Source organism: Dipodomys spectabilis, unplaced genomic scaffold (genome assembly GCF_019054845.1).
Source record: "Dipodomys spectabilis isolate Male_0828 unplaced genomic scaffold, ASM1905484v1 ptg000051l, whole genome shotgun sequence".
NCBI classification, from domain to species: Eukaryota; Metazoa; Chordata; class Mammalia; order Rodentia; family Heteromyidae; genus Dipodomys; species Dipodomys spectabilis.
Window position 1 is genome coordinate 15,627,604 of NW_024870728.1, and position 1,002,397 is coordinate 16,630,000.

General features: G+C 35.8%; 2 protein-coding genes across 4 annotated transcripts; both read right to left on the reverse strand.

Moving 5' to 3' along the window:
- Positions 1-25,085: 25,085 nt before the first annotated feature.
- On the reverse strand, positions 25,086-181,190 carry Vwc2l (von Willebrand factor C domain containing 2 like). 2 transcript variants are annotated; one of them, XM_042679311.1, is made up of 6 exons: positions 181,067-181,190; positions 180,638-180,846; positions 178,167-178,346; positions 177,877-178,025; positions 155,729-155,858; positions 25,086-25,501 (listed from the first exon to the last, which is right to left on the reverse strand). In XM_042679311.1, the coding sequence occupies exons 3-6, from the start codon at positions 178,264-178,266 to the stop codon at positions 25,353-25,355; spliced, it is 528 nt and encodes a 175-aa protein (XP_042535245.1). In that variant the 5' UTR covers positions 178,267-178,346; positions 180,638-180,846; positions 181,067-181,190; the 3' UTR covers positions 25,086-25,352. The 2 variants fall into 2 exon arrangements, with proteins under 2 accessions (XP_042535245.1, XP_042535244.1); XM_042679310.1 differs by lacking the exons at positions 180,638-180,846; positions 181,067-181,190 and having other exon boundaries at positions 177,877-178,332.
- A 914-nt stretch (positions 181,191-182,104) lies between these two features.
- Positions 182,105-957,707, reverse strand: Spag16 (sperm associated antigen 16). 2 transcript variants are annotated; one of them, XM_042679126.1, is made up of 17 exons: positions 957,581-957,649; positions 945,332-945,378; positions 943,762-943,857; positions 938,545-938,663; positions 934,427-934,564; positions 915,018-915,125; positions 909,242-909,359; positions 905,479-905,548; positions 904,635-904,744; positions 898,844-898,897; positions 852,706-852,833; positions 622,741-622,884; positions 578,223-578,408; positions 516,788-516,914; positions 435,631-435,696; positions 408,828-408,954; positions 182,105-182,397 (listed from the first exon to the last, which is right to left on the reverse strand). In XM_042679126.1, exons 1-17 carry the CDS (start codon positions 957,645-957,647, stop codon positions 182,222-182,224), a joined length of 1,881 nt encoding a protein of 626 aa, XP_042535060.1. In that variant the 5' UTR covers positions 957,648-957,649; the 3' UTR covers positions 182,105-182,221. The 2 variants fall into 2 exon arrangements, with proteins under 2 accessions (XP_042535060.1, XP_042535061.1); XM_042679127.1 differs by lacking the exon at positions 898,844-898,897 and having other exon boundaries at positions 957,581-957,707.
- Between the last annotated feature and the right edge of the window lie 44,690 nt (positions 957,708-1,002,397).

Below are 1,002,397 nucleotides of genomic sequence, written 5' to 3' on the forward strand. Positions count from 1 at the left end.
TCCTGTGGGTCTTGCAGAACTAAAGGCTTACATGTGATCTTATCAGTGGCTGGGTAGGAACGAAACTGGCTTTTGATGTCACTCTTCATTTGCTATTTTCTTATACCTACATAACAGCTTCCAAATGAAAATTGTAACTTGTCATAATTATGTGTCCATGTGGAAATGTGGTATTGAACCATCAAGGGTACAAAATGGATTTTTAACTCTTTTTTTTTCCAGGTATGATGCTGAATTTGTACTGATTTCCATGCTTTCAGATCCTACCCCTAGGTGACTAATAGCATTTATATTGAGCTAATAGCCCAAGCCTTCCCTCCCTCCCTCCTTCCCTCTCTTCCTTCTTCCTCCTCCTCTACTTTCTTTTTCTTTCTTTCTTTCCTCCCCCCTCCCTTATTCTCTCCCTCCCTCCCTCCCTCCCTCCCTCCCTCCCTCCCTCCCTCCCTCCCTTCCTCTCTCTCTCCCTCTCTCTCTCCCTCCCTCTCTTCCTCCCTCCCTCCCTCCCTCCCTCTCTCCTTCCTTTCTTCCTTCCTTCCTTCCTTCCTTCCTTCCTTCCTTCCTTCCTTCCTTCCTTCCTTCCTTCCTTCCTTCCTTCCTTCCTTTTCCGTCCTTCCTTCCTTCCACAGGGACTGACTTTGTAGTATAGTCTAACCTTGAACTCTTGATTCTTCTGCCTCAGATTCCCTATTTCTAGGGTTACAGGTATGGGTCACCATGGCTGGCCATCTATTGCTTTTGCCTTCTACTTTTCTTTGGCATCTACTTTGCTTTAGGGAACTTGTGTCTGCTCCTTCCAGTCCTGTATGGTTGACATGAGTTTGTTTCTTCTCTTAGGCTCTTGGTGTCACGTGACCAGGCACGGTAGATGGGAATCTGACATCTGCCTAGGCACACATGTTAGTCCAGGGAGAGACATATAATCATGCAACCTGGATTTATCTTGCTACACATTTTAGAAAAGAGATACTTTATATTTTATTTCTGTTGTTGCTAAACTAGTATACTGCAATTTGACATTCTTTGTTGGATCTTTGTGTTGCTATCTGGGGAGAAACTATTAAAGGAAAGTAGAAAGTAAAAATGGAGTGGTAGAGATGCCTGAGTTTGTACCTGAAGTAGATTTCTGGATTTCAGAACTCTGGGGGACAAAAATTTAGCTTTATTTGGATGGAATGGACTTCTGTTCATAGCCAAAATATTTTGGTCATATTTACTGGTCAGTATTCTATAAAACTTACAAAAAAAGAGAACTGCTAATAGAGTTTCCCCAAATCACACTGAGGAATCAGAGTCCAGCGCACTGTGTTTCTAGCTGAATTCTCTGAAGTACAATCCTCAGGCAGTCATGCCTCCTGAGGTGAGAGGGGCCTAAACATTTCTCACTTTAAAGAGGAAAAATCTGGAAAGGCAGGAGTGTTGTTTCTCTCTTACGTGTCTGAAGGCTAAGCCTTCATCTTCACTTACAACTTAGATTTGAGAAAAACAAACAAAAAACAAGAGCAAGACAAGAGAAACATTTCATCTTCTGCAAGGTTTATTAAGTGATTATTCTGTAGAATGCTCAATATTTTATAGAAGATGTTGCTAGGTTGGTTGATAAGTGAGGCTAGTATATTTGTGAACATTTAGCCTACTTGTAAGTATTGAAATTGAAACTATGTTTTAATTAGGAGGGAAAAACTGCTCTTATGAAAACAATGTTGATAAGTCGAGGCTGTGGCTCCTTCTTTATCTTTTATTTGACTTTGCTGCTTCCTTTCCTTGGTTTGTGTTGACTGTTCCCTCTGTGAAGACTTTTTGCCCGGTGTTAATCATTTGATTATGGAGGTCTGGAGTCACAGGAAAGGGGTCATTTGAGCTGTGATACAAGTAGGCTTCCTTTGCCTCTTTCTTGTGTTCTGGTTATAAATTGTGGACTGAGAATAGAAGTCATACCTTGTGGAAAGCCAGTGCCCTGTTTTTGATTGGCCTCAATTGTTCCCTGGGCAAGCAGGGAACAGCTAAGTACTAGTGGTAGAGGGATGAGTGAAGCTAATTAGCTCAGATGGGAATCGAGCGTAGGACCTTGGCATCATTAGCATCACCTTCTATCCACCTGAGCAAACTAGATGTAGAGTGACAAACGAGGAGCTGGCAGGTCCAGCCTTTATTTTGGCAACAGGTCTCACCCACACCAGTGTCAGATTGCCTTTGCAAAGGGTGGTGCTGAAGCCTATACCGCATTCTGTCATTCCTCAGACCTGCCCTCTCACTCCCCTACAATTAAATATTACCAATAAATTAAAGTCACTTTATGGAAGGGATAAGCTTCACCTTTAAGAAGGTGAATTTTCCTTCTTTATATCTTTTATGTATTAAATGAATACTGTAGGTCTTAAGAGTTGAATGGTCCTCCCTCACGATTTGATGTTGAAGTTCAAACCTCTAGTACTTCAATAGTTGGAGACAGGACCTTTATCATGGTAATCAGGGAGATGTTAATACAATATGGTGAGCATCATTATAGGAATGGAAGATATGGATGCAGGCATGCATAAAGGGGTGATGTCAAGAGATAGGAGGAAGATTGGCAGTCAGCCGCTGAGGGGCATGATCTGAAAGAGTCTTCCTCTCCCAGTCCTCAGAAGGAGCAAGCATTACACACACCTTGATTGTGGACTTCCAGTCCCAAACTGTGAGACAATACATGTTTGGTGCTTAAGCTTCACAGAGTGCTATATACTGTAAGATGGCCCTAGCAACCAGAACTTTGTGTCCTGTAATAAGGACATTTCAATTAATCTGTCTCTTGGAAGCAATTGCTACATTCTCATTTAAATGCCAAAAGCTTGTCCATGGATAAATACATAGATATCTAAAAAGTTTGGATTATAACCCATATGTTTTTACTCTAACTTGAGTCATTTTTTTTCTTCTCTCCAAAACAAATTCAGGAAGCTAAGGGAAAATGATTACATTCCTTAAAGAGAAAAGATATAAAGCATTTTAAAAGAGTACAAACAAAAGATAATGATATAAACACTCATGGACCTGCCATCAAAATATAACAAATGTTAATGTATTACTGCATTTCCTTCAGATGTTTATTTTATCAAAGAAATAAATCAATACTGGTAATTTGCTTATGCTCCTCTAGATCATGTGCTTTCCCTCTCCTAAAAGGCAAATGCTACTATTAATTTGGCTTAGATTCCATTTACATTTCAATATTTTCACTGTATATATATTTATCCATAAATAATATATTTTGTGTGCTCTTTCAAAGCAACATAAATGGTTTAATACTTCTGCCATTCTATAACTTCCTTTCACTTAACGTTTAGAGTGTATCTCCGTGGACATCCCAGAGTAGCTGGCCTACCTTAACTGCTCAAGCATAGCCTGTGGTATTTATTGCTTAGGAAAAGTAAATCTACGTAGTCATGCTGCAATCATAATTGCTGAGAAAAATTATCTTTAAATGAGTATATGTATAATCTGGTTGGCCAGTTACAGGTTGATGCTTTTGCTAAATATTGCCAAACTGATCTTCAGATTGGTTGTGCCTACTTGAGAAGCATGTAAGAATTAGTATTTCCCCACATTCTTCATACTGCCAGACTTTAGGTTTTCTTTTTTGCAATTTGATGTTATTTTAAAATAATGTATATTAGTACTACACTTAGGGATTCTGTCCTCTGAGTTGGCTTTTTTTTACTCACAACTGGCAATTGAATCACTTGAATCATGACTCCAGTCAGGCATTCTTTTCCAGTTAATTGGAGATGGTGTCTCACAGGCTAGAAGCTCAAACTTCTATATTGTATCTCAAACCTCTAGATTTCTGCTTTCTGAGTAGCTAGAATTATAAACATGCTAACAGGCTAGGGATTCTCCTTCTTGTTCCCATTTCTTGGGGTTAATCTTTACAAATGCCATTTTATATGATTATATGCACATATCTATTGAGCCTTTGTGATCCTCTTAGAAGAATATCATCCTTTGAACTGGGCACCTATGAAGTGCCATATAATCATGCCTATCATCCTAGCAACTCAGGAGGCTGAGATCTGAGGATCATGGTTTGAAGCCAGCCTCCACAGGAAACTGTGAGATTCTTATCTCCAATAAACCACCAGAAGTGGTGCTGTGGCTCAAGTGGTAGGCCACCAGCCTTAATCAAAAGAAGCTCAGGGACAACGCCCAGGCTCAGAGTTCAAGCCCCAGGACTGGGGTTAAAAAACAAAAAGAATATATTCCATTGGTCTCACTGTGAATGTTTACAGTCCTGTATAATTCACCATGTCCTAGTGCATTTTTTGTCTTTTACCATCCAGTATGTTTACTTGTAGAATTATAAGCATAATTTAGTTACCACAAATGAGGGAAACAACGCAACCTTTTTATAACACCATGCATTGATATTGAAAGAATACCAGCTCACTAAGTTATACAGATATTTCAAGTAACAAATTTTATTAAGTGGCATAAAAATCACATTCATTAATATAACCACCAATCTTGTAGAACAGTTTTTAAATACCACAAAGCTTTCAAGCTCACTTGATGAGTATAATTTTCCAAAATTTCAATTTTCACTTGAAAGCTTGAGTGTTAGCATTGGCAATAGATATTGTTAGTTGTCAGTTGTTTTCCTTGAAGTGTCAAACTTGTTACAGTTATTTCTGAACAAAATGTTTGCCAAATGCCAAACACTGAAAGTTAGAGTTTTTCTGCCAGTCATTCTTTCTATGTTCCACAGAAGTAATAGTCACTTCACAATTTGAACACCTGAACAATGGCTTTTCCTCAAGACAACTTGAATGCTTCCATATACAGCAGAAAATGCTTTTTTCATGTTTTTCATTTTGTCACCCTGAATATTAAAAAGACATATTCCCAAGGTCAAGATTTAATACAATTAGTAATTCCACTTCCTGAAGGTCATTCTAAGCAAAACTGGCTTTGATGGACTGAGTGAGGTGTGTATGTTTTGTTTTCTGCACGTGAAAACTTCAGAATTCTCTGTGTATGAAATCTCTATGTAAACTCCTGAACTATGATTGCTAAAACTCTGGCAGATCTGTAGACAGCATAAAATCATAACTATAAACGAATCCCAACTGTTTGATAAAGTGCTTACTTGTGAAATCACTCTGGTACCAAGCAAGTTTGCAATTTGTTCTTTTTAATCCACACCCAACAATAGGCCCTTGACCACACTTTCTTAGGATGTTTACAAAGACATGTTTACAACTGTAAAAATGTAGCTCATGCTACTCTCAAGAGCCTTTCTCAAGGGCCTGGGAGCCATTCCTTGGAAACGGAGATGAGAGCATGTGTCCCTGCTTCTATAGAAGGAAAGAACTTTAATTTGGAAAACTTGTAGGAAGAAATCACAGCTAGCTGATCACAATTGTGCCGATCAAATTCTTTTCTTTTTACTTCTTTGTCTCTGTGTGCCAAGGGACTGATCTTCCTACCGTCCTTTGGCTAGGAGTTAACTACTGTTACAATGTCACTGAGAACATGAGTTCCAAGCTGAGCTTTTGTTAAGTCTTTATTTTATTTTTTCCACGTGAATGAACAAAACTGTCAGTAGTGGACTGTCAGCTGGATTCTTCCATTGTGCCTGGCAGCCTTGAGGGTGATCTGTGATTAAAGCAGCCACTTCTTTGGAAGCTGGACACACTGCCTTCAAGGTAGCCTTGCACCAGCAGCACCAAAGGACCATGCCTTTTACTTCAGGAGAAGTTATTCCAGTCACAACCACTCCAGATAGCCTGCACCATTCTTAGAAGACATGACTCCAAGACAAGTCCTGTGCACTCTACATGACTCTACTTACCCTGCAACTATTGTTACCCAGATCAGAGTGGAGTATCCCTCGTGGTTCAGCAGAAAGATTCTGATTGACTTAGTCAGAAAGATTGTGCAATGCATGGCATGCTGGGTATTTTTATTTGGGGGCCCTTATGGGAAGCCTGTGCTTATTTATTTGTTTATTAATTATTTCAGGTACTGGAGTTTGAGGTCAAGGCCTCACACTTACTTGACTTGAATATCCACTGGTCCCTCCAGCCCAGCTTTGTGTTGGTTATTTAGGAGATAGGAGTCTCAGATGTTTTTGCTTGAGCTGTATTTGAACAGTGGTAACTTATATTCTCACCTCCTGAGTTAATTAGTAGTTATAGGTGGGAGTCACTGGTACCTGGATATAATATTTTGTGTTTTATTTTCCTCACAGATGTTATTTATTTATTTACAGATATAAAAATGATTGTATTTTAAAGTAATTTTCAAATATTCTTGACTGGATTTTCTTTAGCCTAGCTATTTTTAATATGTTTGAAATTTCAGTATACAAGCTCATTTTGAGGGATACTTCCTTTCCATGACTTTTGTACCTATGTCTATTTTTTCTTTTCCTTTCTTTCTTTCTTTCTTTCTTTCTTTCTTTCTTTCTTTCTTTCTTTCTTTCTTTCTTTCTTTCTTTCTTTCCTTTCTCTCTTTCTTTCTTTCTCTCTTTCTTTCTTTCTCTCTTTCTTTCTTTCTCTCTTTCTTTCTTTCTCTCTTTCTTTCTTTCTCTCTTTCTTTCTTTCTCTCTTTCTTTCTTTCTTTCTTTTTTTTTTGTCAAACCTGGGGCATGAACTCGGGACCTGGTGCTGTCCCTGAGCTTTTAGCTTAGGCTATTACTCTATCACTTGAGCCACAGCTCTACTTGTGTTTTTTTGTTTGTTTGTTTCTGTCAGTTGTGGGGCTTGAACTCTGGGCTTGGGTGCTGTCCCTCAGTTTTTCAGCTCAAGGTGAGTGCTCTACTACTTGAGCCACAGCTCCACTTCTGGTTTTCTAGTGGTTTATTGGAGATAAAAGTCTCATGGATTTTGCTGCCTGGGCTGGCTTTGAACCGTGATCCTCAGATCTCAGCCTCATGAATAGCTCGGATTACAGGCTTGAGTCACCAGTGCCTACCTGTCTGCAATTTTACAGACCTGATTTTTTTTCCCTTTTCCAAGCCAGTTTTCACATTGATACATCTATGGTTTGTTCCATGACATTGTCTAGTTATGACCCTTGAGTAACCATGATCTGGGGAATTGTCACAGACTTTTCATAATCATGCATGTATGTGCATATATTTGTACATATTAATAGGCTTGTATTTATGAATGCATTTTAAACAATTCTGGAATCTGATTGATCAAGTAACCTCTGCTTACCTATTTATTTTAATTATGGTATATAATGGAGCTCCTTGGTTTATTTATAGTCATTATAATTTCTATTTTTAAAAGTTTTCAAAGGTATAATTAATCAATAGTAAATGGGTGGGCATTATGGAGAAGCCTATGTATTTTGAGTAGAAGTCTTTGGGCCATTTCTTCAGGAACTTCTGTTAAATAAAAATATTAGACCTAACAATAATGTAACAGAAATAGAGGTACTGGATTAATTAATTTAGAGCAGAGACAATTATTCATATTGAGTTCTGTATGGCACTTGTTGCAGTGTTTTGCATATAGTTGACCTTCCATGTCTATTATACTTTTGATATTATGGATATTACTTTTATGCATTTAAATTTTTCCAAATGGCTTGTAGAGAACCTTAAATGTTGCTGCTCCCATGTACATTTTAACCTTTATTGTACTAAGTGATCAAAACTGATTTTTGGTTTCAAATAAAACATATAGGTTGACAGAAATTTAAATTTTTGACTTGGATGTGGAAAGGAAATGTGGTTTTCTAGTAGAATATGATTTCATAGAAAACTAAAACCATTTGAAACATATTCTGAAAAAGTGAGTTTAAGGATGTATAGAGTATTTTGGATATATCCCTTACATGTCAAATGTCCACTGTGAGTGTTTGTTAACCTGAAATAATTTTATCTGATCTTGCAAATTGCTTATGTGATAAGATTTGAGAAAAAAATTGGAATACTACAATGTTCTTACATTCCTTTCCCCCCATTATTACAGTGCTGAATATTTTCTCATGAGAGATTTGGCACTTTATAATTAGTACAGGCTGAACATTCTAAATAAAAAATAACAAATCCAAAATGCTCCAAAATTTAATGCTTTTTGATCGCTAAAAATATCATCCCCAAATGGAAAAATTCCATGCCTGACCACATGTGATGGACTGCAGAACACATATTCACTGAAAATATTAGATTAAGTTTAAGTGATTTAATTGAAACCACTCCTTCTTTAGGAAGAGCAGTCATTCTTTGATATTCATAAGGGGTGATTTCAAATTATTTTAGGGATGCTCAAATCCTTTCTATAAGACAGTTATTTGCATATAACCTACATACGTCCTCCCATACACTTTCTATGTTATCTTTTGATTAACTTTTAATACTGAATATAATGGAAGTGAGGTTGTAATATATTGTTTAAGGACTAATGACATTTTCCTTAAAAGTCAGGACATAATACACAATTTATTTTTTCCTGACTATTCACTATCTTTGTTAAATCCACTGAAGTAGAGCTTAGGGTTAGGAGGTAGAGTGAACTTGCTAATTCCATTGAAGCTGGGACTAGCATCTCCCATTCTACTGTTGTCTCTTACGTTTTGAGGGTAAATAGCACTCCTACTTCTATTTCTTATCATGATTTAAATTTAGCTAATGACTAGTAAGCGAAAGCAGCAGCCTTGGATTTTGTGAGAGTTAAGGAATTTTTAATGATAGGAGTTGTCCATCTGCAACTGAAATGAGTTCCCATGCACAGACTCCTGGCATGTCAATAAAATACCAAAGACATACAATAATATAATGGGAATTGTTTTGAGGGAGATACCATAGCATCTTGACTTTGGGGGGCTTTAACCTTGGCCTCATACTTCCTGTGGAGCCCATCACTAATGCTGTTCCAGTGATGGAAATATCAAACAGTACACGGAAGTTTTTATCCGAGTAAAATTAAAAACCTTCGAAGTTCTATTGATTCTGTGTTCTGTATGCATTAAATTGAAACTAATGGACTGAGAAATGAACATTTCAGTCTGTATAGGTAAGAATTATTTGTGTGAGAAGACATTACTCACAAGCACTTTATCCAGCAATATATGTATCTGTCTACATGGCAGATAGCACCAAAGCATTCTGTTGAATATTTCTTAGAAAACTGAGAATCAATTTTCATTCCGGCCACTAAAATTAGGTTAGGAATCCATCATTAGATACTGGTTCCGTTTCTCCATAGGTGGGCAAGAGTTAATGAATATATTGACTATTTGAGACACTGAGTAAGGAAGACTCTTAGGAAGAAAACATTGAAAAATGCATGGCTATAAAATATTTATGATTTCCTGATCCTAGTCATAGTATATCTCATTTGACTTGTTTCTATAAGTTATTAAGATTATCCTTTTCTAAATTGCACAGGTCTCTAGGCATTTATACACAGTGAGACCAAAGGAGGATACTCTTAGGAGAAGAACATAAAGGTGCAATACCTATGTGCATCACATCATATAAAATAATATTTGCTGAAATGAACTCCAGGAAATGGAAACGAGTTTCATTTCTTTGTTACTGTTTTTGTTTTTCTTTCTGTCTTATTTGTGCCGTGGTTGTTCATTGATCTGTTTGGGGGAGGGTAAAGGAGGCACAGAAATAGTGGGCAAAGGGTGAGCAAATGTAGCAGTGGTACTCACTAGACACTACGTTGAAAATGAACTATACAATTTGTAGGTGGGATGGGAGGGAAAAACTGGTAGAGAGCAAAAGAAGGTTTGACATTGTTCAAAAATAACTATACTCTGACTTATGTAACTGTAACCCCTCTGTATATCACTTTTACAATAACGATAAACATGCTTCAATAGAAAAGGTTATCCCATTCTACAGATGGTTGTTATGTGATCTTTCTTGTTTCTTATGTTTTATTTTTTTTTTTTACTGTTACCTGTGTTCTTAACACATTTCCATTTATTTGATGGATTATTGGCAAGAGAGACTGAAATATCTTCTGGTGACTAATAACTAAATAGGTCTAGTGTTTAACTCACTGTGTTTTCCACAATCTGAATTTTTGTTCTCGTGTACTTTAGGTCTCACTTCAGGTTCAGTGTTTCTATTCCTCAACTTTTGTTTTTTTTCAAGAAACTGCCAAATTCTTATATATTGCTTCCATTAAAGTCAAATCGGTTTACTTTGTTTTATCCCTATGAACATATTGTAGCATCAATTCATATTATTGATTTTTAAAAATACAGCTAGGAAGTGGTGCTGTGACTCAAGTGGTAGAGCGCTCGCCTTGAGCTGAAGAGCTGAGGGACAGCATTCAGGCCCAGAGTTCAAGCCTCATGACTGACAAAAAAATAAAATAAAATAAATAAAAATACAGCTAATCCTGTGGTCTTGATTCTAGTTTGCTGTCACTTTCCTAAATGCATCTTCATGATGTAGCTAGACCCAGAATCCTCTCTCCCAGGGACATATTTGGCTGTATAGCTCCCTTCTTTAGAAACGTGGTGGTTTCCCCATATCTGATGACGGGAGTTTAACTTGTCAAGACTCTCAGGCCCTTTCTGGCTTGGCCTGCATCAACCTGATGAACTTCATCTTTCAGTCTGAGCATGGGTAGTTGTACCTGTCCATGTTCACAAATGGTATACCAGGTTCACATCTGGCATCTTTATTCATTGTTTTTTCTCAGATTCATATGGTTAGCCCTTCCTCATCTCATTCTTACCCCAGAAAACCATCTCTGCAACCTAAAACAGTAAGTGCTGTTTTATACTCCATTGCATCCTTGGCAAAACTCTATATATTGAAATTCTATTGACAGTTTTTATCCTTTCTTCCTTTATGAGATTATAACAATTTTGGAAAAAGAGACTATTTTGCATTCATCTTTGTATCCAGAACTTCAACTCCATTACTCTTCTCGTGGTAAACAATTAAGGATGCTTGCTAAGTCGTATTTGAGTTAAATTAAAAATGCTAGTTTTACATAGATTTTTTTTCTTCCCTTTGAGTTGGAGAAATTAGTAGTTGGATCTTGGAAGAAGAATTTGCTATATCTCCTACATGTTGAAAAGAGGTTTTAGGAGTGAGAGTTGTATTTTATCCCTGGCCATACATGTAAATCAAAACAACATTGAGATTCTATCTCATCCCAGTTAGATTGGCCAAATGCAAGAATTTGGACAATAACAATTGTATGCAGGGCAGAGGGGAGAAAGGAACCCTGCTGCACTGTTGGTGGGAATGTAAAATAATACAACCACTGTGGAAGGTAGTTTGGCAATTCTTCAAAAAACTAAACGTAGAACTTCCCTACAATCAGCCATACCATCCTTGGGTATGTACCTAGAACATTACAAGTCAGGATACAGCAATGACATTTGCACAGCCATGTTGTGCAACCATGGTGTTGCATTATTCAAAATAACCAAGTTATGGAAACAGCCCAGATACCCAGATATCCTACAATAGATGAGTGGATCTAAAGATGTGATACATACACACAATGGAATTTTACTCATTCACTAGAAAGAATAATCTTATATCATTTGCAGAGAATGGGTGGACCTAGAACAGATTATGTTAGGCGAGATAAGCTAAGCGCAGAGTGACAAAGGATGCATGTCTTCTCTCATATGTGGAAGCTAGATCTAAAACACAACTGGACAGGACAACTTACACAGGGAAAGTGAAGGAAGGGGGACATTGTCCAAGAAGTCTTGCACTCATTACCTGAGCTATGGAGTTGTAGCCCTTTGTACAACACCTTAATAATAACTATGATATATTTATATATATGAGTGAGAGTTGTATTAATAATTTCCAGAAGTGGGGGGACAAAGGGTCAACATATGCAGTATTGGTACTCACTAGTCACTGTGTTGAAAATGAACTATACTTGTGGGCAGGGATGAGAGGAAAATCAGGAGGGAACAAAGGAAAGGCTGACATTGTCCAAAAGAAATGTACTCATTACCTGACTTATGAAACACTAAGCCCTCTGTACATTACCTTTATAATAGTAATAAAAATATTTAAATAGTAACAATATCTTCCTAATGGGTATAGATCAAGGTTTCAACTTATATTTTTTAGATACTGACTACCAAGTTCTGGAAATTGGCTGAATTTCCAGAACAGAATGATGATTTCTATTATTCACAATAATATTAAATATAAATATTTGAGGTATTAGCCATAGAAACTTATTACTAATATTTTATGACTGGCAGATTAAGTCATTTATAGTCTCCAAGACGCATTGCAGTTTTGGAATAACTGCCACTTAGAAAAGAACTTCAAGAAAAAAAAATAAAAATACTTTCTCACAGATACCAGATCAGAGTCCCGTGTCCTGATGTTGGATGGAATTACAAAGAGTAGGCCCATCATAAAGCCCTTGCATCATTTATGAAGAAAGCCCAGATGCTTTGTATTAATGTGCTCTCTTGATCACTTTAATAGATTCTTTCACACCACTTAATGAATTCTCTCACATCAGTTTAATAAATTATGTCATCTTGTGTAAGACTACTTGGTCTAAGTACAACCCATATAAAAACCAAACAAACCCAGAAGGTTAACATACAATCAAACACAAAAACATACATCTTACCTATATCTTTTATCTGTGAACCTATGGATTTGAGGGAAAGCACATAAAAATCTTTACAACAATGGTATTATGATCATTTCCACCAGTTAATTTGCCTGGCATTGGTTAAGATGTTTCTTTCAAAACAAAAATGCTGTTCTACCAATCTTTTTATTTGGTGGGTTTAAGTACCAAAATTTGGCGCAGCTAGACCTCTAAAGAAATTATGTTGTGCATATTCTTGAAAATGGGAAAAATGTTGTTGTAGAAAAAAGTAGATTTGACCCAGATGGCTGTTTTTTATTTTCCCAGAGAGACTTATATATCCATCTTGAAATAAGAACATTAAAAAGGAAAGAAAGTCAAAAGATTCAGTTTAATTTTACATTGTAAGGATACCTACAATATTATTATCTCTGTTTATTAATTCATTCAAGAGATATTAATTGCACATGCTCTGTTTGCCAAGGACACTGCTAAGTGCCCCATTGGCTTGTAGTCATATGGACTTGGCCAATTTATATTCCATCAGATTAATGACTTATGGATTCATGAGCTTTTCAAGAAGTCCAGAAAGCAGAGGAAGACTTGGTGAAGAGCCTGGCTTGAGCTGAATGTGAGGCAGCAGCCCCCTATGATGAGAGAGTTGTTGGGCTGAGGAGCAGCCAATAGAGAGGCCTGGGAAGGAATGGTGGGTGAGACTGGCTGAGCTGCTCCAGCAGGCAGCCATGACAGGGCCCACAGCAGCGGCCGGGGGGAGCTTTCTCAGGTCCCTCTCATTTCTAGTGATCCTACCCTGAGAAACTCTTGATTTTACTTCTGAACTCCTGGAGCTCACTCATCAGGAAGACTTGCTTCTTTTTCTAGGCTAGTAGAAGACAATATTGAATTGGAAAAGGACAAAGGGATAAATAATAAGTCCAGCTAGAAGTAGGAAAATATGACAGTGACATACTTTCCGGGGAAAACAAAAACCTAACTTCACCCTGTTCGTCCAACATAGGAGTCCAGTGAATTCCTACATTCATATGGGTTATTAAATCCCCAAAGGTGAAAACATATTTTTTTGCTAAGATTTACTCCCATTTCTTCGTAATCTCTGATCTTTGGATTCCCTTTTTTGTATTAATGTCAATATTATTAATACTCACTTCACCTTGCAAATGAAGGGATGAGCTTCGTCGATGAGACCAAATATCTCTTCTCATAAAGAACAAATGACATAGTGGCACACACTTACAATATCCGCACTTGGAAATTCAGTTTAAGAGCATGAGACTAGCCTTGTATACTTGGCAAGTTTCAAGGCACTTTTGTCTACATAGTGAAACCCTGTCTCAACTTGCCTGTCCCCCAACAAATAACAGGACATGATAATTCCAGCTGCTCTAGAGGCTCAGATCCAGAGGATTACAGGAGGACTAGTTAAGGAGACCACAACTCGAGAAATAAGCTGAAAAACAAACAAAAAACAAATAAATGGGGGCATAATGGTACATATCTGTAATCCAAGCTATGCATGAGATGTATGTAGAAGGACTGAGGTCTGAGGCTATCCAGGATAAAAGATAAGTTTGTACATATGTATGTACACACAAATACACATATACACATATGCACATGTACAAATATATACATATTTCACACATACACACACACACACACACACACACACACACACACACACCCTGGCTCGAGTGGTAAAGTGCTTGCTTAATAAAAACAAAGCCTGATTCAAACTGCAGTACCACCAAGAAGAGAAAAACAATCGATCTCACAAAGTATCCAGTGAAAGATACAAAATCTGAAATACAGAAAACTACATACTGTATAGTACTACTTATATAATTTCAAGCCAAGCTGTGCTGCTGGACGTTTTTCAGCCACCCTTGTTAAAATCAGCATGCTGGTTGATGAGGGTATTGACCTGGAATGGGTAGAGGAGTGTCCCTAGAGTTCTAGTGATTCACACTATATGTATTATTCTGTTATTATCACTCTTGTAATATGTGCATGTTTCTGTGTGCTTAGTGTCATTCAATAAAAAGTTAAAAAATGATCATGTATTCCCATGCTTATTTTAGCATTAGTCACCATAGTTAAGATACAGAAATCAGCTAAATGTCATCCACCGGTAGATGAATAGATCAAGAGAATGTGGTGTCTACCTTCAGTGGGGTATGATTCAGCTGTTAAAGAGCAAGGCAATGCTACAAGATGTGCTAATACAGATGAGCCTGGAGGACTTTATGCCAGGAGAGAGTAGACAGCCACTTAAGACAAATACTGTACGATTCAGTTAACTTAAGATACCTGTAATAGTCTAATTCACACAATCAGAGAATGGAATGGGTGGTATCCTGTGGTGATGGGAAGAGGAAATGGAGAATGACTACATCAATGGACATCATGTTTCCGTTAGCCAAGATGAATAAATTCTGAGTATTTGTTGTACAATATTGTACATAACATCAGAACTACTGTATTGTATGGTAAAAATTTTGTTAAGAGGGTAAATAGATCTCATACAAAGTGTTATTACCACAATAAAATAAAAAAATATACTCACCTGGAATGAACTCTTTCTCTCAAGAAGGAAATCACTTGCCTTTGCAAAAGTGATTCTGGCAGTATCTATGGAGCCATTAAGAAGTGGAGCTTTACAATGATCTACTATATTTGACCTAGCTCAATAGATATAAATCAAGCCTCAAAGCAAACAACTTTGGGCCAGATTATTCAGCGAAATTTCAGTTCTGATGATGCTAAATAGGCAACTGCTCAACTAATCAGTTTAAAAGAATTGTATTTTATTATGTTTATGAAGGGAGGGTGATGGTGTTTCTGATTGCATTTCAGTGCAAGCACGCTGCCTTCCCAATACACCCTTTCATTTCTCTTGAAGGTAGCCAAAGGAATGACATACACTGGTGCTGTAGGACCCACCTCCACTCTGTGGATTTCTATGCTCTGAAATATATCTTGCATGCTAAACACAGAGCATTATTCTGAGTTGACATCATGTTCAGGAGAAATAAGATTTTGTTGACTAGCCTTCCATTTTCTGCAAGTGTAAGTCAATGGATGTGGAATATGAGTAAAGAAGAATGTTCTAGATTTACCCCTCCAAGTGCAAAGAGGAAATGTAGACATGCCTGCTACAGTGGTGGTATGCAGTATCGTTCTGTGCACAGCCCCACTTCAAAGGTTATTTTATGCTTTTTTCCGATGCATCAGGTCAGGACTGCTGCTGTGAGCTTGCCCTTCTGTTAGTTAGAGGACAACGGATCTTTATTGTAATGAACACTGGTTTGTGATGTTCTTTCTACTGAAGGTCAGATTGACTCCTAACTCTAGAGACTTGGAAACCAGTGGTCTGGGTGCTCATAAGAGTTGTTTTGCTGGAGGGAAGGGGGAAGGAAATGGGAGGGGACAGTCCTGTTTCCATATAGGGGTGATACAAGGGCCTTTTCTTTGAATGCATGTATCCAATGCATGCCTTGTACTCAGTAAATTATGAACTACCAGGAACAGATGGGTATCCAAAGCAAATCCAGATAATTAATTTAACATTCCTGAGAGCAGTCTGCTTTTCGATGAAATAAAAAAACACCTCTTCCCCACTCCCCCCCACCAAAAAAAAAAATCTAAACAAGTGATTAATTGCTGAAACCTCCTGGAACTTTTCTGGGATCTCTGGGGAGATGAACACAGTAGCCAGCTCCACTAAGAGGACACAAATGTACTTTATGTAAATAAGTGAAGTAATTTGGTGGTTTGGGGAGCATTCTCCTCCTACTCTGTGTTAAAGCCTTCCTAGACATCTAGATAGTTCTAGAAAGTTCTCTGTTCTTGCTGGAAGGCATACTGCAAGGCGATGTATGATACAGTGAACAGAGCAAGTAATGGAAAAGAAGCCTTTGTGAATGATTTTACAAATGATTGTGTGGCTGCAAAAATTAAAAAAAAAGAAAAAGAAAAGCAGAAAATTCCAAACTAAAGCAAAGCCAACAAAAACCCAACCATATGTGTCTGTTAATAGTCTGCATATTTAATAAGGAATGTTGTTTTCTTTATTAAACACACATTTCTTTGTCACTGCAATGATTTTAGGCTCCACAGCAGCATGTTTTTCATTCTCCTTGGTACCTCTTTTTTGCTCAAGTTCTGCCTCCTTCTGAAATCGATGGACCAAACGAGCAACAAATGATTAGGGATGGGAAATTAAATCTAGGAACAAGCAGAACTAATGAAATGCTTCACAGCAAAGCAAAGGTGGGATCAGAATTATCATAAGCTAAATAAGCCTGACATTGTTAGGAGAAAGAAGAGTGTGCTAGATAGATGGACACATAACAAGTATTTGATCTTATAACACAGCCATCATTCTACCATAATATTTACAGTTTTTATACTTCTATAGACATATAGGTCTTTACTCTTTATACATAGATATGCATACATTCACCTTAGACATTTGCATACTTGCTATTTACAAATTATATATTTTCTATTTATATATCCAATAACCTCAAAAGTTATCTACAACATATCACCTGCCATCTTTTTATTATCTGCTTATGAAGCTGTGACACAGACAGCTTCTTGCCAACTGGCTTCAAGACTGGTCTAGGAGTTCTAAGAGCATGTGTTCATCCTCATATGGTCATTTATGTACATTTTGAGAAAAATCTTTGCTCCAAAAACACATCACTTTCTTGCTGACTAATTTAGTCTTCATCCCCCAACCAAGCTGGTATCAAGTAGGAGTTCAACAGAAGAGGCCAACAATGCAACTGGCATCACAGGAGAACAGCAATGCAAGGGTAGATCACTGCACTGTGATCCCATAGAAAGAAGAGAGAGTGTTCTATTGGTCAGTGATTTGGAATAGAAAAGATTGGACTAATGTCATCATGAGAAATGACTTTCACAATAGAAAGGCAACTTATGATTGTGTTTTGATCTAAACTCCTGGCTTTGTGCCAGGCACAGATTTGCTGATTTGAATGGGGTAGTTATGTCATCTGAGCTGTATCACTGGAAATCCCACCTTACCAATAATGGCAAGAAAGCAGCGAGCACTTATTTTAAAACTCAGCCAAGAAGTTTTGTGTCACAGAAAGCCTTTTCTTCGTGTCAGGGTTGATGCATTGCCTTTGTCCACACATAGAGCACTGCACTTATTGCTCTGTTATTGTAGACTTTCCTTGATGTTTACCCCATCAGACTGCCAGCTTTTTGAGAGGGTTGCAGAGACTGGGTTAGCAACCACAAAACACAGAGAAATCCCAGGGAACTGTTGCATCTGTTTCATCCACATAATCTCCTTTAAAAGCTGTATGTTGTTTTCTACATGAAAGTAGTACCTTCTAGCATTTTTTTTCTCATCATTCCATCATTTTTCTTACCATTCTATAGTGGGTTTTTTTTTTAAACCAGTCTACTTAAACTTGTGAGTGATCACTGAAAATGCTGGAGAATGGTGATTTCTGAAATGAAGGTTGAAGTCTCAGAAAGATATGTGGTTGTAGAGATTTGTCAGCTGGAAGCTGAATGACATGTGTATATGGATACCTATCCCTTGAGGTGGTGGCTACTGAAGGCAGAGACGGACCTTTCAACAAGATTAAAGAGATGCTATTAATTGCTATTGATCATAGGTCAACAAATTAAATTGCATCTGCAACCGAATCTCTGAAAGGTCTAAATGAGAAATGCAGTTAATGGGTCTGGCCGACCCAATGTTGTGATTAATTAAAAAGAAAGCGAAACCAAAACACCAAACAAAGGCAAAAACACATATATAATCGGAAAAGCTTAAGCATCGTAGAGCTCTCAAATTCCAGGGCTTTGCTAAGACCTCACTTGCCATTTGCGCTCAGATAGTCTACGAATAAACAAGCAAATGGAGACTGTCAAAGTGGGAACTTAAATAATTCCTTTCTTTCAGTTTCTACGATCTTGGTGAAGAATAGTCTGGAAAATAAAGCCAATATTTTATATTCTGAAGGACTAAGTATGAAAATGGTGTTGGAAACTAATAAACGGTTTGTATCACAGTATGCAAATAAATTCTGGTATGATATTAATATTTGCAGCAAACTAGTAAAATAATTGCTATCCTTGTCCTTCAAAATATTGATTTTTTTTCTCCAAGGACACTTGGAGCAGTGATATGAGCAGCGATGAACTTTGTTTATTCAAGATGCAGTTATTCAAGCCAAGGTGAGAATAATACGAGCAAATGGAAAAATAATGGACTGCTTGAGACAAACATAATTGAATTTGATCCTAAATATCTGATGTGTTATTACCTACTTCTTCAGCATAATATCCTCAAATGAGATTCTGTGTCACCCCAAGTAAAGCGCAGGTGCCACATTGTTAGCTGTTGTTACTGAAAAGAATGTCCTTCTACTCCCTGGAGCTAGTAGCGTGACTGTTTTAATTCTCCAATCCCCATTTGATCTTCCATGAAGTCCTATTCTCCCAGCTGCTCTGTCCGAGTGTCATATCAGATCATATCCTCTTTATTTTTTTCCTGAGCTTTTATAATTACCTCTATTAGTGTCCCACCCTTTCTCTCTTTGGCTTCTAATTCACCCTTCACTCTGCTGTTAGAATTGTTTCCAAGGAACAAATATGGCCACAGAACCTTGTCATTTGCTGCTAATTAAACCACAATACTGGTCAGAGCCAAGTCCAAGTTTCTTAGCATAATTTCCCAAGTCTTAACCGTTGGGTTTTCTTTCCAGATTCAGTTTTGATTGCATGACTCCATCGCTAGCTTTACACTCTAATCACACCTGACTGCTTGTCACATCCAAACATACTGTTCATTTTTGTTTTACCATATCATTCCCTGGAATATCCATCCAAATCGTACTGATGCTACAAGATCCAAATCCAGTAACCACCATGTCCACATCTCTTCTTTGAAACACCAATCCTAATAATTATGGTAGGTATAAAAGGCCTTCTTATATCCCAAGTCTATTCTAAGCTATCCTATAGATAAAATTTGGTTTAGTAAAATTTTGAACTTTCTGATACAAAAACTGGCATATGATTGTGAGAAAACCACAAAACATTTAAACTTCAACGTTGTGATCAGAAAAATAAGAATACCAGTCCATAATTTCATGGTAATTGTGAGAATGGTTGAACTAATGAATGCAAGTCATTGTGTTGTATAAAGTAGTCAAATTTGTTTGATACATGAAATTAAACTACCAACAAATGGTGCCAAATTTATATCCAAATTTTTCCACAACTCTACCCACTTCACTATGCAAAAAAAGTCTTAAATCAAACTTACTTCTGAAAGTATAGCTTTTTGTAAGCACTTCTACTCAAAGCCAGTTTGTAATGGGTGTAAGGATTATTTGAAGTTTTTAGATTATTTAAAGGACTATGGAATTAAGGTTTCCAAAAATTAAAAAGAAAACCATCATTTCATTACCACCACTAAAAATATTTGAAAGACAAAATATGTTTAAGTTTTTTAAATAATTGAAAAAAACCAACTTAATTTACAAAATTTTTATTTTATGAAAGGTATCATGTCATGCTAACCCAAAGAACTATGCTTTCTAAGTGTGTACATTTGGCCAGGAAGAATCAGGTGTTAATGTTAAACAGGACAGTTAGAGGGCTGATGGAAAATATGTGTCAATTTGCTGACTTAGAGGTAGCATTTGTCTTTCAAAGTCATGAAAAGATCTTTCTTTAAGGCAATAATAATTCCCAACATAATCAAGATTTCATTTTTTGTCTCCCATTTGGGGTGATTTTTCCATGAAACTAAGTCTGAATTGAACTGTAAGCATCCCTTCCAACAGGCACAGATGAAGAGAACTGAAAACAAGGAAAACTGAAATAAAAGAAAGTCTAATCTTATTTTAAGAGAATGTATGGGGAGAATGATGAAACAGGTAACATTGATCAAGTATAAATTGAGATATTGAATTGAAATCCATTTGCCAAACTACTTAAAGGTAATTATTTTTAAAGAAAATATTTTATAGAGGTGTGTGTGTTTGGGGATACCATGATGATGTTTTCTTAGTGACTGCCTGTTTTCTTTCTCTAAAACTGCAAAAAATGATGGCAGTTTGTAATTTTTAAGTGTCACATGCAGTGTGCTTATCTCAAAGGGAAAGAAAATAGTAGTTTGTTTTAAACTGGAGGTAACTTTGCCCACAGAGTAAGTAAGTATTGCAGGTATTGGTACCTGCAATGGCTCTTGCTCTAGGCCTCTTTACTGCCCTCTGGAGGTCAGATGGCTGAAAGCCTCAAGCCTTAAGAGAGTTTAACATGGAACCTTAAAAGAAAAATATTCCCAACGGACATCTTCAAATAACACCAAAAACTCAAAATTCACTTGGAGTTTCTAGCTGAGGTTAGCAGGGCTTGAATCTATACTTTGAATTTAAGAGAATAAAAGCAACGCTGTGGAGGCTTGGATCATACAAGCATACCCCTTGGTACATGACCTTGATAATAAAATTTAAAAAATAAAAAAAAGGAAAAAGCTTAAGAAGTTTGACTATGAGTTGGATATTGGGTAGTATGAAGGAATCAATAATTTTGGTCAGTTTAATAGTACCACAGTGTGGTTTTGTAAGAAAATGCCACATTACTTATGTATGTATGTATTTTTATTTTTTATGTGCAGTTAGTATGGTTGGACCTAGGATATCATACTCTTGCTTTACTTTTCATTCAAAGATTATGCTCTACTATTTGAGTCATACGTTCATTTCTGGCTTTTTTTTGATGGTTAATGGAAAATGAGTGTCTTGGATTTATCTGCCTTTGAACTATGATCCTCATATCTCAGCCTCCTAAGTAGCTAGAAGTATAGGTGTGAAGCAACTGGCGCCTGGTTAGAAAACGCCACTGTTTAGAAAGAGATGACCACTGTAAATTACAGGAGTGAAATGATAAGGATGATGCTTTGTATTTGTTTTAAAGAAAACTTAAAGGGGGAGAAATAAATGAAGCATTCTGACAGATCTGATAATTACTGAATCTTGACAGTGGGCAAATGAAGGACCTTTGTACTATCTTCTTGGTTTTTTTTTGTGAATGTTTGAAAAATTTTAAGATAAGAAATCCCTGCTTTGCCATTTTATGTCCCATGACATTAGGCAAAGTATTTCATCTTGCTATGTTCTGGTTTTTCTCACAGGTGAGCCACAGGCAGTACAAGTATGGACTGAGCAGGATTCTATGCGCTCAGAGCCAAGCACGGAAAATGGCATGCATGAACACTCAATATCATAGATCATCCTTTGAACCGAAGAAGGATCTAGAGTCAGGAAAGACTTTTTTCTCTGCCTGCCATTTACATTTTCACTGTTAGCTTATTTGAGCCTTGTTTCTGATCCCCTCGCTAGCTCTCCCTTGTATTATGAGAAGTGAAAATGCACAAAGGCAAATAGTAGAGCAAAGTGCTTACTTCTTATTGAATACTTCTCATTGAATAACGACACATGTACTTTCAGATGGTAGAAGTCACTGAGAAATAGTCATTGAATAGAGAGTGGGGAGCAGGGAGAAGAAATTGGTGAGGAAAATATACCACAAACAATATTCGCTGGTTAACACACTTTATATTTAACAAAATAATTTTTAATAATATATTCTTTTACACATCAAATATTGTTGCTAGAATCCCCCCTCCCTTTTTTTTTTTTTTTTTTACAGTTTAGTGTTTAGGTTTTTTTTTTTTTCCTCACTAGTTTTCAGGCACACCATTTTTTTTCAAAGATTTTAGAAACTGGATTTTTAACAGGCATTAGCTGACAAACAGGATGTTGATCCCTTTTTTTAAACATAACTGTAGTTAAAGCCGAGAACCAAAGGTGGAGGAAAAAAAATGGATACAGAGGTGACAGTGTGTCTGCAAATAAAGGGTTGAAAGGAAAAACACAACGGATGGGACCACAGCTCCGATGTTCAGAGTTTGGATAGAATTTCTCAATGACCACCACGGTAGAAGAAAGTTGTAAAGTGCCGATCGGTTTATGAGAAATTCTGTCACAGTATAGGTTTACCTCTCCCTAATGGGGCAGAGATATCAAGGCTACAAAGTCTTAAAGAAACAGCTTATAATGAAACTACAACAAACAAACAATAAAAAAAAAAACTAACCAAAACAACAATCAAAATTTCCCTCTTAGGCTGGTACCAGACTGCGTCTCACAGAACCTCTGAAGAGAGTTTCCTGATGGATGTTATATCCTATTCCAGCAGATTCTTGCTGTGACTCTAACTGTGCCAAGACTTTGATGCAAAATTTCTGCACCTCAGCTTTCCCAGCTGCCTTCTCTTTCTATTTTCTAAAAAGGACATAGTAACTCCTTAATAATAGATAAGGTACTATGCTGCATGGCTCTATTAGTGATATTTTCTGAGTTTCAAACCTTATTCCTGTCATTTGTTATTATTATTATTTCTTTCCAAGAGTGTGGATTTTTGAAGTTGGCAATAGGCAACCTAAGGGGCAGAGAAAGCTCTATAATGCGTCTCTGTCTAGACACAGTTCTGAGTGCAGGCATAAATCATGCAGAATTGTTCATGAATGATTCACGACTGTCTCTATGATGTATCCACGGTAGCAAACGGAAAGGCACCAACCTTGTAGCAAATTGGTGTTCAAGGGAAGGCAGCTGGATGCTCTTCCTCGGGATGGCACTGGTGTGGCTATTTGTATCACGACACAAGCACAGTGTGCAAGGAAGTGTCAGGTCCAACCCATCAGCACATTAATTTTGGAAATGACAACTCTTTCTTGATGACAGGAGATGCTTCCAGGGAGGAGAGGCTGGCAAGTTTAAATGAAAACCCAATGTATGAGACCACAGAAACGTGTCCATAGAGCCAATCTTTGAAGTGTTACTTCTTATGGTGGAGGTCCACTGACTGCAATTGCTGTTTGCTCATGACTCAAAGGCCTCAGGGGCTCACCAAAGCCCTTGGGAGGGGCGGGGGTTGTGTATGTGATGGGGGGCAGAGTTTCCCAGTATATCTCCAAGCAAAAACCTTGCTATTGCTTTTTTATTCTTTCTAAGACCATTGCTTCTCAAGACATTTTGCCCCATCCCTTGGGGACATCTGGCAATGTCTGGAGACATTTGGTTGCCACACATGGGCTGAGGGGATGCTATGGGTACAGAGTGGATAGATGACAGAGGTGTTGTTGAGTAGCTTAAAACTGCACAGACTGTCCTCCACCAACAAATGTCACTACTACGAAGGTTGCCATCATACCTTACTCCACAGGAGCCATGGTGAAGCCAGGGTTAGGGTGAGAGCAGAGAAAGGAAGATTGTTGGTCATGAAGACCATCTTGAAGTTTCCTCAAGGACCCGATCTGATCTGCACCAGGGACTTTTGGACAGGAGAGTAGAATGAGCAACTAAGTATACTATGCCATGTGGTCTCAGAATTGCAAATTTTGTACTTAACTTGAGGTGGTATCAGATACCCTGTGTATGTTATTTATTTATGTATTTATGTATTTATTTTTGTTATACTAGCAGCATTACCAGGGCAACCTTGAGACTCTTCAAAGGTTCACTTTAATAGCTCAGTATCTAATATATACATTTAAAAAAAAGTTCAACAAATGGAATTGTATTGTGCAAGACTTCCTCTACCCTAATCTGTAATTTTAAATCAGCACTTGAGGTGGAAAGTGTCCTGAATCTGGAATTGTAGACTTAGGGCTGAGTGGTTGTTACTAGAACATGGCAAACACAGTGTCCCAAACCATAAAAACTTGTTCATGTGTAAGACCGGCTTTCAGCTAAATCTGAACTCAAATTTTGTCAGACACATTCAGAAGGATTCAGAATCACAGTGGAGCTACTCACCCTGGTTCTGGAATTCATAATACCCAGTGACAAAATGGGTTTACAGTGTGTTTACAACCAAACTTAAATCCAGCATTACAAAGTCTGGCAATGAAGGCTACCGAATATAAATACCTGTCTCTTTGGGATTTTTTTTTTTTTGTCAAGCTCATGATGTTCTTTACCTAACTGTTTTGGATTGGCAGTTTCAAAGTTTTGTATATGAAAAGCATGGTTTGTAAGAATCAGATTGTGAGCTCCCACCTCTAAAGCACAAAGTGTCAGTTCCCCACCTTGACTGGCCCAGGGTCGGTCTATGTGTCTGCCCTCATTTCTCAGCTCATAGAATGTGGCATTCACTTCAGGGAATGAATTGGTGGAATGTACTTGTGTTTTCTTGTTCTGGAAGAATCCTTTCCCTTGACATTGCTTTATTAAATCTTTTTTTTTTTGATACAACCCAAGACTTTAATGTGCAGTCAGATCTGGCCCTTTAGACTCTAAAGGTGAAAAGTAAAATACTACAGGGCGGGGAAGAGGGAATGACATGTAGGATGCACAGAAGAGTAAAAATGGAGTCGCTCAGGGGACAGTGAGCTGGCAGGTCAAAGGCATCACCACAGAAGGAGCCTAGGCAAGGCTATTTCTTTCTTTTCATTCCAGAAATCTGGTCATCAAGTCACCACCAAGCATTGGTAATTACAAAAGCGGTTTGGATAGCCATATACTATAGATATTTTATATAGCAAGAGGGAAGGGGAGATATCTCCCCTTGGTAAAATATTCACTGTTGTCAACCCTAAAAGGTTTTGCTGGTGACCCTGTGGTAGCTGGCAGGAATTTGTTTGTTTGTGTTGTGTTCAACATGTGCGGTGTGGATGCCACAGTGTCCTCTCCTAAGAACTCTGTCATTGCTCGGGAATTTGTCCTACACAGTCTGCTTGCCTTGGCATTCGCGCTTTGAGCACTGAGCAGGCTTCCACCAGTCTCCGTTGTGACAGTGACAGATGTTGCATTCGTCCACTTTCACTTCAATGCCAGCCGGAATTATTGTAGTTCCTGCAAAGCAGTTGGGACCTGGAATACACACGCATTGATTAGTTGATTCAATCTGAGAGTCCCCCACTTTTCCCTCCCTGGCCCTTCTCCCCTCAACACAACCCCATCCCACCCACCCCAAGCCACGAATGAGCAGATCAGACCATGCTAAAGAATTGTCTTAGAATCGTCTAGCCATCCTCTCCCAATTGTAACTTTCACCACTGCTGTCTTCTGCACCCAATTCATATTTTCCATGTATATCAGGGACTCTTTTTAGTACATTAAACATGATCTTTAAGTAGCTGTACAGGGGAAATGTCATTTAACAAAGTAATATATGAATACAATGCATCTTGGTCTCATCCCCCTTTGACTCACTCCTTCCCTTCCATTTCTCAGTTTTGTGTTCTATACAATGAATTTTTAAAAATTGATCTTTATTTTATTTTTTTGTCGCTTGTGGGGCTTGAACTCTGGGCCTGGGCACTGTCCCTCACCACTTCAGCTCAAGGCTAGTGCTCTACCACTTGAGCCACAGCACCACTTCTAGCTTTTTCTGCTTATGTGGTGCTGAGGAATCAAACCCAGGGCCTCATGCATGCAAGGCAAGCACTCTACCACTGAGCCACCTTTCCAGCCCCCTACAATGAATTCTTGACTGTATTCTTCCCCTCCTCCCCACTTCATTGTCTTCCCCTTTCCCCTTAGCCCTGCTCCCCCTTGAAAGTTCCCGTTTCTTAGTTTTCTTGGTGCTTATTTTGTTGGGTTTTGACAGCCTTTCTAAACATTTGCATGATTTAAGCTCTCCATGGTGTCTATTATAATTCAGTTAATTCATTGGGAACTGCTTTTCTACCATCTAGCGTGTTTACTTATAGATTTATAGGGATGACAGAGAAAGAAAGAGAGAAAGAGACAGGCAGAGAGAGAGGAAAAGGAGAGCATTTCTGCTTACTGAGTCCATGCACTTTTCTAAAGGTTCTCTGGATTAAGCTTTGCCTGTTTTGTCCTCTGGGTGAAGGCTGCCAGTGTCCTCTGAAACGCACACAGAGGCCTGGCATGCTCTCCAACACATGGCAATCCTAGAGGCTGATCTCCCTTCATGTGGCGAGTGTGGGGCAATGAATTCAACACCTCCCAAGTATAGTTCCTGGAATCCCCAGCTTGTTTCTTGATAACAATGAATAATTCATGACTAGATGATTTATTCATGTCTCCAGATAAGCTTTGTGGGAGGCTCACTTGATTCTTATAAGTAGAGTTCTTTTAATCTGCTAGATTTAAAAAAATTTTTTAAAGACTGACCCAAAAAGTTTCTGGGTGCTGGTAGCTCATGCCTGTACTTCTAGTGAGTCAGGAGACTGAGATCTGATGATTGAGGTTCAAAGTCATCTCAGGCACGATAGTCTGCGAAAAATGTGGAAACTATAGCTCAAGTGGTAGAGTACTAGCCTTGAGCACAAAACTCAAAGATAGTGCCCAGTCCCCGAGTTCAAGCCCCAGAACCAGCACAAAAAAACAAAAACCAAACAATAACAATAGCAACAACAAAGAATGGTCCAAATGGTTGGGTTTTAGAAATGAACAGTAATTTTATTTTACTTTTTCAGGTGTAAAAAACTTTACTGAAATGTCACCTCTTCATTTAAGATGAATGTTTAAAAAACTGACAAATCTTACATTTATACTTCTTGTCTCTCTTTGTCCTTTATCTTAATTTACCTAATCATATATTTTATTTTATCTCTTCCCATAGAGGTTCACCAAAGTTCAGTATTGGTTGATAGTCACTTGCAAGTGCAAATAGAATAAACATTTCTCCCCAAGATACAATGGAGGATAGTAGAGTGGTCCAATTTGCTGCTCTTCAGAATAATTCCATATGAATCTTCAAAGTGCACAACTTGGTAAAGAGAGGGAGCATTATACAGTGTCTACTAATGACTTATTAACCCAGCATTCCTGGCCAGTAAGCATAGGCATTACATGGTAACATGACCACATATGTCAACACTGGTAACCAACTTTCACTTCTTTACTGGTTGATGAGAATTTATGACATTGCCATTACCACCAAATTAATGAAATCAGAGGCTGTTTGTAGTTTAGTTTATCATTGTAGGCTTACTTTGATAAAAACCGAGTTACAACAGACACTTATCAACACAGAATTATTATAAACACTATAGGAGTCCATTATTTCAGAACTCCCAGACACCAACTGTGCATGCATTTATCATGATATTTGTGTTTCCGTATCATCCTGTCACTTACCTTTCTTACACAGTATCTGGGGCATGTGCCTAAGCATGGAAGATCATCAGAAGTATGGGGAATATACTGGGTCAGCTTTGATGATTAAACAGCTGTGGTGAGTTGCCTTCATCTAGGAGAACCTTTCTTGTTCTGACACTACCATGATAAGTTCTTGGCCAAAGTGTCGACTGTTTATGGAAACAATGTTAGTTCCATATATCTGGGGCTTTAAGTCATTGCTTGATAAACTGCATGGTCTTTTTGATTGAAGCTGAGACAATTTAACAGCAAACCATGAATTTATTTGGCACTCAGAGCTGAGGGAGTCTGCTAAGAACTTGGCAAGGAGGCTTTCCCAGAATGCAGCTGGTTCTCCCGTGCTTGTTGTGGACAGATGTGTCTCAGCCTATCCAGTTCCAGACCAAATCGGGTTTTGCTGGTGCCAAGGTAGTTTCAGAAATGTAACAAAATCTGCCTGCCACCTGTCTGCCTGAGGTTAGCTTTGAGGAGAAAAGTGGCTTCCTCATCCACACACCTAACCAAGACTTTTCACCCTAATTCTACTTTTAGTTTTTCCAGATGGGGAAAAAAAAAAAACATTTTTCCCCTCAGTAATCAGTTTGGAATCAAGAAATCTATGAAACAGGGAGAATATTTCCCAGCAAAATGTTGACAGCTTCTTGATAGGATTTGGAAATTTAATAATTTATGTTTGGGTGTGTGTGTGTGTGTGTGTGTGGGTGGGTGCATGCGCGCGCACACGTGCACACATACGTTTCTTGTTCATCTGAGGCTGCAAGTATCTTCAGCACAATAAGAGAAATAAGTTGGGAGGAGTGTATGAGAAGAGCTTTCTTATAAGTCTCTGGGATTGTCTTGAAGGGCAATTTTACTAGCGCTCTGCTTTTCACAGTTGTCCCAGTGTGCATATGTTGGTAGCATGCTATGATGTGTCTATATTTGATTAACCTCTATCCATCATTTCTTGAGAGTCATGTAGAATTTGTTGCACATGCAGCCCAAGAGATATTAATTACGTTGATGTATAGACCACAAGAAAGACCCTTTTGCATGTGCCAAAACTGACCAAATGCACTGCCTTATAAATAACATAGTGAGCTCTCAACTGTCAACCTGCTGACCCAGGAGTATTTTACAGAATGCTTTGTTTGATCTTGTTAACTTCAGTAGTACAGTGGTTTTATTGGTGCACTTCTGAGAATCTCAGGTGTGACTACTGCAAGTCTCAAGTTTGCAGTTAATAGTTTTATCTACTTAGAAGTAATTGAGATAATTGTAAGTGGAATGGTTGGCACTATTTAAGAACTGTTCTGGTTTTAGTCCTTCCTGCTGAATAGGGGTGTCAGTAAATGCTAATTTGCTTTGAGCACAGGAGTGTTCTATGTGTAGAAAATCTACTCTCACGATTTCTTACCATCTTTGTTTAGGTGGGGTGGGAGTTGGTGCTTTTGTCTTGGTCTGTGTGAAGGGGTAAATTGCTTAGAAGCATGAACTGAGAGGCAAAGCCACATATTTTAATGGAGAGGACTTGGAGAAACTCCAGAGGGGAGCAATGAAAATGATGAAGCTGAGGCTGGCTAATAGGACCTCTGAAAAAAAGGTTAAGGGAATTGGAATTATTTAATCTAGAAAGAGAAGATAGGGGAGCAACCCAATAATGCTCAGAGAAGGGAGGCTTAGGACATGACAAATGGCAAGCAACTGTGCACTATTTCTTCTGGGGTCTGGAATAAGAGAAAATGGAAACAACGCATTAATTCTCCTTGAACACATGCATGTGCACCCATACACATGCACACCCATACATTCTTTACAGAAGTAAGAATTGAATATGGTACTTGCCAACCATGTGGTGAGCTATTCTCTTGGAGAGTTTTGAGAAAAACTAATCTATTCTTTAAGGACAGGAACTGAGTATCTGTTCACTTCTTATTATCCAGACCTAATGCTGTATCTGTCAGATATTAAAAACTCAATATATTTGTTTAACAGAATGAAATAGAACGAACTAGCAAGTTATGTGTTGGAAGCAAACTTCTTTACTGTATCTAGAGATCAGACCTTCTCTATGTCAGGCCTACTCCAGATATTGTAGACATAGTAGAAATACTCACTAAAGATGGAAAAACACTATGATTATTGATTAAATACTTTAAGCCGGGACTTCATCTCATTTGGTCTTTGCAATAACCTACAGAGAGGCATTTATTCCTTCCCTCAGGACCTTGAGCTTCACAGATAGAAAATAATAGTCAAAATCACTAGATGTGGTGGCATCACCCCATTATGAATTCAATTCTCTGCAACCTACAGGAGGCTTCTAATTTTGTTAGGCAATGAAGAAGGATTCTTTGGTCAGATCATGGGTTTCTGAACAACACTGAGAAGTTGAGCTAGTTTCTGGTGTTGGGGGTACATAGTGAGGTAAGAGATATGATAGGACGAGAAATAAGTTAGATGTTTTCCATAAGGTTTTATATATTTACCTGCTTTACACTGTACATTCATAGAGCCTCCAGAATTAGTAGTTTATTTATAAGAGAATAGAATCTCCTCTGCATAGGCAGAGGGACTTTGCTTAAGACAGCTACGAACGTCTCACTGGTGTTGGGTGTGGACCATTTGGGAAGCATAATGAAAGTGGCCTATGTGATAATTTAAACTATTGTAAGTTGTGGTTCTATGACTGATTATCTTGTGGCTATAGGCACCTTTTGCAAACTAAGTATAAATAGAGGCACATATGTTCTAGCCTCAGTGAGGATTCATTTATTTAATGCTGTAAAATTGGAAATGCAATATTGTATTGGGAGAAAAGATGGGAAGGCATGGATGCTCGGTGAATAAAATAAGTGTTTCCCCATATACTTCTCTAAGCACCAACTGTAGAATAAAAACTTTTTTTAATAGTCAGAATCACTCAAAGTAAATATTATAAGGAAGAGTAATCCATCAACTATAAAAAAGCAGCATTTCTTGGAAGAGGTGGCAGTGGTGAGCCAGAGGACTCTGTCTTCTCAGTAGTAGCATGTCTTTCTGTCTTTCTGCCTCAACTTCCTTCAGACACTTGCATAGACATTCTAGTGATCAGAAGAAAGGCATCTGGAACAATTTCCTCCAGCTCCAGTAATCCAGAAAATACTAGGAGACTGAACATCTGTATCCCACTTGTGGTTGTAAGAACCAAGCAGATTCACTCAGCCACTGAAGTGTTTTTTAAAATTTCTTGGTAGGTCCTGAAACTTCCCTCCTAAAAGTACATAAAAGCTGTGTGGTTAAACAAATTCATAGTCACTCTGAATATACTTCTTTTAGATTCGTGTTTCCGTGCAATGTTGACTATCATATGAGAGAATTAAGAATTTGTATGTAACCTGAAATAAGTGCTGTACAAGAGAAGTACACAGAGGGTGTTAGCAGAGAACGTGGCCTTGTTCAGCGTGCTGTACAGAGCGGGGAGAATTACTGAGTGTAGTTGGAAATGCAAGTGATTGCAGAGAAAATGGGAAACACCAGTGGGGTTGGAGTAGAGACATGAGCTTAGTGCTGAAGTCGCCGTGCAAACAAATTGTGGTGGTGATATGTTAATTAAAAAGGGCATATTCTTCAGTGCTTTAGAACTTTATAATCACACTTTTATGAATTTAGTAATTTAAAATAATAAGACATGATGACAATATTGATGCCTCCCAAATCAAATATACTACAAGTCAGAGTTTCAAACCTCTATTCCAGCTCCATTTGCTCCCCATTGTCCTACCAGTTACTAAGTATTTATGAGAAGTATTTATGAGTATATGGTTAAGTTAGGGATCAAGACTCTGGGCTTTCTTGGTTGTGTTAAATATTTTGGTTTCCATTTGAACATAATGGGAAGTATTTTATGATGGTATGTGTGTGTGTGTGTGTGTGTGTGTGTGTGTGTGTGTGTGTGTGTGTGTGTGTGTGTGTGTGTGTATTACCGTGGTGTAGACACTGATTTGATAAACTGCCAATTCATTGTATGGTTACTATGACTACTAGTGTGACTGGTCTGCTAAGCACCCACGATAGAATGGAGGTGAGAATCCACCCCAGTGGATACAGGACTTCTGCAAGTGCAGACAAAGATTAGACCCTCACCGGCCCTGGTACTTGGGTATTGATAACTGAAGCATATTTCTTTCCATTTTGCTTTGATGCATTTAAAGTTTCTGCTAAAATGCTGGTGTAATGTTAGATTACTGTCAGCAATTAACATATTGACTTGAATTACTTGATTAGATTAGGGAAAATAAAATCCCTTAGGATTTTAATAAATAATAATTTTAATAAAATCCTACGGGATTTTATTTTTATTGGAAGAAGGAGAAGGAGAAGATAAAGGGCTGGAGTATAGAGGTGATTTCTTGGAAGACCATTGAGTTGGGGTTCCATAGGGGTTTAGGAGGAGAAATCTTTGACTTCAAGTAGCAAAACCTATCCAAGACAATTTAAACAGAAAAGGCACTTATTGAAGAAAGTTCTATCCAGACATTGTCTGGAACAGCCAGACAATGTTAGAGGTAACGGAATTTGACATGGGCTTAGTGAAGACATATTGTGGACACAGAAACTGGTTGGGCCCGTAGGTGTCACTTGCATGAGCTTCTCGATGCTGTTGCTAGGATGCTGTCTTCATGCTACCATTCCTACCAGCTTTGCCAGAATGGAGGCGAGACAGGCCTGGACCTGTGCTTCTAAGTGTCATTGGCTTGTAATTCAGTCAGCTGGAGGTTATGACTGGTAGACAGAACCTAGTCAAGTGCCCCCTAACTACAAGGAAGACTGGAATGTGAATTGCTGGCATTTGTAGCTTTACTAGGAAAGAGGCTTTCTTCATAGACAAGGAATTTTCCCAATCACTGTATACAGGTAATTTATTCATTTCTTAGGCCAAGAGGATAGAATGGGAGGTGGTCAAAGAAGATACAATTCCAAGTGATACTATTTATTCTAAATGTTAGCCACAATCTTATATTCTCCTTTTCCTGAATCTCCAGTTTCTCTTTGGGGAAACTAAGGTGAAATACAGACCCAGTAAATAACACTCATATGCAATTTAGTTAAATTGTCAAATAGTTTAAATAGTTAAATTAGTTAAATAGTTTAAATATTTTTCCATTTTCTTTCCACCTCATTTTCCTTTTCCTGTCTCCCTCCCTCCCTCCCTTCTCTTCCCTCCCTTCCTTCCTTCCTTCCCTTCTTCCTTCCTTCCTTCCTTCCCACCTTCCCTCCTTCCTTCCCTCCTTCCTTCCTTCCTCTTTCTCCATCTTTCTTTGTTTCATTCTTTCTTGCTTGCTTTCTTCTTTCTTGCTTGCTTTTATCTCTCTCTTTCCTTCCTTCCTTCTCTCTTTCTTTCATTCATTCATTCTTTCATTTTTTCTTGTCGAATTCTCCTGTATACCTCAGGTAAACTCTGCACTTATGATTCTCCTCCTTGAGCCTCTAAATGATGGGATGGCAGATGTCAACAGCCACACTGGGTTTTAATTCCTTGTCAAGATGGCTTTATGTATGATTTATTTATCCTCAGATCAACTATTATTTTCTTTATCTGTTTAGCTAAGACTCTAAACATAGAAATATCAAGTGACGTACCCAGTCACAGAGCTAATATGAAACTAAGGTTGTAGATACAGAGCCATTTCTTCATGCTCCATCCTAGGAAGCAATCTTTTGGCACAGAGGAGCTATTTTTTTTGTTTCTTACAAGTTTGTATAGCACCTGGTTGCAGCAGTAATAGTGGTAAAAGTAGTAGTAGTAGTAGTCATAGTTAGTAACTAACCACTAGGATAGCTAAATTACTTGTGTGTGCTTGTGTGTTTGTGTGTGTGTGTGTGTGTGTGTGTGTGTGTGTGTGTGTGTGTATGTGTTTAGGTATATGTAAAAGGATGAATGTTTAAGTATATGAGAGGAAAGGGGAAGGTCTGGCTCCAAAATTCTTATATAGGGTAGAGAAATGGCCCCTCAAAGAGCTACTACAAGTTCTCCACAGTAACCACACAGCAGGATTTTCTTCCCAGGAGGAATTTAGAACTGATTCTAGTCATCACTTTGGAAGGTAGATGGGTTGGCACAAAGACCCTTCAATAGAGGCTCTGTTCTTGTTTCTCATCAACAGCCATGCTCTCTACTTCCTAGAGACTAGGAAAGCCAAGCTGGTCACGACTACTTTATGGGCACTTTAGGATTGTAAATTTGTGTGACATCCCTGAAAAATCTTCTTTCAAACAACAACTTCATGTTGTTTAATATTCCTCTTTGGAGGATTCCAGTCTCTGGGTTTGCTTTGAAAATGTAGTATTGACACTTGTTATCTTTTAGAAATTAGTTCTAAATGATGCTTCTGCTGCACAAATGAGGCAGATTCCTGCTTGTGTAAAGCCATAAACATCCTATATTTAGTTGGCAGAGCTTTGACATCATTGTTTCAGCAAATAGCAGGCTTGCAGGCTTCTGTTCATGATTGAATTGGATTGGATTATGTCCTTCCTTTTAACTGATTTTAATTCTCTGCTTCATGAAGTCTGATAGATGTTACAGTGCTACAGACAAGCAATAGGCTTTCTGACCAGGTATACCATTTTTCAATTATTGAAAATTTTGGAAAAGATGTTTCTAATAAAACAAGTAATTAGAGATGATTGCTGTTAAAAATGGAACTGAACGTTCAGTAACTTCCCAGTGGTGTGTTATGATGGCCTTCCTAGGTCTGGACAGGGAATAGTGATTAGATTCTGATTGTCAGTGTGCCCCCCCCCACCCCCCCGCTTACCCTGGCCCTGTCCCAACTAGAGAACAGAGTGTTTCTCTCTACTGAATTTCAGTCACTCATCCCTACGTTACTTTTGAACCTTTTTTTATTACACCTCAAAACAAAAAGCTTCCTTAGATTAAGGTGGCATGATTCAGGAAGAATTGTTTTCTCTGAGGTTGCCCTGAAGGTGACTGTTAATCATTTTATTTGAAAATTCAATATTGCTGAACTCCCACACAAATTTCAGTCTGAGAGCTCCAGAGACTTTGCTGGCCCTTAAGTATGTGAGATTTATAGCTTGGTGTTCCAATTAAGGAAAATGCAAGCAAGGGCTCAAGCCAGGGGAGGAATGACACGGTCATGCTACAATATAGAGATAAAGGTTGGGCACTCTTTTTCTAATTTCAAGCAAATCAGCAGGCTCTGAGAATCAGGCAAAATTCAGGTTCTACCTTAGTAGGCTGTATCTGTCCACTTTCACCTTTGGTGGATAGTTGGAAATGGCTTGGTTTGAGATCTGCTTAGTGTTTTTTTTGCTTTGAATAATAGAATGCCTTAGTCAAGGTTCCATGCCACAATAAGTATGCCCCACTTTGATAGTACTTTGGATGGACTTTCAGATCATTATCCTATCTCTTCTCAGAATTCCTAAAGGTAACCAGAGTTGATATATTATACCCATTTGACAGATGATGGAGAGACAGAAGTCAGGTGAACTGAGCACAGCCTGGAGTCAGATGGTGCACATTCTCAGTCTTCTCTTGCTATTTGTTGGCTGGGTGAACTCCAGGTCCTCAGTCATATAATAACATTATTACAACCTTTGTGAAGTTTTCAAGGGAAAGTGAATTAGCATATAGAACACATTTAGAACAATGTTTATCATATAGTAAAGCAGAATAAATATTGTAATTTATCATTCTAACTATGGCTGTTACCTGAGTTACAATCTGTACGATTGGGTAAGTTTTAGAATCTAGATCCTTTGATGGTTAATCAAATGTGTTTTTAAAAAAATTCAGACAGAAATGAAGAAATTTATCTTACTTCTGACAGTGATTTTTTTTTGTCAGTTGTGGGGCTTGAACTCCAGGCCTAGGTGCTGTCCCTCAGCTCTTCAACTCAAGGCTAGCACTCTACCACTTGAGCCATAGCCCCACTTCTGGCTTTTTCTGTTTATGTGGTGCTGAGGAATTGAACCCAGGGCCTCATGCATGCGAAGCAAGCACTCTACCACTGAGCCATCTTCCCAGCCTCAGTGATTTAAAAAAAAAAATCAAGTGGTTACATAGCAATAAAGTTGTGTATTTTCCCCAGGCTTGCTTACTGCTCACAAGGAAACCAGAGGAATAAAGAAAATGATTGAATAGTACATCTCCGGGGAGGGTTAGGGGAAGATACATTGACCTGAACCCTCTGCCAACCAAGCAAGTGCCTGAAGATGGATTTCTGAGGCTAATAGTAGGTGCTTCAATTCATTAGAAAGGGCTGAGATATGTAGAAAAAAGCCTAACTTCAAGAGTAAAAGTGGGATTGAAAACTAAATGAAGAAAGAGTAGGCAACATATGAACAATGCATATACACATATACACATACATATATACACATGTATATGTTATATACACATATGTATCGGGTACACATATAAATAATATTTATAAATTGATGTTATAATTATACATATATGTATTATATTAAATTTATAATACATATTTGTAATATAAATATATATGTGTGTGTGCATATATGTGAATATACAGATGAAATATATATTTTCCCTCATGAATCACCCTGTATAGAGTGATTTCTCAATTTTGTCCTTAGTACTTAAAAAGCAAGATGACACGTGACTTCTCACCAATAACAGGAATATTGCATAAGTTTTGGTACCCTCTCCCCACTCCATGGATTTCTCAGCAGCCATTAAAAAGAATGATTTACAACTTACAGCTGACTTGCAGCTGACTTGCGATTTTCATGAGCTATTATTGAATAAAAAAGCAATTATGCAGAGAAGTGTGTGTAATATGATCCTAGTTTAATAAAACAAATGTAGACAAACAAGCTCCCCAGTGTGTGTTTGCACAGGATTAGAGGAGGGTGCAGGGAAAATAACGGAAGTACAAATTCTGCGTTGTTAGCATAGATTATCTTACTAGGGGAAGGAGTTGGTGGTGAGGGAGGAGATGAATAGAATAAAGGAGCTGAAGAACAACTAAATTAAAGAAATCTTCACTAAAGTAAAGCACTGTAACAACTTTATATTTAGCTTAGTGTCCTGTTGTCACTGTACTTGATTTTAGTACACTGCATCTTGTATATACATTTGTCTAATCTGGGGAGGGGAAGGGGAATAACAAACCACTGAAACAAGGACATAGGATGACCCATTGCAACAATGATATCCACAAGACAGTATATTGGAAACAAACTTTTCAACTTTGGGAAGGGGGAGTATGGGAAGTCAGGGAGGGGACGTGGAGGAGGAAAGGGATGGTGGGACAACAACAAGGGAAGAGATTGGGAAGTTATGTACTCACTGCCTCACTCATGTAACTGTAACCCCTCTGTACAGCATCTTTACAATAAAATAAAACAAAAAATCCAATAATCATAATTATGAAAAAGAGAAATCAATCTCAACATAATTTTAAAAATCTATTTGAGTTGTCAGTGGCCCACATCTGTGATCCCAGCTATTCAGGAGGCTGAGATCTGAGGATCACAGTTCAGAGCCAGCCCAGGCAGGAAAGTCTGTGACACTCTTAGCTCTAACCATCAAAAAGCCAGAAGTAGAACTGTGGTTCAAGTGGTAGAGCATAGCTTTGAGGACAAAAGCTCAGAACAGTACTTAGGCCCTGAGTGGGCCCTGACTTGAGGCCCCAAGGCACACAAACACACACACACACACACACACACACACACATACACACACACACCAATGTGTATGCTTAATGATGTATTTATGGGTCCCTTTGGGTCATTAAAATTTGCTATTAAGTTGATAATGAGTCTGGCATATGGTAGAAATGAGAATTCATGGTGAAGACAGTCACCATGAGAGACAGAACAAGTGAGCTTCAACACCAGTTTGCTTGCCTCTGAGTTTTTAGGACTACATTTTCTAATGCAGTAGACAGACACCAGTCTGCTTGCCTCTGAGCTTTTAGGACTACATTTTCTATTGCAATAGACAGACACTAGGTATGTATAGTACTGGAACATCTGAAATATGGACAATCCAAGGTATCATCTGCTGTTAAGTCTATGAAATGAGATTTCACATGTATCTCTTGAACATCAGGGAAAAAAGATGGTAATATGGTTCACTAATATTTTTATATTGATTGCATATTGAATGAAAATTATTTTGGATCTATTGGGTTCAGGAAGCTATTATATTATAATTAACTTTATATTTTCACTTTTTAAACATTGCGAGTAGAAAAACTGGGAGAATGCGATGACAGACTGTCAATTTTTTACATAATTCGATGGAAAGGAATAGTATAAGTTATTGGGAAAAGACTACGTTTCAAATGGGATTTTCTTTTTTTAAAATTCATTTATTGTTATTGCAAAGGTAATATATAGAGGGGTTATGGTTATATAAGTCAGACAAAAAAGTCAGACAAAAAAGGAGGAGGCAACAATGCTCGATAGGAAATGTACTCATTACCTTGCTCACGTAACTGTAACCCTTCTGTACAGTATTTTTACAATAAAAAATGTACAAAAAAGTACATTTCTTTTTTTAACAATATCACCCCTTCCCTTGCTCTCTCTAAATTTCTCCCTCCAATGCCCATCCAGGAGTTGCATAGTTCATTTTCAATATAGAGCCTAGTGAGTATCACTGCTGCATTTGTGCTCCCTCTTTGTTCTACTACTTCTTTGTCCCCTTTCAAAGCAAATGTGGGTCCTTGATCAACTGCCTCAATCTTCCTGGGGATAGCTTTGAAATACAAATTCTCCAGGCCCATCTGATACTAAATCATACACTCTAGGTATGGGGTCCTTCAAATTGTGTGACATTCTAGGTGATTCTGAAATGGGAGCCATTGTGTGAAGATATGGCAGAGTCTGTATAAAAACCATAATATTAATATGGGGAACCAAGAAGATTATATCATCAGTGTCAGTTTTGGAAGAAGCTTCACTCTACACATAGCTTATCCAGAAAAACAATACATTCAGCATCTCCAAGAGCCTGGGCTTTTGGGGAAGGGTCATTTCTGAGGAGAAATTCTGAGCAAGTAAATGGTGGTTAAATGGTTCAATTACTTTCAAGTTTCAGCATCAGACGCTGAGCTGTCATTATTGTGTTTCTTCAATAAGTGTGATTTTTACCTGTATGACAGCCTGCAAATCAAAAAGTCATGTGTGAATGTGACATTTGGAGCCACTCTGGATGGTTTAATGACCCCATTTTTGGAAGAAAAAAACAACAAGTCAGTTATCATTGGAAAGAAAATAGTACATATTTGTCTTTTGGGTTGAAACAGGTTATAAAAAGATTGCATTACTCAGCTTTCCCTTTCACCTAGAAAATAAAATTTCTTTAGCAACAAACTTACTTCTTGCAATTAATTTAGGATTGTCTTTGAAAGCTGCCTAGTTCATAGATGAAAAATTACTTTGTTTTCCATTTCCTCAGAATCCTGTGCTTGAATGAACACACGAGAATGGAACCCATGTCCTTTTGAGGGAGAGTTGGCTTGGTATGTGAATTATGCTTGTCAATAAAGTGCGCATACCGCGCACACACACATGCACACATGAATACACAGCACATTTCATAATGAAGATGAAACAGAAAACTTCATCATGTTCAAAGATACAAAATGCCTTAACCTTTAAAAAGATAAAGAAAAAAAAGATAATGGGTAGATTATTTTGATATGGAAACATATCGCCAAAGATCCAGAGGCCCTGTTGACATTTCCAGGGGTTGAATAGAAATGCATTGTTAGATATGCCCACGGAGAAAATCAGTAACACAGTGGCATTTTCTTTAATGCATTACTAACAGAGCCTGTAACCAGCTCATAACTGTGAATCAAAAATGTTGACAAGACTAGTATAAGTAGGAATTCACAAACTATATGTAATTCATATAGTTAATTTAGTACTTGGAATGATAATTTAAAATTCTTTTTTTAAATAATTTTATCATCAAGGTGCTATACAGAGGGGTTACAGTTGCATGTGAGGTAATGAGTACATTTCTTGCCAAACATTGTTGCTCCCTCCCTTGTTCTTCTCCCACTTTCCCTCCCCTAACTCTCTCCCCCAAAATTGTACAGATCATTTCCAACATAGATAATTTTCAATTCTGCAAACAAACATTAATTACCTGCCATGTACCAGCCATTGTCTAGAAATAGAATGTAGAGGAAACAGATTTTCTTTCTATATGGATGTAGTAAAACTAGATACTGAAAATGAGTAACAATGGGATAAAATTTATAATGAGTAGACTAGAGTCCATGTGCTGAAGGCATTTACTCTAGCCTGGGAGCCCTGAGGATGTGATGTGTCATAATGGGGGATGTCAGGGAGATGAAAAGTCTTAGGCAGAGGAGCCACCCGTGAACAGCTTCTAAGTGCAGGGAAGGCTTCGGGCATTGGGGAGTACTGGTGGCACCATGAAGTAGACTACAGCAAGGGAAACAAAACAAAAGTAGAAACAAGTAGAGGACAATTTGAATGCTTTTAAAAACCCATACCTAGGGTTTTGGGATTGCATGTAAAGGATCAGTCATACCATACCAGATTTAACTGTTAATCTGTAGATCAGCTTCAGTGTGCATCATGAATTGAAGCAGTAATGAGGGCTGTGTTGGTCAAAGTAGACCGATTGAATCAGTACTTGCATGAGTCAAAGATGAGGGGCTGGACAAGGATGGTGGGCAAGGGGAGTGGAAGGAAGGGGATGGATGTAAACAATGATTAGGAGAGAGGATCATTACGACTCTATTCTGTCATGTTAGTGAGGGACAAGGACCGTGGAATAAGGTAGATGCTTCCGATTAGAGCAAATACAGGGAACACTGCTGAAGGAACAGGATGTAGGGAAACGTGGATCATATTAATGTTAGAAATTTTGAGTTGATGAAGGCAGGAATCATCTACGCAGAGGTGAACAGGGGACCAGAAATGATTGAATTGGGCATGGAGAAGTGGGAGTCTGGCAAATGAATGTTCATTGAGGCCAGAAGAGAAGTGAGACTTCTCTGAAGCATCTGGTAGATGGCAAAGAAGAGGACCTAGCACAGCACTATCCCTTAGGATAGTACACAGTACCGAGGTCCTACTTAGATGTCTGAAAAGACAGTCCAAAGAGGAAGGGAAAAATAGCAATAGGAACACATGGCATCAGAGCAGTGAATAAAGAAGGTGTTTTTGGTCTGGTGGAAAGGGTAACTGTAAGAAGCTGGGATGATGACAGAAGTAATGGATCAGTCACGCTCAGTCACGTTGACAAGAGCAATGTCTTTGAGTTTGGAGAAGGCTGAGGAATGGTTGGGAAGTAAGGCTGTAGAAATGAAAACAAGCCAGGAGAAATTATGAAAGAGGGAGAAACATGTTATATGCTGGGTGGGAGAGAATCATGGGGAACTTGAATATGAAATAAGAAGGGACAGGAGGATAATTGGTAATTTCCTTCCTGGAGAAAGGAAATGGGTGTAGAATTCTGTGCTATTAGACCATTGAGATTGTCTTCCCACATCACAGGCAAGAGGAAGCTGAAAGTTTCTGTCTGACAATTTACATTTTCTCTGGGAAGCATGAGGAGTGTGCTTCTGCTGAGAATGGAAAGAAAAGAGGAGACAGGAAAAGGTTGAAACAGTCACTGGGGAGAAAATAAAAGCTAGCTGGGGAGGTAAATGAAATTGTTGGGCAAGGTTGACAGTCCAAGGGAGGAAAGTGACTACAATTTATAGCGGTACCAATTTGATTGCTTGTGTGATCTATCCCCACAGAGCTCAACAATATTGTGGAAGAGTGCTCCAGGCAGATAGTCAGCATTTAATTGCAGTGTAAACTCAGGCAAGACACCTCCTGACAATAGGATTGTTGTATTAAGTGCATTAATGTATATGAAGTGTTGGGAATTATTAGTATATAGTGGATCTCTCCAAGCGTTAGCTTTTATCCCAGCATGGAGTCTGGCAGGCACTTGTAATGGCCAGAACAATGGACTGAGAGATATTAACTAGAGAGTGAATGACAATTACAGACTAAAGGGTTAAACTGAAGAAAAAGAAAAGCGAAGCCATTGATTTTGGAGATCACTACATTGTGTGTATTTATTGGAAGTCTTCCTGGGTATGAATTCCTGGCCACAGATTGTAATATGCTAGTTTTGCTGACAGAATTAAAATGCTAACGGATACGGAATAATATTATCTAAGCTCCTATTCATTTTTTGGCTGTGATACCTAATATATGAGGGATTTATGTTAGAAAGGTATTGTGGGGTTTTTTTTTTGGAAGCAGTTCCTGTGACACTTCATGTTTCTGAAATCTTGTGAAATAGAAAAGTTTTCAAACAGTGAAAAAAAATCTAAGTAGCAATATTAAGGAATCCCCTCAAGTTAAGGCAGTTTTGTTTAAAAGCTGTAAATTTGCCAACTGTTTATATTCTTTTCCTTAAGGTTCACAATGCAATTTAAGCCAGGAAAAAAAAGAAAAACAAAAACAAAAAACTCATCCGTCTGGACCAAGCTTGAACTGCTGCAGAAAAACAGCCTCAAAAACTGAACTTTGAAGGGAACTTTCTGCATTGCTAATGTGTGGAGACGCTCAGAGGTGCTATTTTTTCTCAGAATACATTCTGTATGGTCATTCAGATCATGAATTGGGATCCCAGCCTTGTATCATAAACATCAATGGACTTTAGGCAACATTTGCTTCTAGGTAGTTCAAGGACTGAGTCTTTATATGGTAGAATATTATGGAAGATCCCACTGAGCTCTCTGAAAATAGGAAAACAGTTTCACATGCTAACAAACAAATAAAGTAAAATTATAGAGTAAGGTCTGATAGGAATATAGAATATATAGGGATATAGAAATGTTCCTCTTAATCTTGTCTGGGCAAATGAGTTTTGCTTGACTTTAGAGGGGAGGATGGAAAGTAAAGCAATAGTCAGTTAATCTTCAATGAAAACATTGCCACTCTTACTACTAAGATACCTCCAGATCTTCTGTGTCCCCAGAAATTGCCAATAAACAGATGGCAACTGGATATTTATTTATTACCAGTGTCATTATTGAAGCCCTCTTATATGCCAGAGATTCCAAAACACTGGAGGTAGAGTAATAGTAATAGTAAGACAGATGTTCAGTTTTCAATCTTATTCCCTGCCAGACAGAGGTGAGTACAAAATTAGATAGGATACAGGAGGACAACATAGATGGAACCCAATAAACCTAAAAGAAGCCTTCCTTGAAGGCTTGAAGTGATGTCTTGCTGAGGGGTGAACAGAAAGGATACTGGTTCAGAATCATGGTGGTGGTAGTGAGAATGTGTGAATCAACAACATGAACAAAGTTAGAGTCGGGGTCTCCATGGGAGAAATTCTATGTACGTTTATCTTAGGGTCTCAACAAGATTGTCGAGAACTAAGAAGATGCAGATTCTCTAGTCCTTGTAAGCTTTCCTGAAGGGAGGAATGAGGCTTGGGGAGACACCAAGGGTTTTTATAGTTATATTTATACCTTAACCAAACTACCCCTGCTACTGGGTGAGGTTGCAAGATACCTGGGCTGGTGAGACCACAGGCAGCGATAACCTAAGGGAAATCCTACTAAACTGGAGGCAGGAGAAATAGGGAAGAGAGGACGAGCTGGGGAGACTTAAAATGGATAAACAGAAGTGGAAAATAGAAAATGGATATACAAATGGTTTGAAAGAAACTAAAATGTTACCTGTGTTTCTTGTTTATGTACTGGATAGCAAGTGGCACTTAGTTACACTAAGTATAACAGGAAGGTCCAAGAATCATCACTAGACGTGCTAAGTTAAAAAAAAATCTTTGGCTTCTAATAAATAGCAAGTTATAAGTAGTTGTTGAGTTAAGGTTGAAATCTCAAGGGAAGATAGTCAATCTTTAAGCATCAGGTTAGAAATTTTCAGGATATTGGTCATGAATGATTTTATGATAATGTGTTTTTAGGGAAAAGAGCAAATACTGGGAAGGTGAGTATGGATGAAACTCCAGGGAACTGACCTTTGAGTCACTAGCCAAGGAACAGAGCCGTGAGAAAGGGCTGGAGATAAATGGTTATAGAAACAGGAGTAAGATGCTGTAATGGAAGTGAAAGGAGGAAAAGGCTTTAACAAGGGATAATATGTAGCAAAAAAGATTTGCAAGCATCCATTGAATTTAGCAGGTTCTGGGTGATGTTGACAAAGGCAATTTTTATGTCATTGTGAGGATGAAGCTAGAACTCAATGATTTTAAAAGTGATGTATGGGAAATGATTATAAAAAATTAAAAAGACATTCATGAAGAAGAAAAAACATTGTTCTGATATTTTAAAGACCTCCGACCAATTTCAAGTCCTCTTTGTATTTTAAAGACCTAAAAATTGTGACAGATTTAATAGTGGAATGCTATCTTGGTATGCAGCCTCGGATTTTCCAGGCAAAGCTTTCACAATCGTGAATGCGTTCATTGGGTTATTTGGAAACCATGTGGAAACAAAAATTCTGCTGGAGAGAGGCTATGATTCTTAGATGACAATTATCCAGTATTACAACAGTGTAGTGTCTTTCATGGCTGTCAATGATTATGATTGATGCTGTTTCCATCCAACCTATCACTTCCTATTGATCTTTATTGACTTCCCTTTCCAGCTTAGATTCTGTGGTTCATTAATTCAACCTTTTTCTTGCTGAGTTCCAGTTGTCTAGCAAAACCCCCAAACCTCGATCAATTTAAATGTGTGTCTTCTACTTTGGGGAGCGCCACACACGTATTCCATGTCAGACCACAAAGCATGCTGGGCTTTTCTCCCAGCCAACCTCTCTGAGATACACAGTTGAATCTCAAGAGCTCCTTCTCCCTCTCTCCCTCCCTCCCTCCCTCCCTCCCTCCTTTTCTTCATCTCCCTCTCTCTCTCTCCCTCCCCAAAATGTATACTGGAATTATGTTGTGAGTGCTATATCAATTCCTCTCTCCAAATGTATTTTGGAACTTCAAAGGGCTTTGCTTCTCCTTAATGACATTATTTGCCTTAAAAAAATTTAATAGTTTTGTCCCCTTTAAGAGGTTAAAAAAATCTAAGAGGAAACTATCTTGCTAAATTTTGTTGTAGCTTACTGGGCAAAGAATAGGTTCATAGTCGATGGGTAATGGTACTTCCCAAGAGGAAGAGGAAAAAGAAACAGGTTCAAGAATGAGGAAAGTGACAACAGGTGGGATTTGGGAGTGAGGAGGTCAATTTTAGATATACCAAAATATTTCACTTCTTGGAATGACTGTTAAATTAAAATGAAATTAGAAAATAAAAAAATAGATATGAGATGATGTTTCTGAACTTAAAGGAAGAGCTGAGGTTGAAATAGAAACGTGTTATTTAATTATTTTTATTTATTTAAATATGCTATTTAATTATGTTATTTAATTATTTAACATAAATATTCTCCACCCCCCCCCCCCCCATTGGAACTAGAAGACACTCCCATGGCCAAAATCTGTTGTGAGGAAGCAAAACATCTGGTAGAAACTCCACTGACCTTTAGATACACCCAAGCTTTCATCTGATGCTCATTTTTATTCCAAATGGCACACCATAGCCCTAGGGATTTTATTTTCTGGAGCATTTGAGTAATAAAGAGAATTTGTGCAGCACTTGCATTTCACATGCAGGTTTTCAAGTCAACTGAGTTCTAAACACTGAGTTAGGCATTTAAAAAATTTGCATATCTGCACCAGAAAGTTTATAGAGAGACCCTGAGACCTAAGAAGGCCTTTGATCTAATTCACTGTTTTTGTCTGAGCCTTAGCAGAGACACCCAGCTGGGGCAATAGAAGAAACATTGAGTTGGTTACTGAAGGAATCAAAATGAGAACAAAGAAATGTATCCTATAATTCTACCCAGATCTCAGGTTTTTGTGATATCAGTACACAACTAGGCCAGCTTCTTATTATAGTCTGTTTGTAGCAGTTGAATTGGTAGCTTTCCATCCATGATTCTTTGATGCTATAAGAAATAATGCTGTAAGTAAGCAAAGCTGTTGTATTTATGTCCTTTTTGGAATATTTGCCTTTGGTAGGTTGAATAATGCCCTGTCAAAGAGTTCCATATCTCATGTCCTGGAACTTATGGATATATCACTTTACATGGTGCCAGAGTTTGCACATGTACCTAAGCTAAGAATTTTGTGATGTGGATGTAACCAAGGATTACTCAAGTGAGCCATTGTGATCACAAGAGTTTATAGGAGAAGGAGACAAGAGGTCAGAGTCACTGGTAGGAAAAATGCAAGAGATTGGAGTGGTAACTGTAAAGGATCAAGAGCCAAGTAATTCAGGGAATGCTTAGAAACTAGAAACTGTAAGGAAAAATGTCTCCCTCACCCCTAGTCTTCTGGAATGAATGGAGCAGACTTGTTAACCCTTTCATCTCACATTACTGACCTCTAGAACTGTACCAAAAATAAAATTCTCTTCATTCAAACAATGGGATTTGTGGGTGTTTAACAAGCAATAGGAAGGCAAAACACGGTCCCTTGAATCAACTTGTAGATGATGTTAAGGCAGGTTATGTATAGATAGAAAGTAGAATTTCCCAGTGGATTTTAAGAGGTATATGTGCATTGATCACTAATGCTGTTAGCAGTGCTCTTAAAAAGGTAAGGCTTTGTCCAGCCTAACCATGGCTCAAGATGGTTGCTCCTATTACAAGCACATTTTCACAGAAGCCACTTGACCAATGGACTACATGAACAACTGGGATGATTTGACAGAGACATCTGTGGTTTGCTCTTAGCTGCTTTGTGTCTACTAAAAAATCAAGGATGCTTCATCACACTCAGAATGGTACCTCAATCCACTAGATTTGCTCGAGTTCCCTGCTCAAATTTGAATTTGTAGGCAGACTTTTAGAGTATTTATATCCTGCAGGGAAAACATGGAAATTTATTTATGAATTGTAAGTCCTGGCTTGCACTGTTCATTTGCAGAAATCAAAAAGTACATTGTCTCTGCCAACAGGCAGTTTTTTTTAATGCCCACGCAGATCCTAGACTAGCACAAAACAGGAAAAAATGTGTAAATGTTTTAGGCTTGTAAACTGTAAGCCTTGTGTTGTCAAGCAATAGAAAGAATACCCAGGACCGAGGAGAGATGTAAAGCCATGTGGTCCCAGTCGGACAATAGAGAGGATGGAGTAGCATGGGTGACTTAATTGTTCTGCTAGTTTATTGCTGTTGAAGAATCTCAGGGAGTAAAATATCTATGAGTCAGATGATTTTTGTAGACTTAATGACAAGCCTGAAATAACATTGGCATTGTCTCCAAATTGAGAACACAGAATTCACATTAAGCAGAATTCACATTACCTTGTAGAACATAGTATGAAACCTAAATAAATTTAAAAAAAGAAGAGAACCAGGAGAAGAAATGAAAACTGTCACACCTGCAGTTAAAGGTAAATTTTCATGTGTTTGTGGAGTTAGTCAAGGAGATCTGCCTCAATGTCTACTGTACACTACCCACAGTGCTTCTTTAGGACAAAATGATTTGTTTCCAGCTGTTAGTAGGAGAGAGGTCATACTAAGTAAAAACGGATGAAATCTGTGCAAGGCTATTTGTTTTCCTCTCAACACAAGCACTTAGGGAATGTGATTTTTTCCTACCAGATTTCCATGGAATTTCTGTAATTTCAGGTACCTATGGCATTATGTATTACTGAGATTACTTCAATTATTGCATACTGTCGCCAGGGGATAAAACTAGATGGAATTTTGCTGAGTCTTGTTCTATGATAATAGCAAGTCAGTGTTGTTATGTTGGATCTTCTCTCAAATAACTTGCATGCAGATGCCAGTCTTTTTCATGAGAAAAATTTATTATAGTGTTCTTTTAAGGGGTTTCTTATACCAATGTCAGTAACATAGATATTAACAAGTGTAGTAAAAAGGTCATCTGCAACAATTTCAGTCCAGTAAGTGGCCTTGTTCTATATTGTATAGAGAACTTTCACCAACCTACAGACTGCACCTAGACATACCTATTTGGTACTGTTCTGCTTATATGCCTTGAATCATCCTGAATTTTAAGTTTGATACAAGGATTTAGGAAGGATCTAAACTTTAAAGGTTTTAGAATGGAATCGAATGTGTTCTCTATTGCTTTCCTAGAATTTCCTTAAACGCCCAGCTCATAGTTTGACATATGGTGATATTCTATGTCCCAATTAACAAAAAGCAATCAGATCTTATCACCTGTCTCTTAAGGTCTTTGTGTAATGCGTCCTGTCTCTTTATGATGGAGACTGGTACAGAAAGTGTTTGTGTACATATGTTCATTTCCAGAATATGCTTGGAATACCAGAAATCAGTACATTGCAAAAGACTTCACTAAATAACTGTAGCATTTCTCCCAACAACATTCTGCAAAGTAGATTTTTGCCTCTTGTGTTAAGAAGAACCTCCTTGAAGTTCCTTCGATGACACTTGGCTTTGACATAGAATCATACACACACATGGCAACCGCCAGTAAGAACTTGCTCGTTGAGCCAGGGTTAGGGTTTGCAGCATTCCCTGGTCTTAACATTCACTTAAAATGATTTTTAGGAAAACAAGCTTCAGAATGGAAGAATGACATTCACTTCAAATATGCAAACATCCTGACAGAAATCATGTGGTAAGGATCCCAGGAACCTGAACAATGACTGTGTTTGTTTGTTGTTGAGAATCTGATACTTGCAATAATTGCTTGGCTCTCCTGCGAACATTACACTTCATTTTTATGAAACGAACAATTGCTGGCAATGAGGACAACTGCCGCACAGCCGTGCAATATTACACCTACTGTGGCCATTTCTAGACTAAGACAGTGCTTTTGCATGTTTCCCACTAGGGCTTTATTGAGAAATGCAGGAACGCATTAGAATTCAGGAAAATCTAGGAGGTGTTAAAGAGACAACAAATAAGACCCAGGGAGCATTTGGTGGGAAAGAAATGAGGACAATGATCATGAAGTAATCAAACAGAAGCTTCCTGTATCTTAGTGGCTTTGTACCAAATGTCACAGCAGTTTCCTCTGACTGCTTAGAAAGCCTGGCCTTACAAAGAGACGAAAAATTCCATACTTCCAGGAAATAGAAACCCATTTAGGATGAGTTTACTGGACTGTTTTTTTTTAAAATATTTTTTTTATTATCTTTAAGTAGTTATACAAAGGAGTGACATTCAACCTAAGCAGTTTATGAAAATGTATACTAGACTGTTTGTAAGAGGAACTGATTTTTCTGGAGCTAAACTAGAACCACTCCAACATTTGGGTATATATTATCACCTTTACTCAACTGCAAGAATACAACAATCAACCTCTGGTATGGGATCTAAGATCAAGATCAGAATTCAGTGAGCAGGGTTGGAGTGGGAAGTGATAGAGGATGGATACAGAATTTATTTATTTAGGAAATAGAATGAATTATTTTTGGTGAACATCATTTTTTTCTAGACTCATTGCACAATATTAGAATTAGTTGATATTTAAAGATTGAGTTCTTGCCCTTTCCCCACTTTCTTTTTTTCTTTTTCTTTTATTGTGAAAATACCATATAGAGGGGTTACATTTACATGGGCAAGATAATGTGTACATTTCTTATCAAGCATTGTTGCCTTCTCCTTTGTTTCCCCTTCCTATCCCTTCCCATCTCTCCACCACCCCCACCCCCCACCAAAGTTGTAAAGTTAGTTTTTCGACATAACGACTTGTACATCTCATTGTTGCAATGGGTCCACCTGTATCCCTATTTAAATGATTGGTTTTTTCCCTTCCCCTTCACAAATTATACCAACATCAAATACAGTGAAAGCAGGGGTTATACCATGGGGGAGGGACATACAAAGCAACAAAGAAATCATCTTATAATTATGTTAGAAACAATCACATGAGAGAAAAAAACATTTGAATACTTATCTTGGGGTTCATTTCACCTAACATCAACTTATCTTACCTTTTCTGCTTGTCTCAGACATATACTAGTTATTGCAAATAAGGGAAACCATGGGACCTATGTTTCTTTGGGCCTGGCTTACTTCACTTAATATAATTTTGTCCAAGTCTTTCCATTTCCTAACAAATGGGGAGATGCCATAGAATTCCATTGTGTATATATACCACATTTTCTTGATCCATTCATCTAGTGAGGGGCATCTAGGTTGGTTCCATATCTTAGCTATGGTAAATAATGCTGCAGTAAACATAGTTGTGCTGGTAGCTTTAGTGTGGTCTAGTTTGTGATTATTTGGGTAAATACCCCAAACTGGGATTGCTGGGTCATAGGGGAGCTCTATGTGGAGTCTTTTGAGGAACCTCTATACTGCTTTCCAAAATGGTTGAACAAGTTTACACTCCCACCAACAATGCAGTAAGGTTCCCTTCTGTCCACATCCCCTCCAGCGTCTGTTGTTATTAGAGTTCTTGATTATAGCCATTCTAACTGGGGTGAGGTGGTATCTCAATGTTGTTTTGATTTGCATTTCTTTTATGGCTAGAGAAGTTGAAAGCAATAGTAATCAAAACAGCTTGGTACTGGCACAAGAACAGACCTCAGGACCAATGGAATAGAATTGAAAACCCAGAAATGAACCTAAAGACCTATAGCCATCTAATCTTCAATAAGGGAGCTAAAAAAATAGAATAGAAAAAAGACAGCCTCTTCAGTAAATGGTGCTGGCAAAAATGGTTAACTACTTGTAGAAAACTAAAGCTAGATCCTTATATATCACCCTGTACCAGAATCAACTTCAAATGGATCAAAGACCTTGGGGTCAAAGCAGACACTCTGAAAACATTACAGGATGAAATAGGAGAAACTCTAGGTCTCCTTGGAACAGGCCGAAATTTTCTTAATAGAGACCCAGAAACACAACAAATCAAAGAAATGTTGGACAAATGGGATTGCATGAAATTGTAGAGCTTCTGCATGGCAAAGGACACAGCTAGCAAGATCAATAGAAAGCCCATGGACTGGAAATGATCTTCACTAACCATACAACAGACAATGGTCTCATATCTAAAATATACCTGGAACTCAAAAAATTAAATTCCCCAACAAATCCTCAAAGAAACAACTGCCCAATAAATAAGTGGGCTAAAGACTTAATGAGAAACTTCTCTGAAGAGGAAAGAAGGATGACCAATAGACACTTTCCCCACTTCATAGTGTGATTATGAAAAAAGCAAACATGTCATATTGTAGTATGAAATAGTTGCTTTTGTGGAACCCAGGATATAAACGGGATTTTTTCATTTTCCTAGTACAACAGTGCTGAGAAAGCTTTGTGAAGCCTTGTTTTCTATTTGGTTGAACTCTTAAAACCTTTATATAGTTGCCACTGTGTGTGTGTGTGTGTGTGTGTGTGTGTGTGTGTGTGTGTGTGTGTGTGTCTTTATATTAGGGGGGTCTTGTACATTAGGAAACTCTTCTTATCACTAGCCTTAGATAATTTTGTTATATTCTTCTGTATAATATGCCACACATATTATTTAGATTTAGCATCGCTGTCTCTGATTTCTTTTGTATCTTGAGCAAAATGGCTTTCCTTTTAAAATATTCTCTTCATAATGATCATACTATGATACCGGGCTAAAATTTCTTGTCATTAATCCAAAAGGAAACAGCCACATATCATTTTATATTTTCAAGGCTATTTAAGGCTGATATTAGATCACTGACAAAACTATTAAATATGAACAGGTTGTAGCAATAGCTTTTGAAAGGAAAATGCACATAGATATCAGCACACACCAATGCTCCTAGAGTCCATCATAGATGTTATTCTATCTAGCTAATCTTTGTAAGATACATTGAAAATCAATAGTTCAACTGTCTTGACTGATTTTGGCTATCTTGCTACCTGTTCTTACCTTGTGTAGTTTTCAAAGTTGTAGATGTATCATATACGCTTCTCAGAAGATAACAAATCATTGCTAATGGATGCATTTAACAATGAATTTTGAAGGGTCTGGTCATTTAAAACTCTGTTATCCATAGAAATGAACATAAGGGAATTTAGAGTTTAAGTGGTGTGGAATATACAAAGAATCAAGTAGCATAGTTTGATAAATGTGGGATCCTGGGTTGAAGTCTCAATTTTTCTACTTCCTAGTTGAATGCCTTTGGCTTTGACTCCTCTAATGCTGTAGATTATTTTGTCTGAAAAATAAGTCAATAATGATGGAATAGTGATAATAATGGGATAGTAACAATATTTCTCACCTCATAGAGTTATTGCATGGCATAGAAGAGACCCTGAACCCGAGCATAAATGAGAAATGGATCCATCAATATTTTGTAAGTATTGTCAGCAATTTTTTATGACTATAATAGTGCCTACATTGTAGATAAGAAATTTAAGATGGAACAAAGCAGCTATGAAACTTACCTAAGGACATTTCCAATTCTATGTCTGTTCACCATTATTCAAACAAACGTTGTCTACAAGTGTTGGCCAAAGGCTCTTTGTAAGAACAGAGTCAGGTATCAAGGAGTATCAAACATACCAGTTTAAGGTAGAATATCCAGGGGAAGATGTTCAGAGTAAGGGGCACTTCCTCAATGACCACCAAGGTTAGGGCCATTCATGTCACAGATATTCTGAGGAGTTGGGCTGCATTGACCAATTTGGGTCAGCAGGCCCAACTTATTACCCACCAGTGGATAGAGACTGCTTCCTGAAAGATTTTACAAATTAAGTCTGCTCATAATACTTTATCCTCAGTAATTCTGAGGATAAAAGGTACCTCTACAGGGGCTAGAGGGATAGCTCAGATGGTAAAGCATCAGCCAATGATTGAAAGCATCGGATATAGAGTTTGAGTCCCTATCTCAGACCAAATAAACAAACAAACAAATGAATGAATGAATAAACAAACAAACAGCACGGGGACTCTAATTTACACCTGTGCCATACACTCCCAGATTATTAAGAATACTGAGGACTGGTTAAAGTTGTTCATGTCTGGCATCACGTTCTCTCTCACAAATACAGAGCAAAAGCATTGCAGTTAGAATCCTGGGATCCTAGTCTTGGATTGGTGTCTCAGGTTGGTGAATTTTCTGAATCTTATTTCTCCAATTTTGAACAGGACTAGCAATAGTACTCCCTTATCTTTATCCTCAAAGGGTTGCAGGACAACTATGTAAACAAATAAGTGAGAAACTATTTCTGCCACTCGAAGATCACTACAGTATCTTATTATTTCCATAGTCATGTTACTGGCAAATAATCATACTCTGGGTACATCATAAAGACTTTAGCCTTTCCTTTATATTGAGCAATGCAATGAAAATAAAGGCATTTGGTAGATCTAATCAAACGCCAAAACTTCCTACTGCTAGGTTGGAACCACTTAAGAACTTTATAATCAGAAAGAGCAGTCTGGCTTTGAGAAGCATGTAGGATGCTTTCTGGAATTTTCTTGTTTATTGGAGTCAGCTTAGGGACTTTGCCAACCATCTTCATTTTCCTCTCATAGTCTTTTTCTTCCCTCTCTATTTTTTTTTTGGACAGCATATTAAGATAGTGGATGAGTAATCCATACATTTTCTGGGAGCAAAGACAGTTTGATTTTTCTAGAAAGCGTTGTGAATAAGAGAAATGCTTTTCATTGACTATTATAATTAATAACTATTTTGAAACAACCTTGATTATGAAATATGAAGGGAAGAACTTGATGAAATTGATTAATAAGTCAACTTTGGTTGACTCACTTTTTATGTCATAAAATAGAACTAGTCTTTTTCTATAATTCCTGCTCAATGGAATCACATTCTTATGAAATCAATGCTATTATACTGAGTTTTATATAGTTAAGCCAAATATATTTAAAGGTGAACACTCTCTAGAGAACTGAGGCTTTAAAAATGAAGTAAAGGTCGGCTGGGATGAAAGTTATGTTTGATCACATCTTAATGAAGCCATCTCTATTCAACATTTGTAAAAATCTGGAGAAAGCCTGATACCCAGGCCACTTGTAGTCCCAGCTTCCCAAGAGACTGATGCTGGAGTTTTCTAGAGCCCAGGAACTGGAGGCCAACTTTGTCAATACATAAAACTCTTGTCTCAAAAATTACTTGAATAAATTGAAGGGAATGAGGAGGAATGGAGGGAGACATCTTTTAGTTCTCTAACTCAGAAGACAACTTTTCATATTGATGTAAAAGAAAGGCTTATTTGGTTGCTACTGAGTATTTCCCAAAACAACCTGTATGTATTGAATGAATGCTACATTCTTTTTTGCTGCATTTCATTCTAAGAGCAACTTTAGTTTTTTTTTTCAATGAGAACTATCAGGAAACTTGTATGCACCAAAATGATACTTGTGTGATATGGTGACAATCTAACTGGGAGGCCATGTAATAAAAGTTTACTAAATGAATGAACCTCAAGTTGACATGGCATTTCTAAACAAGACACATTTTAGTAATATGAAGATTTATATAGATATGGCATGAATAAAAGCGTATGAAAATTGCACAGTGGATAGCTGTGCTCACCCCTGAGACAAATCCATTTCTGGAGGAGGAGAGGCAAGAGGGACTAGGAAGGGTGAATGATTGGAAAGGGTATAGTGAGAGGAACACTAGTGAGATGATAAGAAGCAGGAAGCCTGTTTGGACTAGTGCCTGCAGCGACTCTCACTTGCCTACAGCACCACTGTCTGTCACTGTGTGGTGGACACTAGTTAGAATAGCAACTCCACCAGCCTTCACACTAGCATTTATATCTTGCATTAACTGCACATTTGTGAATGATAGGGTCAGTCTGAGCCAGGCAGCAGCAGGAGAAATTTCAGTCCCTTCAACTTTGCTCCCACCCTTGAGTTAAGATCATTGTAGTCTTGTCAGTAGCCACGATTGTTCACTGATGCAAGTTAAAAAAAAAAGGCAACGGGCACTCCCAGTCCCTAGGCAGGCACAACAGCTGGTATGGGCCATCCAGGTACATTTTGGAGGTGTTTATGTAATCTTCTAAGCTAACTGGAAGTTTGGTAGATTGTGTGTAAATGATGGGATGCAAATAGTCTCTGGGGGTCACAGCTTGCTTTCCCAATATTTTACTGCACTGCACACAAAGACGAGCTGAAGATATTGTGTTAATAATCTCGGTGAGGGCCACGTAAAGTGAGGGGAAGCCATTAAACTCAGGCAGACTGTCATCGGCATTACATTCACTCTGGGAGCCAACACTATCCCATAGTAAATGACCTCTTCCACCTGAGCAAAAATAAAACAACCACAGCTGCACTTCAGCAGCTGAACTCCCCGTCTGGTAGATATATATTATTATTCTGCATTAGATCCCACACGTTTACCTTAGGGAAACTGAGAAAGAATAAACAGCACTTACTCTTCTTCAGGAAGAGTAAAATTTGCATAGACTATCAATCTCAGTGATTGCTATGAAAATCTCCATGTTAGTAGTGTAAATGCTACCTGCTTATCACCAAATAAAAAAACCCCAGAGCACTAGTGCTAGCACGGAGCGGAGTTTGGTACACGTTAGTCCTCTCAGTTCTAGTTTTAGAGATGAGAAAATCGTGGTTTATTGGGATTGAGTGATAATACTTAAGACTCTGTGGGATAGTATACCTTCCATTATAAACTAGAAATGAATTCAGTCCTTTATTTAAGGGATGCTTGTTTTGAGCTTTCTTCTATGCCAGGAAGCAGGCTGATCAGTGAATCAAGATCCTATAGAGCAACCAGGCAGGCAGTTATCATGGAGATAGGGTTGGGAACCGTGACTTTAGAGGAAAGATATATATTCCTGGAAGGTTCAGTCCGATATAGAAATAAATAAGAAGAGGACACTGAAAGCATTGTTTTGTTTTTGCTTTCCTATTTGAGTGGTACCAAAATTAACAACAAAATAAGAAATCGAATGGAATAAAGAATATACTATATGAAGAGCCATTTTGAGAGGAGGCTGAGTAGAAGATTTGGACATTTTCCATGCCAGTCCAAGGAATCTTCTTCTACAGCATTGCACCATGTGTACCAAATTATTTCTGGAGTTGTAGGCAGACCACAATTCCCTTCAATAGTTATTATCATGGTTATTACATTAGTTATTAATACTTTACTTATTCTTGCATTAGTTATTACATATTAAATGACAATTATTTATCATCCAGCTAATAAGTTTTAAGAAAAAGGTGCCACCAGGGAATCTTGGAGACAGAGGAAGGAAAAGCTAAATTCAGAGATATGAAGGGAGTAAAAGAAAGTGAAGTAAATGAAGAGAAATCCATTGGCTTGCTGTTGTGTGTTGGCAGAAGATAAGTTTTGCTCTGAACATTTTTTTTGATGAAGAGAAGAACACTTTAAAAGTGTTACAACAATTCACTTCTGGACATTTTCCCAAATGACCACAAGCCAGCCTGCACTAATGCCACTAGCACAACCATGTTCATTGCAGCATTATTTACCATAGCTAAGATGTGGAATCAACCCAGATGCCCCTCAGTGGATGAATGGATTAAGAAAATGTGGTATATATACACAATGGAATGCTATGCTTCCATCAGAAAGAATGACAATGTCCCATTTGTAAGGAAATGCAAAACTTGGAAAAAATATTAGGCAAAGTAAGTCAGACCCACAGAAATACAGGCTACATGGTTTCTCTCATTTGTAATAGCTAGAATATGTCTATAAATGTACAAGTTAATCCATTGGATAGTAAAAGACAAATAATTACACTTGGACATGATCAATTAAACAGCAGTCTAAGCATTTGCACACCGAGAATAAAGGAGGATATTCTTAGGAGAGGATCACAATGGCTTAATAGTTACGTGCATATGTCTATATATATAATGATACTTATCCAAATGAACTCCAAGAAATGAAAACAAGGGTTTTTTATTGTATTATTTGCAGTTATTTCTTTTTTCTTCTTTGGTTTATTCTCTTTGTCACTGTTTTTGATTTCTGCACACTTTGTCTTGAATATAAATAATCTGATTTGGGGAAGGGAAGAGGAATCACAGAAACAGTGGGACAAAGAGTGAACCAATTCAGCATTGATACTCATTAGACACTAAGTTGGAAATGAACTTTACAACTTAGTGGGAGAGGGGTTCAGAGAAGAAAAAGTGGAAGAAAATGAGGGAGGGGGTAAAAATGTTCAAAAAGAAATGTACTCATTACCTTACTTAAGTAACTGTAACCCCTCTGTACACCATCATTTCAATAAAATTTAACTGAAAAAGTAAATAAAAAAGCATTAAAAATAAAAAACTAGGAAGTGGCGCTGTGGCTCAATGGTAGAGCGCTCGACTTGAGCTGAAGAGCTGAGGAATAGCGCCCAGGCCCTGTGTTCAAGCCTCACGACCGACCAAAAAAAAAATAAATAAATAAATAAATAAAAAACTAAAACATAAAAAGGTTTTTAGGGTCATGTATTACGGTGTGACATCCATCCCAGATTTCTCCTGTATTTCTTTTCTTTTTTTGTCCATTGTAGCACTTGAAGTCTGGGCGTGGGTACTCTCCCTTAGCACTTCAGCTCAAGGCTAGTGCTGTACCACTTGAGCCACAGAACCACTTCCAGTTTTCTGGTGGTTAATTGGAGATACAAGTCTCATGGACTTTCCTGCCTGGGCTGGCTTTGAACTGCGATCCTCAGATCTCATTCTCCTGAATAGTGAGGATTACAGGTATGAGCCACCTGTGCCTGGCTTTCCTATCTTTCTTTTCAATGTGTTGTTGACAGATACTAAGCGTTTTAGAAGAAAACTTGTCTTCTATTTACGATGAAATTTCTCAAGGAGAAAATTAATTTCTTTGGGATTCCTCTCATTCAGACGAGGTAAAATTTTCTCGCGTAAATCTTAGAATATACTGTTCATGAGATTTAAAAGGACAGAATTCTGGAAATAAGTGCCTTCTGTCCAAGGGCCGAAGACGTTAGTTATTTACAAGAGTTTTAAATACCAGCTTTCTAATATATGGCTTCCAGATTCAAGGAGAAACCATCCCTCACAGGCAGTATGGCTTATTGATTCTCACCAGGGACACTGGTGTCACACTGCTGGTGTCTGAATCTTACTCCAGAAGTTACTCCCTGAAAAAAACTTCCATGAACTTGTGTCCTCAAATGTAACAGGCTGCTGTCTTCCTACATTATACTGAAGCTTAAGAAAATAATGCACATTAAGATTCTACTACCTGATCAATGAATGTTAAATATTGTTTCTGCTAGTATAATTGATTATCCTCTTCCTGAATTTTAATGCTGTATTTCTGAGATTTACTGTATTTCTGAGATTTATTTATTTATTTTTAAATTTTTGAAAATTATTTTAAGGTAGCCGAATAAATTTCAATCCAACATATCGGTTCATAAGTATAATGCATCTTCTTCAATATCATCCCTTCTACTGTTCTACCCCATCCCTCCCAACTCAACTCATGTCCTCAAGTTAACTGGTTCCATTTTCACCTATGCACAGTGAACATAATGACTAGATTCTGTCACTTTTCCTCTTTCCATTCACTTCTGACACATTTTAAACCCAGTTTCACAATACATGTGGTGTCTTTCACAGACAGGTTCTACTCAGTAATCATTAGAGATCATTCAATATTTACCTAGAACTTCACCAAATAGAGAGAAACATTTCCAGAGTGATACTTGACTCCAATTAGATTTTCTTGGGAAAAAGTTTTCCTAAGAGGGAAGTCCTAAATTTCATGTTGTTCTTTTTATTTTGGTACAACTTTTTAATTGTAAAAATACTGTACAGAGGGGTTACAGTTACATGAGTCAGGTAATGAGTATATTTCCTATGGAGCATTGTTGCCTCCTCCTTTGTTTTTCCCCTACCATCCCTTCTCTCCTCACCTCCACAACTACTCCCCTTCTTCCTCGCCCCCCACTGAAGTTGTAAAGTTCATTTTGAACACAGTGTCTTGTACAACTCATTGTTACAATGGGTCAACTTGAATCCCTATTTAAGCATTTTGTTTTTTCCCTTCTCCTCCCCAAATTAGAGAAGTGTATATACAAGATGCAGGGCACCGGAATCAAATACAGTGAAAACAGGGGTTATACTGTAGGGGAGGAACATACAAAAAAAAAAACAAAAAAAATCACATAGTACATTATAAATACGTTAGAAACATTAGCAAGAAAGAAAAAAATATTTGTATTGTTCTTATAACTAATTTCCTGATGTTTGTGCTTTAAAAATTATTCCAGGCAAAACACAAAAAGAGTCCCATAAGCATTATAACACTTACGATCATATTAATCTTAATTTTAAAAATCATTTTAGAGGTAAAATTTAAACTATCTTAATCAAACTGTATAATACCTTACACTTGCTGATATCAGTGATCCCTATGAACTATAATTTATTTTTCAGTTGGTGTTAGTATATTCATTAAAATGTTAGGAATAAAAAGCTAATACAATCTAATTACAAGTTGCCAACCAAAGAACAGTATGTTACTTGAAAACAGAACACACAGTAAAACCCTCAGCTTAGTGGTGGCTAATATTCAAGGTTAGATTTACTTCCTTATTCACTATCAAAATGTGTGAGTAAGCATGGAAATTGTAAGTTCTTAGCTTAATAGTTGAGATAGGAAGGAGTAAAACACAGAAGCATAACTAAAAAGTTTTTTTTTTGTTATGTTTCCCAATTAGTAGCAAGGTGCATGTAAGGATTTAGCTAGCAATGGAAACTTTACTAATCACAGCATTTCCTCTGCATTTTGATTGAGGCGAACTTTGGAAAAAGAAATGACATTTTCTAAAGGGTTATCAAAATAATCAAAAACGTTGTGATTGGAACAAGCTTAGAGAATAAGTAGTTTCTTTGGGTTATACTGAGTTGCTTCACAACTTCTTTGTAATATTATCACGAATCTGTTACCATTCTCAATCAGCACAGTAGTCCCCAAACAAATCATAGACAGCAGGCTATCCAAGGAGAGCACCCTACACTGCCTTTTGAAAAATGTAATTGATTATATAGTTGCTTAATTCTGTGAGAAGGCATAGCCATAAGTATCACTAGATATCAAGCCAGATATCCATTCATGCAAGGAAGATCTATAAGTGCAATTTAAAAGTGCTCAGTTTGGAAATTATGGTTGCTTTTCCCCAATGATAATTTAATGTGCATTGTGCAAAAAAAAAAAGCAAGACAGACACTTCTTCTTTTAAACAATGGTGACAATTATGCATTTTGACAGAAGTAACCCTGGATTCACCCACTCAACCACTTCTGGCTCCTAAGTAATTTCACATTGACAAACGAGTGTCAAAACTAAGAAAATAGTAACATGTTCTACAAATACCCTTTGGAGAAGGTAGAGAAAAATAGAGATACTATTTTTAAGTAAAATTGCACAATTATGCTACTTTATTAAATATATGTACATGTATATACACATTTACAAGTGTATGAAATATGTATATATAAATACATATAGATGTGTATACATAAATGTACATACCATAGATGTGTATATATAAATATATATACCAAATTATTCTAAAATATACTGACTGACTCTACAAATCTGTTGCATGTTCACCAGTTCACATTGCAATGATCAGTCTATTGAAAGTATTTGCATTCACTTGAATTGTTTTCATCGGCTTCATTAAAGTTTTCATTAGAAGTTTTGCCTGGAGTAATCCTTACCCAAACCACTTAAAGCCATGGCTACTTGCTTATCACATTTTTGTTGGAAAGATTGAGTCAGAGACATTCGTAACATGTCAATGTTCATTTGACCTGCATAAAATACGCTAAGCATCCTACCGATTCTCTGCTCATACAAGAAGGCAATTGTACTCACCTACAGTGTGTAGGAGGAGGCTGTCTATGAATGTGTTTAATCAAATCGATGATTTTGTAGAGAGATAACAGCTTCCAGGTTAGGGAGGTGATTAATCGTTCATGAAGGGCAGTTGTCAGTGAATAGTGTTCTACTCTTTATCTGGTCTGCAATGGTCATGCAGAAGCTAGGGAATTGTTCACTATGTCCACTCATAGTCCAATTCTAATCATACTCATCTATGTCCTCCTGAGCTCTCATGAAGAATGACCACAGGCACACATATGCACCAAAGAGGAGACTGGGGAACGAACAAAGTGCTTGGGCGCATGAAGGAAGAGATGAGGAAGAGCCTGATGATATACATGTGTATTCAGGATCTTGTTCACAATTTTATCCATGAGAATGGCCACTATCAATCTACTTAGGAGCAATTTACTCATCCTTGGTCACTTTGGCCTCATGAATTGGGCTAATGGGGCAAACAATAAATTCATATACCATCTATGGAAAGAAGTGTAAAATAGGTAGCATACATGTATTCTATTTAGTTTCAACAAATTAAAATCATATGTAATGGTGGTCTAGACCAGAATGTTATATGTATGCAATGAAATGACTGAATCAAGTCAATTTATGAAGCCCTAATCTTAAATGCTTATCATGTACTGTTTTTCTCCTATCTATTTTCAACTATATGCTGTCTGAACAACATCTCCCTCTTCCTTCCACTACTATCTTCTAGCAACTACCCTTTTACTCTTTGCTTCCATTATTGCAATAGTTTTAGATCCACATAGAAATAAATAAAAACATACGTATTATTTGTCTTTCTGTACCAGGATTATTATTTAGTATAATGTCTTCTGTGATTATCCATGTTGTTGCAAATGACAGATTAATAATAAAGGCATATTGAAGAATACTTAAATGGGTAGACCTAGAAGATTACTGGGGTATCACTTAGGCTTGGAGGGAGGGAAGGAAACAGGCTAGGAAGGAGGGAGAGAGAGACAGAGACAGAGATATAGAGAGACACAGACAGAGAGATAGAGAGAGGAAGAGAGGAGACTATTCCCATTTTCTCTTAGAAAGAAGGCTGTATTACCTACTTTGTAAAGTAGAACTACTTATTCTGTCATAGCTATGGCATGGAATCAACCTAAGTGTCCACCAGTAAGAGAACAGGTGGAGAAACATGCTATTCTACTCATCATGATGTTATATTTCTCAAAGCATTATGGTATTGTTCGGAAGTACCAAGCATTATGCTGGATGTTAAAAGATATGAAAATATTAGAACTCAGGACCTTCCTTGCCCGAGCCTATAGATTACTGGGAAGGAGTGGAAAGGTGATTTTTACCAATGCAAAGTAGATGGTGGAGGCACCTAACCCAGATTATGGAAGGGTGATGACTAAAGATTTACAAGTATTTTGGAAGACTGGTTCCTGAACTAATCAAAAATGAAAGTAGAGGTCAACTTGGTAGAGTGTATGTGTGCTTGCGTGCATGCACGTGCCTGTGTGTGTGTGTGTGTGTGTGTGTGTGTGTGTGTGTGTGTGAGATTTGGGGAAGATGTTAGGAGAGTGCTAGGCATGAATTTGTAGAACAACAGAATAAAGAGACCAGATTACCAAGCCTTTGGTAAATCCTACTTTGAATCACAACTTGTTTTTTTTTTTTTTTTTTTTTTTTTTTTTAAGTATTAAAGGTTTTTGGAGCATGGAGTGAAGAAGGTAGACATATATTTTTAGGAAACTATCTCTAAAAACAATGAGTGTATATACAAATATGAAAACAGTGCTAACAGTATTTTTTGTAGTACTGACCATCAAATCTAGTGCTTGCACATGGTAAGTAAGCACTCTACTATTTAGCTGCTTCCTCAGTCACTAATATATTACATTTTAGAAGGAAAAGTAAGGAAAGCATAGAATACAAAAATGTGTCTCTTGTTTCTCTCCCCACAAGTCATAAGTATTTGATGCACAATAGGATATAACCAAAGTAGCAAATTTCCCATGGTAGATGAGCTGGTCATGAGTCAAATCTCTGAACTGCATGTAAAATACACCAGCACTATAAGAAGTTTTCGAGCCCATTAAGTTCACTCCACTTTCTTATGCTCATGAGAGGTACAAGAGAATTCTACTAGTCCGAGAACTTTTAAATCCATCCCACCTCACCATTTTCTTTCATGCTAAAGCTGAATTTGAATTACAATGATATTATGATTTACAGATATGTTCATTAAGTGCTGCATGCAATCATTATGTTTGGTGAAAGCAAAATTATGAGATGGTTCATTCAACAATCCAACAAATATTTACCAAACATTTACTATGTGACATGCATTGGGCATTAGACAAAATAGGTCGTTTGGGTCTCACAAGTACAGCATAATGGATAAGAAGAAACTAAAGAGAAATCCTTTCCTCTGTGCCAATGAAAGACATAGAAGGATATTTAAATGGGTATATCTAGCAGGATTGCCCAAGGGGACATTTGGGCTTAGATAGGAAGCCTAAGAGGGACTATATATTCCTACTCCCCTTTAGGAAACATTGTATGTTATCCACTTTTTAAAGTTAGTATCCCATATCTTCTATGGTCAATAGTTCCAAGTGAAGGGCAGCTTCTATATGTGTTTGTGTGTTTTTTTTTTGTAACTTGTTTTGAGATTCTATCACGATTTTATTGACTTCTGCTATAAAACTCTTTGTAATTCATCTAAATGTTGTACAGATATATCAAGTTCAGTGGGGCTGTCAGACTATATTCAATGTTTGAAATTAGGATGACTTACAACACAATTTTAGGAGATACTCTTTGTAGTTTTGAAACAAAAGCTCACGGTTTATGAACAGTCATAGTTATACTTGGTTTACAGTCTTTATGGTAGCAGCGAATTCTGTCCACAGGTGACAAATCTAAGGGTTTTCTTTAGAAAAGTACCATGTAGTATGTGAATTTTGAACTAGGGGAGTGGAGAGATCAATTGAAATAAAAAGCATCTTCATTATATCCACTACTTGTATCAATTAAATGATGGAAAGGAAAGCTTAATAAAGAATTTGGCATGCGATATGCAAAAGATAACTTGAGAAAACATTATTCGGAGCATAGTTAAAAAAATCAAGGATATTGCATTCTCTTTGATTTAAAGCAGAGTATCATTTAAAGAATGTTTCCAGCTTTTGGGACACAAATTTAAATTCTTTCTGAATCACTCTCCGTATTGCTTCTTTGTTCCTTTAAAATGATTCCACTCTACCTATTTTTTTTTTTTTTTTGCAGAATTTTCATTAATGTTGAAACAAAGAGGACTACTCAGACAGTCCAGGATATTAATTTCTTTCTATGGAGGCTCATTTCAAAATGACTAAGGGTTATGGGGTTTTTCTTTTTGTTCTTTCCACTAATAAGAACACCGGTTACAAGAACAGTGCTTAAAAGAGACAAACATTTGTTTGAATCACTACCATCTGATGTTGAGAAATTGTCCTTGACTCGTACTCACAGAGTTTCAGAGTTGGATTTAACACTGCCCATGGTATTGTGTAAACCTCAATTCTTTGAGATGAGGAAATTCAGGCCCAGAGAACAGAACTAGAAACTACACCTTCTTGATGGGTATTTCTAATTGATTGTAACTCTGTTTTTTCCTTTAGGAAACTTTCTCTGGAATATTTCTGACCTTACAGACAGTTTCTGCTACACAGATGCAGAGTCTACTGCTGCTCCTGTGCTCCTGAATGGCGCCCCGCCCCCACCCCATGTGGCCTGTCCTGGTTGTATACACTGTCTGTCCTTCCCACCCATGCATTCTCACTGCTGGCAATGTATTCCTCTCAGTTGGGACGGAAAAGGCTGGAAAGCAACCTCCATGACTCAACCACATATTGGAATTTCAGTTCTTAACTTTTTTTTTTTTGTCAAGGAGCACAGAGACACAATTGACCTGGAAACACAAGAAATAGAATCATTTCTTTCAGCCCTAAATTTTAATTGCAGCACGTGCAATTAAAATGCATAGCACTCAGGAGCATAGCACCTGAATAGTATGCATCGCAGCACAACTGGAGTCAGGATGAGACAGGGCGGCTGGACATCGTGAGTGGCATGTTGGCTATATTTTACTGTCTTGGCTGCGGTATTATCAGTACCTCAGACACTTACCACACATCTCAGAGATAACACGTTGTGAATCGGAGGGTCCAATTTGGCCCTATGTATGTCCCTCCTGTGAACTTTTTCTGGGGCCTGGCCTTGCCTTTGATTTCAGCCACCAATAACTGCAACTGAAGGGAAGCAAGCAGCACTAGCGTTCTGAAGCTATGACCAAGAAAGAAAAAGAGAGAATTGAAAGTGTTTCCATCCGTTTTATTGGCAATGAGTCAAGGAAAACAGTTTAGAAATATTTGTTAGGAGAGGGGCTCAGGAAGTCACAGTTACTGGGAAGGTTTTATGGCTAAGCTCTGCCTGCCGCTATCCATAGATAACCCTAGCAATTTAAATTATAGAAGCCACATAACAAATAATTCAAGGCAAAGTTACAGACATTCCTTAAGAACCTCCTGTTCTTCACTTGGTTGACTACAATCAGAAAAATGTCTGTATTTATTACTAGCCGAATGCTTTAAATCAGAGAATTTGGTGTGAACTTCCTCTTCGGCTGAATTTGCATTTATATGAAGAGCAACCACAAATGTGTATTTGAGAGTTAGATCCTGTCTGCTATTTGTTTTATTTTATTCTTTTTTCAATTATAATTATGAAATCCCTTGGCTTTCCCTTCCCTACTTCTTTTTCCCCATCTATGTCCTGAAAAGGAGTTGATCACTTTAGATTGTTTTGCAAATGAATGTGGAAACAGAATCCACAGAAGTTACATAGGAAGTCAGTGGAAGGCCCAAGGGGCAAGATCTGGGGGGGAAAAAAAACAGCTATACATTGTACTGTTTAATACCAGAAGGTTCTCATAGAGAGCCAGATCCATTACTGCTGTTGGCTTATTCAGTTATTTTGGCTTTATTTTTAAATATTGCTAACACACCTCAGAAAGCAGAAGTGCTTTGACACAAATATACATAAACATGTACTGTCTAATTACTGCTCAAAACCATCCCATGAGGTAGCTTTGCACATTACTGTGTTTCTGGGTTACAAAAGAAACTAGAGCATGGCAAGGTTAAATGGTTTTTCAGGTAATTTGTGAGCAGAGCTGTGAATCAGACACGGTGGTGTAGGCAGAGTTTTGTTCTGCTCACTTGTAGAAGTTGTGGCCTCTCTTGGGTTTTGGTCTCTAAGAGGAGTCCTGACTCTGGGAGTTGCTGTAAGAATCAGAAAGCATCTGGGTTTCGGAGATGAAGTCATATGAGGAATGCAAAAGTCAACTTATTGGGGACCTCCCCTGCTAGCACAAGGTCACTGATCTGGCACCTGTAGCACCAACATGGTATCCCTATCATCTGTTAATACCTCTGGGTGTTCCTATTGAGTCTCAGAAAGCAAAGACTGAGGTGGAAAAATGTTTCAGATTTCGATGTCAAGAGATTTCTACCCATCACCTTTCTACCTGTCCCCCATTCTCAGATGGTTCACGCTATCAAATAGACAAGATTTTCCATTAGCTGGTTCTTTTTTTGTAATATTGACTTAAAAACAGCCATACAATACCATACACATACACACAAACATGGTAGTCATACAAGAATCCTGCAAAATCGCCATGAGCTAAAAAGGGAAGAGACTTTCATCTTGTTTTCTAACTTTGCTACCCAAAGAGAATAGGAAACAAATGTAACGACATTTCAAAAGAATCATAAAAAGGTATGAATTTGGCTGTTCATTTCATGTTTTATGAGAAGGCTAATCAATGAAAATATATGGCCTCTCTTTCTGAGTATGGATTCAATGAAACAAGGTGTTTCTTTAAATGCCACATTTATTAGAAAGTTGCAGTCTTACCTCAATAATATCCGAGTGTGTAAAGCAAGAAATTTATTACCAGCTTTTGAACCAGAGTCTTAAATAATGGTGAAACTAGTCTCAACATTATTACCATAATTATTAGTTGTAGCGACTTCTTGCATATCTGCTATGTACAAGGTGCTATGGACATATTTCACATGGAGTCAGAAGTGAATTATACTGAGCTCTGGTGGCTCACACCTAAACTTTGAACTACTCAGGGGGCTGAGATCTGAAAGATCATGGTTCAAAGCCAACAGGGACAAGAAGTCTATGAGACTCATCTCCAATTAACCAGCAAAAGCCAGAAGTGGAAGTGTGGTAGAATATTAGCTTTTACTAAAATAGGCAAGGCCCTGAATCCAAGCCCCAGCCATAGCAGGCATACACATATGCATGTGTGCACACACAGATACATACTCACACAATGGACATGTCAAATCATGGAGTTGGCTCCTACTGGTCTATGTTACCTACCTCCATGGCTACCTTTGCATTCTATGAACTCAGGCTTCTTTTTGTTTTTCTACACCTACTGAGCCTAGAGAGAAACAGCAAGTATTATGGTATCACTCCTTGAAGATGAAAGTTGAAAAAGATTGTAGATTGTAGAAATAATATAATTAGTAGATGGGTGGAAATACTGTGACTATAATTGAGTCTGTTACTCTAAGTTTTCATTTCCATTTATCTTTTAAATTGTGATAGATACAATAACTACGATCTCGGACCTCTGCCATTCAAGTCTGCTCTGCTCTAATCAGAAAAACAGTCATGTTTTTCCATGGGTTTTCCCTACTCCCAGTGAGGCTCCTGAGAAATGACTTTCGTTATAATGTCCTGTGGGGCCATGGTAGCTCTGACTCTACCTTAAGACAAAGCCAACCACTTCTGCAGAGAGCCCACTTAAGAAATAGCTTTGCTTGACATCTACTGACAGAAGAGTTCACCCTCCCTGAAAAATAGGACACTTAGCTTGTAGAAAAGTTGATTACCTGCAGGATAGACCTAATACTCCAATACAGACATAATCTAAAATTGCTTCTTTTATTTTCACATTTTTCCCCTACTGTGCCAGAACGAATTACCTATTCCTCTATACATTTAGAAACAGGAGAGTCATACTAAGTAAAAAAAAAAAAAATAACTTGATCTAAAACACATTCGTTACTTCCAAGTAGTAATTATTTGGCAGTGTTTCCTCAAATCCTCAGCAGAAAAATCTGTTTTGACTCCCATAGTCCACACACAGTCAGGCTGTGTTTGTATGTCAGAAGTCCTACAGATATTTTTGCTGGCAAGGTAGGACTGATAGCCAGCTTTTCTGCTTGCATTTTTTGGTACTGCTTTGTTTACATTTCATTTGAGGTGAGGTCTCACTCTGTAGCTGAGGCTGACCTTGAACTGTAATCTTCCTGCCTTAGACTCCAAGGTGCTGGGAATATTGGCATGTACCACCATGTCCTACTCTGTTATTTGTATTTTCTTGTTTTCTGTGTGTTTCCACACAGCACAAGGTTTGTAGGGTTCTTGAACAAAAGATCCATGGGGGAGTAGCCAACTCCTTTCGATCTTATTGTGTCTGCAGAGAAGTAGGTACATTGATGCAAAAAACACAGTAAAGTTCACGTAAGGATGCGAATGGAAATATCCTAGACTCAGGATTACAATTACTGTGTGGGTGAAAATATGAAATCACTCCTGTTGTTGACCTAACAATATTTTTCATTTTCTCCCACTCATTCTACTATGATTACCAATGCAGCTAACATACCCACACACAAAGTTAATACGGCTATGTAAGCAGTGGCTTAGAGATTTCAGGGATCCTCTTACAATACTGTTACCAGGTTAATGCTGTGTTGGTATTGAGCTTTACTTACAAGGGCATGCAAATATTATGTGTACCTACAACACTAATTTGCTATGTGGTTGAAACAAGTGTAACCAGGTACCTGTGACACTTATTTTTCAGAGCCTTGCATGTGTTAGGTATGATTTATGGAAATCTGTTTCTATCCCTAGGCCTTTTTGTCATCTCACTAGGATGAAAGCTCCATCTTTTGGTTCCCCAGGTCCTTGTTTCCCAGTGTTCCTCTTTGTAAGTTCCCCAGGAATCCAGGAACCATGAGTCAAGAGTCGGAGGCCGGGTCTGACTATCTGGTCAGCCTCATTAGTACTACGAATGTGTCATTAATGAAGGAGTATCTATCTGCCCTTGCATAGGAGCAGAGATGAAGGAACGTTGTCTGATGCACATTGTACACAAAGGACGAAATGAAGTCCAGAGTTGATATGATTAGAAAATGAAGACTCTGGTATTTTGAACAGTTGAGCTCAAGAGGTAATCTTGACCACCCCGCCCCCTCTCACTTCTGCTTCTGCCGTTAACATTCTCCTCTTATCGAATAATTACTGGCTGTCTTTGATAACTACCTACCACAATGCCATGGGAATGGTGTTGCTGTCACAAGGTCCTCTGTTTTAGCTAAGGAAAGGTGAACTGTGAAGGAGAGAAGGTTTGGCTTGGGCCTCACTTGGCACATATTCATTTGAAAAGTACCTCCGCAAAGGAAATGGAAACCTAAGTGCAGAGCAATTTTCCCCCCACATGGCAAGTTCTCCTCTGAACTGTAATTCTCATGACTCTGAACATTGTTTCTGTTATTTCCGCTGCTGCTGCTATGAGATTCAAAGAAGCTTGTGTGTGTGTGTGTGTGTGTGTGTGCTTAAGATGTTTGGGGGAATTTATGGAATGGTATGATTTTTATGATGAAGGCTCTTGAACTGCCAGTCCTCATCTGACAAAAGATGAGGGATGAAGCTAGCAAATATCTGAGTGTAAACACAGTCGCAGAGATGATGTGACTGTCCCATCGATCTGGGATTTTAAATTAAGGAAAATCCGGTGCTGTTTGCCTTGGATATTATGGCGACACCTGTGTAGAATCAGTGTGATAATGAGAGTGAAACAGAGCTTTCCCTGTGAACCCAGTTTGTAAAGAAACTTTATAATTTATCTAAAACTGCCAAGGGACATATCTCAAACCTGACTATAGCTTTGGTCAAAGTGCTTTTTCAAATTGTCTTGGTGATTTCCTATGCCACTGAAACCAATCACATGTGTTTTCTTTCTTATCTACTTTTGAGAAGAATACATTAAATATAACAGCAATCTATTAGTGATTTGGTTTCAGCCAGTTTTCTTTTTTTCTTTTCTTTTCTGTTGGTCCTGGGGCTTGAACTCAGGGCCTGGGAGCTGTCCCTAAGTTTCTTCCACTCAAGGCTAGCACTCTACCACTTGAGCCACAGTACCATGTACAGCCTTTTCTGGATAGGTTTTGGAGATGAGAATCTCATGGACTTCCTTGCCTAGGCTAGCTTCGAACTGTAATCCTCAAATCTCAGCTTCCTGAGTCGCTAGGATTATAGGCATGAGCTACTGGTTCCAGACCAGGTTTTCTTTTCTTTCTTTTGTTTTTTTTTAAGCCAAAAAATTCTATATCCCACTCCCATTTCAAAATCTAAATCTGCTACCGATCAAGGCAAATAGTTGCCCTCGGTAGCAAATTTATCCTTTGGAAAAGCCATGTACTGTGGTGATGTTTGGTCAGATTCTGGCTTCTGGTGCTGTTTTTGCTCTTATCTAGCTTGTTACCTTATGCAAATTCCTCATTCTCCATTGAATAATTCTCAGTTGAACAATGTCCATAGTATATTTCATTTACGTCTGCCTGATACATTGGCTCTGGCCCTAAGCAATTGCCACTAATGTAGATTACAATAATCACATAGTGGTAACTTTGCATAGTGGATGTGAGTACATTATTGTCTATACTTTCAAGGAGAGACTCTCTATGTTCTTAGTTGTAAAAAAGTAGAAGCCTGGCGCTGGTGGCTCATGCCTATAATCCTAGCTACTCAGGAGGCTGAGATCCGAGGATTGCAGTTCAAAGCTAGTCTGTGAGACTCTCATCACTAATAAACCACCAGAAAACTGGAAGTGGCCCTGTGGCTCAAGTGGTAGAGCACTAGCCTTGAGCTGAAGAGCTGAGGGACAGTGCCCAGGCCCAGAGTTTAAGCCCCATGTCTGACAAAAACAAACAAAAAAGAGTAGAGACTACAAATGGTTGGAGGATAGTGATAGTGCATAGTTGCTGTTCTCTAGGCCTGTTCTTTAGTTTCTCCTCCATTAAACTGATGTTTTGTGGTTGCTGCTGTCATTCTTTGACCTCACGAACATGAGTTTTGACAAACTGCTCTGGTCTTCAATAACTCAGTCTCATGTAGCAAGTGGTTCAAATTTGAGTTCTACTTGCTAAACAGGGTAGAAAAAAAGGTGATATAAATTAAGATTATCCTCTGGTGGGAATTTGAAATAATGGTATATTAAGAATAGTTGAGATAATGAGACCGGGAGTCAGATTGCTGAGGGCTGAGGAGTAATGAGAAGATAAAGACTGGAGCTAGCCGATAAAGAAGGGCGTGGGGTAGTTTGGAGATGGAACAAAAGACATTGGAAACAGAATCTAGAAGAGGTTATTGGGACAGGTGTCTGTGTGCATCTAGAGTCAGAGCAACAGAAGCCATGATCAGGCTGGCCCACCTCATCTAATCCGTCCATCAACTCCTTGTGCTACAGCACAGCTAAGAAGACCCACCCCACTGAGGACATCAGGTTGAGTTGTCTGCAAGTTCCGGTGTTTCCCACCGTTGAAGAGCTCTTTGGCATAATGAGTGATGTTTCTTCAGCCCTGTCAGCAGTTTTGTGACCATCTACTTTCCTGTATGAAATTCCCTCCTGCTTGCAATACCTACAGTGTGTCAGTCTTCCTGACTGAGCTACAGTTGAGAAAAATCAACCAGAAATCCACCATTAGACTTTGACTCCAGATCTAATTGGCTAGAATCGATCACATGTTCACCACAAAATGCAGCCAACTGGAAAAGGTAAATGAAATCACCCCAACAGATTGAAAGCAATTACAATTGGTCCCTTTAGAATGGCAAGTTGTATCTGAACAAAAAGGCAAAGGGCCATTGTTCTGAGGCTGAAGGTCTGGGAGAGTGAAGTACTCAGTCTAGTTTGGAGGATTCTAATGAGAAGCATTTAATTAGGTGGGCTTGGATGTAGTGGTAGAGTACTTGCCTAGTTTGAACAAGGCTCTGTCAACAGCTAGTATCAAAGTAGGAAAGGAGGGAAGGAGAGAGGGGAAAAGAAAAACCACTGCTGGAGAAGTGGAATATGTCATTGACTCAGGTGGCTGGTAGTCATGAAAGTATAAGAAACAGGCTTCACAATCGGGTGGCTAGCCCATTAAAAGAGAAGCACATTTTGTCTCATCTTTTAGGAAATTTTTTGAAATTGGAAGTCTTCAAAAAAGAAATGTCTAGTGCATGATGTGATAATGTCCTTACTAAGGGAATGTAACCACAGATGGAATTCAAACATTAGATAGCAGGCTGTTGGTAGGCATTTGTGTTTTCTTTCCGTGCTGACGTGTATGACTTCATGAGTTCCTAAAACACTTTCAGGGCTGTTACAGGATTAGCCAAGAGAACAAACAGGTTCCCTCTTTGAAACAATGAAGTGAAGTGTATGAACTTTAGTCTCCTCAATCTGTTTTTATGATTCCTCTACCCACAGGGTTGACTTAAGATTACAGACTTTGTGATTTATCATGTGATAGGCATAAACTAGCACTTACTTCAGATTACTGTCCAGGACTTGGTATAGAGAGTAACAATAACTAAATGAGGAGAACTACTCTCTGAAATATAGCAGTTACGAATTTCATCTTCTTGTAACTTACTAGAACAACTTTGATGCTAATATTAACTTATTAGTTAATGTCAAAAAATGATGTTTTTAGAAATATAAAGTGGATAGTAAAGCAGACGTTATTGAAGAGAGGAGAGGAGAGATTCTGGAGAATAATGGAGGAGGCAAATTAAATTTCTAGTTTCTTCTATCTATGACAGGCAGGTAAAGGTAGAATCAAGCCAGGCTAGATCATCTCTATTTTAGGCTTTATGTCCTCATATTGTTTTTGATGACTCCCTTTATATTAAGCTGCAGCTTTGTCATGAAATGCCACTGCTCTTAATTATGTCATCTGTTTTAGACTACCAGAAAGGAGCTACATGATGCCAAAGGAGACGGAGAGATGTTGGCGGGGAGAATCAATCCATTTCCACTCTAGTATCCAGCCAAGTTCTAAATGTTGATGAAGCTCATATATATGTATAAAATGAAGCAGAACGATAGCCAACTCTTTGGGTGGAAAAGAGCTGTTTTCCCAAATATCTAACTTTGTCACCACATTTTTCAATTTGTATCCTGATATTGCAAGGGAAGCTGTTACTGGCTTTCAAAAATACTAAAATTTATCACTTTTCTGTAATATATATGTATTCTCTCTATAAAATATATTCTCTATATATTGAATATATATCCATATGCAGAATAGATATTATACAGATTGAATATATATTCTTATATTGAATATATTTTATATATAAATGTGTAAGAATATATAAGTAATGCATATACTATGTATATATTCTTATATAGTCATATGTAAAATTATTTAATATTGTATATATTTTGTATAGGCAGCACATATACTGTATATATTGTACATGTACTATGTATTGTATATACTTTTACACATATACTACCTGTATTGTATATGTGTTACATATATATTCTTAGAAATGCAATGTATATTCAAGAAATGCAATACTGTAACTATAAAAAATAAAATTATAGCTAACACTTATTGGCTACTTATATGATGGCTATTAGCCTAAGAACTTTACACTTACAAATCCTCTATACTTTTTTTTTTGGCTGTATTCAAATTTAAACTCAGGGCCTCCTGCTTCCTGAAGCAAGTACTCTTCCACTTTTGCCATTCCCCCAGCCCCTCTTTTCACTTTATTTTCTAGTAGCCCAGGCTAGTTTGGACTACAACCCTCATATTCATACACCTTCTTTGTGATTGGGATAACATGCACCTTCCACCACACCCAGCTTAGTTGAAAAGGAATCTCGCTAACTTCTGTCCAGGCTTGTCTTGAACCACTATCATTTCAACCTCTCCCTCCCAAGCAGCTAGCATTATAGGCTATAAGTCACCATGCCCATTCCAAATACATTTAATTCTCATAAGAATAGTACAGTCTTTTCTAAAAATCCATGTTTTATATATGAGAAAGCATGTATAACCGATGCCCAGCTGAAATAGAGTCGTTTAAACTAAAATACAGAAATGGTAAACTTGTGTCTCAAACTTCCTGACTTCGTGTAAACTTTGGTCAGTTTGTACAAATGTACTTGACCTTCATTGTTTTTTAAGATTTCTCTCATCTCCCAAACCTTGGTTTCATTGCTTTTCTTTGAGTCTCAAAAGAATCTTTGCCCTCAAGGTGATTAAGCATCTCACACATCTAGTTTTCCTTGAAGAAAATAGACCAAGGAAGTCCTTTTTCAGTGCAAAAACAAAATAAAAAAGAATTCATGAGAATTAATGAGCTCATTATTTATTTAAAACCTGAGATTTAGAGGAAGTAGGAGATGGAGATGAAGGAGGAGGAGATGAGGGAGAGGGAGAGCAAGAAAGTGCACCCTTTCACCTACCCTCCGCTTTTCTAAACACAAACTACTCAATTGATGGGAAGATCTGTCTTGTACTTGACATTTCTAAAAAGCATAAAGTCAGCTGTAGCACCCTTGGCTCCAAGGCTGTCAGTAGAGGAATAGAATCCTTTTCAGTGTTTCTCTAACCTTTGTTCGAGCCAAGATTGCATGATAACTGTCTACAATATGCTTGATTTGATGGCCAAATAGCCTGATTCTTGTAAATAAGAACAAAAGTAGTCTTTCACTTGGAGAGAGCAGAGCATTAGTGAGAAAACATCAAAGTCAACTAGGACAGAACTGACTTCTCACCCGTGGTCCTAGCTCCTGCCACAATGCCAGTCACGCACTTAGTAAATATTTGCAAAATAAATATACAGTAAGTTAGAATCAAAGTTGGATTAATTATATTTTTCCTTGCTGAAAAAGCCAGGAAGTACTTCTAGTGTATTTCCCTCATTTTTGTACATCAGAAAATCTACGCTTTAGCCCACAGGAAGAGAGAATAAGCCATCAAACTTAGCTGAGATCTAAGATTTCAAGGAAGATATAGAAGTCTTTGGAATAGATTTAGCAGAAGCAGAGCTGGATAGCTTCAAATAACTGAGATATTGTTCTTCCTAGTATTAGGGTGATATTTTGTGTTTGATTTTTTTTTATTGTTTAGTAACTGAGAATAGTATAAATGGATAGAGCCAGAAAACTAGGAGGTTGACAAGACATGTTTATAGCATAAATTTTATGGCTATTAGTTGACAAAGCATATAATGAATTGCTTTGCTTTTAAAAATGACCTATCTGACAAAATATGACTTGGTTTAATATATTTGAAATTTTATTTGTTTTTATTGTCTTGATATAGCTGTGAAAAGGAGTTGCCATTCAACAAATCAGTTTATGAATATAATGCCTCTTGATCAATGTCACCCCTTTCATCATTCCAACAATTTTCTTCTTGAATACGTATTGACTCAAAATAAACTTATGATTATATAAGACATGGAGGCTTTAATTACCCTGTCCAAATTAAACATGCCATTCCTTTCATTATGCTATTCTTCAGAGCTAATGCCAACTCCAGGAAGTAACTATTAGCAATAAAGAAGAATATTTGGCAGGACTTCAGCCTTTTTAATATTGAAACAACAGTTCCATATGAATTTCTTGTTGGCATCGCATCCTCATTTCTTTTCACATATTATGGGAAAAAAATCTCAGTTTCTCAATTTTAAAAAGTGTATATCAAGTCTGCTTAATTACAGGAACTTGCACATTAAAGCACATTAAGAGAGGAAAGAGCAACTAGCAAACAGGAAACTTGTGAAAGGACTGCAAACGATTTGGAAGTCAGAGGCAATGCATTCCCAATGGGCAATGGATCTTGGAGAGCAATACTTGTGCGATCCAGCCACCCTTCCCTCTAGAATGAGAATGCTTACAGGGCTGTGAGCATCCATTTGTGCTATCTCAGAGGTCAGCAATTAGCAGATGAGTGGAAATGAATTGAGAGAAAGGAATGGGGTAAGGGAAATGCCCCTGGGCAACACCACATACCACAAACCCACAAACCACTGCCTTAGAAATACATAGGAGTCTTTATCAAAGGACAAAGCAATTATGAAAGTTATTTCTCTCAGGATGTTTATCTGATTCCTTTCACCTGAAAGTCTACTTACAAAGTCTGAGGATACTTGTTCATATATTGTGTGATGATGTGTATGAATATATTACGTACGCACTCAAGAAACATGATCTTCAAATATTAAAAAAGTAAGCTTCGGGACTTTTTACTCTCACACAAATTTTCCTCATTTCCTCCTTATTGCTTTGTGTATTGTGTTTTAGTATAAATATTTAACGTACCAGAATTTAATAAAAAATAATTTGAAAAGTAGCTTCTCATTCTATGAAGTAGCTATTGTACTCATCTCTGTATACACATGTATTTTTCAGCTCATGATAATTAAGTAGTCTGAATTGTTTTAGAAAAAAATAAGCAAATGCTCCTTTAAAATAAATTATGCCTTTTTAGAGATACTTTTTTTTGTTGGATAAAATATTTAAAGCCAGGTGCTGGTGACTCATGCCTGTAACCCTAGCTACACAGGAGGCTGAGATCTGAGAATCATGGTTTGAAGCTAGTCCAGGCAGTAAAGATTTTGAGACTCCCCAATTAAACACCAAAAAACTGGAAGTGGAGTTATGGTTCAAGTGGTGGATTGCTAGTGTTGTGCAGTAAAGCTCAGGGACAGTACCCATGCCCTGAGTTAAAACCCTGTAGCACGTGCACACACACACACACACACACACACACACAAAATGATATATGTGTGTATACTTAAACAATAACAAGATTGTCTAGCTGTTGTCTGGGTTTTAATAATAAGATAAACAAACTATCATTGATTAAACACAAGAATAAGCCACATTCACATCAGAGCTTTCAGTTAGCTACTTGAGAACTATTAAAATCTAGGCTAACGCAGAGTGACAGGCTATAAGCCTGTCTCTGGGCTGGGCAGCCACTAATATGTTGTAGATTCTGGAGTGCAAAGGAAGTGATGTTTTATGTAATGAAGCTGATGATCTTGGGTGACATCTCATTCTCTCACGTTACCTTCCTGAGCTGGACAATGAGCTACTTTTCTAAAAAGGGAATTGGGCCAGATTTCACTGATGCTAATTTTAGTAAGGGGCCCTTTTATTTATAACAGGTTATAAAAATGACTTTTATTGTTTTTTATTATTTGTAAAAGAACAAATGCTCATTAACTGAAGAGCAAAAAAAAAAATGTGGAAATTAAGAGAGAGAAAAGGAAAATGCAGCAACTGTGAAATTAGTTAAGCTGGGGTTTAAATCTTAGCCCAGTCTTTATTCAGGTTTCTTGGCTTAGATGTTTTTCTACCACACCTAAAGAAACATAGGTCCCATGGTTTCCCTTATTTGCAATAACTAGTATATGTCTGAGACATATACAGAAAAGGTCAGATAAGATAATGTTAGGCAAAATGAACCCCAAGATAAGGACACAAGTGTTTTTTTCTTTCTTGCTATTGTTTCTAATGTATTTGTAAGATGATTATTTTGTTGCTTTATATGTTCTTCTCCCACGGTATAACCCCTGTTTTCACTGTAATTGATGTTGGTATAATTTGGGGAGGGGAAGGGAAAAAACAGATTGTTTAAATAGGGATACAGGTGGACCCATTGCAACAATGAGACATACAAGATGCTATGTCGAAAAACAAACTTTACAACTTTGGCTGGAGGCCAGGGGGGCCGGGGGCTAGGGGGTGTAGTCATGGACATGGGAGGGCAGGAATGGTAGGGAAAAACAAAGGAGGGGACAACAATGCTGATAAGAAATGTACTCATTACCTTGCTCATGTAATAGTAACCCTCCTCTGTACAGCATGCTCACAATAAAAAAACATTAAAAATAGATATTTTCTACTATAAATTGGGTAATAAAATTTAGTAGGGTTTTGAGGATCAAATGAAATGCTGCATAGAAGTTAACTAGTATGTTTCCTAAATCATAGTAGCATTAGAATAAATAGTATAGACTATTTTTGGTGTTAGATGAAAATAGCTCTGATCTGTTATTCCAACATCAAGTATTAACATATTTGTGGCAGTCATGGGGCTTAAACTCAGGGCCTGAGCATTGTCTCTGCACTTCTTTGCTCAAGGCTAGCACTCTATCATTTGAGCCACAGCTCCTCTTCTGGCTTTTTTAGTGTTTAATTGGATATAAGAGTCTTTCATTCCCAGTCTGGTTTCTAACCTAGATTCTCATATCTCAGCCTCCTGAGCTGAGTAACTAGGATTACAAGCATGAGCCAATGGCACTTGACCGAGTGTTAAACTTTTTAATATTTTCATGTAATTCTTTTTCTTCATTTTTTCTAGACTCAGTTATACATTGTGGGGATAATATTGCATATATAGTTTGTATACTTTCCTTTGATAGAATATAGCATCAAAAAGAGCTACTGTTTTTCATCTTTCACATTGGCAATGATGGCAAAAGATAATTTCATACGCTGGCAGGAATGAGAATTATGGACACTGCAGTTCATCATTGGTGAGAGTTATCAGCTGGTATAACCTTTTTGGAAAGCGATTTGGAATATATATTTCAAAACATTAAAAATCTTTTGTCTTTGGACCTGGTAGTTTTACTTCTATATAGCTAGTCACAGGAAATAAGTGAATATATGAACAAAGACTCATGGTCAAGAAAGTTCATTGCAGGGTCATTTATAACAGAGGTTAAAAATCACTACTCTCTACTGTACGGAAACTGCTAAGTAAATTCTGCTGCTGTAAAAACTTTAAAGAATGATAAATAATTAATAAAATGAAAAATTTCTCTAGCTAGGATGTTACATGAGAGGAACAAAATAAAAAATAAAAATAAAATGACAAACTCATTCCGGTTTTATTTTTAAAAAGTAAGCATCAGTGGGGAATGAGCTGGAAAAATACATGTCTGCATTTTTGCAGTGATTATCTCTGGCTGATGGATAATATATGATATTATTTAACATAGTAGTTTGCTTATTTTATTTGAACATGGTCTTAGGTAAGCACAGAAGGTTAATGTGTGTCTGTGTGTGTATGTGTGTGTGCACACGCACACAGTGTGTGAATGTGTATGTGTGAGAGTTGTATCAGCAACCAATACATTTTGTGTTTTTATACTGCTAAATAGACTTACACTTTTAGGACTGTGTTTTAATAGCATTAGAATGCTTTGTTTTGTGGGTGCAATATAATGTACTTAAGCCTTTTTAGTATTGTTTAAAATATGTAGATAGTTGTAATGCATATCTTTTACATAGATAAATCTAACAGTGAACTTGAAAAAAGAAGTACATTTGGTGCATGGATATACCAAGTGGAAATGTGTGTTAAGAAAAAACCATTGGGTAGAAAATGGGACCACTGCAGCAGACTAGTGGAAAGAAAATGTGGCATCTCTAAGGTAGAAGGGAAAGAAATTCCTTTCCCTTCTTTTCCCTTCTTCTTCCCCTTTCCTTTTCTTTCCCCAATGGCACCATGATTTCCAAAAACTTCCAAGTGATTCAAACGTACAGTCCACATTGGAAACCATGCTTTTGTATATTTTCTACTCAGATCTCCATTTTTCTCCGGCTTCAATGACCTAATAATTATTTGTCATACTACCATGTAGTTCTTCTTTAATAGCCTCTAGACCTCTGGAATTGGTAATGCCCTATAGAAAAGGGAACATGGATGTTGAGTAGAGAAAGCCAAATGAAGAAAGTACTTTTAAGAGGAGGTTGTGTTTATCTGTACCAAATGCCAAGTCAAGAAAGATGAGAACAAAGATTCAACTATAGATTGATATAACAAAGATCATGGTAACCCAGACAAAATCATTAGGGGCCATCTGGGTAGTAGTGGGAAATAAAATCTTAAGAATGAAATACAAATGCTATAGAGAAGAGAGAGTGAGGGAAAGAGAACATGATGGGAGAATCAGTGCCTTGGGCAAAGGCAAATGAGGGCTCGTGTACTTTATCTCATAAGTCTTGAAATAACACTAAGAGACAATGATTATTTTCTTGTCACTTTTTGTGCGTGGAAAGGGAGGTTTAGAGAAGGTAGTAATTTGTACAAGGTCATGAAACACACAGTTCTTAGAGCTGAGATCCAATAGAGGTCTACTTGACCACAAAATCTCTTCTTTCTTGAAGGAAAATCTTGTTTAAAGACAGCTATACATAATCTATAGAGATTATGTATATAGAGTAAATGTATTGATAAACCCTGTAAATGAAAGGAAAACTATTTGGAGACTCACTTTGGGAGTCTCTTTGGGAACAACTGTTGCACATACTAACTTTCTTTGTCACTGTCAAAACACCCTGCTCTGTAATAGGCCTCAAACTCCAGAAACACAATTTTGCTTAAGATTCCCTTTGGTCTTGAAGGAGATTTATAGTAGCTCATGGCAAGCTATGTGGTTTAGGACTAGTTGTTGATAATAGAGACCATGAGTGAAGGTAGAGGTTAAAGCTGAACAGCAGCATCATAGCTCATCACTGATCAGCTGATGCTTGTTTTGGTATAGTCACAGGAAGGATATTCTGATGTATATGCAGAGGGTAGGAGGCAGGCTTGATTTGCAGTAATTGCCAATTTCAGTGATGTCAATGTACCAATCATGCTGTTTCAAGTTACCAGAATGAAGTCACTGAATGTGAGTCAGGAAGTTACCATCCAGGCTGTGCATCCCCAATTGGAAAAGTAAAATATCATCTCCGATAGCTTTCAATGGACATTCTTACTCATTGTTAGGGGTGCCACAGACTTCCTCAAATAGCATGAAGATACCACTAGCATAGCACTGTGTTAAAATTCCAAAGACTAGCAGTCAGGCTCTGCCTTAGCCAAAATTAGCCTTGGGCTAATTATTAGTCACCTCCTTCGCTTTCTTTGGAGCAAGATTGGACAACGAGGCAGCTGGCTCTTTAAGACTCTTGAGAGTTGCTGGATGGGCATCCTGCAGGAGTGCAGCAGTCCGCTCACTTCTCCACAGGGATGAAACAATCTTGTAAAGCTGTGCTCTCCTGTGCTTTTGGGTTTCAGACGAAAACTGCAACAGCGTCTTTCCTCAGTAGCTCGCGCATGCTGTTCTCTGTCACCGTGGCCTTTGAGATTTCTCAAAGAACCCAGCGGGGATGTTTGAGGTTGTTCATGTATAATATTCCCAATGAGGCTGTCGACATAATGAAAAGGTGTGTGTTATCCCACCAGCAGCCTCATTTGGAGCATAGCTGGAGCTGCAAATCCATCCTTTCATTTTTTTTTTTTTTTGGCTTTCTCATCGTCTGGTGACCCTTCTATATTATATTAACAAAAGATGGAATGGGCAGGGACACGGAAGGACTTTATGCTTTTTTATGATATGTATATATATAGACATATATATATATTTTACCAGTTTTCTCTTTGGAAAAAAACTAAATTTGCCACAAGAATTAAAACGGTATTTGATCTGTATAAATGCGGCCCTCGCTGATGTATGTAAGTGCACTGGCAGCAAGTCAAGTCTGCACAAAGCCCAAATTGAATCTTCCTTCTGACTACAGCTGTGCATGATATTTTATGCAATTTTTTATGTCGGTCGTAAACGAGGTGGAAACTGTGATTATGCCAATTTGGGAAGAACACGCTGCCACCAAAAAGCGACTGCCTGCGCTCAGACATGTGCATGTATTTACAGGGTCCAGTCCTTTTTCTCATTACTAGACACTCTGCTGTTGACCCAACACAGGATTTCTAGGTAAAGTACTATAGGAACTTAATATCCACTGAGGTTAGATCCAGAAGTGCAAAAAGATGTCATGATTTCCTCTTACTATGCAGCCCATTGGGCAACTGTAGATTCTAGAGCAGAGTTCTATTTAGTTGTAGAAATTGCTATATTCATTACCATTATATTATTTATTTATATCTGCAACTAGATAAAGACTAAAGTCCGTGGAAAGGGGAACTTTCAAACTATGTTTACAACAAGTTGTCTTCATATTAAAATATCATATTTCACAGTTCTACATAAAATCACATCATGGTAGGAGAAAATTATTGCCTTGATATCAGAAATGGATGCTTTTCTGTGCCTCTTGTTTCCATGTAATGCTGTGAAAGTGCATTCAGCCTCTGTGTACAAAGAGGTAGTCTTTGAACAACTTTCACAGGAAAGCTGGAGAGGCAAAAAATTTAAATGTTAAGTAAATGATTACAGAAATGAATAAACCTTTGATACGAACCTTACCAACTGCTAATCCAAATGAACGTGGTATTATAGTCTGAGCTGGAAAAATTGAAGCCATTAACATGAGTTTGTGTATGTGGGCTGAGCTATCAATCTGTTCTCATTGATAAATAAAATCCCAAGCCAAGGATACTGGTTCCACCAACACCGGCTGTCATCCTTAATGACCTCTTTTGGCATCTGACTTTTTTTCCCCTGCTGCTGACTGAGCTGAGAATGACATCTGACCGATTGTGCTATTTGAGGGCTGAGCTCATGCATCTGCAAATTTGTCTTTAGAGATTTCTGCAAGATCAGCTCTTCAGCTCAAGGTGAGAGCTCTACCACTTGAGCCACGGCGCCACTTCTGGTTTTTTGGTGGTTTATTGGAGATGGACTTTCCTGCCTGGGCTGGCTTTGAAATGCGATCCTCAGATCTCAGCCTTCTGAGTAGCTAGGATTACAGGTGTGAGCCACCAGCTCCGGCAAGATTTTAAACAAAGCATGGGCCGTTTCTCACCAAGGATGATGCCGATGATATTTCCATATTACATAGAGGGTTTTGTTCTGTGAGTTGTAAGGCTTTCCTTTAACTTGTAGATTCTTTATTATATAAAGCAAAGAGACAGAGGGCAATATGACTACTAAACAAAACTTAACCCTGAGGACTCCCAAAGTAAAATATAGACTGCCTGGATGAATAAATGCATCCATAACATGCATAGACAATCCTTCTTTGAAAATTAAACGGTAGGTATGGAAGAACATTCTCCATATCGAATGTTTCCGATGGAGTCATGAGTTAACATTTTACATAACTTCATAATCACTACTTGGGACTATTATTTTGATTTGTCAAGCATCATTCAATAATCAATTCCCAAACACATTAGCCTGATATGCATAACCATTGTTGTGGATTTTCTTGATTGGGAAGTCTGATATTTCAAGATAAAGGTCATGACAAAGTGTAGCACATAGAATGACTTGGGAGTTCTTCCTTGACCCAAATAAATGACTTTTTTGACCCAAATAACATTTATCTCTATAATCTTCCCACCAGCACTAGGCTGATTCTTAGCTTTCCCTTGCTTATAGCTGTACCATCATCTTTAATTGTATCAAACTGAACAACCAAGGAACAGATACCCTTTAAAATCGATAGGGCATTCTGCTTTTATCAACTCCTGATAGTCGAATCATCACTAGAGAGAGTCTATGAGCATTCAACCTTGAAAATCACCAGTTTCAGTAAGTCCTGAAAGCAGTGAGCACTGATACCCAGTGATGTTTCAGGAGACACTTCTTAGCACATATTGCACTTAGAAACTGTGGTTTATGTGATTATTTTACTTCTAGCTGTAATTCATCATGCCAACCTTTATACATAAAGTCATAAATGATTTCATTTCCAGTTACATCCACACGTTCATTCTTCTTGTGCTCACTGTTGTATGAGGGAAAGTGCTACTTTTGACAGCTGTTAACTTTAAAACTCTTGGGTGCTGAATTTAATGCATCTACTCTTGAATTTTACATTTTTGAACTGGTAGTACTGATCTTTGGATTGTAGCACAAACCCTGTAATTCATCTGCAGATACCTGTCACATTGACAGAAAAAAATTTTTAAGACAAAGCCCAATGATTTAAAAATGCTAATGATTCCTAGCACACCACATAGTATACGTATCTTGATTGTTCAGTGAAAGGAACAGACAGGCAACCTGCTAGCCTAGCTCTGTATGAGCAGGTGGCAACATGGCTGCTTCCCAGATGATATGTTGTAGAATGAAAATTCATTGTAATGCCTCAAATGTGTCTTATCTGAGGTTATAATAAACAAGTGGACAGTTCATTTGTAAGAGAGAGATGGTTGACAGACAACATGTTTCAAAAGAGAAGCAACAGGTGTTACTGTAGAAAAACATTAGGTTCATGACCTATGCAGAGCACACCCCAGAATATCAGCCATACAGGTACGTATATATGGCCATCATTTCATCTCACTCAGTTCCCTTGCATATTTTTGCTTAAATAATGGATCATTTCATGAGATTATATATCACCCTTGGAGAAATGCATTGTAGTATCTTTTCCAGATGGATGTGTTCATCTGCTTAAACTGTGATAACAAGGTATCCCAGATTGGAAGATTTAAATAAGAGATTTACTTCTCCTTCTGGCTTGCAGGTAGCCATCATGTCTTATATTTCGTATATATGTATATTTCATATATAGCATATATATGTACACAGATTTATATATATAATATGACTTTTTCTTCTTTAAAATCATAGTGCTATTGCATGAGGGGCTCGCTCTGATTTACTTTCCACAGACACTATTTCTAAACATAGTTACATTGGGTGTTAGGCTTTCAGGGAATTTTGTAGACACAATTCAATCCGTGAGTATGTGGTTACAAGTTTTCATTTTTTTTGTCATGTAAACTGATATTTCTATATTGGTTCATTTCTATATTGGTTCATTGGTTATGTTGATGGATAACAGGATTAATATAAGATTCTTACCCTTGAACATCTAACAGTAAAGCTTGTTGGCTTTTTGCTCTTAAGGAACTTACTGTGTAGAAAAAGATGGGCTTTTTAATTAATCCAGGCTAATCTCCCATCTCCAGGTCCATAACCTTAATTGCATTCATAAAGAACCTTTTGTCCTGTTAGTCACAGGTTTAAAGAATTAGGTTGTAAATTTCCCTTCAATGGGGATTGGAGGGCAGGTTGTAAATTTCCCTTCAATGGGGATTGGAGAGGGGAACACTGTTCTGCATACTGGGCTGAGAAGAAGAGATATTCTAAGAGTTATTCATTTATTCAGCGATTATCTGTTGAAGGAATGACTAAGTGCTGATCCATCCTGAGATAGAGAAGGAGGTGATTCCTGCTGACTGGAGGAGCCACTGTACCATGAAGTGAATAGCCTCTCCCTCAGCATTTTAGCTAGATTTTTGAAAGCCCTTCTCAGAACCATAGGTGGTAAAACTCTGAATAAGTTACTTCTCTGAGGTATGGTGGTGAGATAGAAACTCAGAACTATCAAGTACCTGTCTACATTACTTAGAAGGATATATTGAAGGATATGGTCTCCCTCTCTCTCCCTCCCTCCCCATCTGTGTGTGGGGGGGGCAGGAACTTGAAACAATATAGTTTTCCTTCCTCCTTCCCTTCCTCCCTTCCTTCCTTCCTCTCTCCCTCCATCCCTCCCTCCCTCCCTCCCTCCCTTCCTCTCTCCCTCCCTCCCTTCCTCTCTCCCTCCCTCCCTTCCTCTCTCCCTCCCTCCCTCCCTTCCTCCCTCCCTCCCTCCCTTCCTCCCTCCCTCCCTTCCTTCCTTCCTTCCTTTCTTTTTCTTTCTTTCCTTTTTTGGTGCCAGTCCTATGATTTGAACTCAGGGCGTGGGCACTATCCCTGAGTTTCTTTTTCTCAAGAGAACTCTACCACTTGAACCCACAGCTTCACTTCTGGACTTTTCGGAGTCATTTATTAGAAATGGGAGTCTCACAGACTTTCCTTACTGGGCTGGCTTTGAACAGTGATCCTTAGATCCCAGACTCCTAAGTAGCTACGATTCCAGGCATGAGCCACCAGTGCACAGTTAATAACATAGTTTTCTTGAGGACTTTCTAGACCTAACAAAAAGCAAGCTCCAAAAAAGAAGTGCCAGAGAACTTGAACATGTGATAAATATTTAACCCATACTACTTGGATAGGGGAAATAAAGTGTAATTTGTAAACATTTCAGCAGTGCCACTGAGAGTCCACAAGTAGAAACTCAATTGAACATTACAATCTCTAATAGTTAATTTAGCTTACACCTGGATCTCATTAATGACTTACTAGAATTCAAGTTTTTAGAATAAATATGACTTTCTGATTCTGAAGAGAGACAAAATAAAATTATAATAGAACTTTAAGTAAAAAGCAAGGGCCCACAAAATTTAGCCAAGGGCCTTCCACACCAAAATTTTGTATATTTGCTAGTTGTATCAATGGAGACCTTATTTTAATTATTCCTAATTATATTAAGTTCATTTTGGTGTTAACTTTATTCACAATAATAGCTAGCTTTCATTTTAATAAAGCATTCAAGTTTCCTTGTTTTCTTATTTCAAGAAACTTTCCCTAAATTGATAAGAAAATGATTGAATAAAAACTATAAAATCCATAGTCATAAAGAGATGATAGGCCTCATCAGCAGGAAATTTCACCACTATTCTAGAAGGAGCATAAGTGAGCATTAAGGTAGAGAGGTGAAAAATGTTGCTAAAATCAGTCAACAAGAGATGAGAGCCATGCAGAGAAAATACACCTTAAGCAATTTACTTCTGGGAAACACAGGACACAGAAGATGTCATGAGAGGAAGAGGATAATTGAACATGGCTATCTTCAAATCAATTCTATTCATCGTATTACCTCCCCATCAGTTCCATAGTCAAATCTGCAATATTCAGCAATCAGGGCATTACCTTCTAGGAACATTCAATATTAATCATAAATGTTTAAGAAGTAGCAAAGCTTTTCCCTAAAGAAATATATCAAAAGAAAGTCTTGGAGTGTATGCCAAGTATCTTGAGAAATGGAGACTGGCTGAAATGATTAGTGTTCAAGACCAGAAAATAACAAAATATAATTAAGTAGGAATTTTCCAACAAAATATTGCAGCTTGCTAAATTGCTTCATGTTTAAATATGTATGTAATGTCAAGATTTAGAAAGTTCACTTAGTTTAGATATAGTTTTTATGGAACATGATCTCTAGTAAGTCAGAGGAAAGAGAATAAATGAACCAAGAAGGAAAGAAGCCATATAAATTCTCAAACCCAAGCACAGTTGATGGAGTATTACTGAGGAACCCAGCACATAGTGTCATCACCTCCCTGAGATTCCACACCCTGAAAGAGAGTCATGGCAATTGAAGGAAGGAAGGAGGGAAGGAAGGAAGGAAGGAAAAAGGAAGAGAATAAAATAAAGAGCAAATATTGATAAGTTAAAATCCTTTCAGACACCATATTAATTTCTCAAGCAGGTTTTCAAGAAAGCAAAACCAAAAACAAAACCTTCATTAGTAAAATGACAGCCTATTTCATATAAGATCAGAGAACTTCAGAGATTTCTTAGAACTTAAAATAATTTTTTAAAAAAATCTATAGGCAAGTTTATAGCTCTGAGTTCTTATATCAACCAGCAATTTTATGAGACATCTGAAGGTCCTTGAAAAATAGTAGGAAGCTAAACCCCCAATACAGGAGATGGAAATAAATAATTAAAACTAAATCAGAATTAAAGGAATTAGAATCCCAAAAGACCATAGAACAAAGAATTGGTTTTTTGAAAAAATTCACAAAATTGACAGACCCTTAGCAAATCTTATCAGAAAAAAAGAGAACACACCCAAATAAACAAATATAGATGAGAATGAAAATATCACCACAGAAACAACCAAGAATCAGAACATTATAAGGGAATATTTCTCAAAACTTTATCCCAATAAGTTTGAGAATCTAGAAGAAATGAATGATTTTCTAGCAAAAACTGGCATGCCGAAACTAAACCAAGATGAGTTAAACCAACTTAACAGACCCATATCAAGCATCAAAATAGAAACAGCAATAAGAGACCTCCACCCCAGAAAAGCTCAGGACTGGATAGATTTACAGCTGAATTCTACGAAGGCCTTCAAATCAGAAATTACACCAATACTCCTCCAACTCTTCAATGAAATTGAAAGAGCAAGTTCACTACCAAACTCTTTCTACGAAGCTATCATAACCCTCATCCCAAAACCAGGCAGGGACTCATCAAAGAAAGTGAACTATAGAGCTATTTCTTTGATGAACATTGATGGAAAACTTCTCAACAAAATTTTGGCCAATCTACTTCAACAACTCATCAAAAAAAAGCATACACCACGATCAAACAGGATTCAGTTCAGGAATGTGAAGCTGGTTCAATATACGTAAATCAATTAATATAATTCATCACATCAACATGAGCAAGGATAAGAACTACATGATTGTCTCATAGATGCAGAAAAAGCATTTGACAAGATCCAACACCTCTTTATGATGAAGGCTCTGGAAAAACTAGGAATCCATGGAACATTCCTCAATATATAAAAGGCTGTGTACGACAAACCTACAGCCAGCATTATACTCAATGGTGAAAAGATAAAGCCATTACCTCTATACTCAGGAATGAGACAAAGATGTCCACTCTCTCTACTTCTCTTCAATTTAGCATTAGGATGTCTAGCTACAGCAATAAGAGAAGATGCAAACATAAGGGGATCCAAATAGAGAAAGAGGAAAACGCTCCCTCTTGGTAGATGACATGATCTTGTATTGAAACAATCCCATGGACTTCACTCCCAAATTACTCGAACTGATTTAAAACTTTGGCAAAGTACCAGGGTTTTAATTTAACCCTCAAAAATCAATGGCTTTTCTGTATGCCAACAATGAGAAGAGTGCAGCTGAAATCAGGAAAGCAACTCCTTTGGTAATAGACCCACAAAAAATAAAATACCTAGGAGTTAACCTAACTAAAAAAATGAAGGACCTCTATGATGAAAACTTTAAAAACCTAAAAAAGGAAATAAGGCAGAATTTAGGAAGAAAAGCTTCCCAGGCTCCTGGATTGGGAGGATTAATATCGTGAAAATGGCCATACTGCCAAAGGCTATCTACACATTCAATGGAACACTTAACAATATTCCAACCTCTTTCTTCAATGAAATAGAAGCAGCAACCCAAAAATTCATATGGAACAATAAAAGACCCTGAATAGCTAAAACAATCCTTAGCAGAAACAACAGTGCTGGAGAAATATCAATACCAAATTTAAAACTCTACTTTAAAGCCATGGTAATCAAAACAGCTTGGTACTGGCACAAGAACAGACCTGAAGACCAATGGAATAGAGCTGAAGACCCAGAAAGGAACCCACAGACCTATAGGCATCTAATCTTCCATAAGGGAGCTACAAAAAAAGAATGGAAGAAAGACAGCCTCTTCATTGAATGTGGGTGACAAAATTGATTAAACACCTGTAGAAAACTAAAGCTAGATCCTTATCTATCACCCTGCACCAGAATCAACTCCAAATGGATCAAAGACATTGAGGTCAAAGCTGACACTCTGAAAACATTACAGGAAGGAGTAGGAGAAACTCTAGGGCTTCTTGGAACAGGCCAAAATTTCATGAAAAAAGACCCAGAAACACAAGAAATCAAAGAAAGGTTGGGCAAATGGGGTTGCATGAAACTGCAGAGTTTCTGCATGGCAAAAGACATAGATAGCAAGATCAATAGAAAGATTGGGAGAAGTTCTTCACTAGCCATACAATGGGCAAAGGTCTGAAATCTAAAAACCACTTAGAACTCAAAAAACTAAATTCCCCAACAACAAATCCTCAAAGAAACAACCACCCCATCAACAAGTGGGCCAAAGACTAAAAGAAAAACTTCTCTGAAGAGGAAATAGAATGGCCAATAGACACATGAAGAAATGCTCAATCTCTCTAGCCATAAAAGAAATGCAAACTAAAACAACATTGAGATTCCACCTCACTCCAGTTAGAATGGCTATAATCAAGAAGTCTAATAATAACAGATGCTGGAGGGATGTGGCCAGAAGGGAACCTTACTGCATTGTTGGTGGGAGTGTAAACTTGTTCAGCCACTTTGGAAAGCAGTATGGAGGTTCCTCAAAAGACTCCACATAGAGCTCCCCTATGACCCAGCAATCCCACTTTTGGGCATTTACCCAACTGATCACAAACAAGTCTATACTAAAGCTACCAGCACAATTATGTTTATTGCAGCATTATTCTCTAGCTAAGATATGGAACCAACCCAGACACCCCTGAATAGATGAATGGATCAAGAAAATGTGGTATATATACACAATGGAATTCTATTCCTCCATCAGAAAGAATGATATCTCCCTATTTGTTAGGAAATGGAAAGACTTGGAAAAAATTATATTAAGTGAAGTAAGCCAGGCCCAAAGAAACATAGGTCCCATGGTTTCCTTTATTTGTAATAACTAGTGTAAGTCGAGGACAAGCAGAAAAGGTCAAAAGCTATGTACATATGACCATATTTTACAACTTTGGAGGGGAGAAGGGGGTGATGGCAAGGGGAAATAAAGGAGGAGGCAATGCTTGATAAGAAATGTACTCATCTTGCTCATGTAATTGTAACCCCTCTGTGCAGTATTTTCACAATAAAAAAAGAAATGTACTCATTACCTTCCCCATACAGTTGTAACCCCTCTGTATGGTATTTTCACAATTAAAAAAAAAAAAAAAAGATGATGTTAAGTGAAATGAACTCCAAGATAGGGACATAAGTAGTTTTTTTTCTTTCTTGCTATTGTTGTTAATGCATTTAAAATATACTATGTGATTTTTGTTTGTTTGTTTCTCCTGTATGCTCTTCCCCATGGTATAACCCCTGTTTTAATTGTATTTGATGTTGGTGCCCTGCATCTTGTATATACATTTTTCTAATTTGGGGATGAGAAGGCAAATAAAAAAATGCTTAAATTGTAACAATGAGATGTACAAGACACTATGTTGAAAACGAACTTTACAACTTGTGGTGGGGAGGGAGGAATTGGGGAAGTGGGGAGGGATGGGATAGTTGGGGAAAAAGAAAGGAAGAGGTAACAATGCTCGCTTGATAGGAAATGTACTCATTACCTTACTGATGTTACTGTAACCCCTCTGTGTACTATCTTTACAGTAACAAAAACATAATAAATAAATAAATGACAAAAAAAGACTCACAAAAAAATATAAAAATGACCAGGCACTGCTGGGTTATATTTGTAATCCAAGCTATTCAAGAGGCTGAGATCTGGGCATCCTGGATTGAAGTCAGCCCAGGTAGGAAAGTCTGTGAGACTTTTATCTCCAAGTAACTACCAGAAAAGTTAAAAGTAGAGCTGTGGTTCAAGCATTAGATGCTAGCTTTGAGCAAAATAGCTCAGGGGCAGCACCCAGGCCCTGAGTTCAAACTCTGGGAATGGCACACACACACCCCACACAGAAATCTACAACAATATTAGAAGAAAATATGAGGAATTTAATGAGCAAAAAGAAATTAATTTGAACTTTCAAAGACAAAATCATTCTAGCTATGTAGAAAGGGAAAGTGATTGTTGCAAATGGATTTGTTATTACTATAAAAATTACATTATGAAACGTAAGTTTCTATACTCTTATTTAGAATCATTTCATTGACAAAACTTGACAGACTGTGAACTTGCTTAGTGTAAATATGGTCAGCCTTGACAATAAAAACGTAACCATGCAGATTAGGAGAACAGGTAAAGAAGAATGAGTTAAGAAGGAAGAAAGAGGAAAGGATGCCATCTTGATTCTAGTAGTTCAAAAATACAGAGATAATTTCTATAGTTATGGAATAAGAAATAGAATTAACCTCTTCCTTTGAAAATTAAAAATGTAGTTACTCTTTACTTAGATTAATTGTTAGAATTTTGTGGATGCTGTCATACCTAATGAGATTTTTTTTATGTCATATTAAAGAAAAATACAACAAATAAATAAAGGGCAATCTCTTGAGAACCACTCACCAGAAGAGAGGCCAGCTATATGTACCTAGTGGAAATCTGAACTCACTTCTAGTTCACTTCCATCAAGCTCACCAAACAGTAACAAAATTTCACCCATATATGTAGTTTTAACAACTAATGCTTTTTTATAAGTCTCACCATTGTAGATTAAAAAAAAAGTAGCAATGACTCTAGTGTGTCAATATAATATGATAGCCCTGATCTCTATGCCCAATTAGAAATCAGGAACAAGTCCTAGTTCCATCACAGATAGAACAAAAGATGTTGGACAATGCCATCTAGTTTTCTCTAACTTTCTCTGCATCTCGGATCAGACAGCATTCATTATTCCTTTCTAATATTAAAAAGAGCAATACATGTGAAATGATTATCAGTGACTATTAATTTTATTTCTATGATCACTTTATGTATGCAATTGCTCTGACTGATTGATCAACTAGTGGACTTGTTTAACACAGAATCAAAGACTGCAAATACAGTTCAATTTCTAATCACACTCTCTGAGTATGTTCATTTATCTTCTTAAACTTATTTGTAATTTTTTAAACAATGTTAAAAAGGTTTATGGTTTGAGTACTAAGCTACGTTAACTCTTTGGATACAATATAAATGTTAAAAAAATCTTAAGCTACATTTAAATATGGAAAATTAAATATTCTAAATATTTCTAGATATATCTAATTCTGAGAAAAGTCCACAAACTTAAAAGTATGTAATTTTTATTTTAAAAATATCTACCTGCTCCACTATTTATAGCTTCAAAGAAACATACTGTCCTGACCTTGCTTTATAAAATTAAATTTATATTCTATAATCACAAATAGTACATTTTCTTGTAGAACATTTTATAAAAAAATGACAGAATAAAAATTTCAGTAATTGCAATTACTTAGAAAAACTTTTGTTAATTTTAATGTATTTCTTTCTTCCTTCTATGTGCTTAGACATGGACTTGAAAAAAATAGTTAATGTAGTCTTACATTATGTTCTTCACAAAATGTCTGTCTATCATTGTATGTTTTTCAGAAACGTTTATTTTGGTGTCATAATATTTGACAAAATTTATGTTTTGAATTTCATGATTGGCATTTGGATTCTTTCTTCCTCTCTTTTTGGGGAGAGGCAATACTAGAGTTTGAACTCAGAGCTTTGCACTTGTTGGCTTTCATTTAACCACTTAAATCATGCCTCCATTACAGCTTTTTGCTGATTATTGTTGGGTCCAAACATGTGATGATTTTTGAAACTTTTGATACTTATAGCTAAGTTGTTTTCCAGAAAGTTACATTGACTGGTATCCCTAGCATCAGCCAATCTGAATATCTATTTCTAAACACTAGGTATAAAGAATTTAAAAAATCTTTAGTAATAATGCAGTGAAGGCAGATCTCATTTTAATTCTTACTTCCTTGATTATTAGTAAAACTGATCTATTTAGCCATCATATTGTTTGTATGGGCATGCCCTTCTGTCAGTTGTGTTGGTATTTTTGTGTTATCTTACAAATTTATACAAGATTTTCATGTGCATTGCTTTGGAACAGTGACAGTGTTTGCTTTCTATTTTGTTTTTACTCAAATTTAAGCCTTTTTTAAAAAAAAATCATTTAGAGTATGTCCCTCCCCCACGCTATAACCCCTGTTTTCACTGTATTTTATGTTGGTATAATAATTTGGGGAGGGGAATGGAAAAAGCAAAATGTTTAAATAGGGATACAGGTTGATCCATTGCAACAATGAGATGTACAAGACACTTTGTTGAAAAACGAACTTTACAGTTTAGGCGGGGGGGAGGGGCGTTGGTTGGAGGGTGGGGTGTAGTTGTGGAGTTGGGAGGGAAGGGATGGTAGGGAAAAATCAAAGGAGGAGGCAACAATGCTTGATAAGAAATGTGCTCATTACCTTGCTCATGTAATTGTAACCCTCTGTACAGTATTTTCACAATAAAAAACTTATTTAAAAAAAGGGAGAGGACCAAGTTTAAACATATCTTTAGAAAGACTAAAGATGGAAACAAAAATACTATTTTTCAAATTCTTCATTCAGCTGTGCTCTGAGTCTTTCTTATTTGTATTAGGGTAATCATAAGTATAATTTGGCCACATATATTCTTAGGCAATGAAGTAAGATTTGTATATATAAAAATCAGTGTACCTTCTTCCCATTATTTCCTGCTGCAGCCCTTTCTTTTGCAACATCACTGTGAGATCTAGAGGTCAAAAATCATCTCTAAAAGCTATTGTTATAACTTGGAGAATTGATTGTGAAAAAAATTGCCTCTGTAACTTGTGAACAAGGATGGAAGGGGGGAATAGAGAAACAAAGGAAAAGGTGACACTGTTCAAAAAAAAAATTAATGTACTCATTACCTGACTTACAAAATGGTAACCCCTCTGTACAACACATTAATAATCACAACAAAATTATGATTTTTAAATTACCAGAATATATAGCTATGAGAACATTCTTTATCCTTTTATCTGTCCTTCCCTCCCACTATTCTCATGTATTTTCTTTATTTTTTTACTTTAATGATTGATAATGTCATCAAATTTGATAAGAATAATCTACAAAAAGATGGTAATTTTATAAAAGAGCTAAAATTTTCCACTGACATTTTCTGTTATAACTCACAATGCCAATTAATTTCTTAATTTATTAGCAATGTAACAGAAGAAAAGACTTTGAAAACACTGTGCTTTGTGTAGATGTCTTTTAATTATGGCTAATTAAATACTATGGAAGGACCTGATTATACCTTTGAGTATTTCTTGCCTGAAAAAAAAATCAGTGTTTGTAGTCATGAATACAATGAACAAAGGATGATTTCAACAGCTCTTTAAAAAAATTAAAAAGTGCAAAAAAAAAAGAGGACAAATTATAGGGTAGTTCTGGGGGAGTATTCTCTAAATCTGTGTGCATATTCTCCACGGAGGCTTATGTTCCGCTGTTTGTTTTGGTTATTAGGCAGAATCTCAAGTAAATACAAGTAGAAATCATACTGCTTCTAAAATCCATGAGCTGTGCCAATAGGTAAACAGATTCAGGGATGCAAACGGATGCAAAGCTCCCTGAAAGTTAGAAACAGATTTTTCCAGATGGCCGCTGTGCATATGTGGCTGGGGATACCATGGTGGTCAAAACAGGAAAGCAGAGCTCAGTTCTTTCCAATTAATTCAACAGTGTCCTTGAGAATAGAAATTTCACAGGCCCTGTCTGGGGTGAGAGGAGGACACAAGAATTAGTCTTCGTCTCCATCAAGACAACTTTAATGTTACTAATTACGGTTATCTCTGTAAATGTCCAGACTAGTCCAGTTTATGTTGGGATTTTAGGCAAGCAAAAGCAATGAGCTCCAAATTAGGCTTGTTTATCCTCTTTTCATTCTGGAACATCGGGTGAGTTACTTAATCTCTCCACGATAGTTTCCTCCTGTGTAAAATGGGACTCAGCTCCCCAGGCTGCCCAACAGGCTTGTTGTAAAGATAAAGTAATGAATGTTATGAAGTACTTTGCAGTCATGAGGCTCTGGGTTATGCTCCCCAAGATGTGAGAATAGCCAATCATGCCGGTTCACGCTGTGGAACATACCATGTTCTCTTCTAGGAAGAAGATATTACTATTTGTAATGGGCTGTAACGTCTAGCTTTATTCAGGCCCTGCCCCTCTGACAAATCCTTCGATGGTTTGTTAATTCATCTAATGAAAGAATAATTTAGTGGCCTCTGTGTGGTTGCACCAGCTTGGCTAGAAGCTGGTATTTTCTGGACAAGCTGGTTGAATTTCTCAATAAATCTCAGCTCTCTTAACCATCAGACACACATGCCACATCAAGAACTTTTATGCACCCATCACAAGTGAGCAATCAGAGAACTCTCTCTTGTATGGACAGCAATCCGTCCCAGAGTCCTGCATGGTTTTATTCATCTTAGTGAGTGCGTGGGTCAGAAGGAGCTAGTTTCAACATCAGCCCTTCCAACTAGATTAACTCCTGATTTTACTTTCCCTGGTACATCTTGCTTCCACCCTTTTCTGGATGGGCAGGTAGGGGGAGGATGTAAAACTATTCAAAATGAAGAGCAAAGAACATTTTTATCTTCTTATTTTGAAATCTGTATTTTTTTGTTTAGTATATTAATCATCTATCCAACTGGTCTCTTCTGTAACCAGACCTAGCTACAATTTGTATAATGCCTGGATTCCACCTGATTTTAAGGCTAGTCTGATGTATCTTTTTTGTTTGTCAGCATACCATTGTAAGTGGTTTTCTTATAGTTAACAAATTGTGCTTCTGCCTTGCAGAGTAATTTATTCACAAATAGGAACATTTCAAGGCAGTGGCAGGTAGCTGCTGATCTCACAGCCAGCAGATTAAATGCAGACCACGGGCACATGGCGAGAGCACATCAATTAGGAGACAAGAGATACCATGAAAAGCAACATAGTCACACCTTATTAGTCTCATCCCTCAGCCCATGCCTCAGCTGAGGCAAAAACTTTCAACATTTCTGGTTCAACTTTTTCAGTTTTCCTCCAATTTAGTGTATAGCAGAATTACCTAAATTGCTTATTAAGTATGCAGCTTCCAGAGATTTATTCTGGCTTTGCTTATACAACACTGCTATTGTGACTAAGAGTCTGGATTATAAAAATGCATCCTGGGATACTCTTATGTTTTCTACATTTCCAAAACAATTAGTCTGATAAATCTCGGCCCCCAATATAACTTTCCTTGGCTGTAGGCATGTTACCCAAAGACATTCATTATATTTTACTGTGGGCTTTGAATCTATTAATATTGTATTAAAACACTTTGTCCCACACAGGTTTTTTTTATATCTAAGTGAATAAACTTTAACGTATTTTCATGAATCCTTGAAATGACTTTGGGTCTTAGACAGACAGGATTGGCTGCATTCTGATTGGTGTGGCCAGATACACTTTTGGGTTTAATTACTGTGTACCTGTCTATTGCATAACTTAGGTCAGCCTGGAATGAATCCAGAACAGGTCACCTGCAGTCACTGCATCAGATATTGTAAAAAGTTTGACTTGCAGCTATCTTCTAGATAATCTTCCCTCTTCCTTTCTTAGGTTTACTACCTGGGAGATATCATTTCTCTTACCTATCAGGAAGAAATCCAGATCTAAACTCTTGTTCTTGTTCAGGGGGTGCAGCTTTGCCAAAAAGATAATTTTAAGATTGTTTTGGTCTCTGAAGCTAGATGCCTATATGAAGTCAGCCGACTTCTCAATACTAGCAAATGCAAAATGTGGAAGACATTGCCACTCACAAAGTGACTTGCATAATCATAGCTAATATTCATTGAGAACTTGTCAATATGTCAGTTTCAGTGTTGATATTCACTGGAGACTGGATACAGAGGTAACAAGTAAGGAAAGCATTACAGAAAAGTAATAACAATATTTAATAGTTTGGGTTAGTCATTGCTTTGGAATGAATGACCTCATATGTGATTATCTTAAACAAAACAGATTTTGTATATTTGTTCAGAATCTTGCTATCAGGGCTCACTCATCTGGGCGGTCTTTTGCTGGGGACTCATTATAAGGATTCAGAATCAGGAGGTAAGCCAGTAGGAAACGGTGTACGCCACTTCTGGCCAGACTTGCAGCTATCTTCTAGATAATCTTCCCTCTTCCTTTCTTAGGTTGACTACCTGGATTTTCATACTCGAGTGACCTTATGAGACAGTATTGAAACTGGCCGTCTCTGTTAGGCTTCCTCATATAATGACTAAGCATTACATTTCTCCAGACATCTACTAGATCAAGCCACAGGGATTTTGTTTTTGATCTGCTATAGCTCCCAGCATAACATTAACGAATACACAAATGCTACAGCCTTTAACAGAAATTACGACTTGAGCATCATTATGAAAAGCTGGCAGAGCAGGGGAGATCAGCAGTTATTAAACTTCAGATCCTTTGGGGAGAAGATTGGTTATAAATACAAATCCCCAGGTCTAACTTCCAGAGATTCCAATTCATTATAGCTGGGATGGGGCCCAGAGTCAGGCATGCTAATCACCACTCCAGGTGACTGATGTGCGTTTGGGAGAGCACTGATAAAGAGAATGGATTTGCAGAAATGGCAGCTGAGAGGCTGGGGTTAGAAAGGAACAGCAGGTTATATGTTGAGCCAAAGTGTAAGCTGGTGAAATTAAAAGTCACTGACTAAATGGAAAAATTGTCAAGCAAAAGTGCCATATTGCATCCAAGAGTCTTAATACCTGGGTACCTGGGAATGTGTCATATTTTGAATTAAATAATAGCTCAAAGATGAGTCCAAAGATTGGATGATGATGGGAAGAAACCGTTGAATTCATAGAGGCAGGAGCTGATCATTTCAGTATAAACATTTTCAACCGGGAAGCATTTTTAAACTGACATAGTCACACAATTGAAGTAGAACACTTAAGGAAGCGATGACTTTCAGGCCAACACCATTATCAACACCAATTCACCCATCACAGAAGAACAATATGTGGAATGGCGACAGCTTAAAATGAATGATTTTTTTCCCTTTTCAATACACTATCAAATACGAATGTTATAGGCCTCAAGCCAAAAATTATTCTTGGATTGGATCTTTTCCAATGCTCTACATTTATCCAGCGGGGATTCTTAAGTACCAGCTTCTTTAACCTTTGATTGCCTTTTTTGAAGTCTACATTTACTGGGTGCTGGTGGCTCACACCTGTGTTCTTAATAACTCAGGAGGCTAAGGATCTAAGGATCATAGTTTGAAGCCAGCCTGGGCAGAAAAATCCATGAGACTCTTATTGATAATTAATCACCAAAAAGCTAGAAGTGGAGATGTGGATCAAGTGGTAGAATGCCAGTCTGGGGCAGAAAAAGCCAAGCAGTTTTTAACATAAAGCCTCAGTACCAACACTCTTTTACACAGACATACACACACACACAGACACACATGCACACATACACACAGTCTGTGTTTTTCAGTTTAATGGTGGAAAGACTTTCCTATCAAATAAATATTGTCTTTTGGTACCATGTAATTAGCATGATTGGAGAAACATGGGAGCAAGGTATGAAATACACAATGGGCATACAAAGGTACATAAAGATATGCCTTCACTCCTCATTGATTATAGACATATCATGCCTATCCTTAGAAATTATCACCATCACATCTCTACTGAGAATCAAGTTGCCTAGTAAGAAAAGACCTTGATACAAATGTGTTTGTAGAATCAGTGGTTGGTAAAATTCTAGCTTTATTGTTTGAAGAAATACCACTTGGTGTTTGAAGATTTAATTGGTCAGCAACTACAAAGCAGGAATGTGTAAATACATACTTTTCCCTTTTACTTTGCGCTTCCTTTAGGGAATCAGGTGCTTTTGGTAGAGATCTCTTTTCTCTGTATGATGAAATCAAACCCTCAAGTGGATGAAGTAGGGCAATGTGCATGTCCTTACAAATAGCAAATTAATTAAGGGGTCTATCAGTGTTCTGAAAGCTGGAGTTTTTGTGGATTGATAAGTCTGGAAGCCTAAGTATAATTTGTAAAATAACAGCATGGTCTGACAAAGGATACCCAATGTCCTGAGTGAGTTTAAAAATCAATCAGCCCATGGACAGAAAGGTATCTCATGTCATGTGGGAGCATCCTCCTTTTCAAATATAGGCTATTTATCTTGAAAAATATTCAAACCGACAAAATATTATTTTCTATAATTTTCATGATTTGAAAGTAGTCATGAGGATTTCAAAGAGATTATTTTTTTCAAGCATACATCTTTATAGATAAGATGACATAGCTTGAGTGTGAATGTTTTTATGGGCTTGCATTCCTTTAGGAAAGAAAATGGTCTTAGAATTTTCAAAGTGATCAAATACTGTTGTTTTCCGCCCCCAGAAATTGATTCTTATATCCATTTTATGCAATACATGTTGGGGACAGTCTGGTGGAAACATACTAGTCATCCTCAGAGGAGACTGGAACCGAAATCGATGATGTGGTCTGCTGGAGGACTGCACTACTAGACTAGTAGTGGGGCAAGGATCTCACAGTGGTTCCTCAGGGGCGGTCAGCGGGCTGAGCCACACTGCTGTCAAAACATCCTGGGATGCATTTTCCTAACAAATCCTATAAGATTTGTTTTGCCAGATTGTGCCAATAGAGAAAAGCTTGTTGAGAAGTTTCTTTGGCATTGACATGAAACACAAACACACAAACACAAGCACAAAAACTCAAACACTCAAGAAAGTCCCAGTCTTGTCATAAGAATAGATACAGCAAACACTCCCAGAGCTGGCACTTACAGACAGGTTGGCTCAGTGGTGGATAGTGAAATCAGTCATGACTGGCCAACAAAGGGTGGGAAACAGCTTTATTGGACTGATTTTATAATTTCTGCATATCTCTATGACTTGAAAGTGTTAGTGTTTTCTAATATAGAGAGCTTCCAAATCAGACAAATATATAAAGAGCAAAAACAATAAAATTGGTGGAACCAGACAACAACATGAAAGTGTGAGATAGATGTTTATGAAAATGCTTGTTAAATCAAACCACTTTGGAGGCAACCTCTATGAAGGCCATCATGGGGTTATTTTTACTGTGGTAGTAAAAGTAATCCAGCCTTACATGCCTAAGAGTTGTCCTAGATGCAAGCTATATGTCATGGGTAAATGAGAGTTGCAGTATATTTTTCATTTTTTCAAAAAGTTTCTACTTAAGGATGCCCTTGAAAGGAAAAACAAGAAGAAAACACCCAAGACACCAAATTAGAAACTTAAAAAAAAGAACTTAGTGCTATAAAAAACATAGTTGTATAACATTTCAAGGATGAATCTTAAGTACTTTAAAATCTTGAGGCAGGCAACACCTGCCTAGTTCTATTAAACTTTCATTTTGATTTGACTTTAAGAATCTCTAGGAGGCAAGGGTAATGAATGTTGATCTTAAGAGACTTGAAGACTCAAGGATAAGCTGAGAGATTTTCCTTCAAATTAGAAGAACTGTCAGAGACATGAGAAGTTAAAGAACATTGGTTGACTTGGAGGAGAAAGGCCAAAGTCATTTTATGATCCTCTGTTGAGAAACCTTTCAGAGACATGTAGCGTGGGATCTCATTGTTTGGTTTGTTGCAGAAATGCTCTTGGTAGTGTGTTTGTCAGGACTGTCTTAAGTCATTCTGTTGGCCTAATTCTAGCTCTGCATAAGAAAGAGCTTTTTTTTTTCCTAAAAAAATCCAGATGAGAATAATTTGGAGAGTATTGTATTTCACATTTATGAGAATAAATTATAATATTTTATTACACCTAGGACTAGATAAATCATTGCAAGCTTTGTAGGAAGAATGAAAATCTTAGGTAAGTAATTTGCGGTATCTGCTGTTCACGTGGGAATGAAGTTATGCTAAATAAAATCACTCTAGTCTCATCATGTTCTGATGAGGATATGGTAGATGTATTTAGCATAAAAAACAATAACCCTGACAAAGTGGAGTGGTTAGCGCCACTGATTTTTCCCTTTGCAATAGGATTATAGAATCTGGCTTTATAGATTGTTCTTCTGATTGGTAGGAGCTGGGATTACTAGAATAGATCATCATAAAGTTGAAGAATGACAGAATCAGACATGTGTGGCTATGTGGTGAATAAGGCAAGACCTAATTTGGACTCAGGAATATCTACTAGTAGGTGTTAGCTGTGCTTCTTTTGTTTGCTTGTTTATTTGTTTTCTGAACAACATTGCCTTGATCAAGAACCTCTTAGACAACTCTACAATCCTGTTCTATTCTTGAAGTTTAGTGACACTTTGTACTGCCCACCTCAACGTTAGTACCTTAGACAGACAGGTAACCAAAGCCTGACCTCAGACAATTCTTGCCTGGTGCCAGAGTAGGACATCACCTGAACTGAACTATAAACAGAATCTTCCTCAGAAAGTTTTGCCAGAGCTATTAGGATGCTATTTCATTTTTTAAACTATAATTCTTAGGTTGTTAGATATAAAAACAGTGGTCACCTTCATTCACCCTAAGAGAGGGTGAGGGTGAGAACACAACTAAGAATGATTAGAATAAAAGGAACACAGGGAAAGGCAGTGTCCTGTGTGGAAAGTTGAAGGGCCAGAATTGTTGAGCCTCTGGGTATAGCCATACTGAAAGTTATACCTTCCATTAAATTTTTTCAATCATAGAAACCAGTAGTTTTCCCTTTGGGCTTTGTTTTAAAAAGGGTTAGATTTTGTCATTTGCACAAAGATGGACACCTAGTCAAACTGTCTATAGATTAATAGAAATGATACCTATAAAGAAGTCATGGTTATTAATTCCTTGCTTTTCAGAAGCCATAAAGTTCTATCCTGACAGTAGAAGGGTCTTGTTACATCATGATTGGTTTTCTCAGAGAAATTGATCTAACCTAACCTGTGCTAGAATCGTTGAGAACATTTATCACGTTCATCTATGCAAGTATAACTTACATTAGGCATATCTTCTGATAGACTCTAATATTGTTTTTGATTATTTATGTCTTTTTCCTTGAAAAACAATTCTTTCTTGTGGCGCAGTGACATAAGCTTGGTCAGGAAGTTTGCTTCAGTCAGCAACACATGTATGGAGATGGTGAGCTGCCTGAGTGAGCAGAACTTTGCTCTGCCATTCATCTTTTGTTCCCTTCTGCTAAGAAAAATTCATGTCCCAGGGAGCGGCTGCTCCTTCAGCCTTGATCCTAGAATGAAAACAATGATCAGAAGTAGAGCCACAATCACCTTACAGTCAATTTATGATGTGAACAAGAAGCTTGGACTTTTCTCTTGTCCAAGGCTAATATTCATGTTTGTAGGCTCCTGAAATGTGAATTTTGTTATAGCAGCAAAGCCGGTTAAGTATCCACTGATAACATAGGCATACTAAAACTAAAAAAAAAATTACTGAAGTTAGTGATTGCTAGAGCAATGGACATCTCCTTTATATCAATAGTTTCCCTGGTGCATTTATAATATTCATAATACAAAAATTAATTCACACATATTGGAAAGTTCTTTTCCATTCTGAATGTATTATTACTCCCTTTTCTTCTTTGGTGGTCATTTCTGTCTCAAGATCCAGTATTCTGTGTGGACTGGACTGTTGATTTTGTGGGTCTCTTTGATGCATTGATGCTCTAAGCTGACAGCTCTTCACTGGCACTCCCAACAAATGTCACAAGAGAAGGCACTTGTCACAGCAGCAGCTCCTTTGTAGTAGGCCTTTGTGGTCATGGTTGATGGAGTGAAGGGTTCTTTGATAGCTGTTCCCTATTGTCACCCCTCACACTGAGTGTTTCACATCCCTGTCACCAACTCCTTCCTCTGGGGATACTCCTCACCTGTCCTCTTGCTTCTGAAGGTCTCTGTGCAGCGTACTGGGTCACCTGAGTCATGTTGAGCTTTCCAGATACTCTGTTACACAGAACCGTACCCTTTGCTTTTGTCCCTCTTTAATTCGTTTGCCATGTTAATTTCCTGAGACCCGCTGTTATCACGTTCACTTTCATCCCTCGCCTTTGACAGTCCTGGGGCACTGCAGTTATTTTGGGTTGTGCTACTTTCCCTTTTCCATCTTGATCATAGAAACGTGTTAAATAAAAACGAAATAATATTTTAAAAAATCATTTTCTGGATTCCTTCTCCTTCTCCTTCTCCTTCTCCTTCTCCTTCTCCTTCTCCTTCTCCTTCTCCTTCTCCTTCTCCTTCTCCTTCTCCTTCTCCTTCTTCTTCTTCTTCTTCAAATTTTAGCTTTCTCATAATTGGGAGGGAACCAGAAAGTGAGGCTAGAGTACAGGATGAACGAGGGGAGGAATGCTCATCATGTGTCTATTATTGGGGGAGGGACTATGATAACTGAAATGTAGGTATCATTTTTCCAGTTTTACCTATGTAGGAATACAATTCAAGAGCTTACGTGGTTTGGGCAAGGTGATGCACTGGGTTCCAACGTTATCTTCCTTCCATAGAATGTGGTTAAATGAAAAGTGACTCAGGATATTAAAAGAAATCCATGATTTGGGGGTGAGGTACTTCAACTTCACAGTTAACGAAGGAGTTGAGCACCATGTCATTATTCTATCACAACTAGGAATTTAATGTGGTTTTCCAAAGGTCTAAATATTTGACTCTAGAAGCAGAGATATTTCTACAACTCACTTTAATATTCCTACGCACTCTCTCTGGCTCCAAGATTCATTCTTCTCTTGCCTGGTGGAAAATGTGTCTCCTTCTTTACCCCAATTAAACCTATCACTCATTTTTTTTATCATCTAAATATTCCTATTTACTCAGAACAATACACCCGAAACCATCCCACATTTTACTTCACCGTTTTTATTGTTCATACCCGTACTTACAACATGCTCAGTACTCTCCCAATAAAGTAGAAACTTCCACCCTTGTACCAGTGGGTTAGGCCTATAATTCTAGCTACTAGGGGGCTGAGATCTGAGAATCAAGATTTGAAGTCAGCCAAGGAAGACAGACTGCCTGCAGATAGACTCCAATTGGCCAGCAAAAACTTCGAAGCTGAGGTATGGCTCAATGGCAGAGTGTTTGTTGTGTATGGAAAGGTCAATCAAGAGTATGTGATAAGGCCTGGAGTTCAAGCCCCCAATAGTAGAACCTTCAAAAAAATCATTTTTTAATGAACTGCTGCATCACTTGCCCTACATGTATAAAATTTTTAAAATTATTTTATATATTTCAAAATATGTCATTTTAACCATTTTAAAGTATATGATTCAGTGTGTTTTAATACATCAAGCTTATGACACTAACCAACTGCACAATATTTAATCAGCCCTAATAGGAGGCCCAGACCAATTCAGCAGTCATTCCTATCCTCTACTCCAAGTCTCTGGCAACCTGTTTTCCATCTCTACAGATTTACATTTTCTGAATATTTCATAGAAATAAAATCATATACTATATGGGCTTTTTTCATTTGGCTCTTTTTCTTGGCATAATGTTTCCATTCGCTGCAGCTATAGGTTAGGTTTTTAAAGCTTGTAGCGCTTTCTCATTGATTGTAATCCCTCACCGTTCATATTTGTATTGATCTCTTTGTGGCAATCAAGCATTTGAACTTTCTTTCCTTCCTGAGCCTCTTTCCTTCCTTATGGACCTGTAGTTTTTCTTCCATGCACTTATTAAAAGCTTATCATTCTTTTCCTAGCACTTAAATGGTGGTATTTTCCAGCATTTTTTGCTAGAGCCCATTTCTTTTTATAAACTCATTTGATCATTTATGCTTTAAAAGTTTCAATTGTCAAGTTTTAATCAGTCCTAGTAGTAATTATTTATTTGCTTATATGACCAACTCTGCTCCCTTCTCCAAGTCCCTGTAAACACTCTCCACATCTCTGGGCCTTGACCCTCCTCTTCCTCTGCCATCTATATAGTTTTGCATGGTTCTCAGCAGAGTCATCCAGTAAAACAAGAGTCATCCAGTAAAACAGTCAGATGTAGAGTGACACGTGGCTTACACTGGACAACCAAGAGTATTTTCTCTAGTTACCATGTTGTCTAAGTAGTTAAAGCAGACAGATGAGTAAGAAGAATAAAATTGTGCAACCCAGGTGCTAGGCTGCAATAGATACTTTCACAAATGTATCATTGGTCAGTCTGGCTCTTGTCCAAACAAAGTGACTGAAAGGGATGTATCATGTCAGAGCTTAGAAGAGTAAGAGTGGGTGTACTTCTGTTACAATGTTTCTTCACATATGCAGTGCTGGATACTGTCAAATATCCTTGGAGACAATCTACTCTAAGTGATAACATGAACAAAGCATTCTCAACTCCAACATCAGTTGTACAAGAACCAAAGTCATGGTGTTAAGGTTCTGATATTTGGAAGACTTGACTATAATATATCCTCCTATCTTAATAGTCTTAAAACAAACATTTGCATTCTATTTCTTTTCTTAAAAACAAAAAACAAATTGTTTAAATAGGGATACAGGTGGACCCATTGCCACAATGAAATGTACAAGACCTTATGTCAAAAAACGAACTTTACAACTTTGGTGGGAGGACGGGGAAACGGGTAGTGGGGGCAGGAGGGATGGGAAGGGGAAACAAAGGAGGAGGCAACAATGCTTGATAAGAAATGTACTCATTACCTTGCTCCTGTAATTATGACCCCTCTGTACAGTATTTTCACAATAAAAAAAATCTTTTACCAATTCCTAAACATTTTCTAGATAAGGATCATGGAATTCTATTTGTCTGTCACTACCATAGCCTTCTTATGAATTAATCGAACAGAATTATTTCTCTGAGTTCCTGCTGATATGAATATGATCTGCTACTGTACTATGGTCAAAGCTGAGTGGATGTGAGGGATAAATGAGTGAGCCAAAAGCAGCCCTCTGATGAGTAGCCTTGTCTCCAACTCTACTCAACAGAGATTTTCTGTATTGGCTTGTGACGTCTTAATCTGATCAGACTCTTGATCTATGGAAGTTTTAATTTGAGCAATAAGAGACAAAAATACTAATAGCATTACATAAGGATATAGTAAAGTTGATTGAATGAAGGCATTGCTATGAAGCAGCAAAAACTCTAATAAGCAGAATCTGTGAGCTGTGATGAGAGGAAAAGATTTGGCAGGACAGTGTATGTGTATGGATATGTGTGTGTGTGTGTGTGTGTGTGTGTGTGGTATGTATATATATATATATATATGTGTGTGTGTGTGTGTGTGTGTGTGTGTGTCTACTTGTGTTCTAATTTATTTGTGCCCTAATCTCTTCTTATCAGGGTACACATCATATTAGATCTCTCTCTCTACTCTCTCTCTCTCTCTCTCTCTCTCTCTCACACACACACACACACACACACACACACACACACATACACACATACATACATACACACATATACATCACCACATTCAATCAAGGCCCAAGAAAAGCAAAGTCTAAACTATAGCAAATCCCCAGATTAGAGGTCACAGACAGCTATTCTGGAGGAACTGAGTTTTGTTGAAGTAGTCAGAATATCAACAAACTTATAGCTCTCTTCATGAGATCTGACTGTCTGGTTTATGAGGGTTTTTTTTCTGTAATTTTTTCTCTCTTTTACTTGAATGAAGCTGAATGTGACTACTTGTTTGCTTGTGTCCAAAAGATGTCATATTCTATCACCACAACGTGGTCCTCTGCTTGTTGCCCTGCTGGGACCTCCACTCACACAACACTCATCAGCCATACTGGGCTGCTCTGTGCTCCAGGGACTCTTACCATTTCAAGTGTAGCTTTTTGTTTCAAGGAAGAGACCTTCATTAGTTGTGGATTGCTATTCATTCCTCAGCACAGAGCTCTACTGAAACAGCTCTTGGGTGCCTGACACCTTGTCCTCTCCTGTATGTTTGGGATTGCATATTGCAGATGCGTTCTAGTTGTACACTGAGCATGCTACTGTGTTACTGCTAATATATTACACTGTGATAATCATTACTTCTTTTGTCTGCTTCCCCCCTGTAGTGTCATAAGCCTCATAAGGGCAGTAACTATATCTAGCTCAGCAACTGGACCAGGGATTGTCACACAGTAGGTGATTGCCCAGTGATGATTGAATACCTTCAGTTCTTCAAGCCAATACTTGCTGTGTAGAGGTGAATGTAATACTGAGATTATTCAATGTGTTAATTTTCTAGAGAAGCCATAATAAAGTAGTATAGACCAGCTGTCTTTTACAAATGGAAATTTATTGTCTCATAGTTCTGAAAGCTAGAAGATGGAGATCAAGATTTTGGAGGAGTTGGGATTCTTCTAAATTGAGAGGCCTCTTTCTGTGGCTTGCGAGTGGCTTTTTCCTTTGTTTTTACACACTTTGCCTTATGTAGTTATCTATGTCTTAATCTCCTCTTTTTATAATAATAACAGTCATATTAGATCCGGATCCAGCCTAATAATCTCATTTTAACTTAATTATCCCTTTACAGACACTATTATCAAATAGTCACATTCTCAGGAATCAGTCATGAGTACTTCAACTCACAAATTTGCAGATGTTACAATTTAGCACATAAATGAACAAATCTTGTTAGTTCTTTTTTTCCTCCAGAGCTTTGGGTTCTGCTTTACATTATGGCAGAAATCACATTAAAAGCAAAGGCAATGCACTGAAAGCAGACCTAGCAATAGTCTGGAGAAGCTGCATCCAACAGCAAGGGGAAAAAATGAAATACCTCTCAGAGACCCAGTGTGCAGAGTCCAGTGGTCAATGTTCTTAGCTATATTAAGCTTTGCTCTAGTCCTCTGGCAGGCTGGGAAGTAGCTTTTCATTCAGCCTCCCTCTCCTCCACACCCCCAATCAGTGGCAAATTTCTATACATGGATACAGAGGAAAAATAACAACAAATGCACTTCAATGTAGTTCTGGGTAGCACCAGGAAGTAGCAAGATGAATGACAGTCTGCTTGTGGACAAAAAAAATATTTCAAAAGATGGCTACCTGGTTCAGATCAATTTTCACTCCCCTAGCCAGTCTCCTAAGACCTCTTACAACAACAAGCTACTCTAAACAGTGCTGCCTCACTTGCTGGGTGCTAGATGATAAGCAGGGGGCTTAAGGGCTCTTAGCTCAACTTCCTATTCTCCTCAGATTTCTTGCATGCATCTCACTAAGCCACTAAATGTTCAGGGTCCCATGGTAAAATAAAATAACATCTGTGACATTCTTCATCAGGCTGCTGTGATATATAAGCCCATAAAAGGATTCTTGAGTATATAATTACATCTTAGTATAACTATGGCTATGTTCTGTTCACACACATACACACACACACACACACACACATACTCTCTCTCTCACACACACACACACACACACACACATACTCTCTCCCTCTCTCTCTCTCTCTCTCTCTCTCTCTCTCTCTCTCTCTCTCTCTCTCTCTCTCACACACACACACACACACACACACACACACACATTAAAAGACTAAAAAGGAAAAAAAAAGACCAGTTATTATTATTCCAGTTGAAATGACCAAATGAGAAATATACCAGTTAAGGGTCAGGATCTAATCTATTGTGCCTTTAATAATTGTTTTATGTAAGTAAGCCTTTCAGAATTTATTATATTTTTAATACTTATTCATGAAAGTAAAATTTTCCAAGTATTTGTTTCCTTGCAGTTCACTGATTCACTCATTTGGATTGTCAACTCAGGTATTGGAGAGGGAAATATGAAGAAGACATGATTATTGTCTTCAAGGATCTCCCAGAGTAAAGAATTGCATGGGAAGATATATACATATCTATGTGTATATGATCCCAAATTCTGAGTGTAACTGGAGGTATGGCAGAAGCAGTATTAGCATTCAGGTAAAGGCGGGTGTATATATTAGGTGAAGGAGGTAAATGGTAGACTTAGATCTATCAAAATAGTAGAAATCTTTTACCCTTGTATGGCAGATATTGAGCCAGTGAGATGTGTACATCGTTGTCATAGATCATCATTATCATTTGGTCATAGGTTGACCATAGGTTTTGTTTTTTTTGTTTTTTGATGGTCCTGGGGTTTGAACTCAGGGCCTGGAGTGCTATCCCTGAGCCTCTTTGTGCTCAAGGCTAATGCTCTATTACTTGAGCTTAAACACCACTTCCAGCTTTTTCTGGGTAGTTAGAGTGGGTCCAGAAAGTCTGGCTCTAACCTTAGATCTCAGCCTCCTGAGTAGCTAGGATTATAGGGGTGAGCCAACAGCATTAGGCTTTAAGCATAGGTTTTTACTATATTTACTCAGATGGGGAAGTAGAAAGTCTGATGTGACTTGCCTAAGGTCACACAGCTAGATATCAAATTCAGGCTTGTTGCTTTACCATTGCACGGTCTCTTCTCAGCCAACTTCTAGTGAAGATGTGAACTTCTATATGTAAAGAATGTTTGTTCTTCACATCTTAGATTCATGGAGGTCTATCACAATTTTCATGATGGTATGCTTTCATACTATGAAAATATTGATCCTAAAAAAATATAGATGAGCCAGAAAAAGGTGTTTCTTTAAAGTTCATTGGTATGGAAAGTTTGACATTGATAGGAGGCCAATGCCAAGTATTTGTGAGACGGGACTTGCAAAGACTAATTTCAGTTATGGAAAACCTTACACGTTTCATCATGTTGATTCACTTTTCCCCACATCTTATACCTTTCCAAAGGAATAACACGCATGCTTGAAGTAAAATCAAATGCTTAAAATTTCAAAACTCCATGATTTCTGTCTCTTCAGATCTCACCCATAGGTAGACTTCCCAGAAATAGGTTCTCCCTGCCTAAGCTGCCCACTGAGAGACTGTTTTCCATTGGTTAGTTCTATTCACTGCTTGAGTTTTGCCCTGCTGGGTAACAGATGTTGATTTTTATCCTAGGAGAAATCATGTGATCTGAAACAGAATATCTAGGAGAATCACAAGTATCTAGAATTGAAGAACATTTAGTTCATTGCCCTTTGTTTTAAGGCATGCTAATGTGTGGTTGTAAAGTGAGCTGTCCAATGTCAGGCAGTTAGCAAATAGAAAATTGTGGGGCGAAATTCAGACTACTTGACTTTCATTTTCCTGAACTGGGTTGAACACGATGTACCTTGAAATTTGTGTTTAGAATCTCAGGTGGTGTCCTTTAGAAATAATGTCTTTGCAGATGCAATTAGTTAAGATGAGGTCATACTGGATGAGGATGGGGCCTAATCCAATAACTAGTGTCCTTAGAAGAAGAGAGAGAAGCCACAGGAGCATGGCGAGAAGGCCAGGGGAGGAGACGGAAACCGGGACGATGCTTCTAGAAGCCAAGGAACACTGAAGGTCACTGGAAACCACCAGTCGGTAGAAGAGGATGGAAAGATGCTTCTCCTGGACTTCTCAACAACTCAACTATAGACTTCATCCACTTCCTTTCCAGTTAGAGACTACATTTCTGTGGTTTTAAGCCTTTCTGTGTGTGGCATCTTGCTATGGAGGCCCTAAGAAACCAATGCAGCCCTTTATGCTTCACCACAGTTCATCCTTGTTAGTGTAGCGCCTGAAGTATATCATCATTGCCAGAGGATGAATCCTGTGCTCCAATATGGGTGGCATTTCAATCTATACTCCGATCCATCCTCCCTCTTGCACCTGACAAACACACTTACTGCTGTTTTTGTTCCAATTAGCTGGAAGTCACCTTAAATCTCATCACAGGATGCAGTGATCTATTTAAATTCAATGTAAATGTATTGCTTCTTTTTCTCCCCTTTATCAGTCAAGGATAAACACAGAGACATTATTTCCTAGGTGTTGTGGATTTTGAAATCTAGAGCTGATAAAAGTGCATACTTGTTAGAGGTTAGAGGGAGAGCACTTTGTGTTTTGTAGAGATCTAATCTTCAAACAATTAGCAGACTGGCATGTTGAAAATAATTAAACAACTGACTGGTATGTTGCAATGTTCAAAATCCTTTTCTTGGTGGAGAGAAGATATGTTATTCTGATCTTTGCTATGGTGATGGCAGTTGAAAGTCTGACATAGCAAGGGAAAATAGTTGAGCTATTAACTCAGATTACTGAGTATTATGTTACATTCATCTCTCACTCCTCATTTTATTTGCCTTCTTAGAGATGGTAAGAATAACACTTACTTTACACTCAATCTCAAGCCAGACAGAATCACATTTTGTGGAAAACTCAGACTCTGTGACCAGAACTGCTATTTTACACTGAAGCACTTAGGTTCTGTTTCCATGACACATAAACAACCATCCAGTTAGAGGTTCACATTTCAAGTCCCCTCATCCCTGTAATGGAGATTCTGGGAGAGGGAGAGTGTATTGATTTCCAGCCTACCACAGCTTGGGCACTTCTGCTTGTGATCAAAGGAGAGGGGGGGAGAGAGAAAGGAGGGGGGAGGGAGAGGGAGAGGGAGAGAGGGAGAGGGAGAGGGAGAGGGAGAGAGGGGGGAGAGAGTGGAAGGCAAGACCTTGTGCTGTCAGGGGTGGGTGAGAAACTGCATGCAAATAAGTGCAGTGCAGTCTTTTGACACTTCCACCCACCCAGGAACGGACAGATGCTCAGAATCCAGGACAACAGGCCTTCGACAGAACTAGGGCAGAAACACCAAAATTAAACCAGCTACCAACTAAACTAAAATCAATAGTAAATTTAAACATTTTCATTGTTTTTATAGGCATAGATCTTGCTTTATCCCTCTTATTAATTAACTAATTATTATTTGTTGATTAAGATAGAAGGAGAAGGGGAAAAATAATCTTTTCCAAGCTGGTACTAGGGTGGCAAGGTAGGGATTAGTTCACATATATGACAAGATGTTATAAGTAGGGAGGAGCTGAGTAGTAGGAGGAAATGGCTTTGCTTTCCAGTTCCTTTAGGGTTCTTTTGAAGCTCTAATAATGTTAATTATTTTTCTTTCTGTGCTAGAGATAAAACCCATAGTCTTGTATATGCTAGGTAAATGCTTTACCATTTGAGCTATCTATTTTTGAACATGGTATCAAATTTCATCAATTGTGTTAGTGAGCATTGAGGGAAATGAAGATGTATAGCTTACAAACACTACTCTGAGGGATGGAAGAATAGAGGCTACTTTTTGTCTGTAATCTTACTTATTCAGTTTTTGTGATTTTGCATGTTACTTACTTCCACGTAGCTGTATTTACTTTCTTTGTTTTTCTTCTTTCTTTTCTTTTTTACAGTACAAGGATTTGAAACTAGAATCTTACACTAGGTACATTTCTTCACTACTTGAGCCACATCACCAGTCCTGTCCACATAGATTCAGAAAATATTTTTGCTAATATATAATCACTGATGCTGTCTGCCTTTTTGATGTATATGATATAATGAAAGAAATTATTTGCTTTTTATTTGTTTTTGGTTGGTCATGGGCCTTGAACTCTGGACCTGGGTGTTGTCTCTTAGCAATTCAGTACATGGCTAGTGCTTCACCACTTGAGCCACAGGGCCACTTCCAGTTTTGGGGATAAAAGTCTCGTGGACTTTCCTGCCCAGGCTGGCTTTGAACCTCAATCCTCACATCTCAGCCTCCTGAGTAGCTAAGATTACAGGCATGAGCCATAGGTGACCTAGCTGAGTTATTTGCTTTTAGCCATATTTTCCCCCATTTATTAGGTTGTATTTCTTATATCAAGAATTAATTCAACTTATTAATCAAAAATACTTTTTAAAACATTCCAACTCCAGGATCTGGGAGCAGACATCTTGTACAAAGATGGCAATAAAGTTTTTGTTATTTTTATCTTTAAAACTCCAATAAAATAGCTGGATGTGGAAGTTCATGTCTAATGCCTCCACTTCAGCAGTAGGGAGGTAGAGCTGGGAGGCCTGAAAGCTCAAGGTTAGACTAGGCTACATAGTGAGATCCTGTCTCAAAGGGCCTGGAAGGAAGGAGGGAAGGAAAAAAGGAAGGAAAGAAAGAAGGAAGGAAGGAAGGAAAGAAAGAAAGAAGGACGGGAAGGAAAGAGGGAGAAAGGGAGGCAGAGAGGGAGGGAGGGGGAAAAGAAGGAAGAAATGTAGGAAAGAAATAAGAAAGGAAGGAAAGGAGGAAGGAAGGGAGGGAGGGAGAAAGGAGGAAAAGAAGGAAGGAAGAGAGAGTGGGAAGGAAAGGAAGCATAAAGGAAGGAAAATAAAACAAACAATATTACCAATATCATGATATCTTAAAGTTAGTGTTCAAATCAATGGTTTGTTATTTGTCATGAGGTTAGATGACAACAGTACTGTATAGTTTGTGTAAAAGGCAAAAGCCAACATTGTGAGGTATATCAGTTGTCAAATTATGACCTTTGGTGATTTTCAAATATGCTAGGTATCTCTTTGTTGCTCCTTCCTTCCTGCAGCCCAGGGTGCAGGTGTAATGACTCATAATCCAATGGCCTTCTTGGCTCATGAAGTGATGTTAGGAAAGGTAATAACATCTAGTGGAGTGCAAAGGCAGAAGGAGCTTGCATTCCTAGATCTAAGTGCTACACCAGCCCTGAACTGGTTTCCATATTTCTTGAAGGTGGAAGGAACATACATTATTAAATTGAGATGGTTCTTTGTTTTTTTTTGCAGATGGTTCTGAATGCAAAATATCTCTACTTTGTAATTAGCCACTCAGAATGTTTTGAGTCCATCAAGTATTTGTCTATTCTTCTTTCAAAATCATATAAGGCTAGGGCCTTCATTATTTTTTTTGTAGAATCCAAGCAAAACTTTTAAAATATCATCAGCACCAATGACTTTATTTTTTTAGTTTTTCTTAGCTCTATTTATTTATCTCTTTTATTACTGTACAAAATCAAGGCCTAGTCACTATTAAAAAATAAGGTAACTATGTATTTAGAGTTAAATTCTGGCTTTTGTAGAGAAGTAATTATTTTCATTAAGAAACATGTATGTGAATATTTATACCACTTTGATTCATGAAATGGTAAATATTTTAACTTGTTTTACTGTTGTCTAGCTAAAAATTAGAAACTATTAATGCTTTTATAATGCAAAAATGTCCCAAATTTTGATAAATAAAAGATAGCAGACATCAAAAAAAATACTAAAACTTTCAAATGAACACTTTCATTCTATTTAATGTTCATGCTGTTCATTCTATTTCTAGGTTATAGAAAATTCAATTCAGGCAGTCAATCCTTGAACAAAGTGGACCCTTTAACAAGTTTTGTATTTTGATTGCTTCATTCTGGTAGATAGTTTTTTTTTTTAAAAAAGATGAAAATCTGAAGTTTTGCAACCTAAAAATCTCATGTGATGGCTAAGCTTGATTGTCAACTTGATTGGATTGACAAGTGCTTTGGGGCTCTGTATAGCACAGCTGGGTATGTCTGAGAATGTTTCCAGAGAGGATTCACTAAGGAGGGATGACTGTCTCTGAATATACAGCACTATCTCAGAAGCTGGGATTCCAGATGAAACAAAAGGTAGAAAAGGAGAGAGCCTGTTATGTTAGCACAGGCTTTCTCTATCTTCCAGTTGCCAACATGAGTCAAAACAAAACTTTCCTCTTTTTTAAGTTGATAAATGTAAACCTTCTAGCAGCAGAATGCTTTCTAATACACTTTTCTATGATTCTTGAGCACTTCTGCAACACAAAGGTTGAGACAGGCCAGAAGGTAGAATGACATCAGAAGGCCACACTGAGGACCACTCTTGAAATCTCAAGTCCCACTTTGGTGCTTCCTGTCTAATAAGGGTGCCTTGTGGGAGAGGTGTGACATAAACTTCCTACATGTAGGAGGTATAATAGATTGACTTGTGGTTCATGCCTAGGAAAGATAGGGTAGCATTATGATTAGGGATCTGGAATGAATAAGGTTGACTGACCTGGTCAGATCCATGATGGAGCAGCTGCTCAGAAATATGAGCGAAGCTTGATTATTTCTACGGACATAGTTCTGGGCTGCCCAAGAGAGACAAGGCCTATAGAGTCATTTGGAGTCTGGTCCAGGAGTGGTATCTGGATCACTTTTCACTCTTTTGGGAACAACAGTTTGCAAATGTGTAGAGGAGGAAGTCCTGGCTGTAGCATGTACCAAGATGTTCACATCAGAACGGTATATAGCTGCCATGCTGAAGCTCGGGATCATTTGGTAAAATCAGGTTTAGATGAAGTAATGAAGGGGTTGAAATTATGCTCAAGACATGAAGTGCCCAAGGCCTTGTCTGAATTTTCATTTAAGAATGAGGAAAATTAACTCCCACTAAAGAAGTTTAAGGAAGAAGGCAAGAGTCATAAAGAAAACTGCTACATTTGTTCATAATTTATGTTACTCTTGATCAATAAGCTAATTACATGCTTCTGAGCAAAAGTGACCTTTTATAACAGCTGCCGTTTCTTTTACACAGTTTCGCTGGTATTGTAATATTTTTACCTAGAAGTGAATGAAACTCCAAAAAGGAGGAGGACTTTTGCTGCACATTCAACATAACCAAGGGTTAAGAGGCAGACAGCCAGGTTCAAACCCTATCTGTCACACCATTTACCAGCTGTATAATAGTATGTGAGATATTTAATATTTCCAATGATTTGTGTCCTCAGATGTAACATGGCAGTGATAATAATAATAATTACAGGTACCTCCCAATGTTTTGAGAGCTCCTCTGAAAGACACTGTATTCCACATACATTAACTAATTGTTACAATAGTTATGGAAATGGTAATGAAAATAGGCAGGTTTGCTTCCTTTATGGAGGTTATGGTCATAGAAGCAAAGGAGATATCAAGAGGGCATTTTAATATTTGCATCAGCATAATAAGACCCTACTAGTATTGAACCTCTATGTGTTCTTCAAGGTTTTCCTGAAATATGGATGCACACGTTGGCTTCCAGAAGCATGATAAGAAGGGGGAGAGCATAGTGGCTCCTCCATTGCTTCCCAACATTGTCACACTATAGCAATAACTCCATTCACAGGCTCACTGGGGAGTAGGATGTTCACACATTCTATGTTCTGCTTAATTGGGGTTTAATTTTTTTCCTATTGCATACATCTTTTTGAGGCTCTACTTCTTCCAAAGAGCTGGTATTAGTTACAGGTGTCACGTCCGTCGCTTTAGCAACAGAAGATAAATTAATGTTAGTAACCTTTCCCCCTCATGTTCACAACTTTCGATTTAATCTCAGCGTAAGAGCTCATCTCCTTGAGGGTAGGGTTGTAAAGAGGCTTAGATTCTTCAGGGAAGATAATCAATGCCCTTAAAGAACACCTTGGTTCCAGCTACATAATCAATTGCCAAAATAAATGTTTCAAGTTCAGCTTTTCTTCCTTGAGTTCCACACTATTAATAAGTACATGAAATATAAAAGTGCTTCAGAGAGAGAGAGAGAGAGAGAGAGAGAGAGAATGAATCTGAAAAGCAAGGGAAATGTGAGCTTTTCATCCAAATGAATTGAAGCACTGAATAAATCTAATTATGAATGTTAAAAGGCCAGATTTAGGTTTTAATCACTGTTTCTTCACTACTTATTAACTTGCTATTCAGTACCTGCTGTCATACAGCTCTGGATTGGCTAGCATTAGCTCACCAGGTAACTATAAGTAATTTTTTTTTTTAGTTTAAGCTTGTGGTTCATTGAAGCATGAGAGGATGGGCAAATTAGATCCACTTTGTCCAAACAAAATTCTTTTCATTAGTATTTGGCATTGATCTGATCTATAACCCAGTGAGCATTTCTGTAATTACTATGCTATATGGAAATGAGCATTTTGACCAGAATGTTAATATATGTTCTGTATATCTTACTCTGGTATTAAAAACTAGTCAAGCCAGAGGCTTGAATGTGCATAATCTTGTTATGAATATATATCATCGAAATATTGATTTAAATGATACAATATGTGCTTTTGGTACCAAATCAACTCTGCACATCGACTGCCGTGTAGTTTCTTCAATCAAAGACATTAGCTACCAAATAGAGGATTGCTTCCTTCAAGTGTGAGAGTTATTATCACACCAAGAAAAGGAGATTAGGGTTTGATAACTCATGGAAAATGGAGAAATCTCTTGAGACAAGAAAGAGAGAGGCACAAACAGGGTACATGTACTTCCCTGTTCTCTTCTATTTTCACGCATTCTATTATCAACAATACTGTAGCTAGTTTGAGTGTGAGAAGATTAATATTTCTGGAATGGATAATTATTCAACGTCTGCTTTCATGAAAACCAATGTGACCTTGGAAAAGTCCCTTAACTGCTTTGTCTGTTAGTGACTTTTTTTTCTGCAAAGGGGAAGCTTTAAAATTCTCAGCACTTTCAATGCCACATTTGATTTGCAGTTACTTTCAGTTGCCCTGAACTGTGTTTTAATTTTTTTTTCTATCCCAATAATTAAAGATTAGAAGACTCTACTTAATTCGATTTCTAATTTTCTGTTTAGGAACTGGAGCACTTGGTATCAATCTCACATCTCACGTGGCAGGCTGGATGTTTTAGATGTTACTTATTTTATCCATACATCACACTCTGAAGTCCACAGAAGAATTCTCATCATTCTTTCCATTTACCTATGCTTAAGATTATTTTAATCCTATGAGCATATTCTGCAGTATGTGAATTTCCATTTAAAGTGGTGAAACAACCTAAAATCCCCAATCTTCACTTTTCTTTTCTTTTTTTTTTTTTTTTGGTCAGTCATGAGCCTGGGTGCTGTTCCTGCACTCTTCAGCTCAAGGTGAGCACTCTACCTCTTGAGCCACAGCGCCATTTCTGGTTTTCTAATGGTTTATTGGAGATCAGACTCTCATGGACTTTTCTGCCCAGGCTGGCTTTGAACTGTGATCCTCAGATCTCAGCCTCCTGATTAGCTAGGATTACAGGCGTGAGCCCTTGATGCCCAGCTTCCACAGCACAATCTTAATTGAGCACTAGTCTTGAGCAAGAAATTTCAAGGACAGTGCCAATGCCTGCATGCAATCCCCAGGACTTGCCCACACACACCACACACACACACACACACACACACACACACACACACACACACTTGGTTTTACCTTGCTAATGAAGAGGTCCACTATAAAAGGAATATGAGCTTCACTTCAATTACTTTTATTTGCTCTGTATTTTATTTGCCCTGTAGCATTTGAACATGGCATCCCAAGTGCATTGTGAAATAAGGTCTCATTTCTAGTTTCTGGAAGAAATTTCTCAACAGATGCCTTCTCTTCAATACCTCATTGATGTACAACACAGAGAGAATTACCTTGAGGTACTGTCTTGGTCTAATAAACACAGAAAGGCCTTCCTGCTAGCAACATAAAGCTTTCAAAAACAAGGGCTCTGGGGGCCAGGCAAATGCCATGCTTGACAGTTATAAGCAATTTGTCTCCAGTCAGGTTGGAAGGGGACATTTCACCTTCCCTCAAAATCATATAGACCAGCCAGGCGCTGGTTGCTTATGCCTGTAATCCTAGTTACTCAAGAGGCTGAGATCTGAGGATCATGGTTCAAAACCAGCCTGGGCAGGAAAGTCCATGAGACGCTTATCTACAATAAACCACTCAGAAAACCGAAGTAGCGCTGTAGCTTAAGTGGTAGAGCTCTAGCCTTGAGCTGAAGAGCTGAGAGACAGTGCCCAGGCCCAGAGTTCAAGCCCCACAACTGCCAAAAACAACAACAACAACAACAAAAAACATATGGACCAGCCTGAGTAAAGCTGGAGCCAGGGAGCAAATCTCACTGTGTATCTACCTTTGAGAAATGGCTGGATCTGACTCATCCAAACCTAAAAAGATTTTCACCCCTACAGTAGCCTCTGCCCTGAGTTACATCACTGTTATCTCTTGTTTCTCTCAGACACACCATAACTTCATAATAACATCTCTCAAACATAAAATCTATTAACATGTTGTGGAAGACAGTCTGAGGAATGTTATATTTTTATGCCACCTTGTTGGTGAATATTCACTCAATGAATATAGATAATGAACATTTTTCTGATGTACTCAAGTTTAGAATAGTTCTTTTTTTCCCCCAGGATTATTAACAAAGTATCTGCAACTGTGCAATTTATAATGGAAAGAAGTTAATTTTAGTTCATGGATCTAGAGAATAACAATTCAAAGAGTATGTTACTAGGTCTCATGGAGAGTGCAACAAAAAACCTCATAAAAACTCCTCTCATAGTCACTAATTATGTTCGGTCAGAACCACATTAATCCTGTTTTATGACCTAGTCATCGCTCTACAAATCTCCAATACTTCTCAACTCTGTTATATTGAGAAAAACAGTTTCAGTAGGAATTTTCAAGGGCACCAGATATAGTTAAATCCTAGCAGAAAGGAAAGTTCTAAATGACTTTCATGCTTTGGGTGGTATGAGAAAAAACTAGCCCCTATCAATCTCCATCCACTTTCCTCATCATTCTCATAACTTCGGTGAGACATGATCTAGGTCAGAAAAGGTAATCTGTATCTATGGACGCAAGCAAGCCCAACAATCATCTAGATCCTATTAGCTCATGTCTAAGGGAGATGATCGATTATAGTTTCCCTGATTCCATGAGGAAAGAACTTAATCATCACAGGCACTTCTCAAAGATGTCAGGCCAGTCTGACAATTTTGCCCATGAAGAATAGGAGGATCTGTAAGTTTAAAAATGAACAAGATGGCTAAGTCATTATACCTCCGTTCCCAATACTATCTCTTTGGATTGCAATCAGTATTTTTGCAACACTGAAAGGAAAAGAAAAAGAAATATTTTTTTTTTTACTGTTCACATTAAAGCTAGGTTATTTTCCCCTCACTTTATAGAAGATGAGTATGGCTATCAACCAAAGTTAGCACCTCTCCCCACAAAAAGGGAGCACAATCTAGTAGTAAGAAAAAAAAATCATGGTGTCAGAGGACTATGGGTCAATTCCATTAGCAATATGAGCTTGAACAAGTCATTTCGTCTCTCCTGGGCAAGTTTTTCTCATTTGCAATGTGAAGCCAACAAAACCTGCCCTGCCTGCCTCCCAGGAGTGTTGTGGGCATTGAATGGAAGTTTTGTTTAACATGAATTAGGGAGAGACAAAGATACATGTGTGTGGAAACATTACAACAGTTGAAGGGAACATGCTTTTTTATTATTATTCCATAAGTAAGCCATTTATTTTGTTCCATAAAATTTCTTTTTTCAAAACCATCAAGGTCATAGTAGGACACAGTGAAATGGTTCTCAGCAGAGCTTGTGGCAAGAAAGAGACTAGCTTTCTAGTATAACCCATGCGACTTTGGATGGGCTCTTATGTTCCCAGTAACTTGGCCTTCACATATGAATGCAGGAAAACAACATGCTCCTCATAGAGTAATTATGTGGATTAAATGAGTTAACCTATGTTGAATGCTTCACATAGGACCTGGCACATAATACATGCTAGCAGTTTATTATGTCCATTACTAAGGGAGTGTATTAGATGCTGTTTATTTGGGGCTTGATTCTCCCAGGCTCCCTGCTCTGGTCTGCAGTACCTAGCAGGACAGAATTCTTTGGTTCATGATGGGAACAAAGGGTTGCAGGACCCAGTAGTAATCTGTTGTTTCTGGAATATGGTGTCATCACAGTCACTTTTCAAAGACACCAGACCAATCTGACAACTTTATCCATAAATAAGTGGATAATCTATAAGTTTAAAATGAACATATTACTAACTCACTCCACCCTAATTTCTAATAATATCCCCTTATATTAAATCTATGGTGCATCATTGAAAGACTATAAAAACCTTATTTACTCAATATCTGGCACAGGTGATCTCCCATGCTTTCCTCCTTTGTGCTCAATGAGTAAGAAGACTTGGATATTATGGGTTCTCAGGATATATGGAGACTTCATCTTTGGATCTCTGCCTGGGAAAGGACAAATGAAATCCATCTTTATATTTAGGCTCTGACAGGAATAATAACAACCTACCACTGAGAACTGAGGATTTATCTGTTATAGAAGTTAATACAGAATTAATGCATGGGAGATGTTAGGTACATTTCTTGACTTATAGGCACGTGTTAACAATCATTCTCTCATTATTGTCCTTTGGATCATGATGGGACGTGGACTTGCCTTTGTTTTTGTTTTAAGCAGTTTGCTTCATTCCAAATGATTAGCACTCGTAGAGAATTTTTATTTAATATTTGCTTCTACTTGCATAAACTACCAAGTGGTTGGCTTTAAGTTTTACTAAATTGTTTACAAAATATTTTTACTGTAAGGGTGATTGGAGTGGGTGATGGAGGTTAAAATTCGTTATGTGCATGTGTGAAGATGGAACAATGAAGCTAATTGAAATAGTTTTGGGAAGTGGGGAGGGAAGATGAGAGAAAGGGAGTCTGGGAGAAGGGGTGAGACTGATCAGCATGCATTTTATGCTTATGGAGACATGTCAGAATGAAAGGCCCTGTGCAATAAACTGATGGTACTAAAAATGTGAGAAAAGTATTTTAAACAGAAACTTCTAAAAATTAGCTCAAAATGTAATATCCAAGGGGTATTATATTTGTTAGGAGATAAGTAAACACCACATAGATTTCATTCTTGAGACATGTCTTAGAAGTGTAACCCAAGCTGGTCTTGAACACAGACTTCCTTTTTAGGGTATATTTACTACCATGCCCATCTTCACAGAATTTGTGTGTGTGTGTGTGTGTGTGTGTGTGTGTGTGTGTGTGTGTGTGTGTGTGTGTGTGTGTGTGTGTATGTGTGTAGTCTTTCTTTTCCTTTCCTTTTTTTTTTGTGCTAGTCCTAGGGCTTGAACTCGGAGTCTAGGAGCTGCCTCTGAGCTTTCTTTCTTTCTTTCTTTTTTTTTTTCATTCTTTTTTTTTTTTTAAATCAAAGCTGGCATTCTACCACTTAAACCACAGATTCACTTCTGGCTTTTTTGGTGACTAATTGGAGCTAAGAGCAGAGCATTCTTTCCAGGAATGGGTTCAAACCTCAATCCTTACATATTAGCTTCCTGAGTAGTTCCATGATTACAGGCATGAGCCCAGACTGGCACCAGGATCTGCAGATTTTTTTTTGATGTCAAAAATACATCCTTTCTTATTCTAGACTGCTTTGACACCTTTAAGACATAAACATTAAAAATATAACAGGGGCTGGGAAGGTGGCTCAGTGGTAGAGTGCTTGCCTTGCATGCCTGAGGCCCTGGGGTTCGACTCCTCCGCACCACATAAGCAAAAAGAAAAAAAGCCGGAAGTGGCGCTGTGGCTCAAGTGGTAGAGTGCTAGCCTTGAGCTGAAGAGCTGAGGGACAGCGCCCAGGCCCAGAGTTCAGGCGCTACGATCAGACCCCCCCCCCAATACATATATATATATATATATATCAGCCTTTTTTCCCTCAGAAGAACCACACAATGTCTCTATCACGGTTCTCTGCTATTGTCTCCATCCCTATCTTCAGGAATCATAAGGTGTTTCCATCCTGGCAAACTGAGCCCGTCACCTTTTTCCTCTCAGTAGGATTAGTTCAGAAATCTATTTATTCTCAACTCAAGCTAATGTAAGTCACATGAAGCACTTGTTAGATAAAAAGATCTACCCTCCTCTCCCCTACAATCACACACATACATGAGAAAGAAAGCCTGGATCAGCCGGCAGCTATGGTACAATGAAGGGCTCAATTTCCAATCAGGTACCCCTCAGTTTTTCAGGTAGGTGAATGATTTGGTTTAAGGCAATTGGAGCTGAGGTTTCGGTTATTTGTAACCCATTAAATACTCACAAGTGCAACAAGAGAAAAGTAGAAAACTGAAACTGTACAGAGCATATCTATAACAACACAATCTATAGAATGCTATGAAGTATGTTCAACAGCCCAAACTTCCATTCAGTTTTGTCTTTGAAATGTACTAATGAACTTATATACTCACAAAGTATACTCACAGAATATATACTAGCTGTGTGATTTAGTGGAAAGAATATGGGTTTTGAATATGAAATCATGGTACAATAATTTTACTACCATGGGCCAAATGATAAGTAATTTTCAATACTTCACTCTGATTTGTTTAAAGGCTGTGGTGAACATAAAATAAGATTACATGTATAGACTAACAGAGATAGCTGCCCAAAAAATGTCTATTTTACAAAGTTACTTTTCATAAATGCTATGTTTACATCTAAGCTATTCATCCAACAGAGCTATTAACAATTCTGTCCTATCTATTTTTGTCTTAGCCCATTGATTGATTGATTGATTCATGTATTCATTTTTCAATTGCTGGTAGAACTGATTAATGAATAAACTTAATCTTCTGTTTAAATTATATATCATTGTAGATCCAGGAGGGGCAAAGGAAGGACTCCAGACACTCAAGAAGAACATGGGGCTTGGCTTTTTCTTTTTTTCCCAGAAGGTAATTCCAGGCAAACCTAGATAGGGTCATCTCCCTCTGATGGAAACCTTACTGAGACATTCTTAGCAAAAATAAAAATTACTAAGAAACTATATGATAGCCTTGAAAACTCAATTTATGCTCATAGAGAAAGATCCTTTGTAGTAAGGAAGAAGTATGACTTTGAACTTATTTTAATCTAGTCTTGATCTGCCTGCAATGACACAATCATTTTTGTCTGTCTCAACAGGAGGCTTTAAACTGAGGTCCTCTTGTTATTACTTATTTATGCTTTGAGAAGTAAATATGGAGAGTCCTCCAATAGACTTTAGAATTTGCTCTTGAAGCTCCAGAAATGACAGAGGTCAATATGAAACTATTTAGTTCTAAGAGGTAAAAGAACATGCCACAGATGTTTCTATTTGGAATTAGTTTGTTCTTTTACCAGCTGGAGTTTTAAATTTGAAATTATACATGAAATTATACATGAGTGCAGCACTAGGACTTTCAGATAAACAGAGAAAAACCAAGTGGTATGAGGATGAGGAGGAAGAATGGAAGTTATGTATAGGTATTTTGAAATAAACTTTTCCTTAGTTTCCCATCTTCAAGTCATGTTTTCATTTTTTTTTTAACTACTCTCTTTTTTTTCTGCTTCTTTTCTTGGGATAATGTATCAGAAAGCAGTGCAAATATTTATTTGACATGCTAATTCCTGATATTCTACCATCTTCTGCATAACCAGATACTAATGAAAAAGCATTAGATATTTATTAAATTACAAATAAATGAAATCAATCTTAGCAGCTATGCAAAGTGTACATATAGGTTCAAATACTCATCAGCAGGAAAAGCATAAGGACTAATAGGACCTATATGAGGATCAATAAGACCAATAAAGGACCTCTATTGGTTACTTGTGATTAATCTTATTCAATATAGCCACTGTGTCTGAAGTCCCACTTATGTTTTTCCTCTTTCTAGGCGCACTTAGGCAACATTTTCTTGTAATTTTCGTGGAGCATGTGCAATGAAAGTGATTGATTATGCTTATTTGTTTTCTCTTATACTCACATTAAGCCTGGGAGTTTAAGTAAGGAATTGTGTCTTAGTCATTACTGATTTTCTACCAGTAAGCCTAAGATCTGGTACATAGTAGGTATTTAATAAATGACTTTACTGAATGAAGGGAGCTAATAAATACTTGTTAAACTGCTTTAAGCACAAGATATTGGTTATTTTAATTTATTGTGTTTCAAATTATATTCATCCTGACAGCATTGAAAATGTATGGGTGCTGAAAAGGAACTATCATTATTCTACTAAAAATTTTTGGACTGTCTTCTCCCAAGGGGGAAAAATAAATTGTTTTCAAAGTTGACCTTGGACATAATGTTTCCTAAATCTATTAATATGCCATATCTGCTACTCTTCTCTTCTTTTTCTTCTCCTTTTTTGTTTTTAGTAAATTTGGTCATTAATATTCTAAGCACACATTTTTACTTGTAAGAGCACAAGTACTTGCAAAATCAAAAATAACCTTAAGAATCATTTGATTGGCACTCAACACCCAGCAGCATGTAAAAACAAATTAAATCCTATAAAATACTTGTCATAAAACTGTACAAGCAACTATGTTAAAGGAAAACAAACCAATAAGTAGCTAAGGGGTATCACGCAGAATATGTATTTACTTGGGTTGAAATATGGGTTCCTGAGACAGAGCAGAGCTAGGTTGTATTTTTACTTTCCATGAGATTATCTTTTGAACAATTCATTGTCATTTCCTGTCATTGTGTTTTCTTTACTCCAAGTGTAAAATAAAGATTTTTACATCAAAAAATTTCCAAGGTCTCTTTCATCTTGAAAATCCCATTTTTTTTTGCAACATCCAATTCTATTTAGAAGTCATTTGGAAAATTATTCATTGAGTCTACAGTCCAGCTCTCCTCTTAGAAACACACCTGTAATGAGTCTATGCTTATATCCACATTAGCAACTTAATGCTTTGCATATGCTAATGTTTATCTGAGGACTTACAGGGAATATGATTTTATGCTTTGCTTTTTTCTCTTTTAAAAATCAACCACTATTTAAAGGTATCAAACTCACTTCTCCTAATGAAGCTGGCTGTACATTCTTTGGATGCTTGAAGAATGCTGATATGTAAGAGACATCATTTCTGTTTCCATACTTTACAACTATTCTATAAAGAAAAATAACCATGCCATGAGTATTCATTTATACAACCACAATTCTTACTATTCTTTTCTTCTACAGAAATAAAATAGACTTAAAGTTTATATTTTGCATCCATTTAGGAATTGTTAAATAATTGAAATGAATGGAAAAGAGTTTTGGAAGTTTTATAATTTTGTCTGTATCCCTTTTATGGCAGTGTTTGACTTGTAGTTATTCCCAAGGAAATATTGAGATTTTTAAGTGCCATATAGATTTTCTTTTCATCTTCTTATATATAAAGGATGGTGTTATAAAGAGCTCTCGTGGGGGCGGGGGGGGGAGGTATAAATCTAAAGCAGACCAAATTCTCACATAAAGTGGTAATTAACTGAATGAATTACACTGGAGATATTTGGTCATTCTCAAATGTATGATATAATCATTGGTACACTATGTCTGGAGTATTCTTGTGGTTTTATTGCATGTTGTATATTTTTGTCATTGATTAAATTTAGTGGTAAGATTAAATTGCTTTTGTACTAAACTATATTAAATGTCGACTTTTTTAAAACTAAGAGCTGGGTGGTGGTAGCTCACATCTATAATTCTAGTTATTCAGGAGGCTGAGATTTGATGATTTCAGTTTGAAGCTAGCCTGGAAAGACAAATCTGAGAGATCCTCATCTTCGGTTAATCAGATAAAAGCTAAAAGTAGAGGTGTGGTTTGAGTGGTAGATTGTCAGCTTTGAATTAGAAAGCCAAGCCAGAATGAGTTCAAGCTTCATTACATACACAAGCACATGTGCATGCGCGCACACTCATGCACACACACACACACACACACACACACACACATCTTAAACTAAGATCTAAGATTAAGTGAAGAAACTATGAATTTTCATAATATTTAAGCCCAAAAATTACTTGATAACTTTAATGGTGATTAAATTGGCAACTAATGTTGCTACAAAACTGATTTGCTTAACTTTTTGGATAGATTATAAGTCACCTAAGTAATATTATTTCTAAAATGTCCAACATTTTTGTCTTTATGTCAGCAATCCTGTGTATTATTTGATGGCTTGTCAAATGAACCATTTTCTCCCTGGAGCTTCCCCTTGATGTCTGCCTTTCTGGGAACCCATTTTCTTCTGACCACAAATTCTTATTTTCAGTTTTGGCATGAGACTGAGTGATCAACTTAATCACTTTATATTTTTTCCATTTTATCACTTTTGTTCTTGCAATATAAATTTTCATTTCCTGCTGATCCACAGAAAAATCTCTTCTAAAATTTTACTAGTCAGCTAAATCTTTTAAGGTGGTAAATTAAAAAGTGTCTGAATGTCCTTAGCTAGGAACCATAATTAGAAAAAAAACCATTGTTTAATGTGCAATGGAAGTGGATTAAAAAGCTAGATCTATAACTTACTATGTATTTGACACCGAACTTTATATTTTTAATACTGTTTTTCTTTATTTAAATAAAAGATAAGGAAAAACTGGTGAAACATCATAATATGTTACAGTATTATAGAACAGAAATAGCATGTGAATTATCTGGTGTTATGACTAAGACAAGGAAGTATCAAATGTTTATGAAATGGTTATCATTTGGTAGTTGGGGACAGTGAGTATTTTAGAACAGTTACGGATTCTCAGCATTGTTATAACAGAAAATGGCAGAATAAGCTTTATCTCTTAAACAAACAAAGTTGTAATGTTCAAGTAGGATCTTCCACTGGATAAAAAGTCTTCCACCAGACTTTTATCACTTTTAGAAATTATACACGTAAGGGTTTCCAAGTGACTGCATGACAGGCAATGAATGCACTGAAACTAGAGAGAATAAAAATCATGAGGAGCCGGGGCCGGTGGCTCAGGCCTGTAATCCTACTCAGGAGGCTGAGATCTGAGGATCATGGTTCAAAGCCAGCCCCGGCAAGAAAGTCTGTGAGACTTTTATCTCCAATAAACCACGAGAAAACCGGAAGTGGCGCTGTGGCTCAAGTGGTAGAGCGCTCGCCTTGAGCTGAAGAACTGAGGGACCGCGCCCAAGCCCAGAGTTCAAGCCCCACGACTGACCCCCCAAAAGAAACAACCCATGAGGAAGATGTATTATTTTCCATGTTTCTGCCTAGAGAATAGGGTAGGAAAATTAGGCAACTTCCAAAGGTTCATCAGCAGGACTAAGGTTTAAGCTTAGTTAAAAACCTGAAAAACATGAATATGAAATTTATAAGTACTTTGAGTACTTTTAAGTACTTTGTGTTTATAAGACAAAGTAATAGTGGCTTCTTTGGGAGAAAGAGAGAGAGGGAGGGAAAAAGGAAGGCTATAAAGGTGTGTGGAGGGGGGTGGTAGATAGAGGAAGAGTAGAGAAGGAAGAAAAAGAAAAGAAGAGGAGGAAGAAGAGGAGGGGGAGGGGGAGAGGGAAGAAGAGGAGGAAGAGAAGAAAGGAACAAGACAGGTGAGCAGAGCAGAGGAGAGAAGAGGTAATTAGAAGAGAAAATGAGAGGAGAAAAAAGAGGGTGAGGGAAGGGGAGAGGAGAGGAGGGGAAGAGCAAAGGAGAAAAGAGACTCACAGATGGTTTCCTCCGGAGTTTTAAGTTGAGTACTGATCAGAACACCTACCTGAAGAAACTACTCAAGGGGAAGAAAGAACTACCAGGGGTCAGGTCTGGGGAAACTGAAGACCATATTATCACAAATAAAGTATTGAGTATACTATTCAGAAGCTTTTGCTTCAGTTATAAGAAATAAATGCCCTAGACTGAGCAGCGTCCTGATAAAGAACTAATCAAGATTAGAATAAGTAGATAAAACATTAGTTATCTTAAGTATATACCAGGAATACTTTACAAAAGCAAATTCAATCTCTAGAGATAACACAAAACACCATGAACAAATTGGGTATGACTAGCAGGAATTTTCAAAGGTGGGTGATAAAAAAATTTGAAGAAATAGCTGAAAAATTTTCAAGTACGATAGAAAATAGAAATTTACAAATCCAAGAAGCTTAATGAGCTCAGTAAATAAGAAGAAAATTTTTGTAGGCATACACATTGCACAGATCTGAGGATAAAGGCAATAAATCAAAAGTAAGTAACTGAGGAGAAGCAGTTCTCATTAATAGAAATAAAGAGAAGGATGGCATGGCATGTAGATATATTTTTAGGAAAAAGAACATGAAGAAGAAGAAGAAGAAGGACGAGGAAGAGTAGGAGGAGGAGGAGGAAGAGGAGGAGGAGGAGGAGGGGAAGGAGGAGGAGGAGGAGGAGGGGGAGGGTTAGGGAGAGGGGGAAGGGGAAGGTTAGGGGGAGGGTTAGGGGGAGGGGGAGGAGGCGACAGTAGAATAGTTTAATGCCTTCAAAATACTGCAGAAAGAAGGAATGAAAGATTGTATGCTGTTAACTTTTAAATCTTAATTTTTAAATTTTATTTTATTGTAAAGATGCTGTACAGAGGGGTTGTTACATGAGTAAGGCAATGAGCACACTTCTCGTCAAGCATTGTTCCTTCCTCCCTTGTTCTCCCACTATCTCTTTCCTTCCCCCCCACTCCTCCCCACCCCCACCCAGAAGTTGTAAAGTGTATTTCCAATACACTGTCTTGTGGATATCATTGTTGCAATGGGTTATTCTGTGTCCTTGTTACAGTGTTTTGCTATCCCCTCCCCCTCCCCAAATTAGACAAATGTATATACAACATGCAGGGTACCAAAAACAAGTACAATGACAACAGGGTATACACCATGGGGGGAAGAACATACAAAGGAAACAAAAAAATCACATAGTACATTAAAACAACAACAACAACACAGAAAGACCTCCTGTGTCCATATATTGGGATTCATTTCACTTAGCATCATCTTATATAGTCATATGTACATAGCTATGGCTTTTGAACTTTTATGCTCATCTGATAAGGTTATCCTAGACATATACTAATTATTGCAAATAAAGGAAACCATGGGATCTATATTTCTTTGGGTCTGGCTTACTTCACTTTATATAAATATTTTCAAGTCTTTCTATTTCCTAACAAATGAGGCAGTGCCATTCTTTTGGATGGAAGCATAGAATTCCACTCTCTCTGTGTGTGTATATGTGTGTGTGTGTGTGTGTGTGTGTGTGTGTGTGTGTGTGTGTGTGTGTGTGTATCACATTTTCTTAATCCATTCATCTATCTGCCTTTTTAGCTATGGTGAATAATGTGATCTATTTTAGCTATGGTGAATAATGTGATAAACATAGTTGTGCTGGTAGCTTTAGCATGGCCTTGTTTAGGATCATTTGGGTAAATGCCCAGAAGCAGGATTGCTGGGTCATAGGGGAGCTCTATATGAGGAACCTCCAGAGTAGTTGAACAAGTTTACACTCCCACTAACAGTACAATAGCATTCCCTCTGTCCACATCCCCTCCAACATCTGTTGTTATTAGATTTCTTGATTATAGTCATTCTAACTGGGGTAGATGGAATCTCAATATTGTTTTGATTTGCTTTCTTTTATGGCCGAGAAATTGAGCATTTCTTCAATGTGTCCATTGGCCATTCTTATATCCTCTTCAGAGAAGCCTCTCTTTTAAGTCTTTAACCCACTTATTAATGGAACAGTTGTTTCTTTGAGGATTTTTTGTTGGGGGATTTAATTTTTTGAGTTCTAAGAATATTTTAGATATAAGATATTTTAGATATGTTGTATGACTAGTGAAGATCTTCTCCCAATCCATGGGCATTCTATTGTTCTTGCTAGATATGTCCTTTGCCATGCAGAAGCTCTGCAATTTCATGCATTCCCATTTGTCCAACCTTTCTTTGATTTGCTGTGTTTCTGGGTCTTTATTAAGAAAGTTTCAGCCTGTGCCAAGGAGCCTTAGAGTTTCTCCTATCCCTTCCTGTAATGTTTTCAGGGTGTCTGCTTTTACTTCAAGGTATTAGATCCATTTGGAATTGATTCTGGCACAGGGTAATTATAAGGATCTAACTTCAGTTTTCTACTGGTGATTACCCAATTTTGCCAGCACTATTTACTAAAGAGGCTTTCTTCCACCCTATTTTGGCTCCCTTATTGAAGATTAGGTGGCCATAGATCTGTGGGTTCATTTCTGGATCTTCAATTCTATTCTTTTGGTCCTCAGGTCTGTTCCTGTGCCAGTACCAAGCAGTCTTGATTACTATAGCTTTGTAATAGAGTTTGGAGTTTGGTATTGATATTCCTCCAGCACTGGTCAAAAAATTAAAAAAAAAAAACAAAGCAAAAAACTCCCCCATCACTCTTGTTTCCATATCTTAGAGTTCATTCTTTGATAATGCCCCTCAGTAGATGAAAATGTGGTATATATACACAGTGAAATTCTATGTTTCCATCAGAAAGAATGACACTACCCCCATTTGTAAGGAAATGGAAAGACATGGAAAAAACAATTTTAAGAGAAATAAGCCAGACCCAAAGAAACACAGGCTCCACATTTTCCCTTATTTGTAATAAATGTATGTGTAATAAATGTATGTGATCATCCTAGCAGAGGATCACAATAGCTCAATAGTAATGTACATACGATCATACAAAATGATGCTAGTCAAAATGAACTCCAAGATATATTTTTTATGATTCAAATCATATTAAGAATTCATTTATTTTTGAAACAAAATAAAACCAAGTATTGTAAATATAAAATATAATTTTAATAACATGTAAAATTAAAATATGACAATATTATAAAGAGTTTACAGTCAAGTATTATTAACATATTCCAGTAATGTACATGAAATAATATACTATGACTTAAAGGGCAAGTCTGAAAAATTAAAGTTATATGCCATTAAACCCCAACACAACCACTAAAATAACAAAATAAAATTATGCTTAAATAGACAAAATGTGACTAGGTAAATATTCAACTTATCTAAAATAAGGAGAAAAACAGAGACGGGAATGGAAAGTTGTATACAAAAAACATGTGCTATATTTAGACCTACCCCTATATCAAGAATCATACTAAATATAAAAAGATTAAATACTGTTATAAAGCAGAAATAATTAGATTGAATTAAAAAGAGAAACCAATACCTACTATTTATAAGAGAAGGACATTAAATATACAAACACTAATAGATAACAGTAGAATGCTGGATCAACACATCACACAGTAATAGTCATTGGAAGGAAGGTAGAATGAGTAGATCAAGATCAGAATAAAGTAGATATTGGGCAAAATACAAAGTCATGATAAACATTTCATAATTATATCAAGCTCATTTCATAAAATTTATTAATAAATCTCAAATATTTTTGCATTTAATAAAATATTTGAGGTAGCTTAAACAAAGGCTGATAGAAGTACTTTAATAAATGTAGAGGAAAAGGAAATCATACTTATTGCTGATAGGGTTATAAATTAATAAAGTTAATATGGAAGTCAGTGTAGAGGTTTTTCTAAAAAAAAACCCTAAAACTACCACGCGACCCACTTTTACCACTCCTGGGTAGTTATCAAAAGGAGTAAATGGCAGTTTATGATAAACTGCTGTTCAATGCAGCAGTTAGTAGCCAATTGATGAAATCAGCCTAAGTGCTTATCAATGAATGAATAAAGAAAATACCGTATTTACCAGTGAATGAATGGATAAAGAAAATGTGGTATATGAACACAGTGAGCATCATTCAGCCATAAAAAGAATGAAAGCATATCCTTTCCAGGAAAATTATGTAACTGATGACTTTCATGTTTTTTGAAAATCACAAACAAGGTTACAATAAAGCCACCAGAACAATCATATTCATTGCAACACGATTCACCATACCCAAGATATAGAATCAACCCTGATGCCTCTCAATAGAATAATGGATCAAGAAAATGTGCTAAGTGTACACAATGGACTTTTACTCACCCAGTAGAAGACTGAAAAAATTATATTAAGTGAAAGTCAGCTACACAGATAAAGTTAGCATGTTTTCCCTTATTTGTGATAACTAGAATTTTCCTATAAATCAAAGAGCTATAAGGTTGGGTGATAAAGAAGTGGTTACAAATTTATTAACTAAAATATTATGGACTCTAGGAAGAACTTAATGCAATTCCTTAGAAAGACAAAGACAAAATCCATCAAAATAAATGCAAGAAAATGAGTACTTACAGGGTTGGGTCCACAAGGAGAGAGGGAGACAAATGAAAAGGAGAAGGAGGGAGAATGCAGTCAAGAGCTCATTGTATATACTATGAAATTAAGAAAAGTAAGAGAAAGGGTGTGTCAAAGTGGGGTAAGACTGTTGAAAAGAGTGACACTGATCAGGATGCATTGTATTAATAAACTACTTTGTTGAAAAGAGTGACACTGATCAGGATGCATCGTATTAATAAACTACTTTGTTAAACGGTAACTCCTGGATATAACTATTTAAACATAATTTTAAAAATGAAATCCCTATGTGTATGCTAATTCAAAAGTAAAATAAATGAAAAGAATGGTATATGTTGCAATATAAACACATCTTAAAGTAATTATATTGAGTGAAAGAAGCCAAACCCACTGAAAGATTCCATCCATAGTGAGTCCTAGGAATTGGCCAATGAGGTTAGGCCTGCAAAAGCAGAATAAAGGTTGGATGGGACACGACTGGGTAGAGGGAGGTTGGAGGTAAATATGATGCCAGGGCTTGATGGAAGTGTGTGGGGATGAAGGACCAATGCACTGCCTTGATTGTGATGCTAGTTTAAAAGGTGTATGTCAAAAGATGAAGTTGTACATCTTAAAAATGAGCAATTATTTATTTACCTATTGTATCTCAAAAAAAAAGGTGATTTAAATGACTGAAATATAACTTTGGCTGAAAGTCTGGGTTACTTCACTCAGCTTAGAAACATGACTGTTAGGCTTACTGAGTAAATAAAATCAAACATTTTTTTCCATCTTTATGCAGGAATTCCACGTTAAGGATCACAGGCTTCCCTCTTCACAGCTCTTTCCTCCTGTTCTACTCCTTTTCATTGTCACCCTCTCTAGCCTCAGAGAAATCTTCAAACTCAACCAGGCAAGCAGGACAAAGAAAATGTTGCTACCAAGAACCCCTCATCTTAAGTACTCCATCCTGCCTGTATTTCAAATGCTGACAGAAAGTTGGAGCAAGGAGGCTTTCAAGATCTGGACACAACACCGCAGACCATTTTGTCATTTAAGGTTGATGGAAACTAACTGAGCTTAGCCTTCCAGAAGGCAGATGTGTTGCTTTATGGACCTCTCTGCAAAACACATAAAAGTGATGAGTGAAAGGAATAGAGGACTCAGGGTCAATTGGTTGTCTACTCTGACAATCGCAACCATTTATGGCTTCTCTGTGCTGTCATCTTATACCGATAAAGCACATATTAGCAAAATGATTATGCACACAGCACCTTCCTATTTCTTTTTCCCAGCGGCGGGGCATCCACATACAAGTATGTTTCAAGAGAAGTGTCAGAGGCATTGCAAGGATTTTCTGTCACAGCCACAACACTCCCGGAAGGTTTTCCAACCACTACGTGGTAGAGGTAGAATGGGTTAAAACTCTCCTGTGTCCTCATTTGATGTTGCAGTTTCATTCTTTGATTTCTAGAATTAAATATCATCTCCTATAGTCAGTTTATTCTTTCTGCTGATATCCAGGCACATTTTCTGAATTGTCTTCTTACCTTCATAGTAAGTTCAGCTAGTTTTTACCAAATACTTTCAAAGCACATATCTGGTCAATGGTCATTGTTCGCTAGGGGACATACGAATGGGAAAAAGAATGATGAACAAAGATAGTCATAACACAGTTTATATATGTAAATATTGAACTGGGAAACTTGATGAGACTGGTGGGATGATGGTAGATGTGGAGGGAGAAAGTATGATGTAAGGTGACTCTAATCAAGACCTGTTGTACCTATAAATGGACATGTTAAAGTGTAATCTCCTTGTACAACTATTTTAAGATTAAAAAAAAAAACTCATCAGCCCTCTATGCAAAATCTTCTCAGATGAACTGCAAAGCTATTAAACTCACCAGAATGCTGCCCCTCTGACCTACCCCAGTACCCGCCACTGCACACATGCACACATGTGCACATGCACACACATACACAAATACTCTTGTACTTACAATTTTTTTCTAAATTTTTTTTTCTGATAATTGGGAAACTTGAAGTTAAGGAGATAATTAATTGGGAAACGATGTTCAGCTACATGTATTTCCCCAACCTGGAGCATTCTTAAGATTACCAGTGACTAATCATAAAACATAGGCCCAATTTGTTTGCACATAAAGTATTCCACAGCCTGGAAGCCAGAGAGACAGCAGGAAGGCACTGACCCACAGAAGAGAGGACACCTAGGCCAGCTGACTCTCGGATGAGTCGGGGAGCAGGGAATACTGGGAGATGGGCAAGGGCAGGCATGTCTGCTGATAGCCTATGATAAGAGAAATAGCGGAGTTCCGGGAAGATGGCGGAGGAGAAGCTGGAATCTGAACAAGCTCTCGCATAGAAAGCAGTTTTAGAGTTCCAGTGAACAGTCCTAAGCCAGAGAATCACACCAAGTGTGCCATCACAGGACAGAGAGTTAGACAAGAGAGGGGAAGCCAAGACAAGGAGACACATCTGACCGCCTGCCAGCAGCCGCGGCGGGGGCGGCAGGGTCGCAGCGGCTACCGCAGCCGCGGCCATACCTGAGCGCTCACACAGAGAGTCCGGGACGAAGGAGCCAGACGCAGAGGGCGAGAGGATTCTACTCAACACCAGCAAGAACCGACAAGGAGCGGACAACTTCATCCTGCACTTTGCAGACCAGAGACGACCCAGGATCCAAGACTCGGCGTGAGTAGCCCCACTTCCTCACTCCTTCTCAGGGAGCAGAGGAGGGAAGGCCACCCCTCCCCCCCCAGCACCGGTGATCTCCATCTTGGATACCGACAAAGCTCAGAGGAGCTGCTAGCTCCAACTCAGGCCTTGGAATAAAACGAGTCATTTAACAGGTCACAAGAACTTAACGGCGAAGTGACCTGCCAGACTCAGCTCCATCCAGGGAAAAGTCACCCAGCTCAGGCACCAGCCATTGGAGTGGCTTTCCTCACTGGGTAACCAGAGCCAGAGGCTGCCCCTCCCTCTAGCAGCCTCCACAATCAATTGAAAAACAGAAACCCTGAGAATGGCTCCAGGGTGGGCTCTGTGAATTTTTCACAAAATAGCCCCAGGGAAAAGCTACTGTTTGTTGAAAGGCCTCAACTCTACCAGAACCTAGCCTCATCACCCCTCTTTTGTGATTCTCAAAGCAGATCACCCTCCCATTAAACTAACCTGGGAGGGGGATCTCAAAATCTTGGGTAAAGCAGAGCATTTTTCTGCCTGTTCCAACAAACTGACTTAAGAAACCAATCAAGCCACAGGACCTCAAGCTGACCAGAGACTCCAACAAGAGGCTGGTAACAGACAAAAGGGAGATACAGGATTCTTCCCACCCCTCCCAAAAAAAAATCAAAAAAAAAAAAAATCAAAGAACTTTTTTTTTCTTCTTTTCTTTTTTCTTTTTTTTTTTTTTTTTTTTTTTTTGGTACCTTATATATATAAAATTTTTTTTTCCTTTTCTAAAACTTTTATTAATCTTTAATTTTTGCCTTTTTTGAAAAAATAATTGTTTTCCAGTAACTTTTTTTTCCTCTTATAATTTTTATTTTAGGAATACGTGAATGTACGTTTTCCTTTCTTTTCTTGTCTTCTCTCTTTTTATTTCTTTCTTTCTTAATTATCTTTTTGTTTTTTGTCTAGCTCTACTGAACTTCTGATCTTTTTTTTTCTCCCTTTCTTATCCTTTTCACCTTTTCCTTTCTTTTGTTCTTCTGTATGTGCCTTAACTCTTGTCCTGCACATCCTGATAAACCCATAGTTAACTAGTAGACCCTATCCCCCATTGTGTACACACTTAATCCACAAACTTATTACTCAATCCAAAACCTCTGAGACTTAAATTCCTTAATAGCAGTACTACCTCTTTATACCTATGTAATATTTTAAGCATTTTTTAAGTTTTTCACATCTCCTCTATCTCCCTCCTGTTTTCTCATTATATTCACATTCCTCTCTAAATAGATGGTCTTTCAATCTCCATAACTATATTAATTTTTACGTTTCTAATTTTTTTCTGGTCTCTTTTCATTTCCCTTTACCTTTCTTCTTTTTCTCTCCCTCTCTACTTGCATCCTACCCAACCTATTTCCTGCATTGAGATTAGGACATAGTTAACTCTCCCTGTGCCTCCTCACACCAATCTATTCCTAATTTTCACCCACATCTCTCCCTAACCCTAAAAATTTCTGGTTTCCCAAATTCTTCTCTGCGGTTCGAAGCCCATTAACATATAGTTGTTTGATGTTGAATAGATGTATCTGTTGAACTAGATTGTATCTGTAGACTATTGACTGTATAAATGCAAACGTTGGTTGATGGTTGCCTTAAGATAGTGTTCTAGCACAAAACTGGTGCTATTTTCATCTCAAATGGGCAGAGTAAGCCGAAAAAACACAAGAAAAATGGCAAATCCAGGTATCTCAATTCCCAATCTTGATAATCAGGGGTCAGATCAGATAATGAACAATCCAGAGGAGAGTTCCCAAATAGCTCTACAAACACTGGTGGCAAATATGATAAATGAGAAGTTTGACAACTTACAAAGGACTCTGTATGAGCGTGATAGGGAGAGAGAGGAGGCATCCCAAAAGTTTATGCAGGAATATCATAAGCGTGAGGAAGCTACTCAAAAAATGATACAGGATTTGCGTGAACAACTTGAGAATACTCAAAGAGAAAGGGAGGAATGGCGTGAGCAGGCTGAGAACACTCAAAGAGAACTGCAGGAATCCCAGGAACGGGAGGAAAGAGAACTGCAGGAATCCCACAAACGGGAGGAAGCTAATCAAAGAGTAATACAGGAATTGAGAGACCAGGTAGAGAACACACAAAGATCACTAAAGGCATTCATGGAATCCATTAACAAAGAGCTGAAGGAAGTCAGGGAGACCACAAAGGGAATGCTGAATGGAACCCAACAGAAGGAATGGGAGTCCAAAGAAATCATAACCAATCAACTAAGTGATTTGAGAACAAACACTGAACACCAAATTAAGGAAGTAAAGAAATTCATACAAGACCTAAAACAGAGCTTCAACAAAGAACTTGAAGCCATCAAAGCTGACCAATTAGAAGGAAAAGAGATAAAAAACAAAGTAGAGAGTCTTGACAGCAGGTTAGACCATGCAGAAGATCGAATCTCAGGGATTGAAGACAGCCTAGATATTATAGAGAAAGAACATACAACCATCCAAGACAAGTCCAAGAAGTATGATAGATCTATTCAACACCTAGAAGACACCATCAGAAGGCCTAATCTAAGGATAATGGGTGTAGAGGAGCACCTAGAAACAGAAGTTAATGGTCTAGGAAATTTGTTTAACAGGATCCTAGCAGAGAACTTCCCAAACATACAAAAAGATAGGCCTATTCAGATACAAGAAGCTTTTAGAACCCCAAATAGACCAGACCAGAATAGGACATCCCACCGTCACATTATAATCCACACAGGATCAACTCAGACCAAGGAAAAGATCCTTAAAGCTGTCAAGGAGAAAAGGTTAATCACCTATAAAGGGAAACCAATTAGAATCACCTCAGATTTCTCAGCAGAGACAATCAAAGCAAGAAGAGCCTGGAATGATGTATGCCATGCCCTAAAAACAAACAACTATCAACCAAGAATACTGTACCCAGCTAAACTCTCCTTCATAACTGAAGGCCAAATAAAAACCTTCCATAGCAAAGAAAAATTGAAACAATACATCTCCACCAAACCAGCCCTACAAAAGATTCTTAAAGATGTCCTACACATAGAAAACCAACAAGACCGCAACAAAGGCCAAGAAACTGCACCCAAACTGAGAATCCAAGAACCATAGGAAGAACCTAGTTTTCGCAGCCCCCAAGAAGGTGGATAACATGGCAGGAACTCCCAAATACCTCTCAGTCCTATCTCTTAATGTTAACGGACTGAACTCTCCAATTAAGCGACATAGACTGTCTAGTTGGATTAAAAAACAAGACCCTTCTATCTGCTGCCTGCAGGAGTCACATCTTGCCCGTAAAAACAAACACATTTTCAATGTTAAAGGCTGGAACAAAATCTACCAAGCAAACGGCCCCCATAAACAGGCGGGAGTTGCAATCTTAATATCAGATAAAATAGACTTCAAATTAAAATTCGTGAGAAGAGATAAAGAAGGTCGCTACATACTAATTAAAGGATCTCTCCTTCAGGAGGATATTACAATTCTAAATATCTATTCGCCAAACAATGGAGCACCCAAATTTATCAAAGAAACACTACTTTCCCTCAAATCCCATATAGATCCAAAGACATTAATTGTTGGGGATTTTAACACACCACTCTCCCCACTAGATAGATCAACTCGGCAAAAACTCAACAGAGAAACCACAGATCTAAACAGCTGCATAGATCAACTAGACTTAACAGACATCTACCGAACATTTCACCCAGCAGCATCAGAATACACGTTTTTCTCAGCAGCACATGGAACGTTTTCTAAAATAGACCACATTTTAGGCCACAAAGCAAACTTGTCTAAATTCAGAAACATTGAAGTTATACCTTGCATTCTCTCTGACCACAAGGGAATAAAATTAGAACTCAACACCAAAAGCCACCAAAGAAAGTCCAGTATCACATGGAGGCTGAACAACACACTGCTGAATCAAGAGTGGGTCATGGAAGAGATTAGAAAGGAAATTCAAATGTTCATGCTATTCAATAAAAATGAACACACAAATTACCAGCTCCTCTGGGACACAGCAAAGGCAGTACTCAGAGGCAAGTTTATAGCTCTGAGCTCCCATATCAACAAATTGGAGAAATCTGAAACTAGCAATTTAATGACACATCTAAACCTCCTTGAAAAAGAGCAGCAAGATAAACCCCAATCCAGTAGACGGAAAGAAATAATCAAAATTAAATCAGAATTAAATGAATTAGAATCCAAAAAAACTATAGAAAGAATCAACAAAACAAAGAGTTGGTTCTTCGAAAAACTTAACAAAATTGACAGACCCTTAGCAAATCTTATCAGAAAAAGAAGAGAACACACCCAAATTAATAAACTCAGAGATGAAAATGGAAACATCACCACGGAAACAACCAAGATTCAGAACATTATAAGGGAATACTTCTCAAAACTTTATGCTAATAAGTTTGAGAACTTGACAGAAATGGACCTTTTCCTAGCAAATATTGACATGCCAAAACTAAACCAAGATGAGTTAAACCAGCTTAACAGGCCCATATCAAGCATTGAGATAGAAACAGCAATAAGAGACCTCCCAGCTAAGAAAAGTCCAGGACCAGATGGTTTTACAGCGGAATTTTACAAGGCCTTCAAAGCAGAGCTCACACCAATACTCCTCCAACTCTTCAATGAAATTGAAAGAGAAAGCTCACTACCGAACACATTCTATGAAGCCATCATAACCCTCATCCCAAAACCAGACAGGGACTCATCAAAGAAAGAGAACTATAGACCCATTTCTTTGATGAACACTGATGCAAAACTTCTCAACAAAATTTTGGCCAACCGACTTCAACAATTCATCCAAAAAATCATACACCACGATCAAACAGGATTCATTTCAGGGATGCAAAGCTGGTTCAATATACGCAAATCAATTAATATTATTCACCACATCAACAGGAGCAAGAATAAGAACCACATGGTTATCTCAATAGATGCAGAAAAAGCATTCGACAAGATCCAACACCCCTTTATGATGAAGGTTTTGGAAAAATTAGGAATCCATGGAACATTCCTCAATACGATAAAGGCTGTATATGACAAACCTACAGCCAGCATTATACTCAATGGTGAAAAACTAAAGCCATTTCCTCTTAACTCAGGAACAAGACAAGGATGCCCACTCTCTCCACTTCTCTTCAATCTAGTATTAGAATGCCTAGCTACAGCAATAAGACAAGATGCAGACATAAAGGGGATCCAAATAGGGAAAGAAGAAATAAAACTCTCCCTCTTTGCAGATGACATGATCTTGTATTTAAAGAATCCCATAGACTCCACTCCCAAATTACTCAAGCTGATTCAAAACTTCGGCAAAGTAGCAGGTTATAAAATTAACCCCCAAAAATCAATGGCTTTTCTGTATGCCAACAATGAGAAAAGTGTGGCTGAAATTAGGAAAGCAACTCCATTTGTAATAGCCCCACAAAAAATAAAATACCTAGGAATTAACTTAACTAAAGAAGTGAAGGACCTCTATGATGAAAACTTTAAAATCTTGAAAAAGGAAATCAACACAGAACTTAAAAAATGGCAAAACCTCCCATGCTCCTGGATTGGAAAGATTAACATCGTGAAAATGGCAATACTTCCCAAGGCTATCTACAAATTCAACGCAATACCTATCAAAATTCCACCCTCATTCTTCAAGGAAATAGAAGAGGCAATCCAAAAATTCATATGGAACAATAAAAGACCCCGAATAGCAAAAACGCTCCTGAATGGAAAGAACACTGCTGGAGGAATATCAATACCAAACTTCAAACTCTACTATAAAGCCATAGTAATCAAAACAGCTTGGTATTGGCATAAGAACAGACCTCAGGACCAATGGAATAGAATTGAAAACCCAGAAATGAACCCACAGACCTATAGCCATCTAATCTTCGATAAGGGAGCTAAAACAATAGAATGGAAGAAAGACAACCTCTTCAGTAAATGGTGCTGGCAAAATTGGTTAACTACATGTAGAAAACTTAAGCTAGATCCTTATATATCACCCTGCACCAGAATCAACTCCAAATGGATCAAAGACCTTGAACTCAAAGCAGACACTCTGAAAACATTACAGGATGGAATAGGAGAAACCCTAGGTCTCCTTGGCTCAGGCCGAAATTTTCTGAATAGAGACCTGGAAACACAACAAATCAAAGAAAGGTTGGACAAATGGGATTGCATAAAGTTGCAGAGCTTCTGCAGGGCAAATGACATAGCTAGCAAGATCAATAGAAAGCCCACGGATTGGGAGAAGATCTTTACTAGCCATACAACAGACAAGGGTCTCATATCTAAAATATACTTGGAACTCAAAAAATTAAACCCCCCAACAACAAATCCTCAAAGAAACAACTGCCCAATAAATAAGTGGGCGAAAGACTTAAAGAGAAACTTCTCTGAAGAAGAAAGAAGGATGGCCAATAGACACATGAAGAAATGTTCAACATCCCTAGCCATAAAAGAAATGCAAATCAAAACAACATTGAGATATCACCTCACTCCAGTGAGAACGGCAAAAATCAAGAACTCTAACAACAACAGATGCTGGAGGGGATGTGGACAGAAAGGAACCTTACTTCATTGTTGGTGGGAATGTAAACTTGTTCAACCACTTTGGAAAGCAGTATGGAGGTTCCTCAAAAGACTCCACATAGAGCTCCCCTATGACCCAGCAATCCCACTTTTGGGCATTTACCCTAATGTTTACAAACAAGACCACACTAAAGCTACCAGCACAACTATGTTTATTGCAGCATTATTTACCATAGCTAAGATATGGAACCAACCCAGATGCCCCTCAGTAGATGAATGGATCAAGAAAATGTGGTATATATACACAATGGAATTCTATGCCTCCATCAGAAAGAATGACATTGCCCCATTTGTTAGGAAATGGAAAAACTTGGAAAAAATTATATTAAGTGAAGTAAGCCAGGCCCAAAGAAACGTAGGTCCCATGGTTTCCCTTATTTGTAATATCTAGTATATGTATGAGTCAAGCGGAAAAGGTCAGATAATGTGATGTCAGGAAAATGAACCCTTAGATGTGTATTTTAATGTTTTTTTCTTTCATGCATGTGTTTCTAACACATTTATAAGATTATCTCTTTGTTGCTTTGTATGTCCCTCCCCCACAGTATAACCCTTGCTTTCACTATATTTGATGTCAGTATAACTTGTGGAGGAGATAGGGAAAAACCAGTTGTTTAAGGATACAGGTGGACCTGTTGCAACAATGAGAAGTACAAGTTGTCATGTCCAAAACGAACTTTACAATGTTGGTGGGGGGGGGCTGGGGGGAGGGAGGAAGGAGAAGGATTGGGATTAGGGGGGGAGGGGGGAGGCTGGGAAGGGATGTGAAGGATAAACAAAGGAGGAGGCTGCAATGCTTGGTAAGAAATGTACACATTATCCTGCCCATGTAACTGTAACTCCTCTGTACAGTATGTTCACAAATAAAATTAAATTAAATTAAAAACAAAAACAAAAAAAAAAGAAAAAAAAAAAAGAAAAAAAAGAAAATTGTTAAGTTCATTCATGGTAGGGAAGATGAATTGCTGTAGGGGTGAAAGTATGGACAGAGAGAGAAGTCTTTGGTCCTCTTCGGAGATTGTTCACTTCATGGTGTAGCTCCTCTTTTGGCTGATATCTCTGAAACTATCTCTTAGAGGAACCTGACTTAGAATTCTAGATCTGATATTTAGTGACCTCAAAAACAATGTGATCCATCTATATTGTAAAGTGTTTTAGGACGCACAATCTCATATATGAGTCAAAAAATGTTCTCAATCTACATACTCTTGAAAATCACACTAACTTCCTTCCTCTTTCTCTTTGAAAACCAAAGCCTAGTTGTAGTTTGTCATGTGTCTCTGTTTTGAGCAACTTCATCTTTGGAAATGGAAATTCTGTTTTGAAAGTTAAGAAAGGGACATTCTGATAATAAAATTTCATTTTAAAAAAAAAAAAAAAAAAAAAAAAAAGAGAAATAGCTCCCTTCCCAGATGTTTTCTCAATGCCTAGTCTAATGATGATAATTAATCTAACAACTAAGAGTAGAGCCAGCTCTCATTTATTAAGCCCTTATATGTTCTAGGGCATTTCAGGCATTAACATATTTAATCTTTATAATTAGATAAGATATATCATTAAGAATAACTCTGGTTAAAGTGTAGCATTAATTTTGCACTAAAGTGATGTACACATGAATTCTGTTCTTAACAAACAGAAGCCCTTGATGATCATATGAGAAATGAGTCCATAAAATTAAATCTAGACTCACTTTCCCCTGGTAGTTAACCCATTTCTTTTAGCTATTCCTAGATCTTGCTAGGCCTTCTATCAGTTAGCTTAGCGGTATACCAAACCAAACTTAGTATGAGAGCAAACTGAGACCCAGTTCCCTTCCCACCATCCTAGGCATCCAATACTCTCCAGAGGAAAACTTCTGTACAAAATGGAAGGCAAGCAGATTTCAAAAGTTAAAATAATAAACTCAAGGAATCAGATTTCCTTTAGATTCACAGCTCACAGGTGCATATAGGATTTTTATGTATTCATTCCTATGTTTCTTCAAAACCATATATTTATGCTTACGATGTGTTGTGATAATGAGTGGGAATAGAACAGTGAACCCATGTCCTCACAGAGACATCTGAGTGAGGAGACAAGACAGGCAGATTAGAAAGCAGCATGGACTCACGTTTATGTGGCATTGGATATGATGGACAATCTAAGGCAGAGAAAGGAAATAGAGAGTAGGAATTTGGGATGGTAACCCATAGCTCAGAGCATGGCCTGAGAAATAGAGTCAGGTATTGAAAGGCACCTCAGTGGTTCTGAGCTTCTGTTTGGTCTGCTGAAAGCAGGGAGAAAGGCGTAAGTCCCAAGAGTCTCAAGTCAGATGCGTGAGATGGTGACTACTGGGGAAAACAGTAGAAACCTAGCAGGATCCTGCACGAGTCTTAAACCCTTACCAATGACATGAGAACACAGGGGTCAGGACTATTTGGTCTTATCTGTAAGAAACATAATCTGGGAGTCTATGCTTGAGGGAAGTGTCCATTAAAGACTTTTGCTCCAAAAGTTTGTAACTCTGCTGGATGATGGAGGGGAAGGGTGATACTTTTTTTATGGGACCTCCTAGGCTCATCAATCCTGAATGCTTTTTTTTTTTTTTTCTCTGTGACAGCAGCATGATTTATTTGGTATGAGATGGTTTTCATACAGGGACTCCTTACAACCTTTAGGATAGGCGATTTTTGCAATGTGGACTTTTGGACATGTGGCATTGTTGTTTTTGGAGAGATGGTGAAATACCATCTCAATTATCAGTTATACTTGGATGAGTAATAAATTCCATCATAGAAATGTAGAAAGCAGTATAGTAGACTCTCTTTTTGAACATACTGAACAACCTTCCACCCCTTTCTTTTCCTCTCATCTCACTGATTTTGCCATGAAGTATTTATTTATTTATTTGGCCCTGTCCCTGGGGTTTCAACTCAGGGTTTGGGAGATGTCCTTGAGCTTTTACTCAAGGCTGGCACTCCATCACTCAAGTCACAGCTTCATTTCCAGCTTTTTGATAGTCAATTGGCGATAAGTTTCTTCTCAACTTTCCTGACTGAGTTGGCTTCAAACCAATCCTGAATGCTTTTGAAGAGGTTCAGATAGCTTTTGCAATTCTTATGTATATTATGTGGTGGAGACAGAGAGAGAGAGAGAGAGAGAGAGAGAGAGTTTGTGTTTGGTAGGTCAACCCATTTCCATTCATTGCTGAGGGGAATTATGTGTTGGGCACAGCTTGTTCTGGAACTCTAGCCAATGCAAAGCTTACACTGTTGCATGGCAATGCAAATGAACCAGTGACACTTGCTAGCATATCCCCTCAGGTAGAGGTTCACGATAAAGTGAGGTTATATGCCGTTAGTAGGAGAGTGACCTCTTGGTAAGAGATACATGAATGGCCTGGATGTATCTTGAGGGTGGAGGGTGATTACAGACCAGCAGTTAGAAGAAAGAGACCGAGGAATGTTCTTGCCCATTCTATCTTCACTGAGAGCCTCCCAGAGACAGTCAATGGTTTGAGCCTCTCTAGAGAGACGAGATTACGTCTGTGTTCATGAATCTTGGCAAGACCCAATGCTTTGTCTTCTCCCTTCTGTCCTACCCTATCTAATGACTTCTGAAACTATATCCAATTCCCAAAGAAGCTGATTGGTGATCTCTCAACAGCACATTTTCTACCATACACGGTTCATGGAGGTGATTTATTAGCACTCAGTCTTTAGAAGACAGTAATAGTCCATAAAAATAATTGAAAAGAAGCTCCAACATAAGACAGATTAATATAGGGGGATACATTCAACGGTACATCTAGCTACTCTGTTGAAGTCAGGTTTGCTTCAAGCTTGTGTGAATGTTCAAAAGGAGAGGTGTTAGGTGTGCTATGCATTCAGTAGTCTTTTTTTTTTAACCAGGTCTCTTGTGTAGTACATTATAGCACTCTACGGTATTGGAAGGAGAGCATGCAACTTTGCCATGCGTCTATTCTCAAGAGAGAAAGTACATGCTTTGTGGGAGAAATGGACTCAATGTTCCAAACACTTATGGAGAGAAACAGAAACATTTCCTATATATTAAAGGAAACACACTGGAAAATACTACATTTTTTAATTGCATGTATTGATTTTCTATTCTGCATTCCAAGGTAGCCCAGACAATTATAGAAGAGGATATGATTAGTAGAAAATTAAAATGTGACATTCATTTTAATTGTGTCAACAACTGGAAAATAATGCTTTTGAAGTCTAGTTTGCTGATGAATTAAAAGGGAAATCCTGTTGGTCTGTGAGAAGGTAAATGTAAGTATTCCCTTTCATATTCTAGAGGATGTTTTACGAAAGGAGCCAAAAATGATTGTGTGTGGCTCATTAAAATAGCTACTGATTATTACTCTGCTTTGACATCTACTTCATAAGAATATGATAATTCTGACCTTCAGCTGTAGCGTCAATGAAATACAGACTTGAAACCGACTTTCATGGTTACATGCTTTCATCATGAGTGGTTCTGAGGTCCCTGTAGCCAATGGATACATGCTGTGAGGATCGTAGGAAGATTTCATCTTCAGTGTGTTTGCTTTATAACTGTATTACATTTGTGACTAATTGTCCACATGAATGCGAGCAAGGAAATATGAAATTAAGGTGAAAGACTTGGACCCAATTAAGGCTGATTTTTCCAAAACAGTTTCATGAAAAGGTAAATGGATATTCTTAAGTGAATATTTCAGCAATTTGCCTAATAGGTGCATAAAATGGGCAACGAAGCTTCCCAATTGCTTTTAAAAAAGAATTTCATAGTTAAAGGAGTTGAAAAGTCAAGTGGTAGAAATTATTAGTTGGTTAATTAATTTACAGAGTGCAAATTATACCAAGGAGTCACAGTGTAATTTCTAGGAGAGATATGTCATTGAGTATTTAATCACTGAATTATAAAAATTGGGAAAAATTGTATCATTTTGGTTAGGAGGTTTTCTAATTTAAATTATAATTTCCAGTAAGAAGAATGACATGTCTTTACTGTAGGTAATTTAGACAGCATAGGCTAGTTAAAAGAAGAAAATAACATCATCTACTAGACTACTAACCAGTTAGGTAGTATTAACATTTGGAAGTATTTTCTTCTAGTCTTTTTTTCTATACATGTATTTTCTTTTAACAACATAATGTATATATTAACTATGACTATTATATATAATATGTAACATATATATCCATATAATCTCTAGACAACTATTTTCATTATGTAGTATAGATGTGCAATTTACAAGAAGTGAAATGTCCCTAATTATTTTCTGCAATATTGTTTGTAATATGGCCTTTGGATAGTTCATGTTAGAGACGCTATGGAACAATTGTTTCATTCTTAAATATTTAGGTTTCAGTTTTCTCAAGTATTTGCTATTACCTTAGAATGTGCACATTTTCATAATCTCAGCTGGTATTTCCCTTTTAATCAGTTATTAGACAGGTCATAGCTGGACCTGTGGCCACATCACCATCCTTCCCGGAGGATGTATCACCCACATGTTTGTTACACTTCACCTTTTAAACTCAAGCATTATCTCTTCTGAATACATGGAGAAACTAATTCATAAAACCACATGGCTTCCTTTGTGTTTTTTTGGTTTCCCTTTTAGAAATTCTTTGTTTGCTTCACACTTGGGGAAGACCTTCACTATCCTGAGATCAAGTTAATACTTAACATTCTTTTAAAAGTTCCCTTGTGATTTCATCTTTTTTAGTTTTAGACGTTTAATCCAAATATGTAATTATACTACTTTAATATGAAAGGCAGGTAGGTGTTTAATTTCTTCTTTTAAAAAATGATAAACCTTTGTGATATATTTGTATAACAACATTTTCTTTTCTTGTCACTGAAATGAGGACTGGCCTTGAATTCTCACCCAGCTTGCTGGTGCTCCTGGCCAGTGCTCTATTGAGGCGTACCTCCACGATAGCTTTTTGCTAGATAATAAGAGATGGGATCTGCTACTAGAGCTGACTCTTGAACCTCAGTCTCCCAGATCTCATCTTCCTGAGTAGCTTGGAAAACAGACATGAGCCAGGCTACAATGAAATTTTTCCATCAGATATTAAGCCATCACTAATTATATACTGTATTGAATTCACTTTCCTTCCAGTTAGTAGGTCAAGTTCCACAAGCCCACTAAGTGCATGTGTTTTCATGAATTTAAATTACCCATAGGAAACAATTCTTTTGTCAACCTAAAATATACCTCACATAGAAAATGATAGGATTTTCTCCTAATATATTAGTAGAAAAATAGTATCTAAATTTTGGTTTGCTATTTAGAAACCTGGTACGTTTTATTTGATTTTTTTTATAGTTCTTAGTAAACGTTTGTGAATTTTAATGCATAAATAAAATTTATTTCCTTATTTATTTTTTCTGTCATGGGGCTTGAACCCAGATTCTGGATATGCATACATATGTACATATGTATGTATTTATATATATATATATTTGACATTTTCTCCATGGAATTGTATGTTTATATATTCATCAGAAATATGAGAGTGCCTGTTTCACCCAAGAGATGAGTTTTTTTTCTATTTTTAAATTTTATTTTTATATTTAAATAGTACTAATGTACTATGTGATATTTTTTGTTTCTTTGTATGCTCTTCCCCCAATGGTATACCATACCCTGTTGTCACTGTATTTGATTCTGGTGTCCTGTATCTTGTATATACATTTTTCTAATTTGGGGTGGGGAAGGAAAATAACAAAATGCTGAAATAAAGATACAAGATGACCCACTGGAACAATGAGATGTATAAGATACTATGTTGAAAATGAACTTTACAACTTTGCTGGGGGTGGGGTGGGGGTGGAGGGGGTGAAGGGAGGAGTTGGGAAGGTGGGGAGGAAAGGGATGGTAGGGGAAAAACAAAGGAGGGGATAACAATGCTTGATAGGAAATAGACTCATTATCTTACTCATGTGACTGAAATCCTTCTGTACAGTATCTTTACAATAAAATATATATTTAAAAAATGAGGATCTGAGTGTTTTTTTATATCAATCCATGTGAAATGTTAAGTAAAAGTGAGTATCCTCATCTTGGTTTTTAAAAATCAGCATTGAGGGGCTGGGAATGTGGCTTGGTGGTAGAGTGCTTGCCTAGCATGCATGAAGCCCTGGGTTTGATTCCTCAGTACCACATAAACAGAAAAGGCCGGAATTGGTGCTGTGGGTCAAGTGGAAGAGTGTTAGCCTTGAGCACAGAGAGGCTCAGGGATAGTGCCAGTTCAAGACCCATGACTGGCAAAAAATAAAAAATAAAATAAAATAAAAATTAGCATTGATTAGGCGCCCATCTCTTTGTGGAAAGTTTAAAATTTTGTCACTAGTTTTGCTGATTTATATTCACTCTTTTTTTTTTTTTTTTTTTTTTTTTGGGGTCCGGTCATGGGGCCTGAACTCTGGGCCTGGGCATTGTCCCTCAGCTCCTCAGCTCAAGGCTAGCGCTCTACCACTTGAGCCACAGCGCCACTTCCGGCTTTTTTCTTTTTGCTTATGTGGTGCTGAGGCATCGAACCCAGGGCCTCATGCATGCAAGGCAAGTGCTCTACCACTGAGCCACCTTCCCAGCCCCTTATATTCACTCTTTAATGGTATATAGAAATGATAACATGATTTCTCTCATCAATTAATCATGGAAAAACATACTAAGAAAATTCATAATGTTGCAATTTTTTTGCTAATCTATAGGAAATTCCTCTTGCTTAGGAGGCATAATTTTAAAATCTAACATTGGTTTCTGATTGTTAACTTACCATAAAATTCCTTTCCACAGTCTCTGAAAAAACTCATTTTTTCCCTTGTCCTAGCATAAAAATTCCATTGGGATTAAAAATTAAGCTAAAATTATTTAAGACTCATTAATATTATTCAGTGTTCTCAATTTGATTGTCATATATTTTTCTGCAGAAATGTTTACCTAATTCATTGAAGAATGCTGCCTTGGAACATTGGTGATATGCCTTCATAATTATAAGCACAATGACATTTTATAGCTTCATTTTCTGTGTGTAGTTTTTGGTTTGTATCAGTACTATGCTTCATTAAAAATAAACATTTTTCTCTTGTATCTTCTCTGAAAAAGTTTATGTAACATTGAATTTATCTTTCCTTTAAAGGTTTAAGGAAATATTTTAAATTATAAAAGTATAACAGAGTTGTAAAGATTCATTCAATAAAGACTCTTATGAGAGAATAATCAATTTTCGCTTCTTTTTACTTTCTCTTCCGATCCCTAAATAATAGTTAAAAAGTTAGTGTATACTCTTCTGGAACTTCCCAATGAAACATATAAAAATAACATAAAAAGGTTTTAAAGATACTCCAATCTACATATTAATGGCACTAAGTAATATGTCTGTTGGTACATATTTATACTTTGTTAATCTCCACACACAATTCTATTATTTGAATATTTCCTGCTTTAAAGAATTTTGTTGTTTTTCTCCCTTTACCAACTCCTTTCTACTCTGCAAGTTAACTGTTGAATCATTATCATTCTATTCTGTATCCACTTAGTTCTTCTTACATGCACATAAAATTTAATATCTATTTTAAATCATGTGTCTTTTACAATAAATCTATATCACTTTAGGCCTGAAGTATGATTCAAGTGTTGGCTACCAAGAATAAGTTCAATTCCCAGAGTACTGCTTAAAAATAGCAAAGTGGAATATATATTTATATATATATATATATATATATATATTACTCTATTAAATACATAACACTGTCTAGACTACCATGTAATTTTTGCTTAATTTATATAGCAGTAAAAAGATCTACTGTCTTTTTAAGGCTTTAATATATTTCATTGTTTCATTAAAAGATTATTAGGTTTTCTCACAACTTTTTCCTCTCAAATGCAATGAAAATTTTGTACATGAATGTGGGACAAACTATACGAGGTAGAATGTCTAACTTCAAATGGCATGAAAATTTTGATAGAAAGGAATTTCTTAAGTTTGTCCAACACAATTCTTTCTCAACTATTTTCTGAATACTTTTGTCAGTATCAGGTGCCATCAAGCTCAAAATATTATCAATAAAATTTGGTATCTCATTGTTTTACTTTCTATTTCCTTGATCTATTTTGGTAAATGTAAGTTCTAGACATTTAGTTTTTATCTATGAATATATATATATGTACATATATTCATATTGGATTCATTCCCTACAGTGTGTAATTTCTTTTCTTTTCTCATTTCATGAAATTCTTTACATATTAGGTTAGAACATAGTAAACATGTCCTAAGTAACTTTAGAAGGTGTTATATACCTATTAAATTTAATATTAGGTGTAGTAGATCCTATAAATGTAAACTTGTCTCTTACTCTTGACAAATTCTAATTTAGAAAGCCAGAAAAATTATCTTTGTTGTTTGTATATAACTGTCCCCACTTCTTTCCTTTCCCCTTCCTTGCTGCTATTTTAGGAAATCTACTTTCTGATTTATTTGTATCAGCACCAAGTTGGAAAAAAGCAAGGGACACTAAATTAAGTATCTGATATCTGAATACAGTTGCATCAATATGTGTGAAGTTACAAAGGAAATGAAAATTCCCTACTGGGGTTTCCCTTCAGAGTACATTGCTTCCTAGGCAGGAACTCTACTGTTAAGCCATGACTCCAGATCTCTTTACACTGGTTATTTTGAGATGGGTTCTTGCTTCTTTCCACACTCTCCCCACCCCTGTTCTTGGTTCATGCCTAAGCCACGATCTGTATATTTTACACTTCCGATCTGTATGCTATCACTCCTAGCTCTTTCCTGAGATGCAGTACTACAAACTTGTGCCAAGACTGGCCTGGAATCCTGACCCTCCATAGCTCTAGGCATGAGCCAATCGAGCCAGTTCTTCCAATTTTTCATGTTATAACTTTCCCTTCATACTCATGAATGGTGACTCACTAGATTCCCATGGAAGCATAAGATGTATATACATACTGGTTGATGACATAATGTAAAAATGTAGTCATTTGGATGCTCCAATGATCACATATTTTAATATAGCCACATATTTTCTATTCCAGGTAATTGGTATTCAACAAACATAAATTTGTTATAACTTGGAACAAAAATACCTTATATGAACAACTGAAAAATGGAATGAATGACTACAACAAAGCTGAAATTAATGTTAACTCAAATTCAGAAATTAACACATACTCTAGGCTATTAGCTCAGTATATCTATTTACATACATGTGTGCATATATACAATCAGCTTTCAAATACTCAAAATATTTATATGAAACTCTAAATTAGAATGTTTTCTTCAAGTAGCAGCTATGCTAATGAATTTTTTCATATTATAAAAGATTGTAAAGACTGCTCATTATTTCCCACGAAAAAGCCTTGGGCCGAAAGGTCAAAGTAATACAATCTTTGGAAAAGTAAAACAATCTGGAAATGTCATGTTTCTCAGGAAGGCATTTGGATGACCAACTCTTGCAGATGGGTAGAGGAAAGAGAAGTGAATACTTAATAACAATTTTTAAAACAAAAAGATTCCTGTGTTGCTTCCCCAGTCTCTGTGAAATAAAAAAACAATCGTGCTATTTCTTCTTCCAAGATGTGAACACCTTTTTTTAATGTTCCAATATTATTTTGACAGTCTTTCTTGGTGTTGAAATAACTTCAATGAAAAGAAAGTATAATTTGGTGGTTTCACTATATTCATTGATTACTACTTGAAATGCTGCTTTTGGTAATTATTGAGACTAGAAAATGTAAACTTATCTTTCTTCTTATAAATTACATTATTGAAAATAAGGAAGGAGTGTTGTTGTTTGCCATGGGAACAGATTGCCCTGTACTTTCTGCTACTAAAAATGCTTATTTTTAAAGATAATAATTATTTTTTTCATTTCTGTCTCTAGTTTTCTGAGGTAGTGGTGCATATATCATGATGTTTTCTAGTTTTGTTTTATCTTAATCTGAAAGCAAGGGTTTTGATGTTAGCTGAATATTGGGTTTTAATATTAGCTACAGTAGAAGCTATCACTTTAAATTTTCAGTTTATATCTTTAAAGCTTTTTGCTCTTGGTAAATTCAAATTCAGGAAGCCAGGAAAATCAATCTTGGTATGCAAAAGGAAAGTATCTGACAGCCAAGACAATCAACATTTATGCAAACTGAAAAATATTTGCCTGCCAAAAATCATCAACACTTAGGAAGATTTAAGAAAATGTAGAAAATGTCATAAGATTCTTATACAAATGAAAATCTATTGCTTTTATCTTGAATGCACAGGATAGATTTTTTTTATCTGTGTGGCTTTACTTTATTCCAAGAAAATTATAGGCATACTTTAAACAATAGTTTACAATATAATGGGCAAATGTGTCTTCTCAAATGTAATGCAATAGACCTATAACGTGTTGGAAGTTGAAGAAACTGTCCTAGTTATGCTATGTAGTGATAAATATTTATTTTTCCTACAGCTCTTCTATATATGGGTCATCTGTTTCTGTTTCCTTGCCTTGGCTTAGAAAAGAAGAAGATTCAGAGCTAAGCTTATTTTCTTAATAAAATACGATTACTATAAGCAAAGGGGGTTTCAGTAGTTGATATATGCTCTTTTTGGCATTGATTATGCAATTTTGGGGGTCACAAGTACTAAAATAATAGCACTTAATAAAAAAATTATAACACCTCAATGTTATGTTTAGTTGTTTTTCTAGAGCTGGGAGCAAGGCTCAGTGTTAGAGCTGCTGCCTAAGACGCAGAGAGCTAAGTTCAAACCCCAAGGCGAAAATAGAGCCTCACAGTCCTACTTATTTTAATGTAGATTCACTTACTTTGTGTTTTTCTTTTTAAGTTTGCATGGCAATAGCAAGAAAAAAACAGAAGTCATTTTATAGTGCTTCAATGGATAAGAAAATAAACACATTATATATATATATATATATATATAAGAAAATAAGAAAACATATTCAATATACGTTAAATCTAGGACAAATATCTGTGTATCAGGTATACCAATGAGTTGCTCACTAGTTAACTAATTATACTTTTTGTATAAAAATAATCTGATTAGAAAATAATCTTCTAATGGGACGTGTGATAGAGAAAGGAGATAACCTTGTGTGGTATAAAATCGTCACTAGTTTGCAACAGCTGATTTAACATTTAACATAGACAGGAACTCCGAGTTTATTTTGGTCTTTAGTGTAGCATATGCTAGTCTAGATGATTTATCCTAAATATAGGGTTTAGTTGCTCTAAAAGTACGTAGAGTGTGTCCAGATAAGCTTTTAATAAGCATAGTTGTCTTTGCTTTAAAAGTGAGACCACAGTAACCACGGCCATCTCAGGGAAGAAAAGACCCTCAAGGACTTATTTAGATAGTTGCTTATAGAAGAGAAAAAACGGAGTTATCAGTCAAGGAGTTGCCAATCCTATTTTTAAAGATTGATTAGATGCTTGAATTTTTCTTCTTTTTATCCTTGGAGAAAATGAAAAATAACAAGCCTCTTCTACTTTACACTAATGATTCACATACTTTATGACAGTTAGGTCTCCCCTGAGCCTTTTCTTCTCCTGGACGAATTATGCTAACTCCTTCAGCCTATCCTCAAAGGGCCTATTTTTCAACCATTAAATCATCCAATTGTTCTTTCCTGTATCTTTTCCAGTTCCTTCAGAAGCTTTTTTAGAAATATGGAGTCTTAAATTTAATATCATTGCACATATCAGGTAGGTTAGAACTTCAGGAGGATATCTATTTTCAGCCTCTAAATCCGAGAAGACGGTCAGCATGACAGGTCAGTTGGAGAAGAAGAAAAAGAAAAGCCAGATGAGCAATTTAATATTTTAGCTGAATGGATTTATATAATCAGATACAACAAAATTGGTGCCTAGCAAAATGTCAAAAGGGTTAACTATAAGTCTTTGGGAAAGGTACCACACCACAATGTTCAGTTGTTAAAAACTAAAAGCTGCTTGGGTTTTGTTTTAAATTACTTGACTGACCTTCCTTCCTTTCCTTTCTTCCTTTCTTTCTTTCTTCCTTCCTTCCTTCCTTCCCTCCGTCCTTCCTTCCTTTCTCCCTTCCTCCCTTCCTTCCCTCCCTGCTTCCTCCCTCCCTCCCTCCCTTCCTTCCTCCTTTCCTTCCTTCCTTCCTTCCTTGCTTCCCTTCTTTTCTTCCTTCCTTCCTTCCCTCCTTTCTTCCTTCCTTTCCTCCTTCCTTCCTTTTCCTTCTTCATTTCCTTTCCCTTTCCCTTTCCCTTTTCCTTTCCTTTCCTTTCCTTCTTTTCCTTTCTTCATATCCTCCACAAGAGAGCAAGAGAGAGAAATGCAATCACCACAAAAAGATGGTACTGTGTTCTTTCCAATAGCCTCATAAATCAGCAATAAATAATAGGGATCACAACAAAGCCAGCTTACAAGAACTTTAATTCCCTAGATGGAGAGCTGCACAATTCACCCATGGTTGGTTTATTTTCACTTTAAGGCTTCAGATAAAAAATAATAAATCAGTTCTGTTCTCATTGAAAAGCCACAGGCAGATCTTAGAAGGCTCTTACACTGCATGGTGTGCAGTAGTGAAGTATTTTATATTTTGCACTAACCTCTCTTTGAAAGCTAATGCAGTGTGGTCTTACCATTTTTGCAGACAGGACAACATTGTTCTGGTTCATAGACTGGGTTGACACACTCAGGAACTGCGCAGTCTGCTACAACACAGTGAACTTCATTGCTGGGCTCACAGCGACACCATTCACATGGAGAGGGCTAGGAACAAATCTAAAATTAGCCCCTTTTCTCCTATAACTTAATGTTTGCACATTCATATGCTGTCAGAAGACAAAACATTAGTATTTATATTGGTTTTACTGACTTAAGTCCATTTACCATTATATGATCATTCTCTCCCAATGGAAAGCAATCTAGATATTCAATCAAGCCAAGGAAGCTTGCAATGCACAGCTCAGTTTCTGGAAAAAATTACTAACGTACTCACGTTTAAGTTTTCTTACTTCACTGTCCCTACTTTATAGAGAAATGTTTGTACTACTAACATGTCATTGGATGGTTTGGTTTCGAGATGCACTGATGGTTCAAACTTCTATAAAGAAGATGAATGCTGGGCCGTATAAAATAGTTTTTGCCATTTGTCATTCTTTTTTCTTCCCAAGAGAGAGATTACTCAGCAACAAGAAAATGCTAAGTGCACATCCTTATCCTTTATATGAATGCGTTTTCAAGGTAACCTAGAATCTAAATGGAACTTTTTTACATGAATTTCAGAGCAGATTGCATTTGGCATCCCAACATCCAGGTACTGCTTCTTAAAAGATTTAGTGAATACCTTTCATCTTGCCTGCTTGCTTTTATGAGTGAACTAAAATCAATTGACCTAAAAAGCCACTATTTAAGTAAGAGTCAAAGACACTAAAACTGGAACTGAAAAGTGATTAAGAGGAAAAAAAGACAAGAAAGCAGCAAAGAAGATTTGTCATTATAGTATACTTACCAATCAAGAATTGGTTGGGATTTTCCTTTCCTTTTCTTTCTAGAAACTGCCTATACCTTGACTAGTAGAGCAGTGGTCCGCCTGTGATGTTTTTCACTCTATAATTCATACCTCTACTCTGCATCAAACTAAGTTTCAGAATTCTAAAATGAGTACATATAAGACATATACTTCTTAAATCAACAAATTTGTCTCTAGAAAGTTCTGCCTTCAAGTCAATGCCATAGTTCACCTGAAAATTGGATTCATGAAGCCTTGTTTCATTGTTTCCATGGCTACTGTCCATAATCCCTGGCAGCTCTTTAATCTGCCTGAATCTGGCAATTTGGGTTTGGTCGAAGCTCCCTGTCTCACACTATTTCTGGAGTAAAAACCTTTCAATAAAGAATTTTCAAAATTCATTTCATCTTTGCTCTGTGCTTGAAGGATAGTTGGCTTTAATTAGTCTGCAACTTTCGTCTTAATAAGAGAATGAAGCTGTAGACTTGATGATAAAGAATTGTTATTTATTCATGTGATCAATAAGTTTATTCAAAGTGCAGTTAGGCTCTTTATCCTGTGGCAAGTTGTATTTAAGCACTTTAGAGAAATATCTGCCACTATCCCATGGGCTGGAATTCTTCTGAGGTTTTTCCCTCCTAATCTCCATAACTTCACAATGAAAGTCTTGATTCTACAAGGCGTACTATTTGATATTTGATGGAGAAAATTTTGAATAAGGCAAGTGAGTGAGATGGTTTTGCAAACCCCATAGTTCATGTGCAAGATTCCCACGCAAACTGGTCGGGAGGTGTCTCCTTTCCTTAGTGGGTGCAAAGAGGTCTTTTCACATAGCCTTCCTCACCTCAGTGTAGCAAAGATTTCACACGGTACCTATTGCCAATGTGAGAGAAAAATAGAGCTGCTCATATAATTCCTTGTACACTTCCTCTTCCGCAGCTGGGATTGGCTTGCTCTTCCTGCTTGCCTTCTTGCTGAAGAAAGGGCTCAAGAGTTGGGAGGACACAACTCCAGTAGGTTGAATTAAGGTATATCAACTCCTAAAGCGATGCTGAATTTTCAATGTTACATGCTTGCACCAAAGTATCAGAGGTCTTTGAGAAAGATTTGCTGAACTAGATTACTAACACAGGCTGATGAAGAGTACCATTCTAATTTAAGTAAATTTTAGTTACTAAGTGCTAAATATTTGCCTATATTGGATTATTTCTTACCCAAATCCTATAGATTTGTTTTTATCTATATCTCATAGATAAATAGGTTGGCAAGGTCAATACCTTGCACAAGTTTTAGGTACATTAAAGACCAGAGATAGGGTTTAAATTAAGCAACTCTAGTAATGACCCTCTTCCATTCCATAGCATGAAGCACCATTCAACAAATCCTCAAGGAGTATTTAAATTTCCAATGTATTGTACAAGTCTCCACACAGAGCAGGTTGACAGGAGTGACTGTTAATAATGGGGTAATTAATTGAGGATGAGTGTTTCTTGCTAAGAAGGTGAATTTCACTATACTTAGATGTTTAATGCATAAAAATTATCAAGAAATTTTAGGTTTTTTACTTTCTTCTGTATATGTGAGTTAGAATATTGTGGGAGGCCAAAGTTAGATTGCCATATGGCTTGTGTTTTACAAGGCGGTGGCACCATTAAGCTTTGGTGACTGGTGGTAATACTCGCAGGAGTAGGAAAAGTTTACAAAAGATCAAATCAGTAGATATGTTGACACAGTTCAGCCTTGGAATCTTGAGAAGTTCTCTGAGAAAGAGCTAAGATGACAAACTATAATGATAAAAGTATGTCTGAGTTTTAGAAGGGGTTTAAAATCATGAAACACATAACTTAGAGGAATAAAATAAACCCCTAACATGCTATTAGTAGCTTCTAATCATGCCATGAACATGGACTTATTAATAAGTTTTTCCTTTTTAGCCAGATATTTTTATTATTGATCTGCTATTTCCTATTGTGTTTTTATTAAGTTTATTTTTTTTACAAGCAATCATTCTTTATTGCAGTTCATTTTTTCACACCTCAAGCCTACAGCTGCCCATCTGCTCAGGTTCTAAACAATCTAATCCCATCAACCCCACACTAAATCTCTTTATGACTATACAAGCTTGCCAGGCATCTCGGCTTTCATGATCTTCCCAGCTCTTACACCAATTTGACATTCTCCATCTTCCCTACTTTCCTTTTTGAAAAGATACTGCTTAAGTAACATAATCTTACTAGGAGCAAGCTATGTGCTACTTTGGCATTGAGTTCCTTTAAAAATCCTTTCCACTTTACAGTATAAATCTCCCAATAGTTACGTACTTTTGATAAAGCTTTACACCTTGAGTTGGTTACAAATTTTCCTTTATTGGGTTCTTGAATGTGTAAATTAGAGATTAAACTTAGAGACTTCCCATAAAACTAAAGATTAAACAAAGCTCTCAGAGGAACAGAAAATACTGGGGAAAGTAGTTGGGAGGAACAATTTGTATTAGCTTTTATTTAGAAAAGCTTATGAAATTATGTCCTATCTACTGCCCTTGTCACTTAGAGATATGATGTCAGATGACTAACCATATCCTAAAATTTTTTACAAGCAAAATATTTTCCTTAAGAAATCTCAAAGAACACTTGATTTCTAAGCAATCTTTGGAAAACAAAGCTACCCTCAGCACACATATTTTATATAAATTGTATGTAAAAATTGAAATCAATAAGTAGAATATAAAGCTGATATTATGAGGGTTTTTTTTTGCTAAGGCATTTATTAGATGGTTTGAGTACTATGTATGTTATGGAAATGGAACAATATGATAAATCTATTATTATGAAGGCTCAGTGTTTTGAAGTATGTAATATGCAATTTCATTTAAGCACGGATTGTGCTATAATTCTTTTTTAATACGTTTTTTATTATGAAAATACTGTACAGAGGGGATACAATCACATGAGCAAGGTAATGAGTACATTTCTTATCAAGCATTGTTGCCTCCTCCTTTGTTTTTCCCCTACCATCCCTTCCCTCACACCTCAAAAACTACATTCCACCCCCCCAAATTTTAAAGTTTGTTTTTTGACATAGCGTCTTGTACATTTCATTGTTGCAAGGGGTCCACCTGTATCCCTATTTAAACAATTCGTTTTTTTTCCTTCCGCTCTCCAAATTATACCAACATCAAATACAGTGAAAACAGGGATTATACCATGGGGGAAGGACATACAAAGCAACAAAAAAAAAAATCTCATGGTACCTTATACATTAAAAACAATGGCAAGAAAGAAAAAAACATTTGAATACTTATTTTGGGGTTCATTCCCCTAACATCAACTTATCTGACCGTTTCTGCTTGTCTCAGACTTATACTAGTTATTGCAAAGAAGAGAGACCATGGGACCTATGTTTCTTTGGGCCTGGCTTACTTCACTTAATATAATTTTTTCCAAGTCTGATACATACTGACTACTATCCCAGTTGCCATAGAGTAAAAAAGAAGTTTTAAATATTGTTTTTAGGGGGTCTTAAGTTCCTTTTGTGGCATTAGAATGGAGACCTGACCACATGTATCTGACTAAAAATGATTAATTTCCAAAGACTTTTAAACGGAAGTCACAGAAGTCATTATAATTTTGAGAATCCTGCAAACAAAAAAACCATGACCAGTTCATTATGTTTTAATTGGAAAAGTAACTTGGGAGCTAGAAAATTAGGTTACTGGAATAATAATCCCAGAAAAAAAAGGACAAATCTGTTTTGTTTTTGTTTTTTTTTTTGTCATTGTTCATCACTGTGGGAGAAGACATGATTGTGGTTGAATAGAAATTTTGCCACAAGTTAATGAAAAATCCACATTGGTTTTGTATTCTAAAAGCACTGAGATTTCCTCATCATCATATATATATATATATATATATATATATATATATATATGAAGAAACTGGAACTTTGGTCCACATGGCAATATCTAGAAGCATCATTATTATGGGATGGCCATTGATGGTGCTCTGAGAACATTCTGAAGGAATTGATCATTGTAAGAGTTGTGTAGTTGTGGAGATGGGAGGGAAGGGATGGTAGGAGAAAAACAAAGGAGGAGGCAATAATGCTTGATGAGAAATGTACTCATTACCTTGCTCATGTAATGGTCACCCCTCTGTACAGTATTTGCACAATAAAAACCTTATTTAAAAAAAAAAGATTTGTCACACAGATTCAAACCCTAAAGTGACAACAAGCATACTAGTACTCAGATTTTACTGTTTAAAGGTGCTGAGAGTTGTAATAACAATGTTCTTACATAGTCAGGGTTCTAAATTAGGAAAACTTAAAAAAAAACACAAAAAAACCCCACACCACTTCATTTACGTGGCTTTGTTTGGGTCACTGTTCCCTCATGGTGACCAGTAGAGACAAATGACCATTTCCAGTTACATATTGGTTAATGTGGTTTCAACATCAGATGTTTCATTCATTAGCTGTTACTCTTGGTGATACAGCCTTTCTTTGTCTTAGTTTCTTAATGAGTAAGTGATAGTTAAAACAATAAGCAATATCATAGAACTAGTATGAAGCACACAAAATAGGGAAGAAAAAATATTTGTGGGCATATTTTGCTTTTTGTGGGCATAATGGCTTTTTGAAAAATATAAATGGGCAGCATAAGATTTTATTTGAAAATGGTATTTAGTATGTTTTCTCAAATGGAAGGTGATTCTGGAGGTGGTTGCAATAAAATTTTACAGTGCTCGTTAGGAAATGTACTCATTACCTTACTCATGTAACTAAACACCTCTGTACAGTATCTTTACAATTAAAAAAAAGATATATTTTTTACAATACTTAGATAAATGAGAGGATTTTTGACTTAGTATACTTATGCTAGAAACATACCAAAAATAGTAGCTGTCTTAGACAAAAAGTTATGAAGGTTAAACTTGTCATTATAAATCACTCCAAGCAAGAAAGGAAGGAAAAAGGAAGGAAGAAGGATGGAAAGAAGGGGAAAAGGCAGAGAAAAGACAAGAGGGCAACACATGTCTTTTCTTGGCTGTAGCTTTGTTCTTTTTCCAGAAATATCTCCCATGCCTGCTTAGATAATCCTGTCTCTCCATCATCTCTGTCCACCATACACTCATTCCAAAACCACCATGAAATCACTTTATTTATTGTTTACATTTTTCATTTGTTCTTCTCTGCTATCTTCGTGAATTCTAAGCTACTTATAATATTTTGTTCAGTGCCAAATTCTCAAAACGCATCCTATGACCTATATGACGTATATTGCATAATTATTCAATAGCTAAACTAGCCTATCACTTACTGTTGCAACAATCTGTGCTTCCTTATTTGTTAAGCTGTACCAAAGGCAGCTTCATCTGTGTTCGTAATGCACAAAAAAGGATTTTGAGTCAATGAGATGTTTGTATTTTATTTAAACATAATAAAGTGCACTTTTGGGGAAAAGATTTTTGACTGTGAGTCATGAAATAAGGATTTGGGATCCAATATTATGGCAATGAATATAAACTCACTCTCTAAGGGAAATTTTAAATTCATGGTATTCGTCATGCAGATCACAGGTAAGTCAGTTTTCAAATACTCCATTGAGTGGCTTATCTAGCAATAGATGATTGCAGACTTTTATTGAACTAGAAAAATACTGCGTTAACTAAATTTAGAACATGAGTATATACAGAGGAATTGTCAAAGGGGCTGAGAAAAATCTAGTCTCATTTTATAACACGTGTCAAGTTTAATGGTTGCTCATTAAGCACAGAGATTTTAGTATAGTATCAACATTTTTTTCAGGAAAAAAAAAAACCCTGATTTTAAACATGTCTATTTTCCTACAGGATGGGATACAGTACAAAGCCTAACAAAACACAACCTGAATATTCTCAGAAACAAAACTTGATTGGTAGAAAACTCTCTGTGAATATTGTTGAATGCTGAAGGAATGGACACTGAAATGCATGGAATATATTTGAACGGTCAAGTTTTAGCATAGAAATAACATCAATGGCTTCCTTCTGATCCATTGACATTAGGCTTACTGTATTCTGAAGTGATCTTTTTCTTTTCTTTTTTTTTTCTTTTTGTTGGTTGTGGGCTTGAACTCTGGGCCTGAGTGCTGTCCCTGAGCTCTTCAGCTCAAGGCGAGTGCTCTACCATTTGAGCCACAGCACTACTTCCAGTTTTCTGGTGGTTAATTGGAGATACAAGTCTCATGGACTTTCCTGCCTGGGCTGGCTTTGAACAGTGATTCTCAAATCTCAGCTTCCTGAGTAGTTAGGATCTAGCACCTGGCTAGATCCATTTCTTTTGTAAATGTTAAAAATTAGCAAAGAAAATACAGCGCAGTTTGCATGTTCAGAAAGAAAAACCTTTTTAACCAATTATTTAAAATCTGATCTAGACAAACGAAAAAAAAATACTGCTTTATGAAGCACTCTTCTTTTAGAGATAATTTATGGCATATATGTTTTATCACTTTCTGGAACAAATCTCATTACTTCCAAACTGTATGAGAAATATGGGAGATTCTACTTCAAAGTTGCTGATGCCTGTCAGAAATCTCACTGTTCATTTTATTATAAGACATACACTAAAATACAAAGTGCAAGAGTATTTAATATCTCTGGCCACTTCTGTAGCCACAAATTTGTATGCAGTAGACATGATCAAATAATCAACAGATCCAATGGGTTTTAACCAAAATTCACAGCCATCTGAAAACTGACCCATAGCATCACTGATTACAATTCTGCTTGGTCTAACGAGATTGGCATGACCTTTTTCAGTGAGCTGTTCTATTGATTGGAGCATATTTGGAACACTGAGGTTTTGAGTTTTATCAACTTATGGACATAGAGCTGGGACTTCTTTAAAAATATTAATATAGATAAGGCAAATAGGAAAACCTGATACATAGATATCTTTTAATAATCCCCTCACTTCGGTCAACATATGTACATTGTGGTATTATATATATTGTGAATTAAATACTAGTTGTTCTGGCTTATTCTGGAGGAAGTGGGATTTTGAAAATATATTCTGGAATATTCTTTAAGGTGTGTCAAAGAACATTTCTGTTTTGTTAAAACATAAACATTTTAGAGAAATGTTTGCAAAGAGTGCATTCAGCTTTCCCCATGTATTTATATAATAAACTAGATAAGTAATAATTCAGAACTATATACATTTGAAAAATTATGTCTTTTCAGAGTATTTGTAGGATATGTAGTATATGCATCGTAAAGTATACAAACTATACCAAGAGGAACCATATATCTTTCATGCTTTCAACAAATACTAACCTGCAAATTAATATATCTATGAATATGTTTTCATTTTTAAACAGATTTTTTATGAGAATAACTGCTGATACTCTCATAATGGAGGGCTAAGTTATTGGAGTTGATCTTTCTATTTTCCTTTCCATTTAATCTGAGCTAAATTTAAATAGAAGATTGGGAAACAGTTGAGTACCAGTGATAAAATTATTAATTATCCAGCACCAAAACTTCACTCATTCTTGCAATTCATCATTAAGCTTGCAACAGAATAGTAATATTGTATTAATAGTTTGTTTCTCCTAAAAATAGTTTTCCCAAAGTTAAATGTATTTGTCATGTTTTCCAAGGGCATGGTTTTCTTTGATGTAAGAATCCTGCTTATTCTGATAGACTGAAGAAGTATAAAATCAATCTTTTTTCCTGAATGTTTTCATGGACATAATAAAATGCATGAAATAAAATTTCTGAAATTTTAATAGCATCCCAAATAGGTAAGAATATAAGCTTATATACATAATTATACTTTTGTAACTGTATCTATGTACAATATATACTAAGATATATACAATAACATTTTAAGTAGGCAGAATATAATTACTAAGGAAATATTGTGTGTATTTAAGAAAAAAACTATACTTCATTGAGGCTTAGATTTCTCCAAAGTGTAGAGGAAGGCCAGATAAAATATGACACCTGCACTTGTGATATAGTCTAGGAATGCAACAGTTCTTACTCTCTCACTGACAGGATGATTGAAAGCTGGCTTTGGTACATGAATATTCCTTCACAATGGAAATGAACATTTGCAGCAGAACCCATGTGCTTCCATTCTAAGAATTCTCCATGGACCTTATTTTTATGCAACATCAAAGCAGTGAGCCACTGTACAAGTTGAAAACACTCCTGGTTGTACTAAGAAGGAGAGACTGGTCCTCTACATTTAAATAGCCAGTTATCTACACTAGCATTAACAAGTCAAGTGCAGTTAGGAAAGAATACATTTGGTGACACGAGAGTTCTACAGGTGGAAAGAGCCATGTGAGAAACAAACCAGCCCTGTCAGAAGCATTCTGAGGAAGTAGTGCCAGTGGGAGGGCAGTAATTCAGCCTGACAGCATTGCAGGGATGACCCTGAATTCAGAGCCTGTCAGGTTCCAGGAGGTGGAACTTACCAGTGCAGGAAAACCAGATCAATCCAATTATGAGTGGCAATCAGGTTATTTCTTAAGCACTCTTTGACACTCAGTATTTCAGTAAGAAAAACTTTTCTAAAAGTTAAAATTTTATCTCTTTTGGTGTAACACTGCACTTTGATATGCTAAGAAGGAATAATTAAAAACTGATATTGTCAACTTTATAATATTAAACTCTCACATTTCCAACTTTAAGAATGAACAGTAATTTCCTACTGAATTTTATAATTCACTCTCCAATGCTCAGTTCATAACTTGTTTCATTCTACAAACGTAGATTGAGGTGTCTTGTAGGCCCACAAAAGTATATTTTAATTAAAGCAATGACAGTGATTTCTAAAGGAACCTCTCTAGTGTGTAATTTTGGAGCAAGCTGCAAACAAATCAGTGACAAACTTTTAAACTATATATAGAAACTGCTAACTCCTGGTGGATTTTGGTTGCATGATGATTCAGTATAAGCACATTTGCAAGTTAAGTTCTCACTCTTATCTTGAGAAAAACTACTTGATTTACTCAATTGTAATTTAAGATGTCAATAGAACAATAATGCCACAACTTTATCAGTTGTTCCAAGACTAAAAGTGAATGATACAATGTGTGAATGAGTTTGTAATCTATGTGCTTTTGTTTTATGATTATCATCATTATGGCTTTCAAAATAATCAGTACTTCTTACTCTACCCTTTGTCCATTTTGGAGGGCTGTATCATTCTCTAGGGAGTTTATTTCTCACAAATTATTTCACTAAATTACGGTATAATTATTGCTATTATGAATTACTTTGAAATATTTGTATTAGTGAAGAGTGTTGAAAGCTAACTACATCTCCAAAATGTTTGCACTCAAATTGTAGTTTGACAGAAAATAACCTCCCACAATATTTTTAGAATTAGATTCTTGTTTATAGGGATGAAACTTGAATCTTTAATCAGGTTCTTTATGTTTCATGGAGTAACTATAGCTCACAGTTTTTGGTGTCTTGATTTTAGTATCTTTCAGTTTCCATGTAAATGTTCCAGAGTCTCATTAACAAAGAGAAACTTCTCTGTGATTGTCCCTTTTCTCCTTAATGAAGCTTTCTAAATCTCAGCAGTCAAAGGTTTGCTATTTTAGCAGAATTTTATTTTTAATGTTGGGGAGAATTAAAGTTAGAATGAACAATTTAAATTTTTCCCTGTCATATTTAGCAGAGAGCAATAAAATGAGTAGGCAATCAAAATAAATGGGGATACAGAGTGCTGTAGAATTCCTCTCCCTATAAATGAAATGACTTCATTCAGTAACCACCAGAAGTTTCTACAGTGACTGTAGTAGAAGCCTTTGCACTTGTAAGGCTGCAGAAATCATTCACAACTTATATATACTCCTTAAAATTTTTGTACATTATTCATTCATGAGAAAAAATAATTAATAATTGTTGTATTTCTCTTGAAGCATATATTTTACTGTTGTGGGATTCTAAAAAAATAACCCTAAAGTTTGCAAAATTGAACCCAGTTACTCCTGACTGCATTCAGAACATAGTTTATCTGTGTGTTTGTTTTAAATGGATGAGAATGAGCCTTAGATATATTTTATTTTAATTTTTGGCAATGTGATTTAAATTAATGAACCAAAATCTATAAAATGTGAGACAGGAAAATAAGTTATCAGTTATCAAAATGTCACATTTCTGCAAAAAAAGAGATATGGGACTAAAGATGAAATAGATATAATTGAACACCTATTAACCAACATAGACAATGCATTTCTGCTTACGTGGAAATCAAATACTTGCCTCCTGTCTGCAGTGAACTCACTGAAGATGAGAACGTGTCCAGGCATCCCTGGAGTTAGAACTGGCTATGCCTTGATTTGTCAAACTTGACACTCTTCATGACATGAACAAAAGTATAAATTACTCTGATGATCTGTCTTCTCATTTGGAAAGTAGGGATTAAAAAATCTTAGTATTTAATAATTGACAAATACAAATTGTGCACTAGTATTTGTCTTAATTGCCTGGACTCCAGGCTTTGACTCAAGCTCCTGGACTGGCATTCATGCTGCTGGTTGGCCCCATGCTCCCTTCCCACTCTTATCTCACACTCTATGTCCTGTGCTTTGTGCCCTTGGATTGACCTTCATGTTTTTCTGATTAGGCCTTTTCTTTTCTTTTTCATTCGGTTGTGGGCCTTGAACTCTGGGCCTGGGCACCATCCCTGAGCTCTTCAGCTGAAGGCAAGCACTCTACCACTTGAGCCACAGTGCCACTTCCTGTTTTCTGCTGGTTTATTGGAGGTAAGAGTCTCACAGACTTTCCTGACCCTGCTGGCTTTGAACCGTGATCCTCAGATCTCAGCCTCCTGGGGTGTTAGGATTACAGGCGAGAGCCACCCGGGCCTAGCTAAGCCTTTTTTTTTTAACATTTGGCAAAATACATTGAATGTATTAAGATCCCAGACTTCTAGGTTAATTTCCTCAAGCGCTTCAAAAGTAAATTACTTTTTCCTCCACAGGAGTTTCTAGAATAAACATCACAATCCACGTGTTATCAGGGCCATTCGTGTTCTGTGTGTTAGACTAAGAAGGTCAGCTCAATGTCTTCTGTTTTAGTTCAACCAACAAAACCTTCCACTGCTACACATGGAAGAGGCCATCATTTACTAAATCTAACTATGAATTGTGAAAGTTAATGTTTAATAGTGCAAAATGAATTGGGCACTTAAAGAAGAAAATTTCACTTATAAATTAATTTAACACTAAATATGTCTATTATACCACATTAAATTAAACGTATCTTTAAAACATTTTTACCAATCACATAAGAGCAACTAGGACATAAAAAATACACAGTTTAAAATCTATTTAAGATGTTCAGTTAGTGTAAAGTTGTTAAATTATTATCAATGTAAAGAAGAAAGCTATTTTTTTGGAGTAAAGTCTGCAAACAAACATGACTTAGAATGTCTGTTGTAAAATGTATAGAACTCATTGAAATGAAGAAACATATATTTCTTTTTCAAATTTACATGCTTGGAAAGAGAACCCTGAAACAACTCACAAGCAAAACAGGATTTCTGTCTAGCAATGACCCTCTAGAATTTAGGATCTTTAGCAATATAGGTTAAAAAGATTTGATGTAGCACAATCTGGAGGTAGTAGAAAGAGCAGAATAACTTAAGGGTAGAATTTTTCTATAAAGTACTAGACAATAATATATTTTGTGGGTCATATAGATTTTAGAACACCCTAAAAGTCACCAGAGAGAATATTAATGTGCATTGATCCTTTCCAATACGATTTTATTAACAAAGCAGATTACAACCTGAGTTGACATGTGGACTGTAGTGTGTCAATTCTTGTCTTCAACTATTGGTTATATACAACTGGTATTGTGATTATTATCATTATTCTAAGATGTCAAATTTCAATGAAACTCTCTTAATGAATATAGGTTAATAAATTGTATAACTAATGACATGAATGCAATTTTGGAATTTTCAAAAAGATTTATTCAATAAAAGATGAGTGGAAATAAATGCATTTTTCACCGATGGTCCATAAGAGTCAACAGAATTAGACTAGCTGGAATGATTAGCAAGATATTACTTAAATTCTGTTTCAACAAACTTGCTTGAACGTTAAGATGTTAATTGAAGTCTGAGAAAATGTGTTCTACTGTTATATAAACACCTAAAGTCCTAGATTAAAATAACTAACATTTCTGGTAATTCTCTCATTAGATTCCAAGTAGCTTTGCCTATCATATCATTTTGGAGATGGGTGCAGTGAGGCATAAAGTGACACATGTTTAGGACTTGGCTGGTAGGAGAAATGCCTACTTTACAACCCAGTTTTTTACAACTGTTGAGCTCCTGCCTAGCACTGGACTTATTCTGCTATATACTGTTTGTATATACTAAATACATTTCCAAAATGTTTACGTATGCATCAGTTCTCAATGTAAGCATAAAAAGCAAGGGAAGTTCTTATTAATACTCTCTCAATGTGACATTGTTCCTTATAAAACAGCGGAGAAACCTTACAGTACAATTCACATATTCAACTAATCAACATCATCATCACTTCTGAAATGGAAGTGATTTAAACCAGAATGAAAGTGCAAGAGGTCAAGAAATAGGAGTTTTTTGAAACATTTTTAGTTGAAACATTATCTATGTAGCTAAAGATTCTGCTCACTCCATTACTAGATGCCCTTCATTCTGGACACAGTTCCTAAAAAGCCAAAATACATGACCAAAGACAATTAATTTAGGATTTTTTTTGTTACTTCCTAGCATAGTTCTTGAAAAATAAATAAGTAGAATCTAATGTTATATTTTTATTCTACTTAGGCCTAGATTGTTGGCTTAAATTACAGCATCTTTCTTTTTAGACAACGGATTCATTTTTTATCAAAGCTTTTACAAACTTATTCTTGTTACACAAGTTGTATTCAATCTGAATCAAAGATTGATTTTTAGATATGCCAATATCTTATTGTTCTTATCTACTTGTAACTTGGTTGCCACGGTGATAGGTTCTGATATCACATTTCTGTAGACAATGGCCTGAAATAAATCTTTACATCCAACATATTTATTGGAAAAGAAGATACAAATCAGCTCGAATTTTCTTATTAAATCCGAAGACTGTAAAATGCAACAAAAGACCTAAAAAATGTAATATATAAATATTGCTTTTGCAAATAATGAGCTGTATCATTATGGTGCTATCGCCAAGTTTCTGTTAGTCTATTTTTATTATGTCAAAAAATAAGGAGTGGTCAGAAATAAACCCAAGAGATTTTTTACAGAGCTACATTTCTGTGGTCAGCTCTTAAAAGTAGGAAGGACTTAGCCTACATAGATATGTACATGTATGCTTATATTAACATATATGTATATATCATATATGTGCTTTGAGTTTCTAAGAGATAAGGCATGTATGTAAGTGGAACAAACTAAAAAAACACTAGATAGACAATCCCAAGCCCCAAAATAACAATTTTAGTGAGAAGAAGCAATTTATTGTTTTTTTTAATAATATTAAAACCTAAATAAATCACAATTCAAACAAGTAATGTTCATTTATTTATTTTCGTGCCTTTACTGGGGCTAGAATTCAGAGTCTGGGCACTGTCCCTCAGCTTTTTTACTCAGGACAAGTACTTTACCCCTTGAGTCACAGGTACTACTTCCAGCTGGTTTACTGGAGATAAGGACTTTTCTGCCTGGGCTGGCTTTGAACTGAATTCAGGAGTAGCTAGGATTAGAGGATGAACCTCTAGTGCCTGACTTAAAAAATATTTTTCAGTAGTTGTAACTGTACTGTTGATAAGTTTTATTATGATCTTCAAATTTCTGGTATTGCTATTCTTTTTTATAAGAAGTTTTTTATTAATAAGTTTTTTTATTGTAAAAATACTGTACAGAGGGGTTACAATTACTTGAGCAAGGTAATGAGTACATTTCTTATCAAGCATTGTTGCCTCCTCCTTTGTTTCCCCTTCCCATCCTGCCTTCCCATTCCCCATTTCCCCATTTTCTCTTCCCCCCGAAAGTTGTAAAGTTCATTTTTTGACATAACACCTTGTTCGCCTCATTGTTGCTATTCTTTATAAGATATACTTGATGACATTATTTCAATCTCTAGATGATAATATTAAAAGTATACTGAGTTTTGTTCATGGTTACATGGCATATATGGAGAAAAATTAATAGCTATAAACTGTGCACTCTTATACCAAATTAGAATAATGTCATCAAAGAACTTTTAAAGGAGATGTTTTTCCTTTTCACTTAAGTATTTTATTCATTCTTCCCATGATGTAATTAAAACCTTACAAAGATAACTTCATTGTGGTGAGCAATACAGCAGACCAGAGGCAAGAAAATCAACAATGGAGGTTTGTTAGACTAAAATTACTGATGTTAATCAGTAAAGTTGAGACAGTCCAAAAGTACAGATTCTAAAATAAGTGAGGCCCCAATTAAAAGTAGCTATTGTTTAAAGCATCAAGTGCCACTGATCACTTTAAACCCCTTCTTAGCTCTTTGTTGTAATTCTTTCTTGATGGCTGGATAAAGTACAAGTAAAAAATCTACTGATAAGACTTTTCTTGTGCTATCTTCCATAAGATACAGTGCTTGCATAAAAATAAACCGTATAAAAATAAAACAAAACAAAAAACATAGACAGGATTGTTTGTTAAGAAGGTTTAGAATCAGCAATTCATCTGATTTTATAGTAAAGATTTCTGACCAGAAGAACACTTTTGCACTCTTGTTGCTTTTAGCACACACACATGTGTGTGCCTCCCCCACATCAAATGCATATGTGGAGCAGCTGAATTCAAGATTTATGTAAACTATGTTTATCTATAATGTTTGCATTAAGCATGTTGATCTGACTTGTGAACTAAGAGGAAACAGAGAAAGATACTTGCTAATATTGCTGTATTTTGGTGAGTCTAAACAGACAATTTTTAACATATATATATATGTACTTTTAACAAATAAACAATCCAACTTTGTACAGTTGGGGTGCATATGTGGAAGGGAAATTACCATGTCACACTCTTCTCAATTTCACCTGGTGCACAAGGGGAGTCTCAGGAAGAAACTAGCAACAATGGCTGTAAACTGCTGAGGGCTGACCTCGAGTCTGTGGTAGTCACTACCAGTGACAAGCTCCACAAATCTCGGAGTGGCTGCAAATCAAACCAGCCTGCCCAGGTGCACAGGGCATGGGAGCCCAGTCACAAATCTCTGTAGTCATACTTATCATACAAGTATCACCATGAATAGTAGCATCTTCCAATGAGAAGGGCAGCAATAAATATTGGGGAGTGAGTATGAAAAACTTACCCTACGGACTAAATGGCTAGCTAAATATCAATTCTCATAAAAGGTAATGCAAAAGATACATTCCAACTACAAAGGGGCTATATCACCTTTTGGGAGATGACTTTGGAAGGCTTATGTTCATATAATTCTACTCACGTGTTGTAGGAAGTATTAAATATGAAAAGGACTGTTCTCAATTATAAGTGGAATTATTTTTGAAAAGATAATTATTTCTAAAGTATGATCTCTTTCCTAGTCTTGGTGTACTTTTGCAAAGTTAAAAAAAATATGCCCAAGTGAGCATACTTTACTAAGAAAGAGTGTAATGAACTTGAGTTGTTTTTAATAAAATGAATTTCCAATCTCTGAAAGTTCTGTATGTTGAGGCTGAACTGCAGGTCAGCAGCAGCCTTGACTTTTGTCATTTTGTCACTACATGCACAAAGATATTCCTTAACTCTAAGGCAATTTTCATCATCTTCAGTGAAAACCATCCTCAGCCTTTCTACAAAATACTCAATTACTTTTGTTACATAAAATTATGATGCTTTCTAAGACTTTCCTTAGATTGTAGCTTTGAATTGACTGGTGACACTCTACCCTTTGATTGAGAATATGCAAATTTCTGGGATAAATTTGTTTAGAATAAAACACACCCACATACTCAGGATCTACCTCTTTCTCTGTTATTTAAATAAGTATAAATCTCAATCTCTGCCTTGTGTAGATCTCATGCAGTTCCTGTACCTTTCATAGGAGCTGGTAAGGCTATATGAATTGCGTTTGCAAGCTGCTTGCCATTCGACCTCTCATTGAGATTTTCCTCTAGCCTCCACATTCTCTTGTTCCTTCATGAGCAGGTTCTCAGATCCTCAAATATATTCCTCTCCATTTTTTCTTCTTTTCCCAGATTGAAAAACAATCAGACGTTAACTAAATTTCTCAAACATAAGACTCAAAAGTTCTTTCTACACAAAAATTTTTTATAATTGAATGTTATAATATTGGAAATTAATAATGAGAGTACAGATTAAGGACAGGGGTTGGAGATTTTGGCTCCTTGCGATCATACCCATTAAAGAGCAAGTCCATTCCAAACTTCAAGTGGCACCAACATCTTTTATGGATGTCATAATATGGCAAAACATTCTGAGTGTTCAATATTTTTTGTCTTTGATTTGTTCCTCAAGACTTAAGTGTTAAATTAAAAATGTAGGAAGCATTTTATCACAGTGTGAAATCATGTTTAGTTTTTTCAAAGCAACACTAAACACATGTGGAATATGAGAAATTATTTACACTGGCCCTTTCAAATGTAAAAATACATGACCTTATCAATTGTCTTTAGCCATTAGTGGGAAAAAACAACAAGGTCAGTGTCAGTAGGGAAGGACAGATTTTGGACTAACCCAAATCCTGAATTAAGGGCACTGGGTATTGACTGGAGAAACTCACTTCAAAATAAAACTGTGCAAAATCTGAAATGAGAGCTCTTTCAGCTATGTATATTATAACCTTCAGCGAATGACCTAAAACTAAATCAGCACAACTTTTAAAGTATAAAGAAATATCTAAAAATGCTAAATCTAGCAAAGTCAGAATTATAAAAAAAACTGAGCAAAATAAGAAATTATTTTTTCTTTGGAAGAAATATGGAGCCAAAGTAGATAGAACCTACATTTATAATCTACTTCTTTTTGTAGGAAATGCTATTATAATTATTTATACCTTTAATTTCCTAAAATGTAGGTTCCCATGTCATATTTTCCTGGGAATGCATATAAAAAACTCAATAAGAGAACCTGCTGTACATTGACCTTTATCTTAATACAAAATTACTAGAACACTGGAGAATTTAGTTCTCTGAAAGAGTAGAGAGGAATCTGTTTTCAAAGTCTTCACAACCACTACAACCCCCCCCCCCCTCCCCCATCATGTTCCCATCAGGAAACATGTGGTTCAATTTACATTTGGATTTGTTGATGAGAAAAAGTTGAAGTGTGACATAGGTTTTGCAACTATGTGGAGTGGAATGTCACAACTTAAACACTGGGTGGTGATCGCACACTGGGCTGAAGACAGCATGCAGTACCAGCTTTGGCTAGGAAGGGGTAGAGAGAGTAGCAGGTTGGAAATGCAAATTTCATCATCCCGTTAGGTGAGGCCTATGATACTGGGTGGGATGGAATAGCATAATTGGCAAACCAAACCAGTAAAACCAATTAAAAACTTGCTCCTACCCACGAAGGGTCCACTCTGGTAGAAGAAATAGGTGGCTATCTATATTTCTACAGCAGTATCTTCTGTTCCTCCACCATCAATATCCAATACTCTGTTTAATTTGTGCTTGGATACACAATAGTCTTGTCTAAAAATCCTACTAAGTATGACATCTTTCAACCACTGTTTCATTCCTATAATTTTCCAGAATAAAAATATTGAACCAAATATTAAATATTCTCGTCCAGAAATCTTACCTTTCCCATCCACTGGGCACCAAAATTTACAAATTTACCTCACTCTTATTAGGTAGGCATTTTAATCAGATCCAGCCTCTAGATTCCTTGCTCTAGAGATTTCCTTTTTGGAATTTTAATCTCCCCAGACCAATCTCTATTTCTTCTTGGAGAATAGGCTGAACTTTAGCCATGTTGAAGATCAAAGCTTAGCATGGCCAAGTCCCATGAAAATTATATTGGAATTTCAGGGGGATAAAGCTAAGCTTTTGACTGCTTTTTCCCTCTCCCCATTAATTATATCTTCCTTGTAAGCAGGAACTTTGACTTCTGAATATCATGCTTTCCAGTGTCAGTGCATCTACAGTATCTCATATACTAAATGGTCTAACAAATGCTTACTGGATGAATATATTATAAACAAAGAAAATCTCATTTCTAAACCTCCTTAATAATGTATTATGATTGTTGTATGGAAGTTCTATTTCTCTTTTAAAATTACTTACATGTTCATTTCAATTTGGGTTGGAGGGGAACCAAGAAGACAGATTGTGGCTAATATTTATTTAGAGTTATATAGAAAATAGGGACAAGTAAAATGTTTTAAAAGATATTAAAGTTTCAAGCTTTTTAAAATTGAGCTCTCAATATAAAATATAGACAAAGTGCCAGCATTGGTGGCTCATACCTATAGCTCTAGATACTCAGAAGGCTGAGATCTGAAGATTTGTGGTTCAAAGCCGGTCCAAGCAAGAGAGTTAACAAGATTCTTATCCCTAATTAATCACCAGAAAACCAAAAGTGGAGTTGTGGCTCAAAGTGGTAGAGTGCTATCTTGAGTGAAAGAATTCAGGAGCAGCACCTAGGCACTGAGTTCAACTCCATAACTAACAATAACAACTAAATATATGTATATCTGTGTGTATATATATTTATATTTGTGTATAGAATATAGAGTATAGAGAGAGTCCCAAGCGTTAGAATTTACAAACCTGGAAACTTCATATAAATTATATTTCATTAAATATTTCCAACCTGTCTTCCCAAGGGAGCCAATTATTACCGGGGTTATTTCTTAACCATTACGATTGCAAAATTTACGACACAAAATTTAAAATCCTATGGACAAATCTGATGTTTGAATCTAGGTATATCTGACTTAAAAGTCAAGATATTCTGAAAGGTAGGGAGGTAGAAAGGGAGGAATTTGATGGTTTTGAACAAGTTAATTAAACCTTTTTGGTCTTAGTTTCTGACTTTTACAATTTTATCCTAGACTATCGCTAAAGCATTTTACGGCTATTGAAAAAGTGGTATTTTAAATATATAGAGAGATAGATCAATGAATATGTATAAGGATATATATATATATATATATATATATATATACATATCCTATTTGTATACATATATATGTATGCTAAAGGAAGTAGATTATATTAGGGATGTAAAAGGGATTCAAGAATGATCAACTTTTTGTCTACATGTTTGTGCTATTTGATACAATAGCTGTGTCACTGCCTTTATACTGAAATAGGTTTAATAAATATTCTTAACAAACTGTAGCATGTTTAGTGGTGGGTTTACTTAAATCTTTATTATCAGACAATATTTTTCCTTCTTTATCGTATCTTAATTTCCAAGCTACAAATCTTACACACTTTATCTGATAGTCTTTCTTTGCTTAGACTAGATGTTGCTCCTACAATAACCCTATTATATTCCACTGTATATAAATGCATATATATGCATCTATTATAAAAATGCATGTGTGCATACACAAGTGTAGTAGAAAGGAGTCATATGACTTCTAGACATGCTTCTACAAACCATGTTCTGAGTACTTGTATTTTCAGTAACTTGAAAGGAAAAATATCTAATGTCAATGTATATTAAATATTTTGGAGAGTCATTAATTAATATATAATGGGGGCTCGGAAGGTGGCTCAGTGGTAGAGTGTTTGCCTTGCGTGTATGAGGCCCTGGGTTCTATTCTTCAGCACCACATAAACAGAAAAAGCCTGAAGTGGTGCTGTGGCTCAAGTGGCAGAGTACTAGCCTTGAGCTGAAGAGCTGAGGGACAGCACCCAGGCCCTGAGTTCAAGCCCCACGACTGACATACATAAGTATATATATATATATAATATGTATATAATATATATAATATATATAATGGGATTCTCTTTACTATTGTTGTCAATAACAAATAATTTCATTATGCCTTCTAGACTCATATTTCTCAATATGTATAAGAAAAAATTCTAGAATAACATGTCTTAGAAAGTTGATGCAATAATTATGAATAAAATGTCCTTTATATTGATGGGAATCTTGTTAAAATATTTAGGTACTCCTAGGTAAATTAGAACTCACTAGAACTCATGACCTAAGAGCTGAATGAACATAATATTCTGACAGTAATCTTTGATAATCAGTTAAGTCTTGTTTTCATCCATTGACTTGTGGTATTCTCTGTCTCTTGTGGAGAAAGAAGTTGACGTGATGCTAAGAACTGAATATTCTTTCTTCAAACAGCCTTATTTTCTTTCATTTAATTATTCTGGGCATCTTTTCACAGAAGTTGGGCAGATGACATGAGACCCATTTGTGTCAGGACATAGATACATCATTCATCTCAAGGAAAAAAATGTTACATGTAAAGAGGAATATGTGTGCAGGGATGTAGCTCTGTAGCAAAGTACTTGCCTAGTAGGTGTAACACCCTGGGTTCTATCCCCAGTACCAAAAAGAAAAGAAACAAATACAGTTGAAAAAACCCACAAAACAAAAAGAGGACTACGTTTGTTTCTTTATGTGAGACAGGGTCTTCTTAAGTATCCCAGACTGGCCTGGAATTCCTCATGTGGCCCAATTGCAGAGGATGTCCTCATGTATTAATTCATGCCCTTAGGATTCATATTTGACAATTTAATTAAAAGTCATTAGTGGAGTAAAGAGAATCTAGAAAGAAGAAAATATGAACTACAAGTTATTTAGAAACAAGAAAATGGCATAAAAGCCAGTAAATACCAGGTAGGTATTAAAAAGTTATTTTTTACACATTATTAAAAAGTTAAGTTGTCCACGAAGCTTTGCAAACAGTCTGCTTTACGACAAGTAGGCCCGATGCATTTTCTTATTATGAAGATCACTGGTCAGAAGTGTGACTTTGTGGCCCTTTTATTTCCACATGATAAACAAATACTAATTTTTCATGACCATAGATAACTGGTCCCAAATACAGAACAATAGGTCTCAAAAAAACTAATGAAACTTGAAAACTGATTTAAAACAGACACCTACAAACAATCCTTCCCTCAGAAAACATTAGTTTATAATAAATGACTTAATAAAGACATTAATCATGTGACAAAGACTATATATATGTATATATAGCATATATACATACATATGTGCATATCTAATGCACTAATAAATGTACCAATCTACTAAGAATTGATACAAAAAGTTAGAATTCAGTAAGTACAGAGGTAAGTCATACCTTAAATTCCTCCAAGATTTTGTAATTTTTTCCATGATATTCACAAAAGTTCTTCACTTCTTTGCATTCTGGACAGCATCCATTGTGTTCCACTTTAGTACACTTTGGGTGAATTTTAGGGCATTCTGGCTGGTCACAAACAGGTCCATCTAGAGCACAGACACATGGACAGTTGGAATGCCCTGGGAAAAAACGTTCTCCCAACTTGTATACAAAGCCGCTGTCATCCACACACCCTTTCCCTCGATAGTCATCAAAGATCAGATTGTCATTACTGGAGGTCTGGTCACCTTCATCAGCAGGATAGTCTTCATGACTGATGGCAGCAGAGGTGACCAATCCAGGGATGACCAATAGAAGTATGCAAGCTTCATGAATATGAAGAGCCATCCCCCTCCTCAAAGACTTCTGGATGTACTCCTAATATTATATATACTCAGCTCCTTCCATGGGAATACAAGAGGGGTAGGCTGAAAATAAATATTTAAAAATAATTTGACATATGTAGAAAGAGAAATATAGATTCATTTAAGCCCTTGTTTGCTTGGGTTCAATTTAGAGGATACTATATCCTCAAGTAGACTAAATTCATGCAATGGTTTATATTTACTGTGAATTTTTCATAGTTGGCCCTCACAAAATATGCATTAAAATTTTTATTTGTGGAGTTATTTCACAGAGGAACCTTGAACTTGAATTTACCTTTAGATTTTAAAAGGTCTGGCTTTTCCTAACTAGAAGTTTTGCTAAGCTTCAAAGGGTGGTTATAAGTAGCTACTGACAAGCAGTTCCAGAACATTTGGATTTTCATCCTCTTCTTTAAACTGGACTTGTCCAGTGGTAATATATGTGTTAAAACTATCTGTGCCCAAACTCAAGAGATTACTATAAAAAAGTAAATTCTGAAAAAAGGCATAACACCAATCATTGGATGTTTTAATTGAGATGGAGCTAGTATAAATGCTTTCCTACTTTTTATACCCATAAATGAAGAAAGACACTAATCTCAACATGAACTACTCATTTCAGTCAACATGGAAATAAAAATATCTTAAATGTTCTATGGTGAATTAGAGAATGATTTAGAACAAATAATACAAGAGAGCTTCATCTACTCAAACCAGTTTTTAAAGACAATTTTATTTGTATTACTGTCCACATCTCTGTTTTACGCAGGAGGTAAGCGCCTAGTGGGCAGGAAAGATCTATGAATTTTTGCACAGCCAGGCAATTTAGCATTTGTGTCATGTAACTTTGTGTAATGTAAATAATGAGTTCATTATTTCCATATGCTATAATCACCATTTATATTCTTGAAAACATAATTCTTTTGAAGTGCCAAACTATTTGCATTTAGGCAATTGGCACAAAGATGGTAATATGAAAGAATTTATTGAAGTTTCATTAGGTAATAATGAAAGCATTGTCATGCATAGAGTATATACTTTGATAATTGGCTGAAATTAACTCTTATAGGCCTCACCTGTTATTCCTGCTTGGTGTGAAAGTCTTGTTACTGGGGTCTTATTTACATAATAAGAGTAACTAACTCAAACTAAAACTCTTGAGAAACTGTTACTTTAGGGAATAATAGATGAGGAAATATGTTGTAAAATATTTGTGTAGTTAAAATGTTTGTCTGATATTGGCTTCCTGCCAGTATCACTAAGATGGTATATAGGACATCCTCAGATGTATAAATGCCACTCATTGGTTTATTTTCAGAAACAATGACAAACCACATTTTTCTTAGGCTAACATACACAGAAGATAAAATTAAATATGATGAAGGTGACGTTAGGAAACTTCATAAACTATGAGATTGTATTTACATTTTAAGTTAGATATGCAAATTCTAGTAATAGTAAAATGGCAGGCAGTATATTCATGTGTTCTTTTCAGAAAAATCTGATATCAGAACTCCAGTATTCTCTGATATTAGAATTATTTGGGGGTGGGTAAAGATAAAGGAGATAGATTTCTCTTAAAATATGTCAAAAATAATGAGTCATGACAGTCCAAGAAAATGCAAACCTATAATTCTGCTTGAGAGCTGGAAGCTCTATTTGACAAAGCATTTTTTCTTCTAAATTACTGAAGGGGTCACACACATATGAGAAGCTTCTGAAAAAAGCATAAATATATTTAACTAATTAAAGCATGCATTTGTACACCTGTTTTATATTTAGAAAGTTTATCCTGGAAGGAAAGGGACCAATGTGACTCATAATATTCTAGCATCATCTATCAATACATGCGGGCAAGCAACATAAAATACACATATGATTCTGCTTCAAAAGGACACAGAGAGAAAACGATCTCTTTGTAAGCCACAGGTAGGCATAAATGTGTCAGGTTATTATGAATATAAACTTAAAGGTCAAAACGAGGGTGGGATATCTACTTTTTATGAGCATGAAACATTGCTTTAAATGTGAAATACATTTTAAAATCTGCATGGACCAACCAAGATTTTCTTCTTAATATAATAAAGTTCTTAGGCTATTTTAAAAGCCTTCTTTATAGCTGAGCTACTCCAATAAGATTTAAAATACAATTTCAGAAATGAAACCTCAGAGGTATCCAATAACAGGTTTATCAGAAGATTATTTTTTAAATAAGAAAGCACACAACGGTTAAACTGAGGGTCACTTTCAGATAAACTTTCCCTCCCCACCCCATATTGCTACATATGATTTTAAAAGACAGCATCTATTTCTTTGAGAAAGCAAACATAACTCATGTCATAAGAAACACTTACCTATTCACCCTGGAAGTGAATGGTGGAGGTGGCGGGGGTGGGGGGCGGGGGTTGTCACAGACCAATCTGAACTAAAAGGTCAGGTATGTTCTTAAGAAAGCAGTTCCTCTTTAGTCCTCCCAAGAATACATGTTTTCAGGCATGAATTAAAAGCAATCCATTCTCTTTACCTCCCATTTCAAAACACAATCCAGATGCAGTCTCCCACCCTTCCAGAGAGAAACACAGCAAATACACACATAAGAAAAAAAAAATGCTGTGGACCTGTCTTCAGAATTCAAAGCAAGAAGCAACGCTGGTCCCGTAGAAATCCAGAAACCAATAGCAGAATCATGTTGAACTTATTTTTAGCTTTTTTTTTTCCTCTCTTAGATCCTTCTATGAAATTTCCTTGCTGATTGCGCCTCCTCCACACATGGGCTCACTTACAGAAGGTTTGCTACGGCAGTAGAGGTGATTTGGCTAGGCTCTGAGGATCACAGACAGCAACAGCATACTGTAGCTTAAAGCCAGCTCTGCCGCCAATACCATCAGCATCGTCCACAAGATGTTGCTTGGATCCCTTGTTACACCGCAGGAAAAGAGAAAAGAAAGAAATAAAAAAGAAAAAGAAAAAAAACTAACTGTGGGCGCCAAAGGAGAGGAGCAACTTTAGCCGGGCTTCCGCATCACTGAGAGCAGTTTTCAGACTGCTGATGGGTGCTTCTCATTCTGCCGGCAGCCGGGAATTCCTCAGCACCACGGACAGCGCCAACAACTGGCTTCTGAGTCCAGGCTGGTCGAAATCCCGGAGCTGCTGCTATAGCCCAGGCTGGAGTGTTTTTCTAAGCAGTCGCGCTTTATACAGCGGACGCATGCATTAGGAAGAGGAGAAAGCATTCTACGCGAGACGCTGATTTGCATTGAAATTACAATACACTTGAAAATTTTTTTGTAATTATACCTAATGCATCCTTGGATGGGCTGCAGAGATGAAAGTTCCGGAAGAGCCTCACATTTAGATTTAAGCCATCTGCAGTCCTTGATTGTTATTAATAGATAAGCATAATCACTGTCAAAGAATCTGTGGAAATGAATGCTTGCTCCTTTCTCTTTGACCCTTTCGTGGCAGAAAGACTGTCTTCTGTACTACATAATTCAACTTTGAGTCTTCTGCCAGCTTGAATTTGATTTTTAAAAGAGGGGAAAAAAAAGTAGCTGCGTTTTCCTGCAGTTTGTTCTCTAACATTAAAAATCAATCCCCTGTAATTCATCTAGTCTGTCATTAGGCGTCATTGTAAAGCTGTTTCTCCCAAATCCCTAGCAAGGGTGCTCTGTCTCTAAATTCTTATCAGAATGACACAGGAGAAAACAAAAAGAACCCAAACAAACATTAAAAAAAAAAGACCAGACAAATAAAAGAACATAAGTTATTATTATTGTTATGTTTATTGGTAACATTATGAACACTAAAATGAATAACCAAAGCATGTTTTAAAACAAATTTTAAATGTTACCTACTGGCTGTTTAACCAGTCATTTACCGGTTTGGGACTACTCCAGGCATTTTCAAACCTTAAAGGGAATGGGACCTGCTGCTGGCCTTCAGCACCACGATCGGATGGTGCCATCAGAACCTCCAGAGTACAGGTATTTCCCATCGTGGGTAAATGCCACTGTCTGTGCCTCACTCTCGTGGCCCATCAGCTTGTGGATGTGCCCAGATGTAAGATCCAACAAATGGATAATTCCATTGCTGCTTGCCTGAGCCAAAACTCTACCTGAAAGCGGGAGAGAAGAAGAGGGAGAGGCAGGGAGAGACATGGAGGGAGGGAGGAGAGAAACAGGGATGGGGGAAAATGAAGAGAATGAGATGGACCAGGAGGTGGACAGGGAGATGGACAGATTATAAATAGTCATAGTTTATAAGTAATACAACATTCTGTTTTATTTCAGTTGTGATTCAAACTTATTTTTCTTAAATATGAACTACTTTTAATTTGAGTATAATTAAGATCTATCAATGATTAGAATACAAAATTTTAGACTAGGAAAGTAAACCTTAATGCTTTGTCTATTCTGTATGCAGAAGTCCTTAAGCACCCACTATTCTTTGAATATCTGTGACCAATACATCATTTTGAGATGGCTTAAAAGCAATTAAGCCAGGCAAACTTCCTCAAATGCATATGTTGAAAAGTTTTAAAAGGAATGGCTTTTAACTTTTACCTATGGGAAAATGTACTTTTAATCTATGAATATGTCTTACAAAAATTATACTTAAAATTTTGTGTTCTACTTATCATAATTATGCTAAGTCATTGCTTAAAACAGAAACAACATGCATTTATGCTCTCAAAGTTTATAATACTCACAAATCAACACATTTTCTTTGGAGATGAAGTAAAATGAATTTAAATAAATCTTAAAAAGTGAAATTCAAATAAATTTCAAGATGATTGGCTTTATCATAACTTAAAATTCAAGGTATTTTTAAACTAAATTTTTGTTATATGATAGGGCTAGGAGAAGCTAGGAGAAACTGTTCTAGTAATCTTTATGGTATATTGTAAGGGAATAATAATCACTAAATTGAAACAATTCAATTTGTGTTTAGTAGTTCTATTGAAAAAGTCTAGTAGCAAACTATCCAGGACCTTGGAGGCAGAGAAAGCCAATAGACTATGGTTATATGAAATTAGTATTTAAATTACTACAGCATTAGTAGTACACATTGGTTATGTGACCACACTCAGATAGCGTGTGCAACAATAGTGTTTAAAGTTTATCAAACTCTTCTGCATGCTGAAGCTCATATTTGGTGCCTGACACAGACAATCCTGTGCAATTCATAAAACAATTTACTGATAAAAGAGTATTATGAGCGGGGAGCTGGTGGCTCATGTCTGAGATCTGAGGATCGCAGTTCAAAGCCAGCCCGGGCAGGAACGTCCGTGAGACTCTTATCTCCAATAAACCACTAGAAAGTTGGAAGTGGCACAGTGGCTCAAATCGTACAGCACTTGTCTTGAGCTGAGGGACAGCATCCAGCCCAGAGTTCAAGCCCCACGACCCACAGAAAAAAGAAAAATGGAAAAGAGTATTATGTAGGTGAAGACAAAAAAAGCTTGAGAAGACTTAGTATCTTTATCATGATGACAAAGATGAAGATGACAAAGGTAAAGAAGGAGCCAGTATTTAACCACGGCTCCTCAAGCCCGCGCATCCTGGGCTCTCGTCATTCTACTTCTGCATCAAACATGGCGCTTTTAGCAGTGATGCCTTCTCGACAAGCCTAAAAGACAATTTGTCCATTTCATAATAAGAGTTTGAGGATAGTGTCATCGTAAAAGCATCGTGAAATATTAAATTGAAAATTACATCCCACTCAACAACACAAACAAAACAGAAATCCCTAAAACAGAGAGAAGCTTTAAGAATAAAGTTAACCATGATAAATATGGTCTATTTGCAAACCTTTACAACCACTGAGTTTCTTCATCTAGAACAAAGCCTGACACAGCAAAGATCCTTAGGATGGATTAGAGTGTCCAGAGCAGCAGATGTGAATATTTATTATAAACCTTCTTCTACTAAGTCTTTGCTGACAGAGGCATTACATATAGATTTTACATCCAGCCCCACTCTATAGGCAGTCGCTATTTGTAAATTTCCAAAGAATCAAACAAATATGGTTTTTTGGTAGTCTTCATACAATAGCTGAGAAGGTAGTAAGTGAATATTCTTTAAAAAATTTAAACTGAACTATGGTGAATAATGCTTTGATAACATAGTTGTGCTGGTAGCTTTAGTATGGCCTTGCGTGTTTTCATTTGGGTAATGTAATGTGCTCATTGCCTTTACTCATGTAACTGTAACCCCACTGCACAGCATCTTCACAATAAAATTAAAGAATTTAAACTGAAGAAAATCAAACAAAATCAAAGACCATAAAGGGGAAAAGGATTGCTGGGTGCCAGTGGCTTATGCCCATAATCCTGGCTACCCAGGAGGCTGAGATCTGATGATTGCAATTTGAAACCAGCTCAGGCAGAAAGTCCCCAGGAGACTCTTATCTGCAATTAACTAATCAAAAGTTGGAAATGGTGCTGTGGTTCAAAGTGGTAGAACACTAGTAGTGAATGAAACATCTCAGAGACAGGGCCTGGGCAATGTGTTCAAGGCCCACAATTGATGAAAAGGGGGGAAAAAGGATTTAGCTTTAAACCATTATTTTTTTTGAGGAAGTCAAATCTGTAACAATTGTAAGATTCATGATTTATTATTTCTGAGTATATTTAGGATTATATAATTCACCATACATCTGATGTTTCAAATACTTTCCTTTGCTAGAGCAGACATGAAGTTTTCCTATTTTCCTGAATTTTTCAGAAGATGGAAGATTATATGTATACCATAACTAATGCCTAAAATAAGTATAAATACAGGATCATGTTAAATGTGTTTAAAATATATTGGATTATTATGTAGCATATAATGTCTAACATAAACAGTAGTTTGACTGGGAATATGATGTTTAAATCTTTAAAGTTATAAGACTTTCCAACTTATTTAGGTGCCAGGATGTATTCATTGGTAACACTGCATCTAGTTGCTATGAGAGGGAGAGACAGAGAGACAGACAGAGAGAGAAAGAGAATTCAAAGTAACGGCTCCAAAGCCACCAACGAAATCCCATACGCATAGTCTGATTAGTGGCAGTAATCTCTAGACAGTGGAGTTTTTAATGGAAGGATCCTTCTAAATATTCTGGTGATGGGAAATGGACAGTGAGCCACACAAAGTATTGTCATCTCAATGTCACATTCTTAATGATATTTCTATAGAAGATAGGAGGTAAAAATAGAAGATCAGTTGTCCACATCAGAACTTGGTCAGTAGAATGAAAATAAAGTAGAAATAAAATTTCAAATAAACCCAGATGAATTTTTGTGAACTTTTACTAATAATGCTCATGTTAAATCAAATATGCCTCTAAAATACTGAAATGAAAAAATAGATTGTGAGTTATATTTAAATCTATTTGAGGGCTGGGAAGGTGGCTCAGTGGTAGAGTGCTTGCCTTGCATGCATGAGGCCCTCAGCACCACATAAGCAGAAAAAGCCAGAAGTGGTACTATGGCTCAAGTGATAGAGCGCTAGTCTTGAGCTGAAGAGCTGAGGAACAGCGCCCAGGCCCAGAGTTCAGGCCCCATGACTGGCAAAAAAAAAAAAAAAAATCTATTTGAAATACTGTATTAAATGTTTAAAAATGAAAATGATTGTTAGGTGACACGGAATTCTTGCATTAATCGTATGCAATATTATTTTGTAAACAAGAAAAATGATATCAACTTATGAATGTATTCCACAAATGTAGTGTGTTTTGTTAACTAGCATTTTTATTAAAAATAAAAATAGTCAAAATTGATTCATAGATATTTTGATAAAAGGTAAGTTACATTTAAACACCTGTTGTCTAAAAAGCTGACTTATTTCTCTTATTTGTTTACATTCAGGTTATTGAAGTGTTCAAATTTTTTACCAAGTGAGAAGAAAATATATAGTCTGGGGAAAAGATTAATTTAATCTTATCACTGCTGTTTTCATATAAATAGTTCACCATCCATCAATAGTGAGTGATTATGAATCACTCTTCATTTGTATGTCTTTAAAATAATTACTATTTCATTTTACCTATCAAAATTTTATAATATATTCTTATTGAGAAAATCACCATCATTTTGTTGTCCAGTAGATTCAACAAGGATAACATTATTTGCTCTTATTATACTGTATCTGATGAATTTGTTAACTTTTTTGTGTGTAGAAGACAAGAATTCATTTTCCAATCTCTGCTATGAAATGATCCAAGCAGCAAGGCACAGTGGCTCATGTCTACAAACCCAGCTCCTCAGGGGGTGGAAATCATGAACATTGTGATTTAAGGGCAGCCGGAGCATAAAGACAACCCATCCCAACTAAACAAACACCTATATTCCAGGATTCATGGGAGGCATAGATAGGAAGATTGTGGTCCAAAGTCAGACCAGGCAAAATAAAGACCTATCCAAATATTAAAGTAAAAATAGTAAGGGTAGGTGTATGGCTTAAGTGGTAGAACACTTGCTTAGAAAGCACAAGGCCAGATTTCATATTCTAGTACTGCAAAAAAAATAGACAGGGGCTGGGAAGGTGGCTCAGTGGTAGAGTGCTTACCTTGCATACATGAGGCCCTGGGTTCGATTCCTCAGAACCACATAAACAGAAAAAGCCAGAAGTGGTGCTGTGGCTCAAGTGGTAGAGCGTTAGCCTTGAGCTGAAGAGCTCAGGGACAGCACCCAGGCCCAGAGTTCAAGCCCCATGACTGACAAAAAATAAAAAATAAAATAAAATAAATCAGACAAATCCAAGAAAGAAAAAAAAGAAGAAAAAGAAAACTAGTCAATCAACCTTTATAAATTAATTTATTTCTCAAAATTTAGCTCCAAATAAACATATAATTTCCTCAAAACAAGTCTTTATACTGTTTCATTCCTCAATGTTACAAGAAAGTGACAATTCTGCTAAAATCTTGAACAAAACAATCTCAAGTACAATTGCTATGAAAATTCAAATATTTGAGTTTTACTAATATTTACAAATATTTACTGAGTTAAGTTCTCATAGCAACCAAATCACTTGAAGAAGTACCGAATGAGTTAACATTTTATCTGAGTGTACTAATTACTTTGAATAAACTAACATGAATAGGATTTTTTTCATCCTATGCTAATAAAATATGCAAAGAAAATATTCAAATGAAATCAGTGTGTGTGTGTGTGTGTGTGTTTGAGCCAGTACTGAGGCTTGGACTCTGGGCCTGGGAACTGCCCCTTAGCTTTTTCACTCAAAGCTGGCAATCTACCACTTGAACCATAACTCCACTTCCAGGTTTTTCCTGGTTAATTGGAGATAAGAGTCTCATGGACTTTGCTGTCCATGATAGCATACTATGTATTACTGCAGTATTTTATTTTATTTTGTTTTGTTTTATTGGTAGTACTTTTGCAATTCTGCAATATTTTTTAACTCATGAAACAAGAGTTACAGCACAATATATATGAGAAAAATACTATTATGAATATGCTTACAGAAAGTTATGAGGCCGTTTCTTTGTCATCCATGTCTATGAGAATGAGCTAACAGAAAAGCTAGAGCTCCCTTTGCCTTACAATGTCCTTCAACAGACATATGATACACAGAGTCTCTCTTCCAAGATTCCAGATCATGCCAGGATTTGAAAAGCAATATTTATTATGAGGAAAGTCTGACTTTATTTACTGGCTTTTAGTTTCCTTCAGAAATTAAGATTCACATAGAATGGGATATTTCAAACAATCTTTTTGGCCACCACATTATCCAGAAAAATTAACTCTTAGATGTAATTCCTGCATTAATTTTTATAATTGATTTATTTAGTGTTTATTTTGATTTTACTACTTTTTGACTCTCTGAGACTAAGATAGTCATGTTTTGTAGGTCAATGAATTCCTAAATAGATTTAATACAAACATCATACACACTAAAATTTGTACCTAATTGAAAGCTAAAAAACTCATTTTACCTCCCTTTCTATTTCTCCAGCCAAATTTTCTCCTTGGCTTTTATCATTTTCTTTATGAATGCTAATTCTCTGTGTTGCAGATCCAAATTCCATTAGTTTTTCATTTTTATCTCTTTCTCTATCCTCAACCAAGTCTTTCTATCCTTCCTTCCTGTAATCCAGCTGTGTTTCCAGCTATTATGACCCTGTATTAAGATCTATTTTTAGATTTCAAGACCATTGACAAGATTTACCAGATAATCATTCAGTCACAACTTATGTTTAAATTTACCTATGTAGACTCAATGTAGTTTTTAAGTATAGTATGTGCATGTGTGTGGGGGGGAGGAGTTGTGTTTGCATGCATGTGTGTGTACAAGCTACTGCATCTTGAATTTAGGGTCTTGTGTTCTCATTGGCTTTTTTTTTCATTCATGGCTTTCCCTCTACCACTCAAGCCACACCTCTAACTCTGTTTTAAAATTATGATTTTATTGTCTTTGAGTGGTTGTACAAAGGGGTTCTAGTTCAACACGTCAGTTTATGAGTGCAATGCTTCTGATCAATGTCACTACTTCCTGCACTCTCCCCCATCTTTCAACCACACCCATCCCCTCTATTTTCTTAGTGCATTTTCACATAGGTACATTGAACACCGTGACTGGTGTTCACTCATCTTTCCCTCTTCTACTCTAGCTAGTGGAGTTAGAGTCTTATGGACTCCTGTGCCTAGGCTGGTTTCGAGCTTGCTTCTCTAATCCCATCCTCCAGAGTAGTTAGGATTATAGGCTTGAGCCACTGATATACAACCCATTTTCTAATTTTACTACTTCTGACCTGCAATACCCTTAATTTGAACTGAACAACAGCAAGAAAAGCATTTTAGAAACAACAAAGGACCCACATCTCTGACCTGCCCAATGTTATTTTATTTTCAGTTGAAACATCATAGGAGAAATGACTGGTCAAGGCAAGGAAATGTACTCATGGCAGTTGTACTAACTGGCTGAAATCAGATGTTGGCTCCTAATTTAGTGCTCTTTTTGCTTTCTCTTTCGGACAGTGGAGAATATTTCAGCTTTCTGGTATGCCTTTCAAGGCCTCTGTACTACTGTATATATTCTGCATATTCTTTTCTTTTCTTTTCTTTTGTCAGTCACTGGGCTTGAACTCTGGGCTTGGGTGCTGTCCCTGCACTCTTTAGCTCAAAGAGAGCACTCTACTGCTTGAGCCATAGTGCCACTTCCAGTTTTCTGGTGGTTTATTGGAGATAAGAGTCTCACAGACTTTTCTGCCCGGGCTGGCTTTGAACCGATATCCTCAGATCTTAGCCTCCTGAGTAGCTAGGATTACAGGTGTGAGCCATGGACGCCAGGCTGCATTTTCTTACCCAAGCATATTCTTATGCAGACATACTTTTTCCTCATTTTGTTCTCATTCCATTTCCCCTTTTTGCTCCCTCCCTCCCTCCCTCCCTCCCTCCCTTCCTTCCTTCCTTCCTTCCCTCCCTCCCTCCTTCTCCTTCTCCTTCTTTCTTTCTTCTTTCTTTTTTTCTTTCTTCTTTCTTTCTCTTTCTTCTTTCTATTCTTTCTTTCTTTCTTCCTTTCTTTCTTTTTCTTTCTTTCTTTCTCCCTCCCTCCCTCCCTCCCTCCCTCCCTTCCTTCCTTCCTTCTCTCTTTCTTCCTTCTTGACAGTCCTTGAACTCTTTCCTTCCTTCCTCCCATCCTTCTTTCTCTCTTTCTTTCTTCCTTCCTTCCTTCCTTCCTTCTTGACAGTCCTTGAACTCTTTCCTTCCTTCCTTCCTTCCATCCTTCTCTCTCTCTTTCTTTCTTTCTTTCTTCCTTCCTTCCTTCCTTCCTTCTTGGCAGTCCTTGAACTCTTTCTTTCCTTCCTTCCTTCCTTGCCAGCCCTTGAACTCTGGGCCTGGGTGCTGTACATGAGTTCCTTTTGCTCAAAGATAGCACACTACCACTTGAGCCACAGCATCACTTCCAGCTTTTTCTGTGATTAATTTGGATAAGAGTCTCATATACTTTTCTGCCTGGCTGTCTTTGAAACTAAGTCCTCAGATCTCAGCCTTCTGAGTAGCTAGGATTACAGGGATGAGCCACTGGCACCCTCCTTGCTCTCATTTCATAATACATAGTTCATTTTACTACCTAGATTGTCATGTTCCTTATTCCCTCTGGTGGAATGTGTCCAGGTCCCTGGCCATATCTTCCAAACAAAAGTTGATCTATTAAATCCTAGTTTGCAAGTATTTTCTTCATAAATTTGGTACTAGGGAAACCTAAAAGAACGTCCTCTTCTATTTATTACATTCTGTTCACACTCTTCACATGATAATGTCATCATAAACTATTGGTAATCATATGTTTGCTGTATTTTCTCAACTTCTTTTGGTTGGTCAGGGGTCTAGAACTCTGAGACTGGGTACTATCACTCAGCTCTTCAGCTCAAGGTGAGTACTCTTCCGCTTGAGCCACAGCACCACAGCACCACTTCTGGTTTTCTAATGGTTAATTGGAGATAAGAGTCTCACGGACTTTCCTGCCCAGGCTGGCTTTGAACTGCAATCCTCAGATCTCAGCCTCCTGTATAGGTAGAATTACAGGAGTGAGCCACGGATGCCCAGCTTTCTTAACTTTTTAAGCATGCAAGGGCAGTATCAATGGCATTTATATTTGCGTTTCCCATAACGTAGCAGGGAAACTGTTGAAGTCAGTACTCAGTGGGCAACAGTGACAGTTGCCATAACAACTATTATTTCCTTTATTATTTTAAGTAATTGGACAAAAGATATTAAAAAATATATTAATAAATCAGCTCATAAGTAAATGCTTTTTTTTTTTTTTGCCAGTCATGGGGCTTGAACTCAAGGCCTGGACACTCTCCCTGAGCTCTTTTGTTCAAGGCTAGAGCTCTACCACTTAGAGCCACAGCACCATCTCCCGATGCATCTTGATCAATGTTGCCCCACAATTACTTCTTTTAGGACTTGATAACATGCTTTGTTGTTGTTATTGGTAATGGTGCTTGTTTTTGTGTTGGAATTATTTTTTTTGAGGGGGGGTGCTGAAGAAAGGGATGGAGGAAGGGTGAACAAATATGCAATCGTGGCACTCAGTACACACTATGTGGAGAATGATCTGTGTAACTTATGGGCAGGGATAGAAAGGGAAACTGGAGAAAAGTGAAGGAAGGGGTGACATTGCCCAAAAACTGTAATAATCACCTCTTTACATCTTTTTAATGATAACAATAAAATTATAAATTGCAATAGATACTCAGGAGGCTGAGATCCAAGGATTGCGATTCAAAGCCATCCCAGGCAGGAGAGTCCATGAGACTCTTATCTCCAATCAAAACCACTATAAAGCCAGAAGTGGTGCTGTGGCTCAAGAGATAGAGCGCTCACCTTGAGCTGAAGAGCGCAGGGACAGCGCCCAAGCCCAGAGTTCAAGCCCCATGACTGACCAAAAAAAAAACATATACAGGAAATTAATATTTTCCTCTCAACAAATGTAAGGCTATTGTAATATGCACAAATATGTTATTTTCATGTTTTGTTTGTGTTAGATGGTGCTAGCCTATAACCCTGCTTTTTAGAGGAGAAAAGTCTGGCTAGAGTGATTATAACAACTTCTTCAAGGGCATGCGGTTCATGATTAGTGGAAATGGATGGTCCATATGACTCCAGAGCTTATGCTCTTATCCTCTACGTCACGCTCTAATACTGCTGGATGGATTTTTGTGGATTAGTTCAATGTCATCTCTCCACAGTGATTAAGCTTCTCTTACTCAAATGCAACATGACTCAGAGTAAACATCTCTTGAGTGTGCAGCGCCAGATCCCAGCAGAATCCATGTTTGCTCCTAGGAATGCCTTAAAATTAATCTCTATTTAGCAACAACAGTGCTTTTAAACTTTCATCTGTCATTATTCTAATCGTGTTTATTGACTTTCAGAACCTGATTGTACAACTGGCTTCCTGGGAATAAACTCAGGCAACTTGTCTTTATTCTTTTAGTGTTCCAAGAGTGCATTCAGTGTTGCTAGGATTTAATAGTGCCTTGGTGAGCAGGAAAGACACTGCTGCATTTCTCAGGGAAGTGTTTGATATTAATATGTTATAGGAAATACAATTTCTGTTTTGCTCTAAGGGAAATAAATCAAAATATATTATTAATCCAATTCTTATACTTTCAACAATACAAATACCACCTCAGCCTTTTCTAAATAGTGAATAAAGTGAGTTTTTAAATACAACAATCATATTTTAACCACTAATCATCTCTGAAAAGAGAAAGAATTCTTGCTTTGGTGAGATATTTCCATTTGTTTTGGCAAAAAAATGATTTGGCAGTATTAAAGACAATTTTTTCCCAATGGATAAATGAAAAATTATTTAAGGTAAAGTACTGGATCCCAGTTAATGATTTGGTCAATGATATTCTCTCAAGTTCCAAGCACATATCACTAAGTTGAATGGAACATTATTTCTTCTTCTTCTTCCTCTTCCTCCTCCTCCTCCTCCTCCTCTTCCTCTTCCTCTTCCTCTTCCTCTTCCTCTTCCTCTTCCTCTTCCTCTTCCTCTTCCTCTTCCTCTTCTTCTTCTTCTTCTTCTTCTTCTTCTTCTTCTTCTTCTTCTTCTTCTTCTTCTCTTCTCCTCCTCCTTCTTCTCCTCCTCCTCCTCCTCCTCTTCCTCCTCCTCTTCTTCCTCCTCTTCTTCCTCCTATCTCTTCCTCCTCCCCCTCTTCCTCCTCCTCTTCCTTTTTTTTTTTTTTTTTTTTTTTGGTACTGGTCCTGGAGCTTAAACTCAGGGCCTGGTTGTTGTCCCTCTGACTTTTTTGCTCAAGGTTGGTGCTCTACCCCTTTACCCACTGTTCTACTCTGCCTTTTTTTGCTGGTTAACTGGAAATAAGTGTCTCATAGACTTTCCTGCCCAGGCTGGCTTTGAACCATGATCCTCAGATCTCAGTCTCTTGAGTAGCTAGGATTCCAGGGAAGAGCCACCAGTGCTCAGCTGAATGGAACATTTTAAATAAAGCTAGCTTTTAATAAAGAATCACATTCAGTGCTATTTTCCTAAATTATGTAGTTTCTCGGCAGTACTGACCTAAATTATGTCATTTTGTAGTGGAACAATCAGATAAGAAAAGTAGATAATGTTGGTTATGAAATTTACTAAATCTTGTTGACAAGAATCTTTGATTTTTGATTATGTTATTGGACAAACAATTCACAAGAGTAATTAATATATTAAGTTAGGAGTTGAGCTGCCTTGGAGAACTTTTTAATCAATCAATAACATTTCATTCTATGCCTATGTACTAAAAACACATAGCAAATAGATCACAAAATTCTCTTGTGTGTTTGATCATGATAAAATATAATTTGCTAACAATTTTATCAGCCAATATTTAACTAAAACTTTTCATGTTCTAGTCTCATTCTAGATTACACACAAATATCTATATGAAATAAGCTCATATAAGACATAGAAGCAGATTCAAAACTTTCAAGCTAATTATGAATAATGGAAATGTGAATGAAGTACATCATTACATTTCTCATTAGAGTAACTCCAGTAAACTCTTATGATTATTCATGCTTTGATTAAATTTCAAGCAATATGTTCCCTCGAAGAAACAAAAACACTGATTTTATATTTCCTTCAAATTAGTCTCATGTACAGATCACAAGAAATTTGTTTATCACAAATATGCGAGAGTCTAAAACAATTGTGTGTCGTATATGAAATAATATATCAGAAGGGGGAAGACAAGCCTTGATCAATAAGGAAATGATTTTTATACACATCAGAACCAATTTGAAGCAATTCTCTCGATCAATACAGATAGGCAGAAATGCTTCTCAGCATTTATTACCTGTGGAGAGGCTATTGATTAATTGTATTGATTTTTTTGAATGCATGTGGGGAGGCATCTGTTGTTTCTTTAAAAGATGCCTCAAAATGAAAAGTATCAAGAAACTACTTAAGTTTTGAGGATTTGCATTAGTGGCTCAACCTTGGTCATTACTCAGATTTTCAAAAACACCATTGAAGGAGATGTGAAATGTGATTTGGTTCATTCTGCACCCTAGTGCTGATCAATATAATACTTTCAGGAAAAAAAATACCTGGGATTTTAACTTACTTCAGTGCCAGTTACAAATCATAAACTTTTCTAGTATTTTTTTTTTTACTATTTATACTATTATTAAGAATCTAGGGGGTTTTTTTGCTTGTAGGGAATACAGTTTGAACTAAGAACATCTGAAGTAAAAGTGTAAAGCACAAACTATAAAAATACATTTTAAAATTCTCTATGTAGAGCTCAGATACAGAAATGATAACAGAGTCATCAGAGAAAGCTTCAATATCTTACTTTAGAACTTTAGCCAAGCAATGATGGTCATCTTACATAGAATACATGCTATGCTTATATTACACTAAAAGCAGGGAGTTTTTTTTTATTTTATTGTTCTTTCATTTTTAATTTATTTTTATTTTTTATTGTGAAAATACTGTACAGAGGGGTTACAATTACATGGGCAAGATAATGAGTACATTTCTTATCAAGCATTGTAGCCTCCTGCATTGTTTCCCCTTCCCATCCCTTCCTATCCTCCCCCTGCCCCCCCCAATCCTCCCCACTACCCCCTACCCCCCACCCCGGCGCACCAAAGTTGTAAAGTTCATTTTCGACATAACGACTTGTACTTCTCCTTGTTGCAATGGATCCACCTGTATCCCTATTTAAACGATTTGTTTTTCCCCTTCCCCTCCACAAATTAGACCAATTCAAATACAGTGAAAGGAGGTATATTATACTGTGGGGGAGGGACATACAAAGCAACAAAGAAATCATCTTATAAATGCGTTAGAAACAATCGCATGAAAGAAAAAAAACACTTGAATACATATCTTAGGGTTCATTTCCCTAACATCACTTTATCTGACCTTTTCTGCTTGACTCAGACATATACTAGATATTAAAAGCAGGGAGTTTTGAGAATAAAATCTACTATCATTTCAATTTAGTAGAGAATGTTGGTAAGCACAAGAATTTAACTTTGTATGAATGGATTTTCACATAAAGTTTTCTCTAAAGAGGAATTACAATAACATACAAACTAATTTTTTCTCTTTCCCGTGAAATCCACATTTTGTTTAGGAAGTTAGTTCTTTGATAATCCAGATACTCCTAAAGTGTACCAGGTAAATAAACCCAAAAATTAAAATCTGATTTACTAGTGACAGAACTTTGGCCTTAGCATGTGTAATTCTCAAAAGGTTTGTCCCTTATTAGGAAGACATAAATGAATAGATTGTAGAGCAGGTGCTTTCCTACATGAACTGTCTTCTGAATATTACAGAAATCCCTTGTGAAATGCACCTAAAGTCCTAAAAATGTTCTAACTAATTATTGAGGCTATTTAGAATATCAACAGCCACCTGCTTTCATTAAGAAATCCTTTTAGACATGTCTCCTCAATTGGTCCTCACCTATGCAGCTGATCCATATTGGAATAAAATTAATTCAAGGACCCCCATGCACACGAGGTCTCTGAAAACTTAAGAAAAGCTTTAGCTGAGATGACAGGACACTTGAATTTTGGTTCAGTTCTGAGGATCAGCCATGTAGTGTTCAGAGCAAACCACAGAATCAGTGGTCCTGCAAAGGGGAAAGATCTAAAGACTTCTATTTTCTACTAGAACTTTAACTAAAATTTTAATTAACATTGTTTTTCTGAAGTAATAAAAATCACTTTTAGATTCCCCCCATATACTGCTATTTAACACTTACGACTTTAAGACTAAAAAAGTCAGAGTTCTGATATTTTGATATTTTATCTCTTAATGTCAACATTGATGTCATTGTCCTTGAAAGAAATTGTCCTTTCTGAATATGGACATTTGTCTTGGGAAAAATTTTGTGTCAACTTCTGTTCCTTAATGTTAAAATGGTAAATTATTAATAATCACATCGTTATTTTTAGAAGTTAATCCTTTCCTGTTCTATTACAACATTGTCCGAGTGAAAGTAGTGTGCAAAATAAGCACCACTAAATTACTAACCATAGTAGCTAAAAGATGAGGATAGAGTCTAAGTAATGATAGTTAAGATGGATACAATACCTTCCCCCAGAGGAAAACGATGTTGGAATATCAAATGTAAAAGCCTGTTATCAATTCGGGGTAGCTAGATTTATTAGTTTAAATATATCCAAATGTGCTGATCTAAAAGAAATACAAAATACTCTAAAATCATAGAGGGACTAGCCTTAAATTCCAAATCACTCTAAGTCTTTCACAATTTATTTGCTGCAGAAGGCACTGCTAATAGATGTTTACCTTCGAAATGATTGGAAGTAGCTGTCAATAAACATAAACATAAAACATAGAAACACTAACTTCCATTTACTAAAACTTTGTATATTATACTGGTGTGTAATATATTTACAAATACATGGGGGAAAAAACGTTATTTTCATTTTACAGAGAAAGATACAAACCCCTCCAGAGAACTGAGTTAAGAGCTAGAATAAGGATATGAGGCCAAGTTTGTTTTCTCTACCCAATAGCCTGAAACACAAGGGACTAATCTGGCTGCTACATGAAGTATCAAATAAATTCATAATTCTATGAAGGCATCTTCATGGAAATATTTTGGGGTTTGATGACCAAGCTGGCTTTGAACTATCACGATTTAAAGCAATGTGACCAGTTTGTTTCTATTCAGTGTCATTCCATCACCAGTTTTTCTAATCTCTTGACCTGACATACAGCTTTGTCTAACCTCAGATTATGTGCTTTTGTGAACTTTAAGATAAAAAATGCAGCTGGGGAGCTGGGCACTGGTGGTACATACCTATAATCCTAGCTACTCAGGAGGCTGAGATCTGAGGACCATGGTTCAAAGCCAGCTGGGGCAGGAAAGGCCGTGAGGCTCTTATCTCCAATAAACCACTTAGAAAACCAGATGTGACCCTGTGGCTCAAGTGGTAGAGCTCTTGCCTTGAGCTGAAGAGCTCAGGGACAGTGTCCAGGCCCAGAGTTCAAGCCCCATGACTGACCAAAAAAAAAAAAAATCAGTGCAGCTGAACTTCAGCGGCTCTTGCCTTTAATCCTTAGAATTGCATTTCAAAGCCAACCTTCCCAAGGAAGACTCCTATCTCCAATTAACCCTCCCGAAACCTTGAAATGGAGAGCTGTGTCTCAAGTGGTAGATTACCATCTTGAATTAAAAAGTTATAGGACAACTTCCAGACCCTGAGTTCAAGCCCAAGTATCTGCTTCTCACCCTTTATCATCTTCATAACCTTTCAGTAGCATTCTATGTAAATCCACAGGTTTCCCTTCAATTGGCTTTCCCAAATGCCTGATCTCTCCCACAGGAGCACCCGTAGATATTGCTCCATACTGGCTTCCAGCATTTTTTCTCACACATCAAAATGTACAGTACTCTTTGATTTCCTCCCTTGCCTATCAGTTTCATGATCATGGCCAACAGTTTTATAGACTGATGGTCAAATTGGACCATGTTGTTGACTGTTCTGGCTCTTCCTTTGGAGCTGTGTTTCTGGTGATTTTCCTCCTTGGCTCCACAATTGTCCATCCAGTTGGGCCTCAGCACCATGACCAACACTGCCTCCTAGAACCACTGTTACATTCCCTCATCCCATTTCCTTTCCTATTTCATCAGAGAGGGAGATGGAGATATTCTTGTTGTTCCAATTAAATGGTACTGGACTTAAGTGGTACTGCCCCTCGAATTTATAATTATTTTTAGTGACATTTAATTCAGCATTCAGAATATGACTGTTTTTAACCAATTTATGTGCAAAGTGAGTCCAAGATTAAAATGGGAGCTGGGTGGTACAGAAGAATAGTCACTTGTTTGGCTATCCAGGAAGCCAAGTTTAATTTTAGCCTTCAGAGAATTTGAAATCATTATAATTAGATGAGTATTAAAGCCCACAAGTGAAAAGGACTCTCTCTCTCTCTCTTTTTTAAAGCCTACCCCTTCATTTAGCATCAATTCACAACTGGCAGTTCATTCTCCCAAATGCTCTACCACTGAGCATGCATACAGAGTTAGAGCATAATTCAGCTAGAGGAGTTCACAAAACTAGGAAGTAGGCCATTGTTGGTGGTGCAATATAGACCCTGCAATTAACTTGAATACTTAGACATGGAAAAAATATAAAATTCATATTCATGTGGGTAGAGAAAGACTGTAATGTTTTATACATTTTATCTCTGACACCCAGTGGGGTAGCTGGTTTGATGTGTTAAGTGTCATGTCCACAGCACTGGTTTTCCAAACTACTGCTTTGTAATAAGCATTCCTGAGCTTAGGTTCCAAGGTTAATTTGACATGCATGTTAGAAAAGCCAGCAATTATTTATGCTACTTCAAAGTTTTATGTAAGTTCTACTTGTGTCTGCAATAGCTCTGACTTGAACAAGGTCAGTGTTAGGATAGATGTCCTGGGGTATTCTGAAAATCAGATGAACGGAATGTAAGTAGTGGTGTAGTCGCTTATCTTGCCATAACAACTAATGGGTGATTTTGTAAAGATTTCGGGAGAGAATTGTTAGAAAAAAATAGGCTCTAGAATTTCCAATGGGAAAAAATGCAAGGAAGAACTCTTCACATAAGCATGTGATTGTCAACAGTGGCGTGTCTATTAAACTTGCTCTCTTGCCTGAACACTCCTATTACTGTCATCGCTCAGGTTTGTCATACCCACCGCCCTGACAGTACAAACATTCCACTGTGAAATCTGTCAACGAGGCTAGTTGATTTCCTACATCTTCTGACACATGCTGCTCTTTAATATCTGCTTGTCAGAACACCTACAAGAAAGGCACCTGCTTTTGTGCTCAGAGCTGGGGCAAGGATGCGCATCATATATACTGCAGTAGTAAAGCTCCAGCAACCCAGGAAGTCCTTGCCTTTTGGAACTGGGAAAATGTGCTGGAGGATGCTGTTGGCTTATTTTTTTCACTCAGGTTAGATGGCACACATTTTGACAGAACTAGCTATTTTGAAAAGGAAGAAAGGAAGAAAGAAAGGAAGAAAGAAAGAAAGAAAGAAAAGAAAGAAAGAAAGAAAGAAAGAAAGAAAGAAAGAAAGAAAGAAAGAAAGAAAGAAAGAAAGGAAGGAAGGAAGGAAGGAAGGAAGGAAGGAAGGAAGGAAGGAAGGAAGGAAGGAAGGAAGGAAGGAAGGGAAGAAGGAAGGAAGGAAGGAAGATACATTCTGATATGAATCTGCTTTAGTTTGAGATAAAGTTGTTTAGAAATGCGCATTGCATTTTTGTCTACTACAATCAAATGTTGCTGCTGGAGATATATTTTTGGCTTGACTTATCATGATTAAATTCCACTCGTGGGTTATATATGCCTCTGTATTCATCTTAAGTTTGTCTTATCTAAAGAAGAATATTCCCCCTTGGTTCCAAAAAGTGATTGATTTAAGTAATTTCAGTGTGATATACTGAGCAGTCTTTTATTTACCAGAGATGGTTTTCCTGGCACCCCATTGGTAGGTCATTGAGCTTTTATGTTCTCTCTTCTTATCTGCTTCTCTGGAGGCATGTGTTTATGAAAGGCCTAGGGAGCAGGCTATTAATATAGACGATGTTCTCAGAAAAGAATGTGGCTAATTCTGTAGCAAATATAACAGAACTTCTAAAAACCAGTCTGTGTGGTATAGTCACATAATCACCTTGGGAGAATGTGGACTTTATTCTAGAGACTTACCAAAGAATAACTTCTTTGAATTACCCAGCATTCCCACGCTTTCATTCCCCTCTTGAATTTTATTTCAGCATTTGAAATTTAAAAAGTAACACACATTATCACTATAATAATAAAAGTAAACTGCTTGAAATATAAAAATAATGATATCATACACACACTCACATACATAACACATATACACATAGACACACACCTCACCTCAGCTTCTGTTTAACTCTTGTTTGATGAAACAGATTTTAGTAATTTGTTTTGTATAATTTCATAGTTATCATTTGCTCATCAAAAGCGATATACAGTATTCAGGGTTTTATCTTTAACTTATTTATTTTTAACATATCAACATATTTTAACTTATTATTGTTAACTTATTTGACTTATTATTTTTAAACTAATTTTTTTTTTGTCAGTCATGGGGCTTGAACTTTGGGCCTGAGTGCTGTCCGTCAGCTCTTCAGCTCAAGGCTAGCACTCTACCACTTGAGCCACAGTGCCACTTCCAGTTTTCTGGTGGTTTATTGGAGATAAGAGTTTTTCGGCTTTTCCTGCTTGGGCTGGCTTTGAACCACAATCCTCAGATCTCAGCCTCTTGAGTAGTTAGGATTAAGAGGCATGAGCTACCAGCGCCTGGCTAATATATTAACTTTTTAAGTTCAACTTATTCTATTTCCTTTACTAGTATAATGTAGACATAGCTTGACCATTCAATTTGTGAACCTTGAACTTTAATGCCCATGTTTTCTATGGATGCTTTCAAAACCTATAGGAACCTTGGTATTTTATGTGTTCAATGTCACCAAGCCTGGATCTAGTCCTGAGTTTGGACATCTTTTCAGTACTTCTGAATATATACATTCTTTTTGTTCTTGCATCCCCTCAGATATGAATCTCATCAGCGGTAAAAAGATACTAAATATATAAAGAAATTAGCTATAAAGATAATAGTACTGCTTTTCATTAAAAATTAGCCTGTAACTACAAATCATGAAATTATCTTGTATGGTCAACTCTGTTGTTAGACACATGGAAAAGAATCTGCTCTGTGTCAGGTTCCTGGAGGAAAACAGAGTTCTAGTCTCTAAAGTAGAAATAATATGTACATAGTAATCCTAGTTTAGTACAATGTCAAGTTAGCAGGAACTTGATGAAAATTTATTTAAAAATAAACAAATCAATGAATAGAATGTCTACAGTATTATGTTCATGACATCACCAAAGCAGAGAGAGTCAGCAGTTAGGAGTGTCAGCCAATTCCTGCTTCTCAGATGACATAGTGGTTGAGCTAAATCTTTAAAAAAAAAATCAAGGGAAAGTGGAGAACATGTTGGATAAAAGGAAGTGGTATATAAAAAGATACAGATGTGTGAAAAAGCTGGTCTGCTGCTTGGAGATATTTAGTTGGATTTGGAGTACAACATACTCCAGACACAGTATGACGGGCAGGAGCTGTGGGGAAGTTAGGTAGTTATTAAAAGCCACTTGCCTTCTTCATTTTCTATTCTAATGAAACATCCTTATTTTTGTTTCTCAATAGTCTCCGCTAGAACAAAATTTTATGTATTTCAGGCTTTGTTTCTTAGTTACTTGATTTGTTTTTCCTTGACAGTGAAAATGTTCTTTTAAAACAACAAATAAACATATCTTTGTCTCTTTTAGAATATTTCCTTGAGGTAGTTTTTCACCAAAGGCACACATGATATAAAAGCCCAATTTAAATATTAATAAAAATGAGGATAGTGGAAAAAGGAAAACACTAAGGGCAACAAGCAAAATTAACACACAAAATCCATATTGAGTTTCAGATTCAGATCTGCTTGCTGACAGCTGAGTCAAAAAATAAGTTTAAGCCCGGTGCCAGTGGCTCACGCCTGTAATCCTAGCTACTCAGGAGGCTGAGATCTGAGGATCATGGTTCAAAGCCAGCCTGGGCAGGAAAGTCCGTGAAACTCTTATCTCCAATAAACCACCAGAAAAACTGGAAATGGCACTGTAGCTCAAGTGATAGAGTGCTAGTCTTGAGCTGAAGAGCTGAGGGACAGCACCCAGGCCCAGAGTTCAAGCCCCATGACTGACACATAAAAAAGTTTATACTTCTAGTGAAAGTAATGCTAAAAAAATTCTTGCCTTGCATGCATGAGGCCCTGGGTTTGATTCCTCAGCACCACATAAACAGAAAAAGCCGGTAGTAGTGCTGTGGCTCAAGTGATAGAGTGCTAGCCTTGAGCTGAAGAGCTGAGGGAACAGTGCCCAGGCCCAGAGTTCAAGTCCCACAACCGACAAAAAAAATTCTCAGTTGAATCTTTATATAAAAAACAAGATAATTAAAATCATGGACTCTAAACTTAGAATACATCATTGTTGATGTTATGTAAGTTCTCATGGCTTCAGTTTCCTCCTAATGGAGGTTTCATGTGTTTATGTGAGAGATTAGTAGGTGTAATTTGTTTACATAGCACTGATTATGTGCTAGTTTAGCTTACATATATTTCACTCACCAAACCCCCTAATCCTCACAATTATCCCCAAAGCAAGGATTGTTATTTTTTGCTAACAATTTACAAATAAGACCCTGAGAAGTTAAAGAACTCTGACAAGAACAGTTAGCAAATTACAGAGCTAGAATTTGCACCTAGATGATGTTATGCTCATCTAGAATAGACAGCTGAGCCACAGTGTGTGGCAACCATGATTACTTAATATCTAATGTCTCTTCCTGTTTTCAAACAGGGCAGAATATTTTCTAATGGATCTCTCTTGTCAATGGTAAAGAAACATCAATGTTGATGGCATATCTGAAAGGGAAATTGATGTGTTTCAACTGTGGGGAATTTTGGAATTCCAACTTGAGCCAGAGGTAGAACACAGAGAGAAGAATCACTCGATCGCTTGGGCTTTTCTCTCATCTTTCTATAATATGACTTCTTTTAGTTCAATCTTCTATATTGTTGATGGAAGGAACAGCCATCTGCTTTGGAAGTCTGAACGGCAGATGGCATCTTTGAGAACCTATTGCATAAGCTGAAGAAATGAAGAAGTTTTCCTGCCTGGAAAACATGTGGTACCACTGGCACGGAAGGTTACACCTTCTGCCTGGAGAGGGAAGCTGAGCACTGCTCAAGAGGGCATCCAAGATATTTAAGACACTCTTCTATAAGAATGACAAGAAGGAGGAAAGCATTGATATTCATTGTGGGAGGAAAACTGGTCAAAACACTCTGAAACCTGGTGAAAATTCTACTGGAGATGGGAGGCATAGTGATAAGTATATTTTTTATTAATCATCGTATGCAGCTTCTATAACATAATCACAAGATGGTATTTGGAAAAAAATGTGATAACAAGTGCCAAGATAATTTAAGTAGAAAAAGGAAATTGCATACATAAATGAACGTTATTTGGAAAAGGCTGTTGTAACAAATATAGTTTATGCGGTTTCATCTTCATAAAGATCAACGTGACCACTCAAATAATATTTTCTGTGGTCTGATTTGGGGAGAGAAACAGCCTCTTTTATTCCAACATTCTTTTAATTGGTATATATTTGCCTTTAAGTGGAAAAGCTCTAAGATGGTCTTGGACAGACAGGTTAGTAAACTCAAATCAAAAGTAATGATACTATCTTAGAACTCTGAGTCTCGTATCTTAAATATGTATTCATAACCCGTAGGACAAAAGTAATAAGGCAAAGCTGTTGTACCATGAAAGATTATAGAGGGTTTCCATGTGCATTTCTTCTCTTATCTAAACAACTGTGCTCCAATAGCAAAGGTGAGGATTTAAAAATTTTTTATTGTTATTGTAAAGGTGATGTACAGAACAACGAATTTTAAAAAATTTTAATGCGATCATGGCCCTTTCTATCCTCTGTTGAGTTCACACTGGCCTGTGGCTTTATAATCTCCTTTCCACGCCCTTTTTACACTTGTCCCCACCCCTGCTTCTAAATAAGCCTCAATCTCTAGCAGGGATGTTCTTCCCTTCAAGGATCTCTGCCTGGTTATATGCATTTTCTCCATGTTCGAGTCTAAATTTTCCTCCTCTTGACTGTCTCCTTTGATCTCTCAAACTGTGCTCAGAAATCCTTATTCTACTCCTTCACAGTGTCTGTGTCAATTCTTTTCCCATCACTATGACACAAATACCTGACATAAGCAACTTAAGGCAGGAAGAGTTTCTTCTGATTCACAACTTCAGAGGTTTCAGTCCATGGTCAGCTGGCAATGGTGCTCTGGGCCAGAGATACAGAGGACCACCATGGAGGGGGCATGTGGTGAAGCAAAGTGGCTCACCTCACAAGAGACAGGAGCCAGAGACACAGGGGGGTCCAGGGACAAGTTACATCCTTTCATACTCATGCTTCAGTGACCCAATTCCTCCAACAAACCTCACAGCCTAATTGTCCACTCAGCTATAGATGCATCCCTTGATTCATCCTTTGATGAGGCTAGCAACTTTGTGGCTCAAACTTGGCTTTATAGTGCCACCAGATGGACACTAAGACTCCAACTCATGAAAATTTGGTGTTATTTTATGCCCAAGGCATAGTAGTAGCTGAGTCTTTTCCTAGCACAAACAAATCCTTGCAATAATCTTAGTGAGTGCCTGTCTTTACCAACAGACCATGAGCTCAGTGGAATTTGGACCAAGCCACTATGTTTACCTTCTGTACCCAAGGACAAGCGGAGTGTGCTGTGCTGGGTAAGGAGTTTCCTCACTGAGTTGAAGTATACACTGTGGAACTGGACAGTGAGAAGAGTATAGTGAAGTAGAGTGGTACATTTAGGGTGAACAAGACATTAGGCATGGGCAGCTGTGGGTGTAAGTAGTGTGGTGTGTGGTTGGTGCTTCTTTATGAACGGCCTTAGCAATGATCAGAAAGGCCCAAATGAGCCCTTCTATTGCAGGATTTTTCTATATTGACCCATCTTTTCACCACTCTCAGAGCAAAAAGCTTAGTCGCTGGCTGTATAGTGAACAATTATTTGGAGACACAAAGGGACATGGACACGACGCTCTTCATTTAGAAAAGAAGCTGGGATTCAATATGGAAACTTTCAGCGAGTGCAGACCTCTGTCATGTGCTTGATGGAGACTCAACAACTGAGCCATTGTTGCCAAGAGAGAATGGTGCCACCTCTAAGAATCTCTCCATCACTTATATCCTTTCAAGTACACCCTCCTGCATGAGAGCATTTATGTCTGAAGGCTATTACCTGCAATAACAAAATCTCCCTCATGCAGCACCACCTGCCATGAGTTACAAAGGCACTTATTACACTAATATTGAGTCACTGGAAAGGGGCCCACAGAAGCTAAGGTTAGGTCATGAAAAATGTAGGCTCTATTTTGCAACGAATACATTTTGGTTTAGAGATCATGTACATTTTCTACCCAGTGAAGTTATGTTAACAAAAAAGCCATTGTGGAGACATGAATTATGCTTCCATGTCATTTGTAATGGAGTTTACTTCTTAGTCAAACACGAAGCAGGTTAGAGCCATTCTTTATTAATCAGATATCTTTGAGGATTTGATCTTTCTGGTCACTGATATCATTTGTGTGGGTGAGCCATAAATATTATAGTTATTTTCTATTCACCACACTGCCTTGAGTATGGCTGGTTACGGGGTGGGGCTGATATTCTATGATTCTGTTGCTGTAAAACTTGGCTAACAAATCACTGTGATATTTGCTTTTCTTTTTCCAAGTCTAGAGGGAAATAAATTTATGGATCACTTAACCTTTTGCCCAAGGAACAAATCCAAGTCAGTTCTGAATTAATATTGCTCTGAGGATGCAAAGTGAGGCCTGGCTTTCAAAACAAAGTTGAGGGTTAAGCAACACTGTACAACAGCAGCAGCAGAAATGCTTGTCCCTGGCTGGACTTAAATGATGTTTCAAGCCCTGACATATTTGTACCGCCATCTTAATGGAATGCTTTTGTTTTGTTTTGCTTCACTTTGGTTCTCTTGGATGAACTAACCTATTTACTGAGTACTATAAATGGGGGGTCTTCCATGGCCAGAAATATTCCAGTGCCTAGTATTACAGCATTACACAAAGACTTGGAAACTACCCTTCAGCTGGAGACCCTAATATGGCTTTGCCCATCCACTCTGGCTGCACTCAGCATTGAACGTTTTGATGAACACAGCCACAATTTTGTGGCTGGTTTTCATTTCTCCGTTACATTCCGGAGTTTGCCAAATATGCTGCAGCAAATGTGATATTGCAGTTTCCTATTAGAATAATAAAATTTCTTGGGCATTCCAACAATATTTTACTCAAAGTGAAAAATGTTGGCAGAAAAAAGAAAGGCAACTGTCTTTGGGAATTATGCCTCCTCGTGTCGCCCTGTCTATGGTGAGCAGAATTTGCTTACATGGAAAGGCATCATCATTCTTTATGCTTGGAACAACTTAGCCACAAGGAAAGCACCTTTTGAGTTCACTGAGTTACTAAGCATCTGGCTGGGTACAGACACTGTTGGAAGCTTAGCTTTAGTGTATATTTTCATAATAGCAACTGAGAATTTTAAACTATTGAGAAAGCACAAGCTTTCTCCGTTCTTTTGAACTATCCTCTGAATATATACGGGTGTTCTTTGAAATGCATGATAATCAATACTGCTTCTTAGAATCATTTTTATTAGGCATAATAATTTTCTTGAAAAAAGTGTCATTCTGTCTTCTTTTTCAAAGATGAAGGAGAGTTTTATACATGCAAGAGCAGCAAGAATCCTGGTATAATGTGAAGGCAGAATGGAGAGATTAGCCATACCCAATGGATTTCAGTAGCAAACAGGGAACCCTTTCCCCTTATTTACTGAAATTGCCTTAATAAATTCTCCTCTGGAGAGCAAGAACCAATTACACTAATGTAGAAGTGGAAGCAATAATTGACTTTGCATCATGGAAAACATCCACTGGAAATGGCGTTGCAAACGGGGGTGGCTGTGTCTGAATCGCTGCTAGTGTCATTTCCGTTCTGAGATTTCAATTCACAATCACTATGAAGAAAATGCTTTGTGAATTCGGAGGGCCTCTAAGCCATCTCATTCAGAAGATAGACTCTGTTTTAACATTTTTATAGGTTGATTTGTCTCTAAATTAGAAATAAATTAAACAATGTAGATGCCAGTAAATTATCTCTGGAAACTGACTCTAACAGAGTCTTTACTTTTTTTATTAAAAAATAAAATAAAAGAAGCTTGGGTCCCATTCTGTTGCTCGTTTTCTCCATATTAAATTTCGCACTCATTATTAACAGTTCTTGAACAATAAAGCAGAAGCAATCACACAGGACTACATGAAATGTAATTTCAGTAGAGTTCAGTCGAAGTGTTTCTGAAAATTGTTTTAGGCATTTTCTTGCAGATAACTGAAAATGCTTTTCAAACATTAACATTTTGCAAAACCTAAAAATTCATGTGGTCCTCAAAAAGACCTTTTGTTTCTACCCCTACAAACATCAGTAATGGAGGCTGGCTATTTTAAAGGTCATCACTATAGGCTTGGTTTGTCTTAGGGAAGACCACTAAGTGGTCCATAAGTATTTCTGAACAATGACACCAATCTATCCCCTTTCTCCACAATCTCATTATATTGCTCTATCCTTAGCTTCCTTTTTGCTGATAAAAATGAAGGTTTACTTTTTTTTTTTAATTGTGAAAATACCGTACAGAGGGAAGGGATGGGAAGGGGAAACAAAGGAGGAGGCTATGACTTTTTTCATTGGTTTATTTCTTCACACATACCAATAATGATTTGCTCTGGGTCAGTACACTGTGCTTGGAACTCAAATGCACTGTTCTAAAACATAGTGCCAGCCATCTTAAAATTAGAGGATACCCTAATACAATCCTTAAAGTTGGAGCTGTTTCCGGAGTGCTGGGGTTATCCGGGTCAGTATAAATTGTCTAGATTCGGTGTGGTTTCTGAAAAGATTCCCAGAAACAGAAAGTTATTATTAAAGAGTAATACTCTCTCTCTGATGTCAGTCTTCTGAAGACGCTTTGGACTATGGTAGAAATATAGCCATGTAGCAAGCCAATTTATCCCAAGCAGTCCCAAATATAAAATTCATCACATTCTGCTTTTCCTTACAATTAATTTGGGTTAGAGCAGACGAAGTAAGGGGATTCTTCAGGTACTAGTTACATTCTTGCCTGCTATAATTATTCTAGAAATAACAATACCATGTCTATCAAGTAAATTTGTGGAAAAGTTGGTATTTGTTTCAGTTTCCCTGTTGGATATAGCTTAGAATAAATCTTAAATTACAAGGTTAGGAGGGGACAATTCTTATAAGTGAACTTTATACAGATATACAATGCTTGGAGTGGCCTTTGGGAAAACAAAACCACATGGGCTTGGGGATCATACTTCCCAAAGGTTAAGAAGAGCTCTGACATTTACATGCTGTGCAATTTAGTTCTTAAATATTCTCTTCTAGGAAGCTGTAGAAAATAATGCACTGAAAATTGGAGATTCGATGAAACATCTCAAAGAGTATAGCTCAGTCCATACCTTAAACCTGTCCACTTAATGTCCCCTCTCTGTCTTCTTTTCTCTCTGTTACTTCATCTTGGTACCAAGTTGGTTGAGTAGGAAATCCTTACCACTACCCGCGTATAAGATACTTTAAAGCATATATTAAGAAGCAGGTTCAGTCACTGAAGCATTCAGAAATGTATAGATCCGAATGTATAAATGCTTTTCAGTTTTCAAAGGGAATGCAACATGTTTCGGGATGATTCATTAGAGGCAATCTGCTGTCAATGGAATCCAGCCTTGGTGACCAGCAGCAGGTATGGCAGACGGTGGTGTGGTGAGCCAAGGTGCTGGGCACATTGCCATTCCCCAGGTGGAAGAAACATCTACACTAAGTGCCAGTCCCAGCCTGGCAGAATGAGTCGTAGGTTTTTACTAACTGCTGCTGCTCCTTCTATTATACAACTGTCCTTATGGAGAGCAAGAGGAGACATTGCCAAGAAAAAGCTGGAACTTGCCTGCCAGATCTGGGGTGGAGGGCACAGTGTCCCTGGACCTTGTTTAACTATTTGCATCCCTTCGCTCCTCCAATAACAAGGTTTTGGAAAACACTTTGTGAGATCTTGCTGGGTATCTCATCTGCATACATTCTCCTCTCTCCTTCTCTTAATGGAAGCCTTGTTTTGTCATGAGTAGCTTTTGAGGGAGACACTCCGGATGAGCCCCGAATAGTCCAAGCCTATCAAGGTACATAATTATGAGAAGTTGGGCTCTTGCCTGATAAAAGTGAGCAAGAAAGAATTGAACTGCAATTACTATTGGCAGCCTTCCCAACTTAATAAGGGAGCTGGTCTTAGGATGAAGCCAATGGAACAGAAACAGAACTGAGATACCAAAAGCAATTAAGTGTCATCACTGATGATATCATTGGGGCAATGGACCAACTTTTGCCATATTGGACTTCTTAATACAGAAGATAAGACACTTTCTTGCTGTTTTACTGCCTCTACCAGTTTGAGTTGGGGTTCTTGATATTTGAAACCAAACATAACTCCCTAATAGATAGACCTGGGGCATGACTTTCCATCATTGCCATATCACACCACGACAAATTTGGTGGCTTCTAACACACAGATTTGGTGCCTCACAGTTCTGGAGAGCAGAGGTCACAAAAGCCTCAGTAGAGTTGTATTTCCTCTGAAAAGTTCCGGGGAATATTTCATTTTCCTACCTCTTCTGGCTCCTACCAAAGGATTGTTTCCTGACTTATGGTCTTGTATAAAGCTACCTCTGTTTCTGTCATCAGATTTCCTTCGGTCTCTTGCCACCCGCTTACCAAGATTTGGGGGATTAAGCTGGACCCTGATTTAGTCACATCTAAAAAAATTCTTGTTTGCAATGTAAAGTAATATATCCTCAAATTCTGAAGATAAGTTTGTGAGCACCTTTAGGGGAGTATTATTACTTTGCTTTGTAGTCTGGCTTCCTATAATCATGTAATTACATTCATAGTGGGAGGGATCTTTGGGGTTTTCTACCAGTAAGCACTACTATTAAAATTGTCATTCAGTCATGTCATTTACCCAGTATTTATTTATAGAACACCAGATGACAGACAATGGACTAACTACAAAAGTGAATGTGTTTCTTTCACTCTTCTAAAAGGGAAGTGAGTTTAGACTTTCTTTTTTTGGGGAGGGGGAACTCTGGACCTGGGCCTCTGTCCCTCCGATCTTCAGCTCAAGGCTAGCGCTCTACCACTTGAGCCACAGCACCACTTCTGGCTTTTTTCTTTTTGCTTATGTGGTGCTGGGGAATCGAACCCAGGGCGTCAGGCATGCAAAGCAAGTGCTCTACCACTGAGCCACCTTTCCAGCCCTGAGTTTAGACTTTCTAGATAGTGTTGAGGGCTGTGGTATAAGCTATATAAATGCAGGAAGGGACCCTCACTCTAAATTCTGGATTAGGCCACAAGTTGCAAGAAATCTTGTCAATCATAGATATAGAAGCAAATGTGGATATAAAACTAGATTATTATCAAGAAAAAGTTCATTAATTTACAACTTGGTTCTATTATTTTTAACTTAAAATTTTTTCCCCACAGGTTTGGTTTCTTAGGGCAAGACTGTATAATTGAAGAAAACATCCAAGAAGCAGTATATTTAATATCTAATTCACTTCATAATCCATTTTTTCCAGCCAATGTTTACTAAGTTACAAGTTGTTACCAGGCAGTGTGCTGGATCCCAGAGGCAATTCACAGGTAATTAAGATGTCATGGTCTCTTGTACTCTAATTAGATATGACAGGTATACAAATAACTGAAATAAATTTAATGTATCTTATTTAATTCTGGTATGAATGTTTCCATTATTAATTTATATTTTGTTTTACAGCATTGTATCTCACTTCTTCCTTTCCTTATTTTTATTCTTTCCTCTTCATAATCAAAAAAATTAAAATTATGAAAGATCATAAGAAAGCAAAAATATTCAATGCATCTGCTTTTTCTTTTTTTCTAGTGCTAGTCCTGGCCTTGAACTCAGGCGTGGACACTATTCCTGAGCTTCTTTTTGCTCAAGGCTAGAGTTCTACTGCTTGAGCCATAATTCCCCTCCCACGTTTTGTTTGTAGTTTAGTCTAACAGACTTTCCTGCCTGAGCTAGCTTAGAACCATGATCACTAGATCTTTTGCTCCTGAGTAGCTAGGATTGCAGGTATGAGTTACTGGCTCCCAGCTTGCAACTGCTTTATAAGTAGAATATTTTGTAGAATCTAAGATATATTATGAAATAAAACCAATATTTTTTGTGGCACTAAGAAAGACTGAAGGAACACTTGCAATTAAGCAAACCCCCACTAAAATTACAAAACAATTTCTAACTATAGGAATGTTAACATGTGAAGTTGAGGAAAGATATCACACAGCAAAATCTCTCCTTGCAAGGGTAAATATTGTATTTGGTTCAATCACAACTTTAGACATGTGAAAATAAAATCCTACAGACAGTACGTTGTTACCTAGTTTTCAGAGTTTCAGGCTAAGACTTCTAATGGTCAACTGATCAACAACAAGGCCTACCAGGTTCATCTGTGCCTTTCTTTACTACATGAACACAACTTCACAAAGCTAAACACAACATTTCACAAGGAGGGTTGTAGAAGAGTGATTTATCTTGTATACAATGTGTGTATGCATGTGGTTGGGGCTAGGTGTGTCAAATTCTGGGTGTTTGGCCTATATTCATTTATGGGTTCACCGATGAGTTCATATACTTCACACAAAGCTTTAATCTCCAGGAATAAGGAGAATGTGAAAAGCAAGACAAAGGAAGAACAAATAATGAACTGAAAAACACTCTTCACTCCACATAATAAACTAGATTTTGTTAGGTCTCCCCTCCCCCCGCCTCCCATAAGGAGTTTCTAGAAAACAACAACTGCACCTCCAAGAAACACTTACATTTTATGTTTTCTAACATTTTTCCTACTATTTTCTAGGACACCCCAACCTCTATTCTTTATATTATAAAATTGTTTAAACTAGGATTTATTTTATTTTATTTTATTTTTTTTGGTCAGTCGTTAGCTTGAACTTTGGGACCTGGCACTGTCCCTGAGCTCTTCAGCTCAAGGCAAGCACTCTACCACTTGAGTCACAGTGCCACTTCTGGTTTTCTGGTGGTTAAATGGAGATAAGAGTCCCACGAACTTTCTTACCCAGGCTGGCTTTGAACTGTGATCCTCAGATCTCAGCTTCCTGAATAGCTAGGATTCCAGGTGTGAGCCACTGGAGTCCAGCTTAGGATTCTTTTTTAAAATATGGCTTATGGTTTGGAAAGGCCTGCAAGTGACAGAGGAAGTGAAAGGGGCTAGGCTGCTATACTCCCTAATTATTAACACCTATGTGGCTTGCAGACTAGTTCTGTAGATGATTAAGTGCAAGAAGCATGTTCTACCATATGTGTGGTCGGAAACCCAGTATACTAGCATGCACTTGAATACTATGCTGCTTCTAGAGTTGAAAGGCATGCATTTAAAAGCATAGTGTATTGTTCCATAGTGAGCTGAGGACCTACGTGACATTCCATAGTTGAGAGAAATTCATGCAGATCTTGTCTCAAACAGGAAAAGAAAAAAAAACAAAAGACATAGTGTCCTCTCCAAGGAAGAAATTGAGATTTACTGAGGGCTTACTAAGCATCATCTACTGAGTTAAATGATTTTGTTTGTGGTAGCTTAATTAATCAAATGAAGTATGCATCTCCTTTGGCCCATCTTTGGTGCCAAAATCAAATGTTCTATTTCATATAATGATGAGCTGGGTAAATTGCCCTAGTGCAGCTCTGTTTAGGATCCTTGATTATTCAACACATTCAACTCTTGGGACTGCAGGTGCAGGCTGCCTCCCAAGCTTTTGGTACATTTGGAGAAATTTAGTTTTTGATGTTCAGTTTGGCTCCAATCCATCTGATAAGAGTTTATGCTATGAAATATTTTAGAAGAGGAAGCTTGTCAGGCAACAGGAGCTAGAGGAATCAGCTGGTAAGAAATTTAAATGACAAAGACAGATCTATTTTTTATTTTTGCCAAATACCCAGAAAAGTTCTGATTTGTTTCTTACTTTGGTAACCTCATAAGTTTGTGGGCCCGTTTAGTATGAAAGAGGATACTTTTTATTGTAAGAGTAATTCAACGTCAGCCAATGAGCCTTTGAATAACTTTGCTTACCTGAGAATTTGATACACAGATACTCATTCTGCAAAATTTTAGCATGATTTCTAAATACCCTTCCTGGTACATGACTGTCAAGAAGAAAATTTTGTTAGTTTTTAAAATAAAATTGTTATAATAAAGAGACTGTTATATGTTGACTTCAAATCTTTAACAAATGGTTTAGTTCTTTAATACTGATTTTTGGGGTAATGTGATTCTTTCTGATGGAGGCATAGAATTCCATTGTGTATATATACCACATTTTCTTGATCCATTCATCTACTGAGGGGCATCTTGGTTGGTTCCATATCTTAGCTATGGTAAATAATGCTGCAATAAACATAGTTGTGCTGGTAGCTTTAGTATGGTCTTGTTTGTGATCATTTGGGCAAATGCCCAAAAGTGGGATTGCTGGGTCATAGGGGAGCTCTATGTGGAGTCTTTTGAGGAACCTCTATACTGCTTTCCAAAGTGGTTGAACAAGTTTACACTCACACCAACAATGAAGTAAGGTTCCCTTCTGTCCACATCTCCTCCAGCATCTGTTGTTATTAGAGTTCTTGATTATAGTCATTCTAACTGGGATGAGGTGGTATCTCAATCTTGTTTTGATTTGCATTTCTTTTATGACTAGAGAGGTTGAGCATTTCTTCATGTGTCTATTGGCCATCCTTCTTTCCTCTTCAGAGAAGTTTCTCTTTAAATCTTTACCCCACTTATTTACTGGGCAGTTGTTTCTTTGAGGATTTGTTGTTGGGGGATTTAATTTTTTGAGTTCCAGGTATATTTTAGATATTGCCCTATTTGTCAGGAAATGGAAAGACTTGGAAAAAATTATATTAAGTGAAGTAAGCCAGGCCCAAAGAAACGTAGGTCCCATGGTTTCCCTTATTTGCAATAACTAGTAGTATATGTCTGAGATAAGCAGAAAAGGTCAGATAAGTTGATGTTAAGTGAAATGAACTCCAAGATAAGTATTTAAATGTTTTTTCTTTCTTGTGATTGTTTCTAACATATTTATAAGATGATTTCTTTGTCGTTTGTATGTCCCTCCCCCACAGTATAACCCCTGCTTTCATTGTATTTGATGTTGGTATAATTTATGGAGGGGAAGGGAAAAAACAAATAATTTAAATAGGGATACAGGTGGACCCATTGCAACAATGAGATGTACAAGACGTTATGTCGAAAATGAACTTTACAACTTTGGTGGGGGGAGTGGGAGGGGTAGGAGATGGGAAGGGATGGGAAGGGGAAACAAAAGAGGAGGCAACAATGCTTGATAAGAAGTGTACTCTTTACCTTGCCCATGTAATTGTAACCCCTCTATATGGTATTTTCACAATAAAAAAAACTGGTCTTTGGCTAAGCTGGTCTTGTTTTACCATGCTTCACTGCCATTTCTAGTCACTGGCTCTCCTTGTTCTGTTTTAGTATTTTATCTCACTGCATTATAATTTCACTTTCTTTGGGCTCTTGCTTCACTGCCAAGCTCAAGGGCAAAACCAAGTCTGTCTCACTTCCTCCATATCCCTGGAACACTGCTTAGCTTTGGGCCCATAGTAGATGCTAAAAGAATTGTTGCTAAAAGAGTTTCACAATGTTTCAACTACATCTATGATTTATGAAGCCATTACTATGAGAAAGTGAAATTCTTTTCTTTCTGTCATCATTGGCAGGAGATTGAAAAAAAGTATGTGCAGCAAAGGTAGCAAATTTCCCACATCTGATTTTGCAAAAGGCCCCTTCCCCAGTTTGTACTTCCATCAGCGAAGACATCTCTCTGGTGGAGTTGACACACAGTACTATAAAAATAGGCAATCAGGGCATTGTTGTGGGAGCTTTGCATTAAGCTTTCTCTGCCCTTAACCCTACAATTTATAACTCATAGCTGAGCACTCCAAGTCATGAATTGCCTTGAAATACAACTTTAGTTACTTCTCTTTTGAAAGCAAACAATTTCTTCACTTTAATCCTATATGAACACTGTATATGACCTTTTGCAGAGAGGATGATATGCATTATAAGGTTATTAACCATACTATGCAAGGCTCCTGCAATTAGTTTCATTACATTATAGTCACATCTTATGCAATCAGTATCAGTACAAAAGGGAAATGCAGCCCCCACCCATGTTTTTACCTAAAACCTGCTTGACTTTCTTCGTACTGTCCATTAACTATGAGAGGGTGACCTTTTATTAAAGAGATCAATTTGTCCCAATTCCTCAATGTTATTAGTTTATTCTGAGAGGAAGTTTTTGAAGTAATAATTTCTCTTTACTAAGCAAATGTCTATCTGGAAGAATGTTGAATCTTACCAGGATTTCACACCTATGAAAAACATATAATTTTCCTATATTTTTGATAACAAATATTCCAATCTTCTTGTAGTTTGGAAGCTATCTAAAATAGTCGACACAGATTTTTCTTCCCTCTTGAACATCGCTTTGTCATTCCACAGCACCAGTTGCAAATGTAACGTCATTTACTAGAGCATATATTGAATATTTCAATTTCAGTAAATTTTTTATTATTAATTTTAAATCTGGCAGAATAAATAGGGAAACTTGTGGCACTTTTGAGGGAGTGCAGTGAACAGTGAAAAATAGAAGAATGGCTGGAAGTTTCTACTACATGTTGACAGAAGTACGTCTTGTTTTCCTTGCTTTTTATCTAGGATTTATCATATTATAAAGCAATAGAAGCATTAGTAATCTTAATAATAGTAATCTGTATCATAATGCCAATAATCCAAATAATACTATATTATTTTTCTTTAAATTGCAACATTTTTGGGACTAAGGATCTGAAATCCATATAATCTTCTCTGAGTATGTAGATAAATAACACAAAGAAAGCTCTGTGTGCTGATCATGATATCTTCCTTGGCATCCTGAACAAAAACGGACATTTTCTCTCTTTTTGTAAATAACTCTGAGTTATGTTGTAAATAACATTCAGTGGGAAAATGAATTACGTTTACTTTTTCCTTCAAACTTTTGTTGCATTCTTGATTACATACAGCCTAATTTTTTGTTAGGAAAGGAAGTCTGGTCTTAAGTTTAAAGCTTAAATAATAAAGAACAATTAATTACACTGTCATGATGGTTCAAGGGAAGCTGAGATCACTGTTTGTCCCACTGGGCCTCAAAAGGAAATAGATTGCGCTACAGGCGCTTCTATTAGTTCTATTATAGAAATACAAAATAAAATAATGTAGAACTTGGGGCCCTAATGGGCTTTGTTTATGATTCTAAAATTTCATACCCAATTTGTTGGGGATCTCCAATATCTGGTTCTTGTATAAACCTGCTACAGGATATATTGATCATAGTCTAAATAGGAGATACCCAACAAGAGACTTGTGTGAGAATGAAATATATCTCAAAATTAAGAGAAGACAAGAGAAGTTCTCTAATAAAGTGTATGCTTACTGACATATACATCATATACCATATATCATACATCATATATCATATAGCTTTGTTTGCCTGGTACAGCACAGGTGTTCAGGGTGCAATGCAGGCTTGATAAAACACACAGTAGGCCTCACAGGAGCAACAGAGTTTTCCAGAAAAGCACTGATACCAGAGAGCAGCCTCAGCTTCCATCAGACATATGACCCACTGCAGTAAAGATACATCTTTGTCTGTGAATCTGAAAACGACTGCGGCAGGGGAAGATCCTTTAGAGTCCAAGGAGGAATGGGACCATGGCATGAATGGGAGATTACCCATGAGGAAGAGAAACATGAAGCCACAAGTAGGCTTCAACGTGAAAGTTCGGAGTTAAAATGGAAACTATGTTTAAAGTGTGACTTCCTTTTGTTTTTCATTCACTCAGCCTAGTGCTCTTGTTATAGTTTATCACAACATGCGGTGAGAAATAGCAGGTCAGATTTCTCAAGATCACTGAGTCCCTAAGGAAAGCCTGACTCATCTTATCACCGAAAGTTTGTCCTCTGTAGCCAAGCTCTCCCCATTTTCTCCCAACTTCAGCGCTTCTCTAATTTTCTAACTTTGACTTTTTTTTAATTTGTATTTTTTTATTGTGAAAATACTGTACAGAGGGATTACAATTACATGGGCAAGATAATGAGTACATTTCCTATCAAGCATTGTAGCCTCCTCCTTTGTTTCCCCTTCCCATCCTCCCCGCCCCCCCCCCCCCACCAAAGTTGCAAAGTTTGTTTTCCACATAGCGACTTGTATGTCTCATTGTTGCAATGGGTCCACATGTATCCCTATTTAAACGACTTGTTTTTTCCCTTCCCCTCCACAAATTATACCGACATCAAATACAGTGAAAGCAGGGGTTATACTGTGGGGGAGGAACATGCAAGGCAACAAAGAAATAATCTTATAAATGTGTTAGAAACAATCGCATGAAAGAGAAAAAAAACATTTGAATACATATCTTAGGGTTCATTTCCCTAACATCACCTTATCTGACCTTTTTCTGCTTAGCTCAGACGTATACTAGATATTGCAAATAAGGGAAACCATGGGACCTATGTTTCTTTGGGCCTGGCTTATTTCACTTAATATTTTTTCCAAGCTTTTCCATTTCCTAACAGATGGGGCAATGTCATTCTTTCTGATGGAGGCATAGAATTCCATTGTGTATATATACCACATTTTCTTGATCCATTCATCTATTCAGGGGTGTCTGGGTTGGTTCCATATCTTAGCTATAGTAAATAATGCTGCAATAAACATAGTTGTGCTGGTAGCTTTAGTGTGGTCTTGTTTGTGAACATTTGGGTAAATGCCCAAAAGTGGGACTGCTGGGTCATAGGGGAGCTCTATGTGGAGTCTTTTGAGGAACCTCCAAACTACTTTCCAAAGTGGTTGAAAAAGTTTACACTCCCACCAACAATGCAGTATGGTTCCCTTCTGGCCACATCCCCTCCAGCATCTTTTGTTATTAGAGTTCTTGATTTTTGCCATTCTAACTGGGGTGAGGTGGTATCTCAATGTTGTTTTGATTTGCATTTCTTTTATGGCTAGGGATGTTGAGCATTTCTTCATGTGTCTATTCGCCATCCTTCTTTCTTCTTCAGAGAAGTTTCTCTTTAAGTCTTTCGCCTGCTTATTTATTGGACAGTTGTTTCTTTGAGGATTTGTTGTTGGGGGATTTAATTTTTTGAGTTCCAAGTATATTTTAGATATGAGACCCTTGTCCGTTGTATGGCTAGTGAAGATCTTCTCCCAATCTGTGGGCTTTCTATTGATCTTGCTAGCTATGTCCTTTGCCATGCAGAAGCTCTGCAACTTCATGCAATCCCATTTGTCCAACCTTTCTTTGATTTGTTGTGTTTCTGCGTCTCTATTAAGAAAATTTCGGCCTGTGCCAAGGAGACCTAGAGTTTCTCCTATTCCATCCTGTAATGTTTTCAGAGTGTCTGTTTTGACTCCGAGGTCTTTGACTTTGACTTTTTGATCACTAAATATGGTCTCACATTTGAAGTGATAACATAGTGTGTCAAGAGTTCTGTATTTTACCCTTGATGCTTGATACGAGAGATTTTCAAATGTTCTTCACAAACCCAAAACAAACAGAAAATGTCAATTAGGTGAGTTGAAAGATGTGCTAACTAACTTGATTGTGGTGGATATTTCAAGATATTTGTGTGTATCACATCATCATGCCATATACCTTAAGCATATAAAGTTTTGTCAATTGCATCAGAGTAAAGCTGAGGGATAAAGTTTGGTCATGCTGTGGTGAACATTGCAGTTTTGTGATAGGTAGTACAATGTGAGACACATGCTGAGGGAGGGTTTTCAGGAATGGAGGAGGATAGTCAAATAGGAATAGCTGAAAAATTAGTTTTTGGGCTGGGAAGGAGGCTCAGTGGTAGAGCTCTTGCCTTGAATGCATGAAACCCTGGGTTCGATTCCTCAGACCCACATAAACAGAAAAGGCCAGAAGTGGTGCTGTGGCTCAAGTGGTAGGGTGCTAGCCTTGAGCTGAAGAGCTGAGGGACAGCATCCAGGCTGAGTTCAGGCCCCACAACTAGCAAAAATAAATAAATAAATACTTATTTTTCGATGCTGGGTGCTGTTGGCTCATGCCTGTAACCCTAAGCACTCAGGAGGCTGAGATCTGAGGAGCACGGTTCAAAGCCAGTCTGGGCAGGAAAGTCCATGAGATTCTCATCCTCAATAAACCATCTGAAAGCCAGAGTGGTGCTGTGGCTCAAGTGGTAGAGCACTAGCCTTGAGCTGAAGAGCTGAGGGACAGGCTCAGGCCCAGAGTTCAAGTCCCATGACTGACAAAAAAAAAATCTTTTTCTAGATACTACTCTAATGAAAATTGGGCCAAACACTACCAATTCTTTACATAATGCCATCTCAAAATGGAGATGTTTATGGTGGAATTTCAGAAGAAATGGATAAATAGATTAGTCAGGAAACTAGGCAGGTGCTAGTGGCTCAAGCCCTCAAATAACCAGCAAAAAGCAGGACTGGAGGCATGGCTCAAGTAATAGAACACCAGCTTAACAAGTATGAAGCCCTGAGTTAAAACCCACATACTGGCAAAATAAAAACAAACAAACAAACAAAAATTAGAAGACTAGAAGGGAGAAAGGCTGCAAGCGATGAATTATAAGCATTATAAGATGATATGATCAAACAGTAGTTTCAAGGGAATAAAATTTCAAGCACTACAGAGATCAAAAGGGAGCATGAGGGTTTGTCTATTTTCAGATCATTTAATGACCTTGGAAGAAAGTGTCATTACTCAGGTAATGGTAGAATGGTAGAAGTGGTAGAAATGGGTATTTTCGTCTTTAAGCTTTTTAAAAGGTGAAGTGGGCCAGTGGCATGGGGAGATGATGAAGAGGTGAGTGAGTGCTGACACCAGAGCAGAGATCATCTCTTGTGTGAGAGGAGGCAAAACGTGGCACCACCATGGTACTTAGTGCTGGACGCAGAGAAGCAGCTTCCTCCCCTGAAGCAGCCTGGTTAAATAAAACATTCATCTATGATCTGGGTCTCACCTAGTTCCAGTGTTTCTACAACCTGCGATCAGTTGCATTCTGTGATTATGAAGCAGAAAATTCTAGATGACACCGCGCACCCATCCCCCCATGTCTCACCTAGGACAGGAATCACTCAGTGCATCCACACTGGATGTGCTGTTGGTCAGTCGGTGGCTGTCTCTGCTAGCAGATCAGCTGCGGTAGTATTGCAGTTTTGGTGTTCAAATAAGAAAGTAAACAGTAGCTTAGTTTTACACTGCATGAAGAGCCCAAACATGTTATTTTGTATTTTTCTTCATATATAATGTATACAGGGAGACAGCTCTTAGATTGATTGTAAGTTGGAGGTATGTGAATGATAAAGGGCCCTGATGGGTCTGGGGTGTAGGCAACAGCGTGTGACTAACTTGGGGCTCTATTGTGAAATATGAGAAGTAAATCCAGAGGGGAAAATGATCCACATCAATTTTGAGGAAATATGATTCGATTTCTAATAATAAGCAAATTAAGGTGTGGAGAGCTGTCATGGACAGAGATGGGTATTTTAGAATTAAAATTCTTAGACAGATGTGGGTTTCAGCTAATTACAGAGACCTATGGTGTGGTCGTGTGAATTGGCTTCTAATGTCATGAAAGTATAGGGAATCAAAGACCATTTAATTAAGTGGATAAGCTCTGAAATTTGCTCAGGATGATGACAGTATTTAGAAGAAAGTATAACTGCAACAAGTTTCCCTCCTCTAGTTATTAGAGCCCCTAATTTGATGCTCCAGAAATAAGGAGAATGGTACAGTGGCTGTTGATTAAGATGGGATTAAGTGGATGCAAATAGAAGCTTTGTTTCAAGCCAGAGGCATCAAGCTGGTAAAATAAATAATAAAAAACAATAAAGCAAGAAAATAAACAATAACCACACTGGTGAGGATGCAGTTAAGAGGGAACCCTAAGACACTGTTGGTCAGAATGAAAAACTCATTCAACTATTCAGAAAAGTAATGTGGACCTTCCTCAAAAAATTAGCTATAGAACTACCTTACTGTTCAGCTATTCTACCCCTAGGCATTTACCTAACAGAATACAAATCAGGATACAGCAAAGCCACCAGCAAAAATATGTTTATTACAGTGTATTTGCTATAGCCAAGGTATGGAATCAGCCCAGATGCCCCTCAATGGATGAATAGATTAAGAAAATTAGGTATATATACACAATGGAATTTTAATCATCCATTAGAAAGAATGATACCCTATCATTTGTTAGAAAATAGAAAGACCTGAAAAAAATATGTTAAGTGAAGTCAGTCAGGCACAGAGACACAAGGGTCTGTGGAAGCTAGATTTAGCTTATAAGCTTATAATATGTTGAGTGGCATGCAAGTGTATGCAAATCAAGTGTCTACAAATGAAATATGGTGGATTCAAGTGAGTTCCCAAATAGTGTAATTCCTTAGAAAGGCAGAGTGAAATTCAACAAGATACACACCAGGAAGTGGCTACTTGAAAGAAGTAGGGTGGTATCAAGGGGAAAGGGATAGACAAACCAAGATGAGAAAACAGGAAGAATGCAGGAAAGGGAAATAACAAAATGCTGAAATAAGGATATAGGTTGACTCACTGCAAAATGAGATGTACAAGACACTATGTTGAAAATGCACTTTACAAATTGGGGGTGGGAGGGAGGAGTTTAAAAGAAAACTTTTAAAGACAAGAGTTCCTGCATTCTTAAGAGAAGAACAGCATTCAGATGTTTCTTAATCACAGATTCAGAAATCAGAGGGTATGACAGAAAATTTGGCTGAATTATGAAGAGAAGGAAAAACAGGAACAGTAAATATTAGACAAAGTGTTTGAAGTATGAGTGGAAAAGAACATGGGTACCTACACAAATATGATTTTTCTTTAGAGAAAAATGTAGCTTGTGAGGTAAAGAAAAATGCAGTTTAAAAATATGCCCATTATTGGGCACCAGTGGCCCACACCAGTAACCTTAGCTACTCAGGAGGCTGAGATCTGAGAAGCTGAGGATCACAGTTCAACGACAACCTGGGAAGGAAAGTCTGTGAGCCATTTATGTACAACTAACCAGCAAAGTGCCTGAAGTAGAGGTAAAGTCTTAGTCTTGAGTGAAGAAAGTAAGGCAGAGCACCTAGGCCCTGAGTTCAAGCCTTCCCCCCAACCCACACACAATGCCTATGACAGAGGACTGATACAGAACATTTTCATGATCTGCTGATATAAATAAAGTGGAGAGTCAGCATGCTTCACAAAGTCCAAGCAATCATGGGAAAAATTCAGGGCTGAGATCACCATCCTTTGAACTTGCTCCACCATATCCACGAAGACATTTTTACTGTGTATTTACATCATTCTGCCCTTCATCAGATAGGTCAGAGGGTTGCCAGGAAACAGTCTTTTTTTAAAAAAAATGACATTGAAGGAAGAGGTGGAAGTTATTAGAGTTAAAACATTTAGCATTACCACTCAGCAACAGAGTTTTCTGAAGATAAAACAGACTTGGTTGACAATAACTGGATTATAATCAGAAAAGGATGTGTCCTAGTAGAACAAGTGGTAGGGGGATTAAATGTGTGCCAGAGAATTTGTGATGTGTTTGTTATGAAACAACAATAACAAAAAATGTGTTGGGAATAGAGACCTTATTTCTTGACAGGTGTCTGAGGTCAGCCTGTGTTCCCTGAAGAGGTTTCCTCAAATTCAGTGACTTCCTGTCTTCCCATGTTACTGTTCCCTCCAATTATGTGTCATAAAATTCTTTTCTGCCTTTGGCTGTTTACTAAAGAGAATCATAGCAGGGCAAGTCATGAATCTTTATGGTAATTAGCATTAGTGTGATATAGAATTTTAAAATATTTGCTTGAACTCCCCGTCCCCCAAATACACACACAACACACACACACACACACACACACACACACACACACACACACACACACACACACACACACATATGTTGCAACACAGAGAGGAGAGAAGGAGTTATGTTATTTTTAGGTAACCATACATCACTTGCATATGATAATAGACATGTTTGCTGGCATGTGCAGGATTTAAGAAACTTTTAAACTTTCTATTCTTGAAAGACTGGAAGCCACTTAAAAATACTTTTACCATGAACAAAGATGTTCAGCATTTCTTCATATGTCTACTGGAAACTTTTACTTCTGAGAAGTCTCAAAGTCATTAGCCCATTTATTAATAGGGTTGTTGTTTCTTTGAGGGTTTAAATAGGAGGAGCGTCTAAGTATGTTCTGGATATTAGGGCCTTGACTGATGTATAGCTGGTAAAATTTTTCTCCCATTCTGTACAATTTCTTTAAAAATGTTCAACATCTCTGCTCATAAAGACAATGCAAATTAGGACAACACTGCGATTCTGCCTCACCCAAGTTAGAATGGCCATTATCAAGAAAAAAAAAATAATAACAAATGCTAATGAGGATTTGACCAAAAAGGAACTCTATTATATTGTTGGTGGCAACATAAGTTTTTCAACCATTCTGGAAAACAGTATGGATGTTTCTCAAAAAAGCAAACATAGAGCTCCCTATAACCCAACATTTCCACTTCTGGTCAGTTATCCAATAGACAAACAAGGCCACACTAAAGCCACTGCAATAACCATGTTCATTGCAACACTATTTACCATAGTCAAGATAGGAAGTCAGCTCAGATGGCCCTCAATGGACAAATGGATTAAGAGAATGTGCTATATACACATAATGAAACTGTATTTAGCCATCAGAAAGAATGATATTGGACTGTTCATGAAAAATTCTGTACCTTTTGTCTTATATGTAAGTCTATCTGTGTGGGAGAGGGTAAGGAGGAACACAGAAATGGTGGGACGAAAGGTGAACAAATGCAGCAGTGATACTCACTAGTATCTAGTGAGTCTTGCCTTTGTTACCTGCTATTTGTATTTACAGTAGCCTCTGATGGTTACTCCCAAGCAGTCCATTATGCTCTCCCCTACCCAGTTGCCAAAAAGACCCTGGACACCCTTCCTGCCCTGAGCCAGTTATTCCTCCTTCCCTGTCATGGGCCACAACTGGGCTTATACTCCAAATGGAACTTTTCCGGCCCATAGCCAATGTGTGTTCTCCTATGCCATTCATGTTGACTGACCTTGGCACTGTGTCAGTTTTTTGACTGACCTTTCCAAAAGTGTCTTTTAACAGGATAACAGCCCCTTCCCCCCCCCCCCCCCTCTACACACACACCCAGGACACCACCTGGGAATAAGTCAAGGCCATCCTGTCACTACAGGCAACTGGAGACATCACTTACACTGCTCTGCTTTGCCCAGCACAGACCTGGACCCTAAAGACCCCAGCTCCAGGGACTCCTTGATGCCCCCAGGCTAGCAGGAAGTAGCCAGAAGAGCCCAAGACACCCATTGGCTCTGGTATCTTTTAATATCTCTGTTACCTCCTCCTCAGGTTACTGTGATCCTAAAGCAGGAAAAGTCTTACTCTCCCCTCCAGGATGCCAGGAGTCAGGTACCATGCTGTGTCTCCAATACGAGACAGAAAAGGCAATTTCAGGGCTTCAGTAGCCCCTTCTGGGGACCGTTCCCTCCCTGTGTTATTCCTCTCTTGGGCTGCTAACAGCAATGTCTGCCTTAACAGCAATTTTGCCTTTTATTAATTGTGTCTTGCATTTTAGATAACTATTGCCATGAACAAAGGAAGGCTCTTACCAACCAAACTGTCAAGCAGATGCTTCTTGGATGGTATCCGGCTGAGCAACAAAGCAGGGACCCCTGACAACTTTGCCCCTTTACAGCAGGAAGTCGCTCCAGAAGAAACAATCTCCACCCATACCCATAGCCTGGTACCCTATTTTTATTAACCAACAAAGTGGGGAAATGTTAGTATTGTGCCTACCTTTGGTCCCCAGCTCCACCCATACTGAGCTGCCCTGGAGTTCCCACTCTACAGCTGGCCACGCCCTGTCTCTGCCCAGACCCACCTGAGCTCCTACTTACATCACTTCCTGCCCCTGAGACCCTCCTGCTACCTGGATAGGAATAAATGCTATGTGCTCCCTTTTCAGGGAAATATGATCCCTCTAATAAACCTTGTAATAATCTTTTTCGTGTGCCTGCTTGCTTCTGGGTGGTCCCCTGGGTTAGATGTGAAGGATCTTTTCAGACTTTATGCTGAAAATGAATTGTACAACTTATGGATGGGGGTTGGGTGGGAAAAACTGGGAGAAAATGAGGGATGAGGTCACACTGTTCAAAAGAAATGTTCTCATTACCTGACTCATCTAACCATAACCCTTCTTACATCACCTTTACAATAGCATTTCTTTTTAAAAGTGGAAAGGCTTGGAAAAATTGTTTTAAGTGAAGTCAGACACAGAGAAACAAAGGTTGCATGGTTTTCCTCATTTCTGGTAGTTAAAATATGTCCATAAATCTATAAGTAACCCTGCTGGGTGATTATAAATGAATCAACTGAAGTATGGTGGACTCTAGGGAGAGCTCAAATAGTGTAAAGTCTTAGAAAGACAAAGCCAAAGACCAACAAGATAAGCACCAAGAAATGGGAACTTACAAGAAGAGGGTGGGGCTTTCTTCATTTCTTCCCAATGAAGGGAAGAAAGAGGGATAAATGCAGTCAAGAATTCAATGTGTATCCTACAAAATTAAGAATAATGAGGAAAGTGTTGGATTGGAAGGGATGGCTGAGAATGCTGAAGGAAGTGATAATGGTCACGTACCTTATATTCATAAACTGTTTTGTTACAAAAATAATAAAAACAGAGTTCTGGGAAGATGGCGGAGGAGAAGCTGGAGACTAAACAAGCTCTCACATAGAAAACAGTTTTAGTGCTCCAGTGAACAGTCCTAGGCCAGAGAATTTCACCAAGTGTGCCATCACAGTACAGAGAGTTTGGCCAGAATGGGAAAATCCAGCCAAAGAGACAGATCTGAGCACTTGCCAGCAGCCGCGGCTGCAGCTGTGACGGCGGCAGACACAGCGGGTGAGCGGATCCTACTCAACACCAGCAAGGACAAGGAGCAGATTTCTTCATCCTGCAGATCGCAGACCAGAGACGACCCAGGAACCAACACTCAGGCATGAGTAGAACCCTGACATCCTCACTCCTTCTCAGGGAGCAGAGGAGGGAAGGCCACCCCTCCCAACTCTCTCCACTACCGGAGATCTCCATCTTTGATACTGACAAAGGGCCTGCTGAGCTGCTAGCTCCAACTCCAACTTGGAAGAAAACAAAAGAGTCATCTAGCAGGTCACAGGGACCTAACCTGACCTGCCAGACTCAGTTCTATCCAGGGAAAAGTCACCCAGCCCAGGCAGAGAAAACTCCGCCCCTAGAGGAGTGGCTTTCTTCACTGGGTAAACAGAGTCAGAGGCTTCCCCTCCCTACAGCAGCCTAGACAATCAATTGAAATTCAGTAAACATAAACCCTGAGAATGGCTCCAGGCTGGGCTCTGTGAGTGTCTCAGAAGCTAGCCCCTCTGGGAAAAGCTACTGTTTGCTGAAAGGCCTCAACTCTACCCAGAACCTAGCCTCATCACAGCATCTCCAAACTGGAGGAAACAGCCATCTCTCTCTTTTGTGATACTCAAAGCAGATTTCCCTACCACTGAACTAGCCTGGGAGGAGGATCACAAAATCCTGGGTAAAGCAGAGCATTTTTCTGCCTGCCCAAACAAACTGACTTAAGTAACCAATCAAGCAAGCCACAGGAAAACCAAACACCACAAGCAGACCAGAGACTCCACCAAGAGACTGGTTAGGGATGCAAGGGAGATACAGGATCTTCCTATCTCTCTCCAAAAAAAAAATCAAAGAACTCTATTTTTTTGTACCTTTTTAAAAATTTATTTATTTTTTTTTATTTTTTATTTTTTTTTAAATATTGTTTTCTATTATTGTTTTTTTTCTTCCTTGTAAAATTTTTATTTTAGGTGTATATGTGTGTGTGCTTTTCTTTTATCTCTACTGACCTTTTGATCCTTTTTTTTCTTTCTGATTCTTTTCACTTTTTCTTCTTTTTCATTCTTTTTTGCGTGACTTAATTGCTGTTCTGCTCATCCTCAGATATGCCTGTCGTTGATTAATTAGACCTTATCCACCATTGTGTACACATTTAATCCAGAAATTTATTACTCAATTCAAAACTTCTTACACTTAAATTCCTTAATAGCAGTATTACCTCTTATACCCATGTAATATTTTAAACATTTTTTTTAGTTTTTCCGTGTCTCTTTTCTATCCCCCCTCTCATCCCATCCCCATTCTTCTCTGAATATTACTTCTTTAAACTTGCAGCTTTTAAATATTCACTTTTCAATTTTTGTTTTTCCATTTTTTCTTGTCTCTTTTTTTCTTTTTCTTCTTTTTTTCTCTCTCTCTGCTATCATTCTGCCCAATCCATTTCTCTCTTTGAGATTAGGTTAATTTCATTCTCCCTTTACCTTTCCACATCCCTCTAATCCTATTTTTCCCCACATTTCTCCCTAAACCTAATAATTTCTGGTTTGCCAAATTCTTCTTTGCTGTTCTTAGGCCATTAAGACATAGTTGTTTGATGTTGAATAGATTGTATTTGTTGAACTAGACTGTTTCTGCAGACCTTTGACTGTGCAACTACGGACTTTGGTTGATGCTTGCCTTAAATTAGTGTTCTAGCACAAAACTTGTGTTACTTTCATCCCAAATGGGCAGAACAAGCCGGAAAAACACAAGAAAAAATGGCAAGTCTGGGTATCTCAACTCCCACTAATGATAATCAGGGGACAGAACAGATAATGAATAATCCAAAGGAGAGTTCACAAAAAGCTCTACAAACACTACAGGTAAACATGGTAAATGAAAAGAGTGAAAACCTGCAAAGGACTCAGTGTGAGTGTGATAGGGAGTGAGAGGAGGCAAACCAAAGATGAATACAGGAATCTCGTGAGCCTGAGGAAGCTACTCAAAGATTAATACAGGAATTGCATGAGCAGGATGAGAACAGTCAGAGAGAAATACAGGAATTGTGCAAGCAGGCTGAGATCAGTCAAAGAGATAGACAGGAATTAAATGAGCAGGCTAAGAACAGACAAAGAGAAAGTCAGGAATGGCAAGAGCAGGCTGAGAACACTCAAAGAGAACTACAGGAATTACGTGAATGTGAGGAAGCTAAGCAAAGAGTAATACAGGAATTGAGAGAGCGGGATGAGAACAGACAAAGATCAATAGAGGCATTCATGGAATCCATAAACAGAGAGATGAAAGAAGTTCAGGAGACCACAAAGGGAATGCTGAATGGAGCCCAACAGAAGGAATGGGAGCCCAAGGAAACCATAACCAATCAACTAAGTGATTTGAGAATAAACACTGAATACCAAATTAAGGAAGTAAAGAAGTTCATACAAGATCTAAAACAAAGCTCCAACAAAGAATTTGAAGCCATCAAAGCCAACCAATTAGAAGGAAAAGAAATAAAAAACAAAGTAGAAATCTTGACAGTAGGTTAGATCGTGCAAAAGATCCAATCTTGGGGATTAAAGACAGCCTAGATATTATAGAGAAAGAACATACAACTATCCAAAACAAATCCAGAAATATGATAGATCTACTCAATATTTGGAAGACACCATCAGAAGGCCTAATCTGAGGATAATGGGTGTAGAGGAGCATATAGAGACAGAAGTTAATGGTCTAGGAAATTTGTTTAACAGGATCCTAGCAGAGAATTTCCCAAACATGCAAAAATTAGGCCTATTCAGATACAAGAAGCTTTTAGAACTCCAAATACACCAGACTAGAACAGGACATCCCACCATCATAGTATAATCTGCACAGGATCAATTCAGACCAAGGAAGATATCCTTAAAGCTGTCAAGGAGAAAAGATCAATCACCTATAAAGAGAAACCAGTTAGAATCACCTCAGATTTCTCAGCAGAGACAATCAAAGCAAGAAGAGCCTGGAATGATGTATGCCACGCCCTAAAGACAAACAACTATTAACCAAGAATACTGTACCCAGCTAAACCCTAATTCATAACGGAAGGTCAAATAAAAAGAAAAACTGGAACAATGTATCTCCACCGAACCAGCCCTACAAAAGATTCCTAAAGATATCCTACACATAGAAAACCAACTAGACCACAATAAAGGCCAAGAAATCGCACCCAAACTGAGAATCCAAGAACCATAGGAAGAATCTAGTTGCCGCAGCCCCCAAGAAGGTAGACAAAATGGCAGGAACTCCCAAATACCTCTCAGTCTTATCTCTTAACATTAACAGACTTAACTCTCCAATTAAGTGACATAGACTGTCTAGTTGGATTAAAAAGCAAGATCCTTCTATCTGTTGCCTTCAGGAGTCACACCTTGCCCATAAAAATAAACACATTTTGAATGTGAAAGACTGGAACAAAATCTACCAAGCAAACGGCCCCCATAAATAGATGGGAATTGCAATACTAATATCAGATAAAATAGACTTCAAATTAAAATTCGTGAGAAGAGAGTCATACATACTAATTAAAGGATCTCTCCTTCAGGAGGATATTACATTTCTAAATATCTATTTGCCAACCAACGGAGCACCCAAATTTATCCACAAAACACTACTTCCTCTCAAATCTTACATAGATCCAAAGACATTAATTGTTGTGGAGTTTAACACACCACTATCCCCACTAGATAGACTAACTTGGCAAAAACTTAACAGAGAAACCACAAACCTAAACAACTGCATAAATCAACTAGATTTAACAGACATCTACCAAATAATTCACCCAGCAGCATCAGACTACACATTTTTCTCAGCAGCACAGGGAACATTTTCCAAAATAGACCACATTTTAGGTCACAAAGCAAACCTGTTCAAATTCAGAAACATTAAAGCTATAGCTTGCATTCTCTCAGATCACAAGGGAATAAAATTAGAACTCAGCACCAAAAGCCACCAAAGAAAGTCCTGTAACACATGGAGGCTGAACAACACACTGTTGAACCACCAGTGGATCATGGAAGAGATTAGAAATGAAATTCAAATGTTCATGATATTCAACTAAAATTAACCCACAAATTACCAGCTCCTCTGGGACACAGCAAAGGCAGTACTCAGAGGCAAGTTTATAGCTCTGAGTTCCTACATCAACAAATTGGGGAGATCTGAAACTAACAATTTAATGAGACATCTGAGCCTCCTTGAAAAAGAGCAGCAAGTTAAACCCCAATCCAGTAGACTGAAAGAAATAATTAAAATTAAAACAGAATTAAATGAATTAGAATCCAAAAAAAAACATAGAAAGAATCAACAAAACAAAGAGTTGGTTCTTTGAAAAAATTAACAAAATAGACAGACCCTTAGCAAATCTTATCAGAACACACCCAAATAAATAAACTCAGAGATGAGAATGGAAACATCACCACAGAAACAACTAAGATTCAGAACATTATATGCTAATAAGTTTGAGAACTTGGCAGAAATGGACCTTTTCCTAGCAAATATTGACATGCCGAAACTAAACCAAGATGAGTTAAACCATCTTAACAGGCCCTTATCAAGAACTGAAATAGAAACAGCAATAAGAGACCTCCCATCTAGGAAAAGCCCAGGACCAGATGGTTTTACAGCAGAATTCTACAAGGCCTTCAAAGCAGAGCTCACACCAATACTATTCCAACTCTTCAATGAAATTGAAAGAGAAAGTTCACTACCGAACTCATTTTTTGAAGCCATAATAACCATCATCCCCAAACCAGGCAGGGACTCATCAAAGACCCATTTCTTTGATGAACATTGATACAAAACTTCTTGAGAAAATTTTGGCCAATCTACTTCAACAACTAATCAAAAAAAATCATACACCACAATCAAACAGGATTCATTTCAGGGATGTGAAGCTGGTTCAATATATGCAAATCAATTAACATAATTCATCACATCAACAAGGATGTCCACTCTCTCCACTGCTCTTCAATCTAGTATTAGAATGCTTACCTACAGCAATAAGACAAGATGCAAACATAAATGGGATCCAAATAGGGAAAGAAGAAGTAAAACTCTCCTTCTTTGCAGATGACATGATCTTGTATTTAAAGAATCCCATGGACTCCACTCCCAAATTACTTAAGCTGATTCAAAACTTTGGCAAAGTAGCAGGTTATAAAATTAACCCCCCAAAATCAATGGCTTTTCTGTATGCCAACAATGAGAAAAGTGTGGCTGAGATTAGGAAAGAAATTCCATTTCTAATAGCCCCACAAAAAATAAAATACATAGGAATTAACTTAACCAAAGAAGTGAAAGACCTCTATGATGAAAACTTTAAAAACCTGAAAAAAGAAATCAAAACAGAACTTAGAAAGTGGCAAAAACTCCCATGCTCCTGGATTGGAAAGATCAACATCGTGAAAATGGTAATACTTTCCAAGGCTATCTACAAATTCAGTGTGATACTTATCAATATTCCAACCTCATTCTTCAAGGAAATAGAAGAGGCAACCTAAAAATTCATATGGAAAAATAAAAGACCCTGAATAGCAAAAACGATCCTTAACAGAAAGAACACTGCTGGAGGATTATCAATACCAAATTTCAAATTCTACTACAAAGCCATAGTAATCAAAACAGCTTGGTACTGGCACAAGAACAGACCTCAGGACAAATGGAATAGAACTGAAAACGCAGAAATGAACCTACAGACCTATAACCATCTAATCTTCGAAAAGGGAGCTAAAAAAATTTGAATTGAAGAAAGACAGCCTCTTCAGTAAATGGTGCTGGCAAAATTGGTTAACTACTTGTAGAAAACTAAAGCTAGATCCTTAGATAGCACCCTGCACCAGAATCAACTCCAAATGGATCAAAGACCTCGGAGTCAAAGCAGACAATCTGAAAATATTACAGGATGGAATAGAAGAAACCCTAGGTTTTTGGACAGGCCAAAATTTTCTTAATAGAGACCCAGAAACACAACAAATCAAAGAAAGGTTGGACAAATGGGATTGCATGAAGTTGCAGAGCTTCTGCATGGCAAAGGACATAGCTAGCATGATAAATAGAAAGCCCATGGATTGGGAGACGATCTTCACTAGCCACACAATGGACAAGGGTCTCATATCTAAAACATACTTGGAACTCAAAAAATTAAATCCCCCAACAACAAATCTTCAAAGAAACAACTGCCCAATAAATAAGTAGGCTAAAGACTTTCCTCTCTGAAGAGGAAAGAAGGATGGCCAATAGACACATGAAGAAATGTTCAACCTCTCTAGCCATAAAAGAAATGCAAACCAAAACAACATTGAGATACCACCTCACACTAGTTACAATGGCAAAAATCAAGAACTCTAATAACAACAGATGCTGGAGGAGATGTGGACAGAAGGGAACCTTACTGCATTGTTAGTGGGAGTGTAAACTTGTTCAACCACTTTGGAAAGCAGTATAGAGGTTCCTCAAAAGACTCCACATAGAGCTCCCCTATGGCCCAGCAATCCCACTTTTGGGCATTTACCCAAATGATCACAAACAAGACCACACTAAAGCTCCCAGCACAACTATGTTGATTGTAACATTACTTACCATAGCTAAGATATGGAACCAACCCAGATGCCCCTCAGTAGATGAATGGATCAAGAAAATGTGGCATATATACACAATGGAATTCTATGCCTCCATCAGAAAGAATGACATTGCCCCGTTTGTTAGGAAATGGAAAGACTTGGAAAAAAATTATATTAAGTGAAGTAAGCCAGGCCCAAAGAAACATAAGTCCCATGGTTTCCCTTATTTGCAATAACCAGTGTGTCTGAGACAAGCAGAAAAGGTCAGATAAGTTGATGTTAGGGAAATGAACCCCAAAATAAGTATTCAAGTGTTTTTTTTCTTCCATGCAATTGTTTCTAACATATTTATAAGATGATTTCTTTGTTGCTTTGTATGTCCCTCCTCCATAGTATAACCCCTGCTTTCACTATATTTGATGTTGGTATAATTTGTGGAGGGGAAGGGCAAAAACAAATCCTTTAACTAGGGATACAGGTGGATCCATTGCAACAATGAGATGTACAAGTCATTATGTTGAAAAACGAACTTTACAACTTTGGTGGGGGGGGAGGGAGATGGGAAGAGATGGGAAGGGGAAACAAAGGAGGAGGCAACAATGCTTGATAAGAAATGTACTACTTATCTTGCCGATGTAATTGTAACCCCTCTCTATCATATTTTCACACAAAAAACCCCACAAAATCTCAGATACAACAACAACAAAAATAAAAATAAATAAATAAATAAATAAAAAATAATAGTTTTACCTACTTCTTAACCTTTACTATATAAAGGCCTTGCAATGTCACCAGCAAACTTCATTTTCATTTCTTTCTTTCTTTTTTTCTTTGTAGTATTGGGGTTAAAAATCAGGACATTATTGTTGCCACATAGTATGCTTTTCTGTTTTGTTTTGTTTTGGTGGTGGGGCTTGAGCTCTGGGCTTGGACACTTTCCCTCAGCTCTTCCGCTCAAGGTGAGTGCTCTACCACTTGAGTCACAGTGCCATTTCCAGTTTTCTGGTGATTTATTGGAGATAAGAATCTCATGGCCTTTCCTGTCTGGACTGGCTTTGAACCAAGATCCTCAGATCTCAACCTCCTGAGTAGCTAGGATTACAGGTGAGAGCCACTAGCTCCCAGCTGTTTTGTTTCATTTTGTTTTCCCAAATAGAGCCGTGGCCAACCTGAGCCATAATCTTCTTATTTACACTTCTTATGTAGCTGAGATGACAGGTGTGCACAGCTTTTTACTGGTTGAGATGGGATCTTGTGAACACTTTCCTTTGGCTAGATTTGATCTATGATCCTCATGATGTCACCTCTCAAGAAGCTAGGATTACAGGTGTGAACTACCACACCTAGCTGATACCTTTTGTTTTTAATTTTTTTTAATTTAATTTTTTACTTTTGCCAGTCCCAAGGGCTTGGACTCAGGGCCTAGGCATTGTCCCTGAGCTTCTTTTGCTCAAGGCTAGTGCTCTACCACTCGAGCCACTGTACCACTTCTGGCTTTTTCTGTTTATGTGGTACTGAGGAATCAAACCCAGGGCTTCATGCATGCTAGGCAAGCACTATACCACTAAGCCACATTCCCAGCCATGATACATTTTAAAAGCAACAGGATTTTTATTTTCAATTTTCCAAAACAGTTTTCCACTGATTCTCAACAGAAATGATCCCTCTCTAGGTAGAACAAATAACAAACTTGTTGAAAAAGAGCTTGAGGTAATGAACTTCTTTTACCACCTCTGTTTAGTTGGGCTCAGGAGTTTTAAAGCTGTGAGTTTTAATAGTAGAGCGTTTAGTGAAACATGCCACAAAAGTGTGGGTATAGAGCAGTATTCATGAGAACCAATGTGAAATTTTCAACTGTCTCCAACTGTTGAAGTCTTATTTGCAGGTACTTCCATGTCAAGAGCAAAAGTTGTTGGCAGTTATTTCTATGCCTGTCTTTTTGTCTTCACCTTTCCCCATTTGCTCCAGTATTTTCTTTCCACTAGCTGGAAGCTTGTGGAGGGTAAATTCAATTGTGTATTGGTTGATTTTGTGGTAAAAGTAACATATTCAACATATAAACACAACAACACACAAATCTAAATTTAACAAATGTTCATTGAATCACAAGATTTCTTGAGCTTGACATCAGTAGTCTTGTTTTTGGATGGTATGTGTCTGCCGTATATATTTTTTATACTATATATGACCCATAAATATAAATCTCTTTTTATAGTGTGTTAGCTACTTGTTCTCTGAGGAAACTTTAAAATATTTTGTGTCTTAATAATGGTTTGCAGAAGTAGGTCACATGGGAGCTATTCTGCAATGGTGGAAAAGTCTTCTGGCACAAAGTACATGCCTACCGTGTGACATCATCAGAACTTTGGTATATGGGTCTTCTATTTATTTTTTAAAATTTTTATTGTAAAGGTGATAAAGGTGATGTACAGAGGGGTTACAGTTATGTAAGTAAGGTAAGTTATGTAAGTAAGGTAAGGAGTAGTTTTTCTTTTCTTTTCTTTTTTTTTGTCGGTCATGGGTCTGAACTCTGGGCCTGAGCATTGTCCCTGATCTCTTCAGCATAAGGCTAGCACTATACCACTTGAGCCACAGCGCCACTTCCAATTTTCTGGTAGCTAATTGGAGCTAAGGGTCTCATGGACTTTCCTGCCTGGGCTGACTTTGGATCCTCAGATCTCAGCCTCCAGAGTAGGTAGGATTACAGGTATGAGCCACTGGTGCCCAGGTAGGAGTAGAATTTCTTTTTGAACAGTGTTACCCCTTCATTTTTTCCCACTTCCCCCTCTCCCCCTGACCTCCAAGTTGTAAAGTTCATTTCCAACATGGTGTCTAGTATCACTGCTGCATTGGTTCACCCTTTTTCCTACCTCAAATCAGACAAACTTAGGTGTATGGGTCTTTTAAAGTTACTTAACAAATTCCTTTTTATTTTCAGTTGTAAGGATAAATTTATTAGTACTTTATCAAGGCTACTTAGAATTTGATAATGTAATACATCAGGCTGTCACTTTTGGAAAGAAACAGACCTTGAAGAGAATGAAGAACTGGTTTTATATGACAGAATAATAAAGATGTCATCTCTCTCTACAGCCCTGTTTCTGAATGTCTTCTTTTATCACAGCAGGGAAAATTTAATGTATTTCAAAATATTGAAGGTATGGGAAATAGGCTTTGGTCACCTTCATTTTTTTAATATACTTTGAAAAGTCATAATTTTAATCAACTTGGGGAAACTAAGATTTTTTACTTCTTTTTTAAAGATTTTTTTCCCTCAGGTTTAAATATCATCTCATATTATACTAATTAAGAAATAATAATGAAGCAGAGATTTTTCTTCTACTTAAAATTCATAAGAATAGATTCTTCATGCCTTGTTTTAATTTTACTCATTCACTTCATTGGTCATAGGGCTTTAGACCTAGACTGTTAAGATTGCCTTTGGATGGCACCTTCCAATCAGTCAAAATGGTGGTCATTTATTGATGGCTGCTTTGAACAGAAAAGCATAGTTTTGAATATCTTACCAAATGACAGTTACTCAACTAAATAGGACAAAATATTCTTGATATGAACAGTTAAAGCAAGTGCTGATATTCAAGTCCAAATCCATATTTGCTCTTCAAACTCCAAATGTCCAAAACCAAACTCACAATCTTCTCTCATAAACTCATACTTTCTCTTGTATTTCTTTTCTCTTGTTGGAAGCAAGGGCTTCCATTCTACCATTTGGGCTTGAAAATTCCATTAATCTCTCTGTCCTTTCTGCTCTGGTGGCCATATTTCTTATTTGTCTGAATGGTACCTATACAATGGGTCTCCTTATCATTCTTTTTAAATTTTCATTTATCATTAATATATATATTATACGTAATACATAATATATATATTTATCTTTACATACATTAACAATCCTCCACCCCCCCTGGTTTATCCCTTGTTGTCACTGTTTTTTATTTTGGTACCCTGTGTCTTGTATATACATTTAAATGATTTGCGGAAGGGAAGGAGAATAACAAATGGTGAAACAAAGGACAAAGGGTGAACCAGTACAACAGAGATACTCACAAGACACTATGTTGGAAATGAGCCTTACAACTTGCAGGGAGGGAAAGGGGGGAAGGAGAGTGGGAGAAAACAAGGGAAGGGGTAACAATGTTTGATGAGAACTGTACTTATTTATTACCTGGTTTATGTACCTGTAACCCCTCTGACATCACTCTTACAATACAATAAAATAAAAATTTTAAAAAGACAACTGAATAGACAAAGTTAAATTGACATACTTTTCAGCCTTTCTTTCTTTTTTTTTTTTCTTTTTTTTTTTTTTCTTTTTCTTTTTTTTCTTTCTTTTTCAGGTCGTGGGGCCTGAACTCTGGGCCTGGGTGCTGTCCCTCAGCTCTTCAGCTCAAGGCTAGTGCTCTACCACTTGAGCCACAGCGCCACTTCTGGCTTTTTTTCTTTTTGCTTATGTGGTGCTGAGGAATCAAACCCAGGGCCTCATGCATGCAAGGCAAGTACTCTACCACTGAGCCACCTTCCCAGCCCACTTTTCAGCCTTTCTATACCTGCTCTGTATGGTAGATAGCATTAGGTCAAAGTAGTTGCTTCTGTTTCCCTATATTCTGATACTGAACTTGGCTATAAATTTGTTTTGGCTCTTTCAGGTAGGAAAATAATATATTCACATTCTGCTAAGGATTTGCTTTAAACAATGCAATGACCTATTTCATCAATTTCCTATCCTTCTCACTGATTGCACTGAAACAGACAATATCTGAACAGAGCAGGCCCACCCTGATTCTGTGCTTCACGGGACCTAGAGTAGAGCCTTCATTCCTACAATAGAAATTCATGTGAAAAAAAAAGAATAAGATTGTTTCTAAAAGTTTCTGAAATTTTAGGATTATTCATTACCAGAGCAAACAATCCTAACTGATCCTTTCTCCCAGGGGAGAGATCATCAATGTTATCTTTAGTTATTAAAATAAGGCATCTATTACCCATGAACTTAGCTGTACCTAAGAGAGACATGGAATCTTTTAAGAATAACATAAGATAGTTTTCATTAAGTAGAAACTTATATATTGTGAAGTGAACTTTTGTCCAAAAAATTGAAAATAGGTGGAATAAATAACTAAAAGCCTTCGAAGAGGAAGGTTTATTTGGATCTACCTTTTAAAAGATATTCAAGGAGAGGAGCTAAAGAGATATATGGGAAAGTTGTCTGAGATGTACAAAATTTTATGGCCAGAATTTTCAAGACTTTTCAAGTTTTATGCTTAAAGAAAACAGCACGGTATTTGTAGGTTCAACTATCTGTACTAAAATTTTCAAATTAATTCTCCGGTTACCACAAAAAATAAAATACCTGACAGTTAACTAAAGAAGTGAAGGACCTCAACAATGAAAACTTAAAAACCTAAAAAAGAAAATTAAGGCAGAATTTAGGAAATGGAAAACCCTCTCATGCTCCTGGATTGGGAAGATTAACATGTTGAAAGTGGCAATACTGCCAAAGATTATCTACACATTCAATCTAATACCTATCAATATTCCAACCTCTTTCTTCAATGAAATAGAAGAAGTGACCCCAAAATTAATATGGAACAATAAAAGACCCTGAATAGAAAAAGAAAAACAATCCTTAACAGAAGAAAACAGTGCTGGAGGAATATCAATACCAAATTTCAAACTCTAATACAAAGCCATAGTAATCAAAACAGCTTGGTACTGGCACAAGAACAGACCTGAGGACCAATGGAATGGAACTGAAGACCCCAAAATGAACCCACAGACATATAGCCACCTAATCTATAATAAGGGAGCTAAAAAAAAAATAGAATGGAAGAAAGACAGCCTCTTCAGTAAATGGTGCTGGCAAAATTGGTTAAACACCTGTAGAAAACTAAAGCTAGATCCTTATATATCACCCTGCACCAGAATCAACTCCAAATTGATCAAAGACCTCGATGTCAAAGCAGACACCCTGAAAACATTATAGGAAGGAATAGGAGAAACTCTAGGGCTTATTGGCACAGGCCGAAATTTTCTTAATAGAGACCCAGAAACACAGCAAATCAAAGAAAGGTTGGAGAAATGGAAATTGCAGAGCTTCTGCTTGCCAAAGGATACAGCAAGCAAGATCAATAGAAAGCCCATGGATTGGGAGAAGATCTTCACTAGCCATATAACGGACAAAGGTCTCATATCGAAAATATACTTCGAACTCAAAAAACTAAATCCCCCAACAAATCCTCAAAGAAACAATTGCCTGATTAACAAATGGGCTAAAGACTTAAAGAGAGACTTCTCTGAAGAGGAAATAAGAATGGACAATAGGCACATGAAGAAATGCTTAAGTTCTCTAGCCATAAAAGAAATGCAAAGCAAAACAACATTGAGATACCACCTCACCCCAGTTAGAATGGCTATAATCAAGATATCTAACAACAACAGATGCTGGAGGGGATGTGGACAGAAGGGAACCTTACTTCATTGTTGGTGGGAGTGTAAACTTGTTCAGCCACTTTGGAAAGTAGTATGGAGGTTCTTCAAAAGACTCCACATAGAGCTCCCTTATGACCCAGCAATCTCACTTTTGGGCATTTACCCAACTGATCACAAACAAGGCTATACTAAAGCTACCAGCACAACTATGTTTATAGCAGCAGCATTATTCTCTAGCTAAGATATGGAACCAACCCAGATGCCCCTCAATAGATGAATGGATCAAAAAATGTGATATATATATATATATATATATATATATATATATGCTGCTGACAAAACCCACAAACCATACAAAATAAAAACAACTTGGATAAAAATAAAAACATATGTCAACACACTAAAAAATTAAAATATGTCTTTTCTAAGAGTATTTGTAGGGGGGGGTCAAAGTCTGGCTAAGAAGTAATGTTATAGTTGGACTAATAAGTCTAGTTCAATGTCATCTATGAAAATAGACTGAGCTTAGCTACAGAGACAAAAACAAAGACAAAAACAAAACCCAGATAAGCATATTTATCTCTGGCCCCAAATTTTCATTATTTAATAAGTCCACTTATATATAATTTAATTATTGGTACTACAAGTACTTAAACAATAACAAAGTTTCAGCAAGTCAAGATAGTACACAGGTGATTTATCCAGGCTAAAATGTTTTGGATTGTGGGCATGATTAAAGTGATAGAGTACTTGCCTAACATATATGAGGAGACTTTAAGTTCAGACTCCAGTAGCAGCCCCAAAGAAACAAAAATTTTGTGCTGATAGACTAATTTATGTACAAACTGCCAAGGATGAACTTTTGGATAAATGAATTGACAGCTACTTTCTAGCATCCTGTAATTGGCAGGTGAAACACAGTTTAGCAAAATGATAAATGGCGGTAGAATTGTGTTTGAAATGATAATGCTAGAACTTCCAAAATTCACTTCAATCATCTTACAACGTGTTTGTAAAGATGAAACAGATGGAAATTTATATAACACCCAAGCTTTTCAATTTATTTGTAGTGGTGAACATGACCTGTCAACACATGGCAGAATAGATTTTTCTGTTTGTAGTTGTTTAAGAGGTAAAGAAAGGTGCTCAAATATCTAAAATGGTTCTCATCTAGAAAACAATATTCTGACACACTTTCAATGTATAGAGAAATAAAATCCTATTAATTATTATCAATTTAGAATATAGTCATTATTTTCCTGGGAGAGTCATTAAGGAGAAAATAATGATGATCTAAAAATTAGAACTTATTTCATTCAGGACAAACATTCTTTTTGCCTTCTCCAGAGTACAGATACAGTTGTGGTAAGAGCATAAAATTGCTTACCAAGGTCTACTCCAACAAGAGGAGTCAGAGTCAAGAGGAAAAACTTCCTGCATGCTTCAGATCAGAGCACCTGAGACCAATCTACAGTTTGACAGTGCTCATTAGAGAACCAATTGTACACTCAATTCTCTCTCTCTGAGGAACTTTAACCAAGTCAGAGCTTATTAGTGAGGAGTCCATAGTGGCCAAACACATCTCCCACAAATTATGCAAACTAAGCTTTCTTCATTTAAATCTGGTTTTAATAATTTGCCTCGGAATTTTTCTCAGTTAGAGCAAATTGACACTACATTTCCCTTAATACACTTAATGAATTCTTTAATGATATATAGGGCATCCAGCTATGTTCTATTGCTTTGATCACTTATTTCTCTTGGAAACTCCTTTGGATTTAACTCAGGTCTCGTGTTCCTCTGCTATTTCCTCTATTAAAAATGTAAATAGAACCCTGGAGTGACCAATTTGAAAGTTAATAGTTCATCTGCAGTTGATGTGGAACACAGGATAGGCTTGGCCATTGGAATGAAACGTTCTTTATAACACCAAAACCTTACGATCTTTTCATTGTTAACAATATTCTCCCCAGTGCGCTAAAACTGGATTAACATTTTAATATCAGTGTCATGTCTTTTGTTGCTGTTTTGTCTGAGTAAGAAGCTGTTTCCCAAAATACCTAATATGATTTTAAAAGAGTAGACTATTGAGTTATACATGGAAAAGACAGAGTCAGAAGTCAAGGAGAATGCAGTTTTGATCTCCATCCATCACTCTACATATATAAATTTGGGAAGTTAGTCTTTTGGATTATTTGCTCACTTATAAAATGGGAATAGAGTGGCCACCGGTGGCTCACGCCTGTAATCCTAGCTACTCAGGGGGCTGAGATCTGAGAATCACGGTTCAAAGCCAGCATGGGCAAGGAAAGTCCATGAGATTCTTATCTCCAATAAACCACTAGAAAACTGGAAGTGGCGCTGTGGCTCAAGCTGTAGAGCACTCGCCTTGAGCTGAAGAGTTGAGGGACAGCGTTCCCTCAGAGTTCAAGCCCCACCACCGACCAAAAAAAAAAAAAAAGGGAGTAGAAAGGATACATGTAACACAAGTTGCTATGTGTAGATGATCACCATACTTTTCCCTCGAAATGAACCTCTTAACTGAGTACTTTTAGCTTTTCACAAATAAGGTCTATCATTTGGCTGGAAATAGATGAGTGAGAAGGTTAATGCTTTAAGTATAATTGGATTATATTTGAAGTTGAAAAATATAATAATCTTATATTTTATGAAATGTTATAAAATGTATGTTATGAATTTTAAATATTATATATTTTATGTAAGTTTGTATTAAATAATATAATTATAACATTAAAATTTATGTATTTCATAACATTTCATAAAATTATAAAATGTATAATCTTAAAAACATATTTTATAATTTTTACTTTTTAGAGCTAATGTTCCTCTATCCAAAAATATTTCCCAACTTCCAATTTAAAAAATATATTTGGTTATCAATATTTCTTTGATGTATTTAACTTTAACTTTATGACACATTTTGAACAGTGCCTAACACATAATTTATTCTTACTAAATGTTATATATATATATATATAGATAGATAGATAGATATAGACATACAATGTATCTATATATATTACACCTGTATAGTATATATGATCTAACTACCTATCTATCTGTTGTCTCTATCTGAGAGTATATGTGATAAAGATATTAGAGACAAATAGTAGATGCATTTACAGCAGCAATATCGTCTAAGAGGAAAATGATCCTAGAAAGATATGAGATGAAGAGATGTGGGGTATATATACATAACTGTGCTTATATACACAATGCAATTCTATGGCTCCATCACAAAGAATGACATCACCACATCAATAAGGAAATGGAAAGGCTTGAAAAAAAGGTCATATTAAGTGAAGGAAGGCAGACCCAAAGAAACATAGGCTCCACGGTTTCCCTCATGTGTAATATTAGTATGTGTTTAGGGTAGGCCTATTAGAGGATCACAATAGCTCAATAGCTATGTACATATGACCACATAAAATGAAGTCAATTGAAATGAACTCCAAGATATGGAAACAGGAGGATTTTGTTGTTGTTGTTGTTTATAATTGTACTGGATGAAGTTCTTTTTTCTTTCTTTCTTTTCTTCTTTCCTTTGGTTTATCCCTTGTTATCACTACTTTTGATTCTGGTACCCTGTGTAGACATTGATCTGATTTGGGGAAGGGAATAGGAATAACAAGATGGTGGAACAAAGGACAAAGGGCCAAGCAATGCAACAGTGACACTCACAAGACGCTATGTGGGAAATGAACTTCACAACTTGGGGGCAAGGTATGAGGGATGGAGGGAGGGACAGTGGGAGAACAAGGGAGGGGGTAACAGTGTTCCACAAGAAATGCACTCACTATCTTACTTACATACCTGTAACCCCTCTGCACGGCACCTTGATGACAAAATTAATTAAAAAAGAAAATTTATAGTAATATAGTATATATTGTATAGTGTAGTACCATATATATAGTAATTAGTAATTTAGAAAAAGAATATAGTAGTCATATGGGTAATACAAATAAATTTTTATTATAATATATAGTATTATAAAGTAAAATGGAGTCAGGTTCAATGTCTCTGGTCTAATCCTAGCTAAATAAACCAAAAGTTTATGAAACCTAATCTCAACAGGAAAAAGCTGGGTGTCATGTGTGCCCTTGTTATCCCAGGAATGCGTGAGGTGTAAATCAGAAGAGTGTGGTGCAGGCCAGTTGGAGACAAAAGTGAGACTGTATTTGAAAAAGTAAATCAGGTCAGAAAGGGCTGGAAGCACAGCTGGAGGGGTCCAGGGTCTCTCCAGCAAGCACAAAGCTCGAGTGAAGTAGTAGTAGCTAGGGTTAAATTGTTCATAGGTCTCGGCACAGTTCTATAAGAGAACCACGGGTAATATTTATGGTAAATAAGTTGAATTTCTAAAACAATAAAAATATATTATAAAACAATACTAAACAATAAAACAATAAAAATAGAGTACTAAAACAATAAAAATAGATTATATAACCCTTTGGGTTGAAAGGGAAGAAATAGAATTGAGATGAAGTTTCTAGTATATCCAAAAGAATAGAAAACAAAAATTAAAAACTACATTTGGACAGCTTAGCATTTCCTTTGATAATCGCCAATTGTCCTTTACAAAGAGGGCGGAAAAATTATAGAAGGCCTTAGCATCCCTATGAATTCTTACAATTTGATGTAACCCTACTCAGAGATAAGTTTTTCTCCTTTGTTTCCACAATTTCTTCGTTTTCATAATTTCTGACCTTGTTCAAAAAGATATCTTTAATGCAGGGGAAAATGTGTACCTTTTTAAGGAACTTGAATGGGCCAAGATTTTATTGACTGCATATAATTTTTAGATTTCTCATGAACACAATTCAATAGTAGCTGAGAAAGATGCTGCTATATTAATATAAAGTAAAAGAATCAGGTTAGAAATTAGTGTCTTTGACATATTTTATAAGATAATAACTATAATCACAGATTATTTGACCATATAAATACCATGTTGATTTTCACATAGTTAAAGGGGAATTGAGGATGCAGGGGAGGTACAGATATCTTAAAAATCTATAGAAGGTGTCACATCTTTATGCAATTACATCTTTTATTCCTCAGTAGCTCAACTGTTTCTATTAGCATTTGATCTTTGACTGATTGGGTGTTTTGTGATTTATGAAACATAGATCTTAATTTGTAAAAGGAGTATCTGACCTGCTGGCCTCTCTCTTGAATGCATTCATTTACTGAGAGCTTCATCAAGGATGGCCAATGTCTCTTGTATAGACTGATTCAGGCTACTGTATTATTCCACAACTGAAGCTTAAGTTGTAGGTTTGAAAGTGTGACTCTGTTTTTTTTTTTTAAATCCTTGATTATACTTTGAGTATAGAAGTTAGGCTTCAGAAATTTATTATAGAGATCTCTCTAAGCATAGAGCCATCACTGGATTTAGCACATGAAATCAGAGTTGATTTTTTTCATCAGTCATTTCATGTATAATTAGTAGTAAATTGAAGAAATGTCTAATTAATCAGCTTGATTTTCAATCTTATGGTAAAGCTATTTGCCTCTTGCCTGCAGTTTGGTATGAATTTTATGCGATAAAGAAATATTAACAGGTTAAATTAATATATACATCATAACACATCTGTAACAAGGAGATAGAAAAGAATTCTATAGGCTTCTTGAAATAAAAAAAATCAGTGAAGATGCAAATAGTAAGGGTAGTGACTCACATATTAAATACGTTAGAGGATTTATAGTGTAGGGAAAATGAGAAGTGGAGATCCTTGTACATCTCATATAAATAAAAAGGAAGGGCAGAGCAAGTAGATTTACAAGGATTTTAAAAGTATACTTTGAAATGTCAAACAGTCTCAAAAACACAAACTTTAGAAGGCATAAAATACTGTAAGCCAAATATGAAGAAGAAAGGAGAACAAAATGTTAGTCAAGGATTTAGTGTGTATACGCACATGCTGGTATTCCCCCTCCCCCACCACCAAGGACAGTCACGGAAGGACAGTCACATTGATTCTCCATGTGACATACACTAAAAGTTCTGAGCTCTGGAAAACCTTGACAGGAAGTAAAGTTTGGAGAAAGCCCCAGTAAAAGCAAAAAAACTAAGAAGAATGCAGTGAAAAAATTAGGTGACATAGGCATTTCCTTACATTGGGGAACTTTCAAGGGTATTATTTTATAAAAGGAACTCAAACATGATATATCCTTCAAATATATGACAATAACGTAATTGGTGTCCATAGTATGCCCAATCATTAACATTCAAACTTTGAATCTGAAGATAACACTAGGATCCAGGGGAGGTACAGATATCTTAAAAATCTATAGAAGGTGTCACATCTTTATGCAATTGCATCTTTTATTCCTCAGTAGCTCAACTGTTTCTATTAGCATTTGATCCTTGACTGATTGGGTCTATCCAACTAGGATATATGGGATACTTAAAGAGAAGTATGAACTCATTGCTATGCTCTGAATGCTGTGTTACTTTCAAACTCATACATCAATTGTAAGTCCTAACATCATGGTGTTAGAAGATGAAACCTTTGAAAGGTGATGGATCATGGCCATTGGGCTCTTAAGATGAGTTTAGTTCCCAAACAAAAACAGATTTAGAAAGCTTGCTTGCTCCTTTCACTATATAAACACACAACAAGGGCATCTGTTGAGGATAGCAAGTCTGCTGCTGACTTATTTTGAACATTCTGTTTCCAGAACTATGAAAAATAGAATTTTGTTGTGAATGAACTACCCAGTTTATGGTGTTTTATTAGCACTTACAGGGATTCTGCCACCAAAAAGGCCTAAGAACCAATCATGAGCCAGAGCCTGAGCTAAAATAAAACCCATTTCTTTGTGACTTGCTCAATCTGTGATATTGTACTAGTAGCCATAAATGGCCCAATTCTCTTTTCTTCTTCCAATTTTCCTTTTACCTCATATAATTGAGCAACTCCAGATTGAGCTGATAGGAAGACACCTATCTTTCATGGATCCCCTTTGGTGATTTCTTAGAAAACTTGGATTGGAGTGCCTAGGATAAATCCAATGACCTGTATTGCCTTACCCTGGGATTGCATCACTGGATAAAATGTCCTCTTTGGCTTCTGGGCTTCCAGAAGTTCAGTACTGTATTGATATTACATGTTTCCACACATTTCTTAGGGTTCACACCTAAAATGAACCAGGGCTTTCAGTCGACAATATGTAGGATCAAGGAAATACACACCATTGTTTCTATGGGAATAAAGCTCAACACAGTAGAAGTTACACACTAATTCCTGTATCCCTCAAATGACAACAACAACAACAAAAATCTATCACCCACTCAAAATGGTATTCTTTGAAGGCTGCTATTAAGCTTAAGTAGAGAGGAACATTCTAGAAGTGAGAAATACAGTATCTATAATAACATTTCACTGTATGGGCTTGACAATGGAAAAGAAGTGGTAAAAGAAAAAGACAGGAAATGTGGGGAAAGCAATAAAAATTATCTAATTTGAACAGAGAGAAGAAAAGACACCCTCAAAATAATATCAGAGCTGTGGGGCCCTGGGAGACAATATCATAAGGGTCTATTTTATTTGAAATTAGAGTCTTAGAAGTAAAAGGGGAAAAGGGCAGAAAAAAGTATTTGAGAAAAGTGTTTGAGAATAAGAGATTGTAAAGTATTTGGGTGCAATGGATTTTTAGCAAGAACATGTATTTCTCATAAATAAAATCTATAACTATTCTGGTTCTGTATTACTGTGTTATAGCCTACTCCCAAACTGAGAGTCTTAAAAGAGCAACTGTTTTATTCTATGTCATGATTTTGTAGGTCAGAAATTTGGGCTGGGCGATTCTTCAGTCCCACCCATGATCTGGTGCATTTGAAAAGAGGTGAGCCAGCATGCTGTATCCATGTTTTGTTCTCTTGCTGGGGGAAGCTGGCTAGTTGGGCGCAGCTGGTATGAAATATCTACACTTAGTGGGCACATTTCTGCCAACACCTTTCTGCCTAGTTTCCTCATGGCAACTAGGCTTCTTACAAAGCTCAAACATTTCCTCTGACGACCTAGTTGTGGAACTCAAATACTATTTTATTTTACTATTTTACTATTTCATTTTCCTATTAATACTTGTCCAAGCCACCACAAGCCCTCTAAGACCCAGAGAAAGGAATTGGTAGTCTTACTAAATCACTACGAAAATGTACACATTTTGGTCATGTTCTAAAACTTCCAGAGTCTAGGCTCTGCTCACAAATCCCTTTACGTTGTTTCTGTGAGGAAAATACCCTCATCCTTTCTACAGAACCTGTCTCCCCAAAGTCTCATTCCAATCTGGCTCAGTCTCAAGGTTCATAATCTTTGTTTTGTTCTTCAAGTCATGTCATATATGAGAGCTGCTCTTTAGGTTCCATTTCTAGGGTATTACTACTCTCAACGTGATGTCTTTTGAAACAAATTATCTGCCCCTCATACAACCAGCACACAATGGTGGGGTCATCCAGGACAACTCCAATAAACACTCCTGCTTGAACAAGTGAGTGACATAGATGCATGGCAGAGATCCTGAGGTTCTGAAGAGAGTGTGTTTGCAGACCTTTGGGACCTATGCGGGTCTTCTGGATTCTGGGATTATTTCCCCTGAGTGATTCTTTTTTTTCCTAGAGCTTATATTTGCAGTGAAGGGGTTTTCATAGCCTACTTCCTCTACTCAAAAGCTTGAGCTTCAAAGTCCTTTTATGTTTTGTATGGTGTTGACTCTGTCTAATAAAAGCTGATAAATCTCCTTCATGTTGCTTATGTGTCTGTTTTCAAGTTACTTCACTACAGTGGAGAACATCTAGATGAAATCCTCTCTACCCAAAAGTGCACCATACTTTTAGAACACATGGTTTTTGTGCAAAGAGAGGGTCTTCAGCACTCACTTAACCTTCTTAGAGATTCTTTTGTTAACTGAGGAAGTATAAATGGGGGCCTAGGTTGAGTATTTCTGAGATCTTAACAAAGAATCTTAAAGTCACACCTCAATTCACCAAGGTAGCACTTCACCAGCAATGCCCAGCATTTGATATTTGTCATCAAACAATCCTTTGTGTCATGGACATAGAGTGACCCTAGACTTTCTACTAAAAGCCTAAGCAGTTTATTCTTTTTTTTTTTTTTTTGTCGGTCGTGGGGCTTGAACTCTGGGCCTGGGCGCTGTCCCTCAGCTCTTCAGCTCAAGGCGAGCGCTCTACCACTTGAGCTACAGCGCCACTTCCGGTTTTCTGGTGGTTTATTGGAGATAAGAGTCTCACGGTCTCTCCTGCCCGGGCTGGCTTTGAACCGTGATCCTCAGATCTCAGCCTCCTGAGTAGCTAGGATTACAGGCGTGAGCCACCAGCGCCCGGCTTAAGCAGTTTATTCTTTAGTTTATGTGTGATATATCTCACATACTACAGCAGTTAGTAGAAGCTAGACAGCATTTTCAACATTCTGCTCTGAATTTTCCTCAGCTTGATCTTTGAGTTTATTAAACACATTTCTTGTTTAACCTATTACTGGTAGCAACACTACTGTCAAACATTCCTTAGCTACTTAACCAAGTCCACCTCTCTTCATGCTCCAACCAGAGTTAACTCATTTTCTTTCAAATCTGCACCAATAGCTGCCTTAAGGTTGATGGCCATTTTCAAAATGATTCCTGTGTTTTGGGGTTTAGTGTAGTATTGTCTGACCTTTTGGGTACCAAATTTTGTTTTAGTTTTCCATTGCTGTGTTACAAGCTAACCCACAACTTAATAGCTTAAAGTAGCCATTTTAGCCTGCTACTGGTGGCTCATGCCTGTAATCCTAGCTTACTTGAGAGTCTGAGAATTAAAGGATTGCAGTTTGTGTTCAACTGGGCAGAAAAGTCTTAGAGACCTCATCTCAATAGACTCTGGATACAGTGACTTATTGTCATGCTAAGCTCTGTGGGATTCTGAGATAGTGTAGATTATATTTCTGGACAAAGTAGAAAAGTTTGAGACTCTATCCCCATGGAGAGCAGCTTATCTGGAGGTGATTCCAGTGATGATGGGAAGGTAAAAATATTAACAACATAGCTCAGGGAAAAGTCCTAGTGGTAAATGATAGTCTACTCAAGCAACACATAACAAGTAGAAAACAGGGTTGGGGCATGGCTCAGAAGTAAAGCACCATCTTAGCAAGTGTAAGTAACTACCCTGTATCTCTGATTTAATGAATCAGGGATCTAAGATCTATGCTGGACAATTCTCATGTTTCAACCTGAGTAGTGGAGGTTGTCTAGCTGTTTCAATTGGTGACTGAGTGGTGTTGAAGGTAGAGAACAACTTCATTCACAGGTCTCATACTTGATTGAGAATGGCTAGAAAAATGGATTTGGCTGGGAATACAGGCATGTTTTCACATGGCCTCTTTAAAATTGTAGTTTCAGGGCTGCTGGTTCCAATCTTTGTGGTTCCAAACTCCAAAAGCAAGTTTTCCAGTAAACAAGGTAGCAGATGCACAGCATTTAGTCACCTCACCCCAGATAACATTTCACTTCTTTTTCAGTTGTCTATTGAGGTAATCACTGGCCTAATATAGATTCAAGAGGAAGGGACACAAAGCTCACCTTTCAGTGAGAGGAATGCCAAAACATTTGTGACTATGACATAAAGCCATTACAATTCTCCAAAAATTATATAGAAACTTAAACCAAAACTCTTCACACACAATATATATAGAGAAATAACTATTAAACATCTAAAAAAGTGCCCAGAAAATTTTTTTCAAACATAACAGAACACTAAGACATATTTATTGGGATGGCTAGGATTTAAAAGGTTGACAAATCTAAGTATTCCTAAGTATTCAATGTCCATGACATTGAACTGATACCAATCAGTTCTTTAAACACATATAACCCCTATGGCAAAATATTCCATATTCAACTATGGACCAATATATATGTGTGCATATATTCACTAAAAGCTTGTAATATGAATATTCACGGTTGCATTATTTATAATTAGTTAAGCTGGGAACCACTAAAATGGTAGTCAGCAGTATAATGGGAAAAATTAATGCTGGCATGTTCATATGATCGAAACTTGTCTAGCAATAACACTGAGTAGACTACATGCAAAGAAATAGGTGGATCTCTCAGATGTGATACTGAGCACGAATCGGACACAGGATAACTATGCTGTACTTCTAATGTATGTTAGTGACCAGGTTAGTAGTTATCATTGGAGAAGATGGAGAGAAAGTGATCAGGAGTGGGCTTGTTGGGCGTGTCGAGATGCTGATAATGCTTTTTTTCCCCTGAATTTTGAGTGATGATTTTAGTAACTAACAGAACTGTTAGTAACTAAATTTTAGTAACTTAAAGAACTTCACACAACTAAGATTGGTATATTTTTATGTCACTTATAAGCAAGGTGTTTTTAATAGTCTGGAGTAGAAGAAACAAGTTAGCAGGATTGTTTCAGACAAGATTTTGAGTTAAAGCAAACACAAGGAGACAGTAGAAAAGGGAGAGATGAGAGTCTAATGGAAGCTGCTTTAATTGCTTGTCACAAAAACAGACAGAATGGAAATTATCACATCTAAGAAATCAGAAATATTCATAGGGGCTGTTTTGGTGTTCAAGACAGTGACTAGCAGCCTGAATGTCAAGTCCAGGCAAATAGTAAGTCAAAGTCAGCAAAGTCTTCCAGAAAACTGTCACAATCTAACTCTGGAGGAATTGGGTCTCTCAATAAGATTTTAGCCTTGAAAGCATTAGAAAGTCTTGGTTCAGAAAGTTGAACTAGAATACTGCTTTCAGTAGTCAACGGAGGCTAGCAACTTTTAGTTCACTTTCCCATTAGACTTGAAGCTTACTAAGGATAAAGATTAGTGTCCTCCATGACATTCTTACAAAGGAGCAAGTGCCTTGAATATAATAGGCATGCAGTAAAAATGATAAGTGGGTCATCGATGAATAAATACATGTCTTGGAATGAGAAAGAAAAATACCTCATTCATTTCAACTGAAGTACAAGGAGAGGACTTAGTCAACTGTGCATGAAATAAGATCCCAGTTTCAGAACAAAAATGAACTACGTGAGATGAAGAGTAATATTGTCTGGAGCAGGTAGTTCAAGAATGTGTGTGTCTTCTGGTTGATAGGGATCATGTCAGAAGACAGGTTTCCTCTGAAATTTCAAGTCAGTTTTAATGGTACCAGTTCTGAATGTTACTTGACTGTAAGAACAGAGAATTATGCATAGAGAAAGTAAGATATTCAATTCCCATGTTACAAACCACATGTGAATTATGATTTGGATGACACTTTCGATCAGGTCATGTTAAAAAATGTCCAAGGGTAATCTTGACTTCCATTATTTATTAAAAATAAGAGGAACATTTAAATTCGAATATATTGACCTTGCTTCTGGCTAGTACTAAAGAAGGGCATAGAAACATATTCAATAAAGAATATTTTCAAAAGAACCTGTCAAAAGTTCACATTGCAGTAGTAAAAATGATCATTTCTTCATACTTTTCATATCTACAAAATGCTAGGGATTCTATATCCAAACTAAATTATTTTGAATTTTTTTAAAGCTTTAAAAGGAGAGTCAAGTTGAAACTCCACAAGCCAGTTTTTTTATTTCAAATACTTCAAATCTATGATATTCTGATTTTGAAAAGTCAAACAATTGAGAGGACTTTGATTTTATTAAGCGTTATCTACACAAGAAAGTAAGGTTTTGAAGGGTAATTCAAATGCAGAACATCTTCACATATTTCCCCTTTTCAATATATACTGATACTCTCTTGAATATAGATAAGTATTTTCAATAAATGGTGCTTGATGATGAATGTGCTTTTAGCAAAAAGAGATGGGTTAAGAAAAAAAGAAATGCTCTGGTAAAAATGGAAATCCACTGTCATTAAGGTAAGAGAACAAAAAACTCCATTTGTTTTTTACACGTCCATTGGCATATGGTTGAGTTTGAGACTCAGATCTGCATTCTAAGAATGCTCTTTTTGGTATCATTGCTAGGTTCTTCCTGTCCCATTGCTCATTCTCTCTTATTCTGGCCCAGTAAAGCTAGATATTCATTTTTATTAATTATGCTCGGTTGTATTCGGGTTTATTCACTTATTTCAGTTAAGGTTTATTTAAAGTTTGAAAGTTAATTTAGATCACATTCTGGAGGAGAAATTAAATTAACTAAACAGAAAGAACATTTAATTAGCTTTAAACTCTATTACTCCATCATATCTAAGTTTGTTTTAGTTGGCTTAAACATATGTCAGCTCCATAATCCTACAGAAATATTGTATTTACTAACATAGAACTCAAATATTCCATTTGGAAAAATATGTACAAATAATTCAAGATTTCTAGCATTTGGACATGGGTTTTTTTAAAAAAAATTGTAAAGGTGATGTACAGAAAGATTACATTTACATGGTTCAGGTACAGTGATGAGCACATTTTCTTCTGAACAGCCTCACCTCTCCCTCATTTTCTCCTAGTTTTCCCCCTCCCGTTTCCCCTCTCTACAAAGTTGTATAGTTCGTTTCCAATGTATCTGGTAAGTATCACTGCTGAATTGGTTCACCTTTGTCCCACTATTTCTGTGTTGCTCCTTCCCTCCCCAAATCAGATGACAAAGGGTATAGAAATGAAAAACCGTGACAAAAGTGAATAAACCAAAGAAAAAAGGAAAGAAAAAAGAACAGTAAACAGAACAATAAAAAAAATCGTTTACTTCCCTTTTTCTTGGAGTTCATTTCCATAAGCATCATTTTATATGATCAGATGCACATAGCTATTGAGTACTTGGGATGCTCTCCTAAGAATGTCCTCCTTCATTTCCCTGTGTGAACGATGAGACTGCTGTTTAACTAACCATGTCCAGGTGTAATTATTGGTATTTTCCTGTCCTCTGGGTTTACTTGTAGATTTACAGGCACATTATAGATATTACAGATGAAGGAAACCAAGCAGCCCATATTTTTTTGGGTCTGGCTTACTTTGTTAGTATAATTTTTCCAAGTCTTTCTATTTCCTGATGAATGGGGCAATGCCATTCTTTCTGATGGAAGCATGGATGGAATTCCATTGTATAGATACACCACATTTTCTTGATCTATTTGACCACTGAAGGGCATCTTGTTTGGTCCCATATCTTAGCTATGATAAATAATGCTACATTGAACATAGTTGTGCTGGTGGCATTAGTGCAGCCTGGATTGTGGTCATTTGGTAAATGTCTAGGAGTGGGTAAATACCTAAGAGTGGTAAATGCCTAGGGTAAATGCCTATGCTGGGTCATAGGAGAGCTCTATATGTAGTCTTTTGAGGACCTGCCATACTGCTTTCCAGAGTGGTTCAACAAGTTTACATTCCACCAACATTGCAGTAGCGTTCCCTTTTGGCCACATCCCTGCCAGCATCTGTTGTTAGTTTTCTTGATAATGGTCATCTTCACTGGGGTAAGGTGGAATCTCAATGTTGTTTTGATTTGTATTTCTTTTATGGCCAGAGATGTTGAATATCTCTCTTCATGTGTCTATTCTTGTTTCTTTGGCCATTCTTATTTCTTCTTTGGAGAAGTCTCTCTTTATGTCTTTAGCCCATTTGGGGTTGTTTCTCTGGGGATTTGTTGTTTTGGAGGTTTAATTTTTTTTTGAGCTAGTAAAGATCTTCTCCCATTCTATGGGCTTTCTATTTATCTTGCTAGCTATGTCCTTTGCCACAAAGAAACTCCAGTTTGGTGCAGTCTCAATTATATACCCATTCTTGGATTTATTGTGATTCTGGATCTTTACTTAGGAAGTTTCAACCTATGCCAAGGAGCCCTTGCTTTCTCCCTATTCCTTCTTGTATTTTCAGGGTATCTGAACTTACATTGAGGTCTTTGATCCATTTGGAGTTGATTCTGATGCAGGGTGATATATAAGGATCTAACTTCAGTTTTCTGCACATGTATAGCCAATTCTACCAGGACCATTTGTTGAAAAGGCTGTCTTTCTTCTATCTGAGCTTTTTTGGCTTCCTTATCAAAGATTAGGTGACAATAGATCTGCAGGTTCATTTCTGGGTCTTCTGTTCTATTCCATTGGTCCTCAGGCCTATTCTTGTGCCAATACCAGGCTGTTTTTATTACTATGGCTCTGTAATAGCATTTGGCATTTGGAATTGATATTCCTCCAGTGCTGTTCTTCCTGCTAAAGATTGTTTTTGCTATTCAGAGTCTTCTATTACTTCATATCACTTTTTGGATTGCTTCATCTATATCATTAAACAATGTTCTGCGGATTTTGATGGTACTGAATTTTTAGATAGCTTTGGGCACTATTGACATTTTCACACTGTTAATCCTTCCAATCCAAGAGCCTGGGAGGTTTTTCTACTTCCTTAAATATGCTTTAATTTCATTTTTTAGGTTTTTAAATTTTTCATCATAAAGGTCCTTCACATCTTTGATTAATTCCTAGGTTCTTTTTCTTGAGGTTATTACAAAAGTAGTTGCTTTCCTGATTTCAGTCTTGCTCTTCTTATTGTTGGCATTTGGGGGTTAATTTTATACTTTGCTACTTTTGGGCCATGTTTTTCATACACTGGCTTTCAAATTTAAATTTTTATTAATTTCTAAATACTCAATGCAGTCAAATTTAAAACAATATGCTTTACTATATATCACTCATGTAGAAAAATCCAAATAATATAGAATATATAATCAAGAGTTTCCTGACCGCTCTCCTCAAGAAACCTGATTCTCTAGTTTTTGTTTTTAGATTTTTATACTTAACTTTGCAATAGTAGTGCATATATTTATGTCATTCTTGTTTTGGTTTCCTAAGGCAATATCTATTACTTCTTCCATATGAAGAATGATGACATTTTTATCATTCTGTCTACTCATGTTTCATAGTACCCTTTACTTTTAAAACTAAGGTTGCTGTTATACTTTGACATTTTTAAGATAGCTCTTTACAATAACTATAATGTCCCACTTTGTGAAATGAATAGTCTATACTTACTTTCCTTTTCTGCCCTCAACCCTTATTCTCATCATCTTCATATTTTGTATTTGATTAGTTAACATTTTAAATCATCATTGTTGTGGCTAATTTCATTCCCAGTGCTTCAAAGAGTACCCTGAATATTATTCATTGATTGGTTCAAAAAGTTGATGAGGATTTGGGAGTGCCTATATAGTTGTGATATTTTGATTATTGTATTAACATTTCTTTCTTATTTTTATCACCTTATCTTTATGATTATTTATAATATTTGTAACATTCCCCATTTTAAAAGAAAACTTAAAAAAAAGAAAAATTTTAGTTTTGTCACCTAATCTATTGACTCTGTTTTTTGTTTTGAGCAACTCCCTGGCAAGCCCTTAAAGCCTAGAACTTGTCCTCTGGGTTTGTAGATATTTAATCTAGGACATTTCTCCATTGTTATCTTAGGAAGGAATCATTTTTTTCTGGATACAGTATTTTCCTTGTTCTTGGTGAAGAAGAAATGATTCCGTACATTCCTTTGCAAGTTGATATGGAAATAAATGACTTTTCCATGCCCCAAAAGGCGTTGCACTTTGATTTTGCCTTCCTAGAATCTACCATATTTCAGTTAATATATTTGTAACCACTTGCATACCACCTAATATGATTACTTCTGGATTTATAAGCAAATTATCCTTATCACAAGTGAGAGAAACCATGTAACATTTGTTTCTGTGGGTCTGACTCAGCTCACTTAATATATTTTTTCCAGATGTTTCCATTTCTTTAAATGGTACAAAATCATTCTTTGTAATGGATGAGTGAAATTCCATTGTGCATATATACTACATTTTCTTGATTGTCCATTGAGGGATATCTGGACTGATTCCATTCCTTGGCTATAGTGAATAGTGTTGCAATGAACATAATTGTGCTTGTGGCTTTACTGATCCTGAAGATAAATGGCCAGGAAGTAGGTACTAAAATGAGATGTGGTGGGGTCAAAGGGAAAGGGATATATGAATGAAGAGAGGATGGGGAGAACACAGTCAAGAATTCAGTGAATATACTACAAAATTAAGAAAAGTGAGGGAAGGGTCAATAGAGTAAGGATAGGTGAGAATTTTGCAAGGGGTGAAATTGTATTCATAAACTGCTTTGCTAACTGCAATCCTTTGTACAGCTATTAAAGATAATAAAACTTAAAACAATAAAAATAAAAACTTTAAAATATGTGTTTCTCCTGATAATATTTTAAGTTGATAATTTATTTGGCTGGAGATTTATAGAAAGAAATCATTTAGAAGATTTTTATTCCACATAGAGCTCCCCTATGACCCAGCAATCCCACTTTTGGGCATTTACCCAAATGTTTACAAACAAGACCACACTAAAGCTACCAGCACAACTATGTTTATTGCAGCATTATTTACTATAGGTAAGATATGGAACCAACCCAGATGCCCCTCAGTAGATGAATGGATCAAGAAAATGTGGTATATATACACAATGGAATTCTATGCCTCCATCAGAAAGAATGACATTGCCCCATTTGTTAGGAAATGGAAAGGCTTGGAAAAAAATTATATTAAGTGAAGTAAGCCAAGTCCAAAGAAACATAGGTCCCATGGTTTCTCTTATTTGCAATATCTAGTATATGTCTGAGTCAAGCAGAAAAGGTCAGATAAGGTGATGTTAGGGAAATGAACCCTAAGATATGTATTCAAATGTCTTTTTTCTTTCATGGGATTGTTTCTAACATACTTATAAGATTATTTCTTTGTTGCCTTGTATGTCCCTCCCCCACAGTATAACCCATGCTTTCACTGTATTTGATGTTGGTATAATTTGTGGAGGGGAAGGGGAAAAACAAGTCGTTTAAATAGGGATACAGGTGGACCCGAAGTACAATTCATTATGTTGAAAACGAACTTTACAACTTTGGTGGGGGGGGGGGAGGATTGGGGGAGCGGGGGGGGGGGGGGGGGGGGAGAGGTTGGGAAGGTACGGGAAGGGGAAACAAAGGAGGAGGCTACAATGCTTGATAAGAAATGTACTCATTTTCTTGTCCATGTAATTATAACCTCTCTGTACAGTATTTTCACAAAAAAAAAATAAAAATTAAAAAAAAGAAGATTTTTATTCATTCCCCCCACCCCACCCAGACTCTATAGAGTTGGGTGGGAATTTGATTCTAGTTGAATTCATATCACTCTGTCAAAGGTCTTTTTTTTTTATATCTCAAGAACTTTAGAATATCCTCAGTTACAAGTTTCCTTCTGTGCAGATTACTTGATTATTTGTATTTCATGAGTAATTCCACCTCGATGAGTGAGTTTCTCATTCATTGTTTTGGGTTTTTGTTGAGTACTTTGAATCTAAAGATTTCAGGTTGTGAATTGTGGGAAATTTTCTTTATATCATTTATTTGATATCTTTTCTGCCATTGGATTTATTATGTCTAAGACTGTATTTGAATGAACAGTAAACCTCTGGAGGTGGTCCTTGATGAGGACAGGAGAAAGGACAGACAATACACAGCAGACTTGCTAACACAATGGTAGCTGTGTATTTCCTTTCTTACCCTATTTCACACTCTGTTCTATTCCTCTATCATGCTCAAAGTCAATTCATTGCAGTCGACCAGGAAAAACTCAAGTATTAGTATTCATGTTCCTCTTCTTAGAATGTTTTGTGTTCTACATATATTTGGAAACATCGTTTTCAAATTCATTTGTAGTTTTATAAATTATTTAAATAACAAATCTGTATCCCTCTAGGGATTGTGTTAGATGTGATTTTAAAAGCTACTAATATAAAAATGGATAATATTGAGCAAGTAAAAGAGTAAGTGAAATGTTCGACAAAGGATATACAGGTCTATACTTTTCTTCATATACTATGACTGAGGCATAGATTGGGTCAGAAGAATAAGACATATTGATCTTGCTTCAAATGAAGTTAAGGGACAGGGACTTTAACTTTGAAAATGTTCATGAGAAGTGAGTTATATTTCTTATTGTCTTGCATCCTTGTTCTCCTTTTTATTTGCAAGGCATTGGGTGTCAATTTTTATATGACAAATTACCAAAGACATACCAACCTCAGATTTGTCAATTGTGGGATTATTTAGTATCTCACATTATCTGTAGGCCAGAGTCTATCACAGTGTAGATGGATTGTTTGTTCTAATCTGAAGCTTGGGGTTCTCTTCTAAGCTTTGTCAGGTTCTTGCAGCTTACTTTTATAGATCACATGCCAGAGACCACATGGCTAATCCATGCTACATTGTGCTCCCCACCTCTTTCATGTCTTTCACATTTAGACTCAGTCATAGAAGGCTGCTATGATTAGGTCAGCTCCAACTGATAAGTAAAGTTAATTACATCTGCAAAACTTCCATTGACAAGTTGTAGAAGGGAGTGAAAACTCATGATAATCACATATTCTGTCTGCAATAGAAGGGAGGGAAAACAGAAGGGGAATGCCATTGAGATCATTTTGGGAACTCTTCCTACCACCTAGAAACAATGTAAATTTAAAGAGACAGAATGGTGGTATACTGATGAGCTGTCAGTTTCTGTAGTGAGACATCTTTATTGGGAAGTTTATTTCACAGGAAATGACAGATAAGTCAGACAAGAACAAGAACCTATGGGTATGTTATTCTGGTATCTCAGCTTGAGTAGAGTATGTTGGTTTGGCTGGAATGGAGATATTTACATTCTGAAAACACCTTTTATAACAAATTCCCCCATCAAACACTTCCTAGAACAGTTTAACCATATCAAGGAGTGATAAAATACTAACTTAGAGTGAAAAAATTATATTGTTTGATTTGATCAATAAGGAGTTTAGCTAGCCTAAGGTTCTGTTCTTCTAAAACATCTTTTTTTTTGTCGGTCATGGGGCTTGAACTCTGGGCTTGGGTGGTATCCTTCAGCTCTTCAGCTCAAGGCGAGCACTCTACCTTAAAACTAGTCATTTTTTGGTTTACTGTCATATCTTAATCTAAGGTCTTGTTTACTGTAGACTAAGAAATACTAAGGAATAAACACATCAACTAATTTATATCTTCATAGTTCAATCAAATGTTGTGAATTAACCTGGCTTTTTGTTTTTCTGTGATGGAACAATAAATAGACTTTTTTATGGTTTATGGAAATTGTCAAGTCAGTCAGTGATTTTTACTTTTATCTCAGACTTCAGGCAATTCCTGAGCAATGTAATCAACCTCCAAATAGCAAATTAGTGAAAACTACCCCTCTCTGTGCACAAGCAGTCATCATAATTTCATTTTGTTTAGTACATATTGATTTTGTAGTCTTGGAACTTCTGGTGTCAGTTTTTAGATTATTTGAAGTATCAATTTTTTTTTTGTTGTTGGAAGAAACACCATTTCTACATACCAAAGAAATTTCTAAATAGTGTTTGTAAAAATGTTGTATTTGGTATTATCAAATGTCAAAATTCATGGTTCACTTAGCTATTTCAATTGATATTTGTTCAGGGAAGTTATTAAAAGTTAAAATGATACCAATTATTCTTTGGTGTCCATATTTCATTCTGAGCCTGGGGAATTAAGAGAATCATAATCATAAGGTTTTATATTTTTATCATGAGGTTTTAGATAGTTACAGCTTCTTTTATATTTGCCAAACTATTTTAGAAACCTATTACAAATAGAAAATGCTGACAGAAATGAGGGAGCAATGCCTTTTCATTATATTTCTGCCCATATAGATTTTGTTTGAAAGCTTCCATACTTAAGAGTTCCATCTTTTACAGAATGGGTGATAGATGCTTTGGTTTGAGACAACTTGGAGAGACAACTTTCCTGCTCCAGAAAGTCTTATAGGATAGAATGAGCTTCTGTCTTACCACTGTCTTTCATTCTCCCTTGGCTCTATTCAGTTCTCCTCAAGAGCACTTTCCAATAAGACTGCTGGATGCAAATCTCTCGTGAGCACTGGTTAACAGTGTTGCTCAGGGAACCCAAAGGCATGTCCTTGCATTTTTCTCAAAACAATTTTATTTTCCCAGTTTTTCTCAGAAATTGATTTCCATGGGTGCAGTTGGATTTCTCCCACAAACATTTCATTTTAAGGTGTCTACTTTCTAGCCTCCTTCATCTCTCTTCTCTTTCATTTTCTCTCTAATGTTCCAACATACCTGGACTTACAACTTGACATCTCAGTGATGAAAGAAGGGTATATATAAGGCCTTTGTTAAAAGCATTCTTTTATAGGCTTGTGATATTGCATTAGGTTAGGATACAATTCAGGGCAGTGTTGCATTTACTTATATATTCTAGAGAGAGTCAATGGAAGAAAATCCTCCTGAAGGTGTGGATTCAGAAGGAAAGACAAAAATAACACAGAATATGAAATTTCCTTTTCAATATTCTTAGAAGTTATATTTTTTAAATATGTTTTTTATGGTGAAAATACTGTACAGAGGGGTTACAATTACATGAACAAGGTAATGAGTACATTTCTTATCAAGCATTGTTGCCTCCTCCTTTGTTTTTCCCCTACCATCATTTCCCTCCCATCTCCACAACTATAATCCACCGCCATGTAAATTGTAAAGTTCGTTTTTCAACATAGCGTCTTGTACATCTCATTGTTGCAATAGGTCAACCTGTATTTAAACAATTTGTTTTTTTTTTCCTTCCCCTCCCGAAATTAAAACGGGTTATACCATGGGGGACGGACATACAAAGCTCTTTATAATTAGATAAATATTCGGTCTTCTGCTGTAGAAACAAAATTCAAAATGAGTTTTATACATTCAATCAAGTCATGCATGTAAGTACCTTCTAACTTCAATATATGTACATATATATACATATGTACATGTATATGTATATATATGTACATATGTATATAGGTCTTAGCTATGTTTTTACCTCTGTAGGTTGCTGTTTTCTCAGCAGAGAAAATACTATTTGTTTTCATTTGTTTCATTTGTTTGATTCACTCAAGTAGCGCGAATGAAGAATGTTGAAGGTCAAAGTGATTTGCCCCAAACACCAAAGGTGAGCTAATAGAAGCAAGCTAGAAACATACATAAAATATAATGATGATTCTTTAAATACTGGCATCAAAGAATAGTAAACCATGGAACAGTTTTTGAACTTTATTTTCTGCTGTGCTGGATGTGTCATGTCCTACTCTGCGCCCCACCGAGCAGATTTGAGGTGGAGCATTCCTGGCTTCAAAGGCAGCTTTGTTCTGGGGAAGCTCTGCCTTATACAGAAGAGAATGAGACATTTCCTTTGCTTCTGCATCACAGATTTGTTATTGTTCTCTTTGTCACAACGATGAGATGCCATGAAGACACATTCTTTCCCATCTTGGTGTCCTTGGCTAACTTTGCCTCTCTGTGGCTCAGTTTTCTCTTTGATGACATTTTTAGACTAGTTTCCTGAAAGGTCATTTCAAGTTTTAAAGTGTGCCTGTGTGCATATGCCTGAGTGCACATACACACATGCATACACACACACATACACACACACACACACACACACACACACACACACACACACCCCGCACACACAATGAGAAAAGATTTTTAAAGATCTTCCCCCTATTCCTGGAACCTCATATGTAGCCAATTAATGTTAGCTTCTACTATTACAATCATTAATTCCATGGACTAAGGCTTAGATAAAGAGATTATGAGAAAAAAAATCAAGCAAAAGCAGATTTAAAGTGTTACATCATTAAAATAAAGCAGAAAATTATCGACTACACTTTTACATATAAAAGTTGTACTCATTATCTTGCCCATGTAATTGTAACCCCTCTGTACAGTATTTTCACAATAACAAAAAGTTGTACTGTAAATTTTTAAAAATAAATTTAGACACATAACTTGAGATTTTGTACTTAAATACTTTATATCCAATTGAAATACACTTACGTATACTTTCCCATATTTCATATTTTTAGGAAAAATTTTAGGAACTCAGGGGTCCAAAGTAGTAGGACACTACATGATGTCCTTCCACTAAAATTTTCTAGACTCCTAAACATTATTATTTAATCAAGTGCTCACAAACCTCCTTAGAGAGCATGAATTCAGAATGAAACCAGATTTAATCTAGATGAATAACTTCTATTTATTTTTTATTTAGTAACCTGCTCCTATCACAGAGCCTACAGGAACATAGACACATGACATAGATTTAATTGACTGCCAGATCATTTGTTCCATGATCTATTACCCACCCTGCTGATGCTGTAGTATCAGTCAGAAAGTGACTGATTAACCAGATGGGCCATTTGCGAAGTTCCCTGCAGGCCAACAAATCCCAGGCTTTTCAATCAGGAAAGAGAAATCAATTTCACAGAATGGGCATTTGAGAAAAAAAGTCTGTCCTAGATTTTAACTTCTTGCTCTCAGGAAGGTGTGGAATCTTTTACTATCAGTCCTTTAAAAGCCTCATGATCCAAGAGGGGATTCAGAGAAGAATATAAGTTAAAATATGTATGTTAAATGGCTTAATATTGTCAAACGAATAGGGTGGATTGCACTTTAAAAGCATGGCAGCTATATGGATAGTTGAGAAATAAAAAAGACAGAGACTATCATTTTAGTTGAAACTCAGGTTCAAGAAAACACAACCATTTGACCTGCTTCTTACTGTGTCCCAGACACCAACAATGTCACGTGTACCCAAATCTATTCCCTGTGATTTAACATACAATATCATCCTATCCTGACATTTCTTTTTTAAAATTTTTATTAATTTTAAGTAGCTTTACAAAGAAGTTCCCATTCTAGAAAACAGTATATGACAACACTGTCACCCATCGCTCCTAACCCACCCCTCTTCTCACTTTTCTTTTTTTAAAATTGAGATTCGGTGATTATATAAATCTCACATATTTTACAGTATTGTGGAATAGTGAGATTTAGTTAAAGTCACGAACACATTTTAACCTTCACAAGGCAAATTGTCCTTATGATCTATAAAGTTTGTGAATTCTATGAGCTTTGACAATACAATTATTTCTTCCACATCAGGTGAAATTTACATTTCTTTCCTTTTGGTTAATGTAGGCTGTTCCCTCTTTTCCTCTCATTCCTCCCTTCCCATCACTATCTTTGGGTTCTTAGTTCTTTTTTTCTATGTCCAGTGTAGCTGATGGATTCCTCTGTTGTATATTTTCCCGTTTCCCACTGATTCCTCCTAGCTTCCCTCCGGTGCGTGCATACACACCATTGTGGTCAATAACATGGAGTCATTTAGCAATGACATGACAAAATGAGTGGCAATCCTTTGTTTCTTGAGTCCTGTTTACTTTGTCATATCTCCTTGCACTTTGGCTTTAGCATCCACATATCAGAGAGACCATGTACCATTTGTTTCTTGGCTCTGGGCTTACCTCGCTCAAAATAATTTGTTCTAGTTCCATCCATTTCCCTGAAAATGCCAATATTTTGTCCTTTCTAATGTCTGCATGATATTCCATTGTATATAGGTACCACAATTTTTGGATCCACTCCTCAGTAGTGGGGTATCTGGGTTGTTTCCATCTCTTGGCTCTTGTGAATAGTGCTGCAACGAACATGGAGGTATATGTGTCCTTGTATCCTGGTTCCTGTTGCTCAGGGTAGATGCCTAGGAGTGGTATGGCTGGGTCATAGGGAAGTTCTATACTTAGTTTTCCTAGGTATGTCCAGACTACTTTCCAAAGTGGTTGTATTAGTGTACATTCCCACCAGCAATGCAGTAGGGTTCCTCTTTCTTCACATCCCCTCCAGCATTGTCGTTGGCTGAATTTAGGATGTGGACCATTCTGACTGGGGTAAGGTGATATCTCAGGGTTATTTTTATTTGCATTTCCTTTACAACCAGGGATGATGCACATTTCCTCATGTGTTTCTTTGCCATTTTTATCTCTTCTTCTGAGAAGTCTCTCTTTAGTTCCCTTTAGGCCCTTGTTTGATATATTGCTGGTAAGTATTTTTTCTGAATTAGTTGGCTTTCTTTCTAGTTTGGTTGCTATTTCTTTATGTGTGCAGAAACTTTTTATTTTAAGGTAGTCCCATTTGTCGAGTCTCTCTCCAATTTGTTGTGACCCCTGGACTTTGTTCAGAGAGCTCCTGCGTGTGCCTATAAGTTCAAGTGTCACTCTTACTCTGTCCTTCAGTACTTTCAGAATTTCAGGTTTGATGTTAAGGTCTTTAATCCATTTTGAGTTGATGTTAGTGCATGGTGACAGGATGGGGTCCGCTTTTAGTTTTCTGCATGTAGCCGTCCAGATTTCCCATCACCAGTAGTTGAAGAGGCTATGATTCTTCCACTGTATGGCTTTGGCTCCCTTGTCAAATATCAACTGTCTGTATGTATGCGTTATGGGTCCTCTAATCTGTTCCATTGGTCTTCAGGTCTCTTTTTGTGCCAGTACCAAGCTGTCTTTGTTATTATGGCTTCTATGGTAAGGCTTAAAATCCAGTAACGTGATCTCTCCTGCATTTTATTTTATTTTTTGGTCTAGAATAGCTTTGGTTATTCTAGGTTTTTTTGTTCCATATACATTTTTGGACTGTTTTCTCAATTTCAGTAAAGTACGTCATTGGGATTTTAATGGGAATTGCATTGAATTTATGTATCAATTTTGGCAGTATCTGTCCTGACATTTCTTAAAAGAACTATAATGTTTTATTTTTGAGAAACTGAGGCCAAGTAACGCGACCCAAGTCATCCGTGCCCCCATGTCAGCACCAGGATTCAACTCTGGTCTATCTTCCAATAGAAGTTTAATGCTTGATAAATGTTGCTTAACTTATCTGCCTCCTCCTTCATTTTTTGAAGTTTTATTTTTACAAGGATTTTACAAGGAATTTATTTAACCCTAAATAGGTAAACAAAGTATGAATAAACAGCAAGAGAAAGAAACATTTCTTTCCCACATCCCATGCAGGAAGAAATGACCCCGTTCCATCTTTCTGCCAGGGAATGGATTTATTGGTTCTCTAACTAGATTGACCAGGCGCATTAATGCTTCACAGAGTCTGCTTTAATTACAATATACATTACAATGAAAATATATCCTTCCTTTAACTTACAAGCTACAAATATTTACAAAATGCTTTCAAATGTTTAATTTATTCTAGGAAAAGATACTATTTTATTGCTATGTGATATAAAATGTTCCACCTATTTTTTTTCTTCTAGAGACTGTAGTAATACAGACCAGTTGCTTTGACAAGATTTATATTAACACTAGTATATTGAAGTGATGTGATATTTGACCCATAACTCTGTTACTTAGTAGTGTTATTTTACCACTGTGAACTCATCTGTCCTCAGCTTTAAGACAGATTTTTTAATATGCATCCTTACACAGTTATTCCATGAATGTTTGCTTTCTATTTACTCTGCTGGTTAAATATTGCTGAGAAACCAAATTTCTACAAACTTCATGGCTCGGGTATAGTGGTCCTGCTTGTGATGTCAGCTACTCTAAAGGAAGAGATCAAGAGGATCACAGTTTAAGGGTAGCCCAGGCAGAAAGTTAGTAAGACCACATCTTGGTCAAAGCTGAGTGTGTTGGTGCAAATCTAAGATTCTAACTTTGGGAGCGACCTAAGTTGAGGGAGTGCAGTTCAGGTTGGCTTATCCAAAAAAATAACGAATGTGAAAATGTTAGGGATGTGGCATAAATGGTAGAGCATCTCCCTAGCAAACAGTAAGTCTTGAGTTCAATCCTAAGTACTGTCAAAGAAAGAAAAAATGTGTGTGTGTGTGTGTGTGTGTGTGTGTGTGTGTGTATGTGAAAGAGAGAGAGACAGACAGACAGACAGACAGAAAGAGACAGAGAGTGACAGAGAAAGGAAGAGACAGAGAGAAAGAGAAAGGAAGAAAGGGAAAGAGAGAAACTCATAGAAGGCATTTTAATTGAGACTACTTTGGAAATTATACAATATTATAATAAGAGAATTTAATATCTCAATTTCTCTTTTTTCTTTTCATATCAGTATGTTAAAAAGAAAAAATATATCTCATAGCAATGCTATTTTTTGTGGCTAGAATGGAAGGAAGCTGATCAAAGATTGGGAATTGGCTGGATATAATGAGAGGACAAGAGAGATAAGAAGTTGGTGAGCATGCTTTCCAGGTGGAGTAAGAGGAATGCGTGTATGGCAATGTTACAATGAAATTCCCTTTTACAATCAATATATGCAGAACATTCTATTTTAAAAAGAGCAATGCACTTCATGTGGCACAATTGACCCAAGGTCAAAATATTTTGGAAATTAATTATTTGGTCTAAACTGTTCAAGGTAAAAAAAAATCCTTTCAAACAATTTTTTTCACCCTTTATCCTTTTTTTTTTTTTTTGTGAGAATATTGTACAAAGGAGTTACAATTTCATGGGCAAGATAACAAGTACATTTCTTATCAAGCATTGTTGCCTCCTCTTTGTTTCCCCTTCTCATCCCTTCCCATACTCCCCCCACTTCCCCCCACCCGATCCTTCCCCCACCAAAGTTGTAAAGTTTGTTTTTCGATATAACGACTTGTACATCTCATTCTTGCAATGGGTCCACCTGTATCCCTAGTTAAACGATTTGTTTTTGCCCTTCCCCTCCACAAATTATACCAACATCAAATACAGTTGAAAGCAGGGGTTATACTGTGGGGGAGGGACATACAAAGCAACATAGAAATCATGTTATAAATATGTTCAAAACAATTGCATAAAAAAACATTTAAATACTTATCTTGGGGTTCATTCCCCTAACATCAACTTATCTGACCTTTTCTGCTTGACTCAGACATATACTAGTTAAAGTAGTATGGAGGTTCCTCAAAAGACTCCACATAGAGCTCCCCTATGACCCAGCAATCCCACTTTTGGGCATTTATCCAAATAATCACAAACAAGACCATACTCAAACAATTTTTGGTGACATCATTTTTACAGATTAATTTCTTTGACTCTTCAAGGATATTCATTATAATATACATTCTTCTACTCCTACTTAAAAGTTTGGAAAGAATAATGCCTTGGAAGTTAGCTATGTATGACTGGGGGAAAATAGTTTTGTTTCTTAGTATTCAATTTGGTCTCCAGCCCAACCCCACACAATATCACTTGGTAGTCAGTGACCATGTGGGTTTCCAGGTACCTGCTGGATCAACCACACCAGCACACACATCTAACAAGGTCCCCAGTGTCAGACACATTATAGTTTGAGAAACTATTAAGATTCTTTCCATCAAGCCCTCCTTTGTTCTCAGTGTGGGAATGTCTAGAGCACTATAGTACTTATCATGTCCCAGTGTGTGTATGGCTCAATAGCTATATGCATATGATCATATAAAATAGTATTTTATTATATGAACTCCAAGAAAAGGAAAGAAGAGATATTTTTAGCTGCTATTGCTGCTGTTTTTTTTCTTTTCCTTGCATCTTGTGTATTTGGGAGGGTAAGTGGGGCACAGAAAAGATGGAACAGAGAGTGAAGAAATACAACAGTGGTACTCACTAGACACTATGTGGAAAATGAGCTGTACATCTTGTGGGTGGGGACAGGAGGGAAAAACTGGGAGAGAGGGAGGGAAGAGGAGACATGCTCATTATCTCATTAATGTCATTGTAACCCCTCTGTACATCAATTCTGTAATAACAATAAAAAGGATTTCCTTTCTTCCAGCATTATACTTTAAAACAATACATTTGCTTCAGTAGATTTCGAAAGAGGACTGTGAGCTTATGTTAGATTATGACAAGGTATTTGAGAAAAATAAGGTAAACTTAAAAGAAGTATCATGTTCTGTTAATAAGGATTTTCTAGACTTTGGTATTAGGATATTATTTCTTTTATGAAATGATGTGAACAAATAAATGGCTATTGATAATGTGCACACATATGTGTTTTGACAAAATAACCTATAACTGTAATTAAATTAATGACCCATAAAATTGAAGTATGGTTTTTGGAGATGATGAGAAGCAACAAGTAAAGTGAATGGAAGAGGAAAAAGGAGGAATGGAACAGAATTCCAGAGAGGAACTGTTCTCTACTCAAAAATAGTATTTCCTTCACTTTTCACCCCTAAGCTAAGTTCATTACAAATGTCACACAGACATGGCTTGGCAAACAATCATAATGCCACTTGGTTTGGTAATACTATTAGGTAACTGTTTCAACCTAGAAAACTTCACAAAAGTCAGAAGGCTCATGCATTGCTAGGAAGACACTTTAGAAAACAAAGGCCATGGTATAGAATGGTGTTGTTCAGTCCTGGATTTTCATGGACAAGAAATCTTGCATGAACATATTTACCAACTACCTCCTATTGTTGCTTCAAATTAGAGACTCTTGTTAGACCTAATACCCTTTGATTCAGAGGTGACTCCATTTATGTTATTCACTAATATCCAAGCATTCAATACTTTAAACCATACAAATGTGTAACACTTCTTTAGAAGTATACTTTGAAAGAAATATCATGGGGAGGTGAAAGGTTAGGAAGTCCTTGAAAATGAAAATCATAACATCTATGTATTCTTTGAATACAGTAGTGACATTTAAGGTGGCTAAATTAACATTTTAATTTTTCTGAAGCAGCTCAGTGATTCGAGAGGCAAAGTCTTAGGCTATTTTCCGTTTTCCAGCAAACCCCATTGTTTTTTAATGCAAATGTACACTGTGCAATCATTAATTAAAGGTTACTCTATAAGAGATTCTTTTCTAATTTGCTAAAGATCAAACCTTTTAATCATTAGGACAAGCGTGCTGTTTGGTAAATAAAAAATGCTATGGATCAAATACCAAAAATTTCAAGTCTAGAAAATTATTTTTATGTGACTTCTTTACCATAAAGTTAATAATCTTTACTTTTCTTATGAAATTGAAAGTAAAATGTAAACCAATGAGTAAATAAATACTTAATATTTTTACCCCTCATAGTTAATAATGTGATAGGATTTTAAATGTTAAGGAAATAATAATTTTCCATCAACAAGGATGAGAGAATTTTGTTTATTATTTTAGTGTGACTCAATTTGTGAAAATGTGCTTCATTGATCTTTGCAAAAGAACTTTAATTGGAAATGAATATCACAATCTATTTGCCACACCAATAAGTCCAAGTTGCTTCAGTTCATTAAGTACTACACCTGCTACTTAACTTTCCAGGCAGAGGGGAAAAAAAAAACTAAAAATACATTTGGATTTGAATGTTGTGGGAGCTCAAAAAACAGTAGTCTGTGCTATGTATTTTGCTACTGACCTAAGTAGTTATAAAAGGCCCGATTCCTTATTTGGAATAAATATGATCTAATACTTGATATTGATATCCCTTATACAAATACAAATTATTTTCTTCTGTACAAGTTTATAAATGAATACTTAAATATATTTTTTAAAATCTCATAAAATAATATAGCAAAGTTTTTTTAAATACCAAGGCATGCCTTTTTAAATTATTGTTATTATTTTACTGTAAAAATGTCGTGCAGAGGGGTTACAGTTACATGAGTAGGGTAATGAGTACATTTCATAGCGAGCATTGTTACCTCCTCCTTTATTTTCCCCCTACCATCACTTCCTAACCACCTCCTTAACTCCTCCCACCACCCCAATCCCGACATTGTAAAGTTCGTTTTCAATATAGTGTCCTGTACATCTCGTCATCACAATGGGTCAGCCTGAATTCTTATTTAAGCATTCTGCAATATCCCTTCCCCTCCCCAAATTACAAATATATACATACAAGGTGCAGAGAACCAGCATCAAATCCAGTGAAAACAGGGGTTATACCATAGGAGAAGAACATACAATAGAAACAAAAGAATCTCATAGTGTATTGTAGGTACATTAAAAACACTAGCAAGAAAGAAAGAAAAGAAAACTCTTGTGCTCCTGTCTTGGGGTATATTTTGCTTAACATTATCTCATATGGTTGTATGTATATAGCCTTTGACCTACTCTGCTTGTCCTAGACATGCACTAGTCACTGCATACAAGGGAAACTATGGGACCTATATTCCTTTGAGTCTGGCTTACTTCACATAATACGATTTTTTCCAAGTCTTTCCATTTCCTAACAAAAGAGGCAATGTCATTTTTTCTGATGGAGGCATAGAATTCCACTGTGTATGTATATATATATATATATATATATATATATATATATATATATATATATATATTCTTGATCCATTCATCTACTGAAGGGCATCTGGGTTGGTTCCATATCTTAGCTATGGTAAATAATACTGCAATAGACATGGTTGTGCTGGTAGCTTTGGCATGCTCCTGGATTGGGAGGATTAACATTGTGAAAATGGCAATACTTCCAAAAGCTATCTACAAATTCATTGTGATACCTATCAACATTCCAACCTCATTCTTCAATCAAATAGAAGAATCAATCTAAAAATTCATATGGAACAATAAAAGACCCTGAATAGCAAAAACAATCCTTAGTAGATGGAATAATATCAATTCCAAACTTCAAACTCTACTACAAAGCCATAGTAATCAAAACAGCTTGGTACTGGCACAAGAACAGACCTGAGGACCAATGGAATAGGACTGAAGACCCAGAAATGACCCTACAGACCTATAGCCACCTAATCTTTGACAAGGGAGCTAAAGAAACAGTATGGAAGAAAGACAGCCTAAAGAAACAGTATGGAAGAAAGACAGCCTTTGCAGTAAAATGGTGCTGGCAAAATTGGTTAAACACTTGTAGAAAACTAAAGCTAGATCCTTATATAGCACCCTGCACCAGAATCAACTCCAAACGAATCAGACCTTGAACTAAAAACAGACTCTATGGAAACATTAAAGGAAGCAATAGGAGAAACTCTAGGGCTTCTTGGCACAGGTGAAAATTTTCTTAATAGAGACCCAGAAACACAACAAATCAAAAAAAGGTTGGACAAATGGGATTGCATGAAACTGCAGAGTTTCTGCAAGGCAAAGGACATAGCTGGCAAGATCAATAGAAAGCCCACAGACTGGGAGAAGATCTTCACTAGCCATACAACAGACAAAGGTCTCATATCTAAAATATACTTAGAACTCAAAAAACTAAATCCTCCAACAACAAATCCTCAAAGAAACAACTGCCTGATTAACAAATGGGCTAAAGACTTAAAGAGAGACTTCTCTGAAGAGGAAATAAGAATGGCCAATAGACACATGAAGAAATTCCCAATCTCTCTAGCCATAAAAGAAATGCAAATCAAGACAACGCTGAGATTCCACCTCACCCCAGCTAGAATGGCTATAATCAAGAAATCGAGGATGTGGCCAAAAGGGAACCCTACTGCATTGTTGGTGGGAGTGTAAACTTGTTCAACCACTCTGGAAAGCAGTATGGAGGTTCCTCAAAAGACTCAACATATGGGGCTGGGAAGGTGGCTCAGTGGTAGAGCACTTGCCTTGCATGCATGAGGCCCTAGGTTCGATTCCTCAGCAACACATAAGCAAAAAGAAAAAGAAGCCGGAAGTGGCGTTGTGGCTCAAGTGGTAGAGTGCTAGCCTTGAGCTGAAGAGCTGAGGGATAGCGCCCAGGCCCAGTGTTCAGGCCCCATGACCAGACCACCCCCCCCCAACATACAGCTCCCTTATGACCAAGCAATCCCGCTTTTTAAAAAGCAACCAGTAGTACAATGAGATAGGAGAAGGAAAGAACACAGGAGAGCAATACTTTATCAGGATAAAAACAATACAATGGATTCCAACTACTCACCATCAACTGGACCATTACTTCTATCCATACTCAGTAGATCAAACAATGAAGAACAAAATGAGTCTTGTGGCTTACTACAAGGGCTAAGAAAAATTCCTTTGCTTCTGGTTTATTAGAAGAGGGAAAGAAAAAGTTCTTACATCAGTCAATGGCTTGATTTGTAAGGAATCTATACATTTAATCTTGAAACTAAACTAGCTAAGGTCATGGACTGCATCCTAGAAGGTTAGTTCATTCTATCATGGAGCACTTTTATGCAGATTCACTGTTTAATTTCAGAGTTACAGAGAGACATGGCTTAGAAGCAACCCACCCTGTTCCTTCAAGTGGCATTATGTAATTCCTTCAGCTCTTACAGATAAATAGTACTTTCATGGTTTAGAGAGTCAGGGGATTTAATTTTTAGCTATACTTTAATTCTTTTTGGCATGGTCAAAAATTTTTTATTTTAGCTTTCTGTCGCCAAGTTTCCCTTTATCCAAAATATACCCCAACTTTATGTAGAATCAATTCCATGAGAAAATGAAATTTTTGGAAAGCACATTTTGCTATAAATGTTTCTTGGATATATGTTTGCCTTAGGGAAAGGCATGAGAGTTGTATGTGACAAAGTATGCTTTGGCTAGTAATGACATGAGATTTTATGCTAGAATGCGTATTTTGTCTGTTTTTTATTTCTTTTTTTTGTTTTTTTTTTTGATTTTTTTATTGTGATTAAGTGATTACATAAATCTCACAAATTTCACAGTATTGTGGGATAGTGATACTTACCTAAAGTCACAAACACATTCTAACCTTCATGGGACAAATTGTCTTTATCGTGGTCTATATAGTTTATGAATTCAAGCGACGCGCCGGTGGCTCATGCCTGTAATCCTAGTTACTCTGGAGGCTGAGATCTGAGGATCTAGGTTCAAAGTCAGCCCAGGCAGGAAAGTCCATAACACTCTTATCGCCACTAAACAACTCAGAAAATGGAAGTGGCACTGTGGCTCAAGTGATAGAGGGCTAGCCTACAGCTGAAGAGCTGAGGGATAGTGCCCAGCCTCAGAGTTCAAGTCCCACAACCGACGAAAAAACAAAAACAAAAAACAAAAAAGGTTTATGAGTTCTGTGAGCTTTGACAATACAGTTATTTCTTCCACATTGGGTGATATGTACATTTCTTTCCTTTTTCTTAGTGTCAGCTGTTCCCTCTTTCCGGCTCATTCTCTCCTTCCCATCACTGCCATTGAGTTGCTTAGTTTGTTTTGATCAGCTGCTGTTGTATGTTTTCCCCTGTTTCCCTTTGTCTCTGTGTCCTCTTCCTAGTTTCCCTCTTTAAATATAAATTAATCAAAAAGAAATAGTTGTGACTTAATGAGATGAGGGATGAGTGATACACACACACACACACACACACACACACACACAACCCAGAACAACTGAACAACTGGTTTGGCTTTTAGTGTATGGTATCTGCCTTTCATCTAAGTCAGACCACTGGAATTAGAATTTTGGGAGGAAATGTCGATTTATTTAAATTTCTTGAAAAACCTGATTAGGTGATTTTAATGTGTAGCCAAGGATGAGGGTGAGGATCATTGGCAAAGAAGGAGGAGAGAAAGAAAGAAGCAAACAAGCAAGAAAGCAAGACAAGGAAGGAAGGAAGGAGGGAGGGAGGGAGGGAGGGAAGGGAGGAGGGAGGGAGATAAGCACTGATAAGCACTGATATAAATATAGAAATATCACCAAGGTAGGAAAAGGCATGGATAAAACTTACAGTCTATCATCATATAAAATTCGTATTTTCATTAATTCATTAATAAATTAAGAAGGCTTAATTAATAATTATGAATGCACAGATAAAAGCAGCTAACTTATGGTCATAGAAGGCTCTGAAGGAAAACAAAGATTTCACCTCTAAGATAGAAAGGGTGATTTAGGACATTTCCTATCAATGAATTTAAAACTGTATTAAAGTTTCTTATTAATTTAATATTTAAACTGGAAAGAGAGTTCATTTATAACATTTAGTTGACAACCCATAATATTCCCATTTAATTAGCAATTAAGGTTTGAAGAAAATTGTGCCCCAGATTTATTGTGAGGCATATTACCATACCTTTTTATTTATTAAAAACAGTGTTCTAAAATAATTAAGATATATTACAATTGTTTACTATTTGTTATTCCCAGTTTTTACTATGTAAGTGCCTTTAGGTAAATTACAACACTTAAAGCAGTAAGTCAATGTGGCCTAGTAATTAGGCAGAACAGAAGCTACTATCTTAAAGTGTGTACCTTTACAGCAGACTTGGTGTGTATGGATTGAGTTGTGTCTACAAAGGATATTCGCAATTCTGAGTATTAAAATCAACAAAGAATGCTCCATTCATATATCTAAGTGTCTATTTATGTCTTCACAGGTTAAAATAAATATTCGTTCATAGTTTATTAATGACTACTTATGGACTATGCAGAATATCTATCTATTTATCTATGTATCTATGTATCTCTGTATCTATCTATGCATCTATGTATGTATGTATGTATGTATGTATGTATGTATCTATGTATCTATGTATCTATCTATCTACTCTGTGCCAGTCCTGGGGCTTGAACTCAGGTGTGTACTGTTGGTAAGGTTTGTTTTTTGCTCTAGGCTAGCAGTCTACTCTTAAGCTACAATTCCACTTCCGGCTTTTTGTGTAGTTAATTATAGATAAGATCCTCACCATATACTCTGCCAGGCCTGGTTGTTCTGAATTGAGATCCTTAGACTTTAGCCTCTGAGTAGCTAGGATTATAGGCATGAGCCATGGGCAGATTCTAATTATAATTGGTGATCTGAAGACATATTTTTTGTCATTGCTTTATTAATTCCATTGCTGAAATTATTGTACTCATTCTTATACAAGCCTACTTAAGATTAAAGCATTATAGTTATTTTTTTCTGTGGTGACCATGATAATTTCTTATTTTCTGGTAAAGAGCAAAATGGAACACATCAGAAAAGATAAAATACTTTTTACTATAGCACATTTAACTTATTCCAATTTGTACACAATATATTTACTAAAATATCAGTAAGGTCATATGATTCTATAATAGGATTACTGGACTTTTAAAAGAAATATTTATGTTTCCTAAGCCATATACCTTACTTTTCTTTGTTTACTGAATACATGAACTTAACAATAAGTAAGTATACTGAGTCATTGAGAAGTAACAGAACATAAGCTGAAAGCTTGTGAGAATATGGCATGTGGGCCAAAATACAACAAAATTGAAGGATACATGTGAAGTGCAGAAAGACCAGCAAGTCACGGGAGCAGGGTGGAGTTCCTAAACCCAGAGGCAGCAATAAAGGGATGCTATCATTTGAATCTAAAGTGCACCCATAAAGCCTATGTTTTAAAGGCATAGTAGCCAGCCCATGGTACTATGGGGAATAATAGAAACTAGGGCAAAGGGCCAAGAGAAGGAAGTTAGGTATTAGGTCCTGACCTTGATGGAACACTGGGATACTGCTGTCTTTGCTTATTTTCTTCCTGGCTGCCATGAGAAAATCAGATCTGCTCTACTAATGTCATGAAACTGTGCCTTGCTATAGATCCCAAATCAATGGAGCCAAGAGAGTGACAATGCACTCAGACCTTTCACATCATGAGCCAAAATTAAAAAAAAAAAATACCTCCTTATAATACCTGTCTATCTTAGATGTTTTGTCACTATCACCGAAAGCTGACTAGCACAAGAGAGTACTGCAGGGGAAGTGATAAAGGAGGATCGAGACCGAGGCTAATAAAGTGAAAAGTAAAACAGAAGTTGTCAGACAAAGGTGCTTAAGGGTTAGTGAGGCGCTGTTACAGGTCAGATATGCAACGTTCCCAATAGCCTCAGATGCTGAAGATTTGGTGCCAGGTGCTGAGTTTTGGGATGTGATCGGATCATGAGGGCTCTGACTTAATGAACAGATGGATTCATAATATGCTGGCACAATAGGAGAGTTGTGAAAAGGAGGAGGAGGAGGCATGTGACAATTGCTTATAGTGCTTTTTCTCTTATCCATCTTGTTGGGAACTGCACTTTAGGCCCCACTGCCACGATGGATCAAATGAGTGAAAACTGTAAGGCAATATAAATCTTTTCTTTTTTACTTTTTTCTTTTGGTTCTGGAACTGGAGGTTAAACTCGGGGCCTTATTGATGTACTAAGCTTTATTGCTTTGCACTCTACCACTTGAGCCATAGCTTCACTTCTGGTTTTTTTGGTGGCTAATTGGAGATAAGAGTTTCACAGATTTTCTTACCCTGAATGGCTTTCAACCATGAGTCTCAGATCTTCAGTAGCTAGTATGAGAGATGTGAGCCTCCAGAGCCTGGCTAAATCTTTCCTCTTTAATGTTTTACTATCTGGTATTTTGTCACAGCTACAAAAAAAGTAACTAGAATAGGACCAAAGGAAAGAGCATATCAATCAAAGATCAGAAATCATGGTAGCTGTGTCCCATGTGGTCTTGAAAGTAATGTTACATATTGCTCAAATGAAATACATGGGCTTGCATCTCTATATAACTTCATAGCAACAGGGATGACATTGGAGAAACATGCTAAGACATGTGGCTATGAAGCAATGTTCTCTCATTTAATTGAACACTCTGTTAAAAAAGCATTTCCTAGCCAGGGTGCTGATGGCTCACGCTTGTAATCCTAGCTACTCAGAAGGCTGAGATCTGGGTTCAAAGCCAGTCTGGGCAGGAAAGTCCATGAGACCGTTATCTCAAATAAACCACTCAGAAAATCAGAAGCGGTGCTGTGGCTCAAGTGGTAAAGCACTAGCCTTGAGCTGAAGACCTGAAGGACAGTGCTCAAGCCCAAAGTTCAAGCCCCACAACTGACAAAAAAAATAAAATAAAAAATAAAAGCATTTCCTGCAAAATGCTTCACAAAATTAACTTTCGCTATTAACTTACCATTGCAGTCAGCTTCCACAACTGCCTCCATCTGCTTTTACCATTAGGTCTAGCTAGCTTGACTGGTGGTTTATAGTCCTACATTAATTCTTGTTATTATGCTTTGTAATGCCTCCTTCTCCCATAGTCATTTTACTAGGTCTAGGATTTTATTACTTGTATATTTTGCTGATTCCTCACTCTCTTACCCCACACAATCTATAGTGCAGTAATACTTCTGACAGCCTAACTTCATTTGCACTAGCCTGGGAACACCTTCTCTGGTTCTGCTTATATAGAACCAAAATGATTATTATTATTGAAAGGATAACTTAATGATAAGAATGATAATTTGATTATTATTAATTTATGTTGATTCTATATAAATATTAAAACCTAAAATTAGGTAGCCCTTCAAAATCTAAACCCAATGTACCATTTGGATCCTTTCTTCAATTTGCAAAACATGATCTCCAAACATAAGGTGGTTCAGAGATTCCTCAAAAAACTAAACATTGAACTACTGTACAATCTAGTGATACCTTTCTTGAGCATCTACCCAGAATTTTACAAGAAGGATGTAGTAAAGACATTTGCACATCCATGTTCATTGATGCATTATTCATGATAGACAAGATATGGAAACAGCCTAGACACCATACAACAGATGATATTACGCCATTTTTTAGGGAAATGGGTGGACCTACGAGAAAAACTAAGTGAAGTAAATTAGCTAAGTGGAGTAAAGAAGGCTTAGAGTGACAAACATTGTATGGTTCTTCTCATATGTGGAGTTTATATCTAATATACAAACATACACAATAACATATACAGGGCTATCTACATATACACATAAAAAATTAACTAAAGGAAGGTGTACTTAGTTAACAAATTAACTAAAGGCTTTCAGTAATGTAACTCCTTTCAATAATTAACGAACCAGTTAACAAAGTGACTGTTAGGAAGCTGAAACATGTTCCAAGGTGAGGGCATGCAAATGGAGGGAAGAAGGTGAACACATGGAGTCATTGTGAGTGTATGCCATGTAAAAACTGAATTATCTAACTTGAGGGTAAGGAGGGGAGGGTGAGAAATGGGGGAGAATAATACAAGTGGTGACATTGACCACATGTTGTACCTGACTGCTGGAATTGAATCTCTGTATACTTAGTGTAAATAAATTAATTAATTAAAAACAAAATTAAGACAGGAAAGGATTGCTCCATCCTGAACTCATTCTCAAAACTGGATTCTTTCAAGAGCACATTCAAGTCATATGCTCATTTTGGAGGTTGTAGCTTTGGAAGAAAGTGTGAAAATGTAAGATTTTAATAAGACAAAGCAAAACACGCCAACATTTTTGAAAGTGTTCATAATTTACCAAGTTCCTTGTCCTGCTCTTCCGCCTTCCTTTCAGGGTTTATTCTGGTAAGCTCTTTCTCAGAAACTGTCTGCTAGAGCCAGGTTAGTAAACTCAAAGGGTTTTTTTTTGAGGTCTGTAACCTATTCTTCTCTAAGCCTATACCACTTTCAGAACTCTATATGAGACCTAATCAAAATTCAGAGTTACTATGAAGTCTGATTATTAAAGCTTCGAGCATTCTCTTCAAGTAGAGAGGGGGCAGGGGGCCAAGCCTGGTAAATCACGTCTCCCATTAGTGCATAAGTTAAAAATCTTGTTCTGTAACAATGGCTGGGGTTCTTGCATTTGGGAGTAGAATAACAATTCTTCCAAGTGTGTCATATCAATCATAATTGCACTGAAGTACATTTTTCCAGGTGCCACGTTGCTGTGTGCAACAGATGCTTCCAAATTAGTGACAGGTAGTAGTACCTTGTCAGATGCTGATGAATGTGGAATTCTGATCTTACATTCTAAATATTTTTTAAAAGAAGCATGAGTCAAGTGATTAAGAAATATGCCCCAATTATATGAATCAATCACTAACTTCCCTCAAACTCTTCCTAATTGTTTTTGCCAACAGAAGTCTGATTTTGTCCAGATACCTGGGGGCTTTGTGCTTCATGGGAACTGAATGTTGATTACTCTTAATTGATTTTAGTAATTCTGTTTTCTTGGCAATGATTGGTTTTGCAAGGACATGTGATGCTAATGAGTTTGAATCCACCAGGGAGGGTGACTGGAAAAGTTTTTCCCTATGCTACAAAAGGGGACTAAGGCAAAGATTAGCCACTTTTTATCATCTAATCTGTGACTATGCATAAAGCCTGGAAAGAATAGAGCCTGGAAAGTAAAGCCAATAGGAACACAAAGAACCAATTAATTATGGAGCTTCCAACATTTGGTCTACTTATTTTGTGAGTTAATAAATTCCTGCTGTCTCTGTCATTTCTTAAAAATATTACCAATGGTTTATTTGTAAGGTGTGAAGACTGTTCGATAAATACACAAATAAAGTTTTAGCCCTTCCAGGAATCTTAACTTAGACAGACATATCAGAAAAGGGGGAATTACACAAGAATTGTATTCACTTCATCTGGGAGACCCATATTTCAGTCCCACCTTTGATATCATAATATAGTTCACTTCAATAGAGCGTATGTTCACATTATTTGTGTGTTAATGTTAATAATTTGCACTTTGTAGCTGTAAAATGAAGTGGAAAAATCTTTAGGCTGGAAGTCAGAAGACAGGATTCTTGATCCAGGTTGACATAATGGCTTTGTGATCTTGGTCTGCAAACTGAAAAATGGCATCTAGTTTGCATGCCTGCTATATCAAGAGACTACACCTTACTATCTCCAATTATATTATGTCTCCAATTAACAATATCCCCAATTTTTATCTCTAGTGTGGTTCTGACTCTTATCTTCTGGAGCCCCTAAATACATGAATGTTGCATTTAGGAATTAGTACCAAATACTGTATCCTGGGTTTTATTGTTTGTTTGTTTTTTATAAGAATGGCTAAGACTGTGTCAAGATATCAGTTGCTTGTATGTTTTTTAGGTGAGACTAAAGATTTATACCTTATAACACTAACTGCAGATAAAACATCTGAGCTGAAACTCTGAAGAAAGACTTTATTTGTTTATAATTCAAGTCCTTAAATTCTGATTTAATGTTGTAGAAGTTAAAGTGGGCAATTGGTGGCTCATGCCTGTAATCCTAGCTACTCAAGAGACTGAGATCTGAAGATCACGGTTCAAAGCCAGCCCTGGCAGGAAAGTTCATGAGACTCATCTCTAATAAACTGATAGAAAACCGGAAGTGGTGCTGTGGCTCAAGTGGTAGAGCGCACGCCTTTAGCTGAAGAGCACAAGGACAGCGCCCAAGCCCAGAGTTCAAGCCCCACGACCGACAAAAAAAACAAAAGACTCTTATCTCCAAGTAACCACCAGAAAACTGGAAGTAGAGCTGCATACCAAAGTTATAGAGCACTAGCCTTGAGGGGAAAAGCTTAGAGACAGCGCCCATACCTTGAGTTCAAGCCTCATGACCAACAACAACAATAGAAAATATTATAGACATTAAAGTGGGAAATATCCTAATATGAAATTTTTTCTTCAAATCTCAAGGCCCATAAAGGAGGGAGGAAGGATTTGGGTATAGTTATTATTTGTAACTTTCAGCATTGGGTCCTTATAATGAGGTATTAACCGCAACTGGTATGGGGAAAGGTGGTTTGTCTTTGGGCAATGACAGCAACGTAGCCCTAGATGAGCTGGGATGAAACTGCTTTGTGTGGTATCTCTGTCACAGGATACATTTGTTAATGGGATTTCTATTGTGTTGCATTTCCAGTAAACAGTTTTGCTTTACTACAACTCTGCACAGTAGGCTGCCTGCAGAGGCACTCATTAAAGTACTTGGGATTTATTTATAAGCTGCAAAGAAAATCTTTTTTTTTTTTTTTAAAGAAAGAAGTTGAAAAGGGAGCTTGATCACCAAGGTGACCAAAGCTTGTGTAATGTAAGTCTGAAAAAGCTGGTAACACAAAAGACTATAAAATTGATACAATCATCTCTTGTCATCAATACTTCATGGAAAAACAAGAAAGGGCAGATGAATGACATATTTCCAAGTCTCACGTCATTCACCATGATCATTGAATTAGAAGCAAGACATCTGCACTATTTTAAAACATACATTTCCATTTTGAATTAGGTCTGAGATGTAATACTTGGTATATTGGGTATAAAAAGAAAGAAAAAGAAAATAAAAGAAAGAAGGTATTTGTCTCAAATGAATTCTACTATCTCCCCCCAATGAACTCATGGTTAAAATGAAAGTCCTTATGCTTTTATTTCTATGTGATTGCTAACAGCACATTTTTAATTTTTTAAGTTTGAGGTTATGACAATTGAACAAAATAGGATAAAGAGTTGTCTCTAAATTCACTATGATTGGGAACACATACCAGCTGTACATGACTTGAACTGCAGGCCTGGTTTTCAGAACTGTTGTGAACAGGTAGGCAAAGAAGTTGGCATTGGAATCAGTGCACAAAAGAAGGCCATTCAAGATGGCACCTCTCTTATCCTGTTGCTGATGGCTCTATTTCCATAGATACTTGCCTCAAGTAGCTGCTAATTTCTTTCATGCTACTGAGAAACAATGAAAATGCATAAAGGACTAGGTGATGGTAGGATCAGAAATCAGACAGACAATTTTCCATTCTAGTTTTCTCCTATCTCCCAATCCCCTCTGGTTCCTTATACGACCATAGCCAGATAACCCCCAGTTAGGTTTATGCATTCATCTTTACTCTTTCCAAACGCATGGGTTATTCCTCTAGGGTCCTTGAGCAGCCTTACCTTTCATCATGGCACTACTGCGTGCTGAACTGTCACTTTCCTGGGTGCTTAAGGTCTTCCCTCATGTGAACCCACCTGACCTGACTGATTGGTAGAATTCCCACATCATCTCAACATGTATCCTGCTCTAGCTCATACGCTCACTTCTCTGGGTCTGTGTGTACCTCATGCCTTCATCCTGCAGCTCCATTTTATTGGAATTTACACTCTTCGCTGCCACACTTATTCTAACAGTGGTCCTCTGTGAATTCAGTATTCAGGAGGAGACTGGGTGCAGGTGGCAGCTCACATCCATAGGTGAGACAGAGATCAGAGGATCTCATCGCCAGGCCAGCCTGAGCACAAATATTCCCGTGATTCCATCTTAACAGAGAAAGCGGAATGTTGCGGTTCCCGCTTATCGTGGTGGGAAGCATAAATAAGACGATTGTGATCCAGACTGGCGTGGGCAGAAAGTCAAAGTCTACTTTAAAAAATAACCGGAGGATGGGGCTGGGAAGGTGGCTCAGTGGTAGAGCGCTCGCCTTGTATGCATGAGGCCTTGGGTTCGATTCCTCATAAACAGAAAAAGAAAGCCGGAAGTGGTGCTGTGGCTCAAGTGGTAGAGCGCTGGCCTTGAACTGAAGAGCTGGGGAACCAGTGCCCAGGCCCAGAGTTCAAGCCCCACGACCAACAACAACAAATAACCAGAAGGTAAAAAAAGGACAGGTAGAACACTTGCCTCGCAAGTACAAAGCATGAGTTCAAAGCCAATACCCTACGTCTCCCTCAAAAAATGCAAGAAATATCAAATAACTTGCCTATGTTTTTTTTTCTTTCATAGAGTAGAGATACAATTGGGATTCAGACTCACACTGATCATCTCCAGGGTACATTCCTGTTGTTAAAGAAATTCTAAAACGAAAAGTTCAAAATAGGACTTCATGATTTCATTCAAGAATTAGAATCTGAAGATACTGATTAACATCAGTACTTAGTGTAAACTCAGGGCTTCTCAGAGCAATTTTAGAAAACTGCATAAATAAATAGAGCTTGGTATTGATCCTAATTATAATCCACAAGTTTTGGCATTATGCAGCTACAAACCATAATTATATAAACGGAACTAATTTAAGAGAAACATACTTCAAATATGTAAAAATATAATTCATGGGATAGTGATGACTGCTTCTGAGAGAGTATAATTCAAGGAAAAAAATATGATGAAGTACTTACTTTTAGAAATGAAATTAGATAAGCTAACCACATGTTTGCTGATTTTCAAATAACCCATCTATTGCACTAATGGCACAAGGTTAGTTACTAATTCACAGGAACATTGGGACTAACTACAAACTTATCATGTCTAGTTATGAACCCAATGCTTCAAGTAAACAAACCAGTGATATTATTAATTAGAGGATTTAATTTGAATAATTATTCGAGCATAGTGGTATATTTTAAGTTAGAAATAATTTCTTTAAAATACTTAAGAATCAATCTAGTCAGCCTAACAAAAATACACTGTTTAGTAGGATAGATACTGAAGGGAAAAAAGGAAATATTTGAAAAAAGCCCACAAAATCATAAGCTAAAAATAGATTAAGTTCTAGACATTTATGCATGTCTGTTGATATTATCTTGAATTGGTACTTATATTTGGTTTTCATTTCAGAAATTTTATTTTAAAAATAAAACAAAGACACTTGGAGAAGTGTATTGTTAGAAGGAAGAAATCATGCAGATTGCAGATTGCAGAGATCATATGTGAAAAGAAAATACATTAATTACTCATTTGATAAAACATTTTAAACTAGTGAATGTCAGAATCAGAAATATAAAAACACTTTCAAAATAGGTCATTTTATGGAATTATTGTCCTGGGCTATAACTGTACTTTGCAAAAACTTTTAAGTTCATGATTATTATACCCTAAGTTTACTAAAAACAAAATGGAATTTTAAAGACGTTTCCCCAGGTACCTTATGAAAATACTTGAGTAGAATTAACAAGAGTTGAAGCCTTGGGAAAAGTTTGGCAGATGTAAATGAAAGACGTACATGAATATACTTTAAAATTAAGTGAAAAGTGATGTTAACTCCCCCAAAGTCCTTTCAAACATGCACATAATTTGATAGTTAATACAACTATTAGTGGAATCATTGGTGTGTATTGGCTCATTACTAGTTATTATAAGTTTTCTTCTGGGCTAGGAAGTGGCTCAGTGGTAAAGTGCTTGCCTCCTATGCATGAGGCCCTGGGTTCGATTACTCAGCACCATATAAGCAGAAAAAGCTGGGAAGTGGTGCTGTGGCTCAAGTGGTAGAGTGCTAGCCTTGAACTGAAGAGCTGAAGGACAGCGCCCAGACCTAGAGTTCAAGCCCCATGACTGACCAAAAACAAACAAAAATAATAGGATAAGTTGCCCCCTCCCCCTCCCCCTCCCCCTTCCCGTCCCCCTCCCCCTCCCCCTCCCCCTTCCCGTCCTCCTCCTCTTCCTCCTCCATCGTCTTCGTCTTCTTCTTCAACTTCATCTATTTTTGTTGTTGATGATGTTATTGGGGTTAAACTTCAGGGCCTCTTAATCTTGCTTGGTTTTTTTTCACGCATTGCTGGTACTCTACAATTCAAGCCACAATCCCAGTCCAGCTTTTGTGGTTGGCTATTTGGAGATAAGAGTTTCAAGAACTTTTCTGATTGGGCTCATTCCAATCCTCTGATATCAGCTTCTGGAGTAGCTAGGATTACAGGTGTTATCCACTGGTGCTTGGCAGATTTTCATTATTTTCTAATGAAATTTGGATTGGAAGGTCACAATTTCAGTTTCATTAAAGTAAGCATTTGATTTGAACTATTCATCTTAATATATTTTATTTACTTAAATTAAGATTTTTTTTGTACCATAGTCAAGATATTTAAAATTATGTAACAAAAAACAGGTATATTTTTTTTTGTTTGCTTGTTTTCCTTTCAACAAGTAAATTCTTGTTTTTCTGACTCGTAATATAAAACAGCAATACCTTTCACATTCCACTTGACTTTGTCATTGATAACCTTAACTTGAATGTTTTGCTTTGCCAGTAGGATTGGACTCAGTAGAGATGAACTTAGACAATCTGTTTTAGAGAAAGCAGTAAGTGGCAAGACTATCCAGAAATAGAGTATTAATTATATTGTACTATGTAAACCCTTTTTTTCCCCTTAGAACAGCTGTATGATACTTCTGAAAAATAAGTATAAATTATGGTTACACCATACGGTTAGACTGCTGTGAAAGCCAAATAATAGCCCAATGCCTTGGGCTTCACAATCATAAAGCAGTAAAAATAGTTAGTGTAAATGATCAAGTCTCTAGCAGTGAAGTCAGAACAACCCAGCAGGCTGAAGCATGTGGAGGTCAATATGTAGGTTTCTGTCCATGCAAAACAAGCAGTTAAAGGAAGATGAATCTGGACTGTAATGTCTTAAACTTGCATTAAACAAATACATGAAGAACAAGTCTCAAAGTCAGTCTAGGTATACTTAGAGGACATTACAAAATTTACCCAGGATGGAAATTATTCCTCCATAACCATTTGGGTTCAAATCATTCATAGGATCTAATGAGTTATTTTGTCTCTGCGTGAAAGTATATCTGAGTGCAGCAGGTAGCATTACTAAGTATCATTCTCTTATAAAATGAGAGATAATACATCTGTAGAATTTTCTATTGCACCCTAGGAGGGATCTTCTTTTGTTTTTAGTTTGGAAGACTCTGATACATTTTGGGTTTAGGAGACTGGTCCTAACTCTTAAAATATATGATTCACATCATTAAGCGTGATCATTTTTACAGCAAAGGCATGATTCACACACTACAACCTATGTAAAATATTTTTGAATAATTCATATTAAGAGTATGGCAATATTTTTATGCTTACAATTTTTATTTTAAAATTCCCATAGTCAGTATTAATATAAAGTGAAATAAGACTTCATATTTCATTCTTTATAATTAAAAAAGAGGCAACATGATAGTAGTATCTATACTGATTCTAAATATATCGTGTAAACTACTAAGTTTTAATTATCTCAGCCACAAGAAAGTGAAGGTATAATTATTTTTTAGCATTACATTTTGAACTTATCCAATTAAAGGGGAATATTTAGAAGAGTAAATTAAATGATATTGATCAATGGTTTGAGATTATTTAGTAAGGACTTGGTCACTGATTTCTTATTTCTTTCATTGCAATTAAAAAGAATTTAGCTTCAAGCTTATCAAGAAAGCATGTTTATCACAACATTATTCACCATAGCTAAGATAGGGAGCTAACCCAGATGCCACTCAGTAAATGAATGGATCAAGAAAATGTGGTATATATACACAATGGAATTCTATGCCTCCATCAGAAAGAATGACATTGCCCCATTTGTTAGGAAATGGAAAGACTTGGAAAAACTTATATTAAGTGAAGTAAGCCAGGCCCAAAGAAACATAGGTCCCATGGTTTCCCTTATTTGCAATAAGTAGTATATGTCTAGGACAAGTAGAAAAGGTCAAAAGCTATGTACATATGACCTCATAAGCTGTTGCTAAGTGAAAGGAACCCCAAGATAGGAACACAAGTTGTTTTATCTTTCTTGCTGTTATTTTTAATGTATTTATAATGTAACATGTGATTTTTTGTTTCTTTTGTATGTTCTTCCTCCATGGTATAACCCCTATTTTCATTTGATTCCAGTGCCCTGCATCTGTATATACATTTTTCTAATTTGGCGAGGGGAAGGCAAATAACAAAACGCTGAAATAAGGATACAGGTTGACCCATTGTAACAATGAGATGTACAAGACACTATGTTGAAAATGAACTTGACAACTTAGGGGGGCAGGGAGAGGAGTTGGGGAGGTGGGGAGGGAAGGGATGGTAGGGAAAAAACAAAGGAGGAAGTAACAATGTTCGATAGCCAATGTACTCATTACCTTACTCATGTAACTGTAAAAAATTCCCCAAGAATCATTGCTTTCATATGTTGTTTATTGTTGGTTAAGACGCAAAAAGTTGCTTAACAAATATTAATAAGCAAAAGCTGTCTTACTAGAGCATATGGAGTAAGTTTGGGAATCTGTTAAAATCAGTCCTTGTCAATAAGTGAAGTATTAGCTGCATAATGAAGAATGCTGAGACCAATAGTTATCACATGACCTGATCAGCCAGGGAAAGTTCTTCTTACTTCGGCTCTTTTGGTGCCATTCAATGATTTCTCAGAAGATAAAACGGAAAGCAGAGATCATGATCTCAAAAAAAAAAAAAAAAGGATGAACCAGTGAACCTGAGCCTTTCCTCCCCATGTACCTACTGCTGTCTGGCCAGACCAGATACTGCATCCCTTACTCTTCATCCTTGTCAAATGATCACTGGACCTGTTTTCCCCAGATGCTGAGCAGATGGCACCATGCCTATGACTACATCAGGTGTTTACATAAGGACATGACTGTTTGTCTTCAGCAACCTAGGTGGTATCCATACTGTGAGCTAAAATTAACTAAGTATCTATTGGAAGAGTCATTGATTTTGATTGTATTCCAAATGTCCAACCATGTTAGACTTGTCATTGAGTAGTGTATAAACATCTTAGTAAAGAGCTTAAGGTCATCGGCATTGTTGTGTCTTCTTTGGAGGGTGGAAAAATTAATAGACACTAAGCAAGCTGTTTAGAACCAAGTTAGGTTTAAATATACACAAGCAAATATCAGGCCTTCACTAGAGTCACCATAACTAAGTCCATGATTTGCTGCTGATACACCCAAGTTTATTACCTATGGCCATTTGAGGGATAGGAAGTGGACAGTGCAACTCACAAGCTCAAGTGCCCATTGTGAAGCCAGGCTCACCCAAGACTTCAGTTTTCTTTTCAATTTAAGCATTTGAAGGAAATATACATGAAAATTAGGCTTTTTAAATAAACACACACACACACACACATACACACACACACACACACACACACACACACACACTGGTTTTTCAAGTATATCAATTTAATCCACTTCTGAAGGTAATTTTCTACCAAGGTTGATATTTTCATTGAAGTGAACTAATGTGAATACATTTAATTAGGATGATTAGACCAAAAATCAGTGTTTTAAGGTATCAAGACTCAAAAATAACAACAACTTCATCAGCAGATAGGAAATGAAAAGTCTAGCACTCTCTGAAAGCTCACAAATAATTGTGTCAAGGCACACTAGTAAGAAAATACCAGCCTGAGAGGGACAGATCCCCTTTAAGATTTAATCTTTTTGGATTCATTTAAGTTCGGAACATCACTCTTTAAAATGTGAATTTATCAAATACAATCACAAGTCTGTGAACTGTTGGCTTATATTTTATTTCATGATGCCATTCTCATAATGGGATACAGAGAGAGACAGAGAGATCACGATAAATTCTTAGGGAAAAATAAGATAAAAGAAATGAAATTTGAAGAGTAGAATTATTTCTGCTTCCAGGTCTATTCAGTGCTTACACAGATGGAGTTTGGCAATCATTCAAAGCCAGATTCTTAGTGAATATCACCAATAGGAAAGGCTTTCAATGGTAATAACTGACGGTATGAGGCACTGGCATAGCTAAATATACAAGGAAGAAAGACAAATAAGCTTTGAATTCTTGGTGGTACAGTCACATAATTTACATATAATCTTACATCAAAATGAACTAGCAATAAAAAGTATCCTATTCAAAGATTCTTATTTACTAATCACTGAATTTATCATTTGAATCTTAATTCTTAGTGAATTCATGCCAGCATTCCAAAATAATTAGAATACACAGTGTTTCACAATAGTTATATTTCACATGGAAAGAAACATCATTTTTCCTTTAGAGAACATTAATACTTTCTTGGATATTCAGATCATTTTATAAAAAAGTAATTCCAGTGTAAGCAGTCAAGGAACATCAGAACAAGGTACCGTTGCCATTTTACAAAATACGATTTCATTTTGTATAGTATTGAGGTTTGCTATAAATTTTGTAGAAATTACATAGTATTTATATAAATTTTTAGAGAATCCTGGAGATTCTGTGTGTGAGTGTGCACGCGCACACGTATGCATCTGTGTGTGGTTGTATTCTGTGTCTTCAGCAAGTTCTAAGCATACAATACAGTATTCTTAACTACAGTCACATTGCTATTTTGCTATACGTTATATGTTTGGAATCTATTTATCTTGCATAACTGAAATGTTGCACCTCTTCACCAACATTATCTCGTTTCCCCTCCCCTGATCTCTAGCAATCATCATTTTCCTTCTTAGTATGTGTTCCACTGCCTCATATTCCACACACAAGTGAGATCATACATTATTTATGGAATCAGTATCCTGAAGAGATATCTGCATTCCCCTGCTCAGTGCAGTACTATTCACGTCATCCAAGATACAAAGAGTCTAAATGTGCATTGACAGATTACAGAAAATAAAGAGATAAGTCTTGAGGGATGGAGGGAAGAAGGGAGAGCAAGGGAGGGAGAAAGAGGATTGAGCGAGAGAGGCTATTCAACCCTAAGGAAGATTTTCTAGTGGATAATCTCTTTAGTTGCTGCTTATTTATTTGAATTACTGTTTTGACCACATCAATGAATATACACATTTTGAGTTGACAAAGGGTTTTCAATATTCCTGAAAGTCTGCTACCTGCATTCAGTAGTAGAGAAGCCTGAGACAGAGTGTGTGATGCTTGAAATGTATAACCTACTAGTCAGAATCAATAACACATTAGTACAAATACTACACAACTGGGTGCTGAATGTGGTATTTACACCGCGGTGCTGTGCTGGGTGAAGGGGAAAGAATGAAGGAAAACTTAAATTATTAAGCTGAATTTTGGAGAACTAATAAGATTTGTCTAGGCAAAGAAGAGAAACACACACAGTAAAGTACAAAATATGAGCTCTGAAGTGTTTTGTCCCAAGAAATAGTCTTTTTTCAGAACAAATCATCTACCAAGTATCCCCTCCAGAAGAAGAAAGGTCCTCAAAGATTGGGTGGACGCTTCATGAAAGCTCTGCTTAAGGCTGTGTGACACCATTGCTAAGTGTTACTTGGAAGTCTTCTTACAAAGAGCTCTCCAACCAACGGGATAAGTTGTGATCATTAATCAGTGTTTGCAAAACAGCATCTTCGTCAACCTTTCATTGTGCCTTATGTAATACATTACTGATTTTGCTGTCTCATTTGTGCATCAGTAATTTTTTCAAAGTTATAATGTTGATTTCTTAAATGTTTTCTCTCTAAATATATATTTGTTCAATTCAAAGTCGTACAAATAGGCAAAGAGTTGGAATTATCTCAGATGAGGAAGAAACTGCTAAAGTCTTTATCCTCCATACCACAGTGTTATATGTGTACTTAGGCAATTTGCTCATTAAACAGAAACTAATAGAGCAGTAAAAATTCTGCCACTCTCAGCAGAAAGCCTGAGCTTGGAATGTAATCTTTCCCTTCAACTTTGGCTGAAGTGGCTAGTTTTAATTTTAAGCAAAGTTTTAAAAAGTGGTGAGGAATGTGGCCTCCAATTCATTTCAGTTCCCAAACTTAAAGTGTCCTCCTCCATTTCCATTTTGTAAAAGTATGGATGGAAATAACATAGAAGATAGGATTTTTCAAAGTAATTAAAATTTAAAATATGTAATTATTTTGAAATAGCTTAAGTCTTTAAAAGGATTAAAATATGTAAAGGATGATTTGGTGTTAATAAGTGGTAAGTATATATTTAACTAGTATAGTCACTTATTATTATTATTATTGTTGTTGTTGTTGTTATGGCTGTTGTTGTAATTGCCAAATCACAAACTAAGAGAAACCAGCGTTGTCATGGCTTTAAAGAAAACAAGTTCACACAAATAATTATGTCAAATAATTGATGTAAGCTAGGAAAACAAATCATCTAGCTAGGAAATCAGTAAAAAAATGAACATACTAGCAGAAGACTGACGAGTGTGGGAATTATTAGTAATTATTAATAATTGTTTGAGTCATGTACTTTTGTGTCTTTCCCAAACTGCATCTTCTCCTTGGTTCACAAATAAATGTTTGCAAGTGTTGGTTGCTGTTGACTATATACTTCACACTAATCAGTAGCAGATTTAGGTGGTAGCTTCTATCAGTTTTTCATCTGAACCTGCTGTGATTTTTTTCTTGTCTTTTCTCAAGTCATCTGTCAGTCCAAGCTAAAGGCTTGTTTTACTTGTTTAGAAAATCCATTATGTTATGCTACCACCTATAATATATCAAGTTAAAATGCTTGCATGATATCTCACAGTTTTAACATGGAGACTATGAAACATAGAGGCTTTCTCTACTCTTGTTATTACTTCAGATTCTAAGGCAGTCATTTCTATAAAGATCATATAAGGCAGTTTGATAACAGTTTAACCATGCCTGGATGGAGTATATGAGCAGAAACGTAGTGCTATGTGATACAATGCCTCTATTGAGTGACATTCAACAATTAAAGTGGTAAATATCAATTAGAAATTTAAAATATATGCAGATACAAATTACAATATAAAGTTTCCAAAGAGAAATATCAGTAACAACTGTAAATATTATCAATATTATAGCATTATATATTAATATGACATTGTGTTGCAGTGCTGGTGACTGAATAAAGAATCTCAAGTACGACAAGAAAGTGCTCTATCATAGCACTAATTTTCTCGTGTCATCTGAAACGTTTCTCCTTGATTTTTTTGAAACAAGCTAGATACTATGAGAATCACGTATATAGTGCAAATTATTCAGAGTTCAAACTTTAGGCTTATTAAGCTCAATGAAATTCATATAAAACTAAATTTTGATGTTCTTTTTTTCTTTTTCTTTCTTTTTTGTCCCCAAGGATTTTCTTAATAAGATTTCAATACAGTGTTTGAAGTCATTTCCTTTCTACTCACTTGAATATTAGAAGTAACTTTCCAACAATCCTCCAAAAGTATGAACTTTTCTGAGACTAATTATCAAAGTAGGTATAAATAGGAAATTCAAAATTCTTGGTATAACAAAGCACCTACCTATATTCAGATTCATTTTCAAAACACCAGTTATTTCTTCTCTGAAACAAAACAAAGCTCACAGCCTTCAATATTTTTTCCTCTCTATCATTAGCTTTGGAAAAATCTACCTTCCTGTATCCCACGGTCTCAGTTGTTGAAATAATAATGCTTTGCCTATGGATGATATCCAGTCACTGATATTAGAGCAAGCAAAAAATGCAAATGAGCATCATCTTCAAGTGATTTCCTGTTAATATTCATATCTCAACTATTACATTTTCCAGCAAATGTCTATTTATTAATTTAGCAAGAGTTTGCTAGTTTCTTATTGTCTACTAGACATTGTTTGCTATATGCCTTCATAGATCAAGAATAAAGTTTATTTTTTTAAATAAAATGGTTCTTGTATTCATGGAACTTGTATTTTTTTTGAAGAAGATAGCCAACGAATTGGAGTGGGGTTATGGTGATAAGTCTTATAAAAGAAATACAAAAGATGATGTGAAAATAAAGACCTCTGTTAGAGATTACTTTGGGCAAAGTGGTGAGAAAATACCTCCCGGAAGAAGAGTGTTTCATTTAAGGCCTGTAATTTATAGGTCATGACATTCTTCATGAGATTAATGAAGGGTTAAATATTCCAAGCATTTGAGAAAACAAATGAGAAGGATTGAGATAGCAGACAGGTAAGTATTTCTAGAAACAGGAGGGCAACTAATACTGTTGTATTGTAATAAGACCAATAACACGTTTTGATGAGAGACTTAGATATATCACAGAGGCAATTTTGATGAGTTTTATTTTATAATAAATGTAATACGATAAAAGCAGAAGGTATTAAGAGTACTCAACTTTAGGCATATCTCAAAGGAAAATTGAGATTCCCGACATTTATTTCCTTCATTTTGTCAATCAATGTTCCATTACAAACTTTCTGCTATGATTATAAAAAATGCACATAAGAAACTTCATCTTTGGGGCTGGGAAGGTGGCTCAGTGGTAGAGCACTTGCCTTGCATGCCTGAGGCCCTGGGTTCGATTCCCCAGCACCACATAAGCAAAAAGAAAAAAAGCCGGAAGTGGCACTGTGGCTCAAGTGGTAGAGTGCTAGCCTTGAGCTGAAGAGCTGAGGGACAGCGTCCAGGCCCAGAGTTCAGGCCCCATGACTGGACCTCCCCCCGCCCAAAAAAAAAGAAACTTCATCTTCATATTTTAAGTATGTTTGGACTGTGGTGGAAAAGAAAGTTCTGAATTGCAAAATGCTTAAAGACAATGCAAATGGAATTAAGGAGAAGTTAAGATGTGGCCCACATTTAACAGTGCTACCATTTCATGTCAAATGTCAAATCTACGAACTGAGTATTTCTGAGTCCATGGTATTTTACTTAGTGTTCCAAGGGACAGAGAATGAGAACAATCAAGTTCCAATCTCTCTCTCTCTCTCTCTTTCTCTCTCTCTCTCAAGCAAAGTCTGAAATTAAATATATTGAAGAGTGAACTAAACTCTAAATGCATTCTCCCTTCTCTTTTTCAGGTTATATTTCTACAATTAATCCATTCTAGAATCTTGATCAGGACAAAACATTTGCCCTTAAGTCAATGTGTCAGGATAAACTTAATTTTATAGTTCCTGGAGGCTAAGAGTCCCCTCTTGTTTCAGAAGTCATTTTCCAGACTTTGGCTTTCTGCTTCAGTGCTGGAGGTAGGTTCTCCTCTCAGACTTCTGTTTTGCAATTAATTTCTCTGAATGAAAACATTCCTTTGAAATACCTGAGAGAATATATTCTCTAATGGCTACATGATATATACTTTACTAACTTTTTTCTCCAACAAATATAGTGGAATCTGCATACAGTATAATTTTGTGGCACTACAATTAATTTGGTGTGGAGTCAATTAAAAATAACTTTTGAAAATTGAATGAATACTAATACACTGCATTATGTAAAAATACATATCCTTAGGAAAACATAGACCTCTAACTAATAATAAATGTTATTTGTTTAAACAACACACATACACACATACACCCCTGAGTGCACACACACAATTCAGTATAGTCATGCAATAAACAGACATTATGTCCAAAGAGCAAAATGGAAGTCAAATGGGACTGAGCTGGATGACACATTTTTGTACACTAAAAATCTCATTAATAATTTTTATAATGACATTTAAAGTATTTTTCTCCAGGAAGGCTATATTCATTAGTTATTTATTATGATATGCTAATTTAGAATTTCCATATTTAAGCATCAACAAATATATTTCATGGGTATGCTCAAAACACAAATATCCACCATTGTGATTTAAATTTAAAACAGACTTAAGAAACTTTCCAAATTGTTCCCAGAAGGTATTTTCTTGAAAGGCAAAGATGGCTGTATTTACCACAGGACTCTATTTCTTTCTATAAATGAACAATCTGAGGAAGTTTATTAAGTACAAATTTTAGGGACTGGCAATACTATTTTAATGACAAAACATCAAATCTTAGGCACCGAATTAAAGAGTATGTTAAATGCATCACAGCTTCACTCAAAGGGAATACTAGCATTTACATGAAGCATTCTAAATATTACTGCTAAATAGCACAGGAAATAAAGTTCTATATGGTTCTTAAATGCATGGAATGTGTCAGTGCAGAAACTCAGAGGCTAATGGTATATCTAACAGTGCAAATACACAAGAAAGAATAAAAATCCAGTCATACACACAGAAACTCATATGCCTGAACCTGAAGCAAACTTCAGGCTCTTGCTGCCTTTCATTAAATTCATTAAGCAGTGATTTCTCTATTACTTGCCTTTACTGTAAATATAGTGCCATCTGTTTGTTTTTAGTTACACTGGCTCTAGTATGACTCCAGGAGATAAACCCTAAGTCTTGAAAATGGTACGATTTATTCCTACCTCATTTTCTACTAGGATTGCTCTTCCTCTGCTTTCAGTACTCCATTCACTTTCTAAAATTCTGTCCCATATATATTTGTTTCTATAAAGTCTATTGGAAATTCTAGCACACTGCTTTCTCTTTTACTCTGATGCATTGCTTGAATTCATACTATTCTGTGTCCTCACATTCCTTAGTGTCCAGTATAGGCCAAACATCCATGCTATACTAAGGTAGGGACAGGCCATTGCATGCATGCTATATATTAACTAGGAGAAACACAACATAGACTTTACACGTGGAAGTTGTGTGATCAATTACGCAAGGTAGAACTAAGCAAAGTTGGTGTTAAGTTAGTCAGCAGTCTTTACTAACTGGTTCAGATGTGTCAGGATATGATGAGTGAGCTTACTATTTATATTTACAAAATTCCTTCCAGCATGACATTGCAATCTACCTTTAGGTCCATGTCTGTCTTCTCTGTGAAATAACTTCAGGCAAAAATCCTTTGGCTTTTTTCTTAACTCAATTTTCCCATTTAGAAATCATGGAATTCAATGAAAGTATTTAGTATAATTAGTCAATTTTGAACTGTTAAGCAGGATGGCAGTTACTAGCAATTCTTCTAATCATTTTTGACATTTTCTTCTACCATATTAAGGGCTTGAATTTCACATTTCCAAAAGGATAGCAAAGTGCTTGCATATGGAAACTGTGTCAGGTACTTCGTGGTAGCTACCAAAATATTTTGAGCAGTTTTAGTCATGCAAAAGTTCATACAACAAGCATTGAATCTAATTTGCTTTACCAAATCACAGACAATGAAATTACCTTACTGCCCTCCTCATTAACACACACAGAATGAATGGTTCTCATACAGTAGAAAAGTCCAAAGTCATTTAAATAACTTTTATTTCTTTTCTTCTCAGATTTTATTTTGAAATATGGTTAGAAAATTTTAAATTAAAGATGATATTAGTCATGTTGAGAAGATTCTGCTGTTGTTGAGGGGCTGGGAATTGAACTTGAGGTCTTCTGTATTCTAGGCTAGTACATTTCCACAGAGCTAATCTCTCAGCCCCACCAGTAAGTACATTGACACTCTAATGATAATAACTACAGTATTTGTGTGTGTGTGTGTGTGTGTGTGAAAGAGAGAGAGAGAGAGAGAGAGAGAGAGAGAGAGAGAGAGAGAGAGAGAGAGAGAGGGAGGAGGAGACTCCTGAGGCTGGAATTCAGGGCCTGGGTGCTCTCACTGAGCTTTTCCCTGTAAGGCTAGTACTCTACCATTTGGACCACAGCTCCACTTCTGGATTTTTGCCTACTAATAATTAGTGACAAGAGTCTCATGGACTTCCTGCCTGGTATGATTTCAAGCTATGATCTTCAGATTTCCAGTTTCTGAGTAGTTAGGATTACAGGATTACCTTTGGTGCCTGGAGAATAATGACTATAATTTTAATGAGGCCACTCATCAATTGTTGGTAGAAGTTCGGTATAGATACTTCAAACTCAAGAAAGTTTACATAATGTCTCATCAGCAGTCAAGAAATCAATTAAGAAGCTTCCATTTGGGTTTCTGGTTTGTTCCAAGACTCAGTAGACCCTACTAAAAGATTAGGTCATAGGATGATTTTCTTATGAAAAAGAAAGAGAAGATAATTCATCATTTAACCTTATTCAGATTACAAATACATTCCTTTCCATTATTTAATTGTTTAATAGAAATGCATCTAAAATTAGTTGATGCTAATTTGCATTTTGTAGGAAGAAGTAATTTATCTGAGTTTTCTATTGACTGTTTGAAATGATTAAATAGATCTTCTCTAAAAATAAAGTCTACTGGCAATACACCAAGGACTTTAAAACTTCCAAGCAAATCATTTACTTTTCCTAAGAGTCCTATTCTTTTTGTGGCACCATATTCTAAATTCAGTTGGGCTTAATGTATGTTTCAGGCAGGATAAGAAAAATAGCTGTGTTTTTGTTCTAATCTTGTATAGTCCTTTATAACTTCATTTTTCATTCCTATACATTTTTGTCCTTGTTACAAAGACACTAAGAGTAAAATCTTCAACATACATGCTTCTTTGTTTGAGATTCTTGTTTATTCATTTATTTGGTGAGTATTTGTGAATATATTATCAGCTGAGTGCCATACTGTTGGAAACAGGAGGCCATACAGTAGACAGAATGGACTGAGTTCATTCTCCCAATGGCACTTACAATGAGGACAAGGAAAAAAGTCGGCATACAAATAAAAGAAGGCCTGTATCATATTAGATAATGATGGTGCTAAGGAGAAAGGAGAAGAATGGATGAGACAGCAATTAATTGGGAAGGACTGATCCAGATAGAAAGATGAGAAGGACCCCTTGGAAGAGAAAACATACAAATGAGAAGAGGAGCAGCTAAAAGCTAGTAGGGGGAAAAAGCCAATAACCTGAAGAAATGAGTTCAAAATGGATCCTAGACATAAATACATTGTAAAACTATTAACTCTGTGTGTTAAGTCTAACATCATGGGAAATTTAGGTGATCATGGGCTTGGTAATGATCTTAACATGTACATCATCAAATGCACGATGCATAAAAGAAAAATACTGGGGCTGGGAAGGTGGCTCAGTGGTAGAGCGCTTGCCTTGCATGCCCGAGGCCTTGGGTTCGATTCCTCAGCACCACATAAGCAAAAAGAAAAAAGCCAGAAGTGGTGCTGTGGCTCAAGTGGTAGAGCGCTAGCCTTGAGCTGAAGAGCTGAGGGACAGCACCCAGGCCCAGAGTTCAGGCCCCATGACCGGAAAAAAAAAAAAAAAAGAAAAATACTGGTGTACAGGAATTCATTAAAATGAAAATTTCAATTCTGAAAATGACAAATTAAAAGGATAAAAAGAATAACCAGAGTCTGAGGGAAATATGTCTTAAAAGTGTATCTGAAAAGATTTGTATCAAAAATATCCAAAGAACTCTGAAAATATGACAATAAAAAACAAAAGAAGTCAATTTAAAAAGTGGGCAAAAGATATGCCCATGTGTGCCATCAAAGAAGATACACAGATGGCAAATAAACATATGAAAAAGATGTTCAACATCATATGTCATCAGGAAATTGCAAATTAAAGCAATAATAATATACTACTATATAACTATCAGAAAGGCCAGAAGCCATAACAGACAATAGCAAATGCTGTTAGAATTAAGTGCCAATAGGAACCCTCATTATTATTGGAGGGAATGCAAAATGATACTGACATTTTGGAAGGCAAAATGGCAATTCCATATAAAACTAAATATAGTCATACCATAATATGCATGAGTAGTACTTCTTAGTATTTACCCAAAAGAGCTGAACAATTATGTCCACATGAAACCCTACACAAAGATGTTTATGGAAACCATTTTTCATAATTGCTAGAACATGGTAGCAACCAAGATGTCCTTCAATAGGTGAATGTATAATCATATTGTGATCCATTTGTCTAATGGAATATTACTCAGTGATAAAAATATATGAGCTATCAAGCCTGAAAAGCCACAGAAGACTCATGTATTGTTTAATGATAGAAGTCTGTCTTCAAAAGCAACATACTATGTGATTCTATATGGCTTTAGAAAAGGCAAAACACAAAAATATAAAGGGAAGAAAGAAGGGAAGGAAGGAAGGAAAGTAGAAAAGAAGGAAGGAAGGTAGCAATGAAGGAAGCAAGGAAAGATGAAAGGAAGAAAGGCAGAGAGAAAGGAAGAAATACAAAAATATAAAAATATTTAAAAATTTAAAATGTAGAAAAACAAAGAGAAAAATAGAAAAGAACTGAAAATGAGCAGTGGTTGCCAGAAATTCAGGAAGAGGAATGACTAGGTAGAGCACAGAGGAAATTGAGAGCACTGAATCTATCCTGCACAATATATTATAAAGATGGATGCATTTGTGAAAATCATTGAGCTATGTAACAAAAAAAGATTGACTCAGAACCCAAAGTATAGACATCACTTAGTAATATTTCTCTATTCCCCTCATCAATGACAGCAAATATATAACATGAATACAGGGCATCATTGATTGGAAATACTGTGTAGCAGACATGGAGAAATGGGGTAGAGGACATATATGGGAATTCTGTAATTCATATGTAACCCCAAAACTGCTCTACAAATAGTTTGCTGAAAATTTTGAAGTCATTAAAGCACCGTGGTAGCAGCAGGGCATTTTTGCTGAGTGGGTTCACATGCACAGCAGAGAGGGACTCTCTGGACTGCAGAGGAGAGAAAGGTAGAAGAAGATGACATCATCCAAGGAGATGTGGTCATGACAGGTTTCAGAGACTGTGCAGGTGATTCTAATTTATGGCAGGTCTGATGAGAGAAAACTATTGTGCAGTTTTATATGACAAATTTGATCTGATTTCTGCAAGACCAACTTGACTATTGGGGTGTGCCTGGATTTAGAACCTACAGAAGGAGAGTATAAGCAAGAAGAATAAGAGGGGCTTCCATTGTCCAGGAAACCAGGAGCGGTTCTGTAGTATTAATAACCCCGCAATTCAGTTTCTTGTTCATAATTCTGATAGATGTCACATGCCTAATTTTTAAGCAGAGTGCTACTAATTGTGATAAATTTTTTCATAGATATATTTCTCACTGGTTTAATTATATCTAGTAGGTTGGTGAGCTAAATAGTCCCCCAAGTGCATGCAAGTATATATTAGACCAATTACAATACAATTCTTTTTGTAAATGATCAGTTTTAGGAGATGTGGGCCTACATGGTCATGATATTGTTCTTTGCCTTCATTGAACACCACTTATTTTCATCTACCTTCCGCTGTGCAATTTTGAGGTTAAAAATCTTTTGGAGAAGTTGTCCTGAGGGAATTCATCTCAAAATTCCCAAATTAATTCCCTTTCCAGGCTGATGTGGAGATCTCCATATGCTCGTGTTAAGCCTGAAAGAACCTGGATTATCGTTTGTTTGTAGTTCTGCAGCTGTAATGCAATTCTGATCTATTCCACAGCCACTAATGACTCAGCACCTGAGACCTTGAAGTAGAACAGCCAAGGTTATTTTGCAATGTGATGCAATAAAATAAAGCAGGATCTCCCAAAGATGCAGAAGTACCCTGAAACTACAAAGCTGATATAAAAACAAATGTTTCTATCAAGTGCTCAGAACATAAATGATTTCATTGCTTACAGATGCACACATTTACACACGACACTATGCAGAATTTATTGCAAACCTTGCAAACAATACAGAGACAGTAAAGACATAAATTATCAGTAATTAAGATCACTGGAGAGACTAGGAAAGGGGATTATGCTGACTCTAAGATCTGAAATGCAAATGTGAAATTTATTCACGTGTGAGGCCACTGCACCTGTGCCCTCTGTGGGCAAACCATTCCATCAAGAGCAAACTTTTAGTTATGAGACTAGTAAGTCTTGGAGGTCTAATGTACATTAATGGGGTCTATAGTTAAAAATATTCTGAAAAAGTAGATACTAATGGCAACTATATGGGATGATGGGTAGGTTAATTAATTTGATTATGGTTATAATTTCATAATGTGTATGTTTATCAAAATGTACCATGCTGTATTTTTCAAATATATACAATATTATTTGTAGGACAGCCTTCAAAAACCTGAGAAAATTAAAATAATTTGGCATTAAATAACAAAATTTAAGTAAAATAATTTTTAAGAAGCATAATTTAACAACAAAACCACTGCATCACATGCATAGATCATGAATGTTTACGGAAATCAGATAATTTACATAGTGGAATACTAGTCATTAGTCATTTGACTGTCCTTAATTGTACTTTATTTCATCTTTTATTAAGTGTTTTCTAGAGTCACATACTTTTGAAGTGAAGTGAGATCATGGAAATCATATAGTTAAGCTTGTTCCCATTTTATTGATGATGAAATTGAGACTAGCCTTAATATAATATATTGTGAACATTTTAGATACTTTTATGTGACATTTTGACCTGTCCCTCTAAAAATATTTAATGATCATTTTATGAACATTTCAGGAACCTGAAAAGATTATTTGTTCTAGTTTGTTGGGGAACTATTTCTGAGTAACTAAAACGGAGAGATCCCCTTATCAAGAAAAAAAGCCTCCTTTTTTCAATGTACTTGGAACTTTTTATAAAATAAAAAGTTAATAAGTATATACCAACTAAGCTCAATGAAAGGATATGACAGGAAATTCAAGAGACATTTCAGCTATAGCACATTCGTAAATGTTAGAACTCATTTAAGAAACTAAGGTTTCGATTGCTATAGCCTCATTTTTTTCTTTCTTGGTATATCATAATTATTATGGATGCTGAATTACTGATAGCATATTTCAAAAATGGTCAGAAATAGTGGACATTTTAGAAAGATAATAAGTTCATTAGGCTTGAAAAATCTATATAATTAATGTGTAAATTTCTAGTACTTAGACACTAATGTCTAAGAAATAATAAAATTACTTAGAAAGTTTCCTTTATTCATAACAAATAGGCAGATGAACTGCTATCCAACATTTGTTGTTTTTTAAGTATATCAATTATATTGAATATAAATTTTTCATGAAAAGAATTCAGATTATTTAGAATAGTTATAAATATAACAGGATATAATGTACTAAATTTTTATTTTATTTCATTATAATTACTATATGTATACCTATACTTACAATTTGATTTTACTTTTCAATCTATTAGCAAACAGAAAAGAAATATTCAAAAAAATTAAAATTAGCCCTGTAAACTCTATCTATCCAGTTAGCTAGCATTGTCTCCTTTTCACCTATGTCTATTCTATGCTACTATTGGGGTTTGAACGCCAGCCTAGCACTATTGCTTTTTTTTTTAAACAAAACAAAACAAAACTACAGTTGGTATGCTATTCTTTGAGACTCATCTCCATCTCAAGATTTATTGACTAATTGGAGATCAGAATCTCTTGGAATTTACTGCTCAGGTTGGCTTTGACCCTCAATCCTCAGATCTCAACCTCCTGAGAGGTAGAATTATACTTGTAAGCCACCAGTGCCTAGCAGAATTACGTTATGTAAACACAAAAATTATACATATATAAAAGTAAATAAATATGGCAAAGAAGCAACATTCCAAAACATTAACAGTTATTCTGTACCCTCCCACATTCAACGCTTATATACTTTACTCCCTTTTCAAGGTGGATTTTGATTCTCCCATGCTTTTCAAAAGCCAAGTGCTTTGTTTCAGAAGTCTAAGTCCTGAGGGACTTTCAGAGTATATAGACAGTTTTATTTTAAAAGCAAAGCTTTCTTAGCCACCAGACTAGAAAGGAATTCTATCTCAAGGGAGAGGGAGAAAATCTAGCTAAAGGAGTACAGATAGTAGGAACTATGGACAAAAGAGCTTCAAAGCCTAAATAAAACCTAGCCCTCCCTCCCTCCTCTCTCTATCTCTGCCTCTCTCCATCTGTCTTTCTCTCTCTGTGGATGCCAGGCAGAAAATTTATACAAATGCACAATTTATGTATAAGGATATATATAGAGAGAGATTATCTATCTATCTATCTATCTATCTATCTATCTATCTATCTATCTAACTATCTATCTATCTATCTACCTATCTATCTATCTATCTATACTCTGCCCAAATATCTGACTAACAAACTGATTAAATATGCACAAAGCAGGCATCCAGACCTCAGCTATCATTAAAATAATTGAACTGCTATGTGAATTGTTGGTCACTTCAGAGACTATTTATGTAGTTTGATTCCATCAAAGTCACATGACTACTAACACAAAAAGGAAAAAAAAAACACAATTCAGTGTAACTGCACCAATTGTTTAGGAAAATGTACATGACATAATAAAAAATAAATCTCAGTACAAAGATAAAGGGCACCCAGGGAGTGTAGTTGTGGAGATGGGAGGGAAAGGATGGTAGGGGAAAAACAAAGGAGGAGACAACAATGCTTGATAAGAAATGTACTCATTACCTTGCTCTTGTAACTGTAACCCCTCCTCTGTACCCCTCCTCTCACAATAAAAAACTTATTTAAAAAAAAAATATAAAGGACAATGTGATCTGTTTTTAAGAGAAAAAAAAGCCATAGAGTCTTACCCCAAGATGACTCAGATATTGGAACTAATAAGTGAGTGAAAAATAGGCATAATAAGTATGTTTAAAAACATAAGGAAAACTGTGGACATAGAATAAACATCAAGGGTCTCACTGGGCACCAGTGGCTCATGCCTGTAATCATAGCTACTGAGGATGAGCTCTGAGGACTGCGATTCAAAGCCAGCCATGGCAGGAAAGTCCATGAGACTCTTAGCTCCAATTTACCACCAGAAAACTGGAAGTGGCAGTGTGGCTCAAATGATAGAGTGCTAGCCTTGACCTGAAGGGTTCAGGGATAGTCCCCAGGCCCATGACCGACCAAAATAATAATAATAATTAATAATAATAATACCTGAGGAGAACTTTATAATAGAAAAATATTTAATATACTATGAGTTACCTAGGATTAATTGTAGCGAGTACTAGAAGAAAATTAAAAACCTACAAACAAACGGTTGTTATAATCTTGGAGTTACATGTTTGGGAATTCCTAGTACGTAATAAATAAATACTAAACATAGAAAAAAAATATCCTACACATAAGTGGGGACATTTTTAGAAAAATTTTCTGTACATTTAATATCTTACCTGAGAATGTAAACTGTACAATATAAATTTATACATTTGATTTTTTCATTACCATTTATGTCCTAGGCACTCTGGAACATGCTGGGAGATATTTGAATATATCAGACTAAGTTACAGATACTTTCTCTGATTTAGGATCTAACCCCATAAAAAGTACAAGTATCAAATGTGACATTGACTGAAATGCTGAATTTGATTAATTATAAATTGTTTATTTGAACAGACCTGAAATGCCTAGAAATTACCAGTCAAATACTACCTTAACTACATGTTAGAATGTATCACCAGTGTCATTTATAAAATGACAGGATAGTCTTTATTATGTGTGGGGAATGGGTTCTGTTTAAGTTCCAAATAGTTTATTTTTTTAATTTCACAATGTAATACCGTCCACTGTTATAATTCTAATACATACTAATAATCTTTAAAAACTTCTCAACTTTTTTAAGATTTTAATTTCTTTTTGAAATTTTTTTATTGTAAAGGTGATATACACAGTAGTTTCAATTATAGAAGAAAAGTAAAAAGTACATTGTCACTCATTCCCTGGCTCTCTCTCAGTTTTCCCACCCACAAGTTGTATAGCTCATTTTAACATAGTGATCAGTGAGAACCACTGCTGCATTTGATCATGCTTTGTCTCTCAACTTCTGTTCTTCCTCTTACACTCCCAAAGATATATAAATGAACAAAACAGAACAAAAAGAAAAGTAAATAAAGACAGTAAAAAAGAAAATCCTGCCAGGGGCTGTCTGTGGCTCACACCTGTATTCCTACCTATTTAGGAGTCTGAGATCTGAGGATTATGGTTTTAAGCCAGCCAGAGCAGGAATAACTGTAAGACTCTTATCTCCACCAGAAAACTAGACGTGGTACTGTGGCTCAACAGTAGAAGAGCAGTAGCATTGAGTAAAAAAGCTCAGGGACAACGCCCAGGTTCCTCTGATAAACTACTTAGAAAAAGCCGGAAGTGGCACTGTGGCTCAAGTGGTAGAGTGCTAGCCTTTCTTGTGCTCAGAAAGAGTTCAAGCCCCAGGATGGGAAAAGAAAAGAAAAAAAAGGAAGGATGGATGGAAGGAAGGAAGGAAGGAAGGAAGGGAGGGAGGGAGGGAAGGAGGGAGGAAGGGACTGATGGAGGAGAGAAGGAGGGAAAAAGAAAGAAAGAGAAAAATCCTCTTGTTCCTATTTCCTCAAGTTCATCTTGATAAATATTATTTTGTATGATCAGATGCACATAGGCATTGTGCATTTCTGTTTCTCCCCTATGAGTACCCTCCTTTGGTCTCACTGTGTATGAATGCCTAAAGATCTGTATAATTTATTATGTCCTGGTGTATTTTAGATCTAGTTTCCACATATGAGAGGAAACACGAAAGGTTTGTCTTACCTCACTTAACATGATTTGTTCTAGGTCCATCTGTTTAAAAATTCCAACTTAAAAAATGAAAAACAAAGTAGTCCCAAGTTTCTTTCTAAAGGTATCAGTCAACATTGTATTAATTCTTGTCATTATATGGAAGAAACACACTCTGTCTACTTTCTGTAATATAGCTGATTTATCATTGGCAATTAGGGGGAAAAGATATTGAAGACATGCAGGGTCACCCAGGAAATGTAAGGTATATGGAGGGCAGCCATATGCATAAATCTACATAAACCTTAAATCCATGATTTCAGAATGGTGCTGCTTAGTCATAATATTCTTATGCAGTAATTTGGCAAATACAGGACAGCATGCAGGAGCAGATGTTTACAGGTGGCATTGAGGAGCATGAATAATTTATAGCTAGATTGCAGATTCAGTCAATACCAGTTCAAGGACATTGGAGCAGGAGAACTGAAACCAGTTGTAGCAGGAATAGTGTGAGATTTGGAAAGACAAAGTTCAGAGTTTGAAAGTAGTATTTGGAATAGAATCACCTAGGGAGTGTGGCAAAAATAAGGCCACAGATGTATCTAAACATATTTCTTTAGTGTGCAAACAATAAAAGATTATTATGTAAAAAATAGGATTTTAGTGTCATTACTTATTGAAAACCAAGATAATATTGGTATCATAATATTTTTTTCAGATGGGAAAAAATTTTTAGGTTACTTTAATTTTTAATTATGCTCCAAAATGTTTATAACTACAAGACCAATATAATAATTTTCTACCCAGTGTTCTAATCTATAATCATTAGTTTTAAAACTATGTCATGTCTCTACTTTGCTAGGTAACAATTTGCTGTGTATCAGTTTTGCTCTATACGCTTAATTTCCTAATTTCTACATAAACATGAAGGGTAATTTAAAATTCATATGCATAGTCATTTTAAGTCTTCATTTTTTTCCCCTCAGAACTTCAGCTTATCATTGAAGAGGTCCTATGCTGAGTGAGCTGAAAATTCTATTAATTAGTTACACACTAGTAAGTAAAGCTTTAATCCCAATGCCAATTAAATCTATTCATAATTGCATTGGGAGCAGATAAACAATAGGTCGTGTCTCAAATTTTCATATAGATCCTCATCCATTGTAATATATATGTGTGTGTGTGTGTGTGTGTGTGTGTGTGTGTGTGTGTGTGTGTGTGTGGGTGGCTAGATATATATGTTTGTATATGTATATATACATTTATGTCCAAGCTAAATATTTAATAATCTGAGGGTATTCTTTTATTTTTATATGACTATGATATATAAATATATTCTCCATTGCAAAAGGACTTTGAGTGACACAGAATATATATATGTAGAATTATTAAAATTATTTATAAATGTCTGTGAAGCTTTTATATTTGAAGTTCAGAAGCATTATGATGACATTAGATTTTCCTGCCTTTCTTTCAGGAATATGTCTTAGGGACCAAAGCTGACTGAAGATGTGAGAATTTCTAGCATTTGTTTCTATTCTTGGCCTTGTAAAGGAGTCATTTTACTGCAACCCTAGTCAGAAATTGTAAGCATAATGAGGAAATCTTCAGAGAAAGCCTGTGGGCAGAGGGCACACTCTGTGATTTCTTGGGGCCAATCCAAACTCCACATTGTTTGTTATTTTGTACGATGAAATTAAAACTTTTATTTTGCTTAGATTCTTGGGATATATATATATATATATACATATATATATATATATATACACACACACACACACACACATATGTACATGTTGATTGCATATGATTGGTAAACTTTTGGAAGTAATTAAAAATACTGAAGTGTAATATGAACTTTACCTCCCAGACAAGAAGTGAGATGGTACAATATACTTAAATTAGACACATAGAATATTAATCTGAAATTCATTGCTTCTGCTACAGTGTGACTTTTTCATGTGATTATCTATACACTGAAGTTATCACAAAGATTCATTGTAGTCATGATTATATAAGATTAATTAATGATTCTCATTACACAAAATTTCATAAAACCTTAGACTAGGTTCTAAAGATGAACTTTACAACTTTGGTGGGGGTGTTGAGGGGAGGGAAAGTGGGAGAAAAACAAAGGAGAAGGTAAAATGTTCTACAGGAAATATACTCATTACCTTACATAAGTAACTATAACACCACTGTACATCATCTTGACAATAAAATTAAATTAAAAAATAAAGATTGTGCCAAGCGCAGGAGTTTCATGCCTGTAATCCTAGCTACTCAGGAGGCTGAGATCTGAGGATCGTGGTTCAAAGCCAGCCAGGGCAGGAAAAGTCCATAAGATTCTTATCTCCAATAAACCACTAGAAAACCAGAAGTGGTGCTGTGGCTCAAGCGGTAAAGCACTTGCCTTGAGCTGAAGAGTGCAAGGACAGCACCCAAGCCCAGAGTTCAAGCCCCACAACCGACCAAAAAAAACCTTAACTTTATGAATCCTTACTCTAGCAACAAAAACTTATCCACAAACAAACTATAATAGTATCAGAACATTTTGGAAATAAGTGTAGGCCAACTGGTATGTTATGATCAAATTCTCTTTGTTCAGATCTTCAGTTCATCTCAAGGGACTATTGAAAAGATTTTCATTACTTAGTGCAGGATTTTCTTCTCTGATTATGGATACCACTTGAATAATGGTCCTTTGGGTTTTATTTTCCACAATCAAACTGATTAAAACTCATTCATCACATAAAGAGTCAACCATTTAGGACAGTGAGTCAGATTTTCTGGACTTTTCCTCCTATCCTTGGATATAAAAAGTATTTAATTATAATGCCTATATATTTGGATGAAGTCTCAGCTTCTAGCTGAGGAGTTTATTTATTTTGCATTTGAACCCCTAAAATGATCTTTCCAATTATTGATTTACCCAAGTGCTAAGTTTAAAACTTGAGTATTATTAATCAGCAAATTATTCCTGGGGTAAGTTTTATTTTGTCAAACAAAACAATCAGTATAAGGTGCTATTTACCAAAATGGTAATAGCTCATACTTAGCCTCTAATTACAAGGTGGAAAATAATGTGCCGACAAAAATAATCACACATAATATAAGTATTTTAATACAGGGGAACTATGAATTTGAATTATGGTGACTTTGCGAAGTACGAATTGCTATTAGCTTTACACAGTGGGAATTTACTTTGTAATTTTTAGTATGAATCAGATCAGGTATTATGTTTTCATTGTCTCATAGCTAGTAAGTGAAGAGACTTTTATCGAAAAACATAAGAAAACGCTTTCATTTCTTTCTTGGTTGCTATATTTGTATTGTTGGTAGGTTTAGTAATTAGAGTTGAGAGGTTCCTTGCTAATGAAGAGTTAAATATTGTTATAGAAGCAAAATTCAATATAATTTGATAAGACACGGAAGGGAAAAGAAAACAATTCTTTTGAGGAACCTCCATACTGCTTTCCACAGTTGAACAAGTTTACACTCCCAACAACAATGCAGTAGGGTCCCCTTCTTGGTCACATCCCCTCCAGCATCTGTTGTTATTAGAGTTCTTGATTATAGCCATTCTAATTGAAGTGAGGTGGAATCTCAATGTTGTTTTGATTTGCATTTCTTTTATGGCTAGGGATGTTGAGCATTTCTTCATGTGTCTATTGGCCATCCTTCTTTCCTCTTCAGAGAAGTTTCTCTGTAAGTCTTTAGGCCACTTATTTATTGGGCAGTTGTTTGAGGATTTGTTGGTGGTGGATTTAATTTTTTGAGTTCCAAGTATATTTTAGATATGAGATCCTTGTCCGTTGTATGGTTAGTGAAGATCTTCTCCCAACCCGTAGGCTTTCTATTGAACTTGCTAGCTATGTCCTTTGCCATAAAGAAGCTCTGCAACTTCATGCAATCCCATTTGTCCAACCTTTCTTTGATTTGTTGTGTTTCCGGGTCTCTATTAAGAAAATTTCGGCCTGTGCCAAGGAGACCTAGGGCTTCTCCTATTCCATCCTGTAATGTTTTCAGAGTGCCAGCTTTGACTACAAGGCCTTTGATCCATTTGGAGTTGATTCTAGTGCAGGGTAATATATAAGGATCTAGCTTTAGTTGTCTACAGATACTTAACCAATTTTGCCAGCACCATTTACTGAAGAGGCTCTCTTTCTTCCATTTTATTTATTTATTTTTTTGGGGTCTGGTCATGGGGCCTGAACTCTGGGCCTGGGCACTGTCCCTCAGCTCTTCAGCTCAAGGCTAGCACTCTACCAATTGAGCCACAGCACCACTTCTGGCTTTTTTCTTTTTGCTTATGTGGTGCTGAGGAATCAAACCCAGGGCCTCATGCATACAAGGCAAGCACTCTACCACTGAGCCACCTTCCCAGCCCCTTCCATTCTATTTTTTTAAGCTCCTTTACCAAAGATTAGGTGGCTATAGGTCTGTGGGTTCATTTCTGGTTTTCAATTCTATTCCTTTGGTCCTGAGGTTGGTCCTGTTCTTGTGCCAGTACCAAGCTGTTTTGATTAATATGGCTTTGTAGTAGTTTGAAATATGGTATTGATATTCCTCCAGCACTATTCTTTCTGTTAAGGATCGATTTTGCTATTTGTGGTCTTTTATTGTTCCCATACGAATTTTGGAAAGCAGTATGGAGGTTCCTCAAAAGACTCCACATAGCTCCCCTATGACCCAGCAATCCCACTTTTGGCCATTTACCCAAATGATCACAAACAAGACCATACTAAAGCTACCAGTTCAACTGTGTTTATTGCAGCATTATTTACCATAGCTAAGATATGGAACAAACCCAGATGCCCCTCAGTAGATGAATGGATCAAGAAAATGTGATATATATATATATATATATACATATATACATATATATATAATGGAATTCTATGCCTCCATCAGAAAGAATGACATCGCCCCATTTGTTAGGAAATGGGAAGACTTGGAAAAAATTATATTAAGTGAAGTAAGCCAGGCCCAAAGAAACATAGGTCCTATGGTTTCCCTTATTCACAATAACTAGCATATGTCTAGGACAAACAGTAAAGGTCAAAAGCTATGTATGACCAGATAAGATGATGTTAAGCGAAATGATCCCCAAGATAGGGACACAAGTGTTTTTTTCTTTCTTGCTATTGTCCCTATATTTATAATGTACCATTTTTTTGTTTCTTTTTATGTTCCTCCCCCATGGTATAACCATTGTTTTCACTGTATTTGATGTCAGTGCCCTGCATCTTGTAAATACACTTCTCTAGCTTGGGGAGGGGAAGGGAAAAACAAAATGATTAAATAGGGATACAGTTGACCCGTCGTAACAATGAGATGTACAAGATTCTATGTTGTAAAAGGAACTTTACAATTTAAGCAGGGAGGGGAGAGGGGGGAGGAGAGGAGGTGGGAGGGAAGGGATTGAAGAGGAAAAACAAAGGAGGAGGTGGGGGGGGAGGGAGGATGGGAAGGGATGGAAAGGGTAAACAAAGGAGGAGGCTACAATGCTTGATAAGAAATGCTCACTATCTTGCCCATGTAATTGTAACCCCTCTGTACAGTATTTTCACAATAAAAAAAAAGAAAAAGAAAAAGATAAAAAAAACAAAGGAGGAGGTAACAATGCTTGATAGGAAATGTAGTCATTACCTTGCTCATGTAACTGTAACCCCTCTGTACAGTATTTTTACAATAACAAACGTATTAAAAAATTAAAAAAAATTCTATAAAATGCCCTCGATTTTCTTCATGTAGAGAATGAGAATTTGATTGACTAGTGTCAGTCTTCTTTGTAATGAATCACCTCTGCATTTGTCTTTGAATATTTAGCATGAAGTCCATGCCTCCAGGATCTCCTCAAGGTGATCATCCACTCAGAACATCTTTCTTTTCCTTTTTTTTTAAATTTCCTGTGTCAATTTATTTTATTGTATTGTAATTCTTTTCTTTTTCATTTATTGTAAAGATGGTGAGTAGGGAAGTTACAGTTACAAAAGGTAATGAGTGCCTCTCTTTGTAAACATTGTACCCCACGCCCCCACCTTCCTCATTTTCTCCTGCTTGCCACTCCCCACTCACCTACCCATTGAGGTGTAAAGTTCATTTCCAACATAATATCTAGTGAGTATCATCAGCCCTCTTTTTCTAATTGGCTGAGAAACACAGTCTTGGAAATATAGGATTATATAGTAGTAGAATGTTGGTTCCAGTTTCCCTAATACTTTATCTCCTTGCCTCTAGGCAAACAAAACATTTCATATATCAGAAAATTGTTTGCCTGTATCTTTAAAAAAACTCTCTAGGATATCAAATTCTGGACATTCCATCTAATAATCTCTGTTTCTATGCTCTTAACTGATTCTGACCATTTCAATACCATTTTGTTTTTGCCCAGCCTAACTTTTCTCTTACAGAAACTTAAGTCTATTTACTTGTCGTATACTTAGTAAGATAGTTCATATGCCCCATAAAATAATTAATGAAATGGTTATTAACGTATTCCTTCCTTTTTCCAGTTTAAGTAACACAATCTTAAAGCTCTATTATATCAATATATCTATTGATTTTTACAATTGTTTTTATTTGTTACTGGAGTTTCAGATTTGTCAAAGAAATTGAACAAAGATGTTGGAGAGTTCTCTACATGAGTTTATTCCTATTTACTAAAAACTGTATTTTTTGAAAATATAGTCACAAAGAACATTAAGTTAAATAACAAAGCCTTACATACTGACACTAAGATGTGAAAGATGCTTGGGAAATGGGGTGAACACCTCTGGGTAATGCTACCTAACGATGTACTAGTTAGCAGTATTAAAGCCTACAAAGGTAAAGTTAAAGGTTAGGAAATTTCTAATGGCTTCACTTTTTCAGGAGGATGCAATTATCCACGTATCCATGTGCAGCCAAAGTAAAATAAATTGTGTATACCTACTCTTATACATATTTCATAGAAAGAGTGGAGACTGCAGACATAATTTCTAATCTACTCTTGAATATTAAGACAGATATTGGAAGCAAAAGGTTGCCAAATAAAAGTAGTCCATCAGGATATGTATTTTTCATGATTATGAGATTTCTCAGCATACATTTACATTTAATTATGTATGTGCTGTAGAATGTATTCCTCTTTCATATAAAATAAATGTTAGTAGAGGTTATGTAAATTCTAGGTCTCTATTATACATTTTTGATGATGACTAATTTGCATCACGATCTCAAATGATTTTTTTCCTCTCGTACAACTAACCAAATTCTACCAAGAAACCATTATCTGAAATAGATTGCATAAGTAAACGTCCAAAATCCATAGAGAATTTATGAAAGGAAAACATATTTCTTTAAGAGTTCTAGTTTGATCTTCATTCCAAGACATCCTTTCTAAACATTTACTTTGGTGTTTATACATACTGAGTTTGTGTACTTTGAATTGAAATTAGATTGCTTTATAGGGATTCTATATAAAAGCCAGTGTTCATTCATTAACTGCCCTTGCTAATTCATTCTCCACATTGCAGACAGTGGGGAAGGCTAAGGTACGTAGTGATGAATAGAGTACAGACCCTGTCTTCAAAGGGCTTCAGTTGCTTGGAGAACATGTGTTTCAAATTATATTAACTGAAGTAAGCCAGACCCAAAGAAATGCAGAAACGCTCAATAGCTATGTACATATGACCATATAAGATGATGCTAAGAGAAATGAATCCCAAGATATGGACACAAGAGGTTTTTCTTTGTTGTTGTTTTAATGCTGTATGTGATTTTACTTTACTTTTTGGTTCTTCTGTATGTTCTTCTTCCTATGGTATATCCCTGTTGTCACTGCATTTGATTTTGGTAGCCTGCATCTTGTATATTCATTTATCTAATTTGGGGAGAAATAAAACAAAACTCTGAAACAAGGACACAGGATAACCCATTGCAACAATGATACTCACAAGACACTATGTTGGAAATGAACTTTACAACTTGGGGGGAGGAGCGAGTAAGGTGGGGAGGGAAGTAAAATAGGGGAAAAGCAGAGGAGAGGGTAACACTGCTTGATAAGAAATGTACTCATTACCTGACTCATGTAACTGTAACCTCTCTGTACAGCATCTTTACAAGAAAATAAAATTTTATCAAAAGCAAAATTAAAGCAAACTTTGCCTTGGACTTCTTTTTTTTCTCCCCAGTGAACTTTAAAAAAATTATTGTAAAGATGATGTACAGAGGGATTACAGTTACATAAGTCAGGTAATGAGTATGTTTCTTTTTGAACAGTGTCATCCTCTCCTTCATTCTCTCCCAGGTTTTTCCCCTCCCAGCTTCACTCCACCCAAAGTCATAGCGTTCATTTCCAACACAGTGTCTAGGGGGTTCCACTGCTGAATTGGTTCAGCCTTTGTCCCACCATTTCTGTGCTTCCCTTTCCTCTCCTGAAGTCAGATACACAAGACAAAGGGGAGAGAAATAAAAAGTAGCAACCAAAGGGAAGAAACCAAAGGAAAGAACCACAACCAGAACAACAACAACAACAACAACAACAAAACCTCTTGTTTCCATTTCTTGGAACTCATTTTGATAAGCATTATTTTATATGCTCATATTCACATAGCTATTGAGCCCTTGTGATCTTTTCCTAAGAATATCTTCCTTTGGTCTCACTGTGAGTCTTTAGAGCCCTGTTTAATGGATCTCTTAATGGCTTTTGACTTCCTTGGGAGGAATTTACTGTAGAAAGTGAAAAACAAGGACTCAATCTTAGGAAAACAGTTTAGGGCTGCTTTGAGAGCCCCAAACCGGGGGAAGGAGGAGATATCTAAGACCAGTCCAACATGATAAGGCAGAAAGAGCCTTCAGCCATTAGCTGAGGGCCCAGAACAAAGTTTCTGGTGTCACTTCCAGTTATTGTCAAGGTTTTGATGAACCCAAGCTTATGTTACTTCAATAATTAGTGTTTCAACCAATAATAACTGTCCTGACTTAGGGATTTTGAGTGGGACAAACTACAGCCACAAGTCTTCTCTATCCCTGTGAGCAGGGCAGGTTTAGTATTTCTCCCTGGATGTCTAAGGGACCAGCGGAAAAGGCTGGAGTACTGAATGTGTCCTCATGTCCTCCAAACTGAACACAACTCAATGTATCAAATTTCTGTCACAGAATAACACAGATGTTCTAATGAATGTTTATGTTTGTTTTCTCAAAGTAAATTTAAAGTCCTCTTTCACAGGAAAAAAAATTGAGAGAGCTCTCCTAAATATCAAGATGGCATCTATTGCTAAAAGTGGGCATACACTGTTGAGGAGAAATAGAGTTCAAAATAGAAATTTTGTAAATTTTCAGATGATACAGATTTAGAGATCTATTGTGCAAAAATACAATACACTCAATACCGCTAAACTGTATGCTTAAATGGTTAAGATTTCAAATGTTAGGATTTTACAGTGATTTCAATAATATGACTACCATCTTAAAAAAAATCGCCGATTTCGAAATGGAGTTTTACATTGGTTTAGACATGAATGAGAATTTAACAACAGTTTACAAAGAATAAACATCATTCCTCCTAAAAGTATTAGCTGTAGATAGCTTTATCATTAAGAACAATGATATTCCTATCAGGGAAAGTAATCTTTTAGAAAGTTTATTAGCTTTATCAATCAAGTTTTAGTAAGTAAAACATATCAGGAAACAAATTTATGGAATGAGACAAGATAACACAAGAAATTCTAAACTATTTCAACTACTTATTAGTTAATTTATGTAATTTTCATTTAACAATGCCTTGTTCATAGATACTAGATGTTAATTTAATGTAGTTATCAGCATATATAGAATTTATTTTTCTCATTAAAATTTGAATATAGTTTAACTATCTGAACTTGGCACTGCTACTGATAGAATTCATTAACTCTGGAAAATCTAATTCTTACACATTTGAGAAGGTAACAGCAGGCTTGTTTGTAATGATATAAAATAGTGCATGGAAATAATTTCTGAAAAAAGAATAATTTTATATCAAGAGGTTAAAAGGATTAAAAGAACACATTTTTTTGGAAATTGGACAGTCATTGTTTAATAATGGAGAAAGGACCAGGAGCCATGCATTCTGCAGATGTACAGTTAGACATAATTATCTCATTATCATACCTACCCAGATTACAAAATCCTACCATGGTGCATGCAGATTTTAAGAAACATATTTGATTTGCAAACTTGGGATTGTTGTACTTTCTAAAGTAAAAACAAACTATGTGCTGAGCTAACTTAAAAGTCATTAAGTGTAATAAATATCCTTGATATGAATGAGAGTCTAAATGAAAATAGACCTAAAGCACAAGATCTTATAATTAAAATACTTGTTTTGTAATAAATATAATGCTCTAGTTTCTAAATCTATAGCAACAAGCTTACAGAGTGATATTTTGTAGTTTGAATTTGAAACGTAAACCTACTATGATAGCTAATCTACATACATATAACCTAATGTAAGTCTTATCAAACTCTTCCGTCTTCATGTGATAGGCAAATGACTTATCACTTGAGTTATACCCCATCTCCAAATGACCTGTGTGTGTGTGTGTGTGTGTGTGTGTGTGTGTGTGCTGGTTGTGGAGCTTGAACTTAGGGCTTAGCAACTCTCTGAGTTTTTTTGATCAAGGGTAGTGTTCTACCACTTCAGACACAGCTTCCATTCTGGCTTTTGGTGTTCAATTGGAGTCTCACAGACTTTTCTGCCTGAGCTGGCTTTAAACTGTGATTCTCAGTTCTCAGCCTTCTGTGTTGCTAGGATTACAGGCTTGAGACAGCTCCAAATGGCATTTTTTTGTAAAGAAAATTAGATGAAATAGTTTGTTCCCAAGAAGAAATTATCAAATCATATAAATTGAATTAAAGTGTTCCTTTATTTGATTTGGTAGCTTGACAAAAGTTGAATGAACAAAATGTTGGCTCCTATATTTTGCATTTTTATAATTGCATTTTACAATGACAGGAGTGATAAGTACAATTTTTCTCCTCCTTCTTCCTCCTCCTCCTCCCTCCCTCCTCCTCCTCCCTCCCTCCTCCTCCTCCTCCTTCCCTCCTCCTCCTCCTCCTCCTCTTCTTCCTCCTCCCCCTCCCCTCCCCTCCCCCTCCCCTTTCCCTTCCCCCTCCCCCTCCCCCTCCTCCTCCCTCTCCCCTTCCTCCTCCCCCTCCCCCTCCTCCTCCCCCTCCCCCTCCCCCTCCTCGTCCCCCTCCTCTTCCTCCTCCTCCTCCTCTTTTTTGTCCTGGGTCTTACATAGGTTCTCTCCTTGAATTAGTTTGCTCAAGACTAACATTCTACCATTTGAGCCACAGCTCCACTTCTGGCTTTTTTTTTGTCAGTTGTGGGGCTTGAACTCTGGGCCTGATTGTTGTCCCTTAGCTCTTCAGCTCAAGTCTAGGGCTCTACCACTTGAGCTACAGCGCCACTTATGGTTTTCTGGTTGTTAATTGGAGATAAGAGTCTCATGATGTTCCTGCCCAGGCTGGCTTTGAACCATTATCCTCAGATCCCAGCTACCTGAGTAGCAAGGATTACAGGTGTGAGCCACCAGCACCCAGCTCACTTGTGGCATTTTTGATGCTTAATTTGAGATAAGAGTCTCACAGCTTGGTATCACTATCCTCAGATCTTAGTTTCATGAGTAGCTAGGATCAGAAACATAAGCTACCAGAGGTGGGCCAATAAATACAATTTTTTGGGGTGGGGGTCCGGTTGTGGGGCCTGAACTCTGGGCCTGGGCGCTGTCCCTCAGCTCTTCAGCTCAATGCTAGTGCTCTACCACTTGAGCCACAGCGCCACTTCCGGCTTTTTTTCTTTTTGCTTATGTAGTGCTGAGGAATCGAACCCAGGGCCTCAGGCATGCAAGGCAAGCGCTCTACCACTGAGCCACCTTCCCAGCCCCAATAAATATAATTTTTGATGTACTCTTTCTACCTGTTTTCAGGAGGATTATATGCATAAATCAAAGTATAGTAATATGTTGAAGGAAGACCATACTTCTGTTCAGAAATCTAGTTATGTAGGTTTCTAAGAACATCTCATAAAAGCACCTGAAAGGCATATTACGTGAGAGTAGAACATGGATGATGGTATAAATGCTACTTATCTCCTGAGTGAAATACTAACAGCAGCTGATGGTGTTGTTTGTACACAGTTGATCAAACACTGTGACCTCTAGAAAGGTTCCAGGGTACTTTCTCATAAATTGCTTTCATTATGTTTAGAAATATCATCTAATATAAGAACCAGACCTGAATCTAAAACATAAAAATAACAGAAAGAATATACTTGTAAAATGTGAGAACTATTTTTCCCTTTTGCTACAGAATTGGTGGCCTCATAAAGGGCTATGATACTTATGGTTTTTATGAAACAATAGTGTTCTTAAAAATAATAATCCACCTTCCTTTCATGGCAAAGTCCAAGGGTCATAAGAACACATTGTGGCTATGGGAGGAAACAGTCACTCTGGGGAGAATGAGTTCTTTAAGTAAAATAGTAGAGGATTCAAAAATAGATGTTATTCACTTTTTTGGGGTGGAGGTTGGCCATAGGGCTTGAACTCTGGGCCTGGGCGCTGTCCCTCAAATCTTCAGCTCAAGGCTAGCACTCTACCACTTGAGCCACAGTACCACTTCTGGCTTTTTCTGCTTACACATTCTGCTGAGGAATCCAACCCTGAGCCTCATGCATGCAAGACAAGCCCTCTACCACTGAGCCATCTTCCCAGCCTTGTTATTCACTTTTTGTAAGGAAAGTAGCCTAAGTTCTTTGTCACTCAGCTTAGTCATAACCTTAAGAATGTTTGGGTATACAGGCTGAATTCAAGAGAGTCAGTCATTTTAATACAGAGGGAATACCTAAAGCTTCCTAATCTGAGTCTCTGTTCAATCATCACCTTATTTATTGAGTCATGGTGATGAATTCTGGAAAATGGGAAATGAGAGGTTAAAACAACAAAAAAAATATATTTAAAAGCTCTGTTCACACCCAGCTTCCTTGTACTAGCAATTTTGTATAAGCCCCTACACTTTTATAATTTTCATTTGTCAAACTTTAACAGCTTAAATGGTAGCTATCACCTTCTTAGGTGGCACCCAAGAGATAAACGCTCACTAGATGTAGCTGTAATTATTATTGAGCTACAATTACAAGTACTAATTGATCTGGGTTTGCCAGCAGGACACCTGATGGGAATTATTTCCACTATAATACAATCTGGCAGATGGTAAGGCCCTAGTTATCAAAGTTTGAATGAAATGAACACATTTGTGCCCCTATCTTATTTCTGTACTAGCAGATAAAGAACGAAATGTGTATTTTCTTTTTCAGAGTAAAAATCTCCACAATCTCATTTTGATAAATGCTCAAAATTATCTCAAAAAAAGTAGTTTTGGAGCCTGCCACTGGTCATTCACTCTAAAATTCTAGTTATTCAGGAGGTTGAGATGTGAAGATCAAGGTTCAAAGCCAGCTTAGGCAGGAAAGTCCATGAGACTCTTATCTCCAATTAAGGACCAAAAAAAGCCAGAAGTGGAGCTGTGGCTTAAGTGCTAAAGTGCTAGCCTTGAGTACAAAATGTCAGGGACAGCACCTAGGCCCTAAGTTCAAGCCCTAAGACTGGTACAAAAAAACTAAATAAAGGTTAGTTTTGGGGAAAAAAAATAGAAATCTGATTGTAGCATGTGATGAAAGGTTTTGTAGATCGTGCTACTGTGGGAGCAATAGCACATAAAGAAAACAGTTTAATTATACTGTTTGAAATAATGTTCTTGCTATGATCAAAAGCAAATGAAACCAAACATAAATGGCTTAAGCATTGTGATTGATGTCTCTTTGTTGGGAGGCATGAGAATGAAAGAAAAGTGAACCTTTAGTAAGTGTTAAGAAAATGTTGGTAAGATGGTTAGTGTAGTGGAGCAGGGGCCCGGGGCACCTTTTAAAATTCCTTTTGATTCAGTTAAATGCAGGATTCCAAATGAGAGAATGTTGGGGTTAGAGGAGTTATTTTTCTATAATAGAATCTCCTGGTAGTGCTATTTATATACTAGGGAGTCCTGGAAACATTACTTGAACCTCTACGAATCTTGATTTCCTACAATTTTACCACCAGGTTAAATAGAGGATTAAGAAAATGAACTTTTAGCATACATAGTTCGTAATACAAAGAAGGAAGAGTTGTTCAAAACCATCATTCCTTTCATTACTCTACAAATGTACATTTTGAAGTCAGGTTGATAACTGTACCTGTGTGTGTTTTTTTGTGGGGTTTTATTTGCCCATGTTCCTAAGAACAGAAATGGCAGAAGAGAGAAAACCTGGCTGAGATCAATCTTGATACTTCCTTCTCCAGAACTTTCCCAATAGGCTTAGCTCTGATATGGGCAGGGGGACTATGTATGCATGTGTGTGTACATGTGTTTGTGTATGTATGTGTGTATGCTGCATATATTTATCTGCCAATGTCTATGTGTGTGGGGTAGGTATGTTCAAAAACAGTAAAAGGAGGAGGAACTGGTTCTTTTCTTATTAAGTATCTCCATGGTGATAATATGTTGTCTATAGCAGTCTAATGGTACACCTTGGATAAAACAGAAATAATGAGTTAAACATCCTGCTTTTCTGGAGGCTAATTCTTTTAATTCTTTTGCTTTCTATCTACCTGTCTTCTCATACTGTGTTCCTTTTCCTCATGTCTTTTCACCACCACTATCATCATCATCATCATCTCCATCACCACCATTAGCACCACCCACTATCCGTCCTTATCATTACCATCGCCATCATTATCCACATCATAATCCATAATCATCATTAGTCTTCACTAAGTATTGGATTCTACATACAGAAGACTGTAAAAATTAATAAATGATAGGGAAATGGCTCAAGAATAGAGAAAGATCAAAGCTGTGATATTGTACCTCATTATTAATACAAAAATAGTAACAATGACTTTTGTAATTTCCACCTTGATTGAGAAAGAAAATATTGCGTACTTCATACATGTCCAACACCCCCTACCCCACCCCCGAGCCCGAATCTCTGCGTTTCCAAGCAATTACAGGTGTCCTTTTGTTATGTTGCTAGGAATCATTGTGAAGTACAAACTCCAAATTATAAAAATGTTTCCTGGTTTTGTGCTTTGTCTTTAAAGAACCATGGAGTATATGTTTTTGTTTTTGTTTGTTTGTTTGTTTTTGGTTTTGGGGCTTGAACTCTGGGCCAGGGCACTGTTCTTGAGCTCTTCAGCTCAAGGCTAGTGCTCTACCACTTGAGCCACAGCACCACTTCCAGTTTACTGGTGGTTAAGTGGACATAAGAGTCTCACAGTCTTTCTTAGGCTGGCTTTGAACCGCACTCCTCAGATCTCAGCCTCCTGAGTAGCTAGGATTACAGGCGTGAGCCACTGGTGCCCAGGGAGTGCATGTTCCTGTTTGGTTTCTCTCACTGAACAGTTTTGCTAGGTGCACTTTCATGGTCATCACTTGATCCATTGCATTGCATAGCTATTTCTTCCACTATCTATCCACTCTTGTGTTGGTTTTAGATGAGCTCTTTAGTGTTTTTTTCTAAACTAGACATGCTGGGCTTTTTGTAAAATCTACAGAAGCAAAAAATCATATAGCAGATTTGAAACCATGTAAAGCAATCTTCTAAATTTACCAAAGAAATGAAAGTCTTTGACTACATCTGTTAATTTATGTATGTGATTAACAATATTTAGAGGAGTTAAAGATAAACTGCTCTTCAATTGTGTATTCCTTTAGCACTTTTAGAATAGATTGAACAAAAGCAGCACAATCAGAAGCCCTACTGTCTGGTGATTTCATTGATATTTGGATATATTTAATGTGCTTTTTTTTTTTTTTGCAGGTTCTGGGGCTTGAACTCAGGACCTAGGCACTGTCTCTAAGCTTTAGTTGCTCAAGGCTAGAGCTCTACCGCTTGAGTCACAGCTCCACTTCAAACCTTTTTGGGTGGTTAATTGGAGATCAGTCTCACAGACTTTCCTCCTAGGCTGGAAACTGCAATCCTCAGACTCAGCCTCTTTAGTAGCTAGGTTTACAGGCACAAGCCATTGGCTTCTGCTGTAACGTGCATTTCTTGGCAAACCTTACTAATACTAGATATTCTCAGACGTATTTCCTTAGTTATCAATTCTGTGACTGGTTGGACTTTCCACAGTCTCTGATAACTAAATGAAACTACCAATGTTTCTGTTATTAAAGAAGGCATTAAAACTGGAGAATGAAAATAAAACTGAGTCTTACTTCAATTTTGGTGAAATAATGAAACATTTTAAACCAATCTAGACTATACTTGAGGTAAAAGGTGCCATATTCTGAAATAATTCTAGATTGAAAATTTAAATTTGACTTTTTCTACTCCTAGGGAAAAGAATAAATAGCACCTACTGTATGTTTACTTTCTCCTACATCTTCCCTAGTTAAGATTACAAGAGCAAGAAAATATATTTAAAGATTTATGTAACAAAATAGTTATAAGTGTAAGCTAGGGAAGTGTAAAACCATCTTTATGTGATATTAAATGCTCCCTTATTAATCTTAAAAATGTATCAGTTGAATTTTCAAAGATGCATCTTCTACTATTGTACTAATCATTTTATGTATCATTTTGTTATACATTACTTAAATGAAAAATTATATTAATAATGCTTTGCACACTGTCTGTTACAAAAGACATGTTACATGTTACTTCCACTCTTTGAAAAAAATTAACATCATCTTGATTTCTTAAGCCATCTCAATAAACTAGGACAGTCCTAAACTCAAAATGAGAGTAGACAATAATTACCAAAGAAATTTCCCAAAAGTGAAAGGAAAAACTCAATGCTTCTTGAAGAACAAATAAGTGTGTGGTCCTTCTTGTGTCTTCTTTCACTCTTTCTCCTCTAGCAATTCCCCTATTTTGGGGGCTCAATATTAGAATGATAGTACCACTATATGAAGCCTTTTGGCACAGATGATATATTTTTCCTATTTCAATAGAAGAAATTATAATTAAATAGAACTAAGAATTCTACCTAATCTATAACTTTTATATACATAAATACTGGCATTAGTCATATGGTTATAAGAATTCATTCTATAGTCTAGTAAATCTAAAACAATAATAAAACTGAACATCTAAGATAGCTCTTTTATCAATCTAGAAAGCATATCAGAGTATACTGTTGCATTTGTCCTTTTTTCCCATTGTAACCTGGGTTATATTTGTAATGTTTTTGTCACCAAGTATTAGACTTAAAGCTTATCTAATCCTAGACTTACATATTTTCACTTACCATTATTTTGGAACATGGTTCATTATTCCAATCATGTCTAGTCCAGTGACAAAAGACACCAAGAATTATGACAGACAACATTGAAGATTGTAGTCAGCTGAGGTGAGTTTGGATTACTCAACCAACTTTTTGTCAGTCATGGGGCTTGAACTTGGGGCCTGGGTGCTGTCCCTGAGATATTTTTGCTTAAGGCTAGGGCTATACCACTTGAGCCATGGCACCACTTCTGGTTTTCTGGTTGTTAGATGGAGATAAGAGTTTCACAACTTTCTTGCCTGGACTGGCCTTGAATTGCAATTCTCAGATCTCAGCCTCCTAAGTAGCTAGGATTATAGGTGTGAGGCACCAGTGCCTGGCTACATTAGAATTTTTGACTTCTTTAGTTAAGAATTTTGTTTGAACAGGAATTCTCAATAACTCTCTGCCCTAACACTATTAACAGTCAAGATAAAAGGGAGATGATTTGTGTCTGGTCCACCTTTGTTTTTCAAAATATTCTTGTAAACTTGACTCATAACACCTGCCCCATCTGCTATCCCTGTAATTTCCCCCACTTCTTGTCTTTTCATTTATCATCTCTACAACAGTGATCCTCTCTCTCTCTGGGATGTCAAGACACCAAATTAGAACTGGCTTGAACTTTCCTACCTCTATTTGCATCTAGCCTAAGAATGGTGATGTCCTCTAGAAAGTCCTTACATCTACATTTTGCCCTTTCTCTACTATCATGTGCAGGGTTGTATGTTTAAATTCGCTAATAAAAGCAAACTATTGTATTTATAGATATTCAATTATTATGAGATAATTCTAAATTCATAAAAATTTTTCCTAAGTTGACTGCCAAATCTAACACTTAAAAAGTTTAATGTAATAAACCTTTATTATTTCACCAAGAATATATTTGTCTCTTAGTTTCATTGCAAAAATATTAGGCATAGTCAATTAGAACTGCAGTGACCATGGATATTACTGGTTAACTGTGGAACTGGTATAGCCTTCTGATATTTTAGAGCTTACTGGGTTTGTAGGCTAACAACCTTCTAGGGATGCCTCTTCTTCCCTATCATGTTTATTTCTCAATTAGCTACTTCTTTTGGTTAATGTAGAAATTAGCTAGCTGATATAAAAATTATTCAGGATCCAGGTAACAATAATGTCAAACAATGTAATTTAGTGCATACAGTACTCTAATCACCAAGTTTCACAGTTGTAGCATAATTACAACAATAAGGTGGCTGCATATTAAATTTTCATTTTCATTGCTTCATATATTGAGAATTCATGCAAATAATTCAGATTTAGTTATTTTTATTCACTTGCTCCCATGTATTAGGAAATTTTCTGTTTAAATTCATTGTGTATATTTCTGGAAGGCAAGAAGAAAGGAAGGAAAGAAGAAAGAGAGAAAAAGAGAAAGAAAGAAAAATGAAGAAAGAAGGAAGATAGGAAGGAAGGAAGAAGGAAGAGAGAGAGAGAGAAAGAAAGAAAGAAAGAAAGAAAGAAAGAAAGAAAGAAAGAAAGAAAGAAAGAAAGAAAGAAAGAAAGAAAGAAAGGAAAGAAAGAAAGAGAAAGAGAAAGAGGGAGGGAAGGAGGAAAGGAGGGAGGGAGGGAGGGAAGAAAAGAGGGAGGGAGGGAAGGGAGGGAGACAGCTGGACCCATGGATCAAGTGGTAGAGGCAGTAGGGCACTACCCTAAGAAGTGAGTTTGAATACTAGAACAAGGAAAACCAAATTTGTTTGCATCCTTCTTTAGATGAGAAAAGGTAGGAGAATAAGCTTCCTGTCTCTTCATTCTTTCTCAAACCTTAAGCTGTGTCTTCTTGTGAAGATCTCTTTTTTTTTTGGGGGGGGGGGTCCGGTCATGGGACCTGAACTCTGGGCCTGGGCACTGTCCCTCAGCACTTCAGCTCAAGGCTAGTGCTCTACCACTTGAGCCACAGCTCCAATTCCAGCTTTTTTTTCTTTTTGCTTATGTGGTGCTGAGGAATCGAACCCAGGAGCTCATGTATGCAAGGCAAGCGCTCTACCACTGAGCCACCTTCCCAGCCCCATGAAGATCTTATATGGGTTAAGAACCCCTACTCCACCATACCACTCATGACAAGAAATGGTCTTTCAATCACCTTCCTCTTACCACTAAGCTCAGAGCAGGTATTTTTTTTTTCTTCTGTGCTCTTGTAGAAATTTTTGTACTAAGCAAAATCATTCTTTTTGTTGTTGTTGTTGCTGCTGTCGTTGTCTGCTTCTCCTGGTAGACTGCATTATCTTTAAACACAAAGATGTCTTTGCTTATGGTAGTATCCCTTATGCTGACCGCTGTTACTAATAAAGTATTTGTTGAGAGATTGAACATTCCATGGCAGGAATGATCCCATGCAATTGTTTGTAGGCCTTCATCCCACCAGGAAATCTCGCTCCTGTAGGGTGTGCTCAAATAAATACTAGCACATTCATATCTTTTCCCTAATTCCAACATCATGAAAAAGTCAGCCCCTTTCTTGAATTAATCTTTTTCTTTCCGCTTAGTTTTCCTGTTGGATTAGGGTACAAATTATGGGGGTATGTTAGTAGAGACAAGTTGGGTATAAGTCAAATGAGATACCAGTTTTGCCATCAATTTAATTGAGGAGTTTTGAAGAAGTTAACCTCAATTCCTCCACCGCCCCCTTCCCCCCTTTTTTCTGTTTTCAAGCAGATGCCTGATCTCAGAGCCTGAAACCTCCAAGCTCAGCTTTTTGACGACATGGTTGGTGCTCTATCACTTGAGCCATGCCTTTGCCCACCTTTGGCTAGTTAACTAGAGATAAGAATATTGTATTAGTTCCCTGAGTGTCTGAACCTTGATTCTCAAATCTCAGCCTTCTGAGTAGCTAGAATTATAGGCATGAGCCACCTGCACCCAGCCAATCTCCCTTCCCTTTCCTTCCTTATTTTAAATTACTGATAATAATGCTTTGTCTTTATTCTAATATTATTTGTGGATGCTATGAAAACACTATACCACTTGAGCTACCTTTGATGTGCCTGGCCTCAAACTCAGAATCTTTCTCTCAACATCCTGAGTAGCTGGAACTATAACAGTGAGCGCTGCCATGCCTAGTGGCTTTGTCTTGTAGCTTCATAATTAAATGATATTATTGTAAGAGTTCTTGAAAAGGTAAAGACAAGACAGTGCAACTTCAGTGTTCATCAGGACCACTTTTAGTGCAGAACATTTATGACTGGGGCCCCAATTTCTGTGTTTCTGACTCAGGAATTCTGGAGACAGGGTCTGTGAACTTGCTTTTCTCACAAGTTCGCAGGTGGTATTTCAAGGCACTGGCAAAGGATATTGCCAATACATAATGATTAAGCAGTGTTATTTGTTCCTATAATCCAATCCAGTAATGTTCAAATACGTTAGTCACTGCTCTCTTAGCTACGTTCTATTCTTTTGAATCTTTTTTTTTAATTGTAAAGATGACCGACAGAGTCATTACGTAAGTCAGGTCTGAGTACATTTCCTTTTGAACAGTGTCCTCCACTCCTTCAATTCTTACCCGTTTTTTCCCCTCCAGATCCACTGGCTCACCAGGCTGTATAATTTACTTCCAACGTAGTGTCTAGTGTGTATCACTGCTGAATTGGTTCACCCTTTTCTGTGCTTCCCCCTCCCCTCCCTAAGTCAACTTACGTACAAGACAAAAGCTACCAGAATCTAAACCAGCAACAAAAGGAGAAAAACTGAAAAAAAAAAACCAACAAAACAGGAAGTAAAATAAAAAAATTCTCTTGTTCCCATTTCTTGGAGCTCCTTTCAATAAGCAACATTTTATATGATCATATGCACAAGAAAAATTGCAAGAAATGGGATGAAACATTTCCTACCCTCATTTTTAACGTGATAACATGACAAACAATTTGATTGTCTCTGATATAATGGCACTAACATTTTTTAGGATGAAAAATGCTTTTGAGAACATTTTTTTTCAGTGCTATGCACATCAAATCATGAATAAAATCCATGGGTCATAAAATACAGTTGAAATTTGCAGAAAGCTAATGAATTTGAAAAATAATTGATTCACAATGCTACTAAGTTCTTAAGAAAAGTAGGTTTGGGTCATGAATTTAAACAATTTGATACATTAATCTACTTGGCCAACTTTACTAATTGGAATGCATGCTTACAGCAAACTATGTGACAGACTTGGTGAAAGATTATTTCTTTGCCAGGGCATATTCAATATTCAATTATTTCCTTGTTAATAATTTATCCTGCATAATAGAGAAAACACAGTAAATAACCATCTGTCTCAAGAAGCAGCTTTTATATTTACAAACAGTCACAGCACAGAATCTCAGCAGGAGTCTTGCAGAAAGAAAGGGTAGTAGTTACATAGTTACTTGTGTGGGGTAATTTCCTAGACATTCAAGGCAAGAAAGTTTATATTCCTATCTCTAGTCTGTTTAAAACAATGACAACTTGATATTGATTCATCTATAGAAGGAGAAAATAGTGAGATAGGACACATGCATACATATAAACATAGGTGGTATCTATAAGAAATCTATCTTATTAACAACACAAATTCCTAGCTATCCAATGAGAAGTTGGAATTTTCAAAATAGCTACCATTTATAGAAGAAAGGAGAGAGTGAAGAGCAGCGTCTCCAATTGTAGCCAGAGTTAATTAACCAAGGAAAGAAGAGGAACTGTATCATGATACACAAACTTGGACGGTACAATGTCACCATGTTTTCCCTTGGGAGGCCTGTGAATACATATTGCAGTCCTGACTGAAAGAGTTGAAGTGACAGATGTCAGGATATAAGATCTATATAGCTTTGAAAAATAATGAAATAAAGTTTAATAACAGTGACCCTTATTTATTGCTATTTTGTTTGGAAATGTATTTTGGGTAGATCTGGTAGCAAATATTGAAACTGCTTCTGATATTGACTTTAGCTTATTAATTTTGACATTATGAGGTAGCAAATTACTCTGATCATGCTTTACAGTAAGAATATGATACAGAATCTCTCTGAGGTAACCACTTTTATCTGACCACAAACTAATTGAAGATTGTGAAGATCGTTTTAACTCATGGGTAAATAGTAATTCTCACATGGTTATCATATATTGTTGTGCATACTTTCATGTCTTCAAAATACATCCAGATTGTAATCAGATGCTCCCCGCATTTCCCTAGCCACTGTGATCCAGATGCCATCATCTCTAAGCTTTTTGCTCTAGTTCATCTAAAATGTAAGAACATCTATTAGACTTCTGTCTTACAGTCAAACCATAAATGTTGAAAGTAGCTTGCAAGGCTCTACAAGATTGGCCCCCTCTTCCCTGATTTCACGCATAATTCCCTCTTCTCCCCATTTTGCTCACTCTTCCTGTTATGCATCCTGTCTTCTGGCTACATTGAGCTTCCTTGATTCTGGGGAACACTGAGGAATATGGTTCAAATTTAAATATTGTTCCTTATGCCTCACTCTGTATGAATGGCTTACACAGAACCTTATTGGTGAAACTTCCCCCATAAAAAGTAGCAAATTACACCTGCCAGTAACCCACTGTCCCACTTGCCTCAACACCACTTGTCATCCCGTAGTTATTTCCTTATCATTTGACTCTACCCTGTTTCAATTTTGACAGTCTCCAGGAAGGTAAGAAAAAGCTCCATGAGGTCAATGTGGGCTCCACTATTTTACTATTGCATCCTTTCTAAATCTCACCTATACTTGTGCTTCACAACCATTTGTTAAATGAGTAAGTTCTTGCAATGTTCATTTGCTTGCTCTTAACAGGTGATGCATCTTGAAAACTTACTATTTCCCTGAATTTTGAAGGAAATGTTAAGACAAAAGACATCTTCTTACACAGCAATAAACTAAGCTCTGAAGAATGAGTTGTGCAGCTTTTCCTCAGAAATCCCTTAATTTTACAACTTCTTTTTTCTGAATTAACTTTCAAGTTTTTCAGATGGAGTATGTATTACTTATTGAGTGAAAAGTTGCAAAGATCTTTGATGCATATTTAACACAAAAAGTTTGTATTTTGTACATGATTACCAAAATCAACTTGTACATGAATATGAAATTATAAACCTTAATCATAATGACACTTTTTATGATACTGGGGTTCAAAGGCAGAATCTCACACTTGCTAGACAAGCACTATCCTCCTTTAGCCATCTCTCCAGCACTTCTGCTTTCATTTGTTTTTGTTAAGGTTTTAGCTTCCTTCATAATGCTGTCCAGGCTAGCCTAGAACTCAAGACCCTCCTGCCTCCTCATACCAAGTAGTTAGGATTACAATTACAAGCTATTGCAACTGGCCCACTGTTATTGTTTAAAATTTTAAGAAAATTGCTGAGAGACATTGACTTATTAAGCAAAGTGACCAATGTGAAAGAAAAAAAATATGAAATTGGCTTGGTGTTGGGCTAAGAAATGAGATTAATAAATCAGGAGTCTTAACAACTTCAAATTATATTACATGAATAGGAAGATGATAAATCTTAGTTTAAAATTCAAGGCTCCTCATGACTTGGTTCAATGAAAATGCAGTCTCACTACAAATTGGTCTTTAATGTCACATTCTATGTTATATTGCAGGGTTTGTCTTTCTGCAGAACGCTCTAAGTTTTGCTTAATTTTTTTGCTTATTCTGCTCCTGGAGGGAAACCTCCACTTCTCCTTTGAAATTCTTTTCAAAACTTGTTTTCCTTTGGGCAACTTTGTTCAATGCCTTGTCCACTAAGTTTGATTAGGACAGCATATCTTTCAATTTTTATGCATATGTATCTCTTATCCACAATATAGGAGGAGTCATCTTTTACTCATGTTTATATTTCCTGTACATCATTAGGATAAATGTAGCACTTAATAAAAGATATAATTTTAAGAGATATAATTGGAAATAGATATTTTGTTATACTATAGATATCATTTGATGAGAGAAAAGTACTTAAATTTGCACTGGTTTAAATACTGTTTTCAGAACAATTGAATTGCTTTCAAGTTTGCTACTGAATAATTATTTTTTAAGTTAATCAAGAATTCTAGATTGCATTTATTATTCTAACTTTAAACTGTCCTTTTAAAAGAACCTCTCTCTTCTATTTATCATTCATTCGGTTTGTTTATACACTACATATATTCATAAATAATTGTAGAATTTACTACAATAAAATGTTGCAAATGCCTACATGGGAAAATCACTATTCTATGAAAATGAGTCTCATAATCATTATTATAATGGATACTTCAGTGAATACTTCAATTTTAGCACTTTGCTAATGACCCGTGTGTTCCAAGCCTTCCTCAAGAGCTTTCACTTCTTGAGTTAAGACTAAACATAGATTACCTCCCAGAGATAAAGTCCCCCTAGGAGGATCCAAATGATCAAAAATGGCTTGCAATGATGAAAATCTTTTAAGATGCAGACATTCGTGATTATCAAGCGTATCCGGAACATATTTCTTATTAATAAATGAAAGAAAAGACATTTCACTTATCCATCACCACTAAGTGAATGTCTTTTGTATCAAGGAATTAGTTCAACAAATGTCTGAAAAATCACTAATGCAATTCTGAATATCCATCAGACTCATTTAGGTGGTATTTCTTCGTGGTTGATATACAAAACCACCTAAAGACTTTTGTAAAATACAGTCCAAGTACCAAGCCCCCAGGATTACTCTTTTATTAGTATGAGTGATGTCCAGTGTGCATTTTATGAAAGACCTCAGGTAGTTTTAAAGTGATATGGGATACCTCTGGGTAGATAAACCAAAAGCAAATCTCCTGGGAAAAAATGCATATAGCTGGATTAGGCACAAGACTTAACTAAAAATTAGTATTACTGATGTTTTTTTCTAATAATTGCATTAGTGACAATAACTATTCATTGTGGAAAGCAAGTACGTCATGAACGTACAAAAATGTTACAGAAAATCATTTACTTGGACCCCATATTTCACAGATTAGGTGATAAAATTTTCCCTCCTAACATAAAAAATACAGGTTATTATTTGACTTTAAAGGATTATATGAGTTGGTGTGCATCACTAGATTATTTCTGGCTCAGAATATGCCATTTTACCACATAGTGCTAAAGAGCAGTAAGGAAGCTAATGTTTCAATATATCTGGGTATATTTGTTGATGGATGACCATGTCTATTATCTCTGAGAGACAATAAACAATATCATGTTCAGTATCAGTTTTCAATTAAAAATGGGTGGTACAAAGCATACATTATTTTATTTAAAATAATTTTTTAGATTCTTTCCAAATATTTTACTCATTTTTTTTCAAGGAACATTCTATTAACACTAAACAAAGTCTTAAATTGGATTGCCTGATTTATAATACAATCTACATATTATGAATGAAAACACATAGTGTTCCACTAATCAAAAAAAATCACAAGTAAAAGTAAACACAAGTAAAACATACACCAATAAACATATAAATGAAACACTAAAATGGAAGCACCAAAGTTAATATGAATTAAAACTAAATGATCCATTGAAAAGAAATATTTAGTAGGTACTGGTCTCTCCTTTTGAATAGAGGAATAAAAGAGATACAGATAAACCATTACTAATTTCTATGACATACATTCAATATATTTAGCCAGTGTGTGTGGCTTCTTTAGAAAAATAAATATATCTGACATATAATACGATGTATCTTTGTATTTCTTTATGTTCTGCAACAAAGTTAGACTGAAAAGGCAAGTTCTTGGGAAAAAAGTTGCACAAATGCCAAGCTTAAGGAAAAGAAAGTGAAGAAAAACTGTTCTCAATATTAGAAACTCAAGGAAGAAATGAGACAAGTTACAAAAATAATCATTCTATAAAATTGTGCCTAAAAATATTGGTTCCATTGAAACATTAGGAGGGATGTGAAACAAGGTTAGAAGCAAATAGACAATTTTAGATGCCTATTACAGTGCAGTTATTAAAACACTGATAAAGAATAGAACCTGATGAATATTTCAGATGAGAGAGCTCTAAAACATACACCATGTTTTAGCAAGGCTACTCCTCAATGTGAATTCTGCCTAACTGCAACTATTTAAAGCAAAATAAGGAATATACTGGATTTCATAATTTGAAAATTGGGCAGTGTCTTGGTCTTTTTTTGTTGCTTGTAATAGAGATCACAGACTAGATAAGTTTTTTTTTAGTGCTGAGGATTACATTTAGGCCTTTGTAGCACATGCTCTACCATTGAGCTACAGCCTCAGCCAAGACTGAGTAATTTATAGAGAAATAAATGGATTTGTCATGTTTCTGGTGGCTAGGAAGTATAATATTAAAAATCAAAGACTGACGAAGGCCTTCTTGCTACATCATCCCATGGAGAAGATGGTGATCACCTCTCACTAGGCTCCACCTCCCAACGCTGTGCTATTGAGGAATAGATTCTCAACACATGACACAGTAGCATATAGCTTGATACATTCAAACTATAGCAGATGGAGGAACAACTCCAAAAGTTCTGGATGTTATGCCCATGTCTTAGGTAGAGAGATGATATCATTCTCTTTAAACTACACAGAAAAAGGCACAGCAGAAGAATTATTTTCCCCAAAGATAAAAAATATAAAGAGTAGAAAATAAAATATGCCCACAACATGCCATATGAAATCTTTTCCACTGTATTTACTTCTGCTATGCTTTTAAGTAAAAACATCATTGTACATTAAACCACTAATCCTATAAGTGCTTGAAGTTTAATTCCTGCCTGGTACTATCTGAAGCATTAGAGAAAGAAACAAACAGAACCTTCAGCACCCAAAACTCTGTCGGCATAGTTGTCTATGACATGGTTTTCCTTACATGTGGAAGTTAGAATTAGCTTATAAACTTGACGGTGGTATGCAAGTGAATACAAATTCATTAACTGAAATAGGACAGAATAAGGGAAAACTCAAATAGTACAATTCCTTAAAAAAAGCAAAATCTAAGTTGAACAAAATGAACACTAGGAAGTGGGAACTTGAGAGGGGTGGAATGGGGTCAAGGGGCCAGGGGTAGACAAATGAAGCCAACAGGGAGAGAACGCAGTCATAACAAGAAGAGTGAGGGAGGGGTAGGAAGGGGAGGGAGGGGTGAGAATGTTGAAAGAGGTGCTGCACTGGGTATTCAATAAACTGCTTTGTTAAATGACAACTCCTTTGTGCAATTACTTAATTTAAAAATAAAAGAAATATACAAATTGTTATAGGGACACAGGTGGTATGGATGAATCTGTCCTCTGTGAAACAATGGATAATCTTATTGATTCAAAATTACCAAGCTTTAATGAAAATGACATTCGTCCAGCATTCTTTGCTTGCCTTGGGCAAACAGTTGCTTGATAATCTCTAATATCTTTGACTATATCTACTCAGAATCAGAAAACACAGCAAGTTTTCAGATGGGTTTGGGTATGCTGATTTTCTATGTAAGAATTCTTAGCAAAATAGACGTAAGAACATTTGGACCAAAGATGTAGATTTTGAAGGAGGTGTAGACTTTCTTATAAGACAAAAGTTTAAACTTTTCCTGGTAGTAAGATCTAAGTTAAACGTGGCATTAATTACAGTCTGATACTTTTAAATAACTTATACCATGATTTTTGTGTTCTGCTAAACATACTATCTTGATAATAGTGCTTTCACCTACATGGGGAAAATGTTCCTAAAAAATAAACACTTAAAAATAATTATTTAAAAAAGGTTGCTTTTGTTTTTGTTTTTTAGAAAATGAACATCCCTATAGAGGTTAAGTTATCCTTATCTATGTCTAAGTTTATATGCTTTCTTTCTTTTTTTAATTGTGAAAATACTATACAGAGGGGTTACAATTACATGGGCAAGGTAATGAGTACATTTCATATCAAGCATTGTTGCCTCCTCCTTTGTTTCCCCTTCCCATCCCTGCCCTTCCATCCCCTTTCCTCCCCTACTCTCCCTGCCCCTCAACCCCCAGCCAAAGGAGTAAAGTTTGTTTTTCGACATAATGTCTTGTACATCTCATTGCTGCAATGGGTCCACTTGTATCCCTATTTAAACAATTTTTCCCTTCCCCCTCACAAATTATACCAACATCAAATACAGTGAAAACAGGGTGTTATACCGTGGGGAGGGACATACAAAGCAACAAAGAAATCATTTTATAAATATGTTAGAAACAATCACAAGAAAGAAAAAAACATTTGAATCCTTATCTTGGGGTTCATTGCACCTAACATCAACTTATCTGACCATTTCTGTTTGTCTCAGACATATACTAGTTATTGTAAATAAGGGAAACCATAGGACCTATGTTTCTTTGGGCCTGGCTTACTTCACTTAATATAATTTTTTCCAAGTCTTTCCATTTCCTAACAAATGGGGCAATGTCATTCTTTCTGATGGACGCATAGAATTCCATTCAGACCTGAGGACCAATGGAATAGAACTGAAAACCCAGAAATGAACCCATAGACCTACAGCCATCTAATCTTCAATAAGGGAGCTAAAAAAAATAGAATGGAAGAAAGACAGCCTCTTCAGTAAATGGTGCTGGTTAAACTGGTTAATCACTAAATCTAAAGCTAGATCCATATATATATATATATATATATATATATATAAAACCCTGCACCAGAATCAACTCCAAAAGGATCAAAGACCTCAGAGCTATATGCTTTCATTGTCAACTAGCAGCACTAATAGTGTAGTTGGCTTGGCAATAAACAGTTTATTTGAATAATTTATTTTAGTGAGAGAAAACTCATGTAAGTTACAGTAAGCCCATGGAAAGAGGGAAAATTTAAGGATTTAAGGAGTTGTGCAGTGTAATTGCACAACTGTGTGTGGTTAAAACACAAATATTCTATTTGAGAAACTCTGTCTCCACAGCCTGAAGAGCCACAGGCACAGAGCAGGCACTCAATATATTATCTTCATTCCCTTAGTGGCTATGTGTAAGAAACTGTGAGATTAACCCCATTTATATAGCATTTGATATACACTAGATAATTGGGTGAAGCCCTTCACATTGTGCTAGACAATTCATGGTTTTACATAAGCAGAAGAGCAAATTCCAAATGTATAATTTGCTTTACTTTATAAACATCTTTTGTTTTGTTTTTGTAGGTTATTTTTCTGTTTTTGTTTAAAACTCCAGGAACTGGAGTTTGCTAGACTGGTGCACTCTACTGCTTGATGTATACTTGCAACCACAATGGTTTTGTTGTTGTTGTTGTTTTTGCTTGCTTATTTTGCAAATGAATTCTATCAAACTTCTCTTCCAAGACTGACCTCAAACAACCATCCTCTATGTCTCAGCCTTTCTCATTGCTACAATTTACAGATGGGAGTCATCAACTCACTTACTTTATAAAGTTTGATAAATACACTCCATTTTAACTAATAATCAGTACTTCTCAATTTCTCCAAAGATTTGTACCAAAGATTTAAAAAGACTCAAACCAGGAATTAAAAACAGCTTGAGGTTTGCTATTCTAATGTTACCTTAAAATATTGATTTAATATAGGAGACACTTGACATTTCTAAATGCCCAAATTTGTGAATATCCCAATTATATCTAATTACGCTCATAAAATGCAGTAAGTTTAAATTTCACTGATATTTTTGCGTACTTAATTATTCCATAAATATTAGACTAAAATAAAACATAGAGTTATTTTTAATAAGCACTAGAGCTTAATTTTCTCCATGTCTCCATTACCAATGCTCTTAGTTTGAATTTTAATTTCCCAAAGCCATTTTTGACCAAACAATAATACTTTCCAAATCTTAAGCCTTCCAGTAATTATTTTAATTACTCTTGAAGCAGTTCACATGAGACTAGTGGCCATTAGTAGACTACATGTGGATAGAGGTACTAGGGATGAAGGAAATCAAGTTGCTAATGACTGTCTCACCATTACACACCAGGCCCATCGCCTTTTCAAACTCAAAGATGCCAGTTACAAATGCTTGTATCAATCATCTTCATGGTCACTTGTGAAACTGACAATGTTATATTCATATATCTCAAGGATCTATAGTATTTAATAACAAATCAAACTACATTTCTCCTCAAATTATAGTCCAGTAAATACTTCTCTGTGTGACTATGTTGCATTAATCTTTCTAGTTCTTTCAAGATTCTTTGTCAGATGAATGAAGACTAGAATTTTGAACATCTTTTCAGAAGGAAAGGGTGAGTGAACAGAGCAAGGTAAAAACAATTAGATGAAAGACAGTTTCAAGCAAAAGTAGGTCTACAGCTCCTGGTAGTTTCCTATGAATTCTCCCCCAGGTTGGCATGAGCCAATGCTATAATCAGTCTGTGTTTATTCACCTCAAGTAACAATGATCAAGTCTGGCTTTAGGACTTCTGAGGGCCTTAGCCCCTAAATTTTTCTAAGAATATTGCAAGGTCTTCTCTATTTCAACTACAGAAGTGAGTGAAGCCTAGTTTTCTATAGTTCCATTGAAACATGTCCTAGCTGGCCATGGTGTTGCATAATGGTACCCCAAGCTTCTCAGAAGCAGAGACAGGAGAATCACAAATGCTACATCCTAGTGGGCAAACTGAAGGAGACCATACCTTTAAAAACCCAATATGTAGAAAAGGGTGGAGGCATGGTTCAAGTGTTAGAGCAGCTTTTGCCTCATACACATGAAGACCTAGGTTTTTCGGTGCTTAGGATCACCTACAAACACAAAACAAACCAACCAACAAATCAACCTACAAAGAATTCACTATGAGAACAGCTATTAGAATCTACTTCTCGTGGTACACATGGAAGAGATTAGAAAAGTGTGAAGCAATGCTAATATTCTCCTTTATTTTGTTTTGAATATTTTCATAAAACGTTGATGCTAGAATATACAGGTTATTATACTTTAAAATTTTAGTATGTATTTTAAGTACTATACCAAAAGTAATCATCTTAATAGTCAAATGCCTTTAAGGATCTCAATAAACTTTTAGGAGTATAAAATCGTGATGACATGGACAAGCTTGAGCAGCTCTGCCCCAATAGCAATCTCCAAACCATGTCAGCGGTGCTGACAAGAATACTATATGGCCCTCCCAGAGATGCCGCCTGGCCCTTCACCACCTGTGCCAGGCACCGCCCTTGTCCTCATAGCTGCCTGCTACAGTAGCCCCCATCAATCCCATTTGCACACGTAAAACTATTTAAAGCAATGATAAAGTGGGAAGCGAGTTTAGTCTCCCTGGAATTTCTCCAAGTCCTCCATGATTCCTGTTGATTAACCATTCTTAAGAGTGCTGACACGCAGAGTGGTGACATACACTTTCACAAAGGTGACATAAAGTGTTGTAAAGCATTTTTGGATCTGGAAGAAGGGATAATTTGAAAGTAGACAGGTAGGGAACTGACTTTTGGGGCACTGTGGTATTTAAAGTACTAGCATAACAGAGTCAGAGAGGGTCATTTATGTGCTTTTAAGTATGCAGAGCCCTTTCTTTATTTTTACAACTTCTTTTACTTTTTCCTTGTGCTCTCGCACAGGTCAATTAAAATGCAAACAGGAGGTTTGATAAGAGGCAGTCAGGCAAGTGAGGCATCGGATAGCAGTAAAATATGACTGCCTAATGTATGCAGAGTAATAGGAATAATTGGATTTTTAAAGTCTAAGCATTGCATGCTTTACCCTTTATCTCCCATTAAATCGATTGGTGCCTTGCTCTTTTTATATCTAAAATGTTAACCTTTATGAATTTTTAATAACTAAAATTTTGTAACACTTTCATTAAACTATGAGGTTGTGTTAAATCTGCCACTTGGCTTTTATAAATCAATGTTCCTTATCTGAAATAATGGACTTTAATGTCCAATGGAAGTTTGTATTTGTTAATCTATAAAACAATCACTGTAAAAAATGACCTTGTAAGTTAATATTATCATAATCACATCTTATATACCACATGTCCACATAGGATGTCAATATACAATTTTCATTCCCTCTCATTTTCTCCAACCACAGAGAGAATAACTTGCAAACTGTGCTTGATATTTTAAAATGCTCCTAAATGTTTAAGGCTTAATGTGTTCCAAACATTTACAGCTTCAATATGTATGTCTGAATCCTATAATTAATGTAAAATTGTAGAATTGGTTGTGAATTCAATTAGTGCATTTTAAGGCTGCAAAAAAGTCTTTAATTTTGGAAAGTGCATTTGTACTGCAAAGGCTTCCTGTACTCCAGAACTTAGGTTTTAAAAAGTAAAGGACTCCTTCAAGGATTTTGAATGACAGAGCACAGGTGTCATCAAAATTATAGTTCTAACATTTTTTTCATTCACTTTATGAGAGTACTGTTGACACATCCTGCTTATATCTACAATTTCACATATAAGAACAATATGGGTGATTTTCATCTCTGTCAACACTCATTCCTACAACAGGAAAAGGAAAGGCAAAGAATCTTATAAATCGGGACCCTGATCTCCAACACAGCATTAGTTTTTCAATCAGCATTCAAAGGTCCCCCTCCCATCTCTACTGTCCACTTTATTTCTACCTCAATAAAGGCAGTATCTTAAACAGTGCTATCACGTCATCATCAAGATCAAACAACTTCACTGCTTTACTACTTCAGTCTTCTGCATCATCTTCAATCATTTCTCTCTGGTTGCAAAGCTAAGGTTAACCCTTCAATCTCCAACCTTCTTTCATTATTCTATTAATTCGAAGTAAAATTTAGCTAATTTTATTGTTCTGAGACATGAATCTTTAAGTCCAAACTCAAGAACTTCACATACAATTATTTTCATCTGAAATGGCCCCTCTCTAACTTTTTTGCATTGGTATTTATTAGGTCTTTGCCAAACCCACTTCCTCAAGGATGTGAACTTTTCTTGGGAACATAGATGTGGAAAAGTCTTAATGGATTAACATCTACACCGAATCATGACAAAAATGAGACTTATGCAAACACAACAATAATTGAAAACAGCAAGGGGTGAAAGTTATAGTAAAGGCTGACACATAGGAAACAGAAGGCAGGCACAAAGCCTAAAATGAAGTCCACAAATAGAGTCCATATAGGTTCAGCAAACGAATAATAGTTCAATTCTCACAGTACAATGAAGAGGTACAAAGAAATCTCATGCTTATTTGTTTACTTACGTAGTTTCTTCAGTAATTCCACTGTGAAAAAACCAGTAGAGAGATATGATCATAAAAGATGTTAAGTGAAATGAACCCCAAGACAGGGACACAAGTGGTTTTTTCTTTATTGCTATTGTTTTTCTAACATACTTATAAAATGCACTATGTGATTCTTTTATTTCTTTTGTATGTTCTCCCTCCACGGTACATCCCCTGTTTTCACTGTATCTGATTCCGATGTCCTGGATTTTGTATATACATTTTTATAATTTGGGGAGAGGAAGGGATATAAAAAATGCTCAAATAAGGATACATGTTGACCCATTGTAACAGTGAGATGTACAAGACACTATGTTGAAGACCAACTTTACAATTTTGGAGTGGGAGGGAGGAGTTGAGGAGGTTGGGAGGGAAGGGATGGTAGAGAAAAACAAAGAGGAGGTAACAATACTTGATAAGAAATGTACTCATTACCCTACTCATGTAACTGTAGCCCCTCTGTACAGTATTTTTACCATAAAATATATATATGGAAAAAACAGTAAGAAAAGTTCATTGGAAAGCCTGTGGTGAAAAGTTTCCTCCAAGCCTGGGAAGGCAATTTTACAACGAGTAGAAGAATGTGGTTATAAGATCTGCAGTCTCCTCAAGACAAAAGAAAACTAAGCTAGAAAGAAGACAGAATAGGAAGTAGGATGGAAAGATACAGTGACAGAACAGTAGGTCTAAGAATATCTATTTCAATCTTCCAATGGCTTCTCTCAACACACATGCATGTACATACATACATACAATTTACACACACACACACACACACACACACACACACACACACACACACACACACTTCAGGGGACAGTTCTCAATATCTGTAGATACTTTCCATTGTCCCAGTGGCATGGTGATGGTCTTATCAACTGGGTAGAAAACAGGGGTGCTAAGTGGCATTGAACATTGGAATTCACCTTGTCAGTAAATAATGCTGAACTTGAGAACCATGTATAAGTCATGCTTAGCCAGGTCCTGGTGGCTCATGACTGTAATCCTTGGCTACTCAGACAGTTGAGATCTGAGGACTGGATCATGGTTCAAAGTCAGCACAGGTAGAAAAGTATGAGACTCGGATCTCAGCCTCCTAAAAAGCTAAAAGTGGAGGTGTGGATCAAGTGGTAGAGCCCTAGCCTTGAGTGAAAAAAGCCAAGTCAGAGTATGAGATCCTGAGTTTAAGGCAGTTCTGGCACAGAAGCCAAACAAAACAAAACAAAACCTTGTGATTGTTCCTTGGTTGGGGAAAGGATTCTGCCAGCTGGTCTCTAGTCTGAAACTTCAAATAATTTTCCCACAAGAGTGGCTTTGATGGGTTGGGTCAATAGAGTCTATAAAGTCATTATTTCCTCCTAGAAGGGGCAGCTTTGTGTGGGTACTTAATCAAAGAATTCTGGGGTGTGTATTAGTGGATAATTAGTCTGCTTTTAAGACTAATTAAGAATAAAGGTGTTATTACAATGTGTTATTTTCCTAGTCGTGTAAAGGATAGAAAGTGAATGTTAATTAATTCTGAAAGGTAGGAATTGTCTTCACAACTGTGAAATGATCTGAAAACCTGGAAAGGTAAGGGAAAGGTCAACAAGGTCTGCTAACACTAAGGCTGAGCCACTCAGGCAGCAGATAAAGAGAGTTCACAACCACACAAAGAACTCCACAGTACAGTGAAAACATCTTTGCTTAAATTGACAATAATGGTGGCCTATGGAGCACACAAAGGTTAACTTGAGACGTGAAAAGTCTGCTGTGTAGAGCTTTTTATTCCAGTGATCTGGACACAGATGTGTGATGTTTGAAGGATTTTCCTCTCCAGATGCCCTACAATGGACAAATGGACCAAGAAAATGTGGAAGATATATCACATTACATATATATGAAACATGTATATGTATATATTCACACATACACATGTAGCACACATACATAGATACCTATATCGTATTTTCTTCATATATAAATATATGTATATATACATATAAGTGTATATACAATGTATGCTTATACACATATACAGTGGAATTTCACTCATCTATCAGGAAGAATGACATTATGCTACTTGCAGAGGAAAGGACAAATAAATCTGAAAAATATATGTTAAATGAAGTATATCAGGCTCTAAAAGTTAAAGGACAAGAGGTGGGTGAGAAAGTTGAAAGGGGGGGTACTGATCAAGATGCATTGTATTCATAAACTGCTTTGTGAAATAGAAACTCCTTTGTATAAGTACTTAAAGATAATTTTAAAAAGTTCTGTTTGGAGGCTGAGAAATAAAAGCAACAAAACTTCCCAGAAACCATTTGCTTGTAAGAAGCCCATAGGCTGGATTATTTATCTATTATTTTTTGATCATCCACTGGCATTATTTCACTTGATATTCAAAATACCCTAGAAGTTATGAGAATTTTTAAGATCATAGGTACCCAAATGCCAGTTTGTGGACTGATACTAGGCTGGCCATTTAGGAATCACTTGTACCCTGTTATGTGCATCATCATCATCAACAACAACATAAAAAAAGTAGAGCAAATTTTGAACTACTTGATGATTCCCTGATGATTCTACTGTATTGCCCAAATATTGTAGGCAGTTTTGTTTTTGCTTCCTTGTGAAAACTAATTATTCTATGATTAAAATTTTTGAAAGCTAATGTTACAAAAATTAAATATGTACAAGATTAAAAAGTAAAATAAGTTACTTGGAATAACATCTTCAGAGTCATCATCAGCATCAAGACTGATGTAATGAAGCTCATATTGCTGTCTTTGTTCATATAATATTTCTCAATTGTTCTTAAACATTCTCCAACAGTATAGTTTTACACCCATGCTCTTTTATCTGATAAATGTTACAACACACAGGGAGACACATAAGTTTATCTGTTCTAAATTGTGAAGTTTTCAGGTACACATTGTTACAAATAATGATCATTTTACATGTAACTGAATGATGCTTATTTTCTAGGACTAGAATTTATGTTTCAATAGTTATATTATTTCCAAGGTAACCCATTAAAGAAAGATTATCCTAAATTATTTACTAGACTATAGTGGGCAAAATCCAACCGTGTCTCTGAAGAGCTATCTCTTTTATTCTCCCATCCTTCCTTTTATCTTTTCTCTGTCTTCATGTCTTTCCTTCCTTCTTTATTCATTTTTTTGAGGAGTAAACTCTAGAACACATGCATTCTGGGAAAGCACTCTACCAGTGAGCTATATTTCCTAGCCTATCATTGTTCTTGAATAGACTATTAGGATTGCATTGGATGTTACCTTTTGACATCAAGGTTGAAGTTTTCTATATGCCCACTGTTTATTTGTGCTCCTCTCTATGATCTATTTGTCTATCATTCACTTTGTACTTTTCTTATTTACTTACAAGATCTCTTTATATATATATATATATATATATATATATATATTCAGCTTTTTTTCTTTTGTGGCAGTTCTAGGGCTTGAACTCAGGGCCTAGTTGCTGTCTTTTGGTGCTTACAGCTAGTGTCCTCCCACTTTGAGCCATTGTGTAATTTCTAGCTTTTTGGTAGTTAACGGGAGATTAGAGTCACACTGACTTTCCTGTCCAGGCTGGCTTTGAATCATGAGCCTCAGATCTCAGCCTCTTGAATAGCTAGGATTATAGACATGAGCCAATGAGGCTTGGTTCATACCCTGCTTTTCGTAGATTGAGGATTGTCATCTTCCTTATATGCATTCCTTGCTTTTGATTTTATTTTTATGGTAATGTTTAAAATAATTTTCCTTTTATATAAATAAAATAATTTATATTTTTATTCTACTTGTTTTCTAGAATAACCAACAAAAGACAGCTTGAATACTTATCATTACTTTTTCCTGAGTATCTCAAATCTTGATTTACTACATTAAGGTTTTAATAATTCTTTTGGCTGATGACATAAGGTAGGAATTCAAGACTATTATAACCAACATCATTGCCACTAAAGAGAAGCAGTGTACACAAATTATTTACTTCTTCCCTTTTCAAATTATTTGCCATGCTCAGGAAACCACATTTTAATTAGTTAACATCTATTCCAATGAATGCTTATGTAATGTTCTAACTAGATCTGATAAATCATTTTATGATGTCTTCATATCTTTTGAAGAACAAATAGTATTACCTAATATCAAAATTTCCCATAGAGATTTGAAAACATAGTCTTTAATGCATACTGTTTCCAAGATTTCTCTTTCTGTATTGACTGGGAGATGTGAACTTTTGCCTCTTCTCTCCATCACCCTATCACCCTGTCTGAAGTTTCAGTTGACACAAATCAGAGGTGACTCCAGCTGATGAAGTAGGTCAAGAAAACTGTAGAAGGGAGTATTGATTTCAGATGGCAATCTTGTCGAACATCTGGTATTTGTTGTAACAGTAGATTCTCCATTTTTCCTGACAAAGAGGTGAATATGACAGTGAGGTTGGTAGATGTTGGGGGACAAACATTTCAGCTGGTTCAGAGAGTTCCTTGAATTTATACCCCTTTCCAAATATAAACTGGGTGAAATTAGTCAATCATATGATCTTTTGACTGCATATGGCTCAAGTTAAGTAGCTTTAATTTTCATCATTGGTAGAACTGCTCAAGTTTGGAGGCAAAGTTAAGGCAGTATTGCTATCAGTTATACATAATCAATGGTAACAATGCCTGAAACCAAAAATTAGGGGCCTCTAATATTATAAGACCAGGTTAGCTACAAAGATTCTCCTCATTCTTGGTCTCCCAGAGTATTTCATGATTTCGTGGTGTTAAAGGGCGAAGAACAGGGGGTGTCTCATGGCTTGTTTAATGGTTGTTCATGCTTTTGCTTGAACCATTTTCCCAGAATATTTACTAGCTTTTGGTTACTGCACACTAACAAAGTTTAAAATAAATCAGAACCTCATTTGATATTGAGGATCAGGAGACAGTGGTGAGGGAGATAGGAAGCCCCAGGGAAAGACATATTTCTGTCAAGTTGTTCCTATGGGTTTCTGTACATCTAAGCAGGGTCTTTTATTACTCTGCTTGTATTACGGAATTTTAGATGTGCTCCCATGAGGTCACCTCACCCCAGAAGCCTCGTGTTGTGGAATGTACATGGAAGTTGTACGCCTGTAGCTAGCTCTAGACAAAATTGGGGACGTTATCCATAAAACAACTGAAGTCTTTTCTATCAAATGTCTAAGAACCAGACGATTCAGTAAAACACAAAATTGCAAACAATACTGAAATTTTTCTTTTAAATTGGATACTGTCAAATTATCTTCATCACGATATAATTACCTTCATCTTCAATAATAACATCTCTCATGTATAGTAAAATGAGCACTATTTTTCATTTAGCTTGAGTGAACCTTCTTTGTTGACTACATAAAAGAGAATAATTTAGATTGCCAGTACTAAAAATCTGTTTTGATATTCAACACCAATGTCACCTGGTAGGAGGTTAAAAAAATAGAACTTTAGAACATTTTTTTTTGTATCCAGAGAGGTAATTCTCTCAGGTCTGTTTCCCAAGATCATAGTTTTAACACCTTATGTAGATATCAGGGAGCCAAAAACTCCGAGGCTTCCTGGGATGGCACTAGTGGAAAATCAAAAGACAGTAAGCCAGAGTTTCCTCATTTGTTTCTTTTTTTCTGCTTCGAATGTGTTTGACAATGATGCTGGCATGTGTGTGGGTATCCCAAATGCTATTCTTTGCCTCTAGGACCATAAAATCTTGATTAGATTAGCTCACATCCAACCTTCATGTTTTGGAGAAGTGCAATGTCCTTTAGACAGGTTCAGATCCCCTAGATGCCGTAGTCTCATGAACACCTTTGGGAAAACTTGGGCTTCATATCTGATATTAACCACAATCAGATTTCATCTCTTTGCTATCGTATCCAAGAAGATCATTTTTCTTTTGTGCTAACAATCTTTCTTTGAAAGGCCATGAATGGGCTCTTCCCTTCTATTGAAATATTTTTCCCTCTGGATAATTAAAAAATATTTCTATTTTTATTTTCTTAAATATTTTTATTATCTTGAAGTAGTTGTACAAATGTTGCCATTCAACAAAGCAGTTTATGACCACAATGCATCTTGATCTGTGTCATCCCTTCAACGTTTTCCTCCTCCTGCCACATACTCCTTCCCTCAGTTTTCTTAACTTTATGGTATATGCAATGAATTCTTGACTTTATTCTCTCCCTTCCTCCGGTCATTCATCTACCCTTTTCTCCTTGCCCCCCCACCATGCTTGCAAGTACCCATTTCCTGCTGCTTATTTTGTCTACTATTTGATCTCCATAGAGTCTACTATACTTCAGTTCATTCATTTGTAACTGCTTGCATATCACCCAATGTGTTTACTTACCATAAATGAGGGAAAACGTGACCTTTGTTCTTCTGGGTCTGGTTTACTTCACTTAATATAATTTTTTCCAAGTCTTTCTATTTCCTTATAAATAGTACATTATTTCTTTTTATTGTGGATGAATAGAATTCCATCATGTATCTATAACATTTTCTTTATCCATTTGCCCATTGAGGGGCATATCTGAACTGATTCCATATTTTGACTATGATAAATAGTGATTCAATGAATATGATTTTGCCTGTGGCTTTACTGTAACCTATTTGTACACTATTGAATAAAAACCCAAGAGTGGATTGCTGTCATTGGGTAGTTCAATGTTGAGTTTTGTGAGGAACCTCCATACTGCTTTGTAGAGTAGTTGAAGAAGCTTACATTCCCACCAACAGTATGATAGAGTTCCCTTTGGCCATGTCCATACTAGCATTTGTTCATATTAGTTTTTAAGATAATGGCCTTTCTAACTGGGTAGGATAGAGCTCAGAAAATTAAACACTCAAACGTAAACTCTCAAAGGAACAACAACCCAATTATTAAAAAGGTTAATGACTTAAAGAAAGACTTCTCAGAAGAAGAATGACCAATAGACACATGAAGAAATGACATAAAGGAAATGAAAATCAAAAAAACACTGAGATTCCATTTCTGGATAATTTTATCTTCAACCAAAATATAGGTATACCATAAGGCAATGGTTGACTTAATGTCTTTAGGTTATAAATTTTTTAAATTCTTATTTCCTGCACTCCTGCCTTTGTTAGTATGATATCTCTTCCTGAAAACAGATTAAATAAAAATACTTGAAGAAATGTGACAGCTTGATATTTTTATTCAAGTAAGAGTGTGTTCATCTAATTTAATTTGTCTAAAAGTTTATTGCCAGAGAAGATCTCAAGTACTATTCCAGAATTGTGGCTGGAATTGTGACATTAAAATGTAGCCTTTCCTGGTGAAATGACAGAACCAAAATACAGTTTAAGCAACAGGACTTTTGAAGCTACAAAAGCAGATGTTTTTATAGCCATAAAAATTTGCTTCTTCCAGGAGCTTTACACATTGTCACTCTACACTTTTGTATTCTTCCCAATAGCTTTCTTTAGACATATACATTCTAGGAAGTGGAACTGCAGCTCCAAGTGGAAGCTCTGTGACCTTGAGCAAAGACGTTCAGGGGCAAAGCCCAAGCCCTGAGTTCAAGCTTCATGACTGACACAAAGAAAGAAAGAAAGAAAGAAGGAAGGAAGGAAGGAAGGAAGGAAGGAGAGAAAGGAAGGAAGGGGAAGGAAGGAAAGAAGGAAAGAAAGAAAGAAAAGAAAAGAAAAGAAAAAGAAAGAAAGAAGGAAAGAAAGAAAGAACAAAAGAGAGAGAAAGAGAGGGGTGAGGGGATCGAGAGGGGAAGGGATGGGAAGGGTAAACAAAGGAGGAGGCCACAATGCTTGATAAGAAATGTGCTCATTATCTTGCTCATGTAATCATAACCCTATTTTCACAATAAAAAACAAGAAAAGACAGGTTGGTCCATGTTATCACAAACTACAGATTAAGGAATTCAGAATTCAACCGTGCAGAAGCATGGTACATGGAGAAGTTTGTGAGCCTCTAGAAAACTAGAATGGATTAAGTCATAATGTTCCATATTAAAAATTAAGTGAAGTAAGCCAGACCCAAAGAAACATAGGTCCCATGGTTTCCCTTATTTGCAATAACTAGTATATGTCTGAGACAAACAGAAACTGTTAGACAAGTTGATGTTAGGTGAAATAAACCCCAAGATTAGAATTCAAACGTTTTTTTCTTTCTTGCCATTGTTTCCAACATATTTATAAGATGATTTCTTTGTTGCTTTGTATGTACTTCCCCCAGGGTATAAGCCCTGCTTTCACTATATTTGATGTTGATATAATTTGTGGAGGGAAAGAGAAAAAACAAACTGTTTAAATAGGGATACAGGTGGACCCATTACAACAATGAGATGTACAAGACGTTATGTGGAAAAACGAACTTTACAACTTTGGCGGGAGTGGGGGTGGTGGTGGTGGTGATAGGGGGTGTGAGGGTGTGGAGGTGGAGAGAGGAAGGGATGGGAAGGGGAAACAAAGGAGGAGGCAACAATGCTCGTAAGAAACCTACTCACTATCTTGCCCATGTAATTGTAACTCCTCTGTATGATATTTTCACAATAATAATGATAATAATAATAAAGTAAGGAAAGTGAACTGGGTTCAGGTGGCTCATGCCTGCAATCCTAGCTACTAGAGATGGAGTTCTGAGGATTGTAGTTTGAAGCCAGCAAAGGCAGGAAAGTCCATTAGACACATTTCTCCAATAAGCTACTTAGAAAAGGTCAGAAGTGGTGCCGTGGTTCAAGTGGTAGTCTGTTTGCTTTGAGTACAAGAAGCTCAGATACCACGCCTGAGCCCTGAGTTCAAGTTCCAGGACTGGAGGAAAAAAGGAAGGAAAGTACAGTATTTAAAAATGTTCACTAACAGCTATGTTTTAGGAGTTAATTGAAAGTATTACATCAAGAAACTATTTCAGATATATTGAATGCTCTCATGAAGAAACAACATCTCTAGAGCAGAAATTTAATCTATTTAATTGAAGCATCTTTACAATAAAATATAAAAGTATTCACTTTTTAAAATGTAAATTCTATCTATTGTGAAGGTAGTGTACAGAGGAGTTACGTTATTTAAGTAAGGTAATAAGTACATTTCTTTTTGAACAGTGTCATCCCCTCCCTCATCTCTCACAGTTTTTCCCCTCCTCTTTCCCCTCCCCCCAAGTTATATAGTTTGTTTCAACATGGTGTCTAGTGAGTATCACTGCTATATTGGTTTACCCATTGTCCCACATTTCTGTGATTCTCCTTACCCTCCCCAAATCAGACTAAGGGTACAGAAATAAAAAACGCTGACAACAGAAGATAAACCAAAGGAGTAGAAAGAAGGAAAAAAAAGAAGTAGCTACAAACAGTACAATAAAAAAGTCTCTTGTTTCCATTTTTTTGGAGTTCATTTCAATAAGAATCATTTTATATTCACAGCTGCATTCTATAAGGTTTTCAAAGGAGAACTCACTCCAATATTCCTCAAACTCTTCAATGAGATTGAAAGTGAAAGATCTCCACCAAACTCATTCTATGAAGCCAGCATAACCCTCATTCCAAGACCAGATAGAGACTCATCAAAGAAAGAGAACTACAGACCCATCTCTTTGATGAACATCAATGCAAAACCTCTCAATAAAATTCTGGCCAACAGACTTCAACAACTAATAAAAAAAATCATATACTATGATCAAACAGGATTCCTTTCAGAGAAGCAAAGCTGGTTCAATATATCCAAGTCAATTAATGTAATTCAACCTATCAACAGGAGAAAAGACAAGAACCACATGATCATCTCAATAGATGCACTTACACTTTTAAAGTTAATGTGCTGGTTAATAAAGGGTTAAATGGAGATTTAGGGTTATAACAGTAACCTGTATCATGTTTTTTTATTAGTTACAAGTGTCTTAAAATTAATACTACTTTTTTCAGAATGTTATATTTTTTAAACTTGATTTTCATGGGTAATTTTTCTGCTTATATTTTCTGAGATTTGTTAAAGAATTATGACAGTATTTGATTAACTTTTTGCAATTTACTCTTTCTGCTTTCTTTATGATTTAAAGTGAAAGGTAGTCAAATCATGGCATTTTTAAAGTAATAGGCTTTGAGTGAACTGAAAACTGATCTGCACTTTCAGGCTATTTACATGGCAAATGGTTCTAGATTTTCACATACATGTTTGCCTTGGTTCTATATTTTTTAAAAAAATAAATGCTGTGAATTCTGCTATTGTTTGAAGTGAGCAGGAAGTGTTATAAAAGGTTACACATGATCTATGTATGAAATCACAGAGTACAAACCTTTTGGGCCATTTTTAGCAAACAGCCATCTAAAACTTAGTAACAATTTTGAATTAAATATTACTTTTACTGAGCAAAGAAAGGAGAATGGATATGTTTTATATTATAGAAATTGTTTTAGCCATGGTCTTCCATATTTTCATAAGCACTTTATCAATGATAAAGTGGTTACTCAGAGGGGAAAAAAAGAAAAGTTAAAGATGAAGCTGGGCATTGTGATGTATAACTGTAATTCCAGCATTCCTGAGGCTGAAGCATAATGGAAAGTTCAAGGTTAGCTTGAGCTACAAAACAAGATTTCATCTCTAAACACTAAAACCAAAACATGAACCAGAAGAGTCCACAAAGAAACCCAATTTCATATATCTGTCACATAATCTACATGAACAATTATTAAAACAAATAATAGGAGTAAAATTCTAATGCTATAGAAACCTGAAAATGTTTTATGAACAAAGTTGTACTAGCTAGAAGAATTTTATTAATAATGCCAATAATATGTTATTTGAAATGACAGGATTGTTTTAACCTTCCCATTAAATATGAAAGAGGTTTGGAATTAATCTTTATCAGGGTTTAGAGTCCAAATGAATAACATTTTATCTTAAATTGAACTTTATTAGTTTAAAATTCTGTGACTTCTAAATAAGGCTGACGTACTTTAAAATGCTATTCGCGTCCAAATAAGAATATAAATTCAGTAAGGAATTTTCTCGTTTTTTTGTCAGTAAAAACTACATGTTCAAATTTATTCACTGATTTCAAACTTATAACTGAATAATGTTTAATTTAAAATATGTGGCAGAAGTCTAAATGATGATATGAGTCACTATCTGACCTATATTATTCTATAACACTCATTTCTGCTTAGAGATTGAGTGGAATGCTGTTAGTTTAATTGCCCTAAGTTTTTCTAAGTGATGTCTCAAAACTTCATATTGACAGGTAGACCTGTTTTCTGTTAACTATATATCCTAGGTCCATTTAATCCTCTAACAATTATTGTGTTAGATTCATACATTATCATACAAAGCTAACATTGAATTTTCCCCTCAACTTTCTCATCACTTATCTAAAAGAACGTATTGTACAGTCATTTTTCAATCTAATATAAAGCAAGAAAATTATATAGGCTGTGTGGTTTTGATGGATTATGTTGTGTTCTGTGATTTCCTGTTATATTATACCATTCTCTTATACATTATTTTTAGCCTGTCTAAATTAGTGCTCTGTTTTTCATACTTAAATGATAAATCCAATGAAATTAAGAAATGTGTCTCATTTCAAAATGATACACTTTGTTTTATCTAACCCCAAATAATGTAATTAGCCTAATAGTCTCTACATCTTACTTCCTTGATTATTTTCTCTATAATTTCCAAGCATCTACTACATTTTTCTTGGTTTGCATTGTGTCTTTCAGCTGTAATCATGAGAGTATTTTGGGACAGAATGATATATTGCCACATTTTTATTTTGAATTTAATAACAATAGATGTTTCTACATTTTGTTAAGAATTACGTTCGCCTAGGGATATTCTGGGTTCATTTTTGTAGCTTTCTGTCCAGCTCTCTTTCCTCCCTCCCTCCCCCCTTCCTTACTCTTCTTTCTCTCTCTCTCCTTCCCTTCTGTCCCTTTCCTTTCTTCTTTCCCTTCCTTACACTCCCCTCCCCTCCTTTTCTTCTCTTCCTTTCCCTCCCTTCCCCTCCTCTCCCCTCCCATACCTCTCTTTCCTTCCCCTTTTTTCCCTCTCTTCCCCTCTCTTTCTCTCTCCTTCCCTCCTCTTCCCCTCCTTTTCCTCCCCTCCCTTCCTCCTTCTCTTCCCCCTTTCCCTTTCCTCTGCTTTCCTCCATTCTTTTTGTGCCGGGCTTTACCACAGAACCTGAGCACTGTTCCTGAGCAATTTTGCTCAAGGCTAGCCATCTACTATTGAGCCACAACTCCATTTCCAGCTTTTTTTCCCCCTTTGTGCCTAATTGGAAATTAGAGTCTCATGGACTTTCCTGTTTGGTCTGGCTTCAAACTGAGATCCTCAGATCTCAGCCCCCTGAGTAGCTGGGATTATAGGCATGACACAACCTAGTCAACTCTTTTTTAAAAAAATATCTCAATTATTGAGAAGTATTTATTTATTCACATGAAATAGCAATACTGAGCTTCAAGATAACAAGTCAGTTCTTGCTTGAAGAAGAATGTTAAGGATCATAAGATGTCAAGGCCTCATGGGGAGGAAAAGCAGGACTTCAACAAGTTCCTCTGTGCAAACAATCTTCTTTGATTGGATCATCCTCTTTCATCCTTTCTGTTAGATCCACACTTTCCTGCTAATAACCCCCAAACAGGGAGTGTCTCTTGTTTCTCTGTCTTCAGTCCCCTGCTGATCAACAGCTTTCACTGAGAATCTTTATGCTGTTGTCATAGATAGTTGTAATGTATTACAAAATTATTCACCCTCTATGTGTTGTTACAATCTTTCTCCTCTCTCCCTAAATTGTCCCTTAGTTAGATGCATATTACAGGATTAGTCCTATATACAATTATTTATATGAGTACATATATATATATACATGTCCATAAAAATGTATGTCTTCTAGGTCTAGTTTCTGCATATGAGAGAAAACATACAATAACTTGACCTTCAATTCCATCCATTTTTCTGACAAATGATATAATTCCATTTTTCATTATGGCTATATAGCATTCCATAGTATAGCTCTATATATCTATCTTCCACTTATGTAGTATAAATATATGTAATTCATACTATATATTATATACACACCACAGAATATTAAGCTATATCCATATACACAATGCTTTTTACTCATTTAGTTGCTGCTGTAAATGATATTTAATTCCATCATTTAGCTATTGTGAACAGTGCTGAGATAAACAGAAGTAGGTATCCTTTGGTATATTGATTTACTGTCCATTGGATATATGCCCAATAGTGGTAAATTTTTTCAGGAAAGCGATGAATGATGGTACAAAGCCCTCTAGGGAAGCTGTGGTCCTTAGGCACAATCCTGGCTACTTTTCTATTCTGGGCTAAATTGCTGCTATTTAAATACTCAGCATTCAGTAAAGTAATAATTTTGGTGACTTTGAGTTTATAACTTCAGCTTGAATTTTCTTCTCAGAATCAGAACATGCCTAGCTACTTTTTTTTTCTTCAAATCTGCATTGGGTTTTCATCAGAATCTCAAAATTACCAAGTGTAAGTGTGACCTACTGATTTCTGTCCCGATTCTGTCTCTCTCTCCCAGGGTCCTGTGTCTCTAGTCTTTCCCCCATTACCTCAGGCATTTCAACTGTCTCCTCCCGTGCCACTTCATCTATAACCCACCCATCAGCAGGGCTTTCGGTTTTACTTCTGAGTCTGGCATAGAGGCCACTTCCGAAAGATAGAGTCATATAGTCCAGTCCAGCAGGTAAATGGGAAGAACTGATTCTTTCTTCCAAACAGATTAGAAGCAGAGCTTTCACAGTTGAAAGAAAAAGCAAATCAACATAAACAAAACCCCCACCCTCCTAGCAATTTGGTATCTAGCAATCTGATAGTTAGGCCACATTATATATCCAACATATAGATGTACGTGTATACATATATATATGTATACATTTGTAGGTATACAGTACATATATTTGTGTATACACCTTTGTGTGTGTGTGTATGTGTGTGTGTGTATATATATATATATATATATATATATGATTTATTTTTTGCCACCTATTAACCTTGTGATTTTATAAGAGTGGAAACATGGAAACATTCTTCACATGTCAAAGATGAGACTTTTTAAACCAGCAAATCTAGTGTGGTGCTACTAAGATCTAACTCGCTATTGTGTATAAGTCAAGTACTAGTAGAATATACACATATTTGAAAAAAAATTCTGAGGCCATTAGATGCCGATTTAACAATGAGCAAGTTTCTATGGTTACCTTCTTCTGGCTCATTTTTCTGTTTCAAATTTTCCTATTGTCTTAAATACTTAATACTTGTAGTTTAATATAATAGTTTGGGAAATAAAACTGTAGTGTATCTGAATAAGGATGATGACCATAGTTTATAGATAAATGTGTGTTGTAGTGCATATGCTTTTCAATTTGTTTGAAGCATGAAGATAGATTTACTGGTACAGTAGTTGATTTTGGAAACCCAAGGTGTTACTTTAACCTTTAAACAAGCTTGAAGTAAACTTTCAAATATCTCCACCTTGTGGTGACCACTGGAAAAGACAAAAGCCCCTTGAATTACTCTAGAAAGTGCCAAGCTTGTTCATCTTAAGTATTCTATTACTTGTCCATGTCATTTTCTGACACATTTTAGTATTATATGAAGAGTAGCAATCCATAAATCTTAAAGAATGTCAACCTATTTCATTTTACCAATGCAATCATGAGACAATATTTTATTAACATTTATAGTATTCTAGAATATTAACACAAAGTAAAAATGTGGTAGCATAACACTTGTAATCCCATATTTCAGGACAAGAAGATCATGAATTCTAGGTTGGCCTGGGCTACATAATAAAACTGTCTCAAAAAGAAGTTGCTATTTCTTACAGAGATGGCAATGTGACAACGACACTCAAGGCTGAGCATCTTGTCCAGTAGAAGTGACATTTGCACTGGTTCTGCAACATTTCCCTACTTGGACTATTTTATGTATTATTTTTCAAAGCAAGTGTCTTGGAATGGAGAACAATAACTCATGCTACATTTCGAAAAAGGAGCCACCATTTAGAGAGTTTCCTAAATCATCTTTTGAACAATCTTCACACATTTTCATGATAATCTAAAGACAAGGTACTATGGCAGCACTTGCAGGGACAATGAGCTGAATTCAAAAAAAATTTAAGTAACTATCCAAGGTTGCACAGCAGGACAGTCACACGGGATAATTTGTTTTAAAAATTGAGCCACTCTGCCTGAATCCTTGGCAGTGATAGCTCTGAGGAACACTGTCAAATGAGCTTGTGTGTACACCTTCTTCCTCTTTTCCTCTTTCTCTTCCCCTTTTTCTTCTTCCTCTTCCCCTCCTCCTCCCCCTCCCCTTCCCCCTCCCACTCCTCCTCTTCCTCCTCCTATTCCTCCTCTTTTCTTTCACTCTCTCAAACCCACACACATGCAGAGGCTATTACTTTGTAATGAATATTAATAAATTTTAATGAAAGTATTAATTTTCACAAACATCTGAATAGGGCAGCAGCTGCAGAAAAAGGTTTTGGATGCTTTTTACCGCCCAGTGTAGCACTTCTTCCAACTGCTGTGGATACTAGCTGCTAAATTGTTATAGATCAGCTCTCTTAAAAAAGAATATCTTTTGTTAAAAGCCAGTTTGCCAGCTAATGTTTGAGAGTCTATGTGCCTTTCTCAATCGCCATGTAGTCCTTGTAACCAATTGCTGACAGAGACGGAAGTGTAAGACTTGGTGCCTTTGCCTCAAGGCTGGTACCTTTATGTGTCTGATGGTGGACTTGAGCTGATCTTCACCACTGCTTCTCAGCCCGCCTCTCGCTTGATTGGCTTCTCAGGTTTCTCCTAAGAACTCTCTCTACACAAAACTCCCCAATCCCTCCCCAAGGTTACCAAGCTCATTTGCCAGTGGGACATGATGTAAGAAAAGCGTATTGCAGTTTCACAACTTATTTCTAAAAATATATTATGGCAACAGTGTAACATTAATAGATAGGCACCATTTGGCAAATAGAGTGTTTGCTTATCCACAGCTCTCTGTTAACCAGAAAAATAATGTATAAAAGCATTTAAGGAAAACAAATCAGTCCCAAATACCATGCAATATTACAAAAGTAAAAAGCTGAAAAATGATAGGAAGGATTCCACGATACTCCTAAATGCCATTAACAAAACAAACTATAGTGTGTGACAAAGAGTAAAGAACATAGCCTTTGATAGAATGCATTACAAAAGCAGTGCTAAATGTAGTTAAATAAATTGGACAAACAAAATGCTATTTTCTCTTTGAATTTTGCTCCTGGAGATGGCAGAACCAATGTTTAATAGAAGAAACAAATCTCAATTTCTTATAAAGAAATAGAAACTAGAGTATTTTCCTAGTATTATAAAGTTGCTCAGTAGCAAGTTTAACATTATTCACTTCTTTTAGTACAAGCACAGTTTTCTAAAGGTGTCAGAAGAAAAGAAATGTTAGAGAAAGCATAGCACAAGAGAAACTATCCAGATTGTCCTATGCCAACAATTTTTATGCCTTTCTTTGTATTTTATGGCCCTGTCACCAATGTGTACAACATCACTGGACAGGTGTAATTGTTTAGTTTCTTATGAGTCTGTAGTATTTATTCTAATTACCATAAATTCCTACATAGTTGGAAATGGATACTTCCTATTTTCATGGAGTGGCAAACTTGGGGTTAAATTCTTCACATTAGTTTCTTTTGGAGTATTGTTTATTTTCTGACTTACCATTACTTTTTTTTTTCAATTTGTTTCTGTTTTCTCAAATGTACAGTATTCATTTCAAAGGCTTAAGTAAAAAACTACTTTGAAGGATAGCTAGCTAGCCAGTTTTCTTGCATTGTTTGTTTATGTGGTTGATTTTTTTTGTCAATGTGTGTTGTTGGCTCCTTTGTCAAACATCAAGTAGCTGTAGCTGTGTTTATTTATTTATTATTATTATTCATTGGGTTTATTTCTGGGTCTTTTTTTTGTACCATTGGTCTCAGTGTCTGTTTCTATGCTAGTACTCTGTTTTTGTTTCTGTAGATCTGTGGTATACCTGCAGTATAACTTTAAGCATTGTGATACTCCATCATTACTCTTTTTGCTCAGGATAACTTTTCTTATTTTAGATCTTTGCTTCTATATACATTTTAGAATTGCCTTTTCTATTTCTACAAAGAAGGTCGTTAGAATTTTGATGGGGCTAACATTAAATCTGTAGATTACTTTTTTGGGTGGTATAGAAGTTTTCCTAATGTTAATTCTACCAATCCATGAGCATGGGTGATCTTTTCATCTTCTGATGTCTTCAATTTCCAGCTCACAAAACTACATATCACCTGTCCTCACTCATCTAATTCTAAAATGATAATAGAAATCAACACAAGGCATGATGCATGTAAAGGAGAGACTGCTGGGGTCGGGAAGAGAGTATCAGAAGTGAAGAGGCACGAGGATATTGGGGAGTAAAAAGGTACAGAGTACAATGCATACTCATGTGCATGTGCCAAAGATAGCATGTGGAAACCCACCAAATACTGCTTGCAAAAGGAGAGAGGGAGATAGATTAAGGGAACATAATTTAGGGGCTAGCAGAATCCACTATATACAGCTGTGAAATGTCTTACAGTGGAAATTTTCACAATGAAATGCCAAGACTAGTAACGATTCCCAACTTTTAAAAAAATGCAAAAGAAAAACTATTAGAACTGGAACTCAGGTATCATCACATTAAAAGTAGTTTAAGCAATGATCTTCATATTGCTGTTTACATACCCATGAGATCATAAAACCTGTAGCACCTGACTAGAAGGAAACCACTTTCCAATGCCTCAACTTCTACATGAACTCTTCCTTTCCTCATCCTGGTTCACAGCGTCCCTGTTCTTTCTTCCCCTGTTCTTTCTTCTTTCCCATTCCTTTTCCTCAGTAACACATTTCTACTTTACTAAAGAGAAGTGTATTATTGTCTGATTGGCTACACCAACCAACGATTTGAAACAGCATAGCTCCCACTGGAAGAATCTAGAAGCACAAACATTGATAAGAGACACTGAAAAGATAAGATGTTGATAAAAGATATTGACTTCTTCCTCACCAAGCCAAGAATCCCAGGGTCAGAACCCATGTTTCTGCAATGCACTCTCCTATCTATCTACATCACTGTACTTACTGTCCTACAGCTCTGCCTTTCCATGAACCTGTCTAATCCAGAAGAAATGGTCATCTTGAAAATGTAAGTAAATGTATTTATTTGAATTGAGAATTAAGTTAGGCTTTTCAGATAATAATAAGTCTAATTATCTTAATGTATTAATAATGAGGCTTCCTCTTTCACTGTTTACCATAAATTGAATACTCTAACTCTGTAGCTACAGATTTTTTGGCAAACATATGTTTATACTACATTTTATCTTAGTCATCCAAGACTGCTATAACAAAATATCATAGAGTAAGTTTGCATATGAATTATAGAAGATTGTTACTTACATTTCTGGAATCTGAAAGGCTTGAGGGTAAGGGAACCAATACAAGATTGAGTAAAGATCCTCTTTCTTTTTGTAAATTATTATTATTATCTTTAAGTAGTTTTACAACGGAGTTGCCATTTAACAGAGCGATTCATTATGAATATAATATATCTTGATCAATGTCACTACTTTCAACAGTCTCATTTACAAATATTAGCCTTCTTGTTTTCCTGCTCTGCCTTTTCAGAGGGAGAGAGAGGGGAAGAGAGAGGGAACCCTTCAATCTCTTGTTTTAAGGACACTTATCATTATTAGGGGGGCCCATCGTCATGGCCTCATCTAAGCTCAATTAGCTCTCCAAGACAGCACCTGCAAAATTCAGGGCATCTATTGTTGGAGCTTTGCTTTAGTGTGGATCAGCATTATCCCCTAAGACCCATGTGTGAAGGGCTTTGTCATCATTCTGGGAAGTGATGGGCCATCCATCGTGTGCCCAGGGTGAGGATGTCAGGACTTCAGGTCCATTCTGTCCACCTCTTTGCCTCCTGGACACCATGATGTATACTGCCATAGCTACAAGTGACTATGTATTGAAAGTTCTGAGACTTGTGAGCTAAATTGACCTTTCCTCTTGTGAGTAGCGGGTATTGTTACCACAGAGATAGAGAACTATGTAACCTAAGCTTCATAATGTGAATGTGGTAACAAGCATCCAGCCCACAAAAATATACAAATAATAGGCTATAGGTTATATCCCTTTGATCATGCAATTTATGAAATAATTTCAGATACCAGTGTGTGAGGATATATACTACTTCTCAATTTTTTTTCAGGCATGCATGAAGAAAACAATATTCAAATGTTTGCACGTAGCAAACCATTGCATCTTGCAAATCATCTGACACGAGGAATGGAACCTTGTAAAGATCCTATGCTTTTTCGCTTTCCATCTTTTATCACTGGAGATATCTGTGTTGAGGCAGAGGCAGGGGAAAGACTTGGAGAATACAGTAACAAGGCAGTGTGAGACTGTTTAGAGAAGACTTGGTAGCTTTAGCATTTGTCTACGTGCATGAATCAAAGCCAAAAACACAAGGTCGAGGTCAGGCAGTGCTAGATAATGCAAAATAAGACAACTGTCAATAACGTGGGGTAGGACAGTCATTGTACATATTGGCTTGCTCACTGAAAATTCTTCATAGTTCTCTTATTGCCAGCCATAAAATTCTAATTCAAGAAAAACTTGAAGTGGCATTTGCCCATGCTGTCACAGAGCTTCTTGCTAGTGATGTGAGTCAGCAGCAAAGCAGACAGAGTATTGCAGCCCATAGAACTTGCAGATGGCAGGAGCGGCTGATGAAGCAAAACCTAATTGACTAGGAGATGGGGGCAGAGGGCTACGTGAGAAAGAGGAAATGAGACTGCAACACTAAATCTTTGGTCTTTGACATCCCAATCATATAGGAAAGAGAAAGGAGACCCGCCAATCAGAAAGCAATATTCAAGAAAGCTCACTCACCCTACTTAACCCAGAGTCAATTTGTAATGCAGAAGACAGCACAGGATAGCGGAGATGGGCTGTACGGGTGTCTTCTCCTAGCACATCTATGCCATGTGCTCTCTTTTTCCGTCATATTTACTTTCTAATAACCTTTCCTATCACTGTTATTCTGCTCATGGTTTGCTTGAATTCCTCTTTTGGCAGATGTGAAGGCCAATCAAGGTCAACTTTACTTGCCCTAAATTTCCTGTAATATTAGGCACACTGGCTGTGAAGTTAGTGATTAAGTATGTCTTAGTCTTATGTCTTGGTCACTCAAAGAAAACAGTAGTTTTAATACTGTAAAATATAATCTATAGTAGCTCTCATTTTTTTAAATAAAAATAGAAGCACATACTTTAAGTAATTATCTAAATGAATGTATGTGTAAAGGCGTTAACTGCATAATTGAGTTGAGCTTCTAAAGTAAGCTTCTCAAATCTTCTCTCTTCCATGGAGTATTTTTAGTCATTTTATCAAAACTGCATGGAGAAAAATGTAGAAAAGGTGGCTATGCATTCAATACAGAAAACCCACATTTAGCTTTTCTGCATTTGTGATTGTCTGCTAGGAGCCTATATCACTGCAGTCGTAAATTTTTCCCCTAGTTTAAGCCAATATTTTAATATATGTAAAATGCACAGGTAGAGTTTAGGGCTTTCTCCAAACAAGGGAGGGGACACCCTGATTACATGACTAGCATTTAAAGCTGTCAAAATATTCTCGATGACCTGATATTTAACATGAAATGAAAGGTCCTGGAAGAGATCATGATAATCTTCGCAATGATACCAGGAAAAATAATGATATATAAAGTATTCCATGATTTGGGAGGGGTCGTATGGGAACTGGGGGTTTTATAAAACTTTGTTTCATCTCCTGTTTCCAAGAGCCAGTTTTCTCATTATTATTCCACATTGGTAACATTCACTGGTTTGGGGACTAAATGTTTGGTGGCACATGCAAATCTGTTTTTGGATCTAATGGGCAGCATAGATGCTAGTGGCCAGCTCAAAACTTGGAGGGCTCACAGAGAATCATTGCAAAGTACTGAACAAATCTAAGCAACACAAGACAATTATATGAATTGACTTGTTCTGAACGTGAACTAGAAAGAGAGCTAAAAGAGAAAAAGAACACGATTTTTATTGTAAAGATTTGAGCTCTTTCCTGGTCAAGAGATGTTGCTAAGTATAACTTAGCAACTTGTTTTCTTTCTAAATCTCATCTAGCCTTTATAACTTGTAAGAGATGAAGACCACAGAGAAGAGCAACCCCACACTTGAATTATGAAACTAGATGATGACCGATTACATGGATGGAGGGGCTGTTAAAGAAGCACAGTTGCATTAATAGAGATTTTCACAGTTGAAAAAGGAGAGTTCAGTAGAAGAGTAATTCCTAAAATTAGTATTCAGGACCAGAGCAGATAAATATGATAGCAAGGACTTAAAAATAAGAATGAGCACTTACATTTGCAAAGAGTTTGCAGTTTTATAGTCATGGGGAAGAATTCTATGTGGATTAGGGACCAAGGGGAGTCTAGTTTTGAAATATAGGAAATAAATCCAGATACTTAATTTGATCATTTCTTTCAATTCTAACATGTGGAATTTCATTTTTTAAAATACATGGTTTGAAAAAATCATATATGTAGAGATGCCTTTAAATTTTATTTTATTGTAAAGATGCTGTGCAGAGGGGTTACAGGTACATGAGAAAGGTAATGAGTGCATTCCTTGACGAGCATTGTTACCCCTCCTTTGTGTTTTCTCCTACTATCTCTTCCCTCCCCACCTCCCTCACTCCTTCCCCCCGCAAAGTTGCCAAGTTCATTTCCAACCTAGTGTCTTGTGAGTATCATTGCTGCAATGGGTCACCCTGTGTCCCTGTTCCAGCATTTTGTTATTCCCCTCCCCCTCCCCCAACTAGATAAATGTATATACAAGATGCCAGGTACCAAAATCAAGTACAGTGGCAACAGGGGATATTCCATAGAGGGAAAAACATACAAAGGAAATGAAAAAAATCACATAGTACATGAAAAACAAAAGCAGCAATGAAAGACCTCGGCAAATATGTTAAAATAAGCGCATCTAGACTCAAGTTCACTTCTTCTGCATTATGATTGTGTTTATTCTAGGTGCCACAAAGATATATCATGTTTACCAGTATTTTGGGCATGTAGCACATGTTCTCCAAACATGTTGAATACATACCTTTGAGAAAGTACATGGAGCAAAAGCATCCAGGTAGACCTCCACTCCTCCAAGCATATATTTAATGACAGGTCTACTTCATGCTCTATCAGAAATGCCTCTCAAATACGCGCAGATTTTCATCTTTTAACTTTAGTGAACCAGTCTCACCTGGGCAAATAACAAGTTGGCTCTATGAAATACAGATATTTGAGGAGATGAAGAGATGCAAAAGGATGCAGTCACATAGACAGAGGGCCAACACACTCTCACCTGAGCAATTCTTACAACTTTGTTTCATACAGTTTAAAGCGGCATTCTGAATCTGAGTAAAACCTCGGCGTTCAAGGTTGTAAATTCTGTCCTGCTCAACCTGAAATCCTCTTCCATGTGCTTTAATGCACTTGACTGTGATTAGAAAGAACAGCTCCTCAGAAAACACTGTCATGGAGGATAGAGGAGCCTCTTCAAAGTTGCTCTTGGAATGAGGCTATACCAGCCACATAAACCAAGGAGAGATGAGGTTAAGTTTCTTCTAAGTTCTAAATCGAACAACAGGGGCTTTCTGACTAACAGAACAAATGTTAATTGACTTAATTAATTAATTGGTGGGTGATCAATGCTTAATCTTTAGAGTCATAACAAATGTTCAAATAAGTTTGCCAAGATTTTTTATTTTTTTCCTCTTTGGAGTGATTTATAATACTACAATGACTTTGTAAAGCATTGCATACAATATCACTCTCCTTGGTCAAGGTCAAAGAATAATTGAGATGTATTTGAAACAAAGAGATTCTCATGGATTAAACAGGAATACATTGGAACTTTGGTATGGAGGGAGGCAGTACAAGTTGATGCATATATATATTTATGAGGAATCAGTATTTTGATTAATAATACATTCTTTACATACAGTATCTCCAGATACATTTTGAACTGTGGCTTCTCTATGAGTCATCATAATGGCTGTTTGAGTAGACCATTCCCTGTGAGTAGTCACATGGTACAAGATCCAGCAATGAGGGAAGGTGGTCCAGAATGTCTTGATCCATACTGAGAGGTATTATGCTACAGTTTACGCAGGATAGCTTTTTTATAGAAAGAATTTTATAATTTTTATCTCATAGTCATTGAATTTATCAATGCAATTTGTACTTTTTGAACATTGGTGCAGGATATTTCTCCCCTAACAGAACAGAACATATCTCCTGGAAGAGATAAGTTTTGAATACAGAAATGGAAAAAAAATGGCAGCTGATTGTGAAAAATGAGTGAAATGAAAGGATTTGGTGTGTCTTTGGGGCTATTCAAGAGTAGTACTCAGATCCTTCTTTGATTTTCATAGGATTGTATGTCTGTCAATCTAGCCTTTATGCCTTTGTCACCGACTACTTAGACACATTTAGACAAGACTTCCATCATCCAGTCTCCCTTTAGTCTTCAAGTTTTGCCGGCTCTGGGAAAATATCTCAAGCCATTCCAGTTTACCCATAGCTCTTCCACCCTTTGTGATAAAACAATATAGGCGCTTTTATATATCTCTTTAACATATAAGAAAATAACATTTCACAGTTGTAACTCATCTCATTTTCATTCTGTAAATTCCATTTGTGAGAAGAATTCATTCAGGAACATAAATAATAGGTACATTTATTTATACTAATATGTTTTGCTCTTTTTCTTATTTTGTTCCAAATTAGTACTTCTTTTTCCACCCAGCAACTAAGAAATAAGCTTTTGTATAATAATAATAATAATAATTTTTCAGATACATATTTGTGGCAAGAGCTTATGAAATAGATATACCTAAGCTCAGAAAAGTTGTTTTCTTCATTTATCTATAAATGCTAGATCACAATGGTGTGGGCTTAGGAAACAGCATACCTCCAGCCTGATAACTTTGCGAGGCAATTTTAAGCTTCTGTAAATAAGTCTACTACTGTTTCATGCAAATTTACCTTGACAATTTGAGAAGTATGGCAATTAGGGACGTAAATTAGCATCATGTTTCTAAAAGGTCCACCTACTATTCTTTTTTTTTTCTTTTTTACACTGACAGTGCTAAGGATTTGAACTCAGGCCTTGAGCTTGATAGGCTGGTACGGTCCCACAGAGACATGCATCCAGAACCGTACTGGTTGCTATTGAGGTAGGGGCTCATGCAGGAATACACTTAGGCTTCAATTTGTCCATTTTAGGCTCTGTGTTATAAGATAACAGGTATGTGCCCTCAGACCCAGCTGTTAGTTGAAAACTTTTGTGCCTTGAAATTTGACCTTTCCTTTCAGCCTCCCACACAGCTAGAAATATAGGCATGAGCCAATAGTGCCTGGCGCTATATATATATATGTATATATATATATATATATATATATATATATAGTGGTTTATTCCTGTAATCCTCATTATTCAGAAGGCTGAGATCTGAGAGTTAACTACTGAAAAGCTATAAGTGGAACTGTGGCTCAAGAGGTAGAGCACTAGCCTTGAGCCCCGAGTTCAAGCCCCAGCACTTGCACAAATATAATAATATTTTTAATGTGAAAATCTAACTTCACTAAAAGACTTGAAAGAATTATTTCTGCTTCCTTGTTAAATTACTTAAATTGTAGTAAAGTGTACAAAAAATAAAAAGTTATTTCATAGAAGACTTTATACAAAAATCTCAGTGATTCAAAATGCAAAAATCTGAGAGCTTCAGGTTTTCAGTGATAAAAGTGATTTGTTGAATTATATGACAATAATTATGCTTATAAATCTTCCCATGGGATCAGTTGGCCATGTGCTGCCCTTTAGAAGGAGCCTAAACTGCTGAAAGATAGCTGGGAGCTATCAGGCAGCAAGATTTTTTTTATCAAATTATACCCTTTTGTTTTTGGATTTGAAACTGGTTTGGGATTCACCCTTAAGTAATGTATGGGTGGTAGTCAGCTAAGAACTGGCCTTATATTGTACCACAGTTCTTCCTATGAATGTTGCGAGCGGTGAAAATAATGCTTATTTTTTTGCTGTTCTGTAAGGCAAAAGATATAATATAAGGCAAAAAGATATGATGCGTTTCAATTGTATTAATATTAAACTAGTGAAAATTAGCATTATGAGAGACATTGGTTGGGATAAATGGTTGATTTTATTATCAACAAAGCTTGAAAAAGTTTCTGGCAACTTTACATCAATGGGACATAAGTAACTGTTGTTACATTTCAGTATCTGATAATTATATGATCAAATTTCTTTGTGATTAAATCTATTTATTAAACAGGTCAGGAAAACAATATACATTTCTTTCCTCTAGATGAAAGAAACACAGAGATGTTTATCATGTGTCAGTGAAGAGTAAAATATAGCTTATGTATTGCCCGTGATGGGTGGTTCTCCAGCTGTCTCCATATCAGTTCTTTCTTACTGTCCATGAGGATGGTGAAAGCAAACATCTAAGAACGTGTAGTGTAAATAGATGGGTAGTAAATATCATACTTAGATTGGACTTAAAAGAAACCCCCATAGCACAGGCTTGGAATATGGCTTAGTGGCAGAGTGCTTGCCTAGCAAGCATGAAGCCCTGGGTTCAATTCCTCAGTACCACATAAGCAGAGAAAGCCAGAAATGGTACTGTGACTCAAGTGGTAGAGTGCTGTACTTGAGCAAATGAAGCTCAGGGATAGTGCCTAGGCCCTGAGTTCAAGCCCCAGGACTGGCAAAAAAACATATGAGGTAACTTCTATGTCAAATTCCCAAGTGTTGTAAGAGACTAAGAGACATAGTGTTCATGTGTATGGCTTGAACTTACGTTAGCTATGTGTGATGGTTTCTCTGTAATCTCAGACTGGGGTATTTTACTCACGGAGTCTTCAATGAAACCTTCAGTTTTCCAAACATTATTTTGGGGAAAAGACCAGAAAGCTCTTTTTCTTCTAATGAAAAGTCGGGTCTTCAGAGCGGCCAGTTCAAGGTTGAATCACATGAACAACAAGAATATGGCATCTGGGACAGGCTTTGAGCTAAAATAAGAAAGGGTGACAGAGCTCCCTTGCTCCTTGCCCCTCCTCCCCTGCCTCTTCTTCAGCAAGCCTTGCTGTGTAACCAGGCTCAATACAGTGGGGTTCAGTACCACAAACCATCCACAGGGAACACATTCCACTGTCTTTCTAAGCCTGTAAAACCAAACTATGCTCTGCATTTTTCCTTTGTGAACACATCCATGATAGAGTTTAATTTATAAATTAGGTACAGTAAGATATTAATAACTAATAAAATTGAATATAATATACAGGTTGATCCATTGCAACAATGAGATGTACAAGAAGCTATGTCAAAAAACAAACTTTACAATTTAGGTGGGGGGAAGGGGGGATATGAGGTGGGGTGGTGGGGGTTGGGGGGGAGTATAGTTGTGGAGATGGGAGGGAAGGGATGGTAGGGGAAAAACAAAGGAGGAGGCAACAATGCTTGATAAGAAATGTACTCATTACCTTGTTCATGTAATTGGAACTCTGTACAGTATTTTCACAATAAAAAACATTTAAAAAATATACAACAAAAATTTATATAAATGTGGTCTCTCAGAATATTCTCATTTTACTCAACTTAGTTTTTCTTGATTTTTTTTTTTATCCTAGGTCTTTTCTTTGTTAGACCTGGGAACTGTCCTAAGCTTTTTTTTTTTTTTTTTGGGGGGGGGGTCCGGTCGTGGTGCCTGAACTCTGGGCCTGGGTGCTGTCCCTCAGCTTTTCAGCTCAAGGCTAGCGCTCTACCACTTGAGCCACAGCGCCACTTCTAGCTTTTTTCTTTTTGTTTATGTGGTGCTGAGGAATCAAACCCAGGGCCTCATGCATGCCAGGCAAGCGCTCTACCACCGAGCCACCTTCCCAGCCCCTGTCCTAAGCTTTTGTGCTCAAGGTTAGAGCTTTACCACTTTGAGCCACAACTCCACTTCCAGCTTTTTGTGTTTAATTGGAGATGAGAGTATTATAGACTTTCTTGCCCAGGCTGGCTTTGAACATGAACCTCAGATCTCAGTCTCAGTAGGTAGGAGTACAGCCACCAGCACTTGGCTTTCTCTTGATATTAAAAATAAGCACATTATAACCCATGTGGATTGCCAGCAGCACTGGCGTTACCTTTTGAGAACATGACTAAGTAATGTAAGAGTTACTTGAATACAACAAAAACTGAGAAACCACCATATCATCTGATTTTCAAGCTGCTGTGGATTGGCTTATAGCTGGGTCATTGACAGCATACACAGTTGAATGGGCTACTCAATGGAGGATTCATCCCCACGTGTGACTGAACAGCACACTTCTTTAAACCTGTGTATTGTTTGTTTCTGGAATTTTTCATTTAATGCTTAAGATCATGATTGACGTGGGTTAACTGGGATGGCAAGTGAAACTGCGCATGAAGAAAAGACTATACAGTACCAAGAATCTGATGGGTTTTTCTAGAAGAGCATTCATTCACTTTTCTTATTGAAGTGAAAGAAGCCACGATTTTATTCTTCCTGGTGAGCAAGCCTGGAATCTTATTAGCCACCTTTCACTATGTTTCCAACAGAGCAAGCTGAGACCTGCGAAGGGGTGGGCCTAGTGACCCTCTGCACAAGCACTAAGAACCATTTGCTTCCGTTCTGCAGAAGAAAAATAACCCCAGGTGTTTGCCTTTTTTCTTCAACAGACATTCTTCTCTTTGTCCAAAGTTAATTTCTGTGTGACAACAGGGCACAGAAATCCAAGAAGAACATTTAGACCATATAGGAAACAGAAATGGATCTGTTATGGTTAAATATAGGCTCAGATAATGATAAATAGAAAAATATCCAGAAGACATTTAAGAAAAACAGAAAGCAATACAAACAGGATGGACCATTTAGAAAAACAAGTAAGCCTTTAAAAGAGGAGTAATAGTATATGTCTAGAACATGCAAAAAAGGTCAGATAAGATGATGTTAAGTGAAATGAATACCAAGATAGGGACACAAGTGTTTTTTTTTTTTTTTTTCTTGCTTGCTACTGTTTCTAATGTATTTATAAGATACCATGTGATTTTTTTTGTTGCTTTGTATGTCCTTCCCCCACGGTATAACCCCTGTTTTCACTGTATTTGATGTTGGTATAATTTGGGGAGGGGAAGAGAAAAAACAAATTGTTTAGGGATACAGGTTGACCCATTGCAACAATGAGATGTACAAGATGATATGTCAAAAAACAAACTTTACAATTTAGGCTAGGGGGGAGGGCGGGGGCGGGAAGGGGGCTGGAAATGGGAAGGGATGGAAAGGGGAAACAAAGGAGGAGGCAACAATGCTTGATAAGAAATGTACTCATTACCTTGCTCATGTAACTGTAACCCCTCTGTACAGTATTTTCACAATAAAAAACATTTTAAAGAAGAGAAGTAATAACGAAAATAGAAATTACTATCACCCCTGAAAAACACCAGAGCTTAAAGTCATTTTTTATTCCTTCAGAAAATACTGAAGTATTTGCACTATGCTTATCTCTTCAAAACTATGATTTCTTCTCAAGTTCCTTGTAATTGGTGATATGAGAAAAGCCCAATTGGTATGCATAGTAAGGAGTAAGTTAAATTTAAAGCTAGTTGTTGCATTCATTTTATGAAAAACGTAGAGACTGTTTAGTGACATTTAGAAAGAATCTGTGCAATAGAATCTGGTAAAACATGCTATGTACTAGCAATCTTGGTCCTAATACATAATATTAAAGCTTATGTTTCTTGTAAGTCTATACTCTTTCAGCTTACCCATTATGCAACAGTTATTTAAATATAGGAAGTTAAAAACAACAAATAACCAAAAAAGAAAAACCCAAATAACCCCCAAATCCTAACTTTTTGACTCCAAAGTTTGTAGTCATTTTGTCTCATTTAAGAAATACATATGGGGCTGGGAAGGTGGCTAAGTGGTAGAGCGCTTGCCTGGCATGCATGAGGCCCTGGGTTCGATTCCCCAGCACCACATAAGTAAAAAGAAAAAAGCCGGAAGGTGCACTGTGGCTCAAGTGGTAGAGCACTAGCCTTGAGCTGAAGAGCTGAGGTACAGCGCCCAGGCTCAGAGTTCAGGCCCCACGACCGGACCCCCAAAAAAAAAAAGAAAAAGAAAAACATATATCAATGTATATTTCTAACTTTTGTAGCACATTACATTGTACAGAAAACCAAAATTATAAAAAAAAAGACTTGTTTATCTTTCGTTTTTGCTACACAATGCATTTATTAGTAAATGTTAACGCTTTCTATTGGTTATTTGAATCTATTTTAAATTATATAGTCTGGAAAGGGAATCACTATATTTATGAATATTCAATGGACTACTACAGGCAGGTGCATGTATACTTACCTTTAAGCTTAGACTAAACTACACAGATAAAATAAAATGAGCAAACCAATCACCTGTGGTTTCAAAATTATAATAATGAAATGAGCCAACTTCTTATGACTATAGTGGTTATTATCTAATGTAAAATATATCTTGAATCATCGGCTCATTTTCCACTTCTTTTATTATATTTTTTAATCTTCAGAAAAAGATAGTGTAGAGGAAGAGATAATCTGTCAGCTCCTTTTATTCCATGATCAATATAGTGGAAAATATATAGAAAGCTAAAGATCATGGAGCCTCTTAGAGAATAAAAGGCTTTAAATCATTTGTTGTGTTTCCTGTTCTCAATGACTTTGTATGTGCTGGTGTGGGGAGTGCTGGTGGTGAATAGAATTTAACAGGATGCAGGTGTGATGCTTAGGGACCATCCACAATGTTCTTGAAGTCACAGTGATGAAGGGAGCATGGCAGTCAGAGGTATTCAAGCATACCTCAACTAGGTCAGAACCATTTAGACATTTCCTATTGTTTTCATTTTAATGTAAAAATTACAGCCATCTGCTTGACTCCTGTGTAATTGCCTGGACTAAAATATACAATTTTACATCTTGCCAAAGTGACAATGGCAGAGAATTGCAAGATGTTTTGCTCTAAGAGATTTAAACTGGATGTGTAATAAAGGCAGTAAAACTGAGGAATGAAAAGATCTAAAATAAAAAAAAAACCAAACATATGGCACTACAGCCATTTCTTCCCATGATGGTGACTATTAGAATGTCTGTGAATAGAACACATTTTACATATTCCTCCAGTATCTTCCACTTGTTTCTATGGAAGTACTGGTGGTCAGCAGGAGGAAAAACTTCATAGAAGAAAGAATGTGCTTAAAACCTCCTTGTGATCAATAGATAGAGAAACAAGCCCTTTGGAATGTCTGTTGTGTCCTGTGACAGTGTGAGGCCATTATTTGTATTCACAACCTCAGGATAAAATTACACTCACCCCCCTCCTTGTTGCCCACATGGTGGTCACGTGATCTGTCTTAAGCACTACTTGGTATCATTGGTTCCCCTTTACTGCTTCTCTTACTCCTCACGTTAGCCCATATTCCCACTGCTGCTCCTTAATGTTCCCAAACAGTAATTCATCCTTTCTCTAAAATAATTTATAAGAGTAATTGGAAACATAAACTAATGCTATGCAATTTGAATTACAACCAAAACCTCTACTTTTGTGAAGTTCCACATACATCTATTTTGATCCAGTTAGAAATGACTGTTCCTGAGAGAGAAGATGTTTGTAATGAAACCAACACAAAGCCAAAAATGATCCCAGGAAGTTATGACTTAAGTTCAAATAGGTCAAATATCATATTGGATCTAGCATACTATTATTTATAATATTAGAATTTATATATTCAACTGACCTGTTGGTTTCTGTGGAAAGACTTTTTTGCTGTAAGAAAATAAAATCTAGTCCCAGTACAATCAGCAAAGCCCACTTTACAAAAAGCATGCACAATTCATACTTACATAACAATACAATACTTGACTCAAATGTGAGTATCCATTCTTTCTCTTACCTCAGAGTGACTTATTCTTTATTATTACAGTGTATGTTTGTTTCCTGAATTCTCCTTTGTTCTCATTTCACTAGTTGCTCATTTCAAAGGAGGGTCGATGCTAACTCCATAGACAAATTTCATTGTTAATTAAATTATACACTCATATCTATTTAGACCTTATTTAAGTTTATCTGGGTAATAGGTAGTGAATGTGATTTCAGGGATTTTAACAGGACTACATTAATTTGAAGTTCTAGGTAATTTTGGTTGCCCGCTGTTCTCTTATACTGAGATGCTACAGTCATTATTTGTTAACCCTGCAGACCCTTCAGCACATGTGAGCAATGGGACTTAGAACAAAAAAAGAACCCACCCACACTAATTCAAAATGCAGAAAAACTGGGTCAGCTTCACTCTTTCTTCATTATGGGTAGTAGTATATAAACAAATGTGAACACAGACCATGAGGCTGATTCTTAATTTCCCTGTTGAAATACTCTCCAGGAAAAGTACGTGCTGGAGTTTCTGACGGCTCTAAGTTAGTAACATACGGATGTTATGAGATAGGACGGGGATGAAGGATACAGAGAAATACTCATTTATATTTTTTAATATATCCATGCTATTTATCATGAGGACTCCAATAAAATTGAATTTTCTTGAATAATTATTAATATACAGTGGCTTAGTAATTAACATTTGTATCATTCTACCACTAGTTGTATGTTTTACTAAAAGAAATCATTGAGTATAAACTGTTAAATTCTACATACACAAAATAATATTGTCCAATCATAGTGATCATTATGGTTTCAAATTCAATATCTATTCCAATACACTATTCGCATATAGTTGGCAAATACCAGTTCACTTGGGATGCCAATAAACCTAAGGCCTCATGTAAATAACGGTATTCTTCAAGAACGCTTTTGCAGCTGTAGAGCTACCCAGGAAAATTTTAACATATTTAGTCTGTTGGAGGCATTGTCTATCAAGATTCACACATTTTATTTTGCATCTTAGGCTATCTGGTGTCCTCTCTACTGGTGGTATCATCCGCACAAGGAACAGGACGAAGTGTGGACATGAGCAGCATATTGTGGAGAAGGCACTTTGACATCAGGGTGCAGGTCTTCCTGAAAGAGGAGTTGCTCCTCTGGGAAAAGAGATAGCTACAAGCAGATGGTCTTCCCTAACTGAAACCGACAGGTCTACAGGCAGTTGGTTTCTCCTATAAAATAGGCAGTTCATTCCCTGGGGTTTCAGTACAGCAGGGCTTAATTATTCCTGGCATATGCCCATTTCATATGCTTACAATATTATGGCCAAATTAAAAAACAATCATTACACAAACTGGTAATACAAAAGCCAATGGACACAATGCATGCATTAAAACTATTGCCAGAGCATTGGTTCTCAAAGAATGCAGGTTTCATGATTGTAATTTGACAAATGACAAACACTACATAGTATTTCAACAAGCTCCTAGGTACCAAATGAGTTTGTTTTTGTCTTATACACTTAAATTTTGTGTTTCAAGAAGTGGAAAAGTCATTGGAGTTGAGCGATATTTTCAGTACTCAGGTATTATAGTTACAATGTTTAGTTCTAGGCACCCATCTTATTTGTCTTGGTGAAAACTTACCATCATAGAGTGGTTCACCTTATTATGCCAACGAGATGTTCATAGGACAAAATTAAACTTCTACTATATGAAAGTCCTATCACATTTTGATATGTTTTAATTTACATACTACATATGAAACAAATGTATTTTTAGCAGGATTCTCAGACTACAGTGCATAAGAATATCTTTTCAGAAACTGTTCCTTGTTAATGAAAATCTTCAAGATACTTTTGCAAGAAAATTTAGATTTAGATGCTGAGTACCAGAAATTAGAATTATTACTATGCATGATGTACTTTCCATAAAACTGTGTGTTTTATAAAACCAACAGTATTTTTGTCTTATGATATATATATATATATATATATATATAATTTTTTTGTGTGTGGCTCATGTGAAACATTATCATGACTTTATAGAGAGTCAAAGGCAATATACCCTCAATTATTTTAAATTCAGTTTTTGATTCAACTCTATTCACTGAAGACATTTTTTTCTTGTTAGCAAGTTCTGGCTTTGGGATAAAACATACTCATCCAGATGTTCTTTTAGCACAAGAGTGCTGAACCAAGGCCATATTATTTTTTGTTCAACCACCTGGGTATTAGCATCTGTTTCCAATTTTATATATGCAGTTTTCCACATTGATTACCATCACTTTCATTACTTTACAAACTACATAATGTAGCAACCATAAGACTCCAACATTCCAATTTCCTAGATTGGTTTATTACCAGATTGGTTTATTTGAGTGTTTGCAAAAATTTAATATCTCCCTCTAAAGAAAGATAATTCAGTAAAATGGGAACAGTTCATTTAAAAAATATCCCAAGTCAGTCTAATTAAATTTAATGACATTTTAAATAAGATGCTTTGGTTAATAAAAATAAAAACTTGTATTTACTTATAGTCTTTCTTTGTGTATGTTAAATATATAGAGAGACATTTATAAGCTTATATAATATAAAAGTATAAGTATTACAATGACAAGAGGGACACATGGCACATGCTTTCCCTCATATGTGGAGTTAGATCTAATATGTACTGGGATTTGTCAAATTACACAGGATTCTAGATACTCACGTATAGTGAGACCAAAAGAGAATAAGCCATAGGAAAAAATCACGAAGTTGCAACACCCAAGCACCTCTTCATATGTATATAAAATACTATACAAACTGAAACAAGCCCCAAAGATATGGGAACAAAGGACATTTTTTTTATTTTTTTTCTGATGACTGTATATGCTTTACCTTATATATGGTGTACTCATGTGCACATCTTTAGGGTGGAGTGGGCAAAGGGTATAGAATCAGAGGAAAAAGGGTAAAAAGGTGCAGCAGTAGAGTACCCTGGGCATTGATGAAAGTGGGTGGAGATGGGAGGAAGGGAATTGGAGAAAATGAGGGAACAGATGATACTAGGCAGAAGGAAATGTCTTTATTACCTGATGTATGTTAAGGTAACCCCATTGTATATTACCTCAATAAGGTAAATTTAAGTAAATTTGAACAACAATAAAGTAAGTTTAAAAAATTATCCAGTACCTAATAAATGAATGTTAATAAACTCAGACTAACCACAAAAGGTAAAAAAAACTTTATATGCCAATGTTGTAAAATATACATGTAAGTCTGTTTATCATTTTTTCCACTTAAAATTTACATTTGAACATTTTTCAAGAATTAATGCATGTAACATGTTTAATTACAGGAACAGAATTACATTTCTTCATGAGTTAGAAAGGAATCTCTGTTTCCAGGGTGAAGAAGAATTTTACAGAAGTAGCATTTGAGTATTAGAAAACAAATAAATGTATGCCAGAGGAATAAGGATGCAGATCTTGCCTGTAATGTGAGAGGTGGCTGATAAATATACTCATAAAGGATTTGTAAGAAGAAAGTTGTCAGGATCAGATCAGTCTTCTTAAAGACAATGTATATAATAGGTTTACATTTTGCAGTTATTTCTTAAGCAAAATAGAAGGTACTTGGTAATGGTTGATATGTTTCTTTTTTTCCTTTGTCTGCCACATTCCATTCTCATCCATCTGTTCCAACCCAACCCATCACCGCTCAACTTCCTCATTCCATTTTCACACACACACACACACACACACATCGAATAAGGTTGCATTCTTTTACCCTGCCACTCTTCATTCGTTTACCCCCTTCCTTTGACCTTACTCCCTCACACACCTCAAGTTTCAGCTCCCTGGTATCCATATTGAATGACTAACTTACAGTCTACCAAAATGTTCCATATGTCAAGAAAAAGAGGTCACACTGGGTGCTGGTGATTTTTAGCTATAGAGGATGAAATCCGAGGATCCCTGTTTGAAGCCACCCTAGGCAGAAAGGTCCATGAAACTCTTATCTGTAATTAGGCAGCAAAACTCTGGAAGTGGAGCTGTGGCTCCAGTGGTAGAACACTGGCTTTTAGTGAAAATGTCAAACAAGAGTGAGAGGGCCTGGGATCAATCACAAGTGCCAGCCCCACTGCTCAAAAAATGAACAAGAGATTAAAAAAAAAATTGGGATTTGAGCTTGAAACTCATGATGCTCCTCTCTACAGAAAATAAGTTATTATTCCTTCTGATGGAAGCATAGAATTCTATCATATATAATTACCACATTTTCTTGATCCATTCATCCATTGAGGGCATCTGGATTGATTGACTCCATATCTTGGCTGCAAGAACATGGTTGTGCTAGTGGCTTTACTGTGGCCTTGTTTGTTGTCTATTGGATAAATGCTCAGGAGTGGAACTGCTGGATAATATGGGGAGCTCTATGTGTAGTCTTTTGAGGGACCTCCATACTACTTTCCAGATGCTTGAACAAGTTTACATTCCCTCCAACAGTGTACTAGCATTCCCCACCAGCATCTGTTATTGTTAGTTTTCTAATGGCCATTCAAACTGGGATGAGGTGGAATCTCAATGCTGTTATGATTTGCATTTCTTTTATGGCCAGAGATGTTGAGCATCCAGGGGCTTGAACTCAGGGCCTGGCTCCTGTCCCTGAGCCTCTTTGTACTCAAAGCTAGTGCTCTACCAGTTGAGCCACAGAACCACATCTGACTTTTTCTGATTAGTTTATTGGAAATAAGAGTCTCACAGACTTTTTGACCTTGGCTGGCTTCAAACCTTGATCTTCAGATCTCAGCTTCCTGAGTAGCTAGGATTAGAGTCATAAGCCACAAGCACCCAGCTGTCGTTTCTTTGAGAGCTTACTTTTGAGGGTTTAATTTTAGAGCTCTAAGTATATTTTAGATATGATGCCCTTGCCTGATGTATAGCTAGTAAAAATCTTCTTCTCCTGTTCTGCGAACAGTCTATTTATCTTATAGCTATATTCTTTGCCAGGCAGAACCTCTTCAGTTTGATGCAATCCCATTTATACAGTGTTTCTTTGCTTTATTGTGATTCTGGACCTTTACTGGGCCTAGGAGCCCCAGGGTTTTCCCCACCCTTTCCTCTAATGCTTTCATGGCACCTAGCTTTATGTTGAGGTCTTTGATCCATTTAGAGTTGATTCTGGTGCAGCGTGATATATATGAGGCTCTAGTTTCAGTTGTCTGCCTGTGTAACCAATTCTGCCACCACCATTGATTGAAGACGGTGTCTTTCTTCCATCCTGTGTTTCTGGTTCCCTTATCAAATATTAAGTAGATATAGGTATGTGATTTCTGGTTTTTTAAATTCTGTTCCATTGGTCTTCAGGCCTATTCTCGTACTGGTATTAAGCTGTTTTTATTGCTATGGCTTTATAATACAGTTTGAGGTTTGTTATTGATATCCCTCCAGAAGTATTCTTTCTGTTAAGTATTGTTTTTGCTATTAATGATCTTTTATTATTCCACATGAATTCTTGGAAAAATTATATTAAGTGAACTAAGCCAAACCCAAAGAAACCAGGTTGCAAGGTTTTTCTTAATTTTTGGAACTAGAATGTGCTTGTAATTCTACAAGTAACCACATACTGGATTGTAAAAAACAAAAAGTACATTAGGATATGATACATTTTACAGGATTGTACACATGTATACAAGTGAGACTAGAGGAGGACAGTCTCAGGAGAGGATAATAAAGGCTTAATAGCTATGTGCAAGTGATCATATAAAATGGTATTTATTGAAATGAACTCCAAGGAATGGAATCAAGAGGATTTTGTTACCTTGTTATTTGTTTCTTTTTTTCTATATTCCTCCATTGTGGATGTTTTTATTTCCTGTAAATTTTGTATTATATGTAAGTTTATCTGATTTGGGGAAGGTAAAAGGGGATCACAGAAATGGTGGGAAAAGGGTAAAAAATGCAGCAGTGAAACTAGGCACTATGTTGAAAATGAACTGTAAAACTTGTGGGGGCAGTAGGGAAGTAAACTGGGCGAAAGCAAGGGAAGGGATAACATTATTTTAAAACACTGTTTAAAAAACACTGTTTAAAAATATACTCATTACCTGACTTATGTAACTCTAACCCCTCTGTAAATCATCTTCACAATAACAGTAAGAAGATAAGGTTTATGCTTAGGTACAGGATGTTGGCAACAAAAAGCTGGGATCAAAGTGTCTTTCCAAGCATAGTTCTTGAAATAACCTTAATTTTTTTCCATACTTATGAACATTTGTGGAATCTATAATTATAAATAAATGAAGATATTGCAAAATATATCCGCAAATATATCTACAGAAGTACAGATACACAACAATAGAAATGTCGAACAAATCCTAGAGTAAGATTTTAGCACCAGAAATTTTAAAAAGAAATAACTTCAAAGAAGTGAATAACACATTTTTTCCTTTTGCTACAGAATTCTGCTTTAAAAATGTATGTATAAACACATACACACACAAATAATAAATTTCACCTGAGTCTCTCATGGGAGAGTGAACAAGGCTAGGAAGGTTTTAAAAAATGACCATTACTGTACTTTTGTTATTTGAGACACTTGAAGAAAGATTCAGGGGAAGATTGTCTTATTGAGCTCCTAGGGGAAAAGAATATATAACTATACATTCTCTGGAATCAAAGGAAAAGGGAGAGAATCTTTTTGTTAGTTTACCTTCAAAAAATCCACAAAATTGCAGGGTTATTTTACTTCCTTTGTGCATAGAGAGAGCAGCCATTTGCTAAACTAAACCTTTCAAAGACAACATAGTGGGCTACTCAGAAAACTACAACTACAGGTACAGTGAACTGATAAGAGGGGCATATTAAGACCTGTTTGAAGGATTCTTTCATTGTAATCTTTACCATTTCCTAAAGGCTTTCCTGTGCTTTTCAAACCTGGCATTCATCTTTAGCACTGACCATCTAAAGCACCTCTAACTCCAGTAATGATACTATTTCTTAAGAACAACTTCCTGCCTGTTACACTAACTTAAATTTGTCTACTTGGATGTTGTCCATTATACCTGTTCTTCCACACAGGTCTTTGATAAGGAATAGTGGCAAATGTTATATTTGAATACACTGTCATCAACAAAAACCTTTAATAAATTTGAGTATAATCTGCAGAAATCCTAACACACAAATTAAAAAAAAAATGTGAGTGAGATACAAATGAGTGCACTCTAGCACTGTAATATCATCTTAAAAAATATTTTATGATTATTTTTTATATTTTAAATTTTATTTCATTGTAAAGATGCTGTACAGAGAGGTTATGGTTACGTGAGGGAGGTGATGAGTGCAATACTGTGGATCATTGTTACCCCTTCCCTTCCTTGGTGTTGTCCCACTATCCCTTCCCTCCCCTACCTCCCACACTCCTCCCCACCCCACCCCACCACTTGAAGTTGTAAAGGTCATAAAAAATTGTGAATTATAAAAGCTGTAAAGTTCCAATATGCTGTCCTGTGGATGTCATTGTTGCAATGGGTCATCCTGTGTCCTTCTTTCAGTGTTTTGTTATTCCCCTTCCCTTCACCAGATTAGACAAATGTATATACAAGATACAGGGCACCAAAATCAAATACAGTGACAACATGGGATGTACCATTGGGGGAATAACATACAGAGGAAACAAAAAAAAAATCACATAGTACATTTAAAACAATAATAACAGAGACAGACCTCTTGTGTCTTTTACCTTTCTTGGTAGTAGTATGGAAGTAAACTCAGGACCTTGTGTTTGAGCTACATTACTAGTCCCTTTATGTTAGTTCAGTTTTTCAGACATTGCCTCAGGCTAATCTTAAATAGTGAATCTTCTACCTCTGCTTTCCAAGTAGCTGGAGCTATGGGTATATACCACCAAACTTAGCCCCCAAGTCTTTTTTTTTTAGTTATGATATATCATAAGGAAATAACAACATACAAAATGGCCTAAACACCGATGCGTATTGTTTTTCTATCACTCCTCTTAATTAAACACCACTGTCCATGATAGGATATAGTCTCAGCTGCACTTTTACATGAAAGCAAACAGCTATCTCAGGATTCATGAGTTCATTCAAGGCCATCAAATTTCAACAAGGAAAAGGGATTGATTTTGTAACTGACGCTATTGGCAGATTTTTTTTCTGCTTCCTTTTAATGTAAAAAAATTATTTTCTTGCATTTGACTTCATCATACTAAAAGTAGTCTGGAATATGTGAGCTTCCAAAAGCATGAAATGTCTACCACCCCTTCCTGTGACATTGCCTCTTTTTCATTTGGGTCTAGGGAAATCTTTGCATGAGCCCACGGGGTGTACTTCATGGAGAATGGCCAATCAAAGTAACCCAGTCTTCACTGGCTACAAAATGAACATTTCACTGCTGATTAGATATTTTCTCTTTCAATCCTAAACTTGAGCAGAATAGTACCTGGGCTGAAAATGGTTGCAGCCATTTCATCTTGTTGACAATATCTGAGAATAGTGCTCATCAATCCAATTCCTTTCATCTCCAGAATTCCTCAAATCCACTATTTTTGGATACCTCTTTCTTTATTCTTTTTTTATTGTGAGAATACTGTACAGAGGAGTTACAGTTACATGGGCAAGATAACAAGTACATTTCTTATCAAGCAATGTTGCCTCCTCTTTGTTTCCCCTTCCCATCCCTTCCCATACTCCCCCACCTCAGCCCCACCAAAGTTGTAAAGTTTGTTTTTCGACATAACGACTTGTACATCTCATTGTTGCAGTGGGTCCATATGTATCTCTAGTTAAACGATTTGTTTTTGCCCTTCCCCTCCACAAATTATACCGACATCAAATACAGTGAAAGCAGGGGTTATACCATGGGGGAGGGACATACAGGGCAACAAAGAAATCATCTTATAAATATGTTAGAAACAATTGCATGAAAGAAAAAAATTTGAATACTTATTTTGGGGTTCATTCCCCTAACATCAACTTATCTGACCTTTTCTGCTTGTCTCATACATATACTAGTTATTGCAAATAAAGGAAACCATGGGACCTTTGTTTCTTTGGGCCTGGCTTACTTCACTTAATATAACCACTTTCTTTAGTGTAACCTTCTTTTGGATTTTTTTTTAAATGGACAATGCCTTTCTAATCTATCCCTTTTTTAGCTGAATTAGTAGAGTCAGTTTCCATGGATTATTATCAAGAATTACAGCTATATAGTGTGACAGACAACAAGGACTTGGTCTCTTTTCTGCAGAGCTGTGGACAGGAGGTAAGGGACATGAAATACTCCCTACCAACTAAATGAAGTAGTTATTGATTGATAACCTTTGTCCCTAGTAGCAGAAATTATTTATGTAAACTTTGTGTTGTGCAAATACAAGGAAGAATTAAAGATCTTTAGTTATTTTCCTTTCTTTTCCTGTCTACTGCCTAGATGTTGATGCCCATGGTGACTTTTGATGCTTCATGTTGGTATTAGGAGGGAATTAATAATATTGAGACATAGTTAAGTTATACAACTTTTACTCATTTATTACCCTTAAAAACTATCATAATACTTGATACACTGATGTTGGTTGCAAATAAACAGCTCATAGTCAGATTGTTTAAGCAGCTATCTGAAAACTTTCAGTCTATGAGACAAAATAAAATATTTTCTACTATGTAAGAACTTGGGCAATTTGCTACTGCATTTTAATAGTGCTAACTATCAACATTCACCATACGAAAGTAAAATAAAGTTGTAGAAAACATACTCAAATTCTGAACTGCAAAATGTCTATTGAGAACTTTCAGAAGTTAACAAAAAAAAAAGCTTCTGAAAACTTTCTAATAATAACTAAAGACAAAGGAATTCAAAAAGTATTTTCTGGGTAGTCATTAATAAACAAACATTTCCAGATATGCTAGCATTTGTATAAGAGGAATATAGATAACTCAGCAAAGTATAGCAAATAACTTATTCAGAGAAGGGAATGTTAAATAAAAAGGAGAGCTTGGATATTGTAGGCATCCACACACAATCCATTTCTTTGCAAAAAGGCCCATCTTTCACATCTTTGCCAATGTAATTAACGTCTAATCTCATTATGGTGGTGGCCTCAAGTAGATGAGGCCAGATTTGCAAATTAGAATCTTCTTACCTTATCTCATTTCTTGAAAATTGTAATATTCTTGAAAAAAATCTCATGGACTCTTATTTCCAAGACTAAGAAGTCACAAAATCTTGGGATCCTCTCTGGGGGTTGATGGGTATAAGGGCAAGAATAGCCATTCTCTGATCATAGCCATGTTTTAGGAAACCTTATACCCATCTCTGCTCCTCCTTCCAAGTGCTAGAAGTGAGCCTATTAAGGATCTTTGATGCTGTGACCACATCTATAAGGAGTTCTAAGGATGGAAGTGATGGGACATTATAAATTCTAGTAACCTGAGGAAATGGGTAGAATCATATTGTAGCTTATGCTCTAGAAAACTGGTTGTTAGAGTTGGCACAGGTAAACTATTTCAGGTGAACATGGTCTGCAAGCAAATAGATTGCTTCAACATGTGATGCAATCCAAATAACTCTTTCAAACTACAAGATACAATCATGACTTACAGTATGCTTCTTTTATTTCATGCATACAATTGTCCTGAAATTGATCAGTATTGGGATATCCTGAAGATACATAGTCTAAATAGCATACATAAATGGCTTATTCGATAACAATCTTGTTTCTTAACTCAAAGGTTTTTATTAACTTCTCTGAACATTTGTATGTATAAGAGAACAAGGAATCCCAAGGCAAGAGAAACTTGCTAAGCTGTGAAACTTCAAAAGATCCTTTTGGAAGAAGCATTTGATGACCTTCAGAGGTTTAAATAGCTATCTGATTGTCTGCAGGAACAAGCTAATCAGTAGATGTGGCTCTTGAACTTAAGCCAGATATTAAGACAGAAGACATTTTTTAATGACAGGAAAGATTCAAATCAGGAGTGTTACCAACTTGATGTTTCTAAAGTAACAAATGCAGTCACACAATATAAAATGTATCGTGTTTGTATGACTTCATTTGACTTCAGACTCTCTTTACCATTTTTCAAGTCAAAGAAAGACATATTTGATCAACTCACACAGGAGAGACATGCCATTGGCTAGCAAGGTCCTGCTGTGGTGGGCAGACCTCCGAGTAGTTCTTGTGTGTGTGTGTGTGTGTGTGTGTGTGTGTGTGTGTGTGTGTGTGTGTGTGTGTGTGTGTATTACTCTATTGCTGGCAGAAATTATTGCATTTCCCTCACTTTTATTCTCAGAATAATTTACTTGCTCATCACCAAGTTGGCTAGCCTCTAATTCCTTTAAGGATATTCCAGGAAAATGATAACAAATTTAACATTGAATTTTCTGACAAAATTAACAAGTTAGTGAAATGAGGATTTCAATCATCTTAGAAAATTTTTGGTGTTGCATATGCCTTTTAGAAGAGAATATTTAATAGCATACTATGTACTAGACAAAGCAGTTTCTATTCAATAGCTGTCCGTCTCTCTACATTCAGGGGAAGGCAGATTTTTCCCTCTACAAAAATGAAGAGAATATCAATGGGGCTAATCTCTCCAAAGTGCTGAGAGCTCAAAGCAATTGCCTACAGTTGTAGAGGACCCACCCTTATTATCTCTGCAAAAGCAAAATGACCAAAATGCAAAACGCTGCCTGGCTGCTGGGACAAAATTCTCTAAAGGAAGCTAATCTAAACATGTGCCAATGTACTCCTTAGCTTAACACTTTGAATTTTGATTTACTTGCTTAGAATAAAAAGTCAAATTATAGGGGCTGGGAAGGTGGCTCAGTGGTAGAGCGCTTGCCTTGCAAGCAAGAGGCCCTGGGTTCGCTTACTCAGCACCATATAAGCAGAAAAAGCTGGGAAGTGGTGCGTTGGCTCAAGTGGTAGAGCGCTAGCTTTGAGCTGAAGAGCTGAGGGACAGCGCGCAGGCCCAGAGTTCAGGTGCCATGACTGACAAAAAAGAAAGTCAAATAACAAACATGTTCTTTCATGAAACAAAGACCAGGAGTCAAAGTGGCACAAAATTAAATCATAGTATCTTAAATAAATTCATTAGTACAAACATTGAATACTATCATACTCCAGGGATGTAACTCTTGTGATCTAATTATAAATACGTAAAGACTATCAGATAATGAATTTCATGATACGGTATGTTCTTTTCTGGATATTCTATGTCATGTGAAAATGGATGTTTCTGAAAATTGCTAATACAAGAACATGCAGCAGATAAAATCACCACAACTTAATTTTTAAAATGAGACACAGTGTTTGATTTCAGTGCAGTATCCCATGGACATGTCCTCCTGGTGAAGAGCTGCATTTGAGGAAACAGCTGCCTCCGCTGCCTTGTCAGAACTGCTCTCCAGTATCAGCCGCATCCTTGCTAGGGTGGCTGGCGTGAGACCCTGGACAACACCCCACCTCAGGAGGCGTGCTCCTCTTTGCTCTCAGAGGATTCACCAGCATACCTTCAGTCCTCTATTCATTCTGCTGCAGACACACGGAGCTCCTCAACCTCACTGTACTCATGGTCTGTCTCCTCCAATGCTTCTGTCTAGAATGTTCTTTGCATAGATCTGTTCATAACTTGCTTGCTCATGTCCTGAGAGTGCTTTTCTCAGAAGCTTTGCCTATATAACTTACCTGAAATACCATCACCTTGACTGCATACGCTATGCAGGAAACATATTATAATGTGTACATTATATGAATCTGTGGGAGAAATGAATCTGTCTAGAAAGAAAGAAAGAAGGAAAGAAAGAAAGAAGAAAGAAAGAAAGAAAGAAAGACAAAGAAAGAAGAATATAAAAGGACAGAGAAACACAGTTGCTTTCTTTTTCTTCCATTAGAGTGTAAACAATGAGGGCACAGGTTACTGCTATCTTCGTTGTTTATATAGATTTTTTTCACTGATGCTCACAAACACCGTAAGGGGTACAATTATTGTATTATCCTCACTTGACAAGGAGGAAACTTCCAGGCATTGAAATATTAAGAAATCTGCCTATGTTTAGAGAACAAATTTATTTGTAGAATCTGGATTCAAACAGTGCCACACTGGCGGCTATTCTGAAATGTTCTATCGTTTCTATAAAGTGAAAAATATAAACGTAATTAAAATACTATCTTATCAAATATACATAAATATATTACAAGAAAATATAAGTTGATTAACTGATTTGTGTAGTTTCATATAATTTATTTTTATATACTCTTACATATTGTTTTTCAAAAATATATTGATCACTTTGTGTATATATATATTATACCTATACATATATGGGCATATATACATATATATTTATATGTTTATATGGCTTTCTACAGTCATATAAAAGGAATCTGAATATTATTGTGATTTGCAAGCATCAGTACAATATTCTTTTCTTCCTTTCTCAAGGTGGGAACCACTTGAGAAATAGACACTAGATTTTTAGTTATGAACACAAAAACATTAGCAATAATATGATCAGGTTGAATGAAAACAACACAAATTTTCAGCCTCTAACTTGCTCCCTATGCTTCTCATACTGAATCAGTCCCTATTTACCGATTTATTAAAAGAATTGTAATAACTCAGGCCTCTACTGTGAACCAAACAAAAACAACCAATCACGTGCCAGAGAACTGACTCTACAAGGAGAGGGCCACCAGTAGAAGGTATACAAGGGACCTGTTTGATTTCTTCTAAACTCTTCAGATAGAAAACAGCCTTTTCATAGATACAGGTAAAAAAGGTTGGGGACAATCCACTTAAAGTTTTCTATGTCTTTACATTTCTTTATAATAGTACAGTATCATTCTCTTAGATGGATATGTAAAATTCCATTGTGTATATACCACATTTTCCTGGTCTGTTCATTGGTTGAGAGGCATCGGGTTGATTCCATGTCTTTGCTATGGTAAATAATGCTGCAATGAACATGGTTGTGCTGATGGCTTTACTGCAATCCTGGTCTGTGCTTTATTGAATAAATTCTCAGGAATGGAATTGCTGGGTCATAGGCTAGCTCTTTACCAGACCCAGAGAAACACAAGTTGCATGCTTTCCCTCATTTGTGGTAGCTGAGGTGTGCCTACAAATCTATAAGTAAATGCATTGAGTGGTAAGCAAGCAGTTACAAATGAATTAACTGAAGTAAGAGTTCAAATAATATAATTTTTTTTAGAATGACTAAGTCAAAGCTCAACAAAATAAGTACCAGGAAATGGATACTTGCAAAGAAGGGGGAGGTGGAGCCAAAAGGGGAGGGTAAAAGAAATAAGGGCAGAATGGGGAGAATACAGGCAAGAATTCATTGTACATACCAAAGAATTAAAAAAAAATAAAGAAGGGGTGAGTTGAATGGAGGTGAAGATGTTAAAGGCATAACACAGAACAAAATGATTTGTATACATAAATTGCTTTGCAAAAAGGCAAAAACTCAATATATACCCTAAAATAAAGAAAATATATATCCTAAAAATTAAGAAAAGTGGGGAAAGGGGAATTTAGAGGGGTGAGTGAGAAAGTTGAAAGGGGTGACACTGATCAACATGCATTGTATTTGTAAACTGCTTTGTTCAGTGGCAACTACTTTGTACAACTACTTAAAGATCATAAAAACATTAATGTTTTTCAGTCCAATTGGAATGGATAGTCTCTTGGTTCCAGATATAAATGAAGCCATCCAAGATTAAACATTAAACTCCAACTTTCCTCTGGCTTCAGATAAATCAGTCTTATCCTCCCTTTCCTTCCTGACTTCCCAGCAGATTTTGGAAGGCTTTGTGTAAGAACAAACTGTGGATAGCAATCTAGTCAATTATAACAAGAAGTTCAGATTATATCAGATATTCATGATTTCACATCCACATTTATTTTTATGTTTTCCCTCTTTTACATATAGAGACATTTTTAAACTTGTTTGCTCCATATTCAAAATTAATTGTATATTGGATTTAGAAACGTTACACCTGGGAGAAGAGACCTCACAGGTAATTCCTATGCTGGTCTTGCTAGATGTCATGCCAGATTTTTATGTGCATCTACATCTGTCAGGGTTCTGGCATGCCAAAAAAAAAAAAAAAAAAGAAAGAAAGAAAAGAAAAAGCAAAAGTCAAGTCTCACTAAGATGTAGGTTTTAAAGAGACTTAGCAATGAAGAAATACTTTATCAAGGGGCAAAAATCAAAGAATAGTTGAAAATAGATAAATAAATTTGAAGCAGTGGGAAGTTGTTATTGACAGTAACCTTGAAGAGACCTGCAGAGGAAATGACCTATGGGAGTCTGGTTGACAACTGGAGCCCCAGAAGCAGAGGTGCTAACAAGTCCTGCATCTTGGAGCTCTTAGAAGTATGGCCATCACGCCAAAGGACCCAAGCAAGGGGGAGCCAATACTGAGTGCTCCCACCTCTCTCTCCTCTGCTCAGCTCTCCTGTCAGTATGACTCTTGTGGGGACAGTTCCATAGATCAGTGGGCAAGGTGACCTCCTTAGGGAACAAAAGAAGTCAGAAAAGAATGTTGAATACATGATGGAGAAGGAGGGTCACAGGAGAATGAACAGCACAACATCCATGATCAGCTTGTCTATTTATTTATCTGGATACTGAATATAAAATTATGTTCTAGACTCTACTGTGCTTTTTATTTATTTTCACTACAGTATTAGACTGAGTTCTCCATCAGACTAGGACCAATGGAACATATGTGTATGTGTATGCATACATATACATATACATATATAATTATTCAGGAGGACTCATTAGATTGGCATTCATGACTGGAGACTGGATAATCTATCTGTATAACATGCTGGACAGCCAAAGAGACTGGTAGAACCTGGTAAGCATGCAGTTCCAGAAGGAGAAACTTCAGCAGGGGAACAGATGGGCTTCCCCAGTCTGAAGTTAGGGCCTGGAAGCTCCCTGGATTATTCCGTCTGCATCAATTAGCTAAGTAACTGGAGTCTGTTGTCTTAGGCAATTGCAGTAGCAAAAGATGTACTCAGGGGAAAAAAAAGGATCCACTCAGTAAGAATGGGGCTTGTCGGTGCTGGCTAGCTTCTTCCTTTAGCTTCTTTACCATCTCAGTCCCAAGCCTATTCTAAGGTTCTTGGGTCTTTGTTACTGTTACTTGGGATTTAATTGCTGTCCTACATGGCAATCATGTCTTGGAAAAATATATATTAAGTGAAATAATACAACACAAAGAAATGTAAGTTGCATTGTTTCCCTCATTTGTAATCAGAATGTGCCCATCAACCTACACAATGGGGAGTGAAAGACAAAAAATTACATTTAGACATGATAAATTAAGAACTCTATACATTCACATAGTGAGACCAAAGGAAGATATTCTTAAGAGAGGATCACAAGGGCTCAATAGCTATGTGAATATGAACATATAAAATGGTGCTTATCAAAATGAACTCCAAGAAATGGAAACGAGGTTTTTTATTGTACTGATTGTGGTTCTTCCCTCCTCCCCCACCCTTGGTTTCTTTTTTCTTTTTTGGGGGGTCCAGTCGTGGGGCCTGAACTCTGGGCCTAGGCGCTGTCCCTCAGCTCTTCAGCTCAAGGCTAGCACTCTACCACTTGAGCCACAGCGCCACTTCTGGTTTTTTTTTCTGCTTATGTGGTGCTGAGGAATCGAACCCAGGGCCTCATGCATGCAAGGCAAGTGCTCTACCACTGAGCCACCTTCCCAGCCCCCTTGGTTTACTTTTGTCACTATTTTTTATTTCTGAATCCTTTGTCTTGTATATCAGTTTATCTGAGTTGGAGAGGGGAAGGGGAAGCACAGAAGTGGTGGGACAAAGGGTGAACCAATTCAGCAGTGATACTCACCTCACAATATGTTGGAAATGAGCCTTAACTTGAAAGGAGAGGGGTCAGCAGGGAAAAATGGGAGAAAATGGGGAAGGGAGAGACATTACTCAAAAAGAAATGTACTCAATACCTGACTTGCATATCACTGTAACAATATTTTTTAAAAGAAGTACACTAGAAGTTTTGTTCCCCAATGTCCTAGATGTTAATATTTTCAATCTAATCAAATTGACAGTCAAAATTTACTCTCATAACTGCATATCTCCCTTTACCCTCAGGGCACAAATTCCAAAAGAATGGTCAGGTGGCATGAGCTATCAAACTACCCAGAACAGTGTACAGTATATAGCTTATGGCTGTTTATCAAATTTTCCCTTAGGGCTTTTGGACTGTGGGCACCATGTCTAACTGAAATTGTGGAAAGCAAAATGGCAGCTAAGGGAGAGCTACTGTCTGCATTTCATTATGAACATATTTACATTTTAAAGGTCACATGGTACTCTATTGTATGGATTGGGGATTACTGTGTTTCAACAAGTTTATTTTCAAATTATCTTCAGTGATTATCTTTTCATGATTAGTATTCAAAGATGCCCTTTTGACTAATTCTTGTAGATTATTTTATAATTAATATGAATAATTTTCTCTTTATTTTGTCATTAAACACCTAAATGAGATTATTTAGTTTCATCACATAAGAAAGCTAATTGAATTGTAGCAAATCTGGCTTTGTTAACACAAATTCTGCCATTCTTACAGCACAGCAAGAGTTAAATATGATTGAATGACATGATTGTGTTTTTTGTTTACAGTTTTGTGAACACTTTAGTATGTAAGATGTAAGATACTTCCCAAATTATTAGTATTTTTATTTTTAAATATATATTTTTATTGGAAAGATACTGTACAAAGGGTTTACAGTTATATCAGTAGGGTAATGAGTACATTTCTTATCAAGCATTGTTACCCCTTCCTTTGTTTTTCCCCTACTATCCCTTCCCTTTCCACCTCCCCAACTCCTCCCCCACCCACAAGGTTGTACAGTTCATTTTCAACATAGTGTCTTGTACATCTCATTGTTACAATGGGTCAACCTGTATCCTTGTTTCAGCATTTTATTATACCATGGGGGAAGAACATACAAAAGAAACAAAAAAAAATCACATAATACATTATAAGTACATTAAAAACAACAGCGATAAAGATAAAACAATGCAGTAGAGTTCCCCTTTGGCCACATCCCCTGCAGCATCTGTTGCTATTAAATTTCTTGATTATAGCCATTCTAACTGTTCTTTTGATTTGCATTTCTTTTCTGGCTAGAGAAGTTGAGCATTTCTTCATGTGCTACTGGCCATTCTTATGTCCACTTTAGAGAAGTTTCTCTTTAAGTCGTTAGCCACTTATTAATGGGACAGTTGTTTCTTTGAGGATTTGTTGTTGGGGAATTTAATTTTTGGGTTCGAAGTATATTTTAGATATGAGACCCTTGTCTGTTGCATGGCTAGTGAAGATCTTCTCCCAATTCATGGGTTTTCTATTGAGCTTGCTACATCCTTTGCCATACAGAAGCTCTGCAGTTTCAAGCAATCTCATTTGTCCAACTTTTCTGTGATTTGTTGTGTTTCTGGGTCTCTATTAAGAAAATTTCAGCCTGTGCCAAGAAGCCCAAGAGTTTCTTCCTGTAATGTTTTCAAGGTGTCTGCTTTGACTTTGAGGTCTTTGATTTATCTGGAGTTGATTCTGTTACAGGATGATATAGAAGGATCTGGCTTTAGTTTTCTACAGGTGTTTAACACAATTTTGCAGCACCATTTACTGAAGAGGCTGTCTTTCTTCCATTCTATTTTTTTTTAGCTCCCTTATCAAAGATTAAGGTGGCTATAGGTCTGTGAGTTCATTTCTGGGTCTTCAGTTCTATCCCATTTCCAAAATTATTTTCTTTATTATCTTTTCTTTTTAAAAAAGTTGTCAGGATGATGAACAGAGGGGTTACACTTACATAAGTAAAGTAGTGAATACATTTCTTGTCAAACTTGTTACCCCTCCTTCATTTTTCTCCCACTTTTCCACCCCTCCCCCAAGTTGCACAGTTCATTTCCAACATATTGTCTTGTGAATATCACTGTTGCATTGGCTTTCCCTATGCCCTTTGTTTCAACATTTTTTGTCTGTCATGGGGCCTGAACTCTGGCTCTTCAGCTCAAGGCCACTGCTCTATCATTTGAGCCATAGCACCACTTCAGTTTTTTCTGCTTATGTGGTGCTGAGGAATCGAACCCAAGGTCTCATGCATGCAAGGCAAGCACTCTAGCACTGAGCCACCTTCCCAGCCCTGTTTCACCATTTTAATGCTCCATTTCCCTTCCCTTCCCTTCCCTAATTCAGATAAACTATATACATATATACACACACACCCAGGGTACCAAAATCAAATACAGTGACAACAGGAAAAAAAATACAAAAAAGAGAAATCACATAGTACATTGAAACAATAACAAAGAAAAACTTCTTGTGTCCATATCTTGGATTCCATTTCACTTAATATCCTCTTATATGTATATAGCTATTGAGCTATTCTGTTATCTGCTAGGACTATCCTAGACATATATTAAGTATTATAAATGAGGAAAACAATGGAATCTGTGTTTCTTGGGGTCAGGCTTACTTCACTTAATATGACTTTTTCCAAATCATTCTTTCTGATGGAAACATAGAATTCTGTTTGTATATATACCACATTTTCTTGATCCATTAATCTACTAAGGGGCTATTGGGTTATTAGGTACTTATCAACATGATATTCCTAACATTGTGACCAATGTACATATAAAATACATATAATACATATGTAAAAATACATATAAAGCTTTATTTCAAGTAACACTATTTAATAAAGAGAGGGATGCAAATGTTATAAGGAAGGTTGTGCCTAGACAGAAAAAGAAAGATAATAATTTGAAAATACACTACCTAGTTCAATATCCTTGAACTATACATCTATTTTGGCCAATAAAAGGCTACGATAAAAATCATTTTTAGCAGGGTGATGGTGCCTCACACCTGTAATCCTAGCTACTCAGGAGGCTGAGATCTGAGGATCATGGTTCAGGAAAATTCATGAGAATCTTATCTCTTATCTCCAATAAACCACCAGAAAGCCGGAAGTGGCACTGTGGCTCAAGTGGTAGAGCACTTGCCTTGAGCTGAAGAGCTGAGGCAGAGTGCCCAGGCCCAGAGTTCAAGCCCCATGACCGACAAAAATAAAAATAAAAAATAAAAAAATTATTTGTGGGTAATAATGACAGGACTAAGCATCAGAAAGTAATTTTGTAGAATGAATAATATTAAAATTTACATAGTTATACATAGTTTATCTTTATTCTTAAGAGGTATCCAGTCATGTGAGTTTTCTAAGCATTACATTGTCTCAAACTAAACGAGAAAATTGTTAATTACCTTGCATGAATGTAATTACAATTCCTAGCACCCTATCCAAATAGAACAAAACAAAAATAAAGTTCTACAGCTCCTGGCTTTATGTTGCTATTGTTTTGGTTTGTAGTTTATTGGAGATAAACTGGACTTTCCTGTCTGAAATCTCAGCCTTCTGAGTTGCTAGGATTACAGGCATGAGCCACCATTGCCTGGCCAGTTTTTAAGTAAAATGAAATCATGTTCTGTATAGATAAACTGCTGCAGATGTAAATATCTTTAACCCAATCACAAACTTATCTGTCATGCTGGTAACAGTAAAAAATTAAGCACCCCTGATTCTGATTCTTAGCAATGTCAGCATCTCTAAGTAGTACAGAGGAAATTGTCTCTTCCTGTGAAGTTGAAGAGCAGCAAATCTATTAAGCATCTCCTCAACAAATCCAGTGACACTCATAAGTAGTGATACCATGTCAGTTTTTGAAAAAGAAAAACATTGGAAAGGTAGCTATCGTTTATGTAATGGTCCCTTATCATGATGTTCTCAGTTCTTGTTTTTAAAAAGTATGGAGCCGGAAGTGGCGCTGTGGCTCAAGTGGTAGAGCGCTAGCCTTGAGCTGAAGAGCTGAGGGACAGCGCCCAGGCCCAGAGTTCAGGCCCCACGACCGGACCCAAAAAAAAAATAAAAAAAATAAAAAAAATAAAAAGTATGGAAAGCATTTACATTTCTAAATTTCACATGCCTGAATCTGTGACTTAAATTCTACTGTACCGTTAGATAATTTGTAATTTTTTGTGCTTTGATGATCCATAACTAATAGGAAACCCACTAGTTAGTTGTTTTTTTAATTTGACCAAATATGTGAGTTCTCTCTTTTAAGCTTCATGTGATATTCTTTCCTGGTAATATATAATTTATTTGTATTTCAACAAAAATATACTTTAACACTTAAGATTATTAAAATAATTTATTATAATAGTTTTAAGAATAAAGACCAGATTTGGTAACATAGCTTCCCAGACCTTCCATAACCTGGTGGTTATAAAACTTTATTCAGACATCGCAATTATTCTCATGTGATCTAACACCCCAAAAGCACAGATTTCTCTGCTACTGTTCTCTCTGATCTGAATGCTCTTGTCCCCATAATCACTTGATCCATAATTCATTCAGACCGCCACTCAACTATATCAACTCATGGAGAACTCATCTCTGTCTCTCTCAAGAATTAGTCTAGTGCCTTGCTGTTTTCTTAACTTAATTTTTATAAACCTTATCATCACTTTGCTAACATGTTGATTTCATTAGTTATTTATCATCTCCCTTCCACACAATCACATTCCAGCATTATAGGAACCAATTTTAAGTCATTTTATCTATAGTGACCATTATTTTTGGTCAAATAACAATACAGAATGCAAGAGAAGTAGCGATTGTTATTTATTTAAATTGGCAGATACTGAGTGAAGAAGATTACTCTGTATAATATAATCTAGTGCCATCTAGTCAGTTGAAAACTTCTAAAAGTCAGATTCCTCAAGGAAGCAAGAATCCGACTTTCACATTGCCTTCAGATTCATGCTGCAACATCAGCTTTGCCTGCATCTTCTACTCTGCTACTCTGCTATGCAAATTCAAATTAGGCAGCATCCACAGTCTTATGAACATTCCTCTCTCTCTCTCTGTCTCAGTCAGTCTCTCTCCCCCAACACTTTTCTCTTCACAGAAACACACAGATAGACTGTTCTTTATCCAAAATGCTTAGAAACACAGTGCTTGGAATTTCAGATCTTTTTGAACTTTGGAATATTTTATGTATATTCATATGTATATGTAATGAGATATTTTGGAGCAAGGACTCATGTCCATACACACAAACTCATTAATGTTTCATATGTACACTATGCATATAGCCTTTAGGTAATTTCGGTAACATTTTAAATTATTTTGTGCATGAAACAGTTGTGTTGTACAGAGTTTTCTACTTGTGATATCATGTTGTCATTCAAAGCTTTTTAGATGTTGGAGCATTTCAAAGTTCAGGTTTTAAACATTAAGGATTTTCTCTTACTGGCTCTCTTCCTTTGGAGAATTCAGACTGAAAACAAACAATTTCTATGCAATCATTTGATGTAGAAAGCAATGGAACTATCTTGGCTAAGTTAAATTCACCATGTAAAAAAAGGAATATCAGATGGGGGACAAAGGACACATAAATACGAATGAGTTTTTATAGAAAGTTATGAAAAATAAAATTATGGAAAGATTTCCAGGAAAATATGAAGAAATTTTTAATATGGACCAAAATAGAATTTAGGATAAAATGATCAATAAGAAGTTATAGTATGTGATTTTTTTGTTTCTCTTGTATGTTCTTCCCCTATGATATAACCCCTGTTTTCACTGTATTTGATATTGGTGCCCTGCATCTTGTATATACACTTTTCTAATTTGGGGAGGGGAAGGGAAATAACATGCTGAAATAAGGATGCAGGTTGACCCATTGTAACAATGAGATGTACAAGACACTATGTTGAAAACAAACTTTACAACTTGGTGGGGAGAGGAGTTAGGAAGGTTGGGAGGGAAGGGATGGTAAAGGAAAAACAAAGGAGGTAACAATGCTTGATAGGAAATGTACTCATTACCTTACTCATGTAACTGTAACCCCTCTGTACAGTATTTTTACAATAAAAATATATACATAAAAGAAGTTATAGTTGATGCAAGGGAAAAAAAGAACAAGAAGATGCAATGGTGATAAAAAAAGATAGAATTCTTGAACATAGCCTCAAATATATCATATCAAAAACTAACAGAATTTGAGGGAGAAATTTGTGAGCACTTGTTATTGAAGATTTTAATATCCATGTGTTAGAAACTGAGATGTCAACAAGACAAAATTAAGACATTTTATTAATTATTTGAGTAACAATTTGATATGTTAAACAAAAATTTCTGTAAATTGTTTAAACTGACAAGGGATACACATATATCCTTTTTTCTTTTTGATTAAAGATGGAACAGAAGACTTGTTTTCTACATTTTAGAGCACAGAGATCAATTTATCACAGACCATAGTCTCTGATACAATTCCATAAAATTGAAATTTATAAAAAGCTTATAAATATATATCACCCTGCACCAGAATCAACTCCAAATGGATCAAAGACCTCGGAGTCAAAGCAGACACCCTGAAAACATTACAGGATGGAATAGGAGAAACCCTAGGACTCCTTGGCACAGGCCAAAATTTTCTTAATAGAGACTCAGAAACACAACAAATCATAGAAAGGTTGGACAAATGGGATTGCATGAAATTGCAGAGTTTCTGCATGGCAAAGGACATAGCTAGCAAGATTAATAGAAAGCCCACGGATTGGGAGAACATTTTCACTAGCCTTACAACAGACAAGGGTCTCATATCTAAAATATACCTGGAACTCAAAAAATTAAATCCCCCAACAACAAAGCTTCAAAGAAACAACTGCCCAATAAATAAGTGGGCTAAAGACTTAAAGAGAAACTTCTCTGAAGAGGAAGGAAGGATGGCCAATAGACACATGAACCTCTCTAGCCATAAAAGAAATGCAAATCAAAACAACATTGAGATACCACCTCACCCCAGTTAGAATGGCTATAATCAAGAACTTTAATAACAACAGATGCTGGAGGGGATATGGACAGAAGGGAACCTTACTGTATTGTTGGTGGGAGTGTAAACTTGTTCAACCACTTTGGAAAGCAGTATGGAGGTTCTCAAAAGACTCCACATAGAGCTCCCCTATGACCCAGCAACCCCTCTTTTGGGCATTTACCCAAATGATCACAAACAAGGCCACACTAAAGCTACCAGCACGACTATGTTTATTACAGCATTATTTACCATAGCTAAGATATGGAACCAAACCAGATGCCCCTCAGTAGATGAATGGATCAAGAAAATGTGGTATACACACACACACACACACACACACAATGGAATTCTATGCCTCCATCAGAAAGAATGACATTGCCCCATTTGTTAGGAAATGGAAAGACTTGGAAAGAATTATATTAAGTGAAGTAAGCCAGGCCCAAAGAAACTTAGGTCCCATGGTTTCCCTTATTTGCAATAACTAGTATATATCTGAGACAAGCAGAAATGGTCTGATAAGTTGATGTTAGGAAATGAACCCTAAGATATGTATTCAAATGTTTTTTTTTCTTTCAGGTGATTGTTTCTAAAACATTTATAAGATGATTTCTTTTTGCTTTGTATGTCCCTCCCCTACGTTATAACCCCTGCTTGCACTGTATTTGAGGATGGTATAATTTGTGGAGGGGAAGGGGAAAAATAAATCATTTAAATAGGGATACAGGTGGATCCATTGCAACAATGAGATGTACAAGTCGTTATGTGGAAAAATGAACTTTATAACTTTGGTGGGGGGAGGATTTGGTAGGGGGGTGGGAAGGGATGGGAAGGGGAAATAAAGGAGGAGGCTACAATGATTGATAAGAAATGTACTCATTATTTTGCCCATCTAATTGTAACCCCTCTGTGTACAGTATTTTCACAATAAATAAATAAAAATAAAAGCTTATAAAAAACTAGGAAAAAATCAGGTACTAGTGGCTCATGATTATAATCCTATCTACTTGCAAGGCCAAAGTTAGGAAGATCATAGTTCAAGGTCAGCCTGGGCTGAAAAGTTCCTAAGACCTCTTCTCCACTGATCATTGGTCATGGCAGCATATACCTTTGATCCTAGCTAGGTTGGAGGCTGAGATTTTAACTACATGTCAATGGAGAAGACTTGGTGTGATGGTGTCATATCAGCTATACAAGAAAACTAAACTAGACAGGACACAGTCCAGCAACATGCTCACAGGTAATGAGGTCCTATCTCCAAAATAAGCATCACAGAAAGGGATGGAAATGTGAAGCTGTGGGAATGCACCTGCTTAGCAAGCATGAAGTATTGAGTTCCATCCCCAGTACTGCATTCACCCCTCCCCCCACAATACCAGGGACTTGTAAATTCAAATTCAAATTTGATTGAAAAAGAAGATCAGAGGTTAACAGTAATATTAGAACAGTCCAAAATAAACACTATTGTACCAGATCATAAACAATGTTACAACAATGCATTAGAAAGGAAAACTTAACTACTGTCCAACAACCTGAGGTTGATATATGATGGGAATGGTATTTCAGATAAGTGAAGCTATTAAATGCTATTAAATAGCTATTTAATAAATGCTATTTAATATGCTATTAAAAATCTGTCTTCATAGAGTCATACACAATGACTCATTCCTGTAAACCAAACTAATCAGGTGAAGGTATTTAGGGCAACCTTGGGTCATGGATGGCCCACAAACATGTTAATCAGACCCCACCATGTTAATCAAAAGCCAGATATGTTGATATCTGTCTGTGGTCCTCAGTACACAGCAGGAAGCAGGTAGGAGGATCTCCATCTGAGGCAGTCACATGCAAAAGCACAAGATCCTACCCTAAAAACAAAAGCTGGTGACATGGCTAAGGTATAAGGCACTCAGTTCAAACTGAAAAATTACAATCTCACTAGAAATCAAATCGGTCTTTCACTAGATCATTCAATTATTGTTCCCAATGCTTGCTCCTTCTCTGTAAGATGGTAAAGCCTCCTACCAATTATCATAAGCCTTGCCCTAGATGCCTGTGGTCATAATGGTTTTGGCCTTGGCTTATAAATTGTCATGGCCAATGAAACATGAAGCAGACTTAGTACCTATGACATCTAGAAGAATCAAGTGTGGTGGCACAGTCTGATTTATTGTGTTCATTCTTCCTATACTGAACAGACTGCATGTCCCACAGGAGCAGGCCTGAGGATGCAAATTAGATAGATTGAAAATTAGGTCTGGGTCAAAATGAAGAAAGTGCTTCAGGTCTGAGCCACCCTCAAATTTTATTCATTACTGACTAGGAAAGCAATTTGGCACAATGTATGGAAATGAAATAAGGTTCATTTTAGGGCACATTAATTTCACACTAGGGTTCGTATACAGAGAAACCCCCACAGAAGCCCATTACAAGGGTCTGTGTGAGGACAGTAGCAGGCTTTGGGAGAACAGAGGTATTTGTGTATTACAAATGCCATAGATAAGTAGAATGATAAGATAAAGAAAATGTAGCCAAGAGATAGAAAAGATAAAAGCCAACTACTCTTTGTAGAAAGGGCAGTGGGACAGCAGAAGATGAAGGAAATTATGGGGGGCTCTGGGAATAAAGTAAATGTGAAACAAATAGAAACATAAAGCAGCAAAAGCACCCACTGTTAACCAATGAATTTGGATAAAGATAAATAGGTCTTGATGCAGTATGCTACAGGAACAAATCAAATATTATGCCAGGCATAGAGGATTCTCGAAAGAAAAGAATAGTCAAAAGCTCAGTACATCTGGGAAGGTGGCTCAGTGGTAGAGTGCTTGCCTTGCATGCATGAGGTCCTGGGTTCGATTCCTCAGCACCATATAAGCAGAAAAAAAAAGCCAGAAGTGGTGCTGTGGCTCAAGTGGTAGAGCACTAGCCTTGAGCTGAAGAGCTGAGGGACAGCGCCCAGGCCCAGAGTTCAGGCTCCATGACTGGACCACCTCTTCCCCCACCCCCCCAAAAAAAGCTCAGTACATTATTTGCACCAATTTCCCATTAGAAACAGATAGTGTACCCTAATAGGAAGGCCCATCTTTTCTCTCCACCTCCATATAGGGCTACATATTCTTCTTGACACATAGTACTAGAATGACACACACGGCAAGTACACATATAGTTTGTAACAGCCCCAATTCCTACCTGTAGATTCATATATTGACACTATATAGAGAAGCTGACCTATTTCTTTGTTTTCTGAACACAGAAATCAGTACACCAACTAGCCTATAAAAAAGCTGCACTAAATATCATTGTACTAACATAATTTCTACCATTAGGCTGACCAATTATGAGAGGGACTTTTACAATTCTGGGGAAGAAAGCATGATCCGAAGTGCGTAGGTACTGTTTCAAGGTGTTTAAACTCATTATTTCAAAACATTAATGGAGTGTGGATTTTCATAATAGATAGTTGCTTCTTCGCAGTATTTTTATCTGTTGATGACCTTTGAACTGTTTTTATTTATACTTCATATTACAAGTGAGAAAATACAATTATGAACTCTATCAGATTCAGTAAATCATATTTGAATATTGTTTGAAATTCAATTTTAGATAAATGTAACTACAGTTTATCTTAACTACCAACTGTGCAGATTCTATTTCTAAGGTTTGTATGCAATTTGTTCTGGGCTGATTTGTGTTGAGCTAACACTTCCCTTAAAGGATTATCCTATTAAAAAGTATCAGGTGAGCAGATTAAAGATGCTTATGTTCCATTTTGTATATACAGACTATTAAATGGAAGACAAATTTTTGGGCTAATAGACTTTGGACTGTGCAGAATGTGTACACTGTAAATTTTTACTATTACCTTTTAATCTGATAATGAGTGTGTGAGATTAGATAATAATAACATATTCCTCTTAGATTTCCAAACTGTTCCACCCTTTGGAAAAAATATACTTTATTTCTTTCTGTAATTACATTTTTGTTCATTACAATATTTGTAAAAATGTTACTTGCTTATATTTCAAAATGATCCATGATAGCACATACATGTAATTTTCATTGTATATGCAAACATACCAGCATAGCTTACTATATACATTCAGATAATTTATTTTTGAGATGATATTAATATACAAACAGTTATGTTACTCACTTATCCCAAATGCTACATATGTAAACATAGCTTTTTGAATGGTTTTACTTATGTGTGTTGAAAAATAATTTGGTCTTAGCATGCTAATTGTGAATATGCACGTAACTAGGATAAAGGCTTTTGAAATATGTTTGTTGTATAAACACCACATATGTTTTTTATTTCAAATTTACATTATGTAGGCTTGTTCTATTTGCTTATTATTTAAATACAATTGTGCACATAGCTCTATAAACTCCTTCCAAGGAATACTTTGTTTATGTAAGAAACAATTCCAAATACTTTTGATTATCTACACCTACAATGTTAGAATTATAGTTAACTGTAGTACAACTATATTAGAGAATGAAGCTGCAGTTATAACTTTGTTTAAAATGCTACAAGTCTATTTAAGTAGTTTATATCTTCCTGACTCAGTTTTGGTAAGTTAAATGCATCTATAAACATATCTTGATATTACAGTTTATTTAATATTGATTTTCAAAGTGCTCCATTAAGATACTCTGGATTTCAATGATCAAATATTTCTTTTCTCTCTTTTCCTCTCTAACTGGGTATTTTTTATCTCATATATTTTTTTTATCTCGTCTGGGTATTGTTCTTCCTTCTTTTTGGATTATCAATCTTATTTATCTTTTCAAGGTACCATCTTTTTGTTTCATTCTTTGTATAGTTCATTTTTGTCTCTATCTTGCTCAATTTTTCCAATTCATCTTTACAATTTCTTCCCATCTGCTAGTATGGAGTTTTGCCAGTCCTTATTTTCTAGGAGATTTTGGTATATCTTCAGACTATCTATCTGAAACCAATCTTTCTTTCCTTTCTTTTTTTCTTCCTTCCTTCCTTCCTTCCTTTCTTCCTCCTTTCTTTCCTTTCTTTCTTTCCTTTCTTTCTTTCTTTTCTTTCTTTCTTTCTTTCTTTCTTTCTTTCTTTCTTTCTTTCTTTCTTTCTTTCTTTCTTTCTTTCTTTCTTTCTTTCTTTCCTTCTTTCTCTCTCTCTCTCTCTCTCTCTCTCTCTCTCTCTCTCCTTTCTTTCTTTTTTTCTCATAAGGGTGCTCATAGCTACAAATTTCCTTCATATTTCCTTTGCTATATTCAAAATTCTGATAGAATATGTTTTAATTTTCATTATATTCATCCTGATTTCTCTTATTTCATGCAGCCATGTATTGTTTAGTTTCTATACTTTGAAATGTTTGTAGTTTCCTTGGCTGTTAAGGATTGTTTTTTTGGGGGGTGGTTGAGACTAGGACTTGAACTTGGTACCTGCAGTTTTCACTTGTTGGCTAGCTCTCTACCAACTGACGCCCACCCCCAAGCCTTTCTACTGAGTTTTACTATCCCAAATTTTATCATTCGTAGAAGCTAGACCCCATATATATATATATATATATATATATATGCATATATATATGTGCATATATATATGCACACAAATATACTCACATACAAATATATAGGCAATAATTTTAACTGTAGTACTGTTTGAGGATTCAAGGGGAAGGGAGACAGTAAAATAGAATGAAGAAGGGTAAATAATATTGAAATGCAAAGAATTTATGCATGAAGATAACAAATAATTAATGTGATGAACAATAGAAGAATGGCAGAATGAAAAAAGAGAAAAATAGAGCGGAGTGACCAATTAATATATAATATATGCATTGGGGAAACCTTATGTGCAGATAATATATACAAAACAATGAGTGACAGGTAAAGCCGGTCCTCCTGGGGTAGGAACCGATGCAGGGAAGAACGGAGAGGGTAACTGACAACAAATATGATTGAAGTTCTTAATATGCATGTGAGGAAACAGGACAAAGAAAACGGTTTACATTGCCTTAAGAAGGGGGAGTGGAGGGGAAGGAGGGGACTGCACTCATTCAAGTAATATATGCTATAAAAGGCATAAAAATGCTACACCAAACTGAAAAATTAACTTGTGTGTCTGTAACATTCATGCAACTGTAGCTTCAAAAGCTGACTGCATCTACATTATCAATACTGTAATTTGTAAGGTTAATAAGTTATTTGCTGCTTTGATTTAACTAGAGCAGTTCAGAATGTTATTATCTTATATTCTATAAAAAGACTCTAGTCTAGCCATTAATTTACTGTATTAAAATGTTGGGATTTATGCATCTTTTTGTCAAAATTCCTGTGGCTAAAGAGATTGAATGTAAGTTGATATTGGAAAATAACATTTATTCTTGCTGAGCGATACAGCTGCCATTTGAACTTGAGGCTTAATGCTTAAGAAATCTTTATTTTTTTGTACCAAATTTTATTCGTTTGAAATTAAGGAAAAGTAGGAGATCATATTTATATTTTTATATTTAATATTCTTGTTTCAAATAGGGCATCAGTTCATTTAAATTCTACTAATAACATTTTTGCCTCAGGATACCATGTCCTAATTACACTCAACACAGGGGAAATGAAATAAAAATTATTCACAGATTAGGCTGTAAACCAACTGATAAAGCCATTTAATCCAAGCTTACTATTTTACAGATGATAAAGCTAAGAGCAGGAGAATCTGGGTGTCCTGCTCATGTTCACATTACAAGTCACAGACGGACTATAATTTTATTTTGCAGAACTACACCTTACACTCAAGAACGTGCTTTCCTAATACACATGATGTAACCTCTAGATGTCTTTTTACAAATTCAGTCTAGACTTGTAAAAAAGGGGGACTTATGAGTATTGGAGGTCTTAAAGTGTTCTTTCTACAGCTACCATGAGAAGTGCAAGAGGAAGCTTTCATACGTGCCCGTGGCACAGTATACACCAATGCTATTATCTAAGGAGCCAGCCCTTCATACTTATAAAAGAACAAGACTTAGTGATGTGTAGATTTTATGTTTTGAGGCAGAAGTCAGTAACTTTTGTATATACTAAGCCATCACAAATTGTACATTTTATTGCAATTTCAGAATTTATGAACCATCATTATGATTATAATAGAAACATTTTCTAACTGAAATGGCACAGTCACAAACCAATCAGAATGGACATCAGACCTATCAAAAGAAACTCATGGCCATAATTCTTTCTACAACTATGAATATTACACCTGAATTAATATGTCTTTGATTAATATGTCTTTAATTAAAACTTGCAAAGTATTACCAACATTATTGTCATTCTATTCCCAATGCTTCTTTAGATATGTTGCCACTAGATGAAGAAATACTAAGACAAAAAATCACAGAGGAATAAAAGGCTCATTTTCCAGGTACAGTATAAAATTAGTTCCTCTGATACTCTATTTTTTTCTGTACAATGCTTGATTTACAGTAACAAAATGAAATTCAGGTTTTCATAGAATTTTTAAAAATGTGCAAATTTATTAATATAAATATATCATCAAAGCTCTCAAAACTATAAACTGGGGGAAATGAATCCTGATTTACATGTTGTGAAGAGAAATCCAAGTTCCTCAAGCATAGCCTGGCTCATGGGTGGTATGAGTAATTCACGTGTTTATACATAGGAGTACATAATCTGATTTCCTTCAGCTACTGTAGTTCCTTTCTCCCATATCTGAGGAGCCTGTATTTTACTTAAGAACAAAAGTATTTGCAAACACAATAGGACTATTCAAACAGGGAATTAAAAAAATAGAACTATAAAATAATTGAGCTGGGTTACCTTGTCATTTAAAAAATTATATTTCATCCTTTCTTGTTTTATCTTTTTTAAGAATGTGGTAGAATATGGGCCTCCTAAGTTGAATTCTTGAATTCTTCCTAACAAGTTGTAAGTAGAAGGGGCTTCTTCCTATGCTTTAGCGACAAAAGAAGTTGTCTTGTACTTTGTCTTCCTAATTTCAGTTAGCTTTATTTTTAACCATGTCTCAGTTAAATGAAAATACAAGTAAGGGTCTGGGTTCAATCCTGAGCAACACACAAGTGTGTGTGTGTGTGTGTGTGTGTGCACACACACACACACGCACATGTATTCCCTTATTATTTGAAACATATATTGAGTGACTATGTGTCAGGCATTATGTTGAGCATACAGTACTAAAGAACACTTGAATATGAAACACAGAAGGAAGGGCTCTTCAGGGGCTAGAAAGTTAAACTATGGCATGGATTTTCAGTTTTAGCTCCCAGTAGAAACAAACAGCATTTAAGATGCTCCTTGTTCTTAAGATATATCAAACCCTGACAGATAACACTAAGCGGATTCTCTTTTCTGCTTTTTTTCCCCACAGAAAAAGGAACTAATTGACATAGGATTCTGTGTCTCACTCAGCTATGAGTTAAACATCTCCAAGTGGTTGTAAGTAGGATTATTTCAATATTTATAGTTCATTAATCTTTTCTCCTAATAGATGTTATATAGTAATATAAAACCAAATACTATTACTATCCTGAAACTTAGAATAATATAAAATTTATGTCTCTGGTTTTAATCTGCTTCTAAAAAAATTCCAACTGCATGTTTATTAGCTGGATGACTCTGAGATTGGTAATATTATGTGATTCAGTTTCCTTATCAGTCAAAAGGAGATCGAAAAGATGTGCACAGTGGCCTGCAATCCTAGCCACTCAGGAGACTAAGGTCCAGATCATGGATGAAAGCCAGTAGGCTGAAAAGTCCATGGGGCTGTCTGCAAAATAGCCATCAAAAGCAAGATTAGAGATGTTCCTCCAATAGAGCTCCAGCAAATAGCTGCCTAATAAGAATTTTAGGCTTTGTGACTTATATAGTCTCTTGCAAACCCTCAACCTGGTTGTTTGTGGTGAGATGACTACATGTAAATGAACAAATACAGATAATATACAAACAAGTGGGCGAAGCTATGTTCAAACTTCATATATGGAAAATAGGCTGAATTGGTTGTGGTAGTTGGGTAATTTCTTTTTCCCCTTTTTCTCTTTTTTTATTGTCAAGGTGATGTACAGAGGGGTTACAGTTACAGAAGTGAGGTAGTAAGTACATTTCTTGTCAGGCTTGTTACCGCTTCCCTCATTTTTCTCCTACTTACCCCCCCCCCCCATACCCCCCACAAGTTGTACAGATCATTTCCAACATATTGGTTCTCCCTCCTCCCACTCTTGTCCTTGGTCTCACTATTCTGTTGTTCCCCTTCCCATCTCTAATTCAGATAAACGTGTATACAATACAGTAACAACAGGGGATATACCATAAGGGGCAGAACATACAAAAGAAACAAGAAATCGCATAGTACATTAAAAACAACAACAGAGAAAAGCCTCTTGTGTCCATGTTGGGTAATTTCCACTCCACCTATTGTCTTTTTGAATTTCAGAGGTTTTCAACTCTGCTTTGTGGTAGCTCTAAGTACTCCTAGGCCTATGTGAGGTCCTAGGATTTCTTTGCCCAGAATGTTTCATGCCCACCTTTCCCCTGCCTCAAGCTGTACCAGTCCTTTCTCAGCTGGCGACTGATTGATTTCCTGCAAATCTCTAGGGTGCTTTCTGGCTTGCTCCCATCCTTCCTGGGCTCCACATTGCAGACTTGAAACTGCTCCTTTGAACTCCGGACTACCATGCTACTCCCGCTGACTTGATACCTAGAAACTTTTCTTCAGACAGTAATCTGGGGTGGCGATACCCTTCATCGTATCTACATCTCGTCTTTCAGGAATCACTGTGGTTTTAATGACCCAACATTCAGTGTCTAAAACCTGCTGTTTCATTAATATTTGCCTCTTTTTCTCTTGCCTATGTTTTTAGGTATGAAATCAATCCAGGTGGTCCCTGTGACCTGACCTTGGCTGGAGAAAATATCCTTATGGATTTTAAATCTATTTCCTATACAAGAAAATCTGGGCCCACACATGTTTAGAACACCCTCCGAAAATCACTTTACCCAAAAGAAGTAAAAGAGAAAATTCCAAGTTAGGGCTTCTAACTTCTGAATAAGTGCTTTCTCCACTACACTTCACTGTTTCTATCAGAGGGGACTAAAGACAAGGGACCTTTTAAATACAAAGCCATCTAGTGCAGCCTTTATTAACAGAGACTGATCAATTTAATTTGGACCAAGCATTTAGAGTTATCTCATTTTGTCTTGAAAAACTGGGGCAGAGAGAAGTCTGATACATTTCTTATTTTTTCAATCAAGACTTTTTTTTGGCCTTCTCATTTTAGCATATTTATTGCAATTCTGCCTGTGGAGAGTATTTGGGATTTCCTCCAAATGGTGGGAAACTTTGCCCATTTTGATGATGTGCTACTGATAAAGCTTTCTGCTGGAAAGTCCCCATCTGGCTCACACTTCTGCCTCTGCATTTTCAGTGATGTGACTCTTTTACAAATATCCTAGAATCCCCGTTTCCAAAGGAGGGAAACTACTGTTAAACTACATAAACACAGGGAAACGGGGGAGGTGGAAAATGGTATGTATAAATTCTCACCATTCATTTTTATTACTTTCATGATGAGATTTCATTTAACATTTTTCTGAAATAGTTACAAATTTTTGAATGGGAAAACATATGGCATTTTGAGTATGTCAAATGAGAGATGCTATTTTAGATGGTGAATCTTCACAAAAAAATATTGTTTTATAGTAACAGGAGGCTCTCTGTTTAATGAGAAAGGAACATTTATCCCTTCACAAATACAAGGTTATAAAGGAGGAGGCTGCAATGCTTGGTAAGAAATGTATGCATTTTCCTGCCCATGTAATTGTAACCCCTCTGTACAGTATGTTCTCAATTAAAATAAAATAAAAAAAAAAAGAAAAAAGAAAAAAGAAAAAAAGCGTACACAAAATGTTGATGGCAACCCCAGCTCCACAGAAACTGCATTGTTCTGAGGATCGTGCCAACTGGATACCCCATTTTTTTAGGTTAATCTATTGTCCTGTAATAAAGATTGTTAAGAAAATTAAAAAAAAAAAAAAAGAAATCGAAAGACTTGGAAAAAATTATATTAAGTGAAGTAAGCCAGGCCCAAAGAAACATAGGTCCCATGGTTTCCCTTATGTGCAATTACTAATATACGTCTAGGATAACGTTACCAGAAAAGTAGAAAAGGTCAAAAGCTATGCACATATGACCATATAAAATGGTGTTAAGCAAAATGGTCCCAAAGATTAGAGACACGAGAGGGTTTATCTTTGTTTCTGTCATTTTTAATGTACTTATACTGTGTGATTTTTTTGTTTCTTTTGTATGTTTTTGCCCATGGTATAACCCCTGTTTTTACTGCATTTTATTTTGGGGCCCTGCATCTTGTATATACATTTTTTTAGTTTGGGGAAGGAAAAGGAAATAACAAAATGCTGAAATAAGGTTACAGGTTGACCCACTGTAACAATGAGATATTCAAGACACTATGTTGAAAATGAACTTTACAACTTGGGAGGATGGGAGGAAGGAGTTGGGGAGGTGGAGAGGGAAAGAAAAAGGAGGGGTAACAATGTTCGATAGGAAATGTACTCATTACCTTACTCATGTAACTGTAACCCCTCTGTACAGTATCTTTACAATAAAAAATATATTAAAATATAAAAAAAAACAAATACAAGGTTATAAATATATAATAATGTATTCATCTGTAAACACAGATAATCTGTATTTGTCACAAGTAATGTATTTGCAAATAAAACTTTATGCAAATAATGCTATCACACATGTGATTCCTCTTTTAAATGTATAGCACCTACGGCAGCAAGGGAAGAGCAAATCCTACATGGTGATTTATATGTTTTCCAATCTTTTGACTATATATATAAATATACACACACCACAAATATCCTATTTATGTATTAATTCAATCAATCATTCAGGAAGTGGCGCTGTAGCTCAAGTGGTAGAGCACTCGCCTTGAGCTGAAGAGCTGAGGGACAGCGCCCAGGCCCAGAGTTCAAGCCCCACCACCGACAAAAAAAAAAAAAATGACCAATCAATCAATCATTCAATTACATTATGAAAAATAGTGTTGCCTGAGAATGAGGCTTTGGCCTCTGTATATGTTAGACCAGAGATCCACTGGCATTCTTCCTTATGGTGGTGCAAAGCCTTGAGCATTCTACTTGCACACAAGCAGGCTGACTTCCATTTTTCATTCCTAAAAGCAGTAAAAGGACCCCTGAGATCCCTTCACACTCTAGGATAAGCATAGTAGAGGACCATGATAAAAGTTCCTGATTGTACAATACCAGTATGTCTTTGAATCCATGTTAAACACTATAAGACTGTATATCCCAATATTTCTGGGAGAGCAGCTACTCTAGAGAGATTAAACAATTTTCCTGAACTTTAAATAGCACTGAAGATGTGGTTAAACCTAATGGTCTTAATTACAGTAGGCATTTGTTTCCTAAACTTCTGGTTTCCCCTCCAAAAAATTTATCAAAGCTCTATCTAAAAGATGCTATGTGATTAGGCATCTCAATTTTAAAACACAAAGTACCACTACTTAAGACATATGTACAGTGATAAATCTCAAATCAAAATATTTGCTTGTGAGCTTAATAATAATAAGGAAATCTGATGTATTTGCAATTAAAGGTGTGAACATTTCATGTTTTTAATCATCTCCACTTCAGCTTTATGTCTATATTGTGTCAGATTTGCAGCAACAAGAAATCCCCTATTTATAAAAAAATAAGTATCATATATTATACTATATTTTATATGTTATATACAGATGTTTCTAGATATAATTTTTCTCTTGAAGATTACCTCATAATTTCAAGATATTCTTAATTAAATGGTATGGAAATAGGAAATGTTTGTTTCTATGAGGATCATTGAGAATATCTAACAACCAGTATACTTTTTGTAAGAAATACACCAGGCAGAATGCTATCTGTATCATCACGTGAATTATAGAATACTCTGATGTCATCACATGGATGTCTCCAATGACTTTCCTCAGGTTCAAACGCACAAGGGAAACAGCCTTGCTGCACCTTAGCACAGCTATAACAAATCATGTGTTAGTTGTACATCACTGCACAACTAGACTCCATCACAGTTTAATGTGAGGCCTTAATAAGTGTTCAGTACTAACCTATTGCTTTTGGAAATAATTGTATCATATAGGCATGCATTAGCTTACCACTGGGAATAAATATAAACCTCTTAAAATTAAGCTATATTTTGAATTTCCATAGGCTTCATGTTTTTCCTAGTCCAAATATTTTCATGAATTAAATCAGGTATATATTTCTCTTTTAAATACTATGCTCCTGAAAAGGATAATGATTAGAATAGATGTATATAATTATATCCTAATTTCAATTATGTTGTCCTCTATAATTTGCACTCTCATTCTCTCTCGAGATGAACATGATTTCTGGTACTTTCCAGTGTAACTTTCATATTTTTATCAGACCTTGTGCTTGTTTCCTCTAGGTTCTTCAACTTTAGATTGTAACTTTTTAAATTAAGAATAAGTGAGGACTTCTGCACAAAAACAAGTATTTCTCATTACTCAACAAGAAAAGTCTTTGGACAGTAATTTCTCAGACACAGGGGATTAAAATTAAATATCCTGTCATGCGCCCGTGGCTCACGCTTGTAATCCTAGCTACTAAGGAGGCTGAGATCTGAGGATCATGGTTCAAAGCCAGGCGGGGCAGGAAATTCCGTGAAAGCTTATCTCCAATAAACCACTCGAAAACCGGAAGTGGCGCTGTGGCTCAAGTGGTAGAGCGTTTGCCTTGAGCTGAAGAGCTGAGGGACAGTGCCCAGGCCCAGAGTTCAGGCCCCACGACCGACCCAAAAATAAATAAATAAATAAATATCGTGTGCTCCTTGGAGAAATGGACGAAAGATGCAAGGTCAGGCTGAGATTGCACTGCCTCAGGCTGATGGAGGCCTTCACTGGCTGCAGCTCACACTCTTAGTCTTGTGTGTTTACTATTGCTCCTCCTTTGCCTCATCACACTCTTCTTGATATTACTGAATTACCAGGAATACGACAGTCAGGGAGAGGAAAAATACCAAGGATTTTACAGCATATTGACTTGTATGAAAGAAGATAGACCCTGATAATTTATTTGAAACACATTTGTCTGACCGTACAATAACTTTCTGTTAATGACAAGGTCATTATAAAGTCAGTGGAAACATATTTATTAATAAGAGTAAGATATAACTATTTTATTAGTACAGCATTTGAAAATAAACCATATCTTTTATTAGCATAATGAATTGTCAAAAGTTTTACTATTATAAAGTTTAGAACTCAAAAACATGAATACGTACATGCTCGCTCAAAATAGTAAGGGATTTATAGTTGGGATATGTTTATGAAAATCAAGCTCGTGCTCCTTAAGAGCTATGTTCTCAAGGTAGATTTATATGTCAGAAATTAAATTGAAATATTAATATGCTTTCATAGCATAGAAAGAAATTGTTATAGCTGGGATCCTTTAGTATGCACAGCATTTTCATTTTGAACTCCGACAGATCACAAATGTCTTAATGTCAAGAATATTACTTAAAACATTTTACTGTTTATTTTTTAGTGTTTGGTAGTCCAGGCTAACTTTGAACTCACCATCCTCTGTTCTCCACTTACCAGATGCTGGTATTACAGGTGTGTACCATCATGCCTGGAAACTAAAACTATATTTCAAGTGGGCACTGTTTTTAAGGTGGCTCACATACTCCATTATAACAGGAACACAATTTAAAGTTTAAGAAGGCACATTTAACTATTCTCAAGATGACAGTGAGCCTTAAGAAACAAACAACAGTCATCTTATTTCTCAGTATATTTATGCTTTCTGTGTTACAGAATTCATATGGATTGTTTATAAAAGTATTATCTCTTCATGAAAAACGAAGTCAAGCTTTTCTCTTCACTACACCTTTGAACACAATGAAATCTCAAATACTTTGAAATTCTCACAACTTCCAAAAGTTCAAAATTGAATCATCCTAACTAAAGAAAGATATACTGTGCATTTTTTATTTAGCAAAGGCAAGCATCAAAGATGTAAACACAACTATATTTTTAATCTTCTAAATGGACAGTTGGAATCAATGTGGTTTTAACATCGATGGCTACACTAGTCATCACCAGGAAGGACAAAATACTTTTATCTGGTTTGTAATGTTTACATTATTCCAGAAAAATGCTAAACATGATCAAATAATATTAGAAGATTCAGAGTATGCAACTGTAACAATAACATGAACACATATTTCATAAAAATTGTATAGTCTAGGTGATATAGGGCAATTTATTAAATTCATGTGACTAAAATATTCCATTAAAATGTTACTGCCTCACCAACTTTTGTTCTTTCTTATTCTCTGTTACTATTGCTTTAAAAAAATGTCTATTTGCATTGTGATATAAGTAAATTCGAGCAATATGGTTATGGCACCACAGCAATGCTGTGTTATCTATGCTAACACACACATGTCATTAGTTCCTCCTTCAAAGAGATGACAAATGTAATTCTTTCATGATATAAATGTGATATATAACACAGATGAGATTGAACACATTGTAAGTAATGGGATATAAAAAAACAAATTTTTATAGGAATAAATACCATAAAAATCCTAAGGGAAGATAAAACAGTTCCAGAATGAATAACAGTCTTGTTATTTTGGTCCTAAGTTAAATAAAAGGATCCTACCTGTTGAATCAAAGTTCACCTCATTGCTGGGGCTGGGACCAATATCAATGGACACAATGGGTAAGAGCTTCCGAAAGTCCCATAGTTTTATAACCCCACAGGTGTCGCAGGATGCTATTATGTGACCCTATAAAATATAAAAATAGATGTTAAAAATGTGTATTCATCTATAGCACTATACCTCATAACCTACGGAGAAAATATCAGAGTGGAGTTATAAGGTTATAATTTTACAAGGTCAATATTGTAAGTTCACAAACATTAACCTAAGCTAAAAGGTATCATTATACCTTTGTCTTTAATAGCAAAACAAAATATATGGAATCTTGTACTAAATTTTAGTAAACAGTTATTCAGGAAAGCATTTAGAGTATTTTATTGTCTGGGCATACATTTTTTACATCGTGCAAATGATATATGTGACAGTAAGAGAAAGATTTGTCATGGTGAAGAAAATGACAGAGGCCAGGTATAGTTCTCTGCAATGAAATGGCACCTATTGTGGTCTTAGACATATCTCCCAGTGGACATGTTTGGGTCTGTTTTGGTAGCATGGTAGAACAAGAAAGAAGAGATCAGATATAGCAGAGTAGATGGGTTCAGGTGTAACGGACAGGGAAGGGTATTTTCCCAGTCTAGTTGCTGTAACTCAGCCTCAGCATTTTTGAGCTCAAGGGCTGTCTACATTTCCACTTAAGAGAGGCTTATTGAATGTTTGCTTTTTGTCAGGAGCTGAGGATATGCTGATGAGCAAAAGAGGGCTTATGTTCACTGGCCACTCTTACATTTCCACACTTTCTCATCATCTCATCATTTTAATTTATTTGCCAGATGTAATAAGTATCCACAACATGAGTGTCATTGCGAATGTTGGTGATAGATCAATATGCTGCTTTCAAGTTGACATAGAGTTCCCTTTTCAGCTCCAGTGTAGTTAAGCAAATGTCAAAACCAACTTTTCTTCTAGTTTCTTTCTATGTTTTCAGGTGTAAAACTTATTAACATTAACATCATATAATGCTTCATCATTATTACTTTAGGCTAGCTTAATTTATCTCTCATTTCTATCATGACTACCATGGTTTCTGCATAAAACACACATCCTGTGTTCCAGTTCAAGTAGACACTTTGTTTTTCCTAAACATACCAGCAATAGAATGGAGACCATTAGTGTTAAGATTCTGTAACTGCTCTCACTAGCAAAAGAATACAAAAACCTTGTCCTCAATCAAGTAAATGAGATGCTTCATCTTTTTTATGACTTGAAAGGAACATAGAGAACTTGGAATGGTCTCAAATATGTAAACATGTATTTTAAGAATGGGGAGAAATCAGTGAATTTCATCTCAGAAAATGAAAGAGCAGTTTTCAGTATTAGCAGGGAATATTAATGTTATAAATTACGGAAAAAACCCTTTTCCAAATATAGAGGATTTTAATCATCTTCACAAGTCACAAAATGGAACCTTTGTTCAATTATGAGAACAGAGCAGATCAGTTCTCGTCAGAATTCAATTTGTGCATACAACTCTTGCTGAAGGCAAGTTATTGACTCGATGCACTTTTGTCTGGAGTCTGAAGGAAAGACGATTTTCAGGCAAGCATAATTCATCCAACTAAATATTAAACATGGAAGAAATGAAGTAGAAAGGTGTAATTTCACCATTTTTGCTGGGGGAATGTAATATTAAAATAGTTAACATTTTAACACTTAATACTTGAAACTTCCATTGCTGTCAAATTATAAATGTTGTCAATATTAAAATGAATCAGTTTATTAAACGATTTTCATTAATCAGGTATTGTGCTAAATATTTCATTAATAAAAGAATATATAATGACTTATAAATTTTTGCACTAATCTCATTTAGCCAGAATTTTTCATTGCCTTAGAAATTTAGAAGCCATGTATTATTAAAAGTATTCATTATGGTAAAACTGAATAGATAATGGGTAATATAGAAAAATATATTTTTGATAATTGAAATCAAAGAATGATTTAGTTATACTAAGCAGGTTGAGCAGATGTGGAGTCTATGATAATGTTTAAGCATAATAGAGCTCAAGAAATAATTGTTATCCTGGTAGATAATGGTTTCTTGGAACTCATCTAAGAGTTTTGTTTTAGCTCAATCTTTCCATAGCAGTCTTGAGGTAAACATAAATAGTAATTCTTACCCTGATAGTTCTGCATCATTTACTAAAATGAAATGATAAAAAGGATAGGACTAAACATTGAAATTCTGAAGCCAATAACAGGAACATCCACAGACCCTATATCCTAATTCTTCTATCTTGGGCAAACCAGAGGAACATCCATCTACTTCCTTCCATAAAAAGGGAAAAATAGGAAAAAAAACTGACTGTAATGAGAACTCTGAGAGATGAAGAGACATAATAATACTGAATAAAGTATTGAAAGCAACTGGATAGAGAGCTCTCAAATAAATTTACATTGGTCTATATTTAGGTGGTGGTGGTGGTGGTGGTGGTGATGGTGATGGTGTGTGTGTGTGTGTGTGTAGCTGCTAGCTCTGGGGCTTAAACTCAGAGCCTCAGCTTTTGGGCTTAAGGCTTGTGCTCTTACCATTTGAGTCATAGCTGCTTTTTCAAATTTTTGGTAGTTAATTGGAGATGAGAGTTTTACAGACTTTCCTGCTCAAGCTGCCTTTGTACCACAATCCTCAGATCGGAGCCTCTTGAGATGTTAGGGTTTCAGCAATGAGCCACCAGTGCCTGGCTATTTTTAGTTTTTCATGAATTTATTGATTTCTATACAGGTTGCATTAGTTTTCATTACCCCCAGCAGTGCAAGAAGCTTTGTTTTTCTAACAAACTTACTAGTATTTATTGTTTTCTGATGATGATCATTCTGATCGAAGTGAGATGAAGCCTTAATGTGGATTTGATATGCTTTACCTTTATAACCAAATGATGTTTAACACTCCTTCATGTACATATTAGTCTTTTGTATTTCCTCTTCTGATAAATGCTTGTTTAATTAATTTGTCCATTAAATATTTGGATTATTTGTTCTTTTGCTAATCTTTCTAGCTCTATATTCTTTATACAAATTCTTCATTTATTGAGTAGCTGGCAAAAAATTTTCTCCCATTTCCTGGGTTAACTCTTGATTTTCTGGACATTGAATTTTTTGATATGCAATCTCATTTGTCAATCTTTTTTCTTATGTGTTGGGCAATTGGAGTTTTATTCAGAAAATAATTATCTATGCCTATCCATTTATAATATTTTCCTGTAGTCATTTCAATGCCTCAGATCTTACATTGAGGTCTTTGGTTCATTTGGAATGGATTTTTATATACAATGTGTGTGCGGGGGGGGGGGGGGAGATGGAGACGGAGAGAAAGAGAAGCCTCGTTTCAATCTTCTATATGTAGATACATAGATTTCACAGAATCATGTTGAAGAGTGTCTTTTCACCAATGCAGGTTTTCAGTTCTTCATAAAAATCAAATAGCTGTAATGTGTTTTTACTTTATGTATTCTATTATGTTCCAAGATTTTTGTGTCTGTGTTTATGCCAGTTCCATGTTGTTTTGTTACCATAGCTCTGTGATAAAATTCAATGTCTAATAGTGTGATACACCAGCCTTTCTCTTTTTGCTCAGAGTTATTTTTCCCATTTGCAATCTTAGGAATTTTAGGATTTTTTTTGCTATTTCTATAAAGAAATATTGAGATTTTATGAGCATTGCATAAACTGATTTCAATAACATGGCCATTTTCATAATATAAATCCTGTCAATACCAAAAACATGAGCAAGGAAAGCCTTTCTGCATTCCGATATAATCTATTCTTCAAAACTTGATGATTTACTTTAGTTAATGTTAAAAAGAAAACGTAAGTATTATTTTCTTTTTTCTTTTCAGGTATTGAGATTGGAGTTGTTTTCCCTATTTCTTTAGTTTTTTTTCATTTTCGGTGTATTGAAAAAGCAACTTACTTTTATATGTTGATTGTATATTTTATTAGTTGGTTAAGTTCAGCTTTAGGAACTGTAATATTTTTGGGCATCTATTAGAAGTGTAAATACTAATTTAAGTAAGAGTTATCAGCATGCTCATTGCAGCTTTCTTCACAATAGCTGAACAATGCAATCAACTGCAAATGAGTAAATAACAGATGAATAAAGAATCATGATATATATCTGTAACATGGAATATTAGTCATAAAGATAAAATGAATTATGACATTTGCAGAAAAATGAGGAATGGAGATGAGTAGGTTCTGCAAGATAAATATATACACATACACATGTGTATATACAACATATGTATATACAATATGTCAATATATACACATTTATATATGCATGTACATATATATGCTCATATTATACATGTGAATATATATATAAAATTAAACTAATGAAACAAAATTAAACAAAATTAAACTAGACACATTTATAATATTATAACTTTTTAAGAGCAGATAAAAGTATCCTTGTCTTGCCTGAGAACACATTCCCATTATCTAGAATTATATCAAGTCACTAATAAGTAATGGTAGAATGAATTTATCTTTTTGTTTTTGTTGTTCTTGTTGTTGTTGTTGGTCGTGGGGCCTGAACTCTGGGCCTGGGCGCTGTCCTCAGCTCTTAGCTCAAGGCTAGAGCCCTACCACTTGAGCCTCAGTGCCACTTCCGGCTTGTCTCTGCTTATGTGGTGCTGAGGAATCGAACCCAGGGCCTCATGCATGCTAAGCAAGCACTCTACTATTAAGCCAACGTCCCAGCGAATGAATAAATCTTGGCTGACTCTTCCATCAGCTCATACAGAGCACCAATCTATCCACTAGGAACTGTAAGAAATTCTTTTCTCTGAGTGTTGCTAAGTATGAGATATAGTATTGTGAACATGTGGACAAATGTTAGGCTACTGAGTTATATCTCCAGGCCACAGATGAGAAATTCCAACTCAATTCTACAATTACCAGGTTCTACCTGAACCCTGAGAATATTTCAACTGAACGAATGTTGGAGATTAAAATCTTTAGCCAATATTTGGAATCAGATACACAAATCTCAATTTAAAAACAAAAGAAATATAAAAAATATCAGAGCAACATGAGGCCTCTAAATTATCAATTCCTTGGCTTTTCATGGTAGTGACATTGATAAAATTACAAAAATCCGTCAAAACAATAATTGTAAGAATAATCAATAAAGAATAAACAATTGAATAAATTCAAGAGAATATAAAAATATTATATGAACTAAAGAAGACAATATATTAAGGAAAAATTCATTAAAGATAGAAAATTCCTAAAAAAATGGAAAAGATCAAATTAAAATGCTAGAAATGAAGAGCTGTTTGTCAAATTTAAAAAAACATGCCAGCAGAAAGCTTACTAACAGATCAGAGCAAGTAAAAGATAGAATATCAGGTAGAAAACACTTATACAATAGAGAAAAAATAAGAATGCATAAACCCAACACACAACTGTCCAACATTTTTAAGACCAAACTTTTAAATCATGGTTATAGAAGAGAAAGGTATGAGCTATAAGCAAAGGAAATACATTCAGTTAAATAATAGCATTAGGTATTCTTGAAGAGATTATCATCTAGCATAGGAATCTTTTAGAAATTCTTTTAGAAATAACTTTTAGAATAAGTTGTGATAATCATATTCTCCTTGATACAATAAGTACACTGAACAAGGAAAGAATATTAAAAACCTAAATAGATACATGTTAAGTCATATATCAAGATAAATCTATGAGAATAAGAGTGGATCAATATACTGTAAGTAAATAAATTAGTCATCTAGATCTGGATCTAGCAAAGATACTCTTCATCATTGAAGAAGGAATATAAATCTTTCACAATACACAAAAATTAAGGGAATTAATTACCACTAAACCATCTTTTTAGAAGATAGTTAAAGGAAGTCTAAACAGAGAAGAAGAAGATAAACAAAATCATAAAGAATACTGGAAAGAAAATCTCACTGAATGGGTATATAAGCAGACAGATATTAGCAATGAGATAAATATTATAAAATAACACACTGACAGGAACAAATGTGTACTTTTCTATAATTACTTAGTGTATTAATGGTCTCAATTTTCTAATGAAAGAACACAGACTGGCAGATTGTATCAAGAATATAGGACCCAACTGCTTACTTTTTACAAGAAATGCATCTCAATGTCAAATTAAAACACAGGCTTACAGTGAAAGGAAAGACAAGGATTTTCTATTTCCCCAAAGTAAGCAAATGTAGCTACATTTATATCTGAAAAAGTAAACTTCAAAGTGACAAAATGGTCACTTCATAAAAACAAAAGAGAACATTCAATTGGAAGATCATTGTAAATACACACACACACACACACACACACACACACACACACACACACACACACAAACATTTCCACTTTCAATTTCATAGAACAAATACCCTGGACATGAAAGAACATAGATTCTAATATAGTAATAGTAGGGTATAACTTCTATACTCCATTTTCATGAACAGTATGTCATTCAAACAAAAAGAAATCAATGAAAGAACTTCATAATTAAATAATAGTACAGGTTAAGTGGATTTTAGTGTCATCTACAGAATACTTCACACAAAAGCTGTAAAATACTAATTCTTCTCATTGGGCAAAGAAACTTCCTCCAGAGTAGACCAAATGCAAAACATAAAATATTAAATGAAAATATTTTATAGAATAAAAATGAAGTAACATTCCCAAATTCATTCTAAGGAGCCAAAATTCCTATAATATCAAAAACAAAAGAAAAAGAAAAACCTTAGGCCAATTTCGTTGGTGAATGTAAATGCGAAAATCTTCAGTAAAACACACTCCCAAACCAAATTCAGCAACACATTACAATGATCATATGACATGATCAGGTTTTCTTTATGCCTGGAATGTAAGAATGTTTCAACATATGCAAATTGATAAATGTAATACATCATATAAACAGAAGCAGGGATGGAAATCACATCCCTCAGGTCAATAGATAGAGAAAAGGCCTTGGATATCATTCAAAATCCCTTCATGATAAAAGCCCCGAAGAAACAAGGAATAAAAGGTTCATACCTCTGAAAACATTTCCCTAAAACTAAAAACAAGATAATGGTGTCCATTATCCCCACTGTTATTCAGTATTGTGCTTGAACTCTTAGAGCAATTAGGTGAGAGACAGAAACACAAGAAATACAAATGGCAAATGATTAATAAAAGGGACACAAATAGAAAATGAAAGAATCAAATTATCTGTTTGCAGATAACATTATCCTATTTACAAACCCAAAGACTGCACTAGAGGATTCTTAAATCTGATACACACTTTCAGCAAAACAGTGGATACAAAATCAATACATTAAAAAATGCAGGGGCTTATGTATACACCAATTAACTCACTAAAAAAGGGACTCAGGAAAGCAATCCTATTCACAGAAGACTAAAATAAGATAAAATACCTAGGTATAAACATAAATTTGACCCAATATGATGTAGACTTTAACAGTTAAATTTGTAATTCAGTGAATAATGAAATTGATGGATTAAAATTCATGTATTAACAGAATTCATATTGTAAAAATGATCACATTACAAAAAAGCAATATAAAAATGTATTGCAGTCATCATCAAAATTTGAATAACTTTATAGAAATAAAATCAAATCACATGGGAACATCAAAGAACCCAAATAACCAAAGCAATCTTGAGGGGGAGGAAAAAACAAAACCCAGTTCTTGGTATACCACAATACCTGAGATCAGACTACACTATGGAGCTATAGTATGAAATCTGGAATGAGGAGTGCCTTCCTGCCTAGCATGGATGGTGCTCTTGGTTCCATCCTTAGCACTGCAAGCAAAAAAATGAACAAAGCACTTTTAACAGAGAACAAGCAAAATTTAAACAAACCCTGAGATCATACCTATTTTGAAGAATTGACAAAAATGGGATTGTATCAAATTAAAAGGTTCTGCATATAAAATAGTCAACCGAGTGAAGAGACAGCTTATAGAATGGAAGAAAATTCTTATATGTAATATGTATTACATATTGATCTATTATGGATATATGCATATATCTTATGTAAGGCAAACCATTATTTAACTATTAGAATAGTCTTATCAAAGATTATCAATTACACTAATTATAGATATGTAGTCCAGTGATAGAAGAAGAGAAAAAAATTTCTACCCTGTAAACAAAAATGAATTATATATTTGAAACAAAATAGTGAGAACAAAACCTGAAATGATTATCTCTAGGCAGGGAAAAAGACTTAAATTTATTATCATTTCTCTTTGAAAATTTCAGCTTTTCTGAGATTAGTGCATATTAATTTTATAATAAAATATTTTTGAATAAATATTGAAGTAAAAACATTATATATGTTATATATGTCATTTTTATTTCCAATGTTTCTTATGTAAAATGAACAAGAACAGTCATCAACCAAATGGCAGAAGCATTAAGCTGTAGAAACATCAGCTACTTTCCATATGTGGAGGTAATGACCTGTAACTTGGTATTAAGGTATAAATATAACAAAATGTTTAAGCTTATTAAGAGGAAAAAAATCATCATTCCAAACATTTTTAGAACTGATATATTAGCATGTCTTTTAGGAGATGTGCAGGTCTATGCAACATTAAGTAGTAGTTCACTGCACCATTTCCTCAGTAATTCAATGACACAAATAAGGCAATGAAGTTATGAAATTAGAAATGAGAAGGAAAGTAAAATTTGGGAATGCTTAAGTTGCTCGATGATGAAAAGGGAAATATACATACTAATATATATAATATGTATTATAGACACACATATACATACATACATACATGTATATATATACATTTTAGAATGAAATAGATAAAATTGTACTATTTTGGTATGAACTTCTTCCCTGACAATATTTTAGACATTAATTAGTGATTGCATCACCAATTATTCCAATGGAGATAGAGGCAGTACATTTCAAAAATAATTCCATAGAAGGTAATATACATGACACAAAACTATGCAATTACATAAATGACTTCAGATCAATTTGAAGTGGATTTATCTGCTTTATCTCATGAATATTTCATCTTCATTGTTAGACACTAATACTTCCCAGATTCTAGATAGTACAAATTCAGCTTATTCTATATAATGCCCAAAGCCATCTGTTTAGTAAAACACAGTCCAAGGACTCCATCCACAATGATCAAAATTGAGGGCCTATTTTCTTGAATTCTTAAACAAGAAAACATTTCGCATGCCTTGGTAGATGCACTGGGGAATTGAAAGCCATGAAGTGGTTTCAAGTCTTTAGTTCTTAAGAGCATAACTGTAACTGCAGTGGAACACACCAACACCAAGAGAATAGTCAAGAAGTATGTGTGACAGAGAAGTGAGCAAGCAGGTGTTTGAATGTATAATGTAGGACAGTATTGAGAAACAGATAGAAACCATGCACATAAAGGAACAAATATTGAGTTTTATTCTGTCCATTACTTGGACCAGGAGGAAAAGAGATAGTAATCACTTTATTATTCATCATTAAGAGATCAGGCACCTAAAAATCTACAGAGTTAATGGTGGAATTAGGGCAAGAGCTATTTTGTCTACAAATCAAATGCGCAGCTCAGTACTATGGGATGCAAAATGGTTTCTTCCCAGTGGGTAGCACTGGGATGCATTCTCCAAAGGAATACAAAATTCTAGAAATGCACATATAATAGGATTAATAGTATCGGTGACTTAGTGGCATCACCTGTAGAGAGACTGGTGCAGTGTAGAGCAAAAACTCAGAAATGGCCATGGTCTTCCCTGGAAAATATGATTTTTCAATGATGAATTTAACAATTTATAAAAATTGTGATATTTTGGAATTTACTATTGAGGCATGTGAATTTTACATATCATGTAAAAGTGTTTCAGGCAGTTTGAACATAAATATACATATTTAAAGAGAACTTTAGATGGTCAATGGTTTTAGGGCTAAACAGACACTACGGACTACAAAATTATTTATTCCAGATGCTGAAAGGCAAGTAAACATTCCTTGCCTATGGTATTGCAGTCTGCCACAAGTCTAAGCATGAGACAAAGTTCACAAAATTCAGACAAATATGCCTCAACCCACAGAAAATCTATCACTTCACTTACAATATTGAATATATGAGTGAGCAAAACAGATAAAATAAGACACATGAAAGCCTCTGGGGGAGAATTATGCCTTTAAAGTATGTTAAATGTTAAGGAGAGATCACTTTTTCCATTAGGAGAAAGTTTTTAAAGTGCAGACAAGGTGTGTTTGGCTGTAAGAGTGTTGAAATGTACAAGTTCCAGCCAGAAGAATCTTACTAGGAAGGTGAGCTTCAAGTGAAAAGGATTCAAGGAGCATTCAAGAAGAGGGAAGAGTTAAGGTCAAGAGCTCTGGATCAGAAGCAATGAAGTAAGTTGGCCAGCGTAGCTAGACTTCAGAGTCCTTGATTCACAAGAAATTAGGAACAAAACTGAATTGAAACCAACTGGCCTTGTGGCTTTAACTAGATGCAAGAGCCTCAGGTTTGCAGAATAGCTAGAAATTAGATAGTTACAGTTGCTGGGGCAATAAGAAATCAATTAATGATTATAATTATCAAGCTGTTTAACCCAGCTACCCATGGCTCACGTCTCTAATCCTAGCTACTCAAAAAGTTGAGATCTGAAGAGCACAGTTCAAAGCCACCCAGGACAGGAAAGTCTGTGACATTCTTTTCTTCATTTAACCACGAGAAAGCCAGACGTGGAGTTGTGGTTCAAGTGGTAGAATATCAGCCTTGAGAAAACAAAACAAAACAAAAAAATCAGACAACAACAAAGAAAACCCATCAGAAACACTGCCCAGGCCCCAAGTTCAAGCCTTCAAACCCCAGGACTATCACACACACACACAAAGAAAAATACAGATATTTAACATTCCTAAATCTACATCTGTAATTCTCACTTATGCCTTGAACTTCAGGCCTTTACCTCCAATTATCCACAAGACATCTAAAGAACCAGAATGGCAGAGTGCTTAAAGTCAAATGAATCTTTCCTCCAAACTTGATCTTTCAGGTGCAGATCACACTCCTACAACGGCTCAGATATCATACAATCACCAGAGCTTACTTTCGGTATTTCCTTCCAGCTCCTCTATAGTCTTGCTCAGTTAAATTTTGTCCCCATCTGTACCTTGTCTCATTACAGGTCCTCAACATCTCACACAGAAATACTTGTAATTAATTTGCTGCCTTCAATCCTGTGGAGTTCTTTTTTTTCAGACCCTTGTCATAGCCATGGTTCTTAAACAGAGGTGATACTTGCCTCACATGAGATATTTGTCAATGTTTAGAGACATCTCTGTGACCACTGGGGTGAGTACCATTTAGGATTCAGCAGGCTGAGACCCAGCATACTGATAAATGCAATGCACAAAAGATCGCTTCTCCCAACATCAAAACACACCCAGCTCTCCACTAAAGGAGACTAAATGCTCTCTAGACTGCAAACCTGAGCACCTTCTTGCCCTCCATGCACCTGCTTACGATGTCCCCAAACTTCCTCACATGTTTTATTTCTATCCCTCAACTATAGCGTCTCCACTTGTCTTTGCTTGCTCTTCCCTTCCTAGTGATAGGGATATTTATTCACTGATACATGGGTATTAAATAGATTTGCAGCATGGTTCAAATAAAATTGCTAAATTTCTCTTGAAATGCTACTGTTTTATATTTTTTTCTCTTACTCCCCTAGAACCATGCTGCAAAATACATAGCACATTAATTTCTGCATACATGTCTATCTTTTCCTCCTAGGGCTCACATTGTTTAATACATGTAACTAGTGACTAATTTAAATGTAACCATGGCAACCGTGGAACTGAATTTTTTATTTTCATTTAATTTTAATTAGCTGTAATTAAAATTTGCTTGTGTAATTGGCAACTATCCCAAGAGGTATTTTAGATAAAAGACATTTCTATCATTGCAAAAAGTTGTCTTGGACAGTACTGCTCTAGATCATTTGTATTCAATTGGGGGCTTTTACAGCTAGTAAAATATTTGGCTGGGTGAATGAATGAGTGAATCTATATTTCTATTTCTGAGTAATCAAGATAAAATTTCTTCTCCTATGAACTTACTTAAGAATTATGCCAGATATTTAAAAAATCAGATAAGTGATTTTTTATTGTGAAAATACCATACAGAGGGATTACAATTACATGGGCAAGATAATGAGTACATTTCTTATCAAGCATTGTAGCCTCCTCCTTTGTTTCCCCTTCCCATCCCTTCCATTCCACCCCCCCCCCCACCAAAGTTGTGAAGTTCGTTTTTTGACATAACAACTTGTACATCTCATTGTTGCAATGGGTCCACCTGTATTCCTATTTAAACGATTTGTTTTTCCCCTTCCCCTCCACAACTTATACCAACATCAAATACAGTGAAAACAGGGGTTATACCATGGGGAGGGACATACAAAGCAACAAAGAAATCATCTTATAAATATGTTAGAAACAATCTCAAGACAGAAAACAAAAATTGAGTCCTTAAAGCGTTTTGTGACTCTCACGTGAGTTTACTTCATTTCCATACCAATCTTGGCATTACATCAGGTTTTGATTTCTGGGCCTGGTAGTTTTGACTGTTTTCTTTTGATTTGGATGATCACACCACAGCCATCTTTTTATTATGTATTTACATGGGAATGGGCTGTATTTAATCTATTACATAGGAACTTGCTGTATTTAATGTATTTACATGGGATCATGCTAAATTGTCCAAGTAGGGGAATAGAATTTCTTGTATATAAAGAATAAACCAGAGATTTGAAGTGAAAAAAAACCTAAGCTTAATTCTCAATATTAGAAGGAGTAGTGTCAAATTTTTCAGTTTAGACTTTCTCCATAGGTCACTGAAAGATTATACCTATTATAGATATGTTGTTAGGACTGGTTATAAGTTTGGAGATATAAAGACCCTTAGATTTCTGAAAGACTAGACCTTTAAAAAACAAAACACAAGCTTTTACTGGCCTGGAAATCCCCACCCTCCTGCCTACCTCAGTCTCCCAAATGTAGAACATGATGCCCAGTCAGATTATTGACATTTATTTATGTGTTTATTTTTGTGTTGGTCCTGGGGCTTGAATTCAGGACCTGGGTGTTCAGCACCCCAAACAGTTTTCCAAGTGTTTTATTCATATTTTATACTTTTTCTCAGTTTCTAAAAAAAGTAATAATGATTATTGATACAGTCCTGAGAAAGATCATTTTCTAAAATGGTTATTCATATCAAAGTCTTTAAATGATTAGAAAATGAAAATGTGAGAAATTATGACAATTGTCTAAGTTTTCATGTCCAAGAGGACTTGCCCAATAAGGACTCAGAATCAAATCTTCTGCTGTAAAGTTATTTTATTTGATGTTAATTCTATTTTGCTTTGAGGATGTGTAGCCTTCCTAATACGGGGATATTTGATACATACCATCTCACCTGATTTAAACTTTATATTTTATAACAAAAAGAACACATATAATCTTTATTTGAATCACTTATCTTTAGTTATAGCTCTTGACACTCAGAAACAGACATTACAAAGAAATCTACTGCCCATTGCAATGACCTTCTGTCTAAACAACCAAAAATATAAAAACTGACAGATAAGGTGAAACAATGACTTAGAAGCCATTGTATAGACACAAAGGAAAATGATCACCAAGAGATGAGGAACCTAACTCGAGGTGGGCCTAGAAGATGGTTGTGACTTGGCCCTCTCACAGCATAGAGAGAAGTTGCTCAGCAGAGTGCACTTTTTGAACTGAGATGAGGTGAGAATCTGAGGAGACCTGGGCTGCTCTGTCTTGCAGGGCAAAGTGCAGGAGAGGCAAGAGTGGCATGAAGATGACTTTGTAAGTGAGCAGAGAAATCTCTGCCAGTAGTTAGTCAAAGGACCCCTGCTACAGACACACAAAGAAACTGCCTAGATGTCTGGAAAGACCTACCTGAAATGGTGATGGAAAAGTACTGGAAATGTTACCTTGCCCAGAAACCAGACTGAAATCTCTCAAGATTCTTGGTCAATGGGTAAAGTAATACTGAACTATGAGTCTCATTTGACAATATGAGGAAACAATTAGCCTGAGACTGAGCAGTCATTCTGTCTCAGCTAATAAATGTTGAAAGTAGACCTCAATAGTTTTTAAGGACCTGATTGTATCCTAGAACTAAGCTGATTGATATAGGAATACAAAACTATCTGGCATCCAACAAGATTAGCTCAATGGATTTCAGGTATTTGGGTGACATTTCTGTTTTATACATGAGAAAATGGTGGCTGTTTGTAAGTGATAGCTAGGATTTAAACTCAATCTGATTGAGATGTACAAAGATGTTAGGTCAAAAAACAAACTTTACAACTTTGGCGGGGGAGGGGGGGGGTTAGGACTGGGGGGGAGGAAGGGCAGGAGGCGGGGAGCTGGGAAGGGATGGTACGGGGAAACAAAGGAGGAGGTGACAATGCTTGATAAGAAATGTACTTGCCCATGTAATTGTAACCACTCTGTACGGTATTTTCACAATCAAAACAGTCTGATTGAATTCAAATTTATTACATAAAAAGTAGAGTCAGGAATGGATGGATATATAAATCAGACAAAAAAATCTTTAGTCTGAGTTTTTTATTTGATGTTGATGGATGTTATTATTTGATTTGAGCCTAGTGATTTTGGAATTAATAGAAGATGAGGATAGAAATTAGAGATAGCAAGGTAGAAGGAGCGGTGAAGGTAATCAGTGATCTAGTTAAGTCTAGTTAAGTCTAGGTAAAGCTTAGAAGTTTATAATTATTATTGTCACTTCTGTTAAACTCATAAATTATAGGCTCAACGACAACATGTTAATAACTCTTACTCAGGTTCCCTTCCTCTCTCTCTCCCTCCTTCCCTTCTCCCTCTTTCTTTCTTCCTTCCTTTTTTCCTTCCTTCCTTTCTTCCTTTCTTCCTTTCTTTCTTTTCTCTCTCTTTCTTTCTTCCTTTTTACTTCTTTTGTAGTACTAAACTCAGGGCCTTACACATGCTAAGCAGATGCTCTATTTCAGCACCTTTTTCACTTTAGTTAATTTCAGGATAGGATCTTGCATTAATTCCAAGGCTAGTCTGGATTGCAAGCTTCCCTTTTATTTAGTCAGAAGAACAAGCCCAGAAAACCACAGCAGCATTTGTATTGGTTTAGTTGTGGTTCCACTAACTTTTACTCATACTGGCCTCAAATGACAATCTTCTTCTCTGTCCCCAGAGGAGCTAAAGCCACCATGGCCAGCTTAAGAGACTATTTTTTAAATTAATTTTATTGCAAGGTGTTGTACAGCAGGGTTATCGTTGCATAAGAAAAGTTATGATCGTATTTCTCATTGAACAGTGTTACCCCCTCCCTCTTTTCCCTCCATTTTTTCTCCCCTCTCCCCACTAAGTTGTAAAAGTTATTTCCAACATAGTGATTTCTGAGTATCACTGTTGCATTGGTTCACCCTTTGTCCTTTGTCTCACTATTTTTTTTGTTCCCCTTCCTTTCCCAAAATGAGATAAATGTATATACAAGATACCAGGTACCAAAATAAAAAATTGTGACAACAGGGGATAATCCCAAAGGGGAAAAACTGAAAGAAAAAAGAAATAACTTCACACATTAAAAATAAAAAAACCAAACCCTCTTGTTTTGATTAGCTATGTACATAGCTATTGAGCTATTGTGCTCTTCTTTTCTAGGATTATCTGAGACATATACTAATTATTACAAATGAGGGAAACCATGGAACCTATGTTTCTTTGGGTCTGCTTACTTCACTTAATATAATTTTTTTCTGTCTTTCCATTTCCTTAGGAACGGGGCAGTGTCATTTTTTTCTGATGGAGGCATAGAACTTCATTGCATATATACCACGTTTTCTCGATTTGTTCATCTTCTGAGGGGCATCTGGGTTAGTTCCATATCCTGGCTGTGGCAAATAATTCTGCAATAAACATAGTTATGCTGGTAGCTCTGCTGTGGCCTTGTTTGTGATCATTTGGGTAAATGCCTAGGATAGGATTGCTGGATCATAGGGGAGTTCTATGTTTAGTCTTTTGAGGAACCTCCATACTGTTTTCCACAGTGGTTGAATCAGTTTACATTCCCACCAACAGTTGGCCATATCCCCATAAGCATCTATTATTATTTGTTTTGTTGATAATGGCCATTCTAACTGGGGTGAAGTGGAATCTAAATGTAGCTTTGATTTGCATTTCTTTTATTACCAGAGAATCCAGAAACAGCAAACCAAAGAAAGGCTGGATAAATGGGATCACAGTAATCTGCAGAGCTTCTGCATGGCAAAGAATATAGCTAGCAAGATAAACAGAAAGCTCACAGGTTGGGAGATCTTCACTAGCCATACAACAGACAAGGGCTCCCTATAAAAAATATACCTAGAACTCAAAAATTTAAACTCGCTATTAACAAATCCTCAGAGAAACAACCACCTCAATAATAAGTGAGCTAAAGAATTAAAATGAGACTTCTCTGGAGAAGAAATATGTGTAGCCAATAGAAACATTAAGCACATTAAGCAACTATCTTTGAACAAAGCATTTGTGTTACACGTATGTACATTTGCATTAGCTTTTGGTGATCATCTTACTTCTTAAAATGACCCATCATGATGGATGACTCAATCTGAAATTTAAAGAACATTCAAATATATTTAAAGACCAATTTGTCAACTACTAAATTTCTATAAAATTTTGATCCATTTAATCAAGCTGCTGCATCCTTTCCTTTTTCTAGTTCATTCTGTTCTGTGGCACCATTAGTCATTGTTGTGGTGGTGATGGTGACTTGTTATAGGGAGCTGAGAAAGAAATCTATAAAAACTTAAAACAATGGTATAATCCTTTTCTTTTTTTCTCTTTTGGTCAGTGTTGGGGCTTGAACTCTGAGCCTGGGAGCTGTCCCTCAGCACTTCAGCTTAAGGCTAGAGTTCTACCACTTGAGCCATAGAGCCACTTCCAGTTTTCTGGTGGCTAATTGGAGATAAGAGTCTCATGGACTTTCCTACATGGGCTGACTTTGAACCGCCATCCTCAGGTCTCAGCCTCCTGAGTAGCTAGGATTACAGGCATGAGCCACTGGTGCCCAGCTAATCTCTTTTTAAAGAGTTTTGATTTAAAAAAAGAAAAACTTTGATAAAACTTAATCATTCATTAAGTTTTGATCATTGAAGCATTTCCTGTTAGAAGGGCTTAGTGCTAGGTTGTAGAGTAGGATGGGGGAGAAGACATGCTATATGAAAAAAGATAAGATGCTGTCCTAGTACTTACTGAGCAATTTTGGCATCTTTGAGAAGCTAATGTATATACCTTCTAAGCAAGCTAACACTGACTGCTTGTAGTTTTAGATTTTAGAAATATTTATAGATAAAACCAAATAGTATAGGTAAATCTTTAATTCTGCAGATGTAAAAATGGACATTGTGTCTGTTTTGCAAACTCTCCTCATCTCTGGGTGGGCCAATATTCTTAGTCAGCTCCCTCATGCTCTGCTCTTTCCATTACCAAATGGAGAAATGCAGCCTTCCTTTTTGAGGTGTTTGAAATAAATAGCATGTGATATTGCTGGAGCAAGTTTTGCATAAATTTACATAAGAATCTGAATATCACTGGGCCCCCTGAAGAGTAAAAGCTAGCCACAGTTGCTACTGCACTTGAAATTGTATACCACGGATTACAAATTTTGGTGATGCAGGCACTTAAATTCATTAGTCTGTTGTCCTTTATCAAGAAGGAAGTCAGTCCTTTTATATTGTGAAAGGAATGAAGGAGAGAAGACAGGGAATTACAATTGGAAGATCACTAGCTTTTTGTAGCTTCGCAGAGAGGTCAATGAGGGACTTATAAGTCCTGGGCATACATATTAGCAGCTGAAGTAGCAGCAAGTATCAAAATTCTGGATAGATTTATTTCTTTCCTGATTGGTAAAAGATTTGGTTTTTGTTTTCATTCCCTTCATTCTGCGAATGTAACCTTTGACTCCTGTAGGTGTTTATATTGTGGTGGTCTGCAGTGCTGAACTCTGATGGCCAGGACTGAGCCCATCACTCATACTTTTCTGTTTTAATGTATAGGCTGAAAACTATTTCTAAGGGACTATGTCTTATTTTAAGATAAGAATAATTTTTGAATATCTGTGGCTAATTTTAATATTAAGCACCAGCAAAAAGGAGGAGAATCTTTGTGGCACGAAATTGTTTTGGTTCAGTTGGGGCAAAAAACTCAGAAGACAGCAGGTATTTCAATCAGAAACAAAAGTGTTCTGCTTCATTCATACCCCAGCAGCAAGTAAGAAAGTATTTTCCAAAATTCCTTGTTGTTGTATTTATTCATGCATTTCAAAATGGTATCTTCCTATGTAGGACAGGCTGATCTTGAACTCACGCTGTAGCCCTGCCTGTTCTTAATTGGGAATCATCCTGTCTTAGCATACATCCTAGAATGATGGTACTCAACCATTATGCTCAGTGCTTTGCTATTTAGTAAGCAGCAGTATTTCCCAAACTACAGTATCTCCAGGTTTTTGCATGAAAGGAAGAGCATGGTAATGACTCACATTCTGGGATCCAAGACCATGTAAAAGCTGCTTCAGGAAATTCCAGGACAATCTTCAGGGAAATGTAACTGCTAATGCATGTTTCCCACAGAGTCACTCTGTCTATACAAATTCAGTGTTTTCTAGAGGAAGGGCCAGCTCTCCTGTCCTGCTTGTAGTGTGAAATGTTAACTACAGTCACTTGTGAGGGTATAGATTTGCCAGACCCCATTCACCAGAGACACAAACTAAGAGGGTAAGATTACATTAAAGGGGATAATCACAATTTTGTGTAATTATACTTATGAGCAAATTAGCATGACAAATTCTTTTTTCTTTAATTATGTGATTCAGGGACAATGTAGGATGTATTAGATATTCTCAGAAGTAATCTTTTTTTCCTGCATATACTATATTATATATATTGTATATGTTTTTAAATGGCTTTAAATTGTGTCCACTTTTAAGATTGACCACAGGTAATCATAATGAGAATGATGTATGCTTTTATGTTGGTATTTTGACAATTAGAAGAATTTTGTGTTGTGCAGTCTGTTTGACTGAGACTTTGTTATGTTAGCAGGTCATTCACCTAAATGGTCAAATATTCTGAGCAGTGGCATTATCTCTTATAAAACTAATAAACATGTTCTGAACTATTTTTGGCATCTATATCCTCAGAACAATCACAAAGAGACTGCAGATATATTAAATTTCAAACTAATATTTAAAATCAATAGAAAATCTACTTAGTCTTGCCCTAGCACACATTGTCCTAGCCATGCCCACTAAAATATCCTTTGCATTCTGTCCTGCAGTGACTTCTGATATTAATCCATGAATATTTAATGATTAGTTCTTGTAACAAGAATTGTGCAAATATCTATGGGGATTAAATAAACTGAAGGGCTGGGCACAGTGACTCACACCTGTAATCCTTGCTATTCAGTGTGCTGTTATCTGTGGATCCAGTCTGGGCAGAAAAAGTCCTTGAGATACTTATCTCCAATTTGTCACCAAAAAAAAAAAAATAAATAAATAAAGCTGGAAGTCAAGCTGTGGCTTCAGTGGTAGAGCACCAGCCTTGAACAAAATGCTGAATAGACTCCAGCTATTATATCAAAGAAGAATTTACTATATTTTTCATAGACAGAGTTATCATTGTGTATGTAAACATTTTAGGAATCAGAGATAATGTTAGAGGATTATTCTAAAATGTTTTCCACCATACGATGTCTAGCCAATCAGAACTGAAATTACCACCCAGTTATCTATTACCTGCGTAATATTACTCGTGTTTAATCTAATTCTAGTCTATTCCACATGACCCAGTCTTGCTGGTCCTGCATAGCATCAGGAGTCTACTGTGGGAGAAATGTGGACTTTATTGATTGAGTTTTCTTTCTTTTGATTCTGTGAGGGTTCCTTAGGTGAACATTTCTCAGCAAGGTGTAACTCTGCTCTAATGATTACTTTCTACTTTGGTTATTCTTTATGGGTGGCAATCATTCATTTGTTGGCTTATTTACTATCTTTGGTTCTTAAAGGATATAAGGCCATGTTGGCAGGACTTGGGTATTGCTTCTTGGTGAATCCTCAGCTGTGAGTAGTGGTGAGAACTGAGAACTGAGGGAAGTACTAGGGAAAGTACTAGGGGTTTAGGAAAGGAATGCTAAGTAGAAATTCTAGTACTGAACATTTTTCATATGTTAGAAAATTTAAGTTATCCAAAGGATTTATAATATGAAAACAAATGACTAACTATATAATCAGTGAGAAAGTATCAGGAAATATGACATCACCATATTGCTTCTGAATTGTATGTTACTCATCAAAAAAAACGACAAATGTATGAACTCATCTCCGACTGTTGAAGCTAATAAAGTTTAAAATTCAGAAGCAGTGTGACATAGTGTTAAATGTATTTTATTTTTGTAACTCTTTATATATAGCATTAAATTTCTAAGAACCAACTAAGTAGATAAGAGTTACATAAATTTATTCTATGATTTTCTAACTAATTTTTGAATGTCTGGTTATACTAACTTTGTTTCCTTGACCTTTCTTAAAGACTTTTTTTCATCTTCTCCTAGAAATTATTTTATGTAAATTATTAGGGAAAATTATTTCATAAAAGAGTTAATAAAATATTTATAGGATAGGATAAGTTTAAAATATGTGATTAACTTTTAATAGTATGGGAACATTGAAAAACTTCAAATGTAGAAATAGCATGTTACATATCGTTGCCTATTCTGTTGTTGTCTGCAATCTCGTTAGGTGGGGAGAACCTGCTTTGTGGCTTTTCACTACACATTTAAAAGTTTGACTTATGCATCATCTAAGTGCAGTAATGAATAAGAAGTGACATCCAATATCAATATTATTGGCCCAGCTAAATGGTATCTGACATCAAGTTGGATTGCTGGAGAGGTAAACAAATTGAAATTTTTGTAATGCATAAATGCCACCTGACATCATTTGTCCTTCAGATGATCAATGGTTGTATGACCTAAATAATTTGCATTTTTATATAAGATAGCCAGAATTTGAATCTAAGTGCTTTCTATTTGAACAACAATAAAAACAATCATCAATATGGAATTCAGCTTATTTTGATAAAATAGAATTTTTTTTTTCAGGTAGGCAATAGCAGATACTTGTTTCTGGATAATTTAAAGAAAAGATATGGCGAATTAAACAATTTATGTCCAGATATTAGCAACTGAGAAAAAGTGACTTATCAATTTTAGGTCAAATTTAAAACTCCTAGCTACCTAAAAATACACATTATAACCAGATATAAAATAGATGAAATGCTCCTACTGAAACTTAACACTGATCTTAGTAGGATCAACTACACTGCACCTATATAGTTTATCTAGAATAATTATAGATCTGTATTTGTTTTGTTACGGTACAAGATATGTACTGCAGGTTAATGTTTCTGTTAGTTTTCATATGTTGAGCAAACGTATCTTGTAGAATCTAAAATGTATTGGGGAAAAACAAAATAACTGTAATTATGAAATTGCCTCATGATTACAAGGCATGGGACATTATGACAGAAAAGTTTTTTGTTGATCCTAATAATCCTAATAACTAAATATTGAGTAGCTCAGCATCCACAGAGTTTGAAAAGGCATTAACATTGAAATAAGATAAAAATGATACAATGCTTAACGAAATCCTTATGGCTATGTTTGTGCACAACTCTTCATTCAATTATTTATATATTGCTTTATTCAAGTATTACATTTGTAAAATAAGTTATGCCAGACATGTTAAGTGAAACAAAATTCAAAATATATTTTTTCTCCTTTGTTTTTAGTAAATTCCAGAATAAAGGATTTCTGGAAAATGTAAACATGCAGAAATCCCCAAGATATTTGCTAACCATGACTCATGCCTCTCTTTCAGGATGAACAGGATGGTATTTTCTGAGCTAATAAACTAGGCAAAGGAATCAGCTGGAATGAAAGGAAAGAAGGGCTCTCACTGCTAAGATATTTAAATGAGCTATCTTGTAGATATTTAGGCTGAAAAACAAAAATCCTAATGACGATTCTGAGGTTCACACAATCAGCATGTGGAAAAAATTAAATGTGACAGGTTGAATGAAATGAATTAAGAAGAGAATTTTCTACAGGACAATATTCAACATTGAGTCGATTAATATTTAGCAGTCAGTTAACAGATTTTAGCACAGTCAGAGGAGAGGAGGAAAAGTAAGTAGATATTTCTTTTCTTAGCACTTGAGAAAAAAGTTTTAAATGTTTTTTGAAAGGTGAAATGTGAAAGGAATGGAGGAGCAGCCATTGCATCTAACAGCGTGGAAATCATGATAGCTTCAGTAGACGTGATTTCTAGGTTACATTGGATGGATGAGAAGTGAATAGTATAGGAGAAGTCCTGAGCACGTACAAGGAGAGGAAAATGCAGAAGTAGATCTATTAGTGAAAATTCACAGAATTCATATACTAAAACTTTAAAAACAAAACAAACAAATAATCTGAAATCCCATATGATATAGGAAAGAACAAGAACAAGAAATCCTGAAAGTAATCAACAGAAATTGTGAAAAATACAATAATTAAACTATGAAAACTCAATAAAATTGTAAAAGTAAACTGGAATAGACAAAGAAAGCATGGATTATAAAACAGATCTAGAATAGGCTAGTGAGAATGCAAGGTAGTAAACTAACAAATACATATCAAAAGGCGTTAAGGAACATGGGGAATTGAATAGGATGTTTTAATAAATATTTCTAGAGGATTGCTTAGAAGGAATTGATATCACAGCAATATTTTAACAAGTGATGACTGAAATTTTTCTGTGACTGTGGAAAGTCATTCAAATTAAGAAAATTGAGGGGAGTTGGTTTTATTGGAAGGGAGGGGGAGAAGGATGAAAAGAGCTGGCGCTGATTAAGATCCACTGAATTCATAAGCTGACTTGTAGAATGAATGGCAACTCCCTTGTACAGTACTTTCAGATAATAAAAATATACTTAAAAAAGAAATACATGAAATAAAAATGGAATGAATCCAGAATGTAGATACATCACAGAAAAATTAAATATGAAATATCACATATTTACCAAGAATCAGAGAGACTGACACCATTATCTAAAAGATCTACCACCTGATTACAGGGGGGGGGAGTCTTTGTGCAACAATAGTTACAGAAACCAATGGGATATTAGAATGCCAAGAAAATAATGACATTTTCAGATATGTGAAACTAGAGAAAATTTAGTGAGCACTCTCTCTGGATTGAACTACCAGGAGATATTCTTCAGCAAAAAGATGACGCTTATTGAAATGAACTCCAAGAAACAAAAACAAGAGGTTTTTTTTTTAAAAAATTGTACTGTTTGAAGTACGTTATTTTCTTTTTTTTTCCCCTTTTGTCCTTGTTTTTTTATTTCTATGCCCTTTGTATTGTATGTAAATTTATCTGAATTTATCTGATTTGGGGAGAGTAAGAGTAAGAGAGGGTGGACCAAGGGTGAACCAATTCAGCTGTGATACTCATAGATACTATGTTGGAAATGAACTATACAATTTGCGCAGGGGAGGGAAGCAGGGGGTCAGGACAGAAAATATTGGAGGAAATCAGGGAAGGGGTAACACTGTTCAAAAAGAAATGTACTTATTACCTGACTTATGTAACCATAACTCATCTGTACATTACCTTTGCAATAAATTTTTTTTAATTATACAATGAAACCCCCTAACAACATGGAAAAATTCACCGGTAAGCAAAGAAATAGTAAACATAGAAACATATCTAATAAGCACCAATTTAGTTTCCCTGATTAATTCAAGGTACACACAGGAAGATGCTGGATCACTTTTGTTGTAAATGAGAGCCTTGGGATTCCTGGCAGAGATGTGTTCATTTTCTGCTTTCTATGTAAGGCATACACACACACACACCCATAGTTGTTCTTTTTAAAATCTATTCCTTGTCTATTCATACTTTCCTATGAGTTAATGTCATGTTTCTGAATTTTGGTTTTGCTTTATAAGAAGGCCTTAAGTTTAAAAAAAAAAAAAACAGACAAAACATTTTCTGAGTTTCTTAAAATATTTTATTACAGACTACTGAATGAGTAAGTTTCAAAAGGAAACTTACTTGGAAACTTTCTCTATTGGAAGTCTTTACTTCCAATGGAGAAATGAGTCAGAAATTAAGACTCAAGTGCTCTAACTCTACAGACCCAGACATCAAATTCAGCTCGAATAGTTTTTGTTTGTTTGTGTTGTAGGATGATACATAAATGAGGATTGCTGGATTTCTGTGAATCTTGATTTCTAGGTTGACAGCACTGAATTTTTCACTTATGGTTTCAGCTTACAAACATCAAATTGTCAAATCTCCTTGAAATTGCGCCCATGTACACAGCAAATGCAATTTTCACTAGTCACGTAATTGATTCTCTCTTAGAGGCGCCCAACAACTATGAAGTCCAATGCTAGAGGATGGGAGCGCCTGATTGCCACTTGGGCTACCAGTAGTATGAACATTGGCCGTGTGGTAGCCATGTCCCTGTGCCCTGTGGCATTGTGGCTTTCCGACCTTCCTCTATTCTTTTGGAAGCACAGGGCTCAAGTCACATTAAAATGTGGCCGCAAATGTGATGCAGGAATATCAGTCATCATAACAAAGCGCCTTTTTATTAAAACTTGCTGCAAAGAAGAAAGAAGTTAATGGAAAATTTCAATATGGCTTTGTGAGATGGATTTGGCACTGCATTGTAACAGTCCTTTGGAACTAAGGTGGTAAACAAAAACAGGGTACTCACTTTGACATTGGACACCTGGTCCTCATATTCATCATCTTGCCCTTTAAGTATGTATAATGAATACACGTCTCCTTCGATTGCTTGCTTCATAAATCTAATTTAGGTATTTCCATATTTATTAATTTTACTATTTAGAATGTTGAATGGTATGTCTTTTTTTCTGCTATGATATTGCTTACCAAAATAAAATGCCTGACTTACAAAATATTAGTTTACTACATTCCAGTTTCCATTTAATTTTCCCAGAATGTGAGACGCTACAAGCCACTTAATAGAGTTTTAGCATAAATATCCTATATCATATGGGCCCATGGTACCTAAATGTCTCTGTAATTTGCTAGAAATAAAATTTTACTTGGTTGTCTAGACCCAATCCATAATATAATATTTTTCAGCTAATTGGCTCACTACAGTCAATTAAATGGAATATTCTTTACAAAGACAAATCTGTTAAACACGTAATTGTGGTTGAGCCCATTATTAAAATTCTCAGGACTGACAATTACATGAACCCAATTTCAGTTGGGCCATCAGCATTTGCTCAGTAGATATGAGTACTTTCTCGCTTTCTAAAAGAAAAATAATAGAATGATAGTAACAGAATTTTGACTACACTGTCATTTTGAAGTTACATGCAAGCAATCTATCAGATATCTTTTTAAGCTAATTGGCAAAGAGGAATATGGTTTTAGGATTCTTACTCTGTTGGAAAGTTGGAGACAAATTAAAATGTTAGCTATAATTAAACCATGGCATTTGAAGGACTTGAGAGTTCATCTGTCTAGCCAACTCATTTTCCTCTGAGAAGGTACAAACTTAAATCACACTTCCAGGCTGTTCTCTCAGCCTTTTTAAAGATGCCCCTTCGATGTTAGCTTAGCAATACAAAGTAATCTCTTACAGTGTTCACCACTGAAATTATCTTTGCATCTGAGTACCTCTAGCTGCAGACAAAATACTATTGCTACCAGTTTTATGTTATTAAAAAACTCCTTTTAACTGCTTTTTATTCATCTTTTACTCTTTTTTGCTACCTTTGAACAATTTTAGGTTTTTGTTTGTTTGTTTTTGTGATAGTCCTAGGTCTTGAATTCGGGGCCTGGTGATGTCCCTGATAGGCTAGCAGTCTACCAACTTGAGGCACAGCTCCACTTCCAGGTTTTTTGGAGCTTGATTAGATCCAAGTCTCATGGACTTTCCTGCCTGATCTGTCTTTGAACTATGATCTTTAGATCTCAGCTTCATAAAGAGCTAGGATTATAGGCACCTGGATCACTTTAGTTATTTTCAGGATTTTGCATTAAGGTTAATGCACTCTGGTTGTTTGTAGTTGAGCACATCTGTTATCATCATCACGCTGGAGGCAGAGGTTGGAGGATCCAGCCCCAAGTATATAGTAAACCCTCCCTAGAAAGGCAAAGGGCTGGGGATACTGCTCAGTGGGAAAATGCCTTCTTACCAAACCTAAGTCATTTAAAAAGTCCCTATCTCATTTACACTTTGGAAGGTAGAGCTGGACAAAGCTGGAAATGTGTACCAAATATCCTTAAACAAAACAACAAAACAATGTGCAAGTGGATTTCAGTACAGTAGAATTCCTCAACACTCCTGCCTGGAGAGAGAGAGAGAGAGAGAGAGAGAGAGTGTGTGTGTGTGTGTGTGTGTGTGTGTGTGTGTGTTTTCAAATTCTGCAGCCCTTTACTTTCTATGCATTTTTCTCATTGTTTATAATTAACTCCTAAATAGATCCCCCTTTTCAGCTGATTAGGTTAATATTTACCTTTGGAAGCCTGTTTCATATGAAGGACTTTTCATCTATGTCAAGTTATGAGAACTTTGGGGGAGAAAGGAACTCACCCTGGGAGTGAAGGTGGCGTCGTTGATTGAATGCATGTGGCCGTACAACGAATGCTCGCATTTACCCTAGGAAGACAAACCAGATGCAAAATTAAATACGTTCCATGTATCATAGTTAGCAATTATTTTACTAAAGTCTTATTTTTAATGTATTAAAATCAAATCAATAAAATTAACGTATGATCAAGATTAGAAAATCTGAGCCTGTGCCATCAACTGCCATTCAGCATCACATAGGGATGGGCTGCTGAGATGCCTGCATTAGGGTCTGCAGGGCAATTTTGCTGTTTTCAGCATTTGTACCACGAGCAAAGATGCAACCTGCCTACTACCTTGTTTTCAGCACAGCCCTCCTTCCACTATGGGAGTGAGGTTAGGGGCCAGAAGAGTTGATGATTTCTTTTAACTTTTTAATTTTCTTTTGAGATTATAGGACCACAATTAAAGGCCGTGGTTTTCAAAGTTTGGCATTCATATTACTACTTGTACAATACATTGCAGAACACAGATAGTGGTAATTTAAAATACAGAATAGGCATTTGTTTGGCAAAAACCATATTTTACATATTGACATCTTTCACATTCAATAGCTGAAGTCAAAGTTACGTCCAAATACTCTCGAACATCAGTTTCAATGGACACATGACAGCGGGAAACTCCATGTGGAGTCTCACAGTTTGGTACTGTCAACCTATGCAATTAGAAGACCCAAGGAAAATATGCCTGGACAGTTATTTGGAGATACATGTTATGGCCTTTGAGGTTCAGATTTTATTCAACAATATGTTACACACAGTTCTATGAGCTTAAATGTGGACAATGAAAATAAAGAACATCGCCTTACAGGCCTTATGTAGGGGGAGATACATGTTTTGTTAAAAAGATAAAAATGTGTGAGGAGATAAGTGTAATGAAGGAGTTGTCTATTTGGGTTACAGATATTAATTTGGGATTCTGAAAATGGCACCCTAACAGGTGATGCTTTGACAAGCTGAGCATGGAGAAATAGTCTCAGAACTGAGATAATCTCTCTTCTTCCCTCCATCCTACTCAAGTGCAGAGAAGGGCTCTTCTGGGAGTTCTTTTATCTGACCAAAGGAAGCTCTTCCAACAATAAGGTAGTTTCTTTGATTTCCCTCCTGAAATCTTTTTTTTATTAATAAGTTTTTTTATTGTGAAAATACCATACAGAGGGGTCACAATTACATGAGCGAGGTAATGAGTACATTTCTTATCAAGCATTGTTTCCTCCTCCTTAGTTTCTCCTGAGCATCCCTGCTCCCCACATCCCCCTCCCAAAGTTGTAAAGTTCGTTTTTCAACATAACGTTTTGTACATTTCACTGTTGGAATGGTCCACCTATATCCCTATTTAAACAATTTGTTAAGCTCCTATGGCTGGAAGTCTAGGATGCCATCACACCCACTCTGTCCCATGCTGTTGTTGGTTCAGAGCTTCCAATGAGAGCCATTCTCAACATTTGGGACCAATCAAATCTTCAAAATAATTTACTACTCTGAAATTGCCTCCAATTCCTGCTTCCCCTGTCCTCTATGAAGAGGGTATTGAAGCCACACCCACATATTCCTTCATTGAGCTTCATAACTGAATGGCTCAGATCCTGTGCTTTGGCCCATTAATAATTCTGTACACCTTTCCCCCCTCTGTTTATCTTTCTATAGTCAGTTTATGTCAGTGAACCTTCAGAGGGTAGAGGGACAAATTTCCTCACCACTGTAGGCCTTAAGCAAATCATAACCAGAGTGATCCGTTTGGCCTCACTGAACAAGGATTTTAAATAGAGGGCTGGCAAAATCAGACTTATAAGAAGCCACTATAGCTGGAGAGAAGTCCACTGCTGGGGATATTTCCTCAAAAGTCTTCCTCTACTTGTAGCCCTAAATGTTTGGCCATCCACCAGCGGCTTATGCTGGCAATTCTAACTACTCAGGAGACTGAAACCCCGTATCATGATTCAAGATTGGCCCAGGTAGAAAAGCCCTTGCCAGGATAACCAGAAAGAGGTAAGGCTGAAGGCATGGATCAAACGGTAGAGTGGTAGCTGAGGAAGCACGAGGCCCTGAGTTAAAACACCAAGTACAACAAAACATAAAACAAAGTAAGAGAAGTGTCTCCAAAATGAGATAGTAAAGGGAGTTTATCATGTTGTTCCCTCACTGTTATGGGTCACTCATGGCATTTTTCTAAAATAAAGCAAAGTTGGAAAGGTGTATTACTATGCTTTGTTATAGTCCCCACCATTGCCATTTTATTACAGCAAATTAAATTTCAAGTGTCTATTACAGAATTATTGCATACTACTAATCCCTGTTCATAGAAGGCAAGAGTTTCCCCAAACACATTCAAATGTCACCAAAATTTATGCAGCAACACCTTAATATACTCTCAGAATTCATGCTCCCTCCCTTTTGTAAGTCTGGCTCAGTGTCTTAACACTGTTATAATATTAAACCAATTTATGCTGAGAACTTCAAACTATTCAAATTCCCAAAGTAGAAATGAATGACTTACAAAGCCCAACAGACAAAGTATAGATGTTATAATAATTATTTTTTTTTTATCTTAGGGACTTTCATGGTTAATTTTCTTTGGGAATTAAATAGACAGTGATCATATATTATATGTATGTAGCAAGTGTGCATATTTTTACACAGTTTTTAATAGACAAATGTGCCTTAAGATATTTCTTTGCGTTTGCTCTTCTAACTTGAGAATGTCTAAAATATTTGATTAATTGGTAAGGAAAATGTAGTTTTCTGAGTCAAATCCTGAGTGCCAAGTTTTAATTCAAAGGAGAGTCTCTAAGGCACTGTTGAAAAGCCCTGGAAATATGGGGTTATAATGGAAATGCTGACGGACCACATTCATGCTGCTGTAACAAAACCTGACTCGAAGATAAATGTTTTATGAATTAAGAAAAGTTAAAAAAGCTTTTCTATCCAGCTTTGTTCCCCAGATAAAAGTGAATCTACGCTTTTTGAGGTAGAGGGACTATGTGAGCTACTAATATTTCAGCCTGCAAACAGCCTTAATCAAAAGCAATATCCAAACCGAGACATTAAAATTTGGAATATCTTCTCTGATGAATCCTTGTCAAAACTGTTTTCCTTCAAAGGAGTGAAAAAAATGTTAAAGAGGAAAGAGGGTTTCTTCTTAAGCTCGTGTACTGCTTCTGTATTTGCTTCTCTGAGTGGTAAAGGCCATGGTTTCTATCACTAGCTGTGGAATCTGTGCCTCCTATCTGTGTCACCTTAAAACAATTGCTTCATTGTGTACTGTATACAATGATGTAATGCATTTAACCTTTAGCTTTGTTAGGAGAATCACCTGAGTTGGCAATGCATGTGAAATGTTGGTGTACAGCCTCTCACAAACAAAGACCTTAACAAATCTAGGTTTTTCAGTTCAAGGGAAGAGTTAAAGGTAGAGCTGTTAGTTTACATACCACCAATTGTTTCCCTTATAATGTATACACATGACATTATCAGTTGCTCAAACAGTAGCAAAATCAAAGAAAGCAATTTAAAAAAATACCTCCTTCTACCTTCTTCTCTGCCCTTTCCAGTCCCGTCCCACCTCTCTGGGGTAGGACATCCACCTAGCCACCAGATAATGGCAGGAGCCCCCTGACTGTCTATCTGTTCCATTCACCTTACAGCTGTGAGAGAATCAATACAGCCAGAATCAGATCATGCCATGTGTCATGAAAAAAATTACCAATAAACTCGGACTCATTTCCAAGCTCTTTTCAGAGAAGCAAAGGCTCTGTAGTGCTTGGCTTTCTATCTGCCTGACCTTTTACGGTAACACTCCTCTGTTCAACTTGCTGTGCCTCTCGAATATTTTCATGTTACTTCATTGTCAGGGCCTTCCAAGCAAAGAGTACTGACATCTGAATTGAAGGATGATTGAAAACAACCCTTAGAGACCTCCAGAGAGGGTAGGAACATTTGCCCTGGAGGCATGTATGTACAGTTCACAGGTTCAAGCCTAGAGGCCTACACTTCTTCTAGAGATCTGTTTGCATTTGAAAGCAAAGCGAACTCAGAGCAAAGGTTTTTTTCTTATTTTTTAGAATATCTTCTCTCTCTATTCTAACCCTGGAGGAGAATACAATTCCATAGTTTGAGGCTGCCTTTCCAAGACACAACCACTGTACCTGCAGGGTACGCCTGCTTCCCTCCAAGGAGAATAGATAATAATTCTGCTAAATGGTTTGAGCTCCGATTCAGAAACTTCTTGTTCCCTATCAGGATGATACATAAGTAAACACCGATAGCTAGACATAAAGCGGTCACTAGGCCCTCCTGTCCTAGCACAGTCCTAGCACGCTCTTCCCTTTACATTTGCTTTTCTTCACCTTGGATGCGCTTGTGTAAATATACAATATATGTATCCTTGTATCCTTCTCACCATTCTGTTTGTCTCTCCCGTATCTTTTTTTGTTTGTTTGTTTTGGTACTAGGGCCTGAGCACTGTCCCTTAGCTTTTCACCCAATGCTTACATTCTCTCATTTGAGCCACAACTCCATTGATGGTTTTTTGATGATTAAATTGGAGATAAGATTCTCAGGAACCGTCCTGCTTAGGCTGGTTTTGAACCATGATCCTTAGATTTCAGCCTTCTGAGTAAGTAGGATTGCAGCATGAGCCACCAGCTGGGCACCTCTCACACCAATTTTCTTTTTTTTGTTGTTGTTGTCTGTTGAGGGGCCTGAACTCTGTTGTCGAGGGGCCTGAACTCTGGGCCTAGGAGCTGTCCCACAGCACCACGAGGAATCAAACCCAGGGCCTCATGCATGCAAGGCAAGCACTCTACCACTGAGCCACCTTCCCAGCCCTCACACCAATTTTTTGATGGTATGTGAGATCTGATATTTCTGACTTCTCTCTTCCAACTTATCATTTCAGTAGCAGAAAACATTTTATGTAACATTTTTTCCTCTTAAACAGAGCCAGGCCTCATGGCAACTGTATGCATTGATTGAGTTCTGCACAGTGATGTACAGGCCATTACCAAGTCAGTCAGACATGCTCCTGGCCCTGAATATGTATCTCACATAATCCTTAAAATACAATCCTGCACTTCCCCCTCCTTGTAGGCTATAAAAAGAGGGAGCTCAAAATGATGGAGCAAGACAAAATAGAAAGAAATTGAGTTTGTGAACCACAAGGAGAAATGTTCCGATCCGAGCCTTGGAAGGAGACAGCATGAGCTGACAGGAATCAGCAATGCACTGCTACTGTGCCAAATCCCTGAAATTTCAGGGCCCAGCTATTTCCCCAGGTGTTAACACCCAACAAATAGATCACCTTGTTTTTACCCCTTCATATTGCTCATTAGTTGACTAAAACGTACTAAACATGTTCCCTTCTCAATTGTTAGCATCCTGACACGAAATCAAGCCCACCAAGAGAACCTTGTCTAGTTCACTGTGTCAACCTGAAGGCCTGTGATAGCCTTGGGGATTTAAGCAAGGTTAAATGAATATCATAATGAAAATCTGAAAAAATACATAACAAAAGCTTCATTGTGTACACTCATGGTTGGAAAAATAGCTTCAGCTTTTTCCTGGCATTTACATTCACCTTAGTCAGTATGACATGTCTTGAAATCTCTCAGTGTCATTACTGCCAGGCGGTTCCAACCCAGGAAAGTACTTACCCTGGGTTCCTGTGGATTCTGCCAAGACCCACTCAACACTTTCAGCAACCCCAGAAAAACGCTGACACAGCCAGAGGAAGCAGCTTTATACTTAGGATGTACCTGATGCAAAGTGCTTTATAACATCATTAGAAGAACCCTCCAAACAGTTCTTTAATATGGGTATATAACAAGTCTCATTCTAGACCTAGAAAACCAAGAGGTGTTAAGCCATGGTTATGTAGGTTCAAAGTACAGTCTCCTTTTCTAATTCTAAACTCAGCCCTTACTCACTATTGTGATATGAGTGAGGTCATCTCCTAACTTTTACTCATGACCCTCTTCTTTGAGTAGATACACACCTAGGCTCCTGTTGCTGATTTAACCAGGTCACATGATTGGTTCTGCTCTGAGAGATGAGAGTAGAAATGACATGTAAGGCCTTGCTCTTGTTTTCTCCAAGCCCCACTCTTCTAGCCTTTAATTACAGATATAGGGTCCTCCAGGGTTCACTTTTCTCTTTGAAAACAAAACAAAACAAAACAAAACAAAACACAGCACTCAAGTGGTAGTTGTGAGGTCATCCTGGTTCCCTGCATGGGTAAAATGAACAGAGACATTGCCCAAAAATCTATGAAGGAAGCAGATCCTAACAAGAGAGTCATGGGATATTTAGAGGTTGTTCCTATCACACAACTTAGCATAACCTGACCCTCAGGAATCCTATCCATGAAGGTTAAGCATGTCTCCTCTGAATATGAAAAGTTTTGCCAATAGAGCCAGGTGAAAAGTAAAAATAGATGAATAAAGAAATAAATGAACTTGTAAAATTCTTTAAAAAGCATAAAATCTATAAAAATTAGGCTTAAAATAAAGTCATCCAAAAATATTATCCCAAAAATTTTTAAAGAGTTAAAGCATATACATTTCCTCTCATAATATTACTTACTCAATAAATACAATGCTGTTTTGAAAAACTAAACATAAAATATAAATCCCCTTCAACAGCCCCCGGGGGCTACATGCACGTACAAGAATAGAAAATGTCATTTTGATGTCTCAGTGGATTTTTATCTTAGTGACATATAATTTACCTATAGTAAAATGCATATTTCATAGGGAATTCAATGAGTTTTTATATATGGCTATATACATCGGTATAACTGTTATGCAGATTGGTATATGGAATGTTTTCATTATGCCAGAAAAATATCTTCATTCTCTTTTAAGTGAAAACAATCCTAAATTGTTATTAGTTAGATTCTTTTGAGAAAATAAATACAGGACTCTGGCTGTGTAAACAATATTCCAGAAGACTACTTAATGAAATCCTCATCCTATATCTCACATCAACCTCAAATGGAACCACTTTAATTCCCATCTTTTGTATGTGGACTAGTTATGGACTAGTCTGCAAACATGCAGACACTTTTGCTCTCTGTCTCATGTGTCCACATAAGCATCAGACTTTATGAGAGTTAATATACTGTGATAGTGAAGAATGAGATAGTAGAAGCTTCAGAATCACAAGACACTTAGTGTTAATATCTCTTATTTATGTAAATCCTAGGTTATGTACTTTCTACAAGACTTACGGTCTCTGCCATAGGAAATCAGCAATATTTTTGTTAAATTATTGTAAGTAGTTGTACAATGAGTCAGATTATGAGTAAAATGTGTCTTGATAAATGTCACCTGTTTTGCCATTCTCCCTCATCATTCTCAGTTCTATCTATATCTTTTTTTTTTGTGGGGGGGGGGTCCGGTTATGGGGCCTGAACTCTGGGCCTGGGCGCTGTCCCTCAGCAATTCAGCTCAAGGCTAGCGCTCTACCACTTGAGCCACAGCGCCCCTTCTGGCTTTTTTCTTTTTTGCTTATGTGGTGTTGAGGAATCGAACCCAGGGCCTTATGCATGCAAGGCAAGCGCTCTACCACTGAGCCACCTTCCCAGCCCCTCCATCTATATCTTCAGTGTCTTAAATTTCTACTTGTAGTTTAGAAAAATTTGTATAAAATTATCAGCATGATGTTAACATAACTAGAAGATATTAACACTCATATGTTAATTTATCATATTAATATTATAGAAGTAATATATTAATTTCATTTTTCTAATCTAAGTATGTTGGCCACTGAGATTTTTTTAATTTGATTTTATTGTGAAGATGCTATACAGAGGGGTTACAGTTACATGACTAAGGTACATGAGTACATTTCTTGTGGAGAATTGTTACTCCCTTCTTTGTTTTGTACATATAACCATATAAGAGGATGCTAAGCAAAATGAACCTCAAAATACGGACACAAGAAGTTTTTCTTTGTTGTTGTTTTTCACGTACTATGTGATTTTTTTGTTTCTTTTGTATGTTCTTCCCCCTATGGCTTATCACCTCATGTCACTGCATTTGATTTTGGATAGTAGGAAAGTAGAACTTTTTTTTAAGTCACTATTTTCCAAGGAAACGACTCAGTGTTAGCAACAAGCACTAGAACTCCAGACACAGCTATTCAATTAGTAACAGTTCTATAGCCCTGCTTCTAAGCAAGTAATCTGAACTGATTTGAAAGCTACCTAATTAATCAATGACAGTTTATTTCAATGAACATTCATTTAAAAGCTAAACACTGACAGACTGATTTTAAAGTCAGCCAACCAGTGAGAAATTCACTACAATAAACCTGTTTCTAAGGCTGTTATTTACCTTCTTCTCTCTTCACCAGTTGGTAAAAACCACAATCACAACTGAGCTCTCTTTAGACTCACTGCCCTGAGCCCTCTCCTGTCTCTGTCGCCAATGCAATCCAGGTGAACTGTCCATGGAAAAGCTGGATCTCAGGTCAACACGTGAATTTGCTCAAAGACCAGTATGATCTCCCACTCCTAAAGACACAGTTGGCCTTTTAGTTTCAGACATTGAGCATAGACAGTTTTTATCTTTTGACACAATCGAGGGTATGCTATGCGTATTAGGGCTGCCATAACAACATACGGGGGTATTTAACACAATGAAAATACTCTGGGTGGCTTACACAGTGGGAATATCCTTTCTCACAGATCGGTAGGAGAGTTCAAGTTCAAGAGGTCAGCAAGATTAGTTTCATTAAGAATCCTTTCCTCTTGACTTGAAAATGGCTATGGGATCCGTTTAGCTTTGTTCTGCACGTATCTGCGCCACGATCTCTTTCTATTAGGACACCATTCATAAATGATTAGTGATCACCATATTCAAGCAGTCTCAATGTTTTTATAAACCGTGCATTGGACGGCACATTTGAGCACATATCTAAGTAGAGTTCAATACCATACATGCACAAAACACAATAGTTAATAGTTCAGTGTCTACACTGAAACTGGGTTTGAATTTAGGCTTTGTTGTTTTCTATCCTTATAGCACCCTGTCAATTTTTTCATGTGTAAAAATAAGAATAGGATTTAGGATATCTTTCCATTCTGCAGATGTAACCTTTGACTCATGTAGGTGTTTACATGGTGGTGGTCTGCAGTGCTGAGCTCTGATGGCGAGGACTGAGCCCATTACAGTCATCACTTCATAATTGTAGCCGCAGCAATGAACTGGCTCTGGAGTGGTATTTTATAAATATTTTGCATGCATGTATGCACACACACACACACACACACACACACACACACACACACACACACACACACATACACAGTGATCCTAGGGAAGCTATTAACTGAATTTGGTGAATTTATCCTTCCTCAGCATCCTTTTATTCCCCCTACGACCTGAATTGCCTCTCAAGGCATTTCAGGCTGAAAGGTTAATCTCCCATGATTTTGATTTCATAAAACAACCCTCACAGAGCACTCTAGGAAATTCCAATTCATATTGGAATTTCACACTCATTTGACAGTTGCCTAGAAGAATGATTTACACCCTGTGTTCTGTTGCTTATTTCACCCCCTGCCCATAACCATTCCTAGATATCCCAGCAACCCTGCATCACCACACTCAGGTGTCATCTCCCTTGCATATTGTTAGAAAATAACTTCTAATCACAAAATACTTTAGAACTTTCAAAGAAGATATTATGAATATGATGTACAGAAATCAAAAGAAAGTGTATTGTATATACTTATGTCCTGTATCTTTTTATTTCAAATTATTTGACCCAATAGATAATATGGAAGAAAAAAGCCGTTCTCCAAGGGAAAGTAAAGTAACATTTATTTCAGCTTGTGGAAAAACATTACCCTACTCAACACCAACAATTCCCTTGTTTTTCCAGTTTAAACATCAAGGTCAAAAGAAAAATTTTAAATGCTTTCCTAATTGGATAAATTTAACTATTTCAATATAGTGGAGTGATTTAAGAAACATGTAAAAATATTATTTTGTCTGTGAAATCAAAGAACTTCAAACTCACACATTTGTGATTTGTTAAAGAAAAACTTAGCCCATTGCTAATACTGAAATAATTCTATTGGTATATAAATTAGAAACAGTCATCATTAACAGTCCTCCCAGTTTTTGTTACTTCATGTAAATAACTAACCATGTCTGGGAAAGATTGATTACAGCTTTTAAAATGTTCGTTGAATGTACATGTAATTCAGATGAGTTAAATATGCAAATCAACCCTAATTAGCCTCACTTATTAACGTTAGCTTGCCTTGCTTCTCCAAATTTTTTCTCATGGATCTTTTTGAACACATACCAATTTTTTTTATTTCTTTGTTCTACATTGAATTACTGAAAAAAAAAAAACTGTTTCCAGGAGAGAAAGTTAGCATGCAGAGTTCTTCATACCCTTTAGATGCTAGCTCTCAGAAAATAGTCTTCTAGTAGCATGAAAATTATGTAAATGTGTGTTCTGTATATGTATGTATAACTGACTTACATTTGGATAAATGTGTGTATGTGTGCATATATATGAATATTACACATTTGTGTGTATGAATAATGTACATATACATGTATATGCATATCTACATAAATATTATATTCATATATATGTGTGTGTTCCAATCACCTTATGTTAGACTATATTTAATTAGTTCCATTTCATTAGAGAAGTAAGCCCTGGGGAATTTCTTTTGATGAAAGTGAGTCTTTTGTCACAATATGTCCAATATAATGATGGAGCAGAACAGAGTAAAGTGGCAGCACCTAATGAACCAAGGTTTTCTGTAGAAATGTCTTTCTCTTGACAAAATATCTATATTTCCTTGCATGAACAAAACAAAGCTTACTGTGTAAAACTACCAGCCTCATGAATTTCATGTGGGATACATCAAGAAGAAAAAGATGCAGAAGAAAAATATGTGAGGGTTGGAGGGAAGCACTAGTAAAAACAGATATTAAAGTTTAGATTCAATCTCACAGTTTCCTGATAGGCAACGGGTACAAAAGGAACCAGGGAAAATAAACACTAGCTTTTAATATTGTATTCTTTTATCTAACTAAATCTTCTTACTACTGCATCACATAATTCAAGTTTATCAAAATCACAAATTATTTTATATTAATATTGACTTTATTACTTGCTTGAGATTATTGTTAGTTTCAGTAGATTTTTTTCCAGTAAAAAATAAATCCTTTTTTTCTCAGCTTCTAAGAGACTATCTACAATGTTTCAATATAATGAAAACTCATGAAATCTAACAACAAAATTGTAATTGCAAAGCCCAGATACCCTTCAAAGGACAAATGGGTTGGGAAATGTGTTATATATGTATATAAATATATATATACATACATATTACATATTTGTATATGTATACACATACATACATATATACATACACATATATATATATACATATACACAATAGAAATTTTACTCATCTGTTAACAAGAATGATATTTTCGTTCTCCCCCCCTTTTTATTGTCAGTTGTTGGGCTTGAACTCTGGGCCTGGGCACTGTCCCTCAGCTCTCACTTCAAGGCAAACACTACTTCTTGAGCCATAGCACCACTTCCATTTTTCTGGTTGTTTATTTCCTTGTCTGGGCTGGCTTTGAACCATGATCCTCAGATTTCAGTCTCCTGAATAGTTAGGATTATAGGTGTGAGGTACCAGCAGCCAGCATATTCCACCACTTTTTTTTTTTTTTTGCCAGTCCTGGGGCTTGAGCTCTGGGCCTGGGAGCAATTCCTGAGCCTCTTTTCACTCAAGGCTAGCGCTTTAAAACTTGAGCACAGTGCCATTTCTGCCTTTTTCTGATTAATGTATTGGAGGTAAGAGTCTCATGGCTGGCTTTGAACCACAATCCTCATATTTCAGCCTCTTGAGTAGCGAGGATTACAGGCATGAGCCACCAGTGCCTGGTTTATTGTGCCATTTGTAAAGAGATGGATAGACCTGAAAATTTTATGTTAAATAAAGGAACTCATGGCCAGTGAGACAAAGATTGCATGTTTTCTCATATCTGTGGAACTAGATTTAGCTTTTAAACTTATGTGTAAATGCATTGGGTGGTATGCAAAACTATACAGATTTAACTAAAATGTGGTAGATTCAAGGGACAACCCAAATAGTGCAATTTTTCAGAATGGGCAAAGTCAGTTCAAGCTGGTACTCGAGGGGACGGGTTGAGGTCAATGAGAGAAGTTGGGAGGGGGAGGATATGCAGTCAAGAATTCAATGTATGTCCTACAAAACTAAGAAGAATGGGGGAAGGGATGGGGAATGGAGGAATGGGTGAGAATATTAAAAGGGGTGACATTAATCAAGATACATTGTATTCATATACTGCTTTGTTAAATGGCAACTCTTCTGTACTACTACTTAAATAATTAGATTTCTTAAAAAATAATATTAACTGTGCAATTAGAGTACAGACCTCGATTTTCTTATCTTGTATGAATTTGTGTTATATTAAGAGATATGGTTTTATTATAGTACATACATTTCAAACTATGAATATAATAATTGTTTTCCTTTTCTTTTTCTATAATACTTTTTGAGTTTCTAAGGCCAATTATTCTATGCACATATGTATATAAAGAGAGAGAATATAAATAAAAATTGGATAAAACATATATACAAGAAGCAACAAAATCTTTTCTTTCATGCGATTGTCTCTAACATATTAATAAGATGATTTCTTTGTTGCTTTGTATGTCCTTCCCCACGGTATAACCCCTGCTTTCACTGTATTTGATGTTGGTACAATTTGTGGAGAGGAAGAGAAAAAATAAATCGTTTAAATAGGGATACAGGTGGACTCATTGCAACAATGAGATGTACAAGTCGTTATGTCGAAAAAGGAACTTAACTTTGGTGGGGGCGGGAGGGAGGAGACGGGAAGGGATGGGAAGGGGAAACAAAGGAGGAGGCAACAATGCTTGATAAGAAATGTATTCATTATCTTGCCCATGTAATCGTCACCCCTCTGTAGGTATTTTCACTAAAAATAAAAATACTCTCGGTTTTATACCGGCGGGTTTCCTTCACTCACCAAACATTTAATTGAAATACATGAACTTCAAACGTTCTACCAGAGTAACAGAAGGTTGAGGTTGGAAGTTTGCTGTAAACCTGAGATAAATAACGTAATGAGCATTCCAGAGTGAGCATGATAGTCATGTTTGAGGAAAGCGACGCCTTCGTTGAAGGGTCTGGAAACACGGAGAAGGCGAGTCACGATGTGTGTGCTTTTTATACTGCAGCTAAGGAAAGACAGCAGAGGCAAAGCTGTCAGGGAGTGAATTTCATGTTGAGATTCCGGCCCTGCAGGGTCTGCGACACACACGTGTGTCAGCTTTAAACAGGTGACTATTCAGAATGTGCTGAACACGGTCTGTAATATGCTGACACTTACAAGATACTTTTCCCTCCTCCATAAAGCAACAGCCCTGATAATTATGAATTAATCACTTGGCCAACAGGAGAATGCAGAGAGTCGTGCAATCCTGAAATCCTCCTCCACTCCAACCTCAGATGCCTGTCCTCCCACAAACAACCCCGCCCCAAATCTCCTCCAATCATAGCATTGGCTTGAAATCCAGAAAATTCTTATCTCAGTTGAGTCCAAGGGTGAATAGGAAACTACACCGTGTGTGTAGTTTTTCTTTTTTTCTCTTCTTCCTTTCTTTTTTTTGGTCGGTGGTGGGGCCTGAACTCTGGGCCTGGGCGCTGTCCCTCAGCTCCTCAGCTTAAGGCTAGCGCCCTACCACTTGAGCCACAGCACCCCTTCCAGCTCTTTTCAGCTTATGTGGTGCTGAGGAATCGAACCCAGGGCCTCATGCATGCGTGGCAAGCACTCTACCACTGAGCCAACTTCTCAGCCTGGTCGTGTAGTTTCTTAAACACAGTGCCTTTCCTTCCTATCTGTGCACCTGAACTTGACTTGCATCCACTGGTACATACCGAGGGTAGAGTGTATGGGTGAGACAAACACTGGAAAATCATGTGAATATTCCTATTCTGAAAGGGGAGTGAATAAAGGCACTAGCCTATAGTAATTCTGAAAGTGAGCCATACAAATCGTTACAGTCTGTGACTAGGTCTCAGTACCTTGGAATAATTTTTTAGGATTTTCAATTATCTTCTGTCATAAATTACGAAGGAAGTCAACACTCTTAAAGGTAAATGTTTCACTGTACTCTTTACCAATCTTTCTTATTTTTATTTTTATTGCAGAGGTAATATACAGAAGGGTTATAGTTACATTAAGTCAGGTAATGAGCACAACCTTTTGGATGCATAAGAACCAAGTAGAAAATGTATTTAAAATGTATATTTTTATATAAAATGATTCTTATCATATGGGTTTAAAGGGTGAACCAATCCAACAGCAATACCCACAAGACAACATGTTGGAAATGAACTTTATAATTTGAGGGGGTCTGGGGAGGGGAGGGAAAGTGGGAGAGAAACAAGGGAAAGGTTAACAATGTTTGACAGGAAACATACTCACTACCTTACCTATGTAACTGTAGCCCCTCTGTACAATAAAATTAAAATTAAAGAAAAAGAAAAGAAGGAAGATGGGACATTTCACCATTGCTCATTTTGTATTGAGTTCTATTGATAGATAAACCAGAATACTGCAGTGGTGCTTCAATAGTCAATTAGTCATATGCTTTGAATTTTATAACATATTAAAAAAGCTGGTCTGTGTTTGTTTTGGTCATAATAAAAATGATGATCTAAAAAAAGAGGTCACTTGAAAAGAGTTTCTGAATCAGTACTGCACTTAAGGTTCAGTAATACAATTTCTGTTATGTGTCATGAAATTCTAATGTACCGTTTTTGACAATAAGATCTAGCATAGTGGTTCAACAAAATTAATGTCCATACAAGTGAACATACAAGTTAACCTATAAGTACAAATTCTGAGCCAGTTAGTCAATGATGGGCTGGTAAACCTGTTTCTTATAACACCAGCATTTGTAACATTTGCCAAATTACATGGTGTAAATATTCCCTCTATGGAATATTTTAATTTCAAGTTTGCAATTTTGTGTCACTGAATTCAGATTTGGAAAGCGTTGTGCACATTTAGCTCTCAGCCAGCATGAGCCAGTTTCAGTAATACCAGTGCCTGGAGCCCAAGACTGATTTTTTTGAAGAGCTCTAAGGTGAAATGAATACTACTGGTCCATGGAAAACCAAGTAATATGGATACTAATACTAAAATACAAATGCTAGTACTGAAATCCTAGGTTAAATCAACAACATAAGTTTCCTGGTTGAAAGTCAATGTTTTTCGGGGAAGGGGTGCTAGAGATTGAACCCAGGCTTTACTGCTGAGCTATACATCAAACACTGACAGTAATCTTTCAGATGATATATAGATAACACTGAGAAAACTCATACAATAGAGGATAAACATCAGAGAATAATTTTATAGAATACTCATTTATTTTTCCTTTTTTTCTGGATGCTTTGCTGTAATAGTGGCAGAGTTAATTTATTTTAATAGAGAGCCCATGCCTACAGAATTAGCCTTATATAGAATAATTGTGAATTCTGCAGTAGAGCATTAATAACATCATTCTTGCAATATTCTTATTGCTCTGCTGTGCCTTATGTCTGTAGAAAACAAAAGAAACCTACATACATATATGTATATATATATATACAAATATCAGCCTCCTGCAACTCATAAACTAGTATGTGAACTAATATGCATAGAGATATATAACATATAAACACCTGCATTTCCGCTAATACATTCAAAACCAATAGCCTTCATAATCTACTTAATTCAGTGAAATACATACTTAAATGATAAAGGAAGTTTAATTACAAATATGGAAAAACTAAAAATATTCAAAATGGAAAATAATAGCCTTTACATAGCAACAAATTTGAATCTACAACTGATTTCTTCTTAAAAGTATACAAATGCCCATAATTATTTTATTTATCAAGATTGAATCAAGAGTTAGAAGACAAACTATTTATTCCCAAAGATTTATGGGGGAAAATATTGTATCTAAGTGTAAAGTTGCTAAAGAGGCTTCAGCAACTTTAAAAGAAGTTACAATCATATAAGTAGTAACTGCAGACCAGCTATAACCTTTAGGACTGAATAACAAAAAGAAAAGTTGGAAGTATGAAAACTTAAAGACTTAAAGTTCATTTTCAACATAGGGTCTTGTACATGTCATTGTTACAGTGGGTCAACCTGTATCCTTGTTTCAGCATTATGTTATTTCCCTTCCCATCCCCAAATTAGAAAAATGTATATACAAGATGCAGGGCACCAGAATCAAATACAGTGAAAGCAGGTGTTATACCATAGGGGAAGAACACTCTAAAGAAAAAGAAAATAACATAGTTCATTAAAAACAACAATTACAAAGATAAAAACGAACTTTACAACTTCAGGAGAAGGTGGGGAGGAGTTGGAGAGGTTGGGAGGGAAGGAATGGTAGGGAAAAAAATCAAAGAAGTGGGTAACAATGCTAGATAGGAAATGTACTCATTACCTTACTAATGTTACTGTAACCCCTCCATACAGTATCTTTACAATTAAATTTTAAAAAAGAAGAGATAATCCTTAAAGGACATAAAATCACAGATTAATAGCCTGAATTATGGGTCCTTTGTACTAGAAGGCCTAATAAAATATTTAAACTAGTCGGGTGCCCATGGCTCACGCCTGTAATCCTAGCTACCCGGGAGGCTGAGATCTGAGAATCGCGGTTCAAAGCTAGCCCGGGCAGGAACATCCGTGAGACTCTTATCTCCAATAAAACCACTAGAAAACTGGAAGTGGCGCTGTGGCTCAAGCAGTAGAGTGCTTGCCTTGAGCTGAAGAGCACAGGGGCATCGCCCAAGCCCAGAGTTCAAGCCCCACGACCAACAAAAAAAAAATCAAAAAATAATAAATAAAATATTAAAATTAAAATAAAAAAGACTTAGAGCAAGCGATGGAATTCAGATCTCTTAGAATGAGTCTGCTTGGTGAGTGTTAGTGTCTCTTAAGAGGGTGCAGTGAGTTCTGTGCTAGAGTTAACCAAATAAGTAAAACCCCAAATCCTGAAAATGGGTCCACTTGCTGCCATAGGATTCCTGCTGTTGTAAAGAAGAAGCAAGTCACAAAACAAGCACCAGGAATGCTGAGCGGCAGTGGCTCACATCCTAGCTACTCAGGAGACTGAGATCTGAAGATTGCAGTTTAAATCCATCCAGGGCAGGAAAATCCATGAGACTCTTATCTCCAAGAAACCACCAGAAAACAAAGTGGCGCTATGGCTCAGGTGGTAGAGCACTCACCTTGAGCTGAAGAGCTGAGGGACAGCTCCTAGGCCCAGTGTTCAAGCCCCAGGACCGACAGAAAAAAAAAAAATAGCAGCACCAGGAAGCCCACAGAAAATAGACGATTAGATAACAAAGACACCCAGCCTGGCTTGCCTCCTCAATCCTGCCTTCTTCCTCAGCTCCCACTATGGGCAGAGGTCAGCCCGGGATCTATGGAGAATCAGAAATGGGGACTGAAGGCTGTTGCTCCCAGATCCCAGAGCCATGCTTAGAAGGGTAAGTTCGGCACTGTCAAATATGCAATGCGAATAAGTTAAATCCCAAAGCTTAAGCAAAAATGTTTTCAATGGCAAAAGAGACTATACTACCTAAAGTAATAGGAGAAAATTTGTTTTGTTGAAAAATTGCCATTCAGAAAATAGATAAAACACATATATTTTATTAATAAAAAGGAAGAGTCCCATAGAAATATGGACAAATGTTATGAATTGATGGCTCCCATTAGAGAAAATACAAAAGGACAATCAATTTATGAAGAGATATTCAAATTCACTGTGTAGTGCAATGTAAGATAGGGCAGACATCCCCAATTCACTTGCTCATCAGGTCTGAGGAAAATGGGTGCTATTATTTACACATGATAAGTAATGTAAACTGTCCAGATTTATAAAGACAATCTGATCATATCCACTAAAATTAAAAATGAACTCTTCCTTATCCTGGCAATAAATGAATCATCCACATATTTATCTCTGAGTTTGTTTTTACATCATGTGTGAAATAGACATGAACTTTTAGTAGTAGGGTCTGCTCTTATTTGCATTTTACACATAAATATTGACAAAAGGCCTCTAACAAGAATAATTTAGGGGTTTTGCTGGCTTTGGGGCATTTCTCTTCTATATGATTTAGAGGTATTCTTTGATTAGTCATAATCTGCCATAAAACACACTCTGGTCAGGATTTTAATAATGTAAGGAGTATGAGTAGACAGAAGAAGAAAGATGAAAGAAACATGAATTCTCAACCATACAGCAATCTATTTCTGTATAAATGTAGGTATATGTTGTGTACGAATAAAGTAAAAAAGTAAGAAAAACAAAGTATGAAGTGAAAGACTGATACAATGTAGCTAATAAGTTAAAAATTCTAGATTAATGTATATAGTAAGATTGTATTTTAGTAAACCAAATAAACAGCAAAATAGCATATATTATCTACTATGTGCCAGTCATGGTTCTAGCAGCTTTTTAAACACACAGCTGAATACACCACTGTTAATTTATAGTATGTAAGTGAATGCTGCAAACTAATGTGGAGACTGAGAAAAGGCAAATGTTTAATTGTGGGAGTTGCTGTTGCTAGATCACCAAGCTTTCACCTGAATGCTGGACCTGCTTCTAGCCAGATGTATAACCTTCCCTGCTGGGGCAAGTTTTATAAAATCTCTGTACTTCACTTTCTTCATCTGCCAAATAGGACAGTATTACTACTTTTAAATCGTACCCTTTAGAGAAATAATGCATGGTGCTTAGGATTTTTTACATATAATCAGTATGCAATAAACATCAGTGCTGCTGCTGCTGCTGCTGCTGCTGCTGACAATTAGCAAAGAGACACATGAAAGGACTTAACATTGTTGGCACCATAGAATCAAAGTCATGAAAGTAAGAGGGAGGCGTGTGGCTTTCTAAAAAAACGAATGCTTGACTTTTTTCCCACTCTGTTACAAATGAAATCAGTGTAGCCAGGACCTGGATGATCTGCTATCCATTTCAAACTCAGGAAGCAAAAAGGCAAAATCCAGTCTTGTGAGTTTGTTCACCCTATCTGTTCTAAATTGTTTATTCATTCCTTCGGCACATATTCATAAAATGCCTTCAAGGCAATAATGGAAGTCATGTGAACACAACAATCTGTGCTTTTCCTCTGAAAGCAGCCAAAGACTAGTGACGGGGGAGACAAACTCTAATAAAAAATCTTCACAAACTTTCATTATGGTAATCACAAAAACGAAAGTCGGGATATTAGGAACCATATTACACGCGTTCTGGAAGTCAGGCAAAGCTTTGCTGTGAAAATTCTATCTGAGCTGAGATCTGAATGGTGAGATAAATACAGTGTGTAAAGGACATGTGAGGGGACAGTTCAAGCTGGGGTCCCTGCCACGTTGTTCCTTTGATGGCTGGATGGTTGGCTCTGTCTTGTACTTGACTCTGTGTATAGACTAATCTTTTATCCTGCTTGCTATGCTTCAGAGATATTAATAACCAAATATAAAGGACATGCCTCTCTCTAAGGCAATTGAACTAGATCTGATGATCACAGACTATTATCTGACAGTCCTTGCTTTCAAAAGACTTGTTAAGCATCTCTGAGTTTGAGAACTATATATGTTATGCAAGTTATATTGCACATTAAAGTACGTGTTATACGTAAATATAAACATATAAATAAATATGAATATAAATATATTGCTGTTATACACAGTGCTAAATATATTCTGTCACTAGATATGACAGAATATGTAGAATGACATGTATTATATAATGACATATATGTTGAGATCTTTTCCAAAATTGCCCTGTAATACTCCAATCTCGGATAAAATCTTTGATCCTCTTATTATTGTTATTTTCCTTTTTCCTCCTCCTTATCTTCTTCCTCTCCTCTATCTCTGTCTTTACCAGTAAGTCTTCCTTCCTCTCCCATTTACATATCTTCCTCCTTTCTTTCTCCCATTCCAGAAAACTTTCTATCACCTGTTGTACCAAATTTAGTATTAGTGTATAAACAAACCAGTGAGTTATTACTTGTACAACTTATTTCTGTGCATAGATAATGTAATCAATGGAGCACACTTCTTGTTAAAACTAGAAATTCTCTGAAAGTAGTATGAAGAAAGTTTTGGAAGAGCAGACAGACATATAGAGACCAGAAATTTGATCAGGAAGTAGATATTGAAGTGGTAGGGGTCTTAATTTTACCAACAACATTGGCCAAGAACTACTCATGAATTGGAAGTTTAGTGATAACCCTAAATTTGGGATCGTAGATCTGCATGGATTTTCTTAAAGAATCCTGTAGAATGACCAACTTTGAGGAAAACATGATAAGTACAGTTTGTTACATTTCTGAAGATGTTTTTGAACCAGCCAGAGGAGATGCTAAAATGTTAATAGGTAAGAAATTGAGCCCTGATGATAGGTTAAAGTGGGAGAACAAATTTGTAGATTATTAATGTATACATAGTAACTTATACTGTGGTCCTGGATGATAATACTTAAGATCGTTGTAGAAAATGAGTCTAAGCTTGCACTTAAATAAACAGCATCTAAAAGGAAGTCAGAATGCACAAGAACAACAATGATATTTGTTTTGGAACTTTATTATTTCTTTGGAATAAAATTTAAGGCAAATTATTAGAAGAAATTTGATCTAGACAATTATCTATATCTAATTCTCTGATTTGTCTGATCTAGACAAACTATTACATGAAAATGTATAGCTCTCTAGAGTTTTGAATGCATAAGGCACAAGTGCCATATTGATAAAATTTATCAATTTAGAACCACACAATGTTTCTTTAAGAGGCAATCGTCCTTGCATATTGACCCAGAGATAGTACGTTAAATTATTTTTATTATGGTAAGGTCAAAAATCCTTATTTGGTAAAAGTAATTTTTATTTTAACAATTTGTGTTAAAAAAATTTAAAACTTATAGCAATACTTTTAAAGTAATACGAGCATTTAGGATCTTGTGGATACGACACAAAATGACTATAAGAATGAAACAAAGATGTCAGCATAGCATCCTGAGCTCCTCACCCAATATTTATAATTTCCATTCACATTTCGTGGTGTTCATGTTATTAGGACGATGTTTCTAATGTCTACTTTTAAATCAATGTGCCATACCAAGATTAGGTGTATTTTCTTATACTTCCTCCCTCCTGGATTAATAATTGACTTCAATTTCTTCATTTAGTAAATTTTATTTGTACCTACTGCAAATATCTTCTGCCTCTGAAAGCTTCTCTAATCCATTTTTTATCTACTCAGATACATTTATTCATTGCTTTTGCAAGATTGGAATTGACAGAGAAGATAAAGCAAAAGCCAAGACTAGCATAATCCCTGGCCATGCTCCATTAAAGGTTTTTCAGTTAAGTATTTGAGTAGGTATGAATGGAAGATATATAAAACATTTGCATATTTTCTAATGAAGAAATTATTATTCTATAGAATGCTTGATTTGGATATTATTTTGACAGAATTTTGGATTTCAGTGTTTAAAATCTCTATTAATTTTCACAATCTGTATTCTAAAGTAAACTTGGCCTTCCATTTAGTCTTTCTTTCCATTTTCTCTGCCATGTTTAAATATCATTGTTATATTAGCATTGCAAAATGACCTGTATATCTTTCTTTTTTCAGATCTGAAATAGATCAAACACGATTGCCATTTTGTGTCTTCTGAAGGGTGGGAGGATTCATTCACAAAACCATCTGTTTCCAGGGTCTGGTTCTGAGGCTAGATTTACAGCTATTTCTGCTTCTGCCATCCATTTCTTCTTGGTTCTATTCTGGTTATTTACTTCTTCCTTCGATTTTGTTAACTGAGAATCATCTGGAGCATTGTTCTTTGAACAGAGTGAGTACTACTTTGCAGTGGGTTTTGTTTTGCTCTACTGGAACACAGGCAGAGGATAATGCATTTTTCTTCCTGTGATTGGTAGATTTCTCTTTGTTTTTCACTTACGATGGATTTTTAAAGGGCTCTATTATACACTGGAGTGAATACAGTGTTGTGACTACTGGGGATGGATACGGAACACTGTGGAGTAGGCATGGGTTTGCTCTGTATATCTCTGTCTGCAGCTGTATAGTGGACTCTCCTAAACAGGGAATACTAATATGTACAATAATGTTTACAGTAGATCCCATTACATGTGTCCTTGCATTTCCTTCTGAACTACCATTCATATATTTGATGTTTCTTTTTCTCTGAACCTCCACACATTATCTTGTGTCCTGTTTTTCAAACGTGGTTTTCTTGTTTGTTTGTTTGTGCTGATATTGAGGCTTGAATCAAAAAATCCCATGAATTCATTTGGCAGTTTTGCTCAAGGCTGGTGTTATGCCACTTGAGCAACACCTCCCACTTCTGGATTATGCTTTTAATTTAATTTTATTGTAAAGATGCTGTTCAGAGGGAATACAGTTACATGAATAAGTTAATGAGTACATTTCTTGTTGAGAATTGTTACTCTCTCCTTACTTGTTCTCCCACTATCCCTTCCCTCCCCCACCTCCATAACTCCTCCCCATCTCCACCCTGAGGTTGTAAGGTTCATTTCTAATATACTGTCTTGTGGGTATCATTGTTGCAATGGGTCATAGTGTTCTTGTTTCATCATTTTGTTATTTCCCTTCGCCTCCTCAAATTGGACAAATGTATATGAACACAAGAGGATCTTCTTTGCTGTTGTTGTTTTTAATGCACTATGAGATTGTTTTGTTTCCTTTGTATATTCTTCCCCCATGGTATATCTCCTGTTGTCATTGTACTGGATATTGGATATTTTTAAAGGAATTAATTGAAGATAAGAGTGTCTCAGGCTGGCTTCAAATCTTGATCCTTAGATCACAGCCTCCTGAATAGCTAGGATTATAGGTATAAGTCACCTATGCCCAGCTATTTTGTTTACTCTGGCTGTTTCCATTTTCTTCCTTGGCAAAGTTTTTCAGAATTGTTGTCCACATACTGACTCAATTGTGGTACCAAACCTGCTCTTACATAGTTAATATCCTTTCTTTGTTCCTTTTTATATTGCAATTAATTTCTATTTTTATCTTAGCTCTTTATAAGTAAATATAGTGTCTTTTTAGATATTTTGATGCTTATCTTTTAAAAAATGTAGTTTTATAAAATTGTGCAGAAAACCATTTTCCCAGGGATACTCTTTTCTTAAAAAAAAGAAACTTTTAGATGTTCTTCCTATTCATTTTTTCCATGTTTTTTTTAAAAAATATTTCTGGATGAAAAAAGGGTCAAGTTTTTCTAGAATCTTTTTATGTATAGAACCCACAAATTGGATGGCACATAAAATTCCACTAGTGTTGAAATGGCTTATTCTCTTCCTCAAATCTGTGATTGAAGGTTTCTTTCTTCCCCCATTAATTCCTATTCTTGAGAAGAATTAGTTCACTATCTCATGTGACCCTCTCTATCTCTTTATGGTACTTTGGGATAGTTGCCTGTGATTCACAGCAACCATTGTTGCACAATTTTTCCCCATTGCAATCCTTTCCTTTGCTTATTTACACTTGTTCTGGTGACATCCATCAGGAAAATACCCATATATTTTAACCTATATATCCCAGTTACTTTTATAGTTGTAGGGAGCATAGAGAATACTTAACAAATATTGGAAGGAGTGAATTAACACAAACTCAGCATTATGTAATAATTTGTAATAGTTTAGTGTTATTGTGAATGAGAATGTAAAGAAAAAAATAAGACAGAATACACAACTTTATACATAAAGTTTTACTGTTATTTGGTCTTGGTGTGTTGATAAACTTTTCCTACATTATTGTCTTGCTTACATAGGTAGAATAACTTTCACTGCCACTTTGGCTCAAAAAGTGAAGCTTTTATAATCAAAATAAGGAAAACATTTAGGACCTATATTATAAAAGCACCCAAGGCTCTACCACTTCAGACAAACCTGAATGGAGTTAACATACCACATACCAGAGACTGAGAAAGGAAAATGACAAGGGGCTGTTTGAACATTTCACTTTAAGGTAATTGTCTTTCTTTGAATCCATTTGTGACTATTTGATATCTTTTAGTATAGATCCTGAAGACACTGAGTGAACATGGAGTCTGATACGTCATTGATCTAGTTTGTTTTTTCTTTGTTTCTTTGTTTCATTTAACCTTCTGGAGTCAGTGGAGAATAAAGGGCTAATGAAAATATATGTAAATGAATATATAATTTTGAGGCCCTTTACTGATTGGTTGGCCTTTAGAAGTTATCCTAACTAAACACAGTTATCTTGAACGGTGAAGGTTTGAAAAATAGACATGTAACAACCTCCAACATTACACTGAAAGTCATGTGTGCCTCAAACAATATTGAAATGAAATGACTAAAACACAAGCCGAAGAGACACAGTTTCCTGTCAAAGGTTGACTTTGGGTGGTTGTGGAGAGGGCTTGGTTGCATCAGTTAACTTTTTAAGTCACATCATTAAAATGATAGAGTGACTATTCAGCCATAAAGAAAAAAAGGAATCTTGCCATTTGCCTCAACAATAGTAGAACTAGAGATCATTATGTTAAGCAAAGTAAGTCAGGTGTAACATGATAAGTATAGCATGGTTTCATTAATACATGAAATCTAAAAAATTAGCCTCAGAAGTTGGGAGAAGACGGTGGTTGCCAGAGGCTGGAGAGAAGAGTGGGAAAAGAGGGGTTAGAGAGAGTTTGCTCAATGGATGCTAAATTATGATCAAATAGGAGCAAAAGTGTGTAGTGTGTTTTTGTACAATAAGGTCACCATAGATTCAACATTTCAAAAAGCTACAAACTAGAGTTTGGGAAGCTTCCACCATAAAGAGAAAACAAGTTTGACTATATATATATTTATATTTATATATATACACATAGGTATGTATATATATATACATGTATATATATACATGTATGTATATTTACTTTAAACTGATTTAAACATTATATGATGTGTGGGTATGAGAAATTATGTGATATTCCATTAATATGTACACTTATATATTAGTGTATCAATTAAAAGTAAATAAAATAGTAATTTTTTCATAGGAGCAAAAATCTAAAACTTGCATAGTTTGGAGTAATTTAAAATTTTAATCCTGAAAGAAAATACTTTTATTTATTTTTAAATAAGTTTTTTATTGTGAAAATACTGCACAGAGGGGTTACAGTTACATGAGCAAGGTAATAAGAACATTTCTTATCAAGCATTGTTGCCTCTTCCTTTGTTTTTCCCCTACCATCCTTTCCCTCCCACCTCCACAACTACACTTCCCCCCCACCGCACCTAAACTGTAAAGTTCATTTTTCAACATAGCATCTTGTACATCTCGTTGTAATGGGTCACAAGTGGTTTTTTCTTTCTTGCTATTGTTTCTAACATATTTATAAAGTACCATGTGATTTTTTGTTGCTTTCTAAGAACATACTTTTAAAAAGTTAGTATTGGACAAACTTTCAAAAAACAAGAGAGAGAAAATGATGCTTAAGGTAAAAGCAACACAAATCAAAGGCATAAATGAGCACCAATATCTCTCTAGCGACAATGTGAGGAGAAGTGGCGCTGGATGTTGACTCTGAACATGCTTCCTTCATATTAGCAGGTCATTAGATAGATGGCTCATTGGCAAATGCTTTGAATGTCATTATGAAGAATTCACCTTTGATGTAGCATGCAGTATGGTCTCCTGGGAGGTTTATGACCACATGTATGCCACAATAGAAACTTTCTTCTTTGAAGCTTGGATATTCAAGGGAAAGGTCCTTGAGTTAGGAGGAAAGCAATTGAACACAGACACTGGGGAAAAGATGTAAAAGAAAACACAGGCTGTAATTGTAGCCAATAAGGAGGCTGAGATCTGAGAATCATGGTTCAAAGTCAGCCCAGGCAGGAAAAGTCTGTGAGACTCTTATCTCCACATAACCATCAGAAAACCGGAGGTGGCGCTGTGGCTCAAGTGGTAGTATGCTAGCCTTGAGCTGAAGAGCTGAGGGACAGAGCCCAGGCCCAGAGTTTAATCCCATGACCAACCAAAAAGACAAAGAAAAAAGAAAGAAAGAAAGAAAGAAAATGTAAAGGGAACATCTGTAGGATTTAATAAACAATTGAATCTTGTGGAAACTGGACAGGTAGATTCAATGTGTACTTTCCCCTGCCCATGTTGTTGATATGTAACTGTAACCCCTCTGTTCATCACCTTGACAATAAAATTAAGTTAAAAAAAGACAATTGCCTGAAAATCAATGTAATCACTGAGTCAGTTGAGCATACAGAGACCTTTTCAATATCTCTCAGAAGGATTCATGGTCCCTGTCTCTCTTGTTTCTATACTATAGTTAAACCAAGTTTTACATGGCTTCATGCTTCTTTGACTTTATGAATGTTGTCCTAGTGGCCTCTTGGATTTTTCATTCTTATTTTTAAATGGCCTGTTTATACTAAAGACTTGAGTACTGGTTTCATGCAAATCATTTCTTGTAAAGCTTACAAGGTATGAATCATTCCACTCTGGGTTCAGACAGCCTTTTAGTGGGTCCTCTAGAGCAGCACTTGGAGCACTTCATCTGCTTACTTGTCAGGCTCTCCCTCAGTCTAATGTAAGATCACTAAGAAGAGACATTGTTTATTCTCCTTTGTAACCCCCAGGACATAATGCACTCCTTGGCAGTGAGCAGGTACATTATGAGTGGTGAAGAAATTAATAAATGCAAGTATGAAATGACATTGATGTTTGAGGCCTGAGTCATAAGGAGGTAAAGTTGCCATTTGTTGACATAGGAAATCAAAGAATAGGCTAAGAAATAGGGAGTAGAGACCCGTTGATTTCAGTGACAGGTAAACAACTGTCAATGTGAAGATGAAATGAGCAGAGTGATGGCAGCATTACATTATCACCTCCACGATGAGCCAAGCCTGGAATGCGGGCGGATTGTAGAAGGAAGAAAGGAGAGAGACAAGGTGAGGAATGAAGAGGAAAGTCTGCCAACAGGGTGTGTATGGTTTCCTTAATGAATTATAAATAAGACATTTCCACTGATCTAAAGATAGTTAAATATTGTAAATTATGGAAAATAAATTTAAAATGGAGTCTTAAAGTCAAGATGATTTATAACTTATTTGCTGAAGGAAGAAAAGCAAAAAAAAAAAAAAAGGGAGGGTCATGTGAAGGAGTAACAGGTCTAAAAATGCTTTTTTTTTTTTTTTTTAGCTCTTAAACTTTTACTTATGCTCTTGTCCTCAGGTTGAACTGTTGAAGATATAAATGAATAAAATACTTGATGGGATTGGGTCATGGAGATGGAGAGATTGAAAAGTCTCTGGAGAATTAGTGAAAGGAAGAGGAAAATCATAAAGGAGAAGCAAAATGGCAGGAAAGAGAGAGGAAAAAATAAAGGTTAAAAATGAAGAAAAGTAAAGAATAGAAACAAAACATGACTGCATTGCATAAGGGAGCTGGGCTCTAGTAGATCATGCCTGTAATCATAGCTACATTGAAGATCTAAAGGATCTCAGTTTGAAGCCAACTTGGGCAGAAACGTCTATGAATTTCTGTCTCTAAAATAACCAGAAAACAAAACAAAACAAATAAACAACAACCAAAACCAGACTGGAAGTGAGGTTTAAGTGGTAGAGAACAAGCTGAGCAAGAGAGATTCTGAGTACTGACAAAATAACAACAATAGTATCTATAAAAAACTGAGATTACTCATTGAAAACTTTGAGGTATGCATTTAAAATTAATGCTTTATAAGACTAGACTGAACACATCTGAGAAAGGAGGCAGTTAATACATTTAAAGAATGAAATAGCAGCTGGGCACCGGTGGCTCACGCCTGTAATCCTAGCTACTGAGGAGGCTGAGATCTGAGGATCACAGTTCCAAGCCAGCCCAGGCTTCAAGGAAAGTCCATGAGAGTCTTATCTCCAATAAACCACTCAAAAACTGAAAGTGGCACTGTGGCTCAAGCTGTAGAGCATTTGCCTTGAGCTGAAGAGCTGAGGGACAGCGCCCAAGCCCAGAGTTCAAGCCCCACGACCAACCAAAAAAAAAAAATAATAAAATAGATACAATACAACAGACCTAGAAATATGACCTGATGTATTTTTCTAATAATGTGTATTTAACCATAAAGTGGTTTGGGACAAAAGTAGTCTTTAATGGGATCTCAGATCCAATATGCAAGAGAAGAGTTGGTTTAATCTGTGGTGGAAGCTATTCCTCTCCTGAGTTGAGAGCCAAAGGTGAAAAAAAAAAAATCACTGGCATCAGACAGGGGTCAGAACACTAATTATTGATTACTGATATAGCTGAATTGGAGAACATGGATTGAAAACCCTTATCTAAATATTTTCTCTATTGAATCAATCTTACTCACATAGCCATTGGCAAAGCTGAAAATCTGACTTTAATGCCTGGCAATGTATTAAAAATCTGCCTCCTTAACGAGGGAATGGAAAAAAGATTGAACCATAAAGCATAGTTTCTTTCCCTAGCTCACCAATCCAATGATTGCCAATTAGATCCTGCTTTGAAACACTGTGTTTGAAGGGTTCTAGAGGATAAAGTCATTAAGCATTTCCCCATATTTTCCCCTAGGAAGTATAAATTTTCTCTCCTTGGTGAAAAAGTGATAATTCAGAATAAATATTTCTTCCTACTTGAGTCGGAAAAAGTTGAAGAAAATAACAGGGTCACAATAAAAATGAGCAGTTTCTTTCTTAGAAGTTCTAAAGATGAAAAAGAAGGTTGCAGTTAGTTCCACGTGAGAGTTTGGGAATACGCTGGTAGTTATTTGGATGATGTATCCTAAAGCATGTCTGAGTGATGGAGTGGGTAAACCAGCGTGATCATGCTTAAAATTGAAAATGAAAGGTGATGGGTCTAGGAATTAAGGGACATCTTTATGTACATCAAAATTGCTGAGCATAATAGTAGGTCAGTGATTATTACTTGGAAAATGATTTTAAGATATGTAATGCTTGGACCTTCATAGAACAAATACAGTACTACCTGAAAATTCATAATTTAAGGCATTTCAGATTATTCTAATGTGCATAAGCAGAAAAACCACTCAACTGACAAAGGTAAAAGGATGAATATAAAGGATGAGTACAGTACAACCATTATTAAAGGCAGTTTAGAACAGTAAGTTTAAAATATTGAGGCTGTGATGATGAAGGCTTATATCCTAAAGACAAAGGATAATGGTCATAGAAGAAAACAGGGCATATACACACAAAAAAATGGAAGATTACTGAGCAGAAGCAGTGAATAACAGCTTGAAATCAATGGTAGAACTCAACTTGTATTAAAAGTAAACTTATTGCTGGGCGTCTGTGCTCATGCCTGTAATCCTAGCTACTTAGGAGGCTAAGATCTAAGGATCATGGTTCAAAGCCAGCCGGACAGGAAAGTCCATGAAACTCATCTCCAAAATAATAAAACAAAAAAACAAAACAACTGAAGGTTTTATCCAAGTGGAAAAGCACAGCCTTGAAAGAAAATGCCAAGTGAGAGCATGAGGCCCTGAGTTCAAACCCCACTACTGATAGAGTAGCTTTAAAAATGTCCATCTATCAATGTACTGTAGGCCAGGGAGAGTGATAAAAAGGGAAAACAATGGAGAAAGACGTAATCATCTTGTTTTCGAGATGCAACCACATTCTATTTAATGATGAAAAGAAATTTGTTCACAGGAAAACAAGCTTGTGTAGGCCTCATGGGCCTCTTAGAAGAGGAGACAATTACATGGTTAACAGTGGAGTTAGGGATGGAGAGGGAAGAAGTGGAAAAACTTAATCCCAAGAAAATACAATCCAAAAAGGAAGGACAGGTAAAAAGGTCTACCAGATCTAGTGCAGGATGTTATATGGGTATCAGACTCAAGAGCAAGGAACAAGACTCAGGAGCAAAACCAAGGAACAGATCCAAAGCCAAGTAGGAGCCAAGATAGCAAAGCCAATGACGGACAATTAATTAAAACAAAGTCCAGAGTGTGAGATACAACATAGAGCCAGAGGAATATAACCACAAAAGTGTTCCTTGGTGGGTCAGATTTCTTTTTAAAAATAGAGTATGTAGGAATTGAAGTAGAGTAATAGGTATTTGGCAGAGACTAGGGGGAGTATTGGATAGATGAATAGCAATAGATTATAGATAACAAATATGTATTTCAAAAAGGTACAAGAAAAAATTTGAGTGTTTACACCATAAATAATTAGTAAATGAATTTTGAGAGATACAATTTTTCTGGACTTAAATATTATATAATAAAGTATGTCATGGTATTGTAAATATGTAAAATCCTCATTATGTTAAATTTAGTTAATAATTTCAAAAAATAGAGCATGGGTTGTTTCTAACATATTTATAAGGTGATTTTTTTGTTGTTTAGTATGTCCCTGTTTTCACTGAATTTGATATTGGTATAATTTGGGGAGAGGAAGGGAAAAAACAAACTGTTTAAATAGGGATACAGGCAGACCCATTGCAACAATGAAATGTACAAGATGCTATGTCAAAAAAACAAACTTTCAACTCTGGCGGGGGGTGGGGGGTGGGGGGGTGGGGGGGTGGAGATGGGAGGGCAGGGATGGGAAGGGGAAACAAAGGAGGAGGCAACATGCTTGATTAGAAATGTACTCACTACCTTGCTTATGTAATTGGAACCCCTCTGTATGGTATTTTCACAATAAAAAACTTATTAATAAAAAACTAGAGCATGGTAATTGTGTGGTGTTTCATTGTCATTTTTCCAATATGCCCATAATGTGTTTTAATCATATGGAGCCCACTGATAACCTTTCTGAAAAGCCATTTTTTAATTTTTTTATTAACTATAATTTTATTGTAAAGATACTGAGGGGCTACAGTTACATGAGTAAGGTATGAGTACATTTCCTATCGAGCATTACGACCTTTTCAATGGAGCATGTGTACTTTGGTGATATTTTCCCCTTAGTTTCTATTCCTTCCCCATCTCTCTCTGGTTACCTCTTTTTATGTTTTAAATTGTCCCTATGTTTTAGAGAGAAAATATGTTGTCATTCTCAAGTTCCACCCATTTTCCTGTGAATGACATTTTATTTTTCTTTATGACTTGAAGGATTCTCCATATTCCATGTGTATGCATGTATACACACACACACACACACACACACACGCACACACACACACACACACATATGGATATACACATTACATTTTCTTTATTCATTCATCTCTTGGCAACATCTCGGCTATTGTGAATAGTGATTCTATCAACCTGGGTGTATAAATATCTCCATTGTGAGCTGATAGATTCCTTTGGACCTATGACCAAGAATGGTATTATAGGGTCATTTGACAGCTATAGTAGATTATTGAGAAATTTCTATATTTCTATATTGGATGGGTTAATTTATGTTCCACCAGCAGTGTTAAGGGGCTTCTTATCTCCAACATCCATACCAGAATTTGTGGTTGTTTTTATCCTTGATGATATTCATCCTAATTGGGTGAAAAGGAATCTCAAAATTATTTTGACTTGTATTTACTTTCTTCATGCGTTTATTTGTCCTCTGGGCTTGGTTCTATTGAAAATGGTTCAATTGGTTTGCCCACTTTAAGTTGAATCATTACTCTTTTGTTGATTTGCTCATATAATCTGTACATAATAATTCATAATCAAATGAATAAGCTAATAAAATATTTTTCTCAATTTGTAGGTTGTCTCTTTATTCTAATAATTGCTTCTTTTGCTGTGTAGAAGATTTTTTTAGCTTGATGTAATCTCATTTGTCAGTTCTTACTATTCTTTGCTGAGCTGTCTGAGCTGTACTCAAAAATTGCAGTCTTTATATCTTCAGGTATTTTCCTCTAGTCGTTGAAATGTTTCAGGTCTGATATTAAGGCTTTCATTCATTTTTAATTGATTTCTAATATGTTTTCAGATTTCCTGAGTTGTAACGGATGCAGGCTGAGATGGTTAGACTTTGCCTTATGTTCTTCCTTTCCATTTTCTCCTAAGAAAATAGGCCTGCAGATGAAAAAATAAAATGTCTGGGTGTTGAGATGGGCTGACGTTCTTGAAGTTGTGGGAGTGGAAAGCATGTTTCCTATGGCTCGGTGTTTCCTATCCGCACAAACAGAAACCACAGAACTTTGTTATTTTATAATGATGGAGACAAAAAGCCTGGGATAAAGCTGGGGTGTAGAAGGTGCTGTGAGGAGAATGTGTTCTATGTCTTTCTCTTTGTTCCTGGTGTTGGTAGGCAATCCTTGGTACTCTTTGGCTTATAGATGCAGAAGCCCAAGGTCTGCCTCCATCTTCACATGATGTTTTCTCTACATGTCTCTCTCTCTCTCTTTTTTTTTCTTTTACAAAAATAGCAGTCATGTACAATCAGAGCCCACCCTCCTCAATAATATAAGATTGCTTGCAAACACAGTGTTTTCAAGCCATAAACAGATTTGTAGTAGTGAAAATTAAGATTTGAATCAACCATTTTGGATGATAATTTAACCAATGAATGATTGTTTTTAGCTAAAATTTTATTCATGATTTACACAATTAAGAAAGGTTTGATTCTTAGCATGATACTACTTCTTCAAGTATCCCACTTAGAAAGCTAAATATAGACCTCCCCTATGACCCAGCCATACCACTCCTAGGCATCTACCCTGAACAACAGGAACCAGTATACAAGGACACATGCACCTCCACATGCAGCACTGTTCACAATAGCCGTGGTATGGAAACAACCCAGATGCTCCACTACTGATGAGTGGATCCAAAAATTGTGATACCTATATACAATGGAATATTATGCAGCCATTAGAAAGGGCATTTGCAGGGATATGGATGGAACTAGAGCAAATTATTTTGAGTGAGGTAAACCAAGAACAAAGAGACAAATGGTACATAGTATCCCTGATGCTAAAGCCAAAATGCAAGGAGATATGACAAAGTAAACAGGACTCAAGACACAAAGGACAGCCACTCATTTTGTCATATCATTGCTAACTGACTCCATGTTCTTGACCATATATATGGAATATATATGAACACAATGGAGGGAAGCCAGGAGGAGGATACAGAATAAGTGAGAAACAGAACAACATACAAAGAAGGGGCCCATCAGCTGCACTAGACATAGAAGAAAAAGAACTAAGCAACCCAAAGGCAGCGCTGGGAAGGGAGGAATGGGAGGAATGAGAGGGAAAGAGGAAATAGCTTACACTAACCAAAAGGAAAGAAATGTAAACATCACCTGATGTGGAAGAAATCATTGTATTGTCCAAGCTCACAGAATTCACAAACTTTATAGACCATGATAACGACAATTTGCCTTGTGAAGGTTAAAAAGTGTTTGTGACTTTATCACTATCCCACAATACTGTGAAATATGTGAAATTTATGTAATCACCTAATCTCAATTAAAAAAAAAGAAAAGTGAGAGAAGGGATGGGTTAGGAGCGATGGGTGACAGTGTTGTCAGACACTTTGTACTCATATACTGTTTTGTAGAATGGGAACTTCTTTGTACAACCACTTAAAGATAATAATAAAAAATGTTAAAAAGAATAAATTTCATTCTTTCAGTTCTTGAAAAGAAACAGTTTGATATCATATATATGTGCACACACATATATATGCACATTCATTTCTAATGTACGTATCCCTGTGCATTTTGCAGTGCTTTCCAGCTTCATATTTGCAAACATCTGAGATACCAATATTCCCTTTCTTAGACAGTGACTCGCAAAGTTTGGTCCACAGAATACCAGTATCTCTTGAGAATTCAATAGAACTATACCCCAAACTTGTTTGGCTGGCAACTCCAAGGTGAGCCCTCCATGTTAGTTTTTATGAGCTTTCCTATTGCCTCGAGTTTGAGGACCAGGAGTCTCTCGTTAGACAGCAGGGCCTGAACACAGGGGAAGCAGTTGTTTGGCCATTTGGGTTTGTTTGTTTCAGTTGTGGTATGTTGGACTGATGAGCTATGTCTTAAAGAGCTTGATTAAAGAGACTCATTACACTAATCTGCCAAATTTGTCACAAAAGCTTTCATGTGGCTAACATTTTATAAAAGATTTTTCTAGTTCTGAAGAACTTACTTGAAAAGTTATGGAACTAGTATTTCTTCTAACTGATGGTTTTAGTGTTGTCAGTCTTCAGATAATTGCGTTTTCAACAAGTACTTGGCCACATTTGTGCAGTAAACCAGATGAGTTATATATTAAATGATACAATTAATGTTTAAAAATCTTAAATAAATCTTACATCTTCCTTTTAAGAATGAAGAAATAGAAACATCAAAAGATTAAGTAAGTCACCTATAAAACAAAGGTATGAGAGAGAAAAATATAGACACCAAAATCTAATTTGACCATCTGCAAAAGTTCATATTCCTTCAGCTACATGACTTTTGTGCTTCTATTTAGAGATTTAATTAGTGTAAGCTAATTGAGTTGCCTTGTGGAATTCTCTTTTCAAATGTAAAATAAAAACAAAACCTTGAAGCCAAGAATAAGTTGATGGAGCCAATGCTTTTCTCTGATCTGTCTTCTGAGACAATCACCTGCCTCCTCAAGTAAGACAACCAGTGAAAAAGCAGCAAAGACTTACATGCCTGACCACATTGTCTTCTTCTCACTAATAATATTTTGTAAAACAATGGTTTTCCAGTGTGTCCTAGGAATTAGCATTTCAACAGGAATAGACAGATCCCAGATATTTCTTGAAATTTAACATGGTGATTAAATACTTGCATTAATGACTTCTCAGGAATTCTAGTTTTCTAATTGGATTTATTTTTTTTTTAACTATGCATCATAGCCAGGCACCAGTGGCTCACGCCTGTAATCTTAGCTATTCAGGAGGCTGAAATCTGAGGATCGCAGTTCAAAGCCAGCCCGGGCAGGAAAGTCCATGAGACTATCTCCAATAAACCACCAGAAAACCAGAAGTGGCACTGTGGCTCAAGTGGTAGAGTGCTAGCCTTGAGCTGAAGAGCTGAGGGACAGTGCTCAGGCCCAGAATTCAAGCCCCACCACCGACAAAAAACAAACAAACAAAAAACAACTATACATCATAAATTTAAGTCTAGTAAAATCCAATGTTGTAAGCATTGTGAATTCAGAACATGAGAAATTATTTTAACAAAGTGATTTTCATACTGGATTGTGAGGTTATTATTCTCAAGGTCGGGGAAGTATAATTTTCTGAGGATTGGTAACCCTTCTATGGTGCCTGACCTAGCACCAACATCATGCAATTTGATGAATGCATAAAAGAGAAAGCAGGAAGGTAAAACATCCCTTCGGATGGTGCCTTGGAAGGTGGAAAAAGGTAATGTATTTATTTTTCCTCTGTGACTGGCAGATCAGATTGTGATGTTTTTGGTGTTTTTCTATTCCACTATGATGACATTTACTGCTGACTAGACTTAGATGTTCCTTAGGCAGAAATTTAAAGGCAGAGATTGGAGGTGCACTGAAAAATAAAGCACTGGTCCTATAGGACACAGGTGACAACCAAGCCCCATCTTCTTACTATTGGTCTGTTTCTGTGGTACTCTGGGAAGCTGTGCCAAGACCCTGCCCTACCTTACCTTAGTCAGCTGACCTGAGTCAGTAATTGGTTGGTTTCTGTAAATCCAAAAGCCATTTCTGTATGAAAATTATTTTGAGATGGACATCAAATTATATTTGAAAGGTTTTTTTTTTAAAAACATTTGATAGAAAAATGCCTTTAAGTAAAAAGTGAATGTGTATCATGCTAGGGACTCATTTACAACATTGATCAGCTATAAAGAATTTACTAAGGATTATTTTTTTCACAGAAATGTCTCATATTTATAGAAATAACCTCATTGGGCTTAACTCAATCCACTGTGTATAGAGGGGGAAAATCATGCTCTTCTCTGGCCTGTGAGGAAGGAGTAAATAGCAAAAAGAACAATCCTTTATTACTGTACTTTTGGTTCTCGTCAGATTATCTTTGGGGCCTCCCTCATGCTGGTATAGACAGAGGACCATAGAGCCAAGTAAGTAACAAGCTGCCCTCCTAACCCAGGCTCACGAGAGAAAACACAGCCTGAGACAAGGATGGATATGCCAAGGCCTATTTAGAATGTGCAAAAAAAGACTGAGAGAACTCAGGTGAAAAAAGGGAAAGAAGCGAGGCAGGGACAAGGGAGAAATCAGGACGTGCTGTCTTGGCTACAATGAAACAGTAAACCGTCCCACTGTGCATCTCCTTCGCGTGCAGGGTTTCTTTGGATGGGACACTGTGGGGTAATCCCTGGGAAGGAAGAGGAGTTAGCACTTAGTTCAGGTTTGCCTTTTGGAAATCAAAGTCCATCCTTTTTGGGTAAATCATCTAGCTCTTCCAGCAGTTGAAGAATGTTCCTCAAATTGTGAAAGTGATCAGTGGTGTCCCTTAAATATTGATCTTGGGTCGGCAGATCCCAGCCCTACTCTGCTCCCATACCTCTCTCCTCATGGGAGCTGTGTTCATCACCATTGTTTGCATAGCCACCAGTATGCAATGACTGAAACTTCATGTCCAGATCACAGCTCTTTAAATTCAACCTGAGGTCCACCAGATTACAACCCAAAGTGAAGTCATCTTATGTCAACCGAAAGCTCTCTAAAAGGTACGGTAGCTTCGGCTTGCTTATTCCCTCTGCCTAGCTGCAAATGAGTTATTAGTTAATACACCAGTGTGAGTTAAACTCTCACAACCACAATAATCAAAAGGATCAAACACATTTGTTAGAATTTGAAGCCTGTATTATTTTTTAATAACAGCTTGTGCCCATCACACACACACACACATATTCTCTCACACACACACACATACAACTAGAACTAAAAATGATTCAAATTAATTGAGATTTACTAATTTCTACTTTAGGCTAATTTCTTAATTTTGTTTTACTTGCAGGCATGTCCTTGGTTTAATGCTTGACTTTAATTCACAGCTAATTCTCATTTATCAGTATGTTGTTGATCTTATTGGATGAATATTACTGTAAAATACTTAATCCCCAGATAGCTTTTTTCTGTTAACCAGTGTTTCAAAAATAATTCTTCAAGATCAGGTGTTGTGTCTTCAAGTAGCACAGACTAATTTTAATATCAGTCTAAACAAGCTCTAATCAGGAAGATAAATATGCCTCAAAACTCATGCAAAGTATTTCAAATTCAAACAGAAATGATTCTTGGATTACTTATTCTACAGTTTGCACCTTATTTAAAACTTAAATATATATGTATTTTTATAGGTCTGTATTTATATACTCTACTATATAAAATATATATTTAAACATAAAAGATGTTCACATATAAAAATGCACTCAACTATAAATATGTATATGAAACTTATTTTAGTAAGTCATAAATGCCATCTAAGGGGATATGACTGAAAGAGATTGTCTCTTGTTAATCAGCTGTAATCAAGGAAGACATCTTTACTTAAGAAAATTAACAATTACTATTGAAAAAGTCTTAAACTCAAGCACAGTTCTTGAATTTCCAATCTGCTCTTCCTCAGTGCAGACATCAAAATATATTTTTCCCTAAGCATAATACATGAACACATAAAGAGCTACGATGATAGATACTGAGATAAAAATAAATCAATGTATCTTTCTATCCTCATCCTTGCACCACTCTCTACTGGACTTAATGAGTGAATCTGCCTTGAAATTTTGCCTGTCTCAAGGATGTATGTTTTATTTTTCCCCCGAGGGCATGCAGTTTTTCTCTTCATATTTCTATTTTATTTTGTAAGAAAACAGTTTTATTGGTTTATATAACATTCATACAGCAGAGTGTTAAAATCACAAGTGTTTAAACAGACAAGTTTATGCTGAGTGACTTGTACATCATTACTGAACCTAGAAAGCCATTTCCTACCCCTCCCAATCCTTTATCCCCATAAAGGAGCCATTATTTTAATTTTCATTATTCCTGACTAATTTGAATTTTATATAAGTAAGACAATTTTGTACTCTTCTATGCTTAAATTTATGTTTGTAAGAGTCATCTTTGTTAACATTGCACTGAATAAATCAATTTGGGGAAAATTACATCTTCATGAAATTAAATTCTTCCATTGTGTATAACATATTCCCAAAACTATCTATGTTTTTTTTCCCACCAATAATATGTTTAATATTTTAGTAAAGAAAACATCCGCATTCTTTATTGGGCTATTTCTTCAGGATCAATTTTTTTCTACAGTAAGTACTATATTACTTTAGATTAAATTCATTAGTTTTTTGCTACAAGTATATAGAATTATAATACAAATCTGCATATTGAGCTTATATCCAGTAGCTTCTGAAACTAAGGTATCAATATTATCATTAGAATTTTTAACTTTATGGTGAAAAGTTGGAATAGCCTAGCATTTAGTATCTGTTCTCATTCATACCTAAGTTGAGTGGTGCCATAAATATGATGACTTAGAAACACAGCTACATAAAATATTAGAGAAGATAAATACACGGGAGGTTATTTTTGACAAAACTGATTTTCTTCCTTTCTTAGTGTTGAAATATGTTACATTTCAACTTTTAACATCATAGACTGACTTCTTAATTAAAATACACTTTCTGCCAAAGACCAAGATGTGTTTTATTTGGCCTTTTGAGCTTAACTTAGTTTGCTTATTTTTCTAAGGAATATATTTAATATACATTTCTTCATGTATTCATGCACCATTTATAGTGTTTTTCTCCTGAAAAGTGTCTATACAATTTGTTTTCCAATTTATTAATTGTATTCTTTTTTCTTTTGCTATGTAGGTATTTATGAGTTATTTATTCTGGACATTAATCCTTTGTCAACTAAATAGCTACCAGATTTTCTTCCACGTCATGGGTGTCTCTTGGTATTGATAATTATGTTTATCAGTTTTGCTTATATCTGCCACAGTGTTCCTTATTTTTTCTTGCATGTGTTTCTTTAAGATAATTTAAGATAGTTGATATATTTGGAGTTGATTTTTGCAGGGACAAGTAGGCATCTACTATCAGTCTTCTACATGGAGATAACCAGTTTCTCAGCACCATTTGTTGAGAAGCCATCTTTGTGCCAATGTATATTTTTGTTGATTCATCAAAAATCAAACAGCATTGTCTGTACAGTTTAATTTCTAGCTGTTGTATTCTGTTGGTCTTTTGTCTGTTTTGGTTCTACTGACATAATCTTTTTGTCACTATGGCTTTTAGTAAAATGTGAAAACTAATGTTTGATATCTCCAATGTTATCTTTTCTGCTCAAAATTACTTTCAATATTTAGAGGCTTCTATGCTTCTATACGACTTTTAGAATTGATTTTTTCTGTATCTGTAAAGGTTGATGTTGGAATTTTGATGGACCTGACTTTAAGTCTATATATTGCTTTCAGTAATATAGCTTCTTGCACAATATTAATTCTACCAATCCATGAACATAGGAGATAATTCTGTTTTCTTATATCTTTCTCAATTTCTTCCTCAGGATTTTACTGTTTTTATTATAGAGTCTTTCACTTCCTTTGATAAATTTATATTTACATATTTTAGACCTATGTGAATGAAATTGTTTTTCTTATTTTTTTCTTATCATGTTCCTTATTAGTGGATAGAAAGCTATAGAATTTTGTATGTTTTGTATGCTACATTCTCAAAGAGCTTTGTAGATATGGGATTTTTCAAAAGCAAATTAATCTTTTAAATAAAAAATCAAATCCTACATAAATAGGGATACTTAAGAAACCTAGACCTAAATTATACGCTCTGCAAATAGGGATTGTAAATGAATTATCCCAGAAGCCACATTTTGGAAGATGTAATATTGGAGTCTTTATTATACAGTTAGCAGGCTGTAGGCAGCCAGTTGTTACAAAGGCCTGCACCTCCCAAATACACATAAGACAGTTAAGAAACAGGCAAGAGAGGAAAAAAGAACAAAAACAATACCAATACTAGAGACAGGAGATCATGGAGAGACACATGCGGCTTGGCGAAATGGCGGCTGGACTGATGAGGGCCTAAATAAGGTCAGCAATGGGAGTAAGTCCACAGGAAATCCCCAGTCCCAGGCACTGGACAGATTCAGTTACCCTATCAGCCAGTGTCTGCCCTTACCTCCAGGGGTCCGGAAACTCTCATCATCTGGGTGGCAGGTGATGGTTGCGTGAGGGAGGGACTTTCCTTCCCTCAAAATGAAGATGCCAGACCCTGCCATCCACCATGTGGCCAATATGGTGCCGGCCAGACCTGACCTCCTTATTTCAGGAGGACCATGGAAAGTAAATATAAATGATAAAAATGATGAGAAGAGCTGGGTGGCAGTGGCTCACGCCTGTAATCCTACCAACTTAGGAGGCTGAGATCTGAGGGTCGCAGTTCAAAGCCAGTCTGGCCAGAAAAGTCCGTGAGACTGTAATCTCCAATAAAACACCAGAAAATCGGATGTGTCGCTGTGGCTCAGGTGGTAGAGCACTAGCCTTGAGCTGAAGAGCTGAGGAAAGTGCCCAGGCCCAGAGTTCAAGACCCATGACCAACAAAAAACAAAACAAACAAACAATAAACGATGAGAAGAACCATGGGGATAATTAGGATGAAGACATGATAGTAATAATAAATAATGGGACAAGAATGTAAAAGGTATACTGTCTGGAGGAGTTCAGCAGAAGGGAGGGGGGATAGATAGGAAAGAATACTGAGGGGTGAAGAAGATAAATATATAAATATATTTATTTAAATGTACTAATATGTGCCTATATGACTATCATTTTCCTTCTTTCCTTCCTCCTTCCTTGTTTCCTTCCTTCCCTCCCTCACTTCCTCCCTCCTTTCTTCTCTCCTTCCTTTCTTTCTTCCTTCCTTCCCTCTTTCCTTTCTTCCTTCTTTCCTTCCCTCCTTCCTTCCTTCTTTCCTTCTTTTTTTCTTTTCTATACAAATATGTATGAAGACAGTATAACGAGACCTACCAAATACAATCTGAAGAGGGGAGAAAGGACAGAAATATAAAGATGCTGGATGACTTTGTTCAAAGCACACTGTATGTATGTAAGGTATTTTCATAGTAAGACTCTGTGTCATTAAAGTATGCTTTTAAAAACAACATAAGTACTTTGGTTCAAAACATCAGTTTATACTCCTTTATCATCTATGGGCAACAACTTGCTTTAATCATTAAGATAATTATTTAATACTTAAACATTTGTTAGGAAATTCTATATATTAGAAAATCCATTATTTAATTATTTAATATTTAATTATTGAATACTTAAATATTTGTCAGGAAAGTTCATAAATTGGAATTCCATATATCAGAAAATCCATACATCCCATCATTACTGGTTATATTTTGGCATGGTTTTTTAACTTCCCATCAAATAATTCATGGTTTAAAGAAGTCAGTATTATTGATATATCATCAATTAATACTGGTTTGAATACCATGTGAGCTTTTCAATTACACACATACAACAATCCAGTTTTGATTACTTAGAAGAATGCATTTTCTCTTTTTATTGAAAAAGATGTATATCATAAAGATATAGATCTTTGTAGGTATATATCAATATATAATTCTTATATGTAGATATATATGATTGTTACCCAAATAAAACAATCCAGTTTTGATTACTTAGAAGAATATATTTTCATTTTTTAAAAATCTACATCTATGGGCTGGGATGTAGCTCAGTGGCAAAGCGCTTGCCTAGCAAGTGCAACGTCCTGGGTTCGATCCCCAGTACCAAAAAAGAAAAGACAAAAAAATACAGTTAAAAAATCTACATCTATATCTGTAAAGATATAGATCTATAAAGACCTGGGAGCTGTCCATGAGCATTTGTGTTCAAAGCTAGTTCTCTAGTGCTGATGCCACAGCTCCACTTTTGGCTTTTTGTGGATAATTAGAGATAACGGTCCCATAGATTTTCCTTCAAGGACTGGCTTCAATCCATGATCCTAAGATTTAGCCTCCTGATTAGCTAGGACTTATAGGCATGAACCATGAAAAGGATAGTTTTTATAATACATCTAGGATTCATTTTTAAATATTCTAAATATTACACTGCAAGTTCTTTCATTTGTCACCCACATTACTGTTAAACACTTGGATTTCAATCTACAAACACATGTATTACTAAATATGTAGCACTGGTATTGAATAGCAGATTCCCTAATCAGATTTCTAACATTTCTTTTTAGTTAATCTTAAGTGATATGAAATTAGAGAACGATTCCTAACAAATAATAGTTCCAGGTGAGTGAGATTTTAGTGAGTATACCTATTGTGTTTAGCAAGAATATATCTGGTAATGAATTGCTTTATTAGATTTTGAGCCAAAAGAACATTATTTAAAGCACTAGAAATACAGGCTAAAATAGATACATGAAGAAATGCTCAAAATCTCTTGCCATAAAACAAATGCAAATCAAAACAACATTAAGATTCCACTTCACCCCAGTGAGAATGACCATTATCAAGAAAAACAGCACAACTATGTTTATTGCAGCATTATTTACCATAGCTAAGATATGGAACCAACCCAGATGCCCCTCAGTAGATGAATGGATCAAGAAAATGTGGTATATATACACAATGGAATTCTATACCTCCATCAGAAAGAAGGACATTGCCACATTTATTAGGAAATGTAAAGATTTGGACAAAATTATATTAAGTGAAGTAAGCCAGGCCCAAAGAAACATAGGTTCCATGGTTTTTCTTATTTGCAATAACTAGTATATGTCTGAGTCAAGCAGAAAAGGTCAGATAAGTTTATTCTAGGGGAATGAACCCCAAGATAAGTATTTAAATGTTTTTTTCTTTCTAACATATTTATAAGATAATTTCTATGTTGCTTTGTATGTCCCTCCCCCACAGTATAACCCCTGCTTTCACTGTATTTGATGTTGGTGTAATTTGTGGAGGGGAAGGGCAAAAACAAATCATTTAACTAGGAATACAGGTGGACCCATTGCAACAATGAGATGTACAAGATGTTATGTCAAAAAACAAACTTTACAACTTTGGTGCAGGGGGAGGATTAGGTGGGGGAGAGTGGGGGGAGTATGGGAAGGGATGGGAAGGGGAAACAAAGAGGAGGCAACAATGCTTGATAAGAAATGTACTCGTTATCTTGCCCATGTAATTGTAACTCCTCTGTACTGTATTCTCACAATTAAAAAAAAGAAAACAAATAACAGATGCTGATGCAGATGTGGCTAAAAGAGAACACTACTACAACTGTTGCTGGGAGTGTAAACTTGTTCAGCTACTCTGGAAAGCAGTATGAAGGTTGCTCAAAGCACTAAATATAGAGCTCCCCTATGATCCACCAACCCACTCCTGGGTTTTTACCCAAATGACCAAAAACAAGGCATGCTAACACTACCGGCACAACTGTGTTCATTGCAGAATTATTGATCATAGCTAAGATATGGAACTAACCAGGATGGCCCTCAGTTAAGGAATGGATCAAGAAGATGTGGTGTTTATACACAATGGAGTTTATGCTTCCATCATAAAGAATGACACTCCAAGAATTGAAAACAAGAGGTTCTTATGATGTCCTGTATGCAGTTATATCTATTTTTTTTGTTTTAGTTTTCTGTACCTCTTGTCTTATATATAAGTTTATTTGATCTGTGGAAGGGAAAGGGAGCCACAGAAACAGTAGGACAAAGGATGAACTAGTGCAACAATGATACACACTAGACACTCTGTTGGAAATGAAGTATACAACTTGAGGGAGAGGGGAATAGAGAAGGGGAAGCAAGAGAAAATGAAGGAGTAACAGTGGTTAAAAAGAAACATATTCATTACTTTACTTATATAACAGTAACCCCAAGTTCATCACTTTTACAATAAAGATATAAAAAAGAAAGGTGGGAAATAGCAATTTCATCTCCTTTAATGAGGATTTTCATTTTCTTGCCATATAAAATTTAGAACCTTGCTTTTCTTTACTTTGTTATAATTTTCTCTGGGATGACTTTTAGTTCTCTCACAAACAGTGCACATTTTCTGCACTGGAAAGTGAGACAACCGTAAGCTGGAAATGTTACAGGATACACATTTATCTTTAGAAAGGAAAGCAGGGTAAGAAATGATTTCTTGTGAATGCTTTTTGAAAATTCAGTTTGTGGATTTTGAGGATAAGAGGTATTACTTTAAAAATATCTTGCACCTATTTTTGATTCAAACTCAATAAAAATCTCAGCAACATTTAAAATCTACTTTAAAAATTTTTAAATTAATTATTCATAATTTATGTTTGGAACCAATGAGATAAATGTCCAACTAAATCCCAGTATGGTAGTCTTAAATAAATGAGGCAGAAATAAATCAGGTCCTGATTACAAAAGAACACACAGAAAATAGGAGCTGAGAAATACAATAGTGCTTCCCTCTTAGAGAGTTTCATAATTCATAATAGCACCTGGAGGGAGGGAGGACGCATCAATGGATGCCTCATTTCCTCTGTAGTGACTGCAGTAAATACAGAGAGGTCAACTAATAACTCCTAATTTCATGTTGGGGGATTACATTGGCTTACTACAGGAAAAAAAAAAAATATATATATATATATATCGTAGCTCTCCATAGTCAGTCATCTGTATACATGATTTACCTCTGGTGGTTTTCATTTTCCATTTCCCCTTAGCTCTAGATAGTCATCTCAAACTTATTCTTTATTCCTTTTATGATTATAATGTTCTGTTTTATTCTTTATGGCTCTTCATGTCATTCCAGGGAGAAGTCCACCTGTCTGAATGCTTGTGGTGTAATATAGATGCCCTGAAATTTAAGGTCCTGGGCCTGTCCTCTCTGTTGCGGGATGGCAGAAGCTATGAATGCCTCCTATTTACAGATCTGTCTTTGCTTAGAACTCTCTAAGACTTTAGCTAGAGGAAACTGCCTTATTGTTTTTCTTGCTTTCTACTTGAAATGCCATACTCTTCTCTTGGAGTTCTGACCTATCATCATCCTTATTCATATGCACCACATGTGGCAGAAATGACTCAGAATTTCTGTGTGATTAGACTACCTTCCTACCCTCCAGTAATGGTGAAAGGTTTTATTTGTTTTCTATCATTAGGATGTTTGTGGTTATTTATCTTCTGGCAAGGAGAAATACTATATTTTATAGTTTATTCAGTCATATTCTTACAAATTTCTCTAATGTATTTTCCAATTGTGTTGCAACCCCCCCCAAAAATGTCTAAAAACCCAGGCAGTGACAAAGCAAAAAGAAAATTGTAGAATATTCTTAGTTATATATGTGAAAAGTACAAAAGAATGTCAATAATCCATTATTATACTTACACTGTAACTAAGTAGAATTTAATCCAAAGAGTTTGAAAAGATTAACTGTTAAAGACATTATTAATACAGCTACGGAATTGATCAGATTACTTTATTGATATATCCAAAGAAAGAAATTATGTAATCACTGAGATTGATGATAAACAGATTATTTTGAAAAGTGAGTATTTAGTATCCAAGAAAATGCTACAGTGTCCTGGGACTAGTAGAACATTTATAATATTGGACTGAAATAGATAATTGGCTGGGACAAATTATAAGACTTGCTTCTACATTGTGTAGTCAGTATGTTATAAATAACATAAATGAAAGAAGTCAAGAAAGAATATCATTGACTAAGTGGACTTTGGACAAGCGGTTTAGTAGGAAGATATTAAATATCCAGCTTGTATTATTTTTGTTGTCAAAATATGATTAGAGGAAAATGTAGACCAATATGTATCTAACATTGACAGATTTTCAAAACATAAAATTGAGAAAACTTGAAGGAACTGCAAGCATATTTGATCATAAACAAGGAGTAATCAAAACTTTGAATTTGGAATTTCAAAGAGAAAAGCAATAATCTGGAAAATATTTTCAGCAAGGATAGAAATAATGGTCTTAGCTGAAAAGTCATAACATTCAGGAAAGATAAATTTCTAATAGGAATATGTATGCCAAGGACATAATAGGAAACCAGAAAGAGAAACAAAGAATTGCTAAAGCAGATAGAAAAAGAACTTAACTGCCTCACTGTCCTATGTTCCTAGACAACATTACTATTGTCATCTTAGTATCCAAAAAGACACCGAACTGCTGGATCACAGGGTTAGTTTAATTTTTTGAGGAACTTCACACAGCTTTCCAGAGTGTTTGATCAATTTCACATTCCTACCAACAGTGTATTAAAGTTCCATTTGGCCACATCCTACCCAGCATCTCTTATTGTTTGTTCTTTTGATAATGAGAATGCTCACTGGATGTACCGAGGGTAATCTGAATGTTCTTTTGATTTGCATTACCTTTATGGCCAGAGCTGTATAACATTTCATGTCTCTATTGACCATTTTACTTCTTCCTCTTCTGAGATGATTCTAGTTCATTACCAGCAATTCCACTACTACATATTTACCCAAAAGATCACAAACCAGGATACAATAAAGCCACCAGTACAAATGATTATTGCAGCACTATTCAACATAGCCCAGGCATGGAATCAGCCCATTGGACCTTCAATGAAGGAATGAATCAAGAAAAAATAGTATATATACACAATGAAATTTTACTCATCCTTCAGAAAGCATGATATTGTACTATTTAGAAAACTTGGAAAAATGCTAAGTGAAGAAATTCAGGCCCAGAGAGACAAAGAAATGCATGTTTTCTTTATACGTGGAAGCTAGATGTAGCTAATATGTTGGGTGGTATGTAAGTGTATACAAAGGTATTAACTGAAACTTGAGAAATTGAAGGGAGAATTCAAAATCAAAGTTCTGCAAGATAAAACACTAGGAAGATGGTACTAAAAAGAGGTGGGCTGGGGAAATGTGTAGATGAATAAAGAGTAGAAGGGGGAAACATAGACAAGAATCCATTGTATATCACACAGAAATAGAAATAAGAAGAGTGAGGGGTAGGTAGGTAGGAAAATAGTGGGGGAAATTTTGAAACAGTTGACATTAATCAAGTCATATTGTATTCATAAACTGCTTTGTTAAATGGTAACTCCTTTGTACAACTCTGTAAAGATAATAATAGTAATAATAATAATAATAGATGCCAAGTGGGAATATCCTAGCTTTCCTCACTAATTAAGATCTTAGGTTGTCCAATGAATTTGCCTGCTACCCTCTCCAATGTTAGATATCACACAAGTACCTAATTGCTAACATTTTAAATAAAGCCTGTGATTTCATCAAAAGTATAAATTTGCTAGTATTTATGAATGTATGTGGAAGTCTATGGAATGTTGAATGCTTTAAAAAAAAAAAAAGAAGAGAAAAAGGGAAAAGCTTCTACAAAAGAGACATCATTTATCATGTTCAACCTGTCTGGCTTCCTTCTGTCCCTTGGTTATAACATTTTAGATCAGTGCTAGAGTGAGGGTGAAAGGATGGAACTAAGAAAAGATAAGTGAAGCAACTCTGACGAGCACACTCTCCTGACTCATCCTCGGACTGCCTTAGTCTGACTCATGGCTTATGGGAGAATGTCACTAGCCAATAAAACACCCTTAGACATTCCTGCTTAGTCACAACTGTAGGAGTAAGGACAAGTCACAGAAGCAAGGCCAGAGATAGCTCTGGTTGAAATCTTAAGAAGAAAAGAGTAATCATGCTTTACCAAAGGACAACGTGATAATTATAACATGATAAAACTGTGTGCCAAGAGGAAAATTAAACCTTTATAGTGACCTGTAAGAAATTAGCAAGTAAACAATATACATGTATTAGAATGAGTAAAACAATTCTCATGTATTATAAAAGAACATACAGAATAATAATAATAATAATTACTATTATCCTGCCTAACCTGACATTTTTATCTAATCTAGGCAACAACCATACAGAACATTCGTTGGAGAATAATGACTTGCAGAGAATCAAGAACAGAAGTATATATGACAATTCAACCAAGTGAAATATGTAAAAGAAACACATACAACTTGAATTCAACTTGAATATTTAGAAAAACAGTCTTTACAACTTCTTTCATCCTAAGTGGCTTGCATATATATATATATATATATATACACACACATATATGGGGTATATTTTATATGTACACACACACATATATACATATGACACACACTAAATTCCAAGATCATTTTGACCTTTGCTTCCCAGAGAACAAAAGATTTTTTTCAGTGAAGAAGTTCATGGTTTAATGGATAAGGTGTCAGAGAACTAAAAAAAAAAAAGACTAAACAAGAATACCCTGGTTCTTGGGCTCTCTGTGATAAATAATGCTCTTATTAAAATTCTGCTTTGAAAGAAAGGTAAGTCCATTAGTCTGGGAGCTAATTTTTACTGGCTCCTTAGATGTATGCATATTAAAAATTCAGCTTTTATAATTGCCAGTCATCAACCACCTAGTCAATGCTGTTCTTGGAGGTTTTAATTATTTACTTCATTTGCATAGATACTCCAATTTATGATCAACCATTTGGTTGTCAAGGGACAGTTTTGTAATTTTTCTTTTACATTTTTATTTATCTCTTTCGTATTCCTAGGGAAAGGTATGTACCAGTGAGTCTTATTAGGAAATAAGAGCCATTTCCATGGGAACTCTGTGGAAACCATGGTTACTGATAGAACTTGTGTAAGTCCAGGTTTTATTAGAACAAATCAAGGCTCTACACCCAGTTAAAATCTATTTTCTCTGTATTCAGCATAATGACTCATGTGAAAATATCTAATTATACAGAGCACACTAATAGTGCTTATTTCCCATAATTTACATTTGGGAATGGATCTTTTCAGGAAAGCAATAACAAAAAATGGCATTCTAAACAACTGAAATAGAATCTCATGTTATTTATCTTCTAATATTTGTATGATCTGTTGAAAGAAAGCGGTACTATTGTTTGCAGTTTTAAGAATATGATAGGAAGGTACCAGAAGCCAAGTGACTAGCTTGAATGTCACAGGAGCCAATTATTGTTTTGGCCAATGTACAGAATGTTCTATCCGGATATTATTAGTCATCTTCTATTAGACTGAGTGGCTTCTAAACAGCATGAATGGTTTATCACTAATCTCCAACAAACAACAACAACAAACAAATAAGTAAAAACTAAAGGAAGAACTAAACTGAGAGTTAAGCTATAAATTGAATTCTATTTACAAAGGAGCATCCCTTTCTGCAAGGAAATACTGCCTCTCTAATAACTGAAAAGTACTTGATATCTACTCTTGCCTCACAATTAATATGGGCATTATGGTGGGAGTAGGGTGAGAGGATAATGGGGAAAATAGAGGTTCAACAAACAAAAACACTACATGACATTATTTAACACATCTAGTAACTTAAAATTATGATTTCAAAAAAATCCTGGCCAGTCTGTTATTTTAAGTAGTTATAAAAAGGGGTTTCAATTCATCAAGTTATATGGTGTGCACAATGCATCTTGTGAACCAACTCAGATGTCCCAGATGCCAACTATTTGTCTCTATTATTATACATTTTATATTATGATAGTATAGCCTTAGCATTTTTCAGAAAGCAATCTATACATAGAACTGTGGATATAAAAATCTTGTTTTGATGTCTTTGACTAAGTGTGAGTCTGTGGTATAAATTAACCAATAATAAAACCTTAACTAAATCACCTCTAATTTAGGTAGTGTACCTTCGGTTTTGCACGTGGAAGAGTGTCCCAAATAATCTAACCAAATGACTGTAGGAGAGCTGATCCTCCCCCCAAATCTAACCAAAGCTGCCTTATAATATTTGATATAGGATACAGGACACTATGGAAACCTCTATCTCTATTGTGCACCACTGGATGTTCAAAACAGCACAAGCATTTTCTAAAGACAGTAGCATTTTGAAAAGACTTCTTTTTTTCCTCCTTAAGAAACAACTCAATTATTGAACAAAACTATTCCTTTGTCTATCATCCCCGTTCTGCTTGGGGCTCTGGCAGCTATAAAAGTGATTGATCTGTAATCACGGGTCTCATTGCTCTCCCTCTCTCTGCAGTGTCTGGAGGCTTTCTTCATATAGAACACTGAAAAGTTAATGTGGCTGAGCCAATCCTCACCCACCTGGAAAGTGGGGAATTGATTGTGGAGTGGTCTGGGCACAGCCAGACTTCGGAGCCATTGTTCCCCACGGTCCTGTTGTGCAGTCTGCTGAAAATCCACCCCCTGAGAGCAGAGTGGGTGAGGGACAACAGTGTAACAAAGGGTGACAGTTCAGGAAATTACAAAATCACTCCTTCCCCATGCAGGCAAACTTAGTTCCTGAAAATAATTTTCCTCTGAAAACTTGAAATCAAAGAATAATGTTGATTTATTTGCCTCTCGGCTCTTCTATTACCCTTTTCCAATAAGGCATCTGTCTAAATTTATCCAGTTATCAATACAAGTGTTATCATGTTCCATTTCTATAATATAGAGATTATATTCTTCCCTCTACCTTCTTTCTTTTGTGTATTAAAATTTTTCATAGTTCTTGAGGTTGTTTTTTTTTTTAATAAGCCAGATACATTTCTTGGCTTAGGCTTTTTTTTCTTTTGCTGTAAACATTTTCTTCTGGAGGCAAAAAGCTCAGAGGAGCAATTGTACTTGTCCAAAGAGCTCTGTATCAACAGGGAAATAGTAGTAACAAGCATAATAAATACAGGAAGACAACATGCAGTCAATAGATGTTGGAATAAGTTTGATGAACACATTTCATTCTCAATGGGGGGGTAAAAGACTAGAGCCTTGGAATAACATCATGAAAGAGAGAACATGCATTTTCTAAAGCCTTGATGGTTGAGGAGAGATTTGACTAACAAAGGGACACACATTTCAAAAACAAAGTTCTGCACAAGAGGTAAATGTAAGGCGATGTTTATGATAACTCTGATATCTTGGCCGATGTAGGAAGGCAATCCAGGAAAGATATCTGATCCAGGGTTTAAATTACAATGAGGAAGCTGTAGGCAATCTAAGATTTTATAGATGGCGTCAAATTAAGATTTAAGAATAGATCTGTGTCTGGGAAGATAACTCTACTGATAGTGGGACGGGGACTTCTCATTGAAAGGTTTTTTCATAAGTTCAGATGATGATTTGTACTAGCAGAATAGTGGATGCACTGGTGGGAAGATGAAGTAAGTGCATTAGAGAATCACCGTGCATGACGTTTCATGATTGGTTGGCAAGGCTTAGGGGAAGGCACAGGTCAAGGAAATATTGAAGCATTACCAGTTTGCCTGAATGAGACAGAGTGATACTTCAAAGGCAAATGTAGCCTTTTAATTTAATGGAGAGGAATGGCGGAGTCATCATAGTTGACCTTCAGAGATGGCTTCATATTTTAACTAGGCCTTCACATATTTCAAATGAATACAACTGATACAGGAAATAAGTATTTCTTTTTTTAGTTAAATGAACTCTGAAAATCTCTCTCCTCTCCCTCCTTCTTTCCATTTTATAAAGGTGGTATACTGAAATATACTAGCCTTTCCCAGCTTCTTTTTAAAAAATCATTTCTGATTTTTGGCCAGTGAACTTTATTCCTCTTTATGTAGTGCTTAATCCTCAAATACATGTTACATGGCAGTTGTAAGGGTATAGAGTGTTACAATAGACAAAAATATTCCTGATTTAATTAATTCAATTTCTTTGTTGGTACCTACCATGACCAGTCACTATCCTAAGAGTTGTAATATGATATTTGATATGTTGTCTAGTTTCATACAACTAACTGATAATATATTTTGGATCTAAATGCATTTCTAATGTTAAGACTATTTTTAAGGATTATAAGAAGCTTTTGGTTTTACTATGAGCAATATATTAGTGACATATACTTAAGCATATAGATTTAATGTGAAATAATACAACATTTATTTACTGATTCTAATATTATTAGCTCTGGATTTGAAAAGGATAGTACTTATCTTTAAACCTGAACATTTCCACGTGTAAAAAAGAGATTAATTTTACTGTCAATTTCACTGTAAGATTTACTGTAAGACACATGACAAAAAATATCTAAAAATACTAGATAAAATTATTGTGAATTCCTCGATTAAAAACATGTAACTTTTACAAAATGATTAAATAAAACTACATTAAACAGTTCCTCTTAGGTCGTATTTTATTTTAAATTCATTCCACAGTTACTTAAATAAACACAAATCAGTTGAATTACTGCACAGACTGTTTAAGTATCTTCAGCAAATGTACAAAATTTTATTTAATAGCAGTAACAGGATAGAAAACTGCCCTGGGGCCTATTAAACCTAATTCAAATCACTATATCAAATGGACAACTGAAATCTCATTTGTTTAGATCTGATTTCTCTAATTTAGTCAGTAAGCCACCACTCAAAAGACCATCAACTCAAAAATAGTTTATTAAATCAATTTAAGGAACTAAAATGATGACATACATACAATTCAATATATACTATAAGAAAAATGGTACTGTGTTGAGGTCCAATAATATTTCTGGGGATATAGAGATGATTTCTTAGAAATAGACTTCAACACACCATATAGATTAATTTTTCATAATCGAATCATTAGTGCTGATAATATTTTATAGCGTTACTACTTTTAAGCCTGTAGGTACTATTAAAGGATCATAAAACAGTACGCTCATTATTTGAAAACATCAAATAAAAAGCATAGCACAAAATTTTGAGAATATCCCTCTCTTACTCAACTCTCTGCAATGATTGAATTGACAAGATTATTATTCCTCTCCAATCATAAGATAGCCTCTTAAATGCAGGAATACTACATACTTACCACTGGCACATATTTTGAAACGCTAAAAAATATATATTTATATATTTTTTCAACATAATTTCTTTTCTTTATCCAAATGTCTTAGATATCTTTTAAAGGAAATATATATGGCTTAGCTTGTTAAATGACTGAGTAGTATTTCACTGCCTTTATATTTATCATGTGTTCAACAAGTATTGATTGACCTACTGCTAGATGCAAGGAATTACTAGGAAAGCTGAGGATACATAAATGGACAAAGTAGCCTAAAATTCTTCCCTTATAGGAGAAATTTTAATGAGTGCAGAAACATATTAAACACAATTGAGAAGTAAGTTGTGTATATTAAAGTGTGCATTATGATTAGATTAGGATAAGAGGAATTGGAAATGCAAGAGTGCGAGAGGAGTTAGTATGTGAGAATAAAGTCTGTCATGCTCTAACCTAGATGGTGACATTTGAGGAAGACTAGAAGCAGGGGAGAGAACAAGCTATGTATGCGTCTGGGGAACAAATCCAGGCAGACACAATCTGTGTAAAGTTTATGCTCAGGTGACAGAGAATAATATGTTGTTGCTTAATGATAATGAAATGATGTTAGAAGATGGTGCTCCTTTCAAAGGATCAAATGCAAGAAATAACTCACAACAAAGAGAAAATATGATGAGAGCTATAAGCAAAAGATAAGACAACTTGAGGACAGATCTCAGTATCACTGAGAAATGTTTCCAACAGCATGTACCAACAGAAACAGAAGAATTGGTAAAATAAAGATGAAAAGGCTTGAACTTTGAGAACTGCCAGGTTGAGAGAGGGTTAGAAAACCTTCGGTGACATTCCAAGGATAAATCAAAATAAAAAGCAAGATGTCTTACATGGAAAGAAATTTAAAATATTTTCAGTTTCTGTATACTTCTGGGAAGAACACAATAGTGGAATACATAAAAATTGATTTTAAAAAGGACTGCAATACAATTATTTTGTTTTTCTTCTTTCAATTCAATGAGATTTGAAAAGAGAGGGAAGAAAAACGTTTGCAATTCTGAGTGTGTGCGCATGTGCACACTCACACACACACGTGGGTGCATGCATATGTGTGTGTTTCTAATATGACCTATACAAAAGCAGTATTCTGTTATCTGGACATGAGCGGTGTAGTTAAGATTATTTCCAATTATGTATGTAATGAGTTCACCTGTTATGATTTTTTAGTTGAAGAAGACAAGTTACACATATATAATAAGGAGATATTAAAAGTCAAAGCTTTCTGTATTTACATGCCATTTTGTACTCCATTTAGTAGCTGAAAATTACTAGACATAAGTATAGTAATTATCTGAATACAAACCAGGGATCATACCATTGAACTGATTATTTTAAATTACTGTTGACAGAATCCAATCCAACTAAACAATAGTATTTTACTGTTTACTAAAATTTCCCAATTTATTGTTATTTTTTTCTTTCTCTATTAAAAGATGGCTTCATAAATGGGGATTTTGACAATTATATAAGTTTCTAGAATTTTACATAAGATAAACAAAAGCATAATTGCTTTAACACAAGGGTGTATTATTGCTCAGATGTATTTATTAAATTGGTTTCTTGTAAGCAACCATTTTTTTTTAAATGAAGACATCTTGATTTTGCTGGAAACTACTTTGGCACTTAGCTGCTCATGTCCTATATTTTTTAACAAATATTTATTCCTCTATGCTAGGCAGATGTTTAGTTAAATCATTTAAATCTCTATCTCTTATATTTTAGACACATTTAGTATTAAGAGATACTCCCTGTGTAACACCTTAGATTAAAAATTAATCAAGAAAAGCCGGGAGCTGGTGGCTCACGCCTGTAATCCTAGCTACTCAGGAGGCTGAGATCTGAGGATCGCGGTTCAAAGCTAGCCCGGGCAGGAAAGACCGTGAGACTCCTATCTCCAATAAACCACCAGAAAACCGGAAGTGGTGCTGTAGCTCAAGTGGTAGAGCGCTAGCCTTGAGCTGAAGAGCTGAGGGACAGCGCCCAGGCCCAGAGTTCAAGCCCCACGACCGACAAAAAAGAAAAAAATTTAGAAGAAGTTAAAGAAAGAGAAAAGCAATTACTTTTTACATGGGCATTTATTTCAATTTTTGGCAGGTTAAAATTGAGGAAGTACAATGAAGGCTTTAAACTCAGAAATATATTCAAGTGATTATCATTTCTTTATATACTGACAAGTGCCAAGGTAATTAAGAGAAATAATCCATTTAGTATTGCAGGATGGGCTAATGGATAATGGAACCCTGTTTCTTAAGTAGGATTAATTTATAGGATTGATGTTTGTAAGGGTTATTCTCCTAAATGCTTCCAGCCAATCGGAAGTCATCAATGTGTAATTGGAAATTTTTATCAGATCTCAAGCATAATAAGCTATCAGAAGATGATTTGGTGGATTTTTGTGGGTATTTTAAATTCATATAAGCCCTGGAAGAAAAAGAAATGTAATGCTGATTTCATTCTATCAGATTTGATATGGGCCATCCCACAGAATTACATAGTACTTACATGAATTGTCACCTTCCTGCTGTGACTATCTCTTTAATAACCTTTTAATAACCCTACAGATATTTAACTCAGGAGTCTTTCTGGGCCAAGGAAATTTGTATATAGATATTGTAGACCTCAATAAACCTCCCGATTAGAACAAATTATGTTCATCTTTCCTCTAAAACACTAATTGTCATATTTTATATTATATTATTCATGATAATAAACACTGTAAACAAAACCACAAAATTAATGCCATTTTAAACCATTTTACTAACCTTAAATTTGCACAGATTAACAAAAATAGACCTCTCTGAATTTTAATGGTGTTAAACAGAGTTTATAAAGTAGATAGAACAGACTCGGACTTAGAGATGCAGACTTGTTGTGAGGAGTGCAGATTCTTCCTATAGTTAATATAAACAGATTAAGTCAGCAAAGTGTTATGCAAGTAGAATGCTGGGCTCTCCAGTTCTCATTCTTGTAGTAGTATGGTTACTGGCCAGGCTACTCAGATCTTGTCACCTGTACTCTTGTACAGGTGACATAACCAAAATACATAACCAAATCTATGCAACCTGTTATACTCCAGAAAACTTGTGTGCAACAATGACCTCAGGCCAGGGTCCTTGGTGTCATTCAATCACTTCTCAGTAAAAAAAGTTGTGTTCAAAGAAAGGATTCTCTGCTTCTATTAGCAGTAGGAGTACACAAGGCTCAAATACTTTTTGAGGACTCTCTCCTGTTTCAAATGGTCAAGTACGAAAATACCGAACACATGGCCATATTTGTGCTTACATGTATTTTTCCTTTAAGACTGAGTTAATTAAAGGCAATCGTTGTCAGTTCTTGATTATAACTAAAGTACATCTAGTTTTCATTTTTCTTTGCTGTGATATAGTTCAGAAAACTTGATATGAATTCCAAATTTCTCCTTGTATAAATTAAAGCCCAATTTAATGCTAGTTCAAATGATAGCCTAGTTTCAACCCCTGGTTCAAATATAATAGTTGCCATTCATATTTTCTGCAATAACGTCACTATGCTTAGATTCTATATCCATTCTGTCTTTCTTCTCCAGGTAAAATAACCTCATTTTCTCTAGCTTTCCTTCCCAAAGTCTAGTTCTCAAGCCTTTAATAATCTTTTGTTGCCATCTGAACACATTTATGATCTTATACAAAATGACCAGTTAATATTAAGTAACTGTGTATGGTGGCTCATGCTTACAATTCCAGTTCCACTGGAGGCCAAGGCAAAATTAGAGAGGCTGTATGTAAAAAAAAAAAACAAAACAACAAAAAACCAATGAGATGAATCCAAAAGCCTGGTAGTGTAGCTCAGCTCTGAGAGTGCTGTGACTTGCTGTGACTTGGTTCAATCTCCAACACAGTACAAACAAAGTGAAGAAGCAGGCAGTAGTGTTGACATTTTCACAAGAGCTTCAGCCTTTGCCGTGTGTCTCAACCATATTGCTAATGTGGGAAGGAAATTGCACAGAAAATCAGCTAAGCTATGAAGTTTGGCTTGATTTATTTCCATCTGCGTTCATTTTGTATGTGTGTTCTTTTAGAACTTTGCTATAAGGAGCAAACACAGGCAACTTATGAGAATAATAATCAGTCTTGCGTGGAACTTGGGTATCAGTACATGCAGGAGGAACCAAATTGTAATTACAGTAGGCAGAGAAGATTTTTGTATGTTAATATTGAAAATAATAGCTCTTCTGGATTAAATTCACTCTTAATCTTATATGACACACAAAAAAAGCAAAATCTTCTAGAAAACCAAGTCTGAAAGAAAGAGAGGAGACACTGACTCCAGGTGGTCAGTGGGTAACACAACAATCAGCCCTGGGGTTGGTGGCCAGTGCAGGTGTGTCAGAATGGTCCAGGCAGGAATTATCTGAAAGTGAACTGGTTGTGCCCCAGGAGCAAGGTGTCTCTTCCTCTTGATGACTCTGCCACAATCCGAATTAAACTGGACAGAATTCAAAAGCTGTGTGACCACATCAAGGGTCATGACATCTAGACTGTCCACATTTGCTTGAAAAAACGGTTGCCAATCAGGGAAAATAAACTTCCAGTCACCAAGCTCCTTGTCTAGTTAGCGTCCAATTCAATGTACTTCAGGAAGTGATGTAGGAGATACCAGGTGGGGAAAAATGCTAACGTTCATATTTTTAGAAGCTTTTCACATTGGCTGCTCTTTTCTGTGCAAAAAGTAGTTATACCAATAAAAATGATTTCATGATAGGAAGAAAAGTACTAAAAACTATTGTTGAATTAACATGAATAGAATGTATACAGATACGTTCTTGAAAAGGAAATACAGGCATGTTCTGTTCATTATATATTAATTTGCCATACTAAAATCATATAGAAAAGGGGAGGATGTAGCCTCATTAAGTAAAAAGGAATATGTTAAGATCCAAGTCTGCCTCTTAGGGAAAGTTTATCAAGTGCAGTTAACAATATAGGATATGAGCCCATGGTACAGCTTTCTGCAGCCTGACAGCAGATTACCAAGGAAAGTGGAAATTGTGCACATCAGCCCTTAAGGCTGATCATCTGCAAGAATGTCATCTGTCAGGCATCCTCTTTGGGATGTCAGTATTCTTGCTGACTCTGGTGAAACTGAATCTCTCTGAATTCCCCTACCATTGGTCACTTACTGTAAGTACAGGAAAAGTTGTATATTGAGATTTTATACTACCCTGAGTAAAACTGGAAAATGGCTAATTTGAATGTTTATTTATAGTACCTAATTTAAAAATAAATAAATTGTCAGTAGTACCCTTAAGGGAACTAAAAACACTTTCAAGTGTGTTAGCTAGGAGAAAATACCAAGCAGAGCAAATGATCTTGACACAGCTTCACTCAAAGTTTCCCCAGCTCTGGCCTCTTCAACCTTCATAGAAAAGCCTTCTACAAAGAGTCCTCCTGTGAAGCATTAGTGTGATTTTTATTTTCTTGGCAATTCTTTTGGTCTCTTTACTTCTACCATTAGTTTGACAAGACTGTGTTTCTTTTTTGAGATGTTATGCTATTCACATAAAATATATTCAGAGAAGAAAAGAACCATGAGCTGAGTAAGAGATTGGTATGTAAAACACTCACATGTGCAGAACTATACTGTATCAAATCCATTTTTTTTTTCAGTCGTGGGTCTTGAATTCTGGCTTTGGGTGCTGTCTCTGTGCTCTTGAGCTCAAGGCGAGCACTCTACCTCTTGAGCCACAACACCACTTCTGGTTTTCCAGTGGTTTATTGGAGATAAGAGTCTCATGGAGTTTGCTGCCTGGGCTGGCTTTGAATCGTGATCTTCAGATCTCAGCCTCCTTAGTAGCTAAGATTATAGGCATGAGCCACTGGCACCCAGCAGAATTAAGTCCTTGAAAGAATAAAAATCTGGATGGACGCCACAGGAAAGAAAATGCTAAAACGTTAGAGATGTCACAGCTAAATTAAGTCATTGAGCTAAATTAAGACAGAAGAGACCATTGTGTTGTCAATACTGAAGGTTGAGACAATGCTATGGTTGTTTGAGAAAGGATAGTCCTAACTAGCCCTCTGGGATTATACAACTCCATTTTCTTGGCATGTCTCACTGTAGTGCATTTTAGGTCTCTTCCAGAATACCGTATTAAAGGAAAAATGAAGAACAGTGTCTACTAATGTCTGCTATGGTTTGGCTTAGATCTTATAAATGTTTTGACAAAAGGAATTGTTTTTCAAAAACCATATTGATTTGGTAGGCAAAAAAGAATGTAGTTTAATAATAAAACCGAAGAAGTAGACTGGTGGCAACGAAGATGAAAGAGAAGTTGAAGATGAAGGTGATTTTCTGAGCACACTTACAGAAGACCCAGCAGAGATTAGCCTGATTGGCTGGATATTTCATGGATCATGGTATTCCTCTTCTCCCATCAATTAACTTTAGTTGTGATACTAGTGCACCAGTTACTGCCTGGTTTTGTGCTTCAGTATTTAGTTCATGGGTCTGGAAGCTAGATTTGTTTCAATGAGAATGAAGTAAACTTTATTTGTAGAGATGTATCATTTCTATATACATCTAGTACATAATCTAATTTCCTATGGGATTTAAGAGTCTGCATTATGTCCTCTGATTTCAAGAGAAACACAAATGTCTTAAACAGGATGATTGTATCAAGATCTTGGGCAAGATGATATTAAGTGAAATGAACCTCAAGATAGGGACACAAGTGACTTTTTCTTCCTTGCTATTGTTTCTAATGTATTTATAAGGTATCACGTGATTTTTTTTGTTGCTTTGTATGTCCCTCTCCCACGGTTTAATCCCTGTTTTCACCGTATTTGATGTTGGTATAATTTCGAGAGGGGAAAGGAAAAAACAAATTGTTTAAATAGGGATACAGGTGGACCCATTGCAACAACGAGATGTATAAGCCTCTATGTAAAAGAAAAACGAACTTTACAATTTAGGCAGGGGCAGGAGGGGTAGATGGAGTGTAGCTGAGGAGGTGGGAGGGAAGGGATGGTAGGGAAAAAAGAAAGAATGAGGCAGCAATGTTGGATAAGAAATGTACTCATTACCTTGCTCATGTAACTGTAACCCCTTGGTACAGTATTTTCACAATAAAAAACTTAATTAAAAAAAAGAGTATGAGGAGCTGAGTTGGGTAGTATAGACCTGTGGTTCCTAACACTTGGGAGAGGCTGAAGGACTGAGTTTGAGGCCAGCTTGGGCTTCATGGTTAAAAATATAAAAATAAGGATGTCTTGTTGTGTCTACCTGAGTTCCTCAGCTAAGTCCATTTAGATATAGAGAATGAGCCAAATTCATATTTCTCAGTGTGCTCAGAGACTCACCTTCATTAGAAGGTAGGCATGGTGGTCCATATCTGTAATCCCAGATACTTGGGGAGGAGGCTGAGCTCAAGAGTTGTAGGTTTGAGGCCAGAACAATAAAATTGTCTGGAAGATCCCATCTCAAGTAAAATCAATCAAACAAACAAAAAAGCTAATAGAAAACTGGGCATGGTGGTTTATGCTTGCTTATCATTCCAGACATGCAGGAAACATAAAGTGAAAGACTGTGGTACAGGCTAACCTAGACATCATCCAAGACCCTATCTGAAAAATAACTAAAACTAAAAGGGCTGGAGGAATGATTCAAGTGGTACTGTGCCTGCTCTGAGCTCCATCCCAGTAAGGGGAGAAAATGTAAATTATAATACAATAAAAACAATTGGAACATTACACATTCCTGAGATTCTCAAACTAAACTAGCATTTCTTGTGCTCAAGACCACACTTCACACAATTTCATTAGATGATTGTGAAACATATTCAATTAAGCACACCAACTGCACTATAGGCTCTTTCTCTCGGTCTTCCTCATTGAGACTGCCACTTGGGCACAGTGAGGCAGAGCTCTTTGTCTCTAACACAAGTTCCATCCTGTCCCAGGATCTGGAGCTGCTGAGTGTCCCTGACATATCCCGTAATGGGACTATGCCCTACATTATTGCAGAAATCAAGCTGCTGCTGAAAGGAACACAATTAACCATCTATATCTGGTATAATTTCTGATAACATGGAATATGAACAATACAAAGGGCCACTTTATCGAAGTTCTTCAGAAACAATTTCTAGCTAAACTGTGCACAAATAAAATCTAACGTAGATAAATGATAGATAGATCTTTTCTCATCAATTTTTTCCTAATGTAAAATATATCATGAACTATTTTTGCATTTTAAAAATAGAACTGAAGATTATTCAAAAACATAAACATAGAACATCCCTGTGACCCAGCCATACCACTGTTGGGCATCTACTCCGAGCATTACAATTCATTACAATCCATGTTCACTGCTGCACTGTTCACAATAGCCAAGGTATGGAAACAGCCCAGATCCCCTACATTAGAATACTATTATCTAATTCACAGGGAAATGGATGGACCTAAAACAAATGGATTATGTTAAGTCAACCTACATTAGAATAGGATTATCTAATTCACAGGGAAATGGGTGGACCTAGAACAACTGAATTAGATTAAGTGAAGTGAGGCAAGCTAAGGGAGACAATTGGCATATTTTTTCTCTCATATATGGAAGTAGGCTAAAATACATCTAGGCTTGATAACATATACAGGGTTCAATGCATTTACACAAATTAATTAAAGAAGGGTATACTAAGGAGAGGAATCTAAAAGCATAACTCCTTTGAACAACTGAAGTATGGTTTATCAAAACAAATACCAGGAAATGGAAACATGTTCTGTAGGGAGGGTGGAGGGTAAAGAGAACAAAAAAATGTGGTGAGAATGGTAAGTATATGCAGATGTATTCATGTACACTATTTTGTAAATAAACGATTTAACTTGTGGGCAGGGATGGGAGAGGGCAAAGTACAATTAAAAATAGCATTCGTATAAAATGTGTAAGTAATTATCAAAGTATAGATTTCACATTTCTTTTTTCTTCCGTCTTCTAATTTGAGGTATGCTACCTAGCTTCTCTTCAGAAAGTAGTTTCATGTGGAGCGAGTGCAACTCGCCCAAGATTCTACCCACAGGAGTCCCCAGAACTATCTCCAGCTTTCTCCCGGTCAACTTCTAATGATTACCAGGAAGCCTCTGGTTTAATCTATCTGGCACGGAATCCTCTAAGTGTTCAAAAGCAAGATACAGCTTTAGACACTTTTAGAAAAATGAATGGATAATGTTTAGAAATATGTTTTAAAGTTTATAATTTGTATCATTGCAAACTACCTTTATCAATGTAAACAGGAGTATACCTGTAATGAAATATAAGTAAACATAATAATTCAATTTTTTCTGTCAATTTGTCATCAATTTGTCATATTTGACATATATATCTGTCAGTCTGTATATCTGTCTACATACATACACACACCTGCATACATATTTTATTTACCCCATTGGCATTGTCATTTCTGAAACAAAATGCAAATGTTTGTCGTATTTATGGTTTTTAAAAAGATAAACTTGCTATGTAGCCCAGGCAGCTGGTCTAGAAATGACCATTTTCTTCCCTTGGCCCTCAGTGCCAGGATTATGGGCATGTGCTATCATGTCCTGCTTAAAAACTATGCAAATATTGTTTCTAGTCAGCATATGCAAGGAATTTTATAGGGCAGCTGTAGCCTGCACCAGGGGGTGAGGCTATCATTCATCTAATCCAGATCCAATAAACTAAGTCATGAAGGAAAAGAAGAGATGTATCTACCAGAATGATAAGCATCAAGATGCTTAACAGAAGCCTTTAATACCAACGAGAAAAAGAAAAGAAAAAAACTCACTTAATTTCCCAACTAGCTAAGTACGTTTTGCTCAGATTCCCATACACATAATTTCACATTAGATATATTTAAATTACAAATAAAAAATTTTCAACAATAGGGAATAATGAATAAGACTTATTTGTTCCTTTCTTAAAAGCCATCTACCAAATTGTCTAGAGTAGTTGTGACTTCAAGAAGTCTCTGAATTTAGGAAAATGAACCCTAAGATATGTATTTAAATGTTTTTTTCTTTCATGCATTTGTTTCTAATGCATTTATAAGATTATTTCTTTGTTGCTTTGTATGTCCCTCCCCCACAGTATAACCCCTGCTTTCACTGTATTTGATGTCGGTATAATTTGTGGAGGGGAAGGGGAAAAACAAATCCTTTAAATAAGGATACAGGTGGACCCATTGCAACAATGAGAAGTACAAGTTTTCATGTCGAAAACGAACTTTACAACTTTGGTGGGGGGGGAGGATTGGGTGGGGGGTCGAGGGGAGGCTGGGCAGGGATGGGAAGGGGAAACAAAGGAGGAGGCTACAATGCTTTAAAAGAAATGTACTCATTATATTGCCCATGTAATTGTAACACCTCTGTACAGTATTTTCACAATTAAAAAAAAAGTTAACCCCCTCCCCCCAAAAAAGAAGTCTCTAAAGGTAATTGCTCTTGACTGGTAGAAACTTCAGCATTAGAGCAGAGAAAAGATGAAAGTCAATGGTATTTATGCTATGAAATGAGTAGGGTGATGCTTATTTCACTTCCTAAGATTACTTATTAGAGAATTATAAAATCTTTAGAAGAGTTGCTGAAATTTAGAGATTGATACAATAACATATTTGATAACATATTGATACATATAACATGTTATACTTGCTGCATATGTTCTTTTTTCTTATATTTTTATTATCTTTTAAAATAATATTTCATTTTGTTGTAACGGTGATGTACAGCGGGGTTACAGTTACATAAGTAAGGTAATGAGGACATTTCTTGTCAGTGTTCCCTCTTCCCTCCTTTTCTCCCACTTTCTCTTCACACCCACCCCCAAGTCATAAAGCTCATTTCCAACATAGTGTCTTGTGAGTATAGTTGTTGCATTGATTCACCCTTTGTCCTTTAGTTGTACAAAGGAGTTGCCATTTGACAAGGCAGTTTATGAATACAGTGCATCTGGATCAGTGTCACCCCTTTCCACATTCTCACTAATCCCTCTCAACCTACTTCTTCCCTAACTTTTTAAAATTTAAGATAGATAGATAGTTGGATAGATAGATAGATAGATTGATCGATCTTTTTGTCATTTAACTAGGCAGTTTATGTAGACAATGTATCTTGATCTGTGTCATCCCTTCAATCCACCTCTTTACTCTCCTTCAATCCACCTCTTTTCTTATGTTTCTTCTTTTGCAGTAGTATATACAGTGAATTCTTGACTTCATTCTCCCCCTTCCTTCCTTCCTTCATCTACTTCTCTCTCCTTGGCATCAATTCTCCTCTTGCAAGTGCCCATTTCCTGATACTTACTTTGTGGGCTTCTTGATGTTACACTTTGGTGGGAGAAATGACAAGGAAACATTGGAGTGACGTACAAGTTGCAGAGAGGACAAGACCCTGTGGGAGTAATCTACCACATCTGATCAGAAAACAGAACAATAATATCCTACAATTATTATTCTATATGAAATTAAGAACTCAAAACAGAGAATAAGGCAGATGAGTAATTCCAAAGATGGGCAGGGTCACAGAGAATAAGGCAGATGGGTAAGTCCAGAGATGGGCAGGGTCACAGAGGATAAGGCAGATGGGTAAATCCAGAGATGGGCAGGGTCACCGTTTGAGGCCAGCCGAGGGAAAACATTTATAAGATTCTTTTTCAACAATTAAAAAGAAACATTAGGTATGGTGGCATTCATCTGACATCCTAGCTGGCTGGATAGTATTAAGTCGGATTGTTGGCTGGACCAGCAACACAAAAAAGGGAGATACTATCTCAAAAATAACCAGAGCACAAAGGACTGGCAGCATAGCTCAAGTGCTAAAGCACCTTCCTGGTAAGCAAAAGAAACCTCATGCAAGCCAGAGAATAATAATCAGATTTTCTATTTATATAAGCAGTATGTGGAGCAGGGTTTTGATTTATTACAATGTGAATGAGAACACCTGTATGAACATACAACTATGTATGTGCGTCTACATGTTTGTCATATTACATGTCATCCTATTATAAATACATTGACTCTCTAGATTGCTAATTCTTGAAGAGAATTAATAAGAATAATAGTTTTGTCTCAGATACCAAAAAAAACCACCTAATTACCTAAGCAACTAGACCACTACACATTGCTCCTTCAGATGAATCAATCTTCAGTGTGAAGTTAGCTGTTCTATAAGCAGAGACGAATTCAGGTACATGAATGATGCTAATTCTGAGCTGAGTGATCATATTGTTCCCTTCTGCTTTCATTATAGTAATTTTTCTTCAAGTCATGCACTTAATAGCTAATCTTATTTACAATGGAAAAGATTAAAGGAAAATCACACCAAATTGCTGGAAGGAAGGAATTAAAACAACTGGCCTGTAATCCACTAACTGCCTTTGGGTGACTGAGCACTCAGAGGGAAGGGCTTGTTGGCAGGTGACCCTTTTCAATTTCCTTACTACCTGAACATGTGGGTAAATAGACCAATGGATATTTGCTGTAAATTTATCTCTGAAGTGTACTTCACAGGATGTCCCAGCTAAAGATAAAGGATAAAACCCAGAAGAATGTGGCTCAATTCCCTGGCAAATGTGATGAAGATTATGTAAGTGTGGGAGTTAGTCAAAGAGGTTTTTCATATTCTCTATTTCATATTTTAAACATTTCCACTGTATGAAGTGACCTAAGGTCCTCATATATGTCTAATAATCTGGGCCATAAGCAAATGCTTAATGTAAGAAGACCAGCTGTGACTTGCTGTCTCCGGTGCATTAGGCTCCTCCTCTGTCTTCTTTGTCTGAACTTTTTTGATATGATTTATAAGCATCAAAAGCAGGCAAGAGGGCTGGGAAAGTGGCTCAGTGGTAGAGCGCTTGCCTTGTAAGCCAGAGGCCCTGGGTTCGATTCCTCAGCACCACATAAGCAAAAAGAAAAAAGCCGGAAGTGGCGCTGTGGCTCAAGTGGTAGAGCGCTAGCCTTGAGCTGAAGAGCTGAGGGACAGCGCCCAGGCCCAAAGTTCAGGCCCCACGACCGGACCCAAAAAAAAAAAAAAGCAGGCAAGATCTCAGATTATTGAATGTATGATTTGATAATACCTTCCTTTATGTTAGCTCACTATTCTCAAGTGATTTTTAAGTAGTTTGACCTACTATATTAAGCAGAGCAAAATGTTTTATTTGATTAAAACTGCTCTTCCAAAGATAGACATGAATAGTCTTTTTAAACTATTGAACGCTGAAATTAAGTCAATTAATCTGGAAATTTAACAGAGTTGTATTGCTAAAAAATATTTTTGGATATATTTAGGATATAAATGTTTGTGTACTTTATTTGAAGAAAATACGATTACAAGACATGTCCTGCCACATAGCAGACATTTTTCATTTAAGAATATTTCAAGGCCGGGCACCAGTGGCTCATGCTTGTATTCCTAGCTACTCAGGAGGCTGAGATCTGAGGATTGAGGTTCAAAGCCAGCCCGGGCAGGAAAGACTGGGAGATTCTTATCTCCACTAAAGCACCAGAAAATCGCAAGTGGTACTGTAGCTCAAGTGGTAGAGTGCTAGCCTTGAGCTGAAGAACTGAGGGACAGCCTCAGGCCCAGAGTTCAAGCCCCACAACCAACAACAACAACAACAAAAGAATATTTCATAAAAGATTCTGTTGTATGGAAAAACAATGGAAAAGGCAAGATCAGAGCAACAAATGCTGGGAAGAAGTGAAAATAGTGCCAAGAGGCAATCTTTAGGAAGAGAATCAGAAGGAAGAAATCGTGGGGAGAAAGAGTAAAGGAAGCATGAAAGCGGAATGCAGGCTCCACAAGATAAAGTAGAATAACAGTTGAGGAATTAACACCTTATCTTCTCTAACTTCACCCCACCCGAATCCACTCTCTTACACTGGGTTTTCAGACTGAGAATCCAGCCTCTTTGAACCTCTACCGCATATACAAACCAATCAATGTCCACTGAAATGAGGAACTACAGTAAAATCATTATAAAAATAAATCTGAGACTAAAAATACAATTAAACTGACTTGAGGAAAACAAAAATCTTTCTTCTACAACCCACCTTAACTCACACTGGAGAAGAAGAAAACTGTTATACAACACTCCACACTATATTAATTATTTTCTAACAAGTATTTTGAGATGTAGGGGTAATTAAAATAAAAGCACTCTGGGGAAAAGAAGTTATTTTAAGACTGAACTATATGAAAATGAAGGTTATTTATAACACACCAATGGAAAATAGATTCAACTGGCAAGATGATAAAGTTCATTAAAAAAATGTAGGAACTATAAAGAAAAGAAAAAAAATTTTAAAGAGAACAAAGGGGAAACAGACAGAAATGTACTAAAAGTAAGACACAAAGGAGATCCGGGTTATTATAACTAGAATCTCTACAGAAGGAAAGAAACTGATAAGGAAAAAATAAGTTTTCAAGGATGAAAAGCAGGAAATTGCTGTGTGACAAGTAGAAGTACATAAATGAGTATGTGTATGAGGCACATAGAAACATGTTTTAAACAATCAAGAAAAAAAAAGCTAGCCAAGTAAAAAAAAATTAGAAAATAAATATGTTAACTGCTAGAACTCTAAGTTGTGCCTGAACACTGAACAAAGTTTTTGTGTAGAAACTAAAAGTCCACACTTTGTAGATACTGATATACAAACCTAAAACAATATGCACCATTATTAAATAAAGTGATAGTTGTAATACTTAATACTTATTAATTGAATTAAATAAATAGATTTAGTTCCTCAATTAAAATCAATTTGAGTATTTTTCAATTTAGCTAATAAAGTTCAACTCAAATATGTTATGCATATTAAACACATAACTGAAAGTAATTCAGAAATGCTAAATAGAAAGAGACATACACTAAAACAAATGTAGCAAACACCTTAATATGGCCCAAATGCAAGAGACATGCTAATCATAGAACATGGTAGTGCATTCACATCAGTATGAGGCCAGCAGAGTAGACACAGATCAAATTACAAAAGACCTACAAAACTTAATAAAAGAGATAGAAATACATAAAAATATGTACCAGGATAACAGTGAGACCGTCTTCTAGTCAGGCACTCATACAATTTTATCACAATAATATTCTTAACTATAAACATAAAATTAAAGCCTATAAAATTAGCATAGTGGTTCATTCCTGTAATCCCATATACTCAGGAGGTAGAGATCTAAGGATCATAATATGAGGTCAGTCTGCAAGACATTTTTGAAATCTCTTCTCAATTGCTAAGTTGCATGTGGTATATGCAGCAGTCTATATGTAGGAAAATCACAGTCTAAGGCAAGAACAAACAAATCCCCTAGACATTACCTGAAAAATAACTAAAACAGCAAAAAGGCATATATCAAGTGGCAATGGAATCTGTATTAAGACTATAGGAAGCTTTTGGCTTGTTCTGTGATTCCTTGAGTCCTTCCCTCATTTCTAGCCCAGTATATATGAGTTTTCTGTGTTTCCCATACTCCTTGCCTGAAGATAGTTATGTATCAAAAAAATCTGGTTCCTTTAATTGGAAAATGAAATTACAGATGCTATTTTCAAGGTACAAGGCCCTGTGTTCTAATCTCAGTCCCACAAAAAAAAATCTAGGGAAAAAAAACTTTAAAAAAAATTCTAAAATATAAAAACACCCAGAATTATTTGGAAATAAGAAAATAATGAAAAGGTAATTTGGAATATAAAACCACTTATTAATCAGGTATATATGGAAATACAAAATAAAATGCTTCTTTAAAAGGATAACAAAAACACTAATACAGGAGTGATATTTATGTTTTTACTCTATTGCAATCTATGAGACATAAAAGGAAGTTATGGAACCTTAAATATTTTATCAGCCCAAATAACAGAACATCACTAAATACATTAAGCCACATGTTTTGAAATATGAAATATATAAACTAAACTTACATAAAATAGATGAAGGAAATTACATAGGTTAAAAATAAAATGAATATAGTTATTTTATAATGTTTCACAAGCCAAAAAAGAATAAAAATGAAAAAGAGTAGAAAATATTAAAGTTGATCATAGAAAGAAATAATGACCAAATGTGTATGAAATCAATAAAACTAACACTTTGAAAGAATCACATGAATGGGGATGTTGAGAAGACCTAAGCTAAGGAACTATTGAACATAAAGGTGGACCACATGCTTCAGGCTAAAGAAAAAAGTTTAAATCCTAGGTAGTAGGTTTCTTTACTTTGAGGTTTAGGTTAATAGAACTGAAACAACTTTTTGTACATTACACAATTGAATACATAAATTAAAACAATATAGATACTAAGAGCTATGCTGGTTATTGTTGGGGCAAAGAGTTATACATATGGATAGAAGGAAAATTTGGAAGAATTATATTGTATTAGTTTTGAAATAGATGTTCTATTTGATCCTATTATTTTCAAATGCCAGCTAGTTATATAAACAGATGGAGGTAGGACTAATTGTATACATGTATCTTTATATCTATTTTAACTCTGTTTACTGGGCATATGTGGAAGAAATGTTTTTCGATGGTGTTGAGAACTGCTAGATCCCAGATCTTGATCTCTGATGACATTTTCCAATGACAGGAACCAGAATTTGTTGATACACAATTAAGTTCAGAGATGGAGCATGGGGAACCTAGGAGACCCATATATACTGAGAGAAGTATTCAAAGAATTATACAAATCAAAAGCTTCCTATTGTCTAAACAGAGCTTCTATTGGTCAAGAATGGGAAAATTTGTCATCAAAAGAAAGATCACAAAGGGTTGTAAATTATTGAGCTCTATAACGTATAAAGGGTTATGAGTTATAGAGCAAAAACCAAAGAAATTATTCAACTCTGTAAGTAAACAATAAGAGAGAAATGAACTTATTTTTCTGAAGTAGAAAAATGTCTAATAGATGAAAAAGACATTATGGAATTAGAAAATCAGCATAGACAGCAACCATAATTATAGTGAAGGTTATATTCATTAATCAGTGCTAATACTGCTAGGTGAAATTTTGAGGCATGAGAAATTTTTCAGTCTCAAAGTAATTTTAAAATGAAATATCCACTTTTACAGCAGAGAGACTCTGAGTCCACCAAGATGGAATGATCAATTATCACCAATAAAGAGGTAAGTCAACAGCCTATGTCTCCTGATATATTTCCCTGAAAATAACTTCATTTCTGAAGTGCTCCTGTTAAAACTGCAAAATCTGAATCTAACCAAAAGAAAACACCAGAGAAACACAAATGGGCAATATTCTATAAATAACTGACATATGTCAATATCAGGAAGCAAAATGAAATAATGGGCGTCTACTCCAGATTAAAGGAAAGTAAAAGAAAAAAAAGACAACAGAATATGGATATGCAGTCCTGGGGTGTCTTTAGTTTTAAAGGTTTTATTGTGACACTTGCACAAATATGAAAACCTAGACTGATTACATAATTATCTTCATACCGGGCTGCTGATTTGTAGAATTTTCTTGCAGCATTTAAGAGAATAGCCTTATTTTTTAGTCACTATACACTAATGTACTTATGCTTAAATGGGTGTGATGCTTAGAATTTACAAACAAATGTTCTGGGGAAACATCCATACAGATTCATAGATAGATAGATAGATAGACAGACAGACAGATAGATAGATAGATAGACAGTTAGATAGATAGAGACAGAGAGAGACAGAGACAGAGACACAGAGACAGAGACACACAGAGAGAGACAGAGACAGAGAGTGAGAGAGTGACAGAGAAAGGATACATCCAGTATAATAAAATGCTAACATCTTGGGGAGACCGAGTCAAGTACAGACTGTGTAACTTTTGGTTGGGATGAAACCATGTCCAAATGAATGGGTTTGTGAATATGAATTAAAACAATATTATCTCATCACTGCTACCACTTTCTTCCCAACCCATGAACGTTTCCAACTAGATTTTCATTTTCCTGCTCCCTTTTCATCTCTTTCCAGAAGGGCAGAGTAACTTTTTTGGAAATATGAATCCAATCATGCCATTCCTCTGAATCTATAACTCTGTCAAAAACTCTGTCAAAAGCTTTATCCACCGTGTTCTCAAGTAAGTCACTGATGTGTCTTTTCAACTGCTAAACTGTCCATTTCTCGTCATGAATTAGCCTCATTTCCCCTGTCCATACCCTCGTCCTCTGTAAGTCTGTTTTGTGAAATTAATCTATTTAACACCAGCCTTGGAGCAAAAGATATGATTATGCCTTGACTGCAATTTTCACCTACTTTACAAGTTTGTTACTTGTTAAATAATTTTACCCTAATTTAGTTGATTCTGCTTTGACTAAAAGGATTGCACTCTCCTTATCCCTTCCGAATGACAGGACCTGGTTTCTGATTTAAAGATCCACTTTTGTGGATTGTTTTTCTTCTGCTGACTGATTTATTTGAAAATCTTTTCATGGTATCACATGCGTATTCTCTATTAACTATTTTACACATCTCTAAACAAGTAGTGTATTTCTGATCCTATACAATGAGAAAGATTTCATGTATCAGAAAGTTCTGCTTCTGAATCACAGAATATGTGCTCCTTGGTAGTGTGTACATCACAACTTTTACAATCTAGAAACTACTGTTATCTCCTAAGGCGCATCTACATATAAAATTTACAAAGAAATAGGATTTTTATTTAAATTCCATCTCTTCCAGCATCTTTATTTCCTTATACTTTCTGGATCCCAATTTTATTCAGAGTTTGTACAATGTGTGATTTCCCCCAAATTCAGCCAAACTCGGAATGTAGTTGTGATTTCTGACTTACTGAGACACCTCAAATCATTCTCATTTTATTCCAGATGGCAGAATCACAGTCATTTGGCAGTTTCCATGTTTTCTCTAAACTGGCCTAAGTTCTATAACTCTGAATTCCTGCTTTTCTGTTTTTGGATATATCTACCTACTTAATGAGTCATGGAGGCTTCAGCTCTTTAGTATTCATTCTGCATTTCATGTCTGCATTTGCTTCTAACTATTGACAAAATGATTCATTGCAGACACAGGACTGGATTTGCCATTTCAGAAATTATGCTAATATTTCCTGCATTTGTTAACAGAAAAGCAGGAGCTTTCCTAGTGCTTAAAGAACTTTGTTCCTGCAATGCTAGACACAGGGATATCATTAAGGTCAAAGGAGAGCAGAGTAGAGCCAAAAGGGTCAGTCATCAGCTATGCTTAATTCCTGGAACGATATCACTATACCTTTTCTTTTTTCAACCAGCCATGAGAAACTATTAAAAGTTCTCTGCCCAGTTTGACATGAGTCTCCTGAAGGTATACTTGAGACAAATACTTTAAAACTTGTTCCTTACGAGGTGAACTTGAAATTCCAGGCAAAGGAATAAGAACAGAAAACTATAAGGGCAAAAGTTAAAAAAGATGAGTGTTGCGGGAAAATTCTGAGACTGGCATTCATACCTATAAAAGACTCAGTGAAGACCCATCCGAAACATGCTTCACAATTGTGCCACTGAGGGGTAGTAAGGCTGAGCTATTCATCCAGTGACTTCCATTTGTCCTTGGGGGCTCTAGATTGTGTGAGCTTGGATTTGAGACTACTAAACTGTGATATTGGAGGACAATCCCTTAGGCAGGGTGACAGTGAGACAGAGATAAAGCCTTGAAGTGGGAAACTGATAACGGCTCTAGGGGCTGTTCAGCCCAGCACAGCTGCAGATGAATTGGGGCCCCAGGGCTAAGGTATTAACAGCATTTACTTTGGAGGCTGACACTGTAAATACATCATTTCCAAATGCAGTGTTTCTCAGAGAAGATGTGTATAATGAACCCAACTTGAAAGATTTAAGTTATTGGCAGAAATCTTTGAAGTTTTTTCTTGAGTGTATATGGACCTCAAATTTCTAAGTATGGTAGTAGAAACCTGCCACTTTCAAATATAATATCAATTAAATGTATAAATTGAAAATAGTTATTTGAAACATCAATATATGGTATCAAAAATAAATAGAATAAATGTGCTTACCCTTCCATTTGTTGATGGTGTAAATACATGTGCTTTCAATATAAGAGCACCCATGTTTTTTTCAAATCCTAATCACAACTCTTTTGGATCTATTTCTAGAAGTGCAATAGCATGTAATATATATATGTATATATACATATAAAAGGTATATATACACATATATGCATATGTACATGTCCATGTGTATGTACATGTACACATATGTACACACATGTATTTGTGCATATATATGCATATAACATATATGTATATATAATATGCAATTGCATTTATAGAAATAAAAGCATAGAATATATATACATGTATATATGTATGTGTATATATAAAGATATGTATATCTATGTGTATAAACACAATATTATTCAGCTGCAAAAGTAAGGGAATAAGACCCTTTATGAAAAGCGGGTGAAACTGGAATACATCATCCTATAAAGCTTACAATAGCAACAGTATAATTCTATTTGATAAGAGATTAAAATAGTCCAACTCCCAGAAAGAGAAAATATAATGGTAAAATATAGGGCCTGGATAGAGGAAAAACGGGTAATAGTTCAATGATTACAAAAATTTAGTTATGAAAGATGACATAGTTATAGAAATTTACTACACAGCAGAGTAGCTAAAGTCAACAGCATAGGATTGTGCACTTAAAAAATTTGTGGAGACAGTAGCTCTCATGCTATGTATATTAACTTTAGAAAAAAGCACAAGGAATATTATTGTTATGGCTGCATCAAGAGGTGTAAGTATACATCCAATGGTATCAAACACATGTTGAATACATGACATTTTCCTGTCAATTATAACTCAAAGCATCAAAATTGTACCTTTTTCAACTTTTATGTAACTCTGAAAACAAATTCCTCTTTGAAGTATAGAGGCTTAAAGTTAAGTTAGAGAACAAATTTCTTACCCCTCTATATTAAAAATACTTTTCAACTATACCTTCCTTTTTTGCTCTCATTCTGGTCTAGCCATTTATCTCTTGCACAGATGGGGTACAATCACCAATCAGATTTTTCTGTTTCTATACCCCTTTCCCTTTTCCTGTTCTCTGGTTCAAGAAAGTTCATTTCTTACTTAGTCCTTTTGGTGTTTTTCCATATCATCCTATGAAAAGGTCAGTCATCAAAATGACCTACAGACCTGTGGAACTACCCCTCTCTTCTTCCTACTAACACCTCTCTGGTTTCCTTTATGGTTCTCAGATTCTTCTTCCCTTAGCTCCTCCATTCCAGCCGCTTTGTGCTTGCTTCATAAACACACACCAGGCACACTCCTCCCTTACCATTCTTAGATGCAGTTTTCTCTCTAAAATACTCTTTCCTATGGTAGTCCTACCAAGCTCTCCTGCTTTTGCTCTAATTATAACATAGTGAGTCTAAAAACATCCTTTCTACCTACCAAAATATTTCCCCTTACTTTCTTGAGCACAACCATAGTAGGATACCAAAAACACTTGTTAAAAACTCTGCCTTTAATGTCTAGTTTCATCAGTTATACCTAATCATTATAATTAACATGTAGTGTTACAATGAATTCAATGTTGTTTACTTTGAAATACAGCCAAACCATCATTTGAGGTTTTAATGGATTGACTATATAAAGGAATAAATAACAGTGACAAGATCATTCCTAAGTGATTTCTATATGCTAAGCTGAAATTAAGGGACTACAAGCAAGATGGGTCAATTAAACACTATCTTGGCTGTGGAACTATAAATTTGATGCAATGAATTAGAGTTGCTAAATTCTTGAGACAGCAAGAGGCAAACACCAAGCAAAACAATCTGCAATGAAATGGTTCAGCTTCTTTAAGCATTACTTAACCCATCAAGCAAAGAGACAGAATAACAATTTGGGAACATATTTGTGTGGCTCACATTCTCTCCTATCAAACAGGAAAAAATCACCCTGCTTGACTTCTAAGCATCCTCCCAGTGCGAAACTGCACTTTACTTTGTATTTCCATCTTAAAAAAGAATGTTGAACTTGACAGATATTAAATGCAATGCTGCCCTACATATAACAATGAAGTAACAAAAGAGAACCTGGATTCAAATTCCATTCTATCTTTAAACATATAATTTCTGTACCTTCTATTGAAGACAGGCAGTGTAGACAGTATAGTAGAGCAAAGATTTCTGTGCTAAAATTCATTTAAGGTATCGTCAATCTTTTATGTTCTAGTTGGATTAATTATTCAATTCAAATAGGCTATAAATGTTTTTTTCCTAGAAACCACATATATTCTGTCTCATCTAAAAAATGTAAATCCATGCCTCTCATCTCATTTTTAATACCAATTAAGTCATCTATATATTCACTGGTAATCTTCATACGGAAAGGAATAGAAGAAAATGAACTAAAATTATATAAAATGTAAATGAAATATATGATAAATAAAGTAATTATTTCTAACTCATATAAGAGTCTCATAAAACTTATCTATCCATAGGTTTCCATTAGAAATACACAACAAATATAAATAATTGCTTCACTATTGAGATACTCTTTTTAAACTCAGATGCAAAAATCTAGTTTTCCTATTAATAGGGACTATGTTACTATTTATATTAACTATAAGGCAAAGGAGAGAAATGATGAAATTTGTGATCATGGTGCAACTATTTTATGTGCAAGGCATGAGATACACATAGAAATATAATAATTAGAGTTAAATAACTATCTTTTTAAACTTTGTAGTATATCAACTTGATCTGTTTAATATTTAGTGGTTTATTATAAATAAAATACTAGGTTTTAACTTTTTAGAAAACAGTGGGTTATTTAGATAAAAGACTTTTCTACACTTAAATTATTTATAGACTATGACATTAATGTATTCATACCTAAACACAATTACAAATTTTAAAGATGTCAATGTGAACACATATGTAAGCCAATTTTTAAAATAAATGTCTTAAGAAGGAATCAAGGCTACACAAATGCTACTTTTCTAGGAAAAGATGTAAAGGATGGAGCAAACTGGTCATGTTTGAAAAAAAATCAGCATTTCTACTTACATTATAAATAATACTATCAAAGTATTGCATAATGTTCATCTTACTTACAAATTAGCATAGCTTTTCTCTGAACACACTTTCTGCTATAATTTTAATGAAGCAAACAAAATTATTTAGAAAAAAGGAGCTTGCCATGGTATAACCCCTGTTTTCACTGTATTTGATTCTGGTGCTCTTCATCTTGAATTTACATTTTTCTAATTTGGGGAGGGGAAGGGAAATAACAAAATGCTGAAATAAGGATACAGGATGACCCATTGTAACAATGAGATGTACAAGACACTATGTTGAAAATGAACTTTACAACTTCAGTGCCAGGGTAGAGGAGCTGGGGAGGCGGAAAGGGAGGGGATGGTAGGGAAAAGCAAAGGAGGAGGTAACAATGCCCCATAGGAAACATTCATGACCTCATTCATGTGCTGTAACTCCTCTGTACAGTATTTTCACAATAAAAATATATGCAACAAAAAATACAAATAAAGATTAGTTTTGGAATACAATAAAAAAAAGAAAAGAGGAGCATGTTGAATCCAAGTGTAAAAAGACATCCAGAGAAAAATGAAGAGAGGAGAGGAATAAAATGAGTAATAAAACAGTGATAATTTTAAAAATAGAAAGACTAAAGCATTATATGTCAACTTAGGGACAGATAAAAAAAAGAAATAGCTGGATAAATCTGATGGGTCTATGTACTCAAACTATTATAGCACATCATTTTTCCAAACTAGGATTGTGTGGCTATATCATGGAGAAGCAAAATTGCATAAGTTGTGTATTTCATTAAAACTTACTTGGTGCCAATTTGTGGTATGCTTTGGCATCAATCTGAATTAAAAGGAAAAATAAATGAAGCAAATGTTAGGGTATATCTGACAAACGTGACACAAGCTATTCAATTAGAAAAAGAAAAAACACAGAAAGACATGTTTCTTCCCCTCTTCCTTCTCTTCCATGTGCTACCTCCCTCCTTCCCTTTCCTCTCATTTTTTTCAACATTTTTTGTGATAACCTTCGTAAAAGTAGAGAATAATTCTCAGAGCAATATTAGTGAGCAAACAACTCCACTGTGGTAGGACAGTTGCTATGAACATATCTCAAATAATCGAATTCTAATCAATCTTCTAACTACTTCATATGGTAAATCATTTAACATAGACCACATTTTTATGTGATAAGAACTATCCTATCCACTCTTTGCAAATGAGAAAATTGAGGTGGAAATATTTGATGCTACTTATATAAGGCCATCTGTCCTATAAATTGCAAAGTGTAGTTTTGAATGCAGACACCAAGGCTGCATGCCACTACTTGGCAATGGTATGTGATGTAAATACAGATGACACAATTTATCACCTTGAGGTTACAGAGAAACCCAGGGCTGGAGTCTATAGAAGCACAAGAAATAAGCTAATTTTTTTCAAATGTGTCTGCTTATACCACATCACTAAAGCCATTAGTCATTACACAATATGTTAACAATTTGGTGAGGCTTGTCTTGTGGTGGGAAAAATAATGGCTCATTCATCAAACTCAACATTTTAAGTATGTTACAAAGAATTAATTAGCAAAGTTTTCTAAGTAGAACAAAGTTTTCTTACTTGCCTGATGAAACAACTGCTCTTTAGGCATGAAAACTTTTTGAGATCCCGTGAGGTAGGCCTTCCAGGTTAATGAAAATGGAGCAGTGACAAGTGGAAAATCATGCTCACTTTGAATAGCGAAGAGGAAGCTTTTACAAAACAAAGGTCATTGTACAGATCCAAACATATACCTTGGATTTCGTGTCTTTAAACACCTTGAAAGTAGCTGTCATGTACCAAAAGCACAGTGCTTTCTTAGATAATATTTATGAAATAATGAAGATCTTTGAATCAATGTCTCTGAAGCCTAGTGCAACATAGTATATAAAGGCTTCTTTGTCATTGTGGAATGCAGGGCATTATTCGGAATTAGGAGAATGGTGGTGTAGTATTCCCTACTCAGCAGGACTGCAGGAGATCGCATGGTCAGGGCATGCCTGAACTACATATGGAGTTCAAGGGCAGCCTGAGCTACTTAGTGAGACATTTTTAAAATAAAATGAGAGAAGCAGGGATATTGCTCAATGGCATAGTGTTCCCTTCGCCTGCAAGGGGCCCTCGCTATAATCCCCAGTACCTCAAAAGAGAATTCTGAAATGGTTAATTTTATGAAAACTATTCTTTTGAAGAGTAGACAAGTGTCCATAATGAAATGAGGAATGCCAAGAAAAGAGCTCCTGCTTCCGCAGAATTTCATGGTTACTTTTTAACAAAGTGCTAAACAGAGTTACTTTTTTAACACGAATTTGCTTACCAGTATGTTATAAGCAGATATATTTAAATAATAATAATACAGTTAATCATCTCAACAAAATAAAGGTGACATTTTAACAGTGAACAAAATGTCACCATTTTTTTTAAAGTAACTTTTGCCTTAGAACATTTGATTGTACATTTGATGGTATTTCCCTTGACAAACCTCTTTAAAGGTAATAACCTTTGAAAGGTCTTGTATCTATTTTTCCCCTATCGACAGAATTTCCTACCTTGTTTGAAAATATTTAAAACAGTTCTCATTATTTTACAAGACCAAAAATTTGCCCAAGCTACCACTGAGTAATTGGTAGATGTATTCAACAATGCTACACCCTGGATTCAATTTTTTCCTCTTTTTATTTCAGGTACATATGTACATTATTGCATGCATAAAATAATAAATCAGTAGCAATTGTTAATAAAAAATCAAAACCGTTTAGTGAGCCTGAGGGGCAGGTTGGCAATAGGAGACAATAGAGTGGCCAAGGGGCACAAAGAAGGCCCACTGAGGTTGACCAGACAACCTGCTTTCTGCTTGACCAGTTGAGTGAACTTGTCAACTTAGCTTTACCTTACTGAGTCTCAATTTTCTCAATACTAAAATAAAGTTAGTAACAGGAACCACTTGATTAGATTCCAGTAAGCATTATGCAGATGTTGTAGGGAAAGTGATGATACATACCTACTCAGTAAGTGCCAGTTATAAAGTATTTAGATACAGTAGCTTTGCTACAAAGAAAAGCCACTATGTAGTTATACAGAACATAGAGCAATTTCTAAATTACATTCATATTTTCTATTGTTATTATAATGTTCCCTAAAAGTTTGTGGGCTCACTGATGACAGGATTCTTTCATAGTCATCTCAGTGCCATCTAGGAAGTTGTGCCTGCCATTTAGCTCTCTAATAGGTACCACTAAATTGAATAGAATTGAGAAAGAAAAGCTACAGAGAGGTCATTAAAGCTTTGCAGGATTCAGTATTTGCAACTGAATTACACACACACACACACACACACACACACACACACACACACACACACACACAGACTGTCCTCTGAGTAAGGGATGTCACACTCCTCTAGCACTCCTCTAAAAGTTCACCAGATCCCACGATGTTAAAGCAACAGTCTTGTGCAGCTTGAGGCTGAACTCTGAAATAGGGATCCAGCTGAAGTCAATAGGCCAACTCCTTTTTGGAGTTCTTAGCATTTCATTTCTGTTTTATAGGAACCTACAGTGATGAGTGGCTACGGTGAAATCAGGACAACACTGCAATGTGGACGGGTGCCTGCAGGTAGTCTAGGCAGCAGGTGTGGCCACTAAAGGCCATCCACGACATGAACATCTCTGTGTCATTGCAAAAGATAAAATGGGCAAAATGTCACCAACTCTGACCATGCCAGCCCAGCTGCCCTGGCTCACAGGTGACTCATCCCATTCTTGTTCTGTGTTTCTCTGTCTGGTGAACTTAATTTTCTAGAAAAAAAATAAAACAACTTTAAAATCCTTAGTATTTTCATTAGGTGTGTGAATATTGCACGATCTCAATGTATTTTTTTTAAATAGGTTTCCAAGATAGTCATGTACTTTGGGATTTTTTATGATGTTTTGGGGGAGCGCACTTTATTCATTAAATTTACTATATGAAATATTTTCTGACAGTAGAACAATCTTATTTTTTCAATTTTAATAAAACAGTTTTACGGATTCCTAACTTCGAAGAAGTGGTGGTGGTGGGCGGGGGGGAACATACAGCCCTATAAAACAGAGCAATTTCACAAGTTTCCAAACTCCAACTTCTTTTATAGCCTCCATTTGGTAATTACAGAGATTTATATACCTTTTCTCATTCCCCACAAAATTCAGAGCTGAACTGTCTTGTTGACTTAGAGTCTGACTTAGAGGTCTCCATACTCATTATCTTTGATAATAAGCTGTTAGATTAAATTAGTGATTGAAACTAGTATATTTTGAGAGTGAGAGAAAGAGGTATAAAATTAATTTATGAGAACATAATCTACTGATAATTTTCACGTATGATCAAAAATATTTCAGAGGGTATCTTAATAGTACCTGATCACATAGAGCTGACAGAAGGCGCTGCTACTGCTTTACTAGTAAGAGAAGGATGCCATTTGTCTTCCCTTGGGTCCAAATCTTTAGCCTAACCTGAGAATTCCTAATTTGTCAATAAATTAACATATTCTAAAACTATACAAAGAAGAATAATAACACAGAAGTTGCTGATGCCAGGGGTAAAGTAATGTCACCCACATCAGTACATTCTACAGCTCTTACTACCAGCAGGATAGAAGATCTCCATTGATAAATAGTTTTATGTACATAGACAGATATGAGAGAGACAGTATTCCTTTAGAGAGATCGTTTTCCTCCTCAGCATCGCTGCTTCATAGCTTCACATGAGAAAGTATTTAAAACACATGCTTTCTAAGAATATTTAGTTACGGCATGAGATAAAAAGAAGTAAGGAGAGGGAAGGGGAGGTGATGCGAAGGAAGAGGAGAGACGGGGGGATGCAGGAGAAGTTGGGAGAGAAACCCAGTGATTCTGTATTTGGTATTTCCTGCACCAGCAGTTTCTGTCTTAATACATGTTGGTGAATTAATGCTTGTTAAACTAATTATGTTGTTTTTGTACTATGTGTTAGTATTTAAAAGGCCAGATAGCTAGAGTATGTAAGTTGAATCTTATACTTAGGAATTTCTAGCCTACATTCCCTTACAAACTTATTAAGTTACATTTGACAGAAGTAAGGATAATCAAAACCTGGAAAAAAAGAAAAGATGGTTTGTTTACCGTGCGTGCATCCCATATAGACAAGGTCTTGTCTGCAGAGCCAGTGAGAAGTGTGTTGGAAAAGGGAAAGAACTCAATGCTGTTCACGGAATCCGTGTGTCCATATAAGGTATACCTGCATCTTTCACTGAAAGGAGAGAAGACAAGTGTTAAAATTTAAGAAGATACTATGGGAATGTTCCTTTTTTTGTATACAATGCCAAGGAAGTATTATAAGAATCTGTGATGTAATTTTAAATTACAAAATTCTTTAAAAATTCTAAGCACTTTGAGGAATTACAAGCATAAAATTGAGTAAGATTAAATTCTCTTCAGTTTGTAAAATTGTCTTAAAAAGTCATCTTTATACTAGCATATTTATATCATGAAATAAATATATAAAAGTAGTCTCCAACTTATACAGAAGTATGTTAAGAAAACCTTGCTGTAATAAAAAATGCCAAACAATCTTTTCACTATGTTTGATGCTGATATAATTTGTGAAGGCAAGGGGGAAAAATGCTGTTTAAATAGGGTTACAGGTGGGGCTGGGAAGGTGGCTCAGTGGTAGAGCGCTTGCCTTGCATGCCTGAGGCCCTGGGTTCGATTACTCAGCACCACATAAGCAAAAAGAAAAAAAGCCGGAAGTGGCACTGTGGCTCAAGATAGAGCGCTAGCCTTGAGCTGAAGAGCTGAGGGATAGTGCCCAGGCCCAGAGTTCAGGAACCATGACTGGACCCCCCCCCCCAAAAAATAGGGTTACAGGTGGACCCATTACAACAATGAGATGTACAAGATGTTACGTCGAAAAACGAACTTTACAACTTTGGTGAGTGGGGGGTGGAGGGGTGGGGGGTGGAGAGGGGAAGGGATGGGAAGGGTAAACAAAGGAGGAGGCAACAATGCTTGATAAGAGATGCACTCACTATCTTGCCCATGTAATTGTAACCCCTCTGTACGGTATTTTCACAATAATAAAAAAAAATTAGTTTTGGTTGGTATGAGGATTGAATACAGGATATCAAACAACAAATGCCTATTATTTGTCTTGGTTTTCTCTCAGCTTTGGCTGTATGTTTGATTCACCTGAGACCCATTTAGAAAATATTCATAAAAAAGAAAATATTCATATCTAGTCTCAAGCTTCAGCTCTAGCACTCCAGTTCATCTGGGAACAAGACCAGCCACTGATGTATATTTATGCTTCTCCTGGTTTCTGTGATTTGCCTCCAGGGCTTAGACGCTAAACCAGTGTTTTTCAGTGTTTTACCCAGACTAGCATTACCAGCATCACTTGGGAAACGTGTCTGAAATGCAGATTCTTATCATCATCTCAAACCTACTGAATCAGAAACTTTGGAGTGGGGCCCAACAATCTGTTTCAGCAAGCACTCCATGGGATTCCTATGCATGCTCAAGTTTGAGAGCCACTGATCTAATCCATTAGTAATGAATGACTTAGAAGGAAAGACAACTCCAGCTTTGCCTTTTGTCATGTTTAAAAAAGAGGTGAGTCTTACAACTGGGAACATCTGAAGCAGAATGACTTTTCTATGTTATGATTTTTTTTCATATCTTCATTGTAAAGGTGTCCAACAGAGGGTTACAGTTATATAAATAAGGTAATGAGTACATTTCTTTTTAAACACTGTTACCTCCTCCCTCATTTTCTCCCACTTCCTTTCTCCCCCTTCTCCTCCCCAAGTTGTATAGTTCATTTTCAACTTAGTGTCAAGTGAGTATCATGTTTGCATTAGTTTATCCTTTGTCCCGCTGTTTCTGTGATTCCCTTTCCCTTTCACAGATGGGATAAGCTTATATACAAGACCAAGGGCACGGAAAATGTATTTATAAGTCAAGTTTTAAAGTGAATAAAGGGGAAACAAGGTAATTCATTGTTAGTGTTAGTTCGTTAATTCCTGACTGTGTGGGATCTCTTTGGTTTGAGCCCTGCCCATGCAATAGTATGGTGCACTGGGAAAATTTCTAGGGCAGAGTGAGACTGGATGCCAGTCCTATCGGCAGGAAATCCATAAACAAAGTCTTTTAATCTTGGTATCATTGTTTATTGCATGAATAAATTAATACACTCAGATTTCCAGTACACCTCCAAAATGCTAAGATTCTTTTAAGCATTGGTGAAAAGAAGCAAAGTGAACTTGAACATGACATCTATGAACTATTAGGAATAAACTTTTCTCTTCCTAGGTTATGTTTTGACATTTTGAAAAGAAAAGAGACATTAAGACTTATATTTAGATGTATATATATTAAAATTATTCAGAAACAATCTACAAAATAAGATAAAGTATTATCATCATTTATATATAGAATGAAGAAAATAAATTCATTAATAAAGGACATTTTACATTAATTTCTTCACCTCAAAATTTATGAGATAGGTTGATAATTAAAGATGACAACAAATTATGGCCTGTGGGTTAACTGCTTATTTTTGTGAATAAATGGTATCTGAAGATGTCATTTGCACATTGTCTATTGCTGTTTCTCTAATAAACTATCAGAGTTCTTCTTTGTCAACTGAGACCATATGGATTATAGGTTAAAATATTAAGCATATGGTTCTATAAGAAATACAATTTTTCTGTGATTTATACTAGTATATTTGAAAATTGACAGAAATAATTGGATATTACTCATGATATTTAATTTTTAGAAATATTAAAACTTACTGGATAAATTATTTTCTTTTAAATAATGCTTTCTGACGTTTTATTTAGAGATTTCTAATAATTCTAAAAAAGTATATGCACAAAATATTTGTTTGAAAGTTTATATTCTAAGTCCACTATTTTGAAATAATTCTGTATATATGAGTATAATACAATAGTATAATACAAGAAGAAGTGAATAGAGAAGAGGTACAGAGAGAAAGAGGCAGAGACAGAGATTGAAACATTACTCATCTCTTGATCTTTCTCAGTTTGTTTTTCATCTGCATTTCTTGATTTATAAAATCATAATAAAATATTTTTTCATTTAATGTTTGGTATGTAATACAAATATAATTTAAGAGGTAACAGTTTTATAATGTCTTTAAAATTACATAATTTTGCCCAAGTTCTTAGTTTGGTATTTTACGTGATTTTTGTGTATTCTTTTTACTTCATTAGTATTTGGTTTACATTAAATCATTTGATAATGATTAATGGCACACAATAACTGAGAGAACTCACTGTAAGAGGAGGAAAAGAAGATAATCTTGAAAATCTATTCAGGTGTACTGTCTTTCACAAAATTTTCTCTCCCTTTGTGTTACAGACTTGATCCATAAAGTTTTTCTTGCCTCCTTTTTTGTGCCTTAAAGTACAGATGGATCTTAGTCCAAACCTCTTGAGCCAAAGCTGCTATATTATAAATTCTAAATGTTCTTGGCTCATGAACATAATCAAACCACCGAATCAATGTCAGTCTGTTTTACCTAATCATAAAAATGATTTCCTAGGATTCAGTCCTCCAAAGTGATAGAATATCCAGTGGTATAATTCTCTTCACAGAATAAAAATTTGTAAAATATATGCATATAATGTAAGATACCCACATCTGGAATTAAACTTAGAAATAGCACAGGATTATGATGCTAAAGAGAAGGAAAGAAGCAAGTGTGTCTTCTTTGACCTCCTAGAGTCCCTGGTAGAAAATACAAAACTAGAAGCCAGGAGAGCTGAAATCCCACTCACTATCAGAACAGTGAGAGCATTCTAGGTTGTTGAGTTATATGGAATTTGTGGTTCAGGTTGAGTCTGGGATGGTAGTAGTTTGTATGAAGATTTTCCATGAGTTGCTTTCAAGGGTCTATATATTATTTCCATAAAATAAGATTTCACAGGCATAGCAGAGATTTCCTACTCTACCATGGAGACCAAACCATGGCCCTTGTGACTGAGCATTGCTAGAAGTTATCGTGTAATCCTAACCTGATTGTAGAGACCTCTTCTGGTACCTCAGGCTCACAGTTGAGCTTTTAAAAAGAATTCTACTATAGGAGTAAGAGTCGTGTTCATGAACTTCATTAAAAACGAAGTTAGACTTTTCTTGTTGAAGCATGAAACCAAGCAAGGAAAGGTGAAAATAAGCTTAATATACTTACACTGTTCACTACCTTATTTGGGAAATCAACCTACCGTAGTTTCTTTAGATTTTTCCACTGATAACACTTAGCATATATTAAAACTTTGCCATGTATAAATATATATAAAGAGAACAGCAGTTAAATCTAAAAAGCATACAAGTAATAAAAACTGACCCTGAGTCAATTATTGGAAATCAAAGACTTAACCACCCATTATAACCATGTTCAAGAATTTAAAGGAAGAGATTAATGGGTGTACTAACAGAGATTCAGATGATAAATTACAAACCTTTAGAAGAAGCAGTGGGGGGTAGAAAATTAAATGCTGCCTCTTTGTACAGTAATATATACTTATAAATACAGCATAGGAAAGATTTGTGAAATAAAAATTTCCCTACCCCTATGACCCAGCAATCCCACTATTGGGCATTTACCCATACTAAAGTTACCAGCACAACTATGTTTACTGCAGCATTGTTTACCATAGCTAATATATGGAACCCAACCCAGATGCCCCTCAGTAGATGAATGGATCAAGAAAATGTGGTATATATACACAATGGAATTCTATGCCTCCATCAGAAAGAATGACATTGCCCCATTTGTTAGGAAATGGAAAGACTTGGAAAGAATTATACTCAGTGAAGTAAGCCAAGCCCAAAGAAACATAGGTCTCATGGTTTCCTTTATTTGCAATAGCTAGTATAAATTTAGGACAAACAGAAAAGGTCTAAAGCTATGTACATATGACCATATAACATGATGTCAAGCGAAATGAACCCCAAGACAGGGATACATTTTTTCTTTCCTGCTATTGTTTTTAATTTATTTATAATGTACTATGTGATTTTTTTTTGTTTCATTGTTAAGTTACCCCCCCATGGTATAACCCCTCTTTTCAATGTATTTGATTCCAGTGTCCTGCATCTTGTATATACATTTTTCTAATTTGGGGAGGGGAAGGGAAAAAACAAAATGCTTAAATAGTGATACAGGTTGATCCATTGTAACAAGAAACTATGTTGAAAACAAACTTTACAACTTTGGCAAGGGAGGGAGTAGTTGGGGAAGTGGGGAAGGAAGGGATGGTAAGGGAAAAACAAAGAAGGAGAAACAATGCTCGATAAAAATGTACTCATTACCTTACTCATGTAACTGTAACTCCCTGTACAGTATTTTTACAGTAAAAAGTATCAAAAATTTCCCTAAATGAGAAAAGTATCAGACTGAGCATTGCAGAAATAAAAGAATTCAGGGAATTCAACAGAAAACAATCAAAGTTATCAAACTGAAGCACAAAGAAGAAAGATTAAAAACATACATAAATAGTTTCAATTGTTAATGGAAATTATCAAACGGTCCAATATATACCAATTGGGACTTCAGATGGAAATGAAATTGCATCTATTCATGAAAATTGCACAAGCAAACCCACTGTGACCTATGCAATAATAAAGGGCAGAGAATGAGGAAAGAGAACAAGAGAGGGAGTCAGGCTGAAAGAAGATCTGCATGTGTGCAATGTCACAGTATAATCCCACTGTACATTTAAGGTACATTTAAATAATGAATGACAGGAAAAATCAGTTTCTTTTCAGGGTAGATAGCAACAAGTGGTGGGAGGGCAAATGGCAGGTGTGTAGGAAGTGAAACCTGGACGCAGTATTTCATACACCTGTGTGAAAACAGTGACGAAATATGTTCACATTGCTTTAAGAAAGCAGAGACTGGGGGAGAGTTACAGAGGGGGTCGATGTGATCAGGGTAATGTATGAAACACTTCCATATAATGAATAGATACTGATAAAAATGCTTAAAATGATAGAGTTGTGTTAGAAGCTAGGATTGCTACTTGGGTATCATAGCAATGATAAGGAAGCCAAAAACAAATCACAGACCTTCAAGACCAAACATGAGGCCATGTGACAAGGGAAAGTGAAATCATGACCGAGAAGAGAAAAAATATCTTTTTATTAACTGCTGATGATTTTCCATTTTTACATAATGCATGGGTGTTTTCTCCCCAAAACTCCTAAAATGTTTTAGAATCTGTGTTTTAAACTAAAAGAAACAATGAAATAAAAACGTGAACTAAAAATTTCACTGGGGCCAGGCTCTGGTACAAGCTTGTAATCCTAGCTACTCAGAAGGCTAAGATCTAAAGATAGTGGTTCAAAGTCAGGCAAGGCAGGAAAGTCCATGAGACTTTTATCCCCAATTAACAATCAAAAAGCTAGAAATGAGCTTTAGCTCAACTGGTAGAGCATGAGGCTTGAACAAAAACAGCTCACAGACAGTGCGCAGTCTCTGAGTTCAAGCACCAGGACAATCACAAATACACAAAAGAATTAGTGGATAAACAAATACCAGGATTGAAAACTGGGGAGGGTGAATAAAGATTTCATGAAATTGAACAGAAATGAACAAAAATATTGAAAAATTATATAGTTTCATTTTTCATGGAAATATTCTATAAAGTATATACATAATTGAATTTTCAGAGAGGAAAGAGAAAAACCAGAACAGGGACAAAAATATTTTTGAAAAAATAATGGCTGATAATCCTCAAAAGAGTATCAAGGTACTAATATTTTTTAAAATCTGAAAATTCCTGGTAGGATCAATCACTGCACCTAAACATATATGCAAGCTGTCAAAACAAAACATTAAAAGAAAATCTAGATGCAGTCACAGATAAAAGAAATAAATGTACAGGGAACAATGCTAGAAATGGCAACAGGCTTCTCCCCACAGATAATGGAAGTAGCATCATGTTTTTAAGGGCAGAAAATTCAATATTAGCCTAAAAGTCCCTTTAATCATGTGGATAAAAAGTTTTCAGATCAATACGTTGAGAAAATTCATCCTTAGCTGATCTTTCCTGCAAGAGATGCTGAAAAGAAATGATTCAGAATGGATGAAAACGTTACCAGATGGAAACAACTGAAAATAGAAAAGAACAAAATTCTCCAAATGATAGATGCATTAAGAAGCAAAATATACCTTTTTCTTAATTTTTATGAGAAGACTGCTTATAAGAAGACTTATAAGACTTTATAAGAAGTCTACTTATAAAACTTGAAGTTTTTGAAAGACACATTAAGGATGCAATATAAACACAAAATTACAACATCACAAAATATGGGGGGTCTAAATTAATTTGTTATTTTTAATATCATTACAATTAGATGAAGTTAAAATCAACTCATTGCATTATGACTTAAAATAATAAACCATTTGTTACCGTAGCAATGTACTTTAATCTTAAACTGCTTAATGAAAGAATCCAGAAACTAAGCATATGTATTAATGACTCATCCATACAACCTTGAAGTTTATTCACTCTATGGTTACAGAACAGAATTTTCTCTGAGAACTGGGCTTTTATGGAAAGCCTAGATAAAGGCATAAGGAAATGTGTTCTGGTTAAAGAGATCTTCTAAGCCATTACTTGTCTCGCTGCTGTTTACAATTACCATACTTCATTAATTAAAATTTTGATAATTTTTATTCCATAGTATGCACATATATATACACATACACAGAAACACATAATACATATATCAACTAAATGATTAAATACACTTTATTAAAATACTTTTTTCTCCTAACATCACTCTCCTGATATCTGGGATACAATAGATACTTTGGAATATTTATATCTGTGATATATTTGTAGTATTGTTATAATTTTTCCTCTTGTTTTACAATATCTAGATATTGGCTTATCTTATATTTGATTGAAAATGAAACAAAAGACATCATATTTATAGAATGGACACTATCAAGAAAACAAAATATAACAAATGCTGGCAAGGTTGCCACTAAAAGGGAACACTAATACACTGTTGGTGGGAATGTGCACTTGTTCAACCACTCTAGAAAACAGTGTAGAGGTTCTTCAAAAAATTAAACATATAACTGCCCTATGATCCAGCAATTCCACTGCTAGGCCTTTACTCAAAAGATTACAAACCAGGATACAGAAAAGCTACCAGCATAAACACAGAATCAGCCCACAGGACTTTTAATGGACAAATGGATCAAGAAAATATGGCATACAATGTGGTACACATGGAATCCTACTCATCAATTAGAAAGAATGATATTGTACAATTTGTAAAGAAACATAGGTCCCATGGTTTCCTTTAACTGCAATAACTAGTATATGTCTAGGACAAGCAGAAGAGGTCAAAAGCTATGTACATATGACCATATAACTTGATGCTAAACAAAATAAACCCCAAGGTAGGGACACAAGAGGTTTTATCTTTGTTGCTGTTCTTTATAATATACTTATAATGTGCATGCGATTATCTTTGTTTCTTTGTATGTTCTTCTCCTATGGTACAATCCTTGTTGTCAGTGTATTTGATTCCGGTGTCCTGCATCTTATATAATCATTTTTCTAATTTGGGCAGGGGAAAGGAAATGACAAAATGCTGAAGTAAGGATTCAGGATGACCCATTGTAGCAATGAGATGTACAAGACACTATGTTGAAATGAACTTTACAACTTTGCGGGGGAGGGGGAGGGAGGAGTTGGGGAGATGGCAGGGGAAAAACAAAGGGGGGGTGTAACAATGTTGGATAGGAAATGGACTCATTACCTTGCTCATGTAACTGTAACCCCTCTGTACAGTATCTCTACAATAAAAATATATATTAAGAGGGGGGAAAAAGAAATGGTAAGATCTAGAAAGAAATGATGATAAGTGAAGTCAGGAGCAAAGAGACAAAGGAGATTTTCCCTTATATGTGGAAGCTAGATTTAGCTTGTAGGCTTATAAGTAAATACGTTGCGTGGTGTGCAAGTGTATACAAATGTATTCACTGAAATGTGGTAGATGCAATAGAAAATTCAAATAGTGTAATTCCTTAGAAAGGCAAGTTCAAGGTTTAGCAAAATGAACCAACAGGGAGCAAGTACTCAACAGGGGCGGGGTGGGGGTCAAGGAGAAATGGATAGATGAATGAAGAGCAGAAGTGAGGGAGAATGCAGTCAGGAATCCAATGAATAACCTGCAAAATGTAGAAGAGTGAAGGAAGTGGTTGGTAGGATGGATGGATGAGGGTTAAAGGGATGCCACTGATCAAGATACATTGTTTCCAAAGCTCCTTTGTTAAATGGCAACTATTTTGTACATCTATTGAAAGATAATAATAAAAAGATCCGCAGGAGATAATGGTAATGGAAAGAAGATATCAGCGATAAGATACCTGAGTGAAAAAGAAACGTAGCAGAGCATTAAGGTGAAAACCATTTCAAATTTTTGAGTTGATATTGAAATAGAATTTCAAGTGTAACTAGGAGAAGCATTGTTAGCTGTTGAGGGCACATTAGTGGTCATTTAAAAAATACAAGCAAATCTGAATATGATTTTTATTATTTTTTAATTGAGGCATTTCTAGCTGTAAAGATTTATACTCTCATCTTTAAAAGTTTTTGAATATTGGATGTGCTATTGAGTTTTTAAAAATTCATCTAGTTGCAAGCTTTAATAGTACATATGTACTGTAGTAGTACATATCTGATTAAACATATCTGCTTAATCACAGAGCTAATTTACTAAGTACATATGTGTATCCTTATGTATACATTAAATGCGCTAATTGGAAAATATTGTTTATGTGCTTAACTTATATTCCCATTGCCATTGAAACTCAGTTCAGTGACTGGGAAATTATTTTTCATGGTTGGCATAATATAGGGAGAAATTCTACAAAGGAATCTAGGTTCCAACCACAACAGAAAAGTTAGGTCTCTGTATAATTTGAAGGAATACAGAACTGTTCAAAAAGCAGGGGAAATCTACTCACGAGTCTCTAGGTTAAGTTGTGGGGCACTCTGGGTGGGCAGGCATCAGGAGAGATGAATGAGCTGCCAGGGGAGGAAGGTGAAAATGGACTGGAGCGATGGGGCATGACAGCCCCACCAAAGATGAAAATGATTTGTGCATTCCCATCAGAAACGTAAACGCCGAAGTCTCCCGCAATTTCTCCATTTCCTTGTCTACTACTACCTTCCTATCATTTTGTATGAAGACACTAGTTCACACAATAACACTTTCTTTTTATAACTTACTTTTTTTTTTCGTTTTCTTTTATTTCCTGTTGTCTTCGATATTCTGCTTCTTTGCTCCCTTGATTTACTTTATTACTTTGGTTGAGTGAAGGATGGCTATTTCCCTCAACCTCCAACAAGGTTCTCCATGCTCCTAAGCCAGACATACTTTATTTAAGATGTAATATATATATATATATATATATATATATATATATATGCATCTATGTATATATGCTAACTGTAACACAGCACAACTGAACATTTTTTTTCTTTTTAAAAACTTTATTGTAAAGATGTTGAACCAAGGAGTTACAATTACACAAATAAGGTAATGGGTACATTTCCTATTGAACATTGTTACCCACTCCTTTATTGTTCCTCCACTCCTCCCCTCTCCTCCACTCCCCCCTACCTCTGCCCCGCAAGTTGTAAAGTTCATTTCCGACATAGTGTCTTGTGAGTATCTTTGTTACAATGGGTCATCCTTTGTCCTTCTTTTAGTATTTTGTTTTCCCCCTTCCCTTTCCCAAATCAGATAAATATATATACAAGGTGGAGGGCACCAGAATCAAAGACAGTGATTGTCAGGGATATTGTGAGGTGTTAAATTCGGGTTTTCTAAACAAATTTTATATGTCTGTTTTAAGACAACGAATACAGTAGTGCGCATGAATGATATCTCTAAAACCTGAGGGTTGTTTTAACAAACAACAAAATATGGTTAATGGAAGGATAGCATATTTATAGAAAGAAAACCAAAAAAGACATTGTTTAGGAGAACAGTAAGAAAAATTGGGGGCTACAAGAGGGACAGGGGGTTTAAAATCAAGGTCTTATACTTGCTCTGCTTGCTCAATTGACTTGCTTCCTTGGCTAGCATGCTACTACTTGAGCCACACCTTCAGCCTGGCTTGGTGCTGGCAATTTTAGAGACAGAATTTCACAGACTTTTCCTCTTAGGGTAGCTTTGAACTGTAACCCTCCAGGTCACAGCCTATTGGGGTAGCTAGAATTACAGGTGTGAACCACAACCTGAGACAAGGAAAGTTCTCGGTGAAAATCCTTGACAAAAAGCATATGAATTGATCATTCCAGCACCCAGTCACAAATCTCCACTTATCCTGGGCCAGATTTGAACAAATTCAAATACAATCAGTTATAGGTATCCAAAGCTTAGACAACCATGAGTCCAACCAATCAGGAATGAAAGATGTTTGGAAAAAATTGTATCTGTGCTAAACATAAGTACATATTTCTTTTGTTATCATGCTCTAGATAAAACATCACTCAAATTTAAATAATTTTCTAGCTATTTTAAGTAATCTAGAGGTAATTTAAATGTCAAGTTGGTGAACATGCCTACAGTTATATGTTGTGTTCGACTCTTAGTCACTATGCCAGAAAGAACAACCAATTGAAAGGAAGAAAGGTCTATCTGACCCATAATTTTAGATGTTTCAGTCCATTATAATGCCTGGCTCCATGACTCTGGGTCTGAACCATGGCTGAACATCATGGTTCTAAGAGCTTGTAGAAGAGGAAGCCATTTATATCAGGGTAGACAGAAAGCAGAAACAGAGGTAGATGGAGGGGGAGAGAGAGAGACAGACAGACAGACAGAGATAGAGAGATAGAGAAAAACAGAGAGAGGGAGAGGGAGACAGACACAGACAGACACAGACACAGAGAGACAGAGAGGGAGGCAGAGACTGGCTGTATTAGAAAAGCTTTCTATGTTCTACTGTTATTCCATCCTGGCTCCCAGCCCATGAGATGGGACTGCTCACATTCAGGTGCGTCTTCCCTACTTAATTAATTATCATGGGGTCACCTAATATGTGTTTCAGGGTGCAATTAAGCTCTGCTCTGCCTGCTTGTTCAATATATCCCTTTCAAAGTGAGTTTGTACTATTTTTCACACTTTTGTACTTTTATATTGGTACTTTCACAATTGAGAATGACCCTTAATATGGGTTTGATGTGGTCTATGTCCCCAAGTCCAAGTGGCTGTGACATCACCTGTGTTAGATAAGCATCATTTAGAGTTGAGTTAGAGTACTGTCATCTGTGAGTTCTGTGACTGATTCCCTACCTATTATATAAAATGCCATCAAACATAAATACACAAAGATCAAGGTTATATGTTGATTAGTTTGTAGGAAAATAAGGATTTGGTATCTGAGTTAAGTAATATTTTGTATATAAAGAAGTATATTTTGCATGTCTGTATTGATGATAATTTTCCCCTAATCTCTCTGTGGAAGCCAGGAAGCAAGCTTGAAAATACCTTGCTGGTGTTATGTTGAAGAGACAGCAGACTCTACTTACACTCAAAGTGTTTCTGATCTTCTGTAAAACTCTAAACTCATATGCATTATGTTAAAGGGAAAAGGAGGCTGCTAGGAACTTCTAAAGACAAGTAAGAAGAGTGAAGATGGCAATCCCATTAGTGGAAACAGACTACAATATGCTGCCAAGCTGTGAGAAGGAAAGACTATATTTTTACTCTGTTGCATTACCTAGAGAAAGTAGTCAGATCTCACAGGGACAAGCCACATGATTTACCTAAAGGGCTGGGTCCCAGGACCAGCTCACACATGTCCAGAGATTTCCCCTCAGTGACAGCAAAGAAACTGATATCATCATGATGTAGGGCTTTGGGCATCTCAGTGATGGGCAGATAGGACATGGAAAGGCCCCTGAGTCTGAATACTGAATAAGACCCCAGTGTCTTGGCACAATCCTAAAGAAGGGATGCCCTAAGAATCACCAACAAAGACTTTCTATCTAGATTTGTAAGAAAGATTCAAATCTAAATTAGCTTGACTCCCAGAAACCAGATGCAATATATCTTAATCTGATTTGCATCAGACAGAGAATCACAGGTGGTGAGTATAAGTAGCATATTTCTCCATGGTTAAAAGTTATTCCATGTATTGTACTGATGGGAAGGACAGGTGAAATCAGCTTATTATGATTTCATTTCTGCTCTAACACTGGCACTTTGAAACTGCTTTCCCAAACTTCGTGTCCTCTTTAGGGTTCTTTCACGGAAATCCACCCCACAGAAGTTTATGCTGCTCACTTATTTCTGAGGCATTTTGCTGCTGTTTCTAACCCAAATTTAAACTTTATGGTTTCTCTGTTTTTCTTAGGTGGGGATTTGGTGAGTAACTAGCTGAATTAACTAATGAGTATGCTCCCTCACGTTCCTCTGAGGCAGATCCCACTAGAGTAGGCATATATATATATGTATATATATATATATATATATATATATATACATATATATATATATACACACATATATATACATACATACACACACATATATACATACATACGCACACATATATACACACATATATACATACATACACACACATATATATACATACATACACACATATATACATACACATATATATACATACACACACATATATATATACACATACATACACACACATATATATACATACACACATATAGATATGAAACCACTCCTCTATACTTTTTCCAACAGAGGTTACTCCACTTACTTGCAGAAATCATCATACATATAAGCTACTACATAAATAGGATAATAAGATGAGTGAAAAATAAACATTCAAGGTCCCAAGGAACCTTGTAATGACGTGACCCTTAAATTATATGGTGAAGAGCATTGTCTGAGTTTAGATTTGCTCTTCATTGTCAATTGATATATTGAAGTCAAATGTATTTATTATCTGTATAATAGTAATATGAAGAGTAAAATTCAAATTAGAAGACATTTCACCATTGCTGCCACATATATTTGAACAAATGAGTCATACATCATACTCAATGAATGTAAACAGCAGGGTTTGTAGCAGTCATAGTCACTACTTTCTATCTTGGTAGCAAGTTTAAAGAAAATCACTTCTCTTTGAAAAACCTAAATAATAAAGTGTACTGTAATACACACAATGCACAACAGAATTTTATATTTGATCTTCTAACTACTTAGTAAACTGTGGTCATTCTGGTGACCAGAATGATATGACCTAGCAGGTTTTTGAGAATCTTTTCAGAGTCTATTTCCTCTTCTCTGCTTTCTTTATTAAATCACCCTTCCTTTTATATTGAAAATAAAGTTTCTCTCTCTCTCTCTCTCTTCTCCCCCTCTCTTCTCTCTCTCCCTTCTCCCCTCCCTCCCTCCTTCTCTCTCTCCTCTCTCTCTCTTTCTCTCTCTCTCTTTTCTCCCCCTCTTCTCTCTCTCTCTTCTCCCCTCCCTCCCGCCGTCTCTCTCCTCTCTCTCCTCTCTCTCTCTCTCTCTCTCTCTCTCTCTCTCTTTCTCTCTCTCTCTCTCTCACACACACACACACACATTTACTGGTCCATTAAAAGTTGTCACTTGGGGAGTGGTCCGCGCCATCTAATGTGAATGATGGGCACATTGCCTTTTACCGCCACCACAATTTCTGTTCACACCTCCTCCCTGTAAAATCACACCATCAACTAATTAAAGCTTTTAAAGAACACTGCCGTAAAAAGAAGACACCCAAGCTCCTTTTTGGTGTTTTTGACATCATATCACACTAGCTTTTCTTAAACTCTCTTTGCTCTCTGCTGTTTTTTTTTTTTTTTTTTTTTTGCCCATCAGAATTGACTTGCTTGGCTGGGAATGTATCATTGGAAAATGCTCTGCAGGATATAAGTGATTATTTAAAAAATATGTCATCTCAGCTGTACTGATAGATTATGACTAGCTCAAAGGGATCATAAGCAGAATGACATTTCACCTACCATAGGATTTTCACATGTTGCATGTGGATATGTTTGAATCAGGAAGGTAGCTTTGCTGAGGGCCTATCTGCAAATATAGCAAAGTGCTCTACTTCAAGTATTTAAATTGCTTTATAAGGCTATAAATATGTCCTACCATGTCCTTATAGTTTATGCCATCTGTTTTATTAATTAGTAGATTCACATATGACATATTTATTTATTGTTGTCAAGGATTTAAAAATACCAGTTTAATATAAGGAAGAACACATTCTATTATTTTTAATATCTTTATCTTTGGATAGAGTATTTTTCTCTAAAATCTTGATTTTATGCGAGATAACAGTGTATTCCCATTAAGCATATCTTTCTTTAAAAACTATACACATATATATGGAGTCAGATTTTCTTTCACTTCACTTTAGCTGCTCCCTGCTTCTGTGCCTGAATTTACAACAGAATTCCATAGGTTTGAATCCTCAGAACAGAACTGGTAGTGGATGACCAGTGGTATTAAAATTATGTTGAAAGATGTTTTGTTTTGAATGTCTGTTTTATTAAAGGGCAATCATAATCAGCTCATGATTTATGCATGTGCAACTGGCATGCCAACAATATTCCTGTTAAAATAACCTCATCTCCCGAATTAAATCATTCACATATGGGGTGATACCTTTTGCACCATGAAATGGGCTATTAACCTTGCTGTTTCCTGATCAAAAGAGTGAGTCGGCAAAGGTCGGTGTGTGTCAAACAATAGCTTCCTCACAAATTGCATAAATAAATACACAGCCTATATATTCTGTCCTTTGGGTGTTGGCAGCAGGTGTTACCTGCAGGGTGTCATTCTCTGTAAGCTGCCTCTTAGAGTCATGCTGAGCATGCTCTGCTGTTTATATGAGGCAGTGAAGCAGCACAGACTCTGCTAGCATCAAGTCAACACGATATGCTCATGTTTGTGCCTGTCAATCCTCAGCTCATTATGTTGCTGTTAGTTTTGCTTGAAGTGTTTTGTTCATCCTTTGGGTATGACTACCCTTCTTCGGATAGCCACATAATTGTTTTCTCATTCAGGTACCATCCATTTTCATTACATGACTGGTCAGTATGACTGAAAGTTGATAAGGATGACTTATATGCCCATTAGACATCTGTGTTATAAGACTAACTTTTATATGACTTTGTTTTATCATTTGTATATAGCTCTGGATAGACACAATAGAAATATCAGCCAATGCATATGCCAATTATCCCCCACAAATCTTCAGGCTTACATGACTAGCATGTCTTTTGTTTAGCTAAATAATTTCTTATGTACTTTCTGTACCAACTAGATTGTACTAGTCTGCTTCATTTCTGCATGCTGAAATTGAGTCCTATGAAATTTAATGGTCTTTTTGAAAAGCCAGTATATTTAAATCTCTATCTATAGGCTGAAATGAATTGACAGATAATATTAATTTGTATATTGAATACATTGACCTAGCAGAAATTTAAAAAAACAGGAAATAATTTATGATAAATAATGTCATTTTAAAAGTATAAATGCTAATATGAAACTATACTACAGCACATAGTAAGGGAGTCACAGGCTTATGAATACATATGAGGCCATCATTGTTGTGACAGCCACAAGTAAAAACTGCTAAGGTGAACTGCTCAGGAAAGTCAAATTAAAGAGAGATGATTTTTAGCAAAGAAAAATAGAAAGGGAAGATGCCTGCTGCCATCTCTGCAAATACTGTTCCTATTGGTTCTATCACTCAAGTTCACTGTAAAGAAAAGTGCCTCCTAAGAACAAATTGTCAAGAGACATTTTAGAGCTTCCATTTAGAGTATCCTGTTGAATGTCTCCTCAGAGAACTTATGAAAGGATACATTGCAGCAATGTGATCCAATTCTTAGCTTGTCATATGGTTTTTCTCCACAGAGCAGCTCTAACATTTTGGCAAAATGAAATTATACACTTAGATTCAGGAAGATTGTAAACATAGTTACAATCCTATTATTTTATATAATCTTCCATTTGGAATAAACATATTTATAGTTATATTAATTGTATTTCAAAACAAGACCTGAAGACATGAAACTGGAAAAGTGGAATATACTCAGTTTAGACCTGACACTGACCTAGTAGACATAAAGATCACACCGTATCAAATCTTTTTTGAAAGGAGACAGGAATCACCTACAGACCATTAAAAATCATGAAAGACCCCATAACATGAATGGCTTTTCTAAAGTCTAATGTGATGGTGTGAGCATGAAATGATCCTTGTTGGCTCATGTGCTGAAACTGGGTCCCCAGCTGGCTGTGCTGTTTTGGGAGGAGCTGGAAACTTTAGGAAGTGGAGCCCAGCTGGAGAAAGCTGGCCACTGGAGGCGTGTCCTGTCTTTGACTCCTCTCTGCTCTCTCTACTTCTTGGCTGCTGAGAGGTGAGCAGCCACTACACATGCTCCTGCTGGCATGACATTCTGCCTCAAAGTCACAGCTCCAGCTGACCTTGGACTGAAACCTCAATCATGAGTGAGCCAAAAATAAGTCTTTTTTTATTTTTAAATTGTCTATTGAGTGTTTGCTACAGGAATGAACAATTTTGTTTCAGTTTTATGTTATATTAGATATTTTATGTTATAATAGTAGGTTTCCTAAAGCTACCTAGGAGGAATACTAGGCTTTATACTTGAGCTTATGAATCAATACTGTCACTGACATGAGTGAGCAATTCATGTAAAATATATACATTATATACATTACAACATGCTGGCTAATGATATTCAGCACTATGTACTCTTTTTGTATGCATAAGAAGAAAGCATGAGTTTGGTTATTCGCATATGGAAAGGTTTCTGATTGATGTTGTATCTTACTTGGACATATGATACAAACATGACTTTCTTCACTGTGATCAACTCCAAAGAAAGGAATAAAGTTGAGTTGTGAGAGATTGGTATATCTACTAAGAACATGTGCAAAGAAATTATTTTTCTAAAGTAACAAAAGCTAGTAAATTCTTATGATAATTAATTAAATGCTAATGCAAACAAAGATATAATGCAATTGGCATTCTTTATTTACTTTCTGCAAATAGCATGATCAAAGGCCTTCAGTATAGTGGACTATGTACTTATGGAGTAAAAGTAACAATGGTGAAACAAACACCAAGGAACTCTTCAAAGAAAATGGTAATGCAAGAAGGATGGATGATATTTGCTCAGTATTTCCCAGGCCAAATCTTAAGTTAGATGGCAGAAAATAGGCAATTACTAACTGAAGAATTGTTCTCACTGTACAGAAGTTTTATGACACTGTGAAATCCAGACCATTAATGTCCATAATGAAGTCACTATAGAACTCCATCACATGACACATCTCATCACTTGGCCCAGCAGAAGTTTGGATCTAGTCATCAGTCACATTCAAACCCACAGACCTGGCATTTCAATAATTGCAATCATAAAGCATTGTATACAATTGAAATCTTTATTTACCTCCACAAAAACTATTTCCAGGATTTTTAAAAATAGGAACCTCATTTATCTTCATATCAATTTTGGGATAATTTTAATATTTACTCTTGGGTCTCTAAACCTCAAACATTGTAAATCCTCATTTGTCCATTGATAAATTAAATTCTCTCCAAGAATCTTTTGGTTAAACTGCACATTGCAATAAGAGATAAAGCTGAGTTTTGTGTGTTGCTGTCATACTTTGTAATCTTGCTGAATACTATCCCATAGTATTTTTACATGATTTTTGTATATTACATTTTTCTAATTACCTTCTGATTTATTTATCTTTGAGTTACTTAAAATGTACTATTTATTGATTTATTTTGCATTTCCTCCACGTATTTCAATTATTTATTTGTAATGTTAAGTTTTGGTCATGAAACATACACTATATGATTTATGTCCTTTTAATTTCATTTATCTTATTTTATAGCCCAGCAATCATTCTGTCTTGGTGATGTTTCATGTACACTACAGATGATTACATTCTGCTGCTCCATAAACCATGATACTGTTTGTGTTTTTATATAGTCACTGAATTTCCATCTCTTCATTCTATCATGTATTCCTAGCATCCATTGTATAAATGTTAATTAAAAGGGTTAGAATATCCGCTAAAAGGGAGCTTAAGCACAGAGCCCACTAATTATATATCCTTATCTTATAACACAATTATTTCAGACCTCCATGTTTTTAAATCACTGCCTTTTTTGACTTAAGTTGGCTAGTTCTTGAAATCATGGAATATATGTGCTTAAAATATGGTGTTTCCTCCTATACTAGACATCTTACTCCAGCAATAGAAAGCTAAATCTAGGTTGGTATGTCAAATTCATTTATTTTAAAGTCAGTTTCAGATGAGTGCAATGGTAAAGATTTTTTGGCAGGATAATTTAGTGTTTTCTTTTTACAATGCTATTATTCATTAAAAAGAGTTTACAATTTCATAAGTCCATATGAATATAAAACACCTTGATCTATGTCTCCCTTGCATTGTTTGCCCTCATTATTCCACATTTCTTTCCTATATCCTAGTTTTACATAGTTCAACTTTTACTAAATGCACATTGTATATAATGACTGCATTTTGGTCATCCTTCGTCCTTCCATTTGTGTACCCCATCATCCCCTCCCCCAACAAAATATTTTGTTTTCCTGATGTTCAGTGTGATAAATAGTACATTAGTTGTTCAGAGAAGTTTTTTTGTTCTTTTTATTTTAATATTATTGTCAAGGTGATGTATAAAGGAGTTACAGTTATATAAGTAAAGTAGTGATTACATTTCTTGTCTAACTTGTTACTCCCTCCCTCATTTTTCTCCCTCTTTTCCTTCCCCCATATTCTCTCCCAGACCAAGTTGTACAAATCATTTCCAACATAGTGTCTGGTGAGTATCACTGTTACATTAGTTACCCCTTTGTCCTTTGTCTCACCATTTTTCCCTTTCCCTTCTCTAATTCAGATAAATATATATACAATATCCAGGGTACCAAAATCAAATACAGTGACAACAAGGGATAAAACAAAAGAGGAACAGACAACTACTGACTATTTCACCCAGTAACATCAGAATACACATTCTTCTCAGCAGCATACAGAACATTTTCCAAAATAGACCACATTTTAGGTCACAAAGCAAACTTGTCCAAATTCAGAAACATTGAAGTTATGCCCTACATTCTCTCAGGCCACAAGGGAATAAAATTAGAATTCAACACCAAAAGCCATCAAACAAAGTTCTGTAACACATGGAGGCTGAACAACACACTGTTGAATCACCACTGGATCATGGGAGAGATTACAAAGGAAATTCAAATGTTTATGATATTCAACTAAAATGAACACACAAATTACCAGCTCATCTGGGACACAGCAAAGGCAGTACTCAGGGGCAAGTTCATAGCTCTGAGTTCCTATATCAACAAATTGGAGAGATCTGAAACCAACAATTTAATGAGACATCTGAACCTCCTTGAAAAAGACCAGCAAGCTAAACCCCAATCCAGTAGACAGAAAGAAATAATTAAAATTAAATCAGAATTAAATGAATTAGAATTTAGAAAAAATAGAAAGAATCAACAAAAAAGAGTTCGTTCTTTGGAAAAATTAACAGAATTTACAGAACCTTAGCAAATCTTATCAGAAAAAGAAGAGAACATACCCAAATAAACAAACTCAGAGATGAGAATGGAAACATTACCACAGAAACAACCAAGATTCAGAATATTATAAAGGAATAGTTCTCAAATCTTTATGCTAATAAGTTTGAGAATCTGGCAGATGATTTCCTAGCAAATATGGACATGCTGAAACTAAACCAGGATGAGTTAAAACAAATTAACAGACTCATATCAAACATCAAAATAGAAACAGCAATAAGAGACCTCACATCTAAGAAAACCCAGGACCCAATGGATTTACAGTAGAATTCTATAAGGCCTTCAAAGCAGAATTCACACCAATACTCTTCCAACTCTTCAATGAAATTGAAAGAGAAAGTTCACTAGCGAACTCTTTTTATGAAGCCATTGTAACCCTCATCCCAAAACCAGGCAGGGATTCATCAAAGAAAGAGAACTATAGACCCATTTCTTTGATGAACATCGATGCAAAACTTCTCAACAAAATTTTGGCCAATCAACTTCAATAATTCATCAAAAAAATCATACACTACGATCAAAGGATTCATTTCAGGTATGCAAAGCTGGTTCAGTATATGCAAATCAATTAATGTAATTCATCACATCAACAAGAGCAAGGATAAGAACCACACTGTTATCTCAATAGATGCAAAAAAAAAAAAAGCATTTGACAAGATGCAACACCCCTTTATGATGAAGGCTCTGGAAAAACTAGGAATCCAGGGAACATTCCTCAATACAATAAAGGCTGTATATGACAAACCTACCAGCATTATACTTAATGGTGAAAAACTAAAGCCATTTCATCTAAATTCAGAAACAAGACAAGGATGTCCATTCTCTCTATTTCTCTTCAAGTTAGTATTAGAATGCCTAGCTACAGCAATAAGAAAAGATACAAACATATAGGGGATACAAATAGGGAAAGCTGAAGTAAAAATCTCCCTCTTTGCAGATGACATGATCTTGTATGTAAAGAATCCCACAGACTCCAGTCTCAAATTACTCCAGCTGATTCAAAACTTTGGCAAAGTAGCAGGGTTTAAAATTAACACATGCAGAAATGCTCAACCTTCCTAGCCATAGAAGAAATGCAAATCAAAACAACATTGAGATTCCACCTCACCCCAGTTAGAATGGCTATAATCAAGAACTCTAACAACAACAGATGCTGGAGGGGGTGTGGACAGAAGGGAACCCTACTGCACTGTTGGTGGGAGTGTAAACTTGTAACCACTTTGGAAAACAGTAAGGAGATTCCTCAAAAGATTATACATAGAGCCCCCCTATGACTCAGCAATCCCACTTTTGGGCATTTACCCAAATGATCACAAACATGACCATACTAAAGCTACCAGCACAACTATGTTTATTGCAGCATTATTTACCTTAGCTAAGATATGGAACCAACCCAGATGCCCCTCAGTAGATGAATGGATCAAGAAAATGTGGTATATATACACAATGGAATTCTATGCCTCCATCAGAAAGAATGACAGTGCCCCATTTGTTAGGAAATGGAAAGACTTGGAAAAAAAAATATTAAGTGAAGTAAGCCAGGCCAAAAGAAACATAGGACCCATTGTTTCCCTTCTTTGCAATAACCAGTATATGTATGGGACAAGCAGAAATGATCAGATAAGTTGATGTTAAGTAAAATGAACCCCAAGTTAAGGACTCAATTTTTTTTCTTTCTTGCTATTGTGTCTAATATTTATAAGATATTTCTTTGTTGTTTTGTATGTCCCTCCCCCATGGTATAACCCCTGTTTTCACTGTATTTGATGTTGGTATAATTTGTGGAGAGGAAGGGAAAAAATAGTTTAAATAGGGATACAGGTGGACCCATTGCACCAATGAGATGTACAAGATGTTATGTTGAAAATGAACTTTACAACTTTGGCGTGGGGGGGGGGGGGTGAGGGGGTGGGGGTGGAGAAGGGAAGGGATGGGAAGGGGAAACAAAGGAGAGGGCAAAAATGCTTGATAAGAAATGTACTCATTACCTTGCCCATGTAATTGTAACCCTTCTGTACAGTATTTTCACAATAAAAAAAGAAAGAGAAAAAAATTAACCCTCAAAAATCAATGGCTTTTCCATATGCCAACAATGAGATGAGTGTGGCTGAAATCAGGAAAGCAACTCCCGTTGTAATTGCCCCACAAAAAATAAAATACATAGGAATTCAGTTAACTAAAGAAATGAAAGACCTCTATGATGAAAACTTTAAAAACCTGAAAAAGGAAATCAAAGCAGAATTTAGGATGTGGAAAAACCTCCCATGCTCCTGGATTGGAAAGATCAACATCGTGAAAATGGGAATACTTCCCAAGGCTATCTACAAATTCAATGTGATACCACCTATCAATATTCTAACCTCATTCTTTAATGAAATAGAAGAGGCAATCCAAAAATTCATATGGAACAATGAAAGACCCCGAATAGCAAAGAAAAAAATCCTTAACAGAAAGAATAGTCTTGAAGGAATATCAATACCAAATTTCAACTCTACTATAAAGCCATAGTAATCAAAACAGCTTGGTACTGGCACAAGAACAGACCTCAGGACCAATGGAATAGAACTGAAGACCCAGAAATGAACCCACAGACCTATCGCCACTTAATCTTCGATAAGGATGCTAAAAACAAATAGAAGACAGCCTCTTCAGTAAATGGTGCTGGCAATACTGGTTAAACACTTCTAGAAAATAAAGCTAGATCCTTATCTACCACCCTGCACCAGAATCAACTCAAAATGGATCAAATACCTCAAAGCCAAAGCAGATGCCCTGAAAACATTACAGGATGGAATAGGAAAAACCCTAGTCTCCTTTGTACAGGCCGAAATTTTCTTAATAGAGACCCAGAAACACAACAAATCAAAGAAAAGTTGGACAAACGGGATTGCATGAAACTGCAGAGCTTCTGCATGGCAAAGGACATAGCAAGCAAGATCAATAGAAAGCCCACAGATTGGGAAAAGATTTTCACTAGCCATACAACGAACAAGGGTCTCATATCTAAAATATACTTGGAACTCAAAAAATTAAACTCCCCAACAACAAATCTTCAGGGAAACAACCACCCCATCAACAAGTGGGCTAAATACTTAAAGAGAAACTTCTCTGAAGAGGAAATAAGAATGGCCAATAGACACACAAAGAAATGCCATAAAAGAAATGCAAATCAAAACAACATTGAGATTCCACCTTACCCCAGTTAGAATGGCTATAATCAATAAATCTAATAACAACAGATGCTGTAAGGGATGTGGGCAGAAGGAAACCCTACTGCATTGTTGGTGGGAGTGTAAACTGTTCGACCACTTTGGAAAACAATATGGAGGTTCCTCAAAAGTCTCCACATAGAGCTCCCCTATTACTCAGCAATGCCACTTTGGAGCATTTACCCAAATGATCACAAACAAGGTGATACTAAAGCTACCAGCACAACTATGTTTATTGAAGCATTATGGAACCAACACAGATGCCCCTCAGTAGATGAATGTATTAAGAGAATGTGATATACTTTTATATATATATATGTGTATATATATATATATATATATATATATATATATATATAGTGGAGAAATGTGGTATATATATATATTCTATGCCTCCATCAGAAAAAATGATATTGCCCCATTTGTTAGGAAATGGAAACACTTGGAAAAAATTATATTAAGTGAAGTAAGCCAGGCCCAAAGAAACATAGGTCCTATGGTTTCCCTTATTTGTAATAAATAGTATATGTCTGGGACAAGCAGAAAAGTTCAAAAGCTATGTATATATGACCATGTAAAATGATGTTAAGTGAAATGAACCCCAAGATAGGGAAACAACTGATTTTTTCTTTCTTGCTCTTCTTTCTAACTTATTTAGAATGTATCATGTGATTTTTTTTCTATGTTCCTCCCTTACAGTATAACTCCTGTTTTCACTGTATTTGATGTCAGTGCCCTGCATCTTGTATGTACACTTTTCTAATTTGGGGATGGGAAGGGAAAAAACAAAATGCTTAAACAGGGATACAGGTTGACCCATAGTAACAATGAGATGTACAAGACACTATGTTGAAAATGGTCTTTACAATTTAAGCCGGGGTGGGGCAGGGGCGGGTGGAGTGGGGAGGGGTGTAGTTGTGGCCATTGGAGGGAAGGGATGGTAAGGGAAAAACAAAGGAGGAGGTAACAATGCTTGACAGGAAATGTACCCATTACCTTGCTCATGTAACTGTAACCCTTCTGTACAGTATCTTTACAATAAAAATGTTTAAAAATTTTATACATTTTTAAACACAGGGAGAATAAAACGCAAAAGAAAAAAATCGTGGTACATTAACAACAGCATCAACAAAGAAAAATCTGAGGAGGTACATGGAGAAGGATCGTGGGTTCAAGGCCAGCACAGGTTATGTAATGAGACCTATCCTAAAAGTGAAAATTGTATAACTCTTCTCAGATTCCAGGATCACTAAAAATGAATGTTTTCTTACCATTTCATTCTGCCCCTCTTTGATCATAACATACACCTCATTTTCCCCATAATCAAACGATATGTGGCCCAGAAGGCAATGCCAATTACAACAGTAAGACAAAGCTTAGTAATATGTTCTCCAATCAGCAATTAGAAGTTTTTTAGTCGTTGATAATATTTGTGTAATTGGGTCTGATAGAATAACGTATCAAATCTTTCCATCATATTCATTCATGCACATAATGACATACAGCAGCATTTCAGCTCTCCACTGGGACTTCCAGTAAGAACTCAGAGAGGTTTGTGCAATGACTCATAGGTTCTCTCAATCCTGAGCTAATCCAGCTCAGTTCCACTAGCTTCATTCCTTTCATTGCCTACTTTGATGCTTGTGATCGGGCAGGGTTTCATAATAACTTGCATGCTTGTTCCGATCTCATTATTATATCTCATTACTATAATGTTCTTATAACGCCTTATGTGTGGGATTCTAAGGTATTATCCTTATCATTTTTAATCTAGATTATGTTTTATCTAAACCCTGGACAATAAAACCAGTCAGCAATGGCTTCCTCAACTTCACAATAAATTCTGCTTACCAGGGACAGACTAATGAAATGGCAATAGGCTTTACTTGAGGAAAGTGTGAAATTATTGATTTTAAACTCCTGTTTGTGGATAGAAGAGGAACTGGTGCCCACAGATTCTATCCTCAGGCAATATCACAGACCTTTTAAAGTATGTTCACAATTGTGTCCAATTTAACTTTGTGCACTTTTGGAGACTTTAAAATTATTTGAGGATATTAAGCAGTTCGTATGAGTTGGAGCATGAAGATGTGAGCAAAATGTTATTCTAAGGAACCAAAGATGTCAGAAGAGCATTGTCATCAGATGACATTGTCAGCTGCAATTCTAACGGGTTCTTCCTGGAAAAGAAGTAACCTCAAACTTGTTTTTTTAAGTGAAGCTTAAACTGGCTCATGCTACACTTGTTACCTTGCCTTCAAAGCTTAAATATCAAGCTTTCAATGACCTTTATATGATTGATATATTTAGCGTTTCCAACTAATTTTAACATCCGTATATCTGTAAACCCAGGGTTTGGTTATTTAATTAAATCATAAGCAAATCTGGAAGCTTATTCAAGATTACTCCTCTATGTTCACAATATTCAATAAAAATAATGTATTTCACATTCTATATTATTGTTCATAAAAGCTTAGAATTTATTCTACACAATGTGATTCAAAGTAGGTACTCAAGATCAAAATTTTGCTACAAGTTGTATTTTGGTGTCTAGAAACTAATTCTAGACATTTTTAGTATGAAAATGAAAACTGTTAAAATAATACTTGTAAAACTTTTAGAATAAATTTTTTAAATCAATTCTCTGTGGCTTACTCTTTCATAGAAACTTGTATTGGTCTCAACAAATGAAAAATCAAAACAAAGAATGTGGTTTTTCCAAACTTCTAGGAGATGGTTATCCAATTGTTTTTCAACTAAGTTTTTCTCTTGTTTCCAAACATATTATAATCTCAAATGAAGCACAACACACACATACACATCCTACTCTTTTATACACATACTAGAAACTACAACATGCTAGCAAGTTTTACAGTGCATTAAAATGTTGTTGTCCATAAACACAAAATAAAAAAATGTGTCTTCTATCGTGTTTCCACTTGCCAACACAGTGATTTCATTTTGTTTTTATTAGTAAAAGCAGTACAATTGAGAATGTAAGTAAAATACATAAACAATTGACTTCTCACAACTGTTTTTACAGGGGAAAAAGTAGAAATTCCTGGGTGGATTTTTATTTTAAGAAGTTATTCAGAAATAGGATTAGCTTATATGTTTGAACACATGATAGCTCCTTTCCACTCATGTGCTTCAAATTACTCTCTCCAAATAGTTAATAAACAGCATTATAAGTTCATTATAACTTAATAAATAACATACATTTGTACCGATATAAATTTGAGCTAGAAGTCTGCTTATGTAATAACCTTTTATATTTTATTTATATTGTGTAACTTAAACATTGCCTACAGCATGAGTTAGCTGGTTATTCAGTTATCATTTCTATGTCTCAGTGACAAACAAAATAAATGCACATTAAAAAGGTGACATTTTTGAAAAAGAAATGGTGGCACACATCTATAATCCTAATATTTGGAAGATTGAGTCCAGAGGGTTGCAAATTCATAGCTGGCCTGGATTACATAGTAAAATCCTGTCTCAAAAGAAAACCAAAGCCAAATCTAACAAAAAGAATACAAGATAATATTTTTGAATGTGAAAGTTAAATCAGAAACTCAACTATTAGTCCAAGAGAACTTTATGAGTTTTTATATTTCCTTCGTAAAGTTTTTATTTATTGAAAATTATTTCATCAACTAACCTATTTGATTATTGTGAGCACATGTCTTTCTAGAAGGGGAATAATGGAAATAGCTTGAGACAGTTTACTGTAGTATGTCCACAGCTTTGAATAACAGTGAATTTAATATAAATAATGGGTATGTTGTGCTGTTATTTTAATATAAAATAAATTTGGCCCTCTAATAAAAACCTATGGAAGAGAATGAGAAGATACTTAAGGTCATTTTCATTTTAATTCAGTGTTGTTGCTTCATACAGGTATATTTTGTATTTTCTATTTAAAACATGGGTTTTAAACTGCTATGTATAATATTGAACTTAACTAGAATTTTTTTTCCTCAGGGGAAAATTCAGGAAATATACATATCTACTATAGCAGCAACATAATAACAAAAACTATCTGAAGAATTCATCATTTAAACTAACATTGATTTAAAAATCATATAAATAAACATGTGCACCTTTGGAAGACAGAGCCCTATGAAAAGCCCTGTGAAACATGGTTTCAAACTGGAGTAGCATTTTTCCCCCCTCATACAATGCCCATGCCTGTAATCCTAGCTACTCAGGGGGCTGCCATCCGAGGATCACAGTTTGAAGCCAGCTTAGGGAGGAAAGTCCATGATTATCTCCAATTAAGCACCAAAAAATCAGCCCAAAGTGGATCAGCACTAGTTGTTAGCACAGAAGCTCAAGGACTGTGCTTAGGCCTGGAGTTCAACCTACACACACACAAATATGCACCATAAACTGAATGTGCCCCTTCACGGATCCATACGTTGAAGTCCTAACCCCCATTTGAACTATTGGAATAAATAATTAACCTGAGTTGAATAAGTTTTGAAGAGTGAGGCAGACAAAATTGTCTGAATGAGCAATCACAGAGGGCTCACCTATTCTTTTCTTCACAGCAAGAACACAGCCATCGCCAGGAATGAATCAGCTGATTCCCAGATCTTACACTTCATCCTCCACAACTGTGAGAAATGCTTGTTGTCTACCCATTTAGTCTGTACCATTTTATCATGACAGCCTACACAGATGAAAACAGGGAGTCCTGCATAGATTCTCATTCAAAATGTACTTACTCTTATATTTTATTTCATTATAACAACTCAGTTTCTGTTCCTCTATACTTGGATTTGTTCCTCTATACTTGACATTTAGATACCACTTAATAAGCTCTGGCTCATATCATGATTAACTTTGTTTAAGTGGATATTTTAAATGATATTTTATATATCATCTTTCTTGTAATATTTATATTCTTTAAAATATACTCTGATATTGATATTTTGTCCTTTAATTGAACTTGCTCAGTATTTTGAAACTTTAGGTGTCATGATGGTTAGATAGGATTTTAAATTAGAAAACCTAAGTATTTATTTATTATTTATTTATTAATGTATTATTTATTATTGAACTGGGTTTCAAGAAGACAATCCATTATTTATTTTAATAAAGGCTATTATTTATCTTTTCACACTCTTACTTTTTTAATCATTATCTTTTAATGAACTCTTACCATATTGCTTCTAGATTCACTTTTTCTGTAACAGGAAATTATAAATAATACTTCAACTTGTAGTAAAGAATTTATATCTATGGAATATAAGAAATACATTATGTTTCCCTCTTTTATCTATAATCTTCAAACCATTCTATATTTAAGGGAAAGAACCTTGTACACTGGATTTACATGGCTATTTTATTTTATTCTCTTATAATTGAAATATTTTTTTGATTAAATTGCTCACATTAGTAATAAATTTCAACTTAGTATTATATCCTCTTGTTTTTATTATCATTGGTCTGGTTTTTTATTCATATGTTTTTTACATCTTGTTTTTAATTATTAAGTTGTTTACAGTATTTTAAGTATATTTGCTGCAAAAAGTAAAAGTAAGCTTTAGCAATTGATAGGCTGGGTATAAAACTCCTGAGCTCCAAACTGTTGTTTTCACATCCTTATTTGTCTGTTTTGTTTTTTAAACTCAAACCATTATACCTCTTCCACTCTGATTTTTCATTCTATTTATTCATTCTATTTTTCATTCTATTTATTCATTCATATATATTTGTTTGTTAGTATATCCAGTATGTCTGCTTGAACTCAAAACCTCATGCTCACTTACTTTCTTGAACAGCATTGACCCTTTTCCACCTGAGCCATATCTCCAGTCCAGCAAAATTGCGAGAGATAGGGGTTTAATGAGTTTTCTGCTTGGACTGGATTCAAATTATGATAAATCAGATCTCAAGCTTTCGAGTAGCTAGGATTACTCTTGTGAGCCATAGGCACCTAGCCTGAATGAGCTACATTTTGCAAAAGTTTCTCAACATTTCTAGAAATTAAGACTGCTTTACTTTTTAATATGAGATCATAAACATGTATTTTCTCTTTTTCTCTTCCTTTGTTATTGTGATGATGAATTTTAAGCAGAGGAAAGTGCATGAGCTAGATCAATATCTTGAGCTAAAAGTAACTTACATGTGATTTCTGAGTATCTACTGGGTAACATCATGGTGTGTTGGTTTCATGGCCAGGGTGTTTTCTCTAGCATCATTTTCTAGAGGGTATTAAAAGTTGCATTAATAATTGGAGTCACACAACAGCAAACATATGCCTTATCCGTTTGTTATAAATGCTCAGATTGGAGAGCCTTACTGAATCTCTATACTACTTAGAAATTAATTTTTCAATTATTTTCAGACATATAATCAATTATTTTACTCTCCTTCTGATACTGAAATAAGCATCTAGAGATGTGGCCAACAATTACAAGTAAAAAACCACTAACTAATTGTTATATTTGTACTCTGTCACTCAGCCTTATAAAGATTTGGGACGAAAGGAATTTATAGGGCACTAAGATTTTGTTGTTTTTCCGGTGCCAGAGCTTCACCTAAGGGCTTTGCACTCTTGCTCAGCATTTTTGGCTCAAGGCTGGTCCACTTGAGGCACTACCTCCATTACCATCATTTTTATGGTTAACTGGAGACAAAAGTTTAATGGACTTTTCTGCCCTGGCTGGCTTCAGACCTGATTCTCAGATCTCAGCCTCCTGAGTAGCTAGGACTAGAGGTATAAGCTATGGACACCTGGCTTTAAGGTAATAGGATTAATTAGACTTATGCATCAAATCCCATTAAATTATTTCCCTACAATTGCAAGAATTATTTTTGGTAACAAAGTTTATTAATATTTTAGAGAAAGAAAATACTATTAACTATCCAACGTATATAAAATATGATATAGGTAAAGTCATTCTATAAATAATACCTGTCAATATAGATGTAATAGAATTAATTAATATTCTGAAATTTGTAGTAGGAATCAGAGTTTTCCTTTAGTATTCAGGGGATTATTTCCTCTTGTAGAAAACCAAATCTGTGGGTTCTCAACACCATTCTCATGTTTATATTTAGTAATCTATTGATTACCATATCTAATACAGTTTATATTGTAAAGAGAACAAGGGTAGTAAAGACAGGTATCTGCCTTTACATATTCGGTATAGATGCAATTTTGTATGAATATTTTGATTTGTTGGTTTAATTCATAGATGCGGAAGCTGAGGATAAGATAAAGAGGGATGGCAGGCAATGCGATTACTTCTAAATAGAGAACCAAAATATCTATATTTAGAAGATACTGGTAACTTTTCACACATTTCGTGTTTTATCTTTAAGGTCAATTTAATGACATGTGTTAGTTAAAAATAGTTTCATCAAAGGTGTAAATATGTATGATATTGTTAACAACAATCTTCATTCATTCAGTGGCTAAACTTTCACTACCAAATGTAATCTCCTGTTTAAAATGTCAAGTTTTTCCTTAAATGGAAACTCCACAAAATGGCTTTGTCAATGCTGGAGTTTCTAAGCTATTAACTTTGATTTTTTTCCTAATTAGAGGAAACTCAGTAGTACACATATATAGAATGTAAGAACTTGCCTGCTAACAGAAATATGATGTCAATTAAAGTTTTTTGTTCTCTATTATTTATACATATCTCTATCAAACTAATTAGAAGCAATATCTTCAATTATAGTATTTGTTTTAAAAGGGTATTATTTTTTTTAATTTAATTTTATTTTATTTGAGAACATACTGTACAGAGGGGTTACAATTACATGGGCAGGATAATGCATACATTTCTTACCAAGCATTGCAGCCTCCTCCTTTGTTTACCCTTCACCTCCCTTCCCAGCCTCCCCCCTCCCCCCCCCACCCAATCCTTCCCCCCCCACACACACACCGACATTGTAAAGCTTGTTTTTGACATGACATTTTGTACTTCTCATTGTTGCAACAGGTCCACCTGAATCCTTAAACAACTTGTTTGTCCCCATCTCCTCCACAAGTTATACTGACATCAAATATAGTGAAAGCGGGGGTTACACTGTGGGGGAGGGACATACAAAGCAACAAAGAAATAATCTTATAAATGCGTTAGAAACACATGCATGAAAGAAAAAAAACATTAAAATACATATTTAAGGGATCGTTTTCCTAACATCACATTATCTGACCTTTTCCGCTTGACTCATACATATACTAGATATTGCAAATAAGGGAAACCATGGGACCTATGTTTCTTTGGGCCTGGCTTACTTCACTTAATATAATTTTTTCCAAGCCTTTCCATTTCCTAACAAATGGGGAAATGTCATTCTTTCTGATGGAGGCATAGAATTCCATTGTGTATATATACCACATTTTCTTGATCCATTCATCTACTGAGGGGCATCTGGGTTGGTTCCATATCTTAGCTATGGTAAATAATGCTGCAATAAACATAGTTGTGCTGGTAGCTTTAGTGTGGTCTTGTTTGTAAACATTTGGGTAAATGCCCAAAAGTGGGATTGCTGGGTCATAGGGGAGTTCTATGTGTAGTCTTTTGAGGAACCTCCATACTGCTTTCCAAAGTGGTTGAACAAGTTTACATTCCCACCAACAATGAAGTAAGGTTCCTTTCTGTCCACATCTAAAAGGGTATTATTTTTATTTCCCTCAAGAAATAAAATTTTCCTTTGTCTTCCACCAAATTTCTGCAAATATCCCGTATATTCATGATTCAGGACTCTGTTTCTGCAATCATGTGTTATACTTATACTAACATTTCTAGCAGAATTCTTTCTCCATTACTATTCTAAAAATTCTACTTGGCCCTTCCTTCAATTCGAATCTAAAATGTCATGAATAGTCCTGTCTTGGCTCTCTTGATTTATTGCAGATCATAAGCTCTCTTGTATAATATAGTAATATACATATCATATGACTATCTAAGTCCTTGAGGGCTCATTTTCTCCTTGTCTATCTGTTACAATATGTAATCCAACATCTGTCATATAGCTTGCAAGTTACTAAGAATTTGCATCAACTCAAGTTAGAATGTAATATTATAGAAGAGGGGATTGCAGCAGCAGAGGAACGAAGTTTACATCTCCAAGCCCCTTCCCTTTTACAGGATATTGAAGAACATGCAGAAACTGTCACCGTGATGTTTGTCAGAACTCTAGAAAATAGACCAAGGTAGATAGCAACCAAGTAAAAGCTAAACCAAACAAAAGAGGCAAACAAAAGAGGTAGGAAATTGTTGTGGCATGACATTCTTATTTGCCTTAGCCAAACATTGTTTACAGTTTAGCAGTAGTCCCCAAGACAGCAGCTCATATTCCCAATGCATGCCTACAGACCACTCCACTGGTCCTGGAAGGAGCAGAGCCATGTTGAGAAAATAGGACTATGTATGCACTAACCTACTTAAGGGCTGCTAGAAACTAATAGGAAATACTTCACTGACTCCTATTTCTTGGGTCTCACTGAGGAGGGAGAAGCAGCAGGTACCAATCAAACCTGTGGTAAAAGATTGTCATTATGACATAAAATCAACTGTTAAAACTTGAGAGAAAAAGCCAACGTGAGAATGTTTTTAGAAATTAGAGCATCCTTGTGGGCTGGGAAGGTGGGTCAATGGTAGAGTGCTTGCCTCGCATGCATGAGGCCCTGGGTTCAATTCCTCAGCACCACATAAGCAGAAAAAAATAGAAGTGGCACTGAGGCCACTGAGGTAGAGTGCTAGCGTTGAGCTGAAGAGCTGAGGGACAGCGCCCAGGCCCTGAGTTCAGGCCTGATGACCGACAAAAAAAATATAGTGTCCAAGAGTGACATTGTTTTCTATGTAATTATGAAGATAAATACATTCCTATGATTGGATGAATTTGCAAAAAAGAAGGGGGGAAACAGAGAAAAATCTAATCTTTCATCACCAGGTGGTTTCCATTCTTACCACAAAGAGGAAGAGAAGGCAGAGGTCAAGTTTTAAATGGACTGGTAAGCTTCAATGACTATTCACAGAACCAGTCTTCAAACACTGAAAAGTATGTTTGCATTCCCTGAAGATTTCTTTTCCTTTACCTTTCTGGAATTCAATGAGTGAAAATCCAAACCACAGAATGGAAGGAACTATTTGTAAGGTACATATCCAAAAAGAAATTGTTTATTACACCTGGAGTATATGTCCATAGTACATAGAAAATTTCAAAGGCAGCAAAAGGATAAAAATGGGAAACAGATTTTCTGATTATTAATTCTATGTTAATTGACTTGATTATGCTATAGGATACCAGATAGCTGACCAAAAATTATTCATTGTTGTTTTTATGTGTGTGTCCTGCGATTCAAATTAGGAAACGAATCTTTATCAGCCAGGAAGGCAACAATCAATTTGTTGAGAGACCAAGTAGAATGAAAATGGAAAATTTGGTTACAACCTAAGCAGGAAAATCCATCTTCCCTAACCTCAGGCACCAGGCACCAATGCACTTGGATTTCAGGACCTTGGATTTGGACTGAAGATATGTCACCATCTTCCCTATGCCTGAAACCAGAAGTTGGAACATGGGAATTCCCATTTTTCATTATTATATGTGTCAATCTATAATGATAAATCTCCCTATATGTATAGCTATATGTGTTTTATGTTGGTTGTATTTCTGTTTCTGATTATGTTTTATTGGTCATGTTCTCTTTATGGTTAATGAAGATTGTAATACATAAATGTGCACAAGGCACATAAAATATTAGACATCATTATTTACTAGGAAAATGCAAAGTAAAAAATCACAATGGGATACCAACTCACACTTACTAGGATGACTGTTTTCACAGTTTTACAGGAAAACATGGAAAATGAACAATGTGGTAAAATGCTAGACTTGCACGTGGGCATCAGTGTCTGTTCAGGTTCTTCTTTCAATGTGTGACTTTTTAAATACAGAGTTTCTGTTGGGGATTATGGACAATTCTGAAATAGACATCCGTCACTGTCTACAATATGGTGAATTTAATTGATGGCACCTAAAGTTGTACACAGAAATTGTTAAAATAGCAGAGATTATATTACATCTATTTTACATGATAAAAATGATACATTCGGTTTATGTTCAAGTTTGATACATAATAGTTATATAATCAGATGTTGGTAGATCTAAATTCAAAGGATTTGTATAGATCAGGTCCAAAAACATGAATGTTCTATGAAGCATAAGCTTTTCAAAAGGGCTTAATATATTCTTTCCAAGTGAAGGCCAAGTCAGTAATTATCCAAATATAGGTTGAATTAATGATACAATAGTTATAATAGAAATCATGCTCTCAAGACACATCAGATTTAGAATATCAACAAGTTAATAAATTTATAATTTATTAAAGTAATTATTTAAAGCAGTAAGCTCTGTAAGCTATATAAGCATTGATAAAAGATATTCACATTGTTAACTAGCTGCCTCAAGTCAATATCAATTTAGTATATTTAAACTAAAACAGCAAATGAATCCTATACCAAATTTAAAAAAAAATACTTATTACACTCACTATAACAACCTAATGGCTTTCTTGTATATCAAAACAAGTATGGCATTAATACGATTGGTGTAATAAAACTGTAGTCATGCTTAATGGAAATTAGGCTGGTTCTGTCAGGATTATGAGCAAAACATATAATTATGAAAACTAAGTTGGTAAATGTACGTGTATCAGCACACTTGTTTTGAACATTGTGTCTATGTGCTAAAATTACATAAGCACTCATATCCATGAATTGATTAGTCTATCCATATTCTACATGAATTGATTAGACCATCCATATTCTACAAAATACTCCAGTGAGACCAGTTTACAATTTTCCTTCAAACACTGTCTCCAGCCACTTCTATTGGTTGTGCTCTGTGATAGTGGTCTAGATGTTTGTGTCTCCTGTAAGTCATAGATTTAAGCCTAATTGCCAGTGTACTCTACCAACACAGGGCCTTGAGGAGTAGTTATGTTGTGAGGGGAGAACATCTACATTGTAGGATCAGGCTCCATAGGAAGGAAACTCTAAGCACTTTGTTTCCCTGTTTATTCTACTGAATGGATACAGCAAGGCAGTGCCATATTGGCAACTGGGAACAAACCCCACTCTTGCTATATCTGCTGGCATTTTGATTTTGGAATTTTAGCACTCTGTAACTTTGAGCAATAAATCTCTACTTTTGTATGCCATTCCACTGAAGACTTTTTTTAGCAATACAAATGGAATGAGAAAACTGTTGTAGCATTTTTATTGCTGAAGAATCATAGTGGCTGAAGAATGCTTTCTTTCTTGCTCCCTTATTCCATTCATTTAACTGTTACATTTAAATTCAGGCTATCAGATTTCAGTAACTAACCTTTTTGTGTGGGTAATTTGTGGGTAATTTGTAAAGAAGAGAAAATTATTTTTCACCATTCTGGTGGCTGCAGAGTCCAAGAGCAGGGTGCCTGTTGCTACTAAACACTGATCTTAGATGACAAAAAAGGAAAGAGGGGAAAGAAGGCCAAAGGCTATGTGAAGTCTCTTTTATAAATGCCTTAAAATTCCATATAAAAGGGAGAAGTCTTGAAGACCTAATCCTCTCCTAAATCACGTACCTCTCAATAATACTATTGAATTGGAGATTAAGTTTCAACACAAAGTTTGGAGGGTCATATTCAACCCAGAGAAGAAACTACGTGGCATATTCTACTGCTGTCAGATTACAAATCCATGATGCATGACGTGTAAGAATCAATTGGCCATATTCTGGGTAATTATTAAAGATTTTCAATGGCTTCCCACTCAACCAAGGGAAAGATTGGACTCCTAAATTGTCCTGTATGGCTTGCTGGTCTCTTCTTCAAAATATTTTACAAAATTACTATGTCCTACTATATTTCCTCTAGTCAGTCACTTTCACACCATTCCACAACTATGGGAGACCTTGTTTTTATACTTGATCATGCTTTTATTTCAATTTGGAGATCTTTCCCTTGGTCTCTCTTTCAATCCCAGTCACCTCTGGGCAGTTGATCCTCTTGCAAGAAACCTATAGCATTAGCACATCTGTACATTATTTGCATTTTGTATATAACATTCATACAAAAATTGTATTTGAAGCCGGGCACCAGTGGCTCACACCTGTAATCCTAGCTACTCAAGAGGCTGAGATCTGAGGATAACGGTTCAAAGCCAGCCCCGGGTAGGAAAGTAGTCAGTGAAACTCTTATCTCCAATTAACCACCAGAAAACCAGTAGTGGCGCTGTGGTTCAAGTGGTAGAGCACTTGCCTGGAGCTGAAGAACTGAGGGATGGGTGCCCAGGCCCAGAGTTCAAGCCCCATGACCGACAAAAAAAAATTGTATTTGCTTGCTGCAATATGGTGTAAATACTTCAAATAAAAGAGAACTCAGCATAAAATCTGGCAATAAACACAACATGCTACATACAAAAACTACAATAAAGGCTTGCAGTTTATTTTAAAAGTTCATTTAATACTTTGTTTCTCATAGCTGATAGGCATTATGATTTCAGTTTATAAATGGAACTGATGTTCAGGGACCTTAAGAAAATGTGTCTAATGTCAAATCTGTAGCAACACCTGACAAAGCCAATATTTAAATCTGACTTCAATGTAAATCTTCTATCACTTGAAGAGAACTGAGGTCACAAATGTTTGTTAATCATTTGAATTCAGTATTTCTGAATCTAAGCCAAGTGATTTTTTCCATCCCATCAGCAGAAATCTGAGACCGCAGGCCTTAAAAGCAATAGTTGATATTTTGATTTATAGACAGATCAACAGCCTGAGACAGCTATGTGGACAGCTACATGTAGTTTTAAACACTATAGAAGTTGACTGCCTTTACACTTTGAAATACAGCAAAAGTTGGCCTCTAATAAATCAAAGAAGATGTACAAATGTCCAAGTACTGAAGAAATGTTCAACATCACTAATCATGTAAGACATACATATCAAAATCACAATGACATGTCATCTCACTCCAGAAAGAGTGTGGAGAGAAACAAACCCTGTTTGTGGGAGTGAATATTAGTAGACCCATTATGGAAGACAGAATGAAGGCTTCACAAAAAATTATAATTAGAACTACCATGTCATATGGCACTCACACTAGCTAGTAGGCAAAAAATCCAAATGGGAGGAAATCAATATTCTGCAAAAACATTTGCACTGCAACGATTTTTACAACACTACTCTCCATAGGCAAGAAATAAATACAACTATCAAGTTACATAACATAAGTTATATAACATAACTATTAACTTATAACTATTAAGTTATAAGTGGAGAAAAAATGTGGTACATATACTCAAGTCAAACCATTTGATATATCATGACGGAATATTCAATGAAATAAGCCAGGCAAGAAATGAAGAATAATGTTATCTTCCAGGCATGTATGATCTCAAAGAGCTAGCCTCCTAGAAATGGAGAGCAGAGGGCAGTTACAAGAGAGCAGGGCTGGGAGGGAGGGGGAGAAGTTGGTCAACAGATACTAACTCGTGGTCAGGTGGAAGCTTTGGAACACTACTGTAAAATAGGCAATAATAATAATGTCCTGTGTGTCTCAGAAAGCTGGAGGAAGAATTTTGAAACATTTTTGACCCTAAAGAAATGAGAGATGTTTGGGGAGATAGATAAACTTAACCTGCTTTAAATATTAGCAAATGAATTCATGTGTTAGAATATGATACCCATAAATATGTATAATTTTTGAGTTTCCATGTATCAGTTAAAAATAAATTTAAATTTCAAAAGAAAGCAAAGAATAAATTTTTGATATATCAACAGAAGTAAAATCTCTATAAACATTTATTATTATTTAAAATTCTTTTATTGTCCTTCAAGTTTCACAAAAACAACCTAGAATTAGTATACATAATGATTATGAAAGCAGCCTGTAATGTAAAAAAATGAGCAGAGAGCCTACAAATTGCTATACTTGTACAATGTATATTTAACCCGAAGTTAAATATTAACTCGAAAAAGTCATAAAACTGATGATAACTACATTTATATGTATACACAAATATATGTATATATAAGTTGTTTATATATGTAGTTTATGTTTATACTATATAAATGTAGATTATACGACTATATATAGTTTGTCTATATGTACTAACCACACGTAAATATATATTTCAGGTAGTAGAGATTAAATCCAGGGACTCATGCATGCAAGGCAAGTGCTCTACTGCTCTACCACTGAGCTACATTCCCATTTATAATCACCCTTTTTAAAGTTTAGCACTTATTACAGAATCTATAGTAGAATTTGCATCTTAGTACTTTTAAAAAGGCTTATATTCAAGAATTGTTGTCTATTTATATTTCTATAATATGTATTTAAATTTACTTAATAATCACAAATAAGAAGGTGCTTTCTTTTTAGCCACTCAGGTAGCTACAGTCCTATCTGAACACTCTAGGGTCGTACACATCATTTCATCTATGAGTTCAACATATGTGTCTTTTGGCTTCTCTGAGATCTTTTTGTTCACTATCAAAATTTTGTTCTACAGGGTAAAATTCAGTGCTATAGAAAGTACCATCCCATACCAAGAGAGAACCTTTGCTGACTGCCATATTGTTTGAGTTTAACAGAAAGATACCTGGGGAGTCTAGCACGGAACATGGTTTGAGGTTACACAGTAGCAGGTCCTAGGTAATTTTGTTGTTGTTGTTGGTGGTGGTGGTGGTGGTCATGGGGCTTGAACTCTGGGCCTGGGCGCTATCCCTCAGCTCTTCAGCTCAAGTCAAGCGCTCTGCCACTTGAGCCACAGTGCCACTTCTGTCCTAGGTAATTTTTATGTTCTGATAGAAGAAAATAAATATGAAAACCTCTATTAGGTATGGTAGACGTTACAACTTCTAATACAGAAGTCACACAGATGATGAAGATGAACTCACAGGTGAAACAAGGAGAGCTAGCTGAGCGAGCAAAGTTACTGGAAAGTTGAAACAGGCTGAGAATCCCCTGCTGAGTCCAGTTGAACTTTGGGTCTCACGGTTGAACTCTGGCTGAATCTCTCAGAGCTTTGTCTGACCTCCAAGAGCTGAAGCAGGTTGGAGCCAATATGCAGCCAAAGAAACATGTTTGTGGGTTTGAGTTTCATCTTCCTTGCAAACGCCTCCTTCATGAACAGAGGCATATAGCAGGTGGCTGGAGGAGGTCACATACCACAGCCACGGAAATGACATCTCAAGAGCAGCGGGACAACCAGGAAGAATGAACTGGTAGACAGCAGCCAGGCAATTAGTGACGCACATTTCACATCTGCAAAGTCTAAAAAAGGCATTGTAATTTTTATAATGTTTATCTAACTATTATAAATTAAGTGCATACTGTGGAAGATTCCAAAACTATATAAAGATTTGTTGAAAAAGATAAAAGATACATGGCACAAATTATTTGTCAGTCATGGAGCTTAAGATGAGGGCCTAGAAGCTGTCCCTGAGCTTTTTCATTCAAGGTTAGCACTCTACCACTTTGTGCCATAGCTCCTCTTCCAGTTTTCTGGTGGTTAATTGGAGATAATGTCTTACAAACATCGCTGCCCAGGCAACCTTTGACTGCAATCTTCAGCTCTCAGCCTCCTGATAAGCTAGAGTTACAGGCATGAGATACTGGTACCCAGCCTTTGTTTTTTTTCCTTTAATCTTTTTGGCAGAATTAAGAAAATTATTTCTAGTTTTCACTATTATTCTTTCAGATATGTTTGTGTTAATATTTCAAAAGTATTATACAGTAAAATTTCATCTGCTTTTCTAGTATTAAGAATATTTTCTCATTTTGAATAACATTAATGCTTGCTATTAGATGTTCGTATTAATTATTTAATTCAATTATATTTTGCTTAGCTGCTAGACCAAGGATTTAGCCTGTATCTTTTTCATGCAAAATATTTATTGTGTGGTTTAGTATTTTAATTATTGTAGGTTTAAATATATTTTTGCAAAGTGTATTGCATATTTTTATATATAATTGGTCTGCTATCTAATCTTTTTGTCATTTTCATAATCTAGTTTACCTTTAAAACAAAAACAATATTTAACTGAATCAGAAAAAAAGTTATTGGCTAAATCCCAGTCCAATGGGTGATAGTATACTTCATATCATATTTAATTTTAAGGGGCATAAATCTAAATCTTCACCATTTTAAAGGACATTGTAAGCTTAAGGCAGTAACATTTAAAAATATTTTTTCCTATTATATGTACTTTGTTTTGATTTTGAATCAGTAACATGTGAATTTGACCATTCTTTTTCATAAAAGATATGTACTTAATTTTATTTTTCCTACAATTTAATTTTGTCTATTCAAAAGTGATACACATGTTGTAGCAAAACTCATTTAACATAAATTTTAACAATACATTTGAGTGTTTTGCTAAGTGTAATGTTCTAGAGATAAATCTTATCTCAAGAACACTTTTCATCTTCTAAAGCAGAATATAATGATTTTAATCATATTCATACACATAGTCTTCTTGGTTATCTTTCTCCTTTTCCATGGTTCAACTCCCAACAGTAATCCTTTTACATTATCTTATATTATTTCTTTAGGTCCATATCTTGCAATTGAGAGAAAATGTGATATTTAACTTTTGGAATTGTCTCATAGTACAACATGGTAATCTCTAGTTCTATTTTCCTGAAAATAATAATAATTTCATTTGTCTTTATGGCCAAACAATATTCTACTCTATACTAAATATGTACTTTATTTTTTTTTGTTCAATAATTGCATGTTGGGCACCTAATCTGATTCTATAACTTGACTCTTGTGAATACTGCACATATATTTACAAAATACATACTGCATACATATATATGTATGTGTGTACAGTTATCTATATTGATTGTATTCCTTTTGATGTATGACCTAAAGTGATATGGCAGAATCATATGATAGTTGTAGAACTTCCACACTGACTAGTCACTGTACGGATTTATATTCTAAGCACCAGTGCATGAGGGTTCGTCTTTTCTTCATTCTCACTAGTGCTTGCTGTTTGCCAGATGAGCAATTCTGATTGAAATATGATGGAATCTTAATCATATTTTCTTTTTTAAAATGTTATTGTCAAGGTGATATACAGTTACATAAGTAAGGTAGTGAGGACATTCCTTGTTGAACTCGTTACTCCCTCTCTCATTTTTCTCCCACTCTCCCTCCTCCCAAACCCACCGGCCCCACTGTAGAAATCATTTGCAACGTATTGTCTTGTGAGTATCACTGTTGCATTGGTTCCCCAAGGATACTGAACATTTCTATATGCAAGTTCCATGTGTCTATCTTCTTTTGAGAACTGCTGAATCAGTTCATTTGACTATTTATTAATTAGATTATTTGCCTTTTTGGTTTAATTTTTGGAATTTGTAAGTTCTTGATATTAACTTTTGGTTCAGTTAATAGCTTGCAGCATTTTTTCTTCTTGTTAACAAGCATCTCTGCATCCCTGTCATTATATCTTTGATGAGCTGAAATTGTATCTTTCATACAACTCCATATATGTATCTCTTAGTTCCTGAGCAATTGGAGTCTATTCAGAAAGTCATTATCTAATGCCTATTTCTTCAAGAGTTTCTCTGTGTTTTCCCATAATAATTTGAAATTTTCAGATCTTACATTAGATCTCTAATCCATTTGGACATTCTTTTTTTATTTACATTTTGATTCTCTCATACTAAAGCTACCAGCACAACTATGTTTATTGCAGCATCATTTACCATAGTTAAGATATGGAACCAACCCAGATGCCCCTCAGTAGATGAATGAATCAAGAAAATGTGGTATATATACACAATGGAATTCTATGCCTCCATCAGAAAGAATGACATTGCCCCATTTGTTAGGAAATGGAAAGACTTGGAAAAAATTACATTAAGTGAAGTAAGCCAGGCCCAAAGAAACATAGGTCCCATGGTTTCCCTTCTTTGCAATAACTAGTATATGTCTGAGGCAAGCAGAAATGGTCAGATAAGTTGATGTTAAGCAAAATGAATCCCACGTTAAGGACTCAAATTTTTTTTCTTGCTTGCTATTGTGTCTAACATATTTATAAGAGATTTCTTTGTTGCTTTGTATATCCCTCCCTCATGGTATAACCCCTGTTTTCACTGTATTGGATGTTGGTATAATTTGTGGAGGGGAAGGGAAAAAACACATTGTTTAGAGATAAAGGTGGACCCATTGACACAATGAGATGTACAAGACGTTATGTCGAAAAATGAACTTTACAACTTTGGTGTGGGGTGGGTGTGGGGAGATGGGAAAGGATGGAGAGGGGAAACAAAGGAGGAGGCAACAATGCTTGATAAGAAATTCACTCATTACCTTACCCATGTAATTTACCCCTCTGTACAGAATTTTCACAATAAAAAAAAGACTGAAAGCTATTTTTTTCATGCATATAGCACTGCCTATAATACTAGGTACCCAAGAGGCTGAGATCTGAGGGTCCTGGTTTGAAGCCAGCCCAGGTAGACATATCTGTGAAACTCTTATTTGGAAATTTTGGTTGTACAGGCTGAGAGGATGGGGATGGAAGTACTTCTAGACTCCTAATTAGGGATATCTACCTTTCTCAACATCAGTTGTTGAAGAGACTATTTTTTCTTCAGAGTATGTTTTGGGAACTTTTATCAAAAGTCAAATGTGCGTACTTGTTGTGAGTTTATTTCTGGATCATTAAAATTATTCCATCAGTTTATCTGTGTGTGTGTGTGTGTGTGTTTCGTTTTTGTTTTTTGTGTGTCAGTCATGGGACTTGAACTCTGGCCCTGGACACTATCCCTCAGCTCTTCAGCTCAAGACTAGCATGCTACCACTTGAGCCGCAGGGCCATTTCCCATTTTCTGAGTGGTTTATTGGAAATAAGAGTCTCATGGCCTTCCCTGCCCGGGCTGGCTTTGAACTGTGATCTTCAGATCTCAGCCTCCTGAGTAGCTAGGATTATGAGCATGAGCCACTGGTGCCCAGCTTTCATCTGATTTTATGCCAGCACCATCCTGGCTTTGTTACAATACTGTATGTGTATATGTATGTGTGTGAGTACACACACACACACACACACACACACACACACACACATATACTGTGTGTATATATATATATCTATATAGATATATATATATATACTTCACTGAAAGGTATTGCAATATCTATAGTATTGTTTTTATTTGACTCAAGATTGCCTTGGCTATTTTTAATCTTTTGTGCTTACATATACATTTTAGGTTTCAGTTTTCTATTTCCGTGGAAATGATATTGGTTTGGTATGTATTTCATTAAGCCTGTAGATTGCTTATAGTAAATGCACACCATTTTCACATTATTACTTGTGTTACACTTCACTGATATAGGCTGTCTTCCCATTCTCATTTTCAAGTGTCTTCAGTGTCTTTTCTTTTAATTTGTGCTGGTACCAAGGCTGGAACTTAGTGCCTCACACACTTGGTAGGCCTTTTCTTTCCCACTCAAGCATGATGCTTTACCACTTGGGCTACACTTCCAGTATAAAGTCAGAGATCCAACAAAATTTCAGAATAGAGTCTAGGAGAGGTCAGTATTAATCAGTGAAATAGCTAGGTATGCTAAAAAGGGAAATACATAATCAGTAAATTTTTTAGAAGAGAAGGAAAACATGCAGTAAAAAGAGAACCACATTGAAGCCTCTGTTGTTTGTGGGCATCATTGTGCCCAGTTATGGCCTTTCCTGTAACCTTCAGACACGATATGAGTTCTGTGGGAAAAATTGGTCATTACAAAGTTAAAGGAAAACAAAAAACAACAATTTATCAGTAAGTCTATGGTGGGTGGAAGAGAATAAGCATATTGAGTTGATTTATATCATCTAAATATCCATTTTGTTGAAAAACAATGAGATGTACAAAGGGCAGTTTGATGCATACACAGCAAACAAATAGGTCATAGGAACTACTGTTGGTAGGATCCAAATATATTCATCAGCAAAGACTTCAAAAGAGTTATTATAATTAGGTTCAAATAATTGAAGAATGGCATATTTAATTTAAGGAAGGGCTTTTGACAGTGTCTCAGAAAATAGAATATCTTCAGTGTAAGAGCTAGACACAACAATAAAAAAATAACTAAATGAAAATAGAATTTCATTAAGAAAATAACAAAATGAAAACTGGAGTGCAGCTATTGAGATGAAAATATTCACTAACAGGACTCAACAGTAGTTTTAGCCTGGGGAAGAAATAACAATGCTGAAGAAAGACTAAGAAAGTACTCAAATTGAACAAAAAAGAGAAATACATGACATTATGCCTATCAGAATAAATTCAAAGGAGGTGATACAAAAATATATCAATAATAGTTGAGACCATCTCCAATCTAGTTTAAAACATTCAGGATGCTCAAACCAGAATAAAAATAGACAGATCCACACCTAGATCCATTGTAGTCAAAAGGTTTAAAGCTAAAAATGTGGGAAAAAACCTTGAATAAAACAAGAACATCAGACTCATAATGAACCGGGGAATTTTAAAAAGGCACATTTCATGTCTCACCTGACACAATGAAGTTAAAGAAGGCAGAGCAAAGCATGGACTAGCCAATGTTCTGAAAGGAAAATCAAAAACAAAAAACAAAAGCCGGATCGCAAGAATCTCTCATCCAGTCTAGACTATTTCCAGCAAGTAGGTGAAATTATAATACTTTCAGATTAACGAAACTTTCCAGAAAACTAAAAGGAGTCTTTCAAACTAAAAATAAGTGACACAATGAGCAACAATAACAATAACAACACAATATTGAAGAAGGTAATTGTAAAAAATTCTACAGTGATATAATTATTCTGCTTTTTCTTTTATCTGAGAGAGCAATTACATAAAAATCGTGAATATACACCATGTTGTCATCAGTTCTAATTATATACAGTGATTTTGTCTATGAAAACACTAACAGCATTGAATTAGCATATGCTGAACTACTTTTTTCTAATGATAAAACAGTTTATTTCCTATGAGGCTCTGGTTACATTTTACCAACCAATCAATAGATAATCTTGTATTGTCTGGTTGCTGTTTAAAAACATAGTACTTAGCATATTAATCACAAATAATTATTTACAATATTTCTTTATAACAGAATAACAGTGAAATTTAAAACTTTTCTGACTCTGGAAGCTGTAAATCTCCTTGGATTTCAGCTTCACAACAATGCTGTCTTCTCTATTTTACTGGTTATAATTTTATAAGTCCATATATTTACCCATTTTTCTCTTATCTGCAGCTGCATGACACATTGTAGGTATTGCCTTAGCTCATTCTCAAGTCTCTTTTTAGTTATTGTAAAGAACTACCTCTTCCTTGTTCTAAATGAATTTGTCACTGATACGTTCATACTGAACTAAAAGTTAACAACACAACTTTTTCATGTCTGAATGAAGATTTTGACCCCCTTCCTGCCAATATAAAGATCCTTATAGTCTTTCTCGCAAGAGTTCACATATTTGGTCCCAAATAGATATGAAAAAATAGAGATGAAAAAAACAAAACCATAGGTAATGTAGCCATTGATAGAGAACTTCATTTTGACAAAGATTTTATAACTGTTCTTAAAATAATTGGTTGTCATTTATGTAACAGCCCTGATCCCACTTTATTGGATATACCATGAATTGTCTGTCTTATATTGCTTAAACATCTATGTTTCTTAGACATCTCTAGTCTAGTTAATGTAAAGCATTAAGGTGTTATCTAAGAAAAGATATCCCAAAGCCTGCTTTTCAATTTAGTTCTTACTCTAATTTTTAAGTATAAGTATGTGAATGGGTTCACCTATTTCTATATTATCTTCAGGTGAATGCTACCTCAGATGCAAAGATTTATGAATTGCATGATCATTATTTTTACCCCATATATATGTGGTTTTCCAGTGCTACTATAAGTTTAATACTGATATTCTTTTATTTTAATAGAAAAATAAGAGAGCATAGTATTTTATGTGTGTCTCATAACTGTCTTATTTTTTGTAAATTTCAGACCAGTTCAGGCTTTGTGACAGAGGATGGCCTATGTAGACAAGACTGTCCTCAAACTCTCAGCCTTCTACTTCAGCCTCCCAAAGGTGTGTCCCAGCATGCCACACTTACGATTGACTTGTACTATCACTTATCGCCTTGAACCTCCCCTGAGAAAATCCGTCGTATGGACGTTTAAGGCTTCATCTTCTATATTTCTTAATTATTACCTTTGAAACATTTCGTAATCTTAAACTTCTCCTGAATTCTACTATTCCCTTTTATTTTGTACCCTCCTTACCACTACTTATTTTTTTAATCACGCTGTACCTAATTTGCTTTTGATGTATCTTTACATTCCTCTTTCATACTTAGATTTCTTTAAATCATGTGTAGTTGAAAGCTTATTCTGAACCGAATCCTGGAGATTTTCTTAATAAATTTTGAATAATCTCTGAGTATTTGGCCTTAGGTGACATTTTTAGAATGTATTTACTATGAGACACCATCCTATGTAATGTAACGCAACATTAGCTCCATCTTAAGGATATGGAAGATCATTTATTGTATCTGCCTATGTTCTCTAATGGGATACACTGGTTATAATATAAAGTTGTACATCTTTGTCACAAATACTTGGTTTAAGAGCATCTCAAAGCATTTTCAATTATAAAAATAAATAAGCTGTCTAATTTTCCTATTTGAAAACTTAAATCTGAAATTTTAAATCTTACCTGCTAATATTATATTAGCAGGTAATTTATCACAGAAACCATCTGGGTAAATTCCGGGTTTCATTTAAGGGCCTGTGTATTTGTCTTTTCTTTGTTTTTTCAATGTTAATGTATGTTCTTTGGTTATATTTTACTTATTCTTATAAAATGGTTTAATTTTTTCTGAAAAAGATACAAATATGAGTGAATCAAGTAAGCAATGGAAATTAAGCTGGGATCATGTATATTTGTCTTCGTTTCATATTTTCTACAGTTAATATGCTTTAGTCTTTTAAATAGAGGTAGTGAACTCATAACAGGCTCTGCTATGGTGCTATCTTAACCTTGAACATTTCTATAACTTAAAGACATATTATTTTGTGGCATTGAATTATATAGTTTATATTTTTACCATCTTTAGATGATTTTTTAAAATTCAGTTCACCATAATTCATATTTCCATTTGAATGTCTCTTTTACACCATCATTATATCAGCCAAATTTTACACATTATAATTTGTTGAAACTATAAAACCAAGCCAGGGTTATACTTTCTAAAATTTTCCTCAATTTTCTTACTTCGTTAACATTTAGAAGTCATATTCAAATTATAAAATCTCCAATGTGACATAAAAATATCTCTACTGACTTGTTTCTTTGAATATAGAGATGGTATTTAAAATTTATCTGATTATTAAGTAAAAAACATTTCAAAGAATAAATATTAATCAACTTATACCAAATGACTTGCAAGAAAATTATGTCAAAGAAAAAAATGAAAAAAAAATGCTTAAGCAAAAGAATACTGTCATGAGTAATATTTTTCAAGATTCTTTAAGGAGTCAGGAAGAGAACTAGGGAGCAGTGGACATTACTGAAGTGTCCTATAGACCATTCTAACGGAAGAAAGTCATTGGTAAAGGACAAGGAGACATATATTCCCAATCCCTTGGAAACAGATCCATAACAAAGATAGGTTCCACTATGAGCTGGTTTTCCCATATCTGTGTACCCCCCACACCTGCAGCACAGATTCCTTAGAACTATATCAGCAGGGGGCTGGGAAGGTGGCTCAGTGGTAGAGCACTTGCCTTGCATGCCTGAGGCCCTGGGTTCGATTCCTCAGCACCACATAAGCAAAAAGAAAAAAGCCGGAAGTGGCACTGTGGCTCAGGTGGTAGAGCGTTAGCCTTGAGCTGAAGAGCTGAGAGACAGTGCCCCCAGGCCCAGAGTTCAGGCCCACTACCGGACCGCCCCCCCCCCCAAAAAAAAGAACTATATCAGCAGGAAAAGGTCATTGGAAAATTTAAGTTTTTCCAAAATCCCTTTTCTCAACTCTTAGAATAATAAAGGGAAAAGAGATTCATTTACAAAGACTAGCTCTGGCCATGGGACCTGAAATCCAAATGAGAAGCATTAATAACATGGCCCCTGCATAAAACATTTCTTCATTAGTATATGGCAAGCTTACCTAACCCTAAGCTGGAAATACATTAAGAATTCATAACAGTGTAAGATTCAGGCAAATTCTCCCCTGCATGCAGAAAAACTCATGAATCAGAAGTATGTGTCCATTTCTGCCACCTAACCACAGGTATATGTGGTGAAGGAAGCTTTGTCTGCTTCAGATCCAACTTCGTGTATTTTTTGTGTCATCTGGATAAAAGCTGCAATTCGTTCACATGCTTAATACTTGCTCTCTATGCAGCAGAGTTACACAGCAAAGATTCTTTGCTCCAGGGGAAGAAAGGAGTCGTTTTAATTAATGCTAGTTTTAGAAAATAACCCAAATGTTGCTTCACATTTTTTCACCTGTATATAAGATCACAAAACATCCCTCTGTATGTGGATTTTGTGTAGATATTTAATTTTATCAAACTCAACCCTGATTTTCTATGCTCCATTATGCAATCAAAATATAGGGCACCCATCGGCATGGTAATAATATTTGGAGTTAAATCATCAGTGAGAATATTCCTTCAGTTCTGTTGCTGAAATTTACTTGCTTTGATGAGAGTGGTTTAGTACTCAAGAACTAAGAGTGGAAACAAATAAACATTTCAAAGTGAAGAATTATTACGATTTGACAAGTACTTTTAACCCATTATAGACTTAAAATAATGGATAAGTAAATCCTATTAAGAAGGATTGAAGTGACTGAGTGGTACCTTTCCCCAGAAGAGATAAATAAATGTAGACATTATCTTTATCCAATAGAAAAAGACTCATTATCTTGTAAGTTTTGTGTGACTAGGCCACAGCAGAACTTGTTTGTCAAAGGAAGTAAAATAGTACCATTGAAGTGCAGGCGCTATATGATAGATACTTTTCTTTGAAGAGCAGAATTGTGGAGGAGAAACTTTAAGGGAAAATAGTGAGGCAGCCTTTAGGATAATAGGGCATCAGTTAACTACTCAGGGCTCCACAGAGTGATAAAGGAGGAAAACAAGAGGGTGATGTGGCAGAGAGACAGTAAAGATAAAAAAGAACTAGAGCAGAAACATGAATGCTTTATGACATAGAACAAATTATTCATAAAAACTCCGTAGAAAGAGGATGCACATGGCCTTAGGCAGTAGCAAAGCAGCTGCACCAAAACGAGGAGGGGGGAAAGGGCAAAGATAAAGTGGAAAAAAATTAAAGAGCAAGAGAGGGAAATTTTAAATTATTTAATATTCATCATAAAAAGACTAGTGTCAAAGAGCTCTTGATGGGTTTAAATTTTTCAAATTTCATGGGCTTCTTTTGTGAATGTTTTTGTGGCATGTTTTAATTTTGAATTATAGATGGAGAGAGTGCATCAGGGTGTGTGTATGTGTGTGTGTAAGTACTTAAAGTCCTAATAGGTCTCAGTGTAGCCCAATAAGGATAAAAGGAAGTGACTGTGATTGGGTGGACTGTGTACCTGGGAAAGGAAAGGTTGCAGTCCCAGCCCAGAATATCTCAGAATGAAGCTTCAATTAGGGAACCTCTTTACAGGTAAATGAGTTAAATAAGGGCACTGGGTGAGTCCTATTCTGACATGACGACTCTCAGTGAATGAAAACACTTGGACACTTAGGCACTCATGCATAAGAAAAAAAATCATGTGAAGAAAAAGAAGACCTCTGTCTAAAAGTCAGAAAAAAATGAACAGAGAATTTCCCTTTCAAACATCAGAATAATCCTTATCAACACCTTGGGTTCAGATTTTTATCCTCCAATGTCATGAGATAATTGCACTTGTAGAGAAGAAGGAGGAGGAGGAGAATAAAGAGGAGGAGGAGGAGGAGGAAGAAGAGAAGAAAGAGAAGGAAAAGGAGGAGGAGGAGGAGGAGGAGGAGAAAGAGAGAAGAACAATTAGAAGAATTAGAAGAAGAGGAGGAAGAAGAGGAGGAGGAGGTGGGGGAGGAAGAGGAGGAGAAGGAGGTAATGATGATGATCAAGGGCTAAAACTTGAACAGTTACTTCAGCTAAGAAGACATACAGGTGGCAAATAAATATGCAAAACATGGTGAACATGAAGACACCTTAGTAACAGGCCGATTAAAAGCATTATGGGATACCACTACATATACATTAAAATCTCTAAGATGAAAAAAAATACTGATAAAACCAGGTGCTGGTGGTTCAAGCCTGTAATCCTAGATGCTTAAGAGGTTGAGATCTGAGGATCATAGTTCAAAGCCAGCCCAGGCAAGAGAATCTGCAAAAGTTTGATCTTCAATTAACCATGAAAAAGCCAGAAGTGAGGCTGTTGCTCAAGTGGTAGAGCACTAGCCTTGAGGGCAAAAAGTCAGAGACAATGCCCAGGTCCTGAGTTCAAGTCCCAGGACGAGCACAGACATTAAATACATAAAATAAATAAAAATACAGATAGTTCTAACTCTGGGTGAAGATAGATAACATTGAGAAACAATGAGAATGTAAAATAGCAGGTACAATGGAAACACTTTTGGTAGTATATTTATAATTATAAATTAAAATACATTTTACAAAATAATATGTATTTATATATAAATAGATACATATACACATTTCATACAGCGCTAGAGGTCCAAGTATTCAAAATAAAGATGCCCACAAATCAGTGCTTAGTAAGGTCTTATGTCTATACATAGGTTAATATGTAATAAATGTGTAAAAATTCTAAAATAACAATCTATTGGCATCAAAGTGACAATATCAATATGCTTAATATACATTATGAGTGGATAATCTCTAGCAATAGAAAAGGAATGAATATTCTCAAGGGACAGTAAGTGTAAGGGAGAAGAGGAATTGGATAGTGAAGGGATTGACAATATAGAGCATTTTGCTGATGAAAGAATCTAATTTCACAATATACAGTAAAAGAGGGATCAGAGGTGAGTGAGAGAATTTATGATTGGACAATAGTGAGATATAAAAGCTGGCACTGTTATAGTGACAGAGATAACAAAAGCTGTTAGTCTGATGGAACTAATCCCAACCTCCTTTTAGAAGAAGGTGGATAGTCAGTTTCAATTTGTGGACTGGGTACTTATGTAGTTGCTTTTGAGAAGGATAAGAGAGGATGTAATTCACATAATGAACAATGTATTCTTGAGGATATCACTGAGTGCCTAGAGGCTAAGGAGCACATAAAAAATGGGCTAGGAAGGCATAAAAACAACAAATAAGAAGAGATTGTATAAATAATTGATGTTTGTTAATTAAAATATCATATGTATAAGATATTTATAGCTAATGATGAATAGTAGTATTTTGGGAGTGCAGACATATAATTTATTATATTATCTTATACTAGTAAAATAAAAAGGTTAGATTTATTTTGGAGGTTTTAATTTAAAAATACATTTCTCACATAACTAGAAATAAGATAAATCATATTGGGCCTCTAAAGCTGAGCACATTAGATATTTTTATAAGCTTTTCTGATATTTAGGAGAAATTAATTTTTTAAAAAACGTTTAACACATACCCTTTATATTTGTTGTGGTTTTCAATAAAGCTATATATATATATATATATATATATATATATATATATATATAATTTTGTCTCTAGGCTCCAATGTTAGACTTTCTCCAAAGCACAGTTAGATAATGTCACAATAAATCTATCTGTTCAATTCGTGGGTAAAATATTTTGTCTGGATATATTGAAATAATAATACACAAAAATAACTATACTTGGGGTTGGAAATGTGGCTAAGTGGTAGAGAGCTCAAGAAGCTCAGGGACAGTGCACAGGCCCTGAGGTCAAGCTCCAGGACTGGCAAATAATAATAATAATAATAAGCTAAGAGTGATTATTAATACTTGTAATTCCAACTACTCAGGAGATAGAGGTAGTAGAATCCTGGTATAGGACCATCTGGCTAAAAGAAAAAGACCCTATCTGAAAACTAAACTCAATGAGGCTGGTGACATGGTCCCAATGGCCATCAAGCAGAAGTCTGAGTTCAAACTCCAGTATAATGTACCACAAAAAGAATAGGATAAATAGGAAAATAATATTTAGAGCTAACATCTTCTTACTCAAGCAATTTTGACTAGCAACCTCAAGAATGAATTGAAATAGACCTATCACAGGGATGTTTGTGCTACAATGTGAATTATTTTAGTAGGATGTCATCTACACACTACTAACAAATTGCAATGCCAATGAAAAAACATTCTTTTTTTTTGCCAGTTCTGGGTCTTGAACTCAAGGCCTGGGCACTGTCCCTGAGCTTCTTTTGCTCAAGGCTAGCACTCTATCCCTTGAGCCACAGGGCCACTTCAGCTTTTTCCGTTGATATGGTACTGAGGAACCAAACCCAGGGCTTCACGAATACGAGGCAAGCGCTATACCACTATGCCACCTTCCCAGCCTGACGAAAAAGCATCTTTGGAAAGATGCAAAGACCCAGCACTACTTTAAATGTCTCCCTTACAGGCAACTTGTTTCCCCAGAGGTTCGAACTTCCCTTCCAGTAACGGAGAACGAGGTCCCACGTGTGACATCTCCCAAAGCCAGGAGCTCTGGGTGGGGCTTCCTTTCCATCTCTATAGGTAAGGAATTAATCTCTGGTTCCTTTGTAAAGTCAGTGTTTAATGATTTATGATTTACATGCCGTGGATAACCTGCCACAATTTCTTCTTTAATGGGAGCAAAAGATGTGGTTTTGTAATTCAGTGCTTTATTTTTAGCTCAAGGGACACATTTTCATGTGAAAAAAAATGAGTAACAACAATTTTTATAGAAGAGATTTTTTTTGGTTCCATTTTGAATTTTAATAAACAAAACATGAATATACAGGAGAACGTGAGGGGACATGGATTCTCCAGCAGGTCTTTTCTCCTAGGAGAGTTCATTTGGCTCTTAGGTACTCAAAATTTAGCCTAGAGAATACTCTTTCCAAGAGCTTTGACAAGATATGGTCTGGTCTGTTCTTATTCTTTTGTCTAGGACACATTATACAACTGTTTATTAACAAGTGATAGGAACAGGCACAAATACATGTCAATGTGAGATAACATTCTATAAAATCTATGGAAATTATATTTCATAGGGCTTTAGGAAAAGAAATTCAGCTTTATTTATTTATTTATGCTAGTAAGCATCCCCCCATCTAACAATAGTTTATTTTTGCTGCAGTCACCTTACTTTTCATTTTGGCTTAGTGGACTTAGACATCCATATCAAAGTAAGTGAGTAGAATCTTAGATTTTTCTTTAAATGGAAACCACTTTAATAATTTTGACATAAAGTTTGGGGAATAGGATAAAAATTAGCAGTTGCAGCCAGGCACCAATGGCTTAGGCCTATAATTCCAGATACTTAGACAGCTGAAATCTGTGGATTGCTGTTTGAAGCCAGCCTGTGCAGATAAGTCCATGAGAGTCTTATCTCTAATTAACCATCAAAGCCCCAGAAGTGAAGCTGTAGTTCAAGGGGTATAATACTAGACTTGAACACAGAAGCTCAGGGACAGCTCAAAGGCCCTGAGTTCAAGTTTCAGGAGTACCATATGTGTGTATGTGCACGTGTGGACATGTGCACACATACACAGCATTTTTTTCTCAAATAAATAAGTTTTGAAACAAGTTGGGCTTGAAGCTGTAGCTAAATAAATACTATTTTATCAGATACTTAAAATAGCAATATATTTACAGATTTCTCTAAAATTAAAGCTGAAATTTTAACTTTTACTAATAAATGCAACTTCATGTATCTGCAGGCATTCATACATTTGCATATACATATTCAATTAAACTTTAATTATTACAAAAATGTGGCTTTGTCTCGTACCTCATGTTAACTATGGCTATCTGTAACTTTAACACATAACAGTGCATAAAAATATTTAGTGCTTTTGGTTATTAGTATTGAGGAAGACTAAAATTCATCTATTTACCAGATTATTTTTCTCCAGTTGCCTATTTGTTAAGAAAAGTGTTTGCTTTGATTGGTGGCATAGAGTAAAAAGTACATTAGATTAGAAAACAGTTATTCACTCATATTCACTGAATATTTACACAAATTAATTCTAACATCCACCTTACTTTTTATGAAATAGTTTTTGCTGGCTAAAGATATGTAAATAAATTTGAAAATATTAATTCATGCTTATCTCTTTTACTTGTTGATCTATATGTATAAAATATCAGTCACATAAAGCTATTGCCTTGGACACAGGCTCTTGAACGTGCCCTTATTTTCAATGCTTTTCTTAACAAAATACCTACTTCTTCCATCATGCCTATTAGTTACGCACTTTGGGAGGGAGAAATGAAAGTGAAATATACGTTATTTCTGTTATTTCTCTCTCTCTCTCTTTTTTCCTAATCAGTTGTGGTTATTCTTTGTGTTTATGCTCAAACACTTAGGGATCATTTCTGGTCCAATATTTCAAGAAGGAACTATTCATTTGAATATAAATGAAAATCTGAGGCGATGTAATAGTTGATTTATGATGGTGGTGGGACAGGACAAATTAATCACAAGAGGTCAATTTCTGTATCTTTCCTTTTCGTACAGTTACGTTTCAAGCCGCACTTTAGGAACGCGTTAATGTGCACCACGGGTGCGTTTTCAGGTGTAAGAGGCAACTGGAGATCTTCACAGTACAAGACAAGTATTAATGTTCCAATAAGCCAGGCCCTGGAGTCTTAATACTTCTTATATTATTATGTTTTAAAACCATTAATATTGTACAATATGCTCTTCTTTGACGGCATAGCCAACTTTTTGCAAATGAATCATAAGGCACACACAATACATTATTGGAATATTTTATATTATAAATACTAAACCCCATTTTTATTACTTTTTTAATAAAGAAATGTTGTTTTCTAATAAAGAGATTTTTCTCATTTTGGAATCCAACTTGGTACATTAGGTGCCCCAAAGAAATTACTGGTACATGTCGTGAACAGATGATAACTCACTGTAACAGAGTCCTAATCTTACATATTTCTTTCTTCCTTAGTTTTTACTGGCTTCTCTATCTGCAGCCTACCTTCTGCTTCTCTCCTCTCATTTAACCCAGGGGCTGACTAGCCAATGAATTATTCAATGAAGCAGAAGCAATGCAGTGGGCAGAAAGGGACATTCTCTTCTTTTTGATACAAGTTACAATGAGCAGGCATTTCTCATTCACAGTTCTTTCTAGAATGTGTGTTGATATATCTTGTTAGAAAGGTCTTTTCTAAAACTATAGTAATATTCCAGTTAAGCAAGAATGGGACTTTTGACTTTCACATGTCTCAGAATGAGGCCTTTGCTTTGTCTTCCTTCCACAAATCATAAGTTAGAAATTCCACGTGGATTTTTGTCTCCAAAATATATTGTCTCCAAAATATATATATATATATATATATATATATAATCATCTTATTACTATAATTGTTCCCATGTTGGCTCAAATTTTCTCCTTTTCTATTGGATTATTACATGGTTTCCCAATTGGTCTTCCTACTTTTTGCTTTTATCCTATTAGTTGAGCCATGCCATTGTCTGTTTTCACTTCAGTTATTTTTTGGATATAACCTCACATTTTTCCCTGGGTCTAGCCTTGGAACTTGATTTTCTTATTACAGCCTTCTGCAGAGCTGAGGTCATGGTTATGCACCACAACACTTGGACATAGTTGAAAATTCTGCTCAATCCCTTCCAGTAAGTATCTCCTTTTGTTGGAGATAAAGGTCAAAGTCAAAGTCATTGACATGCGTTGCTAGAACATTATATGCACACATTCATCTGATTGCTTTAATTCCAGCCACAATGGCCTCGTCCATCGTGAGTCACCTGAGTCCTGCTTCCACCATTGAAGCTCTGAAGAGCAAGGGAGATTCTCCTCTCAGGCTTCTGCTTGGCTGCCCCCAGTTTTCTGACAGAATCCAAAGTCAATTTCACTTTTTTCTTTCTTTTTTTTTTTTTTTTGGTCCAGTCGTGGGGCCTGAACTCTGGGCCTGGGTGCTGTCCCTCAGCTCTTCAGCTCAAGGCTAGCGCTCTACCACTTGAGCCACAGAGCCACTTCCAGCTTTCTTCTTTTTGCTTATGTGGTGCTGAGGAATCGAACCCAGGGCCTCAGGCATGCAAGACAAGCGCTCTACCACTGAGCCACCTTCCCAGCCTCACCTTTTTATTTAAGATTGCAATCCCTTCCTTTCTGTCTTCAAAGCCTTATTTTTTCCTCTGCCACATTTATCATTGCTATTTATTATATACAATCATTTACTACTATTCATTTGGTTTAATTTTACCTCTGCATAAAATGTCATTTATATTTTCTATTTTGCCCAGTGTTATAGTTTGATGCATAAACAAGCTTGTGCTCCATCTGCATTTGATGGATCAAAAACAAACCAACTTGTCATTATGTATATGTCATTAGCATAACAACCAGCAATAAGCTGTCATCAGTAAATATGGTCATTGCTACTATACAGTGAAATCCTTTGTGGTCTTTTTTTCCTTTTCCTTCCTTCCTTCCTTCCTTCCTTCCTTCCTTCCTTCCTTCCTTCCTTCCTTCCTTCCTTCCTTCCTTCCTTCCTTCCTTCCTTCCTTCCTTCCTTCCTTCCTTCCTTCCTTCCTTCCTTCCTTCCTTCCTTCCTTCCTTCCTTCCTTCCTTCCTTCCTTCCTTCCTTCCTTCCTTCCTTCCTTCCTTCCTTCCTTCCTTCCTTCCTTCCTTCCTTCCTTCATTTTGCTTTGTAATTTTTGTTGGTCATGAGGCTTGAACTCAGGGCCTGGGCACTCTCGGTGAGTGTTCATTCTCGAGGTTAGCACTCTATCACTTTGAACCACAATTCCACTTCTGGTTTTCTGGTAGTTAATTGGAGATAAGAGTCTCACAGACTTTCCTACCTGGGCAGGCTTTAAACCACAATCCTCAAATCTCAGCCTCCTGAGTAGTTAGAATTGTAGGCATGAGCCCCAGGTGCTTGGCTTCTTGGTGTTTTTAAAATGTTTAAATCACATCATCATTAATGAACCAGAGTTCTACCAATGTAGACACATAAGTACTATAGCTTCATGTTTTCTTACAACTTTCAACTACTTTTTGGGCATTAATCTATGTGTGTACAAGGCATTCAAATAGAAAATATGGTTATTTTATAGGCTCCACCAGTATTGGAGTAGAAATTAAGGGTAATAGGCAAGAAAGGCCAAAGTAATAAAATATATATCTATATCTATATCTATCTATCTGTCTGTCTATCTATCTATCTATCTATGAGAGCAGGAAATATATATATATATGTATATTTATATGTATTTTATATATGTATTTTATATATGTATTTATATATATGTATACATATATATATATATGTATATTTATATGTATATGTATATATATATATATATATATATACATATATATATATATATATATATATGAGAGCAGGAAAGCCATATATTATCAGCACAGAATTTTTAGCATCATCCATCTGAAAAATTTTTGGGACAGTTTAAGATTTGTCTTAATTGACTTACAAATATGCCATGAAATGAAAACATGTCACTGAAGAGCATTCACAGTAGACCTATGTTAGACTGGCAGGCTAAAATGCCGTGACTAATAGGCTGGAAATAAAATGTCTTAAACAAAACGGATGTTTATTTCCCATTTCTGGGTAACTCAGAGAAGGTTGGAGACTCCCTGACCTGAAATGGGGACCGTGGCTGGCTTGCTATCAAGCTTGTTGACAGTTGCTATCATTTAAGATAACTGGCATCTGAGCTACTGTGGCCAGTTATTGATACCTCATGCTGCCATAGAAACAACACGGAGGTGGTGTTATTATTCTAACTTCTTGTGTGTATTGAACTTAAGCTGGCAGATCCACATTTGACAAACAAGGAGGCTGAGCAGTACCATTTAGACAGACAGCCAAATTCCCAACTAGGGCGAAAGGAGAAGCAGGTTCTAGCGAAGGGCTTGTCAGTCTGCACAGCCTCTTTCCCGTCAAAAACTAAAATCGTTGCCACCCTTTTTCACCCATGGAGAGTACTCACTGTCTTCTTTTCCCTACTCCCAGAAGGGACAATGCAAGATCCCATTTCATTACTCCGTCTAGCTTACAGGTGATGAGCTCTGGGCAGTACACAATCCATTCAGATCTGCTATGGAATATTGATAACCATCTAAAGAAAATCATGTGTTCTGTTCCCTGCTATCACTACCATAAGCACAGTAGCAGTGTTGGCCAAAGAGAATAATTTCTCTCCAAACTACAATATAGAAAGTCAAAAAAGGGGCAACATCTATCCATCTGTGTGTTGATAATCCACAAGGACTGAGCCCCTGCGCAGGGGTCCTGAGTAACTTAGAGCCATCACACTGAAGCGAGAGCTTTGATTGAAACATGGCTGCTCCAGACAGGAATGCCTTTGCTCTCTGTGTTCAGTGGTCTCTATTTTGTTCCACGGTCAATTCTGATATCCTCAATGGTCATATCTAACATAGGAAGTGGATTCTATTTCCTACCTAGAACTAAAAGTCCATGTCCTTTGCTGTAAAATAGGGGACTCCGAATTCTCTTACAGTTTGAGTCAAGTAACTACAAAAAGAGACTTAGGAATTTTTTTACTCAATACAATTCTCTAAAAAATTTAGCACATCTTTAATGCATATGCTTCCAAGCATGGAAATGTAGCAGATATTATAGATTATACAGTATCTTTGTCCTGGTCATTTTTCTTTCTCCACACAATCTCTGATGTTTCTCAAAAGAATACACTTAGATAAGTGGACAGCAAATTGATATCTCATCTTTACAGGCTCAAAGCTGTTCCTCCTTTATCTTCTATCCTCATTGCAAACCAATTCTTATTCTCTCCTCTCTCTTACTCTTATTCTCTCTTTCACTTTCTCTTTCTTGCCCTCTTTCTGTCTTTATGTTCAAGTGATTCTGGATTTGAATTTGCAGCTTTATGTCTTGCTCAGAAAATGCTTTACCCCTTGAGCCAAACCTCAGTGCTTTCTACTTTTAGTTATTTTCAGAGATGTAGTGATCAGAAGTTTGACAAATGATTTACAGTTTCTTAGATGAAACAAGTAGAATGTTTGCTAGTTACTTAACTTACCTTTTTTTTTAATTGTGAAAATACCATGCAGAGGCGTTACAATTACATGATCAAGCTAATGAGTAAATTTCTCATCAAGCATTGTTGCCTCTTCCTTTGTTTCCCCTTCCCATCCCTTCCCTTCCTCCTTGCACCTACCCTCGCCTCCCCCTCCCCCCCCCCCCCCCCCCCCCCCCCCGCCAAAGTTGTAAAGTTTGTTTTTCAACATAACATCTTATACATCTCATTGTTGTAATGGGTCCACCTGTATCCATATTTAAACAATTTGTTTTTTCTCTTCCCCTCCACAAATTATACCAACATCAAATACAGTGAAAACAGAAGTTATACCATGGGGGAGGGACATACAAAGCAACAAAAAAATCATCTTATGAATATGTTAGAAACAATAGCAAGCAAGAAAAAACATTTGAGTCCTTAACTTGGGGTTCATTTCACCTAACATCAACTTATCTAACCTTTTCTGCTTGTCTCAAATTATTGCAAATAAGGGAAAGCATGGGACCTATGTTTCTTTGGGCCTGACTTACTTCACTTAATATAATTTTTTCCAAGTCTTTCCATTTCCCAACAAATGGGACAATGTCATTCCTTGTTGTATCCTATTTGTATACATAATAGATTGTAGTGAGCTTCATATATATATATATATATATGTATATATATATATATATGCATATGTATATGAGACAGGAATTTGAATATTTATTGTAAACATAATGGATTTAGCTATCTGAATTAAGATCAAAGTGTACAGTACAACTTCCTCATCCACAAAAATGATAAAACAGGTAATATTCATCAACACTCATTGTATTCATATACTGTTTTGAATGGCATCTCCTTTGTACATAAAGATAAAAAATAAGATTAAAATTATTTGACTAAGAACGCATATACAATAAATTGCATTATTTTTTGAAATTTGTGAATTTCTGACAAGCATTTAATTAGGAAACAGAATGATCAAAATTAAGCATAAATCAAATAATTATTTTCATCACACCCATGTCTATTAAACTAAATTCCACAGCGGACCCATGGAAGGCACAGTGGGAATTGTGCCTTTAAACTGTGTTCTTTAAAGGAAGCATTTGTTTTTATTCTGTTGAAGACAAACAGCTTCTCAGTGAAGCAATGCTAATCTTATTACGCAGGCTTGATCTGGCTGCCTATTTTTTAAAAGGAATTATTATATCAACAAAGATTAATGGAGTTAGAAATGGATTTCACTAAGATTATTTAAGTAGCTCTCTACAAATTTTATCAATGAATAATTTCTTTATAATGTTTCCCAGTGGTAGCACTGAAGGAGAAAAAGCAGCATTACTCATATACATACAGACAAAGAGGCAGACCGACAGATATAGTAACAAGAGTCAGCTCATGTTTAAAGAACTCTTACCTGTTAAGATCCCAGATTTTACTGGTCATATCCAATGAAGCAGAAGCCACAAAATTGCCACAGGAGTGCCATGTGCATGACCACACCGCATGGCTGTGTCCTTCCAAGGTCAAAATGCAATCGCCTTTAGATAGGTCCCATAATTTCACAGTTGTGTCACCACTTGAAGTAGCCAACTTGTTTTCACTGTTTGCAATAACACAAAAAAAAAAAACAAACAAGAAAATTTGTTTAAAGCTTAATTCGTAATTTTTTTTTACAAATAGCAGTATTCTATAAATTAAGTATGGATATGAGTTTGTTTGGTTTTTGCTTTTAGTGACAAACCTAAATATTTTAAACTAATGATCTTATTTGGATTGATACATTTTCTTACTTGGGTTATTCAAGCAGTGAATGAAATTGACTGATTTGTCTAGATTACTCTAAATTCACTAAACTCATTCTATGAGTCCACTAACTATAAATTTTCTCTTGTATTTCTCTTGTATTTCTTAAGATTACATGTTAGGCATTGTATGAAATGTGATCTCAGAGTCAAGAAAATAAGTCATGGTTGCTGGTGTATGTTTACACTAGTTAAAAGGTCCAACAGTCTATTTTGGGATAATGAAGAAGACAGAGAATTGAGACTGAGATGGCCTATGGGCAGCATCATGAAAATGAAAGAGAACTGGACTGTTGCGTGGTTAAGGATGTCACTGCATTTTCCATTCAGATGGCAAAGACACATGTAAAAAGCAGCATCTTTCCAATAGTGGAAACCAAGGCTAATTTAAGAAATGTGTGGCTGTCAACATGAGGAAACATCTTTTTGGCAAAAGATCAGCTTGCAAAAAATCTCACTTTCATCATCAACTAGCCATCCTCTGCACATGCACTTTTATTTCTCCCCACAATTAACTTTCCCCCAAGGAATGTTAATGAACCACTTCCCTTTGTCCCCAAATTGGGATTTGGGCAGAGAAATATGTTTTCCTTTTCCCCTATTTGCTTCTTCTATATCACACTTTATGATTGTCCAAATGCATACTCAGTAACAACTTCAGAATGAACAAGTGCATGAATGTATAAAAACAGGAGTGATTTGTACTAGAAATGGAGAACAAAAAGTCCCTAGTAATCTCTAAAAGTAGGATCAGGTTCCTTATTCTTAGATTTGCTTCTTTTTATGCCGGGAGAAATTAAATTTTCCAGTTGCATAGGAGAAACAAACTCTAGGGAGGGTTAACAGTGCTACAAGCAAGGATAAATTACAGTCAAATATATTCTCATTAATGTTAGAAAGAAATGTCCTGTGTCAATGGCTCACACTTGAGTGGCTCACACTGAAGATTCTGGTCCAAAGCCATCCTGGACAAGAGAGTTTGTGAGACTGTTATCTGCAATTAAGCACCAAAAAGTAGAAGTGGAGCTATGGCCCAAGTAGCAGAATATCATCTCTGAGTGGGAAAGCTATGAGATAGATTCCAGGCCATAAATTCAAGCTCCAGTACCAACACACACACACACACACACACACACACACACACACACACACACACACACACAAATAATAACAATTTTAAATCTCAAATTATCATAGTTGAGATGCAATATGAGGATAAGTCCTTCATCTCTAGAAAATTAAAGGTCCTCTCTAATGCAATCATCAGTTATGTTTGCCATTCAGAATTTTAGCTTTTAAGATTGAGTACCAAACACTTTATTTTTTAGAAAGTCCAAGCAAATAGTGACAGGTATTGCATTGAATTTGTAGATAGCCTTGGGAAGTACTGTCATTTTCACGATGTTGATCCTTCCAATCGAGGAGCATGGGAGGTTTTTCCACTTTCTAAGCTCTGTTTTGATTTCCTTTTTCAGGTTTTTAAAGTTTTCATCATAGAGGTCCTTCACTTCTTTGGTTAAGTTAATTCCTAGGTATTTTATTTTTTGTGGGGTTATTACGAATGGAGTTGCTTTCCTGACTTCAGCCATGCTTTTCTCTTACAGAAAAGCCATTGATTTTTGAGGGTTAATGTTATACCCTGCTACTTTGCCAAAGTTTTGAATCAGCATGAGTAATTTGGGAGTAGAGTCTATGGGATTTTTTAAATACAAGATCATGTCATCTGCAAAGAGGGAGAGTTTTACTTCAGCTTTCCCTATTTGGATCCCTTTTATGTTTGCAACTTGTCTTATTGCTGTAGCAAGACATTCTAATACTAAATTGAAGAGAAGTGGAGAGAGTGGACATCCTTGTCTCATTCCTGAGTTAAGAGGAAATGGCTTTAGTTTTTCACCATTAAGTATAATGCTGGCTGTAGGTTTGTCATATACAGCCTTTATTGTATTGAGGAATGTTCCTTGGATTGCTAATTTATCCAGAACCTTCATCATAAATGGTGTTGGATTTTGTCAAATGCTTTTCTGCATCTATTGATAGCCATGTGGTTCTAGGAAAAACTCTAGGTCTCCTTGGCACAGGCCAAAATTTTCTTAATACAGACCCAGAAACACAACAAATCAAAGAAAGGTTGGACAAATGGGATTGCATGAAATTGCAGAGCTTCTGCATGGCAAAGAACAAAGCTAACAAGATCAATAGAAAGCCCACGGATTGGGAGATCTTCACTAGCCATACAATGGACAAGAGTCTCATATCTAAAATATACCTGGAACTCAAAAACAAACCCTCAAAGAAACAACTGCCCAATAAATAAGTGGGCTAAAGACTTACAGAGAAACTTCTCCGAAGAAGAAAGAAGGATAGCCAATAGACACATGAAAAAAAAATGCTCAACCTCCCTAGCCATAAAAGAAATGCAAATCAAAACAACATTGAGATACACCACCTTACCCCAGTTAGAATGGCTATAATCAAGAACTCTAATAACAACAGATGCTAGAGGGGATGTGGACAGAAGGGAACCTTACTGTATTGTTGGTGGAAGTGTAAACTTGTTCAACCACTTTGGAAAGCAGTATGGAGGTTCCACAAAAGACTCCACATAGAGCTCCCCTATGACCCAGCAATCCCACTTTTGTGCATTTACCCAAATGATCACAAACAAGACAATACTAAAGCTACCAGCACAACTATGTTTATTGCAGCATTATTTACCATAGCTAAGATATGGAACCAATCCAGATGCCCCTCAGTAGATGAATGGATCAAGAAAAATGTGGTATATGTACACAATGGAATTCTGTGCCTCCATCAGAAAGAATGATATTGCTCCATTTGTTAGGAAATGGAAAGACTTGGAAAAAATTATATTAAGTGAAGTAAGCTAGGCCCAAAGAAACATAGGTTCCATGGCTGCCCTTCTTTGCAATAACTAGTATATGTCTGAGACAAGCAGAAATGGTCAGATAAGTTGATGTTAGAAAAAATGAACCCCAAGATAAGGACTCAAATGTTTTTTCTTTCTTGCTATTGTTTCTAACATATTCATAAGATGATTTCTTTGTTGCTTTGTATGTCCCTCCCCCATGGTATAACTCCTGTTTTCACTGTATTGATGTTGGTATAATTCGTGGAGGGGAAGGAAAAAAAAATAAATTGTTTAAATAGGGATACAGGTGGACCCATTGCAACAATGAGATGTACAAGACGTTATGTCGAAAAATGAACTTTACAACTTTGGTGGGGGTGGGGGCATAGGGAAGGGGGGTAGACGTGGACGGGGCAGGTGAGGAGAGATGGGAAGGGATGGGAAGGGAAGAAAGGAGGAGGCAACAATGCTTGATCAGAAATGTACTCATTACCTTGCTCATGTAATTGTAACCCCTCTGTACAGTATTTTCACAATTAAAAGAATAAAAATAAATTTAAAAAATCCAAGCAAATTAAAACAAAAAAGATTAGTTGTATCTTTTTCTCAGATCTATGTTTCTGATGAGTTGGAAGAGTATTAATGATGAAAATCATAGTCTATGTTAACAATACTTTGGGGAGAATAATGGAAGGGGTGACATTGCTAAACATGCATTGTACCCATAACTTGACTTATGGAATTAGAACCTATTTGTACAACTAATTAATCATAAAAATGTTAAGCTATATTTAATATATAAATGTATATTTTAACATCTACTCATGATCACAAAAATTACTATTGATGTATTTCTGCATATGGTTGGACATTTTGAACAATTCTAAACCATGTGTCTGCAAGAGAAACAAAAGTCAGCATTAGAAAAATTACATCTGCAATGAACTATTTCTTTATGAGTATCATAAACTGATGCTTAGTTCATAACAAAGGTAAACTCTATTGGCATAAATTTTAATATATTAAGATTATAGCTCATGAGTATAATAAACTCACCTAAGTCCAAAATAAATATGATATGAATTTCTAAAGATTTTTTGATGTGACTTACATTTCAAAAACATGACTACAAATAAGAAAAAAGTTAAATGGTACAATGAGAGATCAGCAAAACCCAAAATGTTTCTTTGCAAAATTTAATAAATAAATTTATACTAAGGATGAAAAAAATTTCTGCCCCATCTAACAAGGCAGATAGGAAAGAGATTTCAATAACTATAAATAATATTCTTTTCATTGAATTTTTATTTTACTACCAAGTAGATTTTTTTCATATAAATTGTACACTAACAGTTTTTTAGTTATTTTCAATTAGTTAATAAACAAATATTTATTTTTTGTTTTTAACTTATGATATAGTAAGAATCATTAAATATAACCTCTAAACTGTATATTTTTGATAAAGGGATAACTTGATAAAGGGGTTCACAAGAGGTAACTTAACCAGAACCTTGTATATTTGGTCAATTATCAGTGTAAAGTTTCTGTTTGGGTTTTTGTCTTTCTAACTGTAGTCTTTTGTTGTCTTTTTTCTTTTTGGTACTGCAGATCAAACTCAGCTGTCACACTTGTTACACAAGTGCTTTGCCACCTAGCTCCATCCCAGCACAGGATAATGTTTCTGGGAAACTATTCTGCATTAACATTTAAGTTTGAATAAAATTTGAATAAAGTAGATCTATAATGCCTATAATGCGAATAAGCTTCATCCAAGTAGTGGAAAGCCTTAAGAGAAAAAGAAGTTTCTCCCAGAAAGAAAGAATTCTACCTTCTAATTTGTCTCCAGATTCAAATTGTGATATCAAATGTCAATTCTTCCTTGGGACCTGAGCCTGCTTGCCTGCCTTGAAAATCTTCACAATTACATAGGTCAAGTTTCTCTCTGGCTCTCTATTTTCTCTACACACACACACACACACACACACACACACACACACTATAGATGAATACAGACTCTCAGGTCTCAAGTGTAAGAAGTGAGGCCACAGAGAAACTTCTGAATGTTCTCTGTTATGTTTAATCGGCAGGTAAACATAACGTAATTGAAGTATTGTATATAGCTGCAAAAATTAGAAAACACTCAAAAAGTATAACAGTAGCAAGAATAAATACGAAGACATCACACAAGGCATACTAAAGAGCAATAGAAATCAATTAAATATAGCCACATAAAAGTATTTATAAGGCCAGGCATTGGTGACTCATCCTGTAATCCTAACTACTCAAGAGACTGAGATCTGAGGATCACAGTTGGAAGCCAGTGTAGGCAGGAAGGTTCTTGGGACTCTTAATTCCAGTTAACCACCTAAAAACTAGAAATGGAACTGTGGCTCAAAGTGGTAGAGCACTAGACTTGAGCGAAAAGGCTCAGGGATAGTACCAAGACCTTGAGTTTAAGCCCCAGGACTGACAAAGAAATAGTTTATAAAGATATTACATTGATGGAAAAATAAAATCTTGATTGTGGCATAGTTTCTAAAATATTTTAATATTTCAATGTAAGATATATTCAAATATAAACATATGCGAACACATGCATGAGAGTTTTTCTAATCTTAACACTACATAAGTTTATTTTTAACTGAGAATTTCCATTTTAATTAAAAATGTGTAGCAAATTTAATGTATGTACATATACAGAAAAACCTAAAAAATTACATGCTGAGGTACAACACAGCCAAACATTTGAATACTAGCTCGTAAAAGGTGAGCACATTTCTTTGCTCCATTCTAATGAATTCTGTTTTTCATGAAAAGCAAACTCTGTCGACTGTTCATGTACAATAATCACCAAAAGAATAACACCACAAAACAAAACCCTGTACTAGCTTACCACTCTCAGTTCTCTGAAAAGAAATCATGAAGGCTTGGCTGGTTTTTTTTTTTGAGTGATTGAGTTGTAATTTTTTATTTTGTCTTTATTTTTATTTTCTATTGTTACTGTAAAGGTGATGTACAGTACACAAGTTGGCGGATGCTGAAAGGCGTGACATTAATCAAGACGCATTGTAGTCATTAATTTGTTAACTGGCAACTCCTTTGTACAATTAAAGTTAATTTTAAACAATAATTTTACAAAAACAAGATGATAATATTCAACATGCTCAGGCTGACTCATTACTTTGAGGTTCTATGTAGAGGAGAGGGTTGAGAAAATAAAAATGGATAAATTATATCTACTGATTAGCTTGTATTACAAACTGCTTCAACTTTCAAGTTTTAACACGGAACACACTCGCTTCCTTTTGCACATGGTTTGTACATCAGCTGGGCAGCAGCTTCAGCGTCGCGTGGCTGGGGAGGGGAGGGAAGCTCTGCTTCCTAGGGGAGTTCTGCTGGGAAATTCCAGTCTTACTCAATTGCTTTCTGAGGCTGTGTGGTGGCCACCATGGGCACACATTCCATCTGCCTAGTTGACATTGGCAGACATCCTCTTGGTTAAGATATGTTAAATGAGATAACAAAAACATCTAAGTGGAAAAATATATTATTAGTAGTAAATGGGAAATATTAGAAAAAAGTACTTGAATACTAATCTAATATACCATAACAATTTTGTGGTAGCTATGGTCTGGATTTCTCTGGTACTTTTTATGATTTGTATATTACATATGTATCACATGTTTATTTACATTGGATATATTTTACGATAAAATTGAATATAGACCTGAACCAGGAAAAGGCAAAATAATACCACTAAAAGAGCTTAAAGCTTATAATGTTAGATTTGTTGGCTTTCCTCACTTAATCTGGATATATGTCACTATTCACAGCATTTATCTACTGAAGTATTTGATCTCATTTCTTTTCTAGAATAAAATTAAGAAGAATATTGAAGTGCACATTTAATTAATTGATGTCTGAAATATCTTAATAAACTCTGGCAGCAAAGAGAAATCATGAAGGCAAAGTAACATTGCTAATCACAAAGTACTTCAATACTATTATTTTCATTAAAACTGTGGTAATTTGTTAGGAAAAACATTATGGGTTGCAAAAATTATTAGTTATTTCATCAGCCTATGGCATCCAGAAGAGTATGCTGCATACTGGTTATACATGCTGTGTGTTAAGTGCATAGTCAAATGGTTCCAGCTCTCCAAAAGTGGCTTTAAATCTTCATAAAACTTTGTATTATATTTTTCTTGGTAATTATTTCTGCTCTCTAATTTCACTGCTAGGAGGCTATTTCCCCCATGTCTCTCAATCCCATCCTGTCATCCTAGAGAGAATACTGCCAGGTGAAAAAGTGTTCTTTACCCTTCTCCAACACCAAGTGCAATGAATCTCATTTTTCCTGCAGCTTAAAAACAGTCCATGGGTAAATTATATTAACTTTGTCACACAAACTCATATTTTACAGTCAGTAAATATCACTTTTGAAATACTTTATTTTTCCCTTCATTGTTCTAATGCTTTCATGATGACCACCGATCCTCAGAACCTTTGTGTAAACTTTGCATCGAGGTTTTGCTTTTCGTTGTTAAAGCTAGAAACTTCCTTTAAGTCCTCAAACACAGAATAAGAAAATAAAAAGGAGAATGGAATGTGGAGCTCATATTTCATTCTGGAGACAATACCTTCAGACCCAGGCTTTCTCTGACCTGGCTCTGAAATGAGTGCTTTTTGTAGAATGAATGTATTTCAGGCACTCCAAAGTCACCTGAATCCATGGTTTGCATACGTTCAATTCTACTTTTATCTCAGGATTTCATCATTCACACAAAGAAATGCAGGGGGTTGCCAAGCATGTCTGATTCTGTCTTCAAATTTTGGTGTACATGGTGTTTTATTCCTGACTTTATTTCTGTTTTAATTGAAGTCGGGTAGCATCGACACTTCATGAGTCACATACTGTCCACAACACAGCTCACATAGTATCCTATAACTTGTATGCTTCTTTCATTCACAGTTATACAGATATGCAGAGGCAGTTTACATTTTCTCTTGATTTGTGTCCAAGTATGAGATCTTATTTCTATTTCTATCTCTATGCTGTGTATTAAACCTTAAAGTTCATGTAGAGTAGAGAACAGAAATTTCCCATTTATAGGCAATTAGTGAAAGGACCATATATATGTTGTTCAGTGTAGGGCAAACTGTTGATTTGGTGGCATGAATGATACATTCAGTTAGGAAAGAGAGATTTCAGTTGGAAATATTATCTGTGAATTAAAGTTATATGAATCACAAATTTAAGATTGTATGTAGGTAGTTTTTGTAAGATTGAGGTATTTAGTTTAGTGGTGATACAGTTGTTTGGCATGCATCAAGGCCTGTATTCAATCCCTACAATTGCAAAAGAAGAAAAAAGTTCATGTTTCATTACATCTTGGTATAAAAGTTCATGAAAATGTAGTATTTCAAAACTACTAATACAGTTGTTTTCATTCTGTTTTATCATTTGTATTGATATGTGTTTACGTTGTAGATACAAAATAACTTAAGATGTTAGGTGACCTGACTATAATTTATGTAGAGATCAAGAATAATGGAATTAATAAATTAACTTGGAAATAAAATAGAATATGTCCTAGAAATAAAATTTAAAATGTCCTAGGAATTAAGTCAACCTTTTAGAATTATAAGTCTTTGGGGTTCATTGCTCATTGAAATTTTATTGTACTATATATGCTTCTGAATATTTGCTATGTTACCATTAACATACACATATCAAATAGACACATGAATATGACATTAAAATTGACTAGTCTTGAAAAACATAACCTTGGCTATTCAGAACATTTTGACATACATGTTTGGTTTAAATCTGTTTTTTTAACTTTTCTTGTGAAGTTTCTATGCTTATCTCACTTTTTGTGTAAAATATTATTTTCAGGCCATAATTAAGGTATTTTTAGATACATCAAGACTACTACACTTGAGGCTTTCTCTGCTTTTACAAATATATTGAAGTTTTTTAATCTTTATTGTAAAGGTTATGAACCTGGTGGTTATAGTTACATAAGTAAGGTAATGAGTACATTTCTTTTTAAACACTGTTACCCCTTCCCTAATTTTCTCCTGTGTACCCCTCCTTACTCCCCTCTCCCCAAAGTTTTATACTTCATTTCCAACATAGTGTCTAGTGAGTATCATTGTTACATTAGTTCACCCTTTATCCTGATGTTTCTGTGATTCTCTTTACATTCCACAGATCGGATAAACTTATATATAAGACAAAGGGTACAGAAAACTAAAACAGAAAAAAAACAGAAATAACTGCATATAAGACATAATAAGAACCTCTTGTTTCCAATTCTTGGAGTTCATTTTGATACATTCATTTTATATGGTTTTATGCACTTAATGATTGAGTTGTTATGATCCCCTGCTAAGACATAGACATAGTCTAGTTATTACAAATGAGGGAAACCATGCAACTACTTTGAAAATAACTAATTCTATATATGAAGCTTCACCAAAGAATAAAACCAGTATTTAACTGATTATATGATACCTTTATTTCAAAAAATTCTTAAATGAGCTTTATTATCCATTCCACAAACCTCAAGTAGGACCTACTATGATACACGCAGAATGGAGCCCTGATGCTAGTGAAATAGTATTACACCAAGAACAAAGATCTTGTGGCTATATTCTGCTGAAGAGAAAAACAACCTAATGAGGTAAATCAATCAGTAAGGCAGTTTTAGCAGCATTTAATATAGTCGCATTAGTAGGCCAAACTCCAAAACCGTTATAACCAGTAGCTCCCAAATTGCCCTTCTTGATAATATCCCTAGCATTCTACAAGGCTTTCAAAAAAACACTTAGAGAATGAAGTATATGCAAGTCACTGGTGGCTCATGTCTGTAATCCTGGCTACTCAGGAAGCTGAGATCTGAAAATCATGGCTGGAAGCCATCCATCCCTGACAGAAATGTCTGTGAGACTCTTATTTCCAATTCACCAGCATAAATACAAAAGTAGAGCTCTGGCTCAAAAATGGTAGATCATTAGCTTTGAGTGAAACGTTAAGGCACAGTGCCTATGCCCTGAATTCAAGCTCCATCACACACACACACACACACACACACACACACACACACACACACACACACACACATCCTATTTATGCTATTCCTCTTCTCAGAACTCTCTCCAGCAGTGTCTGATCTTTCAAAGTAAAAGTTAAGACTTTAATTATAAAATAAAAAGCTAACGGATTCATACACCACAAAATTAGCATGTACTCCTATTGCTCATATTCTCTCTTTTCTCTCTGGGATGTGCTTTCCCAACCAAGAGCAGGATCCCTTTCAACTAATTGCAAGTTCCCTCCCTTTACTCAGGGCTGTAGGGACACATTAGGGAAGGTTAAGTTGTGATCTCACCTCTGACACTTTGCCATTTCTGAAAACATCTTTGTTTTATTTTTAGTAATAGTTATCCCTATTAACTTACTATTAATGTTACTGCTTCCCCTTGATTTTCATCCTTCTCATGCTCTTCCATTTCTCTAAGATTGGGCTTTAACCTAGTTCTTTATTCTTTGGTATATACAAAGATAATGAACGCCTTTAAGTCAGATTCCATCCCTGGTCTAAACTCAGTTATTAAAGATGAATATTTTTTTAATGAAATCTTTAGTCCCACCATCTTGCAGAGTTAAAATCACCATTTCCTCAGGCCTAGATAGAAATACCCAGATCTTGCCCTTGCTTCTTGCAAAACTCTGGTAAATCCCTCATTTTCACTCAGTGCAGGACCAGCTTCTTTTTCACAGGCACAGCCGGAAATAAGGCTCTCTACTTCCAAGCTCCTTGTCTGTTCCCTGGGCTGTGCTCACACGGTTTATAAGGCAGGGAAGCCAATAATTAAGAATGTACGTTTTTCCATATGCATAGGATTTCACTACTCCACCTTAGATTTGGGTTATATAACAATGGCAAATTGTTTCTTAGGTATCCTTCAACCTGATATGTCCTATTATGTTAACATGTATTTTTGTATATGTTTTTATTGTAAAGATACTGTACAGAGGGGTTACAGTTACATGAATAAGGTAATGAGTACATTTTTTATGGAGCATTGTTACCTCCTCCTTTGTTTTTCCCCTACCATCCCTTCCATCCCACCTCCCCAACTCCTCCCTCCTCCCACTCTAGAAGTTGAAAAGTTTGTTTTCAGCAAAGTGTCTTGTACATCTCATTATTACAATGAGTCATCCTATATTCTTATTTAAGCATTTTGTCATTTCCCTTTCCCTCCTCAAATTAGAAAAATGTATATACATGTACTTTTAAATTCAATTCCTTTTGAAAATTTGCCATTTATCAGAGATGCAAAAGATATGCAGAATATAAAGTATTCATATTCCTTTAAATGTTTAATTTGTACCTCATGGTTTAAATTCTAATAGCTGAAATGTTGTATATTCACAGAAGATCACATAATTGCTTTTATAGATTACCTATGGTATTGTAACTCTACTCTGTTACAAGGGAAATTACAAGGTACAAATCTATATGTATTGAGTACATTTCTTGTCTTGTAACTATAACCCCTCTGTACACCTTGACAATAAAATTAAATTTAAAAAATAAAAATCTCTATATATTGTCTAAATGTTATTATTGAGGCAATTCTTTAACACTATAGATTACATTTTAGGTATCATATAGCTTTAATGTGGACCCAATGGTGAAACTCTGCCAGCTTTTCTAGAAGCACCTGTTGATTTTCTTGATATGGTTAGCATATAATATTATATTATTTATATTATTACATTACTTTATTGTAATATGATTATAATATTCATAATATTACATTCTCTTATATTACATGTTATAATATTACATTATCTTATTGACATTATGTAACTAAGATTTCCTTTGTTTTATTGGCTGTTCTAACAGGTAAAAATTTTAGAGAATAAATATTTTGGTTTCATTAATTAGTGAATATAAAGTCTTCATTTAATAGACAAGATTTAGGACAGATTTTTTTTTCAGTTTTTGTATTGTGAAAATACTGTACAGAGGGCTTAAAATCACATGGACAAGATAATGAGTACATTTCTTATCAAGCATTGTAGCCTCCTCCTTTGTTTCCCCTTAGCATCCCATTCTCCCCCCTGCCCTGCCAACCCACCCAACCCTCCTCCTCCCCCCACCAAAGTTGTAAAGTTCGTTTTTGACATAACGACTTGTACATTTCATTGTTGCAATGGGTCCACCTGTATCCCTATTTAAACAATTTGTTTTTTCCCTTCCCCTCCACAAATTATACCGACATCAAATATAGTGAAAGTAGGGGTTATACCGTGGGGTGAGGGACATACAAAGCAACAAAGAAATTATCTTATAAATGTGTTAGAAACAATCACGTGAAAGAAAAAAAACATTTGAATGCATATCTTAGGGTTCATTTCCTAACATCATCTTATCTGACCTTTTCTGCTTGACTCAGACATATACTAGTTTTTGAAAAGAAGGGAAATCATGGGACCTATGTTTCTTTGGGCCTGGCTTACTTCACTTAATATAATTTTTTCCAAGTCTTTCCATTTCCTAACAAATGGAGCAATATCATTCTTACTGATGGAGGCACAGAATTCCATTGTGTATATATACCACATTTTCTTGATCCATTCATCTACTGAGGGGCATCTGGGTTGGTTCCATACCTTAGCTATGGTAAATAATGCTGTAATAAACATAGTCGTGCTGGTAGCTTTAGTGTGGTCTTGTTTGTGAACATTTGGGTAAATGCCCAAAAGTGGGATTGCTGGGTCATAGGGGAGCTCTATGTGGAGTCTTTTGAGGAACCTCCATACTGCTTTCCAAAGTGGTTGAACAAGTTTACATTCCTACCAACAATGCAGTAAGGTTCCCTTCTGTCCACATCCCCTCCAGCATCTGTTGTTTTTGATTATAGTCATTCTAACTGGGGTAAGGTGATATCTCAATGTTGTGTTGATTTGTATTTCTTTTATGGCTAGGGAGGATGAGCATTTCTTCATATGTCTATTGGCCATCCTTCTTTCCTCTTCAGAGAAGTTTCTCTTTAAGTCTTTAGCCCACTTATTTATTGGGCAGTTGTTTCTTTGAAGATTTGTTGTTGGGGGATTTAATTTTTTGAGTTCCAGGTATATTTTAGATATGATACCCTTGTCCATTGTATGGCTAGTGAAAATGTTCTCCCAATCTGTGGGCTTTCTATTGATCTTGCTATCTATGTCCTTTGCCATGCAGAAGCTCTGCAATTTCATGCAATCCCATTTGAAGATTTAGGACAGATTATAAGCATTGTATGTATTGATTTTTGTCTTCATCTTTTTTTTCCCTTTGGTGGGTGATGGGGCTTGAACTCCAGGCTCTGGCACTGCACCTAAGTTCTTTTGCTCAAGGCTAGCACTCTGCCACTTTGAGTCATTTTGCCACTTCCAGTTTTCTGGTGGTTAACTGGAAAGAATAGTCTTATGGTTTTTCCTGCCTAGGTTAGCTTTGAACCGTGATTTCAGATCTCAGCCTCCTGAATACCTATGATTACATGTGTGAGTCACCAGAACCCAGCTATCTTAACCTTTTTTACCTAACTTATTTTTCAATTGAAGTACTTCTCGAAAAAAACATAACTCATTCAAATATCACAAATTCTTAAGTAAAATTAATAATGTTAGATATAACTTAAAATTCACAAATTGTACTTTGTTCTACGTGGAAGAAATATACACTTCTCTCAAGGACTTCATGGCTGTTATGTAAACATATAACCATTGTTATTTTCCTGAGTATTTTATAAATGAAAAGACAGGATGTGAAAAATGGGTCAAGGGTGGTCATGAAGGCTTTATAAAGGTGAACACAGTTTAACAAATCCTGTGCACATGAGCAAGTGTTCACAATGCAAACACAGAGTAAAAAGAATAAGAGCTCAGCATAAAATAAAATTTGGCATATTCAGAGATTTTTAAGTATTTAAGTAAAAAAAAGGAATGAAATATTAGATCAAATAGTCAAGCAACAGTCAGTAACAAAAGGTTTTTCATGCAGTCCTGTGGAATTTGTATCTGTAGGCCAGGAGTAAAGGTTAGAGGAATTTCTGGTGAGGAAATGAGATATAAATTTTAGTATGATAACTCTGGGGCCATGATGAAGACTGGGCTGTTGCATAGAATATAGAACAGAAACTGTGGTTGAAAACTGAGACAATTTCTAATCTCAACTTGCACTTAATTATTGAACCAAATTATGGTGATATCAGTGCTTTACATAATCACTGTCATTTCCATATTTGGGTAAATATTCAGAGCTTCAAGATAGGGTCCCAATCTCACATTTGTCTTTCCACTAAAGGAGTTTTCCAAATCTAAGCTGGAAAGAGTCAAATGTGCCCTTCTCCAATGAAAAAGTCTTCCCATGAGTGTTTTTCTTCTATATCTTCTTTGACCTCTGAGCTGAGTTAGTAAAAAAAATCCTGAATTGCAGAATTTTTCAATGTGTTCTTTTCTGACTTTCCTGAGTAAGTGATAACCAAAATATGTGAGAGTGATGATACTGACTTCAATTCTTAGCGGGATTGATTTTGACAATATATTATATAGGTCAACAAAGTTGAGATATATTTTCCATCACCCGTAACCGAAACTGAATGTGGACTGGGACATTTTCTTAGCCTCTGGTTTCAGTTACTGCAAGAAGCCACATTAAGATAGAAAAAGCACTGTTTGTCACAAGCTTGCCAAAGTTCTTAATGAAATTAGAGAGAATACTTTCCATATTATTATTATCTGTGCCATCTGTAAGGTTGCATGAGAGAAAATTCTCATTGTGATTTTGAAAATCATTCAGTATGGGACTCCTATGCCTTTGTGATCTACAAATGCTAAAGCCAAAGAGCAACCATGTTTTAATAAAATTTGATTTGTTTCCATAATTGATGGTATCATAATGACAAGTTGGATACTTTGTAAATTAGCTTGCTGAAAATCCATTCCCATGTCTCATAATTCTAGCATCTCAACTTAGGAATCTTGTTTAAATCTAGTTTATCACACATCCCTAATAACTTCTACAAAGTGTTTGTTTTATAATAATAAAATATACATAATCTCTATTGGAAAATCTAGTCTTAGGATATTCAGCTCACTAGCATCTCTGTTCACAATCTTCCTTTCGTTGAGATGATTCGCTCCTATACATATACATATATATATGAAAATCTTCAACTTATCTGCCAAAAATTTCAAAAGCACTACAACATTCTGTTGATTTTTCTCAAGAAAAAATCTCTTCCTCCAGTAAGTCAGTAGCAGTAGAGAGGAGCTCAGCCAGCTTCCCACAGTCATCATTTCTGTAGTTATCTGAACTTACCAAGACTTAGTAGGTCAGACATACCTCAGCAGCAAGACCATGCATGGAATAGATGACCATTTGCATGGAAATTCCACCTATTATCTGACTGTAAATTCTTCACCATAGGACTTATAAGTAAATAAAATTCCTTAACTAAATTAAAGCTAGTACTTAATAGCTCTTAAGTGATCTGCAAATCAGATAAACTAAAACATTAGCAGAGTCAAACTCATATTCTAATGACATTTTTATGATAGGAATGCTTTGATGCTCATAAACATAGTTTTCTATATTCTCATCTGTAAAGGGAGAAAAGAACTTGCTTTTGAGGATTTTCCAATCTCCTTCAGTTCAAAGTGTCATAATGACAAAGTGTCATAATTTGAGTTATTGTGTTCTGAACCCCTGAATTATTAAGATAATAATCACCAACATATACAAAGAAATAAAACATTCCTGCTATTATCAAAATAATAGGTACAAGTCATTTCAAATTGCTATTAATGATAAAATCACTGCCTTTTTAATGAAGATATAAGAAATAATAACTGATATAATTTTGATTCCATTACCTACCACTGAAACTTCTCTGATTTCTAATAGATTATTTGCTAGTAACAGATCTATTTTCTGTGGTTTATACACATTTATTCAGTCCTTAAACCATAAACAATATTTTCGTGTTACAGATAAATAATTAAAAGCTCTCAGAAATATAATAAGATTGCTGAAAGGAAAATGTCACTTGCTAATCTGACCTTTCTGAGTTGACATGATAGTATTTCTATTTATATGTTATGTTTCTATGTTCAGAGTTTTCTCTCATCACCCTATGGATATTTAACAATGCCACTAAATCATTATCTTAGAACTTTCCTGAAAAGTATCATGTTCACAAAAAGCAGACAACGTTTATAAGGCCTGAAATAGTTTAATTGGTTTAAAGAAGGTCAATTTATGGTCAGTTATTGGTTTATTAAAATGAACTTTCAAGAAGATAACTATAAAAAAGTACTTATTAACATCAATGCTTCATTCATTTATATGTAGTAGAACCCCTCACACTACAAAATTATTTCTTATTCCTTGACAATTTCTTTTTCCAAGTACTAGCATAGAAAATTTAGAACATATTAAACACTCCATATAACACAGTATTATATCTGGACAGTGAAACATAAATCGTTAAAATATTACGATGTCCCAGGGGCAATTTTGTCACTGTGTTTCTTACCTGCTATATTTAATAGAGTACCTTACATAGGTACACAGTGGAATGCTAGTGGGAGGGAGCAAGAAGAGGGGGAGGGAGAGAGAAAAAAGAGGAGTTCTTTCATGGGAGAATATTTTGCTGTAATCTCTACTGCTTCTCTTATCTTAAATATACCTATGTGGATAAAATATCTAATTCCCTGTTCAAGGAAATATATGACCAAAAGCCTGAGACATATTTAGTAGTTTATTAGTAATTATGTATGGAAATATTTCCTCTGAGATTTTCTCACTTTAATGTAATGTGTTGAAAATATTTACATTAATTTAGGCATCTTTTAGGTAAAAATCTTTCCTATACTGAGCAGGTGATTTGTTATGAAAAAATTTAAGGGCTATAAATGTGGCTACATTATTTTTTTTGTCAGTGTGGGCCTGAACGTGGCCTGGGCGCTGTCCCTCAGCTCTTTAATTCAAGGCTAGCGCTCTACCACTTGAGTCACAGCAGCACATCTGACTTTTTCTGCTTATGTGGTACTGAGGAATCAAACCCAGGGCCTCATGCATGTGAGGCAAGTGCTCTACCCCTGAGCCACCTTCCCAGCCCCTGGCCTACACTCTTGAGTACTTGTCTAGTAAGCACAAAATCCTGAATTTAAACTCAATAGTACCCAAAGAGAATCTTGTAATATAAAGTTAAAATGATTTCTTCATTTTTATAGGTCATTTCGATTAGTTTTCCATGTGCAAATAGTTTCTTTTTTTATTTTCCCATGGTGTAATTTATTGGTATTTCAAACAGACTGCAAAGTGGCTCAAAAATTGGAACTATAGCATATGGAATCTGTAATACAACAGGGAAGACGGGGCCTCTTTGAGAACCACTCACAACTCTTTATAAACATTCTATGGAACTTTAAAATCAGCAATGAACAAATATCCAATAGAAATACAGTATATCATCGCATGCCAGTCTTATTTGTAATATTACAATATCATGAAGTACATTTGATTTTGTTCTACACTTTCACTTCTATAGTACTATCATCTTCTTGTTGGAGGAAAGGATGAAACATTTGATCCAAATCTGATTATATTTTGCAGTCTAGAGACAGAGAATAGCTGGTCCTTAATCTCAGCTTATATCACTGCATATATAAAAACAATATGCTATTAATATAGAAGGAACCAAGTAGGATACCTTTTATAACAAAGTATAAACAGAGTATTTTACAAACTATTTGCCTTGGAAACATATTTGTTTCCCATTGCATCACTGTTAAACTTGAGACAGTTTTAGTAGCAATTGCTACTTTTCCCATGACTGACTTTCATATGTATATACAGTGTCTAGATTTATTTACATAATATTATTTTTCTATAAAAAAATCAGGAAGCATTAGAGTGGAATTTCTTATCTAAAGAGAATAAAACAATAAGATGCTCAAGAATTTCTTCTTGTTTCCACAAAGCAAGGATGGTTGTCACTGTATTTGATTCTGAGGCCCTGTATCTTGTATATATGTCTTTCTAATTTGGGGAGGGAAAGGGAAATAACAAAATGATGAAATAAGGATACAGGATGACCTTCTTTAAATATAAGTTTTCATTTTCAAAATTACATAACATATAAAACATTTGAAGCCCTTAACATGTCTATCTGAGAAATATTATCTCCTCAAAATAGAATTCAAACCACATTTTGCTTTTATAGAATTTAGCAAAAACTCCCATTAATAATTCATATTTATATACATTATGTATGTATAAATAAATGCATATCTATATATGTGTATTTGTAAATATATGTTCTAATAACTGAGAATAACGCTATCATATATATTATAGTATATAATACATTATCATATATTATACAGTATTATTTATGTAACCAATCATATATTGTTTATGGCATATTATATATATATATATCATACATTATATATAGGAAAATATGCCATAATATTTGTCAAAAGAATTAATAACTGTTTTCTTGATTTGTCAATAAATGTAAAACCTTAGTTGACTGTAATTTTCAGAACTACTTTACAATCAAACTTAGTTTTTAACTGTGACAATCACTTATATAACTTCTCAAAATTCCATATACATGACCGGGTTGAGGATAATTCTAAATAAATACCTGAGTGGTCTATTTGGTCATGGGAAAAAGACCATAATATACTCACAAATAGATTTCCTAAGAATTCCTAAATAGCTTATAATGACAGTCCTAAACTTTAAACAACTGCACTGCAGCTTTATAAATGCATGGAAAATATGGTTAAAATAACTTTTTCAAGAGGAGATTTGATAAGACAAAGCAGCATTTTTAAAATAATTTCCATGGAAAAATGAAGAACTCAGGGATCAACTTGAATTCTCTTAGTGGACGTGGCTAAGGAAAGTTTGTTGGGACATGAAATGGCTCATGATCATCTGCTGAAGAACATGTCATTTCATACATTTAAATGAATGCAGAATCTGCAGGTATCACTCATATTTCAGAGAAACACACTAGATGACAAGGCTAGAAGAATCTTGTTTCTAGCTGTGGTATCAACAATCAGAAAACTTCTATCAAAATATATTTGATTGAAAAGGTATAATGTTCACCACGGATGTCATGGCATTTGCCACATATGACAGCATTCCTGTGGTTGGAGGCTGGATAGGGAAGATGCTATGGTATGCCAGACATAGAAGATAAACTCAGTTAAAGCAAAGTTACAAGATACAAATATGAATAATTCAAAAAGAAGCATGGGTACAAGCAAAACAACAGAAACATTCATATTTTCTTTTCCTTCCAAAGAGCTTGAATGTGAAGTAAATTACAATTAGGATATTATTTAGTGATAATAAAATTAGACCAATTATGTTTTATTATACAAATTATTATGCATTATATTAAACCAATTAATTTCCAATTATTTTAACATATCATTTAGAATACACTGATATAATCATGTCTGGAAGTTTAATGCAATGACAAATCTGTGGGGTTTTTGGTTCCATGGTCTTCATGAAGAATACATTTATTCTCATAAACATTTTCCACAGACAAATAATATTTACTTAGTAAGGTTCCATTTGTACTTATCAATAATCACTTCCCAGTAAAAAACCTCTCCAATTTCCATCCATAGTCTGATGGGAGATGACCTTAAGTACTTGATGATAAAAGCCATAAATTCTAGAGAAAATAACTTATAGAATTTTTTTAATCTAATAGGTGGTTATTTTCCTCTAAGAGGATGATCTTGTTTTTGTACATCAGGAAATCTGGATCTAGTGCACTGAGAGATTTTTGTTTGTTTGTTTGATTTTGATTTTTTGGTTTTGTTTTTATGTTTTTATAAGGAGCTTATTATCTTTTATTTTTATTTTTTAATATGTTTTAATTGTCAAGGTGATATACAGAGGGGTTATAATTACATAAATAAGGTAATGAGTACATTTTTTGTCAACCTTGTTGCCCCTTCCCTCAGTTTTCTACTACTTTCCCTCCCCGGCCCCAAGCGGTACAGATCATTTCCAACACATTGTCTTGTGTATACCACTGTTAGATGGGTTCCCCCTTTGTCCTTTGTCCCACCATTTTTTTGGTTCCCCTTCCTTTCCCTAATTCAAATAAAGGTATATACAATATCAGGGTACCAAAATCAAATACAAGCCGGACGCTGGTGGCTCACGCCTGTAATCCTAGCTACTTAGGAGGCTGAGATCTGAGGATCGCGGTTCAAAGCCAGCCCGGGCAGGAGAGACTGTGAGACTCCTATCTCCAATAAACCACCAGAAAACCGGAAGTGGCACTGTAGCTCAAGTGGTAGAGCGCTCGCCTTGAGCTGAAGAGCTGAGGGACAGCGCCCAAGCCCAGAGTTCAAGCCCCATGACCAACCAAAAAAAAAAAAAAAATCCAATACAGTGACAACAGAGGATATGCCATAGGGGGAAGAACATTAAAAAAAATCACATAGTACATGAAAAACAATGACCATATAATATGATGTTAAGCCAAACGAACTCAAAGACAGGGACACAAGAGGTTTTTCTTTATTTTGTTTTTGTGCCAATCCTGGCGGCTTGAACTCTGGTCAGGGTTCTGTCTCTGAGCTTTCTTTGCTCAAGACTAATGCTTTATCACTTGAGCCACAGCTCCACATCTGGGTTTTTGGGCAGTTAAGTGTTGGCAAGAGTCTCACAGGCTTTTCAGCCCTCACTGGCTTCAAACTACAATTCTCAGATTTCAGTCTCTTAAGTATCTGGGATTACAAATGTGAGCCACCAGAGCCTGGCTCATTAAGAGGTATTAAGCCTGGAAAATATATGCCTAATATCAAAATTCATTAAAAGAAAAGAAATTATTCTCATATGCCTTTAAATGAAGACCATCACTTTGTATGAAGTCAGTCCTTCAAAGTGCAGGGTTTCTCAAAGCATGATAATTCAATTAGACGGACACAAGTTCCTTTACTCTTCTCTAGCCAATTTACTAACCAGCAAGGATTCAATATAAGTAAAACTTTATTTATATTTTACCTTCCCTCAAGAAAATTATGTTATGGCAGAAACTCATAATATGGTAACTTTAGTCTGCTACTTCGTTGTTATTTTACTACCACTGCTATTATTATTATTATTACCATTATTTTCTGTCCTGAGGATAGAACCCAGAACAGGCTAGGCAAGTACTCAGTACTCTACTACTGAACTGTACTGCGAGAATATTTTTAGTAGAAGATTTGTAATATTATTGGAAAGGAAATTTAAAAAACAATAAATACAGAAGGTACAAAGAAAAGGTGATCAAAGATAAAATACAATTTAATAATATACATCCAAAATTCCATCTTACAACTTTTATCTATAGTTGATATTTTCCACAATTTATTCTAGAATTCTTTCTGTACATGTTTGCAGCTAGAAATACAGATAACGAAATATAGAAATGTTAGAAATAAAGTGAATGAAACTATCATTATATTAAATATTTTAACTCTAAACTAAAATCTCATTTTGTACATTATTTTAAATAAATTTGCAAAACATCCCTATTATCTGAATTCTCCCAAAGAAATAAAAAAAGAAATAAGATATAGGAACTGTGGAGCTTTAAGAATGTTTTCCTCTCACTCCAGTCCATGAAAACATCCATGAAGAATGTAAGTAGCTAAACTGCTCAGTGCCATCTTTGTCACTTGACATGACTTGCAGAGGTCATACCACCTCTGATCTCATCTCAGAAATCTCTACATTTGATCAGCAGAAAACCTACAACAAAGGCAATGTGAAGATCATTTTGCATAATACATATCCCATACTTTAAAAATGACAGTCTTGAAAGAGAAAAGGACAGTGTTAGCGATTGGAAATGATAAGAATCCTTATACTTAATGCACCAGATCATCCTGGATTGTATTGTGTGTTAGAGAAAGAACACCAGAGGAAAACCTAGAAAATTCTGATGAAAATCTGGTAGCTAAGAGCATTGTATCATTACTAATTTATTGCTCTCCTAACTGTACCATGGTTAATGAATGAGTTAAAATTAAGATAGGTCATAATGAAAACAGTATGAGAATTATATCTGCAACTCTTGAGTTGCTCTAAAATGATCTGAAAATTTAAGGGATGTTAAGGTGAAAGAAAAATTTGATTTCTGCCAAATCTCAGCTATTACATATAAAGAGATTAGAACTGAAATTGTCAAACTTCTATTCCTTGACAAATTTTGAGAGTTACAGTTTAATAGTTTTTATCATATATACCAACATACTCTCTATCAGTATCATTTTAAATAGTTTCAGTGATCTTTATAGATGCTTTATCCATAGGTTTTATTTACTGTGTTTATTTTTCTTTAATTGAGGAAGATGGGTAAAGTAACTTGGCACGTTATTTTTTTCAAGAAAGTCTGCAAAGTCCTCTGCCATCAAGCTGGGATGTATTTGAGATCTATTTATTGCTCTAACAGTCTTATTTCCTTTCTCTCAGAAGTTTGTTGGCACTGATTCAATATTTTCTGGCATGAGTTATGATGCCAGTAATTTGTCACCATGTCTTCATTCATCATTTGTTTGGGTGGATATTGTTCTCATGTTTCTGCTGCTTCTGTAGCTAATATTTGTTTCTTTAACAAGGCCAAGCACATGGATTCTATATTCTCTGAGTTCTCTAATATTTGGAAACAATTTACCAGGTTTGGGTAGACATAATGCATATGGATTATAGTTTCTACTCCTCAACATGGCCCTGCTCTATCATTTTCTGGAATAGTGGTTGCTGTGGAAAAATCCAAAGACAGAATGTCTTTTATTTTTTCTCTTTGGTAGTAATTTCTTTTTCAATCTGCTCATTTAAAGATATATTTGTTATTGTCAGACATGAACAAGGATATATCCTGGTAATATTATATGTTTGAATAATTTTTCATTCTGCTATATATAGACAATTCTTCATTTCAAATAACTTTTTCATATATTTGAATACATTTTCTTGCCCATGTCACTGAAACCAATTATAACCATGTTGGGCCATCTGTCTATGTCTTACATATGTCCCAAATTTTTACAGTATTTTTTCATATTTTTTCTAGTCACAGTATTGATTATAAGCTTTACTGAGTCACAATCCATTGATATACTCTCTTTTGCCAGTTAAAATTATTTTTCAGTTCAGCAAACCCATTTCTTAATGATTTTTTTCAGCGTTGATATGAGTGGTCTCCTTTACATTCATAGTTCTTTAAGATTTGCTTGTCTTTCCCACTTGAACTTGAGATCCAAAGATTTATACTTTCCAGTTCTATGCTATTTGTCTTATGTGAGTGTATGTAAGGAAAGAGCAATTTGTTTCTATTAAATTAAATGCATTGTTTCTGAGGTAATAGAAAAGTAAAATGCCCTAGGAACTACCCATTTTTATTTTTAAGAGTTTTGCTTACAAATATGCATTCTCCTATTCTTGCATATTATTTTTCTACTCTTACTATATATTCCTTGTTCCACATAGATGTAGAATGAGATGTATATAATAGAATATATATACAAGGATATAGATATGGATATATACTTTTCTTAGAATATATTTTATATATAAATACACGGGCTATTCTACTGATTTACATGGAGCTCTGTAAAGTAAAAAGTGATAGTTCAATATTGTCAATTTTTGAAATATGAGATGATAGAGTAAAAAATTCCTGTGTCCTTTATTGTGAAGTGTAAGATTGAAACAGTGCTCATTTATGGAGATTGAAAAGTAGACAGGTGAGGAAATAGAGATCAACCAAATTGAGTGAAGACCTAGGATCAAAAGCCCAAATAAAACCGGGAAGCACAAATAGCTATTCTGTACACAGTATTTCTGTGACTGTCTAGGATGGAGAACTATGTTGAAGAGAAGCAAAGTGACAATATCAGGAAGTTAATCTGGGCTCATTTATGGAAGGCTTGACTGATACACAAAGGAGCATCAACTTTTTCCCATAAACAACACAACTGGGACAGAATAGCTGTAATGGAATGTAATACAATAAAACAAATATTTTAGCATAACAAAATCAGTTACACATAGACAATATGGACTTGAAACCAAATAGAGCCATGATCTACAAATGAGATTATGAAAATCTACACAGTAACTAGATTATTAGTTAGATGATAGATTTTTTGTTGTTCTTGTTGAGAATTAGAAGCCCTGCTTTGCCACACTTCACAATCCATTTTTAGTAACCTACACTGTGAAATATCTGGGAAACTAATTTAGGAAGATCAAGAAAAAAAATGTCCTTAAGAAGTAAAATTGAAAGCTACCCCATAAAGACACACTGAGAGTTTAACATTAAATGATAGGTGAGAAGGGCCAGTTTTCTAAGCATAAAGAATAGAGCACTAAAGTACAAGATAAATATGTCAATTTTCTGGAACTTTTTTTATTAAAGTCTTTTTTAACAAAATGACTCACAAGGATGAGCTGATTGGTTTTGGCTATAAGTCTCAGTAAGCGTATTTTTGCCTCTGTAAAAATCTTGTCGTGTTCTAAAGTCATAGACTATTTTCAAGTTGAATAATTGGTTTAAATGATGTCTATAAAAATCTGTTCAAAATTTGTTATTAAGTTCAGAGACATGTGTCATGACATCAGAACAGACTGAATACTAAAATCATGTAGAGACAGAAGGAATAGAATTCAAGAATGAATCCTAAGGCCTGTAGCATTAAGACAACAAATAAGACAGACAATTATTATAACAGGGCTTCTATTAGTATGGGGAAGGCCCATTGAGCTTGGAAAGGTGGGGGATGGAGGGGGAAGTAAACATTTTAATCAAATCCAATACTTTTTTATTGATTTCTCTTTGCCAGAGTTAGCTTGTAGAATACATATAATGCTTTTCACATTGAGATATTTGGCCAAAGCTATTGGATTAGTCAAAATAAAAGTTCCTCCAGTGGTGTAATCTCTTGTACTTCATTTAAATGTGATTTATCCCTTTCCCCACAAGAAGGCTCTTTTTATTGATAAAATAAATGAAATTGAAGTCCCAAGGGACGTTGATGTCCACTTACACAAAATAGGTTTGTTAAATGGGAGTAGCAGTCCAGAAAAGGGATGCAACTGGGTGAATTGCAAGATTCCTCCTCCCTTCTCATTTTCCTTTTATTTTTCCTCTTTCTTTTTTTGTTCTCAAGTTAATACTAGTCATATTTTTTGTACTTCCAAGTGTTAATCAATTAAGTATCCTTGATGTTTCAAATTACTAAAAGTTCCTTACAAAGAGAACTTAAATACAAGTTTTGTTATTCAAAACACATTACTGTCATTCACTACTATTACAGAAACATCTGTATGTAATGCCATCTTTGACACAACGTCAAATCTGCAAAGCTTTTTACAGTAAACTCTTACTAGGAAAACTTCTTTTTTCTAATTTTTTTATCAAATTTAGGACAATTGTCAAAAACACTGGCAAGCTTTAAAGCTGTCATGTTTAATATGCTCAGCAGGACTTTGGATCAGGCTGAAATATCCTAGCCTCTCAAATGTTTCAAAATAATGTTCTGGTTAATATTTAATGTAACCATAGTGGTCTCATTGAGTTTTTTGTCAATCAAAGACATCAAATAAATAAGGAAATGAACTTACAGTCATAATAACATAAAATTAGAATAAATCCTAATAAATATACACGAGACCATTTTCATTAAATGTCAAGATGATGGATAGAGAAAAAATATAAGCTATATGTTTGCTTCTTACATATTTGGTTTTAGTCGGGCATCTGTATTTAGTATTCAGAATACAGAATGCTAGAACTCAGAGAAATTCAGTTTCTCAGAAGCCAGTCCCCACTCTTCTAAATCTAAGACCAAGATGGGAGAAAATTCCATGTTAAAATAGCATGTGAACACGAATTGGGATAGACTTGGATTTACTGCACTGACTTTTCTGGAACCTCTTATCTTGTTAATCACAGACTCTTTTGGTTGAGCAACTTTGTAGATATCTTCTCTTCATACTGTATATTCCATATCCTAGTGTTGTAGACTTTGTCATTTGACTTTCTTTCATACAGTTTTGCTATCCTGATTTTTCACAATCCTTCTATCCTGGCACCACTATTGTTTCCTGAGCACCTCTTTCATAGATTCAAGTCTTAAGCCAATTCTTCTTTTCCTTTTACATCTTCTGCTTCAAAGATTGTCACAAATGTAAGACTCCCATGACATTTATCCATCATGTTGAGATGTTAGCATCAATATATTAATATTTCCAACTTTAAAAACTTGAAAAAGGAAATCAAAACAGAACTTAGAAAGTGGCAAAAACTCCCATGCTCCTGGATTGGAAAGATCAACATCATGAAAATGGCAATACTTCCCAAGGCTATCTACAAATTCAATGTGATACCTATTCAAAATTCCAACCTCATTCTTCAAGGAAATAGAAGAGGCAATGCAAAAATTCATATGGAACAATAAAAGACCCCGAACAGCAAAAACGATCTTCAACAGAAAAAACAGTGCTGAAGGAATATCAATACCAAATTTCAAACTCTACTACAAAACCATAGTAATCAAAACAGCTTGGTACTGGTACAAGAACAGACCTCAGGACCAATGGAATAGAATTGAAAACCCAGAAATGAACCTACAGACCTATAGCCATCTAATCATCGATAAGGGAGCTAAAAAAATAGAATGGAAGAAAGGCAGCCTCTGTAAATGGTGCTGGAAAAATTGGTTAACTATTTGTAGAAAATTAAAGCTAGATCCTTATATATCACCCTGCACCAGAATCAACTCCAAATGGATCAAAGATCTCAGAGTCAAAGCTGATACTCTAGGGGAAAAACAAATCGTTTAAATAGGGACACAAGTGGACCCATTGCAACAATGAGATGTACAAGTTGTTATGTTGAAAACGAACTTTACAACTTTGGTGTGGGGGGAGAAGGGGGAGCGGGGATTGGGTGGGAAGGCAGGGGGAGGATGGGAAGGGATGGGAAGGGGAAACAAAGGAGGAGGCTACAATGCTTGATAAGAAATGTACTCATTATCTTGCCCATGTAATTGTAACCACTCTGTACAGTATTTTCACAATAAAAAACAAAAACATTACAGGATGGAATAGGAGAAACCCTAGGTCTCCTTGGCACAGGCTGAGATTTTCTTAATAGAGACCCAGAAACACAACAAATCAAAGAAAGGTTGGACAAATGGGATTGCATGAAATTGCAGAGCTTCTGTATGGAAAAGGACTTAGCTAGCAAGATCAATAGAAAGCCCACGGATTGGAAGAAGATCTTCACTAGCCATACAATGGACAAGGTTCTCATATCTAAAATATACCTGGAACGCAAAAAATTAAATCCCCCAACAACAAATCTTCAAAGAAACAACTGCCCAATAAATAAGTGGGCTAAAGACTTAAAGAGAAACTTCTCTGAAGAGGAAAGAAGGATGGCCAATAGACACATGAAGAACTGCTCAACCTCCTTAGCCATAAAAGAAATGCAAATCAAAACAACATTGAGATACCACCTCACCCCAGTTAGAATGGCTATAATCAAGAACTCTTATAACAACGGATGCTGGAGGGGATGTGGACAGAAGGGAATCTTACAGCATTGTTGGTGTGAGTGTAAACTTGTTCAACCACTTTGGAAAGTAGTATGGAGGTTCCTCAAAAGACATGACCCAGCAATCCCATTTTTAGGCATTTACCCAAATGTTCACAAACAAGACCACACTAAAGGTACCAGCATGACTATTTTTATTGCAGCATTATTTACCATAGCTAAGATATGGAACCAACCCAGATGTCCCTCAGTAGATGAATGGATCAAGAAAATGTGGTATATATACACAATGGAATTCTATGCCTCCATCAGAAAGAATGACATTGCCCCATTTGTTAGGAAATGGAAAGACTTGGAAAAAATTATATTAAGTGAAGCAAGCCAAGCCCAAAGAAACATAGGTCTCATGGTTTCCCTTCTTTGCAATAACTAGTATATGTCTGAGTCAAGCAGAAAAGGTCAGATAATGTGATGTTAGGAAAATGAACCCTAATATATGTATTCAAATGTTTTTTTCTTTCATGTGATTCTTTCTACCACATTTATAAGATGATTTCTTTGTTGCTTTGTATGTCTCCCACCCCATGGTATAACCCCTACTTTCACTATATTTGATGTCGGTATAATTTGTGGAGGGGAAGGGAAATAACAAATTGTTCAAATAGGATACAGGTGGACCCATTGCAACAATGAAATATGCAAGTCATTCTGTCGAAAAACAAACTTTACAGCTTTGATGGGGGGGAGGAGGATTGGGTGGGGGGTGCCGGGAGGTTGGGTGGGGGGACAGGAGGAGGATGGGAAGGGATGGGAAGGGATGGGAAGGGGAAACAAAGGAGAAGGTTACAATGGTTGATAAGAAATGTACTCATTATCTTGCCCATGTAATTGTAACCCTTCTGTACAGCATTTTCACAATAAAAAATAAAAAATATTAATATTTCTGTACAGCTCAAAGAAATAAACTGGGACTGTTCTGATTACATCTAAGTCTTGATTCCCCATTCATGTGAAATGGGAAAGCTAAAAGTGCTTTTCAGCTACTCAGCTCTTCGTGTAGCTGAGCTCTGGACCCTGTGGCTTATAGATTCCACACTCACCACCTCAGCCATGCAAGAAAGCCTTAGGTTGCTAGTTCTAAGCATACTTCCGCTATTCTCTCACTTAGGTGGCCTTGGTGTTGTTTGAGCTTTTCTGTGAAAACATATCTCCTTACTTTGTAGGGCTGGGGGATGTAAGAAGTGTGCAGAGCAGGGAACATGGGGCATATGCTGGAGGTTCTCTATATGAGGTAGGACTCAAGCTACTCAGACCACTTGGCTCCAACCCATTATATGAAAGAGCTGAGGCGAGGTCTTTCCAACCAATCAAGTACACTTTTGGCCTATAGATGCCTGAACTGAGCATTCTTGGGAGAGATACATTGCATGTCATTATTGTGGCAGTAGATACATTATATATAAACTCAAACCTATCTTCTGAGATTCAGATTTATGTACTAAATAGCTACTTGAATATCCCACAGGAATTTCAAACACATTAAATTCAAAATGTTTAAATCTCGCTCAAATCTCAGCCTTTAACTTTATGCCTTAACCTAGAAATTTAACCTTTCTAGTTAAAAGGCCGGTGCCATATTAAATTCTTATTCTTTCTCAATCTGAATTTGAAAGCTATTTATAATAAGTCAATTTCTTATATACATATTTGTACATAAGACATGACCTTCACTGGACCTTCTCAACCAGAATTCCAGCTCGAGAATTAAAATGTAATAATCTTGTGCCCGCACTGAATGTAATAATGCACTGTATCTTCCACACAAACAGAATTACAGTATAGGGAATATGGCGATTTTCAAGGGTTTAATTCCTCCCCCTTTAACTTCATCCTCTTTTAACTGGTACTGCCTAAGTGTCATGATTTGCTTTAGCCTTTGCCATTGTTTTGCACCTATAGGTCAATTGCCTTTAAGACAAACCTTAACCGTCTATGGGAAAGGATGACAATGAAATTAAAACGATAGTACATTTACCGTATTGCTAATACCTTCCTAAATTGTCTATCTCCCTATGTATCTGTAATAATGTGTAGGTATTAAATTTTTCTGCTCTCTTATCAGCATCTGTAGAGTGTTCATTGGCCACTGTATGATAGCCATATTTGATATAGTCTTTAAAGACAGCTGAAAATAAATGAAATAACTGTCTTGAGCCAGTTCACTCATGAGGACATGCCTCTAGTACATCTTCTCAAGTATAATGACTTCACATACCCTAAATGAGAACTGGAAGCTTTACTGATAATTTTATTCAGCAACAAATTTACTGCAAGCTGTAGTAATTTGCCAAGATTTCCTCTATAATTTAATCAAGCCATCAATCAGCAAGGTTAGGTCATACAAGTTAATATTTATTTACAGCTTAGATACAGTTGAATGATTCTTGGTTTAACTGGAGGCAAATGTTAGTTCCTTATGACATTTAACAGTTCCTGGAGTCATTATTTTGACAGCATCTATTTGACCTGAGAAACTTCTTGTCTAAGGAAATGGTCTTTGGGAAAAAATTTGCTTATATAAAAACCCATGAGTAAAAATGACCTTTAAGGTCAATTTTAATCATCTATTAAAAATAAATATGGGCTTATGAGTGAGATGATGACATAGACTCAAACTTCCCAATTTCCCCTGTACAATCATCAGGAAAACATGAAATTAAAGGAATAACATTCCCTAAGCTAAGAATTTTTTTTAATGGCCATTAAAGGCCTAAGATTTTTATCTGCTAAATGAATAGTAGAGCAAACTGTCTGAAAGATTGCATATAGGTTTGGCTTATGGTTTGGCTTTTTGCAAAAGAAGCAGTAGCTATGGAATAACTATTGAATAATGATTAAAACCTGTCTATGTAGTTTTGCATGCCTGTGTGTGAGACTCCAGTAAACCACCAGAAAACCGGAAGTGGCGCTGTAGCTCAAGTGGTAGAGCGCTAGTCCTGAGCTGAAGAGCCAGGACAGCACCCAGGCCCAGAGTTCAAGCCCCCAGGATTGGCACAAAAACAAAATAGCCGGGCGCTGGTGGCTCACGCCTATAATCCTCAGTCTCAGGAAATCCTCAGCCCTGGCAGGAAAGTCCGTGAAACTCTTATCTCCAGTAAACCACCAGAAAACCAGAAGTGGCGCTGTGGCTCAAGTGGTAGAGCGCTCGCCTTGAGCTGAAGAGCACAGGGACAGCACCCAGGCCCAGAGTTCAAGCCCCACAACCAACAAAAAATAAAGAAATAAAGAAAAAATAAAGAAAAACCTCTTGCATCCACGTCAGTAGAACCAGGTTGATAAACTTCACATCACGAAGGCATGAAAAACCACAAATAATATATGCTACATATACATCTTTTGGAGCTGAAGAAGTCAGTTATTTGGGGTTGGGTGAAGACTCAAGGGAGCCATGGTGTCCTGTGTGATCTTCCACGCTCTTCCAAGCCAAATGGAAGAATGACCATGGCACTGGATATTACAAGGTACCAGTCTATCAAGTAGCAATCTGTGTCTAAAACATATGTGTGGAAACTAAAGCCTGCCGTGTAATGTGGCAGACTGAAACCAAATCTTGATGTGATGGAAACATTGAGGCCACATTCTGTGACAGTTCCATGGAAGCGAAATGAATTCAGGGTCCACCTGGAGCTTTGAACAGATGGTAGCAAGTGGTGAACAAAAATCTCATGGAGGGCATACAGAAAGGAAATAGCTAAAGCTGTTCGCAGGCATACTAGGGCACAGTGACATACAAGCCATAGCTTAGCTATGCATGTATTGCTTAAGTGAGCACAGGGTATTTTCCTCTACAAAAACCAACCCATGCCTGAGACTCTCACTGCTCACAACCATCACTAATTCCTTGATGAGCCATCCACCTCTCAATCCTTCTCGTATAGAGTTTATGACCTTTCGACAAGGTTACAGTTGGGGAATTAAATCTCAGCATGAATACTGGTGGGTACAAACCACATTTAAACACAGCATTTCTTTCACTTGTTTTCTGCTTAGTGACATCCCTGAAATAATTCAATAAGGTTTGTGGTCCATGCTTTCTGTGGTCACAGACGTGTGTGCTGGGTTTGAGCTATTATGTTAGACAGTCTGAGGAGAGGCTCTGTGTGCATGCTGACCGCAACAACAATGCCCTAGATATTCACAACACAGCTTTAGCTTTTACTAGCTGCTTATTCCTGTCCTGAAGTTTGCTGTGGATGGGAGATCAGCCCCTCTTGGGTCTGATCATTTTCCCTCAGTCTCTTTCTGCATGTGCATAGAGGCTTCCACATACATGTGTCTTCTCTATTCCCAGAAATCGTGTTTCCAAGTAATCTCTTTGCCCAGAGTTTTCTTCTTAGAAAGAGAAACCATAAACAACTGCCTGCTGCTCTTACTCAGAGTTGGCCATTTGGCTTGCTTCATGCCCCTTGGATTGGTGAAGTTCTACAATCGTGAAAAGGCTGATTTTGACAAGGTTTTCCAAAGGCCACTTTGCCTCTATGGAGGAACATATTTTTGGACATCTTCACGCTTCCATTCCATTCCTGCTCCTCTCTATTGCTAAGGTTTTTGGCTGAAGTTTTCTCTTGTCATAGAATGCAAACATGATTTTGTACCTATGGTTCTATGTCAAAGGAAAGATGAGGATTTGAGTTCTTTGGATGGAGTGGCTTTAGGAACAATGAGTGGCAACTGTGATGTGTTAGGTATGTGATGTTTGCAAGCATGTTTGTAAAGTCACAGGAAACCTGCCAGAAGTAACAGACATATGTTCTCTTGTTCTACCATCTTCAATTACATTCATCTTAATCAGACAAAAGTTCACTCATTCTCCCTAATGTTTCAGCTGGCCCGCGGTTTTTACATCACCCCATTTGTTATGTGGAAAGACTTGGAAAAATTATATTAAGTGAAATAAGCCAGGCCAAAAGAAACATAGGCCCCATGGTTTCCCTTAGTTGCAACAGCTAGTATATATCTAGGACAAGCAGAAAAACTCAGATAAGATGATGTTGGGCAAAATGAACCCCAAGATAAGGACACAAGGGTTTTTTCTTGCTTGAAGGTTTTTTCTTGCTTGCTATTTTTTCTAACATATTTATAAGGTACCATGTGATTTTTTTTGTTGCTTTGTATGTCCCTCCCCCATAGTATAACCCCTGTTTTCACTGTATTTGATATTGGTATAATTTGTGAAGGGGAAGGGAAAAAAACTAATTGTTTAAATAGTGATACAGGTTGACCCATTGCAATGAGATGTACAAGACACTATGTCAATAAAAAAAGAACTTTACAATTTAGTGAGGGGGGAGAGGGTGGAAGGGAGGGGGAGTGTAGTAGAGGAGGTGGGAGGGAAGGGATGGTAGGGGAAAAACAAAGGAGGAGGCAACAATGCTTGATAAGAAATGTACTCATTACCTTGTTCATGTAATTGTAACCCCTCTGTATAGTATTTTCACAATAAAAAACTTATTTAAGGGCTGGGATGTAGCTCAGTGGCAAAGCGCTTGCCTAGCAAGTGCAACGTCCTGGGTTTGATCCCCAGTACCAAAAAAAGAAAAGACAAAAAAATACAGTTAAAAAAAAACCCAAACAAAAAAAAAACTTATTTAAAAAAAAGAAGAAATGCAATCATCCTGAGGACAGTACTGTTTGTAAAGTGAACCAGATATAGTTTAGAATCTTGGTTCAGACCGCAAACACCAATAATGAGACCCAGGACTGTGCCACGTGCATGTGCCCCATGCAACTTTTATGAAAACCCTAGAAGCTTAAACTCGCTTTGAAAGAGCAGGTGAGCCTCTCAGAGGTCAAATAAAATGACTTACCTGTTAGGTAGACACACACATCAAAGTTCAGGCAGATTTGATTACTTCTGGAAGAAAGACTTTGGGGCAGTGTTTCCAAATGTATTTCTTTATCTGCGGTATGTGAAAGTTGACTTTAGAAGATAAGTAAAAATAGCATCCACTGTCCACAAGTCACAACTGACCAGCCATTTAACCTCAAAGACTGAATGCATATAGCCAAGGGGCCTTCATTTGTCTTGATGATATCAGATTTCGGAGGTGAATGGGCTACATCAGGCCAGCATCAAGCTAGGCTCCTGGGCTTCGTGGTGAAAGGAGAACCATGAGAATGCTCTTCAGCCTGCTCAGATCGAAGTGTCACATTTCCCTCACATTTCACTGGCCATGACTCTGGCATATGACCTCTACCAACTCCAGAAGAGACAGCTACGTAGGTCTTTACGAGGAGGAAGCCATGTGCAATTACCCAGCATTATCCCTGCTAGACGCACTGGCCATGGGTGACACAGAGCAGCTACTCTGTCCCTGGTGGCTGCTGTCAGGCAATCAACATTAGAGGCCAGCCCTTCCATGACCCAGATCTAAAGGTTCTATCTTTGAACCGAATTCCCTTCCACAACATTAACCAATCAAATACGAAGCAGGAAGCGGTTCTATATATGGACATTGCAATAAAGGAAACAAATGACCAGTAAGATGGAGTGGGAAGCTCAACTATTTGCAAATATGTACGAAGGTACAATGGATACTGGCAAGGTTAGTTTTGCAGAGAACATGTGGTTTTCCCTGAGCAGTAGGACTGTGCAAAATGTTTATCTTCTTAACACTTTTCTGAGGCTAGCCATGCAATCCTTTTAGCATTAGGCACACAACACATATTTAATGAAGCAAGCAACTATGTTCAGCGCCCAGACTCTTCAGAAAGGTGCCAAACTATCTTAAGTACAGAAACCTAGCATATAACTTCTGAGAATATAAAGCAGAATATGATGATGAATAAGGACAAGTTAAAGTTATCTTTGCTAAAATGTACTGGAGTTTCCAGTTTCTCTACAGCTCAGTTTGAAGTAGGATATCACAATATTAGGGAGATAATTTATCAATATTTTCATTCTTTCTGATATTTTCAATCTGTTATGCTTTAGGTTCATACCAAATAGTATGATTTACCATGCTTCTTTTCTGAAAAAATAATAGATAAATGATACACTTGTCAAGGAGTTCTCAGATTATGGTTTTAGGCACTACATAAATACATGAATAGGCAGCTTGTACAAGGAAGACAGAGTAGGCAGTGCTATGGAGAGATCCGCTTATTCACAATTCATAAATCAGCTCATGAGGGTAGAAGTTATGTTTAACAGGATGCTGTCAGCTCTATTTCTGCCTGGGGCAGTGAACTCAGGATAAAATGCAGCACTGTGAGAATGTTTAAACCGCTAATCCCACTGCTTTTATTTATAGACATATGTGGTGAAGGTTCACGCTGTTTCACATAATGCACTCTGGTCAGATAGGGGAAAAAATGAATAACCAAACATGGGACATAGTATTTACACTTGAAGTTATAATTACTGAGTTGTGGCCTGTTAAAGGTAAAGACCAACTAGTACTTTAGGAGGGTAACATACATAAGCGTTGTTGATCTTTGAATATAAACTGGACATGAATTGGCAATTCTGTGACTTGATGTCTCAAAGCTACTCTGAATAAGTTAACAATAACAAAAAGCCTGCCTGGGGATAAAGGAAGTCAAATCTCCCTACATTATATTCCTCAAAAAAAATCTACTTTGAAAAGTAATTTTGTCAGTTAGGTTAAAACAAAAGTATTTTTCCTTCTACAACATAATCTAAAACATCTGAGAGAGAGAGAGAGAATATAATTTGTTAAGAATAATATGTTGACTTTGACACAATTGTGAAAATAACATTTAAATTTTTAAGAGTTAAGAGAAACTTGGCAACATACATCTTTATACACGAATTGTGTCCATTATTCCAGCTTATAATTCTTGTCAAGCTTAATGCTGTATTGAGGCATCATCATACCACTTGGCTTTCAAGGTTTTATAATACTTTTCTAATGTAGCTTAGCATAGCCTACATGTCACAATGGATTCTTTCTTCTTAGTTGATTGCATGAAATGATACTGATTCATAACAATTTTAGAGCGATCTCTTGTAGTTCACAAAATGCAATCAAGAACCAAACAAAAATAACAGCCAACATTTAGTGAGTATATAGGTACCAGGCCTCAGGGCTTCTGTTTTTCACATATAGTGTTCAGCTGTCATAATCAACCCACAAAGTAGATGACATTAATACTTCATCTCACAGATTCAAAAACCGGTAAAATGAGCAAAGTTTAATCTAAGATTCTAACATTCTGACTCTGCTAGAAGCTCTAAAGTATGACCTCATAATTACATGAACTTGGTGTGTGGTTACAATCCTACCATTCGGCATCAGAGGTTTCAGGTTCTATAGTGAAATACAATGCCAACTCACATTCCCTGAATTGTAGCATAGAGGCTTCAGGTTCTATAGTGAAATACAATGCCAACTCATATTCCCTGAATTGTAGCATGCTTTCTTTGCTTTCAGTGACTGATAAATCACTTTCAAACACTAATTCATGTCTTCCGAGTAAATACAAAAGGTACTTTGCCTTGCCAGTGTGTCATCGCCATCTAGTGGTAGGTTGCTGGTAACTTCAGGTTGTTCTTATCTGGGTCATTGCTGAACATTAATTTGTTTGCACACAAATCCTACCAGGAACTTCAAAAATTTAGATTACACAGAATCAGCTTTACTGGTAATTGCAATGAAAATTTGTACATATAATATTATTATTTTGAATTGATAAGGCCTTTGGAGATTCTTCTATAATAAAGAGTCTTAATGACTTTGATTTATATAAAAGCTGTATTCTATGTGCACAAAATTAATGTCTGATAGGACATACCTGTGAGTATCAGAGAATAACACTATTTAACTCAATAGCATCCAACTTTTACATTCAAGTGGAAGACTTTTCCCATCTGTTTCAAAAGCCATTTCTCTTGTCAATTTTAACACAAGAAGCTTAAATATATCATAAACATATGAACTCTAAATACATAAAGTCTGTATTTTATGGACCATCTTAAAGCAACATAGTATTAATCTATTAACATATCATCAAATGTTCTTAAAGTCGGATCATTTTGTATTCTGTTCCCAAGGACAATTCTTCCTTCTAATATACAACTAAATTTATTTGACAAGTTTGGCATTTGTAATTCTGAAATAGGACTTTAGTTATCATGTGGGTACTATATTTGTTAGGCTTGAAATGTTTTTATGTTATATTTAAAATCAAGAGCAAAATATCCTTCTTACATCCCCATCCTTGAACATTTAATGAACCTACAAACTAACTTGTATCTTTTTTCTTTCTCTTTATTCTTTTTTTGGGGGGAGGGGGACAGTCATGGGTTCTGTCCCTGAGCCTGTTTGTGCTCAAGGCTAGTGCTCTACCACTTGATCCACAGTACCACTTCTGACTTTTTCTGAGTAGCATATTGGAGATAAGAGTCCCACAGACTTTTCTGCTCTGGCTGATCTCAGCCTCCTGAGTAACTAGGAAATTTGTCCCACTTTCCCTTCTCTTTATTGTTTTATATTTCTTTCATTTTTTGATAAAGGTCTAAACACAGTCATAAAACTGCTAAATGAAGAAATTCTGATGTTAATTTTATCAACTTGATTGGATTGAGAACTGCCTACGAGATTAGAAAAACAGCACCGGGTATGTCCATGAGGGTGTTTTGACAGAGGATTAGTTCAGTGAGAAGATCCTCACTGACTAGAAGACACTGTCCCACAGCATAGGGGTCCAGACAATAACACAGAGAGAAGAAGAGCATCGGCCTGAGCTCGCTCCCCCGGGCTGCCTCCTCAATGCTCCGGACTCACAAGGCAACATCAGGTCTTAAGTCACCAACAAGGTAAATCTTTCTTCATTTACTTTCTTTGCTCAGGTGTGTTTTCACAGCAATGAAAAGTCTCGCTGATATAAGAATGCAAAAATAGAACTTGAGAACCCAGTTTCCTTCTTTAATCTGAGATTCCTATTTTATTATGATGAAACTGATACAATTGAAGTTGATAAAAATCCATTCATTGCTGCATCAAACTTGTGTGTATTTAGCTATATATACATAAAATATATACAGACATGTGTCACCTTTGATAAAAAAATATATGTATAAGCATACATGATACTAACTCCATGAACTTCCTCAATACTTTTTTTTCTTCTGCTTTCCCAAAGTATCTATTTACTTCAGTGTAGTTCCTTTTCAAATTGTTTTTCCTTTGAAAAAACAAACTTCTGTAATAGCTATGTACATATGACCATATAAGATGATGCTAAGTGAAATGAACTCCAAGACATGGACACAGAGGTCTTTCTTTGTTGTTGTTGTTTTTAATGTACTATGTGATTTTATGTTTCTTTTGTATTTTCCCCCCTATGGTTTATCCCCTGTTGTCACTGTATTTGATGTTGGTACCATGGGTATTGTATATACATTTACCTGAATTAGGGAAGGGAAGGGGAACAACAGAATGGCAAGACAATGAACAAAGGGGAACCAATGGTATTTGTAAGTCTGAAATGGCAATACTCACAATATGTTGGAAATTATCTGTACAACTTGGATTGGGATTTGGGAGAGGAAAAGTAGGAGAAAAACAAGGGAGGTAATAAGTTGCAAGAAATATACTCATTACCTTAGTTATGCAACTGTAACCCCTCTGTACATCACCTTGACAATAAAATTTTAAAAATAAATAAAAAAGAAAAAGTGAAGTTCTATACATATAGAGAGATAGAGATACAGATAGACTAGATATACAATTATCTTAAGCTTTTAATTCTAAGTTATGTATTTCTTTTTATTAATGTACCCTTTGGCTTTAATTTTGTTCACTAATTTTGTTCTTTATATGATTTCTTTATATTTTTGATAGATGAATCCTTTTATTTTTAAACAATTTTATTGTAAAAGTGATGTACAGAGGGATTACAGTTACATAAGTAAGATAATGAGTACACTTTTTTTCTTTTGTCAGTCATGGGGCTTGAACTCTGGGCCTGAGTGCTGTCCCTCAGCTCTTCAGCTCAAGGAGAGCACTCTACCACTTGAGCTACAACGCCACTTCAGGTTTTCTGGTAGTTTATTGGAAATAGGAGTCTCACAGTCTTTCCTGCCTGGGCTGGCTTTGAACAGAGATCCTCAGATCTCAGCCTCCTGAGTAGCTAAGATTACAAGTATGAGCCACCAGCGTCTGGCATGACTACATTTTTTTTTAATTATGAAAATACCGTACAGAGGAGTTACAATTACATGGGCAAGATAATGAGTACATTTCTTATCAAGCATTGTTGCCTCCTCCTTTGTTTCCCCTTCTTATCCCTTCCTATCTTCCCACCCCCGTAAGTTCGTTTTTTCAACACAACGACTGCTACATTGTTGCAATGGGTCCACATATCCCTATTTAAACGATTTGTTTTTTTCCTTCCCCTCCACAAATTATACCAACATCAAAAACAGTGAAAGCAGGGGTTATATCACTTTTTGAACAGTGTTACCCCTTCCCATATTTTCTCCCACTTTCCCCTCATTGCCCCCGCCTCCGCCAAATTGTAAAGTTCATTTCCAACATAAGAGTCTAGTGAGCATCAGTGTTGTATTAGTTCACCCTTTGTCCTACTGTTTTGTGATTCCTCTTCCCTTTCACAAATCAGATAAACTTATATACAAGACAATGGGTACAGAAATTAAAAAAAAAATAAAAAACAGTGTCAACAGGAATAAACCAAAGGGGGGAAAAGAAAAAGAAATAACTGCAAATATTACATTTTTAAAAAGCCTCTTTCTCCATTTCTTGGAGTTCATTTTGATAAGCATCATTTTATATGGTCATATGCACCTAGGCATTGAACCATTGTGCTCCACTGCTAAGAATATCCTAAACATACAGCTCCCCTATGACCCAGAAATCCCACTCTTGGGCCTTTACTCAAATGATAACAAACAAGGCTACATGAAAGCTACCACCACAATCATGTTCACTGCAGCATTATTACCATAGCTAAGATATGGAATCAACCTTAATGTCCCTCAGGAAATAAATGGATCAAGAAAATGTGATACACACACACACACACACACACACACACACACACACACACACAAAGAATGGCATTGCCCCATTCATAAGGAAATGGAAAGACTTGGAAAAAACTGTATTATACCATGTAAGCCAGACCCAAAGAAACACAGGCTGTATGTTTTCCCTCATTTGTAATGACTAGAAAATGTCTAGGATATTTTTAGCAGAGGAGCACAATGGCTCAATACTATATGATTTCTTAATTTGCTATTTTTCTTATTCAATGATAAGGCACAAAGCTATGAATTTATTCTGAAAATACTTTGAGTACTTTTGGATAAGTATTGTGGATCTGATGTTATACCACCCAAGTAATAATAGCATTTAGATACTCTTTGACCAAATACTTATTGACATAATTTTAATAATTCAAGCTGTACTGTACATTTTTAGTTACTAAATTCTACACATTGCCTTCTTATTAAATCTAGGTCAAAATTATGATCTAAGTATTTTTTACTCTGAGGAATTCATTTATACTGTTTGGGGTACAAGCCAATGGAAAAACCTCAAGCATGCATCCACTCTGTTTTACGATGAGTAGAATGCAATCTACAGTGCTATTAAATACATTTATTACCTTATTAATTCCTCTGTTTCCAGTGTCATCTTACTTACTATACAATCTCAAGATACTTTAATGTCTTTAACTCTAATTATGGTTTAGTATGACTATCCTCCTGTTTTCATAAGGTATTTTATGTTCTTGGAGACCATATTATCTATGTCTTCCAATGGCAGTTGTTTTTCCTGTCAATCCTTTTTTTGCCTGACGTTAAAGTCAGTATGCTTGTTTTATTTATTGTTTATGTATTTGAGATGTCTGCTATCAGACGGAAACAGGACAACAAAGACTGATTTGGGCCACTCAAGGTGTCAAATAGGAGTGACCTCAAAGTGTGGTTTACATCACTATTGATGAAAATACAATAGCTCTCATCCAGCTACTGTCATGGTCAGGAACACCTCCTCCTGGAATACTCAGGTAGGGGCGATAATCAGTAAATGAATGGATCAAGAAGATGTGGTATATATACACAATGGAATTCTATGGTTCCATCAGAAAGAATGACATTACCGCATTCGGAATGAAATGGAAAGATTTGGAAAAAAATCATATTAAGTGAAGTAAGCCAGATCCAAAGAAATATAGGCTCCATAGTTTCCCTCATTTGTAATAATTATATGTCTAGGATAGTCCAAACAGAGGATCACAGTAGCTCCATATCTATGTACATAAAACCATTTTATAGGGGCAGAGCACAGCAGATAAACAACAATAGTATATCCTCTCCATTAAGTCTTTTCTATGTGCAAGAGTTCTACCTGAATTGATATTTGAGTTCTGAAGAAGCTTTGATTGAGTTCACTAACTACAGATTCAGTTCAGTTCCAGTACCATATTTAAATCAAAGTTATTTAAAGTTTGACTTTAAATTCTAGATGAATAGAAGAAATGTTATCCACTGTGAATGTAATATGTATGTATGTGTATGTGTGTGTGTGTGTGTGTGTGTGTGTGTGTGTGTGTGTGTGTGTGCAATGCTCATTTCAATACATTAAGCATTAAAAATGTTTGAGATATAGAGTTAGCGAACTCTCAGAATGTATTGTCTGATTTTATCTATACCTCACATAAATAAAAATGAGCTTGTTTTGGTTAGAGTAGTCATCTATTCTCCTTCCCTAGTTCCACAAAAATAAAAGAACATTTATTATTCAGTACCCTTTACTTAAATAATGCTTATGGTCAAATGTATTTTTCTCCTTGCTTTCATTGTATGCACTGCAAATATCCAAATAGAATAACAGCATTTTACAGCAATTTTGCCACAAGAAAGTATTGAATGTAATTTCATATTATGAGAGAATAATGATGTATCACACCTCATTTTAATTTCAGTAACTGAGTGGGGAAACAGGAAGATTTATTATGAAGACCATTTCTGGTCAAGCACTAACAAGGAAAATTTCTGAGTCACTGGCTACCATGGTAACGAGACATTATCAAAATCTGATTAGCATGGCCAGTGGCTACAGATGCAATAGGCTATACTTCTAATTGTGTTGTCTCTGCTTGCAAGATGAGCTTTATGTCTCTCAGAGGTGAGAGGGTGGCACAGCTCTGTTTATCAGAAATGTAACGTATCACATGCTCACAAATTAACTTGAAATATCTAGTGGTGAGGATAAAGTTTGGGAAGCTTAATTTACACTCCAAGTTTGTATTTTAATGCTAATTAAAACAAACTTATTTGATATCTATATCTATATCTATATATATATATATATAGCTTACAACGTTAAGAAAAGTGCTTTTATCTTTTTTCCTGTTGGTTTTAGTGTATTTATAATGTACCATGTGATTTTTCTTTGTTTCTTTTGTATGTTCTTCCCCCATGGTATAACCCCTGTTTTCACTGTATTTGTTTCTGGTGCCCTGCATCTTGTGTATACATTTTTTTAATTTGGGGAGAGGGAAAGAAATAGGAAAATGCTGAAATAAGGATGCAGGTTGACCCATTGTAACAATGAGATGTACAAGACACTATGTTGAAAACGAACTTTACAACTTTGGGGGGAGGGGGAGGGAGGATTTGAGAGGTATAGAGGGAAGGGATGGTAGAGGCAAAACAAAGGAGGAGGTAACAATGGTCTATAGGAAATGTATTCATTACCTTACTCATGTAACTGTAATCTCTCTGTACAATATTTTTACAATAATATATATATATAAACACACAAATACACTATTAGATACAGAAAACAGATTTAAATAGATGCTTTGCAAAAGAAGATAAAGAGGAATGGGGTAACGATGATTAAAAGCAAATGTACGTATTGCCTTACCTATGTAACTGTCACCCCAGGTCATCGCCTTTTCAATTAAAATTATAAAAAGAAAAGTGAGGAAAGGGGTAGTTTGGGAAGGATGGATGAGAATGATAAAAGGGATGATATTGATCAAGATGCATTGTATTCATAAACTGCTGTGTTAAATGGCAATTCTGTACAACCACTTAAAGATAACAAAATTAAAAATAAGTAAAATGAAATGCACTCTTTGAAGTTCAGTCTTATTACTAAAATTTTATGAATAAAGATATTTTTTAAAATCGTTTACTTTATTATTATAGAGGTGATATATAGACAGATTGTAATTACCTGAGTCAGGTCATAAGGACATTTCCTTCCTTACAGTGTCTTCCATTCCCTCTCCCTCCCCCAGTCCCTCCCTCCTGTCTACACACACACATTGTTTACTTTCATCAATGTGCAGTGCACTCACTGCTGCCCTTTTTCACGCTTTCCCCCTCGGGTTCTATCCCCTTCCCCACCCTCCCAAAGATAAGCCAGTGAATACATCATATATAAGGCAAAGAAGGCCGAATCATCAAAAACTAAAAGCTAATAAAAATGTTTTTGTTTGTTTCTTGGAGTTCATTTCAGTATGTGTATTATTTTGTATAAATATGAAAAGGCACTTAGGCATTGTGCCTTTATGAGTCTCTCTTAAGAGTATCCTCGTTTTGTCTCACTGTGTGTATCGAGAATCCTGTATAATTTGTCATATTCCAGTGCATTTTAGATCTAACTTGTTTGTCTCTCTGAGCTTGGCTTACCTCACTTAACAGGATATTTTTTAATTTAGTTTGATTGACACTCATACCAAAGGTAAATCAAAGAAGAAGATATTTAGAGAAACAAAAATGGAGATGAATCTATAAGAAGCCCTCCTAAGAAGAAAACTTCCAAATGGAATAATAAAGAAACCGCATCAAGAACTATGAGATGACGACAATGATGATTCCCCCACAGAGTGAGAAAGGACACAAATCTGAGAGTGGTTAAAATGTGCCCAATCCTAAAGAAAAACTACAGAAACTTCTCTCCCGTGGAGCTGTTGTGGCTGATCCAAAGCACTCATGGACAGAACTCTGTCTGCACAGAAGCAGTGGTTCTGGTATTCAGCAAAACATTTCCTTCTGTGTCCTCAGTCTTCAGGGGGCAAAGATTTATTGAATTCCGTACATGTCAGAGCTTAATGTATTCAAAATTTTGTTCCCATTCAGATCTTGAGTGTCATTGAATTTTTAAAGAAATTGATCACTGCTTTCTGATCCTTTTAAGTAGATAATTTAATTCTAAAAGGAAACTGTGCAATATGAAGAGAAACGTAGTAAACACTGGTATGCATTACTGAGCAGAAATCCATGGGCTCCTGAGCATAAAGAAGCATTCATAATGCTGTCCAGAGAAAGTTAGTATCTTTGGGCCTCAGCCTGGGGACAAAATGTCACATGGATCAAATATCCAAAGCAATCAGCTTAAAGTCAGTGTGAGGAAAGTCAAAGGCACATTTTGTCTACACAGTTCCAAGTTCTATGGAGGGTTACGCAGTTCCAGAGTAAGACAAAAACATTACATGACCTAAGTGTGCAGAGTCTCCTCTAGGAAGCAAGCACACTCCCCGAAGCAATTGGCTGCCAGGGGCCGGGGGAGGGAGGAAGGACGGTGTACACTGACCTGGGGTGGACGCAGCAGCCGGAAAGCCAGTCCGTGTGGCCGGAACCCGTGAGCAGCACGTTGCCCTTGGGTATGTTCACGAGCTTCCAGAGGCGATCCTCACTGCAGGAGATGAGCATGTCCTTGCAGGGGTGCATGAGGATGCTGCACGAGGAGGAAAAGGTGTGTTATGGAGGGGTAAGAACGAATGAATAGCCTGTGAATGAATAAAGTGGCAAAGATGGTCTCATTTCCGGAAGGCAGAAGAGTGTGCATCCCGCTTGTCTAGAAGTTAGTGGTCATGGGCTCTGCCTCCCAGCTAAACCAATGAAGCTTGCCAACATCTGTCAATTGAAGCATCTTCACTGCTTGTAAAAGGAACCAGTTGTTATAGGGGCTCATGCGTGTCTCCTGCTGGTTTTAATTCTGGTTCTTTTCGTGAAGAAAAGTTATGCTGATGATATTTCGTGTTAGGATATTTGGACCCGTGGGCCATGCTGAGTACAGAAAATCAGAATTCTTTTCAGATGACTATCTGTCTTAAATCAGGCATTATTCTGGAACAGAACATCATGAATCATAATTACACCTTGGGAGTTCTATAATAAATAGTATAAATGAAACATTAACTCCATGCTCCACTATTCACACAAAGCCATGAAGCTCAAATTCTGTGGGAACTTACTACTTAAACCAACTCCAGTCAATGCACAGCACACAAATTACATTAGTGAATTCAAGATGCATAGGCAATTCCCATTCTATAAAGGCATAGAAGGAAATGAGAAGTTAGTATGTAAAATTAATGATTAACACATTAAGCACTCCTATTTGAACTGGACTCTAATCATTGTGGCTATTTAAATATTAGAATTAAGCTATTCTAAAAGCATGAGTCTACAAGGTTAATGCTTGATATTTTATCTTGGGCAGTGCTTTAATCTTTTTAATATAGAGCCTCATCTGTATCTTACCACGTAATGGGGACAAATGTGTCCAATGTCAAGCACCTATTAAAATGTCCTAAACATTAGCAACAACTGTTCAATTTCAGATTGGCTCTCTCTACTCAAAACATATTTGCATGCATAGATAATACAAAGAAACAATCAATGACTTCAAAAAATAGCAATCGCACATTCTATGAATGACTTTCTTATTTTCTTCCGCAACATGAACATTAGGAGATCAATTTCCCAGTGTAGCTCTGGTCCAAACTTAGGTAACAACAAACTATTTTCCCCATTACCTATTTCTTCCATCAACACTATTAAGCCCTCAAATTATGAGGTGAAACCTAATTTTTATGGGTTAGGCCCATGTAGCTTTGGAAATAGGGTGGTGTCAGAGTCCAGCTCCCAATGTTGTAACCACTGTAAGGCCCTCTTTCAAGAGAAATGTTTCTGGTTGGCTTTTCAATTTTCTTTTTGTGCCAATCCTGGGGCTTGAACTCAAGGCCTAGGCACTGTCTCTAAGCTTTTGTGCTCAAGGCTAGCATTCTGCTTCCAGCTTTTTTGATAGTGAATTGGACACAAGCATCTCAGGGGCTTTCCTGCCTGAGCTGGTTTCGAACCACTATCCTCAGATCTCATTCTCCTGAATAGCTAGAATTATAGGCATAAGCCACCTGTGCCCAGCTCTTTTATAATATATATATATATATATATATATATATATACACATATATATATATATATTGCTGTCTAAAAAAGAAAACACAGTGTAAGGAAAATCATTCATTTTACAATTCATCATAATGTTGCTCTGTGACTTTCAGAAGGCCAATTCAAGAAAGAAATTTATTATAGCTGGGTAGAGGATACATTTATGGAACTTAATTAGAAGAAAAATATGATGAGAAGTAAAAAATGTCAGACTGAAATGAATTCTATATTCAAATACACACAAGAAGGCAGGACAAATCCTTGAAGCTACTGAGTATGATGTATGTTGGCTTGCAGCTTTCCTGGCAGACACACGCGCACCTGACTATGTGATAAATTACCCTCTTTAAGCGAAGATAACTAAAATCATTGATGTCTTTACAAACTTTGAAAGATAAGTTTCCAAAATGATTTTTGTAAGAGAATCTATTTGTAGAAGGTAAGAAAAATATATAAACACGAACTCACTGAGGGTCAGTGATTTTATTCTGACTCTCCTCATCCCTTCCACATTGAGAACTTCTGGACTCTTGTATTCCACATTATGTGTGTTTATATTCATACATGTATATATTTGAGATACACAGGGCCCCCCTTTTCTGTGCAAAAGCACAAGAAGATGCATAAAACTACAGATAGTACTGAACTCTACTGTTACTATATTGTTCCTATGCATACACATCTGTGGTAGTTAAATTTAGAAATTAAGCTCAATAAGAGATTACCAAAAATAACTAGTGCTTAATTAGAACAATTACTATACTTGTTTGTTTAGGGTCTAAGAACTCACAAAGGTATTACCTTTTCCGTCTCAACTAAGCACTTAAGCATGCATAATGCCTTAACATTTTTAGGGGAAGGATGGCTTGGGATTGAATTCAGCCTCATGCTTGCTAGACACATAAGCTACCAGTATGGCCCAGAGTCTTGTGGTCACAAAATTTGAGTATAACAACAAAACTGGAACAATTTTTCTTTTCCTTCTTCACAGCTTCTTGGATACAAGATTTGTTCTTACCCTAGAGTTTAGCAATGCTTCTGGCACTATTTTTCCTGTTTAAATCAAGACCTTCAGCATCTGATAGATTCTGTTTGACACAACTGACCTTTGGGGACATTATTAAGTACAACAAGAGACCCTTGAACATGAGCACTATGGGTTGTGAGCATGAATCTGAATAGGAAAACTCCTTGGTGACTCGTGAGCAGGGAGTATATACAGAATGGATATGCTAAATGGATATGGAAAAGAGGGGGTGATTTCCATCTGAGAGGAGCCGAGGCAGGACAGCACGGAACTATTCAGAACAGTGTATAATTTAAAAGTTATGAATTATTTCTGTTTTTGAGCCTCAGTCGACCCCGGTAACTGCAACCACAGAGGAGGGGGCTACGTTTAAACTCATCCTCAAATGACGGTTTGCTGCTGATTCTGGATATATTTTTGTCAGGCACCAATAGTCTATTCTTCAAATCGTATTTCAGTTCATCCATGAAATAGTCTTTAAGTGAACAGAAATAATTTGAATTACAGAGGGGGAGGATTTAGTGGTTTCATAGCAATCAATAAATACCTGTTCTGAATAAATGTTGGCATTGAACAAGTGTGCCATTGTTCTAAAGATCCCTGATGAAAAACTGTAGGTCCCATTTCAGATAACAGTGGGGCATGATCAACAGGAAGGATGCAGGACAAGAGCTGTGGACCAGGAGTCTTCCCTCAGATAGAATCAGCACTAGTAATAAAGGCAAAATGAGGCATTGTTGTCTGAAGTCATGCACTTTCCTTCAACATCATTATCCAATATGGATGATCATCTAATGTGGCCTCACTGTTAAATGTCCTCCACACCCTCTACCACAGACAGGATTCTCACAGGTGAAATAAAAGCTCATGAGAGCAGGCATCTATATTTGTTTTGTTTGTTGAATGCTGCAGCTTCATGAGGGGCTGGCACACAGAAGCAATCTGAGAAATGCTGTCAACCATATGACTAAAGAATCAATCCTGGGGCTACCAGAATTGTTATTTTAGACTGAAATAAAATTTCCCATGTTTTGATTATCTCAATAGATGCAGAAAAAGCATTTGACAAGATCCAACACCCTTTATGATAAAAGCTCTGGAAAAACTAGGAATCCATGGAACATTCCTCAATATAATAAAGGCTGTGTATGACAAACCCATAGACAGCATTGTACTTAATGGCGAAATGCTAAAGCCATGAGAAAAGGATGTCCACTTTCTCCACTTCTCTTTAATTTAGTATTAGAATGCCTAGCTACAGGAATAAGAAAAGATGCAAACATAAAGGGGATCCACATAGGGAAAGCTGGAGAAAAACTCTCCCTCTTTGCAGATGACATGATTGTTTATTTAAAGAACCCCATGGACTCCACTCCCAAATTACTTGAGCTGATACTAAACTTTGGCAAAGTAGCAGAGTATAAAATTAACCCTCAAAAATCTAACCCCTATTTTCACTGTTTTTGATGTTGGTATAATTTATGGAGGGGAAGGAAAAAAACAAATTGTTTAAATAGGGATACAGGTGGACCCATTGCACCAATGACATGTACAAGATGTTATGTCAAAAATGAACATTACAACTTTGGCATGGAGGCAAGGGAGGGGTCAGAGAGGGGGGGCGATGGGAAGGGATGGGAAGGGGAAACAAAAGAGGAGGCAACAATGCTTGATAACAACTGTACTCTTTACCTTGCCCATATAATTGTAACACCTCTGTATGGTATTTTCACAATGAAAAAAAATCAATAGCTTTTCCGTATGCCAACAATGAGAAGAGCACAGCTGAAATTAGGAAAGCAGCTCCTTTTGTAATAGCCCTACAAAAAATAAATAACCTAGGAGTTAACTTAAGAAGTGAAGGATCTCTATGATAAAAACTTTAAAAACCTGAAAAAGGAAATCAAAACAGAACTTAGGAAGTGGAAAAACCTCCCATGCTCCTGGATTGGGAGGATTAGCATCGTAAAATTGGCAATACTTCCCAAGGCTATCTACAAATTCAATGCCATACCTATCAATATTCCAATCTCATTCTTCAATAGAAATAGAAGAATTCATATGGAACAATAAAAGACCCCGAATAGCAAAAATGATCCTTAGCAGAAAGAACAGTGCTGGAGGAATATTAATACCAAATTTCAAACTCTACTACAAAGTCATAGCAATCGAAACAGCTTACTATTGGCACAAAAACAGACCTGAGTACCAATGGAATAGAACTGAAGACCCAGAACTGAACTCACAGACCTAAAAAAAATAGAAAAACCCTAAAGCTAGGTCATTATATATCACCCTGCACCAAAATCAAATCCAAATGGATCAAAGATCTCGGAGTCAAAGCACATACCCTGAAAATATTACAGGACAGAATAGGAGAAACTCGAGGGCTCTTTGGCACAGGAAGAAATTTTCTTAATTGAGACCCAGAAACAAAACAAATCAAAGAAATTTTGGACAAATGGGATTGCATGAAATTGCAGAGCTTCTGCATGGCAAAGGACATAGCTAGCAAGATCAATAGAAAGCCCATGGATTGGGAGATGAGCTTCACTAGCCATACAACAGACAAGGGTCACAACTCAAAAAATTAAATCCTCCAACAACAAATCCTAAAAGAAAACAACTGCCCAATAAATAAGTGGGCTAAAAACTTAAAAAGAGACTTCTCTGAAGAGGAAATAAGAACGGCCAATAGATACATGAAGAAATGTTCAACCTCTCTAGCCATAAAAGAAATGCAAATCAAAATAACATTGAGATTCTACCTTACCCCTGTTAGAATGACTATAATCAAGAAATCTAATAACAACAGATGCTGGAGGGGATGTGGACAGAAGGGCACCTTACTGCATTGTTGGTGGGAGTGTAAACTTGTTCAACCACTTTGGAAAGTAGTATGGAGTTTCCTCAAAAGACTCCACATAGAGCTCCCCTATGACCCAGCAATCTCTTTGTGCCATTTATCCAAATAATCACAAACAAGACCATACTAAAGCTACCAGCACAACTATGTTTATTGCAGCATTATTTACCATAGCTAAGATATGGAACCAACCCAGATGCCCCTCAGTAGATGAATGGATCAAGAAAATGTGGTATATATATATATATATATATATGAATTCTATGCCTCCATCAGAAAGACTGATATTGCCCCATTTGTTAGGAAATGGAAAGACTTGGAAAAAAATTATATTAAGTGAAGTAATCCAGGTCCAAAAAATCATAGGTCCCATGATTTCCCTTATTTGCAATAACTAGTACATGTCTAGGACAAGCATAAAAAGTCAAAAGCTACGTACATATGACCATATTATGTTAAGCGAAATGAACCCCAATATAGGGACACAAGTGTTTTTTTTCTTTCTTGCTATTGTTTTTAATGTATTTAAAATGTACTATGTGAATTTTTGTTTCTTTGGTATGTTCCTCCTCCCAGTATAACCCCTGTTTTCACTATTTGATGTCAGCGCCCTCCCTGCATCTTGTATATCCATTTTTCTAATTTGAGGAGGGGGAGGGGAAAATCAACATGCTTAAATAGGGATACAGGTTGACCCATTGTAACAATGAGATGTACAAGACACTATGTTGTTGGAAATGAACTCTACAATTTCAAGAGCGGGAGGTGGGGAGGGAAGAGTTGAGAAGCGGGTGGAAAGAGATGGTAGAGGGCTGGGAAGGTGGTTCAGTGGTAGAGTGCTTGCCTTGCATGCCTGAGGCCCTGGGTTTGATTCCTCAGCACCACATAAGTAAAAAGAAAAAGCCAGAAGTGGCACTGTGGCTCAAGTGGTAGAGCGCTCGCCTTGAGCTGAAGAGCTGAGGGACAGCGCCCAGGCCCAGAGTTCAGGCCCCACGACTTGACCCCCCCAACAAAGAGATGGTAGGGGAAAAACAAAGAAGGGGGTAATAATGCAGGCTAGGAAATGGACTCATTACCTTACTCATGTAACTGTAACCCCTATGTACAGTATCTTTACAGTAAAAATATATATTAAAAATTCCATGTTCTGAAATGACATAAATTACTTAATCTCACATTTGGTAATGGTTAGATACTGAATTTGACTGTAGGATTGTGTAGTTTTGAAACCCACTATTTTCTTTACTTCTATTTTGAATGGATCTTTTATAGTTTCTATGCATATGTGTTGTTAATAATATTTTTACAGCATTTTCACATTAGTATTGCCAGTTAATGTGTAAATTATTATTGAACCAGAGCTAAAGGATGTCAGTGAGTATATCAGAGCTGGGTACCACCACATTCAAAATCTTAAAAAGAATAGGGGCCCCTACTGCTCTTTGCACTTAAGATGCGCTGATGCTGAAGGAGAAACCAAGTTATTCCCATCCTTCCTATACTCTTATGTGAGCTTCTGGAAACACCAAGTGCCAGCTGCACTTCAAATCATTAATTTATATTCAATAAACTTTGTTTCCTTCATTTAAGTAAAACTTTATTTGCAAAAGCAGGTGGCAAGCCAGATTTGGCCTGTGGGCCCACAAATTGCTGGTCCCTATTTCCAGAGCATTCCTGTGAAATGGAGTATGCTCGTGTTGAGCATGGGTCTGGAGTAAAGCTAGAGTTTTAATCTATGCAGACTTTAATACCCATGTGTTTTTAGATAAGCTTCTTTACCAGTCTGTACCTCAGCCCTTCATCTGTAATGTAAGACTACTTACAGTACTGATATCATAGACTTGTGAGAACAAATAAAGTGGGACATGCTGAAGAACTACAGCAGTGCTGTACAGCTAACAGATACTTGGTAATCGTGTTTGTGCAAATACACAAGAGTCCATGCGGCTAGCCTGCCTAGATGTGAGGAAGCTCTTGCCTTACTTATTCTTGCCTTATTTATTAACTGATTATATCTCAGCCCCAGTTCTTTCATTTCTGAAAAGGGATGATGTAAAACTAACTCACAAGACTGTGAGAAAAGATCAGTTGGCATATGTGAAGTGGTTAGGATAACTGTCTGGATATGGTCAGCTTGCTATGAATGGGAAGTTCTCTGCCTAAAATGCATCCACTATGTGTAACAACTTTACATGGGAACTTGAGGGAATTTTGAACTTGTTTCTTGCCTAGAAGTTTTCAGATGTACACAGAGGGACATAGGACACCATGCACACGTTCACTCTTGTTTCTCCCTTCACGTAATGTAGCACAGAGACCTCTGCTGTGCCCTGGTCATGACAATGAGGAGAGCAGGAATCCTCTCCCCAAATTCTGTCCACAAATAGATGTCCCTTTTATAGCCACAGAATGACTTTCACCCTCATAGATGTCTTCCAAAAGTTTTAATTAATAAGAATAAGCTCCCACTTAAAATTTTCCTGGCACCTGTTCTAAGTGCCACAAAGTCATTTTACTTTAAGCCCTCAGCTTCCCTTTAACTTACTATTAATTATAATTACAAGATGTGAAGACAAAGGCCTTGTCACTTCATTCTTAAGTTAATCAGCTTGTGAGCTGGGTGAGAATAGTACATGAAAACATCTTAGCGATTCCAAAAAGGAAAATGTGGGTGGCTGCTAGGCCTGTGTCTTACTCAGTCATGTCCCAAAGAAGTATCTAGAAAATGTTTTTGTTAAACAATATGTGCCAGGCAGGTTACATAAAATATTATGTTATAACAGGGACTTTTTTTCCACCTTGGATGTTAGGACACATTCTTTATAAGAGATCATGTGATACAAACTTCAAAATCTCTGCTCTAAGTGAAGTGAGTTTCATGGCAGTATTCCACAGGAGAGTTTGGAGGGAATGTGTGTAGGTGTACAACAAACACTATTCATTATTGGTTGCATGGTTAAAACTTTTCAAAAGGGAAGAATATTCATAAAAAAAAAAGAGATTGTCACCAGGAAGTCTAATTAGAGCCCTTGCCTTCTCTTTAGTGAGAACTTTAAATGTTCCCTTCACTTCAGTTCACACACTCTACTTAGAGCCAACACTGGAGTCTTGCGGAGTAGGCTGGAAGTATATCAATATTAGAAAGTGCTTGGTGAATAGTAAGGGACCATTTACCTAACTCTCCTTAGGGCAATGTACACCCAAATATTACACAGGCTTTTATCTGACCTGCCAGGAGAAATATATCTGAGAGTCACCTATTGTTCAGCTAATGCTGGATTTGCATCAGAGGTTTACAAAGCACTGGATCAGGCATAGAGCAAAGCGATGGGACAATGATTTGAGGGAGAAAGTTCTTTGGGATGAAACGCTTGTGATACTGTAGGGAATACCAGAATGACCTGGACAAAGCATGTTTAGTATGATCTCAGGGCAGTCAACGTCAGACACAGGTGACTGCACAAAGTACTAAAGCTGAGAGCAGTTCGTGTGTAGAAGAAGCAGGCAAGTCACAGTGACTGCAGAGGCAAACAAGGATGACCATAGTGAGGAGAAGAGCAGGAGAAGGAGCTGCTTCAAGGCGGAGGAAGGAAGACGGAGATTGGTCCTAAGACCATTTCATTACTTCAGTTGATGCTGAAGTTGGATATTGTATGAGTGTTTTTGTAGGTGTTTTTTTTGTTTTGTTTTTGTTTTGTGGTTGTTTTGTTTTGGTCGGTTGTGGGGCTTGAACTCTGGGCCTGGGTGCTTCCCTGAGCTCTTCAGCTCAAGGATAGTGCTCTACAGCTTGAGCCACAGTGCCACTTCCAGTTTTCTGGATAAGAGTCTCACTTTCCTGCCTGGGCTGGCTTTGAACTGCGATCCTCAGATCTCAGTCTCTTGAGTAGTTAGGATTGCAGGCGTGAGCCACCAGTACCCAGCTTGTGAGTGTGTTTGGTAATGGTTCCTGTGTTGAGGGAAGGTAGCAGCAATGTCAAAAGGGGTGGAACTTTATGTGTTGGAATATGATAGGAACAATTTAGGTGGTTGAGGGTGCTATACTTAGAAAGGCTCATGCTGTGTCTTGCTGAGAGTGGGCTGTTGTAAAGGATGAGCCTAAGGCTTCCTGACTTACCATGTGGATCTTCTCCATGTGTGTCTCACCATGTATTTTGTCCACATGTGTTCCCACCGCTATGATGCCATCTGACATAAAACCCTAGTCAGAGATGAACAGTAGCCAACACCACACTCTCAATTGTCAGAATGCTGAGGTAATGAAACCTCTTTTCTCTATGCATTACCCAGCCTCAAGTGTTTTCTTACAGCAAAGGAAAGTAGAACTAAGTGAGTGAGAGATATGTAAAGGTGCTGTGTGAAAAACTGCTAAGTGAAAGAGTAGGAAGGGGAAGAAAGGACATTATCTAGGAATATACATTAAGCAACCTAAGGTAATACCTGTATATTTATTCAGCTGAGAGCTCCATATTGTTATGACAGACGCCATTTTAGCAGATCCATATTTCTACCACTATCTTTAGGAAGAGTAAGCGTACCATTTCCTCATCATCAAAGAATATTAAATTGCTGGTGTGCTTAAAGTGCCAAGGAAAATACAACAGAAGTCATGAGACAAATGTGCTCATAAAGCACAAAAAGTAGGTATCTGTCAAAATAAGATATTGAGTCTCATTCATTTTTAGAAGACAGCTAAGAAAATGTAAACAATGAAATCTTAACATTTCCTTGGCATTGAAAAAATTTTACATTGTGACATAAATTGTATTCAAAGTAGAATATAGTTTATATTTCTGTGATATAGAAAAATAGCACTTTAATTCTTATTAAATACGTAGAATGTTTTTATAGTTTAAGGAATAATAAAAGTTAGGTCTCCTCCTCCTGTTCTTCCTCCTTTTCCTTCTCTTCCTTCTCTTTCTTATTGTTCAATATTCTTCCATTCTTACATGTATAGCAGTAAATTTGGGAGCAGGGACAAGGACACCAAGTGTCCTCCTACATTGCTACCTAACTTGTACACAGTGGTGACAAAAAGGTAGACTCAGAATCTAAGCAATGACTTACACCCAATAGCAAAGTCTATAAGCACGGCTTTCCCCTAACCCTGTTACACAATTGTATATTCCTGTCTTGTGGGGGTAATATAGAATGGCTTCCAATTTGGCAAGTCCAAAAGCCAGGCTTTTCCTCATTATCTCCCTAATTCTTAACACTGCAGGCTGGTGCTTCTGTTAGCTTGCTCTTTTGCTTCACCACATTTGAAGAATGCATTATCATTTATCCTGGGTCCTTCACTTCCTTCTTACAACTGAATGAAACAAAATGACATGTTAAACCTGATTAGGTGGGGTTTGAGCTAAGTATAAAACCTCAAAATATGGCATGTTCCCCACTAATTTTCTCTGCCAGGGTAAGACATAAAGCCTACAAAACAACAACAACAACAACAAAACTCTGTCCTTCTTCCTTGAAGAAGCTCATTCTAGATAGGAGGATGCAGGATGCTTCACAGAGGATGCAGGAAGAACGAGACAGCCATGCTGGGTTTCTCCTCTCTGCCCCTCACGTTTCTACAAGGCCGAATGTCCATTCTGTACTAAATATAAATTTTAGAATAGACGGTTTGGGATTGGTCATGGTGACATCTACCTGTAGTTCCAGTACAATGGAGACTTGAGTAAAGAATCATGAATTCTAGGCTAACCTGGGCTAGGTAGTGAGAAAAAGAAAACAAAATTAAATGGCAGTTTCCTCTTGTTTTCTGAGTCTCCATTTCTGAAGCTACCACATAAATTTGTTATATTTTATTCTTCCTAATCTTTCTTTCATTGTGTGAGTGTTGACTGTGATTCTTCACTTGGGGGAAGAGATCTCTCACACCTTTCACTATAAGTTGTTGACCATTGTGATACGCCAAAAAAATACTGTATTAAAATGCACACATTGAACTAAAGGAAATGTATAAACTTCTCAGTCAGGTGAAGTCAGACACCATAATTTTGGTAAGTGGAATAGGAAAGATCAATGAATCAGGTTAACAATTTCCAGACTTATGAAAATATCTCTTGGCATCTTCATGCCACCATAGCAGCTGAACATTTTATGCTGCATAGTTTTATACACGCTGTGCTTCATGTTATGAAACTGCTGTAGTTCTTTATGGCTTAACAAGTTTGAGAAGTTATAGAACACATTTATATTCTTAAGAAATCCATTTCAATAATAAAGTTTATTTGGTTATTTCATGTTTCAGCAATTTACAAGAATTCTGTGCTGTTATGAATATAAAAATTTCCATTTCACATCCCCTTTACTGTATTAGTGACACAGAATTGATTTTTTTAAGCTAAAGTCAACTTTCCTCATAGTGAGAGTTCTATGATGACAAATCTTTTATCTACGGGGATATTTAGAAATATAGGCTTTGGGCTGGGAAGGTGGCTCAATGGTAGAGTGCTTGCCTTGCATGCATGAGGTCATGGGTTTGATTCCTCAGCACCACACAAGCAGGAAAAGTCAAAAGTGGTGCTGTGACTCAAGTGGTAGACCACTAGCCTTGAGCTGAAGAGCTGAGGGACAGTGCCCAGGCTCAGAGTTCAGGCCCCATGATGGACATAAATAAAAATAAAAATAAATTAAAAAAAATAAGCTTCATGTCATCCAGGAGGAATAGAAAGGCTTACAAACTAAGAAGTGGAATTGATTTGAATTTACTTATAGCACTAGATAGTTATCTGAAATTTAGTGCAGTTTATCAGATACTTCCACCAAGCCAGTGTGACGATCACAAGAAGGTTAAATATTGACAACAGTTTGAGTATCTACTTTATAAATAAGCTATAGCAAAACTTAATTATTTGTGGTTGAAGTATTATTTATTATTGAAGTAGCTTGATTAATTACAGCACCTTATTTATTTATTTTTGTGGTCATGGAAGCTTGAACTCTGGGCCTGGGCGCTGTCCCTCAGCTCTTCAGCTCAAAGCTAGCGCTCTACCACTTGAGCCACAGCACCACTTCGAGCTTTTTTCTTTTTGCTTATGTGGTGCTGAGGAATTGAACCCAGGGCCTCATGCATGCAAGGCAAGCACTCCACCACTGAGCCACCTTCCCAGCCTGAAAGTAACAAGTTTTAATGATAAGTTTTGGTCTCAACTTCTAGAGTAGAAATGTGCTGAGACCTGGAGGAAGTTTCTATCCCACCTTGAGACTTATATATACCACAGCCTCAAGGGTTGGTGGGCACCAGCAGGAGGGTCTAAGCTCCAAGCTGGGTACTCAGTGTGTGCAATTCATAGTGGGGGGTTGGGTACATTCAAAAACTTCATGGACTCAATGCTTATAAAGTTTCCAGGGAAAGAGAGAGAAAATAGGATGGGTGAGGCAAATAGGAATAAGAACTGAGATTGTAAAAATACCTCAGCAAAGCTGTTTAAAACAACAATAATATATACACAGTCAGGTATGTGGGTTCATATCTGTAATTCTGGCTTTGAGAAGGATAAGGTAAGAAGAAATGTGAATCCAAGGCCAGCATAGGCTACATTTAAGACCCTTTTCATATACACAAGCACACACAAACAAACAAGAAATATCTGCACAGAGATAAGTTGAAGTTGAGTGCAGCAACCAGGTAGATAGCAGGAAAGGCTGAAAACAACAGAAAGTGCAGCTTATGGAGCAGAACAGAAAACAGGTGTCAACAGGCCAATGTGAGCACTGATGAGCATGAGACATGGGGCCCAAGTCTAAGACTGAGAGCATTTAATGCATTTAAACAATGGCAAATGAAGCAGAGAAAGGAACAGTATTGAAATGGGCCCTGATATTCTGTGCCGCATGCTTGCTTTGTCTGGCTTATATACCTAGGTATTTATCTGCATCTTAAAGGCTACTGCCATCTTTCTTCTTCTATCTCATATGAAAGAAGTATAAATAAGAAGTGTCTATTGCCACAGTGCTCGATTCCATCTACCCACTCCAGGGAAGAAATGGAGACAGAGACAGCTTTCGTGTGGCAACCTACTACAATCCCAGATAAGCCCTGGAGCTTCTGTTTTCACTCAGTTCAGCTTTGCAGTCAGAAGAGGAGTGACTCAAAGCTATTTAATTACATGATTTATTTTCTACACAGAACTCAGAAAGAAATAAGAGCTAGGTTCCATTCCCAATGTTTTCAAACACAGCTTAATAAACCCTGCTTGTATAAATAATTCACTTTCTTTACTGCAGCATTCACCGTTTGCAAGATGGAGCTTGCTCAAAGTTACCAAGTCCCCTTTATATTTTATTATATATTTTTATTGTAAAGATACTGTACAGAGGGGTTACAGTTACATGAGCAAGGTAATGAGTGCATTTGTTACCGAGCATTATTATCCTCTCCTTTGTTTTTTTCCCTATCATCCCTTTCCTACCCACCTTCCTAACTTCTCCCTCCCCCCGCCCCAAAGTTGTAAAGTTGGTTTTCAACATAGTGTCTTGTATATCTCATTACAATGGGTCATCCTATAGCCTTATTTCAGCATTTTGTTATTTCCTTTCCCCTCCCCAAATTAGAAAAAAATATATATATATAAGATGCAGGGCATCGGAATCAAATACAGTGACAACAGGGATTATACCATGGGGGAATGTGGTATTGCTTCCTGTTACTTTTTGCACCATAGGCTACATATGTGTTCAAGTGTGCGTGTGTGTGTATGTATGCCTGTGTATGTGTGTATCTGAGTGTTAATACTTGTGTGTGTGTGTTAATACTTTAGCAAGTAGAGGGCATCTGACTTCAAATCCAAGAGCAAAAGTTCTGCCTTTGCTTGTTATAGTCTGCCATCACATAACCCTGCTTGCTTAGCCTCCTTCTGTGTCCTATTTTTTCTCACTACTTTGTGTAGGAAGGAAAAATGTACAAGTCTCTGCTTCTGTTGCTGGGTCATCCAGCTCTAGCTTTTCTCAATACAGTGTTTTACTAACCTACAAATATCCATCCTATCTGATAATGTACTTACTTAACTCATCACTTGCTCCTCTACCCCACACACCTTTATTAATATCCTGTAGGAAATTACTTAAGAGAATTCATCAAAGTGCTTGTTAATATTAATATTAATGCATTTGTTAGGGCAGTGTTTAGATTCTTTGGGGGCGGGGGCGGGGAGGAGCGCCTGAGTCTATCGGGGCAGCATAGGTACTGCCTATTCCAAATGCAAACCTGCAAATGTATTCATTAAGAATCATTCTTACTCCAGCACGTGTTTGCCAGAAGGAAGTTGTGTTGTTGGTGTAGCAAACAGTATCAGTTTGAGAAATGTTGAAACGATTTCAGATGTCACTATCACAATACGTTTTTGGCTAGAACAATCACGGAGATCTGAGCAATGTGTGCGCTAGGCTGTAGCCACCTAAGTGATCTGTGGGCTGCTGTAAGTTGAAATTCTCGGGTTCACAGACTGGTGGGTGTTTGGAGGTGGAACGTTAGGGAGGTAATTGGGACTAGATCGGGTGATGAAGGTGGGGGCACCCATGATCGCGTTAGTGGATTTAAAATAAGAGGAGGAGAGATGTGAGCTTGAAGCTCCTGCTGTCTTCCCATGTGGTGCCTTCCACCATATTACTATGTAGCAAGAAAGTCCGCACCAGATGCGGCCCTTTGGCCTCGGATATCCTCGCCTTTAGCACTGGGAGAAATGAGTTGCTTTTCTTTTTTAGTTGCCTGGTTTCTCATATTGTGTTGTAGCAACAAAACCAGACTACTATATGGACCCTGGTACTAGGAAAAAAACCTCAGTTTCTTTTTCTAAGAAACAAGTTTAAGTGTCCCATAAGGAATTAATTAAAGAATTCATCAGAAATGTTAAGTATGCTGCCCACGACTCATTACTTCATTTTTACTCATTAGTTTAGTCTATTTGTTTTAAATAAGCAAAATTTGACTTCTCCTTCCTACATAGTTGATCATTGTGTCCTATTGGTATGTAGAATTGTCTCTCCCAAAATGTCCATCCAAGCCACTTTGCTGGGTGTTGAGAAATTATCCTGAAAGATGGGTCTAAGCTACTCAAAGGCATCCTTTTTTGTATGTTTTTCTGTTGTAAAAATGCTGTACAGAGGGCTTACAGTTAGTTACATGAGCAAGGTAAGGATTACATTTCCTATTGAGCATTGTTGCCTCCTTTGTTTTCCCCCTACAATCCCTTCCCTCCTTAAAAGTAGGAGGAATTAGATGCAAGATAGGTCAAAAGCCTGAGGAAGAGAGGAAACTCTGTCCTGAATTATTGAAAATGGAAGGAGGGGTCATGGATGACTTCTAAAAGCTGAAGCTACCCACCCATCAGCCTGCAAAGACATAAGAACTTTAACTATGACTACCAGAACTAGATCTGAATGCACACTCTGGAAGCCCACTCTTCCAGAAAACCTCCAGGCTGGAGCCCAGGCCTACCACTGTATGATTTGAACTCAGTGCAAGCCTAAGCAGAGACCCCAGCTGAGCCTGCTGGAAATCCTCATCTACCGAACCATTCTCACTATATGTGTGTTTATGTTGCTTAATTTGTAATAATTTCTTAGGGAATAATGCTCGATAGGAAATGTATTCATTACCATACTCATGTAATTGTAACCCCTTTGTACAGTATCTTTACAATAAAAAAGTATTTAGAAAGTATGTTTCCCAAGATCATACAACTACTAAAAAGCAAGATATAATTGAATCAAAAAAATAAAAATAATAGATAATAAACCTTACAATCACTAACAAAAGAAATTTACCTTGAAATACATATAGGAAATGCAATAAGAAATTACAGTTTCTAAAATTTTAAATCTAGTATAGAGACGTCTCATTGTATTTTATTGTTCCCAATAAAAGCCAATCTATTGTATTATCATTTATAATTATATTCTTTTATGTGATGCTAAATAAGCTTAGAACACAATATGTTGGAGAATAATTTTCTTAATGATTTGTTTTTTTTTTTTTTTACCTACAGAGGAACATTCGATTTAGTCAGAAAAATGGATGTCAAAGAAAGGCATGAAAAATAAACTGATAAACTTGAACCCCAACGAAATGTTTTAGAATAGATACTTTGCTCTAAGAGCTTCTTTAGGTACTATTTGCAATTAATTCTGGCTGAGATATATGCATACACACATATAATAGCATATTATATATTGTTTCAATATAGAATGTTGCATTAAGCCATTAATATATATGTTCTAAATTTTTCAAACGTTATGCATGTTAATTTTCCCAGAGCATGCTGTTAGAGCTCCTTTCAGTCTTGTTAGAAATACAAGATGACATAACTGATAGTTTTCATTCTTTCCTGTCAGTTGTATTCCTCCTTATCAGACACCATAACTTCCCTGTGGTCTCTGTTCTTTCTTTCTGACTCCATTGTTCCCATCTGGTTTCTGCATGTTAATTAGGCTGAGATAGAACTCTTCCCACTTCACTCTTTCCGTTGACTCATTCAGGTATCATTTGGTCATGCTAGAGTTGTGTTGGGGTGGAGGTGCATTGCTATTGCTTTTATAGCTTTAAAGATGGTTTTGAGAGATAGGGATCAAGGATACGAATTAATAGCCATGTTTCATGTAATGTTCTATGACTAAGCTTATTGAAACAGTTTTCAAACATACTATATCTAAGAATGTTTTTATGTGGAAATCCTTATGAAAATGATTATAAAAAAGAAACAAACCATGTTCCTTTCTACAATTAAGATTTCTGTAAGAATAATACCTAAAAGTGTTCCTACCCCCAGACAAATTAGCTTTCCTCTCAGAAATCTCTAGAAATATAGCCAACACATATATAGTCCAGAAAATATTAACCTCTCTATTCAAGGGCAAGTCAAATGCAGAAAGTGATGAACATATTATGCTAACAATTCATTTTAAAGTAAACTGAACGGGAATCACAGAAATGGTGGGACAAAGGGTGCAGCAACACAACGGTGGTGTTCACTAGACATTATGTTGGAAATGAACTTGACAACTTGGGGAGAGAGGAGTCTGCAAGGAGGGAGTGGGAGAAAATGAAGGAGGGGTAACACTGGTCGAAAGGAAATGCACGCATTAGCTTTCTTACGCAACTGTAACCCCTCTGTACATCACCTTCACAATAAAATTTTATAAATAAATAAACCAAAAGGCAAAACAACTAGGAATGTGGATTAAAAAAAAAGCAAACTTGGGGCTGGGAAGGTGGCTCAGTGGTAGAGCGCTTGCCTTGCACACATGAGGCCCTGGGTTCGATTCCTCAGCACCACATAAGGAAAAAGAAAAAAAAAGCCGGAAGTGGCGCTGTGGCTCAAGTGGTAGAGCGCTAGCCTTGAGCTGAAGAGCTGAGGGACAGTGCCCAGGCCCAGAGTTCAGGCCCCACGACCGGACCCCCCCCCCAAAAAAAAAAAAAAGCAAACTGATACCTACAATATCTATTGTGGGATTAATATTAACAAAACAAACTGCATGGTAATTTTGCAAGCAATGAATTAAGCTTAATATTTTCATCTCTCATTTTTAACAAACATTTTGTTAAAATTTATCTAAATGGCAAGATGTATGCAAAAGGATCAAGCAGTTATGCATAAATTGTATTATACAATTTGTATCTATACAATTTGCGAAAGATATATGCACCCTATTTCTTACTATTAAATGAACCATAACAAAGCAAAAGACAAGCAGCAAATAGCTCTGAACAGAGTGCCAAAAATATGTCTACTTTCAAAATATATGAATTCAAGTGTATAATAAATATGTTACAAATACAGTACATGTGCTCATGTAGGCTTGTCCCTTTTCTGCACCAGTAACCGAGTAGATGTTTCTCTATATAAAATAATTAACTTTATAAGGTTGTTGTGCTTTGTTTATTCAGGAAAGAAATAAAAAATTGAAATGTTTAGAAGAAAATGATTCAAGATCTGGAATTCTCCATTCATTAATTATATCAGCTGTTCATAATATTCTCATTTTTCCTTAGCCTTAAAAATTTGTATATGATTTAGAACTATTTCACAAGACTATCAAAATGAAGCTGAGTGTTGAATTATGAACCTAAAATCATTTCACAATTGCATTATATTTTTCCATTTAAATATTCTGTGTTTTCTACCATCAATACAGTTGATTCTAGGAGAGAATTCAGAATTTTTAATATATGTTACTTATATTTCAGCTCTACAAGTCTTTATTCCACAATTCTCAAGCCATAAACCAGTAATGTACAGAATTTATTAAGGCTTCGAAGGCTTAATATTACAGGTATAATTTGACAGTAAATGTAGCTAATTACAGTCTACAAGAAAGAGTATTCCCTGCACTTAAAAAATAAGCCCTCAATTATGAAACAAGCTACATTGTATTACATTAAGTTAACAGTGTAATTCTATTTTAAATGAGAAAGGTAATGGAAACTTGAAAATATATCAACAATTAAGTCAAAACTTCAGTGAGGAAAGAGAAATGCTAAGACAGTGCAAACGATTGTTACAGTCAAGTGACTTTCCAACGTTAGCTCTATGTCCATTGAAGTGATTTTTTTAATCATATTATTAAGCAAGAGGCCTCTCTGAAGAAAAAGTGACACTAATTTCCATCAGGTAAATAACCAAAACTTAAGCCAACCAAGGAACTGAAGCTGATAGACATCCTTTACTTACTTAGCACCACCTTGTGGAAAAACCAGAACATACAAGTTATGCCCCATCTGTTTCCCACCCTGTGAAGCAACAGCCCTGCTATCATCTGACTTCTCTACCTGCTCACTGCACTCATACACCATCCTCAAGAGCTGTTATTTCTGAGGGACAGAGTCGCGCATGACAAAAAGCTATCTTTTCTATACTCCTTTTTCTTTCTAAGGGCAATCAGTAAAAATAAAACACAAATACAAGAAGCACAATAACAGTAACTTCAGAAGTTAGCACAAATGTTGTACACCTAGATAACTTAACTGCTCTGGAGTTATTTGAGACACTAGCAGAGACTGATTTCAAGCTCAGAAATATTTCAAAAACTAAGTTCTTAGTCTCCTACCTATCTTGATTCAGTTACTACTATTATTAGATTTTATTCTTCTTCATTATTATTACTAGAGTTATTTTATTAGTATTAGTATTATTTTTATTAGAGCTCATTATTCGAGTTTCTGGCCTTAGTTTCCAATATTTTCATCAAACTGCGTTAATCCTAGTCCCATAAGTAGTACAGGAAGTAAGACAATACTGCTCCTTCCAACCTTCACTAGGCATATGCCACCCCCATACTACCCACCAATAGTAGCCCTATTTGAGACTGAGAAATTCCATCCCAACTATGACCTATTCCATAAACTTTCCCCAAGTCTTGTCACTCATTTTCTTCAACATTTGAGTCTCAAGGGTATTTACTATAGATAATTACAGTGTCTACCTTGAATGGATTCTTTTTCTGCCCAAATTAGCAAACAGTGACAAAACTTTCTAAATCCAATATGATAATGTCAAAGTGAATCAATCATTTGCTAATGTCTCACTCGTCTTTTAAATAGGTTCTTATTGATAAAGAAGTCCAAGCTAGAGTTTGTCACAGACTGTCAGATAAAGCAAATGCTTCTATTCCACTTTGAGTGCCTGGTTTACCTCCTCAGCAAGTGCACTAAAAATCAGACTTCTGCTAAAAAGGAGAATGTCCTCTAGGTGATCTTGTCTCAATTTTCAATTATAAATTAAAGAATCAATTACAATGTATCAATTCTTTTCTTTACTAGGATAACAGAGACCTGGCCTAAATATGGTTACTATTTAAATTAATTGAATAAAAATACAAATTCCTTCTCTACTTTCCATCTTCCTATCAACATTTTAAAGCATAGTCTTACTTTCCAAGCTTGAAAACATAAGCAAAATGTGAGATAACAACATAAACAATATAAATGTTATATTCTGATAATTGTCTAAGTTAGAAGCCCTTGGAACACCTTAAGAGTAATATAACTTGGAATGTAGAAAACTTTCTGAGTAGATAGTTTTCTCTTTAGAGACCTTACCAACTGAAATGTTCTCCTCCCACCTTCTTTTCATTGTAGGAACAAAATCTTCCTCTCCATTCCCCTTCCTCATCTCTTTTCTTTAGTTGCTAGCAGGAAGTCACAAGTTTTGTTTCAAAAGGGGATGTTTTAAAAGGTAGCTCATGAGAAAATCTGTAATTCTCAACTATAAAATTGTGCTGTGGTAATAATCAACCCCTGAAGTTTCTTTGATGGATGGTATGCTGGAATTCTGGCCAGACACTGTACAGATCAACTCTACTGCTGTGCAACAAGAATGTCATATTCTGGGCAGCAAAATATGCTTGCTTTTAAGGAAAATTGTAATATATAATAAAAAGAACTCATTTTGCAATTGTTGTTTTTTGGCTGATACATTTGAGAGAGTTCTCAAAGTGTTTCAGCATTTTCCAACTTGATTAGCCTACATAAGTTTGAGAATCATTCATTTTAAATTGTTATCATGCCTAAAATCTTGATAGAAAAAAAAGCTTCTGAGATGGTTGTCATTTTCGTAGGACTTATTTGGGATTTTAGTGCTACTTTTAAGTGTGAGACAGAAATTGTGAAAAATGTTTTCTCATGCCTACGAAGAGGGAAAGAATACATTTTTATTAATTTTATTAAAAGTTCACATTTTGAGTTTTTTCTTTTGAATAAAGAATAACATCACTCTGCAAAAGCAGTGTGGAGCTCAGTATTTTATATGGGATTCTTCATAGTTGAAGAATTATGGTATGTTAGTAGACAGTGGCTAATCTATCTCACAGAAATCGCTTGCTAACCTTCTACTTCACACTTTCCAAATAATGATTCTCTCAGTCATTCACATTCTCTTTCTCCTTCACCTTTTATCTACTGTAGAATTTGGAAAGGTGTGTTTTTTAGTATTTTTGTTTTGTTGGAATTTTTTGGGGGGGGGCGCAGTACTATCATTTGAACTCAGGGCCTTGAACTTGCTAGAAAAGTACTCGACCACTTAAGCTACAACTTGATTCCTTTTTGCTTTATTTTCCAAGAAGATTCCTATATTTTTTCCAGGGCTAGTTTTGAACTGCAATCCTACCTCAGCCTCCTATCTAGCTAGGGTTTATAGATATATACCACTTTATCTGACCTAGAGTTTGGAAAATTAAAACTCATTTCTAGACTGCTTTTATGGAAATAGGAACCACGTGGTACAGTTCTGTCCAATGAGAAATAGATTGAAATTCTTAGGAAGTACATTCTTTTCTGAATATACAGCCAAGCATGGCACAAAGACAAAGTTCTCTGCTTTTCAATTTTTTCCCACTAGTAATGCACAGGATGATCTGAAGTACAACAAATATATCTCATAGCTATGAGGACAAAAGCAAGATCCTGATGGAGTTCAGGATATTATACCTCAAAAGATGGCTGTGGCAACCCTTTCTATCTCATGACTCTTTATTATCTCACTTGTTCTGAGCTGGGGTTGTTTTTTTTTATTATTATATATGTAGAATCAAAAGGAGTTCTGAAAAGTTCTTCCTTTGTAAGAGAAATTTTTTTTGCCAGTACTGGGGCTTGAACTCAGGGCCTGGGCGCTGTCCCTGAGCTTCTTTTGCTCAAGGCTAGCATTCTACCACTTGAGCCACAGCACCACTTCTGGCTTTTTCTGTGTATATAGTACTGAGGAATCAAACCCAGGGTGAGTACTCTACCACTAAGCCACATTCCCAGACCCTGTAAAAGAAATTTTTATTTTCCTTTGGAAATCTTCAATTGTAAGAGTCTCTACATCAGAAAGAAATGATGACCAACTCATTATAGGCTCAAAAAACAGCAAAGGAATTTATTTAAATCTAAATAACAAACCTTACCATTGTTTAGGATTTTTTTCCTAGCCATCTCATTTCAGTGCCTGAAACACTTTATCCTTTGTTTCAGACAAGAATAAGATTTATACCTTTGAGAGCTATTCTAAAGCTTTACTAATTCCTCTGAGCTTTCTAAATGTTAATGTGTTTACACATGAGGCAAACACGTTAACATTTTTGTTTGTTTTACTCCTGTCAATCTACTTTGTTGCAGGAAATCTGAGTTAGGACATATGCAGGGAAGAGAGAAAATTATTTTTCTTTCCCTATGACACTAAGGATGACAGTCCATAGAGAAAAAGGAAGTAGCCAAACTCTGTGAAGGTTTTGTTGAGCTTGTCTACCAGCTCTGCACTGCATGAGATAATGAAATTCTTATGTGTTTATATTACCGCTAGTCATGTTGTGTCTTGGCAGCTGAACACATCCTAACTGATATTCAATTAGGCACCTGAAAGTGAGTTGTTACAGTGTCAGCAACTACACTGTGAAAATGCTCCCATAGAGGAGACATATGTTAAGAATCCAACTATTTTAGGCCTCAAATTTAGAAATTCTCACCTTGGTGAGCATTTGCTCAAGCTCACAAATGCTGTGTGAAAAACCTCACGCCTATCAAAAACATATGACTGGTGCATTCTTTTATTATTATTGTTATTGTTATTATTATTATTATTTTGTTGGTGGTGGTGGTGGTGGTTGTGGGGACTGAACTCTGGGCCTAGGCACTATCCCTGAGCTCTTCAAGCTCAAAGCTAGCACTCTACCACATGAGCCACAGTGCCAATTCTGGCTTTTTTCTGCTTATGTGGTGCTGAGGAATCAAACCCAGGGCCTCATGCATACAAGGCAAGCACTCTACCACTGGGCCACCTGCCTAGCCCAGGTACATTCTTATTCTCGTTAAATTATACAGAATTATAATCAACTTTCATACCTAGGATTCTTGGATATTCATAATCTGTTTCAACTACCTCTACTAAGACAATTAAGGAGAATTATCAATTAAGGAGTATACAATATGTAGCTCCTCGTATTGCCAAGGTCAGGCCTCAGATAATGATGTCCCATGGTGGGGTACATAGGTATATCAATTACATTAAGGCCAAGGAGATCAAATGACCCAGGAAATAAACTTAAACCTGGTCTCTCTGCTAGTTCCCTCCAGAAGCACAGAAAGGAATTTTCCTTAAAGTTTCTCTAAAGTTTCTTCATCTAAGGGAAGTTTTTCCAGAAGGAATTCAACTGTCTTCAGATCTTTCCTCATAATGTCATCTAAGAACAAATATTAACTCATTGGGAAGAATAGTAAATTTGACATATACCCAGAGTCCAAGCAAACTTGATTTGACTTTGGTTTGTTCTTTGGGCCTTTTGATCTTCCCTGAAAAATCATCTATTTGTAGCAAGACTCTTCCCCTTGGAGTTGCTCCTTTTTTTTTTTTAAATCCAGTTTCGTTATTTTTTTATTATTGTGAAAATACCATACAGAGGGGTTAAATTACATGGGCAAGATAGCGAGTGCATGTCTTATCAAGCAATGTTGCCGCCTCCTTTGTTTCCCCATACCATCCCTTTCCTTCTCTACTCCCACCCCAACACCCTCCTACCACCAGTCCCCACCACCCCACTCCCCACCCCGCCAAAGTTGTAAAGTTCATTTTTCGACATAACGTCTTGTACATCTCATTGTTGTAATGGGTCCACCTGTATCCATATTTAAACAATTTGTTTTTTCCCTTCCCCTCCACAAATTATATCAACATCAAATACAGTGAAAGCATCTGGGCCTAAGCGCTGTCCCTCAGCTATTCAGCTCAAGACTAGCACTCTACCACTTGAACTATGGCGCCACTTCCTGGAGTTGCTCTTGTTCTTTTACTTTTTCCTCCCCTTGGCCTTCTGCCTTACTCTACTTCCTTTGAAAGATTGACATTGCTTCCTTTTTTGCTCAGTACTAGAGCACTTTAAATTCTAAAAATAACTTCTATCTACTTGGTTTAGATATTAATTTCTAAATAATCATTTTTCAGATTTACAACTCCCAGTATATGACAGCCTTTAACTCTGCAGTTTGTTGTGAAGTCTAGAGCATACAAACTAGTTGCCATAGGATAAAATCTATTGCTGTGTTCTGAAGAAGAAACACATACCCACACCACCCCCCACGCCCCCCCCCCACACACCCTAAATGATGAAGACTATGCTTAGTACATAGTCTTCCCAATCTCTTCCCCTTTTTTCTGTCAAACCTCTGTCTGGCCCTGAGAACTCTTTAATGGAGTTTTAAAGCTGATTTCCTCCATCTCATGACTGCATGCCCCACCTGGGAATGTAGCTTAGTGGTAGAGTGCTTGCCTAGCATGCATGAAGCCCTTGGTTCGATTGCTCTGTGCCACATACACAGAAAAAGCAGAAAATGGTGTTATGGCTCAAGTGGTAAAGTGCTAGGGAGCACAAAGAGGCTCATAGACAGCACTCAGGCCCTGAGTTCAAGCCCCAGGACTTGAAAAAAAGTTGCATTGCCTTAAATAAACCTGACTGCTTCCTCTCACCTTGACTTTCCAGTATTAGGCAGAATTCCAGAAATATACCATTTCTCTACACATTCCAAATACCTTTCACTTCTCTTTTCCTATGAAAAGGTATGCAAGCTTCAAACATCACTGGCATGGCATATTTGCTTTTCATTCTTGTAAAGCTCCCTTCCACAAAATAATTCTATATACTTTTTCTCCTGTTAATCTGTTCATTGTTCTTTGAACCAATTTACCCTCTTCACTATATGCTTTTTCCTCTCTTCATGAATCTGGAATGTGCACACACAAACACACACACATACATACACACGTACACACATACACACGTACATATTCTGACTCTTCATGACCACCATTGAATAAAGCTCTTTTCAGAAAACCACAAACTGTAATGAGCTGAAATATAATTACAGATTACAAAAATATAAATTGGTCATGTGGAAATGAAAAGGGGACTTATAATGGAGGATAATGTCACAGTCGCTGAAAGAAAGCACTCTAATATTGCTTTCCAGCTTACAAGTGATGGGCTTATACAGCCGTGAGGGCCCGGGGCTAGGCTTAACGCTCCTGAGAAGTTTTTTCCTACTATCACTTCAGAGCCATCTTGGAATCCAAAAAGGGCTAGACTATTGAACACTTGCTAGATATTAATGTGTATGATTGTAACAAGATCTTAAACAAGAGACTTCTGCACCAGCCCATGACTTAGATTGCTTAACTTTACGTACTTTCTCACATACTACCTACCCCTAATTGTACCTATTTAACTGAAGAGAACATCTTACACTCCTCCCCACCCCCACACAAAAGATGATAGAAGTAGCAGCTTTCTCCAGCATCTGCTTCTTACTATGATTTTCTGCTTTACTATAGGTCTCAAAAGAATGGAGTTAACCAATCAGAGCTGATAGTTTCACTTCTGAAATTTTGGGCCTAATAAACTTTTCCTCCTTGAAATTGTTTATCTCAATTATACTGTCACAGCAATATAAATCGGTCTTAAGCAAGGTCTGATATTTGCAAGAGGCTTCAATGAGCTAACATCAAGGTGTTCGCCCGGCTCCTAAAGTATGGAGATTTTCAGATTCTATTTTTTTACTTTTCCAATTGTGAGGACAAGTGCGTTCCTTGGACTTGTCCTCCATTTACAAAGTGAGTGGTATAGCATCTTTCAGTTTCTCTTTAATACCAATCCTGCTTCAGTCACCACATCTCCTAGACTCTTATGTCTCCTTTCCTCATCTTGTTCTTTCTTGTCTTTTTTCTTCTTCTTATATTGGAGCTCAAAGCCTTAAACTCTCTCAGCTTTTACTTTTGCTCAAAGGTCTGGCACTCTACCACTTGAGCCACACCTCCACTTCCTGGTTTTTACTAGTTATTTGGAGATTAGAGTGTTCAGGGATGTGTCTCCCCGACTGTTTCAAAGTTCAATTCTCAGCTCTGAGAGGTTGAGTGGCTAGGATTACAGGTCTGAATCACTGGTGCCTGGCTCCTTTCTCTTGTATGAACCATTGTGCTTCTATTGGGTTCACACCAATTTGAACACTTTTAACTTAACTACATCTTCAACAAACATTCCTCTAGCTACTTAAGGTAACATATTCACAGATTCTAGGGATTAGGATGAGAATCCTTTTTCCCAGGTATGAAGGGGAGTTATTCTGTCAAACACTATGTATATTTTAACCACGAGTGAAGTACAAAGTAAAGCAATGGTGACTTAAACCTTGTCAGGAACATAACCCAATATCCTTAATTGTGAAAAAAAAAACAGCAACATTAAACTGGGCTCTAAGGAAAAGCACATTTTTAAGTCTATAAAACAGTCTGAGAGGTATAAATGATTTTTACATGTTTAAATTACCCTTGCAGATAGAGTTTACATAACTGGATTCATTTCTGATTTTTATTGAGAAAGAATATGGAAGCTGTCCAGCTATAATGTTTATTTTAATATATATGGAACATAGCAAAAACAACTTTTATACTTGGTCTAGAAGCAATATTGTAAATAGAATCAAATTTTCTCTTGTTGAGTTACAGAGTATAACACTAAACTGTCATCTATTCAGTATGTTGATTGCCAGGAAGATATGAGTATTGATATTGTTATTCTACTGTTACACTTCTGTTGTCCATTCAGAGATATAATGAAAATAAATAAATACAGACACAGAATAACAACATGCTTCTCATTCTTTATATTCAACAAATCAAGACTACACTTGGTGAAGTACTTATTAGCCAGGTAGTGGTAGTTAGTGCCTGTAATCCTAACTACTCGCAAGACTGAGATCTGAGGATTGGTGTTCAAAGTGGGTCCAGGCTGAGATTTTGAGCATCTGTTCTCCCAAAATTACTCCCAAAGACATCTCAGACACCCAGTAGCCAAAGAATGTAAGTTTACTAAGGAGTGAATAAATTTTGGTAAAATCAAAAAGCTTCTCACAGAAACAGCTACCAAAATCAATGAATATAAATAGATTAATTTCTATTCTTTTAATTTGTTTCATAAAGGTTGGCTTACTCATCTAATCATTTATAATATAAATAATTAAACATATAAGCGATCAACTAAGATTATAAAGATAAACAGGAAAAAGTCTTTATGTGACTTGAGAAGGCAGGCAGATTACAACAATAAGTAAAATTTTAAAAAATTAATAAAATGATGACATGCGTATTCTCGGGGGTTGGGACTAATACAATTCTATTGAGAAAGGCTTTCAAACTTTTCATAAAAGCAGTTATAAACTAGAAAGCTTTTTCTAAGAGCTATTAAGAAATATGGGAAAAAACATCAATGCTACTCAACTTCTGTAAACATTGTGGAATTATAGGGAATCATCACTTTCACTTAAAATGTTTTAATAAAACATTGGAATAACTAATCATTTTATAATGTGAACTTTCAGCATGCATCTGTGCCTTCATATACAGGACTTCACATGACATCTTTACTTTTGTGGATTACATTGGTATGAATGACATTTTATATATGTGGCTATTTTGTCTATATTTTCTGTTGCTTGTATCATTCCTTTTCTCCCTAAAAAGTTAATGTAACTATAAAAATAAATGATATATTTATCTATAGATCATGTAATACTTTAAATTAAATTTTCCTATAGATGATGTAATACTTTAAGCTAAGTTTACCAAGTAATGAAGTATCTTTTTTGCTGTTCTTTTAAAAGTATTTATAATGTTCTATGCAATTTTTTTTTTGTTTCTTTGCATGTTCTTCCCCCATGGTATAACCCCTGTTGTCACTCTATTTGATTCTGGTGTCCTGTATCTTGAATATACACTTTTCTAATTTGGGGAGGGGAAGGGAAATAACAAAATGCTGAAGTAAGTATACAGGATGACCTATTGTTCAAGACAGTATGTTGAAAATGAACTTTAAACTTTGTGGAGGGGAAGGAGGAGCTGGGGAGGTGGGGAGGAAAGGGAATGGTAGGGGAAAAATAAAGGAGAGTGTAACAATGCTGGATAGGAAATGGACTCATTACCTTGCTCATGTAACTGTAACCCCTCTGCACAGTATCTTTACAATAATATATATTAAAATCATGAAGATCACTAGTGATTTTTAATAAGTTTTTTATTGTGAAAAAACTGTACAGAGGGGTTACAATTACATGAGCAAGGTAATGAGTACATTTCTTATCAAGCATTGTTGCCTTCTCCTTTGTTTTTCCGTTACCCTCCTTTCCCTCTCATCTCCACAACTACACCCCCTCACCCTGCCTAAATTGTAAAGTTCGTTTTTCAACATAGCATCTAGTACATCTCATCATTGCAATGGGTCAACATGTATCCCTATTTAAAGAATTTGTTCTTTCCCTTCCCCAAATTATACCTACATCAAATAGCGTGAAAAACAGGGGTTATACCGTGGGGGAGGGACATACAAAGCAACAACAACAACAAAATCACATGGTACATTATAAATATGTTAGAAACAATAGCAAGAAAAAATCACTAGTTCTTTAATACATTATTTTTGACAACTCATAACTATTGTGTAGCATATTTGTATCTATTACATATACAAAATGATTTCTTTTCTCTATTTTCTAAGTTTGCTTTTTCTAATGATTAGTTTTTATGAATACTTTATATATAAGACCTAGAGAAATTTCCCTGAATCTGAGAGTCTGGCTCCTGTAAGGTTTTGTATGGTTCCTGAATATTCTTGGCATTCAGATCAGTCAGTCATCTTGTTTCCAGAGCAGTTGCTAAAGGAATATTAGATTTTGCAAGTGAGATACTGATGACTGCCTTATTTCACACTGCAAGGTAAGGGTTTCCTAGAGCAATGCAGTATGGAAATGTGCAGGTTTTTAATCTGTGAAAATCGCATTGCTATCAAAAGCACACTAGAGGTGTAGGAAACATTACAAGATATACATGCAGCCTATCTTCCTATTACACGAAGAAATATGCAAGGTATCCTGGATATCTTCATGACAATTTCCAAAAATGTTAAGCACTTAGTATTGTTGCTTGAAATAATATAGCAATTTTTTTATTTTTTAATTTTATATGTATATGTGTTTTTATTGTAAAAAACAGTACAGTTACATGAGTAAGGGAATGAGTCCATTTCCTACTGAACATTGTTACCTCCCCCATTGTTTTTCCCCTACCATCCCTTCTCTCCCCACCTTCCCAACTTCTCCCTTCCCCCTCCCGAAGTTGTAAAGTTCTTTTCAACATAGTGTCTTGTACATCTCATTGTTACAATGGGTCAACCTGTACCCTTATTTCAACAGTTTGTTATTTCCCTTCCCCTTCCCAAATTAGAAAAATGTATATTAATCTTAAAACTAAAATTATACACATTAATGTATCACAAATATCTCACTGAGCTAAACAAATTTCACTTGAGAAATATCTATGTTGAACCTAGACCCATGTCCAATTACATGATCATTGCCATTCATAGATTTATATGATCAGAAATGTCTATGTGTTAATTCAAATTTTATTGTAAAGGTGATGCACAGAGGGGTTACACTTACGTAAGCAAAGTCATGAGTACCTTTCGTTTTGAACATGCTACCCTCCCTCATTTTCTCCCACTTCCCCCTGCTGACTCCCTCTTCCTTCAAGTTGTACAGTTCACTTCCAGCATAGTGTTTAGCGAGTATCACTGCTGCATTGGTTCCCCTTTGCCCGTCATTTCTGTGATTCCCCTCCCATTCCCTAAATCAGATTCACAAAAGACAAACTGGAGAAAAATCAAAAACAGTGACAATAGGGAATAAACCAAAGGAGAAAAAAAAGAAAGAAAAAAGAACTATAAACCCACACTGAAAAAAATCCCTCTTATTTCCATTTGTTGGAGTTCATATCAATAAGCATCATTTTATACGGTCAGATCCACATAGCTATTGAGGCCCTGTGGTCCTCTGCTAAGAATATCCTAGACATATTGTAGTTGTTATCAATGAGGGAAAGGAAATGATGTAGGCTATGTGGCAAAGGACATAATCCACAGATTGGGAGATCTAGCTGTACATCAGATAAGGACCTCATATGTAAAATATATTTAAAAGCTTAAAAAATTAACCACCCCAAAAAATAAATTCTCAAAGAAACAACAACCCCATCAATAAGTGGGCTAAAGACTTAAGGTGGGACTTCTCTGAAGAAGAAATAAGAATAGTAATAGATACATAAGAAATGTTTAATATCTCTGGCCATAAAATGCAAATCAAAACAATATTGAGATTCCACCTCACCCCAGTTAGAATGGCCATTATCAAGGAAACTAATAATAACTGATGCTGGTGGGGATGTGATAAAAAATGAGTACTACTACACTGTTGGTCGGAATGTAAATTTGTTCAACCACTCTGGAAAGTAGTATGGAGATTCCTCAAGAGACTCCACATTGAGCCTTTCTGTGACCCACCAATTCCACTGCTGGGCATTTACCCATATAACCACAAACAAGGCCACATTAAAGCTACCAGCAAAACTATGTTTATAGCAGCATTGTTCACTATAGCTAAAACATGGAACCAACCCAGATGCTCCTCAGTAGATGAATGGATCAAGAAAATGTGGCACAAATATGCGATGGAATTCTATGCCTCTATCAGAAAGAATGATATTGTCTTAATTGTCAGGACATGGAAAGACTTGGAAAAAATTATATTAAATCTATGTGTTTTAATAAAAAGGCTTGTCCATAAATTAGTGTTGCTATATATTATAAAAAAGCCAAAATTGAACACAATGAACATGACTGTAAATAACTATTTATTCTTCCTAAAGTATACATGGACTGAAGAAAATAGCCAAATTACAAATTCATTAATGGCATTGGTGAAACTCACACATAATGCTTTGTCAGTAAATACTCTAGATTCCATATATACAAAGTTTAAATAGAGTGGGCATCATTGGTGGTGAGTGATCACAGGAGTGTAGAGCAAGGGATTTCAGGGTGAGATAGTGTTTTGTTTCTTGATGTGAGTTTACTTTGTAAACTGTATGTATCTGCATAACTTGTGTGCATTTTTGAGCGCTAATCATTAAAACCTTTTCTTTAAAAACGTGATTTTACTAATACTTGTTCACATTAAATGATACTTTTAAAAAATAATTGTTAGAACCCTCAATTATGTGACAATTTTATATAAATTACTCCATCAAAAAATTACAAATTGCTGTGGGTAATAAGCACCAAATTATAAGTTATCATACATAAAATAAAAGTATTTTTAAAAATAGGAATTTAATTTGAGATTATCTTGAAATTAGAAATTAATCAATTCAATTATTACAAACAGGTTATAAAGTTAGTTGCTTACATAAAAGGAACCCAAAGTTATGGGTTTGGTATCAGGTAAGCTATTTTAAATAATCCATTAGCTTATAATTTTTGAATCCCATGAATGTCTGATTGTACAAAATTTTCAAAGTTTCAATAAATTTGCCTAAAAGAAAAAAACTTTAACTTTATGTATGTATAATTTACCTATAATTAAATTCACACTTTATAAATATACAATTTCATGAGTTTGAAAAATTCATATAGTCCTATTATAACTGTAATGTAGAGTTTCCTTTACCTACAAATTTCCTTGTGCTCTTTATAGTCAACTACCATCTCTTTATTTCCAACTCCCCTCAACCACTCATCTGTTAACTAAATCAAAAGTTGCTTCTTTTGTAGAATATCATGTAAATGAAACAATACACTCTGCAGTCATTTGTCTACTTTAATTAATGTTCTCCTAATACAAGCATATTGTTGCATGTATCCATTGTTTCATTCTTTTTAACTTGATTGGAACTCAAAAGATTTCCAGAAAAATCTTGATTCTGTAATTGGAGTTCTCTTATTCTATAATAACATTTGGGGTATCCTACAAATGTTAATTAGGACAAGTTTGTTGATAGTGCTATTTAACCTTTTAACACTTTTTCTTCTATCTACATATTGTGCTGATTACTGTTAAAAATAAATTATTAAAATTTCCTACTGCAGGGCTAGGAAGGTGGCTCAGTGGTAGAGCGCTTGCCTTGCATGCATGAGGCCCTGGGTTCGATTTCTCAGCACCACATAAGCAAAAAGAAAAAAGCCGGAAGTGGCTGTGGCTCAAGTGGTAGAGCGCTAGCCTTGAGCTGAAGAGCTGAGGGACAGCGCCCAGGCCCAGAGTTCAGGCCCCACGACCGGACACACACACACAAAAAAATTTCCTGCTGCAATTATATCGTTATTTAGGATTGTTCATTTTCTTAAAGAATTAGTATCTATGTTCATGCAATGTCCATCTTTATCACTGTTAATTCTACATGTTCTTTTCTGAAATTCATTGTGATGTGTTAGGTTGGCTAGGTTATGATGTTTGAGAGTTTGGTAATATCATAGAGGAACATATTTAATGTTATTGATGCTGAATATAGTAGTAAGACAAAAATTATATATACATATATATATATATATATATATATATATATATAAAATCTATGACTCAATGAGCCTTATCCAATTAGTTGAAGGACTAAAGAACAAAGACAGGTTTCCCAAAGAAGAACCAATTCTGTCTCAAAACTTCACTTTCCAGCATGTAGATTTTGGACTCTGACATCACTGAATTTCCACCTTGCCAGCCTCATCTACAATACAAATTTGAACTAGATTTCCACTATAGTTATGTATGACATCACTTCCACTTCTCAATTCTTCTCCTGCTGTTCAAGCTTTAGACCTGTGCATCTCAGGTGGAGGATTAAGATTTTTTCAGAATTTCTTCCCTTGCTCTTCATGCCAGCTTAAACAAGTTATTTTGCATGGTTTGGGGGTAATGAGATCATTATTTGTTATTAAGAATGAGTTTGTTGTTTTCCAGGAGGAAATCTGGAACCTTGGTTCTGAACAGGACAGGATTTCTAGAACTCAGCATTTTTCTCTCTCTCTGACTGCTGAATAAACTTTGCCGCTACCTGTTCTCTCTTTGCCATTGAACTTGCATCTAAAATCAGAGGAAAGGTTTCCTGCTCCTGTAGCAGAAGATTAGTGTTCCTTGAAAGAAAGATGGGTGTGGCAATACCCATGGAATCAGCAAGGTTTTTGCTTATTCCCTGCAGGGATATCTCTCAAATCTCCAGCCCATCCCCAGACTTTCTTGTCAGCATGTGATGGAGGAATACAGAGCAGTTGCTGATTCATTTGTTGTCTGGGATTGCTAGACCCATATTCGAGCCTTAATAATTCCTGACTAATTCAAGGATGTTGGCCTTTGCTTCCTACCCATCTGTATGGTTTCCACCCTTGGCCCCTTCTTCCCTAGAGGCAATATAATCTCTGCCAACTGCCTGTCTTTGAAGGTATTTGTCGTCCTTTGGAATTATGTCATTAATTTCCTATGACCTCAGTTCTTTGATGGACTCAACGAAGTTTGATTTGGTAGTTTATCTTGCATGTTTTCATTGCTGGAGAGAGTTAGATTGACACTGTTATAAGGCTGTGAAGCAGAATTGTCAAAGGAAACCTTAAGTCATGAAATGTGATTGATTTGTAATCTTCTTTATATTATTATTATTGTTATTGTTGTTTGCTTAACAATGTGAGGCAAGCCAAGTCAAACTAAATGCAGTTTTCCAATCTTAAAAAAAATCCTATCTGGGTGCCGGTGGCTCATGCCTGAATTCTAGCTACTCAGGAGGCTGAGATCTGAGGATCACAGTTTGAAGATATTCCTTCCAATTTTCTTTTTAAAAAATTCTTATTAGCATATAATATTGACACATTACTAGGATAATATACCCAAAATGATTATTTTGATATCAACCAACTACAATTATCTATGTCTTTTAACACTCGAGTACAACCTCTTAGCTCCAGCTGCAGACTTAATACTAGACCATGTTAGAAACAAATATTCCCTCAGCCAAGCTTCAGTTTCATTTGCATGCAGAATTTGGTAAGAAGAGAGTTTTCAACTTTGTTCAATTTCTGAGTCTTGATTCTATCAAGGATACATCTTCCCAAATGATTGCATCTTTGTTCCAGTCTATCCCTCTCAGCTCTCCCAGTGCTTTACCTTGATTTAATGCCACAGCACTACCTCTTCTTATTGTACTGCCAGTTGCATTGTACTGACAGTTTCCCCAAGACCAGAATTAATTAACTAGTTCCTACAACAACTGCAAACTGTCTGCCTGGAAAAGCCCAAAGCTCCTTGGCTCAGTTCCCCATCCTTGTTCACTGTACTTCTAACTCTTATTGTTATGGTCACTTCCTATCCATGTTAATAGTTGTTATCTCTCTCCATACTTTCTGCCTGTCTAAACTTTTTCCAGTTGTCCTCTAGTAAGCAGCTGACTTAACTTATATTATCCATCTACTGTGGTTTAGGGGAGTCATGTCTCAGGACATAACTTTCTGAGTGAAGCTATCACTCAGCAATCCTCCTGATCATGCTAATTCTACATTAGAATAGTACAAATGTATACATTATTAGAGTGAAATAATTTCAACTCTTAATCATCTCAATTAATGCTACAATTGAGAAGTCTAGATTTCATTCTCAGCTTTTGTAACATCTTCCCTTTGCTCTTTCTTGATGGCTAACCTCTTTCACACATTTTGTTTAATATCCTTAAGTAAGTGTTTCAATGAAATGTGCAGGAGTGAATAGGAGACAAAGAAATATAGAAGAGAAACCAGCTTGTTATTCAGTGAGAAATTTGGTCCTCTTTGCTATTCTGAAAATGATCAAATCTCTTCCATAATAAACAGGCTATTTGAGAGTTATAGGAGAGGTTCAACCAGAAAGGGAAAGGAAAGCAAACCTTCATCATGTCATATTTTAGCTGCCATGGTAAACAATTACCATTCTTCTATCACATATACCTAGAAAAATAGGCAAATATAGATCTGTTCTGTAGCCTCTTACTTGCTTTCTAAGAACAATGAATGCTGTTAAAGGAACATAGGCACACACACGGATAAATGCATGTTTGTTACTATCATTAAAGCTAATAATCCTTTGTCTCCCTAATAAAAAAAAAAAACCTCCTTAGATGTTTTAAGAATAGAAACACAGTCTGCTTTGTCACTTAAGAAATCAAGACCAAATGTTCTGTTGGTTAGCAAAGCATAGTTTGTTCAGAATAAGTGAAGTCTAGCTAGATGAATTTACAAGTGAATTAACTAGAAAAATTAATTAGATATGAGTATTTCCTTTGTGATAACATATGATAAGAACAGGATTGAAGTGCCCTATATGGAAGTAGAATTTTTAAAGAACAAAACAACAGCAGCAATAACAACAAACCCACCAGAACAAAATCATGATGTGAAAGCAGTTCATGCATCTTAATCTCTGAAAGTATTTCTTAACTAACCACTCAATTAACTTCTTAACAAATGAGTATCATTGACTATGTTATATTTTTCTTCTTTGATTTGTACTTAACTGAGCACAATGCCTTTAAATGCATCAGTATTTATGAGGCCATTGGCCATCTTTAGAAAGATACAGCAATTATTAAAATATAAATTAAACTTTTGCTTCATGTATTAAAACATGACAAGAGGATTTTCTAGACTTCCCTTTTAATAAAGAAATTAATTAAAGGGATTATTTTAAAAAATTATAAGGAAATTAATTTAAAATTTTCATTTTAGGTATTTTTTATCTTTACCATTACCATACTTTGCACAAGCTTATTGAAAAGAGGCAAACTGTTTTGATTTAATCTAATTGTAGAAAATTATTAAAACACATTAACTATAAAAAATTTTACCTAAGAAATGCCTACTTCTGCCATCTGGTGGCAAAATCAAAAGTAATATTCACCACTGACAGAGTTGTAAACAAGTCCTTATTGAGCAATGCTAAATTAATCTCTCAGACAGCAAGAAACATTTTTCACTTGAAAACAGCAACATTTACAGGTGTTTTAGTTTTTTTTTAATAGGATAATGCTCTGAATTTGTTTGGAACATTGTTATCTGCATGCTGAACACACTAATAATTCTTCATGCTTCCAAAGGAACTATCAATTTTATATCATCAAGTTAGACCGGGATCCTTACAATTCTCCATTTATTATACATAGATGACAATTCTTAAAATGTCTAGAATTGTATTAACCTTATATTTCAAGGAACCTTTCAAAAAGATTAGTGTTTTACTGTATAACCTGTTATTTATAACTTACTTTACTGCTTTTTACTCTGCCTTAGACATTTACAACAACCATTGCTAAATGAAGATATTATAAAGTTAAAACAAAAATAGTTTGAACTATGACTAAGTTCATTTGCATGATAAGCATTTGGCCATATTTTTGTATGGAAGTTCTTTTATCCTTAACAAATTTGAAAAGTTGAATGTAATTACATATTTGAGAATCACAGAGTTTAGGAATTGTGGAAGAGCATTTAGACATCACAAGCTTGAATTTTCTACCTAAGAATAAATGTTTCTACAATATTAATAACATGTGGCTGTCCTGCTCACATTATTATTTTAATAACTTTAACACGCTTAACACAGATCCTACTCAGAAAATTTTTCTAAGGACTTCAAACATACCTGCCAGTATCCACCTCCATTAGCCTTAAAATTTTGGCAATAAATTAAGAGTTTATCAGAATGCTACCTCTTCTGCCCTTACATGTTCTCTTTCTTAAAGATTATCTTTTTCCCATTGGATAACATTAATTTCTCCATTTCTTTTTTTTCTGAAATAAGTCTTTTATTGTGAAAATACTGTACAGAGGGGTTACAATTACATGAGCAAGATAATGAGTACATTTCTTATCAAGCATTGTTGCCTCCTCCTTTGTTTTTCCCCTACCATCCCTTCCCTCCCACCTCCACAACTACACTCTCCACCCCCCACAAATTGTAAAGTTCGTTTTTCGACTTGACGTCTTGTACTGTCTGAGACAAGCAGAAAAGGTCAGATAAGATGATGTTAAACGAAATGAACCCCAAGATAAGGACACATGTGGTTTTTTCTTTCTTGCTGTTGTTTCTAACGTATTTATAAGGTGCCACGTGATTTTTTTGTTGCTTTGTATGTCCCTCCCCCACAGTATAACCCTGATTTCACTGTATTTGATGTTGGTATAATTTGTGGAGGGGAAGGGAAGAAACACATTGTTTATATAGTTATACAGGTTAACCTGCTTTCTTTTTAACTACAATTAAAACATAGACCACTGGGATATATTTCACTGGTAGAGAGTTTGCCAAGCCTGCATGAGGCCCTGGATTTGATTCCCAGAATTATTAATAAATAATTATATGACAATACAGGTGAGCTGTTTGTGTCTATAGAAAATCTTTTCTTAGTATGCTTTTCCTCTTGTCCACTCAACAGCTCAGATTCGAGAGAAGATTACAGGGCCAGGAAATGGAACTGTGAGTGAGTCTAGCTCCATCACTTACTAACTTTATGACCACAAGCACGTCCAATAATCTCTTTGAATTTTATTCTCCTCAATAGTATCACTGATGCATAGCATTTAGTGAAAATGCAGGTTATCACCAATATTATAGCCAGATAACATTTCTAATACGTGTGTGTGTGCATGCACCCACGTGTGCATGCTACTTGGAGGGCTTAAACTCAGGACATGGGGGTACTCTCCCTGAACAATTTTGCTTAAGGTTAGCACTGTACCACCAGAGCCACAGCTTCACATTCAGCTTTTGGTGGTTTATTGGAGACAAGTCCCATGGACTTTGCTGCCTGGGCTGGCTTTGATCTCAGCCTCCTCAGTACCCAGGAAAGTGTGAGCCATGGACTCCTGGCTCTAATTAATTCCGTTGATGTGGTGGTAGTGGTGGTGCTGCTGCTGTGTGGTGTGGTACGGTGTGTGGGGTGTGTGTGTGTGTGTGTTTCATTTTTGCAATTTGAGTTTTACTTACATATTTTTACTGTGTTTGATCAAAACCATGTGTAGTAAAATCCTGTAACAAGGCCAAATTTTTGTATCCTAGAATAAAAGCCAAATGAAACTAAAGAAAATAAAGCTATTTAGTATAACTGCCAAAATGCTTTTATCTTCATGTATAGTAACTTCAGACCCTGATGCATTTTAGATTTCCTGATTTTACATTTTTAGTTCGTTCTTTTCTTTCAGAACTAACAAATGGTGAAAGAAAACATTCAGATAAAAAAGGGAGAGAAAGAGAGGAAAGGACTCTGCATAATTTACTGAATGAAAGATGTACAAATTATACTGAATAATCAGTTTAAATATTTATTCTTCTAAAACCTTTGCTTCTTTTGTAAGATCATGAATATTAATATTTTTCCTTTTAGAGAATCAGATGCTGGTTTCTTTTAATACAACATTAGTAGTATTTATTTCTGTCTTTGTCTTCAAAATCAAGGTAGGGATTGTTTTAATGTTTGGTTTTGCAAGATAATTTGTTCTTGCTCATGATTTCCTTGGGAAAAATTTGAATTGACTAGCTCAGAAAATTATTGAGTTATACACTCAGACCATGATAAGAAGCTGATTTCTGAGCACACAACAGTTTTTAAGATCAAAATTTGACCCCTCAGAAACTTGCAACTCAAATAATGGCTAATGATAGGATAAAAGCCATCTTCCCTTTTGTCTGACCACTTCTGGTCCTTATCTCCTCTCTCCTGGAGGGCTGATCAGAGACAAGCCAGGATCTATAGCATCTCTCTTTCATGGTCTTGACTAGTGAACACATACATTCCCTCCAAGTCAAGCAGCCATATAAGTGAAATTCCCCTCCTTCTTCTTATAAGATGCAAAATTCAAAGAAAAATGACTTGTATTTTTCCCTTTTAGACTCACTGTATGTTGGTGACCTGAAAATTGTAATAGTAGTTTGCCACAAATGACACTATATGAGTAAATGCAGACACTTAATATGTAATTAATAACAATGTGACTTCTATTTAGAAAACATTTCTTATTCCTAATTTATACATTTTAATATTATAAAGAAATAGATTAGTAAATAGTCTAGTAAATAACTATTTTTACGCTCAACACATTATTCTCAGAATAATTATTAGGAGTTCAATTGTCCATAAGCTCAGAAAACTAATATTTCTCTCTTACAGTGAGGCCTAAATTTAGGAGTTTATCTTTATAAGCAAATGAACCGGAGATTGATGACTCATTGCTCTCAAGATTTCATCTAGAATTTCCATTTCCATCTTTATCTTTTCTCTTTCTCTGATATCTCCTGTCTGATATCAATCTCTTTATAGTCTTTGAAATTTCATCCTAGATCACCTATCTGTTTGGCCTCTAACAAGTTTGCTGAAAATATTTATGCCTTATTTTATAGTCATGACAATAACTGTATACTTTGTATTCTGCAAAATATTATTTGGCCCCGGGAGGTAATATGGCATTTCCTTTATACAATCTGTCAATCTCCTAAAATACAAGGGCTTTTTGTTAGTTGTTTGTATCTGTGTGTGCGCGTGTGTGTGTACACACGCACACCACGTGCACATGTTCTAGTGCAAAATTGCATGTGTCAGTTCCAGGGCTTGACCTCAGGTCCTGGGCGCTATTCTTATGCTCAAGGCTAGTGATCTACCACTTGAGCCACAGTCCAACTTTGAATTTTTGGTGGTTAATTGGAAATCAATTCTCACACACTTCCTGTCCAGGCTAGCTTCAAACCACAATCTTCAGATTTCCACCTATTAAATAGCTAGGATTACACTTTTTTTTTTTTTTTTTTTTGTCAGTTGTGGGGCTTGAACTCTGAGCCTGGGCACAAGACAAGCACTCTACCACTTGAGCCACAGCATCATTTCCTGTTTTCTGGTGATTAATTGGACCTTCCTGCCTGGGCTGACTTTGAACCTGGATCCTCAGATCTCAGCCTCCTGAGTAGCTAGGATTACAGGCGTGAGCCACTGGCTCCTGGCAGGATTACGCTTTTAAGCCACTGGAGCCTAGCTAAAATAGTTTTTTACTTTGCATCTTTCAATACATGATGAAAACAATGAGAATAAATAACAGAATTTGCTAATAGCTTTTAGATTTGTATTGTCGGAGAATGAAATATTGTCTTAAAACCAGGTAATTCATAGAAACACAAACTAATAAATTTTAAAAATATTTACTCCACACAAAGAGAACTGCCAATGATTCTTCTTCATATTTCTGCTCTCAAGTTGAATATTTTTTCATGTTTGCTAAAATAATTTTGCCCCAAGAGTGCTAGACTAGATCTGAAGACACAAATAATCTTTTATAAAAAAATGCTTTTTACTTTACTCCATACACGTTCAGCTTACCAGCTGGTGAGCTTCATCTTTTAGCCTTTTAGTCAATTATTTTACATTTTCAAAGTTTTTCTCACAGCTAGGGTTGTGGCTCAAGTGGTAGAATGCCTGCCTAGCAAGTATGAGGTCCAGCATCCAAACCCCAATAAAAGAAAAGAAAAAGAGCTTGACTCACAAATCAGACTCTTAAGTGCCTATTTTCCTATTATTCACAGTACTGACATTATTGATTTCATGCAAGAAGTGTTAACAAAAATATAAAAATTCCAAAAATACAGAATCAGTGGGAAAATGGGATTAGAAATAGCAAGGTAAAAGTCCTTGAGTTTGTTGCTTTCTCAGGTAGAGAATTTTACAATGCCTTGTAAATGCGTCATGTCACTTTAAGCAGGACTGGGATGTTACTCTTATATAAAACAGCAACACAAATTTTGAGTTAGGTTTGGAAATCTTTGGATGGAGTATTACCCAGTAGGTTGGGTAGGTTCCAAAGCAATATTTTTAATGTAATTTTGGTTCTAGATAAAGTCAAGAGATCTGACTTAAGATTACATTACTGTGGGATGAAACCACTAGGATAAAGCAGATGAAGGATGAATAGCAAGTAAACAAGAAATATGAGGGAGGCATGCTTCAACACAATTTAATAAAGTAAAAGCACTGGGATATTAGATGATCATAAAATCAGCACAAGCCCAGAGTGTAATATTGCTGCATTAATACTGAGGTTACAGTGATAAAGGAAAAGTGTCCCCACTAAGAACTCAAGAGTCGCACTGTATTTTGGGCAGGTCAAAGTGTTCTGTCAACATCATAATTTAAGAGAGCCATGGCTAACTAAATGGCCTGACGATGAGATGGATAGTATGAGATCTGAAAAGCAAAACAAAACAAAAAACACTGCTTTCCTATTCATTCGGGCAAAATTTAAGTTTCCGTGGTTGCTAAGGAGACTGAACAAGAATAAATGAATCAGCAAACTGAGTCATAGGCTGTTCTTAAAAAAAAAAAAAAAAAAGAAAGAAAGGTCACATTGAATCACTCATGTTCATTCATTTATATTTTGTCTGTGTGTGCTTTGGTGCTACCAACGTATAAAATGAACAGTTACCACAAAAAGCCCAGGGTATTTTCTATCTGGTCTTTGAGGGAAATTTTTCTTACTTCAGATCTAGAAGAAGAAATAAAAGCAACAGTCATGAGTTCCCACTGAATTTTTCAGCAAGAGTGCTTAACAGTAAATGCATTCAAAGAAACAATCCTCATTTATAGAAAGAACCATCAGGAAAGATTAGAAATGATGACATTCCACTATACACAAGTGTCTGCTTCCACCGGGCAAAACATAAAAATGGGTTATTAACCAGACACTGGTTTCTCACATCTGTAAATGGCTATTTGGGAGGTTGAGCTGGAAAGGATCAAGTCCTTCTTAACCCATAGTTTAACAGGTGGCACATGCATACTGTCCCAAGCAACTACAGAATGCCTGATGTAGTGGGGTTGAAATCCAGGTGTCCTCCCTGGATGGGAAGCAAAACCATATCTCAAAAATAAAACAGGCCAGATAGATGACAGGTAGAGCCCCAGTCTAGCAAGGCCAAGGCCCTAAATTTAGACACAGTACTACCAAAACAAACAAAATAAGGGGGAAAAAGCAGTAACATAATTCACCAGGCTTTATACAGTACTCCTTTACACGGTATATCCTCTTAGTAATTAGCCCTAAGGTAAACACTGCTGCTTTGGTCTTACACAGAAAATATAAAAAACAAGGCACCATACAATGAAAGGGTTGGCAAGATATTTATAGGAAGCTGAACTATACCATACAGATACTGTTCAGATTTGGTTCGAATTTCAGCCAAATCTTTATGTGCAGAAAATAATTCTTGCCAGGAGTTGCTAAAAGAATGGTAAGGGACTATGCATGTAACCCAATGGTATGGATTAAATTCCTTCTACAAAAAAAAAAAAAGGAAGAAAGGGAGGAAAGGGAGGAAGGACTAAAAGGAGGGAGGAAAAAAGGAGCAAGGTGGAAACTTATCTGACTATGGTGTTAAGAGCTAAGAAGATGTCAAGGTGATTAAGATTACATTTAGGTCATTTAGGTCATTATGGTGGAGAATTCAGGACTGAATCCTGGTAGCTTGATAAAAAAATAAAAAATAAAAATAAATAAAAAAGGAGGAGGAGAACATGCCAGGCGCCGGTGGCTCACGCCTGTCATCCTAGCTACTCAGGAGGCTGAGATCTGAAGATCCAGGTTCAAAGCCAGCCTGGACAGGAAAATCCATGAAACTCTTATCTCCAATAAACCACCAGAAAACCGGAAGTGGCGCTGTGGCTCAAGTGGTAGAGAGCTGAAAAGCTGAGGGACAGCGTTCAGGCCCAGAGTGCAAGCACCATAACTGACAAAAAAAAAAAAAAGGAGGAGAGCAGTATATAGATATAGATATATAGCGATATATCTATATCTATATATAGCTTTAAGTAGTTGTACTAAGGATCTGCCATTCAACAAAGCAGTTTATGAATACAATGCATCTTGATCAATGTCAGCCCTTTCAGTAAACTCACCCACCCCTCCCCATCAGCTCCTTCCCCACTTTTCTTAATTCTGTAGTATATGCATTGCAGTTCTTACTGCATCCTATCCCCTTCTTTTATACACTTTTCTACTCCCCTCCCCTTGGCCCCATCCCTCTCCTTTCAAGTATCCATTTCTGGGTATTGATTTTGAATGATGTTTTTTTCCTACTAAGAAATTACAGTGTTTGAGTTCTCCCCTGAATGTATTATATTACAGTTAATACATTTGTGTACACTTGTGTGACACCTAAAGTATTAAATTACATATTTGTAAGTTAATTCTAGCTTCCACATATAAAGAAAAACATGCAACATTTGTCTTACTGGACCTGACTTACTTCACTTAACACAATTTTTCAAGGTCCTTCCATTTCTTTGCAAATGATGAAAATATTATTCCTTCTAAAGGGTAAGTAAAATTTCATTGTGCACATATATATATAAATATATACATATATAAGTATACATAATATGCATACATATATGCATGTATGGACATACATACATACACACATCACATTTTGTATGTATGGGCATACATACATACACACATTTCACATTTTCTTGATTCCCTTCATCCATTTGGGCTAAACCTACACCTTGGCTATGGTGAATAGAGCCACACTGAACATGGTTTATTTGGGTGCCCCTTCTGTCTCTTGCATATGATGATCTGTACTCCCTTGAGACACCACTAGTAAGAAGGCCACCACCAGCTGTAGGCCCTGGACCTTTACCTGAACAGTCCTTTTTTCTTTACAGGTGTTCCACTCTGTGGCACTTTGCCATTAGCAACAGGAAGCAGCATATTATAAATATTCTATTTGAATTTGATTCATGATGCCCTAAATTTAGCAACAATCCTTATCCCCAGCCTAGCAGCTAGCTGTCAGTTTACCATCTTCGGTATTAATGTATGTTTCATCATATGTTTCTAACTAATATTATTATCTCTATTTATAATCTAGAGTCTATATTTTATTTCTAATTACTCTTACACATACTAGTTTGGCCTGATATTCTTAAAAATGGATTCTAGTAACACTTGTAGAATAATTTTTCTAATAGGTAACCACTGATAATATATTTTCCTTTGAAGAATGAAAAACCACATAAAAATAATATCAAGTATAAAACAGGATGCCTATTATGTGTTTTAATCATCTTCATATAAAAACAAGTATATATTTTAAAAGTTAAGTATGTAGTAAATTCCAAAATGTCAACATTATTTTATCAGTATGATGGTATCAAGTAAATTCTCCTCAAAATATTTCTGTAATGTTTTCAGTAAGTATTTAGGATGAGTTTTCTAGCATTTGTATAAAATATTGGAACTGCCATGGTTGTAGAATACTAATTAAACATCAAAAAAGATTGTATTTCTATATACTATCAGTGAGTAAACTCAAAATGAAATAAAAAAATAATTCTATTCCTAACAGATTCAAGAAGAACAAAATACTTAGGAAGGGAGCTAACAGTTGGGTTAGATTTCTATACTCAAACTTCGAAAAGTGTTGAAAAAATTATACAAAGACCTAAAGAAATGGAACATTTTCATGAATCAGAAGTTTTAATTCACTGAGACTGGCTGACAGAAATACAATTTTTAACAAAATTAATTTCTTTTTTCATCCTTTCGAAAAAAGTTGACCAGTTGGTCCTCAATTTATATATAAATACAATTGTCCAAAACTAAGAAAAGTAAGAAAATTGGAGGAATTACTTTTACTTATTTCAAATTTCTTTAAAAGCTACATATAAGCAATATGACTTACAGCATATATATATATATACATATATATATATACACATATATATATACATATATATATATATATACATATATATTGGCTTATAAATGGACATACAAGTCAGTGGAAAACAATTGAGAATCCCAAAATACAACTTTATAGGTATGGGCAATTGATTTTTAATTAAGTTTCCAAAGGGGGGAAATGAGGTGAAGAAAAAAATTAAATCTTTACAAGAAGTTCTGTAAAGATTTGTCCTCCATGTATATAAATATTCATTTGAACCCATATTTTATTAATTAAATTGGCATCACAAACGTAAATATTAGAGCCAATAGTATTAAACAGAAACAAAGGAGTCAGTATTTATGATTTGGGGCCAGTCACTGATTTCTTACATTTTAGGAAAAGCAGAAGTAGTAAAAAGTAACAAACTGTAATATAAACGTAATAAAAAATAAGTAATAAACAATTACATACTTCTCTATTTCAGAAGATATTATAGGATGGAAGAAAGTATTTGCAGGTCATAAATCTGAATTTATATATATGTAAATATATATATATATATATATGTATATATATATATATATATATATATATATATATATATATATATGGAGCGAATGGAGTGAGAGGGAGAGACAGAATATTTGTTTTGTTTTTTTGGGTCCGGTCATGGGGCCTGAACTCTGGGCCTGGGCGCTATCCCTCAGCTCCTCAGCTCAAGGCTAGCGCTCTACCACTTGAGCCACAGCGCCACTTCTGGCTTTTTTCTTTTTTGCTTATGTGGTGATGAGGAATGGAACCCAGGGCCTCAGGCATGCAAGGCAAGCGCTCTACTACTGAGCCACCTTCCCAGCCCAAGAGAGACAGAATATTTATAATAGCATAATGAAAGCAAAAACTAACTAAAAATCAGACACAGGAACTATATAAACATGTTTCAAAGAAAATAGATGAAAGAACAATGAGTGCATACGAAGGGCTCAAGAATCTCAGCATGCAGGGCTCCTCCATGAAGGCCTTGATGACACACCCACTTTACACCCACTGGAATAGAACAGGAGACTCTAGACAGTGTTAATGAGGACAGAAGAAATGAAAACGCTTGTAAATTACTGGTAGCAATACAGAATGGTGGAGCAATTGGAAATAATTTCCAGTTTTGCAAAATTCTAAACATAGAATTACCATATAATACAGTCACTCTATTCTACCCAAACACAAAGAAAACAGCTGTCTATACAAAGACCAGTGCTTACATGTACATAAAAGCTTTATTCACAACAGTAGCCCAAACATGCAAAAGCCCAATTATTTTTCAACTAGTGAGTTGCTAAAATATATACATATATACAAGTAAATATATATATATATATATATATATATATACACATACATATTTCCATTAAATGATTTGAAGTACTGCTACATGCTGATATACAAAGTTTGGAAATATTAAGAAATATTAGGCTCCATTAAAGAATTCAGATCAAAAGAAAACATGATGATTTATATAAAATGTCAAGAGTAGATCAAAGTAGATTAAATATAGCCTGGAGTATAGGGGTCAAGATAGGTATTGACTGCTAGTAGATATGCGTCTTTTTTTAGGTGATGGGACTATTTAAAACTACCCTCTTGTGATGATCACAAAACTGAAAATTCACTAAATTTTGTAAAATGGTAGAGTTCCAATGAACAAATTTCATGAAAAGGAAATTATAAAGTCTTAATAAGCCATTAAAAAATGGCAATGCCACTAGTCATTGTGGCTTGTAATGCCAGCTACTCTGACAGCAGAGAACATGACACTAGAGAGCCAAGTTATGGTGGCATGTCTGCAGCCAGTAGCCTATGCCTGTAATCCTAGTAATTTGGGAAGCTGAGATCTAGAGGGTCATAAGTAAAGGCCAACCGGCAGAAAAGTTTGCCAGACTCCATCAGCAAAAATCAGAGCAGAAGTTGTGGCTCAAGATCGAGAGTAAAAATGAGACTCCAAAGACAGAGCTTTAATTTTTTAAAATGAACTATATTTTGGAGAAATGGAATAGTAGATTAAACATTTTTGTGGTATACTCATAAGCTTGATTACTTATTCTTTGAACACAATATACTCCTTGAATATTAACTGTCTCGAGAGCAAAATAAATGTTCAAATTTTCTTATAGAATTATGTTTTCTGAAGGCAGAAATATTATTTTTTTTCAGAGTGTGAAGGGTCTTGAACTCAGGCCCTGTCCCTGAGTTTTTCTGCTCCAGGCTATCACTCTATCACTTGAGCCACAGCTGCACTTCTAGTGTTTTGACGCTTAATTAGGATTAAAAGTCTCAAGGACTATTCTGCCCTGGCTGGCTTTGAATTGCAACCATCAGGTCTCAGCCTCCTGAGTAGCTAGGATTTTGGACAGGCATAAGCCATCTGCAACTGGCAAAATATGATCTTGTAATTGTGAAGAACATGTTAACAGAAAACATATTTAAATCATGAGGTTTAAAAGATGGAAATACATAATATATAGAAGTGCTATTGATATTCATATCAGTTTGTTATACTGATCAATTATAAAAACCTGTACACTGTTGAGTAATGTGTAACTAACTTGTCTAAAATCGATATAAGGCTAGAAGCACATGGTACTTTCTTTTCCAAAATTTGCGAATATGAATTCTTAGTCACAGCTAAACACAAAATCTCATTTCTTATAATATTTAAAGAATTCATGAAAAATTACAACATTGGACCAAACTCCAGACCTTTAGAATTGGTTCTGGGTTATTCATGAGGATATATTTAAGTGGAACTCACCAGTGATTTAACAAACTATATTCTTTTTATTCTCATTGGCTCACATCTTGACCACAAACTACATCAGTTGGTTATTATATGTTGGCAAACTATCTATTAATTTTAATACTTCTCAAAATGGGGTGTTCATTTAAAGACAAATCAATTTTGTAATGATCTAAAGGTTTAGCAATTTTACAAGGATCAAAAAGTGTAATTTGCTTTGAAACATCCCTGTGCTAAATTTGAAGTCCCACACCAACTACTGTCTTAAGACATTATTTATCTCACCTAAGATTAATTTTGTTTTAAATCTGTAAGAAAGAGGTATAATTTTAATGGGTTAAGATAAAATGAGATAAGCTCCTAAATTTAAAAAGTACCAAAATTGTCTTTTCTTACTTGTGAGATATCAGATATGTTTTCTAAAACATAAAGCTTTTATTTAGCTTCTGTTTCTAGAATTTTATTGCTCCATCTCAAAAAGTACCGTTAGAGACAAGTATTTTGGCAAAAGGAGGTTACAAGAATATGATATAATCAACATAAGGAAAAGGAGAAACACAAATCAAAAGAGCAAAAGTAAGAAATGGAATATACAAAAATAAGAAACAAACATGAATCTATTTTTAGTAGCTATTTCTGACCAGAGACCCTAAGCCACTTTACTCCATTCAATTATGAGCAGTGATTGACTACTAAAACCCACACAATGTGACTATAAGCTGTGCCCACTAAAGTTTCACTTCTTGAATGAACTCATATGGAACATAGTGCCAGAAAGAATGACTTTTCTGTCATTGTAATTAAAATAATTTTCATTTCAAATCCAGCAAGTTATTTGGTACACAATAGGAGAATTATCCCTTGATATTAAGAGTGTCCTGAAGAGGAATAAAATGACCAGTTTTCGGTCAACTTTGTAACTTAATTCAAAATTCCCTGGCCTTTTAAACACACTTCATTGATGCAATAAGAAGTCTTTGTTAGACGCTGTTGAAGGTTAGAGAATTGCTTACATTTGATTTGAATGTAGAGGTTAGGAAATTGCTGGTTGATGCTTATGAGGTTAAATTAAACAGGTTAAATTAAAGCTCTTGACTGAGAAACAATATATATTCATAATCCATTGAGAAAAGTCTGATTTGTGTATGACAGGCCAGGAAGCTATATTATAGGTAGATACTATATACATTGACGTGTTACAAATAACTTCTTGATACCCAAACTGACCACAGGGGAGGAAACTAACGTTTTACAAAGGTAATTGAGACTGGCATGGTGATGCATGTCTGTAATCCCGACACTGGGAAGATAAGGCAGGAAGATGGGGAGTTGAGGCCAGCCTGGGCTACATATTGAGAATGCGAGGTAAACACAAGCTTGTTGCTTCATTTCTGATTTTGAATGGCCACCAGCAGCCTACGGCAATCCTCACATGTGTGGAAAAGAGTAGGTAGAGAAGGGGGAAAAAAAGCTCTGAGAAATGTCAGAGAGGTGGGACTCGGGCCTCTTGTGCCTGAAGAAAGGAAGGGCTATGTCTGCAGGCCGGAGCCTGGACACTGGCAGGCAAACCCCAGACAGCAGGACTTCCAATTCCTCCAGGAGTCACACAGCAGGAGAGGGGCGAGGAGGGAGTTATTTCAGACCGGGGCAGCGGGGGGCGCTGTACTCACTTGAAAATCTGAGGTGAGCAAATTGGAAAGCATGCGAATTTTCCTATCAATTTCTGAGTTGCTGGAGTACAACTTGCGTAAATAACGCCCCCAACACCATACGGAAGGATTGTTTTCTGCTTTCCAGATGGGAATAGAAAGGTTGTGTGAGACTCGTTGGGCTCCACCAAAGTCAGAAAGGTGAATCAAAGCCTGCTTCAGCCCATCCCTGGCCCGGGGCTGCCTTTGAAGTCTTAGTTTATGTACCTCTGGGCCTGAGCCACCACAGAGGAGGTCTTCCTTTGGTTCTATTCTTTGACGCTATAAAGTTTGCAGTTAGCATTTTTAAACTTAATTTTATTGTAAAGGTGAGGTACAGAGGGGTTACAGTTACATAAATAAGGTAATGAGTACATTTCTTATTGGACATTATTACCCCTCCCCTCGTTTTTCCCCCATCCACTCCCACCCCAAGTTGTAAAGTCTAGTGTCTCGGTTTCCCTTTTGTCCTTTGCCTCACCATTTTGTTAATTTCCCTTTCCTTCCCCAAATCAGATAAACATATATAGAGACAGGACACAGGGAACCAAAGCAAAAAACAAAAACAGTGACAACAGGGGAGAAAACCAAAGGGGGGGAGGATAAATAACTTCACCCAGTACATTAAAAACAAACAAACAAAAAAACTCTCTTGTTTCATATCGATTAGCATCATTTTATATGGTCATATGAACATAGCTATTTAGCTATTGTGATGCTCTGCTAGGATTTAATTGGTAACATTTTGAAACAACATTCCTACCAATTTTGGGCGATGAACAGCAGTTTGCTATTTGGGAGGGAGGGGTGTTTTGGTGGGAAGACATCTTATTCTGCAATAATTCTGAAGTTTGTTTCAGTGTGTCACAAAGCACTGCTTTAATATGTTAATGTGTGACAGGACTTTAATACAGGGTGACAATATGCACAATACTTTCCAAACATTTATTCATGAATACTTTTGATTCTATTAAACATCTTGTTTGACTTATTTTCCAGAACAGAACAAACTTCAGGAAAGGTGACTTAGAACATTCTTACAGAGACTCCTAATCCTTTCCATTAAATGATAAGGACCTCTCATACCATGCCTGACTTACATTCTGAAATAACAGATTTTAGAGTCCATATGGATATTATAAGAAAATCTTTTTCTATTTAAAATATTTACTGTATATTTCAGAATAAACATTCTTTTCATGCTTAAGATTAGAATGAGCACATTTCTGCTCCATTTAAGTTCTGGGATTTATACAACTCACTGGAGAACACAACTTTAATCCCTTTCAGATGGTTTAATGAATTTATTTTATGTATCCTTTAAGCTGTTGTCCAATAGTCTTCACTAAAAATTATGATTATGTAGTAGGAAGTGGAGCCAATGTGCCACATTATTCCTTAAACCTACTTTCTTGGTATAGACAATGGGAGATGTACCAGAGATTATAGACAGCATTTGCTCTTCACTTTGACAGAAAATGTCCTATGATTCAAAATAGAGGTGCTTATAGAAGCATTTATGTCTGTTTATAAACTTTCATTTTTCTCCAACAAAGGAATTCATTTTTCTGCTGTAAGCTTTAAAACAAATAAACAAGCCGTTAATAAAGGCTTGGCTTGGTCAAAGAGCCATCAGTCTAAGGACCCCTGCATTCACTCTGCTGTTAAAGAAGAATTGTGCAATCAAGTTTGTTTAATATTTTAACACTTATTACCATGTCCCCACCACTGAAAACTTACTGCTAAATAACCACAATTGGAGACCATTTCAAATTGCTTCTTTAAAAAAATTCAGCAATAATTAAACCACCAGGGACTTCTCCATGGATACTTATGTGTTATTTTCATCTAAAATAGTATTTCTAATTTAGCTGAGTAGTGATCAGATTAAAGCAAAGTAGTTGTGCAGCTGCTGGATGAAAAGTAAGGTCAGATCAAGCAAAGGAACGTTGTCTAAGATAAACTGATGAGCCAGGTCAACTGGGATGAGGTCGTCCAAGGCAGAGCATGACAAAAATCTTCAAACACTCAAATTTAAGTCAGGCTACCCTCTGTCTTCTACATTTTTTTTAATGTATGTGTACCAACACAAGCACACACACACACACACCCATACACCCTTGAGCATGCATGAATACATGTAAACGCTGTATAAAATCAGGCGGGTCTTTGCTTATAACAGAATTATACAAACCCTACAATACATATTCATATTAAAGACTAATATTAACATTCTGAATAAATTAATAAAAGCATAAATATTGAATAAGTAGAAGTTGAGACTTCTCAGATAGAAGTCATCAACCCTTCACAGAGGGGTACTGAAGTTTAAACTGGAAAATACGACTGGTCATAACAGCAGAAGTTACAGAGAACATGTATCGGGGTAAGAAGAGTCCTTTAGAAAAGAAATGTTTTGGAATGGTAACTGGTCCTTTGGATTGAACACATGAAAATAAAGTGTTGAGAGGTATGCTTGAGGAGCTAAATGTATGTAAGAAATAAATTATAAAACTGAAAAGATAGTTTGGGGAATAATGAGGAGAGTCTTGGATATACACAATAAAATTGCATCTCATTTCATAGGCAGTGTTGAGTCAACAGTGGGGTTTGATAGATGTAAAGAGATATTTGGCCTTGAAAAAGGGTCTTGTACCAGAAAAGGCCAGGGCTTTGCTCTCATGGGATTAGAAGGTAACTGATGTAGAAATAATAATGAAGGTAAATGATGTTAAGGGGCATAACAAGTAGATCTGAAGAAGAGAATAGATAAGAGGCTTAAAACCAAGGGTTGTATTTGAAAGACAGGTTTTAATATGAATAGTTAGGGAAGGTCTAGAAAAATGAAGAATAAAAATAAAAGATTTGATTCAACATAGATTGGATGTGCCAGAAACACTGATGCATGCCTGTAATTAGAGCTATAATTAGAGTCTGAGGCAGGAAGATTGTGAGTTCAACCTGATTTGGGATTAGCATGGAAAACATTGGAAGACTCTTTTTCACAAAGACAGCAAATATTTTTTAAAAAGTAGACTGGAGGAAAATAAGATCATTTTCAAAAACTAGAAATAAAGTCAGAATTTATTTTTATTTTTCTATTCTTGAGAAAGAGTCAAGACGAAGCCTGGATATCTTGGTACATACCTAAAATCCCATCTACATAAGAGGAAGGTCTGCTGACTTTGAACTATCATCCTTGAAGTAACGTTTATGAAACATCTTATCCATCCATATGTGGGCACAGTGGCTATGCACCTGTCTTCCTTCAGGCCAGCCTAGGCAGGCAAGTTTGTGAGATTCTATCGTAATAGATAGCACCCTCCTCACATCACAGCTACAATGGTAAGCAAAAGATCAAGAGGATCAAGGTTCAGGTGTGCATCAAGGCAGTAAATGAGACCCTATCTCAATTACCAAGTAAAAATTCTCTGGAAATAAAAGCAAGACCAGGAAAATCACCAGTTTAGAAGCTTACAAATTGAAATAAATTATTAAAAGTTTGACCAGGGCTGGGATGTAGCTCAGTGGCTATGTTCTTGCCTAGCAAGTACAATGTCCTGGGTTCAATACCCAGTGCCAAAAAAGAAAAGACCAAAAAAGTTAAAAACAAACAAACCAAATGTTATAATGAAAGATAAACAATAATAATAATTGATAGTAGAAAGACTAAAATTCATACTACAGTCCTGACAAAGTAGAATGTTCACCTACAAATGAGTGTCCTATGTATGGTACATGAAATACATTGATAATCTAGGCATCTTGCTAGGTTGTAAGCCCATCACCAGGCCCACTGAAATGGTTTAGTAAAATAAAATAATACTGGGTCTTTTAATCACAATTAATGCCAGTATTTTATAGGAAATTTTGTGGTTTCAAAATTTCTTATATATTTAACTTATTTATTAAGATAATAATATGTCTGAGGTTCTGCACTTTAATTTTAAGAATATTTTAAATATGACTTAATTACTTCTCATTAAATATTACTTGACATTACTGTCTATTTTTCTGTCATTTCAATTTCAGCTTAAAAGTTTACAGCAAATAAGAGTTGTGCTGATTGTATATATTCAACATTAATTTTTGACTGTTCTTATTACATGGAAGCACAACTGAGCTTTGCATTTTGATTTTGTACTTTCAGAATGTTCATTAACTGTAATTGTATATGTATTTGTAAATAAGTGTTTTCCACATGCCAGTTCATTTCTTTACCCCTTCTTTTCTCCATAATGATGATTTATGAAGTGATCAATGCATCCAAGCATTCAAAAATCTTAGAATAAGCTAATGAAAATAACATTCATTTCACCATTCAATTTTAGGGTCAGAATTTAGTATTTTTATACCTTTTTAATGAATGCATAATGAAGGCCACTACATTTTAATCAGTTTGATGTACGTTAATTATTCATGGGTTCCATTGCTGAAGATTCTATACCTATTTTCCACGTTTGGAAAAATCTGGTTTTCACCCTTTTTGTAATGTTGTGGCTAAAGATGAACAAAGTTATCGTCTACAACTGCAAATCCAAATCTTCATTGCCTTCAAGACTGGGCTCAATTAGTCTAGATATTCATCCAGGTGTATATTAGAATTTCAAAATTCATTTCATTGTTAAAATAACTTACATTTGAACATTTTAACTCCTTCCTGGCTTTTGGGTTGTCATGTGCATTCTTACTGATAATTAGGATTGCAGTCAGACAACTCTAGTTCTAACTCTGTCTGGTGAGTCTTATGAGCTTGAGCAATAGTTAATACTTTATGCAGATAGACCCAAATATAGATAAAGAGTTACACTATGAAAGATACTTTCCATTCTCTACTTCTATTTTGTCTTATATATGTGAATAATTTGGTTATGCAACTGCATCAGTTATAGCCGGACTGAAGTTATTCTAGGCTGCTCTCTGTTCATTTTACACTACATACAGCACTCCTGCCTGCCATCTCTGCTATGACAGGTATCACCTCAGCTGTTAGCAGAAACCTGAAACTGCTCTTCACCTGCTCACCTCATGTCTGCTCATCAGAATGTATGTTGTGCAAGCATAATTCCTCCTCGTCCTTCACAGCACTGAGCTCTGTGCCTTGCCCATGTGTGAATGAAGGACATTCAGATGAAGTAATGTTAGTAGGGTCCCAATTGTGCACACCTGTGATCCTAGCTACTCAGGGGGCTGAGATCTGAGGCTTGTGGTTGGAAGCCAGCCTGAGCAGGGAAGGCTTTGAGACTCTTATCTCCAATTAACCATAAAAAGCCAGAAGTGAAGCTATGAGCTCAAGTGGCCTGAATGGTAGGTACTTAGGCCCAGAATTCACAATATTGGACAGGTAAAAGAAGGAGGAGGAGAAAAAAGGAGGAGGGAAAGGAGGAAAAGGAAGAAGAGGAGAAGGAGGAGGAGGAGGAGGAGGAGAGGAAGAAGAGTTGGGGAAGAGGAGGAGAAGGAAGATGGAGCTTTCTCACTCTACAAAAAATATATCACAAAAATATATTGGCTATGGTAGAGTTAGTAAATTATTTGAATTACCTGTATATTTTCAGGGAAGATTAATTTTATTTCATAATTACTTATATCTTGATGGTTCTTGGATTTAGTCTCAGGCCTTACACTTCCACCTCTTTTGGTTTAGTTTTATTTCGTTTATGCTCTCTAATTTTTTCCCAGACACAATTCTGGACCACAATTCTCTTATCTACCCCTCCCTCAGAAATGGATGACAGGTGTGCATTACCAATTTCTTGGTTGAAGAGCAGTTTCACTATAATTTTCCCCAGCTGGCCTGGAACTATGAACTTACTGATACCTGTCTCCTAATTAGCTAGCACTGCAGGAATGAGCCACCAAACCTGGCCAAGGATTATATACATTTTCTTTCAAAATTTCATTACACATTTTCGGTACAACATGATATCAATAGATGGCTATTTTTAAACATTTAACTTCAGTGACTTAGGGCAAATATTTAAATGTCAGTGTAAATTTTCACTATTTTTTCACTTCTTTCTCAAAGATGCCATGTCCACATCAATGACACTGGAATAAAACATTTTTTTCCTTTTGAAAGAGTACTATGAACAATGATAATATAAAAAATAATGTTTAACCTGCCAGTTGTACTGACGGAGCATTCTTTCTAGTAATATGTTATTATATCATCAGAAAGATAAACACTGAGCAGCAATAACACAAAGAAGTTGTTATTTTATCACTAGGCTTGTTTGTATATTGCTTCTCAGTACCTTTTAGACATACTCAGATTCAATAAGGAAAACCTAGAATTACTTAGGAAATAGTAATTACAGGTTTGCACAGACTGGATTGCAACTCCAGCAGAAAGCTCAAGTGCCAGCAGCATGATATCACTACTCAACTGTTTCTTATAATAAGTTGCCTTCAAAAAGTCAGCAGGTGAAATTAAAATCGCATTTCTTAACATCTCCTAAAGACTACAGCTGAGCACACTCCAAATGATTTTATTCCAACCATCAGGCATTTTTGACTTCATCAAGTGAGAGAAAACACTAGTCACTGGGCTGTGAAATTGCATTTTTATTTTGTATTAACGTTATATTTAAGATTTAAGCCGGGCACCGGTAGCTCATGCCTGTAATCCTAGCTACTCAGGAGGCTGAGATCTGAGGATCGTGGTTCAAAGCCAGCCCAGGCAGGAAAGTCCAATAAACCACTAAAAAATTGGAAGTGGCGCTATAGCTCAAGTGGTAGAGCGCTCGCCTTGAGCTGAAGAGCTGAGGGACAGCACCCAGGCCCAGAGTTCAAGCCCCACGACCAAAAAAAAAAAAAAAAAGATTTAATGTTTACTATTTTAAGATTATCTCAGATCTCATTTTTACTAAAAGAGTGAGTTTATTTAAATCTGTGAAAATTTAAAGAGATGATCTCATAAAGAGCAACACAGTTACTATGACATGCTCTCAGCTAGAGGCAGAAGGCTGGAGCTGCCCTTGTCTGTTCACTTCCTATCTATCCAACCAGAATCTATGCTGTACAGCACAAACCCTTCATGTTTTCCACTAATTTCTGTGTACAGACACTTGCAAATGATTTGATAAAACAGTGTTTTCTTTCTTTCTCTTCCAAAAGGCATTGTGCAAGGTCCATTTGTACTTGCAGAATGGAAGTTTGCACTTGAAGTGTCTACCTCTAGTGGATCACTCACAAAAGGGCCTGAGAAATTCTTGCAGCACTATAAATAACCTGGAGGAGGTGCACACAAGTGAATATCCAGGGTCAAATTTCCCTAAGTACTTATAAGAAAAAGCTGATCTAAGGTGGAAATACACACACACACACACACACACACACACACACACACACACATACACACACACGTGAGTGGCAGCCATTCAGTGAATTAGCCACCGAGTTCCAAATTACACATGTTCATAGTAAAATATTTAGGCAAAATAGTCTATGCATATAAAATAATGGTTTGTAATCTTTAATTATTCAACTAGTAAGGGAGCAACAGTCTTTGTGGATTGCTCCCTAGAAGTTATTTTATTGTTTACTAAATAAGGTTACTGAATTGATTCCCTACCTGGGTTTTGGAAATCCAAAATGAAGTGTTAGCCTATTCATTGTTACAAAGTACAATTAGTTATGGTTTAGTGTATTGCATAACTCCTAGTGCACCATAAAATATGAAGTAGATAAAAAGATTAAGGGAATAGAAATTTAAAAATCAAGAGTATACTTATATAGTTCTTTTGATTTGGAAGACAGCATCACATGATCATGAGAAGAAATAATACAATAATGAACAATTTGAAGAATATGGTTTTTCTTTATCAAATCTCAGCATATTTAAAGAAAGCTTAAGACTCCAGTTAAGTAGAAATGTTCAAGAGAAAAAGGGAGGTTAGGGAAGGTGGAGGGGATAATTCCATAAGCTTACAGAGAGGAAAGTCAAAATATTACTCTTAGATTTGACAGGAAAGGGGCAAATGTACAAATATACTATATAAATTTAAAATTATAAAAAGGAATAATGTGGGGATATAACTGTATTGCATACTTGGGGGAAGAATAGATGGAAGAGGACCAAAGAGCCAAGCACTTGTTTGGTCTAGCAGAAATCAAGAGGATATAAGCAAGCTAATATTGGAATAGTAGAAATTCTTATTCCAAGATATGAATCTTGTAAGCTGCAATTTGAGTAATCACTACAATAACACACTTCACAGATATCCACATGTGACTGGGAAGATTTTATTTTTCTACTTTGATTTAGTTTGTTGGGTTTGCTTTGAATTTGGTCTTTAGGTTATCTATAAGCCCCAGTTCTGCCCTGCCCTAGAATTCAAGGAACTTGGGTCATGGATATTCATAGTGTCCTTTCGCCAGACATTTCTTTACCCTAGGAGGAAGCTTAATAGCCAGCTGTCCAATTTATAACTAGGTATTCCTCTCATAGGAAATATTTTATACTAGAGGATGCCCTTGTTTTATCTGATCTGCAATTCATATATTGAATAAGAATGGCACTCTCTCTAAGAGACCCTTGACTGGAATGATGACTAAACAGAGGTATGGTACGAAGTCAGACACTGCTAGGAAGCATGAAACAGAAGCGTTTTATTACTCAGGGGTCCCATAGAGGTTAGAGTTTCGGACACGGGGTATACATGAAGTCCAGATGTGGCAGGAAGCATGGCCAGTGGATGGGGGGTCAGGACTGGGGACAGTAGGACTAGGCATTTATTAAACTCTGTAGATGTTGGCCCTTGGATCTATCTCATATGGTTGCAAACCTAGTGCAGTGGAAATGCTTCGTGAAGGGGCTCTGATGTTACTATGGTCAGCAGCTATGGAGTCTGTTCAGTTTTGAACCAGGGGATAGGAGGAGCACATAGGCTTTACTGCGAATAACCATGTGTGGAGAGCAAGCTTTAATCATACAATCGATTACAACCACTTCTCAGATAAGTTACATTTAACAGATTTATTTTAAACATTTTTTGGCATTTACCAGTTAAATAGATTTCTCTGATTAAATTAGTAAATGCACATATATAAACACAAATTAAAATATTAATGTTAATTGCACGATTTGGTTTGAAAACAGGGGTTATACACTGTTTTTCAAGCATTTTAAAAGGATGCAATATAAAATCTTAAATGGCTTTCAGAAGCATGAAGTTCTTAAGCTCCAAATCTAAACTGCCTTAATGAAACTAGCATATATGTCACAAGACTCACTCACCCAAGGAATTAACTTACTACTTGTAATCTAGAGGCTAGCCATGCTTAGGATATGGTTTATGAGAGAATCTAGTTCAAGACCTCAAAGTGTAAATAGAATTAAAACTGCAAGTAGCTCTTGGAAATATAATTTTGTAATTTCTCAGCCTTTTCAGAAATAGAGGGAAGGAGAGAGGGAGAATGAGATGGAGGGAGAGAGAGAGAAAAGAAAGGAGAAAGAGAAGGGGAGAAAAAGGGGATGGGAGGACAAGGAAGGGGAGGAGAGTAGAGGAGAGAAGAGTATAGGAGAAGAGAGGAGAGGAAAAAGAATCAATTACAACTACCATGTATATAAAGTAGTAAGAATTTTTCATTTCTTGAGATTTACCAAATATAGAACCTACCTATAAAAGAAGAGATAATAAGTGTAAAGCACCTGCAAAAAACTTTATAACTAAATATTAACTTAATTTTTTTTGCAAATAGATCTCTATAATAAAAAGTCATTCCATATTGTTCATTGCAGCCACAGCAGGTAGAAAGAAGGTGTGCCTTAATTCCTCATTTGCAATTGTGATGCATATTTCAATTTAATTTAACTATGATTGTGATTTTACTTGGTGTTTCATATAATTCTGACATTGAAGTTAAATTATTTCTTTGAATGCAGGCAGCTGGCATTACTAATCTCATTAGGAAAAATGTGTGCTTGCATAACTGTAGCAATGTTAACCTTTACAAAACTTTCCATAGTACTTTCAGTGTCTTCCAGCTTTATAATTCAAGATTGTTAGGATACTTGTTCCGCCAGTACATTACAGAACAAAATTTAATTATTACTTTAGTTACTTTCGGTAAATGCAGTTAATGTTTCTAATACACAATAGAGTATTTTTGGCTCAGTACAAACAAAAATAATGTCTGAGTGCCTCTGAGTGCAATCTAAGGAGCCTAGCACTAGTTTAAGGAGCAGAAAATAAGATTTCAAGTTTTTCAAAGAAGTTTTTAGGAAGTGGCACTGTGGCTCAAGTGGTAGAGCACTAGCCTTGAGCTGAAGAGCTGAGGGACAGCACCCAGGCCCAGAGTTCAAGTCCCATGACAAACAAAAAAAAAAAAAAAAGAAAGAAAAGGAAAGAAAAAAGAAAAAGTTTTTACCCAGATTAAGACATGGATTCTGGTAAAGAATGAAACACATACATTGAGTATTTACATAGGAACCTATATCTCAAAGTGTACAAAAATAAGTAAAATTAATCAGGAAGAGAATTGTCCTAGAGAAAAACCACAGGCTTGAAAACCAGGTAAGTAGCCAAGCACTGAGGGCTTATGCCTGGCCTCCTATGTACTTATTTGAGAACCTGAAAGGGGAATAATTGAGGTTCAAGGCCAACCTTGCCGAAAACAAACCTCAGAAATAATTCTGGGGCTGGGAAGTTGGACAGCACCCAGGCCCAGAGTTCAGCCCCACAACCAACAAAAACAAATAAATAAATAAACAACCAAAATAATCTAGGAAATAATAATCAGCCACAACAGGGCTAGAGGTATGCTTCAAATAGTAGAACATCATACTAACTATTGAGAGGCACTGAGTTGAAACTCCACTACTACAAAAATGAGTCCACACGATTGTGTGTTCAAGGCTAGCCTAGGCTATATAGATGGACTCAGTCTCAGAAAAAAAATAACAGATTTCTCAAAAGGATGCCTACTTAAGAGTTAGTTGGCTAGGATATTTTCACTAAGACACATATATACCTATAATGATTAAAATGGTCATATGTGAATATATATTTTATACTACACAATTAAGTTCTCAACGTTAACTGCACGGATCCCAATTTGAAGTCCTACCTCATCAGTGCAAATCTACCACATAACTAAACATGAACGCTGGAAATGGTGCATAATATGATAACTACCCCACTTTCTAGTATACATGTCTACATGCTTCAAATCTATGATAGCAGTAAGAGTTTGCTAACTCATAAGAAAAACTAGACATCAATGCCAACAAATTTAATTTTAAAGTCAACATTTTATGGATGATAAGTATTGCTAGAATTTATGAAACCTGTATATATATCCTGTGCCTTCTAATTTCTAAATCTTTATTGTGGTAATTTCCAAAGTTGGATTTTTTACACATCAACAATATGAGTTTAACCCATGTAGAAAGCTGCCCTTAGTTAATTCTCCATCTTTAAATCATTTACTTTTTTAAGGAATTTGAGAAGTGATTTACAAGATTATTAGTGATCATCTTTACATATTCTATTTATCATCTGGACAATGTTTAGCAGCAGTCCCTTTTGTTATAACTAACAATAGTGATGATAATGGCTAAAACTGTTAGGTAACAAGACTTCAGAATATAAGCCATTCATGAGCAATGAAATCAAAACCAGTGCATTCCTGATGACTTTGCACTGTAAGGCAAATCCAGGATTGTATCTGCATACTGAATTTGATGAAGTGTTTAGAATGAGAACAAAGTTCATTAAATCTATGATAGGAAAAACATGCAATAAACTTAATGAATAGGACTGAAATAAGGAAGAAAAATATTTTTATAATGGATAGGCAGAAATTATCCAGAGAAACAGAGACAAAATTAAGGTAAAACATCATTCAGTTATAAACTGTGAAAATAACTTCTCAGCCTATTTACAAGTGCCAAGACGTAAATGCATGAGAAAATGTAATGAGTATAAATGTGGTATTAGTTAAATGCTAGCAAGTTAGGATTTCATGTTCTGAAGTTATTAAAATTATCACTTTAATGACTTTGTAGAAATATAAAGCATGATGGATTTGTAAACATGTAAAAACATGTACAGTGACCTCACCTTCGTTGCAGATTTCTTACATTATGGTTTTGACCTAGCATGGTCAAAGAAACAAATAGAAATAAGATAACAGGGGGCTGGGGGTTTAGCCCAGCGGAAGGGCGCCCGCCTGGCGCGCCCAAGGCCGTGGGTTCGGCTCTCAGCCCTGGTTTAAAAAAAAAAAAGAAAGAAAGAAATAAGATAACAGGAAGATTCAGAAAGGAACATTTTCTATTCCTGCACATGCACCTGGCTCTCAGGCAGGTTTGTGGTACATCGTGCTCTGTACAACAAACATTATGTGATCTGCTCAGTGTTTCCCTACACCCACTACATGAAAATGCTTCCACAAAAGAAACTTGTGCTCCCCAAAGCAAGATCAATTATGGTAATTCTCCCAAACACAAATGGCATGTAATATGCTTGTTTTAAGTAATAAAGTAAAACATTTAGACTTGTTGAACAGTGGTAGATCTTTGGGGGAAGCTGGTACGGCACTAGGAGATCAAGGAATCAAGCATCCACAAGAATCTGAGTATTTGCAGTTTTTCCTCTACTGTAGTCTCCATGGAACCACAGCCTGTAATAAACAAGCATGTACTGTGTACATGAAGACACTTGTAGAAGAGAGGATCACAAAGACTCAAAGCTAAGTGCATGTGATCATATCATGTTTGTTGAAATGAACTCCAAGAAATTGAAATGGTTTTTTGCTTTTTTTTCTTCTTTCCTCTGTCACTGTTTTATTTCTGTACCTTTTTTTCTTTTATATAAGTTTATCTGGTTAGGGAGGGGTAAAAGGGAGCACAGAATGGTGGGACCAAGGGTGAACTAATTCAGCAGTGATACCACCAGACAGTGTGTTGAAAGTGAACTATACAACTTGTTGGGAAGGGAGGTCAGGAGAGAAAAACTGAGAGAAACCAAGGGAAAGGGTGACACTGTTCAAAAAGAAATGTACTCATTATCTGACTTATGTAACTGTAACTCTTCTGTTCTTAACCTTTAAAATAAAACAAAGATAAAGAAACTAGTAAAAGTAGGACAAAGCATGAATAAATAATGTTATGGGATAGAATTAATTTTCTTCATACTCTTTGTTTTGTTCTATCTTAATTCTGTTAAAACTTAATATTATAAAATCAATATTAAAATTCTCCAGATCTCTATAGAACATTCAAAGGGTGACATTGATCACAATATATTTTATTTATAAACTATTTTGTTAAATGGCAACTCCTTTATACAAATATTTAACAATAATAAGTGTAAAATAAATAATTTTTAAAATCATCTTGGTGACATGTTGAATTATTTGAAATGGAACTAGTTTTAGTATCTTAATATGGCTCCTGAAATGATGATTATTACAAAGATCTATAACTCTTCAGTTATATAAATTTCTGTCTTGGAAAATTTATTTTTCAACTTGGTATTATGATCTCCATTTTTAAAACTGTCAAATTTTTTATTTGCTGTTTCTCTAAAATATTTTGCTGTAATTGTTTTACTAAAAACTATACCTACAGTTAGCAGAAATTTCTGAATTAGTGTCAGTATGATTATCTTCATTAATTATCTAAATGTATTTCATGTCATTCTATTAAACAATCTTTGACTTACCATTGAAAATATAACAATGAGAGTGCTTTTTGAAACTAAAAAGTATTTAAATCACTGAGTGAAGTACAATGAAGTAAGAAAAATACAGGTTTTAAAGATTAAAGAATTTTCTCCCTTATCCATGCCTTACTATCACACCATCAAGAATTCCAATACAATAACATAGGTTATGAATGAGAAAATAACGACTTACCCATTCTGAAGGAAAACACTTAAAAAGCCTAAAGAAAAGACAAAAATGTTCCACTCACCTGAATTTGAAGTCTCTTAAATCTACATTAACCTCAAGTACCAAACACAAATCAACTTTATTCTTTATTAACAAAATTCTCAGTAACACTTTTTAATATCAAACTTTCAAAAAAAGAAAAAAAACTTACAAGACATGCTAGAAGGCAAACAAATAAAAACAACAAAAGGGATAACCTCAGATAGGACAGAGAAATTAACTATTTTTGATATATTAAGAGGTTTAGTGACCAAAAGTAGACAACACGCAAGAAACAATAGTACAGAGGAATGTAAGTGCTAGAAATCAATAGATATGAAAAAAATCATGGTAACACAAAAGAACGGTGTCTTAAATGGGCTCCTTAGTAGACTCAGCACAACACAGAAAAGAACCAGGAATCTGGACAACAGAAAACTCCCAACCTGAAATGTGAAGGAAAAACTATGGAACAATACAAATTTGTAACACATTCATAATTGAAATGCTGAACAAAAACAGAACAGACAAAAAATCAACTAATGGCTTAGAAAGTTCCTAAAACTGATGATAGACAGCAAATCACACATACAGAAAAATCAGAGAAAAAGCAGGGTAAATGCATCATATTTGAAATGCCGAAAAAATCCAAGTCAAAAAGAAAATCCTTTTAAAAGAGGATGAGGGTGAAGTAATAGAGGAAAAAGAGAAGAAAATTAGAGTCATGGCAAGTTTTTTGTGAGAAACCATACAAGTAAAAACAAAATTAATGATGTATTGAAACATAAAATAGAAAACCTATCAATCTATAGTTTTATATTAAGCCAAATTATCCTTTAGTAGTGCAGGAAAAAACACACTGGGAATGATCCAAGAAAACAATCTGGCCATTCTCAGTGTCCAGCATTCCATCCCATACAGGGAAGGCAGCTGATAGATCATAATCGCATTTTGATCCCTAGCTTCCCTATCTACTGTACTTATAAATCATAAACTAGGGCCTCAGCCACTAATTTTTCCTGTAGATGGGTGGTGCTACGCACAAATTAGAGCCTGAATATTTCATATCAGAAGCAAGGCTCCTCTAGCAGTTCAACTCCTAAAACATGACCCAATGAATGGGATGAGTCAACTTCTGAGCATCAATTTAAGGCATGAGACACTCCCTAGACAACCTGATAAAATCAGAGAACTGCATGTAGAATGAGACCAGGATCTCATAAATGAAAACCAAACTATACCTTTTCTAATGAGGACCAGGCCTGTGTGAACTGAAAGACTCGGCCATTCTGTGCAGTGTAGAAAGGTGGCATCCTCTCGGAACAATATGAGGGTTCATCTAGGCATGAAATGGAGGAGTCTTGGTGTTCTTACAGCTGAGGAACATCACTCTGTTCCCATGAGTGGCTATCCATATCACTTCTCTCATTCTATGATCCATTGTGTTCACAATGATTCTGTACCTGGTGATTCCACACTCTTATGTTTCAAAGCAGTTGTCATGAATGGGGGACATGGGAAAAGTAGTCTGAGGAAATTTTAATCATCTGAAAGTTCTGTTTTTGGGGTAGTTTTTGAATTGAAAGATACAGTCATAGGATTATGCTATGGACGGAAATAATACAGACTGTTCAACACTAGCATGGAAAATGTCCAAGTATTATATTCTGGAAGGCAATAATAAACAAGGCCCATCACTGGCTCCCTTCATCTTATGTGCAGATAGGTAGAAGACAGCAGACACTCTGAGGGTGATGATATAAAATGTTCAATTCATTTCAATTCTAAGATGGCTTCTCACCTCCCACCTAAGTGTCCAGTCATTCAGACTGATAAAAAAAAACCAAGATGATGTCTGCTAATATGTTGTCAGAAAGCCCTTGAACAAAGATACAAAAACAAGGAATAAAGCAACCTAGATTGTATTGTAATAATAAAACACATATCTTGAAACACAGACACTGATTATACTGCTTTAAAGAAACAACATCCTAAAAATATAAGGAGGAAGTTGTAGAATATACTAAACTTTTGGCCAAAAGAATGAAGGAAGAAAAAGAAAAAGGAAAAAATACTGCCAGAAACTAATTGTCAAGAGACAAAATTTAGGAAAAAATAATGCCATAAACTGATTGCCAAGAGACTAAATTTTTCATCTCTGATAGCTTTGTATTTCTAAGTTTGGGTGCAAGTAAAGAATGAGTCTTTAGTGCCTACATCAACAAATTAGAGAAATATCAAATCAAAACTTAAGTGATGTAACTTATGCTCCTTAAAGACAAGAACAAGACAAACCCAAAACTAGCAGACAAAAAAATAAAAATTTGGCAGGGAAAGCATGGGACCTGTTTTTTGGGCCTGGCTTACTTCACTTAATATAATTTTTTCCAAGTCTTTTCATTTCCTAACAAATGGGGTGATGTCATTCTTTCTAATGGAGGCATAGAATTCATTGTGTGTATATACCACATTTTCTTGATCCATTCATCTACTGAGGGGCATCTGGGTTGGTTCCATATCTTAGCTATGGTAAATAATGCTGCAATAAATATAGTTGTGCTGGTAGCTTTAGTGTGGTCTTGTTTGTGATCATTTAGGTAAATGCCTTATTTGCAATAACTAGTATATGTCTGAGTCAAGCAGAAAAGGTCAGATAAGTTGATGTTAGGGAAATGAACCCCAAGATAAGTATTCAAATTGTTTTCTTTCATGCGATTGTTTCTAACATATTTATAAGCTTATTTCTTTGTTGCTTTGTATGTCCCTCCCGCACAGTATAACCCGTGCTTTCACTGTATTTGATGTTGGTATAATTTGTGGAGGGGAAGGGAAAAACAAATCGTTTAAATAGGGATACAGGTGGAGCCACTGCAACAATGAGATGTACAAGTCGTTATGTCAATAAACGAACTATACAACTTTGGTGGGGGGGGGGGAAGATTGGTAGCAGCGTGGGGGTGTATGGGAAGGGATGGGAAGGGGAAACAAAGGAGGAGGCAACCATGCTTAATAAGAAATGTACTCATTATCTTGCCCATGTAATTGTAACCCCTCTGTACAGTATTTTCACAATAAAAAAAAAAAAGTCATAGTTGTACATACCTCAAAAAAAATTAGCGGGCTGGGAAAGTGGCTCAGTGGTAGAGTGCTTGCCTTGCATGCATGAAGCCCTGGATTCAATTCCTTAGCACCACTTAAGCAGAAAAAAGCCAGAAGTGGTGCTGTGGCTCAAGTGTTAGAGCACTAGCCTTGAGCTGAAGAGCTGAGGGGCAGCGTCCAGGCCCAGAGTCCAGCCCCCATGACTGACCAAAAATAAATTAGTTTTGAAAGAACTATATATATATATATAGTTCTCTCTCTATATATATATATAGAGAGAGAGAGAGAGAGAATCAAAAAACAAAGATCTGACAATGTTAACAAAATTGATAGGCCCCATGTAAACCTAAATAAAGAAGAGAAATAACCCAAATAAGTAAAATTATAGACGAAAAAGAGAGCATCACAACAGATACAAGCAAAATTCAGAATATTATAAGGGCATACTTTGCAAACCACTATGCCAAAAGAAATGAATGCATTTCTAGAGAATATTGATATACCTAAACTGAACCAAGACTTAAGCAAATTAAATAGATACATAATAAGCAATGAAATTGAAACACTAATAAAAGAACTCCTGTCCAAGTAAAGCCCAGGACTTGATGGCTATACAGCCAAATTCCATAAGGATTTCAAAGGAGAATTCACTTCAATACTCCTCAAATTCTTCAATGAAATTGAAAGAGAATGATCACTACAAAACTCATTCTGTGAAGCCAGCATTACACTCACCTCTCAAACACATAGGGAGCCACCAAAGATAGAGAACTATAGATACATCTCTGAATATTGGTGGAAAACTTCTCAATAAAACTCTGGCCAACCAAATTCAGCAACTAACCAAAAAAAATCATTCACTGTGATGGAACAGGATTCATCCTAGGGATGCAAAGCTGGTTCAATATACATAAATCAATAAATTTAATACATCCACAGAAGCCAGGACAAGAACCAGATGATCATCTCAATAGATGTAGAAAAAGCTTTTGACAATGTCCAAAACCCTTTAAGATAAAAGCTCTGGAGGAGTTAGGAAGGTATGAAACATTCCTCCTTCTAACAAACCTACAGCTAGCATTATACTTAATAGTGAAAAACTAAAATCATTTACTCTAAAATCAGGAATCAAGGACAACCACTCTCTCCATTTGTCTTCAATACAGTATTGTAATTCCTGTCAAGAGCAGTAAGGATAGAGACAAACATAAAGGAGATCCAATTCCAGAAGGAAGAAATAAAATGACCCCTTTTTGCAGATGGCATGATCCTATAATACATGACACTACTCCTCTCCCAACCTACTAGAGCTGACCCTAAACTTTAGCACCATAGAAGGTTAAAAAGTCAACCTGCAGAAAATCAGTAGCTTTTGTGTATGCCAATAACAAGAAGACCAAGACTGAAATCAAGAAAACAATGTTATTTGTACTAGCTTTAAAAAAATAAAATACCTAGGGATTAACTTAACCAAAGATGAGAAAAAACTCTATAGTGAAAATTTTAACATGGAAATTGAAGAAGATTTAAGGAAATGGAAAGTGCTTCCATGTTCCTGGACTGGAAGAATTAACACCATGAAAATAGCAATACTTCTCAAAGCAATTTACAAACTCAAAGCAATATCCATCAAAATCTCAACACATTCTTCAATGAGGTAGAGAAAGCAATCCAAAAATTCATATGGAATAACTATCACAAATAACAAAAGCAATCCATAGCAGAACAGTGTTGGAAAAATAACAATACCAAACTTCAAACTCTATTACAAACTCAGAGTTTAAAAACAGCTTGATAGCAGTACAATAATGGCCTGAAGACCAGTAGAACATAATAAAGACCCAGAAATGAACCTACAACCCTGTAGTCATCTAATATTTGACAAGGAAGGGAAAACATAGACTGTAAGAGAAAGCCTCTTCAACAAATGATGCAGGCAAAATTGGCTATCCACATGCAGAAAACTAAAACTAGATCCCTTACATGTCTAGTTTGGGAGAAGTGGGTGAGAATATTAAAAAGGGCAACATTGATCAGGATGCAGTGTATTTATAAGCTGCTTTGTGAATGCAACTCCATTGTGCAACTAAGTAAAAATATTAAAAGAAAGAATAACAAATAAATGATTAGATATTTAAAAACAAACTGCAAAATCCCAGGCTCCTTAAGACAGCTCTGAGAGCCTTGCAGGAGCATGCCTCTTAATACCTCTCATGCTTTTTACTACTTCATTCCTTCCCATACTACACTAAGTGAAACATTTCCATTTAGAGCCTTCATAACAGTTATACTTGCTATGTAATATGTTCTTCCTTCAGTCCTGCATGTTCCACTCTCTCTCCCCTTCTTGGTTTTTTGTTCAGCACTGTTGGTGACTTTTCCGATGGACATTTTATTTAAAATTGTTCCTGAAGCCTCTAAACCCAAGTCCACATGGCCAATCATCCTCTTCATTTACATATATTCTCCATATCACTTATCACTATCTAAATTATTTTTGTGTTTTCTTTTTTTTAATTACTACTCAGTCTTTCCTTTAAAATTAATCTCCTCAAAGGCATGTATTTCACACTGTATTTTTCAATCATTCTTTAATTTCTACTATGGCACAAATAATTATTTGCACTAACCATTAAATGCAATTGGACAGAGAAAACATTTCTACATAATATGAAATAGAATAACATTTCCTCTAACCGTATCTGGTAAACACTTTTATTTTAAGTTTTAGCATATGCTTATTATGTCCTGAGAGGTTTGGGAAGATGATTCTACAATGTGAAGATTTCTAGCATCACAACCATAAACATTATGTGTAATATCTATATTGGATATATGAGAAGATCCATAAAATTTCTCCAAATTAAAATTCTATCTTTATTTATATACTCAAAATTAAAGTTTTAAAAGCAGAATACTTAATGCATTTATATATTGTTCATTCTCTTTTGAAAATCCTCAAACTGAAAGTTCTGAATCAGAACAAAATAATCTGACATTTGCCTCTGACATTAAGAATCCTAATTTCCCCACGAAGAGCTCTAGCTCTGTCAGATTTATGAGCTCCTCCAGCAATACTGGACATTTTAAAACATCCCATATGAGTATGATCACTCTAATGACACCAAGCTGACGCTCATCCTTGACTTGGCCACTATTCTAGCTCCTGAAACTTTTAAAGGGAATGCCAAGTACCAATTAGTGACCAGTGTAGTGTGATGCCTATGGGGCACATTTCTGATAGAAACAGGCAAGCTACCAATTTATTTTCATATTGCCTGACATTTCTCTGTAGTGGCTTTCGGTAACTAAAGTTATTGGTTTATTCAAAACAAAAATTGGCAACAAGTAGTCTCACAGCTGAATATATATCTACAGAAAGATATGAAATATATATATATATATATATATATATATATATATGTCAAAGAAAATTTTGCACAGAAAAAGAATGAGGGTCAGCTTATCAATACCAATAACAATTCTAAGACAAGAATGAAAGATGGCTGATGAAGTGTCATCAATATGGCTGTCACTGTGGGTGCTCTGTCTTTTCTCTGCAGAGCCTTAGGGGTGAGAGAAGTGAGGTATTCCCACGTTCACTGATTATTCAATACTGATGATTCCACATTCAATGCTGATGAGAAGCATTGCTCCCAGCAAGCAAGCTTTGATGTCCCATCACTTCTACAGTGACAGGTGAGTGGGAAAATTGGGCTTCACCAGTGAGATGAAGTCCTCGACCACTTCTTTATCCATCTTGTTGCTTGCTGCAAATCAGGTTGGCATGTGTTATTGGGATAAGGGTGAGTAGTTAAGGGCAGAACACTCACCATACTGCTAATAATGGGATGAAATACAAAATACAAAATGATGGAAACTGATAGTCAAGGAAAGCTATCTTGCAATGATAATTGGGTGAGTCCCATTTCCCATTTCTTTTTCTTTGCACTGAGAAACATATAGTGTCTTGAAAACTCAGCCAGCTAGCTGTGTGTTTTCTACATTGAACATTGCTATGCACTGATAAAGTTGAAGTTGTGATCACAAACACTGAAATATCAAGCATGTTTCTAACCAAATAGAAAGTAGCTCTGTGCTACTTTGAGACAAACTCTTTAAGCCCTCATATAAACTGTATAATTGAACTCTCTCATTTATATAAACCTATATACAACATCTTTTCCTTATTGTCAGCTGCTAAGATATGCTGTAATTTCCTCTCTATGTAAGTCCTCTTATTAAACATATAGATTTTTTTTAAATCCCAGCCTGTTCTTTGTTGAAAGGGTTGCAGCTTGACCCTAGAGATCGATATTTACTGGGGGTAACCTCAGCTTCAGTGTTGTAGACACTGTTTTACTGGCCTATTAGCCAATCTCTGTGTCTAAAATTGATATGATTTGCAAATTGGAAAACTTGTTAACAGAACTACACTATAAGATTTCTTCCACATGGGGCTGGGAAGGTGGTTCAGTGGTAGAGTGCTTGCCTTGCATGCCTGAGGCCCTGGGTTCGATGCCTCAGCACCACATAAGCAAAAAGAAAAAAGCCAGAAATGGCGCTGTGGCTTAAGTGGTAGAGTACTAGCCTTGAGCTGAAGAGCTGAGGGACAGAGCCCAGGCCCAGAGTTCAGGCCCTACAACCAGACCCCTCCCCCCATCCCCAAAAAAAAGATTTCTTCCACAAATCCTCATACTTCACAATTTTCCCTTGCTTATCTGGTTTATTTAATTTTAGATAAATGTTACATTCTCATGTTCTTCAATTACATTTTGTTATCAGGACTTTGACCTAGTCTATAAAAAATGTCACTGATTTTAATGTTATGATTTTAGTTTATCTCGTAAACTAGAAATTGTATGGGAATGTTCTGCTTTGATTTCAATGCTATTGTTATAATGGTAATAGTACCAGGTCCTGCCTTTTGTTTCCTTAAAACACCTTAGTTTATTCTCTCCACATCATGATGACCACTATCATAAAGTCCTAACTCGCCATCTCCTGCCTTCTAACCTGTGAAGTATACCCATTTACTCACTCGAAAACTCTTGTACGACATCCAAGTAGGCTCTTTCCAAAAAAAATGTATATTTCCTCTTCTATTCTTATTATATATGTCAAGTAACAGTATTTATTTGGCCTAATGCCAGATGTTGCACTATGTCTATTCTCTCTCTTAACTTCTTTATCCTTGTTTATAAAGAGTTTCTGTGTCCTGGGGGGAAGACATTCAAGCAATTTGCCTTTTTCTCTTCCTCTATTTACCAACAGGGAAAAAAGCAATCAACCAGGGTAATCATTTCAAGGGTGCTGATAAAGTGCTTTCTGATAATAAGCTAATGGCATTTACCAGGGAGAAAATTCCTATCTGCACAATGCTCTTAGCAGGATGCCTCTGGTTTGAGCTCTGTACATTTAAAAAACACAGCTCCCTTAAAATTGTCACATAAATCAGAGGATAATCTGGCTGAATATTCCAGCACTGGTCCCTTGTTTCTATTTTGGATGTCCATTGGATCCCTCATCCTGAAAAATATTCACCTTATCTTGATGCCTTCTCCTATTACCATCTTTAGCAGCTGACTGTGATTCCATTCCATACATTAGGTTTTGAACTCTGCTATAGTTTGACTCGTGCTCTGTGTGGAAGTGTATTTACTACAAGCACCTGACAGGTACTTTGCACATGCTCTTTTTTTTTCCTGTGCCATATAGAGAGGCCGAGAGTTTTGTGGTTGAGGAAAGGTATAGTAGTTAGGAAAATACTTTTTTTTTTTTTTTTTTGTCGGTCATGGGGGATGAACTCTGGGCCTGGGCGCTGTCCCTCAGCTCTGCAGCTCAAGGCTAGCACTCTAACACTTGAGATACAAGGCCACTTCTGGCTTTTTTCTGCTTAAGTGGTGCTAAGGAATCGAACCCAGGGCTTCATGCAGGCAAGTACTCTACCATTGAGCCATCCTCCTAACCCCAGAAAATACATTTTATAATCATTTAATGAATAACAAAATGTAGCTCAAGTGAAGTACAGTAAGTTGCTCAAACCCACACCATCTGTACATTAAGGTTTTTTTGATCCTTAGTACCTAATTTTTTTTTCCAAAAGAGAGAGGAGGAGGAGAGGAAGAAAGAAGGCAAAAAAGGAAGGGGTTAAAGAGGTGTTGGAAGAGAAAAAAGGGTCCTAGAATTTGTGATCTTCTTCTTTCAGACTCTTGATGCTAGGATTAGAGGAATTTGCCACCATGCTTGTAAAGATAATGTGATGTAATGGTAACGCCTGTAATGTAAGATATCCTCTCATCTAGATGGTTTTCTTTCACATTTCTATTTGTCTATAATTCAGACTTGAGCTTACCTCATTCATAACTTGTACACTTATTTTATGCAACATTATTTATCCTTTTAAAACCTTTCACAGTGATTTTAATGAATTTTACTATAATTTGTATCTAATTATTAGTGCACAATATTTTTTACTGCCTTGAGGGGAAGAAGTATATATTCTACATTAACTTTGGTATCTCCTATTTCAGTTACTAATGCCTACCAAGATCTTACTTTGCAACAGTAATTTTTTGTTTCATTTCCCTTAAAACAAAGTGTTCCTAGTAGTATTTTAAGTTAAACACACATTTAAATGAATAAATAATTTTGAAAGCCTCCACTTGAGTCTTTCATTCTTTTGGATTTGAGGAGAATATATATGCGATTTTTATACACAATCAAATAAAGAATTACAAACATAAACAACTGTGTTATGCTGGTAATCTAACCTACTTGAACATATTAGCAATCAAAATTATCAAATGATTGGCAAACTAGGGTTCACTACTTGACTTGTACTTTTCCATGCTGAGAAAAATAATATACACTCAGTATGCCTCAGGTCTGACTAATGAAAACTATGAGTAAGTCAGTACATTCATAATTTGCAATGAATAGTTATTACCAAGATTCATTACTAAAAGAGGATAAGAGTTATGGTAAAGTAGTTTAACCAGTCAGGACAATGGAAATACAAATTTGTCAGTTACATCTATAATTCAAATTATATAATCTCTTAATGACCAACACTAAATATGAAATATAAGCACTTAAGTTTTCCTCTTGGTTGATTAGCAAGATGTACTGCTAAAATTGGAGTTATAATAACAATAATAGATAATATTTTAAGAGCTTACTTGAGCTAGGCACTGGGGTTCATGATTTATATACAGCTTAAGCCCTTCTAATAACCCTGCAAGGCAGAGAATTTTTAGCACCATTTTACGAAATGGAAACTACAATATTCAGAGGTTAGGTGATTTTACAATCCACATTTTGCCAATTGATAAATGAAGTGAGTTTGTTATTCTACAGCAAAAACCTGTTTATTTTCCCACATTTTAAAGATAAGACACCTACTTTCTAGAGCTCTTCTATGAGTTAAAGCAGATAATAGATGTAAGGTGTCTAACACAGTGGAAATATTTATGTGATAGACTTAGAATATCCCTGCCCTTGTTTATCTTTAACTGCTCAAGATGTGGTCCTACAAAAAGTCAAATAAGAAGCAAATGGTTTGACAGAGAACCGCCACTGACAGAATCCATCAAGGTCCTGTGGCGTCCTGAAAAAAAAATTCAGAAAGGATATAAAGAGTGTGACTGTTCATATTGTATTGCTGAAAACTTATGATATAGACTGAAAATTGAATACTAGATTTACTAACATGGAGATGTGGGCCATAATCCCGATAGGATAGGATAAAGAAAATGTGATTAAGATAGAGCTAGTTAGGAAGGGAGGAATTTAAAACACAGTATGTAAATTAGGTTGTAACTCATAGGGGACATGGAATGACTATTACTTTTAAGTGTGGAGCAAATAGCAGCATGTTTGGATGACAATTACGAAAAACAATAGACAGTTAAATACTAATAATATCAGAAAAGAGGGAAAGTTCTGGAAATGTGTCATTGTATAGATTAGACAATGTGTCCTGCTGTCATTTATAGTAAGAAAGCTAGAAGCAAAGTTAAACACTGAATATTCTCTAGCTCATTTTGTCCTTTGTGTCAAATTGCTTGTTATCCTCTTTGTGTGCAGTTATATATTATTTTTTGCCACTTATGATTCTTTTCCATCATTGATGTTTATTTAAAAATAAAAATCCCTACCCATATGTATAAAAAAGATGTAGTCCCACAGCAGCTGTTATATGCAAAACAGAACTCATGATTTCCAATACCTACCAAGTTCTAATCTGTGTTTTATTAAGATTGTCAGGTAATGCCAGTGCCTGGGCCAAGGGAGCCCATGTACAATGAGGACAGAAAAAACAATGCTTTATGGGAAACAAAACTTTGTATTTTCTATTCAAGCTTAAGGACAGATAATCTACCTTTGCGGGAGCAATCCTATCCTAACCACCCTTATATCCTGAGCATTTCAAACAGAATTATCAGGAAAATAAAAATAAAAGTACTATGAACTAAAGTATTTACAGTAAAGGAAAGAAAAATGTTAAGAGCTGACAATATAAAAGCAGAAGTAGAATTCAGGGGTTTTGGAACAGACATTGATTCTTGCTGTGTTTACTACTTCAGGTCCTATAGAATGTTTAGAATTATACCAGTGACAAAGTAGTCACCAGAAAATTCCAGGACTTAAAACTTGCAGCCAAATGTGATTTAACATCTGTACTATTAATTTGGAAGGCAATGAGGAATGATAGATTAAAGAAACGTTAAATTGCCCTCGCAAAGATTACAAACAATATATTAGCTGATTTACAATAAAAAACAATTGGAAAGTGATTATAAATGCAGCCAGGACAAGAGGAGTTTAAGGCATCTTCTTCCAGGATGAGGAAGATCCTCTGCTTCATCTTGTTTAGAGAAAACATCTCTGTCATTCTCTTTCTCTCTTGTGATTCTTTTCTTATATTCAAATTTTGGGTTTGTCTCTAGATTGATGTAGCTCTTACCTTCAAAATGTTTGCCTTGATCAGTTTGCACTCCTGTTTAACACATTAGAATGTATATCATCTTTTTTAATACACCAAGTTATAATATGATAGAGATGTGTACCCACTTATCTTTTATCTCTGTCACCAATTTGATATGTTGGAGGAGTGTTTATGCAGAAAGTTGAATGTTATTGTAGCTTAACAGTTTATGATTTGAAAAAAACTGTTTTGTTAAGCATGCTCATGTTTTAAAATTATAAACATTTGAAATTTAAAAAAAATGAAATAGAACTGACATAACTGATTTGACTTCTTTGGATTTACCATGTTTAAACACCAAGGAAGCAGAACAAAATTAGAGCTGCTATGTGAAATGCAGAAAATATAACATTGAAAATTTCTAAGAATGTCTGTGACAGCTTTGTTCAAAATCTAGAAGAGAGAAATAAGGCCAATTCTTCCCCCTTGAGATTGTTTTATTACATCCTACTTGACACAGTATTTCACCCTATAGTTCATTTTCAGTTTTTCCTCAAGTATCCTATTATCTTATTCCAGTGGGTGGGACAGGGTCCCTGAACTCACCTTACTTGTGTTTCTAAAGACAGTGGCACTGTCAATGACAAGAAAATCTCACAGATCATTCACATAAAAGTAATAAACAGGATTCACGAATTATTAGCTTTCTCTGAGAGGAACCATGTGGCTTTGATGATGTGTCAAATTAACCTCAAGAAATAGGTAAAAGAAAATGTTCTAGGAAATGATAGACCACATCAGTTGTGCTCTTTTGTGTACCATTGATTATGCTAATCTCTTTACAAGAATCATTTCATGTGATATATTGATATGTGATGAGGAAGGTATGGATGCTTCAGAGATAAGACACAGGACTAACAAAGGTTTGTACCATAACGCCCAGGGTGCAAAAATTTCAAACCATCTTAACTTCAGCAAACACTCAGGCATTTATAGTAGGCAATGCTATATGTTTATCATGGCTTATCTAAACTTTCTTATATGATGTATTCTTGTACTTTCAGGCACACATAAATTAATTTTTTTTGGGGGGGGGGGGGTCCGGTCGTGGGCCTGAACTCTGGGCCTGAGCGCTGTCCTTCAACTCTTCAGCTCAAGGCTAGCGCTCTACCACTTGAGCCACAGCACCATCTCCGGCTTTTTTATTTCTACTTATGTGGTGCTGAGTAATTGAACCCAGGGCCTCACGTATGCAAGGCAAGCGCTCTACCACTGAGCTACTTTCCCAGCCCCATAAATTAAATTTTTTATCACTCCAATTTCTTATCAGTTTTTAAATCATATCTAGTTTTTCTTGTCTGATATAGATAAAATAGATAGATAGATAGATAGACAGACAGATACTTAGATAGATACTTAGATACATAGATAGATGATAGAGAGATAATTGTCCCCTGTCTACTATTCTTCCTATAACCATTATCTCTCTTAGATAGCCCTCAATCCACAATAGTCTTTCTAACCTACCTATTTCCTTCCACTCTTGTACCCTCCAAACTACTCTGAACACAGAAATTAGTGGAACCCCAAAACAACATCTATAAGAGGAAAAAAACACTTTCAAAAACTCAATAGCTTCTAAAAGCAAAGTGAACAAGTAGTACATTGAAGAAAGAATTATAGTTGGTAGGAGTAATTTTCTTATTGTCTCCCTCTGTCTATCCAAACCTGCTTAGTAAGAGTATGTTCTTTATGTCTGGTAATGGATGAAAAACACAGGAAGCCCATTACTTTGCCTTTACTTTTGGCATATGAAGAAGTGGTTAGGATCACATTCTCTGGAACCAGATTGCTTGCGTATAAATCTCAAATGAGGTCACTTAAAACAGTACAAAATTTGACAAACAATTTACCCTCTGCTTCAAATTTCTTCTCTGCAAAATTCATAATAATAGTAATTCCTACACATTGGGGTTACTATGAGAATTAAAGTATCACTAGATTTAAAAGCTCATTCTTGGCACATATGAGAATTGAGAGGTTATTTGTTCTTACACCTGGTAATGGGAAAATTAGGTTGACCTTAAAGTCAATAGAGTAGTTTCCAATTAAATAATTATTAATAGCCAATGTCCATATTATTCCCCTACTTTTTTTGTTCCAGTATAACATGTTAACAATTTTTGTTCCTTATCACCTATTAGTGGACATTTCTACCTTCACTCTATAGGACTAAAAAAAGGAATGGAAGAAAAAAATCCCAGAGCTCTTACTTGATTAAAAGTATTTTAAGATGCCTTAAGCTATTTCTGATCTTGACCAGTCCAGACTGTTTTTCTTAAGGGAACTTTTCCCCCTTTTTTGTGTGCATTCTAGAGGTGGGCACATGGCAAATATTCCACTATAACCCATAATACATAGTGAGGGGGATACATTTATCTTTTTAACCTTTGTCAACTCTTTGGGGTTTGGGGCTTTCTATCCCATTTCATGGAGGCATATCACCTCCATAGTCAGTATCTTTGGCAGGATTTACCATAGATCCAAAATTGTTCTCTCTTCACATCTACCTTCTGTAGGAACTAGTTGCTAATGAAGGTGTTCTTAGTAACCTGAGGCTCTTCCTGCTTTTTCTCAATACCCTTTCCATTTTATAAAATTCATGCGACTTTTTTGTCATTGTCTTTTGTGAACAGCTGTGAACTAAGTGGAGGAAAATGCAAGAGGAAATTGATTTTTTACTTGTCCAATTTCTCCTTTGACAACTTCTTCTTTGAAATAGATGAAGAGTCCCAGTTAAGTCTGATATAAATGGCATATTATCTTGTCCACTTTTATCTTTTCTCTTCCAGTTTGCCTAGACAAGACAGATAGTTAGTGCTTCTTGTCTCTTCCCTGACTTGAGATTTCCTCCACACTACCTCTGACTTTCCAGGCAGGATGAAGGCAGGAAGACAGAAAAGAGCTTAAATTGCTGACACAGGTTAAATGATAACCTCTGAAATGATTGATGTCCAGATAACATTTTGCTTTGTTATCCTTCAGTAGATATTTGCAGCTTTTTCAGAGAACACTTCACTTCCAATTTCCATTTGTTATTCCTAAAAATGTGATGTCCCCCAATGCAGGACTTGCAATGCCTCTCCACAGCCCTCTTCTTTCTGTACATTAATGTTTACTGTATTCCTCCAGATCTTCTTGAACAAACACTTCTCATAATTTCCTCTCATATTTTACCTCCTCCACATCCATATTCACAAGATATAGCATCCATCTCTAAAAGAAAAGCTCTTCTTGGTTAGAATAGGACCTATTTTCTATGAAGTATTCACTGAAGCTTTTGGTTCTCATGTTGTTGTTGTTGTTGTTGTTATTGCTTGCTTTTTTGAACCAAGTATCTAATTGTAGAGGACAAAAATTTAGAGTGCTGTTCTTGGAGACATCCTTACTTAGTACAGGAGAAAAGAATCATTTACCTTCCTTAGAAGAAAAGGAAGGCAAAGCTACCAAACTGACCTCTCTCAAAGAAATTCTCTCTTCCAAACCTCAAATGAACTCAAATGAAATGAACTCTCGCTTCATCTTATTAAGTAGGTAGGGAATGAAGGGTTATTTCTCACTCTTCTCTATAGTTTTACTGCTTTTAAACATCTTACAAATGTGACATCAGTAAAAGTGTCTTTATTCCCTCTTATGCTATTGCCTATATTTTGAAGTCAAGATGATCATACTCTTTTGGCTAACATATCCTAAATTCAATTCAGTAAACATAATTATTCTTTTTTTTAAAATTTATTTATTTTATTGTGAAAATACCATACAGAGTGGTTACACTTACATGGGCAAGATAATGATTACATTTCTTATCAAGCACTGTAGCCTCCTCCTTTGTTTCCCCTTCCCATCCCTTCCCATCCTCCCCCCCCACCCAGTCCTCCCCGCGTCCCCCCACCAAAGTTGTAAAGTTCGTTTTGGACATAACGACTTGTACTTCTCATTGTTGCAATGGGTCCACCTGTATCCCTATTTAAACGACTTGTTTTTCCCCTTCCCCTCCACAAATTATACCGACATCAAATACAGTGAAAACACGGGTTATACTATGGGGGAGGGACATACAAAGCAACAAAGAAATAATCTTATAAATGCGTTAGAAACAATCGCATGAAAGAAAAAAAAACATTTGAATACATATCTTAGGGTTCATTTCCTAACATCACCGTATCTGACCTTTTCTGCTTGACTCAGACATATACTAGATACTGCAAATAAGGGAAACCATGAGACCTATGTTTCTTTGGGCCTGGCTTACTTCACTTAATATAATTTTTTCCAAACCTTTCCATTTCCTAACAAATGTGGCAATGTCATTCTTTCTGATGGAGGCATAGAATTCCATTGTGTATATATATCACATTTTCTTGATCCATTCATCTACTGAGGGGCATCTGGGTTGGTTTCATATCTTAGCTATAGTAAATAGTGTTGCAATAAACATAGTTGTGCTGGTACCTTTGTGTGGTCTTGTTTGTAAACATTTGGGTAAATGCCCAAAAGTGGGATTGCTGGGTCATAGGAGAGCTCTATGTGGAATCTTTTGAGGAATCTCCTTACTACTTTCCAAAGTGGTTGAACATGTTTACACTCCCACCAACAATGCAGTAAGGTTCCCTATTGCATGAAATCGCAGAGCTTCTGCATGGCAAAGGACATAGCTAGAAAGAGCAATAGAAAGCCCACAGATTGGGAGATCTTCACTAGCCATACGATGGACAAGGGTCTCATATCTAAAATATACTTGGAACTCAAAAAATTAAATCCCCCAACAACAAATCCTCAAAGAAACAACTGTCCAATAAATAAGTGGGCTAAAGATTTAAAGAGAAACTTCTCTGAAGAGGAAAGAAGGATGGCCAATAGACACATGAAGAAATGCTCAACCTCCCTAGCCATAAAAGAAATGCAAATCAAAACAACATTATGATACCACCTCACCCCAGTTAGAATGGCAAAAATCATAATTATTCTTTGAATAAATAAGTGAGTGGAAAGATATTCAATTATGAGCCTAATAGCTATCCTTTCATAGACGGACTCAAATACCTATGATTATGAAATGTATGTACATTCATGTACATATGTATGACATATGCATAAAAAATATACATGACCATATCACCACACATGTAGGCCAAATCATTCTCGTAGACTAATTACATTCTAGTTTGTTTAAACAAAGCTGAGAATGTCATTTATGTCAGTGAAAATGAGAATGGTACCACCTAGAGTAGTACAAGTTATAGGGCATAAATATCATGTAAGTACAAATATGACTTTAGTAGGTTTAATTAATGTAAAATATTAAAAATATTTTTGTACTAGGCATGTTAGATTATACAAATTGTGTTATATATTCACAGAAATAAATTAACTAAAATACTAAATTATAAAAATAAACTGATGATGATAAGACCATGATATATTTGTATACAGATATATGCACGTGCCTGTATATTCAAAAATAATTAAAATACACTTCAAATAAATTGAATAATATTTTGTTATACCTAGTCATTTGTGTATTTTGCATTCCTAATTAGTTTTAAACTTTGCTACATACATAAAATGCACAAATTCTAAATGATGACAAAATTATAAACTATATATAACTATGTAATTTTCTATAGAGATTGTTACTTTCTATAACTTTTATAATTTTGTCCAATGACTCAAACTCTTTTGTCATTTCAATATCATCAAAATATATAAATTCTAATAAGCTCTATCTGAAAATTTCTCATTTAAATTAACTATTTTTATTAAATAATTTTTAAACTGATGTCTACAAAATGAAAATTTTATTTATATGACATATAAATTGATATTATATGCAAACTAACATATATATGTATGATATATATACTTATATTTAAATTTATACTATATTTATAGTATGTCAAAACATGAAATTTAAAATCAGAAAATCAAACAAATTTTGTTGGATTTTAAAGACAGTATATACCACCACTTTCTGTTTATCAGGTACTGGAAGGTGAGAAAATAGGTACAGAAAAATTCTTTATCGGTTAATAAAAATAATATATTTGAACTTAGGTCTATAATACCAGCTCTTGATTGCTTTCACTTTTTCCTTCCCAACATTTTTATTTCTGTAACATGAATCAAGTTCACAAGAATTAAAGAAACCTCTAGTAAATCAACTGAAATTCATTCAATCATGATGGCATAAATGTAGTTTTAAACTTGAATAAGCTTAATCATAGCTCAAAATATTATGTGTTTCCTATTATTAAATCATGAAATATAAGAAAATATCCAAATATCATGAAATCTAAGCAAATGATCAGCACCCCTTACAGTCAGAAAAAAAAAAAAAGAAAAAAAAAGAATGGAATTATGCCGGGCACCTGTGGCTCACACGTGTAATCCTAGGTACACAGGAGGCTGAAATCTGAAGATCTCAGTTCAAAGCCGGCCCGGGCAGAAAAAGTCGATGAGACCCTTATTTCCAATTAACCACCAGAAAACCAGAAGTGGTGCTATGCCTCAAATGATAGAGCGCTCGCCTTGAGCTGAAGAGCTGAAGGACAGCACCCAGGCCCAGAGTTCAAAGCCTACAACGGACCAAAAAAAAAAAAAAAAGATGCCAATATACAAGATGGCCATTAGTTATCAGAAACTACTTACCAATTACTGTATTAAAACTTACTCTATGAAACCGTATCATTTACTAACCTCAAGGTAGTCATTGTAGTTCTGATTCTTTCACTAATATGTCTATACCACATAACAGTAATTAATCCTTCCTTGCTTCTCTTGATTTGATTGTCATTCCAAGATCCACAGAAACCCCTGAAAACACTGCAATGAAAACCCTGCCTGAAATGGTATTATAGACACACTTCTCTTACATGGTCCTATTTCTATAAATGCTATGTAGAACACAGTTTCATTGTAGATTGTTTGATTACATTTGATGGCATGTTCAATGTGTGGGAAAAGTGATATCTTTAATGGGGATATTTGAAATACACATAACTGTGTTCAAGTGAAAAAGTTTTGTATACTTAATTATCAATACTACATTTTCTTTTTTGTTCATTTTTTGGTTTTTGGTTTGGTTTGGTTTGGGTTTGGGTTTTTTTGTTTTTGTTTTTTTTGTTTTGTTTTGTTTTTGGAGGTCATGGGATTGAATTCTGGGCCTGGGCCCTGTCCTTCAGCTCTTCAGCTCAAGGCTAGCACTCTACCACTTGAGTTACAGAGCCACTTTGGCTTTTTCTGCTTATGTGGTGCTGAAGAATCGAACCCAGGGCCTCATGCATGCTAGGCGAGGAATCTACCATTAAGTCACCTTCCCAGCCCAATACTACATTTTCTTAAATGATAGTTTGTCCATCTTTAAAAGTGAAATATGAAAAATAAGATGTAGGTGATCTAATTAAAGATATGAAAAATTGACTTAGTGTCTTGGAACCACAACATTGTAATTTCACAGCTATGAAAGAAAAATTGATTTGTTAGAGTTGTCTTAATTAAATTTCACCAATTCTAAGATGTAATAATATTCACTAGTCTATCTGGTTTCTGGACTCAACAAATTACAAATATTATTCCACAGAGAACAAAACTCCATTATTAATATATTCCACAGGGTTTCTTTTTTTTTTAAGATTTATAAAGATAAAATAATAGTAGATAAGTTTAGCTCTTACGTTGTTTCCCTTTCCTTAGAAAATTACAGTAAATGTCAATTAATGACAGTCAAGTTATTCTTTATTTGTAAAACATTCAAAAATGTTGCTAAATTATGCATGTAAGTTATAAAATAAAGCAGAATGATAACCAAATAGTTTAAGGTCCTGGCCTTCATAGATGCTTGTCTATTATAGCCTATACAATAGAAAAAGCAATTATATCAAAGTATAATACTATTATTTTTTAAAAAGGTTCTGTGTGAGCAAGTATATATTCATCAAGGGAAAATTTTCAGAGAAAGGGAATATCTAATGACTTGATACAAAGAATAAAGAAGAGTGAGCCAAAGAATGAGAATACAAGTTGTATGATGAGTGAAAATAATATGGATGGCATTTGCATAAACTCTCATATGGGATTTACATATACTTCAGGATGCTTTTAAAGAACTGAAGGAAGGTTTCATTATTGTTGCTGTAATGTTTTGAGTATGATCTATGCAGCAAGTGGTTCAATGAACTGGTTATGAAAGATGTTTATAAGCAATATCCAAGAGTTTAGACTTGGCTTCAAGTTAAATAAAAATCCATTTAGATAACTGAACTGTCATGTGGTACCCAGTGGCCTTTGTCCCCACTATCCACATTGCTAGTATTGCTTTCTCATAAACAGTATAATGAAGTGATGAAGAAAGTTCTGGTATTAAGTCACAAAACATAGTGAAAAATTCCCCTTGTTTTCTTCAATCCCTCAGAGGTAACCCTGTTGTGAGTTTCCTCCTATCACCTGTGAGACTTGTGACTAAGCCTCCTTAGAAATGGATCTTCCTTCTTCAGATGAGCTTTGATAGAGTTAAAGCTCTGGACAGTCAGTCAGCATAACCTCATTCGAGATCAAACCAGAATCACTCAACTGAGACAATCCACAATCACAGACCCAAAGAAAATGGGACAAAAATAAGTTTGGTTATTTTGAACAGCTAAGTATTGGTAACCTTGTAAAGCTTTTTAAAGGGACAAAAAGCTGTTTAAACTTAGAGTACCATGATCAAATGATCATTTTAGAAAAAGTCTTACACTGCAGAAACAAAATGAAAGGTAAGGAGAATGTCAGTATTTCAAGCGAGATCTCAGTAGGGCCCATATGGGCTAAACATTGTTAACTACTGAAATATTAAAAATAAAAATGAGTTATATCTAGTAAATGATAAGCTGATAATCCATGAAAGTGTAAGATGAATCATTGCTTAGTTTGCACATTGAATCCAACACATCCCTGCAAAACCTGGCATTCTAGAAAAGCAAGCAACTTAGGAGTCTATTTACCCAACCATTATCAGCAGAAGTTTTGCCCAGTGAGCCTGGAGTACAACACTGTCTCCTGAAATTGATGTCACCTATTCTGCAGACTCTAATGAACAGCCTCTGGTAGGGCTAGCACTCGTGCCCCTGTCACCTCTGACCCGCAGCAACTTCACAATAGTTGCTGTGGTAGTATGCAATGACCACTCTCAGCAGCAATTTCCAAAATGATGCACTTTACTTTGCCAGGTCTGAAGCAGATGCACCACAATTTGCAAAAGCACAAGAGAGTAAAGTGCACCATGTTTCCTTACTTTCTCTATAATTACCGGTATTGCTTGAGAGAGAGACTCACTACTCTTTGTGAAAAATATCTATTTTGTTTGACTACTAAAGGGTATGGCATTTGCATAAACTCTCATATGGGATTTGCATGCACTGCACGATGTTTTTAAAGGAAGGTGTGTGTGTGTGTGTGTGTGTGTGTGTGTACATGCAAAGCTTGCTTAATGCTTTTTACAAACTTAAGGAAAACCTCCACTATGATTGACACTCTTCATAATTTAAGTGCGAATTCCAAGACATTTTGAATTCTCTTTCAAAAGATAAGGATGTGATTATTGTGCTAAGAGAGTTGAGCGATTTCTAAAGGAGTGAAACATGAAGCTGCATGTTTTCTAAAGGAGTGAAACATGAAGCTGCATGTTAAACAACTCTTTATTTAGATGTATTGGCCTATAAAATAGATTTTCTTAATGAAGTCATAAATGCACAAAATTTCCAAAACAGTTATTCCAAATCTCTTCCACTACCCCCTTTTCTCTATTGTCTCCTTAATAATATGATACAATGGGGAAAAAAAAGAAACTTTAGCAATTGCCTTATTCAAGTGAGTACACATAGACACAGGGTTACATGGCCCAGACCAATGTGACACAACTTTGTGGCAAGGCTGAGTCTATATTTACAGTTTCTTCTCAAATCTTTTCCCAGCTAATTTCTGTTGCTACTACACCATAGGTTAGAAAACCATCCACTCAAAAATTAGGAATCCATGGAACATTCCTCCATACAATAAAGGCTGTATATGACAAACCTACAGCCAGCATTATACTCAATGGTGAAAAACTAAAGCCATTTCCTCTTAACTCAGGAACAAGACAAGGATGCCCACTCTCTCCACTTCTCTTCAATCTAGTATTAGAATGCCTAGCTACAGCAATAAGACAAGATGCAGACATAAAGGGGATCCAAATAGGGAAAGAAGAAATAAAATTCTCCCTCTTTGCAGATGACATGATCTTGTATTTAAAGAATCCCATAGACTCCACTCCCAAATTACTCAAGCTGATTCAAAACTTTGGCAAAGTAGCAGGTTATAAAATTAACCCCCCAAAATCAATGGCTTTTCTGTATGCCAACAATGAGAAAAGTGTGGCTGAAATTAGGAAAGCAACTCCATTTGTAATAGCCCCACAAAAAATAAAATACCTAGGAATTAACTAAAGAAGTGAAGGACCTCTATGATGAAAACTTTAAAATTTTGAAAAAGGAAATCAACACAGAACTTAAAAAATGGCAAAACCTCCCATGCTCCTGGATTGGAAAGATTAACATCGTGAAAATGGCAATACTTCCCAAGGCTATCTACAAATTCAACGCAATACCTATCAAAATTCTACCCTCATTCTTCAAGGAAATAGAAGAGGCAATCCAAAAATTCATATGGAACAATAAAAGACCCCGAATAGCAAAAACGCTCCTCAACGGAAAGAACACTGCTGGAGGAATATCAATACCAAATTTCAAACTCTACTATAAAGCCATAGTAATCAAAACAGCTTGGTATTGGCATAAGAACAGACCTCAGGACCAATGGAATAGAATTGAAAACCCAGAAATGAACCTACAGACCTACAGCCATCTAATCTTCGATAAGGGAGCTAAAACAATAGAATGGAAGAAAGACAGCCTCTTCAGTAAATGGTGCTGGCAAAATTGGTTAACTACATGTAGAAAACTAAAGCTAGATCCTTATATATCACCCTGCACCAGAATCAACTCCAAATGGATCAAAGACCTTGAAGTCAAAGCAGACACTCCGAAAACATTACAGGATGGAATAGGAGAAACCCTAGGTCTCCTTGGCTCAGGCCAAAATTTTCTGAATAGAGACCTGGAAACACAACAAATCAAAGAAAGGTTGGACAAATGGGATTGCATAAGGTTGCAGAGCTTCTGCAGGGCAAATGACATAGTTAGCAAGATCAATAGAAAGCCCACGGATTGGGAGAAGATCTTTACTAGCCATACAACTGACAAGGGTCTCATATCTAAAATATACTTGGAACTCAAAAAATTAAACCCCCCAACAACAAATCCTCAAAGAAACAACTGCTCAATAAATAAGTGGGCGAAAGACTTAAAGAGAAGCTTCTCTGAAGAAGAAAGAAGAATGGCCAATGGACACATGAAGAAATGTTCAACATCCCTAGCCATAAAAGAAATGCAAATCAAAACAACATTGAGATATCACCTCACTCCAGTTAGAACAGCAAAAATCAAGAACTCTAACAACAACAGATGCTGGAGGGGATGTGGACAGAAAGGAACCTTACTTCATTGTTGGTGGGAATGTAAACTTGTTCAACCACTTTGGAAAGCAGTATGGAGGTTCCTCAAAAGACTTCACATAGAGCTCCCCTATGACCCAGCAATCCCACTTTTGGGCATTTACCCTAATGTTTACAAACAAGACCACACTAAAGCTACCAGCACAACTATGTTTATTGCAGCATTATTTACCATAGCTAAGATATGGAACCAACCCAGATGCCCCTCGGTAGATGAATGGATCAAGAAAATGTGGTATATATACACAATGGAATTCTATGCCTCCATCAGAAAGAATGACATTGCCCCATTTGTTAGGAAATGGAAAGGCTTGGAAAAAATTATATTAAGTGAAGTAAGCCAGGCCCAAAGAAACATAGGTCCCATGGTTTCCCTTATTTGCAATATCTAGTATAGGTATGAGTCAAGCGGAAAAGGTCAGATAATGTGATGTTAGGAAAACGAACCCTTAAATATATATTTTAATGTTTTTGTTTCTTTCATGCATGTGTTTCTAACGCATTTATAAGATTATTTCTTTGTTGCTTTGTATGTCCCTCCCCCACAGTGTAACCCCCGCTTTCACTATATTTGATGTCAGTATAACATGTGGAGATGGGGACAAACAAGTCGTTTAAGGATTCAGGTGGACCTGTTGCAACAATGAGAAGTACAAAATGTCATGTCAAAACCAGCTTTACAATGTCAGTGTGGGGGGGGAGGGGGGGTATGATTGGGTGGGGGGGAGGGGGGAGGCTGGGAAGGGAGGTGAAGGGTAAACAAAGGAGGAGGCTGCAATGCTTGGTAAGAAATGTATGCATTATCCTGCCCATGTAATTGTAACCCCTCTGTACAGTATGTTCTCAAATAAAATAAAATTAAATTAAAAAAAAAAGTCATAAAAAAAAAAAAAAGAAAACCATCCACTCTCATCTGGATAAGTTCTATTATTTCCTTACCTCTTTTTCTAGGACAATTCAGTCCATTGACTGCTACAAAAGACACCTTCTAAACATTTAAGTCTGAATTTAAGTCCCTTCTCCACATGCTCAAATAACTCTAAAATGGCTTCAAAATAAAGTCAAAATTTATTAACTTGACTTTTATAAGTCTTTATTAATTTATCTCAATTATTCAGTATTTCTTCTTCCACAATTTGAAAATGGATAATGAATTATTATTGTGTGTTGACTCCAAAATTCTAGTTAAGTCCATAGCAGACATTTTGTTAAGGTCACAATGAGAATGAGTTACATTATTGGGCTGTGATGTCAGTGTCTAGAGTACAATCTCCACTCTGCATATCATGTGTGCTATATACATTCTCTATGTACTGTTAGCCTCTCCTGGCAAAATATATTGGTGTCTGGAAAGTCTGGCATAAATTGATCACTTAAAAGTCCTTGGCTACTGATTCTTCTCAAGACACTATCTGGACTCTTACCACATTACACTTGAGAAATTATAAAGAGAACATTTCATCTCAAAATGTTAACAGAAATAAGGACATAGGCTTGATTCTATTGGAATACATATATATTGGTATATGATTGTATGTTCATGATGTGTGATTGTCCTATGATGGTAAAGCACAAATGGGCAACCAGTTTTGACAACAGCCCTGGGGCTGAACAAGAAGCTTGGACATTGACTTTGTATCCAGGAGGTAGCTCCAGGAGGACATTGGGCAAATTGTGCTTTTCTTCGATGTAAATACCAAGCTGTAGTTAGTGGTATATTTTAGAAAGTAATATATATGAAGAAACAAGAGGACATGGGATTGAATAGCAGGTACTCTCATACAGATCTGACAAAAATCTGCCAACTTTCAGAGGCCTCAGAGCAAAGATGATCTACTATAGGATCACCCATGGAGAAGAAAAGACAATGTGATTGAATGGCATGCTTGCTTTGCCCCTGAGTGAGGCTATTCTGAGAACAATATGACCTCTGCTCAGGAAAATACCTCTCCAAGGTCCCTGGCTTTTGTCTTTAAAGGAGAGCTCCTCTGTGCATCGCTATAGTGTCTGCCTCAGATGCAGAACTACTTATTTGACAATCAGGTGTAGGAAAGAAACACAAGTCTCAAGATAGGGACACAAGAGGTTTTATCTTTGTTGTTGTTCCTTTTATGAACTTATAATGTACTATGTGATTTTTTTTGTTTCTTTGTGCGTTCTTCCCCCATGGTACAACCTTGTTGGCACTCTATTTGATTGATGACCCATGTAACAATGAGATGTACAAGACACTATGTTGAAAAAGAACTTTACGACTTTGTATGGGCGGGAGGTGGATAGGTGGGGAGGAAAAGGATGGTAGGGGAAAAATAAAGGAGGGTATAACAATGCCCCGTAGGAAATGGACTCATGTAACTGTAACCCCTCTGTACAGTATCTTTACAATAAAAATATATATATTGAAAAAAAGGATACAGGTTGATCCATTGTAACAATGAGACGTACAAGACACTATGTTGAAAATGAACTTTACAGCTTCCATGGGGGGCGTGGGGAGGTAGGAGTTGGAGAAGTGGGGAGGGAAGGGATAGTAGGGGAAAAACAAAGGAGGGGTAACAGTGCTCAACAGGAAATGGACTCATTACCTTACTCATGTAACTGTAACCCCTCTGTACAGTATCTTCACAAAAAACTTTAAAAAAAGAAAAAAGAAACACAAATCTTCCATCAACATGCTTTGATTGTGGAGCTCCATATGAAATTGAGGAACAATAAAGACATAGGGAACTATACTAGACTGTTTTGTGTCAGTTTTCTAACAACTAACTTCAGTAAAGTCTTTGAATTGTTACTTTTCTTTCAGAACAGGAAAATCAACCAAAATGTCTTGCAATCCCATTTCAGCCACAATATTTAAAAGAAAGAAGTAGTACTGGTGAACAAGATAGTAAATCTTTACTAGTCCTAATCAGCAGATTTCTTTTTCATGTTCCTTAGATTATGGATATCTCAATCTTATAAAACAAATTTGGGAAAAAAAGAGATCAATAGTATTACTAGTATAAAATTTAATTGGTATTAATTATACTTTGTTTCAAATCCAAATGACTTTTGTGCATTCCTAAGTCTGCAAACTTACCTTTTTCTTTTCATATAGATAATCTTTTAAAAGATGAAGTAAAAATCAATTAATAAAAGTAATGTTATAGATGAAACTCTCTTGGGAAGAATGGTTGAGAATGTTGGAAAGGGTAACATTGATCAAGTGTGACATTGTATTCATAAACCTCTCTGTTGAATGCAACTCCTTTGTAGAACTACTTAAAGATAACAAAAAATATATTTAAAAAGATGAAACTCTCAAGAAAATGAAATACAGAATTTAAAATAGTTTTGAAAAGAGAAAAGGAAAGAGACAACGTATGGATTAATTCTATTCTTATCAATGGACATCACTTTCATTTAGGGTATTTTTTCCCATTTGGTACATAAAAATTCAAAAATATAAACAAGCAAAAATTGTTTCTACAAAGCAAACAAATTATTGAGAAATAACTATAACATTCAAAATATAAAGTTTCATAGCATGATTATCCTTACATTAAGATGTATATAACAACCTAGGAAATGTGGCCCTGATTACAATAGGATGGAGTATATGCTCTTCTGAAAAGCAACACCTTCATAAAACATATAAACTCCTCTTAACAGCTGAAACAGGATAAAAATGTGCTGTGTGTATTTCTACCTCCCATAAACAGTAAATGAGCAGTTTAGACTAGACAATTTAAATAAAAATATTTTGATAGCAAGCTATCTTTATTTGTAAACTTGGTTCATAGTAACTCAGAGAATAAATCTGAATGTTTCTCTGCAAATGATTTCTTATTATGGTAAAGGTGATATACAGAGAGGTTACAGTTACATAAGTCAGGAAATGAGTAAATTTCTCTTTGAATAGCATCACCTCTTCTTATTTTATCCCAGATTTTCCCTCCTGGTACTACCCCCTAAAGTTATATAGTTTATTTTCAACATAGTGTCTAGTGAGTATCATTGTTCACCCTTTGTACTCCACCCCTTTCTGTGAATGATTTCTTAAGCAGTTCAATGCTACATGAGTAAAAAGAGGTGTGTTTTGGGAAATAGAAGGCTGTGAATATTGTTATAAAACCGGACACATATATATAATCCTAGCTAAGCAAGGGCATGAAGCTAGGCACAGAGTGCAGGCATCAGTGCCAGCACACAAACCCATACCCTGAAAAAAATAAAGTTGTAGAAGAGATAAGCTCATACAGAACTAAGAAATAGAAATCTCATGGCAGGAATTATCAGCAGATACAGTATTTACAGGAGAGGAAAACTAGCAGTAATAGTAATTTCTAATATTAATTAACCATTAATACATGCCAGGTATTGTGTTTTGTAATTGATGTGCATTATTTCATTTAATAATCATCATTTAGAAAGTTATTAGCATTTTTTCAGATTAAGATAGTACATCGCTTTCTACTTTGGGCATTAAAGAAGCAAAGCAGAATTCAAATTCAGTTCAGCAGTTTTAGATCCAATACACATCACCACTCCAGGATGGCCGCAGAGGCCATTATCCTCACTCAGTCCATCTCTGTGGGAAATGATATTAAGGATGGCTTATTTGGCTAGGTGAGTATTCAGATTGTCAAACTGAAAATTTGGAGTGACTGGTACATAGACAGAAATTGACATTCTAAAAGTAAACATGATCATGTGAGGAGATTTCATAAAATGAGAGGAGAATAACTATGAAGAACACCAAATAAACACTGAAAGGCTCATTAAAGAAACTAAAGAAAAAAAAATAACAGCAGTGAAAGATTGGTATCCTAGAAGCCAAGAGGGAAAGTGTCACTGGAGAGAATATTGAGGAAGTCCATACTAAAGCTACCAGCAGAGCTATGTTTATTGCAGCATTATTTACCATAGCTAAGATATAGAACCAACCCAGATGCCCCTCAGTAGATGAATGGATCAAGAAAATGTGGTGTATATACACAATGGAATTCTATGCCTCCATCAGAAAGAATGACATTGCCCCATTTGTTAGGAAATGAAAAGACTTGGAAAAAATTATATTAAGTGAAGTAAGCCAGGCCCAAAGAAACATAGGTCCCATGGTCTCCCTTATTTGCAATAACTAGTATATGTCTGAGACAAGCAGAAATGGTCAGGTAAGTTGGGTGTTAGGTGAAATGAACTCAAATGTTTTTTTTTTTCTTTCTGGCTATTGTTTCTAACATATTTATAACATGATTTCTTTGTTGCTTTGTATGTACCTCCCCCACAGTATAACCTCTGCTTTCACTGTATTTGATGTTGATATAATTTGTGGAGGGGAAGGAAAAAAACAAATTGTTTAACTAGAGATACAGGTGAACCCATTGCAACAATGAGAGGTACAAGACATTATGTCGAAAAATGAACTTTACAACTTTGGCGTTGGGGGGGGGGGGGTGGGGAAATGGGAAAGGATGGTGAGTGGAAACAAAGGAGGAGGCAACAATGCTTGATAAGAAATGTACTCATTCCCTTACTCAGGTAATTGTAACCCCTCCATCTGGTATTCTCACAATAAAATTTAAAAAAAAAAAGAGGCAAGCCGTAGAAGTGAAAAGAATACAGGAGAATAAAGAACAAGGGTACACTGCCAAACTCTGAACATCATTTACTCAAGTGAAGGCACATGAAGACAGTTGTCACTAGATTAAAAAGTAAAAACATGAGGAAATGATTTTTAAAAATGAAAATCTGTAGTAAAATGAACTAAACAAAAGTATGTGGTAACTAGACCTAGAAGTGAAGTTAAGGAAATAATTTTTTCTGCTTATGATTTTTAAGTCTTCTACATGTCTGCACATTAATATTTTGAAAGTAGTGAGATGCTACAGAGGAAGATAAATAAATTTGTAGATTGCATTAGTTTCAATATCTACTTTACCTAATTTACTTATTGTCAAAAATGTTGAAATGTCCGACCAGGATAGCGTGACATTGGTAGAGCTGATTCCTTCCGGGATCTCCAGAGGGAAAAATCTATTTGTTGTCTCTTTGGATTTCCTGCTGTTGTCAATATTCTTAGATTGCAGTTGCAGCATTCCTAATTCTGCTTTTGTCAATGTATTTTTCTACCTAGATAAAAATTGTGAAATTGTGAGCAGGCGAGGAGAAGCTTTTTGATGTTTGGTGGGCTCCAGCTCTCGAGTTTCTAAGGCTAGAGTAGAAGAACTAGAGGCTTATAGTTCAAGCTCTGTTCTATTCCTTAGAAGGCTGACACTTATGGCTCTGAGTACTCAGGCTGGACACATATTGCTCTGGGCTTTAATTATCCCAAGACTTAGTAGCTATTGTATTCCTTAAATCCTAGCAGCAAGGCAGTGCCCATTAGTGTTCCAGCTCCTGAGTAGACCTCAGTGGTTTGGACCCTCACTTCTACAGCAGCTAGTCTTCTACATCTTGGTTGCTGGAACTCTTGGACCTTGATGGCAGCCTTCTGGCTGAGGGTCTTAGGACCCTTTCCCCTTTAAGCTTAGCAACTCCAGTTAGAACTCTTCTAGTGACCAGGAACTGCAGGGTCTTGTCCTCAGCATTCCAAGCTTTGTCATCACTAATGCTACCACCTCCCATCTACCATCTACCATCATGCTCTGGAACTCTTCCCCTTCCTTCTTGCTACTACAGCAACTGCCACTGTTACTGCCTCCTGCTTTTCATTTTGATATTTCCTCTTCATGTTATCAGCTCAGCCCAGCACTCTCTTAATGAAAAAGATCAAAACTGGACAAGAAAAGACCACTAGAGAGAAGCCTTGGCTAACGTTGTAACTCCAGGGTAGCGCTTGAAGTAGCTACCAGATGATTCCAATAATCACCTCACTAGCCTGGCTTTGTTTTGTTTTGTTTTGGTGAAAATACCATACAGAAGGCTTAAAATTACATGGGCAAGGTAATGAGTACATTTCTTTCTTTTTTTTTTTTTTTTTGTCTTTTCTTTTTTGGTACTTGGGATCGAACACAGGACGTTGCACTTGCTAGGCAAGCGCTTTGCCACTGAGCTACATCCCAGCCCATGAGTACATTTCTTATCAAGCATTGTTGCTTCCTCCTTTGTTTCTCATTCCCATCCCTTACCATCCTTCCCCCGACCCCAGCCAAAGTGGTAAAGTTCGTTTTTCCACAGACCGACTTGTACATCTCATTGTTGCAATGGGTCAATCAAGAGTGGGCTGTGGCAAGGATGCTTGTACCAGTGCTGGCACCACCCTCCATGTGCATAATGATCGCTGTTTGCACCAACCGACCGCAGCCTTTTCCTGGGCCACCGGAGGAAGGGCTTCCCTTCTATCTGAGAAGATTGGCAGGGCAAGCAGGGTCATCTAAAGGCTTGTTTTGCTTAGAGAGGTGCTTTACAAGGACGATGCAATCACATGGAGCAGCTGGAGGGTCCTTGTTGTGATTACCAAGTCTAAAACTGTTGGGCTTTCATGAGGCAGTCTGGTCATTTGCCAGAAAATGGGCTGCTTGGCTTACTGCACCCCACTCAAGGTTGAAAGGCATAAGAAAAGGGCCTATCAACTCCTCTTTCTTTCAAGAGTTTTAATCCTTCATCAACAGTATTAAAAGGATGTTTATAACAAGGATTTGAGGAAAGCTCAGAACAGAACAATTATAATAGCATTTAGCAGTGCTTAGTAAAGTTTAACCATGCTGGACAATACTGAACCCCACCATCATATCCTAGGAAAATACACACCCTTCTGGTCTGTTACAGTATCTTTTACCTGCTTCTCCAGTCAAACTACCAGCCTCTCTCTTGTAAAGGTATCTGGTGCCTAATTTAGGGCAGATCTACCTAATGCTGGATCATCTCAATCTCACAGTCATTGATTTAATCACATCTTTAAAGTCTCTCCTGTCATATAAAGTAACAATCACAGGTTCCAAAGATTCGAACTTGCACAACGTTCTGGGCGATTATTCAAGTGACCACATAGTGCAAGCTTTGTGATATACAATCAGGCTGACTGGACCCATTTAAAGGTGAAATCATCAATGATAAATGATACTCACTAAAGCTCTGAAACTCCCCTACACTGACTATTTACCTTGACATTACTCAAACTGAGACTTCATTCCTTCTGCTTTAATCCACTATTTCTTTTGCCCCAGCCCTTTTTTTCATTCTCTCTTCATGAATGATGACCTTAATTAACAGATTGAGGTCAGGACTTTCTTAATTTCATTAGAATCTATCCACCTATTGGAAACCAAACTTCTGTACACAGTTTCTTTCCACCCCTTTCTTTTATAATACAGGAACTGTCCTTGTTTTTATCAGAGAATATAACCTGTTTGTTCCCTTGGCTTTCATGACTACTCACCTTCTAATAAACTTGTCTCTTGCAATGATCAGTTTATTTATATTGAATCAATATATGTAGCATATTCTAAAATATTCCCTCCTTATAAAACCATTTTAGCTCACATGTTCTTGCTTCTATTTTTGTACTCAGTTCCTCTTATTCCAAAAGTTGTCTGTCAAACCTATCTCCTGGTCTTCATTGCCCATTCTTGCTTACATGGACCCACCATTTAATTAAAATAGGTCTTTATAAGAGATATCTGGCATCACAAATTTCACCCCCCATGCTATCTCTATGAACTACATCAGTGTTTGAATTTTGATAGACTTCTCAAAGCTCCTTTGGCAACTTACTTTTTCTTGTAATACCTTCCTTTCTTCGTTTCTGTGGTTAAATTCCCCCTTGTCATTTCCTCAACATTATTAGCTATTTCCCAGTCTCAAAGAACCAACTGTCTCTTTCCCTAATTATTTTATAAATATTGGAAGATACCAAGTGAGCTGTTTTTCTTGTTCTTTGTACAATTCCTCCCCAGATTATCAGACTTGGTTGTCAGCTTTGCCACTCTTGTGGGTCCAGAATATTAATGGAAAGGATTGATTGAACTCTAATGAACCCTGAGCTCACATAGCCAATAGCTAATACTTAATTTGGGATTACCACTTTATCTTCATCTTAAAAGTAGTTGCCTTTCAATCTCTTCAATTTAGTGACTATGATAAAAATTAGTCCAATAAACAACAAGGAACTAAGAGTTATTCTGGTTCCTTTCTTTTACTTACTACTTACATCAAATGGGTCAACCAGTCATTCTGGCTCTATGTCTTAAAATATATTCTTAGCAGTTAATAACACCTTACTTCTGTACTATCACATTGAAGTCAAGCCACCATTATCTCACGTGTATTACTTGAAGTAGTCATCAATGACATCTCTTTTTCCACATTTATTTCCATTCTCTGGCAGTCACTGTGGTCTGAGTTTCTGATCATGTCACTTGCATGCTTGTCAGTCACTACAGGCTTCCTACATTCCTAACCTGCCTTCAATTCTTGATTGACTGTTAGATGTTATCATCCACTGTTCTTCCACTACATCCCCACTCATGGAATCCAAAGGCAGTTCCCGAGCTAGTTTCTCCTGCTCCTTCTGTTACTCAGTTTGGTAGGGCTTATAAGCTTCAGTCCCAACTATCCTTCAGTCATCTTTACTTGTCCTGTGCCTGCAGTATTTTGTATGGGCTCCTTTAACCAAAGTTACAAAAGCAACCACCCAGCTGCATGCTAACGATTTATTGCTAAGGATTAAATTCACTTGTATCACTCCTTATATAAAACTTCCTTTCTACAGGGCAACGTGGTACTTTACTGATGGCTTAGGGATAAGAGATGGAATATAAAGAGAAATATTAGATTTGAACTTACTATCAGAACTTGGAAATTTCTACATTGTTTCACAAATCATATTCAGTATGATTTTGTAAAATTAATTTGTTTTGGTCTTATTTTTATATGCACACTATATAGTGGAAATTTAAGTAAATGTCCTGTCTATGAGCTAACAAATAAAACTTGAGTTTTAGTATGCGACTATGAGTTTTAGTATGCGACTATAAGTCTTGGTATTTAATTTTGGGTTATGCTTCAAACTTGGACTAAATTTTTTTTCCTGTTGGTTATATGTTGATTCTGTGTTGTCTAGCCATACAAATGTTTCTAGGCAACTCAACAGTTGTGCTTCATTGCTTTAAGTTCATGAGGCTCATGACTGAATTCATGGACCGTGAGAATTGATGGATTGCCCAATCAATCCTGTAAAATATTCAAGTTTATAAGTCACCACAGAGCATTAGGATAGAATCCACATACATTCTACTGTTGTAGAAGTACATTTGTCATTCTGCTTTGCCATCATCTGCATAAAAATGCATGTGAGCATGTGAATTAGATGCCAAACATTGATGACTCTTTTATAATGATATAAAGATTCTGGCTACACATTAAAAGACAAGTAAGTCTGTGTAAATTCCTTAAAATTTTTACCCTTTAATATTAAAAAGGACTTTCAGCAAACATTATTGAAATGCATTTTGTTCATAAAAAGTATAGCCATTCTTCATTCTACTTAACTAAAAATGGAAGTAGCATTTTTAAGATAAAACATCTTGAAGAGACAACAAGGCATCAGTAAAGAAAAAAAAGAAAGAACATTTTGACCTGTGTCTTTGACACCAAACATAAGAAACCAGTTCTTTTCTCCACTGAGAGAAAAAATACTCCTTTTAAAAAAAAATTTAAAGCACAATCTCTGGCAAGCATTTCATTGAATAATATGAAGCTGATGTTCATAAACCAACAAACAGAATTGAAATTATATAATTTTTTTTTTTTTTTTGGGTCCGGTCATGGGGCCTGAACTCTGGGCCTGGGCGCTGTCCCTCAGCTCTTCAGCTCAAGGCTAACACTCTACCACTTGAGCCACAGCGCCACTTCCGGGTTTTTTCTTTTTTGCTTATGTGGTGCTGAGGAATCGAACCCAGGGCCTTAGGCATGCAAGGCAAGCGCTCTACCACTGAGCCACCTTCCCAGCCCGAAATTATGTAAATTTTTCACCCAGAAAAAGGTACTGCTTCAAATGATTATATTAAAATTTATAATTAAGTGAACTTAGATTTTAATTATTATTTTTGAATAAGAATATAAGTCCCTAATTTTAGATGGCACTCCACAGATTTCCCTAGATGTATTAATTTAGCTTTTGGTTTGGGAATGTGACACACAGAGGTATTGGGAAACTTTCAGATGTGTTAGTAACCTGTGGTTAAAAACTTTGTGGGAATAGAAATCAATAAAATTTTTGTTAAATTTCACATCTTTAGTATGTATATTACATTATAGTCATGCACCATATAATGGGAAAACATTGGAGTCACAGTAGACCACATGCACTGTGATAGTTCTACAAGATTTTAATGGGGCAAAAATCTTGATCACCTAGTGACATGGTAGCTATCATATTGTTGCAGATTTAGTGCTCTGCCACTTGAGCCACAGCTCTACTTCCAGTTTCTTGGTAGCAAATTGGAAATAAGAATCTCAAGGACTTCGTGCGCAGGCTGGTTTAGAACCGCAATCCTCAGATCTCAGCCTCCTGAGTAGCTAGGATTATAGCTGTGAGCCACAGGTGCCTGGCTTATAGTATACTTTATATTATTATTTTAGAGTATATCATTCAACTTTCATTTTGGAATCTCACTGTCCAACCCACCATCCACAGCCTCATAGATTTTATATTTACTGCATCTGTTCACTAATTGGCCTGTCCTATCCAAGTTTGTGTGAGTATGCTACAGGATGTTCACCCAACAAAACTGTAGTGGTACATTTTTCCAAACATATCACTTATGAAATGATTCATAACCAACTATGCTTCAGTCAATCTGTTTACAGAAATGCTATTATGTTTGCCCATGATCTGGCCCTTTCATATGCTGTATCTTCTGTTGAGGCCAAGTTGCCTTATTCTCCCTTTTCAATTTACAGAGGAATATTGTTGGCTCCCTGAATTCCTTTTTTAGCACAGCTGTAACAAAATACCACATGCTGACATTCTTACAACAACAGGAATTTAGAATGTCTGAAAACCAATAGTCCCAAATCAAGTTCCCAGCAGGAGTATTCTTTCTGGGAGCCAGCTGAGGAAGGAAAAGTTCCAGGCCAATCTCCTAACTTCTGGTGAAGATGGCTGTCTTCACCCTGGGTCCATTCCCACTGTCTGCTGTCATGTTTGTGTTCATCTTTCTCTTAGAAGGATTCAAGAACACTGAACTAGAGGCTACATGAATAATGTCATTTTAACTTAAATCTAAAGAGAACTTATTTCTAATTAAGTTTGTATCTAGAGATACTGGGGATAAAAACTTCAGACTATCTTCTTTCGTTTGCTTGTTTGTTGTTACTCATTTGTTTTAAGGCAATACAATCCAAACCCTAATGAACCCTTGGTTGTTGAACCCTATTTGCCAATGTAGTTCTTTCCTGGGCAGACCTTTTCCTTACCCTGTGCACTGAGAAATTCATAACCTAGATTTGAAAACCTTTTGGTCTAATTTTGAAGATCATGTCATCAAGCCTACTTCGTTGACCGGCTTCACATCAAATCTCCCATCACAAACTTTCATAGGTTTGAAAACTTCTCCTTCATAGCACTTAGTACAAGTTGTATGTACCATAGGATTAAATATTAAATATGTATATTTACCCCCCAAATTATTAGTATCATAAAAACAGCAATGTGTCCTCTTCCTCATTTTAATCTTTTGATTAAAAGAGTCTAGAAAACACAGTTTACTATCAATAAATATTTGCTATTTAATATATTTATTTTTCACTCAAAAATTTGTTCACCAATGACTTACAACAACACAGAATATTTGAAAGTTAGTTTTCAAATAGTTATTAAAGAGCAAAAGAACCATGAGGACCTGATAATTTTATTTATTTTGTATTTATTATATATTATTTAAGTAGAACTTTAACAAGTTTTTAATTCACTATATTATAGGAAGATAGCCATGTTTTCATATTTTAGGAAAAACTAATTTTGTCCTAATATGTAAATCAATATGGAAATTTGAGTGTAAAATCAATTCTTGAACGATTTTCAAAGAAAAAGATTTTTTTTCCCTAATTTTGCTAGTTGCAGAAAAAACAAAAATCACCTCTGGCTATGTGCATACTCTAAGCTAAATTTAATTAAAAACTTTCATATTTCTCTGCATGCTTTGCCTCAGGTATAAACTAAAAATGAAAAAGAAATTTTTTAAGAAACATAGGAACACAGGAATTTCCTAACATTAATATATATACAACACATAGCTAATAAGTAACTCATATATTTTGTGATAGAAGAATAGAATTGATTGATTGTAGGGGGAGCTTTATTAGAAAGCAAATTTAGTTTAATTAATCCTTAACAATAAGCTAGTACTGACAGGAAAGCTTCAGGCTTTTACATGCCTGCTTATTGCTACTAAGGTTCAATTTGACACGCAATTCTCACAATGATTTTCAGCTGCCAATCCAATGCTGTAAGTCTCCAATCAGAATTCTTTTTATTCACTTATAAATCCATACAACTGGAAAAAATATATATATGTGTGTAGCTAGAGTAATACAGAATACTTCCCAAGATCTGAAGTTAGGGTATTATTATATTTCTGTAAGCTAACTGTTAATTCATTTAAAATGAAAGTGAATTATTGTCAAAACCTATTATATTCATAATATATTCCACATTATTTTAACAAAGTGATGACAGGAGACAATTAAACCTTTGTGAGTACTGGAATACCGTAGGTTTCTACCTGTAATAACCCAGTCATCAAGTGTTGAATTCCAGCGGTCTTATTCTTAGAAACTCACCTATTTGAAGAAGAATAATCAAAAATCAATCCATATTTCTCTAAACTAATATCCTTATCTTGCAGAGTAGTATCAATTTGAGCTAGCTCTACAAATATTTTCATCACAGATAAAAGGGAAAATATAAGTCCTTGGAACAACTGTAAATTGTGAAATATATTTAGAAGAAAGGAAAGAGGAAGCACATTTTTTTCTCCACAGACTACTTTTTTTAAGTGTTTCTATAGTTTCAGTGAAATCTAGTAAGTGTGAAGAAAGGAAGTTAAGGAAAAATTATGATTGTTCTTATGATCAGGACCAGCAGTGCAATTTTAAATCAAATTGTACTTTTGTTTGGCTGATTCTACTTTCTGGAGTACCAGATTTACAGGAAGTTTGGAGACTACAAAAGAATAGACATTTTCAATTACTATTTGGTTCTTAGAAATAGTAATTCAAATTCTCATAGAAAGGCTAAAAACCAAGCAAAATTGTAAGTGAAAATGCTCCTTCTCAAGTTTCTAGTAAAAGCAATTTTAGAGAATTACAGTGTATAGATAATGTGACTCAAACTTATAAATCTGTTGCTTGTCATAGAACTTCAGACTAAGCTTTAATGGCTATTTAGATCTATGTGGAAACTGTCCTCTCCAGGTGTGCAATTTCCAGAGCTGTTTTGGATCAGCAAAAAGTCTAGGGAATATGATGAGTGTGTGTGTGAGGACAGGAAGCAAAAGGAGACAGCAAGTTGCCTCTATCAAACCCCATCACCAAGAAGACAGGAGGCGACAGAGGTCCAGTGCCAGGACAGGGTCTGGGGTCAAATGATGTGGAGTTGAAGAGTAGAGGGTTCTTGACTTTCTCTAAACCCATACACACAGCAAGACCTTGGCCCTTTCAAATCAGTTTCTTCTTCAGCACTGGAGCCCAGAATGCAACACCTTAAGTAGACAACAGCTTCCCCCAAGGCAGCTCTGACTGCCCTTAAATTAGCTGTTTTGCATTAGTTCACAAAGAGGCAACAATGTGGAAGAATGGATGATGAGAGAAGTAGATGACAACCATGGGACCTCCAGTGAAAACCGGGAGGGTTTCCAGGATAGAATAGGAAGAGGCTCTGACTGCAGGTGCCCGACAGAGGGGAGCTAGAGGCAGTGAGCAGCGGGCTCTTGGAGCCTGCCCAGTTTATATTGCAGTGACTTTGAACAGTTAGTACATTTTCTTTGTTCCCAAGAATCCAGTATGTTCTCTTTTAAAAAAATGGAACCAAGTTACAAGCTATACAAAATATTACATATAACTAGGTGCTGGTGGCTCACACCTATCAATTCAGGCTGAGATCTGAGGATCTGTATTAAAAGCCAACCTAGTCAAGAAAGTCCATGAGACCCTTATCTCCAATTATCCACCAAAAAGTCAAGTGGTGGTGTGGCTCAAGTGATAGAGCATGAGCCTTAAAAAAAGAAAAAAGAAAGAAAAAAAAAGAAAAAAGAAAAAGAAACAGGCCCAGGTTCTGAGTTCAAGCCTCAGTATCAGCATACACACCTGCACACACACACACACACACACACACACACACACACACACACACACACACACACACACACACAACACAGAAAAAAGTTCCTAATGCAAATGGATATGTAACTTTTGACAGATCTAGTTAGAGTGGCTATTGTTATTTTATTAAGACTCCATATTTAACTGAAACATATAAATGACATTTTTAAGAATTTACAAAACCCCTTAGGTAAAGATAAGCAATACAGACTTCTCAAGTAATATGATTACTTCTTTTCAACCTTAGAAAAAGGGACAATGTAATGAAATGCTTTAAAAAATGTATGCCTGTTTATAAATTCTACTTGCTACTACCAAGTATTAGAGCTGTTAACATTTTATATAGCATGTACTATTACATGAGACATTTTTCATTTTCACAATAATTCAACAAGCTAGACATGGAATGAGTATATCCTTAAGGTTATAGGCATTTTTCAACTGTCATTACTTATTTTGTTGTTGTGATGAATTACTTTTGTTACACTACTAATTCAGATTTGCTGAAAACTTCAAAATAAGATAATTTATAAATTAACTATTGAACTCCCTTTGTAGGAACCACACTTGGAAAATTTGTTGCACATTTTTAAATCCTGCTTTGTATATACAGAACATGCATGCACATGCATTTTATATTATACAGGTTTTCTTTTTCTCAGGTACAAGGGTTTGAACTCAGAACCTTGTGCTTGTTTGGGCTAGCCCTGAAACACTTGGAACAGTGCCCCAGCCCAGCTTTTTGATATTTATTTGGAGATGAAGTCTAGTAAACGTTTCTGCCCATGCTGGCTTCAAATCACTGTACTCCAAGCTAAGCCTCCTGAATAACGCTAGTGTCACTTTTAGTTAAGAGTGAGCCATCAGTGTGTGGCTCCATACAGTTTATACACATGTCATGATTGTGTACCCCTTTCCACACTGCACTTCCCCGCATACATGCTCAAGATTATTCAGAGTATAGGTCCATTTGGGCACATACTTCTTCAAACTCTACCATGTTCCTTAGGAAAGTACCATAATTTGTGTTTACAATTACTTGAGTTTTTCTATTTCCAATTATACCCAGGTAAATACATGTTGAAACAAACCTGAAATTATATTTAGTCATCCAAGTCTCTCTCTCTATAGTAACATTGCTATGATAATGGTAGATGTAGTCTTTAAAAAGTGGTGCTTAGTAAAACCTTTATTCTAAAAATAACTTTCTATTTTTAAGTATTTAAAATATCTATTTTTTAAAAATATCTCCTTAACACATAACATAACATTGCCAACTCATATGGTAATACAGTTATAAAGATTATGAAAATATGGTGGAAGACTGCAACAGGCCCTAATCCCTCTCATGAGTTCTCTGACATTTGAGTTCTTGCAGAACAGGGAGGATTTGAACATTAAAGAATACTAAGTTAGGGGCTGGGAAAGTGGCTCAGTGGTAGAGTGCTTTGCCTTGCAAGCCTGAGGCCCTGGGTTCGATTCCTCAGAACTATATAAGCAAAAAGAAAAAGCCGGAAGTGGCGCCGTCGCTCAAGTGGTAGAGCACTAGCCTTGAGCTGAAGAGCTGAGGGACAGCGCCCAGGCCCAGAGTTCAGGCCCCATGACCGGACCCCCCCCCAAAAAAAAAGAATACTAAGTTAATACTAATACTAATTTATATTAATACTAATTATTTAATACTAATTTATGTTAATACTAATTATACGAATGCTAATTTAATACTCATAAGTACTATTTTCATACTAATTTAACTGTTAACACACATCTATAAGAACACTATCAAAAGGCACAAAGTTGTAAAATCGTAAAATGGAGGAAGACTATGGCGCATATTAGAAGCCTAATTGCTAAGGGGACATAGGGTGCTTTAACTTTCACATGCACTGAGGCGGGACAAAGTGAGACAGAGATATAAATCTTTTCAAATGAATTGTTAATGCAACCAGGAGTTGGTAGCACGAGGATAAGAGATAAAAATAAGGCATGGGAATAGTCTTGATAGCATAGAAATCCAAGGAAAGGAGAGGAAGAGGATCACAAAAAACATTTTTTCTATTGAAAGACAATCATATAGAGAGAGAGACTGAGTAATCAGTAGGAAGGATTTCTAGCTCAGTGCCTAACACAACAGAACTGGGTTCCTTGGGAAGGAAGAGGAGCTGAACTGGGCAATTAATTACACTCAGAAAAGATAACAGTGGATTCAGACATTGACTCTAGAGCACCTCAATGTTTTCTTCTAGTCTAAATCTGTTTTCCCAATAATCTTTAAATTGCCCATCCAGATTAGTAGGGGCTATTTCACATAGTAGCTTTCTTTTTTTTTGTTTTGTTTTTTGTTTTTATTTTTGTCGGTCACGGGGCTTGAACTCAGGGCTTGGGCGCTATCCCTCAGCTCTTTAGCTCAAGGTGAGCATTCTACCACTTGAGCCACAGCACCACTTTCGGTTTTTGAGTGGTTTACTGGAGATCAGAGTCTCATGAACTTTTTTTGCCTGGGCTGGCTTTGAACCTTGATCCTCAGATCTCAGCCTCCTGAGTAGCTAGGATTACAGGCGTGAGCCACCGGCGCCCGGCTTCACATAGTATCTTTCTAAAGGGAAGAATTTCTCTCTCTAAATTAATTTCAGTCTCTTGATAATAACTTATGAACTTCTGGTTTATAATAACTCATATACATAGTGATAAAATTGGAGTAGCAGTATACCTCATCAAAAGTAGATTATAGTTTTTCACTTTGTGACCATTTATAGGCCTTGCCTCATTTTCCTCATCTGTAAGAGGTGTGCACTAGCAATGACAGCGAGCTGTCACTTTGAGCTTACAGCTTGCCCTGTGCCAGCTCTGTGAGAACCTGTCATCCTCAGGTATCCTCAGGGCCATCCTGCCTGGAGTGCTTAGCACAGAGTGGGGTCTGGAAAAATATGTTGAAACCTGGGGAATAGGAAATAACGTAGTAGTCTGACATTTGTAGGGGAAATTCAAGTAGGAAGAATGGACAGAGCAAGCAGACTTACAAGCAGATGGAGAATTGGGAGCAAACAAAGCAGCAAAGAGAGAACCACTGTTTGCAAGGACTGGGGCCGAGAGCAGCCATTCTGCTGCCCTTTCTTGTTGCAGTTTCAGCCTATGTGCAGTTTCTCAAAAAAAAAAAAACATGGTTCCTTCCTCTAAGGGACCATTGAGAAACCTTGGCTCCTTTCAAACATATCACACCAAGGACAACTTTGGAAAGGCTACCGTAAAGCCCAGTAGCTAAACCAATGTCCTAGTGTGTTTTTTGTTTTGTTTGTTTGTTTGTTAGTCGTGGGGCTTGAACTCAGGTCCTGAAGGCTAGCGCTCTTGAGCCACAGCACCACTTCCAGCATTTTCTGCTTATGTGGTGCTTAGGAATTGAACCCAGGGCCTCATGCATGCAAGGCAAGCACTCTACCACTGAGCCACCTTCCCAGCCTCAGTGTCCCAGTTTTTAAAGTAGCTAAACCAGTGTCGTAGTCTTTAAAGTCACTGTTTTACTCATGCCTTGTCCTTCACATTAGCAGCATCAGCCAAAGCTTTGTTTTAATCTGACCTATTTCTCTAAAATATTAAATGCACACTCACCAGAAAGGCTATTCTGTGCTGCAGCCTAAAGATTAGTCTTCTATAATTTTGGGTCTCTTTCAATTTGAAAATCATCTGGGAATTGGTTGTGTCTGATAATAGAAATCATTTTTATAGTAGTTCTCAAAATTAAAGATACTTTAATGGCTTCTGATTTGTGGGATAGGCTTCTGAAAGTAATTAGAGAGGTACTCCTGATTTCTTTAATTTATTATAAGAAAATTACGTATAACTCTATCTTGACACTCCAATTCTGCTATAATTTTATAATGGCTTTTATTTTGCTATCCATAGTATTTGAAAAAAATTTTATTTTTGAATGTTATTTTTTTTAATTGTGAAAATACCGTATAGAGGGGTTAAAATTACATGGGCAAGATAATGAGTACATTTCTTATCAAGCATTGTTGCCTCCTCCTTTGTTTCCCCCTCCCATCCCTTCCCATCTCTCAACCCCTCCACCCACTCCCTGGGCAAAGTTGTAAAGCCAGATAAGTTGATGTTAGGTGAAGTGAACCCCAAGATAAGTATTCAAAAATGTTTTCTTTCATGTGATTGTTTCTAACATATTTATAAGATGATTTCTTTGTTGCTTTGTATGTCCCTCCCCCACCGTATAACCCCTGCTTTCACTGTATTTGATGTTGGTATAATTTGTGGGGGGGAAGGGAAAAAACAAATCATTTAAATAGGGACACAGGTGGACCCATTGCAACAATGAGATGTACCAAGTCGTTATGTCGAAAAAATTTTTAAACCCTCAAAATTCTAAAATATTACCAACACACATTTTAAAATCAGAAATAACACAAGCAAAAGTGAAGTTTTACATTTGCATGCATTGGGCAAACAAATTAGTGCTCTAGTGACCAGAGTTTAGTTGTTAGCAAGCTAGCTTTGGAATATTAATGTATACCCTGTCAGAGTGGAGAAAACCTCTTTGTTTGTCTTTTTTAGTACACCTAAAACATACTAAGTATTTAAATAGATTCATGAGGAGAAAATGGCCAGTTATTTGAAAGACCTAAGGATCATTTTAGAATATGTCATTTGGAAAAGAAATATCCGAAATTAATAGTTTATAAAATAACAAATTACCCCTTTCTAGACCAAATTAACCATAAAGTTTGGGTTTGAAATCAGGGCCCAGTCTTATTTGGGGGATAGTGTTCTTCTTACTGCCCAAGCTGGCCGGACTGCTCTCCCCCATGCTGGCCTTCACTCTGGCCAAGTAACTGACTTACCAGCCCTTCACCGAGAGGGCTCTCAGAAGTCTGTTGTTGTCCAGTCTGGGCTCCAGCTGAAATTTCCAGGATCTTAGATATGAGCCTCTGGTGCCCAGATAAGCATTAATTTTTAAGTATAAATAATAAGCATAAATAATTTCTATGTACAAATAACGTTAATAAATCATATAAAAAATGACTCCATGGAATTTGTTTTTGGATTAATTTTTAAAATTAGAGGAACATGTTTGCTGAACAAAAAGTCAAAGTAAAAGTCTCTTAGAACAATTTCTAATCTAATCAGCAATGATGAAGTAAGAATTCTGAGTCCAGGGAGACAAGAGTGAGGCAGGAAATGATGCTGCGGGAGTGGAAGTGCTGAGGGTCTGGACCTGCGGTGATGAGCTGATGGGCTGATAAGCTACTGCATGAGTTTAGGCACAGATCAACATACATGCACTAATGATGACATGTTCAATAAAAAAAAGAGAACATTAGTTTTTGTTCCTTCCCACCAAACACCTCTCATTAAATTCAGGGGCTTAGCCACTGGGGCTGACTAAAGAGTCTTACTGTCTTATTTTAACATTATAACTTGGGGTTTTCCTCTGCTCCCTCCTCCTCCCTCTCTTTTTCTTCTCCCCTTCTTTCTCTTCTTCCTCACTTATTCTCAAAAGTCAGCGATTACTTGGTGTTGCTGAACATTACAGTTTTGTGCTCAACTATTCATTTCTATTGGTGGATATCTCTGAAAACTCCTTTTTAAAAATGGTTTCTGGGGACTTCCCACAGTGAAACTAAAATAAATAATGTTTTTTTCGAGGGTACCTTAAAGAGAGCACCACAGTCAAACAACAATGCCTTGTGACAATACCAGTAATGAGAATATAAAGTTGTTACTTTTCTATCCCTAGGCTCAAGCTTTAATTGCCATGTAACTTTGGTTATATGTTCCTAATATGAATCACAGTTTTTCTAACAAAAATGAGATCAGGATTAAGGCAAATATCTTATCTATGAATGCCACTGGGAAAGATTCTCATGTTTAGTTTAAAAATGTGAAGACAAAGTGAAAGTGTAAATATGAAGATACACCACTGGTAAGCAAAAAGAAAATTTGCATTTTAATATAATGGCAAAATTTATGGACTATCTTCCAGAGTCTTTTTTTCATATACAATTACATTTCTCAAATTAGTAATGAAGTGTGCTACCAAAAGAGCTATGCCACATATTAATTATGTGAGGCTGAAACAAAACGAAACTATACCACTCTAAAGATTTAATAGCATTCAATCTGCAAATAAAATGGTGATTCAGAGCTTTAATTAAGACATTACATACTAATTTTCCCTAGGTGCTCAGAATCATAATTATCATGCATGGGTGGGTGCCTAAATTGTTTTAATAGAATTTAGTATGTGTCTTGGTGTCTCTAAGGCCTTTAGTTAATGGTTCTATTTTTTTTATAAAATCACCCATGTAAGTACTAAAATATTAGAAAACTTATCTATACATTTAAATATATATACTCAATCATAATTATATAAAATGAATTATTAACCCAATTTACCTGTGTATCTCACTACAGAAAAGATAAAGCCTTTTGTAAAAGTAAGAAAAGAAAAAGAAAACAACATCCACCGCCACATTTCTTTTCCCATCTATACATGGGAGACATGACTTTCTAGCATTTGTTGCCATTGTTATTTTTAGCAAATAAAACTTTCACTTTGCTTAACCATTTGATTTCAGTATTCCATGACTTAATTGAATAAGGTGACATCTAAGGGGTGAGAAACGATGTCCATGTTCTAAACAGCCGTTTTCCAAGGTCAATCTTTTCGGCTTTTCAGTAGTACTGCCCCTTCTTCACATCAGAGTATGGGCAGCCAAACCTACCACTGTGAAAATGATTGTGACATTGAATACTGACTATGAGCACTATGCTAGATGCCAGTTTGTTTGCCAGTGTCATTTGAAACCAAGGAATCTGAAGTTCCAACAAGTTTGCTTTCTGAGTATCCCTCCCAGAGCATTTGAGAGTCTAGGTTGGAATTTGTACCTCTCTGAATTCCTTGGTTCTAACAACAGTTGTCTTTTTATAGATCTGTTTTGAAACTTCCCTCGTGAATTCTGTAATGACATATTTTGGAATATATTATATTATATTATTTTCCCCCAACATCCATGTCATATGATATGTTCCATTGTTCAACTCTGCCTGTCACAAAAATATTCTCTATCCATATTCAGGTGTGTATTTTATTCATTTAAACCCTTTTTTAGATGTTTAATAACAACAATGAGAAAAGGATGATCAAGGGAGAACAAGTAACCTTTCTTTCTTATTAATTTTTCAGTTACCATCCTCATCCCAATAGGAGGAGATTGTGGAGTTATATTAACATAACCTGTGTTTATACAGAAATGTACTTGCCAACCTGATGCTGGTACTTCAAACTGCAGAGCCTCCCATTCTCTCTTCTTCTCACACTGCGAGTTCTCATCTGGACTGCTGTTCTTTCCTTTAATGTTGACCTTTCCCAACTACAGAGTCAAGTGGCCAAGCTTCCCTGTAACTCTTTTTTTTTTGGGGGGGGGTGCGGTCATGGGGCTTGTACTCTGGACCTGAGCGCTGTCTCTCAGCTCTTCAGCTCAAGGCTAGCGCTCTACCACTTGAGCCACAGCGCCACTTCTGGCTTTTTTCTTTTTGCTTATGTGGTGCTGAGAAATCGAACCCAGGGCCTCATGCATGCAAGGCAAGCGCTCTACCACTGAGCCACCTTCCCAGCCCCCACTGTAACTCTTAAAGTCTCTATCTCCTCTTCAATTCATTATTTCTAACCCTCTTTTCATAAACACAAAACCCCTGCATTTCTGTAAAAGGAATACAAGTAGGTGGTGTTTTCTCACCTCTAAAGTGAATAGGTCAAAGTCAATAAAGGCAAAGCTTTAAAATTCTGTCAGCTGGACAAGACAAAGTAAGTGAAAGAAGAAAATAGATTCCATGTTGCTATGTTGGTCTTAGGCAAAGTTTGAAGTATTTTTTATAAACATGAATAACACTGTTTTATTTTATAAAAATGAGTAAATAGATTGGGTAATTTCTATCACTGAAGTTTTGGGGTTTTTTTCCATATAATTTTGCTTCCAGGTAAGAAATGCCAGTCAAAATAGGAAGAATGCAAACTGTGTGAACTGGCAATAAAGAGACAACCAAATGATCAACCAATGACAGGGAAGAGGCACTGAGACTGTCCTGGGAGTCTCATTTATTCAATCTTGACCCATAGTGCTAAGAGTATCACTTTCCAGTTGTATTAAAACTCTAGTCTTTGGGATGGTTTACAAGCATTTTCTATGGTAAAAATGATTGTGCATCTTCTAATTTTGTTACTGCAGAATTTCTTTCAATGCAATATACCTTCGATTTTTCCTGGTTCTTCTCTTTTCTGGGTCCCTCCTTAGTACTAGGTTGGGTAAAAAATATCTGTGAGAATGGCCTGAGAATACACATGATCCAAATTTAACACACAATAAAAATATGTAGTAAAAGAATTTGATAGCAATATATATTTACCCAAAGTCAAGAAGTATTAGATACTAAAACATTCATGTGCATTCATTGCACAATGGAGTGGCTCTTTTTTTTGTCAGTCAGGGGCTTGAACTCTGGGCCTGGGCTCTGTGCCTCAGGTCCTAAGCCTGTTTTTTATATAAAATACCTTAAACTCTATAGTCTTCATCACCCCTCTAGAGACATAGGTTTATAATGGCTACAGTAATCACAAAGACTGTAACAAGCTACGTGCATTGGATCCAGCTTTATAACATACCTACCACTTCAATTTTCACTGCTTTATTCATCTCACCTGTAAAATAATGTCCTACAAAGAATATAGCATAAGGTAATACATGCAAGCTGCTCAGATCTATGAGAACTTCCATAATACCTGATTCACTTAATGTTGGTTCTTTATGCTATGTAGCGAATCAAGATACATGTCTCTGCTTGTGCCCAGACATTCCATCACATACACAGAAATGTGATTAAGACTACATTGGAATAACACATGAGAGAAGGACTTGGTCTAGTTTGGAGGAGCTGTGGAGAAGAGTGTCAGGAAGAAGGAACTAAAGACTATAACAAAAGAAACATTGCAGAAGAGAGTGCTCTGAGCAAAGATCTGATTATTAGCAAGTTAAAGAAAAAAAGTGGGGGAAAAGAGAAAAGAAGAGTGCTCAAGATGGGAAGGAAGAGGTGGTCCTAGAAGGTTTTAATTTAGAGGAAGGAGAAAAACAAACATGATTTTCTTCTCACAGTTTGGAACCTTTCTCTTCAGGAGAACAACTATAACCCATAAGCAGAAATAGGCTACAAGGATGGGGCTGGGAAGGTGGCTCATTGGTAGAGCGCTTGCCTTGCATGCATGAGGCCCTGGGTTCAATTCCTCAGCACCACATAAGCAAAAAGAAAAAAGCTGCAAGTGGCACTGTGGCTCAAATGGTAGAGTGCTAGCCTTGAGCTGAAGAGCTGAGGGACAGCGCCCAAGCTCAGAGTTCAGGCCTCACGACCAGAACACGCCCCCCCCCAAAAAAAAGAAAAAATAAAGAAATAGGCTACAAGGAGTGACCCTAAAAGCAAGGAATACTGAGAAATCAGTAAGTCTTCACTCTGAAACAAAAAGATGAAGTGAAGAATGGGTGAGGAGTGCATTTTGAGTAGCTAATTCACACAGTACCTATTTTCCTATTAATAAAAGAAATCATAAGGGAAATTACAGGTGGAAGAATTTTTTTAGTAATAAATATAGTAATAGAACCTGTACCAACCTTTCTTCTGCTTTTTTTATTTTTAACTTAATTATAGAGAAGCTAGGGACAAGTACTGACAATATCTTAACAGTTTTGAAGCATATGAAATATTGAGGTTCTTCAAATTAGAGAGCATTGTTATTATTAGAAATGGAACTTGCTTACTAAGTTGAGATGACCTATATTCACATCAGCTCTTGTAAAATTCAGGTAAGCTTTTGTTAGTTTAGGAAAAGCACAGGTGTGAATGGCTAGGCCTCTGTCTTGCCTGCTGGGCAAACAAAATAAGTAAGGGTCTATGAACACAGGTGAACATTAACACCACGGAGCCTAGCTTGTTTCACAATCACCCTGCAAATAATGTGAAGATTTAATAAATTATCCCAGTGATGGTAAAAAACAGCTAACACCAAACCAATTCTTACTTGCTTATAGCAGCAGGATCTGCTTTCAAAATGAAGTACATTTTCCTTTATGCTGTTCAGTTCAGTCTACAGCAGCATATTAAGGCCAAGAGAAAAATTTGTAACCTCAAAGATCCCTTTTTTTTTTTTTTTGGCAGTTGTGGGGCTTGAAGTCTGGGCCTGGGTGCTGTCCCTCAGCTCTTCAGCTCAAGGCTTATGCTCTACCACTTGAGCCACAGCACCACTTTCGGCTTTTTCTGCTTATGTGGTGCGGAGGAATCAAACCCAGGGCCTCGTACATGCAAGGCAAGCACTCTACCACTGAGTTACCACTGAGCCCCAAGACTACTAGCTTTTAGGAATGAAAAATCATTTAACAAAAACTAACTCTGTCTTACAGCCACATTTAATTTCAAACAAATTATCAAAGGCAGTTCACAGAAATGATCAAGGAATTCTACAAGAACTCCAAATAATGGGACATTTCAATATGAAGTTAAAATCAACTGAAGCAATTTCCTTTGTATTTATCAAAGTGAATCTTGGCTCAGATGGCCTTGAGTCCTGTTCACTTTTCTTATGTAGGACTAGGGATTAGGGGTACTGACATTTTAACTGCTAAGCTACATAATGAAACATCTCAGAGTTTAGGCTCTCAAGGTTATCCAATGAGAAACTGACTTAATGACAGATCTTGAAGTTAATGATCAAGCTGAAGCTGAACACTCGTATAGAACCAAACTCAGTGCTAAAATATAAAAAGACACTGATGGACGGAAATGTACTCATTACCTGATTCATGTACTTGTAATCCTTCTGTACATCACCTCTATAGTAACAATTAAGGAAATTAATTTAAAAAATTTACCTTCTTATGAAATCAGAAAGAAATTTTAATAATCAATCAATAAATAAAGAAAACCATTTAATAAACAGTATTTCCACCATTCTAGAAACTGCGGATTCAGTTTGAAAGACGTATAACCTAGGGTTTGGCGTCTAAAGTTTTAGAATAAATTATCTTAGTTTTCTTTTTTCCTCTGATACCTAATACGTTTTTTTCTTGAAACTGTATTTTTGTAGAGCAGTTTTAGTGTCACAGCAAAACTTTGGAGAAGGAACAGAGATTCCTAAGGTATTCCCTGCCCACACACAGCCATAGCTTCCCTTGTTATCAGCAGACCTTACCAAAACAATGCATTTGCTACAACTGGAGGAACCCACATGGACATACCCTTATCACAAGCCCACGCATTTACATTAGAGTTCACAGAGTTCACACTGGTGTTATGTACACTATACATCTAGACCAATTTAGGGTCACATGTATTCACTGCTAGTACCATTTCCAGGCATTCCAGGGCTGTTGTTCAATTAGAATGTATTGTTTATTGTGTATTTTCCAGTGACTCACAAGTAATCACGGTGATCAGTACAGTTTTCACTCTGTTTACTCCTCAGTTTTGACATAACCCTGTTTTTCCTGTAAACTTGAATTTATATGAACATAAAAATTCCCAATAATTGTCATGTTGTTCTCTTTTTTTTAAATGTTATTGTTAAGGTGATATACAGAGAGGGTACAGTTACATAAGTAAGGTAGTGATTACATTTCTTGTCTAACATGTTGCTCCTTCCTTTATTTTTCTCCCTCTTTCCCTTTCCCCAAATCTCTCCCCAAGTTGTAAGTTCATTTCCAACATAGTGTCTTATGAGTATCGCTGTTGCATAGTTTCCCCTTTGTCCTTTGTCTCACTATTTTGTTGTTCCTCTTCCCTTCCCTCGTTCAGATAAATGTATATACAATACCCAGGGTACCAAAATCGAATACAGTGACAACAGGGGATAAACCATAGTAGAGAAAAACACAAAAGAGAAAAGAAGTCATGTAGTACATTAAGAAATGTGTTATTCTCTTTACCCCTCATTGACATGTAGTATACACACTGTTGAGCCATTCATCATTGTAAGAGGATTTATTTTAAGGCCTTCTCTGTCTTCATGTTACAACCCCTAATTTGCAAACTTTAGAAAATCATATGCTCAAGTGGTCACAGAATTGCAGGTTCTCAGAATAGTGTTTTGAGAATAAGTATTTAATGGACTTTAAGACAAGTGATTTAGGCATCATGTAGATGTATCTTTTATATTAACGATACTGAGGTTCAGTTATTTTCTGAATATTTTAGGATTCAGGCTAGTGATATCTGAATAAGTAAATATGTAAATGAAAGCAATTTCAGATTTGATATTACTCAAATTATTGACTTAGCATTGATTATGTCAGAAAGAATTGAAAATGTAATGCCTTTCTAATGTCAACTACAAACATGCAAGCATCTACTTTGAAGATTTCTAGTTCATTTTTATACTTATAAAATGTCAAATATTATCTTTTTAATTTCTTATTTATATGATCCAGGAGTTCATTTAAGAATTAATATCATAAACTGTATATTCATTTAAGTAAAAATTAGCAATTTTAATAGGTAAATATTTCAATTGCTGTATAAGAAAATAGTCATTACAGTTTATCTGTATGTTCTATCCATAGCATATGTATGAGAAATTGCTTTAAAATATAAAATGTGATATGTATATAAAATAAATTAAGCAAAACTGGTCATTATTTATAACTCTAAAGGAAAGCATTAATTTAGTGATAGCTGATTTGAGGGATTTGGGTTATTTTGGAACACAAAAGTACTTTTTCATACTATTTTGAGATGGATAAATCTTTTGATTTGCCACTATGCACACTAAGTTCTTCTAAAATGTAGATTTCAATCAAAATATTAGAATTATATAGAAACCCAAAAACTGTGTGTAAGGGGTGAAATCATAGAAGCATTGGTCTGTATAATTTAAAAAGAAACTATCTCAATTGAATTGCATATTAAATTAGTTTCTATCACTATACTGAGGAAGGAGAGATACATAGCAGTGTTCTCAAGAGCTTAGAGTAATAATGTTGAGTATTTCAAAGGATCTAAAACAAGCATTTGTACCACGCCTGCTGCACTCAAACTCTATCATTTTCCTGTTAGGATCAGGAGAGATTGTCATGTCAATATCCCAAAGACTTTCACACAGAAGCTGAAGTTGTCCAAGATTTGTTTAGAATATTTACAAATGAAACTATACAAAGGTGGAGAGCAGTGGTATAATACTTGTCCTTCTTGCAACACTGTAGTTAAAAACCAAGACCAAGGAATGGCATTACAATTCCTTAGGAAAGACAAGAACTATGGATAACTACAGAGACGTTGCAGGGAATTGACAAAAGATGGCCCATAAATAATGTGTGAAAATAAAATGCAAAACTGCAAACTTTAGAAGAAAAATCAAATAACTTTTTGTACCAAAAGGTAAGCAATGAATTCTTAGATTCTGAGTCAAAATCAAGATCAATAAAAGGATAAAATAAATTGTATTTTAATTAATATTAAAGTTTTTTTTGCTCTGCAAAAATGATGTTCAGTAGATAAAAAGCAATCTAAAGACTAGGACTGTGTATTTGTATTTTTATATATGAGTATCTAGAATACATAAGAAACTCCAGAGACTCAAATTTTTAAAGAAACACTTCACAATTAGACAACAAAAAAGATAAACAAATGAAAATATTTTCATTATTTTTAGCTATTAGGAAAATGTGAGTTATAACCATGATATCACTACCTATAATGAGAAATTAAAACTATAGATGATTTGCAATGTTAAAAAGGATTCAAAGATTTTACAATGGTGTAGAGATGACACAGGATGTGTTTAGCTCTTTTAGAAGAGTGCTAGCTTCTCTAGCACACCTTCCCCAACACCAATGCTGGGCAATGAAGACTGAACTCATGTACCTTCTAGTTTTATGGTTCCAGCTTCTGCCTGTGGATTCCATCTTTCCTTTGCTTTACCTGGCTTTATATCCATCTTCCTTTCTGACAGCCTACCTTGAAATCTTAAATTCTCTCATTCTAAGCAGACAACAAAATTTGTAAAGAATACATTATCATCTCCCCAAACAAACAAGTGTTTATCCCATTATCTATCAGGGATGATTTATCAATTGTTTAACATTTTCTAAGCAGCATTTCAAAGTAAGTAATTTATAAATTAAACTTTAGTATAAGTAACCATTTAAATTTATAACTATTTTGCCTCCCTTTGAGAGAAGATAATAACATTCAGAAACATCATTTTCTTCATGCTGATAAAAGGAATACTTTGGAGAGATCATATTTAACATGCTGACAATCTCTTGACCAGACAGTCATGTCAGGTTCTGAATAACCTGACAGGTCTCTTCTCACAACTGAGAATACCTAACTCTGCAATGAGCTTCTTAATAAAACAAGCTGGACAGAAAAAAAAAAAAATCAAGCCAATCTTAACTTATTCTTTTAAATTTCCCATCCTTATAATTTGAATTTTATTTTTAATTACAGAGTATATTTTGCAAAGGTAAGTTGAGAAATAATTCATCTGCAGCCATTGAGCACAATGAGTGTGAGTCAGGGGCCTCCGCCTCCTCACTGTGCACCCTTCTTCCAGAAACAGACCTCTCCGACTGGCTGTCTCCCATCCCTCCAGTCATCACTGATGACCTGGGAAATCTACTTTCCTCAGTGCTCTCCCCTCCATTAAGTTTTGCAAATTGCTGGTCACTAATGCATAATAGAGACATTATTTAAGCTGTTAATTTTTGCATAAAATATTTTAATTTATATCTAATTTTTCTCTAATGAGAAATCATTTTTTTTCATCCAGGAGGGGGAAACAACTGGACCAAAATTCATAACGATTTCTGTAAAAATTTATATTGTGTTACTACTACTTATGTTGATCACTTAGCTGTTTGTTTTTTTTTCACACAGTGTTTTGGTCAGCATTTCCTGCACATTCTTGTGGGTCTGCCAACCGCACCCTGGCACCGCAGCCACCAGGTTAGACACTCACTTGACCTGTCCACAGGGGCACCTGATACTGTGTAGCATCAGCACGTGACCTGAGACTATAAGCAAACTGCTCTTTTCTACAATTATGAGTTGAGAACATAGGATATAGTATGTTTTTTTCTGCTTGTAATTTGTGCATGTAAAAGATGAGAAAGCCTTCATCCAAGTCCTGCTCATCTGAGAGAATAAAACAATGCTGGAAGAGGCAGGGGTAAGGCCAGTCACGTGTGTCCCTTCATAATTATGGTGGACTGTGAGCACCACAAGGCTGATGTGTGGATCTTTTTTCCATTTTGCTAGGCTCTTTTCATCTGGGTTTTACATAGAGTTTATAGAAAAGTTAGTGAATTCATTCCATTCTGAAGCTGCAGGTGGTCTATAGCTTAATCAAGGTGTTAATTGGCTGGCACTAAGTGTGGTTTGAGGTTAGTGTAACAGATGGAACTCAATGAATATAGAGCTTGGTTATACAAACTATAGATGTACTTACGCTTTCTACATCTGTGCTATATTTTTTTTCAAATAGACATGGGTGATAAAACACCTGCTACTTAATTAACACCCTTTGTAGTCATTCACAAAGTTAGATTATTCTCAAACCTGCTTTGCCAGCTGTAAATGTTAAAATTTTGCTTGCTGTCTTTCCTGTATTCTGAAAAGTGTTGAGAATATTTGGTTCTTGAAAATGGAGGAATGAAAGAATGATTAATAAATGAGGAAATAAGATAGAATATACCTGTAGTTCCATTTGATAATCATATGAAAATGGAAGTTGTAGTTAATAAGGACTTTTTATAGTAGACATGTTCAAGAAAATTGTAATTTTTTGTATGTATACCAGTGCTGGACTTGAACTAGGGGGCCTTTATTTACTTTCTTTGCTCTCAGAGGACATTCTGCTTTTTGAGCCATACCTCTAGTTTGGATTTTTAAATTTTTTGTTAGGTGACTGGATGTAAAGTCTCACAGATTTTTCTACCCAGACTAGCTTTGAACCCTGATTCTAGATCTCAGCCTCTTTCAGTACCTTGGATAACAGGAATAAACCAGTACCCAGTTGAAAATAATTTTTATTGCACCTTGAAATTTAATATATTTAAGTCTTATTTTAAGGTTAAGTATAGCTGCTTTGTCTATTATTTAAAAAATTTTCTCCTCATAGTTAAAGAACAGGGAAAACTTAAGATATTTAAATGATTGGCATACTAAAAGCAAGTTCTGTATTATCCAAACTTGGTGAAATAATTTGCAATAGTTAACAAGTGGCAATACAATAAAATAGTGATAGTCTCTCTCTCTCTCTCTCTCTAGCTGTAAAAATACTCTTATTATATTTATGTAGTTGTACAGAGGGGTTAAAATTCATTAAGTTACTTTATGAGTGCAGTGCATCCTGATCAATATCACCCTTTTCATTGTTCTCCTTCATTCCTTCCAACTCCACTCATGCCTTCAATTTTCCTACTCTCACAGGGTGTACATTGAATATTATGAGCGCATTAACTCACTTCTCTTCATTCGACTTTTAAAAACCTGTTTCCTCTTTTAATTTTAAGCTGAAAGAGACAAGCCCTCAGACCTTCTTTTATTTCCATGAATATATTTGGAGAATGGCTTGTACCACTCAGGGAAGAGAGTGTGATAGAAAATCCCATGGTTTAGATCAGACTGAGTCAGATTCTAGATGGAGCCTGGGTTGTGGAGCTCTTTAGAGTTGAGAAGTTAAAGAAAAGTTACATGATTCTCTGCAGTATGGAGAACAGGAGACCATGAGGAGAGTGGTGGAGATGCTTTCCACCTCCCACTACATCAAAAAACCTTCATTCTTCCTCTTGCTAAACCAAAGATCCATTGAAAAAAATAAACCTGCCACAATAGTCATTGCTACTGCATAAGGAAGGTCAGCAGCAATGGGCAAAGGAAGCAATAGCATACTCCTAATGAGTATTGGAAAGAAAGAAGCAGACTTGTGGAAATTTTCTAGAGTAGACAAATGGGTACTTTTTATTCCAAACCATGATTTGGAGAATTTGCTCAGTCATAGGTCTAACGTGTTTCTGTCATAATTGGTCCATATGGGGCTCTCAGTCTATATTTATTTATCTTTCATTAATAGTATGACAAACAGCTGACAGCCCACCACACAATACAGAAAGCAATATGACCCTATCTCTGTGTGATCTTCCCTTCTTCCATTTCCTCCTCCACAACCAAAAGTGTATTCCTCTGAAGATTGTATTTGCCATTACCTTTCCTTTTCCTGTATGTGTGTTTGTATGTGAATGTGTATATGTGTATATGTATATATGTGTATGTGTGTTTCCCTGATGTGTTTCCCTGACTGTGTGAATTACCTTACAAGTGAATTGCTGAAGATATGTTTTAAGATTTCACAAAGCTTCTCCCATGTCATTATTATTTTATTTACTTGATGACTTTAAAGCACTTATACATGGAAGATTTTGATTAGCTTCCACATATTTACTATTGGGAAGAGAGCAAATATTAAAGCATCCTGGTATACATAAAAACAAATTTTCTCCTGTATCCATAGCCAGAATGATTTCAAAATACAGTAAGACAAATTAGACCCAGCAATATCAAATTGCTTTCCAAAACATTTGCACAGATTTGTTTCCAAAGAAACAATGTACAAGAAAACCATGAGGACTCACATCCTCTTAATCACTTGGCAAAATGAGCTTTTTATTGTATGTTTTCAATCAAATGGATGTAAAATATAGTCCATTCCAGCATGGTATGTAATTCTCTGATTATTACTGAGTCCAAAAAATCTCTTCAAATATTTACTGGCATATTTCCTCTTCTGTAAAGTGATAGTTATGATTTAAACCCATATATCCATGAATTGTCCATACTTCATATTTTAAACATTGTTGATTGTACAGAATAAAAATGATTTCTCCCAATCTGTAAATTCTATCTTTTCTCTTTCGTCTTTCTTTCTTGCCTGCTTGCTTTCTTCCTTCACTCTCTTTCTTTCTTTTACTTCTTTCCTTACTTTCATTTTTCCCCTTTCATTTCCCTTTCTTCCTACCTCTTTTCTTTCCCTTCTTTTCTTTTCTTCATTTTTTTCTTTCGTGTGCATGTGTGTTTCTGTGTGTATGTGTGTGTGTGTGTATTCTGGTTTTGGGGCTTGAATTCAGGGCATAGGTGTTATCCCAGAGTGTTTTTTCTCAAAGCTAGCACTCTACCACTTGAACCACAGTTCCACTTCTGTCTTATTTTGGTGGTTAATTGGAGATAAGAGCTTCATAGACTGCCCTGGCTGAGATCCGCCAAATCTCAGACTGCTGACTAGCTAGGATTAAAGATATGAGCCACTGGCATCTGGCCTATAACTTTTATTTTTAGTTTTTAAAGCCCAAAGTTATTAGTTCTTACATAAATTAACCAATTTTCTATTTTTTTTTCGGGGGGAGAGGGTTTGGTCATGGATCTTGAACTCTGGGCTTCAGTGCTGTCCCTGAGCTCTTCAGCTTAACTTGAGCGCTCTACTGCTTGAGCCACAGCGCCACTTCTGGTGGTTTATTGGAGATAAGAGTCTCATGGACTTTCCTGCCCAGGCTGGTTTTGAACCGCTATCCTCAGATCTTAGCCTCCTGAGTAGCTAGGATTACAGGCGTGAACCACCGCCCCCCTCCCCCGCTCAATTTTTATAGTTAATATAGTTAATATTATTGTCTTTTAAAAAATTCTACCATTCCCAAAGTTTTTACCATTGTTTTTGTAGACAGACTTTTAGACAATAATATAGGTTTTTCTAAGTGTATTTTGACAATTTCAATTTAGCTAACAATGAAACGACCAATAGGTTAAAATTTTTAAATTTTAAACCAGCTCTAGAATCACTGCTCGGTCAATAGTTGTGTTTTACTAGTATAAAACTGCAAATCATATTAAGTATTAATACTACTCAACATTTTTTTGTGCTAGAAAAATATGTACATAACATTCACATGGAGCTATGATCTCAATTCCCAGCTTCTGCATTTCCTATGAAGGTATAACTAGATTGTTTTACTCAGCAAATTAACATCTTCCATGGTTGTGGCAGTGGAGGTAGAATAGCACAGAGACTTGTTGTCTAGTATACACATATAGCATTATGACACAAGAGAAAGACACTCTATTATGGGAACTGTCTCTGATTAAATACTGAGCCTGTATGGCAGAAATTTGCAATGAAGCAAGGAACGTGTTATAGTAACACCAACCTATATGACTTGGTACTAACTGTAAAGGATCTGAACTTTAATCACTGCTTATTGTTTTAAACTAGAGAGTAATAAATACTTCCTTTATGCCTTTTTTCTTTCAATAATTGGAGAGATTTTCACTATTTAAACTTCTGCTCAAATACATCTATTTCTAATAAAGACTCTCTCTTCGGCTTCTTAAACCCCTTTTATAGAATTAATCTTTTCACTTCTGAAAGCAATTTTAGCCACTGTTTTAGAAATTTCAGTGTGTGCTACTTTAGTTGTCTCCCTCCCTTCCTTACTAAATTGTGAACTCTTAAATCACTGTGTCACTTTATGCATAGTGTCTAACAATTTTAAAAAGGAACTCAGCAAGTGATTATTGAAAGGATGAACAGGAATGAATAAACTGACAAATACATGAGCTGAATAATCAAATCACTTTAAGATCCCAGGTATAACAACAAACAATATAGCAATGAGTACTCTATATAGAAAATTTATTAAAAACAACATGACCAATGAAGAGGAGAAGGGGGAACTGTAGTCAAGAATTCAATGTATATTCTACATAATTAAGAAGAGTGAGAGTAGGGGTTAGTAGGGGAGGGATAAGAGTGTTAAAGGGGTGACAGTGACAAGGTGCATTGTATTCATAAATTGCTTTGCTAAACGGCACCTCCTTTGTACAACTACTTAAAGGTATCACAACATTAAAATTAAAAAAACAAATTTGAAAAGAATGTATTAAATATGTTCAAATAACATGAAAAATGGCACTCAAACTCATTCACTATCTTGAAATCAAAGTCTAAATAGGGCTCCTGATTCTTTCCCAGGACTTTAGTAAAACACAAAGCAAACTATTTATGACCCTTCTGTGCACTTAAAAATACAGCTGGTCCCTTGTAATTTTTATGTACGGCGGGAAGTGATTCTCTTTATTATCTCTGCATTTAAAATGTATAAAGAGTATTACTATCATAGCACAAAGCAGTATCAGAGCTCTTCAGAATCACTATGCTCTAGTTATTCAGTCACCAATATCCAAAGTAGTACTGTTCTTTCCTACAATTCAAAACTGTCACAATTGTTATTCTATTCAAAGAAAAAGATAGGCACTGTAGCAGTACTTTTCTAGAAGTGCATGCTTTTCATTGTTTAAGCAGACAATGACCTAAGCTATGATAGTTTGAAATTATTTTCTTTTTAGTCAGTCACAGGGCTTGAACTCAGAGCCTGAGCACTGTCCCTCAGCTTTTTTGCTCAAGGCTAGTGCTCTATCACTTTGAGCAACAGCACCACTTCTGGCTTTCTGGGCTTTAATTAGAGATAAGAGTATCACAGACTTTCCTGCCTGGGCTAGTTTTTAACTGTGATCCTCAGATCTCAGGATTATAGGTATGTGGTACTGATTAGTTTGACATTATATCTCTCAGTGTTACCATAATACTGTGAGAATTTTATGGTTCAGTTCAGCGATCAAGTTTCCTAGCCCCTGCGTTCTGGCCTTTTGCTACACAGTCAGGGAAATTCTGAGTGGTTTTCAGTACACATGTTTCCAGTTTCTCAAATAGCACTAAGGTATAAATAGGGCTCTTGATTCTTTCCCAGGAGTTTAGTAAAGCACAAGGCAAACTATCTATTTATGATCCTTCTGTGCATTTAACAATGCAGCTGGTCCCTTGCAACTTTTATGTACTGTGGGAGGTAATTCCCTTTATTATTTTCATATCTAGAAGTTATAAAGAGTATTATTCTCCACCTGATGGTCATTATTCAAAGCACTGTCAAATTTCAATACATATGAGTTAGGTACCAGATTCAAAAACCGGACAAGAAAGAGACGTGGTCATGGTTCACTGCACAATGGAGACATTGCTTTTGCATAACATTTTGATGTAGTTCTACACAACTTGCATTTCACTTATTATACACCTCCTTTCTATTTTGAGAAAGAGAAATGGCAGAATTGATAACCCATTATAATAGTGTTCTAAAGGCTTCGACAGAGAGATAATTACAACAGAAGCTAAGGATAGGAGGAAAGGTAGAAAAGTATTTCATCAGAAATGCAAGCCCACACATAAGCACAGTTAGCTTATGGCTGCCTCTGTTTCTTCCACTGTCTCCTCTATAAGGACTATGGGAAAACTGGTCATGGTAAAACCCCACAATTTATATTAGCTACTTTCTTCAGCCATGAATGCAGACTAAAAGTGGCATAACACACAGGTAGAGCTGGAGCCCTCTGTTAAAGACAAACAGAATTTAGGGGATCGATCTATTCATAAGACTAGAATTCAAAATATATTCTGTAAGTCTGGTGTGATGCCAAAACAAGGCCAACCAACTCCTTAGAAACCATTGTAAAGAAGAATTGTGGGTAGCTTAATTTAGGACCTGTTACGTATAAACAAATCAACTGTGAAGGATCACATCTATTTCGTTATCTTGGAGATAGAATATAATTTGCATTTCTGTTTGTACATGAAATTGGATGCCTCTTGTGATGATGTGGGTTTCAGATCGTTCCTGAATGTCTCTGCATGCCTCCCTAATTTTACTCAGAGAGGAAGTAGGGGGCTGATATGAAAGTTACTTTCCTCCAGGATTCTTTATCAGTTGACTTTTGGCTATGTTTCGTCTAGGGGAAGAACTTGCTGGAGAGTAGGGTGCGGGAGGGTGGCTGAAGGGAACTGCAAGGGCATTCCCCACAATCTCACAGTCTATAGTGACATTGAGGCATTAAAGGCTCAGGCACACTTACTCTGGAGAGCCCTGGCCCTTGAATTCAGCATCATCACCTATCATTTGTCCCTGTTTATTTCACTTGTCTCAGGGTCTTTATTTTGCTTCTCAGCATTTCCATCATCATGTAACTGCAACCCTGCATTCCTTTCTATCTATTTTAACTACTTAAAGGTGTCTCTGTTTCCACAGGCAAATATCTTACTAGAATTTTGAAATAAGGATAAGTTATCCTAAATGCAATAGATTATGATCAAAGCCTATATAAAAATAGTAATGTTTCTTTCAACATTCATAAATGAAGGCTGAGATATAATGTGAAAACACTGGTCAATAAAAGTTATTCTAGGGGCTGGGAAGGTGGCTCAGTGGTAGAGCGCTTGCTTTGCATGCCTGAGGTCCTGGGTTCGATTCCTCAGCACCAAATAAGCAAAAAGCCGGAAGTGGCGCTGTGGCTCAAGTGGTAGAGCTGAAGAGCTGAGGGACAGCGCCAAGGCCCAGAGTTCAGGCCCCACGAACGGATCCCCCCCCAAAAATTAAAAGTTATTCCATAATTTTAAAAGTAGCAAAGCAATGAATGTTTGATTCTAATGAAAACCAAAAACATATTTTTAAAAAAAAGGTCTGGTAGTCTAGATAGTTCTGAGAGCTCCAAATAAATCCCCCTCACAACAAAGTTTTAGGTGAGTAGTAAGAAGCATAACATACTTATTTCTACCAACTACAAGACCCTCATGCCCTCTTACTTCCTAATGGGAGCTGAATTTACTGCAATTATCTCTGATCCCCACAGCCTACATTCTAGCACTGAAATAAGACAATAAGCAAGTAAGGATGAATGATACCAGAAGAGCTTAATACATGTTAATGGGATGCAGAGTAAGTGGAAACAGGCTGCTGCTGTGAAGGTGGGAGAACACACTGAAGAGTGACGCAAGGTGGCATGGGGCAGAGCTCCGAAGGCTGAGATGGAGCACTTTATGAAGATTCAGGGAGAATACGACTAGCAGAGAAATAGCCAGTGTGAAGACCCAGAATAGAACTGATTGACATGTTTTTGAAACACATAAGCATGTATCTGAGCCATGTACTATTAAATAATTGTGTGCCTGTCAACAACTCAAATGTGCCCATGTAATCGTAACCCCTCTGTATGGTATTTTCACAATTTAAAAAAGAATTCAAATGACAAAAAGGTCAAAAGTACAATAGAATCAAATTGAAACTTATGCTGAAGTAACAAGAAACTCATTTAAAGATGACAAAAAAATGGGAACTCTAACCATGTAAACACAGAAAATACTCAAAATTGGGGCAAGCACACCGCTACCTAAAAAATTGCTAAATTACTTGAACAATTTTTTACTCATTCTGAATGCTTTAAAGGCAATACAAAACAAAACATCTGAGACACAGGGTTAATATTAACTTATTTTAGACAGTAAATGTAGTGAATGTTTGAAGCTGAGTTATCTGGACTAGCAGAGTTATCTTAATTCTATATGAAGGTTATAGTGGCCAAAAATATGAAGACTTTACTTAGAAAACCTGAGTTCAAATCCCCAGCTCTGTCCAGTAAATGTTTTTGACATAACATAGTATATGAGGAAGACATTTACCTTTATCATCATAACATTAACCTTCACAATGTTTTAATTTTCTTTCCAAGACCCCAGAACTATAAACCTTATCAATTTTAACATTTAAATTTCAACATTTAAGTCTATGATTGCCTTTGTGGCAAAGCTTTTGAAGAGCTAGAGAGAAATATTATCTGGGAACCAAAGTATGTTTCCCATAATTTTTGAAGATGATTTTTAAAATTCTGCTTGCTCCTAGATTCACACAGGAGACTAATGTGTCTTTGAGATGGGCTATATTGTTATTTTACTTTCTCTGGGATGATGATAAATAGACTAAATTATTCCCCAACTATTTACATTCTCCTTTTAAAGGAAAAATTACCATAATTTAATTTGTTCAACTACAAACAATTGTAATTTAGGAAACTGATAATCAGAACCTAGAATGCAATATTTTTTCACTACTTTTAAGTTCTACATGACACAGAAAACTATTTTCCTTAAACTGGTGTGAATTTGCTATAAGACAGTTTAGTAATCAATTAAGCATCACATACTTAGTCTAATACAGTGATTTTAGGTTTATTACTACATTGCTAAATATGTAAATATAATGCAATATTCTAGCTCCATAAAACTTCCTAGTAAACTAACTGAAATGTATGTAAAGCTCACCTTTAAAAGTGTATTTCTTGTTACAGTGTTTGTATACTGAGTGACAAATGAATGTACAAATGGAGTTAGATTTATTGATAATTTATTGGTAATGATTAATACCTCTTTCATGATTTTTATAAGCCAACTTTTTAAGGAAAAAGTTGACTTACATATATTACTGTGCAATAATTTTTAAAGTGTCTAACCTATTATTTAAATATTTAATGTTGGAACCATCTGCCTCTTCATTCATCCATTTAAATTGTTACTCATCAAAGTAAAACAAATAAGTGCACATAATCCATAAAATTGGAGATCAGTTTAATTGCCTTGTAGAATGTTACTATTTTTTTTAGATTTTCACAATGAAATAAATGAACATGATCCATAATAGACACGTCATTACTTCAGGTAAACCTAATGATGGATGCTTCATGAATATTTTCCAGACTCTTTTTATGCCTTGTCTATTTTATCACTTGCAAAAGAAGCACAAAATTCACAGTTCAGGACAAAACATAAAATTTTACCTTGCAGTTAGTGCAAATAGTAAAAAAGAAAAAGAAAAAAAGAAAAAGTGCCATTCATGTGTCAAACCAGTAATTGTCTGATTCTTAGAATGTATTAAATCCCAACAGCACTAAAAGCTGATTTCATATGAACAGTTAATTCAAGAGGAAAACAAATTCTCTAATTAGCTTTACATGGAAAGTTCCATGACAGCTTTACACCCATCAATAATAACATACAGAGATTTGCAAAGTTGAATGTCAATACAGAGCAAATACAAAACCAGGGAGTCACTCTTTTTCAAATAAAAAGAATAGAGAAATATTTACAGATTCTTCAGCCTCAAATGAAAACTTCATTACTGTTCACACGCATTCCAGATGTGGCTAATGTAAGACTGTATTATGCAAATATCTTGGATTGATGTACCAACAATCAAAGATATGAAATTGCATTTCTTCTTCTAAATGTGATTTTAGACTTATAATTAATAATTCAAATAAAACACTAGGCATGCTGGTAGTGGTCTAGCCTGTAATCTCAAGGGAGGTGACATCCTACCTCAGAAATTAAAATATACCTGGGAAGAAATATCCCTGAGACTCTTATTTCCAATTAGCTGCATGAAAAAGAGGAGGGGGGGCACAAGAAAGGAAAAGAAAGAAAGCCAGAAGTAGCAAGTCTTGAACAAACCTGCTCAGGGACAAAACCTAGGCACTGGGTTCAAGCCCCAGGACCAGCACCAAAAACAAAACAAAACAAAAGTACATAAAATATAAATAAAGGACTAGAATTGTAGATTGCATGCATGAAGCCTTTGGTTCAGTAGAGGATGTAATATTCCTAATTTGTTCTCAAAAGATTATTCTTCTACAACATTAAGACATTGAGATCCTACTAAGTCCACATATTTGGGGGGATTTATTCATGTGACTCATAAAGTTGCGATTAATATTGTGATAATCAGATAATGGTGATAACCCACAATATTCTCCAGAGGATCTTGGCTCTTAACACAGATTGGGTGAGATTCTTCCTCGTTTCAGGTATAAGACCAAAAATGTGGCCATCACAAACTGTCTAGCTATTATGGGCCTGTGATTCTTTACCTAAGATAAGCACAGGAGTGGAACAGGAAGCTGTGCGCTCTAGGTTCTCCAACTCCAACACCTAACTCTATGGGCTATGTTCTCCCCATCAGCACTTCTACAACTACAATGCAGTAAAAATGAAACTTCCTTCAAAATGGAATACATAAAAGAAAATCCTGACGAAAAATGCAGCTGTAATCCCATACAGAATTCCTGCATTGGAAAGTTACATTTTAGAGAACATTAACATGCATTTTGAGCAACTACATAGGTAAGTATATTAGGAGGATTTTATCCAACTTTAGTGCATGCTTTGAAAAATCACTATATTAAGTTTCTCTCAAATAAGTATCCTAAAGATTTAAAAACTTTTGAGAGGCCTCCCCACCTCAAAAAGTATATAATTCTCGTACTAAACTCTTCAGAATTCTCTATGTCCTAAACTACACTTTCAAGAACATCTATCTCACGGTTTCCTATATAATTAATCCTCTATCTCGAGACCATGCCTATTTCCTTTCCTCGCTTTCTTTATCAACCTTTTCTTGAATGCCTCATCCATCAATATTCTGCCTCCTGAAAGTAAACGATTTCCTATGACATTGAAAATTCTCCTTCTATCATGAACTCTTTTATGTTAGTTAACCAATACTATCTTCTTCTAAAAATATATTCTACCTTATTCATTATTTTTATTAAATATATAATTATCTTTTTATGACTATATCCTAATTTTCCAATTAGTAAACTAAGGACTATACAACTATTAATGCCTTTCCGTAACTTGACTATCTTAAATGGAGGAACAAATCTCATTTTTAAATACTGGTTAGGAATTAAAACTTGTATTTCATAAATCAAATATCCAGATACAAACACAAATGCATTATATACGTGAAAACTTGTAATTTAATAAGATTAAGTTAATAAATTATTATTTTCTGACTCAATTAGATAATGTGTTCACCTTGTTTTCCTGATTATGATAATAACTTTTGTTTTAATATGTATGTATATTTGTAACAGAAAAACTAATACTGGATTCCAGTCCTATGAACAAAAATCTATAATGATATCAATTGTTTCATTCACAATAATATTAATACCAATGAGCATCAATGATACACATTGCATTATTCTCTGAGAAACATAGTAATTATACTGAGAACTATAAAATAATTAAAATTTCATGAGATTTTCTTTTCTTTTTCATTATTTAACTTTAAATATATTGATTTAGCAAACACTTAAAAATTAGCTTATTTAAATTATGGTTCACTGGTCTCTTCAGTGTATAAATGTATAGAATTTCATTATTGTGCTTATAATATATTACAAATAATAGCATGTTTTAAAATGACACTTAAATTGACACAGTATGCAAATCAGGATCAATCCAGCACAGAATTCATTGACTTGCAAAAATATCAACCTAAGAATTATCATCAATTTATTTAAGTAATGAAATCTAAAAACTTTTTCTATCACAAATGCCAACTTTATAGCAAACATCTCTAATAAAGTCACTCAAATAAATTCACTATCTTCTCTTTGAAATTTAAAGATAAGTGACAAATGTATTTTAACTTTTAAAAGAAAAATGAAATTTATAGGAAGTCAATAAAGTAATTTTTCAGTTACCCTAGTAGTTAAGAATGAATTTACAGAAGTTTCTAGAGAAATACTTGCATTTCAATGTGTAAACCTTTGTGCACCTATATTTCTTAGAAGCAAAAATTAAAATAAAAATATAAAATATATTAATTGCATTAGATAATAAAACTATAAATGCTACCTCAATTATAAGTAAATTTAATTTATAATTATTCAGGTCTAACCTTTTTTTGTGGTCACTAATCTTTACTCTAAATTGAAACTCTTGATTTCTGATAAGACTAACATTTTATCTCACAGCTGTAAAGTCTTGTTTAAGCTTATGGATTAGCCATTCATTTAAGTTATTTCTAAACAGTTTTACATGAATAAAACAATGCTTATTTTAGAATAACACATTAAATTTTGTTAATATGAAACAACTAACCTCGTATTAGAACTAGTTACTATGGAAAAAATAACCTGTATTTTAAATACTGATTTGAATAAAAGAAGGCAGAGAAATCTAAAGAGATACACTGGCAATAAAAAGACACGTGAAAGAGAGAAATAAATCATGGACTGTCACAAAATCTAGCAACACTTATTCTCACCTTCTTTCTTCCCTCTGCCTTCCTACCCTTCTATAGTGTCAAAGGAAACCGAACTCCTTGTGGAAACGAAACAGAAAAACACAGTCAGTAAACTGCAAAAACCAGTGTGTTAAGAAATGGAGTGGATGGTGAAATGTGGGCAAAGACAGGATAGAAAGGAAGCTAGGAAGAAAGACATTATGAGCACATTCCTCAGCAACGAGAAAAGTGGTTAAGAAGAACGTCCCATGCAGAAGGAAAGTAAAGGCAACCAAGAAAATTGTATGGCCTGTCGAAATTTTCTGAATAAAGACCCGGAAACACAACAAATCAAAGAAAGGTTGGACAAATGGGATTGCATGAAGTTGCAGAGCTTCTGCATGGCAAAGGACATAGCTAGCAAGATCAATAGAAAGCCCACGGATTGGGAGAAAATCTTCACTAGCCATACCACAGACAAGGGTCTCATATCTAAAATATACTTGGAACTCAAAAAATTAAATCCCCCAACAACAAATCCTCAAAGAAACAACTGCCTAATAAATAAGTGGGCTAAAGACTTAAAGAGAAACTTCTCTGAAGAAGAAAGAAGGATGGCCAATAGACACATGAAGAAATGCTCAACATCCCTAGCCATAAAAGAAATGCAAATCAAAACAACATTGAGATACCACCTCACTCCAGTTAGAATGGCAAAAATCAAGAACTCTAACAACAGATGCTGGAGGGAATGTGGACAGAAGGGAAACTTACTTCATTGTTGGTGGGAATGTAAACTTCTTCAACCACTTTGGAAAGCAGTATGGAGGTTCCTCAAAAGACTTCACATAGAGCTCCCCCATGCCCCAGCAATCCCACTTTTGGGCATTTACCCAAATGTTTACAAACAAGACCACACTAAAGCTACCAGCACAACTATGTTTATTGCAGCATTATTTACCATAGCTAAGATATGGAACCAACCCAGATGCCCCTCAGTAGTTGAATGGATCAAGAAAATGTGGTATATATACACAATGGAATTCTATGCCTCCATCAGAAAGAATGACATTGTCCCATTTGTTAGGAAATGGAAAAACTTGGAAAAAATTATATTAAGTGAAGTAAGCCAGGCCCAAAGAAACATAGGTCCCATGGTTTCCCTTATTTGCAATATCTAGTGTATGTATGAGTCAAGTGGAAAAGGTCAGATAATGTGATGTTAGGAAAATGAACCCTTAGATATGTATTTTAATGTTTTTTTCTTTTGTGCATTTGTTTCTAACGCATTTATAAGATTATTTCTTTGTTGCTTTGTATGTCCCTCCCCTACAGTATAACCCCTGCTTTTACTATATTTGATGTCAGTATAACTTGTGGAGGAGATGGGGAAAAACAAGTCATTTAAGGATACAGATGGACCCGTTGCAACAATGAGAAGTATAAGTTGTCATGTCAAAAACGAGCTTTACAATGTTGGGGGGGGGGAGGATTGGGTGGGGGGGTGAGGGGGGAGGCTGGGAGGGGTGTGAAGGGTAAACAAAGGAGGAGGCTGCAATGCTTGATAAGAAATGTACGCATTATCCTGCCCATGTAATTGTAACCCCTCTGTACAGTATGTTCACAAAATAAAATAAAATAAAATGAAAAAAAAGAGGGAAAAAAAAGAAAATTGTATGGCCTGATCGACGGGAATATTAAGAATAGCTTGACTTCAACCAGTTGATTTACTGAAATGGATACTATCACAAAGAAAAAGTTAACTTCTGCTGGTGTTTTCACAGTAAAACATTATTGAATTAATCAAGGGGAGGAACTACAGCCTAAACCTTAACAGGCTCTCATGAAGGAGGGTCAGGAAAGAGTTGTGCACAGATACACAGCTCACAAAAGAGATGTGTGCAAGAAAACTCCTCAGACACACAGCAGCACCATCAAGAAACTGGCGATGTGGGACTGGAGCTTTCCAAGCTCTAGCACTGATTCCCACCTGATGAAAGGAGAGCTCAGGACCAGGAGTTAAATGTCCCATTTCAAGATTAGAAGTGAAGACCCTTTCTAGGTTAATTCTTGTTCAGGGATCTCTTAAGGATAGTGATATGAGGCTTCAATAAACAGGGAAATAAAATCTTAGATAATGTACTAGTTACATTTGGACTGATTAACATGCAATTTTCTTATTTACAGTGCCTGGGTTCCCTATTACAGTTATATTTCCCCACTAATTCCAGCCTAGTCTGCGGGGTCTCAACAGAACACTGGACTTACCCATGACTCATGCAAAGACACCAAGAAATGGATGGCACCAATCCAGTGTGAGTTCTACCCTTGACTGGGTTGCTCCTTTCAGCTCCTCCTCATGCTTCCTGGACCCCAAGGACTAACTTCATTCTTTCCCTTGTTCACATGTCTCTGCTTCAATAATTTTTGACAGCTCTCAGCAAATGCCTGTGTATTTAAAATTTGCTACATTACTCTAGTACAAAATACCATAACTTGAAGCATATTGACTCAGAGTGAAAAGGTACTAGAAAGAATAAACAGAAAACCTGGGATCTGCTTAGGGAGTGTGTTTTGAGATGCAGATTCTGTAGTTCTGGTTGGAGCCAGGAATCTTCACATTTAATGAACTCTCTCAGCTCTCTAAAGGTCATCTTTGGAGGAGTAAAGCAGACTGTTCTGTAACTTATCCCTACTTACACCCTTTCCATGATTTACTGTTTTTTTAGGTTCATGGTGACATTTCTGGGAAGCCTAAGGCAACTCTGTTGGTTACACTTGTTGTTAGTTTCTCAACCCTGTGTTAGAAAAAGTTAATGGGATGTTTCTGTTTAAAAGGCCTCCTGTAGAGTAGCAGACTCCTCAAGGGTAGAAAAGTAAATAAGAAACAGTTAACTGTGTCAACACATTAATTTATAGTGTTATCTGCTTAATTATGCAGTAAAATTAGACAGAACAACTTTGCTAGAGGATATTTCTTTTCACTCAGAGAGAGACCAAATGGTGAATTTACCTACTCTCTTAGCTTACAAAGAGTTATGAAAATGTCAGCAGAGGGTATGCTTTGAATCTTTGGTATCCTACTAGCCAAATAACTCTGAGTATCCACTAACAGAGTTGATTTCTACTTTCCTTGTAAATGAATTAATTTCATAGGAGGTCTGTAATAACCACACAATGTAGCAATCAATGTGTGTGCTTTACAATATAATATAATATAATATATATTCCTATTTACAACTATGGGCAACTACTCTCTTTTAATTACAGCAATTTACCCAATTGTGTTTTCTAATATTATATGACACAATACATTAAACTATTTGGTTACAGTTATTAGGTTATTTATTAGATTATCATATGTATGCATATAAAATAATGGTTTTATTTTTAAAGGTAGCCTCTAGCCAGACACCTGTGCCTCCTGCCTGTCATTTCAGCTACTCAGAAGGCTGAGATCTGGGGATTCTGGTTCAAAGCTATCTGAGCAGGAAGATTTGTGAGACTTTTATCACAAATTAAATACTAAAAATCCTGAAGTAGAGCTGAGGCTCCACTATACCAGCCTTGAGCAAGACAGCTCAAGGACAGATCTAAGGCCTTGAATTTAAGCAGAGAAAAAAAGGCAGCTGCAATGAAAAAAAAAATCTTAAGAATCCAAATACATTATTCTTCTCTAAGTAGAATTTTGTAGATCTGTCAGTAGGCTATATCACCCAGGAAATGATGAAGATTGCAGTTGTGTTTACTTTCTACATTACTTCATGAGAATAACTGTGAAACTGGGTGAACAAACAATATTTGCCCATTAAAGGTCAATCAGTTAATGGGTAAATCAGTTATACTTGGTCTACTTATTAGTAAAATGGTTCTAATGACATCATCGTTAAAGGACAGTTTTAAGAATTAAAACAAGTTCCTAGCATAGGAACCTTATGTACATTTACATACAGTATATAGCATGTTAATTTATGGGAAAATGTTAGGAAATTTCTACCAAATTCCTGAATTAGTGTTTTTTAAATATAATTTAAATCACAGTTCATCTTTACCACAAGCATAAATTAGGTACCAATATTGCCCTAAGTAACCAACTTTACCATAGTAAGTCCTTATTAATGTCTTATAAAAGCACATGGGGATTCATAAATGAACTGAAAGAACTATCACTTTCAAGATATAAATTTCAGATTTATGTGAACACTTATCTAGGAACAGTTCCTAAACTTTGATCAACTTAGCCAGCAGATGGAATGCCTGAATTTCTAAAGAAAGAAAAAAGAAGCAGCAAAGAGTTTCAGAGGGTAAATAGCCAAAGACTGAGATATCTGTAAATGACCAGGCTTCAAAGATTGAACTAGTAAGAAGTTTAAATAAGTTGTATGTGTGCTTTCTGGTTCAGAGTTACAGAAACCTATTGATTACTATTAATGATTGTACTTGCTATTAACAATGATAGGGTAATTTAGAAAAGGAAACTATAGATCATGTATCTTATTAGGACTTTGCATCATTCAAAATGGAACTTGTTATCAAAATCCAGGTGTCACAAGAATTTAACTCCTTGTAGTGCATTAAAATCCTGATAAACACTGAAAACTTTCATTTTGTATTGGCAAACATATCTAACTTTATGAGAAAGCAGATGAAGTACAAATGGGTAATTGAAGGAACAGAATTTCAGGTAGTAGGAATGAGAAAGGTATCAAATGAGAAGGCACTGAAGAAACTGACCAACTAAAAGCAGGTCAAAGTAAGCAGCATAACAGGAATTGAGTAAGTAAGTAGGAAGAGCATTAGGAGATGAGTTCACACAGTAGCTGGGCTTCAAATTGTGTAAGGTTGTACTGATATTAGAAGAGCTTTGATATTTAGGGGCTGATCAGTTTTGTGAGTGAAAGACTAGCATGATCTCCAATGGCAATGAGGTCAGTTTTGTTTTGGGGATGAGAATAGACTTGGTTGGGGTGGAAAGGAAAAAGGGATCATCAGAAAGAGTCTCAAAGTTACTGTACTAACTGAGGCGATGCATGATGGTGGCTTGGACAGGAAATGGCTAAAATGTTAAGAGAGTTAAGAAGTGATCAGATACTTTATAGATGCTGAAGAAACCCAACAGTAGTTTTCCCTAAAGATCAGCATATTTTATATGGAAGAAAAAGAAAGTTCAAGAAACATTCTATAATTTTTAAGGAAATAGCTGGGAGAATAGAGTTGTCATTTGTTAGAAAAGAAGTAAGTTAGAGGGCTCTATCTGTATACGTTAAGTCTGAGTGATTCTAGATATTTAAATGATGGTACAAAGCAGGTGTACAGAGATGTCATAAACATTTAGAAAACAATATTTGAGGAAGTTATAATTCTGAAAGAAAGAGCAATAATTACAGTGACTGATGTTGGTACATGTACACATTCAGTTGCATATATTTTATGTGTAAAATACATGGATAGTGCTATTTTCCTTCTGAACCTTATTTGAACATGTTGCTCCATTACTTAGAAGATGCTTGTTAATGAAGAAGAGCTGAAAGGTAGATTATTATATTCAAACTGAAGATAGCAGACACACCATTTCATACAGAAATACAGGTTACATCAGATCCTTACTTTTTTTGAGGTAAGTTATCTGACATTAGCCAACATTATAACCTACACATAAACACAGGGTTTTGAGATCACTAAGCCACTTTACTGTATTTCAATAAGGCCTTGTTTCTTTATGACAAATGCCATTAGTATATCTTTAGCTGATACTTCTTGAACCCTATAGTTCCAACCATAGAAAATATTGATTGTGGAGAACATTTTAAAAATACTATAATAAATGGGTAGCTTTTTGTGAGCCCAAGTAGGAAAGCTTGGACGGAGGGTGTTGCTCAGTAATGGAGCACCCATCACAAGTCCAACGACCCCAATGCTGCCAGAAACAAAAGAGAAAAGTTTTGTTTTAATTACAAATTTAAAAAGAAAAAAAATTCTTCAATTATAAAATGTTAGCATATAACAAAAGACTGTTTGCATTTACAAAGTTAAGCCTACTATGTTCTCATTTATATCCTTGTGTATGCTATCACATATCATTACCTAGTATAATCATAGGCGGTATATAAGTCACAAAAATGTGCTTCCTAGTGAAGAATTCCTTTACTTCTGGGAATTCTACTCCTAATTTACACAGAAAATCTACTGAAAATGGTGCAGCTAATGGTGTAGCTGTCTACGAACTAAGATATAAGATGCTATTCGATGTATTATTAACTAAACATTCCATTTAAGCCAAAGTCCTAAAAGTATATTGAAACCCTCTACACTGTACCTAATATACAGAAACCTCTTCATCTTCCTGTATGGTAACCATTAGCTTTATTTTTCAGATACTATAATATTTTTCTAGAGTCTTGAATATAATGTCACATAAAAACCTGATGGTATGATTGCTCTTTGATCTTTAGCTGAAGATCTTGACTCTTTTACTGCACCAAATAATGCTCTAAATGGTAGGATATTCAAGTGTACTTTGTTTCTGTGGTTTGGACATAGTTTGAGCTTTGTTCCCCAAGCATGGTATGTTGAAATTTAACTCATAAATCTGTTGCTTAGAGGTGGGGGGTTTGGCTGGTGATAGGGACTGGGTAAGCTCGTAAGGAGATGCCTTCATGATGAAATAATGGCAGCTTCCTAGGAGCAGAGAGAGTGATCAGAATACAGATGTATGCGGGCCCCATTTCTCAGGTGGTGTGAGGAACTACATTCTTCCAAGAGCAGGTAAGAAGGCTATATGTAGCCAGATGTAGGCCATTGACCCTCTAGATCTCTCTGAGCCAAAGAAACATCTTTTATTATTTTTTATGGAGCTCTGAAAATTCTCCAATTTTAAATAGTATAAAAATATTTATCTTAAGCTCAATAAAATTGTGTAATTTCTTTCCAGTCTTAACTTGTAGCAATTCACTAAAGAACAGTAAAATGTAAAACATAAAAATACTCCATTAAAATAGGAAAAGAAAATAATGCTTATTTTTGCATAGAATGTTTACTTAAAAGGCTTTCAAGAGAGTAGTTTTTAAAATTTTCTGAACAAGTATCTTTATCATTCCCATGGCAATATCAACAAAATTAACATTATTATTTAGTAATAAATTTGTTTTTAATTTAAATTTTATTGTTAAGGTGATATACAGACAAGTTACAGTTATATAAGTAATGAATATCTTTCTTTTGTAACAATGTTGCCCCCCCCTCATTTTCTCTGACTTTTTCCTCTCCTGACCTTACTCCCCACCTCAAGTTGTAAAGTTCATTTCTAACATAGTTTCTAGTGAGTATCACTGCTTAATTGATTCACCCTTTGTCACACTGTTTCTGTGATTCCTGTTCCCCTCCCCAAATCAGATAAACATATACAAGACAAAGAGTATAGAAATCAAAAACAGTGACAAAAGGGAATAAACCAAAGGGGAAATAAAATAGCTGCAAACAGAACAATAAATATAACCTCTTCATTTCTTATGAGTTCATTTTGATTAGCATCATTTTATATGATCATGCTCACATAGCTATTGAACCTTTGTGATCCTCTCCTAAGAATATCTTCCTTTGTTCTTACTGTGAGAATGCTTAAAGAGTACTTTATAATTCATCATGTTCAAATGTGATTATTTGTCTTTTGATATCTATTGGATAAACTTGTAGATTTATATACATTCTAGTTATTACAATTGAGGGAAACTATGCAGCCTATGTTTCTTCAGGTCTGGCTTACTTGGCTTAATATAAGTTTTTCAACTCTTTCATTTCCTTATGAATGGGGCAATGCCATTTTTTTGATGGAAGCAAAGAATTCCATTGTGCATATATACCATATTTTCTTGATCCATTTATGTACTGAAGGACATCTGGGTTGATTCCATTTCTTAGCTATAGTAAATGCTGCTGCAATGAAAATGGTTGTGATGGTGGCTTTAGTGGGGGCTCTTTGGTGATCAATTGGATAAATTGAGTCATAAAGAATAAAGTTCTGTCTGTTTATAGTCTTTTGAGAAACCTCCATACTGCTTTCAAGAGTGGCTGAACAAGTTTATATCCTCACCAACAGTGCAATAGTGCTCACTTTTGGCCACATCCTTGTTAGCATCTGTTAGTATTCACTTTCTTGATAATGACAATTCTAAGTGGGCTGAGGTGGAATCTCAGTGTTGTTTTGATTTACATTTCTTTTATGGCCAGAGATGTTGAACATTTCTTTATGTGTCTACTGACCATTGTTACATGTTCTGTGAAGTCTTCAGACCACTTGTTGATTAGGTTGTTGAGTTTTTGATGGTTTATTTTTTGAGGGTTTAATTTTTGAGCTCTAAGTATATTTCAGATATGAGGATATTGTCTGATACATAGCTGGTAAAAATCTTCCCATTCTGTGGGATTTCTATTTATCTTGTTAGCCATGTCCTTTGCCATGCAGAAACTCTTCAATCTGATGCAGTCCCATTTATCCAGTCTTTCTTTGTTTTGTTGTCATCTTTGATCTTAGAAAGTATTGACCAGTGCCTAGGTCTCTGATCCATTTGAGTTGATTCTGGTATAGGGTGATATATAAGATGTAACTTCAGTTTTCTGTCAATTCTACCAGCATCACTTGTTGAGGAGGCTGTCTTTCTTCAATCCTGTAATTTTGGATCCTTCATCAAAGATCAGGTGCCTTATAGGTCTGTGGTATATCTGGTGCCATTGGTGCTTGGACCAGTTCTTGGGCCAGTACCAAGCTGTTTTTATTACTACAGCTTTTATTACTACACTTTTTATTACTACAGTCTGGTATTGATATTGCTCCAGCACTGTTCTTCCTGCTAAGGATTATTATTGCTATTCAGGGCTTTTATAAATCCATATGAATTTTTAGATTGTTTCTATTTCATTAGAGAATGATGTCAGGATATTGAAGGGTATAGCATTGAATTTGTAGATATCCTTTGGCAGTATTGCCATTTTCATAATGTTAATCCTCCCAATCTAGGAGCATGGGAGGTTTTCCCACTTCCTTAGATCTGTTTGAATTTCCTTTTTCAGGTTTTTAAAGTTTTCATTATAGAGGTCCTTCACTTTTTTGGTTAATTCCAAGATAGTTTTTTGAGGTTAATATAAAAGGAGTTGCTTTCCTGATTTCAACTTCACTCTTCTCATTGTTGGCATAAAGAAAATCTACTGATTTTAGTGGGTTAATTTTATACAATACTACTTTGCCAAAGTTTTGGGTCAGCTCAAGTAACTTGGGAGAGGATTCTATGGGCTTGTTTAAATACAGGATCATATCATCTGCAAAGAGGGAGAGTTTTACTTCATCTTTCCCTATTTGGATCCCTTTCTCTCTTGTCGTATTATTATAGCTAGGAATCCCAACACTGTATTGAAGAGGAGTGGAGAGAGCAGACATTCTTGTCTTGTTCTGATTTTAAAGGAAATGGCTTTAACTTTTCACCATGAAGTATAATGCTGGCTATATGCTTGTCATATACTATATGAGGAATGTTCCATAGATTACTAGGTTCTCCAGAGATTTTATCATAAAATGGTGGTGGATCTTCTCTAATGTTTTTTTTCTGCATCTTTTGAGATGATCATGTGGTTCTTGTCCTTGGTCCTGTTGATGCATTGAATTACAATAATTCACTTGAACCAGCTTTGCATCCTTGGAATACTTCCCAGTTGAGCTTAGTGTATAATTTTTTTGGTTAGTTGCTGAAGTCGGTTGGCCAGAATTTTTTTTTATTGAGAAGTTTCGTATTGATGTCATCAAACAGGTGGGTCTATAGTTCTCTGTCTTCGATGAATCCCTATCTGGTTTTTAGAGAGAGCTATGCTGGCTTCATAGAATGAATTTGGTAGTGATCTTTCACTTTCAATTTCAATGAAGAGTTTTGGAGTGAGTTCTCATTTGAAGAATACAGCTGTGAATCCATCTGGTCCTGGGCTTTTCTTGGATGGGAGGTCTTTTATTGCCATTTCTATTCCATTATTTGCTATGGGTCTATTTAGTTGGTTTAAATCTTTTTGGTTTAGTTTGGGCATATTTGCTAGGAAGCCTTCCATTTCTTCCAGATTCTCCAATGTAATAGCATAAAGGTTTGCAAAGTATTCCTTTATAATATTCTGAATCTTGCCTCTGTCTTGAAGTTCCTGTTCTCATCTCTAATTACATTTTTTGGGAGTGTGTTCTTTTTTTGGTCAGATTTCCTAAGGGTCTGTCAATTTTATTAATTTTTTCAAAGAACCAACTCTTTTTTTGTTGATTTCATTTTTTGTCTCTAATTCATTTATTTCTGATTTAATTTTGATTATTTGTTTCCATCTACTGGTTTGGGGTTTCATTTGTTCCTCTTTTTCAAGGAGCTTAAGGTACATTATTCAATTTTTAATTTGATAATTTTCCAATTTGTTGATATAGGCACTCAGAGCTATACATTTTCCTTTGAATACTGCCTTTGCTTGTCCCAGGAAAGTTATATTTTGTATGTTCATTTTTTGTCAACTTTTATAAACATTTGAATTTCTGTTCTGATCTCTTCAATGACCCACTGGTCATTCAGCAATGTGTTGTTCAATCTCCATGAGTTAGAGAATGTTCCATAGTGGCTTTTGGTGTTGCATTCGAATTTTAGTCTGTAGTGGTTTGACAGAATGCAGGGAATAATTTTAATATTTCTCATTTTGTACAAATTTTCTTTTTGGCCAAGCAAACATCTTTTCTTTACAACATTACTTACCTCAGGCTTTCATCATAATCATATGACATAGATTAATATAGTATAATTCTTAAAATATGAAAAAACGACTCAAAATTAAATCAAAACACACTCCAAACATTATGAAGATATTTAAGTGAGAAGTCTCTAATTACACCCCTGAGGCAATGACAAAGGACCTAGTCAGAGTTCTAGCCACGAGCCCAATTTGGGACTGCTTTTTGGTGGTCACACTGGGTTATGAATCAGGAGAAACTTGAAAATACCATGAATAAAATATATCCTAATATATTCATCACTAGATCATCATCAAGCACTACCATCATTAAAAGTGAAATTACAAGCTGGTGGCTCTCACCTTGTAATCAATCTGTTTGAGAAGGTAGGAATAGGAGGATTATGGTTAGGGACAGCACTGGCAGAAAAGTTCAACAGACCCCTATTTAATTTAGAGCTGAGTGAGCAGGGACATGCCCTTCATCCTGAGATGAAGGAGGCTGAGAGTGGGAGATCTATGTTTCCAGGTGAGCTCCTGAGTTGAAATCCTAAGATGTTAAATGAAATTAAAATTGAAATGCCATGTACATATAAATTGACATGTTGGATTGAAACACTTTTGTACAGCTATTGAAAGATGATAAAAATGATTTTTTAAAATCAATATTCAGTTTGCAAAGTAAGAAATCTGAGATGAGATAAGGAGTAAACTCTTTATAATGAGAACGATATTAAATAACAGATTGAAATGAAAGAGAAACAATGGAAGAAAGAGTATAGAAATGGCCTGAGCAGCCCACACCCTAAATAGTGGAGGGAGAAGTATTTTAGGATGTAATTGGAGCAAGATATTTAGTGAGACATTGCAGTGAATAAGTTGTCATTTGTGAATCGAAGAGGGGAATTAGCTAAATAGCACAGTACAAAAACTAACTTCATTCTGAGGAAATTTAGTGCTCTTTGAATTTCAATGGATAACACCAAGGAATAACTCAGAAAACTTAGAAGACACAGAGTAATTGCCATCTTCACATCAAGCAGTACAGAGTAAAGATGTCACCATCTAACGTGAATTATCCAAAAGTAAATGGGTTAGAAATGGTCACTATAAACTTGTTTCCGTAATTAGAACAATGTAAGATTATAACACTTTTAATAATTTAAAACTAATATAGATTCAAGGTGATGCTTGATAGGGGTTTCTTGGTTTCTAAGAACCAGGTAATTTTTCTGCCTTTAATCTTCACAATACATAAGTACTTGGGATATATTCAGGCTCTTTCTTGAAGTTTGATGTGAGAGGCAAGCCTGGGAATTCAATAACCACTTCTGTTATCACCTCTACAGAATGATGTACATAACTGTTTAAAAGGCTGTTTTAAGTTGTACTATTTTACGTTTCTTACAGAATTTGTTTTCTGTTTGAAAGTAAATATCTAGTACATTTATGGCCATATTTGCTTATTCCTCTTTCTTTCTCTCTCTTTTACAGCTCCCCCATACCTTAGAGGAAAAAAAAATCAGCAAATAATTAATGAGTGCAGTGTGAACAGTTATTCTTAGGGATACTTAAGAAATAATTTTTCTTTGAGAAATAAAAGTAGTCACACTTAGGAAGAACAATAGTTAAAACTTAGTAATTTTGAAAATACTAAAAAAATGAACTGAGGTCCAGAAAGTACAAAATTAAGCAACTGTGAAAGGTTCTTATTAGCCCTAATGGAAGGGAAATTACTTAAATGACTTCCTGAAATCACCAGCAGTCACACCTGACAAATTGCCAACTTTCTACAGAGAAAAATGAAAGAAATTCCATTCAGTCTGTGGGAAAGAAAACACGAATGTTGCTTGGTGAGGACTCCAGTGGTTTCTTAGCTATATTTTAAACTGCACGAGGAGCCAGGTACCTATGTCTCACTCCTGTAATCCTAGCTACTCAGGAAACTGAGATCTGAGGATCACGGTTCAAAGCCAGCCCGGGCAGGAAAGTCCATGAGACTCTTACCTCCAATACACCACTAGAAAACTGGAAGTGATGCTATGGCTTAAGTGGTAGAGCACTGGACTTGAGCTGAAGAGCTGAGGGATAGCACCCAACCCGAGTTCAAACCCCATGACCAACCAAAACAAACAAACAAAACTGCATGAGGGTGGATCAGTCACAACAGCACAGGAGTGGGCTTCAAATCACTATACTTTCCCTAAGCTCAGCCCCTAAAAAATTTCTCAACCTAAGCAATTTATCAGATATAAAATAACAGTATTCACATCTACCAGTACCCATCTTAATAAAAAGAAAACAATAAAATAGCACATGAGAAGATTTGAAATTTTCCTTCTATGACATATGTTGTGTATGAATGAATCTCACTAAATTTGATAGGAGCAGGTGCCTGCAATGCAAGTCTGGAAATCTGTTCATTGCTTAGATATTGAGAAAATATGGTTCATGTTTAAAATTAAATTTTTACTTGCAGAAATGCTAGTAATTTACTTTATGTAAGTAAACAACTTTTATTATTATATATAATATTTATACATATTTATAAATACAGATATATACTAATTGATTTTGACTTTTAAAACTATTATATAAAATAAGTTCCTAAGAAAAACTTAATTTTATAACTCTCTTCCTGATAAATCAGAAAATTCTGTATAAATTTGATTTTCTCATATGCCTTTGCCATTTTCTTTTGTGAGACTATGCCACAGACTACTGATATTTGCTATCAGTACTTTCTCAAGTTGGTAAAATGCCTGAAGATTGATCAAACAGTTTCATTTTGATTTAATAGAAAATAGGTAGGAAATAATCTGTATCTTCTCTTTGGCCAGTTTAAATTCATCAAGATACATACAGGAATGTTCACAGCAGCCTTATGCATAGTTAACCTCAAGCTGGATGGAATATAAATATTTGCCACAATATTTTAGTATATTTATACAATGGAACACTGAATTACACCCCATGTAACTTTAGCAAAAATATATCCATAATGAGATGGACAAATTTCAAAGATAAAAAGTGGAAAATATCAGGCAACACAGGACAGAACTTACATTTATTTAACGTGAACAAAGGCAAAACTAATTCATGTACATTGAAAACAATAGTTTTCCTTAAACCGTTATGTAAAACACATAGAGAAAAATTTTACCTGTTATTTATCTTCTTGTATGTTGGTTTGATACAAGTATGGATATGTAAATTATAATTTCACTAAAAAAGACATTAATTCCAAATATTCAGATATAAAATAATGTGTCTGATACTTGCTTTGAAATTAGCATGCCGGTTAATTGGGTGGGCTTGTATGAAGTGAGGTTGGACTTGTTACTCTTCATTGCTACATGAAGTTCATTATATTCTTATTTTGATGTATGTTTGAAACATTTTATCTTTCACCAATCACTAATTATTCTATATAAAAGATTGTGTGCATGTAGGAGTACCTGAACACATAAAGTGGAGAAAAGGATTTTTTGCGATGAGAAATGAAGACTAAAACTCAAATTCTACAAAAATAATCTGTTGTAGCTGAGTAAAAGAATAAGACGGTAAGTAAAAGAAAATGTGGGATCAAATGAATATTGTGTGCTCTAAACTCAGTTTCTTCTTCTTTAACATTAATGGAGAAGTGTCAAAGATCTAACATCAGGGAAGCCATGTGCAAAATTTTAGGAAGATTTGTTGTACAGCTATAGGGAATTGTAGAAAGAAAAAGAAACTACCAATAAATTGAACTGCTTTAAAAAACTAAATGTGTATTCATCAAAACATAGGGTAAAGTGACAAAAACAAGTTACTGATGGAAATAAGATGAATAATGCATGTGATAAAATTAGCATAAAATCATATTTAATTTTTTTCTTTCAAATGTGTAAACGGCCCAATAACAACATTTTAGAAGAGATTTCTAAAAGGAAAAACCTGTGGGCTTGTCACTGACTTCATAGACATAGATTTGAAGGGGCAATTGTCTGCTCTTTGCAAATGGGGTCCTACATGAAGAGATGCTGGCAGACCATGTCAGGACTGAGTGCCTCATGTGAGTCAACAGGAAATACACTTTGCTCTTTTTGAACCCCATGAGATTTTCAATTTATTTGGTTTTGAAAAAAAGTTGACCCACTTTACACAATATGCATATATGTCTCTAATTGATTTGAAGAACTACTGCATAAAATAAAGCCATGAAAAAAAAAGTACAGAAAAATATTGCAATAATTAAACAGGGGAGTAGCACTTTTAGATCACACCCATAGTGGGTGGTGGGAATGAAAATAAAGTTGAAGAATTCATTCAATGAAATATGCTTATATAAAACTAAGCAATTTCCATTCATAAGGAAATAGAAAGACTTGGAAAAATTATGCTAAGTGAAGCAAGCCAGACTCAAAGACACACAGGTTGCACTGTTTCCCTCATTTGTATTTTCTTCTTATTTTATTTTAATTTCTTCCTGTTTATTTTTATTATCTTTAAGTAGTTGTATAAGGGAGGTGTCATTTAATATAGCAGTACATGAATACAATACATGTTGATCTGTATCACCCTCTTCAACAATCTCATCTCCACCTTTCCCCTTGTATTTCTTAATTCTATAGTATATACAATGAATTATTGACTGCTTTCACCACCTTCCCCCTTCATTGTCTGCCCATCTCCTCTTGCTCCCCTCCCTACACTTACCCATTTCTTACTTTTATTTTCTTAGATTTTTACTTAGTCTTTCTTTAAAAAAAAATTGTACTATGTGAGATCTCTATAGCATCTCTTATAATTCTCTTAATTCATTTGGAACTGCTTGCATACTGCCCAGTGTGTTTCCTTACAGATCTCTAGGCATATTCTCTCTACCTCTAATAAGAGACTTTTAAAAAATTATAACAGAATATACATAACATAACATTTACTATTCTAACTATTTTAACTGTGAGGTCAAATAGCATTGGAACATTAACCTGCTGTGCAACCATCACCACCATCTATTGCTGAAACTTTCTTCTTAAATTGAAACTCTATATCCACTAATTACAGTCACCATCTTTCCTTCAGCTCAGTGCTTGCCAATCACCATTCTATTTTTCTATCTCTATGAATTTGTCTAGTTAGGTATTTTATATAAGTGGAATCTTGCAATATAGTAGTGTTGTCCTCATTTGGAATAATGAAAATGTCTTAAGATATTCTTAGCAGAGGATCACAAGAGCTCAATAGCTATGTGCATATGACCATATAAAATGAAGCTTATCAAAATGAATTCCAAGAAATGGAAACAAGAAATTTTTATCATCTACTGTTTTCAGTCATTTTTCTTTTTTTTAGGCTTTACAAAGACTTTTTTAAGATTTTTTTAAATTGTGAAAATACTGTACAGAGGGGTTACAATTGCATGAGCAAGATAATGAGTACATTTCTTATCAAGCATTGCTGCCTCCTCCTTTGAGGAGCAGTCATTTCTTTTTTTCTTTTTCCTTTGGTTTATGCCCTGTTGTCTGTTTTTTATTTCAATACCCTTTGTCTTGTATATGAGTTTATGTGATTTGCAGAAGGGAAGAGGAATCAGAAATGCCTGGACAAAGGGTGAACCAATGCAACAATGATCCTCACAAGACACTATGTTGGAAATGAACTATACAACTAGTTGGGAAGGGGAATGGGGTGCATGGGGGTGTGGGAAAAAAAGAGGGAGAGGTAATACTGCTCCAAAAGACATGTACTCATTACCTTACTTATGTAAGTGTAATCCTTCTGCACATCATCTTTACAAGAAAAAGAAAGAAAGAAAAAAGAAAGAAAGATAGAAAGAAAGACAGAAAAGAAAGAAAAATAAGAAAAGAAAAGAATAACATAAGCAATGGGTAATTTTTGGAGAGAAATATGCAATATTTGAAACCAACAATAGATAATGTGAAGGTAATTACCACAAATTATTTTCTGCCTACTTTTCATGTTAAGTATGTACCTAGTAGAGCTTTAAGTATCCACTGTTGTTTTTAAATTAGCTTCAGAATTGAATTCATAATTTTCCCCCTCAAAACTGTTACTGAAAAACCATTCAATTTATTTAAGTAGGTTTGTGAATAATTTGAATTAAAGTCATCTAAGGCTGATATTTAAAAGACTGAACTCCCAAAGTAGCATATAATATATATGAAGCTTCCCAGATATATTTCCCTAAGAATTGTTCCTCCTCTTCATTCTGTAATCATAGGATTATTTACATATCATGATTATTACAAATAAACTGAGTTTGGGGGTGATATTTGTTTAGCAAGTCTTCAAATTTTGGAAAGAACATTTTACTTATAAATGTTCTTCTTAAAGAAAAACTGATTCATAAGGATTTATAAAATAACAGAAAGATACTGAAGAGACATAACCTTTCTTAATATACATTTGCCCAATTTAGATGACACAAACCTAATACTTTCTAAAGGTCGAATTTCAGAAGCAAATATTTCATATTCAAAGGCAATAAAAACTAGGTTGTCTTTAGAGTTTGTTTTCCCTTTGAACTTACATAGCATGATGATAAAAATAATGTTTTATCACTACAATGCATTAGCAAAACATGCCCCTACCTTTTTCCCTCCTAATTGAGAAAAGATCTAATTTCTCACTTTATGTGAGATACTATTTAATTTACATTGAACAAATATTACAATATAGAGCAAATGAGCAACGTCACAAGAATGAGTCACATTATTCTTGAAGTATTTATTTTATCTTCTAAATGAATTGGATTCACAACTTTCAATCATCTGAAATTTTTTCTTGTGATTATCATCAATGCCTTATATTCTAAATTTTATCTCCAATGAATCTCACATTAGGTAGTCTTAACTTTAGACCAATAACATATACTTACCACATTATTAATAAAGATTGATTAACTGTCTTTAAATACTCAGCATATAGTATAGATAAAATATTATTCCTTCTCATCTGTAATAATAATCTTCCTTTTTTGTTAAATAAAACATAGCTATGTATTTAAGATTTCAAAGCTTCTAAACTTTATTTGATAAATTGAATTGGCCAAACATGATCGAAATAAAGTACCTCTAAATAATAAAGTTACAGTAGATCAAACTAAACTATCTAATTAAGATGCTAATTTTTAGTCTAGCTCTAAAATTCTTAGAAGTCAGTCCTAAAAATATCCTCTGGCATTCTGATGAGAGATAAGGATTCAGATCTGAAGGGACTTTTACTATCATACTCTCAAGTTTCATAAACCAAAGCCACAATTTGAAGCCAATACTAATATGATCTGAATGATGACTACAAGTAGTGAAGATCAAGATAAGTTGAATCTAAACGCTAATTTAGTAAAAATTGACTTTTAAATGCTCTGAAGGAACAAAAATTGTAAAAATAAATAAGATAAAATGCTGAAATAAGGATAGAGGACGACCCATTATAACAACAAGATGTACAAGATACTATGTTGAAAACAAACTTTACAACTTTGGCCGGGGGGAGGGAAGAACTGGTGAGTTGGGGAGGGGAAAAACAACGGAGGGGGTAACAATGCTTGATAGGAAATGTACTCATTACTCATGCAACCGTAACCCCTCTGTACAGTATCTTTACAATAAAATATATAAAAATAAAATAAAAAATAAGATTTCATGAGTGATAGAAAGATAATACATATTTATTCCAGGTTCAGTTTCACATATAAAACTCTATACCATTGTCCATTAGAAGTTTACAACCTTTTGATTTTAAGCATTCATTATTAGTTCCTAAAAGAAATGTCCCTAGCATATTGCTGATTAAATTTTTAAAATAGTCTATTTTTCTGGCTTTTTTTTTTCCTGCTTATGTGGTGCCAAGGAATCGAACCCAGGGCCTCATGCATGCAAAGCAAGCCCTCTACCACTGAGCCACCTTCCCATCCCTAAAATATTCTATTTTTATAATACACAAATTGGTCTTTGAATTTGTTACAAAATAAAGAAATGTCTATGGTAACTTATAATCATTTCATAATTTGGCACTGGAGGGTAAAATCATCTATCTATAAGAGAATGACACATAGGATTAATATGAACCTAGAGTCAGTCCCTAATTAATGAAGCATGAAGACACAAAGATAAAGTGCACAACCGTAATTAAATGGTATTTTCATATACTGTCAGATCATGACTGCAACAACTTGCAGAATGCATTCAATTTTATTAAAAATTGACAGCTAATGTTCATAATAGTGAGTTTTTGCCATTCATATACAAAGATTTCTTGTTTAATACTTCTGGACCATAAACAACCAGCAAAATGTTTGAGTCCAATATTTGTTCATCTAGTTATAACTTAAAGGCCAGTATATTACTTAAGCTAGCAATTTAATTTATTTAATGTCTAGAAATATATGCCTACAAATATTTCTACTCTAATGTTTCACCACTTTATACTTCATGTGTTTTAATAAGAAAAGTAGGCAACTATTATCTATTTACCTTTCTAAATATTTAAACTGTATAAATTAATTATCACATAGACATTTAAAATAATCCTAAAGAATACAAAATACATTACATTTGATACAACTTTAACAGAAAAGTTGCATTTCTTCTGAAACTAATTAACAAGAGAAGGATGTGTCTGGGTGTTCTGGGCTAGTTTTTCCAAACTGGATAAACTCAATTTTTCCCAAACGTAGCAAAAAACTACAATGATATCATTAAAGAAGGCACTTGATGTTAAATTTTCACCACAATGTTCCAGTGAGTTTTAATTAACTGCATGACAGCTATGTTTGAGATTTTAAAAAGAGAGTTTATAGATTTAAAAGGTGAGTTGTTTTGAGTTTGATATTCTTATCTTTGATGTGATGGCAGCCTATCATTTGCATACTTCAAAAGTTAAATTACACCATCCTAGATTATCATCTAAAATTTAGGTGTGATTTTTTTTCTCCCTCAAAAATTCATTTATTACACTTATTTAACAGTGTTGTCACATTGGCCATAGAAGATCAAGGAAGGCTGCAAAAATTTTGAGGCTTTTGGTAAGTAGGTACATAGAGAAGTAAACAAGGGTATGTATCTAGATATTATACTTTTAAACCAATACTAAAATTATTATGATGCTTATGAGATCACATACTAAAATTGTGGGGAATACAACTGTCATAGATTCAAGATGAAGGTTTTAAATGGAATGGAATTTTAGTTGAATCAACATTGGCTGATTGACTCTTAGCTCTAGTTCATACCAGGACCTATGTATATATCTGAAAAGTCTCTGCTAGAACAATGGAGGTTATAAAAATGCAAATGATTAATTTTATTAATATTTACTAGGATAACTTGGCCTGCCTATAGGTAAATGGGAAAATGTAATGAGTTAATTATATATGAAATTTTAAAAATTAGTAGGAACTTCACAGTTAAAAAGATGAATAGGTGTTATCTTGATATGCCAATATGGTAAAGAGAGATTGGTGATGTAGGTCAATGGTAGAGAGGTTTCCTATTGCTTATAAGGCACTGAGTTTAATCCTCAGTATCACATAAAGTTGTATTTTAAAAGACAGAAATGATGAATACAGCAAAAGTGCACAAGTGCATAAGGTAGCAGAGCCATAGGAACAAACTTCATGTAAATTTTATAAGGAACAGTGAGTCCTATAATGAAACACAAATTATACGGGCAGACATCATATTAGCTTACTATAAGATCATTCAGTGATGTAAATTTACAGACAAGAGGAAACATTGTATTTAAGAGAAATCCTTTGAGAGAAGTTCTACCAGATGGAAAGAAGAGTTAGACTTTGCTTTCTCTGAGATAATTTCTGCAACAAGTGGTAAGTATCTAAGCTGCAACAGTGCCAGAAGTGGAAAGAAAGAGACACAATAATAAATCAGAGTTACAAAACTTGTATTTGGTTTTATGATGCATCAGAGTGATGGGACATAAAAGGATTACTTTAATTCTCCAAATAGGGTAGATTACTGAACTAGTAAGGAGTAAATATGAAGAAAATAATCTAGAACCAGAAAAGGAAATCGTCCCGAGGAGAAATACAAGCAGCTAAACTGGCAAACGAGACCTTGTATGGTATCCAAGAATAAACAATCCATAGATCACCTTATTTGACTTTCAAAACAGAAGTATCTACATTTTATGAGTAAAAACACTTTCATAAGTATATCATTAATTAAAAGCCAATTATGCCTAAGAGCTCATGAGCAGAAATGAGAAATAGATGGCAGGTGGGAAGTAAAGGGAGAAGAAAGGTATTTTCCAATGATTATTGTGATTATCACTGTATGAAGTTAAATAAAGTTGATTCAAAATATTACTGTGCAAGATCTGGTCAAATGTCAGGAAATTATTCATAGCAAAATATACTGTTAGGTTTGACAAATGTGTCAGGCACACAAAATATATTAACAGGTATGTTGCTATAGCACTACAATGCTCCAAATCACAGTTTTCCATTCTCAGGTGGATTCTAGAAAAAGGCATTGACTTTATTTTGAAGGACTCATAGGTGAACGAGGTTGCTTGTCTTTTTACAAGCAGAAAAATGTGCTGAGACTATTATCCCTAATCAGGTAAAAGCAAGAACACAGAAACATCTGAAAAACATGGTGGTATATAAACTACTAAATTGGAGATGGATGTAATTATTAAATATTGGAAACATTATGTTATGCTAGTCTGCTACAAGTTTTGCTTGTAGGCAGGAAGAAGACAGTACTCTGTAAGAGCAACACATTTGGCCTGACAAAGTGGATTCATTCACACCAATGCCCTCAAATTTCATGCTCTGTGTTGCACAGTTAGGAGCTTCATTAATACTATTTATTCACCTAATGTCCTCCCTTCATGGGGAATAGATAGGCCTTGTCCCCCACTGAACATCCTTCTTGCAAAGAGGGATTTCCCATGGGTTGCAAGGTATTCTAGGCTAAAGTGGACCAAGGAGTCTCCTCTAATCTATTATTCATACTGCTAAAATTGCAGATGCTTTTTACATACTGAACATCAGGAGATAGGGCAGGATAGCAGACAAGATATATAACTGTTTATTTTCATTGTTCAAACAATTGTTGGACTTACTGATTTGGTGGCTTGAATAGTTTTTAATTTGTATGGAAATACTTTAGAACAAATGGTTAGTATATAAAATTGAAAACCCTTCATTTAGCATTTCCTAATGGAAATATAAATACAATATTAATCTAATAAACATTAAGCTGAAACAATAAGAGAGATCTTGCAAAGGTATGCATTTTGCACAAGTAAAGCAGGTAGGCCCATATTTATGATTACATATGAGTGTGCCTGTATATGATTGCTACTACATATTTCATTTTATTTTCAATATTCAGAGTAAAGCACAGCTTTCTTTTCACAAGTGTGCTGAAAATACAGGGTTTTTTAGCATGTTTTTAAGACTAAAGTTTTTCTTTGCATTAATTTTAGAAACAACAATAAAATTTTGAGCATTTTTGAGACATACACTGGAAGGAGCTTTAACTGTCATGGCAAGATGATCTCCTTAACCAAGCTCTGCTCAACTCTCTTCTCAACTAAGCTCTGATTTTCACTTTTCATTTTCATCTTTATACCATCCAGTTCTAGGAAGGCTACTAAGTCAGATGAGTCTAAATCCCCTGACTAATTGGTTGGATCTCCTCATTATGTAATTAGTCTCTTCATCCACCGTCACCACCCCTTTCAACATCTCATCAGCCTACCCTTCCTTCAGTAGTAAATTTAATCAAATCCCCCATTATACCTCATTTATATATACCTCTTAGTAATTTTCTCTCATTTACACATTTCTTTGTTATATACACAGTTATGCCAAGTATTTTTTCCTGACTAAAAATACTCTATTGTAGTTGTCCAAACACCAACCATGAATAATCTGAATAGTCTGCTTTATTGCTCTTTAATAAATCCTTAAAAAAAACAAACTTTACAACCTTGACAGGGGGCGGGGGTGGGGAGTGTAGTCTTGGAGATGGGAGGGCAGGGATGGTAAGGGAAAAACAAAGGAGGAGGCAACAATGCTAAGAAATGTACTCATTACCTTGCTCATGTAATTGTAACCCCTCTGTACCGTATTTTCACAAAAAAACCCTGAATAATAAAAAAGTATCTCAAAAAATAAATCCTTAAAAATATATTTCAGTAACAGTAGTATATTTTAAATGGCATAATAAACATAAAAGTATTACAATTTATTAGTTTATGCTATCATAGATATGTAGATATAGATATATGAAATTTGGCCCATATGACCTCCCTTAGCTCCATTGCATTCATTTAGAACATATTACTCATTGATGCAGGTAAGAAACATAGACACTATGATTCATGCAAAATTTTCTAAGTAAGTCTACATGGCTACTAAAAAGTTTTAAAGCAGGCCTTTCCTTGATCTATGCAGATAATTTTCTCTTTTAAAACAGGTACTCCAGAATCAAATACCACTGAGCTAACAAATGATTAAGCATTCCTCTACCTTAAAAAAATGGAACAAACTCAGTGCTCAAGCCTATAATCCTAACTACTCAAGAAACTAACTTCTGTGGATTGAGCTCTGAAGTCAGACCAGGTGGGAAATTCCTTGAGACTCGTATCCTTAATTAACCACCAAAAAGCCACTGTTCATTTGTGTTACAGAATTTATAGGTGCAATAATGTAAGGAACTTAATCTCAACTGTGATCATTAAAGTTTTTAAATCTTTTAATTATTTCAATCTTTACATAGAAAATTAGTACTTCTCTTTTTATGATCTTTATTACCATAGATTAGTTTCACAAGGTGGGGTAGGAGGTTCATTGTGACATTTCCATACATGCATATAAATATGGCCTGACCAAACTCACCACACCTCTATAGTCCTCTCACTCTCTTCTCAAACCATTTCAACAACTTTCATTGTTCTGTTTTCATACATCAAAGTACTTTGACCATATTCACCCATTCACTCACATTTTTTGCCCTCCAAACCTGCCTCCTATCCCCAAGCAGAGTCTGTATTGCTTTCCTGTCATTCATTATTTTTAGTGTGTCTTAACTGAAAAGCGAGTTCACCAAGGAATTTCCCTGCTCAGCAATCCCATATTGGAAAACATTTTTCATAGATTTCTCATGTGTAGTTGCAATGTGTTTTAAAGTATTCACCTTCCATCTTTTTTATTCCATTTGTCAACTGATATATTTAGCAAAATCATTTTCAGCCAAGATTTTTCCAGCAAAATAAAATGTTCCTGTTTGCTTATTAACTTGTGATTTCAAGTTCTACAATTTCAAATTTGGGGAAATTTACATTAGTTTAGTAGAGCTAAGGAAGCATTGCACATGAGTCTAAGACAATTCTGCATTCTTCTTCTTCTTCATTTTTTTTTTTTTTTGGTCAGTTGTGGTGCTTGAACTCTGGGCCTGGGCGCTGTCCCTGAACTCTGCAGCTCAAGGCGAGCACTCTACCACTTGAGCCACAGTGACGCTTTCTGGTTTTCTAGTGGTTGATTGGAGATAAGAGGCTCTTGCACTTTCCTGCCTGAGCTGGCTTTGAACCTCCGATCCTCAGATCTCAGCCTCCTGAGTAGCTAGGATTACAGGCATGAGACACTGGCGCCAGGCACATTATTCTTTATTATACACAAAAGAATACTGCAGAATCTAATTACAATTTGTATTTTTCATAACACCTAATAATTGCTACTTAAGTAAGTGTAATAATTTTAAAAGCTAACCATTACCAAAATAAGGATCTCCTTTCCAAAAAGTACAATTGATCAGACTATTATTTTATTCTCAACCAAGATTTTAAACAAGACATTTTCTGCTAGGTAAGATCCTTAGTTGAAACATTGATCATACTTTCTGATACTTAGCTGTTCAATTGCAGGTTATTTGAAAGGATAGGGAATATTATCACCATGTTACTATAGTGTCCTTTGGAGTTTTCTTGTAAAAACTTATCACAAATATATGAGAAGGCTAACATTTTGCTTAAAAATAAAGTTTTTTTAAAGTCATTGTCATATTAAATTACTGTAGCCCTTCATTGTAATGGCCTGTATTCAATTTCCTGTTAATATAAGGATGTGAAGATGCATTCTTCTTCAATGATAAGTAATAGACAATATATAAATATTCTATCAAAAAAGATAAAAAGGAGGAAATGAACTGAAACTATTTTAAATAATTCATGTGCCTTTGATGTTTAATATATTGCTTAAATAAGGAAATACCCTTTTTACTTGCTTTTCAGGTTATAATTTTAAATCTCACTGGAGAACAATTTTTCCACTCTAACAATAGAAATGTACAGTAATAAACATAAGAATAGTATGTGACTCTCAACTTTGTATTTTCAAAGCTCATTTCCCTGAGCTCCAGACATAGATCTGATTTTCTGCTGGAAATCTTCACTTTTTATGGGAAATTTCAACCTAGTACCTTTCTCCCTACTTTACATGCTATTGAATTTTTCACTTGTGTTTGGGGAATCATAATACCAAATATTCAATAGCCCTAACAAGGTCATTGACAACAGAAGTCTTAATAGACTTCTACCCTCTAAGAATTCCAAAACAATACTTATTTGTCTGGATTTTTCTATTCACAAAGAACTGTTGCCTTAATGTTGATCCTGTTTTTTTTTTTATGATAGCTCTACTTATATCTCATCACTCAGCCTCCAATATTGATAACTTCTTATCCATCTCTTCTCTAAAATGTGTAATATGTCATTCTCTTGCTTAAAATACACCAATCACAAAATTACCAACAGGATGAGAATCAAACTCCTTTTGATACTCAGTTATCAACTGTGGTTTGGCTTTCTGTCACATCTCCATCTCCTTACATTTACAATTTCTCCCTAAAATATGCAATTTCCTGCAGAGCTATTTTCATATAGAATGGAGTTGACAGCATATACAGTCTCCCACAGCCGATGTTGCTAGGATGGCTCCCCTTTTAAATTACCATCCACTCTCCTTTCTGCCATGCAACCCTGGCACAGATTCTCAGCAAAATTATAAAATAGTTCACCAATGATCTCCACTGGAATGCTGTCTCTGATTAAGTCTATTCTCAGTCTGACAGGCAACAAAGACAAAACAACCTCCTGTTTCCATTTCCTTACTTATATTTAATGGTTAGTATTGCATTTGTTATGCATTGCTTAAGGTCAAGTAACAAAGCTTTGCTGTCTGAATACCTAGAAGTGAGTTTAGGATTGAAAATATGGTACACTTTAGTACATGTTTACGGAATTACATAAACAACTAAGAAATTTATTTCCTTACAGTCACAAGTAATATCTTTAGCCTATATATATATATATATATATATATATATATACATACATACATGTGTAGGTATGTATGTATATATATATATATAAGCTCAAGATACAGTACATGAAAAGATTTGTGTGTATGTGTTTCTTTGCTCATCATCAACATATGATTATACAAAAAAAAGTTTCATTGTGACATTTTCACCTACATGCATTATACTCTTCTATCACACTCAACTCTTATCACCTCATAAACATCATAAACAGCTTCCTTTTTCTACACTGGCTCATGGAGTAGTCACTCACTTAACTAGTGGGCTGGTGAGGGCCTAGGGTTTAAAGATGTGAACCTCATGGTCTTCTCCTCTCTTTAGCCAAAAGATTTGGCTATGAGGCCTCTTATAAGGTAATTCCTTTCTAAAACATCAGCACAAACATCCTACCTCAGTAGGAAGTCACGGGGGCCTCCTTTCCAGCATCTGTTTGCTGCATGGCATGCAGATGTCACATTTTAAACTTTCATTTTTACTAAGTACCATTTGGTGTGCCTGTAGATTTTCCTGACTTTTCTCTTCTGCTTGCAGCCCCACTGTGGTAGATTCTTTTTCTCTCCACTTGGCTTAGTGTCTTGTGTTAGGCTGTGTTACTTTGACAGATTTCAATACATCTGGTTCCCACCTGGTCTGTCTACTGTTTACTAGTTCCCTCTTCTACCTTTTGATTCTACCTGACTCTCATGGCAGCCATATCCCTGATGCTTTGTTTCAGATTTATGGAGATACATGAAAGTTCTGGATGTTTCTAGAATTGTAATTTCCCTTGCTATGAAGTCATTTTGAAAGAATACTATTATGCTAAGACTGTTATAAATATAATTGAAAAAAATACTTATGTTTGCTGTGGTAGTTTTGAAAAACACATTTCACCTGTGCAAAACAGTAATTCAAGTATGTTTTCCAAAATATACTAAAAAATATATTATATGTATGTTTAAGATACATGTTCTTGAAAAATGAAAAGCAAAAAGGTTGAGGGTATTTCTCAGTGGTATAGCATGATGTTATTATGTGTGAGGCCTTGGGTTCCATCCTCAGCAATCAAAACACACATACATATATGCACACACACATACATTCACACAATATGTAAGTGTAAGAGAGTTTTTAGTCTTAGTTAAACTAAGGAATAATCTTAATTTAATAAAGATTTTAGTTTTAATATTACATTTCATTTTATATGTTGACTATTTTCCAACAAGAGCAACAAAAAGAATAATAAATGCATGCTGCAACATAGTGAAATAGTGTGAAATCGTGTTACTGTAAATTAGGCTCTTCTTGGTCAGACATTTTAACATGCTCATTCCAAGACCACTTTCATGAGCAAGCTACTAACACAGACTGACAAGTCTGTGTTCTTTCACAATGTCAGAATTTATTGAACTTAAATAGAGTCACAAGGTAACTCCATTTCACGGGCTTTATTTCAGTGAAAACCCTTAATTTCACTTAGGAGTCATGTAAATGGCAATCCTCAATTCTTTATGCCAACCCAAACTTAGTCATGAATATCCCTAAACTCATTTAACTCAAACAACACACCATATGTCACACAGGTGTATCTGTTGCAAAAAGTTTGAAGGATGTAAAAGGGTCATAGAATTGAAAGAGGCAAAAATCAATTCAGAGAGTCAATGTAAGTCCAAAAATAAGCCACTCAATGTGGTAAAGCTTTGAGTTAAGGAGGCCATTACCAAGTTCATTAAGTGAAGGGCTCTGATGTATATATTGCAAAATAGGTTGCATCAGCAACAAGAATGACGTGCATGGCTGAAGTTTAAGGATAGATGGAAGTTTGTAACCTGGTAATTTCCTAGGCAGATGACATGATATGTACATCATAGCAGTCCATGACTGAGTGATGAGCCAGTGTTCCATGCTGCAATTTTAAGTTTCCATTCTTTTATTTTTTTAGGTGAGGTTACTACCTCATTTATTGGCCTCTGCGTTTGATAAGCTCATATGCCTGGTGTCTTTGCTATAATCCAAAAAGTCCAGGTGTTCATGTGTCCTTGATATAATATGATGTTTGCAGGTGGTATGTTTTATTAGTGTGAATAAATCATTTATCGTTCTGTGCTTCATGGTTGTTCCGGGCAGATGGTGATGTTTATTTACATAAAAAAGGTACAGAATCCATTCTATCCTAGCAATTTTACTCAGAAGAGAGTAGAACAGGGAAGGGCACAACTTGTTCTAGAGGTACTTAACATGTATGTATGTGCATCTATGAGTGTTTATATGTGTATATATACACATATATACAAAAGTATGTTAAATCTCTCTCCCTGTAAATATATCCATATATTTGTATGTATACATATGTATATGTGTATATATGTGTATACATAAACATTTATACATCTATATATATGTATATGAGAGAGAGAGAGAGAGAAAGAGAGGAGAGATAGTATCTTGGGGCTTGAATTTAGGGCCTGGGCACTATCCATGAGCTCTTTTATCTCAAAGCTAGCACTCTACCACTTAAGCCACAGAGCTACCTCTGGGCTTTCTGTGATTAATTCAAGATAAAAGTCTCACAGACTCTTGTCCATGCTGACTTCAGTTATCCTCAGATCTCAGTCATCTGAGTAGCTAGGATTCCAGGCAAGAGCCAGCAATGCCTGGCTGAGTTACCATCTTGATAGGGCTTCTTGACTGTGCACAGGACATTTGGGGTTTAAATCAATCCTAAGAGCCTTGGGAAAGAAGAGTGAAATGCTGGCAGGAAGCCACACAAGTTGTAAGCTGCAGGAAGTGAGGCCCCAGTCAGGAAGCCAGAGACAGCAAAGGCACAAAAGCCCATGACATGCTAAAACAGAAGAAAGTAACTTGGGAATACCTGCTGAGCCAGAGAACAGAAAACTGGGGTGACAGCTGTGTTTCTATTTGTGGGTAGTATGGAATGCTTCAAGCCCAGTGCATGGATAGGAGCACTCATAGAAGCATCAATGACACAGCCTCATATTTAAGTATCCTGGGAATTTTTAGGTGAATCAAACAATAATAGCATGAACATAATCTGCTTGAGTTGGGCACCAGCACCAGCAGGTCATGCATATAATCCTAGCTACTCAGGAGGCTGAGATCTGAAGATTGTGGTTCAAAGCCAGCCTGGGCAGAAAAGTACTAGTAAAACTCTTATCTCCAATGAACCACTCAAAAACTGGAAGTAGCACTGTGCCTCAAGGGGTACAGCATTGCCTTGAGCACCAAGAGGCTCAGGGACAGTGCCCAGGGCCTGAGTTCAAACTCCACTACTGACAAAAAAACAAGAACAACAAAAGAATCAGCTTGACCTCTGAAGTCATTACCCCCTATACACACATGACGTCTTCTGAGAGAAGCGAAGAAGCCACATTTATCCTAAAATTACTGTATTTTTCTGAGAAATCTATATATAAATAGACATATACATTTATGAAAAACTCAAAAAATTGCAATTGCTATATATAAGTAGGTATGCCCTTGTTCTTGTGCTAGTTCAATTGTTTTGATTATATTTGTTTTCTTTCTTCAGCAAATAATAAAAAGACCATCTTTTCATATCTTTATTCTTTTATCTGGCCCTGTTATCACCTCCCATTTAATCTTAGAGTTTGTTATGTCCCCCTGCCTTCTAACTAAAATCATCATATCAGAAACCAACCACCTGTCTTTTAGTCTTCTCAAAAATATAGTTTTATTGCCTTCCTAAAGTGCCATCCAGTTGGTAAATGACTCATGTCTTCGTATTCTTTCCAACTCTGCACCTTTACCCTTTAATTTTCCTCAGTACCTAAATACTTTCATGACGTATAGACACTCCTTTCATTGCTTTCAGTATTTTGTGTTATGTTTTTATTTTATTAGTTTGCTTGCCTGATTGTTTCTTCTTTTCTATCTCTTTTTACCTTTTCTTACCTTTTCTCCTCCTCGGTCATGTTCCTCCTTCTTTCTTACTTGTATGATTGTCATACCTATTTACTTCTCTTGTCTTCACCTCTAGTGAGCCCTAACCCAACACAGCTTTAACTAAAGGTTTTCTGCTAACTTCACTTTCTCAACCCATTTATCTCTCCCATGAATATTCACTTCGATCTCTCTCAACCTACATAATACAGTTCCTAGAATTATTCCAACAGGACTATCTCCTTAATCACAGTCTTACTTCCACCCTGCTTCAGGAAGACCTTCCTAGACAGAAAGGTACAACCTGGATCCTATAGTCATCAAAACACTCAGAATAGAGGCAGTGAATTGTCTTCTTTAGAACTTAAAGCACATAATAATACAGATTACAACATAAAATAGCCTTTGAAATGAGCTTCTTTATCCTCAGAGATAAAGAATCCCACACAGTGACTTGAGTGCTGAAATTAAATATATTTGTCAGCTGAAACCAGCCTTCCAATCCATAAACCACCATGTAGCCATCTTACGGAAGTTGCAACAAACCACCAACTAAGATTATTCAGGAGACTGAAAACTCCACAAATCCTGAACAGAGTTGCATAAATCTCAATGAAAGATCACAAAACTTTTAAATGAACAAGATATTGTGTCACTGTCAAACACACAAAAAGCATGACAACAAAAGACTCAAATGAGAGGTGAGGAAGTCCAGGCAATGATTACAAAAAAAAAAAAAAAAAAACAAGAGAAATCAAATAAACAAGAGAATAAAAAATATAAACTGTGGAAATGAACTCTAAGAAACGGGAGCAAGAGGTTTTGGTTTGTTTGTTTGTTTTGTTTTCTTATATTATTTGTGGTTCTTTTTTCTTCTTCTTTCCTTTTTTCTTTGGTTTATTCCTTTCTGTCACTGTTTTTTTATGTCTGTATCATTTGTATCGTATATAAGTTTATCTGATTAAGGGAGGGAAGGGGAAATCACCAAAATGGTGGGACAAAGCATGAACCAATTCAGCAGTGAAACCCACTAGACACTATACTGGCAATGAACAGTAATACAGCTTGACTGGGAGGGAAGCTGGGACAGGAAAACCTGGGAGACACTATTCAAAAAGAAAAGTACTGATTACCTGACTTACATAAGTCTAAACCCTCACCTTTATAATAAAACTTTAAAAATCTAAAGTAAGTAAAATAAACAGTGGGTAAAAACACCTCTGGGAGACAAATAGTTCAATTTCTCAAATAAAAATGTCAGTCATAGTTTAATTTCTCAAATAAAAATATCAATCAAAAACCTAGAACAGGATAAGTTGAAAATCAGGTGTTAGATATTGTAGGTACAGCAGAGGAAAAATATCAAACAATTAAAAGCATTGAAAAAACATATAGAAGATACCATAGGTAATTGCAAGATCTCTTGAATTCCATCAAAAGATCAAATCTACATGTGATGGGATAAATGAGGAAGGAGAAATAAAAATTAAAAGCATTGTGATCCCACTCAACAAAATAATGGCAGGAAACTTCCCCATGTGACGGAGGGTATAGAACATGAAACATACAAGGTCAGAGAAGAAATATACCCAGACACAAAAGAGTAAAATTGCTAAAGATAAGAAATAAAGGATATTGAAAGGTGCAAAGGCCAAAGACCAAGTGACTTCAATGGTAAGTCTATTAGGAAAATAGTAGATTCTCGATGCAAATACTAAATGTAAGCAAGGCATGGAAAGCTTTAATTCAAGCTGACATAGACTACTGTACCCAGGAAAGCTATCTTTCAGAATTGATTGAGGGATAAAAACTTTGTGTGATAAAAGAAAACTGAAGGAATCCATGAGTAGCATAGTAGCAAGTGTAACCAGAGAAGCAGAGCCAGTCTTTAGCCCTCTGGAGACACCATACTTGAATAACTCTCAATGCAAGATTGCAACCTAAGGTACCACTAGCCAAAGACAAAGACACCTAGTTGCTGTACAGAATAGGCTACCACAGGGATTGAGCTGCCTAAAGTGTGGCAGGGCTGTAGTAAACCTAATAAGCCTATAGGGGACAATCTCCAGTTAGAGAACATCATTCTCGAGTTTTCAATGTGGAAAAGTTGCTTGAGCCCATTTATTCTTCTTCCTTTCCCATGTCTCCTGTTTGGAATGGTCATGCTAGTCCAGTGCTCCTGACATGCTTAATTGCACAAGTGTATATTAGAGAGTGAATGATACCTTGAATTCTACTCAAGTCTGATTTGGGGGACAGTTAAGAGAGATTTTGAATTTAGACTTTAGAGCCAATGCTAGAATTAGTCAAAACTTTCAAACCTTTGAGGTCTGCACTGAGCAAAAATTGTTGTGGAAATAGAAAATAGACTGCCTAAATAACGTATTTGCTAACATTTTAGTCATAAATTTTCTAGGTTGTACTATTGTGAAGAATCAAATTCTATTTATGAGCTGTAAGGATGAAAACATTAAGACACTAGCTCATCACTGAAACATGTTTTAAAAATATTTTTTCCTAAATTACCAATTTTCTACTGAAAAAGAAGCCCAGAATAATATATAAACTACTTAATTATTGTTGTGGCTGTGCAGTATTTGAAGTGACTATACCATATTTTTATATACTACACATTGAATATGGTATTTTTCTCCTAAAAAGAGGAATCTGAATGCATGATATATACTTCAGGTCATTCATCATTATACATATCATAATTTGTTACAGGATGATTAAATTAAATGCTTTCCTTGCAAAAGAGGTAAGAGATTAATAAATATTTCAAAAGAAATCCCCAGTAATCTTTTTGGTACTATTTCCTTGTCACAAGCCAAAGTCATAACTCAAATCAGTGCTGACAATTCTGTCACTTCCAAAAATGATTTGTTAAGGTTAACTTATGCAAATATAAATGTTTGCAAATTATAATGCACTGATTTGACAGAGATTGTATTTTACATCTCCAACAACAGATTTTTGCTGTATTTTAATGAATGAAATCCCCTAAAAACAAAACTGAACTTTCTATATGTTGCATGGATGAAATAAATTCACTTAGCAGGAGACATGCAGTCACCTCTGGTTGTTGTACAAAAGAATCATTCTGTTCTGAAAAATCTTACATTTCTACCATATAAAAATCAGGAAATATTTTGCTAAGAATGCTTAAAGGCCTTCATTAATCAGACAAAACATTAAAAAGAAAAACATCTTTTAGCTGTAACACAAAACCCACATGTAAGTTAGACTCATTTTTATTTAAACCCTGTACTTCTTAGCTTAATCAAAAACTCATTGTAGCTGGGAGAGTGAGTCCTACAGTATAGAGTTACAAGGAATAATATTTAAGGCTTTTTTGGTATTCAGAGTTGGAGAGATTGCCAGTTGTCTAATACCAGATGTCCAGTGGAGTATGTACCAAACATTATTACAATGGTTAGGGTAACTCAACAAAACTTGTTTGAATCTCTGTGTCTTTATTTGTAAGTGTCTAAGGGATATCCTTACAATTGAATGTTAGAACAAAAAGTAAATATGAATCAGAGAGGAGCTTATGAAGCAAGACAGGAATAAATTCATATAAGAAAGATATCCTTATATAATCACAAAAAGTATCTTTTCTAAGTGGTAAAACAATAGAACATTGATAGACTGTGAAATATATTTGCAAAGCCATTTAAATAAATTATAATAATGTCTACAAACATATGAAAATAACAAACTAATAAAATATTTGTAAGCAAGAATATGAAAAAATATTCACAGAATAAGAATAACATCAATATACTTGCCTAAAGATAATATATCTCCCTATTAGTAAAGGGGGGGGGGAAGTTAAAACAACAATTGAGTGATTTTTTTTTACTATGAATGGAAAAGTGTTATAAAGAATAATAATATAAACTCTGGCAAGAATTTTTTAAATATTCTAGTCATTGTTGGGAGATACTCTATTACCATTAATTGCAGGTTTTTGATCTCATACATGACTACAAGGTCTTCACTAATTCCAAACCATAGATATGAAATTGTTGAGAAGACTAAGAATTAGAAAAGGATAATTCTTTTCCAGCCTTATTGCTTAGACATCACTGAAAAGCTGCAAACAACATTACAGGTTTCTTATCAAATCAATTTAAATGTGCCTAACAATAGATTATAAAAAAAAGAATGCTAAAGAGAAATCATTTATAAATCAAACAGAAATGAGACAACTCTCTTTTCTCTAGCTATCTATGCAGAGAGTCTATTTTAAGGAAGTTCTTGCTATATCCTATTTGGCTCTACAATGCAAAATTATTTCTGATTATATAAAATTTAGTGGAATGATCATTTATTAGATAGGATTTCTTTTTCTTTTTTAAACCTTTATACTAATAAGTTTGAGAACCTGGCAGCAGAAATGGATGTTTTCCTAGCAAATATCGTCATGCCGAAACTAAACCAAGATGAGTTAAACCATCTTAAAAGGCCCATGTCAAGCAATAGAAATAGAAACAGAAATAAGAGAACTCGCATCTAAGAAAAGCCCAGGACCAGATGGGTTTACAGTGGAATTCTACAAGGTCTTCAAAGCAGAGCTCATACCAATACTCCTCCAATTCTTCAATGAAATTCAAGAAGGTTCACTACCGAACTCATTCTATGAAGCCATCCTAACCCCCACCCCAAAACCAGGCAGAGAACTCATGAAAGAAAGAGAACTATAGACCCATTTCTTTGATGAATATTGATGGAAAACTTCTCAACAAAATTTTGGCCAATCGACTTCAATAATTCATCCAAAAAAATCATACATCATGATCACACAGGATTCATTTCAGGGATGCAAAGCTGGTTCAATATACATAAATCCATTAATATAATTCATCATATCAAAAAGAGCAAGGATAAGAACCACATGGCTATTTCAATAGATGCAAAAACAAAAAGCATTTGACAAGATCCAACACCCCTTTATGATGAAGGTTCTGGAAAAACTAGGAATCCAGGGAACATTACAATAAAGGCTGTATATGACAAACCTACAGTCAGCATTATACTGAAAAACTAAAGCCCTTTCCTCTTAACTCAGGAACGAGACAAGGATATCCACTCTCTCTACTTCTCTTCAATTTAGTATTAGAATGCCTAGCTATAGCAATATGACAAGATGCAAACATAAAAGGGATTCAAAATAGAGAAAGATGAAGTAAAACTTTCCCTCTTTGCAGATGACATGATCTTGTATTTAAAGAATCCCATGGACTCCACTCCCAAATTATTCAAGCTGATTCAAAACTTTGGCAAAGTAGCAGGGTATAAAATTAACCCTGAAAAATCAGTGCCTTTTCTGTATGCCAACAATGAGAAAAGCGTGGCTGAAATCAGGAAAGCAACTCCATTCGAATTAGCCCCACAAAAAAATAAAATACCTAGATATTAACTTAACCAAAGGAGTGAAGAACGTCTATGATGAAAACTTTAAAAACCTGAAAAAGGAAATCAAAACAGAATTTAGAAAGTGAAAGCCGGGCACCAGTGGGTCACACCTATAATCCTGGCTACTTAGCAGGCTGAGCTCTGAGGATCGAGGTTCAAAGCCAGCTGGGGCAGAAAAGTCTGTGAGACTCTTATCTCCAATAAACTACTAGAAAACCAGAAGTGGCACTGTGGCTCAAGCAGTAGAGCACTTGCCTTGAGCTGAAGAGTGCAGGAACAGTGCCCAAGCCCAGAGTTCAAGCCCTATGACCAACCAAAAAAAAAAAAAAGAAAGAAAGAAAGAAAAGAAAAGAAAGTGGAAAAAAACTCCCATGCTCTTGGATTGGAAAGATTAATATCGTGAAAATGGCAATACTTCCTAAGGCTACCTACAAATTCAATGCCATAGGTATCAATATTCCAACCTCATTTTTCAAAGAAATAGAAGAGGCAATCCAAAACAAAAAAGAGAGAGAAAAAGAAGAATTTCAGAACAGAGAAGCACGAAGACCCCCTCCCCCAACCTTTACTGGCCACACCGCAGCAGGCCCATCCTTGGCCAGCCGGCTTGGCGAGGGGCTGCCAGAGTTCCAGAGACACAGGAGGGGCTGCCTGCAGATCACCTGCGCAGAAGCCACCTGAGGTACCTGTCTGTAGACCCGCTGATCGCCAAGAACAGAGAAACCTACCAGCCGAGAGTCTGCACTAAGATCCCACCCCCACCCCTCACTCTCCATCCGAGCAGAGAGGCTCCATCCCGCCAAAGCCACTCAACCCCACGGCGGGAACCCCAGAGCTACACAGGACACCCACAGAACACCAGAGCAGAAGACCTGCAAGGAGCTGGCACAAATCTGGAGAGTGCAAACAGAGACAAACCCCAGTGCTCAGAACCTGCATGGAGGCTGCCGGAGTCCCAGAGACACAGGGGGCTGTCTGCAGATCACCCGTGCAGAAGCCGCCTGAGGTACCCGTGTCAGACCCACTGAACGCGAGGAACGGAGAAACCTCCCAGCCCAGAAACTGGCCCCAAGACGGGAGCCCCAGAGCTACACAGGATGCCCAAAAAACACCAGAGCAGAAGACCTTCAAGGAACTGGTGCTGATCCGGACAGCGCAAACAGAGACAAACCCCAGCGCTCAGAACCTGTACAGAGACCCCGCCCTCACCCCTTGGGCAGAGGCCGGAGGCCCATCCACTGGCGTGGACCTGACAGTGTCAACTGAGGCAGAGACAGAAAAGAATCACACAGAGCCACCACCGCCCAGCCTAGCCTGCAACCACCCCAACTGAACTCTGATTGCAACAGCAACTGACGGCCTACATCACACAGTAACAACTAGCTCCAGGGTGAGTACCCCGCAGGGGACAGTGTATCCCTCAAGGGAGACCAGAGCTGGTGGGAATCCCCAGACCCTGACCCAGACTCCCTACCCCAACACCTGGACCACAGGACCCACTAAAACTGGGAACTGTTCGAGAGCTCCACCAGCCCATGGAGCACACTCAGCTGGCCAGGCTAGAGCAAAAGCGCCCCTGGAAGGGAGCTTAAACGCCCAAGCCAGGAACAGCACCCCTGGGTCAAGACAGTAGAAGAAATTTGAACTGTGTGCTCCAGGCTGCAAAACCTCAGCAGTATACACAGCAGCACAGGCCCAACCAACGTGACCCAGGCAGGGGGCCGGGACCAGGCCTGGGGATCCGGTGCCTGAGCAACACAACTAACTCCTCCCAACTGAAGTCAGAAGCTGAGCATACGCCTCAGCATAGGGGAGAAAAACAGGGAACTGCACCACCTGGGAAGCATGCCTGTGACAACAAAAGACCCAGGGGCTCAGTACAAGAGAAGCCCAAACCCCACCAGAACCTGACGCATATATTCTAGGCTGGGAATTGGACAACACAGGCTGCCAGCATCTGATAGTAGGCAGGAGCTCAGGCTGGTGAGGTGGCTCAGCAGTAGAGTGCTTGTCTTGGGTGCATGAGACCCTGGATCTGATTCCTTAGCACCACATAAGCAGAAATGGCCAGAAGTGGTGCTGTGGCTCAAATGGTAGGGTGTCAGCCTTGAGCTGAAGAGCTGAGGGACAGCGCCCAAGCCCAGAGTTCAAGCCCACAACCGGCCAAAAAAAACCCCAAAACAATCAAGAGCCCATAGCAGACTCCAGCATCTGGGGGAGTGCATCCAGAGCATCCGATCTTGCCACGAGCACCTGTAGGAGCAAACAGGAACAGTCTAAGCTGCTCAACCCTTCCAAAGGTGGGAACTTGCCAGTGATCTACAGCAGAGAGCCGAGAATCCTATGTAGGTCAGACCAGCAGCTGGAGGTTGGCCCCCATCAGAACTGAGATCAGGTACAGACTCTTTCTACCAATATAGAAACAGCAACCAAGCAAAGACAGACACATCAAAACAAAATTTCAGATTAGTCTCCAATAATCTCTGAACCCCCATGAGAAAATCACAGAGAAAAATTACAAGGTTTATCAAAACCCAGGATAGCAAGCTATCCCCAATAGCCAGCAGCCACCCAGGGGAGAGCCCCAGTGGGAGCAAAGCAGGAATGAAGACAAAAGCTACATCCAAGGGATGCTGGAGGCAATGACTCAAGAAATAAAGCGAGAAATAGACCAGAAATGGAAAGAATACAAGGGCGAATTATCAAAAGAGATGCAGGATCTCAAACACGAAGTACACACAAAAATAGAGGCAGTACATACCTCACTAAGAAGTGAGATAAATGCCAAAATAGAGGCAGTACATACCTTATTAAGAGGTGAGATCAGTACTTTGAGAACCAACATCGAATCCATAAAGGAGTCCATTTCTTCCACGCAAACCACAATGGAAGCCACAGTTAACAGAGTGAACGAAATGGAATGTAGAGTGTCAGATACAGAAGACAGAATACACCAACTGGACCAAAAAATGAAAGATATGGAAAAATCACTCAAATTATGCCAAAGGGAAATTCAAGAGCAAGCAGATAGTGCCAAGAAATTTAACCTTCATATAATTAGAGTGGACGAAGGTGAGGAATATCAAAGCAAGGGAATTCAACAACTATTCAACAAGATAATCTGTGAAAATTTTCCACATCTCAAAAAAGAACATCTTACCTATATAACAGAAGCATATAGAACACCTAACAAGCAAGATCCCAGGAGAAACACGTCTAGACATATTATAGTAAAAATGATAGATCTGAATAATAAGGAAACAATCTTGCATGCAGCAAAAATGAAGAAAAAATGAGGAAAAAAATTAGAATCACTGCAGATCTCTCCACACAAACACTGAATGCAAGAACGGCCTGGGAAAGTACCATACGAGCCCTGAGAGCCAATAACTGCCAACCCAGACTGATATACCCAGCAAAGCTAGCATTCACATTCGATGGAGAGCTGAAAATTTTTAATAGCAAAGAAAAACTAAATGAATACATAAACATTAAGCCAGCATTACAAAGAATACTAAAAGGGGGAACACAACCTAAAGAAAGCAACCAGGAACTGGGACCTGCACCCAGACAGGCATTAATCGAAGTCTAACTGAGCAAGCACAGGAGGAAAGGAAAGAAGAAAAACTGAGGAAAACAGGGAATGGCAGGGACCACAATGCATCTCTCTATGCTATCTCTTAATATTAATGGGCTTAATTCACCAATCAAAAGAAAAAGAACTGCAAATTGGATCAGAAAACATGACCCATCCATCTGTTGCCTTCAGGAGACCCACCTCTCAGCCAAACATACAAACAAACTCAGAGTAAAGGGTTGGAAAAGGATCTGTCAATCAAATGCTCCCAGTAAGAAAGCAGGTGTAGCTATCCTGATATCTGACAAGATAAACTTTTTATTAAAATCAATACAGAAAGACAAGGACGGACACTACATATTAATACAGAGAACAATCCAAGAGGAGGATATTACCATTATCAACTTATATTCCCCAAACATTGGTGCACCCAGATATGTTAAGCAAATACTCACAAACTTACAGAATAAAATAGACCCCAATATGATAATACTAGGAGACTTTAACACCCCACTCTCACCAAAGGACAGGTCTACCAACCAGAGGATTGGCAAAGAAGCTACCGAATTAAGTGAGGCCATACTTCAAGCAGAATTAACTGACATCTACCGAGTATTTCACCCTAAAATAACACAGTACACATTCTTCTCAGCAGCTCATGGAACTTTCTCCAAAAGAGACCATATCATAGTTCATGCAAGGAACTTAAGCAAATACAAAGGGATCGACATAATCCCCTGCATCCTATCTGACCACAGTGGAATCAATAACAAAGCATACCGCAGAAATTTCTCTAATACATGGAAATTGAACAGCACACTTTTTAGCAATGCCTGGGTAATGGAAGAGATCAGAGAAGAAATAAAAAATTTCCTACAACTCAATGAAAATGAAAACACCTCGCAAAGAAACTTGTGGGACACAGCAAAAGCAGTCCTAAGGGGCAAATTTATTGCCCTCAGAGCCCACATCAAGAAAATAGAGACAGACCAAGTAAATAATCTCATGCTGCAATTAAAACAGCTAGAAAAACATGAAAAAATGGAGCCTAAAGTTACTAGACAGAGCCAGATAACCAAATTAAGAGCAGAGATTAATCAATTAGAGAATCAGATAACCATAGGCAAAATTAACCAAACAAAAAGCTGGTTCTTTGAAAAAATAAATAAAATTGATGGACCATGGGCAAAATTAATTTAAAAAAGAAGAGAGGAAACAGGATTATTAACAGGATTAGGGATGACATGGGAAAAATCACAACACGTACCCAACATATCCAAACAATCTTAACAGACTACTTTCAAAAGTTATACTCTCTAAAGGAAGAAAACTTGGCAGAAATGGATGCATTTTTAGAGAAATACAAGTTGCGCAAACTGAGCAAAGAAGAAGTAAAACAATTAAATAAGCCAATATCCTACGAGATACAGGAAACAATCAAAATCTTCCAACAACAAAAAAAGCCCAGGACCAGATGGATTCACAGCAGAATTCTATAAGACCTTTAAAGAAGAACTAATACCCATACTCCTCAAGCTCTTCAGAGAAACAGAGAAGGAGGGAGCTATCTCAAACTCATTCTACAAAGCCAATATCACACTCATCCCCAAACCAGGCAAAGCCAAAAAAGAGAATTACAGGCCAATTTCCTTGATGAACACAGATGCAAAGATCCTTAACAAAATTCTAGCTAACAGAATCCAGAAACACATAAAAAAAAAAATCATACTCTATGACCAGGTAGGCTTCATCCCAGAGATGCAGGGATGGTTTAACATACGTAAGTCAATAAATGTAATCCAACACATCAACAGAGCCAAGGTCAAGAATCACATGATTATCGCCACAGATGCAGAAAAGGCCTTTGATAAAATTCAACATTCATTCATGCTAAAAGCTCTGGAGAAAATAGGAACAGAAGGAACATTTCTTAAAACAATAAAAGCCATTTATGACAGACCAATAGCCAATATTATACTTAATGGGAAAAAGCTACAACCAATTCTCCTAAAATCAGGAATAAGACAAGGATGCCCACTGTCTCCACTCCTCTTCAATATAGTCCTGGAACCCTTAGCAAGGGCAATAGAGCAAGAAAAAGACATTAAAGGGATCCGCATAGGGAAAGAAGAAGTTAAACTATCCCTTTTTGCAGACGACATGATACTATACCTTCATGATCCCAAAAACTCCATCCCCAAACTCTTAGAAATCATAAATCACTTCGGCAAAGTAGCAGGATACAAAATCAACCCACAAAAATCAGTTGCCTTCCTGTACACTGACAATGTACAAGCAGAGAGGGAAATAAAGGGAGCAATCCCATTCACAATAACCTCCCAAAAAATAAAATATTTAGGAATTAACCTAACCAAAGATGTAAAAGAACTATTTAATGAAAACTATAAAAAGTTAAAGAAAGAAATTGCAGAAGACATTAGGAAATGGAAAGACCTTCCATGCTCTTGGATAGGCAGACTTAATATAGTGAAAATGGCAATACTGCTAAAATTAATATACAAATTCAATGCAATTACGTACATCCCAATGACGTACATTTCTGAAATACAGAAAACAGTCCAAAAATTCAAATGGAATAACAAAAGACCTAGAATAGCCAAAACAATTCTAGGGAATAAAGACAAAATGGGAGGGATATACATGCCGAACTTCAAACTCTACTATAGAGCTATAATAACAAAGACAGCATGGTACTGGCACAAAAACAGACTCAAAGACCAATGGAATAGAATAGAAGATCTAGAAATAAATCCACAGGCCTACAGTCAGCTGATATTCGACAAAGGAGCCAAAGACATACAATGGAAGAAACACAGCCTCTTCAACCACTGGTGCTGGGAAAACTGGGCGGCCACATGCAGAAAACTAAAAGTGGACCCCAGCCTATCACCATGCACTAAGATCAACTCAAAATGGATTAAAGACCTTAACATTAAACCTGAATCTCTGAAACTACTGCAGGACAGAATAGGAAAGACACTTGAACTAATAGGCACAGGAAGGAACTTCCTGAACAGAGTCCCAGGGTCACAACAAATTGGAGAGAGACTTGACAAATGGGACTACCTTAAAATAAAAAGCTTCTGCACAGCTAAAGCTATCGCAACCAAGCTAGAAAGACAATCAACTAATTGGGAAAAATATTTATCAGCAATATATCAGACAAGGTGTTAACATCTAGTATATACAGGGAACTCAAGAAACTAATCCCTACCAAACCTAACAAACCAATTACTAAATGGGCAAGAGACTTCTCAGATGAAGAAATAAAAATGGCAAAGAAACACATGAGGAAATGTTCACCATCCCTGATTGTGAAGGAAATGCAAATAAAGACAACCCTGAGATACCACCTTACCCCAGTAAGAATGTCCCACATCCACAAATCAGCCAACGACAAATGCTGGAGAGGATGTGGAGAAAGAGGAACCATATTACATTGCTGGTGGGAATGTATACTTAATAAAACCACTTTAGAAAGCAGTCTGGAGGGTCCTCAGAAAGCTAAATATTGACCTTCCTTATGACCCAGTTATACCACTTCTAGGCATCCACCCTGAACAACAGGAACCAATATACAAGGACACATGCACCTCCATGTTTATTGCAGCACTGTTCACAATAGCTAGGATATGGAAACAACCCAGATGCCCCACCACAGATGAATGGATCCAAAAATTGTGGTATCTATACACAATGGAATATTATGCAGCCATTAGAAATGACAAAATAATGGCATTTGCAGGGAAATGGATGGAGCTAGAAGAAATCATGTTGAGAGAGGTAAGCCAAGAGCAAAGAGACAAATAGTACATGGTCTCCCTGATAAGTGGATGTTAAATCCAAAATGTTAGGTGATACAACAAAATTAACAGGACTTAAAAAACAAAGAACTTCCACTCATCTGGTCGAACCACTACTAAATAACCCCATGCTGCTGATCACATGTATGATGTATATGTGTACACCGTTATGTGTTATAGACCGTGATAAACAATTTGCTCCAGGAAAGTTAGAATGAGTTTGTGACTTTAAATGAGTATCATTATCCCACAATACTGTGAAATTTGGGAAATTATGTAATCACTTAATCACAATTAAAAAAAAAAAAAGACCAGAAAACTAGAAGTGGTGCTATGGCTTAAGTGGTAGAGCATGAGCCTTGAGCTGAATTGCTCAGGGACAGCTCCCAGGCCTAGAGCTCAAGCCCTACTACTGACAAAAGAGAGAGAGAGAGAGAGAGAGAGAGAGAGAGAAAGAGAGAGAGAGAGATCTTTTATGAGATTGTTTCTAACATATTTATAAGATGATTTCTTTGTTGCTTTGTATGTCCCTCCCCCATGATATAACCCCTGATTTCACTATATATGATGTTGGTATATGTGGAGGGAAAGGGAAAAAACAAATCATTAAAACAGGGATACAGGTGGACCCATTGCAACAATGAGATGTACAAGTCATTATGTCAAAAAACGAACTTTACAACTTTGGTGGGGGGGACTGGGGGAAGATACAAAGGGATGGGAAGGGGAAACAAAGGAGAAGGCTACAATGCTTGATAAGAAATGCACTCATTGTCTTGCCCATGTAATTGTAACCCCTCTCTACAGTATTTTCACAATTAAAAAAGAAAGAAAATGGAAAGACTTGGAAAAAATTATATTAAGTGACATAAGCTAGGCCCAAAGAAACATAGGTCCCATGATTTCTTTTATTTACAGTAACTACTATATGTCTGAGACAAGCAGAAATGGTCAGATTAGTTGATGTTAAGCTAAATGAACCTCAAGATAAGGATTCAAATATTTTTTTCTTTTTTGCTATTGTTTCTAACATATTTATAAGATATTCTTTGTTGCTTTGTATGTCCCTCTCCCACGGTATAACCCCTGTTTTCACTGTATTTGATGTTTGTATAAATTGTGGGGATACAGGTGAACCCATTGCAACAATGAGATGTACAAGATGTTATGTCGAAAAACGAACTTTACAACTTTGTCATGGGGTGGGAGGGTAAAGGGGGTAGGGAAGTGGGCAGGGTGAAGGGGGGTGGGGGGAGATGGGAAGGGATGTGAAGGGGAAACAAAGGAGGAGGCAACAATGTTTGATAAGAAATGTACTCATTACCTTGCCCATGTAATTGTAACCCCTCTGCATGGTATTTTCAGAATTAAAAAAATATATACTACCCAAGCTGGCTTCAAATCCCAATTCTTAGATCTCAGTCTCCTGAGTAACTAGGATTAGAGACATAAGCCAACTTCTCTCAGATCCTATAGAATTTTAAAATAAATATTAAAATAACATGGAAAATATAGGAGAAGTATACTAATGGTACTAATACAAAACCTATGTTTTTATTTATTTCTTCTTATTGTAAAGGTGACATAACTCAGGTAATGAGTACATTTCTTTTTGAACGGTGTCACCTCTTCCCTTATTTTCTCCCAATATTCCCTCCTGATCCCCCTTTTCCACAAGTTGTATGGTTCATCTTCAACATGGTGTTTGGTGAGTGTCAGTGCTGCATTTGCTCACCCTTTCTCCCACCATGTCTGTGCTTCCCCTTACCCTCCCCCAAACAGATACACTTACATACAAAATCCACTTATACAGGTGACTCAATCTCAGCTGTAAGGACAGATATTGTAGCACCTTCCTGTTGTTTGTTAATGATCCCTTTAAAACAAAATCATGTTATATGCCTTCATAACACTAACTAAAACTCAAATCATCACACCTGAAATTAAAGATCTGTAAAATGATGCGTGCTTTTTCATAACAAATTATATGACTTGTGATTAACTATGATACTGGTAAGACCTAGGCAGATTGTATTGGTCATGTGTGGGGCCCATCTCTTGGCTTCTTTCTACCAGTTGTAGTTGCACTCAACCATCAAGCCACAGGCTTTAAAAGCAGAGGTGGGATAATAAAGTTTCTAAACTGTTTTAGTTATATCAAAGTAAAACTGAAGGGCCGAAAACCTTCTGAGGTCTGTCTGCAGATATACTGAAGAGAAGATGCAGGAGAAAGCTGAAGACCCCAGAGAGAGAGGGAAAGAGAAGGGGTCATATTAGCCAAATGGCTTCCACTCTCTCAGTACCACTCTCCTGAATACCCAGCTGGACTTCCTCCCACAACGTGTAGTAGCATTAACTACAGAGCCACTTTGAGTGGGTTTCTGTTTCTTAAAATCAATGAGCCTTGAATAATGTGACGATGATTAAAATATGCTTAGTAAATATTTCCATGACTCCAACTAGAATAACAAAAGGGAAAACACACAATCATTGCCATTACAAGAATGTAAGTAAGTGTCAGAACTGAATCATTTATACATCCATCAATACTGTTTAAGGTCCAAGAGCAGACTTGTGAACAGGTACTGTAGAATTTTAATGAAGCAAACAGTTGAGCTGGGCTCTCCAGGAGAGGAAGGAGGGTGGGGGGAGGTTTGAGGGGAACCACTGGGAAATAAATAGGGGCTGAGGAAAGAAACATGATTTCAAAGTTCCATCTGAGCAAGAGCAGCTGTCAAGTACAAATTATAAAAATCCCAAAGGGAATACAAGTTGTGGTATGAGAAAGATAAGCATGTGTCCGGAGGGTCCAAACAACTATAAAATTCAAGGCCAAGGTAATACCAGAAAGAGATAATGATGCTCAAGGTCGAGCTATTTAGAAAAAGGTTGTATATCTGGATATCTAGATGTGCAGACTTTTTTTGTTTAATTTGAAAGTTCTCTTTTTCTTCCAAAAAGAGCGTGCAATGTTGATTCCATTAGAGGATGAAATGTGCTTTAATAGTGCAGTAAGGAGAAATAGAAAATAAATAGATCTTGTGAGTTTAACTTTAAAATGTTTGATTTCCAAGTAAAAAGTAAAGGAAATTAAAATGTGTGTGAAAAATACAGGAACCAGTGTGTCATTTCTGAGACCCAGGTGCATGCTTATGACATGAAATTCCATTTTACTGTGTGAGAACTGTGGGAGAAGAGAGGAAACCAAGATTGAAATTGACAAGGAGCATACTGTAATACACTTTTTCCTTGAACCCCACAAAATGTAGGGGAGAACACTAGGAGGACCAAGCTATGGTTCTCATGCTATTAGTTAGTGGAAACAGATTGCCATGTTATGAATTGTTGAACACATTTGATGGAAAATTGAGTAAATGAGAATACTGATATGTTGAAATCTCAAAAATAGAAAATATATTACCATGTTATGTAAAATTCCCACCTTATAATAAAAATTACCTGAGAAAAATTGAACAGAAAGATGTTTAAGTTTTCTTTTGAATATTCAATAGATAATTTTTGATATAAGAATATACAAAGTAAACAGTTTAAATTAATGGAGACATAACTCAAGCCTATCATTTTTTTAAATTGTGTGAGAATACTGTACAGAGGAATTATAATTACATGGGCAAGATAACAAGTACATTTCTTACCAAGCACTGTTGCCTCCTCTTTGTTTCCCCTTCCCATCCCTTCCCATACTCCCTCCCTCTCCCCACCCGACCCTTCCCCCACTCCCCCCCACCAAAGTTGTAAAGTTCGTTTTTCAACATAACATCTTGTACATCTCATTGTTGCAATGGGTCCACCTGTATTCCTTGTTAAACGATTTGTTTTTTTCCCTTCCTCTCCACAAATTATACCAACATCAAATATAGTGAAAGCATGGGTTATACCATGGAGGAGGGACATACAAAGCAACAAAGGAATCATCTTATAAATATGTTAGAAACAACTGCATGAAAGGAAAAAAGAACAAAAAAAAATTTGAATACTTATCTTGGGGTTCATTCCCCTAACATCAACTTATCTGACCTTTTCTGCTTGACTCAGACATATACTAGTTATTGCAAATAAGGGAAACCATGGGACCTACGTTTCTTTGGGCCTGGCTTACTTCACCTAATATAATTTTTTCCTAACAAATGGGGCAATGTCATTCTTTGTGTATATATACCACATTCTCTTGATCTATTCATTTACTGAGGGGTATCTGGGTTGGTTCCATATCTTAGCTATGGTAAATAATGCTGCAATAAACATAGTCGTGCTGGTAGCTTTAGTATGGTCTTGTTTGTGATCATTTGGGTAAATGCCCCAAAGTGGGATATTTGGTCATAGGGAAGCTCTATGTGGAGTCTTTTGAGGAATCTCCATACTGCTTTCCAAAGTGTTTGAACAAGTTTACACTCCCACCAACAATGCAGTAAGGTTCCCTTCTGTCCACATCCCCTCCAGCATCTGTTGTTATTAGAGTTCTTGATTATAGCCATTCTAACTGGGGTGAGGTGGTATCTCAATGTTGTTTTGATTTGCATTTGTTTTATAGCTAGAGAAGTTGAGCATTTTTTCATGTGTCTATTGGCCATCCTTCTTTCCTCTTCAGAGAAGTTTCTCTTTAAGTCTTTAGCCCAATTATTTATTGGGCAGTTGTTTCTTTGAAGATTTGTTTTTGGGGGATTTAATTTTTTAAGTTCCATGTATATTTTAGTTATGAGACCCTTGTCTGTTGTATGGCTAGTGAAGAGATTCTCCCAATCCATGGGCTTTCTATTGATCTTGCAAGCTATGTCCTTTGTAAATGGTGCTGGCAAAATTGGTTAACTACTTGTAGAAAACTAAAGCTAGATCCTTATATATCACCCTGCACCAGAATCAACTCCAAATGGATCAAAGACCTCGGAGTCAAAGCAGACAGTCTGAAAACATTACAGGATAGAATAGGAGAAACCGTAGGTCTCCTTGGCCCAGGCCGAAATTTTCTTAATAGAGATCCAGAAACACAACAAATCAAAGAAAGGTTGGACAAATGGAAAAGCCTATCATTGTGGCTTATCTTTACTGTCAGCTACTTGGGAGGCAGAGATTGTTGGGACTATGGTTAAGGCCAGTTTTGATTTTTTAAAAAAGGGAGCTCTCAATTCAACCAACAAGTCAGGTGACATGGCTCACATTCATATCCCAGCTATTTGGAAGGCATAATTAGGGAGGATTTTGGTCTAAGCCCTTCGTTTTGGGAAAGGGGAGGACAAGGAAATAACATACGTAATATTTTCTGAAAAATAAGTAAACTAAAAGGGTGGGATGTGACTTAAGAGACAGAGTGCTACCCTAGCAAGAGAAAGACTCTGAGTCCAAAGCCTCGTACACCAAAAAGTGTCAAGAAAAACACAAAATTCAGCAAATACCTTTCATTTTTTATAATAGCAGACTGAATTTCCATATTTTAGGTAATATACGCAATTCTGCCACAATAAAAGGAAGTTCCATGAAAGTATCAAGTATCAAGGCAGATTGCTTTGAGAGGATAAAATTACAAGTAATCTTGTCATGTTCAAATCAGTGCATTTCACTTGGAATACAAGGATTATCTGGTTTCCTGTGGAGTAAATACTCTCTCTAGGTATCTGGCCTGTCTTCTCTCCTCAGTAATTTCACATACATAGACAAACACTTTGGAGATACTTTTAGCATTGTGTTCATGATGGCATATGGGGTTTTAGTTTTGGGAAAAGAAAAGTACAGCATGAAAAAGATAGAGAAATAGAGACAAACAGAGACAGAGACAGAGACAAAATGACTGCCCCATGCTGTATACTGCAACTTGTCCCTCATTCAAAACTCATCAAAAGAAAAACAAAGCTGAGCAGTGATGGTTTAGCACCCCTTGAAAGGTATCTAAGCAGTGGCCCTCAGGAGGAAACAGCTACAGTATGTAGGGGGGAGGGGCAGACATGAACCCACCTGTTATACTTTTACATTGTCTAGCTGTGCAAGAACATACTGTGTGCACAGAAGGTGTGTGCAGGCTGTCCTTTCCCCCTTGGTGAATAAGTTCTCCTTCCTTCCCTAAAACTACAATTCGCTTTTCAAACACCAACACCATTAGAGCCACAGACTCTAATGTTACTTCTCTCCTTGAAACTTGGGTTTGCCTCTGTGCCCTAATTTTCTGTAAGTAAAGAGCACAAAGAACATAGTTTACAAAGTAATTAGTTCAGAGTAAACAACAAGAGAAGAGCCATGGAAAACAAAGTGACCATAAATTTGATGGTTAGTGGTCCCAGCACAGTTAATGAAAAATGAGAGGAATAAGATTTGGCTGTTCTTCTAAAATGTTTTATGGTGAAATGACAAATGATGGCATAAACTATCTACCACTGGAGATAATTAATAAGCTTGCTAAAATTCAGTTTTGTTTGATGAAAAGTAAGCATATCATAATTTTATATTTATGTTTGTTTCTCACATTGTGCTCTAAAACTCAACAGCATGATATCACCCAATATTTCATTAGAAATGTATTCTCTCACATTCAGCCCTCACCCTTCTCCACAGATAAACTGAATTTCCATTTTTATAGGATATCACAGTAGGAAGTTATATACATTGTGGTTAAGATTGCCCTGCACTTTTAATACATTCTATAAGTAGTCATATTATTACCAAAATTGACTACTTATTCCAAGCCCCTGGAAATGTTGAGGAAATCATCAAAACTCTTGTACCAGCAAAACACACATTCACAGAAATTAATGATAAATTAAGGCGATTCAGAATTGAAACCAAAGAAACCAGACCACACACATTATATATAAAATACATGTGGAAAAAGACCTGCCTACAGCAACTAGTGGAGAAGTTTGTACATAGTAAATATTTCATCTTACACGAATACAAACCTAATAGCTGAGTTCTAAACCTGAGAAGTAGCTAATGTTCACCAAAATGTGATTATATTTTAAATGAAAATGACAAGAGATCAGTAATACAGATCAACTGCTAAAAGGTTATTGTCACATTTAGTGAGTTTTTCATTATATCTTTAAATAATTGCATCCAATAAAGAACACAGAGATGTCAACTTTTACCATGGAGAATTAAATATTTCCATTATTAAAACTATAATGAAGAATTACCACCTGCGGTCTGAGCTAATTAGAAACTGTGTTGATTGATATAAGCATACAGTGTTGTCTGCAGTTTTCGGTCACTATATTCTACTTGTTTGCTTCTGACTTTCCTGATCAGAAGATTGAAACAGCACTGGTAGGAGTTTACTACAAACAAGAAGGACAAAAACTTGATCATCAGCTATTAATTCAGCAATTACAGGATGATAATTTGAAACTATTTGCTGATTACAAAAGGCAGTTGGTAAGAAAATTGAGCACCAGAGTTAAAGGAAGATTCCAGAAAACTGATTTTTGATATTGTGTCTTATGATTGAGATCTGAGGCATGCTTATAACTCTAATTATATGAACCAACTCAGGAATGGCAAGACAAATAACTGCCCTGTATTATTCTGCATTGTCACAAGAAAGACCATTTAATTTGACTAGGAATCAGATTACTATGCAGATGCTGCAGAAAAATAATTAAAAATTTGAATTGATTTTTAGTTGACAGAGGGCATACCAGATGTTACAATGAGCTTAGGCCATTATTCCCCTGCCAAGAACTACCGTGAATATTATTATACTTATAGCTATAATAAAATAATAGCAATGAAATTTAAGAATTTTTATTCAGTATTACCTGAATTATAAAGTAGGAATAACCCTCTTTTCCTTAAATTATTTTTTCCTTAAATTTGAAAAGATAAATGTCTGAAGTGGGAGAGGAAAAAAGTGAAAAAAATATTATTTTTCTTTTCTAATAAAGTTTAAACATTTTTAAAGAAAATAACTAATTACAAAACTTTGCAAATAGTTCTGACTCACAGACATCTCGATTCTAACTAATTCTAATTGTGTTCTTTGTAATCTCATCAACACTTCGAGATGCTTCTTTCAACTACCCTTAACATTCAGTGTCTCCTTCTGTGACCTTGTCATGCTCCAGTCCTCTCCCACTGAATCCCTGAAATGCTTCTCTGAAAAACAAGCATGTTAGTAGGCTTTGAAACCAATCTCTTGTCATTATCTTTTTCTTTTATCACTCTTTTCCATGCAGTGTGTTGCATGGACATTTAATTCAACTTATTCTTGGCAAGACCAGCCATCTTTTCCCCTGCTGTATTATTTCTTTCCTAAATGGCTCCAACAATCCCTAGCCTTGCTTCAGGGCATGAAAATGTTCTCATTTGCTTCTACTATTCAATTGAACTAGGCAAAAGTTATCATTTAAAAAGATTCTTTCCTGACTTAAGCTAGAAGTCAATGCTCCAAGGCCTGAACTACCACTGTATTCAATCTTCAAGTTATCCATGTGAGATCTCAAACCAAAGCCAGAAGATCACCTCCTCCTTCTCCCTCCTCTTTCTGTTTCTCTCTCCTCCTTACTACTGGAAAAACCTGCTCTATTCCTTAGCTTCTCAGCTTCTATTCTTACTTACCTAAATTTTCAACAGCTTCTCTGCAATTAAAAATAAAGGAAACATGACTATTAACCTGCTAGATTTTCTTATATCTGTTTCATTTTTATACAGATTTTGACCTTTCAAATTTTTGCTACTTGAGTTATAACCAGAAGAAATACTTTAAAAACAAGCTAAGATCATTTAAAAACAAGTCTATATTGTATTTGCATTTACTCACAGACTGTGTCTTTCTCCCTAGAATATAAAGTTCCCAGAAGAAAACAATTTTGCTTTCTGCTCAATGATACCTCTCACACTCGTAGAATAGAGTTTAGAAGGTTGCATTTACTATTTATGGTGTAATCATCAGGAATAAAATGAATGTGTACCAGAGAACAGGAGCAAAAGGTAGTGTAAATGGCTGGTGCCTGTAAATCTAATTTGGGAGGCTGAGGGGGATTCTGGTTCAAGGTTAATTGTGGCAGAATACTTCTTTAATCAACTCATATAATTGGGTACAGTGGTGCAGTAGTGCACACCTGTCATCCTAGCTACATGTAAGGCTCAGATCAGGAAGATGGTGATTCCAAGACACCTTGGCAGAAAAGCCCATAATATTCCCTCTTAATGGAAGAAGATGGGCATGATGGTTTACACCTGTAATCTCAGTTATGGTGAGAAACTCAAAACATATAGACCAAAGTGCTACTACCATTCATCTGGTCAGGAAGATCATACCTCAAAAGTAACCACCACGAAGAAAGATGGAAAGTGTGGCTCAGTGATAGTACATCTGACTAGAAAACCCAAGATCTTGACTCCAAACTATGGTGCAGTTGAGAAAATAAAAAGAAAACTGAAGATCAAAAAAGAATAATAGAGTCTGGAGGAAGATGGCAGAGGAGAAGCTGGAGGCTAAACAAGCTCTCACATAGAAAGCTGTTTTTGTGTTCCAGTGAACAGTCCCAGGCTAGGGAATACACGAAGTGTGCCACCACAGTACAGAGTTTGGCCAGAGTGGAAAAATCCAGGCAGCTTGGTCAAAGAGATAGATCTAAGTCTGTGGTGGCAGTGGTGGCAGCGACAGCTGCCACGGCCAGCATATCAACAGATTGAGCACAGGACAAAGGTGCCAGACACAGTGTGTGAGTGGATTCTACTCACCACTAGCAACAACTGACAAGGAGTAAAAATCTATATCCTGCTGATCACAGACTAGGGACAGCCCAGAAACCAAGAGGTTCGCGTGAGCACCCTCAAGACATTCTCACCCCTTCTCACAGAGCAGCGGTGGGAAAGTAGCCCCTTCCCCACCACCGGAGAAGAATTCCAACTTTGGTACTGACAACGGCTCAGCCAAGCAGCTAGCTCCAACTCAGGCCTTGGAAGTAAACAATAGGAGCCATTCACCAGGTCATAGGAACCTGACCTGACCAGCTCATCTCTGACCAAAGGCAAAGTCACCCTGCCCAGGCAGAGAAAACTCCACCCCTAGAGAAGTGGTTTTCTTCACTGAGTAAAAAGAGCCAGAGGCTGCCCCTCCCCATTGTGCCCAGCACCAGGAGGGGTAAAAGACAAACAAATGAAATTCAGTAAACATAAACCCTGAGAATGGCTCCAGGCTGGGCTCTGTGAGTGTCTCATGAGCTACTGATTGCTGATAGGCTTCAACTCTACCCAGAATGTAGCCTCATCCCAGCAACTCCAAGTTAGAGGAAACAGCCATCTCCCTCTTTTGTGATACTCAAAGCAGATCTCCCTCCCACTGACCTAGCCTGGGGGAGGATCACAATGTCCTGGGTAAGGCAGAACATTTTTCTGCCTGTCAAACAAACTGACTTAAGAAACCAATCAGGCCACAGGAAAACCAAACACCACAAACAAACCAGAGACTCCACCAAGAGACTGGTTACAGACACAGGGGAAATACAAGATCCTCCCCCCTACCCCCAAAATCAAATAACTCGTTTTTCTACCTATTTTTAAAAATTGTTTTCTTTTTTTTTTTCATAATTTTTATTTTATGTATGTATGTGTGGTTTGTTGTTGTTGTTGTTTGCATGACTTAATTGCTGTCTGCTCATCCCGATATATACCGGTCCTCGATGATTAGATCTTATCCTTCATTGTGTACACACTTAATTCAGAAACTGATTAGTCAATTAACAACACCTTAGGCTTAACTTCTTTAATAGTAGTATTATGTTTTTACACCTATATAATTTTGAAGTATTGCGTTTTTAATTTTTTTATTTTTTCATTTTTCCTTTTTATCTCTCTCCTCCTCTCATCCTATCCTTTTCTTCTATCAGTATTATTTCTTTATACTTACACAATTTTTAAGTGTTTCATTTTTTCAATTCCAATTTTTCATTTCATCATTTTTTTCTTGTTTCTTTTTTTTTCTGGTCTTTTGTGGGGCTTGAATTCTGAGTCTGGGTACTTTCCTTGTGCTCTTCAGCTCAAGGTGAGAGCTCTACCGCTTGAGCCACAGCACCACTTCTGGTTTTCTAGTGTTTTTTGGAGAAAAGAGCTTCAGAGAGTTTCCTCCCTGGGTTGGCTTTGAACCTTGATCCTCAGATCTCAGCCTCCTGAGTAACTAGGATTACAGGCATGAGCCACCAGCACCTGGCTTTTTCTTGTTTCTTTATCGCTCTCCTTTCATTCTGTTCTATCCATTTCCTCTTAGAGATTAGGACTTGGTTAAATTCACTCTTTCCTTTTACCTCTCCACATCCCTCTAATCTTATTTTTCCCCAAAATCTCCACAAGCCTATTAATTTCTGGTCTGCTGAATCCCTCTTTGATCCCCTTAGCCCATTAATCCAGAGTTGTTTGATGTTGAATAGATTGTAGCTGTTGAACTAGATTGTATCTGCAGCCATTTTGACTATGCAACTACAGGACTCTTGCCTTAAAATAGTGTTCTAGCATGAAATTGGTGTTACTTTCATACCAAATGGGCAGAACAAGCTGGAGAAACACAAGAAAAATGGCAAGTCCAGGAATCTCAACTCCCATTTATGACAATCAGGTGACAGAACAGATAATGAATAATCCAGAAGAGAGTTCCCAAAAAGCTCTACAAACACTACTGGTAAACATGGTGAATAAAAAGATGGAAAGCCTACAAAGGACTCAGTGTGAGCATTATAGGGAACAAGAAGAGGCTAACCAAAGATTAATACAGGAACTTCATGAGCACAATGAGGTTAACCAAAAATTACTACAGGAATCTCATGAGCATGAGTAAGTTAATCAAAGATTAATACAGTAATTGCATGAACAGGCTGAGAATAGTCAAAGAGAATTACAAGAATTGTGTGAGCATGAGGAAGGTAATGAAAGAGTAATACAGGAATTGTGAGAACAGGATGAGAATAGACAAAGATCAATAGAGGCATTCATGGAATCCATAAACAGACAGCTGAAGGAATCCAGGGAGACCACAAAGGGAATGTGGAATGGAGCCTGTCAGAAGGAAAGGAAGTCCAAGGAAACCATCACTAATCATCTAAGTGATATGAGAATAAACACTGAACACCAAATTAAGGAAGTAAAGAAGTTCATACAAGTTCTACAACAAAGCTCCAACAAAGAATTTGAAGATATCAAGGCCCACCACTTAGCTTGAAAGGAAATAAAAAACAAAGTAGAAACTCTTGGACAGTAGGTTAGGCCATGCAGAAGATGGAATCTTGGGGATTGAAGACAGCCTAGATATTATAGAGAAATAACATACAACTATCCAAGACAAATCCAAGAAATATGATAGATTGATTCAACATTTAGAAGACACCATCAGAAGGACTAATCTGAAGATAAGTAGTGTAGAGGAGCACCTAGAGATAGAAGTTAATGGTCTAGGAAATTTATTTAACAGGATCCTAGTACAGAACTTCCCAAACATGCAAAAAGATAGGCCTATTCAGATACAAGAAGCTTTTTTTGTGTGTGTGAAAATACTGTACAGAGGGGTTACAATTACATGGGCAAGATAATGAGTATATTTCTTATCAAGCATTGTAGCCTCCTCCTTTGTTTCCCCTTCCCATCCCATCCTTCCCACACCCCCCCCACCCAACCCTCCCCCCCACCACCAAAGTTGTAAAGTTTGTTTTTGACATACTTGTACATCTCATTGTTGCAATGGGTCCACCTGTATCCCTATTTAAAAGATTTGTTTTTTCCCTTTCCCTCCACAAATTATACCAACATCAAATACAGTGAAAACATGGGTTATACGGTGGGGGAGGGACATACAAAGCAAGCAACAAAGAAATAATCTTATAAATGTGTTAGAAACAATCGCATGAAAGAAAAAAACATTTGAATATATATCTTAGGGTTCATTTCCCTAACATCAACTTATCTGACCATTTCTGCTTGTCTCAGACATATACTAGTAATTGCAAATAAGGGAAACCATGGGACCTATGTTTCTTTGGGCCTGGCTTACTTCACTTAATATAATTTTTTCCAAGTCTTTCCATTTCCTAACAAATGGGGCACTGTCATTCTTTCTGATGGAGGCATAGAATTCCATTGTGTATATATACCACATTTTCTTGATCCATTCATCTACTGAGGGGCATTTGGCTTGGTTCCATATCTTAGCTATGGTAAATAAGGCTGCAATAAACATAGTTGTGCTGGTAGCTTTAGTGTGGTCTTGTCTGTAAACATTTGGGTAAATGCCCAAAAGTGGGATTGCTGGGTCATAGGGGAGCTCTATGTGGAGTCTTTTGAGGAGCCTCCATACTACTTTCCAAAGTGTTTGAACAAGTTTACGCTCCCACCAACAATGCAGTAGGGTTCCCTTCTGTCCACATTCCCTCCAGCATCTTCTGTTGTTATTAGAGTTCTTGATTATAGCCATTCTAACTGGGATGAGGTGGTATCTCAATGTTGTTTTGATTTGCATTTCTTTTATGGCTAGAGAGGTTGAGCATTTCTTCACAAGAAGCTTTTAGAACCCCAAATAGACCAGACTAGAGCAGGACATCCGCCATCATATTATAATCCACACAGGATCAAGGAAAGGATCCTTAAAGCTGTCAAAGAGAAAAGATCAATCACCTATAAAGGGAAACCAATTAGAATCACCTCAGATTTCTCAGCAGAAACAATTAAAGCAAGAAGAACCGGGAATGATGTATGCCATGCCCTAAAGACAAACAACTATTAACCAAGAATACTGTATCCAGCTAAAGTCTCCTTCATAATGGAAAGCCAAATAAAAACCTTCCATAGCAAAGAAAAACTGAAACAATATATCTCCACCAAACCAGCCCTACAAAAGTAACTTAATGAACCCCCACACATAGAAAACCAACAAGAGCACAATAAAGGCCAAGAAACCTCACCCAAACTGAGAATCCAAGAACCATAGGAAGAACTCAGTTGTCGCAGCCCCCAAGAAGGTGGATAACATGGCAGGAACTACCAAACAGCTCTCAGTCCTAACTCTCAATATTAATGAACTTAACTCTCCAATTAAGCTACATAGACTGCCTAGTTAGATTAAAAAGCAAGATCCTTCTATCTGCTGCCTTCAAAAGTCACACCTGGCCCATAAAAACAAACATATTCTGAAAGTGAAAGACTGGAATAAAATCTATTAAGCAAACAGTTTCAATCCTAATATCAGATAAAAGAGACTTCAAATTAAAATTAGTCAGAAGAAATAAAGAAGGTTGCTACATACTAGTTAATGGATCTCTCCTTGAGGAGGATATTACAATTCTAAATATCTATTCACCAAACAATGGAGCACCAAAATTTATCCAAGAAACACTACTTTCCCTCAAATCTCACATAGATCCAAAGACATTAATTGTTCAGGACTTTAACACACCACTATCCCCACTAGATAGTTCAACCAGGCAAAAACTGAACATAGATACCCCAGATCTAAACAACTTCATAGATCAACTAGATTTAATAGACATCTACCTAGTATTTCACCCAGAAACATCAGAATATATACTTTTCTCAGCAGCACATGGAACATTTTCCAAAATAGACCACATTTTAGGTCACAAAGCAAACTTGTCCAAATTCAGAAACATTGAAGTTATACCTTGCATTCCCTCAGACCATAAGGGAATAAAATTAGAACTCAACACCAAAAGTCATCAAAGAATATCCAGTAACACATGGAGGCTAAACCACACTGTTGAATCAACAACAGATGCTGGAGGGGATGTGACATTGTTGCTGGGAGTGTAAACTTGTTCAACCACTTTGTAAAGCAGTATGGGGTTCCTCAAAAGACTCCACATAGAGCTTCCCTATGACCCAACAATCCTACTTTTGGGCATTTACCCTAATTATCACAAACAAAAACATACTTAAGCTACCAACACAACTATGTTTATAACAGCATTATTTACCATAGCTAAGATGTGGAACCAACCCAGATTCCCCTTAGTAGATGAATTGATCTATCTATCTATCTATCTATCTATCTATCTATCTATCTATCTATCTATCTATCTATCTATCTATACACACACACACACACACACACACACACACACACACACACACACACACACACACACACAATGGAATTCTATGCCTCCATCAGAAAGAATGGCATCGCCCCATTTGTTAGGAAATGGAAAGACTTGGAAAAAATTATATTAAGTAAAGTAATCCAGGCCCAAAGAAACATAGGTCCTATGGTTTCCATTATTTGCAATAACTACTATCTGTCTAGGACAAGCAGAAAAGTTCAAAAGCTATGTACATATGACCAGATAAGATGATGTTAAGTGAAATGAACCCCAAGATAGGGACACAAGTGGTTTTTGTTTCTTGCTATTGTTCCTAACATATTTATAATGTACCATGTGATTTTTTTTTGTTTCTTTGTATGTTCCTCCCCCTAGGTATAACCCCTGTTTTCACTGTATTGGATGTCGGTGCCCTGCATCTTGTATATACTCTTTTCTAGCTTGGGGAGGGGAAGGGAAAAAACCAAATGCTTACCTAGCGATACAGGTTGACCCATTGTAACAATGAGATGTACAAGACACTAGTTGAAAAATGAACTTTACAATTTAGGTGGGGAGGAGGATAGTGGGGAGGGGAGGGGGGAGAAGGGGAAGTGTAGTTGTGGAGGTGGGAAGGAAGGGAAGGTAGGTGAAAAACAAAGGAGGAGGTAACAATGCTTGATAGGAAATGTACTCATTACCTTGGTCATGTAACTGTAACCCCCCTGTGCAGTAGTTTTACAATAAAAAAAGTATTTAAAAATAAATTTTTAAAAGAATAAGTAAATCAGTATTCCCATAACTAGTATTTAGTAGCACCAAGAATAGTCTAGGTCTAGTGCTCTTGCCACAGAAAACAGTACTGACATAATCCATTTAAATACATCTTCAAACAGGATTCTAAATTTTTAAAGTACATTTTTACATTAGCGATTATAAAATAACCTGTAAGTCTTGAATTATCCTGTGTAAATTTATTTTGTGCTTATAACCTTTTAATTAAAATATTGATGTAATGAAGCTTTCTGAAACAAGCTAGACTACAAGATGGAATCATAGCTCTTTCAGTTAGTAGGTCTCTGTTAATAAATGAGTTTTTCTACCTGCTTGATTTGGCTCCCCTCTGTGTCTGATTTTCTCCCCGGCTGAGGGAGGCTGGGGAACAGGCGAGTGCCGCACTTACCTTTCCTCAGACCCGTCCGTCTTTCGTGAGACTGACTAAGACCCAACAGTATAATACTTACTGGATTCTCATGCATATGAATGTAGTTAACAAATGTTACATACTCAAAACATGGCTGAATACATGAGATGCATTCAGTAAGTACTCAGAGGTTCCAAGTTCCTAAGTTCCAAGGTCTTCCCTTCCTCCAACTCATGACCTCAGTCATTTACAAGTAAAATCATTTAAAGTATTTTACTTGGGTATTAATTTGTTTCACAAAATTTTATAACTTAAAGAGTTAATGATGATATCCTCAAACATTTTCTTTTTTAATTTCTGCTTTAGGATGATGGACTAGACTCCTTCCCATTTCTCAATTTCTGAAATAACAACATCATCATCATCTACATTTAGAAGATACAGATAGAGAAGCTGGAATAGACGTCAGCTATTCCAAGCAATGGGAGTCAATAACTCATTAAACACAAGGCTAAATATAGGTAGCTGCTATTTTCTTTTTAGTGAACTAGCTACCTTCCTTCCTGCTCCTCTGTAATTGACGGTTTGTAGGTCTTGGAGTACTTCTAGGGATGTGGCATCAGTGTCAGGACAGTCATCAGGGAAGTAATGTAACCACACAGGAAACTCATACAAGTCACCTACATGAATGAAGCACTGCCAGTTAGTTTCTCATTAGTAGGTTTGAGTGAACAGTATTGACAAGGGAGGACAGTACCACAGCAAGAAAAATCAGGAAGACAGAGAGGACAGGTACCTCTGAAGGGACACGTACCTCTGAAGGGCATTGTTTGCCTCCAAATTTCATGTGATGACACTTTAACCTCCAATATATGTTGAGAGACAGGCAGTCTAGAAGGTTGTATAAGAGTTAGTTCCCTTTGCAGAGGAAAAAGGGAAGAGGGAGAATATTTTTTCTCTGTATACGTGAGGGTTCAGACACCTGAAGGCCAAGAAGGGAGATTCATACCAGAGTCTGTCCATGCTGAAACATTGACCTAAGATGATCAGCCTCAAAACTGAAAACATTACTTTGTTTCTTTCTTTCCCTTTTTCTTCCTTCCTTCCTTCCTTCCTTCCTTCCTTCCTTCCTTCCTTCCTTCCTTCCTTCCTTCCTTCTTTCCTTCCTTCCTTCCTTCCTACCTCCCTCCCTTCTTCCCTCCCTCCCCCCTCTCGCTTTCTCTCTTTCTCTTTTCTTTCTTTCTTGCTTTCTTTCTTGCTTGCTTTCTCTCTCTCTCTTTCTTTCTTTCTTGCTTTCTTTTTTTTTGTCCTAGAACTTGAACTCTGGGCCTGGGCGCTGTCCCTCAGCTCTTCAGCTCAAGGTAAGCACTCTACCACTACTTCCAGTTTTCTGGTGCTTTATTGCATGTAAGAGTCTCATGGACTTTCCTGCCTGAACGGGCTTTGAACCATGATCCTCAGAACTTAGCTTCCTGAGTAGCTAGGATTATAGGTGTGAGCCACCAGTGCCTGGCTCTAATTTCTTTCTTTTAAAGTACTAAGTCTAACATTTTTGTTAGTATTAACTCAAGCTAAAAAACAGTGCTAACAGAAAAGACAAAAATAACTAAAAGTCAGAAACAAATGACAATTGGCATACTCATGGAAATTCAAAATGAAAAATTGTATATATGACAAATTTGCCACTAAAGGAAATAAGAAATAGTTTGTCATAATTAAAAGTGTAACTGAAAATTAAAATGAAATCAATGTAAGTACTGAAAGGTGAAGACAAAACATGGAACATATAAAGAAAGAGAGATCTAATATCTATTTAAGAACACAATACAATCAGTATTGCTTCATCAGTATTACTTTATAGCTAAGTAGGTTCTCAATATTGTGCTAGAATTACTTGAAATGAGTGTGTCTCATTTTCCCAGAGTTAGGTAGAAACTCTATTCATGGTTTCTAGTCTTTTATTCCCCAAATAAGAAAAAATTCCACTATTTTATGACCCTCCATAGTTCTAAATACTTGATTAAATCATAGACTTTTTTTTTGTGGGGGGGGGGTCTGGTCATGGGGCCTGAACTCTAGGCCTCGGTGCTGTCCCTCAGCTCTTCAGCTCAAGGCTAGCACTCGATCACTTGAGCCACAGCACCACTTCCGGCTTTTTTCTTTTTGCTTATGTGGTGCTGAGGAATTGAACCCAGGGCCTCATGCATGAAAGGCAAGCGCTCTACCATTGAGCCACCTTCCCAGCCCTCATAGACTTTTTTATGATGGAATTCTCATTCCATTCTCCAGTCAAATTTCCATAAGGAATGCCAATAATTAAGTAATTTGAGTATTCATTATGTAATTTCACTTCTGTGTTTGCTGAGTGAACAGTGTCTCATTTATAATATATAAGAACAATATGTTCTTATCTTGACATTGTTTGTCAAACATCATTGACAAAACCTAGGCCTTCTAGTGTCTTCTTTGTTATCTTCTAAGAGTTTTATAGCTTTGAATTTTACATTTATTAATGAGTTTGTGTGATTTACTAATTTAAAAAGTCATCATTTCAAGATGAGTGTGATGGCTTGAATCTATAATCCTAGCTACTCAGGAGGCTGAGATCTAAGGACCATAGTTTGAAGCCAATCAGTCAGAAAAGTTGGTAAAACTCTTATTAATTACAGAGATTTTTTTTTAAAAAAAAGCAAACAAATCCAGAAGTAGAACTGTGGCTCCAGTGATTGAGAGCTCTCCATATCCGATAAGGTGAAGGTTGACCTTTTAAAACTTAGAATGTCATTTCATGTTAGATAGATAGATATACAGATAGATAGATAGATAGATGATAGAATTTGTTGCTGAGTAGCATAAAATTCAAGAAAATACATGCATAATTTATAAGCACTTAGCAGAATACTGTATTAATACATTAAGGATCATTCACAAAGTAATGTAAGACTAATTCTATTAATTATACCCTTGTTGAAAATCAGAAAAGTTTTGGTCTTTGAAGTAACAGTAGTACATATTTATATATGTATAATTAGAAAAGATCAACTCTATGAATCTTTAATCTAATATCCCACTGGGAAATAACATATTTAGATTAAGAACAGCTAATAGAAAAGTACTGACAATGGGTTCTTCTTTGAAGCCACCATCATAACACAAATAACTACAAGATATTATAAAGAAAATAAATTATGCATCTGAATAGACCAACTAAATGTTCCTTTTCAAAGCAATGGACTAGACTTAATTTGATATTTCTTCTCTTTCAATAAAACAAAAAGCAAGAGAATAGAAACTATATCCTATTTTTAGTGAGAAAATTGCATTTTGGGAACCAGTCTCTATCATATCATTTGAAAACTATAAAAAGGCGATATTACTGACATGATATTTGGCCAATGATACTGTCACAGGAAGAAACTATACCAATGATATATTAGGTTATCTCCTGATGATGATTTTTTTAAAGAACCCTGAGGTTATTTCTTAAATAGAAAAAGTAAATGAAATTTATTTTGAATTCTGAAAGGAGAGCCACAGTAAAATACATTATTTTAATGAGTGAAATGTAATCTATTTCCCTTAGCCTCAGGTTTCTTTCCCTCTCCTGCAGCTCCATAAACAAAGGAATATAACTACATTATGTACATTTTTCAATAGCAATTTAAATTTCCAAACAATATTTAAACCACACATTCATTAAACAAGTTTGCTTTTTTAAGGCAGGAAATGAAGATAGCTATACTTTTGTAAGGTAATCATAACCTCCACAAACCATTCATTGCAAGTCTCATTTTTTTATTAATAGGTACACTTTTTGGTAATATGTATGCTTCTCATGGTTAAAAAAATCATTTTGTAAAAAGAAATAAACCTCTTTTGTAAAAAGAAATAGATCTCTTTGAATCATTTGTTTTAAAATACTTGGTAGTTTCTCGTGGGTTTCTACCTTCAATTGCCTTAGGGTATATTTGTTGATTTTTTTTTCTTGCACATAGAATGGAGTTTGTTTCCCCAACCACAGTAATTAATATTTAGTAAAAGTAAATAAATAACCCAAAGTCAGTTGAACAACCAAATAAATCTATCCTATTTAAGAAATAGAATCATGATTGGTACTTGTTCATATATGTTCTAATAACTATAAATTCAATTTGAAACTTTTTTTTCTTTTCTTTTCTTTTCTTTTTTTACTATTAGTGCTGTTTCTGGAGCTTGAACTCAGGGTCTGGGTGCTATCCTTGAGCTTTTGTGCTCAGGCTAGCTCTCAATCACTGGAGCCACGGTTCCTGTGGCTTTTTTGCTTTTTTAAAATTTTTGATAGTTAATAAAAGCCTCACAGACTTTCCTGACTGGCTGGCTTCAAACTATGATCCTTCAATCTCAGCCTCCTGAATAGGTAGGATTATAGATTCAAGCCATCACTCATCTTGGAATGATGACTTCTTAAATGAATAAATCACACAAACTCATTGATATATAAATGTAAAATTCAAAACTATAAAACTCTTAGAAGGTAACACAGAAAACACTCTAAGGCCTAGGTTTTGTCAATGATGTTTGACAAACAGTATCAAAAGCCACAAGCCATGAATAAAATTCCTAAAGTACATTTCACTTAAACATTTTTATTTTACAAAAGACAGTATCCTTTCATCACAAGAGAGACAAAAGATGCTTTTCTAAAAACAGAACACTGAGAGAAAATATTAAAAGAAGGCATATCTGATCAACAGTTATTATCCAAAATATATAGCGTTCTTAAATTTTAAGATAAGAAAACAGTTTTGTGTAAAAATGAGACAAAACCTTTAACAGATGCCTTAAAAACAGAGAAAACAGATGGTAAGCAAACATATAAAATATGACACCCATATTAGATGTCATCACAGAAATAGGATTTAAAACAACAAAAGAGTTCCAGGCATCTGATACCATAGCCACTCTACAAAGCAGCACAGCCACCAAATGCTAGCAAGGTCTGAAGAAACAATTCATCTTTGGTTGCTAGTGGGGTCCCAACAGTAGGCTTCCCATTTGGAATATACTAAAGTTGCTATTTTCACAAAATCAAATATAATCTTACCATGCAATATAGTGATTCTACTACTTGTTATTTACTCCCAAAGAATAGAAAACAAAAAAGCTGTCCTTCAGGAGATTAATGGATGGATAAACTGGTATATCCAAACAATGCAACATTTTTCCAGCATTAAAAAATGAGATTAAGAACTTGAAAGATGGAAGAGTGGGGCTAAGGGGAGAGGGGTAGAAGAATGAAAGGAGGAAAGGGAGAGAATGTGGGCAAGAATTCATTGTACATACCAAAAATTGAGAAATATACGGAAGGGGGAGATCATGGTGGGGTGAAATGCTGAAGTGGGGACATAGATCAAGATGCATTCTCTACATATATTGCTTTGTTATATGGCAATACAAATCCAATCCATAACCTAAAAAAATTTTAAACTGAGCGAAGAGTAGGTTTGAAGGGGAGGATCAGAATGTTGAAAGAGATGACACTGATCAAGATGCGTTGCATTCATAAACTGCTTTGGTGAATGCCAACTCCTTTGTACAACTACCTAAATAAAGATATCCAAAACACAAGATACATAACAATGAGAACAAGTAGACACACTCTTGGTCAGCAGGTAAATAAGTGCAGGCACTATGACAATCAGTCTGGAAGTTTCTCAAAAAAACTAAAAATATTACTACCATGTGATCCTGCTAAACCACTCATGGACAAATACCCGACATGCAATACAGACTCCTGAAAAGCCATATTTGTCACAGTACTGATCATATAGATTAGCTAGGGAATAAACTAGACATCTGACAACAAATGAATGGATTTAAAATTGCATTGCCTGTACAGAATAGAGTCCTATTCAGCAATAAAAAGAATAAAATTATGTTGTTCATAGAATGAATCTGGAGATTATTGTGCCAAACAGGCTAAGCATAACACTAAAAGACAAGTAACATATGTTGTAGCTCATTGACATGGTAATACAATAACCAATCAATAAAAAGATGATTATAACTATAAAAATGTGAGACTGATTGGGATGGAGCAACAGAATAAGAAGGAGAGATCAATGGAGATGAATATGATGGATGTGCATTATGTAGGTATGTAAGTATGAAAGAAGCACATAAGGTGACCCAATACTGTTAAAGAAGGGACAAACAGTACAGGAGGAGTTAAGCAGATTACAAAAAGAATGAAGTTGATCAAAGTACATTACACACATGCATGAAAGTACCACAATAACTCTCCTTTGTACAAACAAATTATGCTAACAAATTTTAAGAAAACAGAAAAGACAAAAAGAAAATTTATATGAATATTCCTAAAGAAGCCTATCTGAAAAACTACATATTATAGTTTCCAAATACATGACCTTTCTTTTTTAAAATTTTAATTGTATTGTCAAGGTAACAAACAGAGGGGTTATAGTTACATAAGTAAAGTAGTGAGTGCATTGCTTGTCGAACTTGATACCCCCTCCGCCATTTTTCTCCCTCTTTCCTTCTCCCATCTCCACCCCAAGTTGAGCGGTTCATTTCCAACATAGTGTCTTGTGAGTATCACTGTTGCATTGGTTCCCCCTCTGTCCTTTGCCTCACTATTGTTCCCCTTCCCTTCCCTAATTCAGATAAACATACATACAATACCCAGGGTACCAAAATCAAACACAGTGACAACAGGGGATAGACCATAGACGGATGAACAAAAAAAAGAAATACGAAACGGCTGGGAAGGTGGCTCAGTGGTAGAGCGCTTGCCTTGCATACATTAGGCCCTGGGTTCGATTTCTCAGCACCACATAAGCAAAAAGAAAAGAAGCCGGAAGTGGCGCTGTGGCTCAAGTGGTAGAGCGCTAGCCTTGAGCTGAAGAGCTGAGGGACAGCGCCCAGGCCCAGAGTTCAGGCCCTGTGCCCGGACCTCCCCCCCTCCCCCCCCCTCCCCCCCCCCCCCCCCCCCCCCGGCAAAAAAGAAAGAAAGAAATACAAAACCATGTAGTACGTTAAAACAACAACAACAAAGAAAAACTTCTTCTGTCCATGTCTTGGAGTTCATTTTGCTTAGCATCGTTCTATATGGTCATACATACATAGCTATAGAGCTATTCTGATCATCTACTAAGATTATCCTAGATGTATACTAATTATTACAAATAAGGGAAACCATGGGACCTATGTTTCTATGGGTTTGGCTTACTTCTCTTACTATTTTTCCCAATTCCTTCCATTTCCTTACAAAAGAGGTGGTGTCAATCTTCCTTATTAGGAAGTGTAGATTTCCATTACATATATCCATCACATTACATATAATGTGTACTTTATATATATAATATATATATACCACATTTTCTTGATCCATTTATCCACTGAGGGGCATCTGGGTTGGTTGGTAAATAATGCTTCAATAAACATTGTTGTGCTGATAGCTTTAGTATAGCCTTGTTTGTGGTCATTTGTATAAATGCCCAGAAGTGGGCTTGCTCAAAGAAACAACCATCCCATTAATAAGTGGATTAATGGCTTAAAGAAAGACTTCTCTGAGGAGGAAATAAGAATGGCCAAGAGGCACTTGAAGAAATGTTCAATATCGAAATACAAGTTGTCATGTCGAAAACGAACTTTACAACTTTGGTGAGGGGGGAGGGGGAGGAGATTGGGTGGGGGGCGGGGGAGGCTGGGAAGGGATGTGAAGGGTAAACAAAGGAGGAGGCTGCAATGCTTGATAAGAAATGTACTCATTATCTTGCCCATGTAATTGTAACCCCTCTGTACAGTATGTTCACAAAAAATAAAAATTTAAATTAAAAAAAAGAAATGTTCAATATCTCTGGCCATAAAAAATGCAAATCAAAACCACATTAAAATTCCATCTCACCACTGTTAGCATGGCCATGATCAAGAAATCTAACAGCAATAGAAAGTGGAGAGGATGTGCCCAAAAGGGAACCCTATTACACTGTTGGTGGGAGTGTAAACTTGTTCAACCACAATGACATTTCAAATAAAAGCCAAGCAAGGGAGGAAGTGAAGATTGATGTTTCAGAAGATAGAGACAGTGAAGGATGAATAGACATTCAATCAAGAAAAAATGGGCCAAATGAAATGGACTATAAAGCTCATGTTACTATCAATATCAAAAGATCTTAATCATATGGATTGCAGTAGAATTTAATGTGCAAGCCTAGATGGAAAGCCATAAAAAAAAAAAAATGTCTTTTTTCCCTATGGAGGAAGGAAGGTTCAAATAAACATGTAAAAGCAAAGTCCACAAAGGGAAAATTATGGTAGATTTTAACACAAAATTTAATTATTTTCTTCAATAAAGGTCATCACAGATCAAAATGAACAGTAAAAAACACAATATGATACTGAAATGTTAAAGCTGGTAAAATATCTAAATATAAAATATAAATAATAAAGTAAACAAAAGAGATCAACTGAAAAACTGTTAAAATATGTGGAAATAGTATTCAGTTAAGACAAAATGTGCACGACTCAATATCACAAATTTTTGAGTGATATTCAGGTCTTATTTCTATTTGAGTGAATAATGGTAGTTTGTGTCTGCACAGAATTTATTCATTCAATCTATGTCTTTGAACAACTTTGTCATAAAATTTGTAATTTTCTGTGTGAAATGTAGCATTTGTAGCAATGGACCCTTCCCCATTCCAATTTTTCTTTTCTTTTCTAATTTGTATGTCGAGACATCTATAACTTCTATTGATCTTCTTGTCAAAGAGTTAGGGTTAACTTCATTGATGACTTTTCAATTTAAGATTTGTTTTTTTAATTACTTACATTTTTCTGCCTACTTTGAGCTTAATTTGTTTTCATCTATGACAAATATCTTCGTAAGTCAAGTAAAACTAAAAAATATACAGCACAGTAAATAAAGGAAATTTATTCAAGAAATATAATCAAAGTCATTAAGTATCAAAGGCTTACAAGGTGAATCACCTCATTTTTTTGCTCTTGTATTTGCATAATTTCAAAAGAATATGCCAGAATATTTATATCTAGTATGGGTTATTTTTATGCTTCTAGTACTATTTTAAAATTTTTATTATTATCATTAAAGTGGTGTACAGAGGGGTTACAGTGCATAGTCTAGTTCTTTTATTAACCTTTCCATAATTAATGATCATAATGAGTGACATGAGTGGGGAAATCAGCTGAGAGAATTATACTAATGTAACATCCACTATTATTTGTCTACTGGCCAAAAAAGAACACATTCAACAGAAACAGTAACAATGTTCCTTATTTTACTTCATTTAAACTTGGACTGAACTGAATCTTATTCCATTACAAATTATAGTATAAAAGTTCTCACTTAATAATGAATTAGTAAATGAAACTTATAAAAGTAACTGTATCTAGCTCATTTCATAAAACAACAAATCACAGAGAAGCTGAATAAATAACTATCATCTCTTAAAGGTGATAGAGAAGTAGAAGTGAATTTGATTGTATATAGGAATATTTTATATATAATATAGAGTATATATATGTATATAAAATAGCATACAAAGCAACAAAGAAATCATCTTTCAAATATGTTAGAAACAATAGCAAGAAAGAAAAAACATTTGAGCCCTTATCTTGGAGTTCATTTCACCTAACATAAACTTATCTGACCGTTTCTGCTTGTCTCAGACATATACTAATTATTGCAAATAAGGGAAACCATATATTTCTTTGGGCCTGGCTTACTTCACTTAATACAATTTTTTCCAAGTCTTTCCATTTCCTAACAAATAGGACAATATATTCTTTCTGATGGAGGCATAGAATTCCACTGTGTATATACACCACATTCTCTTGATCCATTCATCTACTGGGGGCATCAAGACTTATGTCGAAAAATGAACTTTACAACTTTGGGGGGGGGGGAAAGAGGGGCGGATGGGAAGGGATGGGAAGGGGAAACAAAGCAGGAGGCAACTATGCTTGATAAGAAATGTACTCGTTATCTTGCCCATGTAATTGTAACCCCTCGGTACGGTATTTTCACAATAAAAAATAAAAAAAAAAAAGAAATGTACTCATTACCTTGCCCATGTAATTGTAAGCCCTCTGTACGGTATTTTCACAATAAAAAATAGCATAACAAAAATACACTTTAAAATGTTAAAAAGGAGGGGGAGAAGGGAAAGTAGTTATGAAAGGCATGGTTGCAAATATCACAAAAACCCCATTGCACAATTACTTTAATATAGTAAAAAGACTTTAATATTCATTAACTCAATTTAAATTATATGATAAAGCTTTCCAGGTATTCTTTTATTCATAGATGTTTGATACAGTTCCCCATATGAACTGTTCTTATTGTATTTATTAACTCCATAGGGGCAATTCTCATAGAATTCTTTGAAAAGAACAAATATACCACAAATTCAATATTAACAGTTTTACTATGAAAACTCCCAGGCCATAGGACCTGGGACAAATAAAGTGAGTCTGAAGGATGTTGTCTTTTGCCATTGTCAAGTTTTACTGTGCCTCTAACACCTGTATGTCAGGAAGAATTTTCTATATATAGTAATTTAAGTTATGAAATAAACAGTTTTCCAACATTGAAAATTTTCAACACTAAATGTTCCAAAATGCCTTTCACTAGACAAATCAAGATTATTATGTGTCTATCAGTTTTTGTAAAGGAGGGATAATTGGTGGATTTTGTTGGGTTGGTGCTGTACATTGTCAGAAGTTCTTCATGGTTTTGTGTGTGTGTGTGTGTGTGTGTGTGTGTGTGTGTGTGTGTGTACACTGTGACTTCACATAAGAGCAAAGTGTTCTCACTTGGCTGTTTTGCTCCAATTTGACACTCTAGAACTGGAGCCACACATCCACTTCTGGCTAGGTGTTTTTTTGTTTTTGTTTTTTGGTTTTTTTTTTTTTGATGGCTCCAATAATCAGCCTTTCCTTTTCTATGCAATTGACACAAGAATCATCTGATTAAAAACATGTATGGCACAGGTGGCAAAAAGAAACACCTATAGCAACGTTAATTATGTGCCACTTCTGGTCTCTTAATATACAAAAAGTACTTCACCTTTTTTATATGTTTTGTATTGTAAAAATATTGTACTGAGGGGTTACAGTTAAAAAGTACTTCATCTTAACCTAATTTTTCATACTCTGTTTGGACTTCTAGAGTACCAAAGAAATCTTATGCTCCTTTTCTTCTTATCAGGTATTTCAGTCTTTATCTAAAGCGAAATCTTAAGATGTAATATTCCACTTTTTTAAATGACAGAATTGACTACTCCAATTACAATGTAAAATTGAATACAAAGTAAAATTATATGCCTGCTCTCTGTACAATCTCCAACTATCCAAACAAGAATTATTAAAAGCACATTAAAATATATAATATTTTTATAATGTAGAAATATTACTTGAACAGTTAGCTCTAATTGTCTGACAAAAACAACTAAGAATTTAATGATCCAGTTCTGTTAATTATAGATAAAAAGAACAGAAAATGTCATGTAAAGAAACTTGTTTATTGATCATCTGCATCCACCACTTTGAGTACTGATCACATTTGTGAAAATAAGCAATGTTTATATAAAGATGAAGTATATGGATATTTCCAATGTCCAGAATAGTCTTTCAAATATTTTCAGACTTTGGGCAATATAAAAATGTTGTTGGAAGTATAATAGTTTGCTTGGATATGTAGATAAACTTTTAAAAAATTACAGTTTTGAATTTCAGTAGCAATTGAAAATATTTTTCACTAATCATGTTTGTTTAATCAAGCTTTTAATAAAATTAGTTTGCTAAATAGTATGATTTATTAACAAAGGCAATTAGAGTGCACATGAAGCACTAAATTATTCTTGTAGCAGGAAGTCAGTCAATCATGGATTGAAATGGTTTCTTACTCAAAAATATACAGTTTCCTGTTGTGTTTCCCAGGCAGCAAAATAGTTGTAGCAGCAAAATAAGTAGAAAGAAACAAAAAATTCTATAATAAAACTTGTTTGTATATTTTCAAAGCATCTAGTAATAGTTGTACTAGCTGAAAATTACATTAATCAAATGTTTTCAAGAGGTTTATGCCAGCTCAGTTTTACTTTGAACCTAGATGTATTCCGTCAGTCTGTGTAATCAACACTTAAATACTGTAACCATGTGCTATAATTTTAGATAAAATTCATACCAAAATTTGGTGGTTGGCCACAAAACCAGCTTCTTCCATATTCAGTATTCTACTAATCTTGATTGAAATAGTCAAAGGAATTTAAAGCAAAAAAAATATGCCAAGTCTCTCTGCTACCAAGAAATATGTATCCTCTCTCCATATTTCAAGGAATTTTGTGCAAGGCAGTGGGAGCATATTGAGGAAAGACACTTCAGAGTGACTGTCAGCCATTTCTTTAAAACCCACCGTGAGAAGATGCTTGCTCATCATAAATTACATATACATAATTGCTTTTATCTATTCTATGACTGTTGTTTAACCTGGAAAAACAAAATCTGACCAAACTAGAGACATTAGCTTTTTGACAGCATTAGTTCTTCACTCAACAATGAAATGAGCCGAGTAAGTGAAAGAATGACTGGGTAACACTGTTCCACAAGAAATGTACTCCTTTCCCTACTTATGCAACTGCAACTCTTCTATACATCAACCTTTCCCACAAAAAGAGAAGCTTTTTGAATGAAAGAAGTAATTGTTCTCAACAAGAATGAATGGAAGAAGGCCTGCTGCTGGACTAAGGGCAGCTGTCCCGAGGTATCAAACAAACACAGCGAGTGCAAGCATGGGGGAGATGGGGAACTGGTATTATGACAGTGGCAGGCTCTGTTCCTTGATGGAATAGACTATAAAACAGGAAGGGGAGCAAGCACAAGCACAGCAATTATCTAGACTGTAAAGTCAGCCAGACTTCATGAAGGCTTTGCTGTAGAGACATCAAAAAATAATCCTGACTGTGGAGATTTATATGTGTGTCTTGTCTGATCCCTATGACCTGCAATACAATGTCACTGCACCAACAGCAAACAAAATTGTGCCATAACATCTAGAAAGTCTACACATTTCTACTCACGGTGACTTTTAAGCAATTTTTAAGTTGGTCCAAATGAAAATGCATATAGATACATGTATATTACACATATATTACACAGAATAAAATGGTAGCTTTACATTATTCAACATAAGATTTGATGCAAATAGCTATTTTAATGTCATTTTGAGTGAAAATAGAGGGGGAAAATCTCATACAAAAGAATGTTTACAATTGTAAGAGTATGTCTAAACTCAAGTGATAAAGTGAAAACATTTTAAATGAAATCCAATATACAAATCTTCAAATACAAATACACACATGAGTAGTAAAGTCAAGTAAATACACACTGGATTCTTCTTATAACTTATTAGGGTAGTTTTTGCAAAATGTGTTCTTACCTTATGAAATCTTCTAGGCAATCCTGAGCAAAATGTTTAATTATCCCAATGTTACATATAAGTAGCTTAATGTCAAGACATATGCAAAATTTTATTCAGTGTTATAGTGAGATTGTGCAGGTTTGGCAATCTGAATTCCAAATTGCTCCGAAATATTTCTCCTCTTAAGATTGGAGCTTTTAAATTGTATAATGCAGCCAACTTCTGTGCCAGTTAGGTTTTTTTTTTCCTCCATACAAAATAAGTAAGGAGAATGGCAACTGTTTCGTGATTTCGTGGGAAAGAATGAAAATTTTCACAGAGCAAATGTCTAGCAACCCAAGGAAAGTACTCACAAATTGTTTGTCAGGGAAGATAAATGTTTCTGCCTTCCAGCCTGAAAAGTGTCAGCCTAACCCTAAGCACTCAATAAAATATACGGTGCAGAATGATAAGGTATATGAAGAGCCAGAGACTTTGAGCATTCAACTTAATCTGCTACACATATTCAGTGTGCATATAGTGTGCATATAATACACATACCCATATGTAAGCAGTTTTATGTATGTGTGTGAAACAGATATAACAGCATTTGACTTAAATATATGCAATTATATATTTATTTTCTCATTTATGAGTCTATACACATAAAATGCATAAATACATATTCTAAATACATAAAAGCTTTGTACACACATGTAAGTATATATTTATTGAGACAGAGTAATTAAGTTCCAAGAAAACTTGCTAGTTCAATATAAAGATATGTACATAGGCATTACACAGGCAAAAGCAAATTTTCATATGGTTGTATTTAGTCCTAATGTTTACTTGAAAAGATTAATACATATTTCTACAAATTATGTAATATGACCAAAGTAATAGTTAGTAGTCTAAATGATTAAGTGGTGCAACTATTAGTAGTTAGGACGTAAGGGTTAAGTTGTATTTTGCTAAAATAAGAAAAGAATGAACATTAGTGTAAAATCATCAAAGTACTTCAAATATAAAGTATATCTTATTATGAAATAAAGTTCAAATTTTGTAAACTCATTAATATCAAAATAAAGTGAAACTACCCATCAATAAAGTTTTCTTAACCCCAATCAGTTTGAATCACCAAACTGATCCCAAATCAACTTTTTAATATACAAATATGTAAAAGTAAAGATGATAAAGTAATCTAAGATAAAAATACGGCATTAAATATTTCTAAAGATTATTTTTGACAGAGGATGCTAAAGCAATGCAAATTTATGTTATGCTTTCATTACAAAATCAAATCTTATAATTTATATTTTATATCACTCTTACATTTGAAGAAACCTTCATAGATGTAAATGCTCATAGATTTATTTTTAAAAAAATCAGAATTGGGGCTAAAAATTTTGCCAATAGGTTCATAGTTACAGGACAGGAATTTGCTGAAATCAGTATTTTCCAAAAATCAAACAAAAACTTCTGAGAGTAGTAGCTACAATGCACTCTACAAAATGGGAGGATAAAACAAGAGAAAATAAAATACAATGTCTAGGAAGTTCACTTCAATAGAGAGAGGCCATGGAAGTCTCCAGAATGTTGCCAAAAACAAACAAACAAACAAACAAAAAAGTCTCTGAGGTGATGGTTGTGAAGCCAACCTAGAAAGCACAAGGTTTAGATAAAAGCAGAGGCCCAGAGCATGTAGGGGAGGAGATAGTTAGCTCCAAGAGGAAAGAGAAAAAAACCAATGTGACCAAAAGGAAGTTTTACATACTTATTAAACATTGCTCTATGAATCTGTAATCATATTTCTATCACATAGAATTAAACCAGTGAGAAATATTAAAACAATCATTAATTCCAGAAAGTTGATTGAACCTTAAAGGAAATACTCTAGGTTGGAAAAAAATTCAGTCATATTATAAAATATAGTCTATCAAATTAATCATACATTATGATATAAATTAGAGAACTATAGGGAAATTGAGTGTTTGTATATATATATATATATATATATATATATATATATATATATTGTGTGTGTGTGTGTGTGTGTGTGTGTGTGTGTGTGTGTGTGTGTGTGTGTGGAGGGAAACAGGGAAAAGCAGTAGATAGTGATTTCAGCAAGATAGGTTTTCTATTGTTTAGAAATCTATACTGGGAAATCAAATACTAAGTTTAAAATAAAAAAATCAATTTTAAAATTACATGTAAAAACCTGAGGTTTACTCATCTAGCTTCAAGATAGGATAATTCAAGATAGGAGAATAAAAACAGGTTAGTGGAATTTTCTTTAATAATTATACAACTTTCTAAGCACACACACACACACACACACACAGAGACACACACACATACACACACACAATGTTGATAGTTCACATCTATAATCCTACCTTCCTAGAAGGGTCAGAACAGGACTGTGGCCTGAGGCAAGCCCAGCCAGAAAATATTCTATTTTTCATTCTCTGTGTTAGCAACATTTCTCCTCTAAGCATGATTTCATAGTGTTCTCCATTTTACATAGACACATATTAGGACCATCAGAACCTAATATTTTCTGCTTTTTTAAGGCAACTGAAACAATCCATTAATAACCTGTACTCTCAACAGAGACTTCAGGTCTCTTTCTGGCTTGTTATTCAATGGCTCTATTTTGCCACCTTTGCTCCAGTCTGTAATACACTGATCATAGCCTACTCCACAGTAGGGAGCGAAAACCCTCAATGGTATCTTCCCAAGTACATAATGCAATCACTTCACTTTGGGGGTCTTTCCATTTCTATGGCTACACTTAGCAAATGGGGAACAGGTCTTTTGTGTTCTTATATTTCACCCCTTGTAGCAGTAAAGGGTGGATCCCGTTCTTAATTGTTTTCTCTTCCCCAATGTGTTTTAGCTATTCCACGAACCTTTTCTGGTCCCTTAAGGGGTGTGTGTGTGTGTGTGTGTGTGTGTGTGTGTGTGTGTGTGTGTGTGTGTGTGTGTGTGGTGTGTGGTGTGTGTGTGTGGTGTGTGTGTGTGTGTGTGTGTGGTGTGTGTGTGTGTGTGTGTGTGTGTGTGTGTGGTTTGTGTGTGTGGTGTGTGTGTGTGTGTATGTGTGTGTGTTTGTGTGTGGTGTGTGTATTTTGCCAGAACTGGGACTTGAACTGAAGCCTCATGCTTTCATTTGATATATTGGCTCAAGGCTGGCACTCAAGCACTTGAATCATGCTACTACTTCCCCTACGGGTTTGACAAATATAAACATAAGAAAGTTAGCTTTCCTTTCTCCCACTTTCTACCTTTCCATCATTTAATAATGAATATCTTAGTACTTTTCCATAAGTACAGAGCCAAACGGCTTCAAGTTGGATAAATATAATGGGAAAAAGAAGTAACTAGGCTTCAAAAATAAATTAGTATTTCAAAGTGTGTGTGTGTATGTGTGTGTGTGTGTGTGTGTGTGTGTTTTAACTGAAATACCTTATGTTTACATCAGGCAACATAGCAGACACCCAGGCATGGCTCATGAAACACAACTTTAGCTAAAGGGTGAGGCCAGTGAGGGAGGTAGAATCCAGAGGATGGAAGTATTTGGTTTTCACAGAGTGAGAATTCATCAGCGAGACTTGATGCTGCCCAATGAGATTGCATAATATAACAGAATTCAAGCCCAGTACCCTTGCTTCACACACGTAATCCTAATTACTCAGGAGGCTTAGATCAGAAGGACTGGCACCCAAAGCTAGTAAAAAAATACACAAGTTTTCAGCAAGAAGCCATCCTGGAGGCATTGCTCAAGTGGTAGATCGCCAGACAAGAAAGCACAAGGCTGTGCTTTCAAATTCCAGGAGCACTACAAAATACTAAGCAACTTTAAGAGATAAACAGGCCTAAGAGATGTGAGGAGGAACTACTGAGGACAAGTAAGATATCAGGAGAACCTAAATTAAATAAGTTTATGTCAAAAAACATTTTATTAGCTTAAATACTTATTTAGCTCATCTCATAATTACCGTTTGTTATCTACTTTGCAGAAAATAAGTCACATATCATTTAAAAATCAATCTACTTTCAAGTAATAAAATTTGAATGATTATTAAGAGTTTTAAGACCCCCACCAGAATTAGGATTTTGATAAGTGAACGATTATGATTCATCGTATTAGAACAACTTTAGAACAGCATCTGTGATTAATTTAGAAAAATGTGTAGATTACTTACATTATCAAAATGATTACATCTATCATAGTAAGATAACTTAATGGGATTCCATTTTAGGATGCATAGTAATTAATTATCTCAGTTATTAGAGCAATTAGCATAGATTTGTATCTGCACTATCATAAATAATTTCATTGCTATAAATTAGTTACATCTATGTAAATTTAAAAAGTAAAGATTATAATAATATAGTGTTATCATACTAAATTTCTAAGAATAGTATAGCTGCCTACATTTCTTGAAGTAAACTGTAATTACAATCTTTTTATGGTATCTTTACTTTTCAGTGCGAATTATATTTTTACTTCCAGTGAGAATAAAACACTTACTTAGAAAAAAATAAAACTACTCCACAGAGCACAGAGTTTAGCCTTGTGAACAAATGCCATGAGATGATTTTCTTAGCTACCCTTCCTTCCTTAAAAAGTCACAATTTGGCCCTGGTGGCTCACACCTGTAATCCTAGCTACTCAGGAGTCTAAGATCTGAGGATCATGGTTCAAAGCTAGCCCATGCAAGAAACTCCATGAGATTCTTATCTCCAATAAACCACTCAGAAAACTAGAAGTGGCACTGTGGCTCAAGTGGTAGAGCACTACCCTTGAGCTGAAGAACTGAGGGACAGCATCCAGGCCCAGAATTCAAGCCCCACAACCAACAAAAACAAAGTCACAATTAGAGAAATAACGTGAAATTTTTTGATAATGTATATTTAAATATCAAGTACCATCTAGTTTTCCAAATTAGCATCTATCTTTCCTGAATCATTCTATCTTTTTGAAACCCTCTTATCCCTTGGGTTTTGTGATACTGTTCTCTCTGGACTCTGCCACAGCACCCACTTCCTTCATTGTCTCTTCCTTCCTTACAGGATCCCTAATTTTGTGCATGTGCTTTCTTCTTCTATATAGCAATACGCTTTGTGACTAAATCTACAAGAAAAGCCTTCTACAATTATAAGAAAGGTTTTCTATCTCTCTCCTACTTAATATGACATTTCCTGCTGAAGACATTATGTGTACATTATGTGTACTAGACTAAGTAAGAAACTGAAAGATATTATGAGAGATTCTGAAGCCTGCTGGGACAGTTTTTCTTTCACCTATTACTTAATATCACAAGTTCTTGTATTGTATAATACTCTTAGAGTTGATTGTAAAACTACAAGAGATAAAGAAAGAAAGATAAAAGAAGAAAGAAAGACAGAAAGAAAGAACGAACAAAAGAAAGAAAGGAAGGAAGGAAAAAAAAAGAAAGGAAGGAAGGAAGGAAAAAGAAAGAAAGAAAGAAAAAAGAAAGGAAGGAAGGAAGAAAGAAAGAAAGAGAAAAAGCAACTTTGTGCTTGCTCTTCCCAGAAAATTCAGAGGCATTGTTGAAGATGACAGTGTTAAAAGACAGACAGACAGACAGGCGGTCAGGCAGGCACAGATAGACAGACACATAGACAGGCACAGACAGACAGACAGACAGACAGATAGACAGATAGATAGGGATGCAGAAAGAAAAATCCTGTTATCAGATTCTTTGGCTTACCTCTTAAAGACTTCAAAAATTCATCAATTCTCATTGTGTATGCTATAAAGAAAAAAAGCCATCCAGATTGGATGACTTTTACTGTGTAAGACCTCCAATTGCATAAGAATGGAATATTGGAGGCAAAGATACAAAAGAGGCTTCTGGAAGGGTTGTAGGCACTTCTCAAAGTGGAATGTCATTTAAAAGTTGACATCATGGCACACCTTGTTAACTTTGGAATGTCTTTCAAATATAGGGTATGGAGAAACACAGAGAATATATATGCTAAATTCAGAAGTAGCAATTGTTTACAAATTGCTAATCAAGGACCAAAAGACAAGCAATCAGAAAACTAAAAAGAAGAAACCAACACATATATTGTAGTGGAGAAGAGTCAAACAATAGATGCCTTAAACCTACCACAGCTTTGAAAAGTGTTGGATGAAGGTGTATTTCTAGACTTCTGGATTTAAAGTCTTGGTGATCAATGAAGAAAGATACATAAAGACAAGATCTGAGTACTGTCAGTCTCTTCAAAGGCAATGGGTTTTCAAGTTCCAGATACATTTGAGCCAGTGCCTGGCTAGGCACCAGTAGATCATACATACAATAAAAGCCACCTGGGAGGCTAAGATTTGAAGAACTTCAGTTCTAGGTCAGCCAGGTAGATCATGTTAATCAGTAGCTCTCAATCTTATACCTGTCTTTGCTTTCAGTAATCATATATAGCCTGATAGCTTTCGTACTCTGCAACCTAAGTATAATGAACAACTTGGAAAAACTTCTATTTACAATATGACTTGACAAGTACTTACTTTATTTTGTCTCCTTTCTTTTCCCTCACTTTTCTTTCTTCCTCTCTATCCTACTGTCCTTTCTTCCCTCGCTCCTTTTCCTTTTCCTTCTCTTCTCTCTCATTCTCTAATAATCAATAATTTTATATAGTATTCTGTTCAAAAAGTCATTTGATTTGTTGTTAATGTTATTTCCTTTCAGGTTTGAATTACTTTCTACCAATATTGCTATACATTGATGTTGAAAATTTGCTTCACCATTGCAATTTGGTTTTATGTATCAGTGACTACAACTGTTGCAATCATAGCCAAGTTAAAATATTTGTGTGTTTCTATAACAAGAATGGGATTTGTTTAATGTTTCTCCATAGAAAAAGTTATACATATATAATTTTGTACTAGGTATCAGAGAGAAAATTAAGCTTAGAATAAAAATATTATATATTTACATACCTTAATACAAAATAAAAGTTCAAAAAAGTTATGATTTTATACTTTATTATAGATTAATCTTCCTATTTTCCTTTTGTAATTCTTCCTTATTACCTCAGGCATAAGAACACAATGATCAAGAGACCCTAAAAGGAATACAACACTAAAATTTTCAAAGGTAAGAAGAATCCCTAGATTCTAGAGCAAAACATAAAACATATAATGCTAGAAAGAATTTTTATATTACAGACAATTCTTTCAAGTCTTTTCTATGTAGCAAATTCATTCCAGCATTCTATAGGGCTAAATTAAAAATTAAAAATAATGGAATTATTAATTGAAATGAATTAATTAAAATTAAATTAAATTAAAATTTTGCTTTAGAGACAATTCATACCATTAAATTACAAGGCAAATATTTCCACCTTTGGTTTCAACAAAATGAGCTTCAAATGAGCTTAAAAAGGAAATATATTGTTATTATAAATATAAGTAAGATTGTTTATTAGAGGTAATTAGAGACATAGACATGGTGCATTAATTGCCTTTATATGTCATATGTCATCCTTTCTTAACACAGTTTTGTAAAGAAGGCATCCATTGTTAAGAGCATTTGTCATATGAGAAAATCATGCTTGAGTAAACTCATTACCACTACGAAGTTTCACAGTGATACAATCAAGTCAGTGTAATCTTAGAACCCACTCTGGAACTTGAGTTCTAACAAATATCTAGATTAAAATTGTTTAGAGTTACATATATCCAGAGCTGAACACATTCTGTATCTTTTTTGATGTTTAATACAAATTAGAGTATAACTCTGTATCTTCTAACCACCTTACTACAAAAAGACAGAATGATACAGTAGCATATATGACCATCCATTGTAAGTAAAATAGAACTACAAAATAATTAAAGATACACTGAAGTTTTCTCTCTCATTACATTTAGAAAGCTCATACCAACCTAGATAAGCACTCCTGTAAAAAATCAAGTCAGACTACAGCTCTATCCTTCACCTGTGATTGAGCTTTAAAGCTATAACTAACAGTAGAAACTGAGTGCTATTATAGGAGAGAAAAAAAAAACTCCAGGGAGTGTTTAAAGTGATGTGAAAATAATTAGGATTTCAGGCTTCATAAAGTGCTTTAGGAAGGATGTCTAAATTTTTTAGGGCAAAATAAAAATCATTTATCAATGCGACAGTGCACTGGTTTTTACACTTAAAAAAGCACCTGCTTTTTGTTTTATGTTCAAACTTTATGAAATTAAATAAAATACAAATTAGCATTTTATTCACTTTGAAAAAATTAAAATTGTACATAAATGAAAAGTATATGTTCTATCATCAGGAAACCATTTCCTGACATGTATGTTTATATTCTAGCAGTAGATGAATAGATGAGGATGGATGGATGGATGGAAGAATGAACAGATAGATGGATGTTGGATATATGGATGGTCAATGCATAGACAGATAATGGATGGATGGATGGATGGATGGATGGATGGATGGATGGATGGATGGATGGTAGATAGATGATAGATAGAAAGATAGATAGATAGATAGATAGATAGATAGATAGATAGATAGATAGATAGATAGATAGATAGAGGGATGGATGCCTGGATGAACAATGATGGATGTATTAATGTTGGGCGATTAATGGATGGATAATGGATGGATACATGGATAATGGAGGATGCATATATGGTTGATGGATGAATAGTAGAGAGATAGATGGATGAATGATGGATAGAAGGATGGATGACAGATGAATGTATGGATAATGGAAGATTGGATAATGAATGCAGCGCTGTCCCTCAGCTTTTCAGCTCAAGGCTAGAGCTCTACCATTTGAGCCACAGGACCACTTCTGATTTTCTGGTGGTTTATTGGAGATAAGAGTTTCATGGCCTTTCATGCCTGGGCTGGCTTTGAACCATGATCCTCAGATCTCAGCCTCCTGAGTAGCTAGGATTACAGGCAAGAGCCATCAGCACCCAGCTTTCTGAGTATTTTTTGGGGTGTCTGGTCGTGGGGCCTGAACTCTGGGCATGCGCACTGTCCCTCAGCTCTTCAGCTCAAGGCTAGCACTCTACCACTTGAGCCACAGCACCACTTCCAGCTTTTTTCTGATGTGGTGCTGAGGAATCGAACTCAGGGCCTCGAGCATGCAAGGCAAGTGCTCTACCACTGAGCCACCTTCCCAGCCCCCTGAGTATTTTTTAACTCTAATAATACACTAAAACTTCAGGCAATGATTTAACAATCACAATGAATGTCTCAGAGATGGTTATGAAATATTTATGATGAAATATTTGATTTCAGTCTGCCATATATGGCAATTACTATAGAAAGTATCAAACTCAATGAGACAAAGGCTGTTGGGTTTCTAATTATTAATCTTACTTATTACTAAAATTACAAGGTTAAGCCCACAGTGTGAAGAATACTATTTTTATTTTGTAAGCTCAATGTCCACAGCAAGATCTTGTTCCAAGGGTTGGGAAGGTGGCTCAGTGGTAGAGTGCTTGCCTTGCATTCATGAGATCCTGGGTTCGATTCCCCAATATCACATAAGCAGAAAAAACTGGAAATGGCAGTGTAGCACTAGCTTTGAGCTGAAGAGCTGATGGACAGGGCCCAGTCCCAGAGTTCAGGCCCCACGACCGACCAAAAAATAAAAGTTCTTGTTCCAGCTAAGTGAGTTATATTCTCCATCTAACAATGTCATTTCTTATAATGCATGACTGATACACAATGTTTGCTCACCCTGATAGAGAATTATGAGAGTTGAATACAGACCTGCCTTCTAGAATCACACCATCTAGAATTGAGGCAATAGAAAATGGATGGCAACAGAGAGTCAATTGACAAGTGCAAGACAGTATCCACTAATTGACCAGCCAAAGAACATCACAAATCAAGTATGTTGCATTAGGTGCTGTAACACTGAGGTTAATGAGTAAAGAACATCTTAAAGACAGATTTTTAGGTGACAGAGGCTCTTCTTGTCAAGGAGGAGGACTGTATATTGCAAATAGGCCAAAGTAAAAGACCACCATGTGCTGAGCACAAATTGTGCTCCAAGAATCTCATCATGAACTATTTAGTAGGCCAATTCATTTAATCCTTAAGTCATCACAACAACTGTATTGTTTTTCTTAGTCTGTCCAGAACATAAAACAATGTTCTGAGTTCATTTGCAAATGTTTTAAAATAAATTAGTTAATGGCCAATGGCAGTGGTACATTTCTTTGTTATACAATGCTAACTTTGACAAGAACATAACCATAAATAACTGCAAAAATTGACTCTTCCTGATAACAACACACAAGTTTGTTCTTTGATAGAGAATCCTCACATGCCATTGCTGCCTAATGTTATCAGCCACAGAGTCCCTCTTCACCTCTGGGATGGTTCTTCATAACTTTGTGTCCATAGACTGTTTATTCTTTCTGGTCACAGTTTTCAATTCTAGGCTAACACTCAATCTGAGCAGTCTAGGAAACATGAAACTTGGTGAGGAATTTGCCTAAGCTTACAGGAATTGAACTACCAATTTCTTTGTTTGAAAGCTATAGAAAGACACCTCTCTCTTTCCTTAGATGAAGTCTAGAACTCTTTCAACCAGTTTACAATGCTTATATGGAAAAATGGATATGGGTTCTTTGCACACTTGGTGGTGTCCTCAAAACAACAAATAGGCCTAATCTCATGCTATATTCACTTATTTCTGATCTTTTCAACTAATTAATCCAGTAATGTGATCAAGTTTTGGTACATGATCATTCTCATTATAAAACATCCAATCTTGCACTGTTAGAAGATGGACTGTTATAGGTGAGAGTCTCCAGAAAAAACAGGAGTCAAGAAGCACCAGAACAAAAAGAGTTGAAGTGAGGGTAGGAAAAAGGATGAACAAAGTTTTAACCACCAAAAAATTAAATGACCTTTCGTAATTCAGTTGATATGTGAACAAAGCACATAGGGAATCAGGAGGACAATCATATAATTCTAAATTAAAAGCATGCCAGTCTATCTTCATGTACTTGACATAAATTTACTTGGGTAAAAGAATTTTTACATTTATATGATGCCCATATTTTTTAATTTGAATTTCTAGCATTTACTCTAATTCATAGTCTAGTAGAGGAAGTCAATTTCTTATGAGTTAATAACTAAAATAAAGTGTTTACATGTAATATATAAAAGTAAAAATAATTATTGTAAAATCTACTTTAAAAGAAATTAAGTTTGAGTTCATTTCGCCTAACATCAACTTATCTGACCATTTCTGTTTGTCTCTGACATATACTAGTTATTGCAAATAAGGGAAAGCATGGGACCTATGTTTCTTTAGGCCTGGCTTACTTCACTTAATATAATTTTTCCCAAGTCTTTCCATTTCCTAACAAATGGGGCAATGCCATTCTTTCTGATGGAGGCATAGAATTCCATAGTGTATATATATCACATTTTCTTGATGCATTCATCTACTGAGGGACATCTGGGTTGGTTCCATATCTTAGCTATGGTAAATAATGTTGCAATAAACGTAGTTGAGCTGGTAGCTTCAGTATGGTCTTGTTTTTGATCATTAGGGTAAATGCTCAAATGTGGGATAGCTGGGTCATAGGGGAGCTCTATGTGGAGTCTTTTTTTGGCGGGGGGTTGGGAAGGTTCCAGTCGTGGGGCCTGAACTCTGGGCTTAGGCGCTGTCCCTCAGCTCTTCAAATCAAGGCTAGCACTCTACCACTTGAGCCACAGCCCCACTCCCGGCCTTTTTTTTTTTCTGCTTATGTGGTGCTGAGGAATTGAACCCAGGGCCTCAAGCATGCAAGGCAAGCGCTCTACCACTGAGCCACCCTCCCAGCCCCATATGTGGAGTCTTTTGAGGAACCTCCATACTGCTTTCCAAAGTGGTTGAACAAGTTTACACTCCCACCAACAATGCAGTAGGGTTCCCTTCTGTCCACATCCTCCAGCATCTGTTGTTATTAGAGTTTTGATTACAGCCATTATAATTGGGGTAAGGTGGTATCTCAATGTTGTTTTGATTTGCATTTCTTTTATGGCTAGGGAGGATGAGCATTTCTTCATGTGTCTATTGGCCATCCTTCTTTCCTCTTCAGAGACATTTCTCTTTAAGACTTTAGCCCACTTATTTAGTGGGCAGTTGTTTCTTTGAAGGATTCAAATGTTTTTTTCTTTCTTGTGATTGTTTCTAACATATTTATAAGATGATTTTTTTGTTGCTTTGTATGTGCCTCCCACACAGTATAACCCCTGTTTTCACTGTATTTGATGTTGGTATATTTTGCGGAGGGGAAGGGAAAAAACAAATTGTTTAAATAGAGATACAGGTAGACCCATTGCAACAATGAGATGTACAAGACGTTATGTTGAAAAAATAACTTTACAACTTTGGGGGGCAGTGGCTGCTGGCTGGGGGGGTTGTTTGGGGGGGGGGACATGGGAAGGGATGGAAAGGGAAACAAAGGAGGAGGCAACAATGCTTAATAAGAAATGTGCTCATTACTTTTCCCATGTAATTGTAACCCCTCTGTACGGTATTTTCACAATAAAAAAAATTAAGTGTGGGTAATAAAGTAAAATTCATAGAAATAGGTTGTCATTATAGCTCATTTTACCCCAGAAATACACTATTCACAAATTCAGAAATACACCATTCATAATTTGTAATACAATAGAAATAAGTGCAATGTCAATGTCATCAATAAAATTCAAATGAAAGAGATACCTGTATAAGTGTCTATGTAAAACATAGTTACCTTTGTAACAAAAGTGATAATAAGATTTATGAATTGTTATGTTGCTATATTAATAGTAAAGGTACATAAAAATTAATATAGTTGTATCAGGGCTGGGAGGGTATCGCAGTGGTAGAGTGCTTGCCTTGCAAGCACTGGGTTCGTCTGCTCAATACCACATGAGCAGAAAAAGCTGGAAGTGGTGCTGTGGCTCAAGTAGTAGAATGCTAGCCTTGAGCTGAAGAGCTGAGGGACAGCACCCAGGCCCAGAGTGAAGGCTCCATGACTGGCAACACACACAGACACACACACACACACACACAATCAAAACAAAACTAGTATAGTTATATTAAGCTTAAAAGTTTCTGCCAGTTATTTATTCATCAGACAAGGGTCTAATATCCAGAATATACATAGAGATTGAAAATTAAACTCTCACAGAGCCAACAATCCAATTAATAAATGGGCTAATGACTTAAAGAGAGACTTCTCAGAAGAAGTAAAAATGGACAATAGACACATGAAAAAGTGTCCAACATCTCTGGCTATAAAGGAAATACAAATCAAAACAACATTGAGATTTTTACCTCATCCAAGTTAAAATGCTCTCTATCAAGAAAACACACAAATAATAACAGATACTGATGAGGATATGTCAAAAAAAGGGAACATTAATGTAATGTAAATGTAAATTTGTTCAGCCACTCTGGAAAGCAGTATGGAGGCTCCTTAAAAAAAATGAACACAAAATGACCCGATAACCCAGCAATTCACCTCCTGGGCATTTATCCTACAGATTACAAATGAGGTTACAGTACAGCCCCCAGCACAATCACATTTATTGTAACACCATAGCCAAGATAGGAAATCAGCCAAGATACCCCTCAATGCATGAATGGGTCAAGAAAATGTGAGAGGTATGTGTGTGTGTCTACACACACACACAGGAATTTTATTCAAGCATTAGAAAGAATGATACTATACCATTTGAAGAGAAATGAAAAGACTCAGAAGAAATTACACTAAATGATATAATTCAGTTGCAGAGACACAAAAGTTGCATGGTTTTTCTCATGTGGAAACTAGAACTAGCCTATAAACCAATAAATAAATACATTGGATGGTATGCAAGTGTATACAGCTGAAAGATGATAGATTAAAGGGAGAGCTCAAATAGTGTAATTCCTTAGACAGGTAAAGTCAAAGCCCAACAAAATAAGGAAATCTGTACTTGTAAGGAATGGGTAGGGCCAAGTAGAGAAGGATAGAGGAATGAAGGAGATGGGGAGGGGAGAATGCAATAAAATATGCCAGGTATATACCACAAAATTAAGAAAAGCAAGAAAGGAGTGAATAGAGAAGCGATGGGTAAGAATGTTGAAATGGGGCAAGACACACTGTATGCAGAAACTGCTTTGCTGAGAGGAAACTCCTTTGTACAGCTACTTAATGATAATAAAAAGATAAAGTAGGATGGCATAAACAGAATAAAAAAACTGATGAATAAACTATAATACTCGTCTGACTCAAATTTCAAAATGACTTTAAGAATATGGTTTTAGCTGGACAAGGAAAGTCAGTTAATGGTTTTTGAAAAAAAAAGTTATTTCAAGTGTTGGTACTGTTTATCTGGTTGGGGTATTTAGTGTGGAAATGCTGAGAAAAAGCAAAAGTCATGGCTCACATTTACTAGGGGGTAGAGATTTGGAGGACTACAATTTGAAGGCTGCCTTGGCAAAAAATTAGTGTGTGGTGTGTGTGTGTGTGTGTGTGTGTGTGTGTGTACATAAGTAAAAGGATTGGAGTCAAAAGTCAGACCCCAGAAAAAAGTGAGAATCTCCCACAAAAATAACTGAGAAAAGAGTGTTGGATAGTATGGCTCAAGTGGAAGAACATGTACCTAGTAAGCATGAGACCCTGAGTTCAAATCCTAGCACTTCCAAAAATGGGTCAGATGCTGGTGACTCATGCTTATAACACTAGATACTCAGGAGATTGAAAACTGAGGATGAGAGTTCAATGGCAGCACATGCAGACAAATCCAAGAGGTTTTCATTCTCCACCTAACCAGCAAAAAACAAATAAAATAAAATAAAGAACCACCCAGAAATTGAAGTATGGGTTAATGTCTGCCACCTGAGAAAAAGCTGGGCAATGATGTTCGACCATGAGACTCTAAGTTCAAGCCCCAGAACTTGCACCAAAAAAGTTAATTAATGAATTAAGGAACAGCAGGTTTAAAAAGAATGAATGGTATTTTCAATTTGGGAAATAATATGCTTAATTCATATCCATTTTTTGGCATTCAATTTATCATCAATTTATTCACCTAACTAACTATAAGCTTTTTGTATTTTTTTAAACTGTTGATGAACTTAATGTGACTAATTACTGTTACAGTTGTGCAACCTTTCAAAATGTAAGCATATATAGTAGAGAAAGCTTTGCAAAAGAATACCACAAGGATCTGTATTCCCAGGGGATTGATTCATGGGCCCTTCACAGATACCAAAATCCATACAAGTTCAAATCCTTTATTTAAAATACCACAGTATTAGCAAATAACCTACATGTATGCTCTTCTTCACTTAAAACACCATGGGATTTTTTAAATAATATCTAATACCATGTAATGTTAGAAAAGCATTTATTGCACTGTACTGTTTAGGAAATCATGTCACGAAAAGCCTATATATGCTCAACACAAACAAACCCATCATTGATGTTAGTGTATCCTTGTGCTTAGTGAAATCTTGGATGCAAAACCCTCCAGATACAGAAAAAAAGTTGCAGCCAAAGATTTTAAAAAGTGAAAATAAATAAATCTTAAAAATGCCTATAGCTAAATAAAGAAAATGTCCACATATAAATCTCATTTCAATAGCAACTATTAGTTTGACATTGTATATTTGAAATTGATACTCTTTATCCACTTCTGTAATAATAGTGTTTACATTTTCATTACATATAATATATACATCGCAGGTGAAATTAAAGGTCACACTTGTCAAGTAGAAAAGACCTACTTATGTTTATATAAAATATTTCCTGCTTTAAATGATAATGAATACTGATATGCCAATAATACAAATAGTATTTTGAGTACACACCACTGCTATCATGCTATTCCTTCAATAGGAACCAGTGTTTAGATGGGCAGTAAAGCCAACCTGAGTAGAGCATTAAAAGGCACAGAGAGCACGTTGCTTTAGACAAGTCTGAAGGGTCTGAATATTTAGTTCACATAAGTCTGGATACACTGGCAGGTGAGACAGGGTCCTGGGTGCATATGCATCTTCAGCATCTCCAAAGGGTCAATTAGACGGAGTTCAAACTCCTTGGCCACAGGTTGAAGTTGTTATACATCAGTTATTTTTCCATTTCTCTATGTACTAAAATGTACAATTCTATAATCCAAAGGTTGCCATTATTTTAGTATTATGGTTTTTCTCATTAATAAATTTGCTTTCCTTCTTCCAATCTTTCTTTCCTTCTTCCTTACTTTCTTTTTTTTTTTTATTTTTTGTCATGGGGCTAGAAATCAGGGCTTGGGTGCTGTTTCTTGAACTCTTGGCTCAAAGCTAGTGCTCTACCACTTTGAGCTATGGCTCTACTTCTGGTTTTTGTGTGGTTTGGAGATAAGAGTCTCACAGGGACTTTCTGCCTGGGCTGGCTTTGAACTCTGATCCTCAGTTCTCAGCTTGATGAGTAGCTAGGATTACAAGCATGAGTCACTGTCTCCAGTCTTCTGTTTCAAATTTAAATTGGCTCACTGACTCTTTTTATATTTAGTCTATGTCTATCTGATCTGTGCTCTTCATCTTTTCCTGACATAATCTGATTAAAGGGAGCAACCCTGACTTTGTTTTTATATTGGAAAATATATTTTTTACCTTATACCATAACTTTTTTAATTGTTAGCTTTTACTATCAAGTTTATTACTTACTTATTTTAATATATTGCTTAATTTTTCCATAACTTAGGATGCAAAATTGAATTAGAAAATTAGAAAAACTAGAATATTAAAGTATTTAAAAATTAGAAAATAGTTCACATATATTTATATATTTGACAGTACCAGAATATTATCATTTACTTAAAATACAGAACAAAATTCATAAGGTTGACTTTTATTACTATAAATAATCATTCTGAAAAGTAGTATGGTGTTTCCTCAAAAGACTAAACATACAGCTTCCATATGACCCAGCAATTCCATTCCTGGACATTTATTAATAGACTCAAAATAAGGCCACACTAAAGCCATAGCACCACTATGTTCAACAGCATTGTTTACCATAGAGATATGGAATCAACACATATGCCCCTCAATAGATGAATGGTTCAAGAAAATGTTGTATATACACAATGGAATTCTATGTTTCTATCAGAAAAAAATGATATTTACCATTCATAAGGAAATAGAAACACTTGGAAAAAATCATATTAAGCCAATAAAAATTATAGTAAGCCAGACCTAAAGAAACTTAGGTTGCATGGTTTCCCTCATTTGTTGTAATTAGCATGTGCCTATAAATCTACAAGAAAATACACTGAATGATAATTAACAGAAACATACACTTGGACATGACAAATTATACAAGACTCTAGACATTTACACAGTGAAAGCAAAGGGGGATATTCTTAGGAGTTGATCACACAGGCTCAATAGCTATGTGCATATGTTCATATTAATAATGTTCATCAAAATGAACTCCAAGAAATGGAATCATGAGAGTTTGGGAGTTTTGTGGCTTTTGTTTTTGTATTTGTTTGCTCCTTTGTCACTCTTTTTGACTTTATTCTTGGGGAGGATAAGGGGGAACACAGAAAGGGTGGGACAGAAGGTGAACAAGTGCAGCGGGGGACTCTCTAGACATAATGTGGAAAATAAACTACATCTTGTGGGGGTGGGAGAATCAGGTGGAAAAAACTGGGAAAAAAATGAGGGAAGAGGTGACACTGTTCAAAAAGAAATACACTCATTATCTGACTGTAAACCTTTACAATAACAGTAATAATAATAATAATAATCTTACCCTATGTTAACTGTCATTTTTGTTAATAAGGTGGACTTGAAAGGATTCTGACTACTAAAAAACTGATATTTTATTGCACCGCCCAGAAATTTTAGTTTTATAGTATTTAGTAATTATTTTACCAATAATTTAAATGACTTAAATTTTATTTATCTCTTGAAGATTTTCCTCGAATGAGATTGAAACATTTTAATTGTATTATCAAATATCTAACTTATTAAGTTTTAAACAAGTTTCTATGCATTACTATTTCACTATTTCTATATATAATTATTTCAATAAATAATGTTTTTAAAAGATAAGGAAGAAATTTGCATAATTACAAATTACATAAAATGTTATTAACATTTATACAATATTATAATAATTACCATCAGAATATTTTATATAATTCATTCAACACAATTTACAATGGTGGTAAACTGACTGCAGCATGGCTCCGGGGTGAGTTGTCATTTAAGCAAAGTCATTTCAGAAGGCCCAGAGGGGCAAGAGGTTGGTTCAGTGGTAGAGAGCTTGCCTCGCATACATGAGGCCTGAGTTTGATTCCTCAGCACCACATAAGCAGAAAAAGGCTGGAAGTGGCCCTGTGGCTCAAGTGGTAGGGCGCTAGCCTGGGACAGCACCCAGGCCCAGAGTTCAGGCCCCATGACCGGCAAAAAAAACAAGGCCCAGTGTATGCAGAGCTGAGATTAGGGCAGGCGGCAGGCTATAAGACAAGGAAGGTTTCTAAATACCATTATTCTTAAATAATTCTTAAAACACTTTGGTTAAGCCTTGAACCTCATTTGATTTAGTACCTACATCTGTCAACATATTTTAGGATTTCTTGCTTATTAATTTTGTTTTTAAAAGAATATTGGTAAATATTAAGATAACTAACAGCAAAGATGAAAATCACTTCTCTGGATAATAATCTAATATCTATTTTCAGTATTTAGATAAAGCTTACCAAGAAATCAAATGCTCTGCATAACACAAAAGGAAAAGGTTCTCAACCTTGTCTCCTAAGCAACTACATTTCATGCAATTCATTATACTTTTCACAAGAGAAAAAATTTTAAAACTTTCACAAAGAAATTGTAATCTGCTCTTTCTGTTCAGTTGGTTTAAATACATAGAGCAGGTCTATCCATCATGTTCTGAATAGAATTATTAGCATTGAAACTAATGATAGAGTTATTAGTATGGACAATACTACTTTTACATAGTTCACTGGTTTCACATAAGAGCATATTAGAAAATTGTAGAAATAGATATATCATTTCATTAAGTGTTGTGTTGTTGTTCAATTTTCCCTGATTCACAAATGCCAACAAATGCAAGCAGATTCTATGTATTCCTACATCAAAATTTCATACACAGTTGTGATTACCAGGTCAGAATATGTTCCAAATTAGTGCAAGGATGAAGAGATCCTATAATTTGTCCCAATAGGTAAGCTTTTTTCCTTAAAATTTTTTGACAAAATAGCCCAATTTAACGTAACAACATGACAGGAGTTTATGCAAGAATTATTCAGACACAAGTTACCTCCAGATCATACTAATAATATGATAAAAATAAAATGTGGAAGAAAACCTGCCTCAATCTCAATGTTTAGAACACAACTATGCAATGAAATAAGTGAAGTAGGGGTAAGAAATTATGTCTTTTTGGTGCATTTTTAGTTTTATTATCTTTGAGTATTTGTATGGAAAAGTTGCCATCTAACAAAGCAGTTTGTGCATACAAGGTATCTGAATTCAAGACCTTTCATACAGAGCTCCAAAGTAAGCAGTACAAGTCAATTATATTTCATATTACTGGCCTTGAATAAGTCAATACCTGTCCTGATGGTATAATCACTACCTCATGCACCAAATATATAACCTTCACATAACAAAGGTATTTCACTCTCAAACTGGAGGGTAGTGTGGATAATGTTGATAGGAGCATCTTGTTAGATTATAAAACAGAACTGGGAGATGATAGAGCAGAGCCCAGTGTTTCAAGCCCCAATAATCAAGTTACTTCTCAAAATCTAGAAATTAATCAAAGAGATCAAATGGGCACAGAATAAAATAAAAAAGTAGAGGAGTCAGAAATCCAATGAGAGGCTAGGGAATATGTAAAAACAGATGTCTGAAACTACAAGGAGAAGGCAGATATGAAAACGTTCAACACCAAAAATCAAGAGGGGAAAAAAACTACCTATAAAACCAGGCAAATAAGATAGGCTGTGTGAACAGAATTTCCCTTTATACTTTCTGATGTAAATAAAGTGAGAGTAAACTAGCTACCATATGAATGGTATTTTTAGCTACTCTACCAGCACAGAGTATGTCGATTATGATTATGAGTAAAAAATTTACTATAGCCATTCATAGATAGATACTTTCAGACATTGGGGCCCAGTGTATTTTGAAGGACAGTTTGGCATTTGGTGATACTTAGGTTATAACTGTGTAATAGATTTTGCAACATGGCTATGGAATTATAACTGTACAGAATGCTTTCATGGTTTGTCCCCTCCAAAGTTCTTGGGGATTTAGGAATAGACTGGGATTCAAACAATCTGTCCTCTGGGTCCCTTCAATGTATGTCCTCCATATTATGTATCTAACAGCAAGAAACGAAAGGGGTTTTTAAGGAAAGGGATCATCTTAGGTCACTTGAATACTTGCAAATGGAAAGCCAATATAAAATGAATTCCAACTCAAGGAACATGGGCCAATACATTAATATGTGTGATTGAGTCACTGAATCCTGAGTATAGTGAGTTCACAAGCAAAGGCATAAGAGAACAAGAAAGGTAGGGTGGTACTAGATTGTAAGGAACCAACTGTATCTTCAAGGCTTTGAAAGTAATCACAAAGATTTTAAAGCAAAAGTTAGGTATCAGATCTTAATGTTTAAAAAGACTACAAAGATGGTAGTAGGGGGGATAGTTTCAATTTGAACCAAAGTCTAGAGGTAGAGTAATCAGCAGAAACTTACTGGAAGCCTAAAGAACAGTTGATGGATTCTGACAGAACTGAGTAGCTGAACACAAACATTGAATCATACTGATCAATTAAATTCAATAAATAAGTAGTAAGAAAGATGTTTCAACCATGAGCATATCATCTTAGGTTGCTAAGTGGAAGACAAAGATTTATGAAGAGATAACACTAAAATAGAAGCAAAATGGTGAAGGTAGAGGAATGGGTCAGTTAAAGCAGAACTGATAAACTGGAGACGCCTCACAGACATGTGGGTTGGATGTCCTACTTTATGAGGTACTCTGAATTAATGATTACTGCCTTGGGATAATGTCAGTAGTTTTAAATTAAAGTTGAACTCAGAGCATAAATATTGTTATGTGGGTTGAGTGTGTAAGTCTAATAAAAGTTTTTATTACTTTCTGTTAGAGTGTAAAAGCAGTATTAATATGGAAAAATGAATGATATAAAATGAACATAAGAATATAATCTTAATAAAGGCCCCATAAGAATTTTATAAAATTGGTTTAAGATTTAAATATATCATTATAAGCAGTAATGTTTATAACCCATTTATCATAAAACTGTGAATAGTAACAAAAAATATAGGATACTATCCAATATGCTTTTATTTTGGAATGAATGAAAAGCTTATGTGAGGAACCTCATTAAATTATGGCAGAAATAGTAGGGTCTAATGATAAAATCACCAGTGTCATTCACCCAGTCAAGCCAATCCTGATTATTTAAACAGAATTATATGAATATACTGTTGCATGAAGTACTAAATAAATTATTATAGACAACACAGGCTTGATGGGTACTTGTTCTAAACCACCTTCCTTGACATTCTGCATTATAAAGATGAATTTTTACTTTGAACTTCCATTTTCCTTTCTATTACACAGTTGGTAATAGGAAATACCAATATGTAATGAAAGAAGTTGGAATGAGAGGTGTTTTCTGTCTTTAATGGGACATTATTAATGCATTGCCATTACATGGAAATAGACCTGCCTTATCATAATAATATACTCCAGAAAAAGTTTTACGCAAAAACTAAATGTCTTGATTTTTCAAACTATGTCCTAAGGGACAACAAGCATAACTTCATTTTTTTTACCACCCTTAGTTAATAGGTAGGATTTTTATGCATTGTTGGCACTACGTGTAATTGCTATATATAATTATAATATGCCCAACAATGCCTTCTTGTAGGTCACAGTGGTTATTACTATGAATCTAGATAATTAAAAGGGAATGAAAAATGATTATAGCCCCAGAAGGGCAACTGTCGGTCTGTAGCTGAGTCTATGAAACACTGGAATTGAAAATGCTTTTCACATCATCTATGATCAAGCTAAAAGTTGACCAAAAAAACCAGAACACCATCTAGAAGATGCCAAGTGGCCTCAAAGCCAAAATGAATAATCAAATTTGGTCTAAAATTAAAGACAGATGCAAGAGTACTAAACACAATCTGAAATAAAATGAAAACTGAGCCTGCTAATTATTGTATTTACTCATGGAACATATCTTCAAAAGTATATAGCTCACTAAAATGAATCCTTATCTTTACTGTAAATTTAAGTGCATCTCCTTTCTTAAAAGTTAATCATATAAACATTTCTGAATTATTTGCTGAAAGTTAACTAGATGTGTTAGTGTTTTGGTAGTAAATTATAAAACCCATATAATATATCTTTAAACTACAAAAGAATAGAATTATCCTGTGAACTTCATATAAATAATGATTCCATGTATATTATCTGCATGCAATCATTATCATTCGTAAGAGAATTATTTGAAGACTCAAGTAACTGTAAATTCTTTCTATTTGATAATCCCAAAATTTAATGCATACCGTCCTTCTAATGTATTTTTTTCTTTGGCGGAGATGTAAACTTTACAAAAACCATATGAGTTTATGGTAATTACACACCTATTGACAGGAATTTCAGAGTGAAAGAATAAGGAATAAAAATGACCTCTGCACTTGGCTTGCATATGCTCATAGAGGGTGTGCTTTTGTAAGAGTGAGGAAGAATAGAAGAACAAGTTTGCTGAAAATATACCAGCTTATTTTTTGGACATGATAATTCAGCAGAGCTTATCTAACAGTCTAGCTGGGAGGAGGTGTCAAGGGATGGATATCACCACAGGGAGAGTACATAGGAGAATGGAAAAGGCCGTTTAAGGAAGTGTAGTTTGTGAAAAGGTGAAGCTGTGAGCTGCGTGGAGGTGTAATCTATTAATCAGGAATCCATCCCAAGAGGAGCAGCTCTTTGAAAATGCTGAAGGTCATAAGCATGGGATTCAGCAAGAAATCCGGGTGTGCTAATAGCAGGATAGAGAGGAAACACACAATGGTCAGCAAGCTGTGTCTTGACTGTAACTGAGCGTGATCACAGGTGGCCAACAAGGGAAGTGACCATTTCAGAGGAGAGAGAAGGAAGGAAACTGCCCTGCTGGGAAGAATGGGAACAGAAAGCATGAGCTCAAAGCAGAGCATGGGGAAAATACATGGGTTTGGTTTGGAATTGTTAGGATAAGAAAGGAATTTTTTTTTCTCTTTAAAGTGATGGGAGTTGCTGAAGGGACTTTTCTAGACTAATGGGAGCCACCCTATAAAATAGTAAAAGGATATCTACCTAAATCAGAGTTTAAAATTTTTCTTAGCCTATCTAATTTAAAATCCTTCTGGCTCCTTAACCTATAAAATTGGACTCTATAAAAATGAAAATGAGAGAAGTGGTTCTGTGCCTCAAATGGTAGAGCACTAGCCTTGAGCACAAAGAGGCTCAAGGACAGCACCTAGGTCCTTAGTTCAAGCCCAGGACCAACAATAAACAAATAAATAGATAAATAAAAGAAAGAAATTAAGAACTTTTAAATTAGCATAATTTAACATGCATTTGTTTATGTCCTCACTAAAAAACTTAGTGAAATACATTTTAGTAAATCCATTTCTTCCACAAAAGACATAATTAGAAATTTTCATAATTCAACTTGATCTAATTAGTTATTTTAATATTTAAGTTTAAAGTAATTATCCTAGGTCATGTTTATTGAGAGAAAAATATAAGATTCTGGCTTAAAACATAGGTCATTCAGGTACACATTATTGGTGTACTGTGCAAAAGTCAATTATTTCTTTTGCATCTTTCCTTAAAATAATCTATGGTCTATTTATTGGTCCTTGCCTTAAACATACCTGCTATAAATTCCTTATGATTACAAAGTGTCTAAGCTTCATGTTTAGGTATATGTGTGTGTTTATGTATGTGAATGAGTTATTATGTATGAGTGACAGAGAGAGAAAGAGAAAAAAGAGAAAAGGAAAAAAGAGAAAAAGAGGAAGAGAAATAAAGAAGAGAAAAATAGGAATAACAATAACTAAAATACAAAGGTCTGAGATTAGTGTGCTTATAGCAGAGGAATGAATCTTGGTTTAATTCTACAGTAAAACATTACTGTTGACATTCTTTTCATTATTATTTCTATTACTATTATTATTTGTGTGTGTGAATGAGTGAGTATGTGTGTGTTGTGTATGTGTGTGTGTGTGTGTGTGTATGTGTGTACTAGGCCTAAGTCTTTAACCTAGGGCCTGGGAGCTGTTCCTGAGCTTTCATGCTCAGTGCTAGTACTCTACCACTTGAGCCACAGCACCACATGCAGCATTTTTGGTAGTCAATTGGAAATAAGAGTCTTACGAGCTTTCTTGTCCAAACTGGTTTTGGACTGCAGTCCTGAGATCTCAGCTTCCTGATAGCAACAGTTAGTTATAGGCATAAGCCACTAGCACTCAGCTTATTGTTATAGTTGTAATAGTAAGCAACATATATCACAGCAGAAATACTTTTCTCTGATGGTGCTTGATAAAAATCAATGACTTCATAGCCATTTGAAAAAAAACTTCCCTAAAACAGCATAGAATCGAATCAATAATTATTTTTCTTAGATACTTATTATATACTAAGACACAGTATGCTGTGTGAGTATCTGTATATATGGGGAATATAATCCAGTATTAAAACTAAGAATAGAGATTATTAGAATTTGCAATTAATATTATAGTCAGCTGACATTGATATCAGAATGAGACAAAAAAGAAAGAAATGGCATGGTAAAATAAGCAGGGGGGACACAGGACAAATAAGAATGGTAGTATAAGCAAATAATGATGCAAACTGGAAAGAAAGTAGATAGGCAAAATGAAAAAAAATGGCATATGTAAATGAGTGTGTCCCAAAGTCACAATTCCATTGTCCTTTAAAATGTGATTCCTACAAGACTAGAGACTATTTTTTCTAATAGAGATTCATTTTTTGTAATGGCTGACCAATAATGCTAGACTCTTTTCTCCTAATGGGCTCACTAGTGAAGATTATGGCAGAGAAATTACTCCCTGAATCGCAGTGGTAGTTATCAGGACAGCTGTCTTTCCAGAGGCTGAAAATGAATTAAGCTGAATCCAGATTTTGTCTTTGGCTGAGGCATTAAACGTTTGTTTCTCTTCTCTATTTTCTTCTTCATTGCTGGACTGGCTTAGGAAACCACAGCTATAAGAGCCAAAGTGGTGAGCTACTACTTTGTAAGGCTATTGTGTTTGCTACTGTGATGTAATTAAGTATTAATTATGGAGAGGAAATATGAATTTGATAAACTTTTTTTTTGGTCGGTCATGAGGCTTGAACTCTGGGCCTGGGTCTGTCCCTCAGCATTTCAGCTCAAGGCAAGCACTCTACCACGTGTGCCACAGCACCACTTCCGGTTTTCTGGTGGTTAATTGGAGATAAGAATCTTTCCTGCCAGGCCTGGCTTTGAGTTGCAATCCTCAGATCTCAGCCTCCTGAGTACCTAGTATTACAGGCATGAGCCACCAGCGCTGGGCGAAAAACAGAATTTTTGTTGATGAAAACTAAACTTCTGAGAAAAGAGCTGAGATCATCATCTGAGTATCTGAATTTTATTTTTTAAAGAAACCACAAATTAAAATTGAAGATGGTAGAGCAAACGTAATTTATGCAAGAAATAATGTGTGGGATTACAATCAACAGAACTTAACAGTCATGACCATCAAAAGACTGGTGTAATGACACACATATACCTGTTTTCAGTCAAAGCAGAAAATTAAGGCGTGCATACATTATTTCTATGGTTCCCTTTACAGACCTTTTAAAGTCATTAACATACTGGTTTTCATCATGACAACTAAGATCATGCAGGTTAAGTACTACATATCATGGGTAATCTTCTTGCTACTAAGAAATAATCAAACAGTAAGGTTTATAATGATGATGATGATGATAGTAATGATTATAGGACATGAATGAGACTATCAAAGAAGGGCTCAGTGGAGGTTAGGAAGGAGGGGATACAGAAAGGTGATAGCATCAAAGGACATTCTAGGTATACACATGAAAACTGCACAATGTAACCCACCTAATATATTTAAACAAGAGAAGAAAAGAGGAAAAGAATGGTAGAATGAACTTGTTCATGGTGTGCTTGTACAGATATGCCAGAATAAAAAAAATCCCTTACTAAAACTATGCCAGCTCAAAAATGAAAATACATAGTAAGAAAGAACAGAGGAATTATCACAGAAGAAATAGAAAGAAACTAATCACAGGCAAAATGTATGTATATATGAGAATTGGTCTGTGACATCAGCTGTCCTTATGTACAAGAAGAGTGACCACCAAATATTTGTTTCCTATATTTATACAAACATAAGAACTTTGCTTTCTGTGTCTAAATGCAAGAATATAAGTGTTTAACCATATCAAGTTGTTACTGCAAGACACTAGCAACATATGCAAAATGATCTAACCATGCATATCAATACAAGCTGACCAGTTGCTGAAATGTTAACCCACTGTAAAATTTATAAGAACTTATATGCACAAGTTTTCTCAGAAATATTTTCTCTAAAAATCTGAATACTATATGATGAATTTATGAGATTTATAATAAGTCGTTCATGAACATAAATGCATAAAACAAAGAATTTAAATCTCAGGTAAGTTTTTGTCTTTAGCCAATATGATTACAGTTCACCAAACTATGGTCTACAAAAATAACAGGATACATTAACAGGAAAATAAGATAGTGCTAAAAGTAGTACATAAACAAATGACATGGACAATTTCTGAGATATCATCTTTAAAATAATACTAGAAGCCTTTCAAAGAGATTTTTCTAAATTATTTTGAGCCAGAACAATAATACACAATAGTGCTCTTAGTCTGTACTGCCACCAAGTGACTAAACCAATTTATTTAATGTTGTTCAATAGCTATTGCACTGCTGAAGCAAGAACTGGAAACACTAAACAACTTGAACCATCAATAGGTAAAAGAGCACCACAACTAGCACGAGAATGAAACCTCAAAAGCACTAATAAAACAACAGAAATCTTACCAGCTCACTGGAAGTTCATGAAGTCTAAGAATGTTACTCAGTTTGTAGTCAAATTTTGCTGGACAGGGATTTTCTTTACATAAAGTCATGTCTAGATTTGGTTGCATATCTATGGGAAATTCTGAATCCTAGAGAAAAAAAATACAGCAAGAGCTGTGTTAAATACCTGTAACACTGTACACACTGGTATTGTATTGTTTAATATTAAATTATATCATATCTATTACTACTATATTCTTCTATAAATGTTACCTTAAATTCTTATTATCTTACTTTACCTAATTTGAGAAAATATACATGAAAGATTAAAATTCAAACGAGGGACAAAGCCATTTCATAACCAACTTTAATTCTAAGCTGCATGCTATGTGTGAAAGTTTACTTGAGACCCTTCTTTTCATGAATTCCAGTGGAGCCCAGTATAGCACCATTTTTAGTCAAGTTTGTCAACTGACATTTTCGATGTACTTTCTACTCCAACAGTAACTTCAACACGCTGTATATTATTCTGACGCCTCTTTTGTCTTCTGGGACTGATACACTTAAAAGCTAAATAACATTTCTTCTACTTTTTAAAAAAGTTACTAGCATTTCCATTGGTTTAATGTTTGTTATATCTATTTTCTAAGTTATATTTATTTTAAAGGTATTTGCTAAAGATAAAAGACCCCTGTCATAGTCCTTTAAGTCACATACATTAGAATCCACTTCTACTTGTTGATTACCAAGAAAACTCCATATGCCATTCAAATTCCACAAGAAAGGAACCTATCCTCAGTGGATAGAAGCCATACTATGAGTAAGTGTTCAATGCTTTCTAATGGGTGGATTCATTGCCTAACATGTGAATCTTTAAAAGTGCCTTGAGAAATAGAAGCATATATTCCGTTTTGTTCTCAGTAATTCATTCAAACCACATTTATAAGTATCAATTTCTCCTAAGTGATATTGTAGGCATGAGAAACCCACCAATAAACTAAACAAATAGATAGACACTTTTTGCCCTTGTGAATGAATAGGAAATACCTACAGAGCTGGAAAATGATAAAAATCCATTTTCCTAAATAATTTTTCTGATGAAAAAGTATTACATCTGTAAAAGTTTTGTGCATTTCCTACTATAAGGAAATAAAAGAATCTTAGTGTCACCACCAAGATGTAATCATTATTATTGTTTTAATTGTTTAACTCATTATTCTTAATTTTAATTGTTCAACTCATTTTCTCTTTCAATGATTCAACAGTTGGTATTTATCCTCCGATTTTCATTTAACTATAACTTAATTTTTCACATCATTTAGTCTGTTCTGAAAACTAATTATTTTAACATTAGTATATACTATTTTATGTAATATTTAGTGGTTTAGCTTATTGTTGCTCATGCTACGTAGAGTTCATCCCAGCCATAACTATCATTTCCTTAAAAGACTGAGATATGCAAATAATTCAAAACATCATTTGAAAAAAAGACATGGTAGCTTGTTCTAAAGAAATGTTGAGCTAATTTGTGGCACAGTGTATAATTCCACACCATATCCTTGTTCACAGATTACATGCAATCACACACTGAAAATAGCACATTCATTCACCAAGAGTTTATTTTGATTAACATTTATTGTTTTCTACTTAGTGGAAGGCACTGAATTTGATTCTTATACTGTAAGAAAGCAAAAGAAATAAACACATAAGTTGTATCTACAAGGTGAAAATCCTATGAGGAAAAGTAGCTGCCAAGTCATATATTCAATTATTTGTCTTTTTTCATGTGTTAATTGAGTAGCTGGCACTTTAAATTATATTTCTCTTTTCTTTCTTTTTCCAGATTACATATTTATATTTTTCATCTACTTTCTTATTAATACAGTGGAATTTCATTTTAATAATTCTGCTTCATTTGGAAACACAGGGAGCATAAATGATTATGTTGGAAAATATATCAAGATAGATCAAATTTTAGTATTATAAAAATTTTTGACCATAGAAAAGTATCTCAAACCACAAGGATATTTTCCATGACAATTTTGTGATCACTGATAAACAAATCATTATTTAAAACTAATAAAATAAGGCATTTAATATAATGTAAGTTATATCACTTATTTCTCTAGCTCAGATCAAAATAGGAAAAATAGCATAATAATTGAAGATCAACTTAAAAGAAGATTTACAAGAGCAGCAAAACCTCAGTAATAGTCTATATAAACATGGTTTTCTTACAGAGGCAAAGCATAAACTCCTATATCACCCAGGCAATGTATAGAAACTTTACCAGAGACAATAGCCAATAAATGGGTAAACAGGATCAGTGAGGTAAATGTGGAATACACTAGTAAAGACAATGCACTCAGGATAGAAAAAGTAATATAAATCTTTAAGCTATTCTTTAAAGCTGTATAACCATTACCTTTTGTTTGCATTGGCAAGATACAACTGGCAGACATTGCTAAGCTCTTAGTAATGGCTTTGATTGTTCAGTGGTTCTCAAGTCAGACTACACATTGAAATTTCTGGGCAGCACACCAGGCCTATTGAATAATAATTTCTGAGACTGAGTCTCTAACACTTCCATTTACTGTAATGTTCCCTGTGTAAAATACAGTAAAGGATTGAAAATCATGGCTTTCACGAATAATTCAGCTCCACCCTATAATAGTATGTGAAATCAGGCAAGGTATTTAATAAATTTTATAGCCATATTTTGGTGTCTATAAATTATAACCCAAACTATACCTGTCTCACAGGATGCAGTGAAGGTTAAGTGGCATAATCGTTGTAAAGCTTTCATCACATATTTGGGACCCATGTAAATTATTTAATTATTTAAGAAACAAACAATTTCTGCTCCTATTTTTATTCATTCTGTAATTAGGGGCCCATGTTAATTCCAATTTATAAGTAAATTTATTATAAACCGTTCAACATGCTATTTTAAAATAATTATGTATGGAAGTGGCGCTGTAGCTCAAGTGGTAGAGTGCTCGCCTTGAGCTAAAGAGCTGAGGGACAGTGCCCAGGCCCAGAGTTCAAGCCCCACAACCGACAAAAATAAAAAAAAATAAAATAAAATAATTATATATTAATCGACTTATAGTTTTAATCTTTTCCTGGAATACTAGATAAACCAGCCTTCATTCTCCTATGATCCTACTGTTCAGAGTACCAGTCCCATATCCAGGCAACTATAGGCCATCTGTTCAAGTACCAATGATAGTGCAGGGCTTGCCCTGTTGCTCATTTATGATTACTTACTGCTAATATTTAACCATAGAAAAAATAATGGTTCTTTCTCTTCACTTGAGCAATTCATCAATCAGACACTCCTGCATCTATCTATCAATATGGAGAATCTAATTTACTGGGCGCCCCTCCACAAGAATTCCAAGTAACTAAGTTTCCCCCAGGCCCTGAATCTATGGCACTTGACCCAGCTCTGTTTTTGTTTCTCTTTCTTTTCTATTGATCTAACATTGGTAGAAATTACCTCAAGCAATTTTAATTAGAAATTGTTCACTCAAGCACACACTCTACTCTTTGTCAGGTCAAAAATATTAACTAGAATATGTTTGTTCTACAGCAAAGACTCAAGGGTCTGTCACAAAACAACATAAATTTTAAAATATATCATTGATAAACGTAGAGTCAAAATATGCAAAGGATGCTAAAGTGGGAAAAACTAACAAAACTATTGGACCAGAGGGTATGCAATCATCATTAATTGAAGATATGATAATGTTAATTGATGAGAGATATACAGAACTAAGTGGATGAATTAATTGCAAATACTATGATTATGTTGAGAAGGTAGATAAAAATTAGATAGAAACTGTAACTACAGGGAAGGCATTTTATTATAGACAAGAACATCTGAGAAATTATAAAATTCAGTAAACTAATGAACTGAAAATATAAAATAAAAAATTCAATTAACTTTAACGAGATAAATACCTAATAAAACAATAATAAGAAATTGGTTAAGCCTAAAAATGAAAATTATACTTTCTTCATGGATGTATAAAACAATGTCTGAGTAGTTTAAGTATTCTGTGGCCTGGAGTCTGTGGATAAATACCCCAATAAATTTGGCTTAAATATTTAATTCAATTCAAATCAGACCTTGAATGTGAACTTAGAGGCTTTTCTGTTGGGCCATCAAGAGCTGTTTTTATTGATCAATCATGTTGGGAAATGATCTGATTTAATCATGGGCCATAAGGATTCATTTTAAAGTTAGAAGTTTAAAAGATTAATGTTTAAGTTAGGATTCACATAAAGGAACATCCTACTGGAACCTATTTTTTCCATATCTTAATTCCCAATGTGAGGAAGAATTTACCAGAAGTTTCCTTCTGGTTTCTATACCCTCATTATTATTATCACTCAAGTGGTCCTTTGCTGTCTGACAAGCTCACCACATCACTCCTTGTGAATGACTGACAACTGACATTATCAGCAAGACTTGATGGAGATAATTGACATTCACAATCTAAGAGTGAAAAACGAGGTGAGGGAGGGAAAGCCTTACTTGTCCATTCAAGTTCTTTCTTGACCTTTCAGTTTGCTGGCATTAAGTGACCTTATAGGGAGAAGTCTGATACTTATTTAGGAAATGTTATTTTCCCAAATATATTTACACATTCTTCTTTATTACTTTAAAGTACTATTGTGACCCTTCTCTATGATTACATGAAATAAAATAGCTTCACTGTGTTTTTAATCTATCCCTGAGATATTAATTCAGACATTACTCCTATCAAATTATGCTAAAGCAAAAAAACTAACAAAAATAAAATATACAGCCCTAAACTATCACTTGTAAACTACACTACCTCATCACATTTTAAAGTATATTTCTTGACTAAATTTCACTCTTGAAGTATAAATTACTAATAGAATAGTAATAAAAAGTTTTCTTGATTTATATTTTACTCATATTTATATTGCTATAATAACATTTTTGGTGAAAGGAATTATTACTTTAAGAAATACTGGAATACTACCCTGAAACCTAATATAAAATTGGCATGCAAAGAAATAAAGGACTTCTAAAGAAGTATACTTTTACTATGTTGAGTAATGATAAATAGCATTTTAAAACTAACCTCCATTGTCCAGTTTTAGTGGCTCACCAGAGCCCATTCTCTCAGTAACTCCATTTCTAAAAATGCATTCTAGAAAGTTTCAGACCAGTTTCCAGGAGGAGGAGTGAGTGTGTGTGTGTGCGTGTGTGTGTGTGTGTGTGTGTGTGTGTGTGTGTGTGTGTGCTAAAAATACCTAAATGCCAGTAAAAGGAAGTTAGTTTACTGTATTACAGAACACCAGCAATCTAAATAATAGAACACTACCAAGTCATTAGTAATTTTTGGCAGGAAAAACATTTTCAGAAATAGAGACAAGTGTTCACTAAGACAGAGGACATACATACATATTGACATATATGTGCAATTAGAAGGAAGTCCAGTCTTGAACCACGTAACATTTTTTGTCAATGATACAATTTGGACTACACAGACAATGGTGATCCCTTAAGATTATGAGCCTGAAAATTCCTACCGTCTAGTAATGTAAGAGTTGTTGTAGTGTTGTAAAGTAACCCATTATGAGTGTGTTTATAGTGGTGCTTATGTAAATAAACCTATTGCATTGTATTAAAATATAGCACTTACAACTACATATATTACATTTTATTTGATAACAATAATGACTTTCCTAGATGATGTATTTACTATGATGTACTTTTACGGCTATTTTTAAATTTTTATTGTAAGGGTGCTGCACAGAGGGGTTTGTTACATAAGTCAGGTATTGAGTACATTTTTTTCTGAAGAGTGTCACCCCTCCCTCATTTTCTCCCTGTTTTTCCCCCCCCTCCCCCTTAACCCCAAGTTGGATAGTCCATGTCCAACAGAGTGTCTAGTGAGTATCACTGCTGAATTAGTATCATTATTTTAGAGTGTGTTCTTTTTCCTTATAAAATGTGTGACCACATTCTTCATGTTCACTCAAGGCCTTGGCTGCATCAACACATGACCTGGGTTGATTGACAGGCATCCTCTAGATATGTGTAAGTACACTCTATCAAGTTCTCACAGGGATGCAATTGCTTGAGGAGGCATCTCTCAGGATGTGTCCTTATATTAAAGTAACACATGCTTGTATGTCAGAATATTAATAGTGACTAACTCTGCATGCTTTTTATTTTATATGAATTTAATTTCTTTATTTTCAAAGTTTTCTATAAGGAATTAAGATTACTTTTAGCACTTGGAAAAACATGGAATTAAATATGTATATGATTTAGAACCAGCATTTTAATGAAATGAGTAACTTTTCTCAAGTTAATAGTTTAAAATTCCTTCCCTTTTAGCATAGAAGGGCTTTACTTTTATTATTAATCTAGGTCTTGCTTAAGCAATTATATATTCTAATCATGACTAGATTTTTAAAAATACATTATAAAGTCTGTGTGGGAGAGTAATCAGATATTTCAAGTTGTATATTCCACTGATAGTCCATAATTATCAAATAACATGATTATACATCAATTCCAACTTTACATGTTAATAAAATTAAACATATGAATTAACAGCATCATGATACTATGTGATTTATAAATCACCTCCTTCCTACTAAGCATATGCTTATAATCTGAATACTGTCGAAATCTAACAAATGATACTGACTGAAGTTTCTGAGGTTTCCTTAAATAAAGACCAATTCAGCACTCAGAAGTTGAGTTGTTTTAGATACAGTTATAAATGTCAGAGTGTAGCCTTCTTGAAGTTAGGTATGGTGTGGCCCTGTGATTTTCTTGACCAAAGAAATACAAGAAAAAGGAGCTGCAAGGAGCAAATTTAAAGTGCAACACGTTTTGCCACTCCTTTACTTGTTTTTCCTGATAATAAGGGATCTAATTTCATGCCCTCCTCCACCAGACTGTGTTTCTAGATTAGAACCAACAGAACTCTTTTGCTGATCCACAACATCCACATAATATAAGAACGATCTGCTTTGCTGTACTAAACCACTTAAATATTTGAGTTAGGTTTCTATGCAAGTGTCAGAATTTCTAACTGATGTAGACAAGGCTATACATCCAACAAAGTTGTCCAGGGTTCATATTCTACTTTCATTGCCAGACAAGTTATCTTAGTATTGGTTGAAATCCCCAAGCGAAGTGTGTATTCCAGTAGAGTACCAGAGCTTATTTCATTTACAAAAATCACCTAACGGACAGTCATAATAAGCTTACATTGCAAAGCAGAGGATCATCTATATCCTTCTCTTGTAAAGACATTTCCCAAGAAATGAGGAAAATGATCTGATTCATTTATATTCCCTTGGCTCAAATTTCCTTTCTGGGAATGCAAGACTCACCCAATGACTTTCTGTTCACCATACACATTTCTAGAGGGCAGCCAGCTGGCACAGCTCCTGTTTCTGGCACAAACAGCACACAGCTGGGTTGCTTATCTAGTTCTTTGGAATCCATCCTGGTGGCTCTCATGAGCCTAAGCAAATGCTGAGCCAAATTGAAGCAGTATTCAGGGATCAGAGGTCACTCCCACAGCATCTAGTTATTGGTTAGGGTAGCAATTAAAATATATAACACTACTTTAAAGAGTGGTTATAGCAACTTTTAAACTACTTGAATGTGTGAGCAGTTAACTGAAAAATTAAAAAGGAAACAATGGAAAGGACATTTATCAGCAAAGAATATAACCTGTTTAGGTTTGAAATTTAAAGCACTTCTCTTATTACAAGTTTACTTTGAGGTTGAATGAAGATATCCCAAACCTGTAATACAACATACCTAGCAGTATGTAAGCTAAAGCTGACTGAAGTGAAAGTTTCTGTGACTTTTAGATTCTATCTGTCTCACTATAATTTTCATTTAAACAATTGTGTTATCTCTACAAAGCAGACACCAAGAACAAGCCTTTTAAAGGTTAAATTTTCCCAACAATATATCTGACCCAAAAGAAATTGCTCAATTGGATGGTTTGTCTACTAGCATTGACTACATAATATATTATCTATTTGTTAGACTTCCAAAGATAAGAGAAAAAAACATGAATTTTTATTATTGAAATTTTAGCACAGACTGGCTATGTTAAACTAATAATGACAACTATTAGAGTTTATATTTTTTGCTAATAGTTTTTGTACAATAAGGCAAACACCTAAAAAGTGTCAGTTATATGTTATATGTAAAATAATCTTTGACAATAAATTAAAACTTCTGGTTTGGTTGCACAAAATATATTGAAAGATACAGTAAACAAAATTTAAAACACAGGTAAGAAAAAACACATGGAAGTTCAATAAGGAATGTGCTACAAATATGACAGAAGTGACCATTTGTGTCAGTACTTGGCACTAAAACAGTACTGGACAATGCTTTATAAAAACCAAGTTCACTTGAAAATGGTGATGCTGTTTTCAAGAGTTTTACCAAATTAATAGTATATATGATCTCTTTGAGTTCTGGTATTTCCTTCAATAAATGTCAAATATTTTCTGATTTGTTTAGTGGCTAGAAAGTACATATCATTTTCTTTTCATTTTACAAAGTTCTTTATTGCTGCTTGAGCATATATAACTTTTAGTAATTTTTGCTTCTTGAGATCCTTTCTGGCTGATTTTTAAGCCCTCAAATCAGTGAAATTGTATTTTTTCAGTTATTTTTATAATGGATATTAATGTAAGACTTGAAACTTGAAACTACTATAGTAAAGAATAGGAAGTTGACATTAGACAGTAACTTCCTGAGCAGAATTCCAATAGCTCAGCAAATAGGAGCAATGGTTGAAAAATGGAATTTCATTGAACCAAAAAGAAGCTTTCAGAAGACTCAAATAACACAGAATGCATGAAAATATTTGCCAATTACACATATGACAAAGGATTAATCATCAGACTCTCCAGGTAGCTCAAAAGAGTAAACTCACAAAGAATCAACAACTGAATTAACAGATGACCAAGAGAAGCACAAATGGCCAAAATATACACAGAAGGAAGCTGAATGGGTGACAAATGCAAATCAAAATGGACATGAGATTCTAACCCAATCCAGTCACCATGGCCAACATCAAGAACAACAAATGTTGGCAGTAAGGGAAAAAAAATCAAACTAATATCCTGTTGGCAGGACAGTAAATGAATGCAAACACTACAGAAAGCAGTATGGAGCTTTTCTCAAAAAACTAAAAATAGAACTACCCTTTGATCTAGCAATGCCACTCTTAGTATCTAAAGAAATGTAAGTCATGATTTAATAGGGGTAACTGCAGACTCAAGTTCACTAAAACATTATCCACTGCAGCCAAGCTATTGATGCAGTCCAGATACTCTGCAATTAATGAACAGGATAAAGAATATGTGTGTGTGCACAAATACATAGACATATATATGTGTGTATTTATACACACATACATACATAGATGCATAATGGGATATTGGTAATTAATGAAGAATAAAGTTATGAACTTTTAAAGCAAGTGGATAGGTTTGGAGACCATCAAATTACAGTAAGCCAGTACAGTATAGTACAGTACAGTAAGCGAGGTTCAGAGGATCAAGGTCACATGTTTTCTCTGATATGTGGATGTTAGTGCTGTAAGATAAACATATACATAAGTAGATACAGATAAGTACATGGAAACACCTACATATATACATATTATATATGCACACATAAATATATCATTATATATGTACAGTATATGTATGTGTGACAGACCATGTTAAACCCTAAAAAGCAATTAGCATGTGCCTTTTTAACTATATTTTTCTTATCTCTGAGTAGTTGTACAAAAAACTTGCCATTCAACAAAACAGTTTATAAATACGATGCATCTTGACCAATGTCACCCTTTTCAACATTCTCACAACATACACTTAAAAAAATGAATATTGCTGGGAGTGCGGGAAATCACACCTGTAATTCTAGCTACTCAGAAATCTGAGATCTGAGGTTTTTGGTGCAAAGCCAACTCAGGCAGGAAAGTGTGGGAGACTCTTACCTCCAGTAAACTACCAAAAAAGCCAGAAATAGAGCTATAGGTCAAAGTGATAGAGCACTAGCTTTGAGCACAAAAGCTTAAGGATAACCTTGAGTTCAAGCCCCAGGACCAGTACACAGGAAAGTGAGTATAGAAAGGTAAATTATGTCCATTCTTGGGTGTGCATATTAGTAGTATAGAGCAGGGGGAATGGAAATGGTGATAGAAGGTTGATATATCAATATATTTTGTATCCATGTGTAATAGAACAATAAGCTTGTGAAATTGGTTTGGGAAAGAGAAGAAAGGAGTAATGAGAGTGACTAAAGGAATGAGCCAGATCAAGGTATGTTGTATGCATAGATTGATGTGTCAAAATGAAACTCCTTGTACCACTATTTGATGCTAATAAAGTTTAATAAAAGGGATTCATTTGCACTAGTGGAAAGTGCTTAATATCCTGACTGATGGGCACTTGCTGGACTTTCTCTGAATGCATGTCTATGGCACTATGATAACATGTTAACTGAAGATTTCATTTTTCAGTGGATGTCCCCAAGATTATCTGCTTGTAGCTTGATGATTTAGAGTATTGTAAAGCCCCATATAAAATACTTTCACTCTAAACTTCTAACAATATCTGCTATTAATATAATCTGCAGCATTTAATCTTATTTTTATCAATCTACAATTCAATTATTCTTATCTTTGAATCTTAAATGTTGTGATTGGCTATCTAGAGCCAAACTCAAGACATCAGAAAAACAGGCATCCAAGTAGACAATTCAGTAGGCACTGGTGGCTCACATCTGTAATACGAATTACTCAGGAGGCTAAGATCCAGAAAACTGTAATTCAAAGACAGACAAGTAAAAATAGAGTCAGGAGATTCTATTCTCAAAACAACCAACAAAAAGCTGATCTGGAGGTATGGACCAAAGTGTAGAGCTAGCCAACAAGCAAATTACACAAGTGCAAACCCCTTAGTCAAACCCTGGTGCCCATCAAAAAAGAAAAGAGAATATGATAATTCAAATGAGTTAATTGGTAAGTGTGTGAACATATATATATATATATATGCATAATATATTTAATGTATAGGTAAATTCTCAAACATAGAAATAAAATCTTCCCTTTCACTAAATTATGTTTCCAACTCTCTTGATGCTTTTTGAAATATTCATTATTATAAACATATTTTTCTTTTCCTTAAGAAAAACAAAATATGGAGATCAATATTTTCTTCTTAATTCAACTGTAAGTACAAGAAGGAATATGAAAGTCATAGCAAAGCCACAAGCTTTGCTGGTGAATCATCTTTAAAGATGGAATACACACACAGTGCAGGTCCTGTGGGCTTGAACTCAAGGTGTTGTCTCTGAGATTTCATAATCAAGGCTAGCACTTTACCACTTGAGCCACAGCTTCACTTCTGGTTTTTTGGTAGTTAATTGGAGATGAGAGTCTCATGGACTTTTCTGCCCAGGCTGGCTTCAAACCACAATCCTCAGATCTCAGTTTCCTGAGTAGCTAGGAAGACAGGTGTGAGCCATCAGTGCCTTGCTGGAATAGTTTTTGTAAATACAAAATGTCATTAGTTCCATGTCCGCAGACCCAACAACAAACGTTTTATTAGAAAATGTGTACTCATTCATGCAGAATTTATAAAAGTCTTTTGCATATTTTCCTGTATTGACTTAGATAGTTTCATTTTGCCATAAGATTAGACTTAAGACAACAAAATAGGTTAAATGATTTGCTTATTAAGATCAGAGTGATTTGAAATAAACAATTTAATTTAAATGCAGTAGTTTGTTATTCTTCAGTTATTCTAAGACATGTTCCAAACCAACATAACAGATTATTTCATCTTAATACAATCAGGAATTTATATTAATTATACTAATTAAATTACATTTAAGGCTTAGAATGAGGTATCATCTACTTCTAAGGATTGTGCTGATATTCCTTTGTAGCTGAGATTGTCAATCATAAATGACTGGAAAAAAATTGTCCAGATGAAACTAATCCTATATTATTTGCATAATTATGTGGGTTCTGATTAGTGTAAAATAGTGCTTCAACTGTAGAAATTCTATATTGCAACCCAAGAAATCCATCGATTCTTTAGAAGTATCCTATGGTAGAATATTTGAAGCTGAAAAGTTAGTCTCCTAAAATTTACCACATACTCTGTCTTTTGTTCATTTATCACGAATGAATCATGATCACTACTTTTAAGTAATAACTGAAGTCTCAGGCTTTGAACATTTTTCCTACCATCTCATTGATGACAGATGATCTAATGTTAGCCAACAATTTTCTCGTCTATAGGTACTTCTACTGAAATGCGTTTAGTCATCAGAAACTATACCTAGATATATACATACATACATATGCATGTACATATACATACATATCATTTAAACACTGAATTTCTCCAGAGTTCATAACTCCATTTTCTTATTCCATATCTGTTCCTCTAGCATGTATATCTACGCCTAAGGCTTATCCTAATGTACTTTTGTTGTCTTTTATCTAAGTCTACCAAAATTTCCTCAGGAATCTAAACAAGTCATCAAAAGCTCACTTTTCCATGGCCCACGTTTTGGGAAAGGCCTCCAAGCTGATGGAAAACAATGTCTAGTGGCTGAAGAAAAAGGCTGGCCCAGAAGCCCTGCCAGGAGAGACGCAAGGCTGGCCTGTCTGTGGCGGGTCAGCCACTAGCCTGATCCATTTTACCTCCTGCCTAAGTGGTGGGCGTCCGGGAGGAGACAGAGGCGGAGGTCTGTGCAGGCCGATAATGCATGAAGGGTTCCGGCTGTTTTCCGAGGTCCCGGGACTCGGGTGCCTCCCCGCGGTGGCACCAGAATGCTTTCTGCCGGCCCTGGAAAGGTGCAGGCCGTTGCGCTGGTTTTGCATCTTCCGTAGGGGGCCTCGCGCTCCTCGTTGCCCAACTGGCAGAAGCGGCTGGCCAAGGCTCCCCAGAGCCACATCCTTGGGGTCCTATTAGAGCGCTAGTGAAATGTAGGTGCCAGAAGCCCACAGATGCAAATTGGCCAGGCGATTAAAGTCTTTTGAACTCGGTAAAAGTATTTGTGGCTACTCTGGAAGCTAGAGGTTGGTCAGCAAGAAAATACCAAAATATAAAAAGAAAGGAAAGCGACAAGAAAAATAAATATATATGAGCATACTATATTATTATATATTATAATTACATTATTATATATCATAATTATATAGTATATATATTATTTTAAAAAACAAACCAAAACCGAAACCAAAATGTTGGCTGGTCTGGAAAGCAGAGAAGCCTGAGAAGATGCCCAGGTAGCTGCTAAAGAGGAGACGGACAGCTGGAGGTCACAAGGTCTCTGGGTCCGTCCAGCACACTGTTGAAGCAGGAGACACCTCGGAGGGATCCACTCCCATGTTCCTCATTTTGTTTTTGAATGTTCACATTAATTAAGCACCATTATTTACATTCATGATCAAAACTGATGGCGCTTGCCAGCCCGTCTTCGAATTATGCTCATGTTTCCATTCCTCCCTCTGCATTCACTTATTCTTTTCCTATTCGGGGTTTCTGTTCTTTTCAATAGGAAAATTTACGACCCTCAGTATATCTCGCTGCTTAATGAAGTCCACAAACAAAAACTGGTCAGGAGAAAGCATATATCATTGTATATTATTTCTCCTTATGAAGAAATATGTCCATGAAAAAGAAAATGCAATCACATTTCGTTTCTCTCTATTTCCACCAGATGGTCTATTCTGTGCACAAGACCATCCGTGGGGGGTGATGCAAGGCTATCTCTAACATCACCTTCCACTGCTTACCTTACATATGCCCTACCCTAGCCCTGTTACCTCTGTCATCCCCTGCTTTGACAGAGCACTGGAATCATGTCATTACACAGACTATGAACTATCAGAAAACAAAGGTAACATGCATTTCTGTCTCTTCAGAATGGGATCTTCTATATAATAGGGATCTTCTACATAATAGGTGTTCCATAAAGGCATACTTAGGTCCTCCCACAAGTCAATATGTTGTTTATATTTAATTCACAAAACAGTCAGCATTCCTCTGAGGGGAAAATAGCAAAATAGCATTATGATGTATATTTTGTGTATGAACTTACATAGTAATTTTACTTGTCTAATAGTCTCTTAGTGACACATTCTATAAAAGCATAGCTGGAGTCATTATTCTTTTTTCCACTACAGAATGATAATACATGTTAAAGATTTAGCAGCTTTAAAAGCACATTCTCTGATTTACTGCAGCTAACTCAACACTATATAAACAAGATCTTTTTTGCCTTTATACATTTATTTTAGTAATACTTTGCAGAGATTCTGATTCAAATTCTATCTTTTGGCTATAAGCCAAAATTTACTACATATTCAAGTCAAAATCAGAGATTAAAAAATGATAACTCAAATACGTACTTTCAGTGAATGTAAACATTTGTCTTATGGTCAAAATTAGTAGCATTGCCAAAAACATCACTTCATTCCAGGATCATATGTACAAAGTACATCTATGCATAGCCAGATAACTCTCAGCAAAGTGAGACAGCTGAGAAATGGTACTGAAACGAATCGAACAAATGCAATGACATTGAACTAGTTTTAGAAATACACATTAACGAATTGTAAGTCCAAAAGGCATCAGTCATGAAGGCAGAAAATACTATCTAAAGATAGCAAAAAATACATTAATCTAAATAAGAATTTGGACTCTGGGAAAACTATAACTTGGTACTGAAACTATCCATACATGAAAAAACAACAGATAAACCTAAAATCGTAAATACAAATGCAAACAAAACAATGAGAAAAGGAATTTCTGAAATGTGGGCAGCAGAAGACCAGGGAGGAATAAGATTAAGTAAAACAATTGGAACTTGGGGACACTGTAGATACAAAAATCTCTAGGCAAAGATATGACTCCATATAGTTGATCAGATCTATAATGAAACATGTAATTTTAAATTTTCAATAAGACATAAACTCTGTAAAATTATAAATATTTAAACAAAAATGCTACCTTTGGTCAGCGAATAAATGTACAGAGGCCTCAAATGACAATGTGTTAAGGAGAATTGAGAGAAGATAAGAAAACAGAAGAGGTACTGACCTCTCATGATGTCAGAAAGCAATGTTACATTAGATGGGTTTGGGCAATACAATGCTACCTGCTTCAACTAAGTTCACTCTCTCCCCCTCCAAATTCTTTTCTCAGCCACACACACCAGAGACAGTTCCATTCATAAGCTGGGTCTTGCACCATTTGTCTAGCCTTGTTTCAGAATCTCTACTTCCTGTATAAGTGGGATTATATACATGTGCCACCAAACCCAATAAGGTTCTCACATTTTTAAAGAAATCTCATAATGATGAGGAAAGGTCAAGGTTCTCTCTAATTAAGGGGATATAAAAAAAATAGATTAAAAAGCCAAAATGGACAAGCAGATTTAGTTATCTGGCATTTACTAACAAGATAGTAGCAAAATCTAGATTTCAAAAAAAGACAATGATTTTTTTCTCCACTATGCTAAACTGCACCTTGGATGATTTCAAATGGTAATAAGCATGGAAGCTTGTACCACAATCAAGACAAAAGTCACAAGCGATAAAATACCATCAATACATTTTAAACCTCTAAAAGATATGTGCACTTAACGAACAGGAGGAAGGTGCTTTCTTGTGTTTGGGACACATTTCTTTACCCTAATCAAGTCATAAAGAAACATGGTAATGAGATATGTGATGTAAGCCCAGATACACAGATTTAGATGTGTATTACAAAGTAATTTTTTAATGCTCATCTCTATTGTCAAGCTTATGGGATGATGTCCCTACATTTTGGCAGCCACAGATCTTGAAGCCCAGCCAGAAACTCTGGATAATAATCAACCTCAAGCTGCTGTATCATAGATGTCTCCCAGTTGGGATAGCAGCTTTCCATCTTTAAAAAATTCTGATTTAATATAGAAATGAAAAAGTTCATTAAAACTGTAGTATTAATTCAGTGATCATTTTTCCTGTATGTCTCTGAAAAGAGAATAAACTTCAATTTAACTCTCTTTGTTTTGTGAAAGTTTTAGCCAGTATTTATTTGAATAAAACAAGGTTAAATTAGGGAGAAATGGAAAAATCAAGAGAACCCTTTTCTATCCCCGTGAAGGAAATATGAGTTGAATGCTTTATTTTTTAATATATAAATGCATAAAGTAGTAAGTAACCAGACAAATACAGAGAAATATAATCATGGTGCTTTCTTCATACTGAGATACCGATATGTACATTAAAAACCAAAGGAAATAACATTTTCAGTGTATCATCTTTATGCAGCAGAATGTACACTGCTCTCTTAAAAAATATAATCAGTATTTAGTTAACAGTAAAGTCAAAACATTTATTGATACCGAAATTCTTCTGTACTTTTACATGAAATTATTAAAATCTTCATGAAGAGAACAGAAAATGCAGTGGAATATTGGGCTTGACCTCAATTTCACTGGAGGGCTGTGATTATGCATTCCCCCAAGCTATTAGAAAAAAACATATTAAAGATTTTTGACCATGTATAATACTTTCATACTGAAGTAGGAGGGGTTAGAGTCAAGAGACGGAAAGGCAGAAAGGTCAAGGAATAGAGGAATGAAGGGAGGGATATACTTTAAAAAAAATCGAGAATCTTTTCAAATTGTCAGCAATGAACCAAATCACATTTTAATTTTGAATCTTTCTTGCTCTCCTCAAGCAACATAAAAGCTGCCTATCTACATGATTCAAGTGAAGCTTACTGTGACATGCTCACAAGCTTCCCACTGCTTCAGCTCCATGTCACCCACTCCCTTTGCCCACTCTACTCTGCAGCTATGCCAGAGGAGGGCCAGGTAGGCCCTCAATGCCACAGTCAACCTCATTGCCTGGTTGCTGAGCCCTTTGTGTCTGGGGCACTTTTCTGCTTCTGCCCCAACTCTCAACAGCTCCCCACAGGCAGATGTCTCCTGTCCTTGTCTAAGTATCTTATCCTTCCAATAGTCTCCTAACACCCTACATCTCCCTCAGCACAATCCCCTCATTTCATTAATACTGTAAGTCGTGAAATCATAATTAAACTGATTAAACTAAAAAAGCTAAGGATTCGTGTTTTGCCTTCAAATATGTTCAAAACAAGTGCTGAACACTCAGTATGGTAATTTATTATTATAATATGCTAATATATACTGTCAATGCAGAACAGCGGTATTGGAGTCAGCTCTGATTTCAAGTTGCAGTCCAAGAGGGACTGAATAGCTCTCTATTCATCTACTCCAAAATCACTCATCATTATGAGCTAGACAATAGAGAGGATGGAGATACAGCAATGAGCAAGAAGAGTTCGAGTTCTTTCTCTCTCAAAGCTTGAAGTGGGAAATTAATCAAGTCTGATAAGACACTGTTCTGAGCCAAGAAGGTAGAGTCTAGGTTCTGTAAGATAGAGAATAACAAAGCGCCTAACCTAGAATAAGTAGTTAAGAAAAAACTTCCCTAAGGAAATGGGATTTCAGATGATGTTTGAATGGCATACACAAAATTGTGAGCATTAAAAAAATCATTAATTTAAAATTCTCTCTTCAAAAGAAATTTCTAATTTCAGTATTTGTATGATGTGTTTTTCATATTGTTATCTACTACTTATAATAGAAACACGATTACGTAGAGAACAAACTTTACCAGTTTTCAAAAGCAGGTTAAGTTATATTAATGTATAAGCTAAAGCCTGACCACACAAAGGGGCATGATGGGCCAGAGAACCTGAAAGAAAGATCTAAAGGAAATAGAAATTTGAGGAAAGATTCAATAAGCAATGCCAGAAGTTCCTGGTGCCTATTTATCATGTTGGTAATATTTTTGTCCTCATCTTTACAATAATGGGAAGTCACTGAAAGAAATGACATGTGGAAAGAGATATATTTTGATTGAGCTCACTCTTTCTTGAGAATACTGCACAAATATCTAGTGAAAGAAACAGTATGTGTGATAAAGGAGGAGAATAGAATTTTTAAATTGTGATTATTTGGCTGTAGGAGAATAGATACAGAGAAGCACATAGTTGGCAGTTTTCTAGCTTGCCTATCAGGACAGAATATGAGCTCACTGAAATAAGTACCAAGTAGGGGGTTCATCTAGATTCACCTGTAACTAGATTCTGTTTAAACTCTTTTAAGACATCTAAGATGAGAGCTACTTGTCCAAGATGAACATCTGGAAATGTGTGAGTTGCGGATGCAAATTCAAACTTAGTAATTAGAGTCCAAAATGCCATGTCTGAAAGCTGTACCACACTTTTGGTAGTCATTTCAACTTTTAGCATTTTACCTTCTAAAGAAGCTGAGAACTGTGAAAATTATCCAGGCTTCATTCGTTTCTCTTGAACAGTTCTTCCTTCAATTATCCTTCTCCTCAGTTACATGAATCAATAATTCCCTGCCTTTTAGCTAGAACTGGCCTGCTTTGGGGAAAGTTTGCACTTTTAGTTTGAGATGGGTTTCTGTCAGTAGCAATGAAACTGAGCTTGAAATAATGTTTACAGATGGGACCAAGTTATGTCATGCAAGCTACACATCTTGCTTATCTATGAAGAGTGACAGAGAGGAATAATACAAACAAAAAGAATAATAGGATGGTAACAAAGTAAACTATTCATACTTACCAGTGCTTTTTCCAGCTCAAGCACCCACATTTCTCAGGTCATTTAAAATACAATAACGTGAAATAACTATAGGAGAGAGTTACAATGTGAAACTGATGGAAGCAGAATAAGTCAAAGGGTGCTAAGACAATTGTATTGAAGACCATTTATGGGGACTCTGAAATCACAACTATAAGGACAGGACATGTGGTCAAATAAATATGCTTCATAGGGGAACACAAAGCTTACTATACATATATACATATATATGTACAGATATATATATATATATATAGTAAGAAGCAATTTTAAAATATAGTTTATTACAACAATAAAATGACTTGCCACATGCTGAGCTCCTCACTGCTTTACAGACATTTTATAATTTAATTCCCATAAGTTATTTTAATGTCATTTTATATATGAGAGCATTGAAGGTCAGAGAAATTACTCTGCCCAAATCGAGTAAGGGACTGGGTCTGAGCAATGTGATTCTAAAGGTCATACTTTTCACTACAATGGCTAAAGACTAAGAGGGTTTCATAGTAATGTTTTTATATTATTGCATGCCATCCTGAGAATGAAATGGCTGAGGACCAAGAAATCTTTAATCCTGACATGTTACTAGAGAAAATGCAAATGCTTCCATAAAATTCCATTTGACCATATTTGGGAAGGAATTACGTGTTCCTGGAAATAAACAATCATTCCAGATAATGATTTGCTATAAGTAAACCACACATTTTACTTGTTTTAGTGCTGGTACAGGATCTTGAACTTAGAATCTTATATTCTCACTTGATCTTCTGTTGATTAACAGGAGATAATTTATGTCTTGCAAATTTTTCTGCCTGGAGTTGGTTTTAAACAATTATCCTTGGATCTCAACCTTCTGAGCAGCTAGGATTATATGTGTAAGCCACTGGTACCTGGATAGTTCCATATTTTTAAAATAAATTGAAAATTAATTCATAGACTTCAACTTTTCGATATTTATTAAATGTATACCATTATAGCTTATGGGTAAATGAAGTAACATGTATAATATGATAATGTGAGTATGTCCAATCTTCAAATAACTTGTAAGCTACTTGACTAGAGGAAACACTGAAAAAGTTTAATGGAACAATTGAATTTTGGAATTTGTTTCATCTTGTCCTATTTCTCCTGATAATAATAGTCTTAAAATTAGGAAGTAGCTGAAATGTATTGAGAATCTATTTTTTCTATTGTTGCCTAACTTGTGTTTCCTTCTCCCAAAGCCTTTTTTTCTCAGGCTTTTTCTTCAAACACAAAATTACCCATCGTGCTAAACCTATTCTCCCCTGTAACGAGCCAATGTCCCTTTCTCCCTAGCCTATAAGGTGCAAAAGAAAATTAAATGTTTCCCAGGAAAGTAGCCTGATATTTCAACTGTGATAAATGTAGTCTTCCGAAATGCACCTTAAATAATAATAATAATGATAATAATAGTTGCTACTAAAGCTTCTCACCATGCAAAATCAGCAAATAGAGAAGACTATATTAAGTAGACAAGAAAAGGAAAAAGTCTTGGATTAGTTTTGCCTTCTAACAACTAGATGATCTGACACACATTAATAAAAGTTCCTGGGCTTGACTATCTTTACCAACTAAATAAAAGCAACACCTCCCTTTTCAGTGTTGTTGAAAGACTAAAATTGAAATAACACATAAAGTATCTTTATTTATAGAATTAGTCATTGCATTAAGATTTGTTATGAGGTGAAAATAACAAAAACCACAACAGTAGACATAATTTTAAGTTCTTCCTGCAGATGAAGCCATTTGGGTCATAGAAAATCTATACAATTGAACTAAATACATACAGCTAGTATCAATCTAAATATAGAACATTTTCCTTCTCTCCAGAGACTTCCATCTTCACTATATTGTTATCCTGCATCACTTAATCTTAATGTAATCTAACTTTGTACTGAAGTATTTCTTAAATATTTGTACCTGTCTAATATTATGAGTTGAGCACAAAATAAACTGAGTTTTGGTCTATCAATAATAATTTTCAGCTACATATTTTGTACACTTTTAAAACTAGAAATTAAGGCAAGATGAACATTAGGTATCATAAATACATTGGATTTACACAGCAAAAATGCATTGGATCAAAATGTACCATGAAATGAGATTTATTGTTCTGGTTATTTCACTGCCACTTCTCTCTCTCTCCTCTCTCCTCCTTCCTCCTCCTCTCTTCCCCTTCCTTCTCTTCCTCCTCCTCCCTCCCTTCCTTCTTTTCTCCCTTTTTCCCCCTCCCCCCTCTCTCTCTCTGAGATAAAACAGTAGCCAATTCCTTATTCCTCTACCCATCTTGTAAGGAAATAAGTCTATAAAAATTGGCAAGCCTATAGTATCTGAGGTAATATCCTCCAGAGAGGACAGATAAGAAGATACCTTTTTTCTAATAGACAAGATGAAAGGTACTCAGAAAATGAAGACAATTTTATATTAAAGAATTATATGACTAAGCTGAGTGCTGATGGCTTATGCCTGTAATCCTAGCTACTCAGGAGGCTGATATATGAGAATGGCAGTTTGAAGCAGGCCTGGGCAAGAAAGTCTGTGAAACTCATCTCCATTAGCCGCCAGAAAACCAGAAATGGCACTTGACTCAAAGTGGTAGAGCACTAGCCTTGAGCAAAAGAAAAGCTCAGGTAATACACCCAGGCCCTAAGTTCAAACTTCACAACCGAAAAAAAAAAAAAAAAAATTCATGTAATGCTAATTAACAACCTGATATGTGGTTAGACTGGAAAAATTAATTCCTACAAAAGCATTAAGGAAAGCCACAAGTCTTCAATATTCATGTCCTTCATTGGTGTGTGAATTTTAAAATCTCTTCTCGGTCTTTGACTTTAAAATCAAAATGTGTATATATGCCTTCCAGGTCCTATTTGTGAGTGGTAACATGTTCTGCTTCACATAGCAACCCATTTTTAACTCCTTTGCTTTTAGTCTTCTCAAAAATGGGCAATATCAGTCTCCAAAGAAAAATGCAACATAAAAAGTAGGAAATGGAAAGACTTGGAAAAAAATTATATTAAGTGAAGTAAGCCAGGCCCAAAGAAACATAGGTCCCATGGAATGACTAGTATATGTCTGAGACAAGCAGAAAAGGTCAGATAAGTTGATGTTAGGTGAAATGAACCCCAAGATAAGGATTCAAATGTTTTTTTTTCTTTCATGCAATTGTTTCTAACATATTTATAAGATTATTTCTTTGTTGCTTTGTATGTCCCTCCCCCACGGTATAACCCCTGCTCTCACTGTATTTGATGTTGGTATAATTTGTGGAGGGGAAGGGCAAAAACAAATCATTTAAATAGGGATACAGGTGGACCCATTGCAACAATGAGATGTACAAGTCATTATGTCGAAACAAACTTTACAACTTTGGCTGGGAGGGGGGGTGCGGGGAGTTAGTTGGGAAGGGATGGGAAGGGGAAACAAAGGAGGAGGCATCAATGCTTGATAAGAAATGTACTCATTATTTTGCCCATGTAGTTTTAACCCCTCTGTATGGTATTTTCACAATAAAAAAAGAACAACAACAAAAAAAGTATGAGCATATTCTCCAGAGATGAACTGAAAGTGCCTTGTGGTAGACATTCCAAACAATATATCATTGCTCTTATTTTTCAACATCAGATAAAATGCATCATTTATCCAGAGCTGATTCTCTGTGAACAGTAAGTTCCACAGAAAGCAATAAACATTATTTCTATTTTGACACCTATTACAAGCACCAGGCAAAGGTATCCCACATGCTAGACAGCAGCAATGTTATATAGATTTAGCGTAACAGTAAAAATTTAAGCCCAAGTATGATGATTTTATTATAATTTAAGTTTGATAAATGTATAACTTAATTTTATCTGTGTTAACTCAGAAAACATAATCCATACAGATTATTATATAAACATTTGTTATCTTGTTATTTGTTCATCTTTTTAGAAACAGGAGGGGAATATAATACATAACGACATACCACATGAATCCTGCATAAAAGTCCAAGAAAGAGTCCAAGTCATTGAAGTAGTTGACTCTTGATGTATCCTTAAGTGTGACTTATTCAGAATAATCTCTTAGATTATTAAATCATCTTCATTTTTATTTTTAATGTTTCCTTTCTATATCACCCTTTCAATTCAAAACCAATAATTTAATATGTAAACCCCAGTAACCATGCAGTAATAACAATGTGTATGTAATGTGAATTCCTTTTTTTTTAATTCCTTTTTTTGAAAGAAGAAACATGGTGCAATCTAGGAAAACAAATACAAGAGGAAACAGTAGCATGCATTTAATGAGTATTTATTTTAAAGAAAAAATACTTATTTTCAAATTTGAGTACCTTTTAATTATTTGTGGATTTTATTCCTTCTTAAATGCATGATAGTTCCTGAGTGACTGTTTCCTAGCAGTAATTTCCTCTTTCTCCGTAAGGAAATTATTTTTTGGTTTGACTAATAAATTAATAAATTAACTTGCTGTATAACCTTTATCTTAAGGAAAGAAATAGTAGAATGAGAGTGGAAATGACAATGTCTAAAATATTTAATATAAAGGAAACTATCAATGTACAATCCAATAAGGATAAACAAGAGAACATCTTTTAGGAAGAGAATGGGAAAATAACTGGTAAAGACAGTCTGAGAAAACCACAATTAACAATATTCATGGAGGGGTTAGAGGTTACAGACAACTAACTTAATTCACACATGCATGGAGAGCCTATGACTCAGGAAAAAACAGGTTAAGTTTTACAAGCGGCAGCATAAGAGGAACTAAATATAGAAAGTTGGTGCATGTAAACAGAGTTTTCTCTATACTCAGTGCTTACCACTGTCTCTACAATTTCCAGACTATTACTGCAGAAAACATTCATTTCTAAGTAAGAATGAAAACCAAGTAGTAATTAACATAGGGTTGTTTTCCCTACAAAAGCCCCCTGAATTCTGTCATCTAAAAGGCTCACAGCAATATCAGCTACCATCCATTGTTACATATCAAGTTTGCCAAAGGACATACCAATTAATCACTACAGAGATCCAATTCATACTTTTTATTAATCTGTTGCTAATGATAAGCATAAATTAATAACCAGAACATAAAACAGCTGGGAGCTGGTGGCTTGTAATAGGAGGCAGATATTTTATGATTGCAGTATGAAGCCAGCCCAGAGAGGAAAGATCCTGAGACTCTTACCTTCAAATAACCACCAAAAGAAGCCGGAAGTAGAGCGGTGACTTCAGTAGAAAAGCACTAGCCTGAAGCAAAACAAACTAAGGAGCAGCACCCAGGAATATGTGTTTATATTCTTGATCTAATACTTCTAATTCTTGAGTTTATACCAGGATAATAATCAGATGTCAGTGTGGAAGAATTGACCTCATAATGTTATTTCCAGTAGAGAAACAACAAAAATTAACCAATGAATAGATAAAAGAAAAATGGAATTACATTATAAAATATCCAAATAATGACACATTATAAGAACATTGAATCTAGAATTTCTGAAAAGTAATTAAAACCAAGAGAAAGTTTCCTGATACATTATTAAGTGAAAAGTAGTAATGTAAAACTGTACATAAAACTGCTTTAAGAAACATTTACATTTTGCATGGAAAATGTACAGATGATATTATTTCATTTATTTAAATACATACTTTGTGTATAAAAACAGAAATAGTGTAAAAGTGATGTTTCAATTAATCTCTTTGATAAACTCATTCTAAACATGCATGTACCAAATGAAATTGCTTCAAAATGTGTGAAATTTAATAGAACTGTAGAAAAAGACTGAGAAATCCATAAATTTTATTGTAATTGTTGATATTACTAAATACAATTGATACGGATGCTGTGAACTAGGCAAAACTCAAACTTTACAAATAGACATACATATATATTTATATAGTTTGATTTTTGTACACACATATCTAAAGTTCCAAATTAGAAAATATGCATTATTCTCAAGCATAAGAATTCTGGAATGTGTGTTAGTTAAAAACACCTAAAATATTAATATGTAAGCTAAACTGCTAAAGCAAAACACACTCAAAAGTAGAGATGAGTTAGGAAAAAAAATTAAAAAATTATCCTCTTAAAAGTAACTGCAGGGAGTTCTCAAGATGGCGACGGGGCAGTAGGGAAACGCCACAGCTCTCTCCAACCAAAAAGAGAGTTCGAGTTCCAACCTTTAATCTCCCCAAGAGACCGACAACAACAAAAAGACGAACACTCAGAGAAAAACCAGAGGTGGAAAATAACAAAAAAAGAAAGAGAGGAAAAGAAGAATTTCAGAACAGAGAAGAGCGAAGACCCCTCCCCCAACCTTTACTGGCCGCGCGGCAGTGCGCCAAGCCGCCGGCCAGCCGGCCCGGCAGGGGCTGCCGGAGCCACAGAGACACAGGGGGCTGCTTGCAGATCACCAGGTACCGGATTGCAGAACAGCGGATCGCCAGGAACAGAGAAACCTACCAGCCTGGAGTCTCCAGGAGGATCCCACCCCACCCATCACTCTCCACCGGAGCGGAGAGGCTCCATCCCGCCAAAGCCGCCCGGCACCAGCAGCGCCACAAAGGGACCTGTCGCGATCGCAACGACCCGGCGGGGGGCCGCCCAACCCAGCCCGCAACCACCCCAACTGAACTCGGACTGCAACAACAACTGACGGACTGCAACAACAACTGACGACCTACAGGGTGAGTACCCATCAGGGGACAGGGAATCCATCAAGGGAGACCAGAGCTGGAGGGAATCCCCAGACCCTGACCTAGACTCCCTACCCCAACACCCGGACCACAGGACCCACTAAAACTGGGAACTGTTCGAGAGCCCCACCAGCCGGTGGAGCACACTCTGCTGGCCAGGCCAGAGCAAGAGCGCCCCGGGAAGGGAGCTTAAATGCTCAAGCCAGGAACAGTGCCCCTGGGTCAAGACTACCAACAGTAGAAGAAATTTGAACTGTGTCCTCCAGGCTGCATAACCAAGGTGGTATACACATTAGCACAGGCCTAACGAGCGCGCTCCAGGCTGGGGCCGGAACCAGGCCAGGGGACCGGCGCCTGAACAAAGCAAAAAGGGTCAGAAGTGGGGCTGTGGCTCAAATGGTAGGGTGCCAGCCCTGAGCTGAAGAGCTGAGGGACAGCACCCAAACCTAGAGTTCAAGCCCACAACCAGCCCAAAACAAACAAAAACACATCAGGAGCCCATAGCAGACTCCAGTATTTGGGAGAGTGCATCCAGAGCATCTGATCTTCCCAAGAGCACCCGCAGGAGCAAACACAAGCAGTCTAGGCTGCTCAACCCTTCCAAAGGCGGGAATTGCTACAGCAGAGAGCTGAGAATCCTAAGTGAATAGCAGCTGGAAATAGGCTCCCAACAGAATCCAGATCAGACACAGACTCTCTCTACCAATAGAGAATCAGCAACCAAGCAAAGACAGACACACCAAAACAAGATTGAAGAGCAGTCTCCTGAACCCCCATGCGAAAATCACAGAGAAAAATCACAAGGTTTACCACTACCCAGGACAGCAAGCTCACCTCAAAAGCCAGCAGCCACGCAGGGGAGAGCCCCAGTGGGAGCAAAGCAGGAATGGAAGACAAAAACTACATCCAAGGGTTGCTGGAGGCAATGACTCAAGAAATAAAGCGAGAAATGGATCAGAAATTGAAAGAGCACAAGGATGAACTATCAAAAGATATACAGGATATCAAACAAAAATTGGATGCAAAAATAGAAGCTGCACAAACCTCAGTAAGAAGTGAGATAAACGCCAAATTAGAGGTAATGCATACTGATATCACCTCATTGAGAGGTGAGATCAGTACTCTGAGAACCAACATTGAATCCATAAAGGGATCCATTTCCATCATGCAAACCACAATAGAAGCCACGGTCAACAGAGTGAATGAAATGGAAGGTAGAGTGTCAGATACAGAAGACAGAATACACCAACTGGACCAAAAAGTGACAGATATGGAAAAATCACTCAAATTAAACCAAAGGGAAATTCAAGAGCAAGCAGATAATGCTAAAAAATTTAACCTTCGCATAATCGGAGTGGACGAAGGTGAGGAATTCCAGAGCAAGGGAATGCAACACCTATTTAACAAGATAGTCAATGAAAATTTTCCCCACCTCAAAAACGACCATCTTAACTACATCACAAAAGCTTATCGAACACCCAACAAGCAAGATCCCAGGAGAAACACTTCTAGGCACATAATAGTAACAATGATGGATCTGAATAATAAGGAAACAATCCTGCATGCAGCAAAAATGAAGAAGGAGCTATACTACAACGGGAAAAAAATTAGAATCACTGCAGATCTCTCCACACAAACAATGAATGCAAGAAAAGCCTGGGAAAGCACCATACGAGCCCTGAGAGCCAATAACTGCCAACCCAGACTGATATACCCGGCAAAGCTAGCATTCACATTCGATGGAGAACTGAAAACTTTTAATAGCAAAGAAAAACTAAATGAATACATAAACATTAAGCCAGCATTACAAAGAATTCTAAGAGGGGGGACACAACCTGAAGAAAGCAACCAGGAACTGGGACCTGCCCCAAACAGGCATTACTCAAAGTCTAACTGAGCAAGCACAGGAGGAAAGGAAAGAAGAAAAACTTAGGAAAACGGAATGGCAGGGACAACAATGCATCTCTCTATACTTTCTCTTAATATAAATGGGCTGAATTCGCCAATTAAAAGAAAACGAACTGAGGACTGGATCAGAAAACAAGACCCATCCATCTGTTGCCTTCAGGAGACCCACCTCTCAGCCAAACATACAAACAAACTCAGAGTGAAGGGGTGGAAAAGGATCTACCAATCAAATTCCCCCAATAAGAAAGCAGGTGTAGCTATCCTGATATCTGACAAAATAAACTTTTCATTAAAATCAGTACAGAAAGACAAGGACGGACATTACATATTAATAAAGGGAACAATCCAAGAGGAGGATATAACCATCATCAACTTATATGCCCCAAATATCGGTGCACCCAGATATGTTAAACAAATGCTCTCAAACTTACAGAATAAAATAGATCCCAATACGATAATACTAGGAGACTTTAACACGCCACTCTCACCAAAGGACAGGTCTACCAACCAGAGGATTGGCAAAGAAGCTACCGAATTAAGTGAGGCCATACTTCAAGCGGAATTAACTGACATCTACCGAGTATTTCACCCTAAAACAACACAGTACACATTCTTCTCAGCAGCTCATGGAACTTTCTCCAAAATAGACCATATCATAGTTCATGCAAGGAACTTAAGCAAATACAAAGGGATCGACATAATCCCCTGTATCCTATCTGACCACAGTGGAATCAAGCTAGCTCTCAATAACAAAGCATACCGCAGAAATTTCTCTAATACATGGAAATTGAACAGCACACTCCTTAACAAGGCCTGGGTAACAGAAGAGATCAGAGAAGAAATAAAGCATTTCCTAGAACTCAATGAAAATGAAAACACCTCACAAAGAAACTTGTGGGACACAGCAAAAGCAGTCCTGAGGGGCAAATTTATTGCCCTCAGTGCCCACATCAAGAGAATGGAGACAGACCAAGTAAATAATCTCATGTTGCAACTAAAACAGCTAGAAAAACAAGAAAAAATGGGACCTAAAGCTACTAGACGAAGCCAGATAACCAAATTGAGAGCAGAGATTAACCAATTAGAAAATCAGAAAACCATAACCAAAATAAACCAAACAAAAAGCTGGTTCTTTGAAAAAATAAACAAAATTGATGGCCCGTTGGCAAGATTAATTAAAAAAAGAAGAGAGGAAACCCATATTAATAGGATTAGGGATGCCACGGGAAACATCACAACACGTACCCAAGATATCCAAACAATTCTAACAGACTACTTTCAAAAGCTATACTCTCTAAAGGAAGAAAATCTGGCGGAAATGGATGCATTTTTAGAGAAATACAAGTTACCCAAACTGAGCAAAGAAGAAGTTAACCAATTAAATAAGCCAATATCCTATAATGAGATACAGGAAGCTATCAAAAGTCTTCCAACAAAAAAAAGCCCAGGACCAGATGGATTCACAGCAGAATTCTATAAGACCTTTAAAGAAGAACTAATACCCATACTCCTCAAGCTCTTCAGAGAAACAGAGAAGGAGGGAGCTATCCCAAACTCATTCTACGAAGCCAATATCACACTCATCCCCAAACCAGGCAAAGACCCAACCAAAAAGGAGAATTACAGGCCAATCTCCTTGATGAACACAGATGCAAAGATCCTTAACAAGATTCTAGCTAACAGAATCCAGAAACACATAAAAAAAATAATACACTATGATCAGGTAGGCTTCATCCCAGAGACACAGGGATGGTTTAACATACGTAAGTCAATAAATGTAATCCAGCATATCAACAGAGCCAAGGTCAAGAATCACATGATTATCGCCACAGATGCAGAAAAGGCCTTTGATAAAATTCAACATTCATTCATGCTAAAAGCTCTGGAGAAAATAGGAATAGAAGGAACATTTCTAAAAACAATAAAAGCCATTTATGACAGACCAATAGCCAATATTATACTTAATGGGGAAAAGCTACAACCAATCCTCCTAAAAACAGGAACAAGGCAAGGATGTCCACTGTCTCCACTCCTCTTCAACATAGTCCTAGAACCCTTAGCCAGGGCAATAAGGCAAGAAAAAGACATTAAAGGGATCCGCATAGGGAAAGAAGAAGTGAAACTATCCCTTTTTGCAGACGACATGATACTATACCTCCACGATCCCAAAAACTCCATCCCCAAACTTTTAGAAATCATAAGTCACTTCGGCAAAATAGCAGGATACAAAATAAACCCACAAAAATCAGTTGCCTTCCTATACACTGATAACGCACAGGAAGAGAGGGAAATAAAGGGAGCAACCCCATTCACAATAACCTCCCAAAAAATAAAATATTTAGGAATTAACCTAACCAAAGATGTAAAAGAACTATTTAATGAGAACTATAAAAAGTTAAAGAAAGAAATTGCAGAAGACACTAGGAAATGGAAAGACCTCCCATGCTCCTGGATAGGCCGACTTAATATAGTAAAGATGGTGATACTTCCAAAATTAATATACAAATTCAATGCAATTCCTATTAAAATCCCAATGACGTACATCACTGAAATACAGAAAACAGTCCAAAAATTTATATGGAACAACAAAAGACCTAGAATAGCCAAAACAATTCTAGGGGATAAAGACAATATGGGAGGGCTATCCATGCCGAACTTCAAACTCTACTACAGAGCTATAATCACAAAGACAGCATGGTACTGGCACAAAAACAGACCCGAAGACCAATGGAACAGAATAGAAGATCCAGATATAAATCCACAGGCCTACAGCCAGCTGATATTCGACAAAGGAGCCAAAGACATACAATGGAAGAAACACAGCCTCTTCAACCGCTGGTGCTGGGAAAACTGGGCAGCCACATGCAGAAAACTAAAAGTGGACCCCAGCCTATCACCATGCACCAACATCAACTCAAAATGGATTAAAGACCTTAACATTAAACCTGAATCTCTGAAACTACTGCAGGACAGAGTAGGAGAGACACTTGAACTAATAGGCACAGGAAGGAACTTCCTGAACAGAGTCCCAGGGTCACAACAAGTTGGAGAGAGACTCGACAAATGGGACTACCTTAAAATAAAAAGCTTCTGCACAGCTAAATCTATCGCAACTAAGCTAGAAAGACAACCAACTAATTGGGAAAAAATATTTACCAGCAATATATCAGACAAGGGGTTAACATCCTGTATATACAGGGAACTCAAGAAACTAATCCCTCCCAAACCTAACAAACCAATTACTAAATGGGCAAGGGAACTAAAGAGGGACTTCTCAAATGAAGAAATAAAAATAGCAAAGAAACACATGAGGAAATGTTCATCATCCCTGGTGGTGAAGGAAATGCAAATAAAGACAACCCTGAGATACCACCTTACCCCAGACAGAATGTCCCACATCCACAAATCAGCCAACGACAAATGCTGGAGGGGATGTGGAGAAAGAGGAACCCTATTACACTGCTGGTGGGAATGTACACTTATACAACCACTTTGGAAAGCAGTCTGGAGGGTCCTTAGAAAGCTAAAGATTGACCTCCCTTACGACCCAGTCATACCACTTCTAGGCATCTACCCTGAACAACAGGAACCAATATACAAGGACACGTGCACCTCCATGTTTATTGCAGCACTGTTCGCAATAGCTAGGATATGGAAACAACCTAGGTGCCCCACCACAGATGAATGGATCCAAAAATTGTGGTATCTATACACAATGGAATATTATGCAGCCATTAGAAATGACAAAATAATGGCATTTGCAGGGAAATGGATGGAGCTAGAAGGAATCATGTTGAGCGAGGTAAGCCAAGAACGAAGAGACAAACGGTACATGGTCTCCCTCATAAGTGGATGCTAAATCCAAAAGGTTAGTGATACGACAAAACTAACAGGACTTAAGAAACAAAGAACTCCCGCTCATCTGGCTGAACCACTACTAAATATCCTCATGCTGCTGATCACAAATATGGTATATAACATGTGAACACTGTTATATATTACAGACTGTGGTAGACAATTTGCTCCAGGGAAGTTAGAATGAACTTGTGACTTTGAAATTATGTAATCATTTAATCACAATCAAAAAAAAAAAAAAAAAAAAAAAAAGAACCTCGGGGAAGGGAGGGAGGGAGGGGATGGTAGGGGGAAAACAATGGAGGGGGTAACAATGTTCAAGAGGAAGTGTACTCATAACCTCACTCATGTAACTGTGACCCTCTGTATAGTAGCTTTACAATAAAAAAAAAAAAAAAGTAACTGCAAAGGTGAATGGTCAAAATTGATACACATGAACAGCAAATTACCTCCTCTTTTGGTTCTTCTACTGTACTGTCCTGTCTTCAACAAATATTTGTTCCATATTTAAAGGAAAATGAGTGTAAAGCAATTCTAGCCTAATGGGACCAGAACATATTCCTCTGTCAGTAACCGTCATAAATTAAAAGCAATTGCATTATCTCAGTGGTAGAGAACAAGAAGCACTGATGTAACTTGTGCACTGGTGGAGAACAGCTGACATGACCAGGGCCCCACTACGGCAGACTAATTCTCTTGTCTCTCATTGGGCCAAAGGCTAGCTGACATACTCTTTTCACATTCGTGGCAGAGATACAAGAGAGCAACCCATAACATGCGAGCAAGAACCAAGATTCTGTGGTGGGCAATTTCTTAGATCATGATTGGCCAACATGAATTTATGGCCAAGCTCTGCATCCATGATCAGGGGAATGGTATCCTGAATTAAAAATAATAAAGAGTAGATATTTCTGGAAATTAATTCCATAGGCACATCAAACTAGCAATGTAACACAATAAAGATCAAAAATTTCCAAAAACTGGTTTCATACAGACCATGTCCCTGGCCATAATTTATTTTGACTGTGAATATATAATGAAAAATAAAAGATAACCCCAAACTCATATATATATATATATATATATATATATATATATATATATATATATATATGCGCGTGCGCGCACACACACACACACACATGCACTTGCAAACAACCTCTAAGTAAGCCGTAGGACAAAGAATAAATCATAACCTAAATCTTACAATACTCTAAATTAGCTAAAAATTTAGGTGTTGAATATAAATACTTATGTAATTCAGCAAAAAACAGTAGGGGGTATTTATAATATAAGTGATTAGAACTGTAGAAAGCCAAAACTTAATTAGCTATGTTTCCAACATCAGAAGTTGGAAAAAGAAAAACAAATTCAAGGACTATGGATAAAAGGAAATCATACCAAAGATAGTATGAAATAATAGAAAAAACTGAGCTACAAAAGATTCATTAAAAAACTGATTCCTGAAATATATCAATAACATTCACCATATTTAGGTAGACTGAGGAGAAATAAGGATGGATAGAATTACTGAAAGGGATGAGAAAGGTATGGAGAGAAATAGAATTCAAAAATAAATTATGGATCCAATGGCATTTTAAAGAAGACAGAAGTGTGATTAAAAAAGCCTTTAATCTGATAAATTTAAAATTCAGAAAAATGGTGAAATTCATGATCATATTATCTATAACTTTCAAAACTGATTGAATAACCTATCAGATTTCTGTTGTATTAAAGATAACTAAAAATAAAATATTATCTCATCACAAGTACCTAATAGTTCCACTTAGATTTCACAACGTTTTACTGTAAATCATGCAACTGTATTTCCATAATACACAAACTTTTCCAAAGAAAAGAAAGTATTTTTCCATTTTATTCAATTATTCCAAAATTACAAAAGGACAATGGATTAGAGATATTGAAGAACAATTTCATACAATGAAAGTAATCATATTAATGATAACAAATGAGATCTAGTGATATAGAAAACCACACATAAAGCACAATTTTCTCCTAGAACTAAGAAAAAATGTTTACTTTAGATAATCTACAATAATTTACCATGTTAGAATATTTATGGACAAAACTGCCTCTGAAGCAGACACTTAAATGTTAGTTCTGATAAAAGTAAAATCTTAGCAGTTAAGCCTATTTTTAATTTATCATTAACTTATTACTTCAAAAATAACACACTTATGAAACACAAACATATACTACATAGTAGGAAATTATTTTTGGGTGCATCTGACCAAGAATAGCTAGCAAAAATAACACATACCATTCCTTGGGTTGAAATACCATTCTTGTTAAATCATAAGCAGGATAAGAATCCCTTCTTAGTATTTTGATTTCAGTATTTTCTGCAAATTCTTTATAATATACACAGATAGGAAAAACAAAATCTTCTAGGATTAAAAAAGCTAAATGAGGATTATCACAGGTGTTATCATTATTTACAGAGAAAATTTCACCAATCTATAGAGTTTAGCAAGGCTACTCTTTCAGACCAACTCATGGTAAATGAATACCTGTCTATAGAAATTTAACAAACAGAACATAGATTTTTTTCACTTGTGCATTCAAGAAAATAAAAAATAGCAATGCTATACTATTTGCCAGATATATTTTTGGCACCGGAAAAATAACACTGAATTTAAAAGATAAATATCCCTGCTCTTATGGAGCTTCCATTCTAATGGGAAGAAATAAAATAAGCAAGTAAGATATGTAAGGATATCTAAGTACTGCAATTAGACAGGAAAGAAGCCAGGAACATTGAGAAGCAACATGAAAGTTTAGATTAATTAAGCCAGGCACCTTAGTGCATATCCATAATCCCAATACATGGTTGCTGAGGCACAAGGATATCAGTTTCAGAGCCATCCTGAGCTATATAATGAGACTCTATATCAAAAACTATAACAATAAAGTACAATTTAAATTTTCATGGCCATGGGAGGTCTCTTTAAAATGAGAAACTAAATGATGGAATGAGCTATTCAGATTTCTTCAAAGGGCAGAAAAGTCAAAGAAATCAAGTGCAGATGCCTTAAGGCAGTGTTCTAGGACAAAGTGGGAACTAATGCAACAGTGATACTCCCAAAACAATCTGTTGGAAATAATCTGTACAATGGGGGGGAGGGGCAGATTGAGGGATGAGGAAAAAAGGGAGAATTATGAGGGAGGGGGTAACAAGTTAGACAAGAAATGTAATCACTACCTTATTTATGCAATTGTAACCACTCTGTTCATTACCTCAATAATTTTTTTAAATGCCAAAGGATATAGTTGCTACAGTTGAATAAAAGGTGAGAGAATAACAGGAGATAAGGGTAGAGAGGTGAGAAGGGACCAGAAAACACAGAGCTACAGAGGGTATGATGATATTACCTCTGAATCAGAGGAAGAGAAAGGCCACTGAAAAGTTTTTAATCAGGGATACATCAGGACAGACAGGAAATGTCAGGGATCAACATGTTGTTTTTTTTTATTTTTAAATATGAAATTATTTTATTCAAACAAAATCAAAAATAAAATCTGACACAACAAAACAATTATGAGCTAATAAATGTCTTCAGGAAATGACAGGGGTAACTTCATCTGACTTTTTGTTTTTTGGATCGACATGTTTTAAGGACACATTAGCTGTAGTGCTGAATGAAAAGTAAGGGAAAACAAACACAAACGCAAAGATAATTAAGAAGTTTCTTCGATAATCCAAAACAGAGATGAAACTTTCAAAAAATAAGGGGGTAACAGTACTGTCATATTTAGATATTTTCCAAAGATATAACTAAGCTAAATTATTTTCATATCAAATGTGAAGGAAGAGTGGGGGAGAAAAGGGGAAAGAGAGAGGACTCAAGGATGACTTTAGATTTTTTTTAATGTAAATGATTTCAAAAATAGAATTTCTATTGAGTAAGATGGAAAAGTTACACAAGACACAAGTGTAATGGGGCATCAATATCTAACTGCAGATGCAGACGTTATGCAGGCAGTTAAAAGCCCAAGAAATGAAACATCCTGGTAGTTACCAGCAAAATAGTAAAGTGAGTAATAGAATGGAGAACAGGCTCACTGCAGGAGAGAATGTCAAGGAAATAAAAGCTTAGTTTCATCCATGTGGATGTCTAAATTATGAACTATCAAACGGAGAAACCATTTAAAAGAATAACAGTGGAATAGGAATCTACTTTTATTTTGGTTTTGTTGACTGTCCTGGAACTGGAACTCAGGGCCTGAGCATTTTTGCTCAAGGCAAGTGCTCAAGGCAAGTGCTCCACAACTTGAGTCACAGATCCACTTCCAGACTTTTTGGTAATTTATTGAAGATAAGCATCTCACTGATTTTCCTGCGCAGGCTTGCTTTGAACCACAATACTCAGACCTCATCCTCCTGAGTAGCTACGATTACAAGACTGAGCCACGAGTGCCTGGCAAGGATTAATTTTTTTGTTAATCAGAGAAGCAGTGATTATTATAAAATGGCATAGTAGGTGGAAAGAAATCTGATCCTTATATTCAAGAAAGGATACGTTCATGAAGGAAGGAGAACTAGCAGTAATAAGAAGCAAACGAATTATGTTCTTAGTCTAAAGTCATGATTCAATATAAGGGTGAGAAAACAGATACTCCTACTTGGGCTCTGAGACATGTTGAACTAGGTTTGGCTCATACTGACTCAGGATTGCTGATAGTGGACATCAATTTCCAACTGGCCATTCAGTGAAGTGAGACTATAGCTTGAATGACTAGGGTATATTTATAGCACAGGAACTGGAAAAGACTGAAAATGCAGGCTTTTTGCATTCTTTTTCCAAAGAGTTGATTATTAAATATTTGCCAGAAACCCACTGGCATCAGAAGAACTATAATTAGAAGAAAGTTATGTATCTATTAGCATAGATAGATGAACGAAAGATGAAATACAGAGGGTTTTACTATTCACTGACTTTGAATTACAGTAAGTGCAAAATGTTTAGGGAATGCAGAAAACAGGAAGAAGAGAATGAGTCATGAAACACTGTGCAGGAAGAATTACAGTTCTATCAGTAAATGATGATATGAGGATACTAAAAAGAATATAGACAAAGGGCATGACTATTGAAGAAAGATTGAAGGAAGTCTTAGAAGAAGACAACCCAGGAATATATGTTGCTCAGAATCTCCCATTTGGCTGGGGCTAACAGAGATCTGATGTCTTGTAGGCAGGTGGTCTCATTCTGAGTTTTATGCTCTGTTGTCCCTTGCCAATGGTGCCCTGTAGAGATGTGGCCTCTTTCCAGGTTTGAGAATTCCCTTTCCACTCCTGCAGACAGAGGTGTGGAACTCCAGAGAGCGTTGACCGTGTACAGACCTCATAAGCTCCCTCTTGATTTCCATTAGAGAAGGCCTCAAAGGCAAGAAAGGAAAAAGTTATTTATTTTAAAAAATAATGCTTGTACTGCAAAGGCTTAACATATTTAGTGTCACATTAAACACAAACATGTATTAGATTTTCATAGAGAAAATTAAAATTTTTAAAGAAAGTCCAAATACATTGAAAGACTCAGTGTCACACTAAGCCAGAATCTCCAAAATGTTTTAACAAAACCAAAAATATTTTAATAAAAATCACAAGGACAAAAATTATTATGGAAATTAACAAGCCTATATATTTCACAGAGCAGTAGGACAGTATACAAATAGCAAAAACACGTCTGTAAATTAAAAATGAGTTTGAAAGATTTCATTTGAGATATATCCAAATGAAAACTATAATATTAAGGATTATTGTACTGACAGTGGACCAACATGTTGTTGGTTTGGATGTGAAGTGTCTTTCACAAAAGTTCATACAGTAGTGAAGGTTTGGTCCCTACCTAACAGATCCAATCAAGAAAAGACAACTGGATCATGAGACCACTAATCAATGGATTAATTCATGGATAGATTCATAATCTGATGGAATTATTGGAAAGTGATACAAGCTTTTGGAGGTGTGGCCTATTTAGAGGAAGTAGGTCATTTGCAAGCCTTTCAGAGCTGAATTTTGTCCTAACCTTTCTTTTCTTTTTTTTTTTTTTTTGTCAGTCATGGGGCTTGAACTCTGGGCCTGGGCGCTGTCCTTCAGCTCTTCAGCTCAAGGCTAGTGCTCTACCACTTGAGCTACAGCACCACTTCCAGTTTTCTAGTGGTTTATTGGAGATAGGAGTCTCACGGTCTTTCCTATCTGGGTTGGCTTTGAACCATGATCCTCAGACCTCAGCATTCTGAGTAGTTAGGATTACAGGCGTGAGCCACCCGCGCCTGGCTGTCCTAACCTTTCTTGGTCTCTCCCAGATTCCCAGTTGCCATGAGACAACAAACTTTGCTGGCTCTATACCCATCTACCATTATATGGTTCTCCATTACCTCAATAGCCCAGAAAATAGTTTATCCTGTGGACCCCAGTCAGAAAACACTGGAACCAGGAGTCAAATAAACCATTTCTCTTTTTAAATTGTTTAAGTATTGGTTACAGACAAAAAGTGACAAAATACACCTGAAAACTGGTTATGGTGCAAACCACAGTAAAAAAGAATGAACCCTATACTAAATAGTTCTGAACAAGTAATTATCTAAATCAAACAAAGTAAAATTTGATCCCAACTATATTCTACATTAAATAATTGATTTCAAGATAATTAAGTATTTTGCCTAGCTATTTAGGAAAGCAAAATTTTATGAAATGATATACTGATATGTTGTATCCCTACAAGGATGTAAGGAAGGGAAACTATAAAAGACAGAGATAGGAAGTAATCTGAGTGCTGGTACGTGGATTGGAGAAACAGCATAATGTCAGAAGAGTGTATTATTTCTTACCCAGAGAAAAAGAAGGCAGTAAAAGTCTGGCATTCAACCTAGCAACCTGACCACAGTGGAATCAACTAGGAAAATCTCTTAACATTTGAACCTTCAATTAAAAAGGAAGAATCAAAGAAAGTGAAAGAAAAATTCGAACAGAATGAAACCAAAACGCAACATATTAAAATATGTGAGAATTAGTTAAAATTATCTTGAGAAGGAAATTCATAGAAATCCGAGCTTATAAGAAATGCCTTAAATTCTAAGTTTTTAACCTCATCAAGGTATAAAAACCAAGAACAAAGTAAATACAAACAAGGGACCAAAGATGAAAGCCAAAAAGTAGAGGAAATAAAATAGTGTGAAAATGTAAAGAAAGAAAACTTGATTCATTGAAAAAGCTGGTAACACTGATGAAAAGACAAAAATCACAAAGATCATGAAGGAAACAAAAGATAAGACCAACTGATCCTGCAATCATTAAAATGATAATAAAAAGATACTATAAATAAACATCTTACTCATAAATTTAACAACTTAGAAGGAATAATTCCTCAAAACCCACAAATTTCCAAAGTGGTACTAAAATATAAATATCTGAGTAGTATATAATTATTCAAGAAATTGGATTTGTAAGTTACCCTAAATCCCAAACACAAATGGATTTCTCAGTGAATTTCACTATTTAAAAAACAAGTAATTTATAATTATTCATCAAAAATAAAAAAGAATAAACTATTGTTCCATACAAATGCTAGATGAATCTCAAGAAAATTATGCTGAGCAAAAAGTTGAAAAAAAAGTTAACTATACTGGGTTGTACAATTTCACTTAAGTAACAATCAAAATGAAAATGTTCTAGAAAACAAGATTAGATTAATGGTTTTTCAGGGGAGATATGGTGGCAACAGATGTATGAAGATGTTACTGTGACATATCTTGCCTATATCCATGTCACTATTCTGGTTGTAATATAGTAGAGTATTTCAAGACATTAAGGTTAAGGTAAACTGGGTAAGTGTTACACAGGATCTTTCTAATTTATATTTTTTAATTGCTTGGATCTTTAACTTAAGATCTACACAGTGGAATACAGAAGATTTCAAACAGAGTCTGTAAAGTATTGTATTCATATTAATTTCTTGCTTTAAATAATTACATTGTTCTTATGTAAAACAATGCACTTTCAGAAGGTTTTTATTTGGCACAGGGAAACAAAAATTCCCTAAAGAAATGTATGAACCTAGTACTTTCGACATTTATGTAGAAAAACTATTTCTTATATGAAACACAATGGTAACATAAAAAGTACTGATAAATTTTGCTACATTAAACTTAAGAATTTACATTCATTATAATATACCATGACTAGAACTAGAAATGGTAACAAATCCCTGTAAACCCAGATACTTAGGAGGTATGATGACACATGCCTGTTACACAAGCTATTAGAGAGGCAGAGGGAGTAATATCACAATACAATCCTGGCCCAGGCAAAAGACAATATCTCATTTGAAAAATAATCAAAAATCAAAAGAGTTAGAGCCATGGATCAAGTGTTAGAATGTATGAATTCAGTCCTCAGTAAAACACACACACACACACACACACACACACAAAGATGCCACACATAGAAATCCAAAGACATCATCTAGAAGAAGACTGATCAAGAAATTAGTGTCAAATGTCAAAGACAGACTTCAAATACACCTTAAAGTCCAGCAGCCTAAAAGAAAAGTGAGTAAAGTCTATAATCCATTAATTCACAGGAGTTAAAATATTAAGTACATATAATGGTAAGGGCATGTTCCATTTATATCAGAGAAATAAAAATTAAGACTTAATGAGGTAACAAATTTAATCAAGAGTGTGGCAAAAAACAATGACTGATAATAAAATGCTGAAGGAGATTTAGAGTATTAAGGTTTGTAACTATATCCAAATGGTTTGGAAAGAGTATGACAATGTGTAGTATATAGATATCCTACAGAAAGTATAAGAAAATAAAATATGGAACAATTTAGTTTACTAGATCAAGACTCTGGAAACAATTTGAAGATGCATGGCATCAGCAATGAATAAATATTACAGAATAAATGACTGCCATGGGTAGCAACACAGAAGAATCTAAAAAAACTACTAAATCAGAAAAGGAAAAGGAGGTTGCACATAACTACTCTTAATGCTTTCCTACCTTGTATTTTTGTTTTACCTATTTTGTATGTTATATTCAATTAAACACATGATACATTCAATTCAAACGATATTAAAACCAATATTAATTAAAAACAAAATTAAACATTTATTTTAAATTGGTTTAATCCATAATTTTATAATAATCAATATAATCAATTTCATAACTTGATATCTTAAAATAATATTGCTACAGTTATTTAGTAGCTTCAAAATGTAAATCCTGGGCAGTTTTTATTACAATCTACTTTCTGTGTTTTCTTCATGACCCATGATTATGCCTGCATAATTCAAAGTAAATAGAATTTAAAACCTGGGAATAATTAGAATCTCCTAATGGCATTTTTCTGTTTCACATTTAGTCTCTGTATGCAGGCAGGATGTATCAGCATAACATACATATTTGCTTAATTTTCTACTAAGAGAAGATTATAAACAAATTGGTTTAATCCTTTTCTTTTTAAGATGGTACAATATTATGAATATTTTAATTCATTTCCTCAGAGAGTTTTAAATGAATAACCTCAACTGCTGAAAACATTTAAAAACTTTTTAGAATGAAATTTTCCATTTGCATATGATCGTGGTCTTTCTTACCTTCTATATTTATTCAAAAATATGAAAAACTAATTTCTTTTTTGAACTTTATATATGAGAAATAAAATGATCAACATCTTAATACAATATTTATAATTCCTGGCAAAGTATCAACCAATTCCTTGCTGATTCCTGAATAAGAAGGACACAGGCAGAAGTAACAATGGCTTCATGGAAATATTCAAGAATAGAGCTGGGAAGGTGGCTCAGTGGTAGAGCGCTTGCCTTGCATGCATGAGGCCCTGGGTTCGGTTCCTCAGCACCACATAAGCAAAAAGTAAAAAGCAGGAAGTGGCGCTGTGGCTCAATTGGTAGAATGCTAGCCTTGAGCTGAAAAGCTGAGGGACAGTGCCTAGGCCCAGAGTTCAGGCCCCACGACTGGACCCAAAAAAAGAAAAAAAGAAATATTCAAGAATATACTACTAAATATAACTATACTCAGTACAATAAATAAGTTATCAGCATTTCAGTGGAGTAAAGTTTTTAAAGTGTTCTATTACCATGCTAGTGTAACATTATGCATAAAGACAGACACCATCATCCCAGAGTTAAGGATAACTTCATATTTTCATATAGTTGTATAAATAAATCTGTTACATCTAATCATTGATAGGTCATGAAGAAGATATTAGGTATGAATCTATTTTTTAGCCAAGCAAGGAGGTTACACACCTCAAGTCTTGATTACTCAAGAGGCTGAGACAATAGGGAGAAAACCTGAGTGTGTAAGTTCTAGACCATCCTGGGCATAATTGTGATTTTATCTAAAAAAAAAACTCCAGTTTTTCTTTACCTAAATCAAAATATAGAAGAATACTTATAAAATCTGACAGTTGTATACAATTTCAGTAAGCATGTGAGTACTTTCAGATTTAGAGGATGTATAAATCCTGAACATATTGAATTGGCCACCATAGTTTTCTAATCTCCACATTTCTACTTGGGTATAATCTAAGTTAGGGAAATTGTACCAGCACTCAGGGAAAGCTATTACTACATTATTCATACCATTATCTAATGAAGTAACTAAAATGTATTAAAAAGTAATAAATCTGGAAGGCTTTAAAAGAGTTCTATTTGTAGACTGACATACCATTCAAGACAAAAGAGAAAATGCTATAAAAATTAAAGTTCATTTTCCTTATGTTGTAACTATTTTTTTACTACAGAAACAGTCATTACTTCAGAATAAGTTATGTTATGAAAACTATGTGCAGGGTGGGGGGGGGAGGAAGGGGTGGGGGAGTAGGGGGAGGATGGAAAGGGATGGGAAGGGGAAACAAAGGAGGCTACAATGCTTGATAAGAAATGTACTCATTATCTTGCCCATGTAATTGTAACCCTCTGCTCAGTATTTTCACAATAAAAAAAAGAAAACTATGTTACTGATATTAAATGTATCAATAACACAAAAAAGTCTTAGAGATGGAAACATGGAAGTAATACACCTGTTAGTATAGGTGATAAATAGTAGATCTAAGTTTCACACACAGATACGATTTCAGAAAAAATATTCAGACTCTTAAAACAGCATCTGCCAAAGCTCATGCAACAGGAAATAATATGCTGGGCAAAAAAAATGAATAATAATAGACTTTATGAAAGAATAAGTTGTGAAAAACCTAAATGATGGCTAAAAATAGCATATTTTATTATTCAAGTTAACATAAATGGATCAAAATGAAAACATCCATAGCATGTAAAAATTCACCCATAGTTTGTGAGAAGCTGCTATGCTAATTGCCATATTGGTAGTATGAAGTCAGTTTCAAAGACATTTCTATTGATAAATAAACTACTAAATCACTCAAAAATAATGATTTACAAACTAATATTAGCATTTGAAAGGTAATTAAGGGTAACAATCTAAATGTTAGCAAAAACTTTTTTCTCAAGTTTTCAATAATTGTTGCAAAACCAGCTCTTGCCTGAGAAAACAATCAAATTGCTTTAATTGCTTTTTAATAGCTCTTCTCAAGAATTAGGAAACTTTATACAAATAAAATCACGTGACAATTTCACAGACTATCATTCTTTGGCATTTTATTTTAAAATATAATTTATTTTCATCTTTTGATATATATATCAAAGTCTTAATTTATATACATATACATATATATATATATGGTAGGCAATGTATACTCTTCCTCTCCAATATGACCTCTGTTTCTATCCACCCAAAGTATCAGTTTTCTGCCCAATCTCTTTAGTGAGGTACCATCTTAAACATTTTAAGAAGACAGTGAACTTAGTGGTAAAGGCATTCATAGCATTGTGCTGCCAGCATCCTCATCTATCTCCAGAATATGTATGGTGTAACATTCAGACTCTATGCCGACTAAACACTAGGTCTCCATTTCTCCCTTCCCCCATGCTTACATGTCATTTACTTTCAGTATGTATAAATTTTACTTCTTTAAGTATAATCTACGAATCCATTTTAATTTGCTAATTTGTTTTGCTTAACATGATATCCTCAAGATTCATCCATGTTGTGACATCCGCTACAAGTTTCTTACCTTCCCTTCTGCTCTCCTCATTTCTTTTCTTTCTTCTTTAGCCTTTTCTTTTTCCTTCTTCTTCTACTTTGCTTGATTTCTAACAAAGGATCATTTTAGGTAAGCACTCTACCACTAAACTACACCCTGAGCTTATTTTCTGAGATAAGATCTTGCTATTTAGCCCACGCTGGCCAAGAACTATATAAATATATATCACAGGTATTTCAAACTCACAGTCCTACCTCCACCTCTCCAGTGCTAGGAATATAAGCATGCATCATGACACCCAGCAGAAATTTCTTCCTTTTAAATGTCGATATTATTATAGGTTGTATATTTACATATCTACTGATAGACACCTAGATTGTTTCCATGTTTTATTTGTTGTTAATAGTATGTACTTGTATATCGTAATACAAATAGATTTTCAAAATTCTGCCATCAGCTCTATGAGGTATACAACCAGATGTTTGTTATATTACATGATAATTTTATTATTTATTATTTTAGGACATGCCATATTGTTTTTTACAAAGTCTACAATAGCAAATAAGGGTCTAATCAGTCCCACCTCAATAACTTTCTAATATAATCCACCAGTGTTGATTAATATTTCCTTAATGATTATTAAAGTTAAGCATATTTCCTTGTGCTTGCTACCCATTGCAAAATCTTCTTTTGAAAAATGTCTGCTTAAGCCCATTTTGAATTATTTCTTTATCATTTACTTTTAGGTATATGTTTGGACTAAAGATTTCCAGACAAAAAAATGATTTCCCCATATTCACAATACTTATTCTCTAATTCAGAAATAAAGTTTACATTGTAAGAATGATTTTAAGTAAATCTATTAACTCAATCCTACAGAAATAGTATATAAAAAGACAGGGATGATAGATGCATCCTCATCACCATATCCCCACTTAACTTAATTTGAGCTTAGTGGAAAATAGATCAATCTTCAAAAATAAATATGTACTACTTTACTTCTGATAAGGTAAAGTATAAATTTTAGCAAATATTCTAGGTCACATATTTATTTACAGGACTGTCAATGCATTATAGCAACATGGTTATAAATCCCCTTGTTAATAGTGATGAAATGCCATAAAAATGTTTCTGAACAAAGAAAATGCAGTTTTCAGTAAAAGAAATATAATAATTTTCTAACAACAATGGAAGTAATTGCAGACAATCTAACACATATGGAAGAGTTGACCATAATGTGAAACATACTGCCAGACAGAAAAGGGGAAAATATTAGTGAAAGCATAATTATATTCACTTAAAGCAATATCTTCCAACACAATTCACAGATAATCATGAAGCCCATGTACTCACAGAAAGAGAAGAGGTAGTCATCATCCTTCCTTCTGAAAGCCACCCTACAGAAACTTTACTTCTTTGCCCTAGTAACCTTTGACTCCTCCACTAGATCACTTTAGTAGAATGGGAAGAATGCTTCCTTCCACCAAGGCACAATGGAAATGCATCAACAAATTGAATGTAAGACTGTAGAATGGGAAGAATGCTTCCTTCCACCAAGGCACAATGGAAATGCACCAACAAATTGAATGTAAGACTGCATCTATGACTACTGGATTTCTCTGCCAGTTTGCTCTCAATTATTTAGTAAAAAAAATGGATTGCTGCTAAATAGTAACTGGAGAGGATCATTTAGAACCAAGCAAAAAATCATGTTGAAAACAAATGTCAAAAAAATGTTTTAACAATCTAAGATGATAGAACCACTTACATACTCAGACTTTTCAGGATTGAAGATATGGGTCAATTAACCAGGTAAAGAAATTCAGTCAATCACAATGCTAGCTAAACATGGCTAACAGTGAGTGAGAATTAAGAGGAGCAAATCGAATATGCATCATACCTAGAAATATACTGTTGAGCTTTGACTATTCTACGAATATTTTATTTCATTATCCCCTGCTCTAATATAATGTGTTAGAACTTGTTGCTCCTATATTCATATGGTTTCTATGGCTTCATCTCCTCCTAGAGAGCTCCTTCCTCAGGTATAAACTCCTACCCAATGGCCTAGGGTCTGAATTCTGGTAGCACTTGTTGCCCTATTATGTTTCCAAAATGAAATGTGTTGGTAATGTCTTGGAATTATTCAACTCTGTACTGTGTCATAGCTGTCTTCTGAGCTCTTAACCTGCTCTAAAACCCACAAAACTAGAACCACTTCATTAGTCACTGTGCCCCAAAGTATCTAAAATTGTTTTGTTTTTTTTGCTAAAATTCTGGCTGGTTTTCTAAGTATCTGGATGAAGAGGCAAAACATCAGAAAAATTCATTGAACAACTATTTTGGACCTGTAAAAGCAGAAAAGTAATTCTCCTGTATTTATTCTTCCCTTTTATAAAAAACAAAATAAAACGAAACAAAAAAAACCTACATGATGATGCTTTCGTATATAAACTAAAATTGCCCCTAAAGAACGTGGATAGAAGCTGGGTACTGGTGGCTCATGCCTGTAATCGCAGCTACTCAGGAGGCTGAAATCTGAGGATCACGGTTCAAAACTAGCCCAGGCAGGAAAGTCTATGACTCTTATCTCCAATCAACCACCAGAAAACCAGAAATGGTACTGTGACTCAAGTGGTAGAATACTCACCTTGAGCTGAATAAAGAGCTAAGGGACAGTGCCCAGGCCCAGAGTTCAAGCCCCATGACCAACACCCCCGCTCCAAAAATAGAAAGAAAATGGATAGACTATGTGGAATGATATAAACGTACATGTTGGAAGATGAACAAAACCAAGCCTGAAGTCAGACTACATACCTTCTTCACCTCTGGAAAAATCTGGCACTTTACCATCTGGGAAGGTGCGGTAGGCTATAAGGAAAAAGTAGGAAAGAAAAAATATAATAAAATTACAAATAAAGTAAAATATTATACAAATAAAGTAAATATACTAACGTATTTCCACCCTAAAGTTCGTACTTGTCCCCATTTACAGCCAAGGTTAATGTGGCATTGTGCTCAGTCTCTCTGTGGCTGTGTCACAGGGTCTCTGACAGATGTACTTTCACTGACCTGCAGAGTGCAGATCCCATTCTGACATCCAGCAAAAAAGAAGACAAATACCAGTCAGGAATTGTGATTATGACACAGAAGTGAATATCTTTAATAACAAGCCAGAGACTGTTTTATAACCTAATCTAGTCTCTATTGCATTAATATGAATTCTGACAAAGGATCACTAATCATTTGAAAGAAAAGCTATTAACAACATGAAATGACATGAAACAATGCAGAACAAGAGACTAAAGAAAAATAGAGAAGGAAATTCAGGAACAGAAAGTTACCTTTTTTTTTTTTCTTTATTTTTTTTGTCTGTCTTGGGGCTTGAACTCTGGGCCTAGGCACTGTCCCTGAGCTCTTTGGCTCAAGGCTAGTGCTCTACCAATTGAGCCACAGCCCCACTTCTGGCTTTTTTCTGCTTATGTGGTGCTGAGGAATCAAACCCATGGCCTCATGCATGCGAAGCAAGCACTCTACCACTGAGCCATCTTCCCAACCTTAAAATAATTTTTTTAAAGAGTCCAATGATGGCCCCAAGGAAATTTAGATAAGTATTACAGTAGTGAACACATGGTAAGCTTCTAAGAGAAAAGAACAATTGGAGAACACAAGATAAAGATTTTCAAAATACAAACAAACAACTTGACAATGATAAATTGGATAACACCATTTCCAAACAAGCACTTGGAAAGCAAGTTTGAGAGGACACAGCAGATGTAAAACAAAGAGACAGAAATACAGAAGAAAAATTAAGGTTTGTGAAACACTGATTTATAAAAGTCAAAATGTATGTATTAGGATTTCAAAATGAGTATAAAGAAATATTAGATTCAAATAAATAATAGAAAAACAAATTTTCTAATCTAAAGGAACACACCAGTCCTAAGATGGCAATGTTTTTATGTGAGGGATGAAAAGACACATACAAATGATTTCTTCTGACTAAATTCTGCTGAACTTTACAACTCTCTTCAAGCAGTAAAAGAAATAAAAATTCACCAAATCACCTAAAGAAAGATGGGGATATTAATTTGGAAGTTTCAAAGAAGTATCAAGATTCATTGCTTCCTATATCAAAAGGTAATAAACCACTTGCAAAATTTAAAGGATTTACTAATAATAGTTGACTTTTAAAAAGTGTTTGCACATATAAAATATATACAAAAGAGGATAGAAATGAGATGTATATGTGAGAATTTCATGACAAAAAGCCTACTTGTGAGTCGCACTTGCCCAAGGGTTGGGGAGAGAGTCATAGTGTGAAACACTGTTTGTGGCCCTCTAAAAGGTGACCTTCCCCTCTTTCTTTCCAGGGTGATTATTTGTAATTTGTAATAACAGAAATCACAGTGTGAATTAGTATCTAATTTCCATTTTATGCCAGGAAAGTAACAACCTTACTATGGATGAAATCATATTTCCCTTCCAACAGTGGCACCAGGAAATCTGGCCTAAAATTGTTTCTTTTCTCTTTTTTTTATCCAGTGGTTTGCTCCTGTAAACCCAGCTATTCAGGAAAGAAAGATCAAGAGAATTACTGTTCAAAGCCAGCCTGGGCAATATGTTGAAAAATCCCATTCTTAATCAATAAACCAAGCTCCTATCATCTTAGCAATGCAGAAATGTAAGAAGTCTGAATCCAGAAAGAAGCAAAATTTTGAAACAAGTGAAAAATACCATGTTATAAAAAAATTAAAAGCAGCTAGGGCATGGCTTAAGAGTCAGCAGTCACCATGCCTAAGCTCTTGTGAGGCACTGAGTTGGGTTTTTTTTAATTGTGAAAATACCACACAGAGGGGTTACAATTACATGGGCAAGGTAATGAGTACATTTCTTATCAAGCATTGTTGCCTCCTCCTTTGTTTCCTCTTCCCATCTTCCACCACCCCCTTCCTGCCCCCCTTCCCGCCCCCCTCCCAGCCAAAGTTGTAAAGTTCATTTTTCGACATAACGTCATGTACATATCGTTGTTGCAATGGGTCCACCTGTATCCCCTCCACAAATTATGCCAATATCAAAAGACATTGCCCCATTTGCTAGGAAATGGAAAGACTTGGAAAAATTATATTTTTATTTATTTATTTTTGGTCGGTTGTGGGGCTTGAACTCTGGGCCTGGGTGCTGTCCCTGTGCTCTTCAGCTCAAGGCGAGCGCTCTACCGCTTGAGCCACAGCACCACTTCCGGTTTTCTAGTGGTTTATTGGAGATAAGGGTCTCACAGACTTTCCTGTCCGGGCTTTGAACTGCGATCCTCAGATCTCAGACTCCTGAGTAGCTAGGATTACAGGCATGAGCCACTGGAGGCCGGCTTGGAAAAAATTGTATCAAGTGAAGTAAGCCAGGCCCAAAGAAACATAGATCCCATGGTTTCCCTTATTTGCAATAACTAGTATATGTCTGAGACAAGCAGAAACAGTGAGATAAGTTGATGTTAGGCAAAATGAACCCCAAATAAGGACTCAAATGTTTTTTTCTTTCTTGCTATTGTTTCAAACATATTTATAAGATGATTTCTTTGTTGCTTTGTATGTCCCTCCCCCATGGTATAACCCCTGTTTTCACTGTATTTGAGGCACTGAGTTTGGACATAGCAGTAGCACCACAGAAAAAGAAAGACAGGTATACAAGACAATAGCCTGGTTAAAAACAAAGCAAAACAGCAACAACAAAAAGCACGCAAGTAAGAAAGAAGCTCAGTGGTGTAAGCTTATGAAGTATATGAACAGACATCTTACTGCGAAATACTGTCCAGAAAAGGGAATTCTGAGTTGTTAGTAGGGGACTATGAGGAGCTTATAACAGTGTTCATCAGTGCAATTGTTTCAGTATCTGGCAGATACAAAGAACTCAACCATCATAAGGAAGTTCAAGTGTAATAATAATGATGACTTCTGTAGCCCTCTTAAATTTCTTCTTTCTCTGACATTGATATGGACAGTTAAACCAAGAAAAGAAAAGAAGGAAAGACACACACATAGCTAATATAAATACCTCAATGCCCTTGCAAGCCCAAAAGTGTCCTAGATAAGGTATGAGATATTTAATTCTAAGTCAAATGTGGAGCTTTACTGTTACAAAAAGCTAGACAAAGTCAATTAGTAATCTGAGCCTTTAATAATTATCACAAAATCAGAAATTAATTTTTCCCAATCATAAGGGTTGAATTTCCTCTACTGAATAGCTTTAGTTCAACATGTTGCATAAATCTAAGCCTGGCACTAGTGCTTATGGCTGTACTCCTAGCTACTCAGGAAGATGAGATCTGAGGGTCACAATTCAAGCCAGCCTAGGCAGCAAAGTCTGTGAAACTCTTAATTCCATTTAGTTACCAAAAATGCCAGATGGCTCAAGTGGTAAAGTGCTTGCTTTGAGTCAAAAAGCTTAGGAACAATTCCTAGGCTCTGAGTTCAAGCCTCAAGACAGGCAAAAAAATAAATAAAAATAATTGTTAGTGTAATGAATAAACTCAAAAGTCCTACTTTTTAAAGGTTTTGAATATTGGTACATGATATTGTTTGATATTTTATAGTATACTACAAAAAATGAGAGTCAGACCTACTAAATAGCAGGTATTAGCACCATCTAAGAATAATATATTACCGGGCTGGGAAGGTGGCTCAGTGGTAGAGTGGTTGCCTTGCATGCCTGAGGCCCTGGGTTCAATTCCTTAGCACCACATAAGGAAAAAAAAAAAAAGCTGGAAGTGGAGCTGTGGCTCAAGTGGTAGAGCACTAGCCTTGAGCTGAAGAGCTGAGGTACAGTGCCCAGGCCCAGAGTTCAGGCCCCACGACCGGACCCAAAAAAAAAAAAATAATATATTACCTTCAAAAGTCTAGTGAAGAATGAATTGAAATCTAAAACTCTATAAACAGAAAAATATTAATATAATGTGAGGGAAAATAAAAAAAAACATTTCGGGTGAGTAAACACTGAAATATTTATCTCCTTGGGCCATTTCTGAAAAGTACTCAAGAAAATATTTTGGAATAGAAAAAAATTCATAAACTGTCAATCTTATCCATAAAACATCAATGGAACATCAAGGAAGGTGAACATGTCCTAGGATAGTGTACAAAGGTATTTGGAAGGAGGCTCTTGGCCCACACATTTGAATATTAACTTTCCTTTCTATGGTTCTATAATCATACTAGTTGAATTTGCATCAAATTATGCTTATTTAATGTACTCCATATGGATGTTGTTTTATGGCATAATTTTTATTATTAATTTACAAACAATATAGTAAATTCACTATGACTATAGAATATACAAATGATATAATTATTAAAATATACATATTAATATTACTTCCATATTAATATTATTTCCACAAGGGATTTGGGAAGTATCATCTAAAGGAATCACAGAAAATATATTCAAACTCTACCCTTTTTATATCTATAACAAGAAAAATAGAAGAAATATTAGCAAAAACGACTACTTAGTGAGGAAGATTGCTTAATTCTACTTCGACATTTTGTATGGCCTCAGTTTCTATGATAGTTTGGATGTTAAATATTTTAATGGATCAATAATGCATACATATGCAGTGTGTATGTCCTGTATTTTCATATAAAATCAACCTTATATTACCAATGTAGTCTTGCAAGATATAGACCCAACAATGATTATAACATACTACCAAGTGTAACATTCTACTAAGTGTGCTCTATACATAGAATACCTGTGGCATACTATACACAGTATAGTTAATTTAGAATAATGATGTTATACTGTGACATAGTATAATTAAGTTTTACTATGTTATACTGTTGTATACTAAGCACTATAGTATGCTACCAAGTATAATATCCTAGCACAATCACAGCAATAGTAAATGAAAATATTTCTGATTATATCACCACCATCACCAAAAGAACCCTCAATGTTCATGTGTCCTCACCTCAGTACAATAATCCGTAAACGAACATTTACTTTATTTATAAGGATTTTTAATTTAAAATAAATGCAAGATATAAAACACTATTGTAATAATTATAAAGTTCCTTACCTTATTTAGTATTCTATGTAGTTTTCATACCCAGAAAGTAAACTCCTCATGTATTTTGTATAATTTTCTTTTTCAGTTTTGATTATTTTTGACAAAAGATGTTAATATAATTTGTTAATCACTGGAGAAAATATTCACTACCACTCTTACTGCAAAGCAATGATACTAATAATGCAGTCTGATCCTTAACTGGTGCATACTTGTATTGCGTGATATATTTGAAAAGAAGACTACAGAAAGTTAGAAGGAAGGAAACAGAAGATGACAGATGATCTGGGAGTGATTTTTTTTCATACTTATGTACATTTAAATACAACAGTGAGCAGATTTGCTGCCATAACCATGATTAATAACCAGAGTTTCATGATCTATCTAGTTGCTAATATTTGTCATTATTCCCCCCTTGATAAACTAAGGGACTTATAATAGATAAGTTCTAAATTCCTTTTCCATTAAAAAAAAGTGTTACAAGTGAGTGCAAGGATGTAAAGATCTGAGTGTCAAATAGGAATTAATGGAAACAAATAAATAATATACCTTTGCGTTACCTTTCATCAGCATTTTACATTTGTTTTGCTCCCTGGCTGCACGAAGACATGCTTGAGTAGGACCTTCTGGCCTATTTTCCTTTTCACAGTAGTGACCAACTGCAAGATAATACAATTTATTTATTTATTGTTGTTGTTGTTGTTGTTGTTGTTCATGGGGCTTGAATTCTGAGCCTGGGCACTGTCCCTGAGCTCTTCAGCTCTACCACTTGAGCCACAGCACCACTTCCGGTTTTCTCGTGATTAATTGGAGATAACAGTCTCATGGATTTTCCTGCCTGGGCTGGCTTTGAGCCATGATCCTCAGATCTCATCCTCTTGAGTAGCTAGGATTTCATAACCAAAAATATTGCTTCAAGTAGTTATTTTTTTAAAGGAGAGAAGCTCTACATTTTACAATGGTGAATGGTCTTGAGCAAAAAGGAGCTCTCAGGAACACTGACTAGGACCTGAGTTCAGCTGACAAAAAATACAAATAATAATAAACTCCATTGTTAACTAGTTTTTAATTATCATAGCCTGTTAAATAGTTAATACAGTCTGCTCTTTTCTGTTTACTTTTTTCAAGTACTGGATTTCTCAGCTTTCTCCATTACAACTTGAGCCAAATGTATAGTTCTGGCTTTTTTCTATTATTTGGAGGTATTTTGTCTGCTTAAGCTGGCTCCACATCATGATCATCCTATGTCAATATTTTAAGTAGCTAGAATTTTAGGTATGAACACCTAGAGCCTAAGCTGTATTTATTTTTAAATATCTCTAGGATGCTGGTCACTGATAAGATTGAGAAATCATCCGATCAATAATAGAGATTTTAGACATTTTACCTTTACCTGTAATTATAGGAAAATGAACATTCTGGCCTGCATCTATGGTTTTCAATGTTGCTTGAAGTCCAGAAATCTAGTGGGGAAAAAATGAAACAAATATAACATTTGAATTAATGACTATAAAGCTTAAAATCAAACCTGAACTTTAACAAAACAAAACATAATTTTTAGTTAAGATCTAATTTCATTCTGGATGTGAATTTCACACATACATTTCACAGTGTACTTCACTGAATCAAGAATCTTCACCACACATTTTGATATTGCAATTAAACAGAAATATATAACTTTTTCTATTACTGAATAGCACTATTTATAAATAAAAATTAGCAGATAAATTATAACCAATATAATGTGATCATGAAATGCTTGGATTAAAAAATGTGAAGGATTGCTATCTGTTCTTACATGGCAAACAAATGGATTGTAATTTTTCAAACAATCTTATTTAGAGTAATGAAAGGTTTATGAAGCAATTTCTAACATAGCACAGAGTTCTGGTATGTTGAACACATTGTTCCTTTGTTGTCATCACACATTAAGATGGAATATTGGTTACAAATAATAAACTTAATATCCATACACTATTATGAACTAAAGCCAACTTTTTATTTAATTATGTTTTCTATTTTTTTTAGGTTACAGAAGTCCAACCAGAATAGTACTATATAATAATCATTATGTTTCCCTCACCTACTGTAGACTGAGAGACACCTTCTTAGACTTTCCCTATTTAACTGGCTTTGAATATTTAGAGAAATACTGACCAGGTAGTATTTTGCTAATGGTCCTAATTTAGGTTTGCTTGATGTATTTTCAATGGTTAAACTAGAGTTGTGAGACTTTAGGATAAGAGAATACATTTATTAACACATTGTATCACAGGTATATGCTTAAGACTAAGGATATCAATCTTGATCACCTAACTTCAGTGTTACTTTTTTCTTTGTATACCTGTATTTGTGAAAGCAAGTCATGAAGTGCAGCCAACACTTAACTGCTGCGTGGTTAAGTTTAACTCCTGGAGGGAAGGACTATCTACTGTGCCATATGGGTTTTTTTTAATCAGACAGATCTGTCTATTCTCTACTCAATCATTTGTTAATATTATTGTGAAACCACAGAGATTTACTTTACACTTCAAATTATAATCCATACCAGTTCAAACTGTTACATATTTTAACCCTGAAGTCTTTTTGGTTGGAAATAATGAAGAATACAATGTATCATTTAATAATTGACTACTAACCCTTTTTTCTTATTGTTATTGTCAAGGTGATGTACAGAGGGGGTACAGTTATATAAATCAGGTAAAGCATACATTTCTTTTTGAATACTGTCACTCCTCTCTTTTTCTCCAAGTTTTTCCCTATAAACCCTCACCCCACAAGTTGTATAGTTCATTTTCAACATAGTGTCTAGTGAGTATCACTGCTGCATTTGTTCATCCACCATTTCTGTGACCCTCTTTACTCTCCCCGCAAACATTCTCAGCTCTTTCTTTCCATATCACCGACATTAGGGCTAGCTAATAAGAACATCTCCTTAGACTTGGTAAAAGATCCATGCAGTAGGATTGTCACCTAGCTCAACCTAGGCCTAGGCCCCATCCATAATTTAAAAAAAAAAAACCCTCAGGCCAGTAGCCTCCTTTCCCTGATCTCACACATTTCAGAAATGCTCAGGAGTATGTGCTTTTCTCTCAACTGAGCTTGGAAATAAAAGTTTTCATATCCTTTTGTGTGGATAGCATCATCATTCTCAATGTCTAAAGGAAATCTGAATGAGGAAGATCCATTTAACTATACAGGTGCATGCAGTGCCAAAACAGTTTCTTTTTCTAATGGCATTTCTAAACTGTTATTATATATGTAAAGCAGTAGTATAGAAAACTCAATTCTGATAGAATTATTTTAGCTTTGTAAATATGTTTTCATTTTAGATATGTGTGTGTGTGTGTGTGTGTGTGTGTGCGTATTTGTGTGTGTGTATCAATCATATGTATACCTATTTAGTAGGTGAGAAAATAGACATTTTAAATGCCCTGATTTTTCACATAGCTAACTTTGCATAACTGTGAATCACCCATCACTCTCAATCCTTAACTCTTTTAACTAAACCAGTGAAGAGACAAAATGAAATCCAAAGATTTTATCTGTTTTAAGCATATTCTTCATATGGCCATTGATCTAACCTCAGGAATCTCCCTTTTATTTGAGATATAAGAATTAAAGACATTTCCAGGAGGGTAAGTTAGCCATAATCACATACCAGCTAAGAGAACATTAAGTGCTGGAAGTAAAAAAGAATGTAGTATAAATACTTCCCATGGATTAGATGTAAAGGATCAAGGAGATAAAATTTTGCAAATCAGACATATAAATGTCTTATACTTCTATGATGATATAATAATTTATTCATCCTTAGAATTCAAACATTCAAGAACAGAAAATTAAAAGTCAAGCCAAAAAGGCACCAAACAAGGGGTGTTTTGTTTTTCAGAAGCTAAAAATTTCACTGAAAACACACAAAAAGAGGCTAAAACATGCCTTAACAGTAAAATTACTAAAATAATAGTATTGCTATTATACAAGCTTTAATATTTTCTGTTCAGGCAAATTGAAAACCTCAACAATAAAAGAACGTTAAGCTTAGTCACAGTATTATATTCTCTAATAAACACATATATAATAATGTAGTATAATATTATGGTTTACTTCTTTAAATTCTTTGCCAATGATTCTATACCACTGTTCAAAATCTGAGCGAAGCCAGGTGCTGGTAGCTCATGCTTGAATCCTAACTACTCAGGAGGCTGAGATCTGAGGATAGTGGTTTGAAGCCAGTCTGGGCAGGAAAGTCCATGAGACTCTTGTCTCCAACAAACTACTCAGAAAAAGCCAAAAGTGACACTGGCTGAAGTGGTAGAGCGATTGCCTTGGGCCAAAGAATTCAGGGACAGTATACAAGCCCTGAGTTCAAGCCCTAGGACCAACATATATCAAAAAGAAAGAAAAAGAAGAAAGGGGAGAAGAGTAAAGGGGAAGGGAAGAGAAAAGAGAGAGAAAGAAAAGAGAGAGAAAAAAGAAAGAAAGAAAGAACTAAAGAAGAAAGAAGGAAGGAAGGAAGAAGGAAGGAAGGAAGGAAGGAAGGAAGGAAGGAAGGAAGGAAGGAAGGGGAGAATAAAGAAAAGTAAATAAAAAATTAGAGCTAGTCTATGTGAAAAACCTGAGGGAAAAATGTAACTGTCACTCATTAGCAAGATAAACACAAATTCACTCAACAACTAGGAATGTCAAATATTCATAAGGGAGACATTTCCAAGCAATTTTTTATTCATTTTGTCCTGTTTCAACAATAATTATAAAGGTAGATTTTTATGGCTGCATCTTATATAAAATACCTCTGAGTTCTCAGTGTTTAGATAACTTGGCAAATATCAGTGTGCATAGCTGTCATTTTATATGTATAGCTTGGCATTTTAATCCAAGTGTATTTAACAACAGTGGCTGAAGGTTTTCTTTCAACTCTACTCTAATATTTTCCTATGTCTTTATATTTCAGTTAAATACTATTTAATATAATAATCTGTATAGACTTTTAGATGGATAAAATACTTTTCTTAATTTTCCAAATGAGGTTTTATGGGAAAATTGGTAGATTGTTCTAAAATTTATCTCAGAAACAAAAGCCAACATTTCTACTTATGTTATAAAAATGATTAAAAACAATTTCAAGGGTGCCTGAATTCTCTCTCCTCTCTTACCTTCCCAACAGCTCTGTCTCTTTCCAAGGAGATTAGCATTTTCTCCTTCAGCAAAGCCTGGTGCTTCTCGTGTAACACCTTTATAGTTGGTTCATAAGATTCATAATGTAACTTTAACCTACAAATAGAAAAAGGTCACTTACATCTTAAAAGGTAATAGAGTTAAATCAGTGAGTTCCATCTAACTTCTAAATCTTGTGTTTCTTTTCTTATTTCACTTATTTTTGGCTTGAGAATAAAAATGGATAACCATATAAAAATCAACACACAAGAGCCAAGAAGCACAGGAACTATTATTTATCATCAACTTCATTCACAACCAGGGGCTATAGGATGAAGGGTGGGAATGGCAAAACCATATTTGCTGTAAGTAGTTTCTACTTCCTTCTAGCACCTTTTGCTGTATTCAAATATAAGCCCAGATGTAAACTTGTTCAACCACTTTGGAAAGCAGTATGGAGGTTCCTCAAAAGACTCCACATAGAGCTCCCCTATGACCCAGCAATCCCACTTTTGGGCATTTACCCTAATGTTTACAAACAAGACCACACTAAAGCTACCAGCACAACTATGTTTATTGCAGCATTATTTACCATAGCTAAGATATGGAACCAACCCAGATGCCCCTCAGTAGATGAATGGATCAAGAAAATGTGGTATATATACACAATGGAATTCTATGCCTCCATCAGAAAGAATGACATTGCCCCATTTGTTAGGAAATGGAAAAACTTGGAAAAAATTATATTAAGTGAAGTAAGCCAGGCCCAAAGAAACGTAGGTCCCATGGTTTCCCTTATTTGTAATATCTAGTATATGTATGAGTCAAGCGGAAAAGGTCAGATAATGTGATGTCAGGAAAATGAACCCTTAGATGTGTATTTTAATGTTTTTTTTCTTTCATGCATGTGTTTCTAACACATTTATAAGATTATCTCTTTGTTGCTTTGTATGTCCCTCCCCCATAGTATAACCCTTGCTTTCACTATATTTGATGTCAGTATAACTTGTGGAGGAGATGGGGAAAAACCAGTTGTTTAAGGATACAGGTGGACCTGTTGCAACAATGAGAAGTACAAGTTGTCATGTCCAAAACGAACTTTACAATGTTGGTGGGGGGGGGGGGCTGGGGGGAGGGAGGAAGGAGAAGGATTGGGATTAGGGGGGGAGGGGGGAGGCTGGGAAGGGATGTGAAGGATAAACAAAGGAGGAGGCTGCAATGCTTGGTAAGAAATGTACACATTATCCTGCCCATGTAACTGTAACTCCTCTGTACAGTATGTTCACAAATAAAATAAAATTAAATTAAAAAAAAAAAAAAAAAAAAAAAAAAAAAAATATAAGCCCAGAAGATTACTGCTGTTCTTGGAGATTTGAGAAATTAGACTTTTTTAAATCAATGCAGAAATAATTTTCAAAAAGACAAGGACTACAAACAATGGGTGATTAAAGAAAAAGAATCATTGACACCATAAGAAAAGATGGCCAAAAAAAAAAAAAAACCAAAACGAGTATCTACTCAAGTGGCTCTATACCTTGAATCATGTCCCTACCCCCTTTATGCTTGGGTAATTTTTCAGAGATGGTCTCACATTTTTACCCAGGGCGCAATTACAAGCATGATCATACTACCAAGGCCTTTCTTGGAGCTGTACCCATAGGCACACATACTATGCCAGTTTATTTTTTAAGATAGGTCTCACAATTTTTTTTTGTCTAGGCTTGTCTTGAACTGCAAAGTGCAATCTGTCCTATCTCTATTTCTTGAGTAGCTAGTGTTATAGGCATGTATCATTATGCCCAACTTGATATTCTATGTTTTGAATCATTCAGTATACAATGCTTATTTTAAGTCATTATTTGAAATGTGTTAATTCCAAAATATATGGGATAGTTCCAGAGATCTTTAGTTATTGGTTTCTACTGTAATTGGTTGTTATCAGAAAATGTTTTTGGATAACATCAAGTCTTTGAAATTTATAGAAGCTTCTTTAATGGTCCAGTATACAGTTTAGTGAATATTCTATGCACATCTTAAAATAACATTGCTTGAATAACTTGAATAACATTCAAGCAATATTATTTATGTTAAACTGATGAAAAATGTTTTTCTATAAACAGGAAATTTGTGTGTATATTTTCTAATTATTGAGAATATAAATATCCTATTATATAACTATGTTTTCCTCATAATTATATCAGATTTGGCATTAGCAGTTTTAAAGTACTTAGAGTAGTAGACAGTTTATGTTATATCTCCTGATGAACAGATCAATTTCTCAATATAAAATGTTGTTTTCATTTTATTTTGTCTTATGTATAGCTATTAAGCTATTCTATTCATATGCTAGAATTATCCTAGACATAAACATAAACTAATTATTACAAATGAGGGAAACTATGGGCTCTATGTTTCTTTGGGTCTGGCTTACTTCATTTAACATGATTTTGTACATGTGACCATATATCTAAGCAAAATGAACTCCAAGACAGGAAACATGGTTTATCCTTGTTGTGGTTTTTTAAAATGTACGATGTGATTTCTTCTTCCTTTTGTTTTCCCATTTTCCTATGGTTTATGCACTGTTGTCACAATATTTGATTTTGGTACCCTGGGTATTGTATTGCCATTTATCTGACTTAGGGAAGGGAAGGGGAACAACAAAATGGTGAGACAAAGGACAAAGGGCAAATCAATGCAACAGTGACACTCACAAGACAGTACATTAGAAATGAACTGTACAACTTGGGTGGGTTGGGGGGAGGGAAAGTGTGAAAAAATGAGGGAGGAGGTAACAATTCGACAAGAAATATATTTACTACCTTATGTTTGTAACTGCCCTTTGCTATACAGAATCTTTAGTTTGCTGTGATCACATTTTTCAAGTCTTTCTTATTGTTTAGCCCTTAAAAATTTTCTCAGAAAGTTCCCCCTTATAGCAATGTTATAATGCTTATATTTCACAAAGCACTTCTTTTAGATAACTGATTTAATAATAATAATAATGACAGAAATTAACTAAGAGTGTGACCTTTAGGGGCCTGAAGTGATAGTCGACTCAATGAAATGTCAACACCAGATGGCTCTGGCAGACAGTACAGGAAGAATCTCATAACACCATAGCATTTATGACCTATTAGAATACCTTTGCTTCTGCAGAATTATTTGATAGAGGATCCTTCTTAGAATTTAGAATGCTATCCTATCTAGTGAGGAGGCTGAGATCTAAGGATTGCCATTAGAAGCCAGATCAGGTAGGAAAGTGCAAGAGACTCATCTCCAGTTAGCCACTAAAGAGCTGGAATTGGAGCTGTGGCTCAAGTGGAGAGTGTCAGACTGGGGAATAAATACTAAATGACAGCACCCAAGCCGTCAATCAGTTTGAGCCCAGCACTGACGGAAAAGGAAATTTAGAATGCTTAGTAAAAGAGGGAATAATATATACAAGGTGTAGGAAAGTAATACTGCTAAGGCCAACTTCCAAAAAAGGTTGCTTCAGATTGAGTACTAGTTCTATAACAATTAATATGACATGATCCAAAGTGAAGTTCCCCTAAGAGGACCAAAAAGTAATTGTATGTTTTTCTATTACAATATTAAAATTGTGGTTCTATTTTATACAAAAACTATTTAAATAAGAATATTCATAAAAGTCATTGATTTCAGAATATACATTATATTTCACAAAAGAAATAAAGCTTAATTATTAAAATACTAGAATTATAAATACATTTAATCTTATCAATTCAGCCATATTAAAAAAAAAGAGTAACCAAAAACTTCAGGTAGCATTGAGTCCAATTCCATCCACAATTCTTCTTAGTCTGATTAACATATATGTATTTTGGTACGTACTACACATTTACATTAATGTTACATATTTTTAAACACATAGGTATAGAATCTTTATATCCTAATTCATATACAGTTATTTTAAGAAAAATATTGATGACAAATTTCCCTTTTAGTATCTTTGGCTAACTCACTCATGAGATTTGTCTCCACTATCCTTTGCTAAAGTCACTATCAAAAAAGAATATATATTATAACATGGAAACAACATTTAGAAAAGCTGTTAACTTAGTCTGAATGTGTACTTCTGTTTCATCAGTTTCATAAGTATTTCATATTTCCTTATAATTTCTATATTGCGTACTGGTATTTCTAAAAATAAATTCATAATAAAATATTCAGGTTAAATTGAATTTAAATTATAAAAATTAAATTATACAATGAGATTATCAATGTAAGCAAAAATTCAACATTTAGACATTTACAATGAAAGGAAAAGTAAAAACAAAATTGAAATATTTTAGTAAAATATGAAACTGAGAACTTAAACCAGGAATAAGAAAGATCTATTGTAATACTTTGCAATGGCACCGTTACTAGAAAAGATATTCACTAGTGATTGATTGACATGATTGCTACCTTTATTGTGAATGGTCAACAGTATCTCTGGCATCTTATTTTGGTCCTTTGGAAACATGCATTAGTGATTTATCCACATAGCTAAATAAATAAATAACTTCTACAGATTAGATGAGGAAACACAAGCTTCTTGAGTATTCTTCCCTGGTGCTCTCCAGATAATAAAATATGAAAAAATACATGATCTGAAGTAATTAATTGTATAAGAAATGAATTATAGTACTATTTCAATTAAGTATATTTAGATATTTAACATTAATGATACATTTTAAAATATAGATAAAATAAATAATAAAATATATAGTGGCTATTGTATCAGAGTGTACAGATACAGAGTTTTTGTCATTAGAGAAAGTTCTAGGAGATAATACTGCTCAAGAACAAGCGAAGAGAAGTTTAGTTAAGGATTATATATTTTTTATTTCTTGAATTTTAATGGGTATGAAGTTAAGGAGGGAGAGAAAGAAAATCTATGTTCTGTCTTCCAAATAATTTTTAAAAAGTGCTATCATAAAGTCAAGGACATTTAAGATATGCCTCCTACCTACTGCCAAGCCTCACATAAGCTTTACTCCAAATGTACACAATCTGATGAATGGATTATGCTCCTTTATACAGCATGTATGTACCTACCATCTTCCAAGTGCACCCTAACTGATTCCACTCCATTCAATTGATTCATAATTATAACCTAGAATTGTTGCTCTGAAAATATTCCTTTTTAATATATATTTATTTTAAAGATACTGTACAGATGGGTTACTGTTACATGAGTAAGGTAATGAGCACATTTCCTATCAAGCATTGTTACCTCCTCCTTTGTTTTTCCCCTACCATCCCTTCCCTCCCCACTTTACCAACTCCTCCCTCGTCCACCCCCCGAAGTTGTAAAGTTTATTTTCAACATAGTGTCTTGTATATCTCAGTGTTACAATGAGTCAACCTATATCCTTATTTCCGGATTTTGTTATTTCCCTTCCCCTCCCCAAATTAGAAAAATGTATATACAAGATGTAGGACACCAGAATCAAATACAGTGAAAACAGGCCCTGTAACATTATAGTCTGGTTGAAGCAATTACCCTCTAGCTAATATAGCAATAATGCAGTATACTATGTTCTTTTTCCACCTAAAACTTTCTCTATTATACATCCCAGAACCTCTGGGTCTTTATGCATTTACTCATCCTCATATTTTTGAATAGATAGTATAGTATCTGTCACATACTTGATGCTCAATAATAGTTGAATTAATATTTACCTTTACAGCATCTGTCACTATCAAATTACTTAGTAGTAATTGAATAAATCTTTAACAAATATGCCAGCATATATTATCACTTACCCTTTGAGGTCATTAATCAACTTTGTTTTTTCTTGGACTGTTCGCTTGTGATGCATTCGATGATAATCACGTTCTTTCTGAATTTTCAGCAGATTTTCTCTAGCTTTGCTGAAAAATACAAAAAACTGTATTAAATCTAAAAACTATCGTTAATTCCTTTCTAAAAATTTATTTACCCCTCAGTTAAAATCAATTTTTTTTTTGTTGTCTGGTTGTGGGGCCTGAACTCTGGGCCTGGGCTCTGTCCCTCAGCTCTTCAGCTCAAGGCTAGCACTCTACCACTTGAGCCACAGCACCACTTCTGGCTTTTTTTTTCTGCTTATGTGGTGCTGAGGAATTGAACCAGGGCCTCAGGCATGCAAGGCAAGTGCTCTACCACTGAGCCACCTTCCCAGCCCAGAACTTATGAGTCTTAAAGATAGAGCCCTGTAACCAGGGCAACTCTACCATGAGTAAGAGCTGTCTTGGGAACCTTGGCAGGAATTATTTGTGCAAGATCTTGAAAAGTTTCAGCAAATCCAGAGCCTGAGTCTCTCTGGTGAGAGAACCACCTAGGTGAAGAAAATAGCCTGTAAGCCTGGCACTGGTGGCTCATGCCACCAGCTACTCAGGAGGCTGAGATCTGAGGATCGCAGTTCAAAGCCAGCCAGGGCAGGAAAGACTGTGAGACTCCTATCTCCAATAAACCAACAGAAAACCGGAAGGGGCGCTGTAGCTCAAGTGGTAGAGCACTAGCCTTGAGCTGAAGAGCTGAGAGACAGCGCCCCAGCCCAGAGTTCAAGCCCCATGACCGTCAAAAAAAAAAAAAAAGAGAGAAAATAGCCTGTGAGTTTTTGGAGGCCTGGAGTAGGAGTGAAATCACTCTAGGAAATTCAAGACTCCATGTCCTGGGAGCTAACACAGGAACCTGCAAATAGCATTTGAAATCCATCTCCCCGTGCTGGCCCCTGGCTCAGATCTTTACAGGTCCTGATGGGCCACTCTGCCTCTGACAGATGGCATTGATGTCTCTAAACCACACATCTAACTATCTATACTACAAAAAAATCAGTTCTGGTTGGGAGAAGTTTACATCTTTCTTTTGTTTTCTTTATTCTTCTTTATCTCCTCTGTAGTCATTATATGAGAAACATATATCCACATTTTGAAATTCAATTTGCAGCCATCTCTATCTACTATCGCCCTATCCCATTTCTGCTTACGCTCTGTATTCAATTAGATTGATTCTCTCTTATTTTTCTTCTATTTCCCTCATCCAAAATCTTTCCTTATTCTCCATACTTTTGGCAGGGCATATTTGTCTTGTACTCTTTTTTCACTATACTTTCAAATGGATCTTTTCTATGTATTTCCCTCTTCTTTCTCATTAGTTACTTTAGCTACTTCTCTATTTATCCTTATTACACCATATACCCCTCACTATTCTTTAGTACTCTTCCTCTTATTTCTTTCATTAGTAGCTGGCTTAATTAATATCTTCCTTATCACAAAGCATTATCTTTGTTTCTTTATTTCTCTGGAAATATAGGAACAATGTCAATGATTGTTATTAATTGGTGATTATTGTATTTTCACTCTGGTGTGTCTATTCACCATGACTGCTTCTACACCTTAGTCTGCCTCCCTAGGAGAATAGAGGTGTAAACCTAGTGCTTTGTGAGAATAGTGGGTGAATGTTAGACAACTGAGCAACACCTTTAGTCCAATACTGGAAAAATACAATACAGCTTAAGTACTGTCCTGCCTTGCCTACACATTGTGAATACCTCATCTGAAAGAACACAAAGAGACTAAAACCTCCAAACAAAGACTGGTCTCTGAACAAAGCAATATGTCTTTGCCAAAAGGAAATAATGCCATAATAAAGCACTTGGATGATAGCAATGTGGATGAAATCTCAAGAAGCTGAAAGAATAATGGTAAGAATTACCAATAAAATTAATGAGTAACATAAATAATCAAATGAATTTGAAGAAAATACAAACTGAATCACATAAGAAAGACAATGAATAAAATGAAAGAAGAATTCAATAAAGGTACAGAAATCCTAAAAATATTCAATTCTGGAAATGAATTTCTTAATATTCAAATTAAAAAACCCTCAGGTAAAAACTTACTTTCAAGAAAGACTATGAGGATAAAGTTCAGAAATTAGAAAATTTAGATAAAAGCAAATAAAAATGAGAAAATATAAACAACATATAAGAAAACATTAAAAAGAATACAAGCCTATAAATCATGAACATTAGAGAAAAATATATACAAGCTAAAGGCATAGAAAATTTTTACTCAATATTACTCAACAGTAAAAACTTTCTACAATCTTGGAGGAAAAATAGATAACCACATATAGACTATATGGAGGACACTAAACAGACAAGATCAGAAAATCATCTCTGTACATTTTTGTGAAAGGTACTTTTATTTTCCTCTCCTTAGAAACAGTGCATTGATAATCATTTTAAAGTGGATTGTATAGATTTTGGCAAAAACATCATCCAAAATCTATAGAGAAGGATGTTAGTTCAAAATATGCCTCTCATTAATCCTATAACCTGGGACATGGGATTAAAAGCTTCTGAGTCTCAATTTCCTAGTATGCAAATTTTAAAATTATCATTTTCAAAGTGTTTCACACATTATTTAAAATATGTCAAATAATATAATATGTAAAATAACAAACATATCTGAAGTTGTTTCTAAAGAATAAATAAACCCAGTGGGAAAAAGTCTGGCAGACACAGAATTATAAACTTTAAGAAAATAAGTGAATGATAAAAGCGAAGGAATTCTACCTTTAGGACTTTGTCAGTACTACAATAGATACAAAAGGGACTCTAACACATAGACAAGGAAGATAAATGCAACCAGGTAAAAAATAGAAAAAGAATGAATCACAGTACATGAATAGAATACAAATAAGGATGGAAAAAGAAGTAAACATCACACACAAAAAAAAAAAGCCAAATGACCAAATGAGAGGAATCCCTGCATATCTTTCAATTATAGCACTGAATGTCATTTGTTTCAGGTCTCTAATCAAAAGACACAGTCTACTGGGCTTATTGCCTAAAAGAAATGCATTTCACTGGCAAAGAAAAAATAGACAAAGTTAAATGATGAAAAAGTTATAAATAGAGCCTCAGAGCAGGCAGGAATACAAACCCTTATCTGACAAAGTAGATTTCCAAGTAAAATTATCCAGAAGAAATAATAAAAAAAGTCACTTCATAATGATAAAAGAATTTCCAGTAGGTGAAAATAATTATAAATACATACTCATTCAGTGTCAATGCAACCAATTTCATAAAATAAACACTACTAGACACCAAATATATATAAACTCCAGCACAATAATAGCCAACTTTTATAACCCACTCTATCCATTACATGGAGATTCCGCAAATAAACTTCAGAAACATCATCAACAACAAAAACTACAAAATTACGTCCTATAGAGCCTGCGTCAGTGGCTCACGCCTGTAATCCTAGCTACTCAGGAGGCTAAGAACTGACCAGCAGGGTTCAAAGTCAGCCCAATCAGGAAAATCCTTGAGATGCTTATCTCCACTAAACCACTCAGAAAACCAAGAAAGTGGCAGCTGTGACTTAAGTGGTAGAGAGCTGGCCTTGAGCTGAAGAGTGCAGGGACAGCGCACCCAGGCCCTGAGTTCAAGCCTCATGACTGACCAAAAAAAAAATTACATACTATAGAATAAATGGGATCAACAGCCATCTATAGAGACCAATTCATCATAAAGGTGTACCATATACAATCTACTGACCAGCATGCAGAATTTTCTCTAAAACAGATCATGTTTTAAGACATAAAGTTTAAACAAACATAAGAAAATTGAATTGATTTACTGTATTATATCAGGCCACAATAGAATAAAACTAGAAAACAATAATGAAAGAAACTACAGAGAATATTCAAATATATAGATCATGAAAAAAAATGTGGAAAATAAATAATCCCTTTAATCAAATAAAAATGAAAAGTCACTTTCCTATCTTTTGGAATATAGCAAAGACAATGACATGAAGTAAGTGTATAGCTAACAGTACCTGCATTAAAAAAAAAATCAGAGAAATCTTAAATAAATAACCTAATGATGTCCCTCAAGCTCTTACAAAAATATAAGAATAAACCAAAATGCGCAAAATAAGTAGCAAAATAAATAATGAAGATTGAGACAATAATAAAGATACAAAACAATATACAGAATCATTAAAACAAAAAGTTATTTCTTTGTAAAGGTAAACAAGTTTAATAAACTCTTAGCCAAAGTAACCAATATAAAAAGGGAGAAGATACAAATTGATGAAATGAAACTTGAAAAAAAGAACATCTCAATAAATACAAAATGAAATTCAAAGGATCCATGGAAAATATTTCAAAAACTCATATCCTAATAAACTGGAAAACAAAATGTAGATGACATACAAAAATTGACCCAGGAGATATAAAACTCTTCAAAGACCTATAATGAGGAAGGGCATTGAAGCAGTAATAGACTCTGAACAAAGAAAAGCCCAGGACTAACTGGATTAAGTACCAATTTTTATTGTAATTTTAATGAAATAACACTAATGATCCTGAAGCTAATCCATAAAATAGAAAAGTAAGGAACTGACTCAATGAAGCTAATATCCTGAAATCTTTCAGGGACACAAAGTGAAAATGAAACAAAATTATTGACCAAGTTTATTGATGAACATGTATGAGAAAATTCACAATAAAATTCTTCCCATTGAATTCAACCACATATTAAAAAAGGTAATATTCTACATGATAATCAAGTTGGTTTCATTGTGGAAATGCAAGGATAGTTCAACATATTCCTATCAATATATGTAGTACAACATATAAATGAAATAAAGGACAAAAATCATATGATCATCTTAATGGATGAGGAAAAAGCCATCAATAAAACTCAAAATCCTCATTATTATGAAATTCCTGAAAAAATAAAGAGTGGAAGGAATGTGTATCAACTTAGTAAAGCTATATTATAAACTTACAGCCAACATTTGCCTAAATGAAGGAAAGTGGAAGTGATTTTCTCTAAACTTAGGACTGAGACAAGAATTTACAGTCTCATTCATTTTTATTCAATCCAAAACAATAAAAAAGAAATAGAATTAAAATGACCAAGAAAAGGAAAGAAAAAGAAAAAGTTTACCTTCATTGAAATTGCTATACCCTACATTTGGAAGACTCTACCTAAATAACTTAAAGTTGATGAATAGCAGGATGAAGAAAATCAATATAAAACTAACAGTAGTAATTTTTTCTATGTAGTAATAATGAATAGGCAGGAACAAAATCAGAAAAAGAAATCCTTTTCAAAATAGTCTGAAAAAAATAAAAAACCAGTTGATTAACCCAATGAAGAAGGTGAAAGATTTCTACTGCAAAAGCTACAAAACATTAACGAAAATGAGGAAGACACCAGAAGATAGAACAACTTCCCATATTTGTGGATTGGTAAAGTTAATACTGAGATAACAGCTAAATCACTAAAAGAGTCCTATATAATCAATGAACTCTCCATCAAAATCCTAATGCTATTCTTCACAAAATAGGAATATAAAATTTAAAAATTCATATTGAAACATATAAGACTGTGAATAACAAGTGACACACTGAAGACAAAGAGAAATACTGAATGTATCCTAAAATTGAACTTCTTTTTAAAGTACAGAATTATAGTGACAAAAATTGCATGGTAACAGTACAAAAACAGAAATATAAACTAAAGAAATACAATAAAAGACTCAGAAATAAATTCATGCAGCTGTATCCACCTAAGTGTTTACAAAGAAGCAAAAAACACAGATTGGAGAAAAGACAACTGCTTCAGAAAATGTTTTTTGGAAACTGGATTCTTATTATAGCTTCAGAAGCCTGAAACTAAACCCCTAATTTACTGTCAAAAGGATCAAAGATCTCAAAACCAGAAACTTTGAAAAAACTACAGGAAACAAAGGGAAAACTTGAAGATATTGGCATAGGCAACAACGTTAGGAATGGGACTGTAATTGTTTAGTAAATATGAGCAAAATTTGAGCACATGACTCAGATGAAATTAAAAAACTTGGAGACATCAAAAGAAAAATATTACCAGAATGGGTACAAATCTCTGTAAGCTATTCATCAAAGAATTAATATCTAGAATACATAAAAAGCTTGAAAAATTAAGTATCTAAGGAACCAATAATAATGGGTTAATGAATATTAAGAAATGAGTTAATGAACTTCAAAAGATTTACAAATAGCCAAAAAATGCATTAAAAATGTTAAATATGTTTGCCAAAAAGAAAATGAAACTCAAAAAAACAGAGAGTCTATCTCATCCCAGTCATCATTTCTATCAACCAGCAAACAAACAATAAACATTGCCCAAGATGTTAGGGAAAAGGAACCTTTATACATTGTTGTTTAGAATGTAAATTACTGCGGCAGCTGTGAAAATCAGTATGAAAGGTCCTAAAAAACACTAAATTTAGAAATACCAAATGATTCTCTCTCCTAGTCTGGGGCATACATCAGGGCTGAAGGTATGCAGCACATGATAATATATCACAGCCATGCTTATCACAATATACTCAGTCAAACTGTAGAGTCAGCAATACCCAGAAACCATATGAAGATGAGAATTATAATAGTAATGGGACATAAGTGTAAAGGGGCACAGTCACTTCAGGGTATGAAGATAGTATAATGAATCTATTTTAAAGGAGGTCAGAGAGGAAGGGAGGCTAAGAGAGTATAACAAAGTGAGTAAATTTGATGAAAGTACATTGTATGTATGTTTGAAATTACTTCAATTAATTTATGCAGATAAAAATAAATCTAAAATTATATTCAATTAAATGGCTTTTTGTTATGCACAGATAATACTTGATAAATGTTCGTCATTATCATCATCACATCACCGTTCCTACTCAGTGTATTAGAAAGGCCAGATTCAAGCCCTGTGGCAATGCCTCACACCTGTAATCCTAGTTATCGAGGAGGCTGAGTTCTCAGAATCCTACTTTGAAGCCAGCTATAGTAAGAAAGTCTGTAAGCCGGATGTGGAGCTGGGGCTCAAGGGATAGAGTGCTTGAATGAAAATACTAAGGGAACAGAACTTAGTCTCTGAGTTCAAGACCTAGTACCAGCACACAAACAAAAAGAGGCAGATCCATTTTTTTTCTTTACAGATCTGTTTTCCTGCAGGAGGACATATGCAATAAATAGGTAGCTGAGTCTACTCTAGCAGACCGAAAGTATCAAGATGCATCACTATGTGTGTCTACATAAATTAAATTTTTATGAACATCCTTGTAAGCCTACTGAAATTATCTTATTATCTAGTGTCTTGGTAGTTACATAGACACATCGTATTTCTCTTATCTGAAATGTAAATCAGCAACAGGATAAAAGTACTTGAAAAATGCTTCCAAGTTTCTTAATCAGAACCACAGATGTGCAGCACTGTATGAACTCATTTTTTCAATATACATTTAGAAATCTATTTGTGCTCATCCCAGGAAAGAAAGCATAGGAATTGACTGAAGTATTAGACCTTAAAGTTTTTCTGACCATTAAATTGGTTTTCAGAGACTTGCTTTCTGTTTGCACAAATGAAATCTACTCAGTGAGACAATTTAAATTCATTTCATGGTGATGCTTCTCCTTTTATGACCTTTCTGATGCCCATCTGCTTAATAAAATGAAAATACAAGTTGTACTGAAGAACAGTGTAAAATATTCATATAAGCAATTAATATTTTCTGCACTCTATAGTATTTTCTCATCACATTAGCACAGCATCTTTGTTTCCTAAAAAAGATCTTTTATTAATACAGACACCAAACACTGATTCAAGAGCAATGAAGTAAATTATTTGGTGAAGCAGTCTATTTAAATTTATATATCATAAAGAATACAATTCACATATGCCTTCTCTTAATGAGATGGCACAAAAGATACTCAATATCACATTTCAGGAATCTGGCAAATCAACATGTATAATTATACAATGCAATAATCAGAAAGGTATATTCTCATAACACTGTGAAACTCCAAAACTCCACTTCTTAATATGTGTTACTTAGTAGTATGACCTTTAAAAGTATTTGGTATGTAAATGGACCTGGTAAGATACATTACTAATTAAATGATTTTAAGTAACAATTTGATATAATCATTTATTTATGAAATTATTAACTTATTTGTTATTATTTGGGAAGAGAATACATACTTATCCTTGCTTACTTTAGCCAATCAAAGCACGCTATCTTAACTACTTATTACTAACAATTATTATTATTTATAATTTCTTATAATTTTATATTATATATTTTATAGTATAAATATTTTATAATTATTTTAATAATTATATTATTTTCTTCATATGAAAAATAAGCTAAAGTAATTTCTGATCACAGTAATTATATGACTACCACATTTGTCACTATCTATAAATCATGCTTAAGTCAATCATATTAATGTTAAAATGACTGTTAAAAGGCCAAATAAAAGTGAGCTAGATTAGAGAATAATTTCCTTATATTCTTTTTTTTAAAGGTGGGGTATGCCCATATACAGAAATTATACCTTTCAATTTAACAAGCAATTACCTAAATCCTAAAGCATGAAATTTTATGGGCTTCATTATTATCTTTATTTTCACAGTGTTTGTTTCTGAAAGTCATTAAATTAAATGGGTCTTCACACAAACTGGATACTTTTTGAACTTTGATGGAAGTAAATTTTGTAAAAAATCAGGAACTTTACCAAAGTTCCTAATTTTTTCTCAATATTAACTGCAATTTAATTTTAAATGTCTTTATTTTCTGGTAGAAAAAAAAATGCTTATTTAAAATAATGTTTTCCTATCTTCCATTTAACAATCTCAGCCAAGATTATTTTCTCTTAAATCTTTGTACAACATTATTTTCTACCAAATCTTTAGGGCTTTCCATTGATCCTTTCTTTTCAGCATTATATTTGCTTAATGTAAAAGTAAAAAAAGGAAACCAATACTCTAAATGAGGCAAGAATTAACATGGCAAAAAGTTGATTAAATTCCCTTCATAATAAGAAAATGATGCCCACTCTAAAATTATGCTATCAAAACAACAAATATCAATTACAATATCAAAAAGCATCATCATCTAAAAACCATTAAAGTCTAGCTATGAAGTTAAATATTAACAGCACAATTGTTTAACTTTCTACTATGTATCAGGTACAGTATAAGCCCTGCAGGTACCATGATGTGAACACAAGACCCAGTCTCTATTATATGCATCTCACAAAATGACAACAAGATATTCATTAAGCTTACGGTATAAATTTCCAGATCTTTCACATGTATTCATTATTACATTAGAAGATATTTTTAAATGAAATATGAATAGAAAGACTAACCTTCTGAAGGTATCATTCTTTCCTCCCCAAAATATGCATATAAACAATATAAACACCGATATTCATACCAAAATTCTATACATTTATTCAACTTTGTTAATCACAATTTCATCCTTCTCTTTCTATGGAATTTGGAAAAGTGAACCCAAAATATATATGATAATTCAAAGAGCCTAGAATACACAAGCAATCTTGAAAAAGAATAAAGGACTCATTTTTGACTCATTAAAAACTACAAAAATCAACAGTCTGATCCAGGTATAACAATATAAAACAGAATAGAAAAGAATGAAGAATGGAGAAGAAATAGAAATAGAAGTGAAAGAAATAGAACAGAGTCTAAAAATAGACCCACAGTTGATTTTCAATGGAAATTCCAGATATATCAATAACTTCTAAAGAAAATTTTCTAAATACTGGTGCCACAATTGGATATGCCAAAGAAAAGAGAACTAACTTGCATCTCATGCTTCACACCATGCAAACAATTAAGGAATAGTTATAGAATGAAATAAGATTCTAAACCTTTAACACTTCTAGAAGAAAACTCAAAAGAGTATCGCTATGGCCTGAGAGTAAGCAATGGTATACTAGATATAATAAAAAGCAATATCACAAAATGATAAAACTTGGCTACATCAAAATTTCAAGCATGTTCTCATTATAAGCAACATTATGGGCCTGGGCACGGTAGTATACATAGTGGTAAAATCCATGCATAGTTAGGATCATCACAATCTGAAGCCAGTCCCAGGCTAAAAGCACTATTCCCTAATAAAACAGCCAAAGTATAAAAGGATTAGGTCATGGTTCAAGTGGTAGAGTGCCTGCGTTAATGTTCTCAAAGCTTTAAGTTTAAACCTCAGTACCATCATCCATTTCTCCTTTACACATGTTATTTTACTCCGTCACTTATTACCTGTTATCACACCATATATAAGTACATGCTGTCAATAGCAATTTTTTAAACTTACCAAGTGTAAACAGTGTGGAGGCAAAAAGAGCAAAATGGGCTTGTTAGTAAGGAAGAAACAGGGGCAGAAATCACGTTCTGACACAGAAGATGGGGCAAGTATAAGAATAAAAAATAGAACTAACAGAAGGAACAAGTATACTCAATTTAGTAGCAGAGTTCTTCAATCTAGAAGGGCAATTAGCGAAGGTGAGATGAAAGTCAGACTTCAGGATGTTCAAGAGCAATGCATTCATGTTTTTAAAACTTAACCATAAACTGAGTTAATTTGCATTATCTACGGGATAAGATGGCATGCTACAGAAAATAAGATCAAGCAAAGAGGTTCCTAATTAATAAAATCCTAGTTAATAAACCTACAGTGATTATATATAAATTTCAGATGAAGAAAAATCTTTTAGTATGTAAACTGAGAAGATGTAAGGCTTATGAAATTCAAGAAATATTTAAATGATAACAAAATTCAAAGTATTTCATCTCTAGTAGTCTTTGACACATGAAATTACTGCCAGTCACTTCATGCACTTAAAGCTACCAATTGGAATATTTCAATGGAAAGCTAAAAATTATATCTTCCCTTTCTAAGAATGATGTCAACTTATTAAACATATCATATATATGTAAATATATACAACCTCTAAGCATAAATCTTTCAAGAATATATTTTCTCTTTAAAATGTTTTTTGATATGTAATTTTATTGTAAATATACTGTACAAAGGGGTTATAGTTACATGAGCAAGGTAATGAGTACATTTCCTATCAAGCATTGTTACCCCCTCGTTTTTCCCCTACCATCCTTTTACTCTGCACATCCCCAAATCTCCCTTCCCCAACCCCAAAGTTGTAAAGTTCGTACATCTCATTATCACAATGGATCAGCCTGCATCCTTATTTCAGCATTTTGGTTATTTCCCTTCCGCTCTGCAAACTAGAAAAATGTATATACAAGATGCAGGACACCAGAATCAAATACAGTGAAAACAGGGGTTATTACCATGGGGGGAAGAACATATAAAAGAAACAAAAAAAATCACATAGTACATTATAAGTACATGAAAAATAGCAGCAAGAAAGATAAAACCTCTTGTGTCCTTATTTTGAGGTTCATTGAGATTAGCATCATCTCATATGGACATATGTATATAGCTTTTCTGCTGATATCTCTTATTGCAAATAAGGGATACCATGAGACCTATGTTTCTTTGAGTCTGGCTTACTTCACTTAATATAATTTTTTCAAAGTCTTTCCATTTCCTAACAAATGGGATGGAGTCATTCTTTCTGATGAAGTTATACAATTCCATTATATATATACCACATTTTCTTGATCCATTGATCTACTGAGGGGCATCTGTTTCGGTTCTACATCTTGGCTATGGTGAATAATGCTGCGATAAACAAAGTGGTGATGGTAGCTTTAGTATGGCCTTCTTTTTGATTGTTTGGGTAAATGCCCCAAAGTGGGATTGCTGGTTCATAGGGGAGCTCTATGTGGAGTCTGAGGAACCTCCATACTGCTTTCCAAAGTTTTTGAACAAGTTTACACTCCCACCAACAATGCAGTAGGGTACCCTTATGGCCACATCCCTCCAGCATCTGTTGTTGTTAGATTTCTTGATTATAGCATTCTAACTGGGGTCAGGTGGAACCTCAGTGTTGTTTTGATTTGCATTTCTTTTATGGACAGAGAAGAGCATTTCTTCATGTGTCTATTGGCTATTCTTATTTTCTCTTCAGAGAAGTCTCTCTTTAAGTCTTTAGCAGTTGTTTCTTTGAGGATTTGTTGTTGAGGGATTTAATTTTTTGAGTTCTAAGTATATTTTAGATATGAGGCCCTTGTTTGCTAGTGAAGTTCTTCTCCCAACCCATGGGCTTTCTATTGCTCTTGCTAGCTATGTCCTTTGCCAGGCAGAAGCTCTGCAGTTTAATGTAATCCCATTTGTCCAACCTTTCTTTAATTTGTTGTGTTTCTAGGTCTTTATTAAGACAATTTCAGCCTGTGCCAAGGAGCCCTAGAGTTTCTCCTACTCCTTCCTGTAATGTTTTCGGGGTGTGTGCTTTGACTTTGAGTTGATTTGGAGTTGATTCTGGTGCAGGGTGATACATAAGGATCTAGCTTTAGTTTTCTACAGATATTTAACCAATTTTGCCAGTACCATTAACTGAAGAGGCTGTCTTTCATCCATTCTATTTTTTTTTAGCTCCCTTATCGAAGATTAGAGGGCTATAGGTCTGTGGGTTCATTTCTGGGTTTTCTCTTCTACTCCATTGGTTCTCAGGTCTGTTCTTATGCCAGTAACAAGCTGTTTTGGTTACTATGGCTTTTTAGTAGAGTTTGAAATTTGGTATTGATATTCCTCCAGCAATATTCTTTCAGCTAAGGACTGTTTTTGCTATTTGGGGTCCTTTATTGTTCCCTATGAATATTTGGATTGCTGCTTCTATTTCCTTGAGGAATGAGGTTGGGATATTGATAGGTATCCTATTAAATTTGTAGATAGCCTTTGGCAGTATTGTCATTTTCACAATGTAAATTGGAGAGTTAAGTCCATTAATATTTAGAGTTAGGAACAAGAGGTGCTTGGTAATTGTTGTCATGTTATCCACCTTCCTGGGGGCTGTGCCAACTGGGTTCTTGCTATGATTCTTGGATTCTCTGGAGGCTGTTTTTGGCCTTCATCGTTCTGTGTTTGGTTTTCTATTTGTAGGACATCTTTAACTATCTTTTGTATAGCTGGTTTGGTGAATATATATTGTTTCAATTTTTTCTTTGCTATGGAAGGTTTTTAATCTGACCTTCCATTATGAAGGAGACTTTGCTGGGTACAGTATTCTTGATTGAGAGTTGTTTGTCTTTAGGGTGTGGCATATATCATTCCAGGCTCTTCTTGCTTTCTGAATTTATTCTGATTGGTTTCCCTTTATAGGTGATTGATCTTTTCTCCCTGACAGCTTTAAGAATACTTTCCTTGGTCTCAACTGATCCTGTGCGGATTACAATATGAAGGTGGGATGTCCTGTCCTGGTCTGTCTCTTTGGGGTTCTAAAGGACTCTTGTATCTGAATGGGCCTGTCTTTTTGCATTTTGGGGAAGCCCTCTACTAGGACCCTGTTAAATAAATTTCCTAGACCTTTAACTTCTGTCTCTGGGCCCTCCTCTACACCTATTAGCCTTAGATTAAGCCTTTTGATGGTGTCTTCTAAATTCTGAACAAATCTATCATATTTCTTGGATTTGTCTTGCGTACATGTATGTTCTTTCTCTATAATGCCTAGTGTGTCTTCAGTCCCAAAGATTTGATCTTCTGCATGGTCTAACCTAAGGTGAAGAGTTTGTACTTTGTTTTTCTTTTCTGCCTTGGTCAGATTTGATGACTTCAAATGTTTTGCTGGAGCTTTGTTTTAGATCTTGTATGGACTTCTTTACCTCCTTAATTTGATTTTCAGTGTTCTCAAATCTTTTAGTTGATTGGTTATAGTTTCATTAGAGTCCCTTTCTGTCTGTTGGGCTTCATTCAGCTTTTCGTTTGGCCTCCATGGATTGTTCCAGCTTTGTGTTTGTGGAGTCCATGATTGCCTCTATTAATCTTTGTTTATTCTCATCTTTCTCACACAGTTCCTTTATTAATTTTTGATTAGCCTCCTCACACTCAAGAAATTCCTGTATTAATCTGCTTGCCTCATCACACTCATGCATTTCCCTATCACACTCACAAAGAGTCCTTTACAGGCTTTCAATCTTTTCATTCAGCATGTTTACCAATAGTATTTGTAGAGCATTTTGGAAACTCTCTTCTGGATTATTCATTAACTGCTCTGTAGCCTGATTATCATGAGTGGGAGTTGAAATATCTCGACTTGACATTTTTTTTGTGTTTCTCCAGCTTGATCTGCCCATTTGTGTATGAAAGAAAAACCAATTCTGCACTAGCATACTGTTTTAAGGCAAGCATCAACCATAGCCCTGTAGTTGCACAGATTGTTTGACGTAGTCAAAATGAGTACAGATACAATCTAGTTCAACAGATTCAATGTAGTTCAACAACAGAACCAGGGATCATTGGACTAAGAAAATCAAAGAAGAAGTCAGCTGGCCAAAAATGAATAGGTTTGGGGAGAATTGTGAGGAGAAAATAAGATTAGAGGAATGTGGGGAAGGAAAGGGAAAGAGGGAACATAACAAAAACCTAAATTCAAAGAGAGAAAAAGATAGAAGGAAAGAAAACAATATATAAAGAAAGGGGGAAAATGAAAAATAAAAAAAACTTAAAATGATCCCTTAAAAATTATGTAAATATAAAGAAATAATGCTACAATTAAAGGAGCTAAGGCTGAGAGTTTGTGACTTGAATGATCGATATCTGAACTAAGTATACACACAATGAAGGATCAGGTCTAATAATAGAAGACGGGTATTATCTGAGGATGAACAGAACAGCAATTAAGTAAAGCCAAAAAACAAAAAGGACTGAAAGGGGAAAGAGTAAAAAAATAATTTTTAAACAAACAAAACTAAAAATGATGAAAAAATTGAAGTTGAAAAAAAATTTTAAAGAATAGGCACAAGTGGGGGGGCAAGGGCAGGATGGGATGGGAAGGGGAAACAAAGGAGGAGGCTTCAATGCTGATAAGAAATGTACTCACTATCTTTCCCATGTAATTGTAACCCCTCTGTACAGTATTTTCACAATTAAAAACAAGAAAGAAAATGTGAAAATCTGAAACAAAAAATAAATAAATAAATATCTGTTTGTTGGTGTTAATGTTCTTTGGTAAAATACAGAATTTTAAGTGAGAAAAAAAAGAACAGGTACAAAAAAAGAGGTCTTAGATTTTTTTTGCAGGAGAAGGGGGACCTTGTGTGTCCCCTGTGTCCATAACCAGTCTATTAGTGGAATCTCTCGTTTGCTTGTTTGGTTTTCCTGTGGTTTGATTGGTGTCTTAAATCAGTTTGTTCTGAATAGGCAGAAAGATGCTCTGCCTTACCAGGAATTCTTGACCCTCCAAGGATAGTTCAATGGGAGGACAATCTGCTTTGAGTATCACAAAAGAGGAAGATGGCTGTCTCCTCTAGTTTGGAGTTGTTGTGATGGGGCTAGGTTGTGAGTAGGGTTGAGGCCTGTCAGCACTCAGCAGCTTTTTCCTGAGGGGCTAGCACCTGAGACACTCACACAGCCCACCCTGGAGACATTCTCAGGATTTATGTTTACTGAGTTTCCAATAGTGTTTCTTTTACCCTCTTGCAGCTAGGTCTGCTGCCTGTGCTGCAGTGGAGTGGAGCAGCCTCTGGCTCTATTTACCCAGTGAAGAAAGTCACTCATTCCTGGGAAAAGATTGCTCTGCCTTGAAAGAGCAACTTTCTCCGAGGGTGGAGCTGAACCCCTCAGGTCAAGTTCTTTTGACCTGTTGAATGGCTCCTATTGTCTTCTTCCAAGGCCTGAGTTATGTGCTAGCTGCTCTGGTCTGGTCTTTGTCAGTATCAAAGTATCTTTTCAGGTGGTGGGAGATGGGCTACCTTCCCACCTCTGCTCTATGAGAAGGAATAAGGATGTCTTATGGGGTACTCATGCCTTTCCCTTGGTTTCTAGGTCGTCCATGGTCTGTGACTGTGGTCAGCAGGATAAAGATTTCTGCTTCTTGTCAGTTCTTATTGGAGGTGAGTAGAATCCGCTCACACACTGCTTCTAGCACCTTTGTCCCAGGCTCTCTATGTTGATATGGGAGCAACAGTAGCACTCATCACCACGGCAAATACAGTGAGTGCCCAAATCTGTCTCCTTAACCAAGCTGCCTGAATTTTTCCCCTCTGGTCAAATTCTCTGTACTCTGATGGCACACTTGGTGTGACTCTCTAGCCTTGGAATTTTCATGCAACATGAGAGTTTGTTTAGCCCTAGCTTCTCCTCACCATCTTCCTCCAGACTCACTCTTTAAAATGTCTATAAGAAAATTTTCTCAAAACATTCTATCACAAATTTTGCACTGGAAGATAATCTATATTTGTTAGCCAGGAAAATGAAAATATATTTGTTTAAAACTAACAACACTAATGACAAAGGAAAAGATGATTCAATTACACTACAAGAATTTATGACGTTTTGGTATGAAATACTTCCCTTTTTATTTCTTCTTCATGTATTTTCATTGCTAAATTTCCAAAATACTAACCTTGTGATGATTTTTTAAATCCTATAAGGACAATCTTTAGGGCTACTGATAATAATACCTAACATTTCAAAGCACTTCATGATTAACATACCCTTTTAATATAGATTGCCTCATTCAATTATCACATCACTCTCAAGGAATTAATAGTGTATGGATAATTAATAAGTTAGTTAAAAATAGTAGCACAAGTTAATAAATGGTAGAACACTGAAGCTGTATATTTCAAGTTCAGTGTTCTATCCAATGCAATTTTTTGCCAGATAAATATTAACTTTAAAGTTATTTAATTTTTTTGATTTTCTAATTATATTATTAAATGCTACCAATCTAATCAAGGTCAATAGGACATGCCTATAACCTCTTTTGCTATTAAATGTTAATTTAAAGACATTTTACAGCTACATTTATCTTGCCTTAGCCTAATAATAAAAAGGCAAACTTCAGACAAAATCCACAAAGAGGAATCTCATTTATGTCACAAACTACTGTCAAGAAAAATATTCTCATTAAGTCAAATCGACAATCTTGAGTGAAGAAACATAATTTGTGGCAGGCTTGTAGTATCATTGATTTAGTTTGGTGAAATTATTATAAAACATCAAATGCCAGTGGAACATACTTTACCAAAAAGTACTCTGAAAGTACATCATGCTTACTATTCACTCACCAAAATAAATATTAATCATCTGCTTGTAAGAAGCAAGAGGGTTTCTTTCAAAGCAGATTTAAAGCAAATAAATATTCTCTCTAACTTGTTAGATTTTAAGTTATATTGAATAACTGAGTTGAAATATAACCAATAGGCAACTGAAATTAAAGTTATAATTTGATATTTTAAAAAGCATACACAGACATACACACACACAAAGAATTTCATTTACATGGTATCTGTTTTAACTATGATTTTACTTAACCTTAAAGTATTAATTTGCATAAGTAACACTTAATTTAATTTTGACATTTTCATAGTATAATAAACACCCAGAACGCAGGAATGATTACTGTTAAAGCTCATTGCATAAAGTGTCCAATTCTGCATTTATTTAAAAATATAGCAAGCTCAAATAATAATTCAAAGCATGAAGAACTAAAAGAGCTCACTAGGAAACGCTGTGAAAAATACACTTTATGAAGTTCCAAATGCATACATTACATATGGGTTCAAAGTCACAGTAAGCACCAACAAAAAGAGTAAAAAATAATACTCATAAAAAGAACCAATAATAGAGAAAACAATGATTCTAATAATATATTCTTGTGGATCATCATACAGTTCTATGAAAAAGATAGAATTCTAAATAGTATAACCACAAAGATAATATGAAAATTATATGCCTAGAAAGTTAACATTTTAAAAGTAAAAGGTTATTTAAAATATTTCGACCAGTTTGCAACACAGAGTACTTTCTTTGTATTAAGATTTTGCATGCATCTTAAAATTATTATTTTCCTATACGGTATCCTTCTTCATCTAATTTTTGCATTAATATATTTATTTAAAAGAAAGCTACCCCATTAAATATGTTTGACTACAATGAATGAAGAATTAAAGCATCCACTCTCTTCTCTAAATAGCAGATTTTTCCATGCAAAATGGTCTCCCAACAAGAAACATTCAAATGTTTCTTTGCCAGAAAACCCTCTAAAATTGTTCACTAAAACTCTTTTATTTTCTATTTATTTTAAAAAGAAAGATATGGAAAAAATTTGGCTTCTAAATTTTTCTTGTGTATAAGTTCATGCCAAGAAATTACAAAGCAAGAGTTTCCTTCCAAGAATTTTTTTGAAGATTTTAGACTAAAAATTTTGTTTATAAACATATCTTTATATTAAGCTACAAAAGATGATGTAAGACATTACTGGAATTTTAAATTACATTTAAATAAATCTATATATGTATTAAAAAAATGTTTAAATAGGGATACAGGTGGACTCATTGCAACAATGAGATGTACAAGTCGTAATGTTAAAAAACACTCTTTACTACTTTGGCCGGGCGGGGTGGGAGGGGGCTGGGCAGGGGATGTAGCTGGGAAGGGATGAGAAGGGGAAACAAAGGAGAAGGCAACAATGCTTGATAAGAAATGTACTCATAACCTTGTCCATGTAATTGTAACCCCTCTGTAAGGTATTTTCACAATAAAAAAATTTTTAAAAATAAAGAAAATAAAAAAGACATTCAATGTGGTGAGACAGGATATTTATATTATTTTTCTTGCTTCTTTAATAGACTACTTTCTAGAGTAGTTTTAAGTTCTCATAAAATTTAATTGGAACATCTTGATATAGACTTCATTATCTCCTGTAATCATAAGTATACAATCTTTCCTATCTATCAACAGTCTCTACCAACCAGTACAATAGTGGGAACTGATAAATCTATGTGAACATATCATTATCACCCATGTCTACAGTTAACATTATTGCTTTTAAAGAATTTTCACATTCTAAATTGTTCTAGTAAAATGTTATCTTCCTTCTACTCTTTATATTAATTTTATTAATTCAGAAATTAGCTTATCTTCCTAAGACTATGACTCACAAAACATCAAAAGATTGAGAAATAGCATAGGGAAGTTAGGGTTACCTAATAAATTAACCATCTGCCACACAATGCCCTGTCCTGAATTCTGTTGCTAAGTTTCAAATGTGAGAGTTCTAGTTATCAAAGAAATTAATTTGCTGGTGAAGCCTTTCTCACTTTTACAACAGAACTTAGATGTAATCCTGCTTTCTATCATGACAGTTCTCACTCATTACACATATTAGCTTCATTCAACTCTTCTTTTGTATGAAGGCCAAAGGAAAGAGGTAGAAAAATATTTAAAAACTAACATACTCAGCTGCTTGTTTGAAGTGCTTCAAATCCTTCTTCAAATTTCTGTTCTCAGTCTCTAAAAGCATAATCTGGTTATAGACATCTGGAACATTCCCATTGGCTGGAAGGTCAGTTACTTTCTTCTGTAGTAACTCATACCTAGGATAAAATCAAATGGTTTATATCATTGCTTCTTCCTAAATTTAGAAACAATTCAAAATGTTAAGTCTCAGAAAAATCTGGTAGCAATCAGTTGCTGTATTTATAAATTAAAGAGTTAATATTAGGTTATTAAAATCAAATAGTAAAAAAAAAAATCTAGGTACTAATACCCTCATGGTGTATACAATATGGCTGGAAATCTCATATGTCACCAATCCAAAACTGGTAACCTTCATAAACATCTTGCAACTCCTGTCTCATGAAGTTGCCAGTCTTGTGAGAGTGGTAAGTTTGCTATAGAAAAATGAAATGAGAAGACACAAATGGAAAGTTATTGGTAGGAGTGTTTGTAATATTTATAGACTATAGTCATGACTAGCAAGCATGGATGACAAAGTTATATTTATGCAGAAACTTGAAAGAAATGAATGTATGGTATCATGTGGATTTTCAGAAGAGGAATAGCCAGGGTTGATAGAAAAAGAAATGCAAAAAGCTCTGAGACAAGGAAGTGCTTAGTATCTACAAGAAGAGCAAAATGTCAGTACACCTAGCTTCATTGGAGCTAGATCCAATTAACAGAGCAACAGAGATGCTGTGAGAGGAGCCAGAAAGGAAGCAGGGAACCAGCGTAAGAAAAGCAATTTTTACTCTGAATGAGGTTGGGACACAGAAAAAGTTTGACACAAGGGACATGAATCATACTTATGCTTTGAAAAGGCTAGTCTCTTTGAAGAAACAGATTTTAGAGGAGTAAGTATTGAATCAGAAAGAATTGTCAGGCTACTACAACAATCGAAAAGATACAGAGAGAGGGAGAGAGAGATATTTGTTAGAACAAAATGATCAGTAGTGGAAGTTATAAGAAATGGTTACTGTCTGGACGTGCAGTATAGGTTGAACTAACAGGATTTTCTAATGAAATTACTGTCTCATGTTTCATCAAAAGAAGGGAAGTTATAGCCATAGTTGAGTCATAGCCATTTACAAAGTGGACAAAAAAGAAGCAGGAACTGGCTGGTTGGAAAAAAAAAAATAATGTCCATTCAAACTAAAGTTTATACAGCTAGCAGACTTTCAAGTGAACAGAATAATATTACAGATAGGCAATTCAAATTTGAGTATCATCAATAAATAGACACTAGTTATGAGACAAGAGGAGACTAGACAGGCATGAACATATCAAGAAAAATGAAGACTGAGCAACAAAGTTATCCATTATTGATGAGAGGTTGGACAATAGTAAGTACTACCAAAGGAAACTAAGAAAGAGAGTTCATGAAGTATGGGAAGAATATAAGAAAGCTGTGGCCCATGGGTGAAGTAAAGAAAGTGTTTCAAGAAATAAGAAATAAGGAACTAGGACAATGTGCCAGAGGTTGGAAAACCTTGAGAATCAGGGTTTGACTATGTAAATATGTAAAAGTCACTGAACAAAAAACTTCACTAGAATAATGGGAATGAGAGTGAAGTTACAGTAGAAATGAGAGAATAAGGAATAAAAAAGTGGCAGAAAGAACTTCTCAAGAAAATGTGCCTATAAAACAGAAAATCAAGATGCACTTAAAATAGCACGTGGAATCCATCATATTTTTTTCCTTTGCTTTAATAAGAGAAACATTACTGTACTTAGTATAGTGTATGGAAATGATCCAGACTCTGAATTCAGACCCCAGAACCAAAAAGTTTTTAAAAGGTAAAAAGAAGTAAATTTCTGAGCGATAAGCCAAAAGCCTTGTCTCTTAACATATTTTAAAATCCTTTTTAGACTTAACTACCAGCTTACCTAGTGTATAAATCTATGTAGTTATCTTTGCCATGCTGAGTTCCCTTGATAGCTGAGTCACAACATTCCTGAATTTCATTTAATTCCAATTGGACAGAAAGGAAAACCCTTGTATAGTATATGACCAAGCACCAGATCCTCATCAATTGAAGAGACAGTGATTGAATAGGAAGCAAAATGTGAAAGAGAAAAACACTTTTTAAAATGCAAGTTTCAAAGGGAAGAAGAATTAAAGAAAGAAAATAGTAATAATAAGAAAAGGTAAAGAACAAGAATTGACATTTCATATGAGTAAACAGTGAACATGTTAATGGCCCAGGGAACACCACCCAATATAGTCAAGGAAGAAGATTAGTGACACATGGGTATATTAAGGTACTGAAAGAACACTGTCATATTATCACCATTCTAAGACTCTCCTTAATTTTGTTCCCCAGGACAAATCACTATTGTCCATGAGTACTACTTAGTCATAAGGGCACTGAGCAAACCCACAGTGAAAACTTTTCAGTGGTTCAAAGAACAAAATCCTACTATACTCACCTGTATATAATATAGAAAGCAGGCCATGGCAATATTTTTTTGGAAAATAGGTATTTTAGAACACTTTGTAGAACATATAATCCTTCTCATGATTAACTTTACTTTTAAAGCATAAAAACAGTCATAGACATTACTTTAAAAAAAAAAAATCTATGGGGGCTGGGAAGGTGGCTCAGTGGTAGAGCGCTTGCCTTGCATGCATGAGGCCCTGGGTTCGATTCCCCAGCACCACATAAGCAAAAAAGAATAAAAATAAAAAAAATAAAAATAAATCTATGGCTGTATTCCAATACTGAGTTGGACTAGATTTGGGGAAGAGTCAATAGATCCAGGGGAGCCCGAACATATAGAGCTTGCTAGTTAGCATAAGGCCCTGAGTTAAAACTCCAATAGTACCAAAAAATGATATAGTGTGTGTGTGTGTGTGTGTGTGTGTGTGTGTGTGTGTGTGTGTGTGTGTGTGTGTGTGTGTGTGTGTGTGTGTATTTAGGTTTTGTCATTTCATACTAATACTAACCTAGCATATAGGTAAGTATTACATGTCCTAACTCATTCTTTAAAAAAAAAAAAGGTAATTGAACCAGATTACTTTTACTCCTCATTAATTATCTGCAAATGAAACAGCACTTTACTCTTACAAAAATGTATTGCCTAATATATTTACAATTTTTTCTTTAAGATTACTATTAAAAAATAACTGTTAAATCATGCACAGAATTCTAGATTTTTAAAAAGCGGTATTATTTTACTATCACCAAACTTTCTCCTTTTTAAATAATTACAACTGCCTATCTGCATTAAATTTATTAATTTAGATATGCAATTAAAACAATGAAACTGAGTCTTCCTATGTACATATTTTCCATAGAGGATAGCAGATCAAAGGAAAAATAATATATTAGTAAATATTACAAATTTCTATATTTTAAATTAGCATAGTACAAAACACAATAAATATTTTATATATTAATCCGGTTTGTATGGTATGCAGTGACTATTAAACTCATACCTTTCATATCCATCATTTAATATTCCGTTAGGGATATTAGGAATAAAAAACATGCCTGTTGACTTTATCATCATGACTATAACTTTTATAATCTATGTCATTAAATTATACAAATCAATTAAATAAATAAAATCTTGATTTTAGGCAATATCTGAAAATATATTTCTACTTCTAAATGAAATACTATTTGTAGAAAAAGAACCAACTATAATAAATAAATAGGAAAAACATTTACACTATAAAGCAAAACAGCAGCAACAGCAGCAGCAGCAGTAGCAGTATACCTTAATTCAGGTAAAAATACTTAAGCAAAAAAAGAAAGGAAGTATTTTAGAAAATCATTTTGTTACCTCTAGAATATATTCCATTTTCTTAATTACTTGAAGATCAATTGAACCTGATTGTTTAATAAAATTGCTTTAAAAAATAAGATTGTTTAATAAAATTGTCTTTGCAGTAATGGGTTGGCTAGGTGCTTAGATATGTGTATGTGAATGGTATGGGTTCAGGTTTGGAAATGAGAAAGTTTTCTACCCAGGTATGTTAGCTACATCATTTCGAAGTCTTTTCAGATTGTTAAAGCGCACATATGAAGGCCTTGGCTTCTATAGACAACTGTTTAACCACATAATTGTTTACCATTCAGACTGAAAGCAATCAAGAGTTCGAGTCATTCCCATTTTGATCAGGAAATTGCAGAGAAAGTCTTCTATTACTTCAGGTATCACAGGCTTTGAAGGAAGAATTGTTTCTTGCTCCTAAAATTTAAATGTACAATTATTCATTTTTCATATCAAACCTCTTTATTAATGGTAGAAGTCTTTCATTCAATTACTCATCGATTCATTTTTCTAATAATTAGTCTTAAATATTATCCACAAAGGACTATTTTAATTAACAGGGATAAAAAGCATTGTTGAAAACAAACAAGTTGTGGTCTTCATACTTGGCATTCAATGGATGCAGATAGAATTATGAAAAACTAAATAAAATTCATACAGCATGACAGGACTAAGTGCTAGTTGGGCAAAAGGAGAGGCTTGAAGATAGGATCCAAGATCACAGAAGGTATTTGTATAAATTTGCTATAAGTATACAGTTATGAAGAAAGATTTCATTGAAAAAGTGGGATCTGGGCTATAATCCCAAATACAAAATCCCACATGTGAAAATCTTGAAAGATCAAAATTCAGACTCTAAGAATAAAATAATAATAATAATAATGTAAATAATAAGAAATAAAGAAAATTCCAAAAATAGTATAATTCTGGAAAAAACATGATATTGAAAATTCCTTATAAGGGCATATTTTATATTTACTATAGATATTTAAGAAACATGTAAAAATGTGAAAGAATACTTCACAGGACACTTTATACAATAAAGTAAGCAATATGACAGATTTTAATGTTCAGTACGCTTTTGTTTTTGTTTTTGTTTTGCTAGTCCTAGGGCCTGAAATCAGGGCCTAGCTACTGTCCCTCAGCTTTTGTGCTCAAGATTACTGCTCTTCTACTTTGAGCCAGATCTCCCACTTCCCCCTCAGTCTACAGACTAGCTAGGATTACAGGCATGAACCACTAGTGTTGGTTCAGTATTGTACCTCTCAGAATTATGTTTAACTCTAAATAAAGTGCTATCTCAACACTAGTGCACATCAAAAAGGAAGAATGACAAGAGCTCTAGATAAGGCTAGAGCATGATCAGATTAAAAAACACTAAGGAGCTCTACTTGCCCTGCTCTTTCACTAGCACATATATACAAAACAAGATTTATTCATATTTAAAAATGCAATAATATGGCTGTATCGATTGTTAGAAACACTGTGGAAGAAGTAATTATTATTCCATGAGGGAAACAAAAATAACTCAGTCAACTCATCAGGAGTCAGAGGTAACAGTTCTTATAAATATAGTTTATTAGAACACAACCAGCCCATTTGTTTATATGTTATCCATTATTGCTTTTAGGGTTCATAAGAGAATTGACTAGTTGGATAACACCTACAGCACATTATCCAATGTACAAAATAAATCAAGTATTGGGGAGCATGATAGTTATTCCTGAGTATCAATTTGACTTGTCTGAGAAGCACTTTGGAGATTAGTAAAACACACAGCTGATGTATCTGTGAGCATGTTTCTAGAGGTGGTTACATCATCTGAGCTCAGAACAAATGAATGTTTAATCCATTAATGGATTCAAAATTAGAGTAGTCTATTGGGGAGGGAGTCAAATTTGGTAAGATGGGACCAGACTTGCCAAAGTAGGTCATGGAAGCATGTTCTTGGGACTAGGTCTTTCTTTCCCATTTCTGCTAAGACTCTTCCTCTGACTTTTGTCCATTGTGATGTGAGCTGCTCCACTCTGCCCTCCTACCATGACTGAGTAAAAGCTCTGAAACAATGAGCAAAATAAATCTTAACCCCATTCATGTGTCAGGCATTCTGTCATAGCAACAAAAAGTAACTAAGGCAGGTATTTTCTTAAAAACTTTTAAAGCATCATTGTCTCTCAATAGCACTCATTTTCTTTTCACTGACAAGAATTCACTAATTTATCCACATCTGAAAAAGTAGGCTATCAGAACTAGATAGCAGATTACCCAAAAGGCATAAAATGTTTATATACAGATATATTGAGGAAAGCCAACCTTGATGCTCAAAATAAGTTCTTTTCAAAAAAGTTGTACATAGGGGCTGGGAAGTTGGCTCAGTGGTAGAGTTCTTGCCTCACATGCATGAGGCACTGGATTCGATTCCTTAGCGCCACATAAACAGAAAAAAGCCAGAAGTGGCACTGTGGCTCAAGTGGCAGGGTGGTAGCCTTGAGCTGAACAGCTGAGGGACAGTGCCCAGGCCCAGAGTTCAGCTCCCACGACCAACAACAACAACAACAAAAAATGTTGTACATAATTGAACACTGATGACATTGTTAGTATTTATAGCAAATTGAGGGAAACTTTGGAAGCTACAGAAAATCCTGACCAATGTATAAGGTTCTATAGTGATTGTTTTAGTTATTTGAGATTGTTTTAGTTATTTTAGATAATATTGGCCAAGACTATATTAGGTGTTATGGAGATATCAAAAGAGCAGAGGAAAGCATGTTTTTGCAATATAGTACTTACTAACACAGAAAACTATATCTAATCATTAGATAAGAGCATAAATTACAGCTGAATATAAACATTACATAACAAATACACTTTAACCTCATTGGTCAGCAACTTTGAAACTGATATTTTAGAATAAGATAGATGATAGATGAAAAATGCAAAAACAGGAAGAGAAGAACAGAGAGATGGGTGGGAGGGTATATAATTTCACTTTCTAAAGATGCCTATGAGCCATTTAGAGAATATGTTTGGTTGCAGAACTCCAGGTAAGTCTTTGCTGTCTCAAAAATACGTTTTCTGTACATCTCTTCCTGAAAATATCAGAATGGAAATATAATCACCTTAAGCTACTATTAATCTTATTGATACATTACCTTACAGAATCCTATCAATATACTTATTCCTTTATTTATAATTTTGCATTTATATATAATACATACATTCCCAGCTGTAATGTGATCATAAATGTCTTTTTATCTTAATATATACATACTCATTACATATTTGGTGAACTTTCTCCATGTGAAAAACCCTGTAAATGGTGATAGGTATTAAATATTAGTAACAGACTGTTATCAGTCTCATCTGAAAGCCAGTGCTTTTGCTCATGTCTGTAATCCTGTATACTGAGATCTCAGGACTGAAGCCAGTCAGAGGCAGGAAAAGTCCAAGTAGACTCTTATTTTCAATTAACCACAAAAAACTGGAAGTGGAGCTGTGGCACAAGGGCACACAAAAACTCGAAGTGGAGCTGTGGCACAAGGGCAATGCTCATCTTGAGCAAAAGAGTTAAGAAACTGTCCAGGCACCAACGTTAAGCCCAAGTACTGGTATGAACCCTAAAAAGACTAGATGAGTACAAACAAAAACAGTTCAATATAGAAGTTCTTCTACTTAGATTCAAAAAAAAACTATGCATAATTTACATAGTTAGCATACATACATCTAGTATGTATGCTAATAAATTTATGTAATAAAATAGCATTTTTCTTTCAGTTATATATTATAAACAACTTTATGACTTTGTAACTAAATTGTGAGGTTAATAAAACACTTCAGAGCCTTACGCAATATAATATTCCAAATAATATTCTATTCACGTGGACCCAGAGATCTTCTGGCACAAAGGTGGAGCTATCTCAGAGCAAGGTTTTAAAAAAGAAAGATCTAAAGTGACATTTTAGAAAGAGATCCTCATTTATGTGAGTCATACCAGCCAAAAGTCATCATATTGAGAGAATGTGAACTAATATAACCATTATGAAAATTAGCTAAAAATAGACCTATCTCATGACCCCAATATATAATTACCAGGTATATATCTGAAGGAGTACAAATTTTATTTTTTAAAAAGATGCCTGGACATCCATGTACTCATGTTTATTACAGCACTATTCAATAAAATAAACATGGAAATTCAAAGTAAGAAAAACACATGGTGGCATCAGCCAAGGTGTCCAAGAGGAGAGGAATGTTTAAAGAATATATAGTATGTATATACCTTTGAATACTATCCAACCATAAAGTAAAATAATATCATGTATAGGAAAGTAAGTGGAAATGGTAAACATCATGTTAAGCAAACCATGCTCCAAAAGAAGTATCTCTTTTCACTCTATGTGGAAATTGGATCAGAAAGATGTACCCTCCCTATACAAGTATATGTACCCTCCCTGTACAAGTATATATAAACATATAAGCATGCATAAATTTATATATAATATGTATGTGTGTGTGTGTCCATGTACACACACAAGCACACGGAACATGACTCTATAGGGCTATTTAAGGGATAAAGGTAAAAGGGGAAGAAAATAATTTCGAAGTACAGTAGAACTATGTATAAAGCTGGCATAATAATTTCAATAAAAATTCCTGATCAATATGACATTGAAGAGACAGGCTCTGTTAGGGGAAGGTATACTAGCAAAAAAAGAAAACAACTAAAACATGATTAATGAAGATGATTACAATCAAAGCACTTTGTTTATATGTATGAACATATAATAAAATGTGTTCAAATTGTTTCAAGAAGCGGGGAGTAGGATAAGGGAAAGTGATGGGCAAGTGAGGATACGTTGCATACATGAATTGAAATAGCACAATAAAATCCAACCCACACAACTAATATATGGTCATTAAAAGTAAAAACATAATGACCAAAAGTAAGTTCTTAAATTACTTAAAAATTAACTAACCAAGAAGCAGTCCTTTTCTCAATTTCTTAACAAGTAAATCTATTTTCTTAGCTTTTCTCAAAGAATCACGATATATTTTTCAGTGACCAAGACTAGGCCTAAGACTATGGAACTGAGCTACATACTCAGCTCTACCACGATATTTTATTGTAACCATTAAATATCTTTAATTATTATCAATTATTAGTTATCTTTTATTTGTAATCATTAAGTTAGAGTCCTTTCTACTATATTCTCTAACATAAAAGGAAGCAAGTTTGTTTATAACAGATGTAATAAGATTATAAGGAAAGAAAACTGCTTTCATAGCAAGATTAATCAAGTGGAGTTCTCAGGGAATGTGTCACTTTTGGGAAATCATACAAGAATGGTTATAATGTCGAAAATGACAATTTAAAAAATATATATGGCAGCTTATTTTAAATGAACACTTGGAGACAAATAGAAGTGAAATGGTCATAGCACACAATTAAGTTTCATTTAACATAGAAAAGTACTTTTGCTAAACTAAGGAATACAATTGTGTTCAAAATTCTTACCAAGATTTGAGTATCTGTATCCCGTTCTTGTACCAGGTGAATTGTTTTTGCCAGATCTTCTTCACCTTCAGGAATGCTAAAATTGTCATCTGGTATCTGCATCAGAGAGAGAGAGAGAGAGAGAGAGAGGGAGAGTGAGAGACAGAGAGAGAAACATGGAGAGAACGGAAGTATTAGTATAAATATGAAGTACAATATAGTAGTTCTCACTTAGCCTTGGAGTATACATTTTAACATGTTCATATATATATGTATATATATACACACATATATATACTACATTTTTCTATACATATACTTGATAGTTTAATTTGCAAAGCACAGAAAGATATTGGCAATAAAACAATTATAAAAATATACTATAAGAAAAGTTATTTAAAACTTAGGAAGTGCTTTGTTGAACTACAATTGATGATTAGTAACTGAAGCCAAACACAGTAGATAGGTACATAGAGACTACTATACTTAATTTTAGAAATATTTTTCTTCACAAACAAAAACATCAAAGAAATAGACTTCATAGCACAAGAAGTTGCATCAATATAAAGATCTCTAGAAAATGAATAACAAAGTCGATTTCTGACTTCCTGGTAAATTGACTCAAGGTCACTTCTAGTTAATTCAAGATTTGTTTATGGACAATTGCTTTTATAACAGTGATAAATAGTCTAACAACTCTACTGGTAAGGAAAAATAATGTTACACTGTCTAGATACCTATCCCAGGTCTCCTCCACTATTACTCGTTCTTAACAACCAGCCCCAGTAAATATGTAGTTTATTGTAAACTAACACTCTTTGCCTAAGTGTTAAAATCTTGGAAGAATGAAATGCATGGTAATTATATTGATTAGAGTTTCTATTAGTCACATGATTCTTAGATACTAGCAACTATTTGTCAGGCTTTTACATTTAAATCATTCAGTAACTTTATATATAAAATATAATTCTTACCAATATCCTGTTTCCTATGTTTGTGTTATCTCTTGTTTGTCTAAAATGTATTGTCAGGCTTTCCTCCACTCAGTGTTACTCACAGCTTCTATTATCCAGAAGTGATTTTATCCTCCAAATCTCAGAAGTAATAATAGGTCTCATAAGGTTTTAAAAAATGTTTTGAGATATGTGTCTTTCTCTTACAACTATTGGTAGGTTTCATTGGAACAATTAATTCAATTAAAGTGCTGAGATCCAGAAATATAGTTGAGCTAGAAATATGCAAGAACTCCAAGCTCCAACTGAGTATGAACATCTGAGAATCATTAACAAAAAGACAGATTGGATAATAGGATACTTTTCCGGGACAGAAATGAAAGTGTATAGCATGTATCCATAAGATAGGTAATAAGAAGATGAATCTCAAAAACCATTAATAGGAAGAAAGAGAGGTAAGAAGTTTTTCCCAGACTAATTGGAATATCCATAATTCACATTTAACCAGTTGCTTGCAGCTAACTTAAACTACAAATTAGTGTTTCCTAAGGAAAATAAAATGTTTACATGGTTCATAAAATAAATAATTCATGAAAATGACTTTTATGACTATAGAATGAATAAAATTAACAAATTACCTCTTCATACTCAAAATCATCTTCAGATGGCTCAGTTATGGTAATATCTGAATATCTTGTTAAGGTTTAATCTCAAAAATATGGAACAATATCATTCACCTTAAATGGTATCAGATCTAATTATATATGAAATTTGTAAACCATACACTTTTGTTTTTGGTCAGTTATGGGTCTTGAACTCTGGGCCTAGCACTGTCCATGAGCTCTTCAGTTGGAGATGAGTGCTCTACTACTTGAGCCAAAGCACCACTTCCGGTTTGTGGTGGTTAATTAGAGATAAGAGTCTCATGGGCCTGCCCAGGCTGGCTTTGAACCTTGATCCTTAGATCTCAGCCTCCCAAGTTGCTAGAATTATAGGCATGAGCCACTTTCACTGACTTAAACATACACTTTTTTTAAACTTTGCATTTTCTAGACAGTCTACACATTTATATATAAAATAGTTTAGGATTTTTATTTCTTCAAATTAATGAAAAACCACATTTATACGTATCTGACTAATATTCATAGACTTCCAGTTACATCTAGGATAGATACCTATGCTAAATTACTATATGTCCATAAGAATATAAATTAGAGGAAGTGGCACTGTAGCTCAAGTGGTAGAGTGCTTGCTTTGAGCTGAAGAGCTGAGGGACAGCGCCCAGGCCCAGAGTTCAAGGCTCACGACAGACAAAAAAAAAAAAAGAATATAAATTAGAAAGAGATAAATTTTTAAGGATTATCTATAATAGCAGAGCTCCCGAGACAAGTATTCCCAAACCTAGGAGACTTTATGTGGTAGGATGTATCAGAAAAGACAAAACAGAAGGTACAAGACCTCAAAATAAAAGGTAAAAACATACCTCTATGCTTTCATCAATAAAGTTTACTTAAATCTCTTTATATACATTAGCTTTTAATTAAATGATTTGTGCAGGAAATGTTCCTAGTTTTTAAGTAAATATAAGCTATATAGCAATCATAATTCAATGTTATATAATAAGTGCTTAAGAAATTAACTATCCACAGCTATTAGAAAAAATAATATCATGTCATTTGCAGGGAAATGGATGGACCTAAAACAAATCATTTTAAATGAGGTAAGCCACTCTCATATGCAGAAGTTCTAAAATACAATGGGACATATTAACTTATACAGGACTCTAAGCATTCACACACAGTAAGATCAAAGGAGGATACTCAGGAGAAGAAAAGAAATGCATAATGCCTATGTACATCTAATCAAATAAAATATTATTTATTGAAATGAACTACGGGAAATGGAAGCAAAAGATTTTTTCTTTTTTGATATTTTGTTTTGTTTTCATTGTTCTGTTTGTTCATTTATATGTCTTTGGGAGTGCAAGGGGAGACACAGAAATGGAGAGACAAAAGTTTAAAAAACATGCAGCAACAGTACTTACTGAACAGTACGTTGAAATGAACTATACAACTTACGCGTGAAGGCTAAAAGGGAAAAACTGGGAGAGAATGAGGGAATTAATGTACTTTTTATCTTGTCTTATGTTAACTATAACCCTCTGTACATCAACTTTATAATAATAATTTAAAAACTTTTTAAAGAAATAAATTTATTCTAGGAAGTGAAATAAAAAGAAATTAATTATCAATAAAATGATTCTAATAAAAAAGAAATCCAAGAGTACTTTCAAAAGTGCAAGCTGTTGTACCAGCAAATAAAAGGTTCAAGGAAACTATTAAAAATAAAAAAGAACATTAGAGTTTTTTCTAGGATTTTTTTTTTAGGATTTGTGGAGGTTGTGTCTTTAATATTTTTTTCTGCTTGCATTAAACACTTTTATGTATAGTGACCGTTATGTAAAACAAAGATAAGATGAGCCTATTACTTTTTGCTGAAAATTCTTTCCTTTGTTAATATTTTTACCTTGCAAGGTTTCACTAAAAGTGTACAGGACAACCTATTTTATTTCAATCAAGAATAAAGAATAGATAATATATAATGTTTAATAGGAACCACACATTATTAGTTTTTCATATACTAAATCATTTGGTCTTCATCCTGTATATGGGCTAAAACTATTATTATTATGGGCTAAAACTATTATTGTTTCCATTTTGCAAATCAAGAATCACAGACCCAAGGATCCAGAGTTAGGACCAGAGTGGAATCTACCCCAGCAGTTCAGGCTGTCTCTCCATATTCTGTATGGGATTCCAGTTCTACACAGTTACTTGAATTGTTTGCGAATTATCTCCCACAGATTTATATTCCTCTAAATATATTTTTGTTATCTAGCTTCACTCATCAGAAATAATCACTCTTCACTGTCTTTATCCCTGTCACTTACAGGCAACATTTTAGCCTAGTGTAGTTATGATCACTTCTCAGATAATAGATGTTTGTAAAAAAAAAAAAAAAACAAAACCAACAATATTCTATGTTCAAACATCAGTGTCTCTCCCAATAATGTGGTGAAAAGTAATTAGGGTCAAAAGCAACTCGTTACAAAACAAAAGAACAATAACGCAGAATATAGCAATACATCTATTATCTACCACATCATTTTAATTCATTCGCAGTAAGTACTGCAGACAGTAAGCATCTACTTGTATGTGATATCTATTGCTGCAGAACAGTTTCCAATTGCATTTTCCTCACTCTAACAGTCTCTTGTCAGGCAGGATCCCTAGAGAACAGCAGGATTGTAGTAGCAATCTGTTAGGCTGTTTTATCGTTAACACCTAACATATATTTCCAACATCTGTCCAATTCTACAGTCCAAAGCAATGCTGATACTAGCATCCCAATATAAGTATCAATAACAAATATTTGTTATTTATTGCTCCATAATAAACTGCCCCAAACTTGGCATTTAAGAAACAATAAGCAAATATTTCCATTTTCCAGGACACAGATGAACCTGGAAGTGAAATAAATGAAACACAGAAAATATGATCTCATATATATTTGGAAACCAGAAAATATTCAACTCACAAAAACAGAAAGTGGAGGGTGGTTACCAGGGTAGAGGGGTAAACAAATGAAGAGAAGAAACTGAGAGAGCATCTATTTCCAATGATAAGGAAAGTGAGTTCTGGAGACCAAATATAAACCATGATGACAAGCTAATAATATATCTCATGTAAGTAAAATTTACTAAGAGTAGAGATTGTAGGTACCTTCCCCACTCCCAAAAAAGTAATTATGTGAGGTAGACACATTACTTGCTCCAATAGTGGCAACCACTTCACAATGTACTAAATACATCCAAAAAGGAAACAATAAGCATTTATTATTTCATCATTTCTGTGAGCCAAGTATTCATTAGCCACTTAGCCAAGTGTGGTAGCACATACCTGTAATCATTAGTAGGCAGAAGGATTGTGAGTTCCACAATCCTTTTAAAGATATAGCAAGATCCAATTTTAAAAGTTGGTGGCAGTACAGTTCAAGTGGTAGAACACTGCCCAGCATGCACAGAAGACCTTGAGTTCAATTCCCAATAATACAAAAACCAAAGAGTCCATTAGCTGCTTAGCTGGAAGGTATTGATTTGGGGTCTGTAATGAGGTCATAGCAAGATGACAGCAAGGTAGCCATAATCTAAAGGCTGAGCTAAAGAGGCAGGATGTACTTCAAAGAAGACCCACTGACACTACTAGTTTTGGACTGAGGTCCTTGGTTCCTCCTCATGTGGGTCTCTGCACAAGCTGCTTGAGCATTGGTGACTACTGCACATGCAGAATTAGCACTTCAAGAAAAGGAAACCTTCCCATTTCCTTATGAATGAGGTGAAGTCATTCTTTCTGATGGAAGTATAGAACTCCATTATGTATATATACCACGTTTTTCTTGATTTTATTCTTTTCTTGACCCATTCATCTACTGAGGGGCATCTGGTTTGGTTCCGGATCTTAGCTATGGTAAATAATGTTGCAATGAACATAGTTATGCTGGTAGCTTTAGTGTATGATCTGGTAGCTTCAGAACTGTGTTTTAGCTTTTGGTTAAATACCCAGGGGTGGGACTGCTGGGCCATAAGGGAGCTCTATGTGTAGTCTTTTGAGGAACCTCCACACTGCTGCCAGAGTGGCTGAATCAGTTTACATTCCCACCAACAATGTAGTAGAGTTCCCTTTTGGCCAACTCCCTACCAGTATCTGTTATTTCTTTTCTTGAAAATGGCCATTCTAACTGGGGTGAGGTAGAATCTCAATGTAGTTTTGATTTGCATTTCTTGTATGGCCAGAGATGTTGAACATTTCTAAGCCAGACCCTAAGAAACATAGGTTCCATGGTATCATTCATTTGTAATAATTAGTATATGCCTAGGATAGTCCCATAGACCAATAGCTATGTACATATGACCACATAAAATCATGCTAATCCAAATGATCTCCACAAAATAGAAACATGAAGTTGTTTTGCTTTTCTTTTTTTTTTTTTTGAGTGTACTGTTGCAGTTTTTTCTTTTGTCTTTCATTTTTATTTTTTTTTCTCCTCTAGTTTATTCCCCATCGTCACTGTTTCTGATTTTTGGTACCCTTTGTCTTGTATATAAGTATATCTGATTTGGGGAAGGGAAGGGGAATCACAGAAATAGTGAGACAAAGGAAAAAGGGGGAACCAATGTGATACTCACTAGACACTATATTGGAAATGAACTTTACAACTTGGGGGGGGGAAGAGTTGGGGAGAGGGAAAGAGAAAGAAAACAAGGGAGGGGTAACACTGCCCAAAAAGAAATGTACTCATTACCATACTTATATACCTGTAATCCTGATGAACATCACCTTTACAATAAAATAAATAAAATATAAATATAAATAAAATAAAATAAAAACTAAAAAATAATGAAACCCGAATTCTTTTATAACGAAGTCTTAGAAATTACACATGACCGTTTTTTCAATACTTAGTATGTGAGGACTATTCAATAGCATAAGTAAGTGGGGATGCAGCTTTGTACTAAGATACTTTCCTAGCATGTATAAAGGCCTGGGCTTAATCCGCAGCATCACTTGGAGCTTGTAGAGCATGATTACCGAGGAGTAGGGAGCACTGGCCATCATGTTCTGGGCTGGCAAGCTACTATACCATCTAGGAGAGGTAATCTAAGCAAAGCATTTAGTGTGGTGACTGGCTTATAATGAATGCTATGTAACTATTTAATACTATTTTCTTTACTCTGGTAAGAGATGAGTATCCATGAAGAAATCTCAAAAGTAGCCACTATCCTAAGTTTTCAGTAGATTAAGATAAGTGAATACATAAAAGACATACTAAGTTTCCCATTAGTTTTAATTTATATTTTATGATATAGTTTATTTATTGAGCTAACATTTTCCAAAGTTAAGGCAGAGAAAGTTAGCCTTTATCTTATAGAATAGTATATACTTCTGAGAGACAGATACTACAAAGTGATTTTGAAAGCAACTGTTTGTCTCTAAATCCAGAAAAGCAGTAAGATCCTTCACATTCATGCCATAATAAATCTCAGAAGTGTTATAAAATAATCTAGATGGGCTTTAAAATTATAAATATGCTAAGAATTGGATTTGTGAGGTGCTACATGGTTTATTGAACAAAGCAATAGAGAGAAAAAAATGCAATTTGTTCTCAACACATGCAAAATATCAATATAATAGATATGACTTCTGTCCAGTAAATATTCTAGGCAAAAGAACTTAATAACAATACATTGTTTCCATATAATTGAAAAAGATGATAATAACTAGTACTTTACAAAGCAAGAAAATACTTTCACATTAACCATAATGATATTTATTTTCACAAAAACCCTGTAAGATCAATAGTAAACACAGAGTCATCTCTAAGCTGAAAATGAGGAAACTAAATCAAGGAAATTAAGAAATTTACCTAATGTTCTATAGCATTCATTGAGTGACAGAGACACATCTCTTGAATACAACTACAGTGACACAATAGACATATGCATTGTATGTCAATACCCTAGCTGAGAACTAACATATGTGTGTCCTAAATTTTCAAGACATATGTTGCCAACAGCTAAATCACCTAAAGAGCTTTATTTGAAGACCTTGGAGGAGAGAGCATAAAATAGTTATAGGAGATAGAACCAAAAACTAAAAGATTAAGATAAAAAAGTTAAAAAAATAAAAGGCCCAAACCCAGAACACCTACACTCTGGATAGTATCTTTCAATCCCCAAATATGAATCTTCAGAAAATCTTTCCAAAAGAAACTGAGTTAATGTAATGTTTCAGTGTTATTGAAGAAATAAGTATATTGTGGTCTATATATTTGTATCAACTATCATATGGCCAGTTACTAACCGATGGATACACAAATGTACAAACTAATCCTAAAATGATTCTTCAGTACTTTACAAATATACATATCATACAATACATAATCATGGATGAATGTGGATACTGGAGGAGAAAGGAAAACAGTAGAAGTAAAATAAAGGTAAAGATATAGCACATACGGGGCAGGAAGGTGGCTCAGTGGTAGAGCACTTGGCTCGCATGCTTGAGGCCCTGGGTTTGATTCCTCAGCACCACATAAGCAAAAAGAAAAAAGCCGGAAGTAGCTCTGTGGCTCAAGTGGTAGAGCACTAGCCTTGAGCTGAAGAGCTGAGGGACAGCCCAGGCCCAGAGTTCAGGCCCCATGACCAGACCCAAAAAAAAAAAAAAAGATATAGCACATACCATAGATCTCTCTGACTTTTTAAGTCATAAACAGAATTGTCTCCAATCTTCCCAGCAGTCAGGGAAAAGATGATACTGTTATCAGATGTCAATTTAGTATCCCCTGAATAAAAACAGACAAGTCTCTTAGAAAATGTATAACATTCTCTGTTTCCAAAACCTCCGAGAAATTACACTCTTGGGTACACATAAAGAGAAACGTATTTTATAGATATTGATCCACTTGGGTCTTTGTGGCAGATGGAAAGATAGAAAGACAGAGTGAAAAAGGAACTGAAGGAACACCCTGTGTGAAAGTTTGAAAAGCACTTCTTTGGACAGCAGAGTAGAAAAGGGCAATCCATCAACAATTGTCTGAAAGATAAAATACTTTGTTACTTTTGTACTTCTACTGAGCAACTTTCTCATCTGTAAATTAATCTCTTAGGTTATCCTAACAGGAGAAACCATTCAAGAAAGCGGATCACAGTTTTCAGGCAAAGTTGTTTTTCCACTGGAAAAACAGCTAAGATTCTTGCTCTGTCTGAGTAAAAGAACATAATAGAACCCCATGTGCAAAATTCGTTTCCAACCTTGTTTCCTGCCCACAGATCTGGTTCTTGCTGTTGACACCTCAGTCTTAACCGTGCCTAGTTTCCTAGTCTGTTCTTGTTTTAAAAACTTTTTGTGGTTCTCCTTTCCTGCCTGCCTTGAAGTCACCACCCACAGTATAACCTACTTCCAGGCCGGATCTTTATAAAGTCACAGTGTAGAAACAAATCAAGATTCCCACTCTGCCATATCATTATTTGTTCTGAAAGGAACTTGAGAAGACTTGTGAATTTTCATACTATAATTTTCACACTGTATTTAGTCACCCTGAGTAGACTAATTCTGTATTAGCAGAACCTTCACTAGGCCCTGTCATTGTAGCTGCTAAATAAATAAATAAATAAATGGATGGAACAGCTGCACTGAAACTGCCAAGAGAGTATGAAAACTATAATAGTACTTCAAATGACACAACTTTATGGCCACATGCCTCAGAAGCATTTCAGCTGAACTAATGCAATAGGGGTTGTGGTGACAACTGGTATCATGAGGTCATAAGCAATCATCCACATGGGCCAGCGACAAACTAATGAACAATTTTCAGAAGGGAGCACAAAAGGAACACAAAGTTCCTCACACACTAGTCTCTTCTGTTCTTGTTTTTTTTCCTTAGGTCCAATCATGGCCAACAACAGTATCATTATATAAAAACCAGAGTGAAACATAGCTAACTATAGTTTACATATTTCTCAAAGCTGCCATACACAGAATTCACTTTGTGTCTTCCCCATCAGGCCATAGCCCATGTTCACAGAGGTCAATATAAAATCTAACCTGGATCTTCCATATCAACATGTAAGTATAAAATTGTAAAAGTACTATAAATACTAAAAATTGCAGTCATCTTATTTCTGAGGAATACCAGCCTGAATAAAGTTAATTGAATAATACAGACCAAGGATGGAAAATAAATGGCATACTTGATTTTTCCCCACTGGTGTGTGTATTCCCTGACACTTTGTTGTCACATCCTCATATGGCCTCAGAACTCTTACTAGTGGCATGGAGCCACTAAAAATTCTAATAGTGCACAAACAAGGCCACACTAAAGCTACCAGCACAACTATGTTTATTACAGCATTATTTACCATAGCTAAGATATGGAACCAACCCAGATGCCCCTCAGTAGATGAATGGATCAAGAAGATGTGGTATATATACACAATGGAATTCTATGCCTCCATCAGAAAGAATGACATTGCCCCATTTGTTAGGAAATGGAAAGGCTTGGAAAAAATTATATTAAGTGAAGTAAGCCAGGCCCAAAGAAACATAGGTCCCATGGTTTCCCTTATTTGCAATATCTAGTATAGGTATGAGTCAAGCGGAAAAAGTCAGAGAATGTGATGTTAGGAAAACGAACCCTCAAATATGTATTTTAATGTTTTTGTTTCATTCATGCATGTGTTTCTAACGCATTTATAATATTATTTCTTTATTGCTTTGTATGTCCCTCCCCCACAGTGTAACCCCCGCTTTCACTATATTTGATGTCAGTATAACATGTGGAGGAGACGGGGACAAACAAGTCGTTTAAGGATTCAGGTGGACCTGTTGCAACAATGAGAAGTACAAAATGTCATGTCAAAACCAGCTTTACAATGTCGGGGGGGGGGGGGGGGGGGGGGGGGGGGGGAGGGAGGGGGGGTATGATTGGGTGGGGGGAGGGGGGAGGCTGGGAAGGGAGGTGAAGGGTAAACAAAGGAGGAGGCTGCAATGCTTGGTAAGAAATGTATGCATTTTCCTGCCCATGTAATTGTAACCCCTCTGTACAGTATGTTTTCAAATAAAATAAAATAAAATAAAATAAAAAAAAATTCTAATAGTGGAAATGCTATGGCTATTCTTGCCTTAGATAACAGTGACAGCAGTCCATGGGCAGTTGGTAATAATGCAGACACTCAACCCTAACATGGATTTAAATATTAGAATCTTTATTTAAAGATCCATGGTTGATTCGTATTAAACTTAGCCTAGATCTGAAGACACAGAACATATTTTTTTGTAAGTAAGCTACAAATTTCACACATGTAATATCTGATACTTTTCATAGTAACATGGCTCACAGTCTAGATTCCACACTTAGGTTATCTATACTTTTATCTGAAACTATGCAGGGTATACATATTGTAGTATCTAAGGACTCCTGGATAAATTACATTTTCCAACTATAACAGAAAATACACTATTGAAGAACATAACAATTATTGAGAATTTGCCTGTTCACTGAAGTACATTTTTAGAATAGAAGAAAAAGACACTAAGGAAAATAGTAAAGAAAGATTAGGAAAAAAATAAGAGATAATGAAGAAGGACAAAGGAGAAAACCTACAAATCTCATACTAGCTGTCTATTTTTTCACTTGTTCAATAACAGCATGCATTTTTACAAAACAAAAAACTGCTGAAAACAATAATAAAAAGACAAAAATGTACTTCAATATTCAACTAATAATAGTAGTGAGCTTCACTACTGCAGTGATATTCCTAAAGAAGAAAAACATTACTGTTAGCATCAACCAATTGTGATTACACTATTTCAGGGTCCAGGATCCTCCATTTTGCAGCTGCAAACTTTGGCCTTGAATCCAGAGCTGACTGCCCTCAAAAGACTTACTTAAACTCACTCACTCCTGAGAAATTGCTACTAAGTACAGGAGAGACCTCTGAAGTGACCAGCAAACTTACATTCATGCCCTAAGAATCCAAACTCTCAGTGTTAGAATGCATAGAAATAGGAAAGCTAACTAGGGAAGCAAAGAGTAAAGAAGTAACAAAGTAGTATGTTGAAAGCTCTATCTATCCAGAGTCCATGTATTCCATTACTCGTCCTTGTACAGTCTTTCTCCAGACCAGTCCCCAAAAGAATCAACCTTTATCTCTCTTATTACAATTTTTTTTTCTATCCTGTATCTGCCAATTGGAATTGGGTATTCCCAAATATCCACAGCTACACATTAATAGGTAGCCCCTGGTTACTAGTACAATGGGAAAAAATCTCATCCAAGTTGTGATGAATTCTAATAAAATATATTTTAACAGGCACTCATAGCTTATGCCTACAATCTTAGCTACTCAGTAAGCTGAGATCTGAGGATCACCTTTTGAAGCTAGCCAGGCAGAAAAATCCATGAAATTCTTATTTCTAATTAGCCACCAAAAAAAAAAAAAAAAAAAAAATGAAGACAGAAGTAGAGTTGTGGCTCAAAAGGTACAGTGCTAGTCTTGAGCACAAAAGTGCAGGGACAGTACTCAGGCCCTGAGTTCAAGCTCCAGCCTGTATTAATTCATGAAATGATTTCTCTCATAAAAAGCCTTGGATAAGTATTTGGTAAACATTGCATATAACAAAGCTGATTGGTTTAACTTTACTATTCTATGGAAAATTTGGTTGAAACACCAAATAGCAATTATTCAACCAAAAAGACATGGAAGAAAAGTGGCTAGATAACTCACAAACTGGATAATAAGAATCCTAAAAATAATAGTATTTGTTTTTGAAGCTGGATGCAAACATAACAATTTGATGACAGATGTAAACCACCAAAGGTTGGCAATTTTGAATCTGTGATGTCCTTACAAATTAAGAAACCTAGTTTTCATCATTAAAAATTTCATTGAGTCAGAATGCCATCATGTATTTCACAAATCCTGTCATGTACTGCAAAAAGTGATCACACTGTTAGTCTCATGTTAATAATTAATCTGTGTTTACAGAATTCATTTTAATGAAAACAAAAATGACTAGATGATTTGTTACCATTCACTAACAACTATGAACTCAGAAAGAATAATGTGAATCAATTTTTAGTTTAAAAGGAGTATTACTAGAAAAGACAGCCTGTTGGAGCTATGAAAATGAAGCATAAAATATCATTTATGACACTGAAGCACCCATTTATTTCATTTAAATTGATTTCAAACTTTTTAAACTTACATTCCTATAAACCTCAATTTTTCATCCAATGAAATATGGGATATTTTCTCTAATCTTTCCATTAAATTCTTCATAGTTTGCTAACAGTTTGTATACTAAACCTGAGCAGCCTTGCCAAAGCTCACAAAATGAATCACTGCTGTAACTCTTGAACTAAATTTTGTGAGGGGGAATGATTGGACAAAAAATGCAAAAAAAAAATCAAGGAGACTTTGGGATTTCCTTAATATCTTTAGGAACAAAATAGATAACCACCTTTCTCTTATCTGAAGAATGGAGTTAGATGTCTTTTTCTCACAAGCCTTCCCCATCTCTCTTGTAAGATATATATATATATATATATATATATATATATATATATACATATATATATATATATATCACGAAGAAGGGACCTCTAATGCCTTGCAAAGAAAAAGTTAATCATCCACATAAAGTTATTCAGTGTTTCTGGTATTTCTCCTAAGAATCACCCATCAAAACATACTTTCTCCATCAGCCTCTCGAGTCTCAAAAAAAGAAGAAAAAAAAATCCTATCATTTAATCATTACCGTTATTGTTGTTGTTATTAATAAACAGCTAAAGTTGAAACCACCACCCAGGGGTGCAATACTACTGAAACAAACTCTGGACCTCTAGACCATTCTACAGAATCACAGATCGGGTAGTTGAACCTTCAGCTCCAGGGGCCTGCCTAGTCCGTTAAGTGTTGCCAGACAGGATTACTTAAGAGTATCCTAAAGCCTCCAGGGCCAGTTTAGGAGCACAATGAAATGCCAGTAGGGCTAACTCCATTTGTTATCTACTTAAACACAAATACCAGCCCTCAAGCCAACACATACTGGGAGGTTACCAAGTGCCTGTCTGGCCTGTCTCCCAACTCTTGGAAGAGGATGAGCAGCTAAGGCTATGGTCCTGGAAGGGGGAGTCAGTGGGGTTCTCGGGGACCAGGCTGATGGTGACCCCAACAGGCGCTCTCGGTGAGAAACCGTGGCCTCGGCCTCCAAGCCCACCAGGCGGCCCAACCCCTGCAGGCGGGCGGGCCTTCACCAGAAGGATACGTTCCAGGTAGTAGATGCCCTCTGCGGCCACCTCATCTGTAGTTGCCCCAGCCGTCGTCAAACCCATGCCCAAAGCTTCTTCCAGGACCCGCACAGGGGCGGAACTCATCCCTTCCTGTTGAGCCATCTGCAAGGCCCCACCGTCCTCCCTGAGGTGCTGGCTCTGCGCGAGGAGACTTCGCTAAGGCCTCACTCGGTTCTCGCGAGAACTAGCCTCCTTCACCTCTTCCTGCCTGCCAGACCCAAGCACCCAGGCCGACCCGAGTTCACAGTGTTTTCCCAGGTTACCAGGGCAACTCGTTGCCTAGTTACCACAGGGCTCAGGACGCGGGAAGCAGCTCTCGGAGTGGACAAGATGCCAGAAGCAGTCCTCTTGGATTACATTTTCTGAGACGACTTGGGGTTCACTTACACTTTGATCCTCACATTTCTTTCTTTCCTCCCCTGAATTGCCTGCCTCTGGATTCTTACAAGCCCATTATTAATCCCTGAATTTTAGATGTTTGAAGATCTCCAAATGTTTCCAGGGAAAACTGTGTGGGAAAGAGAAAAATAATCTTTGCCTGCAGGAAGAAAAGCAAGTATTAGAAATCATAATTGATAGACTGACCATAATCATAATTGATAGAGCTGCCAAATGTAATTCAGATGCTTAGCAAATATTAGCTGTGGCCACCTAAGTCAATTCATGTCTTATAATCTTTGATGTGTTTATCTAGACACGTTTTTGTTTGGAGGATGTAGCAGAATCTCCATAGCATCCATTTGTAGCATTGATTTTTGCTAAGTTAAAGCCTTTCCCTCCCCCCCAAAAATGGCCCTACATAATGTATAATAGATATTTGCCCAATCATGTGGCAAATAACACTTACTGCTATGACAGGAATTTCTTCAGGTTAATATTGTGTATAAGAAGCATTTTCAAAGCCTTTTTCCTTGCAGATTCTTTTTAATTTTATATTTCTTTCCTTTTTCATTCCTTTTCTTTCTTTTTTTTTAGTTGTTATTGTTTTTAGTGGGTCATAGGACTTGTACTCAGGGCCTAGCGGCTGTCCCTGAGCTCTTCTGCTCAAGGCTAGCGCTCTACCACTCGGAGCCACAGTTCCACTTTCGGTTTTTAAGTGGTTAATTGGAAATGAGAATCTTATGGGGACTTTTCAGCACGGGCTGGCTTCAAACCCCGATCCTCAGGCCTCAGCCTCCTTGAGTAGTTAGAATTACACGTATGAGCCCCAGTGCCTGGCCTTATTTTGTATTTCTTTATAAATACCAGGTATTAAACAATGACTCAAAGCTCCCAGTTATGACCCCCACCTCCCAAAAAAGGTAAGTTCTAAAGGTGATTGTGAACATGAGTGTTGGATACAAAGAAGCTGCATTAATCTTGAGCCCAATAATGTTTCCAGGCTTGTTTCCTTGTTTGTAAAATAATAATATTACCTACTTGAAATTGAACAGAGAAAGGTGAATCAACAAAGCATTAATAACATAATACTAATACAGTAGCACTAAGAATTGCTAGCTATTTCCAATAAATTTGATTTTTTAGAATTATTAAATACACAGTATTTGGAGAGTCCATTCCTGACATGTATGTATTTTCTAACCTTTATTTTATCATTGACTTCACATCAAGCATTCTGAGCACTCATTACATGAAAGGAACAAAAGCAAAAAACTGAAAATTCAGGAGAGAAATTTTGAAATCAGTGAATTTTCTGATTTAAAAGAATGTTTCAGAAAGAGTCATTATGTCCATCCTGGAGGTTCTTCTTTATAAAGCTAGTCCTAAAAAGAAAGACATAGATAAGGAGTGGTCAACGTAGGCCTTGAATTTTATTCATACCTAGCAATACATGTAGAAACCTGTATTTTTTTTTCTTTTGGTCTGTTACAAAGGATCTTCTTAGACTACAAATGTAGTATGTCACATTCTACAGATAGGCTTATATATTAGTTCTTCTATACTTTAAATAATTTTCTCTCAATGTTAGGGGCCTAATCTCTCAAAATATTTAATATCTTACAATATCTAAAAACAAATAAAATGTAAAATATAAAGTAAATCAAAAAGTACCATCATCATGTCTTGTGTATCACATGCTTTTAATAATTAATGTGAATAAAATTTGTTTAAAAACGTAAATATTACCAAGTTCAAACTAGTATATTATAACAAATATATAGACACAATTTTTAAGGCAAAAATTAAATATTTTTAGAAAGATCCAATACTTTTTAAAGAATGAATAGTTTAATAGTATCATTAAGAACTAGGGTCCAATGTATAAAGGATAAGTAGGAAAGATTCATGTAAAAAAATCTTTTAAAAAGTTGTCTAACAAAAAAAAATCAAATAAACAAAAATGTAGAATTCAATGTAGAATTCAAATAACTAAGGATTGAACTTAATCACTAATCTTTAAATCCATATAATGGGTTTCAAACTTAAAAGTCACCTAAGATTTTTTGTCTCAACAACTTAAAATGCATTTCATAGAGACATAACTACCAATGTTTCTAAAAAGTCAAATTAAAAGAAAACATCTTACTTTATAAATATTTTGATCTTTACAATAAGTGAGCAATATTTTAAAGCAATTATATTTTATATATAAATGTAAACAAAAACAATAATTTCCTTCAGATTAAAACCAGAAAGCAAATGACTTCTAATAGCTTAAATGTTATGTCATTGCAAAGAATATATTTTAAAATAGTCAATATAGATTGAAATTTTAATTGTTACCTACTGCTTAATTAAAAATGGATATTAAAACATCACCAAGAGAAAACAAAAAGTTCATGTCATAGTAGTTAAGATTTATTTTTAATCCTATATCCTTGCCTTTTTATTACATTTTACAAACTTCCTTGAAAGTAGAAGAAGAAAATGTGCTTTACCTCTCTGATGAATGAGTTGCAAATTGTCTACTTTCCCTTTGAATATATCCCTGAAAAAAGCCAATAAAGAAAACCAAAGGAGGCAGAGAAAATGAAGCAGCAATCACAAAGGACAACAACTTTAATATACTCCAAGACTAAATTCTTCCTTTATATACAAGTATAATTATTTATAAAAGCAAAGCCAGAATAAAGTCTGACAATGGATGTACTTTCTACACTTGTAGTTTCAAAGCAGGAAAACTCATATGCAAATATATAGCAAAGTACTATTCAATTTTCAGAAGTTATGAGCATCCATTTGTTACCAATACAGTTCAAGCCATTTAGTGGTACATCTTTATAGAAAAGTAGCTTTCTTCTTTTCTTTCAAAACTTCACTGTGAGTGGTAGCCAGTTTTAGAAATTCTGAATTCATAGACATAATAGTAGTTATTCCAATCATACACTATATATTTTTCCTTTTCATTAATCTTCATGTGAAGATCTACTTCTCCCATATTGTTAGGCTGTTGTCTGTGGTGTGAAATATATGATGGAATATTAACCCCAAAGAGCAGCTTATTTCTCTTGACTTCACTGAAAAATCTGGAATCACTTCTTTAAATAGAGCCAAATCTGGTCGAGATTTGTTGGGAATCTGAGAAAGAGAACTCTTGTACTGTCCTTTGGCATTTAAGTCCTAAGAGTGCTATACTAAACTTGGAAATATAAAGAAAATTTCTACCACTATTGAATCAATCTGAAAGACCTGTCTAAATTAAGAGAAAATCCAAGCTCAGATAAAATATCTTGACAGCTAAGATACCAACAATAAACAAAATAAAATTAAATGTAAAAGAAAACAATAAAAAGTGAACACAATACTCTGATCTTTTTTCTTTTATCATTTTCCAATAATAATAATGGTTTCTTGGAAAAAATGGCTAATTCTAATACTGGGGTAGGAAATTACAAGGCAACTGTGGAGAATGTTACAGCTCCATAAAGTTTAAAAGTTCTACTCTACTTAAATTCTCAGTCATAACTCATGATGTTATGTTAAAATACACAGTCAACTGAGAGAGTTGCCAATGGACAAAGTAAGATAATGAGAACAAAATTAATGAAAATATAGTTGGAGTATTATGCAGCATTAAATATCCATGATTTTATTCAGCCATAAACAATTCAGTATGTTGATAAATAAATGGAAACTAGACAAGCCTCCTGTAAAAAATAGTTGCAATTAATACATAGATAATGGTCACTCTAGAAAGTAGACTATAACTCTTCACTCTTCAGTTGTGGGCTAACTACAGTGAATCCCTTATTAAAATTGATGGAGAGGTGGTGGGAGGTAGAGGAGGAAGAAGAACGTTTTTTCGTTGGAGAAGGCTGATAAACCAAGTCTCAATCAGGTCAATAGCATTAAAGTCAACAGTGATAAGTTGAATTGATAATTTGGACCCTTAATACAAAGTGATGGAATGACATATCTTAATTCTTGCTCCCCAAAACCATAACTTCCAAAACATCAGACAAGCCTCAATGATGTAGCATTATACTTACCTTTCCAGACATCTAAACTGGCACCATCATTAAAAGCAAGGACAGTGAAGAAATTCTTGGCATAAAAAGAAGAAAGATGATTAAACGTAATGTGGTATCTTAGAACAGAAAAGTGGACATTACGGGCGCCGGTGGCTCACGCCTGTAATCCTAGCTACTCAGGAGGCTGAGATCTGAGGATCACGGTTCAAAGCCAGCCCGGGCAGGAAAGTCCGTGAGGCTCTTATCTCCAATAAACCACTAGAAAACCGGAAGTGGCGCTTTGGCTCAAGTGGTAGAGTGCTTGCCTTGAGCGTAGGGACAGCGCCCAAGCCTAGAGTTCAAGCCCCACGACCGACCAAAAAAAAAAGAAAGAAAATTGGACATTGGGTAAAAGCTATGAATATCTGGACACAGAATGGAATTTAGTTAATAATAATGAGTTGACATTGGTTCAATGGAACATAGAAATGTACCATATTAATGTATATTAATGAGAAAGCTGGATATGAGTATGTAGGAACTTTATATGCTATCTCTGCAACTTCTTGGTAGATTTTTCTAAATTTAATATTATTTTCAAGGTGATGTACTACATGCATAGTAAGGTAGGTGTGAATAAGTGTTTGAACTTCTATTCTACTATTGCCATGAACAAGCTTCATTCCTTGACCTTTTCTTATTGGAAACATACATTCATTTTGCTTAAGCTAGTTTCTTTTGGGCTTTCTATCACAGTTGAACAAGTTCTAGCTGATAAATGGACTCCATAGAGAATATCTGTTACTCCTGTACTATTTGAAGAGCTATTTTAATGGTAAGATGTTTTTCAAAAAATATGCAATGAAAAAGTGTGCATTGAAAATTACATTGAGAGAGATGAAATTGGAGGCATGGCTCAAGTGGTAGAGAGTGTGAGGCCTTGAGATAAAGCCCTGGTGTTAGCAAACACACACACACACATACACACACACACACACACACACACACACACACACACACACAGCAGAGACTTCTAAGTATAGTGGCACTGCCCATAATTCCAGCTACTTGGAATATAAAGGTAGGAGGATCAAGGTCTGAGACCAACCTGAAAATATGTATGAAACCCTATCTGAGAAATTACAAGTAAAATAATTGGGGTTTTGACACAATTAGTAGTACATGTCTAGCCAATGTAAAGCCTTGAATTTAATCAACCTCCACACAGATACTGGAAAAAGACAAAATTCTTTATGGGTAGATCTCATGCTAAGCATTCTTGCTCTTCAAAAAAAAGTCTGATAGATGACATGCCTTTAAACATTTAAAACTAAAATTATATATTTCGATCTAAAAATGCTTTTTATCCCAGATAAAAGAAACCCAGTTCACTCTCTTAGGTAAGAAAGAACTGAGTGGGCTATGTTAGGAGCCCAGAGATTCCTTGGATCATTCTCAATCTTTTCCACTAAAAAGGCTCTTTTTCTATGAACTGGAGGGAAGAAAATATTACATAATAAAAAAGAAGTAGGAAAGAGAGAATTATGCAGAAATCAGCACTATGTTGGGCATAGGAGTTGGGAAATCATGTGGGTAGAAAAGTAAGTGTGACTGGGAAGAGTATGATGGTAACCCTGATAGTAAATGTCTAACACATTTCTAATCACCGCTTCAGATAGTAGAGACTGGCTACAGATAATTCTACTATTTAATAGGCCTACTGATTTCTAAGATAGCCTTAGTAGATGAATCCTCTTCCAGATATTTTGTATTTTCTGATCATCAAATTCCATATTTGAAACTACATAGATGAGCCTAATGTATAATAAAATTCCTAAGTGATTATCACTTTTCTTAACATGTTCAAAATTATGCATACCAATAGAAAAAAATAAATAAAGAAAATACTTGAAGATAAAGATAGAAACAAATTAAGAGAAACAAAGGATAGAAAAGCAGAAAAGGAGGGAGAGAGGAAAGGGTAGATAAGAAAACTTTTCCTCTAACATGATGTTATTCTCAATTCTTTTGAAGCAGAGTTTGAATCTTTCTCTACCTCAAAGAATAAGTCTTACTAGTAGCATTCCCTTTTTTGATGGGAAAGCAGTTTTGGTAGTAGATAAACCAGTGGGTACATTGTTTCTAGGCTGATGGATTTTTGGAATTGTTACCATAGACTGTTGTATCTTAAACTATTTATCAAAATCAGGAACCTACAAATTGAATATTCACAGACAAAACACAGACAGATGCAATGAAACTAAGATAATAGATGAGATAGTAGAAAGCAGGAAGGAATATCCAAGACCTGTATGTGAAATACAAAAGAATTAATCAGTTTTATTATTGTACTCAATTTTATATCTAATGATAATATATTCAGTTCAAAATCTGTACTTGTTTTAAGCCCTAATTAAAAATCTGTACTTGTTTTAAGGCCTGCTTAAAAGTCTTAGGATATTTATTGAATCCTTATTAGTTAATTATAAATTAAATGACCAAAAGCACACATGTTTTAGGTTTTGTGAAAAATCTCCAGAAGAAAAATAAACTAGCCAAAGGCAATCCACAAATCCAATGCAATACCCATGAAGAATAAATGAAATTATTTGCACAGATGGAAAAAACAATATAAAAATCCACACAGAACTAAAAGCAATCTTGTGGGGAGGAGAGGCAGAAGCTGGTAGTACCACAATTCCAGACTTCAAACTTTACTACATAGCCATAGGAATAAAACATCTTGGCACTAGTATGGAAACAGACCTGAAGATCAAAGTAACAGATGAGAAGACACAAAAATGAACCAAAATATTTAAAGCCATCTGATTTTTTGACAATTAGCCAAAAATATATGTTGGAAAAAAGGATAGCCTTTTTAACAGCTGGTGCTAGAAAAATAAGAGATGTATTTGCAGAAGTCTCTAACTTGGTAGTAATAGCAATCCAAAGTGATTCAAAGGCTTCAGTGTATGACCTGAAACCTCAAAACTATTTTAAGAAAAGAAAAATGTGGACAATAGTGGAATTTATTGGCATAGTCAGGAACTTCCTGAGTAGAATTCCAGGGACTCAGAAAATAAGAGAGAGAATTGACAGATGGAATTGCATCACACTAAAAAGCTTTTATGCAGAGAAATACATAAAGCTAAAAAGACAGCTTGAAGACTAGTTTATGATCTTTGCTAGCTATACATCTGACAAGTGTCTAATGCCTAGAATATACAAGAAATTCAAAAGGCTAACCCCCCAATTCAATAACCAAATTAATAAATTAGCAAAGGTACTAAAGACACTTTTCAGAAATACAAATGAAAGGCCAAAATCAAGAATATGAACAACAAATGTCCATGAGAATGTATGGAAAAGGGACTTTATTATATTATTGGTGCAAATATAAAGTAATGCAACCACTAGGAAAGCAGTGTGGAGAATCATCACAAAACTGAAAATAGATTGACTATAATCTAGCAACATCTCTCTTGGGCATTTATCTGCAATTCTGCAAGTCAGGATTCAGGATATCATAAATGTATCTAAACATTCATATTGATTGCAGCACTATTCACAATACTCAATTCATAATATAATAGCCCAGATGCCCTTCAATTTATAAATGAATCGAGAGAATATTATATATAAAGAAAATATTATATATGCAAATATAGGTATGTATAATGAAATTTTATTCATCCTTTAGGAAGAATAATATGTTATTTGCAGGGAAATGAATAAACATAGAAAAAATCATTTTTGAGTGGCGTAAGCCTAAGCTTGTATGGTTGGGGCATGTCTGTAATCTCAGCACCACCCGGGGGCTGAGGCAAGGCTATTGTGAGTTTGTGGATACCCGCAACTACATAGGGAGACCTTGTTTCAGAAATTAACTAATTAATAAAATAGAGAAGTGAATTTAGTAATAAGAGAACATTTAAATAGTTCAGAGAAACTGAAGAACTTAAAATTTATTGATGGACAATAAAGAATTTTTTTTTTATTTGGACATGCTAAGGTTTAAACTTGGTATCTCTGCTGGCAAGAAAAGTTCTCTACCATTTGATCCATGCCTCCAGTCCAGGAATTTTAGATTAGCATCCCACAAAGTACAAAGACTGTAAAGATCATATACTGGACTTCAGATAGAAATAAATATTCTATTTTCCACAGAAGCTTCATGCATGAACAATCAACTCTTAAATAAGATAACTCATGATATTGGCTTCTGGGTAAAAACTAATCTGAGTAATGTTTCTGAACATCTGCTTTTCTATATGATTTGACAACCAGGAGACCCACTCTGCATACTGCCTACCATTACCCAAAGCATTCCTGGCCACTGTTGCTTGTACACTACTTACCCCTAGGCTTTGGTGGCCCCACACACCTGGAGGCAACTATATAGAGGAACTCTGAGCCGAGCACAACTTAAAATCTTGAGTGGTTTCATGAGTTTTGTTTTCTTATCAATGCTGAGAATGAGAACAACATTTAAGCAAACGTACACTGAGTGCTCTATTTCGAATATTTCATTTGATCCCCAAATAATCCTTTCAAGCAGTTACTGAACAAAAGATTAGGATATCTGGATGCAGAGAGAATAGATGCATTACACCAGCACTCTCATTTACTGGGTTAAGATGAACTCTACCCTCTGGAACAAGCAATTGTTTGATTACAGAAAGATTAGCCAATTGGTGAGGTACTCCAACATCTTGTACTTATTTTCAGCCTCTTCATGAACAATGTAAGTCCCTTATGGGAGTTAACCTGTTCATTCAGTGTTAGCATGTTCTATCACAACACTGTCATACATGCAAAACAAATAAAAGGATGACAGATTAGTAATTCTTTTTTCCTCTATCATAAGCAATTTATTCTTTTCATCATAAACATAGCATGCTTCATATTTCTATTATATCCTTTCAAAAATATTCTGCTATATAATATATACACTAGATTATCAGTACTGTGAAAAAGTATGTTCACTGGTATAAAATATATCTAACAGAATAGTTCAGCCATTGACCTTGCCAGTATATTAAGAACTAACACATAATTTTCAGTATACAATACTCCTTTGTGTACATAATAATTTATAATTTAATTTCTTTTCTGTTTTTTGTATAATTTAATATTTTTAAGTGGGCTTTATTCCATATTTAGCTCTGATTCAAACCCTGGCACACTCCACAACTAAGAATGAGACCAGTCATTCCCATTTTCTAACCAAAGCTGACCAAATTGGGAAGGTTGGGCAGATGAGGTTACCAAAATCCCTGGGTTTAAAGCTTGGTACACTTTCCTTAACAAAGAACAATGTTGTAATACAGGAGAAGTAGAAAAATGAATTTATTTACAGTGTTAGCCTGACATGGTGGAGGACATAAAGATGGAATATGATATTTGACTTGGATTGTGTAAAATGGATAATGAATGATTTTAAGATATAAGTGTAAGTGTGCTGTGGATAAGACTTCCCTGGTAACTGGTTACTTTAGCTAGTAACTGCAATTGTAACTCTGTAACCCTGTAACTCTGTAACTCTGCAACTCTGCTTCTGCTGTTTTCTGAGCAGAGGGAGCCCTAACCCAGAGGAACCATCACCACCCTTTGTTCTATTCCCCAGCTTCCCATCAGCAAAACCTTGGGGGAAAATTCAAACTTAAGGCATTTCTTGTAACAATCATTGGCTAAAACCAACACCCAGCCTCCCCCTTTGCCTGCCCTAGCCCAGAATGCTTAACCACCAATGTGTGCTGGCCCTCAGGGCTGTTTCCTGGGATCCCAGCTCCAGGTGTGGTCCCTACGCATCAGCACTTTTCGCTCAACAAAATCTTTTCATTTTTACTGTGGACTAAATGGCCTCACTGCTCCTCCCCACTATAAACCAAAACTGAGATGAGGGCAGTTCATAATCTACCTCTGTCCTGCCTGTTGCAGTATTCCAAACTCTCAGAAATGATGAAACAAAAGCCAGAAAATGTTGTCTTCTTCTGAAACACTGGTCTTTCTTTGGCATCAGGGCTCTGGCTGTTGACCAGGTTTCACTCCCAGAATGGTACTTCCTGCAGGACTCCTAATGCCTAAGGACCCTCCCTGAAACAGTACCACCTATTTCCTAAGAAATAGTCATCCTCTCATTTTCTTTCTACAATCCCTTAAGCCAATTCATGATTCTTGCTTGGAAGCTACTCCTGCATACTTAGCACAACATTTAGAATTTTGTAATTTTAAGATTTAGGATTGTTATTTAGAAGAAATAAATGAAACACAGATTCAGAGAGTACTCTGAATTTTTCTCTTTTAGAAATTCTTTTTATTTTTTAGTTGGTTTTTTATTTTGAGACAATTTCTCATTGTGTACTCTCAACTAACCTCAAATTGGTCATTTCCTGTCTCATCTTCTTAAGTGCTGGGATTACATGTTGTACATCAACATGCCTGGCTCTCTTAATTGTTTTCTTATTATTATTATTTATGTTTATACTTCTCAAAAGTAAAAAAGTCATTAACATTTTAAACAGGTAATACTTAAATTGTAGTGATTGATTGACCTTACTAAAGAATAATGTCAAAATCCCTTACATATAAAGAACTCTTTTTATACCACTTTTGGAGAACATATTTATATGTTTTAGTAAGGCAAGATACAAGGTCCAAAAAAAAAGCAAGATATCTTGATGGTTTAAAAAGTAGTAGAAAGATCTGACCCTTCACAGTTCATATATGCATACTCTGTGAATATTAATAGACAGTAATTTTACAAAAATGGGATGACATATATTTTTTTCTTCTCTTACTATTCTTACTCAAAAATGCCTTAAATCATCCAAGTCAATTTGCATTAGTAAAGGTTACTTTTTTTATGTGGCTGTTCTATAGTTTAATGTATCAATAGATTTTTTTTAATTTTTTTTAACTTTTTATATATTTTTAATTGTAAAAGTATATACAGAGGGTTAGTTACATGAGTAAGGTAATGAGTAGAGCATTATACTTCCTCCTTAATTTTTTCCCTACCATCCCTTCCCTCCCTACCTCCCCAATTCTGCCCTCCACTCCCCCTTCCCCCGAAGTTGTAAAGTTCGTTTTCAACATAGTGTCTTGTACATCTTATTACTATATATATATATATATATATATATATATATATATATATATAATTTTCTTGATCCATTCCTTATTTAACCTTCACTTTATAAAACTATCATTAGCACTATAATAAAATTCATGTGCACACACACAATGGTGCTGAGCTTTGAAATCAGGGTCTCATATGTGTTCATTTACCTTGCTTGACTACTGAGTCACAAATCCAGCAAGGCTTTATACTGGTGATTCTGGAGACTGAACTTGAGGGCTTTCTGCCAAAGTTGGCTTTGAACCATGATCCTACAGATCTCAGTCTCCACAGTACCTTGTATGAGAGGCCTAAGCTACCAGTGCCCAGCCATATAATAATTATTAATGATGATTTGATTTCTATGTTATAGATACTATTTTCTCATAGAATAAGTATGTTCTGTGTTGTATTTACTTTTAATTAAAAATTTTTGCTAGATTTCACAAAGGAAATATCTCACATTAATGTCATCTATGCATAGTTCCCAGCAATTTTTTACTCTTCTGGAGGTAACATTGTCACTGAAGAGATGACCTAGAGTTGGTGGAATTATCTACCTTTGTCCTTGGGTCTTCAAAAAGAAGATTTCAAGCAGGATATGAAATGTAGAGAAAGTGATAGGAATTTATTAGAAAGCAATACCACTTTCAGTAGGCTGAAACTAGTCATCTCTAGGATGAGAATGACAATCATTTTTACCCAGACACAAGTTACTTAAGCCATGTCCACCCCTCCCTTTTCAGCTATTTTTCAGATATAGTCTCTTCCTATTTGCCCAAGGTCTGACGTAGGACATTGGTCCTTTTACCTTTTCTGGTTTTACTGTGACTGGACTTTGTGTCATATTTGCTATAAACTACAAAACTACTGTTGGCAAGAAAAATAGATTTTAAAATTTTCTATCTGTAAAGTTTTGGCTAAAACTAGAAGTAAATTCACTTTTTCCATTGTCCTTCATATATTATTATGAGGTCTTTAATGCTGGAAAATATTCAAAACCTGAACCAGGTTTTATAGACATTGGCACTGGTAACAAAACCTTAGATTATATAAACATCTTTCTTGATATTCTTGAAAACACATATTGTTTTGTTCTACATACTTAATTAAGTCTTTAATTTATTTGGAGTTTATTGTTATGCAAGAAATTAAGTAGATTATAATTTCATTTCTTCCAAATGGGTGTCCAAAAATACCAGAACCTTTTAAAAAATCATTTCTTCTTTCTCATTGATTAAATCATCATTTTTACATATCCAAATCTCATTTAACTGAGATTTGCCTAGGAAATATTTGTTCTTTCCTTATAATCTGTTTATCTGTCTCTGTAATAAACAATGCCTATTTAATTGTGCTTAATGCTTTTTTTTAGGTTTAATATTCTGACATCTGGAAAATCAAATTAATTCTCCTGTTTCCTTTGCATACTCTTAGCTTTTGTTTTCAAGTGATAAACATTAGTATCATTTTTTATATGCTATCTTTTCAGCCAAGTGAAATAGTAGGATTTTCGTTGAAACAATGAAATCTTAGTATAAATTGTAAAGGACTACCTTCCTAATCAAAGTGAGTTTTCCTGTCAAAAGATATAGACATAAAATTTTAGTTTATGTCTATTAATTAGATTTCATATATTTATAGTATAAAAGAGTTCTGTTGCCTGGTGCCGATGGCTCACACCTGTAATCCTAGCTACTCAGGAGGTTGAGATCTGAGAATTGCTGTTCAAAGCCAGCCAGGATAGGAAACTCAGTGAGACTCTCATGTCTAATAAACCACCAGAAAACTGGAAGTGGTGCTATGGCTCAAGTGATAGAGCACACTCCTTGAGCTGAAGAGCTCAAAGTCAGTGCCCAGGCCCATAGTTCAAGCCCCATGACTGAAAAAAAAAAAATAGAGAGGAGGGGTTCTGTTTCAAACATATATACAAATAATAAAAACTATTTACTATATACCTCGTACATAGATTATACAGGTCTTTTTAGTTGAAAATATATTTTTATATATCTTTCCATTATTATGATGAATGCCTTGATTTAAATCATTTCATTTTGTCCTGTGAATTATTATTTACTATTTCAATTCTATCCACTTTGCTGATGTAATAGTGGTTGAATTTTAACTAGTGTCATCTGAAAATTATTTTCAAGTAAAATTCTATTGAATTTTATTCTATCCTATCTTGTTTCTGATCAATATACCTGCACTAATTGCTTCTTCTTGATATATTGTACCATAAAATACCAAACAAATAATAAAGAAACATAATATAAAAGAAACATCATATAAAAGGGTTTTCTGCTTTGTTTTGTCTTTTTTATTCTTTTGACAGTGTCTCCTTTAGTAGTTCAATCCGGCCTAGAACTCATGACCCATCAAGTTCTCATATTTGGCATAAGCCACCATACCCTACTTTAAGCAAAGCTTTTGATAAATTAAGATTCAAAATGATTTTAGTTTAATCATAGTAAATTATCTTCTTATAGACCCTGTATTTTTCCTTCTGTGTTTTATTATCTTCCATATAGTTAAGTTTCAGACTTTAAAAATTCTATGTTCAATTTCTCCAGGCCTTTTCAAGAAACGTCAAAATGAAATGCATATTTACTCATTTCTATAATATAGAATGTTCAGAGCTGCATACTGCTGATAGGACAGTGGGGATTCAAAGCTAAAGAGCACATTGTGTCTTATGTTGAGATGCTGAAAATGCAATAGATGATTCTAATTTGAAAAACTACTGAAGAAGGGTTTCCTCTTCCAGTAATGTTGAGGTATCCCAACTTCCTGGGGCAGGTGGCACTCGAACCCATGGTGAAAGCATTCACCAATACTTATTCAATTTGGCTAGGAATCTATAGTAGCCATGATGACTGACCTCCACTACACCAAGACTGTGAAGACCAGCAATAAAGTCAAATAGCTCTGGGTATTTAAAGGCAAGATCCATGGTGTGTGTGGGGGGCGGGGGGAAGATGGGGGGACTCTCAGGTAGCCAGTAGTAGTTTAGTGATCAGCAAAGAAGCAAGTCCAGAAATAGAACTAGCAGTTAGTGATTACAAAATGGCAATTCCAATAACCATTTCAATAACCAAGGCCATAAGTCCAAGACAAAGTTATAGCCAAGAAAATTAGTCACAAGGCAAAGCCCTTATCCCAAATCTTCCCATCAAAGAAGCAAGTTAGGGAAATAGCAATTACAGTCTCAATAAGCAAAGCAATGAGTCCTCAAAGCAAAACCATATTCCAAATTTCTTACTTATCACACCCCAAAATCAAACCATTTTCCAGGTTTTCTGACTCTTTCGCTGTTATTTACCGAATTCCAGTAACCGGGCGTTTAACAATTTACTTCAATTTTTTATTTTTGGAATTTTTCCTTTTAATGACTAGCTTGGTGTTTTTCTCTACAGAAAATCCTGTCTTTCAAGTTTGGTCCTATTCTTAATAATCAAAAATTTTGTTCTGTTTCTAATTTCTCATTTTTTTCAGGGGGGGTCATCACAGTGTATAGTAGTCATCAAATTTGAAAAATGTTGCTTAAACTATGAGTAGGTACAAAAATATAGGTAGAGTAAGAATAAAATAAAGGCCAGCAAAGCAAACAAAGTTCACACTAACAAAAGAAGGAAAACCAAAATAACCTTTCAAAATTGTTCTCAGTTCAGTGCTCAGACTTGTAACATCAACATCAGCTGGGAACTCATTGGAAGTAAAAATTCTGCAAGCCATCCTGAATTTACTAAAGCCAGACTCTCCCAGTTGGAGCTCTGTTTTAATAGGTTTTTTAGGGATTATGATGGAAGCTGAAGTTTGTGAGACACTGACCTGCTATATGTATTTTTTTTAGTAGATTTCCAACAGGTGCTCTCAGAATGGGGCAGAAGAGATGAAAAAATAGCACATGCAAACAATGCTTGTTATAGTGCTTGTCCAAATTATTAAAGATATTAAAGTTTTCTCTGGCTAGTCACGCAGTAGTTTGAGAGGTCACCAATATTTGCATATATAGCTGATTATCAAATTCTAATTTCTAGCTCCTTTTTAAAAAAATTTTCAGAATCATAAAAGCTTTCTCCAGAAGACAACTATGCCAATGTTACTTTAATTGCCACTCAGAAAAAGATTGCTGACATTGCTCTAAAGTGATACAATGACTTTAATTCCACCTCCAAAATGGCTACTGTTTACACTGCCCGCAGGATTATCTTTACCAGGCAGAAATAGCAAATGAATTTGACAGTTCTCAGAAGAAGCACAAATGGCAAATAAATATGTGAGAAACTGCTGAACATTTTGAGCCATTAGGGAGATAGAAATCAAACTGACACTGAGATTCCTTCTTGAAGCACACATACAGACATGGACACAGACACACACATACACACACACACTAGACAATAGCAAAAAAAATTGTCAGTGAACTTAGGGTGCAGAGAAGGAACACTTACATACTGTTGGTGGCAACTGTAAATTAGTCTAGCTATTATGGAAATCAGTATGGAGGGTCCACAAATAATGCTAAAAATAGAATTACTATATGATCATCTGTTTCATTCCAGGAGTTGTACCGAAAGAAATCGAATTCAGAATGCACTAAAGCTGCTTGTGCAACTATTTATCATGGAATTTTTCACAATTCAAGTTACACTCAGTTTCCATAAAGAATGAAAATACATCATTTTCAGGAAAATGGATGGAACTGGAAATCATATTAAGACAAATGAATGAGTCAGTACAACAAATATTATGTTTTCTTCCATATGTAAAACTAGATTTTTTTTTAAAAGATATGAGAGAAGAGAGAGACTACTTAGGAAAAAGAAAGAGACTAGTGGGAGGGGAAGGGATGCAAGACTAATAAGGGGAAAATATAATCAAAGAACATTATTTTGTACAACTAATATATGCTAATAACTAGGGTAAAAGTAGCAATGAACAACCTCAAAAACAGTTTAAAAAGCAAACAAGCCAGGTGCTGGTGGCTCACACTTATAATCCCAGCTATTCAGGAAGTTAAGATCTGAGGATTGTGCTTTGAAGCCAGCCCAGGCAGAAAAGTCCCCATGAGATTTTTATTTCCAATTAACCACCACCAACAAAACAAAACAAAACAAAAATAAAGCTGTGGTTCAAAGTGGTGGAATTATAGCCTGTGCAAAAGAGTTCAGGGACAGCATCCAGTCTCTTAGTTCAAGCCTTATAACTGTAAGAGAAAAAAAAAAAAAGCAAACAAAAACCACAAAGTATTTCCATGGCTTTGTATCACACTTCCAAAATAACTGGCAATCTGAATGTGACAGGAAAAAATAACAGTCTGCTTTTGTTTCTAAAAATGATACCCAAAAGTACACTGGGAGTATCTAGATGAATTTTATTCATGTGAGATGTATAGATGTATGAAGTGAAATGATGGCATCCCATTTAACTTTAGGTGTGAAAAGCACACAGACACATAAAATACTATGGCTTGAATTGTTATATTGGAACTTGATTGAAGAGCAACAGAGAAGCCACATCTTGAGAAGTCAAATTAGGAGTCTTTATTGGAGAGCTGGTGGCTGCAGGTGGATTCCTGTCTGCAGCACAGAACAGAGCTTGCAACCAAGTTTTTAAAGACAGAAATCACATGTTTGCCATGGGGAATAGTCAGGGAGAGCATTCTCTGGAGCATTCCTGGGACTAAACAACATGATATCTGAATATGCTCTGAAGCAGTGCTCTCTGAGAACTAAGCATCTGCAATTCAAAAAAATGGCTTTGCTCAGCTCTAGAGCTAGGTGAAAAGGCCCTATCACCCAGCAGGTTGCCACACTAGCAGGATGGCTGAGAGGACAAAGCGTGTTACTTAGACCTAGTAGAACCTTTATTTCAGAATGTTTTCTCTAAGCTCATCATAAAATTGAATTGTCATGATATTAAGAACTGGAGCCTTAAAATGGTGATTAAGTCAAAACAGATCTACCCTCAGGAACAGAGATATGTCATTATTAAAGGAGATGCATTTTCCACCCTGCAGAACTATGAACCAAATAAACATCTTTTGTTTATATTTTAACCAGTTTGTACATTCTGTGCTAGTATGGAAAATGAGGTACAATATGAAGTCTTACTTATTAATCCACCTATTTTGAAAGAACAATAACAGTCACATTGTTGTAAGGTGCAATTATCCCAGAAGCCACATTTTGAAATGTAGAATATTGGAGTCTTTATTATACAGTAAGCAGGCTGCATGCAGCCAGTTGTTACAAAGGCCTGCAGTCCCGAAATACACATAACACAACTAGGAAACATGCTAGAGAGGAAAGAAAGAACAGAAACAATACCAACAATCCAATTTAGCTTCAATGGAGAGCTGAATTGGGATGCCATGATATCTGGAGATGAGCCAGGAGACAGGACATAGGAAATGATCACAGAGACACACATGGCATGGCATCCTGGTGGCGGGGCTGGTCCAGGCCTAAACAGGGCCCTAGCAGGGGCCAGGTCCACAGGAAATTCCCGGTCCTAAGCACTGGACTGACAGATTCAGTAACCTATCAACTAAGTGCCTGCCCCTGCCTCCAGGGTTCCAGGCATGCCCATTACCTGGGAGACAGATGATGGGCAGGGGTCGTTTCCCTCCCCTAGCATGAAGATAAGATGCCAGATCCAACAACCCACCAAGTAGCCAATATGGCCCTGGCCAGATCTGACCTCCTTACTTCAACATATGCCTCTTAAAAGAGAGCATAAGCTTCATCATTATCCTCTGCTAAGTGAAGTAAGACAAAAGCAGATTAAAATCTAGAAACACCTCTTTGAGTTGGTATTTGCTGGATGGTAGAATTGTAATATATAAGAAACAAAGGGAAACTCAGGGACAAGAAGAGAATTGGTGACCAGAGTCAGTACATTACAGTCATAAACAGTGCATGCCTTCAAGCAAACCATTTGAAAGTAGGGTGGCACTGGAAAAATTGCTTAACCCTGGTAGTGCTCAATTACTCATCTATAAAATGTGATTATAAGATAATTTATAAGAACTTGTAATGAAATTTCTGCAAAGTTGTAAGAGCTCTACACAATATTAATTAATTTTATAGACTAATCTAAGATTTGGATGCCTCCTAGGATGTAGCAGATCTGCCAAATTTCCTCTACTAGCATAATGATAAAGCTGAGCAGTTTCCTCCCCTGGGCTTCTGTTGCCCCACAGTTTCACTCAACTTTTTTCCCCCTAAATTGAGCCAACAAGAAAAGGAGGCCTGAAGCAAGTGATTTTCAAAGGGCTTTCTACTTATAAGTAAAGTTGTTGTAAGGTAACTCAGTTGGTGAGTAACAGAATTCACATTTTGTGAGGTCAAATTGAGTCTTCATAGGAAAACCTACATCTGTAGGTGGACTCCTGCCTCAAAGACCTGCAGCTCTGTATAGAGCTTAAATCAAGTTTTAAACAAGACAAAACTTGTTTGGGGTGGAGACCAAGCCTTAACAAAAGCAGACCTTATATGTAAATACTCAAGTGCAAGCAGTACTTTCAGAACTACCTAAGGAAGTAGCTCTGGGGTCAGCTTAAAGTTTCCATATAGGGGTATATTTAGAGGCTACTCAGAAGTAAGTGAATCAAACCATTTAAGAGAACAAGGCTCTCCTAAGGCTAAACAGCATGACATCTGCAATTCAATGAGCGGTCTCTCTCACCTCTAGGCTTTTCAGCAATGGGTGAAAAGCCCCCTCCACCCAGCAAGGCTCCAGGATGGCTGTAAGAAATTACTTAGACTCCGTCTCCTCACTTTAAAGAAAATCTCATTAATATTATTCCTCTGTGTCTATTTAAGATAAAACATAATTCTATTTTAAGATAGAAAATAATTCTTCCCTCAAAGAATTGAAGACTTAGGAAATAATCTTAAAGCAATCATTCAGAGAGGTAACAGTTCTTTTTTAAATAACAATCTCTGGCTGGGAAGGTGGCTTAGTGGTGGAAAGCTTGCCATGCATGCATGAGGCCTTGGATTGGATTCCTCAGCACCACATAAACAGAAAAAGCTGGAAGTGGCGCTGTGACTCAAGTGGTAGAACATTAGCCTTGAGCTGAAGAGCTGAGGAACAGTGCCCAGGCCCAGAGTTCAGGCCCCACAACCAAAAATAAATAAATAAATATCTCAAATATCCATGCACTTGAAATGAAATAGCAAATTCATTGAGTTTAATTTAAATTTTATATTTTAAAATACTTGGGAAAAATCATATATTTAGGTAGTTACACCAACAACCCTGTCTCAATAATATGCTTGAAAACATTTGATTAACCATTAAATCAGAAATGTTAGTTTGAAGCATAGTGGAATTTTTGAAACCACAGAAGTATCCATTTACCTTTCTGAGAGTCAATTTTTATTTAAAAGTATTCAAAAGTATTAAGCATTACAAGTACTATTTCTATTAATTTTAGTTGATATCAAGCACAAGCAATATTTGGTATGATGTGGATAAAACATTCTTAAATAAATACGAAATGGACTGAAGCCATGGCTTAAGTGGTAAGGGCTATCAATGAGCAAGAAAGAGTGAGCCAAGTGAGTTTGAAAGGCCCTGGGTTCAAGTCCTCAATAATTGTACAAAAAGGGAAGAAAAAGAAAAGAAGGAAGAAGAGGGAAGGAAGGAAGGAAGGAAGGAGGGAGGGAAGGAAGGAAGGAGGGAGGGAAGGAAGGAAGGAAGGAAGGAAGGAAGGAAGGGAAGGAAGGAAAGGAGTGGAAGGAAAGGAGTGGAAGGAGGGAGGAAGAAGTGGAGTGAGGAAAGGAGGAAGGGAGGGAGGGAGAGGTGTGGCTAAAAGTGGTAAAGCACTAGACTTGAGCAAAAGAACTCTGGGACAGCACCCAGGCCCTGAGTTCAAGCCCCACAACTGATGGGAGAAAAAAAAAGGAAGGAACAAAGGAAAGATGCAGTATGACACTGCCCCAAAATAGAAACAGTTGATCTTATAGAAATTACTATGTTTTTTCATTTACTTTAATATATATTTACTCTCAAATTACTTCAAAAATATAGTCTGTAGAGATATTGTAACAATGCTTACAATGTAGAAATATTATTCAGCCTGTCAGAAAATACTTATTAATCACAAGTAAACTTTAAAAAAATCATTCCATTGCATAAGCCATTGTTAAGTATTACAAACCAATCAAAAAATAATATGTCAGCTATATATCCACACATTTTCTGATTGGTATATTTTTTCCTGTTGATAAAGCCATTATCCTAGGAAATTTCTACTTCTGAATTTGATGATGTGACTTCTTTCCTTCTCCTTTCTCTTCATTTACCATCTGTTTGTAGTTGTAATTTATTTCTTTACCTCTTCATTCATTTCTACATTAATCTTCTTGTTAAGCAATGAAAAGTTCCAGTTCATATTTTTTTGTTTGTTTTGTCTTATACCAGTACTGAGGCTTAAACTAAGAGCCTCAGGCTCTCACTCCGCTTTCTTATTAACATCTAGCACTTTACCACTTGGGCTGAGTCACCATTTCCCAGGAATTACTATGTAAAAGTTTTGCAGAAGTTTGAATACTCTAGTTATTTCATACCTGGAAGATACTGAAGTTAAGCTGACAAAAATTTTGTAAAAAGGTAACACCTGACTTCAAAGTGACTTTCTAATGTGTCCTTCCTCTAGAGAAAACAGGCCGTTTTCTGAGAAGGATATGGAATCATTACATTGGACCCCATGGTACAATCAGTTTGTATTTTATTTATTAGAAATTAAAGTTTAGGGGGGAAAATCTGTCTTGATTGAATTTACTTCTATACCAAAAACAGATTGAATACAAAAAAACTGTAACATTTTCCTATTACAGTTCACCTTTGCTCAGTCAGTCATGGGAAAGATCATTGAAACAATGATTCTTGAAAGAGGAAGATAGAAATTAAAAAGACAGAACTGAGAATAAAAGAAAATTTTAATCCTTGCTATTATGAAAATACTGTTCAGAAAATATTAAATATATGTAGCAAATAAAATTATGAAAGAAAAATTGGTATAAAACTAAGAGAAGGCAAATTAAAGAACTTAAAAAAAAAACAAAACTAAGTATCCTAACAGCTAAGTAATATACAAGTTCTTGAATAATTTATTATTATCATTGATGTTTAGGCCTGGGAACTTAAAAGATGGTCTTCTTGTTCCCTTTCTTTATAGATGGCAGTGAAATATGTTGATCAATGTGGAAGTTGATGGTATACAAAGAGAAATAAAATCCAACAAACTCCTGTGCAGATCTGTTGATGTTCTTAATAATATATGCATTCAATGTTCAACAAGATGAGTCTGATTTATGCCTACTGTCAAATCTTACCACTGAGTCCATCAAGAAAAGATTACTGGGGCTGGGAAGGTGGCTCAGTGGTAGAGTGCTTGCTTTGCATGCATGAGGCCCTGAGTTTGATTCCTCAGCACCACATAAACAGAAAAAGCTGGAAGTGGCTCTGTGGCTCAAGTGGTAGAAGGCTAGCCTTGAACTGAAGAGTTGAGGGACAGAGCCTAGGCCCAGAGTTCAAGCCCCACGACTGACGAAAAAAAAAGAAGATTACTGTTGATCAAGCAAAGTTAAATGCATTAAATTTATTTCAACAAGAGAAATTCATCTTGTGTAAATAATTTATCAAAGGTGTATATATCAAAGAATTTCAGACTATTCTCAATGGTTGTTAGACAGGTTTTTCAAGAGGGGAACAGGAATTAGCATTGGTAAACTTAATATCCTCATAGTTGAGGATTAGAAAGATCAAAGTCTTAAAGTAAAACTTGATAAATTAATTAATTATCTGATAAATGAGCTATTTGTTCCAGTGAGCAAATTGCTGATCTAAGTAGATAATTCTTTGCCCAGATGAGTAAACTGTTTGCCCAGAAAAAAAGAAAGGAAGAAAAAAAGAATAAAAGGAAGAAAGGAAGAAAAGAAGGAAGGAAGAAAGGAAGAAAGAAAGAAAGAAAGAGCAAGCAAGCAAGCAAGCAATTAATTTTTGGCAAACTGCCAAGATGTTTCTTGCTTTACAGCCTAATTTAAAATGCCCTGGCTTTAAACTAACATTGACACAGATAGTCCTAGATTATCTTCTGAGTTTTCATCTGACCTTAGGAGAATCACTTAATCAATTGATGTCTCAGTTTTGTATTTTTCTAGCAAAACAAAGCCAAAGCTCTCATATTGAGAACCTTTTTTTCTGTCAGCTATTGCTACAAATATGTGACCTTCTGGACCATGCCAACCTCAGGGCAAACGAGCCTTTATTTTATTTTTTGTTTTTTTGGATGCAGATCTGAGTCAGCTGAAATCAGCTGACCTGGGTTGGCTCAGCAGCCTTGACTCCAGACTTGGGATGCAACCCAAGTATTTTTTGTGAATCTCTTATCCTCTCTGGACAAGAGGCTACACAAAGTGTATTCTTCTACAATAAAAAGGAACAAAAAGAATGAACAAATTCAACCACTCAAGTCAATGTCAGACCTTGGCAATGACACATCTACTAAAATCTTACTGACCAAAGTGAAACTTAAAACGTCAAGTTCAAACATATACATAGGATCCAAATCTGAATCAAGCCAAAAATCTATTTGCCATGAGGCAGTAGGAAGGATTGAAAAACTGGCTCTATAATTCAATCTACCAAAGTCTTCCCTTCAACCAGCCTCAGCGATAGGAGAAAATTGGTTAATGCAATAATATGCAGGCATAGAAACATACTCAAGTATGACTAATAGGTATCATTTCTCCCCACATCATTCCTTGTATCACTTCCACAAATCAATTTACAGCTTGCTAGAATTAAAAGCTAGTACAACAAATGGCATTATGTCAGCCAAGGAAATCAAACTGAGGAGGTTCTGAATTCAGGTGAGATTGTCTTAAGGTTAAATCATTTAAATGTACTTAAGATTTATACCAACTTATGAGGAAATCTAGCTGAATCTTATAGAACTTTATAGCTATTTCTTTAAAAACAGCTCCAATGCCCCTTGACTATCCAATTTGCCCCCAAATAACTACCACTGTTCAAGTTACATCTTTCTTTAGTTTTGAGCTCTCAATTGTTGCTTCCAAAATTACAATGTCCTCTTACACCCAAGAGAAATGCAGTATTTTTTAGCATAACTACGATAACGAAACTAATTTATACAGGGTTGAATTATGAACTGTAAAACAACTATTTAAACTTTATAATAAAGTAAGTTCTAGTTTAAGGCACAATTACGGTTTACTTGATATTTTAATAAAAAATATTGAAATGGGTTTGGGCATAGCCAGATATTGTAGCCTCCAAAACGAGTATCAAATGATGATACCACAATTAACCTACAGTCCAAACACAGTACTATCTGTGCATGGTGATATACTCCTATAATCTCAGATTCTCAAGTGGTGGAAACAGGAGACTCAAAAGTTCAAGAGTAGCCCCAACAAAGTTAGGTAAACCCTATCTCAACAGCAAAATAAAAGCAGCAGTGTTGATGGTGTGGCTCAAAAGCTAGAGGGCTGCCTACTATGCAGGAAAGTCTAGGTTCAACCTCTAGGACTGAAAACAAAATAAAACAAAAACAAAATATAAGGCTTGCATAATTTATGACCTATTGACACAGCTCATTTTTCACTTATAGGACCGAACCAGTAACATTTTAACTGTATGCAATGAATAAGTGAAAAGAATAGAGAGAAAAAATAAGCAAAACCACTGAGCTTCAATCTCATACCAACTAAATATTCTTCCTACTCTAAAACATGTGACAGAAATTATTAGCTCTATCCACCAACAACAAGAGTCTCTACCAAAAACTTGTAAAAATTACATATATTAAATGTCAATACCAAGTGTAGTATATTATTACTATTTTCTGCCTTCTATGTTAGCAATTCATTTTTAAATATCCTAAGATATTTATTCTAAATTTCAATAGTACTATGAATTAAACATTCCTTCATATCTTTAGATAATCATTATTAAAAATAAGTAAGGATGGTATGAATGTTGAAAATTGGACCCTTGTCATCATTTGTACATAAATAACATAAAATAATGCATCTATAAGGCAAGGTAGTATGGAAGTTCCTCATAAAATTTAAAAAGAAATTATTACATAATCTAAAAATCTCACTTCTGAGAGTATATCCAAAGGAAATAAATCACTGCTTCATAGAATATCTACATATCTACATATCTATTTATTAGGCAGCAATAGCTAAATATGTAGAGTAGTAAAGCATCTACCAATGGAAGAACTGTATATGTGTGTATATTATGTATGTTGAATTACATACACAGGACAACCTGAATGAACTTATGGAATGTTTAGGCATATTAGAAGACCCAAACTGACAATACTAAAGGATATATCTAGAATTCAGAAACTAACAGAACCCAAAATCATAGAGACAGTAAGGTGGCTGCATGGAGTCAAAGGATGGAAAAAATAATGAGATTCTGCTTAATAACCACCTTCTCTCCATTATAAAAATAAATAAATTCTGAAGATCTAATGTATAGCCTAATGACTATAGTTAATTATTATTCATGCATTGAAATTTGCAGAAAGTAGAGTTTAAAGTATTTTCATCCCATAAACTGATATGTTAATTAGCTTGATTATATAAATATTTTACATTGTATATGCACATCACAATATTATGTGGTATTCCTTAATTATACATAGTTTTATTTGTCAAGTATTCCTCAATAAAACTTGAGAAAGTCAGTCCAAGTTTGCTTAATTTCTTAATCATAGCCATAAACATCTACATACATCTATTTACATCTAGAACTTAATGTACTTGAAATTTTCTTACAGGTATATGAAACTGATCAACTTAGGCCCTATTAGTATTTCCTGTACCTGCAGCTATAAAATAAATAGAAATATACTAGCTTTAAAAAATTAAAGAGGGGCTGGGAAGGTGGCTCAGTGGTAGAGTGCTTGCCTTGCATGCATGAGGCCCTGGGTTTGATTCCTCAGCACCACATAAGCAAAAAGAAAAAAGCAGGAAGTGGTGCTGTGGCTGAAGTGGTAGAGCGCTAGCCTTGAGCTGAAGATTTGAGGGACAGCACTCAGGCCCAGAGTTCAGGCCCCATGACCAGACGCCCTCCCCCCCCCCCCCCCCCCCGCAAAAATTAAGAATTATTTTACTGCTTCCTGGTCCCTAATAGCTTCCTTGGACTGGCTTAAAGAATATCTCTGTTTGTGCTAAAAGAAAAGAAATAATTTTCCATGAGAATTTATATAAGCCAGCCCTTTTGTCTGTATCGCAGTAGCTCCTTGGTTTCCCTCACAATCCAGTCCCTTTGGTACCCTAACGACCTATATTCAAACAATATCATTACCAGGAGATGCAGAATTGGCGCTTTTGGTATTTTATGTTCTACAGCAGTACAGCTATAAAATCTCTAGATGCATCACAGTTCCTGACTACTTCATGTCTGAGTGTGCTATTACAATTCCATGTCCTCAGCCAGCTGTAAGGATCTCACAACAAACTTCTAAATTATGTAAATCTCTTTCATAGAGCTGCTAAGAATAAAAAGATCTGCATGAACTTATTCTGAGAAACACAAGCTATGAGACCAGGAAGGAGCTCTGAGGAAATGCTTTGATTGAGGGAGAGCAGAGATATGATCTGCTCTGATCCCTTTGCACTAATGAAAAGGGAAACAAAGGACAAACAGTTTCAGTAGTTGTACTGCGCATTTTTCTATGAAAATCAATAAATACAATTAACTCTATTACGTTTGTCATTGGGTTACTGAAATCTTATAGAACAGTATACCTTTCCAACATAAACATAAAGATTTCCTTTTAAGACATTGATTTTGTATGGAAATAATGATAAGGAGGCTACTACAGCACATCCGGTAGCGTTTTCTCCAGTTTTACATATGAGAAATTAGGAACTTCCAAGACATGAAGCAAGTGAATGAATTACACAAGATCAAGCGCATTTGAGATGGTATGGTGGCAGTTTGGGTTTTCTGTTTAGAGCTCTGACAGTTAGCTACAAATAATGAGTGTTTTTTGAAATTGTGAATATTGGAAGTGATCATCAGTCCAAGATTTTAATGGAAAACCAAGAACAACAAACAAACAAAAACAAAACAGAAAACCTAGGGCAAATTCTTAACATTTAATCTTCCCAGAATTCATTCTAGGTAGAAATCACTTAGAGGAGGGTTCTGTTTTGTTTTGCATTTCTCCTTTATTGTAGATCAGAGAAGCACTTGTCTACTGGGTGGGTGGAGAGAAGGCACCAAAGGAATGAAAGTCAAAGAATGACACACTGACTGATCTGGAAAGTCTTGGTTCTTTAGATCAAGTCAGTGATGAATGGCTCAGAGGATGGGAGAATAAGACTTCTTACTAAACTTGGTCATCCAATAGGAAAGAACATCAACTGTGATTCTGAAACACTAAGAGCTGTAGCCTCCATGGGGCTTTGATGCCATGAACCAGGAGAGGAGCAGCAGCTGCACAGGGTACAGGACACAGCTAGATACAGCTGGCTAACCTTGAGGCAAGTAATTAAATCAAAATCAGTCATCAGGAAGAGGGGGAAAAGTGTGTTTTTTAAAGTTTAACTGAGTTTATAGAGGATAGGTGCCTTACAATAAAAATAAGTTTGTTTACCGCACAGTTTTGAAGGCTAAAAGTCCAAGATGAGGCCTCCACATCAATTCAGCCTCCTATCAAGGTTCTGGGCTGGGTCATATCAAGCAGGGCAGCAGGGTGATCACCAGTGAAAACAGAGGGATCAGATGATGAGGCAGGAAGCCAGGTAGGGGAAGAAGAGCAGTCTGTTTGATCATCTTGCACTATAACTTGCACTACAATGTCTCTCCACTTCTCATATGGCTTTTCAAATGTCCCACCATTTCTCATACTGCCACACTGAAAACCAAGCCACATCTCACACACACACACACACACACACACACACACACACACACACACACATACCCATTCTTTGTAAACTACACTTAAACCATACCCAAATCACATTAGCTTAAACCACAAATACTAAAGAATAAAAATAAAATAAATAGAAAAACCAAATCGATTGAAGTTACCTGAATGGAACAAGCTTACGGTTCTGAAATGTCGAAATGTAGTCATGCGATTGCATACATTTATTTATATCTTCTGTAAATCATATATGACATGTATGTTTTTCTGTACATATCAGTTTTTGTGTCGGCTTGCGAAATCAAGCAGCTGTGAGAATCATTAGGTATTTCGTAAAGGCAAGCATATAACCAAGTAGAATCAAACAAGGACCTTTGTGGTCCTAGCAAGAGCACAAGAATCAAAGGTAGGTTGATTGGGTGGCCCTGACAGGGTCAACTTTGAAAAGCACATCGTCAGGCCTTTTGGGTGTCAGATGCCCTGCTTAAAGCTTGAATTCAAAATTTACTGAGCAGCAAACCTGCATGTAGAAGACTTCATCTCTCACACAGTGATAAGTGTATCTCTTGGTGACTTTCTTATCTAACTTGCCTACCGTGCCTGAACGTCCACAGAGTGCAAAGGTCCTGTGGAACACAGATTCTATTTAAAAAGCCTTGACTCAGATGGAATTAAACCTACTTGGAATAGGGGATAATTTGGTCTCAATGCTAGAGGGCTGCAGGCCATTCATTCTGGAATACCAATCATAAACCAGAAGAATGGCAGTAATTTTATTCTGATTCAGCAACACCTATTGGGTAGTGGAGTCAAATAATGTCCGACATCTACGAAAAAATGCAATATTGGATATCTTTAAACCTTCTTAAAAACATGGTTCATCTTCGTTTACACCATTTCTTTTTAAATATGAAATTGTCAAGTAGCATGGTTCAAACTGAGCTTTTCCTAGGCTGATCTGTATGAGATGCAATGTGTAGAAGAGTTGAGTGCATTCTATAAACTGACATTCCTTGCAATACAAAGTGACAGATAAAATATATCTCAAGAAAATCACATGCTCACCTGCATGCTGAAATACAATAGACATCTATCAATCTCAGCAAATTTTCAGCGATAGGAACATAATAGCAAATAATACTCAAAAGGAAACCTCCTTGAATTGTTTCCAAATTATTATTTTTACCAAGGCGTTATTTCACACTCTCAATCAATTAGGACAACCCTAGGCAGGCAAACTAGACCCCCAAGTTTAAAGGAAAGTGAAAATCCTCCTATGGCTAGCTAACCTTGTTTGGAGCTGAATCAAAAACCGGGAGAAGAGATTGACATGCTTCATTGCTCCCATGAAACGAACATTAGCAAGAAGTTTCAGAGAATGCTTAGAAATCCATTTGTGCCTGTCGATACCATCCACCTTTTCAAGCTTCAGATCCATTAGTGACTAATGGCTGACTCAGTACTAAGCTGCACAAAGGAAACAGCACCTTCTCTGTGGAAAAAATGTAGCGAGCTAAGTTTTCATTGTTGTTCCTATTGTTGTCCTGTTTGTTTTAGGACCAAGTGTAACAGCGAATGGATTTGGGATTGACAAAAGAGCTAGTGGGAGGCGATTTCAACAATTTGTAAGAAAACATAAATACAGGCAATCTTCCAGAAAAGAAGGAATTCACTCTAACCTTTATGATTACTGCCATATGACACAGGTAATGCTACTGGAGAGGAATAATAAATAGCACAGGTGAATAAGGACTATTATTATCCTTATCATGAACACATAGATTTTTCTCAACATCATTAATGTAAGATTTTTTGTTCCCTTGAGGCAGCAAAAGTGCTGGATTCATTTAAAAGAAAATCAGGACACATAAAAGGATTTCGAGAGCCATTTATAGCAGGGGTGTGAGGGAAACTTTGTTCTCTGAAATAAGACAGAATGGAAAGGTTGACATCATTTCAAATTCATAATGACTTTCAAGATTGATTCTTGGGTGACAACCTTTCTCTTGCCTTAATTGAAAAAAAAAACAAAAAAAGTCTGCATCACTGTCTGGGAAAGCACAGCCCACTGACTCAGCAGATTGTTAGAAAATGACAATGGTGCCACCTACTGTACAACTCCAGCAATATTCCTTTCAGCCTGGCTGATTAACCCAGTTTACCTATCCAATAAATATGACCACTGAAATCTTAAAACTAAGTAGTTCCAAGTATCATTTATCTAAATTGTTTTTGATCAAGTAACTTCACACTGACAAGTCCATTCTTTTTCCACCTGCCATTTATGTATGCACTAACATAGTGTCTGAAGTTTTACAAAAACATTATTTAAAAAGATAAATGGAAAAAATGTACATTACAGGGCACCACTAAAAATTCCAAGGATAATTTTGGACTAATTGCTTCCTCTTTCTAAATTTAAGTTTTCATTATTTTCTTAACTAAATCTAATTAGCAATGAAATTGTCCTTGTTAAACTTAAGAGGTGTTTGCTTTACTTTAAGAGACAAATACACAATGTAAGATAATAAAAACCACATTAGATGTGGTTATAACTTTGCCATATTGCTACTAAGCAATAATGAGTTTTAAATGGTAATTGTAAGTCACTTAATGTACTTTTATATTAACTATCATATAGAAGAGATAAAGTTTGAAGTCCCTGAATAAATGGACCACACACATGGCATTCCAATTAAAAGGCATAGAAAAAAATAGAATTTGTTAGGGCTGGGAAGGTGGCTCAATGGTAGAGTGCTAGCCTTGAGATGAAGAGCCGAGGGACAGCACCTAGGCCCAGAGTTCAAGTCCCACAACCGACCAAAAAAAATAAGGAAAATAGAATTTGTTATATGTCACAGAATCCACATAGATTTACTAGCAAGTAAAATAGGATTTCGATTAAAACTTTTTTAATAGATAACATCTTGCCTAAACTAGTTACATATATACTAGGGCTATGAATTAGTTGTCTTTAAGCTTCTTTTTAAAGACTTGAACTCAGTTACACTCTACCATATTGTTGTTTGAAATGCGGGGGGTTTAGCTTTTTCCAAAATTAGCTTCAAATACGTATAAGAATGTAACATGTGTGTTTCAACACACACTAAATCTTCATCAGTGTCACTCTTTCCTCATTCTACACCCGTCCCTTCAAATTTTCTAGCTCCATTCTCAAATATGAACCCTGAGTTTTATGACTGCATTTACCTACCATCCCTGTCCATTCAGCTGCCTCCCTTTTTAGACCTCACCACTACCCAATTCAGGCATTGTTCATCTTCCTGATATTTGCTTTGTTAAACTAAATACAGGTTTTTTGTTTTATTTTTTAAGGACATCAAGCTACCAAGTGATGATTCAATCACATAGCTGGCCTCAAACAACCTGCTTTCCTTTTGCATGGAGCAAGTAACCAATAAATAATCTCAGGCAGAACATGACCCTGGAATGCTAGCGTATTAAAAGTTAATACCTGTTTTCTCGGGGTTTTCTCAGAGAATCCTCTTGATCCACTAATTATAGACACCCAGTCAGTGTCACACACACACACACACACACACACGCACGCACACACACACACACACACACACACACACACACACACACACATACACACGTCTTGAACTACAGCAGAAAATGAAATTCCTTCATAGCTTTTATTTCCTATCCACTCATTTTTACTTCATAATTAAACAGGACTTATCCTTAGTACATCTGCTAATTTTGAGTAGGTACATCCACTAATTGTGAGTACTGGCCCATTTGACAGGTTGCTGGGACTAGGTCTTATTTCCATAAGACAGAAAGCAGGCAATAGATTTAGTTCATACAACAATTCATAACTGGCTCTTTTTAATGACCTGTACCTTAGGTTGACTCTAAAGTAAAACTGTCAGGAAACAAACAAACAAACAAAAGATATGCCTCAGAACTGGGCAACAAACATAGAGCCAAGATATAAAGAAAAAAGAAACATCCAGAAAGTAGGTAGAAGAAAATTCTTTTTTGTTGAAAAACATCCTAGAGAAGCTAGAAATAAACAGTATCTGCTGAGTTTTGTTTTCAATCCATGATAAAGTGGAAAGGAGGGGGTGTGCAGTGTCTGAGCACAGACAAGAGGCAGTTACACTGTATTGGGGGATGAGGAATGGCTGGTAAGTTAAAGCAGCTACAGGGAGAGACAAGAAGCCACCCTCCCCCCCCCCCCCCCCCCCCGCTCCCCCCTCCCCCCCTCCCCCGCTCCCCCCCCTCCCCCCCGCCGTAATGAGGTAGGCACAGTGTCATGCCGTCATGCAAGTCACATATTTTTCTTCAACAAGATTGAGTAATCAACACTGAACAGATAGAGGGATGCCCTGGAAAGTGCTGCAGCCTAGGGGGCTGTCATAGTATAGTAGGTATTAGAACCCATAAGACTCCATGAGCAGATGGCAAAACAGGTGAGTGAAGTCAGAATGTAGACCAGAAGCCTCAGCATTCAGGACAAAACTATCTAGGCAGGAAATCATATAACATGCATGACTTAAGAATGTTGGTGACAGGTGAGGCCAAGCAGCAGGAAATTCGAGCCCAGGTTAAGAATCTGGAGAACAGTAGCCATCATTCATGCGGCCAATTCTGCAACAGTCATAGTGTTACTGAAGTTCTAGACCACAGGCTTAACTCTGAGGTTATTAGACTCTGTAGATTCTGATAAACAAAGAAAGAAACATAGTAAGCCAAATAAATATGGCACGCAGTATGGCCAAATTGGAAAGATAGCTAGTCTACAATGCTGTTTTTCCATGCTCACAAGGGATTCAAGATAAAATAAGGGAAGAATAAAATCAAGGAACTTGTGTTTAGAGGACTGGTTCTGCCAGGTTCTGCCATTGTCCCAGCTTGAAGTGAATGCCTGCAGGAAGCTGAGAAGGTAGAATTTTCCTTTAACTTTCCTCCCTCCCTCCCTCCACCTCACAATTTTAAAGGAGTTTCCATGACCTTGCAGTACCCGCAGCCAGAAAATTCTGATTTAACCAATGATTCTAAAATCACTCAGCCCCAACTCTAAAGACTTAACTGCTTTTAAGTTTTTGATGCACAAACCAATCTCAATGTGAATCCAATCGAGGATAAAAATGCACTTAGGTTTGCATACAAAAAATACCTGGGAAATATGGTGTGGAGGTAAGAGTTGCCATACAAGGATATGTCTATGCAGGACATTGAAATCTCAGAGAGAACCTTGAAGATCTTCTACTGGGAATCAGTGCATGAAGAACTCAGTCTGATATTGGTATTACTGGTGACAGGAAGGCTACTTATTGCTCTGAAGGGAGATTCTTTGACCTTTCCTGTGTGGGAACTTGTTTAACCCCAAGGCATAACAGGATAGTAGGTAAAAGAGCATGAATAAAAAATTTCCTCATCTGCACCATTGTTGTTGCCTTTTAATGCATTACTTTATATTTCCTGTGTGTGTGTGTGTGTGTGTGTGTGTGTGTGTGTGTGTGTGTGTGTGTGTGTGTGTGTGTATACCGGTTTTAGAACTTGAACGCAGAATTTGGTTGCTATTCCTGAACTATTTGTTTATTTGCTGTACTTACTTATTCATTCATTCATTCCTCTCTAACATTTTTACCACAACTTTACTTCCAGTGCCTTTGTTCATTGGAGATAAGAGTGAGCTGTCAGGAAAGTCTGTGAGACATTGAGGAAGTTGTCCCATAGTCATTGGTACACATAGCAAAGGTAAATGTTACTTTTTATTCTGAAAAAAAAAAAAGTATGGTAATACTTTCAGAGAAAATAAATTAAGCATTTCAAGTATTTTTCAAATTGTAGATATTGGAAATACTTTTATCTGCATATTTATTGAACCTGTACTATAAAAATAGCCAGGATTTAAATTGAAAAACTTAAATCACTACAGGAAAATATTTTTCAAAGAAAGAGAATACTTTACTGTAGATGTGAGAATGCAGAAATGATTTATATGGTATACAAAGACATTCATGCTATTTCCAACATAAACCATAACATTTACTTCTGAGGAAAAAAAAAGTTAGGAAATGGTTTCAACATTTATATAAAATGGCCACTTGTTACAATATTTACATTCACAAATCACTAGTGCCGCCTTGTGGTCATTATGAATAATGTTCACCCAAAATATATGTGCTCATACCTGAGCACATATAAATTATATATTATATATAATTTATTCTTTTATTATTATATTTCAGTAGATACATGAAGAGGCTTATATTTTAAGGTTTGAAGTATCTTGCTTTGAGCAGATTTGTGAAAACCCAACTCAAAATATTCATTGGTATGTAAATATTAAGCATAACATACATTTATCTTTCTGTATATGTACACACAAATGTGCACATTCTGTAACATTAAAACCTAAGTAGACATTGAAAAGTTGTGAGGCTTAGCTAAATGCCCACAAAATTTACAGTGATCTCCAGAACATCTTCCAAGGATGCCTACACAATTATTCAGAGACTATTGGGCTCCCAACAGCCATAACCTAGGTTCTCAAGCCTGACTGCATATTAAAAATATCAGTGATAGTAAGAATAACAAAAATAACAATAATGATATCATGTTTGGATGTCACCCAAGAGACATAGTTCAAATTTCCAATTATAGTTCCAGGAACCTATAGATTTATTACTGATGTTTCAAATCTCTGACCTGAAAATAAAGATTCTTAACTTGGATAAAAAAAAAGGAAAGATACAAGATGAAGAGAGAGATGAGCCCATATAATCAGTAAGAGGAAGATTGAAGGAATGTTGAATTTCATCATTCAACACCATTTGATTGTGCACAGGGGCCATTATTGTGGGTTAGCTGGAATGAGAAACGGTGGACCTGTGTTTACATGAGGAGACATTGCCTGATGCACACAGATGTGCTCCCTCATTTAAGTTTCCCTTGTGCAGATGGACAAGTGCTTACTGTGAAGGTCGGCAGATGCACAGGTATGCATTGTAAATGTTCTAAAGCAATAAGGTTAAAGTTTAAAACATTGCAGAATATACTAGTTATTGCAAATAAGGGAAACCATGGGGCCTATGTTTCTTTGGGCCTGGCTTACTTCACTTAATATAATTTTTTCCAAGTCATTTCATTTCCTAACAAATGGGGTGGTGTCATTCTTTCTGATGGAGGCATAGAATTCCATTGTGTGTGTGTGTGTGTGTGTGTGTGTGTGTGTATCTACATATATATATGTATATATAACATTTTCTTGATCTATTCATCTACTGAGGGGCATCGATATCTTATCTATGGTAAATAATGCTGCGATAAACATAGTTGTGCTGGTAACTTTAGTATAGCCTTGTTTGTGATTGTTTGGGAAAATCCCCAAAAGTGGGATTGCTGGGTCATAGGAGAGCTCTGTGTGGAGTATGGAACCTTCATACTGCTTTCCAAAGTGGTTGAACAAGTTTCTAGGACAAGCAAAAATCGTCAAAAGCTATGTACATATGACCATATAAGATGATGTTAAGTGAAATGAACCCCAAGATAGGGACACAAGTGGTTTTTTCTTTCTTGCTATTGTTTTTAATGTATTTATAATGTACTATGTAATTTTTTTTGGTTTCTTTTGTATGTTCTCCCCCATGGTATAACCCCTATTTTTTAATGTATTTGATTCCGGTGTCCTGAATCTTGTCTATACATTTTTTTCTAATTTGGGGAGGGGAAGGGAAATAAAAAAATGCTGAAATAAGGATACAGGTTGACCCATCGTAACAATGAGATGTACAAGACACTGTTGAGAACAAACTTTACAACTTCGAAGGGGTAGGGAGGAATTGGGGAGGTGGGGAGGGAAGGTATGATAGGGGAAAAACAAAGGAAGAGGTAACAATGTTCAATAGGAAATGTACTCATTACCTACTTGTGTAACTGTAACCCCTCTGTACAGTATTTTTACAATAAAAATCATATATTAAAAAATAAGAATAAAAACAAAAAAGATTGTGATTGCAGAATAATCAGTATTTCTATCTTAGATGTGTAAAAGTGTTTTATGAACTTTGGGGCCAAGTGTAAAAGCCAAGTTTTTTTCAATGAAAAGGCAAGTTTTACTGCCAGCAGACACTTAAAACACTGCAGTTCATTTTCATAAGACTGAATGTAATTGAATGTCAGCAGATAGGGTGATTTATAAAGTACCTCGTATCCTGTGTATAATGAGAACCTTTGGTTCTAAGTCCTAATATTTGATGAAACATGATAGTGACTTTATTCTCAATAGCTAACTTGACCTGGAACCTTCTATCATTTTTATGGTGAGCTGTGTTACCTTGTTTCTACCTATGCCTCAGGTTTTCATATTAAATGAATGAAAATTATAGAATTGTAAAATATAAAATTATACAACTTGAATTTGATCTTTTCCCTTCATCCATCTATTTGCTATATTTTCAAAGCAATAAAATTTTTATTTTAGCAAATGTGTTAGCATTATATACCTACTTACCTAGTTGTTTCTTGAAATTTGTGATCTGCAACTCCTATAATTATTAACAATGCAGAGATGTATAATAATCAGAAAATCAGTTCTGAGTCTAAGATAAATTCACACATATTTTTACTATATATAATCTGATTCTTTTTACACTTATAAAATAGTACCAAACCTGTTAAAACAAACACATAGATCTCCATTTTGGTCAATTCAAAACATGGTATAAGGAGCCCTACTGTGGGTCACTGGACACTGGCAGGCCAGTATCAGGAAGAAAGCAGCAAAGAGGCTATTTTTAGGGCCAGAGCCTTATGTGATACAATGCTGGCCATCACATGACAGTCTCACATTAGCCACTGAAACTGGCTCCAAATTAAAGATCACAAGATTATGAATTTGAGTGCAATTCCTCTTACCCATTTTTCAATACATTCCCTAAAATATTTCTTCATTTTTTTCCATTTAATTTTTAATTGTCTATTACAATGTTTGTTTGTTATTTTTTGGCACTACTGGAGTTTGAACTTAGCACTTCCCACTTGCTAGGCAAGTGCTCTACTACTTGAGCCAGACCCCCAGCCCACTTTGGGCTTTCAAATACTTTTTCCAATTACAGTAGATAACTCTACTGATGTGATACACAACCACCTTGTGGCTTGGGAGCCAACTATAACCTACTTGACATTCTATGTAGGCCAACAAAGGATGAGCAAAAAGTCATTTGAAGTAGGTGCAATTGCCGAGATTGTAGCTGTTTTCATGTAAAGTTTAAATTTTTGACTTATTGACTGATTTAAAAAAAATACAGTATTTTTCAATACAGGATCTCAACTGCCTGGGGCTGAGTCATCTTTCAGACGGGAATGCTTTCTTCCTTTTGTCCTTGCTTCCACAAATCTCTGCTCAGGTTACTTACATGTTACCTGCTGGACTCCTGTTGGCCCTGTCACCTCTGCACTAACCGCTCATGGCTGGCACTACTGACTCTGCCAGGCCCCACTCACTTGGGCTCACATTGATCAAATGGTCCTGAGGCCACTTTGAAGTCTGGAAGGAAAGTGGAGTTTGTATAAGGCAATCCTCTTTTTTTTTTTTTTAATTTTTTATTGTAAAGATTCTATACAGAGGGTTACAGTTACATGAGAAAGGTGAGTACACTTCCTATTGAGCATTGTTACCCCCTCCATTATTTTCCCCCTACCATCCCTTCCCTCCCTACCTTCCCCGAGGTTCTTTTGTTTTTTAATTGTGATTAAGTGATTACATAATTTCCCAAATTTCACAGTATTGTGGAATAATGATGCTCATTTAAAGTCACAAGTTCATTCTAACTTTCCTGGAGCAAATTGTCTATCACAGTCTATAACATATAACGGTGTACACATATACACCATACATGTGATCAGCAGCATGGGGATATTTAGTAGTGGTTCTACCAGATGAGTGGGAGTTCTTTGTTTCTTAAGTCCTGTTAATTTTGTTGTATCACCTAACATTTTGGATTTAGCATCCACTTATCAGGGAGACCATGTACCGTTTGTCTCTTCGTTCTTGGCTAACCTCGCTCAACATGATTCCTTCTAGCTCCATCCATTTCCCTGCAAATGCCATTATTTTGTCATTTCTAATGGCTGCATAATATTCCATTGTGTATAGATACCACAATTTTTGGATCCATTCATCTGTGGTGGGGCATCTGGGTTGTTTCCATATCCTAGCTATTGCGAACAGTGCTGCAATAAACATGGAGGTGCACGTGTCCTTGTATATTGGTTCCTGTTGTTCAGGGTAGATGCCTAGAAGTGGTATGACTGGGTCGTAAGGGAGGTCAATCTTTAGCTTTCTAAGGACCCTCCAGATTGCTTTCCAAAGTGGTTGTATAAGTGCACATTCCCACCAGCAGTGTAATAGGGTTCCTCTTTCTCCACATCCCCTCCAGCATTTGTTGTTGGCTGATTTGTGGATGTGGGACATTCTGACTGGGGTAAGGTAGTATCTCAGGGTTGTCTTTATTAAGGCAACCCTCTTACCCTTGGCTTCCCACCCAAATCTCTATCTAAAACCGTGCACTGTCCCTCTACTTCATCCCCTTTTTTTTGAGGTACATAAAGGAAATTCAAGAAATTATATTCAGGAAGGAAGGAACCCAGCTGTCTATTTGGATGTGGCTTGGGCTCCATGTTGGAAGCAGAAAGAGACTCATAATAAATCTGAGCTCTCCTGTGGTTGGCATTGTCCTTGAGTTTTTGTGCTCAAGGTTAGCACTCTATCACTAGAAGTCACAGCTTCCATTCCAGCTTTTAGGAGGTTAATTGGAGGGAGGTAAGAGTATCAGGGACTTTGCTGCCCTGATTGGCTTCTAATGTCTTTCCTCGAAGCTCAGTCATCTGAATAGCTAGGATTACAGGCATGAGCCACTGGTGCCCAATTCTTGGCTTAACTCTTACAGCTCACAATCTTAGTTTCTATGTGTTGCTGCTCCAGAATCTGTTTTGGTTCTCATTCATGATAGAAATTGTTCTAGGACTGAAATGCCTACTTAATACTTAACATTTTCCTAGTATTGCAACTGTCTTCTGAGCTCCTGTGCTTAAGCATGCACTCCCTTCCACTTGACTTCTGGACTGTCTACAGTTGGCTGATGCATCTTGCCAAAACTCTCTTGATTTTGTGATTGGTCTATCTGCATGACCCCCATCTGCTACCAAGCCTCTCCTCATTGCTCAACTAGCCTAACTTAAATTTTTTTTTTTTTTTTTTTTTGGGTCCAGTCGTGGGGCCTGAACTCTGGGCCTGGGCGCTGTCCCTCAGCTCTTCAGCTCCAGGCTAGCGCTCTACCACTTGAGCCACAGCACCACTTCCGGCTTTTTTCTTTTTGATTATGTGGTGCTGAGGAATCGAACCCAGGGCTTCGTGCATGCAAGGCAAACACTCTACCACTGAGCCACCTTCCCAGCCCTAACTTAAAATTTTGTGAGTTCTCAGGTCTTACGCAGAACCTGGTTCCTGAGAATAATGAAGGTGTCAAAATAACACTGACCTAAAATGTAAGTGGCTAAGTGGATAGGATGGTGGTTTGGGGGTGCCAAACTGAAGTCCTACTACCATAAGGCACAAAAGTCAGCTGGGGAGGGAAAGCCAGTAAGAAAAGGGTCACATCACTACAGTAAAATGGTTTTCTCTTCCTGTCTTTCTCTTTTGTAAGTTGAGAACCTATAAAGACCACATCTGAACTGTGTGGCTAAGGGTGGCTTTGAACTCTAGATCTTCCAGCTAGTGCTCAGTGACAGGTGCATACATAATGTTTTCTTTACCAAATGCAATTGTTACAAAAAGCGGCAGATTGAGAGAACAAATACTAAATAAACAACTGTCTCTGAGTCCTAAATCATAGTAAAAATAAGCCTGTTTTTCACAAGCCATTCATCATATACTTGTCATTTAAGTGCCAGTGTTTGTAACCAATATCTCTTTTACAAAGCTATCACTTAAATAGATCACTAGTGATCCTCTCTGATTACTTTTAAATGTGTGTCTTATTTTGATCATCTGATTATTTTCTAACATATTCTTGAGAAGATGCTTCCTAGGATTATACAGTTTGGTTCTACAAGTATGGACTAGAATTTGCAATAACAAACCAGAGTCTTACTGAACTGCCTGCCCATAGAAACCACTGAAGAACAATTGCCTTGTGTTCATTTTAATTCAGCCCCTCTGTCTAAAGTGCAATGGTTTGGTTGGTGATCACAAAGTTTTCAAATTTGAAGACAATTTAGATAGAGCAACTCAGCTACTCTAAATGGAAGGTTCTTACACATCTACTCTCTAAATCATATAGATTACCTGAGAAAACCAATCATAACCAGCTGCCAAAAGTTTGACAAGAAATGTACTTATTACTCTCCTTATGTAACTCTAACCTCTCTGTACCTCATCTTGACAATAAACAAAAAATTTCTAAAGAAACAAACAAAAAAGGATACTAAGGATAAGACAGAAAATTAAGTATAAAGATTTATGATTTTCATTCTACCAAGAATTTTTTCCTATTCTGCAGATAGCCAACATATATATTACATACACACACACACACACACACACACACACACACACACACACACACACACACATGCATGCCTTTGCATGCCTTTATACGACCCTGTTTCTTTATACCCAGTGAGGAAAACCCAACTTGCTTTTACAATTTTATGAGGACTTGGATTTTACCACAGTTTAGTTTACTAAGCAACCAAATATATGTCAGAAACACATAATTTCTCTCTTTTTTACTCTTATCTGGAAATAATTCGAGAAATAAAAATGGCCATTATATTTTATCTTATGTAATACTTTAAATGATCTCAATTCTTATAAGGTAGGTTGTTTCTGATTGTTTTGTGTTGTTAAAGCACAAGACATGTTGGTTTTAGGAAAGCTAAAGTTTCCTGTTTAAACTGGTTATGAGAAAAAAAAGAATCTTTAGTATTTATTTTGTAGCTCATAGACACTGACTATGGATTAATGTGAAATTCTGATTCTTTAATATTGGAGCACTTACAATTGAGCTCTTCAAGTGCCTTTGGCTATACCCCAAGACCCTGTGCAGAGGGTGTTACACGTTTATCTATTCAACTCTAGGCTGAGCAACAAGACTGCTTTTGTTCAAAGAATAACTAACAGATGAGTAATGAAGTCACTTACCCCAAACCAAATTCCATTGTCAGGATGAGGTGAGGATTGTAGTGTTTCATTTAACAGCTTTAAATGGAATTTAACTTTCCTCTCAGAAGCTAAAAAGTGACTTTCACAATCTTTGAACGCTGAGGGGGATACTTCTCTGTTTTTGTTTTGCTTATTTTCTAAAGGTGTTTGTGTGTGTGTGCACACGCACATGAGTCAGAATAGAACTAGGAAGGCAATTATTTCATAAAGTTGGCCCAAACTTGGGACTCTGTGGTTTAAGTATATAGACTAACACATGTGGAGTCAGGGCACATCCTCTAGCAAAGTATAGACATTCAGTTACAATGAAAAATAACCTTCACAGGGGGTCGCTGCTGGGCTATTACTAAGTTGATCTATCTCTCTATCTTCCTTTCCCAGGAAAATGTGAGGGATACTGACTTCTTTATTAACTACCTTGCTGGGCTCAGTTCCATAGATTTCCAGCTTCTTCTAGATATAGGGATTATAAAATCAATTAAATTAGACCTTTATTTTTCTTTCATGGAAATATACTGCTCAAAGAAGAGTTAGTCATAGTTTATACTGGTATATCTTAACTTGAGTGTCAAGGATGTTTCCACCACAAAATGACTCCTTTGTTCAGTGATCATATTTTTGCAATGTTCAAATCAATGTGATTCCATATATATATATATATATATATATATATATATACATACATACACTTATTGTATTACCTTTCCTATCATTTTTGTTCTTTCTCTATCAACCAGAATTAACTCAGACTTGCACATGATTATGTTAATTCTGTAAGTCAAACAATGATTTCTAGTTTCTGGCAATTAAAAAAAAACCCTGCTTATTTACAAGGTATATAAGCAATAAGCAATCAAGTAATGTTTAGAACACAGCATTTTTAGCATCAATGACAAAATAATTTCGTTTTAAATCTATAAACAATCCCAAGATCAGTACAATGGAATAATCACTAATAAAATTTATGTTGAGTGTCACAAATGGCAGATCAATGTATGTGTGAGAACATATGCCTTCTGGTGTCCTATAACCACAACTCGGTTAATCTAATAATTCTTCCCTCTCCTTTGAACCTTCACATAATAGTTATACCTAACAACAAAATATTAGGTCATCTAATTATCTGATTTATTATTACACAGTCTACATGTTTATTTTTCTCAGATGTTTCACCACGATGACAGAAAATCTAGGCGTGGAGGAGGTTCCTCTATAAAGTTTTGGCAACACTCATTAGTTTTATCTAAGGATTTTTAACAGTACTTTCTGTGTGGTCTCTCCTTAAAGTGTACTGAAATTCAAAGCGATTAATTGAAGTAAAACCCTGTGTTTGTGCATGTATTCTGAGTAATTAACTGAAGTGAAACACATGTATTGCTAATCTAGCATGCTGTGATTAAGATAGAAATGAAGACATCCATCAAACTAGATTACTTCTTCATCAACTAGGCTCAGAAATATCTCTACAGCTGTTCGGCTCTTTTAAATTGTGTGTAAGCCTCTCTCTTTTCCTGGGTTTAAGTGAGGCACTAGACTGGACTATTAAAATATAACAATACACTGACCAGTAGGAGAAAGGAATCTCAATGTATTTAAAGGATTCTTCACTAGCAAAATGATATTTGTCATGAAATGACATTTGGGTTTATGGATCCATTTTCACATTTCAATGCACAAACACAGAATTTAGAGAACCAATTGAACCCTAATTTCCTCCTTCAAATTTGACCATATGATTCCTTCTGGCTGCTCTAACATTTTTAGTTGAGAAAAAGCAACAAGGAATGGTATTACATAGAGTACGTAACAACAAGCCTGAAGATAGTGGTTACCTTTGCCTTCAGTTAACATTCTTCCTTCCAATAGACACATAGATTTACAAGCACTTAATTATGTCCAATAAAAAAGAGTAACTTCACCAATTTGTTTTTTGGTTGTTACTGTTTTCATTGTTAGTTACTCTAAATTGGACCTAGCATTAAGTTGGGTCACTCCCTAGGACTGGAGAATAATAGAATCAGTTCAGAAGTTGTCTTGGAACAATAAATGATCTGACACCAAATGATTTCTTAAAAGCCAAAGGTGCCATGAGGTTCAGTGAGCCATGAGGGAAGTGAACAGAACACAATGAGAATAAATCAAATTTGGACAGTTCATGGATAGAGAAGACTTTCGTTGGATAACTCAAAAAACTGCCAGAAACACAAATTCCCATCTTCTGTGTGATTAATCTACAAGATTCATCTTTAAAACTGAACACATTATGAAATGTGAACTTACAGTGATTTAAGACAGAAATATATAGTCACAATGGTAATAGCTTAAACCAGTCAAAATACCTTCCTATTTAATTACAATTACTTTAGCAATTAGCTGTACAAAAGAAAATTGAGTTTTAATTAACATTTACATTTTCTTCATCACCCTCCATTATACATCTAAGGATTCAAAGGATTCTTACTCATTCTAATAGATCTTCAAGATGAATATTAAACAAACAAGACTCTAGATTTCCAGACTTTAGAAACAGAGTGGTTCAACTGAGAATACAGAGAAATATACAGATCTATGGGACAAATGTCTGAACATTACACCTTACTTAAATTTGAGAAACAAATATTTATAATACCCACAGAAAGCAGGGTTATGATATACTGAAAATAACAATGTGTCTATTGAACAGAATTTAAATATTAAAGGCATATCTGTATGCTTTACAACATTTAATTATGGTTGCTAAATCAAACATCAATATTAATGAGAAATACACTGAAACATATATACCAAAGAAAGGGCTTTGGGTTGGAAAGGTGGCTCAGTGGTAGAGCGCTTGCCTTGCATGCACGAAGCCCTGGGTTCGATTCCTCAGCACCACATAAGCAAAAAGAAAAAAGCTGGGAGTGGCGCTGTGGCTCAATTGATAGAGCGCTAGCCTTGAGCTGAGGAGCTGAGGGACAGCGCCAAGGCCCAGAGTTGAGGCCCCACAACCGGACCACCCCCCATAAAAAGGAAACAAAACCTAAATTGGGATCTCTCATATCTAAAAAAAATGCTATTAAGAGAATCAATTTGTGAGTATAAATGTTTATGTGATGCTAATTTTATAGAAAAGTTATAAGGCTGGTGGCTCATGCTTGTAATTCCAGTTATTCAGGAGGCTGATATCTGAAAATCTCATTTAAAGCCAGCCTGGACATGAATATCCATGAAACTCATCTCCAATTAACAATCAAAGCAACTGGAAATGGACCTGTGGGTCAAGTGGTAGAGTGCAAATCTTGAGCAAAAAAGCTCAGGGACAGCACTCATGTTCTGAGTTCAAGTCCCAGGACCAACACACACACACACACACACACACACACACACACAAGAAAACTATAATTCAATTTTTATCTTCTCTAGTATAGAAGAACAATTCATATATCCATTATTTTATAAACCATATACTCTAGAATACACTCTAAAATTTTGTGTACAGCCAGACAAAATGGCGAGAATGTATTGATTATTTTCATTTCATGTCTTCTCATTCTTCTAAATAAATATGTATTATGCGTGGTTTATTTAAAAATTATTTTCATTTAATTCCAAAGAACTGGGTTAATTCTGGCAGTTAGGTAACCATATTGACTCAATCTTCCCCATTTTTCCAGTGAAATACTTCCTAATAAAATACCCATGGAAACACAACAAACAATGAATTTGCTCAACAGCATAGGAAATGAAGAGGCTACATCAGCTAATTGAGCTTCTTTAGAAGGAATCACTGCGAAGTGTAGTATGAATGAGATAGATTAAGAAAGGATGGAGTGACCAATTAATTGTATGGAGATCACTTTCCCCACCACAACTCCTGCCTCTAAGGACAACAACAAAGATGTAAACCACAAAACAACAACAACAAAAACAAACAACCCCCCCCAAACACTAAACTATTCACACGTTTCCTGCTATGAGTATCAGAGTTGCCTCCTATCATACATCATGCTTTCTCTTTGTATAAGAATTTGGAAGGCTGTGCTCACAGCAACCCAAACCAGAGCCACAGAAGGAGCAGTTTTGGAAAGCAAGAGAGAAACAGAAAAGTACCTGGAGCATAAGAATCAAAACATCAACACTGAATTCAAAGAAGAAAATTCT

Coding starts and splice junctions, on each gene's coding strand:
- Vwc2l (XM_042679310.1), bottom strand. CDS start 178,266: ATGGCTCTTCATATTCATGAAGCTTGCATACTTCTATTGGTCATCCCT. Junction 155,859..177,876: donor AAATCTTGGAGGAATTTAAG/GTATGACTTACC, acceptor ATTTGTTCCTAG/CCCTCTCCATGTGAATGGTG. Junction 25,502..155,728: donor TTGTCCTGTCTGCAAAAATG/GTAAGACCACAC, acceptor TGTGTATTCCAG/GTCCCAACTGCTTTGCAGGA.
- Spag16 (XM_042679127.1), bottom strand. CDS start 957,707: ATGGCTCAACAGGAAGGGATGAGTTCCGCCCCTGTGCGGGTCCTGGAA. Junction 934,565..938,544: donor GATTGCTTTCAGTCTGAATG/GTAAACAATTAT, acceptor ATTTTATCCTAG/GTATGAGTTACTACAGAAGA. Junction 852,834..904,634: donor TGATGAAAGGTAACGCAAAG/GTATATTATTTA, acceptor TTTTTTCTCTAG/GATTCAGAATTTCCCATAGA.